The sequence below is a fragment of the Pristis pectinata genome, chromosome 1, assembly GCF_009764475.1.
Source record: "Pristis pectinata isolate sPriPec2 chromosome 1, sPriPec2.1.pri, whole genome shotgun sequence".
Taxonomy (NCBI): Eukaryota; Metazoa; Chordata; class Chondrichthyes; order Rhinopristiformes; family Pristidae; genus Pristis; species Pristis pectinata.
The window spans coordinates 111,648,227-112,740,041 of NC_067405.1; the positions used below are offsets into that span (position 1 = coordinate 111,648,227).

General features: G+C 39.5%; 14 protein-coding genes, 3 long non-coding RNA genes and 3 other non-coding genes across 37 annotated transcripts; 7 read left to right on the forward strand and 13 right to left on the reverse strand.

Moving 5' to 3' along the window:
* Positions 1 to 144,711: 144,711 nt before the first annotated feature.
* On the reverse strand, positions 144,712 to 145,359 carry LOC127570502 (dapper 1-B-like; the record flags this gene model as incomplete). Its single annotated transcript, XM_052016178.1, has 1 exon — positions 144,712 to 145,359. A coding segment is annotated over one exon (648 nt), but the record flags the coding sequence as incomplete, so codon positions are not given.
* Positions 145,360 to 145,389: 30 nt separating this feature from the next.
* On the reverse strand, positions 145,390 to 145,926 carry LOC127572074 (dapper 1-like). Its single transcript, XM_052018942.1, has one exon. The coding sequence runs from the start codon at positions 145,924 to 145,926 to the stop codon at positions 145,390 to 145,392; it is 537 nt and encodes a 178-aa protein (XP_051874902.1).
* Positions 145,927 to 145,980: 54 nt separating this feature from the next.
* LOC127572063 (dapper 1-like) lies at positions 145,981 to 153,690 on the reverse strand. Of its 3 annotated transcripts, none has more exons than XM_052018912.1 (5): positions 153,069 to 153,690; positions 150,888 to 151,020; positions 149,963 to 150,028; positions 148,584 to 148,739; positions 145,981 to 146,579 (listed from the first exon to the last, which is right to left on the reverse strand). In XM_052018912.1, the coding sequence occupies exons 1-5, from the start codon at positions 153,408 to 153,410 to the stop codon at positions 145,990 to 145,992; spliced, it is 1,287 nt and encodes a 428-aa protein (XP_051874872.1). In that variant the 5' UTR covers positions 153,411 to 153,690; the 3' UTR covers positions 145,981 to 145,989. The 3 variants fall into 3 exon arrangements, with proteins under 3 accessions (XP_051874872.1, XP_051874892.1, XP_051874881.1); XM_052018932.1 differs by lacking the exon at positions 153,069 to 153,690 and adding an exon at positions 151,672 to 151,766; XM_052018921.1 differs by lacking the exon at positions 149,963 to 150,028.
* Positions 153,691 to 197,387: 43,697 nt separating this feature from the next.
* Positions 197,388 to 577,273, reverse strand: kiaa0586 (KIAA0586 ortholog). 2 transcript variants are annotated; one of them, XM_052029708.1, is made up of 33 exons: positions 576,974 to 577,104; positions 576,305 to 576,563; positions 574,764 to 574,846; positions 569,260 to 569,335; positions 562,895 to 562,961; positions 559,607 to 559,784; positions 550,985 to 551,221; positions 543,857 to 544,061; positions 540,622 to 540,789; positions 500,989 to 501,109; positions 412,089 to 412,245; positions 409,383 to 409,421; positions 409,169 to 409,234; positions 396,214 to 396,440; positions 385,241 to 385,313; positions 366,965 to 367,228; positions 354,323 to 354,509; positions 352,370 to 352,573; positions 342,583 to 342,764; positions 339,137 to 339,253; positions 300,615 to 300,698; positions 281,037 to 281,230; positions 279,298 to 279,410; positions 278,191 to 278,375; positions 274,489 to 274,651; positions 265,393 to 265,630; positions 260,051 to 260,295; positions 254,999 to 255,075; positions 249,604 to 249,735; positions 243,406 to 243,589; positions 238,502 to 238,641; positions 233,756 to 233,840; positions 197,388 to 198,721 (listed from the first exon to the last, which is right to left on the reverse strand). In XM_052029708.1, exons 5-33 carry the CDS (start codon positions 562,912 to 562,914, stop codon positions 198,579 to 198,581), a joined length of 4,428 nt encoding a protein of 1,475 aa, XP_051885668.1. In that variant the 5' UTR covers positions 562,915 to 562,961; positions 569,260 to 569,335; positions 574,764 to 574,846; positions 576,305 to 576,563; positions 576,974 to 577,104; the 3' UTR covers positions 197,388 to 198,578. The 2 variants fall into 2 exon arrangements, with proteins under 2 accessions (XP_051885668.1, XP_051885660.1); XM_052029700.1 differs by lacking the exon at positions 576,305 to 576,563 and having other exon boundaries at positions 576,974 to 577,273.
* On the reverse strand, positions 486,660 to 490,590 carry irf2bpl (interferon regulatory factor 2 binding protein-like). Its single transcript, XM_052029718.1, has one exon. The coding sequence runs from the start codon at positions 489,285 to 489,287 to the stop codon at positions 487,305 to 487,307; it is 1,983 nt and encodes a 660-aa protein (XP_051885678.1). The 5' UTR covers positions 489,288 to 490,590; the 3' UTR covers positions 486,660 to 487,304.
* Positions 577,274 to 577,470: 197 nt separating the features above from the next.
* timm9 (translocase of inner mitochondrial membrane 9 homolog) lies at positions 577,471 to 583,980 on the forward strand. 2 transcript variants are annotated; one of them, XM_052029731.1, is made up of 4 exons: positions 577,471 to 577,827; positions 582,338 to 582,415; positions 582,519 to 582,614; positions 583,833 to 583,980. In XM_052029731.1, exons 2-4 carry the CDS (start codon positions 582,377 to 582,379, stop codon positions 583,968 to 583,970), a joined length of 273 nt encoding a protein of 90 aa, XP_051885691.1. In that variant the 5' UTR covers positions 577,471 to 577,827; positions 582,338 to 582,376; the 3' UTR covers positions 583,971 to 583,980. The 2 variants fall into 2 exon arrangements, with proteins under 2 accessions (XP_051885691.1, XP_051885695.1); XM_052029735.1 differs by lacking the exon at positions 577,471 to 577,827 and adding an exon at positions 577,846 to 578,176.
* Positions 583,981 to 584,118: 138 nt separating this feature from the next.
* LOC127570582 (uncharacterized) lies at positions 584,119 to 595,370 on the reverse strand. The gene is made up of 8 exons (XM_052016303.1): positions 595,272 to 595,370; positions 593,879 to 594,096; positions 593,433 to 593,476; positions 591,274 to 591,438; positions 588,370 to 588,419; positions 587,085 to 587,166; positions 584,712 to 584,854; positions 584,119 to 584,320 (listed from the first exon to the last, which is right to left on the reverse strand). Exons 1-8 carry the CDS (start codon positions 595,368 to 595,370, stop codon positions 584,267 to 584,269), a joined length of 855 nt encoding a protein of 284 aa, XP_051872263.1. The 3' UTR covers positions 584,119 to 584,266.
* A 2,276-nt stretch (positions 595,371 to 597,646) lies between these two features.
* Positions 597,647 to 680,736, reverse strand: arid4a (AT rich interactive domain 4A (RBP1-like)). Of its 4 annotated transcripts, none has more exons than XM_052024605.1 (25): positions 680,613 to 680,688; positions 679,543 to 679,597; positions 663,484 to 663,594; positions 663,285 to 663,350; positions 659,559 to 659,649; positions 652,706 to 652,785; positions 652,531 to 652,628; positions 649,139 to 649,274; positions 646,528 to 646,607; positions 645,307 to 645,383; positions 642,912 to 643,060; positions 639,269 to 639,341; positions 638,661 to 638,755; positions 632,514 to 632,611; positions 625,161 to 625,377; positions 615,732 to 616,003; positions 614,402 to 614,692; positions 609,818 to 609,902; positions 608,994 to 609,198; positions 608,514 to 608,576; positions 605,639 to 606,772; positions 603,604 to 603,708; positions 603,319 to 603,522; positions 600,672 to 600,818; positions 597,647 to 599,547 (listed from the first exon to the last, which is right to left on the reverse strand). In XM_052024605.1, the coding sequence occupies exons 2-25, from the start codon at positions 679,546 to 679,548 to the stop codon at positions 599,444 to 599,446; spliced, it is 3,987 nt and encodes a 1,328-aa protein (XP_051880565.1). In that variant the 5' UTR covers positions 679,549 to 679,597; positions 680,613 to 680,688; the 3' UTR covers positions 597,647 to 599,443. The 4 variants fall into 4 exon arrangements, with proteins under 4 accessions (XP_051880565.1, XP_051880572.1, XP_051880590.1 ...); XM_052024612.1 differs by having other exon boundaries at positions 597,660 to 599,547; positions 680,617 to 680,736; XM_052024630.1 differs by lacking the exon at positions 680,613 to 680,688 and adding an exon at positions 680,316 to 680,364 and having other exon boundaries at positions 597,660 to 599,547.
* A 133-nt stretch (positions 680,737 to 680,869) lies between these two features.
* LOC127571216 (uncharacterized) lies at positions 680,870 to 709,191 on the forward strand. Its single transcript, XR_007956458.1, has 2 exons — positions 680,870 to 681,042; positions 709,063 to 709,191. It is a non-coding gene; the product is annotated as an uncharacterized LOC127571216 (long non-coding RNA).
* Positions 705,841 to 727,482, reverse strand: psma3 (proteasome 20S subunit alpha 3). Of its 2 annotated transcripts, none has more exons than XM_052017372.1 (11): positions 727,353 to 727,482; positions 719,649 to 719,731; positions 718,909 to 719,032; positions 717,783 to 717,884; positions 716,088 to 716,161; positions 715,743 to 715,815; positions 713,289 to 713,354; positions 711,338 to 711,384; positions 706,688 to 706,755; positions 706,177 to 706,241; positions 705,841 to 706,096 (listed from the first exon to the last, which is right to left on the reverse strand). In XM_052017372.1, the coding sequence occupies exons 1-11, from the start codon at positions 727,371 to 727,373 to the stop codon at positions 706,052 to 706,054; spliced, it is 768 nt and encodes a 255-aa protein (XP_051873332.1). In that variant the 5' UTR covers positions 727,374 to 727,482; the 3' UTR covers positions 705,841 to 706,051. The 2 variants fall into 2 exon arrangements, with proteins under 2 accessions (XP_051873332.1, XP_051873343.1); XM_052017383.1 differs by lacking the exon at positions 727,353 to 727,482 and adding an exon at positions 723,376 to 723,406.
* Positions 727,483 to 734,999: 7,517 nt separating this feature from the next.
* trnak-cuu (transfer RNA lysine (anticodon CUU)) lies at positions 735,000 to 735,072 on the reverse strand. Its single transcript has one exon. It is a non-coding gene; the product is annotated as a tRNA-Lys (tRNA).
* A 253-nt stretch (positions 735,073 to 735,325) lies between these two features.
* trnay-gua (transfer RNA tyrosine (anticodon GUA)) lies at positions 735,326 to 735,411 on the reverse strand. The gene is given in 2 exon segments: positions 735,326 to 735,361; positions 735,375 to 735,411. It is a non-coding gene; the product is annotated as a tRNA-Tyr (tRNA).
* Positions 735,412 to 736,776: 1,365 nt separating this feature from the next.
* trnak-cuu (transfer RNA lysine (anticodon CUU)) lies at positions 736,777 to 736,849 on the forward strand. The gene has a single exon. It is a non-coding gene; the product is annotated as a tRNA-Lys (tRNA).
* A 364-nt stretch (positions 736,850 to 737,213) lies between these two features.
* On the forward strand, positions 737,214 to 741,311 carry LOC127578351 (uncharacterized). Its single transcript, XM_052030289.1, has 2 exons — positions 737,214 to 737,341; positions 740,876 to 741,311. The coding sequence occupies exons 1-2, from the start codon at positions 737,234 to 737,236 to the stop codon at positions 741,056 to 741,058; spliced, it is 291 nt and encodes a 96-aa protein (XP_051886249.1). The 5' UTR covers positions 737,214 to 737,233; the 3' UTR covers positions 741,059 to 741,311.
* An 18,298-nt stretch (positions 741,312 to 759,609) lies between these two features.
* actr10 (actin related protein 10) lies at positions 759,610 to 785,961 on the reverse strand. 2 transcript variants are annotated; one of them, XM_052023048.1, is made up of 13 exons: positions 785,766 to 785,961; positions 783,748 to 783,820; positions 777,439 to 777,521; positions 776,669 to 776,777; positions 775,836 to 775,943; positions 774,088 to 774,155; positions 773,918 to 773,997; positions 773,608 to 773,643; positions 772,204 to 772,283; positions 772,045 to 772,118; positions 769,971 to 770,052; positions 768,086 to 768,287; positions 759,610 to 762,819 (listed from the first exon to the last, which is right to left on the reverse strand). In XM_052023048.1, the coding sequence occupies exons 1-13, from the start codon at positions 785,840 to 785,842 to the stop codon at positions 762,638 to 762,640; spliced, it is 1,254 nt and encodes a 417-aa protein (XP_051879008.1). In that variant the 5' UTR covers positions 785,843 to 785,961; the 3' UTR covers positions 759,610 to 762,637. The 2 variants fall into 2 exon arrangements, with proteins under 2 accessions (XP_051879008.1, XP_051879017.1); XM_052023057.1 differs by lacking the exon at positions 785,766 to 785,961 and adding an exon at positions 783,376 to 783,506.
* A 205-nt stretch (positions 785,962 to 786,166) lies between these two features.
* LOC127578330 (armadillo-like helical domain-containing protein 4) lies at positions 786,167 to 881,663 on the forward strand. Of its 4 annotated transcripts, XM_052030247.1 has the most exons (9): positions 786,167 to 786,206; positions 807,235 to 807,483; positions 813,764 to 815,018; positions 822,532 to 822,798; positions 823,357 to 823,629; positions 830,036 to 830,260; positions 869,382 to 869,413; positions 872,712 to 872,846; positions 876,961 to 881,663. In XM_052030247.1, exons 3-9 carry the CDS (start codon positions 813,818 to 813,820, stop codon positions 877,027 to 877,029), a joined length of 2,202 nt encoding a protein of 733 aa, XP_051886207.1. In that variant the 5' UTR covers positions 786,167 to 786,206; positions 807,235 to 807,483; positions 813,764 to 813,817; the 3' UTR covers positions 877,030 to 881,663. The 4 variants fall into 4 exon arrangements, with proteins under 4 accessions (XP_051886207.1, XP_051886227.1, XP_051886198.1 ...); XM_052030267.1 differs by lacking the exons at positions 786,167 to 786,206; positions 876,961 to 881,663 and adding an exon at positions 866,338 to 866,408 and having other exon boundaries at positions 806,911 to 807,483; positions 872,712 to 872,828; XM_052030238.1 differs by lacking the exon at positions 786,167 to 786,206 and having other exon boundaries at positions 806,913 to 807,483.
* LOC127578345 (uncharacterized) lies at positions 806,604 to 807,962 on the reverse strand. Its single transcript, XR_007957513.1, has 3 exons — positions 807,844 to 807,962; positions 806,862 to 806,983; positions 806,604 to 806,717 (listed from the first exon to the last, which is right to left on the reverse strand). It is a non-coding gene; the product is annotated as an uncharacterized LOC127578345 (long non-coding RNA).
* A 52,480-nt stretch (positions 881,664 to 934,143) lies between the features above and the next one.
* slc35f4 (solute carrier family 35 member F4) lies at positions 934,144 to 1,044,089 on the forward strand. Of its 6 annotated transcripts, XM_052019505.1 has the most exons (8): positions 934,144 to 934,435; positions 949,898 to 950,010; positions 1,011,214 to 1,011,511; positions 1,012,317 to 1,012,536; positions 1,027,133 to 1,027,258; positions 1,036,064 to 1,036,256; positions 1,037,101 to 1,037,190; positions 1,043,642 to 1,044,089. In XM_052019505.1, the coding sequence occupies exons 1-8, from the start codon at positions 934,182 to 934,184 to the stop codon at positions 1,043,881 to 1,043,883; spliced, it is 1,536 nt and encodes a 511-aa protein (XP_051875465.1). In that variant the 5' UTR covers positions 934,144 to 934,181; the 3' UTR covers positions 1,043,884 to 1,044,089. The 6 variants fall into 6 exon arrangements, with proteins under 6 accessions (XP_051875465.1, XP_051875475.1, XP_051875483.1 ...); XM_052019515.1 differs by lacking the exon at positions 949,898 to 950,010; XM_052019533.1 differs by lacking the exon at positions 949,898 to 950,010 and having other exon boundaries at positions 934,269 to 934,435; positions 1,011,214 to 1,011,350.
* LOC127572380 (uncharacterized) lies at positions 1,015,477 to 1,027,510 on the reverse strand. The gene is made up of 3 exons (XR_007956623.1): positions 1,027,496 to 1,027,510; positions 1,016,256 to 1,016,300; positions 1,015,477 to 1,015,566 (listed from the first exon to the last, which is right to left on the reverse strand). It is a non-coding gene; the product is annotated as an uncharacterized LOC127572380 (long non-coding RNA).
* A 4,347-nt stretch (positions 1,044,090 to 1,048,436) lies between the features above and the next one.
* Positions 1,048,437 to 1,065,559, forward strand: LOC127572374 (uncharacterized protein CCDC198-like). Its single transcript, XM_052019561.1, has 6 exons — positions 1,048,437 to 1,048,727; positions 1,049,239 to 1,049,321; positions 1,051,401 to 1,051,487; positions 1,055,635 to 1,055,727; positions 1,063,313 to 1,063,496; positions 1,065,251 to 1,065,559. The coding sequence occupies exons 1-6, from the start codon at positions 1,048,484 to 1,048,486 to the stop codon at positions 1,065,493 to 1,065,495; spliced, it is 936 nt and encodes a 311-aa protein (XP_051875521.1). The 5' UTR covers positions 1,048,437 to 1,048,483; the 3' UTR covers positions 1,065,496 to 1,065,559.
* The last annotated feature ends 26,256 nt before the right edge of the window (positions 1,065,560 to 1,091,815 follow it).

Below are 1,091,815 nucleotides of genomic sequence, written 5' to 3' on the forward strand. Positions count from 1 at the left end.
CTTCAGCCCTTTGTTACTTCCACCTATCCCCTCCCAGCTTCTGACATCATTCCCGCCCTCATCTGCCTCTCACCCCCCCCCCCCCCTCACCTGGATCCACCTATCAGCTGCTAGTCTTTGCTCCACCCCTTCCCTCCATTATTTTATACCGGCCATCTCCCCCTTTCTTCCACTCCAGAAGGGTCTCAACCCAAAATGTCGACTGTCCTTTTCCCTCCATAGGTACTTCCTAACCTGCTGAGTTCTTCCGGCGGCTTGTGTGTTGCAAGGGAATCAAGGGCTTTAAGGTAGACCAGTCATGATCTTGAAAAACGGTGGAATAAGCTCAAAAGGGCCACATGCCATACTCCTGCTCCTATTTGCTATGTTTCTTTTATCAATTCCTTTCTGTTTCACCACCTTTTGACCATAGTTTACCTTCTTTCACCATTTCCTGAAACTAAATATAATCGCACCTAAATTAAAAAGAATGGCAATGGACAGACTTTATTCGAGGGCCACTGCTGGAATTTTCTACATCACAGGAAGCTGGTTGGTTTCTGCTGTGTGTCGGCACAACTGATGTACAATGAAACTGTAAAGAAAGTCAAAAGTGTTGTGAAGCACACAATGAGCATTTTAGTTTCCTTTACTATTCATTTCTTTTATTGATATTGAATCATGGAGCACAGAAAAGCATGATGCTCTGTATCCCACTTCAAGGTCTTCTTTTCTTCTATATTGTGACCTCTTGGAAACAAGGTTTAATGATCATTCAAGGAGTGTGATTGTAAGCATTTACTATTGAGAACAAAGAAAAATATCCCTACTAGCTATCGTTTTGTTATTCCACAAATTCACAGAAGATTAGACATAGACTTTGTGGAGTAATTATAAAAATGTCCAAGTGACTATTTTATTCTTGGGCAGATCTGGAGCCTGATAAAAGGGCACATGTGAATAGTGAACAGCATACAGATCAGCAGCCATTTATGTGTACAACACACTGGAGCAGATAATGAAGTCATTTATTCAGATTTGAAAAGGCTGCACTCACCCCAAATACATAGCAATTTAAAATTGTAGCAACAAAATGGATGTGTTATCAATTTTATTCATTATTGCAGAATCTGCACCTGTAAATGCTATTAGGCTCCAAAGGATGTATAACTAATGTAATGTGATGTATTTTACAAGAAACAAATTATTTTAAGATCTAACATGTTTCATATCTGATATTGCAGATGGATTTTAACAGAAAAGAGAAAAAAAATCAAGACAAAAATCTTTTTTTACCTAATGCATATGTGATAGTTTCAAGGATTCCTGAATTCGGTTTCATATTGTATTATTTTTGAAGAACAGTGATTCTTTTATGCAGATACTCATAGGTACATCTAGCACTTTTTTCACTAATATAATCAGTAAGAAAAAACTTAAGCATAATATTGTTGGTTTATCCATTCAGATTATGCTGCCTGTTGATTAGTATATCTGCTTCTTGGGTGCCACTGAATAATTTACATATTGTCACCGATTCTGACGAAGCATCCTACATCAACATTTGTCAAGCATTTGCATTTCATATTTGAGCTATTCACTCTGATGAAGCCTTCACAAGCACCAACCCCCTGCTGAAAATTCGTACGTACATTTGTAAGTACCAGCAGGTGGCATGAAATATCTTTGATGCGGACAGATTTGCCTGGTATCTCTCTGATCATCATTGTCTCCGAAATGATTAGTCAGGTGATCCCTGCTAGGAAATCAGGTAGCAGTAATGGTGCTGTAAGCTAAATAAGCATGCAGCGCAAATTGTAGCAAATTATTCATGTAGATCAGTGTTCAAGGAAACAAAAAAATATCATATTTAAAGTGGAAAAGGAACCTGACAAACATTTAACATTATTGTACGATGTAAATCGACTTTGATATGATTATCTTGCAACTATGGATGGCAATTTCACATTGGCAGAATTAGGTAAAACTTTAGTACATTGTTTATATGGTATCAACAATTAATTTGCATATATTATGAAAGCTCTCCTCATTTCAGATTTGCATTTTATGACCCTGATGATTTATGACAGAGAGTAGTAGAGGAGTTTTGGGAAATAAAGCTCAGAGCTTTGTACCTTGACATCTAAAGTCCATTGGTGGTGGAATTAAAAAATGGGGGTGTTTAACAGGCCAGACTGGAGGAGTGCAGAGAAAATGACTCAGGCCAGAGAAGGTAACAGAGACAAAGGGCAAGGCCAATGTTACCCTCATCCTGATGACCACCTTCAAGTGTGGCTATATCACCTTCAAGTCGGTGTGTGGACCCCAAATATGTGGGCACCAAGTATCACTACATGCTGAGGTTCTACCTGTCCCTGGTGCTGCAGAAGGTAGGCCTGGCCCCTCTACCATGCAACACCCCAATCAGCTGGAAGTTTCCACACCACCTGTCCTTTGTGGAAGAGTCCTTCCAAGTGTACACCTTTGACCACAAGTCCATCAGCGGTGGTCAGCGCAGAAAGTGCTTCAGACACTGCGAGACAGGGACACTATGGATTCTGTGGGTTTGTTCCTGGAGCAAACAGTTCAAACCGCATGGCAGAATGCCTTATCGCCAGATCTGACCAACAAGCACAAAGACCTCGCTTGACTGGCAGTGAAGGGTGCCCTCCCAGTCAGAGATTTGCTCCACAGACAACATATCACCCCCTATGTACGCTGTCCTCAGGACAGCTGTGGTGGGGAAGAAATGGTCACCCACCTCTTCGCAGACTGTGGATTTGCTAAGAGGGGGTGGAGAAGGATGCAAGAGTCTGTGTCCCAGTTCATCCCCAGCAGCTGCATGACAGAGGACTCCCTGATCTGCAGGCTGTTCCTGGGGACACTCACCGAGATAGACTTCAAGTGATGCTGGAAGGTCATCAACTCAGTGAAGGATGTCCTTTGGTCTGCCCGAAACCTGTTGGTCTTCTAGCACAGTGAGATGTCTGTAGGGGAATGCTGCAGCCTGGCACAGTCCAGGCTGCAGGAGTACGTGCTGAGGGATGCACTGAAGCTCATTGCAGCCAATACAAAGGCTCTTTGGGGAAGGACCACAGTCTTGGCTCCTTCCGCTACCACACATGGAGGGGGTGAGTCGGGTGAGGAAGCTCCCCAAACAATGAAAGGTGTATCACCTCAGGGAGCCACATAAGTGGCAATGGTGCTCTTTGTTTGTGTGTTTCTCTCTCTCCTTACGTTTTACACAACTGAATGTAACAACCATGAATGTTAAGCTTTTGTATTTTGCACTGTGTTCTTCCTTTGTATATATTTTATTATGAATAAAGTTTATTTTTGAAAATGAAAAAAATGGCCATGAAATGATTTGAAAACAATGAGAATTAGAAATGTGATGTGGTGCAGCAAGCACAAAAGAGAAGGGACTTGGTGAGAGCTAGGATAAGGACAGAAGAGATTTAAATGAGCTCAGGTTTATAAAGGGTGGAAGAGAGAAAGTTTGTCAAGTTAAGTCTAGAGTAAACAAAGACATTGTTGAGAGTTTCAGGGACAGAGGAGCTGAGATAGAGTTGGGGTCGAACAGTAATAGGCAGGTGGAATTGGACCATCTTGATAACAGAGCAGAAGTGTGGTCAATACTCATCTTGGAATCAAAAACAAGATCAAGATTATAAACGAACCAGTTCAGCTTGAGATATTTGCTAGGTAGCTATGGCCAGAGTTTGTTGCAGGTCCTGAAGACCAGGGCCTGAAATTACTGGATATCAGACATATAATGGAACAAATCAGTCATCTTGGAAGAGAAACTGGAGAGGTGTTTGTAGGGTAAAATACTATCATGCCTTTGGATTATATCATTGAAAAGCAGAGGGCAGATAGGAACCAAAAAAGGGCCAAAGATAGACCCTGAGGAAACTCCATAGGTTACAAGTTATCACATGTTGACAACTGAAAGCATGAGAATAGAGCCAGAGCAGTGAGTCCCACTGAGCAGAATGAGTGTGAAGAAATAAAGGCTACAAACTGTCAGCAAAGATAAGGAATGATGGTTTTCATGGACACAGTCACATGGAATATTACTTGTGACTTTGATAAGAGCTGTTTCAGTGCTGTGGCACCAATGGATACTCCAAGGAGCTCTTTCACAAATGACTTCTTATCCATTGTAAGGTCAGAAGTTGGGACGTTTGCTGATGATTCCATTGTGTTGAGTTGCATTCACAATAACGCAGATAATAAAGCAATCTGTGACAAGATCTAGATCACATTAAGGTTTTGGAGTATGAGGCAAACAATGTTCATGCCACAAGATTGCCAGGCACTTATCATCTCAATAAGAGAAACTTTAAACATTCACCCTTGAAATTCAACGGCATTACCATCACTATATCCCCCACCAACATCCTGGGAGTTGCATCTGATCAAAATATAACACATAAATCCTTTGGCTACAAGAGCAAATTAGTGACAAGGTGTTCTGCGGCAAGCACTTCACCAACTGACTCTAAACAGACATTCCATCACCTACAGTGCACAGGTCAAAAATGTGATAGAAAACTCTACATTTAGTTGGATGAAATCTGCTCCAATATCACATTAAAAAAATTCAACACCATCCAGAGAAAAAAATGAAGCACTTGACAGCGATCTTATGCGTTTACTCCCTCCACCACCACTGCAAATTGACTGCAGCAGCAACTCACCCTTAAACCACATAGTTACAGCACAGGAGGAGGCCACACAGCCAATCATGTCCTTTCCCAAGATGTCCCCAACCCATGAATGGATTTTTTTTTTATTTACAGTGTCATGCTCATAAGGGGGTCAAAGGTGAAATGATAGGGTTTTGCAAAGTGCAGTTCAAAGACTTGGCCATTCTTTTTAAAACACAGGGCACAATACATTTCCCCATTGTTTTTCCATAGCTTGAATTGAACACAAACTATATGCAATCTTCAAAACGTTCGGCATGTGCGTTTCAAATTACTATATCGTAAATCAATTTTAAGACAATAGGCTAAGCTAAAGAACAGATGACCTTTGCAAATTACTTGCATTTATAAGTCAGAATACCATCTGAATCATTTAATTAGTTGCCTACTTTGCAATTGCCTCCAAGCATCCATTAATTCAAATAAAATAACAGAATTACATTGTTGAGATTAGCTAAAAATTATCTATTCAATATTCAATATTCAAATGGGTTGCTATTCATTTTGATTTCTAGGATATGGAAAAGTCTCAATATTATTGGCATGATATGAGAAGAATGCACAAAACAAATGTTTGAAAGGTTTTCTTACATTACACATTATACATTTTAATGCTGATGAGCTAATTAGCATCCTATAAAGAATAATTTACAACAGCTGGTTTAATTATTCATACATGTCCCCTGCATTCATTTATTATTTGAGATTTTGTTTATTAGTACAGGCTTGCACTGCAGTGGCAAGCATGCATATCCATTTAAATTGGCACTATAAAAGTACACAAAAGAGGATAAAGCTTCCAAATTCAGAACATTGCACATACAGGATCAATGCATCATCATTAGACATGCAACCACAATATTTGGCTATTATGAATGGCTGTTAGTTAAATTTGCTTGCATTCAAGTATATCAGCACCAGCAGGCTATAAAATATTAACATTTTACTTATGTTAATATTTGATACCTCAAAGTCTTGAAATCACACTTATATTTACAAATTTAGTTTTATTAATATCTCAAATGGGCAGGCACGGTAGTGTAGTGGTTAGTGTAACGCTATTACAGCGCCAGTGACCCGGGTTCAATTCCGGCCGCTGTCTGTAAGGAGTTTGTACGTTCTCCTCGTGTCTGCATGGAGACCCTGGTTCAATTCTGAATGGGGTTTGTTCTCCCTATGACCACATGGGGCTCTCCTGGATGCTCCAGTTTCCACACCCCTCCCACATACTAAATACGTGCTAGCTGGTGGGTTAATTGGCTGCTGTAAATTGCCCAGAGTGTAGAGTGGCAGGGGAATTGAGGGCAGGGTGGGGGGGTGAATTGATGGGGATGCAAGTGGGAAAAAATGGAATTGCTAACTATAACTATGATATCTCTATCCCCATAGATCGATAACCATGATATTTCATATAGCTTCTCATCTGAAGTTTGGGAATTAGCAAGTTATGTTATAATGGATATAAAGTTGCACTGATTTCAAGGGGAATTGATGGACTACATTAGTGGTTATATAAGGGTTAGTTAAAAAATTGAGTGTACCATGTAGTAAGTGCTTTGACACATTGCTGTACTAGTCACAGATGTTAGCAGGGAGCTGACTGCCATTGATAATGGATGTTTTGTTGATCGCTCTACCACTGTCATTTGCCTGACTAGACAGACGCACCAAAGCGCCTGATGTGAATTTGATTAGGATTTTCAACATAACCACAGATATCTAGACCAGGTCCCTCTTGAACTTTAGACATGGAGAATTTAAAGAAAAGCAATTGTTACCTCGAATAAACACACAGAACCACTGTAGTTGCCAAAAACATTATGCTGTGGCATAACATCTGACTTGTACATCCCATGACATCCTGCCTCAAGGGAAAAGTACAAAGAATTTAATGTTGGTCATGAACTATGATACATGTCAACTATTTCTAGGAACAAAACAAAACAACTGGAAAAAATCCATTAGTATATGGACCACACACAGAAAGTGAAGGAAAACAACTGAAATGGAGACTTTACAGGTTTACTCAGTAAATATGTGAGCCACCCACATTTGAACATTTCCAGGTTTAATTCTCAGCTTGTGTTGTTAAATGATCACAAGTGGGGTGTCTATGCTTTCAGCCTCCTAGACCCTAGACTCTTTGCCTCTCTACCTATCTCTCAAGGTGCTCAAATGCAAAAGTTGGAGTCAATACCTGTGAATTTTCACTGTCAGAAATCACAAATAAATAAAAGTCAAATCGAGCAGGAGTACATCGAGCAATCATGATGGCATACCCCAAACAAGGAATCAACATTTTCTGAAGGTTGTAAGAGAGTAAATTATGGCAAAAAAAAGTGAAAGGAATTGGATTGTACAGATATTAAAACTTTATTCAGCCAATAAACCATTGATTATATTGTAGTTTGGGGCTGATGAAACATTCGCACTGAACTTCCACTATAAATGGGCCACTTAAATTTAGTTATGTAAAAATACACCAAGGAAGCTTCACTACATGGAAGAGAAACAAACAACGTGCCACATGTCACATTTCAACTGTTATGACGAAAGCTACTAAATTCCAAACAGTTCAAGTTATCAGAATCACAAAATGGATTAAAACATTATCATATCTCACTTTGCACACTTCACATTATTTGTACAAAATGTGAAATCAGCCACATCGGGCCAGATCAAGCCCATGGCTAGCCAGCAATTTCATAGAGAATCATCAGCTGGCTCCAGTGTGCAATAAGCACATTCCTTACTGCAGACACCAGCGCAGATGTAGGGAAAAATGTGTGTCAGATTCCAGAGTCCACAGGCAGTTCCACATGGTGCTCAACTGAGCCACAAATACACTTCATAAATAGCCCCTAAGCTACACACCATCTAGCCCAGTTCCATTAATTTAAACAGGACTGAAAAACCACATAGATACGGTAAATGAAATTGTATTTTAATTAGCATTCATGTTTCAATAATTTTAGATGAATGTCTTTAAATTAGTTTACTATTTTTTTTTACATTTTTTGACATTTAAAAATATATTGAAATATACTTCAACTGCTTTGAAATGTCTGATATTTGTGAAGAGTGGAAAAGATCTCTGATGGCACAAGCTGTCAGAACCCACCTTGCAACTTAGGATCAAGGCCTCAGCTTGCACTACTCAAGGGCTAGTCACCACTCCCAGACTGTGTTACCTCACAGAAATGTTGCAACGGTGAGGCGCAAAATATTTGGGATCCATGACACTGCAAAAGGTAAGTGCAACTTTGGGAATCCACAGGACCCGACTGCAAGGCATGGGGCATACAGCATGAGCAGTCCATATTACATCAGTTAGTTTAAATAAATTTTCTGAAATATAGTTATATACTGTTATGCCCATCAGCAAGAAATTATATCACATAAATAAGCCTGACTGGATAATTGGTGGAAAGACAATATCATGAGTCAGTTATGGTTGGTCTCTTGTTCAGAGATATTTATTGTACATCATTACTGTAAGTGACATGCTAGATCTACAAAAGTGAAGTACATTTACAACTGCAATGTAAATAGTTCTACATATATATTTATAAGCTTTCATCCATACCAAGAAAAAAAAAGTAGGGGAACCTTCTGGCTGAGTCTCTATCATTGCAATATATTATTAAAAGAACATTTATTTCCAATGTTACTTCTTTTATACTCTCAGAATTGAAATACAGTAGACCCCTTCATAAAATTCTCCAACACAGCATGGCTTTTATGTACTTCCTAAAGGAAGCTTTATAAATGGGATCTATTGTATTTTCATTCACTGCAATGTAACATTTGCAAAGAATTACTAGGCTACCTTAGCATGTGACCAGTTACTTTCCAACTTAATTGACATTAACTCAAATGCAATGTCAGGATTAAACAGCACTAAAGTCCTGTGATAATCGAGATATAAACCATCTCATGTTTGCTTTCAGTTTGTTACCATTAATTAGGGATTAAATGGGAATGGTTCCTGGATAATTACATCCCTTTTATTCTTAGTATTTCTGATCACCAGAAATGATAAAAGGAATATTTTTGACAGCTATATGGTACAAAAAAGTAACTTCCCCACATTAAGTTCTGGAATTCCTTTCCTAACCCTCTTCCTCTCTCTCCTCTGGAAAACATACTTCTTTGACCATAATTTTGTCACCTGTCCCAATATCTCCTTACATGCATCAGCGTCAAATTTAGTATTATCATCACTTCTGTGAAGTACCATGGCATTTTTAATACTCCACTGAAGGCAAAGTATATCTGGGTTATCTTTTGTTATGTACACACTTTACATGTGGAGTTATTGTCAAGTTTTCCAATTATCAATTCCTGTGTCTGTACTTGCATTGGCAAGCACCTCTTTAAACTTGTCATCCTGTGATTACACCCTCCTGCCATTGAAGAATGAGGATAGAATTATAACATGTCCAAATATTTCCTGGAAGTATTGTGAAAAAGAATAAGAGCAATATATATTTAATTAGGTGAAAAAAGTCACTAAAAGGGAAGCATAACAATTCCTCTGCCAGCTTTAATACCAGTTGGCATTAATAAGGAGGTAGAATTACCTCTGTAGTCATTGTTAAAATATGCACCAGAAAAAGGATTCAAAATCATTTGTGTAAGTGTAAACAGGATTTTCATTGTTGCAGCAGGATTTAGCTGGTGTATGCAAAATTTGCATTTAAACTCTTCTAATGACACCAGAGATTTCTTCACAGAGGCTTTAGAAAACTATTCACACACTTCGAAAACAGCTGCAGGCCCAAATCCACTCTTCCTCACCAGGAACTTTATTGCACTGCAGATGTTCATCTGGAAAATGGATTGTGTTACCAAAAGGATGTGAGTCTGGTCAAAATGTCTGGCTGGTTACTGTACATCAAGGGAAGCTCTGTCTGCAGGAGAATGGTCTTGAGGCAGCAGTTGTATATTTAAAGTGTGGAGTTGACTGTGAATGAGAAACTAATGACCCGGTGTGTGATTTATGGACCCACAAACTGACTTGTATTTCACGCAGTAAGTAAAAAGCAGGTAAACTTGCTACTGTGACCGAAAACATGAAGTGTCACATAATAGTAGTCCAACAGCCAGCCCAGCATTCAAATTTCTGCTGACAGTCTGAGTACGTTGAGAAAATCTGACCTAAAAGAAAACTTTCTCCCTTGCCAGACTGTTCACTGTTGGAAATTCACATTGCACTGGCAATGTGCCACTAATGTCTCTGCAGTGGGAGCTTCGAAGAACCCCTGTATGGGAGACTCATTTCCCTAATCTTCCACTTAAATGTTCTTAGATAAAGCAAAGAATTTTTTAATAAAAATTAATCATAAATGAAATAAGCAAGAGTGAAAGAAGTGCCCAAGGAACAATGAGCAAGATACATTCCCCCACGCCCCACATACACCCCCCCCACGCCCCACATACACAACAGGAAACAAATGGAAGCACATCTATTTCCTTCCACTTTTGTCATTAATTATGCTACGGTTAAATGATGGTGAAGTTACTGAAACGTAAAACATTCTGGGGTGGAGGAGAGCAGAATTGACAGGGTAAATGCTGCGAAGATGTTTCCCCTTGTTGGGGTACCTAAAATTAGTGGGGACTGTTTTAGCAAAAAGAGTCACCAGTTTAAGATAGAGATGAGGAGGACTTCCTTGTCTACAAGGTTGTGAATCTCTGGTATTCCCTACTTATGGAGATTGGAGGCCGAATCTTTGAATATATTCACAGCTGTGATGGACAAATACTTGGTGTACATGAGGGTTGAGGGATCAGGCAGGAAAATGGAGCTGAGGTCCAGTTCAAATCAGGCACGATCTTATTGAATGGCAGAGCATGTTCAGGGGCTGTGAGGCCTAATCTTGCTCCAATATGATGTGTTCTTATGCTTTTGATCTCACCAAAAACTAATAGACCAATGGACAAGTAATAAAATCCAGCATGCTGGACAAAGTTATATTTTACGTCCCTAAAAATGAAATCCCTTCTGAGAGCTTGGCTGAGAAGTAGAAAACTATATTTGATGCAGTTGTTTTACACAAAAAATGTGGAAATCTAGAACTCACTCTCTCAAAATCCTGCAGCTACCTGATCAACTGAACTTAATACTTTTTATTTTACGTAATGGTATCAGAGGATATGGAGTGAAAGTGGATAAATGAAGTTGATGTACAGATCAGACATAAGCTAAGCTCAGGAAATAATCCATTTCTATTCCTATAATAGCAAATGGGACTCAAACTCATAATGGGAAATATGGCTACAAAATGGCTGTAAGAATACGATATTCAGGCACGAAGAAAAATACACATACACATTTTTCAATAGTTTGTTTAAATCTTGAGCTGTCTTTTGTTGGGACTGCTTTTGGTTGTCACAAATTAGTAAAGCTTTTGAGATATTAGAGAATAGCTTGAGATAACAAGAGATACTCCGACAAAAGATTGTGCAACACCAGATGCAGTTGAGAAGTTTATGCATTTCAGCATTAATTTGAGGTAATGCATATACCAATCTAAACAGATGTTGCAATTTTCAGCAATGTCTTTATCACTTAAAATGCCATGTTGAGTTATGCAATTACACTCAAATTGAGGTATATTCTAACCCTGACAAACCCTTTGGTGCTTTGTTTGTTACATAAAAGTTTTTGTTCACATTCACATGTTATAAATATATCACAGTAAAAAAATGTGAAACATAATCTCCTGAAGCACAAAGCTTTCCACCAGATCATATGTAGCCATATATTTGCAGTTCTAACAGTGATTTACATACTGACAAACAAACGCCTTCATTTTCCATTAGTTTTAAGGATAAATTCAAACAGGAGCTCTGCACTCATTTTTTTCTCTTACTTTGTTTAGTACTGTTTGTGATGTGCAACCTCAGTGTTGGAGAATGCAATAATTTTACATCTTTTAATGTCCTTACCCATCTTAAATTATTGCAGTTCAGATATATAAACACAACAATGCAAAGTGTAAAGCTTTCAAAACAGTGCATCCTATTTCTGGTATCTGGTATCTGAAAAATATTCCAACTGCATCAGAATGATTTCTTTGTTCTACTCTTCCAATAACAGCCACCCATTTAACAATTCCAAGTGAGATCAGTAATTTAGTGCTTTATTATAGGTTATGTTCCAAGGTCCCATTTCTAGTAGAGCCTTTGTGGAGACTGGTCAAGTTCATTGTACTGTATGGTTTTGCAGTCAGCAGACAAAGCAGATCTTTATCCCATTACAGAAGCCTATGCTTGAACCCTTAATTCTGAAACACTGACACACTAGACTACTCTGTCGCCAAGTATTTACTGTCATTATTTCCCTCCAAAATTTAATTGAATATATATGCTGCTCTCAGAGCAATCCTGAAGGTACTTATAAACAGATGTTTATTTTGGTAATATAAGCACCAATTTCAAGACTGAAGAGAACAGAAGACTTAAGTGAATGAGATGGAACCTAATAGGTGAAAACCACAAGTGAAAGAGAAGGCAACATTTACATTCTACTATGACATACACAAACTATGGCATTGATTTCAATTACAGGGAGTTTGAAAATGAACACAATAGTACGGTTTCTTGATTTGTGACTAGTGCATGCCATTAATATTGCTCAATCATCCATGTACCCTTTATATAAACACCCAGTCACACAAGAACAAAAACAAAACTACCCATGACAGTTTCCATTGATAATGGAGCCTATCATATGTAGTTCATTCATAATATAATCTTCCGCTACACATAAGCATGTCATAAATGTACCTTTGATTTGCCATATTTAGCATGGCAAGAAATAATTCAATTTGTTTTTAGGATGGTGGATTGTGTTTGCAGAATCCTGTCCCTTCACAAATAGTAGTAATTTTGTAAAGGCAAAAATTCAGCTTTAACAGGACATCCTGTCCAATATTTTTCCCACTGCCTTCAATGAAAGCCATGATTAACATGGCTGTCTAACAGGGGGCCGAGTGAAACTGTTGGTTTTAGACCAATGCCAAAACTGAATTCTATCCCTCAAGTTCTAGAGGGAAGAAAAAAAGATCAGTTTATTGATTGAATACTAGCTAAATATCTCCAAAGGAATGGTATCCATGGTATATATGTATGTATGTGAGGGGTGGGGGTGGGGGTGGAGGAGAGAGCGAGAGAGTAGACTTACAAATAATAGAACTTCTACAGGTCTATGATTAAAAGTAAAGAGTGGCCCAAGTAAATGCTGGTCCCTCAGAGGAAGAGGCTGGGGAATTAATAATGGAAAATAGAGAAATGGCTTTGATTCTAAGTAATTATTTTGGAACAGTCTTCTTAGCAGAAGACACAACATTCTGAAAATAATACATAAATAAGGGGCTATGGGCAAAAAGGTCTTAAAGCAATCTCTTTCACTAGAAGAAAAGTACCAAAAGCAAGTCCCAGACCTAATGGTCTGCATCCTAGAGTCTTTAAGGGAAACAACCAGAAAGAGAAGGTGAAAGTGTTGGTTGTAACCTACTAAAACTCCCTGGATTCTAGAGGATTGCAAAACCACAAATGAATCATCACTATTCAAGGAAAGGGGAAGACAGAAAGGAAGAAATTAGTCATCTGTTAGCCTAACATTTGCCATTGGGAAAATGATGGAGTCCGTTATTAAGGGGATAACAACGGGACATTCAGAAAATCATAAGTCAATCAAGCAAAGTCAACATGGTTTAAAGAAAGGGAAATCATGCTTGACAAATTTCTCAACGTGCTTTGAGGATCTAAATAACAGGATAAGTAAAAGGGAGCTAGCAGGTGTAGGGTATAGGACCAGATCTTGGTGGCACAGTGCAGCTGCCTGAAATCATCACCCATTGTCACCCCATGACAGAACTTACTAGATGAAAAGGACCTACCCTAGTGAACAAAAGCACCCAGAACCCCAGTAACTCGGCCTATGGGGACAGAAACGCAAACACTACACTGTAGAAGCCTCACTTCCCAGATCCTCAAATATTTTGACAGCCAGCAAAGCCTAGTCCCCAGTTTGCCCATGTTAAAGTTGATGAGGTTCTCGAATATTAAGTTAAAAAAATGAGTCAAAATACCTAAAACACAAGAATTTAAAATGTTCAGCTAAACAACTAAATAATTTTAAAAGATGAACCGATCTTCTTTGCTTTGTTCAGTTCAGCTATTTCCCTATTGAAATCAATAAAGCTGTGGCACTTGCACCAGGGCTAATCTGTTGTATATTCCAAGAGTCAATTCCCCATCATAAATGCTGGACTGGGCTGGCTGCCAACAGATTAAGGAGGGGAAGCACATCCCACTCATGACCAAACAGGGTTCTTTGGCATTCAGGGTCTTACTACATCATAAGACCCCCAACTTTCATACTTAAGGAGACCCATCGCCTAAAGCAGACTGGATCTTTTGTCAGGAAGTGATCAACTTTCAAAATAGACCCAGCCACTTTACCAGCATTAAATGGACAATATGACTACTAACCTCATTTTGCTGCCATTACCAAAAAGACATTGAAAACAGAGTAACTTATATCTTGACAATGGGGTAATCATTTTTGTTGTAGGTCCTTTACACCTTGCTGTGAAAGTGTCAAAATTTAACTTCTATATGTTTGTGTGGGGCTTTATTTAAAATATTGCATCTTTTTTCTGTTGAAATGTTGCATGTGTGTACCAGTTTTATTTCCGGCAATGACTCTTCCCATCTTGTCTACCACTTCCTTCTCAGTACCAGGAATATTTGCAATGCCATTGGAGAGTGCCTGTCAATAAAGTACAAATTATATACATTACAAAATGGTTGTTCACTGCATTTGTCATTTTTACGTTCTATTTTTACAGAGCTTTACAAAAATCAAGGAGTCACAGGATCTCTGTTGATGGTGCTCATATTTCCTGATCATTTTGGTTCATTTTCTTCCTAAGGGGCATATCACCCCTTGTTTCATCCAAGTCTGAAAATTTTGTCAAAAGACTAATTATAAACAGTTCTCCTCTCACACATCTCCCTCAATCTTCCATTTGTCTAGATTGTGGTAGTATCACAGTCTGTCTGATATTTTATGGGCTAATATGATTTTTAGTTTACCTGGTTATTGTGTTGAATGTTAAAATGAATCATAATTCTGTCAACATTATAAAGCATCCTGGTTATATTTTCATCTAAAAGTCCTTTTCCTTTTTTTCCTTACATAATTCTGACAGCAGAGCTATTTATTGTCTCGGGATGTTTTTAAAGGATTAAAACAAAACAAGTAACTTGTATTTTTAAAGAAAACTAGTTCAAAAAGGAATTATTTTTATGCTTTCCTTCTGTCCCAGTACCAATTCAGCTATTGCCGTTGCTATGATTTTCAGTTCCTGTCACATCATCTTGCATAATTTCAGCCATCTGTGAGTCCCTTGATCCAGGAAGATTTATTGCAGGATTACAGCAACAATATTATGTGCATGAGTAAACTTCATCAAGTTCTCAAATAAATGACCAGAGATGAAAAGAAAAGGAAAAAGACACCAGTAATATGAGGAAACGCAGGAAAAACAGAAGTGCAGAAGTGCAAAGATTAAAACAAAATTACTTTTTTTGGATAAACATTGAGATTGTTGCCTCTAGACATTTGTGGTCATATTAGTAATCACATACTAAAAGAATGCATTACATCAGGAAGTCAGAATCAAGACAGGTTTACGCAATGGAGATTTATAGTTGTTAATATTTTTCTACACAGTACAGACCTATTATGTGTGTTGTTTCCCTGTCAATCCACTTTTTGGTACAGATCTGGGATAGCATTTTCTTTGTAGATGCTAACCAGAATTTAAATGTGAAAATGTACCTGCCCCAATGTGCTAAAGTCACACTACATTATTATTATGCGAATGGTGATCGGCTGGGAAAGGGAGAGGAGCAATGTGACCTGGGATGCTTTGGTGTTGTTGAAAGCAAGCAGTAAGGAAGGCAAAAAGTATGTTGACCTTCATTACAAAAGGATTTGAGTATAGGAGCAAGGATGTCTTGCTGCTGCTGTACAGAGCCTTAGTGAGACCTCATCAGGAGTTTTGAGTGCAACTTTGGTCACCTTATCTAATAAAGGATGTTCTTAACATGGAGTAAGAGTAACAAAAGTTTGGAAAACTGATTTCTGTGAAGACATGACTGATGTATTCATTACGCCTATGTTCACTGGTTTAGAAGAATGAAAGGGAAGTTCATAGAAACCTATAAAATTCTAACAGGTCTATACAGGTTAGGAGTCCAGGAGCAGGGTTCGCAGCTTCAGGACTGAAAGAATGCCATTTAGAACTGAGATCAGGAGAAATGTCTTCATCCACAGGGTAGTGAACATCTGGAATTCTCTGGCACAAAAGATAGTGGAGGTCAAGTCGTTAAATATAGTTTAAAAAGGAGATGGATATATTTCTTAATGCTACAGAGATCAAGGGATATGGGGAAAAGATGGAAACAGAATACTGAAATGGATGATGAGCCATGATTGCATTGTATAGTAGACCAGGCCTGAAGGGCTGAATGGCCTACTCTTTCTTCTATTTTCTGTTTCTGGGTTTCTTGCCACTCTTTTTGAATGTTTCAAAATTTAAAAATGAACAGAAATTGTCAAAACAATCAAGACCCAAGAAATGTGCTGAACATATACCATTGCCTACAAATTATTTGACTATGTTTGAATGAAATTAAAACAATGCTGCTTGTTATCATAATATTACTCTTAAAAATTCCATGAAGATCGTAATCTTCAATTACAAGTTTCACAAATTACCCTGGTCAAGCTTCCCTGTGTAACATTACACTGTGACAGTTTCAGCACGTTATTTTTTTTAGTACATACAAATCTCATTGCTGCCAGCACTCAGCATCACAGGTGTGACTATAACAGCCATCTCTTAAAGCACATTACAAGCAGCAGGGGTCACAGCCTCAGGAAAGTGTTTCTCCTTCAGGAATAGATGCTGCAAGGTTGGAAAGGAGTTTGGAGAGGACTGTTCTGGTTCAGAGGGTCCTGTGTGGGTTTATGGAGAACAGTTCCAACAGGTCTTTAGCCAAGATGATAAAGAAACTCACCAGGGTCACAGCTGGGTATTCTTGGGAGGAAGTATTGTTCTGTCATGATTAAGAATATAGGAGTGCAGTCTGTAAATATCTGCACTTTGGGGAAGCATACAATGCTAACATCTCATGCCTATTCTCCCTGCTACTGTGGGCTGCAAGGAAAGAAGATGGACTTGTTTCCTTTAGTCTGAAGCTCAGGGGTCCTCCCTAATGTAATAGTGAGCAGCAAACTGTAAGGTGTTGCAGGGATCAACATCAGCAGCCTGAAATGATCTTGTGGCTAGGAAGGTGAGAATGAATAAGAGTCCGACGCTTACAGGTAAAATGGTCAAGACACACATGAGGCTGTATCTGAGACTGCAGGGTGGCAATGAGCGTGGAGAGGGTTCTCTTGGTGAAGCTTGGCCTGCATAACCATTGCTCTTCAGAGAGAGATCTATTAGCGTGAATCCTTGCACACTTTAAGGTTTTGAGTTACAAACTCTTTCATGTCTCCTTTTACATGATCCCTTGGCTGCCAGTACAATCATTGATACCTACAGCCCATCATCAGGCAACAAAGGTGTTAAGTGTAGAGAAATGCCCACTGGAAGTCAATTTTGAATCCAAGTTGTCAAATGGGCAAGAAAGACTCATTTTTAAAAGTGTGAGTAGTGTGTAGAGTAGGCAGTGAGGCTGGAAAGCGCTGTGGAGCAGACTGATAAAGACTGTATTTTGAGTGGTTGCCCTTGAACTAACATGGTTCTGAGGAAACACGGTTGTTAAACGTTGGTTGTTAAACAATATCTGTCATTTCTCAGACTTGCGAGGTTGAAACTCATACAAGACAAACTTCGGACATTGTGCAATCGTTGACGTAATTTGGGGCAGTTTTACACCAAAAAATTGTTTCTTGTGTTGATGAAGTCCCATCGGAAAGTCAAAGGTCAGATTTCCTGATGGAGCCCAAGAGGCCTGGTAATGGATACAAAATTGTTCCCCTGCAGGTTAATCCTATTTTCAACTGCTCAACACTAATTTTCACCATGTTGAGAGAAGTTTCTAGACCATATATTCCAGTTTTAATTGCAAATTAAGGCTGCAAATCACTTTATTATTGATATATACAGAATCCCAAAATCCTGTAGTCAGATAATTTTGGAATTTTTAATGCATTTTACACATTAAAAGAAAACATAGAATAGGTCTTAGTTTTGAATAGTTTAAAACAAAGCAAAAATTTATAGAATGGAAGAAAAATATTTTTCCTTCCATGTTTGAAAATCATAATGGAATTTGAAAAAAACATTTAGTAGGTGCAAATGCAGAAATTCACATGAAGCTCCGTAACATGAAGGTGGAAGGATTATTTGGAACAAAGGTGGGTTCAGGCAGTGGAGTCAACAGACAGTTGAGAAATATTGGGGAATTTTCAGTGTGTTGTAATTAATGTACATTAGTCACATACCAAAAATTAAGTAATCTTTTAGGTTATGCATTTAGTTCACCCTTGAGCAAAACTACACAGGAAATGCGTGGCATACAGACTTTTCTTATAAATACTAAGTTGTTGAAATCAACACATTGGTCATCTACTCCTTTATCTATATAAATAAGTTAGATGTCCAACGTACCTTCATCACCTCTCAAAGAATCCGACTCAATACAAAGCGTAAGCTCCATATGCCACAAATGGACAACTAAAGAAAATAAATGCAAGTGAAACTACTTTCTCCATTGAAAGAAAGGAGAACATATGAAACAGAGTACTGGCGAAGGTGACAGGATTAAGAAGCTTTAATAATTTGCAAGAGGAAGCTAGCAAAATATAGGGTTATGGGAAGATTCAATTGAAGCATTCTAGATTTTGAGTATTTAGGATCTTGAAGACAGATACTATTTTTCCATTGATGGGGAGTTCAAAACATGAGCACATGATTTCAAGTTCAGAGTCAGGCTGTCCAAAGCAGAAGTCAGCAAAGATGGTGGAAGTATGGAACTCTCCCACAAAAAGTAATAGATGGTAACTCATTTATGAACTTAAGTCTGAGGTTCACAATATTTGCTGGTTACAGATACTAAGGAAAATAGAATCAAGGCTGTTTGCTGGAGATAGGATAAGGATTAGTTCAAGATTATTGAATGGCAGAGTAGCCTTGAGAGGCTAAGTAGTCTACTACTATTCCTCTACTCCTAAGTAAGTACTAGTCAACCAATAGCGTTCATGGCTGTTATCTAAAGTATTCCTTAGTTCCTTTCATAAGTGGATTTAGGGAATCAACAGTTTTCTCACATCTGAAACAATTATGATATTACATCAGTATTAGGTCAAATAACTGGGCAACACATACATGCAGGCCTGCACATTGGCACAGCTAACAGAGCTCTTGCCCCACAGCTCCAATCAACCTGGGTTCAATACTGACCTCCAGTACCGTTTATGAGGAATTTACACTTTCTCACTCTGGCCATGAGACTTTCCTCCACATGCTCATTTCCTCCTATGTCCCAAAAATGTGAAGTTTGGTTGGTTAATTAGTCATTGTAAATTGTTCCTGTGTAGATGAGAGGTAGAATCTGAGGGAAGTTGTTGCAAATGTGGGGAGGATAAAATGTATTAGGGTAAGTGGATGTTTGATGAGTGGTGAAGACTCAGTGGGCTAAAGAGTCTGTTTTCCATGCTGCAAGACTCTATGACAATGACATGTCTAAATTTCAACAGGTCAGGAAACCTACCAATCACAAATCTGTGGTTAAATAAGGAAGCATGCTGAACAAAGTTATTCATTAGGATACCCAGAGATAGCAATTCCACTACTTTCCCACGAGTCTAAATTATGCCCATCACACACCACATGGCCTGTCACCCTCTGATCCCTCGATAAACGCATTCTCTTTCAGTGAATTGGTGAACTTTCTACTTTAGTAATTAAAAGAGCTTACAAACACATATAGCAACAGTGATTAACAGTGTTACTTGCAAGAATGTCAAAGGCCTGAACTGAAAAATGTGGATACATCTGTCACACAAGTAACCAGAGAAGAATCCATCAGTTTTTCTGTTAGTCTCCCAAACAGCAAGTCAGGCAAGTACTATGTCTTTCAGCAGCAATTGACAATACCAGCATGGTAGTGTAGTGGTTAGCATAACACTATTACAGCACAAGCAACCCCGGTTCAATTCCCACTGCTGTCTGTAAGGAATGTGTACATTCTCCTAGTGTCTGCGTGGGTTTCCTCCGGGTGCTCCGGTTTCCTCCCACATTCCAAAGATGTGCAAATTAGGAGCTGTGGGCATGCTATGTTGGCGCCGGAAGAGTGGCAACACTTGCGGGCTGTCCCCCAGCACATTCTCAGTAATGCAAAAAGACACATTTCACTGTGTGTTTCAATGTACATTTGACTAATAATAAATGTCTTATCTACTATTTATGTTTGCCTTCCTGGTCAAGGTCCACATGTTTTACAGTAACGTATGCACAGCCAGATGTTCAAAAAAAAATGTGTTCCATGCTAATTGATATCACCTCTCTATGCTACACAGCTTCTATGCACAGGAGCATCACAAGGACAGAAATGGGTGAGTCAATTTCCTGTTCTGCTCTACCTTCTCTTGGAAGTGCTTTCGGCAATCAATTTTGCACATAGTTCAATTACACAGGGCACGTAATATGAGCTACACAATTGAATTCCATCTCGTTTACAAATTTGCCTGGGACTCCAAAGGGTGGATTTCACCTGAAGATTGAAGAATTTATTTCTTAATAGTCTGGGAATCAAAATATTAATTATTTCTTCTGTTTATCGAGATAAGGAGTGACTAGCAATCTCTGGAGCCTTTTGTTGTGTAAGTGATGGATGGAATTCTACTGATCCGTGCTGCAGGCTGGAGCCCAGCCCACAGATCACAGGAATGAGAAGTTCACATCCGCTCTGTGCACGGCTGAAACGTTGTTGCCTTTTACTATTAATTAATCATGCACATTAGTCAGAAAACTGAGGGAGAATATTCTTTAGTCACTTTTCACCATAAGTCTTGGATGCAAGCATAGGGGAAGGGTGAGGCGTGGCACAATGCCCCCAGACCCAATGACCCCCACCCTTTCACTAATCGTTAAGCATATTAAAGGTGCACACGTGTGTGCAATGGCTTGTCGAGAGACCGAAGGAATGCACAGAGAAAAGATCCCGAACACGATGATAGCAGTTACATTAAAAAGCTCCCTTGTGTTCTGACCCAGGTGTCACAGCTAGACTAATAGATAGATTGCAGTGGGAGCCCATTTCTGCTTCAAAAAGCATATCACTTAATGGAGCAACTGACCTAATGTCCAGTGTACATCTCTACACTCACCCAAAATTATTAACAGTTGGCATAGAGAAACACCTTACAATATACTTCCATGAATTTTTCAGCATACATTAATGTCTCTTGTTACACATTTTCCTAGTGTGAGTAGTGTTCATTCAAATGGAAGCATGACCTGAAAACATAACTCCTCCCCACATATAAATAATTCATTTACAGTGGTAATCTACCAAGCAAGTACGATGTAATAAACACTAAAATTTGCAAAGAGCCACTATGCACAGACTCAAGTTACAGGAACATCAATTTCCAGTTATTGACCTGCAGGCAGTACAAGAATTGATATTGATATTTTTGACAATATACATTTTCTTTTCTTAATATTCACTTGACAGCATGATGAAAGGCAACACCCCTTCTCCTATGCATCAGTCAAACTGTTCAGTAAGGATCATAGACACACGAGATTCTGCAGATGCTGGAATCTGAAGCAACACACACACACACACAAGTGCTGGAGGAACTCAGCAGGTCAGGCAGAATCTATGGAGGGAAATAAACAATCGACGTTTTGGGTCAAGACCCTTCATCAGGACTGGAAAGGAAGAGGGCAGAAGCCAGAATAAGAAGGTTAGGGGAGAGGGAGGAGCACATGCAGGCAGGTGATAGGTAAGCTCAGGTGAGAGGGGGAAGGTAGGAGGGTGGGGAATAAGAAGCTGAGATGTGATAAGTAGAAGAGGCAAAGGGCTGGAGGAGGAGAGATCCGGTAGGAGAGGGCAGTGGACCATGGAATAAAAGGAAGGAAGTGGGGAATAGATAGGCAGGTCATAAGGGCGGGGGAAGGGGAAAGAGAAGGGGGAAGGGGGCCACAGGAATGAGGGAAAACAGAGGAGATAAATAACCGGGGGGGGGGGGGGAAGAAGAGGGGAGGGGAATCCGGTGCTCCCCGTGCGGCCTCCTCTACATCGGAAGTGAGACCCAACACAGATTAGGTGACCGCTTCGTTGAGCACCTTCACTCCATCCGCCACAAAAGCGAGGATGCGGTGGCCATCCACTTCAATTCCACATCCCACTCCCATACCGACATGTCTATCCACGGCCTCCTCTACTGCCACGTTGCGGCCAGACATAGGTTGGAGGAACAAAACCTCATATTCTGTCTTGGTAGTCTCCAACCTGATGGCATCAACATCGATTCCTCTAACTTCTGGTAATCCATCTCTTCTTCTCCCCCTTTCATCGCCTTTTTTTCTCCTTTGTCTTCCCTCATTCCTGTGCCCCCCCTTCTCTTTCCCCTTCTCCTACCTTCATAACCTACCCATCCCTTCCCCCGCCCTCATGACCTGCCTATTTATTCCCCCACCTCCTTCCCTTTATTCCATGGTCCACTGCCCTCTCCTACTGGATTCCTTCTTCTTCTGCTCTTTGCCTTTTCTACCCATCACCTCTCAGCTTCTTACTTCTCCCCCCCCCCCCAGCCACCTACCTTCCCCCTCTCACCTGTACTCGCCTATCACCTGAAGTCACCTATCCCCTGCCTGCATCTGCTCCTGCCCCTCCCTCGACCTTCTTATTCCAGCTTCTGCCCTCTTCTTTTCCAATCTTGATGAAGGGTCTTGACCTGAAACATTGACTGTTTACTTCCCTCCATTGATGCTGCCTGGCCTGCTGAGTTCCTCCAGCATCGTGTGTGTGTTGCAGTAGGGATCATAGTTTTGGTGGAAGACTGGCAATACAGTACAGCATTCTACATATCTGACCATTAATGCACAGAGTGGACATGAACTTCTCATTGCTGCAATCTGCGGGCCAGGCTCCAGCCCACAGCATGGATCAGTACAGTTCCGCCCATGACTTATACAACAAGACTCCAGTGATTGCTAGTCACTCCTTGTCTCGGTAAACGGAAGAAATAATTAATTTAATTGCTCCTGATAACCAAACTCTTTTGGCCGTGTACCACATTTTGTAGCTCAATGGCAAATTTCTATCTGATTTCTTGTGAGGTGACTGGGATGAAATTATTACATTAAAGGCGCTATATAAATGCAAGTTGATGGTGTTAACTCTATTACCAGAGTCAGCCTAATTTACATTTGGCAGATAAATTTATTAGTAAAACTTCTCTTTGGGAGCTCACCCAACAGTAGTCAGGTAAGTGCAAGCTCTGCAAGCTTTAACACCTTGCAACAGTTAAAGAGGCACCATGAGAGCAGAGCATATTCCAGTTAAACAGTGCCATTACTGTTTCAGTAACCATACTACTGTAATCCAATTCCAGTTAACTTTTCTGCTTCAGAAATGAAATGATTCAAACTGTTCCATCTCATTCTAGCTTGTAGTAAATTCCTCACATAGATTTTAAAAAGGTAAATATAAATTTTTTTCTAATTTTTATATTTTTCTTCCCCTTGATCAATATGTTTTTGTTTAAACTTTCTCCCTCAGCATGCGATTTGACTTTATTACCATTCCATAGAATGTACAGCAGAGAATCAAGCTACCCAGCTCAACTTGTTTGCTACTTATATTTTCCTTTTTTTTCCATCTCCACCTTTCAGCACATCTTTCTATTCCCTTTTTCTCCAATGTACTCGTCCTCTTTGTTTTCACAAGCATCCAAGTGTTTTGCCCCTGATTACTATATTCTAACTACTCTCCAGGTAAATATATTTCAGAGTTTCCCACAGGATTTTTTAATAACCAGTGTGTATTTATGGCCCCTAATTTTGGATTCCATGCATGCCTGGCACTTAACAGTTATCTCCCTTCTACAAATGCCATTGTAAAATCAGAGGAAAGGGATTTTGAAAACCAAGTAGACATATGCCCAGAAATTGGATTGATTAGTGCCCCTTTTCCAGACACTAAATCAGTCAAAATTTTTATTTTAGCCATGCAAGTAATTATTTTCAGATGAAATAAAGCCATTTGGATAAATGCACATCTGTTGTGTTGCCTGCATCAGAAGCACACTGAATGACATCACCATTCGTCCAGGACCCATTTCCATTCTTCTCTGCAGAACCCGAAGCCCAAAAGGTACAAACAACTGACATAGAATAGTCTCAGTATGACCAGGACCTCACAGCCCTGGTTCATTATTTTTCTTGCTATTTAAAAGGACTACACTGATATTGGGAGATCTGACTGAGAAGTTTCTAGAACTCACTGGCTGTTCAAACACTTGCCAAAAATCTACAGTAGGCTAAAGCAGACGGTGAGTAATTTTTCCAGCATTTAGCAGCTGAGATGCTTATTCAATAGGGGCTTCAACTGTGATACCAAATGGCACACTCCTTTACAGGATAGGTGGATGTCTATTCTCAGGGACTTTTCAGAGCCATCACATTCTATCAGAATCTCTCTGACGAACAATGTATTCACATTTCTGATGAAGGATCATTGAGCTGAAACATTGACTCTGTCTTCTCCCCTCAGATGCTACCTGTCCTGCTGGGTATTTTCTGTGTATGTATTCACAAGGTCAGGTTTACCATGGCTGTCATCAAGGAGATATGTGAAATACAGTGGGAAGACCTTCACCCATGCCCTCACGCATGCACTCCTCCCTCCATAGAAGCCAAAGCCACATGGACTCCCAATTTCTACACCCACGGATGATCCCAAAACGCCACATCTCCCAGTTTGCTGCTCATCCTAGCACCGAAGAGGTCACAGAGGCACAGCACTTGCCACAAATTATTTCATCTACTTTGATTTAGTGAGGAGAAAGTGGCAGCTGAACCAATGTTGAGAAGTGCATAAATTAGTTTCATATCCTCACAAAATACATCAAGGTGAGATGCAGACCAGATGAACCAAATCTTACCAGCATTACTCAGACGTCAGGTGGCGATTGGAAGCGTACGGGCGTGAGATAGATCGGCCGGTTGAGTGGTGTCGCAACAACAAACTCACACTCAACATCAGCAAGACCACGGAACTGATTGTGGACTTCAGGAAGGGGAAGTCAGGAGAACACACATCAGTCTTTATTGTGTGGTCAGCGGTGGAAAGGATGAGCAGCTTCAATTTCCTGGTTGTCAACATCTTGGAGGATCTATTCTGGGTCCAACACATTGATGCAATCACAAAGAAGGCACGCCAGCGGCTCTACTTCATCTGGAGTTTGAGAAGATTTGGTATCTCACCAGGCACGGTAGTGTAGTGGTTAGCATAACGCTTTACAGCGCCAATGACCCAGGTTCAAATCCAGTTGCTGTCCGTAAGGAGTTTGTACGTTCTCCCCGTGTCTGCGTGGGTTTCCTCCGGGTGCTCCGGTTTCCTCCCACATTCCCAAGACATATGGGTTAGGAAGTTGTGGGCACGTTATGTAGGTGCCAGAAGCGTAGCCACACTTGCGGGCTGCCCCCAGAACACTCTACGCAAAAAAAGCTGAATTTCACTGTGTGTTTTGATGTACATGTGACTAATAAAAATATCTTGTCTTATAAAGACTCCTGCAAATTTCTATAGATGTACAGTGGAAAGCATTCTGACTGGTTGCATCACTGCCTGGTATGGAGGCTCCAATACACAGGATTGTAAGAAGTTACAGAGGGTTGTAGGCTCGGCCAGCTCCATCACGGACACAATCTTCCCCACCATTGAGGTCATCATTAAGGACCCTCGCCATCCGGGACATGCCCTCTTCTCATTACTACCATCAGGGAGAAGGTACAGGAGCCTGAAGACCCACACTCAACAATTCAGAAACAGTTTCTTCCCCTCTGCCATCAGATTTCTGAACGGTTCATGAACACTACCCTGTTTCTTCCTTTTTGCACTATTTATTTTGTTTTCTAATTTATAGTAATTTTTGTCTTTGCACTGTACTGCTGCTGCAAAATAACAAATTTCATGTCATACAAGTCAGTGATAATAAACCTGATTCTGATGGCTTTCCAAATTCCAAACAACAGCTCGCCTGCATACCACAGGCATTTTCATGACCAAGAGATGCTTCTGTTACCTCAATGTGAAAGCTATGTGAATCACAAGAATTTCCTGATGATCAATGCCATGGTTCCAAGAGGTGATCATGACCCCTTCATCAGGAGAGAGTCAATAACACTAAACATTCTCAACAGCCAACATTGCCCTCATAGACCAAGAAATGCTTCTGTTACCTCAATGTGAAAGCTATGTGAATCACAAGAATTTCCTGATGATCAATGCCATGGTTCCAAGAGGTGATCATGACCCCTTCATCAGGAGAGAGTCAATAACACTAAACATTCTCAACAGCCAACATTGCCCTCATAGACAGCTCCTGTGGACAAAGTGTAGATACAAGACCTACAGAATTACAAGGATACTAGTGGAAAAGGTGCAAGTTTGTTGAAGATAAGACTTTGTTACCTGCATCAGTCCACAGAGCTTTTGCAGTACATACCAAGCTGATGTGGAGATTTCATCACTATGTACTCTTTGTAAACAGTCAGAGGCAGGAGAAGAGGACCAAGGAGACCTGGAGCCTGAGGGCCAGGAGACAAAGCATGAAGAACAACATGAACTAGGCAGAGACCGGGGGATATCCCTGCTCAGTATTCACAGTATCAGTGAAGAGGCAGGCCTTGCCCACACAGAATAGAGGGAGAGGGAGGGAGGGAGGGAGGAGGGAGAGGGACTCTTCTCCTGATGAACCTGCAAAATCGTGGCCCCAGAAGAAAACCAAGTAATTCTCTCCACACTCCAATGGTTTCCAGTGAGAGAGAAAACCAATAGGCAGGGGACCCAAAAGTCATTTAATAATCCCTCACCTACTGCTTTGCAAGTCTACTTGCTGTAATTATAAGACATCAGTAGATGAACCTCCGATTTATTCATTGAAATTGCTTGCCACATCTGTTTTCAGTGGTCTGCTGCTCACCTTGACATATTTTGTGAGGATATGAAACTAATTTATGCATTTCTCAATTGAATTTGGATTCTTGTGCCTTGTGCCTTCTCCTGACCTACCCTCCCTCACACATGGTATCTTGCTTTTGGTAGCTATCTCACCAAAGAGAATATTTCACTAAATCTAGGGTTGTCTTTCACTAAATCTGGGTAGTTTGTAGTCTCTTTCGCTATGTCTAGGGTTCTCTCCCTCTGTCCTGCAGGCTCTCTCTCCCCCATGACAGCTGCAGTGTGTTGCTGCTGTTTTGCTCCCAGGGTAATGTACCTTTAAAGGGCTGATGCCCTTCTCAGATAGATTTACAGCAAATTGTCAGAAGCTGCATCGACAGAACCTGGTCCCACTAGGCTTTAGCATATTTCTGGGTGTAAACCACCCTATCGCTGTTCCAAATAGCTTTTGATCAACTTCATAATATCTTGTGGCTGATCCTGTTCAGGCATTAGCACAGAACACAACAATAGTTTAGTGCAGGCAAAATAAAACAGATGAAACCATATTTCTAGACATCAGGGTTTATACTGTACTCTTTTTTCAACAACCCATTTGCTCACTCGCTAAATTGATTGACAGCATAGCAACACCAAAGGGTAATTCACTGGTAATCACTCAGCTGAAAGCTACATCTGGAGAATGTTCCAAAAGCCATCAATGTAACACAGGTTTAACTCACTCAATCCATGTGCGTCACCTAAAGCTAACACTGTCTGAGTTCAGTGATTCCACGCAAACAGAGCAACTCACAGCATGCATCAACTTTTAACCCTCCCAATCATTGGCTTGTGCTCATCATTCTGAGGGGTTTTGAAAGCAGGCTTGAGTAGACTGCACTGGGTGACAGATAGAACCTGAGTGAACAGGAGCAGATGGCGGGAGCAGAGAAACAGCTCTGATGACCAGTTCACGTCTATTATTAGCGGATGAGAACAAGGATTCAGTCCTCAGGGAATCTGCTTTTAAAAAAAGAATGCTTTCTGAGCATGAAAGATTTGCAGTTATTAGACTTTGTGCCAATCAATCTTCAACAGGTGGCGATGCGTGTGGTGGAGTCCATTTACAGCATTGATGCACAGAATCAAAACCTTGAAGTCGACCTTGGAACATATGGTAAATCCAGAGACATCTGCAATAAAGTCCCTCGTGAAAAAGGTTCAAACGCCACTAATAACATCTCGTTTGAGTGAAGCTCCTGCCTGATCAGCTTCAGGGTACAACTGTATGCAAAAATTCAGCAGAATATGAAAAGAGTAAATGCAGGCAATTTCAAAAGGGATCTAGGCATATTCTTGTCAACAAATGAAATTATAGTCATTAGAAATGTATCAAGGGGATAATGTAGATAAATGGGCAGATGGACTGAAGGACAACTCCTTCTGAGAACTCTTGCAACATTACACAAGTTTGGGAGATTGCATTCTCATGGTCACAGAAACAAATACCTGGAAATATGAAGCTCTGCAAACCAAAAGCCCCCAAGTAAAAATCTCAACTGGGGCTCCACGTTTAGCATTAGCATCCTTGGGCTACTGAAGAGGTAAAACAAAAGACAAGGTTCCTTTTCCTGATACCAGTGATATCTAGTGGAAAATGAGTTAATATGCACATCAAGTGATAACAGAATTAGGCTCAGTGGCGAATGTTCCTTGTAGTCTAACAATCTACCTGCACAAAAATCTGGAAGGACACTCCAGTGAAGAACTGAGTCAGTACTGCACTGCCAAATATGAGGTCAAACCGAGGCCGTACCTCTACTCCAAGGTGGATGCAAATTATGTACAAGATTCTTCAGTACTATTTCAAAGTACTGCAGGGTAACTTTCGCTGTTGACCTGGACAATGTTTATAATTATTCAACCAAAATCATAAGAACATCATTGCTGTTTGCAGAAACTTCCTAGTGAAATTGACTGGTGAATTTCCTACATTATGAAAGTGAATACACTTCAGAAGTTTTTAATTGGCTCGCTAAAGGCACATTATATAACAGCAAGTATTTCTTCTTCCTGCACTTCCTTTATATCAATGGATTTTTAGTGTGTGGTGAAATCCTGTGTGGTAGTGGTGGGGAAGATCTTGGGGCATGGTGAGTAGTGGATACAACATTTCGTCACACTTGAAGGAAGAAGATGGAACAAGGGGTAGGGAATTTCTACTGGGTAGTTTGTAGCACCCGTTCTATCTGGTTCACAAGCAGTATTCCAAAGGCATCTACCTCATTGATCCATTACTGTTACATGAGTTTTCCAAAATGCTCAGTACTTTCCTTCTTCTAATAACTATTAACTATTTAGGTCCAAGTATTAGGGGAATGTAAGGAAGCTTGTAAAGAAGGAAAGACAGGCTGCAGGAAGATGTAGATGTCTTGTCATTTGGGAAGAAAAATTGTCTGTAAATTAATCCAGGGAGATGAATCCAGGGAAATTTAGGGAGATGCAACAAGACAATGAAGGTGAGGATATTGGATAGGTTGGGGAACAGAGTAAATTTCACTTGGAAGTTTCTGCAAACAGAAATGATGAATGTGTACTTACGATTTTGGTTGAATAGTTACAATCATTGTCCTTGGAATACATCTCTGCAGAGGTATTGTAATAGGATAGGTCAATAATATGGTTGAAAGGGCACACAGGAATCCTTCCTTTATTATTTGAAGCATAAAGAGCAAGGAGGTTATACTAGATTGTACACAACACTAGTTTTGGTCACAGTTTGAGTACTGCATACAATTCTGGCCAGGAAAGATGTAACTGCACTGGGATTGGTTCAAGGCAGCTTTACAAAGATATTGCCAGGATTAGCAAACTGGAACTGTGAGGAAAGGCAGGTTAGTTTGGGCAAGTCTCCTTCAATCAGCACAGACACAATGAGCCAAATGGCTTCCTCCTGCGTCCTAAATTTTCTAGGACTCTCACCTGCTCTCGGTTGTTGCATTTCTTGAGGCCTAAGAAACCCAGCTGCTTGGGTTTAAAAATAGAAGTGTTAAAATGAAAACACGGAACCTTATTACAATGGCTAAGTCACCAACCCATTTTGCACAAGCAATTGGCCACCTGCTCTCATCCCACCTTCAGTACCAGAACTTTATTTTTGCATTGTGATCTCCAATATGACCCCACCCACCTGCTTTTTTGGGAGCTCTGCTGAAGAGCCAGCATTAGACCAAGTAAATTAATGCTACAAAGCCCTAAGTACATAAGAAGTAGGTGTAGGTCATACAGGCCAAGCCTGGTCTGCCATTTTATAAGATCACAGATGATCTACCCTTGGCCTCAAATCGATTTTCCAGCCTGATCCCCATAACTCTTGATTCCCCTGTAGTCCAAAAAGCTTTTGCAGAGAATGCCTGCATTCATCTGAATATTTTTGATTAAACAGTAATCAATTTCATTACAAGAAATGGATAATAAAAAGACATTAGTGCGTAAGGGTTGATATAGCACACACATAACAATGAACACTATTTCATAAACTTCAATTATGATTACCTACTCAGCTCCCCACACAATCAGGATTAGAAATTTCTCCCGTTACTTCTTGTGGTAACACCAGTTCAGGCAGAGTGGAGACAGCTGGGTAATTGCTCCATCAATCAAGCTGGCAACCACACATTTGTAAGTGACTGAGATTGATTTTATGTTAAAAAAAACTATATATAACTCTCCTCCACTCACTGCATTTTTTTTTAGAAACTACTGTGCACTTCTTTTTTGAGATTGTGTGCATTTCTGGTCACCCCGTTACAAGGAGGACGTGGAGGCTTTGGAGAGGGTGCAGAAGAGGTTGACAAGGGCGCTGCCTGGATTAGAGAGAATTAGTTATAAGGAGAGGTTGGATAAAGTTGCGAGTGTTTTCCCTGGAGCATCGGAGACTGAGGGGAGACCTGACAGAAGTTTGTAAAGAGGCATAGATAGGATAAATAAACAGTCTTTTTCCCAGTCTTTAAAAGTTAAATACTAGAGGGTATAGCTTTAAGGTGAGAGGGGGAAAGTTTAAAGGAGATGTGTGGGGCAAGTTTTTTTTAAAAACACAGAGGCTAGTAGGTGCCTGGAATGCGCTGCCAGGGGTGGTGGTGGAAGTAGACGATAATAGAAATTAAAAGGCATTTAGACAGGCACATGAACATGCAGGGAACGGAGGGATACAGATCATGTGCAGGCAGATGGGATTAGCTTAATTTGGCATCATGGTCAGCACAGACAGCGTGGGCCAAAGGGACTGTTCCTGTGCTGTGCTATTCTATGTTCTACATACCCTGCTTTTATTGGGAGAGGTTACTGTAGCTTCTGTTTCCTCTGCACTGTAGACTCAGTGTAAATCCATTTTGTTTTCTGTACAGTAGACTGCTTATTGTGAGTCACACTCACTCAGTCTCCAATTCATTGGTCAATGCAATTTTGTCGATAATTACTCTGTGTCTTTGACAGTTGACCCACAATTCACAGTCTGATGAATTAGTTGAATTTTTTCTTACAGAGTTATACAGCATGGAAATAGGCCCTTCAGCCCAACTCATCTGTACCAACAAAAGTGCCTTCCTGAGCTAGTCCCATTTGTCTGCATTTGGCCCATATCCTTCTAAACCTTTCCTATCCATGAACCCGTCCAAATGTCTTTTAAACGTTGTAATTGTACCTGCCTCTACCACCTCCTCCTGCAGCTCGTTCCATATGCCCACCACCCTCTATGAAAAACTTACCCTCCAGGCCCCCTTTAAATCTTTCCACTCTTACTTTAAACCTCTGCCCACTAGTTTTAGACTCCCCCACCCTGGGAAAAAGACTGACCATTCATCTTATCTATGCCTTTTTTCTCTTAAAAGGATTCTTTAATAGCTCAGCGACTAAACAGAATATGTGGTGCGGTACTGAATATCTAGCAAAACTGCAGCTTTAAATTCCAGACCGTATTGAATTAGCTGACAGCAAATGTTACAGTAAGTCTATCAGATCACTGTGGAACAGCCAGAGAAAAAAATGCAATTATTCCACATCACTGCACCATGCAAAGCTACTTTTCATGAGACAGGCTAAAGAAAAGGAATCATATTTTAGGTGCAATGTTAAACTGACAATGCTAAATATGGTAATAAAGAAAAATATAATTTATTAAAAAATAAATCTCAGATAATTGGTCAACAACTCTTAAAAACATGAAGTGCTCTGGTCCACCGACATGCTGATTGTACAAATTAAGTTCTTTATTACATGGGATTAGAGGAATTTTACCAGTGTTTTGGGAACAACGTTCAGCCCAATTTTCCTCAAATCATGGAGTTTGTCAATATTAACGCAAACAGTTTTGAAAAGGGAAGGCAAAGTACAGTCACAAAATCGTGGGAACTAGGGGGTTAAGTATCAAAATCTCAACAGAAAGTTCTTTGTTTAGACTGGGCCTTAACATGATTGCTTTACCAAAGAACCCCTATTACATTATTTTCCCAGATACTGTGTTTACTTAAGCAGCTTCTTGAAGCTTCTGGTAAACAATAGCGGTCATCTATCCAAACACAGGACCAGCAATGACCCTGTGTCTTGGCCTGTACTGTTCAACTAAGTCTGAATATGGAAATACAGCAGCTGTGCTTGGCAGCTTCAACATTAACACAGTACATCACCATCATGTCAACTGTCAGCTTTTATTTGAAAAATATCCTTAAATCTTTGGACTCATTTCCATTACTGACAATTTTCCACATGGAATGTTGCAAAAATCGGATTTATTACGGCTCTCTTTATTATCAGTCAAGGAGAGCTGGAGATAGTTGCCCTTTTACTTAATTAAAAAAAAGGATAATATTAGTTGGTCGACACAAATTGCCATTCGGTTAGCAACGGCAGGTAGCAATTAACTGACTTCCAACTTTTTATTTGTGATTGGAGAGAGAGATTGCTTTGCACAATTCTTTTTAAAAGCTTTCCCAGACACTATATTGTGAATGTGCCATTATTTTACAAGGGGAAAAATCAATCTAGTTAGCTGCAGAATCCATTTATATCACTTGGAACATTATCTGTGCAGATAGAAATAAAAATCTGCAGAGTTTTAATCTTAAGTATTACCATGCATAAGGCAGAGATACCAGGCTACATGTTTCATTCACAACACCGACCCCAAAATGCAAGTATAAGAGGTGAATAATCTAGTTAGCACTCTCTCTACCTTCCCCCATAGTTCTCAATGTTCCAGCCTCGTTCCAGTTAGTCGATGATGTATAAAACAGAATTTAAAATATTTAGCAGACATTTAAAGGAGGTGCATGCATTAAACATATTGTGAAACACATGTTTAAAATGGCAGACCAGCCTTAGGCTTTATCACATGGATAGTTAATCATTTGTTGTGCATTCAGTTAAAATCCATGCAAAATAATGATATCAGAGTTACTGTTATGAAAGTACACAAAATTAGTCTGAAACACCCACAGTACAGGCAGAATCTCTCCTGTTCAAACATCTCATCCTCCATTGTAAGAAAGAATTTAGTCAGTCCCCGATAGAGGTAAACAAGTGAAATTTGAGCCAACCAGTATGAATCAGGTACACTCAATATTAGCAACTCTGATGACAAGTTGCCTGAGAAGTTAACTCTGTTTCTTTCTCCACATATACTGCCTGACCTGCAGATTTCAGGATTTTTTTAAATCCCATTTTAAAAAGTTTAACCTGTGAATTCATCCATAAGAACATAAGAAATAGGAGCAGGAGTAGGGTGTGACTGATCTTCTATCTAAGTGCCATTTCCAGCACAATTCTCATATCCCTGAAGTCCCTCAATATTCAGAAATCTCTGAATGAACTTATCTTCCATGGGTGATTAGGGAACTAAAGGTAAAGGAACCATTAGGAACTCGTGATCACAATATGATTGAGTTCAGTTTCAAATTTGAGAAGGAGAATCTGATAACTGGTGTATTGATATTTCAGTGGAACAAGGGAAATTACAGTGGCATGACAGAGGAGCTGGCCCAAACTGATTGGAAGAGTAAGCTAACTGGAGGGACGGCAGAGCAGAAATGGATGGAATTTCTACAAGAAATAAGGAAAATGCAGGATAGATATATTCCAAGAAAAAAGGTTTTGAATGGAAAAATGGCACAAATGTGGAAAACGAGAGAGGTGAAGGCTAAAACAAAAGCGAAAGGGAGGGCATACAAGGAAGCAGAAATTAGTGGGGAAAACAGAAGACTGGGAAACTTTTAAAAACCTGCAGAAAGAAACTAAGAAGGTCATTAGGAAAGAAAAGATGAATTATGAAAGGAAGTTGGCAGATGACATTCGAAAGGATACTAAGAGTTTTTTTTAAATATATAAGGAGTAAAAGATAGACACGGGTTGATATAGGACCAATCGATAATGGTGCGGGAGAGATTATAATAGATGATAAAGAGATGGCAGAGGAACTAAATGAGTATTTTGCATCGGTCTTCACTGTGGAGGACATCAGCAATATACCGGATAGTCAGGGGTCTCAAGGAATGGAACTGAGTTCAGTTAAGATTACTAGAGAGAAGGTGCTAGGAAAGCTAAATGGACTAAAGACTGATAAGTCTTCGGGACCAGATGAGGTGCATCCCTGGGTTCTGAAGGAGGTGGCTTTAGAGATAGCTGAGGCATTGGTGATAATTTTCCAGGAATCGATAGACTCCGGCATGGTTCCGGAGGACTGGAGGGTCGCAAATGTAGTTCCACGTATAAGAAAGGTGGGAGGCAGCATAAAGGAAATTACAGACCTATTAGTCTGACGTCAGTGGTGGGAAAGTTATTAGAATCAATCCTCAAGGATGAGGTTATGGAATACCTAGAGGTGCAAGCCAAGATAGGTCCAAGCCAACATGGTTTCGTGAAGGGAAGATCCTGCCTGACCAACCTATTGGAGGTTTTTGAAGAAATCTCAGGTAGGGTGGACAAGGGAGAGGCGGTAGATATTGTGTATTTAGACTTTCAAAAGGCCTTCAACAAGGTGCCACACAAGAGACTGATTAATAAGATGAGAGGTCATGGAATTACAGGTAGGATAACAGAATGGGTGGAGCATTGGCTGGTTGGCAGAAAGCAAAGGGTGGGAATAAAGGGATCCTGTTCTGGTTGGCTACCAGTTACTAGTGGTGTTCCGCAGGGGTCGGTGTTGGGGCCACTTCTTTTTACCCTGTACATTAACGATTTGGATGATGGAGTAAATGGTTTTGTGGCTAAGTCTGTGGATGACACCAAGATAGGTGGAGGAGTAGAGAGTATTGAGGAGACAGGAAGGTTGCAGAGAGACCTCGACAGTTTAGGAGAATGGGCAAGGAAATGGAAGATGAGATTCAATGTTGAGAAACGTGCAGTTGTACACTTTGGAAACAGAAATAAACGGGCAGATTATTATCTAGAAGGGGAGAAAATTCAAAGTACAGAAGTACAAAAGGACTTGGGGGTACTCGTGCAGGATACCCTAAAGGTTAACCACCAGGTTGGATCGGTGGTAAAGAAAGCGAAGGCTATGTTGGCATTCATTTCGAGAGGTATAGTGTATAAAAGTAAGGAAGTGTTGATGAGGCTCTATGGGGCACTAGTGAGGCCTCATTTGGAATACTGTGTACAGTTTTAGGCCCCATATCTTAGGAAGGATGTGCTGATGTTGGAGAGGGTTCAGAGGAGATTTACGAAGATGATTCCCGGAATGAAAGGGCTTACATATGATGAGTGTTTGTCGGCTCTTGGACTGTACTCACTGGAGTACAGAAGAATGAGAGGGGACCTCATAGAAACATTTAAAATGCTGAAAGGACTGGACAGAGTAGATGTGGCCAAGCTGTTTCCCTTGGTGGGTGAGTCCAGGACCAGAGGGCACAATCTTAGAATTAGAGGGTACAGGTTTGAAACAGAGATGAGCAGAAATTTCTTTAGCTAGAGGGTAGTGAATTTATGGAATTCCTTGCCACGTACAGCAGTGGAGGCCCGATCATTGGAAGTGTTTAAGGAGGAGATAGATAGTTATCTAATTAGTCAAGGTATCAAGGGATTTGGGGATAAGGCCAGAAATTGAGGTTAGAATAGTGGTTTTTTTTCGCTCATGGAGCAGACTTCCACACCCCCCCCCCCCTTCTCATTTCTTTTTTCTTTTTCCCCTTTTCTTTGGAGCAGACTCGATGGGCCGAATAGCCTACTTCTGCTCCCTTGTCTTGTGATCTTGTGGGCCCCTGGTGTAGAAAATTCCAAATGTTCACCACCCTCTGAGTGCCATATTCTGAGAATGTTCCCCCTGGATCTAGACTCCTTAGCCAATAGAAATATCCTCCCTGCAGTCAATCCCTGGAAGATTTTTTTTAAGTTTCAGTGAGATCTCCTTTTATTCTTCCAAACTCTCATGAATACAAGCCTACTGCGGTCGTTTGCTCCTCATACAGCAAACCCACCATCCCTGACACTGCCCAAAACTGAAACAGGCTGCGTCACTTCTTAGTGTCATACTTGATCCTGAGAGGACCTTCAAACTAGGTATCTGCCTATTATTATAACAACTTGTTTCCACCTCTGTGTCGTTACCCCATTTTTGCTGCTTCAGCTGCTATTGATATCCTTGGTGTTTTTCATAATGTCAGACTTGCCTATTCCAATGCACTCGTGGTCGACTTCCCTCATTCTGTCTCCATAAATTCCATACACATTGCTCCTGTATCCTGTTGACCCACAGTATGCCTGCTGACCTACTTAAGTCCTTGGTCAAGCAATACCTTCACTTGAAAATTTTCATCTGGATTTTTAGGTCCCTGCATAATATCACCCCTTCCTACCACTCCAATCTCCTTCAGCCCTATACCCTCCTCTACTTGCTCATACCTAACTTTAAGCTTTCCATCACCAGTGTCAGTGCCTTCAATTGCCAATATCCTCCCAAACCTTCTTCAGCTTTCTTTTCTCCTTTAGAACACTCCTTAAAATCAACAAACTTGACCATTGCTATTCTCATCTTTTCTATAGATCCATACTGCTTCCATGGCTCAGTGTCAATTTGGTTTCTGATATTTTTGTAAAGCACTGCAGGACATTTAGCTTTATACAGGTGCTATTTACATGGAACTATTATTGCTCTTGATGATCTGAGCTAGAATTTATCTTGAGCGTCAGTTTTTAGAAGAAAGACTGGCCAGGTTTCCTAGTCCAGATAATTATACTGTAACAAATGCTTAGAAGAGCACATGCAAAAGGTGCTGATGAGTACAATTTCTTTAATTGAAAAGCCGTTGACATTCAACATCAAGGATTACCTCAATCAGAATCAGATTTATTATCACTGACATATGACGGGAAATTTGTTGTTTTGCGGCAGCAGTACAGTACAAAGACATAAAATCCTATGTTACAAAACAAATAAATAGTGCAAAGAAAAGGAATAATGAGTTAGTGTTCATGGATCGTTCAGAAACCTGTGAATAATAGAGACAGAACAAGAAATGAGAGGATGTTCTCCACCATGAAACTGTACCCAGGTATAATTAGTCCATTTAGAAGACCAGAAGAACAGTGAAAATATTTGAAGAAGCACAACTTTAATAATGGAATGGATTTTTTTCCTTCACTCTGCCACAGGTTATTATATTAATCTTCACTGTTGATTGGCAACTTTATTAAGAATATTCCTTGAGATAAGAAGATTAAATAAACTCTGTGGTGCATCGTATATCATTACAAAGTTGCTGTGGCAGGATTGCACTCCTGGGTTGCTAGGAAATGGATGAAAATCTTTCTAAAAAATATTTTTAATTGGGGCCAATTATGTGAAATTATTCACCACACACTACAATATTCAGTGTCAATCACTGTTTAAAAGGTCCCATTGCATGGCCATGCAGTAATTAGCAAAATGTTCCAAGGGCTAAGTTTGATCCACCCCAGAGAAAATTACCCCATTGGATTTTAAATGGGACACGGGTGTTTCTAACAAGACTAGCATTTATTGCCTATTTATAATTACCTTTACAAGGACAGTGGTAAAGCCACTTTCTTGCATCATTGCAACCGTTCTGTTGAAGCTTCACACGAAGTGTTATTGGGTAGGATTGAGACCAGCAACATATTTCCAAGTCAGGATAGTGCCTACACCTATTGGCATCTTGTAGATAGTATTGCCCAGGTGGTGGAGGAAGTTTATGTTTAGGATGGTGCATGGGGTGAAAATTAAACAGGCTGTTTTATCTTTAAAGGTGATGAGTTTGGATTGCTGTTGGAGCTGCACTCATCCAGGCAAGTGGAGAGTATTTCATCATGTTCCTGATTTGTGTCTTGCATGCACCGAGGTATCAGGAGTTGAGTCATTGACTACAGCACACCCAGCTTCTGACCTATTCATGCAGCCACAATACTTTTTGTGATAATTTGTTTTCAGTAATAATGATCCCCAACATATTGGTGATGGGGAATTCAACAACAGCCATGCCATTGAATACCATGCATTAAAAGGTCATTGAAGCAAATGAAGATAATTGAGCCTGCGACATGGCCCTGTAGAACCCCTGCAACTATGTCTGGGGGTTCTGTTTAAAGCCAGCCTGCAGATGCATTGTGACTGGACCAGTTGACCTGACCTGGAAAACTCAGAGAAAGTAGGTTCCATAAATATGACTCCGCATTAGAGGACTTGGTGGAGAAGATAGGAAGGAGGAAAGATGTCCTGCAGCCTCAGAAAGTGGTGGGAGAAGGTTGATGCCAGTGAGAATATGGATGCAATGCCATAAGAAGGAAAGTGACTTCACTGGGAGTGATAAGTGAATGCATCTTCAAAAGGCATCACTGACTTCCTACACTGCTCAATGCACCATACCCCATCAATCACCCACCAACAATCCCTATCAATCAGGTCTCAACAAGAGCTCCACTGTTCTATCACATACATAGTATCACTGTAAGCCTCAAACCCATATCTCATGGTCTGCACATCATTCCAGTATTCAACCTTGAAGGTGTATCATCCAATCACAATGCATTACTTTCGCTGATGTACTTCACAGCAATTACTGAAAGAGGGCAGCTGTTCCTGGATGGCCTTCCTGGAGGAGGTGATATTGGAGATGACTGGGACTCCACCTGTTCAAGCTGTGGCCGGCAACATGGCTAAAAGCATTGAGGCTAAAGGTATCCAATACCTAATCATTAGGTTCCACCTTTGTCTTACCCTACAGCCTTCTGATTTGCAAATCATGGATTGCGTAAGCATGCACCTCTTGGTTTCCAGCCAACCCCACCAAACCTGTGTCTTTTTGAGTTCAGGTACCATGAGCTGTGACAGGGCAGGCAACAGAGGAACAGCAGGAAGAAAAGAATGATGAAAACACACCTATACTCACTTTCACAAGTGCCGCAGTTCTGAGACTAACACTGCACATGATTTAGAGGATATCGGGGGCAAAATTACATGATTCATGTGCATTGTCCTCCTCTGGGGAACTAACAGAAGAGTCAGCTGAGAATTTTGATTGGAATATCTACCAGACTTCATTGTCAAGATGTGACAACAACTTGCCATAAGGCTTTAAGCAGACCTCAGATACCACGGGCAACTTTATTCAGATATTCATGGCCCCAACCATGATGCAGCATCTCTCCGCCAATATCAGAGATTTCAAAGCAACACAAACAGTGGCCACTCAGCCTCCAAGTGCAGCTGTAGAAGCATAGATCGCTGCCATCTTAGTTGTAGATTACAGATTTCAAAGGGGCTGGGCTATTCCAGCTCTACAGCAAACCTCCTCCCTCCAACAGATCACAGTGACTGACGGCACTTCAGAGGAATGGCAGTGACTCGATGCAGCATGACTCTGCTGTCGTCTCTCAGGATGACCACATTTGTCATTCCTTAATCAGGGCCCTTGATGTTGCCCATCAGCCAGCCAGCCCAGATTGCTGCTGCTCATTTTGGACAGTATAGTATTCAGCTGCGGCTTCTGGGCCCAGAGCTGCTTTGGGTTGTCACATAGTGACATTTGCAGACTCTAGCCCTGCAAATCAGCAGCTTTCCGGCAGTTGCATTGCAATCACGGAAGGAGCACTAGAACATATAAAGGCACGAAGAAGATAGATACTAAGCTAGATTTAATTTATAAATTTGCTTTGGAATATTTATTGTGTGATAGCTTTTATTTTTGCATTGCAGCCCAGCAGATGCGGTGATAGATGTGACTGAGAGAAGGGAAGGTGTGGGACTGCTAGTGATTGGGGGATTGGGGTTGTATTTACTGGTATCAGAGTCATACGAGTTGTGCATGGAAAGCTGAAACCAAAAGGGCTGCCTATCCAGATCATTTATCCCTTCTGCTTCCTTCATTTGCTTCCAACTCCTTTTGCTCCCTAGCATAAAGCTAAAATAAGTCTGCACCATTCTGCTTGAAAGGTAACCACCGCAAGTTTTGATACCCATTCTGCTGTGGACAACAAGAATTCTCCAGACAGATCCAGAAAGCAGAAACATTCCTTCAACAAGCCAATGTCTTACTCTGTCACATTCAGCATGGCTTTTCCTGTTGCAGAACACCTGAGAAATATGCGGACAGTCAGCAGTTATGAGTGAGTTGATAAGCTTTGCCACACAATAGCATGGTTACCATGATGGCTCAATTCCACATGACATAGTGAACTGCCACAGAATGAAGGCACCATAACTGCTGGCAGAATTGACCTAGATGATTCATTGACAATGGTGAAACAGAACTCAAGGTTGTGGAATCTCTTTTGATTCTGGCACAGAGCAGACTTGACATCAGCCTCCTTCAAAACCAACCTCCCAGTCCATGGCAGCATTCACCAAGGGGACGTCTGTAATCTCTATTCTCTTCCTTCCTGCTGGTCTCTGACAATAAAGAAATGTAGTTGGTTTGCTGGATAAAAAGTCCAAGTGACCTCTGGGAGGCAATTAGAAATGTTACAAATATCTCCAGTTCCAGGCAGGAATAAGACAGATGCTGAATGTTGGTGTCACCTTTACAACCACCAGTACTGCAGTCTGAAGTTGCAGCAAGCAGAAGAATTCTTCCCAAAATATTCAGGATGAAAATGGCTTCAAGAAAAAGGCAGTGCTCCCATTTTCCTTTTGACCTCTTCCTGAAGCTTATCCTGTTCTGTGTGCCCTCTCTTAGATCTGCAAGGGGAATCCCTCTCTCGTGTACACCAGTATGGAACATTATGCCAGGCATCATAAGTGGGCATGTGTGCTGTGGAAGCATTTTGTACCTCCCTAGTGCTCTGGGAGCACCCAAACACAGGCACTATCAAGTCTAAATTCACCGCTACAGTTAGAAAGTACATGACACCTAATGTTGAAAACAGCCCAGAATAACCACTATAATTGCCTCTTTTTATTGTTGATAATCTACCATTTTGCTGATGAAACTTATCCACATTTAACATTAGTTCAAGGTACCATTTAATGCCTAAGAACTTAATCATGCTTCTAAATGTTAAACCCAATTCTTTTTGAAGAAACACATATTTGCATCCTTAATATGGTCACAGCAGTTTCACTTTTCTACCTTCTTCACTATGAGCTCTTTCTCAAACACCAATTTTTAAAATGCAATAATTCAAATGTGATCAATTGAATCTCTTTATTGAATGTTGTGGAATATTGATGAGAGTGTTGCTTGTGGCTTATTTTTACAAATTTTAAAAAATGCCTTGCATAAGTTAACATAAAGGGGATACTGTTTCTTTAAAGGGCTTCAGAATGTCAGCGGAATTTGACATTTGCCTGCAGCTAGAGCTGTTTAATATTACATGGCTGGAGACACGGTTCCCTTGAGAGGTTAGGTGGCTGTGGTTTAATCAGGGACATCTATTTTGTTACCAGAGCAGGGGCTCACTGTTTCCAAGCCTTGAACAAGGTCATTGTTCAATGTTCAAACTCTATGAATGAACACAGTAGTTTTTCATACTCAAAGCATTTTGCCTAAACGTACCAAATCATTTTACATCTTATGACTATCTTTGGCTTGAAAATAGTCCGCAGAATATAAACGAGCAATAGTTATACTGCTGTGAGCAGTTGTGGTCCACAACCAGTGTAAGTGTAAATTAAGGTTCATCCAGCAATGCAATGCATGTATTTCATGACACTTAATCCATGCTTAACCTAAAAAGAATATATAAATCTCCTCACACTGTCTTTCTTCCTTTTGTCTGAATCCCATTCAACTTTGGAAGTTCCTTTGTGGTATCCACTACCACAGGAGATGTCTTACAATGTGATAACTCTGCATGTCAATATTTAGCAAAATGAATACCAAATGAGCACCAAGAGCTACAGCATATTTCAAATTCTATAGCTATTTGGTTTTGAAAATATCCAGCTTTCTAATGTTTAGTTATGTGGGTCTTGGCCAATCAATACATTTGGAGTTGACAGCAACTATAATCAAAAGGGAAGAAATGATTTCTAGCTATAAGGTCATCCCAATAAACACTCAGCATGGATTTTTCCCCAAAATACACAAAGATTTCTTTTTAAATTATGAATGCATTTTAAAATAGATTCTTTGGACAAATTTGTCTGTGGATCTCTTGAAAGAATACACTTTATCAAATGGCAAAAATGAAACTTTATAAATCTTATCTCAACAAATAAACAAAAAGAGGTTATGAAACATCTTTTTTCCTTTTGTTAGTCATAAGACCAGAAAGTGTTAACAACAGCCGGGTTGTCTCGAAGATTCAGAGCATACAGGAAATCTGTGGGCTTGTTCACTCTGTGTTTACTCTGCCTGTCTTCTGACATAACCCGGACCATTTCTGGACTGGGACAAAGATCATATAAAAGGTACATGGCTTAACAGATAGTCAGTCTGATAACCTGGCCTGGTTTTGATCACCTGGAGAAATGGGAAAGGAATTGTCCAGGTCTCTTTTCCCCCTTTGGTCCTAAGCTTTTTGAACTTTGCCTCTATCAGGGATTTAGATGGCTGCGGCGTCAGGCAAGTCTGTGGGCACCAGAATGGGACCAGCTGGGTAGACCAGCTGGTAATTTCCTAAGCCTTTTTTATTCATGTTGGTTAGTTTTTAGAAGAATCAAATGCAGTTTTAAAGTCTGCTGTTTACTTTTTTTTAAAAAAAAGTACCCTGCAAGAGTTTTCCGTTGAAAGGATGAAATATTTTTTACTTAAATAATGTTTGGAAATATGCAATTTCCTCCCATCTACCTCCTCTGATAAGAGCCAACCATGGCTCAGTTAGTAGCACAATCATCTCTGAATCAGAAGGTTAGTGGTTTGTGTGACACCTGAGAGACTTGACCTAGGTTGATGCTCCAGTGCAATACTATGGGAGCACTGCATTGTCAAAGGTGCTATCTTCTGGAGATGCTAAACTAAAGTCCTGCCTGCCCTCTCATTTGGAGGCAATATTTCAAAGGCACTATCTCATGGCACTATTTCAAAGGTAAGCAGTTATCCCTGGTGTCCTGGTCAAATGTATTGTCTCCTAATCAAATGTCCTCACAAAGCAGATAGTTGTTTTGAGGTCTCATATTTGAATGCAGAGTTAGGATCAATTTTGAGAACCATCACCACTGGTAAAACTGCCATGCGACTCAGAAACAACATTTATCATGAAACTATTGTGGGTACTTGAAGTGCAGGATCTTTCCTGGATGATATCACTGTTTGGAAGCATCTCAAAGATATTCAGTTCCTTGAAACTCCCTTCAATAGGAGGTGCCTCAAGAAGGCTGCATCCATCACTAAGGACCCTCACCATCCAGGACATGCCGTCTTCTCGTTACTACCATCGGGGAGGAGGTGTAGGAGCCTAATGACCCACACTCAACAATTTCAGAACAGCTTCTTCCCCTCTGCCATCAGATTTCCGAACAGTCCACGAACACTAACCTCATTATTCCTTTTTTTGCACTATTTATTTTGTAATTTAGAGTAATTTTGTGTCTTTGCTCTGTACTGCTGCTGCAAAACAACAAATTTCACAACATACAAGTCAGTGATAATAAACCTGATTCTGATTCTCCCACCTTTACAACTAGTCAAAGTATGTACAGAAACAAACATTATGCCATATTTATTAATTCTTGTTAGTTAGATGCTGTAAAATAAAAATGAATTTGCAGCAGATAAGTAATAACACAATTACATTTCTGCTCACACTGTTTAAAGATCAATATGTGTTTGGTAGGGTAGAAAGTTCTTAAATTGAATTAGGTTTCTGAAATTTCAAGATTAAGTGAGTCTGTTTGAAATGTAGCCAGTCAGTGAGTGGAGGAGGGGGTTTTACTTTCTGTGCAATATAAACATCAGCTATGAACAAAGGTTTTGTTTCCAAAGAGACAGTCAGCACATATTGCAAATAAACCCACCCCTTTTATCTGCCTTTTAACCTGTTAAATAGAACAGATATTATTCTGAAGAACTTTTTTTAAAAAATACATTTATCAATAAAGTGAATAGATAATTACATACAATGAGAATTGCTGTTGGTTTTGACCTTTCCAGCTGTGAAAATTCACACAAAACAATCATTTGAAGTTATAGATTTAAGGAATGGATTCCCTCCCTGCATATTAAGGTGTCTGATTAAATCCAGTAGCAGCCTTCCCAATAAGACACGGTAAAAATGAGATAAACGGCAGAATATAAATACAATCGCACCGGGGCAGAATGGAGAATTGCATGATTTTCTTTCACAACCAACAAAACCATGATCAGTCCATTCACCACAAACAATCGGCATGAAATAACATTCAAGCAAAGTGGTCTTGCTACACACCGAGTAAAACGCAAGTGCTATTTCTGCCAGGCATGATTATATCAAGATCCTTCAAACACTGCAGCTCCGTGTCTCGTGGCGAGGTGCAGAGTGAGTAATTCCCCAAGTGGCCAATAAAATTCTAGTAGCAGTAAGGTATTGCAAGGACACCCGGGAGTGCAGTGTAATCTTATTACATGGTTACTTTAATTTTCAAGCCTTCTTGAACACAATGGAATGTCTCTGCTGCTCATGAACTAAACATGAATTTAAGATCAGAAATACTTTCTAAACCTGGGCAAAAAAAACAAAGAATTACTGACCGGTGCTTTCTGTTTAGTGGGGGCAATGATGCATTTTTTTTGTTTGCTTAACATCCATCCAGTGCCCCATGAGAAAGGAAGGGAAACAGCAAAATTACAGTAACAGCTAAGAGTTGCATGAAACAGTGGGGGAGGGCAAAATGGGCAGTTAATCAATAAAATTTTAAAAAATTACAAAAATGCAAGTCCAGACGATGTTTATGAAGTGCTTAAAAACATTGCCCAGATTATAAACCACACACACCCATTTCCAATGAGAACGAAGTGTGCGGAGTTTAAAATACCGTGGTGTGACACTTACCAGATCCTCACTGCACATGCTCAGAGCACCAGTTTACACAGACCCAATTCAGAAAAAAAAATTGAGATCTTCACCTCAGGCACACCAATACATTGTCAATGTTTACTTTGTGTCACAAGATTGCCAACTGGTGCCAGCTTTGCTCGGAAAATCAGATGCCATGGGGAATTTGGCTCGGGGAAAGGCCAAAGTTATGATATCATTTAAAATACTTGCATTTCATTATGGCTGTTACCAACATGGAAGACAGTGAAATCTTATTACATGGTTACTTAATTTTCAAACTTTTTCTAACAAAGAGGAATGTTTCTGTTGCTCATGACTGAAACATGTATTTAACATCAGTGCCAAACAGTGGGACAATTCTGCTCCAGCCTGGCCTCCCTTTTGCTAACCACAATACCCATCTACCTGAAACCTAACCTAGCCTCCCAATGCAGTTACTGACAGTGGAGGACAGCTCCAGTAAGCTACTGGCTTCTGTCCACTGGCATCATGTCATTTGAACTCATTTTGAATGAGAATTGGCCTTGGTAAATTTTAAGTAATCAAAAGGGCCTGGAGTTCTTATTGGGAAACAGGGATAAAACATATTCACTTCACTCGAGTCATATGTCCACAATTAAAAACAGAACAATACTAACTTAAGAGTTTTCTGAATCTTAGCCACTGCTCCCAAAATATCAAGTGAAAGTAATATATTTTTTCCCCATCTCTGAAGTCAGTAGAACTGAAAAACAATGAGCCAAATCGATTGCCACAAGGCAGTTAACCCTGGCAAAACTACCCAAGGCAAATTTCTACCTATGGCTTCTCATATACTTCCAAAATCAGGTACATTTAATTTTGGTAGTGCTACTGACTGACTGACCACACTGGCAAAATACAAAAGCTCTCATTGTGAGACAGAATGAGCTCTGTAATGGAACTACAAGCTTCAATTTTCCTCTTCATATTATTTTACTTCCTCCATTTTTACATGGGTGAGAAACGGAGCTTAAGACTGCGAAAACAGAACTCACATTTAGTGAACAAATACAAGGGATGTTCTAGATCTCATCCTGGAAGTATGGTCTTGCAACCTCATGGTCTCATTTTGTAATTCTTAGAGAAAGAGCAAGTTGTGTGCTGAGCCTTTCACTTTGAAGTAGAACTCTGACACAGAACACTGTGTTCATTCTATAAACAAAAAGTACATTCCACTCCATGCTGCTGTGTTCCTTTCACAATAAACAGAAGTTAACTCAGGAATTTTCCAAACAGCATATACTATTTTCTGGCAAATTATCATCATTTTCTTCATATAAACAACCCTCTGAAAGAAAACTACGTATGTAAAGAGCTTTCACAACTTCCAAGAACATTTCACAATGTGACTCATGATAGAAATAGATCACAGATTTTTTTCTACCATTTTCTATTTTCATTTTAGGTTCAATCTGTTAAAGTGCTAATCCTACTTCAGTGCTAGCATCAATAGTCCTATCAGGAAGGGAAAGGAAATAGTCACCCAGAATAAGTAGTGATGGTGGGACCCTTCTGTATTACCTTGTTGCTTAGCAGATTGTGTTCAACTGTAATGACTCCCTTCACCATCTCCTTTTTTTTGATGGAATGATAAATTGCACAAGAGAACTACCAACTCAAATGGAGCATCCATTCAAGCTGGCTTGAAGATCACAATCAACAATGAAACTAACAATACTTTCAAGGATAAACCACTTCACTGAGCATCTACAGCTGATCACCTTGAAAAGATCTCACTGAGTAATGTGACACACCAATTATCTTGGATGTCACAAATAAGTGGGGTAGGGGAGGCAATTAAATAAAAAAATGGTGGGGTTTATTTAGTCATTAATTTTCATGAGGTTGCACAATCCTTGCATCAGTATACCAGCATTAACATTTACACAACACACACAAAGTGCTGGAGGAACTCAGCAGGTCAGGCAGCATCTATGGAGGCAAATAAACAGTCGACATTTCGGGTCGAGACCTTTCATCAGGACTGGACTCTTGTGTTTCCGTTTTTCACTTTGTGTGTGTTGCTCCAGATTCCAGCATCTGCAGAATCTCTTGCATCTCTGTTAACATTTACACAACTACATTCAGCTCAGAGATCCTGGTGACAGAATCATAATCCCACAAAAACATTGTTCTGCAAAGAGCCAAGAGATGCATGATAATGTCAGCTCCCAGGACTGTGCCCAAACAAGTATAAAAGCTGCTTGAATGGACTAGGTTTGTTTTTTTTGTTGTTCGAAGTATGTCTTATTTTAGCGTGCATTTAAACTATTTTGTTTTGCGTCAAGTTTCGAACAGTCAGACCCCTACTTACGTGTCCGGATGAAATTTCAAATCTACCACAACCCTTAAAGGCACAGAATTCCACTCCCAGTGGTAACATCTAAATGTTTAGTGAGTATGATAACAGAGTTAACATGATCTAAACCTTTAGTAAATTATCTGGGAGAAATAAACAACATTTTTACAAATGGGTTGAGACTGCTCTCTGGAGAAAGAGCATTTTCTGGATTTTCATCATAGCCATTGCTGAAAGTTGTGGTGTAAATGTCCCCAGAATGATAATTTGCCAAAGGGTTAAGAATCATGTCTCTGGGGCCATGTTGTGAAGAATGGGGCTTTAAGTAGAATGCCGTGGTTGGTAATTTCTGATGGTGCAAATAGAGATAAAGTGGGTGATGTAAGGCTTCGAGCCATTGTGGCACTACTCCAGACCTTCTCCCAGTGTCTAACTTCAGACTCTTCCTCACACCATTATTATGCAGAATTCCCCTTGGTCGTTATCCTTTGTGAATAAGGGAATAGAGATAATGCCGTTCAGACACTAAATCATTGGATCAAATAGCAGTTAAATGATGAATGAAAGCATAAGGGTGAAAGACACCAGAACACACATGAAACCAAAAGGGATGAGTGTCTATTCAGGGTAATTCCACAACAACTGGACATGAACATACACAATGACCACGGTCAAAACACACTTCCTGAAAAACACTGAAAAACCAAAAAACTGTAGATGTTGGAAATCTGAAATGAAAACAGAAAATACTGAAAGGTCTCAGCAGGTCAGGCAGTATCTATGCAAAGAGAAATGTTTCAGGTCAAAGACCCTTCATCAGTTTCCAGCATTAAAGCAGCACTAATCTCCATGAAGCTGTTTCAAAACACTGAAAACAAAGCCCGAAGTTTATTAGCACTCGTGGGTTCCCTGATGGAGTTAAACTGTCTCAGGAACAACAGCTGCCTGTGTCAGTAGTACCTTCCCACAGAGCTCTGCCCTCCAGAAACAGCCCATAAAAAGTTCTCACCACAATACCACCTATCATTGTGTTGGTGGGAAGGGTGCTGGAAGGCAGAGGTGGGATTGGTGACGAGTGTTGTAAGCTATGAACATATTACCATGATGAGAGTGGGTGGATAGAGACCACTTAGAAGGCAGAGGAAACTGCACAGGCTTCTGAAGAAGAGTACACACAGGAGGTAGCTTCCTTGTGCAAATGACACTTAAGGCTGGAAATTGTCAGAGTGATTTCAATAAGGGCAAGTGACATCTTTGCATTTTTGAAAGGCCTGCAATGATATTTGACATAACTTGCTGTATAGAATTCTACAGCACAGAAACAGGCTCTTCAGCCCACTATGTCTATGCTGACCATCATGTACCCACCTACGTTAATCTCATTTAGCAGCACTTGGTTCATAGCCTACTCTGCCTTCGTGACTCAAGTGTTCATGGAGATACTTCTTAAACATTGTGAGAATACCTGCCTACAACACCTTCTCAGGCAGTGCTTTCCAGATCACAACCATCCTCTGGGTGAAAAATTTCTTTCTCATAACCCCTCGATACCTCGTACTTCTCACCTTAATCCTATGCCTTCTGGTTTTAGACACCTTAATCATGGGGATTTTTATTTTAATCATCTACCCTACCTTTGTCTCTCATAATTTTGTAGACCACGATCAGGTCCTTCCTCACCCTCCTCTGCTCAAAGGAAAAACAAGCGCAGCCTATCCAGTCTCTCCTCATAACTGAAACGTTCCATTCCATGCGACATCCTGGTAAATATCCTCTGCAACTCTCCAGTGCCATCATATCCTTCCTATTGTGTGATAACCAGAAATGCACACAATATTCCAGCTGTGGTCTAACAAATGTTTTATAAAGTTGTACCAAACCTCATTGCATTTATATCCCATGCTCTGGCTAATGAAGGCAAGCATCCTGCATGCCTCCTTCACCACCCTATCTACCCGTGATGCTACCTTCAGGGATCTTTAGACTGGTACACCAAGGTCCCTCTGTTCTTCAATCCCTCTAGGCCGTACCATTCATGTTTATAGCCTACCCTTATTGAACACCCCAAGATGCATTACATCACACTTATCAGGATTAAATTCCAACTGTCATTGCCCTGCCCAGTTTACCACCTGATCAACATCATTCTATAGCCTAACACCACCCAACTCACTATCTGCAACACCATCAATTTGTGTCATCTGCAAGATTACTAACCATACCTCCTACATTCACATCCGAGCCGTTAATGTATATTACAGACACACCCTTCCCTATCACACCTGAAACATTGATACCATATTAACTTGCCTTGGTTGGGAATGTTTATTTTGCAATGTCCTCTATTTTTCCCATTGTGGTCCTTCCCAGGTGTTAAATTACATTTATATTTTAAAAAAATTAGGAGGTTCCCACACCTTACTGGTAGAGCTTTGCTGCCCTTCTGCTATCAGCTGTGAGCAGCAGAAGTGTCATATGTGGCACATATCAGCAGACACAGCCTGCAGCGATACCAAGGCAAGGTTCCTGAGAGTATGTCTAACTTCAATTTTGAGAACACTGCAGGTACTTGTGTTGGTTTGCCAAACAAACCTGATAACTGGACAACATAGCCCATGAAAACATGGCTCCTGATCCAAGCATGAGTCAGCAGCACCCTCAATGAAAGCAACAGTACCACATGGAGAGGCAGAACAGATCATCGGTATGATCAAACAAAGGCTCTGCTTCCTGGACATCTCCAGTGAAGCCCCAAAATACTTTCCAGAGGATTCTTGAAACATATTGCACTGGCATATGCTGTACAACCTCAGTTATGACCAGCAGTTCCATGACAGCTGAGAAAGAGTCAGAGAGAGAAGACCACATCCACTGGATGGACTATTCTTAGCCAGGTAATCCAAGTGCGATACCACGTACACAACTAATCACCTTCTTCTTACCTGCCATCAGTTGTCATCCACAGTAATGGCCTGGCCACAATGGGAAGAAAAAACATGAATTAAACATTCTAAATGAAGTCTGCACATCAAACTGTGCTAAATGCCTCCATAAAATTAACAAATCACCTCTGTGCATTCCCTTGGCATTCTGCTCCACTGCCTTTTCCAATGCTTGTGCTCCTATGCAGTGCAATCCCACCGCTTGCAGAAAGACTGCTGGCTTGCAGTGGAGGAGAACACACGCCCTTGCAGGAAAGTCCCAGATCTTGAACTGCACACTCTTTCCCTGCCACAGGCAGCAGTAGTCTGGGCTGACTGGGCAAAGGTGAGATTACCAATGGTGTCATCCTGACAGGGGACAGTACATACTCCATAGATCCACTGCCACTGTCCCAGGAGGGGCCTCAGCAAACATAGTAACATGTTGAAGCATGCATTGCTGAACTGCCTCTGCAAACCTCTCTTAACATACATATCTAGAGCCATAATGGGTGAAGTCTACATTCTGCCTCAGCAGGAAGACATTGGGTAGTTTCTGCTTGTACTGCACTGGATGCAGAGACATTGACCATCAGATGCTGCATCATGGCTGGATCCACAAGTGCATTAATAGAGTAGGGTATGATGAGCTTGGGACTTCAAGCAAAGTTTTATTTTTGCAGGATTCCTCCAAGTTCCTCCACATTGCACCCAGCTTGTCTAGAAGGCTTGTCAACATACCAAGCTTTTCATCAAACATGTCTGTCAGCCTCTCTCCATAAGCTGCCACATCAAAAGGCTTGTCTGAGTTCTCTCCAGCAGAACATGTGTGACTTCACCTACTGGGAGGGAGTGTACCCGGGCTACCCTTCCCCACGCCCCTCCAGCCCTAGTTGTAGGTAAGTTGTACCTAGTGACTCACTTCTACACTAACATGTATGTTGTGCATTATCAGTGTGTGGGCTGTTAGAAGCAGTGAGGAAAGCTTTGAGCTTCTCTTTTCATTATGGTTGCCCTTGAACTGTTCGACTTGCCTTTGCTGTGATTTTGGAATCACACATAGATCAGCTAACACAACAAATTTCCTTCATCAAGGGATATTAGTGAGGTTTTTAATGACAATCAAACATCTTTATTACCATTACTGATGTTGGCATTTTAATTCCAGATTTATTTAATTAATTGAATTTAAATTCCCCAGCTGATCTGGGATTTTACTCATGTCTCCGGATCATTTCTTCAGGCCTCCAGTTCAGTGACATAAGCACTTAACAACCAAAGCTGTCCAGTTCTTGCATTATCTGTAGTTTTTAGCAGATCTATCCTTGCAATATAATATACTCTCAGATATCTGATAAGAGTTTGAACCTTCACCCTGTTCAATAAAGATAGCTTAGAAATGACTAGGTTTTATGTTTGGCTGTGCATATAGCTTAAAGTGGAATACAAGTAAAGATTGATTTTACTAAGCAGTTGTGGAACATTGTTGGCGGGATTAGGCTTTCAGCTACAATTATTTTTACAGTGGACTGCTGAACCAAATTGACACTAAAGCACATGTTTTAACATTACAAAAATAGATAACTAAAATAAAGCAAATTCGTTAATCGTTCCCAGCAGACAGCTCAGTGTGCATGAAGGTCACATTTGAAGTGAGTAACTTCTGTCAAGAATTTTTTTTAAATCAGATTTATGTCACCACAGCACATTAAGAGTATTGGTTCAGGCCAGTTGCACATCAGCAGAATTCTTTGCTCATCTTCCAAGTCTATGAGATATAGGTTACTAACCCTTCATTGTCCCTCTCTAATTCTGACTAGTGTCACAGTGCTTCTCATTTACATAGTAGCTTCACACAGTCCAAACTATATCAGCGGCAGAATCAACAAAATTGGCTGTTCACCTGGAAGAGTATTTGACACGTTTATGGGAATGACTCCAAATGACAGCAAGTACCTAAAAATGGGTGAGTAGGCAATCATTTGCAAGTGATCTTGATGGACTTGAGAAACAAATTGGTGAGCCACTCCCCAAAGTCACCTTGCTATGATTATGCTCCTGAAAACAAGTTCCTACAAACTATTCAACATTTACTTGATGATCTACATAAGGCAGCTTGCAGATTAACACTGACTGCTTATCAATCAATTTAATATATTTCATATGCAAGTTAACTTAGCCTAGTGAGAGTGAATGTTTAGTTTTAATTCCTGCCAAAATGGGAAATACTTATGCTATGGCACTGTCAGGGGATTGCAATGTGTTGGCCAGGCTCTTGATCCAAATCTACCAGTGCTACTCCTGGTCATTTGAGAATGGATAGTTCATTGAGAACTGTATTTGACAGCGAGACTACAGGAGCCGTGATACAATTGCTTTTGAACTTTTCCAATAGTTAGATTGAATGACTTTACATAGCCAGGGCCACTGGATCAGCAATATATTCAAAGTAAAGAAATGCATAACATTCATTTTTGAAAGAAATCAAATCCCTTACTCCTCAAGGACTGAGTACAAATTAAAAATGGCTTTATCTTAAATGTAAAGTTTTTGCCATTTCATAGTTTGATCTAAATTTAAATTAAGCAATCATTGTTTCATTAATTCAAGCACTCTGCAAGAGTGAACTGATTTTCTACATTCAAATGCAACACTAGTTTTATGCATCCAGTCTGAGAAATATTGGTCTATTTTTAATGCGGTGTTTGCATGCCACAAGTAAGACTGCTTTCAAAGAAATTATTTCTCACCAAATTGTACAGCAGGAATGAACATCAAAGCAGCATAAGCTTGTGCAGCAGCCAACATACAAATGAAGAAATTGGGCAAAAGCATAAATAAAGACATGAATTTTGTGAAATTTGGGTAGATTAATATGAGGAGACCATAAAAGGCAAATCTCCACATAAATTTATGTTGTATCTGTCATTATGTTCTGCAAATCTGTGATCTTAAAGTAGACTTCTTTAATTCTATTTATAAAAAGAACCATAGAAGCCATAATTTAAATTTGAAGGAGTCTATATGTATAACTATCAGAGTCATAGAGTTGTCTCACATGAAGGCCCTTTGGCTCACCACATCTATGCCTACCATCATACCCATATATACTAATCCCACTTGCCCGCATTAATTCCATGCCTCATTCATTCAAGTACCAATCCAGATGACTCTTAAATGTTATTATTGTTCCTGCCTCCATCACCTCTCTGACAGCTCATTACAGATACCAACTACTCTGTGTGGAAAAATTTACCCCTCAGATCCCCTTTGAATTTCCTCTTTCCAACCTAAACCCACGTCCTCTAGTTTTAGAACCCCCTATCATGGGAAACAAATAATGGCTATCTACCCTGTCTATGCCTCTCGTAATCTTGTATCTCTCAATCACGAGAGCTTTCAGCCTCCTTTGCTCCAGGTAAAACAGACCCAGCCTACCTAATCTCTTATAACTCAAGTCCTCCAATCCAGGCAACATCCTTGTGAATCTTTTCTGTCCCTTCTCTTGATTAATCTTGCCCTTCCTATAGCCTGGTGACCAGAAATGCAAGCAATACTCCAAGTACGGCCTAACCAACATTTTGTACAACTGAAAAATGACATCCTAACTCTGATACTCGGTGCCTCAGCCAATAAAGACAAGCATGCCATATGCCTTCCTCTTCACCCCATCTACCTGTTTTATAACATAGAAGAGTACAGCACAGAACAGGCCCTTCAGCCCACAATGTTGTACCGGCATAGCTAATCCCACCTACCTGCAGAATGCCCATATCCCTCCATTTTCCTCTCATTCATGTGCCCATCCAAGCCCCTCCTGAAAGCTCCCAATGAATTTGCCTCCACCACCCTATCAGGCAATACATTCCAAGCATCCACCATTCTCTCAGTAAAAAAAAAACATACCCCTCACATCTCTTCTGAACCTACCCCCTCTTGCCTTAAATGCATGCCCTCTGGTATCAGTGGGGGTCTTGGAATCGCCCTGCAAGCCTCCATCAGCTCGATGGGCCGAACGGTTCCCCCCCCCCCCAAAAGGATATAAACAGGAGGCAGCTGACCGTTCAGCCCTTCCTGCTTGCTTCCCTCTTTCCCCATTCACTAAGACTGTGGAGCTTCAACAGTGCCATCTGACTCTCCCCCCAACCACTTTCCACTTTCCATTTTCGTGGAACTATGTACTTATATCCCCAAGTCTCTCTGCTCTCCAATACTCCCCAGGGCCCTGCCATTCACTGTGTAAGTCCTGCCTGGGTTAACTTTCCAAAATGCATCACTTCACACTTGTCTGAGTTAAATGCCATCTCCCATTCTCTTGCCCATTTTCCCAATTGATATATATCCTATTGCAACTTTAGATAAACTTCTTCACTGCCCACTATACCACCTATTTTGGCATCATCCACAGACTTATGAATCATGCCACCTACATCTCATCTAAATCATTAATGTATATAATGAACAAGAATCCAATAAGAATTTTTACAGATTATTTTCTCCAGCATTTCTTAACCTCTGACTTGCCCTTATAGACAACTAAATGTGATCAGTAACACTACTTGACATGATGCTCAGAAGGCATGTTAATTCAAGGCACTGGGAATCTACACATTTTGTTAATAGTCATCTTATCCAGCAATAATTATAAGAGTAAATATGCTAAGGTTTTTTGGGCAGGTTACCATTAATACAATACATTACATCTGATAGGATATTTTAATATACTTAGCATAAGACCACAGGAAATTACTTTTCCTATTTTAACTGATAGCTTTGTTGAACTTTATCAAGCCTTATTCAACCCACCACCTGGACCTGCTACTCACAGTCCCCACCTGCACATATTTATGGCCCCCATCTGCACGTTTACCTGAGCTGGATGCAGAGGGCTGAACAAATTGATTTCCTGCACTCAAGGAGGAGTCCAGTGAGGTGAAGCCAGGTCTCAGTATCAAGTAAGCCTCTGGTGGTGTACAACTGAAGTCCTGCCCCTCCTGCATCCCCAAATCCCAATCACCCTGACAGGAAGGGATGGAGACTCATCTTGTGTCAAAGCAGTCAATGCTTTGTAAGAGTTTTTAAGTGTTCAGAGACTTAAGTAGTAAGATTACTGAAATAATTTTAAAAAATGAAAATCTTTTAACAATGTATAAAAACATAAGGTTCTTTATTTCTTTATCAGTCATATGTACATTGAAACACACTGTCAAATGCAGAATTAATTTAGAATACATTACAACACTAAGAAATAAAAACATTAAACACATATTTAAAAACTGAACTTTCTCTGCATTTCCAGGAGTCCCCATTCAAATCAAAAGGGTTTGCCACTCCATGTGGAATTCAACAGAAGCTCTGAATGGCAGATGCAACAACATCTGTCACTCATGTCCCAGACTTAGAGCAGGTCCATTCAAATCCAGGACCTGCATAAAAGCCAGCCACAGCTAGCTCAATTCAGCAACTACATCATAAACAAATTAATGAGCAGACACCTAGCACTGTTTTCTGGGGCAGAAACCATCTTTAGTACCAAGAGACGGAACAGTTAAACCCTTGGAGTTTTAACTCCCAAGATATACGAGGACTGTTCACTTATCCCATATTTGGTCACCATTGTAGTTTTACAGAGAAAGATCTAGATCTTTTATTACCATCCACTGGTCAAAGGTTCACTGTTTCTTTTTGCAACCTTGTCAATTTTGGAACCCAGTTGGTGTTCTGTCATTTAATGCATTAAACAATCTGGTTTGTCACTCTGAGATTTCAGAGATATTCTATAATGAAGATTAATTCCTTAATTCCAGGTCAACAAAATCAGTTTTGGAACACCTTTACTGAGAGATGACAAATAACTGTCTTGGCAACTGGAACCATCAACTCATTTAAGCGCATATTCTCTTGGTTCCTGGAGCATTCCCATGATCTCTTCTCTAATTAAGACTCACAGTCTGGAGTTCCACACTAGATGGCCTCCAGCCTGATATCTCAAATGTGGCCCTAGTGGCAACATTGTTCAATTTTAAACACTTTGAGACATTTTACTGCCTTCAACACAAAATACAAAGGCAAGTTGCTGTTGCTTTTATCACATTAAACAATGGTCATGAACTTTCTGCTGTCGTAACATTTGCCATACATTTGATTGAGACACAAGAGATGGCAGATGCTGTAATTTGGAGCAAAAAATAAACTGGTGGAAGAACTGAGCAGGCCAAGCAGCATCTGTGGAGGAAAAGGGATAGTCAATGTTTGTCAGAGTGAGAGTCCTGATGCAGGGTGTCAATGTGAAACGTTGACCATCCCTTTGCATCCACAGATACTTGCTTGACCCACTGAGTTCCTCCAGCAGTTTATTTTTGGTATTGTTATTGGTTTATTATTGTCACTTGTACTGAGGTACAGTGAAAAGCTTGTCTTACAAACCGATCGGATAGGTCAATTCATTACACAGTGCAGTTACATTGAGTCAGTACAGAGTGCATTGATCTGTACAGGTAAAAACAATAACAGTGCAGAGTAAAGTGTCACAGCTACAGAGAAAGTGCAGTGCAATAAGGTGCAAGGTCACAACAAGGTAGATCGTGAGGTCATCGTCCATCTCATTGTATAAGGCAGAGGTTTTCAACCTGTGGTCCGCGGACCCCTGGGGTTCGCAGCAGATTGCCAGGGGGTCCGCGAGCAAGCCAAGAAAATAAATGGAAAAGTGACCTGTTACAAAGACGTAGCTTACATGCTCGCTCCAGTTTTCCACTATTCAGAAAATCGGCCATATCTGTTATAGGCGACAATCTTAGAGACTTAGCTGGTGTTCCCTTCTGGTAAGCTGCCGCTTAATATTCGATTTGTGTAGTCAGAGTAGTCAGTAGTGTTCACTACTCACTACTACTCTGTTGTGCACTGTAACGTTAGTGAGACTGAGTGACATTGTTGGTGTGCCTTAATAATATTGCTTACTTACGTGCATTTACACCACAGTGACGTCACTGTTAAACGAAAAGTGCACAAGCATGTAAATTTTAGTTTTGATAATTTTGTTTATCAGTAATAGTAATTAAACTGTCCAGTGTGTATTGCTGAGTATGGAGAAATTTCTGAAGAGAAAAGCTGACCAGAAACCGGAGGATTCTGATGACAAAAGGGATAAGGGTGACCGAAAGAGAAAGCAACGCAAGTACGATCCAGAATACATTTCATATGGCTTCATTGCAATGGAGACAAATGCGGACCAACCTCTCCAAGTTGTGTGTTTGCAAATACTGTCCAACAATGCAATGAAACCAGCGAAATTGAAGCGCCATTTAACAGTGCATCCAGATATTGCTAGTAAGCCAAAGGAATATTTTGAGTAGCAAAAGGAGCTGTACCTCAAGCAGAAAGGCAAAATGACAGCCTGTGCCACTGTAAATGAGAAGGCTCTTCGCACATCATATTTGGTAGCATTATGAATAGCACATTCCAGAAAGCCTCACACAATTGGAGAAGAGCATATACTGCCTGCAGCAGTAGATATGTGCAAAGTTGCACTGGGAAAAGAATCCAGTTAAAAACTGAAAGCCATTCCACTGTTTGACAACACAGTAAGCAGAAGAATTGGCGATACGGCAGAAGATATACAGAGCCAGCTGATAGCACGTCTTCAGCAAGTCAGATTTGCAATTCAGCTCGACGAAAGTACTGATGTTGCCAGTGCTGCGCAGTTGTTGGTTTATTTTCAATATTGTTGGGAAGGAGATGCTTTGGAAGACTTTTTGTTTCACAAGGCGCTCCCAGGGCGTGCAACCGGTGAAGAGCTTTTCCGTGTGCTTGACACTTTTTTGTACGATCGGCATTGGCGTGGACACAGTGTATTGGAGTATGCACAGATGGTGCTGCCGCAATGACAGGACGGAAGTCGGGTCTAGTGGCACGAGTGAAAGAAGTAGCTCCACATGTAGCAGCAACCCTCTACATGATTCATCGTGAGGCTTTGGCTGCAAAAGATATGGATGAAAATCTTGCAGATGTGTTTTCCATGTGTATTAAAATCATTAACTTTATCAAAGCCAGGCTGCTCAATCATCGTTTGTTTGAAAACATATGCCGTGAAATGGAAGCTGAGCATAAGCATTTGTTGCCACATACAGAAGTCAGATGGCTGCCACAAGGCCGCGTTGTGCAGCGTGATTATGAATTGCGAGATGAACTGCTCATTTTTCTAAATGAGCATAACGGATCATTGGCACAGTTCTTGACAGATGAGACATGGGTTGCCAGATTAGCTTATCTTGCAGATATTTTCAACATGTTGAACAGCTTAAATCTATCATTGCAAGGACCTGGCTCAAACATTCTGAAAACGCATGACAAAATCAATGCCTTCCAGAAAAAACTCCATATCTGGAAGGGAAGATGCGAGCAAGGCATCTATGATATGTTTTTGTTGCTGGCTGACTTTCTGACAATGAACGAGACTAAGACAGAGGCTATTGCGAGCACCATTTTGAACCATATTCAACAGCTGTCACATTATTTCCATGAGTATTTCGGCGACGATGACACGAACATATTTGATTGGATTCGAAATCCGTTTGAATGCATGCTTACTGATTTAACTGGACCTGAACAAGAAGAATTGGCTGAACTGTCATCTGACAGGACTTTGCACTTGCAGTTCAACCGTATGTCACTGTTGTCGTTCTGGATAGCATGTTCCCAGGAGTATCCACTGCTGTCTGGCAAAGCCGTCAATGTTCTGTTACCATTTGCAAACACTTACTTGTGCAAAATAGCATTTTCTACAGTCACTGCCATGAAAACCAAATACAGATCAAGACTGAATATTAGGGATGACATACACGTATGTTTGTCGCACGTACCACCACGTTTGGACACACTCTGCAGTGCAAAACAGGCACAACCTTCACATTGAACTGAACACTGAAAGACACTGCTGGTAATTATCAGTGATTGAAATAGTCACTGTTTCAATAGGGCCTATGTGCAGTAATTTAAGTGTTGTATGCATGAATTATCGATTGTTTGATTTTGTGGGCTTTGGGGGGCCACCATCTAACAAGGACTTGTTCTGGGGGGCCGCAGCATGAAAAAGGTTGAAAACCACTGGTACAAGGGAACTGTTCAATAGTCTTATCACAGTGGGGTAGAAGCTATCCTTAAGTCTGGTGGTATGTGCCCTCAGGCTCCTGTATCTTCTACCCAATGGAAGAGGAGAGAAGAGGGAATGTCTCGGGTGGGTGGGGTCTTTGATTACGCTGGCTGCTTCACCAAGACAGCGAGAGGTAAAGACAGAGTCCAAGGAGGGGAGGCTGGTGTCCGTAATGCACTGCGCTGTGTCCATAACTCTCTGCAGTTTCTTGCGGTCCTGGGCAGAGCAGTTGTCATACCAAGCCATGATACATCCAGATAGGATGCTTTCTATGGTGCACCTGTAAAAGTTCGTGAGAGTCAAATGAGACAAACCAAATTTCTTTAGCCTTCTGAGGAAGTAGAGGCGCTGGTGAGCTTTCTTGGCAGTGGCATCTACGTGATTTGACAAGGACAGGCTGTTGGTGATGTTCACTCCCAGGAACTTGAAGCTGTCAATCCTCTCGACCTCAGCACCATTGAGGTAGACAGGTGCATGTACACCGCCCCCTTTCCTGAAGTCAATGACCAGCTCTTTTGTTTTGTTGACATTGAGGGAAAGGTTGTTGTCATGACACCATTCCACTAAGCTCTCTATCTCCTTCCTGTACTCCGAATCATTGCTGTTTGAGATACGGCCTACAACGGTGGTATCATCTGCAAAGTTGTAGATGGAGTTAGAGCAGAATCTGGCCACACAGTCACGAGTACATAGGGAGTAGAGTAGAGGGCTGAGGACACAGCCTTGTTGGGCATCAATGTTGAGAATAATCGTGCCAGAGGTATTACTGCCTATCCTCACTGATTGTGGTCTGTTTGTTAGAAAATCAAGGACCCAGTTACAGAGGGAGGTGTTGAGTCCTAGGTCTCAGAGTTTGGTGACAAGCTTACTTGGGATTATTGTATTGAAGGCAGAGCTGTAGTCAATAAACAATAGTCTAACGTAGGTGTCTTTACTGTCCAGATGCTCCAGAGCTGAGTGTAGGGCCAGGGAGATGGCATCTGCTGTAGACCTGTTTCGGCAATAGGTGAATTGCAATGGGTCCAGGTTGTCTGGTAGCCTAGAGTTGATGCGTGCCATGACCAACTTCTCAAAGCACTTCGTGGTGGTGGATGTCAGAGTCACTGGTTGGTAGTCATGGAGGCATGTTACCTTGCTTTTCTTCGGTACCGGGATAATGGTGGTCTTCAGGTGGGAACCTGAGCTTGAAGTAGGGTGACGTTAAATATGTCCGCAAATACTTCTGCCAGCTGATCAGCACAAGATCTGAGCACACATCCAGGGACACCATCTGGGCCAGGTGCTTTCCTCGTGCTCACTCTCCGGAAGACTGATCTTACGTCCTCCACTGTGATCACAGGTTCAGCTTCATTGGTGGCTGTCAGGGTGGATGGTGACAATCCACTTCCCTTCTGATCAAAACGCACATAGAATGCATAAAGTTCATCCGGAAGGGATGCGCTGTTGTTAGCTATGCAGCCTAACTTTGGCTTGTAGCCTGTTATGGCATGTAAGCCCTGCCATAACTGACAGCTGCTCCATACATAGGATTGATGTCCAATTTGAACTTACAATTACAAACATGCAGTAAAATTTGTTGGGAACTGATTTGAGAATGTTCTGTTGGCATCACAGCTATGAATTCAAAGCACAACAGTAGTTTGTTTTTCCAAAACTATCCTGAAAGGTGATTTTTTAAAAATATATGGTACAAGGCAAGAACAAGCTACTTTTTGAGTAGGGATATACTAAAACTACAAAGGCATGTGTCTGGACAGTGGTAGGCCATGTTATGCTACACAGGCACCTTGAAGTCAGGAGTCAGCATCTATTCCATAGAAAGGGTGACTTTCCTGTATTTAAAAAAAGAAGCTGCCACTGTGGGAGTTGAAAATACAACTATTTGATACATCTGGATTTGACATGTCCCAATTTAAAAGCAAAAACCAAAGACCTCCAGGGTTGCACACTGTGGGGCATAGCTCAAGCTAAATGTCACATTTCTGTTTATGTACAGAAAGTAAGATATAAATGCTACTAAAGTGACATTTCATTGAACTTACGTCACTTATACTCCATGAAGCAACAAACAAGAACAGACAAATGCACGGATCTAGATTTTTTTTTTATGTGTGCACACAATCACTTGTACTGCATGAATAAAAAAACTCATGTAACTATCAAATACATCCACTATAAATAACATGAACTACATATTTAAAGAAATTGTGACACCTCTTCATAGTACAAATAATCGCTTAATCTGAATCTACTCCAATGTCTCCACTGGCGGAACCATATCCAACATATCAAATAATTCAATCATTGCCTCTTGCACCATCATTGGTTGTGAGAAGAGTGACAGGCAGACAGAAAAGGAAAGGCAGAAGGAAAGAAATCATTGACCAAAAGGCAAGTGTTTCACTTAAATCAATTTGTTCTGGATGATTAAAATAAGTTATGAAGAAAATATTTCAAAATTTTCCAGTAAATGTACCATTTCTAGGATAAATTATTGGTAGCTGTAACTTAAAGGAATGCATCTAAATATTACAAACAAGCCCTTTTTTTTTAGAAACAGCTAATATATATAATCTTCAAAACATCTATCCAATCATCAACGTTAGTCATGGAGTCAGAGAGTTGTACACCACAGAAACAGGCCCTTCCGCCCACCACATCTATGCCAACCATTGTGCCACCTATACTAATTCCACTTGCGTTCATTCAAGTACCTGTCCAGATGCCTCATAAATGTGACTGCTCCTGCCGCCACCACGTCTCTGGCAGCTCATTCCAGATGCCAACCACTTTGTGTGGAAAAATTTACTTCTCAGACCCCTTTGAACCTCCTCCCTCTCACTTTAAACCTATGCCCTCTAGTTTTAGACACCCTATCATGGAAAATAGACACTGATTATTTACCCTATCTATGCCTCCCATAATTTTATATACCTCTATCCTGTCACCTCTTAGCCTCCTTTGCTCCAGGGAAAACAGACTCAGCCTATCTAATAACTCTTTATAACTCAAGCCCTCCAGTCCCAGCAGCATACTTGTGAATCTATTCTGCACCCTCTCTGGCTTAGTCACATCTTTGCTATAGTATAGTGACCAGAACTGCACACAATATTCCAAGTACAGTCTCACCGATGGTTTGTACAATAGTAGCATATCATCCCAGCTCTTGTACTCCATGTCCTAACCAATGAAGGCAAGTATGCCATATACCTTCCTCACCAATGTGGCCACTTTCAAGGAACTATGTATTTTTACCCAAGGTCTCTCTGTTCTGCAACACTCTCCAGGGACCTGCTATTCACTGTACAAGTCCTGCCCTGGTGTAACTTTCCAAAATGCATCAATTTTCACTTGTCTGAGTTAAATTCCATCTGCCATTCCCTTGCCCACTTTCTCAGTTGATCTGGATTCTATTGTACCCTTAAGCAACATTCTTCACTGCCCACTATACCTCCAATTCCACAAACTTACTAATCATGCCACCTAAATTCTCATCCACATCTTTAATATATATGACAAACAGAGGACCGAGCAGCAATCTCTGCAGCGCGCCAGTGGTCACAGGCATCCAACTTGAAAAACAACCCTCCACTACCACCCTCTGTCTCCTACTACCAAGCCAATTTTGTATCCAATTGGCTAGCTCACCCTGGATCCCAAGTGATCTAACCTTCCAGTCAAGCTTACTGTGCAGGACCTTGTCAAAAGCCTTGCTAATGTCTATGTAGACAACATCTACCACCCTCCCCTCGTCAATGCTCTTCAGTAGATGGTAGTAGATAGTTATCTCTCCAACTGAAGGCCTGTAACTAGTGGTGTGCCACTGGGATTGGTGCTGAGTCTGTTGTTGTTTATCATTGATATTAATAGTTTAGATGATAATGTGGTAAACTGGATCAGCAAATTTGCTGATGACACCAAGATTGGGGACATAGTGGACAGTGAGGAAGGCTATCAAAGCTTGCAAAGTGATCTTGAACAGCAAGGAAAATGGGCTGAAAAATGGCAGATGGAATTTAATGCAGACAAGTGTGAAGTATGGAGGACAAACCAGGGTAAGACTTGGACAGTGAATGGTAGGGCACTGAGGAACAATGGGACCTGGGAATACAGATCCATAGTTCTTTGAAAGTGGCGTCACAAGTAGATAGGGTCATAAAGAGAACTTTTGGCACTTAGGACTTCATAAATCAGGGCACTGAGTACAGGAGTTGGGACGTTATGTTAAAGTTGGATAAGACGGTGGGGCCGAATTTGGTGTGCAGTTCTGGCCACCTATCTACAGGAAAGATATCAATAAGCTTGAAAGAGTGCAGAGAAAATTTACAAGGATGTTGCCAGGGACTTGAGGACCTGAGTTATAGGGAATGGTTGAATAGGTTAGGACTTTATTCCCTGGAGTGCAGGAGAATGAGGGGAGATCTTATAGAAGTATACAAAATTATGAAGAATATAGATAGGGTGAATGCATACAGGCTTTTTCCACTAAAGTTGGGTGAGACTAGAACTGGAGGTCATAGGTTCAGGGTGAAAGGTGAAATATTTAAGGGGAATCTGAGGGGGAACTACTTCACTCAGAGGGTGGTGCGAGTGTGGAATGAGCTGCCAGCAGAAGTGGTAGATGCAGGTTCAATTGTAACATTTAAGAGATTGGATAGGTACATGGATGGGAGGGGTTTGGAGGGATATGGTCCGGGTGCAGGTAGATGGGACGAGGCAGATCAGGTCAACATGGACTAGATAGGCTGAAGGGCCTGTTTTCTGTGCTGTAGTGATCTGTGACTCTTTAGAAACTCAGTTAAATTTGTGAGATATGATTTCCCAAACAAAAATCAGTCATTTCCAAATGCAAATAAATCCTGTTTCTCAGAATTCCTCCCAATAACCTTCTCACTGCTGACGTAAGACTCACCGGACTGTAGTTCCCTGGCTTATCCCTGCTACCCTTCGTAAATAAAGGCACAATGTTAGCTACTGTATCATCTAGTCTTCCGATACCTCACCTGTGGTTAACAAAGATAGAGAAATCTCTCTCAGGGCCCCAGCAACCTCTTCCCTTGATTCCCACGACATCCTAGGATGCAACTGGTCAGGCCCTGGGATTTGCCAACCGTTATGTATTTTAAGACTTGCAGCACCTCCTCCTTCATAACGTTGATATGCTCCAAGATGTCACTGTTCCCTCCCCTGCACTCACCAGCTTCCATGTGATCCTCCACGGTAAATACAGATGAGAAATATTAATTTAAGATCCGGCCCATTTCCCATGGCTTCACACAGAGATTACCACACTAATCATCAAGGGGACCTACTCTCGCCAATAGCTACCCTTTCATTTTTAATATACATAAAATATTTTAGGATTCCCTTTATCTTACCTGCAGGGGATCTCTCATGGCCCTTTTTCCCTCCAAATTTCCTCTTTAAGTGTACTCCGACATCCCTTATACTCTTCAAGGGATTTCCTTGATCCCAGCTGCCTGTACCTGCCGTATGCTTCCTTCTTTTTCATGACCAGACCCTCAATATCCCTTGTCAACCAATCTTCCCTAATCTTGCAAGCCTTGCCCCACACTCAGACAGGAAAATGCTGGCCCTGTCTTCCTTCCCATTTCACTCTTGAAAACCTCCCACTTGCCTGACGTCCATTTACCTGCAAACAGCTTCTCCCAGCTTTTGAGAGTTTCTCTCTGACCTTTCTCATCTGATACACTACCCCCGCCAAACTTGTTTAAACCCTCCTGAATAGCACTAGTAAACCTCCCCGCAGGGATATCGGTCCCCCTCCATTTCAAATGCAACCCATCCCTCTTGTACAGGTCACCTCTGCCCCAGAAGAGATCCCCATGGTTCAAGTTGCCGAAACCCACCTGCACCAGTTCTTCAGCGACATATTCATTTGCCTTATCCTTCTATTCCTATTCCTCGCTAGCACGTGACACATGGAGTACGAAAGTGGATTAGTCTATAGTCAAATAACAAACAACCCTCACCAATTTGACCAGGTCCGTTTAGTTAAGTTTTTTTGCATATACTGCCTCTTCTTTATCTTGGGTAGCCCCTTGAGTTCCAGGGTGACTTGCTTCCCCTCCACTTCTGCAAGTTCTGAGGTAACTTAGAAGGCCAATGTGGGATCTCCAGCTGGGCAAGAGGTACGTGATGGTAGTGTGGGAGGTGGTGCACACACACTCTTCCATTTTAGCTGGACAAAAACCTGCTCCTCATGAAGAGACCACAGGTGCTCTGTAACATACCAAATGGTCATTCTCTAATATGGAAATCTCAGGCTAAGGATCCCTGCTAACTGGAGTAATGACTGGTGCCCTCAGTTCTATGGTAATAAACAAAATGAAGCCTGCTACTAATTTGTTGCGGACTTCAATAGGCCCACGTGCTGCAATGGAATCACAAGCCATTTTTAAGTTAGAGGCCATAGTGGGGCTGATCATTATACAGTTGGAAGAGCAAGAGATTTTTCACTTTTCAAATAGCTGCAATTTGATTCTGGAGATACTGGGACTCTCATTATGCCTATCTTTCAATTTTACGACTAGCCAGGAACCTTAAAGCTGAGGATAAAACCAACGACTGAAAGATCTAAAACATGAATAAATCAGCCAGGGTTACAAATGAATTAAGGTCTCAAGAGTTTTGTAATGACCTCAGATGAAGCCAGAGACATCTCTTGGAATTACTTTTCTTCATTTGCATTACGACTTTGCACAGTGGTTTCCACATTATTAAAAAAGGACCCTGCCCCTCCCATTAAAAAATTTTAAATTTTATTTACAGCGTGGTAACAGGCCCTTCCGGCCCAATGAGTCCGCACCACCCATTTTAAATCCCAAATTAACCTACCCGTACATCTTTAGAATGTGGGAGGAAACCAGAGCGCCCGGCGGAAACTCACACAGACACAGGAGAACGTAGAAACTCCCTACAGACAGCGACGGGAATCGAACCCTGATCGCTGGCGCTGTAATAGCGTCATGCTAACCACTACGCTACCTGCACAGTCCTTATCAGGTACTAATTATTAGCCTTCTGCATCCTGCCTCTCTTGTTATGATTGGCGAGCTTGACGTGCCTGTTCAACAGGCTCATTGAAACACTGCCTTTAATAAGGAAAATGTGTACATGACAGATAATCATAACATCCATTGATTTTTTTTTTGCTTTCTTTTGTGTCAAAACAAAAGCACTTCAGGTCAACTTGATTCAACTGTGACATTCTCATCTCTCACGATCGTGATTTGTGGTTCCAATTCTACTCTTATGCTGAATGCATAGAACAGTACAGCACAGGAGCAGGCCCTTTGGCCCATGATGTCCGTGGCGACCATGATACCAATTCAAACTAATATCAGCTGCCTGCAAATGTCTATATCCTTCCATTCCCTGTCAGTTCATTTGCCTGTCTAAACGCCTCTTAAGCATTGCTATCATATCTGCTTCCACCACTTCCCCGGCAGCATTTTTGAGGCACCTACCACTCTCTATGCAAAAAAAAAGACATTCCTCAAATCTCCTTTAAACTTCTCCCCTTCCACATTAAACCTATGCCCTCTCGTATTTGACATTTCCATCCTGGGAAAAAAAACTATCACTCCTTTCTATGCCTCTCATAATTTTACATACTTCTATCAAGTCGACCTTCAGCCTCCAGTGCTCCAGAGAAAACAATCCAAGTTTGTCCAACCTCTCCTTATAGCTAGGGCAGGCATGGTAGTGAAGGGCAGGCACAGTAGTGTTGCGGTTAGCATAATGTTATTACAGCACCAGCGACCAGAGTTCAATTCCGGCCACTGTCTGTAAGGAGTTTGCACATTCTCCCCATGTCTGTGTGGGTTTCCTCCCACATTCCAAAGACGTACAGGTTAGGAAGCTGTGGGCATTCTATGTTGGTGCCAGAAGCATGGCGACACTTGCGGGCTGCCACAGAATACACCATGCAAAAGATGTATTTCACTGTGCATTTTGATGTACATGTGACTAATATAGATATCTTATCTTATCTTAATACTCCCTAATCCAGGCAACATCCTGGTGAAACTCTTTTGCACCCTCTCCAAAGCTTCCACATCCTTCCTGTAATAATGTGACCAGAAATGCACATAATACTCCAAATGTGGCCTAACCAAAGGTTTTACAGCTGCAACATGATTTCCTCAATTATACCCAGCACCCAACCTATGAAGTCAAGTATGCTATACGCCTTCTTTACCACCCTATCTAGTTGCATTGCCACTTTCTGGGAGCCATGGACTTGCACCCCAAGGTCCCTCTGTACTTCAATGCTCCTAAGGGTCCTGCCATTTACTGTATCTTTTCCTCTTATATCTTATCCTATTGACTTGCCGAGTGTAACACCCCATACTTGTCTGCCATTTCTCTGCCCACATTTCCATCTGGTCTATATCCTGCTGAATCCTTGCACAATCTTCCTCACCATCCACAACTCCACCAATTTTTGTGTCATTTGCAAACTTACTAATCAGCCCACCTACATTTTCATCCAAATCATTTATAAAAATGTCACATGCTGGATTATTTATACGATACGAATCTATGTGCAAATCAGACTCAGTCATGTTTAAAATACTCTCCGCTCCACAGCTCTTGTCCAAACCGAACCATCCTAATGCCATTCAAGTGTCAATACTGCTGTAGTTTCCCCTCAAAAATCTTCAACTCACGCAACAGCATCAAAAGGAATGGGCTTACAGTCACTAATGTAAAGGCAGGCACCCTTTACACTGATAAAGAAACCATTAAGTGCAAATGTGGTGTACTCCCACAATCATTCATGCTCCCCAATCTAAAGCAAGTGACCTCTGCACCTCTAACAAAACAGGAATCAAAACTTCAAATTATTCCAAAGATATGAAGGTCATAAGCATTGTAAACAAAAGCTTCCTTTGATCGACCCTCCAACCAGAACTGGAACCACATGGAGCAGTAAAGCTCTTACAGCTCTTCATCTGAGTAAAGTTTTCCTAAATCTCTGTGAGATTACTGCAGAGATCATATACCCGAGATAAAAGTTTTACCTTGCGATGCTTGGCTGAGATTCATGCTCATGAACTATAACATAGGGAGTGATCAAATCAGGAGCAAGGGTGTGGACACTGCAAAGGGGGCAAAAGCTGATCATTTTGTGTTTCCCAAAGTTGTGCTACTGAAAGTTAAGCATTTTTAGAACTTGCTGTCAGATCAAGCCTGGCAACACAAGAGCTAAAACCAGTCAAGGATCAAGGCAACAGTAAAAAGTCAGAGCTGTACATCATAAATGTACATATGAACACCCATCATATGTTGTGAAGGATTTCTGCATTCAAATAGATAAGAAAATGGGTGGTGGGTGGGTGTGTGTGTGTGGGGGGGGGGGGGGGGGGAGGAGGGTGTGGTGGGGATGGTGGCAAGGACAAGGGTAGTTTCTAGGTGGATCCCAGAGGTGACTACATTGCTGTTGGAAGTGGAGGCAAAACTGAAATGAAACATTTACTTACAGATGGATAAGAATGTAAGTATAGAACTGCAGTCTCATTGAACTGGGGAGAGGCAAGAGGCAAAGCTAGAGGATAATCAATTTATCAAATGGTGAGGAAAGGGAAGAGAGGATAATACATCAGAGTCACAGAGGAACCAAACTGATGTTCGATCCAGGGGGTTGTTCATTGGAAGGAGCAAGTATTATTCTGGATAATCATTAAATGGTTATTAAATTCTGGATCTCAATGGTAGCATATTAGCTTTGAAATGGTCTTGTGTTCCACCTGTATTTGATCATGAAATGGCCCTGTAACAGTTTGTGCCATATGTGATATCTTAACAGATGAATGGCCTTGCTCCAAAGTAAAACCTTCCATCTCAGCTATCTGATTTCTGCAGTAATTTTACAGATATTTAGGAAAATCTTATTTAGATGAAGAACTATAAAGGTCTTTACTGCTCCATATAGATCCAGTTCTGGTTGGAGGGTTGATCAAAGGAAGTTTTTGTTTACGATGCTTAAGACCTTCATTTCTTTGGAATAATTTGACATCTTGATTCGTGTTTTGTTATTTCTCCTTGGTGTAACTGGTGATGACCAGATGTTAGATTCCTCTGAGAAATTGCAATGTCATCTATTTTGATTCCTACCACATCCCTACATTGGGTAAGCTATATGGAACAAGGCTTATAGCCCAACATCAAGGTTCTTCAACAGCTTTCTCCCACCAGTTTTTACCTTGGCTTTGTGCTACATGCTCAGCAATGAAAGAAAAAGATAGGTCTTCAAGCCTCACTCTAGAACCACATACTGTATTCTAGAATAAAGATTGATGCTTCAGATCTGAACTGAGGAAGTGCTGCACTTTTAGAGAGAGATTCTTTCAGGTAAATTGTGGCAAGTTTTGTCTAGTCACATGGATGTAGAACATGCTGAAAAAGGCAGAGATTTTCCTGGTAAATGATCATCCTGAGCCAATGCTTTCAAAACCATTTATGCCGAATGCACAAGTTGCCTGCTGTATTTGTCTACAAGTAACAGAAGCATCTCAAAGAACATCAATTATGTGAAGCAGCTTTGATGGAGAGGTTCTATCCTTCTCAGCCACATCTTTCCGATTTTAAGTGCTGTGGTTCTTCAACTTTATGCGTCTGCATTAGAATAAACTGAAGTACTTCCCTGTGGTTAAATGTTGGTGTTCTGACTTCAATAGATTCTCAATGTATATCAGTTGTGGCACAGTTGGCATCATTATTGCCTCTGAAGGTTCTGGATTCAAATCCCACTCCAAAAAGTTGAGCAAATGCAAAGAACCCAACATTAAATGAGGTACAGAAAAAGCACTGCATTGTTCCCAGGTGGGAGATAGAAAATTCAATGCCATCATTTCAAAAGACCGAGGAAGGTATCCCTGGTGTCAAAGCTAACATTCATCTCTCAACCAACATTTCTGAAAAACAATAATTACATTGCTGATGTGGGACCTTGATGTCCAAACATTTCTCCCCACTTTTCCTGTATTATAATAGTCATTGCAATTACACAGTGTTATATTGGCAATAGCAAAAAAACAACTGCTGGAAGGACTCAGCAGGTCAAGTAGCATCTGTGGAGGCAAAGGGATGGTTGACATTTCAGGTAGAGACCCTGCATCAGGAGTGAGTGTGTAGAGGGAAGATAGTCAGTGCAAAGAAGTGAGAGGGAGGGGTAGGACAGAGACTCGTAGGTGATAGATTGAACCAGATGGAGGGCTCGTGATGGCCAGATGGAGCCAGATGGGTGAAGAGAAGAGGGAAGTGTAGAGACAAGGGCAGGTAGGTGACAGGTGGAACCAAATAAGAAGAAAAAAATAAGCAGAGGGAGCTGGATGGGGGAGGGGAGGGGAAAGGGTAGAGATAGAGGCTGGGAAGTGATAGTGATGGAAACAGTGTGGGTCAAGATGGCAGTGAGACATTGGCTATAACCTGCTTTGTGACATCCTGAAAGAAATTTGAAAAGCACCATGAAAAAGATCTTTTCTATCCTTCCATTGATTTCAGGATGATTTTATGTGACAATAAATTACCTCTAAACATAATCAGCCAAAAATAGCTGTGGCAGACAAACGAGTATCACCCCTTGTTAGTTAGACTCAATGATCATTTGCCTTGCAAGGTGCTGGAAGTGCCAGATAGATCATGGGCTGGAGTTGCTTGTATCTCAGAAATGGTTTTGCTGCAGACAGCACCACACTATGATCTCTGCCCTCCTATGTGCCCCTGAGACATGGACTACCTACAGCTGGCATCTCAAGACATTCAGAGAATCCCACTAATGCTGACTCTGCAAAACCTTCCAAAATCACTGGAAGGAAAAGTGAACTAATACCAGCATCCTTTCCCAAGCCAAAATCCCCAGCAGTGGGACCTTATTACACTCAGACAGCTACACCGGGTAGGCCACATTGTTCATCTGTTTGAAACCACCCTCCCTAAACTGACACTATATTCCATTTGTTAGCTAAACATGACAAGAACAGAACAAGATTGTACAAGATAGAATAATACATTTAGCACAAAATTGGGAACAATGAAGTAAAATAACTGGATTGACAAAAATAAAATTAAGGAAAAAATGAAAGATTGAGTTCTTTTCAATCTCCAACAACATTTAAAATCCATAGGAATCAGACTGCTGAATTGTAATAATCAATCATTAGAGCCAGAGGGTTCAACCAGCTGTAATCATCACTTATCACTTCATTGTAAGGTTACTTAAACTGAAACGCAAATGATCTTCACATTGTGGCGAGTTTGGATTGAATGCAATGTTCGGGTACAGGAGCTTCACATCGTTGTCTATTTGAATGACAGGACAGAAGACTTTTGTAAATCTGACGGCAGTGAGACACACAGAAACCGCCTCTGGATTGCACTGTTAATTTATGCTTCCGGCCTTGCCTGATTATACTGCAACATTTGCAGATAAATAATGGCAAAAAAACCCTATAACTTGGCAAGCAATTTTGGTCCTCGTGTTCAACATTAAGTTGGATAGAAACTGGCATCAAAAGTTAGCAATGTTGAAAATTGTAACAAGTTGGAAAGACAGATTCAGTGAAAACAACTAGCTGGAATTTTGCAATAGGAGTATTAAAAGCCCAGTGTATTCCATCACATCCTTTAAGTCTCACTTTACTTCCAGTCACATTTCCTGCACAATGGGTTATTAGAAACAAACAATATCTCCATTACTGGTAATGTTTTGTTAAAATTTTGCTTTTTCGTAATAGTTCCTCTTTTCTGACAAGTAATTCATAATTCTGTGTTTTTTTAAACACTGGCTCGTTACATGTTTCACCAGATTCCTGAACCAAGAGTAAGAAATCACAGCTCTTAGTAAATGAAACCAAAAAAATGCTTTAGCCATTAAAAAAAACTTTATAAGAAACAGCAGGAATAGATTTATAATAATAATGTAGTGGATATTTTGCACTTTTGAAACACAGCCCAGTAAGGCCAACAGAGAGGGGATATGGTCCCTTTCATCTCCAAGAGAAACCACATTTAAGTCACAGCTTAAAGAAAAAAGATCCACATCAGCTGTTTATGGATTCCAGCTACTCAACTCTCCCGCTGACAGCTTTGCATTTATGAGGCTAGGATGCTAGAAGCAAAGCTTTGCAGTCTGGAGCCACACAGTCTGGCTGCTCCTTATTACCTGTTTCAGAGAAATGAAGAAAGAAAACAAGCAGGGATAGTGTTTGGGCTGCACTAGCCTTAGACAGCACATAGCAAAAGGAGAGGGGGAAAGCACGGATTTGCAGAGCTTCATTCGAGAAGTTGTAAGACAAAGTTATCAAAATAATGAGGTAGGAAAATGATTTGATTAATTACTATTTATTAACTTTCATAAACAAATCTGTACTCTGTTATTCTGCCCCTTTTCCCTGATGAAGATTAGATGAGAGCAATACAAACCTTGATTTTAGAACAATATACAGTTACCAGCCCATTAGAATTATACACATCCTGTTGTTTTAAAATGTGCACATTTGACCCTAAAAGGGTGTAGTTAGATCTGATAGGTATACAGGTCAAAGTTCTAATTTCTCAGGGTTTCTCAAATCTTTTTATTGTTATTTGACTAGATTTGGGGATCACTGACCAAAGTCAGCGCAGGACAGAAAGTGGAGAGGATGTGTCCTTCCTATGACATCATTTCCCAGATTGGCAAGAACAACAAAACCTTGATCCTATATTCTGAAATGGCAGAATGAAGAGTTGAAGTAGTTCTTCCTCAGTAGGCTTCTGTTTACAGTGTACACGTCTCCACATGTCTGTTTCACAAGTCACCACCGAGCTGTCTAAAATAATTAAGATGCTAAGATTAATGGCTATTTTGATACGTAGCACTTTAAGGAAATAAGTATGAACTTCGAATTCCATTCCATTACACATAGGCCAAACATTTCAAAGCAATGGCCCTTAAATATTAATACCATCTGGGATGTTTAGCCTTCTTGTCTTTCAACAATTTTATGAAGTACAGATCAGACCACAGCTATATTGGCCCAAATTTTGCTGCCAGCAGCAAAGTGACTCTACTCACTGCCGTCTCCAAAGAGTCAAAGATTTGCAGTACAGAAAAGGGCCCTTCAGCCCACCGCATCCATGCTAACCTCTTTTACACAAATCCCATTTGCCTGCCTTGCCTATTTAAGTGTCTGGGTAAATGTCTCTTAAACATAGTAATTGTATCTGATCTGATCTGTGCCCTGCTGCAGCCTTAGTCATCCTTCCTCACTATCCACGCCACCACCAACTTCATGTCAATCGCAAACTTACTAATCATGGTTCTTACATTCATATCCAAGTCATTAATATATATCACAATCAACAAGGGTCCTAGTTCTGATCCCTGCAGTACACCACTGGTCACAGACGTCTAATCAGAAAAGCTTCCTTCCATCACTATCCTCTGCTTCCCATCAACAGGCTAATTTTGAATCCAATTAGCTAGCTCACCTTGAACTCTGTGTGTCTGCACCTTCTGGACCAGCCTATCATGCGGGACTTAGTGACTTGCCTTACTAAAGTCCATATAGAGAACACCTAGCATCCTGCCTTTATCAATCTTCTCAATTACCTCCTCAAAATACTCAATCAAATTAGTGTGGCAAGATTTCCCCAGCACAAAGCCACAGAGCCTAGCACTGAATATCCCTGATCACCCCTGACTTTCCAAATGCACATAAATCCTATCCCTTTGGATTTTCTCCAATACTTTCCCAACCATTGATGTAAGGCTCACTGGCCTGTAGTTACCTGGCTTATCTCTACTGCCCTTCTTAAGTAAAGGAACAACATTAGCTATCCTCCAGTCTCCCAATTACTTCAGGTTAATGAAGATGCAGCAGGATTATGTCAATACCTCCTTCGCACCAATACGTGCTTTCTGGCATCAATTCTAGGGGAGGGACAGAAGGAAAGGGGGCACAGTGGCCTACTCCTGCATCTATTTTCTTATGTGGTTTTGTTCTTGTATGCTGTCCTGTGTCTGGGTACAATTAGGACATTAAGGGGTTCTAATTCTGCGCAGATATAAAAAAGGAATGTGGCTAATACATGCAGTGATGGTGGAGTAATTGGGCAGGGTAATTGGGCATTTAATCACCTCCACTAAATTCCCACCTTAATCCAATCACTGATGTCCCACTGAATGCATCAAACTGATGAATAGAGAAGTTAGGAGAAAAGACACCGACAATTAGCTGAGATTTCATATTACAAAAGAATCACAAAACCACCAGTGCATAAAACAGGCAACAGACAAAGAACACAACTAAATACAGATATACTGAATCACTGACAGAAGGGCTGAGATATCTGCATGAAATTATACATGTGAATATCCCAGAGCTGCTACCAATTTCAAACCATAGTGACAGAGAACACTGACACTGTTCCGACTTTCTTAGAATGTTCAGTTAATTACTTTAATCAACATTTAATTCTGTCATGTGGGCAGCTTGGCCCCTCCTTCCTTAGAAATGACATACTTATGCCAGAAGGAGCACAGGGAAGGTTCACCATATTGGATCCTGTGATGGTAGATTTGTTGTACAAGGAGAGATTAAGCAGACTAGGCCTGTATTCTCTTGGGTTTAGAAGAATGGGAGATGATCTCACTCAAATTTACAAAATTAAGGGGCTTGATAGGATAGAAATGTAACTGATGTTTTCCCTGGCTGGGGTCTAGAACCAAGAGTCTCACTCAAAATAAGACCACTCATCTCTTCATGCCTGTTCTGCTATTGAATGAGATCAGGGCTGATTTTTCACCTCAGCACCACTTTCCTGTGCTAACTCCATACCCAATGATATTTATCTAAAATTGTTATCATTCTGCATCTTGAATATGCTCGGTGACTGATATTCCACATCTCTGAGTTAGCAAATTCCAAAGATTTACCACCATCCGAATGAAGAAATTTCCTTTCATTTGTGTCCTGACCACTTATTTTTAAACCATGATCCTGATTCTAGACTCACCAGCCAGGAGAAACACCAACTCCACATCTACTTTGTCAAATACTCAAGCAGCTTATTTATTTCAATGAAAGAGAATACAGGCCTTGTCTGCTTAATCTCTCCTCAAACAACAAAACCAGCAACTCGGCTGTCAATCTGGACTCTCTCTACTGCAAATATATCTTCTCTTAAGTGGGGAGACCAGACCTATGCAGATGATGGAATTAAATCAATTGATTAAATTAAATAAATCTTTTAAGAGAGTCAAGTGTCAGTGTTTCCTGTTATTGCTCTGTGAAGCTGACACAGCTCTGTGATATTCACCCATGTACTGTTTCATGTGAAAATCTCATAACTGCTATCAGTGATTAGTATCCCTCCTTTTGTTGTGTTCTTTATACCCTTTGCTATCACAATCAAGGGAATTCACTTGAACAGGATTTACAAACTGACCCTGTTATAATGTACCCTGTGAACCTCACTTTTAGTTAGAACGTTTGAGTGAGAATTTAGAGTACCGTGCAATAATTATTGTTTAGAAAATGATCTGGCCCTAAAAATATATAATGGGTGGTTAATGTGATTTCCTCACAGCAATGTTTTCAAATTTAAGGGATTTTAATTTTATTGATATCTCAGCTTCTACTTCAATCATATATTAAGTTCCAGATATATTTACCACTCTGCATAATTTTTTTAAGTTACTTTAAAAATATGCATTTTACTTCTAGGTTGGTTATGAAAATTCTTTAATGTGATTGGCTGTTCGGACAGTCTGATGATACCACAACTGCTGGGAACCAGGGATCTGATTGAACTGCCACCTGACACCAGCACTCCTCGTAAAAAGAGCAACTTCTTGCCACAGAGATGACTACATTTTTTGTGGAGCGTTTTCTCTAAGGTCAGCTATAAGCAGAAGGGCTTTGCCACTGTCTGCAGATTTTTGGCCACATGGTAAGTTGGGGGAGGGGGAATTGCACATCATGCTCATTTTGGGATTCAGTCTAGTTTCTTCTAGGATGACAGATGGAAGTGTGGCCCTAAGAATTTGCCTGATTATTTACATTTTTGAAATGATAAATTAAGCTGAAATAAGAATCTAAATGAGAACAAGAGATTAGGGTGCCACTGCTTCACAGTGCCAAACCTGACCTCAGTTGCCATCAGTGTGGAGTTTGCATGTTCTATTTGTGACAATTTTGTTTTCTTTCAGGTGCTCAGGTTTCCTGCTACATCCCAAAGATGTGCAGGTTGGTAGGTTAATTGGCCACTGTAAGGTTGCCACCAGTGTGTGAAAAGTTTAACTGGGAACATAGAGAGAATAAAAAATTAGATTAACTTAGGATTCGTATACATTGGTGGTTGATGGTCAGCACAAACTCAATGGGCCAAAGGGCCTGTTGCCTTGCTACATCTCTCTATGACTCCATTACCCTAATTTAAAAGCCACATTAAAACACTTACAATGACGTGATCGCTTAATGTCTTAGAATTATGCATTGCATATACCCTCTAAGAGCACCTGTGACAGATCCCATAGAGCTCATCTAACTTCATAAGCCTTAACGTCTTGAGTTGTAGGGAAAATGGGATATCAGTTGTAAACTATCCAGCAACTATAGTTGAAAAGTTTCTCTTGGAGCTTGCTTGATTCCCTTAAGAGTGGAACTTTATGAGTCTTTGTTGAATTGGTCGTAGTTGCACCTTCTTCAGGAGCCAGCATTATGGTGCGCAAGGTTCACACATTAGGGGTGGATAGATGGGTACCAGGGAGCATTTGGTGCTCAAGGAACTGTACCGCAGCAGGAAATAGCACCTTCTCAGAAGTGAAAATTGGGAAGTGTTTTCACGATATTAAAAAAAGAGGAAAGCAATAAAAAGCAGAAACTGGATAAAATAAATATTAAAACAGTATTAAATGGCAAAGGGTGAAACTACTGAAAGACAAAGAAAGACAGTAGGAAGAAAAAAGATGAAATGAAGATCAAAACAAAAATCAAGCCAAATGTTAGAAAGGACAGACATTGAAAGAGAAACAATAGGCTGTTAACAAACTGGGCAGGCACTAATCCGCTGGTTAATCTCTGGGGTGACACACCCTCAGGACAAGTCTGTTTTATAAATAGGAGCACTATCACACTCTTGCTCTTTCTTGTTCGTACCTCCGCTGACTCCCTCCAGCAATGCTTTTAAGTGAATCAGTACATCCTGCCTCCTCAGCTGGAAAGTGCTTGTTTTCAAGCCTTGCTAACTGTCTTTTCTGAAAACAACAAAGTAAACTCATACATCAAAAAGACTAGCTGTGTTTCTGACTATCTATTTCTCACATCACTACTGTTGGCTTTCGGATGCTGACATGACACTCAAGATAGTGACATTTCTTCTTACACCTAACATGAGATATTAAACAATCTAAATTTGTAGTGCTCCAAGTTTTGGATAAGTCAAGTTAGACTGCAGAGCTGTTTTCCATTCAAGGCACCCTCATTACAGATCTATTAACACAAGTGAGGAAATCAGACTTATACAGAGCTCTCTGGGTTACAAATGACCTGATTTGTGGAAATTTGACTTTACATAAATTCTCCCGTACATTTTTAAAGCATTCTTCAAGCTAATGGTAATAATAATAATGTTTCACGGTACTCATTAATGACTGAATATGGTATACATTCCATTAGTTTAATTATGGGTAGTACGAGGGTGATTATTCAGTGAAATGAAAGATTTATAGCTAGTGTACATAGAGCAATATGATATCAGTAGCTACAGAAAACAGATGTTTCTGACGGACAGTTCTCAGGAACGGAACCGTTACGTAACCTGGTGACTGCCTGTACTAATAACAAGGTTGATTAAATTCCATTAAAATCGTGTAACCAATAACTAAATAAAATATAAATGTGGTAGGTGTTCTCTGGGTCTTATTTTTGTAGGGTACAAAAGGAAACTTAATATATTTAGAGATTCCAGGGGAATTCTTCCATATGATTGCATGAGCAGTTAGTGATGTGTTCAAACCAAACTCAGAGATTCTTAAACACCATTTGGTCTCAGACAGCGGACTGGCTATATTGAATACGAGTGATCTTTTAACCAGCCAACGTTTCCCAGGTTCTTAGGGATAGGATTTATGAGTATTTGAAAAAGAATGGCCTAATTAGGGACAATCAGCATGGCTTTGAGCAAGGTAGGTCAGGTCTTAGTCACTTGATTGAGTTTTTCAAGGAGGTGATGAAAGTGATCGATGAAGGTAGGATGTTGCCTACATGGATTTTAGTAAGGTATTCGGGCAAAGTCCCTCGTAGTAGGCCATCCAGAAGATTAAGATGCATGGTGACTTGGCTGCTTGGATTCAGAATTGGCTAGCTAATAAAGGACAGAGTGTAGTGGTCGATGGGTCTTTTTGCAGATGACACAAAAGATCGGTGGCGTTGTGGATAGTGTAGAAAATTGCCAAAAAGATACAGTAGGATATAGATCAGTTGCAGATATGGGCAGAGAAATGGCAGATGGAATTTAATCTGGCCAAGTGTGAAGTGTTGCATTTTGGGAAATCAGATGTGAAGGGAAAGTATACAGTTAATGGAATTGTGAGAGGCATAGATAGAGTAGACAGTTGGTGTCTTTTTCCCAGGGTCGAAATGTCAAATACTAGAGGGCATGCACTTAAGATGAGAGGGGTAAGTTCAAAAGAGATGTGCTGGGCAAGTTTTTTTTTCACACACAGGGAATGGTGGGTGCCTGGAATGCACTGCCAGAGTTGGTGGTGGAGGCATATATGATAGAAGTGTTTAAGAGGCTCTTAGATGGGTACATGAATATGCAGAGAATGGAGGGATATGGACCATGTGCAGGCAGAAGGGATTCATTTAATTAGGTGCCATTAGCTTAATTAGTTCAGCATGGGCCAAAGGGCCTGTTCCTGTGCTCCACTGTTCTATGTTATATGTTTCCATGATGGACTGTGCTTCCATTTCACATGTGTTTCTGCTGCGAATGGCTCTGTAGATTCAGATATATTCTATTCATGACTTTCCGACTGATTCCTATTAGAAAGTCATGGGACGTAAACACCATATTTTCTCAAATAGCAACAATGGCTTAGATTCTCCACTAGCAACAGGGGAACCAATTCATTCATAATTTTTTTTTTTAAATTGCCCCCCCCTCCCACCGTTAGGTTAATTGGCAACTATAAAACCTGGTGTAGGTGGCTGGTGGAAGAATCAGGAGCACGTTAATGGGCATGCATGAGAGAACAGGTCGCAGGAAAATAAGTGGGGGAAACAGGATTTATGAGACTGCTCTGAGAACTGGCATAGACTCAATAGGTTGACCGTTCTCATCTTATGTCATTAGGAAATATGAAATTGTAAAATTGGCAGTTCCAGCATAATGCATTTGTCTAACAAAGATTGTAAATTGCACTCTAAAGCTCCAAATTATGTCAGCAGTGTGCACCTTGTGAAATCGTTACATGCCTCACTGATGCACATTTGATGAAGGGTCTTTGACCTGAAATTTTAACTCTGTTTCTCCTTCCATGGATGCTGCCTGATCTGCTGAATATTGCTGGCTTGATCTAACCTGGACTAACTTGCTTTTACGAACAACTTGCACACAGTAAACTAGTGGTAATGAATTCAATGTCTTGGATATTTTATACTAGGTGGATGATCAACCATGATGTGTTGAAGGGTGGAGCAGGCTCGAAGAGTTGAATGGCCTGCTTCGGTTCCTATTTTGGTGTTTCTTTGGAAATACTGTTCATACAGCAGATCCTGTAACATTTTTTTTATAATGCAACCTACGAATTTTATTCCTAGTAGAATTATCACACATTGGTATCATCACAAAACAGTAATGAATCACTGAAGATTACTGTCAAAAAACAACGTGCAATATCCTGCAATTAACAATGGTTGTGACAGCTGCTGTTAAATTTTATATGGAAGAATCTTATCAATATGTATTTGGCTATCAACTTAGTCATTATGAAAGCAAGGTCACAAGAGTTAGATTGCAACATATTTAAATGTCTTGGAAACACCTGCAACCTTAGAAACTTGGAAATCCCAAAACCACTGAACTAGTGCCACATCTAAAGCAACAGTCCATGTGGAAGAGGAGGAGGAGTGAAGAGAAGAGAGAACGAGCATTGAAATGAATTTAGGAACAGAAGGATACATTCAACCCATCAAATCTAATCTCCTAGTTTTGTTAGCAAATAGCAGCGCTAGCTCCTGTCTTTTCTCCATTGTCATAATATATTCACTTTCCAGGAGAATCCACCCCATTTTTAACATCTTCATTAACCAAAACACCTTAATTGGACTTTTAGCAAATCAAAGAATGTCAGGCAAAACTGGAAAGGAACAAGAGAAAGTATTTGAGGAAATGGTTCAAATGGAACTGAGACACCTTTCCATAAAAAAAAGGTAGTGAAATTAAAGCCAGAACTCTGTGGAAGACCAAAGAGATAAAGGGTAAAATTAAAGGGAAAAGGGAGAAAACAATTTCTGACCACAATCGGGTTGAAAACACTTGATAGTGAGGCGGACTGGAGAAAGTTCAGGCAGGAAGCAAAAAAGGAAATAACACAGGCGAAGAGAAAAAACTGGTGGCAAATTTAAAACTCTATTTCATTTATGTAAACAGTAGGTGGAACCAATTAGAGAACAAAAAGGAGATTTACTCTTTGAGACAGAGGAAAAAGGCCCAGGTCTTACATAGAACACTATAGCACAGTACAGGCCTTTCAGCCCACAATGTTGTGCCGACTGCTCTAAGATCTATCTAACCCTTCCCTCCCACATAGCCCCCTATTTTTCTATCATTCATGTGACATAGGTACGTAACGTCAGACTTTAGAAGGAAAATGCTGCTGGAGTCTCAGAAAATGAAGATCTTGAGGTACTGGTTGAGTAAAAAAAACTAAGGAGGTACAAAGGTATCTAGCTATATTGAAGTGGATAAATCACTAACAGACACTTGAAATGCAATTTGAGTAGAGATAGCCAGAATGGATTTGTTAAAGACAAATCTTGTTTAGTTAATTTGACATTGTTTTCTGATGCAGTAACAGAGAGGTTTGACGAGGGAAATGAGGTTGGTGTATACCTAAACTTCCAAATGGAGTCTGATAGAATGGCATTTAATAAGCTTGGTATCAAGATTGAATCCCATGTAGTAAAGGGGGCAGGAGCAACATAGATAGAGTATTGGCCAAGTGAAATAATATTAGAAATGAAACATTATTTTTCAAACCAGAGGAAATGTGTAGCATTTACCATGAGTCAGTGCCAAACATGACTTGGACTTGGGTATACAAGAGACCTCCTAAGTCTACAAATGGTACAAAATTGGGAAGCTTAGTGAACTGCAAGGATGATAGTAAGAAATTTCGAGAGGATACAGAATGAACAGATGAAATTTAACAGAGAAAAATCTAAAGTATATCATTTCAGTAGGAGAAACAGGGAGAGGCAATATAAACAAAAAGGCACAGCAGAGAAAATGTTTTTTTTAAAAAAGCAAAGAAACTCTGGGCTTTATAAATAGAGGCAAAGAGGGCAAGAGTAAGGAAGTCAGGACAAATCTTTATAAAGCACTGTCAGCCACTCTTAGACAAAAATTTCTAGACGCCGTATTTCAGGAATGTGGGCGGCATGATAGCATAGCAGTTAGCATAATGCTATTACAGCCCCAGCGATCGGGGTTCAATTCCTGCCACTGTCTGTAAGAAGCTTGTATGTTCTCCCCATGACTGCGTGTGTTTCCTCCGGGTGCTCCGGTTTCCTCCCACATTCCAAGGACGTACAGGTTAGTAGGTTAACATGGGTGTAATTGGGCAGTGCGGGTTCATTGGATCGGAAGGGCCTGTTACCATGCTGTATAAATAAAGTTTAAAGATTAAGAAATATGTGAAGGTCTTGGGGAAGCTACATAAGAAATCTTTTAGATTAATTCCAAGAATGAGGGACTTTAATTATATGGATAGACTGAACTTGGGATTGATGTCTTTGGAACAGATCTGATTGAGGTATTGATAGTCATAATGGATCTAGACAGAGTGGCAAGAGAGAAGCCATTCCCAATGACAGAAGGGTCGAGAACCAAAGGATATAGAATGAAGATGACCGGCAAAAAAAAATACAAAAGTGACATGATGGAAAGTTTTTGTTTCACCGTCTCTCTCTCTCACACACACATAAAACACACACACACTGTGGGTATTATCTGATATCTGGAATGCACTACCAGGACAAATAGTGAAGGCAGGTGCATTTATGATGTTCAAAATGGAACTGAATAAATACTAAATAGGAAAATATTTGTCTAAGAGGGCATGTGCGTAGGACTAGCTGGATTTCTCGTGCATCGAGCCAGCAGGGACTGGATTCATTGAATGAGCTCCTTCCATAATGTAATCTTCGTGATTTTGTAAATTAGCTATTAGTGAAAGTGTCCCTGACCCTTAAGCACTTCCCTCAACTTACCCCTTTTTCCCCACCCCTTCAAGTGTGTTTACTTCAATGCAGCAGTGTCAGGTCAGATATTAAACCTGCGCCCATCTGTCCTTCCAAGTGGGCACGAAAGATCCCATGACAACATTTCATAGAGGGGCGAAGGAGTTATCCCTGGTGACTGGCCTCAATCAAAATGAAACAGATTTGTCATTAACATACTGCCACTTGTGCAAGCTTGTTAAGCACAAACTAACTACCAAGTTTCCTACATCACAACAGACACTACAGCTAATTATATACTTGTTCTGAAATGTAAAGTGCTTTGCAACCTTCTGAAGAGAACACAGAATGAACCAAACAAATGGATTTTTCCCCCCTTTTCATTTTAATTAGATTATACTCCCATCTGCCATACATATCACATTAATACTGGGGGTACTTGCTTCCAAATTATAAACAGGAGATACCTCAGCCATTTTCACCAAGTTGGAAGTATTTGTATGATTGATATTTACAGGAAATATATTAACATGACTAATAAATATAAACAATTTTTGATGCATTGTAAAGAACAATTTTACATTTTTTTTGACACTTTCCAACTAGTTCCACAGATCCATACTGCCCTGCAGCACCATGTGTACAAGAGCATCTTTCTGTGTAAGCTTACATCCAGAGTCTTGGCAGATTACACAGAAGTAGTGTGGGTGTGGATTGCTGTCAAGCCTGACTCAGCTGATATCTACCATTCAAATACTCACATTTTTCGGGAGGCAATCACAGAGTGGTAATCAGGAACAAAGCCAATGTTTCTCCTCCACACCTCAGTGTGCTGAGACCAATTATAGCACCCAATTGCCTTGGCAGATGAGTTTAGCTAATGCAACACAGACTAACATTCACACCTAAGGTTTTCAGCTGGTATAGTTCAATTACACAGTTGTACAACTGAGCAACTGAGGACTTTGTTTTGCTTATTCTCACAATAAATCTGTATGTGATTTTTTAAAAAAAAACTTTAAATGCACAAGTTATTTTCCTCTAAGTGTCCATTTAAGATGCATGTGCATTCCACAAGATATTCTTTGGCTGAAATAAAGAAATACACATATAATGCTAACTAGACATCAGGACACATTGTGTTAAGGGGCTGCAGCATCAGAGCATCCTCATGCAGCAAGCCAAGAAGTATGGCTCTGACAGAATTTTTTCTTGGGCTGTCTCCCTTTTTCCCTCTACCCACTCTCTTTCCCTAGTTCACAAAGGTCCTTCGTTTGCCAGAGCTGCAGTGCATACATTTTTCTTTGCCAAGAAAACCACTATAAAAGCCTGAAGATTTGTACATTTTGATTGTGATATTTAAATACTCAAACAGTTTAATTGACTATAAGGTTATCTTATTGTCGTGAAGTTACAGTTACATTAATCAACATTTGTGGCAGTCATCAATATACCAGATGCTGAACAGGCAGTGCAAGGAACCTGACCCCAAAATTAAATAATCTCTAACACATGGTGTATTAGAGAACAAAACAATAACCTTCAAACACATCCTTATGCTGCAACATTCTAAGTAAAATTACATATGTTAATATTATTCTCATTTCTTTTTACTCCAAAATTAACAACACAGCCCTCAGCCCATATTTTTCTCCTCTTGGAATGACTGGGTCCCTTTACTTGCTTTTTGGACACCAGCATTTCCACAAGGTTATTCATCAAACACAGCTGCTCTGCAAACACAGCACAATATATTGCAAGTAGTTATGGATTTATTGAGCCTCCACCTTTGGAGAGTGCTTAAGCTGGGCCTCCATTCCAGTAACAATAATCATCCCCTTGCCACTGTAGGAACAGTGTAGTATTGCAGATGGTAATCTCATCATTTGTTCCAGTTAATCATTCCAAGGTTAGCTCAGCGCAATAAGACCAGCCAATATTTCATTTTATTCCAACAGTCTAGAAAGAGACAAAGTTACACTAAATGTGGTTACATATAAGAAAATAGTAATATGGAAAACCAGTATGAATTTAGCTAGAGAGGCCCCAAAAGGATCCCATTATTTCAGCACAGCTAGATCAGTCAATTCATATGACAAAGTGCAGTTGCAATGTTTTTTGTTGCATTTCCAATGCTGTGCTGAATGCAACCCGCCTCTACCAGCCATGTTTCAGGCTTGCGCCAACCTTGTGATAGCCAAACTTCAATGATGAAGAAAGCAAAGGCTGCTAATGCTGCAAATCCAAAATAAAGAAAGAAATACCCAAACAAGTCAGGCGACATCTGTGGAGAGAGAAGTGGAGTTAATATTTCAGCTCAATGGCACTTTATCAGAAAGAAACTTTGTTTGTTTCTCCATAGCTGCTGGCAGACCTGTTGAGTATTCCTGGCATTTTCTGTTGATTTTGGAATGTTGAGCAGCAAATTGAATCACGTATTTCCAGGAACAACTGGAATTTGATGGTCAGTGTTCATTCCAGTATTTTATACAATATATTGTTCATTCTTCGTTAATACTATAACAATGTATTATTAACACTATATAAAGGAGGAAGACCTATGTAATTTATGTCCCTCTACTTGCCTTTGTTTCCAAGCCGACCCCATATGGAACTGGTCAGGCCATAAGACTACGACATCCCTCCTCAACCCTTTACTGCACCCTCCCCACAGCTCCCACTCATGAACCCCTAATCACCCACACCCCAAGATCTAATCCACATCCCAGCCTTGAGGTTTTGATTTTCATCTTCCAACCCCCGATCAACCACCACTTCCCTGCACATGATCCCTGGCCACACAGACCCCATTCAACCATTCCTACCTTCAACATACCTCAGCCCATCGCAACCCACCATCATTCTGGACTTCCAGACATCAGCCCCTTTACCCCCAACCACTGGAGTTCTTATTCAGCTCAATATCAATGTTCCCAGGGCCCAAAGAGTCATGCTAAAGTCAAGGACTTTGGTGCAACCCAATAGGCCCATAACCTAAACAGTCATAGGCCCACTCATAACTTTGTTTATAATCCAACAGCATTTTTCATTACCTAGGCATGGAGAGGTGCGTTTTTAAACATACAGGCCTAGAAATTCAACCATGGAGTGCACGCTTTTATCAAGTAATTGTTTGCAGCAGTGAACAGCAACTTTCAGTGCATGGTTGTGCACATTGAGACGTTTGTTCTGGAATTTCTATGTGTTAGGTGTACCCACCCTTGGGCATGTGGTGAGTCAAACTCTGTGCAATGCTCAACTAGAGGGCCTACTGTGAAACTGAAACATGGAAGTGCAACTAATATTTAGTGTGGAATGCAAATCCAAAACAGGGAGACAGCCTGCACCAGCACCATTTCAAGGAATCATCAACTGCTTGCAGCTTTGTAACTTGCAGATCAGCTTGCTTCAATCCAGGCAGTGGGGGAGAGGGAGTAATGTGGAAAACAAGGGATATTACCACCTCCTCAAGCCCCCCATTGGGCAAAATTACAATTCATAAGCCCCTGTATATATCAATTGTGCTGAGGTGGAGATTAAGAGCTTCAAGTTCCGATGTGGTAAACATCACCAAGAGCTTGTCCTGGTCCAACCCATGTAGATGCTATGACCAAGAAAGCTCTTCAGTGCCTCTACTTCCTCAGAAGGCCAAGGAAATTCGGCATTTCCCTGTTGACCCTCACCAATTTTTTGGATGTACCTTAAAAAGCATCCTATCCAGATGCATCATAGCTTGGTATGGCAATTGATCTGCCCAAGACCGCAAGAAATTGCAGAGAGTTGCAGACACAGCTCAGCCCATCATGAAAACCAGCCTTCCCTCCATGGACTACAATTCCCACTGCCTCAGGATAGCAGCCAACATAATCAAAGCTCCCTCCCACCCCAGACATCCTCTCTTCTTCCCCTCTTCCACTAGGCAGAAGATACACAAGCTTGAAAATATGGATCACCAGGCTCAAGGAAAACTTCTATCCTGCTGTTACAAGACTCTTGAATGGACCTCTTGCACACTAAAAATGAACTCTTGACCTCAATCTACCTCAGCCCTTGCACCTTATTGTCTATCTGCACTGCACTCTCTGTAACTGTAACACCATACTCTGCATTCCAAACAAACTGGAGGAACAGCACCTCATTTTCAGTCTTGAAACTTTGCAGCCTAATGGCAAGAATATTGAATTGTCCCACTTTAGGTAATCCCCACGTCCCACCCCACAAACCAACCCCCCCCACCACCACGCTTCTCTTTTTCCCTTTCCTAGCCTCTCTCTCTTCTACCCTTTTTTCCCTCTCTCTCCTTACTTTTGACCTATCCCCCAGTGGATCTGCTCTCCCCTCCTCCCCCACACCTGCCTATCACTATCTCTACCTATCACCACCTTGTGCCCACTCCGCCTCCCCTCTTTTGTCCACCTATCACTGCTCTGCTTTTCCCTCCTATCTTCCCCTTTTCCTATCTTCAGTCCTGAAGAAGGGTCCTGACCCGAAACGTTGACCGCCTGCTTTTCTCCACGGTGCTGCCTGACCTGCTGAGTTCCTCCAGCATCATTGCGTTTTTCATCTAGATTCCAGCACCAGCAGTCCTTTGTTTCTCTGCATTCTGTTATTGCTTTTCCCTTGTACTATCTTGATGTAATTATGTTTTGAAATGATCTGCATGGATGGCATGCAAAAAAGTTTTTCCACTGTATCTTGGTTTATTATTGTCACAAGGGCACCAGGATTCCAGTGGAGAAACCCATGAGGACATGATCCTGAGATCCTATTGCTTACAGTGAAGAGGTCCTCTTTGGCTATATTATCAAAGCACAGCTCTTGAAGGCCTCACACCACTGGCTCCAGCAACCAACAATGAAGCAACAAATGCACCATTGGTGCACTCCCTTTAAAAGGACCAGAATCATGGTGTAGGTTATTGCTCATGATTTCACCAAGTGTGTACTGAAAGCTTAGGGTTAGAATGATCATTTGGCTCATCATGTCCATGCCAGCCAAATAAAATAAAGATTAATCCCACTTTCCAGCTCTTAATACAAAAAAGTTCCTTCATTTTTGTGTTTGGAAAATGAATCAAATTATTCAGCTGCCAAATCCATAGACTGTGTAGGTTACCATGTCATAGGGGACAGCACACCATATCTGTTGTAGAAGCTGTCTTATTGTTGGCGTGTGGAATATATAGGACCACATTCTCCAGGAAAACCTTCAGCAATCCATGGAGCTCCTCATAGAAACAGACATGAGATCCACTGGGAGATCCACTGCCAAAGAGGCAGCAGATGGCCGGCCTAATGGAATCCTGAGTGTTATCATGAAGCACTTAAAGGCCCCCTGTAACTCCACCTGTGCCTACCTTACCTCTGCCAGACATTGACAGAGTATTACAAAAATGGATAATTCTCAGAATAATATTAAAATAATTAAATGTCTTAATTGTAACCTAAGTGCATAAATATTCTTGAATATCAAAGACATCCAAAAGCATTCTAAGTACTTGACACCCAGCACGTCTACAGACGTAGCTTAGCCGCTATCAAATTTTCACCATTTTGCGGACAAGTCTATTCTGGCCCCTAATTGATACCATTATATCACACGTGACCCAGACACCATATACCCTTCACAATTTATGACCATCATGGTCTCTGTTAGCAAACTGTCAAGCAGAACTTGGAAAATGTAAATCCATAGTTGGAAATTTCATCAGGAGTGATCGTAGGCAAGTACTGACCCAATGTCAAATGGCAGACATGAATTAACCTCCTGTGAACATAACATCAAGACTGGGAACTCTCCATTTTAGTGTCTTCATGTTTGAAGTTATTCTGTGGTAAATTTGTGCATCTCTAACCATACTGTCTGTTAGATACATGTGAAGATGCTAGAAAATAAATAATGATACACTTTCTCAGACAGAGAAAAGCAAGTGCCAGGATAGATCTGGCTTCATGTAGGGAAGAAAAAATAAATGCAAGTATAAAAAAGCTACATAGTAAACATTTGTAGACTGATCAGGGTCTGCAAGATGATAAAAATTAGACTAACAGACAATGAGAAAAAGAATATCATCCTGTATAATATTGCTTTACAGATGCAATTCTGGGTGGTAAATGGGATCGGAACCAAAATATCCTTAATTTTTTTGAAACAATAATAAAAAACAGCTGCTCAAAAACATTACACTATCACAGCTGTTTCAATAATCATTGTTTTGTACATATGTTCATTTTACCCATCAGCAGCGGAATCAATATGTAGAATAGTGTCAAGCAAAGGGAATAAAGTCAGCCATTAACACACCCATTCAGATATATCTGTACCTAGTCAACTAAAGTACACACAGTTTGTATAGATTGTACAACCTGCTTATAAATCTAGTGGAGTTCCCTCTTTTAACAGTTTGAATATTAATCCTTTATTAAGATAGTTTTGAACATCTGGCAAAAGAATTAGTTTCAGCTCCAGTCTGTATATGGAGTTGGATTAAATAGATTCAAAAATGAACCAAATCCAAATTAAATTTATATGCATAAGATTAAGTTGGAAGTGAGAGTCTACTTTCCCATCCACGATTGATCCAGTCAAAAGATTAACTGGTTAGTAGTATGAAATCTCATTATATGTAGCAGAAACAAATTTAACCTTTCATCTTGTATTAAATCTCAGTCTGTTTCTAAGCTGATGCAAACAAATATTAAACAGCATTGGTACTGTAGAAAAAAATGAACTGCAAGTGCAACTCAGCGAGTCAAACAGCATCTGTGAAAGTAAAGGGATAGATGACATTTCAGTTCAAGACCCCGAATCAGGACTTATGCAGGGACTTGACCCAAAATGACGACTATCCCTTTGCCTCCGCAGATGCTGCTTGACTTATTGAGTTCTTCTGGGAGTTCATTTTAGCTCCAGATTCCTGCATCTGCAGTCTTTTGTGTCTCCAGCTTTGGTGGTATGTTGGACTGGATATGGAGTAATATAAAACCAGGTAAAGATTTGCTCAGAGTCATAGTGATGCTCACAGTGGGCAGAATAACCAAAGTAACAGTTTTCCAGAAGGAGAAATAAAAATCAAATAGACAATTTAAATGACACATCATCAAGCACCTTTTAGTTGGTCACTGAACTGCAGCATTGCGAAGATGTACCGTTGAAAGTAGACTGACTGGTTGCATCATGGTCTGGTATGGCAGGAACATAAGAAGCTGTCATACCAGACCATGCACAGAGTAGTGGACTCTGCCCAATACATCACGGGCACATCCCTCCCCACCATCGGTAGTAACTACAGGAGACGCTGCCTCAAGGCGGCAACATCTATCATCAAAGATCCCCACCATCCAGGCCAAGCCATCTTCTCACAGCTACCGTCAGGCCAGAGGTACAGAAGCCTGAAGTCCCACACCACCAGATTCAACCATTCAGTTCTTGAAACAAACAGCAATACCCTAATCACTACAGTTTAGCAACAGTTTGATCACTTTGCACTAAAATGGACTGTGTTCTTTCTCGTGTTCTTTCATATCCGACAAGGGGTAAGAAATTGAAAAAGCAGATTTTCTTTCCAAAACATATTGTCAATAATGTCCCAGTTCACAAATTTTACTTATAAACAATCAAAAACTCAAATATTGTAAATAGTGGGAGTCTGTAGATAATTTGTATAGAATGCATTGACCATTACTTGGTAATCCTGGGGCAAACTTTAAAAATGTAAAATGAACAAAGTGAACTCTGCCATTCCCAGCAATCACTTCAGAGGGAAAGTTGTGGTTGTGATTCATTGCTTTGTTGGGCAAGTCTAAGTGCCAGCATAATAAACCAGCAACAACTCACTTCCTATTCTGTTCTTGCCAACATCCAAGACGTCACCATTTTGGTCAAGACCTATGTACCTCCTGAAAATGGAAGTAACCTCACTAACACCTGCCAGCTTTGAGATCCTAAAGAAAATTTGAAATATCAATGGCCACATTAAAAAAAACTTCAGGTGGTATAAAATGATTATGTAGACAGGTTTTTGCAGTCCTCCCATTCAGATTCTTCCTGTTCTGTTCGTTAACCCAAGGATGTGCACAGTGGATGGAGGCAGCAGAGGCGCAAACCCACCCACCACTCCCAACCAGCCAATAATTACTACACACATTATGATGTGCACATATACATACAGGTTTATAATATTCTTTAGTTTAAGATTAGATGAGATATATTTATTAGTCACACGTACATCGGAACACACAGTGAAATGCATCTTTTGCGTAGAGTGTTCTGGGGGCAGCCCGCAAGAGTCGCCACGCTTCCGGCGCCAACATAGCATGCCCACAACTTCCTAACCCGTATGTCTTTGGAATGTGGGAGGAAACCGGAGCACCCAGAGGAAACCCACACAAACACGGGGAGAACATACCAACTCCTTACAGACAGCAGCCGGAATTGAACCCAGCTCGCTGGTGCTGTAATAGCGTTACACTAACCGCTACACTACCGTGCATCTCTCCAAAAGCAGCCAAATTTAAATTACTATGCATATCCCTGCTTTACCTATCTGGATCGACCAAACTCAACAGTAAACCATTTGATTTCTGCTCCATCCATTCTGATCAAAAATGCAATAGGCACAATATCCAGATAAATGACTGAAGAACAGACACAACAGAGAATGCCAACTCTATTAGCAGAGTGCAAATGCTGCTCTCTTTTCAGATGGAGGACAAAGCCCAGGTTGGGACCTTTTCCCATGATGTGTGGCTAGAGAGCCTCAAGGAAATCCCTTTGCATCCTGCTGTGCAGTTTGAATAGAACAACACCTTAAACAAGCAAAATCTCACAATGAGGGACCATGGGACCATTTATAACAATACCATAAGATATTTGGGATTGTAAAGAACAGCTCCCTATGATGATTTACCAATCAACACCTCAGACCTTCTGTGCCAAAACAAACTTGCACATTAGGGAAAATCTAGTAGACAAACAAACCAGTTCAAATGAATGAGTTTCTACTAAATACGGTGTAACTTCAGAAGTTAACCCTGTATGTGCTGCAAGATGCACAAGATGTACAAAATTTTAAAGAGTTTACCAAATTAAGAAAATGTAAGACATAGATCAATTTGTCACAGAAGATTCAAGTTGTTTCTGCTCTCTGGGTTAACCAGAAGGGGGAAATAAATACTTAAACCAATAATTGCAGTCAGACAGTTTCGAGCCAAACTTAAATTGTGCATAGTCATCAGACCTGGAACAGAAGCTCAATTCAAGATGGTTGCATCTTCAGATAATAGTAAATTCAGAAGAGCAGTGAAAACTGGTGATTGTGAAGTACCACATGGGGGAATAGGATGTAATAAAACAAGAAATGGTAGCCATTCAATAAGGTCATGACTAATCAGAAATCAGGTTTATTATCACTGACATACATCGTGAAATTTGTTGTTTTGCGGCAGCAGTACAGTGCAAGACATAAAAATGATGATGTTACCAATAAATAAATACACAAGGTAGTGCAAAAGGGGAACAACAAGGTAGAGTTCATGACTAATCTACCTCAGCACCACTTTTTCCCCTTGATTCCTCTGATATCCAGAAATCTATTAAGCTCTGGTCCCATTGACGACAAGTCAGTCCCAACAGAATCTGGAGGAAAAGAATTCTGAAGATTCACCACCTCGAGAGAATTTCTCCTCATTTCACTCCTGAATGGCCCACCCCTTATTTTGAAATTGTGATCCTGAATTCTAGGTTCCTTAGCAGGAGAAACATCCTTCCTGCAACCCCCCTGTCAAGACCTGCAAGAACTTTGCACGTTTTCTCTCATTTTGCCAAACTCAAGACAATGATGGCAAGCCCATTCTCCTTATATGACAGACCCATCACCCCAGGAACCAACCTGTGAATCTTTATTGTACTTTCTATAGCAAGTATATCCTTTTTTTTAAAAAAAGGTGATCAACATCGTAAATAGTCCTCCAGGTGTGGTATCACAATGGTCACATCTTCATTCTTGTACACAAATCTTCTTGCAATAAAGGCCAACTTACCATTTGCCCTCCTAATTGCCTGCTCCACCTGCATGTTAACTTTCAGTGACTTGTGATCAAGGACACCCAAGTCTCTTAGAACTTCAACATTTTCCAATTGTTCACCATCAAAAAAGTACTCAGCAACCTTATATTTTTCTACCTTATGCTCCATCTGCCATGTTGTTGCCCATTCACTGAGGTTATTCATAAGACCATAAATTCCCTTTACATCCTCATCAACTCTCATGAGCAAGCTTGGAAAACATCTTTATAGACTGTGAATTGCTGCAGCCCAAACACTGATCCTTGTGGGACCCCACCAGTCCCAGCTTGCTGACCTTCTTCTTAGACAGTCCCTCGGGATGCAGGATAAATTGCTTCCACTCCATTCTGGCTTCTGAGGTGGTTGATGAAGCCAATGTGCAGCCTGCAGACTCTGATCCAGGTAGGGCGAGGAAGTGTTTGGGTGAGCATTTGGGAGACGTTACACTACTCCCTCCATTTGTACTAGGCTTCCGTGAGCTCCCAACAAATTGACTCAAGGTTCTCAGTGCCATCCCAAATGTTGCTCCTCCATTCTCAATCAGCAAACAGGAATGAAACACAGATGGTGTACATATTCCATGAATGGTGCTGAAGTCACAGTAAAACGCACAACTGACGATGGCCATTTGGCCTATCCTTTCTATGCCACTAACTGCCAAATAGCTAAGAAAGAGATTAAAAGGGGGTTTGAAATGTCCAACCAATGCAATCAAGAAAGGAAATAGGATGTTGAATTGCACAACCAAAACAGAATATTAATCACAGGAGGCAACACTTAGACTTGAAGCTGCTCTGGCCAGATTGCCCAATGAATCCAGCATGCATGTCTGCTCACAAAGTCATTAAGAGAATCCAACCAGTGCAGAGAAGAAATCACAATGTTCACCCCATGTCTGGATTCTGAGTCACTGGAGACACTTGGGCTTTCCATCCAGGAGAGGAGATGCCAAAGAGGTGATGTTATCCATGAATAAAGTACAAATCAAATTAACCCAAATTACTACTTTAGATTAAGCATCAGATTGTTTTTATTTTTCATTTTTTAGGATGCAGGGACTTATCTAACATTATTAACCCACATGCAGGTGGCAATGAGCCACCTCCTGGGACAGTTGCATATCTAGGATTTAGATTTAATGATGATGAAGGAACAATGATGCATTTCAAGGTCAGAATAATGTGAGATTTGGAGGGACACCTACTAGATTTCTGTGTTTGTCCTTCATGGTGGTAAAGGTCACGATAGCCTAGACAAGTAACTGCAGTGAATTTTATAAATAGTATATACTGCAGGCAAGGTGTGTCAGTGGTGTAATGAATGAATATTCAGAGTAGTAGATGGGCATCAATTAAATGAGCTTCGGGTATTGTTGGAACTGTGCTCATCAGTGAAGAGTATTCTGTCACATTCTTGGCTTGTGTTTCGTAAATGCCGGTAAAGATTTGGGATGTCAAAAGGTGAATCACTCACCACAGTTCACCCATCACCTGACCTAGTCTAGTAACTGTTGTGTTTATAAGGCTGGCCTGCTTGGGTTTCATTGGTGACCCCAGGGATGCTGTTGGTAGGAATATTCAGTTACATTCACCGTTAAGACGTCAGGGTGGTTCAGGTTTATACTCAGCCGTGCCCCCCCTCCCCCCACCAAACCCCATCCTTGCTGAAGAATGCTGAACATTGTATAATCATCAATGAACATCCCCTCTTCTAATCTTATGATGGAAGGAAGGTCAAACAATGAATTACATTACATTCCCCTCCATACAAATTTGGAGTAACATTATAAGGGTACATTCAATCTCCTCAAGCATATTGAACTGGCCAACTAATCAAACTGGATTTTTAATTGTTCTAAGTCAGCCATTGAAAGAAGCAGCAATCACCATGATGGGGAGAGGATCTTCGCGCACAAAAGGAATAACAGCAAAGCAAACATGAATCATCTAATGTGAATTACTCTCATGGTTCTTTGCACCCATCTTAGTTGTAAAATGTCTTTCCTGTTGATCAAAATGGACAATAATAATGGACCATTCAATGATTACCTCTGTGATTAACACAAAAGAAAACTACTCTAAACATTGAAAATCTGAAATAACAAGAACAATAAAGTGTTGGAAATACATAGCAAGTCAGACAGCTTATGTAGAGGGAGAAAAAGAGAATAATTTAATTGATTGATCTTTCACTAAAGCTTGTAAAAGTTTGAGCAAAACAGGTTTAAAAGGTGCAGGGAAAAGAGAGAACAGAGGAGAGAACAAAAGGACAAATTGAGTCAATTGGCAATTCCACATTCACCATTTACTGTGCAATGTGGAAGTTAGATCATTAGTCGAGGCCTTTCCAATTCTACTCCCGTATGTCCCCATAACCGGCCCCCAAATTACCATAATAATAATTATTCTTCCTGAAAATATTATGAGTAAGGAGAAATGATTCTTGACCAATGAGTGTAGATTAAAACTGAAATAAAATTCCCAGTACCAGAATGTCCACAAACCCAGCACTCTCTTCAATTTCTTGGCAAAGACTAATTAAGTGTTTCTGAGAACATCAGGTGGGATTCTCACCATCAAGGGCAAGCTTGGCAAGGCAAAGATACAGAATCCCAGTGATGCTTCAAAGGAACAACCCTGCAAACACTCATGGTGTGGAGGAGCAAACTCAGTGAGAGCAGATTATTCTAGGCAGGGCAATGAGGCAGCAGTGGGCTTCAACATTCTGCCTTCCTGCTCTGATATTGCACAATTTTGGAAAGAAAGATTCTCCTCCTATGTTTTTAATTACTGCAAATTCCTTCCCTTTGATTTTAAGAATTTACTTTGCTCCTTCCTATGTTGGATTGTGAAATAATCTTTCCCATTCAGAAAATATAGTTTTAAATTTACATTTATGAACAATGTTCCATCTAATTCATAACCCAGTATAGATCTCAGCAATTGCAGAGCACAATTGAATCAGTGCTGAAAAAAAACTTTTGAATGGAGGACATCACTGCAAAATGTAGCTGCTCCAAAACAATAGAATGCTCAATCCTGCTATGCTACAACAGACACATCCGTGAAAAACAAGAATTTAAACCAAAATTAATTCAAAGGCTATTCCAGAGAAACAAAATTGACAAGCACAAGTCTTTCTTACAATGGTTTGAAGTAGTTGAAATATATCACACATACAGCCAGCATAACCTGTAATATCAAATGCATAAAATCTATGTGCAATGAAAAGCTGCCCATTTAAATCTCTTTTCTGAGATTACATTACTGTAACATCAAAAAAATGCATTCAATGCAGTTCAGTTTCCTATGCATTTGTACAGAGATGTAACTTTCTATATTAATTGTAGACACTGCTAAATTAACATTAAACTCCTAAACTCTATTGTTGGCAAAATCTGTCAATAATTATAATGCTTAAACGAAGGAGCAAGGAGAGAAAGTGACCCAAGTATAATTCCTAAAAGCAGTTCACTTCCCATGGTAATCCTGCCAGAATGGAGACATGAGTAACCACAGCTAACGTAAATAAACAGTGCATTGGGTTTTGGAGATTTGTTTTGATAATTCCAGTGATAAGTCCTACCACCCCAGATTCAAGGATGTTTTTGGAGCCTTTGTTAGTCAATAACAGGGGGAGATATTTTCCCATCATGTAAATGGAATGGAGCAGCTGCCTTTTGCTGATTAGCACTGAGATTCACTTGGCAGGAAACCAATTGCTTTCTCACAGTAAAAATGATACGCCTTCCTTGCTTAATATACAGTGCAAAATCTGGTATTCATTGGCATCCAGCATGGATTCATGGATAACTAAAAACATTTTCTGATCTCAAGAGTGTTCAGAATAAGGGATAAAGTGCTGGCAGGGGTTTCAGTGACACTTAATATCTAAAGTTACATGGCAATATAAAGAATATTCTTGTATTCAGCTGAAGAACAACTGTAACAATGAACTATAGGCAAAAAGTTTGAATTTACAGTCAGAAAGAAACTTCCTTTTAAAGAATACTGCAATGCTGGATGTCCACGTATAGCTCCATTGCTACTTAGAATCTAAACAAACAGCCAATCTGGATGAAATAAAGTGTGATAATTACTGCTCAGGTGATGCCAGCTGGATTCTAAATTTTATTCCTTTTGAAAAAACCAAGAACTAGACAGCATTCAATTAATATTGATTCTAGTAACCAAAATTGCTCAACTAGTTTCTCAACACATCACCGAACACTCTAACAAACCTTTACAGATGCATGTTGAAAGCACGACTGGTTGCATCATGGTCTAATACAGCAAATCGAATGCACAGGAATGTAAGAAACTGCAGAGAGGAGTGGACTCTGCCCAATACATCACAGGCACAGCCCTTCCCACCATTGGTAGTATCTACGGGAGGCACTGCCTTAGAAAGGCAACATCTATCATCAAAGATCCTCACCATCCAGGCCATGCCATCTTCTGTAGCTACCTTCGGGCAAAAGGTACAGAAGCCTGAAGTCCCACACCACCAGGTTCAAGAACGGCTACTTCCCTTCAACCATTCGGTTCTTGAACCAACCAGCGAAACCCTAATCACTACAGTTTAGCAACACTATGACTACTTTGCACTAAAATGAACTCCATTTTTTGTCCTAATTGTGTTCTTTCTTGTAAGATAAGATATCTTTATTAGTCACATGTACATTGAAACACACAATGAAATGCATCTTTTGCATAGAGTGTTCTGGGGGCAGCCTGCAAGTGTCGCCACACTTCCGGAGCCAACGTAGCATGCCCACAACTTCCTAACCCGCAGGTCTTTGGAATGTGGGAGGAAACCGGAGCACCTGGAGGAAACTCACACAGACACGGGGAGAACGTACAAACTCCTTACAGACAGTGGCCGGATTTGAACCCGGGTTGCTGGCACTGTAAAGCATTACGCTAACTGCTACTCTACCATGCCTGTGTAAAATCGTGTCTAATTTATTTTTATGTTTTTCTTGTGAATGCTGCTTATATGATGCTGTGTGCCTGTGATGCTGCTGCAACTAAGTTTTTCATTGCACATGTGCATACATGTACTTGTGCATATGACAATAAACTTGACTTTGACCTTGAACTTTCCAATTCCAGACCTTCCCATTCTATGTATGAAAAACCAGATACTGGTTTGAGCTGAGGAGGGAGAAAACTATTCCTCATTTTTATTTTCTCTTTCTTTCTCTTGTTCCTAGCTAGATCATAGCAAGGTCACCCCATCCTAAGCTTGCCATTGCGCTGAGCACAGTCCAAGATCATAGTATTTAAGGTTAGCCTCAAGTGTCAATGTCCACGTCAACTGTGTTTTGGCCCAAGTTTGGTTCTGATCCCATGGTCTGCAATAGATAATGGTGCACAGATCTCTGGTGTGATCGGCCATGGTGTCCAACTGGGAAAAAAAATCTCCCAATTCATCATTTCAATCACTCCCAGGCATACTGCTCAATAATGGGCCCTGGAAGGTTTTAATCTCCACATTGATGTTGATATAAAGTAGCCTCTGCAGACGATATTGCTTAAATAGAATTTCCTGTACAGAGCCACACCTCTGAATGTTGCAAGCTTTAGCCACCATGGATGAATGATATTACTGCTTCAGTTTGTTGCCCATTATTTGCACTTCTTTCAGGTTACAGGACTGATCTTCAGTGGTCTCTAATTTGGTTTTCAGCCATCTACCTTCAGTGCAAGGCATGGCACTTCAAGTTTCTCAGTTGGAATGCAATGTCATCTGTATAATCCAGACCAGAGAACACATTACTGCCAAATGGTTTCACCCAGCAGAATTAAGTGAACAAATGTTCTGCAGAATTTGGCCCATTTTGAAGAGTTTTGGAGCAATGGTGCTCTCCATTGACTTGACTTTCCATCAAGTCAAATCCAGCTGATTGAGTTTCCTCATCACATTCACAACTTTTTTTGTGGTAATCCAAAGCTTATAAAAAGCAACAAAAGAGCATCACATTCAACAGAGTCAAAAACAGCCCTGTGATCCATGTATGCTATGTAAAGACACAGAATCTCTCACTTGGTTTGGATGGGGGAAATCATTGTGGCAATATGGTCAATGGTTAAACACCCACGTGTGAAATCCTTCTATTCCCTGCAGCACTATTCTAATAGTCTATCCTTGATTCTGGCTGGCAAACCAAAACTAAATAATCTTCAGGACAGAGGAGCCAATGAATTGCCACAATAAAAATAGAAAATGTGGTCAAGCCACATCTGTGGGAAGAGAAACAGAGTTAACATTTCAGGTCGAAGGCCCTTCATCTGAACTGGAAGGAGGGAAAAGCAGCTTGTTCAGCTGCAGAGAGGATGGGAGAGGGGTCGCCTATATAGAGTAAAACAGAGGTGACCATGGGAGTAGGCTGTAAACAAGGTTGTCTGGTCAGTGAGTGAATAGGAACAATTAGAGAGTGAGAACATAGACAAAAGAATGTAAGAAGTTGGAAGATGCAGAGCAGGAATGGTATGCCCAGCAGATCAGGCTGGGCATGTCCTTCACTCCCAGAGAGGAAAAAAAAGGCCACAAAAACAAACAAGCTTAGCCAATATCCCAGATGGGCAACTAAATACAGACAGAAATCAAGTTAGCTGAAGTTGTAGAATTCAACATTAGGTCCAGAAGGTTGCAATGTGCCAAGGTGGAAAATGAAGTGCTGTTCCTCAAGCTTGTGTTGGGCCTCACTGTGACAGTACAGGAGGCGACGGACCAGTAGGTCAGAGTGAGAGTGGGATGAGAAATTAAAATGACAGGCCATGGGAAGCTCAGGGTCTCCACAAAACAATCACCCAATCTGTATTTGGTTTCTCCAAACATCTCCAATGTTTCACCACATTGTTGAAACTGAATCCAATACATTAGATTGGTAGATCTATCAGCCTGACCTGATGAGTATTTCCAGCATTTTTTGCTTTTCTTTCGGATTTTCAGCATCTGGAGTTTTTATTTTAGATTATCAGTCAGTGGCCACATTTGACTTAAACAATTTCCTTTAAAATATCCTCTGATTTGGGGATAACCATTTCTTTATGGTCACATAAAATGCTTCTATTTTTTCCCCAATTTCCTGCCTGTTAAGTTTAATATTTTTTTGAGCTAATCATTCAGATACAATCGCAATCATTTTCACAAAGAGAAGTTACAGCTTTCTATGTGAGAGTTAATTACCTGCATTTCCTGGAGCCATCACAAAGGGGGCACAGTCACAGACATTGTCATTTCTTACAATGGCGACAATAGCATCAATTCACTCCCATTTAACGCCAACATAGGAGAAAGCTTCTGGTCTGTACCCAGCGGGCAGACAATGTACAAGTGAAGTGATAGTGAAGGCAGCTCTGCAAGGACATTAGCATCATTGAGAAAAATACCACCTCAGTCATCATGGGCTCAATTGACAGATTCCCAGCTTTGTGATTTTACGGCAACAGTGTGCAAAAATAAATGATTGGGTTCATATTTGAAACTCTTCATCATAAAGGAGAGGTCACAGAAATAGGAATTGGTCTTAGGACAAAGATTTCTGCATTGTGCATTGCCTTCGATAACCTTTGTCACTGTCTACAACACCACCTATTTTAGTGTCATCCGCAAACTTTCTCACCATGCCTTGTACATTCTCATTCAAATCATTTATATAAATGATGAACAACAATGAGCCCAGTATCAGTCCCTGTGGCGCACCACAAGTCACAGGCCTCTAGTCCATCATCACCCTCTGCTTCCTACCATCAAGACAATTATGTATCCACTTTGCTAGCTTTTCCTGGATCCCACGTGATCTAACTTTCCAGACTAGGCTTCCATGCGGGACTTTGTCAAGGACTTGCTGAAATCCATGTACATTGAAGACAGCAAGTACAGATTGTATAACTGCTTGCAGAGCACCCAAGTTCAGTCTACAAGGGTGACCCTGATCTTCATGCAGTTTGCCACTTCATTTCTTTGTCCTGCTTGCAATTTAATCTGTTCATCAGTGGCTTCTTATATGTTTATAGTGGAAGCTTGAGGAATAGCACCTCATCTTCAACCTGGGCAGATTGCTGCCTTCCAGACTCAATATTGAATTCTACAGCTTAAAGTTTCTCACTTTCTTTGTCTGCATCAGAATTAGCCAGTCCATTTGTAAAATTGGCCTAGTTTTTATTTCACCACTATTTGACTCAGTGGTTAAGAAGGCATACGGTGTATTGCCCTTCATCAATCGGGGATTTGAATTTAGGAGCTGAGAGGTAATGTTGCAGCTATATAGGACACTGGTCAGACCCCACTTGGAGTACTGTGCTCAGTTCTGGTCACCTCACGACAGGAAGGATGTGGAAGCCATAGAAAGGGTGCAGAAGAGATTTACAAGGATGCTGCCTGCATTGGGGAGCATGCCTTATGAAAACAGGTTGAGTAAGCTCGGCCTTTTCTCCTTGGAGCAACTGAGGATGAGAGGGGACCTGATAGAGGTGTATAAAATGATAAGAGGCATTGATCGTGTGGCTAGTCAGAGGCTTTTCCCCAGGGCTGAAGTGGTTGCCACAAGAGGACACAGGTTTAAGGTGCTGGGGAGTAGGTACAGAGGAGATGTCAGGGGTAAGTGTTTTACTCAGAGAGTGGTGCGTGTGTGGAATGGGCTGCCAGCAACTGTGGTGGTGGTGGATACAATAGGGTCGTTTAAGAGACTTTTGGATAGGTACATGGAGCTGAGAAAAATAGAGGGTATAGGTAAGCCCAGTAATTTCTAAGGTAGGGACATGTTCAGCACAACTTTGTGGGCCAAAGGCCCTGTATTGTGCTGTAGGTTTTCTATGTAATTTGTTGGACATGTTCTACATCTCTGGAGCTCACCAATTTCACTTTCCTTTCTTTGCATTGTCACTCTCTATCTGCTCCCATTTTACCTTATGTTCCTTCCTTCAGTCTTTCCCTCCATCTATCTCTGCTTATTGCTATCTCTTTGAGATAATGAACAGCCTGATAGAACCCAAGGTCAAAGCTTTGCAAAGAAAATAGAGCCGTGAACTTGGAGTCAGTCTCCACCCTTGGAATCAACTTGAGAAAAAGTAAAAGAAATATTTTTTGTTCTCAACATCCTCTGAATCATGTTCAGGAGGGCATGACTTTAACAACATGAGAATATGAGGAATTAGAAGAAGCAACTGACCTCAGCCCTTCTACAGAAGATGAACAATTGATCCCATAAAGCGTCAGCTGTGGCTCAATGGTACTACACTCAGCGGAGTCAGAAGACTGTGGTTTCAAGTCCCACTTGAAGATCAAGGTTGACATTGTTGCACTGGATTGGGAGGTCATAATGAGGGACTTGGTCTCTTGAAATCACTGACCTATTTGCATCACTCTCCAATTTCAACAAAACCGGCAAAGCCGATGACCACTCACAGGACCTACAAATAAAAGTGGATCGCTACTACAATAATAAGCCTGGGGATATAAATATCCAAGTATGACAAAAGACCTGAGCATTTTTTAAAACAACAGCATATGCACAAGTGCACAAATATGCACATAAAGAGATCTATAATTTTATACAAAATAAAATGTTATATAACTATCCAAAACTACCCTGTCATTTTAAACAGCACTTTCTACTGCAGTCAGAATAGGAGCCTGCCCAGAACAAGAATTTCAGTATCAGCTGTTATCATTTATTTTGCAGTGACATTGTTTTTTGGTGTGGGATGATAGACTTGATTATAAATTTGTCAGTTTTGATCCATGGGGAAAAATAGCAACAATAAGTGTTTAATATTTCATAGGCCAACACTTCACGTGCATGCAATTCTAGTTTATGATTGAAAACTGCAGCTGAAATTTGAAATAATTACAAGATTATAAATATTTATTCACAGCATGAAGCCCTTTTAGAAGGTGTGAATCATATCAAACTAAGTAGCTACTGCAGACATTAAAAGCGTCATTGGCAGCATTAAGGAGCTATTAGTCAGCATCACTTTGTTAAAAATGGTTTACAAATTGTAATTTAAATGGCTTTAATTTCAAATTAAATAAAAGAAAACCTCAAAGCTGAGCAAGAATCATTTGGCTGAAAAATTATCCCCAAATTTCCAACAACCATTTCAATTCCTTTTTGGGGTATTCCAACTGACCCTTCCCTCAGAATGATAAAACATGTAGAGCTTTCATGCTATGACAGATAAATAGAGGGAGAAGAAATTAATTTAATCAGCCTGTAGTGGTGGCTTCTTCAAAAGTACACGCTTCCCTTCATTAAAATAAAATTATCATGCTGGTACCTGCAGTGATTAGTGCATGCTTCTATTAATTTAACACAATGGAAATGTTGGGCTTGAATTTACTAAAAAGAACACCACATGCTGTTATTAATGTGCACACCAGCCAGCAAGTTATGGTGAGGAAGAGGGACAGCCTGTGAATTGTGACTCTCAAATTGCTGGACCACTTGTACTGTTCCTCAGTCAGCAGCCAAAAACAGCATTGGACCATTAAACTTTCCATCATTTTCTTGACATTTCTATTCATTAATTTTCCATTTTATACATCACTGGCAAGGCTGGAATTTATTGCTCGTTTCTAACTGCTCTTGAGGAGGTGGTGATGTGTTGTCTTCTTGAACCACCACAATTCTTGTGAAGATAATCCCACAATGCTGCTCCTGGATCTAGACCCAGCAACGATGAAGAAACCCCACGATGTTTCCAAGTCAGGATGGCATGTGGCTTGGATGGTGTTCCCATGTGATTGCTGCCATTCTTCAAGCTGCTGAAAAAGCTGCGGCAAGCATCAGCAGTGGAGTTTGTAGATGGCACACACTGCAGCTACTGTGTGTCAGCGAAGGGGAGACTGGGTGGTAGATTGGATGCAAGCCATTAAAACAGACGTGAAAGCTAATCTAAGTACCCTTAGAACTATAGGATAACTATGAATAAGTACCACTCATAATGACTCAGAACTTAAATGTGCAATATTTCATACTTTTAGGTTGTGATGGTTTAAGGAGGATTTTTAGAATGTCATTTTTTTAAAAAATTATTTCTTTCAGCCCCTTTTTGCTCACTCTCTGAATCCATTTGTGCTGTTTCTGTATTCTACAATACCTCATTTGTCAATAAATATATCTTCCTTTTCAAACCTTACTCTATTTCCCAAATTCTTTTGGCATGGTGATTGTACTTGGTTGTCCTCACTGTGTTATCGACTTGTACTTCTAGCACCTGTATGGGGGATTTCTTTTAAAATCTGAACATGCAAGTCTGCCAAGCAGGCACGTCACAAATACCCTCACTCCAACAACATCTGTTTCTTCCCTCACTTTACCTCCCTTCTCTCGAAGGCAGTAGTTTACATAGATGTTTTGTTTTACATGTGCTGAAAATTACCCGTTTATCTTGTCCAAATCATTACACAAGTTACAATAATAAATATCACCATGCTCTTCATGGCTCTTTACTTGTTTAAGATTTGGAAATAAGATGCAAAGCTCTTATCATTAGCTTTTATCAAAGATGCACAACAGATGAAGTAGTGTCTCTCTGGTGTGCATCACTCAAAAGGATTCCAGAATATCCTCAGATCATATTTGAACTAAATCAATGACCAATAACTGGAAAACCTAATTCATGTTTCAATAAAATTACGAACATTATGACCCAGCAATTGTTGAAAAAATTATGGCAAGGTCACAGTGCAAGAAAGCAGTAGAGTGCAAAAAACTGAAGGGCATATCTAAGCTAGTGATCAAAACTATTCCAGAAAATAAACCTCAATACCAGCTGAGACACTAGATTAGTAGAAGTTTCACTGCCTTGAACTTCGACTAAGATTCCAGCTTGATTGACAGAGTAGATAAAAGAATTTCAGTAATGGAGGGATCTATAGAAGAATAGTAGCCTGGACTATCCCTTACATCCAAGGCAAACAGAATAATTGAGGGGACGGAGAAACCAGTTATGAGAAGAAATTGCACAGAGTGTATGCTTTCCTGCCCAAAAGACCAAGAAATTATATGCCAGCTGTCTTTGAAACTTTACATGAAACTCAGTAATAGATATCATGGCAGAAGTTCCGTCATGCCCAGAATAGAAGTACTGCTTGAAAGAGGATAAATATATAATTAACTTATAGGCCTACAAATTGCTGCACTCCACTTTATCCATGTTAAAGTAGCATTATGGTCAGCCTATTACTGTTTGTGAAAGTCACATGGAGGGCAAGAGTTTGTATTGCAAGGTTCAGGTTTCACTCTGCTGAATGCAATATGTTCCTTTCAGCATAGCGTTCACTAATGATGTGCTGGAGATTCTGGCAGCTGTCAATACTTAACACAGCAGATGCAATCATTGCAGCAACCCAGAAGGACATACCGTGATACATGCAGCACCCTTCAAGTTACTGGGGAATGCTGATATTAAATGAATGGATGTTGCAAGGAAGGAAGAGGGACAGGGGAGTGTTCCCAGAGATTCAGAGATGAGGAAAAGTGCCTGTAGGAGGTACATTCTTAGCCAAGAAGGTTACAGCCAGACCCTCCTTGCAGGAGCTTGCCAAGGCAGACGCTAAGGACATAACTGCAACTTACAGAAGCCTGCACAGCAGGATGGGGGGCGGGGGGTGGGGGGGGTGGAGGACAGCCATTTTAATTCCACTTCTCATTCCCACACTGACATGTCTGACCACAGCCTCCTCTACTGCCAAGTTGAGGCTAGATGCAGATTAGAGGAAAAACACCTCATATTCTATCTTGATAGTCTCCAAACTGACGGCATCAATATCTATTTCTCTAACTTTCGGTAACCACCCCCTCTGCCCCCCCAGCCCTTTGTTTTCCCTTATGCCTCTTACCCCTTTACCCCTTCTCTTCCTCCTCCCCCTGCCCTCATGACCTGCCCATCACCCACACCTCCTTCCCTTTATTCCATGGACTACTGTCCTCTGCTATTAGATTCCGTCTTCTTCTTGTTTCTTCCACCTATCACCCCCACCCCAGCTTCTCACATCATTCCCACTTCCCCCTTTCACCTGGATTCACCTATCACCCACCAGCTTGTACTCCTCCCCCTCCCTTCTATTCTGGCTTCTGCCCTCTTTCTCTCCAGTCTTGATGAAGGGTCTCAGCCCAAAACGTCAACTGTTTATTTCCCCTCATAGATGCTGCCTGACCTGCTGAGTTCCTCCAGCATTTTGTGTATTGCTCTAGCTCAGGGGATACCAGGTTAGTGAAACCTGGTTACTTTGTGAGTAGTTAAGAACTGCCTTTTCTTAGACTGGTAAAGTTCATTATCTCACTTCAGACAAAATTTTGTGTGTTGCACCAATGTTAGCATTACTTAGGGGAAACTTCAGATCCTAAAATAACTGTTAGGGAGAACAATAAAAAGAAAATGAATTTCCTGATGGATGCAAATGCACTCAAAAAAATGCCCACAAATTTACTCCCAATTTACAACAGCACAAGCGCTGTTTTGGAGTTTTGTGAACAGTGAGCAAATAATGAATCTTTGAACAGGCTCCCAAGGCACAGAGTGGACACATCAATAAAGTTGATTTCCTTCAGAAAATATTTTGGGACATTGCATGAATTGTCTGAAAAAAATTTGTTAAGTGTAGTACATCTGAGAGAAAGAGGAAACTTTGACCAAGGATGCATATGCACTTTGACTGCTGGCAGTTTTTCCTCTCACTATGGCTTAGGCTGAAATAAACTAATTGATAGAGAGTAACTGGTTATATTCATTATTGTTTGACTGGATCACTGTCAAATGGTAATATTCAGACTGAAATCAGCTACCTCTGCAAATAGGAGCTATGGTGCCCTGGTGTCTAGTGCCTGCCAATCCCCATCAGGCCATTGTAAAGATCTGATTTAGTAGGTTGAATTATCTACAAACATTCTCTTGCTGGGATCTGTCAAGCCGACAATTAACAAATTTTTAAATGAATTCCATATGTCTCTGCAGTAAAATATGTGATCTGCAATAAAATTCACACTTCCACTTTCCACTGCAAGCCTCTTCTCCCTCATCACCTCCTTGGCCCCTGACCAGCGAGAGACGAAATCACCAGGGATAATCTCTACTGCACAGATTACTGGAGTTTCATGCTATGTTCAGGGGTGTCTGAAGCTTCAGGATGGCTGAAACACGCATTTCATTCATTCCTCTCTTAGAAGCAGTTAATGTAATGGATTAAGGGAAGCACAGATCAGACAGATTAATCGCTGAGCTGTTATCGCAGTAGTTAGCCAGCACTCAATATGCCATGTTTTCAAAAACTGTCTTAGCATATTTCACTTCTAATTTTTTCCTTATAGTGGTAACCTCAGAAATTATACTATTTAAAAGGACTATTCTGGTTATTTGTAACACTGATAGGTGTTTAAACCGGACATTTACTGACTCTCATTGACAAACATGCAATATGTTACTGAGCAGCGTAAATGCAATTTTCATTTGTAAAAAGTCCCCTTTGGAGTCAGTATACTATCATACAGTAGGAACAATTAACTACATCTTCATGGAAAAGTTTTTTTTATTTTTAAAAAAAAGCCTTCATTAGCAGCAGGTCATTAGGGTGCTGGAAGATGAAAGACATACTAGGTTATTTGGATTCCACATTCGTTTACATTTAGCTTTTGATTTCCCTTACCAGGGACAGCATGACTCATTCTCTTTCTTCTCAAGACAGTGCGTCACCAGTCAAGCCAGTTGGTGGCCAAAGTCATTATCAGCTCCCACAAGTGGAAACCTCAGATCTCTAAAGGTTTGCACAACAAATGGCTGTGGCAACATCAGCATCACAGAGAATTAGCACAGGGAACAAAATGACGTTAGAAATTTCAAGGCTTTGATGGATTAGAAGTAGAGTCCTTTGAGATCCTTAAGCTTTACTGGTCTTTGGTTTGGTAATTTAACTCCACTGCAAATTATCTTCTTTAGCTGCGGACAATATGCTATTTGGCAATACAAAAGGATTCTAATCCAGATATAATGGTTTTTGGATTTCTCTTTAAATAGCATAAAGGGCTGCATTGCGAATTGAAAGTGGCCAAAATCTTGTGGATTGATTTTTTTGTTGTTATTTATTCATTCCTTAAGAGAAATCACAGTCATTAAACAATACAACCAAATGACATTTGACAAATTGGCTTCACAGTTCTTCCAGGACATATTGCAGGGATACAGTTATTTCAGAACAGTTTTGTTCACGTCCAGAAGCACTTAAAACCAAGTAAAATATTTGTAGTTCTGAACATAGGGGACGAAAGGAGACATTGGTGCTGCAGCAAACAAAATAGGCCAGGCACTCACAGGGAGGAAGGGGTGGGGGGGTGCAGTAGGGAAGGTGGGAGTTAATGTGGGAAAATGGAAATCCTGGGAATTCAGTGATGTTGCCAAATATAACAGCAAGACCTCTCAATTTTTTTTAAATGCTATTTCTCACTTGGAAGCCAACAAGTTGTCTGGGAAGAAAGCGAAGGACCATTAGGGACTTCCCTTGTCAACTGGGAAGGATCTCCAGGTGGTGGAGTGGGACAGGGCCAGATCAACAACCTGCAGGTAAAGAAATATTGAGGGTTTTGGATTGCTGTATTAAGGACGCTGTAATTCACCAAAGATTTTCTCTTGGAACTACGTTTGCTCCCAGTTCCTGAAGAAAACCTGTGGCAAATTGCTGCCTCTTTTTGCTCCAACAATCCAAAACTTTCTGCCCCTCAACTTTTATTTACTCCCTGGTTGTTGGTCTACCCAACCAAAGGTAGAAGTGTTAACAAATAATCCAAGGCTTTTAAACATGTCATACACAAAAACAATTTTTAATATTTTGTTCAATGCTTTTTCCTATATTTTTCAGTAAACTGTTCTTCTCCATTTCACCCCAAAATAAAACAATGTGCTAGCAATTTTAGATAAGTCAAATAATGTGTTTCAAAATGGAGCCAAAACCCTATTACCATTCAATAACATTTTGGATATGGAAACCATTAATAACATCCACTTTTTAAAGATTTAACCCAACAGGTTTAAAAGCCTACCAAGCACTGCTCAAAATATTGTCTTGGCTCATTTGGTAGCACTGTTGCCTCGAAACCACACGGGCAGGTGGTCAACCCCCTGTGCAGACCCCAAATGTTTTATTTAGGCTGAGGCTGCTGGGACACTATTGGACAATGGGAGGCACCATACTTTATAAAAGAGTTGTTAAACAGATGGACCTCCAAGGTCCCAGAATACTATTCATTTGGAAAGAAAGTAGTTCTCCTGGACATGGGTAAAATTAAACAGAAAACAAACCTACTCTTTGTGGGAAGTTTCTGAATGCCAGTTGACCGTCACATTAATTGTACAATAATGTAAATTGCACCATAAATAGTAATTCAACATGTGTTAGTTTTGGAGTGTTGCTCCACATAGTATGGAAAGAATTTCTTTTCCCCGCTAATGCAGTAAGTGCTTTAAAGCAGGCTGCCTTGAGTTGCATTATTTACACTTAAAGGTTTGATTTGCATTGTACCTTGGAAAGAAAATTCCTATGTTCCAAACTGGCAGAAAGAACTGCCAAGCAAAAAGGATAAACGAGAAGGATTAAGTGAAAGATGGTGTGGGCGGTTTTTAAAAAGAGAAGAGGGACAGAGCAGTATAGAGACAGGAATCCAGACAACTTAAGCAAAATAGAACATAGAACAGTACAGCACAGGAACAGGCTCTTCAGCCCAAGTCTGTGCCAACCATGATCCCAATTTAAACTAATCCCATTTGCCTGCACGTGGTCTATATCCCTCCATTCCCTGCCTGTTCAGGTGCCTGTCTATATGTCGCTATTGTACCTGCTTCCACCACCTCCCCTGGCAGCACTTTCCAGGCACTTACCACTCCCTGTGTGTAAAAAAATTGCCTTGTAAATTTCCTTTAAACTTTTCCCCTCTCACCTTTAAACTATGCCTTCTGGTATTTGACATTTCCACCCTGATAACAGACTATCTACCCTATCTATGCCTCTCATAATTTTACACTCTTCCATCAGGTTGTCCTCAGTTGCCGAAGCTCCAGAGAAAACAATCCAAGTTTGTCCAACCTCTCCAGATAGTTAATACCCTCTAATCCAGGCAACATCCTGGTGAACCTCTTCTACTCCCTCTGTAAAGCCTCCACATACTTCCTGTAATGTGGCAACCAGAACTGCACACAATACTCCAAATGTAGCCTAACCAAAGTTTTGTACAGCTGCAACAGGACTTCCTGACTTTTATATTCAGCACTCTCACCGATGAAGGCAAGCATGTCGTATGCCTTCTTTACCACTCTACCTTCTTCCATTGCATGGACATGCATCCCAAGGTCCTTCTGTACATCAATGCTCCTGCCATTTACTGCACAATTTCCTCTTACATTTGACCTTCCAAAGTGCAACAGCTCATACTTGTCCAAATTAAACTCCATCTGCCACCTTTCTGCTTACATTTCCAACTGGTCTATATCCTCCTATATACTTCAGCAACTTTCCTCACTATCTACAACTTCCCCCAATTTTTGTGTCATCTGCAAATCAGCCCATCTACATTTTCATCCAAATCACTCATATATATCATAACCAGAGGTCCCAGCGCTGATCCTTGCAGAACACCACTGGTCACAGACCTCCAGTCAGAATAACACCCCTCCAACACTACCCTTTGTCTTCTATGGCCAAGCCAATTTTGAATCCAATCTACCAAGTCACTGTGGATCCTCTGTGCCTTAAACATCTTGATAAGCCTACCATGACAAACTTTGTAAAATTCTTTACTAAAGACTATGTAGACAACATCCACTGCCCCAAGTCTACCCTAAGTCACCACTTTTCAAATGCGAGTAAATCCTATCCCCAAGAATCTTCTCCAATAATTTCCCCACCACTAATGCAAGGCTGAATTTGCTGGATTATTCCCATTGTCCTTCTGAAAGAAAGGAACTGGCTATTCTCCAGTCCTCTGGGACTCACTCTTGGCTAAAGAGGATACAAAGATCTCTGTAAATGTCCAAGCAATCTCCTCTTTTACCTCCCTCGATAACCTGAGATAGGTCCCATCAGGCCCTGGGAACTTAATCCACCTTAATGTTCTTGAAAAGACACAACACCTCCACCTTCTTGATATTACCATGACTCAGAATACCAAAATACCCTCCCTGATTTCACTATCCTCCTTGTCCTTCTCCTTGGTGAATACCGATGCAAAGTACTCATCTAGTACCTTGAAAGTTTCCTCTGGCTCTACACATAAACTCCCTCCTTTGCGTTTGAATGGTCCTACCCTTTCCTTAGCTACCCTCTTGTTTCTAAAGTCTGTGTAAAATGCCTTTGGGTGGTCCATAATACTAGATGCCAAGACATTTTATGGCCTCTTTTTGCCCTTTCCTGCTTCCTTTATATTCTTCAAGGGCCCTGTCCAATTTCAGCTCCCTAAACCTTACAAATGCTTCCTTTTCCCTTTTGACTAAATTTATAACATTTCTTGTCAGCCAAGGTTCCCGAACCTTGCCATCCGTCTTTCTTCCTCACAGGAACACATTGATCCTGAATGCTGACCACTTGGCCTTTAAACAACTCCCATATCAGAAGTGGACTTACCCAATAACAGCTGCTCCCAATGTACTCTCCCCACTTCCTGCCGAATACTGTTGTAATTAGCCTGACCCTAATTTAGCACTCTCTGCCCCCAACACAAGTCCAGTCCTTACCTTATCCATAACTATCTACAAATTAGAGTTATGATCACTGTGCCCAAAATGCTCTCCCACTGAAACTCTGATCACCTGGCCTGGCTCATTTCCCAATACAAGGTCTAGAATGGCCCTTCCCTGGTTGGACTATCTGCATATTGTGTCAGGAAACTCTTATGGATGCACCTAGCAAATTTTGCCCCACCCAAACCTCTGGCACAAAGGAAGTCCCAGTCAATATTGGGGAAATTAAAGTCACCCACTATGACAACTGTCTTATTGATACATCTTTCCAGCAAAAAACAGAAACTAACCACGTAAGAAATGAAATGTATTACGCATGTAACAGGTTTTATTTGCTTATGAAGTACAGAAGGGCAAGGAAAGTTCTGCAATAGGGTGAAAAGATTAAATGATGAAAGGATTGAGGAGGCAAAGCAAAATTAAATTTGAAGTAGTTCGTATAGATGTAGCTTCAAACAGGAGGCAAGATGAGAGAGTGCTGTAGCATTTAAAGATGACATGGTTCAGGAACATCTTGCTACTTTTTTTGCAGTGATCACTTTGCAGTGAGTGGCTTCATTCATTCACCTGATGATACTTAGTTGACAGGACATTGCAAGTGGAAGATGAGAAGGGGAAGGTTCTCCACAAAAATCACCCATTGATCCGCAGACAGGTGACATGGATCTACATTTGAAGACCTCTAGGCATTAAGACTGACACTTCTGTTAGCTATCTGGATTTTCATGCTAAGCAGTAGACAAGACTAACTGATGGGATTAAACATGAACAGTTGGCATGAATATTTGTTGCTTAATCAACTGATATGTGCATTTAGAAGCAGCCTTATATCAGAGTTCTGGGGTGAATTTTGATCCATTATAGACTGTTACTTGATTTAAATATCATCCCAATGTTAACAAAAACAAAATATACATCTTCCAAGAGGAAATTCTATGAATATCTTTGGACTTCGCCATATGTTAAGAACTACTGTTACTAATATTTATTAATGATAGAATCTCTCTTGCTGTGAGAAATGCTAATGATAGATTTCCTGAAGTCCTTCTGCAAATGAGCCAAAAATGCCATCTGGACTAGTAATAAATTAAATACTCTATTTGCACTGCAAACTCGTCTTCAAAAACACACAAGTATATCTGTAAACTATAAAGAAATTTCTCCACCTGCCTCTTCAGCATAAACTTTGTCTCCATTTCCAAAATATTCCCTGGGAGCTGTCTCCCTCTTTGACCAAAGTTTTGGTCACCAATCCTACAGTTTAGTGCTAAATATTGTCTGAAAGAACTCTCGTGAAGCATCTTGAAGTGTTCATAACCATATCCGAGGCACCATAGTAATAAAAAAAAAACAGGTGTTGTTCATGTCACCCGCCGTTGAATGGGTATCATTCTCACCTGAGTTGGAAGGTTGTGGGTTCAAGTTCCAATCTCAAGAATTGACCACACCAAGACGAAATCAAGGGTAGCACTCCTGGTGACACTGAGGGAGTGCCTCATTGTCAGGCTTGGCATTTTTCAGAAGAGAATCTAAACTAAGACCTTACCTTCCATCTCAGATGAACACAAAAAAATCTCATGGCACTTCAAAAAAAGTTCATGGAATTTATCACTGGAGGCAAGACCAATCAATATCTATTCCACAACCAACATTTCTAAAAATGATTAATTGATTTTGATCACATTGCTTGTGATACTGTGCTCTGCACAGATTGGCTACCATACACACTAGGGGCAATTTATAGTGGTCTATTAGCCTACCATAGAAGCAGCCCACGAGGTTGCAGGGAGAATGTGCAAACTCAGGAGATCAGGGCTGAACCCAGATTGCTTGAGCTGTACCAGCAGCTTTACTAGCTGTGTCACTGTGCCACCCATGAATTGATGCATTTCCACATGCCAGATTCTTTGTACAGAATTCAGTTTGCAAGGTGTGTCTGGTGCTGTATTGGCATTTATTTTTTTTTAATGTACTTATTAGCAGGCAAGTGACATTTAGGCCAGCATTTGATGTTCACTTCAGACATGAAACAAGTGTCAACCACATCACTGTGAATCTGGAATCACATATAGACTAGATCAGGCAAGGGTGTCATGTTTCCCTAAAGAACACCACTGAAACATAGGAAGTTTTATGGCCATCTACTTACATGGTCTCAATTACTGATATAAGCTTTTTATCCTAGATGTAATTAATTGATTGTAAATTATCTAGCTAGTGGAATTCAAACTTTTGTCAGCAGATCAGCCATCCAAAGCTCTCAATACTTATCCAGTATGTTAATGACAGTGGCATGACCTTCTACACTGCTCATTGAACCAGTGTTGGTACTCTAGCTTGATAGCAATGGCAGAGGGAGGATTCTACTGAGACACAAGGTTAGAGATTAAGGGGAATGCAACTCTGCTGATATCAATGGCCAATGTGCCTCATGGAGGGCCACTTTCAATTTACAATATATTTCAGTATCTAAATCATTTAGTGTGCTAATAATGCCACATTACACTATGGAGAGTATTCTCAGTGTGAAAGCAGTTTTGTCTAAAGAACAGTGCAGTGATCTTCAAGGAAAATCTGATGACCACATCTACCAATGCATCTTCAGCAAGTAGATTGAAGGAAGGTACAAGGTAATGTAGATTACCCATCATGCCAAACCACTCACAACTGACTAGACACCTACACCGGCAGCAGTGCCATACAGCACTGCAATAGGGACTTCAAGTACTATCTACACCCAATCCATTTTCCATCGCAAAGGAGAAGTACTTCTCACTTTCCACCATGTCTATGTTCCTTATAATTCTGTATACCTCAATCAGGTAACCCTCAGCATTCTCTGCTCCAAAGAAAACAAACCCAGCCTATCCAGTCTCTCCCATAGTCAAGATGTTCCATCCCAGGCAACATCCTGATGAATCTTTGCATTCTCCAGTGCAATCACTTCCTTCCTATAGTGCAGCAAGCAGAACTGCACACAGCACCTGAGCTGTGACCCAACTAGCATTTTATACTCTTGTGCCATAACTTCCCTGCTCTCATATTCTAAGTTCAGCTAATGAAGTCAAGCAACCCCCTTACCTTTTTATCAACCTTATTTACCTGTGCCGCTGCCTTCAAGGTTCCCAAGACAAGTACACCAAAGTTCGTCTGTTCCTCAGTACTTCTGGGGGCCCTACATTTATTGTGTATATCCTAACCTTATTTATCCTCTCCAAGTGGATTACCTCACATTAGATTCCCCTTTAGGGTTTAGTCAGTTCAGTCACTGGTGGTTCTACCAAGCACCTCATGGTTATGGACACTGATATCCAGGTCTGAGTACATTATGTTCTCTAGGTGTGCTCAGTGCCTCTCAAGTTTCTTCTCTTACATGCACTCTCCAGTTCACCAGCACAGAAATCAAGTCATTACACATTGTAAAAGATATTGAAGCTGGCTGCACTCTCTGATGGTTCACAGAGAACAACAAAATGGAATTAGGTTAAAAGATAACTCAAGTGACAGCTAATCAGAGAGTAAAATAGGTCCTATTCTGTACACAGAACAGTATCAATAGTCTGCGACGATCATAGAATATCTGATCATCTCAGTAGAGGTGCTCCACATAGGAGTCTGTGGGGAATTATTAAGTAACTCCAAGTGACACAACAAGCAACGTGCTCAAAACCAGAAATCACAAGGTATTATCCCTTAAACCTGAAAGGGTTTGTACAAAGTGACACAAGACTTAAAGAAATAAAGGGTGAAGAAAATGAAAATAGTCATTTTAATTAAGATAGTGAGAAATAGAACAGTCCAGCACAGGAACAGGCCCTTCAGCCCACGATGTTGTGTTATGTTTTTCTATGTTGTTATTTACTCTAGTTCTGAACTTGCCCAAGATTCAAGTGTGGCAATAAAAACAACAGAAGTTTATATCTTCCTCAGTAGTAAATCTACATAATAAATCACACATATATATGGGATAAAGTTTACAATCTATTGCCCCAGCATTTGCACAGCAGGGATGTTCATAGCAGGCCATTGTATTTCTCTATCTTGAATGCACTGGCAGATCAAATGGATAAATGTCCGAGTCGCTTCACAGATGCCCTGCAATTTCTTCTCTTACAAAACAATGTCCAGGTGCAGAGTTTAGAACTTGAGTAATGCAAGTACAATTGCCAGGAGAGTGGACATCGGCCAAAATGATACAATATCAATAAGCACGCGTGAGGGGCACATTAATGCAGTCAAGGCATTTGTTTCTTGTGAAGTCACTGAGCTTTCAGTCTCCTTTAGCTAATGTGGCATCAGCCACCTGTTCAATGTGGACACATCACTAATGGCATCCTTCATTCAGGCTACCACAGAAGGCAAGAAATTCAGAGCTGTGATGAGTTTGAGTCTAAAAAGGCAATGTAGAGCTGGTTGGAGTGGTTAATTCTAAACCTTAAAGTGAAACAACATGCTCACAGCCTTCCCAGACCTCTTTATACACAGTTCCTCAACAAGCAATATGTTGCTCTGGGCTGCAAACTCTGTATTGAGGTTAAAGATTCCTGAAAGCACACCTTTGTTCTCACTTTTTCTGCTTTTGTTTGCCATTGCTCTTTTCCACCTTGCCAGAAGCCCCCCTTAAATTTAAAAAAGGGAGGAGGAGGGGGCTTGAACAACCACTTAAAGCATTTTAAAATTCTTCATAAAAGCCCATAATCTAGTACGTCAAAATATCTCCCAACTGTTGCTGAGTTTTATCAAGTGTTCTTTCCCATATCTGTGTATTTTCAAGAGGACCTTCTCCATTTCCAGCACAGCGGTCCACCTGGAACTCAGAACAGGCTGTTCTCAAGCAGCAGTTCTGAGGCTTTCTGTCAACTTTCATCCTGTTATTACCCTGTCTGCAGCAGCAGCTGAAAAAAAATCTGCCCCTGGGTCATTGGTTTCTGTTTGACATAAGGTTCAGATGGTTGGCATTTATGCATAATCTATCCTCGTCATGGAGTCAGAGAGATTAAGCATAGAAACAGGCCTGTCAGCCCACTGAGTCTGCACTGACCACCGCCCACTTACTTTTACACTAATCCTATGCTATCTCATTTTATTCTTCCCACACTCCCATCTATTTCCCTAGATTCTACTGTTCATGTACACACGCGGGACAATTTGAAAAAGAGTCAATTAACTTACCACCCCATATCATCTGGGGATGCGAGAGGAAACCCAAGAATCCGGAGGAAACAAAAGCAGTCACAGAGAGAATGTGCAAACTCCACATGGACAGCAGAGGTCAGGATTGAACCCAGGTTGCTGGAGGTGTGAGGCAGCAGCTCTACCAGCTGAGCCACAGTGCCATCTTCCATTATCTCCATCCTAACTTGCTCAACTTCCAGTTGGCTCCCTCCCACTAAAGTATGAGAATGACCAACCCAGTCCTCTTCCAATTCAATATTTTCTGTCATCACATCTCTGAATGTAATTTCTTTTACACTGATGTCTGGTTTTGCACAGACTTTTTCTTCACTACCTTGTATAATTTATGTAAAATTTACATTCTGTGTGTTGTCTCAATCTACGTGCCTGTGTCATAGAGTAATACGGCACGGAAGCAGGCCCTTTGGCACAACTGGTCCATGCTGATCAAGTGCCCATCCAAGCTAGGCCCTTTAACCTGAATTTGGCCCATATCCTTCTAAACCTTTCCTGTCCATGTACCTGTCCAAATGTCTTTTAAAAATTTTCATTGTACCTGCCTCAACCACTTCCTCTAGCAGCTCGTTCGACAGACATACTACCCTGTGTAAAAAAAAAAGTTGCCTCTCAAGTTCCTATTAAATCTTTCCCCTCTCACCTTAAACCTATGCCCTCTAGCTCTCGATTCCCCAACCCTGAGAAAAAGACTGAGTGCCCATCATGATTTTATACACCTCTAAGATCACCTCTCAGTCTCCAATGCGTCAAGGAAAATATCCTAGCCTGTCCAACCTCTCCCTATAACACAGTCAAGTCCTGGCAACATTCTTGAATATCTTTTCTGCACTCTTTCCAGTTTAATAATATCTTTCTTATAGCAGGGTGACTGAAACTGGACACAGTGTGCTATGATGCTGCTGCAAGCAAGTTTTTCCATTGTACCTTTACCTCACCATACTTGTGCATATGACAATAAACTCAACTTGACTTGATTATTCCCATGGCTAAATCACTTACATTGGTTCTCCCAATTACTTTCACTCAGGAGAAAATGAAAAATAACCATGGAGTATATTATTGAGCTGCTACACGAGAGAACGATATCAAAGCTGCAACACTTGCAAGACATTTAAGCTGTAGTTGGTGATAATTCTGCTCTATCTTACATTAATACGAGCTCCTTAAAACCAGCTTCACAACCCCAACTCTTTGATTTTGAGGCAACAACCCAGACACCAAGTTCAAAATGCTGACTTTCCATATTAAATGTCAATGATTGGATCAACAATGATACTTGGATGAATGGAGCACTGGATTGGCCTCAGAAAGACACCTTATTAACATAGAAAGCTGTTGCTCGTAGGAAAACTAAAATTTTTAGTTTGTTATTCAACTCCACATCCCTGCTCTATGAAGGGCAACTTTTCTCAATCCACAATTCCAACATGTAACCTCATTCACTATGAATACACTCTGGGGTGGGGTAGGGTGGGAGGGGTGTTCTTGTGATCACTATGATTTATAAAATTTCGTACTTTCAGCCTTAATGGACAAGGCTCCAAACCGAAAGCCCCCCCCCAAAAAAAAAATCAGAAGAGCACCCTTTAATCTTTCACAAAATAGCTCCCACATGTGTGAAATTCCTTGCATTGTTCTCCAGCAGTAACTAGTGTTGCCAAGACCTACAAAATAAATATACCATGACAAACATCTCCCATACACCAGGAGTTAAAAAAAATGCAACTGAAGAGCAATACAAAACAGAAAGGATCAACTTAATACTGTTTCCATTCTGTGCATATTTCATAAGACCGTTTCCAAGTCTTTCCACATCTCAGTTCCGGTGCCAGGCACTGAAATCAAATAATGCATGCATATTTCAAGCATGAACCATTGTGATTCAAGTAGGGCTTCCGATCACAGGACTGTGGATGTTTTAAAAGGAATTGGTCTACATTTACACAGAAACATGACATGCACAGATGTGGCTCAGTTGATAGTGCATTTGCCTCTTGATGCAGAGGTATTGCTGCATGTCCTGAATACTATATTGCTTAACATTTCAACAGGATAGTGAAACTATACCATACTGTAAAATGCATGATCCTTCAGGTGAAACAAACCAAGGATTTGTCAGCTTTCTTAGATAAATATAAATGATACCATCAAACAAATTTAGAACAGGGGTTCAGGCCCACATTCATCCATCAACCAACACCTAAAGTACAGATCATCTAGTCTCTATTCTTTCTTTTGGCAGATTCTTGCTGAGTACAAATTAACTGCTGTGTACCCTACATTGCCACATCTACAGTTCTAAAGTACTTCCTTGGCTCTGAAAACTTGTGCCCTAAGGTTGTGAAAGATCTTTATTTTTTTTCCATACCACATTTTAAAGGACATGTGTCAAACATCATTGAGAGCAGTTAATACAGACCAAGTTGTCTTCAGTTATTGGTTATGAACATTTTGTAATATAAAATTAAGTGTTTAAAGGATGAAGATATTACATTCTATTGGGCCAATGATGCTGGAGAGATGACAAAGTAAATAAAGGAAGACCAAAACCTTGGTTAAAGAGGTAGATTTAAAATAGGGACTTAAAATGAGGCAGAGAGGTGCAAAGAATGAGGAAAGGAATTCAGAAGAGCAAGTAATAAGTGGCTGAAGACACTGCAACTACAAGCAGAGCATAAAGTTACACAAGTTATTGGGGTCAAGAATAATGAAGCCTCCTGAGAAGTTGTATGACTGGAGGCTATTAAAGAGTTTGGAAGTATAGCCACGTAAAGCCTTAAAGGATGAGAATTTTAAACTTGAAGCCAATGCGTGCCAATGTGACAGGGTGAGAGATAGTTTGGAATGAGCTGAAGTTTACAGTAAGGTGAAGAATGAGATGCTGACCAGGAGAAAACATACATTGAGTTGCCAAGATATGGAATGTGCATGTCAACATTGGTTAGATTGAAGTAGGGGATTAATGTGGATGGTAAGAAACTATACAAGTGAAAAAGTTATAGACTGGAAGCTTATGTTGCAGATGAACAGAACACTAAGTTTCCAGATGTACAGTTTGTACTGGAAGCAGGCAAATGGAATCAATAACCAGCCCATAAGGTTTGTTGAAGAGGCCAAAACATTGATAATTCAATTGTTCCAGTGCTAAACAGGATGAACGTTGTTCTTATTCACACCTTGTTGATGGGCAAGTAGTCTAAGGATCCAAAGGAGATAATGGAAAGGTAGCACAGAAGATATCAGCTTGTTGTTTGTGAAAGCTAGCCTCGTGTCATCAGGAGCAACAGAGTAATATTAAAGAGTCAATAATGGGTTTTGTGTGGTGGGGGAAAGAAAGGTTGTTGAGATGAGAGCAGCAATTTGCTAAGGTTACTACTGGTTTAGCTAAATGCACTTCTATTCACCTTTAGCCTGACCTAGCTCTCAAAATTACTGGTTTAATATTACATTATCAAGGGAGAGTGGAAATATCCATAGAATTTAATAGATTGTGTTTATGTGATTCAGATCACATTGGGATTAAAGTGCAGAGAAAACTTTCTACTTAACCTTCAAATTATACATTTTACAGACATATAGGCATAAGGCTTAGCACTAAGATTAATCTTCTTTTATTAAAGTAACAAGTTTAATTTTCATGAAGGTAGGAAGATACCGGCAACTTACAGTGAGATCATAAGTTCTTTAAAGCATATTTATAATATCACCAACACAAATATCACAGAGGAAACCTTTTCCTGTGGATGTGTTCATCATGCTGAAATACATCACATCATTGGAATCCAGTTTATAAGACAAACAGTCCATTCGGTCAACGAGTGTTTGGCTCACACAAGCTTTTTTCTAACTCTCTTTATCTTACACCATCAGCATAAATTACTTCTTATCTAGTTTATCCTCAGAAGTATTTGTGTCATTATTCTGGTACTACTTGAGTTGAATTTCCTACAATAACCAAAAGCCACGGAGTTGGTTAAACGTTTCATTAATAAGTTGCAAAGTAATTTGGGACTTTCTAGGTTGGGTAGTATATCTTTAGCTTCCAAAATACCTCCGCTCTCGAAAGGGTTAAATAATTCATTGTGCGAAGAAAAATATTAATTTTTCCCATTACATTTGGTTGCAAATCAACTTACATCAGGGGTGCAGGAGTACGCTAGATTCTTTTCTTGATATTTTGCATCCAAATAAGTTGTTCACTGTTAGAATAAATGCAATCTACATGAAAAAGCAAGGCTAATTTTGAATCAGATTCATTTTAGCTTGTATTTCTGTATTGCCTTTGGCCTGACCTCGTTCTCAAAAGTTACTGATGTATATTACATTACCATGGGAGAGAGGAAATCCATAGATTTTAATAAATTGTGTTTATGTGACTCAGATCACATTGAGCTCATTTATTTAAAGGAATCAATGCTGCTTGTTCAGTCAGGCATTTGTAAACAATTTTGTTGTCTAATCCTATTTGTTCGTTAACTATAGCTTTATTATGAGTCACCTTGTTTGAATATGGAAAAAAGGATGACAAGACTGACCTATTGGCTAACCTTTGAAATTTCTAGTTTAAGGAATATACCGGACAAACTAATTCTGAGCTCTATTAGGTATCTCTCAGCTCAAACATAGTACTATCTCATATTCAACTTCCCTTTCTCCTCCAAAGCTGTTGAATGAGTTGTTGCATTATTCACCTTCGCACTGTGCAGGAGTGATCTAAGAAAGTCAGAAACAACATGGCCTGTGATGTAATTATGATCCACTCGCCTGCTGCTTCCAATACATTTGATCATACCATTTCCTTCCAGCATTTTTCCCTCAATCACAGAAGTGCTCTAGCTTGGTGCTCTTGTCTATACAAATGTAGCCAGAGTATTTCAACTAATCTTCCTTTCCCTTCTTCAAATTAATATCTATAGCTATATTAATGAATTTTCAATTTATTACAATAATTATGCCAGCAGAATTTGGGAAGTGTATTTTTTGAAAGATCTCTTTTTTAAAACCTTCATTTTTGTCCATCAAAAGACATAGGTTGAAAGGAACAAATACATTTGGACGAGCTTTAGTAAGAACCAATGTAAATATACCACTGAGGCATTGGGGCCTCAACTAGACAAGCTGACAAACAGGTAAACCTACTGGAATTATACAGCACCTTTAAACAGAGGAAAGACGTCCCAAAGAGCTTCAGAAGCACAAGCCAAAAATGGTTGTAGACGAGGTGAGAGTTCAAAAGTTAGGCCAGAAAGACGAGCTTTTAATGGAAGGGATGTTAAAGTAAAATATGCTGCAACATGAGCAACAAGCCACCAGAAGCACCAGCCGCGACTGTTAGGGTGAAAGAGGTGGGCAGCAGATGGATGCACAAGTTGCTGGAGTCAGAGTTCGGGAGTGGGAATGGGCAGTTTACAGGCAATGACAGGGATAGAGGTTACACACATTGGGATGGGTGATATTAGAAGGAATTTAAATCGTATGTCGTGTGATGTTTCTCTGGCTTATTTGAATATTTCTAGGTACCATATGAGGACTTGGGAGTCATAAACAGGCAGTTGCTGACCTTTATTATAAACTTTCTAGGTTAGGGCTGCCCTCTTTTCAGAGCTGCTGAATCCTGGTGTGGACTCTTGACAGACTGCATATATGGTAATGGCTCAGTACAGCCTGGCTCTGAAAATTAACTTTGACCTGTGAAGGCATTTGAGGGGATCGGCCAAAGTGCTCCCTTACACTGCTGTCATGAGATAAAGCTGCTTCATTGGCCCATACACCTGCTGTCTCACTGGAGTTCAACTTATTACAGAGGAAACGAGCTGACCAATACTGCCTGAAGTGAATACCTTAAAAAGTTCTGTTACCATTCATTTGTGTTCAGCATTGCAAAAGATAGAGCAAAACAATTTAGTGAACGACTAAAGGTAGAATTCTGTCATTAATAAAAGCTTCCAATTTTGAAATATTTAGAACCTAATTGTTTTGACAAAAAGACATGGGTGGGTGCCATCAGTTCAAAGTATTTTCACACTTTCTAAGCGGTTGTTCTTGAAAGAGACATCTGTTACCTCTTATTTTCTTCCCTGTCATATGGCCAGAGCAAACAATCCCTCCCCCATACACAGTGAGAGACATCCTCTGCTTACTGGGAGGCTGCCTATCAGAGCAGCTGGAACCCTCGACCATTCTCAACCAGACACCCAGAATCTGCATGAACAGCTTTTTGTTTTGTCAGGTGATCTTTAGCAAACAAATTTGTTTTCCACAAGGCCACCACCATCTCATGCTCATAAAGTGATGACTTTAATGCAAAAGCAAGTCATTTCATTACAATTGTGCAAAACAAAAATATAAGTGAATTGTAAAGTGCTCCAATTTGGAAATGCTTCAAATAAAATTTCTTTAAAAAACAGGAAAAACAGATTGAATGTAAGAGTTTTGTCTAAATTAATATTTCAGAGCAAAATTGACTATGTGATTCAATTTTTGTATTCTCATTTATTTTAAAAAATGTTGTCTTCCATTGCCAAAAGGCTCCAAGGCACTTGGGATGGATAAATTTTAAGAGACTCAGCCACATTAAAAGTCCAAGAAAATCTGGAATTCAATCCGTGGTCTGGGAAGGGCTGCTTGGGTTTGCATGTGCGCAGTGTTTAGGGAGGGTGGATGGGATGGAAATTATTCTCAATCCAGTTCACTGTCCAGTGATCCCTCCCATCAGTGTGGAATTTGACCTTGCTAAACATCAGTCCCTCCATCACTCAGAAAACATAAGATTAATGATGTATCTACCCAAAAGACTCAAAGGTCAACAATTTGCCAAGTTTCTAGTATACAGTCACTCCCAGCCTAGGTGGTAAGTACATCATTTGCCTATCCACTATTATTAACCTATACTTCCAAGACCATCAGCTCCTGAATGGTGAAGCCCTGTTGCTACATGAAATATTGTCACAAGGGGGACACCAGAACAAGCTTAATCCCTGAATAGCTGAAGAAAATTTACTGACTGGCAGCTAAGACATACGCCCAGCATGGCCGATAGTCCAAACTGAAGATATCCAAAGTCTGACTCCACGAGATATTCCAACGTCAGAGCAGTGGCATACCATCAGCAAAGACCAGCAAGTTCAGGACTTCCACATTTGTGTGAAAATCCTGAATGCGGTGATGCTAATGCAGAGAATTGATAGTAGTTCAGAATGGTAATTTCCTGCAAAGTGCAACACAATAACACAAATGGCTATAATTGGTTGTTCTCTATTTAATCAAAAGATAGAGACGGGATTGGAATCATATTATTGTATTCAAGAAGCAGGAAAGAGACATTCAGCAGAAATATTGACACAGAACTGCTTCTACTTGGTCAATGGAAAACCGAACCGTGTCTTTTTCACATACAATAATTCGCTTTTTGCTACAAGTATGAAATTAAACAAAGGAGTTATCTGTACAGACCCCTAAACAGAACTGATGAGTTATTTCAGAAACTTATTAGTTCTTTCAAATATTTCCTTGTCTCTGGGCTAAGAACGGAGTATTGTAAATAAATTTGAACTAAGTACACAAATGCATGCCCCCTTTTCACTGGAGAACAAAATAAAATTTACAATCTGATATTTGAAACTGTAATGAAAGTGACTTGTATTCCTTTTCAAAAACTGAAAGTAATAGAGATGCAAATCCTATCCTTGTGGATCAATGTAGGTCAAGTTAAAGCCATTAAAGTACAACCCTTTGTCTTTTGTGTATTTTACGATGCAAGAGTATTTTCACCTTTTATTTTCTTCTAGATATGTAGAAAGGTTTCAGAATTAAATAAAAGCAAGCAAAATTGGAAGGCACCGAATCAGTTTAGTCCTGATTACGGTAGCAGCTCCATTTCCAATTCAACAGGTCAACGGGAAAGCAATTGAAAAGAAAAAGAAGTCATAATTTGCTGACAATAGGAATAGAAAGGAGGAAATGGCATTTAAGGAGTTGACTTTCATCTGCTTAACCATTAATAGTGTTATATTTAGTGGCATAGCTTTGATTGATTTCCTGAGTTATTTAATGAAACACCCAACACAGAATTAACAACACTTACATTTGCAAATGACTTCATTGTTTTAAACAGTCTCCAATTGCCTTCAGATTTGAAAAGAAAAAATAACTGACTCACTTGCTCCCTTGCGCTACCAGGTTGCTCTTTGTGGGAAACTGACAACATGGAACTTTTCTCATGGACACACTGAGTTCAGGATTCATGCCCAAAAACAAAAGCCCCCAAAACTCAATGAAAATATCCCATTGTGACATCAGAACATTGGGAATTCTCTAGGCTTCAGAAACATTCTTTAACCATCTTTCAGATTAGACTGGTGTTTCATTCCTCTCCCTCACACTGGAGCACAGATCCTACCCTTGCTTTGAAGGACACAAGGCCCTGCCACAATAGTAAATAGTGCAAAGTAAGATTGGAACAAGGGTCATTCATGCTTCTACTGAGTGGATACAAAGATCCATTCAGTTCTACATCACCCCACAGAACTCTAGAACCTGCATCTCTATCACTGTTACTTTTTCTAACAGCATTTTTAAATTTCACAAGTATTTTGAGAGTCAGTGGCACTAACATATCCGATGACCGGTGCTGACTCCAGCACGTAAATGCAATCACAAGGAAGGCGTGCCAGTGTCTTTACTTCCTTAAGAGGTTCGGCTTGTCACCAAACACTCTAACAAACTTCTACCGACGCATGCTGAAAGTACCTTGACTGGTTGCATCATGGTCCGGTACGGCAAATCGAGTGTGCAGGAACACAAGAAGCTGCAGAGAGTAGTGGACTGAGCCCAATATATCACGGGCACATCCCTCCCCACCATCGGTAGTGTCTACAGAAGGCACTGCTTCGAGAAGGCAAAATCCAAAGATCCCCATCACCTGGGCCATGCCATCTTCTCGCAGCTACCATCGGACAGAAGGTACAGAAATCTGATGTCCCACACCACCAGGTTCAAGAACAGCTACTTCCATTTAACAAATTGGTTCTTGAACCAACTGACACAACCCTAATCGCTACAGTTTAGCAACACTATGACCACTTTGACCACTCTGCACTAAAATGGACTGTTATTTTTTGTTTTAATTGTATTCTTTATTGTTAAACTTGTGTACAATGTGTAATTTATGTTTTTCTTGTGAATGCTGTTTATATGATGCTGTGTGCCTGTGATTGCTGCTGTAAGATTTTCATTGCTTGTACATATGACAATAAACTCGACTTTGAACTTGCATATTTTTTTTCTTTTGCATGTTCTCTCATTTAGTATTTATGGCCTCGTTCTTGCTATGTTTCTTCACAGCAAAAGGTACTCTCTTTCCACATCCTTCAATTCTTCAAGTATTCCTTTGTTTTGTTTTTACATTCAAATCTCATCTGCAAACCACCCCCCCCCCCACAGACCTTTGTTCACAACTGCCAAATTGTTGTTATGTATATCCATCTTCTGATTGAGAGTTAAGTGTTCTGGCAAACATTTAAGAACATCAATGGCTGTGATGATTTTATTTGAAAGCATACACATTTATTTTGCTAAATATATTTTGTCAGAAATGACATCTTGTTAAAATATTATATGCATTAAGGCTGAAAAGCATGGATTTAAAAATTTAGCCAGTGTGGAAGGAAATGGACTAATAGTCCAGGAGGTATTAGGAATCAGGGCATCTTGTCACAATGTGCAGCCCTCATTTGTGCTGCCATCTGTTCAGGAGTTCTGATGAGCTCAGCATGGGCTGACTGTGTATAGCGCTGGTTCCTCTGCAATTACTGAATGACTCCAAAGATTTGGCCTCACTGCATGTAACGAGCACCACGCAACATCACTGACAACTAATTGTCTTATAAATTACATCCATCCCTGTCTCCAAGGAAAAAGGGTAAAGCCAGATTATGTAACAGATTTTAATCTTCTATTCTCTCATTTAAAAATATTCTTATACACAGAACCATAAGACATTGTTGAGATCAGCTAGACTCTGCACAATAGACTTGTCATCAATTAACAGTGAAAGGTTAGTAAAGTGAGCCTGCAGTGATATAGAATCCAAAAAGCTATTGGAAGTTGAAAAGATGCACAATACATTTGAAAGCTTTAGTATTATAAAAATAATCATGATCTGCTGAAATGATCCCAATAAAATTCCATTTGTATCACTACTTCAGTTCCATGCTGGTTTAGAATTACAACACTTGTCATTTTTCTATAAATAATTGCTACTTACAGGGGGTGGGGGAAGAAGTGAACTCATGGATGCCTTTTGGAATTCCAAAACACAAAATGAGCAGCCATGATCAGAAGGTTGCTTTAACTGCTCTTTTGAAAGTTGGAAAATGTCATTGGAGGCATTTAAACGGGGCCCTGATTTGAATTCGATTCAGATGGTACAAGAACAAACTACTGGGCGCCTGTCAAAACTCTGTCTATTGGTAGAATTTTAACCCTCAGGAATGAACAAGAGTGGCTCATGTGGAATTTTAAACACATTAAGCATCAATGCACTCACAGCAGATGTATCAGAAATAATATTATAAACATGTTTAATACCTAAATTCTATGGCTGGAACTCTATTGAACAAAGTCAATCAGTTAACCAACATACACCACCATCCAACTCCTTCCATCCACACCAATCACCCGCTCAACTAATCAAAGTCCAACACTTCCAGCTCTTTCTAATTGCCTTTTCAGAACTTCAGTCTCTCCCATCTCCCCGCCACACTTTGGCTGCACTCTGGTATCAGAGGCATTCGCATATTACAGTCATAAGTCTGTCAGCCATATGACTGGACAAGGAAATGCTATTCAGATCCTGCTGCTAAAATCACCAGAACCCAAGGGAACCTCAGTTCTCTGGATTTCTTGACCTTAGAAGAAGTTATCCACATTGCCCAACTCCTTCAACCCTCTGAGTTAACATCAAATCCACCTTCTCTATTTGGCTAAAACAACATATTAAAGAATTTGTATCTGTGTGCTCATTCCTTTACTTAAATTTGTCACTATGATGATAAAGGCAAATGTATTGCTGAAAAAGGCATCTGCTAAAACAAAAATTTGAAGTGGACATGGCAAAAGAAATCCTGAGTATATGGCTCACTAATCTAAAATGTTAATGCATTACCTTATCTCCTCCAGTTGCAGGTCATGCAGCCTTGACAACATGAAACGTGTCCACTGAGTAAAGGTTCACTAACCATTTGCAGAAGCAAATATCAGTGAATGTACCTCTTTCCCCAAAAACTTGATGTCAATAAGCTCTTCATTGTTATCCTTTCCAATTTAATGTCTGTCCATATGGTAATAAGGTATCAAACTGGGCTAATGCTGCAAGCACCAATTAAGTTCTCTCTTTGGATTAGTAAAATATCCTAAAATCTCAAGAGGTTAATGAATTCTCAAAAGATATCTCAGGGATTGAAACAGTCATCGAATACATCCCAACCATTAACTGCATTCTTTATATCCCACTGATAGCTTGTCATTAGTGCCATCATTTTCTTCACAATCTCAATCCCAGTGGAAAACTTTTCAATATAAAGTGCAAAAACATTGACCTCTTATTATTCTATTCATTAGATTACCACACTCCCCCAAGAATATGTTCATGGCAGCTTCCTGCCAAGTTCTAAAATTGTGGCCAGGTTCAATCTTTTTACTCATACAAAATATTTTACATTAATTTTAAAAAAACTGGGTTAATGTTTTCAAAGGGAGCTTATGAGTAATGGGAATTGGTAGATGAGGAAATGGTCATATTGCTATCCCATCACATTGAGACTTCTAATCTTGAGAATGAAGACAAATAGAAGCACCAATATCAACTGAGATTCAAGATTCAAGATTTGCTTTATTGTCATTTCTCTGAGTATTTACATACAAAGAAAACGAAATACTGTTTCTCACCAGCTCATATCAATGCAACAAAAAGAACAGTGATAAATATCAAAAATAGTCTATAAAAACATCTCTAAAACAACACTAAAACTGAAATCTTTCCTGGAAAGTCAGTTGATCAGGTGGCACCTTGTACAAACCTTTGCCCTGTGAAATATGCTACAGTTAAAGAAGCTGGACAATTATAGAATAATTCCACATCCCTTATACTCTGAAGGTAATTTTATCACAGGTATATTATTAAAGGAACTGGTCCTCTGAGGCCAACCATCTAACATGCTTAATGACCAATGTGCATTAGAACAAGTTTTTTTTAAATCTATTTAAATACATCCCAGTACCTTCACATGAAAATCGTTTGCTTCAGTAAAGATATTTTCATGAAGAAGACCTATATTATGTTCCTGTAATAATTATTAAGCTGTTGATGGTTCATGATGATTAGAAATAATTAATCAATAAGGTGATTTTTATCACATTTCCCTGGCACTGGATTTTTCAAGACCATTTTATCTCCGACACCAGAAATTTCACACCAAATCTTGTGTTGTTATCACTCAACTTCTTTGTGCCATAGGCTGCAACTAGCCTTCTTTCTTGGTTCCAGCATCATTGAAAAATGCATCTTCAGAACAAGCTACTGTCCAGTAGACCACTGAGGAATTATTCTCCTTTCTACTTTTCTTACTGAAAGTAATGTGGAGAAAGGAAAAGTTGCTCTTTTGCCACTTTGACACAATGCGGTAGTCTCACAAAATTCAATTCCTTACGAATTACCAATAGCTATCCAAAGCCAGAATTGGGTAAACCAATGCAAAAGATAGAACAAAGACATTTACAGCAAAGAAAGAAGCCATTTGACCTATCATGCCTGAGGAATTATTTAGGTTAGTCTGCAGACTTGCACATCATTTCTTTTCATGTGTTCATCCAGATATTTTGAGGACAACAAGGTTTTCTGTTCCGGAATCCCATTGATCTTTGAGCAGTGAAAATTTTCCGAGATTAGATTTCCCGTCATGATCATCACACAGAATTTCAGTGATGCAATGTTTGCTAACTTCATCTGCTTCTCTCACTCCAGCTTTTTTTTTTAAGAAGCACATCTCATACTTAAAGGGGAAAAAGAAACTACAAATCTACATGCTATGACCCTCAGAATCAGGTCAATGGATGGGAATCTTGTGCAAGTGCTCACATCCTGAAAAAAATCTCACTTTCCATGGCCAAGTCCATCGCAATCCTGATGGAGATTCAAGTCACTTTATTCTCTGACCAATAGTTGGACTAAATCAATGTTTCAATAGCAGTACAAGCTTATCCATATCTTTCATCTCTTTTGACAAAGTTAGCAGTAAGCATCCCCAGTAAATGAGCCAAAAACCTTAATGAGACAAGATAAAGGCAGGCAGAATAAAAGTGAGTGAAGGGTTGGGGATGGGGGGGTGGGGGGGGGGTCTGGGACAGAGGCAGGCAGAAGAAAACGGAGGGGGGGGTTATCAACACAGGCCAGCAGAAAAAAAGTTGCAGGGTGGGGAGGGGGTGGAGGCAGTAAAAAGATAGTCCCTGTTTCCTTGCATAGAAAACCAGAGACTATGAAAATTGGATATCAAAAGATCCAAGTGCTAAATGATAGGGTTGTTTGCTAGTCACTAGTCAGAGACATTGCTGGCTGCAGATGCAAGAACAATGACAAAAATCTGAGTAAGAAATTCAAATTTCCACTCATCTGTATAGACTTAGAGAATTGTATACATACTCTTAGTGGATCAGATTATTGTACTTCTGTTACACACATCAAAAATAATAAATAATTTATAACTGAATGTTTATCAAAGCAGATATAATGGTATCCTTCTAAAAACATTGTACTGTTTCCAAGATATCTTTTAAAAAAATGCATAGTTGTATGCAGAAGCTGCAGTTACATGAAAATCATGCCTTTCCAGAAAAATACAAGATTTTTCACAAGTGCAATCTGCGCTTGAAAAGTCTGCCAATGTTTACAGCATAAGCTCATAAGAAATATATATCATCATAGGAATTGACACCTTTTGGAGAGGCAAGAAAGGTGGGGTAAAATGGCTTTAAAATAAAAACAAAATAAGAAGGTGAAATACAAAACAAATAGACTAATTTCCTTAAATATCAAATGGAAACCAAAATAATTTCCCCAGCTGCCATGATAGGATCAGAGCTCATGTCTGTTTATCAGTCATCCAGGCCTCTGGTTACTAGTCCAGTAAATTAACCACCACACTATTGTACCCTTTCAGGACACATTTTTTGTAATGTCCTGCATCACTGACCTGAACACTATAACTAACTTCTGCCGACTCCTAGTAATCTTTCATTCCATTATTTATCAAGAAACGAGAGTCAGAGTTTGGGGAGGGTATCCCAGTGCTTATGGCCTTTGAGATCAAGAAACAGCTGTGAGTTACAGAGGAAAGCTTTTTCTTTTTCCCCTGTATGTGCAAGAGGCCAGAGTTAAAGATGATATATATGATTTGTTCTAAGTTAAAGGTGCAACATTAATTGGCGGTATTTATTTTCCTGGGTGTTCATAAAATCATAAACTGATAATTTGTGAACATTTTATACACTGCAGTTGGTGTTGCATAGTTTGCTAAAACTAAACAATACATAGCAAAAATAGGTGAGGAAAGGTAATCTGTAGGCTTAAAAATGTGCAAGAGATACTGTAGATTTGATAAAGATGCACTGTGCATATATATATATATATATATATATATATATATATAGTGAAACCTAATATATTGAATTACCAAGACATTAACCATTAATCCAAGAGGAGAATCAAAAAGAGTTACATTTCTTTTTTCTTCAAATCAATAGCATCAGCATCTTTGAAGATCTAACATACTCAATCTACAGATTCATTCTATTTAGGGACAAACACTAGCTGGGATCCCCAAGCTGTCAACACCCAAGTTGTTGTTGTCCCAGTTCTGTACCTCCTGATAAACGAGTGTCCACAAACAATGCTAATAACCAAGTTGCTGACTCAATATGTCTGCTACTGGTATCAAACGGTAAACTGTTGAGAAGGCTCTATATACATACATTATTTTTCAGAAACTAAGTTTGGGATTGCCATTTGAGTACTATAATAGTATATGAAAAATATACATCATTTCATAGTTCCTCAAATTCCAGTCACACATACCAATACCCACTCTCATCTTTTCTAAAATTAGTATTACAGAATGCAATTGAGCTAAAAATTTTGTGAAAAGGTTGATTGTATAATAGAAAGTAAGCAAAGTGCAAGAATGAATGTCTTATTATAATGGCATAATTATACCAAGATTGAAAATGCAGTTGGGTCTTGATGAACTGCCATGGATCAAAAATACTTTGCACAGTTTTTAGAGTTACTGGTTATGTTTCAATTCTGAAGCAGCACTTTTCAGGTACTTCAATAATTAATGTTTGTTCATCTATAATTTCCAACAACCCAATAATCCTTCAAAACATCAGCTCATCTTTAACTCTGGTCTCTTGCACATACAGGAAAAAAAGCTTTCCTCCATAACTTACAGCTGTGCCTTGATCTCTAAGGCCATAAGCACCAAACTCTGGCTCTCACTTCTTGGTAAATAAGAGAGTGTTAGATTACCAGGAGTAGGCAGAAATTAGTTATAGTGTTCAGACCAGTGATGCAGAACATTACAAAAAATGTGTCCCTGTAGCATGGTGGTTAATTTACTGGACTAGTAACTCTGGATGATTGATAAACAGACATGAGCTCCGATCCCATCACGGCAGCTGAAGAATTTAGCTTTAAATATTCAATAAATGTAAAGAGAAACTATCAGTAATAATGTAACTATGGATTTCCATTGATTAGAAAGAGACAATAAATTGTCAGTGAACAAAACTTGCCAGCTTGACAATAATGTCCACATCCTGTAAAAAATAAAACAAAAAATTGCCCTCTTTACCAATACAATATGTGACTTTAGACCCACCAATGTAGTTGATTATTAACTGCGCTCTAAAATAGACAGTACTCGACATCCCAAGAAAGAATAAACAATAAAGCAGGCAATTAGGTTATGTAGTGAAGAGGGGGAACAAGATTGCTTTTCTGGGAGTTGGTAAAAAGTTAGCAGCTTACTAAAAAGATAGCATGTTGATAACTTAAGGTTTCTGTATTTGCACTGCCACAGATTTTGGATGTTTAAAGGTCTCTAACTATATTACTTGACGTTGTGAATTCAAGGTACAGTAATGTAGCAGTTAGTGTAACGCTATCACAGTGCCAGCAAGCCTGGTTCAATTCTGACCACTGTCTGTAAGGACTCTGTATGTTCTCCCCATGTCTGCATGGGTTTTCTCTGGGTGCTCTGGTTTCCTCCCACATTTCAAAGATGTATGGGTTAGGAAGTTGTGGGCATTCTATGTTGGTGCCGAGAGTGTGGTGACACTTGCGGGCTGCCCCCAGAACATTCTACGCAAAAAGATGTATTTCACTTTGTGTTTCGATATACATGTGACTAATAAAGATATCTTATCTTATCTGGGATTAAAAGGGAGGGGAGGGAAAAATCTGAAGTACTTGAATGCTCCAATTTATTCCACACACCATAAAACTCTGAAAGGATCAATTCAAGAATCAAGAGCAAAATTGAAAAATATTTTTAACATATCACAATGAAGTTCCTGGAATAATTGGGAAATTCAAATACAAAAATGTCAGTATGTAGACAAATAACTTATGTTCACAGTTTCAAGCTCCTATCCACCAGCAGGCACAAGTATCCAAAAGGTTCTAGTGTGAGCAATATCCACCTTCTGCCAGTATTGCCACCAGGAAAGCATATTGTAGGTATGGCGACTTAGTGCTCTTCTAAGAAGTTTCCATGAGTTGAGCACATGTACATGAAAGATGAATTCAAGGCAATTTCTAGGTCTGAAAGCAATCACCTTCATATAGGATTTAGCTGAAAAATTCTCCAGAATTGTAAGCAATAAGTTAATACTTGGTCTTTTTTGTAAGATGCTGAAATGCCTTTTTTCTTCAGCAGCTACTAATGGCCTCCCATTTCAGAGAATTACAAGGTGCATTGCAACACCAGTGATTTCATCACACTGTAAGCTTTAAAAGTTCTACCAAGTTAGAATGGTATTGGGTGGACACAAGTCATGAACAATGTGCTGAATTCATTGGGTGCAAAGTCCTATTCTTCTTCTCTGGACTACCCTGGCAGTTAAAAGGCAGACCCAAAGACAGACAAACAATGTACTACATTCATGTTATTACTGATACATCTACATTCCACCATTGCCACAACCACACCACCATCACCCAACTGTGCTTAATTCCACAATCCACTTCCCCCCCCCAAAAAAAATGCCTGCTGATATCTATGATTATTGTTATTCAAGAGGATCTAGAAGAGATTTGCTGACAAATACTTAATTACTTAAATCTCTTTAAAGGACATCTGTTTACAATGTCATTGTGACAAAGATAGCCCTTTCTCTCCCCAAAGACCTGCTAATAAAGTGTCACATCAGGCTTAATATCTCATTATTTTGCCTCCCGAGAGGGAAAGCTTTCATAACTGATTGCTGATAATAGATACATGCAACATAACATAAAAACTATTTTGGAACTGTCAGTTGAGAGTCAACACTATCTTATAGCAGCTCAATTCAATCCATCACACAAGTTCAAATATTGGGCCAAGAGCATAACAAAATTTCTGTGCAGTATTACATTCCAATTAGTTCTCAACATAAGGATACATATTTGTGCATGCTAGCTTTCAATTCAAAGGCTTAAATATCTCTACAGCCAGGAAAACAATATTTGGAAATACACTAAACAAGGATTTCAGATACAACAAAACCAAAAATAAAGAGGAAAATCAATGAAGGGTGATTCTTTTCCAAAATGAGATAATTTTTTTAAAAAATCCAATCAGTTTGGCTAACACTCATAATACATCTTTAGGCAAGGAATGTGATGTGTTTCTCCATATTGACGCATTGGTGGTGATCCCATCAGATAGAGCCAGAGTCATGTAATGCAGCCTGCTTCTCAGTGTAACAGTTTCGCAGGACATTCAGTTTACAGCAAAAATTTGGAGACTCAGTTGTAAAACATCTTATAAACATCTCTTAGGAGACATACATACAGTATATTTGGCATGTCACAATATATTCAGAACGACATTGTTGGCAGTAATTTAATTTACAGCTAGTCACATTACAACTTGGCAATAAAATCTTTGTCAGCAACACTTATATCTAACCAGAACATTCACTTTCTATATACAGATGAACCAAAATAACCAAGAGGAGTTAATGAGACAACAAGGAAGGGGGTGGGGGGGGGGGGGGGGGGGAGGGGAATTTATCAAGACAGAATAATAGGCAAGATTTCCATTGATATGTTCATAGATTTTCATTTTGTACCTGCAGTCAAACAAAGCCAAAACATGAGACACCACCTGCAGGGCATTAGTGCTTCTCTAAACAAGGAAAGTAATGGTACATCTCCATAATCAGTCAGATTTAAGAATTATAATTAGTTGTGAGGAGTCAGAACCAGAAATTGTCAGATAGAATGGAGAGATTGCAGATGCTGGAATCTGGAGTAGAATATTGAATTCAACGTTAAGTCAAGAAAAGAAAGGGAAATAGAGGAGAGGCAGGCAAGCAGGGAGGCAGAATATGAACACCATTACATGAGAATTGCAATTAAGAGCCAAAATGAAAGTTAGATTTATTTTTTAATCATTAAAATATGAAGCAATGAGAGCTTGAAAAAGATAAGTTCAATGCCAGGGAGGTTATTGGCTAAAACTTAAGACTTTATGCACCATTAAAAGGTGATTATGGTGGAAAAGTTTAGTTGCAACTTTGAGCAAGTACCTGAATTTAATGCTGGTAAAGATATTTGAGTACCAGTTAAGACACCAAGATATTTTATCAGAGCATCTAGAGGAGCCAGACATTTTGGACAGTAACTTCTCAATTTTCCACATTAAGCCACATTTATGCAGTCTCAAGAAGTTGTACTCCATTGTGGGCACAACACTCCCCGCCATCGAGGACATCTCAAGAAGCCGGCATCCATCATTAAGGACCTTTACCATCCAGGACATGCCCTCTTCTCATTATTACCATCGGGGAGGAGGTACAGGAGCCTGAAGACCCACACTCAATGATTCAGGAACAGCTTCTTCCCCTCCACGATCAGATTTTGAACTGTCCATGAAATCCCCTTGTTATTCCTCTTTTGCGCTATTTTTGTAACTTATAGTAATTTTTACGGTCTTTATTTTCTTGCACTATACTGCTGCTGCAATACAATAAATTTCACAACATATGTCAGTGATACTCAACCTGATTCCGATTCTGGCTTGAAGTCACATCTCTAGTCACACCTCTGCATTAGCCATAAACACAATGACACCATAACCAGGTAAGCATTTTAAACAATATCCTCACTGAAAGGCAATCAGAAAAGACTCTTTACATGGGACAGGTGTCCACTTATTCGATATCAATTTAACTAATTCAGTAAAACAATCTTGAAGTAAATACCGTGCTCATCAATATATCAGGACAAAGCAATTTAACAGCACTATTCTGCTGAAATAGCTCTCAACATTGTGAGCAAAAATATTCCAAAAATGCACATTGAACAATGAGAAATGTAGTTTTCAGAGCACTGCAAGATGTACACTACTTAATGGTAATTATTTAATAGCCATCCAACAGCAACTAACACCTTACCTGTAAAACCCCTCAGGTTTAATTCGTCTCACAGCATGTTGATGGTAATCTGCACAATGTTTTTACTGTAGGTCTTTTCTAATCAAATCCCCCTGACATCATTTTCCTTTAGGGAATCAGCAACAGCTTAGCACAGCTCCAGAGCAGTTGTTCAGGTATTAAGTTTGTCCACCTGGCCACAAGCTGACCACATCATTGACCTTTTGGGTCAGCCTTCTGCTGATGCACTCACAGAATCACTTAAACTCAAAACAGCTGAACTGCTTTCAGGTCAGTCAGCTAACTTCAATCTTTCATTCTCCCATTATTGTGAAAGATAATGAGGGCTGCCTTCTGTGCTTAGTCTACCAATTATAGAATTGAAAAAAGAAGTCTGTGGTAAGTTTAAAACAAAATTGAAAACCTCCATTTGCATCGGGTAACTTGACACTGAAGAACAATTGCCCTCCCAATGAGAAAACATGAAAAGAATTACCCGGATGACTGTTCACACAAAGGAAGAAAGTGCTGATTGTCTGTATTTTGACACCACATCCAAAAGATTTTTTTTTCCCTGCCAGTTCTTTAATAATTAGCTTTGGTAGGAGATAATTTATTACTGGTAATTGTCAATTGCGCTTTACCTTCACAGATTAACAAAATATTATTTCCAAGGGTAATAATCAAAATGGAGACAAAGGCTTAAACCAGACAAACCCTTTGAAATGTAGCAAACAGCTCAAGTAGGTTGCACTCCCCTCTGGCTTTCACAATAACGTTGTCTCCCTGTACCCAGAGAGCTGGACGTGGATAAGCTTCTTGGTCAGCAGCACCATGTGGCAAAACAAGCTGCTACCTTGCAAGACCTGGGTCACTCTCAAAGGCAGTTGCCCATGGAAAAGAGGATGGCAGCCTAGCCAACAAGCACCAGTGAGGACTGAGGGCCTGTCCACCTGGTGCTGCAGGGCACCAGTCCCCCAGACACAGAGGAGAGTTGAGTTCTGTGACTCTGCTTCCCACACTTCCTCGGTCTGCTACTTATCCACCAAGTATTTCTAACTTTTCATATTTTATCTACCCCCCTCATTCTTAATTTTATGCAATCCAGAAAGTTCAAATTGTTAAAAATCAAAATAAATGCTAAAAAAAACTTTTTCTCCTGATGTTATATTAAAAAAATAAAAATAAATTTCTGTTACATCTACAAATGATCCCTTACTATGGTTGACTCTTAAATGCCCTCCAAAATGGCAGAATGAGCCACTCAGTTTACCGTTAATGCAATCATCAGAGAAAGAATAAAACTAGATGGGAATCATATCCAGACAAGCCAAAGTCACTCCCAGCCCAATCCAAAGTCCCTGCAAACATCCGTGGATCAAATTGGAAGACCAATCCCATTGACGGGTCAAGCAACAGTTCTACACTTGTACTTAAGAATCATACCTTACAAGTGATGTGCCAGACCCCTCCATCTTCATCCCTGGTATATCCAGCCCCTCCAGCAGCACAGACCCACCAAGTGATACATAGGCAGGAGGGAGCAAACCTTTTGAATCCTCCATGTTAACTCTGGACACCATGAATTTTCATGGCATAATATCAAACAGGCAAGGAAACCCCTTCCAGATTATTTACTACTGTCCTCCCTCAGCTGATGAATAAATGGCCCATCATTTTGAATAAGTCCATTACAAAGAGTGGCTTGGTAGCACCAGCATTACAGGGCAAGTCCTCAAGGACGTAGCTGTCAAGCTGGGTCTGCAGCAGGTAGTGATTGAATCAATGAGGGATAAACCTACTTGACCTCATTCGCACCGATCTATGTGTGGCAGATGCATCTGTTTATAGTAACATTGGCAGAAGTAACCACTATTCATTCTTATACAGCCTTCACATCAAGGACACATTTCATCATGCTGAGGGGTGCTACGATTGTGCTAATGGGTTAGACTAAGAATTGATCTGGCAGCTCAAAACTAGGTATCAACATGGTGCCATGGACATTGGCAGTAGAAATGTATACAATGCTACCAACTTATGACCTCCAAGAATATTCTTTACGCCATCATTACTACCAAAGCAGGTGATCAACCTTGGTTCAATAAGAAGGGCATGGCCCCTCTCACCAGGCATACCTCAAATGTGGATGGTACCAACCTGGTGAAGCTGCATTACCGGACTGAATGCATGCAAAACAGAAAAAACGGCATACAACAGACAGAGCTAAACAATCTGATAATCAACCAATCAGATCAAGGAACTGCAGTCCTACCACATCTCATGGTGACTGATGATGGTCAATTAAACAGCACACAGGAGTCAGTTTGTGGTGTGCTGTTTAATTGACCATCATCATTCACCACTAGATGTGATAGGACTGCAGAGCCTTGATCTGATTGGTCGATTGTCAGATTGTTTAATACCAGCTGAATCATTCAGACAATAATTAGCAAAAGGTGCCAAACAGATGACCTACCTCAGCTTCCTCCTGAGATCTCCATTATCACAGATGTCCGCAGCCAATTCAGTTCATTCCATGTGATTTCAAGAAATGACAGTGCTGGATGCAGGAAGGGTTCTGGGACTAGACAACATGCCAGCTTGTAGTAGTGAAGACCTGTGCTCCAGAGACCTCTATCTCCAGCCAAGCTATTCCAATACATCACTGGCAACTACCCAACAATGTGGAAATTTACCCAGTTATATCCTGTTCACAACAAGCAGGGAAAATCTAATTACCACCCAGTCAGGCTCCTCTCCATCAGCAGCTGCGATGGAAAGTATTATCAACACTTCTATCAAGTGGCATTAACTTTCTCACTAATTTCCTTTCTGGGTTTTGCCAAGACTGCATGTCTCCAGGCTCATCACAACCGTGGGACAAAGAGCTGAATTTCAAGGGCAAGATGAGAGTGACATCAAGGCAGCATTTGCCTCAGTCTGGCATCACAGTGGCCCAGCAGCATATCACACACAGTGGTTGTGAGTGTTGGAGATCAGTTATCTCTGCTGGAGTTCCTCAAGGCCGTGTCATAGACCCAAACGTGTTCACCTGTTTCAAACAATGGCCTTCTTTCCATCCTAAGGTCAGAAGTGGAAACTTTCATAGATAATTGCAAAAAAATGTTAATGCCATTCACAACTCCTCAGCACAAGAAGTATCCCATAATTGCATGCAAAAAGATCTAGACAATATCCTGATACATTAGATCAATGGCAAGTAACCTCTGTGCCACAAGAATGTGCCAGGCAATGAGCATCTCCAGCAAGATGATATTCCCATCACTGTGTGCCTCACATCCTGGAGGTCAGACTAAAAATTCAACTGGACCAGCCAGTCCTGCAAGAGCAGGTCAGAGGTGACTCTGTGATGAGTGACTCACTTTTTGACACCTCAAGGGATTTCCACCATCTGCAAAGCACAAGTCAGGAGCGAAGTGGAACATCTCACCTCCCTGGGTGAATGCCAACAACTCTCACAAAGTTCAACATCATCCAGGACAAAGCAGCTCACTTAATTAGCACCCCTTCCATCACCCTAAACATTCATTCCCTCTACCGCTGGTGCATAGCGACTGTGGTGTGTACCACTTATAAAATGCACTGGCTGGTCCAACAACACCTCGCAAACCCATGACCCCGACCATCAAAAAGGACAAGGGCAGCAGGCAGGTGTATGACAATACCACAACCTGTAGATTCCCTCAATAATCTTTTTTTCCTCACATTTCCTTACACGACCACATGGGTTTCCCTTGGTGCTCCAGTTTCCTCCTACATCCCAATGCATTGCTCACTGGTAGGTGAATTGGCTACTGAAAAATGCCTCGTGTAGGTGGGTAGCAGGAAAATCGGGAGGGAGTTGATAACCATGCAAGAGAGAAAGGGAAACGGGAAATAAATGGGGAAATGGGAATGTTGTGAAAGCCAGGATAGATTCAATGGGCTGAATGGCCTCCTTTGACATGAGAAATATGAAATGAACAAGATGCAAAGACACAATTAGACGGTGGAGTTATCTTCTATTAACGAACAACATACTAATACTCATTAGGCAACAAGTTGGATTCTGCTCACCATCCCTATCCCTACATCACCTGGGAAGGATTCAAAGGGCTAAAATAAGCTAACCTTCTGGACCCTGGGGGCATCAAGTGAAGCCTCAGAGGTCCCACTCCCTGTATGCTTGACAGCCTTTGACAAATAGCAGAAATGTCACAACTGAAAGCATTTCCTGCATTTTAAATATCTCTGATGTTTAGACACATTAAAATAACATGAAGATTACTTTAAAGAAATAAATAAAGGTAAACAGAAGCAAACATTTTTAACACTAAAGAAATATTTATAAAGTAAAATTACTTACCCCGCTGACCCTTTCCCATCTAATGCACAGGGCCAGGAATCCCAGCATCAACAACTCTAGCTCCAGACTCCACTTGGAATCCGGTGACAAAGTGGCATAGCAGATGCGCAAGTCTACATAAATCTGGGACTTACTCTACTGGGAGCAGTTCCACACTGGTGGTTCCCTTTAGAACAACTAGTTTTTAAGTCAGTTGCCTTTTTAAACCCAGTAATTATGATGGGCCAAACTGATCAGACTCTGGCCAGAGGTTCCCTTGGATTTTAATTCCTTACTGGATTAAAAAGGCCTACTGATTCTAAACAATATTATCCTTTCACACCTAGCCCAATTCCCCAATCAAAATATGTTGCAAAACACTTATCAGCTGTAAAATGTAAAAAGCAAATTGAAGGATAACAACTTGCTTTGTGTAGGACCTTCACACTGCAAAAACGTGAAGACAATTTACCAGAGCATTGTCAAAGAAAGACATCTGAAGAGCCACATTAGAGATTTTGAGACAAATGACCAACATTACAAGATTTAAGGAAAATCTTAAGGATAAATGAAGAGTTACAGATCCAGAGAAGATTATAATGTCAACTGCAGAGTTTAGGGCATTGGCAGTTGAAGGCCTAATCACTAATGGGGCACTAAAACGGTAATCTTCAAGGGGCTGGAACTGGAGGATCACAGATATTTAAGAGATGTTGGAGAATATTACAGAGAGAAGAAAAGGCAATGGAGGAACTAAAAAGTGAAGATTTTGAATTTTCATTTAATCCTAGTGTAAAATAAAATCTAGTAGTGTATCATCTAGCACAAGTACAATGGATGAATGGCACTTGATACGAGGACTCAGGAAGCACTTTTTGAATGGCCTTATATTTCTGGAAATGAGAAAATGGGAAGTGATCCAGGAGTGCCTTGAATAGTTTAGTCAAGAGGTAACAAAGATGATGAATTCAGCAGCACATCAGCTGAAACAGGAACGGAATCAGACAATATTGTAAAGGGGAGTTTAACCAATGGCAGACGACTAATGAAACAAAACTCAGGATCAAATACCATTCTGTTGCTTGTGTTCTTATTCAAGTACAGATAATTTCCAGGGAGAAGGATGGTGTCAACAAATGGAATAGACTTAAAAGTATTTGAATTATCTTCAACAATGTAAAATTCTCAAATGGTTTCATTGAAAATGTCTAGATGGCAATGTATTTCAACCAAATGACGTGTTTTTTTTTAAAAGAATTAAGACTGTGATAAAATGTGTGCGCCTTCTGACACTTCCCACCTACTATCTATAACAGTGATGATAGTAGAGCCAAAGGACATGGAAATATTTGCAGTGGCAGCTGGCCTGACCAGGAAGTTGGATGGTTGGTTTAGTGAGCAGGGGCTGGTTCTCAAGGATAAGGACACAAGAGAGAATTTAGATTAAGATGCAATACAGTTAAGGACCATTACAGGCACTACCTGAAGGCTACTGCCACTTTCTATTTGATAGTTACAAAAAGCAGTGGTTAAAGGAAGACTAGGAGGCAAATGACCAAGGGTGGGTGGGTATGGATGTGCGTAAGTATGCTCAGGCTGTCCCACCCTGCTCCCTCTATCCCTCATGCTCTCCTGCCGGTATTTGTACATGGCCCATGGTGAAAACATTACTGGCTGCAACCTTGGCAGGGACCGAAGAAAGGAAGCAGAAGTAATTAAAGTGGTAATTAAGTTTCACTACCCCATTTTGCTTTATTCTCTCCTATTATTCCACTCTGTTTCAATGAATGACTGCAGAGGATAATACAACTCCTTTGTGTGTAATACTACATGTGATAAATACTGTTAGTATTGGTACGTTTGATATGAAGCGATGGAATCAGAACACATAAATAATCCAAATGATGAAGATTATTGTTCTCCCTAAAGACAAGGAAGATATATCCAATGCGATTGACAGAACATCAGGGAACATGGGAAAAGCACAAAAACATGAAGTTGAGACAGAAAATCAGTTTTATTTAAATAAGAGAGTAGACTCAAGGGATTATATGGCTTTCTCCATTCCTTTGTTAAAGAAAGACATTACCTCCAGCTCAAATTTTAAAAATAAGATTTTAAAATATTTTACTAAAAAGCAATTGAATCAATTTTACTAACAAGCAATTGTCCAAATGTTTCCCCTCATCTCTTGAATTTCATTGTAGTTTAATGAATACGAATTGCCCGATTTTAGTTTGTGCTCATCTGTCATTACTCCACAACCAGCTTCAATCAGGAGGAAAAACACTGATCAGAATTGGGAATCCAAGTGTACCCTAGCACATTGGATTGCCAAAAAACTAAATTTCTCTATTTCATCAAATGGCAATTAGCCCCATCTAAAACTATTAATACAACTCCACATTTTATGGTCCAAATATCAGAGGCAATTTAGACTACATAAATGAAACACAGCTTTACAGAAAATAAATTTGTTTAAATTATTTGCTGAAACATCAGGCACACAAACTAAATGCATCAAAACAAAGCACATTCTCCTCAAGAATGTGGATACTTCTATCCAGCATTGTAATATTGTCAGAACAGCAGAATTAGACAAGATGGCATGTGGAGGGAAAATGTGAAAGCTTGGACATTTAGATGCCCCATTTTTGTTCTATAGCTCTTTTTTAAAATTACTTACTCACTGATTACATTAATCTCAGGAATGTTGCACTGATAGCAGAGAGACACGTTTTGGTTACCCATCTATTCCACCTTCCCATGCGCAAGAACCGTCGATTCCTCAAACACATGAATGATAGAAAAATAGCGGGCTATGTGCGAGAGAAGGGTTAGATAGATCTTAGAGCAGGATAAAATGTCGACACAACATTGTGAGCCAAAGGGCCTTGTACTGTGCTGTAGTGTTCTAATACTTATTGTTTAAGGCTGCATTTTAATTATCAATTCAAACCATCTCTTAGTACAGATCCTCCCCAGCTTACAAACACCCAATTTAAGTACAGCCCGTACACACTAACTAGCATTTGGGAGATGGGTGGGATGGATTTGCCAGCTGCTCCGGGGCTGCAGGCAACTTCTGCCGTGTGGGAACTCGGTTTGCAGCGGCATTTCCAACTTGTAAACTGTCCAGGTTATGAACAGTTCACAGGAAAGAATACTGCTGTAACCTGGGGACGACCTATACATGCACAATGTAAAAGGGACAAAGTGAAGCACATTTCAAAACAGTTTAAAGATTCAAGGTAAAACAATTTATTAAAGCATGAAACAACTTGTATTAATATACAGGTACTATATACAACCAGCAGTGTACAATTTAGAGGCAATATTGAACAATAATATCATGCACAGAATACTGATAGTTCAAAACTTACATGCTTATTTCTGACAAGTGAACTTTTAAAATCCTAAAAAAGTGTACAATTGAAAATAAGAACCTGTGTCACTTGGAGTTCAATACAACAAATGTCAGATTCCCTTATACAGTTGTCATTAGTTTTAGTGAACCTGATCTGAAACGTAGAATCTTTTTCTTTAGATTGTGTGATGCTTTGATTTTGACAAAGGCCTTTGGTGGAGACTTCTTTAACTCAGCAGTAGATGGTTGTGCAGGTTGAGACTGGGCAAACTGCGGCCAGACTAGTGCACCACTCTCATCGGAGTCACTGGATGAGGTAGTTTCTCCTACAAAATCTACTTCACTCAAACTAGACTCACTATCTCCAAAACAATTGGTGGTGTAATTGCTCTGCTCATCCTCACTAGTGTCTGCCACAGTGGAGTGGAACAAAGATTCACACTCAGCAGAATATTCTGAATCACTTCCTCGGAGAGCACAAACACCATTGTTCTGCATGTACACTCCAGGCACACGGCAGAGCACCTCCTTCCTGTTGCGCCTTCTAAAGCGTTTCATTGCTTCTTCACGAGAAACCTCAGCAGTGGACCTCCATTTTCGGTAATCAATCCTTTGTTTGTACCTGGGCTTGACCAGGACGGCTTCCCTTCCTTGCCCACCACATTTGGTGGGTTTGGTCCCAGTCTGTCTGCCCAGAACACTGTTCTCAGATATGGTGTTGAAGGTCTTCTTGTTCTGGACATGGGCCTCCTCAGGTTTCGTTTCACATGATCAACGTCATCAGAAAAATGACACTTTTTAGGAGCAACTTAGGTTTTTGTTTAAGGTCTGAACATTTGATTGGAGAGTCACGTCACTGTGGGGCCTGGACTTTAATGTAGAGCTCTTAAATTTGCTGATCTTTACATTTTTAGTACCTTTACGAGATTTTATGATTTGCTGCTGTGCTGGAATGAATTGGGCATTCACTAATTGCCCGCCATCCTCTAAACTCTGCACAGAGGATGCTTCACTCCTGGCATCTAATGGTGGTCTTTCTTCCACAGGAAAGGAAGCCAGAAGTGGTCTTGATGGTCTTTTGGGAAACACCACCTTAGGAGGTTGCATGACATTCTCTTCATGTACAGAGACATACTGATGTAAATTATCTTTAGGTGTACAAGAGCCATATTCACCATTCCCTTCTTGATAATCTACAGTCACAGGACATTTGGTTAGCCCATTCGTCAACACATTGGCCTTTTTCTTAGGCAGGCTACTAATCTGCAATTCATTAACAGTATTCTGAACAACAGTTATTCGGTTATTTATTGATTCTGTTTTAGATTCTTGCATGTTTTTTGGTCTTGTTTATTTTCATTGCCTGGAAGTTGCCTTTGTGGGGATGCTACACTGCATTCAGGAGCCATTAGATGCAGGAGAATGGGTATGAACATTTTTGGACACTTTCAAATCAGTATTACCTGGTATCATAGTTTGTTTGACACAGATACTACCTTGCCTCAAGATTCCCTTCAATGGATCTGTATTTAGGCTGGTCCTTGGCTTATTTGGTCTAAGAGGCTGGATTTTTTTCTGAACAAGGCCAAGTATATAATTATCCAGTCTTTTTGTTGTTGAAGGATGAATAACTGGGCAAGAACTGATCTGGGAGGCTGGAATAGCAGAGTTAGTTTTTACAGGTTCAGACTCTGGTGCCACCAATGAAGCACCCACACCACACTGGGGCTTCTCCTCTTCCTCTTTAACGCTTCCTGTTGCAGGATGAAAAAATATTGGACTTTGTACAGCAACTGCATGCAGAGGGCTTGGATATCGATATACATCATTGCCGTTTTTGGAAACCAGGTCACACTGATACTTGGGATGAACATCAGCAACCACATCAATGGAACTAGAATAGGGTGCAGAGAAGGAACGTCGAACAACACCAGCATATTGGCACTCATGCATCCCCTCTCCATAATCCCTCCAGCCGATGAAATCCTCTGTAAATAAGAAAACAGGCGTCAAAGGTTTCACCTTATTTACATCAATGTCTCAGTCTTGTAGGATTTATAGCTATGGTTTCAGCTGCCAAATCCATAATGTTTGGAAACACCAGAATCTTTCTTCCTATACTTTTCTTTCTTTAAGAAGTTCCTCAGAACTTAGCTCTCTGACAAAGCTTGAAGTCATCCATCCAAATATGCAACCGTCAAATTGTAGTCGATGTTTTTGTGCAACATCTTTGGATTTTTACTATGTTATGGGCAGTCACGGTAGTGTTGTGGCTGGAGTAACGCTATTACAGCGCCAGCGACCTGGGTTCAATTCTGGCCTCTGTCTGTAAGGAGTTTGTATGTTCTCCCCGTGTCTGCATGGGTTTCCTCCAGGTGCTCCGGTTTCCTCCCACATTCCAAAAAGACGTACAGGTTAGGAAGTTGTGGGCATGCTATGTTGGTGCCGGAAGCATAGCAACACTTGCGGGCTGCCCCCAGAACACTCTACACAAAAGATGCATTTCACTGTGTGTTTCGATATACATGTGACTAATAAAGATATCTTATCTTAAAAGGGCAGTTTATAAATAGTATTTGTTGTTGACTTCCATTTTCTTTAAACAAATTGGCTGTTTAGAATTTAACCATCTGCTCAGAAGCATTTACAGTTGATGAGGTAATGCTGAAGCTTGTGTATAGGAAGCAGCTACAAAAATGTGATAGCAAAAGAGAATCCATTTTTCCCCAAGTAATGTTGAGGAATAAGTGTTGGGCAGGACTCTGGGGATAACGTCTGTTCTTCAAGATTGTATTTATGTCTATCTCATCTCATTTGAGAGACAGTGCCACCCATGCTGTTGCATAGCTTCAGCACTAACCTGAAGCACCAGCCTACAATTTTGTTTTCTTTTCTCTGGTATGGGACTTGGAACACTCAAATTCTTTAGCTCGGATGCATGGGTATTACCAATAGAGTCTAAGGTGACACAGGGTATGGTGAGCTAGATGGAATCATAGCAAGCAATACGGTAATGGAGGACAATTTCATCTGATCTTGATCAACTCAGTCAAGATCCACTCTATTACTGTATGGCAGTATGAAATTTACTAATGAATGTTACAACCATTTTTATACCTTCACATTGCACAAATGCACATTGTTAACCAGCGTAGCAGTATCTGGACCATTGATGTACTCTAAAGACTTCAAATCAAGCCCTTAAGCGACACTGAAATGATAATTCCTTTTGCTTCCTAGAATGTAATCTTTAGGAATGATCAACATGTTATATTTTGACATTATTTTCAAAAACAAACCAAATTATAATATGCCCTCTTTTAATAATGTATATCTTTTAGCAATGCAATGGTTCTGAAGTTTTGTTAGCAAGTTTTAAGTACAGATTTAATTCTATGTCATGTAGCACACCTGAATATATTTAGACATATTATAAATGCATCAAACATAGGCATCCCTTCAGAGCCAAGATGTTTGCAGGACTAAAAAGATTTCCCCAGCCCCAAACATAACTATATATTTGTTTTTAAATCAATAAATAGCACTGAGGGGATTGGTTTAACCATATACAGAGACTTTCATTCAAAAGCCCAATTTGGAACCTTCTCCATAAATGGTCCACTCGAAGCACTCAAAGGTGGACAAGTTAGACCCAAATGCCCATCTTCCTTGGTAGTCAAGTGTTCAGCTACCGATATAAATCAAGTATTTGACATGGTGGCATCTATGTATTTTTAGTTGCAAATATACAATTGGTTGTTGGGTTTTAAGAAGAAAAAAATACTATGAGATTATCTCCATCCCTCCCACCACAACTCTAATGTTTATTAACTATAAAGTTAATTCATCCAAGTTTGCATTTTTGCTGGTCAACATATGGTGCAACAAGATCACCACATTAGCAAGGAGATATCGAACTCCATTTTAGCTCCATCAGTTTACAAGATTAATGACAAATTTCAGTCATAAAAGTCCATTTACATGTCTCTTACCTGTTGACTTGGGCCGTCCATTTGTGATGTTCAGTGATGCATCCAGTGGGCTACAGAAGCAGGTGCTGGAATGACAACTGGATAAACACTCACTGAAAACAGAATTAGAGGAGTTTGAAAGTGACCCAGATGCTCCATCACTCATTTCGTAAAAACCTGTTAAATCAAAAAGTATGTTGAATTTTCTGTACACCAAGTTCACATAAATTTGTTAGAGGTTACTCAATTTTTAAATAAACTCAGTGGTACACAAAATATATATACAGTGTAGTGTAAGAGAATTTTAGATCATCACATTTGATTAGGAACTGCATTTCTTGAAATGAAAATTTAGTTCAAGTGACAAACCTGAATCAACTTTTTAAGCATTTGTTTCACTTAAAACTGAAAGAAGTTGAACTCTATTTGGGGGGTAACTTTAAAACAGTTGGATAATTTCCACTGAATGTTTGATGACAAAAAATGGATTTCTAATCAAAAGGTTCTTAAAATATAAGCAAATAGGCAAAGGTTTTATCACCTGGTTTAAGACATCAGTAGTGAAGGAACATTATTGTAAAATTGCCACTAAGAAAGCAAGGAGAAAAATTAGAGAAATGTCTTAAACATGGGACATTATTGGCACATAGAAGACCAATCCACCTTTTAAGGCAATTGGAAATACTAAAGCAGAGGCAAGTACAAGGCAGCGGTGGAGACAGCGAGTTAATGAGTTTACTTTTGTATTGTTTTGGCTAAGCACCAGGTAAGCAAAATGGGTTCATTCTGTGCCACAACATTCCCTATAAATCAACAGAGTACACCGTCAAATCTGGCAAAACAAAAAAAAAACTAGAAGAATAGAAGGTCTTCTTACCAATCAAATACCTTAACAATGGCATTTGTTTATACATCCCATATACATTAAGCTTTTAAAATGCTTAGTTTCCTCAAGGAAACCATATATTGCTTATTTTGCAGTACTTCACACAAATAAAATTGTTTATCTTTGAAGATTAACATCTAAAGCAAGCCAAAGATAGTCAACAATACTTAATATTATTTATACATGCTTAGTATCTGTGTACTATTTCATCTTCTCAACCTTTCTTAATTTTCTTTCCTGAGGTAGAGTTCAATTGAGTATTCCTAGGTCACTGGCAGTTCAGCAAAGAACTTTGAGTCTGACAGTTAAGTATCAACAGCCAATTCTTATACTGTTCTCACTTGACATCAATGTATAACGGGTGATAATGATTAGGATTAACAAAGCTGCTTGAAACTCCAAATTTTGCTGTCACTTATTGGAGCACATTTAATGAACACAGACCAAGGATTAAATGCACCTTCCAGATGCATAGCTCTGGGTGGGTTACTAACACAAAGGATGATACACTTACCTACTAAGCCATTGGGAAACCCAAAGCAGCACAGCTTTTTTAAAAAAGTAGAATACCCTGCCAAAACTAGAGGGACAAAGGAAAAAAAATGTAATTTAGGGTAGCCTCCAAATCAGAAGGTCATGAGTTCAAGCCCTATTCCAGAACTTGAGCACGTAATGTAGCATGGTGATACCGCAACACACGTGTATTGCAGTATTGGAAGTGGTCTTTCAGATGAGATGTTAGTCAGTGATTACATTTACCTTCCTTGGTGCATTGTAATGGATTCCAAGACAATTTGAAGAACAAAGCATTCTTTTGCTGTCCTGGATATTCAACATCACTAAAACAGCTGGTTGCTTTTACCTCTTTGCTGTTTGTGGGACATAACTTTGCTACGTTTGTGTATATAGCAATAGGGAATTATGAATTGATGACAAAAAATGGTTTTCTAATCAAAAGGTTCTTAAAATATAAGCAAATAGGCAAAGGTTTTATCACCTGGTTTAAGACATCAGTAGCAAAGGAACATTATTGTAAAATTGCCACTAAGAAAGCAAGGAGTATGTAATTCTTCCTGGAATATTCTGATGTGTGGAAGATCTTAACGTTCTTATGAAAATCACCGGCAGATAAGTGACAATTTTGTTAATTGGGCAACACAAACTATTTTGCTAAAAGTAATTGTAAGACAACCACCTATGTCTGCATCCTCACAACTTGGTGAAATACAGGGTATTAACTGAAGTTTTATCACTTTGAAGTCCGTGTCATCAAATTCTGTCATCAAGTTTGTCATCAAATTCTGGATTTCAGGGTTTTACAACGACATGATCTAATGGAGAAGGAAATAGATTTGGTATTCCAAGGGTATGTAGTGTTCCTACTCAGATGAATCATCCTTTGATGTGCATATCCAGATGTCTACCATAAGCAGACTGACCTGAACTGGGTCTGCTGTCTGTTTCTAGGTTGTCATTTGGACCCTTTTCCGCGTCCAACTGAAGGTCACTGATCTGTCGATCCAGCTCCTGGAGCTGATTTATGAGGCCAGCATCTCTCCTCCTCAAACAGTTCTGAAAAGATTGAGCAACAACACATTTTAAATCAATTGTAATTCAGGCTTCCCACGTTATTCCGTGAATGCTAAGAAAAACTATTAATTCCGCCCTTTTACTGATGCTTAACATTCCACTTATCCCAGTCACATCATGAAACCTCAGGTGTGTTCTCTGCAAATGACAGCATTCAAATGCTGATTTAAACAGGAGTTAAATTGTGAAGTATTTCATTCTTCGGTTAAATCAACGAAATTATATCTGCGCCGTATTTTCTTTTTTAAATTCTGGAATGCATGAATAAGTTGCCAATGTATTGAAAATTGTTAAATATCGCCGGTCCCTCGAGAGAATGATTGAATGCAGTCAGTTATTCTTACAATATAACAGCCACGAACTAAAATGGAAATACTCTCAGTTACTCGATTCAAATACACGAGATGAAATTCCTGAAAGGGGAACATTATTGGCAGATTGCCAGCCACACACACACACACACACACACACACACACACACACACACACACACACACACACAAGATTACCGGAGTTAATGGGTAACGGTGAATATTCCTGTGTTTTAAACATAACTTTATTATGCATATCAATGTGGACTTTTATTTTTTAAAAAGATATTTTTAAAAAAACAAGAACGAGCAACGCCAATACCCGCAATGAATTCGATCGTCTGTAGATCCGGCGTGGCAGAAAGTTCAATGTCATTGATAAACGCGTGAATCATTAGCCAATTGGAGGACAATTTCTGAGCGTATTTCTCCATTGTCAAGCATGATCGAATTAATCCGTTTTAAAAAAAAGCGTTGACAGGGACATGTTATCCAAATGCCCACCGAATAATGTAAAATACACCCTGGAAACTATCGCTCCAACAGAGCGTGGGCCATTCCCTTCTCAGTTTTTTTTAATACATAAAAATATTGAAATTGAGGGCTTAATGACTCTCGAAGAGCTGGCTCAATAACCTCCAGTAACATTTCTGTTCGGTCAAGATCCGCCACTGTCATGGTAATTTGGGGGCAGGAGTGCAATCAAATGTACAATTTTGTCAAGCTACGGCCCGTTCTATGTTCCATAAACGATGCAGCAACACTGCACAGAAAGAGGCCAGTCTGCTTCATTTCAGTCAGCTGATCAGTTAATATAAACAGAGGTTCCAGCCCCAGCTCTGCAGGAGAGCCGCGGTCTGCTTGTAAAGGTTAATTTAAGTCACTATGTCTATTATAACCAGCCAAAGGGCTTTTAAAACGTACAGCTGGACCTCCTCGAGGAAGAGATTAGTATTTTGCTGTTATTTCATTAGCAGGAAGTCAATTTATTACATTTTTTCCAAAAAGTCACGACTCCTCTGCCATTTCAAAAGACTAATCGAACTCGTTGTAAATGCCTCAGCTGCATTTCCCATTAACGACCAGCTCCCTCTATCATACGCCTTCCACAGCAGTATTTGTATCGTCCGATTGTTACTCGGTACAAATGGAAACTGATCCACTTCGCCCCACCTTCCCCCCCCCCCCCCCCCCCCCCCCCCCCCCCCCCCCCCCCCCCCTCCCCCCCCCCCCCCCCCCCCCCCCCCCCCCCCCCCCCCCCCCCCCCCCCCCCCCCCCCCCCCCCCCCCCCCCCCCCCCCCCAACACACATCTGCAATTCCAAAATCTGCAAAGTCAACCGGCCGGGAAAAAAAGTTTCAACTCCCAACAAAACCCTTCACTTTTTCCCTTTTGCTTGTCCAGCGAGATCATGAAATTCAGTTCTACGTAAATCAAAGCAAATGCGGAAATCATTAAAGACCTATATACCAACAGAATTATATTTTTATTTTGAATGGGACAGTGTCTCCCAGAACCCTGGATTTTGTTTTACTATAATGGTCTCACTAGTATTATTTTACAAGCCACGTTGCAAAGTATGACGCTGAAGGGGCTAATTAAAATGTAGGACAATATTTGGGGAGATTTACGGTTAATGTCACTGTACTGCTGAAATTATCAAGAGTAGCATACGAATGATACATCTTTATTTTAAAAACAGTTCGTTTTAATGTCTCACCAATTGTTTCCTTAACATGATAATGTTATCTTCTAATTGCTTTTCCTCAGGGGTCAAATAAAGTTCCCCTTGAGATCCCTTTCTCCTTTCGCCTTTGAGAGCTGCTGTGTTCTCCGAAGCTTTCAGTAATTCCATTGCACCCCGAACCAAGTATTCCTGTCTGTGCTTCAGGAAATCCAGCTCTCCTAGTCCAGCCAAGGTAGCTTCGAACCTGTCCCGGGTCCGGCAACGATCGCTCTCAGCCTCTGCCTTCTCCCGGTTTCTGATCTCCCCTTCCAGCTTCATCGGATGCCGAATCCCGTTACCGGGCATCGTTAAAAGAGAGGACGTCTGCTTTAGCATAATAAAAACAGCTCAGCTTCAATTGCTAGCCCTGGCTTCCCGCAGTGGCCTTTTGTTCAGCTATTGGAAGAGCTATTTTTAATCCACTCCGCCGGGGTGTTTTCCCGGGATGACAGATCGGGGTTAGTGAGATGAAGACCACAAACTACACTCCTTCCTCAAGACGTTGCAGCAGCCTCGATCGTTGACAGCTCCACTGTCCCTCTCCCCTTGACTCAAATACAGAGGCACCCAGGCGCGTCTGTGCGTGAGCCCGCAGTTTACGTCCCGCCGCCCCGGCACTAGCGCTGCTCTAATCCTCTAATCAAACTGTGATGAACTATAGCAGAGCAGAGCGGCCACATCAAACAGCGCCGGGACACCACCTTTGTTAAAGGGCCTGCTCCTGTTCTGGGAGGGGACTCAACACTTAAAGGCAGAACATTGCACAAACAACAATGCTTCATTTAAATAAGAAAGTTCTCAGCATTTAAATTTTTTTAAAAATTGAAACCCTGAGGGACAGTCAAATTTAAAATCCATTTTCTACAACTGACGAGTTTTCAAAAGCAGACCTGCGATGTCGATTATAACAGATTGGGAAATACATTTGCGGCAGGCATTTGCACGGGGCTTCGGGTAAAACTAAAACAGCATGACAATTTACAGAACTCTGTTGCTTGAACCCAGTTGTGTCCAGCGGTACGTGGAGTTTTTGGCTTACGACATATAACGGCGTGAACCTATAGGCAGAGTCTATAAGGCAGAGTGATTTTCAGCACAGGAAGGGGCCATTCAGCCAGTGCCGGATCGACGTCTCATCCAGATAAATGTAAGATACAAAGCACGGACAAAAATACTCGGCAGGTCGGGAGCATCTGTGGAGAGAGGGTCGGGGTTAAAGCTAAGCACAGCTCAAACCCCATCTATAAATTCCCAGATGACACCACTGTTGTTGGTAGAATCTCAGAAGGCCATGAGTGAGATAGATCTGCTTGGCCGAGCCGTGTAGCAACAACAACCTGGTACTCAACGTCAGCAAGACCAAGGAATTGATTGTGGACTTCGGGAAAGGGTAGTTGGGAGAACACACACCAGTCCTTGTTGAGGGGTGAGCAACTTCAAGTTCTTAGGTGTCGACACCTCAGAGGATCTATCCTGGGCCCAACACATTGATGCAATCATGAAGAAGGCATGCCAGTGGCTCTACTTCATCAGGAGTTTGAGGAGATTTGGTATGTCACCAAAGACTCTTGCAAGTTTCTGCAGATGTACGGTGGAGAGCATTCTGACTGGTTTCATCACTGCCTGGTATGGAGGCTCCAATGCACAGGATCGCAAGAAGCTGCAGAGGGTTGTAGACTCAGCCAGCTCCATCACAGGCACAAGACCCCCCCCCCCCCCCCCCGACCATTGAGGACATCTTCAAGAGGCGTTGGCTGAAGAAGGCGGCATCCATCACTAAGGATCCCCACCATCCAGGACACGCCATCTTTGCATTACTACCATTGGCGAGGAGGTAGAGGAGTCTGAAGACCCACACTCAATGATTTAGGAACAGCTTCTTCCCCTCTGCCATCAGATTTCTGAACAGTCCATGAACACTACCTTATTAATCCTTCTTTTGCACTATTTATTTGTTTTGTGATTTATAGTAATTTTTATGTCTTTGCACTGTACTGCTGCTGTAAAATGACAAATTTCACATCATATAAGTCAGTGATAATAAACCTGACACTTCCTCCTACCTACCCCTGAACCATGACCCCACTAAGGACCACTAGGACATTATCTCTTGCACTATCACTGACCTCATCACCTCAGGAGATCTCCCCCCCCCCCCCACCACAGCTAAAAACATGATAGTCCCGCAACCTAGGACTGCCCGCTTCTATCTCCTCCCCAAAATCCATAAGATGGACTGTCCCGGCAGACCTATTGTCTCTGCGTGCTCTTGCCCCATGGAGCTCGTATCTTCGTACCTGGACACTATCCTGTCTCCCCTGGTCCAATCCCTTCCCACCTATGTCCATGACACATCACATGCTTTCCAACTCTTCCATAGTTTTAAGTTCTCTGGCACACATAACCTCATCTTCACCATGGACATCCAGTCCCTATATACCTCCATTCCCCATCATGACGGCCTGACTGCCCTCTGTTGCTTTCTTGACCGGAGACAGAACCAGTCCCCTTCCACTAACACTCTCCTTCACCAATCTGAACTTGTCCTCACCCTAAACAAATTCACTTTCGATTCCTCTCACTTTCTACAGACCAAAGGCATAGCCATGGGCACTTGCATGGGCCCCAGCTATGCCTGCCTCTTTGTTGGCTACATTGAACAGTCTCTGTTCCAAGCCTACTCCAGTCCCATTCCTCAACTCTTTCTCTGCTATATTAATGACTGCATTGGTGCCACCTCTTGTACCTGTATGGAACTCAACAGTTTCATAAATTTCACCACAAATTTTCACCCGGCTCTCCAATTCACTTAGACTATCTCTGACACCTTTCCTTCTTCAATCTTTTCATCTCTATCTCAGGAGATTCTTTATCCACCAACCTCTTCTACAAACCCACTGACACCCACAGCTACCTCGATTACAGCTCCTTCCACCCTGTCTCTTGCAAGGACGCAATCTCTTTTTCTCAATTTCTCCGCCTCATCTGCTCCCATGATGAGGCTTTCCACTCCAGGACATCTGAGATGTCCAACTTCTTTTCTAACCAGGGCTTCCCCCCAACTGTGGTCGAGAGAGCTCACACCCATATCGCTGCCATTTCCCACACCTACTCTCACCCCCACCCCTCCCAGACCCAACAGGGATATGGTCCCCCTTGTCCTCACATTTCATCCCTCCAGCCTACATATCCAACTCTTCATTCTCCACCACTTCCGCCATCCCCAATGGGACCCCACCACCAAGCATATCTTCCCCTCCCCCCCCCTTTCTGCCTTTTGCAGGGACCGCTCTTTCCGTGACTCCCTAGTTCACTCCTCCCACCCCCCCCGACCTATCCTGCTCCCACCCCGGGGACTTTCCACTGCCCCCACCATAGGTGCAACACCTGCCCCTACACCACCTCCATCACCTCCCTCCAGGGACCCAAACAGTCCTTTCAGGTGAGACAGAGATTCACCTGCACCTCCCTTAATATCATCCACTGCATTCGCTGCTCCAAGTGTGGCCTCCTCTACATTGGTGAGACCAAACGCAGACTAGGTGACCATTTTGCAGAACATCTGTGCTCTGTCCGTAACCACGACCTGCATCTTCCCATTACCAGGTAAGTCTCCCACACTCCCCCTCCCACACTGTCACTGATATGTCAGTCCTCGGTCTCCTCCACTGCCAGGAGAATTCCAAGTGCAAACTAGAGGAACAGCACCTCAATTTCAGTCTTGAAACTCTGCAGCCTAACGGCATGAACATTGAATTCTCCCATTTTAAGTAATCCCACACCCCTTACCCCCCCACCCCCACAACCCTGCCTCTTCATTTCTCCCCTTTCCTAGCCTACCTCTTTTTTTCTACCCCTCCCTTTTTTCTCTCCTTACCTTTGACCCATCTCCCAATGGATCTGCTCTCCCCTCCTCCCCCGCACCTGCCTATCACTATCTCTTACCTGCATCCACCTATCACCACCTTGTGCCCACCCCGCCTCCCCTCTTTTGTCTACTTATCACTGCTCTGTTTTTCCCTCCTATATATTGGGCTTCCCCATTTCCTACCTTCAGTCCTGACCCGAAACGTTGGCCGCCTGCTTTTCTCCATGGATGCTGCCTGGCCTGCTGAGTTCCTCCAGCATCATAAGGTTTTTCAGCATCTGCAGTCCTTTGTTTCTCTAATAAACCTGATTCTGATTTTGAATCCAATTCAGGTCAATGACTTTTCATCAGAAATGGGAAATGTTAAGGGTCAAACATGTTGTTAAATGCACAGAAGCGGGGCTCAAAGAGAATAAAGAGGAAGGTCAGATAGAGTAGAAGGTAGGAGGGAATCAGAAGGGTGAACAAGGTAACAGAGACAAATAGGAATGGGGTAACATTTAAAATTAGATTTTTTTTCAGATTTCTTTATTAGTCACATGTACATCAAAACACACAGTGAAGTGCATCTTTTGCGTAGAGTGTTCTGGGGGCAGCCTGCAAGTGTTGCCACACTCCTGGCACCAACATAGCATGCCCACAACTTCCTAACTCGTACATCTTTGGAAGTTTTGCTTTGGGATAATTTGATATTACTGACACCTCTGTTCCTGGAGTTCTGCTCTTCTCTCCCACAATATTTATCTTTTTCACTTCCATTGGTTCCTGGTTCCCACCTGTCCTTCAATCTATCCCAGACATTCCCTTTTCTCCTTTTCTCCCCCTTTTTCTGCATCCATAAACTTGTCTCATCTTTAACTTTTCCCAGGTCATCGTCCTAAAAAGTTAACCCCCAATCTATCCACAGAAGCAGCCTGGCTTGCCGAGTATTTCAAGCACCTGTTTCATTTCAGGACTGCAGAATGTGCAGAATTTTATCTTTGAAAGATAAATAACTATGGGTCCTATAGCAAACGTTGCTTGGTCTTCAAAACAGTATTTCTTGGCTTTGCAATTCCTTTGTAATTTCGCCTTATCAATATTAATATGGGCCAGCTGCTTTCCTAGTTGCTAAGTATGCACCACATCTGCCTGAATGCAACGAATAACTAACACCCCAGGTTTGATTTTAGGTCATTTTGCAGCCATCTTGATAAAAAAAAACATGTCATTTCTTTAAGAAAACACATCGGCAATACGAAAGAAAAGATAATCAGCGGGGCAGGATGTTTACAGCAGACTATTCCCGATAAAGAAGTTGGAGAACTCGATGTCAAACTGTGATGTCAATCCTTTCCAAACTTCAAGCGGGTTGAAGTTGACATGAAGCATAAGAGAGATAACATCCACCCAACCCCAGATACGGGGAAAAATGTACAGCAGCTTTACCAATTGACAATCTTACCCAAAGCAATAAAAGGTGGAATGGCGCGAAAGTTCTTACAATAAAGTTAAAGAATGAAATTGAGTTGGAAGCTTGAGGGGGTGTCCTTGAAGGAATGGGATTTCAGTGAGAATACGAATCATTCGTCCAAGCCCCCTGCCCTCCCAATTTGTTTTTTTTTATTGTCTCATCGTTTATAATTTACAATAAAACCCCAAAATAGCGGTATTTGGGACAACTCCACTTGTTCTACCGAGTTCTCAGTACCCGAAATCTTCATTTCTACTTTGTCCAACAATCCCACCTGCAGCGACTCATCACCAGGCACTCCATTAGATGACAAAGGCAATGGGGCGTCTTGGGGTCATGCAAGGCGTTTTATAAATGCAAGAATTTCTTTCAGCTAAGTCTACCATAAATTCTTACAAATGCTCATGGATTCGGTCAAAATCATAATAAGAGTGATTTTTGTTTTCAGTTGCCACAGAAGGAAATCATGATTTTTCACAATGTGGTCTTTAAGACGTTTCTCGCTACAATACCGAAGAAATCTTTGTACTACTTCTTTTCACTTTGTGACCAGAAACCGATAAAATGAACAGCGACCTCTGTTTTTAACCAGGTATAGTGCAAACCTGACAGGTGAACCATTCTTCCAGACACTGTGCCCTTTCATGGTGACGTTACCAACACACTGAGTTGGGACGAAGGTGGGTTTGGTGCGGTCTGTTCAGGAACTGATTTTGAATAAACTGAAATTACATATTTTCTGAATCCGGATTGAACATACTTTTACATTTGCGACTTTAGCAGCTACTTCAAAGGAGAAACATAAATTGCCCCTCTACATATTATCTCTCTGCCAAGTGTCTTTATTCCTTCTGAATGCAATTCAAAGGCGCTGTTCTCATGTGAGGCATTCACAAGAACATGGCGATTTCGCCACAATGATTCACCAGGACAATATCCTTCTCCCGAGAACTCAACAGGCGATCACCTATCATTTTGATCATGATAGATATTGGTACTTTAAACGATTATTCGGGGATCTGCATTGGTTCACGCTACTTACTAGAGTTTTACAAGACTTATTTTCAACATGCAAGCAACCAGGAAGACTATTCTCCGTGTTGCTGTATGTAGCGCAGGTGTCACACCAGCCATCCTCCCTTTCATCTGGGGATCAACATGGAGCGTTTCCAATGGGTCGTGATGCACAAGTCTCTAGAGAAAGTGGGGGGGGGGGGAGGGGGGGCGAAGGAACATACCCAGTGTTGTCCTCCTCCTAATAGCCACCTTTGTGTGTGGCTGCATCAAGCTGTCTGTAGAACCGCCTGTGCAAGCACCAAGATTCTACCTGTCCCCAGTGATGTGAAGTACAGACTTGCTCCAATGCCATACAATGTTCCATTCAGTTGCGTTTTGCTGCACCACCTGTCCTCATAGAAATGTTCCTTCAGAAGAACACCTTGTCTATCAGGCAATGGTCAGCATGGAGCATCCTGTACACCCTTGTGGGAGAAGGACACAATGTATCCTGTGGGATGGTTTCCTGAGCAGACTGTCAAAACCAGTCTGCAGAACACCCCATCACCACAACTCATCAACAAGCACCAAGACCTCACTTGGCTGGCAATGAGAGGGGCCCTCCCCTCTCCCGCATGGTCAGAATCTCACTCTCAAAGCATACTGCCCTGAAGACGGCTGCGATGAGGAAGAGATGTTTGTCCACCACTTTGTGAACTGTGCGTTTGCAAAGAAGGTCTGGAAGAGGATGCAAGGGTCATGGTTGTTAAATCCTGAGCAGCTGCATAACAGCGGAGCCTCTGATCCATGGGTTGTGTCCAAGGATGCATACCGAGACAAATGACAAGTGCTGCTGGAAGATCATCAGCTTGGTGAAAGTTGCACTTTGGTCTGCCTGAAATTTCTTGGTCTTCCAGCGCCTCTACTTCCTCAGGAGGCTAAAGAAATTCGGTATGTCCCCTTTGACACTCACCAACTTTTATCGATGCACCATAGAAGGCATCCTATCTGGATGCATCACGGCTTGGTAAGGCAACTGCTCTGCCCATGACCGCAAGAAACTGCAGAGAGTTGTGGACACAGCCCAATGCATCACGGATGTCAGCCTCCCCTCCTTGGACTCTGTCTTTACCTCTCATGACTTTGAGCCTTGGCAATGCCTCAATTGTGGTAATATCAGGAGTAGAAATTCACCCAACCAGGAAGTTTTTATTATCAATTCCGACCACAAATATCAACCTTTTCTGAAATGACCAAGACAATATATAATCGACAAAAGCAGAACCTTCAGCATCGTCAGAAAAAAAAAGTTTACAAATTAGGAATATCGTTCCCTTGGGTCCCATTGGAAGAACAAATAAGAAGTTGCCCCATTTAAGACCGGTAAATTTGAGGTCTACCCAATTCCGGAATCTCATGGAAGATGTTCATAAAACTAGTATGTTTCGTGATAATCTATATCTTATTCCGCATAGGTAACCCTTTAACACGTCAATGTTTGTTAGAAAATCGGATTTTGGTCAATTATTAAAAGAGGACATTCAGAAAGTGGTTTGTTTACAATACAACACAGTTTACATTTAGAAACTTGCCTCCAGTACCGCTTTGTTACTTTTCACAAATATTCTTATCGGAAAGCTACACGATACCATACTGACTTCCGAACAGGATACTGTGGCACAACAACTCTCATTTGAGTCTGTGAACTGATATGTATAGTTTCCTGAGTATGATAGTAAGGTTCGTTAAGCCCTATTGAGGTTTCTTGTAATTATGCAATTATTTACAGTCTTTGAAAGACAGATTCAATTAATTCACGTCAAGATCTGTTCTCACTTACTTTGTAAAATTACACAACATTTTACTGGAGCACACAGAACAAGTTAAACTCAAATTCCATTAGGCACTGCAGATCATAATATCATAAAATAGGAATGAAGAACATTGTTCATCCAATCCCAGCTGATCCATGCGAAAGAAGAGGACGCTTTTCATATTAAAATAGATCACTCTTTCTTCACAATTCCATTTTTTCATTCCCCTTTCCCCCGGAATTTCATTTCAATGTTGAAATGTTCAGCGCATTTCATGTTTAGAATATCCTCACAAAAATCCTAAATTTGCTCTTTGGCGGCTTTTACCTAACGAATTTATTATGAGGTGCTGCACACGACCTAACTGTATATAAGATTAAGTTGTACATAAACAGGCAGTTCAGCTCGGCACGTCCATATTGTTTACTACCAACCGCTATAGACTAAGTAAAACATACTTCCTTTTTTTAAAACATTATTTTCTTTCGACCTTTGTCATTGTAAATGTTTATAAATACGTTTGGAATGGAAACCTCCAGTGTCACACTGTAGTTACACTACCCGACCACCTGGGGTATCGCACTTTCTGACCGCTCCGCTTGAATGGCAGAGACATTGCTTGGCTCCACCCAACTCTTCTCAACACGCCTTTGGCTTTGCCATTGCAAATACAAATGCAATCATAGAAAATAAATTCACTTCAAAACGAGTGCGAATTTTGCCTTGACATGGCCTGGTTTGATCTGTGATCATTCAGTCTCTGTGGCCAGGGATTACTGACTGCAATTTATTCATTTCATATGATGTATAAGGGAAATCGTTCTATTTTCCGGTAAAAAAAAGTCCACATTTTAAGTTTATTCCCATCCTCCCATATTTTTGATCAGCTGATGACTCTGCTCCTCCGTCAGAAGATGAACTGGACCTCGAGATCCTGTCTCAATAGTGAGGTGTTTGCCTGAAAATGGATCTTTCTGAGATGTTCGCCTTCGCCAGTTGGTGCTCCCACTATTTGTATCTCAGGGCGCTTTCACCGGGAACTGAGGCGACGTGAAAAAAACAGTGAACGAGAGTCAGAAGTGTCCTCCTTGATTTTTTTTACAAGGAATTTCAATACGTCTGGACGATGTTAGTCTAAGTGAATGTAATATCCCGAGCAACCTACACCCCTGCCTTAAAGCAATTGAAAAGTCACAAGGCATCGTCTCAAGTTACTATTCCACACACGTTCTATGAAACACCAGGTTCATGAGCTTTAGAAAAGCAGGGATCCTAATCTGTTTACACTAGATTGATTTGCATCCTTTCGTTTTTGAGCAGGTTTAAAATGGTAACCAGATGTGGGAACTTTATTCGTAACCAAGATTGAAGTAAACAAATTTGCACCACTTAAATGGTGCCTTTTAATTTGAAACAGCTGTATTCTTTTTTTAAAAAAGGTCACCACCAATAACACAAGCAAGGTTTCTGATGTCAGTGAGAAAAAAATATAGAAAATAAGGCTTTGTTGTGGTCATAGTCAGTGGGTCAGACCCGCAGTATTAAACGTGTTGCAAACATAATCATTAGCTGTGGACAGTTACACTGAAAATAATCTGCATAACAGTAAAATAGTTTCTGAAGTTCCCTTACTTATTTCACACATCTTTCTAATCACTTCAATACCAGGCAATGCAGAAAAATCAAGCTTGCATATTGAATTTTTTTGCCTAGACTGATCTGGTCAGGGATCTTCTGGATCTGTTTCACATATCTGTACACTTTGTGTTGACATTAACAATTATCTATGTGCCTGCCTGATAACTCAACATTTAATGTACTGATTAATGTTCAGCAGAGGGAGATTAGATTGATCTGAGATCTACCTCCACCCTCAAATATCACCAGTTTGTATCACTGCCTCAACCCACCTGCTGCTAAACCTCAGTTAACTCCAGATGATACTACTTCATTGAAAAGCAAAGGAAAGCTTTGGAAATCTGAAATAAAATCAGAAAATGTTGGAGAATATCAGCAGGTCTTCCATATGTGTGGATTGGAATCAGAATTAACATTTCAGGTCAATGACCTTTCATCAATTTTCATTTTTGTCCCTGTGTCACAGGAGTTCTGTGATAGCCTGTAATAATCAGGTTAGCAGTGGATGGTTAAGGCAATGGTACAAACTGGTGAAATATTGGAGGAGGAAGATTTAGCTGACTAGTACAAAGACCAAATACACTACCATAGGTTACCATCTCACACACTGCACCTTTGACCTTGATTCCGGCATCATTTGCAGCCACTGTCCAAGACTGAATCAGACTAATCAAAATCTTGACCATCTTGAGCTAAACCTCATCTCATCCCAGTCCATCCATCACTGAAACTTTCATCCTGCCTTTGTGATCTCCAGAGTCAATTATTTCAATGCTTTCCAGATTGGCCTCCACCCTGCCTTTTAAACATTTTAAGGATTAAATATCTAGCATTAAATCCTTCTCATCATGACCTTGGTTCTCACTAACACACAATGGTTCCTGGTCCCAGATACTACAAATTTAAAATTCACATTCTTGTGTTTAAATCCCTCCAGGGACTCATCTATCCCAAACTTCATTCCTCTTTCACATTTATTGCCCTTGCTCCCTAACCCTCTCATTCTCTTGTTCTGTCCTCCCAAATATCTTTCGTGGTGCCTTCAGTTTTATAATCTCTTCCTTAAATCTCTTTCCCTCCCATGCTCCTTTTTAATTCTTCCCAAAACCCATCACTTTCCCATTAATTCTCTTTATCTCTCCTTTTTTGGTTTGACATCCATTTCTTCTTGTTTGATTTGAAACATTGTAGGAAGGTTTTTTTACATTTGAGGCACCACATTGATTGACCTGTGCAGACCACTCAACCTCTGTAGAGCCTTAAGGGAATTAAGGCAATTTCACGTTCAAAGCAAACAGAAGTGCATTTATATATAATTACTATGACAACAATATACTGCCTAAAGGAAGAGTTCTTCATGGTGGAAAGCTTCAAATTAGCAACCCTTTTAAAAGTAGCCCCTTCTGCAAACATTCTGTCTCCTTTGGTTAGAAAAGATAAAAATCCAGCCTTTTTGCTGCTTTGAGTGTTTGCTGTTCATTATAAAGGATTCCTTGTATTTTGATCCAGCTAAGTTTCCCTCCTCCCCTGACCAAAAACTGGGCTACATTTTCTATGAATGGCACTTCTTCAGCACTTCTGTTTAATGGCCAATCTTTATGTGTGAACTTAAACAGTGTTAAGTCCTCTTTTTAGGTGGAGCCTCATGGCTGAGGACAACCTGCTTCCAGTTCCAGTTTGTGGATTCAGGTTCTCAATGCCATCCCAATGCTCCTTCTCTATTTTGAGTGGTCGTTGATCAGGATTCCATGAGTCAGTGTGGATGTTACACTTGTACAAGGTGACCCTGGCACATCCTTGATCATCTCCTTTATCTACCTGGTAATCCCTTGCTGTGACAGAGCTTGGAGCACAGGGTCTGTTTTGGAAACCTGTCTCCAGGCATATGGACTAGTGGATGGCCCATCGGAGCCAACTGACTAGAATTAGGTCCTCAGAAATGGGGATCTTGACTTGGAAGAGCATGCTGACATTGGTTCACTTACCTTGCTAATGGACCTGGAAGATTTTGCGGAGACAGGATTAGTGACATCTCTCTCAGGAAGGTAGCATCCATTATCATGGACCCCCACCATCTGGGCCATGCCCTCTTCTCCACACTGCCATCAGGCTGGAGGTACAGAAACCTGAAGACTCACAACTCAAGGTTCAACAACAGCTTCTTCCCCACTGCCATCAGGTTCTTGAACCGACCTGAGAAATCTTAACTCTACCTCAGACTATTTATTTTCCTCACTCTCAATCTTGCATTGGTGTCAACATACAAAGCACCTCAACCTGAAACGTCAACTGTCCATTTCCCTCCATAGATGCTGCCTGACCTGCTGAGTTCCTCCAGCATCTTGTGTGTTATGCCCTATCGCAGCATCTGCAGTCTCTTGTGTCTCCATTTTGTTACACTGATGTTATTATGTTTATTTTGATGTTTATTTTGCACACTTGTATGTGTAATTTATGCTAATTTAAATTTATGTTAACTTATGTTTTTCCCCTTCTTGTATTCTAGTGTGCTGCTGCTGCAAAAGGCTAATTTTAATGGCACTTATACCCTGTGTATGTATGTCTATGACAGCAATAAACTTGAATTTGAACTTCCAGTACTTTCAGGTGCCTTCTATAGGTGGTTCATGTCTCAGAAGTGAACGGGAGGCAGGAACCACTGCTTTGCAGTAGATTGTAAGGTTTCTGCCAGGTTTGAGGTCTTTATCATCACGATTTTCCCTGGACAGCAAAAGACAGGGTTGGGGATATTGTAGGTCAAGGTGAATTTTATCATCAAAGTCTGCAAACATTAATAGATATCTCTTGAGATATGCGAGGCAATCCACACTTTCCAGGGTCCCATCATGAACCTTAACTTGGTGTTGTGCAATGGGGCAATTTGGTAGAGGAGCTTTGTTTCATGGATGCCATGCACAAGGCCCACTTCCTCATGTACCTCAGTGAATGAGTCAACAATAACTTGGAATTCATCCTCCAAACATGCAGACATACAAATATCATCTGCCAGCATTACTGAGGTTGGAGCAACATTGGTCCTGGAGTGTAGACAATATATTGTCCAGTAAATCAGCTCCATTCTAATAGGAAGTTTGTTGGAGATGAGGTGCACATCACAAGAGAAAGATTGAGAAAGATTCCAGTTAAACATTTCGAGCAGACAGTTAGTTAAGAAGATCCCTGATAGTATCTTGTTCTCTATTCAGCATTCAGTTCTGAGTACTTGGAGAGGGACCAGACTATCATGGATGCTATGACACAGCCTTGCTTGATGCTGGTATGCACTGAGATTGGATCTCGACAGAACCCATTGGTTATGGCTTGCAATGTAGTAGTTGTAAGATGGGGATGAATTTCTGTGGGCATTGTGGGCGATGCTCCACAATCTCTTTCGATTGATGGAGTCATAAATTTATGTGAGGTGATAAAAAGGCAGGTATAAACAGGTATAAGTGGTCCTTGCTGCTCCCTGCATTTATCTTGAACAATGAAGATCATGTCATTCTACCTCTAGATGAACACAGACAGTGCAACTGAGGAAGCAGCTCTTTGGCCACTGCAAGGAGATGGTTCAGGAGGTCCCTGGTGATGACTGTCCCTGTAGCAGACAGCATGGAAAGCCCTCTTCAGTTAATGTGATTGGATTTGTCTCCTTTCTTGAAGATGGTTATGATTATGACATCTCAGATGTTCCCTGGTGTCTCTTCCTCTTTCCAAGCATGGGAGATGAGGGTGTGCATTTGTGACCAAAGTTCCTTTTAGCTAAGTTTTAAAACTTCAGCAGTAATACCATCTACTCCCGAGGGCTTGTTATCCTTTCAGTTGGCCTTCTCAACTTCTTGTCAGTTGGTATTGACACTCATGTCAAGAACAGAGTCCTGGTTGTGGAGTTGTGTGCTACTCACAGCCAGCACTGACTGTCTCTCTGATCATGAGCTTTCCTCTATTCTTGGCTCTCAGCTGACCTTGACAGCACTGAATAATCTGTGCATGTCATATTTATCAGTGAGTTGCTGGATCTCCTGTACCTTTCACCCACCATCAACACTTCAGGACAAGGGTTCACTGTTGGACCTTAGTCTTCTATGGAGCCATTTCTTTGCCCTGATGCATGGTGGGGTTTCCAGTCCAAGGACATTTTGCATTCTATTTAATGAACTCCTACATCTCTTGGTCATTATCATCAAGCCATTTTTTTTCTGGGAGAGAAGCCCAAGATTTCTTCAAATGTGATAATTATGGAGGACTTCACTGCAGTCCAGGCATTGTGGGCACTCTACAGTTTCTGTTGGGAGTCATCAGTGAGGCACTGTCTGAGAGGAGCTTTCTTTGCGGGGTCCTTAAGAGCTTCAGTGTTTGTTTTCTTGCAGCAATGTTTCTGTTGCTACCATTGTTTTGGAGTCTGGTTGATGGAGACAACAGTGCAGATTAGGTGATAAGGTGGTAGCGCAGGGGCTGTGGACATCCTTGTGGTCTCTCACTTGGGTGGTAAGATTCCAGTCCCTCGATCACAGATGTTATCATGAATTCTCTCTGATGAAGCATCGTTTTGATTATGACAAAATTCTGCTCCTAGTGCTCCAAAGAAGAGCACTCCTTTGCTTTCCCTCCTCCCTCCTTGCCAATCAATACTCTCAAGAGAATTGTGTCCACTACAACCCTGGCCCAGGAGCATCAGCTTGTCTCTCTCTGGGAGCTGCCCAGGGTTTTTCAAGGTTGAAGTAAAAGCCCTGTTAAGTTTGACACACACCTGGCATAAAAATCGTAAGATAACATGCCAGTGTATCTGTATTTTACAAATTAATCACTTCAGCAGTATACATTCACATCAAATAATAAGAACAGCACATTAGAATTGTTCATTGAGGCCTCAGGTGGCACTGGATGGATGTCACCAACAATTCCCCCAAAAGCAGTGCCTTTGGCATGCAGTGAGATCTCCAACACCCAGGAGCTAATTATGTTATAATTCTACAAAACATGCAACTGCCATTTAAACTAGTATTTGCAGTCACAGTTAAGAAAGAATTTTTCCCATTGACTCAAATGGTAAAGACGCTGTTTAGTGTGTGATGTACCATAAATTCCAGGAGCAATTGTAGTTGGTCATCAGTATGTGTTCAGTTAGCTGATCCCACTTCTGAAATATTAAAATTAGCCTCAATTCCTGAAAAAAAATCAGCCTGAGAGTGAGCTGATCATCCACTGTCTTCCTGCTGAAAATGTTTCTAGTAAAGACAAGATCAAGATCACCTCAATATTCTCCTAAATGCAGTGTTTAAGGCACAGATTTATAATGTGATTGATTGTTTGAATTTGAAGATAATATTCACTTGTGGGGGTGTCCTTAATCCAACACTTTAGCTTCACAATGTGGATACAACTCAGATCGATCCAAGCCTTCCATTCTAAGTCAAATCCTGAGACAACTTTTGTTGGGTCTTGGATAAGGTTTCAGTTTCTAACATGGCTGCTGATCCACAATGCTTCCAGTCATTGATAGGAGTATGACACCACGTTCTGGGGCTTCTTACAATGGACCAGTAGGGCCTTTGAGATTTGAGTTGGTATGGAAGAGATTTTGTAAGTGTTTATTAATTGGACAACTCTGATAAGCAGTTCAGCTTGACTATGCGGGCAGTCACTGAAACCTTAAAGTCAACACAAAGCAATGCCTTTAATGCTGTTAGATATCACATTCTCTCTCATTTGTTGGGATGCTGCAATACACTGTCAGACTGTAACCTGCACGTACCTATCCACTGCAACCTCTATGACCTTGTCACTTACTGCATGGCTTCAAGGAACACTTCCTGTTCCTGCTACCCATTCCTCATCAATCTCAGCAGTGCAGATGAATAGAACAAAGCCTGGGCTAAAAACACTGTCACCAGCCTAAAAAGAAACGGATGGCTCTGAAGAGGATCTGAAGGAAACACGGGCAGCATGGCCACAATGCAAGAGATGCACTTCAAATCCACATTTGGATGTAAATGCAGTGAGCCATATGCATAACATCACCACATCCTGCCCTCAATATGTGTTGTCGGTTATCTTCGAATCCACAGGTTCTATCAGGAGTCCAAGAATGAGTTGAAAACAACTTGGTGCTTCACAAAGTTTTATTGGAAAAGTTTAAAACGAAGAAACAGTCACAGAGCACATGGCACTAGCTTTACTACTGGGAGATGAGCCAAGACAAAACGAACTAGAGATGAGCTAGGGCCGGGTGGGGTAGGAGGGGGGGAGTGGTGGGAGAGGGGGGAGAGAGCGAGAGGAGAGAGATTAACAAAGAACAACACCTTTTATACCCAAGAGGTACTCCTTAGCCAACAATAGTCCAATCTGGAAACCTATTAGATACCTGTGGCAAAACCAACCAATGAGAAAACATGTATTCACCTGATGGACAAACCAATAAGCAAAGAAGTAGCCATTCCTTGTGCAGCCATTTGAGGTGTATTAAACACTGCACGTGTTAAAAATAACTACTTAAAACAGTCAAATCCAACAGCGTCTTACAAATCTCAAACTCAATTTACACGAGACAGATTGGGATTGTGGACTGGCTATAAATTAGTCATACTCTTTGATGATGCTCTGCTGACAGTGAATTGATGCTCAGTCAGTGTTTGCAAGGAGCCACTTAATCTATGTTAATTTTAAGGTTTTAGTTACCATTCAGGTATCTGGTCTGAGATGGCATCAATGAAGTCCATGTGGCAGTTATTTGCTCAAGTCAGTCAGGAATACTCTGTTGCTGAATTGACTGGTGATAGCATATTCATTTGTATAATGCTTACTCTGCTGCCTTATGTATTACCAGCTATTCCACACCAGGCTTAGTGCTCTGGAGGTGATGGCACCACGACACAGCAGGGCAGCTGCTTCTCAGCTCCAGCAACCCAAGTTCAATCCCGGCCTCTGGTGCCGACTGTGTGGAGTTTTCATATTCTACATATATTTCCTCTGAGAGCTCAGGATTCCTCCCACAGCCTAAAGACATGGTAGGTTATCAGCCACTGAATTTTTCTCTGGTGTGTAGGTTGTGTGGTAGAATCCGGGTGGCGTCGATGGGTACGTGGGGAGAATAAAATGGGATTAGTGTAGATGAGTGCTTGATAGTTGGTGCAGAGTCAGTGGGCTGAAGGGCCTGTTCCAATGCTGTATGACTCTATGACTGTAAGTAAGGGAGTGAGAATGACATCATAAGTATTTTGATTTTGCAGTGTATTCCTGGAGGCACCTGTAGGGATAAACACAGAGTTTGTGTTCGGCAAATAGAAAGCTCAGGTAGATGTACAATGTGGCTGTTTTTGGGAGGTTTGGTTGAAGTTGCCACTTCAGGAAGTAAGCTTCAGGCAGTTTAAGGTTTCATGTTGTGCGGAAGTCTAAAAACTTGGCTGTATCTTGAGGAAGGGTCCTTAATCTGAAATGTTAGCTCTGCTTCTCTTTCCATAGATGCTGCCTGACCAGCATTTTCTGTTCTTATTTTTGGCTATGAGCAACATAGAGTCACGGAGTCACGGAAAGATATAGTACGGAAACAGGCCCGTCGGCCCACCGAGTCCGCACCAACCACCAACAACCCTGTGGAGATCTGGAATTCATCCCTCAGAGGAAAGATGCCCCAAATTTTGGATTCATCTGTGTAAGTGAATAAGTGAATCTCTTTGAGCACATTTGAGGAAAATCTGCTGTGTAAACGTGATAAAGCATTTGATTGAGTAGGCCACTGTTCAAGGGATAAAGAGAGCTTAATTTCTCCCCCAAAAGATAAGCTACGTTTGTTCATTGAATGATGGTCCTACCACGAGGCTCAGTTCTTGTCTTTTTCTTCTTAATATTTACACAGAATATTTTCCCTGAATAATCTCAAGTCAGCAACACTGACAAATTCTATTGAAGGAGGATATGAGGTTAAGTTAGTTGATCATTTTCCTTCTCACCTTGAGAAGACCATCTAAAACCTTCCCATTCAAAGTGATGTATGGTGGAGAGCATTCTGACTGGTTACATCGTCGCCTGCTGTGGAGGCTCCAATGTGCAGGATCGAAAGAGGCCGCAGAGGGATGTAGGATCAGCCAGCTCCATCACGGGCACAACACTCCCCGCCATTCAGGACATCTTCAAGAGGCAGTGTCTCAAGAAGGCGGCATCCATCACCATCCGGGACATGCCCTCTTCGTGTTACTACCATCAGGGAGGTGGTACAAGGGCCTGAAGACCCACACTCAACATTCCAGGAACAGCTTCTTCCCCTCCCCCATCAGATTTCTGAACGGTCCATGAACCCGTGAACTTTACCTTGTCATTCCTCTTTCACATTATTTATTTATTTTTGTGACATAGTAATTTTTTCTGTCTTGCACTGTACTGCTGCTGCAAAACAACAAATTTCACAACATATGTCAGTGATAATAAACCTAATTCTGATTTTTCAGCCACATTCTTAATTCTCTTGTTAGCATTCAGTGCCTTCTCTTACATCTGAGATCAAATAGGCACAGAGTCATGGAAATACAGGATGGAAACCTTGGCCCACTGAGTCTGCACTGACCATTAAGCACCCATCCACACCAGTCCTACAAAAGACCCCTTTTTTAATTCTCTCCACCTTTCCTTCAGTCCTCCCCAGATTCTACCATTTACCAACACACAAGGGACAATTTACAATGGCCATCTAATCTACAGTGGCAAATTAACCTGTAACTCAGGATATTGTATTTGATTATTTGCAAACTCTGTTCACACACTTGTTGTTTTATAGTAGTTATTCAGTACAATGAGTAGAAATTATTATGTAAATTACAATTTACATAAGAGTTACCCTACACTAAACAGGCCATTTAGCCCAATTGGCCTGTTTTCATACATGCCTTCCCCCACCACCTTACCTCACCTCACCCAGTAAACAGATTAGTCCCTTCCTTTTCACTCATTTGTTTATCTAGCTTGCCCTTAAAACTGTACCAGTTGCTCCCTCCACTCCATGTGACAGTAAGCTTTACACTCCCAACTACTCTGCCGTCAAGGATTTATTAGCGTCTATTTCTTATTTAGAGCTGGATGTATTGCACTCCCTGCAGACAGCAAAAAAATGGGTAAAAAGCAGTAATTTGGAGTCCTGGTGATACTGTAAAACATGGAATGTGAAATGGTTAATGATCTGGAATGTGTGTTCTACTGTACAATAAACTGGAACCGCGGGCTTCTTTTCTGTGCAAATGGCAGGATGCAGTGATTTAGTTTGGAGCAATAGCGATAAGAATCTGGAGCTTGGTGCGGAAGCCCCCTTCTTCATTTCCTGCAGCCCGTCTCCCTGCAGCTTCCAACGTGAAGAGGACGTGTTGTAATCTTAAAACTGCAATGCAGAGAAAACGATGAAAGAATTATAAAAAGGCAGCCTTTAACAGTTCTGAATCGAGCATTTTTGAGAGTGGCAGTTGTTAGCTTAAACCAGGGCTGGAATTAACAATAATGTGAAAGGACAGAATCAAGGGCCACCATTATTTGATGTCGTACTCAAGATGTGTAGTAACTTGTGACTATTTGTAATGCATGCAGCCTTTGCGGTTATGAAACTGCAGCTGGTTATTCTGCGTGCATCATATTGATCAGAACGTCAGGATGGTTCTCACTACATTCTGCACAGTCAAGTAACCTTGTGCCAGGCGGACGGTTGCAAAAATTAAGATGTCGGAGTGATCGTGTTCTATTTCAGCCGTTATTATTCAAATATGTGTTGCAAGATCATTAAATTAGCTCCCTGTTGGACAGATATTAAAATTAATCAACTCCTGAAATTATAATGGAAAGGAAGGATTCTCGGCCTCTGATGTAATTAGTCATTTGCATCTCCCATATAATTATCAGATAATTAAATCTCGGGGGTTTCCTCACTTATCTATAAGTAGTTATTTGCAAATTAATTATTACTTAAGTCACTGGCAAAATTTCAGTGGTTGGGCATTTAGGCTTTGTAACATTTCTGGATGATAATAGCGTATTTGCAGGTTTAACTAACCTTGCAAGTTGATCCGATAAGCACGAGAATGGTGCAAAGTGTGAACTGATCCAACAATTCAATAGAAACTGAGCTCATGATTAAATAACTTTGGGTTCTTTCACATGTGGTCACAAAACGAATACACAACACTCTTCCGAATATACAGTGTGTAACTTGCTAGGACAAGATGAAATGTCAACTGGACTCAAATGTCAACTCAACTCAACTCAACTGTAGGAATCGCCGGACGAAATATGCGAGTGAACAGAGAGGTGAGAAGTGAAATGTAATGGAGATCAGTGTAATGTGCAGCACTTCCAAGACAAAATTGTCCACACCCACGTGCCACTAATGACGCTGAAATAACGAAGGTTTAAGTCAGGAAAAAGCTGTGGTAGTGTGAAAAATCTTGACACCGTTGTAGAGCAGCGATCAGCACCACCAATTGGATCTAGAAATGAACAGTGGGAGCAATGAAATATAATTCAGAGGAGATGATAAGATGGTGCGCTGGTTCTACCGCCCCCCCCCTCCCCTCCCCTCCCCTCCCCTCCCCTCCCCTCCCCTCTGAGTACGATCAATGGGCTTCCCTCATCTGTAAGTGTCTTGTAAGATTCAGGAGCACCGAACTGCATTCGTCCTCTGTTGCTTTCGTATGTTGACTCTTGTCCGGTTCATTCAACTTTTTCCTGGTTTCACTTCTGCTTCTGCAATTGCAGATTTATTTTTGTTGTAAAAGAACCAAGAAGATTTCCCACCCAGAGTGAATAAACACACAAATATTTTCAGAGAGTGCCAGTGCTGCCCCTTTCATTTGTTACGCTTCCCACCTGGCGTTGGAGAAACCAAAATATCTTTGGATGTGTTGAATGAATCTGCTTAAGGAATCAGAAATCCTCCAGCAGTTAAGTCCCAGGTATGCAAGCAACCATTCCTCGGACGTGGGGTTTATCCCTCTCTTTGTTCCAGTGTTTATTTATTTTAAAGTTGCAGGATTTCTGTTTTAGTGATCCATCTCGTTGTTGAAAACAATTGCGGCTCCCGCTTCACCCTCGAAATGGAGACGCATCTAGCTTCATCGCAATGCTACCCACACGGATTCAATCTCTTTCATTCTAATATTGACCGAGTGCAAATGAAACATTTCACACATCAGTTACATCCAAAGCAACGAATAAAAGGCAATGCTGCATTTCGAACTGCTCTGCTTCAAATATTCTTTTTCCAAAAACGGTAAAACAAAATGAGAAGATTACAAACTACATGAATTAAGTCGAGAGATAAACGATGACATGCACTTCAAGGCCGGAAACGTACCAGATGCAGAAGCAAAGCATTAACCGATGCTGACATCATCCAAGGGATTTGTGTATTTTCGTATTAATTGGTGCAAATTTAGGACGGGATTTGAACAGATTTGCCGTTCCCATAGTATCACGTCAATCTTGGAGCTTGGATAGCGACACACAGTTTACATTTAAACGTTGCCCCTCTAAAAATCCCCTGACCTGTACATTCTATTAAGCATGTGATCCGGCGAGCACTCGAGAACCAACAGTGCATTGATGATTTATCCTCCAGTTCCAAGGTAGACGAAAAGGTATTAAATCTATAGTCTCCAGCGAGATACAATCACTACTCAGTGTCTTAGATTAGTACTCCACTCTTAGCCCAAGAGTAAATTCTCTCTACTTTTCCCGTCCTCCTCTTCCTGCGTCACTATAACATGGAGAGTGAGGAGTACAGTTATATTACTGATCCTCCAGGTTTCTTCTGGCCCAGTAAAAACTGGTTGAAGACATGCCCTTCTATCCAATATCCCCCCCCCCCTCTTTATGATGATATATTTATTGGCCTCCAACTGACAGTTCCATCCAGTGAAGTGACAGTTATTAACATCAATCTCTACTGTTACCTTGCTGTGTTAACTGTAAACTATTGACTTTAAACAGACATAATGAATGAATCACACATTTAAAATGAAAAATGACATATTTGACCAAATCAAATGGTGCTCATGGGTAGATGATTGAGTTCCGTGCTGAATTTCAAATATCAAGTCATGCTGTAAATAAGAACTTCTTTCCCGCATTCTCTAAACATGGGAGAAAACCCACTGACTAGTCAAAGGTATTGTGTGAGACCAAAGTGCAATGAGCAAACCCAAAGAGGTAATTTTATGAGGTCTTGCTCCCAACCTGGTTGAGAGGCAGAACATAACTGTACATTTGAGGCATAGAATCAGGAGCAAAAATGGAATATTTTGATCTCTATGGTTTATATGGAATGGTGCAGGGTGCAGCTATCCATCAAATCATCAGGGGAATTCAGAAAATTTAAAAAAAACTAGAACTTTCATGCTTCTGGCATATTTAATGATAATCTGTCATAGGTTGGAGAAATAGAAGAAACTTGCTTGTTTGTATGAAGTTGTCGGGATGGAAGAGAGATAAGATATCTTTATTAGTCACATGTACATCGAAATACACAGTGAAATGTATCTTTTGCGTAGAGTATTCTGGAGGCACCCGCAAGTGTCACCACTGTTCCGGCACCAACATAGCATGCCCACAACTTCCTAACCTGTAGGTCATTGGAGTGTGGGAGGAAACCGGAGCACCCGGAGGAAACCCATGCAGACACAGGGAGGACATACAAACTCCTTACAGACAGTGGCCGGAATTGAACCCAGGTCGCTGGCGTTGTAATAGCTTTACGCTAACTGCTACACTACGGTGCCTGCCCAACTGATCTGCAAATAACAGAACAATGAAATGTGTAGAGATGTTTGAGATTATTTGTGCTTTAATTTTAACTAAGGTTTGGCATGTTATGTAAATGCAAGTGGATAAGAAGAAATGAATAACTGAACCAGGTAGACCATGTTCAATCTTGAATCTCGACCAGAACTGCAATGGGGTTTCTGCAACTGCTATCAGCATATCTGAGCTTGGGAAAGGAATTTCAGGATTGCTGCTCCTGATCACAGATGATTCTGGCTGGAAACTTGACTGTTGCAGCTTATTTTGACTCCCAGCAAGTTTCCAGCAAACAATCATAGTAATCGGTTTGTTCTTGTATCCATTAATTTAATTTTTAAAAATTGGTTTAAAATCATTAACTCTTTAATATTTAATTCCATATTAAGTTGAATTTAATATAAAGGATTTAGAAAGTAAATACAAATAGATCAGTTCTCTAGAAGCTCTTAGAAGTACCATTTGTTTAAAAACCTTTTTATTTGGATTTAATAATCTATATGAGGTTTCCTATCAAAATAGAACTTTATCCCTGCAAGTTATTTATAAAAAGGATTATTTTACATAGGAGTAATTAAAAGGCCATTTCAACACTTTGTGGTAGGCATGCAGAAAATAAGGACTATCTATATAACCCTAATCATCTCAAATTGTGATTTGTATGTGTCACTGACGGAACTGGATTCTGGCAACGACATTTTTATTTGTATTACTTCTCGCTGAAACACTAATCTTTCAGTTGTCAATTGTGTTCAGGTGTCTCCTTACACCAGTTGTCTCTTGTTACTCTCTGCCTGCTTTTGAAACCTTCCTCAATACCAGTCTTCCCTAATAAGTATTTAGTTAACTTTCCCATTTGCCCTCGCACATTCTCCTTGCATGCTTTCCATTGTGTGTCCTCTTGAAACTTACAAGGTTCTGTACAAATGCAGGCAGTGGTTAGATTTGTAGAGCTGCTGGAAAACACACAATGCCAAATCAAAATAAAAAAGCTTTGCAGGTAATTAACCCCAATCTTTACTGAAATGGCATTGAGAAGTTTTTCTTGTTCTTGGTATGCAGGTAAAATTGACAAAGCAGCACTTGCTCATCCATGGTGTTATAAGAGCCTGAAGGATTAATTATGTGGTGTTGCACTTGTAGGCCAGACAGGATATTAGTGGTAGGTTCCCTTCCTGTAGGTAAACAGTGGATTCTTGAGCTTTTATGACAATCAAACAACTTTCTTTGTCTTTTTTCAGCTTTATATTAAGCCCATGTAATCTGATTTATTGAATTCAATGCCTGAAGTGGTATCATCCTTTTGGAGCCTAAAGCTCCAAGATGTCCTCAACTCTTTCGCCAAAGAATAGAAAAGGTTGGATCTTACCTCAAGACCAAAGTCCTCAATTAACCTGCCTCAACTTCACCACACGGCCCTTTGACAATAAAAGTTCAGGATGAGACTCTGGAAAAGGTGGACCACTTCCCATATCTTGGGAACCATGTCTCAGCGAGGGCAGACATTGATGATGAAATTCACCACTGGCTTTCATATGCCTTTGGTCCCTGTGTAAGAAGTGGAAAGAGCGTACAGCCTCAAGCTATCCACTCACTGCTCCCTCATTCACTTACTGCCCCATCTGTGGAAGAGTCAGTGGTTCCCACATTGGCTTCATTAGCCACCTCAGAACCAATAAAACCAGATAGGAAGCAAGTCATCCTTAATCCAAAGGGATTTCCTAAGAAGAAGATATAACTAAAACATGACCTTCCTACTTTTGTATTTAATTCTCCCAAGCCATAAATAATAACATTCTGTTAGCTTTCCGAATTAGCAGCTATGTCTGTACACCAGACTTTAGCGAATCAAGTACTAGAACACCAGGATCCCTCCTCATCTCAGAACTTATTTGGATAATAAGCTTTTCTTAATTTTCTTATCAAAGTGGACAATCTCACATTATTCCACATTATACTCCAGGTGGCAGATCTTTGCCCAAGCACATAATTTATTCCTCTGTACCATCCTTGTGCCCTCTTCACAACTTAGTTTCCTACCAATCTTTGTGTTAACAGTAAATTTAATCTTGTTCAATTACTATTTGCATGACAATAAAGGTAAACAGTGAAATGAGCAAATGCAACCCCTTCATCCAAATCATTTATATAAATTGTAAAATGTTGTGGCCCCTGCACCGATCACTGCAGCACACCACTTATTACATTTTGCCAATCAGAAAAAACATTCATTCATGCCTACTCTCTGTTTTCTGTTAGCCAACTAATCTTCTATCCACTCCAATAGTTATTTCTTATATCATGAGTTTTTATTTTCCCCAGTAACTCTTCACACGCCACCTTATCAAATGCATTCCAGAATCCTAACCAGTTGCCTTTTATCCCTCAGCACGTGTTACTTCTTCAAAGTAAAGAATTAAAGTATGTCACACTGCAAGCAGCAAAGAGAGATGAGCTAAAATACAAGATCATATTTAGCTTGAACACTCTTATTAGTGTTGCAAAAAATGTAAATTGGTAAGTGGATATGCTTGAAAACCAGTTAAGTTTAGTGGTCACAAGCACACATCACTTAAACTCACTTAAACCAGTGTAACAGATCACTGACTGGAGCTGCTTTGTCCCCTCAAAATTTCCATCAGCAAAACTATGGCTTCAAGATTTCCTGTGCATCTAGACTTTGCCCTCACAAAAAAGACACTTCCACACAACAACCAGTGATTGTTTCAAAGGCATAACAGTTCTATGCATATAAATATAGTGTGTATGCTGAGTTTAAGTATCTTTTCAAACAGCTTTTGACAGAGATTGAAAATCATTAATTGGATTCAACCAGTGTAATTGCTTGTAAATTGTAACAATTATAATAGGATCTAGCTTGAGGGAGAAAGTCAACAATTTGGATAAAAGCCCAGTGACATAAACCCTGGTTTTACAACCTAACTTTAGAAATGTTTCGTTAAGCACTCTGGCTTGCACATCATTAACTGACCCAGCTCGAAATGACAAATTTATTAATTGTTGTCTAGAGTTCAGAATTCTCTGGATTAATTCATTTGACATTTAAACTCCAAGGAAACAGCTGAAAATTCTCTCTTGTATTTACTGTAAACCTGTCAAAATAGAATTAATTTCTGATCTTGGAGACTCTGAAAAATGCTTACAAACGTTTAATATGATGTATTGTCTGCCCAGCAATGCATCCTTCCATTTCACTGTTTATCTGCTTTGTCATGCAAATTGAATAGGCACAGGACATTCCGAAAACACATTCTTCAGAGAGTAGGTTTCTTAATAGGCTGTAAACCAATCTGTGAGTGACTTCCACAGGGGGACTCCATAGGCTGGCTTTACAACCATGGTGTTTTAAATTAACCTTGACAATCACTAATGATACGAATACTGTTGTTCTCAGATGTGACTGAAGCTTCAATCACAATTTCTATTTAGAAATCCAGTGCAGATCAAACAAATAGAGACAAAAGGTATTATTTTAAGATGAGGTGTGTCTGATAAAAAAACAGTTTCCTGTTACTACTGGTCTTAATTTTCTCATTTGCTCTTCGGTATGTCCTGGGGTCCACTGATCACACAGTGGCTGCAGCTGAGAGATGGCTCCAATCAGTGACTTGTAGCAGCACTCCGCAATTCAGGAATTACCAACTCAAGGTGAGGAAAGGGTGCTGTGTCAGAAGAACAAATATGTTTTGGAATGGCCTGAAAAACTGCAGAATACTAGAGAAGCAACAATAATCTTTCCAGGCTTGGGAAGAGAAATAGTTTGGTTTGGCTGGGTTTGCTGGCTCCTTTCTAAGCCATCAGCACTGAATAAAATTATTCAGGATGTATAAAGGCTGCCTTATAAACCAAACACTTGAGCAGTTCTGGGTGGGGGTTCACATTGAAAAGAACAAGATTTTTGGGGGGACGGGAAGTAACTGTGTAATGTAGAGGATTTAGGATGCCTTTTGCTGCAAAAATCACACAGCACAGGTGAAAAAAGAAGGATAACAAGGACTCAATGGGTGAATAGTTTCCATTTTCAACTTAAGAGACCCAATCTGAACCCACACCATAGCTGAGCCTAGTCCAGTGAGTTCAACTGTGGAACTGGCCCGACACAAAACTCAGCTTGTGGTCATGAAAAGCTGCTTCAACCTCACTAACCGCACAGCAGCCAACCACCTCACATTTGCCTGCCTAGTGGAACACCTGGATAAGTTTAAGTTTTTAATTCTTTGCTTCAGCAAATAATAAGACTAGGTGGTCAAATCATGCTTAGAGATATAAAATCTGGCGCCATTGAAGATGAACCATTTCCAGAGATTCCTGTTGGTATGGTGTGGGGCAATATGTCAGTTGTTGAAAGAAAAGGAATCCTAGGCAAGACTTGGGGATGAAGATAGTGAAGGCGTGATGAATAGGCAGGGAGGACTGGTGGTGACAGTGAATAGGTAGTGATAGGGTCAAACATGGGCTAGAAAACCTCTTCACAATTATTACCTACTGACCTCCCTCAGCCAATGAATCAGTGCTCCTTGATGTTGAACAACATTCGAAAGAAGCACTGAAGGCCGCAGAATATATTTTGGGTGGGAGGTGTCCAGGACCAAGAGTAGCCTGGTAACTCCACCACTGGTGAGCTGGGCAAGTCCTGAAGGACCTGGCTGTCAGACTGGGTCTGCAGGAGCTAGAGAGTGCACCAATTTGTGGGGTATACCACTTGACCTCTTCTTCACTAATTTGTGATGGATGCATTTATCCATGACAGCACTGATAGAAGTCATAGAAAAATAAAACAGTATAGAAAAAGGCCCTTCAGTCCACCATGTCCATGCTGACCATTGTATTTATCTATACCCATCCCAGAGGGCACCAAGGCATAGAAGACTTTGGACCCCTGCATTAGTAGCCCTTCTATGCCTTGGTGACTTCTGCACAGTCTTTGGAAACAAAAGCCTCTCCTTCACACTGACAGCCTCTGTTGTGTAGCACTACAATTATGATAAATGGAATAGATTGGCAGCTCAAAACGGGGCATTCTTGATGCAGCAGCAGAAATAGTCACTACCACAGTCTTCCAGGCCTGGAATTTCCCTCAATTTACCATTACAATCAGAGCAGGGGACCAACCCTGGCTTAATGAGGAGCGCAGAAAGTCATGCTGGGAGCAGCACCAGGCGTTTCTGATAAAGATGAGGTGCCAGTCTAGTGAAGCTGCACTGCAGGACTATGGGTGTGCTAAACAAAACAGCATGCAACTGACAGAACTACATGATCCCACAACCTCCAGAACAGATCAAAGCTCTGCAGTCTTCTGATATCTAGTTGTACATGGCATGGGAGAACCTATGGGGGGCCTGTTTCCATTTTATCCCATTCTATGACTCTAAACAGTTAATGTGCAGATGAAGCTCTAAGAACACTCCCATCCCTATTGATGGCAGGGTGCAGCATGTAAATGCCAAAGACAAGGCCGAAACATTCGCAACTTTGTCATCCTCCCAAGATCCCAACCATTGAGCGATCCAATTCCTGAGGGCATGCATTTAAGGTGAGAGGGGATGGGATCAGAACAGATGTCAGGGGTACATTTTTTAGTCAGAGAGTGGTGGATGCCTGGAATGCATTGCCTGATAGAAGGGTGGTGGAGGCAAATTCATTGGGGGCTTTTAAGAGGGGCTTGGATGGGCGAATGAGAGGAAAATAGAGGGATATGGGCATTCTGTAGGTAGGAGGGATTAGCTATGTTGGCACAACTTTGTGGGCCAAAGGGCCTGTTCTGTGCTGTACTGTTCTATGTTCTATCACAAAAGCCAGACAAAACCAAAAAGTGCTGGAAATACTCAGCAGCTCAGATTGCTTCTGTGGGAAGAGAACAGAGTTAACGTTTTGTCAGGTGGAGGGTGTTAACTCTGTTTCTCTTCCCACAGACGTAGCCTGACCTACTGAGTATTTCCAGCATTGTCTGGTTTTGTTTTGGATTTCCAGCTCTGCAGTTTTTATCTGACTTACAGGAGCAAGTCAATTTTATTCATTCCAGGTGATATCTAGAACTGGCATAGAGCACTGGATACAGCAAAACCCATGGGACCAGACTATGGTATTGAAGACTTATACTACAGAACTTGCTCTATCTGTAGTTAAGCTATTCAAATACAACCATAACACTGGCATCCACCCAACAATGTGGAAAATTGCCCAGGTATGCCCTGTTCACAAAAAGTAGGGCAAACCCAATCCAGTTAAGTACTGCAAAATCAGTCTATTCTTAATCAACAGTAAAATCATGGAAAGCATTGTCAACCATGCTCTCAAGTGCCTCTGGTCTCCAATAATCTGCTTATCGATACTGAATTTGGGTTTAGCAATAACTTCTTAGCTCCAGAGCTCATCACAGTTTTGGTCCAAACATGAACCAAAGAGCTGAATTCCAGAGGTGAGGTGGCAATGACTGCCTTTTGAGATCAAAGCAGCATTTTGATGGTGCTGCTCCCAGCGGGTGCATGGGAGCAGCACCACCTGCAGGTTACCCTCCAAGTTACATGGCTTCCTCATTTGGAAGAATATCACCCGACCTTCATTGTTGCTAGAACTCTCTACCCAATGGTAAATGTGGGTGTACCTTCAGCAGGAAGGCCTATAATCTTCTTCCATGGACAATTAGGGATGGACAATAAATGCTGGCCTTGTCATTGCAAAATATAAATTTAGAGAAGTATTTTGTTTCATCTCTGCAATAAATTTCTGACAATTTGAAAGTCAGGATTGCTGATGCTGTACAGTAGTAGCACTAATTGCTGTCCTGCTGTGCCTAACTTAATTTCTCTTTTCTCTTTGGAGAGAAGGAGGATGAGAGGTGACTTGATAGAGGTGTACAAGATGATAAGAGGCATAGATCGAGTGGACAGTCAGAGACTTTTTCCCAGGGCGACAATGGCTAACACGAGGGGACATAATTTTAAGGTGATTGGAGGAAGATATAAGGGGAATGTCAGGGGTAAGTTCTTTAACAGAGAGTGGTGGGTGTGTGTAACGCACTGTCAGCAAAGGTTGTGGGGGCAGATACATTAGGGACATTTAAGAGACTCTTAGATAGACATATGAATGATAGCAAAATGGGGGTCTATGTGGGAGGGAAGGGTTAGATAGATCTTAGAGCAGGATAAAATGTCAGCACAACATTGTGGGCCAAAGGGCCTGTACTGTGCTGTAATGTTCTATGTTCTATGTTAATAGCTGATGTGGTACTTCAGTGTGCCTATGGTGCACTCTAAAATTATTTTGGTAGTTTTGAGCACTTTCCATACTATACTCAATGGACTTAACAGCTATAGTTGAATAAAATATCAAGGGGATAGCTTTGGTTCTTCAGAACTAGCTTTGAACTTTTCTTCATGTATCAATTAAAAATAACAAGGATGATTGCCTTCAAATAAATGCATTTTGACAGCTGCCTGAAAATCAGGCACTGATGTGCTATACAGTGTCTACATGGTAATGGAACTGACAGTCTTTAGAGTTTAACAATAGAAAAGAAAGGAAGTAGGAACAGGGGTGTGTCGAGGACCTTTCATAAACCCAGGATGTCCCAGTGCATTCTCACCCTGTGAAGTACTGTTGTGCTGTGGTGCCTGCTGTTATGCAAGGAAACACAGCATCCATTTGCACAGAAGACACCACAACTTGAAATGTGAAAAGCAAACTCTTTTACAGAAGCTTTAAAGGAATAAATGTTGGCCATAACAATGTGATAAGTCTGTTCTTCTTCGAAAGTCACCACACCATAATTCACGTCCACCTCAAAAAAGATAGCACAGCAACCTCTGACTACTGCACTGGAGTGACTGCCTCTGTCGAGGGCTTAAGTCCCTGCAGTGGAGATTGAACTCATAACCCTGACTCAGCACCTCCCATATAGCCAAGATTGACGTCTGTGTAGCGGTCACACACAGGATCACGTAAGGCTACAGTGGCTCACTGGATATTGCCATTTAATGAATCTTGAAGCATTGCTGTTCCCTCACACAACCTTACTCGTTGTCCAGAAGCTAAGTGATGTGATTATTTATTGAGATAAGACCTTTAACTTCAAGACCAGGCTGACTACAGTTAAATGTGGTTAACTGGAGTAAATATGGATGCATTCTGCAAAGTTAAAATGTCCTTGTCAACGTAGAGCTTACCAGTTAATTGGGTAGGTAGACAGAAACTTTGAAGGCTGGATAGGTAGGTGCAACAAGTTAGACCAATTCCTTTCAATTCAAAAAGAATCATTGCACCACTTACTGGAACTCCAGACCAAAGAGTCAAGTCTTTTTATGGGCTGGGAGTGATGAAGGAAAATTGTGAGAGAATCTGGTTTCCCAGAATAGGCAGTATGGGGTGACTCTTTAATCATCATAAGTTATGCAGAATTTATAGCACAGAAATCACTCAGCCCAACTGATCCATACCAATGATTATGCTCCATGGTTAAAGGGTTTTCCTTATTTTTTTGTCTGATTTAAATTCAAGTAACCACAACCAAATGTGCTAACTGATCTTCAGAAAATTCCAAAATTATTTCAACTAGAGATTGGCAGCATTCATTGCGAAATTCCTATTTTACCAATATCCGCAGAAAGTTTCAAAAATTGCAGATTTTGTTCTTCTGAGTAGACCCAATATCAACAGTTACTGACCCCACATTGATCAAAGCTTGAGCAATATCTAAGAATGCAATGCTGGACAATTGCCAAGCCATAAGTACAGCAAGATAATAAAAGAATACATAGGATGCAGACTGCGGAAAAGAAAATACTTTAATCATGTTTTAAAAAGTCACTGTAAAGTTAAAAATATGATATTTATGTGCACAATTTATATTTGTTAGATTAGAAATTTGGTCAAAATAAGGCCATATGCAGTGTTGTTACAACTGCTATTGGAAGTTGTTGCACACACTAAGTGGCAAATAACATTTGTATCACAGAAGTTCCAGGCAAGGACCATCTCCAACAAAAAGAGTACTTGACCAGCTATCCTTGACTTGCAACAGTCCTGCTGCTGTCAGAGAAGATACCTTAATTATATCATCATTATGTGAATGCTTTATTGATTGACTACCCAAGTCTTTATATTACCTTCAAGTCACAAGTGCAGGAACATTCTCTGCATGACTGGAGGATGAGTGCAGCTTCAGTAACACTCAGGAAGCTTGTCACCATCCAGGAAAACTAACTAGGTGATTGGCATCCCATTTACCATCCTTAACATTCACTCAACCCACCAGTGCATGACTTGAATGTATACCTTGTATAGAATGTACAGTGTTGCAGCAAGCCACCCAACATTTGACAATTTGTCCACTTTTCTATATTCATGACCTCAACCACTGAGAAAGGAGGAGGGCAGCTGGTGTATAGGAATGTCACCACCTGAAATATTCTCTCCTAGTCACACACATCATCTTGGCTTGGAAAATGTCATTGATACTTCACAATTGCTGGGTCAAGATCCTGAAACTCCTTACCCAAGAGCATTGTGGAAATACCTTCACCGCAGGACTTCCCCATAAACGTGGCTCACTACCATGTTCTCAATGGTAATTAGCAGTTGTCATAAACTATTTGCTGTGTCAGGGATGTCTACAACAACAAAAGAATGAAAATTTCCAAACTTATAAGAGGTGTTTTGGGGTTGTGGGTAACTTGCTGGGGTTTTTGGGATGTAGCTTCTATAATAAGTCTTACTTCAATGTTATTATATAGATACAATAACAAAAAATACATGATTTATTTGTTGGAAACTAATAATAATTACATTGGTTGGCTTGGATACTTAGTAAAACAATCACCAAAACAAAAATCAAAAGTGCCTTTGTTACAAGAATTGCTGTTTTTTATTCAATTTCAGGAAGCAGACATGGCTGGCAAGGCCAGCATTTATTGCCCATTCCTAATTGCCCCTGAGAAGCTGATGGTCAGTTAGCTTCATGAGTCAGTGCAATCCTTCTGGTTAATTCTGAGGTGTTCCCTGAATGGACTAGGGGAACCACTGCAGTGCACTTTATAGATGGCACACACCGTATGGGGGTGAGGGAGGGAATGAATGTTTAGTGTGATGTGTTCGGAGCAAATAAATTGGACTGCTTTGTCCTGAATGGTGTCAAGCTTCTTGATTGTTTCTGGATCTAAAGTAAGGGAAATCAAGGCAAGTGAAGAGTACTTCACCATAATCCTGACTTGCGCTCTGTAGATAGTGGGAAAGGCTTTGGAGTGTCAGAAAGTGAGTCACGCTGCAGGATTCCCGGCCTCTGTCCTGCACTTGTAAGTGCTGTATGTATGACTAATTCTTATAAACAACAGAAACAGGAGCTGGAATAGGCCATTCAACCTTTTGATCTATTCAATAAAGTCATGGTTGATCATCTACATCAACTCAACTTTTCCACATCATTCCATATTATTGAATCCCCTAAATACCAATCTAGTATCTAGCAGGCAAGGTAGTGTAGCAGTTAGTGTAACGCTATTACAGCGCCAGCTACCCAGGTTCAATTCCGGTTGCTGTCTGTAAGGAGTTTGTATGTTCTCCCCGTGACTGTGGGGGTTTCCTCCGGGTGCTCCGGTTTCCTCCCACATTCCAAAAAAGACATACGGGTTAGGAAGTTGTGGGCATTATGTTGGCGCTGGAAGCGTGGCGACTCTTGCAGGCTGCCCCCCGAACACTCTACGTAAAAGATGCATTTCGCTGTGTTTCGATGTACATGTGACTAATAAAGAAATAAAGAAATCTAACCATCTCAGTATTGAACATTCTCAATGTCTGAGCACTAGAACCCTCTGTGATAGGAATTTCTTCACCTCTAAGTGAAAAAAATCTCGTTTTCTTCGTGCTAAATGGTGGACTCCTTATTCCAGTTCTGATTGTAAGTCATTGCCCTGAAATATTTTTTCTAAGATACTGTCTGACTTACTGAGTGTTTCCAGCACTTTCTGTTTTCTTTCAGACTTCCAGGATCTGCAGAATTATATTTCAGGATCCCTTTTCCTGATTCTCTGACCCTATTCTCGAGGCTTCAGCCTGAAGGAAACAGCTGCTCACAATCTACCCCATCAAGACCTCAAAGGAGGTTATTAATTTCAGATGAGCTGTTGGTTCTTTGCTTTAAACTGTGAGCGAGTGTGAAAAAAGAGAATATTACAGAGCTTTTTTTCTGCAGAAATGTACTTTATGCAAATCATGGATTCTTCTCAGACAAAAATATGAGCCTGACTGCCTACTGGCAGCAACAGCTCTGTAGAAAAAAACCTTCACCCCAATATATTTCAATTGATTGACAACCGAAATTGCCTGAGTATTTGTTAATGGAGAGTACATAATGGGCAGCAATTATATGCCAGCTAAACATCCTCATGAATGAGAGTGAAAATGAAACTCCTGTTATATAGAGTTCACACCATAGAAACAGGCTATATGGCCCAATTGTCTTTACTGGATTCATACTCGACATGAATTTCCTCCCACCCTACAATTATTCCCTTCAATTTCTTATGATTGTCCATACTTCCCTTAAATATATCTATAATATTAGCTTCATAGAGTCTATGTAACATTGGCCTGAATGAGCTGCATTCTGCTTGTCAGCTGGTCTAGCTGCCACTGTCCCTGCACGCCTGCACTTATCTGGGCCAGATGCAGAAGGTCCAAGGAGGTGACTTGCCAGCCCCGGGAGTTGGACAGCAAGGCCTCAGCAGTGATTGCCATTAAATGCTGGACCTCAACACAGGAACGGCTGAATACTGGCAGTTTCCTTCTGAACTGCCTGCCACAACCAGCATGATTTGGCCCAATAAGTATGTGTTATTACTAGCCTTTGCCTAAGTAAGTTTCTCCTGAATTCTATAATGGATTCATTTGAGTCTAAGTTATATTTATGACTCTCCCACAAGTGGAAACATCTTCTTTACATTTAACTTTCTTAATTTTTAGGACCTCTTTTTAGACTTCATCTCCTTTCTGGAGAAATGATTCTCAACGTGTCCAACAATTCTTGATGGTTATTTTCCCTTGGTTCTGGTTGATTATGGTTAGCCTTTTTGGATGAATTCAAAGATAATAAAGAGTGCAAAAATATGAAAATGTGGCTGATCTCATTCACCTCCCAAGGGATATCCATACTTAAAAAGACCCATCAGTAAGACGGCGTGACTGATTGTAATTCAGCTGCAAGAGTAAAGAAATCTTCCTCATAACTGAAATAAAAGGCTTTGCTTTCTAAATATTTATGAGTTTGTAAAAGTGACAGTGTGCTATGGAAGGTGCATCAATACTTTACACAAATCACATGAGACAGCTTGTGTAGTTCTTCAGATGCATTTAGCTGCTGTCTTGAAATCCCCTAAGCAGAGAGCAGTAAAATATGATCTTTGAGCTAAATGTCACTTTGGTTTGAAGTAAAACCATTCAATGGGTTGCTTTGATCTCCTGACCTCTCCTCTTTACATCAATTCTATCCTCTTCTCCAGTTACCGCAGTAAAAACAAAAGCTTTTCAAGAATTGTCTGAGCTCATATGTTAGTTTCTGCATGGAGTTATGAGATATTAATTAAAACAACCTGATAGTCTCTGCCTGAATTGAGAAAATGATACATAATTGTAGATCCAACAAGAAAAAGTAATTCCTGAAACTGAACCCTCTCCTTTTAAATAGATAATCTGGTGACTAAATAAGACTTTTAACAGGAACATTTTATACAATTATATAATCAGCACTATGGTGCTTAAAGCTAAGGATGGTTCAGATTATTAGTACTTTGAATTTAATCAGTTACATTGATATGTGATGTTTATTACAATCGTTTCATGCAGAGCAAAAATCTAAAAGGCTCTTTTATTAATCTTACATAAGAGGGTAAATAACTATATTTCAATAATATCAGTTAAGGTGCTTTCAGCATATCAATAAGCAGGATAAAGAGAAATGTATCATAACTTAGCACATTGCATACCAAAAATAATACCTTCAATGTGAGGCTTAACTGTCTTCCCCCATATATCAATCTTCCAATTTAACAATAGCTTTGAATATCTGATATATTGACTAGATAGTTAAAAGCACAAATTGTGGTGATATTGACCTATGCAAAGTGGAGCAGCTTCAGTTTCAGCTTCTGGTCAGTGTTAAGATAAACAAATTAAACAGGAGTGTTTTGGTGCAAGGATATTGGAAATGGCTTCAGTATCTCTAACTAGGGGACATGAAATCAGCCAGAAATCCCTGTTACTGATAGTTCTTTCCAGTTGTAATATGTGGGCACTGGATGAAGACTATGAAACTTTGCTGTGATGATTGTTAGGGTCACATTTTCCATTGACAGTATGTGCAGTAGAAATATAGTTCTGTATATGCAATTATATGCAAAATCTGAACATTGATTTTGATGGGTTCCACTCTCAAAGGAGAAAGACATATTTACTTATTGTATTGCTAAAAACATCTCAACACATCAAAACAATTTTTTGTGGTCCAGTGATTATTGTTAGATATGTAAATACTTTGCAGTGATGGAAGCAACAACAGCTGTTGTGATGCCTTAATGCATTGAATAGTTATGTATGTGTTCATAGTGGTAGGCTGACCTGCAATGACAAGACTTTCGTAAGATTAGGAAGAAGAGGAGATTGAAGAGAAAAAGGGCTAACATTAGTTCTAATTTACTCTGGGACATTCAAGTAAGTTAGGAACAAGCCGTTATTTAGATGATAAAGAACAGATGTGATTTTATGGATAGTCTCAACCAAGAGTTGCTTTGTGTTGTGTCCTAGTCAATTTAAAAAATAGGTTTATATGTGTGTTTTTTAGCTAACTTGGAACAACAAATATTATTATCACTAAATTCCTCACAGGCTGTGCAATTATATACATAACTACTAGCAGATAGGTAAAGTGCATTGAATACTTTTAAATCACAGAGAACTGAATTATCTTTACAAGTAAATATTTACTGAAGTGAGAGCTTTTGGTTTCATCCTGTCACTCAACACCAAAGTGCATTTCTAGTTAACTTCCTACTGTAGTCATCTACCCTACAAGAGAATATATTCTTGTTTGAGTGAATGGCACAGATTTTTTAGAGTAATGGCTCAACTTTCAGCATTTATTTTCGTAACCCCACAAAACTGACATCCACCTCAGGGTAACTGGACATGTGAATGTGGAAGCCAAGAAGTTGCTGTTTTGCTGCTGGGCAGTAGGCTGTGCTCTGACACTGGAGTTCAGTGAAAGAGCAATGTCATGGTGATTTCTCACCACCTAGGTTGGTGAATTCACCTGAAGATTCTACACCAGATCAGAGGAAGAGCAAGGCATCCTTCCCCATTGATTTGAATGGAGGGAATATGAGGAACAAAGATAATTCTATGTTGATATAGAATTTTTAAAGCATTTTAATGAGAAATAAAGTCTTTGAATACTTAAAACTGTTTAACATTTTAATTTACAGCTTTTATTGGTCTTGGCATGTTTTTGAATATCTCTAACATAGTCAGGCTTTGACATTCAGCCCATGTCTTGCGGCCTGAAACCTGCTGTGAGATTATTTTCACCTGCAGCCACTTTACACTCAGGGCTATGCTACGGAAGATTCTACCATCTTACTCCTGAAGTTTCATACTAGGAAGACCATTTTAGGTAAGATTGCACTTTTTTTCTAAACGAAATCAATGGCGAATTCTGTCAGCTCATTGCTGACCACAAATTGCACAGTAACAGTAATATCATCTGTTTCCACTAGTATAAGCAGTCAATGTATCCTCTAAGAGTAGACCCCCCACTGCATTGCCTCCAAGACAACTATACCCTTCCTTAGGTGTGGAGTTGGGTGTGATCTCAACAAAGTCATGTATGATTGTCGAAATACTTCCTTCCTCTTATACTCCAAGCTCTCTTGAAATATAGACTAACCTCCCATAAGACTTTCTAAATGCTTGCAGTATCTACGTGTCAAATTTAGAGTCATAGAGTAATACAGCACAGAAAAAGGCCCTTCGGCCCAACTCATCCATGCCAACCAGGGTGCCCACCTAAGCTCTTCGGATTTGCCTGTGTTTGGCCTGTATCCCTCTAAACCTTTCTTCTGCATATACTTATCCAAATGTTTCTTAACTATCATGATTATACCTACCTCAACTACTTTCTATGGCAGCTCATTCCATATATGCACCACTCTCTGAGCAAAAACGTTGCCCCTCAAATCCCTTTTAAATCTATCCCCTCTCACCTTAAACCTATGCCTTCTAGTTTTTGAGCCCCTTTCCCTGGGAAAAGACTGTGTGCATTCACCATATCTATGGCCATTATGATTTTATAGGACTCTATAAGGTCACCCCTCAGTCTCCTACGTTCGAAGGAATAAAGTCCCAGCCTGCCCCACTGCTCCCTGTAACTCAGGCCCTCAACTCCTGGCACCATTCTCATAAATCTTTGCCCTCTTCCCAGCGAAATGACATACTTCCTATAACAGGGTGACCAAAACTGTACACAGTGCTCTAAGTGTGGCCTCACCAATGTCTTGCACAACTGCAACGTAACGTCCCAACACTTATTCTCAGTGCCCTAACTGATGAAGGCCAGCATGCCAAACGTCTTCTTCACCAGCTGTCTATCTGTGACACCGCTTTCAGCAAACTATGTACCTGTATTCATAGGGTCCCTCTCTTCCACAACGCTTCCTAGGGCACTACCATTCACTGTCAAATGTTAAATTTATGTGTCATGTACTCTTATAACATTTACACTAACAATTAGCATTCTCATATGTAACACCCTACTGGTAACAATCCATCAATCTGAAAATGACCAATTTATGCCAAATCTCTGTTTTATCCTTTAACGAGTCCTCTATCCCTGTCAATTTATTACCCCAACCATGCAATCTCTTACTTTCCATAACAATCTTTTGCAATAATACAGTATTAAGTGCCATTGGAAAATTAAGATATACCATTCATTAGTTCCCTCTTGAACACATTCCCATGCTATACCCTCAGAAAGATATTGGATTTTGCTTTCAAAAAATCATGTTGCATTGTCTAGTCATATTATGATTTTCTAAGTGCACACTTAATAATGAATCACGGCATTTTCACTGCAAACTGATAGGTGGCTCCCTATTTTCCCTCTCCCTCTTTTCTTGAATAGCAGTATTGTATTACATTTGATACCTTGAGGGTTCCATAGGCCTCAAAACAGTAGTAGTTATGTAGGAAACAGCATCAAACCGGAAATTAGAAATGCACGTACAGAGAGTAATTCAGTGATAATGTATGACTTCAATCTACATATTGACTGGCCAAAATGAACTAATAATGAAGTAATACAGTGAAGGATGAAGTTTTGGAGTGTGTACAAAATTATGTTTTAGACCAAAATGCTGAGGAGTCAGCTAAGGAACAGGCAATCCTAGACTGGCTATTGTTCAAAGAAAAAGGGTTTGTTAATAATCTTCAGTGGAAAGAGAAACAGTTATCATTTTAGGTTAAAGACCCTTCATTAGTTCTGAAGAGATGAAGGGTCTTTGACCTGAAATGTTAATTCTGTCTTTCTTCCCCAAAGGTGCTGTCTGACATGCTGATTGTTTCCAGCATTTTCTGCTTTACTTCAGTTTTCTAGCAACTGCACTTTTTTGATTTTAGCAAGTTCCTTTAGGGAAGAGCAACCGTAACATGATAGAATTCTTCATTAAGATGAAAATTGATGTAGTTCAATCCAAAACTACGGTCCTAAGCTTAAACAAAGGAAAGTACAAAGGTATGATGAATGGCTATGATTGATTGGGGCACTTCATTAAAAGGCATGACAGTGGAAAGGTTTTGGCTAACATTTAAGGAATGAATGCAGGAACTTCAACAGCAATACATACCTTTCTGCAGCAGACACAAAGGAAAAAGTGACCCAACCATGGCTTACATCAGAGAGTATTAGATCCAAGGAGGAGGTATTTAAAGTTGCCAGAAAAAGTAGCAGGCCTGAGGATTGGTTGCAGTTTAGAACTCGACTTGAAGGGTCCAAGGGTTTGATTGAGAAAAAGTAGGGTATGGGAGCAAACTTGGAAAAACATAAAAGTGGACTGTAAAAGCTTCTACAAGTATGTGAAAAAAGCAAAGGATTACTGAAGATAAATGCAGTTCCCTTACAGCGAGAAATAGGAGAATTTATGATGCAAAGCAAAGAAGTGCTGAAGTAATTACACAAATACCTTGATTCTGTCTTCACAGAACAAGACACAAATGATTTCCCAGAAATGCAGGGGATACAAGAGTCATATGAAATGGAGAAATTAAAGAAAATTATTATTAGCAAAATAGTGCTGGGTAAATCCCAGGGACCGATCTGCAACCCAGAGCACTAAAATAAGTAGCCAAGGGGATGCATTGATTGCCATCTTCCAAAATTCTATACACGATGGAACAGTTCCTGAAGATTGGAGGGTTGCAAGTGTAATCCCACTACTTAAAAAAGAGAGAGAAAACAAAGATCTGCAGACTGTTTAGCCTAACATGAGAGAAAATGCAAGAGTCTGTCATGAAGGATACGATGAGAGGACAATTAGAAAATATCAGAGGGATTGGATAAAGTCAACATGGACTTACGTAAGTGACACTGTGTTTGATAAACCCACTGGAGTTTTTGAGGATGTAACTGGTATAGATAAGGTGGAACCAGTGGATATGGCATCTTTGGATTTTTGTTAGGCAATTGATAAGATCCCACATTAATGTACAAAATTAAAGTTTATGGGTATTGGGAGTAATATACTTGCAGTGGATTGACAATTGGTTGATGTACAGACAAAAAGAGAGCAGCAATAAATAAGAGAGGCAGGCATACTGCAAGGATCAAAGCTTGGGCTCCAGCTATTCACAGTATATATCAATAATTTGGATGAGGGAACCGAACCTTAATACTTCTAAATTTATCAAGGTCAAGCTGAATGAATGGAAAAATAGATGAAAGATGCAGTACAATGTGGATAAATTTGAAGTTATCCATTTTGGTTGAAAAATCAGAAAGGCAGAATATTATTTAAACAATGATAGACTGGGAAATGTTGATACATCAAGGGATGTGGGTGTCCTTGCACACCTGTTACTGAAACAAAAGGATGGGTGCAGGAAGCAGATAAGAACGTAAATGGTCTGTTGGTGTTCGTTGCAAGAGCTTTTGAGTGCAGAAGCAAGGATGTCTTGCTACAACTATACAGGGCTTTGGTCAGACCATTCCTGGAGTATTGTGTGTAATTTTGGCCCCCTTACCCAAGGAAGGATATCGAGGGAATGCAATAAAGGTTCACCAGACTGATTCCTGGGATGGTAGAACTGTCACACGAGGACAGATTGACTCAACTAGGCCTGTATTCATTAGCGTTTAGAAGAATAAGTGGTGATCTCATTGAAATGAACAAAATTCTGACAGGGCTGGCCCAACTTAGTGAGGGGAGGATGTTTCCTTCAGATAGGGGTCCAGAATGAGAGGTCACAGTCTCAGGATACACGCTAAGGCTTTATAACTGAGATGATGAGAAGTTTTTTCAATCAAAGAGTGGTAGACATGTGAAATTCTCTAGCATAGAAGGTAGTGGAGTCTAAGTTATTGAATATCAGACAGAGATAGATGGATAGGTAGCTGGACTCAAATGGTATTAAGGAGTTTAAGGAGTGAGCAGGAATAGTGTATTGAGATAGCAGATCAGCAGTGATCATATTGAATAGTGGAATAAACATGAAAGACCAAATGGCCTGTTCCTGCCTTTACTTTATATTTCACCTTCCAATCCACTAGGGCCATGCTGGAATCTGGAATGTCTTGTAAAGACCACCAATAATGCACCTACTTTCTCTGGAGCCATGCTTTTTAGAACTCTGTTAATATAGGACATCTGGTCAAGATGTTGTTGGCATTTAACCCGCTCAATATTTTGCAGTACTTTAAGTTCCTCACTTCCTTTAGTTCCAAAGATCTCCATGTTTTCTACTACATTGAGCAAATAGTTGCAATACAGACGTTTATCACTTCATCCATTCTGACTCCCTCCAAACAATTATTCAAGTATTTTACATCGCTACATTTTTAATAAACTTGGTAGAAGCTCTACAATTTAAAAAAAATTTCCTGTGAACGTATTCTCATTTACGGTCTTCTCCCGTCATCAATCTTTTGGTCCTTGTTTGCTGGTCCTCATTCTTGGGCTTACTACACTGCTTGGCAACATCATATTCTCCTTCCTTTAATTAACACTATTTTTAACCTCTTTTGTCATTTCACATGGATCACCTTCGTGATGGAGGTTTTATTTCTCAATCAAATGGGTAGTTGATAAAAATAATGCAATTGTTCTCTACATGTTCACATTTTAATCTAATTTTCCAATCTACCTTATTCCTTATTCCTATACAATTGGCTTTGTTTAATTTTATGACTCTAGTTTCTGACTTTTGTGTGTCACCCTTGACCTCAATGTAATATTCTTTCATACTGCGATCACTTTTCTCCAGAGAATGAAACCTATCACATTACACAAGACAAGATCTAAAACAGTCTGTTCCTTAATTGGTTAAAAGGGCCTATAAACTAGTCGCAACAGTATTTTTTGTACCTTTTTATCTTTTATCTTCAACTACTACTACCTAATCTTCTAACCCAAGATCACTCTTCACAAGTCCTGGTTTATCATCCTTAATTATCAGGACTGGCATTTTTCCTCTTCCATTTCGTCTGTCCTTTCCAAACATCGTTCCCTGAAATATTTAACTCTGAACCTTGATCACCAGACAATCACATCTTTGTTCTGGCTTTTAGATCAAACCCATTTATCTTCATTTGTGTGGTCAGGAGCCTGGGTTAGAGAAGGGTTCTCATTGCTAATCCAAGAGAGTGAAATAATATACAGAACGATGAATTTTACTCATTTTTTAAAATCTAAGTACAGGTATTTCTAAGGTTTCACAAAGATGATAATGGTAGGTACAGATTCCTGTAGTTTGTATTAATGCTTTAAAGCATTCATTGCTATCTTAAAATAACAGTGAAGGTATAGAGGAGGGGTGGTTAAGATAATGTTCAGAGGTTTGAGTGCTACAAGACACACAGCACCTTTATATGTGTATTTTTATTGCTAACAATCAGGAGGACCTCAACAAGATGTTGATTTGTAAGGCTGCATGATCTTTAAATTTTGGAAGTTCACATGGAATACAGCCATTCACAGCAATATGTTGTGCTAAAATTAAAATGAGTTGCAAACCAGCTTTTATTGATTATTGGGTAATTTGTTTCTAGCACTTCCTTCCAGAATTTGACAGCAGTCTGGGATTACAGCCGCGTCCTTCTGGAATTCCAATGATTCCATTTCTACAGTAATTGTTTCTGCAACCACAATTCTGGGAATTAGACAATCTTCATCAATCAGATTACTCATGGATTGGCATACATGAAATAAATAGTGGGATCTCCAAATCTGGCCCAAATGTCACGAAACAGTCCCTGTAATTTACTTCTGTATTCCTGTTGTGGCCTCCGTGGACTCTGTCTATACTTCTAGCTGCCTCGGAAAAGCAGCCACATTCCACCCCGGAAATTCTCTCTTCTCCCTTCTTCCATTGGGCAGAAGATACAAAAGCTTGAAAACACGCACCTGAATATAAGAATCCTGAATGGACCGCTTGTACATTAAAGACGAATTCCCGTCCTCACAATCTACCTCATCATGGCCCTTGCACCTTATTGTCTACCTGCATTGCACATTCTCCGTAACACTGAATTCTGCATTGTTATTGCTTTTCTCTTGTATTACTTCAAAGTACTTATGTTTCAAAATGATTTATATGGATGGCCTGAAAAGCTAAGTTTTTCCACTGTATCTCAGTACATGTGACAATAATAAACCAATACCAATACTTGAATTTCTGGGGTTGTTCTTATCCAACTATTGAAGTGGGAAAGTGATTTAAGATACTTGATATCATGTCTTTTGTAGAAGCTCTAATTTGTTCTGGATGCTGAAGATTGTCTGAGTAATGTCAGATGTAATCCTTAGGGTATCAAGTTGAAGGTTTGCAGATCACTGTGTCCTGCAACCATTGCTTATCTTCAAGTTGTGGATAAGACTTTCCTTTTTCTTCAAAGAAAACACTGATTGGTTCCAAACCTACGTAAGATAACCACTTTACAACCGTGGTTCAGTTTGCTCTCAAGTTCCTATTCTTCATTCAATTCTTTGTTCAATGAATCTTCCCTTTGAGTGGTGAAATTGTCAACTAAAAGACCCTTTTTACAACATTTTCCTGTTTCAAATATCTGCTTGTGAGATGTTTGTAATAGATGATTCACATAAAAGGGAGAAATTGCAGGTCCTCCATCTCTCACAATGAAAGGTTTATGCTGCAGCATGTTACCATTTTCCAATGCTTTGCCAGGTGAACTAATGGAAGTTGTTTTTAATGCCACTGGGTCCAATATTCTTCTTTCCTAGTTTCATCTCAAAAACACGGCAAACAAATATTGCAAGTTGTTGTTTATCTTCCATATCTATGGATTTGTTGAGAGAGGCTGAACGGCAGATAATTTTTAGATCCTTTTGCATGTTGTTTAGAACATAAGCATTGATTTGGACACACAGTATGCCTCTCTGTGGTGTAGTTTGAAATTAGAATTTTCTTTATTAGTCATGAAGCTTTTGTATTACTAATATCTAAAACTGAAACCACTTCTGCATTATTCTTAAATTCTCCATCAGAATATGGGTGCCCGGTACAAATGATTTTTCATGAAATAACAAAACTAGCTGCAGTGATTATGATAGCTTCCTTATTGAATGCTAAAATCAGAGTGTGTTGGCTGTTTTCACAATTTTATTGTGGTTAGTTCATTTTATCTTAATTCCAATCCAGGAGGATATTCAGAGGAAGAGCTCCTTTGACTAATTTTGTAGTGATGTTTCAACTTGCTTGCTTTGTATAACAGCGCCTACCAAATCATCTTCTCATTCTGGCTTAAAACTTCTGTTTTCTTCTTCACTCCTTGTTATTTGTAATTTGTCAATATCATTGTACCCACAAAATTAACCTAGGGCCAATGCTTAAATGTTATGGATTGAGGAAGGTTGCAAACATACCAGTTTTGCACTGTAAAATGTCTGAATACAGACAGACATAATACTCATGTGCAAAGTGTCGAAAGTTATACTGGACAAAACTATGGAGAGCACATGCTACTCAGCCTCTTTTATTGCCAGTGCTTGATACAAGGTGCATTTCCCTACGTTAAAGCAGCAAAATATATCTGAGTGCAATTATTCTACAAACCACACTTGACTATAAAAGAACAGCATATGGCAATAAGATGTACTTTGGTCATGTCTAGTATAGGGGTTTTTACTGATACACAGGTGTTCAGGAACCCTTAGCTGATTGTAATAATGATTGTTGGACAACAAATTAATGAGTTTAAAAATATTTGTAAGAGGGAGCATGTTTTTTGAATAGATTTCTACTAGCTTAAAGATAGAACATGTGAACTGTCAGCAGCAACTAACTTCAGTTTGTTTTCCTCACCATCTTAAAATGATAATTGGTATTTTACTTCTAAAATCATATTGATTAGGGAAAGAGAATAAAGCAAAGCTTCTAGCACACACTGCATTAAAGTTTAATGCTTTTCCATAAAAGACTAATGTTATCTATCTTCCCATTGAAAAAAAACTACAAATTTATTATTCATACACAATCATAAACATAGATTCTAGCACGATAAATCATAATCCTCAATTTAAAAAAATAATTTAGCAGTGTAGTCACAAGTTGATACTGCAAGATAAATATATTATCAAAACTGCATATTAAGGTGTGAAAATATGATGTCTTTAAATAATTGGTGGAAAGATGAAAAGTATCAAGAGTATCTTATAAGGAAATTATGCAAAGCATCAAAATATTTCAGCTCCAGAGGTATCATCACCATCTATTGTGCTTATGCTGCCAGAGTGGTCCTCTTCATTCATAGAAGGTAGAGTTACAGACATTTTCAAAGGGCCTCCCTGAGTTCCAGAAGACCTTTCAACTTCTGTACCTTAACAATAAAAAGAGAAAAAGAACATGAAATCAGATTCCATATAAATGAAAAAATTATACAACTTTAGGTTGAAGCAGGTTTTCTTATGTCTACAAGTGAAATAAATCAGAATTGCTTGGCACTAAAATCATTGCATGTTTTTGCTTGATGGCTCAGATTGAGCCCAGTTTAAGGAGAAAATGTGTAAGGTTTTCTCAGCCATTTTCACCGAATATCAGATAACAATTGTAAACTACATAATAAATTTGTGAAAGATAGCAATGTAAAACTGATTGCTGTTTTAAGACAAGAGATCATCACTGAGCTGATCAGATGCACATCAAAAATTAGCAACAGAAACATCAAGATCATGAGCATTATAGTCACTCTGGATCATCGACATATGTTGATTAAGATGATAAAACAAATTAATTAGTTCAGTTTACAAGACCCACCAGTCATCTTCCCCTTGGCCATTCCATGTTGTTCCCTCATACAGGCAACTATCCTCTGTTCACTACTGCACTGAGTACTGGACAAGTCCTTGATGGTTGAAGTCATCTTCAAATGTGTGCATCCACATTGATAGTAGTCTCCCCCAGGAGAGCTCCTGCCTTGTAGCTGGCCATTGAGAATAGCCTAGAGGGGTCTGGTGTGATGGGCAGCATGTGCAAAGAGTCAGAGCCTCCTGGCCTTGATTCATGCACTGATGTTCCTGGGACTGGATGGCCAGTAGGGTAACTGCTTGAGGAACAGCTGCTGGCCCCACAGCTGTCACATGCTGCACCCCCCATTAGGTCCAGATGGAATGGAACATGGTCCAGATAGTTGAGATAAAGTTGCTTTTGATGTGCGAGCAGTGAGCCAAGCATTGAGACCAGAGGTCAAAGAATTTAAATCAATAATTGACAGTACTAAATCTGAAAAACTAAGCAACCATGGCACATTTTCTCATTGGCAACACATGAACTAATTTTTTAAGGTGTGGTGCTGTCGTAAATGTTAAATTTCACTGCAGCCATTAAATATTTTAAGGGGAAGATCTCTTAAAATGTAACAACCTTAAACATTCTTTATTTCATCTTACTCAACCAAAAACTATAAATTCTATCCTGAAAAGAAAGAAATATTAAAGTAATTCAGATATAACATCCTGTATGTTCAAAACCACCAATTATCAGCCAGCACATTTCAGCCCATGTGCAGCAATAAAGAGAAAAAAAAATCTCTCTACCAGTAAGCATTTATTTTATAGTCGCCAGGTTTTTGATATGTAAAATTATTTTAATTATACAAGATAGTAGTTCAGATATCTTTTTAAATCAACCCTTCATTGCTTCTGGTGATGAACTTTGCAATATCTAACACATGATCCTGTAATTAAGTTCTATTAAAGATGTCCTTGGTATTAAAGACTTTTTTTTGGTTTAACTAACACTGGACAAAGTAGAACAGTCAGTAGTCAAGCAAAAGACGGTGTCATCTTGTGACTACACCTGGCTTCTCAATGGTTTTTGGAGAGATGGTGAAAATTCCATGATAGTCTTTCATCAAAATCTCGAGGACCACTGAACTTTTATTTACAGGGAGTGGATCAATAAAAATCTTGATTCCTGTTGTCAAAAATATCACATAAATATGCACAAAGCTTCCAAAGGACATTTACTTATCAAATATCACGCCACAAGGGCAACATCTGTTATCAAATTAACCAGATTTTATTCATATACAGGTGGGGCAAAGTACAGTACTGCTAGTCACAATTATTTTCAAGTATTTGGATTTCATGTGATATTTAAATTCGATAAGGCAAAATCTATCTTTGAACTTAAAAAAAATACCAAAAAAACCCAGAAGATCTGGGTATTGCCTCATGTTAAAATAGTACTATTCATTTTAGAGTACCAACATCAAAGGGATTACTTAAGGAAGTAAAACTTGTTTCCTTGCTGGAGGTGTTCAAGCTCACGACACCCTAGAGGCTTCTATATTCCTTTGCAAAGATGAGACAGGAAGCTGTGATATTTCAAGTGTCTTTGAAATAAATTTGGAAGTAGTTAATATTTTTAATAGTGGAGAAGATTCAAAAAATGGGAATGGAAAAATGTGTGCATATGCAAAATAGGCTGGAATTACAAATATGCAAAATGGTAGCATTTGTACAAAAGTATTAAACAAATTAAAAAATACTGGAATTTTAAAATCAAACTTTTAAAATATTCTCAATTGCACCTGAATCCAGTTATCCACTTAACAACAACAAAATGCTAGTTGTCATATTTCTTATAAGGAAATATATCTCCATTGCATGGTTTGCCTTTGGGAACTTCCGACGCATCTCCTGAAAATGAATCACTCTTTCAATCTGTTTTAGAATCGGAAAGAACAGAATAGCAGGATTTTCTATTTTGTTCTGTTTGCAAAATGTGTGTGGGGAATCTGTTCCCAACACCTACAATAATCAGACAATAAGTAGCCAATAATTGGGCTACAAAACGAAGTCGGGCAGCATCGTTGTCAACAGCACATCCCTTCCTGATGAGCTTAACGCATTCTATGCACATTTTGAACTGAAGGGGATTGGAATGCCACCATCCACCCTGACAGCCTCCAATGCACCTGAACCCACAGTCACCGTTGAGGACGTAAGATCAGTCTTCCGGAGAGTGAACTCGCGCAAAGCATCTGGCCCTTATGGTGTCCCTGGCCATGTCTTCAGATCCTGTGCAGATCAGCTGGCGGGGGTATGTGCAGACATTTTTAACGTCTCCCTGCTTCAATCTGAGGTTCCCACCTGCTTTAAGAAGACCACTATTATCCTGGTACCTAATAAGAACAAGGTAATGTGCCCTAATGACTACCTACCGGTGGCTCTGACACTCACCATCATGAAGTGCTTCGAGAGGCTGGTCATAGCACACATTAACTCTGGCCTCCCAGACAACTTCGACCCACTGCAATTTGCCTACCATCAAAACAGATCTACGGTGGACGCCATCTCCCTGGCCCTACACTCATCTCTGGAGTATCTGGACAGTAAAGACACTGTGTTAGACTACTGTTTATTAACTACAGTTCTGTCTTCAATACTATAATCCCAAGCAAGCTCATCACCAAACTCCGAGACCTGGGACCCAACCCCTCCCTCTGCAACTGCAACCTGACTAACAGACCACAATCAGTAAGGATAGGCAGCAACACCTCCGGCACGATTATTCTCAACACTGGTGCCCCACAAGGCTGCATCCTCAGCCCCCTTCTCTACTCCCTATACACTCATGACTGCGTGGCCAGATTCTGCTCTAATACCATCTACAAGTTTGCAGATGATACCATCGTAGTGGGCCGTATCTCAAATAATGATGTGTCAAACTACAGGAAGGAGATAGGGAGCCTAGTGACATGGTGTCATGACAACAACCTTTCCCTCAATGTCAGCAAAACAAAAGAGCTGGTCATTGACTTCAGGAAGGTGGGGGCAGTGCACATGCTCCTGTCTACATCAATGGTGCTGAGGTCAAGAGGGCTGAGAGCTTCAAGTTCCTAGGAGTGAACATCACCAATAGTCTGTCCGGGTCCAACCATGTAGATGCCATGGCCAAGAAAGCTCACCAGCACCTCTACTTCCTCAGGAGGCAAAAGAAATTTGGCATGTCCCTTTTGACACTCACCAACTTTTATTGATGCACCATAGAAAGCATCCTAACTGGATGCATCATGGCTTGGTATGGCAACTGCCCTGCCTGGGACCATAAGAAACTGCAGAGAGTTGTGGACACAGCTCAGCACATCACGGAAACTAGCCTCCCCTCCATGGACTAAGTCTATACTTTTCACTGCCTTGGTAAAGCAGCCAGCATAATCAAAGACCCCACCCACCCGGGACATTCTCTCTTCTCCCTTCTCCCATCAGGCAGAAGATACAAAAGCTTGAAAGTACGTACCACCAGGGTCAAGGACAGCTTATCTCCCACTGTTTTAAGACAATTGAATGGTTCCCTAGTACGATAAGATAGACTCTTGTCCTCACAGTCTATCTCTTTATGACTTTGCACCTTATTGTCTACCTTCACTGCACTTTCTCTGTAGCTGTGATACTTTGCATTCTGTAATTGTTTTACTTAGTACTACCTCAATGCACTGTGTAATGAATTGATCTGTATGAACAGTATGCAAGACAATATTTTCACTGTACCTCAGTACAAGTGACAATAATAAACCAATTCCAATTCCAATAATCCACCAAGAAAAGCATCTGAACAGCTTTTATACTGAGATCTAAATGTGGACAGGTAAATATTTTGGAAAAACTTTCTTGTTCCTGCATCTAAGCATAATGGATCACCTGGAAGATGTACAAAGAAGATCTGTGTGTCTCCATTATGGATTTGCAAAACTAACCACCTGAATTTCCTATAAGCTATGTGCTAACACAATTGTTCTGGTGTAAGCACTCAACCCTACTGTTAACTCAATTTCTTCAATTTTTTCCCTTTAATTGCCCATTTAACATTGTTACTTTGATTACTAAATTCAAATCACTGGATCAATTCTTTTTTTCAGAAGATGATAGAGGTAAATAGGAACGTAACATAGGGACACATTAGAAGTAGAAATCAGAGAGGGCCTTTCAGTCCTTTGAGCCGAGTCTTCCATTTAACAAGATCATGCATAATCTTCTATCTCAGCACCATTTTCTTAACCTACACTCATATCCCCTGATCACTCTAATATTCAGAAATCTATTAATTTGTGTTTTGAATGAAATTAATGACTCCACAATCATCCAAATAATCCAAAGATTCTCCACCCTCTGATCAAAGAAATTTCTCCCCATTTCAGTCCCAAATGGCCTACCCCTTATTTTGAGATTGTGACACTTAGTTCTAGAATTCTTATACATGGGAAACATTCTCCCTGCACCCGTTTGGTGGAGTCCTCTAAATAAATGTGTCTTAGTCGGTGAGCAATTATTTTTCTAAACTCTAGAGAATAGAGGCCTAGCCTACTCAATCTCTCCTCATATGACAGACCTGGCGTCCCAGGAAGAGTCTAGTGAATCTTTGCTGTACTCCCTTTTCTTCAGGTAAGGAACTCAACATTGTACACAATACTCCAGATGCCGTATCAATATGGCCCTAGAAGGTGCAGGAGTAAATTGCCAAACATTTTGATTACAATATATTTGCAAAGTTTATATGGAGATACAAGACATTGCAGATGTTGGAATCTGGAAGGAAAAAAACTGCTAGAGGAACTCAGCAGGTCAGGGAGGTCCTGATGCAGGGTCTTGACCCAAAACATTGACTATCTCTTTGCCGCCACGGATACTGCCTGACCCGCTGAGTTCATCCAGCAGTTTGTTTTTTTTGCAAGGTTTATATCACTGCCTGCTCTATTAAAAACCTACAATCTTGAAAGCATTGAGAGCTCCATTTTTGGTAAGCTATGCTATCACTTGTCAAGATGTTTCATAAATCAAAAAATTTATCTGAGGCCACAACTTCCTGCAAACAAATAGGCAAATTACTAGCACCTGTGAGAAGGGGCACATCATTCCCACTCTGAAAGACTTGGAACAATATTATTTACATGTTTTCTCTTAATACTGGATTCTACTGACTTTGACATCAATCACTTTCAGCTGCACACTTTAAATACCTAACAAACCTGTTGTCACAGATGGTGTTCTTGAAGCACAAATGCTATCCTCATAAGCTTGAATGGAGCACCTGGGGCCATTTAAAGCAACATTATCCAACTTTCAAGGATCACTGACAGATTGTCCTTCCAACAGTTCCTTGAGCATACTAAGTCTAGCTGATATGTGGTTCATCATTACAAGATATTTTTGAAAGCCAGATGGCACACTGAAGTAGAGCAGGTGACCTCAAAACATCTCTCTCAATGCAATTTGCATTTCTTTGATGATCAGATTTTCTTCTTCTCTGTTAGTTGTGTTACAAGAAAAACACTTGGCTCACAAACATTTGATCTGAGTCACTTGTTAATATGAAAACTATTGATTTTACAAACTGTTTTCTCTGTTGTTCATAAAATTCAAATTATATCACAGCTGATGAAACACATTTTAAAAGTTTTTATATTTTATATATTAGGTGTGGTACATTACAGTTTATGATTCATTGAAAACTCATTGCACGTTCCTGTGATTCCCGTCGTTATGATGTTGTCAATTGTGATTTCATAGGAAAGGTTAGAAGAAAAATAATCGAAGTTCACCTCCAGTCTACCTTCTTGCAATGATGCATAAAACAATAGAGTTGATGTTCAGTTATAATCATGCATCCTCATAAATTTCCAAAATGAAACATGAGGCAAGGTGAAAGCACAGGACCAAAGCCAATGGTTCCTAACAAGCATGCAACAGTTTTCAATGTTTGTGTGACTTTCAACTGTATATATATAATGTGTGTGTGTGTGTGTGTATATATATATATATATATATATATATATATATATATATCTATATATATAGATATAGATAAAATTTATTTTATAATGGTCAGATTTCATCCTCTAATTGCATCGTTTGTCTAATCTAATACAACAGTTTGTGCCTGGTCAGGACTGCTATGAGTCCATAGATGCACATGACAAATTTCTGCTTCCTCCATGAGCAATGCCTCTCCTCCACTACCTCCAATATAGAATCAGACAGCACAGAAATGGGCTCTTCGACCCATCTCGTCAATGCCAATCATGATGCTACCTACGCTAATCCTGTTTACCTGTATGAGACCGGTATCCCTCTATGCCTTTCCTATCTAAGTACCTGTCCCAATGCATTTTAAATGTTGTAATTGTATCTGCCTCTACTACCTCATCTGGCAGCTCATTGCAGATCTGCCCCTCAGATCTCCTTTAAATTTCTCTCCTCTCGCCTTAAACTTGTTACTTCTATTTCTAGAATCCCAAGCTCAGAAAAAGACTTTGACTGTCTATCCTCTAGGTCCCTCAAAAATTTTATAAACCTCTACAAGGTCACCCCTCAGCCTCCAACATTCCAGTGAGAATAAATCCAGTTTATCCAATCTCTCCTTTTAATTATGGCCCTCCATTCCAGGCAACACCCTGCTGAATCTCTTCAGGGCTCTCACTATTGCAACCACATCCTTCCAATAGTGTGATGACCAGATCTGTACACAATACTCTTTATGTGCCGTCTGATTAATGTTTTATACATCCTAACTCTTATACTTAATGCCTCAGCCTATGAAGATAAGCATACCAAATACCTTCTTCTCTAACCTATCCACCTGTGTAGCCACTTTCAGCTTGCATCCCCAAGTCATTCTCTACATCAGAGGTTTTCAACCTGTGGTCCACGGACCCCTGGGGGTCTGTGGCGGGTTGCCAGGGGGTCCGTGAGCAAACCAAGAAAAAATTGTAAAAGCGACCTGTTACAAAGACGTAGCTTACTTGCTTGCTCCAGTTTTCCACTATTCAGAAAATTGGCCATATCTATTCTATCTGTTATTGGCGACAATCTTAGAGACTTAGACGGTGTTCCCTTCTGGTAAGCTACCGCTTAATATTCGATTTGTGTAGTCAGAGTAGTCAGTAGTGTTTACTACTCACTACTATTCTGTTGTGCACTATAGTGTTAGCGAGACTGAGTAACATTGTTGGTGTGCCCTAATAATATTGCTTACTTACCGTGCATTTACGCCACAGTGACGTCACTGTTAAACGAAAAGTGCACAAGCATGTAAATTTTAGATTAGTTTTGATAATTTTGTTTATCAGTAATAGTAATTAAACTGTCCAGCGTGTATTGCTGAGTATGGGGAAATTTCTGAAGAGAAAAGCCAACCAGAAACCGGAAGATTCTGATGACGAAGGGGATAAGGGTGACCGAAAGAGAAAACAGTGCAAGTACGATCCAGAATACATTTCATATGGCTTCATCGCAGTGGGGACAAATGCGGACCAACTCTCTGTGTTGTGTGTTTGCAAACACTGTCCAATGATGCAATGAAACCAGCGAAATTGAAGCACCATTTAGCAACAGTGCATCCAGATATTGCCAGTAAGCCGAAGGAATATTTGGAGTAAAGGGAATTATGAGGCTCTCAGGCAGGAAATTGGAAGATTAAATTAGGAACAGATGTTCTCAGGGAAAAGTACGGAAGAAATGTGGCAAATATTCAGGGGATACTTGTGTGGAGTTCCGCATAGGCATGTTCCAGTGAGACAGGGGAGTCATGAGAGGATACAGGAACTGTGGTGTACAAAGGCTATAATAAATCTAGTCAAAAGGAAAAGAAAAGCTTACAAAAGGTACAGAGAGCTAGGTAATGTTAGAGATCTAGAAGAGTATAAGGCTAATAGGAAGGAGCGTAAGAAGGAGATTAGGAGAGCCAGAAGGGGACATGAGAAGGCCTTGGCAGGCAGGATTAAGGAAAACCCCAAGGCATTCTACAAGTATGTGAAGAGCAAGAGGATAAGATGCGAAAGAATAGGACATATCAAGTACAGCAGTGGGAAAGTGTGTATGGATCCGGAGGAAATAGCGGAGGTACTTAATGAATGCTTTACGTTAGTATTCACTACGGAAAAAGATCTGGGGGATTGTAGTGGGGACTTGCAATGGGCTGAAAAGCTTGAGCATGTAGATATTAGGAAAGAGGTGCTGAAACATTTGGAAAGCATCAAGTTGGATAAGTCGCTGGGACCGGATGAGGTGTACCCCAGGCTGCTGTGGGAAGCGAGGGAAGAGATTGCAGAGCCTCTGACAATGATCTTTGCATCGTCGATGGAGACGGGAGAGGTTCCGGAAGATTGGAGGGTTGCGGATGTTGTTCCCTTATTCAAGAAAGGGAGTAGGGATAGCCCAGGAAATTATAGACCAGTGAGTCTTACCTCAGTGGTTGGTAAGCTAATGGAGAAGATCATGAGAAGCAGGATTTATGAACATTTGGAGAGGTATAATATGATTAGGAATAGTCAGCATGGCTTTGTCAAGGGCAGGCCCTGCCTTACGGGCCTGATTGAATTTTTTGAGGATGTGACTAAACATATCGATGAAGGGAGAGCAGTAGATGTAGTGTATATGGATTTCAGCAAGGCGTTTGATAAGGTACCCCATGCAAGGCTTATTGAGAAAGTAAGGAGGCATGGGATCCAAGGGGACATTGCAGTGTGGATCCAGAACTGGCTGGCCCACAGAAGGCAAAGAGTGGTTGTTGAAGGGTCATATTCTGAGTGGAGGTCAGTGACCAGTGGTGTACCTCAGGGATCTGTACTGGGACCCTTGCTCTTTGTGATTTTTATAAACGACCTGGATGAGGAAGTGGAGGGGTGAGTTAGTAAGTTTGAGGATGACACAAAGGTTGGGGGTGTTGTGGATAGTTTGGAGGGCTGTCAGAGGTTACAGAGGGACATAGATAGGATGCAAAGTTGGGCTGAGAAGTGGCAGATGCAGTTCAACCCAGATAAGTGTGAAGTGGTTCATTTTGGTAGGTCAAATATGACGGCAGAATATAGTCTTAATGGTAGGACTCTTGGCAGTGTGGAGGATCAGAGGGATCTTGGGGTCCGAGTCCATAGGACGCTCAAAGCAGCTGCACAGGTTGTCTCTGTGGTTAAGAAGGCATATGGTGTATTGTCCTTCATCAATCGGGGATTTGAATTTAGGAGCCGAGAGGTATTGTTGCAGCTATATAGGTCCCTGGTCAGACCCCACTTGGAGTATTGTGCTCCGTTCTGGTCGCTCACTACAGGAAGGATGTGGAAGCCATAGAAAGGGTGCAGAGGAGATTTACAAGGATGCTGCCTGGAATGCGGACCATGCCTTATGAAAGCAGGTTGAGGGAACTTGGCCTTTTCTCCTTGGAGCAACGGAGGATGAGGGGGGACCTGATAGAGGTATATAAGATGATGAGAGGTATTGATCAGGTAGATAGTCAGAGGCCTTTCCCCAGGGCTGAAATGGTGGCCACAAGAGGACATAGGTTTAAGGTGCTGGGAAGTAGGTATAGAGGAGATGTCAGGGGTAAGTTTTTTACTCAGAGAGTGGTGAGTGCGTGGAATGGGCTGCTGGCAACGGTGGTGGAGGTGGATACGATAGGGTCTTTTAAGAGACTGTTGGATAGGTACATAGAGCTGAGAAAAATAGAGGGCTATGGGTAAGCCTAGTAATTTCTAGGGTAGGGACATGTTCGGCACAGCTTTGTGGGCCGAAGGGCCTGAATTGTGCTGTAGTTTTTCTATGTTTCTATGTTTTCCAGCAAATGGGATAGCTAAATCGAAAAAGGCAACAGTAATTTTGAATACTGATTGTAGTCTAGCTAAAATTAACAGAGCACTCTAAACACAATGAATAGCAACTTAAAATTGGCACTATGCAATCAAATTGTTTAAATCCCACAGATTCCAGGGAGCATTTCTTTTACTGTTGGGCCGTGGCATTGAATACACATATCAATAAAATCGACCCATGGTTTTCCCAGGATGGTATCAAAGCATTGGCTGTGCATTTGTCACCTACACTTGCACTTTAAAATGGACACTTGTGCTAATCAGTGGAGGGTAATCATCTACAACACTAGACAACAAGGGGAAAATTAGCAATACAGAGGTGTTGAAAGTATAACACACACAAGATGGATGATTGGAATGTTTACATATTAAGCAGAGTTTGTAAACATATCTGTCTGAATGAAGCTTCAATGACCTGTAATGTCATCTCTGTCCCTCTTCATAAATGCTGCCTGACCTGCCGAGTACTTTAGGCATTTCTGCTTATATTTTAGTTTGAAAGTATATATTTTAAAAAAAGAAACTTTATTCTGCCAGTAAAGCCAGGGTATCAATAATACCAGTCCGATTTGGCTGAACACTTGTGAAATAGTTGAATCCGTTCAAGATATATTCATAATGAAAATGTACTTCTAAGTCCATCCAAATGCTGGTTGAAATAATCAGCTTGAAAAAATACTCTGGGCATGATCTAATAATATATTCCTGACCAAACCCACGTCTAGTGATGGCCATAAACATTCACATTCTTTATATCCATGGGGAGAAAGAGCAGTTAGGGCCACAGAGTAACCCACATATATTGGCCTTGGTATTGTGCAGACAAAACTTAATAAACACACTGGGGTCTGTACAACATCATGACTGTATGCAAAGGATTTAACTGTAGGCCCAATTTGTAGCCCAAAGGCTTTCCTGCCTGCTTCTTAGAATGTCTCCCACTGCCTCCTATATTTTTGGCCCTGCTCCAAAAACCTTTTATAGCCTTTTCATGACTTTCCACTCTGAGCCTCAAAGGGGCTAAAGCTGCCTTGGCTGCTGCCTCACTGCAGGCTCTCCTGCTGTTGCCTAACCTAAAATGCATAACATCTGTTACATATGAAGAGAAAACAAATGAAATAAATAGAAGAAAATTATATGAAAATGCAAACATGTTAAATAAATTTCAAGAAGAAAACATGAAAAAAATATGCTGCTCCAAAAAGCTTCTACAATGGCATCTATACAAGCAAAGTTTGGAAGGAAAGCAGTGAAAACAAAGGGCAAGATTAGCAGAGTGAAAGAAAAAGCAGGAGAAAGAGAGAGGCAAGGATCACAAGAAGAATAGAAACAGAGATATGAAGACAATATGGACATACAGGACAGCATCAGTGGACTCCAAGTTATCACGAGGCCTGCAATGGGATCTTGGCAAATTAATAATGAGCACACTGCTGAATATTTTACAAATACAAGCACTCACTGTGTGACCAAAGAGGGTTCCAGCCAGCCTAGCTTTTAAACTTGAATTATAGTTAACACAGTCACTTTTATTTTAGTCCTGCCAACTCCTGCTTTGCATTCCCAAGGTTAGTAGCAGTGTTTTATTAAGCCCCACTGAATCACACCCCTCGTATTTGTTTTTTTCTGGCATCGCTGTACTTTTCTCATCCTTATCCAATTTCCTCCCACTCTCAACTCTCCTTTTAACTCTTAACTGCCAATACTTTTGGTCCAGCTTCATTCCTTTGCCTCAGGATAAAAGTAACAGTTAATCATCCTCCATTTATCACAGCAGCAGGAAATGCTGAGTAGATACCTACGATGATGCTGAAAAAGTGCAGAGCTCATTTTATGCTTCAGCTCATGCAGAGTGCTACATCTTTAAAGGAGTAGACAAATCTGACCGAAATTCAGAAAATTGTGTCATCTTTTTGAACAATGGGCCAGAATTCAGTCAACTGTGATTTGCTTGCCTTTGGCACTGATTTCTGAATAAAGATCAAATTTAACTAGAACAATCCAGATAAGCTGAAATTGGGGTGGAGAGTTGGCTGGATCCTGCACAGTGATGCCCTACACATTAGAGGTGCTTCTGCTGTACAAAGCAATCATGCCACACGACATAAAAAAAAGGTAAAATAGAGCACTGACAGCCACACTCCCTCAGACAACTAAGTCACACTCATACAATTAAATAAAATTTAAATGAACCAATATGAACCAAAGCCCCATCTGGGTCTTCCTTTGCATTGAAGCTCACTTTCCAGTTCTGACCTGGATGTTTTTTCCAGATTTCCACTGTAGATGATGCAGAATTCTAGAATGATTATATGTCCCCACAAAACCTTACTCTATGGTGCACACTATCTCACTTTAAATTCTGGAATGAATATGGTTCTGATCTCCAGATGTCCCTAATGTGTCACACTGCTTTTGGCCTACATCAGGAACTGATTTTCTCCAACTGAAAATTGAGAATACTAAAGCCACATTCTTTCGATAATCTCATAATTTCCAACCCACTAACTACTGACTTCATCTCTTTCTTTGGCCCTCTCTAAAACTGAACTGAATAGTCTGCAGCCTTGACAACCATGACTGACTCTGAGATTTGCTGCCAACCAGCACATCCTCATTGTCAATAAGGACACCTACGTCCATCTCTGAAACGTAACGTTATTCTTCCTGCCACAGTTCATCGATTGCTTCTGTTACCTCTGGGCTTGCCTTTTCCAATTCTTTCCTTGTTGGCTTTCCATTTCCCACCCTCCAACCTCAGATCATTCAAAACTCGGCCTCTTGCCTGTAGCCTAACTCCCACCATCCAATCCATCTATCACCCTGTGTTGTCTCAACATTAGTTGCTGGTCTACCACTGTCTGCATTTTATAATTTTGTCTGCGTTTTCATATGCCTTTATCACTTCAGCTTTCCCCATCTCTAACTTTGTCCAGTCCAACAACCCTCCCAAGTTATTGCATTTCACCAGTTCTTGTGCATCCTCAGCTTTAGTTGCCTCATCACTGGTAGCCATGACTTCAGCCATCTGAGTGCTAAGCTCCAGAATTTCTTTCCAAAACTTCTCTGCCTCTTTATCCATCTCTTCCTTTAAAAAGTGCCTTAAAAATTATTTTTTGACAAAGTCTTTCTAAGTATCTCCTTATGTGGTTTTGACCCGACCACTTGTCATGTCTCTTGCCTTATGACTGCAAAGCACACATTTTCTAATTTTACCATAATGTTTACTCTAAAGCCAATGCATTGTGGCTGATCTGAGACAAAAAAAGGGTGAAAGTGAGTGAGAACAACATGGCAGAACAAGTGAAAGATGCGAAGTTTTTCTTCAGTAATCCAGCTTCAGTAAATGAAATAGAAATAGTGAAAGTTAGGGAAATGCTGATATTTAAAGGGACCTGGATGTCCTGTATATTGGTCACTGAAAATTAACATGTAGGTGCAGCAGGCAATGAGGAAGGCAAATAATAAGTTGGACTTTACTGCAAAAGGATTTAAGTACAAAAGAAAGGATGTCATACAACAATTACATGGTGCCTTGATGAGACCACATCTGGAGCATTGTGACTGATTTTGGTCTTCTTTCCTAAGAAAGCATGTACTTTCTATAAAAAGAGTGCAGCAAAGATTTGCCAGGTTAGTTTTTGGGATGGTGGGTCTGCCATATGAGAAAAGACTGAGTAGGCTAGGTCTCTACTCTTTATTAATAGAATTCTGACTATGAAAGAAATCAAAGAATATGGGAAGAGGGCAGGGCGTTGGAAGATCAGCTATGATAGAACATACACAGAACATGGAACAATACAGCTGGCCATGATGCCAGTCCAAACTAATCCCATCTGCCTGCACATGGTTTATATCCCTTTATTCCCTGCCTATTCATGAGCCTAAATGCCTCTTAAACATTGCTTTTTTTTACCAAAATAAACTTTATTCATAATAAAAGACAAACTATATAGAATAATAAAACAGTGCAAACCTTTACATTCATGTACAGATCAATTATTGGTGTTACTTTTTATAAAAACCACAGCACCGATGCCACTCGTGTGGCTCCCTGGGGTGATACCCCAATCCCATATTTACAATATTTAAAGGGCTTCCTCGCTTGGCCCTGCCCCTCCCTCTCTTGTGGCAGAAGAACCCTAAACTGTCGTCCTTCCCCACCAAGCCCTTGAGTCGGCCGCACCCAGCTTCAGTGCGTCCCTCAGCACATACTCCTGCAGCCTGGAATGTGCCAGTCGGCAGCATTCCCCTACGGACATCTCGCAGTGCTGGGAGACCAACAATTTTCGGGCAGACCGAAGGGCACCTTTCACCGAGTTGATGACCTTCCAATCTGTTTGCACCACTTCTACTGGCAGCACGTTCCAGGCACCCACCACACACTGCGTAAGAAACTTGCCTCGTAAATCTTCTTTAAGCTTTCCCCGTCTCACCTTACAGCTATGCTGTCTAGAATTTGACATTTCCACCCTGGGAAAAAGTCTCTGACTATCCGCCCTATCTATGCCTTTCATAATTTTTATAGACTTTCATCAGGTCACCCCTCAGCTTCCAACTCTCCAAAGAAAACAATCCAAGTTTGTCCAACCTCTTTTTATGGCTAATACTCTCTAATCCAGGCAACATCTTTGTCAACCTCTTCTGTATCGTCTCTAAATTCTTCCTGGAATGGGGTGACCAGAACTGCACACAATACTCCCAATGTGACCTATCCAAAGTTTTATACAGTGCTACATGTCTTGTCTACTTTTATACTCAGCACCCCGACTGATGAAGATAAGTATGCTGTATGCCTTCGGTACCACCCTAGCTACTTGTGTTGCCACTTTCAGGGAGCTATGAACTTGCACTCCGAGATCCCTCTGTACATCAATGCTCCTAAGAATCCTGCCATTTACTGTTTATCCTCAACACTGGTGCCTCACAAGGCTGTGTCCTCAGCCCCCTACTTAACCTTCTATACACTCACGACTGCATGGCCAGATTCTGCTCTAACTCCATCTACAAGTTTTCTAATGATACCACTGTAGTGGGCTGAATCTCAAATAACAATGAGTCAGAATACAGGAAGGAGATAGAGAGCCTAGTGACATGGTGTCATGACAACCACCTTTCCCTCAACGTCTGCAAAACAAATGATCTGGTCATTGACTTCAGGAATGATGGTGGTGCACATGCTCTTGTTTACATCAATGGTGCTGAGGTCAAGGGGGTTGAGAGCTTCAAGTTCCTAGGACTGAACATCATCAAAAGCCTGTCCTGGTCCAACCATTTTCGTATCATCGGGAAACTTGGAATCTTTTCATGGACCTCAGCTTTAAATGACTGGTCCTTATTTTCTAGCCATGGCCCCTCACTGATGGTTTTCTCACTAGTGAAAACATCTCAACATCTAACCTGTCAAGCCCCTTAGGATCTTATATGTTTGAATAAGGTCACCCCATCATTCTTCTAAACTCCAAGGAATACGGACCCAAACTGTCTAGCCTCTTTTGATAGATTCACGAGGCTGAGTCCATCCCCGGAATTATATCATCTTTTGGTTAAGAGGACCAAAACTGTGCACAGTTTTCCAGGTGTGCCCTCACTGATTGAGACAAAACTTCCCTTTTCTTAAATTCCAACCCTTTTACTATAAAGGCCAACATGCTGTTTATCTTCTTAACTATTTGGTGGATCTGTCTGCTAACTTTTTGTGATTCATGCACTAGAACATCTAGATCCCACTGAACATCACTCATTTGCAGTCTCTCTCCATTTAGAAAATAATCCACCTTTCAATTCCTCTTACTGAAGTGCATGACCCCACATTAGACTCCATTTGCCAGGTTTTCACACAATCACTCAATCTATCTATATCCTGTTGGAGAATATTTCTCATCATAACATGCCCTTCCACCTATTTTCATATCATCAGCAAACTTGGAAAATTTACATTTTGTTCCCTCATCCTGGTCATTAATGTAAATAGTAAACAACTGGGGGCCAAGAACCGATCCCTGGGATACTTAACTAGTTATATCCCTCCAGCTTGATAAGGACCCATTTATTCCAACTCTGCTTTCTATGTGGCAGCCAGTTTTCAATCTGTGCTAACACACTAGCTCCAATACCACGGACTTTTAATTTATGCACCAGCTTCTTATGTGGCATCTTTTAAAATGCCTTTTGGAAATCTAAAAAGCTTCATCTACAAGTTCTCCTCTAACAACTCTTCCTATGCGATTAAGCTAGAGAGGGTGCAGAAAAGATTCACAGGAACATTTCTTGGACTGGAGGACTTGAGTTATAAGGAGAGATTGGATAAGCTGGACTGTTTTCCCTGGAGCAAAGGAGGCTGAGGGATGACCTTATCAAAGTCTAGAAAATTGAGGGGCATAGAAAGGATAGATAGTCACAGGCTTTTTCCTAGACTAGAGGAACCTAAAACTAGAGGGCATAGGTTTAAGGTGAGAGGGGAAAGATTTAAAGGGAATCTGAGGGGCAAGTTTCTCACACAGAGGGTAGTGAGCATATAAAATGAGCTGCCAGAAAAGGGATGGTAGTGACAGGTACAATTACAATTTAAAAGACATTTGAACAGGCACATGGATAGGGGAGGTTTAGAGGGAATGGGCCAAATGCAGGGAAATAGGATTAGTGTAGATGTGCATCTTGGTTGGCATGGACAATTTGGGCTGAAGGGTCTGTTTCTGTGCTGTATACCTCCATGAATCACATCCTCAAAAAACTTGAGTGAATTTGTGAAAGACCATTTACCTTGCATAAAGCCCTGTTGACCAGATTTGATTATATTCAACTTTCCTAAATGATTAGTTATTTCACTGCTGGATCCTAAAAACTTCCCAGCCCCGTGGCTTACCACCAGCCCTTTCCACTTTGTAAGATAAGATCTTTATTAGTCACATGTACATCGAAACACACAGTGAAATACATCTTTTGCATAGTGATGTTGGGGGGCAGCCCGCAAGTGTCGCCACGCTTCCGGCGCCAACATAGCATGCCCATAACTTCCTAACCTGTATGTCATATGCTCTACTTTTCAGTTTAACATTATCCTTGACCTCCTTTGTTAACCACAGATTGTGCATCTTTCTCATGGAATCCCTCTTTCTAATTGGGATCAATTCCTGCTGAGTCTAATGGATCAGCTGTTTGAATATCTGCCACTGTTCATTTACTGACTTGTCTCTTAGCTTATTTTCCCACTCTACCTGAGACACCTTCACTTTCATACCATTGTAATTGCCCTTATTTAATTTGAAGACAGTGGTTTTGGTCCTGTGATGTTCCCTCTCAAACTGCATCAGGAAGTCTATCACATTGTGGCCACTGTTTCCTAGGGGATCTTTAACCACAAGATCTCTTATTAGTCCTTCCTCATTACTCATGACCAAATCTAAAGTAGCTTGTTCTGAGGTAGGTTTTGTAATATACTGCCCTAAGAAGCAATCCCTGATGCACTCCACAAATTTTTCTTCTACGAAATCCTTGTCAGTTGGGTTTGTCCCATCAAAATGTAGACTAAAATCTCCCAGACAACTGCAATTCCATTCAAACATACCCTAGATATTTCCCCATTTCTGCTCCGCCCAGTCAGGAGGTTTTTGGAGCCTGTAGACAACTCCCATTTGTCTTTTCTTTCCCCTGCTATTCATGATTTCAACCCAAACTGATTCTACATTACCATCCACTGATTCTAAATCACAACTCAACACCATTGGGATACCTTCCCTGATTAACAACTCTACCCTGCCTCCTTTCCCTACTGGCCCATTCTTTTGGAGCAACATATAAACCTGGAACAATAAGCACCCAGTCCTAGCCACCCTGAAGCTACATCTCCATAACAGCTATTAGATCATACTCATAAGTCGCTATCAGTGCTGTCAACCTATCTATATTATTGCAAAAGCTACGTGCATTCAAATAAAGACTGTTAAGCTTTGATTTTTTTTTTACAGTTTTTAACTCCAGATTTGCTCTGTGCTGCATCTTTTTATTTCTGCCCCAGTCTGTCACACTTTGCTTGTCAATTTCCCCCCTTATTATCCTATGCCTCCACTCTCTCATTTCCTCTTGACTTATAAAACATCCCACTCTTTGAAGCCCTCCCCCCTCCTATTTAGTTTAAAGCCCTGTCTACAATCCTATTTAAAAGTCAAAGTCGAGCTTACTGTCATATGCACAAGTACACGTATGCACAGGTGCAATGAAAAACTTACTAGCAGCAGCAGCATCACAGGCACATTGCATCACATTAGCAGCATTCACAAGAAAAACATAAATTAAACATAAATTATACACAACTTTTACAAGAAAGAACACAATTAGAACAATAAGAAACAAAATCCATTTTAGTGCAAAGTGATCAAGATGGTCATAGTGTTGCTAAACTGTAGTGATTAGGGTTGTGCCCTATAGTATTTATGTGATTTGCCAGGACACTGGCCTCAACATGATTCAAGTGAAGCCCATCTCAACAGAATAGCTCTCTCCTTCCCCAGTACTCGTTCCATTAATCCAAAGCCTATTTCTACCACACCACGCTTTGAATCCTGCATTGAGTTCTCTAATCCCATTTACCCTTTGCCAATTTGCATGTGGCTCAGGTAGTTATCTGGAGATTATCAATCACCTTGATGGTTCTGCTTTTCAATTTTGTCCTGAGCTCACCATAATCACTCAGCAGAACCTCCTTCTTGCCTATCGTTAGTGCCTATGTGGAACATCACAACTGGATCCTCCCCTCCCACTCCAAGTTCTGCTTCAGCCCAGAAGAGATGTCCTTAACCCTGGTACCAGGCAGGCAACACAGCCTTTGGGACCCTCTGTGTTTATGACAGAGAACAGTGTCTGTTCTCCTAACTATGCTATCTCCTATGACTACTATGTTTGTCTTTTCTCCAGCCCCCCAACTTGAATGACTCCCTGTGCCATGCTTGCACATCCTCCCTGAAGTCCCCACCCTCATCTGCACAGGGAGCAAGAGCCTTGTACATGTGGGACGAGGGTAAGGGCTGAGGCTCCTCTGGAACTGTCCTCTGAATTCCTCCACCTGCCTCTTCTGCAGTCACATCGTCCTGTCCCTGACCATTCGCCAGTCTAGAAATAGTTAAGCTAAGGGGTGTGATTTCATGTCAATGACCCTTCAGCAATAAATCATTTTATCACAATTGAGTTAACTTTAGTGGAATGATTGTTGAAGAGTTAACCACAAAGAGTATTTGTGCAAACTAATATCAATTTGAAAGCAAAGAAATAAGGTAAGTTAGGCCTCAGCTGGAGTACTGTCCCCTATTCTTGTCACCACTGGAATTTAAGATGTGAATGTCGAGGGAGAGTGCAGAAAGGATTTATTGGAGTGGCTTCAGGCACGAAGGGTTTAAATTACAAAATTAAACTGGAAACACTGGGATCATTTCTTGGAACAAAAAGCTCGATAAGAGACTTGATATGAAGGTACAAGATCATGGCCAATTTAGATAAAATAAATAGAGGAATAGAAGGCAATACAGGTTAAATTGTGGATGTGAGATTTTAACACTCTTCCAACAGTTTACCTGGGAAGTGCAAATGCTACCATAAATATCAGAACATAATTACAATCAGCAGGACAGCTCATTCTTGGTAGTTCACAGTGGTGTTCTTCTTCTTTATCAGCCTTTTGATCTGATCAAGGTATTAAGCCAGGGAAGTGGAAGTCTATTTGGGATCCATCTCAAGAAGATTAAAGTCGTCTGCTTTCCCCTTCTCCCTCACACACCAATTGAATACTTCATTCGGTGGAGTCCGTAAATGCTCCAGATCCTCTACAAATAGACAGGTACTCCAACTGGCTCTTCCTTGATGAGTTAATAGATCATATGTCCTGTGCTCATTTCTGGCCTTGCTTAAATTATCTCACTGTGTCAACCAGAATCAAGGTTTCTCTTTCAGTCTACATCATAGCAGATTAATTTACCTTTGCATAGGATTGTGGCCTATGCTGGTACTACTAAGTCCAGCCTGCTTCTGTGAGTTTCAGTTGGAAATCACCTTTTAAAGCCTTTAAAATTAAAAACTCAGTTCTTTTGTTCTCACCCTTAAATGCCATCTTCCTTTCAAGGTCTGCCTAGCTACAAACACCAGATTATAGATATTAGTGCACTTATGAAGTAATAAATTCACTTTCTATCAGTTAGTCTATAACCTAATATTTTTTGAATCATTTTTGAGGATATAGGCAATAATGGCAATGCTAAAAATTTATTATACATCTTTATCTACCCTTGAAAAAGTGGCCTTCTTGAAATACTGCAGTCCTAGTGGTGAAGGTCCTCCTGATCAACATGTTCCAGAATTTAGACATGTTGATGATGAAGTTGTAGTATTTCCAAGTCTGGATGTTGCAGAACTTAGAAGTGAACCTGGAGATGGTGGTGTTTCCATACACTTGCTACCTTTGTCCTACTTAATGGTAGAAATCACAGATATGGGAGCTGTTGTTGGAGAACTCTTGACTAATAGGTGCAGTGAATTTTACAAATGGCACAGTTTAGCCATGGTTATGTCAGTGGTGCAAGGAAGGAATGATTTGGGTGGTAGAAGAGGTACTAGTAAAGCAGGCTGCTTTGTCCTGGATGTTGTTGAGTTTCTTGAGTGTTGCTGGAACTACATTTTTCCAGCTCTTGACTTGCACCTTGTAGAAGATGGAAAGGCTATGCGAGTCATTTGCCCTAGGATACTCAGTCTCTCATCTGATCTTGTAGCCACAGTATTTATGTGGGTTGTACAGCTGAGTTTCTGATCAGTGGTGACCCCTTCAGGATGTTGATGGTGGGAAACTTTAAGAGAGGGATAGCAATGAAATGCTGGAGATAGGTGGCTAGACTCTCTCTTGTTAGGCATGGGACTGCCTGACACTTGTGTAGCACGAAGGTACTAGGCCACATATCAGCCCATGCATGAACGTCACTGAGGTTGTACTTCATCTTCTGAAAAATTGCTAATGGAATTGAACATTGTGCAATTAGCAGAAAGTATTCCCACTTTGAATTTCTAGTGCATTAATGATTCATGATCTGGTATTTAAAATCTTACATAGAGAGAGAAGCTGTTTCCACTGGCGAATGGTTCAATGACCAGAGGACACAAATTCAAAGCGATGGGCAAAAGGTGCAGGCAGGAACATGAGGAAAAACTTTACTTTTTACTCAGGGAGTGATTACGATTTGGAACTCACTGCTTGTGAGGTTGGTAGGAACAGAGTCAATTAGGGCTTTCAGAGAGCGATTGGAAAGGCACAGAAGAAAAAAATAATGCAGAGGAAAATAACACTATTAAAGAGTATAGAAAAGGCCTGACAGGATAGCTCAATAGAACGTAGAACACAAAATATTACAGCACAGTACAGGCCCTTTGGTCCACGATGTTGTGTCAACATTTTATGCTGCTCAAAGGTCCTCTAATCGGAAGCTGCCATGATCTCCTCTTTGCAGTATTGATTCACAACCTGAGGGAGAATGTCTTGATGCAGAGTAGATAGTCTGTACTTCAATGCAAAGGAACCAGTAAAGTTTAATGCTCTGACTCCCAAACACATTGCCACTAGGAAATATAATTTCATTGTATATGAAAATCAAAATGCTGGAAAGAGAGAAAATAAGTTAGTTTTAAGTTGCAGAAGCTGGAGAGAGAAAACAAACAAAGGAACATGTAAAACTGTGAAATGGAGATCAGAGATGTAGGCAATGCGCAGCAGATCAGGCAGCGTTAGTAGAGAGAGATGAACTGTTAATGTTACAAATGGATAGCATACAGCAGAATTGGCCAGTTCTGATAAAGAAAGAGAAAGCGAGTTATCTGAAATTGTTGAAGACTGAAACATGCCCAGAAAGAATATGAAGTCTGTTCTTCAAGCTTACAATGGGCTTTGTTATAACATTGCAGAAGGTCACCAACAGGTCAGAGAGGGAGTGGGATGGAGAATTAAGGTGACAAGCAACAGAAAACCAAGGGCTGCCCTGGCCCCAGTACACCAGATTATAAGAAGTGCAAGTGAGTCAATGCTTCACCTGAAAGGATTGTTCGAGTCGCTGGAACGTGGGAAAGGAAGAAGCAAATGAACAGGTGTTGCACCTTCTGTGGATGCATGGGCAAGTGCCATTAGAAAGGGTGGAAAAGTGGACCAGATCCCTTTGAAATGCTTGAGGGGAAGAGGAGGGAAAAATATTTCTTATGATGGAATACTGCTAAACTTAGAAATTGCAGAGGCTGATCCATTGAATCCAGAAGCTGGTGGGGTGGAAAGTGAGGATGAGGGTAATTCTATCCTTGTTCTGTCTGGGAGGAGAGATGCGCGAGGGCAGAAGTGAGGGAAATGGATAAGATCAATCAAGGACTCTGTGTAGAGGGGAAGAAAGAAGGTACCTCAAAGAGACCTATATAGAGTATCCCATCATGATACGGAGCAGGTATGAAAGAGACAGAGAAACTGGGGTAATAGGAATGGAGTCTTTATAGGAGGCGGGGGGGGAATAACTATAGTTGAGACAGCTGTGGGAGTTTGTGGGCTTGCAATGAATGCTTTGTCATTAACTTTGATAAGCCAGAGAAACCCATATAGGGAAAAGTCAAAGATGGACCATGTGAAGGTGAGAGCAGGGTGGAAATCGGCAGCAAAAGTGACAATATTTTTGAGTTCTGTGTGAGTGCAGGGAGCAGCACTAATACAATTGTCAATGTACCGTCATGAAAAGTCAGTGCTCTCACATGCCCTGCTCATGTATCTAAATACACAAGATGTGTTTTTTTTGATGCTGAGTTCAGAGGAATCAGCAGTGCTTTGCAGCCTGGCTCTGTGCTGTACTCTGTGGATACCAGTCTGAGAAATGTATGAAGTGGCAAAAGCAAATAAGGAGGTAGTTAACAAATATTATAGAAACACATTGAACTGCAGCTCATATGAACTGCTATACAAAAAAATTGGTCATTGAACATTTTATGTGTTGATTCAAACACACCATGTTTAATCTCAAACCTGTTGACGGAACAGTTCACAGCACATATGGAACTAATGCAAATATGCAGTGGTTCAAGTTCTATGTTGCTTGTTTTCTGGTAATAATTCCAAGCTGCCAAGCACAACTGTAAGGCCAACCCAGACAGTTCTTTTGTGCTTACTTTGATAATAGAGGGGCCTACAAGTGTCAGGATTGAGGAAGGGCAGAGTGTTTGGCAGTGAAGTTTGACTGATGTAAAACAGATGGGTCATAGATGAAACCAATACAAAGAAACAATCAAGTCATTCACATGACTAGCCCGTAATCTTAGTCAATCAAGAAAAGACAAGAACAGTATCAATCCCAACTACTTCAAACAAAAGACTTCTGTTCCTATAGACTGTGGATTTGTTACAGTCAGGATAAACCTTTATCAGCATTTATTACGGGCTCTACATTGTATTGTATTGTACACGTATACAGGTATTGTGAAGAAGACACCAGAGTTTAAGCAGGATACTGATGACTGATCTATGGGAAGCTTCCAATAACATTCAGTTGCCTCATTTGTTAATTAAATACTTATCACTGTCTGAAAGACTAATAAAAATATAACAAAATTCTTCAAGCTGCACTATTCTCATTTGCAAGCATTTCTTATAAGGAAAATGAAAGCCTCTAACTTGCAGTACAAATGACTATTCTCTAATCATTTTCCACAATAAATACAAATATTATGAAAGTCATTAGTCATCAGTTTATGCCATACTACTTCTCCTGTTCCTTAATCTAGTGAAGCACAACACTGCCAACATGCTAACTCCAAAATCAGTTTCACTGGTTTCATGAGATTAGGTGGCTTTCAGCAAATTAGTCATCAAAGGTAATACTGAAAATGCTAGCCATGTGCTAGCGTTCCCTTCTGCAATACCTTACCACAATAGATACCTCTAGCAAAAAATATGAATGCTTATTGGGTCAACAAATAAATAACACAATTGCTATTGGCAATTAACAACGTGGCATCACACCTGTATAAAAAGTTGAAGTTGGTTTATTAATTTAACTCCTGTTTTTGTAAATGCGCACTTGGTTGCAATCTTTGGAAATGTTATCAAGCTTAAATATTAACAATATTTTGCTCTCCACATATGCTGCTTGACCTGATGAATACCCCCAGTACTTTCTGATTTTAAGTCAGATCTCCAGCATCTGCAGTTTTCTACTTTTTGAATGCATTATCCATTATCTCCCAACAGACTTGAAAGCAGGCATCGCACATTCAAGTCCGTGCTATAGAATGACAAGGAAAGAAAGTGGAATACAAAGGAAAGAAGAAAAATGTCATGCTTTTACAGAGTGATCTCAGGACATTCCAATTGGCACACAGTTAGCACTGTTGTTTCACAGCTCAATGAACCTAGTTTCAATCCTGACCTTGGGTATTGTTTGTGTTGAGTTTATATGGTTTCTGCTGCATATTCCGTATTTCCTCCCACATTCCACAGACATGTTGGTAGGTTAAATTGGCTACTTTCAATTGCTTCATAGTATAGGTAAGTGGCAAAAGAATCAAAAGTGAGTTGATGGGAATGAGGGACAAAATAAGTTGCATGGCCATCGTGAAAATAGCAGGGGAATGGAAAAGATGCAGTTGCTCTGATGGGCTGAATGGCCTCCTGCGTTGTAAAAGCAAGTAAGCATTTTGCAGCCAAAGAACTCAGCATTTATAATGTAGGCAACTCTCTGCTTGCTTGCAGTTTGCTTGTACAATCCAATAGTTTCTTTCACCCTACCAAAAGAACAGATTATTTGATGAAATAAAAGCAAGTTTACGGATTCTGTGCAATCAACTACAGATGCTGAGATAGAATCAGGGCAGAGTCATTTTCATGCCGCACTGTGTCCTGAACCATATTCTCCCTTTCTGTACACTTTCTGGAGCTACAGAATTGATATATTTTCCTTAGGTGTCAAGTTATTTTTCAAAATCATAAATGTTGTGAAAAGTTGCAGCTTTGTTTGTAATATAAAACATTAACCAAGGTCATATTTTACCAATCATGTGGAATGATGATAAGACTTGATTTAACGCAAAGGAAAATTCTGCGAATGGTGGAAATCTAACATGGAAACAGAAAAAGCTAAAAGTACTCAATGGCACCAGCAGCGTCTCTAGAGAGAGAAACAGAGTTAATTTTCAGTTCAATAATCTTTCATCAGAGTTGGTAATTATAGTGCCATTCTGGGATGAGTCACTACACTAGTTGTGCAATGTGGCACTCACAGCCTTGACCCACATTTATGGTCTGATACCCTCACTGAATAAATTTTACAAATATTATGTAAGTTGCAAAGTGGAGCTTGATAAAGCGAGGCCTTCCCAATCTTCTTAAGCATATTACCCGTTGACCATCTATGAAGACATTTAGATGGTGAAAATACCAACAATTTTCCTGAAAGGTCAAGTGCAGGTAGGAAGGCTGGATGAGGATATAATGGGTAGAATTATGATGGTTGTGATTTTATCCCAAAGACCAGGATAAATGATTCCAACAACAAATAAGAGTAAGAAGCAAACAACTCCTGTTCTATCTTAACTCTGTGTGTAACCTCTAAACTGGAAAAGCACAAGTTCAAGTCCTCCTCTGGAGTATGAGCACATAATTTTGAGAGTCAGTGATGCCTCAGTTGGAAATACCCTTGCCTTCTGAGTTCAAAAGTTGTGTGCTCAAGGTCCAGATTTGAGCACAAAAATCTAAACTGACACTCTAACAAAGGATGAACCGAGAATCCAGTTCCCCATCCAAGTGTACATAAAAGATCTGATGGCAATATTTCCAAGGAAAACAGATTAGTTCTCCGCAGTGTGCTGGCCAAGATTTAATGCTCAATCAACTTCACCAGAACATATTATCTGATCGTTATCAGTGTAAATTTGCCATGTTTCTTACATTACAACAGTGACTGCACTTCAAAAGTACTTAATTGGCTGCAAAAGCAATATGTTTTGAAATTGTAAAGGGTTTTTATATAAATCTTTTGTTCAGTACAGGCAATTCTGCACTGATGGCAAACCGTATTGACTGCATTGTCAGAAGAGCTGTCAATGGAATTACTCAAACCTCCTCTGTCAATTTGATGATTCAAGCAAACAATGAAAATTGTGATTCTTCTAAAAGAAAAGGATGAAATCTTCAAGCACCCAAATCTGCATTTCTTCTTCAATTAACACCATCAGCAACTTAAAATGCATGGTTTCATCCTTCACCTTGTGTACTTTCCATTTATATATTACTTTCTTAGTCATTGGGGGCGGCACGGTAGAGTAGCAGTTAGCGCGACGCTATTACAGTGCCAGCGATCGGGGTTCGATTCCCGTCGCTGTCTGTAAGGAGCTTGTATGTTCTCCCGTGTCTGCGTGGGTTTTCTCCGGGTGCTCCGGTTTCCTCCCACATTCCAAAGACGTACGGGTAGGTTAATATGGGTTTAAAATGGGCAGCGCGGACTCAATGGGCCGGAAGGGCCTGTTACCATGCTGTAAATAAAATACAAAAATTTAAAAATTTAAAAAATTCCCCAACTGAAATGATAAGCAGAATACTTGCTCCTACACTTCTTCCAAATACACTCCAGAACTAAACACATGGGGGCTTGAGACTGGTCAGGCTGCCTTCTTATGCTGTCTATCCCGCTTCTGTTAGTGATTAACCTTCTCATAGATCACAGCTGAGATCTAGATCAGCATTATGCCAAGTCACAGGCTAAACCTAGCAGTCTGTTACATTGATGGTCAGCAACATTATCTATCCTCTATTCGCAAAAGCTAATAGAAACTTAATTAAAATTGAAGCTCGATGGCAGTTGAAATGCAGAGGAATCAGCTAGTATTTTAGTATCTAATGCTTTACATCAGATGTCACTGCAGGAACAAAGTGCTGACAAGAAATTACCTGACTAGAAGAATGGATTAGTAAAAGCATAAAATGCTGAAGTATCAGAATTTAAGTGAAAGATTTCCTTGTGGACATCTTTAAGATATCTTTTTGTTCACATGGTAATAAAATCAGGGTTTGGGATTTTTTGCGATTATCTAACATTATGGTTGACTACACCTGCCATCTAGTGGTCATACAGAAAATGAAAATAATTTACAGCAGAGTTGCGAAGTCTGCTCTCCACTCAAGTGCACAAATATAAACTTGAAACTTGTGATGAAAATATAATGAAAAATAGCTTTGTAATAACTGAGACTGTTTCAAAACTTTGCTATATAGGTCCTCCTCAGGTTACGGAAGGGTTCAGTTCCTATGAACTGTTTGTAACCTGAACAGTTTGCAAGTCAGAAATGCAGCTGCGAACTGAGTTCCCACATGGCAGAAGATGCCTGCAGCCCTGCAGCAGCCAGAAAATCCATCTCGCCGGTCTCCCAAATGCACATTTATATGTACGATCTGTAATAAGTTGGACATTTTTAAACTGGGGAGGACTTATAGAGCATTTTGAAGGTGTTAACATAAACATAACATAAGCCCATTAATCCTTCAGGCCAGTTGAATTGCATTGTAGCTAATTTATATTTCAATTCTAATTACTTGCTTTTGATCTTGAATACTTGGAAATATGCCAGAATCCAAGTTCACATGGTCCCCACCCTGTATCCACTTGTCTATTGGGTAAGGACATCTTATGACTGGCCCCCAAAAAAGGCATCATATAAAAAGACAAAGCTGATTGTGTGAACTCCCTCCACCCATCACCAGTGTGACACTGAAACATTGTCAAAGCAGTGTCAGTTTATGACATCCCAGCAGAAAGAGGTCCAACCAGGAGGCCAAGCGGGCATAAGGTTTTTCAGGCTAAGGACATTGGCATGGCCCTGGAACCTTAATGCTTTATTTTCAGGCCTTCCTATTAAGGGCAATGTTCCAGATGTAGTATCATATGCAAATAAAGGAACATTACCTTAATTCTGTAATGCCTGCCAACGTTAGCAATGGAAGTACCCAACAAATGAAATTCCAATTAATTTTCTTGAATGATAAAACAATATGTTTTAGAATTGCTGTCATTAGTTAGGAATTATTTAATGCTTAACCTGAATCAAATCAATGGATAAAAATAAAAATAAAAAAAGGCTGCAGATGCTGGAAATCTGAAACCATGCAGAAAATGCTAGAAACACACTGTTGGTCAGTCAGCATCTGTAGAAGGAGAAAGAGTTAATGATTCTGAAGAAGAATCTTCAACCTGAAACAGTAACTCTGTTTCCTGTCCACAGATACTGCCTGGCCTGCTGAGTGTTTCCAGGTTTTTTGTTTTTGCATTGGATAAATCTGTAAGCTTCAAACAAAAGACGATAATCGAAAACACAACTAAATTTATATTTTGAATAGTGATTAATTCTACTTTCCATTAAATCAGTCAACCTCAAATGGCTACATTATTAAACTTTTCAATAAAGAGCTCCATTATAGAAAGGAATGAATCTCCAGCAGTATGCCTTTTGTCATAGGCTCCCTTCTAATCAGTCTAATTCTCATGAAAATAACTGTGTCACCATGGCCTATGCAGGCTGCACTTAAAGAATGTCACACCTGAACTGTTCAGTGTTTGAGTGGAGGCAGTAATTTATAGCTAAAATACAGGACTCAAACGAAAACGTTACCTACAAGGCAGAAACTATCTCCTTCAAAATTTCTCAATATACACATACAGGAACATATTCTTCTGTTAAATTGCTGATAGTTAAATATCGAATTTAAATTATCCAATATACAAAGTCTGAAAATAATAACAACTTTAACAAGTTCGTTGTGTATTTATGAGTCTTCATGAAGAAATTGATTAGCTTCAATACTGTGGTCTAGGACTGCAGTTTCTTTTGTGCTTTCTGCTCCCATCCCACAGGACTGCACATCTTCCTTAATTCTTTGAAGAGCTAACAATTATTTAAAAGGATAATAATGGGAGTACATGAGAGAAGCTCTGTAAATGTAGTTTCTTGATTTCAAGGTCTTTTGATAAGGTCCCATGTAAAAGATTAATGAATAAGATCTCAGAATGCACAGGCTTGATGCATGCAGCAGACTAAGTAGTTGTTTGGTTTCAAGACGCAAAACAGAGAATAGTGATGAGGGTTAAGAGAGGCAGAAGATAGGAAGATCCCATGAACATTTGAACTGAACAACTGTTGGTTCATAAATTACTTAATAAAAATAGAAAATTCTGGAAAAACTCTGCAGGTCAGGCAGCATCTGTGTAAAGAGAAAAGTTCTTTGGATTTTCTGAAGATATTTGACATCAAAACATAATTTCTGAATTTTTGACAGTACCAAATTACAGGAACATAATGATAAACTTACAGAATGGGCAGATAATTAACGAATGAATTTAAACGTAGGGAGGTGTTAGATATTACATTTTGGTAAGATAAATAAGGTCAAATATAAGAAACTCATGTCTGCTTTATGTGTCTACTCCACCATTCAATGAGATCACAGGTGATATTTTACCTCTCCTGTACTTCCCTTGATTCTCTTTATAGTTAAAAGTTTTATGGGAAAGGGGTAAACTATTGGTATTAATACAAGATGACAAGGGAGAAATCAGATCTTGAAGAGGCAGAGATTGATAAGGGATAGTCAGCATGGACATAATGTTGATAGTGAGGAGGGTAGTCTTAGGATACAGAATGACATTGATCAGCTGGTAAGTTGGCCAGGACAACGGCAGATAGAATTTAATCCTAGTAAGTGTGAGGTGAAGCATTGGGGGGGAGGGGAGGGGTGGGGGTTGGTGTCTAATAAGGGTAGGACATATATCATGAATGGTGGGACTCTGGGGAGTATTGAAGAGCAAAGGGACCTTGGTGTATAAGTACAAAGATCCCTGAAGGTTGCAGCACAGGTAGATTGGGTGCAACATTATGGGAATGATGTGATTGCACTGGAGCTGGTGCAGGGGAGATTCACCAAGATGTTGCCTGGGATGGAATCTTTCAGTTATGAGGAGAGGCTGGATTTGCTTTCCTTGGAGCAGACCTGATAGAGGTTTACAAAAGTACGAGAGGCAATATATAGGGTAGATGGTAAGAAACTTTCTTCCATGGCAGAGGTGTTTAAGACCAGAGGGCACAGATCTAAAGTGAGGATTAAGATATTTAGAGGGGATCTGAGGAAAATTTTTTTTTCACCCAGAGGAACACACTATCTGAGAAGGTGGTGGAGGCAGGTACTCTCACAACATTTAAGAAGCATCTGATCAAGCACTTCAATCACCTCAATGGTAGACAAGGACAAGGCACTGAGAAGTGGGATTAGTATAGATAGGTATTTGATGGTCAGCATGGATATGGAGGTCCAAAGGGACTGCTTCTGTGCTGTATGACTCTATGATTCTATATCGTGAACTAAAAACTGTATCAAAAGAGGCATGAGAATGTGGAACTCACCAGCATTGAGAGTGGTTAAGGTAAACAGTTTAGATGCATTTATATTGTGGCTGGGTAAGCATGCAAGAGAGAAGGAAAACAAGAGTAATGCTGATAGTCTTACACCAAAAAGGATAGAAGGTGGCTTGAAGACAGCAAAATAACCAGCATAGATTGGTTAGGCAAAATGGCCTGTTTCTATGCTGTATGTTCAATGTAGCCTGCTTCTAGCAGAACAATTTCCTTAGAACGGCAATTATTTTCTCTCCTTTTATATGTAAAGCAACATTACTTTCTGCTCAGTCCCATTCCCTTTCCCTTGGTTAGGAATTGCTCCCGTTCTTTGGCCTAATTCCATGTATTCTAAGTAGGATGAGAGTGATAGATCCAGTGTGGTGGTAGTGATACTTTAAGAATATTGGCTTTCATCTGCCATCTCAACTGGCCTCAGCAATTCTGGTCAACTATCCTACCATTGCCCTTCTTTGTTTGTTTTAATTGTTGTTAGGATTCTGCCACAAGAAACAGAACTCTAAAGATATAACTAACCAATAAACCTGAAATATTAAGGAAATCCTGTCCTTACAGCAAACCACCACCAGCTCCACCTGAATGCAGCATTTCACTCTTGGAATATGATCAGCAGCATTATACTGTACTCAGGCAGAGGTGAAGTTAATTGATTCTCTCATCCAGCACTGTGAAATAACTTGTGATTCTGACATTCCTATTTGAATACAGATTGAACCTCTAACTGGATCAGTAAGTAAATTTCCTTTTGGTGTGGGACTGACGTATAGAAGCCCAGAAAGGTTTCAGTTCAATTTCCAGCCTGCATGGTTTAGTTATATGAACGGAGATTGTGGGGGGATGGGAGCACCAGAACTGACCTTCATTCACAAGATTTGAGAATGAATGGAAAAAAAAAGCAATCAGTTACAGCTTCTTAAATGACCTAGATTGGGAAAGGCATCTCTGTGGACAGTGAGTGAAAAATTAGACAGCAAGGAATGACATCCATTCCCAAACAGTCAGTTTCTTGAAACTTAGTGTCCAACAAAGATCTTGAATATGAATATAGGATGACTTAGAATTTTCTTTGCATCCTTTATGATCCAGAGTTGTAACTTTTGCTATCTCATATCTAAATTAATGAATAAATGGCCATCATGAGAGCGAAAAGGCAATTCCGTGTGAAGTTAGAGCACAATTGGATGCATGACATCTGTGGCAAGGTTTGCATGGCATTACTTCCTATAAGGCAAAACCTAACAGCTTAAATGGCAGTGATGCTTCACTCCCCGATGAACTCAACACCTTTTATGCACGCTTTGAAAGGGAGAATAACACTACGTCTATGCAAATCCCCACAGCATCTGGCAACCCTGTGATCTCTGTCTCGGAGACCAATGTCAGAACATCATACAAGAGGTTGAAGCCTCGCAAGGCGTCAGGCCCCAACAGTGTACCTGGCTGGGTACTGAAAACCTGTGTCGACCAATTGGCTGGACCGTTCAAGGACAGCCTCAACCTCTCACTGCTGCAGTCTGAGGTTCCCAACTGCTTAAAAAGGGCAGCAATCATATCAGTGCCCAAGAAGAGAAGAGTGAGCTGCCTCAACGACAATTGCCCAGTAGCACTCACATCTATTGTGATGAAGTGCTTTGAGAGGTTGGTTATAGCTAGAATTAACTCCTGTCTGAGCAAGGACCTGGACCTGCTGTAATTTGCCTACCACCACAACAGGTCTACAGTGGATGCAATCTCACTGGCTCTCCACTCTACTTTGGAGCACTTAGGCAACAGCAAAACATACGTCAGGCTGCTATTTATCAATTACAGCTTGACATTCATCACCATCATCCCCTCAGTATTAACCAACAAGCTTCAAAACCTGGCCCTCTGTACCTCCCTCTGCAACTGGATCCTTGACTTCCTCATTGGGACACCATAGTCAGTGGGGATCGTTAACAACATTTCCTCCTTGCTGATTATCAACACAGGCGCACCTCAAGGATGCAAACTTAGCCCACTGTTCTACTCTCCCTGCACTCATGACTGTGTGGCTAAGCACAGCTCAAACACCATCTATAAATTCACTGATGACACTACTGTTGTTGGTAGAATCTCAGATGGCGACGAGGAGGCGTACAGGAGTGAGATAGATCAGCTGGTTGAGTGAAATCACAACAACCTCGCACTCAACGTCATTAAGACCAAGGAATTAATTGTGGACTTCAGGAAAGTGAAGTCAGGAAAACACACACTAATCCTCATTGAGGGATCAGCGGTGGAAAGGGTGAACAACTTCAAGTTCCTGGGCGTCAACATCTTAGAGGATCTATCCTGGGTCCAAAACATTGATGCAATCATGAAGAAGGCATACCAGTGGCTCTACTTTGTAGGAGTTTGAAGAGATTTGGTATGTCACCAAAGACTCTTGCAAGTTTCAAAAGACGTATGGTGGAGAGCATTCCGACTGGTTGCATCACAGCCCGATATGGAGGCTCCAACGCACAGGATAGCAAGAGGCTGCAGAGGGTTGTAGACTCAGCCAGCTTAACCATGGCAAAACCCTCCCCACCATTGAAGACATCTTTAAGAGACAGTGCCTCAAGAGGGTGGCATTCATCACTAAGGACCCTCACCATCTGGGACATGCCTTCTTCTCATTACTACCATCAGGGAGGAGGTGCAGGAGCCTGAAGACCCACACCCAATGTTTCAGGAACAGCTTCTTCTCCCCCGCCATCAGACTTCTGAACAATCCATGAACACTCTTCATTATTCCGTTTGTTTCGCACTATTGATTTATTTATTTATTTTGCAATTTATAGTGATTTCATGTCTTTGCACTGTACTGCTGCCACAAAACAACAAATTTCACAACATCTAAGTCAGTGATAATAAACCTGATTCTGATGTGACTAAGGAATCATATCAAAGTATTCTTAATTTGTATATCAATTACTATAATTATTATACATGCCAACATATGCTTTCTGCTTTTTTTGAAGAACACAGTCGGAAAATAAAGATTATGTGAGACTACAGTCTACCCGGAGAATTTTCAGAATCAGTTTTTGTCATGAGAAAATAATAAGATCATGTACTTGCTCTGCTATTCAAGAATGTTATAGTTGATCTATTACCTCAGTGTCACTTTCCTACACTAATCACATATCCCCTGATTCCCTTGATACATAAAAATCTGTGGAGACAGAATAAACCAGAGGGCATCAACATAAGATGAATGGAAAAAAATAGGGAATTCAGAGGAATTTTATCTGAAGAGTGATGAGAATGTGGTACTCACCAGCACTGGGAGCAGTATAGGTGCATTTATTTTTTAGTTAGATAAGCACACAAGAGAGATGGGAAAAGAAGGCAATACTCACAAATGATAAGGAATGATAGGAGGAGGCACAAGAGGAGCAAATGCACCGGCATAGATTGATTGGGCCAAATGGCCTGTTTCTATGTTATATAGTTTTCCACTTCCAGTAGAAAAGATTCCTCATTCCTGACTAAAGTTGTAATTATCTTCCTTCATATTTTACATGTTAAATAATATTAGCTTCTGCTCAACCTCCCTCCCTTCGTGTTAAGAATTACTCCTGTTTTTTTTAATTTTATTCCATGTACTCTGAATGAACATGATAACTGTGAGTTTAACATATGAGAGTTACAATGGTGATAGATGCTGTTGTAACTATGATACGGTAAACTCACCATTATCATTAGATGCATTGGGGTGGAGGTGACATTTAAGCATGCTTGCTTTCCTCTGTACCTCCAACAGGATATTGTTAATTTGGTTTAGGACTACTGCAGCCCTGTGTGAAGGTTTTGAACAGGGATTTTAAGTAGGTTGAGCAGAGAACTAGGTGGTGGTGACATGTTCATGAACATTAGAGAGCAAGGGGATGTTGGAGGTGAGTGCCAATGTAAAGGTCAAGGCAGTACGATAACAATGGTCTTTATGGGGAGCAGGTTATTTCTAAGAGAAAAAGAACAAATGACAATGGCACTAAGTATGTGGTTAGAAAGAGAAATGGACTCAAAGGGGAGGAGCAGCTGGGTCTTATGGCAAAAGGTAGAGAGGGCAGGAGAGTCATGGGGAAACAACAGACAGATGCAGGTTTGATATGGGAATGGAAAAGATGTAATGCAGCAGAAGTAACTGCATAGTTCTAAACTCTGCAATGAATAAATCCACAAGTTTTTCACACTCACTTGAATATTGTTCAATACTCTTAGAAGCTTTCATTACCATTTCTGTACACCGTAAGATTATTTGTTATTACTATCAAAACTTCTGTCAATGTAAGAGAAGATGAACCGTCTTACCTGGTCGTAAGTCCTTGGTTCTACTTTCAACTTGTATCACTCGTGCACTTGCTTGTTTTTGCTCTGTTACTGCTATGTCATCACCCTAAATAAATGTCCAAAGAAGAATGTAATCTAAATCTCTTTTCTGAACACTCTTAGTAAAAAATGCTTTCATTAAGAATTCGATTCTGAATTCTGATTCAGAATCAGAATATCAGAATTCAGATTCTGATGAGGATATCCTAAATAACACCTCTAAAATGTTTACCAGAATTACTTCTTGAATAACACTATGTGTGACTAATTCCAATTATTTAACCTAAAGGTGGTGTCGGTGAAAATGAATACAGCAAAAGGAAAAATAAAATTTGTTCTTAGTACAAATCTTGTTTTTACTGTCCCACCTGGGTGATTTTCTATTCTGGGCAAATGGGGACCAAGGAGAATGCTGGAATGCTGCACTGTCCAGTTTCAAAATGTTTTGGAAATATGTTTTCTGATATATGTACATTAATGGAAAACTGAATGATCCTTTAAAGAACTGAAGAACAACTTTAGAATCAAATTCCTTTTATAAACTAGAGAGAAGAAAGTGCAGGTAATCAATTTTCTACGTGTCAATCTCTTGCATTGTTCAATTATGCAAGCTAAATAATATCCTCACTTTAAAAAAATCGCATTAGATTGAAGATGCACACACACAGTGCAATGCATAACAAAAGGAAAATCTACTGCTTGACTATCTGAATAAATCCATGTTCAGAATGCGATAAAGTCAGGTTAGATAACTAAGTTAAATTCTTACTGCAGTGGATTCAAGAAGGCAAAGTGGCTGGTGCACTGACAAGATAATCAGAAATACAAAATATTCTGTAATACAGCTAAATTATGTACATAATGTAATTACACAACGAGGAATCTAAAATTATATGAAAGGAGAATTGCGGAGAGCATTACATTTTTCATTGAGCTACAGGTCAACTTTGGACAACTGAAGACAAAGTATTCCCTTACACTTAATTGACTCAGTGGTGGACCCCTTCAAGGAGATTAAACCCCCCCCAGAGGCTTGTTTGAAGTCAAATGAGACTATTTTGTAATGAATGGATTATATGAGAATTTATTTTGATTTGTTCTATGTAGAATTTGGTTCACTTAATAACATGCATTTCTGATACTAGTTTAAAATGTGCTGCCTTTTTGAATTGCATTACTTTAATATGTGGATCTGCAATGAAGTATAGCAGATCTCCGAGACTGGATCGCACAGAAATTACTTACTGCACCTTCCCAAACTGATAGGGTGAAGGTTAGCATTCCATGAAACTCCATTAGGAAACAAGTTTTTGTGATTTTCACTGAGGCTTTAGTTTACATTCGTTTATATTCAGTATAACTGCACTGAACTAAAAATCTCAGTTGGATGGCTCAGTAAAAAGTTTAGAATAGGTACAATGTAGATGGAGAAATAAACACTCATTGATACAAAGCAAACTATTTGTTTAAGCAATTTAATCTTCTGACACTTGGTTTATAAGTATCATTAGCCTTTACAATCTGAAATATTAAAGACCAAATTATAAGCATAGTGCATTTCCTAGTGAACACATTTTAGTCTGATTTTTGTCTACAGAGTTCGGGGGATATTCCAGCACAGCAGATTCACCAGCCTTTATGGAACTTGCCTGATGTTTATTGATTTCAATTCTTAAAGTGTAGGTTATCCACTTTGTGAGATTATCACTCAGGCAAAGCCGAAAATCCATCCCACTGATCTACTGGAGTATCAAAACCACATTCTCTGTATATTATGCGCTTTAAATTTCCATGTTACATCGCAGACAATGTCAATAATAGCCACTAATGATGGACACAATCTTGGACAAACCAGCCTGTTTTGATACCAGAGTAACATACTAAACTAAGAAGGATATGAAAGTAGAAATTAACCTCAGATTTTTGTGCAAGAGAATGGCATGGTATCATCAACATGTTATTTGGAAAATTTGATAAATAATTCCAATAACTGCTATGAAACAGAATATTGTATGCATATCAAATAGCCTACTGCGCTGTTCTAGAAATTCTGCCAAATTATGCATAGTTTATGTGTGCTAAGCAGTAGAATTTAATGGGAAAAGCTGCATCTATTGTTTATGCTGCTAAATTGCTTCTGATTTCTCCATGCATATGGAAATGGTAATGCATCAAGGTGCATGCGACATGGCATCCAGCAGTCTGCAATGCAAGTTATGCTGCCATCTCTGTAAAAGTTAATCTTGCACTGTGGCCACAATTTGCACATGTGGAAGCCAACATTATGGAATGTGGAAATGAGTCCTGCCTGATCCAATCTGATTCTATGTAGTCTGGAGTTTAGAACCACCCACACTCAGGTCTGCTCTAAATTATTAATTTTTTTCTATCGTGGGTCTCTGTTAGATTTCCCATAGAAAGCCTCCTATCCGGATATACCACAGCTTGGCATGGCAACTGCTTTGCCCAAGACTGCAAGAAATTGCAGAGAGTTGTAAACATAGCTCAGTCCATCATGCAAACCAGCCTCCCCTCCATCAACCCTGTCTATACTTCCTGTTGCCTCGGGAAAGCCGCTAACATAGTCAAGAACTCCTCCCACCCCAGACATTCTCTCTTCTTCCCTCTTCCATCGGGCAGAAGACACAAAAGCCTGAGAGCACAAACCACCAGACTCAGGGACAGCTTCTATCCCACTGTTATCATATTCTTGAATGGACCTTTCATACACTAAAAGTGAACTCTTGAAATTTTAATCTACCTCGTTATGGCCCTTGTACTTTATTTGTCTACTTGCACTGTATTTTCTCTGTAACTGTAACACAATATTCTGCATTCTGTCTTTTTTTTTACTATCTCAGTGTAATTATGAATGGCATAATCTGTCTGGATGGCACGCAAAACAGAAGTTTTTCACTGCATTTTAGTACACGAAACAATAATAAACCAATACAAATACCGTGTGCAGTTCCTAGTCTGATTACGAATGTAACCAAAACATCTACTCCCTCTAATAGATCTCAGCATAATCTTCTCCATTGTCCTTTTGTGATCATGACTCCGATACTTATGCTCTTTATCTCCTCTCAGCCCCCCAATTGATGCCATGACCATTCCTTTTAAACAAACCCCTCCAGCCTACCCTGTGATCTCCCAGAGTTGCTCCAATTGCTCCACAAAGGTGAAGGCAGCAGAGGCAAGGCCTTTGTGCATGTTAAGGCCAATTCCACCACCTGGGGTCTCCCAATCAATACAAATCTCACTGTGGTGGAACGATGCACAGAACATGGACTGGCCCTCTGTCCATTACCTTTTAATGCAGCTTTCCCAGCACAAACTATTTTCAAGGCCAGGGTGTTTTAACTAACTCGTGACTGCCTATATATTAGACCCAAACAGGAATTTTCTTAAACCTAATGAGAACAAATTAGGTTTCAGCATGGACATAAAAAGCTGTGAGAGGTTCAAGAACTATTTTGACACAAACTTAATCCTAACCTTAATATTGAATTAATTAAAAACCAGGGTGAAATGCTTAAAACAGCAGGGAGTCATGAAAATCATTGGTACAATAAACTGAATCACCACATCTTACAAATTTCAGATTATGAACCACAGTGTTCAAATGTCTTGCAGCCAAAGAGCTAACACAAATCTGTGTGTTTCTTTGCATTGAAAAGGAACCAGTGTCGGGCATTTCAGCACAAATGGTATTTCAAGGGCTCTTTTCCAATGGAAATCAAGTTTCTGCAATCTTTTGTGTTACAATAAAAATTTATAACTTAAGCCATCCACACCCACAAAACTGACCCACAATCACAGCTGTGTTTTCATATAGTTGTGCCTGTTTGTAGACACTTGAATATAGTCTTAAAATTCAGAGTTTGGTCAAGTACAAGATCACTAATGTGGATAATTTTTTTTCTAATTCATTTAACAAACTGACCAAAAGTGCATTTTCACAAAAATAATATTGGGTTACTTACAGTTAATGGACCTGACGTTGATTAAAATACTTAATTATTGTGACCCAATTTTAGCTATATTAATAAAACTGTATTGAGTTACTACAGTTTAATATAATATTTTGGTAGATTTTTTTTACATTTTACTGCACTACTTGATTGGGAATGCTCATGAAAAAATATTCAATGCTACACAAATATGATTGAGAGAAAACAAGGAGAACAAAAATCCTTATTAAAACCATTTTAAGTACAATTTGAACCTGCTTTACCAATTGCATTCAAAGTACAATCTATAGGCCAAGGTGTTTAGTTTGCCCAGAGAAGCGTTAAGTTACTGTAAGGAACCAACAGTTGCTATTGTCAATCATCTAAGTATTAGGTAGTGACTATACAGTCCTGGAAACATCAATATAACTGATTAATAAAAATCAAGTCAAAAAGGATAGAAATATTTTGCAGCTAAAAATTAATCTCAACTCCCTAGCTCTAACTTTCAAAGTCTTTCTATTTCTTGTTGTGGTCTATTTATAACTTCTAGCCACCGTAAAATGCATAATCAAGGTTAAGAGAGAAAAGTGTTTGCTGACATTTCACAGCACCAGCGACATTTTGCCTGCTCGTTGTATGGCTGAAAGTGCATTAAATCCTAAATCTCTGACTGACTTTCAAGTTGCTCCAAAAGCTATTTAATTTTTGCTTACATATCCAATTACAACAGGAATAGCTATTCAAGGAGGCTTAAAGCTTCTTAGGTTTTTACCTGTCCCTGATCGCCCACTACAGGAGTCTTCCGGGGTGCAATTGTCACTTTTCTGGTCTGCTGTGCTGGGATTGGGCATATTTCAAGATCTCCCAAGGTCAGAGGCCCATAGCTAGCTTCAGACTCTCTTCCATTCTTTTCTAAAAAAGGAACCATTGATTGTATTAAAAATATTCAAAGTATCAAAAATTATACAGTATGCTGGTAACAGGATTGCTGAAGTGTCAAAGAATCCAGCTTCTCCCAATCTACCACCATCTGCTGCAATTATTTTCCCAACAAATTGTGACATCAATTCTTTGCTGAAGATCGGAGAATACAAGCAGTTTAACTTATGAGAGTTTGTTGCCAATATTAGCAAAGCAGCAGTGAATTCAAAGCAATTGCTTCAACAATACCTAATCACAGAAATCAGTTGTGATTTACTCTGCCACAAGGAAATATACAAAGGTTAAATATTATAGTAGTCAGACTAGTAATATACTATTTGCACTGGACTAATTAACACTTGATTGTTTCTACATTACTTTGAACAAAAAACATTACTGCAAACATGCAGCAACATGTGTATTAATATAGGATTAAAATGTGGATCAAATTTTAGTCAATGTTTTCTGTTGCATAGTAAGTTCATGAAAAATGCATTGAAAAGGACATGGCTAAGGAAGAAAAGCAAAAGGGCCAAGAATTTATTGGAAAGTTTCGGTGTAGATATTATGCAAGACTTACACCATTTCCTTTTGAGAAAGTGTGCGCATTACTGAATATGGGTCAGTTTTACAATGAGAGATTACTGGTCATGAATTAAAGTGCTTAAGCCATTCTCAAGTTATATAAACCAAAGCCCCCCTTAGTTCTGCCTCCATGAAATAGAATAGACCTGTGAGGTCATTTTCCTGCATTTTTAAGAGTTCTAAATAGGGATCAAGTGGTGCCCCAAAACATGAGGCACAGGAGATCCTGATGTCACCATTTCTGGTATTTTATAGCCTTTTTTTTCTTACATCTTCAGTATTTGCACTCAATATTTTTTAAATGGCTATCTTAAAAAGAGAAATGTTTCCATAAATTTATTTTTGTAAATATGCAGACATGATTGGTTCATAGCATCAAACTTTATTTTTGGCACATTATTAACATAAAATAATAATTTCTAGAATCTAAATGGTATTTGACCCTCATTTTCCTCTACCCCAGTGATTTTCAATGACCTTAAACCAAATTTAATGTTATGCTGATTAGATTCTCGACAAATTATAGCATGCATTGCTTTTCACAAGATCGTGTAATTACCCACCAGAAATTCTGAAGCATTCCTGATTGAAAAAATTCTGTGACTCACATTGTAGAAGACAGCTTACTAAACCCTCAGCCCTCCTATTGTTATAACAAACTTGCTGCAAGTGATACAACTAATTGGCTCTAACTATATAGTTTACACATGCTTGGGCCTGGACTGTGATTATTTGAAGAATCAAAGTGGGGTATTATGAACAAAAACAGCTACTCTACTAGAACTGGTCCCTCTCACTGGAATCCAAGCCAACTCAAAAACACATTTACAATACATTACAGTTTCTTGACTGTATGGAGGATCTATTACATTGAAAAGGTACAAGCGATTTAGTGTTGTCATAATTGCAGCTTTCCACCGTGTATCATTTTTTGCAACATGCACTTGGATAACTTCTTTACAAAAACAGGAATTGTCACAAGTATAGAGGGCATTTGATATTCTGCTTTAGAACATGTAAACTGTTTCCATCCTTTCACGACTCTCTTAAAGCCAACTGCTGCTGTGAAAATTCTCCAACAGGTATAAAGCGATTGGCCAGATTTCCCAAAGTGCTGGTCGGCAGCTATTTTGTAAGTAGTTACAGCTGTCATACATGCAATTTACCCATCTCTCAGTGTACCTGAGGAATTCCCGATGGAGTTCTGCAGTCAGCTTGAATGGTCTTCACCGCATGCTGCTGGCCTTGAAGACCACGTAACAGATCTTTGCATTTGCTGATGATGTCAATTCTTAAAGACACACCCTTAAACCTTAAACAGGTGCCTGTAGTCAGTAGTTTGCTTTATTGCTTACTGACAGCAGCAGAACATGTACATATGTGACAAATGCATTGAAAATGGAGCTACAATTTCCTGTTTATTGCAACATATCTTCTCTTGGGGGAGGACCCAGGACATCAACCCTATAACCTATATTAAGCATTTTTAAAGCCGGGGGTGGGGGGTGGTCATGTATGAATTTAATCTTCTTTCTTCCCAATAAACATCCTTCACTGAGGCCTTCTCCATAAATGGATTGTTTGGTTGTCCTGTTTTGCTAGGTTCCTACTCCACAAGTGTGTTGACATTGCGGGCACTGCCAGGATTGATGGTGATGGGAGAGCTTAGATTGGTGCCAAGCATGCTAGTTAACATTAATGCGTTAATTATCGGAACGAAGTACTTCCGAGTACTACTGTTTCCTTCAATGAGTTGAACGCATACAATGAAAATGGAAAGATGCAACTTGCAAACACAAATTAATAATAATACTTTATAGATGTAACAAATGTTTGAAAGAAATGTCACCCTTATTACAGGAACTATATATGGATGGTCAAATTACAGTAACACTGCACTAAAGAACTTGCACAGATTTGGGATCACAGAGGTTGGAGAATAAAGCTTAATCAGAGTCAGAATCAGAATCAGGTTTATTATCACTGACTTATATGACATGAAATTTGTTGTCTGCTGCAGCAATATGGTGCAAAGACATAAAATTACTATAAATTACAAAATAAATACTTAGTGCAAAAAAAAGGAACAATGAGGTGATGTTCATGGACCATTCAGAAATCTGACGGTGGAGATGAAGAAGCTGCTCCTGAGTCACTGAGTGTGGATTTTCAGGCTCCTGTACCTCCTCCCTGATGTTAGTAATGAGAAGAGGGCATGTCCCAGATGGTGAGGGTCCTTAATGATGGATGCCACCTTCTTGAGGTGCCGCCTCTTGAAGATGTCCTCAATGGTGGGGAGGGTTGTGCCCATGGTGGAGCTGGCTGAGTCTACAACCCTCTGCAGCCTCTTGCGATCCTGTGCATTGGAGCCTCCATATTAGGCTGTGATGCAACCAGTCAGAATGCTCTCCACCGTACATCTGTAGAAATTTGCAAGAGTCTTTGGTGACATGACCAAATCTCCTCAAACTCCTAACGAAGTAGAGCCACTGGCATGCCTTCTTCATGATTGCATCAATGTGTTGGACCCAGGATAGATCCTCAGGGATGTTAACACCCAGGAACTTAAAGCTGCTCATCCTTTCCACCGCTGACCCCTCAATGGTGTGTGTTCTTCCAACTTCCCCTTCCTGAATTCCACAATCAATTCCTTGGTCTTGCTAATGTTGAGTGCGAGTTTGTTGTTGCGACACCACTCAACCAGCTGATCTATCTCAATCCTGTACGCCTCCTCGTTGCCACCTGAGATTTGACCAACAACAGTGGTGTCATCTGAGAATTTATAAATGGCATTTGAACTGTGCTTAGCCACACAGTCATGAGTGCAGAGAGAGAAGAGCAGTGGGCTAAGCACACATCCTTGAGGTGCGCCTGTGTTGATTGTCAGCGTGGAGGAGATGTTATTACTGATCCATACTGACTGTGGTGTCCCGATGAGGAAGTCAAGGATCCAGTTGCAGAGGGAGGTACAGAGGCCCAGGTTTAGAAGCTTGGTGATTAATACCAAGGGGATAATGGTATTGAATGCTGAGCTGTAATCGATAAGCACCAGCCTAACATATGTTTTGCTGTTGTCTAGTGCTCCAAAGCAGAGTGGAGAGCTAGTGAGATTGCATCTGCTGTAGACCTGTTGTGGTGGTAGGCAAATTTCAGCAGGTCCAGGTCCTTGCTCAGGCCAGAGTTATTTCTAGCCATAAACAACCTCTCAAAGCACTTCATTATAGCAGATGTGAGTGCTACCGGTTAGCATGTGCTTAACGTACAATGATATCATAGTATTGATTGAAGGTTTGATGACAACAAAATTGCCTCCTTTCTCTGTCATTACTGTGCTCTGTAAAACTGACTGCAAATTTTGGTGTCTGGATGTGTGCAGGCATCACAGAAAGAGCTGAATTCCAAAAGTGAGGTGAGAGTGACTGCTCCTGACACCAAACTTTTTTTTATAAAGAGGTACAACTGTCACAGGTACTGAAAAATCTGGGTATTTGTGATAATAAAATCTAATGACATTCAGGAAGAGAAAACAAAAGCAGTGATAGCTTTTGCTCCTAATTTCTAATCATTGACATCAATACCAAAATGTCATGTGTGTATTGGATGAGGACAGTATAGAATTGGCTCTGATATCTTATGTCGTCATATAATCTCTTGATTCTGTAGCAATATTCACATATAAATTACAGCCTTTTGCCTGCTCTTCCCGAGAATATACATGGAATCAATTAGTGGTTTCAAGAGAAGAGAGGGGTGAAAGTTATCAAAAACATTTAACCTTGTCTGTTAATTCCTTACTGAAAGCTCAGCAATACAAATGTGAACTAGTTTGGTACAATCTTCACCTGCAAAATAGCAAGGAACAATGCCTTGCTGTAGATTACCAGGCATATCTTCTAGCTAGGATGCACCAAGAGATGTCAGACAAGTGGGGGTAAAGTGGGGGTAGAATTACAATGGAAATAAGAGAAATGACTCCTACTAGTGGTATTCAGCCCTTAATCAGTATCCAACTGAAAAGAGATATCTTGTTCATGAAGCCTGAAGAATTAAAAACATACTGTTTGCTTGAAAGGCTTGGGGTATGTCATATAAGGGATACGTAGAACAGAACTTACTCAAGACTTCCTTCGAATAACCATATTCAATAAATAGCTCTATTGCAGTGGTTACCTGTCTGAATATTAAACTGCCCAGATGATGGTGAGCGTCTTGTTCGCGGGATGCTTATGTCACTATTCATTGAGAAAAGATTGATGTTTTGTGGCTGTCCAATCAGGATGCTTTCTGCTGTTTTTGTAAGTCTGGGCATCTGACCTTCACTAATCTGCCCTGTGCTGCTGTCATCATCGGAGTTCTAAGTGGCAAAAAAGAAAATAGCACACAAGTAAAATCTTGAAGGGGAAATAATAAGTGAAGCACAGTTGAACAGCTTCAATAACCATAGGTATAAAATGTTAAGTTTCATATTAATAGTGCACACTGATTCTTTACTTATTTTAAAAAAGCAGTAATTATGCATTATTTATGGTGGGGCATGAAACATTTCCAAAACTGATTGTTTTATCATTATCAGATCAGTTTATCCATAACTCATAACACGAATTGCTGTTTACGTTATCAGAGTAATAAAGTTAACCCCAGAAAAACATCTGCATTATATTAGAACGTAGAAAATAGAACAGTACAGCTCAGGAACAGACCCTTCAGCCCATGATGTTGTGCTGAACTCATTAAGCTTATGACACCTAATCCCTTTTGCCTGCACAAGATCCATATTCCTCCATTCCCTGCATATTTGTGTGCCAATCTAAGAGCCTCTTAAATGCCTCTATTGTATCTGCCTCCACCACCACCCGTGGCAGCGCATTTCAGGCACCCACCTCTCTCTGTGTAAAAAACTTGCCTTGTAGATCCCTTTTGAACTTTTCCCCTCTCACCTTAAAGCATACCCTCTGGTATTAGACATTTCAATTATTAAATTAATTTACATGTGTTAAATAATTAATTTTATCAATTTTTTAAAATCAGTTTTTAACTATTGATGTTTTCCAACAGTTTCTAAATGTCTTTGATAATTTGATCATTCTATCATTGGTTACATAAGAACATAAGAAATAGGAGCAGGAGTAGGCCATCTGGCCCATCAAGCCTGCTCCGCCATTCAATAAGATCATGGCTGATCTGGCCGTAGACTCAGATCCACCTACCTGCCTTTTCCCCATAACCCTTAATTCCCCTACTGTGCAAAAATCTATCTAACTGTGTCTTAAATATATTTAATGAGGTAGTCTCTACTGCTTCCCTGGGCAGCGAATTCCATAGATTCACTACTCTCTTGTCAAAGCTACCATAGTCTAGGATTGTTTATAGCTGTTTTCCATAGTTAATGATAAAAGAATTAAATGTCCACAATAATAATATATAGAATAAATTACGCCGATCTGATAACATAGGCAGTTCTGTGAAGAAAATGCGGCTGGCTACAGCGCGACTGTCATTGACAAAAGAAAACATTTGGAAAATATCCTAAAAATTGATACCTTTAGTAACTAAATATTAAGTTTGTCATATCATTTGATAAAATCACATATCACCTTCATTATCCCAAGAACTAACATAAAATTTGCCACAGGTATCACACAGCCACAGAAGGTGATTATGTCCACACAGTATGGCTAATGCAAATCCATGCATTGAACCATAGAACCATAGAACAATACAGCACAATACAGGCCCTTCGGCCCACCATGTTGTGCTGCCCTTCAAACCACACCTAAGACTATCTAACCCCTTCCTCCCACGTATCCCTCTATCTTAAAATTCCTCCATATGCTTATCTAACAATCTCTTGAACTTGACCAACGTATCAGCCTCCACCACCTCCTCAGGCAGTGCATTCCATGCACCAACCACTCTCTGGGTGAAAAACCTCCCTCTGACATCTCCCTTGAACTTCCCACCCATTACCTTAAAGCCATGTCCTCTTGTTTTGAGCATTGGTGCCCTGGGAAAGAGGCGCTGACTGTCCACTCTATCTATTCCTCTATCATGTCTCCCCTCATCCTCCTTCTCTCCAAAGAGTAAAGCCCTAGCTCCTTTAGTCTTTCCTCATAATCCATACTCTCTAATCCAGGCAGCATCCTGGTAAATCTCCTCTGCATCCTTTCCAACACCTCCAGATCCTTCCTATAATGAGGCGTTGTTTATAAATGAGGCATTTATAAACAAAATGAGGCATTGCTCCCAATCTGCATCACATATAAATGATAGAGGCTTCACTTACTTCTTAATATTTTTGACTTAATTTACAGGCAAGTGCCAGACCAATATCTGGATTTAAAGCACAACAAAGATCAAACCAGGCCAAAATAATTATGTTATATATCACAGGGAAATCACTGTGATGCATAAAATGTGTGAAACTCAACTTTCTCTGAACCTCAGCACTTAATCATTCTTAATGTGCGTCTGATTGACAAGTTTTCTGAAATGAGTGATCTCCACACAGTTCTGCAAATCATAAGGAGATGTAAGTACATGGTTAAAGCAATATGGTGATGGCGATATATTAGGCAGCTAAAATCGATGCAAAGGAAACAATTTATTGCAAATACATTTGAATTGTTCATTTATACTTCCAAGATTACAATTTAGATTATCTCCCAAAATACGATCTTGGTATTTAGAATTGCAATTCTTTCATAATTTAGTCATTATATGTCATTTATACGAATTAACCTTGCACTTGAATCAAGTACAAGTTGTAGTGAAGTAAATTTAAATGGTATTACGCATTACTGATACAATAAAAGTGAATTGGCTTGGGCACTTAATGTTAACAACATATACGACTACTGCAATAATGCCACAAACACATATGCATGGCTGACATGGAAAGACCACGTGGTCCATCAAAGAATTCCCCAAAATACGCCCAGAAATGTTAAAGAATAAAGAGTCTGGCAAGAATGAGGAACTGAAGGGAATAAGTATTTGTCAAAAAAAAATCACACTTAAGAATTCACTATTCACAATTTGTATCAATGAAGAGGCTAAAGGGACTAGATGTTATATTTCTAAATTTGCTGATGATACTAAACCAGGTGAGATTGTGAGTACAAAGGAGGATGCAAAGAGGCTTCTTTGCAAGCTGAGTGAATGGCCAAGAACATAGCAGAATGTAATATGAAAAAATGGAGCTTTCCGCTTTAGTGTACAAACTGGGAAAAGCAGATTGTATTTTAAATGGTAAGAGATTGAGTGGAGTTGATGTTCAAAGGGACTTTGAAGGGATGTATTTCTGCACAAGTCACTGAAAGCCAACATGTGGATGAAACAAGCAATTAGGAATGATTATTAGTGTTTAAATACAAGAGTAAAGACATTTTACTGCACAAATAGAGAATGCACCTGGAGTATTGTGTGCAGTTTTAGTTTCCTTCCCTAAGAAAGGCTGTACTTGCAGTGAAGGTTTACTAGACTGTTTCCATGAACTGCAAGTATGCCGAATAAGGAGAGATTGAGTAGACTAGGCAAAGCAAAGAGGCCCTGTGAAGCAAACCCAGTCTGTCCAGTCTCTCCTCACAACTGAAACATTCCATCCCAGGCAACACACTGGTGAATATCCTCTACATCGTCTCCAGTGCATCCACATGGTTCCTACAGTACGGTGATCTGGAGTACTGTGTACCGTATTCAACTCCTTATTTAAGGACGGATTATAATGTGTTGGAAGCAGCTCAGGGGAAGTGGACCAGACTAATACCTTGAATAGACACATGGTCATATGAGGAATAGTTGGACTGGCTATAGTGAATAATGCTGGAGTTTAGAAGTGTAAAATTGAAACATATAAGCTCATAAGTGATCTTGACAGGGTGGATATGAATAGGATGTTCCCTCGTGTGAGAAAATCTAGAACTAGAGGTCACTGTTCAAAAATAAGGGGCTGTCCATTTAAGACAGAAATGTGACATTTTTTGTCTTAGATAGTGGTGAGTCTTTGAAATTCTCTTTCTCATAGAGAAGTGGAAGAAATATTTGAATATTTTTAAAGCAGAGTAGATAAATACATGACAAGCAAGGAGGTGAAAAGATCATGAGTAGTTGACATTACAGTAAGATGAACCATAATCTTATTAAATGGAGTAGGTTTGAATTGTATTTTTGTACATAACCTCTAGCAGCCTTGCAAACTACTGGGGAAAGAAAAAAATACTATAATGTGAAAGAATATTCTGGAAAATTACTGCCCAACCCCTCAGGTAATGTAAACTAGTCTGGGAGATGGCATGAGCAATGGACTTCCTGAGTGTCTACAACTTTTTGGCGAAAGGAATGGAACCAATTCCTAAACCAATGTGTCAAATTCCTGCTGAGGTAATATATTCTAACTTGTGAAATCCAATGCTTTTTGGAAGTCCCGGTAGACATGGCCAGAATTTATAACTTTTTTTTACCCTCAATGGCATCCTGTTTCATGTTTGAACTATATTTTCAGAGTAATTTCTACCTAACAAGTTGTAATTGTGGGGTTATTTTACAAATTTAGGACTGGCATCCTAATTTTGTTAGAGCAAAATGACGTGATACTTTTATATTTTTGGCCTTGGTTACTGAGATTTGGTTCACCATGATAACCCTGAATAAGTCATGTGTATCTATAAGTAGATAAATCTAAATCATATCATTCAGCAAATCCTAACATCCTTCCTATTTTTAACAACGATTCACAGAGATACAAATTCACCACAAAAAAAAAGATGCTGATACCTTCTAGCTCCGGATGTGGACGCTGACAAGCTTCTATTCCTGCTCTTCTGCCATTGATATTGGTTTATTGTTATGTGTACCAAGATGCACTGAAAAACTTTGTTTCCATGCCATCCAGGCAGATCATGCCATACATAAGTACATTGAGGTAGTAAGAAGAAAACAGACTGCAGAAAACAGTGTTGCAGCTACAGAGAAGGTGCAGTGCAGGGCAACAAATAAAGTGCAAGGATTGCGGCCAGGTAGACTGGGAGATCAAAAATTCATCTTTAGCATATGAGAGGTCCTTTTAAGAACCTGATAACAGCGGGATAGAAGCTGTCATTGAGCCAGGTGGTACATGCTCTGTCCCTCTGTTTCTTCTTCCTACTCTACTGCCTTTAGTATGTACATCTCTTCTTTTTCCTACATGTCTCGTGTTCTTTCTGAACCAAAAGTTCAGTGGTTCCAGGCCCATTTCAGGTCACATCTCTCATTTTAGCTCTGTGCCAATCTCCTGAGCTGAGCTGATATCCCTTCAGTTGTTTAACATCCAAAAATAACAGCAAGCTTTCTCATAAATATACTCATCAACTGGGGCTCTGCTGCTCTCTAGGGAAAGGAATTTCAAAGGTTCACTGATTACAGCATCTGGGTGAAGAAATTTCTTCTCTTCTCAGTTCTGAATGGCATCCCTTATTTTGAGATACCTCAGTAAGGTGAAGTATCATCCCTGCATCTCTCCTGCCAAGCCCCATAAGAATTTTCCATGTTTTAGTAAGATCACTTCTCTTTCTACTAACACCAGAGACTATTAGACTGGTCTGTTTAATTTCTCCTTATAGGACAAACTTCCCATAGGAAACAAACAATCTATTGCATAAGTATTCTTACCACTACCTCAAAGTGCAATGGAGAAGTTGTTGAATATTAATATTTTTAAAGCAGAGAAAGAAAGATGCAGAAAGGTTTTTAAAGCAGAGAAAGTAAGAAAGATGCTTGTTAAGTAAGGAATAGAATGTTACCACATGGATAGATGGGAATGCAGAGCTGATGTTACAGTCAGATCAGCACAATGTTATTAACTGCTGGCGTAGGTTTAATTTGTATGTTCGTACATAACCAGGGACTTTCTACTTTCTAGCTAAACTCCTGGGAAAGGAAAAACACTGCATTAAAATGTGAAAAAATAATCTGAAAAATTACTCTCCAATCCTTTAAGTAATTTAATTAAGTCTGGAAGATGACACAGGCAATGGACCTGCTGAGTGTTTACAACTTTCTGACTGTAGGAATGCAGCAATTCCTTAATCAATGTGTCAAATTCCTACTGACATAACAGATTTTGACCTATGAAATCCATTGTTTTTTGTCCAGATAGACATGACTACCAGATTTTCCTCATCCACTATCCTGGTGACTTCCTCAGAAAAACTTAACCGAGTTTGTAAAACATAGCCCTCTTTTCTGGAAGTGATATTTTGAATTTCTAATGGCCCTTCTGTTTCTCAGTGATCATTGGAATCCTTGAAGCATCTTCCCATGTAGCATCCAGACTACATGGATGTACAATCTATCTAAAGCAACAAGCCTACTACAAAGTACACTACTTTTTACCTCAGGATGATGTACTTCTTGTGGACGAAATGGACACTGGCCAACTTTGGCTAACATTGTGCCAAGTGAGTATTTGTGTAATCCCTTGCGTGGCTTTGAGATTACTTGTCCCACACTGGGAGGATCTTCGTCCTAAGTAAATAAAATAATTAAATGTAAAAGAGAAATGAAAATAAACTGGTAGTTGTTTTATAACTCTTATATTACCCTCAATAACATCCTGTTTCATGTTTGAACTATATTTTCAAGATAATTTGAAGCTAACAAATTGTAATTCTGGGTTTCTATACAAAGTACTAGGATGGGCACCCTCACTTTGTTGGAGCAAAATGACATGTTATTTTTATATTTTTGGCCTTGGCTATGAGACCTAGTTCACCATGATAACCCTGAAAATAAATTTAAAACGTATGATTCAGTAATCCCAATAGTTTTTCTATGTTTAACAACCGATTCATAGAATTACAGGTCTCACACAAAAAAAATTCTTATGTCCTCTACGCTCAAACTTCTATTTCTTCTCTTCTGACTTTGTCACCTCTTCCATCTTTTCTCTTTTGAATGTATGTTGCTTCTTTTTCCTCCAGGAATATCATATTGGTTCTCATCTTCATTTTGACCCAAAGGTTCAGTGAATCCAGCCCTGTTTCATTTTACCCCTGTTTCATAGTCCTGCACTTATATGAATGTACTCAGTGACTGACTCTCCAGAGTCCTCTTGGGAAAAAAAAATTCAAAGGGTCACTAATAACACCCTCTTGTAAAGAAATTTTTTATCTTCTCAGTCCTGAATGGCCGACCCTTATTTCTGGGCATCCCAGTGAGGGGAGACATCACCTCTGAATCTAAATGAAAAAACTGCAGGTGCTGGAAATCTGAAATAAAAACAGAAAACGCAGAAGAAAACTCAACTGATCAGGCAGTATTTGTGGAAAGTGAAACAGTTAATGTTTCTGGTTGAAGACCCTTCATAAGAACTCAGGTCAGTTCTGCTGAAGGGTCTTCGATCTAAAACGTTAACTGTTTCTGTTTCCACAAAAGCTGCCTGGATTACAGAGTTTTTTTTCTGCACTTTCTGTTTTTATCCCTGAATCTATCCTGACAAGCCCCATAAGAATTTTCTAGTTTCCATGAGATCACCTGTCCTTTTTCTAAACTCTAGGCAGTATAGGCCCAGTCTGTTTAATTCCTCCTCAGAGGAGTTAAGCTCCCAGCCCAGGAATCAATCTGGTAAATCTTTATTACATTCTCTCTATCAAACATGTATCCTTCCTTAAGAAGGGAGACCAGACCTGAACAAAATATTCCAGATGCGGCCTCACTAGTGTTTTATATAATTCCAGTAATATGTCTTTACTTTTGTACTCAAATGTTTTTGCAATTAAGACTAACATACAGTTTTTGCCTTTTTAATTGCATGCTGTACCTGCATGTTACCTCTAAATATTTCATGTGCAAGGACACCAAGTCCCTTCTAACCCTGGGAATTTTCAATCTGTCATCAGTTAAAAAATATTTTGACTTTCTATTTATAATCCCACATCGTGTTCCATCTCCAATGTTCTGAAAGGTTCATTTGATTTGTCTTTCTGAAATCACCACACAACCCACACTGCCACCGGGTTTATATCATCGGAAAATTTGGATATATTATAATTGATCCCCTCAGCCAGATCACTAATATAGGTTATGAATAGCTACAGCACTCACTCATTATAGTCTCCCAGCCCAAATATGACCTTTTCATTCCTACTCTGTTTTCTGTCCATTAAATCATGTCAGCATATTACACCAAAGGTCATGTGGTCTCATTCTGTTTAATACTCGCTTGTATGACACCTTATCAAAGGCCTTCAGTAAGTCCAAATATACCACATCCACTGCCAGTTACAACCTCAAGAATTCTCTAAATAAGACTGTAAAACATGAATTTCCTTTCATAAATCCATGTTGACACTGCCCAAACCTATTGTTATTTTACCCCTTTATAGCATTTTCCCTATCACTAAATGTCAGGCAAACTGGTCCATAGTTCCCCATTTTCTTCCTCCCTCCTTCCTTAAATAATGGGTTGTCATTTGCTCCCTTCTAATCTGTGGAATTATTCTAGAATCTATGGAATCTTGGAATATGACAACCACTATCATTATGGCCAACCCTATCAAAACCCTAGGATGCAAGTCATCAGGTCCTCGGGATTTATCGCCTTTCCTTCTGCCTCTTTGTTTCTTTCTGATATCTGTTTTATCGCTCTCCTAATTGTCTCTTGCACATCCTTTCATTCTCCAGATATGTCCTGATTCACAATATTTAGGAACATTAATTTATTCGTCTGGCTCTACAACTATTGGATCTATTACCAGTCTGCATCAAAAAAATAACAAGATGTTTACATCTAGATGTACAGCTGAATCACTGTCACAGTGTCACATTATTAGCACTTACTGGCACTTTACAGATTATGCAAATCCATCCACAAAGTATTGAGGATTCTTTAACAACTCAGTAAATTTACCCAGTGATGGTCTTAATGATATAAATTCCAGGTTCAGTTCCCACCCTGTGAGTAGTTCATTAATTTCTGCTAGTGTAGGGATAGAGCCAATTATAATTGGTTTGAGCAATGCTGTGAAAGACATAGCAGGGAAAAGGGCAGGGTTTTCCTATATTGGGTCACTGCCCGCATCCATTCTCATGCTCTGCATTTAGTTGGCATGAACCAGCAAGGCAGAACTTGCTGGCTGAGAGTGTCCCAAAGGCTGAGGCTTTGAGTGATATAATCAGGTAAGCTAAACAAACTCTGCTCAGGAAACTGCTGAGGAAGCAAAAAAGCGACTATTAAAAATTTCACAAAACAAAATCAGCTAAAAACACTTCAAACATTTTTAAGTAATCATAAACACCACTACATAAACAAATAAGTTTTTAAAAAGTTACTTGCCTCCTTATCTTTTCTGCTCAGAATCTCCATTGAAATGAAAGGGCTTGTGGATTCTGCACCAGGTCTAATTTGGTGCGGGATCCATGAACACATTCCCTTTGTGGAATTCAATGACTGAGTGAACTGGCAGAACCACTGTTAGGAGTCTATTAGCAAATTCGGGTCTCTTCATTTGGATACATGCAACAATGTCCTGAACTTGCTTGTATACTTGGGGGGGGGGGGGAATAAATGTTCATTTTACTCCTAAATCTCATCCAATACTTACGTGCCACAGCAGGGTAATAACAGCCATGGCCACAGAGCTGAATAGCCTGCCATCATTCACCATGATGGCTCATGACATTGTGGAACAAAACACCAACCAAGAATCTTTGACCACCTATTGTTTGGGTCCACAGTGAGAGAAGGAGAAGGGGAAGAAGGGAAAAAAACCTGCAATGAAGATGAACTCAAGTACGAATTCTGACCACCATGCTCCCTGGAAAACTTTCTAATAAATAAATCAACTTCACATCCACCACCCACCCCCCCCCCCCACCTCCCCCATATTCACCCTGTTGTTTCTGAGCTGCTGGCTGCTGAAACGTTGGCAGGGGTGGCCTACGAGCCTTGGCTAATACATTCAATGGTGGGTAGCTGGGGTGGAGAGGGAAGTGGGACGTGTCTAATGGAGGGATTGGGTGGATGAATTGTAAGAGATAATACACCACAGGAAAAAAATGGTAAAATCAATTGTTCATTTTAATAATATTTGACTGGACTTTAGAAATAAATCAGGAAGTGCTGGAACTACTTCATAGTTAGAGGAGCATTTTTTGTTTTGCAGATGTTGCCTGACCTGCTAGGGACTCCCAAGGCATTCGGTTTCATTTTACTTTGCTACATCAGCAGTAGTTTGCTTTTGGATGTTTAAGTTTCCGATGATCCAGTCACCAAGTTCAATGATGGAAGAGCCATGGGAAGATATCAGAACCTGTTACGAGAACTCATAACTCCACCTGCTGCATATGATGAGAATTACACTTAAAACTAAAACAGAACTCTTGTAGGTAGTAGTACTGGGGTTATAAATGGAAGTAAAAGTAAAAGGTTATTAAGTTCTAAACATACTAGATAATGTGACAAGTAATTATCAGAAATAACTGAATTAGTTTAAAACTATTAAATAATGTTGTAGATTTTGTGCTGCTTCTCTAAATTAGCCATATCAATGTTACACATGTGTCTGTCTACAATTGTTTGTGGTGATTACTGAGCACCACGTAGTAACATGTTATCTGTATTTTGTCTTCACCACACCAGTGACATTTGGGACTGAATGCACAGGAGTATAAAGGGTCACTGGGAACAGCAAAGAGAAAAACTGGGTATGGAGGATTGGAGCCTAGTGGAAATCAATGATACCTACCTCATTTTATCTTCTCCCAATTCAAATTAAATAGAACATTAGATGAGATCTATTAAATGCATATAAACCTCCCTGATGGATTTTCTCCAATGTGTTGCCTCTTAGCAATCCTTCACATCCATTACATTTACTGTAAAGTTGTTTATTTTCCTGACATTTTACTTTAAGAATCTGAATGCAATCATAAACTGTTAAATGACAGTAATACATATTGGAAATATCCTTTTCAATTTACATTTTATGAATGCATGTCTCTGTGGGCAATGTAATAATCGTGTTGATGATAATTCACATTCTTTGGGATAATTTAGCAATTTATTGATTATGACCTCATTTACTGATGACATTAAAAAACTGAGCTCCTAATTTCTGGCAAGTATTAGCACTTCAAAAACAAAGTGAGTCACTAGAGTTTAGTCTATATCAGAGAATTCACCAATTGTTTATTCCTCTAAAAGACACAGTCTGAAATATACTTTTAAATATTCAGTCAGAATAGAAAGAAAGTATGTCTAGCACTCAAGTTCTATAATATTTAGAGTTGACATGGGATGGGCTAGGATTTCCAATCCTATTCCACCCCCCCCCCCCCCCCCCCCCCCCCCCCCCCCCCCCCCCCCCCCCCCCCGACCCCCACCCCATTTCTCTTGCAAAGTCTGGATCCTGCTATCCTGGTCCCTTTCTGAATACATTGATTTCACACTGAGAGTACCTTAGGTGCTGTTTAGCCTCCAACACTTCAGACAAATTGCCATTATTTAACCATAATCAGTACAGTGAGCGCTGGCAGGCTTTTCTTCATAGAACCTGCTTCTGTCCACTGTTGACATTGATACGCTTGCATTTCCAGTGGGGGTCATTAGGTAGCAATTAGCAGCTGAAACATTGACTGATATGCTCTTTCTTAACATAAAGGCATTGAAGCAGAATGCAGAGAAAAAACACAAATGAAACAAAAATAAAGAAATGCTAAGGATAGCAGTGAATTTTAACCCAAAGAGTTTGTTGGATGAATTGAAAAAGCATATCTTTTGCAAACTTACCATTTCTTGAGCATCAAGGAGTGTACTAGACAGACTATCACTGAGGTTTGGAAGAAATATACCTCCTTCAGCTAAGGCTGAAAAAAATGAGGACCAATTACACACTAGAACAGAGGAAATTCAGAATAACACAGACATGAGAATTACTTATATTCTAATTCAAAATAATAATGATTCATTGAAATGAAAATGATTAGCTCCTCCACATGCCATTATTACATATACTGTTTATTCAGTACTTACTGGCAAACGTAGAACTGTTTGCCCTTATACGAGGTGTGTCAGCTCACCTGCAGTGCCTGTCACACCATTTAGGTGTTGATTTTAAATGTTTATTTCTAATCCCAACAGACTGCTGAGAGGCTTTCAATCTGTTAAATATTCAGCTCAATCGGCACTGAGGTCTTTCTCTTCTCTCTTAGGTGTCTCTTTGGAATCAAAGACGACTTGCTTTCATTCCATTCTCTGGGTTTCAAAATAGCTGATGAGGCTAATGTGAGACGCAAAGATGGGGCAAAAGATGCTTGACAACAAGGACGGGTGAGTAGTTTGTGAGGTGCTGGCTTTCTATGTGCTCCTGACAAATGGACTCAAGGTTCTCAATGGCAGCCAGAATGGTTTTTCTTCACTAGAGTGGTCATAGACCAAGGATCCCCCTAAGTTAATGGAGATGTTACATATTTTCAAGGAGGTTTTGAGAACATCCTTGAAGTGTTATCTACGTTCACTGGTAATCTCTTGCCGTGACAGAGTTTGGAATAGTGTGTCTATTTTTATAGACTGGTGTCAAGCATGTAAATGATAATAGTCTGCCCAATGGTGCTGACTGAGTGTAATTAATGCATCAATACTGAAGATGTTAGTCAGGGTGAGGAGGATAATGTTGGTTCTCTTATCCTGCAAGAGGATTTGAAGATTTTTGCAGAGACAGTTTCATTCCAGTGTTTGAGGTGCCTGCTGCAAATAGTCCAGAAGTTTACAGAACAGCAAAGATCTTAGCTGCCCACAGGCTATGAGCTTAGGAGCAGATCTGAGGAGGTCTTGATTGTCACTTTTGTCCAGACTCTCAAAGGCTGTGCCAGCACACCAAAGATGATGATAATTTTCACCACTGATGTCTGCCTTCATTGATAAGTGTCTCCAGCAATATGGGAAGCTGTCCTCATTTTCCAAGGTCTTATCATGTGGCGGGAGAAGGTGAACAGTGTACAGGGGGGGCGGACGACCTTTGTTTTGTGGATTTTACATGTAGGCCCATGCTCCTGTATGCTTCAGTGAACTAGTCAACGATGGCTTGGAGCCTGGCTTGCGTAATGCAGCTCAATGATTACAGTTATGTGACCATGGTTCTGGAATGAGGGCAACAAAAATTTGAGCAATTTCTTGTTAGTCCTGCAGATAAACTCCATTCCAGCAGGAAGCTCATTGGACTGACAAGAAAAATAGAGGAAAATAATTGGGGTGATGATATCCACAGAAAGTGTCTCAGACCACTTAGCAGACATAAGATGGAGATGAATTTCCACGAGCAGTCAAATTTGAGAAGGATGTGCCACAGACCCTCTTAGTTGAGAGTTAATAGCTTGTAAAGTTAAAAAAAAGGTCATGTATGGTGGCTGGTGCTGCTCCTTGTATTTTTCTTGAAGTTGATGCATGATGAAGCTATTGTCCTCTGCACTTCTAGATGGATGGTATCCACACTATGATCTGGGGAGCAGTTCTTGGCCACTGGATCATGTGATGACTTTTCTGTGGCAGAAAGCAGGGAGGTCCCTCTAGTTACCACAATTTGTCCTTTCCGTGTGTTAGGAAGCAAGAAGACTGAGGTATAAGATGTGCAGGACATCTTTTGAAGATACAAAATGGTGGGTGGGACGGGGGCAATGGAGGTCAACTTGACCCTGAGTTGAGTTTCTGATCCCATATCCTTTCCATTACGAAGACCACCAATGTCTACCTCCATATTATTGCCCATCTCCCACCCCTACCCATGCTGAGAGAGGCATCCATGCCTTGGGGAGGACTATTCTTCTGGCTGATCTCCCATCTTCCACAAGCATTAATTTGGTCAAGTTCAGATCATACAAAATTCTGCCTATCCTTATCATATACCACTCTAAGAATAATGCATCCTTTGCTCTTTCTTTGTTAGCCTGCATATTCTCTCAGTGCTTAAATTTAATTTTCATCTTTAAGCTTAAGTTTCTTAATGACCTCACCCCTCCTGACTCTGGTCTCCTGTGTACATCTGCCTCTCTTCCAATATTCCCATATTTCCTTATGACACAGAAGGCCCATCGAGTCCATGTTGGCTTTCAGAACAATTCCATCAATCCCATTCCCCCATTTATTTCTCTGTCAGCTTTCCTCTCTCATATACCCAACAACAGCCTCCTGATTGTTCTGCCACCCACCTACAATATGGCCAATTTACAGTTGCTAATTAACCTAGCAACCAGCATATCTTTGGCATGGGGGAGAAAATCTTAATGTCTGGTGGAAAACCATGTGTTCACAGGGAGAATGTGTGAACTGCACACAGACAGTACTGGAGTCAGGATTAAAACGTGATCACTGGAGCTGTGAGGCAGCAACGCTAACTGTTGCCCGATATGCTGCCACATTAGAAGTCTTCAGTCACCTGGACCCCATGCCCTAGAATTTCTTTCCAAAACCATTCCAACATCCTCTCATCCTTTATCATATATATAACAATACAGAAGGAGGCCATTAGATCCATTGGTCTATGCTGGCTCCAAGAGCAGCAATCCCATCAGACCCTCCATAAAACACACTTCTGATCAACCTTAAAGTCACCCTTGTTTTGGCATTTTTTTCTGAACTGAGAATGGAAAAAGTAACATTTTTGACATTGGTGGCTCCAGTAAATGCACAGGGGATTTAAGGGAATCAAGTGATATGGTTTTTATGCAGGAAAGTGGCACCATAGGTCAGCCATGGTATTTTTGAATGGCGGAGCAGGCATGAAAATGTCCTACCACTATTTCTATTTCTTATGCACCTTCCCAATACCTTTCCTTGCATATATTCCATGTAAAAGTTAATAACTCCATCACAGTGCAGGTGCTAGAAAAGAAGAGGCCTTAATCACATAATCTAGCCTGTTCCTTTCACAAAACCTTGAAAGAGTTTTACAGTACCACTAATGTTTTCTTCTCTGAAGGAAAGAAAAAAATAGTAGTTCTCTAAGCACATTTCACAACTTCAGGATTTCCCAAGCACTTTACAGTCATTTAGATATTGAATAAATGGCAGTGAAAAAGGTTCCTACATTAATTGATAGAGACGAGAGGGAAAAATGGTAGCCTTGGATAACGGGAAGAATTCCCCTGGTTAAACCCATTGCATATGGCCTCATCTGTCTGTTCCAGTAGTTCACACGTACTAAAGATTCTATGTTGTGATCCAAACAAGTTATAGTCATTCTAAATGAACATCCTTCTTTCAACCACCATCACCCAAAAAAAAACAATTTAGGAAAACATGGTGTGGAAGACATGACCTTTTAACTGTGCATCAAAGGAAGGCAGAAAATTTTCCTTGTGCAATCTCTTTATCCAATGCTACTTACATATATCATCGTGAGAATATAAAATTAAGAAGTAAATTTTTAATTTCATAAGCTTATTTGTGAATATAAGTTCTAAACTACTAACTAAATGATTCTAGCCGACAAGTAATTCTCATTTCTGGATGCATAAGTAATGCATACTTTTACTTTATGAGAAATGTAAGAATTCAAATTTAAAATTTATCTGGGAGGATCTCAATACTTGAGAAAAAAGAGAAGAAGGGAAAAGAGTGTCCTTACTTTTATTTACATTTTTGGTCAATTTCTAAATTGGCAAGCATAGTTGGATCAAATCTTAAGGTCCATCTACTCTGTTCCAGCAAGCATGTGAGTCCAAATCTCAGAAAAGCTGCTCCTGCTGATAAAACTGTACCTTATTGGTGTGCAAGTCCAAAGATCCTTGAAGGTGACAGCACAGGTAGATAAGGTGGTTAAGAAGACTACTCTGTATTAGTCAGTGCATGGAATACAAGAGCAGGGAGGTTATGCTCCAACTTTAAAAAATATTGGTCAGACCTCAGCTGGAGTACTGTGTACAGTTCTGGTCACCACACAATAGGAAAGATGTGATATCGCTTGAGAGGGTGCAGAGGAGATTCACCAGGATGTTGCCTGGGATGGAGTGTTTTCGTTATGAGTAGAGACTGGATAGGCTAGGTCTGTTTTCTTTGGAGCAGAGGAGGTTAAAGGGGACATGATTGAGGTATATAAAATTATGAGGGGTATAGATAGGGTAGACTGTAGGAATCTTTTCCCGTCATCAGAGGGGAAAATAAAATTAGAGGACATAGATTTAGGGTAAGAGGTAAAAGATTTAGAGGAGATTTGAGGGGGACATTTTTCACCCAGATAGTGGTTAGTACCTGGAATACAATGCTGGAGAGAGTAGTGGAAGCATCCTCACCAACAGCATTAAAGAGGTGTCTTGACAAGCACTTGAATAATCTAGGGATTGAAGGTTATGGGCCAAGTGCAGGAAGATGGGATTAATACGGATGGGTGCCCACTTATCAGCATGGATGTGATGGCTGAATGGCCTGTTTCCATGCTGTATGACTTTATGATTCTATCTATTGTTTTGAATAAATGTGCCACTGTTTTGGTTTCTCTCAGTGGCTGATCTGAAGTAGTGCAATTTATCCTTAACTGGGCACTCATAGGCCACGTATCTACTTCTATTACCACCTGGATGAAATTGTCCAAACTCATATCATACCGCATTCCACAATCAGAAAAGAAAGCATTCATCCTATTAGTCTGCAAGCAATTCAAATGTATGATCAGGTGAAAGGGTAAACTATATGCTGCACCATTCAGTTCTCCAATGCATTTGGCTTTCAGTGAACTATGGCTAGCTTTTCCCAACATGGAACATCATTCTTTTTCCACAGTACTGTGTGACAGTCTACTTCCTATATACTTATTGATTATGTGCTGTTCGTGGTCTTCTGTGGTCATACCTTTTGCTGCAGCCATCTGCCCATAGCTTATTAGGATCTCTCCTTCGGAGATATTTCGATCAGCAGTCTCGGTTTCAGTAACAGAGATCGTTGAGCTACTCTCCTCAGTGGATGCAGATTGAGCCAGTGATTGACAAGACAGTGCTGGAGTTTGCACATGTGATGGAGGAATCACAGGGGCGGTTGAGAGTAGAGGTGGGAGAATTAAATTCTCAGGTTCCTCATCTTTTGCTACGGACATAATACTAAAACAGAAGATAATGGAAGTTAATGAACAAATAGTAACAATATAATAATGTTCATGAAATAGCTAGGAACTGTAAGGATAAATAAATAAATTTAATATCTTTTATAAATATGTAAAAAGATAAATATAAAAATTCGGAGGAGAAATAGATACTTATTCCAAGAGATAAATCTGAACTTTGGAAGACTGATGGACCGAATTCTGTTGATGTGGCTCATCATCCCATGTATTAGCTTCATCTGCTCTGCTATTTGGTGTGTGTGTGTGTGTGTGTGTGTGTGTGTGTGTGTGTGTGTGTGTGTGTGTGTGTGTGTGTGTGTGTGTGTGTGTGTGTGTGTGTGAGAGAGAGAGGGAGAGAGAGAGAGAGGGAGAGAGAGAGAGAGAGAGAGAGAGTGTGTGTGTGTGTGTGTGTGTCCCCATGCTAAAGCTGTACAAAAGAGCCTGGTCTCCAACTGTTTGGGACCTCCTTGTCACTGGGCCAAGACTGATTTTGTCAAATCTATATGGTAGCTGGTGTGAAATGACCATCCCTAGTTAAGAGTTCACACACATACATTTTCCTCTCCTCAGAACCAGAGTGGAAGTGAGTCATCCCTGACCTCAAGGGACTACCTAAAATAAGGCAACAAACACCCAAACAGACTGTGCAAATACATAATTGGCACAGGAAGACATGAACAGTTAGGTACTTCAGATGTTATTTTTTCCTAGCAGCCAGCTGGTTAGTTCCAAACCAAGTTTATCATAAAAGTGTGGAGCCACAAGACATAAAGATAGATATCAAATGATGTGATGATTTTGAAGTCTTATATATACAATTCACAGAAAAGGAGACTCTGAAGTAAACTAAATAGATTCAACATTTAATGGTTTCATTTGGAATGGCATGTTTGCTATGCTGACTTCATTTTAGGCCAAAAATTTTTACATCGATTACCTAAAAGGCAAACATAGGCTTCTAATTTTCATAAGATAATGGTAAAAAGCATATCTCTTTGACCAGAACTTTTGTAAATGCTGTCTAAGATGCATTGATTGCAACTCACTAACATACATCAAATTGTTTTAAAATACTCTTTGTGACCCTTCTCAGATCATGAGACTATCAGGAACACATTTGTCTCCAGATTTCTTTGTCGATGGCTGGTAGCATGACAGATGCTGACAGCCAGGACACCCATGTAGTTAGTGCGTGATCTCATCTTTTCTGAAGGATTAAAAATCAAGACATAAGCAAAGACTTGTTGATGAATGGTTTGCAATTCATTACCAAAGAAGTCAGTTTAGACAAAGGGGATATGCTTGTGCAAACACTATTTTGTGAATAAACACAAGAAGGCAAAAGCAAAACCAAATAATTATATAAGTGAGCCTTTAGTGATTGGATTATTTAACCAGTGTGAAGGAGTAAATAGAATATAATGGAAAAATAGGATTTACAACTGAAGATAAAGTAAAAGCATAGCAAACTGGCAGTGTATTGTACTATGGCTTGTGCAAATCCTAAGTGGAATATACTGAATGAGCAAAATAAAATATTTATGACAAACGGCCAAGAAAAGGTAGTAAAAGCAAACAGTGGAACACAGAAGAGAAAATAACTCTAGCAATATGACAAATGGTGAGATGCATGAAAAGCGCCAAAAATGACAACACAAGTAGATAGGGTGGTAAGGAAGGCGTATAGCATGCTTGCCTTCATCAGACAGGGCACTGAATATAAATGTTGACAAGTCATGTTGCAACAGTGTAAAACTTTAGTTCAACCACATTTGGAGTATTGCAGTTTTTGAGTATTTGCAGTTCTGGTCACTTTAGGAAGGATGTAGAGGCTTGGAAAGGGTGCAAAAGAGGTTCACCAGGATGTTACCTGGACTGGAGTGTACTAAATATAAAGGGAGACTGGACAAACTTGGATTGTTTTCTCTGGAGTGTCAGAGGCTGAGGGGCAATCTAATAGAGCTATATAAAATTATGAGTGGCATAGATAGAGAGTCAGAGTGTTTTTCCCAGGGTGGAAATGTCAGATAATAGAGGGTGTAGGTTTAAGGTGAGAGGGGAAAAGTTTAAGGGAGATGTGCATGGCAATTTTATTTTACACAGAGTGGTGCCTGCCTGGAACGTGTTGCCAGGGGAGGTGGTAGAAGCAGATATGAAAGCAACATTTAAGAGGCATTTAGACAGTTACATGAACAGGCAGGGAACAGGGGGATATGGACCATGTGCAGGCAGATTGTCAAAATGGTTGGCGCAGACATGGTATTCTATGTTCTATAATTGCACTAAAGACAAATGCACAAGATAAATAGAATGAAAAATAGCACTATGAAGGACAAAAAACAAGTAATGTCTATCCATAAAAAGAGATGGGTTGCGAGTTACTGGTCTCTCTGTTCTGAATTAGCAACATATTTTAAATATTATCTTTTTCAATGCAATTCTCCCAATATATTTTGCTTCTTTTTTGCTTTTATCTGTACTTCCGATACTTTACCTTTTCCCTTTAAGTCTGTTTTTAACCTTTGTTCTATTGCACAATTACCACCAATTCTGGAGTATTTCTCACTGTTTGGTTGTCCTAAGAGTTCCAGATCTATTATGTCCAACTTTGGTCTCTGTTCCCTCATCTTCTGGTGATCAATTAACTCAGTACAGATATAAACTAGTCACTTAAATCACAAAAACTACTTGATTCTCACACTAAGTACATACAGGGAGGACAAAGTATTGGCTGGAGTGCATCAGAAAGCAGTAACACCTTGAGGCATCAGATGAAAACATAAACTGGTAGTGACACATAAAAAGCTTACCAATATCACATAAACAAGAAGACGTGTTAAGTTATGCTCATCAATTTATTATTCTATATGTTATTTAAGGCACTTCTTGTGGGGCAATTTTAATCAGTTTTTACAGATGATACATAACAATGGCCAGAAAGCCCTTGTAATTGAATCATATGATGTGAACCAAACCGGTTTGTAACATATGGTTTGAATTGTCATGATACTAGATTTTATTTCACTACAAGCCACAGGGGAATGACAAACATGGTAGATACTATAAGACCATAAATGATTGTGGAATTTAATGCTATTAGCGAATTGGATGAAGTACCAGCTGTCACACAGAGGTTACTGCCATTGTGGCATCACAACAGCATAGTAAAAACTGGCACATGGTGGCTCCTATATGTTTTGCATACCAACAAAGACTAATTTTACAGTCAGATATCAAATTTTTCAATGCCTAGTTTGCATTTTCCACCAAGTATATAATAACAAGTCGCAACATGACTTTCAACTAACTGTAGTAGTAATATTACTGAGATGATTTCTACATTAGGATGGATACTGGTTAGAACATATAAGAGCTAGAAAAAACACCTTTCTGTGACTTTTGCAATATAAAGCACAAATATATGTTCAATTAGAGATATTGGGCTTATTTTATCCTTTGTTGAAAGCATAAAGTGTGCACTAACTGCATGACAGCTAGTCAAACACTATACATGATTTTCATTTCTATTAAGTTCAACGGAAAGGAAAACTGGACAGGATGTAAAGAGGGAAGCCTGGTCTGTGTTCCTCCAGAACTAAGCTTAACCAACCTGCATCCTTTCCACCATCCAGCTGTATCTTCAAAAGAGGAGAAGAAATGGGAAGAAAACAGGCAGGAGAAAATATATACAGCAACAACTTGATTTCACATCACTCCTTTGCATTGTAGCATGTCTTGTGCTTCTTGACATTCGAGTTACCAGAAAAAAATTGACACCAAGTTTTATTAAGTGAAAAACGTGTGACGAAAAGCTTGGTCATGGAGGTATGTTTTAAGCAATGTTTTAAAGGAGCAGCAGGAAAGGCAGAGATGTAGAGAGCTTGAGGAAGGAAATTTCAGAGCTTAAAGGTGAAAGCACAGGTGAATCTGGGTTGTAAACAAGGCCAGAAATAGAAGAGCACAAAAGATGTAGGTGGATGAAGGAGGAATGAAGCGATGGAATCATTTAATATGAATTTTCAAGTGTCAAAGCTTTTTAAGCCCAGCAGCCAATGTAAGTCTGTGAGTGTTGGTAACGTGCGAACACTTGCAACTGATGACATATCAAAGTTAGTTAATAAAGAGTTTAAATTTTAGTAAAATTTCTCCTTAAATTTTACTTGACTTTGGACAAGAATTTTCATCATATTGATATGGAGTATATAATCAGAAAGAATGAAGAGATCTTAGAACCAAATCTTAGTGTTCATCCACATTCCTAAATCTTTATCTTTCTAACCTAAATCTTCCTCTATATTCTCTGATTCTGATCTCTTGGACCCAGCCACCATCGTTGGTCACTGTGCATTTAGCCACCAACTTCCCATACTCCGGTGCCCTTGATAAATCCTTTGATGCTTCTCTCCCCTTTTGGGACCATCCTTAAATTTAAACTCTCGAACCAAACTCTGGGCAGCCAAGACAATCACACTTCCCAGGGCACCAATGCTCAAGACGAGAGGTCCTGGCTTTAAGGTTATGGGTGGGAGGTTCAGGGGAGATGTCAGAGGGAGGTTTTTCACCCAAAGAGTGGTTGGTGCGTGGAATGCACTGCCTGGGGTGGTGGTGGAGGCAGATACATTGAACAGGTTCAAGAGCTTGTTGGATAGGCATATGGAGGAACGTGAGATAGAGGGATATGCGGGAGGAAGGGGTTAGGTAGTGTGAGGGTGGTCTGATGGACGGCACGACACGGTGGGCCAAAGGGCCTGTTTTGTGCTGTATGGTTCTATGGTTCTATGTTAATATCTTGCCCTCAGTGTACTTTTTTCTCCTTTCTCTATTAAGCATTGTGGGTTGTTTTCTTATTTTAAATATTCATCAATCCAAGCTGCAGTCAGAATATATCTGTATACATATTTTTAATTTTTCTTATAACAGTCTGTGCCAATTTTCAGTTGTGCCCTAAGGTATTTAACCATTCAAGATGATTTGATGGCATTAGCACAGATGTGAATAGAACAATTAAAAAGTTAATAGGATAAGCATATAAGATTTAAAAGACCGATTACATTAATCAAAAACTGCTGATAGCAAACATTACATTTTCACTTACATGGCTCTTGGCTGTGGTGCTGCTTCTTGTGCTGGGCTAGGATTTTCTTCCTCCAGGGGGAGTTCTGCATCTCCCCAGGGATTTGGAGGTTTCTGCAAAGGCACTGAACTTGTCCTCAAGGCAGGCTGTGATATCGGCGAAGGTGTGGATACTCTTGAAAGAGTAGGAATTGGTGTGATAACAGGAGTAACAACAGGACTAGATTTTTCTGCAGGTTTCAGTCCGATATCATCCACGACTGAGTTTAAAAAAAAAGAGTATTATTGATTGCATCACAGCTGGAACAGTAATAAAACACCTGAACAATTGAGACAGACCTTTATTTTTATTAATGGCTGGATTTTGTAGTCAGTGGTGATCTCTGAACTATGTCACCATCAATTTTTTTCATATCTCCCTCTGAAACCTTGGTGGACAAAGCAGGGTCCAATCTCAGCAATGAGGCCCTGAACAGTGGCATGACATAAAAAGAGGACAGCAACAAATTGGTTACAGGGTGGCGAGGACAGAGAGGGGATTGGGGGTGCTGGAGATAGTGACAGAGGAAGTCCTGCCAACTAGATTGTCAGAAGAAACCATGAGATGGCTGAGTAAACTAAACTGACAAAAGGTCAATCTGTGCCCTCTGGCTTTGCTGGCTGTCAAGATTGTTGATATATTTCAGACTTCAAAGACATTCCAAAGCTATTAAAAATTTAGAATAATTAAATATGCAAAAAAAATTAAACACTTAAACAGTTACACAAACATCTAAAAATACTAACACACTACTCTCAGCTCTCAGACCCATTCTCCTCCATTGACTTCAAAGGAGGAACTCTCCCTGTTTCTATTCTAACCTGAGAAAGTTGTTCAAGCAGATTTCTTAGCGCGAGTGTTGGGGAATTGCCATAACTTCACATTCCACCACTGGACTGCTTCACAACTAATGGAGTCCAGCAGTGAAAATGCCAAGGAACAGCTGCCAGGTAGCTTGGGTGTACTGTATAGACATTTGCACAAGAATCCTGAATTTGCTTGCAGTTATAGAGTTGTACAGCATAGAAACAGGCCCTTCAGCCCACCACATTTACGCTCACCATTATTACTATCTATACTAATCCCACTTGCCTTGATTAATTCCATATGCCTTACTCATTCAAGTACCTGTCCAGATACCTCTTTAATGTTGGTACTGTTCTTGCCTCCACCACCTCCTCTGGCAGCTCATTCCACATGCTAAATACTCTTTGTGTGAAAAATTTACCCCTCAGATCCCCTTTAAACCTCTTCCCCCTCACCTTAAACCTATGCCCTCTAGGTTTAGGCACCCCTACCACAGGAAACAGACACTGGCTATCTACCTTATTTATGCCTCTCATAATTCTATATACCTCCATCATGTCATCTCTCAGTCTCCTTTGCTCCAGGGAAAATAGTCTCAGCCTATCCGATCTCTCCTTATAACTCAAGCCCTCCAATCCAGGCAATGTCTTTGCCAATCTTTTCTGCACCCTCTCTAGTTTAATCACATCTTTCTTGTAGTGTGGCGATCAGAACTGCACACCATGCTCCAAGTGTGGACTAACCAATGTTTTGTACAACTGTAACATGATAACCCAATTCCTGTATCAAACCCTCAACAATGAAGGCAAGCATGCCATATTTCACCTCCCTGTCTACCTGCATTATCATTTTCAGGGAACTATGTATTTGTTACCCCAAGGTCTCTCTGTTCAACAACAGTCCCCGGAGCACTGCTATTACTGTATATGCCCTGCCCTGGTTTAACTTTCCAAAATGCATCATTTTGCACATGTCTGAGTCAAATTCCATCTGCCATTCCCTTGCCCATTTTCCCAGTCGATTAATATCCCATTGTAATCTAAGACATCCTTCTTCACTGTCCACTACACCACCAATATTGGTGTCATCTGCAAATTTACTAATCATGCCACCTACATTCTCATCCAAATCATTCTCACGACAAGTAACACTGGCGCTGACCCTGGTGGTACACCACTGGTCACAGGCCTCCAACGTGAAAAACAACCCTCCACTACCACCCTCCGTCTCCTCCCACCAAGCCAATTCTGTATCCAATTAGCTAGCTCAAAAAACTCAAATTTGAGAAACATGATTTTCTACGCACAAAGCCATGCTGTCTATCCCCAATCAGCTCCTGCCTTTCCAAATACAAATAACCCTAGTCTCTTAGAATCCCTTCCAATAACTTTTCCACCACTCACATAAGGCTCACCAGCCTATAGTTCCCTGGCTTAAACCTGCTGCCCTTCTTAAATAAAGGCACAACAATTAGCCACCCTTCAGTCTTCTGGTACCTCACCCGTGGTTAACAAGGTTACAAAAATCTCCACCAGGCCTCTAGGAATTTCCTCCCATAACATCCTGTGATATACCTGATCAAGTCCCAGGGATTTATTCATCTTTATGCATTTCAGGACTTCCAATATCTCCTCCTTCATAATGTTGTCTTGCTCTGAAATATCACTGATCCTTTACCTGAACTTACTAACTTCCGTGTCCTTCTCCACGGTAAATGCAGACGAGAAGTATTCATTTAAGACCTTGCCCATTTCCCATGGCTCCATACACAGATCACCACACTGATCTTAAGGGGACCTACTCTCTCTCTAGCTAAACTTTTATTCTTAATATACTTACAGAATTTTTTAGGATTCTCCTTTACCTTATCTGCCAGGGATATCTCATGGCCCCTTTTTGCCCTCCTAATTTCCTTCTTAAGTGTACTCCTATATCCCTTGTAGTCTTCAAGGGACTCATTTGATCCTAGCTGCCTATACCTGACATATGCTTCTGACATTTTCCTGACCCTCAATATCCCTTGTCGATCGAGATTCCCTCATCTTGCCAGCCTTGTCCTTCACTCTAATAGGAACATGCTGGCCCTGAACTCTTCTTATCTGACTTTTAAAAGCCTCCCATTTGCCTGACATTCCTTTATGGGCAAACAGCTTCTCCCAATCAAATTCTGCAAGTTCCTGTTTGATGTCATCAAAATTAGCCTTCCCCCAGTTTAGGACCTTAACTTAAAGACCTGTCCTATCTTTTTCCATGACTAACTTGAAACGGATAGAAATATTGTCACTGATCCCAAAGTGATCCCTCACTGATACATCGACCACTTGCCCAAGCTCAGTTCCTAAGAGAAGGTCAAATGTAGCCCTTTCTATAGTAAGGCCATCTGCAGATTGCTTCAGAAAACTTTCCTGGACACACTGAACAAATTCTGCCCCAGCTAATCCCTTACTACTGAGGCAGCCCCAGCCAATATTAGGGAAGTTAAAATCACTTATTATTACAACCCTATTATTCCTACATCTAACTGTGATTTCCCTACATATTTGCTCCTCTAATTCCCACTGATTATTGGGGGTGGGGTGCTATTGTACAATCCCATCAAAGTGATTCCCCCTTTTTTATTTCTAAGTTCTACCTATATAGCCTTGCTGGACATTCCCCCTGGGATATTCTCTCTAAGCACTGCCGTGATGTTCACCCTAATCAATAGCACAACTCCCCCTCCTCCCTTACCTCCACCTCTGTCAGGCCAGAAACATCAGTAGCCTAGAACACTGAGCTGCCAGTCCTGCCCATCCCTCAACCATGTTTCCATAATAGTTATAATATCCCAGTCCCATGTACTGATCCATGCCCTTAGTTCATCTGCCTTATCTGAGGTTTCTTGTATTAAAGTAAATGTAGTTTAGCATATCAGACCTTCCACATTCCTTATCCTGTCCCTGCCTGGCCTGCCTAGGAGACTTGCTTGTCTTAACCTCCAGATTTGTTTCATCTTTCTCATCTGATACTCTGCTACTTTGGGTCCCACTCCCCTGCCAAACAATTTAAACCCTCCCAAGTAGCACAAGCAAACCGCCCCACAAGGATATTGGTCTCCCTCCACTTCAGATGTAACCTATCCCTCTTGTACAGGCCACCTCTACCCCAGAAGAGATCCCAAAGGTCCAAGTAGCCGAAGCCCTCCTGTCTGCACCAGCTCTTCAGCCACAGTTTCATTTGCCCTATCCTCCTGTTCCTACCCTCACCAGTACATGGCACAGAGAGTAATCCTGAGATTGCAACCCTAGAGAATCTGCCCTTTAACCTTCTGCCTGACTCCCTATATTTAATTTGCAGGACCTCATCTCTCTTCCTGCTGCTATATCCATTACAGAAATACGGACCACGCACTCTAGCTGCTCACCCTCCCCTTTCAGAATGTCCTGCAGCTGCTCAGAGACATCCTTGACCCTGGCACCGGAAGGGGGGGTGGTAACACACCATCCTGGATTCTCGTTCGCGGCCACGGGAACACCTATCTGTGCCACTGACAAAAGAATTCCTTAAGATTACTGCTCACCTAGACTTTGACCCACCCTGCTGTACAACAGCGCCAGTTGTGGTGCAGCTGAACTGGCTGCTGCTATTGCTTTCTCAGAGCCCAACCCCTCCCAACAATATCCAAAGTGGTACACTTGTTAGAGAGGGGACAGAGACAGGGGATTCCTGCACTGCCTGCCTGCCTCTCCTAACAGTCAGCCATCTACGTGGCTGAACTTGCAGTGTGTCCACCTCCTTGAAACTCCTATCTATGACACTCCCTGCCTCCTGTACGCACCTCGGTGTTCCAGTGGCTGCTCCAAGCAATCCATGTGGTCTGAGCGGAGCTGCAGCTGGACACACTTCCTGCAAACATAGTTGTCAGAGACACTTCTCCCTGATCTCCCACATTTCACAGGAGGAGCACACCATTCTACTGACTGCCTTTGTGGGGCAGTTCTAGCAATTCTGCACTGAAAAATGCAAAACCAGGCCCACAAATTGTTGCCAAAACAGATACTATTGATCTGCCAGTAATTTCACCTACATTCTTTTTGATTTTTGTTCTATCAGAATGACTATGAGTCACATTGTTCAGTCATTAGCTTTGAAGCTTTTCAACATCTCTTTCAGAGTGTTGAACAGAAGGTGATTTCCAGATCAGCAGCAACCTGGTTAAGTAACAGAATAAAGAATAACCCGACTTTTTTAAATATCTATACTCGTTATTTATTTACTTCTCCAGCCACTCAATAGAGGGATTATAGATGTCATTGCTCCCATTTCTCTGTCCCTTTCTCAGTGGGAGAAGTAAACATAATTTCTCCCTCTTCTCTTTGAAGCACCTTCAATCAACTTGGCGTTTCCATGACAGGTTAGCTGAACTCATAAGCTTCTGGAAGAGAAGCATGAAGGAAATCTATCGGTGTCGATCTGCTTCAGTCTATTTGATAGAGTAGCTAGTTACCATAGCAACACACTCTTCTGAGAGTAGTCTCCGTAATATCTGAAGTACAAAATTTTGCTAAATTACATTCAAAAAATAGAAAAGCTGTCTTCAATTAAAAACAGTTCTACTGCACAAGGATTCATAAAATGTAACAGTACAGACCTGTTATTCAGTTAAAGTCTATGCCAGCAATTTTCTCCAGAAAAGCCACACAGTCTAATCCCCATGTTCTGTCCTTCTGCCATATTTGTTAATCTTCCTCTTTATTCAAGTCTTTTTAAAAGAATTTTTGGAATCCTGCCTCACCTATGGTTTCTGCTTGAGAATTCTAGATTCTAACCACCTTCTGTAAGCAACTGTTTTCTAATTTCTACTCTTATTTATTTTATGATTAACTTAAAATTGAGCTCTCTTTTTTATCATTGAATGAACATGTGGAAAGCATATATTATTTTTGCCAGACCATTCCTTTACCATTCCACCTCTGGTGAATGAACCCCAACATCTTAAAGTCTTATCAGTAATATCCAAATGAATTAATGCAGGCCTTTTCCAAGGAAATATAAGAAACAGGAGCACAAATAGCCAATTTTCACCCCTCGAGCCTGTTCACCTCAACACCACTTTCCCACTCTCCTCAAACTCCTTGACTTGTTGTTTAAATGTCAGTCAATCTCCACCTTGAATATATTCGATGACTCTGCCTCCACAGCTCTCTAGGGGAAAGATTTCCAAATAATTACAATTCTCTGAGAGAAGAAATTTCACCTCATCCAATCTAATCAATGAGTGATCCGTATTCTAAAAATATAACCTAGAAAAGTACTGCACAGGAACGGGTCATTCAGCCCACCATTTCTGCGCAGACCATGACGTCAATCTAAACTGATGCCATTTGTCTGCACATGTTCGTATCCCTCCATTCCCTGCCTGTTTATGTGTCTGTCCAAACATTGCTATCATATCTGATTCCACCACTTCCCCTGGCAGCACATTCAGGCAACTACCACTATCTGTGTAAAAAAAAATTGCCTTGCAAATCTCCTTTCCCCCCTTTCATCTTAAACCTATGGCCTTTAGTATTTGACATTTCCACCCTGGGATAAAGACTCTGACTATCTTTCCGATCTATGCCTCTCATACTTTGATATACTTCTATCAGGTCACCCCTCAGCCTCCACCACTCCAGAGAAAACAATCCAAGTTTGACCAACCTCTTCTTATAGCTAATACACTCCAATCCAGGCAACATCCTGGTGAACCTCTTCTGCACCACCTCCAAAGTTTCCACATCCTTCCTATAGTGTGGCAACCAGTACTGCACACAGTACTCCAAATGTGGCAAAACTAAATTTTTATACAGCTGCAACATGACTTGCCAACTATTAAACTCAAAGCGCTGACCGATGAAGGTAAGCAGGACATATGACTTCTTTACCACCCTATCTACATGTGTTGCCAATTTCAGGAAGCTGTGGATGTATACTCCAAGATCCCTCTGCTCATCAATGCTCATAAGGGTCCTGCAATTAACTATATACTTTCCTTTTGCATTTGACCTCCCAAAATGCAACACCTCACACTGGTCTGGATTAAACTCTATCTGCCACTTCTCTCCCCATGTTTCCAAATGATCTATATCCTGCTGTAACATTTGACAACCTTCCTCAACTGTCCACAACTCCACCAATTTTTGTGTTATTTGCAAAATTACTAATCAGACCACCTCTACTTTCGTCCACATCACTAATATATATTGTAAACAAAACAGATCCCAGCACTGATCCTTGCGGAACATCACTGGTGACAGACTTCCAGTTAGAAAAACAAATGTCTACCCTACCCTCTGTCTTCTATGATCAATTGAATTTTAGATCCAATTTACCAACTCACCGTGGATCCCATGTGACTTAAACTTCTGGACCAGCCTACCACGAGGGACCTTGCCGAAAGCTTTAATAAAGGCCATGTTGACAAAAACTATGCCCGAACCTCATAAATCATTTTCATCACTTCCTCAAAAAACTCATCAAATTTGTGAGACAGGACCTCCCCACTGCACAAAGCCATGCTGACTATCCCTACTAAGTTCATGCTTTTCCAAATGCAAGTAAATCCTGTACCTAAGAATCTTCTTCAAAAATGTCCTTATCATTGATGTAAGGCTTACCCTGGTTTGCACCTGTTGCCCTTTTTAAACAAAGGAACAACACTAACTATTCTCCAGTCTGGCCCCTGCTTCAAGATACACCCACCAGGAGAAACATCCTCTCACCCTCCACCCTGTCAATGCCCCTCAGAATATTTAATGTTTCAATAAGATCACCCTTTGAGGGGAATGTTTGAATGCAGGCCCTTTCAAAGCAGCAAATTAAAAGTCTTGTACAAGTTCTCTTGCTTAATCACATCTTTCCTGTTGAGTGTCAACCAGAAGTGCAAACAATACTCCAAGCACAGACTAACCTATAGTTTGGAAGAGGTCTACAACAATTGTTCCTGTACTCATTGGAAAACATTCAAATATAATAAAATCTCAGGGAAGATGCAACTCATAGTATAGAGAAATATTCCAACTCTTCAGTGCTAATCCTTTCTTAACCACATTCTTTTACTTACAGTTTGCATAACTATGGTTTAGCTGACTGCCAATGACAAAATTTCAAATACACAACAGGCTCTCAGCTGGCTAATTAAGAATAAGCAAGAAGTAGAGTGGCTGTTAAGTTCCTGAGAGGCAGAGGAAATAAAAGTATTTAAGATTAGAGTTGCTAGAAATTGTCCTCTGTGGAATAATTTGAATTAAAAGGAGGTAGGCTGGATCAAAAGTGGACAGGAGCATTAAACCTAATGGTAAACCTTTGTGATGGGACTTATGTTGTCATTATATGTGTCCTGACTTGAATAAATGTTGAGAAATATAATCAGATTACAAATTGAAGCTCATCTTTCAGCTGAGTGCATTGTCAGTTAAACCCAATATGTTTCAACAAACTAATGACTCAACTTCTTGGCATCAATGAATATGATGCAAATCCAGCAGGAGACATGGGAAAATATAGTTTATTCAAACTATCTGTACTATTTCTCTGGGGGTTCCGTTGGATTCCCACTGGGAGTTGCAGTGGGAAATCAGTTGGGTCCCAATTGAATTTGAGGGCCTGCATGTTCTTTCCTCTTAAAAAACAATCTTCCTATCAGAGCACTGTTTTTGAAACATTTCTTCTTGTCACACAGGAAATTACATTTATGTGATGATGGGGAATGGAAGTTTGTTAGACTATAAGATCTAACTCAAATCTGGCCAATGCGAACCTGATGTGAGCCTTAGTAGTTATAATATTTCCCATGCTCAACTTTGCCATCATTATAAATATAACCATCTCAAACATGGTATTAATCTGTTTGAGATTAAAATATCAAATAAATACATCTGAAACTATCAACTTCATGTAAATTACTTTCTTAGGAAGTTAATCATCCTGACCTGGATAAAATACTGAGCCAGACCAATGAAGCATCTCTCCCAAATTGAACACATTATAATAATATAGACCTGACCCAACCTGAACTGAACATACTTACTTAGATTTTATTGAGCTTGGATCAAGTAAGACACGAATGGAAAAACATTAGACTGATACAAGAAGGAATTATTGTGCAATATTTATCACAATAATTGTTCAAGTGTATCCTCTATATAATATATGCTCAATATTTTCTAATATCCAAATAAACTCAAGAATGTGACACAAAGCGGATTCTACAACATTTTCCACTTAATGGGAAACACACAGCATACTCACTCAGTGGTGATTTCAATAATGGTTCCAATTCTGGTTCAGATCCTGATTCATTCTCAACAGAATTTTGGGGTGTGATGTCTGGTGTTTGAATACGGGTAGCATCTCTCGCAGGAGGTGACGGAGTCTGTCTTGGGGTCGGATCCGGTGTTGGGATTAGCATCGCCTGTAAGAATGGTAAAGTTCAAACGAATCAAGTACACAGACCAAGATTTGGTGATGATTTTAATTTCTGTGAGTGTTTGGATTTGGGTTCAGAGATTAGATAAGCTTAGAGTGACAGCGTTTAAGGAAGCCACTCCAACACATCAATCTCTGCACTGAACCTGAGCATGGGAGGTTGCCTACATGCAAATGATTTGGGAGAGAAAGGTTACCATTTTCAATATGTTGGGAACTCATTTTGAGTCATTGTAACTAGATTTTTTAACTTTAATTCTTTGCAAAGTTTTCCAGTCTTCCATCCCAGAACTCACCAATATGACCACGTGGAAGCACAGTAGCAATGGAAAGTCTGAAGATTTGACAGACAAATCAATACAACATTCAGTAAATGAGGATTGCTTAGAAAACATTGGGCCAACACCCTTCTGACTGGGGCCAACAGTTCCGAAGGGAATTGCTGGCGTTTGGTCATTACCGCGCAAGCAAGTTCATGCTTGTATAGGCCACCCATAAGTTTGGGATTTATTGAGTTGCCACTAGATATGCCACTCTGTTCTAATGTGGGACTCCTAATGGGGTCCAATGGCAGAGGTAAGATTTCCAGCTAGGAATGCTGGGTATAGGATTTGAGACCCCGTTCATTTCAGCGGGGAAGCTAAATGTTTCTTTCTTTAAATTATTTTACTTTTTTTGATTTATAACGGTTTTAACATCCTTTCAATGAACACTGCTATTTTTTATTTTTTTAGATTATTTGCAACATTTTGAATAATTTTATATTTATATATGAATAACTAAATAAAAGCCTCATGGACTTTGACACAAAGCAATACTCTGCCCCAGCTTTGCCTCCTCAGAGCATTTCTAGGCCAGATCCTTAGCACAATAGTGCTAGCTGATGTTTCACTCAGCCTCCTTGCTTGACTTCTGGTCCCAGGAGTTGAGCAGGGTCAGCAATATCACCCCTTGACACCCAGTCCAGGCAAGTGCGTGTGTCCGGGACAGCAAACCCCGACTGAGATGAAATAACCTTGCACATACCAAAGAACAGGATGTGTGCGACTTAGAATACCACCAGGGGACACAGTTATCCATTGAACAACCAGTAGAGGTCTTCTAAAGTAACATTTTGTGATGCTACCAAAACTCCTTTACCAACCGTTTAAAATCACTTCACAAAGGAATAAAAGCTTATGCAAAAAAGGAAAATAAATACATCTTTGATCTTCAAAAGGAAACACAGAAATTTACACCACATTTATAAAATGGGTCATGTCAAATTTGTTGCCCTGAGTATCAAGTATTCAAACACAATACCCTTTGTTTCAGCAAAAATAAGCTAATCACAAAATATGAACATTACATTTCTGCTATAATATAATTTTAAGTGTGCACTTTAAGAGCATTAGTCTTCCATCTTTCATGACCAAGATACCAATCAAGATAAAAGAAAGGACTAAAATATTTCAGGTTTGTTAAAGCAAATCATCTGCCTTCTATCATCAGCATGCCATTCTAAGAAAGGAAATGTGCCTGGAGCAATTAGAAATAATTAGATTTTGCTTGTGGTTATTTAGAAAAACATTTGCCTGCAGTTTACTTGACTTCATGGTAAAAAGCTTATGCAAGTCAAGTTCTCTCTTCTTATTCACCACAGATTTAAATCAACTGAAAAAATATCAGAATGCCAGTGCCAAGTCTTTTTTAAAAATAATCTACTTCATTGATGTATAAATTGAGTTTTACTAATCTTAGTCTAAATCTAAATCTTAATCTGAGTCTAAATCTTATTGTAATGAATTCTAACCAATTTTTGACATGTTACATCAGAAAACAATATGAATATTTTCTGAATTAACCAGATTTTATGTTGTCTTGTGTGCTGGCCTATCACCTGTTCCAATACACTGCAGTTTAGAATGATAAATTCACAGTTCCACTCCTGCCATGTATTTTATCAAAGCTAGGTTGTCAGGGAAGTGCCAAATGAAGGCCAATTGGCTTCCCCAAGGTAGAGTGCAAAATCAGCAGCAGCCACACTACACTATAAAAAAATAAAGAAATACAGAAAACAAGTAAGATGTTGGAATTAGAGCTTTTCAATTGGAAACATGCAGTTAACAAATAAAATAGCTTTTGATTTTCAGTTATGTACTCTACAGAAAGATATTTCTAACATACTATTACTCTGAGACTAGCTCTACTAATCACCTGCAAGGTGCATATAAAAATAATCACTACTAAATCTCAGAAGCTGATGACTGGGAAGAAGCAAAAGGAGATGCACTGTGATTTACAAGCTCAGTCCTTCAACCCCAAATATCAGAATGCAGCACAATCTGATGATTGTTAAAGTAAATTCTTGATGGGGGGGGGGCTTCAATTAAATTCAATAAAATATATTACTAATGTGAACACATGTAGCAGGGCTAAAAGAAAAGTGTCCCAAAGAACAGCAGTGCTTTGTTCTAATAATATGGTTAAATTGAATTCCAGCATCAGCTTAAATATCTATGTCATTTTTAGTGCACACAGAGAGTGTGCTGAGATTGGAATGACAGCAAATGCCAAGTATGGAAATAGTTGTTGTGACTGCAATACAAAAATAAAGAGGTCACTGTTTAAAAATAAGTGGTCACCCATTTAAGACAGAGATTAGGTGATTTTTTTTCTTTCTCAGGGTCATGAGACTTCAAAACTCTTCTTCAAAAGGCAGTGGAATTAGAGTCTTTGAATACTTTTAAGGCAGAGATAAATAGATTCTTGATAAGCAAGGTACTGAAAGATTATTGGGGGGGGGGGGGGTAGATGGGAATACAGATTTGAAGTTACAAATGAATCAGCCATGATGTTATTGAATGCCAGAATAAGTTCGAGGGGCCGACTACCCTAATACTTACTGATTTTTTTTTGTTTGTAGGTGCACTTAAACTTAAGTTTCTTTCTCTGAGACCATTATAGTAAGATTCAAAGCACAATGTAAAGTGGAATTTTTATCCAGAGGAATTCTTCTAATAAGAATGTTTAATGCATTTTTGTTTGAAGGATTCCAGGCAAAGTAATCTGGATAGATTCAAACTCATTTCTAGTGAAAGAAGTATTGGTAAATGCTCAGTTGTGTATTTTAATTGATATAGAACATGAATAAGAAGCCCTGCATTGTTTTTAATGTGATAGCATAAATCATGTCTACTTTCTTATCTCAAACTAGCCAGATAGCTTGGGGGAGTAGATGGTTATTTTGAAACACCAGCATAATTTTAGGCATGGTTTTGCAATAAACATGTAAGCGCTGATGCTGCAGGTTAGTTCAAACAACAAAATGTGTAAATTTCACATCAGTGCAATGCATCACTTACTGCAATGCAAGCTGAGAAACTAAATGATGAGCAGGCATAATTACATCACTCCCCAATTCCACACTACACCACTTATGTTTGATTAGGATTCAGACTCATTATCAGATTGTATTTTTATACACTTTATTGAGATAAATGTGTTCAGACTCTCAATGTTTTGTGGACTATGCGAACTTCTTACCGGTGAAGGTGTTCTTTGTTGAGGAAGTTCTTGTATTGGTGTTTTTCTTTCACTCTGGTGCTGCCCCAGCATTATGGCAATAATTTCAGCAAGTGCTTCATCTACAAACTGTCGAACCATTTGAGAGTCCACAGGAACACCTGCATCCACAAACAGCTGCAAGCCTCCTCCACCAGCAGCCTCTACTATTGTGGAAGCAAATAATAACACTCGTCATCTTAGCTCTGGAAACCATTCTCAAGACCAAATAAATATTTGTACATAATGCTACATAAAATCATATTTTCTGTTTTTACAAATGAAATCTGTGCAGAAAAGCTTTAATGGCCACCAGAGCCAGACAGAATTACACATTAATCACACAGCTCTAACTCAGAGAAGAAATGAAAAATACTTATTTCACATGTTACGATTCTTTTTCATGAAAGTACCTGTTTTATGAATAGTGAAAGTTTAAACATTTGGGGAAGAAAAACAAAATATGGCTCTTAAAACAACAGAAACATCATGAGAATATGTCATATTTATCAAAGAAAGATTTTTTTTCAGAAATATTGATCCAAAAAGCTGCCAATGGGTCCCAAATCATGTTCAAACCATTTTAATTAATTGATAACACTGAACGGTGAATGTTGTGGAAGGCTGCCAGGATGTGCACTAGCACATTACTAATTGTGCTGCAGGAAATGTGAATTTGGACTTATGACTTCCACATGGTGCATTTACCAAATTTTAGCCATATTCTCACCAGAGGTCACAAAATGGAAAACAGAGAATTTTCACTGGGGTAAGTGTAAGGTCAGAAACTAGCCCTATAACTCCCCAGAGGCAGTTTTGCAGAGATGTACTGCTAAGGTTCCATCATCCAGGCAGGAAAAGCCATTTGTTGTACAGAAACATCAAAGAAAAACGTGGAGAAAAAAAGGGATGGAGAATAAAAGAGATAAATTACAAAATCCCAGTATGTGTACTGTAATAAATAATGGAATGAAGGAAACGATCTTCTTCAACTTAAGCAACCTTGCATAAGTCACATTAAGTATTATTAGGATAAGCTTAAATCTGAATTGGCACAGTACTTTAAACCGATGGTAAGGTAAGACATACCAATATCTGAGCCCGACAGCACACTCTCCTCACTTTCAGACTGAATGACGTGTGACATAGGCTGTAAAGGACACATCTTACTAATGAGCCGGGACATGACTTCTTGTTCAACTCTATTGGAATAAGGATTTCAATATTTGATGACATTAAAAAAATCGTATTGTACAGACAGGACTTAAAAATATGGCATAGAGAGAATGATAGAGTTATACAGCATTTTGGCCAACTCTTCCATGTGACCATTGCCTACCTGAGTTAGTCCCAGTTGCCTGCATTTGGCCCATATCCATCTGAATCTTTCCTGTCCACGTACCTGTCCGAATATCTTTTAAACTTTGTATTTGTACCCATCTCTACCATTTTCTTTGGCAGTTCGTTCCATATATCCACCACCCTCTGTGTGAAAAACCTGCCCCTCAGGTCCCATTTAAATCTTTCCCCTCTCACCTTAGACCTATTCCCTCTAGTTTTAGATTCCCCTATCCCGGGAAAAAGACTGTGACTGTCTACCCTATCTATGCCCCTCATGATTTTATAAACCTTTATAAGTCATCCCTCAGTCTCCTTCACTCCAGGAACAACGGTCCCAGCCTATCCAGTCTCTCCTTACTACTCAAGCCCTCCACTTCCGTCAACATCCTTGTGAATCTTTTCTGCACCTCTCTTGCTTAATCACATCTTTCCTTTAATATCGCAACCAGAACTGCACACAATATTCCAGGTGCGGCCTCACCAATGTTTTGTAAAGCTGTAACATGACGTCCCAGTGTCCCAGCATGTACCAGTGTTTTTCATTTCAAGCTGCATGAGACATTGGCAGCCACTGCCATTCAGTGCTGCTCCCTTGCAGACTGTGGGAAGGTGAATAGATGGAACACGGCCAGGAAAGGGGCCAGATGTACAGGCAGTGAACAGGACCTGGTGTGTGGACAGAGAGCATGGTCAGGATTGGGGCCAGGTATGCAGAAGGGCACCAGTGGCTGGAATGTGGTTGGAATTGGGAGCTGTGGGCTGAGGCATGCCTAGGATTGGGATACAGGGGCTGGGAAAGTGGGCAGTTGTGCAGCAAGGAGCCATGAGCTGGAGTGTATTCGAACCACAAGTTGGATTGTGACTGAGTCCGGAGGCAGGTATGTAGATGGACCATAGCCAAGGATGCAGATATGTGTGCAGATATAGTGTGGTCAGGAATGGGATAACATGTACTGATGGAGCATCATGGAGTACACAGCCAGCTATGCAGCAGGGAAACAGGGAGCAGAGCTTGGCTGGGATTGGGAGCTGTGGTCCGCAATTTGGCCACAACCGAAATGGGCTGGGAATGTTTTCAGGCATGCAGCTGGGAACAGAGGGCAAGAACAAGGATCATGGCTGGCAATGTGGGTGGATTTAAGGGCTGAAAGAAGATTGTGTGGGAGAGTGGGAGGGATCTGTGGGAGGGCAGGAGGAGGTCAGGGAGCAGAGGAAGGTGGGGAAGCAAGCTTTAAGTGATTCAGGAATGGGGAGGACTGTGGGGTGGTGGGGGGGGTGACAGATATTGGACTGGGCAAGGGAAATGTGTGAGTGAGTCTGTGAACATATCTGGATAGCACAAAGTGCACCAATAAGGCATGGCAAGCAATGCATTAATATAGTGGATAAGGTGGAACTCGCATTGAAGATTTTTTTGCCAAAGCACCCCCTACTTTAGTTGAGATCACCAACATATACAATTCACAATTCAATGTCACGTCACCTACCTCTCAATCAACTGATCTTCTATGGACACATTGCGCTCTATCACTCCGACAATGTCAACAGCTGGCTGAAGGGCAGGAACAGAGGGAGGAAATGATGGACCACTGTTGAAGGCAGAGATGGACTCAGCAAAGCCTTCTAATTCTATCCCTGGTTCAGGTGATCCTTGATACTCAGTATCGATCTCAACAGAGTCCTAAACACATGAAAACAAGTAGTGTTAAATAGAAACTGTGAGACAAACATGGTTCTTTTACCTAATTATACTTAGAATAAAGGCAGTGTCAATAGAGAGATAAACAGATTTAACATTTCAAGTTAATGACCCTGCAACAAAATAGTGAGAAAATAAATGTGTTTAAAGTTATTGAAAGGGGGAGGTGGAGGCCGAGAATGTTCAGGTGATATGATTACTTTTGCGTCATGTAAGAGAGGGAAATTAATACTTGTAAATTTTATCAAATCTGTCTGGAGGACTGCAAATGAAGGAAGATGAACTATAGCAGTAGAGGGAAGAAAAAGCCAACAATGTTCAAATTGTGAGATGCAGACTGCAACAGTCGATGGAAAGCTGAAACAAAAGAGAATGCTGGAAATATTCAGCAGATCAGGCAGCATCCGTGGAGAGAAAAAAATTGGGCTAAGGTTACAGGTAGATGATCTCACACCAGAACTGGCCAGTTCTGACACAAACAGGAAAGGCTGGTCATCTGAAATTTAAGAATTTAATATTGAGATCCAAGGGCTGAAAAGCTTTGATGGAAGAGAAAATGTTCCTCGAGCTTAGCTGTACAGTGTAAGAGACCAAAACCAGAGGAGTCAGAATGGGAGTGGGGTGGAGAATGAAAAATGAGAAGCAACGGGAAGATCAGGGTCACCCTTGGCGAATGAATGGAGATGGTCTGCCAAGTAGTCTGGTTGGTTCAGTTCTCAGTTTTGCCCTGGAAATGATTAATTAGTGACATTTTCCCTAATTAAATATTTGATATCAACACTGGAATCTGGAATTAAGAATTCAGAGCACATTCTAAGTTTCTGCAATGGTTTAAACCTGATCAAATTTACTGTTTTTATTGCAAAAATCCACCAACCTTTGGCACTTCTTACCAATCATTTTATATGTTTCAATGCTCTAATTTTTCCATCCACCTCTGTTCTGACAACGTTACCTTCCATGGTTAATTTTTCTGATATCCTTTACTTCTCATCAACCATGGATTCCCCTCCACTGTAATTGACAGCACCCTCAACCATTTCTTCCCATTTCCTGCACTTCTGCCCTCAGCTTATTCCCCACTTCTCTGGACCACAATAAAAATCACCTTGTCACATCACTGCACAAGAATCTGCAAACAGCCAGTTTCACCATCTCCAGCACAATGTTACCATCAAGCACATCTTCCCCTCCTTCCATTTTCAGTGTTCACTTCAAGACCCCTGGTTCACTCTAATACCCGGTCCTTCCTATGGCAAATTCCCGAACAATTGTCCATAACACAACATCTGGCTTTTTATTTCCTCCTGCTTTCCCAGTGTCTCGGGTGCCAAGCTATGGTGAATGCTATGGTGGTATACTATATTCACTATTCCACTGTGATCTCCTTTACGTTGGGGAAAACAAAAGAAGATTGTCTGATTAACCTTCCTTTCTGTCCACAAGTGAATCTGACTATTTAATTGTCTGTCATTTTATTTCTCCATATTTGGCATTCCATACTAATCCAATAAATCCCAGTATAAGTTCAACGAATAGCACCATATCTTTTTAATTAGGTACTCAACATAAAACTGAACAATTTTGATTTCAATGGAGAGAAGCTAAGTTGGGAGCTTAAATGGAATGGGAAATATTTGTTTTCTTTAATTTCATTTAATCATTCATCAGATGCAGGCAGCTCTGGCAACCATAGAACCATAGAACCATACAGCACAAAACAGGCCCTTCGGCCCACCGTGTCGTGCCGTCCATCAGACCACCCTCACACTACCTAACCCCTTCCTCCCGCATATCCCTCTATCTCACGTTCCTCCATATGCCTATCCAACAAGCTCTTGAACCTGTTCAATGTATCTGCCTCCACCACCACCCCAGGCAGTGCATTCCACGCACCAACCACTCTTTGGGTGAAAAACCTCCCTCTGACATCTCCCCTGAACCTCCCACCCATAACCTTAAAGCCAGGACCTCTCGTCTTGAGCATTGGTGCCCTGGGAAGGAGGCGCTGACTGTCTACTCTATCTATTCCTCTCAATATTTTATATACCTCTATCATGTCTCCTCTCATCCTCCTCCTTTCCAGTGAATAAAGCCCTAGCACCTTAAGCCTCTCCTCATATTCAATACTCTCCAATCCAGGCAGCATCCTGGTAAATCTCCTCTGCACCCTCTCCAACGCCTCCACATCCTTCTTATAATGAGGCGACCAGAACTGAACACAGTCTAACTAGAGTTTTGTAAAGCTGCATCATAACCTCGCGGCTCTTAAACTCAATCCCGTGACTTATGAAAGCCAACATCCCATTGGCCTTCTTAACTGCTCTTTCCACCTGTGAGGCAACTTTCAACGAACTGTGAATATGAACCCCCAGATCCCTCTGCTCCTCCACACTGCCAAGTACCTTGCCGTTTACCCTGTACTCTGCCCTGGAGTTTGTCCTTCCAAAGTGTACCACCTCACACTTCTCCGGATTGAACTCCATCTGCCACTTGTCAGCCCAGCTCTGCATCCTATCAATATCCCTCTGTAAGCTCCGACAGCCCTCCACACTATCCACAACACCGCCTATCTTAGTGTCGTCCGCAAACTTACTAACCCAGCCCTCCACCCCCTCATCTAAGTCATCTATAAATATCACAAAAAGAAGAGGTCCCAGAACCGATCCCTGCGGGACACCACTAGTCACTGCCTTCCAATCCGAGTGCACTCCCTCCACCACAACCCTCTGCTTTCTACATGCAAGCCAATTCCTAATCCACACAGCCAAGCTTCCTTGGATCCCTCGGCCTCTGACCTTCTGAAGAAGCCTACCATGAGGAACCTTATCAAACGCCTTACTAAAATCCATGTAAACCACATCCACCACACTGCCCTCATCAATCTTCCTGGTCACCTCCTCAAAGAACTCTATCAGGCTTGTGAGGCAAGATCTTCCCTTCACAAAGCCATGCTGGCTGTCCCTAATCAGTCCATGATTCTCAAGGTGTTCATAAATCCTATCCCTTAGAATCCTTTCTAACAGCTTACCCACCACAGACGTGAGACTCACCGGTCTGTAATTCCCTGGCCTATCCCTATTACCTTTTTTGAACAAGGGGACCACATTCGCAACCCTCCAATCCTCCGGCACCACCCCCGTAGACAACGAGGACTCAAAGATCCTTACCAGCGGTTCAGCAATCTCCTCCCTAGCCTCTCAAAGCAGCCTGGGGAAAATCCTGTCAGGCCCCGGAGATTTATCTGTCTTAATATTATTTAACAACTTCAACACATCCTCTCTCTTGATATCAACAACCTCGAGAACATTACCCCTACCAGCACTCCCTTCCGCATCATCAAGACCCCTCTCCCTGGTGAATACTGAAGAGAAGTAGTCATTGAGAACTTCTCCCACTTCTGCCGCCTCCAGGCAAATTCTCCCACCTTTGTCCTTAATCGGACCTACCTTCACCCTAGCCATCCTCCTACCCTTCACGTACTTGAAAAAGGCCTTGGGATTTTCCTTAACCCTACTAGCCAAAGCCTTTTCATGTCCCCTTCTAGCTCTCCTCAGCCCTTTCTTAAGTTCCTTCCTCGCTACCCTATATTCCTCACGGGCCCTGTCTGAACCTTGCTGCTTATACCTCACGTATGTTACCTTCTTCTCCCTAACAAGTCATTCCACCTCTCTCGTCACCCACGGTTCCTTCACCCTGCCATTCCTTCTCTGCCTCACCGGGACATATTTATCTCTAACATCCTGCATAAGATCATAAGGCGAACATTTAATGATCCTCGAGAAAGTGGTGGGGCCTTGTTGAATTGCTGTAGTCCTTTTTATTAACGCACTCCTGCAGTGTTGTTAGGTGAAGAGCTTTGGGTTACAGAACAGTAACAATGCAGTAACACAGATATACTTCCAAGTCGAGATTAAGAGTCACATTACAGAGATATACTTCTTGATCCTGTAATAGTTATTGAACAATATTTATGTACTTTTAACAGAGAGGTGGAAAAATAACTATGATTGTGTGACAATCTATAGCCTATATAAAAAAAATCACGTTGGGTTCCTTTTAGAAATATTATGCACCCAATAGTGCCCTTAGTGGAATAACTCACAAGCTGAGATTGCTGTTGAACAGTTTTGGTGTGGCTCAGATCCCTAACTTTGCCTTCTGTATGCATCATGGATATCATCAGAAATAAATGTAAATTGATTGTGTAATGACATATCCAAATATTAGGATGCCAAGGAAGAAGTACTGTAGAAAAACTGCATTCAATCATTTGTGATGAGTTCATGAAATCAACTCAAAATTTAGCTCTCCAGTTCTTGTCTGGCCTGTGACAACAGGAGCTTTGTGATTTAGAATTCTCTGTGGTGCTTTTATGTGGAACAGGATTCTATAGGCTTGTAAAAGTTATATCTACAAAGTAACCCACGTTACAAATGTTATTAGCTTCATTAAGAACATTTTATAAAATTGTCAAACCAAAAATTTAGGAAGTGTAAATGATTATATAAAGCACTTTACAAGATGGTGGTAGCCCTTTAAATGTAAAACGCTTTCTCTTGCCTACTGCCTTCTTCAAGTATGAATATGACAACAGCATATTTCAAATCACATGGCCATAGGGAGATGTGGCAAAAGTATGTACATTGATATGTCATGTGACAGGAAGGAAAAGCACGAATAAGAGTTTTCTGTGTGCTTCAATATGCTTTGCTGTACACATTACTGCTTAATTATATGACACCTTATGGGACAGCCTGATCACAGGATGGATTCAGTCAAAGGCTGTTTCTGTGCATCTGAACTGTTATGGTTGGGAGGAAAGGCAACTGTACAAAAAGCACTGTATTTGGCAAAAGAGCTGAAGAACACTATAAAAAGATGAAACTGAAGCAAAGATTTTATAGCAGTGGCTGAATTATGGCACGCCTGTATGATTTTGACAAGCTGAGGTCAAGCTGCATGAATGATGGATTCAATCACTGATTTCACCTCATGATCACATCGAGTACTCTCTATCTGCCGAAGTGGAGTGTGTCACGTGACCTCAGTTCATTTTAGCTCTGTGCAGTGCCAAACTCTTTTGTTCATAAACAGCTTCAGTCCATGAAAAACCTGAGCTGTTAACATTTAAAGTTTTCTCAAAGTTAAACTTCTACTTTTTAAATTTACTTGTAACAGAGACTTCTGCTTCAAGAACTGCCAATGCAACATTTCACTCAAAAGCATTAAATGGTTCATGCAAAACCCAGAGATCAACTTTCCTGGCAAGGGTTGTGGATTTTCTTGAGGTCTGCACAATTTTAATGCTGTGGCCTCTTGCCAAGACAGATTTCCAGACAAACATTTTTGTGCCAAGCACGCTGCATTTGAAGTTACAAAGCAAAATGAAAGGGCAATCTGTTGTATTTGGTGCTGGAAACCTGAGTGGTTTTAGCTGGCCCAGGCTTCAGTGCAGCATTTTGTTTTTTCTGGTCAGATGCATGTTGTACTTTTTGGAATCAGCATAATACTTTATTGGCCTGGTAATGGAAAAAAGGCATTGTGCCAAAGGCATGAGCTACAGATTAATAAATGTTTTTAAGAGGAAAATGTAATCCACAGCGTAGCCTTATTAAAGTTTACGAAGTACACTGCAGTGCTATGGAAAATAAAATTTACACATGCTGCTCAAACATACTAAGATACTTTTGATTTTGTTTCAGGAGAGGAATACTTGATTTAATGTTTGAAACTCATCAGGATCATTTTATTAAGAACTATAAATTGGAATTACAGGAATTAAAAAAAATTTAAAGGAACACTACAAGAATGCATCAATTATGTGGCAGAAAATTATCACAAGAATAAACCACACTTACAACAATAAACTTGAACATAACTTATGTTCATTCAGTCACATCTGTTACATCCACATGAGGCGAGAGGATGTGACATACTGAACCAATTAAAATATGTAACCCATTGGGAGCAAGAATAATATTTCTCACCATATGTGTAACTTAAACAAAACCTGGTCCAATTATGACTTTGCTGCTCTGACAATTCAACAAATTAAAATAAAACTTTTCTGAGGGCTGCAAAATGCTGGTTCATGCTGTGGTTCAAGAGGCTCAACCGTCACACCACTGAAAGTGAGATGTTGGTTCCCAAAGATGAGTTCCATGCAATTAGTCTCTGATTTTTTAAAAATTAGATTACAACAGTGGCAGCATACCATTGGTATAAACAACTTTGAAACATCCTGAGGTTGTGAAAGGCACAATATAGACGCAAGTCTTTCTGTGCATGCTGGGAGGTGGGAAGAGGATGGAAATATCAAACCAGCTTTTAACATCTAGTTCAAGATTTGCACAGACAAAGACTTAAACCAGATCAGCTATTTGCACTGTCAGATGGAGGAACGGTGTATAAAGTTGTCATTGGGGATAAGTGGGGGATGACGGTTACTTCCAACTTCACAGGGATGCTTGCTGAAACAGGTATTAGCCTCCACGAACATCCAAATCAGGGTCTGATATCAATTTTAGATGTTATAGACAGCTGGGTAGAACACACAACATCCATGGTCCAGTTTTTCCAGGTTTTAAGCCATCTAGCCAGTGGTCCTCAAAGGGTTCACTGGAGGTCTCCTACAAAGAAAAAGTTTTCTTTTCATGCTTTCATTTCTAACACTGTTCATTGCTTTGTAAAAATACTGCAGACTGCTGCTGGCTCATGTTCATGTTTCACTCCTGTTGGCCTTCCCTCAATTGTCTGGATCTACAGGGTGGAACAGCATAGCTAGTGTTATGTTTCTCTGTCTGAGATTTACTTATTCTTTTTGCATGGATCCTTCAGTATGTCTCCCATTCTGGACGGATACACAAATTAAAATAACATTTATCTGTCTCTTTCTTTCTCTCTTTACATATGTCAGTCTTTTTGCTGTCATACAGATTCATTATTCACCTCTCAAGCTATTTATATATTCTTTGACCACCTGAATTTGTTTGTTTCATTTCTGTTTAATCTTTCCCTTCATTCTGTGTTGTTTTTGTAAATCCACTTCTTTTAATCTGCTATTTGAGTTTATTTTCTGTGTTTGTTTTCTTAGCAATGCTTCCGTAGCTATGGCTGTAGAAGTGGAAAGATATCAGTAAGGGTTTGACAAAATAGGGAAGTTGGCCAGAACTTAGTGTAAGCAGGGAAGGACAAATTCAGGTCAGGAAAAAATCAAGTCTAAAGGACTGAGACTTTAATATCTTGCTGTATTTGGATGGAACAGTTGAGCAGTGTAAAAAAAAGGCTATGTCAGTTGAGACTTAATCACACTGGAAATATCCTGTTCATAATTGAAAAAAAATCCTAATAGCATGAAGCATAGACTTTTTTTTCCAAAATAAAAGTAACACAAAAATTAATGCAATGTCTCAGAAGTGTGCTTATGCACACAAGCAATAAATAGCAGTGGCTGTTTTGCACATTCCTTCAGAATTAACTGTTGCAACATGATAGGATATGATGATTATATGATCTGAGACTGGTTCAACCATAACTTGAGTACTGTGATCAGTTCAGGGCACCAGACTTGAGGAAATATATAAATGCTTTAGAGAAGGTGCAGACAAAATTTACTAAAATGATTCCAGGAAGGAGGAATTTTAGTTATGTGAACATATTGGTGTAACTGGGGCTGTTCTGCCTCGAGCAGAGGAGATTGCAAGGGAATCTGATAGACATAATTAAAATCATGAAGGGTATAGACAGAGGAGATAGAGAGAAACTGGTCTTATTGGCAGCAGGTCAAGAACTAGAGGACAAAGAATGAAGGTGATTGGCAAAAAAATTAAAAAATGACATGAAACATTTTTTAAACAGTACCGGGAATGCAATGCCAGAGGCAGAATCAATGGTAGCATACAAAAGGAAGATGGATAAATAAATGAATGGAAAAAAATTGCAGGGCCATAGGGTGCAGGCAAGGCAACGTAACTGGACGGACTGCTCTTATATAGAGCCAATGGTTATTCAATCACGCCAAATGGCCTCCTTCTGTGCTGTAATCATTCCATGACTCTGTGAATTGAACCTTAAAATGCTCCATATTTGTTCATGACAATGACATAACTCTGTGAATTGCGGGGATATACGAGATAGATGTTTGAAATGATACTAACAACAGAGATTTGCATCGTGTGACCTGACCTACAGTGTGAGAGACACGTGACTTGATGTGGAACAGAGTCAAAGTTATCAAATAAACATAAATGAAGCAGCTAACTACAGTTCTGTCTTGTGTTCCACTGAACTTTGAGGCTTTTTGCAATAACATGAATCAATATTGCATTGGCTAGTGACCGTAGGTTATCAAAATAATCAATTCAAAGCAGATAATATATCCATAATTGAAGAAAATTATGTAGCCAAAGAATACAGAATATTGCATGTTTTAGAAGCATAATTTACAAATATGCTCAGTGATCTAGAATATTTCAGTATATTCCTTGATGTCCCTATTAGCAATGATTTTTTTCCAGCCATTTTGTCACTGTTATGTATGGAGTAGTAAGGAAAATGAAAAATAAGTTATGACTAATTTACAAAGGCAAAGTGTTATGATACTCTTGCATTTGAGTCATTAGCTCTACTCAAAAGATTTGAATCCAGGTTGATACTTCAGTGTAGTATCAAGATATAAAAGGAATGTTGGTAGTTCCATTTCCTGGAGGCCTAAAATCAACTTGAATGACTCATCTTCCCTTTCAGTTAGTTGTAAAAGATCCCATTACTCCACTTAAAGAACAGAAGAACGTTTTGGACAACATTTCCCCTTCAAGGTCAAAGTCGAGTTTATTGTCATAGGCACAGTACGTGTATGCACAGGTGCAATGAAAATCTTACTTGCAGCAGCATCACAGGCACATCATCATATAATCAGAGTTCACAAGAAAAACATAGGTTAAACAATTTTCACAAGAAAGAACACAATTACAACAAAAAAGTTAATTTTAGTACAAACAGCAACATTGGTATTGGTATATTATTGTCACATGTACTGAGGTACAGTGAAAAACTTGTCTCACAAACCAATTTTACAGGTCAATTCATTACACAGTGCAGTTACATCAAGTTAGTACAGAGTGCATTGATGTAGTACAGGTAAAAACAATAACAGTACAGAGTAAAGTGTCACAGTTACAGAGAAAGTGCAGCGCAATAAGGTGCAAGGTCACAACAAGGTAGATTGTGAGGTCAGAGTCCATCTCATTGTATAAGGGAACTGTTCAATAGTCTTATCACAGTGCGGTAGAAGTTGTCCTTAATTCTACCCGATGGAAGAGGAGAGAAGAGAGAATGTCCCGGGTGGGTGGGGCCTTTGATTATGCTGGCTGCTACACCAAGACAACGAGAGGTAAAGACAGAGTCCAAGGAGGGGAGACTGGTGTCCGTTATGTCCACAACTCTTTGCAGCTTCTTGCGGTCTTGGGCAGAGCAGTTGCCATACCAAGCCGTGATACATCCTGATAGGATGCTTTCTATGGTGCATTGGGAAAAGTTGGTGAGAGTCAAAGGGGACAAACCAAATTTCTTTAGCCTCTTGAGGAAATGGAGGCGCTGGTGAGCTTTCTTGGCCATGGCATCCACGTGGTTTGTCCAGGACAGGTTGTTGGTGATGTTCACTCCCAGGAACTTGAAGCTGTCAACCCTCTCGACCTCAGCACCATTGATGTAGACAGGTGTATGTACACTGCCCCCTTTCCTGAAGTCAATGACCAGCTCTTTAGTTTTGTTGACATTGAGGGAAAGGTTGTTGTCATGACACCATTCCACTAAGCTCTCTATCTCCTCCCTGTACTCCGACTCATCACTTTGAGATACGGCCTACAACGGTGGTATCATCTGCAAACTTGTAGATGGAGTTAGAGCAAAATCTGGCCACACAGTCATGAGTGTATAGGGAGTAGAGTAGAGGGCTGAGGATGCAGCCTTGAGGTGCACCAGTGTTGAGAATAATCGTGCCGGAGGAATTGCTGCCTATCCTCACTGACTGCGGTCTGTTTGTTAGAAAGTCAAGGATCCAGTTACAGAGGGAGATGTTGAGTCCTGGGTCTCGGAGTTTGGTGACAAGCTTGCTTGGTATTATTGTATTGAAGGCAGAGATGTAGTCAATAAAAAATAGTCTAACGTAAATGCCTTAACTGTCCAGATGCTCCAGAGCTGAGTGAAGGGCCAGGGAGATGGCATCTGCTGTAGACCTGTTTCGGCGATAGGCGAATTGCAATGGGTCCAAATTGATGATTAATTTTTCTTTTGTGGAACTTGTTGGACATAAAATGTCTGCCACATTTGCTCACAACTGCAGCTAAGGACTATACTTTAAAAGTAATTTGTTGGTAGAATACTTTGGGGTTGAGTGAAGAAGTGAAAGGCATTCTACAAACGGTGGTTCTTTCATCTTTCAGTTAGTAATTCTGAAGTTATTGGGGAAAAATCAGCTAATAATCCTTAATGCACCATTTTTTATTCTGTACTTGCTTAGTTTTAGTCTTGCTAGCAACACAGTTTGAATTAATTTTAAGTAACTGCACTTACATGTTGTTGTGGCCAGCAGCCAAGTAAGGAAATGGAAACAACTGCCTCTAAGATTTACTGTTCCCCAGCAGATTCGACAGCAAAATTAAGAAAAAGACATATATGCTATAATATTTGCCTGATATGTCAAATGACTCTACTGTAAAGCAACTTGTTTACTTGTATGGGATGGTGAGAAGAGGCACAATTGGTAAGAATATCTGGATTGCACTTGCCGATCTCTAGTTTTACATCATTGTTGGCATAAGACTAAGCAGAGGTCCGCTCATCCAGAAGCATTACGTACATAGAGAGGGAATATATTCATGGGCCAAATGCAGGCAAATGGGACTAGTTTCGTGGGCACCATCAAACTAACATGGACGAGTTGGGGCAAAGTGTATTATTCTATGACTCTCTATTCATTGTGAAAGAGGAAAAGACTACACATTTGATGCAACTAATGCATTTGCTTTAATATTACAAGCACTTAATACAAATTACCTTCCATGTAGTTTATCAGTAATATATTTCACAATTAAAATATTTACTAAATGAATATAAGGACTGAAGGGTGTTCTGGTCAACATTTCACCTATAACCAGCAACATTAAAAATAGATGATTAATTCAAAAATGAGTGCCATATTTGCCTATAACAGCAACTATTGTTTGACAATACTTTAAAAATAATTTATTGGCAGTCAAATAGTCAGAGACCGTCTAAAGACATGAAAAGCACACTACAGATTATGGTTTGTTGGTGATGCTTGACTTCAGTTTTCTTTTAGGTGGTAAGAAGTACTGTTGTAATTATGAAGTAATTGGAATAACTTGAAGTCAGTTGTTGAAAGAAATTTCTGTTAAATAGTTCTTTACCTGCAGATTTTTCTTCCAGAGATGTTAAATAAATCATAATCATTAACTATTTTAAAATCTAAAAGCAAAATTCCTGCTAAAATAGTTTATTTTTTCCCGAGATGTTAAAGAAATTCTGTTCATACTGTGTTGCAAATGCCCAGCAGAGTGCAGTACACAGTAAGAGGATTGTTCCACACAGAGCCATTTTCTTGAAATAACATGTCCATGTGATTTTAGGAGAATATCTTTAAAAAAAGTCTGTAAACCTATTAAGGCTTACTACATAGCTTCAAGAATGAATGACTTCGTCCCAGTGTTGTTAGAAACCTGATAACATTGACTGAACATTATCTCATGAAAGTGTTATGTTATAGGAAAGAATGTTTTATACATTCTCTGACTGTCAGGGCCCACCAAATAAATCCTTTCAAAGAAGAATGGCAATCAAGGTGTTGTACATGTATCATTACCAATGTGTTTCACTGAGAAACATTTTCAAACTGCTTGTGCTGTGTTCTTTATACATTCTTAGTATGCCTTCTTCACCACCCTATCCATCTGTGTTGCCTCTTTCTGGTAACTATGGACTTGGATCCCTTGGTCTCTCTGTTCATCAACATTCCTTGGTGCCCTACCATTTACTGTATATGTCCTATTCCTATTTGATCTTCCAAAATGCATCACCTTTCCCTTGTCAGGATTAAATTCTATCTGCCAATTCTCCACCCAATCTGTATCTGTATTCTGCTGTAGCCTCAGACAATCTGATCATCTGATAAGATAAGATAAGACAATCTGTCATCTGATAAAATATCTTTATTAGTCACATGTACATCGAAACACACAGTAAAATGCATCTTTTGCATAGTTTTCTGGGGGCAGCCCCACAAGTGTCGCCATGCTTCCAGCGCCAACATAGCATGCCCACAACTTCCTAACCTGTACGCCTTTGGAATGTGGGAGGAAACTGGAGCACTTGGAGGAAACCCACGCAGACACAGGAAGAATGTACAAACTCCTTACAGAGTGGCCGGAATTGAACCTGGGTCACTGGCACTGTAAGGCGTTACGCTAACCGTTACATTACTGTGCCTTAATCATAGTCCCTACATTCACATCCAAGTCACCAATGTATATCACAAACAGCAGATGTCCCAGTACTAATGCCTGCTGTACATCACTACTATCAGACTTCCAGTCAGAAAAACATCCTTTCACCACTACCTTCTGCCTCCTATCACCAAGCCAATTTTGGATCCAACTAGACAGTTATCCTTGGATCCCATATGTCTTTAACTTTCTGAATCAGCCTACCATGCAGGACCGTGTCACATCCCTTGCTAAAGACAACATCTACCGCCACCCTGCCTTCATCAATTTCCTTTATTACCTCCTCAAGTTAGTGAGGCAGGATTTTCCCTGCAATATGCCATACTGGCTATCCGTGATCAGTCCATGCCTCTCCAAATGTACATAGGTCCTGTCCCAGAGAACCTTCTGACATACGGCTCATTGGTCTGCTGGCTTATCCTTGCTGCCCTTCTTAAATAAAAGAACAACATTAGCTATCCTCCAGTCTTCCAATACCTCACCAGTGGCTAACAAAGATACAAAAATCTCTGTCCAGGCCCCAACAATCTCTTCCCTTGTTTCCAATAGCATTCTGGGATAGATATAAGCTGGCCCCCGGGACTTATCCACCCTTATGTGTTCCAATACATCTAACATCTCCACTTTCTTAATATTGACATGCTCCAGAGTATCAACAATTCCCTCCCTGAACTCACTATCCTCCGTGACCTTGGTGAATACAGATGAAGAGTATTCACTCACTATCTGGAGGCCTACGGTATGACTTCAGCAAAGTGACTTCTCATCTCTTATTCTAAAGATCTTGTTGGAAGATCCATCCACATTATCCTCTCTATGTACTGCAGTGATGTTCTCCCTAATCAGAAGTGTGACTCTCCCTCCTCTTTTGTATCCCCCTCTGTCACATTTGAAACTTCAGTGCCCCAGAATGTTGAGCTGCCAGTCCTGCCCTTCCCTCAATGATGTTTCTGTGATTGCAATAATATCATAATCCCATGTGCTGATCCATGCTCTTAGCTTATGTGATTTATCTGTGAGCTTCCTTGCATTAAGGTAAATGCAGTTAAACCTACCAGCCCACCACCCCCTCCCCCAACCATGCTCCCTAGCATCCGTCTGGTCTGCCCACTAGACTTGTTTGATTTATCCTCTGTAATTGAGTCAATCTCCCCATCTGCCACACTGCTACTGAGTTCTCCAACCCCTGCCAAATTAGTTTAAATGCTACTGAGTAATGTGAGCAAACCTCCCTGCAAGGATTCCAGTCCCCTTCCAGTTCAGGTGTAACCCAACCTTCTTGTACAGATCAACCTGCCCCAGAAGCAATCCCAATGATCCAAGTACCTAAAGCTCCAGCTCTTCAGCCACTATTCACCTGTCCTATCCTCCTATTTTTATCCTAGCTAGCATGTGGCACCGGGAGTGATCCCATGATTATGATCCAAGGGGTTCTGCTTTTTAATCTTCTGCTTGACTCCCTAAATTCACTCTGCAGGACCTCATTCATCTTTCTGTCTATGCCATCGGCACCAAAGTTCACTATGACCTCCAGCTGTTCTCCATTCCCTTTCAGAGTGTTCAGTGAACATGTCTCTATACCACATACTTGACATATTTTGGAAGATTTTGAGATACACCCAAACATATGGCTTAAGTTTGCAAGTGTGCACATTAAATGGTTTTATTGTCACAAAGTTAAAGCAATCAGATTGCATCCTCCGAGTGTATATAGATTTGACTAAACTGGAGCAGAGCAAGTCATCGACTGCATATGGCTGTGTTCTGCATTGCTCAGTTCATTCAGACACATTAAAGAAAAACTAATATATTTAAAGCAGGAACATTTGTTTATTCATTTTCAAAAGTCGTGAATGGAGATTGGTATTCTTCACTGAAACTTCAGGCAGTCTAAATTGTTAAAACAAAACTTACATTTGCAAAAATATTGCACCAATGCACATGAGGCATCAAGTGTTTTATTCAGCTACTAACACAATGAAAAATGACAGAAATTTGCAGAGCATTCATCCTTACCACTTGCACGAGATTGTCTGTACTGTAGTAAGCAGTCTGGCCCTTCAAGCCCATGCCAGCTCCTTAAAGGCAGTTCCATCAGTCCCGGTCCCCCACTTTTACATGTAGCCTACAAATAATTATCCCCTCAAATGCCTTTTGAAGGTCTTTAATGGCTTTTTCTCCACCACCCTTACAGGTAGTAAATTCCAAATTATAATCACTCTCTGAACAAAGAAAGTTTTTCCTTAAATCTCCTCTTCCTTCCTGGAGTTTCCCCCATCACTCTGAACCTGTGCTCCCTGGTCCTCATGCCATCCACTAATGGGAACAGCTTCCTTCTACTTACTCTGTCAAAACATGCCCTTGTATATCACTTATAAAATCTCCTCTCAAAGTTCTTAACTCCAAAGAGAACAACCATTGCTTCACCAGTCCAACCCAGTGACCAAAATCTCTCATCTCTGGAGATATCCTAGTAAATCTTGTAGGACTTGCATTTGCTTTGTAAAATATAGTGATATGAATTGGATGCAATACTCCAAGTGAGATATGATCCATATTAAACAAAGTTAAAGTGCAATATCATTGTGTTTTGTACTCTTTGCCTCTACTTGTGAATCACAGGCTCACAAATGCTTTACTAACTGCTCTCTCAACATGTCATGGCACTACCGAAGATTTATGCACATGTCCAGCTAATCCTCTAGCCCCTGTGTACCCTGTAGAAATGTGCATTTCACCTTTATTGTCTTTTTTATTCTGTCAAAATGCATCACTTCCAAATTTTCTGCATTAAATTTCATCTGTCACATTTGCCAAACTGTCAAACTCAACGTTGCCAACGAGTCATCCAGCACAGAAACACGACCTTCAGCCCACCATGAACATGCCAGTCATAGTTATCTACATACCTGCAACATTCATATAAAATGATTAATGTACACGATAAACAGGAAAGGTCCCAGTACCAAGCCCTCAAAACCGCCCCTGGAGCTGTGAGGTGACAGCTGCTACACCACCAAGCTGCCCTTCTCTGTTTAATTACAGGTCTTCTCCAAGTTACAAATGCCCAACTTATGGACAGCCCGTACATATGAATGAGCATTTGAGAGACTGGTTGGATGGACATGGATGGATTTGCTCCTTCTGCCCCCACCCTCACCCCGCCCTGAGCCGCAACAGTTGAGGCAGGGTGAAGCCAAGCAGAGCTGGGTGCGCTGAGCAGATTCACTTACTCACTCACCGAGTCAGTGACGCCAGCTGGCAGCCACTCTCTCCCTGCCTGCTCACTCTCTTGTCACAGCTGTTTCTGTGATCCTCTCTCACACACTATTTTTGTTCAATTCCAACTTATGAACAGTTCGAGTTACAAACAGTTCTCAGGAACAGAATCCTGTTGTAACCTGGGAACTGCCTGCATATTCACTATCTCCTTTGTCATCCAGAGAGCTCCGGTTTTGGTTCCATTACTAAACTGAACCTTATGACATGATGATCAATATTCTCCAAATCTTCTCCCATTGAGATTGCATCCATCTGGCCCTCTCAATGCTTGAGTGACTTTTGGTCAAATAAAATGGTCTAAAGTTGAAATCCACTCCATTTGACACATTTATAGATTTTGCTAAAATCTCAAAGCATATCATCAAGTTCTGTGGTACAAGCCCATAGTTACCAGCAGCCTTAATAGTTTACCTTATCTACTTTTCTAACATCAGCCAAGAATTGCAAAGCTATTCAACCAGGGCACTCAAGCCAAATTTCGCGTGCACTTTCCATGATAAGTTACTGAACAGTGATCAGAAGCAGTGACTTTGGCTGTTTTTTTCCCTCCCAATTCTGAGGTATTGAAACCCAATGACAAATGCCATCCTTGCTGAGGTCCACAAACTTATCACAGATTAGGGATAAGAAAGCAGACCTTTGGCCTGTGCAGACTGATACACACAGTCAATGCCTTTAACTGTTAGATGATAAAAGTAAACTGCCAAGTTGATGTTGGAGATATTTGAATGTACACATTTGATAAGCAAAATTGAAAAAATGAATATTATTGCTTTAAATATTCTGGAGAGAATCATTCTACTATTAATTTAACTGTCAGATATACTTCTGTACAGAGTAAAACAAATTGTACTTTAAGGCACATGCAGGATTTTACTTCTCAGCTGGTCTAAAGGTCTATTATGAGATAGCTGTGTTTACCCAGGGTGGCAGTGGGATATAATGTCAATCTTGTGTTGAGAGAAAAAAATTGGTTGACATTCTCTTTCCAACCTATAACTACTAGAACCATTAATAAGAACAGGTTAGGGCATCTCCACGATCAATTAACTTGATTGGACCATCCACGAAAAATTGCCATCAGGGGAAGTTACGTGATGCCCCCTACCACCAATGGAAACATGCCTGGCAAATTTGTGCAAGAATCCACACTTCAGAAAGGGAAGTAAATAAAAAAAAAACAATTTTGCATAATGGTCCAGTCACTGCCACCAAAGAACAATACTAACTGCTGCTCACCTCTAATTTCACACAAAAAAAATCCAGTGAGAAAGTGTAAGAGGAAGAATACAATACAGACTGATATGGAGCAACAAAACGTTTTTTTTTGTTTGTGGGGGAGGAAGATTGCAACTGGAAGAATTTTTGATTTTGTAGTTATGGCATGAGTGTTGTGGTTAGATTCATTTATTTCCCTCCATTTTCAGGTTGTCTGTGTCCATAGTAACTGAGTAAATATTTTACTGCAGCGTTATGCAGCTTCTATATTTTCCTATTTTTTTCAGGGAAATAGGAACCTCATGAGCTGTAGTATCTGCACTGCACAATTGGTCCATAAGCTCAGCCCTGTGTGATTACCCCAAAAGCTACATAGCATTTGATTGGTCTAGAGTTTCATTCTATGTGACTGGCCTAGCAGCACTATAAAGTTTTGATTGGTGTAAGAGCTCTGCACTGTATTATTAGTCAAGGTGCAATGTACTATTTGATTGGTCTAAGAGTTCTGCACTATATGACAGATTTAAGAGCCTTGCTTCTCCACACTAACAATTGTTAAAAATAACTACCTGACTGCTGTATTCCATTAAAATATTTCCTCCAAGCAATGACTGGGGAATTATGATAATCAGGGAGAAAAAAAATGAAAAGCTTGTCTGGAGGCCATTTGCAGCAGAAGGTAAAAGATGTACATTCGAGTTATAAAGCATTACCATACCATTCCAGTAGTGTTCAAATTTTAATCATCATTTTTCTTCTGCCTTTCTTTAAAATCTCTTAAATTTGCAAATACCAAATATGGAAAGACAAAGACCATACACACCCACTTGGAATCAAAAGATTTCAGTTCACTTATAGAGCAGTGCTGCTCTTTAAATGAATTTAATGTAATGTTCCAAAGTGAAGAATACCTAGAAACAGTGAAAGTTATATAACATGTAATTTGACTTACTGTTAGTTGACAACCATTCTGCTGTGTTACTAATATTATTTTAGGGGTCAGAAAATCATTTCATGGTAATGCTATTATCAACATTAAGGTAATTGATACTGTATTTTTGTCAATGGTAATTTATAGCAGAGTAATAATCCTGTCACCATTTTAAGGCTAGAATTCAGAATCTTAAGGAGCTGACTGCAGCTATATGATCCTATCAAAGCCTGTTCCTATACTTTAGATAATTGAACAAGATTATTGAAGACATCATTCAATTTAGTTTGGGGAGAGACAGTTAGAGAAGGGGGAAGAAAGAGAGAGAGCGAGAGAGAGAGATAGAGAGAGAGAGAGTGAGAGAGAGGCAACAACAGGGAGGAAGATGTTGAAAATTCTATTTATTCAATGTATGACAAAGTCTGTATAATCAGCCATTATCATCAAGAGCAATACTAAGCTTCCCCCCCTCCCCCCCCCCCCCCAAATGTAACAAATAACATATTAAATATTTCCACCCAGAGCCTTTTCACATGTAGGTAACTGCACTGGTTCATAATTTTGGAGGATATTTTAGTTGAAACTAAACTCCACAAGGTAACACTGTGATCAAAATGTAACAGGTAGGATGTGTGTGCTCTAACAGCAGCCATGAATCTGTATTCTGTACAAACAAGCTTTGTGTGTGATAGCGTTGCGGTAGAAAACTCAGCAGTACTTATCAGATGATTGTTGCTATGGTTACCACTGACACTGCTGTTGAAAGTTGTGCGCAGCTGCTTGAATTTATTTTCAGCCACCGGCAGCTCATGGGGAGTTGGTTCCGTTCAGCTTATTAACTCAGGTGGAGGCACCTCCACATCTCATGTGCATGAAACAAATTTTATATCACATAGTGGTAATCCCCACATGTGTTATATAATGTTACTTATGTTTCAATTCCCCCATGAAAGTAATATTTATATTCTTGAAGTGGTAAGCATTTTCACTCAGTGGAAACACAGATCTATATTTTCATCCAAAGATTATTTCCTAAACATACACACGGCCTCTTATTCTGCCATCTGGGGTGCACATGGCACAATGTTCTTCCCCCAGAATACAATAACTTATCATTCATTGAGAAAGAAATGCATTATTGGGAAGATTTCCTAGTATCATGTTAGAATGCATTCTGCACAATTTTCATTGATTGCCTTCAGTACAGTTGGCAATTGTTTAACTATTGTTCTCAGTTTTGCTAACAGCATGGAATTTAATCTCGCCAATTAACATTTCCACAGTGCAGGAATATGGATGTTTTTTCTCATCAGTAGTATGTTGTTTCAATAAAAAGGTAAAATACTTGTTAAATAATTTCCTTCATTGGAGTAATTTAGATGTGAATAAATAAATGCAAACTTGTATTTACCTTTGGTAAATCAGCAACTGCAATATAACTGGTTCCTGGGAATCCAGTGCCATCCTCCTCTTCATTTTCTACCAGTTGTGGAGACTAGAAATAGGGGAAAATAATTGATTAGAGCAGATATTCTTTCCAATGTTGAGCAAACAATGAAGCTTATTTCTGTCCATTTCTTCCCAATATTTACAAACTACATTGTTGCTTAATGGTTCATTAATACACCACATTCTCATTATCCACAAGAGACAGGTACACAGACTTCCCGTTGATACAAAATATGGTGATATGTCTAAGACTGCTGCCATGACACTGCTGTATTAACATACAGCAGTCAACGCCATCCATAGATTTGACTACTTCCATGCAAGTTCCAGCTTGTCAAAACAAACGCAGTTTTGCTTTTGATCTACTGCAATCTTATAGGGAGGAAATTGATTAGCTTCTGACTTTTCTCACCATCCATGGCAGCAAATAGCACAACCACCAACAGTCGCAAATTCCAGCGGTAAATCTACCCATATTCCTGACTCCCAGGTTTGCAGACCCCAACCCTGGCCACACACCCAGCCCAATAGCTTGCAGATGTGTACAAGGCAATAACATATCTGTTGAGTCCTTAAATTCAATGACTGACAAAGTTTTAGAACATCATCTTTTACCTGCTGATTTGGTGATTGCTTTGCAGAGCACCTCTGTTCAGTCCATAAAGGCCGCCCTGATCTTCCATTCCCTGAAACTTCAATTCCAAGTCCACTTTGACCTCTGTCTTTGGCCTCCTACAATGCTCCAATAATGTCCAACAAAAGCTTAAGGAACAGCACCTCACCTTCTAACTGGATATGTTGAAGTCCTTAGGCCTTAATACTGATCAGGAAACATCACAGCTTGGTATGGCAACTGCTCTGCCCAAGACCATAAGAAATTGTAGAGAGTTGTGGACACAGCGCAGCACATCATGAAAACCAGCCTCCCCTCCATGGACTCTGTCAACACCTCTTGTGGCCCTGGGAAAGCAGCCAGCATTGTCAAAGACCCCTCCCACCCCAGTCATTCTCTCTTCTTCCTCCTTCCATCAGGCAGAAGCTACAAAAGCTTGAAAATGTGCACCACCAGGCTCAAGGACAGCTTCTATCTCACTGTAATAAGACTCTTGAATGGACCTCTTGTACAATAAAGTTGAACTCTTGATCTCACAATCTATCTCCTTATGGCGCTTGCATCTTATTGTCTACCTGCACTGCACTTTCTATGTAATTGTAACTGTAACACTATATTCTGCATTCTATTATTGCTTTTCCCTTTGTACTACCTCAATGTACTTATGCTTTGAAATGATCTGTGTCGATGGCATACAAATCAAGGCTTTTCACCGTGCCTCGGTACCTGTGACAATAATAAACCAATTACCAATTGGGCAACCACTTTCTTTCCTCACAGATGTGTCTGTACCTTTTTATTTACATTGTTCTCTTTTTATCTTTTCTGTCTTCCACTGCCTGTATTTAATGCAGGGATATTTATATGATAGGGTACTCTCTAACTCTCCTCTCCCCTCTCTGCAACTCAACACATTCATTTTCTCATTTGCCCATTTCTGTTAAAGCGTCTTGGATTTGAAATGCTGACTCTGTTGCACTGATACAGCATGACCTCCTGAGACCCTCCACTGATTTTTGTTTCAGATTTGCAGCATCTGCATTTTTGCTCCAATTAGAAACAAGAATACATTGCTTTCTAACTAGCAAAACATTTTTGGAAGGGACAATGTAAATGCAATGCATGTTAAATATTTATTAACAAAAGTTGACAGAGCAGTAGAACAAAGGTATGTCTAAATTCATTTGTATTAAGAAAGGCAACATGCTATTTCATCAACAGAGCAGGTAAGGCTTTGCTAACCTATTCTATATTCTAGTTGGAGATGTTTCACCAATACAGTTCACACAAATCACCTTCATTTTACTGATTTGTGTTTCAGTCACATACGTTAGCAGTTGATTTCAATCAGTAAGAAATGTTTGTATGAACTTTGATCCATTAAGAGTGATCACAAATTTCCATTTAGTGACCTCAGCTCAGAATCAGATTTATTATCACCGACTTATATCACGTGAAATTTGTTGTTTTGCAGCAGCAGTACACTGCAAATACATAAAATTATTATAAATTACAAAAATAAGTAGATAATGCAAAAAAAAGGAATAACAAGGTAGTGTTCATGGGTTCATGGACCGTTCAGAAATCTGATGGCAGAGGGGAAGAAGCTGTTCCTAAATTGTTGAGTGTGGGTCTTCAGGCTCCTGTACCTCCTTCCCAAAGGTAGTAACGAGAAGAGGGCATTGGCCCAGATGGTGAAGGTCCTTAGTGATGGATGCCACCTTCTTGAGGCACCGCCTCTTGAAGATGTCCTTGATGGCAGGGAGGGTTGTGTCGTGGGGAATAATTAAAGAATAATTAAATATATTTAAATGAACTCAATTAATTCAAAAAGGTAAATTACTTGAAATTTATCTAATCCTTTGAAACTATTTTGCTCCATTGAAATGAATGAAATCACTGAACCTGCACCAAGGCTAACCTAGAATGGGTTCTGAGGCCAGATGTCTTAGTGCAATTGCCGGGCAACTGCAGCACACTGGAACTTCTATGGTTGGAGTCCAACATCAGAACACAATCAGAATGGCAACGGCGAAGACCTCCCAGGAAATTCAGGGCTTCCACTTCTGTGCCTCAGAAGTGTTATAGATTAGCAATCTGATCCTCCTCGTAAAAAAATCTTGTGCACCGATGATATAAGAAAATTGAGGGAAATGCTCGAAAATGGGGCACTGCCTATATTTCTGCTATTTCACTCAGGAGGTAGAGATGGAAGATTGTGCGTGGGCTGCTCATACAAATTTCTAGTTCTCTGGTTTTCTAGCATAGCTTCTGCCGGATGCCACAGCTCCAAATGTAAGCTACTGTATTTCAGTAAAGCAATACTGATTGAGTGATGTTGAAAATATAGTGTAGTAATAAACAAGTCTTTCTCAGGAAGGTAGGCTGTGACTGATGGAGTACCACTGTCCCCAGATATTCACAACCTGTATCAGTGATTTGCACTTAGGAAAATAAATGTAATGTTTCCAAATTTACTGATGACATGAAATTAAATGGGAATGTGAGGAGTGATAAGGATACAGAGAGGCTTCAAGCAATTTAAGTGAGCAGGGTATGGCAGATGGAACATAATGTGAAAAAGAATGGGGTTAACCACTTCAGTAAAACAGAAAAATGCTGAGTCTTTTTCAAATGGTGACAGATTGGAAAGTGTTAATATTCAAAAGGACCTGTTTGTCCTTATACACAAGTCACTGAAACCTGCAGGTGCAGCAGGCAGTTAGGAAGCTAAGTGGTGTGTTGGCTTTTACTACAGGAGTGCAAGAGTAAAGATGTCTTTCTGCAATATTTCAGGGCCTTGACAAGACCACACCTGGAGAATTGTGTATGATTTTGGTCTCCTTATCTAAAAATAGTACATACTTGCCATAAAGGGAGTATGGCAAAGATTCACCAGACTGGTTCCTGGGATGGCAGGTTGATCATATGTGCAGAGATTTAGTAGGCTAGGCTTTTATTCTTGAGAGTTTAGTAGTGGGGGAGGTGACTTCAATGAAATATACAAAACATTCAGAGAGTTTGGCAGACAGGATGTTTTCCCTGGCTAAGGATCTAGAACTAGGAATCACAGTTTCAAAATAAGAATAGGTCAATATAGAGTTGTAATTGGGAGAAATTTCATTACTCAACGAGGGTTGAGTCTTTGGAACTCACCATCCCAGAGGGCAATGGAAGCTCAGTCATTCATTGCATTCAAATCAGAGATCAATAGATTTCTGGATATTAAATGAAACAAGGAATATGGAGATAAGAAAAGATCAACTGTCATCTTATTAAATGCAACAGCAAGCTCGATGGGCTGAGTGGCTTATTCCTGCTTCTATTTGTTAACTTTTTATCTTATGTTCTAACATGACTACAGTTTCCATTGTGAGCACTGCAACAACCCAGAAGACTAAGAATTGGAATCTAACATTATGAAGGCAGTGACAATACAAGTGCATGTTTAAACAACCAGAATAGCATTGGCGATCAATGAATATTGAACAATTCATCAAAGGCTATCGATTATTTCTTCTTCTCTTCTGCCCTGCCTTTAACACGATCCTGAGGATGTCTGAATATCTCAGCGTTCTCCCACTAGTGAGTTCCCAAACACAGGAAGGAATACTTCAGGCAGCTTGCCAAAAATATTTAAATTATGCCAACCAGAGACATTTCATCAGGGTCAGCACCAGCTACCACAGGGCCACATTTCCACCAGCAATGTACTAGGAAGGAATATCTAATCCAACGGTTCTGGGTGAAGAGCAAGTAGCAATGCAGGAACGTTCAAATTTTGGTGTTAAGCTTTCAATGAAGGTCATGTGAAGGCTTTGCAGTATTGAACTGAGGTAGAAAATACATTTTTTAAATTTATCTAGAATTTAATTTAAATTTCTCCAAAATACTTGAAATGAGGGAATTAAAATTCACAAGACAAAATGAAAAAACGCCAAAAACACTCAACAGAATTCTGATGAATAGCTGTTGATCTGAAATGTTAATTCAGTTTCTCTTTTCACAAATATTTCAGATTTCCAACGTATACAGTTGTGTTATTGAATTAAAATGCACTGTAATTTCACGATACACTGATGAAATCAGCTATATGTTGGAATGAGAAGATCTATCTAGAATGGCTGTCATCAGATGGGATTTCAGTTACCAAGGTTTAGGAAAACTTGGAATAAATTCAGTATTCACTTAAGAATTTCAGCAACGGAAGACTGGAAACATGAATTTCCAATTGGAAGTATTTTGCTTACTAGAGTGTCTAACAGGATAATGATGTGAGTGCATTCACCTGTTGTAATCATTTTATTTGGTTGGGTGGTCAATGAGGAGAAAAGTTAAGTCAAAGAATGATTTGTGAAGCAGTAATACTTAAGTGGGACCGGTTAGGAGATTCTCAGACCAAAATAAAAGATGCTGTTCAATAACTAAAAAGAATTAAGTGAAAATTCCAGCAAATCATTAAAATATCTTTCTTGCGAGTTTCTGTTATGACTGATTCTATAGGGTCATGAGGTTGTTGTTTGAAATGCTGTTGATATTTCACTGAGAGCTCCATTGATCTTCACTTTCACACAATTATGGCCAGCTCTCCAATGGTGACAATTATCAACATCTTCCATGCTGCGGTAGATCAGGTGTGACAGGTTTATAGAGATATGGAAGATGAAGCAGACGAAAGAGGCTTTTTTGCTAAAACTGGGGGATTAATATTTGTTGGTGTCAGAAGCCAGTCAACAAGCTTTGACTTCAGCGCTCTAGTGTGATAACTATTTATTTGTAAAGTGACCATTCACTGGATCTTTGCTCCTGCATCCCATATGGATCTTACAAATTTGTTCAGGAAGCTTGTTCACATGTTCAACTTTTCCCTAATCTTCAACAAACATTCCTTGAAACCAAATGAATGATTCAGCCATACTTGTAAGTAGTCCATCTAACTGCGGAAATTGATGCCCAGCTTGCATGCGGCAGCTCTGCTGTCCAAGCAAGCTACATAAATGAGGAAGTATTCAAATTTAATCACAATCTAGTGTGCCTGAGTTGGCTAATATGTTGCTTCATGGTTGCACAGAAACCACAATTGTTCTCAATGGTCAGAAATATTGGCACAGCTTGCTATCCAGCAATAACATCTCTAAATATTGAGCTATATAAGTAATTCACAATGTTGTTAAAAAACTGCTGAAATTTATCATCAAGACCTGCACAGTCACAATGTCCACAGAGAAGCAAATAACTTCAAGAAAGGAGGGGTGGGACAACATTGAAAAGGAAAAGAAATACACATTTTTTATAGATGAGTTGCCAATTGCAAATTCTTTTCTTACTAAAGTGCTTAACAATATAATGATGTGAGTGCATTCACCTGTTTTAATCATTTTATTTGGTTGAGTGGGAAATCAGGAGAAAAATTAGGTAGAAAAATGATTTGTGAATCAGGAATGCATGGGAGAAAGAGGAGCTTGGAAATAAATCTTTGATGTCATTTTAATAGTATCATATGGTAGTTTGTAAAAAGGGCACTTGCCTAAAATAGCCTATGATGATGTAAAAAAAATGTATATCTTAATAGGTTGTTATTTTATGTTCACAATATTGTGTATAACTTTATAAGTAATATTTTCCCCCAGGAATCTACATTCAATAAATATTAGAAAATAAATATATGATTTCAAAGTTGCAAGTTTTTAATCAGAGCTACCTTACAAAAATAATATGACAAAACTAAGGTAATAAATCTATTTAAATAGTAATTATAATAATGCTGACAGATAAATAAATTGTACAGCAACCCACAGACAGCATTATAAAACATAAACAACTTAAATTTGATCAACATGATTAGAAAATTCATAGAAATGTGCACCAATTAAATCTTTTATTTGAAATACTGAAATGAATGGAGCAGCCATTGTTGGAGTGGACAGTGTTAGAGTGGGGAGCTGAGGCTTTGGCTAAAGAGACTTCAGCGTGAAGAGGCGGAGTAGGTGAGCAGAGGCTTCTGGTAGGTTCTCTTTCGCTGTTATTTGTAGTTTTCTTTGTATTGAACAGTGGGAATGGCATCAGGGCAGAAGTATGCTCCTCCTGTAGGATGTGGGAAATCAGGGAGATCTCTAGTGACCCTGTTGACTACACCTGCAGGAATTACATCTGGCTACAGCTCCTTACAGACTGCAGTAGGGAGCTGGAGCAGCAACTGGATGAACTTCAGATCATTTGGGAAGCTGAGGAGAAGATAGATAGGAGTTACCAGGAGGCAGTTACATCTAGGGTCCAGGATGTAGGTAGTTGGGTGACCATTAGGGGAGGGAAAAGGAATAGGCAGCAGGTACAGGATACCCCGGTGACCGTTTCATGGAATTACAATGTTGTGGCCATTACAGAGGCTTGGCTGTCGCAAGGGCAGGAATGGCTGCTTGAGGTTCCGGGGTTTAAATGTCTCACAAGGGATAGGGAAGGGAGTAGAAGAGGTGGGGTTGGGGGGGGGGGGGGGAGGGTGGTGTGGCATTGCTTATCAGAGATAATATCACAGCTGTACGAAGGGAGGAAATCATAGAAGGATCGTCTATTGAGTCAGTGTGGGTGGAAGTCAGAAACAGGAAGGGAGCGATCACTCTATTGGGAGTAGTCTATAGGCACCCAGATAGCCAACAGGACAATGAAGAGCAGATAAGTTGGCAGATTTTGGAAAGGTGCAATAATAACAGGGTTGTTGTCATGGGTGACTTCAACTTCCCTAATATTGATTGGCACCTCCTTAGTGCAAAAGGTTTAGATGGGGCAGAATTTGTTAGTTATGTACAGGAAGGATTCCTGACACAGTATGTAGACAGGCCGACAAGAGGAGAGGCCATGCTGGATCTGGTATTAGGCAATGAACCTGGTCAGGTGAAAGACCTCTTGGTGGGCGAGCATTTCGGGGATAGCGATAACAATTCCTGACCCTTAGCATAGCCATGGACAAAGATAGGAGCAGACATTATGGGAAAATATTTAATTGGGGGAGAGTAAATTGTGATGGTATTAGGCAAGAACTTGGGAGCATAAACTGGGAACAGACGTCCTCTGGTAAATGCACTTCAGAAATGTGAAGGTTGTTTAAGGACCACTTATGTGGGGTTCTAGATAGGTTTGTCCCACTGAGACAAGGAAAGGATGGTAGGGTGAAGGTACCATGGTTAACAAGAGGAAGGAGGAAGCATATTTAAGGTTTAAGAAGCAAAAATCAGATAGGGTAGCCAAGAAGGAGCTTAAGAAGGGACTTAGGAGAGCTGGAAGGGGACATGAGAAGGCCTTGGCAAGTAAGGTTAAGGAAAACCCTAAAGCATTCTACACATATGTGAGGAACCAACCAGCCTCCCCTCCATGGACTCTGTCTACACCTCTTGCTGCCTTGGTGAAGCAGCCAGCATAATCAAAGACCCCACCCACCCGGGTCATTCTCTCTTCTCTCCTCTCCCATCGAGCAGAAGATACAGGAACCTGAGGGCACATATCACCAGGCTCAAGGACAGCTTCTATCCCACTGCGATAAGACTATTGAATGGTGTCCTTATATGATGAGATGGGCTCTTGACCTCACAATCTACCTCGTTATGACCTTGCACCTTATTGTCTACCTGCAATGCACTTCCCTGTAGCTGTGACACTTTACTCTAGACTCTGTTATTGTTTTTACTTGTATACCTCAATGCACTCTGTAATAACTCAATGTATCTGCACTGTGTAATGAATTGATATGTACAAACGGTATGCAAGACAAGTTTTTCACTGCACCATGGTACAAGTGACAATAATAAACCAATACCAACACCAATAAATCTCAACTCCTAAATATCTTGTATGAGATCTATTCAATAGTTATGTGGTTTTAGATGACTACCAACCAAACAACTACAGGCAGACAAATTAACTTCATATTGAGTACCACCTCACAACCATAAAACTGCAAACATTTGTATATACAAACACACACTTATGATGATTGTCTTCTTTTCTTAAAAACTGCATATTATCATTTGATAAACCTGCAATTATAATAATGTAGCTATTAATGTTACTTCTGTAACAATGTCTTGGAGGTGACACATGAATTGCTTTAAGTAATGTGTCATATCAAATACCACTAAAAACAATAAAACAGAAATAAATTGGTTTTGCTTTCATAAATATCTACGCATGTGTCTCACGTAATTACTTCTTGTGAATCAAAATGGATGCAAATCGGTTTGGCAAAAAACTGGTTAAAACAATCTTATTCTTCCATCGAGATGTCTCCATCAATGACAACTACAAAACTAAATCATCAGAAACTCAGGTGCATCCTGCATTCATTTGATTTGTACTGCATTAACAAAAATGAATAGTGCAGCACTGTTCAAAATGGCATTATCTCACTGTTTCCAGAACAACATTAATTTATCTCATTTGCTATTCTATAGAATATTGTTGTGGCAATTTGCCTGCCATGATTTCTTTCAACACAAAACTCCCACAGTTATCTTTAACCAAAGTAGTAACAACTCTGGTGGGACTGTCAGGAAATGGCACTTAAGGATGGGGCTGTACGGAGATTCCTTGGACTAACAGTGGCAATGAAGCAAAGTGGGGACAAAGCGACACTGAGAGTGGAGCTGTGTGACAAAGATAAATAGGTGAAGTTGGAGAAAGGATATCAGGTTAACTCGACTGAAGTAAAAAAGGCATTCTGGCTTGAAATGGTGATGGAGTGGGATTGCCCTTTTATTATCCTGTAGGTTTGGAAGTAATAGTATCATTGTATAAAGTTCGAGAGATGGAATGAATCAGCCTAGATGGTGCTGAATGCCTTTGGCAAGTGGGGTGCTAAGAAGGATTAAATGTGCGACAGTGCTTATTCTGAATAAATTATAGTTTCATTGGGCTGTATAAATTCAAATGTCATTTTCTATTCCCTACCTTTAAAAATTTTCCAGATGCCAAGAAAGCTCTCAAAATGTTGTAGAGCAGCACTGAGACCTTGAGGAACAGAGTTACCAATTCTGTGCTTTCAACTTTCGGATATACGCTTCATGATTATTTAAGTATGAATGTTTCAAGGAAAGTTACATTTTTGATCATCAGCTTTTGCTAGCTTTCCAGGCTGGCTTATTTATTGCAGTAGTAAATAAATAACCAATTTCATGAATATGTCATAATTTATTTTACAACCAACATCAAGAAAATCAGAAACATGCATTTTTGTTTGCTGGAAGTAACTGAACACGATTGTGTCCTCCTTACCAGCCACTAATACACCTCTCAGCCAAAACAAAAATAGCTGGAGGAACACAGTGGGTCTGGCAGCATCTGTGGGGAGAAAGGAACTGGTGACATTTCTGGTCAAGACCCTCCACATCTATCAAAATGCTCTAGGGGCAAGAGATGGGTACTGAGGTCAACTCTGACTGTTAAACTTAAGACCTAGATGCAGTGCTGAAAAATATTTAATATCTTCACAATCATAGTCGAGATCATTGAAGACATTATCAAAGCTCATCTACCAGCAATGAGACTACCATTCTTACATGGCTCCATGCTATGAATTCCCATTGTTTATCTAACAAAAGCCACTTTCAATCACAGCTGAAAAGAAGCAAACATTCCCAGTTCACACATCTTATGCACACAGTCACCCTATTCAATCACATCAGGCTGCTGAGAATCCACAATGAGATGCTTATGGCAATGGCAGACCTGCCTGAAGGTGCTTGTGTGTGAAATGTCAAGCAACATCTGAGAATCCATTCTTTGGCTTTACATGGAGCCATGTAACGGTATCATGATAGTTCAGCAATCTATTCTCCAACTGGTTACTAGGATTGCTGAGAAGGCACAATGGAGCATGGCAGCTGTAGGGGCAAGGTCATTGGATATATTTAAATCTTGGAAAGATTGATTTCTAAGGAAAGCAAGGCTTATGGAGCAAAAGAAGAGAAGTGGGAATGAAGAATGTGAGATCAGCCATAATCCTACTGAATGACAGAATAGTCTTGAGGAGCTGAATGGCCTACTCCTTTTCCTACTTGTTATGATTGCATGGTCTTATCCTAGCCAGATTATATAGAATTCAGCATGTGAAGATGAAGCAATAGGCCCTTTCCAGAGTGTACTACTGTGCATTCCAGAGTATTCTAGACACCATATCTGCTATTTAATAGCATCAATTTTTTACAATGGTGTTCCTCCAACTTTCAATCTAAAGACATACGTGTAGGTTAATTTGGGGTTTAAAATGGACGGAGCGGCCTCGTTGGGCTGGAAGGGCCTGTTACCATGCTGTAAATAAAATTTAATTTAAACAAATCTTGCATTTGCAATAAAGAAAAGGCACTGTTCACCTCAATTTTAAAAATTTTCAAAAAGCTATGTAGCACAGTCCCACAAATGAGGTAATCTTCTGCTCTACCCCCAACAAATGTACAAGTAATTGATGATCCCTTTAGAAATAGGAGAAGGGAATTCTTCCTGCTATTACATTGGTCTTCTCTTACTAGGTTCACATTGTGCTTTAGCTAGATGGTCACAGCCCAATTTATCATGGCAAGCATCAAATCAGTAATACATGAGGTTTGACCACAAACTGTCTTCTCTGCATATTTCCAGTATGCATGGTATTGCACAATTCAATTTGACAAGTAGTGTGTAGCATGATACAAATGCACACTTGTGATTTAACTCCAAACACCATGACCTGCTACATGATCCAGAATCAAGGCCAATATTTCTATTCTCAAGATGGCCATAAACAGAATACTAGAAACACTGAAGGGCTATCCTGTTGGAATTATGAAATAATCAGTAGACATTAATGTTATCTGCATTGCTTAAGTTATCTTTCTTTGTCTTGGGCAGTACTTGGGGTTAAGGAGACCTTACTTCCCCTCCAGTTTTGAGGGTTCTGAGGTGACAGTTGAGGCTCATGAGGAATTCAGAGATTCTGCAAGAGATGGGGCAGGAGGTGCTTGATAGGGTGGGCTGTCTGGGAGACTCTGCTTTGAAGATCCTGGTATAGTTGGTTCTTGTCTTCAAAACACAAGGAGGCCAGAGACCACCATCATATTACTGCATAATTTGATCTTCAAATGCTCTTTTCTTCAGACAGGTGCACCAGAGATGGTAGTGAATTTTGTCACTCTTATCAGTTCTTGCTGAGAGATAGTTCCAGAGATATGGAAAAAGATCCATGTTTTCCAGGATCATTACTGCCAGAAGGCAGTTTTGTACAGTAGGGGCATTGTTAGAAGATGATTGCCTTACAAATGTTTAATATAAGGTCCATTCTCTCGTACAGCTCAGGGAATGATGACCTGGAGTTTGGCTTCCAATTGTGTCTGAATATTGCAGCTCAGTGACTCATCCTGGTTTTGGCATGGAGGCAGCAAACGTCAGGCAATTTCTGTAGATCAGCTCCACAGGAAGCCTGTTGGAAGTGAGCTGCAACACCACAGTGAGGATGATTGAGAAGAGAGTTGCAGTGATGGCACAGACTTGCTTGACCCCAGTCCGCACTGGGATTGTGTATGTTAGTTAGAATCAAGGCTTACTTGTCGTCCTGTTCCAGATGTACGATGGAAACAAAATTTCTGAGAGCAGATAAATTTCAGGAGGATTCTCCACAATCCCTCTTGGCATTGGAGTCAAAGGTTTTTTTTATAAGCTTTCTTTACAAACAGTAATACAATTGCTACTACCACATAAAATCTCCCATTTCACTTTAACCCTACCCCACATTTCTCAAAACCAAGAACAAAGGATTTTTTTCTTACAAACTACCATTGACCTAGAATTCCTTGGGGCTTTCCTGAACTCCTGTCACAGATGAAAAATTGCACAGATCCAATTGTGGCAGGTTTCTAACATTCCCAGCATTTTCCAGGCTTTTTGGCAAAGGTTGGAACCACAGCCTGTCTTCACAAGACAAATGTTGTCAGAGCTGCAGTTTCTTAGGCAGAAATCCCGTTCTCTTGATGGGGCCTAACATACTACTTAAGACTGGTGTACTAAGTAACATGAAAAGCAAAATCCAAAGATGGCAATAAGTGCACAGCATCAGAGAATCCAGGCCTGCAGGAGGGTAAAAGGGAGTGAGGTTGGGTTTGAGGACCTGGCCACCTCTCCACAAATGGTTTTGATGTATATCTTTCAGCTGCAGTGGATAGGTTGGTGCAGGATATGCAACAGCAACAGTGCCAGCACCAACTCCATGCAAAGCACTAATCTCAAATAAATCCTGCAAATCTGGCTAAATCAATATCAAAAAGCACCAGTGAATGTAACTGCTGTGGTCAGAGCTGGTGGATTTTCAGGGCAATCATATTCAATTTTCAAATGCGATAGGTTTGCTTTTTTTATATATCTGATGGAGGATAAATGGAACAAATGAAGTTTTCTTTTGAAGAAGACCCATTTTCTTGAAAGATGTAATCATGAAGAATCTTTTTTATTGTTATTAAATATGTTGAATCAGGATAATTTATATAACCACATAGCCCACTGGAGTTTGTGTGGTGCAAAGAGCCATTTTCTTTTCTCTGTCTGCATTTTAACCCCTTCTCTTCTATCCTGCTGACATTGATCATCTATCAATATACACTTCCATGGCCTCCATGCCCAATGGCCACAAATCATAAACAAGCCTCAATAGCAAGTGCTTGTAAGCAATGTTACTTTGGGAGTATCACAGTTAATGCTCTCACTGTACAGTGGCTTATTCTCATGGGCGGTTATTGCAAAGCTTGTGGGTAGTGATCTGCAGTAGGAACTCTAGCTAATTTCCTGGTCACTAAGTCAGAAACAACATTGCTTGACCACTGCTCCACTCGATATCAACTAACACATCACAGTCTTTCCTGATTTTTCAGTTTCATATTATATGGATAAACTTTCTCTGCAAACAGCAGGATAACCACAACTTAATCTTCAACCTCCAAGTCATTTATAAACCGTATTACTGACAGTTCCTATATGGTTCATTTGAAGATTTATTCAATATTCCTCATTTACCAAAGCGTTATTTGACTGTTCCCCTTCCACTCCCATCCACATTTAAAACATTTTAGACAAGTTCTACAATTAATCTATACTGTTGAAAATAAATTCTTCCTAAATATCTTGCTTGAGGTCTTTCTTATAAAGTGAGAAATAAATAAAGCAACCACAAATTCATATTAAAATTATAAAATACCAGAAAATGAAATGCTAAAATTAAGCTCCTTTCCACAGTGGCTGCCTTGCAGATGGAAGGAGGATGTTAGCTCATACACTTTGGCATTATTCCAGATTTAACTAAAAAAGGAAAGGAAAATGGAAATGACCTCCATTTGTAGAAAAGAGGTGTACTTCAGCTAATTCACTTCAAATTTCATGAAATACAATTAAATGTAGTGTGGCTGGCTGTAAAATATTATCTGCACATGTAAGGGTGGTAAATGAGACATTTTCCATAGGAAGGTAGAAATAAAACGAGGCAGAAGAGAAAGGGAGTTAAGGAGTGGGAGGGTGCTAGTTTTGATGATAAAAGGGAAGAAACATCAATGTAAAAAGAAGGTAAGAATTTGAAGAAAATGTATGATCCAAATTCAATTTAATACATGAAATGTCATTTGTTGCTTTGATATACTGGTTGGAAACTGATTTCTTCATTTTTCTTTCATTTACATTTGAGATCAAATTTCTCATACTTTTACCCAAGCTCTCACTGAGGCGTGGGGTGTACATTGGATTGACACCCAAATGTTAATAAGGAGGGGCTCGGCACACTGTGATGAAGTAATAATTGGGACTGCTAATTGAACTCACTATGCACTTAATTCTGGCAGACTTGTAATTATCACTGTGCAGCTGCATGGCAGAGCCCTTTGGAAGCTCTTACAGGCTGTCATGTTGAAACATATACCTAATGAGTTAAATCTTTGATAACCGTTTTTTTAAGAAAAGGCATATCATCACAAGTTACAAAGAAACTAATGAGTCATCATACTAATAGCTGTGTGCACTATTTTTTCAATTAACAACACATTTCAAAGCACAATAGCATGATTCCACAATCAGAGCATGATCAAACCCAAAAGCAAACCCTCCAGTTGTTAATTACACCTATCCCAAATACAGGAAACCAGTCTGGCCAACACCCCATTTTTTGCTATGCAGTGGTTGTGATTAATGCACTGCAGATGAGAGACCACCCCAAGGGCTAACTGGAACAAGGCCAAGAGAAAAGGAAAAATAGATTTCTAATGTATTTAAAGCCAGCACATTGGCATTTGGGAGAACATGTTATTCTGTTAAAAAGGGGAATAGCACCATATTTTTATATTTTATATATATATATATATATATATCTCAGTCATTTAAACAGTCATAAAAATAATTTCTGAAATATACTTTATGGACCGAAGCTGGAGTACAACCTATATTAAAAAAAATGTTCCTTGCTTGAATTTGGTTTTGAACAGAAGAATCATTTCAAAAGAGAAAATTGTAAAGCATAAGTCAATATATCAAAACAGTCAGAATGAATTCAGAATAGTAAACTTTGCTGCTTTACAGTAGAACGCTTTGTTCTCTTTACCATTCTGAGTGAAATGAATCATTTTATATTCTTACTTGACCATTCACTTTCCCTCATTTCAATTAAAGGAAATTTTAAATATGTTTTATTTAAGTTCCTTTTGGAGACAGTGAAACACAAATTTTTGTTGGATTCTAATGAAAGATTGCTTTAGTGTTCCCTTAATTTACATGTTGGTATCGTTGCTTCTGACAAAATAATAGAATAACGGATGTCAAGCTCAATTACAAGGAAGTATTTTCATGAAGCAATCAGGATGACATCATAGGCTGTCACAGGACAGCTCAAGCAATTTTCAGCTCAGCCACACCCCAAAATAAAATCACTGCATTGAAGTTGCTCCCAGGCATCCTTCGAAAATAAATTCTTCATTAAATTCTTCCGACTGTTGACTTGCAGTTAGGTACAAGAAAATGGAAATAGACCTAACTATAACTGAAATTATATTCAACACGGTTTCTGTATCAGATGAAATCACACCCAATTTTCTGAACTAAGCTGTTAACAAACTCTTTTTGTCCAAAACCAGCTGAGGTCCTGTTTGGAGACACAAGAGGCTGCAAACGTTTGAATCTGGAGCAAAAAAACAAGCAGCTTGAGGAACTCGACAGGTCAGGCAGCATCTGAGGAGGGAAAGGAATGGTCAATGTTTTGCATCAAGACCCTGCATCAGGACTGAGAGCATTGAGGGAAGACAGCCAGAATAAAGGAGAAAGGGCAGTATAAACCACACGAGGTGCAACACTTGTTCCTACACCTCCTCCCCGGCCACCATCCAAGAACCTAAACAGGTCTTCCAGGTGAGGCAAAGATTCACACACACCTCCTGCAATCTTGTCCACTGCACTTGGTGGCCTCCTCTACATCGGCGAGACCAAGCACAGACTAGGTGACTGGTTTGCAGATAACCTACACTCTGTCCGCCACAACCATCACGAGTTCCTGGATGCAAGCTGTTTCAACTCCCACACTGACCTGTCCATCCTTGGCCTTTTCCACTGACAGGGTGAGGCCATATGCACACTTGGAGAACAACACCTTATATTCTGCCTGTATGGTCTACAACCCCATGGTATGAACATTGAATTTTCCAATTTCAGGTAACTCACACCCTCTGAGGTGCCCCCTCTCACTTAGGACCTCCCACCCTCTTTTTTCCATACCCCCTCTACACCCCACCCCATGGACCCCTCTCCCACTCCCCCATCATCCAGCTTTGTTCCCCCCCCCCATCTGGTTCCATCAACCTATCACCCCACACAGCTTTCCACGAGGGTCCCCCATCCAGTTCTAGCTGCCCATCAGCTCTCTCTTATCTGGTTCCTCATCACTTTCCTTACTTATCAGAGTCCAGCAATTGCACCTCTTGGTCTCCACTTTTTACCCTCTGGCCTCTATCTCTACCTTCACCCTCCCACCCTCTCTATCTGGCTCCTTCTGCCCTTTTTTTGACTTCCTATCCTGCTTCTGCCTATCATCCCCCCTCCCCCCCCACCTCTAACGTTCCCTTCCCCCATGGCTCCATCTGCCCATAATCCCTCACTCCACCTGGGCCCTGCCTCACTCCTCCCCTCCTCCCCTTTATTCTGGATATTTCCCTCTATGCTCTCAGTTCTGATGCAGGGTCTCGATCCAAAATGTCAACCATTCCTTTCCCTCCACCAATGCTGCCTGACCCTGAGTTCCTCCTGAGTCTGTTTTTGGCTTAAGGTCCTATTTGGTTGGGAAGTTTCCAAAGCTGGCTTTTTGTCCAACTGTAACAATTGCCATCTTTCACATTTATTTCTGGGATTTGGGAGCCACCAGAAGAGCCAAACTTGTTTATTGTCCATCCCTAATTGCTCTTGAAAAGGTGGTAATGACCTGCTTTCATGAACAGTTTTTCTTGAAGATACTTGCACTACTGTTAGATATGAAGTTCCATGATGCCCACTATGACATAAGAGATACAGAAGTCTACTTCCAAGTCAGAATGATGCCAGACTTTGAAAGTAGAATGCAGAAGTGGTGTTTATTGCTCTTCATCTTAAATGGAAGAAATCTTTGAAATATTTTGTCAGGCATATAGAGTCATAGAATTGCACAGCACAGATAAAAACCCTTTGGCCCATATGTGTCCATGCCGACCAAGATGTATATTCAAGCTAATCCCATTTCCCAGCACTTGGCCAATATCCCTCTAAACTCTTGTCATCCAGATACCTGTCCACATATGTAACAGGTCAGCGGTGGAGGGAATGGATGTTAATGGTGATAAACAGGCTGGCAATCCTAGATTGCATCAAACATCCAGAGTTCTGGAACTGCACACATCCAGGTAACTGCAGAATATTCTATCACACTCCAGTTATGTGCATCATAGTTCATGGAAAAGTCTTTGAGGATTTCATGAGTTGAGTCACTCACCCCAAAACGCCTACTTGCTCTCGTAGCCAAAGTAATATGTGATTGGCCTATGTAAGTTTCTGGTCAATCCTGTCTCTAATATGATGGCATAGGATTCAACAATGGTAGCGATATGGAATAATAAGCATAGGTAGTTAGATTCTCTCATGTTGGATCTGGATACTGTTTGGCACTTGTGTGCCACTAATCTGTCCAAACTTGAATATAGTTCATTCTAGTTAATGGAACTAAAGAGTGCAATTCTCAGTGAAGGTCTGTAGTTTTTGCCTTATGATAACAGTGGATGATAACAGTGATGCTATGGAGTAAAGATGATTGACTGTCAACTACAAAAACAATTTTTTTCCAGCTAATTATTAATCCTGTCCATAGAAATTTTTCCACAATTCCTGTCAATTTCAATTTCACTAGTATATCTTGATGTCATTCTTGGCCAAATATTGCCTTAATATCAAGGTCAATCATTCTCACCTCATCTCTAGAATTCAGTTCAACTCTTTTATCCATCTTTTCACAAGGCCACAATGAGCAAAGGTTCAATGAGCATGTTTAGGTAATTGAGTGCTACTTAACAGCAGAGTTTCCGTCAGTCTGCTGATGATCGAGAGTAGGGCAATGGGGCGTTAATTGCCAGATTGGATTTGTTCTGAATCTTGTCAGTTAAATCACATTGTTTGTAGTTTGACAGGAGGGGCAATTAGTTTTTGAGTAGATGACTTCAACACTGTAGCTGAGGTGCTGTTGGGCCTTATAACCTCAGTTTCATCCACGCTCAACTGTCAAATGATATCATTTGACAGAACAAGAATAGAGTTCCCTTAGTCCTCACCTTCCACCCCACAAGCCTCCACATTCTACAGATTATTTTCTGCGATTTCCACCACCTTTGAAGATTCCAACTCTAGACAAATCTTCCCCTCTTTTCCCCCTTTTAGCATTTTGCAGGGACCATTCCCTTCGTGAACCCTAGTCCACTCATTTTTACTTTCTCTTGCAACCACAGGCGGTGCAAAACTTGTCCTTCGTCTCTTCCCTTCCTACCATCCTGGGATGCAAACAGTCTTTCCAGGTGAAGCAATGCTTCACTTGAACTTCTTCCAATCTACTGTATTGCATCTGGTGTTCACAATGGAGGGTCCTCAATGTTGGAGAAACCAAGTGTAGATCGGGTGACTATTTTGCAGATCACCTGCTTTAGTTCCACAGGGGTGACCATTTTGCAACCCCTCCATTCCTTTATCTTTGTTCTCACTCACTAGATAACCTTGTTTATAGCTTATCGTCTTTTCTCATTCTATATTTCTGAAGTTCTAATAAGACAAAACAAGGCAGTCTAGAACTTTCAGTCTTAATAATGCGGACAAATTTTTCTAATATTTAGGTAACACCAACAATGTCTTTCAATCGATAAATCAGAGGCATACCCACCAGTTTATTCCAATGCTGAACAAAATGAACATCAACAAAAATAACTCGTGAAGGTTTACTAATAATTTTGCCATAAAGGAAGGACAACTTGACCTAGAAATTATAAAGCACATGCATGTTAAAGAGGTAGTATGTGGCAAAGCCTGAGCAAATTTAGTGTAAAGCACACAAGCCAAAAGTACTGCCTGAAGCAAAAACAGGCTTACCTTCATGATATCTTGCTATCGTGGAGGTCAAAGAGGAAGAGAACTGGCAGTAGATTGGGTAGCGGAAAGAGCTGAGAACCAGGGAGACAAGGATCAACAAGAGTTAGGGATGGGTTATGTGAAGGGAGGAATCATAAGAGAGTAAGGGGAAGAGGATCACAGGAAAAGGACTCCCATTACTCCATGGAAATAATCAGAAGTGCTTAGTTGAGGTCATTTAGGGAGATGATTAAAAGAACATCTGCAACAAGGGAGGAGTTGTGATGGGAGCAATCAGTTGGTAATAAAACTTGAAGGATCACCTACCGGTAAACCGATAAGAATCCCTGCCAGTGGACCAGGTAAGGTCCTTTAAATAACATTGAACCAAGCTTCAGCAGTCCCACTGATGGGTGCTTCATTATTCATGTTACAAAAAGTGACATCAAAACAAATGTTGCACAACGTCAAAATAAGCAATGCATGCTATCATTACACATTCATAGCAACCTCACTCATCATATTCATGGAAAAGCTGAATCTAATTTCAAGAAATATGCTACCAAAACACAAAGTGTACCATTACATTTAGCTGTGCAATCAGACTTCTAGACCATCATCTATCTAGTCAACTCTAGTCACCAATGGTGAAGGTTAGAACTAATAGTGAAAACACCTTTCAGAATACTAACATTTCTATATAATTAATTTATTAAACCAACACATTACTGGACAATGCGGTTGTAAAATTCTGGAACTAAAATGGAAACAACATCATTGATGCAGTATGACACCAAATTTTTTTCAAGGTACACCCTTCTCCACGTGTACTGAAAAATATCCTCACTCTAGTTGTTTCATCCCTTTAAAGCACAGCCATGAAACATTTCATCACAATTCAAAGTCTCACTATACATCTGTGCCAAATTCTAATTGTGTATCATTTTATGCTTCTATTAAAGCAGCTGGTACTTGCTCCTTTATCTTGAAGACAAATATGGTCACAAAATGATCCACTATCAGCAATATTTCCTGTGTACAGCTTCAAACTGCAATTGCCAAACAAAACACCGATGGAGGAGAATGCAGGCAAAGGAATCATTTGAACTATTGGCAAAAAACTCTTTGACAGATCCAGAAATGTTGTCAAAATTCTTGTTTTTCCTGCCCTGCAAATAAAAAAAATGAACTGCACAGTTTGAATGTAATTTATTAGATTTTACAATGGAATCAGAAGTTCTTCAAAAGTGAGAATATACATGTGATATAGCTGGCTTTCAGTGAGATGTTTATGTTGAGTTCAAGATTGAAAATTAGCAAAGCACTGGTGAAAGCATGCAGAAATAGGCAAAAGAAAATAACATTTGTGTGTGTATTAGAAGTCTGAAGTCCACCAAGCTTGGTCTTCGGAATGGTACTTTCTTAAATGACCTAAAAGAGGCTACCTGAAAATCCTTATCAATAATTGTGATTGACATCAAAGTGGCTGCTTAATAAGATGAAGACAAGTATCTTGGGTGAGGCAGACAATCAATTGGCAGAGGCAGTTTAATCTTGTTAACTGTAAAATAATGCTGATAGGGATAATGAACGGAAAGAGTAACCAAATGGCACTGACCAAAATGGATCTGGAAATGGATTAGAGAGGCATATTAAATGGCTATCTCAAGGCACTGAATCAACATTGGGTGTGATATACATAAAAACAAACTATTTCTGACATTATACAACATGTAAAGCAACATATACGTCTCTTGACACCATTATAGAGAGGGAATGAGCTGAATGGGCTAAAGAGAACAGTTATAAAAGTACGGAAGGGGCCAGGGGATAAAATGTTTGAAGGAAGCCTCAAAGAACTGATACGTATTTTACAGGCAAAAACTGAAGAATAATATGTTTTAGATTTACAAATGAATAACATTTAGAGGTGCTCATGATCTGTCATTGCTATTTGTACTTTATGACACAACAGAATGAGGGGATGTGACTATAATTGAGAAGGAGTTATTTCTGATGAGATGAACAGAATCATTATCGAGATGTTGGTCAATTTTGAATAGCTTACTGATAGTGGGTGCAAACTCATTTAGCTTAAGTCTAATTTTATTGGACTAGCATTCTGAAGAGAAACACAGTTTTGATACAAATCCAGCTAGAAAATGGCTAATTAGACCAAAGGTGCTTCAAACAATCTTAGTATGTTGTCAATACACTATTTTCAATAACCATTTTCTATAATTATATATATATATACACACACAAATAAAGAAAATATTAAAAATTAACAATGTTGTTTATAATCAATTTCTATAGAATATGCTACATGTACAGAGATATAAAATCTTAAAAATTGACTATAATAAAAAGATTAAAACAGTGACTATGTGCAAGGGCATTGATGCCAGTGTAAACTGAGTGTTTTGTGCATGGATGCTTTGTCTGTTATAAGCAGCTGACCAATTTATGCCTCAAGGCACAATTAGCATAGATGTTAGTTTCTATGGTAACTGTGAAACTACGTTACGGTATAATTCTGGTTTTCTGCATTTTCGGTTAGCAAAACTGAACTGATTTGGAATCAGCTGTATTGATTTTTTTTTACTGTTTTTAACTGTGTGACCATTGATATAAAAATGCACTAGATTAACTTAAATTGCTAATGGTTACATGGAAGAGTTAGTACTTAAAAATATGAAATAAGCCTACATCCAATAAATTAAAAAGAAATTTAAATCAAGAGGCTGATCATACTGATATATTAATCTACCATTGTATTAGTTTCAATAATCAAAGGATTTTTATGAAAGAAATTATACTGTACAACAAAAGAAATCTTACCAATTTTGCAGCAAATATGCTAGAAAGCAAAGTTTTACTTAAATAGTTCACAACATTCAGCTATTTTAAGCATTCAATCTCTTTGCTTCCTGAGGGATACTATTAAATTACCAGCCATTGCCCTCAATATTACACCTTAAACATAACAAAACATCTCAAGGCACTTCACAGGAGGATTATCAAGCAAAATTTGACAGTGAGCCACATATTCTGGCAGATTACCAAATGCTTAGTCAAACAAGTTGGTTTTTAAGGAGTGTCCTAAAGGAGGAAAGATGAAATATTTCGGCAGCAATTTCCAAAGTTCAGGATTTGTCAACCGAAGTGATTGCAATCGATGATGAAGTGATTAAAATATGATGCACAAGAAATAAGAATTAGAGGAACACAAATATCTCAGTGGGATGGAGGAGATTACTTAGATGTGGAGAGAATGTGAAAGGAATTGAAAACAAGGATACAAACTTTTAAAACTAAGGTACAGCTTAAGTATAAGTTAATGCAAGTCTGCAAACACAGGAGTAATGGGTGAAATGGACCTGAAGATAAATGAAGGAGTTGTGGAGGCTCAGTGAGGTTGGAAGATGGGAGGCAAGCCAAATGTGTGCTGCCTTGGTCAAGTCTACTGGTAACAAAGACATGGTTAAGGGTTTCAGCAGTGGATGAGCTGAGGCTGATGTGGAGTAAATGGTCTCAGCAATGGTGCAAAGTGGTATTGGATATTTAGCTTGGGGCAAAAATAAGACCAAAAATGCTAATAGTCTGATTCAGCCTCAGACAGCTGCTAACAGCTGCCGGGGGTGGGGGGGGGGGGGGGGAAGAAGGGGTAGGAGTTTTGAGAAGACAAGAGAAATGGTGATGAGGAAAGCTGAATGGCTGAATATACAGAGGGAAAAACTCGAATCTGTGAAATTCATAATGAGTTCCTAAAATAATCATCCACTCAAAGTTTTCATTTTGTATACTTGTATATAATGAATATTATCCTAAACCTTTTATGAAGACAAACTTATGTACATTTATACCTAAAGACAAGGTTCTTCAAAGAAGTAGTATGCCCTTTCCATTTACTTTGCTGTTTTATACAGACTTGTTTTGTTTTGTACTGACACTGTTGTTGAGAGTCAGTTGCACTTTAAATAGTTAATTCATGCAGCATGCTGTTTTACCAGCATTACAATTCCAAGAAAAAAGCCATTGGTTCATAGCTGCTCCTGCCTGATGTGGTGTATTTCAGATCTGCTAAACTGCACTAGGCTGCTGGATAAAGATAATTCAACACAGCTGCCAGTCGTCTGATTCAAACACATGAAGGGAAAAATAGTTACAGGCTACATCACCAAAGCTGCACACGATGCAGAATTCTTAACAGTGCAAATTTATTTTAATTGGCAAAAAAAACTAAAAATAAATAAGTTCTAACAAATTACATTCACATTTATCCTTGTTTTCCCCTGCATTCTACAGAATGTATTTTCAGTAAGCTATGCTTATTTTCAAAATAAAATTTGTGACACCTTGTGCCTCATTTAACAGTGATATCATCCCCAAAATGTTAAACAACTTTGCAAAGGTATCTGACTCGTTTTTCCAGTGAAAGGACTCAGCAATTTTGCTGACATTTTTATTTCAGTTATTACACTCAATCAGAGGCAACTGCTTTCTACTTATCTGCAATATATTAAATCTACCAAACAACGAGGATAAATTATTTGTGCCAGGACTCTTCATTTTGCGAATTTAACAAATGAATAAAATTATCAGTTAATTTTGAAAAATAACATTTTGCCTTTGACAGCTAACTGCAAAATGCATTGTAAAAAATAATTTTGAGAGTCACATCTGTTTCAGGTTTTGTGGAGTTAAGATACCACTTGGTATTTATTCACAAGATAAAATATAAAACTGTAGGAGAATGTGACATGTGAGTCCAGTCTGCGCAATAACAAACAGTGCCACGCTTAGTATTCAATTGGTGTTGTGTTAAGTGCTGGGCAAAGGTGCCTTTCCATTAAGAGGCAGAAGTCTCACTGGGTTATGTTTATGTTCCTGTCAGCAGCTTTCCAAATCAGGAATTTGCAGGCATTCAAACACATGCTGCCAACCTGTTTGATTGGCAGAAGTCCAGGAATAGCATGGGAGAGGTGGACACTCAGGATTAGTGGTGGGGAAATCAGATTAAATCATCTTTTGTATAGATGAATTTAGTTAGGGAAGTTAGAGCATTTTACAAAAAAAGAATCACAAACAATAAAGAGTTCCATTTACAGTAGGCTGTTCCACCTCACAATTTTTCACTTCTCCAAGACTGAATGGAAGGGAATTATCTGGTGAAATAGACTACATCTTAAATTTACTGAATCAAGTAAGCAGCTAACTTAGTAATGCATATCTGCAAATTAATTCTAATTTGAATTAGAAATTCAGGCAGAAATTTACGACTTTAATGTGCAGCATGGTATAAGGATTCCAGTTTTTTTGAATGATGTTGTTATGGAGTCATAGAGTTATATAGCAGAGAAACAGGCTCTTTGGCTCACTTGTCGATGCTGACCAAGTTGCCTATCTGAGCTAGCCCCATATGCCTTCATTTAGCTCCTATCTTCTAAACCTTTCCCGTCCAAGTATCTGTCTAAATGCTTTTTAAACATGTTGTCCTCTCCGTTACCACTTCCTCTGACAGTTTATTCCACAAACCCACATCCCTCTGTGTGAAAAAGTTGCCCCTCACATACCCTTTAAATTTTTCCCCTCTCGCCTTAAACCTATGCCCTCTAGTTTTAGACTCCCCTGCCGAGGGAAAAAGACTGTGACCATTCACCTGATCTATGCCCCTCATTATTTTATATTATCTCAGTCTCCTACACTCCAGGGAAAAAATGCCCCAGCCTATCCAGTCTCTCCTCATAACTCAAGCCCTCCAGTCCCAGCAACATCCTTGTGAATCTTTACTGCATCGTTTCCAGCTTAATGACATCCTTCCTAGAGCTAGCCAATTAGAACTGCACATAATACTCCAAGTGTGGTCTCACTGCCCTGACCGATGAAGACACGCCTTCTTCACCACCCTGTCTACCTGTGTCACCACTTTCAGGGAACTATGTACTTGTACCCCTAGGACCCACTTTTCTACAACACTCTCCAGAGCCCTGCTATTTACTGTCAAAGTCTTGCCCTGATTTAATTCCTTTGCACTTTGCACTTGTCCAAGCTAAGTTCCATCTGCCAACCTTTGGCCCACTTTCCCAGTTTTTCTAGATCCTGCTGTAATCTTAAATCACCTTCTTCACTGTCCACTATATTACTAATTTTGGTGTCATCCACAAACTTAGGAACCATTCTCATTAATATAGATGAAAAACAACAGAGGACTCAGCACCGATCCCTGCAGCAGTAAGCTGTCCTCTGGCATTTCCAAACAATGGAAGACAAATTCTAAAGTCAATCTAAAAGTCACTGGAATCAGACACTCAGTTTAAGTTCACGCAATGCAAGAAAGTAAGATGAATAAACAATATAGGTTATTTAGAAATGCCAAGGTTAAAGACAAGTACTTTTGTATTAATATGAAAACAATGAAAAGACTACTTCGAATGTTCCTACGGCATCCCAATCTGTACTGATGAGGTTTTCCGAAAATTAGTGGCATTGCAGGAGTACCTTCAAGCACTCTTGTGCCTAAAATGCTTTCTCTGTGGAGATCAAGATCATTGTGACTCTCAACTTACCAGCAAATCCATGCCATATTTCACAGTTTTCTGCTGAATGCAGCATCAGAGAAGGCACCCACACTTCCCACTTACTAAAAGGAAGGATTTCACAGTGTCTGATTTTAATGAAGAGAAAATAGTGTCTTGGGCTTTGGGACTTGCCAGTCATTGCCCAAGAAGACTCTGGTTAGTAACCCAAACACTTTCACCAACAAAAAGGGTTTCAATTCCCTAAATGTACACCTTGTTTGTAGATCACGAGAAAGGTATCATGATGATGAATGTCACGTTTCTTGGCAGCTCCCATATTCGTTTATTCTGAGACAGTCTGTACAGTTGGACATTTTCAGCTGCCAGCATTGCACTGAGGGATGGATCTTGAAGAACAAGGGCTGTCCTCTTTTTCCACGGCTTCCACACCTCTTCAAACTTCAAGCGCACCAGCTTAGCATCAATACAATGAGAGCTACCAAAGTACCAGGATAGAAGTGGAAAATGCCATTTATATCCTCCTGATGAGATTTTTATTGCCTGCATCAGTCCAGGCAGACCCTGCAGTATAAACTAAGCAGATGCAGAGTATTCACTGATGTATGATGCATGCTGCATAATCTAGCAACCTTGCTGGTGCTAGGGGAAGAACAATATATGACTCGGAGGATCACCACTCTGCAGGGGTAAACAGTGGTTAAAACTTTGGGTGCCTTGGACTACTTTCAAAATCAATAGTGGTTATTTCAAAATAATGAAGTCCATACACATTCAGTGATATAAAATCCTCATGGAACTCCAAGTGAGGTAAATTTAAACCCATTGTACCAATTGATCATTTCAAGGTAGTCAATGGGGAAGAACTGAAGAAGTCTCAGTGGTCGATGCCTCAGGTTTCACTCAGCTCACAACTTGATGTGATCAATGTAGTGCCATGTTTTCTCACCTAATCCTGTCGGTTTCAATCCCACCGAGACAACAGGAACCACTGAGCAGGTATCACTTCACCATGCAACCTTGCTCATATTTCTATGACTCCTGGGCTCCCTCCCTCAGAGGTGGCTGTGATAAATATTGTAAGAGCAAACCAAGCAAGGGAGAAGATTCCTAAGATAAGAATCAATCACATCAGAGGTCACATTGCCAGAAAACATGGCAGCTGTAGCAATAGTCAAATTACATACATTATTGCTGCTGCAGTGAGACAGTCATCTTTATTGGAAAAGCATCACTCACTGTCTAGCAGGAATCAAAGTTTTCTTTGAGCATGTTGCCATGAGAAGCATGATATTCTAGCTGAGGCATTGCAGATTATGCAGCAATGCCAACAACTGCCTCACCAGTATACCTTATCTTTGGACACAAAAGGATGTTATTTGCCTCAAATAAGAACATGTGTGAGAAATTTACCCATGGATTCTCAGGAAGCTACAACCTGTCATACACAAAACATCAATAGATACTAAGTTTGTTATTTTAATATACAATGATGGAAAATGCTTTGTGTATCTCAGTGTCAGTTAAGTGAACGAAAGAAGTATTTGCAGTTATGCAACATCTTTCACAACCTTGTGACAACCCAAACTGTTTTCTAGCAAAAGCAGAAGTTTTAAAAGGAAAACGGTTATAATCTAAGAAATGTGGCAGCCAATTTGTGCACAGATACGTCCTACAAACAACAGTGAAGTAATAACTAGATAATTTGTTTTATGATTTTTTTAAAGTTCAGTTTTCATGATTCAAGTGCCACTGGCAAAGCCAACAAATCTTGCCCACCCCGAGTTGTTTATGAGAAGGTAGTGATGTGCCTTCTTGAACAGATGGAGTGGTCTGGTGAAGGTTGTCCCACAAAGCTGTTGGATAGGGATTTCAAGAGTTTGGACTTAATGCCAAAGAAAGAATGTCAACCTATTTCCAAATCAGGATGGTTTGTGACTTGAAGAGTAATCTGCAGGTAATGGTGTTACTATGCATCTGCTGCCCTTGTCCTTCTGGTGGTAGAGATCAGAATTTGGGGGAATGGCCAGTCTAAACTGTGTGTGTAATTGTGGTACGTTGTGTAGGTAGTACAAGCTGCAGAATGGTGCAGCAATGCAGAGGGAATGAATGTTTAGAATGGTGGGTTAGCATATCAATCAGGTGTGTTTTTTCATCCTGGATTTTGTCGAGCTTCTTGAATGCTGTGGGAGCTGCAGGTGTCCAGACAAGTGGAAATTATTCTTTCACACTTGTGACCTGTACCATGTAGATGGTGAAAGAACTCTGGAGCATTGGGAGGCTTTTGCCGTATGATACCCAGCTTCTGCCTTCTCTTTTAAGTACTGTATTTACATGGTTGGCCCTGTTATGTTTCTGGTCCATGGTGAACCCCTGGTTATAAATGGAATATCATGGGTAGGTGATTAGTCTTTCTCTTCGGATTCAGTCATTGCCTGGCAACTTTATGGTGCAAATGTTACTTGCTCCATATCAGCCTATGCCTGAATGTTGTCTAGGTCTAGCTGAAGGAGTTAAACATTGTGAAATCAATGAAAAGCCTCACTTCTGACCTTATGGTTGGAGGGACAGTCATTGATGAAGCAGCTGAAGACAGATGGGCGTAGGATGCTGTGCAGAGGAACTGCAAAGTCTTAGGGCTAGGGTTATTGCCCGCTAATAACCACAACTATCAACAAACTATTGGAGTGTTTTATCCTTGATGCCCACTGATTTAAGATTTACTATTGTTCCTTTTTCCCAAAAGATCAAATATTGACCAGAACTTTAGGATTAATTAACTCTTCAAAATAGTGCCAATAGGAATGAAGACTGGACCTCTGTTTAATGCCTCATCCAGTTGATTGCACTGCAGTGCAACACTCTCTGAGTGTCAGCCAAAGCTTTTGAGCTCAAATCTCTGGAATGAAGCATAAACCCACAGCTATCCCACTAAGTGATACAATGGGTTAATTATGAACGATCCACTGATACCAAATCCAAAAAACAAGTTTGTACTTATGCCAGTAATTGTGTTTCAAAAAAAAGGAATGTCTGAAAATGTTGGTGTCAATCCAATTCAGTGATGACTAATACTGATTCAAAGAATACAGTAATAACACTTTGAGTGCACAGGAACCATGATATGCAATATACTGTTAGAAATATATAATGTGACAAATTACCCTGGTAACAGTTTTGTGAAAATCTGGCCATCAAGTGATTTAGTTTTATTCAACAAAGGCAAAGCATGAACATGTTTTATTGGATGTATATGTCCTTATCTTTGGTTATTCCCATGGAATAATATTAACTGTTCATTTTTTAAAATGAATTTGTGGTCATCTGTGGATGATATTTCTTAGAATTAATGAAAGGTTATTGACCTGAAATGTTAACTTGTATTACTCCCTCCAAAGATATTGCCCATGTCCAACATTTCCTGTTCTTTGTTTCCAATTTCCAGTATCTGCAATATTTTACTTCTGCATTTTTATTATTAATATTATTATTATTGCATTAGCTTTGAATCAAATATGTATACTCTTCCTTCAGCCTAAATTTACAATACAGATGCATTTTGGTTGAGAGAGAAAAAAAGGACTCTTAATATTATTGACATAATGGATCCTTTCATAATTTTCAGAACAATGAAAAGATTGAGTGCATTTGTGTGCATAAGTTACCTGAGCAGGACAGGGAATGTGTCGTGATAATACCAAGTAAATCAGAAAACTATATACAACTAGACACAGTCAATGATGCATTATGGTGCCCAGCCAAACATCTGGTCCAACAATGCATCATAAAAAATATAAAACACACTAAAAAATGGCAACAAAGAATTCAAAATGTAGTAAGTCATATTTTGTTTTAGTTTTCTCCTAAATTTTAAAACTAATTCATCTGCTCCTCCTTTTTGTTCTCATCAGTTTGGTAAATGTGTAACAAATTAATATCTAGGTTTTCCACAAAAAGCAGAGTTAAACTTCTTAAGACTGTGATAGTATCTCTTTACAATATCAGAAACACATTCCCAGTCTATTGGTATAACAGGCTGTGTTCAAAAACACCTTAGCAATATGCAAAGAAAATAAATAGTAAAGTACTCAATTTTCTGTTTAAATTTGGAACAAAAATTATCTGAAAAATTAAACTGCTGACATTACAGATCATTTGCATAACCACTAATCTCATCCAATCACTTTGTTGGTAAGTGCATTGTGCGCCCTTCACATCCCCTAACGAGCAATTCAAACTACGAAAGAGAAAATGGAGACACAAGAGCATGTAGATGCTGTAATCTGGGGGAACTCAGCAGTTTTCCAATTTCAGGTAACACCCTTTCTCTCTCCTTCTGATCCACCAAGGTTCTATCCTCCCCCACCTGCTTCCATCTGCCTATCACCCACACACTATACAGCTAAGGAGGGGTCTCCTATTCCCCTCACCCAATTGGTTCCATCCCTTCCTTAGTTGGTTCCACATCACCTTCCTTGTCAGACTCCAGCATCAGCAACCTCTTCTATCTCCACTTATCACCTTCCAACCTCTGTCTCTACCTTCAACCTTCCCTCTCCCCACCTGGCTCCATATGCCATTTTTTTCTCTCTCCTTATCTGTCTCTACCTAGCACCCACCAACTGCTGTCTTCCAACTGCAACCCTACCCCTCCTCTATCTAGCTCCATCTGCCCATCACCCTGCTCCTCACCTGGTTCTACCTATAACCTGCCAGCCCCTGCCTCATCTCTCCCTATCACCTCTTAATACTGGCCACCTCCCCTCTACACTCTCAGCCCTGATGCAGGGTCTCGACCTGAAACATCGACCATCCCCTTGCCTCCACAGATGCTGCTCAACATGAAAAGGAAACTATAGTTTGTAAATAAGCTGTGCTTTTTCATGTGTTCCATGATATTTCTGGCTAGTGGCAAGGAACGAAGGACATTGAACAAGTGTTCCAGTTGGGATTGTGCAACACAAACTGTTGCGCGATGGTGAAATGCCTTCATATAGCTGATCTCTTGTAATTGAAATAGTAGACAGAATTCTTTTGGTTGTTATTTTCCTGCTTGGATGATGAATAGAATAATTCTGCTCTCAAAGCATATCTTTATTCAGTACTCTTGAAATATACTTCCCCCTTTGCACTTCTTAAACAAATTGTAATTAACTCCATGATCACCAGTGATTTTAGCTAAGAACCACCAGATTCAGAGTCAATGTGTTACAAGTGACAGCATCGGGACAACTGGCCATATTATTTCTTTCTATGTTGCATAATTCAATATATTTGATTTTATGATATATTCATTTTCTGGATTTGGGCATTGCTGGCAAGACTAGGATTTGTTGCCCACTCCTAAATATCCAATAAGAAGGTGGCGGTGAGATGGTTTCTTGAAGGGCTTCAGTCCTTCTGGTGAAGGTACTTCCACTGGGCAGAATGTCCTAAAATTTAGATCAAGCAATCGCCAAGAATCCGTGATACATTTCTAAGTCAGTGTGGGAGTGCACGACTTGGAGGGGGGCCTGCAGATTGTAGTTTTCCCACACACCTGCTATGCTCGTCTTTCTTGGTGGTAAACATCACAGGTTCATGAGGTGCTGTCAGAGAAGCCTGGGCAAGGAACTGTACTTCATTTTGGATATGGTGTGGACTGCAGCCACTGTGGGCTGATGGTAAAGCAAATGAATTTTTAACGTTGTTAATGGGATGCCATTCAAGTGGACTACTTTGTCCTGGATGATGTTGTGCTTCATGAGAGTTGTTGGAGCTGCATTCATCCAGGCAAGTGAAATGCTCCTATCTGTGTCATGTTGATGGTGGAAGGGCCTTGTGGCATCAGGAGGTGAGTCACTCACTACAGGATACTCATCCTCCAATCTGCCCTTTAACTACAGCACTTGTGTGGCTGATCCAGTTGAGTTTGTGGTCAATGGTGACACCTGAATATTGGTGGGAGGGGATGCAATAATGGTAAAATCAATGAATGTCAAGAGCGTTGGAGATGGTCATGGTCTGGCACTTCTTTGGTGTGAAGGTTACTCGCCACGAATCAGCCCATGCCTGAAGATTAAGGTCTTGCTGCAAGTAAGCATGAGCTGCTTTATTTTCTGAGGAGTTTTGAATGGAATTGAATATTGTCCTCTTGACCATCTTGCTTTTTGTGAGGAATGACTCAAGTCATTGCAGTGCTTTCCCTTTGAAGCTCAGTAACTTCAAAGTTTTACCAGGATGCCTTGATGCTACACTTGATCAAGTGCTACCTTAACACCAAGTACAGTCACTCTCACCTCATCTCTAGAACTCAGTTCCTTAGTCCAAGGCCGTTTGGACCAAGGCCGTGATGAGATCTGGGGTCAAGTAGTCCTGGCAAAACTCAAACTGAGCATATTGATGAGTAAGTGCCCCTTGATATGCCTATTGATGATAGCTTCCATCACTTTCCTGATTATTGAGAAAAGAAGATATGGCAGAGACTAAAATAAGATTCCCACACCTAATCACTATCCATGATTGCTGCTGGAAAACATGCACATAGGAAGATCTAGTGAGCACTGAACTGGGTTTAGCTTTGATGGCCCAATGAATGAATTACCTGCCAATATTTACTTTCTATATTCACAACTAAAAGTGTCTAACTTAATGAGAAAATGTTGACTGGCCAGATGATTCAAGTTTAATGCAATGGGGGGGGGGGGGGGGGGGTGTTGTATTTTGATAGAAACAATGAAGCAAGTGCAATATCAGGGAAAAAAAGGATGCTGTTCGAAAAGGGTGTGCAGAAGCAGAGGCTCATGGGGGTATGTGTGCACACAATCATTGAAAACCATCAAGACAAGTTGAGGAAACAGTTAAAAAAGCACACACAATGCTGGGCTTATCAAAAGAGGCATAGGGTATAAAAGCAGGGAAGTTATGCTGAACTTTAGCTACCATTTGGTCTGGCCTCATTTGAAACACTGTGTTCAAATTCTGATTGCCACACTGTAGGATGATGTTTCAACTTTAGAGAGGGTCCAGAAAAGATTTAAGAGAATGGTTCCTGGGATTAGGGACTACAGTGTCAAGGATACGTTAGAGGGGATGTGATTGTTTTTTCTTTGAAGAGGAGGCTAAAGGAAAGTTAGATACAACTGAAAATGATGAGAGCTCTGGTGGAATGGATGGGGGAGGCTGTTCCCCTTGGTGGAGAGGTCAAGATATAAAATAAAGGGGAAGAGAATTAAGAGTGACATGAAGAAACAGTCCTCTTCCACAACATGTGTTGGAATCTGGAATGTGCTTCCTGCAGATGTGGTGGCAGCAGGTTCCATTATGGCCTTCAATAGAGAACTGGATAAATATATGAAAGAGAAAAAATTGCAAGGTGACAAAGAAAGAACCAGTGAGTGGAACGAGAGGGCAGCTCTGCTAGATCACCATGAGGTAAGTGGCCTCCTTCTGTGCTGTAACCAATCTGTGATTCTATGACCTTGCACCTTGCTAGAAAGTGAGATTTCATTTGGACAAAAGCTGCACAACGTACCATCCTTATATTTAAATGAATCAAATAAAGTTCTGTGAAAAACATGAAATGTTAAGTTGCAAATGGTAATATGCATTCTTTAGCTATTAAAAATCTGTGGGGTATCTCTCTAGATGGGGTTTTCTACTGCTGAAGTCATAAAGTATTTGAACATTGTGAAGAATTCACTGCCAAAATGACATAAAAGTAGAAGTATTTCTTTAAGTCCAGTTGCTGGAAATTACCTTGTTCAGTTAAGTAAACCTTGCTGATGTCTGCAATCAGTTTCTCATCAGAATCCTGACCTGCAGAAATGATGAAGCCTCATCCAAATGATTGACTAGTCTAAATGTAAATAATCAAAAGGACTATACACCCAGGCTAACTCCAAAATGATTTGAAATTGTGCACAATCTGTTTGGAAGGTGGATGGACTGAAACACCTCCAAGGCCGCCCGAGCAAATGCGCGTCCTACATGAGAGGCTTTTGCTGTTGTTATTCCAATGAAACACTGGACTCCTCATGGAATCCAGCAGTTTCCCAGTAGTTACACTGTGAAATCTAGGCAGGGAATCTGTGTCACTAACTCCAATCATTTTAATAGAGAGGATCAGCTCCAAAGGAGGCAGGCAAGTCTCAGGTAATCTACTCTTTTTAAACAATTAAGTTAAATATTTTGATGCAAGTGTTTACTACTATTCTAATAGTTCTAATTATTTTGAATCTGTCAAAAAACAAATTAATTTTTGAATTTTGTGATTTTTCAATTTCTTACAGTTCAGCTTATTTCAATAGTCTTTGAAAAGTTTTAATGTACATTGAAGTTTTTTGACTGTTTTGAGAGCTAGCAAGCCTGAGTACCATTATTTAACCAGTTGGTTAATGCATTTCTGCAGATGGGAGTTATTACTTTTGGAGGGACTTTGAGCAGCATTTTCATATTGGCTTTAAAGCAAGGCTGCATTCATCAATTTACCAAAAATTATCAATCCTCAATTTTCTCGCATTGCAAATGCTCCATAAATTTGAATATCTGTCCTCTAACATTTTATCTGATTCCAAGAGCTTAAACCTGCCATTGATGTGGCTCAGAAAATTTACCACTGGAGTTCCTTTGAGAGAGAACCCCACTTTTAGAAGAACCTAGAACATAGAACATTACAGCACATAGAACAAGCCCTTCGGCCCACAATGTTGTGCTGACATTTTATCCTGCTCTAATATCTATCTAACTCTTCCCTCCCACATTGCCCCCTATTTTTCTATCATTCATGTGTCTATCTAAGAGTCTCTTAAATGTCCCTAACGTATCTGCCCCCATATGCTCTGCAGGCAGTGCATTCCACGCACCCACCACTCTCTGTGTAAAAAAAACTTACCCCTGACATCCCCCTTATACCTTCCTCCAATCACCTTAAAATTATATCCCCTCGTGTTAGCCATTGTTGCACTGGGAAAAAGTCTCTGACTGTCCACTCGATCTATGCCCCTTACCATCTTGTACACCTTGCACAACATGTGTTGGAATCTGGAATGTGCTTCCTGTAGACATGGTGGCAGCAGGTTCCATTTTAGCCTTCAAGAGAGAACTGGATAAATATATGAAAGAGGATGGCCACTTCTCTTAAAACTGATCCCTAATCTTTCCTTATTGATCTATAATCTTATCATCTCTTCTATTGTAAACTATTGACAACTACAGATAGGTGCATATTGCACAGAAGAACAAATAATCAATTACCAAGAGTATAGTCCTGAATAATATAGCAACTTTGCAACAACACATGTCATTTTGCAGTTGTACACAATATCCAGTTCCAGGGACCAAATTGTTGATGCAGGTAGGGGGCAGTTTACTGCTCATTGAAGTGAGCTGGAGGGAACAATTCCCTCGGCTGTATGGTGTGCACCACGGCTTTAAGACAAATATAGATATGTTTGGAAATCCTCAGCAAGTCTGTCAATATTGAAGTTAGTATTTCAAAACAGGAAGGACAGCAGATGATCAGCATTTAAAAAGAAATAAAATGAAGGAAGGGGAGAATTAAATATAAACATAGATTTTAGTTATACTGCTATGTAACTAAAATGATAATTATATCACACAGATATTCCAACAAAAAAGGCACACACAATAAGAATGACACTCCCGAGTCCTATTTGTATTAGAAAAATCTATCAGCAATTCTACAGTTAGGAGCAAAGCAGTCTTGCATTCGGGGAGAAATGGAATGGCATAGATTCGCACAGCATTAAAGTCGCAAGAAATTTTAGAGAGAATGGAACAGGATGCTTTAATTTGATTTTCCTCCTGCAGACTCAACAAACTTTAAACATTTCAAAAAATTCTGGATGCATGGCATCACTAAAAAGAATCTTGCAGTATTTGCCTAAAGCATTCTGCTTTCTTTCTCAAAGTCTGTTGCTTGCAGAAATATTTTAAATGAACCCAAAACACTGTAAAATAAGGGCATACATACAAGTCAAGAAGCAGATGAAAAGCAATGAATAAATATTAATTGTATAATCATTCTTTCTAGATGAAGCATTGATTAACTGGTACATTAGTTAGCTAGGGCACCAAATACAGCAAATAGCCTACAGCTCCTGTGCAAACAGTAAATTAGGTATTATATCAGAGTACTAAGTTTGCACTATATCCAGCATTCATCGTAAATATTCTATATTCATTAGCAGCAAACAAAATTATGAATTCCGTACCATCAAGGAAAAGGAGTACGGATAAATTGTTATGAAATAGGTACACTATGGCATATATCTTTGTTAGTTAATATTATGCCTCAGTGGACTTCAGTTGGCTAGGAGATGGGTGAGCATAAGACATGTCTGCAGACCTAACCATGAGATCCAGGCTATTTTAATTCATCTGTATGAACATGGCAAGGGGATGGCGGGGGTGGGGGGGGCCGGTGGGCAGTAATAGGAAGCAGCTGCTTGCTTGCTGCTTGTTGGTAGAGTGAGAGAGCAAGTTTGGCAGCTGGACACCTCCAGCTAGCATCAAAGGAAGGCTAAGGAATGGTGGGAGATTTCCAGGAGGGTTCGTGGGAGGGAAGGGGTGGGGAAGCCAGAGGCAGGGGAGGTAGTAATCTTCCTTGCAGACCTGAACAAATACTCTACCTGGCTCTACAAAGGGAACTTCTTCACTTACCCTCTTCATTTCAAGGCCTGTTTTCAATACTTACGCCTTCAGGGAAGCATTGCAGCTTCCTGCTCAACCCAGATTAAAATGCGATTAGGAACCAATTATCATAAGAGGAGTTGACTATGCATTAACTCAAAATATTACATACTGCATTTGGACAGAATTTCAGCCTCTGCAGTGAACAGTTAAAATGGTCGGAACTGGAATTCCTGTGTCAAGAGGATGGCTAAATCTTCCATATTTTAAAGACTGCTTCTTGCCAGATTAGATTAAAACTGATCCCTAATCTTTCATTATTGAGACTATTGATTGCATCTTTTGCAACAAACTGGATAATAGTTTCTCAGCTACAAATCTGGCACACCAAAATAATTGTTTAATGAAAGCACAGATCTGAAATGCATGGCTAAGATCAAGATTGGCAAAAAGATTTTAAAAAATCCTTTTTGCTTGCCCAGCAATTCCAACACCTTTGCTTCATTTCTAACCTCAGAAATCTGTCATTTACCAAAGAACAGATTTCAACTTCATTGTGCCCATCAAGAGATATTATCTCAACTGTTGATACATATTGTCTGGTGGATGTCAACATTAGTTTGAACATAGTTCTTCACAATTCTAGCATGAAGAACTACAGAGGATGTATACCAAGATCTCAATTAGGTTAAATTTGTGGTTTATAAGCCCATCTGAAGGTTCAAGGTACAGAATGATTAACCAGAAGGGCTTCTCTGACCCACATGTAGGATAAAGTATTCAATTATTTGTGGCTAGAAGGCACAATTACAAAGGAACATAGCTCTGGCTACATGAATTACTCATTCAGCATCCTGAAAGAGAAATCATCCAAGGTAGACAAAATACTTTGAAGGTTTGCCATAGGACATGGATTAAGCAGCAAATGGTGATGAGGCCTTTGTCTGTGCCATTGAGCTTCAACAGCTAAAACATCAAGATGGTTAACACATCAAGATGACTGTCCTGCATAAGTTCTTCCACTTGTGTATAGACTGTCCATGAAAAGATACACCAGTATACTTACAGTTTATGTGTGGCATAACTGGATTACAGAATGAGTAGCAGTTGTCCTGAACTGCACCCTGGAATTGCAATCAAAGAGGAATAGTGTTTGTTCAAGGGGAAAGCAATGGTATCTTATGGTTTATTGCTCACAATGCTACTTGTGAAGCATTCTTGGCTTAAACCTGCACTTGTTAGTTCTTGAATGACTGACCGAGTGACATTACTCATCTAATACCAGAGCCACCAAAAAGTAGAAAAACTGCAGATGCTGAAAACCTTTAATTAAAAACATGAAATGCTGGAGATATTCAACAGGTCAAGCAGCATCTGTGGAGAGACAAACAGTTAACATTTCAGGTTGATGATCTTTGATCAGAACATCCTTGAAGGTCATTAAACTGAAATGTTAACTCTGTTCTTCTATGCTACCTGACCTGTTGAGGATTTCCAGCATCTACTGTTTTGAATATCAGAGTCAAATAGGTCTCCAGGGCATTACTGGTGAATAACCATTAGGCCTGGTTCAGGAGCCATCACTGGAGGATTCATTTCATTGGTTTAAATATCTCTTCCAGCCAGGGTCCTGAAGAGTATATGCTCTTCTGTGCTCATAATTTTAATCTGTTCAAACACAGTTGATGCAGTGAGAAGATGGTCATAAGCCTTGGTTCTTGTACCTAAACCCTCTAAATTTGATTAGTGGGTATGTTTCCAAGCAAGTGTATCTGCTCTCCATATTAGGCAAACAAAACTTTAAATATCTCTCTTAAACAGGTTTCACAGTTTTGGCCAGCTGACCACAGAAATGTTGTTCACCAAAATGTTAAAAACTTCAATTAACTTTTTTTTACATCCAGTGCCAATGAATTCTGACATCAGTCATATTACTTAACGTCCTAGTTAAAAGACAACTTCCAAATGTTATTAACTATGTCTACTCTTAAGTAGAATGTCATCCAAATTCTAAAAAAGAAACTATATTATAAATGGACTATACATTCAATCAGAAAGAAAGACATTTAAATGCACTGATAACAAAGGTACCTGTTTCAGAGTTGGTGCAGCCTGATGCATCATCTGCCACTGCTCAGGACTTGGTGACCTCTGGCTTCCTTCTGGACTAATACTAGGAAAACTATCGATATCCACATTCGGCAATACCTGAAGACAAATTTTCATTACCAGTTATATGAAGAAAATACAAATTGAGAATGAGACAATTTATGAATGGTTCCTTTTGCAAAAAAAACTTCTTCAAAATGCATGTTCTAAGTTGTAAGAGTTGCTGAAAATTCTGTTATTATGAAACAAGTTTTTTATGTTAAAGTAATAACCAATAATTTTCAAAATATGCAAATATGGTACCATCAAAGTCTCGAGACTGACAAATTTTCGGAGTTTTACTGTGTTGACTTCTTTCTGTGACCCTAGATATATTGAAATTGTGCAAAGCCTAAATTTCTAAATATAAATTCTGAACCACAGTGTTTTAAGCAACAATATGCAGGGAACTGCACTTCCCACATTCTGCCACACTGAATGGTTGCTTTTCCCGCTCCACTCTCTGCTCCATCTTGCAACCAGCTAGCCATCAGCTATTTGTCTCCTGGCTTGAGATACTTTGGTCTTGTGCATTAGTCTATAATGATGTAATCAAATGCCTTTTGGAAATCTATAAACAGTACTCTTTTTACTTTACACTCATCTACAGTTTCCCTTCAAAGATTCAACAACATTAGTCAAGCAAGACTTCCCCTTTGAAATCCACACTATTATATTTTCAGTCCCACAATGTTGCAAATGTTTGTTCAATTTTCTCCAATAATAATGATTTCCTTACCTATCCTATTGCCAGGGTATATCTGAATGGTCAACAATTCCCTGGGCAGAACATTAGCTTTCTATCAGTCCTCTGGTGTCACACTTTTTCCAGTGAATTAGTTCATAGGTATAATGATCGACTCTGCCATCACTTCCTTTGATTCTTTTAGTTTATTTAATATTTGCCTTTTTATTTTAAATGCAGTTATTTCACTTCTAATCTCGTCTACCAATGTTATGTCTCTCTGATTGTCTCTTTGTCAAATACATAAGGAAGATAATGCTCCAATTGGAACCGCTGGTGCTCAGCTGCTTAAACGGTGAGTCCCAGACTCGTGCATTTGTATTTTCTAGCACAGAAGTTTGGGAGTTAGTGAGTAACAGATGGTGTCACATCTGTCATTGAGCCCCATTGCTGGACTCCATATGAAATCCAGCAGGGGGGCTCAATTTTGCTGGGATTCCCCAGCTTTGTGCTGGGGAGTTGATTCTCAGATCCTGTGCCAGGATTTTAATTAATCTCTACTAGTTCAGGATGTTTTTATGTACACTGCCTGAGGCCTTGTCCCTCTCCTCTTGCAGGCCACTCTACATCAGTCCTGCAAGGTCACCAAAAGATTTGTGTCAGACCAGGCACAGGATCTGAGGCCCAGGTGACTTCAGTGGGGTCTGTAGGCCTGCAGACAAGGAGGCAAAGAAGGTAACATTTATTTTTAAATATACTTTGCTTTTGTTTAATACTTCTAATTGTTTTAAGTAGTTTTCTGAATTGTTATTTTTTTTTAAATAATTTTATTTTTTGGGGGGTATTTATTTTAGTTTTAATGGTTTTAAATGACAAATGTCGGGAGACAAAGCTTCTGCGCTGTGCTGCTTGAGTGCTATTTGGATCTTGCCAACAGAATAACGAGTGGAGGGCCAGTGAGATAGGTTGGATCTCAGCATGTGATCCTGAGAGGAGGGAGCAGGACAGCATGATCTGAACTATTCTATTAATGTACTGGCAAAGCACACAACATTTGCTGCTCAGCAGACCAGTAGAGGCCTACACTAATACAATGTGTTTACACTGCAGAGTCAGAATGTCCACAATCTGAGAATTTTAAATCCGTCAAGCTGCCCAAAAAATTAAAATTGGGCATTCTTTCACAAGCAGGAATGAAAGGAATTAAGGTTAACTCAGCTTTCTGTCTACACTTCTGAATTGTTAGCTACGGGTTGGCACTAAGAGAAGCGTTATAGAACGCTACCTGTCTTTTCATTCCACTCATTGGAGACGCAGAAAGCATAAAAAAGATAAGAAAATTCCATGTTATCAAATTAAAGAAACGTATACAAATAAACAATGGTTTAGTTAGAGAATTCTCTGACTAAACAGCCAAACTACATACAGCCAAATAACAACCATCCTCAAAAGGTTAAAATCTGTGGAAGACTGGACTCCAAAAGGGCAGGCATGAAAGTTAATGGGCCTAAACATAATTATCTTTAGCTGGTGGCTCCCTACAGAAACACTGGCGGTCTCCTCCCTGTGGATCTGTTTATCTGACTTTCATTCCTGCACGTTACAATGTGGAAGTCAGAGATGAGCTGGAGTCAGATGCCTGGCATTTCTGACCTCCTGCTCTGCCCCTAGTCTCAGTATCAAGCACAGGAGCAAATCATGTTTATACAGAGCTGAGGGGCCAGATGCTCTCTGCAGATTTATGCCAGTCATAGCTGGTGAATACAGCATATCCCCATTCATTTGAATGGGTTCGCCAACATTAACTGGAAAAGTAAGTGCAGGTAAGTGGTTTGTTTATTTTTATTTATTTCATTTTATGTTCTTGAACAATTTTTCTTACTTTATAATGTTGTCAAGTGTACTGCCTGAGGCTACAACACCTCTTGCAGTCCCCTCTGCTTCGGTCCTGCTGAGTAGCAGCAAGTGCACAGGGGGTGAGAGGAGGGAGCAAGCTAGACTGAGCGTGATTTGAGCCCATATAACATTTGGATTTTCCCCAAATCCTATACTTTGCTTCAAAAAATAAAATGTCATGGCCATTGCCAACATTCATTTACATCTGGTTAAAAATTCATGGAATTAAGAACAGATTCAAAGCACAGCACAAATTAATAACTAAATTCTTTTTGATTTATGTCTCCCTAGCTTCCCTGATTTAGTATGAAGTTACCAAGCAATGCTACCATAGAAAAAGCATCCAATTCAAAAAAAGTCACAATATGCGAAATCTTTTGACATTTTCAATCTTACTGATATTATGAGTGAATTTTAATCCACAAGAACAGATGAGTTGGAGGAAGGTGGAAAATGAAATATTTTTCAAGATCTCAATCCTCATATATTCCCATCCATTTCCACTGTTAAGGAGAAATAGGAAGGATCAGATCAATGAGGTAAATGGACAAAGATTCTGCGTCATGAAGAGCAGGTTGTTTCTTTAATGTCCAGTGTCTTTACATACCGGTCAAAATCTGCCCCTCCTCACATCCCATGATCTACAACATCCCCCCATTACCTCAGATTTCTTCCATTCCCCAAAATTTTAATATACATTTGCGAAACCTGTACTTCTAAGTTTCTCCTCCACACAAGTTTTGCTGCCTTCATGAGTCTAAAGCATGGGAGCTGTCCAGTACAAAATGCATCTCATATAGCACCACACCTGTACAGTTAGCTTGGCTGGATCCTTCTTTTCAGATTTCATGTGTATGACTGCAATATTGGGTTTTTTCATCTGAGGCTGTGGTTTCTGAGGAGATGATGAGGTTGTTACTGTGGTTGGATGCGCACTGCTGATAAGCAAATCTGCTGGTCGTGGAAGACCACTGTCCATCCGTGGCACTCCTAGAAAGACAAAAGAAAATTTAGTTATGAGAGGAACATCAGTAACAACCTCTAAATATTTGGGTCATTAAAGTAACAAAAAATCCCCATGTGCTTCACAAGATCTTTATCAAACAAAAACTGATGCCAAACTACAAAAGGAGCCAATAGAGCAGATTGTCCAAAGCTTGGCCAAAGAATACATTTCAAGAACATCTTCAAGGCAGAAAAAGACATGTGGAGAACCTCAAGGAAGTAAATGCAGAAATTAGGATCTTGGTAACTTAACAGAGTGGAGATATTAAATTCAGGGATCAAGTGGACAGAATTAAAGGAGGGCACATATCTCAAAGATTTAAAAAGGTGGAAGATATTATTAAGATAAGAGACATGGGCAGTAAGATGTTTGATAGCCTCTGGTTACCGAGAGTAGAACATGAGGGGTAGGCCAGTAATCAACTCTGGGAAAACAAAGGCATGGAAGACAGATTCAGCAGCAATCCATCTGAATCAGGCAATGTTCTAAAAATGGAAATGGACAGCTTTAGAAATGGTGCAGATATGTGGCACATAGCTCACTTTGGAGTGAAATATGACATCAAGGTTGCAAACAGCTTATTTCAGTTTCAGGCAGCTTCCCAGGAAAGCAGTGGAATTGGTAGCTATGGAATGGAGTTTGTAATGGGGATCAAAAATGATAGCTTCCTAATAATCAGTTGGATGAAATTTCTGCTCATCTAGACTGGCGTGACAAAGAAGCAGCTGGAGAGTTTAGAGAGTGAAGTGACTCAACACTGGTGGCACTAACATACTTGAAGAAATAGACAAACATGTTTTTGAATGACATTGCTAAGGGGCAACACCTCGATAAGAAATCGGAGGGAGCCGTGTACAGATCCTTGGGGGAACACTAGTGGTAAGTGTATAGATGCGAAAGTAAGCCTCGACAAGAAATCATCTGTACTAATTGGACAGGAAAGTCATATTCTTATAGTTGTTAAGCTAATGGGTAAAATGAGAAAAAAAACATTTACATGCGTGTAAAGTATTGGTAGATGAAAGTCCAGCCACTTGTCACAATTTAAGCTGAACTGTAAGACAAGCTCCTGGTGAGCTTACAATACCGCTTTGGTTTTGTGCACCCCAGTTTCAGATTAGGAGCAAATATGCAGGTTTAATGTCACATTTTCAACCAAATGAATACAGGACTCCTTCAGACAAATCAAAAAGTAAAGATTTAACTGTACTCTCCAGATGTAGAAAAGCAGTTTCACGATTCACTAAATGTTATGCCTATTCTAAGTGGAAAATTATTTTAATTTCAGAAGAAAGAAAAATGTCATCCTGATTAATTAGACACCAAAAAAGGTGGCAAGTTTTTTTTTACACAGAGAGTGTTCGGTGCCTGTAACGTGCTGCCAGGGAAAGTGGTGGAAGCAGATACGTTAGCAGCGTTTAAGAGGCATTTAGAGAAACACATCAATAAGCAGGAAATGGAGGGATATAGAGCATGTTGCAGGTAGATGTGCAGTTTAAATCAGCAACATGGTCAACATCGACATCGTGGGCCAAGGGGGCTTATTCCTGCGCTGTACGGTTCTATGCATCAGATTGCATTCAATATCACCAAGCATGGTGTTATGGTTAAGGTCCCAAATTTTATTTTCCTTATATTCCTACAGGAATATAGGATTCTTGGAATATAATCCTATCTTCCAATCTTCTCTTATTTTCCTTCTATTAACTCAAGTTTGCAACATCTCAAATGAAAATGGGCTTTAAGTTAATAGAATATAAAAATAAAAATGTAATAATAAATCCATGAAAAATTATAACATTTGGAGTTTCCTGGGGTCCACGTCATAATAATAATGAGAACTTAAGAATAATGCCAAGTCAAAAGAGTGGGTATTATGTAGTCAGAGAGTCATAGAGTTATACAGCATGGAAACACATCCTTTGACTCAACTCGTCCACGCCAACCAAGTTTCTTCCTCAAACTACCCCCATTTGTCTGTGTTTGGCCCATATCCCCCTAAACTTTTCCTGTCCATATACCTGTCCAAATGTCCTTTAAACATTGTAATTGTTCCTGCATCTATCACTTCCTCTGGCAGCTCTTTCCACATACCCACTACCCTGTGTGAAAATGTTGCCTCTCAGGTCCCCTTTAAAACTATGCCCTCCAGTTTTAGACTCCCCTACCCTGCATAAAATACTGTGACGATGCACCTTATCTATACACTTCCTGATTATATAAATCTCTATAAGGACACTCCTCAGTCTCCTATGCTTCAGAGAAAAAAAGCCCCAGCCTATCTACTATAACTCAAGCCCTCATCAGTATTATATCAGATATCAGGAAATACAAATATGAAGAAAGGCATATCAATTCTAACTGCTTTCAGTTGAATAGAGGAGTTTATGGATTTTATTTGATGGAAATGTTTAAATTTATTAAGTGATAGGATAGGGTAGATATAAACAGATTGCTTTAGTGCTTCAGAGATATGACACAGAGTTACGGAGCTATAAGGGTAAATGAAAAAAGAAATAAATGAAATGCACAGTGCAGATCATTGCGAGGCTGTGGAATGCATTATTTAAGTTAACGAATAATCATGTCTACATTAAGAATAAATTAGATAAACTTATAACAAAGGTGGATTAAGAGACTAAAAACACTTGAGTGCAAGGGATTAGAGCTGGTGTTTAGGTGAAGGATAAATATAAACATAAAGTGACTGAGCCAAATTACCTGCTTTTATAGTACCGTTTCTTTTCAGTTCTTTGAAAAGAAATACACAGTAAATGGTAGGGCACTGAGGAGTGCAGAGGAACAAAGGGATCTGGGAGTTCAGATACATAATTCCTTGAAAATAGAGTCACAGGTAGACAGGGTTGTAAAAAAGGCTTTTGGCATCCTGGCATTTATGAATCAAAGTATTGAGTATAGGAGTTGGAATGTTTTGGTGAGGTTGTATAAGTCATTGGTGAGACCAAATTTAGAATATTGTGTGCAGTTCTGGTGGCCAAACTACAGGAAGGATGTCAGTAAGATTGAAAGAGTGCAGAGGAGATTTACAAGAATGTTGCCGGGTCTTCAGGAGTTGAGTTATAAGGAAAGATTGAGCATGTTAGGACTTTATTCCTTGGAGCAGAGAAGAATGAGGGGAGATATGATAGAGCTTTATAAAATGATGAGGGGCATAGACAGGGTTAATGCAAGTAGGCTCTTTCCACCTAGATTAGGAGAGATAAGTACGAGAGGACATGGCTTTAGGGTGAAAGGGGAAAGGTTTAGGGGGAACATTAGAGGGAACTTCACTCAAAGAGTGGTGGGAGTGTGGAATGGGCTGCCATCTGATGTGGTAAATGCAGGCTCGCTCTTAACTTTTAAGAGTAAATTGGATAGATACATGGACGAGAGAGGTCTGGAGGGGTATGGGCTGGGGGCAGGTAAATGGGACTAGCCGAATAATGTTTTGGCACAGACTAGAAGGGCTGAATGGCCTGTTTTCTGTGCTGTAGTTTTTCTATGGTTTCTGTTCTCTCTATCCCTGAATGTTATTAACTCGGAAAACCTTAGTCATTTTTGCCTTTATTGTTCTTTTCTCTAGTGAGCATAATTGTAATTCTTTTAACCTAACCTCATAAGAAAAAGGGGCAAATCTAAACATATGGAACACTATTTTGAGTAGTAAACACAGAAAAAATCTACCACAAGGAACATGCATCAGATCTTGAGCACAATGAAGACGAAAATAGCAGCTTAAATCAACCATCATAAATGGAGAAAAGCCAAACTGCTGAGTCAGGCATAGTATTTCAATAGCATGGCATCTTCCTGGGTCAGCCTAACAACTGCATTTTTTTTCTTCGAAGGTCTGATAAGATGAAAAATTATGTATAAGATGGTTATTTACTAGCCTAGGTTACTTCAACAGCTTCTCCAAAATCCTGAACCTCAAAAGGAACAAAGACAACAGGCACAAGACAACACTGCCAACTAACATTTAGCCTCCAAGTCACACCATCACCATCATCTTGACTTGCAAATATACTTTCATTCCTCCATCACTGCTGGATCTAAATCCTGAAACTCCCCACTCAACAGCACTGCAGGCATACTTTCACCAGGAGGACTACTGAAATTCAAAGACAATTAAGGATGGACAACAAACGCTGTCCCATCCTGTAAATGAATAAAAATAAAATCACTGAGACAGTTTTCTGTAGTCTATTTCATATCCATGTTGTCATTGTCTCTTTAGTGCCATGAGCCTTAATTTTGCTTTGGTAAAATGTCTTCTGAAAGACCGTGTACGTAAAAGCAACTGTACTGCCTTCATCAACTTTTTGTTACTCCCTCAAGTTAGTCAGTCAAACACAATTTGTCTTCAACAAATACATGCTCAATATTTACATTTAGCCCACACTTTTCCAAATAGAACAGAACAATTACAGCACAATTCAGGCCTTTTGGCCCACAAAGCTGTGCCGAACATGTCCCTACCCTAGAAATTACTAGGCTTACCCATAACCCTCTATTTTACTCAGCTCCATGTACCTATCTAACAGTCTCTTGAAAGACCCTATTGTATCAGCCTCCACCACCATCTCCGGCAGCCCATTCCACGCACTCACCACTCTCTGAATAAAAAACTTACCCCTGACATCTCCTCTGTATCTACTCCCCAGCACCTTAAACCTATGTCCTCTTGTGGCCACCAATTCAGCCCTGGGGAAAAGCCTCTGACTATCTGCCCTATCAATACCTCTCGTGATCTTATACACCTCTATCAGGTCCCCCCTCATCCTCTGTCTCTCCAAGGAGAAAAGGCCAAGTTCCCTCAACCTGCTTTCATAAGGCATGCTCCGCATCCCAGGCAACATCCTTGTAAATCTCCTCTGCACCCTCTTTATGGCTTCCACATCTTTTCTGTAGTGAGGCGACCAGAACTGAACACAGTACTCCAAGTGGGGTCTGACCAGGGACCTATATACCTCCCAGCTCCTAGATTCAATTCCCCAATTGATGAAGGACAATACACCATATGCCTTCTTAACCACAGAGTCAACCTGAGTGTCCTATGGACTTGGACCCCAAGATCCCTCTGATCCTCCACACTGCCGAGTCCTACCATTAAGACTATATTCTGCCAACATATTTGACCTACCAAAATGAACCACTTCACACTTATCTGGGTTGAACTGCATCTGCCACTTCTCAGCCCAACTCTGCATCCTATTTATATCCCTCTGTAACCTCTGACAGCCCTCCAAACTATCCACAACACCCCCAACCTTCGTGTCATCCGCAAACTTACTAACCCATCCCTCCACTTCCTCATCCAGGTCATTTATAAAAATCACAAATAGTAAGGGTCCCAGTACAGATCCCTGAGGTACACCACCGGTCACCGACCTCCACTCAGAATATGACCCCTCAACAACCAATGTCAACTAATATTGTTTCCAAGTAATGTCTTGAAATGCTACCCTACCACTGTTGGGCTAAATGATTTTTAATTTCTAGTTTTATCCCTCTACTCATTTTCAAACAAGAATTGATGCAGAGTTTCAATCTGAAGCACTGACAATTCCTTTCTCACGACAGATGCTGCTTGACCCGCTGAGTTCCTCCAGCAGATTGGTTGTTAAGCTATCACACATTGACAATTATTGTCTATCCCTAATTGCCCCTGAAATAAGGAAGAGCTAAGTGTCAACCATAAAGGTCTGGAGTTACATTTGGGTTAGACTGGGTAAAGATGGTACATTTCCTTCCCTGAAGGACATTTGTGAACCAGATGAATTTTTAAGACAAATCAGTAGTTCCATAGCTACTATTATCAAAACTAGCTTTCTGTTGTATTTCCAGAGTTTTTTTTGATGTAACTATTTGAATTTAAATGCCTCAGCTGTTGTGGCGAGATTCAAACTCACTTATTCTTCACCAATGCTCCTAGTCTCTGGCCTATAGTCCAGTAACAACCACATGCTACAGCACCTTCTCCTTTGGATTTGCTTATTTCTCTGCAAGGATATTGCCCCTTACTGAAGAGAGGTCTGATCTTTAAATCATGACCAAAATGTAACTGGCTTTATATTTCATTCAAATCAAAAGATTTTGCCTTTTTATTCCAGCTTTTTCCCACTCATTCACTCTTAATAACTATAAATTCGCTTGGCTGTCCTTGACCACCTGATAAACCAATTATCTTTGCACAGTATGAACATGACTTCCAATGCTTATAAATTTTGTTGAAGTAAAGCAGTTGGAATATAATATAAAATATCACTTGCATGATTTAAAGCAGTCAATAACGAGTTCTGCATTTCCAATTAAAAACAATGGAATACACATTCACGCCTACATCAAGGCCAGAACAAAAGCCCTTGACTGAGGCCACATTTTATTACATCTGTCAAACTAGTGGAAGGAGTGAATTTACATAACTGGGTTGCAATGACATGCAGGGTTTTTTTCTTAGTGACAGTACAGTTAATTATTTTATAATCACTATGCTACTGCATTTTCTTGGACATGTTTCAACATTTTCTACTCCTTTATGATAACTGGTTGCTCTTAAATGCAATACATCTATCTAATAGGAATAGAGCACATTTCATATTGGTCATTTTGCAGCTTTATATGTAAGCAGAGCATTAGATTAACTTCTAAATATAGACCAGTACAAAGTAATAAATGAAATGTTTCATTTTGCCAGGAGATGGCTGCCTGAAAGCTGTCGACACCATTAACCACGTAAGTGTCAACAGTGACACCGTGGCAACTACAAACTAATGACATCCTCACTGCATTGCAGATATAATTACAGGCTGGCAATGGGTTTTAATTAGTTAAAGTTTCAGTCTCATGTTTCGTTTAGCTTTACCACCTGAACCTCTACAGGCAGATGAACATTTGCAAAGTCTATAATGTTTATTGCACTATTAATGGGGTCCATTTTATTTAAAAGTCAAATGCTAAATATTATAAAGATTCTTTCAGCTCATATGATAGTTGAGGTATTTTAAACCTATAGTATACTGAATAAAACCTTGGGTTGCCACATTTGGAGTATGGCATGCAGCTCTGATCACCATATTACAGGAAGGATGTGGAGGCTTGGGAGAGGGTGCAGAAGAGGTTTACCAGGATATTGCCTGAATTAGAAAGTATTAGCGATAAGGAGAGGTTGGACAAACTTGGATTATTTTCCCTGGAGACTGAGGAGTGACCTGATAGAAGTTTATAAAATTATGAGAGGCATAAATAGGGTACATAGTCAGAATCTTTACCCCAGAGTGGAAATGTCAAATACTAGAGGGCATGGCTCTAAGGTGAGAGGGGTAAAGTTTAACGATAATTTATGAGGCAATTTTTTTTTAACCAGAGAGTGGCAGGTACCTGGAACACGCTGGCAGGCAAAGTGGTGGAAGCAGATGCGATAGCAATATTTAAGAGGCATTTAAGAGGCACATGAATAGGCAGGGAATGGAGGGATGTAGACCATGTGCAGGCAATGGGCAGTTTAAATTGGCATCATGGTTGGCACAGGGCACCACAGGCTGAAGGGTCTGTTCCTGTGCTGTCTTGAACTATGTTCTACACTGAAGGGCTGACCAAAATACTTTTCAAGCCATTCCAAATAGCAAAAACATATAACTAAAGCACAAGCAAATTAAAGAAATAATGAATATGATAAACAGATTGTATTACAATATCATTCCAATTATTCAACTGAAAAGAGTACTAACGTAAACTTTTTTTGCAAATTGTAACTGACTTTCTTCCCCAAAGGGCACTTTAAAATATAAGGTTTTAGTACAGGAGGCCTACATGAATGTTGAACCCTCTTTAGGAGCTGTTTTTAATCACTTCTCATTTCCTGCTTCCTCTCTTTCTTATCCTGCTTTCTTCAAATATCACAATGAATTATTTTATAAAGGATCATCCAATATTGTTCAAGCTAATTCATTTTTCTGAGTTTATTAATGCTCCGAATAGAAACACAAGTGCAGTAAAATTTCTGCAGTTGTAGAATCTTCTACAACCATATATAGTAGATTTTGTGTTGCAAAAGTATAAGTGCAGCTTTTTTTGGAATCTGAGTTACTTAGTAAATCAAAATGAATTCACTGAATACGAATATTAATCCAATTACTTCTGAGAAATTACATTAAACATAGAAACTAAAAAATGTTGCTTTTCCAAAAATGTTACTGTTGATTCTGTAATAATTAAGTGAAATTTACTGAACACTTATCTGCAACAGAATCCTTCAGTACAAAGAAATTAAAAATGCAAAAATTTCTTACTCAAATTCCTGCATTTAGTATTTCATTTGACAGCTTAACATGCCTCCTCCAATATTTTTCATTTAAACCTCCAATTGCTTCCAATACCCTTTATGAATTTCATGTGTACATACAGGGAGCCTCTTTATTAAAGCTTAAGACTAAAGTTCAATGCCTCTTCAATGAAGCTCAGCAGCAGGGTGGCTGAATGACCTTCAATGGCACAGCATTAGCTGGAACCAGCAACACTTTACCAGTACATTTAATGAGGGCACTGCCTCAACAGGGTTTTCTTAAACGTACTGCAGTTCATCTTATTTTTCTAAAGAAGATAAATGATGTGCCAAAATGTCACATGGGTTGTTTTCCACAACTCGAAACAACTTTTGAATTGTGCCACCATGGATTTAGCAAGAATGTAGTTTAACTATGACTGTTGCTTGTATTTCAGCAGAAGTTCAAGAAGATTGGTAACATTTGAACTACACCATCAGAAAGACCAGACGATGATCAAACATGCCAGTGTTTACCCACATTTGAAAAGTAACTTTAGTTGAAAATGCACATGAAAAAGGAATTATGTCAACAGAGACCAAATCCATGGCTGTATTGTTACTGCTTTAAATCTTCAATGCAAGATAATTGTCACAATAAAAGGATTTCCGATAAAATGTTTTAAATTCCACATTGAAACATAACATTGATTGATCTGATTCTTTAAAAAGAATTGTGCTGTAATAATGTTAACATTTAAAGTAAAAAACATCAATAAACCACCTGCTCATCAGAAGCCTGAACTCCCTGACCAATAAAAATACATTTCTAAAAAAATCTCCTCCAGTGCTGCTTTCAATTAATTCCTGAATCCCCTTTTATCTTTTTTTTACCCTATTCAGCACATTCTGTCCCTGACATAAAATATGAGTTGATCTAATTAATTTATATTTCTTGTTCCAAATCCATCCCCCCCCCCCCCCCCCCCATTATGCCTCTTTTAATTATTAATGAAATCTACATTAACAGTGCTGGTCCCAAATCAAACTCAAGCAAGAGACCAAGACCTAAGTATAATTCATTCATTTTCTGGCTCCTAACATTTATTGATTAGTTTAATACATTCCTCTCTTAGATTCAATAAAGCAACAGTTTGGCATTTTATAATTTATCATCATTTTTCTCTTTTTAATATATCTGAGGGGTATATGTACACACAGGCAATCACTTCTAGTAAGAATGAAGAAGGTAGCATAATGTTATTCTAGATTTTAACATTTTGAAATGGTTATCTAGAAAAGGTCATTGTTTAATTTTGAACATACCTAGGGCAATCGCCATTGGGACAAGATGCCCTTCAACTGGGCCTGAAATGATGGACCCAGATGTTATCTGATGAGATGGACTAAAAAGATATTTGTCATTCTGAAAATGTGGAGCAGAAAGAGGCTGCTGCCTTACTGGGGGACTTAAGTCTGACTTGAGTGCAGAGGGAATAGTTTGTGTTCTCGCAGATTTCACCTTGACACCTATTAAAATAAGAACAAAACAGTTATGAGACGTCTGCAATAATTTCATTGCACTAGTTTAAAGAATTTCTAATGAGGGTTGTGGGTGTTCATTCATTAAACCTTTGAGTCTATCATTCCAAAAATTTTTTTTTTGAATACTTGAAGCGCTGTGTCCCAGAGGATCCTATGTGCAGTTTCACACTAAGCAAAATATTAGCATTTCAAGCACAATCATATATGAAGCCTAACTGCTTGTAGTCATATTTAATGTTTCCTATTTTTCCAGTTAATTACTTTCATGACTGAAGGTTTGAACTCTCATTTGAGAATTTCACTACTATTTTCATTTATTCCTGGAGCATCATGGGACAAATTGTACTGAAAGCCAGCAGGTCCTAAGCTGATCATGGATCAGAAAGTCATGTAATTGTTTGGCCAAACACGCAAGTCTGAGATATCCTGAGGTCAGTAGATGACATGGCTCTTTCACTGGAATCAACACAGAGCACACTGATGGAACGGTGAAGAAAGCTAACATCAGAATGACAACTCCAGTCATTCAATTGGAATCAGTGACTGTATGGTAAAAAGCAAGGGAAGGTGTGAAGTGAAGTATTTTAATTATTTTACACTATTTTAAATGTTTTCAATTACATTGCCATATTAATTACATCTTTTAAAGTTTAAATAAATTTAATTTTTAAGCTATTTAAGATTTAATGTCTGCCTGGCAGGATGTTTGGAGGCAGGGGCTCAGGATACGATACCTGAGACTCTCACACTGCTTGGAGTCTGTCCACCTTTTCAAATGGAGGGTCAATTTTTTTAGCTTTCTATATCCAGAAAATCTAAGCATGGGTGGGCAGGTGGCGAGTCTGGGCAGTAGGCTGGTTCAGGATGATCCAGTCCATTTCACTTGGAAACAAACATAGAAAAGGTTACAGTTCCAAACAGTTACAATGAGCATGGTATGCTGAACTGTTTTTGCTGATAGCTCTACTAATGAGTTGCTACACAATCTAGGAAAGTCTTATAATAATCTGTTCCAGACTTCTTTCAACAGCTTACTTCTGGTGAGTTTCTAAGTGCATTACTTTGTTGTTCAACATATAAATACATAAATGCAATTTCTTGTTGTTATTGGTAGAAGTCTGATTTTTGGCCCTGCACTTTCTTCCAACCATAAAATGACAAGAAACATCTTGACTGATACCTTTGCACTGCAATGTTTTGCTTATTCTTCCTTTCCTTCGTGCTTTTTGACAACAGATTTCAGTTTACAAAAATTCTCAAGAAGTACAACCCAAGCATACATAATTTATGCAAAATGAACTTTACTGCAGTAGATTACAGCAATAGATGAAGCTCAGCAACATTTGGAAAGCTCGTATCCATTCGTGTTTCCCTTGAAGTGAACTTGGTAATTTTTTTCCCCCAGAACATAAATATATACATGATTAGGAATAAAATGAATACATTATTGCAGACATCCTCATGTACTTCCAAGCCATTCATTGTTGCTGTAATTAAACACATCTGGTAATGACCTACTTAATGGTAAATCAGCATCATTATCGTCTCTTCATTTAATTAAATGCAGATTCAAATTGGAGTGAGAATCAGAATAAAATGTGCAAGTCCTGCCTGAATGATTAAACAAAACCAGATTTGCGAGACATTTCCTAAAGCCACATAGCAGAACAAATCTGAGAAATAACGTAAGTGGTAAAACATCAAACATAATTTAAATTAAAACAAATTACTCACCCTTAGTATTCTCAATTATTTTAGGCCTCTGAGTTTTGGATTTAGGTATTGGAGAGTTCACCCTTAAATATGGCCCTTTTTTGTATGTACTGCGATGCCCCTGATAAAGTGCCTTTCCATATACTTTTCTTAGGTAATCTTCACCTTGTAATTCTGGGGTAGTTAAAATAATCCCATCCACAGATATCTGTATTAGAAAATACAAAATTAGCTTTATGCACGTTTGTCAGTTTTAAGGGTTAGTTATTCACAAAAATCATAAGCAATTATCTGTCCAGCCCCTCGCCAGTATTTCTAGAAATGTGTGTCTGAGTGTGTGCAAATGCGCACATAGGACATGGGTGGGTCAACTCAGTATGTAGGGGCAGATCACCTATTGAATTTATGTCTTCAAATTACATAGATGTTTTTCTCTGCAACTATCATGAATAATGTTGGCTACTCACCAACCTACAGATAAATTATCATGAGGAAGCAGGATAATTACCAGCTCCTTCACCCTCTACTAGCTGCATCAAAGGTAGGGGAAATAGACATAAGAAGGGCAGCAGTTGTAGGACACAGGAACAATTAGATGTTTGGTTGTAAGGCGAAGATGAGACCATCACTCCCTCCACAAACTCCTTCAAATGCTGTTTTTTTGGTTCTGCTGGACCAAGTGCAAATATTAGTGTTGATGCAGTTAGAAAATGTCAGCCCTCTGGAAATACCCCTTTGAAGTTTCAAAACTTTCCCTTATCACAGTGCTCTCCCCACGCCTTCCTCTCTCTGCAACTTCAAAGATACCTTTTCCACTCATTTTTCTAGTTCTGATGAAGGATCACCTGACCTGCTCAGTATTTCCAGCACTTTCTGTTTTCATCCTTTCAATCATTTACTTCTTCGATCATCATTCTATTATTATCCCTTCAATCACTAGCTATCTATATTGGTGTGAAGGAAGGGGCCGACTGCAGGATATCAAAGTTTGCTATGACACAAAAATAGGTGGGAGGGCATGCTGTGATGAGGATATCTGGACTCTGCTACAGGATATGTAGGTTAAGTGAGTGGACAAAAATGTGGCAAATGGAGTTTGACGTCAGAAATCATGTACTCTGGTAAGAAGAATCAAAAGGCAGACAGTTATGTAACTGAAGAGATTGCAAATCAGTGGAGTACAAATGGATCTAGGTGTTCTTATGTATGAAACACAAGTTAGCATGCAGGTGCAGTAAGTAATTAAGAAGGCAAAGGGCATATTGTCCTTTATAGGCGAGGACAATAGTAAAGAAATATTGTTACAACTGGAAAGGGTATTGGTGAGGCTGCACTTGGAGTACTGGGAACGGTTTTGGTCTTCTTATTTAATAAAAGATATACTAGCAATGGAGACAGTCTAGAAGAGAATCACTAGGTTCACTATGTTAATTTCTGGAATGAGAGGATTGTCCAATGGCTAAAAAGTTAAACCATTTGCTTTTAGAAAAATAAGGAGTGAACTTATTGAAACATATGAGATCCTATGGGGGCATGCCAAGGTAGTTGTTGAGATGTTTCCACTAGTGGGAGAATCCTAAACAAGGGGACATAGTTCCAAGATAAGGGGGCAGTTATTTGAAATGGAGGAGTGCAGGAATTTCTTATCACAGATCGTGATAAATTTCTGGAATTCTCTTCTCTAGTGGGTTGTGGTGACTAGAACACTGGAGGTATTTAAGGAGGAGGTTGATAAATTTTGAAAGATTGGCAAATGAGGGCTATGCAGAACTAGCAGAAGAGGAGTTATGAAATGAGGCAGATTATCCATGATCATATTGAATGGCAGGATAGGCTTGAGCTGACTGTTGGCCTTCTCCTGCTCCTATCTTCTGAAGATCCTACATTTATTTTGGATAGCATAAAAATACAATGTTCCAAAGCAGGTTAAAATGGAAATTCCATCTCAATCTACGCCTTTGTATCAATGTCATCCTTCAGAAAAATTCTCTATTTTTACATCACACTCTTTAGCCTAACATGTTAGCTGATGTTTACATTAAATATTTGCATTAGAACATAGAACATTACAGTACAGTACAGGCCCTTCAGCCCACGATGTTTTGCCGACATTTTATCCTGCTCTAAGATCTATACACTTACCTGTAGCTGTGATACTTTTCTGTTATTGTTTTTACCCTGTACTACCTCAATGCACTGGGTAAAGAATTGATCTGTACGAACGGTATGCAAGACAAGTTCTTCACTGTACCTCAGTACAAGTGACAATAATAAACGAATACCCTCCCACATAGCCCTCCATTTTTCTATAATTCATTTGGCTAGCTAAGAGACTCTTAAATGTCCCTAATGTATCTGCCTCCACAACCTCTGCCAGCAGTGCATTCCACGCAACCACCACTCTGTGTAAAAAAAAAACTTGCCTCTGACAACCCCCCCCTACCTTCCTCCAATCACCTTAAAATTATGCCCCCTCATGTTAGCCATTTTCACCCTAGGAAAAAGTCTCTGACTGCCCACTTGATTTATGCCTCTTATCATTTTGTACACCTCTATCAAGTCAGCTGTGATCAAGTTTTATTGATCAATGTAAAGACTCCTTCTACCACATTTGGGCATTTATATATATTCTGTGGTATTCAATTAAATAGTGTCCTATTGCGTGTGCACTGTATTCACACAAGGGACTATCCAAAACGTTGATTTGTATGAAGTGTTCATCTGGAGTGAGTGTTTACAGCTCTTAGTCTATTCAGCCTGACTACTGGTTTCCTACCATGGTCACATCCAGCATAGGGAAAGAGTTCTTTTAGTGTTATTGCAGGAACTGGACAGAGTGTCTTCAGTACCTCCATTGCACTCCCACTCCCATGTTGATAGTTTTGATCCTCTTATTTAATAAAAGATATTTTAACAATGGAGTGGAAAGACCAGACCGGTATGCAATATTCCACCTGTGGCCTCACATGGATCCCATGTAATTCCAGGAATATATCTGTAATTTTGTACTCAAATCCTCTTGCAATAAAGGCCATTTCATTTGCCTTCCAGTGATTTGTGTACAAGGACAGGCAAGACACTCTCACTCAAAAAATACTCTACTTATAAAATGGATAACCTCATACTTTTCCTACTACTGATGTCAGAGTAACTGCTCTGTGATTCCTCATTTTCTCTCTTTCTCCTTTCTGAAATAGTGGGGGTTACTTGCCACCTTCCAAACTTTGGGAACCATTCCAGAACCCATGGAATTTTGGAAAAGACAATCAATGATTCCACCATTCCCATTGCCACACCTTTCAAAACCTCTAGATGCAGATCATCACTTCCTGGGCACTTATTAGCTTTATGTCCCATTAACTTATCCAATTGTTTTGTTTACTGGTTATTCTCTCTAAACATGTTATTTTCTACTATTTCTGGGTGGCATTTTTGTTCCATGAAGCTGATGCAAACTTTGTTTAATTTTGCTGCCATTTCAGTATTCCCCAATATCCTGTCTTAGTCCATAAGGACCCACATTGACTCCTTTTTACATATCTACAGAAACCTTTACCACCCATTCTTATGTTTCTTACTAGATTACTCTCAACATTCTACTTTCCTTTTTCTTATCAAAGACTTCATATTACAGAACTAAATTCTAAAATTTCCTTCATCATCAGGCTTACTACTTAGGCAATATTTTAAGCCTTTTCTTTTGATCTAATTGTATACTTAACTTCTCTTATTAGCCATGATTAGTCTACTTTTCCTGTTGAGTTTTTTGTGCCTTAAGGAGATATGTATTTGTTGTAAACTATATACTTTTTCCTTAAGCGCTAGCCATTGCATGTAATCTACCAGAGCCAATTCACACTTCAAGTGTTTGGAGTTTGTTTTGTTTAGATTTATGACTCTGGTTTTGGATTGAATTAAATCACTTTCAAACTTTATATAAGATTTTATCATAATATGACTACTCTTCAAGAAGGGCCCCTTTACTACAAGATTACTAATTAATCACTTCTCAGTGGACAATATGAGACTTGCTAATCTGTCAGTTTTGATGTAGATTGAGGTTGCTCCTGATTAGTGTATTACTGTTGCTACGTCCACTTCTAATTTTCTGATATTCACTATATTATCAACAATTCCATTTCTGTCCTTTGTTTTTTTCTTAGCTGCTCCTAAGCTGGTTCTACTTCTTGATTATTTGAACAAAGATCTTTTCCACTGCCTTTATACTATCCTTTATGACGGGGCTACCATCTCTATTTTACCATTTTGCCTATCTCTATAAAAGTTATATATTTTGAAATATTTAATTTCCAACTTTTGGTCTTTTTACAACCACATTTCCACATTTTGGTGCAAAGCTTTAACTGCAGTGCCAGTTATTGAGTTCAGTAGGTCCCAGCTCAGTTCAAGTGAAGATCATTCCAACAATATGGGATAATGATTTCAAGTTGCTCAGAATTACCGCACTTGTCATAGTACATGCCCCAGAAGATTGCAGTTCTCCTGTCTGATCTGTTTGTCTCAATTAGATATACACCCAGACCAATTTCTAATATTTTTTTCCAAATCCCCATTATCTGTACTAAATATTTAATAACTCTTTACAGAATAAAATGTTAATATCAACTAAATACTTCCAAAATCTTCAAATAAACTATAGCAAAGATGAATGCTCCTCAATTCTCATCAGGATGTGCAAATCTAAGATTTTTTTTCTGCAATTGATATGTTTAAAATCTTTTACAAAATGAAAAGTTTAACAAATTTCAAGTTTTGGAAAACATCATTATAGGCTTAGCGGCCTTTGTCCAGTCTGAATGTGAACCTTGGCTGAGTGCAGTGTCAGAGTGTCATACAGTGCAGAAACAGGCCCTTCAGCCCACCATATTCACGTTGGCCATCAATCACCATCTGCACTAATCCCATTTTTCCTCTCGAATCCATCCCTTTCTCCCTACCCACCCATCTGCACTAGAAGGCAATTTACAGTGGTCAATTAACTTATCAACTAGCACAACTTATTAAACTGATTTCAGTTGACAGCAAAGGGTGAATTTTAACATTCCAATACACCAAGGGTAGTGGATAATGGGGTAGTTCAAATCCAAATGTTCCTTTTCCAAAACTTGAAACTTTTGGATTTTTAACCATTGTATTTTTTTTTAAACACAATCCATGCATTAACACACTTCCAAGTTTTTCAGCCAATTAAGTTGAGCAGGCTAGATGTCTGACTCAGGACTCAATTTCAGAACATAGAACATAACAGCACAGTACAGGCCCTTCAGCCCACAATGTTGTGCCGACATTTTATCCTGCTCTAATATCTATCTAAACCTTCCCTCCCACATAGCCTTCCATTTCTCTATCATTCATGTGGCTATCTAAGAGTTTCTTAACTGTCCCTAATGTATCTGCCCCCACAACCTCTGCCAGCAGTGTGTTCCATGCACCCACCACTCCCTGTGTAAAAAAACTTACCTCTGACATCCCCCTTATATCTTCCTCCAATCACCTTATATTTATACCCCCTCATGTTAGCCATTTTCACCCTGGGAAAAAGTCTCTGACTGTCCACTCGATCTATGCCTCTTATCATCTTGTACACCTCTATCAAGTCACCTCTCATGCTCCTTCTCTCCAAAGAGAAAAGCCCTAGCTCACTCAACCTATCCTGATAAGACGTGCTCTCCAATCCAGGTAGCATCCTGGTAAATCTCCTCTGCACCCTCTCTAAAGCTTCCACACCCTTCCTATAATGAGGCGACCAGAACGGAACACAATACTCCAAGTGTGGTCTAACCAGAGTTCTACGTGGCAGCTCTTGAACTCAATACCCCGACTAATGAAGGCCAACACACCGTATACCTTCTTAACAACCCTATCGACCTGCGCAGCAACCTTGAGGGATCTATGGACGTGGACCCCAAGATCCCTTTGTTCCTCCACACTGCTAAGGGTCCTGCCATTAACCTTGTATTCTGCCTTCAGATTTGATCTCCAGAAGTGTATCACTTCACACTTTTCTGGGTTGAACTCCATCTGCCATTTCTCAGCCCATCTGCATTCTATCAATGTCTTGCTGTAATCTACAGCAATCTTCTACACTATCCACAACATCACCAACCTTTGTATCATCAGCAAACTTACTAACCCACCCTTCCACATCCTCATCCAAGTCATTTATCAAAATCACAAAGAGCAGGGGTCTCAGAACAGACCCCTGCAGAACACTGCTGGTCCACTATTTAAAGGGACATTCCAAATGCCAATTGATAGATTCTGGAGTTTACTGCTGGGCAGTTTTAGAATACTAAATTTGTGCAAATGAGCCAACTGTCCTCAGATTTAGTGCTCCATCTGCGAAGACTTGTGAGATTTTACGGAGCCATAATTGGTCAGAATGTCTGACCACTGACTGGTGGCTATGACTATAACTGGATGTTTATCTGAGTTTCAGCACAGAGGGCCATTTTGGTGGGGCACTCACTGATCGCTGAGTAGCTGACCTTCACTCCATATATTTATCAAGCCAGTCCCTTGCCATATTACCACATTCCCACTGGAGCTCAGCATATCATCATAATTTTCTGATCTTCCTATCTCTAGGATAGCTTCCATTCCCACCAGTCCAGTCAGTGTGGACACTTATCAATGTACTTGACAATGGAAAAGATGTGGAGCTCATTGTCCTATTCTTTGGCAACTATTATTTGGTCCTTTAATAATTACTATGATGCTTTCTGCTAATTCCAGTTACATTGGATTCTACCACTGATTTTGGTTGCTTTAATCGTATGCTTGTACATACTGACGCTATAAGCTGTACTGAGATTGTTATTAAAATAAACCATCATTTTCATTTTCCTAGTTACTTACAACCTGGTATTGTACATAACAACATGGAGAACAAAGTTTCACAATGAACAATTTTAACTCTTCCTTCTTCCTTAGTTGTAATATTTAGTTATTCAGAAGGAATAAATCTGGTCATGATGACTGCTGTTTATTACTGTGTATAGTGTTATAGATGAATTTTAACAATAAATAAACTCTCTTGAATAAACTCATATGACACACAGCCTAAGAAGATGGGAACATTGAAATGGGTGTATGCCATTCAATTGCTAAGGCCTCTTCTACTATGCAATAAGATGACGACTGATCTGAGTCTTTATTCCATGTGCCTTTTCCCCATATCCCCATAAATATTTGATTAACAAGTACCTACTAATTTTAGATTTAAAATTAATAATTGACCAAGTGTCAATTAATATTTGTGGAAAAGTTCCAAATTTCTACCACAATCTTCGGTCCTAAAAGACCAGGACTTTCCAGTTGGTGAAAATAGTTTCTATGCACCTCCTAATACCCTGAAAATTTCAATCAAGTCATTGCTTAATCAGTGAATGGTTTGGAGTATGAAAAAATCATTTACATGAACCTCATTTTTTATTAACTCAACCAGTGTGCAAGTATTCTAATCAAAGACAACTAGACTTTCATTTATTTAAATATTGCTAAAAATAGAGCAAGACAGTGCATGATAGGGGGTTAAATGAGATAGCAAAAGCAAGCATGTAAATTTTAATGGGTGTCAGGGTCAATATCAAGTTTCAATGACATATGCATGAAGTAATACTATCTTCAAAACAATCCCTAATATGGGTTTGATTTATACTGAAAGTGATTTGCAATATCTGAATTGGTTTAAATATTCAGAACTTCTGAGATAACATACCAGATACTAGGGGAGAGACAGGGAAGCTACAGGAAGGGCCAAAAATAACTGAATAACCAAAATATGACAAGACTAAGGATATAGAGCATTAAGCCAACAAAACAAGAAAAGGCAGCTTGATTGGGATTCTGTGATATTCCTGTCTATTTTTCAGGTCTGTGTGCCTACCCCAGGGAAGTGTAAATTGGGGAGATATACTTTGTCCTTAAGTGGGCACAAACAATTTCATTGCTGCCTCTTAATGCCTTGGAACACGGTTGAGGATATGCCTTTGTACCTTTCTTTTCTCCACACTGCAAATCTCATCCAAAAGCAGTTTGTATTAGTGAACAACCTTGTACCATAAAAGAAATCACAAGGTTTTTGAAGTGTCCTTTACTACATGCCTAGCTATGTGATTTAATTTTCTCAACTTTACTTTTGTTTTCTTTTTGCCGCTGTGGTTGCTGTTACAATGGTGTTTGTGAAGGATAATCATCTTGTCTTGCTTAAACATTGATGATGCCTGTGTCCTGCTTTAAATGCAGCTTAAGCTGACAGCAAGAGATGAAGGAACTGCTTGCATTGCAGTTATAATTACCTAGACATTAGCCAGCAAGATTGGCAGGTCAGATAACGTAGCCCAATATTTCTTGCTCATAAGAGGAAGACGCTGACTAGTGAGTCCAAGAAAACATGACTGCAGAAGTGGGATGCAGGAGCATGCTTACACAATCCTGGATTCAGTGCCAAAGATCAGGAAAAGTGAGTGCAATGGCACATTCCGGGTTTCTTACTCTTGTCCTCTTAACTCTATTCCATTACGTCACTACTCACACCAACTCATCTTGCAGCTATACTGATCCCTGTCAATACAATTGGTCAGTCCATCTTGTGCAGAAACTGCTGAGATTCAACCTGATCTTAATGTAGTGTTATGCCACTTCCTCATAGTCATGGGCAACAAATGTTCTTCATTCTTACATTCAACACATAGCATTACTTTCATTCACAGAACTCTTCTTTCCTTCTTGCCATGAGAAGAAAAAGCAAAATATCAATGAACCAAAGGTACTTCCCACCATTTTGCAATTAGTTCGATGTGATGAAATGATCTGTACAGATGGCATGCAAAACAAAGTTTTTCACTGTATCTCAGTACATGTGACAATAATAAACAAATTTACCAATTTACTCCTAGAGATAATCAACATGTTGGAAGGCACAGATTTTAGAGATAGGGCTCTCATGGGTTCTTGGCTAAATAATTTATTGTCACCAAGTCACATTCGTTCAGCACTCATCCTTGTGAACTTGAAGTCAGCAGTAGGTGAAAAATGATTACGTGCACAATGATAACAAACATTCTTACTTCAACAATCTGATTCTCCTAGAGGGCTTTCACGCAGCAAGACAACAATACCGGTTCTTCAGAGCAGATTTCTGAATCTGAGAGTGCTCCACCTACTTTCATAAATTCAAAATTTGATAGGTCCAGTAAGATAGAAATGGGTTGCAACTTGCGACTTGCACTTCATAAGTCAGCAAGACCAGATGCTGAAGACAGGGAAAGCAACATAAATTCTGTACTGGAAGGAACAGTATTGAACAAGCTCTGCTTAGCAGAACACAGATGGTGGACCCCTGGGGCATCAATGAACAGGATGCTACTGGAGCAGCAGCTAATATTCTGGATGTTTTGGCAGATGTGGCTGTAACATTGTGCATGCTTGCAAAGATGTAAAAGGATACCATGAAGGTATGACTCTATAATGACGCCTTCATCCTTGGAAAGTGTGGTCACCTGCTGGGGCATCAAACAATGGAGTAAAATGAGAGTATGGAGGCTTTCACTGGGACCTTTGTATCATGACAGTCAAGGAGGCCACTTTGAAAAGGATACATCATGCCCTAATCTTGCTTGACCATCCCTCCAATGATCTGCAGCCAAAGTGCTCAGCAGATCAATGTGAGCAGAGGGCCATGAAAGGGATGATGGTGGGAAGGGTGATGGAAGTAGGGGTTGTGATAAGAGAGCTGCTTCACTCCTCAATTGCAAAACCTGCTGCTGCATAGATTTGGAAGAAGTCTTTGGCAGAGGTATCAGCATTTAAAAATCCAAAAGTCATCAGCCAATAGTATATCAGCAATTTCAAAAGGCATGTGAACAGCCTGCCTGTACCTCTTCTGAGGCCACAGAAATTATAGGACTTCAAAGAAGATAACAGATAAAACTTTGCAGTGTTAGAAATACACCTGGGTATTTCACACAATATTTGAGTGTTGTATTTCTGTTATTTTGACAGAAAATCATTTAGTGACTATTTTTTAGTCCTAGACATTTTTTGATGACTTGCAAGTGGCCCTTTTACATGTAGAACACTGTTACATGGGTTGACAATGGAACTGTTCAAAATATTCATGGCAGTTTGCAGGACTAGTTTATGATGTAGGGAAGTGGCCGGTGATGTAGATTTGGCATTTGGATATCGAATGGCTGACTCATAGGGAAACAAGAGGTTATTCCAGATATCTTGGCCAGTGTTGTGACCTGCTTTTCTTGCATTGCCCACATAAATGTCCTCCTCCTTCTCATCATTTAAATAAAAGCTCTGTGCTCTACAGATTGCACCTCCAATATTTGCTGCTCCACGGTTCTGGAGATTGCATCACATCATAGCCATTCTGTGGGACAGTAGCTGGCATTTACTGAAGGGCATCTGTACATCTGTGAGAACACCATAGTGCATATTCAGCATGCCAATGGCTTGCTCATAAATATTTTTATATATCAAATAGGTTTTGATATACCATGCATGGGCCTAAGTAGTTATATTCCTCAACAGTGACATAAGCCACATTTTAATTTTGAACTTCACCCCACCTCATCCCCATGAAACCATGCCAGCCTGGAGGAGTGATCAGGGAAGTGGACTATTACAGAACGAGACATAATGCCAGCTGCACAGAAACCTTGATGACCTTTTTGTGGTTGCATTCTCTCTGCGTTTTGACAGAGTGGAAACCCATGCATTTCACCAGCTCTTCTGGGTGACCTGGGGACACATTGATCGCCATGTCTACATTGACACCATCCATTTGTAGGAAGACAACCAGAGCTGCAGCTCAAGAGCCTGCTCGTACTGGCTGGCCCCAACACTGTCAATGGTATGTCAGTTATGTTTAAAGACTAGCAATCCAGGAGTGCAACAATTGATTTGAAGATGCGAGTTTGTCCCACCATATCAGTTGGGGAATTTAAATTCAAGAAGCCAAATTAATCTAATTGGAACATACTTTCAATAATAGTGAGTATGAGACTGAAAAACTGTTGTAAAAATGTCTGGTTTACAAAGCCATAGCATTCTTATCTGGTTTAGAATGTATTCAACTCCAGACCCACAGCAAAGTGCTAACTCGGCTACTATCTGAAGTGGTCTAGCACACCACTCAGTTGTACCAATCAGTTAATATAAGGTAGATTCATCCAGAAAAAAAACATTATCTGACAAGTAGATCCTGCAAAGATTTCCTCACTAACAAGTGAGAACTTGTGCCAAAAGTGGGAGAGGTTTTCCATCTAGTAGTCTAGTAAAAGCTGACTTAATCATGATCTCACCTTTGTTTCGACCAGTGTCGCTGCCTTCTTCATCACCTTCCCTTACTACCTCCTGTCACACTAGCAAGACAGACCCATCAGACTTGGCAGCACAGGTGCACTGGGAGTTATTTGGACAGGCCTGGACTCTGTACCCATGATATTATAACTTCCTATTTGTTAGTTAATTATCTAGCATCATGCATGATTAGATGTGACAAGACCATAAAACTTTGATGTGATTTGAGGCTCCACTTCCTTTACTAAGGTGGAACCCAATATGCAAGTGCAAAAAAAGACTACTGTTTACAACCATTTTAACATAAGAACATAAGAAATAGGAGCAGGAGTAGGCCATCTGGCCTGTCGAGCCTGCTCCACCATTCAATAAGATCGTGGCTGATCTGGCTGTGGCCTCAGATCCACCTAGCTGCCTTTTCCCCATAACCCTTAGTTCCCCTACTATTCAAAAATCTATCTAACTGTGTCTTGAATATATTTAATGAGGTAGCCTCTACTCTTTCCCTACATAAATACTCTGGCTACACAAGCAGGTCAGAGACTGGGTAATCTGTCGCAAATGATTCCTCTCCCCTCCTCACTCTTTCAAATCTTTTCTGCCATTTATAAAGCACAAGTAGAGAACAGAGTGGAATAGTATCTGTTTGCCTGCCTATAACTCCAATGATACATATCGACACTATCCAGAATGTAGTAACCCATCTGACTGATACCCCATTCTCCACATGGCAGAAACTCATCAAAGCTCCCTTGATAACTTGCATCCTCTACCACACAGAAAGACAAAGGCAGCAGGCACATGGAGACATCACCTATTCCAAGGACCCCTCCAAGTCAAGCTGGTAACTGGGTGCGTAATTTGTGTGCCTTGCTTCAGGCAGAAACCCCCCCCAGTAAAACTTGAGGTTGAACTTCAAAACTCTTCATAATATTGCACATAATAAGTTGTTAACCTGTTAAATTTTTTAACTAGCAGCTTTGAGAGGTGGCTGCTTGCATGTAGTAATCCATGCTCATATTAAATTTGGAAGTTATTCTGGCATTTTTTGTGCATTTATCTTCCAATCCAAATCCACATTGAGGAGAGTGCCAGGTGAGTAGAAAGGGAGCAGATAGCAGATTATCAAAGTTTTACTGCACATGTCTTAAAACCACTAATGAAACCAGTTGCAATAAGGCAAATGATTCATATGACTGGACTACATTATATTTCTATGCATTGATTCAGGTAAAAAAAAAATTAAACCAGGTCTTTAGATTATATTTTCTTAACACAATGGTATAACATTTAAAAAGAATTTCTCATAATTGTTACAACGTTCACCTTTGACTTCTGTTCTTTCTGCTGCAATGACTGTGTGGTAGCCATGTTTCTCCGATTTCTATTTCCATAGCCCTCTTCGAATTGCTTCCGCACTGATCTTGCTGTGCTTATGGATCTGTCTGTCATTGACTCTGGTTTATTTTGCGTTTTATCCTTTACATCTTTGTTAAATTTGATGGTCTTGACATCATATCCTTTTCTTGTAAAATTCAGTTCCTGTTGTTTTGACTTACTTTGAAGATAATTCTTCCTTGCAATTTCACCCTAAATGAGAAATTTAATATTTCTGCATAAGAGCTGGTATATTTTTGGAATAAACGTTAGGACAGAAAAATGATAAGTATTTCAATTTTATTTCTGATATGCATTTTCCACTTTTTATGAATCATTATTTATTGGTCACCCAAGGCCATACTCAAGCAAGTACTGTTGGAGCAGAGAGGTGGGATTATACTCAACTTCTTCATTCTCTATCTTCAAGGCATTTTATCAGTACACAAACCTGTTGAAATTTAGGATGGGGAAATCCCTTCATGACAGTCATAAAAACAGCCATAAAGACTGATCAGCAAAAAACTGTGTGTCGCAATTATGTCTGTTAATGCATTTGTGGTTATGTATTAATAAGCATTATGCATTGTGGTTATGCATACAAATGGATTAATAATGGTTAATGCATTTGTGACGACTGTTACGTATGGTTCTGTATATATCCCACCAACTTATTCTTACTGAGAGATATTTGTTAAATGAAATTGAAGGAATAATTCAAAAGTCTTCTGGGTTTCTGCCCAAATAAAACAGTTCACAATTCACCAAAGTATCCATTGGACTGCCCACCAGTTTGTCAAGTCCATGCACAATCAGAAATACAAAACCGTTATGATTAAATTGCTCAATGTGACGATGTAACATATGACTAAGCATTTATCCAGTGGAAACAGTGTATAGTTCTAACGGCTGTAAAAGCAAATAACCCAAGAAATATTCTTAAAACAAGTAAGGCTAGAAAGATTAAAAATACCACCCCAGCCAAAGCCAAATTAATTGTGCCGTAAGAAGCTTACTTATCTTGCAGCATGATACTAACATCAGCAGAAAATATATTTGGAAAAAAATAAATAGCAGTATATCAATGTTAACATCTAATTAAAATTAGTTTCAATTAAGAATTAGTGAGAACCTAACATCAGAATTCCCAATAACTTGTAATCAACTGTATATGAACAGGTAGTCATAGAAAGATCCAAAAGCAAATGAGTTCATGAACATAACGTAACGTAAACCAGAAAATATATATGATATTTTAGTACATACACAGCATGGCCCAATTCTTGAAAATGAAACTCCAGATTAATATTTTATTTCTATGCTACACTACAACAAAAATAATTGTTTTAACAAATGCAAATAAATTTGCTTTAAGTTCTTAACAAAGCCTTGAATTTTTTTGAGTTAGTCTATAATTACTAATAATTGAGCGATGCACTGATCCTAGCCTTGAGCCTTGGAAGTGTTTGTAATCAATAGTAAGTGTCTGAAAAGTATAACTACACATTATGGTGCTCCAGAGGCCTCTCTGCCAAGAAGAAATGAGAAACTGTCTGACCTACAGTGACTACACTCCAAAAACAAAGTTGCCCAAAACACAGATCAGAATCAGAATCAAGTTTATTATCACTAACTTGCATGTGGAGATTTGTTGTTTTGTGGCACTTTGCATTACTACACACTTAGTTGCTGAGCTTCAAGACATCATTGACTCGTTCACCAAAGCAGACAAGAGGATGGGCCTTTTACTTAACATGGCAGGTTAATTGGCCACTATAAATTGCCCCAAGTGTGGACGTAAGTAGTCGAATCCAGGGGTAGTTAATGCGAAGGTGGGGAGAATATAATGGGGTTGGTGTAGGAATAGTGTAAATGGGTGTCTTACGGTCAGTGTGAAAGATTCTTTACCATCAATGTTGCCCTTGAATAATAAAGGTTTACGGCTAGACCCTAGACCAGTTCCCATGCCTTAGAAAGCACACATCAAAGATGAAAATTCACCATTGCCTTCAATGCATCACCAGGCTATGTTTGAGGTGCACACAAAAACCCTGAGGAAGCAGCAGAAGAGTATCAATACACAAACTGACCACCAGCCCACCCCTTCACACCCCTCTTGCCCCATATGTGGAAGAGTCTGCGTTTCTCGCATTGGTCTCACTGGCCGTGCCAGAAGCCACAAACTGGGGTGGAAATAAATCATCCTTCATCCCAGAGGTTGCCTTAGAGAGGGGACACCAAGTCCAGAAGCAAGTCTTATGGATTTGTGCTGGAGAAAAGAGGTTCTGGTGTGAACAGTTAAAAGGTCTTAGGATGGATGTCATGGGGAAGATCTCATGCCCTTGAGTTCAAAAATCACTCAATTAGTTTATGACAGTGTTTAATGGAGACTCCCTTTGTTATGGAAGAAGTCTTAGAGAAGCTTGTGTATGGGCGACTGATGTTTCTTTTGAGGAAGGTAGCTAAGAAGGTGATGAAGGCAGAGAAAGAGACATGGTTTACATGAATTGTAGACAGGCTTTTGACAAGGTCCCACATGGTAGAATGGTCCAGAAGGTTAAGGCACAAAGGATCCAAGCATGCTGACAAACTGTATCTAAAATTGGCTTGGTGATAAGAGGCAGAGGGTAGTGATGGATGTTTTTTTTAATGACTGGAAGTCTGTAACAAGTGGTATACCGCAGGGCTTGGTGCTGGGGCCTTTATTATATATATCTGTAATACATATAAATGACTTGGATAGAATGTAGATGGTATGAGGAGGAAGTCTGCAGATGATACGAAAACCTTCGGAGTCGTAGATAGAAAAGAAAGTTGTCCAAGGATACAGCAGGACTTAGGTCAGCTGGAAAGTTAGGTTGAGCAGTCGCAGACTGAATTTAATCCAGATAAGTGTGAGGTAATGCATTTTGGGGAGTTAAGTTCTGATTGGACATATACAGTAAATGGCAGGAAGTGTTGATGTACAGAGGGACCTTGGGATGCATGTCTGCAGCTCCCTAAAGGGGTGATACAGGATACAGGATAATAGGGTAATGAAAAAGATATTTGCCATGCTTAACGCTTTACAGTGCCAGCGACCCGGGTTCAATTCCCACCGCTGTCTGTAAGGAGCTTGTACGTTCTCCCCATGTCTGCGTGGGTTTCCTCCGGGTGCTCCGGTTTCCTCCCACATTCCAAAGACGTATGGGTTAGGAAGTTGTGGGCATGCTATGTTGGCACCGGAAACATGGCGACACTTGCGGGCTGCCCCCAGAATACTCTACACAAAAGAGGCATTTCACTGTGTGTTTCGATGTACATGTGACTAATAAAGATATTTTATCTTATAGAGTGAGGCATAGAGTATAAGAGTTGGGACGTCATGTTGCAACTATACAAAATATTGGTTGGACTGCACTTTGCATGTTGTGTACAGTTCTGGTTGCCTCACTGCAGCAAGGATGTGATAAGAATAGAAAGAGAGTGCAGAAGAGATTCACCAGGATGTTTCCAGGAATGGAGGGCTGAAGTTATAAGGAGATATTGTACTAGCTGGGTTTATTCTCGTTGGGATGTCAGAGGCTGAAGGGTGACCTTATAGAGATTTATAAAATTATGAGGGGCATTGATAGGATAGATTGTCAGAATCTTTTCCCAGGGCAGGGGAGTTCAGAACTAGAGGGCACAGGTTTAAGATCAGAGAGAAGAAACTTAAAGGAGATCTGAGTACATTTTTCACACCGAAGGTGATGGTTATCTGTAACAAGCTGCCAGAAGAGGCGGTGGAGGCAGATACAATTACAACATTTAAAAGGCCATTGGACAGGTGCTTGAATAGGAAAGGCATAGAGGGATAAGGGCCCAATGTGGGCAAATGAGATTAGTGTAGAAAAACATCATGGTCAGTGTGGATGAAGTGGGCTGAAGGGGCCTGTTTCTGTGCTATAAGTTCTATAATTCTATATAACAGGGTATTTTGATTAAAACTATCCTTTTACTGAGCACACTATTCTCATTTGTCTACTTAAGATGATAATGTATTACAGGGTGATATAATCATCTCAAGGCATCTGAATTCTGTTTCTGGTGCAAGAAAAAAGGAGACCAATTCTGTTGGATCCTAAGCCCAGTGATCCACAGTGGTGTTTACCAAGTAGCTGTGAATTTCTGTCATAAGAGATGCAGAACAAACATCAAGCTGGCAATTCACCCAGCTAATCATTAACATGGTCTGGATCCTCAAAGGAATTCATAGCAGAATCTTTTGGTGAGGTTAGTCATAAAACTGAAGGCACACTCTGGTTTATGACATCCAGGAAGCTTGAGCACAGCTGTATCAAAGGCTGGAACTGAACTGATCTGAGCTTGTCACAGCTTGTCAATTAAAGTTAGGCAAGTTCGGAAAAGGGACATATATCTTTTTGTCTTCATCAGAACACGTTGTTACTAAAAATTCCAACAACAGCTGCCTAAAAAAAATCCATAAAAATGTAACTGCAACACACAACTGCAGTCTCTTACTGAACAAACAGCCACGACAATCTGTAGAACACATTGAAAACCTATTAATTCACGGAATGCACTGTTGCTTCCAGGTGCTTTCTGACATTTTGAAGTCTGCTCCATGAAATTCAATCACACTAGAAAATGTATTCTAAGGTAGTGACGTTTGAGAGATCTGCGCCAATGTCTCAATGCAGATGCAATCAGAATAAAGCTACACTTATACATCTTAAAGGAGAGGTAATCACAGATAAGTCGCTACATAGTTTTGGGAGAACTCACTTCAGCATTGCTGAACCAAACATGGGACTGGGAACTCCAATTCTCAGTCACATTAGAAATGCCAGGTGAAATTGAGAGGTGTGAGATTTGCCTAGGAAGTCATTGAGATCAAGATCTAGAGGTGGCTAATGGGATTAACACCAGGATGGGAGCCTAGGACCTTGATGCAGTGACCTCACAGACTGTCTATATGTACGCTGGCTTTGACAAAGTCCATCCACCAGCAATTAGATCAATACTCTTTCACATTGCTCCATGCAACACACTTCCCACATTCATCCAACAACAATTTCCAGCAATCCTACCAACAGCCATATACCACGTCACACACACACAACACATTCACCGCTTCGGAGAGACAAGAGACTGCAGATGCTGGAATCTGGAGGAAAAAAACAAACTGGAGGAACTCAGGGGGTCAAGCAGCATCTGTGGAGGCAAAGAGGTGGTCGACGTTTCAGATTGTTACCCTGCATCAAGTCTGAGAATAACCAGTAGAAAGAGTTGAGAGGGAAGGGCTGGTAGGTAATAGGTGGAACCAGGTGAGGTGGGGGATGATGGCAGATGGACTCAGGTGGGAGAGGAGGAGTTACGAGACAGAGGCTGGTGGGTGATAAGTGGAAACAGATAAGGAAAAAAAAACAAAAACAACAGGCAGGTGGAGCCAAGTAGGTGGAGGGGAGGGGTAAGTTAGAGACAGAGCCTAGAAGGTGATGTTTGTTTTCAGCTACATTCACCACTCCAACACCCACACCCACATCTTTATCTCATAGCTAACATATATTCCATCACATCAGGTAAAACATACGGAGACGTACAATGTATTCTGCAACATATTTCCTTCTCTTAAGCAGAACTGGAAAAGCACCTAGCTGAAGCTGAAACATGGAGACACAAGAGATGCTGGAATCTGGAGCAACACACACAACAACAAAGCACTGGAGGAACTCAGCAGGTCAGGCTGCATCTACGGAAAGAAATAAACAGTCAACGTTACAGGTTGAGACCCTTCATCAGGACTGGAGAGGAAGAGGGCAGAAGACAGAATAAGGAGGTCAGGGGAGGGGGAGGAGCACACACAGGCAGGTGATAGGCGAGTCCAGGTGAGGGGGGAAGGTAGGAGGGTGGGGGAGGGGGGAGATGCAAGAAGCTGAGAAGTGATAGGTAGAAGAGGCAAAGGACTGAAGAAGAAGAAATCTGGTAGGAGGGGGCAGTGGACCATGGAATAAAGGGAAGGAGGTGGAGAATAGATCGGCAGGTCATGAGGGCGGGGGAAGGGGAAAGAGGGCGGAGGGGCCAGAGGAATGAGGGAAGACAAAGGAGGAGAAAGGGAACAAAAAAGGGGGGAGAAGAGGAGCGGGGTTACCGGAATTCAGAAAAATGGATGTTGAGGCCATTTTGGAGACTACTAAGATGGAATACGAGGTGTTGTTTCTCCAACCTACATCTGGCCTGAACGTGGCAGCAGAGGAGGCCGTGGATAGACATGTCAGTATGGGAGTGGGATGTGGAATTGAAGTGGATGGCCACCGGGAAGTCCTGGCTGTTGCGGCGGATGGAACAAAGGTGCTCCATGAAGCGGTCACCCAATCTGCATCAGGTCTCACCAATGTAGAGGAGGCCGCACTGGGAGCAGCAGATGCAATAAATGACACCCTTGGATTCACAGGTGAAGCGCTGCCTCACCTGGAAGGACTGTCTAGGGCCCTGAATGGTGGTGAGGGAGGAGGTGTAAGGACAGGTGTAGCACTTAGTGCAATTGCAGGGATAAGTGCCAGGAGGGTCATCTGTGGGGAGGGACGAGAGGACAAGGGAGTCGTGGAGAGAGCGATCCCTATAGAAAACGGGGGGTGGGATGGGGAGGGGAAGATGTGCCTAGTAGTGGGATCCCGTTGGAGGTGGCGGAAGTTGCGGAGAATTATATGTTTGATGCGGTGACTCGTAGGGTGGTAGGTGAGGACTAGGGGAACCCTATTCTCTCGCCCTCATGACCTGCCTGTCTATTCCCCACCTCATTCCCTTTATTCCATGGTCCACTGCCCTCTCCTACCGGATTCCTCCGTCTTCAGCCCTTTGCCTCTTTTACCTATCACCTCTCAGCTTCTTACATCTCCTCCTTCCCCCTACCTTCCCCATCTCACCTGGACTCACCTATCACCTGGACTCACCTATCACCTGCATGCATGTGCCTCTCCCCCTCCCTCAACTTTATTCTGGCTTCCGCCTTCTTCCTTTCCAGTCCTGATGAAGGGTCTCAACCTGAAATGTCGACTGTTTATTTCTCTCCATACATGCTACCTGACCTGCTGAGTTCCTCCAGCACTTTTTGTGCGTGTTGAAGCCAATTATTGAAAGTAATGTACAATAATTTTATTTCTTATTTAATACTGCATATCTCTTAGTTATACATATTGCTTACAAAGTTCAGATCATTAAAATTTTATGGCATTTTCCCTTTAATGGTCAAGTCCTCAATGATTATGTCATTAACTATGTTACTCTTTCAAGATGCTGGCAACAACTCTTTGCCAGCAACAGACGTACTGACTGTAGGAGTTCTCTATTTGTGATAGTCTGAGGTAACTTAATTCAGAAATGATTAAGAGTATCTGCATGTGCTTGCACTGCGAGGAGCATTTATTTTAATGTAAAGTTAAATGATTGGTTTCCATTCACAATAATGTGATGATTCTTGGGAACTTGCCCTTATGAATGGACAAAATCAACACGGTACAAAAAAGCAAACTATTTTCCTGGATTCAGTCTCAATTACAGAGAATGTAACTTATAACTAAAAGATATGTATGAATTTTGATTTTCCAAAATGGCATTTACTGTGTTTAAATTAATCCAAGTCTGGAACTTCTGCACACATGTAATCAAGCTTTTTTTAAATTCATTCAAGGGATGTGGGTTTTGCAGGCTGAGCCAGCATTTAATTGCCCATCCCTAATTGCCCTTGAGAAGGTGGTGGGGTGAGCTGCCTTCTTGAACTGATGAAATCCTTGAGGTGTGGGTATACCCACAATGCTGTCTGGGAGGGAATTCCAGGATTTTAGCTTAGTGATGGTGAGGGAACAGCAATATATTTCCTCGTCAGGAAGGTGTGTGGCTTCGAGGTCAACTTCCAGGTGGTGGTGTTCCCATGCTTTTCCTGCCCTTGTCCTTCTAACTGGTAGAGGTCACAGGTTTGGAAGGTGCTGTCTAAGGAGTCTTGGTGAGTTGCTGCAGTGCATCCTGCAGATGTTAGAAACTGCTGCTACCATGTGTCGGTGATGAAGTGAATGATTGGTTGTGGAGGGGGTGCCTATGAAATGGGCTGCTATATTTTGTCTGGTGTTGAGCTTCTTGAATGCTGTTGAAACTGCACTCATTCTGGTAAGTATTCCTTCACACTCCTGACTTGAGCATGGTAGATGGTGGACACTCTTTGGGGAGTTAGGTGGCAAGTCACTCACCACAGGATTCCTAGCCCCTGACCTGCTCTTGTAGCCACATTTGTGTATGTGGCTCCACCAGTTTAGTCTCTGGTCAATGGTAACCCCCAGGAATATTGATAGTGGGGATTCAGAGATCGTAATACAACTGAAAGCCAGGGGGTGATAGCTGGAGTTTTTCTTGTTGGATATCATCATTGCATGGCACTTGTGTGGCACAAGTGTTACTTGCTACCCAGGCTTGGATATTGTCCAGGTCTTGCTGCATTTGGCTGTGGACCGCTTCATTATCTGAGAAGTCATGAATGGTCCTGACCACTGTGCAATCATCAGTGAACATCCCCACTTCTGAGCTTATGATTGAAGGAAGGTCATTGATAAAGCAATTGAAGATGGTTGAGACTAGGACACTACCCTGAGGAAGTCATGAGCTTACCAAACAACACCAGACACCAACTCATTCTATAAGCTCCACTGCTGGACACCACCAACCGCCCCACCCCCCCCACCCTGCCCCCTACGCCCATGCTGAGAATTGGCTCTCAAATCTCCTGACAAGTTAGACAAGGTACAGAATCCACAATCCCACTGATTTCAATGGAAATTGTAAGATTGAGGAGAATAAAGAAGGTGTTTCCTTTGTTTAATTAAATGTGTTAATTAGGGGGGACATTGAATCAGGAGAAGTAGAGTCAGTATGGATAGAACTGAGGAACTGTAAGGGCAAAAAGACCCTAATGGGTGTTATCTACAAGCCTCCGAACGGTGGCGTGGATATTGGGTGCAAGCTGAATAGTGAGTTAATGTTGGTATGTGGCAAGGGTAATGTCACAGTAGTTATGGGGGATTTCAATATGCAAGTGGACTGGGAAAATCAGGCTGGTACTGGACCCCAGGAAAGGGAGTTTATAGAGTGCCTCTGGGATGCATTCTTGGAGCAGCTGGTACGAGAGCCGACCAGGGAGAGGGCTATTCTGAATTTAGTGCTGTGTAATGAGCAGGATTTGATAAGAGAACGCGAAGTAAAGGAGCCATTGGGAGGTAGTGACCATAACATGATAAGTTTTTATCTGCAATTGGAGAGGGAAAAGGGCAAATCAGAAGGGTCAATTTTGCAGTTGAACAAAGGAGACTATGGAGCCATGAGGGAGGAGCTGGCTAAAGTTAACTGGGCGGGCATCCTAGCAGAATTGTCAGTGGAACAGCAATGGCAGGTATTCTTGGGAATAATGCACAAGGTGCAGGATCAGTTTATTCCCCAGAGAAGGAAAGACTCAAAGAGGGGGAAGGGGCCACCGTGGCTGACAAAGGAAGTCAGAGATAGCATTGTGTTAAAAAAGGAAGAAGTATGGCAGAGCCAAGCTGAATGGGAAGATAGAAGATTGGGAAATTTTTAAGGTGCAGCAGAATTTAACTAAAAAGGTAATTCCGGAAGAAAAAATGAGGTACGAAGGCAAGCTAGCCAGGAATATTAAGGAGGATAGCAGAAGCTTTTTTAGGTATGTGAAGGGAAAGAAGTTAGTTAGGAACAATGTTGGGCCCTTGAAGACTGAATCGGGTGAAATTATTACGGGAAACAGGGAGATGGCAGTCGAATTTAATAAGTACTTTGGATCTGTCTTCACGGGGAAGATGTAAGAAATCTCCCAGAAGTGAGGATGGACAAAAGGCAGAGGGTGACAGAGGAACTGAAGTGGATTGACATTAGGGAAGAAAAGGTGATGGGTAGACTAATGGGGCTGAAGACTGACAAATCCCCAGGTCCAGATGGTCTGCATCCCAGGGTACTAAAGGAGGTGGCTCTAGAAATTGTGGATGCATTGGTGATCATTTTCCAATGTTCCTTAGATTTGGGGTCAGTTCCTGAGGATTGGAGAATGGCTAATGGTATCCCACTTTTTAAGAAAGGAGGGAGGGAGAAAACGGGGAACTATCGTCCAGTTAGCCTAACATCTGTGGTGGGGAAGATGCTAGAGTCCATTATTAAGGATGAAATAGCGGCATATTTGGATAGCAATGATAGGATTGGGTCGAGTCAACATGGATTTACCAAGGGCAAATCATGCTTGACTAATCTACTGGAGTTTTTTGAGGATGTAACCAGGAAAATAGACGAGGGAGATTCAGTGGATGTTGTATACCTCGACTTTCAGAAGGCATTTGATAAAGTGCCGCACAGGAGATTGGTGGGTAAAATTAAGGCTCATGGAATTGGGGGGCGGGTATTAACATGGATAGAAAACTGGTTGGCGGATAGGAAACAAAGGGTAGGGGTGAATGGATGTTTCTCAGAATGGCAGGCCATGACTAGTGGGGTGCCACAGGGCTCGGTGCTGGGACCGCAGCTGTTTACGATCTATGTTGATGATTTAGATGAAGGCATCGTGAATAACACTAGCAAGTTTGCTGATGATACAAAGTTGGGTGGCAGTGCGACATGTGTAGAGGAAGTTAGGAGAATTCAAGGTGATTTGGATAGGTTGGGTAAGTGGGCAGATACTTGGCAGATGAAGTTTAATGTGGATAAGTGTGAGGTTATCCACTTTGGGAGCAGGAACAGGAAGGCGGATTATTATCTGAATGGTGTGGAGTTAGGTAAGGGGGAAATACAAAGGGATCTAGGAGTCCTTGTTCATCAGTCACTGAAAGTGAATGAGCAAGTGCAGCAGGCAGTGATGAAGGCTAATGGAATGTTGGCCTGTATTACAAGAGGAATTGAGTACAAAAGCAAAGAGATTCTTTTGCATTTGTACAGGGCCCTGGTGAGACCACTCCTGGAGTATTGTGTACAGTCTTGGTCTCCAGGGTTAAGGAAGGATATCCTGGCTATAGAGGGCGTGCAGCGTAGGTTTACGAGGTTAATTCCGGGGATGTCGGGACTGTCTTATGCTGAGAGGTTGGAGAGACTGGGATTGTACACGCTGGAATTGAGAAGATTGAGAGGGGATCTGATTGAAACATACAGGATTATTAAGGGATTGGACAAGATAGAGACAGGAAATATGTTCCAGATGTTGGGGAAGTCCAGGACCAGGGGGCATGATTTAAGAATAAGGGCTAGGCCATTTAGGACAGAGGTGAGGAAAAACTTCTTCTCCCAGAGGGTTGTGAATTTGTGGAATGCACTGCCTCAGAGGGCAGTGGAGGCCAATTCTCTGGGCACTTTCAAGAAGGAGCTAGATAGGTTTCTTATAGATAGGGGAATCAAGGGATATGGGGACAAGGCAGGAACAGGATATTGATTGTTGAGGATCAGCCATGATCTCAAAATGGTGGTGCAGACTTGAAGGGCCGAATGATCTACTTCTGCTCCTATTGTCTATTGTCTATCGTGTTTTAGGTTAGTTAATTTTTTTTATTTTAAACATTCATTAATTTTTACAATATTTTTGATTATATACTACAATTTTCAGTAGCTTTAAAATAAATCTGAATGTCAGAGACAGCATCATTTAAAACCCTTACTGTTTTGACAGCTGGAAAGGATGAATCAAGGTTTTGCTAGTTGTCAAAGCTTGCAGGAGCATTTCAGGGACTTCTTCAATGTACAATTGGAGACTCTGCTACTGGAATCTAGGATGCTTCAATGCAGCAAAATTGGCAGTCTGCACAGGACCAGGTAAGTACCAGCATGGGGCAATAACATGTGGTGATTGTAGGCAATGGACCCGTGCCAGCAAGATCCAGCTGCGTACTTTGAACAGAAATCATTTTATTCAGTATTTCCTAACCACATGCCTCAGAGCTTTGCCATAATAGGAATGATAAAGAATTGTTTGAAAAGATCCATGGTCTGCGATCATTTGCAGCTAATATGAGTTATTTTGAAAATACACAACCCTATTTACTCCCACGTGTTGTCAGATTAAATATCCCCACATCCCTCTTTCAACATAATTTTATCTTGCCTTATGCTATACTTATGCTTCTCCTTCCATTTCAATGGACAAATATTTTCCTTCTGCCCCAACGTCTCAGAATCTATCATGTGGAAAATTATAGACGTAAACTTGTGTACCAGCTGACACCCTACATTTGCTGATCTGCCACCAAAACTCTCATCTGTATCTTTGTTACCTTAAACTTGATTATTCTAAGCACTCCTAGCTGGCTTCCCTCACTCTCGGCTCTTAGCATGACATCCAATGCTCTGCTGCCTCTGGCCTAACACACAAAGTATTTTACACCCAGCTAGCTTGGGTACAAGTGCTAGCTTGTCTGGCTGCTGATTAAACAGCCCCTCAACATTAATGTTCTCATTGTTTGCACATTGTTTCATGGTCTTGTCCTTCCCAACATCTATAATCTCTCTCCCCCCAGAACCTTTCAGGATATCTGCATTAAGTCCACGCAGGTGATCATCCCCTAGTTTAATTGCTACATCTTTGACATAGTCAAGGCCTTAATCTCTTAAATTCCCTCCCTACATTTCTCTATTTCTCTTTTTTCCTTAAAGTTGCTTCTTAAAATCGACCTCTTTGAGCAAGCTGTTGGTTTTCTCCTCTAGAAACTTCTTACGTAATTCAGTTTCAAATACTATTTGGTAACTTGGGATCCTTTGCTTTGTTAAATGGAGGTTATTGTTAGTGTGGTTATTATTGCACAGCAATTACAACACCAATAGAGTACTGGAACAAATTTTATCCAGGTCATTTGGAATTAATGGTATTTTTGGCATGCAAATAATACCAGAAAGAAACATGAGGTTATAATGCACAACTCCCGTCACTGATATACTCTGAGCTCCAGAATTGTATTTTCTCTCTGGAATTACTGCCCTCCGGAATGTCACTTCTGTAAGGTGAACTGTAAGTTAAAGCAAGTTAAAAGGCAAGGAGAAAAATAAGTATTTTTCCAAACTGCAATCTACAAAGGCCCTCCCAACATTTACTGCTAAAGCACTGAAAAAGCAGGACCAATTATGCCTAACAACACCATGGTGAAATGTGCCTCTCATTGATCAGAAATATATTGATTCAAATTTAGGACTATTTCACCATCAGTGGGTAAACACTGCAAGGAATCTCAATGCGTGATACTTCGCTCCTATGATTTGGCTGTGATGTTCAATATGTTTAATGTCCTTCCCTGTGCCGTCAAGGTAGCAATGCTGCACTTTTCTCCTCTAATTGTTTATTTCTTTGCTGCTTAGAAAACCTTTTGGGGCCAAAAACACCTTGCTTCTGTGGGTTCTTGGGTCACTAATGAGTCCTATGGGAGATCAGAGGGAGTGAGCAGATACATATGATATAGGGTTTGTTGTGCTCATGTTCTCGTCATTCAGGCTGGAAGTGTGCAGTGCCTTCCCGGATGCTTCTCTGCCTGCCTGAGGGGTCTTGGACCAGAAATTACCATGAGCTGGTGAGGATGTTTCTATTTTTCAGGAAGGCTTTGAGGACGTCCACCTGGAAGTAGCCGGCTGTGACACAATTTGGAGTACACTACTTGTTTCTGGCATCTCTGGTCACATCTCCACATTTTTTACTCACATTATTTCTCTCTTTAAATTCCTTTCCTACAATCACTGAACCATACTTCACAATACCCCCTTCACACACTCACACAACCCTCAGTTCTCCACATCTCTCATCTGACATGTCACAACAGCAGCTCCAATGTACTCCCTTTTGGTTTTTAAACAGAAAAAAAATCCATGTTTCCAAAGCGCAGTAACCAGCTCAGTGAGACAGAACATCTGAGGTGCTAGCTCATCAGCAGGCACCAGCATAACTGCACAAAAACTTTACCACAGAGGATTTAGATCATGTCTTTCAGGGCTCAGGTTGACGAAGAGGGCGAATGGGAGATATATTTGGAACTGTGCAGCCTGCCATGCAAAATGTCATGGAGAATGGAGCCCAGCTCAAATTATATCAAGGCACCTCATAGTGCCAGGAGACTATCTAACTTAGACCAAGCAAACAGGTCAATCAACACAATACTGTCATCCACAGACATAGAATGATGCCTTACCATTCTCTTCATCACTATGGAAACTCCCAGATAACTGCTAAACTTGGATTTACCTATCATTACTGACAGGAGCTTTCAGAGCCTTGACATTTCCCTGTATTCTGTTCTTGCACAGGGGTGCTGAAACAATATTAGGGCTAAAACCATAGCTATAAGCTCAACAATCTGCCACTTCCCTAATTGCAGTCAATGGAAAATACATCATAGGAGTACTAGGTCAAGTAAGCATACGATTATAGAAACTTGTAAAAGGAAGCCATCTGGCCTATTGTATCAACCTAGCTGAAAAATGCTTTTGAAAATAAGACCATCTTCCAGCTTTTGGTACATAGTCCCTTGTAGATAAAAGTATATGAAGCATCTATTAAGATACTTTTTAATTGAGATGAAGGTTTCTGTGTTACAGACTCCATCATACTAGGAGAATTTATTTTCCCCTAAATGCTCTTCTAATCCTTCTATCTATTACCTCAACACTAAGTTCCCTAATTGCTGACTCTCTGAAAAGAAAAATAGGTCCTTCCTTTTCATCTTATTTGGGTTTCTCATAAAATTATACACTTCAAATAAATCTCACAGATTCCTGTTCCAAATAAAAATAAACCTAGTCTAGCCAAGCTTTCCTCGTAACTAAACCTGCATCCTCAGCAATAGCAACATAAATCTCCTCTGATTGCTCTCCAGTGCAACTGCATACTTCCTTTAATGTGATGATCAAAATTTCCTGCAGTATTCAAACTGCAGCCTAACTAGTGTTTTATACAATCCTATCATACTCTCCCTGCCTGTGTATTCTTTTTCTCAGCTAATAAAGTATCTCAAACATCTTCCTAATCATTTTATCCACTTACTACTAATATCACTGAGCATGCATTCCACAGTTCCTCTGCACTTCTCAGTACCCTACCATGTACTGCGTTTCCAAGCATTATTCAGCCTCCAAAAAGCATGACTTCCCACCTCCCTGGACTGAAATCTGCTAACAACATTTCTGCACACCTAGAAAACCTATTAATATCTTCTTACAGTCTACAGCCTTCTTCCTATCAACCACATAGACAATTTTGTATCATCAACAAACTTCTTAATCCTGGTTTCTAATATTAAATCTAAATCAATGACATCCTGAGCCAAGAACAATTAATCCAACATTGAATCCCACTGCAAACAGCCCCCCAGTAAAACTCATCAACTATCACCCTGTGTATTCTGCTTGACATTTTCCTTCAGATCCCACAGGTTTTCACTTGTATAGTATGTCAGTCATGTGGCACTTTATGAAACATCTTGCTAAAACCCAAAACATACATCAAATGCAATTGACCTGATCTGTTCCACCACAAGAATGTCAATTTAGTCCAATATGACATGCCCAAAACAAGTCCAGATTGACACCCTTGATTAATCTATGCCTTCCTAAATAATGATTATACTGTCCCTCAGAACGTATTCCAATTATTTGCTTACTATCGATTGATTCGGTCCATCTACTTTTGCCTTGTTAAGCAAACCTACCACTTCACATACCTTTTAGTGGCCTGCAGCCTAATAAGGTTGGAAAATGATGTTCAGCACAGAAGTAAACAAGCACAGAAGACATACATTAAGGGTTTGCACCACGGGGATTCATAATTATTTCTCTTAACTGTTGAATGTAGATGGGATTAAGTTGTTCTGAACTTGCTGTTAGTGGCTATATTTATATGCAGTCAGAGGACAATCCATTGAGGTTGAACAACAGGCAACTGGATGGTTGTAGTCAGGACAGTGAATTATGGTTTGGAAAATGAAAAGCTTGCTGTTTGAATGTGATTTTCGTCACGATTGGGATCTCATTACAGCTAAGGTTTGCAATTGTGTCCATCGTAGTGTTGGGAGCCACAAGTCATATCTGCAGGGTATATCCATAATCATCCACCCGCCAGCTGGCAGTCTGACATACTGGCATAAAGGCAGAACAATGGTGCAGGATGAATGAATATTGACTTTTGTCTAAACACCAGGTATGGATATGGATGATGTCCTGAGCATGGTCACAAACTGGAAGTAAATTGAGGAGGTGGAATCATTTTAGATCGATAAAATACCAGTATGGTGATGAAAAGCCTGAAAGGCAATATAGCAGTGGCGTCTAATATCTTAGATTCCAAAGCACCTGCCTTGCAAGCACAGCATAGTGTTCTCTTGTCCTTAATTGTACGTTACTGGTGGAAGGTGGCTTGTGACCTAACCAACACTGCAGTGGGCTGTGCTGAAGCTTGGAACAAACCAGTGCCACAGGAACCCTGCCAGTGAATCTGTGCAGTCCATGCTCTGGTGCAAGATCCAAGTTGCTGATGCAGAAGGTGACTCAGTGTCAGTCTATGGGCACGTGCTCCACCTCAATGCCTTCCAGATTTTCACAGCTGTCACTGCTTCTTCCATCTTCTCTGCTGCTTTCCAGAATACCTTCTCCTCCCAATTTCAAGGCAGGCCTAAAGAACCCTCCATAACTGCAGTCAAACTGTTCAGTAGCAGCACCAGTAAACCCTTCCTCCATAACCAAACTTAACATTGTCAAGTCAAATACAGGTCAAAAATGCCCAGACATGAACCAACAGCCAGTAATGATAAACCAATAAGTAACCTGTAAGTACTGCATGACTTCTTGAAATAGCGCCGTGTTCATCCTGCCTAATAACTCCTCCAGAGCTTAGCTTGTGACGTCAGGCACTGGAGCATACCAATATCAGGAACAAATCTTCAACAATATCTGGACCTTCAGTTCTTCCAACATTGCCATTACAGGTGAGAACCAGTGATAACGACATTGTAATAATAAACTTTTGCAGTCAGGCTGAGATTTCAGACGGAGATCAGTTCTAAAAAAGGCCTAGTATTCTATTTTCAATGCAACCATGCCTACTTCATTGTTTGTATTTCTGTAATTTACAATGTCATTCTACTTATTACAAACTACTTTAAATGTTTGCGATCATTAAGGAAAAAAACAAACATGTGAAGAAAGTATTTGGACACTTGGAGCAACTGTAAAGCAATTATGTTGAAAACCAGCTCATTTGCATTGCAACTGAAGTTGCTTCGACATTGGTATCAGAAGGCTGTTTGTCCACTCGGTAGTAATTGCTTTTTTTAAGCCAGTGAACCTGGCAGCTCTTGCTTACCTTGCGAGATCCAGTCTTTGGAAACTGCCAACAAAAACAAAATCCCTTTGAAATGAATATAAATGGAGCTCAGGCATGACTCCAAACTTACAATGGCCCCTACAAGTAAACAATGTGTAACCTAAACTACACAAAGTGGAACAAATTGCAAAGAAACTGTTACATCTATGTACAGTTTGACTATGCCTTAGAATTTTTTTCAAAGAGCTTCTATTGTAGTGAATTACTTTACAATGCAACGACTATTACATATGCAAATATAACTACCATTTGGCAGATGGCAAGATCAACAGCAATAGGACAAATGATCAGCCTAGTAGCCTTAGTTTTGTTGACTTAGTGACAAATTTTAATCATAACCACTATGATCCAGCAAATGTCCAGACACCCTGTGTAAAGAGTATTCTATTCTGGGACCATTATTGTATACAAACAAATGCTGGTGTAGGGCAGATGTCTTTAGTGCTAATTCAAATATTGCTAAATTGGATCTGAACCACTTACAAATAACAGCCATAATAATTGGATGCTTTCAAACAGGCTGAATTTATCTGGGCTCAAATTGCCAGTTAGATATTCATGTTATTTAATATAACATTTCTGATTATTTGAAACTGAATATGCAAATACAAAGCACCTAATTAAGTAACACAAATGTTTACGTCCAGTTTAAGTCAGCGTTGAGTAAAAAGGTAATGTATACAGTAACGTACAATAATTTTAAAATTTCAATTCTGAAAATTCTTTTCCATGGCCATCCAAAATTTCTTGGAAAATTATTTGAAAAACCAGTGACAGTTAATTTTTAAGCTACTATATTAAGACAAATATTTGGCTGTCAAAGGATTAACAAACCAGAAGATTTGCAACATCTCTCAGCATACCTGGATATCCTTATTAATAACTGTGATCCAGGCATCAACAGTCTTCCCAATACGAATCTTCTCTGCTTCATCACTGAAAGATAATTCAATTAATTATCATTAATGTTTTCTACCTGTCATTCCTCTCTCTAATTTATCAGTCTCTTTGAATCATAAATTGAAGGTACATAATTATGTTTGTCCTTTTACTTTTTCATTCAATTTGTGTATTGACAGCAAATGATTCTTTCCCCACAAAGTGTACTGTATTGCAATTTCAGTTGTTAACAGTCTTTCAATCAAACCTATCATAACCATAGAAGCATTATAGAGCAACAGGAAATAATCACTATCTACAAATGGAGTTGTACAAAACTCTAGATAAAAAAGGATATAAACTCAGATCACACTAATTTGCAAAACAGAAATGATCTGGTACTGTACCTTTGTCCAAATGCACTAACCACAAGGATGTTTTATTCCATACTGCATTTTTTTTGATTTGTGTCAAGATTCAAACTAAATTATTTCCACATGTTAACATGCTCAGTAAGTTGGCAGGTTACTGTGGAACTTATTCAGGTATGTCTGGTAGGAAGGAAAAACATGAAAGTACATTTTTGTATTTTGCTGAGTAAAAAAAACATATTTCAAAGAGAAATTTGTAAAATATATAAAGGGAATATGTTAGCTAACCATATTTTACTTATAACTGGCAATCTGCAACAGTCATCGTATCTAGGCTCCACTTTATGGGTTTCAGTATTCTGATTGGCCTTTTGCTGGATGAAAAACTACATGCATTGCATGCTGGTCCCATCTGGCTTGGCAAGCTGACTTGGAAAGGCATCTGTTCCGGATGCAGGTTCTTGTTTGGCAATACAGTGGTCCCTCTGACCCAGCCGTGATCTCACTAAACCCAGACGAGTCATTTGAATCAGTTTCACCCTTCCCAAATATTAGTTTAGGACGAGGTCTGATCTGGTATTTGACCTTGTTCTCTTCTTTATATTATAACATTTATTTGATAATTCCAAGAAGTAAACTGACTACTGAGTAATGTTCAAAATATGTGCAATTCCACATATTCTTCATCTGGGGATATGTTATCAGTGGTCCACAGAACAAGCCACATGTTAGCAGGTTTAAACAGAATTTATGATTGTATCATTGTTTTTCCCTCTGAAGTGAACTACATACGTGGACGCAGTGGAACTATTTAAAATTTTGGGAATTTGACCCAGTAAATGAGCAGCATACTTTAGTGTTGCTTTTTTTTTCAGCAGTAAGCTTTGTCATGTCAATTATTGACCTGAAGAATTTCTGGAACTGAGCAGCAACAATGAAATAGGAAAACTGGCATCAGACCAACTTACAAATACAAAGGTGAATCTGACGGTCTTTCAGAAACTAGCAGCAGGGCTTCTACAAATAAATTGTTACAAGTCAAAATGACCCATTTGAAATATAGCATAAGCACAGCAATAAACTAATCTGGACAGTAAGAAAAAATACAATACATTGCCATAAACTTTCTTGTTCAGGAAAGAATTTAAGGTTATAGCACTTTGTACAGTAGAATAAATCTTTGATCTATCCTTGGCAGCCCAAGCTAATACTTTCTCAGGAATGTATTTGAACTCCAACATTAGACCAGTTGAAGCCATTAATGGTTGCTGTGGCAGATGTGAAAAATTGCTGGGTAGCTTGTTCAACTAATTATACTGACCTGATGCTCTTAGTGGTCTTCTTACGTTCACTCTAAGCACTGGATGCTAATGAGTGGTATTTTTCCACTGTACTACATCAACTTGGGTTACTCAGGAAACTATCTAAGATGTAGCTCAGCTGAGGTTACTAAGCAACGGCTTTAAGCAGGAGATAAAAATGGAAATGTAGTGCATGTTAGCACAGGCTTCTTTGACGACCTGTGTGGCTGAGTATCTGCTCTAAATACAATCCATAAGAAAGGTTTGATTTGTGAAAATGTAGTGCTTCAGAAAATTATGTCAGCATTCAAGTCAAACATTATAATTTGTCTGAAAAATGATTTTCCCCAACACCTTATTTTGCATCACCTTGCACATATACAATCAAAAAAATTAGTTAACAAGGGAAATGATTTATCAATAACTCTCAACATAAATATGAAACTTCCAAAAAATCAAATATTAATAATTTTAATTTGTAAAATTGATTGCTATATTTTAATAGATACAGTGTCAAGTTTCTCTCTCTCTCTCTCTCTCTCTCTCTCCCTCTCCCTCTCTCTCTCTCCTGCTAATGCCCCAATAAGCATCCAGTGGGAATCAAACATCATCAGCTGGGTACAGTTTATCATTCAGTTTTTGAGCAGTGATATATTTTATAGGCAGTGCCTAGCTTCTGCCTTCTGGTTCTTCAAAGCAACATGGCCATGTTCATAAGTGCAGCAAAAAAAGGCTAAAATAATCAGGTGTTTAGTTAAATATTTACATTTTCTCTAATTGAAATGGGCACATAATACAGCAACAGAATAATGACCATACAGTACAGTAACAAAATAATGACTATATTACATATAATACAATTTATCAATTATAGATGATGCACCATGCACTTGGGTAGGAAGAGTTTACTTATCAAGTTCAATTTTAATATGATCTTCAAACTTTAACTCGAGTGTAGCAGAAGCTGTTATCTGAATAAAAAAAGCACAATTTGAGAAAGATAAATAATAAACTGCCACAGATCTTTCTAACTCAACTTATCTGTAAAGATCATGGCAATAGCTTCAAAGCATTTTATTTCTCTCAGTTTGAATATTTAATACAACCTTTCCAGTTTCAAAATTGCCAATTGGCTTAGACAATGCTTACCTTCAGGCACCAAAACTAATGCCTCTACAATCTACAAACTTCCCATTATAGAATCACTTATCTATCGAAGAGAAATTAATGAAAAAGATAAATGCCTGATGAAACCTACTGGGTCATCCTTTCCAAAAATACTTTCTGTTCTGATATTAAAAGTATCTACATATAACCTGTTTGCTTTAATTTGATGTATTAAATTATATGAACTGGGCAGTGATGAGTTTTGTGTGTTTGATAGAACCTGCAAACAGCAATTGCAACATTTTTGCTTTCCTCGATTGCCTCCTGGCTATTCAACTTCTAATCTGGATGGTAAAGTGTAATTACATCACATAAGCCAAAGAAAACTCCTCATTTCTGTGCAGCCTTAAAATTTCAAGCATAATCCTGAATCACGTAATCTTTGTGTAGAAATTCTGGGATGATTTACAAAGGAGTGATTAAATAGGGTAAAATGCATTCTCCTTAATAACCAGGAAATACCTGGCAGTAGAAAAATTGCCCCAAATTGCATATGTGCATTGGAAGTGGACATTGAGGACTTCTAGGACTTCTGTTTTTTGTAAGATCTTGATACAGACTGGTTGAAATGCAACATAATAGTTAACTATGCATGAATCTATTAAAAGTCAGGTTATTTCCAAATATATGAATTCTACAGTCCTTAGGAACAAAAAAAATTGTTGCAGGGATGACCATGCCATGTGGCACATCTTCAACCTCATTAAAATAACCTTTTATGAACACTGGCACCCACATTGCTGTGCTATTCAAAGACAGAGACATCAGAAATCAGATTACATGAATTATACAATCCAGACTACTGATTCACATAATGATGCATTCCACTCTTCCACATTTTCCCAACCATTCCAGTGTTCAGTCATCAAGGTTACTAAAAATTCACGAATGCTTGAATAATCATGAATATTCAAAGATGTGACTAGTCTAAAAAAGTCTATTTTGCCTGATATTCTGTACCTAAAAGTTCAGGCTTTCCAATTGAAGGCCTTTTCAATATCCACCAAGATCAGTTTAGGAATCCTCTCACAGCTTGGATATGGAAGATCTCTTAGAGCTCCAGCTATTTTGTGATGTCAATCAGGTAGCAACCACAGGAAATTGAATAAAGATCAGTTTTTCTGGTCTATTCCGTTCTTGTTGCAGTTTATATTTTCCTATTATTCTTGATAGTATTTACCCATATTTGGGTAGATGCCTTCAAACATAGCAATTATTTGGTTTTTATCTTCCAGCATTTTTATTTCACTTTAACTGTCTCAGTAAAATCAGCTTCCAAAGCACCAATTATTTGGATTTCAAATCACACACAGTAGCCCTGGATGAGTTACACCCTGGTGATAAGGAATCATTTTCATCTAAACTACTGGGCAATAATGATGATATATGTTGAAAATTATGGCTCTCACCATTATTATTTTAGCAATGATCCTAACATAGATAGTCTAAACAGCTGCAGGAACTCCCATTCAGTAGTTTGTGCAAATTAAGGTACTGTCACTTTAAGAGGACCCTTTATAACTATTAAATTAACAGAACGCATATATGCATTCCCCAACTATTGATATCTGCCAATGGTTTGCACGGTTGGAGGCCACTTCAAAAACATCAACAACTATGTTTCATTTAAATTTTGGGGTGACACTTCTACTTCCACTTCCACCTCCATCCTAAGGTCCTGAGGATTGGAGGGTGGCGAATGTTGTCCCCTTGTTCAAAAAAGGTAGTAGGGATAGTCCAGGGAATTACAGACCAGTGAGTCTCACGTCTGTGGTGGGTAAGCTGTTAGAAAGGATTCTAAGGGATAGGATCTATGAACACCTAGAGAATCATGGACTGATTAGGGACAGCCAGCATGGCTTTGTTAAGGGAAGCTCTTGCCTCACAAGCCTGATAACCTTTTATGAACACTGGCACCCAGTGGTAACAAGGAAGGTTGATGAGGGTAGTGCGATGGATGTGGTCTATATGGATTTTAGTAAGGCGTTTGATAAGGTTCCTCATGGTAGGCTTCTTCAGAAGGTCAGAGGCCAAGGGATCCAGGGAAGCTTGGCTGTGTGGATTAGGAATTGGCTTGCCTGTAGAAAGCAGAGGGTTGTGGTGGAGGGAGTGCCCTCGGATTGGAGGGCAGTGACTAGTAGTGTCCCGCAGGGATCGGTTCTGGGACCTCTACTTTTTGTGATATTTATAGATGACTTAGATGAGGGGGTGGAAGGCTGGGTTAGTAAGTTTGCGGACGACACTAGGATCGGCGGTGTTATGGATAGTGTGGAGGGCTGTCGGAGCTTACAGAGGGATATTGATAGGATGCAGAGCTGGGCTGACAAGTGGCAGATGAAGTTCAATCCGGAGAAGTGTAAGGTGGTACACTTTGGAAGGACAAACTCCAGGGCAGAGTACAGGGTAGATAGCAAGGTACTTGGCAGTGTAGAGGAGCAAAGGGATCTGGGGGTTCATATTCACAGTTCACTGAAAGTTGCCTCACAGGTGGATAGAGCAGTTAAGAAGGCCTATGGGATGTTAGCTTTCATAAATCGTGGGATTGAGTTTAAGAGCCGCAAAGTGATGATGCAGCTTTACAAAATTCTAGTTAGATCACACTTAGAGTACTGTGTTCAGTTCTGGTCACCGCATCATAGGAAGGATGTAGAGGCGTTGGAGAGGGTGCAGAGGAGATTTACCAGGATGCTGCCTGGATTAGAGTGTATGGAATATGAGGAGAGGCTTAAGGTGCTAGGGCTTTATTCACTGGAAAGGAGGAGGATGAGAGGAGACATGATAGAGGTATATAAAATATTGAGAGGAACAGATAGAGTAGACAGTCAGCGCCTCCTTCCCAGGGCCCCAATGTTCAAGACAAGAGGGCATGCCTTTAAGGTTATGGGTAGGAGGTTCAGGGGAGATGTCAGGGGGAGGTTTTTCACCCAGAAAGTGGTTGGTGCATGGAATGCACTGCCTGGGGTGGTGGTGGAGGCAGATACATTGGACAGGTTCAAGAGTTTGTTGGATAGGCATATGGAGGAATGTGAGATAGAGGGATATGTGGGAGGAAAGGGTTAGATAGTGTGAGGGTGGTTTGATGGACGGCACAACATGGTGGGCTGAAGGGCCTGTTTTGTGCTGTATGGTTCTATGGTTCTATGGTCATCACCATAGCTCTCTTCTAGAATTATTACCCCCACCCCACTCTCTCAACCACTCTCATTTTACTTATTGTGATTGGCTCATACTACCAAAGCTCCCATCTCCTCTAAGGGAGCTGTTCATACATCTATCCACTTCCATAAGCCAAGCAACAGACTCTCTCTGCCCACATTCTACCTGATGAAATTGCCCACATGTACTTCTACTCACACATAGGAAAGTGGGAAATGTATCATATAGTCAGCAGTGTCTGCATTTTCATTCCTGATGCCTCTCCAGTTCCAGCTGCCAAAAAATGTGCATCTGGAAATCGTACAAACTTTGAGAAAATTTAAGAAAACAATACTTTATCATCATAAAGAGTTAAAGTCCATGTACCTGTGTAATGCAGGATTCTAAATTAATAACTTTATTGGCATGTATACGAGTTTCAACTCTTAATGATGAAAATGGTGGCAGAATTATCAGACTCCTTTGGTTAAGGGGTTTGTATGAAGTCAGCAGAATTGACATGAGGGAGCCAGTCTCAAGTTTTTAGACACAAGTCTGCTGAAATTGTTTCATTAGGAAAGCAAAAAAACTGTAAATGCTAGAAATCTGAAATAAAAGCAGAACATGCTGGGCATCCTCAGCAGGTACCTGAAATGTTAATTGTTTTTCTCTTGACAGATGCTGCCCAAACTGTTGAATATCCCCAGCATTTTCTGGTTTTATTTTAGTATTTGTATTAGATTGATAATAGCAAAGCAATACACAGGTATCAACCATGGAGGGTGGCTTGACCATTTGCATCATCTGGGCCTAACCTCAGGACTTTGCATTCCATTTGTGCATCAAAATATTCAACCTGTTCTTTCTGAATTTTACAAACATCTGAAATTCTATTCTGCTTTAGGGCAACTCTCTTATATCTTCTGGAGCTCGTTGTTGTTGGTATTAGAAGATTGAGCAAGCAAACATATCTGAAAACATCAAGCAATTTTGGCAATGCACTGAAGAAGATGTCTCTGCCACTGATTTATTCAAATTCAGGAATCATTCCTTCCTTGGCTTTTGCGTGATTTCCTGTCTGTAAACTGATGGTGATCTATGGGAATACTTTGGTGATTATCTCTGCAGACAAATGTCTCTGCAACAATTGTAACGACCTTTAAAGCAATTATTTGCCATAAATATACTTCAACTGGAAGTTACAAGGGACTCCAGAGTATTGAGAATCTGGAACTAAAACTTGTATCCACATGCTAAAGTAAATGCAGTATGAGATATAGCAATTATTTTCTCTTTCAATGCAATGTAAAAGCATTATTGCACCAAAAGGTGCTATGTTTGAAACAATATGAAAATACGTAGATTGCATATTTGCGATGAAATTTACTGATTTTAGTTAACATCCACGGCAATGTTGGACAACATTTAGTGCTATAAGCAGCAAAAAAAAAAGGACATTTAGTGGTAGCACACAATTCACAATATGATATTGACTTACCACATGATTGATACTTTCTATCCTTGTAGACTGGGTTTCAAGCCAGGAATGGAATGGAATTCTAACCAGTTTTTTTTAACACAATAATTTGGACAAACTGAATTTAAAAGATGGGTTCACGAAGCTGATGATACAAGCAAGTTCAACACTGAGCAACATCGTGTGATTTTTGGCTTTTTTTCATTTCCTGTTGATTGATGGCAGCCACTTTTCACATATAATCACAAGAACATTTTGAAATGTGTAGTCCACGTGCAATTCCATAGGTACAAGTTTCAACACTGGCTTAATCTCACAATAGTTTCTAGCTATAAGAGAGTTTGCATTTTGTTTGGTGCTGTCCTCAGACTGTAGTAACTACAGGCTGTATAGAACTACAGGTACAAGAGTTTAATATCACTGATATGATTTCACTAGGATTGGGAAATCCAACCACTGAAGGAAGGCAAAAACTGCTGGCTACAGCAAGTAAATAATTTTCTAGAACTGTCTGTGGGCTAGGAAAAACAACAATGCTGTCTCTGGCCAGTCAATCTAGTCTGTATTATAAAACTTAACTGGGCTTCATGGATAAGCAAAATCTGTGGGCAATGTATGAGGAGTTTCAACTGTCACTACTATAATGAAGATGAATTTAGGGCAGAGTTGGAGGCGAATAATTATAAAGAGCTCCCAAGTGGTCATTTGGATTCACATTCTATCTTCAAGATCTAAGACAGATTTGAGGAGGAAGAACAATAGCAGGCAAATTTGAATTATTGTTGAATTAAAACAACTGGTTCTAGCTGCACTCAGGAGATATAACAATGACTGGTTGAACAGGAAACTCCTGTTCAGCTGCAACTATTCTACCCTTCTTCAGTAACATTCTTCCTCTAACCATATTCAGAGAATGTGATCCTTAAAACACTTGGTAAGATCCATTTCATGTGTGACATTGAAGTGATAAAATTGAACTCAAACTTCTTTAAAACACTCCTCTAACTAGACTTTCAAGATGCATCATAACCAAATCTTTTTGCCATCATGGTGTAACTCACTGGGGTTACTTTGACGACACCTTCCAGTCCTGCAAGCTCTGTCATCAGGACAAGGGCAAAGAAACTTGAAGAACTCATCCAAATATTCCCAACGTTTATCTTCAATTGTTTTTAAAATGTAATGGCAGTTAACTTCTTAAAAGTCTGCTTTGACATATTATTCCAAGTTATAAATGAGAAGAAAACCCAAATTACTGAATTTGTGATTGCTAAATTACTAAGTGAAAAGCAAACAGTAAAAAACATTGTCAGATACAAAAAAAAGTTTTTTCAGAAGAAAAATATCATCTTATGTACAATAGCAATTCTAAGATTCACAGAGTTGTTCTCTATCCTAATTCTTAGATACTTCAAGGGTATATTATTTAATGACAATAGTTGTCACTGATCTGCAAATCTTATTTACATTTGGATAGCCAAACTCTGCCAATAAGTGCTTTGCTTGGCTTTAGGAATACTTACATTATTTATATTATTGGAAAATTGGCATCAAAGGTAGATTATAAAAAACTGCTGATAAAACTAGGTGCCGAATAAATTGTAGGAAAAAGAGGAATCTGCAATAGATATTGGTATGTTAGGAAAGCTACATAGGATATTGATAAAGCAAGAACCAACCTACTTTCAAATGTAGTGATACATTCAAGCAGTAATCAGATTTGAAATCACAGGATAGAGTGGTGTAGACAAGGATAGCTCTCTGTTGAAGCAACAGCTGCATTTTCCCAGCAGGTAGTCACTCAACATAAGTGGCTTAGAAACTGATCACCATAATATACAAAGTAATGATTGGTTCCTCAATATGTGTATGTATTAAGATACAGTTGTTCAATATTGGGATAGAGCAAATGCAACATGAACATCAGGCAATCCGGGACAGTTGGGCAACTTAAATGAGGCGACCTTGAGACAGCTGACAAAGGATAACAGGCCATTTTTACAAATGTCCATAAGTCGATTTTGTCTAAGTCAGAAAATACACAACAATCACTCTATATGGTAACCATATCTCCACAGTATTGTAATGAATGGCATCAGAAGCACACAAGACTGATAAGAAAGAACAATTACTAAAAATGGAGAAGTAGAGGAAACTAGTTCTGCCATTCATAGGAATGAATGTACATATGTATGTTGAACTTTTGAGTTTAATAATATTATGGGAGCTCATTAGTATGCAGAAGGGTCCATAAGTCGGGCAGTCTTAACCCAGGGATGGCCAGTATATCAATTCCATTCCAATCAACTCCTTGAGAGACACATCAAAACAACAAGCCACGACACACAGATGAAATCAGGATAAGGGAGATCAACTGCGCTCAGGAGATGAGAAATGCACCAGGAGGCTGAGAACAGCCACTGATACAGGGAAACAATATTTGAATGGGCCTGTGTTTCCAACTCATGCATGAAACCAAGGGAGACTCCAGACTGCACAAAAAGTGCTGGAGGAACTCAGCAGGTCAGGCAGCATCTATGGAGGAAAATAAACAGTCGACGTTTCAGGCCGAGAGCCTTCGTCAGGACCCAGCCCAAAACGTCGACTGTTTATTTCCCTCTATAGATGCTGTCTGACCTGCTGAGCTCCTCCAGCACTTTTTGTACATTGCTCCAGATTCCAGCATCTGCAGAATTTCTTGAGACTCCAGACTGACTATTTTGTCACCTAGCCACACAAAATGTGGTTATGTTGTATTTGATGACGGTCAATCACACGTCATGTATTGTCATTGTTTCTAAAAAGTATAAAGCTCAAGCTATTTAAATTTTGGAGAGATTCTTGCACCGAATCTCACTGTATATCTTCTTGTACTGCTTGTTACATCTACACTTGGGATTTTGAGTACCTTTTCAACCACAAGCACAGCCAACCTTGTGGCTAATGAAGTCAATGTACAGCAATGTGAAGCAATATATTTTGGAGCAAAGAACAAAAATATTCCACAGGGGAACAACATGAAAAGAGAAATGTAAATCAGTGAGAAAACCAGTTCAAACTCAATGGCAACAACAGTATCACGATTTTGATTTTTTTTAAGTGCCACAAGATTAATTGAGGTATAAAAATGCTAAAGACTGGTCTTCTTCTCAGAGACTTGGGTTCAAATGTTGGGAAGAAAATCTCAAGTCTATCCACTGTAAGAACACTCGATGGAATAAGTTTAGGCAATCACAATGTAAGTTCTGGTGGGAATGAACCATAGCAGAAAACTGCTTTCAATTTCACACAAAATGAGACCAATAGTAGGAACCAATAAAATATCACACTAGTTTTTTTGGACAAGCATATTTCTGAGAACACATAGAGGAAGCTCTGCAACAAATAGGTATACTTGTACCAATAATAAACATTTATCAGCATCTTTCACCAGCAACACAAAACACTTTCCCCAATAAAGCATCAAAACTACATTGCTCCAAGACATCAGATTGGTAGTTCCATACCTGTTTGCAGTCAGGGAGTCGATTATTGAATATAAAGTAGCACGGTCCTTTGCTCTAACAATTGCTTCAAGATTTTCTTCAATGAATTTCTTATTCATTTGCACCTCACGTAAAATTCGTTCAGCATCTTCAAACATTGATTTTGATGCTTTTATTGACTGAATCAATGAAGGTTTCTTTGAACAACCAGACTCTGTTCCTTTGGTAATGAGGGTAGGTTGCCTTGGCTAAAATTAAAAATAATTTAGATTATGCTTTGGTGGTCAAAAAATGGAATTAGTAGTAAAAGCTGAAACTTATATATCTTAGGCCCATTCAAGAATAAAATGCCAAATGCATTTATATCTCTCTTAAATACTCAACATTTATGGACTTCTATTTTTATAAAGTTAACTAAGCCTAAAGGAGAACAACTAAAGCACCTTTGCTTTCACTGATGGCATTAACAAGTATAAAACTGATGAAATATAAATGCCACTGTTGGTGATCTGCATGGTAAAACTGTACTTTTCACTCCACCTAACAATAGCAATATGCCATTGGAAAATTCAATATTAATGATTTGAAATAAAAACAGAGAATGATAGAAATACTCAGGAGGTCAGGCAGCATCTATGGAAAGATAAACACAGTTAATATTTCAGGTCAAAGACCTTTTCAATTAAAGCCTGAAGTTGTGGAAAACAGCGAAATAGAATCATAACAGAGCATATATAAGCTGGCAGAATTAGCAGCCAAGTGATAGAAGAATATGTATACAGACAAGTGTGAAATGACATGCATTCACAGAAAGAATGTGGAGATATAAACAGTTCTGAAGGACATGCAAAAACAGAAGGCCCTGACTGTGTAAGTACATATATGTTTGAAAGTGGCATGACATGTTGAGAACACAATTAGTAAAGTATGCAAGATCCTTATACAATAGAGGGAGTAATACAAAAGCAAACAGGTGGGTTTCCTCCGGGTGCTCCGGTTTCCTCCCACACCCCAAAGATGTAAGGGTTAGGAAGTTGTGGGCATGGTATGTTGGCACCGGAAGCACGGCAACACTTGCGGGCTGCCCCCAGAACACTCTACACAAAAGATGTATTTCGCTGTGTGTTTTGATGTACATGTGACTAATAAAGAAATCTTATCTTATCTTAATGTTCAATCTTTATTAATCACTGGTTAGGCCACAACTAGATTACGATGTCCAATTCAGTCAGTTAGGCAGGCAGAGCAGACTTGGATGTGATCAAAGGATGGAAGGCTGTATTGCATCTATTTTAATGCAAGGAGTGTGACTGGTAAAATAGATTAACCTATAGCATTAATGTGCACAAAGAAATATTATATTGTTGCTATCACAGAGACAAGGTTGAAAGAAGGGCAGGATTGGCAACTCAACATTCCGGGGTACAGAATTTCCAGGCATGACAGAGAGTGGTGTAAAAGGGGTGGTGTTGCAATTGATCAGGGATTCCATTACTGCAGGCATTAGGGTAGATGGAAGGAAACTTGTTGCCATTGCATTGGTAACTAAAACTAGTGGAGATGGTTTAGGTTAAGGGGGGAGAGGTTTAAAGGGACCAAAGGAGAAATTTTTTCACCCAGAGGGTGGTTGGAATCTGGAGCACACACTCTGAGGGGATGGTGGAGATATAGACTCTCACGTTTAAGAATCCAGCTGAGCACTTGAATCATCAAGACACTGACCAAGTAACAGCAAAAGAGATTAGTATGGATGGTCGTCATGGATATGGTGGGCTGAAGACTTCCTTCTGTGCTGTATCACACTATGACTCTATGAGCATGGCAACCATGTGCAATCTTGTCAATAAAAGCACATTTTAAAACCAGGTGAGAGAAATTATGAGCAGGAAACCTGGTTGATCCAGCCTGTAAAAAGATGCAACTCTAGACTTGATAAATTCATCAGACAAAAACAGCTATTGCTATATTGTTTGTGAATAGGGAGGACTGCAGTCAGATCCTAGTAAGAGTAGGGAAGGAATCTGACAAGCTACAGCAACAGCCCAAATCCTGGACTGTGGCTGTTTTCTTCAGTTCTTGATTCCAAATGTACAGCAATCCCCACTGGATAAAGTGGAATATGCTATTGAACCTACAGAGATGGAAAGTGTAATAGGAAACATGAAAGGGAATATGGCTTGGAACAGTATCTGATAGAATTCTACAAAAGCAGCCAATATTACTAAAAGCCTTTGCATGGATAAAAGAAGATGCCAAATTCTCCCATACAGGTCAGTAGGAGTCTTATTTCAATTTTGGCAAAGGATGATCTATACACTGTATGCTTGTCATAACTTGGCCCAGTATGTAGTATGCACGAACTAGTCTGAGGCTGGCACCCAAAGTATAAAGGAGCCCTGAGAGTAATGAAAGTCAACCAGACGGATATGCAGCACCCATGGGAAACAAACTGTCTTGGCAAGGAGCTACAGTAGGAGAATAACACAACTAATCTTGATGGGGCACACTGGTAATTTTCTCTTATTTTTCTCATCTGAAATGAGATTGAGGTTTTTAAAAAAATAGAGTTTAATGCAGAAGGATTTATTCTTAACATTCTAAAAGAACAACCTTGCATAAATAGTAAGATCAAATGAGTGGCTTATACATACATGTCAGTGGTCAGCACTTCCTTTTGACCTTGTGGGCCCTGTGCACATTATGGCTTTTCCTTACAAAAATCAGCACCACCTGCCTTTTCTCTACTTCAAGTTTCTTCTTTGCATGGCAAGCACGAAAACAAATCTAGCTGTTGCACTTCATGAGCTAAAATACTCTATATATACATAGGGTTATAGAGCATGGAAACAGGATCTTCAGCCCAATTTGTCCATACTGACCAAGGCGCCTACCTGAGCTAGTCCTATTTGCCTACATTTGACCCATATCTCACTAAACCTTTCCTATCCAAGTACCTGTCCATGTCTTTTAAACATTGTTATTATACCCACCTCTACCACTCCCTCTAACAGCTCGTTCCATATACCTTCCATCCTCTGTGTGAAAAACTCACCCCTCATGTCCCCTTTAAAACTTTCCCTACTCACCTTAAACCTATACCCTCTAGTTTTAAATTTCCCTACCCTAGGAAAAAGACTGTGACCATCCATCTGTTCCCCTCATGATTTTATAAACCTCTATAAGGTCACCCCTCAGCTTCCTTTGCTCCAGCCTATCCAGTCTCTCCTTATAACTCAAGGCCTCCAGTCCTGGCAACCATCCTTGTGAATCTTTTCTGCACCCCCTCTAGCTTATTTACACCTTTCCTATAGCAAGACAATCAGAATTGCACACAATACTCCAAGTGCGGTCTCACTTCAGTGGGGGCACTGGATTGGTTAGGGCAATAAAATGCTTGGTACATAATTGGGCCTGTCAGGATATCTGGGTCCTGTTAAAAAGTGCGAGCGGATTAACACTGGAAGGATGGAGGATCCTGGCATCCACAGGGCTTTGCATAGAGCTTAGTACCCATCCTCTCCAACATGAAAGTGGCAGGAAACTGCATTAGCACACATGTGGACCCAACTGTAATGCAGTACTTGAAAGCCTACATCTCATCTTCCACATTAGCATAAACAGAAACCACCCAATATCTGGGTGCTGCAGTGGAAGCTTTGACTTCTGTCTTGCAAGCTCTAATGGTACTCATGCAAGGTCTGATGGTTGCCGTATAAGCTGTTGCAGATTCCAGAGATCAAAAGAGGCTTACAGGGTATCATAGCAACCTGGCCTCCAATAGATTATCAATGTCTCACCTTGGATCTTAAGGAAAAGACTTTCTAGCTTCACTTCCTTTAGCACCAACATGCAGAAGAGAGTGTCACGCAGAGGTGTGGGAACTTAGAGAAAAAAGTGAATGGTACAAAGCAAATGGGAGCATAACTGGGCAGAAGAGAATACGAGAATGGTTCATATGAAGAAAACAGCCAATGAGTTGTGGATGTTACTTTAAGATGAAGGAAGTGCAGAAGGATAAACAGGTAGAGGATGGGGAGGGAGGATTGGGGATATCAGTGACAGCTGAAGGAGAAAGACAACAGGACCAAGAAAGGTTCAGAGAGGAAAACAATACCAGCTTTAATTGGGCAGTGGAGGTGAAATAAGGTCTTGGTTTGATAAAGGGAGAGGATATATAAATATCAGTTTAAATGTGGCAAAGAAATAGATGTAATCCAAGTTGGAGGGGAAGAAATATGCCAGGTTGTTTTGGGATATACTGATAAACTTGGAGGGCTATAAGAATGTCTCTGTGAAAAAGTGGAGAATTGAATGTGGAGAAGGTGGAGCAGTTCAGTGAATTGACTGGGTTCCATGTGGAAGATTAATGATCTCCTGGGTCTGTTGCAAATTCCAGTATTATCCTCATATTAATCGTTCAGTATAAAACTAATTTCCAAGGGAATGTCCCACAACATCCTAAAAAAAATCACAACCAGTTTTATGCCTTTAAAATCTATACTTCTCCCTTGAGCTTTCAAAAATTTTCCACCAGTTTCTAGGTGTCTCTTCTAAGTTTCTGACTCCATTAAGTAGTGAAGGAAAAAGCAGTCAAGTCAGAATGGATGGTCTACTCGTGTCTGACAAAACAGCTCAACACGGATACTAATTACTGACAAATATAATCAGGATAGCCCTTACACACACAACATGTTCCAAATACCACTAATGGCCATTGGTATGCTTTTGTGTATGTGTTATGGAGACTGCCGTGTATAGTCCAACGAAATACCTTTGATTTGTAGGAATATAAGAATCTGACTTAATTGATGAATTAGCTAAGTGTGGCTTTGGCCTGGCCAGAATGGATTCAAAAAGTAACAAATGACTATCTAGGCAGTTTGGTTCTCCTACACTTCGTTCAAATGTTTGAATTTTACAGGGTTGATCGATTTGTTCTCAGTTCCGCTATCACTGCAAAGTTGTCTTCAATCCATCAAGAAGACAACAGCACTGACAAAAGGCCTGAAGATTTAAGCAGATGAAACCAGGAGAATCATGGGCAGAAGAACATTGAAAATGAGGTTTTGAGAAGAATACTACACAATAGGCTCATGACTTGAGCATACTGTGACGGGAGTAATATCAGTAGTACATTGGCTTGAAAACCTGAAGCAAAATTTCGGCATAAGGGTTGTTATTCAGATTGGAGGTAGAAAGCAGGATTCTACAAGGATCAGTACTCAAACCATTTAATTAAAATTTATATTAATGATTTTGACAGGAAAAAGTAACATAATATCAAAATTTGCAAATGATATCAAATTGGGGATGTACAGCTAACACTGAAAAAGAATATAATGCTGTACAAAACAATACTAAAATATGTACATTCTGCATAGGAAATAGACTTTCAGAGAGATAAATAAGAAGCGATAGCAAAAATAGCAACATCACCTGTATTATGAAAAATAAGACACTCACTGGGCATGAAGAGTAATGGGATTTTGGGACAGAGGTGAAAACATTTCTGAAAGCAATATTGCAGTTAAGCAAAGCAATTAAGAATACTCACAAAGCACTGAGATTTACTTCTGTGGATATAATAGGAAAGGCTTATTAAAGTGGTGTAGGACCCCGATCAGGCTACCCTTAGAACGCTGTGCATACTTCTGGTTTCTGTGCTACAGTAAGGACACAGCAGCACTGGAGAAAATAAGAAACATTTAGAAGGATAATGCCAGAAGTTACAAATTACAGCCATTGGAAAAGATTAAAGAGATTGGGTCTATTCAGTTCAGAAAAGGAGAGTTGATGGTCATGAGAGAGAGCGAGAGAGAGAGAGAGAGAGAGGAAGCTGCAGAGTAACAGGTAAATAAGGAAAGGGGTAATGAGATTGATGGGATTGCTCTGCTGGGAGCTGGCATATTCTTAATGGACTGAATGGCCTCCTTCAATGTAGTAAGAATAAGTAGATAAAACCTCAGAAATGGAGATAAAGATTTTTAAAATTATGAGTTGTTGACAGGATAGAGGTGGAGAAAATATTTCCACCTTTGGGGAAATTCAAACCAGAGGCCAAGGGTAACATAATATTTAGCAAAACATCCAATAAGGAAAGAAGGAGTAATTTCTTGGCTCAGAGAGTAGTTGTATGGAACTGACCAGCACAGCATATGTCTGAGACAAGTAGATTAAATGCTTTCAAAAGGAAACTAGACCAAGTACATGAGAGAAGAGGAACAGAAGGATACTCTAAAAGTCTGAAATGAGAAAAATGTAATGGGGTATAAACACCTGCACAGTGTTGGCAGAATGGCCTCTCTCTGCAGTGTATGTTCCATGAAAACAAACATAGAATTCTGATAGGCTGAGAGTTGGATCGTAGCTTCCTCACACTGTATTTATTGGAACAACTAAATTTCTATTCTACTAAATTTATCCTGGGCAAACATACGAGTGGAACGAAGAAAAAGCTCACCAAGTATTCTGCATAAGAACTAATTTGGAATCCGAAAGAAGAAAACAAATTATCTCGTTATGCATTTCATTCCCGTTTGTGGGGCCTTGCTATGCATGCTTCCTAAGGTGACATCATTTCAAATAAATGTATTTTATTAGCTGTAAAGCATTTTGGGACTTTGTGAGGCTGTGAAAGGCAATATACAAATATTAGTGTTTCCACTATTAGTTTACGGTGTCAAAGGCACAGAAATTGAGTGGAATAGATCAAGACAGCTTATCACAGTTGCAATGAATGTAATTTATGCACTTGTTGGGTGCAGTTTCAATTCCACAGGCTGGATGGAAGTCAATAGGAATTTAATTGTGAGCCAACATTTTCCAATGATTTCTAAAGAAAAGAATATTGGGGAACACATGCTTATGGGAGAGATCAGAGGATTGAGGGTGCTTTTCTTAAAGGAGCATTTATAAAGGAGGTAAGCTAGTGCCAGATGATACAAACTGAACGAAGATATCCAGAAAAGCCTGAGGAGCAGAATTCAGATGGTCAGAACTTGGGATCATACAGGATTGTGGAAATGGAGCAAAGGTGGAATTGAGTGAGATGTGGGAATATCTGTGAAGAAAGAAAGCAGAATAGCAAGATTTAGACAAGAATGTCCATCAGCTCTGCCAAATTCAGCCCAGTGCAAATAAGCAGTTCTACCATAGTATTTTGTATGATTGCATATGGGCACCTATAATTCCCTTCAGTAGCAGTTAACCTCTCACTTTGAAGAGGTATGTGACCGCAGACCCGAAAGACACGTATTCCCATCTCCTCACCTCACCCGACTGCCAGTCCCTTTACACCCATTACTCTTCCTCCTCTACAGTTTACCAGGCACTGTTCTAGTGCACGAAAGGATGACAGAGAAGCCTTCAGCTTTCACAGCATTCTGTAATGGTGCTGGTCATCTGAAGGCTCATCGCTTTGGAGATTGATGAGTCTGGGGTGAGTGCCTTAGCAGCTGTCAAGACCATTCAGGGGCAGAATCAGCCACTTACTGTCGAAAAGCAATCCCCTAAAGCAGACTTTTTACAGAAGACAGAGGCAGAGCTCACGGTAGAAGAAATAGCATGGTCTGAGGGTGGGTGGGTGGTGGTCTGACATGGATTTCCTGTCAGTGGATAATCCATCCCAATAAATGACTTGGAAAGGAATCTGTAGGTCACAATGTTTCCCTTTTCCTTTATTTCTTTCAGTGGTAGATGTCATGGGATTGGGAGCTACTGTTGAAGGAGTCTTGTTGAGCAACCACAATGTAATAACAAACATAACAACTGTCTGTAGCCACGGTGCATCAATGTGAAAGGAGTGTAATTGTAGAGTGGTGAATGGGGTGCAAATCAAGCAGGCTGCTTTGTTCTGGGTGTTGGCCTTGAGTTTCTTGAGTGTTACTGCAGCTGCACTCATCCAGACAATTGGAGAATATTCCAATTGTGGATAAGAGGTACCCACACAGCTTTTGTCTCCATTGTCCAGTAGATCCTAGAGTTGCTGACCTGACAAAGGTTGGGAAGTATGATCTACCAAGCCATCAGCCTGAGCATGAAGGCCTTAGTTATTCTCAATCAGCTACGTAGGGCAAGTTAATTAGCTATGTTGGGGCAGGTCACATCATTCATGCTCATACACCAAACTCCTGAAACTCGCTACTCTGGCATTCCCCCAAACCCATTACCACTACCACTAAGCAGAACACAGGCTGAGGTTTGGGAACATCACCTGCAGATTCTGGTCCAAGGTTGCATAACATCCTGATTTGGAAATATATCACCATCTGTCAACATCGCTGGCTCTAAATCCTGGAACTCACTACCAACAGTATTGTGGAAGTGCTTTCACTAAGGGACTGCAGCATTTAAAGAAGGTAACTGACTCACCACTTGCCTTCTCCAGAGGAATTAGGGATGAGCAACGAATGCTTGGCTGGACAGCAACACCCAAATTATGAAAATGGATTTAAAAAAAGGTAATGTGGAAACACACCAATAAATTTAAATACGATATTTTCTGCAACTCATCAAGATGAGGACAACCTTAGGAGTCCGTGCCTCTCAAAGATTATTCTCTAGAGCTGCTGGTTTAGTCTTGTTGCTGCTTTTCAATCCTAGAGCAAGATTCTTCCAGGGAATTTGCCTATGCAGGTGGTCAGGAAATTTGACACATCTTTACTGGAGCCGTTTACCTCCAGTACACATTTTTTATTCAGCAACTAGCAAATGCTCAGAAAAATAGATAATCCACAATTTGATATAGGAAGCTAGTTGATACCTAATAGTAACTTAACAGATAAAAATACAACAAAATAGAATCAACTGTATCTATAATCAAGTTATCACAGCAATTAAACACACCAATATGCCTGCAGAACCACCATTCTTGTTAAGTCTGGAAAATATGCAGACTCTTTAGCTGGTAATCTGAATTTTCATTATGCCAATGACAAAATCACATAGAGATAGCTACCTGCAGTTTTCCAGTTCTTCCACTACACTTTCAATCCCTCCTACATTTTGGGAGCCAATTAAAGGTGTCAATCCCCTTGGGAATATCACATCTATTTGCTCCTTCATTATTTACAAAACTGAGAAAAGTCTCCATCTTTGTAAATTGAGGGCAATTTATTTGTGTTTTTATCCCATGATCTACCTTATCTCCAGTAAAGACTTTTGGCACACATGAGTGCACTAGGGTAATACATGAAATGAAGAAATGACTGATGGTTATTATTAGAAGCAAAGATACGATCATGGAGCATTTTGAAAGCAAAATATATTTTATCTTTTTTCATTTGCATATCATTTCCAATCAACCATTTTATTGTCTCAGATTAACTAGATATTCCTGCTTTTTGGTTTTTCCAGCTATTTTTAAAGTTATCAGACATTTTCATTCTGCATCAGGTATTTATGTTGGTCATTGCAGGGAGGAGCAAGTTTTTTTGTGTGTTCTGTTTTAAGAAACACAAACCTGTTTTTTATTAACAGTTTCATGGTCTTGTCATATAAAGGAAATCTTTCCCTTTTGTACTATTTTCTTCAATTTTCTAACATAGGCAGTTCTAAAATTTTCACACAGGATTTTGGCTACACCTGGGTGTGCCAAGCAAGTCTTTTTTTTTATTACACAGAGAGTGGTGAGGGCCTAGAATGTACTGCCTGGGGTGGTGGTAGAGGCAGATAGCATAGGAGCATTTAAGAGATTCTAGATTAGGCATGTGAATATGCAGGAAGGGAGGGATAGGGTCAATGTGCAGGGAAGAGGGATTAGAATAATTAGGAGTCGTTGGCGTAATTCGCTTGGCACAACACTGAGGGCTGAAGGGCCTGTCCTGTGCTATGTTCTAACTTTATGGTGCACAAAATATAATTTTTGTCACTGAGCATTTAATTTATGGTATCTGCAAACAAAACAGCAATGCACCTGCTCTCCTGTGCAAACACCATCAGTTTCTACATTGCAAAACTCGTGTCTTTCTGGATTGCTCGCAGTCAATTCTTTGGAGGGGCAGTCAGTTACTTGCAAGCAAGCTAATTCCCATATTTGATATTTGGCCCAAGTAAATAAAATCAGTATTTGTTTTCCTCAATTTGAACTTTACTCAAAAAAGTCAGGACTTCAGGTTTACATTCTGTATAACTATGGCACCAAAATAAGCAGAAGTTTCCTTTAGCAGAATTAAAGGAAAGGTTAAACTTTTGATGTAGTTTAGAATTTGCCAAGAAACACAGTAATGAATGCAATTACTTTTCATTATGGCACTGTGTGGTATGAATTTTTTTTAAACACAGTAATGTGAAACTTGATTTTGAATTTGTATAAACTACCTAACTAAAATTTTGGATGTAACTATAATTTTATATAGTAAAGTTATATTATCTGATTCCTCCAAAAAAAATTGTGAATTATCTTCTTTCTAGGCAGTCCCTATGGATTGAAGATGATGCTTCCACTCTGGTTTTGTGAGTTCTGATGATTAGAATATGGAAATTGCAGATTCTTCTGTGTCTGGGTCTTCTGAGCACGAGGTGCTTGACAGGACAAGCAAAAGGGCCATCTGTATGCTGCTTCTCCACTTGTGCAGAGCTTCTGTGGGCTCTTGATGCATGGACCTAAGTTTCTCAGCACTAAGGGCGGCATGGTAGTGTAGCGGAGAGCAGCACGGTAGTGTAGCAGTTAGTGCGACGCTATTACAAGCACCAGCGATCGGGGTTCGATTCCCATCACTGTCTATAAGGAATTTGTACGTTCTCCCGGGTCCGCGTGGTTTCCTCTGGGTGCCCCGGTTTCCTCCCACATTGCAAAGAACCGTACGGGTAGGTTAATTTAGGTTTAAAATGGGCGGCGCGGACTTGTTGGGGCCGGAAGGGCCTGTTACCACGCTGTAAGGTAAAACTTAAAAAAAATTTAATCCAAATGCTCTTTCTGCACTTTGATCGGTCATGAGCCAGAGGTTCCTAGGAGTGAGTGGGGATGTTGCATTTTTTTCAAGGAAGACTTGGTCATGTCCTTGATTTTCTTCATCCATGAACCTAGTAATCTCTTCCACAAGTGAGCCCAGAAGAGTTGGCTGTTTCCAGATTCTAGGTTCAATCATACAAACAAAGTGGCCTGCCACTGCAGCTGATTGAGTGTAATTAGGACCCCAATGCTGGTTATGTTGGCCTGGGAGAAGACACTACATTGGCTGTTCACTATTCCAATGAACTTGGAAGATATTGCAGAGACATTGTTGGTGATATCTTCTAGTGCCTTAAGGTACCAACAGGTTCTCCAGGTCTCAAAGTATGTATTTTTCAACCTGCAGCAACTACACTCCAGAACTACAATCACTCAAACCTCTGATTTCAACCTGCAGTTTGCAGATGATGCTTACTTTACAGATACTTGAAAGGCCAAGCTCCAAGCTATAGTCAACTAGTTCACTGATGCATACGAGGGGATGGGCTTTAAACTCAATATCCACAAGACAGTGTTGTCTCTATGGCACCACACTGCACTTTGACAATAAAGGTTCATGGCAGCACACTGAAAAACATGGACCACTTCCTGTATAGAGTCATAGAGTTTTCAGAACAGAAATGGGCCCTTTGGCCCACCGTGTCCAGGGCCAATGTTTTTGTCCATCAACACCAATCCCATTTGCCTCCCATTAGGATGTTATCCTTCTGTATCTTGCCTATTTAAGTTGCTGTACAAATGTTTCTTAAACATAGTAATTGTATCTGATTCTACCACCTTCTCTGGCGGCACGTTCCAGATATCAACCACTCTCTGTATAATAAACTTACCCCTCAGATCCCCTTTAATTTCCTTCCTCTCACAAACTTATGCTCTTGTGTTTTTGATCTCTACTATGGGAAAAGATTTTGACCATCCACCCAATATATATATGTATGCTTCTCATAGTCATCCCTCAGTCTCCTTCACTCCAGGGAAAACAAGCCCAGACTAACCAATCTCTCCCCATAACCAGGCAACATCCTGGTGAATCTCTTCTGTGTTCTCTCCAGCACAACCACATCCTTCCGATAGTGCAGCAACCATAACTGCTCATGATACTCCAAGTGAGGCTTAACCACTATTTTGTAAAATTGCGACATAATGTCCCAGCTCTTATATTCCATGCCTGACTATAAGGCAAGTAGTGCACATGATAAGTCTTCTTCGCCACCCAGGCAGGGAACCATAGGTATCTTTGAGAGTCACCTCAAGGTGAAGGCAGACATTAATGATGTAATTAACCACCATCTTCCATGCAAAAGCACAGCCTTTAGTCAATTGAAAATAAGAGTATTTGAAGATCAAGACCTAAACTCAGGTCGACTAGGCTTCAGAGATCTCTGACCTTCCGTATGGTTATACACATATAAATCTACAGATGCTGCAGGGTACAACATGAAGATCCTCAACATTCACATTCAGTGAATCCATGATTAGGAATCATTTAAAGTTTATTAAAGGAAATAAAATTTCATCAGATTGTTCTCTTCAAATGCAAATCAGTAAGAAAGTTTGTAGCTAGCTCAGCAACCCATACCATAAATGCTTGTGTGTGGCGAGTAGAAAAATATCAGAGTTGGCAGCATTGCCCGTCATCATTCATTGTTAATGTTTAGAAACTAGAGTACAGCAGATAATAGTTGAAGTCTTTCATAGAATTGAAAAATGGACATATATTAAAAAATGCTTGTTTTATAAATACACTGCTGTTTATGTTAGTTCTATGCAATGATGTATTATGGAGGTTATCAATGGAGAGAAGTGCATGCAGCTAATTATCAAAGATTGAGAAGGCACATGGTATTCTTGTTAGAAGAAATTATGAGAATTCTTGAATGCAAATTTATAGCCCAGAGTATGGCATAAAAATACTAAATGTACTGGAGAAATACCATATGAAAAGCAACAAATCTCGGGGGGAAAGAAGTCAGGACTGAGCATACAGTTGAGATGAACAGTGTAGTAATTTCCATGGCAACTCACCAGATGATATTGCAGAGGTGGCGAGTCAATAGGCTTGCGGCTGTTGCTCTGATTGGCACTCACAGTCTATTTGTGAGAAAGGGAATCAAGAGAAGGAATAACTAGAACATCTCTGTATCTTATGACCCTTTTCTGTGATTTTCATTTCTGTCTCAATGTGCTACCAAACAGCTGAAAATACTGTGAATATTTTAAGAAAAATCAGAAGTCAAACCTTAACGCCTTGCATGCGAGACTGCCACTGCTCTGCCTCCTGAAAGAGATAGCATGATTACAGTTAAGTCTTCTATAAAACAGAATCATTTTAAGAACTCACCTTGTTGAGTTCTAAATTTGACAAGGAAAAGCATATAGAGCAGTTAAGACCAGGGTGTACTCACTCTAATTCCTGGCTCTAACAATTAAGTCACTGACAGCTAAACACAAAAATCAAATTTTGACAACAAATCCAGCAGTAGAGAATAAAGTCTTAAAAGCCTGACACAGTTCTAACACCTTACAATGATGAGGGCTGCTGTCTTTCTGCTATTAATCTCCCCTTAACCTCAGAAACTAAATAGAAAATTTCCCATTCATTACTTAGTAGCAGTAGGTGACATACAAATTAGCATTTTCATCCTTTGTTAAATTTGATCTGTTCAGAAATCTTTCAAAGATTTTTACCAAATTTGTTTCAGGTAACAAAGATGATGTCAAGCTAAACTCAATGATGTAATCATAACATCCAATGATTTAGTTCCTATCACAAAACCTTTGAGGTATTTATTAACAATCTCATTGCAATCAAATTTCAGACTACAAATACAAGTTCAGCACATGACTTCACATGAAAGAAATATTTGATTTTTAGTTGATTAAAAATAAAATCTCATTTAGCTGCAAGTCTCTATGAAGTTCCTTTTGTTGCAATACCTAAAGCTTATAAAGCGTTCAACTTCATTTTTAGCTGTACTTTGTTAACAAAGACTATGTCATCTCCATATGCTACAACAAATATTTCATAATTTTGCAACCAATTTTCCTGTGATAACAAAATATGTCAACACTATGTATTATGTAAACATGTTATATAACAGAACTTTGATTTACATCTATTTGTGCTGCCAATTCCCAATATTTTTAATACAATTTTAATACAATTTTCCACACCAATTTAACATATTTTCAAGAGAATTACAATGAATTTAGGTAATCTGGTATCACTAGAAATATTGCAAATTGATACCTCAAGAATTTTAAGAAAGTAATACCGTGATGCAGACACTCACAACATTTTTTTCTCAGCTCATTTCAAAACATTTGTGATGTATATTTGTACATAAGTATCACAGGCAACTCAATGGAAATGTAATATTATTATAAAGTAAGAAAGCAAATGGCTTGTATTTTTATTGTACATTATACATGGGACATTTTCAAACCCTTAATTTTATTAAAACCAACCAGATCATTAATATTCCCCTCAATTTATTGCCACTTTTATTTCAATATGATGCAAATTCTTTATTCAATATACTAAGCGGAAATAGCCATAAGCTCACTTGAAATTTGAATTATTTGTATTGTTATTGTTAAGCATAAATTGTGCATAAAAAGTAAAGGTTGCTTCTTTTGAAGTGTATGCATGCATTTCTAGGGGAAGTTCTGCATGTTAGTTAATTGGATCAGATACTTCCTGTTGCAATTTGTGCTCATGCAGGTGTCATTTGCCTGTTGTAGTTTCCTCATGTGACGATAACACTAATTGCTTAATAATAAAAACTGGATCAAAAATTTGTAACCCAGAACCTTTTCCTCACCAACTTCTATTTTCATCCTCCTCCTGATTTCCTACTCTCCTGCTCCATTACCAGCAGAGTTTTGTGCAACTTCCAATCTGGCATTTGCCCATACTTTGCATCCATTTAGAATACCAAAAACACCTTCAATTTCTGGATCAGTGTACTTTGTTCCCAGCTCTCTCCAATACATTTAGTTCATGATACAACCACGTTTACAAAGAGAAGTGACAAAAATTAAATTATTCCCTTGTATTTTTAAAAACTCATTTAAGAATGTAATCATACTTATTTTCTCCTAACTAACAGATGGCTGGAGGATTAATTACAGATGTGAATAGATGCCTTGTGAGTATTTAGGTCTGTAACTAAATATACATTCTGCAGATGTTGGAACTCTGAAATTAAAACAGAAAATGCAGAAAATACTCAGCAGGTCAGGCAGCATCCAGAACGCAAAAGAAGGTATAGTTAATGTTAATCACCACAAAATGTTGACCCAAAACGTTAATCCTCCATTCAGCTGTGCCTTGATTGGTGTCACCTGTGGCATTTACTGCAGTATTTTTGTCTTTGAGTTGGAAAGTTGTCAATTGAAGTCCACTTCCAAAGCACAAATTTCTATGCTTATACTTGAGCTGGACTTTGAGAGGTGCTATCGTTTGGATGAGGCATTAAACTGTGATGATGGTGCCATCCAGTTTAGGTACAAGATGCCATAGTATCATTCTGAGGGAGAATTGAGCTATCCATTACTGTAACAGATTAACTAGCCATTTTAAAATTACTGTATGTTGGAGCTTGCCATGCCCATACTGGCTGCTATGTTGCCTACACTGCTAGAGAAACTGCCCTTTAAAAATATTTCATCGGCTGTAAAATGCTTTGAGACACCATGAAAGGAACATGAAAGGCATATAAAATGCAAGTCATCTTTTTTACATCATTGCCAGCCTATATGGTGAGTGTTTTCTGTATTTCTGTTCTAGTTTCATCATTTTAATTTTATTATCAATTCTCAAGACCAGCCTGACAAGCCATTTTTTATAGGGAGTTCTGATGTAGCTTTTTATATTTGTTTTCAAATTTCTTAGCAAGCATTTACAGTATTTCAAGCAATGTGTTTGTCATTGTTTCATTACCTGTAGAATGCCGGCCATTTCCCCATTCAGTCTACCAAGGTCATGCAGCACATCAGCAGCTCTCTGTACAGCTGGGTTAGTTTTGCAAGCTGCTGATCCAGAACCCCTAGAGGGGTCTACAAAGGTTGTAAACGATTCAGTCAGCAGGTTGCTTGAGCTAAAAAAAAAGCAAATGACATTCACCATCTGAAAAGTATACATATAGATATATATTAACCCTTAACAGATTAATGCAATTTTAATTTTAACATGTTCATAAATTGTTACAATTTTGAAAGAAATTTAAAACAATGCTAACTTCAACCAGTGAATGACTAATAAACATTATCATTACATGAAAACTACAAACAGGACTGTCTGGGCAGTATTATTGCTTCATCCTTTTCTGGATCACCAAACATATTTTTATCTATGTTGGCTCCATCCTTCATTCTGGTCCAGTCCCTTCCCACTTGTACCTGTGACACCGCTGACATTCTCAACCACTTCAACAGTTTCCAATTCCCTCGTGTCAATTGGCTCATCTTCACCATGGATGTAAAAGCCCTCCACATTTCTACCCACATCAGGAGGTCTGAGGGCCCTCTGCTTCTTCCCTGAACAGGGGACCAAGCAGATCGCCACCACCTCAACACTCATTCACCTGGATGAACTTGTTCTGATGTTGAACAATTTCTTCAACTCCACTCAATTTCTTCATTTCAAAAGTGCAGCTGCGGGAATGTGCATAGGCCGAGTTAATCTTGTCTTTGTTTCAACACACAGAATTTTGGAGCAACTCAGTAAGTCAGGCAGATCTATGGAGGGAAACGGACAGCTGATGTTTCAGGTCGAGACTCTTCCTCTGGAGTGAAAGATAGAGGAGAGATAGTCAGTATAAAACAGTGGTGGGAAGGGTGGAGCAAGAGTTAGCAGTTGATAGGGTGGATTCAGATGAGGGGGGGCTTGATTGGCAGGTGGGGGAGGGGAAAGTAGGAATAGCATCAGAAACTGGGTGGTGATAGATGGAAGAGACAAACGGCTGAAGATGATGGATTCTGATAGGAGAGGAAGGTGGGGAGGGCAGAGGGGAGTAGTGGGGGAGGGGAACCAGTGGGAGGAATGTGTAGGTGATACGCAGATGGAGAGGGTGGGGGAGGGGAAAGAGACATCTTTCCCTTTTCTCTTTCCCCATGATCCACCTGGCCCCCATCACCATGGCTCTTACCCTTCCCCCACCCTCTCCATCTGCACATCACCCACACACTTCTCCCACTAGTTCACCGCTCTCCCTTTATTCCATCTCTGCCTTCGTCTCCTATCAGATTCTATCATCTGAAGCCCTTTGTCACTTCTACCTATCACCTCCCAGCTTCTGACACTATTCCCACTCTCCCCTCCCCCATCTGCCTATCACCCTCACCTGGATCCTCCTATCGCCTGCCAGCTCTTGCTCCACCCCTTCCCTCCACCTTTTTACACTGGCCATCTCTCATCTATGTTTCAGTCCTGATGAAGGGTCTCGACCTGAAATGTCAAACTGTTCATTTCCCTCCATTGATGCTGCCTGACCTGCTGAGTTCCTCCAGCATTTTGTGTGTTGCTCCAGATTCCAGCATCTGCAGTTTCTTGTGTCTCCATTGTCTTTGTTTCAGTCTTCTTCAGGCTCATAAATTTCATTACTTTTGCTGCCAATTTCCACCCCGCTGTCACCTTCACATGATCGATCCATGATCATTCCTTTTCTGGATTTCTCCATCTCGATCTCAGGGAATAGACTGGCAACAAACATCCATTACAAGTCTACAGATTCCTATAGTTAACATGACTATACTTCCTTCCAGGAGTCCATTCTGTTCTCCCAGTTCCTTTGTGTCTATTGTATTTGCTCCAATTATAAAACGTTCCTCAAAGGTAACTCTGAGATATCCTCCTTCTTCCTGAAGTGTGGTTTTCCCTTTACCAAAGTTGACAGAGTCCATGATTCATCTCATCTGTCTTCTGCAACTCCACTTACTCCCTCTTCTCCTGGACAGAACAGAGTTCCCCAGTCCTTACCTTCCACCCCACCAGCCTCCGTATTCAACGGATCATCCTTCATGATTTCTGCCAGCTCCTACAAAATTGTACCAACATACACATATTCCTCTCCTGTCCTCCCTCAGCATTTCAAAGGGATCGGTTCCTTTGCGAATCCCTTTTCCACGCTTCCGTTCTCATCTGCCATTGTCACCTCATTGCACTTTCCCACGAATCACAGGAGATGCAACAGCTGTCCGTTCACCTCTTCCCTTCCCAAGATCCAGAAACCCGTACATTCTTTTCAGGTGAAGCAGCAATTTACTTAGACTCTCCACCCAGGTATACTACATTTGGTCTTCACATTTGTTTGTCCAATGTACAGGGGGCCACAAACGTAGATCAGGTGACTGCTTTGCGGAGCATCTGCAGTCAGTCTGCAGGGGTGACCTTGAGCTTCCTGTTGTCTGCCACTTTAATTCTCCATTCACTGCCACCTTGACCTCTCTGTGTCTGTGGCCTCCTGCAATTTTACAAGGTCCAAAACAACCTTCAGACCTTGAGGAACAGCACCTCATCTTTCATCTGGGCATGTGGCAACCTCTAGACTCAGTACTGAATTCTACAACTTCAGGTAACTTGTTTTCTCTGTCTGTATCAGAACAGGCCATTCTTGTTGCAAGTCAATATGATATCATGTAAATTTTTCTCCCTTGACCTCCAACCTGACCTGCTTGGTGTGATCAATAGCCCCACATTTTGCAGCACTTTACATTAATTTGTTTGTATTATCACTCTCTAACTGCCTCATTTCATAGCTTTCCTGTTCCTTTGTTCAGGTTTTCTCTTTTACTCTCTCCCTAACTGCCCCCATTAACCTATTGACCGGATGAACTTGTTTACAACTTATCGCCACATCAATCCTGGCCTTGTCTCCTCATGGACATTCTCTTTGTTCATCCCTCCCCCACCTCCTCTGCTATTAAAAACTAACGTGTTTTTCTCTCCCAGTTATGACAAAGGGTCTTTAACCTGAAATATTAACTGTTTCTCTTGCTGCCTGACCTGGTGAGTTTTTCCCGCATTTTCTGTGTTTATTTCAGATTTCAAGTACATAGAACGTAGAACATAGAGTTATGCAGCACAGAAATAGGCCATTCAAACCAACTGTTCTATGCCGAACAAGGTATCTACATGAGCTAGTCCATTTGCCTGTGTTTGGCCCATATTCTTCTAAACCTTTCTTTTCCACATACCTGTACAAATGTCCAACTTATTAGTACAATGTAAAACAATAAAAGAATGCAGAATAAAGTGTAACAGCTACAGAGAAAGTGCAATGCAGGTAGACTAAAAGGTGCAAGGTCATAACTAGGTAGACTGTGAGGTCAAGAGTCCATCTTATCGTACTAGGGAACCATTCAAAAATTTTATAACAGTGGGATAAAAGCTGTCCTTGAGCCTGAGCTTGGTGATACGTGCTTTCAGGTTTTTGTATCTTCTGCCTGATGGGAGGGGGAGAAGAGAGAATGTCCGGGACGGGTGGGGTCTTTGATTATGCTGGCTGCTTTACTGAGAGAGCAAGAAGTATAGACAGATGGGTGGGAGGCTGGTTTCTGTGATGTGCTGAGCTGTGATCTTCACTTATAATCAATGAGCAATATAAAATATTGGCACAATAACCTGTCTTTTCTCTTTCAGGTGTTTAAAGAGGTGCATTTCCAGTATTTTTCAGTTTTAAATCATAAATATTCTTGGCTAAATAAATTTAATAAAACTGAGTTAAGTGAAGTTCAGCTGGTAGTAGCATTTAAAAAACGGAGTAAATGGTCACTTGAGAACAAAGTTTAAAATGCAAAGGGAGTGAAAAAGAAACCTGTCTCAAACAACAATGAACACTTTTGCAAGGAAAGATAAGATGCACATCCATGCCCAGCTTCCTGCATTTCAAGTTCATGGTTTTGCAAGACCTTGAAAAAAGGCAGTAATTAGGATTTGATGGGGTGCGCAGATGGGAGTAAAAATACTAAGTAGTTCATTAACGGTGCGGTTCTAGCAATTTCCCAATAATACATTATTGAGCAACTCTACACAAAACTCCAACTACCTTCTTCTTTGGGATTGGTGTGAGGTGAAGCCAAAAAGATTGTGGGGAAACAACGTAAATCGGGACAGAGAATTTAATGTAAACCTCTACAAAATAATGAACAATGTAAAGAAAATCAGAAACCACTTGGGGTACCTGACAAAACAAAATGCTTCTTTCACCTTAACTTAGTCATAGAATCAAAGTTATGCAGCACAGAAATAGGCCATTCGAACCAACTGTTCTATGCCGACCAAGGTGTCTACACGAGCTAGTCCATTTGCCTGCGTTTGGTCCATATTCCTCTAAATCTTTCCTTTCCACATACCTGTACAAATGTCCAACTTATTCCTCTACTACTTCTAATAGGGAAGTCAAGTTAAAAATAAGCTTGTAACAAGTACCAAGTACACTTTACCTACCTGCAGAAATATTATTTCTTTACTGTGAAGATTAAGTAAGACAATACAGATATATATTCAGTACAGTCAACCCTTGCGTTACAGGGGGGAGGGGAGTTACATTCCTAGAAAATGGTCCGTATCACAATTGTCTGTAAAAGCCACCTCGTCTGTGCATGGGTCAAGAAATGAGAGCTAAAAAAATTATTTTTTTTCGCATAAATTCCATGAGAGGAAATTTTATTCCATATCTCAGATTTTTGGGTAATGATTTGTGAATTCTGTAAAGGCAAATTCCATTTCCTGAATGACTGTAACACAAGGTCGCTTGTGCTATACACTTAAAAATGATAGCTCATAAACATAAATGAAAATTATCCATGCAACTAAATCTCATAACATCTTCTATGTTCAGTTGACCTGAAGTTCTAGCTTGTATCCTGGATGCTTTGTGTGCTCATTCCAAGGAAGACAAATAGATTCATGTGCACAGATTGAAAACATTCTTGGCAGTTTCAACTGATAGCTTCAGCAACAAACTGTCATTTCACAGATTCTGTCAACATGCCCCATAGTGCCAGAGAAGGCCGACCTGGATATTTCCACACTGAGCTGTTTGTTGGATTCAAAGGTCAGACTTCAAAAGTATTACTTGCCTTCAAAAAAATGAAGCAATTGCAGCAGAATTTAAATCAAGCTGATACATGGGTAGACAAATCTACTGGATATATAAATCACCACTGTTGCAAGTTGATTTGTCTCAGGTTATGGACAAAGTATAATAGCAAAAGTTCTCAGACATAAACGGTTGGCAGAAGTACACAAGCAAATTTGGAGACCAATGACCTTTTAAGTCATGGAAATGTTAGTAGCATCCCCTGCTAAAATCTTCAAAGGCAAATCTTTATCCAATTGTCCATGAACCCAGTCCAAAGACACCAATATCCTGAAGACTATGATAAGCTCATGCTGGTAATACTTGACTACTGAAAAAAATGATGTACCGATATTTTTCCTTTATCCTAAATACAATGGTTTTTAACTGACCTCAGAATCAATCATATCTATTACTCTGATGCAAAAGAATAATTTACATGATTGGTATTCAGTTATGTCATAATTTGTACTAAGGAATTAACTATTTATGTAGCTTGTCATCTTTGAGCTGTACCTACTGAAATATTGAACCCCACATCCTCCCAGAACCAGCTGTTTCCTTTGATAATTCTGGATCAATTAGAAAAGCATATTTTTTAAAATTAAATAGAAAGCTTCTTGACCACTAAAATCTGTTGGATCTGTATTGTATCTTGAACATTTACAGGATGCCAGTGGCTTAGAAATCAGAATAGTGAGAGGTTTGGGGTTTGATTCCTATTTTAATAGCTATTCAGCAACTCTTGTTGGAATTCAATGTGTGTGGATGTCCAATGAGATTCATCGATGGAGTGCCCCCATTGCAATTGAAAAGCTCATTGAAGCTCACAGCACATGTCTGGTTCCTATAGAAACAGTATTCAATGCTTTATGGAGAGGAAGGAATACAAAAATGTGAGAAAACATATTTAATAAAAATAGTATTTAGGCTGCATTCCCAACAATTTACATTCAATTATATCTTTGAGACTGATTAAATACAGCTGAAAACTGATAGTCAATAGTGTGATTTTACCAAGCCAGTTGTAGGCAACAAAATATTTAACTGCAATATTGTTGCCTGCCCTTTTCTGTTCATTTATTTTTCTATACAAGAATCCGAGGCATCAGTGTGTTGCTGTGGAAATCTGATTGAAACCAGCACTTTCAATTCCCCTGCAAATGGTAAACAGCTTTTGCCTCAGGGGAATTTCCACTCAGAGTTGGAAGCAGCTTCCAATAACAGACTTGAATGTGCCTCACAATCCTCTGTACACAATTTACTCACTGCATGTTAAATGGTTCATCAGTCAGTGAATCCAGGTTTTAAGTCCTGCATATCACATTACACTTCAGTCACGAAAAACATTTTGTTGATATATGCTGTATATCTAGGCAGCAAACAGATCGTCAGGCTGAAGCCATCAGTTCTACAACACTCATCACACTCTATCTGCATAAACTAAATTTAGATGGTGGCAATATACAAAACTAGACAATATGCTGTTACATGTTTCGGTACATGTGCAAAAGCCAAGCAACTTAAAATAAATTTAATGAAAAATGGAATTATTCAGAATCACTGCAGAAACACTGGATTCTTTGAGAACTGAATTTGATTCTGTTTTGACAGTCGTATGTGTTTTTGCTCTCCAAGAAGATTTCAAACAAAGGATAACAAAATTACCTGGTAGAGATGGACACAGCATTTTCCCCCATTGTCATAATTGCCAAAGAAAAAGTGCTTCCATCAGACAATAAACAGAACCCTGAAGTATTTTCAAATTCACAAAGCACAATACAAACCTTAATACAATTAGGCAAAAGAAATTCTTTTGTAAAGTGCCCAACAAATACAAGGCTACAATGACCATGTGTGCGTAAACAGGTATGTGTTTGTAGCCTGGACATAAAAAAATGCAAGAGGATGTTATTATATTTCTCTTTACCAACTTCTTTGTGAAGCAAACCTTTGTTCGAACTGCGGACTACTTCACTGGCAGGTCACCCTATTCAAAACTCACTGCAAAAACAATGAGCTATAATACTGCAAAATGGATTCCTTCAGACATTCAGAACTTTTAGTTTATTCCTAGGTGGGTTCAAGTTTCTCTTTCTATAACCATGAATAATTTAAATGCAAAGTTGATTTCTTTTCCCTTAGGTAGAATTTGAATTTTAGTGAGTACAACATTTCAACAAGGCAATGAAAGTAAATGTCTGCTCTTTTTCGGGGCCAGAGTAGGGTTTAATCTCATTAAAATTAGTTTCAATGATATTACAAGCATTCACAGAAAATTCCAGGTTTAGGTTAGGCAACACACTACTGTATTTTTGTTTAACTATTTGGTCTGTCATGCCCAGCAGATGACTCAGTAAATGGGTCCATTTACTGAGCCATACAAAACTGTAAATGTTGTAAAATGTCCCTGTTTCAAAATGTCCTAGTTCAGGCACCAAGACAAAAAAGGAGAAATCTGTACACGTGACAAAAAGATTGATCAAAGATAGATTTCAATTAACTTCTTAAAGGATTAGAGAGCTATAAAGAGATTGAGCAAGAAAATTCCAGACAGAGGCAATTTGACTGCAAGAGGAAATACTTATAGTTTCTTGTTCCTAGTTCATTATCCATAAACTTAAGCTTGAAATTTAGCATGTGGGTGGATCAGGGAAGCAAGAAAGTGTAGAATTTTAGTGGAGGGAAAAAAACATTTTGATTGTCTACCATTTTTCTTTGACTAATTGACATTTTAAATGCTATTCCCACTGATGAAGTCATATTTGGGTCCTGCATTGTAAAGATTAAAGTAACTAATAGTAGATAATACATACCTGGTTTTTATTTTTTATAGAAATTATAAAGAGTCAATAAATGTTTCCCTGGCAAATATGGCTTTGCTGCTTTTACTATATGTGTGGAATTCTTTAACTATGTCGTGTCCATTATTTAATTTAAATTTTGATGAAAATTATTCTAAGTGCACTTGATTCCTTGTGATCAGTTTCAGTGTTATTTGTCCCTTTCATGACCCAAGTCTGCAATTTTAAAAATTCCTCAAAGGATCAAATGTTTCATTCATAACATAGTCTTGGCTCAAATTCCACCAGTAAGTCACTGAGACAGTATAAATGTCACCTCTGGTTTTCTAAATAACAACCAACAACATAAAATCAGCTTTCCACATTCAATCTCAGCAGGTTTGAAAAAAAAAGAGCCTACCAGGCTGTTGAGGTAGTACATAGAATAATAAAATTGATATAGCACGGAAGGAGACTATTCAGCCCATTAAGTCTGTGCCAGCTCCTTGTACAACAATCCAATCATTCCTTTCCCCAATTTTAATCCTGTAGCCCTGCAATATTTCTTGCCTGATTTTTCTCAATTTATCTTTCAGGATACAATATCCTGGACATGATACTGCACTCTAGAACTAGCCATGCCTTTAGCCAAGTGCTCCAGCACAGTTACAACTATGGCATCTACCCAACAATGTGGAAAATTGCCCAGATATGGCCTATCCACAGAAAGGACAAATCTAATCCAGCTAATTACTGTCTCATCAGTCGACTCTTAGTGATCAGCAAAGTAATGGAAGCTGTTGTCAACAGCGCTATCAAGTGACACCAACTCTCCCGTAACACCAATATCATGTTTGGGTTTCACCAGGATCACTCAGCAGTAGAGCTCATCACAGCCTTGGCCCAAACATGGAGCAGAGCTGGGGTGAGATGAGAATGAAAGTTCTTGAAATCAAGACTGTATTTGACTCAGTGTGGCATCAAGGAGCCCTGGTAAAACTGATGTGAATGAACAAAGGGAAAACACTTCAATGATTGCGGCCATACCTTGCACTTTTCTATATTAAGTTTCGTCTGCTACCTGTCTTCACATTCTACATCATCTTGCAATCAATATAATTCTCTTCATTGTTGATCATACTTCCCTGCTTTGAGCCATGTGCAAAGCGTTGAAAATTTACTCTGCATACCCAGATTCAAGTAACTAATGCACATCAAAAAAAAGCAGCAAAACACCACTGGAAACAGAGGAACACCACTGTTCACCATTCCATGCTCTGCTTTCCATTCTTTAGCCAATTTCTTATCCAGGCTGCCGATAACCCTTTCATTCCATGGACTTCATGGATATGTCTGATTTACAACAAAGATAAAGCAAGGCCCAAACTAAAAATTAATTCTAGCGTTGATGCTCATATATCATTTTTTTAAAAAAAATTTACATTCATTTGTGAGGACTAGCTTATCAAACAGGAAATATTACAACATGTTGTCCAACTACTATTACTAACTACAGACCACAAGTTTCTCATACATCTGGAAGAACTTGCTAACAGTCTGAAAACAATGTAAGTTCCACTTGATTTTCCTAAGTTCAGGATGGTTTTGGATATCTGTTATTTCTGAAGTCTTTTACAAATATTTTAATGAAAATATACATGCATCATTAACAATCAGATGGAATTTTAAAAGGGAAGTGTAATGACTACATGATATTTCTCTTTTATGATAAAACAGACAACTCCTTGTGCTATTTTGCTTTGGATAGGATACTGAATTTTCTCCAGCTCAATTTTGCCAAGACTAATCCTGGTTCAGCCCCTGCAAGAAATGCTACTATTTGCCTCCAATTCTTTCCCTGCTCCCAGCTACTTACTCAGGCCAAACAAAATTATTTATAACCTGTATTAACCCAAGCTGAGCTTAAATCCTATGAACAGCAATCACTGAGAGTAGCTAACTCCACTTCCAGGCCCACTGCTGATTCTCATTTACAACTCAGTAGCTGCCAGGCCCAGCTTCTCCAGCTCTCTCCTCACTGCACCATAACACCAATCACCACATATCAATCCCAACTCCATCAAATCCTCCTGCCAAATCTTACCTTGTGCAATTTCTAATTTTTCCTAGTTCATGTGGTTCAGAGACATCTTTTTCGTCTGACTTAGTTTGATTTCAAAATCCTGTCCTCCTCTTCAAAACTGTGATTTCCTAACTTTTGCTTTCCTGCACATTGCCATTACTTTAAATGTTGGATTGGATTGGATTACATCAAACTGTTATTATGTGGCGAACCAGATAGTTATACAAGAAGGATCATTTGAAATTTTTCAATTTTATTTTCTTTATTGAGTAGAGGAGTAGACATAAAAAATGACCTGCAAATTCAAATAATACAGGCATGTAGCATCACTGCATTTGAAGAAAAATACTTCGTGCTGAAACATTCACCTACATTTTTATTGAATACTGAAGCATAATCATCATTGCTTGCTTATTTTTTCACCACATCAATCTATAGTAAAATTTCATTTCCTATTGACTTCTTGCACCACTTAGCAACCCTCTTTTTCAATAAACTATCTAGTGCCTTTTAAAATAAAGTTCAATAATTTTGCTTCAATAATCTTCTGGCAGAAATTTCAAATTCTAGCTAATCTCTGTGGAAAGGTTAGGTTTTTTTTTGTCTAATTTACCCTCAAATTCCTTATCAAGTCACTTTAAATTTATTCTCCTCAGATTCATCTAGTTATAATAATACATATGACATTTCTATGATTCCAACAAAGAATGATAGTTTATAAAATTATTAGTGCATACAAGGTCCCAATAAAACCAGTTCAGCCAACTGTGATCTCCCCTCAATGCCAGCAGTTGCTGATCAAAAATATAATGAAAACAGTAAATAATGCACCTTCAGTACACAAGGGTCCATTAATCATGGACACTTATGTACTGAATTTCTGTATTGCTGTAAAGAAGTTACCACGACATTTTCCTTCAAAATTCTTCCATATAGTTTCCATTCTGTGAGAGTGATTATCAAACAGCACTTACGCTTCTATTATCCACACGACAAAGCTCAATTTTGATTTAATCAGGACCAAGTAGCTCCAGAGCTCATTACAACCTTGCTCAAAACATGGACGTAAGAGGTGAGGTGAATGGGATTGCCCTTGATATCAAGGCAATTTATAGAGTGTGGCATGAGGAAGCCCCAGTAAAACTGAAGTCAATGGGCATCAAGGAGAAAACATTTCAGTGTTTAGAGTCAAACCTTGCACAAAGAAAGATTTACTGTAACCCCTGAAAAAAAAGATAGGGGTGAGACCAAATGAGTTAATGTTGTAGTAGAAATAACAGTTAAGATCAGATAATGCTTCTTTGTCTGTGAAATGTGTTGTGAATAGCAAGGCTGAGGGACATGGCCAGTAGGCCACTGTATACTGATAGAGAAAGAAAAAACTGAGCCAAAAAGATGAGGCAGAAATAGCCAATTCTGATGCAAACAAAAAGAAAGAGTGAATTACCTTAAGTTGGGGAATTCAATATTGAATCTCGAATGCTGAAAGTGCCAAGAAAAAAGATAAGATGACATTCCTCAAGCTTGCATTGGGCCTTGTTGCAATAGTGCAGGAAACTACAGACAAATAGCACAGAGTCACTTTTGCAGACTGAATGCAGGTGCTCCCCAAAGTGATCACCCAATCTGCATTTGGTTTCTCTAAAGTGGAGAAGTCCAACTTGTGAACACTGGATGCAGTACACTCAGGAAGACATGCAAGTAAATTGCTACTTCACCTGGAAAGACTGTTTGGGTTTCTGGATGATGGGAAGGGAAGAGGTGAAAGAACATCTTCTGTGATTCTACGAGAAAATGCCATAAAATGGGAGTGGAAGTGGAAATGAAAGGGTGGAACAGGGAATCACTAAGAGAGTGATGCTTTTGAAATGCTGAAAGGATGGAGGGAAATATGTGCCCATTGGTGCAATCTTGTTGGAGCTGGTGTAAATCGCAAAGGATTATCCATTGAATGCAGGTTGAATGCTGTGGCTCATGGGGTGGAAGTTAAGGACTGGGGAACTCTGTTCTTGTTCTGTTCAGGAGGAGAGGGAGTGATAGTGGAGCTGCAGGAGATAGAAAAGATGCAGTCAAGGGCTCTGTTAATGAAAATACAAGGGAAGAAAGAATGGATCAGAAATAAGGAAGTCATTTCAGAGATACTTGTGTGGAAAATATGACAGAGACAGAGGAACTGGGAGAATGGAATGGAATTCTTACAGTGGGCAGTGTGGAGGAAGCATGCTGAAGATAGCTGTGGTAGTTTGTTTGTTTGTAATGGGAGTTTGTTGCTAACCTATCATCTGAGATGGAGGAGGAGAGATCCAGAAAGGGAAGAGTTAGAGAAGGACCACGTGAAGGAGAGAGCAAAGTGGAAATTGGCACCAAAAGTGATGAAATTTGAGTTCTGTGCTAGTGCAGTAAGCAGCATCAATGCTGTTGTCGATGTACTGGAAAAAGGTTGAGGGAGTGGACCCAAATAACACTGAAACAAAGATAGTGTTAGCTCCGGCTCATGAGAGTTCCCGCAAATATACCTTTGAACTGAAGAAAATGAATGGAGTCGAAGTTGTTCAATGTCAGAACAAGTTCAGCCAGGCGAATTAATGTTTTTATGGAGAGGAACTGACTGGATTTCTGTTCAAGGAAGAAGCAGAGGACCCTCAGGCCTCCTGATATGAGATGGAGGTGTAGGTGGATTGTACATGCATGGTGATGATGAACCAGTTAGACAGGGAGATGGAAACTGTTGAATTGGCAGAGGGGTCAGAAGGATGATGGATGTAAACGGGAAGGAATTGGATCAAGGAGAACAAGGATAAGTAGGAAGAAATAAGTTTGGTTGGGAAAGAGCAGCTGAAACATTAGGTCTACCCATATAGTCCTGCTTGTGAATCTTGGGCAGAAGGTAGAAGTGCACAAGTGCACTGTGTAAGGTCAGAAGCCACGGAGAGAAGATTTCTGAGGAAATGAGGTCCATGATTGTATGGGAGACAAATCCAGATGTTTGATGGTGGGTCATGGTCCAGATGGAGGAATGAGGATGAGGATATGTCCGAGTTGACGTTTAACCTCTGTGAGATAGGTGTCAGTTCACCAGAATACAACAGCTCCACCATTGTTGGCAAATTTGATGATGACATCAAGATTGGTTCTTTGTGAGTGAGGTGCTGCAAGTTCAGAAGAGGCTACGTCAGAGTGAGTGAGGCAAATGGAAATATCAAGGCAGTTAGCAATGAATAGATCAAGAGAAGGTAAAAGGCCAGAGGGAGGGATCTAAGTGGGTTGGAAATTCTGGAGATAATGGATGGCATAAAATCGAACTTGTTGATTGTAACGTAGCACACGAGTGATGATATGCCTGCTCATTTAATTTACTTCAGTAATCATCTCACAGTGATCACATTGTTGATTGCCTTCAACTTGCAGTATGGTGAGCTCCAGTTAGAAAAGAGCACAGCACCATTGTCACAGCAGTCACTGATGGTCATGCAGAAATTAAATCTGACTTCAGTCCCCTAGTTTTCAGACAGTGCAATGGAGGCCATTGTGGAGGAGCTAGAAAAAAAAGATGGATGTCCTATGTCTACAGAGTGACTTCCAGAAACACACTCAGAAGACAACGCAGCATATAGCAGTGAAAGTCAATGCCAGGATTTATGTCCAAAAAACTAGCTACAATACCACATGTCTGGTGATATTGTACCTAATTTGGAGGACAGCACAAAAGTGGGGTCCTTAGATGGCAGGTTGGTGGAGAGTGAATACACATGCAAATTCAGGTGCAATGAACTTTGAAGAAGCATGCTGCAGAAGATAGCTGATGACTCACTCGCTTATTCACTGGGAAGCATACCAGAAATCTATCATTCATTATCAAGAGTAGAGAAGTCCAACCCTAACTTGGCACAGAGTTTTGCATAAAGCTTACCATAGGACCATAGAACAATAAAGCACAATACAGGCCCTTTGGCCCACCATGTTGTGCCGACCTTCAAACCACGCCTAAGACTATCTAACCCCTTCCTCCCACATATCCCTCTATTTTAAATTCCTCCATATGCTTTTCTATCAATCTCTTGAACTTAACCAACGTATCAGCCTCCACTACCTCCCCAGGTAGCGCATTCCATGCACCAGCCACTCTCTGGGTGAAAAACCTCCCTCTGACATCTCCCTTGAACTTCCCACCCATTACCTTAAAGTCATGCCCTCTTGTATTGAGCATTGGTGCCCTGGGAAAGAGGTGCTGGCTGTCCACGCTATCTAGTCCACTTAATACTTTGTATACCTCTATCATGTCTCCTCTCATCCTCCTTCTCTCCAAAGAGTAAAGCCCTAGCTCCTTTAGTCTCTCCTCATAATCCATACTTTCTAATCCAGGCAGCATCCTGGTAAATCTCCTCTGCACCCTCTCCAACGCCTCCACATCCTTCCTATAATGAGGCGACCAGAATTGGACACAGTACTCTAAGTGTGGTCTAACCAGAGTTTTGTAAAGCTGCATCATTACTTCGCGGCTCTTAAACTCGATCCCACGATTTATGAAAGCTAACATCCCATAAGCTTTCTTAACTACCCTATCCACCTGGAGGAGCAGAGGGATCTGTGGATATGAACCCCCAGATCCCTCTGCTCCTCCACACTACCCAGAATCCTGCCATTAACCTTGTACTCCACCCTGAAGTTTGTCCTTCCAAAGTGTACCACCTCACACTTCTCCGGATTGAACTCCATCTGCCACTTCTCAGCCCAGCTCTGCATCCTATCACTATCCCTCTGTAAGCTTTGACAGCCCTCCACACTATCCACAACACCACCTATCTTTGTGTAGTCTGCAAACTTGCTAACCCACCCTTCCACCACCTCACCTAAGTCATTAATAAATACCACATATTTATCACATGGACCTTACAGCCCATCTTTTGCAGTGTGGCCAACATTACTTTCACACTTGTATCCCAGACAATTTTGTTGTGTCCAATTGCAGGTTTCCTTGCAATACACACAGCAGCTAATCAATATCTGAGTGCTGCAGAAGCTTAAGCTGCTATCTTACAAGGTCAGTTCCAATGAAATAACATCTTTCCTTAAATATAGGAACAAAAGATGTTCACAGTACTCCAGATTTGATCTCACTAATGCCTTATACATTTGCTGTAAGACTATTCTGTTTTTATATTCCAATCCACTTGAAATAAGGGCTAACATTCCATTTGTCTTCCCTATTCGATGCTGCCTTTGTGTGCAGGCTTTCTGTGTTTCACACACAAGGATATACAAGTTCCTTTGTGCTGCAGCCTTCTTCAACTTTCCTCCATTAAATAATACTTTAGTCTTTTGTTCTTCCTTCCAAAATGAACAACTTTACATTTTCCCACATTACACTCCACTTGCCAACTTTTTGCCCACGCACCCATCAATATCTCTCTGTAAACTGAATGTATCCTCTCAATTTGCTTTCTCATTTATTTATATGTTGTCCATATATGTTCTAATACAGTTTTTCCTCCATTTCCTCTCAGTTCTATTGCAAATAGTTATAGTCCCAGCACTGATCCCTCTGATACCTCACTGGTCACATGCTGCCAACCTGAAAATGACCCCATTATCCCTAGTCACTGCTTCTTGCCTGTTAGCCAATCCTCTATCCAAGCCAAAATGTTCACCCCCACTCCCACATGGTATTCAGGCACAAAGGAAATACACAAGGGTGATTACTTGACTTTTGCATGGTACCATATATACAATGGGTTTGGAATATTATTTTGTGTTGGCTTTTAGTTTTGCATGGTGAACAAATAAACCCTGTAATGCTCAGTAACAGTAAAATGTGAGACTGTTGGTGAATAGAGAATTATGATGTAGACATTGGTATCACATTTGGATGAGTTATTCAGGCAGCTATGGCATAAAGCAGGCATTTAGTTTGCCTTCATCCCACATCTCCACCAGCCCTCTCCCTCATCATGCTCCTGTTCCCTAAAGATGGCAAAGTTGTGTAGCATCTTGAATCTTAATGGCCACTCTGTCAAGTATTGCAGGGCTCTTTCGGTGCAGTTCAGGCAAATGAAGCATTGGTTCAGTTGACCAATGCTCTGCTCTATCAGATTTCATCTAGTAGCATAGTTGACATTTCTGTTCAGCTGTACAAAAGAAAGAACGGCCACTTTGTAAGCAGCTAACCTTAAATCCACCATTTTGTTTGCACAGCATACAAGCACAAAATGAAGACATCATAATTACTGCCAGAAATTGCCTTGTATAATGTGTTACCTATGGTCAGACACCAGTTGGGCATCAAGGGAGTAGGTCCATTTTGGATGCGGTACAGTGCAAAGTAGATAGGAGGTGCCAGCAAGGTGATTTTCATGAGTCAATGACATCTTGTATAATCTAGGAGCCTGCAGGCTTAACAAAGGATTATTCACTCTCTTCCTGCTGTCTCTGGCAAGAGAGAATGAAGTTTAATGAGCACTTCGAAAAAAGAGAATTATGACCTTCCATGCACAATTGTGAATCACAAATTTCAAGATGTTGGAATTATCCCCAGTTCCAGCCAGGAAGCAGCCAGACATAAAACAATTATTGTCATTGTCACCTTGAAGCCACTTGCAATATGTCCTCAGAGGTTCAGCCTAAGAGATTTGCTCCTTGAATCGCCTGGGCAGATACAGTCTCCAGCTGACAGTCCTCCCTTTCTCTTCCTGCAACTTGTCCTGCTCTGTATATCTCTGCTTATTCACTCAGTCATGCTGCATTCCAAATAGAATGCTAACTGATGCACTGCATCTGGGAAGAACTGGTTTGCCTAAAAGTCTTGCTATCAGCACAGAGGCCTTCAGCATCTACCATGCCACCACCTGTGGGCTTTTACAATAAGAAACAACTACATTTCATGGCAAGCATTCTCACAGAATAGTAATAAAAGTTAACCAATAATTATCTTCTATGTATTGAATAAATAGCATTGGTAGGAGATCTTTCTTCCCTACTGTACAGTACTCAGCCATGCAAGGTTGAGAAAATGTATTGACTGGAACACTGAGCTACAAAAAACAGGCACCACTGGTGTCAAATCAGCACTGCACAGTGCTCCACATTCTTCTGGCAGACATTCACGGTGTGCACATTAATGGTCTCATATTTTGGAATCCAGTATGCTTCTCGCCACAAATGTGCCTACATCATGACATCATTTTAGATCTCCAAGAGCACTTGTAGTGCCTAACGAAGGGGCTCTAATGATCATAATTTCTCAGCAAACCTGTCCATGAGGCTGTTTATATTTCAAAGTAGGATGAAATATCATCATTTTTACAGGGTGGAGATTTACTTGCTCAACTAACAAACTATTCACCTCAGTCACAATCATTTTCTTGTCATCTTGCAAATTTGTCAAGATGATAACTTAACATCCACGGCAACGGAAACATTCTTCTTTCCTTACTTGTACACACTGGAGCCAAAGAACAAAATTTAGTTAAAATGCTCTCAACTCCAACCTTATTCTTTTTCAGTATGCATCTTGCAAACAACTATGATGCTGAAATAGTCTCCGCTTACTCCTTCCCAAGAAAAGAAGTCCTATTACCAAGTTAAAAACTTAAACCTTCCACTGTTAAATAATTGATTGAGAACTTAAATGATGAACAGTGGCACATTGCAAACTAAACTAGTCCGACTCCCTCCATGATATTTTTGTGGCTATCTCTATGAAGGACATTCTGAATGAGAAACTGAGTCAGACTGCATGTTCACCAAAAAAATTGCCATTTGCTTGGCTTGAAATGGTGGACCTGACAAAGGCATGGTGTCCAGTAAACTGCATTTTGATTTTGTCCATGAGAGCACGAAAATTTACTTTAGTTTATAAAAAAATTGTCCATAGAATTACCACAAACAACTCATCACTAACATAGTGATTGAAAAGTGAAGATGTAGGTGCCGGAAAGCTTAAGTAAAAACAAAGTGCTGGATATACTCAGGTGAGGTAGCATCTGTAGAGAGAAACAATTGATAATTTTTCATCTGTAAATTTCAGGTTAGAAATTGAATATTCACTTCTGAGCTAATAGTTTTTTTTATACAAGCAATTACATCTCTTGTAAGAAGAGATCTTACAATACGTTTCTACAAAACGTCTGTAGTTGAGGGGAAGAACTCGAGCAGGTACTGAATGTGAATAATGAATATAATCATTTTAAGGCAACCATTCATCCAGTAGAACGAGTAACATATTATGTGTTATAGATTCCTTCTTTACATTTAACATGGTATGAATCATTCTGCAGAGCTAAAGCAATATTAAAGGTCATCTGCAAGTTATGTGTTACTTCAGGCCTTGTTGCAAAAATGACTGTATTAGAAAGAAATAACTACACCATCAGTTGACCTTAGGACATTTCCAAAGCATTTCATGGTCATTGCAGCATGTTTGAAATATAGTCACTGTAATAATGTAGCAAAACACCAAAACCAATTGCACAAAGCGAAGTCCCTAAACAATTATAAATGGCTAAATATTACCCCAGATTGTCTAGGCCCAGCCTGCTGCCCAGAGTCAACATCCACAGCCCCCATATGGCTACATTGACTGGGCCAAATGCTCCCTACCCTCCACACCCTTGTGTCAGGTGGTGAGGTCTAGATGTAGAGTCATAGACCAATACAGCACGGATACAGGCCCTTCGGCCCGAGTCCCTGCCGACCATGGTGCCCACCCATCTAGTCCCAATTTCCTGCATTCGGCCCATATGTAAGCCCCGCCCTTGCAGGTACCTATCCAAGTGCTTCTTAAATGATACTATTGTACTTGCCTCAACAACTTCCTCTGGCAGCTTGTTCCACATACAGACCACCCTCTATGTGAAGAAGTTGCCCATCAAGTCCCTTTTAAATCTTTGCCCTTTCACCCTAAGTCTATGCCTCTAGTTTTGGACTTCCCTACTTTGGGGAAAAGACTGTTACCATCCACCTTATCTATGCCCCTCATGATTTTATAAACCTCCATAAGGTCACCCCTCATTCTCCTAGGCACCAAGGAATAAAGAATCAGCCTGACCAACCTCTCCCTGTAACTCAGGCCTTCCAGTCCTGGCAACATCCTCGTAAATCTTTTCTGCACTCTTTCCAGTTTAACCATGTCTTTCCTATAACAGCAATGAAATGCAGAAATACTGTCGCTGGGATGCCATGACAAACTTTCATCGCAGTCAGGGCTGGGTGAAAGAGGTTTGCCTTCAAAGCCAGCAATTTAGTTCAAGAGTTATGAAATAATTCTGACATTTAGAAATGCTTAGAAGCTAGGCATCTCTAAAATCTAAGATCAACAAAAAAAACATTAAAATACATAAAAACAATTAAAAATGTTAAATTAATGCAAGCTAGGTTTTCAAGAAAATCCCTTACCCTTTGCCTCTTCAGCTGCAGGCCATGATTTCCCATTGAAATGAATGAAATCTATGATTGTATAGGAGGTCAGAGCTGGTACAGGATCAGTTTTGCTTAAATAAATTTTTCGGATTCTGTGCTAACTGGCAAGGTCAGCATTTATTGTCCACTCCTAATTGTCCTTGAACTTTTTACTGAGAAATTTCAGAAGGAATTTAAGAGTCAACTACATCGTGTGGACTGGAGTCACGTTATAGGCTAGACCGAGTAAGAAGGGTGTTAGTGATAATCTGATTGTTTTTGTTGTCCAAATTCCTGGCTGTTCTACAAATTTATGTTCCATAGCTGCGGTGGTGTAATTTGAACTCAGGTCACTGGATTCCCAGATCACCATGATACCCCATATTCCAGTGCTTGGAATAAATGAAACAAATTTATGTTTTCTTTGAACAGAAGTATTACATTTGTCACATCTGCCAGGAAAGGATCTAGGCATAAGAGGAATGATGATACCAGTAAGAGCCGGCACTCAGGTCGAAAGTTCTATAGAGAGTCGTAGTCAGAGAGTCATATAGCATGGAAACAGGCCCTTTTGCCCAACTCGTCCAATACTGGCTGTGCTGCCCAGCGAGCTAGTCCCATTTGGCCGCTTTTGGCCGTGACCCTCTAAACCTCTCCTATCCATGTACTTATCTAGATGGCTTTTAAATATTGCTCATGTGCCTGCCTAAGAAAAACAAGATAATGGGCTTTAATGACTACCGCCCAGTGGCTCTGACATCCACCATCATGAAGTGCTTCGAGAGGCTGATCATAGCATGCATTAACTCCAGCCTCCCAGACAACCTCAACCCACTGCAACTTGCCTACTGCTGAAACAGATCTATGGAGGATGCCATCTCCCTGGCCCTACACTCATCTCTGGAGCATCTGGACAGTAAAGACACCTACATTAGACTATTGTTTATTGACTAGAGCTCCATCTTCAATACTATAATTCCAAGCAAACTCATCACCAAACTCCAAGACCTAGGACTCAACACCTCACTTTGCAACTGGATCCTTGACTTCCTGACCAATAGACTGCAATCATTAAGGATAAGTAGCAACACCTCCACCACAATTATTCTAAACACTGATGCCCCACAAGGTTGCATCCTCAGCCCCCTACTCTACTCCCTACACACTCATGACTGCATGGCTCTAACTCCATCTACAAGTTTGCAGATGATACCACTGTAGTGAGCTGTATTTCAAATAATGATGAGTCAGAGTACAAGAAGGAAATAAAGAGCTTAGTGACATGGTGTCATGACAACAAACCTTCCCTCAATGTCAGCAAAAAAAAGAACTGGTCATTGACTTCGGGAAGGGGGCGATGCACATGCTCCTGTTTACATCAACAGTGCTGAGGTCGAGAGGGTTGAGAGCTTTAAATTCCTAGGAATGAACATCACCAATAGCCTGTTCTGGTCCAACCACGTAGTCACCAGCACCTCTACTTCCTCAGGAGGCTAAAGAAACTTGGTATGTCCCCTTTGACCCTCACTAATTTTTATTGATGCACCATAGAAAGCATCCTATCCAGATGCATCATGGCTTGGTATGGCAACTGCCCTGCCCATGACTGCAAGTAAGTGCAGAGAGTTATGTTGAGCTTTGTCCACATCATGGAAACCAGCCTCCCCTCCATGGATTTTGTCTACACTTCTCGCTGCCTAGGTAGAGCAGCCAGCATAATCAAAGACCCCACCCAGCCCAGACATCCTCTCTTCTCCCCTTTTCCATTAGGCAGAAGATACAAAAGCCTGAAAGCACGTACCACCAGGCTCAAGGACAACTTCAATCCCACTATATAAGACTATTAAACAGTTCCCTGGTATGTTAAGGTGGACTCTTGACCTCACAATCTACCTCATCATGACCTTGCACCTTATTTTCCACCTGCACTGTACTTTCTCTGTAGCTTTTTACACTTTATCCTGCATTCTGTTATTGTTTTACCTTGTACTGCCTCGATGCACTGTGTAACGAATTGATCTGTATGAACAATATATCTTACGGATTAGGTTACTATTTGGTGAATGTCCCTTTAAGACATAGTACAGTTGTGTGTGTGTGTGTGTGTGTGTGTGTGTGTGTGTGTGTGTGTGTGTGTGTGTGTGTGTGTGTGGCGTGATTATGACAACAACAGGAGATAAGGACGTACTGACGTTTTGGAGCAGACAGTCAGAGAAGACAGAGAGGGAGAGAGACATTCTGTCTGCTAGTCTCTGTATCAATGGATGAAAAACAATAACTGTGTCTGTCACTACAATCCACGTATGGATTTTTGGAATAAAGCAGTGGAGTCCACTTTGTCGTTAACCTGTAGAAGGAAACAGGTATTTGTGTGGACGGCCACGTCTCGAATGCTTTTCGGGGTGGCAAATACTTCGGAACAAAGCAGTGGAGATCATCAGTGACTGAAGTGTTGTATGGGTTCCATCGTGGAACATTTGGATTTCGTAATTACTCTCTATTTTCTCCCTACATTTTCTCTTCAGTCAACGGTGGTTTTGCAGAAGCCTTTGCTCACGTTTCACCTTATGACTTGCTGAACTGAACTTTGAGAACTATTCCTGGACTTGGAGTTTGGGAATTTGCCACACACACACTTTGGGTTTAGTTTTTGGGGTTAATGTTTAAGATCTAACATTATTACTTCTAACATTTTTACTTTTGTTTTTCTTATAATCATAAGTAGTTACTAATAAAATAGCTTTTGACACTTACCCATGTCTCAGTGTGTTTCTTTTGTTGCTGGTACGTAACATATGCAAGACAAGTTTTTCACTGTACCTCGGTACATGTTACAATAATAAACCAATTCCAATGCCTTGACCACTATTTCTGGCAGCTCATTCCAAATAAGCATCACCCTTTGCGTGAAGTTGCCACCCCCAATGTCCCTTTTAAATCTCTCGCCTCTGATCTTAAACCATGTCCTCTTGATTTTGGCACCCCCTCCCTGTGAAAAAGACTATGTGCTTTCACCCTGACTATGCCCCTCATGATCTTATATACCTCTATCTCCTATGTTCCAGGGAATGAAGTCCTGGTCTGTGCAACCTCTCCTTGTAACTCAGGCCCCCAAGTCCATGCAACATCTTGGTAAATCTTTTCTGTACTCTTTCTAGTTTAATAACATCTTTCCTATAACAGGGTAACAAAAACAGTACACAATATTCCAAGTGTGACCTCACCAACGCCTTGCATCACCTCACACTTATCTGAATTGAGCAGGCACGGTAGTGTAGCGGTTAGCGTAATGCTATTACAGCACCAGCGACCCAGGTTCAATTCAGGCCACTGTCTGTAAGGAGTTTGTACGCTCTCCTCATGACTGCGTGGGTTTCCTCTGGGTGCTCTGGTTTCCTCCCACACTCCAAAGACGTACAGGTTAGGAAGTTGTGGGCATGCTATGTTGGTGCCAAAAGCGTGGTGACACTTGCGGGCTGCCCCCAGAACACTCTACGCAAAAGATGCATTTCACTGTGTGTTTTGATGTACATGTGACTAATAAAGATATCTTATCTTATCTAACTACAATATAACTTCCCAACTCCTGTACTCAATGCCCTGACTGATGAAGGCCAGCATGCAAATGCCTTCTTCACCACCCTGTCTACATGTGATGCTGCTTTCAGCAAACTATGCACTTGCACTCCTAGGTCCCTGTGTTCCATAACACTCCCCAGGACCCTACCATTCACTGTATAAGTCCTACCCTGGTTTGATCTCCCAAAATGCAATACCTCACATTTATCTGGATTGAAAGCCATTTGCCAATCCTCAGCCCACATACTGTGCTGATCAAGATCCCCCTGTATCATCCGTAGTACATGGATGTACATGGATATCATCTGCATATGCATGGATGATGTCATTGCCTTCTGCTTGGATCCACTTTCAGTCTGCAGATTGATGAGCATCAGTGATCAGTATGAAATGGCCCCAGGGACCTGACAGAACTCCAGCAAAAGTGAGGCCACACTTTTTGTCAACTGACCATTTGTTCACTGATCCAACAACCTGAAGGCATTGAGAATATGGGTCAGAGGAGCCTGGTCAGGCATCAAGAACTGGGTGAGATATGGAACCAAGGTGAAGCAGACACTGGGACTGTTTCCTCTCCACTGCATAAAAGAAACTGGTTCTCATGTTCAAAATGCTCTTCATGTTGGGGGATACGGTGCAGACGAGGCCCAAACCTAAGCTGTACTCCATTTCATCTGGAGATGAAAGATGGATCGTGTGTACACAGAGACAATGTACAAACCTCCAGAGGAAAGGAGAGAAATGTACCCAATGTTGCCCTCACCCTGATGATTAACTTTGTTTGTGGCTATATCAAGCCAGGTACAGAAACACCGAGTGCGCCATGCGCTGGACATAAAAGAGCTCTAGCTATGTTTCTGTGGAACATTCCATTCAGTTGCTCCATATTGTACCCTCTGTACTTTCTGATAAAGTTTGTGCAGAAGAATATCTTTGACCACATGTCAAGCAGGCCTGAGATAGTGGTTCCTGGTGGATGGTTCCCCAAGAAGAATGTCAAAACCATTTGGTAGAGTGCCTCATCAGCAGAACTTTCAAACAAGGACCAAAACCTTACGTGATTTGCAATAAGAAGAATCAGATACTTTCTGCACAACCAGAATTTCACCAGCAGAGCTTGCTGCCCTTGAGACAACTAGAGTATGGAAGAGACCATACTCCATGTCCATCTAGAATGTGCATTTGCAAAGGTGGTTTGGAAAGGAATGAACTGGTCTTTGTCGAGGTTTATTCCAAGAATATACATAACTAAGCTCTGTGGACTGTTCCCAGGGATGGGCACTGAGACAAACATCAACAACTGCTGGAAGATTATCAACTCAATAAAAGGTATGCTTTGGACTTCCAGTGAAGAAAGTGTCCACAACCAAATGTTACCAACTGGCAAATTCCAAGATAAAGGACAATGTGCTGAGGAACACACTTAAGATTGGGGAATTTGCTTCAAATACTCTCCAGCATTTTAGCCCTGCCATCTCAAGTCAAGAGGTTGAAACTCTGTGGAAAAATAACACCTCTTGGACTTATCACTCATGAAATGTATATGGTAGAAAAAGTGATGTTATGCTAACCTCATGTTAGACTTGTTGGCAAATGGATCTTCACACCTTGTCCTGTAAATGCTGACAGCTGAATGGACTGTATGTTTACTAATTTTATGAGTAGAGTACATTTGTGAAAAAAAGTATAAGACTATATGCTGGAACACTATGTACTGTCTAAATCTGAGTTCTAAAAATGCAGGCAACAGAAAGAATTCAAAGAAAAATAAAAAATTTGAACAACAATAGATGTGTTATTTGGAACACAAGCGACTGAAACATTTAGAACAAGTTGAGCATGCGTTTTCTGCTATCAAAATCCGACTGATTAGGATCAAGGACCAAAACACACAGAAACATGGAAACTAAAGAGTCATTTGGGTCAGAATAGAGCACACAATATTTGCTGTGAAAATTGGGAGTTCACAATTCACAATAAAAACACTTTACAATATCCTCATGTACTGCAGGCAGCCAGCGGTTTTCCACACATCTACCAACCACTGATCACTATGAACCAGCACAACATTTCAGGTTGATAACCTTTCATCAGAACTGTTCTAATGAAAAATCAACAACGCAAAACATAAAAGTTGTTTCTCTCTCCACAGATGTTGCCTGACCTGCTGAGTATTTCTAGGATTTTCTTTTTCACAGAGTTCATAGAGTTATACAGCACAGAAACAGACCCTTCAGCCCAATTGGTCCATGCTGATTAAGATGCCCCATCCAAGCTAGTCCCATTTGCTAGCATTTGGCCCATAACCTTCTAAATCTTTCCAATCCATGTACCTGTTCAACTGTCTTTTAAAAGTTGTTAATGAACCTGCTGCAACCACTTCCTCTGGCAGCTCATTCCATGTACTTAGCACCCTTTGTGTAAAAAAATTGCCCCTCAAGTTCCTATTAAATCTTTCCCTTCTCACCTTAAACCTATTCCCTCTAGCTCTTGATCCCTCAACCCTGGGAAAAAGACCAAGTGCATTCACCATATCTATGCCCCTTATGATTTTATACACCTCTATAAGATCACCTCTCAGTCTCCTACGATCCAAGGAATAAAGTCCTAATCTGTCCAACCTCTCCCTATAACTCAGTCCCTGAAGTCCTGGAAACATCCTTGTAAATCTTTTCTGCACTCTTTCCAGTTTAATCTTTCTTATAGTAGGACGACCAAAGCTGAACACAATTCTCCTCAGCAGCGTCTTCTACAACCACACCATGACCTCCCAACTTTTATACTCAATGCCTTGACTTATGACGGCCAGCGTGCCAAACGCCTTCTTCACCATCCTGTCTACCTGTGACTCCACTTTCAGTGAGCTAGGTACTTGTTCTACAACACTACCCAGGGCTTTGCTGTTCACTGTGAAAGTCCTACCTGGAATTGACTTTCCAAAATGCAACACCTCAGATTTATCCAAATTCAACTCCATTTGCCATTCCTCGGCCCACTTACTCAGCTGATCAAGACCCCACTGTAATTTTTGATAACATTCTTCATTGTTCACTATACCATCTATTTTAGTGTCACTTGCAGACTTACTAACCATGCCTTGTACATTCTTAACCAAATCATTGATACAAATGACAAACTACAATGGCTCTAGCACTGACTCCTGGGACACACCACTAGTCACCGGCCTCCAGTCTGAAAAACAACCTTCCACCATCACCCTCTGCTTTCTACCATCAAGCCAATTGTGTATCCAATTAGCCAGCTCTCCCTGGATTCCACATGACCTAACCTTCCGGAGTAGCCATCCATGTGAAATCTTATCAAAGGCCTTACTGAAGTCCATATAAACATCATCTACTGCCCTGTCCTCATCAAAAATCTCAATCAAGTTCGTAAAACATGATCTCCCATGCACAAGGCCATGATGACTACCCCTAATCAACCTCTGTCTTTCCAGATCCATGAATATCTTATCCCTCAGGATCCTCTCCAGTATGTTACCTACCAGAGGTTAGACTTACTGGTCTACAGTTCCCAGTTTCTTCTTTGCCACCCTTCTTAAATAAAGGCACAACATTCGCTATCCTCCAGTCTACTGGCATCTGACTCGTGGCTAATGATGACGCAAATATCTCAGCCAGGGCTCTCGCAATTTCTCCTCGAGCCTCCCATGGTGTTCTTGGATATAAATGGTCAGGCCCTGGAGATTTGTTCACCTTCATACCTTTTAAGATATCCAGAACCTCCTCTACTGTAATGCGGACTATACCCAAGACCTCCCCATTTACTTTTTCTAGTTCTGAAGTTTTCATGTCTTTCTCCACGGTAAAAACGAAGGAGAAATATTCATCAAGGTCCTTTTCTTTCACATTTCCAGCATCTGCAGTATTTGGCATCTCAATTTACTTTTGAAAATATTTCTAAATCTGTGAACACACTTAAATAACTCAATGTTTAAAGATATAACTCAAAGTGCAATAATAATTTCCAATGAAATTGTATGCTAACTTCATCATACACTTACTACATCTGAGATCTAAGCAGCACGTTTTTCCACACTGAGGGTGTCAGTCATATGGAATGAGTTGCCACAGGAGGTGGATACAAATACAACACTTAAAAGGCATTTGAACAGGTACTCGGATAGGAAGGGAGTAGAGGGATCTGGACCAAATGCAGGCAAATGAAATTGGCATAATGTAGATGAGTGACAGGGGAAATCAGGAAGGGGGTGTGGACTTGGTGGGATTGTGAAAGGAACCCCATCTACCATCATTGTAGGGTGCTTGAAGATTGGCGGTGATGCAGTGGGCCAAAGGCCTGCCTCTGTGCTGTTTAACTCAATGAGATCATTTCTATAGCTAAAGTATAAATCAATGCACAAATCTACAACTGCACAGAACTTCTTTGTTCAGTTATTATAAATTATATACTCAAGGTAAGCACAAAAGCAGGCAGGTTGGAACTGGCTTGCCAAAGTCCTTGCACTTTTGCCAGATTGAAACACCCCACCCATATCCAACCCATACACTTCTCCAATATAAATGCTTTTCTTTTGTATTGAGTTATACAATTTTGTGTTGATCATTAATTATTCGTTACAATATCTGAAACCAACACAATGAGAGAATGGAAATAAAAGCCAGGCTAACGCTCACCAGAGTAGAAATAAAGAATGGTGAGAGGAATTTATCAACAAACTATCACACTCTGCAGTCAAAGAAAAGCACCAGCTGTTCACAATACCTAGACATCCACAAACATTCTGTCGGTGTTGAAATAAAATTTGCAGTGATTAAAAGTCTAAACAGCACAACACCCTTTCCAGATCTGAAACCTAAATAGAAAACGTAATTCATGTCAGGGAGAGGGCCAAGCAAGGTGTGGTGTAGGGATATAGGTGGGGGTGGTAGTGTTGTGTTGTGGGGGAGGGAAGTGCCAGCCCACCACTAGCACCTGCATCCAAATTAATGCATCAGAAGCCTGCTCCAACCTCCCATTTTCCACAATTAACTTCCACATTCCATATTTCATGTCAAGCTGGTTCTGTGCAATCCCTCAGGGGAAAGGAGCTTTAAGCTTAACATCTTATTCACAGGTTTCCCAAGTTTCCTGACACTCGTCATTGAAAATAAACAAGGACTCCAACAATAATTTTGGGAAGTCTGATAAAAAGTCATGGAACAACTGTAATAAATATTAAGTACTCTCAGATGTATTTTGTCTACTTGTGGGAATGGGTTTAATCAAAGCACTTTTATTTATAAATTACGTTCTATACTTCAAAGGCTTTCTGAATCACATTAGCATTAATGGCTGCTTGGATGCCTTAAATTGGATCTTGAACATCAAACAAGATGATCAACAATGGCAAGAATACCAGCAGAAATATAGTGGTGAGAAGCCTGCAGCTCAACATCAGAGACAGAGGCTGATCAGGGCTTCATATCACAAGAAATATTGTCCACTACATAGGGAATTCGGAGAAAGGCCAGGCTCCCTTATTGTGCCAAACAGTGGTGTTTCAGCAGACTCAGGTTGTTGCATTAACTGCGTGTAGCTCCAAATAGAAAATCTGTTCCATGCAATGGCCCACAAGTTGTGAGCAGATGTCAAAATGACTTTTGCCTGCAGATCATTCTAAGGTTCTTCTGAAGACATCTAGGATCCCCAGTCAACCGCCCACAAATGTGCATGGAAGATAAATAAGGAGCTATTAACTAGGACCAAGAATTATATAAGCTTCACCTGTGATGAGATCGATGCAAATACAGATGATGGCATTTAGTATGCACCAGCCAGGATGTACAGAATGGTTTGACTGGAGTCCCTGCTTTAAATATCACCTTTTATCATCATCCCTTCCGTGGACCAGCTGCACTTCTGCCAGAGAGCACTTTGGTACCGAACAGTGCAGTGCCACAAGACCAAGCTTATGTATCAGTCTTTATATTTTTAGCGTCAGACATGTTGGCATCAAAAATCTACAAGCTGTGTGGTCGAGAGAGCATGGTCCTATCTGCTGCTTCATGGAGTAGGTGTCCACTCAAGAAAATATCATTGCAGTACCCTGCAACATCTACCCACTCATACATGTGGGAGAATGCATTCAGAGTGAGGATACTTGGAAGATCTATTGGTATATTGTACATTGGTTACTGGTGGTCACTGATTATCCTCTCCATTAACAGCCCCTTAAGCACAGCATCTGTGCATAGCTGAGCTGACATTCTCCACAGCTGTGCCTGTTACTACCATCTGCTCTTGCTCACATGAAGAGTGAATAATCAAAAAAAAACCTTCCCTGTCTGACAGGTCCTGTCAGTATGAGGATCTGAACTGATGTCTGGTATAAGCAAGTCCTGTGGCACTGAAACCTCTGAAGGGATTTGCACCTCTGAGATTAGTTGTCCACTGGACCCACAGACTCTTGCTACACTTGTGAAGTCTAGAAGAGAAAGAAGAGTACAGGCGACCCTTGCATTATGGCCGTTCAGGTTACGGAAATTCGCCCTTACAGTATTCATAAATCACTATCCAAAAATTTGAGATATACAATAAAATTCACTCTCTCAGAATTTATATGAAAAGAAGTTAAAAAAAACAATTTTTTTCAACATGCATTTCTTGATGATTGCGCAGATGACATTAGCATCATATTAAGGAAAATTGTGATGCAGCCTGTTTTCTAGGAACACTACCCCACCCACTTTGTGACGGGGGGGCTGCCTGTAATGAATTCATAATGATGTTAAATATGTTGTCATTATAAATGTGATCATATTTCACTCGTCGTTGATATAATTTTCAGCATGACTGAGTGCTGCTTTTTAAATTGCATCACAAGATAGCCAGGTGGTCCCCATCGTTGACGGCTAGTGAGACAGAGATGACATTGATCTTCAGCTCTACCTCCTTCTTTGTTGTTGCTAACTGGGAAATCTATGGAGGACATGTCCACCACCAGCTGATGTGTCTTTACCTCTTGTTGTCTTGGTGTAGCAGCCAGCATAATCAAAGACCTCACCCACCTGGGACATTCTCTCTTCTCTCCTCTTCCATCGGGTAGAAGATACAGGATCCTGAGGGCACGTACCGCCAGACTTAAGGACAGCTTCTACCCCACTGTGATAAGACTATTGAATGGTTCCATTATACAATGAGATGGACTATGACCTCACAATCTACCTTGTTGTGACCTTGCACCTTATTGCGCTGCACTTTCTCTGTAGCTGTGACACTTTACTCTGTACTGTTATTGTTTTTAACTGTACTACATCAATGCACTCTGTACTAACTCAATGTAACTGCACTATGTAATGAATTGACCTGTATGATCGGTTTGTAAGACAAGCTTTTCACTGTACCTTGGTACAAGTGACAATAATAAACCAATACCAATACCAACCTGAGCCATCTAATAAGGAAGCTCAGCCTTTGCCAATATACCCTACACAGCAAGAAACACCCCTGCTCCTCCCTCCGCAACTGTTGAGTTGCGGGTCTCTTATCACAGTAGTGTCACAAATGCACTGAGTTTGCTCACCTCTTCCTAGTGTTCTGTACTCTCTTTCTGCACCTGATTAGCTCATGAAAGCACCTCCAGTACCAGCACTGATGGCATGGTAGAATGCTGTTGCTGCTGACCTGCAGCCAAAGCTTCATTATAGAAACCTTTTTATTCTTCCTTTTGCTGGAGGACAGCATCTCTCTTCTGCTCATCACCACCCTCAGCTATACATCAACAGCATATTTAATTCAATAAGAAATCACACAGAAAAAAGGATAAGAAATGTAGGAAAAGGATGAAAAAGGAAGCAAAGAGAAACAAAAAATAGACTTCTAGATTAAAAATAAATTACATTCATACCTCAGTTTCATAGTCTTACTGACATCTGAGTCATTTGGTAAGATATTTCTGTAGCAAAATTGTTGGAACAACAGTGTAACTTGGATGGCAACCTTTGATTTTTATGCAGTCACCAGAAGTTGATATGAGATTTTATTTAAAGTTAGGGTACAATCTAACTAGACTTTTTAAATTCTCATACAACTAATGTCTACTGAAAAAGATAGAATTGGTCTGGAAGAATAGAATAAAGGAACCATTTCTTTCTGAGAGGTTACATGAAATTAAAGCACGAGGGGAATGGATATGGTAATAGAGTCCTGAACAATACAAGATTATAGATGGGTGATCTAGAATGTGAAATGATTATTTTGAATACTTACTTTCCATCTACCAGGTAGACACACTTTAGGAAACCAGAAATATATGTGCCAGGTTGTTCGCTCTGATATTTTACATGAACTAAGCATAGAATTAAAGCCTATCCAAAAATGCTGAAAACATGAACTTGGTAGTAACTGCTCATTGTTGCACTTTTGAAGAAACATGATGTCATGAACCACAGATGTTAAATTCCATCATTCTATGAAGTACTGCCCAATACTCTGCCAGATATTCTTCATAACATTGCCAGGAGTTTATATCAGCAAAATAATATATTAGTAGAAAAACAGTTACTGGTTTGATTAATTTTCAAGTGCACATATCCAAACAGATGCATCACTAATTCTGCACACTTATTATTTAACTTCAAAAGAGTAAAGTGCAAAGTCACAACATGCCGTTGGAACTGAAAATAAATGGATTTGCACCACTCTACTGTTAGGAGGTGCAAGGCTAACAATCCCTGAGGCAAAAACTGGATGAAAGAACCAAGTCTGGGAAGGAAAAGTACTTCAAAATTGCAGGAAGATTTTTAGAATTCTCTAATGCTTTGCACTATATGTGTTTTTTACTTCAACATTTGCTTTTGTTGGGTCCACTTCTTTCCAAAATGTTCAGGGATGTTGAGTGATTAGAACAATCAATTGTAATTAACTGAATTGTTAAAATAATTGTTAGTTAAATTGTTGTTTTAAATCATACTGTGAAACAATAAGACAACAACAATATGTTTGAATGGTCCTAATGAAAAACTCTGTCTTTTAATTTTATATGTTGCAATGGAAGAGGCTTTGCCTAACAATTTTAAATTCTCGTTAATACATCTATGGATTTGCTCCCATATTAATAATCATCAGATCTCTGTGCAGTTCTGACCTCATGCTAATCTTCATTTTCCTTAGCCCCACCAATGGTGACCAAGTGGCCCATAATGAAGTAGCTTGGTTATGCTCAGTGCTAATAAGAACAGTTCTTTTGGATGTGATGCCACAAGGAGAGGGATGGGTGGAGGGCCCCGACTATTCCCACTGGCTTCTTCTCCCCCACTTCTCTCTTTTGGTGCTTTTGCTGCCAGTGGATCAACTGGCAGCAGAAAAGAGTTGAGTAACCTAGATGTTGGCAGAGAAGCACAAGTGCATCTTTGCTCCTATGTCTCAAAAGACGCATTGGTAAATTGGTTTATTATTGTCACATGTAGCAAAGTGCAGTGAAAAACTTAGTTTTGCATACCATCCATACAGATCATTTCATCACATAAGTACATCAAGGTAGTACAAGGGAAAAGCAATGACAGAATGCAGAATATAGTGTTACAGTTACAGAGAAGTGCCGTGCAGAATCAGATTTATTATCACCGACATATGTCGTGAAACTTTTTGTTTTGCGGCAGCAGTATAGTGCAAGACAAAGACGTAAAAATTACCTTAAGTTACAAAAATAAATAAATTGTGCAAAAGAGGAATAACACGGTAGTGTTCGTGGGATCATGGACTGTTTAGAAATCTGATGGTGCATGGGAAGAAGCTGTTCCCGAAATGTTGGGCCTTCAGGCTTCCCCGTACCTCCTCCCTGATGGTAGTAATGTGAAAAGGGCACGTCCCAGGTGGTGAGGGTCCTTAATGATGGATGCTGCCTTCTTGAGGCCATGGCAGGATAGATTGTGAGGTCAAGAGTCCATTTTATCATACAGGAGGTCCCTTCATCAGTCTAATAACAGTGGGATAGAAGCTGTCCTTGAGTCTGGTGGTACGTGCTTTCAGGCTTTTGTATCATCTGCTCGATGGGAGGGGGGAGAAGAGAGAATATCAGGGGTGGGAGGGGTCTTTGATTATGACCAATTGCGTGCAATTGAGAATGCAGTTACAGAGTCAGTTGGGTTCCAAGCTCCAAACGTTGGAAGGAGGCACGGTAGTCTGGGGTCTAAAAGCATATAGGAAGCTGGAAATGATCAATGTATAACAGTGGGAGCTAAGGACAGTTGGGGGGGGGGGGGGGGGGCGGGGGGCGGTGGAGGAATGATTCCCCCAGGCTATGCACTGGGCTGTAAGTGAATTACCAAAGCCATTGTGAAACATTTTTTTGATAATTCTAGGATTTGCCATTAGTATCCATAATTAATGCATTAATTCATGATTACATTGATCAGGTGCATTAATGATTATTAACTGACAGCACCATATATTTCCATGAAAAATCTTTGTTAGGATTTCCTGTTACAAGCAGCCTTGCCAACATTTATCATTCAAATTTCCCAAATCAAGAAACGTCACAACTGCACCATTTGACCAACAGGTCAGAATCAAAATTTCAAAATGTTTCCAGCTGTCACTTATTTTTTGCTTGCAGGTAAAGAGTGTTTTCAATTTTGCTTAACCATTTTCAACTCATTGCTCTGTTCCAGTCCCTCCCACTAAAATTGCATTAGTGAGAAAGAAAAACATAAAAACTCCCCAGATGTGTTTCAACTCTCTTGATTGTGCATGAATATTTGGCTCCCTTCAAGACAGTTACAAAGGACCTAATATTTCCAAGACAAGCATCACACAGAATCCTACCAACATTCAACCCAATGCAATGTCATTTCTCAAGGATGAGGAATTGGAGTGATATCATCAAGGTTATGTTGCAAGATTAGTTATCAAGAGGGCTGGCCTAATAAACCAGAGAACTGGGAATTTGAAGGCAAACTGTTAAGGATCCAAATTCAGTTTTGGAAGATATGGAAATAAATAAAAACTGGTACCAATAAAGTGACGACTCGATGGTTTGAAAATCTAATTGACTTACTGATGTCATTTAGAGAAGAAAAATGTCAGCCTTAACCGTAGTCCTGTATGTGACAGTAGGATCACAAGCCACAAAGTTGTACCAAATCACAACAGACAGTTCTTCAAAAGGGTTCACTATTATCTCAGGGCAACCAGGTTTGCTGGCCCCATCAGCAATTCCCACATCTTAAGAATTAGTTTGAAAATCTCGATCTCTAAACTTACCCAGTCATAAACAAGGTTAAGGAAGACACCTTCAACTGAATGTGAAACAAAATGGCTCAGTGATGGCTACACTGATAAAATAGTGACTTCAAACTACCCAAATGCAACATTTCAAGAAACATGAGTGTTGTTTAAACAAAACTGAAACAGAACATTGCTAGTGTAACTCTGATGGTCGATTGTAATTCAACTGAGCAGTTACAATGATGTCATAAACCACAAGAGCAGACCTTGAAAGGTTTATAAACCTCAGCAGAGAAAAGATTGAATTGCAGTCTTAAACATTCTTCCAGAAATCTTTTACTCTTTGTTTTATAATTTATTTTTATTAAGTGCTGAACAATCATTCATAATGTTGATCAGATGATTCAACCAACTGCAATTGTACATTGGTAAAGCAAAGTAAATTTCAAATTCTACATCAATTATTTGGTATTTCTGATTTTTATTTGACATACATCTTTTTTCCCTGTGCTTTTAAATAGTTAGCCTATTATAATTTTAAAACTGAGAATGAAAAGCAAGATGGTATACAAAATGTGCAAAGCTATAGTTACCTGATGTTTATCACTATTGTGGGTGGGAAATTGAGATGAATCGTTGGTGTTTTACAGTAAAGGGGAGATAATTTGATAGCACTGAAAGAATGATACTGAGATTTGACAGCACTGACGTGGGGTTGATGGAGATCAGTGGCACTGTAGAAGGGAAGCTTGGAATGGACTGAAATGAAGGGTTTGGTTTAATGCCAGCAGTGGATACATGGAAAAGGAGATCCACCCCAAATAGTAACTGACATCAGGGACTGGCACAGAGAGGTAACAAATCAATAGGAGGAGAGAAGCTTGAAAAATTGAATAGAAATAAACTAGAGAGTATGAAGAAGAGCAGGAATTTCAGAACTAAAAAGAGAAAAATATGAGAAAAAACACATCTTTGGTTAAAATCTGTGAAAATCTTTTTACACCTCAACATAAATAAAACTTGCTGAAACACAGTGAAAATGTGGCATATACCATGTATTTTCCAGTTCTGCTATGTCAGAATACATGTAATTAGGATGTGAGTAGCGTGGAAATTTTTTAAATTGCAAAACTCCGAACAATATAGGAAGTAAAGATGAATGATCTAGAATGTAGGGTAAATATTGTTCAGTACCAGCTCTCTGACAACAATAGAAAAATAAAAAGGCCACTGATTGCTGTTGCTGATTTTGTGCTAATATGGACTTATCCTCCAATTTCTCTTTTCAGATAGATAGGTTCAGTAATAGTAAACAAGGGTGGGAACATCCTGACATTTATACTGGGAAGTAGCCCCCTGTGGATTTTCAGCACCATTATGGTATCGTATAGCACACACTTGCGCATGACTCTTCACAACTTATTGCTTGGGGACAAAACTATTGAGATTAAGCCTATCGCAAAACATCTTTTCCAAGAGTCTGAGGCTGGGGAACAGTTGAGCTACCTACTTTATCAATCAGGCAGCAGAACAACATTGACAGAGAGCAAGGAGCTTAGGAAATCAAATGAAGGGTTACTAGTTTTAAATCAAGGCACCTTTTTCCAGATTGGTATCCATTTATGGAGCTACGTATCATTGTTATTGGCACATTTAATTTTTTCCCTTCTTATTCTGGTATGGTTAATATCAAATTGGATATTATAAATAATTACTCTAACAGAAAGCTTTTGGTCTGTTTTATCAGCTTTTTGAAAAACAAAATCTATATTTCCTCCCAGGGGTATGGAACCTTGCATCTTTTGTTCCACAATACTTGCATGTTCTGTTTAATAAACATATTTGCACTCAGCTACATTTAATAAATAATCATTTTATTTGAAGATCATTCGTGAATTTTTATAGCTCTGATGATTATTTGTAGGATCATAGTAAAATACCAGTTGTGCAAACCACTGCTGTATTACAAACCAAACTATATTCTTCTGTAGATGAAGATTTAGCAAAATATTCTTCTTTAATTATTCTTCCACAATAAATTAGCACCTATTTAAAAAAACAAATCTTACTCTTAGACTCATTTCACTTCACGCAAAGGTAAATGACAATGAATTCATAATCCTGTACATACAGCAGATGACAAGTGGGCGTTTAGAATTCTCAGTTAAAGATAACCCCTGACAGTGACATTCGTTGCCTGACTGATGAGTCATCCTATGTTTACGCTCAGTGTCAGCTCTGGAATAATAAAGACAGCCTGGGGGTGCACGTCAGTGTTTTTCATCCTTGCTGCAGCTTCAGTGCAGACAAAAATACATTTATGGGAGGCCATTTTCTCACTTTCTATTGCTGCTGTCTTCCATTAATGGGGTGGTGCAGAATCTCAGGGGAAGAATGAGCTAATCAAAAGCATCTGTATCTAGGCAACCATACCCATGATTTTCACAAGTAAGAACAGCTGAGATTCTTCAGGCTGATGACCAGTCACAAGAACATCAGAGCACCGATATTTCAACCCCCTTCATTTATGCTCTCTCATCACAGTGACATTCAATCCTTTTCCAGTAAACACCCTCCCCCTCCATTCAATAAATAACCACTCAAGCATGCATAATACCCTAAGCTTGAATAGACACAACTGAAGAAGATTTTAACATGTGGAAAGCCTGAATTGTAATTTAGTTAGCTGTCAAAGACATTTAAAATTCCTGTGATACATTCATCCAGAACATTCTTTTCTGGTAATAGTCTAAGTGAAAATAGTGCGAGTGAAAATAAATCCTTACAGGGTTTTTACTATAAAGAGTGGAAAAATTAAAAGAAAAGTGGAATTGTGATATCCATCAAATTAAGAGTCAAACAAAAATAAAGTGAATTGATGGATTACAAAACCGATGGATTCGCACCACCAAAAACAGAGCTGTACTGCAAATAAAACAGAAGTGATCACAGTCAAAGGAAAACAGCTGAACAAAAAAAACATAAATGTTAGTAGTCCTAAAAAATGTTTTTATTAGTATTTCAGAGCTGTTTCTTATTAGTGTTAAAGCACTCTTGCTTTGTAAAGTGAAATGAATGGCAAGGTTGACTTTTTTTAAAAAATTGAACTAAATTATATTTTACTACTATATTTCAATAGTGAAGAATAGGAATCAAATATTTTTATTCTCTCTGCACAAACATCCTGCTAATATGTTCTCTCCTTTTAGATCTAAAATTGGATGCAAAGATGCATAACTTCACAAATCTCACATTTTAATTATCAATTTCTGCTTTTTAAAAGCAATCTTTAAAATAAATCGTGTTGGAGTAAAGTATTCACAAATAATCTGCTTCTTCTGTATATCTCCAAAACATCTTGAATTTTTCTTCTTGCAAAATCATTTACTGTCTGAAAATTAAATGCAGCACCAATTTAAAATTTTACATTGCCAAATGTTCTGCAAAAACAAAATTACATTAAAATGTACACAATCTCATTTTTAAAAAAATTTAGTTTCAATATCTTGCAACAAGAAATAATAAATATTGAAAGTTCTGTTGCTGGATCTAAACTTCGAAGCATTGAAAGATCATAGCCTGAAGGCTTTCAAACACATGGCAGCACATGACAGAGTTGGCATAAGTATTCTTAAGATACAAACAACACAACATACGTACGAAGGCCTGTAAGATAAATCATGTATGCAGTATGTTGCCAAGATTCCAAGATTGTATGGTGATTTTCTTGCATAAAAAACAAGAAATATATAGTCCTTTTACAATGAAAAGCATTTCAGACCTTAAGAATTTTCATTTCTTAAATACTATTTTCCTTTGTCCCCTCAATGGATGCAGATATCCCAGCTGTCAAACATCGCCATGGATGAAACAACTCACATGCATTAGCAAAAACATACTTTAAACAACTGATCTCTTTGTAGTTAATTTTCTCAAAATGATAGTTTGTTAATAGAATGTTTTGTAATTTGTTACCTGGCTAAGCCTGTAAATGAACACTATTTGTTCAAACCCACATATTTGATATAAGTTAGTTGTTTTGTTTGCATGAGTTTTAACAAGCATCTTTCACCATACCAAATGTTTCCTTCCAGCACACTTTAATACCATAAAATCAGTTGGAGAATAATTCATGGTATGTAAAGTTTCTAATATAGAATTAACCCAACAGATCCAGTTATAGAACCATAGAACAATACAGCACAATACAGGCTCTTCGGCCCACCATGTTGTGCCGACCTTCATATCCCCCTATTTTAAATTCCTCCATATGCTCATCTGATGAACTTGACCAACGTATCAGCCTCCCACCACCTCCCCAGGTAGCGCATACCATGCACCAACCACCCTCTGGGTGAAAAACCTCCCTCTGATATCTCCCTTGAACTTCCCACCCATTACCTTAAAGCCATGCCCTCTTGTATTGAGCATTGGTGCCCTGGGAAAGAGGTGCTGGCTGTCCACTCTATCTATTCCTTTTAATATTTTGTATACCTCTATCATGTCTCCCCTCATCCTCCTTCTCTCCAACGAGTAGAGCCCCAGCTCCCTTAGTCTCTCCTCATAATCCATACTCTCCAATCCAGGCAGCATCCTGGTAAATCTCCTCTGCACCCTTTCCAACGCTTCCACATCCTTCCTATAATGAGGCGACCAGAACTGGACACAGTACTCTAAGTGTAGCCTAAGCAGAGTTTTGTAGAGCTGCATCATTACCTTGCGGCTCTTAAATGCGATCCCATGACTTATGAAAGCTAACATCCCATAAGCTTTCTTAACTACCCTATCCACCTGTGAGGCAACTTTCAGTAATCTTATGTCAGTACTTATGCTAGTCACAAGGCTCCTCTCATTCTACTTATGTCATTTCACCTAAAACTTTTATTCCTTTCTCCCTAGTGCAATGATTTTTATTTTTGTAATGGTATCCTTTTTTGTAGATTGTGAAGTTAACTGAAAATCAAACAGGTACATGTACATGCTATTTTCTATTTTTAAACAGTATCACTGAAAATGGTTTCATTGTTAGTTTTCAACAAGGTTAGTTCAGAAATGGGCATGTATACCAGTGCCATGTTCAGATCTGCCAAAACATCATGACTTCAGATGGAAACAGCATTGGTAGCAGAGCCTTACAGATCAAAAGATTGAGTTTTCTGCTCGTCTCTGCTTGACGAGTAATATTAATAAGCATGCTAAAATTCCACAGTGCAAGTCCAATTCAGCAGGTTAAAAATTATCCAGAATTCTTTTTTTTAATTCAGTCAAGGGATCTGGGCTTTGAAGACTGATCCAGTATTTAATTGCCCATCCCAAATTGTCCTTGAGAAGGTGGTGGTGAGCTGCCCTTTTTGAACCACTACAGTCCTCAAGGTGTGGATATACCCACAATGCTGTTAGGGAAGTTATTCCAGGGTTTTGACCCAGCAACAATGAAGGAACTCTGTTATATTTCCAAGATGTGTGGCTTGGACGGCAACTTCCAGGTGGTGCTGTTCCCATGTTTTTGCTGCAGGAACACGTATGTCAGGCTGCTGTTCATTGACTACCGCTTGGCATTCAACACAATCATCCCATCCAAACTTATCACCGAGCTTCAAGACCTGGGCCTCTGTATCTCCCTCTGCAACTGGACCCTCGACTTCCTCTTCGGCAGACCTCAATCAGTGAAGATTGATAACAACATCGCCTCATCGCTGACCATCAATGCAGGTGCACCTCAAGGCTCTGTCCTTAGCCCCCTGCTCTATTCCCTATACACACAACTGTGTGGCTAAGCACAGCTTCGATGCATTAGACAAATTCACCAACACTACCATTGTTATCGGACGATACACAGGTGGTGATGAGTCAGCGTACAGGAACACGATAGGACACCTGGTTAAATGATGCTGCAACAACCAGCTCTCGCTCAGCACCAGTAAAAACTAAAGAACTGATTGTTGACTTCAGGAAGGGGAAGGAGGGTAAACATGTGCCAGTCTAAATGGGGGGTGGGGGGAGAAAATCAGTGATGGAGAGGGTCAGCAGCTTTAAATTCCCAGACACTAACATATCAGATGGCCTGTCCCGGGCCCAGCACATAGATGCAATCACAAGGAAGTCATGCCAGCATCTTTACTTGGAAGGTTAAGGAGGTTCGGCATGTCACCAAATACTCTAACAAACTTCTTCAGATGTACTGTTGAAAGCATATTGACAGGTTGCATCGTGGTCTGGTATGGCAATTCAAATGCACATGAGAATTCACATGAGAAGCTGCAAAGGGTAGTGGACTCAGCCCAAAACATCATGGGCTCATCCCTTCCCACCATTGAAAGTACCTACTTGAAGTGCTGCCTCAAGAAAGCAACAAAGATCCCCACCATCTGGGCCATGCCATCTTCTTCCAGCTACTGTCAGACAAGAGGTACAGAAGCCTGAAGTCCCACACTACCAGGTTCAAGAACAGCTACTTCCCTTCAATCATTCAGTTCTTGAATCAACCTGCACAACCCTAATCATTATCTCAGTAGGACAACACTATGACCACTTTGCACTACAATGGACTTTGTTTTTTTTTTGTTCTAAATGTGTTCTTTCTTGTATAATTTTGTAGAAGATGTTTAATTTGTGTTTTTTTTTGTGAATGTTGTGTCTCTAATACTGTGTGCCTGTGACACTGCTGCAAATAAATTTTCTATTGCACCTGTGCATACGTGTACTTGTGCATGTGACAATAAATTCGACTTTGACTTTGACCATGTCATTCTAGCTGGTAGAGGTTGTGGGTTTGGAAGGTGCAGTCTAAGAAGTCTTGGTGAGTTGCTGCAAGGCATCCCATAGATGGTACAAACTGCTGCTACTGTGCATCAGAGGTGGAGTGTGTGAAGGTTATAGATTGGGTGCCTATCAAGTAGGCTGTGATGTTCTGTATGGTGTCTTATATCATTCACCATATAGTGGTCCTTGTATATTGGCCCAGCATACATTTGGATGTAGGATAATGCACGGAAAGACCTCAGCTATAATTGCCCCATGACTGACTTAGTTTTGCGAGTGAAGCACGGAAGTGCGAATGGTACATCTGGAACCATATCCACGGATCAATCAGCAGCTTCAGGAAAAAACTCTCAAAAAGCTAAAACTGAATCAATGGTTCTTACTATTAATTTTTGTTGGCTTACTAGCTCCATTTGTTCACCATTCAACTTCATTGATCACAAAACATAGCTTACACATCATAATAGCAAAACTTTCAGAAAGTTGAAAGACACTTCAAACCTTGCCAGCTCAGAGTCTACTTAAATTTCACATATTATATTTAATTCAATATTAGCACTTTCAAAAACCATTTTGCTTACTGTTAAAAATGTCCACCACTGTTTTTACACAAATTGTTCACAAGTTTCAATGTAAAAATATTCTGGTTCTGGAGGTATCAATTTATTTTGTTAAGATGAACAAATATGTAATTAGGATTCATTACCTCAGAATATCCCAATCAGCCAAAAAAAAGTATAGTCAGTATTGTTACATGGAAATGGGAGTAAGCCATTCAGCCTCTTAAGCCTGTTCCATCAGACAATTAGATTGTGGTTGATCTGTAACTTGATGCTAGTTATCCACCTTCATTCCAGATACTGTTGCCTAACATCCATCAATCTTACCTCTGAAATCCCAGTTCTAATGTCAAGGGTGTATTATAATAGATTCCCCACCAGAGGAAATGGTTCCTCTCCATCTACACAATAAAGTTCTTTCATTTTAAGCACCTCAATTTAATCACCCCTTAATCTTCCATACCTCAGCGAATACAATCCTATTCAATGCAACCTTGTCCTATTTTGTAGCATCTATATTATTTCTGCAAATCTTGCTGCATGCCCTACAAGACCAATACTTTCTTCCCCAGAGCCAGTCTAGTCAGAGTTCAACACAACTCCCATAGAAATTCAACCCTTTTGTATTCAGACCTCTTTAATTGAAAAAAACAAAACACTGCAGATAACGGAAATATTCATAAGATCAGGCAGCATCTGTACAAAGAGAAACGATAATTATTTCAGATTGAAGACTTCAGATTTTTAAATTATTCTATGCCTTTTGCAAAGTACAACAGCCAATTTTTCCCCCAAACTACAACTCGATGACTTTATGATTTATTTAGTAATGTTAGTTAAGAGATAAATACGAGCCAAAACAGTAAAAGAACTTTTTGCACTGTTCCAGAACTTTCCAGATATTGGTTCAATTGAATAATCTTATTAAAAATCATAACTCTTCATTAGTACTGTACTGAAAACTCAGCCCAGAATACATGCTCAAGTAATGGAACAGACACATAAAACCAAGGCTCAGATTGTGCCATCAGCTATCTGTGGTTCTACACAGCCAGCAGCAATATGTTCTGGACATCTACATCTGTGCACTGCCACGTAAAAGTACAGAACACACCTAAGGTCAGATGCAGACATATCTGACCTTTCACTCTGTCCTGCAATCGCCATTGACAACCTGCACGCCTCAGCCGACGTATCAAGGCACCATCCTATTTTAACTTAATTCAAATGATGAATTGCTATTAAATGATGATGATTGCAAATGTCCAAATGCTTGAGGATATAAAAAAACAACTTGCAAAACAATGATAATTAACACAAATAAAATAGATTGAAGGTTCTGCTTTAATATTTTATTACAATGTATGCATTTCATTAATTAATGCTTTTGCAAAAAAAATTAGTGATGGGCAATATATAGCTTTTTGAAGCTATGAAGAGTCAAGTGTTATTTTTGCAGTGAGCATGCTAAACTCATGATTTATAGAAATGTGACAATATTTGAGGCTTCATGTATTTCTTGCTGGAGAAACAAAAGACAAACCTTGTAATTCCACCTTAGCTTAGTCCTGTGCACCTTGATCATGAGTTTACGCAGGTTTCTGACACATTAGATTCCTGGGAGGGGCTCCTCTGTCAATCCTGGGAGAGATCTGACTCAAAAAGTCTCCCTTGCCTGAGGCTACTATTTACCTTAGTACCTCCTTACAGCTACTTCATGATTTCTTACAAATCAAATTTGAACCCTCTAATAGAGGACAATACTCACAATTTCAAATAAAAAATTGACTGCAGAGTGTACAAGTTTTTATTTATTTCAGTTGAATTGCTTTTTAAACTTTTACTTGGAAAGCATATCATTTGGGATGGTCAAAATATCATATCTTTACAATATCAATGAAAGAATCCCAAGTCAGACTCACTGACGAATTTGTCAGATAATGATGATTCAGCAACTGCTTCACTCCCCCATACTCGCCATGTTGCCTTAACTACTGAAGTTCCTGTTATGCAAATATTTTTTTCTGAGTGATGGCTGCGGGCCAGAATGTGGACAATGAATGGCCCAGATCTGACCTTGCCTTCAGTAATTCTAATTCTTCCCCTGTCATAGCTTGTGGCTTCACATCCTGCTTCGCATGAAAGATTAATCGACTGAACTGTCTCACAGGTGGTCACATGATGCAAGACAAAAAGCAGAGGATCGGTATGAATGACTCGAATGATAAATAGCAGTTAGTGGGTAGGGATTTGACTTTAATTATATATGAGGGAAGGGAGAAATTAGGACTCATTTCAGCCTGATAAAACGCAAAAGACTGCATGATGCAACCAGTCTAACTCTGATTCTCTAATTGTGTTTGTAGTCTCTCAAGCCAAGATGGCTGCCAACCTTTGATGAAAACAAGCCTGAAACAAAAAATGAGTTTGCATTCTTTTTTTTAAATGGCACATCAAGCAAGGTACCTCAAAAATATTAAGATGACAAGCTCAACAAAAATCTTTAACATGTGTGGTTCGATGTATATTTCTCCATTAAACAAAAATGAACCAGACTCATCATCTTTGCAACAATGTCTAAGAATTAATGGATAAGGAAATTCTACCCAATATGCCAAACACCCCCATTTAATTACTAGTTTTAATTAGTTCTGCACAACATCTTGGGCCAAAGGGCCTGTTCCTGTGCTATACTGTCCGATGTTCAATGAAGGAGACACTAATTTCTTTAAAATCTGTATGCAAGCTCTCTGGCAATTTAAGGTTATTTTTTTTTTCGGACACTTCCATTTCTTTTAACACGTTCCTTTAAGAATATAATCTGCTATATTTTTTGTTGAAGTTGTTGCTCGTGTCCTTTTATTTTTATTTTACCTTAGATTTGTTTTGAATGCCAATGCTTGAGAGCTTGGACAGCAGCAATGCCATTTAAGCAAATCAAAGATTAATTTTAGTTTTAGATGATTTGACTTTTTTATTCATGAAGGCTTGTTTTCTCTCTCTATTATTCTTCTGTCTTGACCTCAATATAAGGTTTCTATTTTTCCTTTTTTCTGTTAATTATGCTTCATTTGCCACTCTTTACATTTGCATTGACCATAATGTACAAGTTGCAAACAATAAATTCTATGTGGTAGAATTGGTGTATTAGGTATCCCGAACACCAGCAAATTGAATTCATGCTGCTTACACAGCAACATGGATTCAGTAACCATCGATCACCATGTTTTTAAAAGTAAACAGAGTAAGGAGTAAAATCTGTCATAGCGGAACCTATGCTCAAACAAAACAAGAATACAAAGCCAATTTATACTGCTCCTGAAAAACTGGAAAGGCACCAAACAGTGCATGTTTCAGTTCAAAGCCAAAGAAGTGTATCATTTAAGGGGCCCAGAGACCGGTGGGGGAAGGGCTTGTAGAGCTAAAACAAAGCTGCACACACATTCTGAGAAACCAAGGATGGAAAACTAGTTTTATACAAAAACAAAAGTCTGAGTTTTTAAAATTGGCATTGACAAGTGGCACTGTAAAATTTGATGCAAAACCAGCTATTCTTTTGTTGGAAAAATAGGTAGAAACAAATTATCACTTAACAATAGTATTCTGTATTAAATAATCATGATAATTCTACAAACTCAGCAGTATATGAAATCACTTATTGAACTCCTTTGGGAAGGGCAAAACCGTGCATAGTAGTTAACTACTGTCATTTAACTACCGTGTCAATTTGAAAGATTTTCTGATCTAAGTGTCCATTGAAACTAAATGTATGTACTGTTTTTTTACATTTGATGTTTAGATTGCACTAAACCACTAAAATTAAAGGAACAGATTTCTTGGAATCTACTTTTGCGTGTAAAGCAGATGGAAGCAGATGTGCAAGAATTGGCAGAACTTCCCAATCACTGTTATACAACCAGTTGCTGATAGTTGCTGAAGACTATAATAAAACTAAACATTGGATGGCTTTTATTAAAAAGCACAAAGGGATAAAATTAGCATTCTAAAATAACATAAATACAATTGACTTGACAATTCGTTTTGTGAAAGGAACTGTCTAGTTAAGATAACTCATTGTACCTTTCATGAAATTAAATCCATCTTGAAAAATTTATGTCATACACAAAATACAACCCAAGTATTTGAAAATGTCATTGGTCAGTCTTTGTTTTATGTCAAATATGGAAACTAACAGCAGTCCACGAAACAAAAAATAGAAAATACTGGAGGCGCTCAGCAGGTCAGGCAGTATCTGTGGAAAGAGTTAACATTTTAAGGTGAAGACCCTTCAGATGTGAAATGTTAATTCTGTTTCTCCTTCCACAAATGCTGAAACAAATGCTTTTGTTTTAGATTTCCAGCATCTGCAGGTTTTTTTTATATTTTAATGTAAGTTTATGAATGTACCATTTCAAATTTCACTTCATAGAATCACAAAATGGTTACAGCATACAAGAAGGTAATTTGGTCTATTAAGCCCATACCGGCTTTACATACAATCAATCCAACTGGGCTCACGTTCCTGTCATCTCCCATAGCCTACAAATTCTTTCCTTTCAGATACTTATCCAATTCCCTTTTGAATGGTACAATTGAATCTGCCTCCATTATAATTCCCCGGCAGTGCATTCCAGGCCTTAACCACTTGTGAAAAGATTTTTTTTCATGTCACTTTTGATTCTTTTGACAGTTATTTTATTTTCCCCAATATCTTCTGTATGGCACACCACACTTCCTTCTGACTTTCAAATTGAATTAACTTTTATATATACACATTGAAATGTAAAAGTAGCATGCCAAAAAAATCCCCAAAGCCATGAATTCAACAATTTCAGTATAGTATTGTATTTCCACCATTTCATATTAAGCTGATCAAGTCTGTATGCCTGAAATACAAAACACTCAAGCATGTATTTAAATTCCCCCCATTCCCATTGCCTCTCTTTTCCTTCCATTAAACAACCTGCACCACACCAACTCTCCGTCATCTGACTCTGGTATCTGGAGTTTTCAACCCCCCTCCCCCCAACCCTCCCACTCATAGCAATTTACGTCTCACCATCAGAAATTCCCACATTTAAAAACACAACTTCCCTTCAGCCATCTCTGCTCTTTTAAAAACTGTCCTGAAATCAATTAATTCCTCTTTTGATCCCTCCTCCTTTGCATGCTTGTCTTCCTACTGATCTCCTTAGGAATTTTTCAACAGTATTGGCAACATTGATGCGAATTGTTATTGCTGTAGCTGATTTGGTTTGTTTAATGAAATATGCATATTTTATCTCCCAATAACATTCAGTTCAAAAATATGCTGCAGTTCACAACTGAAGGAATGGTCAGTGTAATTGTAGTAACAGCACGGTTACATTCCCTTTGGCCCACCAAGTCCATGCTGACCAACAAGCACCCTTTTATATCAATCCCATACTAATCCAATGTTATTCTCTCCACATTCCCATCAACTCTTCCCAATTCTACCATTCACCTACGCACTAGAAGCAATTTACTTTTAACCCACATCGTTGGAACGTGGGAGGAAACAAGAGCACATGGACAAAACCCACACAGTCACAGGGTGAAAATGAAAACTGCACACAAATAACACAGAAGGTTAAGATTAAACCTGGGTCACATGAGCAGTGAGGCAGCAGATATGCCACTGTGCCATCCAATCTTCTTCTAAATGCTTATGAAATTCAAGAGAGTTAATATTTTTAAAATTTCTGATACAATTCTCAACTGCATTCTCTTCCAATATGACAAATTCCAATCTAAACTTGTGGCAATGAAATTCCATCTCTTGTTTATTGTATTAGGAAGCCGCTAAGGAATTAAACTTGTATTTGGCTTTCTTGAAACAGTTTGAAACCATGTCTCCTCTTTCACCTCAGGGAAGTGTGCTGGGAATAGCAGTGCTTGACTTGCCAGAACATTCATAATGGCACCTCACTGTTTAAATGTCAAAGACATACTGATATATTTTTCAATGTTTTGTTAACTGTCTTATAATAAATGTGTAATTTTGTTCAATGGAAAAATAATGATGCAAATACACATGTTCAAACGTCAGATTTAGTTCCTCTTTTAAATTATGACAATGCATCTTATGTTTTAGTGCCTGCTTTAATTTGTAAAAAGTGAAAATCATATCAAGAGCTACCTGCTGGAACTGTCATCTATTATCACCAAAATATGAATGACAGCCAAATAAACTGAATGTAATTTAATTTTATCATCATACCTTCATTGTTCATAATCTCTTTTAGCCTTTAATGGATCAACTGAATGGTGTATCTTGATTTCTTCCAAGTTCTTCAATGGGGAAATGAAAAAGTTGTTTCTTTTAATTCATTAAAATCTTATTTCTTTATATTGCTACAATGCTCACCCTGTACTTTCAATAGCTCCACCCCAGGTACTTCATCCTTGGTTCCTGGCCTTATTACTCATTGTTTGTCCATTCAAGTGGGACCACACTTACATGGTTCTATGTATATTCACACAGTAGCAACCAGAGAATCACTAGCATGTGCACATTTTCCCAAACTGACATTGTTACCTCTGGAGCTCTTGATACCTCTGGTATCCTTCGCCTTTATCCGCCTGTTGCCCCTCACTATCATCATCTGAAAACATAGCATAGCTCGATGACACTCACCATGTTCTCTTCTGACTCTGCACTTTCTTAACTGTCAATCTGCTTGCTGATATCCTGTACTAATTCGGGAGAAATTTCCTCCAACTAACCACTATGAAGATCAAATGGGAAAGTGGGCCAAGGAATGATAGATGGAATTTAACTTGGTCAAGTGCAAAGTGATGCAGTTTGGAAAGTTAAACCAAGGCAGGATGTACACAGGGACAGACAAGGCCCTGGTACTGTATTATACAAGGTGCTGTAGAACAGAGAGACCTAGGAGTACAAGTACATAATTCCCTGAAAGTGGCGAGACAGGTAAACAGGGTGGTGAAGGAGAAGTATGGCACACTTGACTTCATCAGATAGGGCACTAAGTACAAGAGTTAGGACGTCATGTTACCACTGTACAAGACTTTGGGGAGGCTGCACCTAGAATCTTGTGGGCAGTTCTGTTCTACAGGAAGGATGTGATCAAGCTAGAGAGGGTGCAGAAAAGATTCAAAAGGATGCTGCCAGGAATGGAGGGTTTAAGTTATAAGCAGAGACTGGAAAGGCTGGGACTGTGTTCCCTGGAGCGAAGGAGGCTGAGGGGTGACCTCATTGGGGTTTATAAAATCATGAGGGGCAAAGATAAGATGGATTGTCACAGTCTTTTACCCCGAAAGCAGGGAAGTCTAAAATTAGAGGGCATAGGTTTGAGGTGAGAGGGGAAAGATTTGTAGGGGACCTGAGGGGTAAGTTTTTCTACACCAAGGGTAGTGGGTACATGAAACGAGTTGCCAGAGGAAGTGGTACAGGTGGGTACAATTACAAAGTTTAAAAGACATTTGGACAGGTACATAGATTGGAAAGATTGAGATGGATATGGCCAAATGGGACTAGCTCAGGAAGACACATGATCAGCATGTACAATTTGGGCCAAAGGGCTGTTTCTGTGCTGTATGACTCATAGAACATAGAATACTACAGCACAGTACAGGCCCTTTGGCCCACAATGTTGTGCCAACATTTTATCCTGCTCTAACATCTATCTAACTCTTCCCTCCCACATAGCTCCCCATTTCTCTATCATTCATGTGTCTGTCTAAGAGTATCTTAAATGCCTCTGATGTATCTGCCCCCACAACCACTGCAGGCAGTGTGTTCCACACATCCACCACTCTCTGTGTAAAACTTTTACCCTTGACATCCCCCTTATACCTCCTTCCAATCACCTTAAAATTATGTCCCCTCGTGTTAGCCATTGTCACCCTGGGAAACAGTCTCTGACTGCCCACTCGATGTATACCTCTTACCATCTGGTACACCTCTATCAAGTCACCCCTAATCCTCCTTTGCTCCAAAGAGAAAAGCTCTAACTCACTCAACCTATCCTCATAAGACATGCTCTCTAATCCAGGCAACATCCTGGTAAATCTCCTTTGCACCCTCTCTAAAGCTTCCACATCCTTCCTATAATGATGCATCCAGAACTGAACACAATACTCCAAGTGTGGTCTCATCAAAGTTCTATAGAGCTGCAAGATCACCTCGCAGCTCTTGAACTCAATACCCCGACTAATGAAGGCCAACATTCCATACGTATTCTTAACAACCCTATCGACCTGTGCGGCAACCTTGAGGGATCTATGGAAGTGGACCCCAAGATCCCTCTGTTCCTCCACACTGCTAAGAGTCCTGCCATTAACTTGTATTCTGCCTTCAAATTCGATCTCCCAAAGAGTATCACTTCACACTTATCCCGTTGAACTCCATCTGCCACTTCTCAGTCCAGGTCTGCATTCTATCAATATCCTGTTGTAATTTACAGCAACCTTCTACACTATCCACAACACCACCAACCTTTGTATCATCAGCAAACTTACTAACCCACCCTTCCACATCCTCATCCAAGTCATTTATAAAAATCACAAAGAGCAGGGGTCCCAGAACACCACTGGTCACTGACCTCCAGGCAGAATACACTCCATCTACCACCACCCTCTGTCTTCTAATGGGCGAGCCAATTCTGAATCCACACAGCCAAGTTTCCCTAGATCCCATGCCTCCTGACTTTCTGAATAAGCCTTCCATGAGGAACCTTATCAAACGCCTTAATGAAATCCATGTACACCACATCCACGGCTCTACCTTCATCAATGTACTTTGTCACATCAAAGAATTCGATCAGGCTCGTGAGGCACGACCTGCCCCTCACAAAGCCATGCTGACTGTCCCTAATCAGCCTATGCTTCTCTAAATGCCCATAAATCCTGTCTCTAAGAATCTTCTCCAGTAATTTGCCCGCCACTGAAGTAAATCTTACTGGTCTGTAATTCCCAGGGTTATCCCTACTCTCTTTTTTTAAACAAGGGAACAACATTTGCCACTGTCCAATCATCTGGCACTACTCCTGTGGCCAGTGAGCACACAAAGATCATCGCCAAAGGCGCAGCAATCTCGTCCCTTGCTTCCCGTAATAACCCTGGAATATATCCCATCTGACCCCGGTGAATTATCTATCCTAATGTTTTTCAAAAATTCCAGTACATCCTCTTTCCTCACGTCAACGTCAGCCTGTCGTACGCCATCCTCACAAACGTCAAGGTCTCTCTCTCTGGTGAATACTGAAGCAAAGTATTCATTAAGGACCTCCCCAACCTCTTCCAACTCCAGGCGCATTTTCCTCTTTTATCCCTGATCGGTCCTACCCTCAATCTAGTCATCCTCTTATTCTTATTCTTCACATAGAACGCCTTGGGGTTTTCCTTGATCCTACTTGCCAAGGTCTTCTCATGCCCCTTCTAGCTCTCCCAAGTTCATTCTTAAGCTCCCTCCTGGCTAACTTGTAACTCTCCAGAGCCCTGTCTGATCCATGCTTTCTAAACCTCAGGTAAGCTTCTTTCTTCCTCTATGACCTAACAGATTATTACATGGTCCTCAATCAGTTGTTGTTTAGTAAAAACAAACCTGTGAAACTTCTTGGAATATATTGCTAATGCAACATAGAAATAAATGTCATTGTTAGAACATAGAACATAACAGCACAGTACAGGTCTTTCTGCCCACGATGTTGTGCTAACACTTTATCCTGCTCTAAGATCTATCTAACCCTTCCCTCCCATGTAGCCCTCCATTTCTCTATCATCCGTGCGGCTATCTAAGAGTCTTTTAAATGTCCCTAATGTATCTACCCCCACAACCTCTGCCAGCAGTGCATTCCACGCACCAACAACTCTCTGTGTAAAAAACTTACATCTGACATCCCACTTATACCTTCCTCCAATCACCTTAAAATTATGTCCCCTCGTGTTAGCCATTTTCACCCTGGGAAAAAGTCTCTGACTGTCCACTCAATCTTTGCCTCTTATCATCTTGTACACCTCTATCAAGTCTCCTCTCATCCTCCTTCTCTCCAAAGAGAAAAGCCCTAGCTCGCTCAACCTATTCTCATAAGACATGCTCTCCAATCCAGGTAGCATCCTGGTAAATCTCCTCTGCACCCTCTCTAAAGCTTCCATATGCTTTCTGTAATGAGGCAACTAGAACTGAACACAATACTCTAAGTGTGGTCTAACCAGAGTTCTATGGAGCTGCAACATTATCTCGCGGCTCTTGAGCGCAATACCCTGACTAATGAAGGCCAACACACCATATGCCTTCTTAACAACTATTATTCAAGAAACTATTGTTATTCAAGAAACTATAAATACAAGTTGCTGTTATTGTCTTGATGGATGTTTTCCTGTGTTAAAGATGCTATATAAATGAAAGTTATCATGGTGACAAACAATTCTGGGTTATTGCACAAGTAAACCACATTCTTTTGCTGATTAGCTGATCTTAGCTCAGGAAGTAATACTAGTGCTTTGAATTGAGGCAAAAACTGGGCAAACTTCCAGCTGTTGATCATTATTCAATGACCCCTGCTGGAAGTGTGAAAAATTCCACTTGGCTATGACATTAAGCTCAGACATAGGCTGTCTTTATGTTCATAAAACTGAGTAAATTAAATCTATATGCAGACTAAGTTAAAGCTATTTAAAATGGTTCACCTTTGTGCTGACATAGACATTTAGATTTTTACCTTAAGGAATCCAAATAGGTATTAACAATTTCTTCAAGCAAGCCATTGTATTTCTTTTACATATTTACTGTCATTTACTGTTAGTTTTCATTTGACGACACTCCACCTATTTTTGATTGCACGTGTAGACTTAACAAAAGATTACAACTAGACATAAAAGAATACTCATGAGATATGAATGTGCCAGAGAAACATGGACTGGTTATGGCATTTGTTCACCTAGCTACCAAATTTAATGACACTTTCTGTCTCAAAAAGTCATGATTGCAGTACCATGAATGTTTTAAAGCTACATGATAGCATTTAACAGAACAGCACAACACAGAAACAGGCCCCTCAGCCATGTATCATTGCTGTATCATCTTAGCAAGAACAATTATGTACATTTCACCAAAAAGTTACTTTCAAATATCCTGTAGAGTGTATAGAATGCCATAACTGATGATAAAAGGCAAATGAGATCCTCCCATTTTTGTCAGCACCACATTTTACTTCAGGCTTTTAGCTTTCTTCCCATTTGGCTAAATGACCAGCAAAGCGGCTGAACTACAAAATGAAAGTGTCGAATGCCAATGTTGTAACACTTTAGAAAGGCTCTCAATAGTTAAACCCACGAATCAACCTCCCGGAAAGAGTTCAGGAAATGGGCAAAATCTCCTTCAGAAACTTTAATATGGTTGCATCCTCTGATCTGAATTGCATACATATTTCAATTCTGAAAAAGAGGTGCCAAAGCTACCACTTGGCTTTACCTTAACAACAGGTTATTCTTTGAAGTTCCAATATAGGCACACAAAATATACTTAAATGCTACCCTGACAAGATTCAACAACTCAAATTAATGTTTAAAATTTTATTTTTGTCCACTCTGGGGTCAAAAACAGGCATATACAGTACATTCTCGTATTATCCATCATGGATAAAGTCCATGAACTTAATTCAAATAATTACATTCTAGCAATTTGCTTTAATACTTGGGATTTGACTGTTTGGCTTAAATGAGGATGTGAATTTCTGTCAAAAATGGCTCTGGATATACCATCTATAAATGAAATCTAAAATGGAATTTATTTGACTGTGGTTACATGCACAATTTGTCCTTCTGCACAATGGTGTGCAAGTATTCAGCTATCTTAATTGTTATTCATTTTCTAATAAAAGTACACTTCCACACACAATGCTTTCTACCTTGGTTATCTGAAAAGAGCTATCATAGTTAGAATTTACAAAGAAGGGATACAAGAAAAACAAATTGGCAAATCAAATAAATTAGAACTTTTTTTAAACCAAAAAGGAACAGGAAAAAGCCTTCACTGCCTACATGTTCAAAGAGGTCAGGAAATACTGCCTTAGCCCTGAGCAGCTTATCTGCCAAAATGAAATGCTTTAGATTGCACACATTACCAGTCAAGAAGCCCCAGGCTTTGAAGGAGATTGCTGACATCATTGTCTGTAAATGGTTTGCCACAAAGCTGCAACTAATACAGATGGAATGTTAAAAAAAAACTCATTTTTTGGACATCTCAGCTGAGAAGGATACCAACTCCTTTTTCATGCCACTATATGCTGTACAATTATCAGAATCAATTAAGTTATGTACAAAAGTAAACATAATAAAGGTATTCTGGTAGCAGAGTTGAAAACAAACTTGGGTACATGAGAAGTTAATTACCTAGTGCCCTTGCTGGAGCTCTTGTACCCTTGCATTCCAGAATAAATCAATCCTATTTGAAAGGCTGGTTGCCAGAAGCAATGATACAGTCAATGATACAAGAGTCAAATCTGTTACATTCTTTTCTGTGAAGTTAACAAAAATAAACAAAAATAATTACAAAATGAGAATTATCAGAATGCAGAAATTTATGGAGTACAATGTTGGACATGTCTCAGAGAGGGCCTTGAAGGCAGCCAAAGATGTTACAATTTTTAATTTCCAACTGCTGCAAGTTGCAGCAACAACTGCCTCCTATATGATCATTTCAACAGTATCATTTATCATACACTTGCCATTTTCCTCAAAATTTAATGCTAGTTTCATCTGGGATCCAAACTGATCAGAGAATCTGTAGCAGTATTTCAAGCAATGATTAACTATTTCCTAACCAAGCTGAAAGGTTTAGCAATTATTTATATAAACTATCTGGTATCTGTCACATACTGCCAGATATACAATGCATGCAGATTCCTGTAAGTATCCTGCAGATACTTAAAAATGTGAAAGTGCATCTCAAAAGCCATGACCATTAATTAAGAAGGGCCATCGTAAAGTATATTTTGGTTAAAAAGCGACCCTTTTAAGCTACTTAAGCTTTGTGGCACAACAATCAAATACACATTCCAACATTTACATTTTAAATTTAGAGCAAAATTACTCACAATCTTTGTGCACATCACTAAATGATTTGGGTAACCATTTTAAAAGCACATCAAAATAGAGTTCGCCAATGCTTGGAAAAGAATTTATTTTTCTATTTTGAGCACCAGAAAACAGATTCCTGGCCAAGTAAAACACTTTTAGAAATATATTCTGGTTCCCTTCTGCTCTGACACAACTAATAACTTAGAACAGCATTCCTCATTTACCAAGTGTCATTACCCATTGCCTACATCATCCTTCCTTATGGTACTTTTGTGAGAGTCTGCCAATGCTGGACAATTTTATGATGCAAACTCATATTAACTTGGAACAAATATATTTCACATGGAACCCTTAAGTGGATAGTGAGTGATTTTCATTCTTGGCAGCATGGAAGTTCCAGGAAAGATGTGGCAAATGACCATGTTAACTTGGTCTCAATCAATTATAGAATAACATAGAATGGAAGGCCACCATTTGGTCCAACACTTCCAATCCCAAATATTTGGAAAAATTCACAATTTCCCACTCCCCTGACCTTTAAAAAAATAATTTCCTGAAAATATTTTTAATTATTTATCAAGTTGCCTTTAGAAAGTAACTACTGAGCCTGCCTCTAGCACCCTTTCAGAGGGTGTACTCCAGATCATAACAACGCATTAGCTGAAATGTTCTCCTAGTTCTTTTGCCAATTACTATAAATCTGTGCTCTCTGGTTACTGACACACCATAAATAATTCACATTAATTTCAAAAACAATTATGATTTTGAACCTTTACCAAATAACCTTTGGACTTTCTCTGCTCTATAAATAGGACTTTCTCTCTTTTCTTCATGCCAGTGAAATCTTTTCTCAGTACTTGAAGCCACTACATCCATTCCAAAGTGTCATCCACATATGGTTTCATATTGACAAAATTCCAAATAACATCTCTCACATAAATGCTAACTTACATTGGTGAGAATGATAGTACTGATGTAGGAATCAGGATTTCATGAATTTTGAATTTACCAAAACCTTTGAGCTCATTTCATAATGAAAAGGAAGCAGCCATTTGGCTCAGAGTATCTGTCAACTCTCACAGCAGTCTCATTCCCCACCCATTTCCTTGTGACCCGTTCTCTCACAGTTATTTATTAACACGCACCGTAACTCCACCCTTCCCCAATTCAATACCTACATAACTGGCAATTTACTGTAGCCAATTGACCTGACATCCAGCATGTTTTTATGATGTGGGAGGAAAATGGAACATTCTGGGGGAAACCCACACATTCACAGACAGAATGTACAAATTCCATACAGACAGCAGCGGAGGTCAGAATTGAACCTGCATGGCTGAAGCTGTGAGGAAACAAGCTCTGGAAAATTAATTTTAATTCAAAGTGGAGAAGAAGACAGGCACCTCCAATTGATACTGATAAGTTACATATAAAAATCATGACAAACCTCATTACAAATATCAATCTCAACAGCATTTGAAGATACAAAATTCAGATCACCCTTCCTGCAAAGCCACTTCTTGATACAAATGAAATTAAATACCCATGAAAATTCATACGAATTACCTGTGAAACATTTGAGGGATGGGGCAGTCAGGACCAGTTAAGAGCCACAGTGGGATTGTGTAATCCCAGAAAACTATGCTACAGGTTGAACATGAAGTCTACACAAAAATTTGGATGATTGCTTCAGTAGGGGTAAAGTTCCGAATCAGCTCTCAAGGTGATGTTATGGTTGTCATTGTTTTCCACAGTTAATCTGGAACACGCCCAGCAAAAGTGTCACACAACAACAGTGCCTGGCAGAGCTTTATGGCTGATATTTATAAAAATAAAACTGAACTGTGGCCTATATTTACATTCCCCTTTAGCTATAATATTTTAAACCAACAATTGCATATACAAAGACACATTATTTAATCGGATGACTTTTGCATCAATACAAATTTTGGAAATATTTCCCACAGTGGTACAAGATGGCCACGTAGTTTAACTTGCAACGATTTTCTTAAGCTTTATTTAGAACAAATATTTTTGGTAAACCAAATAGCATAATGAGTACAGCAGCAGAAATCCAGTCACTCTATAAAATATATGTTTTTTATGCCAAACTATTGCATTTACAGTTTCAGCTTCATGTGAAAACAAAATCATAGGTCATGCAAGGCATTCAAGCTTCCTTGACTTGTTTACCAAAATACTGTTTTCCATTAGTATGAACAGCTGTTTGCTCAATCAAGCATGCATCAGCAACAGTGCTCAGAAATGCTTTTTTTTAAAAAAAGAGGTGGGGGTGGGAGCAGGAAGGGAGAACCTGGGCCCCTTCATTAATTTTGTATAGTATTACTGTCAGCTTCAGCCATAATAGCCTCCTTAATTAAGACAATGGTAAAACTAAACGTGACTAAATCTTGAGATATAAGTGAGATGTTTGAGAACTGCTACATTTTAGTTGAGCTTATTATATGAGGTAAAGAATAATAACCCAGCAGTGTGCTTTAAAGTCTGCTGATTCAACCCTGCATCTTTGCAAGAAAAATTGAAGACAAACATATTTAACATTGTTCCAAAATGTAGTTCCATCTCTTGGTAAGACTCGAGTTTTGTATTTCGTATCTTGATTTTACTTCAACCTGTTTATATACATAATGTTGAAAAGTATACTAAATGTAAAACATTTTATCATTGGGTAGATAAGAAGCCTTAATGACAAAAACTGCACATTTATTGTTAGTTTTAAAATTTTGATTTTAATAAAGTTGTTCCTGGTACTCCAACATTTCATTTAAAAAAATCAAGAATAAAATGCACATGTGAACCTTACATCAGCCTCCAAAATGTGTGTCTGATTATAATGTAACATCCCTTTTAACATAGTTGCTCAGTGCTAATTTTAGATGTACAAAGAACCTAATTTCTAAATCAGCCAGGAGGTCTAAAACAAAAATAAGAATCCACACTATGTCTTATTTGTCCTGTACTCCAGGAGTAGAGGGGCAAATTTCATTTTAAACATTGCAACATACACATATTCCTTCCTTTATTGCTGCATAATTATCAACTTAATCTTGTTAACTTGCTTTTTTTGTTGTAATGCATTTTGTTTGTATGAATTTTGTGTTTTGCATCCAACATCTGGCATATATCCCTTAATTGTGCATTTTATGGGGATAGGTAGCACTATCTCATTATTCTTTTTTTTAAAATGCTATTAATTTAATTTTGCAATTCATAGATTTTTGTCTTTGCACTATACTGCTGTCACAAAACAACGAATTTCACATCACGTGTCAGTGATAATAAGCCTGATTCTGACAAATTTTGCCCTGATATATTTAATTCTTTGATTTTCCTTAAAGGAATGAAAAATTTATTTCACCTCCCTATACCACCTCAGTTTCAAACCAAGCTCCCTTAACAAAGTACTAACCTTGTAAACTATCAGACTACCAATTTTTCTGCAATCTAATCTTCACTGTTCAATTTCCTTAAGTTCTCTCAATCTTTCTCTAAATTTTGCTTTTTTTCTGACAGAATCAGCGATGAATTCAAACACAACTCATTCTTAATTCAAGTGCACAATCTGAAACCTATGAAATTACCCAAAATGACAACACATGCAAAAGATTTTGAACAGTTAGCTTTTTTTGGTGCTTCTTGTATTTAGTGCAATGTGTTGTTGAATTGGACTACCAACAAAAACTAAGGACCACATGAACACTGTGGTGGAAAAAAGAAAACATTTCCCTAGGATACAACCAACAATGCAATATTACCAAACATGTGCTTGAACATTTGCATTGGTTATCTGTTGTTGTCCAACACCATATTGATCTTGAAGCAGCCATATCATACTCTGAATGTAGACATCTTCTAGCAATTGTGTTCTAATTGTTCTGCTTTATTGACAACTTGAATTCTACTCAGCAATCAAAAACAAAAATAGTCAAATGTGAACCAATAAGGCAGAGGGAACCAAGTATTAACTGTGCCTAGGATTTAAGTTTGTTATTATTTGACCAGAGTCATGGAGCCTGTTTCTGTGCTCTCCCACCCATCATGTCCATTCTGGCTTCAGGTACCTACATATACATAACCCATTTTCCAGCACTCCTCCCATAGCCTTCTGTGCCATGGTGTTTCAGGTGTTCATCTAAATAATTTTAAATTTATTGCCCTGACTGGTATGAACTCTTCAAAAGTCAAGCTATTTTAGTGTTCCGTTTCCACACGTGAAATAGATCAATAATAACTCTAATCATCCACCACATTATGATGCTTCTCAGCTATCTTATTCATAACCTGCACCACAGCCACTGGCTGTATTCCAGATTTTAACCACCCTCTGAGTGAACAATTTTTTTCTCAGATCCCTTCCAAATCTCAATCAGGCCTCCTGTGCTCCAAAAAAACAAACCCAGCCTAGCCACTCTCTCCTCAGAGCCAAAATGCTCCATCCCATGCGACATCCAACTGAGGGAGAAAAAGACACTATGGATGCAACAAACAATCTGCTGAATGAACTCAGCTGGTCAAGCAGCATCTGTGGGAGAAAAGGAATTGTCAATGCTTCGATTTGAAACCCTGCATCCAAGTGAATCTGCTTTGTACTCTCTCCAGGGCCATCACATCCTTCCTATAGCGTGGCATTCAGAGGCTGCAGCTGGATTGCTGTCTGCAGCTAACTAAATGTTTTGTACAGTTGCACAATGGCCCCCTTGCTAATGAAGCCAAGTGTCACGTAACCACCTTATTTATCTGTGCTGCTACCTTCAGGGATCCTTGGACATGTATATCAAGGACTGCTTCTCAGTATTTCCTCGGGTCCTACCATTCGATATCTCTATCCTAGCCTTATCAGTGCTCATATTTTTCAGGATTAAATTCCATCTGCCCTTTCTTTGCCCACTTTGCTGACTAATCAATATCATAAAGCCTCAAACCACCAGGCCTACTTTGTGAATTCAAATTACAGAAATATATAGGTTAGTGGAAGTAAGTGATTACGGGGAACTTGCCCTCTGTTTCTCAAGCATTACTGCCAGGACTGATAACATCAGTAATGATGCATGTTATTTGTGTCTCTGTTTCCCCAAGTTGATCAATTGAAATTGACACAATATGTGAAAATGAATGCAATGCTCTATTTGCTTGAAAATTAATTGTGGCCTTTTTTCTGTTTTTGGGCACACTTGTAGCTTAAATAACTGTCTGGCTGGTACACATGAAAAGCACAAACCACCATTTTCATCTCAAGTTAAGTATGGACCTGGATGTAGCGGTTGGCAGTAAAGGAACAACATTCACTATTTAGTACACAGACAGATTTCCATGAGTCTTTTGGGCAGATGCTGTAATTGGGTGCGTGATGTAGTGCAGCATCCTTTATTGGGATCAGTGGCACTCACTCACAGAGTGTGAAACATTAAATTTTTACAACCAGATTGATAATGTGTTGTTGCAATAGTAATCCTGCTCCATGCGAAAGGAACTTCAGGTTCAGACATTTGGTGAGTGTGCATGGCTGAGGAGCCAATGGTGCAAAGCTACCATCTGCGGGATTATCACTGAAAGCGTCTGAGTCAGAATCCGGCCTAGACGGAAAGCACACAGTCTAAATCAGCAGGTATATTCCAGCTGGAATAAATTAAAATTTAACTCAGGTGCAAAAAGCAAAATAAGAGTGAAAGAAAATGGGAATAAGAGAAAGACGTCAAAGCAAAAATGAAAAAAAAATCAAAATTTCTATCCATCTTCAGTATTAATTAAATTCTCAGTGTCCGAGACATCTGACTTGCTAAAATAAATTCTCATATAGATTATTTATCAGTAATTCTAATCTATCACCCATCAAAAATTAACACGCACTCTTCATGCACCAGCTCCAATTGGCGAGTTTTCCCACGTATCTTGTGATTCAACTGTAACACTGCCTTCAATGCCCAGTTCATCCGCAATGTACTACAATGGTCTTCACAGATGAAGCAGAAGCAAAGTGATGTGGAATGGAAATTCCACATTTCCATTTCTATTGAGCACATGGATGCACTAGAAGTTACTACATTCTCAATCTTCATAAAGTAACTATTTTCAAATTCGTTGAAACTCTCAAAATGAAATGCAGAGTAGTACCAACATCAGTTAATGTGCTACATTTTCAACATAAAGATCACAGCTCATCAACCAAAGTGATTTAAATCCACATGCTTTATTAAAGTTCTGATTCAAATTTTAGTAACTGAATGGGTTAAAGCACAAAGCACACAACATAAAAGGGAAAATAAATTACAGTGGAACTACAAGTTCTTAGAAATGTATCTGATTCTTTTTGATGTTTCTTTGCAAAGTTAACACAAGGCTACAATTCTGAAACATGAAACACAACCATTAATTTTCCTACAACAGCAATAGACAATATATGCTTCTGCAAATTCCATCAACACAAAATGTATATCTGTAACAATGCAAGTCTAATATTCATTAAAAACTTCAAAAGAACAGACTACACCAAAGACCCTTTATCCCCCTAAATTTCTCCTTTTATCAATAAATTACAAATCAAATAGGATAAAATTTACAGAACTGACTTTTGCAAGAATACCACAAATCAATGGCTGATGCTGCATTGAAAAGGTTTTCAGACAGGGCGAGTGAAATAAAAGCTTGAAAGTCTGCATCCCATGCACCCGCACCAGGGAATTAAATCACACTTTTCCAGATTAGATTCCCCAGCTGGTATATGATACAGCAGAAATGTGTTAGTATTTTTAGATGGTGCTTGATCTCAAATCTAGATCAGGCAAAAAAAAAACACAGCCATGTGTTTCTGTGTAATAGCTTTGAGAGAAGTGTCTCGCAACATTACTGATGACAAACATTTCCAGGAATTAATTAATTTCTATGGTAATATTCATGAACACAGTAACCAGTGGTGGCAGCAGCGTCTTATGCTATCCTAACACTACTTGTTAATATTTAGATGTAGCAGTTCAATTATCATTGCTATTTAAACTCTGTAGCAAATGACATTTCACAAGTATACATTTGTTTGCTTCTTTATGTCCAGGAGCACAGCATTCAAAAGTGTTGTGTAAACACTAACACAACTCAAGTCCTAAACAAATGCAACAATATTTCTTTCTGCCAACCAGCTACCCATTTTGCAAGTTATATTTATCGTGCGAAGGGTGGGCAAAATAGCAGGGAAGGGTCAACTATTAAATCTGTGTGCCAGTTTAGCACACCCATCTTTGAAATACAACACTCAGCTATCCTGCACTCGAAACTCCACTGCATCATTCTGCAGAATAATCAATTTCTCAGACTGTGCAGTATTCTACTCACATGCCACTGTAATAAAAGCCCACTTAAATGAGAGGCAGAACAGCTGCCAGAATACAGAGCAGCTAAAAATAAAGCCACTGATGGAATTAGCCTTAGCAGCATAGCAGTCACAAAAGAGCTGCTCTTCAGTTTCTACTCTTTTCACTATGCAGACATGGAAGCCCTTAGAAACATCAATTAACAATGAAATGATTTGTGAATAATATTTCCAGTCTAATAATGTATCTGTTTTAAATGCTTTAACTTAAGATTAACTTCGAAGTAAATCACATTTTCTGTTTGCTTATGCAAATTGAAATAACCAAACCCACTGAGCTCTGAAATTTGTGATAAGTACTCTGCCACCAGTTTTCCGATCATTTATTTTCATTCTATTGAGAAATATATTTACAAACAGAGTAAAGAATTCACCATTAAATCAGTCTTTTGCTTCTTCTCAATAAAGAGGCAAATGGTCAATCACATTACTATAAATAAACAATGTTTTCCCAGTTAAAAATTATTTCTTCATATTTTGTTGTGATGTGGTAAAAGATTGCATCAGTCACACAATAAAAATATCCTTCAAATCAATTAACCAATTTATTTTTTTTAATAAAGTACTTAAATTGCTTTCATTGGTTATATCTAATGTCCGGGTATTAATGTTAGTTCCCAAACCCCTGAATTTAAAATCAACTTCTGTAGTAGTTATTTCACCTTCAGTCTTGGTGCACAGTAGATCATCCCAAGTAACACTGGCTGATACCAATGGAAATTCTGATTGCCAAAAACCCCAGGAAATAAATCTGAAGAGGTCACTCCATACATTTTTGTGGATTACTGCACAAGACATTCATCTGTTCAATGGAGGGGGCTTGATGACTGTAGAGGGTGGTTATCTGATTTACAGTAGCACAGACATCCAGCATGTACTAACAACTGCTCCTTCAGAAATGCCACTGGGAATGAAGACGACATCACATGACTGTCTAGTCCAGTACCAGTCAAGCATAGTTAATTCCATCTGTGTCCACATGCCTTCACATTCCTTTTGCTGTCTCAGTTTTAAATTACATTGAACGAATTGCCATTAGCAGAAAATAAAATGTGCCAGGCTACACTGCAATTATATACATGCTCACAGGTTAAGCAACAAAATGTGGCAAAAGAGAGAAAAAAAAAGTAAGGAAACCTAATAACAATATATAACATAACCTAGATTGATGCTCCAGTGCTGTACCAAGAGAGTGCTGCAATTGAGGCATTAAAACAAAGCCCCTTGAATCCTTTCAGCCAGGTGCAAAAGATCCCTTGACACTGTTCTGAACAACAGTAGAAGAATATTCCCTGGTAATTTAGCCAATATTTATCTCTCAACTAAAATCACAAAAAAAAAAGACATTGTCATTATTGTATCAATTGTTTCTGGATCTTACTGAGTGCAAATTATTTTAAATCGGGTTTCTCTAACACTCCCAAGTTCCATCATCGCTGTTGTAGTGTAAAGCATTTTGGGACAAACAGAAAGAGCAAGATTTATAAATGTAGGCCTCGTTCTTTCACTCAAAAACACAAAATAGCAAATGTTGTTTTACACAACTTCAAGAAATCCTGAGGTGGAGACAGAGAAGTCCAGAAAAGGAAATGCCATAAATAGACCAGATGAATTTGAGGGCAGAAGTTGGTGGCAAAGGTGATGAAATTGACCAGTTTTGCACGAATGCAGGAAGCAGCACCGATGCAGTTGTTGATGTCATGGAGAAAGAGCTTTTTTTTTGGGGGGGGGGGGGGGGGGGGGTGATGCCGAAATAAGCTTGGAACAAGGATTGTTCTACGTAGCCAACAAAGAGACAGGAGTAGCTAACAACCACATAAGTGTCCATAGCTACCCCTTTGATCTGTGGAAAGTGAGACGAATTCGAAAGAAAAATTGTTGAGGGCAAGGATAGGTTCTGCCAGGCTGATGAGGGTGTTAGTGGGAACTGGTTGGGTCTTTGTTCAAGAAAGGAACAGAGGGCCATAAGAGCTTCCTGATGTTGGGTGGAGGTGTACAGAGACTGGACATCTATGGTAAAGATGAGCCATTTGAGACCAGAGAATTGGAAGGTACTGAAATGGTGCAGGGCATGAGAGGAGTCTCAGATGTAAGTGGGAAGGATTCAAGGCCTCCTGCAAGAATCATGCCTCTTTTTCAATTTCTGTCTCCACTACATCAGTTCTCAAGATGAAGCCTTCAGCTGCAGGGCTTCTGAAGTGTTCTCCTTCTTCCGTAAATGTGGCTTCCCTTCTGCCATGGTTGATGGAGCGCTCACACCTATTTTCTCCATTTCGCACCCCCCCCAACACATCTGCTCTGACTCTGCCCCCCCCCCAAAGTCCAACCGTCCCCCAGACAGAATAGCAATATACTTCCCTTAGTCCTCACCTTTCACCAATACCTGCCTTCCCATCCAATACATTATCCTCGGTTTCCCGCCAGCTCCAATGCAATCCCACCACGAGTCACATCTCCCAAATTCCCCTTCAGCTTTCTGCAACAACAGCTCTCTTTGGCAATCCCTGATCCACTAATCTCTCCTCACCCACCCCTCCCAATCCCATGGCACTTTCCCTTGAAACTGTAGGTGTAACAACTGTCCCTTCACCTCCTCCCTCACCACCCTCCAGTCACCTGCACTTCTTCCAACCTGGTCAATTCCATTCCGTGCCCATGATCTGCTCTGCATTGTGGAAACCAAGTATGGATTCGGCGACTGTTTTGTGGAGTGCCTGCACTGTGTCCATCACGGCCATCTCAAGCTTCCAGTTGCACATCATTTTAACTCTCCTTCCACTCCTACACCAACCCGCCAGTCCTCTGTCTTCTCCATTGCAATATGTAAATTGGAAGAATAACAACATCTCATATTCTACTTAAGTAGCTTACAGCCCAAATGGTACGATTATTGAATTTTCCAATTTCAGGTAAACCCCACAGCCCCAATGCTCTCCTCCCACACATATTTGCCTGTCCACCAATTTTTCTTCTCCCTTCATTCTTCCCCCACACCCTCCCCCCATCCCCTCGTCCAACCTGGTTCCACCTATCCATCACCTCCTCCCCATCTGCTTCCAGCTATCACCAACCAACCTCCATCCCACCCCCCTTCATACTGCTCTACATTGGCAATCTTTCCTGTTTTCTCTCACTCCCAATGCAGGATCTCAACCGGAATCATCAGCTTAGACCTTTTACCTCACTGATGCTGTTTGACCCACTGAGTTCTTCCAGCGTTGTTCTAGATTCCAGCATCTGCAGTCTCTTTTGTCTTCAAAATATATTTCAGTTTTAGTGCAGCACAAATTAATATGAAAAATAAAAAAAAATCCATTGCAGGATAGTTATTACGAATAAAATAGATCCACCTTGCAGATTTACCTCCCATTTATTTCATGTGGCAACTACATCACGGTGACTAAACTATCATAAGCACTGTGCTGTGGATATGGCACGAGAATTTATAACACCCAAGTAATTTTGAAAATGTCACAAATAGATCAAAATTTTAGATTTGATGTGGACCAAGTGATTAGGCTACAGCTACACCATCTTGCAACTTGTGCCAAAAGCTGCAACAAAACTGGACACACAGATAGAGACAGTTAGAAAAATGAGAAATAAATTGGCCAACTCAGAGCAATTCCTTGATCTTAAATACTCTATTATAATGTAGAGAAGAGCCAATCACAAGTGCATCTAATTCATAGCCAGGCTTACAACAGAGTTGGCCACACAACTGCCACAAGCAGGTCATAAACATACCTAGTATTTACAAAACGTTAACTTCTAAAACATATACTGCTTTTATAAAAAACAAGTAGAAAATAAATAAGACATCTTATGGCATCTGCATGATACGGCAGATGGTAATGAAATAGCACTGGTTACCAGAAGATGGCCCATTTTCTTTCCCAACCAGAAATAAATGTGATGCACAAACACAGAAAACAACAGAAGGGGGAATATTCATGAAGCAAGATCCATCAGCTGCCATTTTTAGCACTGGGGATGTCCGTTAATGGGCACCCTTTTAAAGAGCACTTTCATTTCAACAGACATTTATTCAAGCATCAATTTCCTACATATCCTATAGTGTTCACTTAATATAAACAATTAGCTAATGGAATGTTTTGCTCAGTGTTGGACCATTTCCATTCAATATTTGGGGATTCTTGAAACATTAAACTCCAAAATAAAAACAATTGACAAGTTCTGGTTTGATGTTATACCAAAGTGCCTTTCAATTCATGCTAATAGTATCCTACATTTGTCAACTTACTTGCAGAACACATCCAATTCTATTCAATGGCACTATCAGGTTAAATCATTATTTATTAACAAAAATTATTCCAGATAGTTTACATAAATTTTGTCTCTTTAGCATTAAGATTAACTTCTTGTTTATCTAAACGCAGCCATTTCCAAGCTGCAGGCCACATAATAGATAAAAGGAAAACAAATTTAATAGTTAGAAAATATTTCTCATAAACTCACTCCTACATAATTCCGCTTTGGGCCAAAAGCAGTACTTACAATCATACTTTCAGTATTCAAGAACTAAAATCTTTTTGCCAATATATTTTCCAGGAGCTTTTTCCAAAATGCCTTCGATAGTAATGCAGTGAAATGTGGGGGACATCTATTGATTAATAAATTTATGCTGTTATAGTAGCAGTGATAAAGAAGTGTATAGAATATATAACTTTAAGATGTTTTTGTTTTAAGATCATTTGCATTTGGATAAAACAAATGAATTGGCTTTTATTTGAAAGCCTGCAAAATTAGTTGGTGTTATTCTGCTCCAGATTTTGGACTTAAATTTCCAAAACCAAACATCTACAATGCTTTTACATCCAGAGAATATTGTGTGCTAGTCATCAAAGATTAACAGTCTCTAGTAGTTTTTCCTTGTCTAGTATGTATATTTTGCATAAATTCATTCTACAATCGACTTTAGGATAACTTAATTATTACAACTCCGCTTCTTGAAAGCTTTGGTTTCGAGAGATTTGTTAAAACTATCCCAAGCTATTGTATATAAAATGTCTTCTATAACACTGTTAAGTCTTTTTTTCCAGGTGTAAAACAAATCTTGTTGCCTGATTTTTATATTTATAAATTAGCAATGAGTCTAATTTGATTCAAGTAGTATCCTTTCCCACCCTAAAAGATATCTACTAATGCCACACCTCTGGCTTATTAAAGATTTTCCATATTTTCAGAAGCATATCAGTGACAACTGAAAAGATTTTGTAATAATCCCTCAGTCCCAGAAACTAAAAATTTCCTTTATTTTATTCTTTTTTATTTTGTTCGCTGTACAAAACTCACGTTGTACTTGTACCTCACATATTTTCCCCAATAAGATAAAAAGGCCCTGAATCTACAATCAGCAGTGAAGCAACTGTGCATTTTAGCAAACAGAAAAAAAATCCAGAGATCTACAGCAAGAACTTCTTTTTCTGCCACCCATTACAGTCGAGGATCAGTTCAACATGATCCCAGGCGCCCAGCAACTGTGATGTCATTGAGCTGGCTGAGCAGCCAATCACTAATTCTCATAAACAGAAGGTAAACTTCTTAAACATTACACTGTGCACCAGGATTGGAGCAATCATATATGCTTAAAATAGAATCTAAAATATAAACAAACTTTCTCAAAGGTGGTTTTACAGTTCTCTATATTTCAAAGTATGCAAGTAAATTACAATACACAAAATAAATCTGAACCAGATAGTTTGCTCAGCAGTCATTTTTCACAACTTTTTAGGGTTATTTGGCAGTGGGGCCAGTTTGATAAAATCTTATATTTACATCAGAGGCAATTTAAACCAGAGAACGTTGCAAACAGTGTAGCTAGTGAAGGCATTTTGAATTATTGACAACTTCCAGAATTCCAAATTAAGCAAAATATGCACAAAATCTAAAATATTGCTACCAGCTTCAGTGTAACAATGATGAACCCAGTAGCCCCGTTGTCACAGTAAATCCTTGACCTCATAATCTACCTTGTCATGACCTTGCCCTTATTGTCTACCTGCACTGCTCTTTTTCTGTACTATAACATTTTATTCTGCACTCTGTTATTGCTTTACCTTGTACTACCTCAATGCACCGTTGTAATGAATTGATCTGTATAAACTGGATGCAAGACAAGTTTTTCCACTGTAGCTCAGTACATGTGACAATAATAAACCAATATAAATCTAGCCTAATATGTATATAGAGCAGCCAATATGTCGCTTTTGACTATCAATTGTCAGAAAAGATTAATAAGAAATCTAATACCTTAAATCTCTTATTTAAGGCTCAATACCTAAATTGAGCCATATTTCACAAAGATACAAAATTTCATATTGTTGTAGGTATCCAATGGAATAGTTAATTACTGTTAAAAATAAATGAATTACTTAAAATGCAGCACCTGATTATAGACAGTATGATCAAGGGCAGTATATGAAAATATTCCCACTCATGATCTAACCTATACTGTACCTCACTCAAATTAGAACTTTTCCTAGTCACTGGACCAGGAGTTAAAATATTTGTTACAATCCAATTTAATAAGCAGTTTAAATTTTAACATTAACTTGGCTGTACTGTTCTGATTCAATTCTTTTAAATCAAATTAGCCAGGAATATTTAACCCCCACCATAATTCTTGCCAAGCCTTCTGAACCAGCTGTTACAATGTTCAACACATGCTACTTTTTCTCACCAGTAGGAAGAGATCATTACTCTTCCTTCATGCAATGCATTCTGGGTTTATTCATATTCTGTGGTTTTGCCATGAAACTTTCCAGAGGATTCTGGTTCATAAAGAAGCAAATATGTGTTTTGCTTTTGAGCCAAAAGTCTCTGGAAGGTTTTATAGCATGACTACAGAGCACAAACTGACTACAATTAGTTATCTTTCCCAGAATGCATTACTAGAAGGTGAAACAACAATGTCCCCCAGTGGTGAAATTATTCAATGTTACAAGTAGGTTGCTGTGCAAAAAGAAGCATAATTGTAGAGTTGATAGTCACAATTGTCCTTTTTATAACATGGTGCCTGTCAATCCAAATTAATCAAACATAGCCTTGCAGAATCATGACAAATGTAGTTTTGCCAATTTTCTGTGGAAGAATCCTTAAAATTTTAGAACATTTATATAGAGACCATAGGGTTAACCTTTTTTGCTTTGTAAGAATATCCAATACTCTGAAAAGCAATTATTCATGAAAAATGACATAAAAAGGTTCAAGCAGTTTAACACCAAATTGATCATTTGATGAAAAACTTCCTTGGAAAATGCAAATCTTAATCATTGTAATGAAACAGGAGAACTCTTAACATGTTATTCTATTCTTTGTAGCTACTGTTTTCTGGCAGCCTGCAACAATTCCCATGTTCAGACTGTTATTCGGTACGTGATCACTAATGAATTTGTCGTACATAGTTTCAGAATTTATTTTACTTCTGCACGACAAAGTGCTGAAATACCCAAATATAAATAATTGCAGTTTGTATTTTTAATTTTTTTTCTGCTGTTTGCTCCAAGTTTCACATAAACCTTGTGTCATTTCCAGCTGAGAAGGTAGACTTATGTAGGACTCCTGCAAACCAGCCTGATGATTAATGCACCAATGCTTTACAACGTATCTGGAAAAATATACAAGTGGCCATGCCAAACTTTACTGTGAAGTATTATCCAACTGGAAAAAAAGTGGCCATTTTGCTTATGCACCAATTTAGTAACATGATCACTAAAATGGCACGGGGAAGTTCTTTGCCACAGTAAACTTTCATTAATGAAATACTGACTCCAGACACCCTTCTAACTAGATCCACCTGTACCAAAATGCCACAGAAAATATCAAAAATAAGTACTGACAATGAAAACCAAATACAATAGTTTGTTAATAAATATGATATGGCTGAAATTATTGCACATAAATAGCCTCCATTAGTCCACAACGTCTAACACTTTATTTTGGCTGAAGCAAAACATTAACTGTACTAAAAATAACTAAATTATTTTGTTTAAAACAGAAGTGTGTTCAATAAATTAAATCATTATGAAGCATTTAGAATTAAAGTTGCAGTCAATGCTATTCCCAGTGGGAAGCTGCTCATCACTCAAGTGGTTTGCTAGTGGGGGCACATTTCTTAAGAAAAAAATCCAAACACAATTTCAGTGATTTATTTATTTTTTTAAAAAAGCAACAATACAGATAAGGAATCTTATACTCTAATCATATACATTCAATAGAAATAGTAAGGAAATGGGAGCTTTCAGGAAGTACTTTTAACATATTTATTAGCTCAAAATTTTAAAGAAATCCATATGCAAGTTGGCTCAATTACTCAGAATTGACGAAATTCATAAATACATCTCAGTTGAGGTCATTGGGTCTAAGTGCAATCACCCCACACTCAAGCTTTGCAAACACTGCTTCTATAATCACCATTACATCAGCAATTGTATATGTTCTTGTAGAATAATGGTTTACTTGGAGCTGCAGGCAGTCTTTTACATCTCTGATTTGTCTCTGCAGAACATTGTTCATAAACCACCCAAATATGAGAGAAGCACAAAATGACAAAATTACATGGAAAGAGCTGACATGTGGTTAATTCTCCTAACAGATCTACGTTCCAAGCAGATTTATAATATTGCTCATCTTCAACAGTTTTATACATGATGCAAATATTTGGATTAACCTTTTCCTACATAGCAAATACTGTAAAATTAATTGTAGGTTGAGCTACTTAAATGAGAATAGTCATAGAATAAAATAACAACTTAAGCATCTGTTGTTATATATGCAACCCCAATACATTTACTCTAGTTAGCAAGATTAGATATTAGATGTAAATACAGTAAGAAATGCTTTGTCACAAAAAATAATAAATTTGAATTAATTTGGGTTTAAAAAGCACACAAAAGCTGATACACATAGACAATCCTCTCAATTCTCAAGAAACAGTAGGAATAAAGTCCAAAAAGCACAGAGCCACAAATTAAGCAGAAATTATACCCAAGATCAATATTGCAAGCTTAATATACGGATATCCAACAAGTGAAGGATGAATAAATGATGTACTACATGGTATTTCAGGTACTCTAATAACCAACTACAAATATAAATACTAGCCTCCCCACAGACCACAGATAAAATAGGCCTTGATACAGCACTGTTAACTGGTTCTTACACTCTAACTCTTTTGCAAGAGTTCCCAGTTTCTGATTACTGAATACATAATTATAAGCCACAGTCTTACAAAAATATTATTCTGTATTTCTAAAATACATGGTGAAGTCAAATAGTTTAATATACTTGCTCACAAGACAAGATGCAGCCTTCTGGGCATTTCAATGAAAGAGTCAACTGCATTGTTCTGCATCTAGAGTTACATATATGCCAGGTATGGAAAGAGATGGCAGATTTCCTTCCCCAAAGGACATAAGTGATTCAAATGGATTTTATAACAATTCAGATAGTTTCATTGTCATGATTACTGATCTAGCCTTATTTAATTATTCAAATGTAATATTCCCAGATGCATCCACCAGCCTTTCATTGTTCACAGACATATTAAGCCCCAATACAAACTCCAACTCAATCTTCTGTATCAATAGTGAGGGGTTCCAAGTAATAATCTAGTAACTTAATCATTATTCTACCATACTGACTACATTACTAGATTGTCAGTAATGCTTAGAGGTGCAAACTCAAATCCTATTATTCATAGCTTGGGTTTTTAAATGCAGTGAATTACAAATAAATATCTAACAAAAAGTTACCATTGTACTGTGAGCAGGAAACTACTACAATGTCATAAAAACTCAGCTGCTCCACGAACAAACCAAAGTAAAAGAACCAGCATCAAAACCAGATACTTTAACTCCACACGTGTCCGGCTTGTAATGGCTCCCCAAAATGGCCCATTCCGTTCAAGATCAGTGATAAGCAATAAATGATGGTCTGGCCATCCTCACATTCAATGAACTAATGAAACAAAATTCACCTGCTATTGATTTGGAACTGGAGCTTAGATCAATATTAATTGGAACCATTCTATTCATAGCAAATCTTAAAAACCTTTTGCTTCATGTTCCACTCAAAACCAGACCTAGACATTCCAGATATCATTTCCACTAGATCTGTATGAAACAATTTACAAAACGTTATTGTTCTTTTTATAAATCTCTACAGCTTAAAGATATCCAAATATGGTCATTGCACTCCCTTCACCTTTATCTTTTTTTAAGCTGATTTTCTATTACTGTGTTTCCATAGCTGTCTTTCCTGCTAATTATAAGTTGTTGGCATTATCAATTGCTTTAAAAATTGATTTTACTAATACGTACCAACAAGCTCCATTATTACGTATCTGAATTTCACTGCAGTAAGTGCCAGGTCATTTTTTTCCCCATTCAGTACTGAAGATAGCCCGTTTGTATTTTTTAAAACAGAAATTCTAGTTAATTGTTTTTCTTTACAGTATTTGTTTTGATGCATCATTGCTAAGTTGGTGGTGTGTAATGTGCTATTTCATTGTGCAGTACTATGTTCCACGTGGATTTAAATGCTAAATTTCTGTTTACAGTGATAAATGTTTAACAGAACAGCAAATGGAAATATACATCGACACAAAAATAGTCTTTGTTCTTTTTTTTAAAAAATCTGCTTCAATTTTTAAAATTACTCTCCAAAACTGCAACCTATTTCCTGCACGTGGATCCTTCTATTTCAAAATGTACTAATGAATCCTGCTGAATACATTAAAAATAGGGATGCAGGTACAAACCTTAGTTTGTTTTTAAAAAAAAAGTCACCACGGTTAGTCACTTCACCAATGGCAACCATGCCAAGGCCCAAATTCCTCCCCAAATCTTTCTGCATTTCCTTCCTCTGTCACCTGTCCTCATCTTTTTGGCTTGATGTCAGTGCTTAGCAACACTATTGCGTATGCACCTTGATACATTTTGCTGTGTTAACTCTGCTTAATAATAAGTTTCTAATAAAATAATTATGTGCTTCTAATAAAGCAGGTGCAGAACCATACTTTTACAAAGTTAGAAAGATTTGGTTCAATGGGCTACTGTATACCAAAATGAAAATATTTTTAGTAGTGATGATAAAAACAAACAAGGAACAACCCCTTCTGGCTCTACCCCTTCATCCAATTATGCGTAGGAAATTTGGAAATACTCATTTAAAAATGGTCATTGATTGGGAAATTTATGGTAAAGTGGCTTTTTAAAATCTTACTGGAAATTATCTACACCATGTTGTGGGAACATGTAATTTTGTACAAAGTATAAGATCAAAACATAAAATGTCCCATCAAGCATCAATAACTATAAAAATAATTGTAAATATAAACATGAATCCTAACTTTGTACCTTTAGAATCAAAATCTACAACCGATAAACAGTGAATAAATGAAGTACAAATCCTGAATGCAAAGCTCCAAATAAAAAAATCAAGTAAGATTTAGCTATTCTTTGAAAATAGCATCAGCAATAAAAGGAAAGTTTCTTCTATCAAATCACTTACAGAATACATGCAGCTTAGAAGAAATAGAAAAGTTATGAACTATTAATAAAAATGTGAAATTGCCAAGTGACAGTACAAGAATCTAATAACCCATTGATGAAACATTTATAGTGGGTTTGATTAAGTAGCGTGCTAAGCTCTCACATTTTCCTACATCTTCAATTAAAGAGGTGATACAATCTGACAGTTGACTTGATATAGATTGGAGATGCAATAGGTTGAATTAAAAATATACCAAACATTATCACATCTCTCCGGTTAAGTTAGGCAATGCTCACACCATTTTTAAAAAATGTTTGCCAATAACTTTTTCAAAATTGAGAATACTTCAAATATGTTAATCTTCAGAGAAAGTGCATTTCAAATATAGAAACTCAACTGTGCAAAACTAAGAAAATATTAACCGTAGCAGTCCAGATGCAGCACTATGATGCAGCAAGTTGTTTAATAGATATACTGTGGAACCATGACAATTGAGAGTTGCCTACCAGGAATGTAAACATTGTAAATGTATGAAATAGGAAAACTCCAAAAAGTCTAACAATTATCATTCATATTTGTATCTGAAAAATTTTTGATCATTTGCAATAAATATTGAACTGCTCAAAGTTCATATCATTTGAAAAGGTAAAACATGGGATTGAGTTTATGCTGCCTCTGTTCAAGCTAAACAGCTGTTTTTTTTTGGTCTACCATCTGTGATCAAACTTGTTACAATTATCTGGACCACTATAGTTAACTGGCACTGATCTTACACAGTAACATTCAATCAAGCTTCTTTAATCTAAGAACAATTATTTAAGATCATGTTACACTGAAATAAAGTACAACCTGGAAGTCATCAGGTTTTAATCCAATAAAAAAAACTGAATGGAAAAACCTGAATCAGCAGGTTATTTCTGTAACTAAACAGTCAGGTAATTTGTAAATAAATGGGCTCTTTGCCAAGTAAATATTGTGATGATAGCATCTGATAAGAATGGCTTCTCTAACAGAGCTTGAAGAAATGTGATTTCTATAGCAATAAAACCAACCAGCTTCTCTGCACATCCAATGTGTTCGCATTTCGTAGTCTGTAAAGAAATTGACTAGTCAGGGAGCTTATTCATTGAATTTATTACAATTTATTCAGCTCCAAGGCACATTACAGTCTTCTGTTACTACAGAAATGTATAAAGAACAAACAGAGCAATTTGTCATATACAGTACAGCATTTTGCTCTACTATTTAAAGCATTCGTGCATCCATAAAGCAAAAAAAACACATTATAAAAAATTCAGATCACTGAATCATAAAATGAAATATTTTGCCCTTGGAAACTAATAAAAAGAACCCCTCACCTTTTTTTTAGAAAAAGTCACTTAGTAGGAGACTATCCCCAGGGCTTGTAACATAACTGTAACCATTCTTTGTAACAATTTGTTTGCATTTCTGCAGGCGTCAACACTGGCCTTGGCAATTCAGCGAAGTGCATACATTTACAAAAACACACCAGCAGCGTTAATTGCTAAGTGCTATGATTCTGTACCTAGCCAACACACTGCCATCAATAAGTGAAAACAGTATTAAGCAGTAATATCGGATATTCTTTAATAAAACCAGGTTCATCCTTCAATTGAAGAAGAGTACATACCTTGTTTCAAAATATAGAAACATACGACGAAAAATGAAAAATGTCTATACATAAGACTAAATGTTTAGTTCTTATTCACATTTGACTTCAATCACTGAAGTTTAAACAAAAATTAAGGGTCTCTTTCTTTTTTGACCTTAACGTCCCCGGCTAAGATTGTAGCAATCTCTCCTTGCATGAATGCCCAAGGAACATTTGAACCTACCAATGGGCATTTTTCTCCACTGGGGCAATAAACTTCTCCATTCGCCCCCTGAGCCTTGATGCTCTCCCGAGAGCATGGGAAACAAAATTTATGATTGGGCACCGACGGACATTGCACAAAGTGAGTGTCCTCCAAACGTTCGTGACAAATGGTGCAGCACAGGGGCCCGTTGTTGGCCATCGGAGAGTCTGGAATGTTTGGGGGGTGAACGGGATCAATGCTGGGATTGGGGTGGCTGTTGGGAGGGGCCACGGATAGAGCAACATCTCCGTTCCTGGACACCATGCGGCGCTGGCTGCCTCCCGACGCTGGGGACACCGGACTGTTGCTGTTCCGCCTGGTGTTGGTTGTAGTGGTCGAATGTACGGAATTGCTGCCGTCTTTTGGCGAGTGGGCATTTCCAAGGGTGTCAGCGACGGACATGAGCGCGGCCATGGGGGACTGTCCGTTCTGGGGGCTGCATTCAGGAGGGGTGGTCCGGTTGGGTGGAAGAGGGGGAGCTCCATGCGTCACCCCGCCTGCTCCAAAGGCACCGGATGCCGCCATGGTGAGCTTTAAGGCTTCGTTTTGGTTCGGCAACCACTGCTGCTGCCGCTCTTCCTTAACGCTGCCAGTTTCCGAGTCGGGCTCGGGAGACGCTTTCCGTTTGCGCATCCCAGGCCTGGAGCTGTTGGGTGGGGGACGGGGCAGGTTGCACAGAGCGGTGGGCAGGATGGGGCAACTGGCGTCAATGTGGGGCTGCGGCAGCATGTCGGCCCCTACCACCTCCTTGAAGAAACGCACCGACTCGGGCAGCAGGTCACCCAGCAGCCGCCAGTCCCCCGAACCGTGCTTCTTTTCGTACTCTAGGTACTTGAAGCCGGACGACAGGCCCCTACCAAAATCCTTCATGCAGTCCTGGTACATTTGCTTGGCCACTCCAGAGGCGCTGGAGAAGACGTTGGCCGAGCCGCTCGGGTACTCGATGAAGATCTTCAGCTCATAGTCCATCCCGGGTTTGGAAACGGCGTCGAAAGCGAACACCCGCCCGAGCAGAGAGTGGTCTTTCTTGAAGCGCACGTCGAAAGGGTTACAGTTGGACAGTGTGAGCAGCGTCTCCCGCACGATCTTGGGCTTGCTCACCCAGTCCTCGGAGCGGTTTCGCAAGCTCTCGCCCAACTCTGCCAAGGTCTCGGCATTGCGCTGTTTCTCCTTCAGTTCCCTCTCCTGGTCACTGCTGGACACGGAGCCCGGTCGTTTGTTGACATCGCTCAGGACCTGGCTGCTGACGGTCAGCGAGGTCCCGGCGAGGCTGGTGGAGGGAGATGGCCGGCCAAGCAGACTGTGCGAGCTCACGGCTCCTGTGGTCGGGCCGTTTAGGGTAGTCTGAGGCAGCAGATTGGGTGGCACCGTCACCGGGCCCGGGGGCACGATGCCGTGATTTCTACGCGATGAATTAGGGCTCTGCCGGTTCAGTTCCGGCGGGACGTCCTCAGATTTGGGGAATCCATTGGGTCCATTCAAGCCATTAGGAAGCCTGCCAGCGTGGGCGAGCCCCGGGTATTCGAACCGAGGTCGCTCCGCGCTCAGAGAGTAGCGATCCAGAGGCGGCTGCGGCCCCTTGTTCGGACCGTCGACGTGGTTGAGCTGCTGAGCCGGGTCTTTGCTGGCACCCAACGACTGAACTTTGACAGGCGGTGGCCCCGGGGAGCGGCCCTCTTGGAAACCATGAGCCCGCTTGAGCTGGCGCGCCGTTTCGATCACAAACTCGATACGATCGGCCCCCTCGTAGTTAACACAACCCCGGCACACGGGCTCGGTAAAATCCCAGATCATGGCCCATGGCATGCGGGGCAGATCACAGAGGTAACACGACTGTCTCCGGGCTGAGGACACCTGAGCAGCGGACATGATGCGGATGTTTAAATTCTTTCGATGCTAGGTGTGGAGTGTAGGCCCTTTCCTTCCGTAGTGTGGCCGGGCCCGGGCTCACTTTGCTCGCCTTCCCTCTCTGCTTTCTCCCTCTCCTCTCGGCCGCGCCACCGAGCTCCTCCGAGTACACGTGACGTCAGCCGCGCTCTGCAGCCTGTAACCAGGCTAACGCGCAGGCGCACCGCCACATTCTTCGCCCTCCCCACCCCCCTTTGCCTCTCCCGCAAGTGTGCTTTGGTCCATAAAATTTAAAATCTGTGCTTACCAGAGGACTTACATTCAGGTAGCAACGCAAGCACCTTCCCTTCCCTCCCCCACCCGTGCTCGTTTTGCGTGAATCAGCTTGTACTTGAATACACCCAAGTAATTTCAGCTGGAAGGCCCATGTATTTTTATGGTAATGTTATAACCTTTGATAATACCTTTGACTAGTATGCATTAAAATATGGTTGGTGTAGTGCCAATAATTCGCACCTTGTGTTTAACAAAAGGTGTATTTAAGCCGGAATTCGCCACCAGTTTAAAAACATTTCAAATACCGGACTGCAGCTAAACGACTAAAGTCCAGCCCGAGAGGGCCTAAGCAATATTTACTTTGCCGAACAAGTGACCTCTAAAAACAGTATTTCGGGCGAAATTTTAAAATTACCGAAAACAAAACTGCGATGAGGATTTCCTTTAACCGTCATAAAGGCACAGCCCTTCTGATAATAAAGTAGTTATTGTATAAATTGCATATTTAAATCCTAGGGATGTTATGTCAGTGTTTGCAATGTTGTCTAGGTTTTCCCCCCGCCTCTCAGCTGCAGCTTTCAACAGCAGCTCCAATCCCTCCCCATGACGTCAGGGTCTGTTCTATTTCAGTTCTTTTCACAATGTCGCAACTCTTCGGTCGTTTTGCGCCATGTCACTCACAAACCGAGCCCACATTTTATTCTCTACTGCTAGCTCATTCTGCACAGAAGCCGCTCTGTAAATTCCCAATATATTGGCAGAGATCCATTCAACACAAAATGTTTTTAAAATCATTGCTACATTAGTAAAACGGACATTTGCTGTTTCCCTACCATAACCAATGGATTTACGAAATTAGAATCTACGTAAATGTACTCCTACCGATTAAAGAGCGGTCTCCGATTGACTTAAAGAGAAATGATTAATAGATATTGTAAAATAAGAAAAAAATAAAATTGTAATACATGAAAAAGCTCGTTATACCGTATAGTCAAATAATTATGTAACTTCCACCCAAATCTAACCAATCCAATGCCAGTTTCCTGTTGTGCAATTTGCTGCGGGGAAACGGCAATTGAAAACGATAATATGTCTCCCAATGAATACTTGTTTTTACTTTTCATGAAAGTAATTGTCCGATGGTGCGTGTCTCGAAGTGAGGGAGGTGCTGTTTGTTTTTCCAGTACGGTTCAATCATTAATATGGACGTAAACCATCAATTTCGAAGGCTACGTCAGCACTTTACAATAAACAATCATTTGGTTACTGTTTAATAAAAAGTAAAGGGGAAAGAACTTGGCAACGATTTTGAAATAAGAAATATAAAATAACATAAGGAGTTAAGAAAATCTTACAGCCTTCTAATTTTGCCGATCATCGTTAGAGCTCAGTCATGGAACTGCAGTAAAGGATTCATGATTTTTAAAGTCGTAAACAGTTTGCGGATTGCATTCAACTGTTGTTTCATTTAAAACAGTTCTGAAAGTAAAATATTTTTTTTCCCTTTCCAACGTTGAACTTAAATCAGGAAAAGTCTTTTCCAGGTCCCCCCAAAAAAACCTGTTCAGAAAACCATTCTGCTAAAGTTCAGTGTTTCGTCAGATTAAAAATTACTTCAGTGGATTTTTCATGCTTTATACTTAACACAAAAACCACACTGTATGTCATAATTGTTACATGCAACAACATTCTAAATATCTGAGCATTTTATACAATAGAAATTTAAACTCTGAAAGACACATAAACCGAGACCTCACATTGGCCCTCTGCGATGTCTTATGACATCTCTATCCTATTGCTGCCCCTCTGGTCTAATCAAGCTGAAAGGCCGTCCTGTGAAGCAGACCAGTCAGTCTACGGAGCCTTAAATGAAAACACCAACGTGGTGCCAGGACCATCTAAATGCTGTAATAGAAATTTTCAATGGTAATCAAAAGACATTTAAAAAAGTTGGCATTAATTTAATTAATTTAAAATTACATTAAAATCTGTAAATCATATTACATTATTTAACATGGTTTAAGTGATGGAAATTAGAAATAATTATAAAGTGGAAAAGAAACTTACCTTTTCCATCCAGGATGGTGATCCCATTCAAAAGAGTAGGGCAGTGTTATGAATGCCCAGCCATGATGGTGTGAAGCTAAGGGGTCAGGATGTGAAAGTGCTCTGGTCCCTCAGCTCAGTACAGTCAGAATTCACCTTGAACTCAAGTGGTCAATTCCAGTTCAAATCAGGAGATTAGATAGGCTGGCATTTGACCACCAATGTGCTTCTATGTTTCCCACCACAGTTGCACGGCCACAGAAGTCAGGACCTCATCTGTGGTTCTCCTCCAAACTGCCAGCAAACCCAAGTTATATTTGACTGAAAGAAATACGCAATTCATACATTCCATATTAACTTAATAGGACCCAAACTAAGAGATTGAACATAAACCATAAAAGAGTTCCTCCCAAGCCCAAAACTACAACACAAATAAATTAGTCCATCTTAATTCTACCAGTTATCACCACCTGCTCCAGGGAGAGCTGGCTAATTGGATACACAATTGGCTTGATGGTAGAAAGCAGAGGGTGAGGCTGGAAGGTTGTTTCTCAGACTGGAGGCCCGTGACTAGTGGTGTGTCTCAGGGTCAGTGCTTCGACCATTGTTGTTTGTCATCTATATCAACGATTTGGATGAGAATGTTATTAAGTTTGGACAATGAAGCATGTTATCAAAAATTACAGGGGGATCTCGATCAGCTGAGTCAGTGGGCCAAGGAATAGCAAATGGAGTTTAATTCAGATAAGTGAGAGGTGTTGCATTTTGGAAAGTCAAATCCAGGTAGGAGTTCCACAGACAATGATAGGGCCCTGGGGAGTGTTGTAGAACAGAGAGACCTTGGATTACAAGTATACGATTCACTGCAAGTGGGAGTCACAGGGAGACCGGGTGGTGATGAAGGATTTGCATGGTGGTCTTGGCAAGTCAGGGCATTGAGTATAAAGCTGGAAGTCATGGTGTGGTTGTACAGGACGCTGGTGAGGCCGCATTTGGAGTATTATCTTCAGTTTTTGGTCACCGTTGGCTACAGGAAAGATATTATTAAACTGGAAAGAGTGCAGAAAGATTTACAAGGATGTTGAGGGACTGAGTTACAGGGCAGAGGTTGGACAGACTAGGACTTTATTCCTTAGAGCATAGGAGACTGAGAGGTGATCTTATAGAGGTTTATAAAATCATTAGGGCATAGATTGGGTGAATGCACTCAGTCTTTCCCCCACCCCAGATTTGGGGAATCAAGAGCTGGAGGGCCATAGGTTTAAGGTGAGAGGGGAAAGATTTAAGAGGAACTTGAAGGGCAACTTTTGTTTTACACCAAAGGGAGGTATCTATGTGGAGTGTACTTGCCAGAGGAAGTGATTGAGGCAGGTACAATAACAACTTTTAAAAGACAGTTGGACAGGTACATAGATTGGAAAGGTTTAGAAGGTTATGAGCAAATGTTGGCAAATGGGACTAGCTTGGATGGGGTATCGTGGTCGGCATGGACCAGTTGTGCCGAAGGGCCCATTTCCATGCTGTATAACTCTTTTACTCTATGATCTGCTCCTCTACTTCACCAAGTAAATAATTCTCCCGTTTTTAAAAGCTTTACCATTCATGTTGAGAATTGAAAACGTAGCAGAGTTAAGTCGCAGCAGTCAATACTGCAACCAAGTTTTTGGCTTGTGACATTCCACAAAGCTTTATGCAGAAACATCCAAGAGGAAGGAGGAATAAATCAGTAGCATATTTAAAGAGACTGTATTCACAATCAAATAATTTAACAACTGATGACAGTTAAAAACAATAAAGATGGAGTAATAAATAATAGTTTGGCCTGGTCACTCTCAATTCCCAAATACTGATTAGAAAGAGAATGTAACAGAGGCCAATGCTGGGCTCACTTTGTTATATGGAGCCCAGTGTTGGCCTCTGTTACATTCTCTAAAATCTATGTGTTTACAGATTCCGTTTAAGCCACTAACATCAAAATAAATACAAGTAGGGAAATGCAGCTGCATAATCACTACTTTTGTAGAAACAGTATATTTGGAGACTGGCGATAAATAACCCCTGTCCAATATTTCTTGTTCAAAATAGTATTTTTGAAGCAATCATATTAGATACACACTGTTGTAAAATCATTTTTCCACTGAATTTATCAGAAATTAGTTACCATCTTTAATACTTTGCTCTACACTATATTCATTTGAATTAAAATTGAAGATTAATGAAAAAGGAATAAATTAGTATTAGTACACCAATAAATTCCTGTTCCAAAATGTTCAACTTATTTTGTGCCTAGAACATGTGTTACCACGCTGTCAGCAAAATTCTGTCAGCCACTGTAAATAATTTAATTCACAGGTAAAGTTATAGCGCAGCAAGCTTACTTCAAATTAGAAATTTTGATATCATAATGTAAGAGAACAGAAAGGTTTTGTTACTTTATACAATGCATTTTTGATTGTTAATAGGACACGGTGTACTGTTCATCAAGACATTGGGCAAGTAGCAGCTAGAAAGATTATAAATATATCTTTAGAGCCCGGCTTTAGATTCATCCCAGTTTTGCCGCTATGGAAGTTTCCTCATAATGCATAAAGTCCTAATTTAAGTTGTTAATTAATTTGTACCCAGTTCTTTATGTATGATAGGCAGCATAATTGTAGTAAATTAAAACAAGCCCCTGTGAATATGGATAGATTTTTTGTACTCTGTGGGCATCCATCTAGATTTTTGTCTGTTTAATGTAACAACTATTATTCTTTGGCTCAGAGAAAAGAGAAAATACAATTAATTAGAATGATTATAAGTGGCCAGTACCAATAATTTTTTTCACTGATCTCAGAAGATATTAAGTCAAACCAGCCCTCTCCTCAGCTCAATGCTGCAATATCTTTTGGGTGTAAACAAATTTGTACAACTAATTCTTCCTCCTTACAAGAGGTATTCAAGATAGTGCTAACCTCTTTAAGGATGTAATGTTACTAAACATTAATATGCCACCCACATTGTAAAATACACTATAGAGAATGAGAGAATATAAATATTTATACATCAATCCACATAGAGGATTTTTAATTCCAATATATGTAATTTCTCCTCTACTGGGCAACCTACAAATAAATTAAAAATTCTTGTACATTATTTTGTGTGAATATGCCTGGATTATGCATCATATTTTACTATAAGAAATGTCATCATTGAACTCTCGACAAGATTGCTTCCAAACAACATAGAGAGAGGAGCTCTCATAGTTTGATTTCAACTTAAGTAAATTCACCCCACTAAAATGGTATCAATTCCCTCATTAAACATCTTACACTCATGTGGCCCTAAGTATACAACAACATTACAGCAATTAGTTGATTGCTGTGCGGTCGTTAAAAGGTTGAAGATTATTTAACAAAACTCTTCCTGTAATTGTCTCTCTACTTTTTATATTCAGATTCAGAGAAACTCAGAATTGTGCGGCTGGAGCAGGTTACAGTGAAAGCTGGTTAGACCATGAATAAAAACACATGAATCACAAGTTTAAAAGTGGCAGGGGATGGGTGTGGGGGTTGCTTCGGCCCGATACATGTACAAAGTAACAGGAATAATAGGTAAATGAAAACAGTGAACTAAATCAAAAATGGGCAATCATTTTTGTTAAAACCATTTTTAAAAAAACAATTGACAATCAGTAGGAATGAGACTCTCAACTTCAATATCGCTGGAGTTATTTGGCAGAAATAATGATATACTCACCTTAAAATTCACTTTAATTTGAATGGATATAATCTAACATATATTTGCATGTTTAGTGCTCAATTAGGCAACTTCAACCCCTTCAAATGTTTGAATCTGGAATCTCTCAGTAAGGTACTCAGTAAGAGTGAAGTTGTATAGGACTATGGCAAATCCTGACTTTGTGCTTAACTGTGCACCATTATACCTGCCACAATAGAATTTTGATGTTGGGTAGCTGAATAAAAATAGAGTGAAGATCCAGTAAGTCAGAATGGTGATGCTACTACAATCTATTTCATACTCACACAGTGGATTTTATACAAAGTAAATATTAACTATATATTAAAAAAATTCTCTACTCTGGTTCTTTGCACACAATGACTCTGAGCTGTCGAATAAAGCAAGCTCTTAATAAGGCTGAAATCACTAAAAGATAAATATTTGAAATTGATTCTTCTGGTTTCCATCACAAAATATTATCACAAATCCTCACAGAATTAATATCACTGTCCAGGAGGTTGGCAGACCCTGATACATTACGTTCAACCTGATGACGCACACTACTCAGTATTAAAAACCCATACACTTCACCAAAGATTTTCTACTTTATTTAATATAACCAGCAACTTAGTACCAGGACTGTAGAAAACAAACGTTTCCAGGTGATAACAAACTATTCTACATTCAAACGTTCTCTGCAGGATGAGAAAGTGTACTGCAAATATTGCTGACAGTGAAAATATATCATGTGAGTGAGCAGCTGAAAGCCCCATATTGACCAGGAACACAATGGCTCTGTATTATTCAATTCAGCCTCAACAGATAGCCTTGGAGCTTGATAGTCACATTCCAATGCACTTACAAGACCTAAGCACATTCAGCAGTGAGCGGTGAGTTCATAAAACAACAATCCTGCACTTGAGAGAGAGGAAGCAACTCACAGATATCATCTAGCCCTATACCTGTGAGAGACAAAAAGACCAAGGATGAAATTTTGTTGCACATCCCAGGTTACTGGAGAAGTGCTGGATGAGAAACTATTTGAGGTGCTTTCATGAGATCACCTTCTGATGATGATGAATGTGGATCTACAGGAGTACAGTAGGACAAAACTGCATCATGGACATAAACAACAGCAATGATGGAAAAATTGGGAAAGACAGCAGCTCTGGGGGATAGTCTTGTAGGACATAATTAGCTATTTGAATCATTGAAATTCAGCAGTGTAAATGATTGGGCACAATTAGAAAGAATTTTTGTAGCATGCCCTCCCCAACTGAATGTGTCAAGTTCAACTTGAGTACCCCTAAAATATCCAAAACGCACATTTTACTAAAACTTTTGAGATAAACATAATTAGAAAGTGAGGCAACATACCATTACTAATAAACTTCCTGACTTTGGAAGTTTATTAGTAATGGTATGTTGCCTCACTTTCTAATTATGCAGTAATGAATATTCATGATTCATATTTTTATTTGAATATATTTGCTGCTCTGAGTGCTAAGGAATAAAATATTGTGTCCACTTTTAAAGTACAGTGTGGGTCAAATGCATTAAAATAAAACCTTTGCTCGCTACAACATATGCTTTAACCCCTGCATATGAGTACTCAACATCAGTGTGAAATTTCTATTTCTAACTGTAGGTGTTCTTGTTAATGTGGATGGATTAATGTGAAGTAATGCACAGTTTTAATGATGCCCATCCCAGCTTAACAGTAAGTTGTGTGTGCAGAAACTGACTTCATGCTTTTTTCTATCTTCCTCATCATTTGTCACTTCAATTCTTCATCCTGCTCCCATTCTGACCTGTCTGTCTGCAGCCTCCAGCACTATTATAACAAGACCCAATGTCAACTTGAGGACCAGCAACTCAACTTCCATCTGGGCAAGTTGCAGCATAACTGTATCAATGCTGAATTGAGAAACGTAAGGCAGTTCTGTATAAGAACTGAGCAGTTCTGCTGTAGGTCATTGATCCATAAGATTTCTCCCTTCACCAACACAGCCTGACCTGCTGGGTATTTTCTCAGCCCTGCATTTTGTTGCTTTTACATACCCCTTTGTTTTTGTTCTTGCTCTCTATCTGTTGTTATTAATCTATCAACCAGATGGCTGCACCAACAGTTTCTCGCCACGGTAACCCTGGCCTCACCCTATCACAGGTATTTCCTTTGTTTTATTCATCCCTCCACCAACCTCATCGCAACTAAAACCAACTTATCCTTCACTTTTCTGGTTCTGGTGAAAGATCAACTCTGGTTTGCTCTTCATAGATGTTGCTTAACCTGTGGATATTTCCAACACTTTCTGCTTTTATTTCCTCATCAATAAGGTTGGGTTTGAATGTAGGTTCCCAGGTAAAGGATACTTAGCTCGATTCTTTTCCTGTAATACTATATGCCTAAACACAGACATCAAACCCTTCCCAATAGAATGAAAACAATAATTAAATTTACATACAAAAAATGAAAATACCAACATCTAAAACACAAGTTGGCAGGAAACTGAGTGTGTTTGATTCATGCTACAGACTACACACAATGAAGTCATCCAGCTTTGCTTTGAATAGCTTTTACTTTTCCAGAAGGACAAAACTTCAAAATCAAGGCAGTGCTCTTTACTGTGAAGATAATAAAATTATTTGTATTTCTTATTTCTACTAAATACAGAAAGCCAATAATTTTCAATTTCTGCAAAAACTAATTGCCAAAAAATCTGCACTTCCAGCTCAACAATTGTTTAGCAATAAGATGGCTAAAAGAAACCCCTGCTTCTGGCTTCTCAAAGATTGATGATATTCATATAACAATCAAAGTTTCTGTTGTAATTTTAGTGTTCACATGAAAAATTAAGGGATGGACCTGAATTAAAAGTAAAACCTGAGAAACTCATAAGAAATGAGTTCGATTACTGAAAAGGAGGTAAGCTTGAAGGTAGTTAACAAATGCGTCTTAAGAATGCATATTATAGATAAGCATGAAGAGTACATTAACAGTCAATGTATGTGACAAAATTAAAGAGATGCAGTAAATATTCAGTACATTATACATAAAACATCTACCTTGAGACAATACAAAAAATATTGGCACTTGTTAAAATTATGAGCGTATCAATGAAAGTTAGCACAGATTTGTTGCAATCAAACTGTGTTTGATTAATGTGATTGAAGTATTGAAGAGAGTTGATGAGGGCATGTGGTTGATTTTCTTTATATGGACATGCAAAAGGGATTTAATAAAAGAAAACCTATGGGATGAAAGGATCAGAAAGCAAAGCACTGTGGATGAATAGTTGTTTCAGCGTGGAGATAATGCATTGGTATAACCCAAAGATGGGCAGAAGAATCATTTCTATTTTTGATGTATAGTCATGACCTGAACTTGGGTATACAGGGTACCATATCAAATTTGCAGATGATTTGAAAGTCAGAAATATAATGAAAAATGAGGAGCATAGTAAAAGACTTCAGATAGATACAAATAGACAAATGAAATAGGCAGACAAGTGGCCAATGAAATTTAACATAGCAAAGTAAAGCAATACATTGTTGGTAGCAGAATCAGAAGGAATGCAAGTCATATGTTACAATCTTAAGGGAGGCTTCAGAACAAATACTTATTTCATAAAAATCTTTGCAGGTGGCAGTATAAGTTGAGAAGACCGTTAAGGTATATTAAACTTTTGGCTTGACTATTAGAAGCATATAGTGAAAGCAGTAGTAGTAAAACGTCATGTTAGTCCTTAGCCAAATTATTATTATGTGCATTGTTGGACTCGACTTACTGAAGAATATCAACATCTTGGAAAAGATGTAGAAGATATTTATTACAATCACAGCAGGGATGAAGGACTTCAGTAATGCAGGAGAAGCTCAGAGATTGTTCTCCTTAAAAAGATGTTTAGAGATTTTGTGTGTTTTTTTAAAATAATAATTTTGTTAGAGTAAATAAGGAGAAACTGCTTCAATGGCAGAAAAGACACTTAACAAAGGAGACAGATTTATGGTGATTGGAAAAAAAATTAGAGGCAATGTTACAAAAATATTTTTTTTGAATGCAACAAGGGTGGATCTGGAATGCATGCCTCAAAAGGGTGAAGATAATTTACTCTTGAATAAGTTTCAAAAAAGAAATTAAATACTTGAATGAAAATAAATTAAAGCCACAAGGACATAGTCAGGATGTGGGACTAACTGAATGGCTTTTTCAAATGGTGTTCACATTCATTGAATTGAATGGCCATATCTTGTGCTGAATCATTCCTTGGTTCAACTCAATATCCTTTCTGCATTTGGAAATGTGGAAATTATATTTTCCAGTTACGAGAGACAACGATCAAGCTAAATTGCAAAGTAATATTATGGTGACTGATTTCTTTACAAGAAATTAACTTGTTTTTAACATATATTCTTTTCAAATTTCACTTAAATAAAAGAACAAATTCAAATATTTCAAATAAAATACAGCTTTATATATTTGGTAATGGATGAAGAAAAATTTCATTATTTTAAAAAATACAGTAGATGAAAATATGATCAATATAGTTCATTGAAAAACTAAGTTATAAAAATATTCAGGATTACTTAATATACTTTGCCTTGGTGGAATAGGAAAGAACAATGAACAACTCTTTAATGGTGCAGCACAAACTAGCAAACATTCTAATGGAGTTGGTTTTATAGAAGCCTTTCTTTACTTTCCGTGCCAAGCATAATTTTCCTGAACTCCTTCCAGCTGCCCGAGTAACAATTTTGAATCCATTTATACCAGAAACTAGTAGGTAGCAGAAGGGGGTTGTCTGAGCTGGTTGAAATCCCTGCATATTTCTTTCAATAACCCTTCTTTCCCCAATAATGAACCCATTATGTTTCCAGCAACTGTGGACAGTCCACAAAAAAATCCAATTTTTTTACAACAAATGAGGCTAAAAATTTGAGAGAAACAATGCTCATCTCTCTGTTGTACTCATTTTTAAACTGTATACAAAGAGTAAAGCAATGTACACCACCATTTAAACATCTGTTTTGGAAAATTTGAAGTGATACATCAACTTAACTGAATAGAATGTTAAAAATCAAAATTACTTTAACAGAAACTGAGAAAGGTTATTTATTTTAATTTGAAATTATGTAACCATAATTTAAACTGCACCCAATAGCAATAGAAATTAAAAATCTCAGTTTGTGCAATCAACTTCATGGGTTAATTTTTAGCTTCCGCTAAGTACATGGAGAATAGCCAAATGAAGAATGATGGGAAATGAAAGCTTGCCAAGTACAAACTGCCAGCATTAAGCAGGCTTGACAGCTATGCTTCTTATAAACTTGGCAGCAGTTCAAAGTGCTTTTTCAATTGAAATTCTGGAACCTTGCCACGTGCATACAGATTTGCTTTGCCTTCTCTCATAAGGAACTGATAAATGCCGTTATGGTAACCATAGAAACAGAAGGATATCAGAATGGCCTTGTGATCTAGTCTCCTATCTTGGTTTCAGAAGCAAAAAAAAATCATTGAGTTCACTTTCATTATGTATTTGCACAACACATATTTAGCATTAGAAAGCCTCAAAGTCAAAGAGTCTATGGCTTTGCAGCTGGGAGTATATATTCTCAGTTAATTCCTATTAAGGAAAAAAAACATTGCTGAGAACGTGCAGCTAACAGTGATTTTTTTTACCTGGACCTTTCTGGATATCTGCCGGCAGTCGTCATGGCAACATTGGACCTCTCTACAGCATGTGTCTCACTTGTTGGAGTTTCCTGATTATTTAGAATGTCTTCCAAAAAATTCCTATTTCCTGCAATGGTAGAGAGAAAAACAAAGTTGCAGTTACCTGCACAATTTGCTGAAGTAAACAAGTAATTGTTTGCTCTGTAAATCTAGGTCATGGTACTGGAGCTATTCCAAATGGAAAACAAAACCCTGAAAGTTTGTTTAAATTACTAGCGCTAGGTACATTAAGTTGAATTCAAAAATAAAATGGCATATAAGCTTTAATATAACTTCAGCAATCATGTTTTCATGCTAAGTCACCAGAACATATCTCCAATTAATGCAAAGTGAACATTAAAAGAATCACAAATGGTACTATATTAAATTTCATTTTTAAAGTATAGTATTGTTAGTGAAAAGCTGGACATACACAGTGTGTTGCTTTTCTTAAACAAAATATAATGCACAGCTGAAAATTCCCTGCTGTCATTCAGTATCTAAGCACTACCATTCCAGCCAGGGGAATCATTGTGCTTGTAAAAGACAGATACTTACTTTGAAGAGAATGAAAGCTTTCCAAAATAGTTAGTTTAATCAACAATATACCAGAATTTTAAAAAGGGACAGGCATGCCTAATTGCACTTCATCTATAGGTGGCAGTGCAGGGAAAGCAAGATACTACCCAATGTTAACATTACTGGGTAATATGAAACAAAATACTGACGTAGAGAAAAAGCAAGGGTAAAGCAGAAAAAAAATAAACCAACGAACCTAAAGTAGATTGGTGAGAAACAGCAGCAACTACAGTAAATCCAAGAATTGAACTCAGATAGGCAAAAGGAACACATTCAAATCAATAAAACAAAACAGAACTCCCCGCCTCAGCCTTAATGGCCCCATCTCAAACACCAAAGGCATCTCATGGTTTATAAACTGTCAGCTACCAAATTCTTCATCCTTACCCAAAGACCAGCTTTTCAACAAATTACAACCACATTCCTCAAGAGCATCCTTGTGACTACTAGTACTTTCCTTACTAAATAGAATTCTAATAAGGGACTCCTCCCACAGAGCAGATTTAGTACACATCTAACCCAAATGAACATCTTTATCATGTACACATTTTTACCCCCAATACCTCCCCCAGCCTCATCCTTCTTCACCCATTCCATCCTCTCACTTTTTTTGGTCTAATTCAATTAATGCCCCTAATACCATTTGATCTGAATAGTTCCCGATCTCAACTTCCTGTGGGTACCAAAATGGTTAACAATGTACTGATAACTGCATTAAAATTTAAATTATTTTCAGTAAGCATGAATGCAATTACAAAAAAATCTGTGTGAGTAAGCATGAATGCAATTACAAAAAAATCTATGTGAAAATTAATACCTATTGTTTTAAGCAGCACCTTAAATATTTTCATTTTTATTAGCACCGTGGTTAGTTGAGATTCCTTTTCACGTGATGTTTATAAAACTTAAACCTCAATATGCTTCTCTATTTAAAAACAGCCTGGGTCACAACAAATGATGCAATGACCATACTTCTATTAATTTTACTTGAGATGATTTTCACTTTACTTTTAATAGTCTTAATTTAAAACAGAATTTATGAGTCCACTCCCTACTTTATATTTCTTTTGATTGTACACACACTTCACAATTATACAAACTTAAGTCATACAGCACAGAAACAGGCCCTTCGGCCCAACTGGTCCATGCCGACCAAGATGCCCATCCAAGCTTGTCCAATTTGCCAGTGTTTGGCCCATAACCTTCTAAACTTTTCCAATCCACGTACCTGTCCAACTGTCTTTTAGAAGTTGTTATTGTACCTGCTTCAACCACTTCCTCCAGCAGCTCATTGCACACACACACCACCCTTTGTGTAAAAAAGTTGCCCCTCAAGTTCCTATTAACTCTTTCCCCCCTCACCTTAAACCTATGCCCTCAAGTTCTTGATTCCCCCAACCCAGGTTTTCTTCCTATGAGGTCAGAAGGAGAACATGCAAAATCCATACAAAGATTAGGATTGAACTCGAGTCTCTAGCACTGTGAGACAGCTGCTCTACCAGCTGCGCCACTGTGCCCAACTGTAAAGAGTCTGTCGCTGAGTTTCACTCTCATATCTAATTGTGGATTTAAACCCTGTGCTAGGCTGACAGTCAAGTGTAGTTCTGCAGCAAAGTTACATTTATACCCACTTTCAGTGGATCAAATAATAGTGTCTAGTTCGACAAAACATACAGGTAGAATATGTCATCACCGTTTAAAACAGCAGTTCTTCCACCAACCAACAAATTAGATTCTCTCTGATACAGGTGCTATCTTTCTGATTAGCCAATCAACCAAGATCCTGTCTTATTGTTCTCATGCATGGTACAAATAACCTTGACACAAATTAATAGCAGTTATTGATTTTTTTTTAAAAAGGATTTTGTTACATACTAGTCACTGAACTTTAAAATAATCATAAAGTGCTCTGAAACAGTTGAAATGTGTAACATTTTATTGATACTAATAGTCCTCTAATATGAATACCTATTATATATATATGTCACAAACCAGCAACAAAAGAAACACACTGAGTATGATTCAGTGTTAAAAACTATTTTATTAATCACTACTTATGATAATATGAAAAATAAAAGTAAAAATGTTAGTATGTTAGAATTCAAAAATGTTAAACCTTGAACATTAACCCCAAAACTAAACTCTTCGTGTGTGTGTGTGACAAAGTCCCAAACTCCAAGTTCCGGAATGGTTCTTAAAGTTCAGTTCCGCAAGTCATAAGGTGAAACATGAGCAAGGGCTTCTTCAACAACCACCGTTGTCTTAAGATAAGACGTAGATGTAGAGAAACATAGAGAGAGTAAATACGAAATCCAAATGTTCCACGATGGAACCCAAACGACACTTCAGTGTTTACTCAGTAGTGACTGCCTCACCCCGAAAAGCATCCGAATCGTGGTCGTCCACACACAAATACCTGTTTCCTTCTACAGGTCAGCAACAAAGTGAACTCCACCGGATTACTTCCAACTTCCATACATGGATTTCTGTGGCAGACACAGTTATTGTTTCTCATCCATCGATAGAGAAAACTAGCAGGCTGGTGTCTCTCTCCCTTCTCTCTCTCCTCTTCTTCTTCTTCTTCTTCCACGTCATTACGTCCTTTATCTTCTATTAACGTAAGCACTCCCCACACACACATACACACACACTCTCTATCTTAAAGGGACTTTCACTGAGTCCGTAACATATACAAGAATAAAAGCAATCAGAACTAAAGAATGTTACTTTCAAGTTCACATTTTCTAAGATACACTAACCATTTTTAAGATTTTATGCAGCGCAAAACCATTAATGGTGGTCGAAGAAATTACATAGCAATATAAAAGTGAGGATATTTAGCCATTTCTAAAAAAAACTTTGAGCTTATTTTTCTTCCCTCTTGACATTTAATTAAGATATCTTTATTAGTCACGTTTACATCGAAACACACAGTGAAATACATCCTTTTGCGTAGTGTTCTGGGGGCAGCCCACAAGTGTCGCAATGTTTCTGGCGCCAACATAGCATACCCACAACTTCCTAACACATAGGTCTTTTTGGAATGTGGGAGGACATCAGAGTACCCGGAGGAAACCCACGCAGACACATGGAGAGAACGTACAAACTCCTTACAGACAGTGGCCGGATTTGAACCCGGGTTGCTGGCGCTGTAAAGCGTTACGCTAACCATTACACTACCGTGCCTGCCCATTTACACTACCAGATTACTCAGGAATCTTTGGACCAAGAGATTAAAATTATTCTTTTCTTTTGCAATAATAGCATCAATGGATTTCCCAGTGGCAATCTTCTTATCAATCATGTCAAAAAAAAGTTTGCTATGCATGTGGGTCTGCATAAGATGCATTATGCCACTCAAATTTATCAGCATATTTATACCTGCGGACAGAGGTGAATTAATTTATAACAATTAGGCAGAGTATTACTTCTTAAAGGAAGCCAAGACAAGTGATAGTATCTTTATGATACTTATAGATTGCTTCCTGTAGTAGGCAGCATGGCAAGAGCAAAGTAGTGTAATTACCCTTCCCTTTCCCATCAAGATCACACCATTAATTTTTGAAGGCTCTGGTATAAGGAAATGTTAATAAATTTTAAGAAACAGCTTCCTTAGGATCATGGTCAGCAGAGAAACAAATATAGAACTGTGCCATCTGCTGGAAGATATCTGCAGCTACTACCAAATATAATATGCATTAAGCAGTGCCAATGATTGTTGAAGTCAGTGTTGTTGCAAGAAGTGGTTGCATTGAAAGCTGTCTTCTCTTCTTTGTCCACTAACATTTCAACAAAGTGTTATTGAATTAAGATTTGAGAAATGTTTTCAAAATTTTTTATCCTTTGTGTTATTCACATTCATCCTTCAGTTTTAAGCTGCATACAACTTCTCTTCTATAAAACCTCCCTGAGATCTTTCCCTACACGTCTGAAGTTGTTAATAGACTGATTGAAGTTTTTTTTAAAAAAGTAGTTGATAGTTGCAAGGTTCATTTTTGATTTATCTGAAACCCACCAATTGCTATTTTGGAAGCAATTGTAGGCTACATTATGACAGTAATTACATTTTAGAAATATTTCATTAATCTGAATCAAAACAATTTACTTTTAAAGGACGTGAAAGGTGGTGTGTAATTGCAAGTCCCCCTTTAACTTCAAATGAGAAAAATTTATTATTAAGAATCCCAAGCAAGGCCAGTGGCAACTTTGAAATGGGTTCTACAAATGACATTTTGTGAGACATTCTCTGCTGATCCGATCTGATCTGCTCTTAACAGCAAAATCCACATGAACGGTTGGTATGAGAACTGCTTTTTTAAAGCTATGACTTGCCTGTGGAGCGATGAACCACTATAATTGCTGGTGCTGACTTGAACACCAGATTGAAGTGTTTAGATCCTTCCTTTAAATGCTCATTTACTTCTATAATTTTCTTGGGATTTTTCTGAACTATTATGGGATTAGTGTTCCGTCCTTTGTACCTTTAGAGAATTTGAGGCAAACAGTGCATTACTAATGCATAGTTTGGTGACAGTTATTTTATATATTTATCATGTCCACCGATTAAGAATGGACTATTACAAAAAAGGAACTTCTATTTACATTGTACTATTAATGTATTTCAAAGCATTTCTCATAATTATTTATTGAAATAATCTGCTGAATGTTAAAAGCCAAAAGGAAATTGAACATTAATTCATTAAATCTACCAATTTATGAGCTTGGATTAGAATTGTTCTGGAAACCAACCAACCGTCTTTGAAATTTAAATAGTTCAATCTCATTAAGAGAGGGGAAGCTCGAGTTATGCAATTTGGCCTCCATGTGACCCTAGCCCACATTATGCTAACAAGGCCCAGAAAGCCTCTTAGTATAAATACCAAGATGAAATTAGAAGATCCATCTGCACTTCTAGGATAAGCAGTGATAGGCAACAAATGTACTCTTTTCAATGTTGCATTCATCTAGAAGTTTAAAAAAATCTGAGGAGATTCTGCAGGTTTGTTTCCCATATTTTTTATGACTGTGCCTTTTTAAAAGGAAAGGCAGTAAAAATGAGAATATTTACACTATGCAATTGGTAGGCAGATAGGTAGATCCAATAAGCTAGGAGCCCTACCAGAAGGAAATTTAAGAGGAATAGGGAAATTAAATCAGCAGCAGGGCAAATGTTGCATATGTTGTCTACATTAATAGGGATTTCCTAGAAACCAACTGGGAGTCAGACAATTGCTGTGTATGGAGAAGCAATGAAAGTGAATGGAAACCAACAGGAAAGATAATTGTAGAAAATACTACTAAATTTATCAAAATATGCTTAAGAAAATAAAAAGCCCTGAATCAAAGTTAAGATAGCATTGTGAAGGATGATGAAACAAAATACTTTTAAAGTAAAAATCTCCAGTAATCCTGCACCTTTGGGACATTGGTGGTACCAGACCAGATTTTCAGGATTATTGGATAATATTGGAAAGGGAGCATGGGAATCAGGGCCCAAGTGAGTGAAAAGGGAACACAGGACCTGGAACCCTGGCAAGTGGACAGGGAAACACTAGCTGGCGAGCCAGATGATAAACCATCGGGATTTCAAAATGGTCATATAATGGATTATTAGAGTTTTACTGCATTTGTTTATCTTTAGAATCATGGTAGGATATAAAATAGAGGTATGAAAAGAACAGTAGATTGGTTTCAATAAATAACTTCAAAAAATAACCATGTGAAACCTCAGTCTTTCAGAAAAAATACTGGATTTGGCTAACGAAAACTTAAGTCATTGTTCCAATTACAACAACATGCAAACTCCCAATTCCAAAAATAAAAACTAAGAGCCCACAAACCATGAAATAAGTTTTTCATCAGATGTAGAAAACCCTCTTGCACCTGCTCTTAAGGAGCCTGTTAAACAAAAATAAGTTATATCCTAGTAGGCAGAATGATAAATAACAATTAGTACATAAACATTAAAGGAATAATGTTTAACACAGGAAATAATTCCATAGTAGAGAATTAACTTAGATCACAACTACAAAATACATTAAGATTTACTATAACATGCCAATATAGCTGTTGAACAAAAATGAAGGCAACAATAATATTATTCAAATAAATGAAAAAGCTGCAAAAACAGTGATTAAAATATCAACATTTTAAAAGATAGTGCATCATATTATACTAAACCTGGCCCACCACTTCACTCGACTGCTCATCCAGATTTACTTTATCTGGATGAAGATGGCCAAAGATTGTCCTGAAATGTAGAGCGTCCTCCAGGCAGCAACTAGGCACAGGGAATTATACCCTTCACTACTGCCAGAGGCCTTTGAATTGTTTGGAAATGTCTGATCATTAAAGACATTAAAAAACTATTTAGATAGATTTAAATAATTAAAAACATAACAAGTAGCAACTTAAATGACTATTAAACAATTTAAAAAAATAACACAAACACTCTACAGGGTTGGTGTTCATACAGTTACTATTCCTAGTGTAAAGCTGGGCCAGATGCGAAGTCCATCCAGCCTTTCTCAGCACATCAGTGCTCCACCACTGGAGTTAACAGTTAACCCAGCAAGGAAGCACAAGGTCAGACACCACTCTTGTCTCAGATTTCTGCATTTTGCCATACATGTGCAGAAGCCCAGAACGTTGCTGACATCCAAAAAACTGAGAGCCAGTAGTTTGCCAGAGAACTGCCCACTTTAGTCAGCTTGATTCCATTCAATAACCAAATATATCAAGATATATAAATAGCACCATATTTTTATAACGGTACTCTGTGCACCAAAACTGCACAGGATCAAGCATGCCATCTGAACTTGCCCTCTACCAAACTATTCCTGTAGCACTTGTAGAAGAACAAACATGAAAATCCCCAATGTCATTTAATTGGAGGGAATTAAAACCACCACTGGCAATGGTAGCCGAAGTATCATCATGTAAATCCTCACATATAATGTTAATACTTTGACTACCATTACCGATAGCAGTGTTACTTCTAATACATTATTTACCTCTAATTAAGAGAAAGTGGTGGGAAGAGAAGATACCTAAAACAGTCTAAATGGGAAATTTGCTCAAGTATCCACTGATTTACATTTATCAGAATACAAGTTCAAAAAATTCTCAACAAAGGGCATACTTCTCCTATTGTTCGCTATGAAACACGGAACAATGGGAGGAGTATGCTATTCAGCATATCAAGTCTGCTCCACCGTTCAATACAAACATGGCTGATATCTCAATACCATATTACCACTCTCTCCCCATATGCTGGCCACTTGTGGCCCACTCTGCATTGAAGTGGCCTTAGCCCCCAGGCTACCAGCTCAATCGCTCCCACTGGGCCTTAAAAATACGATGTGGATTACATGATAAGTATCGAGAGGGCAAGCATTGGTGGCATGCTCGATCCTGTCCAATGTTGGTGCATAGAGCACTATTATAAAAATATAGTGCTATTGTGTATACCTGGTGGCTTATATCTTGATCTGCTTAAACAATCAGAATCAGGTTTATTATCACTGACATGTGTCATGAAATTTGTTGTTTTGTAGCAGCAGTACAGTGCAAGACAAATACATAAAAATTACTATTAATTACAAAAATAAATAGTGCAAAAGAGGAATAATGAGTTAGTATTCATGGGTTCCATGGACCGTTCAGAAATCGGATAGCGGAGGGGAAGAAGCTGTTCCTGAAATGTTGAGTGTGGGTCTTCAGGCTTCTGTACCTCCTCCCCAATGTTAGTAACATGAAGAGACATGTCCCAGGTGGTGAGGGTCCTTAACGATGGATGCCACCTTCTTGAGGCACCACCTCTTGAAAATGTCCTTGATGGTGGGGAGGGCTGTGCCCATGATGGAACTGGCTGAGTCTACAACCCTCTGCAGCCTCTTTTGATCCTGCACATTGGAGCCTCCACACCAGGCAGTGATGCAAGCAGTCAGAATGCTCTGCACTATACATCTGCAGAAATTTGCAAGTCTTTGATGACATACCAAATCTCCTCAAACTCCTAATGGAGTCACTGGCGTGCCTCCTTCGTGATTGCATCAATGTGTTGGGCCCAAGATAGATCCTCTGAGATGTTGACACCCAGGAACTTGAAGCTGCTCACCCTTTCCATCGCTGACCGCACAATGAAGACTGGTGTGTGTTCGCACGACTTCCCCTTCCTGAAGTCCACAATCAATTCCTTGGTCTTGCTGATGTTGAGTGCAAGGTTGTTGTTGCAACACCACACAACCAGCCGATCTATCTCACTCCTGTACACCTCCTCATCGCCATTTGAGATTCTGCCAACAACAGTGGTGTCATCAGCTAATTTATAGATGGCATTTGAGCTGTGCCTGGCCACACAGTCATGAGTGTAGAGAGAGTAGAACAGTGGTCTAAGCGCATCCTTGAGGTGCACCTGTGTTGATTGTCAGTGTGGAGGAGATGTTACTATTGATCTTGTGGTCTCCAGATAAGGAAGTCGAAGATCCAGTTGCAGAGGGAGGTACAGAGGCCCAGGTTTTGAAGTTTGTTGATTAATACTGAGGGGATGATGGTGTTGAATGCCGAGCTGTAATCAATAAACAGCAGCCTGATGTAAGTATTGGTGTTATCTAGGTGCTCGAATGCAGAGTGAAAGCCAGTGAGATTGCGTTCGCTGCAGACCTGTTGTGACAGTAGGCAAATTACAGCGGGTCCAGGTCCTTGCTCAGGCAAGAGTTAATTCTAGCCTTGACCAACCTCTCATAGCACTTCCTCACAGTAGATGTGAATGCTTCTGGGCAACAGTCATTGAGGCAGCTCACCCTGCTCTTCTTGGGCACTGGTACGATTGATGCCCTTTTAAAGCAGGTGGGAACCTCTGACTGCAGCAGTGAGAGGTTGAAGATGTCCTTGAACACTCCAGCCAGTTGGTCAGCACAGATTTTCAGTACCCTGCCAGGTACACCGTCGGGGCCTGATGCCTTGCGAGAGTTGTCCTTGTCTCCAGATTCAAATAGCTCAACATTTTCCTGCCCAGATACCCAACTTCCATTGAAGCTCATTCAAACATTTGTTAACTGAATCCCAACCCATTACTGTTTTTTCTCATTTCTGACAAGCATGAGGTTCCACTTATGTATCAATACTTCTGATTTAAAAATGTCATCCCAATCTTCAATTGCTCCCAGTGGTTTACTTCTTCTTATCTTGATAATCTCTTTAATAGATCCTAAATATATTCGTCCCACCTTTGGACACTAAATATTCAAGTATTTAAGCCCTAGACTCTGGAATTCCGTCCCTAAACCTCTATCTTTCTCTTTTAGGGCATTGTTTAAATCCTATCATTTGAACAAGCACTTGGCCACTAATCCTAATGTTTCATGTGGCTCAGTGTCAGATTTTAATTGATCATTACTGTAAAAAAGAATTAGGACTAACATATGCCAAGTTAAATTTTAGTGATTAGATTTTTTTCTTGTTTTAAGAAGTTGATCTATATATTGAACCTGGTCCTTTTCATTTACAAGGTCCCTATCATTTACAACAGAGCATTTTCTTAAATAGTTAATGAGCTGTTAAATCATTTACCTTGATTCCCTTACTGATTAGAAATCTACCCATTTCAGTCTCAAATACACAAAAGGATCCTGATTTACAGCTCTTTTTGCAAGACTTATAATACTCTGAGAAAAGAAATACTTACACATCTCAGTCTTAAGTAGGTGACCGCTTAATTCTGGGGTCCTTATTCCAAGACCATTCCTTCCAGTTCTGGATTCCTCAACATTCATCTATTAGCCCTCTAAAAATGTTTTACATGTGAAAAGATCACCTCTCATTCTTTGAGACTCCAATGAGCAAAATACCAATCTGTTTAAACTTTCCTCACAGGGCAATCCCGACATCCCCAAGATTATCCTGGTAAATCGTCCCTCAATTGCCTCCAAATAAATAAAGCAACCAAAATTGTTCACAGTATACATTAAGTTCCCATTGGCATAGACATGGGTAAAGACTGAATAAAAGGGGTTTAAAACATTGTTAACTGCACTCTAGAAATGCACTATAATTTCTTCAAGTGAATAATCATTTTTTCCTTATAATAGACCAGCTGTTTCTTTCAAAATATTACCTGGCCAGAAAGAAATAGCTCAAACGTTTGTTTTGAACCAAAGATGTGAAAACAACCAGCATGATTTGAAGCAATAGCTTCTGCAAATGGACAACTTCAAAAATGGGCTGAAACATGCTAAAACATAACAGAGTTACTAATTAATACAGTTTTAGCAAAGTTAAGTGTTCTCTGGAAATGGGAAAGGAGCAAGAAAAAAACATTTGTTAACAAAATTTCTCGGTGACTAGGTCTGCATCAGTGCAAGCAAAGGCAGAGGCAAGTCAACACATAACCCTTCCAAAATTAAACATATAAATTATGGCTGGAATAATTTGTTTGAAGAGCCAAGACAAAGATGGTAAAATCAGATATCCCCGAGAGATTTGTAACGGAAAATATCATACAGCCAGTATCAGATCTCAGGATAAAACAATCTAAGAAAGGGAAGCCACAGACAATGCAATGAACAATAATCATTCCAATGACAATCATCCCAATTTAGATTGTCACTGTAAGTGGGATAGGGAGATGGCTAACCATTCAAGGCAAAAATCCATTCTTAGCCCACAAAGGTTCTTTGCAGAAAGTCCAATTAAAAAATTATTAGATACTTTATCTTTTAACCATGTTAGAGATACCTGTGACTACCACTTGAATAATTGTTCAAACAGTATTATTCTGTGATCCTGCTTTTCCTTGGATACAGTGAGAATGGTAAGAGTTGTTGGGATGTGAATTTATTAGATGTTTATTTTGGTTGGCAGTTTAGAAATAAAATTCTAATCAGATTAGTAGGTTAATTGGTGACTGTAAATTATCCCTTAGATTAGGTTAATAGCAAAAAGAATCAAAGTTGATGGACATGTTTGAGATAGAATAATTTGTAGGGGATAGAAAAATAAAGGGGGAATGGGACTAATGGGATTGCTCCACTCACAACCAACATCGTCCCAAAGGGCCAAATGGCCACTTCTTTGGTGTTACAAGATGCATGACCTACATTCAAACAATCCTTTTCATCAGTAAGTTTGTTCCCTTTTTACAATTATACTCTGTTTCTTTGGCAATCATTGAGATTTGAAGATGACCTGCTTTCACCTAGGAGGAAGGTGCCGATGTGCAACTTCTATTAATGTGGGACAGCTACTATGCAGTCTTAACAGAGTGAAGTGTTGGTCCAGTGGCAAGGATATCCAAGATACTTGGAGACCCAGGCTCTGCTGCAGACTTAGCATATGTGTATGTACACACACACTACAAGTCCACACAGATATACTCTGACAACCCACTCACCACGAACGTAGACACAATATTACGCACCAACTCAATAGCTCCCAATACTGTTTAATCTCCTTCTTCCTCACATCTAATGAGATGCTGCAGCATATGGAAGTTAAGGGAGGCATTAATCAAGGAACTCATTCAAGACAATGGCAAGGCTCTCTGGGTTTCACTAGCCTTGAAAGGTGCAGGCAGTTTTAAGAAGGATGAGAATAGAACATGGGCCACATGTAAAGCACAAGTAGAAGATCAAACCTTCCTCATTCTGTGAATACAGTAACTTGTATCAAACAAGGGACCACATCATCACATTCTGCCCTTGATGAAAGTATGATGGAGGTATCATTGACATAAAAACCCCTCCAAAAGTCTAAAAAAATGTCATCCATATGCAAGACAATAATAATAATAATAATAATAATAATAACCTGTTTGAAGATTATTACTGATTTATATGCCAACTCATCTTTCTTCCCTATGAGCCCTTCATGAAGCTACATTTGTTTATGAATGCTTGCTATTGTTCACCTGGATTTTTACCCAATAAAGTTGTGGATGTCTCCAGTCTTTCTGGCCATATTTAACATTACTTCAACTAAAACTTGGAATCTTCGTAACTATATGAAGTTTCTTCCTTTCAAATAATAAATTTGATCACATTATCACTGTTAGATAAATGTTCCCTTGCCACTAGGTTATTACTCATTACTAATTATAGTAGGGCCTGCCCTCCAGTTGGCTTTAAAATATACTACTCCAGAAATACTTTTGAAAATGTACAAAGAAATACACCAGCCTTCTGATCTGAGTTGTACTGTTATTTCCAAATCCACGTGAAAATTAAAGAATCCCTTACAATTGTCAAATGCAAGGCCTCAATCAATTTACTTCCTTTGATTCCAACATGGAGAACAATTTCTGGCTTCTCCTATCTGAGCTCAAAACATTCTGCACCCCTCAAAATGTCCTTTACCCTGTGGGCTCAGGTTAGCAGCTGTCAAACTTCCAAAATATCACATCCCCAATGTCCTCCTCACCTTTGGTGGCCCCCACCCCCCAACCCGCTATGAATTCTTTGTCCTACCTGGCCATAAACAGGCTCTTGACTCCAATGAAAACTGATTTCGGAGTTCCAAAGTCCTATAGGTTTCCTGCATTGCATGTCTTTCCCACTCAGCTGGATATCCACCCACTTAGTGCCCTCCTGAACACTTTATAACTACAGAGTGACACAGCCACAAAACTACACTCTGTTTCCGGCTCTAACCCTGAACTAATGAAGTATCATGGAGTTCTCAAATGATAAAAGAATTACACGTTACAGGAGACAGCCATTCCTATCATTTTGCTTAAAAGTCCACTGGCTTACAACATATATTTTTAGTTTAGTATCCCCTTCATTTTTTTTCCAATGTTTCCCAGATTTTTACTGATTTTCACAGAGCTCTCCGTGAACCTTTTGGAAGAAGAAGCATGAGCACATCTCATCTTGCTTCACGAAGTGATGATGACCTTGGAGGATTCAGAGGCAAAGAGCGCAGCCTGCCAGCTCTTCAGCTCTTGGAGTTCCTCTCTCACATCTACCCCCCTCGACTGCAGAAGAAGTTGCTGCAAGTCTGTCTGGAATTGACACAATTCCCTCTGACTCTGTCTTGCTTTCCATACACCTTTGAGGATAAAGAATCTCTTGATGTTCTCTTTGTTTGCTTCCCACCAGTGAATCAGAGAGTCAAAGAGGGGTACCCATTGTTCTCCAACCTGTGTAGTCCCTCTTTGGTTCCTTGATGTTCTCTACTGTCAGCAGCTTGATGTTCAACTTCAATGTCTCCCTGCCTGCCTTTTGGTCCTCCTGTAGGTTACAGGAAGCCCAAAGGAAGCAGTGGTCAGAGAACACCAGTGTGACTTTGGTGGATCTGACTGTGACTGCCTTCAACACGAAGAGGGAGTCTATCCGGGCCCTTCTGAGCCGTCCAGTCTCCACCGACTTTGTTGTGGCTGTGCTCCACCCACAGGGCCGCTGAAGGCATGGCACAACTTTGCACTTTTTACAATTTCCATCAGGAGCCTGGAGCTGCTGTCCAGTCTGCTGTCAGCACTGCTGGATCGTCCAGCTGCATCGATGATGCAGTTGAAGTCACCAGCCAGAAAGACCAGCTGGGATGTCACCAACAGCAGTAGGAACTGCTGGAGAAAACCAGCTGCTCACTCAGCAAGGGTGAGGCATGTATGTTGATCAGTCAGAGCGGAGCGTTACAGCACATTATGTCTGCCACGAGGAGACAACCACCAAACACCTCAATGACCGAGAAGTTGCCTCCCCACAGCTGGATACCCAGGCCAGAAGCACGACAATCATTGCCCCCCCCCACCCCAATCATACAGACAATCCAATGGAACCACCTCCGATAGTTGCGGAGGTGCGGCAGTCCACACTCTTGTAGAAAGTCACATCCGCTTTGACATTAGCAAGGTATTGCAAGGCATTAACACATCACACAGTACTCTTCACACTGTGCACGTTTAGTGATGCCAATTTAATCTCCATGGTTATTTGGAGTTTAGGGTTCACAAATACACAGTCTATTGTTTTAGGGTTCACAAATACACAGTCTATTGTCAGTCAGCCCAAGCTCTCATGCCCACAGCTTTCATGAACTGTAGCACTGTTTTTGGGCTCAGGCTCTGGGAGTGGCCTCCTCCAAGGAGTGGGGTCCCTTGTGGTGACCCTGGTGGTGTCACTGGGGGGAGGTCAGTCTGCATTCCTGTTCTGGCTTCTGAATATTCTGTACCCTCCATCTCCCGGAGCTGGGGACCAAAGGCCTCTGCACTGCTTCCAGTCTCCTGGAGCTGGGGAGCAACAGGCTCATTTCTTCCCTCGCTTATGTACCTCTGTAGGCTCCTCCTCCTCCTCCTCTTTGCCCCCTCCATTTTGACGTTTCCTCTGCCAACATCGTCAGCTTCCTGTATTTGCTTCATACTCCAGTGAGGAGAGGTTGCTGGCATCTGTCTGATACACAACTCTTTCCTTCCCAGTACTCTTATTCTTAGTGGCCCATTGTCTCTTGGGTGGTGCCTTCTTCACCACCTGCCATTCCCCTTCTTGTCCTTCCACCACTGCCTCTTCTAATGACTCCACCTCTTGGGGAGGGGGCTGGGAGCTTGTGGCTAGGGTTTGGGAGCTCAAGGAAGTTGGGCTTTCCTCATTTCTCCTGGTCTCGTCCTCTGTTGGAACCTCTGCTCTAGTAGGGGGTGAGTTGGCGTTCCTCGGGGAGTTGTTGTTGGTGCCAGCTCCCTCTCTCATTGCCTGTGCATAGGAACAGGCACGTTTTGGGCAGGCCTTGTAGAGATGGCCTACCTCCCGGCACCAGCTGCAACATTTGCTTTCTCTGCAGGTCCTTGGTCTGGTGGGCCTTCCTGCTTGCAGTTCTTGCAGATGAATGCACTGCATTGGGCACGTCTGGGTTTGTTGCAGATGCAACACATTCTGGGTTGTGCTGCATACACCACGTACCACCAGTTCCCTCCAATGGTGAACACTAAGGGTGGGTGGATGATAGCTCCCTTATCATCCACACTCAGCGTGACCTTCACCTGGCACTTGCTGACCCAGATCTCAAACAGGTCCTTGATGTCCACACAGCTTCCTGCTCCCTTGACAAAACGAGCCAGACAAAACATGTGCACTGTTATCATATGCTACATCTGGGTGGGGAGGGTGAAGAGTATTTGCACCCATAACAGCAACCCTGGAGCTTCATTCCCTTTCTCCTGAAACTCCCGTAGCATCTTCTGCCGACCCACTGAGTGCTTGAAGGAAACAAAGTACCAGTTACCTGGGAAGTCCTGGAGGCAGTAGATATCCTTCGCCTCAAACTTACAGCACTCCAGCAGGACCTTCTTGATGAAGGAGTTCTGGGTGAAGGGGTTCCCCTCGCTGAGATCCTTCACTGTCACACTGACAGTGTGGTGAATCCCTTGTCCTCCTCCTCCTGAGGCATTCATCGCTGCAGCCATCCTGGGAGCTGGGTGGTTATCGTAAGTTTGTTTCTGGAAAGTGGTGTAGATCGGTTTCCCAATCAGCATTAGGATCCACCTCTACGTCAGCAGATTAAGTTCTCATCAGGCAGCCACTTGATCACGAAGAGTCCCCCTTGTCTTCCTTCTTCAACGTGCACATCCACAGATATCACCCACGAATCAGCCCAGATAGACTGGCCTCTGTGATCACCGTCCTGAGAGATTGGCTTCTGTGATGACTGACAGAATGATGCCAGGTAAGCATCATTCATTTTTACAAGCTTCTCACTTAGCAGATTCATTCAACTTGGAAATTTTGCTTCACCAATATCTCTCTAAAATATACCCTTCGGCAATAATTACAACTAGTCAAACAACAAAGTCGTGATAATCAACACCCAAAGTAGTCCCAATAGCAATAAACTGTCACTAGCCTGTAATTCTTATACATTGAAGAGCAGATTAAATTTTGACACTGTACTACTCGCCCACAACTTAAAGAGAGAATGCCCATACATCAAATTAGCATTGTCACTGTTTCATAGGACATACAGCTAATTAAAATCTAGTTCTAACCTTGATCAGATCTCACCACAACCTTCTGTTCCAAAAAGAGAGCTGTTCCTTAGCACCTCTTCAATGAGTTGTGTAAGCTTAGCATTTTATACTCAAAAGTCTGTGTTCATAAAACAATTTCATTTTAGAATATACCTCTTAAGAAATAAGAGTGGGACATTCAGACCCTCACTACTCAGCAAGATTATGGCTGATCTGCCACCACAACCCGTTTTCCTGCCCTCTTCCTCTTATTTCTTGATTTCAAAAGTCTATCAATCTCTTTTTTGAATGAAATCAATGACTAACACCTCCACAAAACTTGAGAAATTTCTTCATTCTAAGAGTGAAGAATAGATCAATCTCACCTCATATTACAGACCTGCCATCCCAGGAACCAGTCTGATGAATCTTCACTGTACTCCTTCTATAACGTTTTTTTTAAAATTGAGACCAAAGCAGTATACAATACTCCAAGTTTGGTCTCATTAAGGCCCCATAATTGCAGTAAAACGTGTACGCTTGTACCCAAACCCACTGACGATAAAGGTCAACACATCATTTGTCTTCCTAACTGCTTGCTGCAACTGCATATTAGCTTTCAATTACTTGTGAATGGACACCCAGATCTCCTTGAGCATCAACATTTCCCAATTTCTCATCTTTTAAAAAAAGTACTGTTATTTCTACCAAACTGGATAACTTCACATTTTTCCCCTCATTGATATTGCCCATTCACTCAGCCTGTCTCACTAGGTTTGTTAGGTTTAGAATAGAAAGTATCTGCACACATTGCATGACAAGAGCAAAGGTCTTGGCTGTGCTCCCACCTCTTCTGGATGTAAACCAAATTTATGATTAATTAACAAAACATTTTCCTCAGTTGTATTGTCAACATGCACTCTGATGCCCAAAAATGCCTCAGTGGATTTCTCAGACTCACTCCCTGACAATCTTAATCTGAATAATCCAAAGAACAATGTGTAAGCATGTCTTTAGCCTACATAGCCTGAAACCAAGGTACAGGCCATCCCCAGATCACGAACAAGTTCCATTTTTACAGATGTCCTTAAGTTGATTTTGTCCATAAGTCAGAAAATACACAAAAATCACTTAATATGAAGCAACTATACCTACACAGTATTGTAATGAATGACATCAAAAGCACATAAAACTGCAAAGAAAGAACAATTATTTACAATGGAAAGATTGAGGAAACTAGTTCTGCTGTTCGTAGGAAGAAACATATGTATGCATGTCAGACTTTTGACTTTAATAATATCATAGGAGTTCACTTGTATGTACGGGTGTCTGCATGTCAGCTGTTCGTAACCCAGGAACAGTCTGTAAATTTGCAGTGTTTGAATTCAGCACCTTATCTCCGCTACCTGTTGCTAACAGGTCATCTTGATCAACCAGTCCCAGTGAATTCTCAGGAAATGCCACACAAGAATACTTGGAATGCCTTGGTAACTCTTGACCTGAAGTGACAATATTGTCATTAGTAATTTAGGACACAAAGTTTAGTCACCTGTCATAGTTTGGGTTTCAAATCCACATTTTTGTTGCAATATTTGTTGCCAACAAGTACATGAAGTATATCATGACACTGATTGGCTTTTGCACATTATACAATATTTATAAAACCACAAGTTTATGCAGACATCCTGTTCCAACTGTGGAGACACTGTTTGATTTAATACAATGAATATTACCTTCCTTTGTCTCCAAATCAGAGTAGGCCAGATATACAAAGGGAGAGGAAACAAAACAATTCTCAGTGTTAGCATTCTAATTTTATGTATCATACACTGTTATGTTTGTTTTTTCTTAAGAGGTAGGTTTCTGCACAACTGCACAGAGAGGATATGATTGGACAATATGACCCAGGAGTACTGCTTCCAGCTAAAATGAACACCTAATGGCTTATTTCTTATTTCCTGTTTTCTTGAGCAAAGTTTAATACTTATTCAGTTAAAATTCACCAATCTACATTAATGTCCAACCTCCAGGATAAAAATAAGGAGAAAAAAATGATTATATTGAAAAGAAAGAAACAGTAAAATGCTGGAAGAAATCAGCAGGTCTAGCAGCATCAGCAGAGGCAAAAGGTTTGAGTTGACATTACAGGTTGAGATCCTGCATCAGGACCCTGTTCCAGAATCTACAGTTTCTTTTGTCTTCATTTTGAAGAGGAAATGTACTTGCAAATGATTTATGATAAATACAAGGACAATTTAATCAAATTGCTTTTCAATTCAAAGCAAATGGTGCAATGCAGGGAACAAGTAACAATTTTAGCTAAGGAAACCTGTACAATAGGCATACAAGTTTGTCAGGCTATGGAATACAGAAACTGTACCGCAAATGCTTAAACATATCAATGTTTCCCCCAAGTGAATAGCATTCAGTTTTCCCCAGAATCAAACTAGGTTGAATTCCTGAAGTGTATGGAGGAAATGAAAGTGATACTTTTTTAAAAAATATTAAAAGCCAACACTTTTTTCAATTGATATAACAGTAATTATAAAAAGCTCTCCAAATGCTTCTTAATTCCTACTATATTTAGGATTTTGCAAAATATTCATAGAAGAAAATTGTCATAACCCTTTTAAGCTTCAGGTATCTTTACATTACCTTGTAATTCATGGAACTATCTATTAGGTTCATTCTCCTTGAAATTCATTTGATATTTCAAACTTGGTATATTTTTAGTAGAACACAGAAGGATAAATTCAGTTGAACCTTTCAATATATATTTAAATGTCAAAGAAGTGCAAGATCCTGATACTCAAGCCCACTGTCTAATTATGGACCAAGCTATTCATTTGGAAATGGCAAGTCAGTTGGTCACACACGAAGGAATTTTGGCATCAAATGAAATTCTGGAACCCTATGAGTAAAATAATTTCCATAACTAATTAAAGAGAAAACTGAACCGATGGGATATATTCTTATAAGTGTGGAATACAAAAAAAAAAATCATAGAATGGTTATAGTACAGTTGTCCATTTGGCCCAACATGCCCACAACTTTCTCAACTGGAGCAACTCATTAGTTCCACCCACCAGTCCTTTCATTGTAGCCTTCTAATTCTTTTTTCCACTATTTATTTATCCAATTCCCTCTTGACGGCCATAATCAAATCTGACTCCACCACATCTGTAGGTAGTGTTTTCCATATTCTCTTTCCCTTCATTTTATACTGTGACCTCTAGTCAATGACCTCTCCAAGGAAACATTCTGACTATCAACTCTGTCCAGACACCATAATTTTATATACTTCTAGCAATAGCTTTCTCACCTTCAAAGCAAACACTCTAACCATTCTGAACTATCCTTGTAACTACAGTTCATCATCCCAGGAACATTCTTTAAAATCTTTTCCGAACTCTCTCAAACGTCTTCACATCATTCCTATAACATGGAATCAGAAGTGAATACATTACTCCAGTTGAGGCTGGACCAGTGTTTTACAGAAGTTCAGCATAACTTCCCTTCTTTTAATCTCTATTCTTCTATTGATAAGAATAGAACTGTGGATGACTTAATTGCTGTTTAAAAACTGCTGTGCCACTTTCAATGTTTTGTACATGCATACCCCAAGGCAATTTTGCTCCTCAACAGTGTCCATTATTCTCTACTACCTCTCCTCATTTTTCCAACCAAGTTGAATCCCCTCACAGTTCTTCACATTAAATGTCATCTGCCATGCATCTGCCTATTCCACCAGCCTGTTTATAACATTCTAAAATCTATCACCATCCTCTTCGCAGTTCACCTAGTTTTATGTCATCTGTAAATCTAAAAATTGTGGGTTGCACCCCAAGACAAGGTCATTCATATAAATCAGAAATTTGCAATGACCCTAACACCTTACAAAAATCTTCTGGATGTACATCACATGAACTGGCCAGAGGAGTAGTGCCAGATGATTGGAGGGTGGCAAATGTTGTTCCTTTGTTTAAGAAAGGGAGTAGGGATAACCCTGGGAATTACAGACCAGTGAGTCTTACTTCAGTGGTGGGCAAATTACTGGAGAAGATTCTTAGAGAAAGGATTTATGGGCACTTAGAGAAGCAGAGGCTGATTAGGCACAGTCAGCATGGCTTTGAGGGGCAGGTCGTGCCTCACGAGCCTGATTGCATTCTTGGATGATGTGACAAAGCACATTGATGAAGGTAGAGCAGTGGATGTGGTGTACATGGATTTTAGTAAGGCATTTAATGAAGTTCCTCATGGAAGGCTCATTCAGAAAGTCAGGAGGCATGGGATCCAGGGAAACTTGGCTATGTGGATTCAGAACTGGCTTGCCCATAGAAGACATAGGGTGTGGTAGGTGTAGTGTATTCTCCCTAGAAGTCAGTGACCAGTGGTGTTCTGCAAGGATCTGTTCTAGGACCCCTGCTCTTTGTGATTTTTATCAATGACTTGGATGAGGATGTGGAAGGGTGGGTTAGTAAGTTTGCTGATGATACAAAGGTTGGTGGTGTTGTGGATAGTGTAGAAGGTTGCTGTAGATTACAACAGGACATTAATAGGATGCAGAGCTGGGCTGAGAAGTGACAGATGTGAGTTCAATCTGGAAAAGTGTGAAGTGATACACTTCAGGAGATCGAATTTGAAGGCAGAATACAAGGTTAATGGCAGGACTCAGCAGTGTGGAGGAACAGTGGGATCTTGGGGTCCACTTCCATAGATCCCTCAAGGTTGCCGTGCAGGTCGACAGGGTTGTTAAGAAGGCGTATGGAGTGTTGGCCTTCATTAGTCAGGGTATTGAGTTCAAGAGCCACGAGGCGATGTTGCAGCTCTATAGAACTCTGATGAGACCACACTTGGAGTATTGTGTTCAGTTCTGGTTGCCTCATTATAGGAAGGATGTGGAAGCTTTAGAGAGGGCGCAGAGGAGATTTACCAGGATGCTGCCTGGATTGGAGAGCATGTCTTATGAGGATAGGTTGAGTGAGCTAGGTCTTTTCTCTTTGGAGCAAAGGAGGGTGAGAGGTGACTTGACAGGGGTGTACAAGATGATAAGAGGCATACATTGAGTGGACAGTCAGAGACTTTTTCTCAGGGTGTAAATGGCTAACACGAGGGGGCATAATTTTAAGGTGATTGGAGGAAGGTATTGGGGGGGGGATGTCAGAGGTAAGGCTTTTTTTCGTTTACACAGTGAGTGGTAGGTGTGTGGAACATACTGCCAGCAGAGGTTGTGGGGGCAGATACATTAGGGACATTTAGGAGACTCGTAGATAGCCACATGAATGATAGAAAAATGGAGGGCTATGTGGGAGGGAAGGGTTAGATAGATATTAGAGCAGGATAAATGTCAGCACAATATCCTGGGCCAAAGGTCCTGTACTGTGCTGCAGACGCTCTATGTTCTATGAACTGCATTACCTTCATTGACTCTGTTACCTCATCAAAAACCTATATCAAGTTGTTTAAATACATGGTTAACAAATCCATCCTGGCTGATTAATCCATTTTCTCCAGATGAATATCAATTGTGTCAAGATCGATGTCTTTAAAGCTTTCCCACCAGGTTAAAATTGACTGGCCTAGTTACTGGTCTTACCCCAATTCCTTTTTTTGAACAATGGAACAACATTTGCTACACTCCAGTCCTTTAGCACCAGTCCCATATCCAAAAATCATTGGAAGATTGGAAGATTATGGTCAGTACCCCATGATTTCCTACTAAATATCTGGGTGACTAACCTACTTAAAGGTCAGCAAACTTTTCTAATACCTCAGTGCAATCAATTTTTAACACATCCAGCCACCTCCTCCTTCACTATTTTTATTAGTTTGGAAGTACCCTCTTCCCTCTTGAAGAAAGATGCAAAGTACTCATTTAGTACTATAATACCCTCATCGTCATGAGCAAGTTTCTATTTTTTATCCTTAATTGCCCCCATCCTTCATTTATTACCCTTTTACTATTTATATGCCTACAGAACACTTACGGATTTCCATTTATGTAGCAACTAATTTTTTCTCATACATTTGCTTTGCATCTCAAATTAATTTTCACATCCCCTCTGATTCTTTTGTAATCAGTCTTACAATACATGGAAGTAGGAAATGGATGTATTGGCTTGGGTGCTAATAAACTGATCAGTGAGCCTCCAGACATTCTGCAGCAACGGATTACCTCAACAAAATTGCAATGAAGTCATTCTCCAAGTTACTTTCATCTTACTTATGTGAATGCTCTGCTCTAAAACATAACATCAATCAGAAGGAAGCATACAATGAATAGTTTGAAACACTTATTTTGCCAACTTTAAAAACTGAAAAGTTTCATTCTTCACGTGTGGATAAAAAGCAGTAACTGAATTTGGTCTGTACACTTACTGACACTATAAAATTGCAGATATCTTTTTAAAAAGGTTGTTTCCTCTGACACTAATTCATATAGTGATCACGTTATTTGGGGACAATTAAATAATAACTCTTTTATATTAAACACACAATGATCTTAGAATCATTACACTTTTTCCCATTTGTATCAGTACTTAAAAACAAAATGCAACAATATTAAATAAAACCAACACATGAACTTGACAATATAAGCACTGAATGTAACAAATGTTTATTAAGCAGTATCAAGTAATTGTTGCAAAATTATTACAAGTCTTCTCAGCTGTAAATCATGGTATGAAAAGAAAAATAGTTATTAAATTTGAATTAGACTGCATCATGTCTCTACAAAACAAAAAATCAGATGAATCTAATATACGTTAGTCCAAAACAAGCTGCTAAATAACTCATCTTTCTTGCACAAGAAATCAAAATGAGGAGTAGGAAGCAGCAGCATCCCAAATCTTATACACTTCGTCAATTTATTTCATATGCTGCCACGCAATCAGAACCAGTGTTGTACTTCAGCTGAAAGCTGCCCATTTGCAGAATTGTTACAGTCAATTATCCATTTTACACTATAAGTAAACACAGTTATTTAAATTTAATTGAACAACCATTCTTAGTTTAATGTCACCTATGCCCTTAAATTTGTACTCCATGCTTCCAGAAATTTTCGCAGTATTTTAATAAGGCTTGGGTTTAAATTCTCACCAATGTTAATTTGAAAAAGTAAGTTACTTTTATAACCTGACAAGGCAACAGAAAAGAGATACATGTCCAGTATATCTATTTTACTCATTTTGTGAATGACTTCAAAAATAATGCAGTAAACTCTTGTTTAGCCAGTATTCAGGCAATAGGAATTCTCATGCAACCGGGAAAAATTAAAGATTATTTTTTATGAAAATAAGCTCAACAAATGAATTTTATTTCTAGCATTCAAGTGTGAAATGACATCTTTAGTTCACTTATGTTTATACACAACTGCTGTGCAAAGGATGGTTGATTAGCAGCCACATCCTCTAAAGATCTGGCACTTCATGTAGAGTCATTCATTTGATTTATTTTTGCTGTATTTTGCATTAATATTGTTTAGCCTTAAATATAGAATTGCAGTGTAAAACACTTATTTAAAAGCATAAGGAGATGACATTGGTAATTTATTTAAAGGTTTATGAATAGAATACTAGTCTATGACATACAGTAATTTTTTTGAGCAATTCTCATGAAATTGGTATATTCATGCAACCAACACTCCCCATTCCCAAGGGATGCTGGAGAGGATACTGTATTCCTTTTAATTTTTAATATACTTAACCACATTTAATGGTAGAATTTTAAAATAAAACATCTACATGTGAAACTATGCAACAATATTGAGCAATTACATAAAATGCATCTTGTTGCAATCTAAGTCTTGTTGAAGTTGAACATCATATATCCAACAATGCACTCAACAAAAATGAGATGCATTAAAATCAGTAAATTTTAAACTGTCCCAGTTAGATTGCACCATCAATACTGAATCTTAAGTATTAGGCACCTATGTTAGACTATTGTTTATTGGCTACAGCTGTCTTCAATACTATAATTCCAAACTCCTCTACCTGAGACTCAACACCTCCCTTTGCAGCTGGATCCTTGACTTCTTAACCAACAGACCGCAATCAGTAAGGATGGGCAGCAGCACCTCTGCCATGATTATCCTCAACACTGGTGCTCCACAAGGCTGCGGCCTCAGCCCCCTACTCTACTCCCTATACACTCACAACTGCATGGCCAGATTCTGCTCTAACTCCATCTACAAGTTTGCAGATGACGCCACCGTAATGGGTCGAATCTCAGATAATGATGAGTTGGAGTACAGGAAGGAGACAGAGCCTAGTGACATGGTGCCATGACAACAATCTTTCCCTCAATGTCAGCAGAATAAAGCAGCTGGTCATTGACTTCAGGAAGGGAGGCGGTGCTCAGGCTCCTGTTTAAATCAATGATGCTGAGGTTGAGAGCTTCAAGTTCCTACTAGTGAACATCACCAATAGCCTGTCTTGGTCCAACCACGTAGATGCCATGGCCAAGAAAGCACATCAGCGCCTCTGCTTCCTCAGGAGGCTAAAGAAATCTGGCATGTCCCCTTTGACCCTCGCTAATTTTTATAGATGCACCATAGAAAGCATCCTATCCAGATGCATCACGGCTTGGTATGGCAACTGCCTGCCTGAGACCACAAGAAACTGCAGAGAGTTGAGGACACAGCTCAGTACAAAACATAAACCAGCATCTGCTCCATGAACTCTGTCTATCTTTCTCGCTGCCTCAATAAAGCAGCCAACATAATCAAGGACCCCACCCACCCCAAACATTCTTTCTTTTCCAGCCTCTCATCAGGCAGAAGATACAAAAGCCTGAAAGCACATACCACCAGGCTCAAGGACAGTTTCTATCCCGCTGTTATAGGACTATTGAATGGTCCCCCAGTACAATAAGATGGACTCTTAATGTCACAATCTACCTTGTTATGGCCTTACACCTTATTGTCTGCCTACACTGCACCTTATCTTTAATTATAACACTTCATTCTGAATTCTGTTATTGTTTCTCTTGTACTACCTCAATGCACTGATGTGATGAAATGATCTGTATGGATAGAATGCAAAACAAAGTTTTTAACTGTACCTTGGTACATGTGACGATAATAAACCAATTTACCAATTTTTTTCTTGTTTTCCACAGATGCAGGGAAGATCTATGAAACTGTTCTCGAATTTCTGAAATATTAAAACTGAAGAACTGTAGTTTGATAGTTAGATGGCCAAACAGCAACTTACTAAAGCTATACTAAAGATGACAGTGTCACCCGTTTCTTAGTACCCCTTAAGGCCCTAGCATGGGAATAGGGCCTGGCAAGAATTAGGTGAACCAGATGCCAAACTATCGGGATTTTGGAGTTTTACTGTATTCAGAAATCTATCACTCTTTTGAATTAACTCAATGACTGAGCCTCCACAACTCCCCAAGGTACTGCTAGAAGACTTCAAGAAAATATTCTACTTTGTTAATTCAAACCACTTCAAAGAAACAGACCACAAATATAGTCTATCCCTCGCCATTCAACTGTTTCAGCAATAAAAAATGTTTAATTGCATAATTTGAAAAGTAGAAAACTTGAATTAAGAGGCCTGTCTGAATTCATTTGTTCAAATGACAGTATAGCTATGTATGGAGTCTGATGATCTCTAGATTCTGATCCTTCAGCCTGCGTTCAACCAGAAAGTGAGAATCAATCAGCAAAGTATGCATCCTCAGTTCAATTACAGGTGGTTTGAAATAGATTCACACAGGGCAGGCACGGTAGTGTAGCAGTTAGCGTAACTGTAACGGACTCAGTGAATGTCCCTTTAAGATAGAGAGTGTGTGTGTATGTGTGTGTGGGGCGTGCTTACGTCAATAGAAGATAAAGGACGTAATGACGTTGTTAAAGAAGTTAGAAGAGGGAGGGAGGGAGGGAGGGGGGGGGGGGGAGGAGAGAGAGAGAGAGAGAGAGAGAGAGAGAGAGAGAGAGAGAGAGAGGAGAGAGAGAGAGAGAGAGAGGAGAGAGAGAGAGAGAGAGAGAGACAGAAGCGAGAGAAGAGAGAGGAGAGAGGAGAGAGAGAGGAGAGAGAGAGGAAGGAGAGAGAGGGAGGGAGGGAGGGGAGGGAGGGAGGGAGGAGGGAGGGAGGGAGGAGGGAGGAGGGGAGAGAGAGGAGGGAGGGAGAGGAGAGAGAGAGGAGAGAGAGAGAGACCAGCCTGCTAGTTTTCTCTATCAATGGATGAGAAACAATAACTGTGTCTGCCACAGAAATCCATGTATGGAAGTTGGAAGTTGGAAGTAATCCGGTGGAGTTCACTTTGTTGCTGACCTGTAGAAGGAAACAGGTATTTGTGTGTGGACGACCACGACTCGGATGCTTTTCGGGGTGAGGAAGTCACTACCGAGTAAACACTGAAGTGTCGCTGGGGTTCCATCGTGGAACATTTGGATTTCGTATTTACTCTCTCTATGTTTCTCTACGTCTACGTCTTATCTTCAGACAACGGTGGTTGTTGAAGAAGCCCTTGCTCATGTTTCACCTTATGGCTTGCGGAACTGAACTTTAAGAACCATTCCTGAACTGGGAGTTTTGGACTTTGTCTCACACACACACACACACACACACACACGAAGAGTTTAGTTTTGGGGTTAACGTTCAAAGTTTAACATTTTTGAATTCTGACATACTAACATTTTTACTTTTATTTTACGTATTATCATAAGTAGCGATTAATAAAATAGTTTTTAACACTGAATCATGCTCAGGGTGTTTCTTTTGTTGCTGGTTCGTGACAGTAACGCTTTACAGCGCCAGCGACCTGGGTTCAATTCCCACCGCTGTCTGTAAGGAGTTTGTACATTCTCCCCGTGTCTGCGCGAGTTTCCTCCGGGTGCTCCAGTTTCCTCCCATATTCCAAAGACATACAGATTAGGAAGTCGTGGGCATGCTATATTGGCGCTGGAAGCGTGGCGACATTTGCGGGCTGCCCCCAGAACACTCTACGCAAAAAGATGAATTTCACTGTGTGTTTCGATGTACGTGTGACTAATAAAGATATCTTATCTTAGTATGCACTTGGAAGGGTGCAAACAAGTACACCTTTGTACAGACAAGTAATCTGCACGGGTGAATACTTTATACTGCAACTATTGAGATTTAAATTTGTCATGCAGTCTTTAAAAGTAAAAACATTACTCTGGTTCTGTGTGATATTTCTATATAATATATTAACACAGTAGTAGATTAAAGTTACCATTTAGAGAAACAAAGGACTGTAGATGCTGGAATCTAGATGAAAAACACTATGATGCTGGAGGAACTCAGCAGGCCAGAGTTCCACGGAGAAAAGCAGGCGGTCCATGTTTCGGGTCAGGAACCTTCTTCAGGACTGAAGATGGGAAAAGGGGAAGCCCAGTATATAGGAGGGAAAAGCAGAGCAGTGGTAGGTGGAATAAAGAGGGGAGGTGGGGTGGGCACAAGGTGGTGATAGGCAGACGCAGGTAAGAGATAGTGATAGGCAAGGGCAGGGGGGATGGGAGACCAGAACCACTGGGGGATGGGTCAAACGTAAGGAGAGAAGAAAATGGGGGGGGCTGAAAAAAGAGAGATCGGCTAGGAAAGGGAAGAAAAGAAGAAGCATGGTTGGAGGGGGAGGGGCGGGTGTGGGGATTACTTAGAGTGGGAGAATTCAATGTTCATGCCGTTAGGCTGCAAGGTTCCAAGACAGAAAATGAGGTGCTGTTCCTCCAGTTTGCGCTTGGAATTCTCCTGGCAGTGGAGGAGGCTGAGGACTGACATATCTGTGATAGTGTGGGAGGGGGAGTTGAAGTGACTGGCAACAGGGAGATGCAGATCACGGTTACAGATGGAGCGCAGGTGTTCTGCGAAATGGTCACCTAGTCTGCATTTGGTCTTACCAACGTAGAGGAGGCCACACTTGGAGCAGCGAATACAGTAGATGATATTAGGGGAGGTGCAGATGAATCTCTGTCTCACCTGAAAGGACTGTTTGGGTCCCTGGATGGAGGTGGTGTAGGGTCAGGTGTTGCACCCATGCTGGGAGCAGTGGAAAGTTCCCGGGGTGGGAGCGGGATGCGGGAGGGGGGATAGAATAGGAGTGAACTAGGGAGTCACGGAGAGAACAGTCCCTGCGAAAGGCAGAAAGGGGTGGGGAGCGGAAGATATGCTTGGTGGTGGGGTCCCATTGGAGATGGTGGGAGTGGCAGAGAATGATGTGTTAGATACGTAGGCTGATAGGATGAAATGTGAAGGGGGACCCTACCCTTGTTGGGTCCGGGAGAGGTGGGGGTGAGAGCAGAGGTGCGGGAAATGACAGAGTTTCGGGTGCGAGCTGTCTCGACCACAGAAAAGAAGTTGGACATCTCAGATGTCCTGGAGTGGAAAGCCTCATCATGGGAGCAGATGCAAAGAAGGCAGAGAAATTGAGAAAAAGGGATCGTGTCCTTGCAAGAGACAGGGTGGGAGGAGCTGTAATTGAGGTAGCTGTGGGTGTCAGTGGGTTTGTAGAAGATGTCAGTGGTTAAAGGAATCTCCTGAGATGGCGATGGAAAGATCAAGGAAGGAGAGAGAGGTGTCAGAGATACTGCAAGTGAACTGGAGAGCAGGGTGAAAATTTGTGGCGAAATTTATGAAACTGTCAAGTTCTGCACAGGTACAAGAAGTGGCACCAATGGAGTCATCAATATAGTGGAGAAAGATTTGAGGAATGGGGCCATTCCCCTGGAATGGGAAAGTTACCATTTCTTTTAAAAGGGAACATGCAAAATAACTGCAGAGTCCTGATTTTCTTCAGCTTGATTGTTTTGGCTTCAAAGTAGTTGATGCTAATATAGCCAGTATCTTTCATGCAGTCCGCTACATGGTCAAATGCCAGAAGCTCACTGTGTCACCATGCTCTCTAAAAATATTTTACATTTCAAGAGGCTATGTTTTTTCTTATTTATTAAGCATTTGATGATAGTACCCTTGGCAACATGGAGTCAATAGGAACCAATCTGAATGCAGACAATCAGATTGGAATTGAAGTGAAAAATTTGAAGAACCCCTGCTTAGTAATAACTGAGTGAAATTAATAAATTAATATTTAAATCAGACAACCTTACAAGTACAAAGACTCTGAATCAATTGTTCACTGCAATTTTTGGGCTACCAATGATGGAATCTGGCCACTTATCTGCTGCTGCTTGTCGTATGATTGCCTTTGTTACATTAATGGCCAAGTGATCCATTTTGTTTAAATGTAAGGATCCAATACCTCCCACTACTTTTCAATGGTTTTCTCAAACTATATCATGTTTAAACTTAGAAAAAATTAGGAGTGGCACTGTTGATTCTTCGCTTAAATTTGAGGAAGTTTGGAGACCATTCATTCAATATTTTCATATGATATAGATCCCTTTTTAATAATCTTTGAACTCAGAGAAGCGGAGTTGACAACATAGTAATGCTCTTTGTTCGTCGAAAAATATCAGTCCAGTTTTTTTTCTCTTTTGAAATTTTTTTTCAGTTTGTTTTGATTTATTACTTATAATTCTTTTTCAATCTGGGTTTTTTTTTAATACAATAAATCTTTTTCTTTCCCTTTCTGATTTTTTTTGTAATATATTCACTTACTAAGAGACCGTGGGGCCTAGAATATATTTTTTATTCTTTATGATTATATATGTCATGATTGTCTTCCCGATCTCTTTGTATCACGTGTATAATCCCCGATGTTATATGTATTAATCTGTATTAATTTGAAAATTAATAAAAAGATTGAAAAAGAAAGAATCAATTGTTCACAAATATTTAACTGCAGAAAACATAATTTCTTAGCTAAACTCTCATATTCTACGAAGGGAATCTCTTGGGCTCTGTATAGTGCCTTCCAATATGAAGGCAATTGAGAATGGCAATCAGCAAACCACTGCAATAATCTAAACATTCATTCTGTATATTGGGTTTCAAATTCCTTCTTCCACAATGCTGCACAATTAGAAATTAAACCATTTGCTTAAGTAGTCTCCAGAAGCTCTATGGTGGAAAGCAAAAGATTCATTTCCAACTTCGATTAGACGTTATTTTCATTGACTGCTTTCATTAAGCAGGAAGTGTTTAGAGTTATTAGGGATAAAGACAGGATCTCCATTAACCCAATATGTTCCAGGCTATTATTAACCATTAATGTACCAAAGGACACCATTAGTGGATATAAATCAGCATGGTTGTACCTGTTGAAACACATCTTATCCTTCATTTCCACACTGTAAACATGTACACAATCACATCTCACTTGTCAGCTTAACATTGCTGTACTGTTTTTGGAAAACTAAATAAAAAATAATATCTTTCATGACCGCAGCACACTCCACTCTGCATTACAACCAATGAAGTACTGTGGGCAGATAAGCATAATGACCAGCAAGCTCTGAACAAAGAAAAAGTCCGAGCCTATATAATTGCAATAGATGCAATGAAGCAAAATCAAACAACTTTACATTTCCAACAACGAAACAGTTCTTCATAATGACAAGTGGGGGAGGGGATAGTGGAAGAGGTTCAGAATGCACTGAACTTAACTTCTGATGTAATGTCAAGAGTCCTACCATCCGAGCTGAAATCATTAACAGTTAAGAAAAAAAGATGATTCCTCCTTTTATTTTAAATTACACACAAGGCAATGATACAACTAAAATTCTGTTCAATACTTATCACCTCATTATGGACTGATAATGCACAAGAGCACTGAAGGAAGAAGAAAATGGGACTACCTCCACAGGCACTTAAAACGTTAAAGGAGAATTTAATAGATTTTTACAATTGCAAAGAATTTTGGTGGGGTGATTAGCAAGCCAGTGAAAAGTCATCAACAATTATCAATTAAAATGGAGAGGTGCTAATAAAGTAGATACAGAGTGCAGGAAATGCTTTTTCACTACAATAATAGACAAATTTGTTAGTCTGTGCTGAATTTTCATTTTGCCTGCAGCTGCCCAAGGAGTTTCTGTAGGCTTCTGTCCAGCATTTTATACTAATTACAAGATTTTTGGTAATTATGAGATCTATTTCAACAAGGTCCCATTATCAATTTAGCCATTTGACTTTTTGGGCCTGGAACTTGTGAAATAGGCACATCTCCAACCATCTGCAGTACCTGAAACAAGCACAGACTGAACCAGGAAATGTAAATTAGAATATTTACTGTAATTTAAAATCTTGCATGGAAAGCAAAAGAGAGCAAAATGGGATTAAGGGAAATAGAGTAAAAAAAATACAAGTTATGGAATCTCCAAAAATGATTAAAATATGAAGCAATGAAATTCAACACTTATAAAAGTTAATTTTCAGTGCTGGTCAGTTATTTGTAGTAAGTAACTTATCAAGCTATTTACAATTTACTCAGACGGAAAAGCCCCAATTTATGCTGACCTGTTTGGAAAGAATCTGAAGAGCAATTACACCTCAACTTGATCTCTTGGGCGTTGCCAAATCTCTCAATGAAATATTGCTAGATCAAAGCTTGTAGCAACAAAGACCAAACAAGATAATAAGTTCCTCATTTAACCAAGCATATTATTCTAAAATGGTGACTGCCAATAGTCTTAAATGTTATCACAAAATATGAAACAATGTGTTTTATAATGCACAAGGGATGATTCCAGTAGTAATGGGTAATAGAACAGAACTCCATCTCCTGTCAAGCATCATCTCAAAAAAAAATGTTTGCAGGAATAGTATGGATGTAGGAATAGATGGTGTGAATTAGAATAAACAACAGTATATGCTGGGAGAGCACATGTGGTCATTAACCATGACTTTCAGATAACCTTCAGATAAATGGGTTGTGTATTAGATTTGATTGTTGACAACAGTTTGCATAGTGTCCTTAATATTGTGAATTTGTCCTAAGGTATTTCGTAGGAGCATAATTAAACAAAGTTTGATACTGAACTAGATATTGAGGAATATGACCAAAATGAGAGACTTGAGGATATTCTAGTGCGGAGGTCTTGGCTACAGAAGGCTTGACCACCAGTGACAGAGAAATAAAAACAGGAGATGAGCAAGAGACCACAACTAAAGGAGCATTTCAGAGGATTGTAATACTGGAGGAGGTTATAGGGAAATGAAGAGGCAAGGCCATGAAGAAATTTGAAACAAGTTTGACAACTTTTATACTGAAGTGTTGGCAAACCAGGGCCAATTTAGGTCAGTGATCACAGGTTTGATTTGGGAACAAGACTTCGTGCAAATTAGAATAAGGGATGCAGAATTTTGGATGAATTTGTTTATGTAGGATAGGAGACACAGGTTATGTAAATAATAATGAGAATTTGTGGATCCAATCTTTGTATAATGCTGGAAACAGAAACTTGGCAACCATTTAGAGTGTTCCATTGTATACAACTATTTGTCATTGCAGCAATTAACTTCCCAGGCACGATGCACTGGAGATTTTCACTGAACATCAGCCACAGCTGATTATCTAACAGAATGGTTTCCCAAGTGGCAGCCTGTAATGACAGTATAATATATACTGTTCAATCAGTCAATCCCCACTTTATTGTTCCTTCCTCTGTTTAAAAAGATAAGTGTCCAAGCGCCAAACAGGGAACTGAAGTGGAATATATTTGGGGGGGGTTGGAAATTACAGAAGAAATGAGAATTAACGTGGACATTAACTTGTCCGTTCGAGGAGACAGCAGCCTTCTATACCTCTGCCTCCAATTATTCATGGAGGGATGGAGACTTTGCATTTAAAATTTCTGCAGTGGCAGTTTTGAGACACCAAAGGCAACATATTTACCAGTGCTAAATAAAAGGCTGATGCACATACATTCCACAACAACAACCCCAAGTGATAACAGTAACATCGATCTGTATCAGACTGGTAGGCCCAAGATACCATAACTCTGCACAGGATCATAATGGAAGGTACAAGTGTAACAGCCAGGGCTGTCCCCATGGCTGAGGAATACCTAATCTGTGAGATCACTAGGCTAACTGAATTGGTAGAATTGCAATTCTCTTGAGGATAGTGTTATAAAATACCAAATTCATCTATCTCAACCAAAACTACAGCCATGTGTTGGGTACATATAATAGAATGGGAAAAAGAACAGAGACAAACAACCTGCTGGAATGTCCTTTGCCAGAGACACTCTCACCACTATGGGGAGATACAAAATTATGCAGTGTGTGTGTGTTAACACATATGGAAATAACACGGCTAGTACCATATAATCAGCAACACACTCAAACAATGGAGGCCTGATCATGTTACCAGAATATGAAGGATCTTCAGGAAGCTTATCATAGAGGGTTAATGAAGACAGATAGCTGATCACAAGCTCATCTGAACCTGATTGGCTCTGTGCCAATAACTGTATGTCAACACTTTGGGTGAACACACCGTACCATATGTCTTAATATGTAGTTCTTTCTTTTGTACAATTGTGGTCCACATCTAGTAAGGTGAAAGGACCCCTGCAGACACAAGAATAATTGAAATAGATACACTTGTTTCACTTGAGAATGGATGATGTGATTGATTTTTTGCTGCATAATTGACCACCCAATGATCTTAAATGCCCATTATCTGACAGTGTGATTTACATACAGCACCAATGAGATGATAATCATTTCAGTTAAAATAAGAATTTTACAAAAAATTAAGGAGAAAAATAGACAGAAATCCAGTCTAAAGGTTCCAGCAGCACTTCTCACCCAGCTGTTTGAACAATGGATCATAAAAGGTAGGAAAATCTAAACAAACAACCAAGAACAAAACATGAGATAAATAGAACTGGTAGATTATATCTTTTGTACTTAGGTCAATATCGATGGTCAGATACAGAAAGATGGTTAGTTTCAACCAAAGAAACTTAATATCCCAGGCTGCAGCACATTAATTCATGAAGTCCAACATTTGGTTATGTGGTCCTGGTCATACGATGTGCTCATTAGTGAACCACAAAGAAACCGAAGATCAGATTCGGAAAAATTAATCTAAAAATAAATGTACAAAATCCTGAAGTAAACAGGATTTTACCTTGTTGCACCCAAGTAGAAAAACTGTTTGTTCACTTGCCAAGCTCGAATGCTGTAATAGTGAAATGCCTTGAAGTGAAGGAATTATAACAGTTGACATGAAATAAAAGGACATGGGGGGAAAGTGAGATCAGTGTGGGGTATGCTAATAATCTAGGGCATGTTGAGGTCAAGGAGATGGTATTAGGTCTACTGAAGAACATTAAGGTGGATAAGTCCCCAGAGCCTGATGAGATCTGTCCTAAGTTATTGAGAGGCAAGAGAGGGGAATGCTGGAGACTTGACAAAGATCTTTGTATCCTCGAGCCACAGGCGAGGTCCCAGGGGACTGGAGAGTAGCCAATGTGTTCCTTTGTTTAAGGGTAATATGGATAATCAAGGAAATTATAAGCTAGTGAGCCTCACATCAGTGGTGGGGAAGCTATTTGTAAGGATTCATAAGGATAGGATTTAATCACATTTGGAAAAACATAGGCTTTTTAGGTATTGTCAGCATGGCTTTGTGTGGTGCAGATCATGGCTTTGTGTGTTTTTTTTTGAGGAAGTGATGAAGATGATTGATGTGGGTGGGGCAGTGGACATCATCCACATGGACTTCAGTAAGGCATTTAACAAGGTCTCTCACAGTAGGCTGATCCAGAAGATTAAGATGCATAGAATCCATGGTCACTTAGTAAACTGGACTCAAAATTGGCTTCTCAATGATTAAGAATTAAATCATTTCCAAAATAAGGAGTACAATTTTAAAAAAAAGCAGGAAGTTGAGAGTTTATGGGTAGAATTAAATAGAAAAAGGTTTTAGATTGTTGTGAAAATTTTGTGCCACATCAACACCAGACCCCAACACCACACCCACTGCAATAAGAACTATGAAGTGATGGAGGGTTGACAATTATTTAGCAAAGGCAAGCAATTATAACTGAGGATTTTAAGTTTCATGAAGATTAATAGAAGCAGACCAGCATATGTGCAAAAGGTCATTAATTTGTTTAGCATATTTTTCGACCACAATACATTCTGTATCCAACAAAGAGGAGAACACATCAGCAAGGAGTCTTGAGCTAAATTTATTTTAAGAACCTTATAAGGCATAAACATTTAACCAATAGCAAACATGATATCATTGCGTTCAATGTTACGTTTGAAAGGTGGAAATGGGAAATACCTACCAAAACTTCAGAATTTAGATCTAGGTAAAGGCCACAGTAAGATGGAAATAGCTCTTTACGGGTAAATTAACAGAAGATCAATGGGAGGTGTTCAAAGAAAAATTGTAATACATCCAAGACCTCTACTTGTCAAGAAAGTTACAGACAACTAAAAAGGAAAGCAGTAATACTAAAGCTGGGAGAGATACGATCATCAACAAAAAGGTGATAAAAGAGATGGTAAAGGCTACTGAATGGTGAATGATCTGTTTAGGAAACAAGCTCTATAGGAAACAAGCTCTGTAGAAAACAGAGAGCAAGGATATTGGGCAGATCTTTTAATTAGCAGGAACTGCATTGGGTGCAATCATTTCTACCCAAAGTAAACAGATCTGCCATCTTCACCTTTAACATTAATGTAATTGGATAATGATCATCATTGTTGACTGTCATAAGTCACTGCACATTTGAAACATGGACATTTTGAGTGCTATTGGCCTTATAATTTAGTCAATAAAGATGTAGTCATGATAATGGAAATACAAATCTGATTCAATAAATGTTACGCATTTGGAATATATGGATGACAAAAACTTGATCAAGGAAATTGGTAATAAGAATGGCCAGAAAATTCAAGAAAATTTCCAAGTCTGGGATGAGTAAAATTATGACTGCAAATGGTATTGTTATTGGTTTATTATTGTCACTTGTACCAAGGTACAGTGAAAAACTTGTCTTACAAACTGATCTTACAGGTCAATTCATTACACAGTGCAGTTACTTCAAGTTAGTACAGAGTGCATTGATGTAGTACAGGTAAAAAAAAATAACAGTACAGAGTAAAGTGTCACAGCTACAGAGAAAGTGCAGTGCAATAAGGTGCAAGGTCACAACAAGGTAGATTGTGAGGTCAGAGTCCATCTCATTGTATAAGGGAACTGTTCAATAGTCTTATCACAGTGGGGTAGAAGCTGTCCTTAAGTCTGGTGGTACGTGCCCTCAGGCACCTGTATCTTCTACCCGATGGAAGAGTAGAGAAGAGAGAATGTCCCAGGTGGGTGGGGTCTTTGATTATGCTGGCTGCTTCACCAAGACAATGAGAGGTAAAGACAGAGTCCAAGGAGGGGAGACTGGTGTCCTTTATGCGCTGGGCTGTGTCCACAACTCTCTGCAGTTTCTTGCAGTCTTAGGCAGAGCAGTTGCCATACCAAGCCATGATACATCCTGATAGGATGCTTTCTATGGTGCATTGGGAAAAGTTGGTGAGAGTCAAAGGGGACAAACCAAATTTCTTTCGCCTCCTGAGGAAGTAGAGGTGCTGGTGAGCTTTCTTGGCCATGGCATCCACGTGGTTTGTCCAGGACAGGTTGTTGGTCATGTTCACTCCCAGGAACTCAAAGCTGTCAACCCTCTCGACCTCGGCACCATTGATGTAGACAGGTGTATGTACACTGCCTCCTTTCCTGAAGTCAATGACCAGCTCTTTAGTTTTGTTGACATTGAGGGAAAGGTTGTTGTCATGACACCATTCCACTAAGCTCTCTATCTCCTTCCTGTACTCCGATTCATCACTGTTTGAGATACGGCCTACAACGGTAGTATCATCTGCAAACTTGTAGATGGAGTTAGAGCAGAATCTGGCCACACAGTCATGAGTGTATAGGGAATAGAGTAGAGGGCTGAGGACGCAGCCTTGAGGTGCACCAGTGTTGAGAATAATCGTGCCGGAGGAATTGCTGCCTATCCTCACTGATTACAGTCCCTTTGTTAGAAAGTCAAGGATCCAGTTACAGAGGGAGGTGTTGAGGGAGGTCAGGAAAGGGCACGAGGGAAAGGTGGAACACAGAAAAGATCAGAGTCACAATGGCATAGTTCACGTATGGGTCGTTGTCTCACTGAAGAAGATTACGAGGATGAAGAAACAAGGTCTTTGAAGGATTTAAACACATTAACACATTTTAATTTTAATGTGTTGTGTATTGGAGATTGATACAAGTTAGCCATTATTAAGAGTGGGGGTAGGGAAAGAAGAGGAACAAGAAAGCACATTGTTGCAGAGAAGGACTTTAGTGACTGAAATATTGTAAAATCTGTAACTATGTTTTGGACTGAATATGATACTAAGATTGACAAGTCTCGATCAGCCTGAGTCATGATAAGAAAGTCATTAATGGTTTAGAATACATGGCAGGGATCAAAGATTATAGTTTTGATCTTTCTGATGTTTGGCTTGAGGAAATTTAAGAGTAATCGAAGACAATGCTAGTCAAAAAGCACAATTACAACGAAGAGTGTAAAAAAGAAACTGGAGCTTCAGTTTGAATTCTTTAGCACTCAGGATTTTTAAGCACTTATCTTAAAAAGCTAAAAAGGTAGAAAAGTATTGAGCAGGTGACAATTGGATTAATAATCTTGAGGCGTAATCCAGTGACATGGGTTCAGATTCCGCACCCCCCCCCGACTGCTGGTAAATTTGGATTTAGTTAACAAAAGATATTGCAATGTACAACTAATATGGTGACTAGCAAACAATTGCAAAGACCTATTTTGGTACCACTTTCTTTCAGAGTAGGAAACAATCCTATTTGTGGCTCCATTGCTGCTGTAATGTGGTTGACTTCAAATTGCTTTCCAAAATGCCTAACAAGCCAGTTATACCAAAGAGCCATGACAAAACATAATAAAAATATATCTGCATGATGTCACCCAGCAACAATCTAAGCATCTAACTCAGTCACAACAAAGACCAAATCAACCCTGCCAAATACTCTTCAAGAACATTTGTGGAGTGAGAGAGTTGGCACACAAACAAGTCAATGCAGAAAAGTAGCAGCTTTTGGTTGATGTTGCAGATTAATCTATCGCAATTCTTGGTTTGCCCCATTCCTCCAGCAAGTCAGTTTCACTCTGCAATCTTGCATTACTTAGCATCATTATTATACTAAATGGGATAGATTCAAAATAGATCTAGCAACTTTAAACTGAGCATCAATGAAAACAGTGTTGCACATTAACAGCAGCAGAATTATAGATAGATTCAGAAGATTTTCAAAGGGATCCGAATACGACCTCATTTAGGAATAATTTGCAGGGCTGTATGGAACAAATGGGGTAGTGGCATGAACTGGATTGCAAGAGAGTTATCCTGTTCCTATCCTGTTTCATTAAGTACTCACTGATTTGGAAGGGTATATATGTAAACTAAGCAATCCTAATACGGTATGGTATGGGCATATACGGTAATCCTAATACGGTACGGGCGGCACAGTAGCGTAGCGGTTAGCGCGACACTATTACAGCACCAGCAATTGGGGTTCGATTCCCATCACTGTCTGTAAGGTGCTTGTACGTTCTCCTGCGTGGGTCTCCTCCGGGTGCTCCGGTTTCCTCCCACATTGCAAAGACGTACGGGTAGGTTAATTTGGGTTTAAAATGGGCGGCGCGGACTCGTTGGGCCAGAAAGGCCTGTTACCACACTGTAAATAAAATTTTTTTTTTAAATTTTTAAAAATATTTCACACATTCATTTGCCTGAGTATAATTCATCATCAATTTATTATTAAACGTCACTTCCTATTACAGCCATAGGTTTTTTGCAGATGCTCCACTATTTTACCTTGATGATGATTTCACTTACGATGATCCTAACAAAGAATTTGTTCCAGATTAATCAGAGATTCATTAACGATGGAATACTGACATTTCTTAGCATTTAGCAGATGAAGTGATATTTTCATGGTTTACATTATGATTACTTTACAATGCAGGATTGAATGATTTAACGTTTTGTATCTGTACCTCCATGTCATCAAAAGTATTACTGCTTAGACTTTATCTTCCATTCCCAAAAATTTAATTTGATACTGCCAAAATTATGTCTTTAAACTTAATCAGAGGTCATTATTTTTGATAATCCTTTTGCTATTACCTTGACCAGCTGTGGAAATCCTTTCATTTGCTTTGGCTTTCTGAACAGCAAACTTCATCTTCTGTTGAACCTGAACATCCTTAGACATTGGCACTGGGGCAGACTTGCGAGGTGCTGGGGTCTGCAGAGAACTTCCTATGCCAATTGCACCAGGACAACTCTGATAAGCTGAAGTTAAAGCAACAATTTAAAGGCTAGTTTATTCTTCTTCAAAACTATAAACATGTTACCCCAAGAAAGTGGGGACGTCAATGCCTTGCTGTAATAAAGCACTTCATAATGCCAAATATTGACTGAATTTGATTAACCTCTTAACACCAGTCTGCCATTATGGCCACGAGTTTCCAGTCACTTGCTATTTCAATCCTGCATCTACTCTATCTTTCACCTCACTGTCCTTGGTTTTATAAAGTTCAATACCATTGCCCTGAAACATTTCAACAGAATAGTGTATTCCAAACTTTGGGTTTTCAATTACAAAGATGCAATGTACATCCATAGTTTAACCTTCTAGACATTGATTACTCCTTCCATTGCATTATCAATATGGCAAGTTATAACTTATATATAAAGGTCAAAAATCTTGGAGTAAACTTTATTGGAAACATTTAAATGTGACTTTTAGATGTGGAATTATAATTCTGCAAAACCACCAAAATCCTTTCTTTCCTTGCATTACTAAACATTATTACTACCATTATTTGGAATAAAAACAAATGCTCATATAATTTGTGCACAGCTTGCTTTTTCACAATTACAGATTACTACTAGTTTATAATAGAGTAACCCTGAATTGGCCTGTAGCCAATGAAACTGAAAGCATCAAGAACAATTTTACAAGAATGTAAATCTTTCATTTAAGAAGCTACAATATTGATGCAACAGGAATCACATTTTAACAGGAAAATCATAAAACTAATGTAGAAGCCACAAAGTAGTGATGTAAGAATTAAGGCTTTTATTCTGCATCACAGTGTACATGTAGCACTGTCATCCCACCTATTAAAAATGTTCTATTTTGCAGACCAGTAAAGGAAGTGCCCTCTAGTGCACAAATGAAGAAAAACCTTGTTTATAGGAAAGGTGGATTTTTTTTACCAATACTGACTTCAACAACTTAACTTGAAAGCCAACTATTTTTTTAGGCTGATTTAACAAATCAAACTGAAATATTCTGTAATAGTTGAAGCAGGTAATTTTATTCAGCAAAATGAAACTATGTGATTATTCCCAATGTTAACATATATCATAAAACAAATGTTTAATTTGTAACTCTAAAAAATAATTGAGACCATAGTGTATCATACAAGCTAATATTCAATGAACCAAAATTGAAATGTAAACAACTCTCATTTCATTGTAAGGTATTAAATGTTTATGATTAGAGAATGTTGAGTCTGCTGTATGAAGAGAGATCGAGTAGACCTGGACTGTACAGTATGGAAGAATGAGAGGGGGTCTCATTGAAACTTATAAAATTGATAAAGGTCTTGCTAGCTAGATGCAGGAAGGATGTTCCCTTGACTAAGGAGTCAAGGACCATGGCGCACAGTTTGAGGACCAAGATGAGGAAAAATCTGGAGAAAGAATTGTACTCTATATCTAGTTATTTTGTATCTGGTCTGGTGATCACCAAGACAACATTGGTTCCAAAAGTGAATTCATTTTCCTCATTAATGTCATTCATATTGACCTGAGTCTAGTTGCATTAGAGAGAGTTCAATGGAGATTCACCAGGATTTTCCCTGGACTGGAGGACCTCAGTAATGAGGAGAAATCGGATAGGCTGGGTTTGTTTACCCTGGAATGAAGGAGGCTGAGGTGTGACCTGATAGAGGTATATTAAACTATAAGAGGCAAAGATAGGATCAATATTCAGAATCTTTTTTCCCCATTATACTGGCATCAAAAACAAGAGGGCATAACTTTAAGGTGAGAGGAAGGAACTTTAAAAGGGATTTGAGAAAGTGTTTGATACCTGGAGCACACTGCCAACAGAGGTGGTGGAATCACACAATTACTGTTTAAGAGGCATTGAGACAGACAATTAAATAGGCAAGGCATAGAAGGATACAATCCTATTGCAGACAAATGGAATTAGTGTAGATGGGGCAAAAAGGTTGACATGGGGCTGTTTCTGTGCTGTACAACTTATGATTTGTTCATAAGAAATATGAGCAAGAGTTATCCATTCAGCCAGCACCACCATTAAAACAAGATCATGGCTGATCTTCTCAGTGCCATCAACATTTCTCCTGATTCCCTTAGTATTCAAAAATCTAATGATATTCATTTTGAATGAACTCAATGATTCAGTCTCTGCAGCCCTCCAGGGTAATGAATTCTGTTGCCACTTTCAGGGGACTATGGACTTGAACCCCAAGGTCCCTCCAACGCCCAGTCATTTACTGTACATGTCCTACCCCTATTTTCCTTCCCAAAATGCATCACCTCATATTGTTGGGACTAAATTCCATTTGTCAATGCTCTGCCCATTAGTCATTTTTATCAATGTGATTGATTGTGATCGGCAAGTTTAGTTTGCACAACTTGGAATTCTGAAATTTTTGCTGGTGATTTGGAATGAAATTCTGTGGTTTTATTTGACAAAACCATAAATCCTTAACTGTAACAATTAATACATCACTTATGTCTAGCAAAGACCAAACTTGCTACAATTTCCCAGCAGTCACACCAGGGAATCAGCCTGCAAAATTGCAAGTACAGGAACAGCTGCAAGGGACCAAGTATAAAAGTAATTTATATAGCTTTTGAATAAGTTAAGTTTTCTTAAATGTTTTTAAACTGGTTATAAATGTATTAAGATTTTTAAAAATTGTTTCATCAATTTTGAAAGGTCAGGGTCATTGAAAAGCAATTAAAGCTCTTGATTGGTTAGACGGTTAGATAAGCCTTTGGGAATGTAGCTTAGTCAGCTAAACTGTTTTCGGCTTTGTGGACAGGGTTCTGACCTGGAAGCTCAACTTTTGGAAGAAACTAAAAATAATCATAATTTTCACACCCAAATTAATCTTATTAAAAAATCCCAATCTTAACAATGATTTTTGTAACAATATACAACATTAATTCTTTTAATATAAAGTCGCCTATTAATGACTCTATAACAAACATTCAGCTAAATTTCAATGACACTGAAGCTCCAAGTAATTTTCAACAATACTGAAACAGATAAAGCTATTTTTCCACGTCACATTGAACTGCTTGCTCTTCTCACCTTGTGTTGCTGTAGAGATGTCAGATGGCACATCTCTGAGTGAAACGCAATTGATTTTGTTGCTAGGCAACTTCTGGAGTCCTTGATTCAGTGTCCGTGCTGTAGAACATGTTGCTGAACTTTGCAACAATGCGTCAGAATGTGCTGGGAATGCACCATCTGGGTGAATGCAGCTTGTTGTGAATGCTGAGGTAAACATTCGCGACTGAAAGACAGACAAAAATTTAGTACCAGTAATAGTCACTGTGCAATGATTCCTTTAACTGAGCAACATACAACTTTTGTGAAGTACTGTGAGTAAATGTGAAGGATTTAGGAAATTATACAGGTATACCATGCCAGCTTAAACCACCTTAAATAATACAATTATAATATTAATTTTGATAGGCAATATGTTTATCGTTATATTTGTTCTATTAATCCGCATTTGGGGTGTTTATGTATCCATAGCCAACCCCTAAAATACTGTGATAAACAAAGAATGTTTTGGATGTCTGGGTTTTGTCATTAGAAGCTCTTAAGATGTGAACCTACCTTGTCTCAACAAAGGTGTTTGATGGTCTTGTCACTTAAGAAGTGCTCCCATTGTAAATGTATAACTTTACAGAACCTTTAGTTCACACCCAGAATATCAAAGTAAACTAACACTATAACCATTGAAACTATATTAGATTGTTTGCTATTATCTTTGTACCTAGAGGATATAAAAACTCGATGTATTTTGAGTTGGCAGAGATTCTTCCACCAGGTTTTCTCTGTATGTCTGCTTGTGCTGAATAAAGACCTGCTACATCCATAGCTCATTCAAAGTTATCATAGCTTCAGAAAGCAACCAAAAACATAAGATCCTTTTTTTTTATAGAAAAAAAGTTAATTTTTTTGAATATTGCCTTCAGAATATTTAGTCTGGAATTTTAATATTTGCATAACATCATGACATCTTTGTAACAATTTTGTTACTGAAGGCAGTTTATCTTTAATAATGTCTCAAATTTGTAAGAAAAAGCTCTAAAATTTCAAAGGATAATTTTAAGTGCAGTCTTTTCATATGCAGTGATATGTAACCTGACTGTAAGTGTTTGTGTTGAAATTATATGATGAAGAACCTCCTGGGTTTAGACTTTGCTTTGTAAAAGGCTTTAATAATGTTTAGAAGCTAAATTTGGACTTTACACATCTTATTTCATAAGACCTTGGTATTTGTGATCTGTGATGTCACAGCTACATGAAAGGGGACAAAACCGCCACTCTAATTCATTTAGAATACAAACAGAATTTAAAAATCAGAAATTTAGGTGGTTTTCATGCAACACTACTGTTTTGATCTCATCATCTTTCTTCCATTCACTTTGAGGAATATTATTTATTTATCTCTATTCCATAATTTTGCCTCTTTGTACACTAGTGTGTTATTGAAACTGACACTCACTGCAAACAATTAGGTATTATTATTAAAGATAAACTATCTTCAGTAACAAAATTAATACAAAGATGTCATGATATTTGGCAAATATGAAAATCTCATACCAAATATTCTGAAGGTAAAGTTCAAAAAATTTTAAAGAGGGATCATATCTTGGAAGTTCTTGCAAGATTTATTTAAAAGGATGAATTTAAGTAGTAAAGTATCATGGAAATATACATAGGGTTTACAAGAGAGTGGAAGGAGAGAAAAATATTCTCATTTCCAAATGGCACTGACGTTTTTATTTCTGAAATTTAACTGTGGAAAAAGTTTGCCCTTTTATATCACAAATAAAAAAGTGGGGCCAAATCTGAATCTGATCAAACTGGAAACATTTCATCAGATTCATATTTAGTTTATTGTCATATACACCAGGATGCAATGAAATTCCTTGCTCGTGTATAGGTTCAGTGAAATAATTTGCATTTATGTTTTATATTGTGCCTCATGATGAGAATTTTTTTAAGTGCAAGTTTCAGAGATAGATAATCTTTTTTATTTATTTTGGGAATGTGAGTAGAGAGATAAGTTGGCCAGGATGTTGTAAAAACTGCCTTCCTCCAAATAGCAGCTTGGAAGTCATTGACCTCCAGCTGAACAGATAGCTAAGGCTTTGATTTAATGCCTTATCTGAAGAGTGGCCCCCTTCGTTGTACAGTGCAGATTTCATGTTCAGCCCCAGGCTGAATTTGAAATCTTACTCAAAGGCAAGAGTACTGCCACTGAAACAAACCAGTACTACCACATGCATGGAACTTAGCATCTGACTGGCTCTTTCAGTGTCTTTTGATATTTTGAAATGTAGGACCCAAACTAAATTAAGGTGGGACTTGGCACAGCTAGAGAAGCTGCTGCCTCACAGTTCCAATGATGGGATTCAATCCTGACTAATGGTGCTGTCTATGTAGGGTTTGCACATTTTCCCTGTGACTGTGTTGATTTCCTCTGGGTGCTATGGTTTCCTCCTATATCCCAAAAAATGTACAGGTTGGTAAGTTGATTGGCCACTGTAAATTGCCTAGTGTGTAAGTGAGTGGTAGAATCTCAGGGAGTTGAGAGGAATGCAGGAAGTATAAAACAGGTTAAGTTAGGTTAGGGTAGGGTTAGTGTAAATGATGCATGATGGTTGATGTGGACCTGATGGGCCAGAGGATCTGTTTCCATGCTGTATCTCTCTATGACTCTAAAGTCAAAAGGGAATAATGGAAAATGGCAAAGTAAGAAAAATTAATTTTTCCCAAAGGAAAGCCACAATTCCATTGGCTGAACAGATTGAAAATGAAACATTTAAAATCATAATTCTTATTTCATGTATTCAAATAAATCAGGTTACACACTTGTCAATAACAAGCAGAAGTGTATTTATCTCTGGAGGACCATTGGCTATATCCTTCTTACAGGTCAGTTTTTCACTTCCATGCCTGCACTTTGCAATGCAGAAATCGAACGAGAGGTTAGATATACAAGCTGGATGCCAGTGCATCTGACTTCGCACTCCACCAACAGAGTCACTTCAGAGTCCAATGGCAGAACACAAAAGTTCTGTGCTGCTAGGGCAAATGCATTTCCCATTCCAGGTGGCTGGCATAAGCTGCATGAAACCAATTTATTCAAATGGGTCATCAGCCTTGATGAGAAGGGTAAATGTGGGTGAACAGTTTGTTCATTTTTCCTTATTTTAACTTCCTTTTATGTTTTCAATGTAATTTTTACTACTTATAAACATATTTAATATTTTTATTATTTTTAAATGCCATTTGAGAGATTTAACAAAACAGTTCAAAGATCTTTGCTGACAAAAGGCTATTAGGGTATTGCAGGGGCAGGGCCTCCACTGCCACCCGAGGCCACGTCACCTCTCAGAGCCCACTTCACTCCATGGGATGACAAAAACAGATGGGCCTCATGCTTGACAGGATCGACAGAACCACAAATGGTAGGTACAGCCACATGAATAGAGCATGGGCTGCCTGAATTCAGCCTCTAATTCCAGTTGATCTCTGGTGGTAAAGCCAAAATGAACAAGAGGAAAGCAATACCATAATAAGGGTATCACTATATCAGGGTCACTAATTTATGGGAATATGGCAACTGAAATTAAGTTATGCCTTACAGGGAATATATAATAAAAAAAACACAGCTGTACACACATACGATGTTCACATTGATAATAGAAACTACCTGTAAACTTACTGCACTCTAATAAAAGTCTTGAGTCAATGATGGCCCTGCAGCTTTGACAAGTTGGCATAGTTCATTTCTAATCTAGATGTGGGTATACAGCATTCAAAAATACCCTTGCTTAAGAGCATTTGAAAAAAAATTAAACACATTCGGAAGTTGAATGATCAAATTTATTTTGTATCTTGTAATATCTTACTTTACAACCTTTCAATAAGAAATAACTGAACTCCTTAAATATTGTGTTTTTGAATGCAAGTTTGAGGGGAATAGAGAAAACTAGAAGATTCAACGGGAAAGGTGATTAAATATGGCAAGCTAACACTAAAATTGCTTTCCCCAGAGTTTGTGAACAATATTCAGTTCTTTAAGGCTTTTAGTGATCCAACATGTTGGAAAGTCCCAAGGGTTCTGCTCCTGAGCTGCCAACATTGGAATACTAAGCTCTCCAAAAATCTCAACATTCCAATGCTAACTTCATTTCCCTGGGCCACTCAAAGCTCCCGCGTCCATCAATATTGGCTGCATCAATTTCAGTTGATGAACCTGTACAGTGGGCAAGGCAGATTTAATAGAACTCTACACTATTAGTAATACAAATAGTCAAACAAAATCAGTTAATGCAGTCACAGAGAATTTCACCTCAATTCTGTACCTTTACTAATCTGATATTCTGTAATTGTGTAGAATGATAATTATTAACACATTACTAACTGTATGCGCGGTTAAAATTTTTTTTTGATTTTAAAAAAATTCTTTTTAGGTGGGAAGTGTGTTACGGACTAGGTTACTATTGGTGAATGTCCCTTTAAGATAGAGCAGAGTGGTGTGTGTGTGTGTGTGTGTGTGTGTGTGTGTGTGTGTGTGTGTGTGTGTGTGTGTGTGTGTGTGTGTGTGTGTGTGCGTGACGACGTCAACAGAAGATAATGACGTTTTTTGGAGCAGTGGGGGGAGGGGGGGAGAGAGATACCAGCCTGCTAGTCTCTATCAATGGATGAAAAACAATAACTGTGCCTGTCACTACAATCCACGTATGGATTTTTGGAATAATTTAGTGGAGTCCACTTTGTCGTTAACCTGTAGAAGGAAACAGGTATTTGTGTGGACAGCCACGTTTCGGATGCCTTTCGGGGTGGCAGATACTTCGGAACAAAGCAGTGGAGTCCACTTTGTCGTTAACCTGTAGTGGAAAACAGGTATTTGTGTGGACGGCCATGATTCAAATGTTTTTCGGGGTGGCAGATGCTTCGGAACAAAGCGGTGGAGTAGTCACTGCTGAGTAGGCACTGAGGTGTCGTATGGGTTCCATCGTGGAACATTTGGATTTCGTAATTACTCTCTATTTTCTCTCTACGTTTTGTCTTCAGTCAACAGTGGTTGTTGAAGAAGCCTTTGCTCACGTTTCACCTTACAGCTTGCTGAACTGAACTTTGAGAACTATTCCTAGACTTGGAGTTTGGGAATTTGCCACACATGCACACTTCAAGTTTAGTTTTTGGGGTTAATGTTTAAGATCTAACATTTTTACTTCTAACATACTAACATTTTTACTTTTATTTTTCTTATTATCATAAGTAATTATTAATAAAATAGTTTTTAACACTTATACATGACTTGGTGTGTTTCTTCTGTTGCTGGTATGTGACGGTAGAGTCCATACTTCAACATGCCATCCCAAAGACAGAATTCATACCAATACAGCGTCCATCCAAACTGCAGTGCTGCGTCAATTTGCAAATAAATCAAAGAACCTTTGGTTCATTGAAGGGTCCTATGCATGTACTTTCCCAAAAACTTTTTGATACAATCTTTATGTGAATTCCTTCTAGAGAATGCCAAATTACCTAAATATCCTTGTGGGATGAGCTGTTCATTTATAATGCAATTTTCTCAACAAAAAAGTGCCAAGCAATGATCTTCAATGATCATCAACAAAAAAGTCTCACCACTACCCTTGACATTCAATGGCATTACCATATTTCATCTCTCCGTACTTCCATATGAAATAGACTCAATGGAGCAAATGACCTCCTCCTATACTGTAGATGGTGGAAAGGCTTTGAACATTTCATTCCCTCACCTAGTCTTCCCACAAACTTTTCTCGCCCCTCCCAAGAATCTACCACTCACCTACAACTGGGACAATTTACAGTGGTCAGTTAACCTACCAACCCATGTGTCTTTGGGATATGGGAGGAAAGCAGAGCACCAGAGTGAAATTCATGTGATCACAAGGAGAATGTACAAAACACAAGACAGCGTAGAATCAAGGAGAGGAACAGCACAAAATATGCCCTTTGGCCCATTGAGTCCACATCAACCATTAACCACCCGTTTACACATATCCCACTTTTTTTTTTGTTATTCTGCCCACATTCCAGCTAACTCATTAGTATGCCAAATCCTTTTATCCACAGATGTACTATTTGTGGATTTGCATGCCTACAAGATTGGCCACATAATACTGGGAGTGTGGGCCAAGTATGCAGCTAGAGCTGGGATTACTGGTCATCAGAAACTTGAATAGGTTTGCAGCTGAAGCCTGGGTCTGGGATCAGGGCCTGATCAAAACAAGCTGAACTCCCCCAAGCATTCTGGTTTCCCACACCCTTTAAATTCACTTGTAAGATCGCTATACAACTATGTAATGTTTAAACTGGAAACACAAATTAGAACACCATCTTATATACTATTTGGGTGGCTTATAACTCAATGGCATGAACATTGATTTTTCCAATTTTGGGTAACCCCCCCCCCAGGTGTTCTTTTCCCACACAAATTCACTCATCCACCTAGTTTACTTCTCCCCTCCCTCCTCCCCATCCAGTTCCATCTGTCATCAGCCCATCAACCAACCCATGTCCCCCCATCTGGTTTCACCTATCATCTACCAGCCGCTACCCCATCCACCCCTCCACATATTGCTATATACCAACAATCTTTCCTCTTCCCCCTCAGTCCTCATGCAGGGTCTTGACCCTAAACATCAATTTACACCTTTTGCCTAAACAGATGCTGCAATTTGAGAGTCTGTTGCCATACTGTCCACTTGTCTGAATGAATGCAGCTCCAACAATTTCAAGAAGCTTAACATCACCCAAGAAAGAAGCAGTATACTCGAGTGGCACCTCATTAACCAGCCTATATTTCATTTATGCCTCCACTGGCAAGCAGTAACATATACAAAATGCACCACAGTAGAACATCCAGGTTACTGTAACCCCACCTCCCAAACCAAGACCAGGGAAATAAGCACATTGAAATACCATTACCTGCAGGTTCCCCTCAAGTCAAACATAGTCCTTCAATGTTACTGGGTCTAAATCCTGGAACTTCCTGCCCAACAGCACTGCAGAAGTACCTTCACCAAAACTGTTTCAAGGCAGCAGCTCACCACCACCTTCTCAAGGGTGATTAGGGATGGGCAATAAATGCTGTCCTTGCCAGCAATGCCCAGATCATGGAAAATGAATAAAAAATACCTGGAGTTCCAGCTGATGTTCTTGAATTTTTTCCAGATGGCTCAGTCGTTGATTCAAAAGCATGGTTAACTGTGCCTCCAGTTCTCTCACTCTGTATATATGTTTCTGGGACTTTGGATCCTGAGTCGAAGCCTTTGCTTGCTCTTCTGCAATCTGCTTTACTTGTTGATCCATTTCCTGGAGTTTAGTCACCAACTCAGTCACAGTAGCAATCTTAGCTCCAAGGTCACTCTGAGCCTACATTTAATAAACTTCAATTAACTACAAAGATATAAAAAAGTTCTCAAAAACTTAAATTTGATTAAGCAGATCAAACAAACCATTATATCCAATTCTCAAATGGTGGACTCATGATATCCATCAAATAATTTGCACGGCATTTGGTCATTTTTGAGGTCTGTGAAATTCAATTTTCAATTTTTATTTTTAGGATGTGGGCTTCATGTTGCATTTTTGCTGCTTCCTAGTTCACTAAGGTAATGCTAGTGGGCCTAAATCTTCAGTTGCTGCAGTCAGCGTGGTAAACAAATGTCCAATATGAAATTTAAAGCAAACCCTGGAATTCATTGCCATGTTTTAATCAGGGAGCAGGAAGAAGTAGCTACTTTAACAAGGCTGGAGGCAGAGCCCTATGCAGTAAAAGCAAATCCAAAAATTACAGCTTCCCATCATGTTTTGGGAGCAGCAAACTTATAGAAGGCTCTGAATGAAGACTTCAGGCTCTGAGAAATAGAACAGATGTGTGACAGCAAGGAGTCAACAAGTCTAGCCATCTGGAATGGTTATTTATCCAAAGAGCTAGTCTTCACAATACCTTCCTAAAATAGGGGCTTCTTATGGATGAATTTTGTCCTGAAGAGCTTCTGGAAATATTGACAAGCAGCAGTTGTTTGTTTATACATGACATGGGTATGGCTTGTGTATGGCTGCTTTCAACATAAGAAAGCAGATGCTGGGGAGTTTAAAAACTTATTTCTTCACTTGAAATTGTGTTCTCATTTATAACACTTTAATAGTTAAGTTCAGGTGACACAGGTACCAGAAAGGAAAGGGAAATGTTTGCTCAGGTTAGCAAAGCAGGTGAAGTGCAAAAATAGTGTTAGATCAAAGGGAATTTTACCTTAAAAATGGGACCCCTCAACCACAGAATTACTGTGTTCAGGACAGGAGCTTCAGTCAGGACAGAGTTACTCCAATAAGAGACCGAGTCAAGAAGGGAAAACTGGTCATTTACCAGCAAAAGTATAGACAAGTGGACCACTGATATACAAACTGCTCTCAGGGAACTGAACTGGTCAATTAGTTGGAGTCATATCTCATCAGATCATTGGAGTGGTGACCACTGGGACAATTGTGAGTATATACAGTAAAGTTCCAATAAGCTGGCACCCTCCGGACTTTAGTGGTGGCAGACTAACACATTTTCCCTACTTTTAGATGTTATTCCCATCAATATCCCAACATACTTTTTTTTAAAGACATTACACAGTAATATAATAAATTTTTCAGGGAATGTGGTGAGGTTACAGGTAGCACAGGAACCAGGGCCCCAGCTAGTGGGAAGGGAAAACAGGAAATATCACTGGTGAGTCAGATGCTGAACCATTGGGATTTCCAAAAAGTCAGATGGCAGATTTTTTTCCAGAACACAGAGGCCTGTGATCAGTGGTGTGCTGCATGGATCGGTGCTGGGTCTGCTGTTGTTTGTCGTATATACTAACGATTTGGATGAAAATGTAGGTGGCATGATTGATAAGTTTGAAGATGACATCAAAATTGGTGGTGTAGTGGACAGTGAAAAAGATTGTCTAAAGTTACAATAGGATCTACATCAACTGAGAAAGTGGGCCAAGGAATGGCAGATGAATTCAACTCAGACTAGTGCAAAGAGATGTAGTTTGGGAAGTTAAACCAGGGCAGGACATACACAGTGAATGGCAGGGCCCTGGTGAGTGTTGCAGAAAAGTGAGACCTGGGGTACAAGTACATAGTTCCCTAAAAGTGGCAATACAATTAGACAGGGTGGTGAAGAAGGTGTACGGCACTCATGCCTTCAATCAGTGGGGACATTGAGTACAAGAGTTAGGACGTCATGTTACAGCTGTACAACACATTTGAGAGACTGCATTTGGAGTACTGTGTGCAGATCTGATCACCATATAGGAAAGATGTGAATAAACCAGAGAAGGCACAGAAAAGATTCACAAGGATGTTGCTGGGAATGGAGGGCTTCAGTTAAAAGGAGAGACTGGATGGGCTGGGACTGTTTTCCCTGAAGTGAGAGGCTGAGCAGTGACCGTAAAAAAGTTTATAAAATCTTGAGGGTCACAGATAAGATGGATTGTCACAGTTTTTTTTCCCAGGGTAGGGGAATCAAAAACTAGAGAGCTATAGGTTTAAGGTGAGAGGGGAAAGATTTAAAAGGGGAGCTGAGGGACAAGATCTTCAAAGAGATAGTAGTGGTAAATGGAATGAGCTGCCAGAAGAAGTGGCAGAGGTGGGTACAATTACAATGTTTAAAAGACATTTAGACAGGTACGTGGATAGGAAAGGTTTAAAGGGATATGGACCACACGCAGGCAAATGGGACTAGGCACCTCGGTCAGCATGAACAGGTTGGACCGAAGGTCCTGCTTCCATGCTGTTATAACACTATGACTCCATTAAATTTTTATTGCAAACATTGACATTTTACATTTCATAAGCATGTTGTCAACACATCTGCATTAAGCATTTGTGTTGCCTTTTAAAAGATTAAAATAGTTTCTTACTATAATCCATAACACCACCATGAGTTGGGCTGCAGGTACAAGTTCAAGTTAACACAATAGCTTCATTTACAAGTGTAGAAAGAGAATTTATAGATTTCTATTATAATTAAGGATAGTCTAATTTTAAAAAGGGGTGTGAATTACATTTGCATGAATTGTCATGAACGCTCTAGCACAGCTTTATTGATATCAACTAAATAAATAACTATCTTAAAGGAAATAAAATTTCCTCTCCTTGAAAGCCTTCATCCTTATCCATATGCTGCATTTCATCTAAAGCTGAACATACAGCTAATCCACTCTCAAATGGTAAAAAAATGATTATTCCTTTCTCTTGCTATTGACCTGATCAGTCACACCTCTCTGACCCCTTCACTAATTAGGATAAGGAACTCTCCAATTTTTTTTGTCCTCGGAGTTCCTTTGATATATTTTCTTTTTTTTAAAACCTTTCGTCAAAAAGATCAAGCTTGCTCTGAGACCTGCATCTTTCTCGCTTAATACACTTTGTGCCAATTCCAGGTACATCATGTCTAGACCAATTACTTTCTATAACCAGTAAATTACTGATACTGAATTTTCCTACTTACCTTTCTTGGTAATTACTGTTATAAACCATTGCTTTTCTCTATCCCTTGCGAAACTACAGCCCATATTCACAACATCTGTTCATAAAAATCCATCCTTGACCTCTTTTCAAATTTCCACCCATTTTCAACTTTATTTTCTTTTCCAAAGTCCTTGTCACCTCCCAAATTCATGCCCACCTTTCCCACAACTCTATGTTTGAAATCTCCAAACAGGTCTCCATTGTCGTTCAGCAATAATAGTCCTAATGCAAGAACACTGGTGCAGTCACCATTGGAAACACTGAATTAACCAACTTGGAAATGTTATGATACCATGGGCTCTAACTTCTCAGGGTTAAGTTGTACAATTAAATAATTATCACTAATCTATTCAGCACAATGACTTACATAATATAAATACAACATAGGGGCAACTAGACTGAAAATATGAATGGGGCTGAAATCACTGTTCTGAAAATTTAGACTATTACAAGGCTTTCAAATTAATTAGCAGCAAATGCAAGTGACTGACGGTTGTTATTGCAAGTTAAATGCAGAAAGACCAGTTTAAAACAAAAAACTATCTGTTGCTTGTTAGTTTCAATATAAGCAAATATCAAGTTGGCAGTTCTGATATAATTGTCTGTTGGGACATCTTGGGTGCTGCAAAAACCCCCCTCCATTCCACCTTTTGCCCAGTTGATACAATATTAGCAGATTTGCTTGGCTTTGGGTAATTTTCCAGCAATGAGACCTCGTGGCATCCATCATCTCTCCAGGTAATGATGGCCAATGATTCACAATGAGCACATGCTACAAGTCCTACTATGAGCCATAGGGTTATAAAGCACGGAAACAAATTCTTCAGCCCAACTGCCAATCAAGGTGTCTTCCTGAATTAGTCCCATTTGCCTGCATTTAGTCCATATACCTCTAAACCTTTCTTATCCATCTATCTGTACAAACATCTTTAAAAAGTTGTAATTGTAGCCACCTCTGCTACTTCCTCTGCAGCTCATTCCATGTACCCACCATCCTCTGTGTGAAAAACCTGCCTTTCAGGTGCCCTTTAAATCTTACCCTCTCACCTTTTGTGTCCTGTTGGGCAGTTACACACTTTCTGCATCTGGCCTAGCCCAAACAAATTTAATCAACAAGAAAATTCATAGAAAAGGCTGGACTAGTTTTCATGGTTTCAGCAGCAGACCAAGAGCCTCTCTTGACAATATAATCTGAGATAATCCCCTTTTATTCTCTATTAGTTTGAAATGTATGTTTGGGTACAACTTAATATTAAATTTGCTAGACTACAGTTTTATTCTTTTTACTATTAGAATTAATAATGAGATGACATTAATGGGCTAGGTAGATGGGCAATTAAATTCCAAGTGGAATTCCATCCAGAGAAATGTAGATTAATGTACTTTGAGAAGGCACAAGCAGCAAGCGAAAGGTAATAAATGGGGAGATATTAACAAGTGCAGAAGGAGAGGGGGATCTTGGAATGCAAATCCAAGAGATTCCTGAATGTAGTGGACAGATAAGTAAAAAAGTAAACCATACTGAATAATTGCCATTATTGACAAGTTACATAACCAAAGAGTGGGGAGATCATGCTAGAGCCACATAAAACACTAGTTAGGCTGAACAACACAAAGGTACAAGAAAGAATGCTGAGGAGATTTACAAAAATACTACCAAAACTGGATAATGTCAGTTATGAGAATAGTATCGCTGAGCTGGTTTGTACTGTTTGGAACAAAGAAGGCCAAAGATGGTCTTAAATGCAGTGTAAATAATGAGAGGTTTCAATACAACGAATCGGAAGAACCTAATTTCCTTTGCAGAAATATCAATGCCCATAGGAAGTAATACTGACAGGGGGATTAGAAGAGAATTAAAAAGTGAGGGAGGTTTGGATCTCATTGCCTACAGATCGGGGTGAAGGCAGAAAGTACCCAGATGTGCACTTTTAAGTTTCATGACCCACAGGGCTCTAGACTGAAAGATAGAAGTAAGATTGGCCTAAATAGCACTCTTTAGCTATTTTGGACACAGTAGTTTGAATAACTCCTGTCCATGCTACAAATTTACATGATTTTTTTTCTCTATTTTTTCTGTAAATAATTGTTTTACAGCTAAGATGATTGTTAATTTCAAGTCTCCAACAGCAGAAACAAGGCAAGCTTGTAGATGGGTTAAAATGAATCTGAAGAGTTTGAGGCATTGTTTGTGAGTGGAAAAAAACATACTCATTTAATGATTGGAAAAAAAAGCATCGTGTTCAGAAAAAGTTAATCAGATGAATTTCACTGCAGCTTCCTGCTTACAGTAAATCCGAGGTTAACCTCACCTTTCTCCTCCAAAATCTTTCTTATCAACCCGAATGCAATTGCACTTGTCAAATTCCAGACTTAGCTATTTAATCATAGTTACAGAATTGCCTTTCACTTTGCAACATTTAGTAATCCTCAACGGATCTAATCTCAGTGCCCCTATTTCTCATTTACATGCTTCCCTGCCACAAAATCATATGAAGTCAAGACATTATGTTTGACTTCCAAATCTACCTTAGGCCTATCTTGTTGTCATGCTGCATTTCTCAACATCCAGTCCTCCAAGGGACGATTTTTTTCCCCCCAATTAAATAGAGAAAAGAAAAGAGCCATTGTTTTCAGCACAGACCACATAATCCATTCCCTAGCCACTGATTCCATCCTTACCCTTGGCCACAGTCTGAGTCTTAACCAGAGTTCAGAACTTCAGCATAATACTTGACCCAGAGTGCAGCTTCCAACCTCCTACATTCACCTCCACAACATCACTTGTCCTGGACCTTAACTCTGCACAAAAGCTGCTGAAAAGCTCACCACTTATTTAGTAACCTCCCAACTTGACAACATCAATGCTCTCCTCGCAAACCTACTATTTGCGATCTTTCAAACTACTCTGCTGCATGTATCCTAACTCACTCCAAGTCTTGAGTCTACAACAGTTCCTACTCGATTAATGCCTCAACTTTATACTTCTCACTCATGTTGAAATTCCTCAATCTCTTGTAACCACTTACAGCACCATAATTCTCCAAAAACTAGAGTGTTTCCAGCTCTGTTCTCCTCTCCTCTCATCTCCCACTCCCTCACATCACCAATGGCATTTGTGACTTCAACCTTTAAACCTCATCAATTTCCCAAGCCTCCCTACGTCCTTGTCTGCTTGTAACCTACCTCTTTAGCTAATGTTTGTAGCACCCAGTAATTCCTTCTGGGATTTGTTGTCAATTTTTGTTCAAGCACATTTCTACACAGAGCCTTGGGAAGTTTAACTATGTTAAAAATACAAATCACATTGTTGATTTTGAATGATAAATAAGTTGGTGGCATTCAAAAATGTTCCATTTTCCAGAAGTATCCCATTCCCCTTCCCCACTCCCCCAGTGCTGCCTGGGGACTCGGTGGTTAAACACGTTTCAGACTGAACTACATAGCCAATGTCAGCCCCATATCTGAAACCAATTTGTGACAATTGTTAAACTCAGATGCTGCATATATTTCATTACATATGCTCATCATGTAGGGTAACACAAACTGGAGGAAGTGGCGAGAGAGAGGAGAGAGCTTAAATTGGGAGTTGGGATTGCAGAGTGGGGTTGCTGTGGATGTAAGGTGGGTCAGGTTATCACTCCAAATTTCTATCAACTGCTCTTGAAAATGTGTGTATCAATGACAACAACAACGATTTCCAAAGCTAATCTAATCTCATATAACACATTTTCTTGGCTGATAGACAAAGAACAATCACCAAACATGCATCAGAGACATCTACTATTCATAGATGAGTTTCTGGCTTAAAACACAAGAGGGAACAAAAAGGAGAATATTGGAATAAACCCCAAATTATTGCTTCAGAAATACTTAATCAGCATGGTCTTATGTGACATTGCATTTTCCAGTACTCAACTACCAAAGATTTGAAATTTACCAAATAAAACAATTCTTCAGACGTTAAAACATTCTAACAGTTTAAGGTGATTAAACTGCCCAAAGCCAAAACTTTCTCTGTCCCATGCAAACCATATGCTTGGACAGATAACACCTGCCAATGCCATTCTACAATCAGTTGCCAAAGTTAGAGAGCAGCTTGGGCTAGCGAAAACACAAGAACTCAGTATCTTAGGAATTATTGATAAGGATCATGGTCCACCACTTAATCACAGCAGATTAACTCATTAGTATCATTATGCAAATAAACCTTATTAAGGACAAAGCATTTTTAAAAAATTTTTTAAATGTTTTTTATTTACAACGTGGTAACAGGCCCTTCCGGCCCAACGAGTCCGCGCCACCCGTTTTAAACCCAATTAACCTAACCGTACGTCTTTGCAATGTGGGAGGAAACCGGAGCACCCGGAGGTAACTCACGCAGAAACAGGAGAACGTACAAACTCCTTACAGACAGCGACAGGAATCAAACCCCGATCGCTGGCGCTGTAATAGCGTTGCGCTAACCGCTACGCTACCGTGCCGCCCCTATTTTGCAAAATAAAAACAATTAAATAATAATCAATGTCCAACAAGACAAGAATTGCAGCATTGTTTTCAGCCAACTTTTATTATATTGTACATCTAATGATTCAGATAGAATATAAAATACTTATTACAATCACAATAAGAACTCAACTAGCCACTGTCTTCTCCTATCAGATTCCATCTTCTTCAGCCCTATGTCACTTCCACCTATCACCCCCCAGCTTCTTACAAAATTCCCACTCTCCCCCCTCCCTCACCTGCCTATCACCCACCTCACCTAGATCCACCTATCACCTGCCAGCTTTTGCTCCACCCCTTCCCTCCACCTTTTTATACTGGCTATCTCCCCTCTTTCTTTCCAGTCCTGATGAAGGGTCTCGACCCGACATGTCGACTGTCCAATTCCTTCCACAGATGCTGCCTGCCTGATTTGCTGAGTTCCTCCGGCTTTTTGTGTGTTGCTCCAGATTTTCAGCATCTGTGGTCTCATCTCTTGAGAATTCAACTATAATTGGATATGTAAATCAACCTGCCCCTGGGTCATGATCAATGCCGGTTGCCAATGCATTTCTTTATTTCCATGAGAATAGCAACGTTAAATACTGGCCATTTACTACAATTTTAGCATAAGCATACTGGGGCTCAAGTTGGCTGAACAATTCAATTGCAATTTCCAGCATGCTATTTACCACTGCTAAAATGATAAGCCACATACTTACCATTATAAAAGTATCATCTATAGATTTCACCAACCTGAAGCAGAGGTGCGGTTGCAGCAATAGCTGCTGCAGTGGCAGCCGCTGTCGTAATAGAATTGGAGTAACAGTTGGTCTCTCTAGCACCCTGTGTAAAAGACTTCTCGTCTTCAAAAGAAGGCTTCTGCAGAAGCTGTACTTTCACGTTTTTTCCTTTGGGGCCACTCTGTAGCTTTCTGTGTAAATGGGGGAGAAACAGAACCCAAGTTTGAAACAACCTTGACGTAATCCTGTCACTTTTTGACTCTAATGTTACTGTCTAGTTATGATGTCCCTTTCATAGAGAGAGAGGGGGAGAGATGAACAGGTAAGTGACAGAAATGTTTCTGCAATATTTTTAAATATTATATATACATTTACACAGATTGTACTGCATGTTAATCAAAAGCTGGCTGAGGCTACTTTAAAACAGAAACATGCATTAATTACCAAAAGAAACATCACTGTTTTTTATATAACAAACAAATGCAAAAGAAATGGAAGTTTATTGTTGCAGTCTGTGCAGCATTGTTACTAATAGTTCTCAAGGAGGGATCTCATTGAAACCTACTAGATATTGAAAGGCCTGGATAGAGTGGACATAGAGAGGATGTTTTCATTAGTAGGAGAGTCTAGGATTCAAGGGCACAGCCTCAGAATAAAGGGACATCCCTTTAAAACTGAGATGAGGAGGAATTTCTTCAGCCAGAGAGTGGTGAATCTGTGGAATCCGTTGTCACAGAGGGCTGTGGATGCTAAGTCATTGGGTGTATTTAAGGCAGAGATTTATAGGTTCTTGATTGGTAAGGGGTTTAAGGATTATGGGGAGAAGGCAGGAGAATAGGGTTGAAAAGAAAAATCAGCCATGATTGAATGGCAGAGCATACTCGAGGAGCCGAATGGCCTAATTCTGCTCCTATATCTAATGGTCAACCAAGAGGATTAATAGTTGGTTCTGAGATAATTAGCATAGATTTGGTTGAGAAGTGGAATTAAGATTAATAATGCACAAATTCCATTTCCAGTATTTGAACACTGGAGCAAATAATTTAAAAATCAGTTGATAAAGATTTTATTAAGGAAGCAATATCTAATGCAGAAGTTTTGTTTAAAGAATAGTTTAAATTTGTAGCATTCATTGCAGACTAAGCATGCTTCAAAATTTTCTTTTACAAGATTTAAAGGTATACTGATTTGATAAATCACAAATTGGCTATATATTAATTTGCTTCACAAGTTGCAATGATCAAAATGAAGATGATATTTTTAGCAATTGAAGGTCAAAAATGCCCAGATTTCTAGGAGTCAGCAAAATCTGAGGATTCAATTACTTTTAAGAAAAGTTCATTTTTTCCAATGATATGGACTAATTATTTTTAATCAATGGCATACTTTATTGCTGCCTTATTATTTTCCTAAACAGGATTTAACACATTTTATAGCATAATTTCTATTGTTTCCAAAAATTACCTTTTGTTCTTCATTACCAATTGAACTGAGGAAACATGATCACATTTTTGCTTTGCAAGACATCTATCCATTACACACCATCCTACAAACTAAAACCACAAAGTAATAAAATTATATTTTGAAAATTTGATATATTTTATTCAAAATTTAACGTCAAGGTTTTACAACAAGAGGTAAATAGATGGATAGATAGATGGGGATAGAGAGAGATAGACAGGGAATCAAGGTCATGGGAACTTCTCAGGAAAGTGGTTTTGAAGCTAGCATCAAAACAACAATGATCTTTTTCAATGGCAGCAGTTTAAGGCCAAATTGTCCACTCCTGCTCCTATTTCTGGAGTTATGTTAACACATCATTTAGGCAACAACAATAACCAATTTGTGCTATTGCATCCATTACACACAATATATTTCACTTCATATAATAAATTGTTGTCATCCTGGCATTAGATTAGACCAACTGTATGCACGCTTTTGTCTTTACCCAAGATTTATTTTACTCATTAATAGATGTTAAAGCACCTACTTAGTTTAAAACATTGAATGAAAGGAAAATGTTCTCAGAAGCTGCATTATTACACACTTGACTTTTCCAAAATGCAGCAACACAGGACTCCTCAGCTACAGGAAACATCCATCCAGTATCAACACTGTCAAACCCTTTAAGAATTACATTTCTATGAGATCACTTAAATGAAACTATCAGCATAGCAGCTTCTCAACCAAATGAATATAAGAATCATCGCAAAGACTCAGTTTGTAAATCAAGTAGCATAAATTATATTTAAATTTATTGCAAAGAATCCAAAAAGGAGTCAGACATACAGTATATATGGAATCAAGAGAAATTATATGAGCAAAACACAAATTCTACATTTTGATTTAAATCTACAATATTAATTTTATTCTGAGGGAATAAAAATTCATGCTTATCAAATTAAATTCAACACCTCCAGAAGGATACTACTAGCAGGCATAACCTCCCCTCTTATCTTTCGATTATTCTAAAGAGACAATTCTTTCTGGTACATTCGGATTCACTCTTCCATGTCCATCGATACCCTCACCCTTTAGCTTGCAATCACAGAAAATGCATGATTGGCCATTTTACCTCCTCCCTTCCTACTGCCCAAGATCCCAAGCTCTCAATGCAAGAGAAAAAGCAATTTACTTGTACTTCTTTCAATTTCATACACTAAATTCACTACTCATGATATCGTCTCGTCCACGCTGGGAATACCAAACACAGATAGGGCGACTGCTTTGCAGAACACTTCCATTGTCAGAGGCACCATCTCTCAGATGAGATGCTAAACCAAGACTTCGACTGTTCTGTCACATGGATGTATCAGAATCCACAGCACTATTCCAAACAAGGGCATGATATTCTGGCCAATATTTATTCCTTAAATCATCAATAAAACCAAACAAAATTATCAGGATATCAGCATGTTGTTGTTCAGAGAGTTTTCTATGCACAAATTGGCTGCCACCATGATTCGTGGCCAAACTTAAAAGTGGCTTGGAACATCAAGGTCCTCAAAAACCTTACCTAATACAAATCTTTGCATCAACGGAGATGGACTTCAAAAATGAATTACCATGTGTAAATCAATAAGGGTACTAAGTTTAATGTACGACTACAAGTACACTGAGGTAGCACATCAATAGCATATTAAAAAAATGATTAAATTTTAAGAAACAACTCTTACGCTGTTCACAGAAATTACATAACTGAACAGGGATTTAACTGAAGATATAACCACATTCTAATTGTTGCTTTTTTCACCCTAGAAACAATTTGATGGGCCATTAAAATAATCACTTTGCAACTTACCGCTGAACAATAGCTTTCATTGCTTCTTTTTGCCCTCCAGTGTAGTGGGAGATCAAAATATCATTTCCTGAAAGGCATGCAAATTCAAATTATACCTTTACGCACCTTCCACAGCAAATCACAAATATAAGCTGTGTTATTTTTCAACGTTTGTCATTTACAACGTACATTACTGCCAACCAAGAGGATTGCAAAAAATAATCAAAATACTGCCATCAAATCTAATAAAATTTACAAAAGCAATCTATGCTCTAATTTGTTTCCTTCAGTGAATGGCACAACTTTTGCCTCATAACAATATGTACAGGTAAAATTAGAAACAGGTAATTCAGATTTGATTCTTCAGGGAAATGGCCTAGGCCCAACCATCTTCAGCTGTTTCATCAATGACCCTCCTTCCATCACATACATAAGAATGGGGATGGTTGCTGGTGATTGTACAACATTCAATTCCATTAACAACTCTTCAGCAAATTAACTAGTTCATGCCGGCACACAAGACCTATACAATATTCAGGCATGGGCTGATAAACACCAGGTAACTTTCACACACCAAAAAAAGGCAATGACCAATTCCAATAGGTTATAGTCTAACTACCTGTCCTTGATATTCAATGACATTACCATTATCAAGTCTCTGTCAACATCCTGAGGTTTACCAATGAACATAAACATAACCACCCACCCCACTAAGTCATTTAAAAACCATGGCAGAGCACAGGCCAGGTACCTTGCAACAAGTGATCTACTTCCTGATACCCCAAAGCCTTTTCACTATCTACAAGGTGCAGGTAAATAGGGTGATGGAATATCCTCCACTGGCCTGGATGACCACAGCTCCAACAACAATCAAGAAGCTGCTTGATTGTTTCCTATCTGTCTGCCTAAACATTTATTCCCTTTGCCACCAGTGCACCATGGCTGTAGTATACGTAATTTACAAAGTGCAGTGCATTTGCTCACCTGGGGTACTCCATCAGTACCTGCCTAGCCCATGATCCCATCCACCAAAAAACAAGGGCAGCAGGTACATGGGAACACCACCACTTGGAGGTTCCTCTCTAAATCACACAAATCCTGACTTGAAAAAAAATCACCATTCCATCATCACTGTGTCTAAGTCCTGAAACACCATATATAACAACTTACTGCCACCCTCAGGAATATTAGTGTTAGGCAACAAATGCCTTGCTTGCAACATGCAAATTAGAAAACTGAATAACCAAGTAAAATTTGAAAACAAAGAGACCTTGAAATGCAAGTCCATAATCCTTAAGGATAGCAGAATAGACCAATAAGGTGGTTAAAAATGTATGTGTGATGCTCTCCTCTTTTTGGAGTGACAAAGAACAAGAACAGGGAAGTTATGCTGTATATAACACTAGCTTGATTACAGCTTGAGTACTGCAATTAATTCTAGTCACACCATTGTAGGAAAGGTGTGTTTGCACTGGAGAAGATGCAGGGGTGATTTAAGAGGGTGTTCACAGGATCAGAAAATTGTAGGTTTGAGGAAAGACTAGATAAGTTAGGGCTGTTTCTTTTGGAAAAGGCAACACTGAAAATGCAGGTATCTATTATTAAGAGATTTATTGAAGATTCTTATTAAATAAAAACTACATGGATTTATGAAAGAGAAATCATGTTTGAGCTTTTTAGAGGTTGTAATAAGCAGAAGAGGCAAAGGTGAAATAGTTGTGGTAGTGTACTTAGACTTTCATAAGGCCTTCATTCAAGACAAATTTAGAGCATAAACAAATTTATTGCATTCACAAAGACAGAGGATTGCTTAACAGACAGGAAACAGTATGAATAAAACAGGTCATTTTCAAATTGGGAAGCTATGACTAGTCAGGTACCAAGGGATCAGTGATGGGGCCCCAGCTGTTCACAATCCCCATCAATGATTTGAATTAATCCAATTTTGCTGATGTATGCTATACAGCTTCATGACTTCTTGTCCACTGAGTAATTTTCAGGAGTCAACAGGGCTGCGAGGAGGATGCAGAGGGGTTTAGGTATATAGACACATTAAGTGAATGGGCAAGATGCAACGTAATGTGGAAAATGAGGCTGTCCATTTCAGAAGAAAAATGGTGAGAGATTGAAAGGTACTGGTGTTCAGAGAGACCTGGATGTCCTTGTAAATGAATCACTCAAAGTGCAGCAAGCAATTAAGATGACAAACAAACGGACTCCATTACAAAAGAATCTGAGTACAAGAGTAGAGATATCTTGCTCCAATTGTACATAGGCAGTTTTTTTGGGATTGAGGATGACTTGCTTCCTTTTCAGGTCTGTGGATTCTCTGAGATAAATGATGAGGAAACAGTAGTTTCTTTCACAGATGGGGCAGGAAATAACCAACAGGATAAGTGGGTTACTAGTTTGTGAAGTCGTATGTTCGTTCCACCATTTACGCTCGGCCTGTGTGCTCCCACTGCAAGGACTCTAGGTTCTCAGTGCTATATTGATACTTTTGAGTAGCACTGGGTGAATTTAGTAGAGTGCTGCTTTGCAGCTCCAGCGACCTTGGTTCAAACCTGACCTCAATGCAGTCTGTGTGGAGTTTGAACATTCTCCTTGTAACCACGCGTGTTTCCTTCCAGGTACTCCAGTTTTCTCCCACATCCCAAAGATATGCAGATTGGTAGATTAATTGATCACTGTAAATTGCCCCTTATGTGTATGTGAATGATAGAATGTGAAGGGAGAATGGGATTCAGGTCGGATTAGTATAAATGGGTGCTTGATGTTCAGCAGAGACTCAGTGGACCAAAGTAAACTTCCTGACCACTTTGAGCAAGGCTCAAGTATCAACATTTAGCAAAATTGCAACATTGCAATTTTTTTTTCCAAGGGAGCTTTGAGAGCATTCTTATGTCAATTCCTCTATCTGCCTGATAATCTCTTCCTGTGACAAAATTATGTTGGTTTGCTTATCCCTCCACTGGATTTGGAAGATTTTGCCAAGACAGCATTTCCAGTGCTCGAGGTCGCTATTGTAGGTACCTTGAAGTATTTGGAGGGAGGGAATCACAACTGTCCAGTCAACAAATTTTGTGCCAGGTTTAGGATCTTGATTTTCAAAGACCCTTCTCATCGGTCAGCTAAAGGCAATGATGAATTTCATCATCGAGGGCTGCTTTCACTGAGAGGTGGCTCCCAATATATGGGAAGTGATCCATGTTTTCCAGAGCCTTGCTATGAACCTTTATTATCAGAGGGTGTTGTACTGCAGGGGCACATTGGTAGAGGATGTTTGTGTTACAGATGTCGATGCAAGGCCTATCCGCTCATATACTTTAACCTACAAGTTCACAATACTTGGAATACAGCCTCCAAATGTGCACAAAGATATCAACTGCTTACTGCAACTCAACCACCAAGGCTGGGTGACTTTGGTTCTGGAGTATAAACCCTGGACGTTGACCAATTTCCCCATTACTCCTGTAGATTAGCTTCAATCCAGCAGAAACTTATTGGAGTCGAGATGTGTGATAGAATCTGGATTGCGGTGAGATAAACTAGGAAGTATTGGGTTTTCACCAAGATTGGCTCTGTTGTGAACCTGTTGGTTAGGATTGTAGCTGGCATACCATCAGAAGCAACACAGAGATGGAGTTGAATATATTGAGCCCTCATGAATCGAGAATTCCAAAGTTTGCCACTATCTGAATGAAGCAGTTTCTTCACATTTCTGTCAAGCATCCGATAATACATACCAATGACTACTGGACTAATCACCAGCTAATCCACTCTTATCTCCATCATCATGGCCCCAAAATATCAGTGTCAGCAGAAACAATGACACAAGGAAATAGGTACCAAAGCGCTCAAGAACCCTGCCGTTCTTCTTAGACAGCACCTCACCTCACAGAAAAACTCTGAACTCTCAGCCAAAAGGAGCAGCAGGGTATCCACAATTTATGGACTGCCCTATAATTCAGCATATTTCACACCTGTGAAGAGACTCTGCTTCTCTACCAAGAACCAGGACTGGTTTGATGAGAATAACAAGGGAATCCAGGAGTTTAATTAGTCTCAAATAAAAAGTGTTCCTGAATTGGAAGCCATCATGTCTCAAGGGAAAAGTAACAGCTTTACAGGCACCTGATTGCCAAAGTCCAGCAGAAAACCAGTAACCTAAAAATATTGCTGACAGCCATGATATGCATGGGTTCTTCAGTGTTATTCAGATCACTTAAAGCCCAAACACTCAAGGCCACCCTCACTGAGAGCCAAAAACACCTGAATTTATCAGAGACAGAGTGTCATTCAACACCTGCTAAAAAGGAATACCTCAACAAGGCCTTGCTGTGAACAACTTTGACTGTATCTTACAGCAGGCTAACCTGTCCAGCCTCATCACCGCTCCTGACCAAGAAGAAGCCAAAAAGGCCATCAGCCAACTAAAAAATAAGGCCTTGGGAGCAGATAATAGCCCTGCTAAAGTTCTTAAACCTAATTATGGAGAGCCCTCGTGAGATTGCACCAGGAATGTTGTGTAGAGGCTTGGTCTCCCCAGCTAAGGAAGGATATAATTGTGATAAAGTGAGTGCAGTGAGAGTTCACTAGATTGATTCCTGACCATATGAGGAGAGATTAAGACTGAGATGACGGAGTCAAGAAGAATAAGGAATGAACCCATGGAAACAAGAAATTCAGCAAGTTAGATATGGAGATGATATTTCCCCTAAGTGGAGTGACTTGAACCAGAGGTCATTCTGTAAAGGGATGAAAAGAAATTTCTTCATCCAGAGAGTAGCAAATCTTTAGAATTCTCTACCCAAGTGAGCTATGAAGACTCAATCACTCACTTTATCCAAGAGAGAGACTGATAGATTTTTGAACATTCTGGGAATCAAGAAAAATGGCACTCAAATAAAAGATCAGTGAAAATCTCTTGATGACACAGCAGGCACAGGACTGAATGAGCTGGACCTGCTTCTATTTCTTATATTCTAAGAGAAGACCCCTGGAAAGAATGAATAGGAAAGGCCCGTTTCCCTTAGAAGAGGGGTCAATAATAAAAAAAAAACAGTCATCTTAGTTATTGGTGGAAGAATTAGAGGGGAATGAGAAAAATCTTTTTCACTCAGGATAGTTGTGGTTTGCAACTCAGAGTCTAAAAAGGGGGTGGTCGAGGCTTCCTTCTGTTCAATAGCTGTAGATCAGAGTGGTTTCCAAATGGTTGGAAACTAAACATTCTGAAGCAGCAAAGAAATTTAGGGATCCATTTGCAGAAATTAATGTAAGCTGCGCACATGTGCAAAATAAAATCCAAGGTTGAATATTAATCTTTCTCTCATGGAATTTGCAATGCAGAGGAATGTAAGTTATATTTCAGTCTTAAAAAGTTTTAGAGTACTGTACTTAGTTCAGAGCATCTCTCTCCAGGAAATTTTAGTTTCCAGGGTTTAATTAAATTCTTCAGAATGGCTAAATGATTTGAAAGGATATAATGGATGAGGGAGTTCAAAACACAGAAGCATAAACCTAAAATTAAAACTTGGCTTTTCACAGGCAAATGGAAATTTGAAACACTGACAATCAAAATGCTGTTGCAGCTAGGTCCAGAGAAAAATTCAAAACTAAGAGCCATATATTTTTGTGGGGCAAACATTAAGGATTAAGTAATCATTAGGTTGCAGTAAATGGAGTTAAGACCATTGAACAACAATGTAACTGAATGTGAGGCTTGCAAGGCCTAGTCCCATCCCTGTTTCATCTTTCAAAATTAATCAAATGTTGCAACACAACTAATACCATATCTTTGGTTAAAAAAAACACCCAAAAGTAGCGGTAATGAATCTTATTAACTGTCTTATTCCTGGGACAGTGAATTGCACATGGACTAAAGAAGAGCATTCGTAGAAAGCCATGGCATACAAACTCAGTTTGCAGCTGAAGGGCAAGGATTGGTAGGGGAAAGAGGAAGCAAAAGCTAGGAGAGCAAGAGATGCTAGGCAAAAGCTGGGAGGGAGAGACAAACAGACAGCCAGACAGACACACATCCTATATGCTTCACTTGGCAAGTATCCTGAATCTTATTAACAATTCAAAGATTTAATTATTAATAAAATAAAATTTTAGCATTTCACATACTTGTATTGACTTTTTAAGTGCTTAGGTGTTCCAACCATAATTTGAGATCTAGAGCGCAGCCAGAATTTTTACATCGAAATTGAAGGGAGACATTTTTCAAATTATGCACTGTCATTTAATACAACTTTATCTGAAATCTAACTTTATCTCCTTTGTAAGTTGATGAACACCTGTATGGTAAAATGTGTGTCCAACGCATATTGTTTCATTGTCAGAATAATGCTAAAACAGTTTGGAAGGGTGTGTCTTAGTCATACCTTTGAGTTTGCTGCCATCTGCTGCTGCTGTTGGAAGGTCTTCTACAGTTCCATGCACATTACTTGAATTTGAGCACTGGTTTGATGAAATACAAAAAAAAGTTAAATTTTTCAAAGTTGTTTCATAAATGCATCAGACCTAAAAAAGAACCAAGAAAGTGTTTTTTTTAAAAAACTGCTCCTTTGTTGGGGCTGGGAGCACGGGGTGCAGGTAGTGAAGAGAAACTGGGAGAGGGAAGAGACAGGCCAGATCTGCCCTCCCTTTTCCATGTTCTGCCACACCTCCCAAACTCCACCCCCCCCACCCCCACCACCACCACCACCACCACATGTCAGCAAGTCAGAGCCAAATTCCTTTCTTTCAGTTACTGGGCATTGGCAATAGCAGGTAGGCCTTCACTCTTATGCCTGAAGGCAGTGACCGGCAGGACACCATGGTTGATGGTGCTGCTCTGACAACAAGGGATGGGTCCATGTTCCATGATCAAAGGAACGTGACCTAAAGGTGGTTTTTGAAAACATTGTGCAACCTGCTTAGGCAGTTAATCATTTTTCTTAAATTAAATAAAATTTTCCATATTTGAGGATTATTACAATATATTTTTGTTCTTTCTTGAGATGTCTTTCAGGTTACTTCAGGCAAAGCAACCAAAAGGATATCTCACTGTTAGCCTCATTTTCCAGAATTCTATTTAATATGTACAAAATTTTCCCTTACTTTTATATTCTTACACTGACTGCCTTTTTGTTATTTCCACAAAATCCAGGCCATTATTTAATTTTTTCAATGTATATTACAAAATTGATTTTAAATACTTAACATATCTAAAAAATCTTCCTTTGTGTTTGCAGATAGGAAGGCGGATTTCAATATCATAAGACAAGACCCAGCACAAGTAGACAAGGAACAGCTACTTGCAGACAGATCTACTTCACACAAGTGGGAGTCATTCAAAAATTAAATAATGAGATTTTGGGGCTGTCATGTTCTCATAAGAGTGAAAAGGTATGGAGAGCAGGTTCAGGGAAGCCTGGACCCTGGATGTCAAGGATTTTGAGGACTGGATAAAAAAAAGAAGCATAAGATTGGTCTAGAGAACTGAAAACAGAGGAGGCCCTTCAGGACTATAGAAGATGTAGAGGGGTACTTAGAAATTAGGAAGCTAAAGAAGGGACATGAAATATCATTGGTGGTCAAGATTAAGGAAAATACCATATCATTTTACAAGAAGATTAACAGCTAGAGGACAACCAGGGAAAGAGTGGAACCTATTGGGGACCAGAGGGGCAATCTATGCATGGAGCCAGAAGATGTAGATGAGGTTTTATTGAATACAAATGAGAAGTATTCATGTAAGGAAAAGGACATTGCAGTTGAAGATGTCAGGGAAGGGAGAAACAATGAAATTCCAGAATATATCAAATAGGAGGTATTAGCAAGCATAAAGGTGGAAAAATCCTCACGGACTGTTGAGATATATCTCAGACTGCTAACGGAAGGCAAGGAAGGGGATTGCTGAGGCACTGACAGAGGTTTTTAAATCTTTGCTGGCTGGGCTACAGGAAAGATGCCAGATGACTGAAGGATAACATTTGCGGTACCCTTATTCAAGAGAGCAGCAGGGATAACTCAAGTAATTTTTCAAGAGGTAACAATATGTTTTGATGAGGACTTCAATAAAGCCTTGAACAAGGTCCCACATGGGAGAAAGGTCCAAAAGCTTAGAGCCCATGGGATCCAGGGCAAGGCGGCAAACTGAATCCAGTATTAGCTTGGTAGTAGGAGGCAGAGGGTGATGGTAGAGGATTGTTCATGTGATTGGAAGCCTGTGACCAGTGGTGCATCAAAGGAAATGGTACTGGGCCCATTTATATACATTAACAATATGGTTATGAATGAGGGGTGTATGATTAATAAGATTGCAGATGACATGAAAATTGATAGTGTTATTGATAGTGAGGAAAATAGTTGTAGGCTACAGGATGATAGTTATCAGTTGGCAAGATGGGCAGAGCAAAGGCAGATGGATTTTAATCCTGATAAGTGCGAGGAGATGCATTTTGGGAGGACTAATAAGAATAACATTGAACAAATGAATGCTGGGATACTAGGGAGTACTGAGGAACTGAGGGACCTTTGAGTACAAGTCCAATGATTCCTGAAGGTGGAAGCACTGGTAGATAAGTGGTAAAGAAGGTATATGGGATATTTGCCATCATTAGATGGGGCATAGAATGTAAGAGCAAGGAGGTAATGGTACAACTTTATAAACTAGGTTGGGCTACAGCTGGAATATCGTGTGCAGTTCTGGTCACAATGTTAAAGGAAGGACATGATTGTACCGGAGAGGATACAGATGGATTCACCAGGATGTTGCCTGGGATAGACTGTTTCAGTTATGAGACCATAGGCTGGGTATGTTTTCCTTGGAGCAGAGGAGGCTGAGGGGTGACCTAACAGAGGTATACAAACTTAAGGGGCAAAGATAGTGCAGATGGTAACAAACTTTTCCCACAGCTGATGCATCTAAAACTAAAGGACATAGGTTTAGGATAAGGATAAAAGATTTAGAAAGATTCTGGGGAAGTTTTCTTTTATCCAGACTGTGGGTGAAATCTGGAACCCAGAGCCTGAGTGGGTGGTGGAGGCAGGTATTTTCGCAACATTTAGCATGTATCCACACAAGCATTTTGAACCTCCAATACATTGTTGACTACGGAGTATGTGCCAGCAAATGGGATTAGTATAAACAGGTACTTGATTGTCTACATGGACATAGTGGGCTGAAGGGCTTGCCACAATGATGCATGATTTGTTAATTAAATCCTCTTATCATTTTAAGTTGGAGCAGCTCAATAGTGGAATTTCTCACATCAGAAATGTCCTGCAGAGAAATTTTTACATTCCAACCAAATGTCTATCTCCCAAATTACTGAATCTTCAAATGTGTTACATAAGAACATAAGAAATAGGAGCAGGAATAGGCCATCTGGCCAGTCGAGCCTACTCCGCCATTCAATAAGATCATGGCTGATCTGGCTGTGGACTCAGATCCACCTACCTGCCTTTTCCACATAACCTTTAATTCCCCTACTGTGCAAAAATCTATCTATCTGTGTCTTAAATATATTTAATGAGGTAGCCTCTACTGCTTGCCTGGGCAGAGAATTCCACAGATTCACTACTCTCTGGGAAAAGCAGTTTCTCCTCATCAGTCCTTAATCTATTCCCTCGAAGCTTGAGGCTGTGTCCCCTAGTTCTAGTCTCACCTACCAGTGGAAACAACCTTCCTGCCTCTATCTTTTCTATCCCTTTCATAATTTTATACGTTTCTGTAAGATCCCCTCTCATTCTTCTGAATTCCAGCAAGTATAGTCCCAGGTGACTCAATCTCTCTTCACAGACTAACCCCCTCATCTCCAGAATCAACCTGGTGAGCCTCCTCTGCAGTGTCCCCAAAGCCAGTATATCTTTCCAGAAGTAAGGAGTTAAACAGTAAATAAGTTAAATTCTGTAAGGATTCAATTTAATAAAAATTGTTTATCCCCTGTTCATTCGGACTTTAAAAACGTACACGTCTTAATTTTGATACCTATGAAACACAAGAAAGTGAGAGAAGAAAAGGGAATGAGAGAAAAACAATCACAAAAACAGATAATTGCACAGAGTCCTGACTAACCAATGCTACCAGATCTGGGATGCCTCCAAGGCAGATCCATTCACTCCACTTATTGGCAGACATTAGGAAACCACTCGTGAGCCAGACCCAATACCTCAGGGCTAACACTGGGATTCGCACTCCAATTCAACAAAAAGCCAAGACCAATTCTCTACCAAAGCAAAGAATTGCCCCAAGGCAGTTACACCACATTATCGCCATATTATACTACTAAAAACTGAGGCCTGGAATTTCCTTGCAATGAATTATGCTGTAGGAACAACTACTTACAACCATATAGCTCTTTTACAACAGACTTTTGCATTTATAAAGCAACTTTAACATCAGAAAAAGTCTCAAGGTACCTCACAGAGGAGTTACCAAACATGTAACAAAAGGGATAAGAAGATGTCCTTAAAGGCTCAAACACAGAGCTGGAATTTAAAGACCATCTTAAAAGGGGAGCAAATTGGAATTTTGGGGAATTGTGGAGCATTGACTCGAGACACAGATGCCAACTATTGCCCACAATCAGATGGGAATATTCAAATTTGTCAGGGAACAGACAGTTTAGTAAAAAGTTGAAGAGCCAAGTTCCAACTCTCCAGCACTTGATAAGATCTACCCTTGCCTCGGTTGTCAGATAGCTACTTCAACCCAACCTTTCAAAATTTATAATCCTCCTGATAAATAACAGGAGACCAAAAGGCACAATCTCCAATATCCCACATTAACACTATTCTTACAGTTAATCAATTTAATAGGACTATTTTGAATCCATCACTATTTTGAAGTGAACAGAATGCCCACAGCTTCAAAAATCTTTTTGACGGCAAGCTAAATTTTCTATCTCATATCTATTCCAGCACAAAGATAACCTACCTCCACTTTCATATCATCTACCACTACACCTGCCTAAGCCAATTATGACTCTGCCCTGCTTTTGTCATTTCCAGACTTGACTGCTCTGATCTCCTGGCCAGCCACACATCCCCACCCTCCAAAATACTGGCTCACCTCTTCACCCATAAGGCATCTTCCCATATTCTGTTACAAAGTTCCAATTAATCACCACCCATCTTTGTTGACCTATATTAGCTCATGGTACCTCATCATTTTTTGAGTCCTGACAAAGGGTCTCAACCCAAAACATCAACTGCTTATTTCCTTCCACAGATGCTGCCTGACCTGTTGAGTTCCTCCAGCATTTTGTGTGTTGCTCAAAAATGTTTTATATCTGTTTAAATCCTCTGTAATTCCACACAGTTTCACTCTCGCCACCAGCCTCCTACTGTCCTTATACTGACTGAACTGTTGTGCCCACGGCATCTTCAGTGCCCAGATCCTTTGTTTACTGAGCAAAAATGGCATTCAGTTACATAACTTAATTTTAATTCTCATCCTTCATTTCTCATTTTCTCCAGTCCATGACATTGAGATCTCCATGCCTCTCTAACTCAGGGCATTTCAGTAAACCAATTTTAAACTTGTTCCATCACTGGCTGCCATAACCTCAGCTCTAAAATTTGTTCCTAGACCTTGCTGCCGTTCTTTCCTCCTTTGAAATTTACCTTAAAATCCAATTCTTTGAACCTGCTGGCCATCTGCTCTAAAATCTCCTTATGTCACTTAACGTCGATACCAAACTAATAATACAAGTTGTTGTTATCATCAGTCTAAGCTGAAACGGTAAACTTTCATTTAATTTCGGTAAAATTAACAAGAATTTTCAATCAAGGAAAGGTAGTAGCCATGACCAAGCAGTGCAGAGGAGTCAAGCTTACAAAGCCCCTTATGAAAACAGCTCCCATTGCTTTGGTAATAAAGTAAGACCTTTTTTTTTACCCATTGCGGTAACTTGTAATGGTCACATCTGCCTTCTTTCTGTGCCCTCTGAGAAGTTGATTTTGTTCTGGACAAATCATGCACTGAAATCAAATAATTGCAAATAAAGATTATGTACAACCCTCACACAAAAGTCACATAACTTAAATTTAATCAAAAATTTCCAGAAAATCCAGGTACAAGGAATAGGCTTTCAAAAATAGTCACATATTTGAAGTATTTTCTTTAGTTCAAGATATAATGAAAACAAGCCAAACAAAATCATATACTATTATTTCATTACAATCCAAATACTGTATTCAAAAAAAGTCCAAGTAACAGTAAAAGACCACATCTCATTGACTGCTTTCCAAGGTAGAAATTCCTATAAGACATCCAGGACTGTATTATAATTTTTTTGTGGTACAAAAGCTCATCTTGAAGATAAACAGAATATCAAGAATGGACATAGGTTTGCTGAGTTTCAGAGAAATTCCAGGGAAAGAGATGAGAAGCCAATGCCAAGGAAAAGACTTTATGCTGGGGAGCAAAGACAATGCTTTCAGTCTTCATCGTGGTTGACTAGTGAAGATATCTGCTCATCCAATCTGAAAATGTATAATTAATGGAGGAGCCAGGTGGGAATGCGATAGAGCTGGGCATTTAGTGCATGTAGAAACTGTAGCTGCATTTTCAGATGAAGTTGCAGGGGTCCAGCAGAAGGTAGGAAGAATTGGTAGTTGGTTTATTGTTGCCACATGTACCAAGCTTTTGTTTGCATGCCATCTAGGTAGATCGTTCCATACGTAGGTACATTGAGGTAGTACAAAAGGAAAACAATAACAGAATGCAAGATATGCAGTGCATAGAAAGTACAGTGCAGGGAGACAAATAAGGGGGGGTAGGGGGTAGTCAAGGATTTCTCCTTGCATGATACCAGTAATGCTGCAGGGATGAGAAATGAAACCACTGTAAGCAATCATGCGTCTTCATCTGGATAGAAAAGAGTGGAAGAAAAATGCAGTTCCTTTCCATTGGCCAATGGGAGAGAGATGTTTGAAGGAAATACTTTGGTCAATCAAGCAAACTGAGGAATGATTACTGTAGATTACCATTATCACAACAGTACAGAAAGTCACTTGTGATTTTACTACAAGCTAGTTTGTGCTTTTGAGGTATACCCAATATTCCCAGAGAAATAATAAAACAAGGGCAGGAATTCCCTCAGAACAAAAACAAGAAAGAAAACAGTTTTTTGGCAGATGGCTTTCAGAAGAGACAAGTTTGAGGTTATAAATTTTTAACTGAAAGGGGATAAATGAATATTAGTCATTTATGGTGAAAAGCTAGTAATGATGGACATCTAAAGAGATTATAGGATTTATGATTATACAAATTACCAATAAAGAGACAGGTGCAAATGAAAACAATATGACTGATGAAATGTTAGCCTTAAGAAGAAATCTAAAATATAAAGCAGCGATCATTCTGGTAGTCTCCAGCTGTACAAAGTTTTAGTTGGACCACATCACAACTACTACAGAGAGTTCTAGGTACCATACCTTAACATTTTAAATCTACAATACTGAAGGATATGGAGCAAAGGATATGGGATTAGTGTACATTGGCATAATGGTTGACATAGACATCATGGGCTGAAGGGCCTGTTCCTGCAATGCACTGTTCTATGTAAGACAGGTGGATGGTGTTAAGATGAAGTATGACTTTTCAAATAGTATGACAGTCCGTCAAGCCTGAGACTAAGGGACTAATCCTTCCATGCCTTTGAAATGATCCTTGTTCCGACTTCCAGCATGTCATCTTCAAAACAGGAGAAATAAAAATGTGTATGCCTTTTTTGTAAATATTGATATATAAAGTTATTTTTTTTACCTTAACCATTCTTTGATAACTTTATAAAGAAATTTAGTTAGCGGAGTGAGTAATGGCCCCAACGGGTGGGGAATCTATTAGCGAATATGCAATCAATAACTTATGTGCTCCAGTTAAGTTTGTGAATGCCTTAAGTTCAACTTCGCCGCAGTTCAAAAGATTTTAAAATTCCGACGTGCCAGTGCTGATAACATGTGGCAAAATAACCGTACTTGTATATTTCATTTCACCCGTGCGCTGATGGAAATCAATCACAGGGATTGTTTTATGTTTAACATTTTACCAAGTTCTCGAAGTCAAACTAACAAATCAAATACTGGTGAAAAATTGTCATTAACCTTGAGAAAATCCTCCTCCTAACGCACTTGCATCTGGTACTAATATTTCACAGTACGCCTTATTTACTGGTAGAGCGGGTGGGATGTAAACCGAGTCCTCCGCATGCTGTGGAGAAGTAACTTCACACAACTTTTCTACCGAAATTTGGACTCTGCTCGCAGTCCGAGGAGGGAAGGCACGGTCCTCCTCAAACACCCTCTCCATTTGCCCTGGGCAGCATCCAGTTCCTTTGGCGATGGGATCACGGGCGGTTAAAAATCGCTCCAACCGGCGGGGGAGAACCCGCGTCTCGCCGACTTCTTCCCGCTCCTCAAGAGTTAAACGACGGCGGTTGCCTAATGCCCGCACAATAACCAACTGACTGTCAGCAGCGCCAAGAGGCACGTTTCCCCCTCCCCAGTTACAGTGACCCACTGAGAGCCCGGTGAAGCGGCTCCGTCTATTCCCGGCCCCGCCCTCCCAACCGATGTCGCCGCCGTGAGCAGGCTGTTTCCTCTGCAGCTCGGAGGAGCCGCCTCACTACTCGGTCCCGGTCCCCAGGCCCAAGGCCGGACCTTCCCGCCCGTTATTTCTGTTGGGCTGAAGATTCGGATTAAAATTCAAAAAAAGTCTCGCGCCGCATCCGGGTCCCGAGCCTGACGTAAAGTTACTCCGTGACTCAAAGGTGACTTTCCATCGTCCACCCATCACCCGCGTTTTTAATTTTTTAAAAATTTGTGTCAACCGAAAGCTGTAACCGGAAACATCCAAATCGCCGATAAATAACTGCACGAGATCGGGCTGTTTTATCTCAGTGATCGGAGTGGCGAATGTGCGGGCGGGAGACCAGATTCGCGGCGGGAACAGGGCTTCGGTAAGTCACGGCGACGAAGGTGGCGGTTGTGTGTTGGGCGCGGAGAACCCGGCGGGGGGCAGAGCCGCCGTCCCACGGCCGTCACCGAGAGGTGGCCCTGTGGGGAGAGGTTTTATCTGCGCCGACCATGCCTCAAACTGTGTGTTGGGGTTCAAAGGGTGGGCGCCTCTTTCGGTTCCTGGAGACAGGAGAGAGACCGCAGATGCTGGAGTCTGGAGCAAAGACAAGCTGCTGGGAGGGGGGGAAGGACTGGGGCAGGGTCTCGACCCCCCAAACATCGGTGGTTCATTTCCCCACCCCACAGATGCTGCTCGACCCGCTGAGTTCCTCCAGCAGATTCTGATCCGAGGTAACTGGCTGCTGCTCTGCAGTTCAAGGTTCCGCTGCCGGAAACATCGCACCGCCTCCGCCACCCACTTCTTTGCCCATCCACGTGTAGTTATATTTTTACTCCAGTTTTTGTCCCCCCCCCCCCCCCATTGAAGAAGTAATGAATTTCAGGTGTTTGTGGAGTTTAGTAGCATTTTCAACGACCTGCTTCAAATCAGCCCTGCACTCCTATCAACTCCAAAGTATCTGTTCACTTTCTCGAATGTCAACGTTTGTATAAAACCCCTCAGTTGGAAGTTTCCATCTGCAAGTACTTGAGAGCCCAGATTTCGTTCCCATGTGTTTGCCTTCCCAAACATTTGTTCACTTTCCATCCTGCCAGGCTCTACAATTGATGAATTATCTCCAATTTCCAATATGTGCATTATGATTGTATCTAAACAGATCCTTCCCTATTTCAAAGATGCCATTTCCAACATTGCTTTCACTTTTACTCTGCTGCACTCCTCTATCACATCAACTAACTGCTAACTTTCCCCACCACCTTCCCATGAGATATGTAGGAAATAGTTATCCATCCTGAGAAGGCAATTAACATGCCCTTGATACATTGGATACACTGATTATTGACTTAAAACATTGACCCTTTCTCTGTATTCTTACTTCCACTTGGGTTTTGTGGGGTTTTGAAGTGACTAATGAGACCAATGTGGGAACTGTTGCCCTTCCGCAAATGAGGCAAGGTCTGGCTAACCAGGTAGTTAGGTGGATAGTTTGTGAGATGATGCACTCCTTCTGTCTCTGTGAGGCTTCTATGTGTTCCTGATGCTTAGGAGGTTCCTAGTACTCCTCCTCCACTTTGAACAGTCAAGGGCCTGAGGTTGCACTAAGGTGAGGATGTTGCACTTCAAGAATGCTTTGAACATTCTTAAATCACCTATGACAGATTTCAGAATAGTGTCTGGACTTCTTGGAATTTGGACCAGTCCTGATGCAGGTTTTTGACCCAAAACATCAAGGGTTCCTTTTCCTCCATAGATGCTGCTTGACCTGCTGAGTTTCTCCAGCAGATTGTTGCTGTTGTTCACATGTAGTTGAGCTGATCTGAGTATTAGCAGATGTAGGGGCAGATTGCACCCTTAAGCAACTGTCAGTTGCTTGAGATGCAGTCATCCCTCCATCACTGAGAAAAGTATTGTGGACAATATGACTTGCAAGATCATTCTTTCTGACCCACCTCGAAGCCTCTGGGCATGATAGCAAGAACTAAGAGGTTTTGCTCAATATCCTCCTGCTGCAGCCCTTCTGCAGAGCAGGCTGCAAGTGGCAGAAACCAAGGCCCTAATCCTGAACTACCCAGCTCATGCCACTTTCACTGTTTCTAAATGTCTCGTGATCGGACATTTACATAAAACAGTGCAGCACTGCACAGGAGCAGGCCCTTCAGCGCACCGTGGCTGTGCTGAACACGATGCCAATGTAAAATAATCCTACCTACAGCACATGGTTAGCAACCTTCTATTCCCTGCCCATTCATGTGTCTTTCTAAATGCTTCTTAAATATTGTTATCGTATCTGCTTCTATCACTTCCTCCACCAGTGCATTCCAGACACTTACCGTTCTGTGCAGAAAAAACTTGCCTCTGTTGCTCTACACTTTCTGAGCACTTCAACCAATATCCCTTTAAGTGTGTTTTATACTTTCAAGGCAAACAAAAGAACACAACCAGAATCCTGGTGCAAATGCAGCTTTATTCACATGCACACAGTCATAGAATACAGGTCCCAATCACTATCCTTCATGCTTGGGGTGGTCACAGGTGCCTTCGCTGGGCTCTCAGAGTCCAGGGTTCTCTGCTCTTTACAAAGGTTGGTCTCCTGCCTTAGATGGTGGTGGTGCTGTCTTTGCTCCCTTGGCTGAAGCCCTCAAAGTATACCTTTGCTGGCTGTGGTCTTCAGTGGCTGCCATTAAGGTTTTTCACTGCTGACTACCAGGGTGGATTTTTCACTGCCCTGTCTTCTTGGTGGGGTTAGTTATGCCCCTGCTGTGAACTTCCAGAAACTTCTTTCTTGATGAATTGGGTGGCATGGTAGGAGGGTCACTGCTAGTCACTTCAAAGGATAATGAGGTTGGGGGAAGCTTTGAATGCATCCCTCCAAATATAATGGAGGCAGGAAACTGAGGCTCCATTGAGTTTGCTTCGCTATTATTTTTTCTTTTGCTGAACTGCTACTTATGTTAAATATTCAGTCACTAACCAATGGACCTGCATGTGTCAGTAGCACCTACTCTTGCCATAGTATCACTAACCTGTGAGCTCATTGATAAAAATTAGAGGTACCAGCACTGATCCTTGCAGAACAGCACTGATCAGACCTCCAGTCAGAAAAAACACCCCTCTACCACCACCCTATATCTTTATGACCAAGTCCATTTAATTAAAGTAAAAATAATTTATTAAATTGTACTTTTGTTACTAAAATTTAGGCACCTTTAAATAAAGATATAAATAAAGTTACCCTTTCAGTGAATATCAATGACTTTGTTTAAATGAATGAGGCAAAGGATGGAATTAGGTGTTCCCTTATTTCTTCCTGTATTCCAATGAGCAGGAGTACTGTCCATAGGGTATTGCAACAAGTTAGCTATTATCTATGGAATTACTGGCTTGATCTGGCCCACTATTGTTTTATTTGGCAGAATGAAATTGGATTACTAATAAATATGATCATTTTACCTAATATGCATGACTAAAAATAGCAGTGTGGTTACAATTATTTTACCTTAGTGTCTCTTGGATATTACTTGGATTGTCAATGTGGTTATCATACAGAACAAAGTTGTGCATCACATAACTAAGGCAGAGTTAATCTATTTAAAAAAACATTGCTCTGTTCACAAATAATTGCCTGTACAATTATTATTTGCCATTTTAATTCTCCATCTTTCTCTCTTACTCAGATTTGTCTTTGGCTGTTGATATTGTTCCAAAGGTTCCAAGTAATTTCTTTCACTGCTCATCCATAGTTTCTAGCAAGTTGGAATGTGTATGCTGTGGTTATTGAAGAGCAACAAGAGGCAGGTTGCTGCTAAATGTGGGGAACCCCCTCAAAATACCAATTGCTGTTATGTGCAAAGGGTTTTCATATTCTTTTAAACAGATGCCTCAGGCATTACAGCCACTTTTCCTTGTTCTTTCACACTTTTTCTTTTAGTGTAAGGCTATTACAGCACCAGTGACCTGGGTTCAATTCCGGCCACTGTCTGTAATGAGTTTGTACGTTCTCCCAGTGTCTGCTGGGTTTCCTTTGGGTGCTCCGGTTTCCTCCCACAATGCAAAGATGTACAGGTTAGGAAGTTACGGGCATGCTATGTTGGCACCGGAAGCATGGCGACACTTGCGGGCTGCCCCCAAAACACTATGCAAAAAAAGATGCATTTCACTGTGTGTTTCGATGTGCATGTGACTAATAAAGATATCTTATCTTGTATGTTCTCACGGTTCGACAATCATTTTTCTCAGCTTTCCTTCACTCCAGTGCATATCTCTGCCATTTAACCATTCCTATTTATTTTTCCATTTGTCTTTCCCCCTTACTTATGTTCTATTGCTTTTTTAAAATGAGATCTGTCTATCTAATATTCCAAAATTTTGAGGGATCTTTCCTGCATTAGTGATTCTTGTTTCTCCACAAGTGCTATTTTACTGAGTTTTTTTCTATTGTTTTAAATGTTCAGGTTCTGTTTTTGCATTTTTTTTAATGGCACTGCTTGTTTACTTGTTAGGAACTATAACATTGCTTGAGAATATACCTAAACTCCAGTTAGACCTACTGAATTGTTTTGGTAATTGATATAATTAGAAAAAACAAACTGATTTAGTACTAACCTTTTGGTATTAGACCTATGAGGAGAAATTGAATAACCAGAGATTTTGTTCTGAAGCATCAAAGGAGACTTAAAACAGAATCTGAAAGACTTCCATGATCCCTTGACCTTTGCGTTCTAAAAAGGGATTGTCTATTTATTTTTTTCATGAGATATAACCTCTATTCAGGTATCCTTTGAATCTTCTGTCATTTAATCAACATGATTAGTTCTCCAAGGCTATACATAGATTTAAGATCTTTTTCCAATTCAAATGTATATGAGTATATATAATTGTTGTTTTGTTGCCAGATGCAGTAACCTTTCCCAAGGCCTAAAAACATAGTTGTAATGGCAGCACAAATATCAGAAACAGACCAGATAAAACAGGTAATATTCATACAATGTTTGCTTATTACTGAAAGTTAATTGATACATTTGTGTGTTTCCAATATGGGATTTAATGTGTTTTTTTTTCTCCCTCCACATGCAGTTTAAAGAATTTCTGGGCACATACAACAAACTTACAGAGCACTGTTTTATGGACTGTGTAAAGGATTTCACAACTAGAGATGTGAAAACAGAAGAGGTATTTCCTGTACTGATTTATTATTTGAGTGGTTTAAGTCATCCCAATCTAAATTATTTTAGATGGTATTCAACCTAAATTATTTTATAAAATCACTTAAAGTATACCTGCCTTGTTTTGATTTGAAAATTGCACAAATGTGATGCTGTCCAATGATCTCTCTTTGCCAGACTTGAGATGGGGGAAACCATTTATTTTAAACATTGTCATCCAATTTAAATTGATCAATTTTGTGACTTTTAACTACCTCTTCAAAGTAATGAAAGTTGCCGTGAAACTACCACCAGACAGTTGTTAAAAACTCATTGTATATTCACTGTTGTCCTTTGAGAAAGGATGTCTGCCATTCTTGCCTAATTTGTCCTACTTGTGACCAGACCCAGAGTAATGTGGTTGATTCTAGCAACTATCTGAAATAGCTTTATCAAGCCATTCATTTCATGTGTAATCAGGGATTGACCAACAATGCCCATGTTCATGAATAAATTAAAGCATAATGCTAGACCACAATATACAATTTAGATAAACATGTTAATGTGGGATAGAATGAGGGAGGCTGGAATAGTCAAATCTTCATGTAACAAAGACAATGACTGTTTCAGATGAGGAAGGAAAACTCCCTCCTCCCCCCACATTTGGACACAAAGTCAACAGAATCATCCCAGAATGAGCTGCACCTCTAACCAAATGGAAAAAGTAGGACAAATCCAATCCAGTACTTTCAATCATCAGTAAAGTGTGTGATGGTATCATGACTAGATGGTGGCTGCAATATGCACCATCTGCAAAATATACTGCAATTACCTGCTGAGGCTGCTCCTACAGTACTTCATGAATCTATTACCTCTACCACCAAGAAGGCAGCAGGCACATGTGAACACCATCACCTACAGGTTCCATTCCTAGTCATGCACCAGCCTGACCTGGAAATAAGATGCTGTTTCTTCAATGATACTGGGTCTGTATTCTGGAGCACACTGCCCAACAGCAGCAGTTCAAGGCAGCAGCTTTCCACCACAACTCCAAGAGCATTTAGAGATGAGGAATAAATACTTGTCTTGCCAATGGCAACCAGAACCCAAAAAATAGGGAAAAAAAAATTTCACATTATTGTGCATTTGTGCATATTTATAAACTGCAAATACATACTGCAGAAAGTTTGAGAATGTGATAGCTTTATTTTTGTTAGCAATATCTGATATTTTATTTTAAATGCAGGTAACTTGTTCAGAACACTGCCTTCAGAAATACTTGAAGATGACCCAAAGAATATCAATGCGCTTTCAGGAATATCATATTCAACAAAATGAAGCGTTAGCAGCAAAAGCAGGACTCATTAGCCAACCTCGCATATAACAAAGGACCATTTGGGAGGTAGGGCATAAATGGAGTGCAAGCCACTTGTATTAGAAGAATGACCACATTTTTTAATGTCCAGAATGCTGGTGTCAAGTGAAATGAGTGTTATAATCAAGAAGGTAGATGGAAACAGGAATTCAATACATTGATGGACCAAGGCTTCTGTTTTATTTTGAAAGTGAATGGTACAACTTTGAATTAGTTTGTAAACTTGATTCAACATTAAATCACTGAAGTTAGAGTTCACAATTGATGGAATAAACTTTGTTGGAGCCGAAGAAAGTGTAAACATTTTATTCAACATCATCATCCACAAAACTCTGTGCATTCATTCCTGCAAGAAAACGCTGAAAGATGGGAAAGAGAAATTATTAGAAATACTATAAATCAGACTTTTTTCGCTCTTGCATTTGAAAAAGAATTGTAGGTTGTTTAAATACAACTTTAACTTTACACTTGCAATGATGTTTTAAGAGCTGGCATTATAAACATCCAACTGAATAGGCCATGATGTCAGTAGTACTCTGACTTGCTGCTTTCAAAACAATCATTTGATTCAAAATAGTGCTTCACAGTAATAATTTCTTTGGCAAGTAGTATCAAAACTAAAATATGTTGACTCATTGAAACCATAATGTTTAATTTTAAGAAATAGAAATACTTTTCACAATCAGTAAATACAAGATATTGAAGGAAATAACTGAATAGGTATGGAGAAAGGAAGGGATACTGTCATACCTGTCTAACAGCTGGCAATCTTTGGATAAGCATTTGGAACACTTGGTGTGGTAGTGTTTGCTGGAGAACCTGCAATAGTTGCTGCGGCTGACCACATACCGACACCGCATTACTTAAGTGATCAACTCCTTTCTCATAGTCACCTGAAAAATCAGTAGAGCAATGGTGCAATAATTAAGGCCAGGGTCCTGCAAGAGGATAAATGCTGTAATCCCAGTCAAATAGTAAAATAGAGAGTGGGAATAAATGTGCCCTTCCCATCACTATTCACATTCTGGGTTTTAAATTTTTAAGTTGGGTTAAATTGGTTTAAAGACCCATTTTTAAATTGGGTTATTTCAATAATTTGTTTTAGGACTGATCTTTTAGCACCATAATATTTTGACTTCCATCATTCTATTTCTGAAGAGACTAGTTTAGATTTCCAGTAACTCATCCTTCAGGAACAAACCTCATTTTGTGTTTTTTTTAAATAGAGCTGTGGTACATCCTATCTAATCCACTCTCAACGACTGCAGGAACAATCTCTTGAGTATACCTGCATAGATGAGCAAGGAAATCTTCTTTCCCCTTTGCCTACATGATTCAGTAAATAAGGCAGGCGGACAAGGGGTACTGCATTTAGTAGCAATTAGCCCCTTTCAGTAATAGGGAAAATGTTGAAATTTAATATTAAGTGTAATAAATCTAATATTAAGTAATAAACCTTTTTATTTTTCCGAGCTCTACTTTGTCACCTCTTTAAAAGAAAATATATCCTTCATAATAGATTTCAGCTATTTCCCTACTATTGATGCCAGGCTAACCAGTTTCCCTGCTTTCTCCTTTCCTCCTTGAAGTAGTGGAGTTACATTTACTATTCTCCATTCTGTTATAAAATCTATGAAATTTTGTAAGATGACAACTAGTATATTCACTATCTCCATAGCACCACCTTCTCCTGTCTCAATTTGTAAGGGACCCACATTATATTTTGCTAATCATTTCCTTTCGAGAGGTCTATGGAAACTTTTACAATCTGTCTACAGTTTTCAGTAATCACTTATTCTACTTCACCTTTCCTTTTCAAAGCCTTGGTACTCCTTTGCTGAATTCTGAATTCTTTCCCAATCCTCAGGATTACTGCTTTTTTTCCCTAAACAATGTCATAAGCCTTTTGCTTCAATCTAGTACCATCTTTAGCTTCTCTTGATAGCTACAAATGGACCAATTCACTTGTTTTATTTTACCTTGGAGACTGACTTGTAAACTATACATCAATTTGCTAATTGTCTTGTCATTTTGCAATCCACCATAGCCATAGGAGCAGAATTAGGCTATACGGCCCATCAAGTCTGCTCCACCATTTGATCATGGCTGATTTATTTTTCCCCCTTCAACCCCATTCTCCTGGCTTCTCCCCATAACCTTTAATGCCCTTACAAATCAAGAACCTATCAACCTCCGCTTTAAATATACCTAATGACTTGGCCTCCACAGCTGTCTGTGACAATGAGTTCCACAGATTCACCACCCTCTGGTTAAAGCAAGTGCTCCTCCATCTCCGTTCTAAAGGGATGTCCTTCTATTCTGGGGCTGTGCCCTCTGGTCCTAGACTCTCCCACTACTGGAAACATCCTCTCCATGTCCACTATCTCCAGGCCTTTCAATATTTGGTAGTTTCAATGAAATCCCCCCTTCATCCTTCTAAACTTCAGTGAGTACAGGCCCAGAGCCATCAAACACTCCTCGTATGTTAACCCTTTCATTCCCGGGATCATTTCTTGTAAGCCTCCTCTGGACCCTCTCCAATGCCAGAACATCCTTCCTTAGATATGGGGCCCAGAGTGGTCTGACTCAGATTCCATGCCTTTGTAATTTACCTTTTTCAGATTTAAGACCCTGGGTTTCAGATTGAACTAAACAGTGAAATGGCCTAAGTAAATATAGTATTGGAAACCAATAAAGCTGCAGATACTGATTCTGATATTAAAGAAAGTAGAAAGTACTGGAAACACTCAGCAGGTCATGCAGCATCTGTGGAAAGAGAACCAGAATTGACATCTGACAAAGGGTCTTTGACTTGAAATGTTAACTCTGGTTCTCTTCCCACAGATATTACCTGATCTGCTGTTTCCAGCATTGTCCATTTCACATATATAAATACAGTACATTTTGCAGATGATACAGTTTACAGCCATGGCACATGGATGGTGGAGGGAGTTTTAGGTGATGGTTGGGGTGCCAGGCAAGTGGCCTGCTTGATCTTAGATGGTTTTGATGTTGTTGAATGTTATAGGGGCTGCACTCAGCCAGGCAATTGAAGAGTATTAGTGCAAAATTTGCTCTGGTTGTTAAAGTAGTAGATAATGAACAATAACATCCCAGGTTTACCTCTTGCCAACAATTCTTCTCCCAACTGGACCTCTTCGAGAAAGAATTTCTGTACAGCTTCAACATCTTTTAAATCGGGTAACTGAAATTACAACATGATATTGAGAAACATATATTGCAACAATATGAATTTACCTTAAACCTGAAGAGTGCATTATGGTTATTTAAAGCCTCAATTTATTTCATATACTTTTATATTCATGAATAAAGCTTTAACTAATCTTGTCACATTACATCTAGCCTACAATGAAAATTTGTATTTATATCCACCTTTAACACAGCAAATTATTCCAGAAACCAGAGGAGAGATTGGGGAAGATGAACAGAAGTCCCAAAGACCAAGTTTTAAGTAGGAGTAGGAAATAAGAGATATTTAAGAAGGGAATTCCAGAGCTCAGCATGTTAGCAGTTGAAGGCACAGTTGGCAATGATAGAACAATTAACTAAGGGATGATTAAGAAGCCAAATTTGGAAGAACACATTTATTTCAGAGAGTCATATGATTGAAGAAAAGGAGAGATAAAGGAGGGAACTGTAAACAAGAATGATGATTTTAAAACAGTTGTTGCAAGCTCAGAATCCATATGTGAACAGGACCTGACACAAATTAGGAAATGGAGTTTTAATTTGAAGTACATGGAGGGATGAATAAGATGCTTCAGAATACTTGTGCCCAAGGGTGAAAAAGGCTTGGACGAGTATTACAGCAGCTAATGAGCTGAGGTAAGCAATGAAATGGAAATCACTGCTCTTAGTGACAGCATGGAAACATTTTCTGAAGCACATCCAGGTTCACCTTTGATACCAAAGTTGAGAAATGTCATTCAGTTTCAGACAGTTAACAGATAAAGGAATGGAGTCAGTGGCTATGGAATGAAGTTCAATGAGAACTGAAGACAACAGCTTTGATCTTGCTCATAGTCTAAAGAAATTCTTACTCTTTCAGATTGGATATCAAACAAACAGTCTGTTTAGAGACACTACTTCATTATCATCACTTGTGTATCAAGAGTGTTAGGTGTAGTTAAAGTATTGTTCTCTCCACATTTCAGCCTAAGCATACCCTCAGTGCATTTTCCAGGAATGTTTTTTCATGTACCTCGTGCCCCTAACCCTTGTATAACCCAAAACAACAAAACTAATGTAAGCAGCCCTGACTATCCTTAAGTGTGATCAGATAACTCAGCAGAAACCAGATACTAAACCTAATCTATATATGCACCAACATCACAACACTCAAGGATTTATGTACAATACCACTTGCCAGTATATAAGGATAAGTTACCTTGCCAATACAATCATTTGCTTTATCCTGTTGTTGCTGTTTTCTTCTTCCTGTAATTTTTTTTTAGAGTCAGTACAACTATTTAAAACCATAAATGTAAACAATGTAATATGAAATGTGATTTTCGAATTTGGAAGCGATTAAGTCAATGTAAAGGCACTTACATACTAAGTCACAGGAATGCAAATTATGAATGATTATATTCAATAGAAGCTCAAAAGAAATTGTTTACTATTATAGATTGTCACAATTACAAAAGTCAGTTACAGCGTCACTACTTTTTACACACTTCTGAGTTAAGTTCAAGTTTGTTCTTTACCCATGTAGTAAATTTTAAATCATTTGTTTTATTTTGGACTCATTCCATAGCTTTGGCTAAGGAATAATTATAGCAGATCCAGCAATATAATATTCTACTTATTCTTGTAAATAAAGTATTTTTCATCCAAACAATTGGAAAAGATATTCTGTCTCAGCAATGGTTCGAATGACCATAATTTCAAATGTGCTTTAAAATTTAGCAGATATTTAGCTAGAAGCAAACTGTTTCATTGTGTTACAATGACAATTAAATACTTTCCCCTTACACACTTGTGTTATTCTGATGGCAGTTGCAAATTGTAAAGTTTTACTTCACTTTATCAGAGCTGAAAGTACAAGTATTCAATATGCAGCCAAGTGAAAAAGTTAGGCCTTAAATGTCAAGTAACAAATAGTTCTAGTATCACTTTAGTTTTTGTGGCCTTTCATGATCCTGAATTTGTGATTACTAATTTATTGTTTTGTTCTGACATGCAATTTAGTTCTAAAATATTAAGCTGTAACTTTAATCACACAGAACTTTGGATAATTGCATTAAAGTTGCACTAAAATGTATATGTACTTTTAAAATCAGAAGTAACACATTTTTCCATTATAGGAAGCAAAACACACATAAATTCATGAAACTTTCATTCTACTAACCAAAATTCTATTTTAGTTCCCTTCTTGCTCAATTAATGAATTACTTCAACAAAATAACAAACTGTAGTACGCTTAAAGAAATACATGTTCTGTTCTAGCAAACTTTGTAATTGTAACCGCTGATTCATTTTAGCTTATGAAATACTTCCAAGTACTTATTCTCAAAATAGGCTTAATAGCTTATACTGTAGCTGCCCAATTAAGTTTTTTTTAAATATTTAAAAAATATTTTTGCAATTGTCTCCTACAAATTCAGTGTTGTACTCTTTTCCTGTCGGTATTGCATACTCATCCACAACTGCCAAGCAACTTTGAGCAGCAGGTTGGAAAGAGAAGCAGAAGAAAAAAAAACACATGAAAAGGGAAAAAATAGGCAAGCAACCATTATTATCTGATTAAACAATGTTAAAGGAATTACTGGAGTTAAAATTCTCCCCTCATGATATTTGACTAGACCTTCATGGAACCAGTTATTGATGGGGGAATTAGCCAGCAGCAGATACTGCAATGTCATAGTAGCTCAAGCAATCACAAATTAGTTTTTACCCCTTCTATTCTCAGTTGTCTCCCTTCCCACTTGCACTACACTACCATTGCTCCAGCCATCTACCGCAATTTCAAACTAGTTTCGATCAAGCATTTTAGATTTTTAACATGTGACACATAGGTAAAACGGCACCTCTAAGAATGCAGCATTCCCTCAGTACTACACAAAAACCTCCAGACAAGAATATCTGCTTAAGTCCTCCAGTAGAGTCTCTACCTAAAATGTTCTGAATAAATAGTAACAAATAACCAGTTACCTTGCTGCCAAAGTCATAAACTAATTTTACTCAATCTATTTCGATTAACTTCTCTCCAGGTGTTTGCTAGAATTATAGTTTGGCATAAGTGAACATGTCCCTCAAACAAACTTCAATGACTTGTATTTATGCACCCTGACAAACATCTCAATGTGATATGTAGAAGGCTAACCAAAAAAGAGAGGTACAGCAAGTGGCATGATAGGAAGTGTAATGAAAAAGGGATCACCAAAAGTGAATTAAAAGATATGTGGATAATAAAGTGGATTCTAAATATAGGATTAGCCATGATATTATTGAATAGTGGAGCAGGCTTGATGTGCCAAATGGTCCACTGCATTTTTAAAATAATGTTCTAAACAACACACATGCAGGTTCACGTACAAATGAGGTCAGCCACAGGCCCCTTGTCAAATTTTTTTCATCATATACATTTATATACATGTACACATTGAACCAATCACTGTCTGTATAAATGCCATGATCAGTTTTCAGATCAATCATGTCAAGTGGCTCCCTGCTGTGCACTGTTCTAAGAGAGCTGTCTTGGTTTACTTTTTGAAATTACAGCAGATCACTGCTTGCACGCACCGCTACACTAAATGGTATTTATCTAAAAAGGAAAAGATTTTAGCTATTTAAACATTTTAATGTGTTTATTAATGTTTGTTAATACTTTTGGGACATAAAGGGAATGTTTACGTTTATTTGGGGTGATGCATTGGGTACAAAGGAACAGTATCTGCAAGAAGTTTGTGTCCTTATCCCAAACAGATAATGAGAACACAGCATCAGAACAGGAAATAGCTTTCAAAAAAAAAATCGAATAGAACTGGAAGGGAATATTATTTTATGATCAATACACAATAAAAGTTAACCAAGGAGGGATTCATGTTCAAATTCACTTAAGAAATTGCATTGGTTTTCACAACACATTACAAGCTGAAGTCCACCTGGAATGACGAGAAATAACTGTCCCAGGCATATCTTGGAGAGCGAGGTCAGGAGCTGTGGAAGAGGGGAGAGGGCCAGAAGGCATCGGTGAAGGTGACACTGTTGGTAATCTCAAAGTCCTTAGCTGCCTGAAAGTGGCAACACAAGTAGATCGGGTGGTAAAGAAGGTGTACAGCATACTTGCCTTCATCGGTCAGGGTGCTGAGTATAAAAGCTGAGAAGTCATGTTGCAGCTGTACAAAACTTTGATTAGGCCACATTTGGAGTGTAGTATTCAGTTCTGTTTGCCACATCACAAGAAGGGTGTGGAAGCCTTCAAGATGGGAGAAGAGGTTCACCAGGATGTTGCCTAAATTAGAGAGTATTAGCTATAAGGAGAGGTTGGACAAACATGGATTGTTTTCTCTGGAGCGTTGGAGGTTGAGGGGCAATCTAATACGAATACAGTATAGAAACTTATGAGAGGCATAGGAAGGATAGATAGTCACAGTTCAGGGTGGAAATGTCAAATACCAGAGGGCATAGCTTAAAAGAGATTTACAAGGCACTTTTTAAAAAAATCTCAGAGTGTTAGATGCCTGGAACGCACTGCCATGAGAAGTGGTGGAAGCAAATATGATAGCAATGTTTAACAAGCATTTTAACAGGCACATGAACAGGCAGGGAATGAAGGGATATATGCCACATGCAGGCAGATGGGATTAGTTTAAATTGGCATCGTGGTCAGCACCGTTACCATGGGCCTGTTCCTGTGCTGGACTGTTCTATATTCCATTTGTAAGCTTTCAGTTCCTCTCCCTAATAGACTCTACCTGCTTCCACCTCAATAGCATTACTCATGTCCATTCCTGCCTCAGCTCCTCAACTACTGAAAAGCTCATCCATGTTTCTGTTACCTCAGAACCCAAATACTCCAGTGTTCTTCCACCTCACTTCCCACCTTCCACCCTTACACTATGACGAAGGTCCTTGGAGAGATTTCTTATGTTAAAGACACTACAGAAATATGTTATGGATCCGTAGAAGCAACTATGCGTCTCCAATGCAAATAGCCTCATAACATTCACTGTCAAAGGATTTTCAAAACCCACAGAACTTACACTGGATTGCTGCCTGCTGAGGTTCTAATTGCAGTCTGTCAGGGCACATTGATAACATAGCTGACACCTGACTCTCTATTCCAAGTCCTGTTACACAAAGAGATTAAGAAGTGGACAGTGGAAAAGGGTCAAGGATGTTCTCAAAGCATCTTTGAAAACTTGTCAATTCCCACTGACTCCCGAGATGTGTAGTCCATGACTGCTCAAAATGAAGGAGCATTTAGCTTGGCACCAAGAACCTTAAATCCATGCCTCAGGATCACAATGTAAACAATGCAAGCAGTGCAACACTCATGAACTACACACCCACCCATCCTGTCAAATGTCTCCTTGACCTGCTCTATTCCCACATTGATTAATTCATCAGTCACCCTGGAACCCACACGAAGTGAAAGCAAGTCATCCTTGATCCCAAGAAGGTCTCCTGAATATGCACTGAATGGCCTGCACCATTGAATTATCTCCAAGGATTTTTCTTTAGTTGAACTGAGTTACCTACAACCTCTCCATGTTCTATAGATATGAACTTGCATCCCACATTCCAAAGACATAAAGGTTAGGAAGTTGTGGGCATGCTATGTTGGCGCCAGAAGCGTGGGGACACTTGCGGGCTGCCCCCAGAATATTCCACGCAAAAAAAAGATGCATTTCACTATGTGTTTCGATGTACATGTGACTAATAAAGAAATCTTATACATTTTCATGAATTTCTATACACTCGTATAGACCTACTGTTTCAATCAAGCTGCATTAGTCCTTGACCTGTGAATCCACTTCACTTCCAATTATTCTACATTGAACAAATCCTGACGAGTTAGCCAAAATTCACGATATAAAGCGGACGGTACTGCAAGAAAGATGCGTATATTTCCAATCTTGACTTGTGCACGCAATGTTCTTTAGAGGAGCTGTGCTCTCCTATAATAAAAAAAATAGATGCTGGAAACATTCTGTTCCCTTCGACCTGAAATATTAACTGTTTCTCTCACCAGGATGCTCAATGTTTCCACCAGATTTCAGATTATCAGTATTTATTTTGCTGCTACTCTCCTGGAATTTAGTCGGTTCGCCGATACCAGAAGATCAAGTTTGAGGAATGACAGCGGGCCCCACGGTGAAGGACGGGTGGGTGGGGACTGCTACCATAATTCAGCTACTGTTCGTCCCAGCCGCCACCATTAAATGCATTCACTGCAGTTGTCGCTGATAACGAGTGGGCGAAGCCCGAGAGGGCAACACTTACTTTCACGCAATTTTACTTTGAAATCGGGGGCTCTTCTTCTTTTCCTGTCAAAGTATATACAGTAACCGATGAATGCGGCGCCAAAGACTCCGGCCACGATGGCCCCCGTCCTCCCAACCAGCAGCATTCCGACCTGCTGTCGTTCTCCGCTCCCACCCCGCAGCCGGCCCGGAAGTGTAACCAGGCGGGCGTCATCCTCACCCCGGCCGCCCTCTGCCCTGCGCCGGTGGGACAACTTGGTCGCCGCCATCTTTTTGACTGGAAGAAGGGCGCGGCCCCGTCCCCGCCCCCCCAGCGGACCCGTCCCCCCCGCCCCGTTCCCCCGTCCCCCCACCCCGCCAGCGGACCCGTTCTCCCCCCACCCCGTCGCCCCGTCCCGCCAGCGGACCCGTTTCCCCCCCGTCCCCCCGCCCCGCCAGCGGCCCCTCGCCTTCCATTTAACCCGCCTGTGCTCGAGTTCGCTGCACCCAGAATCTATCATAGCTGCTTGAGCACGATCAGACATTTGATGATCGGGACATCGCCTTTCTTTGCCGGTGGAATAATTTGCGGAGGCAGGGTTGAAGACATTTAACCAGCGCTTTGAGCTGCCTGCATGTCGTTCTGCTACAACATGTTCCCGTACCGTAGATTGAATATAACGCGATGGACGAATTGGGGCACGCTATTTGTATTACGCGGCCGAAATGGTCATAACGCGATTTCGATTGAGAACTAGAGAACCACTTTAGAGTTACTTTGGAAATCGACAAGCAGAGAAAAAGCTGCCTTGGGTGGGTTGGGGGTGGGGGGTGGGGGGTGGGGGGTGGGGGGGGGGGGAAGTTGCGGGAAAAAAAAGGTTTACATGTAACTTCCCCACAGTAATCAGACAGAATACAGGCTGCTTAGTTTTACCGCGGGAGGCCATGGGAACTTGACAAGTAATCGCTTCTATTGATACTTGTGCAACAATACTCTATTAAGCACTGTAACATACAGCCTTAAGTATTTTTAGCTTGTGGTAATAAAATAAACTTTTGGCTATTAAAAACGCCTTTATTTTTGAAAATCCTGCAGGGAAAGTAATTTGGATATTGCGAGTCTGAAACTTTCTCGATCCTAATCCCCCTTTTCCCCATTGACATCATTGTTTTTTTAATGCGATTTTCTTTACCACGAGGTGGCTTAGGGATGCAACTATCGGGTTATAGCAGAACTATCTATCAGAGCTTGTAGATTTCTCCCATAGACTGAAGAACCAAGTCACGGCTGTTCAGCAGACCACAAGCTCAGCCTTTGAATACTTCTTTGTTGTCATTGGGTGTGCTGGCTCACAGCAAGAGGTAATGGATTTCATCATGAATATTGATGGTGTCCCTCTCTGAAGCATGACTCCCAAGATATAGTAGAGAACCACACTGACCAGGGTCCCATCGTGGATCCTGATTTCTTTTTAAGAGCCAGCATAGTACATCTAGATAGGTTGTTATACCGCACAGAAATAGGCCCTTTAGCCCACGAGTCTTTGCCGACCATCAAACACGTTTACACTAATCCAACACATTTTATTCTCCCCACATTCTCATCAACTCCATCCAGATTCTACCACTCACCCACAGAAGGGTGATTTACAGTGGCCATTTAAAACTACAAAGACTTTACAAAACGAGAGGAAACGACAGGAACACTGAGGGCTTCGTGGGGGAGGGCAACAACTGTGACATGCAAGCTCCACCCAGACAGCACCAGAGGTTGGAATCAAACCCAGGTCATTAGAGCTGTGAAGCAACTGTCTTCTGAATGTTTTGTGTAAGCTCCATCCTTATACTATTGAGTGAAGGGATCGACCATGTTAAATACCAGGCGTGAGTGTTCCAAATCACAGGTGTCATCTGTGTACTGTAACTCAATGACTGCAGCTGGCATGATCTTGGTTCTGGCATGGGGCAAATCACTCATCCTGCATGTAAATTCACGCTAGCAGGGATCTTGTTAAAGTGAAATATTGTAGCATAGATGAATAGGAAGAAAGTATATCTAGCATCATTCAAATCAGTTCTGTGGTGGATCCATTGGGGAGAATTTATGTTTTTTTTCGTTCCAGATGCCGGCATCAAAGACCTGGCTCACAAATGAGGGAAATTAGAGGATTGCTTATCCCCACTGGTGGAGCTGAGTGGGAAATGAGAAGTTGATAGGAGTTTGGAGTTGATTAGTCCAGAAAAGTTAGCAAGGAGTGAGCAATGGAGGTTGCCATCATCGATCTAATTAAAGAATTAACAGAGAAATAATTTTAAATAATAGCTAGATGATGGGAGAAACAGACAGCAAAATTCATGCAAGTCTCTCTACATTGGAGAAAGCAAATGCAGATTGTATGATCACTTTGCAAAACACCTGCATTCAGTCTGCAGGGCAACCCTGAGCTTCCCATGGCCTGCCACTTTAATTCCTCATCACACTCCCACTCTGACCTCTCTGTGTGTAGCCTCTTGTACTGTCACCATGAGGCCCAATGCATGCTTGAGGAATAGCACTTCATTTCCCTTCTGGGCACATTGTAGAATTCACTATTGAGTTCAGAAGACTGCAATGTCAGGTAACTTGATTTCTTAATTTGTATCAGTCATCCTTTTTTATCCCCTACTTTTTTTTCCTCTGGGAGTAGAAGACATGCCCATCCTGACCTGCTGGACATATCTTCTACTCTGCATTTTGCAACTCCCACATTCTTTTGTCTATGTTCTCACTCTTCAAATTCTCCCATTCGGTCATTGACCAAATAACATTGTTTACAGCTTATCCCCATGGTCACCCCCCAACCCCTTTGCACAATTATGATATTCCTGTGTCTCCTTTTCACTTCTGACAAAGGGTCCCCAATCTTAAACGTCAACTCTGTTTCTCTTCCCATAAAACAGCTCAACCTGCTGAGTATTTCCAGCATTTTCTGTTTTTAAGTAAAATTTATAATCTTGGACTTTCTCAATGAATGAACTGAAGACCAAACATCCTTGCATCTTGCACTTAAACCTATTGTCAGATTGAGACAGCAGTTTTTACCCATTCACATATCAACATAATCTGCTTAGTATGAAACTAAGATACCAGATGACTATTCACATGACACAACAAGTTCAAGAGTTCAGAATTTCGGCTACCCAGCATCTACACATCTAATGTACAAATATTTTGAAATACGTAAGGTCAATGATGCAGATTAAAACAATTCAGCCATTGTTCCATTAATTTAAAAAATTAACAGGCGTTAATTTGCAATTCAATATATTTTTCAGCTTTCCTTGTTTTCAAAAATATTATTTTTAACCAGTTTCTAGAATCCCAAAGCTATTTCACAACTAGTTAGAGAAATTAATTTTCTCCTTTAGTGACCCTCTTCCATTGAAACATAGCAGGATCGCACAGCACATATACAGTATTCTGAACATTATTACAAAAGGGGTGTTTTATGTTAGGATGAGATAACTGGAAGATTTCTCACTAATGATTATCAGTCAGAATCTTTAACCTTACCTTCATCTCTCCACAGATGTTGTCATCAAAAAATGTTTCCAGCAAAGTAGTTGATGTCTGTTGGAACAATTATTCAAGACAACCTGTAGTATGTACATATCCAAAGCTCTTAATTTTTTGGTAAATGTATTGCATCAAGCCCAACAACATTAATATGGATACTTTAACACACAGCAATATCCAAAATGCTTAAATTTTACAAAGAACATGAACAAGCCAAATTGGTATTAGCCTAAACACTGATCAGATATTGTGTTCTAAAGGATTTGAACAGAGAGAGAGGGAGGAAAAAAAAAGGGGAGTTACCAAGGTTTTCTGAAGATTAAATTGCAGTCAAGGAAGGAAAAACTGCCAATGCTGCAATTAAGGCAAGAGTGCTGGACAAACTTTCAGAAGCAGAAAGTGTTTTGAGTTACAAGCCTATGTTACATGAATAATTATTTTCTTTTCAAAGTTGTCAAATTGTTAGTTTGTGCCACACTCCAAATTGATATTCGCCTTGATCACAATTGACTCATAATTAATGGAGGAGTAGCCAAGCCATGCCACTTGAGTTATTGCAAGGCAATTTCTGATCAGACAGAGCAGTAAAGGTGAAGGCTTTAGAAATAGACTGCCAGGCCACTATCAGCTAAGAAACGGTGGATCATGCAGAAAATCTGGTCACAAAATGTGACAATAAATTCAAAGCAATTTTTCTTAAAACTTGGCCTTTATTAAACTCTGTACGGAGCTCCATTTTATTTCACATTACGATACACCAGTTTTGCAAGTGGAGAGAAAAAAAATTGCTCTGCTTTTAGAAAGTTAAGCCATTGTCAAATTATTCTCTTCCGCTACGTGTGGAAGAAAAAAATCCATTGTAATAACTACTACAATTTCACGCTGTCAAGAAATACAAAAAAAAATCTCAAACATAAAATGAATGGACATTGATTTGTTAGCAGTTCTATGGAATACTATTACAATCCACCTCAGGCCCACTGCTGTTCTGAACCACAGTATCATAATATACAAACAGTCTAGAGCATTCACACTATTACTCTACAGTATATTAAACATTGGGAAGGGACACCAATTCCTTACAATGTACAGTACGTATGGATAAAAATTGATAAAATAATCACATCTGTACACAATACATGTGCAAACTGTATCTTTAAATACATGGTTCTGGAAGAGTTGATATATACAAAGTATGCAATGGAGACACCATGGCCTTGTCCATGGTCTGGAAATACTACACAGCCACCTAATGGTAACCGTCATTCCTTATAGTAGTTGTTCTACATTTGTTTTTCCCAAACATTGTAGTTGAATTTAAGATAGTAGACAACTTGGCATAGTTTTAAAGGTTGGAACAACCAACTTTGTTTAACGGGGCAAATAATATACATTTTACCATTAGGTAGTGTGACCACAAAGCTATCCAACTGAACTCTACAGGATACATAATTCAGGAAAGCGAACCTGCTTTTGAAATGACTGAAATTGTAATTCAAGGTTTGTAACATCTTGTAAATTAAAGCGAACAAACCTGGAAAACTGAACCAAGTCTGAAAATATCTTTCTTTCTTGTTTTAAAAATACATAAAAAATACAAGTATTATGTCCATTGCCTTGTCTGAATAAATATACTTCACAAGTTGCAAGATAATACATTTTTTTTATTTTACACAAAACTCTTCAGGTCTAGAAATTTTTGTTAAATAACTTCATTGTTGTGATATATTTGAAACTTTTTTGTAATAAAATAAAAACTCTGCAATTACATATAAAAAGAGACAAAATAGTCTTGCTACAGAAATTAGTCTACTGAAAACCAACTTCTCCGATGACTGTAAACATTACAAAATTTAAATAAGAAATCTCATTTGCATAACTGTGCTCAAAATCCAACAGCAATATAGCGGAAGACTTTTTCATTACAGTTTCAGTTTTCAATACACTAAATTTCCTGTAACAATCTATTTTGTCCCATTTCCAAATTACACAAAATAGGGCACTCTGCTCACCGTGTACTTTGGCAGTTCAACATAGCTAATGCTCCCACAACTAAGACTGAACTGGAACTACTAACCCAACATATGAACTGAGCTGACTGGGCTCGTACTAGGCACCTTCTGTTCCATTACCAACAAAGCTATTTTTCTGTTGCAGTTATTGTTCTGTGAGTGTCTTCACAGGAAGGTGGTCACATTCATTTCATTCAATCACCGAGAGGCTTCCACAAAGTGCCATTTCATGTAATAGAGTGGACAGTAGTCATCAGTGAAGCATGTCTCATCTCCAAATTACATTCAACTCCGTGCTTTGCAGTGCTAAAGGAACTGGAAGTTAACCAGGCAGAGTGGGAAACTTTTGCTCGAATCCTACTGATAATGCACAAGTCCAATCAGCTGAGTGCTTCCTATGCTAATGTTCCAGGGTTTTTAGCACTTGTGTCATGGCAGCAGGCTGCTGGGAAAGGGATAGGGAAGGGTACAGGGGGCGCATCATCACCTGCACTCTACTGCCACACTGTTTTGGGCTGGTGAAGAGGAAGTGGGACTCATTCCAGTTTCTGAAGAAGCAGAGGATGTACCTGGAGCTGCAGGTGTAACTATGGAATAGAAGAGTATATAAATTAGTAATGAATTTATATAAAACATTGTAGAAATGTCAGGGCATTCTTCAGTTAATACAGATGCTCACTGTAAGATCTTTAACTTTAGTGGGCAAAATTGTTCAATGAAATACCAACACATCGTCCAGTGGGCTAACAGGTGAAAACTACTAGGCCTTCTAGACAATGGAAAGGCTTTAAGGAGTTGGGAAGAGAATCACTCAACTTTCTACTGGAGATTCATCATTTAACCATAAATATTACAAATTTGATTGAAGGAACAAAGAATTGTACAGCTACATTTGAATGTAATTTAGGAGCGACAACAACTGTGCAGCTGAGAGAGGGAAAGCTATAAAAGGACATAAACAGGTAAGTAAATGTGCAAAGATCTGACACTTGGAATTCTAGAAACATACAAGGACAACTACTTTGAACAGAGCAACGACAAAGCAGAAAACTAGAAGACTGAAAAGGAAAGCAAAGGCATTCAGTGCATAGCCTATTAAAACCTATGTATGCAAAGTGCACTAATGAAAAACTGCCTTTATTTCAAGAGATTATAGGGGATGAAGTGATGCTTTAATTGTACATGGCCTGACCCCATCTGGACTCCTGTATTCAGTTTGGCAGTACACACAAGGCAGGATATATTGTCCTAGTAAGGTTGTAACACAAACTCACCATTATAAAACACGGGTTAAATTTAGGGTTAAATTTTAAATCAAATTTACATAAATTTAGCTTGCACTCCACACTCCTGCAAACTTGGAAGATTAAGGGCTGTTCTAATAGAATTGTTCAAATGATAAGAGGATTAATTTGATGATAAAAGTTTGGGAAGTACTTTTTCCACACAAAGAGTAGCAATCTAAAATCTGGGACTCCATACCCTAAAAGGATGAACAGAAATTTTCAAGACAAAGATTGAAAATTTAGTTAGGGGTTATCAGGGGAAACATATTAAATGATTATTTGTGGGTTTGACATATCATTCAGCCGCACTGATTGAACAGTGATAAAGATTTGAAGAGCTCAATGGCCTATTCCTGTTCCCAAGCAGAATGAATCATAAATATTGTTATTCAAAATGTTATGAACATCATTATGTTGATCATTACCTTCTCTCTCTTTCTTTTTTAATCGTTTTCTTCTCCTATCTATGGACGCTACTTCAGATTTCAAAGACATATAATATTTTCTGATCTCCTGTAGCTTGTCCTGTAGGAAAGCTATCCGTTCAGCACTTGTCAGATTGTTAAGGTCAGCTGTGGAAAAGAATATTAAATTTATGCACAGAAATAAAATCATTCCACAACTACATTGTAATAAATAAACAAGTGAACAAGACAACAATCTCAAATGGAATGTGCATTATTCATTTATCTTTATTAAAAGAGACTAATTTTCAGAGAGCAACTTAATGCTCAACTTTTTATAAATGTTTTTATTTCCCAACATTCAGCACACCATGTTGCTTAAAGACAGCAGAAGGGCAGACAGGAAACTATGCTACAGATGCTGTAATCTGGATCAAAAGAATAAAGTGCTGCAGTGGGTCAGGCAGCATCTGTGGAGGCAGAGGGATAGTCAACGTTTCAGGTCAATATCTGATGCAGGGCCTTGATCTGAAATGTCAATCTCCACATATACTGTGTGACCCGCCGAGCTCCTCCAGTAGTTTGTTTTTTCCCCACCCTACATACCAATTTCACTGGCTACAAGCTTAAGGCATGAATGCAAATCAATCTCCAACTCAGCAAACCCATGATGTATTGACTCCAGCACAGTATACTGAATACATTTGATTAACTTGTCCTCCAAACTACTTTTGCCAATGTGACTTGTTCAGTTGATTATGAGGACTGAAATTCCCTATGATCACTACATTTAAATAAAGTACCTCCCCTTATTATTACCTGACAGCTCATTGATCTTCAAAAAACTATACCTTTCCACTTGTAACCAGTTACACAATACACAGACTTCCACCCACTATAAAACTCACAAGTAGAAAAACTTGTTTGTTTTTGTACCTATTACAGATGAAAAGACGGTTATTTTGCAGTCAGTCTTACATCTGACCTACTCCAGTATCAACTTGGTCACATAAATAATATGACTAACAAATTTTATTAAATGCATTACATCTGTATGCCTATTATGTTAAATACAAGCCAAAATTCCAAATACAGGATGACTAACACTTAAAAATTTAATCTTAAAGAATTTTAATCCACTCTGAATTACAAATCCTGTACATTCTTTATCATTTAACTACCCATCTCATGGGCTCTGTTCACATCAGCCAAATGGCACCAACCATCTGCTATTTTCATTGCTATATCCTCCTTCTTCTTAGGCAGTCCCTTGGGATTTTTCTTTCACTCCATTTTTTTTTTGAGTTCTGAGATGACTGATGGAGTCAATGTGGAAAGCACAGACCACTCCATACATGGGAAAGGAAGTGCCTGACAGGGCAGATAGGTTGCTTATGAAATGGAGCTCTCCTTCCACCATTTATGCAGGGCAACTGTGTGCTCCCAACAGATGGGATAGAGGTTCTCAATTCCAACCCAATAAGCTCTTTGTGCACTTTCAGCAGTCATGAGCCAGGGATTCCCAGGAGGTTTTCAAAGAGGTTTTGAGCATATCCTTGCACCTTTTCCTCAATCCATCTGGTAATTTCTTCCTATGATAGAGCTCTGACCAGAGTACGGGCAACCCTCACGTTACTCAAAAATGGTCCATATCACAATTTTCCGTAACATGAAGCTACATTATTTGCGCATGTGTCAAGAAACACAAGTTAAAAATGTGTAGATTTTGAATTTACATTTTTTTCTCCACATAATTTCAGTGAGAGCGAATTTTATTCTGTATCTCAGATTTATGGGTAGTAATTTGTGAATTCCGTAAAGGCGAATTTCTGTGACCCGGAACAGTTGTAATACGGGAGTTGCCTGTATCTGTTTTGGGAGTCTAGCATTGCACAACATGGCCTGTGCATCAGAGCCAACAGAAAACAACTGTGGCCTCAATGCTAGGGATGTTGCCTTGGGAGAGGTCACTGATGCTGGTTTGCTTATCTTCAGTCACTTACAAATACAGTAAAAACACTGGCTATTTCAAACATTGTCAAATTTCGTATTACACACATATTATAGGCAACTTGAGAATCATTGTTACATTTAAATTTTCTACCACAGATGGGTAATATTGTTGAGAAAATTGTTTTTCAAGCAAAGTTTTCTGGTATCCCAGAGATTTTCTATTCTAATTAGATTTGGCACCATAAGTTTTTGTATATTTTACAAAATTTCATTCAACAAAGTAATTAAAGCAGCTTATAACATTCAAGAAAACAGTGACGGGAATCTTATATAAAAGTGGTTAGACAAGTACTTTAAAAGTTTAATCACTGGAATCATCTAAAAACAGAAATTCTGTCACAAGTTTTGGTCTTTCACTCAAATGCATATGCACAAAAATGTAAAATGCACTTTTACTTCGACTTCAAAAAGCAGTTAAATTACATTCAAAAATTAAACCACTATAAACATCAGGAACTGTAAATAGCCATACAAGATGATAAAACTTAAATCTTTATTTAAAAATGTATCACTTCTCTTTACTTTATCTTCGCATCAATTTGATAAATAAGCAAATTAGGCTGTTCGATACATCGGGTGAAGTCGTTGAATTCTAAGCTACTGAACCTAAAATAGGTTGAAATCAATTTGAACTACAAAACAAGGTTTTTCTTACCAAGCTGGAAACTCCATTTATAGGTCCTGGGTGATGTACCATCACTTCCATCTTTTTCTTTATCCTTGTCCCCATCTTTATTGTTAGGAGAAGTCAATCTTGATGGGGACCTGCCGAGTTTTTGAGACTTATTTGAAGTCTTCACTGGAGTGCATTTATTGGAGTTGTCTGTGACTGGTAGGTCTTCGCTGTCACTGCTGTTGCCTTCAAAAAATATTGTTATTATTAAAAACATGTATTAATAAAACAATTTACAATTGCTTAAATTCCAGCTTCAGAACCTACCAGTTCCATTCTTTTCATTCTTACTGGACACATTTGACCGTTTGTGGCTACGCTTTTGTTTTTTCGCGGGTGTCCCGTTATTGCTGTCGCTTATTCTTTTCTGACCTATGTGTAATTGAAACATTTGAATGTAAAATGTAAACCATAATACTGTGGCATATTCACATCATTAAGTGAGTGATAGTGTTACCATTCACAATAGCTTATTAGTTTCATATAAATATCACATGTTCACATCCATAATTACAAACTCAGCTCAGCGGGTATAAAGTAAGCTCAACATCAAGTTCTTCCGGAAAGCTTGGAGAATGATATCTATTCTTAATCTTTTCAAAAAGTGAAACTTACATTTAGACTGAGAATACATGGAAGGGATTACAGATTTCCCCCCAGAAAATGAACATTTACTTAAATCTACAATGGAGGGTATACAATGAAGGACTTCATTTGGAGACTGGTCTTTCAAAAATAGGTGCATTAAAAACCGGCAACGTTTAAGTCTTTTTGATTGGATCACTGGGAAGGAGTCCGTTAAATAAACAAGATATTTAAAATGGGGCGGGGCAGTGGGTGACTGAAGCACTTGTGCTCTTCCATCTGGCAATAATGGCGACCGGGTAAATAAATTGTATGTTTCAGCTTGTCAAAATGTGTGGTTTTGCTTTTGATTTTCTGCACCCTTGCAGGAAGGAGTCTGACTTATCTCACCATCAAAAGCAGCTGGTAGCTAGTGGCAACCACTGAAGCAGCAGAGATGCAGTGCAATACATGATTGTGGTATTTGCAGTTTTTGAGATTCTCTGTGATTTCTGGAATGCAACCCCACGTTTAGGTTTAGCTGCATCTCTCCCTACATGAATTTACAGATAACTAGGATTATGTTCTTAAAAAATCTTTTGTTAACTGGGGGAGAACTGTACGACCAAACCTTGGCTGTCACTCGAACCGAAATTCAACTTCAATAGTTCCCAATACATCTGATAGAAATCAAATCATAATTGTCTTGCTCGAAGCCTAACCATGTAAAAACATCACCTTCTCACTTCTTGGTTCTGCTTAATGTGTCAATCTCATTTGGTTATTTTCCAAAACCTAATGGTTTTGCTGTGGCTCTTAATAGCTCCTAAGAGTTTCATTTCTCCTTTACATAATCAATTATTGCTTCCAACTGTCATCTGATCCTGCAGGGGTTAATAATTTCAGTTCAGTATTTCTCACTGCAAAATAAACCTCTCACTGCACAGGCTCACAAGAATAAACCCTTAAGGAAGTGTAGAAGTTACATGTCCAAGATTAATTAAACATATCCAAAGCAGGAAGAAAGATACTTACAAATGTGCAAAATAATTATATAATTGTAAGATTTTAATGAAAATAAATTAATACGCACCTATCAGGAGAACAGCACTTTGAGCATCATTAAAATGGGACAATGGACAATGTTAATAGCCTGAGAGAAGATTATTCTTGGAAGGAAGTGAAAATTCAGAATATTCTGAAAAGAACATCCTCCAAAGACTATGGCAATGGCACAGACTTCCGTGTAAGTGATTTGCTCACCTAGCCAATCAACAAATGGGTTGATGGCAAAGAATCCTCTGAGGGAATAAAATTTCAAAATAAAATGTGCCCTCAAAAAGATAAAACAGACTACCCAAATTATAAAATCTTTCAAAGTTCAACCTACAATTAATAATGCTGTGTATATTCTAGGGCGGCACGGCAGTGTAGCAGTTAGCATAACGCAATTACAGCGCCAACGACTCGGGTTCAATTCTGCCACTGTCTGTATGAGTTTGTACATTCTCCCCAGGTCTGCGTGGGTTTCCTCCGGGTGCTCCAGTTTCCTCCCATAGTCCAAAGACCTACAGGTTAGGAGCTGTGGGCATGCCAAGTTGGTGCCAGAAGAGTGGCGACGCTTGCGGGCTGCCCACCAGCACACACTCAGTAATGCAAAAAGACCCATTTGACTGTGTGTTTCGATGCACATGTGACTAATAAATAAATAAATACATGCATACATACAATTCCTTACCTTTATCCTTGTTCTCAGCTTCTTGTACTATGATGCTGCTGCTTGAGCTCGTACTGGCATCAAACCCGTTGACAGACTCGCTCTCACATAATCCTTCCTGTGATTCTCCAGCAACACTATCCACTTCAATAGTAATATCACTTTCACTTTTTACGCTACGAACTTCATCCTGATGAACAGGTGCTGGGGAAGCAATTGGCAAAACCTGCTGCATTGATGCAGACACAACTGCTATGACTAATTCAGGAGAATTGGATCTTGAATTTCCTGCACCTACGTCTTCACTACTGCTTTTTTCTTTCTCATCCAAGTCATCCAAATCTACCTCATGGCAAACTAAAGCTTCAGGTCCAATCGGTGGCATTGTATCTTCATCAGTTTTCAATGAAATATCCTCTTCAATTTCTAAACAGGGAGCTTCCAATTCTTGTTTTATGCATTTGCCCGTTACAATCTCTGATGGAGAAACATCACCATTTTCAAGTTCTAACCTTTCAATCATTTTATAATCTTTACATTCACCTCCAAAAAGCTCTTTTTTCTCAGTATCTTCATCTTTTACAGCTTGCATTTTTTCTTCACTATCCCTCCGAAGCCTCTTATCAGGTGTTAACTGTTCTGGAGATTTTCTTTTCCCTGGTTTCTTCTCATCATCTACAACTTCATTTGACAACCCAGTAGCTGTAACTGGAATTTCTTCTTCAGGAGCACTTGGGGTTGCTAGCTGGTTGTCCTCTAAGCTTACCAATTTTTCTGTATTTTGTTCACTCTCAGTCACTGTTTCTGTGTGATTAGCAAGGACAGGCTTGTTATTTTCTGAATAAATATCTCGAGTTCTACTTCTTCTTCCCTTGCCTTTTGGAGACCTGTCTATCACCTCTTTACGTACATCTTCAGTTTGAGATACCACTTTCTCATCATTGCTTGTAGGTTGTGTATTTTCTATCTCCTGCTTCACAGGTACAGTTTTCACATCATCATCACATGATAATTCTTTAGCTTCTTTCATACAACTATCTTTGAGTCTCTTCCCCTCTGGTTTCTCTTCTTCATCTTTTATGGAAACACCTTCCTCTTTTACAGATTTGCTTGCTGAGGCTTCCAATTCACTTTCATCTGAGGAGTTGGTAGACTCTATAGTAAAACACATAGTAATTTCCAATTTTATATTGAGAATGGAAGACTAAAATGGAATATAACATGCACCTAAATATATCTTTACATCCAATCTAGAAAAAAATGTAAAGTCACACAGTAAAATGTCTTTTTGATTGGGTTCGTGTACAAAACCCAAAAGGCATTGAAAAGAAAGTCATGGAATACGGTGGTCACACACAACTCCATGATCAAATCCGAAAAGCTGCCAGAAGTTGATTTTTAGTTTTTACCATTGACAGTAAACAACTGTCACACACCCACTCCCCCACAGCCAACGGTATGGAGAACTCTTTTACTGAGCAAGATGACAAATACTTGATTCTTAATTAAAATCTTGCAATACTGTTTGCTCTGAAGCAGGTTTTACAGACCAACAACCAGGAGAAAGTAAGAGACTGTCTAAAATCTGGACATGCTACTGGGGAGTAACCACTGATGCTGGCACCAAGAGCTGTATTACGTTCCTTGTTATAATGCAAGTGAAATTGACATAATGAGGTTGCTTGTTTGTGAACAACATTAAACCAACTACCAAACATGCAGCTGTGTGTATGGTGCTCTACATATTGCTATGCCATTGGCCAAGGAAAAAAATCAAAACTGTAGCCTGGACTGTGCTAATATGCCTTCTATTTTTCTCTCTTTCCACAGAAAGGCCTCATCTGAACCCATCTTGTCATTGTTTTCCTTGAAATGTACCACAGTCCATCAGAAATTTGTTAATCTCTAAATTGCGCTGGCATTTGCTGCCTATTTTTTTAAACGAGAGTTCATGTGAAAGGCAGTAATGCATCTTGAATGCTGGACCATGAACAGATTGTATTTTACTGAATCTTCAAAACTGATATAGATCACTGGAGTAATAACATCAAAGCACTTCAGCCATTCTAGTCAAGTCCAATCAGATAAATTCACAAAATTCATCTCACGCCTTATTAAAGATAAAACATGCAGTCTTCTCATTGGCTTGTGAAAGACACAAACTTTCATTATTACACCAGCTGTGTCAAATGATTGCACTGGCTCCAGAAGCAGGTCTCTAATTAGAGGTTGCAGTGCAAGTAAGTTGAACAATTTTCTGATATAGACATAAAATTTCAATAAGCTATTCGACTGCTCACTGTTAAGGATAATACACCTGAGGGACAGTATGCTGTTATTACTGAGGAACCTAGTTCTGTCAACCCTCAATCTTTGTTCAGGCCACATATGATTTTCAAACTGTTGATACTTGGGACCATTGTGGACATCTGCAAAAGTATTAAAATCAGAAGAGCTGCCTCTGAGCAAATATTGCATCAGCAAACCTCAGGAGTTCAGAACACACAGACACAACCTTAAAAATTAGAGCCGGGTTATTCAGAAAAGTAACACAAGATTTTATTTTCCAACACATTACTGCCCTTCACATGAACTCTCTCGTTTAAAAAAAGGCAGTAAATGCTAGCTCAGTTCAGAGATTAACAGATTTCTGCTGGACTATGGTACAAAAGGAATGGAGCCAAGGCAAGTGAATGGTGTTAGGATACAGATCACCCATAATCTCACCAAATGGCAGCATAGGCCCAACTACCAGTAATGTGAATGCATCATAAATGAGGCAAGTTTGGAAAATGAGTACCAGCACCAAATGAAAAATATAAATAGAAAATGAGTTGACTGCTGATATAAAATATAAATCATGAAACATTTTAAGTCAATAAACAATTATGTGTACCATTTGATGCTTTGTCCGAATCATATATCCCAGAGCTACGCCTGGTTCGTCTTCGAGGAAGACCTGGAGAAAGCAGACATCGAAGCAAACATTCAGAAAAATAATTCATCTAATTAGAATATATTTATACCCAAAAAAACTAAGAACATTTTCCTTTGCCAGTTGAAAAGCAGTTTGTCAAGAAGCCCAGCATTTATAACAAATAATAACTGTTTGCAACTGTGGAGTTTTACCCAATTGCTTATCACAGATGAATGAATTTACAAGGGTGGGGGGGGGGGGGGGGGGGGGGGGGGGGGGGGGGAGGGGGGCAGGAGGGTGGGGGTGGCGTGGCAGGAGAGGAAGTGTGAAAGTAGAACTTAAAGACCTAAAGTGATACACATCATTGGTAAGTTGCGTGTAACTGCATTAATTTACTATAAATATCACGAGGCACCTGAATGTTTCAGAGGATAGAGTGTGTCATTTAATAAGTTATACCTTCCACTCCATTAAGAAGAGGTGAAGATTCAGAAGCGTTACTCCGCACACTTCTGGTTCCACTTTTCCCCTCAGCGCCTGGAGTCCTGGATAAACTCCGCTGAGAATTGGCAGTTGGTGTGGATTTCAAACTAGGGCGGCCACGTTTTGATTTATTTTGCTTGTCATCATCTTTTTTTTCATCCTTTTCACGATCCTGTTTACTCTGCACATTAGCAAATGGAACAATTAGCATCTGCCCAACTTGGATTTTTCTGCATAACAATAGACACCTCAAGATGCATCACAGAAGAGTTATCAAATTACATTTAATAATGAGCAACCAAATAAATTTTAAAACAGGTGAGAAAAATCTTGGTCATGGAAATAAATTTTAATCAGTATCTTAAAGGAAGGCAGAGAGGTATAGGAAGGGAATTCCAGAAGTTAAAGAATGGTCAACTGAAGACAAGCCACCAAAGAATTGTTAAACTACTACTTTCAACCCTTAGAATAGGTCAGATTTAATATTTATTTTGAAATGAACTTGCAAAACTACATTTCATAATTATATAATAGCTGAGATAAATGGAGTTTAAATTTCTTCCAGTTCCTAATCTAACTGAATCACAGAATGGGCCTGAGGGATTGAATTCCAATATTCTCAGAGAAGGAGAAGACCAAGATAATAATTCAAGACAGTGAAAGTGTTTTGTACGGCAATCATCAACACCCATTGAACACTGCATTATTTCCCTTTGTCAGCACAAGTTAGTTTTCTTCATTATGGTATGTTGCACAAAGCTAGGTAAAGTGGTCTCATCAGAACAGGATTTACTCAGTACCTTCAATTTTCTTCTATGTTTCCCCTTTGGAGCACCTTTTTCTGAAGGCCAGATAATTCGATCACCCTTTACCCATTCATCATACCTGAAAGAAAAAAAGAGATATTAAAAACTTTCAGAATTCCTCAATTAAAGTTAATATAATTACCAAGACTAATATAATGTTTAGAATTGGTTATGTCTAAATCTGTCCAACTTATTTAAATGACATTTCTTTTTACATTTAATGTAAACAAATTTAAAGAAAGAAACAACAATGTAATCTAAAATAAATATAAAAATCATCTTACACAAACAGCAACAAATAACCAACCAGCAAGTTACTCAATACAAGCAAAACAGAAAGCCACTTAGAGTCACATCAGAAATAGAACAGAAGAAGTGAAATTAGAGTCTGTCGTCGGAAGCCAACCTAAATAGAAATAAGAGACATCGAATCCATCTTTTCCAGTCAGCAGTTTTATACATTTTCTCTGGTCCATTTTATATGTGAATAAAGATCTTTTATCTGAATACACTTGACCTCTAACCTAGCTAGCCAAATGAAATGAATTTGAGTTCAAATTCCTGCTTTATTTGTTAATTCACCTATTCATAATGTCCACCTTTCCAGATGCTGATGCACTACGAATCATATGTATTGCAATTCTTATTAAGCATGATAAATAAATTCATGTTAGTTTGTGTAGGAACAAACAGAGCAATTCAGATACTTGTTCATTTGCTAAGAAGATGCAGTAATGAGATATATCCACTAACTGTAATGCAATACATAAATGATCAGAAAGGAGCATCAGCTCAGAGATCAGCAATGTTAGAACTCATATTCACAAGTTTCTCAGCTCAAGCATAATATAGTTTTGTGTAAGCTAGCCAGAACTTAGTAAGTTTTCCAAGTGAGATAGGTCAGGAAAACCCATTTAAAAACTCCATAATGCTGCTTCAGCTTTCATATATTTCATATGTGTGTAATCAGATCTTAAAGAACTGAGTTCTGTTACAGTATGTACTGGAGGATTTGAGAAGATCCCAATCTCAGTCTTGTTCAACTTATTGCAGACAACAGATTTCCAGCTTCAGAATTTGAGGTCCCAATCAACACACTTGCAACTAACAATTTCAATCTACTCTTAAATCAACAATTACACTGACAATTATCCTTCTGATAACTATGGCATCAGTCCAATATGTATTTGACAAAGGTTACACAAAAGTCATTGGCCTGTTTCACAGATAACTAAATTCCAAGCAGGCAAGATGGATAAAACTGAAAACAAAACAGAAAAATGTGACAGTTTACAGATTGCGTTGTGACGGTGTAGTAGCTGATGAAATTTAGTAACTGTTGATCAAGGACCATACCTCTGAACAATGAATAGTCACATCCATTAGAACCAAGGTTAGAGCATTAACTGAACACACTCAACTAAGAACTCTTTCTCCAGCAACTGTCAGTGGAATTTCAGGAGTTTAAGATCATGATCTTCTACTGAAGTAGCAGTTGTTCAATTTAAGGCTGTGCTTCAATTAAATTTGATAGGTTACAATTCAGCTCATAGGTTGAATGCAACATTGCTGGATGATAAGTATTCCCTACTTAAATTAAAATGCACTCATGCCGACAGAGAACTGAGCTCAAAGTTTCAAACTTTGAATTTTTGAAGATAGATTGCGGAACTTGCTAACAATCTACTGCCAAGCAATAACTAGTGCAAGAACTAAGAAGCAAAGAACCAATTTCAACATCCCAGCTTCAAACTTGGTAATATTCCTTATAGAAGCCAAGTCAAGAAACACAGAGATCAAAAAGATGCAAATGGAATACAAAAAATTACTGTCAAAATGCTGATACATGCTGTTCATTTTCATTACCCAAAAGCAATTACATGGCATGTGGAAAGATCATGGTCAAATAAAAAGTCATAGTGGTGCAGAACTTCCCAATAACGTGCCAAAATAATGTCATACATGTGTAGAGCCAGATTGCACTGACTGATAGCCAGCAGTTCTGTGGCAAACCACTGGCTATCCTTCTGCTCCCTGATTGGGTAATCTCCAATTTTCTCACCTTTGCTTTGAAATATGGCAAGTACAGTCGAGGAGGAAGCCTTAGCTAGCCACAGCAGGAATAAAATGTATGACCTTGTTTAAAGTAACATTTTTAATGAATGTTTAGGCATTGAAGGGTCTTTTGGCATAGTGGTCAAGTAACTGATTTAGCAGCTGAATAAGAGACACGAATTCAAATCCACCAAGAGAGCTGTAGAATTTAAAATACATGCAATTAAAGCTAATTTCAGTATTGGTAACCATGAAACTACTGGTTCTACGCAAGAAACCTGGTTCACTGGTGTCCCTCAGAAATTAGTCATCCTTACCCAGTCTCTATGAAACTGTAATATGTTAGCCTCTTCACTGCCTCCTGAGTTCAAAGGCAATTAAGGATAGACCCTCAATGGCAGTATTGCCAGAAACATTCCTCAGTGGGGAAAGACTAGTTTAGGGTTCTTCTGCCACTGGAGAGGGAGGGGTGGGGTCGGGCGACATCGGTGCTTTTTTTTAATATAAAAAGGTAACACTAATAAATGATCTGTACAAGAATGTAAAGGCTTGCACTGTTTTATAATTGTATATAGTTTGTCTTTTATTATGAATAAAGTTCATTTTGGAATAAAGAAGAGTGAACATGTTAACATTTTACATTAATTTGTACATATTTTTAAAAATATTTAGTCCAAAGACCTCTGACCATATCAAACCAAGGGCTCATAGCTGCTCAACTTGCACTTTTTGCAGAAAGGCTATCGAGTATGGAGGGTCAGCGGTTGAGCTCAGGGAGTGTCCAGATACAGGACAACCCAATCATATCATGTCCATGAGAACATCAGAAATAGGAGCCAGAATAGGCCATGTGGCCCTCCTAGCATACTCCTAGCATCATCAAGATCATGAGCTGATCTTCCATCTCAGTGCCATTTCTTTAGCACTATTACAATATCCCTTGATTCCCTTAACATCCAGAACTCAGTGACCAACTTTCCATAGCTCTCTGGAGTAGAGAATTTTAAATTTCTCCTCATCTTAGTCCTAAAATAAGCCTACCCCATGTGCTCAAATTGTGGGTCCTATTCCTTGCTTCTTCAATTGGGGGAAACATCTTCCCTGCTTGCCAAGCCTTTTATGAACTTTGAGCTTCAGTGAGATCTCCTCATTCTTCTATACTCTGCAGAATAAATCCCAATCCATTCAATCCCTCCTCATACAGCAAACCCACCATCCCTGGAACCAGTCCACGAAATCTCCTCTACATTCCTTAATTAGCAAGTACATCCTTTCTTAAGGAGATCAAAACTGCATACAATATTCCAGGTGTGGTCTCACCAAGGTCATATAAGACTTCCTTTATCCTCTAATCAAACCCTCTCAATACAAATGCTAACATAGCATTTGCGCAAACCATTTGAATATCAACACTACCAAATCTCTTAGCGTTCGCCAAATAGATCACCTCACATTTTTCCACATTATATTCTATCTGTCATCTTCTCGCCCATTCAGCTTGTCCATACGCTCCTGAATCCTCTTAATATCCTCCTCTGGACTCATAATCCCATCTAATTTAGTATCATCAGGAAACTTGAATATATGACATTTGGTCCCCTCAGCCAAATTGTTAAAATAGATTGTGAATAGTTGGAACCCAAGCACCACTCCCTGCAGTACTCCACAGGTAAAGCCCAAGAAGGATCCTTTTATCCCCACAGTTTGCTTTCTGTCCAATACCAATTTTCAATCCAAGTCAGTATATTAGCTCCAATTCCATGTGCTCATTCCAGACCTTCAACTGATCCATTTTAAAGTTCCATCTAAAACTTTAGGTGCAATAGGACCTAGTCCCATTTGTAGTACTTTAGGGCAGTTTATTTTCAATATTTGGCTTGACACTTAGAATAGAACATAGAACAGTACAGCAGAGTATGGGCCCTTCGGCCCACGATGTTGTGCCAACCTATATAAACCTACTCCATGATCAATCCTACTCTTCCTTCCTACATAGCCCATAACCCTCCATTTTGCTTACATCCATGAGCCTATCTAAGAGTCTTTTAAAATCAGCCTCTACCGCCACCCCAAAATAATGTAATATTTTTCTTTCCAACTTTACATGCATCTTATATGGCAAGCAACATGGATAATAATGATTTATTTTAAGGCTTTCCAGTTTAAGTTTTTTTTATTTAACGGGGAACTAGAAGCTTTCTGACATTTGTTCATTACCTTCCAAGGACATCAAGTTACTTACTCTTGTCTTTACTTTGTCATTAGAGAGACTCTAAGAAGATTTTCATACAACTCGAGGAAAAAAAAACACAATCATAACCTTCAACATAATTTGTTAGGTGATTCCATTGTTGGCCAGACTTGTACTAACTCCTTAAGAGCAGCAGATATATTATAGGTTAACCAAGAAAGTTTTAAAACAGAGACCAATGTGTTTTGAGGAAATTTCCACGTAAACCTTACTGTAACAATACAGAAATAAATTAAATAATTAAATAACTTTTTGCCAACTCTATTTATTACCTTGTATTCCAACCATAATAATGTACCAAATAGACCACCTCTCCATCGTCAACTTCAGAATTTCTAATATTGGCTTCATAGATTTTCTGATTTTTCCCACGCCCGTATTTTACTTTAACTTTGGTTCCAGAAGGGAATCGTTCAAATTCATTATCTTCCTCTTCTTCCTCCTCCTCCTCCTCTTCTTCCTCTTCCTCCTCCTCCTCTCCTTCATTGTCCTCTTCCTCCTCATCCCCATCTTCCTCCTCCTCCTCATCATCACCATTTTCTTTTTTATTTTCATCTTCTTCTCTATTTAATGAGAATAGGGAGAAAATTAGGAACAAAAATGTGATATGACACATTTTTCAAATATATTTGTGTATCTCCACAATGTTAGCATTATTAAATGCACTACCAGTCTGCAAAACATTTGGCTCAGTACCAAAGAACCCAGGCTTTATTCAGAGAATGTGTAAGATCTCAAGCCCATGGACTGTTGTCAATTTGTTTGCATCCTATCCTAACCTTTCTTGAACATTACCACGACAGATTTACTAGTCATTACCTTGCATTTATGAGATTGTGCTGTGAGTAAATTGTATGCACAGAAGGAGAAATTCATGGCTTGTGAAAGGCAGCGCAAAAGATCAAAGTTGTTAGTTTTAAGATCATTCACATTAGCCTTAAGTAAAAAAAAAATCTTGTCCATTTCCAGTAAGGGGGCAAGAAAATTCAAGCAACAATGACTCAGTTCTCGGTCTCAGTTCCACATGAACAATGAATTCTCCCACTTTAAGTAATCCCCACAACCCCACCCCCCAACCATACCTCTTCTTTTTTTCCCTTTCCTAACCCCTCTCCCTTTTTTCTACACCCCCACCCCCCCCCCTTTTCCCCTCCATACCTTTGACCCATCCCCTGGTGGATCTGCTCTCCCCTCCTCCTCTACACCTGCCTATCACTATCTCTTACCTGCATCTACCTATCACCACCCTGTGCCCACCCCACCTCCCCTCTTTTGTCCACTTATCACTGCTCTGTTTTTCCCTCCTATATATTGGGCTTCCTTTTTCCTATCTTCAGTCCTGAAGAAGGGTCCTGACCCGAAACGTGGACTGCCTGCTTTTCCCTATGGATGCTGCCTGGCCTGCTGAGTTCCTCTAGCATCGTCGTGTTTTGCATCAAGCAACAAAACCGTTTTACAAATACACAAGTAGCTCATATTTTCTTCAGTACCACTCTGACCCAAGCACTTTTCAAACATTCTTTTGAACAAAATATACTTCACCATAAACAAATTTATTTAATATGTTATATGCAAAAGAACAAGATTTAATGTAACACATACTTATTTTGTCTACTCCCGTGGTCTTCTTCCCTCTCTTTATCACCTTCCTCTCCTTCCTCAGATTTCTTTTCAGATTCATCTTTCTTATTCTTCTCTGCTCTATTTTTGGATGTGGATGTACTTTTCTGCTGTGCTGCATCCATTTCTTTCTCTTGCTTTTTCAAGTCTTCCTTAGAGTCTTTATTTTCTTTATTGTTTTCTTCATTCAACATTTCTTCTTTACTCATTTCTTTGATTTCTTTTTTGGCAGGTGTTGTATTTCTCCTTCGACCCTAAAGATGAGTAGTTTATTTAAAATTCAACACATAATTAAAGCAGCAACATATAAAATTAAAAGTCAATTTTGTAACTTGCTGGTGCATTTTAACAGAAGCTTGTTGAATAAAGCTGCTTCACTAGACCACTTTGTGGCAAGTTCTGCAATCCTTTTATCCATCTGTGGCACTTCAGTATCATTGGTAACTGGCTAACATACTTCAGTAATAATCTACATTTAACAAAATGTAAAAATTATTACAAAGTTAACCTAACATTTGAAAAACATGCTTTTCTTCTATAAGGTAAGTGAGCAAATAAGTTGATTAAGTAGTGTACTGTCTGGGAACAATTTAGCAGAACTTTAAGAGCATTTCACTAAAGAACAATATTGGATTTCAAATTTTAAAAATTTAAACACATCACAGAGTTTGAAAATTATAAATGAAAATCGGCTTTATTATATTTAGTATATTGCACTGTTGAATGTTAGATGAATAATTTCCTATATTGCAAAAACAGATGAAACTGCTGGTGGTTAAAAGAGCAAACAGCTAAAATTCTGAGTTTCTGTTTCTGGCAGATATTGAAAATAACAGTTAAGTTTACAGTACATTTACGTCACAGTATGTGGACTATTATTGCAAGTGAGGACAATAATCAAAAATGCTAATTACAGGAGCAGCAAGTATTGTTTACTTTTTCTCCATGTCATTCAAAAAATTTCTATAATTACTTCAAGGGCTTACAATCTTGCTTGATTTCTAATGCCCTCCCAATCTTGTTTTAATTACTAGTGCCTCCTTCATAAGTTTATTTCTACTTAATTTTACCTAATCAACTTACCCACAGTTTCCACTCCCATGCTGAGACTAACAGGTGGACAAGTATGACTTTTCTCCAAGACTTGTCACTAAATCATTACCAAAGTGGGACAAGTAATTCTGATAGTGTATCAGCAATTTCTAGAGGAGTGCCTGAGATGATCCCAATTTACAAATATGGATGAAATTTAGCAAGTTTTAAAAAAACACTGCACTTTTGTTCATTGTTAAACAGAGTGAAATAAATCACATTTTTTCTTGTTGCAGACATACATTCTATAGATTTTGAGGATACACAGTAACAATGTGTGTTACTCAGAAGCCCGAGGGTGCCTGATTAACAGATTTTCTGCACTATTGGATGTTATTCTATTAGTACTCCAACACACTTTTAATTCACTTTTTTAAAAAAATGTTACATAGTAGAATAATAATTTTTCCAGTGAATCTGATAGGTTTAAAGAAAGCACAGGAACTGTGTACCAGTGGGTGGAAGGGAGCACTGGAACCAGGACTCCAGTAAACTGGATGCCAAACTATTAAGATTTCCAAATAGTCAGAGAGCAAATTATCAGATTTTTACTGTAATTCAACATCAATGTTCAAACTCCCCAATAATTCAATGTATGAAAACAACATCTACAAGATCATGTTTCAGCAGAAGTTAATGCGTGGCCATCAGATGAGAGGCTTCTCACCTGACTGAACTGGAAGATTTCAGTGTAAATTCACCAGGAATTGCGCAAGGAATTAACTGAGGGAGGTGTGTAGCCTTACAAACAGCTTTTTGGAGGAAAATATTCAAAAGAACAAAAGTATTAGTGCTCCTTCTCTCAGGTGCTATCCAATAATTCATATTGGATCCAATCATCCAATAATCCAATAAGTCCTCAACTTGAAATGCTAACACTATGGCTCTTTTTGCAGATGCTGCCCCAGCTGCTGAGTATTTCCAGCATCTGCAGGTTAATTCTTATATTAAGTGCAACATGAGAAGTTTCAACAAGCTACTTCAACAAGGGTATGGGCAACAAACAGCATTTGTGGACTGGCATTCCAGCAAAGTTGAAAATTAGGAAGGGAGAGTGGAAAACATCCCCCATGTGTAATGCATTACTGCCTTTAAAAGGAAATGGGTCAGACCAGCCATTCAATGCTGTCTTTTTAGCGGTAACCTCCAAAATTACAATGTCATTTGCTCTCCGTGCCAAAGTCCTAATGCCATTCAGCCATCCTCTTCATTGGTGAATCCCACACTTGCCGACCTCATTGGTGGATATGGATGACATTGTGACTGGCCTTAGTATATGCTACTGATGTCAGCAGTAAAAGGCATCCCTGAAAACTATCCAAGTGGGTATACACCATAATATTTCCTATTATGACTGCCTGCCTTTTCAATACTAGGAACAAAACTGTAGGTAATCCTTCCATGTTTAGCATGACTCTTCACAGAATCCAAAACTTCCATTTTTCAATATCCATTAAATTTTGTAATTGGATCTACATACACAAAAATACTGTACAATACTTGTACTGAGACCTTTATTATAAAACTATATTCTGTCTGAATGGATGTTTTGTTCTCAATAAGCAGCACAGGTAGCAATACACTGTATTTCACCATACAAAGTAAAACAGTACATGGGAAGTTCGAGAAAGAACTGATTAGTTATTTGGCACAGTAAAGAACTGAAGGGTTTGAGATTCAAAGGATAATTTTATTTGCTCCTAGAGTGAGAACATTTGCCATGCTGGAGCACAAGCCATGTACAAAGCTAATTCGTGGCCCACCCCATCAATATCCCTTCACTACTCTCACCACACCAAATGTCCAGCAAAGCTGGAATAGAGCTTTGCAGATTATCCTTAAAAGGAAACATCATGATATTTTATAAGCCTTGTAATAACAAAAGAATCGTCTAACTGCAATGGTATAGCATTGTGTTACATGGTACATTTCTGCACTGTTGCTAGCCAGTGAGAGTTTTTCCACCAGTTTTATCTGCAAGGTAAATGCAAGACCAGATATGGGCCCATTCTTGAAATTTGAAGCAGATTTACATATTCCCTTTTCAACATGGAACTTAACATTGGAACAGTGAGAATGAAACATCCGAAGAAACAAAGGCAAATTTAGCTGAATTTATAATCTGGTTTAAAATGTACAGAATTTATCATTTAACTGAAAAAACAAATTATCCTCCTCCTAAATTAAGAAACCCACAGAAAATTTAATATTTCCATTTGTTATTTGCATCACCTGTTTCACTGCGCCCCCCCCACCCCAATCTCAAAATCGCCTTCTCAATTTAGATAAAGTTTTTCATTGTAAATGACAATTTCACTGGTACTATTGGGTATGCATGCATGCATATATATATATATATATATATACACACACACACACACACACACATATACATACACACACACACCTCTTGAAAATAGCTAAATTTTTTTTGTTCTTCCAATTTTGTCAATTTTAATCTACTGCAAGCAATTTCTGTTAAAATAAGCATTTCCTCTGAACTATTAAAATCCTAATTTGATACAGATTAGAAAATAAGGTACAATGCCCAAACACCTTCAATTGGGTAATTGCACAATTAACAATACAAGTACACTCTACAATTCAAAAGGAATCTTCATTCTTCATTGCTGTATTTTCTCCGTGACAGTACTTAAATTAACTAGGCTACAGATTCCTAGACCAGAAAACTCAGCACTACATCTGTCTTTCAGCAGTCCAGGTAAACCAACTCATACCAGTGCTACCAGAATAGTAATTAGCTTCAATAATCTGACAACAAAACAATTTTACTGAGACTCTGAGCTATATGGACAGCTCATCACCTCAGAAGGGGGATTGGTTGTATCAGCTTTCAGCAAATCAGAAAATTAGCAGATCAGTGCATATGCACACCTCCACTAAATCAATAACCTTCTGACTTGGAAAGCTGGCAGGTGCCAGTAGTTACAGCTGAAAATATCAAAGGCTCAGAGGACAATCTGCCCCAATAGACTTTCAAGGCTCTTGCATACAGTTACTGTATCAGCCTCTAGTCGGCACCAAAGAACTGTTTTAGAAATGAAAAGCACAATCTCTCACTTCCTGAGCAGCTTTAAAGGCATCAGCATGTCCTGATTTTTTCCCCACCTAACCCTGCCAATACTATGAAAGTATTATTGTAACTACCAATCAAAAGCATTGAGAATGTGTGTAGAAATTTCTTCTCAGAGGGGAGTGAATCTCTAGAATTCTCTGCTTCCGAGGGTGGTGGAGGCCAGATCATTAGACGTATTTAGAGTCAAGGTGTCATGCAGCACAGAAACAGGCCCTTCGGCCCAACTAATCTATGCCAACCATTTACACTAATCCCATTTTCTTGCATTTGGTCCATATCCCTCTATTTCTTTTCTATCCATGTATCTGTCCAAGTGCTTTTTAAACACTGTTATTGTACCTACCTCTACCACCTCCTCAGGCAACTTGTTCCATATAGCCACCACCCTCTGTGTGAAAAATATGCCCCTCAGATAAAATGTCTCTTCATTTTATCGACAAGGTGTCGTTCAGACCGCTTTTGGAATATTGTGAGCAATTCTGGGCCCCATATCTAAGGAAGGATATGCTGGTCCTGGAGACGATCCAGAGGAAGTTCACAAGAATAATCCCAGGAATGAAAGGTTTAACATTTGAGGAGTGTTTGATGTCTCTGGGCCTGTACTCGATGGATTTCAGAAGGATGGGGGGGAGGGGCAGGTGGGGGAGAGAAATCTCATTGAAACCTACCAGATACTGAAAGGCCTGGATAGAGTGGACATGGAGAGGATGTTTCCATTAGTAGGAGAGTCTAGGATTCGAGGGCACAGCCTCCCGTCCCTTTAAAACTGAGATGAGGAGGAATTTCTTCAGCCAGAGGGTGGCGAGTGTGGAATTTGTTACCACAGAGGGCTGTGGAGGCCAAGTCACTGGGTGTATCTAAGACAGAGGAGTAGACTTGATCAACCCAATGGCCTAATTCTGCTCCTATACCTTATGGTCTTAAACACATTAAACCTATGTCCTCTAGTATTGGACTCCCCTACCCTTGGTAAGTGACTACCCTATCTATGCCCCTTTATATACTTGGGCAACTATCTATCTTCACTACCTACAACTCCACCAATCTTCGTGTCATCAGCAAATTTACTTATTAAACCAAAGACAGTTTCATCCAGGTCATTTATGTACATGACAAACAAAAAGGTCCCAACATTGATTCCTGCAGTACACCGCTGGTTACAGACTTCCACTGGACAATCTTCCACCACCACCCTCTGTCTCGTATCACCAAGCCAATTGGCAAATCACCTTGGACCCCATGTGCCCCAGCTTTCTGGACTAGCCTATCACACTGGACCGTGTCTAAAGCCTTGTTCGTGTCCATGTGTACCAAGTCTACCGCCTTCCCTTCAATTGTTACCAACTTCCTCAAAAATCCAGATTGGCGAGGCAAAATATCCCATGCACAAAATCACGTTGACTCCCCCAAATCAGTCCCCGGAAAGTGATCATGAATCCTATCTGTAAGAATCTTTTCCCAATAGTTTCTATATTGCTGATGCAAAACTCAGGAGCCTGAAGTTTCCTGGCTTATCCCTAAGGTAGAGATAGATAAATATTTGGAACATCATGGAATTGAGGTTTATGGGGAACTAGCACAAGAGGAGTTGAAGCCAGCATATATCAGCTATGATCATATTGAATGGTGGGGCAGATTTGAGGGACCCTGGTGGCTCACTCCTGATCCTATTTTCTTGTAATTACACTGGAGTTGGTGCAGAGGAAATTCACCAGGATGTTGCCTGGAATAGGATGTTTCAGTTATGAAAAGAGGCTGGACAAATTGAGCATAGGAGATTGGGTGGGTGGGTGGGAGGGCAACTTGATAGAGGTATACAAAATTATTAGAGACATAGATAGGGCAGATAGTAAGAAACTTTTCCCCACAGCACAGGTGTCTAAGACCAGAGGGCAAAGATTTAAAATGAAGAGTAAGAGGTTCAGAGGGGATACGAGGAAGAATTGTTTTCAACCAGAAGGTGGTTGCACGGCCTGAGAACGTGGTGGAGACAGGTACTCTCACAACATTCAAGCATCTGGTTGAGCACTTAAATTGCCAAGACACGGAAGGCTACAGACCAAATATTGGTTAATGTGATTAATATGGTTAAGTATTTGATGGGCAGCATGGACATGGTGACTAAAGGGCCTAGTTCTGTGCTATATGACACAATGACACTACGACAGTAATCAAGAGAATTAGAGCTTAAATTCTAATATGGAAATTATGGAAATTAAATTTAGTTATTTAAATAATCTGAAATTTACCAAAAATTGCATGATACTACTGTATTATTCACTAAAGCACTTCAGGGAAGGAAACCTGCTGTCCTGATTTTTGTGACTCTAGATGCCAAGCCCGCAGCAAGTGGTTAACTCTCAAGTGACCAGACAATCCATAAGCAGAATAGAGATGAAACCAGATGAACCATACTCTGACTTGAGCATTAAGTTTGAAGACAGCAATATCACTCTCATCACAGAACTAGCAAAGTTATCTTTACAAACATCTGAAGCCTGGTGTATAAATTAGGAAAGCTGTCCCACAGACCAGTCAAGCAATATCATGACACAGTTGTTCTCATGGAATCACACTTTACAGACAACAGCCTAACTCCTGCATCAAACTTCCTGATCGACCATGTCCCACCAGCAGAACAGACCTATTGGAGGGGGTGATACAAAGGTATACCGGGACAAAGTAGCTCTGGAGTCCTCAGCATTGACTCCAGGCACCATGAACCTCATGGCATCATATCAAACCAGGACAAGGAAACCTCTTCCTGATTAATATGCGATGTCCTTAGCTGATGAATCAGTGCTCTGCCATGTTGAGCTACACTGAAAGTAACAAGGCACAGCATGTACTCTGAACAAGAGAATGCAGTGTCCATCATGAAGGGTGGCTTGGCAACACCATATTGACCAAGCCAGCCAAGACCTAAAGAACATGGCTTTCAGACTGGTTGATAGTGAGTGAACAAACACTAGAGATAAATCTACTTGACCTCTACCTTCCTAATCCATCTTTCGCAGATGCATCCATCCATGATAGTATTGGTATGGGTGATTAATGCACAGTCCTCATCAAGTCCCATGTTCAAACCAGTGTCGCACCCTGTCAAGTTGCATGGCACTAACATCAAGCTCAAGAAGAAAACTCAGATTTGGTAACTCAAAACTGGGGTCTGTGGGCCATGAAAAGTAGAATAAATGTATTCCATCTGTAACGTCAAGGCTCGTCACATCTCTGACTCCAATTAAGCCAGAGAAACAAACTCGGTTCAAAGAGGATGACAAAAGGTTATGCTGAGACCAATTACAGGAATACCTAAAAACGAGGCACCACCTCATTCATGGCAAAGCTGCAACACAAAGCTATAGACAGAGCTAAGTGATTCCACAAAAACCATCTGCCACGTCTGATTGGAAAGATGGTAGATAATTAAACAGCTAACACAAGGTGGAGGTTCCAAGAACCCAGTATGGGAATGCCAAAGGCAAGGCTGAAACATCTGTAATTATGCTCAACCACAGATGTTGAGTGCACCATCTACTTTAGCTTCCTTAGAAGATTCCAGCCACACAGAAACCAGACTGAGTTAATTTATATCAAATCTACATTGTATTAATAAACTCCTCAGAGCAATAGTTACAGCGAAGGCTTTGGGACCAGACAACACCTCAAATTTGACAGTGAAAACTCATGCTGAAGCCACCCACCCAGCAATGTGTAAAATTGTCCACTTCACAAAAAGCAGGACAATTCCAGCCTAGCTTATTACCACCTGATCAGTCCACTGCCAAACAGCAGCAGGGTAATGGAAGGTGTTACCGACAGTGCAGCCAAGCCATGCTTACTCACTGATAAACCTGTCCACCAATGCCCAGTTTGGGTCTTACCAGAATCACTTGGCTCCAAACCTCATCATACCCTTGGTCCAATTGTGGACCAGGGAGCTGAATTGGCATCAAGACAGAAGTTATTGAAGTGTGGCATCAAAGAGCCTTAGTAAAACTGAAGTCGATGATCATCAATGGGAAAACACACCAGTAGCTGGAGTCATACTTTGCATAAAAGGCCATCATCCCAGTCCCAGGAAGTCATGGCAAGAGCTTGTCAGCCCAATCATTTTCAGCTGCTTCATCAATGACCTTCCTTACACCCCAAGGTCAGAAGTGGGAATGGTTACTGATGACCGGAAAATGTTCAATCCCATTTACAGCTCCTCAGCAAATGAAGCAGTCCACGCCTGCACAAAGCAAGGCGTTGACAATATTCAGATATGGATGCAAGTGTCAATAACATTGTGCCACACATAACAGGCAACGATCATCTGTAACAAGTCTAACCACCTATCCTTGACCTTCAATAGCAATAACACCACCAACTCCTCCACCACTAACACCTTGTGGGTCACCAGTAACCACAAACTCGACTGGATCAATCATAAAAATACAGGACAGAGGCTAGGTATCCTGTTAACCTACTGACACCCCAAGCCTTTCCATTACCTACAAGGAACACATCAGGAGTGTAACGGAAATTACCCAACTTGCCTGGATGAGAGCAGCTCCAATAACCTGCAAGCAGTTCAATGCAATTTGGGACAAAGCAGCCTGCTCATATGGCATTCCATCCACCACACTTAATTTTTATTTCACGTATTGTGACTACGGTTCAAGTCATCTACAGAATGCACCGCAACTGTTTGTCTGAACTTTCCAATAGCACCTTCAAAATCCATGATGTCTACCACCAAAGACATGGACAGCAGGTGCATCGGTACACCACCATCCGCTGGTTCTGTCCAAGTCGCACACATTCCTGACTTGGAAACTGTTTACTATTCCTTCATCAACACTGGATCTGAATCTTGGAAGTCCCTACCTAACAGCATTGTGGGAGTATATCAACAGTATGACTGCAGCAATTCAAAAAGCTAGCTCACTACGATTTCTCAAGGGCCATTAGGAATGGACATTAAATGCTGGTGTTGTAAGTGACGGTCACATCTCAAACAAAGGAATACTTTTTTTAAATTGCAACAATGTACAATGAAAAGCATAATACAAAATGCCGATGGGGTACAACAGTTGTAACTTATACTTGAGAATACATATCTTCATTAGGATATTAAAAGACTGAAACAGTGACAACTGATGCCAATCTGAAGCTTGCACAGAAAACTCCAGGCTTTCATTAGCTCCATTGCAATTTCAAGGTAAAAAATTACTTACTCTTGGAGATCTCACTTCTTTTTCCTCTTTTTCATTTTCAGCCTCATCATTTTTCTCAATATCTGTTTCTTCATCTAAAGCTATAGATACTTTCTTTGGATCGTATGCACCATTCTCTTCAGCTTTCTCCAATGTTTTTCCTTTAGGTTCCATATGATGAATGGTCCTAAAGCGAAGGTCAGCTGCACGACAATATTCCTCAAAGCCATACAAGTACCTAGGATTTAGATAGATACAAAGAAAAGGCACAAAGCTGATATTAAGAAAAGCCCATGACCATCTAGATTCAAACCTGACCACATCTAAAACTGACAGTGAGGAAATAAAGAAAAGTTACCAGAATATTACATAATTATTGCAGTTAAATTTGCAGGACAACTTTGGCATCAACACAATTCTTGTTCAGTCACCATGTTTCACAGCTACATAATAAATTGAATTATGCATTAATTATAATTTATTAGTATCACTCCCATTCAGATCATCAGGAATCTATGGGGAAAAGTATGTCCTTGGTTATTGGTACTAGAGGTATGTTGGAGTGTCTATTGCCCATTAATATTCACCTTCATCATATTCAGTTCAAAGAGTGATTGATACTCTTAAATGCATTTATTAATGACAATTAAAGACAAATCTCTGTATTTTACAGGCATGTTCAATAAACATTCACATATATAATCCATAACTTGAAGTTCTGAAAATATCCATGAGTGATTTTAAAAACTACCAAGTCTGCTTTAATGGATTTTTTTTTAATTGAAAGGTTGCAGCAAATTGTGGCAGAAGTCAAAGCAATGAGCAGTGTTCTCAAATAAAAAAAAGTCACATCTTCAGCTGAAATACTGCAAAAGCTTCAGGGAACCAGTCTGTGATACAGGTATAACTTGAGTACATGACACTCAAGAAGCGAGCTGGAAAATTGTATCTAAAAATTGGCTTGGTAATAAAAGGCAGAGGATGTTGTTGAAGGGTTGTTCTTGTAAGTGGTAGTCTATGAATACTGCTGAAGCATAGGGATCAGCTCTGGTACCCTTACTATTCGGATATGAACATAGAAAGGGTGATTAGCAAGTTTGTGAATGATACAAAAACTGGTGATGATGTTGATATCGAGGTGGATAGTGGTAGGCTTCAGCATAATATTGATCAGTTGTCAAAATGGGCAGAACAACAGCAGATGGAATTTCATCTCGATAAATGTAAGGTGTTGAAAGTTACAAGGACTAACAAGGGTAGAATCTAACAATAAATGGTAGGAATCTAGAGAATAATGACGAACAGAGGAACCACAGTGTACAAGTCCAAATACCCCTGAAGGTTAAATCACAAGTAGATAAGGTGGTGAAAAAGGCATATGAGATACCAGTCTTCATTAGCCAGGGCAATAGAATGTAAGTGCAGGAAGGTTACAACTTCATGAAACACTGGTTACGGCACAGCTGGAATACTGTATACAGTTATGACACCACACTGTCAGAAAATTGAAGCTGCGATTTATCAATATGTTGCCAGGCATGGAATGTTTCAATTATGAGGAAATGCTGGATAGGCTGTTTGTTTTCCTGGAAGCAGAGGAGGCTGATAGTGGACCAGAGAGTGGTATGCAAAATTCTGAGGGCCATAGACAGGGTAGATAGATAGTAGGAAGCATCCTCAGAGCTTTCCAAAACGAGAGAGCACAGATTCAGGGTAAGGGGACCTTAGGAATGACTTGTTGATGCAGAAGGTGGTTGGAATTTGGAACACACTGCCTGAATGGGTGGTGCAGGCAGGTACTCTCACAACATTGAAGAATTATCTAGACAAGCATGTGAATATCCATGGCATACAAGGCTATGGACCAAGTATTGGCAAATAGGATAAGTATTGACGGGTAGTTGATGGTCAGCGGGGACACAGTGGGCCAAAGGGTCTGCTGCATGGAGACCTAATCCCAAATCTGAAGGAAAAGAGCAGAAGTTGCCACAAACTTATCAGATAACATCATTGTGTTTCCTCAACTGAAAGTGTGCTAGGATAGGAGATTTAACCATTAACACTAATTTTAGCATGCTGGTGTCAGAGATAGAATCATATTTTCTTGCCATACCTTTTTTGGTATTTGAACTCGTACATGGGATTTTACTTAGTTCTTTCAACAACTTGTAAAAGAGTAATTTTCCAAATTCACACATCCAGTGGGTAATCTTCTTGCTTACAACCTCATGCTTCCTTAATTTTTCAGTCTTTTAATTTAATGTAACATGAAGCAATGACAGGTTGCTGAAAATAGTACAGGGAGTCTGCAGGTTACACAAGGGTTCCATTCTTGAGAACTGTCCGTAAGCCGATTTCTCCGCAAGTCAGAATCATATATCATCCAACATACACTTACTGTAATCTTTCATTTCATTGAAATAATCACCCTAACACTACCCATAATTAAACTAATGGAATATATACTGTATTTAGTCATTAATGAATACCATGAAACATTTTATCATCATTATTATTAGCTTGAAAAATGCTTTAAAATATGTATGGGAGTATTTGTGTAAAGTCAGATTTCCATAAGTCAGTCATTCGTAACCCAGAGAGCAGCTGTAATATGTGCAAGATTGCAAATAAAAAGATATGGAAGGGCAGGTATGGAGAAATTTCATGATTGAGAATGAAGCTCTTCAACCTGCTTGATTCGCTTCATTCAGATTTCCATCATGCTCACACTTCCCACAATTCTCAATGTCAAGAGCAATAATCACAATCACTTGTTACAGTGCTGTTTCCGTCCTACCTTTACATATATGTTCCAACCTTTAACTTACACTGTGTAAAATGTTTAAGTACATTATACATTACACCTTTTTCTTCCTAGTACGCTGCCTGAGGAATATCCCTTCAGGTTGTCTCAAAGCAATTTACAATCAATGAAGTACTTTAGAAATGTAATCATTTTTGCAATGTAGGAAACACAGTAACAAAATTGCGCATGATAAGCTCCTGCCAACAATATTAAGATAATAGTCAGATTACTTGTTTCAGATGTGTTGAGTGATGGATAGATATTGGCTTGGAAACAAGTAAAGCTCCCCTGCTCTTTGAAATAATGCCGTGGTTCTTTCTCGTTCACCCGAGAAAGCAGAGGAGACCTCGTCTGATAGATGGTACGTCCAGCAGTGCAGCATTTCCACTTGAGATTGAATATAGCTTTTATTTTGAAGACCTGTTTTAGTGGTGGGCCCAATTATATTTTCCAATCACAAGAAATGCAAGGAATACAAGACAAACCTAGAGCACCAAAATGGAAGGAAATCAGGAGGAATTAGAATTTAGATTTGGTAAGTTAATACAACAATGCTGAGCTCAATGAAGATGTGTCAAAAATGCTCATGTCTTGGCTTCAGCTGTTCTCTTTCTTTCTTGCTCCCTGTTGATTACTTAGTAAATCAAATAAGTAGCTGTTATTGGGCAGAATATGCTCAAAATAGACAAGCATTTCAATAAGTGATCTACACATTGCTAGCAAAGTACTAAAAGTGAATAGTTTTGACCTTGCACCTTATTGCACTGCACTCTGTAGCTGTGACACTTTACTCTGTACTGTTATTGTTTTTACCTGTACTACATCAATGCACTCTGTACTAACTCAATGTAACTGCACTGTGTATGAATTGACCTGTAAGATCGGTACGCAAGACAAGTTTTTCCACTGTACCTCGGTACAAGTGACAATAATAAACCAATACATTATGCTATTTGTTCCAAACTTATCTACATTGGGTGACCCTGCATTGTACTTAAACAAAATATCAACTACAGAAGCTTGAACTGGACTTAGCTATAACATTTCAAAATCTAGCTAAGTAAGGTTTGAGGTTGGGGGGGTGGTGGTGGTGGTGGTGGTGGTGGTGAGGGGCAGGGGCAGGAAAATGATCCAAACAAGTTCAGGAAGATAGCTCTGGCTTTTGGCTGTCTAATACAGTTTAAGGTTCACAATCTTCTGCCCGTGCAAAGAAATTCAGTTCATTATGCCTAATATAATTGTGTTATGGTCTACCTTTAACCCAAATACTTAGATGATCTTTACTCATTGTCAGATAGTACACCTCCATACATGCATACATGACCAAACTTTAAAATCAGAGATAAGAACAAATGATATGTTGTTCCACCACCCTATTAAGGAGTATACTGAAATTTATATGTAGCTTCCTGCATTCAGTCAACCACTTCAACTCCAGTGTGAAAATTTCTCCAGAGGAATGCATCTATAGAATAAGTTGTATCCTAATGATACTGAACTCGATCATTATCTTCCAGCTGCAGCTTCTGAACCATCATCAATCCTCAACAATGAACTAGCATTGATCATTTAAAATAATGCAAGAACAGGGCTAGAATGGCAGTAACTCAGCAATGTGTGACTGTGGTGATGTGGTGAATAATACATCATCTATTCACTTCCACTTCTCAATTGAGTCTTGTAATGCTCTAAGATCTTGACAAATGTGTTAATATTAGGGTACATTCTGGCTTTGCATGGAAGAATCAGCTCACACATTCTATACTCCAAGGATCTGTAAATGCAAACAATTTAAAGTAAGTTATTGCTTTGGTCACTTTTCCATTTACTGGTTTGATTTCAAAGTAACAAGGATTGCTCTTAATCTTTTAATTCTTTAATAATTAGTTTCAGGACATGGACATCATTGGCAAAGCATTTTTGTCGATCCCTAGATGGAGAAATTTGTGGTGGATCTTTACTTAAGCTGTTGTTATTTCCACAGTGCTATCTGGCATTTTCAGGATTTTAAACATAAGAATCAAGGAAAGGGACCTATGTCCAAGTCAAGATAGTGAAAGACTTGGCGGGAAACTTGGTGATCCCATCATCTTACTGCCACTGTCTTTCTAATTAGGGGAAGTTGTTGATTTCTGAAGAAAAAAGACATGGTCATTGCTGTAGTGCAAATCAGTGACCAGGGTGTATGATAAGATACTTGCAATCAAGCTGAGTGCTTTATCCTCAATAACATCAAATTTCTGTTGTCGTAACTGCACCCACCTAGGAAAGTGAAGCATGTTCCACCCCATTCCTGACTTGTGCCTTGTAGATGACTTGAGGAATCAGAAGTTAAGCAATGTGCCAAATAACATTGAGCTTCTAAACTGCTTTGTAGATATGGCTTAACTAACTGATCCAATCTGGTTGATGGTGGATTTGCAGAATACTGCCAAAAGGGGGCACAGCAACTGTAATGCCACTGAACATCAAGTTATATAAAAAAAACTTAGGTTCTCTTCCTTGAAATGGACATTTCCAAGCTTGAATTTGGCCAACCATGAGCCAAGGTCAGCCAAGATTTACTAGATGCATTAATGGACAACTTTATTGTGTGAACAATTGATAATGGAGTTGTACAATCAGTCCCACTTCCGACAGAAAGTCAAGACAAGTCATTAATGAATCTGCTGAAGATAGTTGGGCCAAGGATGCTGCCACAAGGACTACGTCCTGCAGCTGAGAAGACCGGCCTCCAATAACCACAACCATCCTCTGTTCCGCCAAGTACGATTCCAGCCAATGGAGGGTTTTCACTCTGCTCCCCACTGACTTCAATATTATAAGGGTTCCTGAGCATTACCTCTAATCAAATGCTGTCTTGACATCAAGGGCAATCACCCTCGCATTGGCTCCAGAATTCAGCTCTTGTATCCAAGGCTGTGATGAGGTCAGGAACCAAGTGGTCCCATTAATACCTAAACTGAGCATTGGGGAGAAAATCACTGGTGAGAATGTTACTCACATCATTTCAATATGCTCTTGACAACTCCTAACATGATTTTGCTAACAACTGGGAGCAGGCTAAGAGGGGAGTAAATTGGTTGGGTTGGATTTGTCCTGCTTTTTGTGGACAGGACATACCTGGGCAAATTTCCACACTGTCGGGTAGATGCCAGTGTCGTAGCTGTACTTGAACAGCTAAGTTAGGGGTGCGGCTAGTTCTGGAATACAGGTTTTCAGCACTACAGCCGGGATGTTGTCAGGGCCCATGGCCTTTGCTGTGTCCAGTGCACTTAGCCGTTTCTTGGATGTCACGTGGGGTGAATCGAATTGGCTGAAGACTGGCATCTGTGATGGTAAGGACCTCAGGAGGAGGCTGAGAAGGATCATCCATTCGGCACTTCAGGCTGAGATGGTTGCAAACACTTCAGGTTGTAAAAGAGCTTTGGGACATCTGGAGACATAAAAGACGCTATATAAATGCACATTGTTTCTAAAAAATGTTAGCATTTATAGACTATGCCATAGTCTAGTTATTCTACTTTCCTCTTCAGGAATATGTAATGGTCACACCTTGGATTCAGAACAAATTGCTAAAGGCACCCTTCTATGGAAGGAGCCTCAAAATAAACCAAATTTAAAAAAAAGAGAGAAGAAGCAGGTTATGCTTACGTGGTTACTGTTCTTTCCTTTATTGTTACCTGATTATCTGTATCAGCACAGAAAATAATAATCCTGTAGTAAAGCAGTAGAGTTTTAAGAAAAACTGTGATTAAATAGCCATCCGAATATTATGAAACAGTACCTCTGCTAAACGTACAGCAATACAGTATTCTCTTATTCTGCATTATCTTTACATCAATAAAGAGGGTTCATAAAGCACTGAAGACAAATTTTAAAATGTCACGAAGAAACTACTTATCGTACTCTTCTATTTGTTCCTTTTAAGCATGATGGTTTCTTTCCTTGGAACAGGTTCTTAACATTAGATGGAAGTTTCAGCAGAAACATTACCTGCCCAGTAGTGTCCTTCTAGTTGTCCAGGCCACAGACATAAATTGAAAAGGTTTACACTCTCATCAGCAAGATGCAACTAAGAAATCGCGAAAATGTTTGTGATTCTGCTGCTTTTGGATCAAGACCATCTTGTTCAGTGTTAAGTGGAGACAACATTATTTAGTTTTAATAGAACCAGATTGAAAGCAAACTCTGAAGAACGTGTTGTTCAGAAAGCCGGCACAATGCAAAACATATCACAACAGCACAACTTGTTCTTGAATTATGTACTTGACTGAAGTCAAATCATTTGCAGTCATGCTTATCCTTATTCAAATATTGCACTGGGTTTTTAATTGCTCCATTGCAAGGCTCTCGTTGTGATCCTCCTCTTCCCCAATCTTACTAACACCATCACATCACCACCCCAAGTCTTACTGCAGTATTGGGGGGAAAAATACAAATACAGATGGTGCACGTCCACCAAAAACACTGGATTTTTGAAATGAAGTTTAATTTTCACACTAAAGGAAGGCCAACAACTGAACTATATTTTTCATGGAAATCTTAGATCCATCACTATTACTTACTTCTTATAAGCTGTTTTTACATTATAAGACGCAGCAGTGTTCAGAATTGGAATACCAAGGTCCATGTAGATTTGCTTCCATACAGAACCACTGTCAATCTACAGAAAGAAGCAGAACTTAGTGGCTGCATTGCACACAGGTTTCATCAGCAGTCAAAAATTCTAAAACAGTTAATCAATCTAGTTTTCCATACCAATATAAGCAAACACACAACAATTCCAGTTAATTGGAAATAAAGTTCCAACAGTGTCTTTGACCTGAAACGTTAACTCTGTTTTTATTTTCACAGTTGCTGCCTGACCTGCTGAATGTTTCCAGCATTTTTTGTTTTTATGTCAGAGGTAACATTGCAGAACAAGGATTTGTTAATAATATCACTGAGAACTCTTAATGTTTGTGCAGATATACATGCAAATTTTCAGGAATGGTAGCAGATTTCATTAAATTATTAAAAGATGTTCTGAAGGTGTTTACACGAGTCTTACATTTAAGTTTTAAATACATGTATATTGGGAAAAAAAATTGAAAAGGCACTTCCAGCTAAAGTGATTTCACTTAACAAGGAGTGTAATGAATATACACTGAGAGGTTACAAATTTTCCTTTGATGACTCACTTAACAGAATGATTCACTTAACTGACAACCATTGTCATGCAAGGTTTACACACTCCACATCAACAGTATACTAATGGACCAGTAAATCAGTGTATCACCTTTTGTTGTCAAAATTAACCAGACAGCACATCAGTTCATTTAAAAACACCATTTGTAGGACTTAACACAAAAGACACGCAAGTACCAAAGTTCAAGGTGAAGAAAATGTGCCTAACTGGACCAATGATGGAGAAAAAGTTGCTGAAGCAATAACAAATGGCAGTATTATAAGAGGCAAAGACAGAGAGGGGTTTCTGAAGGGTGTTCAGGTGAACTTCCTTGATCAGTATGCTTCTGGTGCAATAAGAAAGGCAGTATTGCTTGATGTTGTTCTGGGAAATGAGCTAGGCCAAAAGGAGCTGGTATCAGACGGGAAACAGCCAAGAAACAGTGATTGTATATAACAGGGTTTAGCATAATTATGGGAAAAAAACCACTCCAAGGTAGAGCAAAAGGCCATTTTAAATGGGATGAGAACAATCTGAGTAAACTGGAATCAAAGCTTGGAGACAAAAATGTAATTGAACAATGAGAAGCCTTTATAGTGGAAGATGTTTCAGCTACAATCTGGGTACATTCCCATGAGGGAAAAAAGTAAATTGAAGTTCGAGCTCCTTCTATAATTAAAAAGGGCAAAGTAAAGCTGAACTAAAAACACAGGACAGATGTTATGCGAAAACCATGCTGATTACAGCAAGTTCAGAGAAGTTTTAAAATGTAAGAATAACAGAGGAAAAGGGAGAACACGAGAAGACTGGCACCAACATGAAAGGGAATCCAAAGATACTCTATAGGCATGTGAATAGGGAAAAAGTTGTAAGGAATCAATAGAAGATTAAAAAGAAATTTACTCATAGGGCAGAGAACACGGCTGAGATACCAAGGAAGATGATGTTGCAGGAATCTCAGTAAAGCAAGTTGTAAAAAAAAATGGTCTTCAAAAGCACATTTGAGAAGTTGCTTATGGAATAAAGGAGGCAGCACCAACACAGATAGAAAACCGGCTTAATAACAGGAAAAAAAGTAACAGTACAAAGTTGCTTTCAGATTGGAGGGAGATACAAAGTAGAACTCCCCAGAGATCTGTACTAGCACTACTCCTAAGCTTTATTTTGACGATTTGGACTTTGGCATACAAGGCACTATTTCCGCATCTGCAGATAACACAAAACTTGGGAGGCATAGCGAACTGTGAGATATCATTGAATGGCTGTGATGGGACAGGAGGCCATTCAGCCCTTCACGTCCATGTCAAGTCACTACCAGAGCAACTCTATAGTTCCACTTACTAGCTGTTCCTCCATGACCTTGTAAATTTCTGTCCACCATATATTCATCTAATTCCCTCTTGAAGGTCACAGTGGAATCTGCATCCACCAGGCTGTGCTCTCCAGATTCCAACCAAACCCTGCATAAAAAGGATTTTCCTCACGTGCCTCTTTATTCTTTTCTCCTTTATTTTATACCAGTAACCTCTAGACCTCAACCAAAAAGAAATAGCCTCCCACTGTCCACTAGGTCCAGACCCCTCATCGTTGAGATACTTCTATCAAATCTTCCCTCAGCCTTCTCTTCAAAGAAAACAGACCCAAAGAAAACATGCCATTTCAGCCTGCCCTAACACTTTCAATGATTTGTGCACACTTATCTCTGGGTCCTGTTGCTCCTGCACCCCTTTTAGAACAGTATCATTTATTCTATAGTGCCTCTCCTCATTCTTCCTACCAAAATTCATCACTTCACATTTCCCTGCATTAAAATTCATCTCCCATGCCTCTGCCCATTTCAACAGCTTGTTTTCATCATGCTGCCATCTATCACTACCCCCTTTGAAGTTCATAATGCTGCCAAGTTTAGTAGACTCCACAAATTTAGAAATTGTGCATTATATCCCCAAGTTTAGGTCATTAATAGAGATCAATACAAAGTACTGGCCACTATTCACCATCATCCAGTCCAAAAAACAACCATGAACCTTGCCTCTGTTTCTGTTAACTTAGCCAACTTCACATCCATGCTTTCAATGTCCCATTAACGTCATGTGCTTCAACTTTGCCAAAGAGCCTGCTATACAACACTTATCAAAAACCCTCTAGAATCCATGTACACAACAATTACATTACAGTCATCAACTCTGTCCATTATAGCATTGAAAAACTCTTTTCCCTTAAAAAAAAATCCATGCTGTTTTATCTTAATTAATCCAGTTTCCTCCAGGTGACTATTAATCCTGTCCCAGATCAATGTTTCTAAATGCTTTCCCATCACACAGGTTAAACTGACTGGCCTGCAGTTGCTGGGCTTATCTTTACTCCCAATGATGTAGACACATTGGTGTAATGGGCAGATAAATAGTAGAGGAAATTTAATTCTGAGAAATGTGAAGTGCTACATTTTGGCAGGAGGAATGAGACAAGGCATTTTAAACCAGAGGGCACAATTCTTTAAAGGGGTACAAGGACAGAGTGATCTGAATGTATACGTGCATAGTTTGTTTAATGTGTCAGGGTAAATTGAGAAAGTGGTTAAAAAAAGCAAATAGGATCCTGAACTTTATAAAAGGAACTAGAGAGTACAAAGAAGTCAAAGTGAATCTTTATAAGCCATTATTGAAGTACTGCGTCCAGTTCTAGTTGCTACACTTTAGGAAAGATGTGAAGGCTTTGGAGAGGGATTCACTGAAATGGTTCCAGAAACAAGGGACTTCAGTAATATAGATAAACTTGAAAAGCTCAGGATATTCTCCTTGGAACAGGGGTGGCTGCCAGGAACTCTTGAAGTCATGAAGGATATGGATAGAGAGTATGTAAAGAGAAATTGTTCCCATCAGAGGGGTCAAAAACTGCAGGATGCAGATTAATTGTGAATGGCTAACAAACCAAAAGTCACATGGGGAAGATTTTCTTTCTCACCCAAACAGAGTAAGTGCTTCAAGATTGGAATGCACTGCCTGAGAATAGTTGGGGAGGTAATGAAAACAGAAAGTGCTAGAAACACTCAGCATGTCCAGCAGCATTTTGTAGAAAGAGCAATGGAGACACATTCAATTGTATCATTCAAAAGAGAACTGAATAAGTATCCAAAAAGAAAGAATTCGAAATGTCCAGGTTCAAAGGCAGGAGAGTGGAACTAGCTGAATTGTTCTTAAAACACATGAAAGGACTCAAAAGGGGAAAACTCCATGTTATAACCATTCCGTCATTCTAAGAAATAACCTGCATTTAGAAAACATGATATCAATGTAAAAAAAAAATGTCCCAGTGTGCTCACACAATGTACTATTCATGATGTGTGCACCAAGGAAAATCACAAGCCTTAGGCTGATCTGTTTAATTTTGTCTCTCTAAAATTAGCATAATTAGCCGAACATCACTGAACACTTAAACTCTTAATGCTTCATATACTGATGAGCCAATGGCAACAGTATTTACTTGCTTTGCCTTTGAATACTTAGTTAAATCTGTAGTCCGCTTTTAATATGCTCTTACTGCAAAGGCATTATTAGCACTCTTCTGATTTCATGTGGTTTCAACATTGGTCTGATATCCATATCTGAATGAATACTCTAGGATTATGCTGTCCATGCATGGTTAAAAAACCCAAATGTGGCTAACTATTACTGGTGACTGAATTTTTGATGAGAGTATTGATTTATGGAATCTTTTCTCATTAGCTTTTGGTAATCCATCACTTTCTGATGTCCTGAAATGCAAGCAAAGCAGAACAGGAATTTGGCAGCACTTGCATTTGTAGTTCGTGCAAGTGTTGACATTTTTGTGTTTGTTGCTAAGAGAAAAAGCAGCGTGCAAATGTTTTGATATTTGTGTGCATTTTACTTCCATGATTACTGTTATTGATTATCTGCTAAAATAGTTTGCAAGAGAGGTAAAAACATCAAACTTCTGAACCATTATAGGAAAAGTCATCATAGTCAACTTGACCAAACAGAAAGCCATTTAGTCAATAAAAGAAAGCAGGCCAAAATAGTTGCAAGCAGCTATAAAGTCACAATCTCAATAGAGAGCTGGGTCTGCAAAAATTTTGAAAGCTAACATTTTCAGTACTGAATTTGTTAATTGCTACCTGTAAGTGCAGGCAAAACTAAAAGGCTGAACCAAGATGCACTATGCCTGATCAATTCATGTCATAAATAGGTGAAATGCACTGAAAGGTTTCACAATGAATGATGGCAGACGTCTGTTCAGTAAATATATTTCACGTCAATATTTACATATATTATGTGAAGATTACACCAACAAAATATGAATTTGGTAAGAACAGTGTCAGTGTAGCCACACCTTTAAATGAAAGGAAATTATTAAAGGAACAACACTTTATGGAACTGTTTCTCTGCACAGTCTTTATTAGTCCATCACTTTCTGACATACTGAGAAAGGAGGAAACACATTATGTATTATCCAAAAGAAAACCAAAATTGCGGGAAGCACTTAGCAGGCTAGGCGACACCAGAGGAAAGAGAAGAGAAACAGTTAATATTTCAAGTTCTGAACTTTCCCAGTTCCGACAAAGGGTTTCAGACCTGAAACGTGAATTCTTTTTCAAAAGATGTTGCTCGGCCCGCTGAATGTTTCCAAAATGTTCTGTTTCTTTTCAGATTTCTAGCATCTGTAGTTTCTTTGATTTGAAGATGAAATTTTAAAAACAAGCAAAATTCTATTTTGCATTTATGAAAAGCATGTGCATGCGGCAAAATATTTTATTTTAGTTTTATTTACAGCGTGGTAACAGGCCCTTCCAGCCCAACGAGTCCGCGCTGCCCATTTTAAACCCAAATTACCCGTACGTCTTTGCAATGTGGGGGGAAACCCACGCAAACATGGAAGAACGTACAAACCCCTTACAGACAGCAACGGGAATCAAACCCCGATCACTGGCGCTGTAATAGCGTCGTGCTAACCGCTACGCTACCGTGCCGCCCTTTTATTAAGATATTAAGATTCAACACTTTAAACTCTGGCAGATTTATGACTTTTATTGTTATACTTTTCTCCCTGAGTGGCTTTTGAGTTTTCCTTCATAAAATGTGGAATGAAATCAATGGAATAAATCAAATTTATAATCCTTGTGTTTCAGCATCTATCAGTTATCTATCACTTAGAACCCCTGACATCCCTTGAAAAGATCACACAAAGCCCAGCTCAATGGAACTGGATTTCTTTTTTTTTAGGGTATTTGTAAAATCATATCCATCTGAAAGTGTATGTAGCTGAGGTTTACAACTGACACGACTGGACATTTAAGGCACTCACGCAAAATTCAAATAAATGGAAACAGAACATTAGAGACAGCTCATAAAAAATGACGTACTTTTTAAAAATTGAAATTTAGACATTAGCTGCTAAACTGCAACCACAATCTGAAATACAAATTATTGTCAAAAATATTTAGAGAAAAAAATCAACTTCAACATTTTGAGTTCAATAATGTAATTGTACTTCTTTAGTTGGAGAAAGTATAATTAAATGAACTCACATTGTCACATCCACCATGTTGATACACCAGTCTGAAGAGCTTGAAAAGATTCAGGTCCTTGTAGCCTAGTACTGGTGGTTTATTGATAGGTGTTCCTGAAAAATATTGTTCAATTGGTTACCAATTTAAACATTTTTGATTCAGGAGAAATATACATATGGTCACATGATCCCTGAGAATTCATAAAATGCTCAGTTGACCATTATGGCATTTGTTCAAACTATGGTGATGCCAATATTCACGGATACCAAACATCACAATCATAATGACCAAAGATAAGCATATCAATGATAAACCAGAGCTGAGCACATCACTCAGCTAAGTTTTTGCAAATTAATATTTTTTTGTTGAACAAAAAATGTTAAGTTCGTTAGTATCCCCAATCAAGATTTAGAGTACTGCTATTGCAGTATCACTGTAAAGCAGCATGGGATGAAAACTTTGTCTAGGGCAAGGACACAGTGTTACATATGTGAATTAACTTACCTGAAAACATTAAAAAAAACCTACAATTGCAGAAGTACTTTTGACGTCATTTTCACCTATTATGTAGTTAATAATCTAAACATGATAAAAAGGCTGGCTTCAATTTTAAGAGAAGTCCTTACCCCTATCCTCCATGAACTTGTAGAGTTGTTGCAAGAAATTATCTCTCTCTTCTGGATCTAGCTCCTCCTCTACCTGATGATAGACATATTAACAGTCATACAATAGAAAAAGGAAAATGGCCCCATAATTAGATGGCCCCAAATTAGTCATCAGTTGAAAGGGTATTCATAAATCCAATTACAACATCATGCACAACTGTCAGACTTCTGATGGCACTGGAATACAGTTTAATACTCAAATAAATATACCACAGTTGAAAAATGTTAAGTTCATTTTACAGATTATGAGCTCATTGGCAAGGCCAGCAGGTGTTACATGTTTCTAATTGCCCAAGATGGTGGTGATGTGCAGTCTTCTTCAACCATTGCAGTCCTGTTGGTGAAGGTACTTGCACAATTCAGTTGGGTATGGAATTCCAGGAAGGATGGGTAGAAATGCAAGCTATGAAGATAACATAAGGAAATTACAGATGGGTTAAGTGAGTAACCCATCCACATTCAACAAATGGAAAATGATGTTGGGAAAATGTAAAATTGCGCAATGTGGTTGACTTTGTAATGCTACAAGTCTGGAGTCACATACTGGACAGACCAGATAAGAGTTTCCTACCCCCAAAAGAAATTAGCAAACCAGATGGGTTTTCATAACAATGTGGTCATCATTATGAAGACCAAATAATTAACTAAATTTAAATTCAACAATTGCCAAGTTGGGATTTAGGTTACTGGACTGGTAATTTAACTGCTGTGCCATCACCATAAATTGAAAAACTGATTCATCAGCAGAAGATACAAATTCCCTTCTGTTTTGGACTAGAGATGAGGAAGAAACAAAGAATCAGAGAAAGTCTGTTACATCAATTATCAGAGGTTTACTGGTGATGCATTCAGTAGCCAAATTGGCACAGTATAGTATTTTGTTTAATGACATTTTCCAACCAAAATATGAATTGATCTCCGGAAGCAGAAGAAGAAATAGAATAATCTGTAAAGGGTCAAATGCAAAATGGGTCTCTTACTATCTTAATCCAATCATTATTAACAGTCAGACAGCCTATGGTTTAAATAGTTACAGGAATTAGATTACAGGAATACATTTCATTTTGTTTGGAGATCTTCATGCTATTGTTCAAATTCAGAGAGTTGTACAAAGCAGAAAGAGGCCCGTCGACCCACCGCATCCATGCTGGCCTGTTACCCACACACTAATTCCATTTGTCCACATTAACTCCTTCCATACTTTGCTTAAGTTGCCTGTCTTAATGTTTCATAAACATAGTGACTATATCTGATTCCACTATCTTGTCTGGCAGCAAGTTCCAGATATCAACCACTCTGTGTAAAATATTTTGCTCTCAGATCTCCATTAAAACTCCTTTCTGTCACCTATGCCCTCTTGTTTTTGATACTCCTACCATGGGAAAAAGATTCTATCTACCCTTTCTACACCTATCAGGTCATTTGTCAGTCTCCTTCGTTCCAAAGAAAACAAATCCAGCCTATCCAATCTCGCCTCATAACTAAAGTCCTCCAAACCAGGCAACATCCTGGTGAATCTCCTCTGCACTCTCTCCAGCGCAACCACATCCTTCCTATAGTGTGGCAACCAGAAATGCACACAATACTCCAAGTGCGTTCTAACTAGTCCACCACTCTATTCATAAATAGCTCGTATTGGATCAAACCCAGCATGCCAATTATAAAATGGATCCTAAAAATAGATGAGTATCTGCAACTTGACAGGTATTTCCCAATAGACATAATGGAATCATCTTGTAGAAATCCTGCTGCTACTATGTAGTTGACTTTGGCCTATTTTTAACTGCACCAGGTTTAACGAGACTGCAGTAGAAATCTGATCTTCCAACTGCTCTGTATTACTCCAGAGGGAGGTGCAGGCAAAGCTGAAGGCGAATTAGAGCTCAGTTACTCTTACACATATCAAAGTCACTACTGCATACACAATTCCAATTTATCACTTCAGGAAAGGCCATTGGCTTTCTCTCTTTACCCAGTTTGTTATAAATAACTTATAACAATCAAATGACATACATGTATAACAATTTTAGAATGTGGCAAGTGCAATACTGAGATGTGACAAATACGTTAAAGGTAAAAGTTTTACTGTATGAATGAGGGTAACTAGAATTATTTCATTCATTGTTAAAAGAAAATCAAGTAACATGAAAAGGTAATCAGAACAAAACATACTTCATTGTTGCATATTTTTGAAGTGATAAAATACAATCTCTCTGTACAAAATCAAATATAGTATTAACTTTCCACAAGTTTTTCCCAATTAGCTGAGCAATGTAGCTTTTCATTAAAAAAAAACTTTGCTCTTGCTCTTTGGGCCTGGAAAAATAAACTCAGAATTAATTTGAAGTCATAGAAAGCCAATTTGATAATATGGCAAACTTCCACATATTGTCTGTGAAGTTGTTGCAATATCTTTAGTAACATTCCAGCAAGCTTGCTTAGGAAACCTTACAGGAAGTGGACACCCAATTATTTCAGCTTGAACACACAGCAATGTACAAAAAAAATCCTACTCCTACAGAGCAGTCTTGATCACAACAACTTTATTCAAGCAACAAGGCTTCTCTCGGTATGAAGCTTGGTGTTGTATCGCCAATATAAAAGCTTTTGTTGCACACAACCAAAAATTTTAAGTATTTCAGTCAAAATCATTGACTTGAGACTGAAAATGAGTGCAATTTTCTCTGCTTCCAACCTTTTTACTTTCAAAGGCAATGCATATTAGTCAATATGCACTATCAGGTATATTCATTTCAAAATCAGAACTTAAGAACAGTAAACTTCATTGGTATTATGAACACTTGGATTTGCTAGCTTCACAAATGCAGCAGCTTTACTGCTAGCATAGTTGACATTTCCATCCAAGAGCTTAAAATTAAGTAGCCTTCCATGTTTTGGGGTGGGGAATGCATTATTGTAGGAATGTTTATGAAATGCCATTGTTATATTTACTATGTTTTTTCATCCCACTTGACTTCAGATTTTACAATTCCAAGTCTCAACACGTTGAGCATCCAACATAACTAAGCCTCAAGACAAATATTATAACATATTTGAGAAAAGGGTAAGCTATATGACCTCAAGCATGTTTTGCCAGTCTTTAAGATCATGGTTGATCAGAACTCGACTTCAACTCCACTCTCCTGCCTGGTCCCTCCAACCCTGGGGCCTAAAAATCCATCTCAGCTTTGAATATACTGAATTGCTCAACCTCCAATCTCAGACAAAGATTTCAACAGACCAGTGAGAGAAGAGGTTCCTCCCTCTCCTCTCGGTCTTGAAGGGGCAATGGAGAATCTCATACATGTCAATACAAACATTATCCATTCTAAATTCCAGAATGCAGCCCCAATTTTACCTCATAAAACAGCTCCTTTATTTTATCAAACTAATGATAACTTGAATTATAAATGTTGATAAAAATATCAATTCAAATTTCTTCTGGATCATCAACTACATAAAATATTTTATTAAAGAAAAATTAACTTGCAGATACTTCATTTTATATCATTCTCAGAGAGCAACTAACTTCACGTGATAAATTCTGATCTTGAATTATCAGATGGCAAATCACCCAATAAACGAAATTGCAAAAATGGCCTACCTCTTGTTTCTTTTCCTCGTGTTCCTCATCATTCTCAATTTCCTCTTCCTCTTCATCACTACTCGAGGATTCTAAGATGACACTCATGTCTACTTTCCAGCTCTCGGGAACAATCCGTTGCTGGTGGAATTTGAGAGCTTCTTCCAGTGCTATAAGTAACAATTATTATTAGAGTCACTGATTATCATAAAATAAAAATCACAGAACTTAACAGTACATAGGAGCCAATCAGTTCATCATACTCAAGCCTGTACTTTGAAAGTGCTCTTGAATTAATTCCACTGTCACACTCGTTCCACAGAGTCTTGCAATTTCTTTCCCTTTGCAAGTACATACTCAATTCATTTTTGAAAGGCAAGATTAAATCTGCTTCTTTTGCATTCATTAGAACGATATTCCGAAACAAAACTGGCGAGATCTGATTTTACCGGCTGGAGTAGATTATGGGCCAATGCCAATCAAGTGGACACCTATGGCACAGACTTATTCTCCCAAATGATGTCCAATATCCAACGGATCAAATCAAACTGGATTCAACCCACTGCTCAGACTTGCCACTCACAATCCCCACCCACCTGCACTTACCTAAACTGGAGGGATAATCAAGCCAACTCTCTACACAAAATGGGCCTACAGAAAGGCATAGCAAGACACCCATGGTGAGGTACTGAGGCAAATATCAGTACACATGGAGCCACATCCACCAAAGCAAGTTTCATCATGTGCATAAGCAATGCCAATATAATTTTACTGTTTAAGAGACTGGATACTCCAATTTTTCATCTTTTTTGAAATGTTTTGAATCCATGTTAGAACATGATGTTCAATCAAGGGAATGTACATGTTTGTGAATATTCATTTACAAAGCATTCCATAGAACTTACAGAGAAAAAGGTGATATAGCAAAGTGCTCCATACTAGTCTCTATGCTTCACATGTACCCTCCCCCTAAACCTCTTAAAATGAGTTCATCAGCTTGGCTGTTCTCTCTCTTGTATTTAATCAAGCTTTCCCCATTTTCACTGATAGTTTCAAATACTCCTTTTACCACATTACTAGAAAGAAGAATTTTATGAATTCTCTACTGATTTATCAGTGACTATCTTAAACATGTGACCACACATGCAAAAACATCTTCTCTACATTAAACTTTTGATAATTTTATAAACCTCCATCAAGTGATTCCCCTGTTTTTTTAAAAAAATTAAAACAGGGAAGAAGCCACCCCCACAATAGACACATTTGGCCTCCTTCCTGTTCTAATATGATACTTGTAGGAAAATCATTGCACTTTTCCCAATGCCTCTGTATCATTTCTATAATAAATAACAGAATTTCAAACACTATTCCATATGTGATTTAACTAATGTTTAATAGAATACAATTTTTCTGCTTTTCATTTCTATCCTTCTGGAAATGTTTTGCTTGTTTCTTGACTTTACAAATCCTAAATTAATAGCACATATGTTAAGATGGACAATACCAGATGCTTTTTGAATACAGCATGAAAGAAATCACAAAAACAAGGCAATAGGAGGAGTAAGCCATACAGTCCCTCAAGCTTGGTGTGCTATTCATTGTGATCATGGTCGACCTGATACTTGGCCTCAACTCCACTTTCTTGCCCAATCCATCCCAGCCTAACAAAATGACTTGGCATAACCAGCTACTCAGGGTACTGAATTCCAGAGACTCACAATCCCCGACCAAGACCCTCTATAACAATAGAAAGATCTTTGTTATAACAGTGATAGAGTACAACCATAAGGAAGGCAAACAATCTATTTGCTATTCTTGTTTATTGTGCGTTTCTTGTGCAAGAACACCAATACCTTCCTGAACATCAACAATTAAGAGTCTAATTGCTGTTATCCAAGTATTGTCCAAAATATGGCATTATATATTACAAGGCGTTTTGGTATGATTTTGTTCACAAAGCGCAGAATGTCATTACTGGAGAAAGGATTCTCTTAGTCCCCACATCAAATATTGCGCAGATTGAAGACATTATTAAAGTTACATATACCTAATCCAACTCAGAAAATCTTCACTGTTCCAGAATCATGCATCTTTATTCTAAACAGTATATCATTGCCTGCTGCCTCTGAAGGAAGCTACAAGATAGTACAACTACAGGCAGTTTTGTTTCAGAAATCCAAATTCACTGTTCAGTGAACTAAGACTGGTCAACCCTATATCTTAAGAAATAGAACAAAAATCAACCAAATCAGACAATGCATCAGACCAATACCATAATCTAGAACACTACTCTGTCATTAAGATTTCATAAGACAAGAAGGCAGTGATCCTCAAATTGCCAGGATTCAAGTTTGCTGATCACAACAGTAACTCCAGTTGCAGCAATTCACTTCATCACAGATGCCAACTTCCTTACCTTGTTTAATGACTAGGTCTGGTTTTGAAACTTTGTCCCAGTCAAGCTCTCTTATATCCTTTCTTGCTATAGGATAGCTGTTGTTTAAAAAAGAAACATACCAATATTCAATTTAATATAAAGAGAAAAGGCTTCATTGCTAAATTCTTTGCTAGCAAACTGCATTCACCTCGCTTTCAACATCATTCACACATGATCTCAGAGAGATCTCAGTTATGTCACACTGTTCGTATACAAATTTAAACTTGAAAAATAAGCACAACATGCAAATCAAGGTAGCATTTCAAATAAGCCAATTAAAATCTTGTTAAATTTAGTGTTCCACTAACTCAATTGCTGAGCAATGATCAGAATGATTTGCATAGAATACCCATCAATCTACGAACACCCCAGTGGAATAAGATAAGAGCTTTATTAGTCACATGTACATCGAAACACACAGTGAAATACATCTTTTGCGTAGGGATTTTGGGGGGCAGCCCGCAAGCGTCGCCACGCTTCCAGTGCCAACATAGCATGCCTAATTTCCTAACCTGTACGTCTTTGGAATAGTTTGTAATACAGGACTACATTTAGTTATTTTACTCATTCTAGTGGACTCCTGTTTGGAATTAACTACTTTAACCACAAAACAGCATCTTACAATGAAAGAACCTCAGTTTTTGTTCTGACTTTAAGCAGTTATGATTGCATAAACAAAATGGTCGAATACAGCCAAACAAATTTTAAAGGAACCATTTACAAATGAGAGCAACAATTATTATACCTGAATGTAGGAGGATGAGAATAACTGAAGGCCATGTGAGCCTCAGATTCTCAATACGAAACAAAACTTGATGAACAGCCTAGCCACTGCCATTAAGTATTCTACAAAAGGATATGAGCAATTGTTTTTATATTTCTCCTTGCATGAAAAATAAACACAAGTTGGTTCTAGTGAATTACATAAGCACAAGGCTTCCTGAAACCTCCTTTGAGACAAGGAATCATTCCTGAAAAATAAAGTCTTATATCCAAAGAAGAATGAAGTCGATAGTTTAGCTTCACTTTACAATGAAAATTAGGATCCAAAAATTGTTAAAATCAATTTGAATATAATCTAAAACCAGTATAGAGTATTTTGGGAGATAACAGTAATTATTTTGTATGTTTACAGACTTTAAAAAGTTGCATGCTAAAGAATTTATTTTTTGTTTCTATACGTTTCACATTTAAACTTACAATTTGGAGTCTGCAAAAGATCGTACTAAACACTGATCCTTCTTCACAGTGATTTCATCACTGCAGCTTGGAGATAGCACCTGAAATGAAATCAAATTTTTTTTTTATTATTATTTTAAATAGAGTTGCTATAAGCCAAAACCAAAATACCAAGAATCTCAGGAAAAAAAATGTTTGGTAATATTTAAGATCATTCTGGATCACTGCTCATAAACAAAGATTCTCCAGAGGAACATCACCCAAATGGAATTAAAATCTTTTGATATTTTTCTGTCTGAGTTCAAGGCAAAGGTCAACTATACCATGAAGGTACCCAAGTTTGTCAAATGCAAGCAACCAGAAATAAAATCTAGGACTGCCTGATCCTTAAGTCTTAGTTCAATATGAAATAATTTGAACAGACACTGTTCCAAAAACATAAAAGCAGTTTATGAACATTTTTTGACAACTGATTGGCTGAAATCAATTTTGTACTCAAAATGCAAGTGGCTTGCTAGATGCCATTTACTGTAATTTACAGTTCTATAAAGCAGTACTGTACATTCTAATAATCACCCATGTTTTTAGTGAGAATATGTGGGTTGAGGTTAAAATGTTATTGTATTACATTCAGGACCAAACGAGGTGAATAATGCCTGATCTGACAAACCAGGCTTTCTTCCTGAAGGATATTCCTAATTGATGTGAAGCTCAACAAGACCTCTGCTTGGCAACTGCAATATCTTCAGGGTGGATGGAAAGAGGGAAATGGAAAAGGAAACAGAATCAAGTATAAAAAATTGCTATCTGTCATTTTCTCAAGTGAGCACAAAGTAACATCTTAATTCTGCTATCTTTTATAAGCCTCATCCTCAAAATAAATTTTCTTCGATATTGGTGATACCAGTCTTTAATCCTTTTCTTCATAAAGAGTACTAAATGAACCACTGAGAACAGTCATTTTTAAAAAAAATAGCAGGGCAGTCAGAAAAATTGAAGAATAACTGTGCTGTAGATCAAGACATTTGATAAGGTCATGTATCAAAGGTCAATGTGAAAAATAAAAGCTCATGGTGCAGGAGGTAACATATTGGCATGGTTAGAAGATCGGTGGTTAACAGAGAGTAGGCATAAGTATGTCTTTTTCTGGTTAGCAAAATGCAGTGAATGGTGTGACACTGGGATTGGTGCTGGGGCCTCATTACAATTTATATCAAAAACAGATGAATGTACAGAAGGTATGGTTGCTAAATGTGTGAAGAAGACATAAAGAGGCTACAAAGACATAGGTTAAGTAAGTGAGTAAAGATCTGGCAAAATGAATATAATGTGGGTAAATGTGAGATTGTCCATCTTAGTAGGAGAAATATATATATTAAAAAATTATCTGAGAGGTTGCAATGCTCTGAGATTCAGAAAGACCTGATCCTAATACAGGTTTTACAGATGGCTAGAAAACAGCTATAAAATAAAGCTAACAGCATGTTATGGTTTATTGCCAGGAAATTTGAATACAAAAATAGGGAGGTAAAGATTTATTTACATAACCCATTGGTAAGACCTTGTCTGGAATATTTGTATAGTATTGTATTGTCCTCCTTAATCAAAGCAGGATGTAAATGCATTGGGAGCAGTTCGGAAAAGGTTTGTTGGACCAATATCTGGAATGGGCAGGTTGCCTCATGAAGAAGGACTGGACAGGGCAACCTTGTATCCACTGGCATTTAGAAGAGTGATTGGTAATTTGACTGGAACCAGAATGATCATAATAGTGTAGGTGTGGAGAAGATGTTGCCTCTTGTGATAAAATCTAGAATGAAGAGTCACTGTTTAAGAACAAGGGATCAGATATTGAAGGCAGATTGGGCAAATTTTTTTCTCTCTGAGGACTGAGTTTCTTTGGAACTCTCAGCCTCATAGGGCAAGGGAAACATAATCTTTGAATATTAAGGTAGAGGGAAATAGATGCCTGATAAGCAAGTCGTGAAAGGTTACCACAAGAAGACAGGAAGGTTGAGTTAGGGTTAAAAAAAAAATCAGATCAACTGTGATTTTACTTAAAGACCAAGGAATCTTCAAGGGTTGAGTGGCCTACATCTGCTCCTAATTTGGAAGTCTGTATGATATCCAATTCAATCTGACCAGATTATTTAGTAGAATAGATTTTGCAGTGGAACAGAGCCTGGAAACACCTGATCTGAGAAGATAATCAAGCTCAGGCCTGCCTAGATGGATGCGAGACTGCCAGGTACAGGCTTTCCTGGAACTGAGATGAGCATTACCAGACCACTCTGCCCAAATTTAACTCATGATGTGAAGCACGTCACATTGCACAAGCACTCCAAAAGCTGCTGACACCTTGGGACTTAATTGTTACAATTTAGTTTCAGCATACAATTTTCAGCAACACACTCAGTACTCTTACAGTGCATGTCATATTAATTTCGAAGTCACTGTGCAAAATAAGCACATTTTATTTTCAGTCAACAGCATGCATGTCAAACAGTCCTGAATGTGCTGAAGTTCACAATCCATGCAACATAACCATTTAAAATTTATCCAATACTGATCCAATGATGCAACTTACAAGGATGAAAAGAACAGCTATCATTGATAGTGTACTCTCACTTACCAAAGCTGGATACCAGCCTTTTCTTTTATCCCCATTGCAATCTACATAAACGACTTTGCCCAAAAGTTCATCATTAAGACGTCGCTTATCATCATCCTCCTCTTCACTTGATTCTTCCTCCTTTTCATCTTCAGGTCTGCAAAAATATTTAAAAGTCATGAACTTCCTAACAATGAATCATTGCTTGCATTTTAAGAAATACTAAAATTATATACAGTAAAGCAATTGCCCAGCACAGCCAGCCATAATAGGTGTTGATTAATCCAGAGTTAAATTACCTAATAAATGCATTAAATTGTACAAAAATGACATGGTAATAACAATAAAGTACACATAAAACTGGAGTATCACCAGTAGCACAACTAGAAGCACCTACCAACAGCATCTGAGACTACACTCAGTTAGATCACCACAGGGAGCCACTGTCATGCTGAAGAATTCCTGAAGAGGATCCAGTTCAACAAGAATGATGAACTATTTTGATAGATTTCTGAAATACCAGTTTTTAAAGCATACAGATTGCAAAATGTCCAATAACAAATCTTTTATTGTATACAGAAAATTACTGAGGGAAAGAAAAATCATTCTTGTCACACCCATAACCAGCATGAATTAATCAGTAATTTTAAGAATCCGAAGAGACAAAAAACCTTGGAAATTTAAGGAACCTTTCACAATTTCAAGACAACCCAAAGTATTGTTGAAACATCTGAAAGTTGTCAAAACAGAAACATCTGAGTCAATTTTCACACAGAAGCAAGATGGAAGACTAGTTAATCTATCATTAGTAAATTCAATAGTGTATCTTAGAGGATAGTGGTTGAATATGACACCGGGAGGACACATTCGCAGTTCTCTCTGATCTTTTATGTCAATTTGAAGGGCAGACTGGCATCTGGCACCCAAGGTTTTATTTCCCTCACTCAGCAATGAATTTTACTGTTAATTTAGATTACACACTTAAGTCCAGGAGTAAAACTTAAACCTATCATATTCTGATTCAGAGGCAGTAGTAGTGTCAAATGCACTTAACCTGAACTTAAATGCCAATTTTCCCGGGGATTTCTTGACTATTTTGTAGCACTAGACTCCACAACATTAACACTGGTGAAACTGCTCTCAGATCCAACATTCGACTTTTTGAACGGGAATTCTGAAGTTTCAGGGAAGAAATGGAAAAATTTTTCATTAATTTTTCCCCCAAATGTTTTCAATTTGTTATTTCAGGTGTTAGTTTTCTTTAAATTTCTTTAAACTTTGGAAACTATTTTCTCATTTTTAATAATTTTTAAATGTCTCTGAATAACACACATCAAAAAACTATGGATTTAAAAAAAACTGAAATAAAGACAGAAAATGTTGGAACACTTTGCAGGCCGTGCAACATCTGAGAAATGAAACAAATTTAATGCCTCATTTCAAAGACCCTTCATCAAAACTGGGAAAGAGAGGAAGAACAAGTTTGTTTTCAGTTGCAGAGAAGGAAAAGAGATTAACAGGACAAAGGAAATATTTGTGATTGGGCGAGGCCAAGATTGGCAAGGCAATATATAGTGGTCGATAGGTAAATGGCAGAATTGAGAATGATAACAACAAAAAAGTATATAAAATGTGAAATGCAGGGCTCTCTTTCATGCTCAGCAGATCAGGCTATGCTAATGGAGAGGAAAACTGAGTCACAGATACAGAAAATGAGTTATCTAAAGTTAGAGAACACAATATTGGGTCAGGAAGGCTGCAATGTGCCCCATGTTAGATAAGGTGCTGTTCCTCATGCTTGTGTTAGGCCTCACTGCAACAGCACACAAGGCCATAAACAGATAGGTTACAGCGGGAGTTGGAAGGAGAATTAAAGTGGTAAGTAATAGGAAACAGGGTCATCCCATAGACCCAATGCAGGTATTCACAAAGCGCTCATCCAATCTGCTTTTTTTTCCTCCATTGACAGCTTTGATAAATGTCAAAGTTGGGAGCTGAGCTTTGCAAGTTGTTAAAGGCTTCCAAAGCAATTTTGTCGATGGAACTTATTCTGGCTCACCCATGCCAGGACCATCTGGGGACAGTGAATTCCACCTTCCAGAATGAAAGTAATTCACTCGGTGTGAATGGCGAATGCATACTCATACACAAGTGCTATGAAAAGCCATGTTTCTGTTCTCCAGTGAAACCTTGGTAATGTTCCTTGGTATCGTGAAAATTTATCTCACTATACAAACAAGATCATACTCAAGAACTAGAAGCAGGAAAGGACTTTCAACACCATTCAACCCTTCTCCCCACTTCCCCGGTTCCAGGAATAAATTTGGTGAATTTCTGATGTATTCACTCTATCACAAGTATATTCTTCCATTGGCAAGGAGACCAGACCTCTACAAAATAGTCCTAGGGTACCGTCTCCCTAGGTTCCAACATACTTACTATAAGACATCTTGACTCTTGTACTCAAATCTTTGTCGAATAAAAGCCAATATACCAATTGCCTTCGTAATTGCTTGCTGTAACTACACATTAACTTCGTGATTTATCTACAAGGACACCCAGGTCCATCTGAACACCTTTCAGTTTCTCACCAATTTAAAAAAAACTCTGCTATTCTCAAAAGTTAACACTTTCTTATTTTCTTACATTGTATTGCAACTATCATGTTTTCACCAACTCACTTACCTTATCCATATCCCTTTGAAGCTGTCAGCAAACTCCTCACAACCCACAATGTCACCTCGCTTAGTACCATGAGCAAATTTGAATATTACACTTGAATCATTACACTCATCATTGATCTCTAGTGCACCCTACTAGTCAGAGTCTCCTAGCCCAAAAATAATTGTTTATTTCAACTGTTTTCTGACTGTTAACAAATGCTCTATCCACACCAGTACATTATCCACATTCCCAATGTTCTAATTTTGTTTAATAATCTTTGTGACACCCTATTGTTGGCCTTCTTAAAGTCCAAATACACCACATCCATTGATCCTCCCTTATTTTTTTCTGCTAATAACAACTTTGAAAAAGTAAGATATGTTAAACATGATTTCTCTTTGATAAATCCATGTTGACTCTGCCATCATTATTATTGTTTTCTAAGTACCCTGCTGCCACATCCTTAAAATAGAGTCTATGGCAGAAATGACAGAAATAATTGCAGAACCACCGGCAAAACCACAAGCATATTTACAGAACCCACTGAAACTTCCAAATTGCTTTGAATGTCTTATAAAACTAACTGTTTATCAACATCACTTTTATCATCACTGCTTCCTGCAGCACAACTCCTGCAACATTTTTTGTTCTTAATTATTTCATGTAAAAACAAATCAATCATTTCAAGCATTCCACTATGTTGCAAAGGTACAAAACAAAAAGATGCAGATTAGTAAAATGGTACTTACACAGGAGCAGATGATGATCTCCTTCCTCTATTTGTTTTCTTTCCAATTACAGGTGTGCCAAAGTGCTCCGGGTTTGTAAGTGGTAACTGGTCAAGGGTCTAAAACCAAGCATTAAAATTATTGCTCTGAATTATAAAGATCAACATGTGACATCAACTAGAAAGCAATAGCTCACCTCACTCTCAGCAAAATGTCTCTCTCCTTTCAGGCATAGAGATGTACGGCGAAGTGTCCTCTCATCGCCATCATCAAACACTAAAGAGAGAAAAAGATTCACCGAATCAAAAAAAAGCTACAAATTTACATCCTGAACTATGATACATGCTGCTTACCAGAACAAATTTGCTGCAACTCCTGCTATTGTTGATAAAAAAAATAAAAACAGAAATTTCCCCTAAATTATGTGATAATTCAAGAATAGCATCACGCACAAATCTAGAAGCCATATTGGTATTTTTGTTGCAGTAAACAACACGTGAGGAATATATCATACAAGTCTTTCTTCTTTGTGTGTGTATGTTACACTTTTACTCACATTAAAACAGTGCAGCTCAATTTTTAACAAAACAGCCCAAGAACATCATTTATTTTAAAGAATTATGTCGTTACCCAAATAGTACTTGAATCTCTTCACTGAGAAGCAATGCAGAAATCACCCATAGAAAAAGCCAATGCCATCTCCAAACTCTCCTTCAGGCAAGATCAAACGTTACAAACCCAGAACCACCTCTCATTATTGTACACTTTCATTAAACTGCTGATAGTTTTCTTGCTGTTCAGTGGATCAGCTCCCCACCCCCCGTCACTCCACCCGGGCTGCATTCAGACAACCATCTGTCACAGTTCACTTGCTGGTAACAACTCCGATCACCTATGCTCACCTTCCAGTCAATGCACAAGGGCTGTCGAGGCTAAAGATTTCACATTTTAATTTTGGGGGAAATTGTTTGTTTCTGACTTATAGAAAATTCAGTTCAGACAGTTTTCAGGAACAGATCCTTTGCATAACCTGGGGAACCCTGTTTACCCAAAAAAAAGTTAACCCAGGACTAACCTCTGTGGAATGTAACTTTATATTTTTCTCCAAACCAAAAATGTGCACACATGACAACTACACTCTACTTCCAGCCCTAAAACAAACTTGTCCATTTTGCTACTGCTTCTCTTACTTCATCAACATGAATTTGCTGACAAAATTATGAGGCATCAATCACCTTGGTTCATCAAAAAACAAATTTCAAGTTAGTTAATCATCTCTGCTAGCATTCCTTTATTAACCTATACTTGTCCAATTTTGTGCTGAACAACTGTTTCTAGTACCATACCTGAGCAATCACCAGTTGCTTATCCTTGCATCCTTTTTGACCAAGAGATCAATATTTTCAATTCCCCATCATCTGGCACTTCCCCCACATCTAGGAGTGATTAGAATACTGCGAGCAGTGCCTCCAGAGTTTCAACATCAACATTCCTAAGCAAACTAAGATTCATCCCATTCTGGTCTGGAGAAGAGTATTGCCAGGCAACCTAATACCTCCTGATTAGCCTATCCAGTATCTCAATCACCTCCTCTTTAACTTTGACATGGCAGTGTCTTCTTCATTAGCAAACTATCCATTCTATCTAACCCCATTGTCTTATTCCTATAAAATGGCTCTTAAAACTATCTTCCACTTACTTTTTCAAAACTGTTATGAATACTGCTTCTACACTGTTTTTGGCATGCCATGCAGCCTTAACATCCCTTTGTTCTGAAGTTTATGTTTACAATACATCTTAAAAAAATTGCTTGGTGATAATTTTATACCCTCATTTTCAACATATTCATCAGTGGAAAATAGATTTTCCCATTTTGTCTCTCATGACTATTCACATCATTTGTAACTTTATATCAGTGCCTAGTAACATTCTCCTATCACATTCTTAGGAAGAGCAACAGGTATCAATCAGGTGTCTAGAAGCCTGTTTTGGCCTCCACGTGGTTGCAGCAACGAATTTCAAAAAAAATTATGTGCAAAATCTGCAATGTAGAGGTCAAAATATAGAAACTTCAAATTCTTCCAGGTGGCAAATAATGGCTTTTTGCATTCATGATTACGTTCTCACTACACAAAAAAAAAGCTCACAACATCTTGTCAACCTTGCTGCCACAACCTGTCCTCAAGAGACAGCAGACCATAAGTGGCAATAGGCTGCAGGTAGTGGAAATTAAGGCTCATCAATAACCATTGGCCTGCTGACAAAAGGCATTTTCCATTATTTCTAAATGTCTGTAATCAGAGATACTTAGAAACAATTAAGAAACATTAATTTGAAAAAGCATTCTAAAATTGAAAACTAAATTCATAAGTTGAATGTTTTCAAATACAGTTTAATTAAATCATTATTAAAGGTCACCGACTCTATTTAAATGAAAGAGGCAATACTAATTTTGGCTGGGGTAAAGCTGAGCAGCCAAATCAACATCCACCCCTCAGCTCAGTACATTATACAATGATTGTATGCACTGCCACCAGACATCCAGATAGTTCCATAACTCCACTTTGCAGTGCACTGGCTCTGAAATCCATTGCATGCTGATACTTGCACCATAGCTAGCTGGCACTTCTCTACAGAACTCTGGCCAATCATCGGCACAATTCCAACCATCCATACAAGTAGACAAGATTGATTAAACTGAAGTAAAGTTGAGTCTGTTCGTGAATGGTGGTGGACAATTAAACAGCTAATAAAAGAAGGAGTCTCCGAGTTCTCCATCTTCAATGACAGCCGGGCCCAAACACGTAAATGGGGTTGAGGGGGAAAAATAAATCAGCCATGATCGAATGGCGGAGCAGACTCAAAGGGCCGAGCAGACTCAAAGGGACAAATGGTCTAATACTGCTCGTCTTATGGCAGTCTTATAGAGTGCCAAAGAAAAGGCTGAAGCATTCACAACCATGTTCAACCAAAATGCCAAACAGATGATCCATTTCAGCTTCTTCCCAAGATTACCACCACTGTCACAGAAACCAGTCTCCAACCAATTCGATTCACTCCACATAATGTCAAGAAATGGTGGAATACTGGATATAGCAATGGCCGAGGCCAGACAACATCCCATCTGTAATACTGAAGACCCATACTTCAGAATCAGCTGCTTCTAGCCAACCTGTTCCAGTTCATCATTGGCCTCTACCTGACAATGTGGAAAATTTTCCAGGTATGTCTGGTTCACAATGAGCAGGACCAACCCATAGCAGCTAGTTACTTCCTAATTAGTCTACTCTCAATCAGCCAAGTGATGGAAGTGATCAACTGACATGCCATCAAAGGCATTTACCATTTTTCATGAGGAGATGGGCAGTAGGTACAGAGTAGAACACCGATTACAGGTTCTCCTCCTAGTCACACAACATTCCGACCTCAAAATATATTGCCAATCTATTATTGTCACTGAGTCTAAACCCTGGGAGTTGATACTCACATTATAGGAGTATCATCACCAGAAGGACTGCAACAATTTCAGAAGGTGGAGCCTCACCACCACCTCATGGGCAACAAGGGATGTACAATAAATGCTTGCCTTTCTAGTGATGCCAAGATCCCGAAAATGAATTTAAAAAGATAGGAAAATTTTAAAAGTACCATCACACCATACTCAATCCATTGAGATTTCAGTACAGACAACCTCTGCCTTATGGCCGTTTGGATAACGGAAATTCACCCTTACAGAATTCACAAATCACTACCCAACAACTTCAGAGGCTGAATAAAATCCACTCTCATGGAACTTGTGTGGGGAAAAATAGTAAATAAGTAAAACACTTTTTTTTCAACTCCCATTTCTTTACAAATGTGCAGATGACAAGGTTTTGTGCTATGGAAAATCATGAAGAGGATCATTTCTAGGAACATAACCCCCCCCCGTAAGGCAGGGGTCACCTGTACATGAATGTCTACATGTAGCTCTAAGGCCATGTCGGGAGAAAGTCCAATTGGTAAATAATTTCTCTAATTTACAACACCACACTATTACATGAATAGCAACAACTACAAGGACACACACACATTCTCCCACTTGAAGGATTCAATGTTCTTTTGATGTAAACAAAACTAACCAACTGGGTTTCAAAGTGAATATTATTTCACCTACAACCTCTATATCTCAGTTAAAAGACAGACTTCCCATTTGGTTCCTAGAAAGATTCAGCACAGCCTACAAAATGCAGAACAATGTTACATTTAGTGTGTGGATAAAATTGCCAAATGGCATTTGCTAATGAGTTTATTCATCTGGAGGGAATACCTTGAGACTAGCTGTCTCATCAAGCTTTTAAATTTTGACAACAGTACTTCTGGAACACAATAAGATGAGCAAACCACCTTGAGTTTCCCATACTATGAATTATTTTGAAAGCACTATGAAGTACATTATGAATAAGAAATAATAAAGAAAAGTGATTTCAGCATATTAAGCCATAAGTCTACCCAAATTATATTATGTAATGCAGTGCATTTCAAATATCCTCAAATGTCTTCATAAGGGAAGCTAGTGACAACGATGAATACATTGATTAGTGTTAATAAGGTGCAGTGCATTTTCAAATTGAAAGAAGCAAATGTGTTTAATGAAGCCAATGGGAACGAGCTCGTATTGAAATTATCTCCTTCATATTGTAATATTATATCACTGTGGACTGTGAGTGCTATAAATTTACCTTTCTATTTTTGCAATGCCACCTTGCATAATGAACCTGAAAGCAGTGCCTATTTCTAGGTGTTGAACAGTCACTCGAATTTATGAAAAATGCAGCAGCCAAAACTAGTAACAATTTGAACACAGTGCTCTAACATTATACCTAATGACATCGTAATACAGAACAAATAACTACTATATGGGCAGCCTAAGATTTTAGAGCCCCACTGTCAAAGGAAGTATCTGCCTAATATGATATCTGATTTTCCTGCAGAGAACATTACAGTTTACTGAAAGAAAACTTTATATTCTCACAATAGGCAGTTTCTGTACCACTCCAATGACCTTTCATTAGAAATTAGAATTGCCACTGTCTCATTATTATAATACAGAGCAGAATGAGGGAGATAACTTTTCAAGAAATGAGAGGGAACAATGAAGAAAAGTCACAGTACGGTTTAGAGAACTAAAAAGGTAAGAAAAACTTAAGTAACAAAACACAACAAGATCAGCAGAGAGAGAAAATAAAGTGCTAGAACTATAAGATAAAGAACACTGCAGTAGCTCAGAATCTAAAATAAAAGAGAACCTGAAAATACCCAACAGAAAAGGAAAAATCTGTGGAAAGAGTACAAAAAATGTTAACATTACTAGTTATCGACCTTCCATAAAACTGGAAAGGTTGTGCATCTGAAATTGTTGAACTCAAAGCTGAGTCCTGAGAGCTGCAATGTGCCCTGTTGGAAGATCGGATTACGTTTCTTAAGCTTCTGTTGGGCTTCATTAGAACAATGTGAGAGGCCAAAAGCAGAAGTCAGAGTGGAGTGGGATGGAGAATTAAAGTGACAGGCAACTGGAATCACTCTTGCATACCAAGGAAAGGTATACCGCCAAGCAGTCATTCAATCTACATTAAAGAGGAAACCATATCTGTGCATCAAATTTACTGCACAAAATTGGAAAATGTATAAGTACAGCTCTGCTTCATCTGGAGGGAATAATTGAGTCCACAGATGGCGAGAAGGGAAGCACTGAAACTTCTGCAGTTGCAATGGAAAGGTGCCATGGCAAGGGGAATTAGTGTCGTTCGAGATGGAAAAGCAAATTAGTAAGTTTTAGAGGGAATACAGAAAGAGAAAGCAAAGGTATGTTCTGATTATGACATCACATTGAAGATGTTGCAAATCTGTTGAATGTGGAGAGATACGGAAGTTGAGAAAGATGGATCTTGTAAAAGTGAGAGCAGGATGAAATTGACATCAAAGGGTAACAAAGATTTCAAGGAGCGACTATAGCACAGAATAGTGTAGCCATGTGTCATGGTGCTATCGCTACATGATTTGAGATTGGTTACACATCTGTTTAAAGAAAAACTAAAAGCAGATACATGCACAAAGGTGGGGCAAACAGGGGAACGAGTTCCTCCAGTCATCACTAATTATGTTAAGAATGTGTGCCATGGCTACAAGCATGTTTAACATTCCTTCAAGAGAAGTTAAATTTAAAGACATGCATTTGGTGACAATGCATAAACAAATAAGGTTTGGAAAAGTTTAGATCAAGTGCTCAGTGGTCTTCAGTGGGAGAAGCATAGAACATGAATACGTTTTATTTCTCTGGAAAATTAATAACTAAAATCTCTGACACTGCTGTGCGAGTTTATATATTTAACCTACTACCATCTCCCCACACTAAAGTTGGGAAGTACACAATTATTTTTAGATTGGTCTTTGCCTTCTCCTTCTAGAAGATAAGAGTTCTTCTGCCATCTGCTAGTTTCATTTAGAGTTCCCCAATTAAGAAATGTGCTTTTATAACAAAATAATTTATTTTCACTGGATATCAGAAGCCAGAATAAAACTAAGAACATTATTTTTGACAACAATGAAATTAACTATCAGGTTTTCTTTGGGTCAGTATGAAAGGCAGCTCTTCTCTGTCAATAAACAAAAAATATACAAAAATAAAACACAATGGGGACTACTTTGTCAAAGCTGGACATGGGCAGAATGGGCCATAGACCAGTTTTAATTGTCTAATAGGGTCAGAGAAAAACATTTCACGTTTTACTGCACCCTGCACCCTCCCTCCCAACCTACCCAAGTTCTCCTAATTGGTTCAGGTGTTAATCTAATTATCACCACTCCAGGAGATTATGTTAAATTCAGATGGACTGGGCATTGGACACATTGGCCCAGACATCTGAATTAAAATGGATTATGAATTTAGTCTTGCAACCAGTGAAACAAATTGGATACTGCAAAGGCTAAAACTTGTACTCTAATACTAAAACATAATTCACGTACAAGTAATAATAAATCAATACAGAATCATCAAACAATTCTCTCACCTACTGTATACCAGCTTGCATCTGTCAGTTTATTGATGGCAGCCTCTTGATAAGAGCCATCAGATCCTTTCACCTCAACTGATGCTCCAATCTGCAGCATAATAAAAAGCACTTTGAATCAAAAATGCACCCCCATATAAATCTTGCACTACAACAATCAGATGCATGAAACTATACAGTATATCATTAATAAAGCACACAACATCTAAAGATTATCCAAAACTGTTGCAATAAAACAAATCATCGTATTCAAGAATTACATTATATATCAAATACGAATTACTACAAATTATATCAATTATCATGCAAACTTGTTTTTTTTTGTACTTAAATAAATTACGGATTTAAAAGAAATTAGTGTTACATCAAGTATGGCATTCTCTTGCAAAGTTACCTGAAGTACTTGTACAGCATGGATGATGCACTGAATTGATGCTCTATTGCAAAGAGCCTGGGTACCCAATCACTTCACATTACCACAAAAATCAAAGAACAAAATACTTCAATCATTTTTCCCCATGGAGGTGTGTACACTTAGTTTTAAAAAGGAAGGAATCAGTTAAGACCCATCAAGCAATCTCCTCTAGCATTTAAATCAAGAACAATATTGCCAAAGGACTGAGAATAGGATATTCTTTCATAGGACCAGCTCAGAGAGAGGATTGCAAGTTCATATCAGGCTATTAATGAACCTCCTGTGGATGGTAGCTTATCTTAGTCACATCACCATCAAATGTGCATGGAGGAGATGATTGTAATATGGTAAATTGTATAATTAGGCTTACTAGAGTTGCACCAAGGTACTCCTCATACACCTGTGGTGAGCAACTTGTGAATATCAGATTAACCTGCAGAAACAGGATCACTCCTGCAATCAAAAGGCCTGAACCTCCTGAGATGTCTTTATCACTGTTACTCTGACCATGCTCTGATATTAGACTCGTCACAGAAGTATGGTGTCAATTTCCTGCAGTTTCCCAGCAGTTACTGTGATGGAGACTAATGGGGTGGAGAAGAACGGCTCCAATGGAAAAGAAGGAAGTCAAAGGTAATCTAAATTTATTGAATTAATTGAGTTATCCAAGTTAATTGAGTACAATTATATTTAAATACATATTAAATGGCTTAATTACATTTCATTTAAAAATGTTTTATTTTTAAATTTCAATCATTTCAATAGCATAATCAATTTAATAGTCCTTGAATATATTTCAGTGTTTGTGACTGTACGAAACATTCACAGGCATTCAAAGTCTTTTGACAACCAACAAGCCTGGAGGGATATGTTAACTGCCTGGCAAAGCTATTTTAAGGGCAGGCCCTACGCTTTTGATGTGCAAAAGCTCTTGAACATTAGCATCCAACTTTAGAGGCAAAGTTCCTACTGCAGGCAAGTGTGGGCTGGACCAAACCAACATATTTCACATGTCCACAAGCCCCATGGTTGATGACACTGTTAAATGCCATTGTTACATCAAGTGGCTGCAGGCACATGTTCATGGGCCTGATAGTCATCTCTTGTCCTGGTTTACTGTGTTTTAAAAATAATACAAAATTTCAGTTGCAATAAAAAGGAATCCTTTCATTCTCTAGAAGTGTGCTCATGTGGAATTCGATTTTTCAGTTTCAGCAAGCCCATTATGACAGCACAAGAGTAGAAGGTGGCCTGTTCCACCATATTATAAGAACACAGCTGATTAGCAACATAATTCCACAAGTCCACCTTTTACTCATAACTCTGTCTTTCAAATGCCTTTGAAAGGTGTTTGTAAACCAACTTTAAATTTAAAATTAAGAATTCTAAATTGCTATCACCCTCTGGTGTAGAAGTGCTTTTTATCTTAACCCCCAAAGGCCTGGCTCCAACTTTTACACAATACCTATCAGTGCTACACTCCCCAGCCGATGGGAAATATTTCTCCCACATTGTACTTACCATCTACAACCTTCTAAATTCAACCCTAATTGTGGTAATCTCTCCTCTCAACTTTATCTTTTGGAATCCAGAATTCATTCTGGTACATTTGCACTTTCCATATCCTTCCAAAGCACTGGTGCACAGAAATACCATAGATATGATCAAACCAGGGCTTGATTGTGCTCCAGCCCTCTAAATATAAACAATGAGGCATTTCTTTAACCACCTTAATTATGACATTTTAACAGTTTATACAAATCAGCAGCATTCCCCTCCCACCCTCCACTCTCTCCTACCCCCAAACACACCTCAACAAATCTCGATGGATCTCCCTTGCTACTGATTTTATTCATTTCTAGCATTTTTTGGACAATACGTTTGCTGAAGATAACACCCATTTACCACAGTCTTGTCCATTCATTTAACCTGTTAATAGCTTTGCAGGTTAACACTTTCATCTTCCAACGCCACCCATTTTTGTACCCTCAGCAAACTTGAAATACTTGCATTTAATAATTGGAAATCTTTTTGACACCTTTCCCTACACATTAAAAGCAGTTCATTTTACATAGAAAATTAAGTGACCTGAAATAACATCAGATCAAGAATTCTTTCCATTTAGCTAATCTGGTGGCACTGTGATAATGAGACCAACAGATATCATAAAATGTGGCAAAGATGCCCAAGCTTTTTTCGCGTACATGTACAATTTTGATTTTTTTTTAAATGTCACGACCACGGTGGGTATAAAGGACAAATGTTTCACCTCTACATTAATCTACGTCATATAAACTCATGAGGCAAATTCTCCTTTTAAAAAAGCTAATGATTAACAAGTCATTTTCTGCTCTTATCAATGAGTAACAAACCAGGTAACCTAACCATAGAATTAGGCTGATATGAAATCATACTTGGTAACTGGATCTCTTCAGTAAGTTTTCAGGCATTACATTAAAGTTTAAACACAAAAATAAAGCCTCTAAAAGCGGAAATTAAGATGACTTGATTTTTTTTTAAAAAAGTTAAAACTGGTTTCACTATAACTTTTTTTAATCAATTTTCCGTGAATCATGATTGTACTACAAGCCCATTTTGTAGATACTAGTGCAACTGATACATATCATATGTAGTCATCCTTACAGTACTGTGCCCCTAATGTGACTACCAATAACATGATACAGTGGTCCAACTTGTCACAAACCAGATTAATCAATGAATAATAGTGTTATTCCAATTCTAGTGTCAATTAACAAAATCCAGAAGGATGTAATTTAGTAGTACCAATTGATCAAATTTGATTTAACTACATTTATTTCTGAGTTTTATTTGAGACAAATTTTTCTGCCTCCAAACTACCAAATAAATATAGACTGGATTCTGTTCATATATGCTATTTCAGTATTGTACAATCATTTATTGAATAGGCAGTCATCCTAGGAATTTATTTTACAATTCAAATCTGAATCAAACAAGGAATAGTATTAAATATTTTAACTCTGATTAAATCCAGAACAAATTGGAAGTGGAGCTCAGTGAGGGCAGGCTATAGGCCAGTAAGACAGTACAGGATCTCTCTACTGGCTTTTTTTTGGATAATCTGATGTAGAATCAATCCTAGGAGAAAGGAAGCATTTTGGGATTAGATGTTGATATCAGCAATGGCAGTGAGATGTAGATACAACCAGTTAATGTCGCAGAAGTGGAATGAAATGCTCTTGGTAAAAAGTAGATTTCTGCAAACAAATCCAAGTTTTCTCTATTTCTTGTGAAGGAATTCCAGCAGAGCATCAGTGAAAAGCTATACATACCCTCAAAGGGCCTTTTACTTGGTCATCCTGGACAACTTGTGTAGAATTGTCATGCTTAAAGAGCACCTAGGAAACACAATACCAAAAATGGACTTAGCATACCATAAAATATCCTTCATAAAAAGCTATTATGAAAGAAATTCAAGCCAAAAGTAGTTGAGCAATGGAATGGGATTTTGTTCACCAGTAAGCCACATACCTTGACCTTTACCAGTCGCTTCACGGTTTTAATCTTTGCCTCGCAGAAGGCACCACGGTACTTGGCACTAACATCTGTCCCCACTGTGAGATAGGCAGGCTCATCAGCTGCCTGAAAGTCACAAAAATAAATCTACATTTATTGGAAAATCAATTATGTGATAATTATACTTCATTGAAAATGCTTTGGCATAATTTGAAATATGCAGAAGTACAGAATTCTAGAATAGTTTTCCACTTGCAATTCCAGAAGTCAATATACTTGAAGAAATATGCCTTTTTTAAAAAATATCCCAGGTTCTCTGCCATTAACTAAAGCGACAGATGGGAGTGGGGCACATAATGACCATTCTAACGTACCAAGACTTCAACCAGGAAATGGATGAAGGAGAAAGTAAACACATCATTTCTGCTTTGCTCATACAAAAGAAAAACTATATTCCTAAATATTACTGACCCTAAATAAAAAAATTACTACACCCTCTCAAAGAAGCTCACCTTGATGCTATATGCTAATAATAGGGCATTTTCACATTCTAGACTGCTGGACAACACATACATGATACAATGTTTCCACAGGACCCCACTGAAAAATTGAATGATCTACAAATAAGCTTTCAAAACAAGATTTTCCTAATTATATGGAAGTCAAAAACAAAAGCACCTTCAGCAAATCTTTGCCTCAGATTTACATTAAAAGCACAAAGTAAGATTAGTTCTGCCTCTTTCTACTGTCATTTAATGGGAAAGAAGTTGTCATAGCCTCAGATGGGCAAAACACTTGCTGACACCAATGTCACATTTATACAGATTGGTAGATGATGCAAGTTACTAAACAGTGTGCCTTCAGGGGAGAAGAAATAAATGGAGAGTACACAATTCCCTATTCACTTACAGCACAACAGTTATGATCGAGGTAATTATGCCCTTGTAAAGTTATATTTTCTCCAACTGCCTTATTCACAATACCTTTGTTTTGCATTACTGCAGAACCACAACTGACAAACTGCCTAAAGATCCCAAATGGTCAGTCAAACAGCCTATCATGTTCAACTTTAGTCAGCAATTTTACATAAATTAAAAACAACTATATTTAGATACAAGTGAAGCAACAAAGAATCAACAACGTAAGTGTGCACTCCTGCTCTTCACCTTTAAATAAAAAAAATGCTAGTGTAAAAGTTATACCCATATTACACAGTCAATGCAAGATTCAGTTTTAGTCTTCTACCCAAAGCATATTTCCTTCAATTTACATTAGCACTGGAGTTTTGAGTGCATCCTTTGTACAAAACAGGACTTCAAGGAATCTGTGGGGCACATTATTGATCATTTTTAATTCCTTACATAAATGGAAAATAGTTGTCATTGAAGACCTTAGTAACTCAGCATGCAATATTACTTTCCTTCCCTCTGACTTGATAGAGGTGTACAAGATGATAAGAGGCATAGATCGAGTGGACAGTCGGAGACTTTTTCCCAGGGCGACAATGGCTAACACGAGGGGACATAATTTTTAAGGTGATTGGAAGATGACATAAGGGGGATGTCAGGGGTAAGTTTTTTTTTTACACAGAGTGGTGGGTGCGTGGAACGCACTGTCTGCAGAGGTTGTGGGGGCAGATACATTAGGGACATTTAAGACACTCTTAGATAGGCTCATGAATGATAGAGAAATGCGGGAATATGTGGGAGGGAAGGCTTAGATAGGTATTAGAGCAGGATAAAATGTCGGCACAACATTGTGGGCCGAAGTGCCTGTACTGTGCTGTAATGTTCTATGTTAGCATTCAAATTCTTTAACAAAGTGCATTTTCGTTTAGAGAGATTCTTGTTTAAAAATGGAAAATGAATACTTGGCATACAGAAACACTGGTCAAATCTTACTAACTGTGGCCAGTAGTTCTAATCAGAACTACCAAAGTTCAACAATCTGAACTAGCCAAGTTCCTAATTTGCACATATGCACTGCAAAACCAGTCTGACCTGATATGGGATTTGAAATCCCATCAACTTCAATTGGAATTCTAAACCTGCAGATCTGGAGGCACAGGAAAAATATACACCATATATTTAGCTTAGTTTAATACTTTTATTCATTTCTTAAGCAAAGTGTTTTCATGCATTTTAACTATTATTTGAATTGTTTTAAATTATTTACTTTTAATTTTAGTTTTTAAAGCTGTTTCTGAATAGCAGTTTTGAGCCTTCATCAAAGCAGAAATGGGGATTCGCAGGTACTAATGAGCCCAACTCAATGTGGCCTAAGAACATAATTTTTTTACCTTCCCACAGCCCAAGAAATCATTTGAGTGCTCCAGTCATAGAAGAATCAACAGTCTAGGTCACTCTAGCAGCAAGCTGGCAGATGTTGAGAACCGCTGGATAGCTGCAGTGCATGCTTCAGTATGTCCTGGACTTCAGCACCTGTATACTGCTCAACAGAAGTAGGGAGTACACATCTAACTCTTGTTCCACCACTTGATTCACGATTGAGTGCTGAGGTAACTCAGTAATGTGCAAAACTGAACAGGTGAATATACCCTTATGATATCCAGTATGACTCTATTCATTTGAATAGGGTGACCAAGCTTCATTGAAAAAATTAAAAGGTTAGTTGTTTATTTTGCCTTATTTTGCTGTACATTTATGCTTTCAATTAAAAGTAGCTTAGAATTTACAAACAACTTACCTAATGTTCCAGCTAGATTATTTATTTATACCAATTCCAACTGATTTTAATCATTTACACAGTAAAAGCGGCTTTTGTCAGCCACTGAGATGTCAAATGCTCAGAGTGCAGTTACTGAAAAGTTGTTCTAATAAAGGGTCACTGACCTGATATGTTAACTCCATTTCTCTCCTCAGAAATGTAGCCTCACAAGTATAACCATGGGACTAGATCAGGTGTCTACACATATGCACTGGGAGGGGGAGGGAAGGTCACATTATGTGCAATTTAGCCCAAATCTTTTGTAAAGAGTTTGTGTACACATTGACTATGAAAATTCTGGAAATGATAAACATAAGAACATAAGGAATAGTCCAGAATCTGTCAAGCTTGATTGAACTTCTCCTACTTTCCTGTCAATCCCCATTTACTTTGTCACCCTCAGTGCCCAACATTTTGTTTTCCTCAGTTGTGAATGGCTACACAGTAAGCAAAGCCAATCTTCTGGAGCAGGGAACTGAGCAAAAGAAAAAAAATTGGTACTCATTTCATTCCTAATTGGCCAACCTCAATCTGAGACTCTAACCTATAGTTTTGAAGTCATCAGCCAAAGGAGCTTTTTGGTATCTGCCTGGTCAAGATCTTAAGTTTCAATGAACATCATCCTTCACTCTTCGAGGTCGATTATACGCTCAGTCATTATTATCTGCATATTTGCTATCTGTAGATCCTCGTACTTGCAAGGTCAGTCGTATATTTCTGGAGCGTTGGTAAATATCGCACAGTTCTCCAAAGCCTTCTCCATGTATCGGGGGACACCTGTCTGAGGCTTTGTGTGAAACAGGACCATGCATCCAACTTCTGCCTAATTAGGCAAGGCTGATGGGTTCCACACCTGGAAATGATCCCAATCTCGCCAGCTTGACACAAAGCAACAGCATGGCTCCAAATGTAAAATAGCAACGGCAATTTGTTACTGGCATAAATTGGGGCTGTGGGATTTGAGAAGCTCCGACTTACAGAGACCATTAGGCTGGGAGATGATAAAGAATCCCAGCAAGGCACCTCCTTCACTTCAGCATCAAAGCAAGTTTAAAACTTCCAGAGTTGTAATTTCGGAATTAGAGGAAGCCACTCATATCAATGCTTTCTACATAGGAGAGGGCCTTAGTGGAATCCACATTTTCTCTATTTAGCGGTAAGGTCAGCATGTGGTGTAGCAGTTAATGTAATGCTATTACAGCGTCAGCGACCCGGGTTCAATTCCGGCCACTGTCTGTAAGGAGTTTGTACTTTCTCCCTGTGTCAGTGTGGGTTTCCTCCAGGTGCTCCGGTTTCCTCCCACATTCCAAAGACGTTTGGGTTAGGAAGTTGTGGGCATGCTAAGTTGGCGCCAGAAGCGTGGCGACACTTGCGGGCTGCCCCCAGAACACTCTATGCAAAAGAGATGCACTTCACTGTGTGTTTCAATGTACATGTGACTAATAAAGATATCTTATCTTATATGCCTTATAGATAACAAAAACTGAATGTACACAATCTCTCCTCATTGACTAGCATCTCATTCCAGGAATCTATACAGAGTCACAAGGCACAGAAACAGGCCCTTCTGCCTGACAGATCCATGCTGACCAAGATTCCCATCTTAGCAAGTCCCATTTGCCCACCTTTGGCCTATATCGCTCTAAACCTTTCCTATCCATGTAACTCTCCAGGTACCTTTTAAATACGGCTAACCTTTGTTGCATGTATCCTCAGGCAAATATATCCTTCCTTCATTAAGGCCAAAACTTCCAGTATCCAGTACTCCGAGTACAGTATCACCAAAACAAAAACTGCTGGAGGAACTCTGCAGGTTATGCAGTATCTGGGGAGGCAGAGGGATCGTCAATGTTTTTCAGGTGGCATTTTTCAACTGCATCGGATGCTGCCAGAGCCCCTGAGTTCATCCAGCGGTTTGTTTTTTTGCTCCAGATTCCAGCATCTGCAGTCTTTTGTGTTTCCATGGTATCTCCAAAGCTCCATTTGCCCACAACAAGACCTCCTGTGTTCATACTTCAACTTCTTAGCATTAAAAGAAATTATGTCAAAAATTACTGGCTGTTAACTTTGTATAATTCATCGTTATCTGTATGGAACACTGTCTCATCGAATACCATCATTTTCTTTTTAAAAATATTCTGCTTTCCCATTTTTCCTACCTGTATTTAGAAGGTATCAGTATTCTGTCATTATATCTTGTACACTTTTACTATACACTTAACACAAAAAATAACCAACACTAAATTTTCAAAATATCTTAGTTGAAGTTCCTTAAAAAATTCTTCAAGCACAGAATCTGAGTTTACCATTTGTGAAGATAAATCAGCTGTTTATTTTCCAGTTAAGTGCCCATCTTTAGATACTGAATGTATGCTTATTTTTGCTTTTGCCAAAAAAGTGAATCAAACATGTAATTATAACAGAATTCTCTTACTCTCTCTCCTCTTGAAACAAACAGTCCTAATTAACAAGTCTAAACATCTGCTATTACTAAATACGTTGCTGATAAATAAAAACAGTAAGTGAAACATGATTGGCATCTGCTAAATAAAGGCCATTATTCCTTTAGTTTGCAAAAGCAATCACCTAAATCTCCAAAACATTCACATCCATCAACATTCTTCAGTTAATGATGAACATGGGGACTGAGATCTTTAACAGTGAACCATATCCAATTCTCACTAGCCAAATAAACTAAAGAAACCAAATTGGAACTTTTGCCCCTACAATGACAGCTCATTTGCTCACTAGTGAAATACTAAACCACCCAAAATAAACTGCCACAAACTATATCCCAATATACCTAATGTTCACTCCTGTATCTAACCTAACAAAACAACTTATTTCTTGTTTGACAAGTTTAAGATTTGGGTTAGTATTCCTCCATTGAATTTTTATATAATGGCCAAACTACAACAAAATTAGATTACAATACTCCAGAAAGCTGTATGTCAGCAGCCAGCAGAAGGACACTTGTAGCTTGGAATAATATTTTGAAAGAAAACTAGATATGCTGATAAAATACTTTATACCTCTGGCTAAAATTTATTATCCCAAAATAGTGGTTGAATGGAACACAATACATTAACTTAATGTCTGTAAATTTTAGAACTTTATACTTTTCAATCTGTAAACTTAGAGAACATATCACCTAGGTGTGTGTGCCAGCCTAATGTACAGGCAAATACAAGTTATTTCTGACAATTCACTGAATATCAAACTACTGTCTGAAATGCACAGCAATTCGTCAACATTATGTTAAAGAGGCAACACTGAGATTTACTTTTGCGTGGACAGTTTTCATTCATAGTCAGTGGAGCTTGTTACTCACAATTATGGAGAGTTGCTGGTTGAAATGCAATAATCAAAACATTCTGCTCTTGCACGCCACCTAGGATCCCAGGAGTCAGATTGTTTTCTTGATTATAGGATGAATCATTTATTATGCAGATGCAAAAGTAGAAACTTTTAACAAGAAAATCTCAACAGTACTCCACTCTTGGCTATAACTCTGAGCCAGAGTAAAAAGATTTCTCAGTTATATCCCTGATCAACATCCTCCAACGATTTCATTAGTTTCAAAATGATCTCCTGCTCTTCGGAACTGGTGAGAGTTTGTTGACCCAAGCATTAACTATTTCTCTCCACTGATACTGTCTGACCTCCTGAGTATTCCAACACTTGTGCTTTTATTTCAGATTTCCACCATCTGAAGATCTTTTGCTTTTCCATCACTGAAAATATTTTATGCAGATCCATTAAACACGATACAAAAGAAATGAAGTAATAACATGCCTTAACTGCAGCTGTACAGTAAACTACAATAATAATGTCCATCATTCTTCAACTTGCATTTTAATGCCATTTTGAAACCTTATTTTTGTCTCTAATCACACCTACTGTGTCGTATGAGGCTTTCTTCTATTAAAAGTTAACAGACAAATCACAATAATTTCTATCTTGAATCAAGCTTGATGAACAAACAGACAAGTTGGTGGCAGTACATGGCTATGAAGTTGGAAAGTTTCCCTGCTTTACAACTTACAAAAGCAAGATGATAATCTTTAGGCTGGAGCTCAGGTAGCAGGGATAGTTTTGGCCATCCCTTTACTGGAAGAATACATGAAAAGTAAGGAAAGTGCAATTAATTTCTAATGAACTGTTATTAGAGGTGAGGAGTCAGAACGACAAACAAACTCAAAAAAATAGAGTTCTTATCACTGCAGTCAAACTGGTTAAAAGATGGCCTGATTACTGCATTTCCAAATTACAAATGGTTTTAAGAGACCAGATGGCAACAGACTGTTTCTTCTATCATGCCTACAAATTTAGAGGATTACAAAGATATACAAATACGAGAGAATGCGAGAGAGAGAGATCATAAAAATACTTAGTTTTATGTGGAGGAGATTGGAATTCAAAACTAGCAACCAGAAATCACTATCAAAGCAAATTTATAAATTCTTGAAACAAATCGGTTGTTGCCTAAAAAAGTAGAATATCAACAGATGTGAGCAACAGAGAACAAGAAAAATGGGAACATATGGAGGAAAACTCCTGTGCAACTTTGATTAGTCAAATGGCCTACTCTGCCTCAATACATCACAATTCCATAACAGGGAATGGAAATGGGCAAGAGATGTAAGAAACAAAGAACATAAAAGATATAATAGCTGAAAGAAAAAAAATTGGAATACTATGTCTTGAGTGAAGCATTAAACTGAGATCCACAACACCATCTAAAATAAATATAAAATTAGACAATAAAGCATATTGCTGTCTCACCAACTTCTTATGTAGGTATGGTAATCAATGTGCAAACACACCCTGCCTCAGAAATAAGGGTTACATACCCTTGCAGCTCAGTGGGTAAAGGAAATACATGTGTGGTGTACAATTATACAAACCAGGAAAATCCCAGACTAGTTTGCTGTATGGAGTTAGTCTGATCTCAAATGCAGCGACAATGAAAGAGTAATGTTGCTTCCCTGCTACTTGTTAATCTATTAGCCTTCTATCAGTGGAAGCACTCTTACCTCTGAATCAGAAGTTCAACAGCAAGTTAAGTCCTCGTTCAGAAACTTGATGTAAAATTGGGTAATATGAATGTGTACTGCACCATTGGAGCTGCTATCTTTTGGTTGAGAGGTTACATCAAGATACCTCCTGGCTTCCCAGATAGGCAAGAAATAAAGTGAGAGATTCTTCCTTCCAAATACTCATCCCAAAACCAACATCACTACAACAGAATATTCAGTCATTTACTTCAGTGCTACTTCACTGCTGCTTATGTTACTCTGATGAACTCAGATTGGCTGCTGTGCTTCATATACTTCCCAATCCTGTGACCATCCACTGTCAAAATAGTCAGGAGCAACTGGTACAAGAGAACATTGCCACTTGCAAGTTCCTATGTACATTACACACTAACCTGACTTGGATAAATAACACTGCTCCTTCATCTCTGCTAGATCAAAATCCTAGAATTCCCAAATCAACAGCACCACAGGAACACCAAGCACAGGCAGAATGCAGAGCTACACAACCACCTTCAAGAACTATCAGAATGACCAATAAATGCTGGCCTTCCTAATAATGCTCACACCCCATTAAATAAATAATATTATAAGGGCTATCACTCTTCAATAATGCTTCAAGAAGTATAAAGCATTTTGGGGTATGCAGAGCTCATCATAGCTGCTATTCTACCGACAGTCAGTAACATTGCTGAATCATGTAGCTATGACATACACAGCTCAATTTAAATGAAGTCAGAAAATACGTTTTTTTTTAAATATCAAAAGAATCTATGAAAATAACTGTCAATAATGCTTAAAGACAGTCTGTGCTGGTTATTTCTGAAAATGAACTTTATTTTGTGGCTATTCATGTCTTAACTTATCTAACTGTTATTACTGTTTTTGGTTTAGTTTGGAGTGCTTTTCAATTTTTTCTTTTTGTATAATCATGAAAATGCTGCAATTTTCATTGCCAATACAGAGATTTATCAGCAAAAAAACCACTTCCCAACATACCTTTGGATGTGAGGTCTATGTTCAGGCAGATATAGATAGATCAGTTAGTTTAATGCCAGTGGCAGAAAAGATAATGCAATCTTTGCTCATTTCAAAATGCAACTTTAAAAAATTTCAACATGATAGGCAAAGTATTGCATTTTGGCAGGGAAAACAAAAGGGGTCAAGCAGCTTGCATGTGTATGGATAGGGTAAAACAACAATGGAACAACATTCAGTCAAGCAGGAGCAGTGCAGGTAAATAAGTCCATACAAAAGTAAAAGTGGTACTAGACTTCACTTCCATTGACACAGAATTGAAAAGCAGACAGGTCATGTCAAACTTAATAAATCCTTCATTAAATCAGAGTTGATGGCACAGTCCTACACTGCAGTGCATGTAAAAAAAAAAGGAGGCAATAAAGGTGCAACAAACAGAAAAGCTTCACAAGAATGATACCAGAAGCTGAAAAAATATACTTATCAGAAAAGGTTAAACACACTAATTTTCTTCAAAGAGAATGTTGTGTCTTTAAGATAATGAAAGGGTTTGATAGGACAAACAACAAAATACATTCCTATAGTGCCCCTAACATCCTAAAGTGCTTCTGAGGTGCACAATCAAACAAATTTGAAAACGAGTGAAATGGAAAAAATAAACTTGAACTGAAACCAGAGGCAGGCTTTATGAAGCATCTTGAAGAGAAGTTTTGTAAAGATAGCACAATTACAAAGCAAAGGATGTGCAAGAGTCATTAAAAACAAAGTTCAAAAACAGAAAAACTGCAAAGAAAAGGGAGATTATAAATTTAGAGACGTTAAGAAAATATTTCTTCTTGAAGTTCCCTTTTCCAAATTTCCTCATTTCTTTTTCGTTAAGAATGTGCAAATATCAATCACCAATAAATCCAATACGGAATTCATAAGAAATTTCTTTAAGAGTGCCGAGAATGTGGAATCCACGACCACCATATGTTTGAGGCAAATACCATAGATATAGGGAAAGCAGTATGCAGACAAAAAGAATACAAGGACATGCTGTTTGGAATAACCAAGATGGGTGGCAAAAACTCAAGTAGAGCATACATGTAGAGGATAGGTGCTATACTGATCTAACTTGAAGGAAAATTAACAGCTGCATCATCCACTCTGCCCCATGCAATTGTGATGCCTTATATGCAAATTTGAGGGACACCTTACAATACAAACATTTGAAGTTACCCAAAGCTAATTAGGAGAAATATTTGTAAGATTCCCTTTTGACAATCCTTGCGATGCCTCAGCCATATGGTATTATTTTGTACCTTATGGTGTATTTACTGCCTCAACCAGGTACTTACTGCTTCAAGCAGGTATTATGAATGAGCTGAAAACTGAAGTACGGAGGATGCAAAGACAATTGGGAAACCAGGTCTGGATGATGGTTAGAGACTGAAGTTAAGGAAGGTAATATTAAAAAATGCAATGAAGAGTGTAATAAGTAGTATCAGTTTGAACTTATCAGCATTTACTTGTGAAGATAAATTAAATATTCAATGTTTTACCTGATGAAACTGCAACTCATTCCAAAAGGTAAATCAGACAGTCTAACAACATTGATGTAGTGAAGGAGTTGAGGGAAAGCTCGGTCAAGCTAGAGACTGTCAACATACAATATCAAACTTGACTCTGTATCTCAAAGGGTAACATTTCTTTCGTGCAGCATTTAGTTGAAGAACTTGTCCTTAGGGAACTGCAGGTGTGGGATTAGAAGGAAAAAACTGCCAGAGATGCTCCATTATTGGAAAGAACAGATCAGGTGAGGACATTGAGATAGACAAAAGTAAATACTTGAGATAGATAGCATGGTTGAATAAGTCAAAGGCTTAGAGAGGTCAGTCAGTGATGGATAATGTACAACTTTACAGGGCAGGCCATTTGAGATTTTGGATGCGAAAATGAATGCACTGTCTGAAGAGAGTGGCAGATACAGATTCCATTGTGGCTTTCAAGAGCGAAAATAAACACCAAGTTAAAACAAACCTTTAATGCTGTGGGAAAGGAGCAGAAAGAAGAGGCTAAGAGCTTGCACAGATTTGATAAGTTAAATGACTCTTAAGTTAAATTCTACAGGTTCTTGGTCAGAAATGGAGCAGATTTTTATAAGTAAAATGAGAAATGCGGTGTTTTTGACACCAATCTTTAAGAAGGGATGAGAGCATCCAAGGAAGGGAAATAATTTGTCATGTCTACCAATGAAGGTCAAAAAAACAAATCGGGGGGTCTAAAGTTCAATGGGAATGGAATCAAGGAACTTAAATATTGCCCCATGGACATAATAAAATGGAAATTACAAGGGGACAGAGAAAATGAAAAGAAATGCAGAATCACGGCTCATTTAAATTATTGCAAAAGAACAAGGTAGACAACCGAAACAATGAGCTTCTTTGAGTAGAAGCTTGTAATATTTAATAATGGAGGAAAATAGCACATTGTTTATTCTTTAGCTGGCCTAGAGAACAATAATGCATACCTTGAAAATGGAAGAAACCGTATCATTTTTTCAAAACTAATAAAGTTCCAAGTTTACAATTGTAGGCCCAAACTAAGGATCTCTGAGCTTTGATTAAATTTAATACTGTTGTAATAAATTCAATCACTTCTGAAGTTGGCTATACAATTTTCACACAATTGCACTTATATGTTCAACCAGTTATGTACAGCAGTCATCCCTGTTTTTGATACATCTCTATATACGTACTACATAATCTCTCTCTGCCAGTTTATTCTCCCTGGAACTCTAAGCCACTAAATCTGAATTTCATCTAAGCAGTCAATTTATAAAAACATTTATCAAAATAATTGTTTCAAGCAATTGTAAAAAGTTGAAATTTTGTTTAAAAACATCAATTGCAGTACATCTTAACAGCTATTTAGACTATAAAATAAACCAACAAGCAGGCTATACCAGAGGGATCCTGAACTACTGTATTTAAACATTGAACCACAAGTCTGCACAACCAAATATTTACATGCATTTTGACTAGATTTTTAAAAACACTTCTGATGTTTGATTAATGTGTGTGTAACAATGCAGTAAGCCAACAACGTTCATCACACACAGATCAGTAGCCTGAAAATCTGCATTAAATCTTTCTATTATAATTCGATGCAGGAAATACTACAATTCAAGTATGGGAACAAGAAAATTTCAGATAAATCATAACAAGGATTTTCTCTTACATATTCTGTACAGATCTAACCATACCAGAACATGAATAAAATGACCATTCCAATGCATCAACACAATAATTTCAGAACTGGGACTGGGGATCCACTGGAGTTAGAACTGGTTCACCTACCAATCATCTTAACTGATCTCTACACTGATAGAAATAATTCCACATTAATGATTACACAGGACAGTCAGAATGAGTTATGCACATTTTCCAATTTGAATAGATTCTTCAGATTGGCCCACCTTCCCAGCGTGGTGCCAGTGAATCCATGGGGGAAAACATTTCAAGCCAAGAAAAACTCTTACATCAGCCCTGGTATTTCTCCTTCAACTATCACCAGTCCTGATTTTCATTTAATTTCCCCTTCGAAAATAACATGCTGGACAGCTTTAAGGGTGAGGTTCTGCAGCCCAAAGAGACTGAACCCCTCAGCCTTTCATGACTCCAAGCAACAGTACCTTTCTAATACTTTGTCTCAAACTTAACTTCCACGATTATAACCATGAACGATTCAATCATATTCATTTGTTACCAGAGATTGCTTCTTTTCCCGTTTTCTGAGCATTATTACATCCAAGTTTACAACTTCACTTGTTTCTTAAATCTTCTAAAACAAGAATTTAACTTATCCTTTCAAGTAATAAGCTGTGTCAACAATCTGGGTTTATTTCAAACAGCTCTAGGACTTATAATGCCATATACTTTTTAAATACAGAATTCAAGAGGCCACTTTTCAGGTCTGTAGAATCTTTTCGTCCTGTCTTTGGGCAAATACCTAGGCCGCAGCCTCAGCTGTGAATCACCGAGCCATCACTATCATATACAACTATGAGAGAAATGGTTTCATAGTCATTATACACGGCTATTATTTATTGAACAAATCTGGACAACTGCACCCTCGAAGATGATTGTGCTTTACAAGCAGCCATCTGAGAGATTTCTAAACAAAATCTCGTTGAGAGCTGGCGTGCACTTTACCAAGAAACTCAAATAAAAAACCTGAAGTAATTTACTGGGGGGAAAAGAAACACAGAAATTATTTTTCAACCTCATTGTATGTTCACAATAACATGAGGTACTTTAATCATATTAAATTATTTTTTATTAAAAATTGTTAATCTAACAAGAGTTGTTTAATAATTACGTGAAAGAAAGGATCAATCATTTTTTGAGATAAGTCAATTTAGTTTGACTAAACAGAAGCAAAATTTGCAGCAACAGGGAATAGATCTAAAAACAAAATATAGCACTCTACTCAACTGACTCAACTCAATAAAAGTTGCTTTTGTTAGTGCTGAAAACTGGACAACACTCCACAATGTCCTCAAACTGTGGAGATCTAGGAACAATTATGACAAAAGAAATAAGCATGCAAATTCAGTAAATATTCTGTGGGTCAGAAAGCACCTGTGTAGAGGGAAACATACTTGACATTTTAGGTCAATGACCTGTCATGGCTTTTGGAAATATGACAGAAGAGTGTTGCCTTTGCAATGTTGCCTAAACAAAAAAATGTTTTTTTTATTGAAACAAAATGCATAATTTTGAACAAAACAAATGCCTCCTTTACATTAAAGCATGCCCACTTGTTCTTTTGACTGATCCATCAGATTCTGTTTCATGCAGAAATTGATAAAATACCAATTAAGCTCACATTTGTTAATTGAATTTGGGACGATTAAAGAAGCAACAAGACCTTTTACAATTCTTTTTTTCTTCAACTTTATACATTCCCAATACTTTTTATTTTAACCTTTATGTTATGGTTCATTCCAATTGTTCTACTTATGCAAAAAATAGACTTACTTAGAAGAAACTTGGTGTTCAAGTATTCTATTAAGAACTATCGCTGCAGCACTAACCCCAGAACTAACCCATGTCTGGGTAACCTGGGATTATCTCCCAAATCAACTTGTGGGTTTCTAAAGATAGTTGTTAAACTAAAGATGGTTTATGATGTTTGTGGTCTTTTCTGCAGCAAAACAGACCTATTTTCCATATTTATCTCAGCATAATTCCCTACCCACTGTTTAGAGCCGAACTATTTGACTCAACGTCATTAGGGAGCCTATCTCCGATGGGAGGTAATTAATTATGAAGTTCATGTTCCAGGGATGGCAAGTTTGCATTTACGTCACACCTTACTACATGTATGTATCCAGCAGGTTAATTTCACTGCATCCTCTTTCTGTAAAGTACTTCATAAACTCTTATTTAAAAATAATTCCAAAAAGGGCACAAAAGCTTCTTCCCAGATAGACAAGATTTTCATTCCATTTCTAAATAACAAACTTTTCAATAATCTAAATCAAACTCATCCACTTATCTTGTCATGAATTAGTGCCTCAGACACCACACTTGTGCTGGTAAACAAAGACAAAGTGAATTATTATTACTATAATTTGTGCTTCCCTCAAACAAAATGGGCAAAAGCCAAATGAACAGCACTTTGATAGCTAGGCCACGTGATCCAATTATTTTAAGTGTACTATTCATTGTTTTTATATTTCAGCTTCTAATTAAAACACCTAATTACTTAGAGCTTCAATTTAAACAGAGAAGGCCTTCCAATGAGGAGTTGACAATTAAATAAAATCTGAAAGATAAAGTTAGTTTAAATGAAATTCTGGCATAATTCTTAAAAGGAATAAAGAGTTTTCTGTGAGAAAAATCACCTGTCAAATTTGGTAGCAACCCAAGAGGTCCAAAGGTTACAAGAATATTTACTCACATCACCCTACCAGCTGCAAAATACCTACCAGTAGCCATACACTTGGGAAGAGAAATTACATTTGCCAATTATTTCAAATAGCAAGAAAGAAAATCTTGCACCTTTTCTGGAGTCCCGCCACATAGAGCTTTTAACCAAGAAGTGCAATTAGTGTGGGAAACATTATAGTCAATTTGCACATAGAGGGGTCCACAAGCAGCAATGCAAGAAAATCTGTCTTTGTAATGATGAGAGATAAATGCCAGAATATTGACCCTGCTTTGAGGTACGTCCGAGGATCTGAGAAAGTGGTTTAACATACTAGAAGACAAAATCTCAGCATTACCTCATCCAATATAGCACTAAATTTCTGAGAATGACCATTGAACCCTCAATCTACTGACATGGTGGTGACAGTACCACAAGCTGATCCACAGGTAATGAGAAGATTGAGTAAAAATAAATAAAATATTCACATGGAAGAAATTAACTTTGAACCATCTTTAGAAGAAAACATAATGGTTTCCTTTGATATAACACATTAAACCAAGGAGACATATATTCCTGGGGGATGTAGATGGTTCCAATTATTAAAGAAGGAGCATGCACATTCACCCAGTGTCCTGGTCAATATTTATCCCTTAAACGCTGCTATTAAACTGTAAAAGACAAAATTTGCTGGAAATACTTAGCAAGTTAGGCAGCACCTGTGGAGAGAGAAACAGGATTAACATTTCAAGTCAATGGTCTTCCATTATAAAAATTCTGAAAGAGACCACTATTCTTTGAGTTCTGATGCAACACAAAACTTAACAAAACAAAAATCCAAATATTGCCTATGTGACAAAGGACAAGCCAAATGGCCATTAACAGTTCAAAATTACTTTTCGGAGAGTGTAAAACGTTTGGATTCACAGTTATCCGTTTAATTGTTACTTTGCAAAAGCAGACTAGGGAGAAATTAAAGACCGAATAAATTCTTTTCAGGGACATAACAAAGTACAGTTTAAAAGACACCAGCAGTTCCTAATCTATAACCAAACTTAAAAGATTCTCAACAAATTTTCATTTCCCCTTCTTACCTTATCCTCTTTCATTTTACCTGAGTTTATCACATTTTCTTGCTTGTTCTGAGATGTTTTTGTAAGTTTCACCAATAAAGTGCACTTGAGTTGGTCTGTTATTAGCTATGGTCAATATTCATTTTGAGATTGACGACAAAGCTCCAAACACTTGTCCTAATGTTAGTACTGCTTGACCCGTCCCACGGGTCATATGCAGAATAAAGAATACTAATCAGCATGAGACGCTCAAACATTATACCGTGGACAAAAATGATCAATATACATCTGTTCGTCAAAAAAGAAACAGTCAACAAGTAATGGAGTCAATGCAAACAACTTACCTTCATTTTCGGGTGTCCTATTTACTTGGGTGCTTCCAGCTCGAAGTTGTGATCACTGCAGTTAAGACAAGGATAAGATCTTAACTCGTTCGGTACGATTAAATTTACAAAAACTATATAGCACATGAACAAGGTTCTAACACACCGAAATGTAAATAACATTTTGCCCTCCCCATCCCCCGCTCACCTCGACCTACACTACTCGTCTCAAGAAGGAGAAGCTATGAAGTTCACACCCTTGAAATTATTTTACAATCTAATTAGAGATCAATGAAGATACAATTAAAACGGAGAGTGGATTTGGAGGACAATTTAACTGCCCCTTCCCGCTTGCTCCTCCATCCTGTGTCACGTCGCCATTGCTCTCTCGCTTTCTGCACCATGTCAGTTCAACAAGCTCGGATCCTGTAGTACAATTATGGAGGTGTCCCGGCAAATCAGTCGCCTTCTCCGCTCATAGATCGACAGCCAAACGCACCCTCCCCCTCCAACACCCTCCCTCCGAACAGAAATCGCTCATTTTGCACGACTTTTCGTTTGCAGTTCGAAGCGATTATAGAAACGCACCATCTGGGGAAGAGCAAGTGAGGCCAGTACTTTAAAACAGGTCGATGGGAAACAGTGGCGAAGTTAAAAAGAGGATTGCTACCTCGGACCGCCTTTCAAGCCCGTCCCCCCTCACGTATAAAGGCGCTTTAACAAAAATCGCGACGATCGAGGTTCTACACATGAATAAAATAAAATCAAGAAACCTCCGCAAACACATAAGTCACCTTTCTAATGTCCCAACAGATTAAAACCGTGGTTTTCAATTGAACCGCGGGTCTAAGGGGAGCAGGAAAATGCGTGAACAGGCGAGTACGAGAGAAGTCGGAGCTGACTGCCATTCAATGCCCACCTACGTTCACTTTAAACCGAGAGAAGGGGGAAAGGGCTCCAGTGGATTCACCTCAGCTCCATAACCGGGAACCAACACCCGCCCACAGCGCGAAATCTAATGGATGGAGTTTTTTTTTCGCTCCAATACTACAGAAGTAAAGGGCTAGTAGGGAGATCGGGGAGCTACATACTCACACACATCCACCGCTAACGTCCACTTCCCTAGGTCCCAGCGAAAACCGAAATAACAAGCTGTTGAGCGAGCCTGCCCTTCTCGAACTCCCATTGGCTGAATGTTGAGCAAGGCGACCGCACAGCGCACTAATTGGCTGCGCGGTCACATGGAAACGGGTCCGAGCGGCAGCTCGGGCCCAGGGTGCAGCGCATTCCCGTCCTTCTGCGCATGCCCCGTAGTCAGAGACGGCGCTCAAGCCGTACGCGTGCGCAGATGGGAGAGGCGCCCCGGCGCCATCTTGGTGGCGATTTTTGCTGCTTGAGGTTCTGCTGAAGCGGCGGCGAACGCGCGGAGGGTGAGGCGGGTCAGGAAATTCTCGGCTTTTAGCTGCCAGCTGTCGCGCTGTCCGTCGTTTTATCATCCAGGACGCACGGATACCGTCTGATGTAAGTTTTAGGATTGTTATGGAGTGCGAAAAAGGTTGCGAAGTGTAAATATAAAAGGTCAAATGAAGGCTGTTTCTGTTCTCGTCATTGGGGAGTTGGTTGGGTTCAATGGCGTCTGAGGCTGTTGATGCGTCACTGAGCTGTTACGTACCCGGAAACAGCTGCCGCTGTAAATAGTGTGCACGCGGCGCGGCCCGGCCCGGGGGCTCGCTGCTGTCAGCCGGGCACCCTTCTTACCACGGCTGGACGCTGAAGAAACGTGCCGGCAATGCAACCGACCGGTAGAATGCAATCTCACTTAAGGCGAAGAAAGCAATGCTAAAATCAAAATCGGAAGAAAAAACGCTGCAAGTACTCAGCAGGTCGGTTCACAATCTGCAGGACTTGGTTGAAGACCCTTGGTCAGAACAAGTTGCAGAAGGCATTTTTCTTGCCTTGTTATTCGAGTGGTTAGACCAAAAAACCGGATGTTTTATCTACCGTAATGGTGCGCCGATGAATTGTGAGCTGTCAAAGTGCGTATGTCTTAAAAATATAACCTTCTGTGCCAAAAGTTAACGTAGCATCTTAATGAGCAGATTTTTTTTAAAGGTGATCCGTTTCAAGGTTAAGGGATTTGCATCTGCAGTTGTTCTTCTGACCCACATCCATCTCCTTTGTGTCTATCCTCTTGTCACAGAAATGAAATGATGTCTTTGCTCTTATCTCATTGCCTTCTAACAATATTTTTCTCACTTTCTTCCTTCATAATCAAACTTATTTCTGGTTTGATATTTCATCTATCATGACATTACTGCGGATATTTGTATTTCCACCAATGTGTTTCTCCATCCTCTGGAATATTTGTTTCTCTTAACTTGGACGATATGAATTTATGTACACATACTGCACAACTTAAAAAGAAAAAAAAACTGCCTAAACTTTTATTTCATTAGAATTTATAGCTGGGCTATTGAGGAACAGTTAGGAGAGAGAATTTTATCTTCAAGCCAGAAACAAGCAAACATAAAAATTCTTTCTTGACCTCGGTGTATTTTAAAAGTACTTTAAAGTCAATTAATCGTTCTTGACATCAGTCATTTGTAATATAGGAAACTTTGCAGCCTAATCTTGCACAAAAAATTCTTGGACACTAACGAAACAGTGAATGAATTATTTTGTTATCCTAGTTGAAGAATAACTGTCAGTCAAATCCCAGTGAAAACTTGCTTTGTGTCCATCAAATGATTGCCATAGGATTTTATTTCCATATCCAGCTAAGATGTATGTAATGTCGCATCTAAAAGACAAAGTGGTGCCAAATTCATCAACCCAATTTATGTTGCAATACAGGATTAGGACTCATTATTCTGATGCAGCCAAAGCTGCTATTTCTAGATAGGCTGAAGAGGAAACTGCATTACTCTCAGCTCCACCGTGCAGACCAGCAAACAAATCTGGAATTCTCTCTGTTCACATGGTGGTTGGTCACATGGTGGTCAGTCACATTGATTTTAAAAAATCTAAATTTTAATCTTGAAAAATGCATTTAAGTATCTTGGAAATAATTTCTTTTCTTTAACTTTATTCTAGTCCTAAACATTGTTTTTGTGCCCTTTTAAATAGTACATGTAAAAGAGAATGTAATTTTTGTCAAAAATTCCAGTGGCAAGAAATATGTGTCAGACCAAAGTAAAACATTCTGCTCAACCGTGTACTTTAAAATCAAACTAAGACCATTCTGTATTGTACCAGTGTGACCTTTCACTTGCCGTGCCAGCTTCTCTTCAGTGAGAGTTTGTGGAGTTTTGTTTTGGAATTAAAGTACGGTGTTAGTATCAAGATTGGTAACTTTGGCTTTAATTGAATTGTTGTTACAGGAGAGAATGAGTAACTTTCAATCCATAAGCCTAGACCTTGTTCAAAATCTGAAGCTGAAAGGACATGCAAGTATTTAAATAGACATTTGTGTGATATTTTCCCAGAGGAAAGCTGTTGCCAGATAGTTTTGTCAAATGCAATGGATGGAACCAACTGTTATTGTCCCATTCCTCTTCACACTGATCAATGTTAAAAGCAGATGATTAACTATAGAACCATAGAACAATACAGCACAATACAGGCCCTTTGGCCCACCATGTTGTGCCAACCTTCAAACCACTCCTCAGACTAACTAACCCCTTCGTCCCACATATCCCTCTGTCTTAAATTCCTCCATATGCTTATCTAACAATCTCTTGAACTTGACCAACATATCAGCCTCCACCACCACCCCAGGCAGCACATTCCATGCACCAACCACTCACTGGGTGAAAAACCTCCCTTTGACGTCTCCTTTGAACTACCCCACCCCCCCCAATTACCTTAAAGCCATGCCCTCTTGTATTGAGCATTGGTGCCCTGGGAAAGAGGTGCTGGCTGTCCACTCTATCTAATCCTCTTAATGTCTTGTATACCTCTATCATGTCTCCCCTCATTCTCCTTCTCTCCAATGAGTAAACCCCTAGCTCCTTTAGTCTCTCCTCATAATCAATACTCTCTAATCCAGGCAGCATCCTGGTACATCTCAACTAGGAAAGTTTTCCTCAACTAGGAAATATAGTGAATTGTGGTTTAAGTTTCAATCAAATACCACAATTCACTATATTTCCTAGTTGTGAAAAATACTGTAGTCCACAGTAATCTAATCCACCTTGTCTGTGACAAAATTACACAGACAATGGAAATAGCAAGGCACTTCCTTTGAAGGTTCTGAAATTACCCCTTATGCCTCTGGCCATGGTTGCAAGAAATGGATAAATTACTTGTATGATTTCAGCATGATACAGTTACACAGATCATTTCCATTATCATTAAGATATATCTTAGAGAAAAATTGACTAATTCCAAGCAAATAAATGCTTTTGATATGGGCATAGTGAATGTCCCACAGCTTTCCCCTGGATATAAAATTGTGTATCCTGGCCAATGTGTTCTTCAACCAATGTCACAAAAACTGATTAACTGGTCATTATCTCATTGCTGCTCGTGGAGCCTTGGTATGCACAAATTGACTTGTTTCCTCCATTCCAAATGTGGCTATATTTCAGAAGTGGGAAGTACATTGGAAAGTCCTAAATATGCTATGCAAATCTTTTTGTTGGTCAAGTTGCAAGTTTGAGAGATGCACTTGAAGCTTTGGTGAGTATCTATGGTACATCATTGTTGAAGAGAGTGGGTTTTTAAGACAGTGGATGAATTGCTAATGGAATGATGGCTTTGTCCTAGATTATATTGAGCTGCTGGATTGTTGGCTCTGCATACTTGATAGCAGGTGGAGAATATTTCAAAGCACTCCAGTTGAATGGAGATGTTAAGTGAAAAGTCTAATGCACCAAGTTTTTGCATTTCAAACTTTGAAAAGATCAATTTTGAGGTTTTACAAAGTCAAATCTAGTGCAATGTACACATAAATAGCTTTACGATGTCATTTGAAGGAGGGTTATATTCTGTTCAAAGTAGTGAAACATATTTGGGGAAAATCAGGAATGAATGCCTAGTATATATTGAAAGTGCAGAACTGATAGCTTGTCTCCCTTCTGAAACTACCACCATCTCAGAAGCTAGTCTTGATTTAATTATGTGCTTGAGTCTGCTGGACAAAGTCATAGGTGTTTTCACACGTACTCCAAAATCAGTTGCACCTCTTGTCAAATTATTCCAGTACAGCTGCCCAACAAAATAAAAAAAGCTGTTAGGGTATGCTTTGTCCATAAGAAGGTCAAATCACATCTGGTTAACTATCACCAGCCAACTTGCAGTCACCAGAGGAGTGCTAGAAGGTGTTACGGACAGCCCCATCAAACAACACTAATTTATTTGGTGACCAGCACTCCATTTGGGTTCCATCAAGACCACTTCACTCCAAACTTTACACTTCTTGTCCAATGTGGTGCTGATGTCAGAAAAGCTGTTGACTGATAACTATCAAGGAACTCCAGTTAAATTTCAAGGCAATAGAAAATGGGATATTTTCCCATTGGCTGGAATCCTATCTAGCATAAAGGAAGGTGACTGTAGTTGTTTAGGGTCAATCATTTCAACCACAGGGTGTTTGTTGCAGAGATTCTTGGAGCAATGTTCTGGGCCCAGCTGTCTTTGCTTCATTAATGAGTTCCATGCATGAATTCAGACGTGGGGAATGTTTGCTGTTGATTTTGTTTGGTTCCATTTGCAACATCCAGAAATGAAACAGTCCATTCTCACGTGGTGAAAGATAAGCAAAGCATTAGTCTTGTGCTGTTGAGTGGCAAAGCATTCACACTGCATAAGTGCCAAGTAGTGACCCATCACTATGAAGAGTCAAGCCATCTCCCCTTGATGCTCAGTGGTCAAACCACATCCTGGGGCTCTCCTTTGAACAAAGTTAACTGGTCCAATCAAACCCAGATACGGAGCCTTCAGGAACAAGTAAGGATTGGTATTCTATGCTGAGGTGAGTGACTCTTTCATTAACTTCTCAAAACCCTTCCACCATCTTCAAGGCACAAATTGGGAGAGTGACGGGAAACTGTCCATTTACTTAGATGAGTATTGTTGCTTCAATGCTCAAGCTAGTCAATGTATCTGAGAAACGATCCCTGAATATACAAGATACACCATTACAATTTACCAAGACCACTACAAAGATGAAGGAAAATGGATGCAAAGGGATATCCTGAACCAGAAATTTTTCATTATTCTGCCTTGGTTGCTGGTTTAAATTTCTGAACTTCCTGTCTAACAACACTGGTTAGTAGTGAAAGTACTCCATGTTACAATGGTTCAAGAATGTTGCTTACCATTAAATTCTCAAGAGGAATTATATGGAAGTCTTCATAAATAGATTTACCTCCATTTTAAATTATGCACGTTTCAAATGTTACCAATATGTGACTGAATTAAAATTATAGCAAAACTCAATGTAAGTTAAGAAATAGGATGCAAATCCTTAAAAGGAAGTGAAAGTTGAAGCAAATACAAAATCGTCTTAATGTGTATTTTACAATTGTAAAGTATTTACTGAACGCAAAAATTTATAGTTAACTAGTTACTTGAAATACATGGGGTTCCCTTCTATTTCTGATGTGAGCAAAAGAGGCCAATGGCACAAATAGGTGAAATTTCATCCCACTCATGAAGAGATTAATGTTTATCTCAGGAAAGATCACTGAAACATATTGCCTTATGAAATTACCTTTGACAACCTAGCTTTTATTAAATTGGCATTGAAAGTTGGAGTTAAAAATTTAAGGAAAAATGGCTTTCCTCGTGTTATTGTGAAACACTTAGTGTATGCGAAGATTAAAAGACATTTGGATAAGTATATGGCTAGGAAAGGTTTAGAGAGAGAGGCCAAATGCAGGCAGATGGGGCTAGCTTAAGTGGACACCTTGGTTGGCAAGGACAAGTTGGGCCGAAGGGCCTGTTTCTTTGCTGTATTACTGTATGCCTCCAGGTTGCAAGTTATAATTTGCATTTCTTAAGGAGCAATATTGTTGCTGCTCTCCAGATATTATTCTATTACTTTTAATAATCTTTCTTTATTCTAAGGACATACCCCATCATTTTGTGCTTTGCCCTCTGGCTTTCACACAGATGTATCATATGTCTAATAAAATGATTTGTATCTGGCATACATTTTTTTAAAATCCATTTGACATTATCATGATTTTGCTTGCACAATTATGTTTGGTATTCCTAATTACTGCAAAACTGTTTGTCTTTCTAGAACATCCCAATTGCAGGTGCCTATAGATCAATCTTTACATACCTTTAACGTTGGGCAGTATGGATCACTGTTACCAGTCGCCTCCCAAAACCAAAGCTTATTCTATTGTTTTTCCTTCCTCCAGTGTTTTCTCTATAAAGGCCTGTTAATAGAAAACTTGTTTCTTCTACTGCTGCTACTACTACTACTATTTACAGACTTTTCATTTTTGCTTTTATAAATGATGCACTTGTATTTAGCCTTAATCATTACATACACCTGAAGTAGCCATCCTTCTTCCCATCCACAATTCAATATAGTGTCAACCTTGCACTTTTTTTAAAAAATATATTTCTGGCCCAAAGCAAGAACAGCCAAATGTTCACATTTACACAGGAGCACTTTCCCAATAATGTGAAACAATCCCTCCTCCTAGTTGAGTTATAGGAATGTAGCTTTTGATATGTGACAGTGCATTTCATTGTCAGCATATTATTAAAAACAAATGCTAGAAATACTGAGCAAGTTGGGCAGCATCTGCAGAGAGAAACCATCTATGTCTCGGGTCAGTGACCTTGTAACTGATGAACGCATCTTCTGTTTTTACTTTGGATTCCAGCATCTGCAGTTTTTTTGCTTTTAGATTTCTGTTGTCAACCTCATTTATTTTGAGGAAGTAGCACTGGAGCAGTAATACCCTTTACCAACTTAGACAGGAAGGAAGTGTAATTCAAGGCTTACAGACTGTCTTCTCTATCATGATCTTGTCGAAACTGTCCCAAATAATCATGCCTTCTCACTTTTGGCTTTTCTCCTTTCCCTTGCAATTTCACTCTTGTCCTGAACATTGTCACTCTTCCATTTTTTTCCATACTTTTGTGTCTGTTACTCAAATTTAACTTAAACCCATCCCTCCCTAATAAACTATCAAGGTCTGTCACCACCAGCAGTACTGCAGACAAAGGATTCTTGTGCTGACCTTTTTAAAAAAAAAAATTGCCAGCAAATTGCCACCATCTTGCATATGCTAGATTTTTCAAAATGGCAGGAGCTGCATAATTAAAACATAATTCGGGAACCTCATTCATGATTTTCATGAAAAATGCTTAGTCGTCAAATCTGTTCTATTTGTGACATACAGAAATGAAGTAGTCCATACATGGTAAAAGATTGTAATGGATCCAAGAATGACATGTGATTTCAATATTGGTCATCATAAGATCATTAATCCTTTGGCAAATGTTGCATTTCCCCCATTTTATGTAACAGTATAGCTTCCACTTGGCCTTGAGAAATATCAAAACTGGCTACTAGAGCTTAAGTGGCAACACACTTCATGGCAGCTGAGTATTAGTGCTTTATTTCAATGATAATGTAAAGGTCAGAAACTTCCTAATGGATGTTTGTTGAAATATTCATAAATGCAAAAAAAAATTATAGCACAAACAAAGCCATTCTGTCCATTATGTCTAAATTGGCAATTTAAGTTGCACCTACTTCCCTGCCCTCATTCATGAGCCTTGTGGGTTACAGTTCTCTTGTTCATTTGGGGTACCATTTTAAAATATGTTGTGGATTCTACTCCACAATACATTAAGACAGAAATCCTGGCCCCTACTTGTCTTTTGGTGTAAGCTTTTAAAAAAAATAATAAAAGGTCCTCATCTGCCTTCTAACCCTTCCAGCAACTGAGTTAAAACTACATCCAAGTTTTCTGCCAAGGTGTCTTGTATTTCTGTACATTTTGGTTAACTGTCTGCTTTGTTTCAGAAAGTGCATCCAGGTGTGTTTCTCCACGTATCTATAGTTCTCTAGTCCTATGAAAATCTCAGATCTCCTGTGCATCCTCTTTATGCTTGCCTTTTTTGTACTGTAGTGATGGCATTCCATCTGTAGTAGAGCTTAATGATTTATACAGTCCTAGCATGACCTCCCTGCTTGTTCCTTTTTATAGTCCGCAGCATTGAAATTATCAGCTATAACTTTCTAATCACCTTTATCCGTCTGTCCAGCTGGCTTTGGGATCTGTGCATCTGCACTCCAATATTACTATGGTCATCTATATTTATATTACTTATTGTGTATACTTCTGACTTGTTTATCTTCTGATTGCATTATCTCCCATTTCCTTTTTGGACTGAATTTCATTTGCTGTTTTGTGCCCACCTAACCCATATCCTGATATCATTCTACAGCATGGAATTTTCTTCTTTAGTATCATTGTAAAACTTATTAATCATGTCCCCTGTAATTGAATTAAGGTCATTTAATGTATATCATGGAAAGTAAGAGGCCTGTTTCTGAGCCCTGTGGAACCCAATTGCATGCAGCCCTTCCATCACTAAAACTCCTGTTAGCCATTTGCTGTTTACTTTCTCCCACTGACCAAAATTTCTGATTGAACTTCAGTATATTAGGAATGGGAATAGAAATAGTTAATTGACAAAGGGTTTTTGATCTGAAATATTAACTTGTTTCTCTTTCCATTGAATCTAGCATTCTGTTTTGATTTCACATTTCTAGCATCTGCAGTTTTGCTTTGAATTGCATTACAAACAGGAGCAGGAGTAAAACAAATGGTCCTTCAAGCCTTCTCTGGGTATCATTGAAGTGACAACAATCTAATTTTGGCCTCAACTTTGTTCTCATGACTCGACTCCTCAGACCAAAAAAATCTATCTTGATTTTGAATGTATTCAAAGATGTATCCTCCACAGCTCCCTGGAGTGGAGAATCCTGAAGTCTCAGGACCCTGAGAGATAAGAAATTCCTTCTGCTGTCTTAACATGCAACCTCCTTATTTTGAGATTATGAAGGGAAACATCCGGCGTTGTCAGAACCTTGTGCTTCAATAAGATCTCTCATTCTTTTTAAACTCCAATGAGTATAGCCCTAATCAGCTCAACCTTTCTTGATGGGACAGTACTTTTAGCCCAGGAGATAATTTGGTGACTCCTGTCTGAATTTCCAGTATAATTATCAACAGAAAATACACTATCCATGCTACGGTTTCTTTCCTTGTGTAGTTATCTTTTATGTGGTAGCACACCAAATGCCTTTTGGGAATCCACATGCATCTCACAATTGGTTCCCCTTTATGCAACCAAATCATTAATCCACAAAGATATGTTTGTCAAATATGATTTTTTAAAAAAACATGTTAACTGTTGATTTATTTTGATTTTTCTATATGTCATGGTACTAATTGATATAGGATTCCAGTATTTTCTAGGTGTCAGATGTTACGTTAACTAGTCTATAGTTTTCTGTACTCTACATCTCCTTTCCTGAATGAAGACATTACATTTGCAATTTTCCAATCCACCAGAGCTTTTCAGAACTTAGCAATTTTCCTTGGATCCTATAAGCTTTTACTTTCGTGATCAATCTGCCATGGAAGCTTTGTCAAACAATACTAAAATCTATGTGAGCAGGATCTAATGTATTAGCCTTCTCAAACTTCCTTGTTGCCTCTTCATGAAGTTTAATCAAATTAGTCAAGCATTACCTTCCCTTAACAAATCATCACCGACTGCTTTAATAAGTAGTGCCCCTCTAATTGGTACCTACTGTCACTCAGAATTTTATCCAATAATTTCCTAAATCATGTATAGACTAACCAGCCTATATTCAGAGTCTGGTCCTTTTTTTTAAACAACAGTATCCTGATAATCTTGCAATCTTCTGCCTCCATGCTAGTAGGCCAGGGATCGGAAAGTGATAGATAGACTTGTTATTTATTACTTTGTCTCTCTCAAGAGCCTGGGATGCATTTTACCCAGGTCCAGCAATTTATCTTTTTTGAAGGTGTCAGAGCTCTTAACATGCCATTCTGTTTTTTATTCCTGATACTTCATATTATTCCTTCTCAAAGGCAATATCTACATCATCTCTCCCTCTTACTAAGCTGGACATAAAGCTAGTCAAAGAGTTACACATGCCTCCTATCTGCAGAAACAGGCCATTGCTTTGGCCTTCTCTCTCTCCGGAGAATCTTGGTTTTCCTTAAATTTTATCAGCAAGTTTTATTTCACATACATGCTCACTTTGCCTTTAAATTACATTTTTATTTAATTTCAATACTGTATCTACTGTACTTCTGTTTTTCATCTGCTTTTATTCTGTGCCTTGTCTTACCAGTGTACTTGCCAACATGCATGGGGTCCAGGTTAGGAGTTGCCTCTCTCTCTTTAGGAATATACTTGGTTTTGATTCCGTGACTATAACCCATTGCTCTAACACTTATTTACTGTAAACTGGTCCACTCTTCCTAAATCATAACTCAGCCTGGTAAAATTGACCTTATCCCAATTTATACACACTTTTTTTCTATAGCCAGGCAAAATCTAAATGAATATCAACACTGCCAGCCTTGTCACTTACCAAATTTATTACCCTAAGAAGTCCAGGATAACACTCGCTCAAAGTGGGCTTGCTATGTAATGATTAAAAATGTTCTCTTGACTGCATTTCAAAAATTATGTCCTTTGCTCTACTTCTATTTCAACTAACATTAGGTTAGTAGAGATCCCCTATAATTGCTGCCTTGTTAGGCAAACATGTTTGCTCTTCTATCTGATTTAGTCTATAACACACTTCTAGCAATATGATATGGCCTTTTTTTCCCCCTAAGGTATCATTCCTTTTCACACCCCCTTGGATTTTTTTAAGTTGCTTTGGTGCAGTATTCATGGAATGGAAAAGTATGTTGACTTATATGGTAACGGTGATTCTTTTGAATCAAATTCATGTTTGTATAGAAACGTTTTACCACTTCATTAACCACTTCTCATTTTGCCATTCATTTTATTTATACTATTTATTTTACCACTTTAATACTTCATATTAACTTCATTGAATTTCCAGTGGAGGCTGTTATTGGTTGTTACATTCACAGATATAAATAGTCCTCCTCTAGAATCCCGATTCCTCCTGGTTTGATCCAGTTACCCATGCCCCTTTCAAAGTGCATTCATAAATCAGTTCAAGGTTGGTGCTATTGAGATTCTCCATACTTTAAGTCTAATAACACATCTAGTATCCTTAATTTTGAGTAAATGGCATTGTTTGCAATGAGATGTTCCTGTCTACTTGCAATTCTGATGTTGGACAAGAAAAACATTGCAAGGTTGTTGTTTATTCAATATCTGTTAAATCCAAGTTCTGGATATACTGGAGTTGTGACTTTAAAGACATGACATTAAAGCAAGTCTACGCTACTAAGGGTACAGGATGAGAAATAGGCCTGTCAGACTCCAGAAGTAATGGTATCGCAACGTGAAGGAGAGGTACACTTATTGGATAGGTAACTTAAACTAAATGAGGGTTTTTGGACAAATTTTGACAACCAAGAAAAGGTGATAAGAAAGCATGGTATGATTAACTCTGATGTGGCAGCTGAGAAATGGAATAGGGAAGGAGAGATAAAGCACCATGGTGCTACTGCGGCTATTTTAAATGATATGGAATCAAAAATGCAGTTTCAAAATCTGCCAGTGATTCCAAATTAAAGATCTACTTAATTCTGAGGAAGACTGACTTCCGGTTTCAAAACCACGATTTCTTCATACACCCAAGTGGATATCTGGGCTGATCACATCAAAGCTTTATGCACCACTGTCAACAGCTTACTGTGGAGCTGGTGTTGACCCCAGGTTAGGACTTGTGGATGTGCACAGCTGAAGCGACTTCAAACATCGCAATCCTGGATCTTGTTCAGTTAGTTGGCACGCTCAGGATAGGTTCATCCTAGTATGGAGACCACAAAGCTCGAACTAAGGGCAAGTTCTTGCACACAGAGAAACTCAGGTTGTATGTTTTGTGTCATGGATTTGCATGAAGAAAATTTGAACTAAATGCCCATCTGTTTTTTTTCTCATCAATCAAATCCAAATGTGGGACAAACCTAATCTGCTTTTACACTATCATTCAAGCTCTTCCACAATTCAGCTTTAAGTAACAAAAGTAGTCTTGCATTTTTGGGATTACTTCTGGGAATATGCTTCAAATAAAAGCGAAGCCATTCCTGGATGAATCTCAAAAAAAAAGATTTGGGATCCTAAAATACAGCCTGGAGAAAAGCCATTTGACCCAGGGTCATGCCAGTGTCACCACTTACAGAGCTATCAATTTTGTGCTCTGCTCATCCCTCAAATCACTGAACGACTTCCCCTCATGTATTTATCCAATTCCCTCGTTATTTTTCAAATTGTTTCATAACCCTTTTACAGAGTGTTTCAGCACTCTATGTACCGTGGCGTGCAAAAGTTTGGGCACCCCTGGTCAAAATTTCTGTTACTGTGAATAGCTAAGCAAGTAAAAGATGACATTTCCAAAAGGCATAAAGTTAAAGATGACCTATTTCTTTAATATCTTAAGCAAGATCAATTTTTATTTCTATCTTCTACAGTTTCAAAATAACAAGGAAAAGGGCCCCAAGCAAAAGTTTGGGCACCCCCTTTGGCAAGTATCACAGCTTGTAAGTGCTTTCTGTAGCCAGCTAAGAATCTTTCAATTCTTGTTTGGGGGATTTTCGCCCATTCTTCCTTGCAAAAGGCTTCTAGTTCTGAGAGATTCTTGGGCCGTCTTGCATGCACTGCTCTTTTGAGGTCTATCCACAGATTTTTGATGATGTTTAGGTCGGGGGACTGAGAGGGACATAGCAAAACCTTCAGCTTGTACCTCTTGAGGTAGTCCATTGTGGATTTTGAGGTGTGTGCCATCCTCTTTTCATCTTCAGCTGTTTTTTTTACAGACTGTGTGATGTTTGCTTCCAGAATTTGCTGGTATTTAATTGAATTCATTCTTCCCTCTACCAGTGAACTGTTCCCCAAGCCACTGGCTGCAACACAAGCCCAAAGCATGATCGATCCACCCCTGTGCTTAACAGTTGGAGAGGTGTTCTTTTCGTGAAATTCTGCACCCTTTTTTTCTCCAAACATACCTGTGCTCATTGCAGCCAGAAAGTTCTATTTTAACTTCATCAGTCCACAGGACTTGTTTCCAAAATGCATCAGGCTTGTTTAGATGTTCCTTTGCAAACTTCTGTCGCTGAATTTTGTGGTGAGGACGCAGGAAAGGTTTTCTTCTGATGACTCTTCCGTGAAGGTCATATTTGTGCAGGTGTCGCTGCACAGTAGAACAGTGCACCACCACTCCAGAGTCTGCTAAATCTTCCCAAAGGTCTTTTGCAGTCAAACGGGGGTTTTGAATTGCCTTTCTAGCAATCCTATGAACAGTTCTCTTGGAAAGTTTTCTTGGTCTTCCAGACCTCAAGTTGACCTCCACCATTCCTGTTAACTGCCATTTCTTAATTACATTACGAACTGAGGAAACAGCTACCTGAAAACGCTTTGCTATCTTATAGCTTTCTCCTGCTTTGTGGGCATCAATTATTTCAATTTTCAGAGTGCTAGGCAGCTGCTTAGAGGAGCCCATGGTTGTTGATTGTTGGGACAAGGTTTGATGAGTCAGGGTATTTATAAAGCTTTGAAATTTGCATCACCTGGCCTTTCCTAACGATGACTGTGAACAAGCCATAGCCCTAACAAGCTAATGAAGGTCTCAGACCTTGATAAAAGTTATGAGAGTTCAAATCTCTTGGGGTGCCCAACTTTTGCATGGTGCTCCTTTCCTTTTTTCACTCTAAAATTGTACAAAACAAAAATAATACACTATTCTTGCTTAGAATGTTTCATTAACTTCATGACTTTTGGAGATCAGTTCATCATCTACTCAACTATTCACAGTAACAGAAATTTTGATCGGGGGTGCCCAAACTTTTGCATGCCACTAAGTATTTTATTTCTAACGTTTCCTTGTTCTTCCAGTTACTTTAAGTCAGTCTGTCTTGTGAACATTTCTTCTGTTACTGAGAATTTTTGCCAATCCAGCAAAGCTCTTAATTATTTTGCATGACCATAAAGCTGCAAATTCTCCAGTTATCCACATAACTTAGAATGCCAGTAGAAAGTTCATTTAATAAATCTCAACACCTTCTCAAGGGCCTTCAACTGATAGCAAACTAGTGTTTTATAAAAACTTTGTATAATTTCCTTGCTTTTGTACTCTGCCTTTTTATAAAGCCATATATCCCATCTGCCTTTTAACAGCCTTTCACCTTGTCCTGCTACCTTTCAACAATTTGTATACTTGTTGATTTTAAAGTATGTACCAATTAGTTTATATTGTCTTCTACCATAATAAATTGCTTCCTATTTTCTTTCATTAAATTTTGTATCGTGCTCATTTTACTGGTCTCTTGTACTATCTTGATTATTTCTAACACTTTCTTGGTTGTGGTTATCTCTAAACTTTGAAATGTAGCTCTATAACCCACATCCAAATTTTTAACATTTGTTTAAAAAGACCAGTGATGACACCAACCCTAAGGGAACACTATTGAATTAACTCCTTCCATTCTGGAAAAGCAGCTATTAGCCAATATTCTTCACTATGCCAATTTTATATCCAGGTAGCCAGTATTACTTTAATTGCATGGTGATTAATTTTACTAAAGAGTTTATTATTTGATATAATATGGTAATTTTTTAAGTCCACATGACATACCAGCCATTCATTACAGGAGAAACAAAGGACTGCAGATGCTGGAATCTAGATGAAAAACACTATGATGTTGGAGGAACTCAGCAGGCCAGCCAGCATCTGTGGAGAAAAGCAGGTGGTCAATGAAACATTGACCACCTGCTTTTCTCCACGGATGCTGGCTGGCCTGCTGAGTCCCTCCAGAATCATAGTGTTTTTCATTCATTACAGGAGCCTAGTTAGGGTGTGGTCTGTTAATCACATCCCTGGAGAGAGTATCAAAGCTAAACCCAATCTTGTGCTCAACTAATACCCCTCAGTTTTTTGGGGGGGTTTATTTGATATACTTGGAATTAATATATTTTGTAACTAAGATAAACCAATGTTGCATTTTACGGAAAAAAGGGAGCAATATGAATTCTGTGAGAATTCATTTCATTATCTTAAACCAAATATGAATAATTCACCTCCAAACATAGCTTTTCAAAATCACAATTAACTGCAATGTCAAACAAGTTTTACTTGTTTTCCCCTCATGCCTAGTTCTGGTGAAGATTACTGAAACATTAACTGTATCTTTTTCCACAGATGCTGCCTAACCAGAGTGTTTCCAGCACTTCATTTTCATTTCAGATTTCCAGCAGTTTTTCTTTCTCTCGCGTGCAGATTCTCCCCAGGTTACAGCAGGGTTCTGTTCCTGTGAACTGTTTGTAACCTGAGCAGTTCGTGTCAAATGTGGCCACAAACCATGTTCCCACATGACAGAAGTTGCTTGCAGCCCTGCAGCAACTGGCAAGTCCATCCTGCTGGTCTCCCAAATACTTGCTCGTATATACGGACTGTATATAAGTTGGGTGTTCATAACAAAAAGATGCACCTGTATTACCTCCTTTTTAAGTAGTTTGTATATATGAATGCATGTTTCTGTCCCATTTTAAAGATATAGTAAATAGGGATATTTTGATTTTTGCATTAAACTCCCACTTTCCTAATAGCCTGAAGGCCTCATTTTGATTAGCAAATTGTCAAGCTCCAAAATTAGATGTCGTCGGCACATATATTGATGTTGTCTATTCCGAAGTCCACAATTTCTTTAAACAAGTGTGCAGACTCCTGTGAATCAATAATCACCACCAAAGTTTCATTCAAAGACTCTATTTTGTTTTCTGCAACTAACTGTTTGGTTATTATCCCTATATTCAAGTCCCATACTTTGCCACGGTTTCCTAAAGTTAATTCCAAAACACTTGTCAGCCATGATCTCTGAAAATCTTTACTGATTGGTTTCTAAATGTGACCTAATTGGGGACAAAGTGCATTATTCCACCCAGTTTTATAGATTCCAGTAGGTTGCAAACGACTGAAAATTGACCTATAATTTCCCAGTGTATCATTTTAAAGAGAGTCCTGTTTATTTTTCAATAAGAAAATAGACCAAGGCTGCTTTTATTTCCATCAGTTTCTTTTTCTGACATTTTTGAAGGCTGCCTAAGGCCAAATTGTCTTGAGCTGTTTTCATAGATTGATTAGCTGGTGATACCTCAAGTGCATAGCATTTTCAAACACACTTTGTTTGTAAGTAAAACATTTCCTTTTTTTTTCCCAACTACAATTAGAGAACTAAAGAATTTTCCAGAATGCAAAAGCCAATTTCATTATATAAAGTTAAATAAGATAACATATGGAGAAGATTTGTAACCAGTGAATAAGAAAATTCTTTGGAATTGGTTTGTTATTGTCACATGTACTGAGATATAGTGGAAAAACTTAGTTTTGCATGCTATCCATACTTATCAATTCAAAACGTAAGTACCTCGAGGTAGTACAAGGGCAAAGCAATAACAGAATGCAGAATTTAATGTTACAGTTAGTGCAGTGCAGATAGACAATAAGGTGCAAGGGCCATGATGAGGTAGCTTGTGAGATCAAGAGTTCATCTTTAACATACTAGAGGCCCATTCAAAGGTCTTAACAGTGGGATAGAAGCTGTTCTTGAGCCTGAGTGTGTTTTCAAGCTATTGTATTTTCTGCCCAATGGAAGTAGGAGAAGAGAGAATGACTGAGGTGGGAGGGGTCTTTGATTATGTTGGCTGCTTTTCTGAGGCAGCAGGAAGTGTAGACAGTCCATGGAGGGGAGGCTGCTTTTTATGACGGACTGAGCTATGTCCACAACTCTCTGCAATTTCTTGCAGTCTTAGGCAGAGCAGTTGTCATACCAAGTTGAGATGCATCTGGATAGGATGCTTTCTCTGGTGTATTTATATATTTAAAAAAAATTGAGGGTTCTGACAAGTCGAATTTCAAAGTTGGGCTTATTGTCATATGCGCAAGTACATGTATGCACAGGTGCAATGAAAAACTTGCTTGCAGCAGCATCACAAGTACATTGCATCATATAAGCAGCCTTCACAAGAAAAATATAAATTAAGCATAAATTGTAAACAATTTTTACAAGAGAACACAATTAGAACAAAAAAAGTCCATTTTAGTGCAAAGTGGTCATAGTATTGCTAAACTGTAGTGATTAAGATTTTGCCAGTTGGTTCAAGAACTGAATGGTTGAAGGGAAGTGGCTGTTCTTGAACCTGGTGATTTGGAACTTCAGGCTTCTGTACCTCCTGCCTGATAGAGGCTACAAAAAGATGGCATGACCCAGATAGTGGGGATCTTTGATACCCTTAACCTTTTGGAGAACTAGAGTTTTGGCCATAGCGTCTACGTAGTTGGACCAGGATAAGCTATTGGTGGTGATTACACCTAGGAACTGGAAGCTCTCAACCATCTCCACCTCGGTACCATTGATACAGACGGGCGTGTGCTCTGACCTGCTTTCTGAGGTCAATGACCAGTTGCTTTGTTTTGCTGACATTGAGGGAAAGGTTGTCATGACACCATGCCACTAGGCTCTCTGTCTCCTTCTTGTGCTCCATCCCACTGTGGTGGTGTCATCTGCAAACTTGTAGATGGAGTTAGACCCCATAATTGTGAGTGTGAAGCAACTAAAGTAGGGGGTTGAGGACACAGCCTTGTGGGGCACCAGTGCTTGGAGGATAATCATGGTGGATGTGCTGCTGCCTCTCCTTGATGATTGCAGTCTATTGGTCAGAAAGTCAAGGATCTAGCTGCAAAGGGAGGTATGGAGTCCTAGGTCTAGAAGTTTGGAGATGAGTTTGTTTGGAATTATAGTATTGAAGGGTCATAGTAACTTTCCCCATGTCTAAACTTCTTTGCGGCAATTTTCGGTATTTGCCATATTGTTGAAATTCCCACGTTTCTGTCTTACTTTAATTTTACCACCCTGCCCTACACAGGGGCAAGCTGATGTATCTTTATGGCTGTGCTTGATGTCACTATCCTTAAACAGAGAACAAACCTGTTTGTGAATACACTTGTTCATTTTTACTGAGGGGGATAAATAAATCTGTCGTCTATCAGCAAAGGAAATTCCCTCTAGGTGCAATATCTCAGAAGTGTGAGTTTTACTTAGCTGAGTTATTATGCAGAATTTGGCAACAGTTTCAAGATTTTAAAAATGTGGAGTGGCTGCTTAAAAACTAGCCTGCTATGACTTGGCAAAAAATTACTGCTCTTTCAGGGACTGAACCTTTTTTCTTTTGGGGGAAAAAAATGAGATAGCAAGATTTTTTTGTTCAAGCCAAGTATTAACTACACACTCTGACTTGCTTTAACATTCTTGTATGCTGTGTTCTTCACTGTGGAGTTCATTTAATTATGATTTGCCAGCTGTTCCAGAAATGGTATTTTAAAAATCCTCCAAAGGACACAACACTCGCTATGCAGTGCATTTTGGCTCAAATAGCGAGACTACTTTTTAATGAAGTATAACAGAACATTTGGGATATGCAAGACCCAATATTTTAAAATCGAAAGACTTGTTCACAAAATAATACCTCCATTAGATCCTGATCTGAGGAAGTAGAATCCAGCTAATAATAAAACAATGCAATTTTCTCTTAGTGAAATTACAAAGATTTTGAACTGGAAGGGATACTTGCACACAAGTATGTACTCCTTTATTTTGATTAGATGTGAAGAAATTAAAATAAAATTTTGCAGTGGCCAGAGGTTAGATGCCCAGACCCTGAAAGAGCAGTAATTTTGCTAGGTTGTGAAATGCCAGGCTAAGTTTTAGCAGCCTAGCTATGTATTTAAAATCTTGAAACCCTTGCCAAGTTCTGCACAATAGTTCAGCAAAACTCCACTTCTGGAGCCCTCTGCCTGGAGGGAGTTCCCTTTACAGACTATATAGAACAGTTTTAACTTGATCTACATGAATGACTTGCATAATGACAACTAATTGTCAAATTTGATGGCTTAAAATACACCAAGAGACTTCAGAAAGCAAAAAAACTGCAGATCTAACCAGGGCCCTCTCCTTTGTACCCAATGTATCCCCAACCCCAAATCAATGTAAATCTGCCCTGTGTTCTAAAAGGATACATGAGCATTAATGAATGCATTAAAATACTTAAAGATGTTAAAGTATAAAAGTATTTCCGTTGAAACATGCAAGCAGTGATAGTGCACCTTTATTAGAACAGCTCCCAGCAGGGAGCCATTTGGCATAAGTGGTCTGGAAATAGATCAATGTATTTACACACCATGTGGATATGTATAAAGATATTTGTTAGAAAAAAAATCAAGGTGTGGTCTGGGTGCTACCTCCTGTCTGAGGATCAATGGATAATAAATTGATGGATAATGATGACTGAGTGGAAGGATGCAGCTAAAATACTCAACAGAATTTAGATCAGCCTTTCAACTATGCAGATGAGTGAAATTAACTAATAAACATGAATGCTTGTATTTGCATGTCATCTTAAAGCTCTACAGCCAAATAAATACTTTATTAAATCCAGTCACTGCTGAAATGAGGAAAAGTATAATCCTGGTAGTATAATCAATAATTATTGATGGTAAATATCATTAATGGACAAGGGAGATTAAAATAAGCTGAAGTGACTTTTTTAAATGTATATAGTTGGGATCTGTTGACAGAATTCAATTCAATAGGAATTAAGTTTAATCCTGATAAATCAGACCACACTCAACTGCATTTACACTGGTCTCCAATTGGTAGCGGCAGTGCCGGTCTTGGTTTATGCAACTCTTTTGGGATTATTCAAGGTATTGCTGAATGCTGTAGCATAGGTTTGGACATGAACGGTTTGGAGCAAAGCTACTTTGTCTTGTATTTTCCCTTGCAGCATTCACTCTTGTAATATGCCATACCTTCTCTTATAGATTAAGCCACATCCAACCCTGTATCCTCCATTTGTTCTGACTGAAATTGAACTGTAATTTTGGCATAATGATGAAGGCCACTTAATAATAAAAGAAAAATTGAACCTAACATTTGAGTTGTGATATCAATTTCTGTTGAAAGAAGATTGTTGGGCTTCGCAGCATCCAGTTACTTTTGCAAAACTTTGCTCAATCTAATGGATGTCGTAGTAACTGGTGATGCTTAAAAATCACTGCATGTTCCTCGCCTCCTAGGTGTAATGCCTCTTTCCAGGTTTGGCTTTGAAATTTATCTACTCATTCTACTTGTCGCCCAGTCATTCATACCCAGTAAACTCTTCTGGATACTCATATCCTCCCTCTTTCCATAGAGGTGACCCCCACACTGTTTTTTGGAGGGGGGGGGCACGGGCAAGGTTGCATTTCGAGGAAATGGTCAAGAAACTGCAAGTTGAAAAATTACTTTTGTTTTTTCACAAATTCTATAAGAGTAAATTTTATTCCTTTCCTCAAATTTTTGGGTAGTAATCTGAATTCTGTAAGGGCAAATTTCCATTGCCCAAATGGCTGCAACATGGGAGTCAACTGTACTCCATTAATTGAATGTGTAATCCAATGTATCAACCTCCTGGAATCCTTCACTGGTTTCCCCAGTCCAGCATCACACAGTGACTACACGTTAACATTGCCTCAATGGCTTTGAAGTGTTTGGGTTGTCCTGATGTCATGAATAGCTCTATTGACTGCTTTGTGTTAATGACTACCATTGTAACTCTACATCTGCTTGTCCACTAGTTAATTGAGCATTCCTTGCACGTTTTGCCATAAAACATACATCCTCACACTTGGACTGTGAGCAAAGTTATAGAAGATCACTTAGGTCTTCCATATGGTGCCCACTTTTTGTAAATATGTATTTATACAGATCTGCAATTTGGTGCTGGTTGAATAAGTGTGTTGATGCATACAATTTGTCAATCTTCCATGACATCATGTTCAATATGTCAGAAAATCTGTCCATACTCTTGCCCCCACCTGGTATTTATAACTATTCTTTTTGTTGGCCTTTGTTCAGAAGCTTGCAGTTGAGCATAAAAATCATTAAGGTTGATATTCCAGGGAAGTACCGATGGGTGTCCTGAACCGATGGAAATGTCATGCTTTCAATGTGATGTTAACTGAAGCTCTGCACTATGTAATGAATGTGAAAGATGCTAGGGCACAATTTTTAAAAGAGCAGGGGAGTTTTCCCAGTGATCTGGTCACTACATATCCCTCTCTGCATACTAATTCATAGGAGCAGTAGACATCAGTTGTCACGCTTCCTCTTACATCAGTGGAAAATATCTCAAAAAATACTTTGGTTGTAAAGTGTCCATAAGATGCAAGCTGTTATCTGAGTCCGGGTCTTTATTTCTTCAGCTTCTCTTCCTCTAAATACTTTGATTAATTTGTTTTTCCTTTGGAGGAATAGCATTTTGTAGTTGGGGGGTGGTGGTAAAAGGCTGAATTTGAATACCTGGCTCTTGGCAGCTCTTCTCAAAGATTCCTGTAATCCCTTTAGCCCAGACTTTTTTTATGGCACCCACATTCTTCCCTTTGTCACTTTCCTTGCATTTTTCTATTTTGAATGACCCATACTCTTGGCCACCGTAACCCATCATTCATCCATGAATGAAAGATGGATTCTGGCCCATTTAACATTTCACCAGTTTCCATCCTTTACCAGAGACTGCAGATGCTGGAATTGGGAGCAAAAAACAAACTGCTGGTGGAACTCAGCGAGTGGAGGCATCAGGGCTCGTGCGGGGTCTTGACCCAAAATATTGACCATCCCTGTACCTCCACGGATGCTGCCTGACAGATTGTATTTTGCTCCATCCTGTGCTATCTTGTTTTCCTTGTGTTTACTTGATCTTGAAAGTCAAAGCTTCATTTAAAAAGGATTAAAATGACAGTACTTCATTTTTGTATTCTCTGATAGTCAAATCTCTCACACAAATATGTGAAGTATTAATTTTTCCTTCAAATAATTTGCCTCAAATTTGAACTTCAGTTGAAGGAAATGCTTTTTTGCTCTTTCTCCTTTAGAGCAATTTTTGTTGGACATCTTCAGTCTAGACAAAGAAATCTTGAATGTCATTTCCACAAAGCTTAAAATCTGACAGTTGTAAAATTATTTTGAAAATTGTACAAGGCAAGAAGTCCAACAGGTGGTAGAAATTGGCATTTAATGAGTGATAAATGCCCATACATTTTTGAGAAATTACATTTATTACAGATGCCTATTCTATACAGCCTTCATTCAAGTCTAGCACTGCTCCAGGCAAAGAGAGTACAAGATTGAGCTTTTGGGAGACATAAGCCTTTACAAAAAATAACTTTATTAAAGGTATTAAAAGTGTTGTTACAAAATGTCTACTGTAACTTTTTCTACACTTCTGTTTAAATCCTAATTTTAGAAAAGTGAAATTTTGTCTGGAAACAGAATTTTATTGGAATGTGAAAGTATCTCAAGCTATTTATTGGTTAGGACACATCTATTAATATAGTGTTCATTGTGTTGCAGTAGGACATCATTAAAATATAGGACTAACAAATGCTGCAGGTATTTACTGTGAAATTTGTGCCAAATTTAATATCTCCTGTTTTTTGTGTATGTTTGCTTTTTAATGTTTATGTTGTATGTATTAATAAATGTTACAAGTGAATCTATTCTAATGCAGACTGGAAAGTTTATTTTTTTATATATATCTATTGGATAACATTTGAACTTGTGTTATGGAGAGATTGATAAATGCAGCTTGCAATAAGTAAAAGCTTCCTTCACCCAGAACTTCACTGATAATGAGTTAGATGGCCCGTTCAGAGGAAATAAAGATTATTCACTGTGGCATATTGAAAACACAGTACAGGCCATCTCTAGGTTATGAACTCCTGATTTGTGGGCACCTCTACAGACAAACAAGCTCCCATAGTATTATTAAATTCAAAAATCAGACATACATTCCCATTGAAGGGCAGATCCCTCCCTCCCTCCTCACCCTGCCCCCCCCCCCCCCCCAGTAATTATTCTTTCTTATCAGTCTTATGTATGCAATACTATGGAGTATGGTTACAAGATGGAGTGATTTTTGAGTATTTGCCAACTTCTGGACAGAATCAACTTACTGACCTCAATGAAAACAAACCCATTTATAACCTGGTGACAGCCTGTGCTTAAATGAACTGTAAAGTATAAAACTTAAAATGCAGGACAGTGAAGGGCAATTGACATGTTAATAATTAAGCACAGTAAGTATAGGATTAAAGATTGAATTTGCATCATTTGGCCAGCTGAGCAAAATGCCAAGAGTATAATGGAAATACAGGTAACCCTTCTCCTGTGTTCCCTCTCTCCTGGTCCTCCCATTTTTGTTCCCTTTCCCATTCCTCTCCACTTTCAGTCCTGATGCAGGGTCTTGACCTGAAATGTCAACAATTCCCTGAAATTTACCATATTATATGATAACGAATATGGGAACTGGATGGTTAAATGTGATTTGTACCACTTGTTCGGTTGGACAGTAATTGATGTGGACTGGTTGAATTAAATGTCCTGGTCTTGTATAATTGTTATATTTATCTATCCTTTCAACAGTTTAGGATGCATATTTTTCATAACCCGGTAACTTGACATGTTTTAGAATTTGTTTTCTCATCTCCAATGATTTTAACTACATTATATCTACATTCTTTCTACCATTGGCTCAAGAAGTTATTTATTTAATATTTCGACTATTCTGTTATGCTTTCATGTTAGATTACACCGCTTTACAAAAGTGGTGTATGCAAGATCAGTGAAAATGATATATTCAACACTAGTGTCTTTGTAGATTGGTATTTTCCTTGCCCAACTATAGTCAGGAACCACCAATTGTATTAATTACTGGTGAACCTATAAATGCTTCCACTACCTACACAATATATAGCTGCTTCAGCTCATTTGTAACAATAATACTATGCAAAACTATGAATACACTTAACATTTGTAAGTGTCTCCTAACTTTAAAAGGACTGGCTCTAACTTCTATATTATGCCTTGTAATCCCAACAAGTAGATTATTTTCTGTGTTGAACTCCCTGCAAGAGTCTTGCTCATGTTAAACACCACACATCTAGCAAATTGGATTATTAAGTTTGCTGGTGATACATTTATTTTAGCACCCCAGATAAGTTCAATTTGCCACAGGGAGAGGGAGAAACAACCCCAACATTCTAGTGCTGGATAAATTAACTTATTAACTAAAACCATTCCACAGCAGTTGATCTAAATATGTAATGATACAACTAAAATAATTTTAATACTTGTGCTCCAATTATTCCTCCCATGGCTAAACACCTGGAGTACTGAGCACTAATTTTTCCTCACTGTTGGTTGAGCTGTTTCCAGTTTAAGATCCACAATGACGAGACCATAAACATGTAACCTCCCACTAGTTTTCCACCTATGAGATGGTTGATGGTCAAGACCTAGATGAGGTGTAGGAATGAGGTAAGTAACTGCTGCTGTGAAGGTGAAAGGATCAATGTTGAGCAGAAATCTGGTTAAATCATTCACCCATTGAGGAATTAAGTATTTTCAAATATCACTGCCCCTTTTAAGATAGGGGAACAGAAACCAAGCAGATGGAATAACACTTTGTACTGGCATCAGCATTTCTAAACTAAGACTTTGTTTACATAGCCATGGGCTCTGTTTCACCAGATCCAGCTGTGCATAGATGTGGTTCTTCCCAGTGGAGTATGACCACAATGTTTTACACTTATGAAATAGTAAATTAACTAACAAGTTCCACTAGTGATTACCAGATACTAAACTAATGTGCTAGATCCCTCTTACTTCCTTGTGCCCAAGTCTTTGGAGTGGTCTTAAGAGTTATAACCTTCTGACTTGGGCAAGAATACTAGGAGAACCACAGCTGATACTTAATCCACTTATTTCTTTGTCCAGTACCAACAATAGCTTCTGGATGATACAAGTACCCTTCCACTATTTTCTTGACTGAGGAAACAACTAATAGACAATTGCAAGGAGTGGTATAGCCTATTTAATTCTAGTTCTTTAGATAAGTCACTTAATTTGATGGTGGGGAGAATAGCACTGGCTATGAGCTTTCTTACTGATTCCAAAATAGCAAAGCAATCAAGTCCAAAGTTAGTTCAAATTATTTAGCCATCCAAAGAAATTAGGTTTAAAAAAAAAGCACTACAAGTAGTCCTATTAAGCAAAGTCAACTCGGTCAATGGACAAAATTTTATTTTGGTCAGACTGTGACCAATAATATTACACCTTTTAACAGCAGGAAGTTGCCTCCAGCTCCATTTCTACAAGTATTTGGTCAAGTTCAAATTTACAAACATGAGAAAACACTTCAAACTTGATACTATGATTCTAACTTTAAAAATAAAAAGGTAGGAGTCATTACAAATTGTACTGTATATTTGAATTAATTACATGTTGTCTTCATCAGATTCATCATCTTCCTCAAGAGATTCCTAAAAGAAAAAAGTCCAGTGAGGAGTCATTCAGAAAAACTACATATATTTAAATTTATAAGAATGATATTTGAATTTACTTTGGCGTATTTTTCTGCTTCCTCCTTTATATCTTTAGGTACAAGTTCATGCCTGCCTTTTGTAACTGCAAAACAAATGTGGAACACAAGTATTAGTCTTAATGCCAAAACTCAGTGTTTATTGCAGAGGTGTTCTGCTGGAGTTCAACCACTGTCTGTTAATGCACTGGGCTAGTCATGCATCACATCTTGCCTTTAAGTGTGGAAGTAAGCCAGCTCCATGTGAATTGTGTACACTTTCTGGCTCATAAGATTATACACACTACCAGAAAATCAACTCAAGCTTCCCATCAATTTGAACTTGTACTACAAGGCAGCAAGTTGTTTGGTGTGGTGACAAGTTGCTCAAATTCCTTCAATATAAATTTGGAATTGTAATAGCCTTACATGCAGAGTTACTTTCCATACACTTGGTCAACAAAACTAGAGTGCTTTGTGAATATCTTAAACAGGAGTATTCAAAATTAACATTACTATTTTAAAGATAGATAAAATTAAGGAAATACATTACTTTCTCCAACCCAGCTTAGCTCCAACTCGAAAGATTTATCCTTTACTTCATCATGGACGATGTAGATTCTGAAGATTAAGAATTTAAGTTATTGCATTTGTGTAATGTTTCACCAAATAACCTACAGATCAGAATATTGCAGTACATTTTAAAAATTAGTCCTAGAACTGACTTTTGTTTCAGACACTGTCAATCATTGTGCTTTTTCCTCCATTTGATAAAAAATGACAAACTTGTTGCTTCACACAAGGACTGTAGACAGTGGTGTGCCACTAAAATCAGTGCTGGGGCTACACCCCAAGTACTTAAGTGTCACTTATGGAAATGTGCTTGGGAAAGTAAGTGTGAAAAAACTGTCTGTTCTAAGCACCAGTGGCATGACTGACATGTCTGAACAAATTAGCAAGTGCTCCATCCAGTGGACCAGCTAAGATTAAACAATTGCAGAGATCAAATGATTTTCCAGATTTGGCACTTCGGTCTCAGTCTAAAAAGAAAACCACTGAACTAGAAGTGTGGAATTGCCACTGTCCAGCTCATACTTGGCTGGCAGTAATGCAGTTCTGAAGCAAAAGTATGTGCAGAATTCTAATTTACTCATTAGCTTTACCACCTCTCCATCTAAACTGAGCGATTTCAACTGCTTGAATGCTGTGTAATCCAAGTTTTCATTCGCCATTTTCGGTACTTTCTATTACCACACAGATGGAGCCATTTCTGATAAGCCAAGCCTTAATGGTCCCAAAAATGCTGAGCTATTTTCTTGCTATAGTGCTTGGAGTGAACATGCCCCAGTCACTTAACTGGTGATACTTATAATGCAGTGCAACTATATGGAAACTTGTGGTGGAACAGATCAGCAGGTGCACAGGTTTGCTACCAAATGCAAGTCTGAAAAATGTTGTCACCATTGGACACTGATGAATATGCAGGGTGATGGTTGCCAAGATGAGTACAGTTTAACCACTCAGCATACAAATAAGAAGTTGGTAGGAAACAATAGGGACAAACTGATTTTAAACACCAAAGGATGGTAGACTATGTTCCCCAATACTTAGTGCTGGGACCAAGGCCTCTAATATTGAATGGGGAGTTGTACAGGGCGAAATGTCAGTTTGTGGATGGCAAAACTTTATTTAAATAGTAGCAGTAGTAAACTGCAAGATGGCAAAGTACTGTGAATGTGGACAGGCAATTGGTAGATGAAATTTAATTCAATGTCAAATGATTTTGCCAGAAGTGAGTAGATTGAAAAGCATACTTACTAAGGAGGTTGCAGGATCAGAGGGAAATAAGTGCAAACTGCGTGAAAGTGTAAGGACCTTTTGGGATGGTGGTTAATAAAATATGGAATCCAGGAATTCAGAGTTCAAAAAGAAGGAAGTTATGGTGAACCTGTGCAACCAGATAAGGCTGCAACAATAGTATTGCATTCCAGTCTGGTCACTTAAGGATATGAAGGTCCTAAAACAAAAGGTGCGTAAAAGATTTACTAAAGGATCGAAGGATGATTGACTTCACCTATAAAGGTTGAATGACGGTAGCTACTCTGCTATTGGAGCAAAGGAGGTTGAAACAAAAACGCTATACTGGTTTAGATGAGATGAATACACTGATGGAAGCTGTTCCCCTTACCAGATGGTTCTTAAGCAAAATGTAAAAGGGGTAATGTGAAGATAAACCAAAATGTAAATAGCATCTGCAAATTCTCTGTAGTAGCCATGGAGGCATAAGACTGATCTGACTGCTCTACTTGTAGCCAGTGCCTTCAGGACCAAATTGTTATGCTCCTGATTTGAGTATGGTAGATAGTCACCTGCCAATAAATGAGGTTTTTTCATGCAAAGTTTTTGAAATGGCAGATGGCTACGTGTGCATCTTTGCCTGGTAGATTAAAACCAGGTGTTCTAGGAGAAAGAGCAATGTTACTGAGTTTTTGTTCTCTTAATAGTCTAGCTTTATTCATGTTATTTATTCTACTTCAACCCTGCTATCTTAGCCTGCATACAATCAAATAGTATAGACTACATTATGCAGGTTTTCCAGAAAAATCATAAATTTGCCTATTAGACTGCAGAAGAAACAGATTAACTCTTGGGGGGGGGGGGGGGGGGGGGGGGGGGGGGGGGGGGTGGAAAAGAGGAGAAAGGGAAAAAAAATCAGCCAGGTTCCCACCAGCATCAGTTAAAATTGAAAGCATTTGTTAATATTGATTTTTAATCAAACTGTTGTTAAGTGGGTGCTTTTTAAGATACCCAAAGGCACCTGCCACTTCAGAAGCAAATTTTAATTTTAGGAAAAGAATTTATTTTTAAATGTGATATGAAGTGATTTAGTTTGCTGCTTTTTAATTCTACAAATCTATCTTCTTCCAGCTTTTTCTCAATTGCAAGAGTCAAGCTTGAGTCACGTATCTATTGTGGACCCCAATGTCAAAAGGAAGACAACATCTTCAAAAGTAATATTGCCTTATGTACAAAAATAAATTATATTTTAATCCTGAATACTGTTTTGATCTTCAACTGAACATCTGATAAAGTGGCACCCCAGTCAAAGTTTGTTACCGTGATTAGTTGAGTAGAAGATGAACTGATCTCCAAAAGTCAAAGTTAAAGATGAAACATTCTTTTCAACATTTTAAGCAAGATTAAGTATTATTTTTGTTTTGTACCATTTTAGAGTGAAAAAGGAAAGGAGCACCATGCAAAGTTTTGGCACCCCCAAGAGATGTTGAGCTCTCAGATAACTTTTACTAAGGTCTTCAGACCTTCATTAGCTTGTTTAGGCTATGAATTGTTCACAGTCAGCGTTAGGAAAGGCCCGTGATACAAATTTTAGAGCTTTATAAATACCCTGCCTCCTCAAATCAGCAGCCACCGTTTGACTGCAAAGACCTTTGGGAAGATTTAGCAGACCTCTGGCGTGGTGGTGCACTGTTCTACTGTGCAGCAACACCTGCACAAATATGACCTTCACGGAAGAGTTATCAGAAGAAAACCTTTCCTGCATCCTCACCACAAAATTCAGCGTCAGAAGTTTGCAAAGGAACATCTAAACAAGCCTGATGCATTTTGGAAACAAGTCCTGTGGACTGATGAAGTTAAAATAGAACTTTCTGGCTGCAATGAGCACAGGTATGTTTGGAGAAAAAAGAGTGCAGAATTTCATGAAAAAACACCTCTCCAACTGTTAAGCACAGGGGTGGATCGATCATGCTTTGGGCTTGTGTTGCAGCCAGTGGCTTGAGGAACAGTTCACTGGTAGAGGGAAGAATGAATTCAATTAAATACCAGCAAATTCTGGAAGCAAACGTCACACCATCTGTAAAAAAAAACTGAAGATGAAGAGGATGGCACACACCTCAAAATCCACAATGGACTACCTCAAGAGGTACAAGCTGAAGGTTTTGCTATGGCCCTCAAAGTCCCCCGACCTAAACATCATCGAAAATCTGTGGATAGACCTCAAAAGAGCAGTGCATGCAAGATGGCCCAAGAATCTCACAGAACTAAAGCCTTTTGCAAGGAAGAATGGGTGAAAATCCCCCAAACAAGAATTGAAAGACTCTTAGCTGGCTACAGAAAGCACTTACAAGCTGTGATACTTGCCAAAGGGGGTGTTACTAAGTACTGACCATGCAGGGTGCTCAAACTTTTGCTTTGGGCCCTTTTCCTTTTTTTTGTTATTTTGAAACTGTAATAGGTGAAAATAAAAAAGTAATCTTGCTTAAAGATGACACTTTAATATTTTAACTTTGCCTTTCAGAAATCAGGTCATCTTTTACTCGCTTAGCTATTCAGTAACAGAAATTTTGACCAGGGTTGCCCAAACTTTTGCATGCCACTGTATATAACAAATCATCTTGCAATTCCCAGAGTTGTCGTCAGAAACGGTAGTACATGCCTGGAATGTGCTGTCAGGGGAGGTAGTTGAAGCAAATACAGTAGCAACATTTAAGATACATTTAGACAGACATGAACAGGCAAGGAAAAGAGGGATATGGACACCATGCAAGCAGATGGGATCTGCTTCATGATCAGTGCAGACCTGGTGGGCCAAAATGTCCTGTTCTTGTGCTGTACTGTTCCACATCAGTGGAATAGATAGCACATTAGAGCAAAATCTACTTCTGACAATGCTAGTGCAGCCTAATCAGCTTTTGTTTGGAATTTTATGACCTTGTACTTAATTTCTTGATAAAGCTTGGAGAAAAAACAAAAATAACTAAGTAATTAGCATGTTACTATCAAAAATTTAAAGCCATTTCAAACATTTGATAGATATATTCAATATGCAGAGTGGTGTTACACCATGAGGGAGCTACCAAGCTTATATTCTGCTGCAATGCATTGCCAAGGAGAACCTGGCTCTATACCTTTTATTATTGCCAAAATGCTGGTATCAACCAATTATGGCCCCATTTTAGGGAGAAAACACCAGGTCTCCGCTTCACTTCTGGACAGCAACTTTGAGAATCACTCAATAAGTTGATACTTAATATCTAGGCTCACACAACACAATCAGGTGTACCTCTGCACTAGCCAAGCCTGCACAACAGTAGGGAAAAAAAACAGCTTCCTATTGCAGCTACTGATCAAGTAGATCAAGAAATGTCTATGTATTTTAAGAATGGCTGAAATGCAAACTTACATTTTTGCAACTTCTTTAACCACTTCCCTGCAAGTCATATCTTTCATCTAAAATGAATTGATAAGTGAATTTTATTTGTTGTGAGCATCAAATTATATTCATTCTATGATTTTCAGTACATTCCAAATCAAGCCCAGTTGTAACCTTCTTATGAAGCCAAGTTAAGCAATCATTCAACCAAGACACCAGCATACTTCATTTTGAAGCCACATTATTAAATATTTCTAATGTAACGATGCTTTGATTTGACTTGAATCTGGTCATAAAACCTCTGCCGGCAGGAGGTATACTGGCTTGATATACATAAGCAGTTTATTACAAATTGGTATATGAATATCCTGCAAAAAGAATCTACAAGACATCAGACCAGGTTTTTCATCAATTTTGTGCAATAGTTAAAGGCTTTCTAGAAACCACTCAAGTTTTTTTTTAAAAGACCAAGAGCAATAAATGAAACTTGTCTCTTTTGAGGCCACAGAGTAGATGAATGATGAATTATAAACACTCCAGCCTGACAGCAAAACACAGTATCATTTGATTGCTCTCATGAGAGGTTTACCTGTATTTAAACTTTAAAGGATATCGGGGGAACTACCCAAAATTGAACAGTATAGCCTATGACAGTCCTATAAATCAAAAATATGCAAGACTTGTTAATTAACCTTTTAACACATTATATGCAAGTGATGAATTGCAAAACTAGTTTTCAACATTACCTATCTAGTATTGCTACTAAAATACTTGGGTTTTCCCACTATCATGCAGTATCTCACCCATCAACATACTGTGTTAAACTTATGAATTCTGGCACATTTTAAAGCATCCAAGAACACAATATGTATTATGACTAAAGGCCTAATTGTAGTGGCCTAGTCCCTCTGCCTGGAATCATTGCTCCATAGTTCACCTCTGCCCAGTGAACCTGCTGGATCAGAGGAACTTGACTTGGTGGGCCTTTGCATTGTAGTCCTACTACCACCCAAAAGCTAGCAAATCCAGGTGTGGAGCTTTGCACACTGTAAAGCTTGTGAACTACTTTACTGTTTTTAATTATCTCACAGTGTGACTTAAAAACTAATAAAACTTTAAAAATAATTATTTAAAACTTTTTTTAGTAGTTTAACTACAATAAACACAATTAAAAAAACTTTAAAATAAAGCAGAATAATTTTAATAAGCAACTTGCACCCATCTTTGCAACCTAAATCTCAATTTCATTGGAAAATGAAGACCATTAGGCTCTCAAATGCTGTATCAAGAGGGCTGGGCTCCATTAACAGTTTTAACGTCCCAAGTCCATCATTAAGTACCAGATTTTCAGACATATGCACGGAAGTCTGAGATTCATTTCAGTTTCAAAGGCTGAATGTGAGTTCAGTCAGAACCACTAACAATAATCAGCAAAATGAAGCCCAGTACTTGGCATTCTGATTTTTTGTTAAAAAAAGAATCTAGAGTCAGGGATACAGCACAGAAACAGGTCCATCATATCCACACCAACCAGTAACACCCTATTATCCTAATCCTACTTTAATCCCATATTTTTTATTATTCTGCCCACATTCTCATCACCTCCTCCCCCCCCCAAAAGATTCTACCTCCCACCTACACAATTTACAATGGCCTATTAACCTACCAATCTGCTCGTCTTTGAGTGTGGGAGGAAACCAGAGGACCCAGGGCAAACTCACGGGGTCACAAGGAGAACATGAAAACTCCACACAGACAGCTCCCAAGGTCAAAACTGGACCTGGGGTCTCTGGCTCCTCTACTACCTCCTGTGTCGCATATTAAAAACATTTCAGCTAATCACCAGTGAATCAGTTCTACAGGTACTTGTCTGATCAGTCAATCTATAACAGAATCATTACCAAGTTTGCAAAAACATTACATAATATGCTAGTTTATTCCTATACCCTCACATTATATTCATTTAAAATCTCTAGTATACCTGTAGCTTCTCAATTTCTGTTTTTGCTGCTTCTTTAGCTTTTCCAATTGCACATCCCCAGTAACCCTGTAGAAACAATTAATATTTTAGCTACAATGTTTCAGTTTTCATACATGGCACCTATAGAAAGGAAATCACAAGAGCCAAGGTATTCATGTTAGCTTACAACTCATCTTGAAGGTGCAGATTTTAAAGTGCTACATCAGGTTAATAAATTGCCATTACCCTTTCAAACCCCTGCTGTACTATTGAACTAGTCACCTGCTTGATCTCTTTGGGCATACGATAATGAGCTAAAAGAAAATAACATGGGATGAAATGCTGCCAGTTCATAGACATAGTGGAGCGAATATTGCAGGTAGTATCCCAGAAATATAATACAGAACAATAAGTTCAGAGTGAATGAGATAAATGAAATCAGCATTTAAAAATAAGAATTAATTGGAACTTGAAAAAAGTGGATATGTAGATAGTGAATGCACTAGATGTCAATTTCCAAAATTCCAAAGATTCTAGAATGGTTTCCACAGATTGGAAAGCAGTCGTTATTCAAACAAAAAGGGGATAGAAAACAGACAACTATGGACCAGGAGTTTGCATGTTCTCCTATGATCTTGTGAACTACAGATCAACTTGCCCGACTGCACTAGTGAAAATGCTGAAATTTACTATAAAGGAAGTGATAACATGGCACAGAGGAAATAATAATGGGATAGGGAAGAGTCAGCATATCTTTACAGAAGGAAAATCATGTTCAACAAATGGGTGGCACACCAGTGCAGCAGTTAGTGCTGCTGCCTCAACTCCAGGGACCCAAGTTCAATCTGTACAGAATTTGCATATTCTCCCCATGGGTTCAGCCAGGAACTCCTAAAGGGAAGCTGGAAGGTAATTAGCCTAGGTAAATAACAAAAAGGAATCAACAGGAGGTAAAGGGCATGCAAGAAAGAATAAGCTGAGGAGCTACCGGGAAATAGCACCAATAGGATTGCTCTGTTGGGATCTGGCACAGATCTGATGGGTTGAATCCATATTGGTGATTTGGATGAAGGAACCAAATGTAATATATCCAAGTTTACTGATGATACTAAGCTGAAGGTAGTGTAGGTTGTGAGGAGGTTGCAGAGAGGCTTCAAGAGATTGTGGACAAGCTAAGTGAATGGGCAAGGACGTGGCAGATGTAATTTAATGTGGAAAAGTGTGAGGTATCTACTTTGTTAATAAAATATGAAGAGTGTTTTTTTAAGTGGCAAAGAATTGAAAAATGCTTGTATTCAGAGGGACCTGGGTATCTTTATATATAAAAATCACTGAAGGTTAACTTCCAGGTCCAGAAAGCAATGATGCAAATTGTACAAAGGTCTTCATTGCAAGAAAATCTGTGTTCAAGAGTGAAGTCGTCTTACTGCAATTATATAGGAACTTGGCAAGACTGCAGCTGGAATACTGTCCACTGGAATGGTCAACCCAGCCAAGGAAGATTAAACTTGTGATAAAGAGAGTGCAAGTAAGGTACACCAGATTGTTTCCTAGGGTGGCAGTCTGCCCTATAGAGGAGAGATTAAGCAAACTGGGCCTGAAATCTTCTAAACTCGAAAATATGAGGAATTGCATTCAAATATACAGAATTTTTTTTCTTGGTGATATTTTGCTTAGACAAGCTTTCTCAAAATAGTGTCTCAAAATAAAGGATGGCCATTCAGGACAGACATGAGAATAAATTTCTTCCCCATATGGTTGAGTCTTTGGAATTCTTTATCCAAAAAGATGATGAAAGTATAGTCAGACATCTGTTAAAGTTGTGGTAAATAACTGCACCAACAGCCAAAATATTCCACCACTGATCCAGATACACAAGTTTAAATCCTACCGAGGGGTCCAAATTCAAATAATTAAATCAATTTGGAATTCAAAAACCTAGTTTCAATTACAATAATCAAGAAACCACTGGATTGTTAACAATCCACCAGGTTCACTTATGTCTTTCACGGAAGGAAATTTACCATCCTTATCTGATCTGGTCTACATTTGACTCCAAATCCACCAGTGTGGTTTACTCTTAACTACCTCCTTTGTTTAAAGAAATTATACCCAAAAACAAAAAAAAATCAAACCTTCGGGTGGATTTACACTATAAATTTGATGCTACTTGTACTTCTGCCAACAAAACCCCCAATATTGTGAAATGGATAGGTCTAATTACTCCCATATTTTAAATGGCATAATGCAAGTCAACTTCAATTTACAAAGTACAACACTGGGCATGTTTCAAATCCAAAAATGCAAGTTCTAGATTTAAGTTCATAAACATGTTAAATATAGGAACTTTTCCAAAATGCACATGCTGCTACTATTAGGTGTACAGTCATTATGTAAAACTACTAGTAATATCTGCTTTCCTAGGAGTGGCTTATAAAAAAATGTAGAACTTTCAATGTGATTGAAGACACTTACATGGGACACCCCTGAAGGGTCAATCATGTACATCTGAGCACCATCATCCTTGTCATAAGACCCCATAATAAAACTATAAAGAGAAAAACATTTTGGAATAAATTTGTCAAAGATTTTCAACTTGAATAAATTTAAATGGTCTAATTATAGTTGAAGAATTTTATGTACAGTTAAGTATGCAATTTCCACATTTATCAAGCATCCCACATTTCCAAACAATACTCCAACTGTTGGCCCACATTCCCTACTCTCCCACACAGTGATACAAGAGGTGGCTTAAAATATGAACAGAATCTTAAATTACTCTTCAAATCACTTAATGGAAATATATTACATTAAAATTACCTGCTTCCAAACGGCCTCACAGCACTATATAATGTGTAAGCATGGACGTACATTGCTACTCTGTCTGCCAGATGCTAAAAAGAAAAATATTTTAGTAAAGTTGAAGAGTAAAATTATCAAGACTCATGATACTTTAAAGTACACCCATGTTCAAAATCAGCCCAAGTACCTCGTTTCTATGCACTGTAAATAGTAGCAATGGATGGACTTCTGAAATTATTTTCAAATACCAGTACAATGCAGAGGTTTTCGTTTTTGCTTTAAATTACAATGATAAACTTCATGCATTCGGTTTTTATTGTTGTTTCAGATTTCAAATACAATTTTTATACTTTAAGCCTTGGACCTTCTATTTCCCATTCCCTCCCAACCTCATTTTCAGACTATCACTGCGGGTGGGGGAATGAGTGACGTGCGAGTCCAATCTTTTACTTCACAAGTGGAAAACAAAATTAAGTTGTCTTTATAAAATATATATCCTTCATTTCTCAGGCAGATTAGGCTTTTAAAAGAATTTCAAAATTGGAAAACAGCGACATAAACAAACACCCAGCATCTATATTTTTGTATTGAAAGTAAATGCAAAGGATACCAAAGCTTAGTAATTTACCGTGCTTAGCAATTTCACAACAGTGTCAGAATAAAAACAGCCTCTACATTATCCATAGACTAGTTTTGCTAAGGGCTTGAACTTTATGGTTAGGCTGGGTACAGAAAGGAAACAGAGCAATGGCCAAAAAGAGAGAAAACTGAGCTGAAGTGTGTTGTCTTCTGTAGTTAATGAAGATGTTTTCAGGATTGTTGAATGAATCTATTTAACTTAAAATAATCAGAGCTCTGAATTTGGCCATTTGGCCCATAAATTCTGTGCCAGCTCTTTGTAGAGCAATCCAGTCAGCCCTATTCTCCCACACATTGCCCATTGCCTCATATCACCCCCTTGCTCTTAATGCAGTCACTTTCAATCAGTCTCCCCTAGTCACTGGTTGTTCCACTATTGGAAAGTTTTTCTCCACTGCATCTAAACCAGTCAAGGTTTTGTACACTTTTATTAAATCTAGGTGTTTCTCTAGGCTTCCATCTTAACTGAAACTATCCAATCCCTGGAACCAGTCTCGGAAATCTAAATATGAAAAACCATTACAATTCACTTTTCAACAACAAATAGTTAAATCGCAAAGACTTGAAAAAGTTCTAGCTTCAGTTACCAAAGTTGAGAGTTGGTAAACTGCAATTAATTTCAACCCTTCATAATTGGTGAAATGGTGGAGCTGGGGAGGGGCAAAGGAGTGGTTGGGGCAAGGGGGTCTTTTAAAGTCAAGGTTCATCATTTCTCTCTGCTACCTAGCAAGCTTAGAGAGAAATGCATGTAGGTTGAAGCATGGCAAGGAAGGCTAGCAAGATACTACAACATTGTCGAAAGCTAACAGACTGCTACCTCTGGGAAATAAATTAATTCAATAGCCATGGGTCTATACCACTGGAGGAAGTGACAAAAAGATAAAGAGGGAGGGGACAAGTTGAGATAGAGGGGATTTAGTGAAAAGTAAAGCATTTGCTGCAATTTAAAGCGCATTTGGGAGAAAATATTTAATTAACAGTTATCACATTTAAGTTTTATATGTTACATTGTGCAGTTCACCCAGGAGAAATTAAGTGTCATTCTAAAATAACACTACAAAGTAAATCTCATACCCTCAATGGAATATCGTATCCATAATTGGACCTAAAGTTGGAAGCTTCTTCTCTTGCAATATCAGTAAGAGATCGTGCATCTGCCAGAAGACCTGCTACTGCCTGTTGGATGAAGCAATCATAATAGCATTTATTGATAAAACTTGTCTTCCAATGAAAATATGATACACATAGTATGAAAAGAAATTAACAAAAATATTCACTTTTTACACCCATTGTACATTTTTCCCCATACGGTTATATATTCTAATCTGCTACAAAGTTTTCAATGTTCAAGTATGTCTTCACTTTACCTAACAAACTAACATGATGTTATCGAATGACAACCAGCAAAAAAAAAGCTACATTGCCTCCTTGCTAAACTATTAGACTGTTTGTTCAACATGCAATACTGGATGAACAGAAATTTCATCCAAACGATACACTGGGAAGAAAAAAAACGTTTTCAGTCCCTAACCACCCACTTTCTGCTTTTCCACGGAACTTGTTTAAAACTAAGCCAATCTGTTATCAGCTTTTGTGTCATATTTCATCGTGTTGAGTTTCAAACCTCATCCTCACCATCAGCAAGGCAATTCATTTTCATCTCCATAACACTGTCTAGCTTAGCCCTACTTCAGCTGTAACTGAAACCCTAATCAGTGCCTCAATTATAAAAACATTACCAGTTGACATGCTTTACTCAACTGTTAACTTGAGGAAATTAAAACCTCCACTACAAGTCTTGTTCACACATCACCACTGAGTTTGGCAATTCCTACTGGTCCCTTATTCAATTCAAAATTCTGAGCCTTATTTTCAAATTTCTCTATGATCTTGTTCACCATCCAACAGTTTGTCATACACATGCATGTCAAATTTTGGTCTCATTAGAATCCACCATTTTAAAATTAGTGACCGTGCTTTTGCCCATCACTTTAATTCTCCTCTAAACTTTAATGCCTCTTTTTTTTCCTTTAATAGTCCTTAAAACCAACCTCATTGAACAGCCATTTAATCATTTGCCCCAATATCTCTGTGACTTAGTGACAATATTTTGGTCAATGACATTATGAAACTCTTGGGACATCACTGCAGCATTAAAAGTGCTAATTTTACTTTTAAGGAAGACTGTTTAAAATCTTACCATTCCTACATGACGATCAATATTAAATATACGTTTGTTAGAGCCCTGTTCATACAGTTTAGAAAGAACCAGTTTCTCTACTCCAAAGACGACTCCATCTTTACATCTTATCCCAATGGCTGTGCTGTGCAAGCAAAAAGAAAACCCCATTAATATTTTACTTGCCCTGTTCAATACTTATAAAGTACAAGATCACAAGTGTGTGTGCTCTTTCATTTTAAAAGGAAAGCAGAATTTTTAGTTTAATATTAACTCATCTAGCATTCAAGAGTTCATCAAAAATGTGAAAATGAAGATTTTGACAACTTTCATCATATAGAAATGAACATAATTAAAATCATGATTTTGTATCAAATTTAGAAGACAACAAAGTGGCTAAAAACATTGCAGGGATGTGATAATAATAAATTGCCAAAAGAGTGAAGTTAATTTGATTCTTAGCTATTGAAATGTCCTGGATAGGAAGGTTGGAAGCATGAATTCATTCCAAGATACGCGTTCCCGATTAAAATTCAGAATTTAATATGCAGCAACAGCATCAGGTTTGGTTATGGTGCCTCCCACTTCCCCACAGTTGAACAATAATGTTTACATGGGAACAACAGCCACTTGTAAAAGTAATGCTTTTGGAACAGTACTCCAACAAAGCATCAACACTCAGAAATAAGCTTGAGATTACTTTCATTAGTTTTACCAAAGTCTCAAGAAAATACATCCTGCAACAAACACCAGTTCCTTACCTGCTGTTTTCAACAGCTTTCATTGCATATTCAACCTGGAAAACTCGTCCATCAGGAGAAAAAGTTGATGCTGACAAATCATACTGAAAATTAAAAAATATCTTATATAGCAAACTAGCAAAGTGATCTCTTCAGGTTCAAGTACTACAAAATATTTACATAGGATAGGAACAGACCACAGAGGCCATTGAGTATTCCCTTAGACGAACTGTCCCTTCTCAGTAAGTCTTCCTAACCCCCTTCCCTCCCAACTAAAGACTGTATGCTAATTACCTCTGTTGCTTAAGTTAGTGGGTGCCACAATTAAACAAATGAGTAAAAATGCATCTCCTTTTTCCAGTAGCTTTGGATTTTAACCTAATGGAAATTTGCACATCTATTTCATTGAATATTTTAAAAGACTTTTCAGGTCATCCATCTCTTACTGCAGGAAGGAAAAAGTCCCAGCATTTGCAATCTTTCCCAATAGCTGCATTCTCTCTCTCCCTCTCTGACTACCTTTTAAAGACTTTTTTTTTGCACTTTCTTCATTGCTTCTATGTCCTTTGAACACAAAGGCCAGAGATGTAGATAGCACCAAGTACCGGGATGCGACGCAAGTTTAACATTATTTAAGTTTTTTTTAAATTCTATAATCCTATGTGTTTAGACCACAAGATTATAACAGAATTAGGCCAATCAGCCCATCAAGTCTCCTACGCCATTCAATCATGGCTGATTCTTTCAATCCCATTGTCCCGCCTTTTCCCTTTTCAATCAAGAACCTATCAATCCCTCTGCCTTAAATACACCCAATGACTAGGCCTCCACAGCCCCCTGTAGCAATGAATGCCACAGATGTGGAGGTATGGCTGAGGAAATTTGTATGTATTTGTACTGCTGACCTGCAATGGTGCTTTTTATAATTTGTTCACCTGTATCCCTACACTCTTCTATCCCGTTCAGTTTCTTATTTTACAAAAACATAGGCAATGTTTGTTTTTCCTACCAAAATCTCACTTCAAAGTTACTCAACCACGCTGTTTCCAAAATTTTTCTTAAATTAGGTACACTCTTCCTCAGACGCCAGTTTGGTATTGTGCACAGGTTTTAATACCATTTACTTTAAGTTAAACAGCAGTGCCAACAAGATCCTAATGGAATACTGCGTTTTATCGTTCTCCAGTGATTCACCTTTACTGTCCACTTTCTACTTAAGCCAATCTGCTATTCATTCAGCTATTAGCCCAACTTTATATACCCTTATCTGTCATACAGCTAACCAAAAGGCTTTTTGAAACAAGTATAAGACATGCACTGATTTATGCTTATTCCATTATCTCTACAAAAGAATTCCATTAATTTAGTTAAGTATGTCTTAGCTTTTTGAAATCCATTCAGCGTTGCAACCCCGCACCCACCCCCAACCCTCCACTGATGAACTTTCTGGCCCTAGATAATCTGTTATTTACTCTAAGATTCAAAAACATTTCAAAAGAATGATATTAAGCTGGTTCCAATGTCCTTCTTGTAAATAGGAACATCAGCTAACTTACTGAAACAAAATGCTATGGATACTGGAAACCCAAAATAAAACAGAAAACACCAAAAATCAGGTTGAGCTGCATCTGCAGACAGAGAAATCAAGTTAACGTTTCATGTCAAAGTCCTTTCATTAGAAATCAGCAAGTTAACCAGTCCTCTGGAACTATTCCTTCTATAATGTCATCCTTGTAAACTAGTGCTTCTACCTACCTAGTTTGCGTATTCGTGGATGCATGCCATAAAGACCTATTAGATTTTACCATCTTTTAGTTTTACTGGTTTGTCCATCATTTTCTGCCTTTCCATCCTATTTTTTCAGTAATTGTCTACAAAATCATTATCTTTAATAAAAAAACTGAGGCAACTACTCCATACTTCTGCCTAATTTCACTACCACTGCCAGACTTTACTATACCTAGATTTTAAAAAAGTAATACAACACATTTCCTTTTATTGCTCTTGATAATTTAACTGCTCTTACAGATACTTCATATTGTCCTCTTCTCCTTTAGTATATCTTAGTTTCAGTTTGTCCTTTATTCATCTATGATATCCCATAATTTTAGCTTGTTATATGGGCTTTAGTGGAAAACATTTTCCTTGGTCTATTACACTGTTTAGATTCCCATTATCTTTGTGTCTCTTGTTTCTTTAAGACTTTGTCCCAGTTTATCTTTAGTTCCATCTTCATTCCCTCATGATTTGCTCTTTCCAAAATTACTTTAGCCTTTGTCCTATTTTTGTCTCATGATCCATGCTATATTGTAGTCGCTGATAAAATGCTCTCCGATTCTTACTTCTGTTTGGATTTATCATCCATTATATGATCCACTCAATTTATCAGAAAAGTCCTAGACTATAGAAAACTCCCATGATTATATCTCAGATCATTTATTCATAGAATCCATGAATTGTATAGCACCGAAACCTGCCCTTTCAGCCCATCTGGTTTATGCTGACCATGAGACCAGTCTACACTAATCCCATTGGCTTGCATTAGGCCCCTAGCCCTTTACACCTTTCCTGAACCTAGTCAAATATCCTCTAAGCATTGTAATTGTATCTGCCTCTACCACATCCTCTGGCAACTTGTTCCAGCCCTATTTGAAAAGTTACCCCTCAGATCTCCTTTAGATTTCTCCCCTTTCACCTTAAAATTGTGCCCTCTAGTTCCAGATTCCCCTGCCTAGGAAAAAGACCATCTATTCCATCTATGCCCCTCAATTTTATAAACCTTGACAAGGTCACCCCTCAGCCTCCTACATTCCAGTTAGAATAACCCCAGCCTATTCAATCTCTCCCTATAACCACAGTCCTCCATTCCAGGCACCATACTGGTGAATCTTTTATACACTCTCTCCATTGCTACTACATCCTTCCTGTAGTGTGGCAATTAAAATTGTACACAATACTCCAAATTACATCCACTATTTGGTGGACAGCATATTTCCAGTGAAGTGTTAGATAAATCCTTTGCCTCTTAACTGTAAACAGCATAAATTGTACACCAAATAACTCCTTCCTGGAGTGGGTACCCACTTCCCAAGAAATAGAATCCAATATTCCCAAAATCATCCCTTTGGTCAAATGCTAAATCTCCTAACCCTTTTGCCAACTTTCAAGCAAGCTCCTAGTTTTTAAATTTAGGTACAAACTAAATTTATCAGGATCTATTCCGTAGGTCATTGATTCCAACAAGCAGAAAAGGTGGATTTCTCACCTTCCCAGATTCCTTTCTGGGAATTCTATACCTCTCGTCTTCTAGCAGGCAACATACCCATCTTAGATTTTAGCCCAACTCAGAGTGCAACAGATCCCTCTAATCATACAATCTCCTGTAACTAATTATTTCTTCTTTGAGTTTCCCTTTGAACGTTTCCTTGCTTACTGGCTGCTTTTTGACTGTCATTGTCCCTATCCACAGACATTATTTTGCACCTGTTGGACAATAGTACCTTCTATAGCACCCACCTATATCTCCTTTAATAGCAGACAGTTATACTCTCCACTTCCTGAACCTGTGCTTTGCTCTGCTGTATGATTATACTCTGAAATTTGCATGCTGATGCCAAGGGTAAGGTATTAGATAAGCACTTTCCATCTTCACCAAAGAGGGTCCTTCCAAAATACAAGTAGAGGAGATAGTAAGGACACCGGGTACATTAAAAATTGATAGCACTAGCTGTGAAAAAAGTTGACCTACCAGCTAAGGCACCAGAACTAGATGGTATCCATACTAGGATTCTGAGGGCAGTAAGAAATTGCAGGTGATCAGGCCACAATCTTTGATGATCATTGAATATGGCAGTAGTGCCAGAAAGCTAAAGAGTAGCAAACATCCCTGCCTTGCTCAAAAAAAGGGAATAAGGGCATGCCCAGCAATTATAGGCCTGTCAGTTTAACCTCAGTGGCAAGAAAGATTTTAGAAACATTGACTTAGATAGGATTAATAGTCACCTGGAGGAAACAGATCAATTAAAGGAAGCCAGCATGGATCCGTCATGGAAAAATTACATTTAACCAATGAGATCTTTGTGAAGAGGCTAATGCAGTCAATGTAAGGCTCAAGCTTCTGCAACTTCTCCCAGAAGGTTGGAGAGAAAAGGGAATAACCAGGATGGCAGGCATCTGTTATAATATTATTAGCCTTCCTGAAGCAATGCACCATGAAGATGGATTGGATGGAAGGAAGTAACGAGCCTGTGATGGACTGGGCAGTGTTTACCACTCTCTGGAGGTTCCATCATCCAGAGCAGAGCAGTTGGCAAACCAGGCTGAGATGCAACCTGTCAAGATACTTTCTACAGTACATCTGTAGAAGTTTAAGAGAATCCTTGCAGACAAGCCAAATCTTCTCAGACACCTAAAAGTACATACACTGACGCACTTTCTTGATCACTGCTGATCCCTCTTGATCCCTCCACAGTATGGAGGGACCAGGTGAGTTTGCTGGTGATATGGATGTCTAGGAACTTGAAGCTGTTGACCATCTGTACAGGAGCTCCGGTGATGAGAACAGGGTTGTGTTCAGGCACTGACCACCCCCCCAAATGTCTCCAACTTCCTTAGATCAACAACTGGCTCTTTCATCTTGCTGACATTAAGGGCTAGGTTGTTGTTCTGACACCATGACATAAGGTTCATAATCTCTTTCCTGTACTCCATCTCATCATTTTTGTTGATTGGGCCTATAACAGTGGTGTCAATGGCGAACTTAAAGATCGAGTTGGCACAGTACCTGGGTACACAGTCATGGATATACAGAAGAAACAAAGGACTGTAGATGCTGGAATCTAGATGAAAAACACGATGATGCTGGTGGAACTCAGCAGGCCAGGCAGCATCCGTGGAGAAGAGCAGGTAGTCAACGTTTCAGGTCAGGAGGACCCTTCTTCAGGAAAAGGGGAAGCCCAATATATAGGAGAGAAAAGCAGAGCAGTGATAAATGGACAAAAGAGGGGATGGTGATAGCTAGGTGCAGGAAAGAGATAGTGATAGGCAGATGTGGGGGAGGAGGGACAGCAGATCCACCAGCAAATGGGTGAAAGGTAATGGAGAGAGGGAATAAAAGGTAGGAAAAAAAAAGAGACTAGGAAAGGGAAGAAGCATGTGCGGGGGGGGGGGGGGGGGGGGGGGGGGGGGGGGGGGGGGGGGGGGGGGGGGGGGGGGGGGGGGGGGGGGGGGGGGGGGGGGGGGGGGGGGGGGGGGGGGGGGTGGGGGGGGGGGGGGGGGGGGGGGGGGGGGGGAGTGGGTGGGGGGAAGAGGGGGTGGGGAATTACCTAAACTGGGAGAATTTAATGTTCATAGCCATTAGGCTGCACGGTGCCAAGATGGAAAAATGAAGGTGCTGTTCCTCCAGTTTGCTCTTGGAATTCTCCTGGCAGTGGAGAAGGCCAAGGACTGACATATCAGTGACAGTGTGGGAGGAGGAGTTGAAGTGACCGGCAATGGGAAGATGCAGGTCATGGTTACAGACAGAGCGCAGATGTTCTGCGAAATGGTCACCTAGTCTGCTTTTGGTCTCACCAATGTAGATGAGGCCACACTTGGAGCACCAAATGCGGTAGATGATATTAAGGGAGGTGCAAGTTAATTTCTGTCTCACCTGAAAGGACTGCTTTGGGTCCCTGTATGGAGGTGATGGAAGTGGTGTAGGGGTAGGTGTTGCACCTATGGCGGGGGCAGTGGAAAGTTCCCGGGGTGGGGGGAGGGGGGAAAGGAGTGAATGAGGGAGTTGCGGAGAGAGTGGTCCCTGCGAAAGGCAGAAAGGGGTCAGGAGGGGAAGATATGCTTGGTGGTGGGGTCCTGTTGGAGATGGGGGAAGTGGCAGAGAATGATGTGTTGGATACGTAGACTGGTGGGATGAAATTAGAGGACAAGGGGGACCCTGTCCCTGTTGGATCTCGGATGGGTGGGGTGAGAGCAGAGGTGCGGGAAATAGCAGAGATACGGGTACGAGCTCTCTCGACCACAGTCAGGGGGAAGTCACAGTTAGAAAAGAAGTTGGACATCTCGGGTGTCCTGGAGTGGAAAGCCTCACAATGGGAGCAGATGCAGCAGAGACAGAGACGTTGAGAAAAAGAGATAGTGTCCTTGCAAGAGACAGGGTGGGAGGAGATGTAATCGAGGTAGCTGTGGGCATCAGTGGGTTTGTAGAAGATGTCAGTGGATAAAGAATCTCCTGAGATGGAGACAGAAAGATGGAGGAAAGAGGGAGGTGTCAGAGATAGTCCAAGTGAATTGGAGAGCTGGGTGAAAATTTGTGGTGAAATTTATGAAACTGTCGAGTTCCACACAGGTACAAGAGGTGACCGTTTTGCAGAACACCGCAGTAACCACAATCTGCATCCCCCCGTTGCCAGTCACTTCAACTCCCCCTCCCACACTATCACTGATATGACAGTCCTCAGCCTCTTCCAATGCCAGGAGAATTCCAAGTGCAAACAGGAGGAACAGCACCTCATTTTTTTGTCTTGGAACCTTGCAGCAAGCATTGTCTGCATTTTGCAGCACAATAACTGAGCTTGGAAAGATCTTGGTTCTGAACTGAAGCTTCCTGTTCCCTCGGCACAAAATACCTTCCTTACTCAAATAGATAATATTATTCTGCTTAGCTACTTCATTTATCAAATTCTCAGCTATGCACACATTTCTACATGCTTATAGAAACATATAGTATATCATTCCAATCTACACCATTTGGTCAGTCAGCCAACAAAACATATGTATAAACACCCATTTACTTTAAAACTAAAAATACTAGCAGATTAGTTTTAAATTAAGTAAACCGTATTAAATTATAAATCACCTGCATTATCACAAGTGCTTAGGTTATGAAATCCATTACGAGTATTTTTGCAGAATTAGATTCATTATGGCATTCACAAGAGAACTGAGAACCTAAGAGGGGAAAGAATGTTGGCCTGTAGGGAGAGGGACCAAAGGAACTGTGCTTGCATGGAGTTGGCACAGATTCAACGGGCTGAATCACTTCGTTCCAATTTTGTTTTGTGATTCTGTGCCGGTTTGCCGGTTCCTAATGGGTAATGACCAAAGTTCAATAAATGACGTCAGTATAATAAGAGAAAAAATAACTGGCAGCATATAAAATTGGGAATGTATGAATTTTAAAATACGTATGTTAACCGGGCTATACAATATGATTCTACTCACGTGGAATGTACATAAACAGATCTATCATCAGCAAATTCCTGCGAATTTTAAAACCCAGATACCTTCCTGTAATAAGCAAAGTTTTCAACACGAAGTTCACATCAGGCGAGTAGAAGGTCGCTCTCCGCCGTGCTCCCGATCTCAACAATAATTTGCTGATGAGCTACACCGCCGAAGCAGTCTCCATATCCTCACTTTCGCTTTCATGGGGAGCCTCCTGGTGACTCAGCAACTCCACTCGCAGGGACGCGGCGACAGGATCAAGCCCGCAGCCAAGTTGCCCAGGGTGCCCGATCGCTCGGTTCGCCGGGACCTGCTGCGTTCCTCCGAGTGGGTCCGCAGTAGGAGCCCGGCTGCCCGGGGCCCAGCACCGTGCAGCCATGCCCGCGGCAGGCCTGAGCCTGAGCCCCAATTACCAATCCTCCCAGGACTCAAAACCACCACCATCTCCCCCCTAAGCCCGCTCAGCGACGCCCCCAAAGGAACGTGTCGTCCCCGACTACTCACCCCGGTACCGATGGAGCTCATTCCGGATCAAAGAATAAATCCAACTACTCTCAGTGCGCCGCTCCCCTTACCACCAGTCCGACCGCTCCACCAACAATGCGCATTCTGATTGGACGCGAGCCGCACTCCCCCTGCACCTATCAACAGGACGCACACTTTGGAGCCGCGCTCGCTGTGCCCGATGGGAGGAAGGTCGGGGCCCGAAGTAAGTGGGTTGCCCAGAATTGCTGATGTCTCCAATGTTTGAAATCTAGAAAGAAGTGCGCTGATTGCATTGTGTACATCTTTTAATGAATAAAGTATCTTTTTGAGAAAAAATACAGGCGAGAAGAGAGCTAGACTGAACTTTACAGGCAGAAAATCTGTATTTTTTAAAATTTTAATAAACAAAGATTTTAAATTTAATTAAGTAATTTTTAAAATAAATAAATGAATGATTAAAAATACTCTGCTTCAGAAAATCCTGAGTTCTGATGAGAGATAGTCTAAATGATAGCTCGTTTCCTCCACAGATGTCCCCTGTGTACTTAGTGCAATTTTGTTTTCATTGTTGAATGCAAGAAAATAAGAGCAGCAGTAAGCCATTAGGCTCTTCAAGCCTGCCCCACCATTTAATATCATGGTTGATCTGTGCTGGCCTCAACTCCTCTTCTGTGCCAGTTCTCCATACCCCTCTCTTCCTCGATCTATCAAATATTTATCCACTTCCATTTTAAGTACTTACAATGATTAAGCCTCCACCGCCCTCCGGAGCAGAGAATTCCAGAGATCCCTCTGCTGAAGAAATGTCTAGTTTGTATGACTGGCTCCTTGTAGTTATCTCCCCTTGTTCAAAGACTCTCCCAGTAGTGAAAATATCCAAATATCTACCCTGTCAAGCTCCCTTTGGTTCTTATATGTTTGAATAAGCTCAACTCATTCTTTTAAACTCCAAAGAATACAGGTCCAAACTATTTTGTCTCTTTTGGTCAGAGAGTCCTCTCATCCAAGTAAATAGACTGATGAATTTCCTTGGTACTTCCTCCAACATTACTATATTTTTTTAGGTAAGGGGACTAAAATTGTATACAGTATTCCAGGTGAGGCCTCACCAACACCCTGTACAATTGCAACAAAACCACCCTATTTTTAAACTCCAACCCCTTTGCAATGAAGGCCAAAGTGCTATTTGCCTTCTTTACTACTTGTTGGACCTGCCCCTTAGCTTTTTGTGATTCATAAACTAGAACATCTTGATCCCTCTGTACTCTCTCACCATATAGATAATCTGCTTTTTGATTCCTCTTATCGGAGTGCATAACCTCATGTTTCCTCACATTAAACTCTATGTGCTAGTGTTCTGCCCACTCACACAATCTATCCATATCCCATTGCAGAATCACAGTACCCTTATCAGAACATGCCCTTCCACTTACTTTTGTATCATCAGCAAATTTGGAAAATTTATATACCGTTCCTTCCTCCAGGTAAATAGTGAACAATTGCAGGCCAAGAACTGATCCCTGTAGTACTCCACTACTTACCTCCTTCCAATCTGAAAAGGACCATTTATTTCCAACCGTGTTTCTTTCAATTCATCCTCCATTACTATGGGCTTTTAATTTATGCAGCAGCATCCTACGTGGTACCTTGTCAAATGCCTTTTGGAAATCAAAATACACTACAGGTTCCCCTCTATCAGCTATCCTTGTTATGTCCTCAAAGAATTCGAGCAAGTTTGCCAAACAAGATTTACCTTTAACTAAACTATGTTGACTAGGTTTAATTATATTCAGCTTTCCTAAATGATTAGCAATATTCTCTTTGATTACTGACTGTAGCATCTTGCCAATAATAGCTGTTAAACTAACTGGTCTGTAGTTCCCTGCCTTCTGCCTTTCTCCTTTTTTAAGTTTTCCAATCTTCTGGTTCCTTCCCAGAGTTTAGCTGGTTATGAAAATTTTCAACCAATGGGTCCTCTATACCTGTAGCCACTTCCTTTAAAGCCCTAACATGCAGTCCATCAGGTCCTGGCAACTTCTCTTTAGCCCCCTGAGTATCTCCAATACTTTATCCCTTGTTATTGGGATTTTTGTAAGTTCTACCACATTATTTGAAATGAACCCTTCTAATACCTTGGGGATATTAGCAATAGCTTCCACGATGACGACTGATGCAAAAAATGTATTCAGCATGTCTGCCATTTCTTTCTTTCTTATTATTAATTTACCAGCCCCATTCTCTAGTGGCACCACACTTACCTTAGCCACTCTCTTATTTGTATGTCCACAGAAAATGTGAATGTTTGTTTTTATAAGACATGCAAGTTTTCTTTCCAAATTCATTTTCTCCCTTCTTAAGAGCTTTTTAATCTTCTGCTGCTAGATCCTAAAACCTTCCATGTCCTCTTGTCTATTACTAGCCCCACTTTTCAATTTACCTCCTCTGTTAACCACAGATTGTGCCTCTTTCTCACAGAATCCCTCTTTGATTCAGATAAGCTCTTGCTGAGCATTGTAGATCAGCTGTTTGAATATCTACCACTGTTTCCCTTCTAAGCTGTCCCTTTGCTTGTTTACCCAGTCCACCTTAGACAACTCCTCCCTAATACTATTTTAATCGCCCTTATTTAAATTAAAGACACTGGTTATGGACCTATGGTGTTCATCCTCAAACTGCATTTGGAATTCTATCAAATTGCGGTCACTATCCCAAAGGGGATCCTTCACCACAAAATCCTTTATTAATCCTTCCTCATTTCATGAGGCCAAATCTAAAATTGCCTATTCCCAGGTGGGCTCCACAGTGTACTGCTCTAAAAACCAATCCCTGATGCATTCCACAAATTCTTCTTCTACAATACCTTTGCCAGTTTGGTTTATCCAATCAGTGTGTAGATTAAAATCTCCCATGATAATTGTGGTTCCCTTCAAACATGCCCTTGATATTTCCCTATTTATGCTCTGAATGATGTTTTGAATGAAATATTGCAGAAGGAGATCATTCTGCCCTACATGTGCATTGATAGAGCTAAAGAAATATTTCCATTCAGGACCTCACAAAGTACTTTATAGCCAATGAAGTATTTCTATAGTGTAGTCACTGTTGTCACATAGGAAACTTAACAGAATTTACACAAAGCAATTTCCTTGAAGTATTTATGCAATCATGCTTTAAATTTAACTGTTCAATCTTCAGGCAATCCTCACCAGATAATAAATATTTATTTTGTAAAAAAAAATCATCATTTCTCAGATTTATGTATCCTCTGGTTAGCTTGTTGGCATACTATGAACATCATATCTAGTTTTAAATGATTTATGCACAGGTTTTATGATTTATGTGCAGGTTCCGTAGATTTTTATGGCATTGTCTCTACAGAGATCCCTTTAAAAATATCTAATTATTTTTTACTAATGAAACAGACCTTGCTGATTCACATGAGTGTTGATATCACCTGCCAGATGGAAGTGGTAAGATGCAGGATTTTAAGAATAATTGACCCAAGAATGAATGACCCAAGAGCCCAACTAGGGAAATCCAAGGAGAGGAGACACATCCTGTTAAGTGGTTATTTTATGTATAGGATAAATTCTGGCTATTGAAATATCTACAGAATAGAAATCAAAAAAAAATTATAACAAAAATGGAAGCTAATCAGCCCATCTTATTTGTACCATTTGAAAAAAAAAGAGCTTCCTGTTTGGGAGAAGGGAGCTAGAGTCAGAGGATATACAGTTAATATAGGAAACATTGAGATAAGCAAGAACCAGCCTTCAAAATTTTGTAATTCCAAATGCATTGATACTCACAAACAATGATCATTCTGAAATCTCAAAGTGCAGTTGTGTAAACAAAAAAAAAACTCTATGAGAAGCAGCAACTACACTGTCAAACAGCAGGAAGCCATTCAACGTAGGCTGACTATTAAGTACCCATCTATATGAATGTAATGCATTAATATAGCTAGGCAGTGTTACTAGTCAAGGTTCATCCCCAAGCAACTGCATAACGCAGGACTGTAATCTATGGGACGCACACTGAGACAAACATCAACTGCTGCTGCATGATTATCAACTCTGTGAAGGGTGCACATTGGTTTGCCCAAAATGCGTTGGTCTTTCAGTGGAAGGAGATGCTCGCAAGCAAATGCTGCCGATTCCAAGGTGCAAGAGTACATGCTGAGTGACGCAGCATGTGCAGCTACTGCGAAGACTCTGTGGAGACCGACCACAGTCTGGGGTCCTGCTGCCACTGGATGCTGTGGAGAGGAACAACCTCTCAAATACTCAACAGGTGCATTGTTTAAGGAGCAATCATGATGGCACTGACACATCGCAAAAGAACGTATTGAATGATGGTACAATGATCATAGAGTAAGAGATGCCCAGATTGTATTCACTGTATGTACGAATACAGCATATTTCTGAGGGAAAAGAAACATCTGTTACATCTATGGCTCCAAGCCTTGAGTTCAACCACAACACTTCCCAACCTTTAAGGATGTAGGATTAACGGACCCTGTCCCTTGAACCCGGTTTCCCATCGGAGAGATGGTGCGGTCTTGTTAATAGGGTGAAGGGGGCTGGGAGGACGCTGGAATGTATCACTGATGATAGCATTGATTAGGTGGGGCAATGTCATGTTTTTGTCCAGTAGAAACTAATCCACGTTTATTGTCTTACACTTCAAATGGCGAGTGATTCAACCTGTCAATGGTAATGCCCCCCGGGCTGGCTCTGTGCAGCTAAAGTGACAGCCCCATCATTCTGTATTCCCATTCATCCAAAGGGAAAGCTCAATCTACCTGATAACGTTCCCTTCAGAGTGATCGCTCCTGTTCCTCCTGAGCTGTTTTCGCATTATTAAAGCTTTCCACCTCTCATGTCCTGTCCACCGCTTCTTTTATTTCCCTGAAACTATCCATTTCGCAGAACCATGAGCCGGCGATGCAAAAATAAGCTCGTCTGAACTGTCTCCTGTTGTGCCCAGTATCTTCCATTCATGTACAACGCAGAAGCTCCAGAAATAATTCAAAGTCAGGCGCCCTTCCGTAGTTGTGGTCACGGTGTAGTTTGTGCGTTATTTCCTGGTTCATTCATCTTGCTTAGTTCTCCCAGAGTCGCCCACAACCCGTACTCGCTCGCTGCATTTTAAGACTGGCTTTCGCAAGCATCAATCTCCCATTTCCTGCTGAGTCCCGTTCCTTGAAAGCCACTCCTCGACTCCTAATCTTCCTACATCTCCTCCACCCACCCTCCTGAACTCTGTCAGCTCCGCTCCCAACCCAGCCCTGGCTGTCGCTTGAACCCGCCCCCTGCTGGCCAAATTACACGTTTAACTGGACCATTTTGCTGACATAATTCACCAGACTACTTGTTCATTCCGTGGGGGGCAACTTTAGAACTCAGCAAGGATGACCATGTAAATTCAGAAAGAGGAAAAAGAACATGAGATCAAACTACTGGAAAACGTGAAAGCAGACTGTAATAGACATATAGGTATGAAAGAAGGAAAAGATCATCAAGGGCAGATCTGAGCCTCGTATAGACAAAGGTGGAAGAATGTATGACAGGGGATAAAGAAATGGCAAAAGAATTAAACAAGTAAATTGTGTATGTTCACTAAAGAATTTGCAATTTTATATACATGTTCCACTCCCCTCCCATTTCAGCATTTCAAGGGATTGCTCCATCTCCATTCTATCCAGGTCTTTCAGTATTCGGTAGGTTTTAATGAGATCCCCCCTCATCCTTCTGAGCTCCATTGAGTACAGGGCCAAAGCCATCAAACGCTCCTCATACATTAAGCCTTTCATTCCTGGGATCGTTCTTGTGAACCTCCTCTAGACCGTCTCCAGGGCCAGCACATCTTTCCTTAGGTATGGGGCCCAAAATTGCTCACAATATTCCAAATGCAGTCTGACAAACACCTTATAAAGCCTGAGCAGTAGATCCTTGTTTTTATATTCTAGTCCTCTCCACTGCATTTGCCTTCCTTACTCCCAACTCAACCTGCAAGTTAACCTTAAGGGAATCCTGAATGAGGACTCCCAAGTCTCTTTGCACTTCCGGTTTCTGAATTCTCTCCTCATTTAGAAAATTGTCTACACCTTTATTGTTCCTACCAAAGTGCATGACCCCATACTACTCACGCTGTATTCCATCTGTCACTTCTTCGCCCACTCTCCTAAACTGTCCAAGTCGAAGATTTGCCACCACAGACAACAAACCTACAACCACTCCCAGTATTACGACACTTTCCCATGCAACCACAGGAGATGCAATACCTGTCCTTTCACCTTTTCTCTTGCCACCATCCATGGATCCAAACAGTCTTTCTGGATAATATAGTGATTCATTTGCACTTCTTGCAATCTACTGTGTACTGTGTTCAGTGTTCACAATGTTGTCTCTACATTGGAGAAACCAATGTTGAGACCACATTGAGTGATCCCTTTGTGGCACATTGGCATTCAGTCTGCAAGAATGACCTCAAGTTTTCGTGCCTGCCACTTTCATTCTCCATCACACTCACACTCTGACCCAACTCTCGTGGCCTTCTACACTGTTAAAACAAGGCCCACACAAGTTTGAGGAACTACATCTCACCTTCGATCTGGGCACATTGGAGCGTGCCCAACTCAATATCAAATTCTCCAACTTTAGGTAACACACTCTCTTTTTCTTCCTGTATGAGAACTGGTCATTTTTGCCTGTCATTATTTTGGCTCAGTTTTACTTTGTTTTTATATAGTCTGGCCTGCTGAACATGTCCCACTATTTTACCATTACAGGCTGAATCTCTCTGGTCCGACATTCTGTGGTCCAGCAACATTAACTTACCAGTGCGACTAATTAACCCACCAGTGCAACCTTTGCAATCTCAACTGACAGCATTTCTGATTTACAGAAACTTTGGGTTATGGACAGTTCTCAGAACCCTTCAGCTTTCATTTCCCACAACAGTCCCACCAAACTTAAAAAGAACAGTTCTCCTGCCCAGAGGAAAATGATATGAACAGTGGCATTTTCTGTGCTGTGGTACCAGTCAGGTCCCAAGGGTGCCTGACTAGAAAGACTCCACTTGTGGCATCACATTATTAGATAAGAAATACAGACTTAATCAGATCTTAACTGCTACTTAACTGTGACATTAAGTCATCTGGTCTCACCCTATCAGAGATATTCCCTTTGTTCTACCCATTTTTTTCTGCTACCTAAAACTAACATGATGAAAAAGACACGAGAGGGACTGTAGATGCTGGAAATCTGGAGCAACATACAACATGCTGGAGGAACTCAGCAGGTCAGGTAGCTCTTATGGAGGTAAATGGACAGTTAAGTTTCAGGTTGAGACCCTTCATCAGAACACTTTTGTTAATGAAGGACTTGGACTTGAAACGTTAACTGTTTCTCTTTCCACAAGTGCTGTATAATCAGATAAATAGTTTAAACATTTGTGTTTTCAAAATACTGCAGATGCTGAAAGTTTTAAATAAAAAGAACAAATACTTCAATATTTGACAAATTAATGTGCAATCCTGGAGAAAGAATGAAGTCTTATTCGCTATCCTTTACCCTTACTCCATAATCTCCCAATGGGCAGCTCAAGATCAATAAAAACGTAACAAATATATCACACTACAGTAGCAACAAAACATATTATCGCCCAACGTGGGGGTCGAACCCACGACCCTGGGATTAAGAGTCCCATGCTCTACCGACTGAGCTAGCCGGGCTGTCAGTAGCGTATTTTACACCTTGCTCTTTATGTGTCATCATCCATGATGTCATCACGTATACTAAGTCTATGATGTGTGAACTGCGAGTCAAACTGCATTTTAATCCGCGTCTTTCCGATCCCGCTGCTGGGTTACCACCTGTGGTGTTTAGCCTGTGTGAATAACGGGGGTGCGAATAAACATTGCGAGAAAAAAATCACTCAATATCCAGTATGCAAAAAAAGCAGTAGAGTCAAAGAAAAAAAAGCAGTCCTTCGAGCCGGAATCGAACCAGCGACCTAAGGATATCTCTGTATGTCCTACAGTCCTCCGCTCTACCAGCTGAGCTATCGAAGGGCTGGAAAGCAAGCGCTCAGAACAAGCCAAGAAGGACAAATCCAACTGACTTTTTTTGCTGGTTTTTGCAAGGATTTGTCCGTGCTTAGCAACAATCACTCTTGCAAAAACTGCAGTTTGTTCATTTAATAAATAATTGTGGTCAAATTAAAATATTTTATTATAATAGATTTTTAAATCTAAAGGCGGAACATAATTTTGATTTCCCCCATATTCAAAACAGCATTATTTTCCTAATAGATCTCACTGTTATCACTGTATCATAGAAAACACAGTAAATAAAAATGCAATTTCAACCCATTCTTTTTGCGCCGATCATAAAAAGTGCTCTCCATCCTAATCCCATCTTCATCCCTCCTACACGAGATCTGCAGGGTACAACTCCACCATTATTTCTCCTGGAGCATAATCTTGGCACAACCAATATCACGTTTCAGCAGACAGACAAGGACAAAAGGCCCTGTGGCACACCACTGGTCCAGACACTGGCCCCTATTAAATTATCATCCAATACTGCTAAAGAAACCATGCAATATCATGGCTGTCAGCGAGTTGTTAGATCTCCTGCGCTCCCCTCACCTATAAGAGTTCCAGGAACTAATTACCCACAATCCTGGACTGAAGCTCCACCACGCTTCAAGGCTAAACTAGCAAGTCACCCAATTCTATCAAAGATCTGTGGTACGATGGTATACAAACATGAGGCAATGTCCTTGGGATCCTCAACATTAACCACAGATCCCACCCAAGAGGTTTCATGGTATCAGGTCAAACATTATTCAGGAAATATCCCCTGATTATCACCTACCATCCTCCCTCAACTGATGAATCAGTGCTAATCCACGTTGAACAATACTTGAAAGAAGTACTTTAAATAGGAGGGGCAGAGAATGTATTCCGGGACTTCAATGTCCATCACCAAGAACAGCTTGATAGTACCGCCACTGACACATTTAGGCAACTCTGAAAATATCTCCCATGTCCTTGACCTCTATCGCTCAGGATAAGGCAGCAGTTGCATAGAAATATGGATGCATGGAAATATTACATACAAGTTTGCCTCCAAGTCACGGACCATCCTGACTTGGAAATATATCACTCTTCCTTTATCCTCACTGGATCCACGTCTTGGAACTCCCGTGCAACAGCACTGTGGTAATGCCTCAAGCAAAAGGACTGCAGCCTTTCATGGCAGCTCACCTCCTTCTTCATGAAGGTAATTGAGACGAACAATAAGCACTGGCCTTGAGAGTGATGCCCACATCCCAATAAATGAAGAAAAAACTGCTTAGGGCAGTTCACTTCCCCGTCAAAATCTAATGCCTCATTTGCCACTGATGAGTCCTTCCCAATATCCGCCACAACGCCCGGCTAGCTCAGTCGGTAGAGCATGGGACTCTTAATCCCAGGGTCGTGGGTTCGAGCCCCACGTTGGGCGTCAAGTTTTCTTTATTGCAAACAGACCTTTTACACATTTGAATGAAAAGTCAATATATGAAATACATCTCATCATATCTTTCATATACAAACAAGTAAAGGACAGACACTTGTGTACAGGGAGCGAGGACAGAATATAAATCCCCATCACCCCGCCAGCCCTGGATCGAAGTTAACCCAGAAGGAAAATCAATTTTCACTGCGGACTCACTCAGATAATTATTGTTTTGAGCAACTTGTATTGCTTGTGAGGCGGGTTGGTTTGCCCCGGAACCCGCCTGCGGTTCGCCCCGGGCCGAAGTGGCCCGTTGCCATGGGAGCGGCTGGGCGTCTGGGCGGCGGGCCCAGCAGACGGCGCGGCCGCAGGTGGGTGCAGAGCCCAGCAATGGACGAGTCGCCCGAGGAGAAAATGGACCTGATCGCTTCTGCATTCGACTCGCTGACAGTGAAGGAGCAGAGTGAGGTGCTCTCACGGTTACTCCGCGCCTGTCAGGTGAGGGTCGAGCTCAGGTCGCCCTGCTCGTCGGCAGGAACAAATGTGATTCAACACAATATCATTTGAGAAGCGTCGTTAATGTTTTTATGTTGACTGAGTATTCTGCCAGAGCGAGGTAACGCCAGCCTTTCATCATACATAATTGATGTAAGGTTATCGACCTGAAATATTAATTCAGCTTCTCTCACCATAATAATCACAATATTAAAAAAAAAACAAGAAATGGGAACAGAAGTAGGCCTGTCGACCCCTCCAACCTGCTTCTCTATTCGGAAAGATAATGGCTCAACCAATCTTAGTTTCAACCGCACTTTCCTGCTCTCTCCCCATTTCTCTTAACTCCTTTTTACTTTAAATGTAAGTTAATCTCCATCTTGAATTCAGTTAACACCTCTCTACAGCTCTAACTAGTGATTTCTAAAGATTCACAATCTTCCACCTATTCATATCTTGAGGGTGACCCCTAATTCTGAAACTATGCCGTCTGATTCCATCAGAGAGAACAGCCTCTCAGCATCCACCCTGTCAATCCCCCTCAGAATCGATGTTTCACTATGATTGTCTCATGCTTATATACTTAAGTACTTACAGGCACAGCCGGCTCAGTTTTACATCAATCCTCAATTCAGGATTGAACCTGGTGAAACTTTTCTATCTCCAATGCAAGCACATCTTTCTTTAAATGTGAAAACCAAAACTATATGTAGTAGAACATCGACGTAGAACAGTACATCACAGGAACAGGCCCTTCGGCCCTTGATGTTTGTGCTAAACATGATGCCAAATTAAACTAATCCCTTCTGCCTGCCCATGATCCATATCCCTTCATTCCCTCCATATTCATGTGTCAATCTAAAAGCCTCTTAAACACCACTTTCGTACTCCTTCCACCCACCACCCTTGCAGCACACTCCAGGCATCTAAGACTCTCTGTGTAAAAAGCTTGCCCCTCACATCCCCTTTGAACTTTCTCCCTCTCACATTAAAGCTATGTCTTCTAGTATTTGACATTTCTATCCTGGGAAAATGATACTGGCTGTCTATCTATGTCTCTCATAATTTTATAAACTTCTGTCAGGTCTTCCCTCAGCTTCTAACACTCCAGAGAAAACAATCCAAGTTTGTCCAACCTCTCCTTATATCTAATACCCTCTAATCCAGGCAACATCTTGGTGAACCTCTTCTGCACCCTCTCCCAAAGCCTCCACATCCTTCCTGTAATAGGTCAAACAGAATTGCACACAGTACTCCAAATACAGCCTAACCAAAGTTTTAAAAAGCTGCAACATGACTTCCTGACTTTTATACTCGTTGCCCCAACTGATGAAGGCAAGCATGTCATATGCCTTCTTTACCACTCTATCTACTTATGTTGCCACTTACAGGGAGCTATAGACTTGGACCCCAAGATCCTTCTGTACATCAATGTTGTTAAGGTTCCTGCTATTAACTGTATACTTTCCCCTTGCATTTGATCTCCCAAAGTGCAACACCTCACGCTTGCCCGGACTAAACTCCATTTGCCATTTCTCCTCCAATATCTGTAAAAGATCGATATCCTTCAGTATCCTTTGGCAACCTTCTTCACTGCAACTCCAGCTATTTTTGTGTCACAAATTTACTAACCAGCCTACCTACATTTTCGTCGAAGTCTTTTATATATATATTTATCTATACATTCATTCAGAGTGCAGAACACCACTGGTCACAGACCTCCAGCCAGAATAACACCCTTCCACCACTACCCTATGCCTCCTATGGGCAAGCTAATTCTGAATCCAAGCTACCAAGTCACCATGAATCTCAAGCATCTTAATCTTCTGGATCAGAAGTACTCCAAGTGTGGTCTCATCTGCCAAGATGAGATCCCATGATGCGTTGAGACATTGCATTATTTTTCTGAATGGTGGAGCAGGTTCAAGGAGTCGACAAACCTACTTCTGTTCCTAGTTCTTACTCTTTTTTAATATTGTTGTGACTATTATGGTGAGAGAAGCAGAGTTAATATTTCAGGTTGATGACCTTTAATCAATTCCAATAAAAGTACTCTACATTTATAATCCATATCCTTAGCAAAAATGGTCAATATTCCATTAGCCCTTCTGTACATCAGCACTTCAGACATAGATAGTTGCTGTACCTGCATGCTAACTTTTTGTGTTTCATGAACTAGGACCCCCCCCCCCCCCAGATTCATTTATACTGTAACATTTTGTAGTCTGTTTAAACAATAACTTTTTTTATTTTTATTTACAACCTCACATTTTCCTATATTATATTCCATCTTCCAACTTCTTGCCCACTCACTTAAATGCAACATACACGATCTGGAGTGTAGTGTTGCTGGCACAAGATATCCTGTTCACATTTACAGTTTCAAGAAAATTGTGTTGTCTGTGGCAATTATTTGTTATTTAAAAGTTTTATTGTGCCAGCTTATGATGCATTGTAAGTTTTGTTTTAATTTAATTTGTGCCTTCTGTAGCTGCTGGTTATGTCCGTGTTTATGTTCTGTGTTCATTTAATGGTTCCATCACTTTTGCATCTTCACTAAACACCAAATCAGTTTTCCCTGCAATTTGTTGTGAAGGAAGCTGGTAAGAAGGTGAAAATATAATACTTAGCAGGTTGAGAAATTGGGGGAAAAGCATAGGTAGGAGAACTAATAGCGTGAGATAGAAGGTTGTTGGTTTGACTATGAGTCTTGTCTTATATTCATAATTGACATGCATCAGATGGACAGTTGGAATGAGAGATATGTTGGTGTTGGAGCCCTACTATGTGCTTTTAAATCATTAATAGTGGCTCAGGGGATGGTCAAGCACATTTCTTAAACTGGTATTAAGGGACATTTACAAAAGGGAAGACTATAGCTGATTTATTGTTTCTCATAGGAAAATAGTGAGAAAAAATAATTTCAAACTCTGGCAGTGGAAGCCAATGCAACATTAAAATGTGTTGCCTGCAGAAGCTGTGCATTCAAGACCATATTCATTCATTTTGATGCTACATTTTATGACCATAACTTTCATTTAAAAACATCTTTAACATTCCAAAAATGTCCCAAAGGCTTCACAGGAATGTCATCAAATAAAAAAATGTTGAGTCACATTTGGAGGTATGTGGTCAAGGAGAAAGATCTTAAGAAATATCTCAAAGGAGGAGAGAGAGATAGAGAGCGTAAGAGGTCATGGGAGAGAATTCCACATTTAGGGACTTAGAAACTGAAGGGACAGCTGCCAGTGATAAAGCAATTAAATCCAGGGATAATCAAGAGGCTAGAATAGGAGAAGCACAGATTCCTTGAAGGATTATTGGGTTGAAGGAGAATACAGAATAAGGAAGGGGAGAGTATGGAGAGATTATAAGGTAAAGTTGAGAATTTTAAAATTGAACCATCACTAGAAGTCCGTGTTGATCAGTATGCACCATGACAGCAGAAAGATAAATGATTTTGATTATCTTTGAATATTACCTTATAACACATCCATTTCTAGTGTATCTGATCATCTGATGACCTTTATTTCCTAGCTGCCACAGCTCAAAGAGATCTACAATGAACTCTGCACCTTGTTATCCATTGACTTTGTGTCAACTCTACCCCGAGAGCTGGTGGAAAGAATATTTTCTTATTTGTCTGCAGAAGATCTATTCAGAATGGCATGCTGTAACAAATCTTGGAGGGAACTTACAAACACTGATATCCTGTGGTAAATTAAAAATTCTTTGAGTGTCTTATTGTTACATGTTCATTGTGGATAAAATTTTTACAAAATCATATACTTATTGTGTGTAAATAAAAACTTATTGTACTTTACAATTGTAGTCTGAAGGACTGTTAAGTACAGATTGCAACAGTGCAGATTGGGTTTGACGTTAGCCTATTCTGTTGTACAGTAAAACTCCAATAATCCAGCACACTTGGGACTTTGATGGTGCCAGACCAGCAGATTTCCCAAACTATTGGATGTTGCTCCTATTAATACCGAAACACATTGTTATTTCATATTTTTTTTACATGTTACACAGTCGTATAATAAATTTTCCAGTGAACCCAAGTTTAAAAGGACCAGGGAATATACAGGCACACTGGACCCCTGCAATGACCTAACCTACCACATTCTTGACCCTGGTGTGCAAAAAGATACAAGTTCTTTGCAAGTTCAGTATTACTATACAACAGCAGCTCGTGTCTGCCAGGGTTTAGAAAAGTAAATGGTGACTTAATTGAAAATATATAAGATTTCACTAGGAATTGATAAGGTGCATGTGGAGACATTTTTCCTTGTAGGAAAATCTAGAACTAGAGGTTACTGTTTAAAAGTAGGTGGTCATCCAGTTCAGAAAGCGATAAGGCAAAATGTTTTCTCTCACAATGATTTGAATCTTTGGAACTCTCCTCCTCAAAGGGCAATGGAAGCAGAGTCTTTGAGTATTTTTAAAACAGACTCAGATATATTCTTCAAAGTCAAAGTCAAGTTTATTGTCATATGAGCAAGTACATAAATGCAACAGTGCAATGAAAATCTTGCTTGTAGCAACATCACAGGCACGTAGCATTAGAGCCATTAAGCAAGGAAGTGAAAGGTTACTGGGGATAGATGAGAATGTCGAGTCCAGGTTACAGTCTGATCTTATTGAATTACAGAGGAGGCTTGAAGAGCTATGGGCCTATTCCTGCTCCTAAATTGTATATTTGTATGACCATAATTAGCCACAGTAGTTCAGGTGAGACTTAAATGTTTTGAAATACACTCCACTGACTTCAATTAAATGAATTCAATGTACTAACTCTACAATATCATATTCTTTTTAGTCAGTTCCTCAGAGTTGAGGATGACTTGCTTCTGTGGGGCCTGAGGTGACTAGTGAGTTCAGTGTGGCATCCACACACTGTACCGGGGAGGCAGGCAAGATTTTGAAGGAGCTGGTAGGTGGGTTGTTTGGGATGTTGTGTGCTTCTTCCACCTTATGCACTTGGCTTCCAAGTGCTCTGTGCTTTCCCATTTGTTTCCCCATCAGTTTAGCGGCTTTGGGCCAGGGATTCCTATGAATCGATAAGGATGTTGCATTTTTCAAGGAGGATTTGCAGAATCTTCTGTCCTATTTGAAATTGCTTGCCATCACAGAATTGGAGTGGAGTGCCTGTTTTGGAAGTCTGGTGTCAGGTACACAGATGACATGGCTCATCCATTCGATCTGGTTGAGCTTTGTCTGAGCCTCAGTGATGGTGATGTTGGCCTGGGAGAGAATACTAATGTTGCTACATCTATCCGTCAGTGCACTTGGAGGTTCTTGTGGAATCAGATTGGTGCGAGGAGCCTGAGGGCACGTACCACCAGACTTAAGGACAGCTTCGATCCCACTGTGATAAGACTATTGAACAGTGCCCTTATACAATGAGATGGACTATGACCCCACGATCTACCTTGTTGTGACCTTGCACCTTATTGCACTGCACTTTCTCTGTAGCTGTGACACTTTACTCTGTACTGTGATTGTTTTTACCTGTACTACATCAATGAACTCTGTACTAACTCAATGTAACTGCACTGTGTAATGAATTGACCTGTACGATTGGTATGCAAGACAAGTTTTTATCTGTACCTTGGTACAAGTGACAATAATAAACCAATACCAATACTTTGTCGGTGCACCAAAATGGCTTCTGTGCTTTGCCCACATCTCTGATGCACACAGGAGGAATGTGCAATTAATAATGTAAGGTGTAAATAATTAATTTAAAATAGACTGGACACTACTTACATTGTATTGAGCAGAGAGTTTCTATAAAATATTTTAAATGTTCAAAGATGATCGGGATAAAATAATTATGGGGTCTTTTACAGAAAAAAAAATGAGGTTCTTTCCTATAGAAAATATACAGCATCACAGATGAATAAATTATGGCCTTGACAGGGAAAATTTTAATTGCTTTTTACCTTCAGGTTCATGGATTCTGTCTCTGAACTAATAAATTTTGAACATCACCTTGTATACTTTTGACTGACATTATAGATTTTTTTTAAAGGAAGTAAAAGTACATTATTTTACAAGTCAATGTACTCCAAGTTTTTAGATATTTAAAGTTTTGAAAATTGAAGATAATGAGTTTGTTGACATGTTAAGTTTCTATTTTAGTTAATTTGTCACAAGTAATCCTTGGCTATTTAATTATTCTTTGTAGGCAACCATTATGTGCTCTGAAAAACTGGCTTAATTTTGACACTGATGAGCAACTCTTCTCAAAAAACCAGTACAGTTACAGTCCCACAGGTAACATCCAACCACCAGATGTTAGCTGGCAGGTGCTTTTGTCAAATTCCACTTTTAGATGTATTTTTAAAGTGTAGATACATTTAAATTATTAGTTATATGTGAAGAGAATTTTATCACAACAAGGAGGAAATTGCTGCATTAAATATTGTTGAATTATTTGGAAAAAATACTTTTGGAAACACAAAATATCAATTGTGACTGAGATTCTACTTCAGAACCTCAACAGGTATTGCTAGATGACAATTATTATGTACTGAAGGGTATTGTGATAAATATCCAGAATAGTCTGTGATTAAAGATTGAGAAGATATTTGATTTAAAATGAACACATAAATCCTGATAACTTGCATTCAGTGGTATCTTGTTATTCCACTATTGAATGAGCTAAAACAATGTATTAGAAATTCATCTTCAGTTGCTAGAGCTCATTGGGCAATAGAGTATCGATTGCTCATTATACATCCAACCTGATATTACATCCTATTGTAGTTAACAAAACTGAATCTCAAGAGAGGAGTACAGTGGACCTGTACCTGTCTGGCAGTAGTAGGCAAAGAGGTAATTCTACCCTTATATTCATAATATTTTTGTTCCTTAAACTGCTATTTTGAATTAACGAAAATATCTTCCAGTTAAATGCGATTATAATTTATGTTGGTACAGACCAATAAAAAGACTCAATATTACATATAGCCCTGCAAAACAGTGTACCTTATTCAATGATATTTACCTTCTGTACCTGTTATCTTTCATTTTATGCTGGAGCCCTTTAAGGCTGCATCCTTGCAATACTTTACATGGCCATTTGACTTCATTTCCTGCATTAGGGTGAGATGGGAAAGTTCATCCTGCTCTTGAGTGGTAGCTGGGATGGTAGAAATATGTTCACAAATTGTATTAAAAATAGCATTTTTAAAGTCTGAGATATAATTTTGAAAAGCTTTCAGTCTTTGCAATGAAAATGCAAAGACAAAATACATATTATGGAGCAGGGCAGTCTCTGTTGGCAAGTGTCAGATGGGCACTGCCCCACCACTTTATTTCATGTCCAACTAAATGATGTGCTGCTGAATGAGATGAGTTACCCTGTTTTAAACCAAGATCAGACCAGGTTAATTCTTTGATGGAATTCATCGGCAATCCCTTGCTAATGTAATCCACAAAGCACTGAACAAATACAATTACACATTTAAGACGGAGGCACCCATGGATGAGTAACAAACTAATCATCTCCTTTTTGTCTGTACTAGCATAGAAAGCAAATCTTCCAGTATGTTATCCTGTGTTCTGCTATTCGGATTCAGCAAGTACCTTCACAGCATCAGATATGTAGACAGATAATCAGAAAAGAATATGTTTTCACTATGAACAAATACAAAGTATTAAAGTGGCATTATATACTTGCATACAGCATGCTATTTTTTAAATCTGCATTTGTATTAAAAACACAAAAGATAATACCAGTGACAAATATCAAATGTTTTAAGTTTCAAGCTTGTTATCTGTACTGTCAAGCTGTACTTGACATTACAAGAAAATATCACTATAGATTAATAACATTGTCTTCCAGTAGTGATTAGGTAATCTCAGGATTTTACTGACAGTCAGTACACTGATTTATCACATCATCAGCACCAGCCTAGTGTGATATGCCATACAATATTTCATTCTTTGATTTATTAATATATTGTTATTTCCTCTTATTTTATTAGGTCTCACATCTCCCAGGTACAACAGACCTAATCTTTCTGATCTTCCATCGTTGTCTCCAACCTGCCGATGGAAGGAGATTTACATTAGGGCTTGTCACTTGAATCAAAACTGGGCATTGGGCAGATATACAGTTTTACCCTTACTTCGAGGCCATCAAGAAAGAGTGGATTGCCTAGACTGTGATGGTGAGTGATAATCAGCAAGAACAAAGAACGTAAAGTGAATTGCAAAGTTTTTTTTCTTCTTGTAGCCACCTTCTGTAGTTTGGGGAAAGACCATAGTCTAGTGCCGAACACTGAAAGGTTGGGCCAGTGTAACAATCTCTCTCCTGTGTCATGAATGCATTGTTTAAGGAGGAAACCTGAGTGGCTTTGATGCATTGTAAGAGAAGCTATTGAACTGATGGTATAATGAACATTTGAATAAAGTATATTTTTCAAAAAAAATAGTTTCACGGGCACTGGTTGCTCAGAAGTGAGTTGACTAAATAGTTGTTATTCAGATGTGAACCTAGGCTGTGAGAGTGGCTGGATAGTTAATGTATAAAAAGAAGTTACAGTTATATTATTTTAGTCTTGGGTGCTTTCATTTTTTAAGGAAATTATTATTTCAGAATACAGTAAGAAATTTAAAATGTTGTTCTGGCAGTCAATGATGCATTGCAGTCCTTGTCATGTCTGTAAATTCTATAAGTTGTTAAATGTGCTGAATGATGCCACCTGTTCCCTCTTCAGTGTGTAACATCACTAGGCAAAAGAAGTTCCAAATGTGTGATAATATTTTTAGCACTCTACCTTGCATATCATTATTCTTTCTATTCATTTCAATTCCTCTCCTTTCATTCAAAAACTCACAAGAGCTATTCAGTCTGATTTACATCATACTTTCTTTTGAGACATAATTATGAACTTGATGAGTGTGTGTAATTGTACATGTGAACCAATGACTTCATGAGTTGCACATTGGTCTGTTAATAGCTGCATAACTTTGCCAAGTATAATGTTCTTTTAATGTCAATTAAATTAAGAATATCTAACTTGCCCACGTGGAATCTATCTTTTGAACAAAGTGTTTGAAGTTATTAGTTTTCTCATCCACCACTGTCTCCATTTTAAGTTTTCATGCCTCTTCCATAATTACAGGGAAACGGCTGGTTAGTGGAAGTTCAGACAAAACTGCCCGTGTCTGGGATCTGTTCACTGCAAATTGTCTGCATGTTCTGGATAACCACACAGATGCTGTCACATGTGTTTGCATTAAGGTAGAATAATAGTTCTCATGTAGCTACTTGCAAGAACACCTATACAATAAAAGGTGATAGTAGGCTTTAATTCCTTCAGAAAGCAGAATTAAAACACAGTAAAAACTGTCAGGACAATTCTTTAAAAAATTACTTAAGAATTGTGTGTGTGCAAAGCTTCAAACAAATCTTTATTTGAAAATCTATTTTTTTATTTATTTGAATTTTCTTCTAAGATGATACAATTCAATGAGAAATTTTCAAAAAGATGATTGATGTGGACTGGACAGCATTGTAACTTAACACACCGCCTGTTGCATTTTGGAGGCTAGGTTCCAGCCCAAATTACTGGAAGGCTGGAAAATCCACTGGTAATTTGGGTCCTCTGTGAAATGAGTTTATGTACCTTCAATCCCTACACAACTACACAAAGTGCTGGTTATTCAGTATACATTGGCAATCTTCTTCAATAAACCAAAGGGGTGTTGAAAACGGAAACAAAGGCACATTAAGTTTCTGAAATTGGGGTTAAAATGGAATTATAGAACAAGTATAAAGTCATAAAATTCAGAAGCTTAACAACACGTGTGTATAAAATTATGAAGAGCATAGATAGGGTGGACAAGCAATATCTTTTCCCCATTATTGAGCGATCCAATACCAGAGAGCATGTATTTAAGCTGAGAGGGGGTAGGATCAGAACAGACATCAGGGGTACGTTTTTCACTCAGAGAGTGGTGGATGCCTGGAATGTGTTGCCTGATAGGGTGGTGGAGGCAAATTCATTGGGGGCTTTTAAGAGGGGCTTGGATGGGCACATGAATGATAGGAACATGGAGGGATATGGGCATTCTGTAGGTAGAAGGGATTAGCAATGTTGGCACAACATCGTGGGCAGAAGGCCTTGTTCTGTGCTGTACTGTTCTACGTTCTATGTATATGTTCTAACACATGGTTGAAAATTAACATTCAATGGAATGATACATGATGTTAACCATTTTGTATCGGTACAGATATTCATCTGGGCAGTAGACAACATGAATCTCACTTAAATGTCTGAGATGATTTCAGCATCAGGTGCACATTAAATGACATTATACTCTGGAGAATAAAGTATTGCTGGGGAGATTAGTCTCAGGAGGGATCATCACTGATCAGACCAAGGGTAATCAAGTTCTCTCAGCTCAGTGCCAGATAGGAACCCAATTAAGCTAAGACCATTTTTGCCTACATTCTTTGGGCCACCCTCTCTCCATCCATCAATCTTACCCCACCAATTGCCCCCTGCCCCCAAATCCCCAATTGGCCCAGATTCCAACCACATAATCAGTCTTCCTCTTACCTCTAGTCCTAACTTCCTAATTGCCTGCTACTCTGATCGACCGATCCTCAAATGACCTGAGCACCTGTTGCCAGATGTCCACACCTTTCCAATTCCTCAAGGCTTCTAGTTGATGACCCCAAGTCCCGATGCCCAGATTCCTGATGCCCCAATGCCTCTGATTTCCCATCGATGGCCCCACCATTACCAACCATCCTTCTCCACCCCAGCCTTTGATCTTTGTATGGCTCTCAGCCCCCTCTCTTCACCCCTGCTCCCAATCCTCTGATGGCCAACAGAACCTCACCAAGCAAGTACTCCTCGGATTCAAGTCACTGATGGCTGATAGATGATTTGAGAGTGCAAAACTGGATAAAAAAATTCATCCTTAAATTGCCTTTAAAAAAACATACATGATGCAACAGATTTTGAGTGTGAAAGCTAAAGTAATGATTTCTGCTTTTCAGCATGAGGTTATTGTAACAGGTTGTGCCGACAGCTTGATCCGAATTTTCCGATTGGAAATGGGGACTTGTCTGCGAGCGCTGATGGGCCACAGCTCAGGAATTGATCATCTCTGTTTTGATGGAAGAAATGTGGTCAGTGCCAGCTCAGATAGGTAAAACTCAAATCTTACATGTGATAATTCAATAAAATAATATTTTCAAGTACATCAGTTTAACAAAAATATTGTATAACTACTTGTCCATAACTACAGAAGGGATAACAGGTGACCTCATTTTATGCTTTTTCTTCTTCATACCAATCTGAGAGCAAACCTGGAGGGCTGTTTCCAATCCAACAGAACAACTTTTGAGTTCACAGCACAGTACACTGGGACTTAGATATTACGTCCCATTTTGCAGCCTTATAAAATCTAGTATTTGACGTTAAGCTAACTATTCTTTTCCTCCCTTTCCACTCTCTTGTCTCCCTCAGCCTTGCAATATTACTAACTTTTTACACCCGCAGAGAACATCATAGCTGACCTTGATCTTATCGATATACATATTTGTGCATGAATTTCTGTGCTTGCACACACAAGTACACATCTATACAGCATTATTATCTAGTTCTCAGAAACATGAACTCTGGCCATTTTCCCCTTTCTTGATGAGATGGGCTGGAGCCAGTGCATCACTGTACCACACTTAGCACACTCAGCACAGATCAAAGATCAAATCTGGCATCTTATTTTTCTGTGTATCCTTTCCTTTATCAGCTAAACCTTTAGGGGGATTATGTCTTGGCACTTGTTATGCTATATTCTAAACTGAACAATGCAACTAAAATTTGCGTAAACACAAATTACATCAAGAAAACATAACAATTTGAAGTAAAAGGCAATTAATCATAACCAAATTATGACAAGAAATATTTGTATAATATTGGTAATCTTATGTTAATTTATGATGATATATACTACTTTATCCTATCCTCTCTTGATAATCAGAACTCTTCGAGTTTGGTCAGTTCAGGATGGACGGTGTAGGAAAATACTCCGAGGTCATGAAGATGAGATTCAGGTAATGTTATCATCCGTGATGTTAGCATTTACTTCTCAGGTTGAAACTCAATTCAAAAATTCTAATAATGTTTTTCAAAAAGGTCTCATTGGATTTTCTATCTCTTTCTGCTTCCAAAACTTTATTATCATTGAGACAGATTAGGTTACATTTCTAGCTCTGGGCACCTAGTGGACCTGTCAGAATTTTCATTGTGTATCCCAGTGGGCAAGGCTCTGTAGAACAGAGTTAGAAGATTGCCCCATTGATCCATGAAGAAAAATTGATAACTTTTACATTAAAGACTTTATAAACATGAGAACTCAATATTTATTTTGAAATCAAAACTGTAATTTCCGTGTCAAATTGTGTTTTTAAATTACTTCTGTTGAAGCCATCACATATTTGAAGGTGGTAGAGTTACTGAGGCTCACCGTCAGTGGGCTAATATTGGGAACTCTGTGCTATAAATAGTTAAACTAGTCTTTGTGGTCATTACAGAAAATGTTGGAAACAGTCAGCATGTCAGACAGCATCTGATGAAGGGTCTTCAGCCTGAAACGTTAACTTGTTTTTCTTTCCACAAATGCTGCCTGACCTGCTGAATATTTCCAGCATTTCTGTTTTTGTTTCAGATTTCCAGCCTCTGCAGTTTTTTTGATTTTCCTTTGTAGTGTTATGTCATTTTAACAATGGAATCAGTTCATTGAAATTGGAGTCAAGCTCGTGGTACTCTATTGTCCTTCGCACAAGTAACACAGGGACTGACTCCACCAGCTTCCACAGTCAGCTCATTTGATTTGAATTCGCTGCTTGCGTGTTATCCATGAGCACAGTGAGTGCAATGAATTTAAGTGGAAAGAAAGTTTAATAGCTACTTTAAGGATTTTAAAGGCACCGAAATGATGCAAGATCAGCAAGACCCTTAAGGTCTAACTGCCCTTTCAGTAGTAACAGCTTGAATGATAAAAATTGTAAAGGCCAGAATAGAAAATTCAAGTAACATCTATTTTATGCAGGTGAGGATGAATTGGTGAGGAAAACCATCACAATATGGTATTATTTTGTGGCATTTAGAGGTCTCAACATTTATTTATTGTAGTGCATCACACAGTGGGAGGGTGAGCTACTTTCCCAGATCAGTGAAGCACTCCTGCATTTTGAAAGCATACCTCATGAAATCAACCATTTTTGTATTGTCATTAAGCATTTCCTCCTAGGCAGTTATCCCAGTGTTGTCTTCATAGAATTGTTACAACACAGGCGGCCATTTGGCTCATTGACTCAATGCCTGTGATCTTGTCAATCACATTCCCATACTTTTTCATCATAGCCCTCTAAATTATTCTTTCTCAAGTGCCTATGCAGTTTCATTTTGAGGGCACTGATTGATTCTGTTTCCGTCAGCCCTGTAGGCAGTGAATTACAGATTATAACAATTCTTACCTTGAAGAAGTTTCCCTCCTCCCCCCCCCCCACCACCCTTTTTAATTTTGCTCTAAATTTTTTAATCTGTACCCTGGTCCTTTAGTCATCTACAAGTGGGAACAACCTCCTTCTAAATGCCCTTCCTAATCTGGTTGTGATCTTTTACAGCTCTAGCAAATCTCCTCAGTCTTCTTTGCTCCAAAATATCTTGCTTTGGGACTCTGAGTAATACATTTTGTGAATATTGTCTGCCCAAAATAGTAGCCAACAAGGCAGGCATATTTTAGATAAAGAGCTAACCCTAATATATTTTTAAAATAATTAAAATATTTTTCAAGTTCTTGTTTCCTCCCTAATGATTGATACAGAAACCCCAGTGACACTTCTCAGCTGTGTCCTTACTTGGGCTCAGGACTGGTATGAAGCATGCTCTATTGTAAAGGTATTTTACATTACATTTGATGAGGACATTTATATTTGATGAGATTGTACTAACCACTTGCTTACTAAACAGCATTTGACGATGAAAGATCATCTAGTTGCTAGCACATCCTGGGACCACACAATAAGAATATGGAATATACAAAGAGGAGTATGTACAGCTCTTCTAGAAGGCCATACAGAAGGTAATTACACTGAAGTAGACATTGTTTCAGTATACCCTTGCCTAAAATACTGAAAATTTAGTTAGTAATTTAAACCAACCACAAAGGTACTTTACGAAATGAAGAAAAGCTTCCTGCGTCAACACTGTGGCTTCCCCCACAAAGGCAGATAGATTTGTGGAAAGTTCTGTACTAAATAATGTTGCAGCATCTTCGCGGGTAGTTGTCACATGATAAAATTCTTAGCGATACCAACCAATATTACATATGGCATTATTTACATTCCACCTTTAATAATGAAAAAAAGATTAAATCTAAAATAATGGACCAGTTTCTGTACATTTTACTTAAGCATAGTCTTATAGATACTGGGTTGACACAATATCCGGCAGGATCTTGTCCTAACTGGTTGTGGTTCTCCTGTGACCAATGTTTCCAGCAGCCTTTTTGTTTCTGGGAGTGAAGTTCGACTTCATATTCTCATAAATCCACACACAGGACTTCTTGTCACCTCTTATGCGGGGTAAACAAGTTTGATTGTATTCCTTCATAACATAGCTTAGGAACAATAATTTTTTCATCTCAGAAGATCAGGTCACCTTGAGTGCCTTGTTCATATTTTGCATGGAAGTATGATCTGAGAACAAGTTATACTTCATGCTGTGGCTCTTTCTATCCTGTCTGAATCACTCATTTTAGGTGATATTTTGACTTGTCTGGTAGACTTCTCAACCTCTTCATCAACTGCTGAGGAATTGGAGAAATGATCTTCTGATCAATGTGATGATGTTTTTCTCAGATGTGGAGCATTTCTTTCTCAGCCATTCATATTGCCAACCATAAGATTTAAACTGCAACATTTAAACACTTTCCCTTTCTGCATGCTTCACTGCATGTACTTGCTGCTGTTGGCAATCCAATATTTCTAGCCTGGTTTATATTTCAGTTTACCAATTTGAGGAAAGATAGGTTTATAACAAATGCAAATCTAAAAAGTCTATTGTTCACATATCCATCTACTGTTTAATAAGTATATAACACATGATGGTATCCAGAATAGTGATTATGTTTATGCATAAGTACAAACATTGTACTGTCATTAAAATAAGAGCAATGATCTAAATTTTCACTGTACTGTACTTTGTTACTTATCTCAATGCTTCACGCTGGTACCAGATTGCATAATTATTTTTGCTTCAATCTTTTCTAAACAAAGTCGATTTGCTTGGTAATCACCTGGAATTTCTGTTGATGTTCCTCTGATCATTTCCTGTAATTTTGGCAGAAAAGTGGCTGAAATCCCTGAGAACTGATAAATGGAGAGCTTGGCAGAAATACCAAGTAAATTCTGTTTAATATTATGAATCCAAATTGTTTCTATAGTTCAGTTCACCAATGAATTAATTCACACTATTTTCTAAAACAGAGGTGTAAAGAGCTTAACAAAAATCAAAGATAAAGTATGCAATTTGTTATGGATTATTGTGTGTACATTTTCCTCTACAGTGGTGAACTGTTGTCAGTTTGACTGTCGGTATGTGGTGAGTGGAGGAGGGGATTGCTTAGTTCTTATCTGGTCAGTAAACAGTGGAAAATTGCTGCATAAGTGTCAAGGACACATGGGAGATGTGGTAAGTAGCTTTTCATAAGGTAACAGATAAAAACCATATGTGAGCATAACACTTTTTCCACATTTAAAGAGACAGTATAATATAGCAGTGAAACTAATAGTTACACACATCTCTTCCAAGAGATAGCACTACCCAAACAGATGTACTTTCAATCGTAGATACATTAATTGAGGTACGCTAGTGCTTATCCACTGGTAGTCATGAAAACCTGAAACCTTGCCAAATTTAGAAATGACATTGTAAAGATGATTCCACTATCCCACATTTCCAACCACTGAGTGTGCTGCAAGGGTGTAAGGACAGTAGTAGAAAATGCTGAAAATCCTCAGCAGGTTGGGCAGCATCTGTGGGGAGAGATAAGTTTTAGGTCAATAACACTCTCAGCATTTTCATCACCTTTTCCTCGCTACGTAGGTACTACCTGACCCACTAATTATTTCCTTCATTTCCTGTTCTTATTTTAGTGTAAGAAGGGAGAATCCAGTCTTCTGACCCTGTGCCTCTAGCAATATCACGTTAAACCTGGGATCAGGCAATCCAACAATCATGCCTTTTTATTTTAGAACTTACACTGTTTGAGACATTTATAGACACTTATATAAAGAAAGGATATATATAAGGGCAAAAACATTACCAGTCAAGAACTTTGAATAATTCACATTTTCATGAAAGCACTCATGAGGTGAAATCAAACTGCAGTATTAACATAATGCACGAAATTTCCATTCTAGTATAATCATTAACTCACTTATTTTGTATCCTGTCTTAAAGAAAAAGCAAAAATAAAAATTATACAAGCAAACTGGCCTGCAAATTGAGATGATACTTGGACAGATAAGAGGACAAAATATGAAGTGGCATCATTACTACATTTACAAGTGCATGAAAAAAATGACAATGATGCAATGACACCAAATGTCTCATTGACTATAATTAAAGTATCTAATGAACAAATCATGCCATTTGTATAACATTCATGCCATTTGAAATATCACTAACATTATTCAATCAGCTATCTACAAAATAGGTCAAAATACATCATTTGGACTTATTTCCAATTAACCAAAAGTGTCACTATAGGATACTATAAATGTAATGAGTGGCAGAGTTATAGGAGTTATAAATTGTGCCAATTTGGACCTACATTCTCACGTGTTCATTTCCATCATCAAGAAAGGATTTCACGTTCTCACTATTCAACTTGGTTGCGATCTGAAACACTGAATCATAGAAGTAAATGCTTGGTATCCTAGTAGTTGTCATGATACAATCATTTGGCCAACTTAGTGCTCCAGTAATAGTTGTGTTCTGAAAGGGAATTCTCAATTGTCTCCTGAAGAAATAAAACTGTTCTCTGCAGCTCAAGCTGACATCACCAGTGCACTTTCCTAGAGCAGGAGTTATGCATCAATGCAACTAATGACATCCTCTTAGAGCACGCCACTGGAATATTAAGGTCACACTTTAGGGCTTATATCATACTGCTGAAGCACAGCAATAGATAAGATTTCTTTATTAGTCACATGTACATCAAAACACACAGTGAAATGCATCTTTTGCATAGAGTGTTCTGGGGGGCAGCCCACAAGTGTCGCCACACTTCCGGCGCCAACATAGCTCCTAACCTGTACGTCTTTGGAATGTGGGAGGAAACCAGAGTACCCAGAGGAAACCCATGCAGTCACGGGGAGAACAGAATTGAACCCAGGTCACTGGCACTGTAATAACATTGTGCTAACCACTACACTACCATGCCATGTGGGTCTTTAGAATAATGATTCCTTTGGATTATTTCGAGTCACAATCTTATGTATTTCCTACTTCATTTTTGTGTCACAAAGAGGCTCTATCATGAAGGCCTCTTTTAAAGAAATAGCAGATGCTTGAATACAGTACAAAAAAGGACATAACTAGTTGCAAGAGAGATTCTTTATGTTTTGTAAAATAAGTTTTCTCTCATCTACCATCTTGACCCCTCTTGGTAGTTCTGTTGACTGCATTTCTCTTCTTTGCATCTGCAAATATGCCATCACCTTTAGCTCCCCATCTTGTCTGTACTAAATCACAAATTTACTAATCATTTTATTTAATGAAGGCTGTTTACAGGTTTAGGAAAATCATTACCAGCATATTTATTAATACTTGGAAATAATAATTTCAATCAAACTCTCTAGATTAGGTATATGCCTGGTATTTCTAATTACCATGTCTTCCTTAGGTAACAATGTGCAGTGTGAACCTTTAACCTTGAGTTAGTTCTTCTACTAAGTGCTGCCTGAGTACCAGAAGTGTATCCATCGAGTGCCTGCCTGTTGCTTGTCAACATGAAGTTCTTGGGAATGAGGATGCCTTCCAGAGACACAAGTCAAGATAGCTGACAGGGGATCAGAGATACTTGCTTCAGCCACAGTGAATAGTCCCTTTGCTCAGTGGTTAAATTACTGGGAATCCAGAGGCCTGAATTAACAATCTAGAGAACAGAGTTCAAATCCCACCATGGCAGCTGTGTACTTTCATCTTTTTATAATTATTGAATTATTAATCATGAGTAATAATCTGGAATTTAAAAAATGATAAGTATGAATCTATGGATCACTGTAAAAACTCATCTGGTTCATCAGTGCCCTGTAGGGAAAGAAATCTGCCAACCTCACCTGGTCTACTTTATAAGTGACTCCAGACCCACAGCATTATGGCTGACTCTTAAATGTCCTTTGAAATGGAAGAGCAAGCTACATTGAGAGATAGATAAGGATGGGTGATAAATGCTAGCCTTAGTAGTGATGCCTACACCTTGAAAAACAAATAAAAATTTACAGTGAAAAATAGCTAAAATGAAACATTAAGAGCTACAGAAATAGTAACTTGAGTAGACCATTGGGATTCTCCCCAGTTTTATTACTTTAATATCATAGCTGAACCCCAAAGGTATCAACTGGCAAATTATGGCAGCTTTTGTCCCAGAGCAGCTCCTAATTGATTCCCATATGTGGGATATTTCAGCCACCTGCTTCTCTTTATTTTTTTCAAACATCCATGAAAAGGTGCACTGTAGTTTGCAAATCAGAAGATGTGACTTAATATGATATGAAGAAATACAAATTTTGAAGACAGTAAGTATTCAAAACTGGAAGCAGCAACCTGAACCCAACAGCTCTTGTCCGGTTCCTCAAACTTTCCATCTTCTCATTTGCTTGTCTGAAGGTTTCTTCTTGTAGAGTTTCCTCTTCATGATTACTTAGACATTACAGTTCCATTCCTTCTTCTAAGTACACTTCTCCCTCCATCCTCATTGACAGAAATCCAACAGAAATGAGAATCTAAAACTGCCCAAGAAAATGTGATCAGCCAGCACAATCACATCTGTGGGCAACGGTCTCGTCTTGCTCCATTTCTTCAGAGTCCAAGAAAATCCAGGCCTAATACTGGACAGTGCAATTTCATCCCATTACCATTTCACTTACCACTATACCCAAATAAGGAATGTTCTAAAATATTTTGCACTGTGGTCTATTTATTTAGCTTTTGCTAAATGGATTTCTCCCCATTTTTTAAGAACGTTCAGTTTTCTATTCTTTCAAAACATCTGTTTTTCAACATTTTTCTCCTCTAAACATATCAATTTGTCTGTCTTCCTCTTAGAACAAAAACATGGATTGTTGTGTTAAATTTTGTCACCTCCTTTGTCTGCAGTTTCACAGCTTTTTTTTACTTCAATCAAATGGTGATAGTAGCAGAAGGAAATTAAATTAAGTAAATAAAATGTTATAATTAAATGCATTAGATCAGATTAAATTAGGGTCCTATTTTATGATGACGTAAAAAAGATATGTAAACATTTTATGAAAATAACAACACAATGAATTTTCTGTTATGATCATTTAAGTGCAGCATGCCTACTGGGAACTAATTTCTTTAGTTTTTCCTGTTCTAGTCATTGCGCCTCTTTGGACTCTGCCAGTTGATCAGTAATCACCACCTTTCATGCATTTCCCTCCAATGTCTAATCACTCAGAAACATGACCCTTTGCCCATCGAAAGAACCTTGACTTTCAGTTGGTAATGCCTTGTCACTGAAGCATCAGTACTTTTCCTCACCTACTCTGCTCAACTGTCATACTGACTATTTGATTATTACCACCAAATTATACCTCTTACTTTGTAATCATTTGGCATTTTTTTTCTTTCTTCAGGTACTTTAACTTCTTCTAGTCCTCTTGCCTGTTCTTTAAAATCTTGTTCCACATCATCCCAAACTCCTGCTTAAAAGTCCGATTCCAAGTTTCTTCCAGAAATATCCTTTGTGGCACTGATTTGATATTTTGATTTTGGTTTTTATTCAAAATTTTCAGAACTGATCTTATCTACATTTTATATATGACCTTTGTCACAAATTTTGATTTTATTCCCTGCAGTACTGTTTGAAGTTTAATGAGAAGTCAATCTGCTCTGGTTCATCAGATAGCACCATTCGAGTCTGGGACTTCACAGGTGTGAAAAATAGACAAATGATTACAAACCTATTTTGAAAGTTCCTTTTTCTTCAAACCACAAATATTTCTATGGGGGATACAGAGCAACTCATCCTTATTTTTAGCAATAAACAACTCAAACAATTTTAGGGACAGAACCTCTGCAATTATCAGGGCTATAATAAATAGATGTAGATATTGATAGATGAGAAGAGGCCAACTGCTGAATCTAAAGGCAACTTGATGAGCCTGGACTGGACTTCCAAAGATTTCTAAAATTGTGACATTAATACATAAACTGTTTCACTCTTAATCACTAAAGAAACCTGTGTATATAAATTTAAACCTCTCCCCAATGATGGATACTCAAGATGTAGCCCCACTGACAATGGTAAATCCCAATCCTTTACACTTGGGTGGAATCAGTTTCTAAGGTCACTTGGCATTTATGCTGGAATCAAACCTGAGTGGGTCTTCAGCTCCTATGCCTTCATTTTCAATATGCTTAGTGGAAGTGTATGGATTTTTCAAAGCTGTTGTATAGATCTCCTGGACATATATATGATTAGAATATTCATAAATGAATAAACTGCAAAAATGAAAGGGAGTTTTAACATCGATGAGGTTATCAGTAAAAGTTCGGTAATGAACAAACACGTGCCATTTTCTTATATAACCAAGGGACTTTAATAAAAAAGATATTTGCTGAAGTGGGAGCAGTACTTCAATATATACTTGAAGGAATCATAACTACTCATTGTCAAGATAGGAGACGTGACAGAAACCAAAGGGATGAGGAAGATTAAAAACTTTAAAACTGCGATATTGCTGATAGCAGATGAACAATGCCAAGCCTAGAATTCATCCTAGCAGAGAAAATTACAATTCCCTATCACCATCTTCTCCCTTTGACTTAGAACATAGAACAGTACAGCACAGTATGTGCCCTTCGGCTCATGATGTTGTGCCGACCTACTCCATGATCAATCTAACCCTTCCCTCCTGCACAGACCATAACACTCCATTTTTCTTACTTCCATATGCCTGTCTAAATGTCCCTATTGTATTAGCCTCCACAACCATACCCAGAAGTGTGTTCCAGGCACCCACCATTCTTTATGTAAAAAAACCTACCTCTGACATCTCCCCTGAACATTCCTCGTCTGACCTTAAATGAATGTCCTCTGGTATTGGTTATTGCTGCCCTGGGGAAAAAGTGCTGGCTGTCCACTCTATCTATGCCCCTCAATCTTCTACACCTCTATCAAGTCTCCTCTCATCCTGTGTCGCTCCAAAGAGAAAAGCCCTAGCTCACTCAACCTTTCCTCATAAGACATGTTCTCTAATCCAGGCAGCATCCTGGTAAAACTCCTCTGCACCATCTCTAAAGCTTCCATATCCTTCCTATTATGAGGTGACAGGAACTGAACACAATACTCTTAAGTGTGGTCTAACCTGAGTTTTATAAAGCTGCAACATTACCTCACGGCTCTTGAACTCAATCCCTCGATTAATGAAGGCCAGCACACCATATGGCTTCTTGACCACCCTATCAACTTGAGCAGCAACTTTGAGGGATCTATGGACTTGGACCCCAAGATCCCTGTGTTCCTCCACACTGCTCAGAATCCTGCCATTAGCCTGATACATAGTCTTCATGTTTGTTCTTCCAAAGTGTATCACTTAACACTTTTCCAGATTGAACTCCATCTGCCACTTCTCCATCCAACTCTGCATTCAGTCTGTATCCTGTTGTAACCAACGACCAACCTTCTACAGTGTCCACAACCTCTCCAACCTTGGTGTCATCTGCAAACTTACTAACTCATCCCACTTCCTCATCCAAGTCGTTTATAAAATTCACAAAGAGCAGGGGTGTCAGAACAGATTCCTCCGGAACACTACTAGTCACCGACCTCCAGGCAGAATATTCTCCATCTACTACCAGCCTCTGCCTTCTGTGGGCAAGCCAATTCCAAATCCATGCAGCCAAGTCTCCATGGATCCCATGGCTCATGACTTTCTGAATGAGTCTGAACTTATCAGCAAAAAAGAAAATATTTGGCAGACATATATTAAAGATTTTATTCACACATATGATTGAATGCACAACTTAGAATACAATTTTTGATATTGACATTAGTGCTGTAATGAGGGAAGTACTTTAAGAATACCCAATATTTCCTCACAGGAAAATGTCTCTTCATCATGACTGAACATATTGGGGTGGTGAGGAGTCTACACCTGAATGGAAATCGACTTGTTAGTGGAGGCGATAGAAAGAAGATATTAGTCTGGGATATAGTGGTAAATATATTTCTTAGTACATCATATGTTGCACATGTACTTCTGCACATCTTACCCGATTCTGTGTAATCTACATAATTCCTATCTTTACATTTTGGGTTCCTTCAAAGAGCCTGTAACATTCAACAGAGTTTTTAATCTTCACATATCTTCAATTTGAATTTTACTGAGTTGTTAAGCCTGTTAATTGTAATATAAAAAAGTACATTTCTGTGGCTATCTTCATATCTTTGATTTTCATGCTTTTTTTTTCTAGGAAGGGAAATTGGTTAATGTAGTCCATAGAAACCCATCTCTTCTGCACAAAGTTTGGATCAATGAGACAAAGGTCATTACAGCTTCTCCTGAATCACCTGGGATTTTAACAATTTTGAGCTATTGGTAAATTACTGTAGTTAGATACTTAAGAGATATCAGTTACTAATTTTTATGTAAGAAACTAGGATTATTGAACATACTCAACTCTGTACAAGGCCAAAGGAATTTCCAGGCCATGTTTTTTTTCTCCTCGATTCTTTGCAGTTTTCTTTTACGTGACTGTAATGTACAGAATTGTTTATGTAAAATCTGATATTTATTGCATTTATTTTTCATAAACATTTTCAAATAAAAAGCCCAATGAAGTTTCTTTTTTTCCCTCAATATTGAACCAGTCTCAGTTTTAAGCTCCGTGTCATACAAATCAAGAACGCATTCTTTCCAAAATCTGTCACTTCTCCAAATCCAGTCCAACAGGGCTTTAATACATCGCAATTCCAATAAACCACAGGGTTTTCCTCAAATAATGTTTTGAGTGTGTAAAAGTAAACCAAACAGAATGCAAAACAATACAGTTATGAAGGGTATGGCAAAATAAATATGCTGGGAATTTTCTCATAAGTTCTTCCAATTGACCACTGTAATCTGGGAAGAAAATCCCCGCTCCACAATTTTCCAAAACAAATCAATCATTTATGGCCTTTCCTACTTAGCTATAACCGTGTCACAAATTTAGCATAAACGCCAAGTGCAACTGTAATTTCCAAAGTTCAGTTGCCCAATTGTGAGTAGCTCAATGTAGTAATCCAAATACTACAGCAAATTCAGAAAATATGTTAAACACAGAAGTGTACACTACTACAAAAGAAGTTCTACTTTGGAAAAATATCAGAATTTCATAATTATATTTGCTCACTCAGGAAGTGACTTTAGAGATTTTAAATCGCCAATTAGGAAATTCTGAAATAGAAATATTAATGACCACATGGACCACAATACAACATGATGTATCAAAATAATTTGGTAAAACTAAAAAATTATCACTACCAAAAAAAACTTTGTAGATAATTTTCACAACATTTTTAAAATCTTAACAGATCGCTCTTTTGTTATACAACTGATCAACCAGCTGTAAATGCATTTCCTCCATTTGACATTCACCCAAGATACAGAATTGCAATAGTAACTGCTTTATTATTACTATTGCACATAGTTTAATAACTGGGATGAAGCTATTCTGGTATCATCTAGTGAAAAAGAATGGTTATTTAATTATTGTTAGATGTACTGCTGTAAGTAATACAGCATGAACTGAACTGTTCTTACTGAAATGATTGTTGCAGAAGTATAGGTCAGTTTATAGTTTAGTTTAATGAAATGAGGCCATGTGATTGATTGACATTAACTGAATGACACACATTTGTTATTTTGGAGTCAGTTACATTTAGGCTATACAAAATGATAATCCTTACAATAGGTTTAAAAATATCTACATGAATATCATATGTAATCTAAAGATCCACAGTCTGATTTACTTTGCAAACTTAAAGGGTTGTCATGGTTTGCCAAAATCAGAAACCAGGATAAATAAGAGCACTGCACTTCACTGTCCTCTGCCCAGCAACGATCTGCTTCTTCATCTGGAAGAATAGTGGTAATATGGTTATTTCCTTCCACAACTATTTTATATCTGTTGTAACGTCAAATCATACAACTTGGGTTCCATAGAAATCTGCATCGTTTGTGATACAAGGAGAAGACAGACTTGATGTTACAAATTACTTCAGTGACTTAATGTATCTCAAAAAACAAAAATGGATACCAAGTCAAAGGAGATTACTGAGAGGCATGATTAAAAGCTTGGTGAAAGAACTGGTTTACGAGCAGCACTGTGTTAAACATGGAGGATCACAAGGAAATGGAGCTTGTCTTTCATTGTCATAGAAACACTGGTCACATCAAAGATCTGCAAAATTTCAATACTCATATCTGCTAACCAGTCAAGATTGATTTTTTGTAGGAATGCAAGTCTTGTAAGTGCACAAAGTTGTTTAAAATGCGATTTCCCTAAAAAAAAGTATTTTGTATTCCATACAATTACAAACAATTATTTGGAAAGCATGGCTACTAATATTTTATAACTAACATAAACTTAGTGTGGCTTCAAGAACTTTTATTTTTGTAAACTTTGGACCCAAAATGTATTTATGTAGCAGAATAGACTTCCAGTAAAGCATCTGCAATTTCAAACCCTTACATCCACCTAGCCCAAAAATTATCTTCAACAGCACTTATTGCATTAACTTAATGCCATACTTTTTTTTTAAGCTTTTAGAATTTAGATCTTAACATACGTTTTGGAAACATGCAGTGTTTTAGCTAAGAACATTAAAGTATATCAAGTAACTGCTCAAATATATTTGATACAACATGTAGATATTTTGAGCAATGTAATTTTGAAAATCTGAGCATACAACATAATTACCAAACAGTATATTAGTTATAAACTAGTGTGCTACAGAACATGAACATTTCTACTTCTCCGTGGAATATGCTCTCTTCATCAATGGAGGAGGTGCTTTACTAGTTTCATACATCATTTCCAGTGGTGGGTTACTCAAGCAGCACCAGTCAGGAATACGACCCGTCTGGTTGTAATATTCTTTGGAGACTGAACGACTACCCAAAATGTCCTGCAGAGCACCAAAAATAGCTCCTAAAATCAAATAAAATGATTATTAGTGATAAAACTCAATCAAAAATACCATATTCTCTGCCTTATAAATCTCTCAGTGCATGTAGACCATAAGATGTAGGAGCAGAATTAATCCATTTGGCCCTTCAAGTCTGGTCCACCATTCGATCATGGCTGAGTTATTTTTCCCAGTCAACCCCATTCTCCTGCCTTCTCCCCATAACCTTTAATGCCCTTACTAATCAAGAACCTATCAACCTCCGCTTTAAATATTCCCAATGACTTGGCCTCCATAGCCATCTGTGGCAATAACTTCCACAGATTTACCACCCTCTGGCTAAAGAAATTCCTCCTCATCTCTGTTCTAAAGGGATGTCCTTCGACTTGGAGGCTGTGCCCTCTGGTCCTACTCTCCCACTACTGGAAACATCCTCTCCACATCCACTCTATCCAGGCCTTTCAATATTCAGTAGGTTTCAATGAGATTTCCCCACTCATCCTTCTAAACTACAGCAAGTGCAGGCCCAGAACCATCAAATATTCCTCGTACATTAACCCTTTCATTCCCAGGATAATTCTTGTAAACCTCCTCTGGACCATCTCCAATGCCAGCACATCCTTCCTTAGATATGGGGCCCAAAACTGTTCACAATACTTTAAATGTGGTCTGGCCAATACCATACAAAGCCTCAGCATTACATCCTTGCTTTTATATTCTAGTCCTCTTGAAATTAATGCTAACATTGCATTTACCTTCCTTACTACGACTCAACCCACAAGTTAACCTTTAGTCCCTTTGCACCTCTGATTTCTGAATTTGTTTCCTATTTAGAAAATAGCCTACGCCTTTATTCCTCCTACCAAAGTGCATGACTGTACACTTCCCTGCACTGTATTCCATCTGCCACTTCTTTGCCCATTCTCCCAACCTGTCCAAGTCCTTCTGCCGACTCCCTGCTTCCTCGACAGTACCTGCCCCTCCACCTATCTTTGTATTGTCTGCAAACTTGCCCACAAAGCCCTCAATTCCTTCTTCCAGATCATTAATATGTAACGTGAAAAGTAGCAGACTCAACATCAAACCCTGCAGAACACCACAAGTCACCGGCAGCCAACTAGAAAAGACCCCCTTTTATTCCCACTCTTTGCCTTCTGCCAATCAGCCGATCTTCTATCCATGCTAGTACCTTTCCTGTAATACCATGGGCTCCTATCTTGTTTAGCAGCCTCACGTGCAGCACCTAGTCAAAGGCCTTCTGAAAATGCAAGTAAACAACATCCATCAACTCTCCTTTGTCTATCCTGCTTGTTACTGCCTCAAAGAATTCCAACAGATTTGTCAGGCAAGATTCCCCCTTAAGGAAACCATGCTGACTTTGGCCTATTTTATCATGAGCTTCCAAGTACTCCGAAACCTCATCCTTAATAATGGACCCTAGCATCTTACCAACCACTGAAGTCAGGCTAACTGGCCTATAATTTCCTGTCTTTTGCCCCCATCCCTTCTTAAAGAGTGGCGTGACATTGCAATTCTCCTCTGCCTCTAGTGATTCTTGAAAGACCACTATTAATGCCTCCACAATCTTTTCAGCTACCTCTTTCAGAACCCTGGGGTGTAGTCCAGGTGATTTATCTGCCTTCAGACATTTCAGTTTCCCAAGCCCCTTCTCCTTGGTAATAGTGACTATACTCACTTCTGCCCCGACTCTCTTGAATTTCTGGCATGTTGCAGGTGTCTTCCACAGTGAAGAATGATGCAAAATACTGATTCAGTTCATCCGCCATTTCTTTGTTCCCCCATTACTATCTCTCCAGTGCCATTTTCTAGTGGTCCAATGTCCATTCTTGCCTCTCTTTTATTTTTTATATATCTGAAAAAAACTTTTGGTATCCTCTTATAATTTTGGCTAGCTTACTTTTATATTTCTTTTCTCCCCTTATTGCTTTCCTTAGTTACCTACTGTTGGTTTTTGAAAGCTTCCCAATCCTCTAGCTTCCCACTAACTTTTGCAATATTGTATGCCCTCTCTTTTGCTTTTATGCCGTCTTTGACTTCCCTTGTCAGCCACAGTTGCCTCATCCTCCCTTTAGGATGCTTCTTCTTCTTTGGGATGAACTGATCCTGCGTCTTCCAAATTACTCCCAGAAACTCCTGCCATTGCTGCTCTACTGTCATCCTTGCTAGGGTCCCCTTCCAATCAACTTTGGCCAGCTCCTCTCTCATACCTCTATAGTTTCCTTTACTCAACTGTAGTACCGACACATCCGATGTTAGCTTCTCCCTCTCAAACTGCAGAGTGAATTCTATCATATTATGATCACTGCCTCCTAAGGGTTCCTTTACCTTAAGCTCCCTAATCAAATCTGGTTCATTGCACAACACCAAATCCAGTATTGCCTTTTCCCTAGTGAGTTCGACCACAAACTGCGCTAAAAAGTATCCTATCTTCTAGCTGATATCATCCGTGATCAATGCAATAATAGTTAATGATAGCTGAATTGCAGAAGTGGTTTTTAAAAACTGAATAAATTAGAAATATTTTTCATGTTGATTACTGACATACGTAACGCTTACAGAATGAATAAATGCATTCATATTTGAAGACCAAAGATAAAGCTAAACAACATGACAAAGTACCACATAAAAGGCTAGTTAATAATACTTAGGCTCATGGAATAGGAGAGGCAATGATAGCTTGGGCAAAAACAAAATGAGTTAGGGACAGAAGATAATGAGTTAATGGTCAATGGTTAATTCTCAAGCCAGAGGATAATGAACAGTATTGTTCCCCAAGGGGTCCATGGTATAAAATTGATTTGGATATTGAAATACAGAATAGAATTTTAAAAATTGTCAATGACAGCAAATTTGGACATATGGCAAAGAGTGAGCACGACACCAATTGCCTGCATCAGTGTGTACATTGGTAAGAATGGACTGATGAGTGGCAGATGGAATTTAATAGAGAGAAGTGTGAAGTGATGCATTTGGGCAGAAGGCAGGAAGAGATGCAATATAGGCCTAATATTCATGATTGAGATGTAGTTGCAAAGTGACCAAGGTTCTGATTTAAATATTCTAGGATATTTAACTTTAGGAGACAGGCAATGGAAAAAGAATAGCTTAGCTCAGAAAATTAAGCAGAATCAGTTTGGTGGAACTAAGAAATATCAAACAGCAGAAAATGTTGTTAGGGCATGATATATACCAAGTCCTCTATCCACAAGGGTAGGGGCACAAATTTCCTGCAGAAAACAAAACACAGCTACCATTAAGGCTCTTTCCAATGTACCCAATACAGCACTTTTATACAATGATTGGTTCCTCAACATGTGAATGCATATAGATACATTTATTTGAAAAAAAAATCAATATGGGATCTGGGACAAGTTTACAGATCTGTTGACAGCAAATCAGCAGATAACAGGGATTGAATATAAATCAGGAAACCAGAGGTGCATGTAACTTGGTTAATGCAATAATCATGGAAGACACAAAATTAGCAGTAATATTGTGCAGAATAAATTCAAGGAGTGTATACACGTGTTTTTTTTAGATTAGTAGCCTGAGGAATCAATGAGGAAGGGTTTAATAATAATCTTACAGGAGCCTTTAGGAAAGAGTTACCGTAATATGATGAATTTAATATTAAGGTTGAAAGTGATTTGATTCGATCAAAAACCACAGTCTCAATTTCTAAACAGAGTGAACTTTAAAAGTATGAAACGTTAGTTGACTATAGTAGATTGGGAAGCGATATTAAAAAGTATGAAGGTAGGTAAGTGAGTTTACAAAAATAAATCCCTTTAAGACACAAAAGCTCAACATGAAAAGTGGACCAACCATGACTAACAAGAGAAACAGATGTATTACTTTAAAGGCAAAGGCTTATCATGCTGCCAAAAAGAACAGCAAGCCAGAGAATTAAGAACATTTTAGAATTCTTTAAAGGAGTACCATGAGATAGATAACAAAAGTAGAATATGAAAGTAATCCAGCAACAAGCTTTAAAAAGATGTCAGTTATGTGGGGATTCTGAAGATGCTGGAATGGTTCTCCTTGGATCAAAACAGGCTAAGGATATTTAAAAGGGTTTTGATAAAGCAAGTAGAAAGAAATATTTCCTCTTGCGAGTTAACAACCAGTCACAGATTTAAAGTAACCGCCAAATAGCTCTAGAATGAAAAGAGGCAAACTTATTTCACACCAAGACTAGTTATGATCGAGACCACAGGGTGGTATAATTAGATTCCCAAGGAACTCTCAAGGGAATTGGACATCTACTTAAACAGAACCAAACTTGTATGGTTATGGAGAGAAAGCAGGAGAGTGAGACCATGTCGGACCACTTTCTTAAAGAGCTGACATACACATGGGTCATTTGGGCTGCTGTGCCTAAGATTCTGCAAGACAAAGGAAGTGAAATATGCTGGTTGAATTATTGTGTTTCAGTGTGCCGGATTAGCAACCTCGCAATTTATCACTTTAAATAAATCTAAATGTTTGTCATTTATATACTCTATTAAGCTGTGCAATTAACCAGAAGCAATTTCATTTTTGCAAGCGCTTTCAGCTTTTGAGTGCTGAAATGGTTACAAAAAAAAATCATATACAGCAACACTGATTAGCCGCTATATGGCAATTTGGTATCCGGCTCACCAGGTAACGTTTACCGCACTCCCTTCCCACTCACTGGAGCCCAGATTTCCGTACACCCTTTCGATTCACCCAGGCCCCGGTTCTGTACTCCCTTTCCACTTACCTGGTTTGCTGGAAAACTTATAATAATTTAACATCTAAAAAAAATGTTAATTAAAATTGTGGGACCTTCTCTCACTGCTCCCCTTCTGTGATCTCTGCTGCTCTCCAGCCTGCGGTGTCTCAATTAAAATTATGTAGAGATTTTAATAGAAAAAACATCCAACAGTCTGGAAAATCTGCTAGTCTGGCACCAAAGTCCTGAACATGCCAGATTATTGGACTTTTACTGTTATGCTGCTTCTGACCCTTTGGCACATAAGTAGTCGAAATTGTTTATGCAGAGGCTTGGGTCTATACAATGCATAAATGCATTAAAAGACCTCATCACATACTCAATATTGAGCCAAGACAGTAATCTGCAGAAATAACTGCACAAATTTAGTCAGATAGATGTGCCACCGTGCACCATTCCCACAGCAGACATATTATATACTCCTAAACAAATTGTCCTTTGATACAATAAAAATGTTCATATATACGTAAGGTTTTATGAATCTAGATATGCTATGCAGAACTCATTCTCACCTCCTAACCAAGCCACAGAATTTGGTTTTGCAGGTGGAGTATGAACTTTGAATGTCTTTGTAGCCAACACTTCTTTGTATTTTGGTTTCTGCACCAGATTTCGAATTTCAGCCATAATACGATGTAGAAAGCCAGGCAGCATAGCAGTTCCACCAATGATAACAAGATTCTCTGCTAGTTGTTTTCTTGTGTCAATAGGGCACTGGTAATAAATTTTAGAAAACAAAACAGAAACATCATTAATCTTCCTCTATATTTTCAAAACTATGCCCTGCATATATCCAAATGAGTGATCAATCCATACCCTGGCAGAAATACTTGTGCCGGAGGCTAAGAGACAAGTAGTGACTCAGAAATACTTCAAAATCTTCATCTCTATTCACCAGTTAGATCACTGGAGGTATTTAAAGAGATAGATACATTTCTGAAAGATCAGAACATTCAGGGATATAGGAGGAGTTGACACCTGGGGCACTTGTATTGGAAGGTGGGCAGGTGGCATACTTCTTTTATTTTCTTGTGTGTTCTTATTCCTCAGTGAGATATCTGAAAAAACCTGGAAGCTTTGATATTAACGATAACAGTAGTGGAGTAAAGTGAAGCTAAAATCTACCCAACTCTTTCCCAAAAGGGGAAATTAGTAATATATTATTGCCTTAATTAGTTCATCCCTAGCTGGTTGTGCTAAGTATATTAATCAATTAATTAAAACAACAGTGCTAAACTGCAGCAATGCATTTGACTTCAATAGTACTTGAATTGCAGGGACAGATTATGATAATTGCTGCTAACACATCATGTGATCAGCACACCTGACCAGGGATGTACTACTTTGCATGTATACATACCCTGGACATCCTTTTTTATTTTCTACTGCAAAATATCATCGGTACTCTCCTTAATTAGTACCACTAAATCTGATACCTTCCCAGCAATACAGTGGAGGCATCAAACTTTCTTGCTCTTTTGCCACATTACACTGCTCTAGAGTACAGGCTGTTTCACATTTGACAGGAATCCACTTTCAAATAATACCTTTCATGCCTTCAGGATATCTCAGAGCTCCTCCCAGCAAATTATTCTTGATGTACAACCACTTTTATTTTGTAGGGAGTATTAAATAACAGGTGCTACAATAGTCAATGAAATAAATAAGCAATTAGCCTACTTTTTAAGGGGGGAGTAGAAGTGACTATTTAGTGAATCGCATTGAGTGAATTGTCCAAAAGGGAGACTGGGAAAATTCCCTGCTCCTCTTTAAACAGTCATAGAATTATTTATATCTATTTGATATATTAAAACAAGGCAAATTCATCAGAAAGACAGTATTTCTGGCAACAATTCTCATCAGCAAACGACTGACCCATAAGCCTAAACCATATGCTCACGAGGCTCCAAACCTATTTGCCATTTTTCAGATCTGCTGTTCAAAATTACCTACAAAATAACAGGGAGAGTAGATCAAAAGTAATTTGCTGTAAAGAACTTTAGGATATCATGAGAACATTAAAAGTGCATGCCTGGAAATACATCTCTGGTCACGTGTGCAAAACACTTCATATAGTAGCAGCAACCAATGTACACTGCCAGTACAATTTAGTACTATTGAAGTACAATGCACTGCTGATGGTGCAAATTTATAGTCTGGAGCAGCATTATATGGCTAAAGAGCAAGATTGGGGGAAATTGTGTAATATCTTGTCCCCTTTTATTGGCCCAATCTATCACTGAAGCTATACCAAATACAAGTCACTTTGATAACAATACAGCATGTTAACTCTGTCATTTTATACATATTTAAATGACCAACTACAACATAGCATCAAGAGACTGAGAATCTTCATTTTAAAAAAAAGATTAAATTCAGCACAATGTACCCTCTTACCTGTAAAAGTGAGTCAAGGATTAAAGTAGCAATAGATTTTTCTTCATTATCTTGTTCAAAAAGAATTTCAATTACAGAATCTCTGCGAACAACAAAAAAGATACAAAATATCTTCAAGATGAAAATTCAATCCTATTCCTAGTTTATAGCCAATGTGACAAATATCTAATTTACTACAAAAATCAATGGTAACAAAGTAAACTCAAAACAGTACCATTCCGTAACTACACTGGAAAATTTAATGTGGGAAACATTTATGGAATGACTTTGAGGTAGCAAAACTCAAGTTAATTTCAACAGAACAGTTTGCTTTAATATAAAACATCAGTCAGTTTTTTAAAAATTATTTGCTTGCTGAGTTTTTTTTTGAATAAACTAGTTTCATTTTGCTGACCAGGCATCGTGCTGCAACTTCAAGTCAATCACATCAAAATATTTTTTTTTCCCTGAAGTGGTATGTAAAGTTAAATGAAAAACAATTTTTCCAATTTTCCTCTTTTAAAAAAAACTTTATTTATACAGTCCCTTCCAGCCCAACGAGCCCACGACACCCAATTACACCCATGTTAACCTACTAACCCGCACGTCTTTGGAATGTGGGAGGAAACCATGCAGTCACAGAGCGAACATACAAACTCCTTACAGTCAGTGGCGGGAATTGAACCCTGATTACTGGCGCTGTAATAGCATTACGCTAACCACTACACTACTGTGCCACTTAAATCCCCATTTAATGCACAGAGATCAATACAGGCAAGGTAATTCTGGTCCTATATATTCTTGTATTTTCTTTGGCATGGGAGGTGGCCAATCAGCCTGACAAGTCTATGCTGGCTCTCAGGGCACTCTCATCAATCCCATTGTCCCTGTAACTCGTTTTCTCTCCCAATCCATCAACTCCCTGCTGATTCTCCTTCTAGCCAACTACACCAGAGGCAGCAAATTAACCTACTGACCAGCATGTATTCAGGACGTGGGAGCAAACTGCAACATCCGGGGGAAACTCATACAGTCCTAAGGACAATGTGTAAATTCCACACAGATGGCACTGGAGGTCAGGACTGAACCCAAGTTGCTCCAACAGTGATTCTAACTGTGTGCTCTAGTCATTTGTAGATTTTCCACCTGAATATGATGTGAGAAGACAAGTCTACTGCACTGAGAGTTTTATAGATATTTAATTCGGATGCACTTAAATTTATTAATCTCATTTCTGCATTCCCTTGCTTTCTCTGACTTCTGTATTCATTGACTATCTTTACACTCCACCTTTAAATTCATATTCATGTCTTAATGACACTTCATGGCATTTGTTCTTCTAATTATTATTAATTTGAACCCATCAGCTTTTACCTTCAGTCTCTTTCTACAAAAACCTCTCCATTCCTTAATCATCTGCCAACTTTACAAGTTACCCAAGAGTTTGACTGTATAAATGTAGGTCATTTTCTGGTACCTTGGCTAAACATTTAATTTTCACAATCTGAGGCAGTAAGCATTGTTACCTGTTTCAACTACAAGGTACCTCATAAGGTGGTGTGATTTTATTCCCATGAGACTTCTGCAGGAATTAGAAGCAAAAACTTTGGTTGAATGCATCCCTTTCCTCCTACTCTAGCCAATGCATATTGCAAGGTAATGTACCTTTCCTGTCATCATCTTAGCAGAGATGAGGTAATTCAGTGGAGACCATGGGTTAAACTAAGATCACTTTATTCTTTATGGCTATGTAGCATACTATACAACAGTAACAAAGCCACTGAGCAAATTTAATTTGCCTTATTTTTATTTCTTCATGGTAGACAATGGGCTTTTGACTGGTTACTTAGTTCAATTTTCCACCTAATTTGCCCTCTACTTGCTCTTCATAGTATATACTGATGATTTCTCAACTGAAAAACAATCCCAAATCCATTGCTTTTTTTGCTTCTTGATGTCAAACTAAGTTAAACTAAGACTTCAACTGCAGTCACAAAACTCCAGTTACACATCAGCATACCCACGTCATGTCATCATTTTTATCCTAACCTACAGAAAAAGCTGTTTAACATTATATTTGTGCAAGTGATCCAACCTGACTGATCCTTTGACATGCAAGATCCTCTCTCCATCCAGTGGGTATGCCACATCAGGTGGTGGTTGTGGGCGCTGTGAATAAATATGAAATAAAAATTAAGTTCAGGTCTGACTTTGTTGCTTAATCAGTTATATTCACTACTACTTAAATACTTACTTCAGCGTTTCCATCAATGTTAAACTTGGTAGCTTGAATTTTCAAACCACGCTGGAGATCACTCACAAAGCAAGTACGAACTGTATAACATGCGTAACAAATAAAAGTTAGGGACCAAATTTAAAAACACTCTTCCTTTGGTTTCACTAGGTTTCACTGAGAATTTTACTCCCACAGTTTATCCTCTTTTGTTCCATCAGATTTTACATTAGTATGTTGCAAGGTCAAACGTAAGAGGAAAGTATACTGTAAATGGCAGGACCCTTAGGAGCACTGCTGAAGAGGGATCTAGGGGTGCAAGTTTCTGAAAGTTGCAACTCAAGCAGGTGAAGAAAGGGTATGGCATACTTGCCTTCATTGGTCAGGGTACTGAGTATAAAAGTCAGTAAGCCATATTGCAGCTGTATAAAATTTTGGTTAGGCCACATTTGGACTACTGTGCACTGTTCTGGCCACAGCAATTCAGGAAATATATTAAGGCTTTGGAGAGGTTCACCAGGATGTTGCCTGGATTGGAGGGTATTAGCTACAAGGAGAGTTTGGACAAACTTGAATCATTTTCTCAGGAGCATAGGGGACTGAGGGCTGACCTGATAGAAGTATATAAAATTAAGAGAAGCATAGATAGGGTAGATAGTCCGAATCCTTTTCTCGTGGTGGAAACCTCAAATACCAGAGGGGCCTAGCTTTAAGGTGAGTGGGGAAAGTTTAAAGGACACTTATAAGGCAATTTTTTTAAATATAAAGAAACACAGGCAGTGGTACGTGCTTGGAATGCAGTGCCAGGAGAGGTGGTGGAAGCGGATACGCTGGGAACATTTAAGAGGAATTTAGGTAGGCATATGAACAGGCAAGGGATGGAGGTATATAGACCACGTGCAAGCAAGATGGAATTAATTTAACATCAAGGTCGGCACAAACATAGTGGACCAAAGTGCTCGTTCCTGTGCTGTACTGTTCTATGTCTATGAAATTATTTCATGCATTTGAAGAAAGAGGAAAGCAGGTCACGACAAAAGTCTTAAATTACGAACTGAAGATATTAACTTCTGCCTCATCCCAAAACATTCATAACAAAAACGTCAGAAGCAATGATCTACTCTTCTCTTTCAGATGATATAATTTTAGCAGCATTAGCATTTATTCTAGATTTACAATATTTGTGGTCTTTTTCATTTGATAAGGAAATGTATTTGCTACATAAATGTTCCAGTTCTAATGGTAGCCCTGTTTAAGACTGAAGGCATAAAAGACTGCAGATGCTGGAATCTGGAGCAAAAACCAAACTTCCAGAGGAACTGATGCAGGTCTCGACCCAAAACGTCACCCCTTTGCCTCCACTGATGCTGCTTGACCTGCCGAGTTCCTCCAGCAGTTTGTATTGTCCATGTTATTTTTTTTTACCTTTTATATCCTCTATTGTTTCTTCTGGAAGTGAGCCTGTTGAAAAATATTTGGGAGCAACATTAAACCCATTCTGTGTAACATTACACTGTTTAAAAATTATGTTCTGAATAACAATTATCTAAAATATATTGATTTTTTTTCATATAGAAGTTATTACATTTTAACCAATAAATAGCCATTAGACCGCTAAAAACTAATTATTTGGATGCAATAAATTTTGAAACCAGAGGCCCTTTTTCCCTTCTAAGATAGAGAACATTTACTGCTATGAAAAATATACCATCAAAATACTTTATTCAAGCCTTACTCATCACAGAAGCCAAGCCTTCTCCAGTATTAGTTCCTGTATCCACGGTGCATTCTTCTAATAACCGAGACTGCAATTCCCTTCAGTAATAAAAGATTTTGAACTTTTGTAACTTCAATCATTATTAATTTCAAATACAATGAATGCATGTTATAATTTTAAATTCTTACTTGTGGATTGCTTTTCCTCCCAGTGGAAGTGCTTCCCATGCATTCAAAATCAGAATTCCTTCATATATCTGACAGAGCTAAGGATATATTTCACATTGAAAATATCCTTAATACACTTATTTACTATTCCTTGAATACCTTACAGTCACCATTTCTCCTCATAAATGCTAATGGTGCTAAAATGATATAATCTGAAAGAGAATATTTTCCCCACTACCCAAAAAGCAAGAGGCTATTATGCCAATTTTTATTTGAGATTTCCAGCATTTCCTGAAATTTTGCTTTTGCATCTGGTTCCATTCCACAGTGGCCACCCTGACTTCATGGCTTCCCTGTTTCTCCCTATACCCTAAAATATTCCTCTTTTTCCAAGCAATTAACATTGAGAATAATTTATGGACTCAAAGGTTCAGCAAAGATGTGTCGCACACAAGTCAACAAGTTATTTGCGTTCTTCAAATAATTTTAATTTATTTTCAATGCTTTGTGACCTTCAATTTATCATCTTGTTACCTTCCCTTCAATCACCCTTTACTTTATTAGAACAAGGTAAAAGTCGTTATTTACCTTATTATTAGCCTTCTAAATGTTGAATACTCCCACTAGGCTGCTGTTCAACCTTCTCAGTATTGGCACAAAAAATTAATTATCCCATTTCCCTTTCAAACTCCCTTTCTTCCTATAACCTTTCACGTCTGAGAACATCCTGGTGACACCGCACCTTCACAATTTCTTTCAAATCTATCCTATAATAAGTTACTGTAACAATGTCAACCATAGTTTTACACAAGTTCAACATAACTTTGATTTTGCATTCTCCAGCATACCAAGAAAACTAATAATTCAGATTGTTCTATTTGTAAATAGAGAAGCCCTTGTTTATATGTATTGTTCACTTTGGACTACATTTTCTTCATTCATCCTTCTATTTCTTCACAGAACACTAAGTACAAATGCCTTTTAGTAATAAGTGCCAGCTGGTTCTGAGTGTATGACTCCCCGCTCCCACCCAATCCAAAGTACCTAATAGCTTTACCTTGTATTCACGTTTTTACCACAACTTAATACAGGATGGTACATAATTTCCCAGCATAATCAGTATCCTAATCTGAACAAAAGTCAGGTTTGGCACACTCCTACCCTGGACATTACTTGTAATTAAAGATTTTTAAAATAATAATATAGTGTGTAAAAACCTTTACATCTAATGACTACCTTCCCTTGTCCCCTTTCATCCTCATTCATTTATATTGGTTTATTCCAATTCTATGCAAGTTAATCTATCTTTCCTCTTAAAATAATTTTTGTCAAAACATTGGTACTCAACAACTGGAAAGTCATAAACTTCTGTTACTTAAAAACTGTAGGACAACAAATGCCATGCAAAATTCAACAAAACTGGAAAAGCCGTTAATGAATGATCAAGTTCAAATGTGACTGGCAGAATCTGAAGGTATATCACAGTGCATCTAGAATGTGGCAAGGAGGAAACCTATTAAACTGTATTGGGTAAATGAATTTATTTTAAAAAAAGGGTAAGTTTGGGCACAATATAGGAAAACCTATCTTTGTAAAACCCTATCAGAATTCCATTACAATAAGCCATTAGTTTTGCTTGTTAAAATTCTTTACTACAACCATGCTTTTCTATTTATTACCATAATTCTTTTTCCACAATCTACATGGATGATGGTCTAACAAAACCAGTAATCATCTCATCTTTCATAAAAGTGGTTTCAAAAAGATACAGGTAATGCTAGTGCTTCTGTATATCCACAATCTAAAACCACAGCAGAATTGATACCAAGAGTCAGCAGTGACACAAGATGGCATGGAGCAAAGAGCACTGAAGGAACCTAAAAACACAAAGTAGAGAAATAATACAACTCATTTCTCAATTCCAGGGAAAATTAAAATGCAATACTTCAATATAATTACTTTGCAACAAATGCAGCACAATTCATCAGGAGATCACTATTGTTTAAACTTTTTTTTCATGTTTTGCATTCCAGTCAGATAAGGAATAGGTCTCTACGGTATGATGCTCCATCTGGTGGTATATCGAAGAACTAAAACCTAGTCAACTGCAATACAAAATACGGTTTCGATATTTCTCAGCATTTTCATCACACCAACAGTGCCACCGACAGGTTCCATTTTAAAATTTTCCTATTTCCCCTGAACTGCATTTAATCTGCTTCAGCTGCTAGATTATCTCCCAGGATTTGCTAATGCTGCTAAAATCTTGCTTCAAAGAACACACAAGAGGCCCCAGATATTTTGCCCACCAACCTTCCACTAAAACACATTTTTCATGATTCCAGGTAGATAAGCCATACTCATGACTGCAATAATATCATTCAAATAGGTTAATGCTTCTTTTAAAAAAACAAACTGATTACATTGGGAGTTTTCACATTTATTGGTAAATTGCAAAATCCACAAATTATGGAAAAAAGAACACTTGTCATTAACAGATTTGTATGGTCTTTAATTTACTGAACATTTAATAAATTTCCAATTAGATTACCCTGATTTTATACCTTTTGTTCTTAGTGCATCATTAGCAACAGCTTCCTACCTCAAAGTGCTTAAAGAAAACTTTAGTGAGCGTTTCTCTGAAATGCGATGGACACAGAATTGATTCAATAACAACAACTCGACGATCCCTCGGGTTTACTAGTAAGTGCCTGTTAAGGAAATGGAGAGATAAAAAAGTGACACCCTTCACAAAAAACCTTATCAAATAAAATTCAGTCAGTAAGAAGCCATAATTGTTTGTTAAAAAAATACAAATAAATTATTGGATGATGTATAACTACACTGCAATCAGAATATAAATAAAAGTTCGGTTGTTACTGTTAAGAGTTATTTTACTCCAGAGATGAGAGAAGTGGTATATGGAGACCTGAGTAGGTTTTACAAACGCTGTTCCCCGCATGACAAGTTTTCAATCCTCATACCCACTTAAAAAATCGTGAGGAAGAATTTCCACGGGAGCTCCTTCACAACTTCAGCAGTAACTCTGGAGAAAAAACTTATATGGTCCTTTGCATCCATCTTCAACAGAGTTATAGCAGATTTTCCTTCACCCAGCCCCAAACTGAAATTCTACCATGCTATTTTTTTTTAAAAAACAATGTTCTTATACACATTCTAGCAGCCAGATTATTAAGTATACTGTATAGGGATTTAGGAGAGTCTGCATTCTCTTATGGAGAAATATAATACCTTAAAAAAAGTTATGACGGTTCTATTCTGCACTAAATTTCAGCTGTTTTGCATGCAGCATGGCATTTAAACATCAAATTACAGTGTTGGTAAAGTGATTTTTTTAAAAATATGCCCTACCTAAAGTACAGCATGTGAATAAATTCCTTCAAATAACCATAAAGTTCTTCAGTATTGATGTTATATTGAACTACTTTAACAGTCTGCAAAACAAAAATGCATAGACAAATATGAATTACCAACATTCAAGATTCATTATTTGGAAGTTTAAAATCATTACGTGTCTATGCTGATTAATGTTCCTACAGGAACTGATCAGACAAGAACTATTCCACACAAGTATCGTACTTTCAACCAATTCATATTTATTACTGCCACTATTGTAGCTGCAAAACATTGCAATGCAACACATTTACTAGCCATGTGAGAAACAGAAGAGTGTTATTAACAACTTTCCTCATCAGCTGCCTTAGTATTATCTTAGCCTCAAGTCATAAAATCTTTATATCCAATGTAAAATAATAAAAAAGGCCTGAGTGCCTTTCATGAGCCCAAGTGCAATGCCGTCCACAAAACACTTTTGAATTGAAATCACAGCTCTAATATATAAAACATGGCTGCAAGCTGTGCAGAAAGCAGCCTCACAAACAACAAAACAATTGATTATTTGTTTTCAGATGTCAATGAGTGATAAGCATCAGCCAGGACAGAAGACAGAGGCTGCCTGCTCTTCTTTGTAAGCATTTCATATTTATTCCCTGCAAAGAGATCACATTTTAAAAAGATATCACTCCAATTCCAAGCAGGTAAGCCATACTCGTGACTGCAGTAGTCTGCTTCTTTAAAAAAACTGAACTGATTACATCAGGTACTTTTACATCCCAGTATCTTCATAGCAATTCAAGAAGGCCAGCTAGGGGCAGGCAATAAATACTTGCCTCGCTTGTTAACTATATCCTACAAGGCAGGCATGGTAGTGTAGCAGTTAGCATAATGCTATTACAGCGCCAGCAACCCGGGTTCAATTCTGGCCACTGTCTGAAAGGAGTTTGTATGTTCTCCCTGTGTCTTGGTGGGTTTCCTCCGGGTGCTCCGGTTTCCTCCCACATTCCAAAGATGTACGAGTTAGGAAGTTGTGGGCATGCTACATTGACACTTGCAGGCTGCCCCCAGAACACTCTACGCAAAGATGTATTTCACTGTGTGTTTTGATGTACATGTAACTAATAAAGACATCTTACCTTATCTTAATTTCAGAATCAGGTTTATTATCACTGTCTTATATGACATGAAATTTGTTGTTATGCAGCAGCAGTACAGGTGTAAAGACAAAATTATTATAAATTACAAAATAAACAAATAGCACAAAAAAAAGGAATAACAAGGTAGTGTTCATGAGTTCATGGACCATTCAGAAATCTAATGGTAGAGAGGAAGAAGCTGTTCCTGAACCATTAACCATGGGTCTTCAGGATCCTGTACCTCCTCCCTGATAGTAGCAACAAGAAGAGGGCATGTCCCAGATGGTGAGGGTCCTTAGTGACGGATGCTGCCTTCTTGAGGTACCATCTCTTGAACATGTCCTTGACGGTGGTGAGGGTTGTGCCCATGGTTGAGCTGGCTGAGTCTACAACCCTCTGCAGTCTCTTGCAATCCTGTGCATTGGAGGCTCCATACCAGGCTGTGATGCAACTACTCAGAAGGCTCTCTGTCATATATCTATAGAAATTTGCATGAGTCTTTGGTGACATACCAAAAGCTCAAACTCCAAATGAAGTAGAGCCACTGGCATGCCTTCTTCGTGATTACATCAATGTGTTGTGCCCAGTATAGATCCTCCAAGATGTTGACACCCAGGAACTTAAAGCTGCTCACCCTTTGCACCGATTCCCCCTAAATGAGGACTGATGTGTGTTCTCCCGACTTCCCCTTCCTGAAGTCCACAATCAATTTCTTGGTCTTGCTGACATTGAGTGTAAGGTCATTATTGCGACACCACTCAACCAGCCGATCTATCTCACTCCTGTACGCCCCCTCGTTGCCATCTAAGATTTTCCCAAAAGTGGCATCATCTGCGAATTTATAGATGGTGTTTGAGCTGTGCTTAGCCACACAGTCATGAGTGCAGAGAAAGTAGAGCAGTGGCTTAAGCACACATCCTTGAGGTGCACCTGTATTGATAGTGAGGAGGAGATTTTATTACCGATCCATACTGACTGTGGTCTCCTGATGAGGAAGTTGAGGTCCCAGTTGCAGAGGTAGGTACAGAGGCCCAGGTTTTGAAGCTTGATTAATACTGAGGGAATGATGGTATTGAATGCCAAGCTGTAATTGATAAACAGCAGCCTGTCTAGGTGCTCCAAAGCAGAGTGGAGAGCCAGTGAGATTGCATCCACCATGGACCTGTTGTGGCAGTAGGCGAATTGCAGCAGGTCTAGGTCCTTGCTCAGGCAAGAGTTAATTCTAGCCATAACCAACCTTTCAAAGCACTTAATTACTGTAGATACGAGTGCTATCGGGTGTTAAGTTGTTGAGGCAGCTAACCCTGCTCTTCTTGAGTATAATTGCTGCCTTTTTGAAGTAGGTTGGAACCTTACCACAGCAGTGTGAGGTTGAAGATGTCCTTGAACACTCCAGCCAGTTGGCCGGCACAGGTTTTCAGAACTGACATTCAGGCACAGTTTTATTATAGTCAAAACAAAAAGTACACCAAAATTTTGAAGATGAATAAATTATTTTTGTAGAACTGTTACCTGCACTTCAAATTCAATTATAAATCTTCAAAATTGGTATTGAAATTGTAAGTTTCAGTTCTCTACATATTAACGTTATAGTTCTTGCAGCAGCTGTCACCACTCTAAAGGTGACATGACTTAGAACTGCATAATGCAGTTCTTAGTAGGCTGCATTGTTTAAATGTAGGTTATGAGTTGCACCACAACATGCAAAATATTCAATGTTGGATCATCTCTAGAGTCTGTATGGGTGGAAGTAAGGAACAAGGAAGGAGCAGTTACTCTACTAGGAGTATTCTATAGGCCCCCCCGGTAGCAGTAGAGATATAGAGGAGCAGATTGGCAGGCAGTGTTTGGAGAGAAGCAAAAATAACAGAGTTGTTATAATGGGAGACTTCAAGTTCCCAAATATAGACTGGAACCTGCTTAGTGCCAAAGGTTTAGATGGGACAGAATTTGTTAAATGTGTCCAGGAGGGAGTCTTGACACAGTATGTTGACAGGCCGACTAGAGGGGATGCCATGCTAGATCTAGTTTTAGGAAATGAACCGGGACAGGTGAAGGATCTATTGGTGGGTGAGCACTTGGGGGACAGTGACCATTGCTCCATAACCTTTAAAATTGTCATGGACAGGGACAGGTGCAGAGAGGACAAGAAGATATTTAATTGGGGAAGGGTGAACTATGAGGCTATAAGGAGAGGACTTGGGAGTGTAAAGTGGGATGTCCTTTTTGAAGGGAAATGTACCATGGAGATGTGGTCGATGTTCAGGGATCTTATGCAGGATGTTAGGGATAAATATGTCCCGGTGAGGCAGAGAAGGAATGGCAGGGTGAAGGAGCCGTGGGTGATGAGAGAGGTTGAACGACTAGTTAGGGAGAAGAAGGTAGCATACATAAGGTATAAGCAGCAAAGTTCAGACAGGGCCCGTGAGGAATATAGAGTAGCAAGGAAGGATGTTAAGAAAGGGCTGAGGAGAGCTAGAAGGGGACATGAAAAGGCATTGGCTAGTAGGGTTAAGGAAAATCCCAAGGCCTTTTTCACCTACGTGAAGGGTAGGAGGATGGCTAGGGTAAAGGTAGGTCCCATTAAAGACAAAGGTGGGAGAATGTGCCTGGAGGTGGCGGAAGTGGGAGAAGTTCTCAATGAATATTTCTCTTCGGTATTCACCAAGGAGGGGGGTCTTGATGACGCGGAAGGGAGTGCTAGTAAGGGTAATGTTCTCGAGGTTGTAGATATCAAGAGAGAGGATGTGTTGAAATTGTTAAGTAATATCACAAGACGGATAAATCCCCAGGGCCTGACGGGATTTTCCCCAGGCTGCTTCGAGAGGCGAGGGAGGACATTGTTGAACCACTGGTAAGGATCTTTGAGTCCTCGTTGTCCACGGGGATGGTGCCGGAGCATTGGAGGGTGGCGAATGTTGTCCCCTTGTTCAAAAAAGGTAATAGGGATAGTCCAGGGAATTACAGACCGGTGAGCCTTACGTCTGTGGTGGGTAAGCTGTTAGAAAGGATTCTAAGGGATAGGATCTATGAACACCTGGAGAATAATGGACTGATTAGGGGCAGCCAGCATGGCTTTGTGAAGGGAAGATCTTGCCTCACAAGCCTGATAGAGTTCTTTGAGGAGGTGACGAGGAAGATTGATGAGGGTAGTGCGGTGGATGTGGTCTATATGGATTTTAGTAAGGCGTTTGATAAGGTTCCTCATGGTAGGCTTCTTCAGAAGGTCAGAGGCCAAGGGATCCAGGGAAGCTTGGCTGTGTGGATTAGGAATTGGCTTGCCTGTAGAAAGCAGAGGGTTGTGGTGGAAGGAGTGCCCTCGGATTGGAGGGCAGTGACTAGTGGTGTCCTGCAGGGATTGGTTCTGGGACCTCTACTTTTTGTGATATTTATAGATGACTTAGATGAGGGGGTGGAAGGCTGGGTTAATAAGTTTGCGGACGACACTAAGATTGGCGGTATTGTGGATAGTGTGGAGGGCTGTTGGAACTTACAGAGGGATATTGATAGGATGCAGAGCTGGGCTGACAGGTGGCAGATGGAGTTCAATCCGGAGAAGTGTGAGGTGGTACACTTTGGAAGGACAAACTCCAGGGCAGAGTACAAGGTAAATGGCAAGGTACTTGGCAGTGTAGAGGAGCAGAGGGATCCGGGGGTTCATATTCACAGTTCACTGAAAGTTGCCTCACAGGTGGATAGAGCAGTTAAGAAGGCTTATGGGATGTTAGCTTTCATAAGTCGTGGGATTGAGTTTAAGAGCCACGAAGTGATGATGCAGCTTTACAAAACTCTAGTTAGACCACACTTAGACTACTGTGTTCAGTTCTGGTCGCTGCATTATAGGAAGGATGTGACGGCGTTGGAGAGGGTGCAGAGGAGATTTACCAGGATGCTGCCTGGATTAGAGCGTATGGAATATGAGCACAGGCTCAAGGTGCTAGGGCTTTATTCACTGGAAAGGAGGAGGATGAGAGGAGACATGATAGAGGTATATAAAATATTGAGAGGAATAGATAGAGTAGACAGCCAGCGGCACCAATGCTCAAGACAAGAGGGCATGGCTTTAAGGTTATGGGTGGGAGGTTCAGGGGAGATTTTTCACCCAGAGAGTGGTTGGTGCATGGAATGCACTATCTGGAGTGGTGGTGGAGGCAGATACATTGGACAGGTTCAAGAGTTTGTTGGATAGGCACATGGAGGAGTGTGAGATAGAGGGATATGCGGGAGGAAAGGGTTAGATAGTGTGAGGGTGGTTTGATGGACGGCACAACATGGTGGGCCGAAGGGCCTGTTTTGTGCTGTATGGTTCTATGGTGGTCAGGAAGTATTTCAATATTTCAAGAGTGTAGACAGGAAAACCTGTTTTTCAAAACATTTATCTGCTTAAATATCTAGATACTGTATTTAATAGCTATAACAAACTCTTTCTAACTACAGCCATGTACTGCTCCGATGTCATAAATCAATACATCAAGCCCCAAAAGGGAAAAAAATTATGTTTTGAATGAGCCTAACAATCTCGTATTTCTAAATCAGTCCAAAAGTGCATTTTAAGTGCTGCCTTCAAACACAATGAAGAATGCGTATTTCAGAGGTTGTGTTGATGTGGAATTCTGTGTTATAGCAAGCAAAAAACCTCAGCACATTTGTAAATCAATCTGTAAATGGTGACCAATGACCCTTTCTAAAAAAAAATCACCATCCTATCCTTTAGCAGTTAATGAGCCAGGAGATTATTGTAGATTTACTAACCCTCAAATATATAGAAGTAATTTTAGCATGCATCCTTAGCACAAACTGGATATGATTTTCCAACCTTTTGTTTTAATTGTAAGCAAGTTCCAGGCAGCACATGTCTAGATTTCAGATTTGTTTCATCAGTAAGCAAGGTTTAAAAAAATTTCTTCATGTTTGAGACAATTAGTTTTTATGATTTCTGGCACAAATCTGCAAAAAAACAAACCAAGTTCATTTCCATATTGTTCTCCTTATAAATCTAAAATAAGTAGGCAACATTGAAAGAATGACTAATGATATTAAAAATACAGCTGTTTTGATGACAATGTAGGTTTTGAAGTTGTATGCAATTTAAAGATGTATATTTTTGAAGGTTAGCATAAATTTTGGATTTGGTGAGCACCTTACCACATCTCAAAGCACATAATATAAATAGAGGTGTAAAACTTACCTGTGTTACACCTGGCTTCTTAATTTCACTGGGGATAATGCATCTTGGTCCAGTTTCTCCAGCAAAACCACATCTAGAAATTGAAGGAAAAACTATCAATGTACCTGAAACTACTAAATACCATACCTGAATTAATAGCACACGAACATGCAATGCAACTTCAAGAATTACGGTACACTGGTGGTAACATTACATTATATTTTCCCCAACATAAGAGATCAATTGAAACAAAGTGAACAACCTACTCCCCTTTTGCTAAAGTAGATTTTCAATACTGCATCTTCCACTTGCCCTGCCCACAACTCCCTCCCCCACCCACCTAAACCCACTTTTTGAACACTGAACCACTTTTGCTAATGCAGATTTTCAATACCAGATTTTCCACCTGCTCCACCCACAACCTCAATGTTAGAATCCATTTGCTTAAGGACATGATGACAGTGTACTTAGAAAAGTTTAATATGACTGACAGAATCAAAACTGATTTATGAAAAAACATAAAAAGTTTTTAATTTTTGAGACTGTCATTGGTAGGGTAAGCTAGTGTTTTGATTTCCAAAACTAAAAATATGTTTAGGTGCTGCACAAGAGACTAGGATTGGGATAATATATTAATGTAGCTTTAGCAGTGGACTGATAACAATAGGTTAATTTCATTACGAAATGACAACCTGTCTGAGAGGAATGGAATGAAGGCCAATATGACTTATCTTTGGGATGAGGAAATTATATCAATAAGGGAGACTGAGACTAATCTTTTATTCCCAAGAGTTTTGAGGACTGATTAGTAATTTCATTGAAACTTGTACATTTTTTGAAGGCACATGACAGGATAGACGATAGAGGGACTTTCAGTGTCCGGGGAGACAACAAATAGGCTTTGGCCTTTTATGACAGTGCGGAAGATAAATTTCTTCATACAATGCATTGAACTTTTTTAACATTTTCCATTTTCAAAGGGCCGTTCATTCTCAGAATATACTGAGAGTTATTGGATAACACTGCAATCACAGCTTTGCAGATAGCACGGGAAGTTGGAAATTAAGTGGAAGTTCAGCAACGATCCTACTAAATGATGGGGCAGAATCAAAGTGGCCAATGATCTATCCTGTTATTATTTGCAATAATCTAAAAGACCAACTAGTAGATGCCAGAATGGTTTGAAGCATTGTGAATTTGATTTTCTCTAATTCTTCCCCACCCCACCCCCAACAGAACTCAAAGTGCATTACAGTTCAATAAAAGGTTACAAATTAAGAATTGAGGTGGTTAGCAGTTTCCATACTGTCCTAAAATACCAGTAACCACAAGGACATCAATTGAGCTGTTTATCAGATCAGATATAAAGTCAGAACAGATATCTTCTGTACCCTCACCCTCAGGCACCTGCTTGGAAAAATCCAATTTTAAATTCAAAAATATGAATGTTTTAATAGAGTACCCAGGAAGAAACCGTTAGCAGAAGGGTCATCAACTAGAGCGTACAGATCTAAAATAAGTGGTAAATATCCGGCAAATGATTAACAGCTTTATTTAGTCATGATAAATAACATTTATTTCAGCTTAAACCAAGAAGTATGCGAGATATCAGTGATTTCAACAACCATTCTCTAAGTGCTTCAAAACGGGGGCCGAAATGCTCCATAAACAAAATAAACTTAGAAAAGCATCCCTTTGGGATAAAAAAAATCAAAATCTAGTCATGTTTGTTTAACGGGCCAGTGTTAAACAACGCCGTTCAATGCAAACCAGGGAGAATCATGAACAATTGCCCGTCATTTTGCACATCGCCCACTGGTGATACTGTGGCAAATGCTCCTGGGTCTATCATCCATTTTGTGTTTCGCCGTCTCCGAAGACAACCCTTGGTGCTAATAGATGTATTGGGGGGGGGGGGGGCGAACACAGGCCATCCCGACCCGCGGGTTTACGCTGCTGTTTACCATCCACAGGCGCCTGCGCCCACCCTCCGCCCCCTGATCCCACCAGTTTATTCCTCCCCACATTCCGCGACTCACTTGGTGTACGCCGCTCCCAAATCGATCACCACGGCCGTCTTCTCGCCGCCGGTGCCCAGCCCCTCGAACAGCGGCATCCTGCAGCTGCGCTCCCGCCTCCCCCGCTCCGACTCCGGCCCGAAGCCTCCGTCCCCAACGGCCGGCGCTCGACGCTGCAGGCCCCCTCCCCTCCGTCCAGCCCGGGCAACCCCGACCGCAGCCTGGCCTGTCTCCCCAACTGCCTGATTGTGTTTCCCACTTTTGGTCAATAGTTTCCCCTGTTTGTATGTGTGTGTTTTTTTCCCAATGACTATTTTTGAATAATTTGTCGGGAAATAATGTTAGACCTTGTTGTTTTAAACCAGGCACTAATGTAAGACTCAAAGATGGGCTTCCCTTCGGATCTGAGGCAACCGTGGAGCGTCACGTGTAGCGGGAGTTTTGGAGCGAGGGGCTGCTGAGGTCAGCGCGATTGATGGCTAAATGTTTGTGTTGTGTTATGAAGGATGTATTGGACCAGAATTATATTGACTCCCTGACGTTTGGTTGTAACTTCTGTCCTTTTTTGTTTACATACATGCATTTTTTGTCGAATGAAACTACTTAATTTTGTATAAAAATACTGTGGAGTTGAATAAGTTAGGTAGTAATGATACCATATGAGCTTATTTGTTAGACATATGACACAGGGATATTGCTCTCCAATGACCCCACAACCCTAATCCTACCTCAGCAACAGAACACTACGGACCACCTCTCGCACGACCAGGGACTTGTCTCTGATTGTGTTTTTTTTTTGCACTGGTGTCTTGTTTTCCACAGTTTTTTTTCACTGTCTTGTATAATTTATGTATAATTTATATTCTGTGAATCTATGAATTTATGTTGTCTGAATCTACGTGCCTGTGATGTTGCTTCAAGCAAGTTTTTCATTGTGTGTGTACCTCATCATACTAGTGCATATGACAAGAAACTCGACTTGAATGGAAAACTAAGCTTTGATCTTATCCCTTGTGGGCTTGTTTCCTTTTTTTTGCATACATTGTAGTGTATGCCATCTACAAAATGCGCTGCAGTTACTCACCCAATCTGCTCCAACACTCCAACTACCACAACGCCCAGCACAAAGAAAGACAGAGGTTTAAGAAGGCAACTCACCACTACCTTCATGAGGGCAATTAGGGATGGTAGTAAATGCTAGCCTTGCCAGTGATGCCCAGATACTGGAATATTTAATGAAGTTGGAACTCATGTTTGTTATGCATAAGTGGGATTGAATTATTTCATGAAGGCAGTGCAACAGATATTATGGATTTTCAGAAGATATTTGATAAATTTTCACCTAAAATGCTAGTTTGCAAAAGCGAGGCCAGTGGCCACCTGGATAAAATTGGGTTAAGAACAAAAGGCAGAGAAATGTGGCAAATGATTTTTGTTTGCAACTGTATAACTGTTGAAAGATGATAATAGTGATAATCAACAGGGATCAATACGAGGATCAATTTTTTTGATATAAATGATTTGGATAAGGGTGTGGAAGACTCTTCAAACATGTAGGTGTAATAAACAATAAGCAAAGTAATAAATTATCAGGGAAAATAACCAGAGATAAAATAGAATAAATACACAATTTTAAGGGAATACAGAATAGAGACACTTGGGAAGTAGCTACTCAGGAAGTAGCAAAATACATTGTGGGAACAGTTTATTTATTTATATATATATATATATTTATTTATGTTTATATGTGTGTGTGTGTGTGTATATATATATATATATATATATATGATCCTGGGCTTCATAGATTAAAGGGTTTGAGAATAAAAGCAGGAAAACACTGGTTAGGCCCCCGTATGCAGAAAAGATCTAGAATGATTCCAGGGAGAACAGCTGGCTACCTGCCACTTTCTCTTTAGCCCACCTCCACTTCTATGCTGCTGCATTGAAGATTGGAAGTTGGAGGTGGGCTGGCAATAATATAGCTTATAACTTCTCTCTCTGCTGTGGATGCCACTGGGTCTGGGGCAGAGCATAGATATAACCTTCAACTAGCCCCTCAGTTTTACATCTGGGATGGCTGGCATAAGAGGTGTAATCCCATTCATGTCAAAGGTTCACCAAAGTGAGTAAAAAGCTAAGTGTCAGGAAGTGATTTTCTTTCTTTCTTTCAATTTTTAAAACTAATTTCTAGTTCTAGCTTTAATTACCTTTTCAAGTTATTTAAATCTATTTGGACATTTTTTAAATATCACTGACCAATAAAGACACACTGTCCGAAGCCAAGTCTCAGCCTGTTCTGCTTTGGATGGCGACACCCAGATATGGAGAATCAGATTGGTTGGGCCTCTATATCTGTAACAGGTTAGTAGGGTAGGTGGTTGGGCTCCGCAACTGCCAAGTTTGGGAAGAGAACCTGATTCAGGACCATCCAGATCGTTAAAGATTCTAGCAAGCTATAATTCCCTAATGTTACAGATACGGCTCCATTTTCAAAACAAGGCCTTCTATGAAACTGGGTCCAAGGTTACAGGTGATAGTTACAGCTTCTTCCTAATTAGGTCATGTCTAAATAAACTTTTTTTTGGTAAATTAAATATTTTCATTTATCGTGCATGCATTTATATCACCCATTTTCAGAATGTCCAAATAGTTTTACAGTGGAGTTGTTGATAAAAAGTAGCCACCAATTTGTGCACAGCAAGTTCCTACAAAGAGCACACATGACAAATTCCAGTTTTTTAAAGTTGTGTTGATTGCAGAATAAATAATGACAGGACAGTCTTCTCTATGGAATATTGCCAAGAGATCATTAATGTATACCCAAGTGAGCAGCTGAGGCCTTAGTTTAATACTTCATCTGTAAGGTGGTACCTCCAATGGTCCCTCAGTACTACACTGGAGTACCAGCTTAGATTTTCATCCACAAAGCTATGGATAGGGACTTGATCCTACATTTTTTTGACTCATAAGTGAGAATAATACCAAGTGAACTACAATGGACAAAGATTCCAGACCATTGATTAATAGATAAAATTATATTTATGCACCAGATTAAGATCTGCTAAATCATAATATTTAAAAACAGGAAGCAGCATATTTAGGATGTCCCAATGATTAATATTCAGAATCTTTATGTTTTTAATGTGGAACTTTGACTGAAAAAATACTAATTAAGATTATCAACAAAATCTTCAAGTTCATTGTTGATACTAAAGCAGGAGGCAGACCTTGAGTATTTCCAATCAAGTGAAGTGTCCTATCAGACTGTTACTATCAGCTTTAACTTTTTGATTCCAAAGCCACGCATCTTAGGTACAGATAATCCTCTGTAACAATGCACAAAGACTAAGATAATTTCATTTGAATCCTCATCCTAGAAAACTAATTTAAATTTCATCCTCAGCTATGCAACTTTCCTTATCCAAAAGACAATTTCTAATTCCTGTTCTAATTGATGGTTTATGGGAACAACATGTTAAGTATTTTCTCCCTCCATACATCTTCAACTCAGTCACTATTTCTTCTTCATGTGGCTAAATTTCATTCATTAACCTGATTTGATCCTAAGCTTCAATTTACTTAAATTGGTATTGATTGAGTCCAGCAGAAAATACAGCATAATCATCATCATGTATATCTGGGAGTGGGCAGCTCAGATTTTACAATAGTTATTTACAGGCTGTCCACAGGTAACAGATGGGTTCCGTTTTCACAGATGTCTGTCAATCAATTTTTCAGAAAATACACAAAAAGCACTCGATATGGTAACCATATCTCCACAGTATTGTAATCAATGGCATCAAAAGCTCATAAGACTAATAAGAGAAAACACTTACTAAAAGTGGATAGAGAGAGTAAACTAGTTGTGCCTTTCATAGGAACGAACATATGTACGTACATCGGAAGTTTGAATTTAATATTATGGGAACTCATCTGTATGTAGGGGTGTCCATAAATTGGTGTTTGTAACCCAAGGACTGCCTGTATCTGAAAGTTTAAAATTTGTGTCAAGCTTTTAAAAGTTAGTAAAACATCTTGGTCAGCATGAATGAGTTGGGCCGAAACAGTTGTTCCTGTGCTGTACAACTCTATGACTCTAAAACGTGTGAGTTATACAATTCAAGGAAGGGAAAGGACAAAAATTTCACCCAAATGTTCTTTTAAAACTTCAGCTGGTAACTAAAACTGAACCATCAAGACCGGATGCAATGCCTCGCCAAGTGTTTTAGATGAGAAAGTTACACTAGACTGGAACAAATACAAACATATTCTTTTGGGATGAGCATTTAGCTTAGTCTTCCCTTGTACATTAAACCTGCCATCCCAGGAATCAATCTGGTCAACCCTCCCTGCAATCACTTTTATATATCCCTTCTTAGATAAGGAGACCCTTATGGGTGACCAAATTAAATACAACAGTGGGATTGCAGGGAGGGTTCATTAGATTGGTTCCTGGAATAGAAGGTTTATCATATTGATATCCGGAATAAAAGATGTGTCCTAGGAGGAGAGGTGAAGCAGACTGACCCTGTAGTCTCCGGAATTAAGGAGAGGTAATCTCTTTGAAACATGCAACATTCTTCTTGAATTTGACAGGGTAGATGTAGAGTGTTAACCACCTGTGACAACACTCTCAAAATAGTGTCAGCTATTCAGGAAATAAGAGAAAAAAAATTCTCCAGCCAGAGCTTGGTGAATCTTTGAAATTTTCTATCCAAGATAGCTACTCTTGTTATTTTTGTTCTTATTGATGACATTTCTTTTTTTAACTTTTGCCAAGGCAGACTGAGGCTTTAAGTTTCTTTCTTCAGTTTCTCTTCTACTTCAGCAATTTTTTAGCCATCTGCAACAACTTAACAACAGCCAGCTGCATAGGCACATGATTTGAGGGCATCACAGGCATTGAGTATAAAAGTTGTGAAGTTATGATGTGGTTATACAAGACGCTGGTGAGGCCTACTTGCAGTAGTGTTTTCAGTTTTGCTATAGGAAATATGTTACCAAATTGGAAAGAGTGCAGAAAATATTTAAAAGGATGTTGCCAGAACTCGAGGGACTGATTTATAGGGAGAGGTTGGACAGGCTAGGACATTTTTAGAGAAACAAAGGACTGCGGATGCTGGAATCTAGATGAAAAACACTATGATGCTGGAGGAACTCAGCAGGCCAGGCAGCCTGCTGAGTTCCTCCATCATCATAGTGTTTTTCATCTGGGACATATTTCCTTGGAGTATGGGAGACCCAGAGGTGATCTTTTCCCAGGGTTGGGGAATCAAGAACTAGAGGGCTTAGGTCCAAGGTGAGAGGAGAAAGATTTAATAGGAACTTGAGGGGCAACTTTTTTTTTACAGAAAGGGTGGTACATATGTGGAATGAGCTGCCAGAGGAAGTGGTTGAGGCAGGTACAATAGCAACTTTTAAAAGACATTTGGACAGGTACATGGATAGGAAAGATTTAGAAGTTATGGGCCAAACGGGGGCAAATAGGACTATCTTGGATGGGCATCTTGGTTGACATGGACCAGTTGGGCCGAAGGGCCTGTTTCCGTACTGTATGACTCTATGACTTTACCACTTGTGTAACAAAGAACTGAGCAAGGAAGGTCTTTTACTTTCAGGTTTTAAAAATCTTATTTTGGAAATGATACGGAAGCTAACTATATAAATGATAACTTTATGGTTTCTAGAAATAAAAAGCTTTGAAACAGAATCCACAGAATTTATTTTTCCAAAAATGTTAATAGAGTATTCTGTCCACTAGAGGACACTCTGAGTATCCTAATGGTGGGTTTGACTATATGCAAAAAACAGCAGTGATCTGAATATCACTAGCTCTATTACATCCCAAGTGGAAATATCTTTAAGTTAGAAAGTCTACAAAAATGAACAAGAGGTAGACGGGGTGCTGAAAAAGGCATTTAGCATGCTGGTCTTCTTCAGTCAGGGCACTGAGTATAAGAGTTGGGACATTATGTTGTAGTTGTATAAGTCGTTGGTGAGGCCGCACGTGGAGTACTGTGTACAATTTTGGTCACCCTGTTATGGGAAAGATGTGCTTAAACTGGAAAGAGTGCAGAAATGATTTACAAGGATGTTGCTAGGACTAGAGGGCCTGAGCTATACGGAGAGGTTGGCCAGGCTAGGTCTTTATTTCTTAGAACATAGGAGAATGAGGGGCGACCTTATAGAAGTGTTTAAAATTATGAGAGGCATAGATAAGATGGATGGTAACAGGGTAGGGGAGTCCAAAACTAAGGGGCATAGGTTTTGGGTGGGAGGGGAAATATTTAAAAGGGACCTGAGGGACAACTGTTTCACGCTGAGGGTGGTGGGTGCATGGAATGAGCTGTCAGAAGAAGTGTTTGAGGCAGGTACAACAGTATCATTTAAGAAGCACTTGGATAGTTACATGAAGGGGTGGGCTTAGAGGGATATGGGCTGAATGCAGGAAATTGGGACTAGCTGGATGGGCACCATGGTTGGCATGGACTGGTTGGGCTGTGCTGCATTGTTCTATGACTCTATAAATCTAAAAATAATAGGGTAATAGCCTAGTAGTAATATGATAAAAATAATAGAGTAATGACTGTAGAAGATTTCAACTTCCCCATTGCTAACTGACATCGCCTCAGTGTGAAGGGCTGAGGGAGAGCAGAATTTCTAAAATGCATCCAGGAGACCTTTCCAGTCAGTACATAGATAGTCCTAGAAGACATATGGACCTAATCCTAGGGAATGTAGCTGGGAAAATGGAACTGTCAGTGAGAGAGCATTTCAGAGATAGTGACCATGCCTTTATGGCAGAAGAAGATAAACCGGAAATTAAGGGTCTGAAGTTCAGGGCCAATGTGTTCCCATAATGGTAAAAGGTAAGATCAACAAGACCAAGGAATTGTGGATGTCAGGGGATATCAAGGTTTGGATAAAGGGAAAAAACATACGTTATGGAAGGTATAGAGAACTGAAAACCGAAGAGACCCCACAGGAGCATGGACAATATAGTGGGGCTGCTAGGGCTCAAAATAGCACAGGTGGACAAGATTAAGGAAAATCTCAAAACATTTTATGTTTATTACAGACAGGAGGATAACCTGCGAAAGAGTATGGTACATTAGGTGCCAAAGGGGAAATTTGTGCCTGGAGTTGGAGGACCTAAAATAAATAGTTCTCATCAGTATTCTCTCTGGAGAGGGATATTGTAGTTGGAAAATTCAGGGGCGGTGGAATTCTAGAACAAATTATCACTGAAAAGGAAGAGACATTGGGTGTTTTCACAGTCATAAAAGTGGATAAATCCCCAGGGTCTGATGTGATATATCCCAGGCTGCTATAGAAAGCAAGGGAGGAGATTGCTGGGGGCATGACAAGAGATTTTAAAAGTTTCTCTGGACACAGAAGAGGTGCTGGGAGACTGAAGGATAGCAAATGTGGTACCTTTATTGAAGAAGGGTAGCAGAGTTAAACCATGTCATTGCAGGATCATAAGATAGCTATGAGAAGAAACTGGATTGACTGGGTTTGTTTTCCTTGGAGTGCAGTCGGCTGAAGGGAGATCTGACTGAGGTATACAAAATTTGAGGGGCATAATAGATAGGGTAGATAGTGAGAAACTCCCCCCCCCCCCCCCTTGCAGAAGTGTTTCTAACCAGAGGGCATAATTTTAAGGCAAGCGGGTAGGAGATTTAGAGGGGTTTAAAGGAAGAACTTTTTCACCCAGAGGTTCAAATCTGGAATGCACTGCCTGAGAGGATGGTGGAGGCAAGTATTCTCCCAGCATTTTAAGAAGTATTTAGATGAGTTCTTGAAATGCCGTGGCATAAAAGGCCATAGACCAAGTGCTGAGAAATGAGAAAAGTACAGAAAGATACTTGAAGGCCAGCCTGGACATAATGGGTTGAAGGGCCTGATGCCAAGCTCTATAACTCTCCCAGTCCTGGGAGCAGATGTATCCCTGCTGAAGGTCTAAAACTTGGCAAGGAAGAGTTTCACAATCCAACCTCCAGCATGCCAGGAGACCTCAGAGACACTGTAATGACGGCCATCTTTAAGAAAGGAGACAAACTACAGAAGGGTCTCCTTGCTATCTGCAAAATGGAAAGCCATCACCAAAGTCCTCCTCAAGTGCCTTATCCCAGTGGCTGAAGAGCTGGTCCCCAAATAGCAGTGTGGATTCCATTCACTAGGAGATACAATGGATCAAATTCAGGGACAATGCAGGGAAGCAGCACCAACTGCTGTATATGGTCTTTTTGGGCCTCTCAAAAGCCTTTAACTTAATCAATTGAGAGGGATTATGGAGTATCCTTCTCAGATTAGTCTGTCCAGTGAAATTTGTCTCCATCTTGGATCTGCTTTATCATAGTATGCAAACTATGATCTTAACCAATGGGTCCACAAAGGATCCAATCTCATTGCAGACTAATGTCAAGCAAGGCCATGTGTCATCACCACAACACTTTTTTCAATCTTTTGCTATGTTGCCCTGGCCCTTTTTGCCTATGTATTAGTAATACATCCTGTTGCAACAATTAGGGCAAATTCCAAGCGTACTGCTTAGTCCAGCTGCTTTAAAGCAGTCACCAGTAGTTACGTGGCTAACTACAATAGCTAACTATAGTAGGGAATCCAAATGTGGCTCATAGAATTGTTGGTCAGTAAATACACACATGATTAAAAGCATTGTTGTGGAACCATGGGAGGAGCCCCATGTCACAGCCCTGCAAATCTTTCTGTTGATACTACTTTCACTACGAAGTAAAGCAGTACCATTGTGCTTGCCATGGGCAGGATTTGTGATTTTGGTTGATGGATATCGTTGGGTATGTGTCTCACCTGAAAGGACTGTTTGGGTCCCTGGATGGAGGTGATGTAGGGGCAGGTGTTGCACCTATGGCGGGGGCAGTGGAAAGTTCCTGGGGTGGGAGCGGGATGGATGGGGAGGGGGGGGGGGGGAGAGGAGTGGACGAGGGAGTCGTGGAGAGAGTGGTCCTTGCGAAAGGCAGAAAGGGGTGGGGAGGGGAAGATATGCTTGGTCATGGGGTCCCATTGAAGACAGAGATTCACCTGCACCTCCCTCAATATTATCTACTGCATTTGGTGCTCCAAGTGTGGCCTCCTCTACATTGGTGAGACCAAACACAGACTAGGTGACCGTTTCGCAGAACACCTGCGCTCTGTCAGTAACCGCGACCTACGTCTTCCCGTTGCCAGTCCCTTCAACTCCCACTCCCACACTATCACTGATATGACAGTCCTCGGCCTCCTCCACTGCCAGGAGAATTCCAAGTGCAAACTGGAGGAAGAGCACCTCATTCTCCGTCTTGGAACCTTGCAGCCTAATGGCATGAATATTGAATTCTCCCACTTTAGGTAATCCCCACACCCCCCCAACCCACAAACTCCCCCCTCCACCTCCACCATGCTTCTTCTCTTCTTCCCTTTCCTAGCCCTGTTTTTCCTTTTTCTCTACTTATCTTTTACCCATCTCCCAGTGGATCTGCTCTCCCCTCCCCCGCACCTGCCTATCACTATCTCTTAGCTGCATCTACCTATCACCACCTTGTGCTCACCCCGCCGCCCCTCTTTTGTCCACCTATCACTGCTCTGCATTTCCCTCTTATATATTGGGCATCCCCTTTTCCTATCTTCAGTCCTGAAGAAGGGTCCTGACCCGAAACGTTGACCACCTGCTTTTCTCCACGGATGCTGCCTGGCCTGCTGAGTTCCTCCAGCATCATCGTGTTTTTCATCTAGATTCCAGCATCCGCAGTCCTTTGTTTCTCTGGGGGTCACATATATTGCCTTCAATATCATTTGGCCAGAATTCAACACTTATATGTCATATGAAGAATGGTATTACATACAGATTCAGTTCATTTACATCAGGGCACAGCAGCAGCAGCCAGGTCAGTGGCACTGTGGCTGGCTCTGAGGCTCAGCAGGGAAGGACAAAGTCAGGCAGAGTAATAGTGTTAGGACACTCAATAGTCAGGGGGACAGACAAGAGATTCGGTGGCCGCAAAAGAGACGCCAGGATGGTCTGTTGCCTCCCAGGTGCCAGGGTCGAGGATGCAGAACATTCTCAAGGGGGAGGGTGAGCAGCCAGAGGCCGTGGTGCACATTGGCACCAACAACATAGGTAGAAAGGGCGAAGATGTCCTGATCAGTGAGTATTCGGAGTTAGGAATGAGGCAGGACCTTGAAGGAAGCAATTTCTGGATTACTCCCAGGGCCATGTGCTAGTCAGGGCAGGAATAGAAAGATAGAACAGATGGATGTGTGGCTAAGGAACTGGTGCAGGGGGCAGGATTTCAGGTTCTTGGATCATTGGAACCTCTTCTGGGACAGGAGCGACCTGTACAAGAGGGACTGGTTGCACCTTAACTGGAGGGGAACCAATATCCTGGCTGGGAGGTTCGCTAGTGCTCTTCAGGAGGGTTTAAATTAGTTTGGCAGGGGGATGGAAACCAGAGCACCAGGTCAGAAAGTGGAGGGATCAAGAGGAAATTAGATGTCAGCAAGAACAGGCAGGAGCAAGGTAATGGACACGATGGGACAGATGGGTTGAAATGTGTTTATTTTAATGCTAGGAGTATTAGGGGTAAGGATGATGAACTTAGAGCATGGATCAGTACATGGAACTATGATGTTGTGACCATTACAGAGACTTGGTTGAGAGTGGGACAGGACTGGATGCCTAATGTTCCATGGTTCCAATGGTATAGAAAAGATAGAAGGGGAGGTAAAAGAGTGGGGGCAGTTGTGCTATTAACTGGGGACAATATCACAGCTGCATTCAGAGTTGATACAATGGAGGGCTCATCCACTGAATCCATATGGGTAGAACTCAAAAATAAGAAAGGTGCAATCACTCTGATGGTATTATACTACAGATCCCCCAGTAGCCACCTGGACATTGAGGAACAGATATGTAGGCAGATTAGGGCAAGGTGTAAAAACAACAGGGTTGTTGTCGTGGGTGACTTCAACTTCCCTAATATAGACCTCCTTAGTGCAAGAGGTTTAGACGGGGCAGAATTTGTTCGGTGCATCCAGGAGGGTTTCTTAAATCAGTACATAGATAATCCAACAAGAGGAGGGGCCATACTGGACCCTCGGAAAATGAGCCTGGCCAGGTAACTGACCTTTCAGTGGGAGAACATTTACGAGAGTATTACGCAGGAACTAGAGAGAGTTTATTGGGAACAGCTGTTTTTGGGCAAGTCCACATCTGACATGTGGAGGGTGTTGAGAGACCAACAGCACAGAATGCAGGACAGATATGTTCCAGTAAGAAGGACGGACAAGGATGGCAAGCTGAGGGAACCTTGGATGTTGAGAGAGGTGGTGAATTTAGTCAAGAAGAAAAAGTAAGTGTATATAAGGTTTAGGAAGCTAAAATCAAACGGAGCCCTTGAGGATTATAAAGAAACTAGAAAAGAACTCAAGAAGGAAATTACGAGAGCCAGGAGGGGCCATGAAAAGTCCTTGGCAAGTAGGATTAAAGAGAATCCTAAGGCATTCTGTACATATATCAAGAGCAAGAGGAAAACCAGGGAGAGGGTAGGAGCACTCAAGGGTAAAGGAGGGGACATGTGCTTGGAGGCAGAGGATGTGGGTGAGGTCCTAAATGAGTACTTTGCATCATTATTTACCAAGGAGAAGGACGTGGAGGATAGTGAGGTCAGTGTGGAGTGTGCTAATGTGCTAGGGCATTTTGAGATAAAGCAGGTGGTAGTGTTGGGTCTCTTAAAGGATATTAAGGTGGACAAGTCCCCACAGCCTGATGGGATATACCCCAGGTTATTGAGAGAGGCAAGAGATGAGATTGCTATGGCCTTGACCAAGATCTTCGTGTCCTCTCTAGCCACAGGCGAGGTTCCAAAGGACTGGCAAGTAGCTAATGTTGCTCCATTATTCAGGAAGGGGAAATAGGGATAATCCTGGAAACTATGGACCGGTGAGTCTTACGTCTGTGGTAGGGAAGCTATTGGAGAGAATTCTTAGGGATGGGATTTATAAGCATTTGGAAAACTGTGGCCTAATTAGGAACAGTCAGCATGGCTTCGTGCAGGGCAAGTTGTCTCTCACTAACTTGATTGAGATTTTCAAGGAGGTGATGAAGGTGATTGATGAAGGTAGAGCTGTGGATGTTGTCTACATGGATTTTAGTAAGGCATTTGCCAAGGTCCCTGATGGGAGGCACATCCAGAAGATTAAGGTGCATGGGATCCACGGTAACTTGGCCATTTAGATTCAGAATTGGCTTGCCCATAGAAGACAGAGGGTAGTGGTCGATGGGACTTATTCGGACTGGAGGTCCATGACTAGTTGTGCTCCACAGGGACCTCTGCTGTTTGTGATACATATAAATGACCTGGATGAAAAGGTAGATGGGTGGGTTAGTAAGTTTACAGATGGTACAAAGATCAGTGGTGTTGTGGATAGTGTAGAAGATTGCCAAAGAATACAGCAGGATATATTATTAGTTGCAGGTATGGGCAGAGAAATGGCAGATGGAGCTTAATCCAGCCAAATGTGAGGTGTTGCACTTTGGGAGATCAAATATAAAGGGACAGTATTCTGTACATCAAATATTGATGTGCAGAGGGATCATGGGATCCAAGTACATATCTCCCTGAAAGTGGCTGCACAGGTTGACAGGTTGGTAAAGAAGGTGCATGGCATGCTTGCCTTTATTAGTCGAGGCACTGAGTTCAAGAATCGAGTTCAAGTTCAAGTTACTTTATTGTCATTCATCCATCCTATAAAAACACATGGCGGAATGAAATGTTGTTTTCCCCAGACTCACACAACAGAGGACATACATAGAACAGAAGACATACAATAAACACAAACAAAAAAACAAAAAAAATTGTGCAAGTACAAATAGTGCAAAAAAACGCTATATACAAAATACAAATTTAGTGCAGAGTTAGTGCAAAACCGAGTTGGACAAAGGGAAATACAAATCTCAGTGTGTTGTACTAATTGTATAAACATGTTCAGCAGCAGCCAAAGTTCTAATACGCCGTTGTGCAAACCGGGGCTTTTGATGCGGCATTTGTCTACCAGAGTATTCAGAAGCCTGACAGCCTAGGGGAAAAAACTGTTGTGCAATCTAGTAGTTCTGGCCCGGATGCTCCGGTACCGCTTGCCAGATGACAGTGGGACAAATAGGTCATAGGAGGGATGAGAAGGGTCGTCTATGATTCTGTAAACCTTATGTGTGCATTGTGTATTGTAAATATCCAAGATGGAAGGAAGGGGTACTCCAATGATCTTTCTCGCTGTACTCACAATTCTCTTCAAAGGTCAGAGATGTTACAGTTGCCATACAAGGCAGAGATGCAGCTGGTCAGGACACTCTCAATGGTACCCGTGTAGAATGTGGTGAGGGTGGGGGAGGGCAGGTTATGTTGCAGCTTTATAAAACTCTGGTTAGGCCACATCTGGAGTATTGCATTCAATTCTGGTTGCCCCATTATCGGAAGGATGTGGAGACTGTGGAGAAGGTGCAGAAGTGGTTTACCAGGATGTTGCCTGGATTAAAGGCATGTGCTATAAGGAGAGGTTGGACAAACATGGGTTGACTGAGGGGAGAGCTGATAGAGATTTGTAAGATTATGAGGGGCGTCGATTGAGTAAACATCTGATGTCTATTTCCCAGGGTCAAAATGTCTAACACCAGAGGACATGCATTTAAGGTGAGAGGGGTAATTTCAAAGAAGATGTGTGGGGCAAGTTTTTTACACAGAGAGCTGTGGCTGCCTGGAACATGCTGCCAGGGTTGGTGGTGGAGGCAAATATGATAGAGGCATTTGTGAGGCTCTTAGATAGGCACATGAATGTGCAGGGAATAGAAGGATATGGACATCGTGTAGGCAGAAGGGATTAGCATTGAATTACTAGTTTAATTGGTTTGGCACAACATCGTGGGCTGAAGGGCCTGGTCCTGTGCTGTACTGTTCTATGCTCTTGCAGAATAACAAAAAAGTTTATCGCGAGTCAATCAAAACATTTACATGTAATTTTAGGTCTTATATTCTTTCTTCAATGAGCAATCATGCAAGTGAAAGACAAAGCTTTGTACATGAGGTCCACTGTATCATTATTTGTCATGCTGCAGACAGAAAAGCTAAAGGAACTCGGTGAAAAATGAAAGATTCAATTTGTCATCTCATTTGAAAAACAGTACAATTGACAATGCAGTTGTTGCTCAAATGCAGACTTAAATGCCAGCCTTAATTAGCTTCTTGTTTCTGTAAAAGAACTTGAACCCGTAAGCTTCTATGTAAGAGATAAGTAATTGAATCAAGCTGGGATTTAAAAGATGGGTAGATTTGGTGTGGAATTAACTTCAATCACAAGGCAAGTAATGAACTATACAATGATAATATCGTTTGTGGGGACAATCATGAAAATTAACCACTGTCGACCTCTGTTAGGCTTTGAAATTTGTGGTCCTGACATATAGTTCTTAAAACACATTATATATTAAGAGGGAATACAATGATTTGTTCCAGAAATGCTTTATAGATTGTATCTTGAAGCTATTTCTGTTTATATCATATCTGCACCCATTCCTAATCTTATTTTTGTCCTTGCCCCTTCCACATACACTCCAAATCTTTTGTATTTTCATTGAATGTTTTCCTGCCAATGTGATATTTGTCTCTTACATATTCTCCCAATGTCTGAATTTACCGATGCAGTTGAATTTGTGTTGTAAATATACATTTTTCACTGATTTGAAAAACAATTTGAAACTGTTTCTTAACAACCCTGTGTTAAGGTCCTTTTACAATTTGTTTAACATGCAGAAGATTTGTTTAATGGCTTCATGGTGGGTTCTGAACTTATTTCAAATACTTAAGAAAAGCTCTGAATTGAATGGTGTCATTGCTGATTATAATAGTGGCATTGGATCAATAATTGTATAGACACAGAGAAAGCTTGGTGTGTCCCATGCTTCTTCATAAGTGCATTACCATTAACAAAAATGACATAAGCTACCTAAGGAGATATTAGCACAGGTCATTTATAAATGGAGACTTTGCTGGATTCTGATCCAGTGTAGGTCGATAGGTGAATGGCTTGCAGGGCAAAAATCTCCTTGGGTCTGAAGACACAGGCCTCTTTAGTAAAACTGTCATAAAGGCTGTGTGGGGAAAGGTTCCAGTTTACAACCCATCCACCTTTCCATTCTGAGGAACTCATGAAAATAGTCCCTCAAAGTATCACTCATGGAAAGAAATAAATGTCATACTGATATAAATCAAGTTTTGTAAGCAAAAAGAAATAGTAGGTCTTGTGTTGTGAATAGCAATACATGAAAGTACTCTTTATTTGCAAACTTTATGAATTAAGTATCTTTTTGGGGGGGGGGGGTGGTGAGGAGGAGCTGGCATGATCTCCCTGAAGTCATGGGTATTCTGTCACTGGTCCTTGGTATGCAGAACACATGTGAAGTCTGCTGAAACACACTTTGGGAACGAGGCATTTTTCTAAAGCGGCCTATGTGTTCAGACATGAGGGGATTTTTGACCTGCAAGACTTGCCTCAGAATGGGTATTTTTGACATTACCCAGGAAGAGTCTTTAAAAATAATTGTGAAGAAAAGAAAGGAAGCAGCCTTTTCACTCCTCATTGTGGAATCCTCCTTCCTATTCTTTGTCAGAACTATGGATGTTGCCTGCTTCATTGCAGTGGACTCATCAGCCGGGGAAGATGAGACCCATAGCTCTGTTCTGGGCAAATGCATCAGTTCAAATATGCTGGGTTAAAGAAACTTCATTTTTGTGATGTGATTTTAGATTGCATGTTTACAGAAAGATAAGTTAAAGACTGCATCCATTAACATACGCTGTGTTAAAAGTTCTATGCAATGTTTTGTGGTTTTGGGACACCAGCCATCAGCAGTGGTCCTGTTGGCTGAAAATTGATCTGGTCAGGTGATAATGATAAGCATTTCTCTGGCATGGGTATTCTGCTGCAAGGAGACAACTTCATCTTCACTGAAGTCAATCAAGTGTTTAAGTGTTTTAAAAGATTTTTCTAACTAGTCGACTGCGCAGGCGCGGTGCGGGCAGCTTAAAAAAAGCAAAGAGCCTATAGAGCGGGTAGCGTTGGAGCGGGCAGCAGAGTGAGAGGCAGCAGAGTGGTTGGGCTTTGGCTCAAGGGGCTTCGGCGTGAAAGGGCAAGGAGGGTAAGTAGCTGGTAAGTAGGTAAAGGTAAGGTTTACCTGTTGTCTATTATAGATTTGTAGGTGGGATTAACTAGGGGGAAAAGAAAAGGTAGTCAGATGGAGGACATGGTCATATGCTGCAGCTGTTTGATGTGGGAACTCGTGGACCTTGCTGCAGTCCAGGATGGCCACATCTGCAGTAAGTGCTTGAGGCTGGACAAACTTCGGCTCAGAGTTGATGAGCTGGAGTCGCAGCTACAAACACTGTGCAGCATAAGGGAGGGAAAGAGTTATGTAGACACGGTCCATCAGGTGACAGTCACCCCCCTTAGAGCAGGTACATCTGAGGTTCAGGATGCAGATAGAATGGTGACTGTCAGGGGAGGGAAGAGGAAGAAGAAGTCAGGCAGGCAGACAGACCAGGGAATCCCGGAGGCTGTTCTCCTCAGTAACAGGTTTTCCGCCTTGGAGGCTGTTGAGGGGGATGACCTGCAGGGGCCTAGCTGCAGTAACCAGGTCTCTGGCACTAGGACTGGTACTGCTGCTCAGAATGGAAGGGTGGGAAAGAGACATGTGGTAGTGATAGGGGACTTGATAGTCAGGGAAACAGGAGGTTCTGTGGCAGTGAGCATGAATCCTGGATGGTATGTTGCCTCCCAGGTGCCAGGGTCTGGGATGTCACTGATCGGGTCCACAGGATTCTTGAGCGGGAGGGAGAGCAGCCAGAAGTTGTGGTCCATGTTGGCACCAACGACATAGGTAGGAAGGGGGATGAGGTCCTGAAGAGCGAGTTCAGGGAGCTAGGCAGAAGACTGAGGAACAGGACCTCAAGGGTAGCAATCTTGGGATTGCTGCCAGTGCCACGCGATAGTGAAGGCAGGAACAGGAGGAGGTGGCAGATAAATGCGTGGCTGAGAAGTTGGTGCAGGAGGGACGGTTTTAGATTTCTGGATCATTGGGATCTCTTCTCGGGAAGGTGGGACCCGTACAGAGAGGACGGGTTACACCCGAACCAGAAGGGGGCCAATATCCTTGCGGCTAGGTTTGCTAGAGTGGTTCGGGAGGGTTTAAACTAGTTTGTGAAGGGGAAGGGAACCGGAGGAGTAGGTCAGTGGAAGAAGGGGATGGGGAAAAGTTAGATCAAACAGGTAGAGAGGCTTTGGGGAAGGAGAAGCTGAATACAGGCTATAAAACTAGTAAGGTAGATGGACTGAAGTGTGTTTACTTAAATGCAAGAAGCGTCAGGAATAAGGGAGATGAACTGAGGGCTTGGATAAGTATGGGGGACTATGATATTGTGGCTATTACTGAGACGTGGCTGACGTCAGGGCAGGAGTGGATATTGAATATTCCTGGCTTTCGGTGTTTTAAGAGGGATAGGGAAGGGGGGAGAAGAGGAGGAGGGGTGGCGATATTGGTCAGGGACACTGTTACGGCTGCAGAAAGGATGGATGTTGTAGAAGGATCATCTCTAGAGTCCGTATGGGTGGAAGTAAGGAACAAGAAAGGAGCAGTTACTCTACTAGGAGTATTCTATAGGCCCCCCAGTAGCAGTAGAGATATAGAGGAGCAGATTGGCAGGTAGTGTTTGGAGGGAAGCAAAAATAACAGGGTTGTTATAATGGGAGACTTCAACTTCCCAAATATAGACTGGAACCTGCTTAGTGCCAAAGGTTTAGATGGGACGGAATTTGTTAAATGTGTCCAGGAGGGATTCCTGACGCAGTGTGTCGATGGGCTGACTAGAGGGAATGCCATGCTAGATCTAGTTTTAGGAAATGAACCGGGACAGGTGAAGGATCTATTGGTGGGTGAGCATTTGGGGGACAGTGACCATTGCTCCATAACCTTTAAAATTGTCATGGACAGGGACAGGTGCAGAGAGGACAAGAAGATATTTAATTGGGGAAGGCCAAAATATGAGGCTATAAGGAGAGAACTTGGGAGTGTAAATTGGGATGTCCTTTTTGAAGGGAAATGTACCATGGAGATGTGGTCGATGTTCAGGGATCTTATGCAGGATGTTAGGGATAAATATGTCCCGGTGAGGCAGAGAAAGAATGGCAGGGTGAAGAAACCGTGGGTGACGAGAGAGGTGGAACGACTAGTTAGGGAGAAGAAGGTAGCATACATAAGGTATAAGAAGCAAGGTTCAGACAGGGCCTGTGAGGAATATAGAGTAGCAAGGAAGGAACTTAAGAAAGGGCTGAGGAGAGCTAGAAGGGGACATGAAAAGGCATTGGCTAGTAGGGTTAAGGAAAATCCCAAGGCCTTTTTCACGTATGTGAAGGGTAGGAGGATGGCTAGGGTAAAGGTAGGTCCCATTAAAGACAAAGGTGGGAGAATGTGCCTGGAGGCGGCGGAAGTGGGAGAAGTTCTCAATGAATACTTCTCTTTGGTATTCACCAAGGAGAGGGGTCTTGATGACGCGGAAGGGAGTGCTAGTAAGGGTAATGTTCTCGAGGTTTTAGATATCAAGAGAGAGGATGTGTTGAAGTTGTTCAATAATATCAAGACAGATAAATCTCTGGGCCCTGACGGGATCTTCCCCAGGCTGCTTTGAGAGGCAAGGGAGGAGATTGTTGAACCGCTGGTAAGGATCTTTGAGTCCTCATTGTCCACAGGGATGGTGCCGGAGGATTGGAGGGTGGCGAATGTTGTCCCCTTGTTCAAAAAAGGTAGTAGGGATAGTCCAGGGAATTACAGACTGGTGAGTCTCACGTCTGTGGTGGGTAAGCTGTTGGAGAGGATTCTTAGAGATAGGATCTATGAACACCTAGAGAATCATGGACTGATTAGGGACAGACAGCATGGCTTTGTGAAGGGAAGATCTTGCCTCACAAGCCTGATAGAATTCTTTGAGGAGGTGACGAGGAAGATTGATGAGGGTAGTGCGGTGGATGTGTTCTATATGGATTTTAGTAAGGCGTTTGATAAGGTTCCTCATGGTAGGCTTCTTCAGAAGGTCAGAGGCCAAGGGATCCAGGGAAGCTTGGCTGTGTGGATTATGAATTGGCTTGCCTGTAGAAAGTAGAGGGTTGTAGTGGAGGGAGTGCCCTCGGATTGGAAGGCAGTGACTAGTGGTGTCCCGCAGGGATCGGTTCTGGGACCTCTACTTTTTGTGATATTTATAGATGACTTAGATGAGGGGGTGGAAGGCTGGGTTAGTAAGTTTGCGGACAACACTAAGATCGGCGGTGTTGTGGATAGTGTGGAGGGCTGTCGGAGCTTACAGAGGGATATTGATAGGATGCAGAGCTGGGCTGACAAGTGGCAGATGGAGTTCAATCCGGAGAAGTGTGAGGTGGTACACTTTGGAAGGACAAACTCCAGGGCAGAGTACAGGGTAAATGCCAAGGTACTTGGCAGTGTAGAGGAGCAGAGGGATCCGGGGGTTCATATTCACAGTTCACTGAAATTTGCCTCACAGGTGGATAGAGCAGTTAAGAAGGCTTATGGGATGTTAGCTTTCATAAGTCATGGGATTGAGTTTAAGAGCCACAAAGTGATGATGCAGCTTTACAAAACTCTAGTTAGACCACACTTAGACTACTGTGTTCCGTTCTGGTCGCCGCATTATAGGAAGGATGTGGAGGCATTGGAGAGGGTGCAGAGGAGATTTACCAGGATGCTGCCTGGATTAGAGTGTATGGAGTATGAAGAGAGGTTTAGGGTGCTAGGGCTTTATTCACTGGAAAGGAGGAGGATGAGAGGAGACATGATAGCAGTATATTTATTCACTGGAAAGGAGGAGGATGAGAGGAGACATGATAGCAGTATATAAAATATTGAGAGGAATAGATAGAGTAGACAGTCAGTGCCTCCTTCCCAGGGCACCAATGCTCAAGACAAGAGGGCATGGCTTTAAGGTTATGGGTGGGAGGTTCAGGGGAGATGTCAGGGGGAGGTTTTTCACCCAGAGAGTGGTTGGTGCATGGAACGTACTGCCTGGGGTGGTGGTGGAGGCAGATACATTGGACAGGTTCAAGAGTTTGTTGGATAGGCATATGGAGGAATGTGAGATAGAGGGATACGCGGGAGGAAAGGGTTAGATAGTGTGAGGGTGGTTTGATGGACGGCACAATATGGTGGGCCGAAGGGCCTGTTTTGTGCTGTATGGTTCCATGGTTCTATGGCTCTAAGTAGTTGACAGCCATCTCCACTCAAACTTATCAATTTGAATGCCCCAGACTCCAAGACCTGGTTGGGAGCCTCAGCAGCTCCTATTGCTATTGGCAACATTTCGGCCAACCATTTTGGTCTGTTGTTTCAGCTGCATTGTTAAGACATCAGCAGATTAAACCGGTAAAATATGCCAAACTGTGTGACATCTTCAGCAACTCTGCAGATGGACACTGCGGCAGTACACCTGGTGGAAACCAGAAAGGTCAATCCGGTTCAGAGTTGTCATCCTGTCTGTGTCACAATTTGCTTAAGGGATGTATGTAAGGGAAAATGAATGTCATGCTGCCATAATCTATATGGAATGGTGTGACTTGCATTGGACAAGACAGTTAATACATCATTTATTATATATATTTACAAATTTCATTTACAGTAACGATTTTGAAATAAAATATATGTTAACTAGGTGGTAATGAGTTACCCAATTTGTCTCACACATTTTCCTTTTCATTAATGTTAAAACAGATTACCAATTTCATATTGCTCACTTTTTGGTTGGTGATACCCCAGAGAGTAGTCCATAATGATTCTTCCAGTTCCCAATTTTTCTCTTGATTGTTATCCTTGGGACAAGCACTTCTAGATGTTGAGACGATAAAAGTCTGGAAAAGGAGAAAGAAGGCCATGTTGGACTTCAGCTGCACTGGTGGTGTGACACCGGAGACCAGGAAGGGCAGGGGAACGGAACTGTGGGTGGAAGGTTTGTGTGAAAAGACAAACCAGGTTGGTCAGTTGACTTTCCTCACCTGTACTCGGTTCCGCCCCCTCCTCAAGTCCCTTTCAATGTAGGGGAATCACTTCTGGGTAATTGTAAAACCATGGGTGGCCGGAGGTCACCGTCTCTTTCAAGGACGTTGTGCTCTGTCACCTGGAATAAACCGATGTTCCGCATCAGTAATTTCAGCGATGTCTCATCTTTATCCTAAGTTTTAGCCAAACTCCACCGCCAGATCAGAAAATCGCTGCAGCAAATTGCCAGGCTGCGCCTTTCTAAATTAACAACAAATGTTATTGTTGATCTGACTCTCTAGCATGTAATTGAAGAGACGTTGTCATCGAGAGGTTTCTTTTGCCTTAGCAGAATGATGTAATTTTAAGTTAATGTTTAAATATTTCCAGCTATTGCGGTTGTGTTAATGAAGGGGCGAGGTTAGCAGAGCGCTCCCAGCCAGGGTGGCTGCGGATCCTGGCACTGGGCGTGCACTGCTCCATTCAAACGCACGACGCTGTGGAGAAGAGCCGATCCAGTGACAAGGGCTGGGAATCATTCCGAGCGCACGGCACCGAAGACAAAACAGATACATTGAAAGAATTCGCAGCAAAAATAAAGAATGTAAATGAGACCGGAAGAGTCTCCTCTGGAAACCGGTAAGTGAAGATTTGATTTATGTCACTAGTTCATTATTTGATTTTCTCAGCAGTGCAAACATCCTCAATGTTGCTAAATGACATGTATCGAATGAATTGAAACAAAAAAACCCGCCAGCTGCATAAATTCGGATGATCTTATGTCTGTTAGAATAGAAATATCATAATCTGCGCTTTTATTTCTGACGGAGCTAAATGTTCCATATTTAATGGAAGATTTTTGTTCCTTATACAAAAGCTACAGATTCTTAAATGAAATGTAATCCTGGCGTTTGTTTCCTATCAACAACTCAGATTTAATTATTTTCCCTATTAATAATTGGATTAATATAAATAGTAGTTTCAATTCTGAAGCGTTACCTGTGGCCATTACGTTCGGTTGTCCCGTTACGTTCAGTTGCCAAGAGCGGTATCCTTGCAATGGGCATGTGTATAGATGCTCTGCATGCTGTGTGCCATGTTTACCAGCAGCATTTTCCTGCTGGCCTTATTACATGTGTCAAATAGAAATGCACAAAGACTGTGTAACCTTATGAAATGACCTACCTCTACTGCAGACTGATCAAGTCCAGATTTCCTTCTCCAACCCCCTTGCCACACCCCTCCCGTTAGGTCAAATACATTAAATATTTTACACAATAACACAAAAGAGTATTCACAAAAGACAGTTGTTGACAGTATTGGTTTATATTTTTTTAGATGAAGTTCTGCAATCCATTGTAGTATATTAATATAAAGTTCCATTTTATTCTCAACAAATAATGACAAAATTTTGCATTCGCTTCTGTTTCCTAAGTGGCGAGACTATATAAAATTTGTTTTTTTGTGAATTTTTATTTTCTCATTCAGTTCCAAATGATTGTCAATGCTGATGGTTTCTTGCCCGGGAGAATTGACATTCTCCTCCCTCCCACCGTAAAAACATAATAGACGTTTTTAAAAGGCGGTTGACAGCTTTTTATTTCAGAGATATTTATTTTATTTCAGAATCACATTTTATTTTAATTCAAATGTCTAGAAATATTGCATTTTAAAAAGATATTAATAATTAAGTATTTTTGTCTCCTTCCATCCCCATTGAGACGCGTGAATAAATAATTGTTAGTTGTTTTATGTTTACTACTTTATTCATTTTAAGTGCAAAATAAAAGTGTGTGGATGTAGGTTTGTTCTTAGTGAATAACTTTGTTAAAAAACTAATTCACATGATTATAAGCTCAGAAACTTGGTGCTAACAAGGAGTAACCAGTTGAAGCTTTGAAAATAGTTGAAGCAAATCATTTTCCATTTTTTAACTCTTTCACAAAATGACACAATACAGAATTACTGTCATTTTTCCATAACACAACAATTTAGCTTTGTAGTTATATTGCAATTGCTTCAAAGCCATTTTCAAATTTTAGACTAAGTTTATAAGGAGACCAGTCATTTATTGATATACTTTTCGATCTTGCTACCCCTTGAAAGACGAGGAATTTAAATTGTTAATCAGCATCAAATTTAGGTACACAGAGCAAGGCAAATGAAAAGAGCACTGCTTAAAACTGATCTTGGTTGAGGTATTCAAAAATAAATGCATGATTACAGAGAAAATAATAGATGCAGTACAAAGACAGAAAGAAAACTGACCACAGAACAAAATAATGGGCTAAATAACCACCTCTCATTCTTGCTTTCAGTAGTTTAAAAATACTCCTTCTGCAGATTCTTATGTGAGTTGCAGTATGTTCTTTCTGAAAATGAATGAAGGAGACCTCTTGTCAGTACTGCAATTATTATGAAAAGCACAAAAGTGAAACAATAAATGTTTTGATTGTCCTTCCAACCTTACAAATATTCCTTGCTTGACTGAATGTCTCTTATTACAGCTTTCCTTTCTTATGTGTTTAAGTACTGATGTGATCAATTTTTTTTCTCATCAACATTTCCATCTCCAACCTTCACAAAGTTTACATGATTTAAGATCTTTAAGACTATGATACTTGCAAGCTATAAATACATATATGCAAAACTTATTGATTCCTTGTACTCCAATGAGTTGATTACAAGATCCTTGTCCTTGGTTCTCAAACTTCTTTTACATTGTCCCACCTATTTTATCCTTCTTTAATTGTGTAAAAGAGGACAAAGTCACAAGCTAGCCTTCTCTACGTAAGAACAGAAGAAATAGCAGCAGGAATAGGCCTTTCAGCCACTTGTGTTTGTCCCACCATTCAATAAGGTCATGCTAATCTTTTACCTCGTGCCATTTTCCTGTCATAGAGCACTACAGAACAGAAACAGGCCCTTTGACCTATCTTTGGCCTGGTTTTCTGCCTAGTTCCATCTACCTGAATCCGGACCATAGCCCCCCATACTTCTCTCACTGATGTACCTATCAATACTTCTCTTAAATGTCACAATTGAACCTGCATCTACCACTTCCATTCCACACTCACACCACCCTCTGAGTGAAGTAGTTCCCCCTCAGATTCCCCTTAAATATTCTATCTTTCACCCTAAACCTATGACCTCTAATTCTAGTCTCACCCAACTTGAGGGGAAAGACCCTGCATGCATTCACCCCATTTGTACCCCTCATAATCTTGTATACTTCTATAAGATCTCCCCTCATTCCCCTGCGCTCCAGGGAATAAAGTCCTAACCTATTCAATCTATCCCTGTAACTCAGGTCCTCAAGTCCCAGCAACATCCGTGTAAAATTTCTCTGCAATCTTTCAAACTTATTAATATCTTTTCTGTAGGTAGGTGACCAGAACTACACACAATACTCTAAGTGTGGCCTCACCAACGTCTTATACAACATCAACATAACATTCTAACTCCTGTACTCAATGCCCTGATTTATGAAGACCAATATGCCAAAAGCTCTCTTTACAACTCTATCTACCTATGACGCCACTTTCAAGGAATTATGGATCTGTATTCCCAGGTCTCTTTGTTCTATCACACACCTCAGTGCCCTACCATTCACTGTGTAAGTCTTACCCTGGTTTGTCCTCCCAAAGTGCATCATCTCACACTTGTCTGCATTAAATTCCATCTGCCATTTTTCAGTCTATTTTCCAGCTGGTCCAGATGACTTTGCAAGCTTTGATAGCCTTCCTTGCTGTCCACTACACCCCCAGTCTTGGTGTCATCTGGAAATTTGCTGATCCAGTTTACCACATTATCATCTAAATCACTAATATAGATAATAAACAATGACGGACCCAGCACTGATCCCTGTGGCACACCACTAGTCACAGGCCTCCAATCAGAGAGACAACCAACCACTACCACTCTCTGGCTTCTCCCGCTAAGCCAATGTTGAATCCAGTTGACTACTTCATCCTGTCAAACTCCACATTGAGTATACTCAGCAACTCCACAGTCCTATTGGTAGAGAATTATGATTCATTACATCTCAATGACTATCTCAATACTGAAAGACTGACTTCTCATCTTGAGTCACTGGCTCTTGGTTCTCTTTATTGCGGTCTGTGGAGACATCATTCCTACATCTAACCTGTCAAACTCCATAAGAATTTTGCATGTTTCAGTGAGATAACCTTTCATTTTTCTAAATTGGAGTGAATATTGGCCCAATCTGATTAATCTTTCATCATATGACAGACCCCATCCCTGGTGAATCTTGGTTGCATCCCTCTATTACAAATATACCATTCCTTGGGTAAGGACATCAGACCAGTTCATATTATTCCAGGTATGCTCTCACCATGAGCTTTTGTAACTACTGAAAGACATCTCTACTTTTGTACTCAAATGTTCTTTCAATAAAGACCCATCATCTCCCTTGCCTTCCTAATTGCTTGCTGTACCTAATTGTTACTTCCAATGCTTTGTGTATCTGACTTCAAATTACTGCTTATCTTTACCTCCTCATTACCAGTGAAGAATGTTACGTTTAATATTACATATGTATGATCTATATTTAAGTTTGTCACTGTGATCCCCAGGATATTGACGGCAGGAGACGCTGTGATGGTAATGAATAACAATAGTAGTTCGTTAGACACTCTGTTTGAGATTATCATTGCCTAACACCTTTATGGCACAAATATTACTTGCTGCTTATCAGCCTATGCCAAATTATTGACTCAGTCTTGCTGTAGAGTTGCAAATTATATTGAAGGTTGTGCTATCAGCAGTGAATGTCTCACTTTTGACCTATGATGAGGAAGGGAGGTCATTGATGAAGCAGCTGAAGATGGTTGGATCTATGGCATTGCTCTGAAGGCCCTATGCAGTAGCTGGCTAAATCAAAGGGAGTAGTCGAAATGTGGACATCTTCTCCTCCATCTCTAAGCAAATAGCTGTACAAGATGACACCAAACTCTAACTCTCCACTACTACTCCTTGCCTCCCTATTCTCTGCATGATATTAGATTGCGTGTCCAAAATGCTTCCTTGGATGAGTTGTTTTTGCTTACAGATAAGAAGAATAAACAATTTCTATGCCGCCTATTAACTCCATCTCTTACCACTATATAGGGTAAACCAGCCTAAGTAATCTAGATTCAGTATACTTCCAGCTTCCATGAGGAATGGAGAGTACTGATTGCATGAATATGCTAGTTACATGAGAATTGCTCAAAAAATTACTGTACATCACACTCTAGTATTCAATGCATAAATCTTTAAATAAATACCCAACTATTTGTCTTCATTTTACCTTATATAAATAGCAATGTTTTACACTGTAATTATATATATATTAAGGCTAAACTGTTAATGTAAAGTGCAGCAAAAATAAATTGAATGACTATACTCGCCATCATATGAAGTGCCATATCTTAAGAGGATGATGTTGCTAATCAGCCTGCAACTGCATTGCAGTTATGTATAAATGTAAACTAAAATGTAAATAAACTTGTTCGTACTTTGCACAACACTTGAAATAAGATTCATAAAATTTTCATAAAAATAGAACAATTTTATGTAGGATATGCATAGACTTTTCGAGCATAGCCTAACCAGGCCTAGGATACCACTTAATCTAAAATCACTTAATTCTAAGTGCATTGGAACCTGGCACACCAAATTCAAATGTACCTTTCTAGAAAAATGTTATGATCTTAGAAATCTTTGCCAGCTGCATGAGAATTCTTGATGTATAAATACCAGATAAATGATAGTTTACTGTATCATGTTTGACCTCAAAATGAGTTTCTTAAGCAATATCAATTAATTCAGTGGGATGATTAATATTATAAAACTATATTTGGTCCCCAAACCAACTTGTTCTTTTAAGGTCATTACTGAAATATCGCTTTGTTTTTGCCAAATTTGGATAACTGGAGAGCGGCTGTGGGGAGGATGCAGAGAAGTCTTGGGGGTTTATAGACAGGCTAAGAATGGACAAGTATATGGCAGATGGAAAATCATGTGGAAAAATTAGAAAGACAGAGTATTACTTGAAGAGTAATAGATTGAAACATGTTGAAACCTAGATGTCCTTGTATGAGATTCAACAAAAGTTAATATGAATGTTTAGCATGTAATTGGGAAGCCTTTATTGCTATAGGATTTGATTCCAACTTAAGGAATATCATGCTGCCAAAAAAAGAATCCTGGTGTGAGACCACATCAAGAATATTTGTACAGGTTTAGTCTTCCGACCCAAGGGGGGCCTTTGAGTATATAGATTGTTGCCAATATTGGCACCTTTTATGATCTCCAGGAATATCCACGGATGATCTGATTGTTGGCGGACATCTGGAACAGACTACTGTGTAGGCCTCTCTGGGTATTGTTCTGTCAGTGAACCTCCAGAAAGATAAGGTGAGAGTTAAGGAATGCTTCCCAACCACTATATTTCCCATTGGTAGGTTGAGCCTGTATCTACTGTGAACACAAATTTAAATTTGCACTCTCTTAGAGATGTACCATAATGAAATGGGTATCTTGCTTTTTCCTGCTGCTTTTTTTGTGCTTCAATTTTCTCAAAGGCTATGGTCAGGAAAATTGGCTTCGGATTGTAAATATGAAAAATACATGTTTCATGGGATGAAATCTCTGTTTTTGTCATGGGCAGGAGTTTTGATGTGCTGTAGTACAATTTTCATTTTAGATATAAATAGAGATTTGAATTTTCTTCATACATCATCAGAAACTTTTTTTTCATACCTTGTGATATTGTATCCTCATATCACTATGTGGTGCTGTGACAGCTAGGTTAAAGTTGTGTTGCATCTGAAAAAATATTGTTTTAAATTCTGTTAATAATCTGGTATTCTATAAATGTTTTAGAAATAATATTGATTTGTTTTTGTTTCAGATTCGTTTGGATAGATCTCATCAGGGTGATTTCTTAACTTTAGCATATTTGGTAATGATGAGATCAACAGAATTTTACACTTGTGTGGTTACGTTGGCCATGCTAACTTGCATACCAGAATTAAGATGCTCTGTTATTCGCAAACACCATAGAAGGAACATACAAATATTTGAGGGTTCTACTGCAAAGCTAGAAGATATTAAGAAGCACAATGAGAACAGTGACATGGTGACAAGTGCCACAGTGCCAAATGGAGAAATACTAAGTTCCACTGCTTCTAGTAATAATTTAAGCTCTTTAGAAACATTTACTGCAGGATTAAAAACCAGCATTGTTGATGTGGAAGAAACACCGCAAACCAGTAAGACCAGAAATGAAAGTGTAATCACCATATCCAGCCTGGATATTTTACTTACAACTACAACAATGGTGCCCTTTCAGAAACCATTGAATATAACAATAAAAGATGAAAATTTTAACAAAAATCTGCAGACTAAACAAGAAGAATTAACTACAACCTCCACTCCTAATCATACTGTTGATGTCAGTGATGTCCGTACAACAACAGGAGTCACACTGAATGACACAGTCACTCATAACGCGGAAAAAACTGGAGGAACGAAGAACAGCGAACAAATGACAATTTCAACTCTTGTCAGCTCGATCACTAACAATGGAAGTATTGGTGAGACAACAGGAACACCTGACTCTAACGGTGAAAACTTTACGCTAAATAGTCATGACACCACAGCGTTGCCTCTTACCAGTCAGACGGCGCAAACTGTAAGTACCTCACAAAAAGATGTCAAAGTATTGACTTCAGAAATGTTACATTTCTCAGAATTTACAAATGTAGAAAATTTAAGAAGTGAAGAAGCAACAACAGTAATGAGTGATCCAGTGGGTAATTCCTTCAGTTGGACAGCAAACAGTCCAAGTGCTGGTAAAGAAATGAATGAAATCATGGCAACTACAGGGAGTGCAGTAACGGACAGCAAGGCACCAAACGCACTTCAGGTGACCACCACACCTAGAGTTACAACAGCAATCAAGGAGGCTATCATCACAGAGACGGTCCCATCAACTTCTACAGAGACTGCTCAAACAATGCCATTAACCAATACAGCAGCTATAATTGGAACAACCAAAAAAATGTATGAAGGATTGAATGAAAGATTGGCAGTGACAAATGGGATTACCACTGTCAAATCCGCTTTGTCAACAACTCTTCTGTCTGAGAAACCAATTTCAGAAGGTACAAGTATACATATAATTATGAATTTGATGATAGAAATCTTGCATAAAATATGTTAATTCTGGACAGAATACTTCAGGAAAGCTTTGGAGAAGGTGCAGAAAAGATTTACAAAAATAATTCCAGTTGTGTGAAATGACTGTAGATGCTAGGTTTTCTCCTTAGAATGGAAGAGGTTGTGGGCTGAGAGAACTGATAGGGCATTTTGTGTTTAAAATTCAGAAGGTATAAGCAGAGTAGATAGAGAGACAGAAAATGAAGGACATTTTAGGGGACAGAAAATGAAGGTGATTTGTTAATGTGATGAAAACATTTCTGTGCAGCAGGGGACTATCGTTTACAATAGTAGTGGAGGTAGGTTCAATTGTAGTGTTCAAAAAGAGCTGTAGAGTCATACAGCATGGAAATCTACTGAGTCCATGCCAGCTATCAATCACCCATTTACACTAATCCTACTTTATACTCCACACATCCCCATCAAACTCCTTCCTCCCTTCTCCCCCTCGCCCCACCACCACCAACCTACCAATCTGTATGTGTTTGGAATATGGGAGGAAAACAGTTCATCTATAATAAAGCCTCATGTTCACAGGGAGAACATGCAAATTCTACACAGACAGCATTGGAGGTCAGGATTGCACCTGGGTCCCAGGAGCTGTGAAGCAGCATCTCTACTAGCTGTGTCACTGTGACTGCAGGAAAATAATTTGTAGGGCTGTGGGAAGACGACGGGGAAGTGGGGCTAGCTGGATTCGAATGGCTGAATAGCCTCCTTCAGTGCTGTAACCGTTCTATGGTTCTGATTCCAGTGTTGATTGGATTGCTTTGTATTATCACGTGGCCTCAGTAGTGATCATGGTTAAGTATTTCGGTCTGTTTTTGACTTTGTTTGCTCCCTTCTCTTCCTCAAAGCTAACCAATGACATTTTTCAACCTCAGCCCCCACCACAGGTTAATGTCTTCCACTGGGTGTTTTACCTGCTTGTTTTCCGCCCTCTCCTCTCATCCTGAGTTACCCTTTTTCCTCCTTGTGCTGCAGAACTTGCAAAGGAAAATAAGTTGTTAGAGACTGAGGCAAGTCTGGGCATTGGGGGAAAGAGAGCTGGTGGTCAGAAGCCTGCAAGAGGCCTAGTGATGGGATTATTTTAACCATCAGGATTCAGGCCTGGGGAGGCTGTATGAAGTTGGGTTGATTTGAACATTTGATGTTCGGGTCACAAGAAGAATGGTATCAAATAATAGCAATCAGTCTCGATGTTGGGAAAGTTCAGCATATGTGCTTTAACATATGACTTAACATAATGAAGGAAAATAATAGAAAGCAAAGTTTGTATCAAATAAGTACCTTTTCTCAGCAAAGAGATTTGAACTTTTCTAGATTTTTCAGAGTACTAATGAGTTGGACTAGACTAAAAATAATCTTTTCTCTTTCAGAAAAAAGCGGAATGCTGGGCTTCATGTCTTATAACTTAATAATTTATGCGTTTTTAAAAGCTGAATCTGATCAACATAGAATAATTTGCAGGGCTGTGGGAAGAGGACAGGGAAGTGGGGCTAGCTGGATTCGAATGGCTGAATAGCCTCCTTCAGTGCTGTAACTGTTCTATGGTTCTGATTCCAGTGTTGATTGGATTGCTTTGTATTATCACGTGGCCTAAATAGTGGACTAGTTACTATCCAGAGGAAAATTTAAAGTAGAGGAGAAGACACTACACAGTGAGTTATAAGGATAGGAATGTACAACCTAAAGTAATGGTAGAAGCAGATGTGGTAGTAATATTAAAAAGAGAGTTAGATAAGTAATCGAAAGGGACAAAAAATTAAAGGGCTAAGGAGAGTGGGACTAGTTGGATAGCTTTAACAAACAGCCAGCAAGGGCATTTGCCTCTTAATGCCATCCTTCTAGGCTCAATGTGATAAATAAGTAATGAAGGTTGTTCTGATGTGAATACAGAGTGACAAAGAAAATATTTAAAGTAAGTAAACTGAAGAAGTAATATTATGTTGAGACTTAGCCCACCATTTGGATTTAATTGTCTTATTGGTTGAATCTTGCTGGTTGCAAACTGAAGGCCAGGAATTATGTATGTTAGCTGTAAATTTGGGATTTACAGACAGATTTGGGGATTAAACTTGTCACCAGGCTCTGCAGTTGGATTCCCCATAGAATCTAGTGACAGGGCCCAGTGTCGCTAGGATTCCCTGGTATTGAGCTGAAGAATCACATCTCAGATCCTGCACCAGACAGATAAGATATAGGATCTGAAACATTGTTGATTTCAATGGGGATTCTTGGTCTACAAATAAAGGTTTTTAAGAAGTATTTTGCTTCAATTGATGTTAACTATTTCTACGTGTGTTTAAGTGGTTTAACTAACTTTTTAAGAAGTTATTTACTTCAACTTTAATACTTTTCAAATGTGTCCACATGTCAGCAACATTTCATAGCTGTTAAGATCAATGGCAGCTTTGACAGAAAACAAAGCTCCCTCCTGAGGCACTCCAGGGCAGTATCTCTGCACTCTGCCTCCCAAAACCTGGTCACTATTCAGACCTCATTGCTTATCCTGTACGTGTAGAGGACTATCAAATTCTGACCTCTGCATTCAGCCAAGTAAATGCAGGCATGGGGGATTTGTGATCTGTGGTTCCACACAAATGGCAGGGTCCAGCAAGACCTACTCAGTAAATTCCACTTCATGATTCATGTCAAAGAAAGCAAGGCATGCTCAGGAATTTAACACATCTTTGTTCCAAAGGAACTAATTGAGTCACTTGTGAGGAAGTTGAAATGATTGTAAAATATTTGCATATTTGAAGCACTAGTTTTCCATTTCACTTAATTGTTTATTACTTTACCTGCAACTGGATTAAACTTCCACCATTTTCATCAATTAATGATGTGGGTCTTGCTGACCCTTCAAAATGAATAGCCAGTGGAATGTGGATTTACACCTCATTAACTGAAAATCTCAAAAGCCACAAATGCAAGAAATCTACTGGAAACTTTCAGCAGATCAAGCAGCATCTGTAGAAAGATAAATATTTTGTTTTCCCTTCAATTATTCATCCCTCCTTGATGAACTGAGAAACTGGAAAAAAAACAAGTGTAGTATTAAAGTACAGAGACACTGGGGAGGAATGGATAATACATAAAAGACTACCTAGGGTGAGGCCCACGGAGAGAGAAAAAGTGCCCAGGTCATTCCAATATTTATAGAGCTGTCTGGGTAATAGATTAATGAGGGCAGAGAGAGAAAGAAACAAATAAAGGTGGGTCAGAACTGTTGCTGAAGCCTGAAACCAAAAGGAGAATGCAGGAAATGCCAAGCACATCAGGCAGTGACTATGGAGAAGGAGAAACTGAGTTAATATTATATAGATGAATAACCATCCAGCAGAACTGGCCAGTTACTGACATAAATATGAAAAGTGAATTATCTGGAAATTATTAAATTCATTATTCAGTCCTGAATGTTGCAACGTGCACAGATGGAAGATGACTTGCTGCTTCTCAAACTTTTATGTTGGGTCTCATTGGAACAGTACCATAGATTGACAGGTCAAAGTGGGACTGGGATGGAAAATTACAGTGATAGGCAACTGAAAGCTCAGAGTTGTTCCTGCAGACTGAATGGAGGTGCCAAGCAATCACCCAATCTGTGTTTGGTTTCTCCATTGTAGAGGAGACCACATTATGAGCGTGAAATGCAATGCACTAGGTTGGAAGAAGTACAAGTGAATCGCTGCTTCATCTGTAAGGACTGATTGGGCCCTGGTTGGTGGGAGGTGATGAGGCAAAAGACCACCCTGTTGCTCCTCCTGAAGTTTCATGGGAAAGCCCCATGAGAAGGGGAGTGATTGGTGGGGATGAAAGAATCGGCCATTGAGTTGAAGGGAACAGTCCCTTCAGAATGCTGAAGGGGGAGGGAAGGGGAAGATATGTCTGGTGATAGAATTTGGTGAAGGTATTGTAAATTGCAAAGGATGATTGGCCAAATGCAGAGAATGGTGGGGTGGAAGGTGAGGACCAGAGCAACCCTCTTCTTGCTCTGGCTAAGAGAAATTAGAAGTGCAGGAAGTAGATAGGTCTTGGTTGAGGACTTTAAAAATCATGGTAGAGGGGAAACCATGGTTCAGGAAAAAGGAGTCAATAGAGCAGTTATGACCATGATGGAGGAACTGGGAGAATGGAATGGACTCCATGTAGGAAGTAGGGTTGAAAGAAGTATAATTGAGATAGTTGTGGAAGTCTGTGGGCTCATAATGGTGGCTAACCTGGCCCTGGAAATACAGAGACAGAGAAATCCAGAAAGGGAAGGGAAGGAAAGAATCAGGGATAGTCCATGTGAAAATAAAAGCAGACTGAAAATTGCCAGCAAAAATAATGAACTTATTGAGATCAGTAGGAGCACAGGAAGCAGATGTCAGTGTACTGGGGAAAAGAGCAGAAAGATGGGGCTTGAATAGGATAGAAACAAGGATTGAACCACATATCCCGCAAAGAGACAGGTGTAGCTTGGGCCTATGCTATTTCCTGTCGGTAAATCTTTGATCTGGGGAAAGCTAATTGAGTGGAAGATGTTCAATGTGAGAATAGGTTCAGCCAGGCAAATGAGAGTGTTGCTGGAGAGGAACTGGCTGAGCTTCTTCAAGGAAGAAACAGAAGGTCCTCTGAGAACCTTGCTATGGGGAGAAGGTACAGAGGAATTGTACATGTATGGTTAAGAAGAGTGGCCTGAGATCAAGAAACTGGAAGATGGTGGAAGGCATCAGCAGTCCCATGGATTAAATGGGAGGGGACTACACCAGCAGAGAAAGGATTGAAGTATGGTAGGAAGAAATAAATTAGGTGGGGCAAGGGCAATTTAAAGAATGTGTCTGAACTGCTTGTGGATCTTGGTGGGGGGAGGGAGTGCGGGGGAGATAGAAACAGGCTGTGTGGGGATGAGGGTCTAATAAGGTTGGAGGCTGGGGAGAGAAAATTATGAGGTCAATGACTGCCTGGAAATGGTTTGGAGTGGAAAAAATGAGACAGCCAGTGTGACATAAGCAGCTAGTAATGAATCAGTCTAGGGAGGGTAAGAGCCAGAAGGAGAGGTCCAGGTAGATTAGGAATTCTGAAGATGGTGGAAATGGCCCACAAAGTAGGGTGAAGACCCCTGGACAAAGAAATAATCAGGGGCATGGAAAAAAGAGCTCACTGTCATGTCAGGTTAAGAATTCATTAAGATGGGGATGCAAGGATTCGAAGCTGAGGTCACTACTTTGGACAGTTTGTTTGGGATTAGAGGGAAAAATCAAAAGTGTAAACATGGAAGGGCATGGAACTGAAGGGAGGGATGAGGGAAGTAAAGGAGAAGTAGTATCCAGAGGAGTATTGAAATTCAACAGCTGCAGAAGTTTGCAATCTTGGTTTATTAAGTTACTTTAGCCTGAAGCTATATTTAAGGGGTGAAATCATTATAAAATTAAATCTCATAACCAATTTAGGGGTTATTGCAGGTTGACTTAAAGACAAATGTATGTCTATGGATGATTTTGAAATCCTGATGACCAAATGGAAGGAATATCTCTGACACTTTGGGTTGGATTTTGAAATTCCTGAAGTTGAAGAACAGATGGAGGATACTCCATCTAATATGGGAGGCTGAGAAGTGTTGCATCCTGATTTTAAAAGAAAATAAATACAAAGCTACCATTGTTTTCCCTTAATGCACTTTTTCCAGTGGCTTATTGACCACCTTCAGATACTAAGTTAACTGAAAAACCTGAACATTACCTCAGTCTATATTTTTTTTCTCTCTCTTTCAACCTGCTGTAATGTAATTATGTTAACTTAAATTTATGTTAGCTTATATTTGTCATGTTTGTAATGTACTATGCTGCTGCTGCAAAAGATTAATTTTCATGGCATTTATACCCTGGGTATGTATGCCTATTGATGATAAACTTGAAATTTGGTTCCATAAGCAAAGTTGTTGATCTAACGTCAGCTGTCTGCTTGTATCCTAATCAGCGAACATGACTATTAAGGAGGCAAAAATTTCAACATTCATATGCACCCCCCCCCCCCAAATTAATTGGATCCATTTCACAGAACAGAACAGCACAGGAACAGGCCCTTCTGCACATGATACCTGCACTGTTTTTAAGGTGCACTGAGACTTCTTTTCATTAATTGCAGTTTTTTAAAGCTTGCAATCACTGTTGAAATGCAGTATTTTACTGCAGCAATGTAGATTACATGGCTTTAAATGCAAGTTCAACCGGAATCTGTGCATGAACTAAGAATTAATTTTTCTTTGACCGAACAATCATATTGATTATTCATTTGGCTGTTCTTAATATATCTAATCTTTGTGCTCTCTGTGCAGCTCCTTTTAATTTCACATCCTTTCATTCCTTTGGGGATTACAATGTATCTTTTATGTTCTTAATTTCACCCATGTCGCTGAATCACTCCACTCCAGGTCACTACAGTGCTTGTGCTATTTGTTACTAGTAAATAGAATGTCAGCCTGACAGTCTTTCAGTGTTAGGTTCAGATTCATTTAATGCTGTTATCAAGCATCCATGGAAAATCATCAATCTTAGTTGAATGACAGTTAAGGGGGAAGACAATGGCAGGCCCAGCTACAAAAACACTTCTCCTTGTGGGTAACTATTTAACTTACTCACTTTCTTTTGAGGCACTTGCAGGTACCTTTTTTTAATTAACTAATATGCACCTGTTCCATGTATATTTTGTTGTATTTCCTGAAATAATGTGTGAAAAGGTTGAGTCACAGGTATGATGTCATCCCACGGGAAACTCATGTAGAAATTACACTTTGACATTAGAGTGACTTGTGCCAGGAAGCACCCGGTTGAATTACCTGAGTGATGAAATGAAACTGTCATTTTGTCTGGGGAGAAGTCAATTTTCAATTACATGACAATAGTATGTAATTGAATTTCTAAGCTATAGCATACTGCCTTCTGCTGTGCTTCAGATGCACGTTTCCTTGAAGCCACCAGAGTTCCATGACTTACTTTTTTATATGGCATTATCATGTAGAAAATCGCGGAACCTATGTTGTTCCTGTCAATCTCTGCATAGCACTGGGTATTTAAAAATACTTTTTCTGTAGGGTGTTGTACTCTGTCCACAGTTATAATGTTCTTTATTCTTTGTGAGGTTTGAGAATGAAAAGCTGTTTAATCTGTGTTGTGCTACTTTTACATTGCACACTTGGGGGCTGGTTGCAATACCCACTGAATTGCAATGGAGTTGGGAAATGATTATATTAAGTATAAGTTCCTAAATGCATCTCTGAGCCTTTCTTATTTGCCTATTTGTAGAATTTTTATTCATGAATTTGTGGAATAACCTTTCTCAATTTTTGTTTTTTTATATTTCATTTAGTATGTGGTTTTGAGTCAGGTTCTTCCATATAAGGTTCTATATATTTTGAATATAAATTTTATGTTGAGCTGTTTTAAATAGAATGATTTTCTTTTATCATCACAGTAAACACAGACTCAACAAGAGAAATGCTGTCAGTAACTCCTACAGAACTGAAGCTGCAGCCTGCTGTAGCATCAGGTACAAAGCTAACCCAGACAATTACAGCAGGAACCACTGTACTGCAAACCATATCAACGAAAACTAAGAAAACTTCTGCAGGAGCTTCTGATTCTACTGATAGAACATTGCTGTTAATCCTAACAACATCAGGGCCATCTGTGGGAGCCACTGTGCCACCATCAAGCTCAGAAGATGAACTTGAATCTGAAGGTACACGTATTTTCATGATGCAGTATATATAGCATCAATAGAGGGAAGAATAGTTTAAAATATTGAAAACTTGAAGATGTGGTATTCAATCAGGAAAAATACAAAATATTTTGTTCTGACTAATAAAGTATTAAGCAAAACTGGATGTGTGTTTTCAAGAAATAGAGTAATTATACCTTTTTGTTTAACTTTAAAAACAAAGTTATGCAAATAAAGAATTTTATTGTGCAGTCCATTGGTTTCTCCCTGTGAAGTATTCATTGCAATGTGCTTGCATGCCTTAATGTAGTGTGCCCAAAACTAATGCACTCACTGTGATGTGGTATATAGTCAACCTGCATAATTGGGCATATTGTGCAGTATCTAGTCAAACTGCATAATTTTGTTATTACTTGATCTGCCATTGTATTAAGCCTGTCTCAAATTTCATTGTACCTAATACATTGATCATTTTAATTCAAATGATTATAATTAATTGGTAATTTGTTTGTTATTACATTGTATAATGCCAAGCTAATTTATATTGTGATTTTAAAACAAGCTATTTTGTATTTATAGCAGGGGCTAGAACAACTGCATTACTGCAACAGGAATCAGTAGACTTGATTAGAAAAAACATCTCTGCGACCACAGCTGGATTAAGCACTGAAACAAGTCATACAACATTGCAAACATCTGTCACAAAACCAATGGGAGTAATGACAGCTATGCCTTCAGTTTCACCACCTGTATTAAGAGATAACATGTTGTCAACTTTGGAAGTAACTACATCACCATCCATAAGGCACTCAGAACCACCAACATACATGTCGGACACAATGGAGTCGGAAGGTATGACAACTAACTTTGTCAATGGATGGATTTAATTTTAGTATATGTGCAAATTTTAACTGTACATTCTGAATTCTGTTCCACTTTATAAATTTGTTTTTCCTTTCCACAATCTTGAGAGTCTATGTGACTTGTTGGTGAATTCAACCATTGCCACTTATCCTGTTTTGTTCGTAATTAATTCCTCTATAGCCTGGATGTGCAACCTGAGCCGAATGGGATTTGTATCATCCTGTAATTCATCAAACCATTAATTTTGTATGCTTTTAATGACTTATAATTTTTTTTCCGGCTCTCTTTATTGTTATCAGTTGCCCATTCTTTGCAGCTCTCCATGTTACAAACTCCTCCTTCCTACCCTTCTGCCATTTCTGTTCTTGTGCATCCTACTCTCTTTGCAATTAATTTACTTGGTAGATGCTGTGAGTTGCAGGCACCAGTCATTAATTTTGTTGACTAGGCCTGAAACCAAAGCTCTACTCTGATGCAAATAAACTAGGACCAGACTGGGAACCACTTGGAGCCTAGCCAGTGATGACCCAGAGATGATTCTGCTTCTAGCACTGCAAGTTGTTTATGCATAACACAATCTTAGAAGTTGGGAGGGCAGGGGAGGTTGATGGAGTGGTAAACGCTTGATTAAGAACATTAGAAAGTGGAGCAGGAGTAGACCACATTCTCTCAAATCTGCTCCACCACTCAATATGGTCTTTTATCGCTATAGCATTTTCCTGCCCTGTCGCCTATCACTTGAGCTCACCAGTATCCAGAAAATATTGATCACTAATTTGAATGCAAGTGAAGGCTAACCCTGCACAATCTCCTAGCTGAAGAATTCTAAAGATTCACCACTCTCTTAATGAAAATCTTTATCCTCATCTTGGTCCTCTAATACCCTCACTTTGCGACTGTCTACCACTTATTTTGGGGTTGGTATTTTGAAATAATTTGCAACTGTTTCTCAAATGCTTTGATGAATCACAAAATTCTAGAAATATTTACTATTACAAACAAAAGAACGAAGAAGATAACTGTTCTAGAGTCTGGCTATCCAACCCAAACCCAATGAGATCAACTATGTAGATTGGGGTCAGATTGAGCCAGACCAGTATTAATCAATTTTAAAAAATCTCTGCCATTCATTGCATGATAGCAGGGTACATGATTTATTGTGGACTTGGCACTCTGTACAGTGGTGAATCAGGAGACAACATGAGAACTGAGGCTAGGAAGGGCCTTGAACTGGGCAGTATGTGAGGGGAAAGGCCCAAGGTCAATGCCCAAAACAAAGTCCATCGAAAGCTGCTGAATTGATGAAGCCCTGAGCCAGAGTGGCAGTTCTTCCCTCTACAGCCTGGCTATGCCACTTGAGCCTGATGGGATTAGAATTTGTGTCAGGTCGTGTCAGGCATCAAAAACATTGTATGTCCTCGGGCTCTGCTCTGGGTCAGATTGGCTGTGGTCAGGTTGGGTTTTAATTTCTACTTGAGCAGATCACTAAATGCACTAACTGACTGCCTTCTAAAAATGAAATTATGGAATTCAAATGTATAGGGCAATCCTGCTTAAAGTGCCAAGATAAAATAAAGAATAAAAGTGGAAATATTCTCAGTTTTGTTTTCTGCTACTCTGTTTAATTGAATTTCTCCTTTTTCTTGTTCTTCCACATGAGCTTCTAGGATATCATTGTGCCCCTATTTCATGCTCTTTATGCTGTTTCACTTCATTCCAGCTTGTTTTATCTTTACAGTAACCTACCTTCAGTTATGTTTCCATTATCTTATTTTTACTGCCGCTGACATTTTAAAATACTTTTTCTCTTTTTTTTCCTTGTCTCCACCAAAGGCCTTAACGTGTCTTCAGCAGGATCCTGCTTATGTGTCTCATTCTTTCTGTTCCTGTCCATTCTGATAGCTTTATAAGAAAACAGTTCTTCAGTTATTTTTATGCCATTTCACCTTACTTTTTAATACTCTTCCTTTTGACACACTAATAAAAACTTTTTCTTGTCCATTTTCCAATTCTACATGTGATTGTCATCCTGTCTGTGGACCTCGCTCTTATTCTAATCGAACTAGTTTTCAGTCCTGTGGCTACTAAATTCAATCAGGATGTTTTAATAACCCCCCCCACCCCCTCCACCACAATTGTGTCAAACCGTCCACCTGCCACATCAATCAGTTCTGGCAGGCACAGGGCCTGAGTTCAGCCTGCTCATCTAGTGTATCTTATCCTTAGTTGGGTGCCCATATTGTCCAATACTTAATTATACAATGACATGTAACTTAAGTACCTTTTCATGATCTGAAGTAGGTGTCTTTGCTGAGACATTTGTACTTTGCTTCCAAAATCCATTTCACTGAATTAAATGGAGTGAATTTCCTGGGTAGTGTACAATATGCTGGTGTTACTTTTACAGTGTGCTTAGTGGAACTCTTATTTGTCCTCATGCATGCTTCATGAATCTGAAAATGGACTGAGAAACTATTCAGTGAGTTAAGAAGTTTCTGGTCATTTAATATAAAAGCAGAATGTTACAGGTGTTGCAAATCCGATGTCAGGCAGTATCAGTGGAGAGAGATCTAGAGTTAATGTTTCAGAACAACCACCTTTCATCAAAATGAAAAACACGATGATGCTGGAGGAACTCAGCAGGCCAGGCAGCATCCGTGGAGAAAAGCAGGCTGTCAACGTTTCGGGTCAGGACCCTTCCTCAGGACTGAAGATAGGAAAAGGGGAAGGTATATAGGAGGGAAAAGCAGAGCAGTGATAGATGGACAAAAGAGGGGAGGTGGGGTGGGCACAGGGTGATGATAGGTCGATGCACGTAAGAGATAGTGATGGGGAGGAGGGGAGAGCAGATGCACTGGGGGATGAGTAAAAGGTAAGAAGAGAGAGGAAAGAAAAAAAGAGGCTAGGAAAGGGAAGAAGACCCTTGATCTTTCTTTCCGTCTCCATCTCAGGAGATTCCTTATCCACTGACATCTTCTACAAACCCACTGATGCCCACAGTTACCTCGATTACAGCTTCCTCCCCTCCCCACCCCCTTCTGCCTTTCACAGGGGCTGCTCTCTCTGTGACTCCCTTGTTCACTCCTCCCCTCACCAGCCCCCCCCCCCCCCCCACCAATCCATTCTGCTCCCATCCCGGGAACTCTCCACTGCCCCCGCCATAGGTGCAACACCTGCCCCTACACCACCTCCATCACCTCCATCCAGGACCCCAAACAGTCCTTTCAGGTGAGACAGAGACAGATTCACCTGCACCTCCCTTAATATTATCAACTGCATTTGGTGCTCCAAATGTGGCCTCCTCCACATTGGTGAGACCAAACGCTGACTAGGTGACCATTTTGCAGAACACCTGCACTCTGTCTGTAACTGTGATCTGCATCTCCCTGTTGCCAGTCCCTTCAACTCCCCCTCCAACACTACCACTGATATGACAGTCCTCAGCCTCCTCCACTGCCAGGAGAATTCCAAGCTCAAACTGGAGGAATAGCACCTCATTTTCCATCTTGAAACCTTGCAGCCTAACGGCATGAACATTGAATTCTCCCACTAAGTAATCCCCACCCCTCTTCCCCACAAACCCTGCCCCCCACCATGCTTCTTCTCTTCTTCCCTTTCCAAGCCTCTTTTTTTTTCCCTCTCTCTTCTTAACTTTGACCCATCCCCTGATGGATCTGCTCTCCCCTCCTCCCCCATACCTGCCTATCACTATCTCTTACCTGTGTCTACCTATCACCACCCAGTGCCCACCCCGCCTCCCCTCCTTTGTCTACCTATCACTGCTCTGCTTTTCCCTCCCATATATTGGGCTTCCCCTTTTCCTATCTTCAGTCCTGAGGAAGGGTCCTGACCCAAAATGTTGACCACTTGCTTTTCTCCACGGATGCTGCCTGGCCTGCTGAGTTCCTCCAGCATCATCATGCTTTTCATCTAGATTCCAGCATCTGCAGTCCTTTGTTTCTCTACCTTTCATCAAAAAGTTGGAATTTCACTAATAAAGAAGAACAGAGGATAGGCAAATTTAGAAAAATGATCTGCTCATGATCTGGATTACTCTTTTCTACTGACATTTAAAACTACAAAGGATTTGCACAGTCAGTCCAGATGATGGGTCTCGACCCAAAGCTTCGACTGTCCATTTCTCTCTATAGATTTTGCCTGACCTGCTGACTTCCTCCAACCATTTGTTTTTCGCTCCGGATTCCAGTATCTGTAGTCTCTTCTGTCTCTACTGCACAATAAGTATTTGGAAAAAGTAAGAATATAAAAGTGAGGAAGTAAGAAAGGTAAGACTACCCAGCCCAAGCCCAATGAGATCCAACTATGTCAATCAGGTTCAGATTAAGCTAGACCAGTATTTATCAATAAATTAAAAAAAAATCTTTACCGTTCATTGCAGGGTGGCAGTGAGCATGATTTATCATGGACTGGGCACTCTGTACAGTGGTGAATCAGGGGAGAACGCGAGAACTGAGGCTGGGAAGGGTCTTGAACTGCACAGTATTTGAGGGGAAAGATCAATGCCCAGAGCAAAGTCCATTGAAAGCTGCTGAACTGATGAAGCCCTGAGCTTCCCTCCACAGCCTTGCTGGGCTACTTGAGCCTGACGGGATTGGAATTTGTGTCAGGTCGAGTCAGATGTCAAAAAGATGGTCTGTCCTTGGGCTCTGCTCTGGTTCAGAATGGCTGTGTAAAGTAGCACTAGCACATTGTACACCACCCATAAAATTCACTCTATTGGATTCAATGAAATGGATTTTTGAAGGCAGAGTACAAATGTCTCAACAAGGACATCTACTTCAGATTATGAAAGGTACTTAAGGAGAGTGGTGTTAGAGGCAAGGTACTAGCATGGAGAGAAGATTGGCTGATTGGCAAAAGGCAGAGAGTGGGGATAAAGGGGTCCTTTTAAGGATGGCTACTGGTGACTAGTGGAGTTCTGCAGGGGTCAGTGTTAGGACCACAACTCTTCGTGTTATATGTTAATGATCTGGATAAAGGAACTGATGGCATTGTGGCGAAGTTTGCAGATGATAGAAAGACAGGTGGAGGGACAGGTAGTGTTGCAGACAGTGAGTCTGCAGAAGGAGATGCAAGAGACTGCAGATGCTGGAGTCTGGAGCAAATAATCTGCTGGAGAATGCAGGGTATCGACCCAAAACATCAACAATGCCTTTCCTCCCACAGATGCTGCTTGACCCACTGAGTTCCTCCAGCAGATTATCTGCAGAAGGACCCGGTCAGGTTAGGAGAGTTGGTAAAGAAGTGGCAAATGCAATACAATGTAGGGAAGTGTGGGGTTATGCACTTTGGTAAAAAGAATAAAGGTGTAGACTATTTTATAAATGAGGAGAGAATTCAGAAATCAGAGGTGCTAAGGGACTTGGGAGTCCTAGTTCAGGATTCCCTTAAGGTTAATTTGCAGGTTGAGTTAGTAGTAAGGAAGGCCAATGCAATGTTAGCATTCATTTCAAGAGGACTAGAATATAAAACCAACAATGTACTGCTGAGGCTTTATAAAGCGTTGGTCAGACGACTTGGAATATTGTGAGCAATTTTGGGCCCCATGTCTAAGGAACGATGTGCTGACCCTGGAGAGGATCCAGGGGAGATTCACAAGAATGATCCCAGGAATGAAAGGCTTAACTTATGAGGAGCGTTTGATGGGTCTGGGCCTGTACTCGATAGAGTTCAGAGGGATGAAGGGGAATCTCATTGAAACCTACCGAATAACAGAAGGCCTGGATAGAGTGGTCGTGGAGAGGATATTTCTGTTAGTAGGAGAGTCTATGATCTGAGGGCACAGCCTCAGAATAAAGGGACGTACCTTTAGAACTGAGATGAAGAGGAATTCCTTCAGCCAGAGGGTGGTGAATCTGTGGAATTTGTTGCCACCGAGAACTGTGGAGGCCAAGTAATTGGGTGTATTTAAGGCAACAATTGATGTTCTTGATTAGTAAGAGGGTTAAGAGTTATGAGGAGAAGGCAGGAGAATGGGGTTTGAAAAGAAATTCAGCCATGATTGATGGGACGAATGGCTTAATTCTGCTCCTATATATCTTGTAGTCTATGGTCTTATGAGTATAACAGATCAAATGCACTGTAGTTTTACTAACTCTGATATTTGGGAAAATTTGACACAGTTATGACCCTGTTTCTTGTCACCTGAGCTAATGATCATCGAAGATTTGGATCAAGTCTTTAGCCAGGAGTTCAAATAAAAAAACTAAACTAATTATTTATCATACTTATGAGATTTAATGTTCATTTTAAAATGTATTTTACTGGGAAACTGCCAACTCACATCCATTTTAAACAATATTTCAATGCTGGGTGTTCTTTACTTGTATTTTTATGCTGAATTACTTTCTACATTTCTTTATCCTTTTTGTAGAGGAAGATGATAATGAAGATGAGGAAGATGATGAGGATGAAGATGAGGATATTGATTTAGATGAGGACAGCATGGATTATGACACTGAGGTACCTTCACTATCATATATAACACCTGGAGGGCCCATAAGGGGCAACAAAAACTTGACAAAAATGATGGAGATGTCATATCAGCTTCCAGATTCCTTTGAATGGAACCAGCATGACCAAGGTACTAAAAATCTGGGTAAGAATAAATAACTTTATTTGTGAGTGTGCGATTTAAATGCTATTTTTAAACAATTTTACATCAGGGCTGTTAATCTGCAGTTGAACACCAGGTACTTCCAAAGTGTTGACTATATGCATTAATGCATTTCCTGACCTTCAGAATGGAAATATAAAAAAGTGTAATTTAAATCTAAATGGATATTGATTTGACCATTTTATCTGGCAAAATAATGTGAGTTTGGATAACGTGGGCCAGTCCCATTTTTAGGTCATACACTAATATATATGCACAATGAGGTATTTTGCTCTATTTGGTATATTCTATTTTAACGTTATGTTGATAGGAAGAAGTTGACTGCCTTCAATTTTATGGGTAAGTAGTGGAAATAGGCAGACAGGTTGAAACTTTACTGTAACATGACTCTAATTTGAGGACACCCACATTTTGGGTGGCACATTCTGTGGTTGGACCTATTTCTGCATTACAATATCTGTGCTTATGTTTTGTACTCTGGACCCGTGTGTACATTTGTTGCTTTTGCTGGGAGGTAAGTACAGTATTGTAGAATGATAATTCTTAGAGCTTGTGACTTGAGGCCATGCTGTAATGAACGGCAACCTGAAAGAGATGTACTTCTAGGTTTTGGCCATTGGAGTCTGCACCCTGAAGCAACTTTGAAGAGTTCTAATTGCTCATGCACACAAGCACATGTGCATATACTTTGGAGGCAAGGAAAGTAAGGTATCATTTTGAAAAGGTACACTTTGAAAGATGTAACATGAAATTTGAGCAATCCACACAGATCTCCTGAAGACCTTAATGATGAGCTCTTTGTGAGAAGGTTTCATTAGAGAAGTTAAAAGCTTGCAGTTAAGGTCATCAGCTCTGCCTGTGTCAATAAAAGTAAACAGGCTATTGAACCCTTATGTTGTGAGTTTGTTTCAAGCACCACACACCATTTGGTTGGCCATCCATGAAAACCTTTGCTAGGTCACTGAGACCATAATTAGGAGTGCAGTGCATCTAATTCATTTTGACACAACTGCCAAGCAGCAGCATGATAGAAGCTAAAATGCAGGCAGTGGAGCATCATTAGCAATTCCAGTAGCTATTCATACGCCTCACTGCTCCAACTGTACTGTTTACCTGAACTCATCAGAGTCATTGTTGACTTCGGTTGATGGACTCTATTCTTGGATAGAAGATGGGGTCATATGGCTTATTCAAGCTGAAGCACCTAACAAGGCTGCAAAATTGTAAAAATAATGGAAGTTCTGCTCTGAGACAGGAGGACAGGATGCAGAAACTTTTCTGTGCAACCAACATAGGCAGACTTGCCACAATGGGAACATCATGTGAATTTTTAACAATTTTTCCTCTGCACATAAATCTAGAAAAACCCATGGCAATCAAGTGTAACGGCTAAAAAAAATCAAGACTCTTATAAATAATACCACACAGTAGGGTGACCTTACAATGTCAATTATGTCCCCATACATACCTGCACTTGTGCTAAAAATCTGGATGAATTAATAATTATGAAATATGTTATCTTAGGCCATTGATTTCCCACAAATTACAGATCTGTCAAAGACTTCCCATGTGGTGTCTCCTCTCTGAGCTCCTTCCGCATTAGTTTTATTAATTGTGTTGGTAAATTTGCATACTTCTATTTAAATGCCAAATTATAAAATCAAAGACTAGCTAAAGTCCTTGCGCACATTTCAAGTGTTCTGACCTGAATAAGATGAGATATTCACCATTTTTTTTCTGGAACCATCAGGGCAGAATATCAGTGAGCGGTAGAGTTGATACGGCTCTTTCTTGCTCTTGTCTCCCTAACAACATTCTTTACAACTCTTCCCCCATTACTTCATCACAGAAAGGATCTCTGAGTAGGACAATCCTCCTGAGGATGGAGGATCAGACTCTCCATCGCTTCCAGGCACCAGCTCAAACTGTTGATCACTTGGATGAGAAGGAATTCACGGCAGGTTTATGTGGGCCATCAAATTAATCGCTTTTATCACATTTGACACATTATTTTGCAGTAGACATGTTGAAATTCTCTTGCCAGCTTGACATTAACAAAGAAGTTATCAGAAAGCTTTGAATATTTCTGTTTGTCGCATGAAAGGTGTAGTGAAGAATATAAGAGCAAAATGTTAATAAGTGGGGTAGTTAGCTGATCTCTTGCTGCAAAGCATTCACTTAGCCCTTTCTTCTGTTCCCACATTGTCCTTTTAATATAGCCATTATTTGGTAATTAATGTAGCTGCACAAATCTGTGACTATAATGTACACAGTTACAAATTGACATCTCAGTGTGATCATTCCCATCAACTGTCAAGCCATCATAATTAGTGACTACCTGATGTGAAAATCCTACAATGTAAACCTGTTCTTTAGCTTTTATGAGTTTTTATGACAAATCATGGACAACATAGTTGATGTTCAGACATCCATTGTGGGTTATCGTATTGAATGTTACTGTTTAATAAAAAATCTAAAATATTACCTCCCAGGGCAGTAATATTTGAAAAATGGAGGGGGTTAGGTCAACAATTTATAGGGAACAGTAAATCAGTCCATTTCCAGATTTCTTTTTCCTGAGGCTGTAACTTGTTTAAAGATATAGTTACCCAGTCCTGATCAAAAACACTATGATGCTGGAGGAACTCAGCAGGCCAGGCAGCATCTGTGGAGGAAAGCAGGCGGTCAACATTTCGGGTCAGGGCTCCAGCATCATAGTGTTTTTCATCTCGATTCCAGCATCTGCAGTCCTTTGTTTCTCTAGTTACACAGTCCTGCAGCTTCCAGAGATGTAACCATGTTCTCACAATTTGTTTTCAATTTAAGTAATAAACCATCAGCAGGGGTCTCATTTGGAGTGAAATTACTTATATCTTTCATGCAGGAAATGGGTGTAAAGAGGCCCACTTTAGGGGCAAACCACTCATGCCCAAACATCCAACACCATAGTGATTCGGATTCCATCAGCTACTGTTAAATTTAAAAGGGTCAAGTCTCATTCCAGCGACTTGAATACAAAAAACAAAGCTACTACTAACGGAGTGCTGCACTGTCAGAGGTGCTCCCTTTTTGATGTGAGTACATGGCACTATATTGTAGAGCCTTTATTGTAGAGTCTATTCATTCCAGTGTTCCTACCAGAACAAACATCACCAAAACAGGTTATTAGGTTAATTTATGCCATTGCTGTGGAATTTTGCTGCTCCAAATTGGCTGCCGTGTATTCTACATTGAATCAGTTACAGCACTTCAAAAAAAAACAAATGTGCTTAATTTGTTGTGAAGAGCTTTGGCACATTCTGAGGTTGTGAAAGACTCTAGAAATACAAGTTGTTCTTTCTTTCCTTCTGGTGTGCCTTTGCCAGCTGCCTAAAATAGGCATTGTCCTTAATTTTTTGATAAGAAACCTGCAACCAGAAATTCATTCTGATTGATCACACTATTAATACCAATGTATTGACCTTTGCCTCCAACATTCATTCAATTTAAGTCAGAGAATAGACTGCTTAGCGCTGCAGAAGGGATGCATTTCTGGGTACTAATGAGTGTTTAGGAGCAAGCCTGGAAATTGTCATCATGCAGAAGAACTCCTGGTCTTCAAAGGGACCACTGGAGGGCGCCAACCAAAAAGAAGGTATATTTTAAAGAGTAGCCAAAAGTACACTTAAAAATCCAAAATGACATATTTGCAAAGCAGCCAGTCAAAGAGGCTGACATAAATTTAGAAGTTATCTTGAAAAGCATTGCGCGTTATTGTTATTTGCACAAGCAACCAGCTAGATTTGTATTTCATTCTTTGACATACTTTATTTGCTTGGTCACGTCATTGAACTTGCATTCTCAGTAACATTTTAATTCTTAAGAAAGTAAAAATTTGAAAGAAAATAGAACAGTAAATTCTGTTAGGTAGCACAATGAGGCACTTGGAGCTCCAGTGATAAAAATGTTCCCGAATGCTTAATCTTTTAAGTGCAACACAAATTTGTGAAATCTGCAGGGTGCAGATAATTGCAAGGACTGTGCTGATATTTTTGTAGATAAGTCCATTATTGTGTTTTATTTTTACTGCTACTGAAAATTGAGGAAATAAGTCACTGATGTTCATCCCTTTTCTCATTTCCTCCGACATTCCAAAGACGTACGGGTTAGGAAGTTGTGGGCATGCTATGTTGGCGCCGGAAGCGTGGCAACACTTGCGGGCTGCCCCCAGAACACTCTACGCAAAAGATGTATTTCACTGTGTGTTTCGATGTACGTGTGACTAATAAAGATATCTATCTATCTTATAATATCTAAATAATCTGAATAATTTAAAGTCTTCTCTCCTTTAGGTGTGTGGGTTAGCAAGTTGTGAGCAGGACATAGGCAACCTGAAAAGGGAAATAGTAAGGTTAAGTGAGCAGCAAAACGTTGGCAATGGAGAATTATGTGTGGTTATTCACTTTGGAAGGAAGAATGAAAAACCTTTTTTTATTTGAACAGACTGAGATTACAAATTGTTGAGGTACCAAGGGATCTGGGGATCATGGTACATAAAACACAAAAAGATATTATGTATGCACAGCAAGAAATTAAGAAGGCTAATGGAAAGTTGGCCTGTACTGCAGAGAAATGGAGTATAAAAATGGGAAGTCCCGATGAAAGTTTACAGGACACTGGTGACCATGCTCCTGGATAGTTACATACTGTTTTGGTTTCCATATTTAAGTAAGGATGTACTTGCATTGAAGATGGTGCAGAAAATGTTCACCAGGTTGATTCTTGAATCTATACTCATTGAAATATGGAAGAATGAGAGTTGTTCTTTTGAAGCATATAAGTTTCTGAGGGAAACTGACAGACTGGCTGCTGAGAGGATGTTGTTGAGCCAAAGGTTGGATCAGCCATGATCTTGATGATTGATCTACTACTCCATAAATCTAATGATATTTTTTAATGGTATCAAACATTTACAACAGTTAATCTTTCAATTTTTAATGGCTTGGGATCAAGTCACTCAAATGCATTTTTTTCTGGACCACAATCATGATATAGGATGAAAGATTGGGGGGAGTAAAGAGGAAGTTTTGATTCAGAAAATGTGTTTGTAAATTTCTGTTCTTGAGCATATAGAGGAACTTATGGTACAAAATTAAAACTGAGTGGTGCCACTCCATGTCGTGCAGTGCCATTGGTTCATCTGCCTTCCATTTTATATGTGAATTTAATGTTTGGCCTTTTACGTAGTGTGAAGAAATTCTGGAATTGGTTATAGCTCAGTACTATGTGCTATACATTTTCATAAGTTCTGTAAATATTTTTTTGTTCAAAGTTGCTGGACATTCCTATAATTGAACTACAAGCCCTACTCCATCCAAGCAGTTTAGTAGCTAAACAATACACGAATAGGGAATCAAAACAATGCAACCCCTTGTTTCAAAAACTAAATTTGGAACTCTACACAAATTCCTTATTTGTATTTCTTCTATCTTTATGAAGATGAACTGATGTATAGTCTAACAAGATAAGGCCAACTGTAAATCACCAAACTACTTTAAAAACACAACAATTATCCCAGTTTCAGAGTTAAATCCAATTGATTCTCACCATCAATTTTCTGAAAATAATTGGCTCCTAAGTTTTAGGGAGTTTTCAACCTGTTTCTGATTCTCATTTCAAACATGCTCACTTTGCATGCTTATTTCAGCTCAAAAGAAAGCCAAAGGAGATTGCTGACCCTCTTCCATACCAGTATTGAATCGTCCAATTGCCAATTACACGTGCCATGTGTATTGTTTGCATAATCAATAATTTGCAAATTGGCCTTGGAGGTGTGGGCTCCTGGCAATTATATTGTTCTGAACAAAGTTATTGTTTATGGCTGTTTACTGGAATGACTTCATGATGGTCATTATTTCAGTTAACATGGTATGCAGTAGGCAGATTCTTCACTTGAACCTAGTATGCATTTCCAGAGGCTATGGGTTGTGGATGTAACCTTTGTGAGTTATTTACCTAAAAGTATTATAATAAATTATTCCTTGGTTAAATAATCAAAAACAAAGTAAGTAAATAAAGATTTCTATCCAAAGAGCTCTTGTCAACCATAAGTACTTTGCTACTATAAGTAGTATTTATGATTTTCCCTATACCTTTGCATCCTCCCTTATGAATGAAGATGTAACAGAAATGTTTCTGCAACTTGGTGATTGTGTTCCATTGAAGAAAATGGTAAGTCATTAGTTAAGGAATAAACAATCATTTTGCTGCTTTTTTTCCCCCTTTTGATATTTATACAGGAAACATAGGTGATGCCCTAATGTATTATTTATAGCAGCTTGGAGAAGAAAAATGAATAATTCAGATTAGTCTAGGAGAATATACATAGAAGAAACATAATGCGCTGGATGTTGTTGACTATTGCCAGCAATTCCATTTGGAACTGCTCAGCTGTGAAAACTGCGATAAATCCCTGACAATCTCGTGGAGTCTAGAGGGGAGCTAGTCTTGATGAGATCTCCTAGCATTCTACTGAGGGACGCCCTTTTGGATCTGAAATGTCACTAATTGGGAGGCAAAGGATTAGGAGGCCAAGAGAAGGATTTTTTTAAATCCCTTTTGTTTTAATGCTTTTATTTCTTTGTATTTTCAGTCAACTTTCCAAAAAATAAGTTGTAATAATTTGCAATTTTTAATAGCCTGTTCCCAGCTTTGCTGACTGTTAAACATTGTAGAGCAGGGAAAATCCACGGTGCTGGATTCTGGCTTGGGGAGATGACCCCTCTGCTTCTGGACAAGGTCAGTGCAGCTGTGGGTGGACCATGGGTTGGGGGCTTGGCCATCAAGAGTTGCCCCAATGTAAGTGGTATAGCAAGGAGAGATATTCTTTCTTGAATGTTGAATTTATCCTGACCCCAAAAGATAGCTGGGGGTTTTAGAGCTAGTACAATTTATGATGTCCAATCCATAACATATTCTTGGAAGATCAAGCAATAACTAGGTGTAATTGGTGTTTTGCTGTGACTGTGCTATGCCCAAGATATTAAAACATGGCAACATGTTAATAAGTGAAAGCTATGATTTGAAAATCTGTTTACATTATTAAGAAAATGACTCAATCATTTCAAACTAGTATTACTTTTAGGCTGTTTATAAGCTGGCTGTGGAATCTTGATTTAGTTGCTATTAAGTGCAAATACTAATTCTGCTAGTTATGCTTTCTGAGTACTGTCTTTACCACAGCACAAAATGATGAAAAGGGCAGGCTATTGTATGAACTGCTATAATTTTGAAGATGGAGAAATCTAAACTAGTTCTGTATTAAAGGAGAAAATAGACCTTATGTGACTCATACGAGTGGCATTGACTGTTAATTATATTAGAAGGAACATATGAAAATGTAATATATATTCCTCAGTATTTTATAGAGCTACTACAGACTTCCCATGGACGTGTGGGATGGGGCCATGGTATCCTGAAAGTTCTCCTGTTCTCATAAAATTGAACGGGATTGTCCAATCTGCCGACTGGCAGTAACTGCTGGCACTTGCCTGTGTTTCTGGTCAGAAGGTGGCCGGATTGGCAGAGTTGCTCACTGGTTGCTGAACCACTTTCCTTCCAGTTTTCTCTACCTTGAACAGTGGGGTCCCTCATCATGCCAATGTGCCAGGTTCGCATCGTTGAGGTAGAGTTCTTCCCTGCCACTTTAGTCAGTGCACACCTTCACCACAGAATAAACTTGCACTGAAGCTTGCTTTACTTGCTTCCACTGTGGATTCATTACCAGCAAAACGGGTCTTCATTACAGGGAAATGATTAGAAGAGTGACGTTCCAGATGAGGTCCAGCTGGTCCAATAGTGCCTGGAGGGCGGCCAACGGCAGCAGTGAGCTCGCCTCCCCCTGTGACTCACAGCACCTGTACCTTGTAGAAAGGCCTGAGGGAGCTGTACCCTGGGACGAACATTGTTTCAGGTGAAGGGTTTGAGAGGCAAGATTGAGATATTTAACTGCCATTGTTTCCATTATAAATATTGTTTTCTTATAAAACTCTGCTTCTTGGATTGGGAATGTTAAATATGTTAATAGTTTTACTAGCACATCCCTAAATTTATATCCTAGTAACCATGATCGTCTAAGGAATGGATAGAGGAGCAAAGAGAGTGAAAGAGAAAGAGCAGAAAAGTGTAGAGAAGGGGGAAATATAGGAGAGGTGGGAGAGAAGTGTGGGGAGGGGAAAGTTGCAGTAGCAGAGAGTGAGATTGAATAGAATGCAAAGTTAAAAGAAAATTATTAGGGTATAATTGGAAGTAAAAGGGTGTTTGAGTTTAATTTTCAGTGCTCTATTATTATCACATTGTTGTCAGTGAGTCACTCTTCTCATTTTATGTGGGCTCAATATGCAGACGTGACTTAAACGTGCACCAGTGAATATTTCTCCTTCTCAGGCAGTCCTTTGGAATCAAGGACGACTTGCTTCCACTCCAGTTTTGTGAGTTCCAAGGTGGCTGATGAGGCTAATGTGGGAACAGGACCCCTCCACAGAGATGCCGGGACAGTGATTTAGCAGGTAGTTTCTGAGGTGGTGCACTCTTTTCACTGCTTGTGCAGAGCTTTTGTGTGCTCCTGATGAATGACTTGAAGCTCCCATTAACATCCTGGCTGCTCCTCCACTTTGGGCAGTCATGGACCAGAGTAAGTGAGGACATTCCATTTCTTCAAGGAGGCTTTGAACACATCCATGTATCTTTGCCCTTGTTTGCCTGGTAATCTGTTCCTATGATGGAGCTCAGAATAGACTGTTTATTTTGGTTGTGCCTGTGAGGGAAGTGTCCTGCCCAACGTAGCTGACAGTATAGTTAGGGCCTTAATGCTGCAGATGTTGGCTTAAGAGGGAGAACTTCGATGTTGTTTTGCTTTTTCTTCCAGTGACTTTAGAGGATTTTGTGGAGAAAGTGTTAGTGGTATCTTTCCAGTGCCTTGAAGTGCCTGTTGTAGGTATAATTTCCACATTTCCGTATGAAGGAGGCCACCATTCAGCCCTTCAAGTTTATGCCGGCTCACAACAATCCCCTTGTCCCACTAACTTTCTCTGTAATTTATTCTCCAAACATTCCCATCAACAACAACCCACCCACCCCCCAAAAAAATACACTCATCTACACACTACCCAGGGGAAACCCATGTGGTCACAGGGAGAATATGCAAACTTTGCACAGAAAGCACTGGAGGTCAGGATTGAATCCAGATTGCTGGAGCTGTGAGAGAGCAGTTCCACAATTCAAGGTAATCCAGGGTGCAAAACCATATCAGAGGGCAGGGATCACTGCTGCCTGGTAGATCATGGGTTTTGTGCCAGGTCTGAGGTCTTGATCTTCAGTTGACCAAAGGCTTTTCTGAAGTATTGAAGGTGGTGGTGAATTTGATCATCAATGTCTGCCTTTGTCAAGTGATGACTCCCGAGATATAGGACGTATACCAAGGTCTCATCTTGAACTGTTACTGTTGAAGGGCAGTGTGGTGCAGTAAGGGCAGGTTGGAAGGGGAGTTTTGTCTTGGGATGTTGAGTGTAAGGCCTAGACTCTTGTATGCTTGAGTGAATGAGTTGTCGCAAGCACTTCCTGCATACTCCAGCTTGGTGACTTGAGGTCGGACGTTTTGCCCTTCTGTCGGATGTCAGTTCTGGACTGCAGTCACAAGGGGTTGAACAGTTCCTCCTGAGTTCTGAAGGTTAGTTCCAACTCTGCAGGAAGTTTGTTGGATGTGAGGTATAAAAAAAGCTCACACATCCACATTACCCAGCCTGTCTGTCTTGTGAGTCCACAAAATACACCATTTTATTGCTGATTATCAGGATAACAGCAAAACACCAATGAAAAGTTCCTGGAAAGTCTCTGAATCCTGATCCTGAGAGAGAAAACTGAGGAGCAAAGGGAAAAGCAACATAACTGTAGGAAATGAGAGTAGGTGCAGAGGATGGTGGTAGGAAGGAGGGGGAAAATCAAAAAATATATGAGTGAGTGAAAGAACAATGCAAGTAGTGAAATATTGAGGAGGGATGGATGAAATACTGAAGAGGGATAGGTGAAAAGAGATGCACAAATAAGTGGTGAGGCAGAGAAAAACACAAGCTGAAGGGAAGGAAAATATATTTATGTTGTGATGTGTGCTACAGTATAATTGATTTCATTACTAGTCAGCTGGCTTGGTTTTACCAAGACGACCAAGCCTTCCATGATGTAGTGTGGGAATCAGTCAATTGAATTACGATTGATTTTTGTTTTATTTGCTGTATTGTAAAAACTCATAGTTGAATCAAACGTTCATTAGAAGTTATTGTATTGATGGTTTTCTTGAATTGGTGAAGTATAATTGGTTTTCTCAGTCTGGTTGGTACTGTAAAGGCATCACAGATAAAGGTTTTATTTAAACATTACATTTCCAAGTTATAGTTTTCATCTCACAACAAAATAAAAAAAATCCAATATTTAAATTGGACTTTCTGCTTTTTAGATAAATAAGGTAAATGCAATACGTTTTGCGAATCACTGGATCAAATGTAATCTGATTAAACATCACGTGAGCAATCAGTGCTTGAATGTCATTTGACATTAGATCTCCAGAAATACATCAAGCCTGAGTTGGGAAACCAATGAAGTTAGTGACAAGCTCCCACTTTCGTGAAGCTGCTGTTGGTGCTATACTATTCATCCAGAAACCTGTGCTAATTTGCATTTCACAGAGTATGTCTTCCCTGTCATAAGTTGCCAGCCCCTTTGCACATTGATGAAGGAATGTGTTATTATAAGCCTCCATTTTCTTCAGCAAATTCCAGGCATATTTAGTAAATGCACTTGTGGAAATCTTTATTTCATGTTTAGTGCTGTTTACTTCAATGAACCTGACTATTAAATGGTGTGTGTATGTAAAAATATCTAAATCAATGCCGCCCCTTTAAAGTCTCATCCAAAGATAAGTTTCTGCCCTAGGGACCAGGTTTTCATTATGCAGGAATTTTAAATATGCAATGGGAAAAATAAAACCCATAAATCTTTTCATAAATGTTTTTATAGATTTTCTTTTGCAGTTTACTTTTATTGTCTCAAGGGAGCACATTATTATTGCAAAGCATTATGGCGGCATGAATAAACAAAAACAGTAACATACTAATCATCAAAATGTGAGGAGAAAGTAACTACGAGCAAGAATTATTAATAGCAAGTCTTAAATTTTAAAAAAAAGTTCTGAAGTTGAGTTTCCGCATGTTTCCTTTAACGATATCAACGGCATTTGGGTGGAATCTGTTAAACCAGCATAAAAGATCCTGGAATTTTGTCAAAGACTTGTACAGATATTATTTGCATTTTTGTTTCCTGCCATATTCTATGTTGATTTAAGATTCAATTCACAACTGGCCTTGATATCATCCCTCTCGACCTCACTGACCAAATTTGTGAGATTTCACTTTTGAAGTTTCAAGTTCTGCTCATCTTCTGAAGTGCACAGTCAAAATTAGGGGCCTTTTTTCAGGTTTATGGTGCATTTCTGTATGTATTAATTATGAAATCTATTCTTGGGTTATCACAATAAATCTTTTAATAAATTTGGTAATTTGAATTAAGCTTTATATGATAGAATAATCCTACAAAAAGTCATTCCAAGCTGCATTTCACTCTCAACCTGCATTTATTTCCACTTGATATCTAAAACATCATTGTTACTAGTGTAAAGATCTTGTTTAGAATAGTTTTTTTCTTGTTTTTTCTTTTTCTTTTCTTTTTTTTCTTTTTTTCCCACCCCATTTCTTTTTCCCTTTTCCTTGGAGCAGACTCGATGGGCCGAATGGCCTGCTTCTGCTCCCTTGTCTTGTGATCTTGTGATCTTGAAATATTGTGAAATGTTAATTTGAGTTAACCATCAAGGAATTATGGACACTAGGTTAGCCAGGAAGTTCCTGAAGCTCTCTAACATATATAAGAGACTCATTTTTATTGATGTTTTTCTGAGGCTAGTAATCAATTTTTAAATTTACTCTCGACTTTAGAGGAATGAATTGTACAAAATTCTTACAGGGCTTGATGCACAGTTGGTGTTTTCCCTGGATGGATGCGTAGTACTAGCAGTCAGTGTGTCAGAATAATGGTCCACTCATTCAGGATAGCAATGAAGAAATGTCTTCACCCAAAGGATACCGAATCATTGGAATTCAGTTGCTTAGTATATTGAGGACAGAGATGGGTGGATTTTTAGTTATTAAAGGAATTGAGAGATATAGGTTAGTAACGGAAAGTGGAACTGAGTCAAAAGATCAGCTAAGATTTCTTTGAATGGAAGAGCAAATATAAGGAACTGAATGTCCACTCCTGCTTCTACTTCTTATGTTCTTTTGTTAATATTCATGTGTAGACCATGCACATAGAGAGGTTGTTACCAAACATTGCTTTGTGGTTTTTGACCATGCAGTTAATAATCTTAATAAATTATTAATAAATGCAAACATTGTCGAGAAATTGAGCCAAAAATGCTGCTTTCAGCTGGAGATCAATTTAGAGACTATTCAAAATATAATTACAATAATAAGATAAGTGTCAGTGATCCAATTAAGACACCAACATAATAATTCCTCATGCTGGCCACAAACTCTCAGAAATTCAATTCAGTCGTTACCAAGTTTGGGGCTGGAGATTGGTCTATTGTGCAAATTAAGGGGTATTGATATCTGCATGGTTGCAAATGGAACCCAGAAGAATGTGGGTATACTCCAGTCCTAGTCTGTAGCTTAGACTCCCAAAGAATGGTAAACTGATCTTAAAAAGTCTGGTCCTTTATGCGGAAGCCAAAGGAATCTGAGTCCATGCTTCTGATTTTTAATTTTACTCACCTACCTTTCAAGACTGCAAAAAATTTTGGGATCCTCTTTAGAACTGTTTCAGTTGCTGACATATTTAAATTAAAATGTTGGGCTGAAATTTCAGAACAGACTAAATTTCTATGATTATGACTAGTTGGCAGGACTGTTTCATGTTTCTCTTTAAAATTGCACGCAAGTCTGTTCCTATAAACAGAACTTCCATGTGATTTTTTTTGTTGTTAAAATCTAATTGAGTTTCTGATGCAATTTTAATTGGATACAGTGATTGAAATTTTAAGCATGGGCAATGTAGAATTGCCCAATAAACATCCCGTCCTGACTTTCACTTCCAGTGAGTGGAAAGGAGAATCAGTTTTGGTGCAAAATGGGTAACATTTGATATTATCTGTTTTATACCATTGGTCATAGTTAAAATGAATACAGTCTGATTCTTCTCTGCTCAGTCCCAAGTTGCTTTATTGCAATGACATTCTTAACGCCAATAAATTATCTTTCATTGACCATCTGCTGGTCGGGATAAGGCAATATATTATTATGTGAGTTATAGAAAAGTTAGTTTTATTGGCTTTGCTAAAATTAATGAACATGCTAGCAAATTATATTATGAAGTATTATAATCTTGCTTTGTCTGACCATATTCCTGAAAAAAATATTACTTGAAGAATTGGTTTTTGTATTGCTGGACTATACTCATATTTGTGATGAAAACATCTATACTAAAAGTGCATTTGATTTCAAAAATGCTGGACATGAAATTCAAGTAAATTTGAAAATAACAATGAAGGAAAAAGGCTCTCGCTTTTTAAAAAAAACTTTAATCATCCTTTAAGGTCAAGGTTTTGTATTCTGCAGCGCTATCAACAACAACAATCTTAGGGCCAAACAATAGATGGGTCTATCAAACAGGCATTGGGGCCCCTTATTTGTATTTAAGAATAGTTAGCAATTGTTTATTGCATCTGCTTTATATTGACATAAAAGTGGAAAATCACATTTGAGTTTCAAGGCTGCTGCATTATTTTACAGTTGATTATGTAATTTACTCAGTAAATGTGTGCTACTGTTTATATAAGTTATTTGGTCTTCAAATTTCAAGTTTTATGGGGATTATTTTGACCCATTGTGCAAAGATGGAAAATGAGTGAAAATAAATCTGCAATGTGTTTCAGTTTGATAAATATATTTGAAATTTGATTGTAATGCTACACATTGCAGCTAAACAATCCCATTACTGATTAAAGTAAAGGAACATAATATGAAAGTTGTTTTCTGAAACAGTATTCACTCTAAATCACCAGAAAAACACTTTATTGTTGACACAGCATATGTTTGAAAACACAATATACACAAATGCAATTTGCAGACAAGGCTATAAATCCTAAACACAAACAACTTTAGTTCTAATATAGTTGAATCATATTTTGTGTATTATCCTTTATCACCTGGTTTATTTTATTCAGAAGTCAGCATTTACAGTTGACAATCCACAAATGATGCTTAAGACTTCTGAAAATAAAATAATATTTTTAATTATGTCTGACTCTGCCACTTGAATTGTTCATGTGCGACAGGGATAATTACAGCTCAGTGGAAAATTAACTACAAAGACTTAACAAATTAAAAGATCAATGATAATATTTTGGTTATCTAAGTTCACTCAATTATGTGTGAAAACTACAAGATGCATCATAGGTTTTTGACATTTTTAACATTAGTTTTGCTTTTCTAGCAATGAATTTTATTGCTGGTTGTTATTGCTTGGATCTTGAACTGTAAAGCTAAACGTTAATTTGATCCTTTTACATGGCATAAACTCCTTTCACTAAATAAGATGAGTAGGATAATTATACTTATGGACTTCAATCATTATCTTTTGTACATATAATTATATCCTCAAAAAGAAAGAAAAAAGCAAAAGGAAAGACAAAAGTAGTCTAGGCTTATATTTTTTTTGCAATCTAATGAGCATACAGCACAACTGACCTGTTCCAAAGTGGCTTCTAACCTAACCACTTGTAATGGCCAGGTTGTCATTGCTCGGTCGATGTTAGTGGTGGGGAGAATACTGTTAGCCATATCTGGGCCTTGAGTCAGTGATCCTGAGTCTTTAAGATCTATGCTCATTTTTTTTTCATCTTATGGTTTCCCTGATCACGTACTGAGTGACCAATGTCCACTGCATAGATGAATATATTTAGATTTTGGGTAAATATGGGATAACTCTACTTCACAATCTTTGTTCAGAAACTTCTGAAGTCTCAATCACCTCTGTTTCATCACTTCCTTTATTTTTCCCCCTTTATCACCTTCTTTAACACCCAGCCCTCTGACCAAATGTAATATCTCCTTTATTGGAGCCTTTCTTTTATAATGTGCCTCTGAGGAGCTTTGAAATGTCTTTATAGATTAAAGGTACGTAGTATAAATGCAATTCTAAAAGCCACATTTTTTTGCCAAATGTAGACAAACAATAAAACGTGTACATTATACAGTCCCTAAGATTAATAAACCACTGAATGCTACCCCTGTGTTGTGTTATCACAGCACTGGAGAAAGGGTTATTTTCCAATGCTAACTTTAAGCACCCAGAAATATTAAAGATATATTACTGAATAAGCTGGAGGACACCCTTGTAGGACAATTTACTTCTATGTACTATGTACCAGATTCATTTACTATAGCATGGAGTGGGGCTGGTGATCTCATTTTGTGTCATTTTCTGCGCTACTTCAGGATTTCTTATCTGCTCGAAGAAAAAGTGCCTTATTGTAAGTGACGGTAAATCAGAAGTGCAGGATATCTTCACACTACAAGCCTTGACAATTGACAAAGGAAAAGTCATGTAAGGTGTGGTAAGATGGAGAAAGCAGGGAATAATGAAACATGAAGCTTGTCTAAGCTCAGGGATAATACTCCTATGCCCTTAGCATGTCTTTCAGCCTTGTCAATCCATGACACGCACAACCCAAAACATTGCCATCAGTGTAATGCAGTGAAAGGACAAACCAAGTGGTACTTGTGAAACACAACATTGTAAGATGCATTCTTGGTCTGATTTTGCAGGTAAGAAAGAACAAACCAACATCCACATCAATGGCTCCAATCAAGCCATCTCCTCACATCATGTCATCTGCTCTGCTACACTCATCGGGGGGTATGGCTATTTAGAATTTGAGTAAGTAGGACTGGTTGAATGCCGAGATTAACAAGCAAGAGTCCCTGACCAACAATTATTTTTAAGTTAATACGGTTGTTATTATAGATCGACAAAAAATATCTCCTTTCATCACAGACATTCATATATTGTATCAGACCTTATTCAAAGCATTAACCAAAATTATCACAAACGTCAAACTGGAAAATATGTATAAAATCCAAAGGGGAAAATAACACAATGGTTAGTCCATATCTTCATAACTAATAGTACACTCGGTTACTTTTTTACGGATTTGTTTGATTCATTTAAAGCCAGGACTGTGCTGTTGATGTCTTTATTTTCCTCTCTTATCTTGTTAGAATCTCATCAGAAATTAATAATTGCCAACCTTATATAAAGTAACAGAATGTTACATTTATAACTGAGTTAATTGTAGTCTGTTTTATGTTGATGTCTTTCCAGCCTACAACAACAAATTTTGGAACATAGCTAACAAAACTTCTGATTTACAAGATAGCCTAAGACAAGCTAAGATATCTCTACTTCAACTTTGTCACATATTATAGTGCTAAATTGTTAGTGGCATCTAATTTCAGTTACTGTCCCCTGTGCTTCTGCTATTCATTCTCTTCCAGGGCAGGGATGCAAAGAAAACAATCTCCTTTATACTGAAGGTTTCTAACGTTGATCAAGGCAATTAATGTCTCATTCAGTATCTGACTTCCATCAGACATAGCTGTAGGAATTTAGAGATGGATTTTAGTTCTAACCTCAATAGAGTAGCTTTGCTTCACTATCACAAAATGCAATCTTGTAGCATCATAGAATGGGCTTTATACCCTCAATCATTAGATGTTGAAATTACATAGAAGTGGTTTGCAGATAACCCTTAAAAATGGAGGAGAATTTTAACCTAGATTGGTACAAACTAATCACATTAACCAATTCTCTGGTGGATATTTCTTATTTACTTACAAAGTGAATGGCTTATCTAGTGAAGTCCTGGATTAGAACAATGAATCAATACAATTCTATTTGTGTACTAACTGGTATTGTTCCAAGTGTCAGGAATTAAATATTATCCTTATTTTTGAGACACTTCATTCCTTGGATTTTGGCAGCCTCTGTGGCCACTGTTCCTTGTAGAGCTGAAATTGAATACAAAATGTAATAAATAAAGCTGGATGGACATGTGGCAGCCCATGTGGATGTCAAAAAGGCAAACACGCCCCACTTGAACCATTGATGTTTTAGCTATTTAGGCCAAAATTGGGAGGGTCGTCAACAGATTAGTTAAGCAACAGTTTTATGTAATCTTACTTTCAAAATTGTCATTTTCAGCCCAAAATTTTTCATCACCACCCGTGTGTATGTCCTGTCCCATTTGCAGGGCAGATCTTCCAGAAGAGACAACACAGTGGTATTCAGTTGGAAGAGCATGGTCCTGGCTGTCCTCAACATAATACCATGAACTCTCATGGCATTATCAAAAATAGATTACCAGCATCAGTATTCCTTTATATTGAACAACAATTGGCACTGAGACGTGCAAAGGCAGCAATTAACTCTGTGGATTCTGCAACGTCCATCATCATAAAGGTCTTGCTAACATCACCATCAATCATACTGGTTGATGCCTGAAGGAGCTAACTGCCAGATTGGGCCTATGGCAGGAGGTGAGAGAAACTCATCGTTCTCACTGGTTTATCTGGCATAGTTACATCAGACCATGCCAGGAGGGAGACAAAGTCTTACCTCACATCCATTGTCTTGCATGGCAATACCTCTGTGGTAAATGGGAAAGATTTGGAACAGATCTGGCAGCCTAGAACTGGGCACCTGTGAGACTGTCTGACCCATAAATATCAGAAGACTTTTGTTCCACTACAATATGTAACCTTATGACATATCCTACCTCTCACTCCAGCATTACAATTGATTCACTTGGGTATCCTTGGTTGATGGTGTAGTGTGGATCATTGACCAGCATATCTGGACATGAACTGCTAACTTAATATAGCTATAATACAGGCTAAAATGCATGCTGAACAGGAGAAGCAGCACCCTATAACAATTAGCAGATAAAATCAAGCTCTGCTGACCTACCATATCTAGTAGTCAATCATGACTAGTTGTGGACAATTAACTGAAAGCTCGATGAAGTTCTTTTGAAATTCCTAGCTTCAAGTTGAGTCAAATCTATTGCCATGTGCGCAAGTACGGCGAGGTACAGTATAATGAAAAACTTGCTTGCAGTAGCATCACATGTGTGTAGGTATAGACAACACCCAGTATATAAATTATGTAAAATTATAGCATACAGTGGAAAAAAGTATTCTGAGAAAACATTACCTAAGTGCAAAAAAAAAACAGACACAATGGAAGACAAGTTCATGATAGTCACTGTTAGTGGAGCTTAGCATCCAAATGTAAAAGACAGGGCTGAAACATTTATAGCCAGACATGCCGAGAGGGTATCTTATCTTGGCCACCTTCTGAGATTCCCATCACTAAAGCTGCCAGTCTTCAGTTCTTCCCAGGTGAGGCTAGCAGGTTAATTAGTTATTGTAAGTTGTCCCTTGTGTTGGCGGCTGGCAGATGAATTGGGGGGGAGTTGATGGGCATGTAAGAGAGAATAGGTTACAGGGAAATTATTAGAAATATATGACTGATGGAAGTGCTCTGAGAACCAACATAAATTCAGTGCACTGAATGGCATCCTACGGGGTAAGAACATGTGAGAAATATCAAGATAGGGCCTCAGTCTCTGGATATAGCAAAATCCGAGGTGAGGTGCTAAGTTCCAGAACTTGGGCTCTAACCAAGCAGTTCCAGCAAAGGCATTTACTCAACAAAGTGGAAAATTTCCCAAGTATGAGATATCAGGAAAAATCCAAACCAGCTGGTTATCACCTCATCAGCGTAGTTGCAACTATCAGCAAAGTGATGGAGAATTTTGTTGACAGTGCTGTCATCAATAACCTGTTTGAGTTTTGCCAGATCACTCAGCTCTGAGTCTCTTGCAGTCATGGCCCAAACTTAGCATAAAAGTTTGGGCCATGTATTCCAAAGGTCAAGTGAAAGTGTCTTTCCTCAACATCATTGCAATATTTCACTGAGCATTATCAGGGAGCATTGGTAAATTGGAAATTAAGGGGAAATTTCTCCATTTATCTTGCACAAAGGAAGATAATGTGGTTTTTGGAGGCTAATCATCTCAGCTGCAGGATATCACTGCAGGAGTTCCTTTTGAGCATCTTTCTGTCATCATATCAGAGACAGCCAGCATGGCTTTGTGAAGGGCAGATCATGTCTCACAAGCCTGATACGGTTCTTTGAGGAGGTGACCAGGAAGATTGATGAGGGTAGTGCAGTAGATGTGGTCTACATGGATTTTAGTAAGGCATTTGACAAGGTTCCACATGGTAGGCTTCTTCCAGAAGGTCAGAGGCCAAGGGATCCAGGGAGGCTTGGCCATGTGGATTCAGAATTGGCTTGCCTGTAGAAAGCAGAGGGTTGTGGTGGAGGGAGTGCATTCAGATTGGAAGGCTGTGACTAGCGGTGTCCCACAAGGATCGGTTCTGGGACCTCTACTTTTCGTGATTTTTATTAATGACTTGGATGAGGGGGTAGAAGGGTGGGTTGGCAAATTTGCAGATGACACTAAGGTTGGTGGTGTTGTGGATAGTGTGGAGGACTGTGGGGGGCATTAATAGAATGCAGAGCTGGGCTGAGAAGTGGCAAATGGAGTTCAATCCGGAGAAGTGTGAGGTGGTACACTTTGGGAGGACTAACTCCAAGGTGGAGTACAAAGTTAATGGCAGGATTCTGGGTAGTGGGGAGGAGCAGAGGGATCTGGGGGTTCATATCCACAGATCCCTGAAAGTTGCCTCACAGGTGGATAGGGTAGTTAAGAAAGCTTATGGGATGTTAGCATTCATAAATCGTGGGATTGAGTTTAAGAGCCGCGAGGTAATGATGCAGCTCTACAAAACTCTGGTTAGACCACACTTAGAGTACTATGTCCAGTTCTGGTCACCCATTATAGGAAGGATGTGGAAGCATTGGAATGGGTGCAGAGGAGATTTACCAGGATGCTGCCTGCTTTAGAGAGTATGGATGATGAGGAGAGACTAAAGGAGCTAGGGCTTTACTCTTTGGAGAGAAGGAGGATGAGAGGAGATATGATAGAGGTATACAAAATATTAAGAGGAATGGATAGACTGGACAGCCAGCGCCTCTTTCCCAGGGCACCAATGCTCAATACAAGAGGGCATGGCTTTAAAGTAATGGGTGGGAAGTTCAAGGGAGATATCAGAGTAAGGTTTTTTACCCAGACAGTGGTTGGGGCATGGAATGTGCTGCCTGCGGCAGTGGTGGAGGCAGGTACATTGGTCAAATTCAAGAGATTGCTAGATAAGCATATGGAGGAACTTAAAATAGAGGGATATGTGGGAGGAACATTTAGATAATCTTAGGTGAAGTTAAAGGTTGGCACAACATTGTGGGCTGAAGGGCCTGTATTGTGTTGTACTTTCTATGATTCTATGATATCAGAAGTGGTATTATCTGCTGATGATTTCACTGTGTTTGGTTCCATTCGCAGTTCAAGAAATGAAACAGCTTATGCCGCATGGATTCACAATGGGTTTCAGTAAATACCTTGAGAAAGTCGACAGGAGAGGATTTCCTTCAAACTAAATAATGGGTCTTAGGGCTTTCTAACAGCTGCAATTGATAACTATTCGATTTCCTCCCTAATTCTTAGCACAGGACTTTGTCAACTGCTGGGAGTCCACCAAGGGTCTGCCCAGCCATCCAAATGATGTGCATAACTCAAGCGCAGAGTCTGTGGGTTTCACAATGGAGAGAAAGACTTGATTAAATGATACAAATCCTATTCTCTGGTCGACTTGTGGACTTGATTATTTAAGTGGTTATGAAAGTAATCCTAAATTTGCCAAATTCAAAATCATTAATTTTTACGTTCAGTTTTAGCATGATTGTGCCATCTCTCTTGGAACCTTCAGCGTATAGACTTTTGACAATAATCACCATATTGTGTTACATATATGGTCAAGGAGCACATAATTTAAAAACACAATGTATGTTCCCTGACATGTAGTGTATTATGAGTCAGCTTTAATGATATTGATTTGGCCAGAGTAAAATAAATCCACATGGAGTCACTGAAACCATGATTGTGAATATTTTTACAGTTTCAGATAGAGTGCAACACTTTCCAGATATTTAAGAAAAATATATCAAAAGATTACGATGTTAAAATTTAACTTCCACAGTTTATCTTGTATTTTTTGTAAATTGATGAACTGAAGGGTTAGAATTGGCTGTTTAGTCTTTCACTCAACAAGCCAAAGCTGCCTTATCCCTCATAAAATTTATATTTAGGTGTACACTAAGTCGATAAAAAATTTTCCGACAATTTTTTTTGTTTGCTCTCTGACTTCAGTCTTGGTTGAAACAATTCTAGGATTTAAAACTTAATGAAATAACTTGTATCTTTTCAGTTCCAAAGTCTTAAAATCCTTTGTATTCTTTTTGAAAAATAGGTGCTTTTTGACATTATGTGAGATCTCATAATTGTTAATTATATTAGTGCATTTAATATTTTCTATTAATGAGTCACATGCATGATTACATCTGGACAATTGATGCTTAAGAGCCCATTTCATAGTCCAAAAGAAACTAATGGCATTTTCCAGCTGGCTGATCTGACCAATGTTGCACTAAGGCAGAACTATTAACCTTCAAAAATGTAGCTGTTTGTTGGCAAAGTGCTATAATTAAACATGATGGCTCATTGCCAGTGTACCAATTTTTTAAAAATGCATAAAATTAGCAAAATCAGATGTGTAACTACAAAATAATTGAATGCAATATTGTGGCATTGACCTAACCTTTATGGAAGACACAAGAATGCTTGACTGGAGATCAAATTGTGAATGTCGTGATTGTCTTGACTTAATTTGTTTTGTGCACTGCAGAGCCCATTAAGCAGCTTCACACGTGACAATTGAGTTCCCCTTGAGCTGACAAAATATAAAACTCAAAGTAGAAATTCTTCTTAAACTTTCTTGTTAATCATTAAAGTGTTTTAATATAACGTTTCACCTGCAGAATGTTCCCACTGCAGAACCCTCTGATTCTGAGACAGCACATTTTTAGGCACACAGGGTGGGGAGGTGAGGTCAGTGAGATGTGGTGGAAAACATTGGGCTGGCAGTCTAAGCTCCCCACTCCCTCCCCAATATTAGGTATCGGACACTTTACCAGCGAGCTGGAGAGCTCCATCTTCCTGTTATATTTCTCCAGGCAATTTGGTACCAAATGGCAAGGGAATGCCCATTAAACAATTTGTCACCAGCAATATTCCTTCGGTATGTGGGTTAAGGGGATTTGGACTGGAGGTGATGGAGATGAAGGCAATATGACTAGGAAGTAGCACTGGCCAAGGATGTGTAGGGGGAATGTGGTGAGGTTGCAGGGTACCATTCTGATGTGAGTAGGGGATTAGCCATGGTGATTGGGGAGGGTCAGATGAGAATGGCCCGTTGATGCACATGCACAGCTGACTGTATATTAATGTGTCAAAAAAACTAATGATATTTTCCAATTGGTTAACCTTAGCTACATTGCAGGAAAGCAAAAACATTAACCTTCAGCATTAGCTGTTTGCTGGTAAATGCTATAATTAAACATACTGGTTCATTAACAGTGAACAGATAATAAAAATGCAAAAATCAACAAAATCTGATTGTACAGCTACAGAAGAATTCAATATGTTGGTAGAGTGATAACTAAATGAGTCCAACTAACAAAAGCTGCCTCTGGATAAGCCAGTCTTGCAGAAATGTCTTCCAATTAGAGCTCTATATTTTTGTAAAATTCCATATTTCTGCAGATCTGGGTGTCAGTAGCACGCCAGTATTTATTGCCCATTCCTAATAGCCCTTCAGAAGATGGTGGTGAATCACCTTCTAGAGCCAATTCTAGAACTCTTCTGGTGAAGGTACTCCCAACACTCACATTGCAGTTGGGTTAGGGAGTTTCAGGGTATAGACCTAGCAACAAAGAAAAAGTGGGAATATATTTCCAAATCAGGATGGTGTGCAAACATGAAGGACAACCTGCCGGGGTGATGTTCCCATATATCTGCTGCCCACATCTGTGGTGATGATTGTCGCTAGTTTAGGAGGTGCTGTCTGTTTAGGAGGCTAGACAAGGTAACTGCAGTGCAATTTATAGATGGTATACACAGTAGTCACTGTGCATCACTGGTGGAGGGGATAAATGTTTATACTGTGGATGAGGCGCCAATCAAGTTGGCTGCTTTGTCTTAGATGATGTCAAGCTTCTTGAGGGTTGTTGGAGCTATACCCATCCAGACAAGTGGGGAGTATTCTGTCAAGTTCCTGAATTGTGCCTTGTAAATGGAGATGGCTTTAAGGTATCCGGAGACATCACTTTCGATAGGATACCCAGCCTCTGACATGCTCTTGTTGCTCTTGTATATACAGTATGTGGTTGGTCCTGTTGAGCTTTTGCTCTTTGGTGACACCAGGATGCTAATGCTGGGGGACTTGGTGATGGTAATGCCATTGAATGTCCAGGGTAGATGGTCGCTCTTGTTGGAGATGGTCATTGCCTTGCATTGTTGTGGAACAATTGTTACCTGCCACGCCTCAATGCACTCTGTACTAACCCAATGTAACTGCACAGTGTAATGAATTGATCTGTACGATCGGTATGCAAGACAAGTTTTTCACTGTACCTTGGTACAAGTGACAATAATAAACCAATACCAATACCAATCAGCCTATGCCTGAACGTTGAAAGTCTTGCCACATTCAGGCATGGGCAGCTTCACATACTGAGCAGTTGCAAATGGAATTGAATATGACTCAATCATCAGCAAACATCTGCATTTCTGACCACATGATAGATGGAAGGCAGCTGAAGTTGTTTGAGCTAAGGACACGGCCCAGAGAAACTTCTGCAGTGATATCCTGAGGCTGAGATGATTAACATCCAACAACTGCAGCTATCTTTCTTTGTGAGGTATGAATTTTGAATATTTTTTCTTAGAATGGGCTGGATTATATCCATCTCTTGCAGGTGGTTCCATGGATAGTTGCTGGCAACCTAGGAAGTAATAGGCAATATGGAGGCCAGGTCTGACCTCCTGCTGTGTCATTGGACTCATCCCTGAGTCCAGTGATGGAGCACTGATGTAGTGAGCTGAGGAACCAGATTCACTATGCACATGGTCTCTCTGTTTAACTTTAGTTATGGGGGTTGTTGACTCTGATTAAAATGGTTGGTGATATACTTTTTTTTGTCTTCATGCTTTCAATTAAGTCCTAGGGCATCAAAGTGTTCTTAATTACCTTTATTTTTTTTTATGCTTTATGATTTGTCTTGAAATGTCTCTGTGAGCAGTGACCTACTGGAAGACTATATGGGGGCAAGGCTCCGGGATACACCTACTTGGGCCTAGTCAGTCCTTCTGACCAGCCCAGTTGTGTATGCTGTGGATATCACTGGAGATGCTCACTAGGAAGATTGACAACCTGATAGTGCAGCGTACAGAAATAATGACAACACTATAATATTGATGTTCCTGCCACAGTCAGTAAATAATATAAACCAAATCCCCCAAAATGCAATCCATGCCCACATTTTGTTTGTTTTCATGAATTTTTATTGTCAATTTCATGTTCACTGAAAAGAGAAGGAAACACTAGTATCAACTTCATGTGCTATCAGGTTATGCAAAGGATACAAAGATGCAGAGAAAAGTTTTCTCTGTGCAGTTTTTGACCATATTTGGCCGCACTTGGTAATTTGGCAAGATTCCAGCAGGCTGCAGTGCAATGAGAGACAGTTTTGGGGCTCCATGCCCAATGAGAACTGCTTCCAAATTCATATTGCAGCAGATTGTTCGAGGTAACAGAAAGCGAACAGTTCAATCTAGTTGTTTAGAACTGGTTTTCAGCCCAGGTTGCTGAGTAACATAATGTGCCATTCAGTCTCCTATCTACAACATGAAACAAAAAGAGTTATGTAAAAACAGTAACAAATTAATTAATCCTATTTTTTGTGGTTTTATTTCAACATACATTAGATTTCTCCCATTTTAGGTGTACAAAATGGATGCTGCATTTTGTCTGGATGCCAAATTGCAGATCACCAAAAAACGTCATGAAATCGAACATCCTCATTTATAAAAAGCATTGTTATGTTGTATTTCCACTAATAAGAGTTAGAACTGAACTTATGCATTTATGCTTGCTGAGCTTTTCACTACCACTGGGAAGCTGGCAGTTCGAGTGCAATTACCGTGGCAGTCGCTCAGGCTACAATCGTAATAAGAAAATTGGAGAAAGTGGAGAGAACAGGGGAGGGGGAATTCAGGAGGGCAGGGAGAAATAAGGGATGATATTGGTATTGGTTTATTATTATCACTTGTACCGAGGTACAGTGAAAAACTTGTCTTGCATACCATTCGTACAGATCAATTCATTACACAGTGCATTGAGGTGGTACAGAGTGCATTGAGGTAGTTACAGAGTAAAAACAATAACAGAATACAGAGTAAAGTGTCACAGCTACAGGGAAGTGCATTGCAGGTAGACAATAAGGTGCAAGGTCATAACAAGGTAGATTGTGAGGTCAAGAGTCCATCTCATTGTATAAGGGAACTGTTCAATTGTCTTATCAGCTTGGGATAGAAGCTGTCCTTGAGTCTAGTGGAATGGTTAAAAGGCACAGTGGTGTCTGATGCCACCTTCCCGAACCACCTACCACACACAATTTTGAGCAGCCTGATCAGGCCCCTCCACAACTGGGCCAGTATCTGAGTGGACATATAACGTTAACATGAGTGGGCATATAATTATTGCTTCATTTAATATATGGGGGAGGCTGAATTGTCACTTAAATTGGATTTTCCTTAGGTTTCAGGTTTAACTTCTCCAGCATGAGTTTTCTGACTCGGGAACCTGACTATTATAACAGTCAATACCATTATAATGTCAAGATTCTTGAAGAGTGTGTGGAGGAGGGTTACTAAAATGTTACCAAATTTGAATAACTGTAGTTATACGGACGGACTCAAGATACAGGCGTTATTCTCTTTGGCGTAGAAATGGTGAAGGCAGATTTGACATTTCCAAATCATTAAGGGTTCGATAATCTAAGTAAGGTTAAATTGTGAGTGTGGTGGCAGGGTTAATAAGGAGATGGCACAAAATTTATTGGTAAAAGGCTACAACAAAAGTTTCTTTTTAAATGCAGGTAATTGATATTGTCTGGAATACCCTACTTAGGAATGGGGTGGAAGATGATTCAGTAATAACCTTCGAAAGGGAATTTGGATAAATCATTGAAATTAAACCTATATAAGACTAGGAAGAACTCGAGGGTAGGCACAGGGGTGTTTTGTACCTCCCTCCAGTGCATTTGCCAACCTTGCCACAGCACGCTATCACAGATGTGTATGTGGAAGTCTTTCTCTTTTGATGAGCTGTCAAACACATTCAATTCTCCTCTGACATAAATAAGCTCAGTTTGTAAGCTTTAAGTTTGTAAACCACTATATCCAAACAAGAACTCTATGCCAATCATTTTCCGGAAGGAAACTGAAATGAAGTCAATTTTATTAGGCTGCAGTAATCACAAATTTAAATACTGACCTGAACTGTAACTCCATCTGTTATAATAGTTAGGTTCCTGAGTTAGAAAACTCATGCTGGAGCAGTATAAATCTGAAACCGAAGGAAAATTCAATTTAAATGACAATTCTATATCAAATGAAGCAATAATTATATGCCCACTCATGTTAATTAGTACCCAGATATTGGCGAGCAAGCTACTTGCAGTCAACCAAGGTTCTGTTAAACTTAGGTTACCTTCACAGAACAAAAATCTATTATTTCTGGGAGTTTGACACCTCCACAACCCCACCAATGTATGGTTTGTATGAATGATGAAGCCAGTATGTGGTTCTGTGAGCTGTCAGCAATTTGAAGTTTTCAGTCTTTCATCTAGGGTAAGATAAGTGATACAGCATGACCAGTGATTAAATAAAATCAATATCTCAACAAATCAGTCTGAGGTAGTCCCAAGTGCTTACAGCTGATCTACTGTGTGAAGGAATTTATTGTAAGCTGAATTCTAATGGCTGTGAGGCCAGGAGGTGTGTGGGGAACTAGCAGGAGAGGAGTTAAAACCAGGCAAGCAGCAGACCTGCATAATGTTGCATGAGAGAAATTTTGTGAGAGAGATGGGTTGTGTCGATTTCAGTGTTGAAATGGTCATTTACAGCAATATTAACATGGCTTTTGGATTTAGTTACTGGTTCACAGTTTACTTGGGGTTCCTATAACCTGAAGCAAATGCAAGGTGAAAACCCATTTGCAGTGGTGAGAATGAAGATATGATAAGAAGCATGCCAATAAATGTGAACACCACACATCTGTGTTCTTGCCTTTTGTGTGAAAAGCTTCATTCAGAGTGCTTATGTTCAAAAGTTGCTTTGTAAACTTTGGAGTTTTACTTTGTCAACTCTGGTGTGGACACCACAGCTTGGAGATTTGTGAGTCTGATGTATACTTTAAACCTCTGATCCATTAGATCAGCATTCAGATTTCATATCAGTTTATTGTCATGAATATCAGGGTGCAATGAAATTCCTTGCTCGTGTGAAGCTCACAGAGTAAACATGGGGGCATGATGCAGTGTTACTTGGGACCACTAATAAGGACCATGCTGACAGGTATCAGTGGGAGCAGCAACAGCCTACTGCTGATAGACGCGGCCTATGGGAAAGGGGTGACCGGCAGAATGGAGCAGCCAGCAGAAAGTTATATCCAGCACCCGAGGTCTATAATAGACCTCCTTGTCATGTTGGAATATTATAGGAGATTCCTTCTATGCCATTTAATAGCAGGTACTTACAGTCTGCTGGGTTAAAGCCTGCGGCCACATGGACCTTGTAGCCAGGCTTAACTGATGGCTGTCAAATTCACCTCTGCCCTCAAATATGAATCCTTGTAGAGCTTGACTGGAGGCATTTGCAGGATCATGCAACCAGGGGCTCACAATTGCACACGGCCAGGGCAGTAATCATGTAACCATTTTCCGCAATAAACAAGCACTTGGATATGCGACTTTGACCTGTTTTTCCCCGGCACAGAAGAATCAACTGTTGCAGTTAACGTTGCAGTTAAGGCACTGCTGGCAAAAGAAGTTTTCCAATCCAACTACAATAATGATTTTTCTGCAGAAGAAAGGCAAAGGCACTTGGGAATCTTGCAGACCTGGAAAAACCAATGACTTTAAATGCTAACTCTATTTCTTTTCCTGCAGATTCTACCCGACCTGAGTATCTACAACATTCTGTTTTGATGTCAGATTTATAGAAGTTGCCCTTTGCCCAACCCCAAGATGGCTGTGTGTGCTAGGCTCTGCTTGACATTACATTACTATAAGGTTTGGACAGACAGGAGGAAGAGGATACTGAGCATAGAACTCCTTTAGATGACTCTGAGGAGATGTGGCCGGTGAACCAGCAATGCATCCTGTCCTCAAAATGGCATGAATGCAAAACAATCCCTTTCACACCACCTCCCTCATAGTTTGGCATTAGTTATCTTAATGCCCATCATAAATGAAAAGGTTATTTAAAAAGATCAAAAATAGGCAAAATGGGGAAGTGGTAGGAGGATATAATTCCATAGCTCAAAAATAAGCCAGGAATTTACAAATCTAATACTGTGTAAAATCTTTGCAAACTGTTGTACAACTATAAATCTTACCTTTTCTCTTTGAAGAAGTCTTGTGACCTTTTGTGGCCTCAGCAGTGATAGAGGCAGACTGCTCAAATCTTACATTAACAGTTGAGGTGTTTTTGACTGACCTTCTCTGGTTTTGGAGTCAATAAGGGGCCAAGACAAATGCTACTCCACTTTCAGGTGAGAAGTGGAAGCATCTGGCAAAAGTCTTCATTATCACTCGCTCATGCCCATCTGCACTTCACTCTACTCGTGAGCTGCAAGATCATTGTAGTGATGAACGGCCAAGGCTGGGTTTACAGCATCCTCTTTAAGGTGATGGTCCTTGTGTGGAGTACAGCGCTACAGGTCTGTGTGCACTTGTTCAATGTTATATGCATGTCACCATTCTTTTCAAGGATGATGACGAAGATCTGCTATACCATGACCCCCCATGCCACGACAGAGTCCTCCAATCGTGCAGCTGTGTGGCCTTTTAGTGTGTCCGACATTATTGTCCTTCTTTGACATCCGTAAAATACAGCACCAGCTAAGCAGAGCTAAGACCATCTAACAGCTTCTGGCATGGACTCACTCTGTCTCCACCACTTTCTCTTGCTTATTTGGGACATGTTTGGCACTTGGGAGAAAACTTAAAAACCTGCCTTAACTGGTCCAGTTTTTTTTAAATGCTACCAAGGCATTTATTGCACATCCCTAGTTTCTTAAGGCCATTTTAAAGGGGAGTTAAAGTCAACGATAATGCCTTGGAGTTGCATGTAGTCCAGACTAGGTCAAGAAGTTAGATTTCCTTCTCTAAAGGGCATTAATAAGCAAGATGGGTTTTTGCATTAATCCAGTAGATTTCTGGCCACTATTACTAATGCTAGCATTTTTATTCCAGGTTTCTTTAATATACTGCCATGATGGTATTTGAACACGTGCCTCTAGATCTTTAGTCCCCGTGTCTCGATTAATTTAGTACAATGACATATTTGCTATGCTTGGTTTCCATGCAAGTTTCCGAGCTGCTGCATGCTCTTCTTGAATCTTGCAGTGATGCATCTTCAGAATAAGAGGACTCTGAAGAGTCAGTACCATCCTCCTGCTTGGGGGAATATCTGATCAATTAGAACTATCAAGGTAAGGGCAATCATTATACAAATGACCTTTCTTCACTGCTGAAATCAAGACAAATGAGTCAATTTTCTAGTATTTGGTTTTGTCACTAGGTAGCCATGAGAATTTGCCTCCCCCCATCCATGCTCCCCATCTCCAGTGGCCAAACACACTGAAACTACGTTGATACCTAGTACCTCCCTTCTGCTGCTGTCAGTTGTGAATGACTGGAGAGCACCCTCACGTTTTCTGCCTCTCCCTCGACTTCTGTGTTCACACTTGCAAAGAGAGCATGAAGTAGCTGGCCTTGTATCTCAAGAATAAGAATAAGGGATAGGTTGTGGGTGGTGCTTGTGAAGCAATAATGTCAGCTCTGACAACAGGCACACAATAAAATGGAAATATCAAAATCAAATGAAATATGCTGTCACAGCACACTGTCTCCCAAAGCTCTGCAATATTTTAAAGTATTCCTGGAATTCCAGAGTAATGGAGAACTTTCCCTTGGTACCTCTGAAATACTTGTGTCCTTTTCTTGAAATATGTTTTAATCTACAGCTTCTGCCTCAGAGTAGATGGATCCTACTTAGATTCTTAGATATCTTATTAGTCACATGTACATTGAAACACACAGTGAAATGCATCTTTTGCGTAGAGTGTTCTGGGGGCAGCCTGCAAGTGTCACCACGCTTCTGGCGCCAACATAGCATGCCCAAAAATTCCTAACCCTTACGTCTTTTGGAATGTGGGAGGAAACCGGAGCACCCGGAGGAACCCAGGCAGACACAGGGAGAAGGTACAAACACCTTACAGACAGCGGCGGGAATTAAACCCGGGTCATGGCACTGTAAAACGTTACGCTAACCACTACACTACCGTGCCTGCCCACTACTGGCTGCTGACTGGATAGGCCTGAAATCATATGAAGCCTGGAGGGGGTTGGACCCCACCATTAGGGGGAGGAGAAAAGTTAGGGGTTGCAGGTTTGCAATGAAGGAAACACCCCATTTTGCTAAGACAATAACAACAATAATGAAGAAACCCAGGTCCTCGTATCTGCAATCTATAGCACAGCCTTGCTGCATACAAGTAAATCTGGACACCACATGGTAAAAGGCTTCCAATCTGGCTGCAACCTGCATGGTTATATAAAGTGAATCTCTTTTTATGGAGCTCATGAAGGCCGGGGCATTCCTTGCCTTACTTCTCAGCCTTGCTGTTGGCTCTTCAGGAAAATTGACATCCCACATCAAAATATATGGGATAACCCAGTCTCCTCTTAGATGCAGGAAATCCTGCACAATTCAGGAGTGCTGGCAATGTGAGCAAGAAAAGGTGAATAGGTGAGAGTAATGGTTTGCTTGGAATGATGAGTGATGAACAACACAGAACACTGGAAGAATGCAATGGGTCAGGCAGCATCTATGGAGGGAAATGATAGTCAACGTTTTGAGTTGAGACCCTTCATCTGGCACTCCAGGTTGAAGGGTCTTGACCCAAACCTCGACTGTTCATTTCTCTCCATACGATGCTGCCTGACCAGCTGAGTTCCTCCAGCATTTTGTGTGGTGCTCCAGATTCCAGCATCTGCAATCTCATGTCTCTGATGAATGATGAGCGTTTGTTGACATGGTTATATGGGACAGGCATGATTTGAGGGTGAATGTGAGTGGTGAATGAACATACTGGGGATGTGAGGAAGCCCCCTGACCTGCAGGGGTGGGTGTACCTTCAAGGCAGTTTGGTGTGAGGAGTGACATGTTGGAGGAAGGTTGAGTGTAATGCACACATTAGGATGTATATGCATGTCTTGCCATACTAACCTTCCCTGTCCTGTGAAACCACTTTCTGCATTGAATCTAGAGGTTTGTCATTGTGCTCCCAGTGCTGACCTTCAGTCCTTCCTGCCTTTCTATGCAACAGGTTTTTTCTTTCTGTGTAGGAGAATATCTCCCTTTATTCCCTTTCAAACCTGGTATCACATGTAAGGAGACATTCTGCAACTGTTTCTGTTGTGCTCTGAACTCCAAATGTAATCAAATTGTGTATTTGGAGTGTCCCATTAAATACCAGTGGTGACATTGCCTCATTTGGGTTGTTATCATGCTCCCTCATGCTTACTAGTGGGGAATCCACCGCCAATATAGCTGTAGCCATGTTGAAAAGCTAGGCAGGCACACTGCTATTACTTCTGGATTTCCTGTGAGCTAATTCCAACATGTTCTAAAACTTAATTCTCCACTTCCAAGACAGCCACAATGACTTTTGTGCCACAGTACATAACTATGTAAGACATATGTTATATTTCTTAGATGCCACAGATGGTAGCACAGTTAACCAGATCATACCTGTGGTTTGAGGAAGTGTATCTTAGTTATCTCAACATATCAAGTTGCTAACTTGATCAGTTGAAGCAATTCTTTTTGAATACAGCTCTAAGGGATTGGGAACTTCTTAAAATATTAAACAGACACACAATAAATGTGCCAATAATAGTGGGTATATGAGAACATCTGAGGAGTAGGCTAAGCAGCCAAGCAGTTTATTGTGGAATTTAGCACAGCATTTAACCAGTCAGGAGCTTTTAATGATGGATAAGCACTTTGGAAATTAAGCCAAAAGAAAATCAATTTCACTTAATATGAATCTAAAAATCATGATTCAGCAGATTTATATAAATAGGATTATAAAGGGAAAGGAGAGGAGTACGACTGTATATTGCCTTAAGATAATCATGAGCAGCACATTAACTAAATGTCAAATAAATTAGACTTTGGTGTTTACAGATGGGAAAGCACTAACTATTGCTTTGGTCAGCGCCTTGCACAATGCTCAGAATGTGTTTTATTTGAACAGATATAACCTCAAACATCATTACTAGAAGCCACAAAATTCCATTTATTGTAACTGCCTCTGCATAAACTTTGTCAACAGGTGAATACATGATAACAGCCCATACAAGGCGGCATTGCAGTAAGTGGATTGGATTTGAACCCTTTCAGAGAGGTTATACTTTTCTCAGAAGACTACAGTGTTAGGCATACTTTGCAGCTTTGGGCTTGCTTGCAGATGCTATTTAGAGCCATGGCTCTGTGGGATGGGGATGGCAAGGGGAAATAGAGGATGTCCACAAGAGACTACTTTCTTTTTTACACTGGCTCATTTGGTCAAGGTTCTGATTATTTTTGCTGCATATCCTTATTTCATTCAGTTTGGAACTGTCACTTTTATTTTGCCGGCTCCCTCTTTCTCAGTCAATATTCTTGCATAAGTACGCATTATTGTCCATTTCTTGTAGCATCATAGGGATGCCAATACTGCCTCAGCAATCAATGCCACATTTTGAACCAATGCATTAATTTATTCCAAGGTGATTCATAATTTATTTCTCCAGATTTGTAGGAGGGATGATTAACATTTTAAAGGCAAAACAATGCTATTATAAGCTATGGGGAAATTGCATAAATTCAATTGTGTTTAAAATGAAGTCCTCCTCTTCTCCACTGCTGTTCCAGAAGACATTAACCATATTCTGCTGTAGCAGGTACCTGTGCTGGTAATATTTACTCACTTTCCCTCCTGATAGTGGATATCTACTAAAAGTGCAAGTCTTGTCTGGAAGCTTGTAACAAACAAATTTCAACCTAACCAAAAATAATTAGACAGGGAATGCAGGAAAAGCCACAAAATTTGCTCCTGATGGGCCATGACCAAAGGCAGTTTTCATGCTTTTAAAATGTACACTCCTCATTACTGAGGAGTTAACATTAGAAAGTTGGTAAGATAAATGATCCATTTTAATATTTGAATTTGACCTATATTTTTGTGTGAAATCAAGGGAAGAGCTCTCAGAATACTTAACAGTATATTGAAGAGCTAACCACAAAAGTAAATGGTTATTAATTACAATATTTTAGCAGTCATTATTATTGTTGTCTATTGGGCACTGTAGCCTGCATAGTTCCATATTCCTTAAAGACATCATACTCACTCAATGATTTGAAATATTTTCAATTATAGTTGGTAAACACTAAGAAATAAAAATAGTGCCTGCATTTCCTTCCCAGGAGGAATGAATGTTCTCAGCGAATCCAGATGTAGATTTGGTCCATTATAAGAGAATATTAACAACTCTATCAACATTTTTAGTAAGATATCTGAATCTATGTTCTGGACACCCCTTCTCCTATTCATATCAGAAAGCCGTATGTGGTGGCAACAGGTGTGTACAACATTCAAATCATAGAATGATGTAGCATAGGAAACAGCAAATCATGTGTGGTGTTGTCCAGTTAGTTCCATTCCCCCTTTTCTCTCTAGCCCTGAATATAATCCCTTTCAGGTATTTATCTACTTTGTTTCTGAAGGTTATTACAGCATGTGCTGCCACCACCAGTGTATTTCAGATGGTCAGTCTGAGGTGTTTATTGTAAAGTGAGATTGTTATAGAAGTTGAGCCTAAATTTGATGTCGTGACATGGTCTGAATCTGATGAAGGGTCTTCAGACCTGATAAGTTAACTGCGTATCTGTTTTCCACAGATGACCTGCTGAGTCTGGGTGGAGTATAAACATCAGCACAGATTAGTTGGGCCAAATGACCTGTTCCTGTGCTGTGTATGCCTTGTAATTCTGAGAAATGGTAATTCCCAGAATGCTTACAATTAGGCAACACTTGTGTTGGATAAACAGCAATAGTGATATCATTTAAGATTAGGAGAGGGAGAATTTTCTGTTTTTATTATCTGAGTCTTGACTGACAAATGACAAGCAACATCTGATAGTGGCCAACTCCAACACCAAAATACAGGAGCAGAAGGCCATTCATCCTTCAGGCCAGCTCCAACATTCAATGTAATTATGGCTCATCCTCTATAGCAACATCATACTCCTGCTATGTTCCCATAACCCTTGACCTTTTGTGTCTAGAAAGCTATCTACCTCCTTCTCAAATATATTCCACAACTTGGCCCCCACAGCCTCTATGGTGAGAATTCCACAGGTTCACGACCCTGTAAAGAAATTTCTCTTCATCTTCATCTCAATCCTACTGTTTTAGGCCATATCCTGAGACTACGATCCCTGATTCTAGAGCCCTCAGCCAGGGGAAACATCTTCCCCTGCATCCAGCCTGTTTTGCCATGACAGAATTTTGAGGGTTTCAACTTGATCTCTTGATCTTCTGAACTCTAGTGTACAGAGGGCTGTGTCTCCTCACGACAGACCATCCCTGAAATCAGTTGCCTCTCCTGATCTTAAATGACATCGCTATTATTGTTTACCCATCATAAGCACTGCCTAATCGTAAGCATTCTGGGAATTACTATTTCTCAGAATTACATGGAAAGTGAACAGGCCCACCAAGAGAAATGTAATTGAAATATAGGCTGAAAGGCTAAGTCATGGTAGGCCATTTGGCCCAACTAATCTGTGCTAGTGCTCATACTCTACCGACCTTGGCTTAGCCTATCAGCCTATATTTCAATTATGTTTCTCTTGGTGTGCCTGTTCATTTTCCCTCTGAAAGCATTTAAGTATCTGCCTCAAGTTTCAAATTCCACATTTTAACCACACTGCAGTGAAATTACTCCTTATTTTCCCTTTAAGTTATTGCCAACACCAATAACTCCAAGTTGCAGTCACTGAGAGTGTCACTCGTGACTTTGGCCAGCTTAGCCTTTGTGTTCAGACCAGAGTAAGCTCTGCATTGCAGGAATTTACGCAGTGAGGTTGGGGATGAAGAACTGAAGAGAAGGATAGAAGTTAGAGTCAGGGAGGTATTGGAGAGGAGAGATGGCTCAAAAGGTTTTGAGGAGGTGAGTAGATGATGGTGGTTTCTGAAAGGATATGGGATGGTACTTGATTATAGGGAGTAATGTCAATCAGGATGGGAGTAGATAAATACTGTGCTAAGATATTAGCATCTTCACCATATCTATATGGACCTATCTGGCCTGGCATCCATACCTTTTCGGAGACCATTAATCTTAGCCCTAACCTCCAAAATATCAGCCAGGAATTAACTGAGGGCAAATGATACTGATGTCGCATGAAGCCTGATGTTCAGACCTGTTAACTTACTTGTGTTTTGTTTATATCTGAAACACTCGACATTAATTCAAATATTTTATATTTTCTGCAGCATTAAAACAGAACACATTCACATTAATATTCATAGGGTATCGAGTAATTTCAGCAAGTAACAAGTCGCAGGTATTTACCATGTACTGAATAATTAATCTACATGATCATGAAAGCGTTGCAGATGAAGATTAAAGTTGACAATTGCTTAATTTAATTGCTTGCTTGAGTTTATGTTCCATGACTGATGGCTAAAGACACTTGAAGTACAGTAACATTCTGATACCAAATCTCAGACAATTAATCTTTGTATTTAACCTTTACGAATTCCAGTTAAAGTGAATTTCTTTTCAAACTGTATATCATAAAACTTATTTTGTTAGTAAGCCACACTGGCTTTCAGAGTCAGGGTGTTATACAGTAGAGGGGTGTGCCCTTTTGCCCACTACGTCCACGCCAACCTTTCTGCCCATCTACACTAATCCCATTTGCCCGCATTAGGACTGTATGTTTCTGTGCCTCGCCTATTTAAGTGTCTGCCAAAATGCCTCATGAAGGTAGTAATTGTATCTGATTCTACCAGCTCCTCTGGCAGTGAGTTCCAGATATCAACCACCCTCTGTGTAAAAAATAAACTAACCCCCTAGGTTCCTGTTGTGAGTGAGAACACAGATTCAATGGGTCTCAAAAGCAAGGAGTCTGAACACAGTCTGGCAGTAAATGATTTTATTTACAAAAGACAAGCGTGGGAAAATGGTAACGGGAATAACACACACACGTGCACAGTTTATAGCGAGCGTGGGAAATTCGCACTGGGGATAAAATACACACACACATACACAACGAACTAGGTACATACGATCAGGGAAAAACAATACGATACCCGTCACCCCTTGACTCAGTGCAGGCACGGCTCTATGCTACTAGGGACACTAACTAAAACGCTCCCAACCCTTTAACAGTGCACACCTTACCAACAATTTCTCCAGCACCCCTTCCACAGTACTTGGCCTGGAATGAAGCAGGGTGGTCCTCGACGATGGCAAAAGAGAGCAAGCCGAGCACACATGGCGCCCTCTATAGTGCTGGAGGGCTGGAGGGTCCAGCCCAGTGCCAGCAAGGACTAATCAATTACAAGGGCCAATGGCCCAAGGCCAAGTACAAAGGTACTTAAAGGGACCAATGGTCAGGTGTGCGCTAATGGGTGGGGCGGGGCCAAACCTTGATTTGGTGTGTCTTCCGCCCAGGTAGTGGGCAGTGCTGTCACATGACAGCCACGACCCTCCACAATATAGTTCCCTTTTAAAACTCACCTTAAACCTATGCTGCCTTGTTTTTGACATCCCTACCATGAGAAGAAAGTTTTGACTATCTATCTATCTCAGCCTCTCAAAATCTTACATAGTTCTATCAGGTCACCCTTCAACCTCTTTTGCTGCAGGGAAAACAAGCCCAGCCTCTCCAATCTCTCCCCGTAACTATAGTCCCTCACTCTAAGCAACATCCTGGTGATTCTCCTCTGCACTCTCTCCAATGCAACCACATCCTTCCTTTATTATGTTGACCAGAACTATACCAGATACTCCGTGGTCTAACAAGTATTTTGTAAAATTACAACATAGCGTCCCAACACTTATATTCTGTGTCCTGACCCATGAAGCCAGACCTTCATCACCACCCTTGGGCAACTAGAGCTGGCTGGATTGCAAAAGCATCTGCATGAAGCCAAATTGATACTAGTTTTGATATGGAATATTCTGGAAATTTGCATTGTAACATAATTGCACCTACAGTGTAAGTTATTTTTCTACGACAGATGTTCTAGGAAATTATGGTGCTAAGAAAATATATAATTTAATGTATTCTGTATCCTTGGATTTTTGGGTTACTCATCACCAAAACAGCATGCATTATAACTCGATCCTCATGGAACCCTTTGGTGATTATGAACTCACTGCCAATGTTCACTGGTACAGCTGGTGGAAAATATTTGTGCTGAAAATCTGGCAGCAGTGATTTATGTGCTCATTAGGATAGTTGCTTCTGATGCCTCATTATTCATGCTTAGTGCACACAAGATCAATTGAAAACAGTACCTAGAACCATTATTATAAAGGAATCACAGTTATCATTTCTCTGTTTAGGAGCCTAAAGTCAGCACAGCAGGCAATGTCATTGAAATGTATCATTTAGCATTGTAATCATTCCCATTGTAATAACCATTTTCCTTGTAGAAAGTATTGTAGCAGGGTAATAGAATATTTCCCAACACTTTACTGCTGTTGAATTTAGCACTTGAATACCACCACCATTAGAACTAAATTGGCCATTAGATCTTCTCTTACATATGCATTAAATTCTAATTATTCCCATATCAATCCCCTGACAATGATTCATGGAAGCATTATATTCCTGTTAATTATGTACAGCCATAATTTAAAGCCATAACAGTTAAAGCCATAACTTGGCTTTATGTACAGCCAAGTAATTGGGCAACAACAAATCTGATTCCTGTTGATTAGAATAGCATGAATTGGCTTCCTTGGAAATCTAATTGTTGCTTCAATGGAATAAGAAATAGAAAAAGAATAAAGTTGACGACTTAGGTATTGCGTTATCTTCCATTATTTGATTTATTACATGAGACTGAAATCTACCTGTAATTCTAATAGATTATGAATGCATATTGAAGGACAGATTGATTTATTACCAAACATTAGGGAATCTTTAGATGTTGTGTTACAAGTGGGTCCTCAAAGTGCATTTAACCTTAAATAATTAAACCTCTAAAGTCTTTGTGATAATTCAGACAATAGAGAACACATGAATATTACAACTTTTTACTGATAATGGATAGTCTATAGGACTATTGACAGATTCAACTTCCTAGAACCCATAATTGAATGCAAACTATCTGGTTGCCAGGATCAATATTTTCGCCATTGGCCTTGCTACTTCTGCTTCCCTTTTGTGGTCACTGTGGTGTATTTCAATTAATTCTTTAGTAAATTTTGGCTAAATTAAATCGTTTCATGATTCCTTAATGTTTATATCCATGTATACATGTTCTTTCTAACACAGCTATTTTCTTCTATCCTTTTTCAGTTAGAAGCTGGCTAGAGAAAATCAAAAACAAAGTAAGTGGCTCAGGATGTTTTTTATGGCCTTAGGATATATTCTGTGTATTGATTCAATACTAAGGTGCCTTGTACTTCATTATTCTCTATTTCACGCTGCTTTGTTAAAATTAACCTGTTTTTTTCAGCTTCACAATTTATGACATTCCTCAGTTCATATCCACGGAGATACTCATGCCCCAAATTGCTCTGTTGTACTTGCTGCCCAGCTGTTGGGCATGTGCTGAAAATTCACGGTCTTCAGTGTAGAATCTCATGGCAAGGTGTTGGTATACTGAAGCTTGAAGAAGAAAACTTACATCCCAGTGTCCTGATTTCCAAATTCAATTGCCCCACCTTTCCATGGACCCAGTCATGGAGCAGCTCATTTTAATGTGTTATAAGCATGGATTAATTAGTAACCACATAGTGAAGAATCTTCTGAGGAAGAGTGAACATCGTATGCTAAAATTTCACATGCCATTGGTAACAAATTTAATTCTGAAACTAGAGGTGATTTAATAGGTATGAGGGTTAACATGGTAGGTAGGCAGTGGCATATATTTGACCAGATATCTTATAATTTGCTATTAATATACATTCTATTTAGGAATGAAGTCTCCTTGGGCAAAGTGATCTATCTGTGGCTATATAAAGAAATTAAGGATGATGTTAGTTTGGGGGGGGGGGGGAGAAAGGTTATAAAGTCGCAAAGAATTGAGATGAGCCTGAGAATTAGAAGAATTTTAGAAACCAATGAAGGAGGATTAAAATATTGTTAAGGAGGGAGACAATAGAATGCAAGAATAAAAAAAAAGATTGTAAGAGCTTCCACAGGAACTTAAAAAGAGGTAGCAAAATTTAAACATTGGCTCCTTAAAAGCTTCGATGGGGAATTAATAATGGTCAATAAGGAAAAGGCAGAGATATTAAACAAATATCTTGTATTTATTTTCACAATAGAGTTCTAAAAGAGGAAGTTGCATTAAAAGCTGTTTCCCTAGATTCCTGAGGTTTCCTAGAACATTGGAAAACAGCAAATGTTGCCCTACTATTCAGGAGGGAAAGAGAATAGGAGGAACTGCAAGGCAATTAACCTAATATCGGTTGTCGTAAAATGTTAGAATCTATTGTTAAGGAAATTAAGCCCACATGATTGAGGGTAATATATTGGCATGGACATAGGACTAGTACTAGAGCAAATGAAAATTAGGGTTAAATGGATCATTTTCACATAATGTGTTGCCATAGGGATGAGTACTGGGGCCTCAGCTGTTTACATTCTAATTAATGAGTTAGAAGAAGGGACCAAGTGCAATTTACCCAAGTTTTCTGTTAAGTAAAGCAATTTGTGAGGACATAAAAGCTTAGAAATTGAATTCATTTGTGCCTAATTCTTATATGCAGATTGGTCATAAATTCTGTGCATGACTGACTTTCCTGTTGAAATCCCATCCTGTGCAAAATTGGACCAAGCAAATCTGGGTGCAATTTACATAAATTTGGCTGATATTTTCCTAGCATTGTTTGCATGCATAATGACATCATCAATCCTCATCCCTGTCTTCGAACATTAATGCGCATCCAATGACCTTTGTTTTTCAGTCCGATAAAAACAAAGAGCAAACCCCACAGCAAAAAGTGTGAATGAAAGAGTCCCCACTGGGACATCGATGGAGAGCTGTTGGTATCTGCCTCTTTGACATTTTAGCTCTCTGCATATCTCGCACATCATTGCTGGGTCTCACAGCACTGATTGCATCATTGCACAGCAAAGGTGTGTGCTGTGATCTCTACAGAGTTATGAGCTCATAGCTCACTGTGGCATTGGGCCACTTGGGGCACAGGATTTGATCCTTGCCAATGATGGGGGGGTTGGTGAGAGAGATGCACAAGTGACGGTGTGACCAAACACACTGAATACATGCCCCCCTCTCCTGTTGTTTCCTCACTTCCATTGTAGTCTTTTCCGCTGCCGTACTCTGGCTTCCATGGAGAGTGCCCTTTCGAGACCCACTTCCCATGATTTCCAGTGGCAAAGATGCAGCTGCGGTTTCCATAAGCAGCTGCAGTCGAGAACTGTGCAGATCAGGTTTTAATGTGAAAAATCAAGGTGCAGGCCTACCTAACAATTTGTTAAAGATCAATTTTCCTAGTTAATGATCTTTGGAGGCCCCCGCAGTTGGATATCAGTGCTTACTGCCTCACTTGTTTAGCAATCCAAATAGTGATAGAGTTATAGAGAGGTACAGCATGGGAACAGGCTCTTCGACCCACAGAGTCCACACTGACCATTGTGCAACCATTTACACTAACCATACATTGATCCCATTTTTTAATATTCTCCCCACATTCTCATCTCTTTCCCCCAGATTCTACACACTAATTAACCTAATTGTGCTTAATTAACCTACCAACCTGCATGCCTTTGGGATGTGGGAAGAAACCCATACAGTCTCAGGGAGAATGTGCAAACTCCACACAGGCAGCACCCAAGGTCAGGACTGAAGGTGGGTTTCTGGGGATAATCTCTGTATTCTAGGAGAGAGGGTCTGCATAGGCATATATTTGGGTGAGGTGAGTGGACGAAAAGTTGGCAGATGGAACATAATGAGGGAAAGTTTGAGGTTATCCACATCAATAGGAAGAATAGTAAAAAGAATTGTTTTACATTGTGTGTTACTATTACATATGAAGACAATGTCCTATGAGAAATAATTGAGCAGAATGGGCCTCTACACTCTGGAGTTTAGAAGGAGATGATCTCAATGGAACATAAAACTTCCAAGGGGGCTTGACAGGATAGATATTGTTGTTTCCCTGATATGCAAGCCTACAAATGAGGGCATGGTCTCAGGATAAGGCTTCGACTACTTAAAACCAAGGTGAGGAGGAATTTCTTGTCTCAAATGGTTGTGTATCTTTGGATTTGTCTACTCTTGAGAGCTGTGATGATGTAATTAAATATAATCACACCTGAGACCTCAGGGAATCGGACAACAGGGAATCAAGGATTTGCAGATTTGGCAATACAATTGAGAAGAGGCTAAAGATCAGATCAACCTTGATCTTATTAAATGACATTGTGTTTTCAGTGACCATTTACCTGCTTCCTCTCTTATTTCATACATTCAACATTATTCCTCCCACAGAATATGTGCCAATCTGTTTTTGAGAATTGACATTTTATAGTTTTCATAGAATCTGAATGGTTATTCATGTGAATCTGATGAGCTCATGTAAATTCGGAAAAATATCCCTGTCTAATATTAAACTGCTGATGAAGTTCTCACTAATATTTATCACACTTGTTTTGCAGGCGGGATATATGTCTGGGATGCTGGTGCCTGTAGCTGTTGGTGTGGCTGGAGCTCTCTTCATCCTAGGGGCTCTCTATAGTCTTAAGGTGATGAATCGAAAGAGGAAAAATGTTTTTAAAAGGCGTGAAACAAAGGTAAAACTTAGGGCTTGGTGGGACTAAATCTACAATGCATATTCACTTACATTGTGTAATAGTTCAGATCTCTCCTTAACTTCTTTGGATTTGAGCTCCAACACTAGTTTCATCACAAATGGAAGGAATATTGATTCATTCTACAAATAAGCTGACCAAACACAAAATAGATGGGTCCAGCATGGATCCCAGAAAAATTCACATTTTATCTCTTTTACCAAAGGGAATTTTTAATATTTTTCATAACTCCAATGTAGTACAGAGAGCTCCTCATGGAGACTGTGTCACCTTTTGTGTTCCGTTTTAAGACTCTTCTGATAAAGCCGACACTGTCAATAATTTGTGCTTATTTCTAAGCTTTAAAAACACTTTTGGACACTATTTAAGGCACTGTCTCAGTGGCTGATGTGCTCTTTATTCTCACCTCAGTACATAGTGACATAGCAATCTATACAACTGGAAATAGTTCATCTGCTATGAAATATCATGCACTACTTGTCATACTTTATCACTTTCTTTGCCAGCTACTTTTCCAGTTCTCTGCTGAATTTGTTAACACTAACAACTAACTTGTCAGTTAGCTCCATTCTAGATGGTCTGGACAGATGGGGAAGACCAGTTTTGCAGGACTCTAAGGGCCTGGTCTCAGCCAGTAGTGCACTGAGGCACCCTGTCCCAAAATCTTTGACCAATGGCAATCCCTAATCCCAGCCTTGCTGACTGTAAAAGCTGTGAGGTATTTTTAAAAGTTCTTAAGTGTCTCTGCCATTCAGAGACAATTAAGAATTATTTTAAAAGTTTAAAAACATTAACTAAAAGCAAATAACTTGCCTTCCTAAATGCCTCTATAATTCTATAAACCCCATTTAAATCAACGAGGTCTAACCTGGCTCAAGATGTAAGAGGCAGTTCCCAATGTAATACTGTAAATCTCAGAAATCCTGGCCTTCTGCATTGCTACATAGAACATAAAACATAGAACAGCACAGCACAAGAACAGGCCCTTCAGCCCATGATGTCTGTGCCGACTATGATGCCAATTGAAACTAATCCTATTTGCCTGCACATGATCGATATCCCTCCATTCCCTGCCTGTTCATGTGCCTGTCTAAATGCCTTTTAAACATTGTTATCATGTCTGTTGTGCTGCCACTCAACTGGCAGCAGATTCCAGGCACCTACCACTCTCTGTGTAAAAAAAAACTTGTCTTGTAAACCTCCTTTAAACTTTCCCCCTCTCATTTTAACCTATGCCCGTAGTATTTGACAGTTCCACCCTGAAAAAAGACTCTGACTATCTACCCTATCTATGCTTCTCATAATTTCACATACTGCTCTCAGGTCACCCCCTCAGACTTCAATGCTCCACAGAAAACAATCCAAGTTTGTCCAATCTCCTTGTAGCTAATACACTCTAATCCAGGCAACAAACAGGTGAACCTCCTCTGCACCTTCTCCAAAGCCTCCACATCCTTCCTGTAATGTGATGACCAGAACTGAACACCATACTCCAAATGAGGCCTAACCAAAGTTTTATACAGTTGCAACATGACTTCCTGACTTTTATACTCAATACCCTGATCAATGAAGGCAATTATGCTGTACATCTTCCTTACCACCCTATCTACTTGTGTTGACACTTTCAGGGAGCAATAGACTTGAACCCTCAGATCCCTCTGCACTTCAATGCTCCTAAGAGTCCTGCCATTTACTGTATTCTTTCCCATTACATTTGATTTCCCAAAGTGCAACATCTCACACAAGTCCAGATTAAACTCCATTTGCCACTTCTCTGCCCACATTTCCAAATGGTGTATATCCTGCTGAACCCTTTGACAACCTTGCTCACTATTCACAACTCTGCCAATTTTTTACAGTGAGGCCAAATGTAAAGTGGAAGAAAAACAATTTATATTCTGCTTGGGTAGCTTACAACCCAATGGTATGAACGTTAAATTTTCCTATTTCAGGAAACCTACATTCCCGACGTTCCCCTCACACACACACTCATCTGTCCACCTAAGTTTCTTCTCCCTTTCTTCACCTTTTTCATCCCCTCCCCCTTCCCCCTCCCTTACCAGGTTTCATCTGCCCATTATCCTTCCCCTCATCTGGTTCCACCTATCACCTACCAGCCTCTGTCCCAGCCCTCCCTTGTACTGCTATATACTGGCAATCTTTCTTTTCAGTCCTACAACAAGAGGAGAGAATTCCCCCATGCTCTGCTTTACAGTTTGTCACTCAACCAATATCAAGGGCCGTTGTACCTTAGTGTTCCCTTCTTGATTGTCTTTCATTCATTCCAGTAGATATTATACTTCAGTAGTACTTCACTACCAGTGAAGTCTTGAGGTTGTGAAAGGTGCTATGTAAATGCAAGTTCTTTATTTTGTGTTGCTGTTGTAGAGGTAGGAATAGAGAGGGTTAATAACTAGTAAAATAGGATGCAGTTTGTGCTGATGTGGTGACAGGAAACCACGGATAAAATTCAACAATAGAGAGATGGGATGCAGCTGTAAATGCACCAAGGTACAGAGGCTTGATAATTATGTTATAGCATGCCACTGTTGTTGTGGATGAAACTTAGGTTTGCTGTTAACTAAGTTAGACTTATGGAGAATTAAGTGTTTTATTCTGTAATGAAATCGAGTAGTACTGTAATTAAGTCTATGCAATGACGTAATTGGAAAAATGTAACAATCAAAATTTAATTAATTAAGTTTTCTGTGTAATTACATCTGCAGAGAGGTGTACAAGGCTGTCCCAAAATTGTGTTTGGGGAGATCAGCTTTGTCTGGTCTCCTGGTGCACACCAGTTTTCGATAAATTGCTCATTATTCGGATACAACTCCATGTTGCTTTTGTCGTTTGCTCTTACAGTTGCTAGTGATGTAATATTAAAACTTCTGTTTAAATGCTGGTATGAAGTTCAAGTAATATACATCATTTATTCTCTATCTATTTTTAATTTTTTGACATTTAGTCACTGGCTCTTAGATTAATGTAATATGGTGGTTTACATGTCTGTAAAGAGTATTTTGTTTTAAGAATTTGAACTTCAATTCCAATAGATTAAATTGCAATTTAAACTATATATGTTGAAGGTTCTCAGTTATGTTAAAATTTAAAAACATAACAATTGGAATCTTTGTAACAGAGAACATTTGTGGCCAGTGTTTTGGGCTTCTGTTGCCAGTGAGAGCCACAGCCACCAGCATGCATTGGAAAACTGCAGGTGTTGCTCATAATTTTCCATCCAGTAGAGTCTATGGATTGTGCAAGATTTAAGACTGACAGCTTTTTGAGGGGTAATTAGACATATGAGCTCATGCATGCGCCTGCCTAACCTTTTTATTGAGGGATCTATATTTAAGCTGGCCCCCAACTGTGCATGTCCTGATTAGAATTGACTTTTTAAACTGGTGGTTTAATTTGGAGAATCTCACCAAGACTTGAGCTCTTTAATCTAGGCTAATATTTCAGGACACTGCTGAAAGAATGTTCCATTTTCTTTTGGGTGGAACTTTCAACTGTTCATCATAATAATCAAAGAAGAGATGAGGAGTTTTGATATCCTGCCAAAAATTATCCTAATAACAAAACAGATTGACTGAACTGCCTCAACTCATTGCTCATTGACTCAGCTCATTGCTTTTCATGGAATCTTGCTGTATGGTAATTAGCCGACAAACATTGCTCACCAAGTTCATGCCAACCATCAAGCTCCCATTTACACAAATCCCATTTTATTCTCCCCGCATTCCCATCATCAACTCCTCACAGATTCTAACACCAACCTACACTGTAGTGATGATCGACCAAGTAACCTACCAACATGCATGTGTTTGGGATGTGGGAGGAAACTGGAGCACCTGGGGGAAACACATGCAGTCACATGGAGAACATGCAATCTCCACATGGACAGAACTGAAGGTCAGCTTTGAACCTGGGTTGCTGGAGCTGTGAGGCAGCATCTCTAATTGCGGCACCATTGTACCACTCCCATGTTTTGTAGACATGAAATGCTACATTAACCATAAATTCTTGTAAAATGCAAATGTCACACAAATATAGTAATTCAAAGCACTGCTATTGTCTTTGTTTGAAATTGCAGCCGAGAGATTTCACCAGCATGCAAGATCGTGTGATGCTATTAGCTGACAGTTCAGAAGATGAATTTTAAGTATGACATGAATCTTTGATGTAATACAACTGTATGAAGCTGCACTGGAATTAGAAGTGCAGGATGACACTGCTACGTGCTACTAGCTTTCTGTTTCAAGTGCTTTTTCTTTAAATGTTGAAAAATTATTAAGATTGCCGAAATTATTTGTGATATACTGTAAAGCCTTGTTTATTAGATATTTGTTTCACAGGAGCGGCCTCCTTTTGAGTTCACTATAAATTTATTCTGAAGAATTGAAATAACCAAATGTTATGTGCTGTTGTTGCTATATCTAATAATTGCTTGGTTGCTGTAATTTTAACACTGCAGTTTTTATACTTTGTTACCAAGATTCTGTTCATGCATTTGGAGATCATGTTACTGAGAGGCACATGCCTAGTACTTCAACCTTGGTTGGTAGAAAACTATGAAGTCATGCGAATGCACTGTACTCTGCCTCCAAAACTGTTTCCATTGAAATCAGTGGAATGAATGAGAACAGTGTGCTGAAGCGTTGGTGCATTGAAGCTGCTGACCAGGGATGAATTTCTAGAAAAATTATGACTTTAAACAGTCTTTGTCAAGTAGGTTATGAATTAGTAACAATTTTAATTAATGTTTATCCAACTCCTTTTGTTTTCCTGCACTGTAAAATCTATGAAAAAGGCCACAGTTTCCAAGAGGTGCTGCACTTGAGGCTGTGTCTCATTGTTCATATTTTTCAGACCGCAATATCCTCAGGTTTAGAAAAACTAAGATTCATTGGGATTCAATACATAATTAACAGCCCTATTTACTGGAAATACCTGAAATAACAGGTTATTTAATAATTCAATATAAAATTATATAACACTTGCCACAATATCTTGACGTATTGGAAAAATAAGTAGAGAAAAAAGGACTGCAGATGCTGGAATCTAGATGCAAAACACATTGATGCTGGAGGAACTCAGCAGGCCAGGCAGCATCCATGGAGAAAAGCAGGCGGTCAACGTTTTGGGTCAGGATCCTTCTTCAGGACTGAAGGTAGGAAAAAGGCAAGGCCAATATATAGGAGGGAAAAGCAGAGCAGTGATAGATGGACAAAAGAGGGGAGGCGGGGTGGGCACAGAGTGGTGATAGGTAGATGCAGGTAAGAGACAGTGATAGGCAGGTGCGGGGGAGGAGGGGAGAGCAGATCCACTGGGTGATGGGTGAAAGGTAAAAAGAGAGAGAAAAAAAGAGGCTAGGAAAGGGAAGAAGAGAAGAAGCATGGTTTGGGGGGGGGGGGGCACAGAGAGGAGTTTGTAGTGATTGCCTAAAGTGGGAGAATTCAATGTTCATGCTGTTAGGCTGCAAGGTTCCAAGACAGAAAATGAGGTGCTGTTCCTCCAGTTTGTACTTGGAGTTCTCCTGGTAGTGGAGGAGGCCGAGGACTGTCATATCTGTGATAGTGTGGGAGGGGGAGTTGAAATGACTGGCAACGGGAAGATGCATGTCACAGTTACAACAGGAAGATGCAGGTCGCCCGTAATCTCACCACCTCTCCTCCTGGAAAGAGTTAGGGTATAGCTCCCCTGGTCTTCAGTGTCCAGCCTGCAGCCTCAACATTGAACAAATCATCCTTCACAATTTCTGTCAGCTTCAATAAGATTCCACCACTAAGCATATCTTCCTCCCACCCCCCAACAACATTTTGATGAGACAGTTCACTATGCTACTTCCTGGTATGCTGTTCTGTCCCCAACAGCAACTCCCCACTTCTGACATGTTCCCACAGAGTCGCAACACCTGTCCTTTCACCTCTTCCTTCCCACCATCCAGAGACCCAAACTGTCCTTCTGGGTGAAGCAGCAATTCCCCTGCACTTCATCCAATCTAATGTACTACATTCAGTGTTCACAATGTGGTTTCTTCTATATTGGAGAAACCACATGCGTACTGTGTTTGTGGAGCTCTTACATTCAGTCCAGATTCTACTTCAGATAACTTGCCTTCTTTGATTGGATCAGAACTTGCCAGTCAATCTGTCACATTCGCTCAGTTTCTCTTTCACCAATTATATAGCCTGACCTGCCGGGCATGTCCTGCAGCTCTGCATTTCACAACTTTTATGTTGCTTTGTTTCTGTTCTTTCTTTCTAACTCCCTCCATTTCATAACTTTCATGTTCCTTTGTTCAGGTTCTCTCTAACTGCCCACCTTCATCCATTAACTGGATGACCTTATTTACAGTTTAAATCGTTGCAATCCTGGCCACACCTTAACAGAGAGATTCTCTTTTTCCATCCATTCATCCTCCACCCTCTCTGCAACTTAAAACAAACGTATTTTCACCCTTTCCCAATTCTGATGAAGAGCCTTCAACTTGAAACTTGAACTCTGTTTCCGCAGACATTGCCTGATTTGCTGAGTGTTTCCGGCTTTTATTTCAGATTTCCAGCATCTACAGTTTTTTGATTTTAATTTTTTGTTTCATAACCACTGGTAAAACCAATAGTGTATTTGAACACAGTGCACATGTTTTAAAAAAACTTTAAATCTCTTTTGAACGTACCTCTCCACTGTTGAAGTACTGCTTGCTGAAGTTTGCAGTTTGGTTCTTTGAAAAGGAGCGAGAGATATTTTTCATGCTGAGAATGCTTAGTTGTCAAATGTCATCTCGGCTCACTTATCTCACACTGCACACATTGCGAACACTCTTCTGAATTACAAATCACCTATGTGAACCCTAAATTCAGGAAACCTTCACTATATTTACTTTTCACTCTCCACTAGTATTTGAGGCTTAGGAGGCAATGTTTATGTTTGACTAAATTCAAATATTTATGATTGGCAGTTGAACTTCAGGCAATCAGAAGGAGCACATCTGTGATTGGCTGTGATTTCAATTTCAAATGGCCCACTAATCTCAGATTAACGGATAAAAGAGTTTGAGGGAAATACAATTCTTTAGAATCCTGATTATTCAACAAGTTCAATTCAGATATTTAGATTAATCTAATAGTAAGATGGAGATGACGTATAATTAAGAGGGAGAGCAACTGCATGGCCTTTACTTGAGATTTTCTCCTTTTTAGTAGGTCATCTGGGTTCAGGCACCCAAAGTGATGTTTCTTTCACATCCTTAGTCCCTTTGCCTTGCAGGGTCTCTTCACAAAGAATCCTATCTCCTTTCTTCCCTAAATTTCTCCAGGGAGTATCATTTCAGGTAAATCCTTATTTTGCATTAAAAGTTAGAATGGGGTTTGGAAGTGGGGGACAGTTGATTTGTTGCTAACTGCAAAATCTGCTGCATCAGAAATGGGAGAGCACGTTCACCGTTCCCTTTGAAATTAAGTTAGGAATGGCTGGGAATGAAGGCAAAACTTAGCAGATGCCAAATGCGCTTGAATGTAGCTCAGTAGCATTATTGGTCACAGCTCTGGCTTAAAGCCTTAACCTGATTGGTGTTGAAGAAATAAAATATGAAATTATCAATCAATCATAAAGATATGGACATTTTACTCTTGGCCTGTAGCTTTGTAGTTTATGGCTCTTCAAGTGCTCATCTTGATCCCTGCCACTCTTTCACGTAGTGAGTTCCAGACCCTCACTACTCTGTGCGGTTATAAGGAGCTTTCGGGGATATGCAGGACTTACTTTAAGATTGTTTTCAAGAGGTATCCCTCCAGTCTGCCAGCTTGTCTGATAAAGCAGACCGAGAGGTTGAAGGGGACATTTGTGGAGGCAGATGGATTTTCAGGAGATTGCAAGAGGATTAAAAAGCTGGATATTGCAAGCAAAAAGGTGAGCAGTTTGGGGTCATAGTGAGAGGTGACGGGAGTTGGTTGGGGGCAATAGCTGGATATCACACAGGGATCCTGAGACTGCAGGATTTGATAATGCTGTCTGGAAAGAGATGGGAGAAATGTCAGAGAGAACTCTTTCTCCTCTTGACTCAAAAGCAATGCATTAAATTCTTCTCACCTGTAGATTGAAACGATTGATATGGATGGCATGCAAAACTAAGCTTTTCACTGTATCTCAGTACATGCGACAATGATAAACCAATACCAATACACTTTCACTGATGTGTAACAGAAAAAAAGTTCATGCATGAAAAAGGAGTTTACATGGCACTTCTGATGAATTAAGCCGATAATAGGAGCAGATACAAGATAAATCCTGGTCATTGTTTTATTGTAACTTCAGTGTGGTAGTATAGGGACAGGGAAGTGAAGAAGTTGAATTAAGAGTTTCATTATTTTTCCCTTTAATTGATGTTGGTCTTTTTTTTTACATGACTGCTAAATAGCCACTGACTCGATAAGGACTGTTTCCAAGAAAAAGGGTCGCCGTTTATTCATAGTTTATATGCAAAGAATAACTATTTGATAAGATCATGATTTGGTTCAGCATGATGTGCCCTGGTTGGAAAAAGCTATTGCATTCCTTCAACCAATGAATGAAATGAGGGTTGCAGTAAATTTCAGCATAAAGTTGGGGCACAATATGCAGTTGATGTAATAAATGCTCATGCCCTGCCTTTGCAAAGCATTTCACTTCTTATGAAAAATGATTGTGGAATGAAATTCCCTGTGTATTTAAACTGTTTGAGTTATAACCAGAACAGTTATTGATGTAATTGTGGAATGTGACAGCTTATTTTATTAAAATGTAATAAAATAACAATGCTCTGTAATTTTCTTTTTTATTCAATGTCCATTATATTTTGATGCCCCATGAAACTTTTAACAAATCTAATTTTATTTTGTTTTTGGGATGTGGACGATGCTGGCAAAGTAAGATTTATTACCCAAGGCTGCTGTCCCTGATGGCTGTCAAAGCCATTCAGATGATCACACACATGAGAAATCAGGCAGGAATCATAGACAGTACGGAAACAGACCCTTCAGCCTACCGAATCCGTGCCAACCATCAAGCACTCATTTTGCACTGATCTCATGCAAATCTCATTCCCCTCAACTCTCCCCAGATTCTGCCATTCATCAACACATTGTGGGTAATTTACAGCGACCAATTAACCTATCAACCCACAAAACCAATTTTAAGGATGTGGTAGGAAACTGAGGTGGCAACTCCCTTTTCCTGCAGAATATGAATGAAACTTTTGGTTCGTTACAGCAAAACGGGTGTTTTCATGATTTTTTTTGATGTCTTGTTAAACTTAGATTTGTGACATGCCTCAATGAAGTTTGAAACCCCACTACTCGGTACTATAATTAGTACTATGATGTCTGCTGTTTCTATTTTCCCCTTACTTGTTCCTTTCAAAGTTATATTTATGTCAAGAATAAAGCTCATAGTTATGACATTTGATCAGGGAGGCATTCCAGTTACTCTACGCATGCTTGAATGGAGGAGAGTATCTCAAATATAAACTGCATGATTTCAAAATGCTGAGGTTGTTGCAGAGAGCTCTCAGATCATCTGGATCAGTTCTGGACAATATTCTCTCATGAGTTGGTGTTGATAATTTACTTCATGTTTGGCTTAAAAACATTCTTGAAATGTTTTCTTGGCTCTCCCTACGAGCTTGGCCCATGACTGAACTTAGAGAAAACTGCTTGTTTTGGGAGTCTGGAGCTCAGCATCTGTGTGACATGGCTTGCCCAGTGAAATTGGCCTTAACACCCTCTTTATGGTAATATAACCATTCTTGCATTGATTTTGATATCCCATGCCAGTTTTGATTTCCAAGTTCTATCTTGTAATTCTTGCCATCTTTTGCTGTGCTGCATTTATTTTATCTGTGGCTGATTTTTTTTAGTAAGTTGAACTTTTTCCTCTTAAGATATATAAACTGGGTCTATATCACATTATGTATGTCTACAGAACTGAAACTTTATACTCTGGTATTGCGTAAAATACCTTATGTACATGTACCTACAACTACAGTTCTCGAACTGCTTCTTCCTAGAACTCATACATGGTACAAATTTAGTGGGTTCTGCAAAGGTAGAGACAAGCTCAGTTCCGTGTTCTGAAGGCTGAGATGCTTGGATATTTGACGCTCTCTGCGCATGGTCATTTTTTTCCATGGAAAAAAAGTCATCACAAAGGTCTGTAAAATTGTGTCACTCATCTTTGAGAGAAAATCTCTCCAATCTCTCAGCGTGCACAATACAGCTGGAATGTCTGCTGATGTTATGAACCATATTGATAGGGTGTCTTGACATGTTATCTAATGGGGAAAAAAGATGGAAATGAATGGTTACAATTTTGAGAAGTAAATGATATTCATCTTCTTTGATTACTCCCTTTCCCCTTTAGTGTGCTGAATATTGATAGAGTATGGTTTCAAGGCAAGCTTCATTCAACTATCAATTTATATTATTTCAGGAAAAAGGATGGTCTAAAATAGACTTACTGAGGTATTAGCATTTTGTTAATAATCAGCAAATTATCTTGACTTGCTCCATTATCTGTTTTGGAAATACCTTTATCTCTTTCATGAATCATAATAGAATCTTCACAGATCTGGAAATGGACAAAACACTTTCAATCTGTTAAGGTGTTTACCTCCTAATTACAGAAGCCATTCTGCATACAGGCACTCACCAGGTTACGAACACCTGACTTATGTATAACTCCTACACATGAATGAGCATTTGGGATGGATTTGTCGGTTGCTGCGGAGCTGCGGGCATCTTCTGCCAGGTGGGAACGGAGCACTTCCGCGTACCTTCACTCCCCCACCACCTCCACTCCCTCTTGAGCAGCAACAACTGAACCAAGCAGAGGTGGGAGTGCTGAGAAGACTCACTCATTCACTGAGTCAGTGAGGCCGGCTAGCAGCCACTTCTCCCGCGCCTGCTCACTGTCCCATCAAGTCAGATACACTACACAGTATTTTTGTTCATTTCCAAAGCACGAACTGTTCGGGTTATGAACAGTTCTCAGAAATGGAACCTTGTGGTGACCTGGGGACAACCTGTACCCGTTCCAAACTGAAATGATTTCTTCAATTTGAAAATCAAAGAAGTGTGAATATAAAAGTACAATATTATAAATAATAAAGAAGAAAAAGAAGCAAGAATACACCATCCAGCCCCTCATGCCTGCTCCACCATTCAATAACATAAGTGACACTTTCCCGCACTAACCCCATTTCCCTAGATACCCTTAATATGTAAAAATCTATCATCTTTGAATATACTGAGCAACTGAGCCTTCACAACCCCCTTGGTTAGAGAACCCTAAACAGTCACCACCCTCTGGGTCAGGAAATCTCTTCCAGACTCTGTTCCCCCCAATTCCCCCTCCTCCCAATTCCTACCCTTCTGCTTTTAGATACCCCATTGAGGGAAAACATCAACATCATACATACTCAGTCAAATTCCATCGTGCAACATTACAAAATCTGGAAATCTCCCTAATATTTAAAAATAGCTCACAACTTCTTTATGGAAAATGGTCAAGAATCTCAAAACATTTTAGTCTGTCATTCATCACTAAATTTGTAATTTTCTTTGTTCTTAGGTAAGCTAAGATAATTGAGCCTGGTTGTAATATTTCCATCCATTAAAGCATTTGTCATGGTAAAACATGAAAATCCACAAGTAGGATATTTTGTAATTCCTAGGAATATGCAAACTTCAGCAGAGGCAACAACCCACAGACTTCAGGCAATAATGAAAGGGAGCTGATTATTAAAAGCGTCACTAGCTGCTAATAAAAAAAAATTTCAAATGAATTCAAACTATAATAGCCCTAATATTCTCTAGATTCCTTCATATTCTCCACATAATTGGTCCATATGAAGCTTCAGAGGAAAAGTACACCTTGTATTATGCCAACACTCAGCGCTACCAGTACTTCAGGTTATTTAAATGTGTCAGATAACATTGCATATAGTACCTAACATGTCAGTAAAATAAAAATTATATAAAATATTTCTAGCATCACAGAAGTCCTGAAATAAAACCTGAAAATTCTGAGAATATTCAGGCATCTATGGAGCAAAAACAGGGTTAACATTTCAAGTCAGTGACCTTCCACATGAACTTATAATATTTCCATTTTGTAAACTGATGTAACGATGTAATATAAAAATCCAGAGGTAAGATATTTTGAAAAAGATGAAAGGTCATCTGACCTGATGAGTATATTCCTGCTTTTATTTCAGATTTCCAGTGTCAGCAGCTTTTGTTCAAGTAAAATAGTCCTGACTTTTTCTCAGATGTTACTTTTGGTTTGTAATAAGTATCATAATTTTGTCCATTTTTGAAGATCAGTTTGGTGATGTAATTCAAACAACATTGATTTTGATGGTGAACAATGAAGCATCATGAGGAAAGCTTATTGGATTTTTCAAGTAGATCAAGAAAAAAGGCTCTCTGTCCTAAGCATAAAGGATAATTCTCTATATATAATTTTAGTCAGCATCAGGTGATGACATTATTAACCTAAATCTTAACAGTATTCTGTTGTGTTTTTAACTTGCACATTGAACTTCTTTTGGACTATAAGGCTAAAGTTACTACCTACATTAAGTCAATTTTCTACCTACGAATAACAGGAAAAATGGATTACTGCTAAGCTGTCAATTTTACTTAGTCACCAAAGTCACCTCACAGTTTGCAAAGGTTAAGTTTTATCTTCAGCGAACAGAAATCTAATTCTGTGGTGGAAATCAAAATAAAAGAGAAAAGAAATTGAGAAAATAATTTAGATCAGACATTCCATTGTATTGAACACAGTCCAGTGGTGATTGACAGTGGTCATGTAATGCACAACACATTCAGCATGAACTAGAATGTTTAGATTTATAATTCTATGATCACAATATAACTATGATTTTGCAGTAAGGGTCTTAGATTATTATAACATTAAATTGACAACCTTTCTCATGGTGCTTTCCCATGCAACTGTGGGAGATGCAACGCCTGCACTTTCACTTTTTCCTTTCACACCATCCAGGAACCTAAACACTCCTTCAAAGTGAAGCAGAGATTCACATGCACTTTGTCCAATTTAATGTGCTGTATTTGATGCTTACAATGTGGTCTCCTCTACATTGGAGAAACCAAATGGAGATTGGGTGACTGTTTTGCAGAACACCTCCATTCAGACTGCAAGAGCAATCCTTAGCATCTGTCAATTAAATTCTTCACCGTGCTCACACTCTGACCACTGTCTTTGACCTTCTAAATTGCTCCAACTATACCCAATGTAAGCTCGAGGAGCAGCATTTCTTCTGTCTGGGTACGTTGAAACCTCAAGACTTAATATTGAATTTAACCATTTCAGGTAGGCATTCTTTTTTTCACTTTCTCCACAAATGTGGCTGTACTTTTCTGTTTCAAATTGTTTCTTTTCACTTTTCAGTCTCCAACTGCCAGTTTTTAAAATAATTGTTACCTTGACAATTTTGATCTGTACCATTTCCAGACATTCCCCCTGATCACTTCACTCCCTCTCTGCAACATAACATGCTTGTCTTCTCACACTTCCATTTCCGATGTAGGGTCCTTGCCCTGAAATGTCAATTCCGTTTCTCTTCCCACTGATGCCTCTTGACCGGCTGAATGCCTCCAGCATTTTATGTTTTTGTTCTAAAATAGCCTTTTCTCGGCTTGGTTCCACTATATTGAATGCAATTTATGAACGCAACATTTAGATAATCCTTGTGGACTTAATTTAATTATCTTGAAATTTCTCACCTGTAATATTTCTCCAAATATTTAGAACTTCCTAATAGGTTAAGAATTTTTTTTGTGTATTAGGTTGGGTCCTGTTATTGAATAATATTAATCTGAAAACTGTTGGAAAACAGACTGAATTGTAACTACCTTCCGAATAGTGTTTGAGATTTTCCCTTAAATGGCTGGAAGCTAACAACTGAAACTTCCACTGTCATTGAATTCCCTCCACTTGCATTAGAAGTAGGTTGATTAAAATGAGCTCCATCTGTCATAAAAGTGTAAGAAGTCTCCCAGAACAGTAAATCTGGGCCAGCATGTAATGGGTGTCTTGGTACTGTTGCAGGAGCAGTAATCTAGAGAATGTAAACTCTAATCCCATTGTGGCAGAATAAAAATTAATCTTTAAAATCCAGAAATAAGAATCCGCCATCAATAAAAGTGACCTTGAAGCTGTTTGGATTGTTTGTAAAAATTCTTTGCTTACAGATAAAATGTCAATTCTTATTTTGGCAAATAGAGATTCACAAAACAAAAACCTATTAGTTATTGAACTCCAGATATCTAAAAGCCCTCTCTGTTTAATACATGGTGACTAATCACTTTCTTTCCAGTAGCTAGATTTATTATATTCATCTGTTTTTCAAAATTTGGAAGGATTTTCCCGTATTTTGCTGAATTAAATGATACGAGAATATGCAAAGGGTGTCTTTTCCGGTCGCGGTGATGGTTGTTGTGAATAGAGAGTACATAGAACGAAAGAAAAAGGAACAATATGAGGCCATTTGATCCCTAGGGCCTGCTCAATGTTCAATAAGATCATGGCTAATTTTCAACCTCAATATCATTTTCCTGCTCTATCCCCATAACTCTTGATTCCTTTAAAATTCAGAGATCTAGTAGTCTCAGTTCTAAATGCGGTCAATGACTGAGATATCACAGCACTCTGGGATAGAGAATTCCAAAGATTCATCACCTTATGAGGGAAGAAAGTTTTCCCCATGTCAGTACTGAATAGCCTATCCCTTCCCTTGACACTGTGACCCGTAATTGTTGATGCTACCGTCAGGAGAACATATGCACATGGGATGAGAATGTGACCAGTTAACCTCTTCTGTGGGGTCATCATCCAGTAGGTGTGTTTTGAGGACAGGATTAAAGATTCAAATTACATGCAAATGTGGAGTAATTCTCACTTGGTGAGATTAAACATTTTGTTTCAGCAGGGGGTTGCAGAATCCTACAATTGCTCAGGAAAAAATAGACAATAAAGAGAGCTGTGTTCACGATTGTTAGGGAGACGAGTAAATACAGTCGGAATTTTCATTGCTTCAATTCCACAGCTGTCAATGAGGGATTTGAACTCAGGTCTCTGGATTGTTTGCCTATGCCTCAGGATTACTCGACCAGTTATTTAACTCCTGCACCATCACTGTATCAGCACTGGTATGGGCACAATAGGCTAAATAGCCTCCTATGATTACGTGGCAGGAATTGATGCAAACTTCAGGACATTCATCTCCACTGTCTCTCTCCCGGTATTGTTCCTAGATTATGTAATCAAGAAAGTAAGAGAAAATGCAATGAAGTGAGCCAGACAGACATATTTATTACCAGCTATAGAACTATATTTAGCACTTTCATTAACAAATCGGCCTAAGGCCTAACATTCTATTAAGGCTGCAAGTAGATTCAATCAATTCTTTGGGCAATGTACTGTAAAACTAAGCCTTAGTATTCTTATAGAACCCCTTTGCTAGAAATGCCTGCAGCGTTTGTCTTTCTGCAGGAATGAAAGTAGCAAAACTCTGGCAAATCTAAATGAAAGAACGTTTTCAATGTCGGTGATTTTTCAATTGCAGTCTCCCTGCACCTCTCATTGCATTGGATAGCCCCATTTATCTCATAATATCTAATTCCAATTCTGCCTGCAGAATTGACTGAAGCCTGAAGCCCACTGGTACCAAAGGTAAACCCATCTTCTTCACATCTTTCAGAGGATTGCTGTGGATAGCAAGCATTATTGCACTATATAAGATTCAATCAGCTCTTCAGTGGAATTGTAATGATCAAATAAACAATGATTTGAAGTTTTTTTTGTTTTATGATAAACTAACATTACTGTCAGTTATTTGTATTAAATTTGGTTACATTCAGTTTTCAAGCTTTACTTTTCAGTATTTATTATTACATGTATGTGAATCTGGGTCTTGGATTAATGAATTGCAAAATGAAAATCAATACTGAGAGAAATTCTTCAGAGAAAATAATTTGAACTGAAAGAATGAAAAGTCATTGTCAGTATTATTTGGGCAATTGCAATGAGTAATTTTCAGTTTTGCTGCCAGGGCAGTGACTTGATGCAACAGATTTCAACAGGTAGGTCATCTGCTCCACTGAATTAATTACCAAACCTTGAAAAATGATCCCTGTAATATCAAGAAATGTAGAAAGCAGAGATATTCCCTGCAAGTTCTACACTAATCATTGAAAATTAACATGCAGATACAGCAAGCAAATAAGAAATCAAATGATACATTGACCTTTATAGCAAGATGATTTGAATAAAAAAGACACCTTGTTCCAATTATATATGGCCCTGGTGAGAGTACATGTGAAACATTGTATACTGGTCTAGTCTCCCTAGCTAATGAATATTCTTGTCATGGAGGTGATGCAGTGAAGGTTCATCCGATTGATTCCTGGAATAGTGTTTTTGTCATAAAAGGAGACTGTGTCTGTACTTTCTTGAACTTAGAAGAATGAGAGATGATGTCAGTGAAATGCGCAAAATTCTTACAGGGCTAGGCAGGGGTAGATGAGGAGTTGATATTTCTCCCAACTGGAGTGTTCAGAATCCAGAAAAACATTTTCAAAATAAGGGGTCAACCATTCAGGACAGGGATGAGAAGAAGTTTATTCACCCAGAGAGTAGTGAGTCTTTGGAATTCTCTATCTAAGAGAGTTGTGGATGCTCAGTAACTGAATATATTCAAGACTAGAGATTGACAGGTTTAAATTTTTTTTTTAGATTCATTTTTGGGATTTGAGCATCACTGGAAAGGCCAACATTTTTTGTGCATCACTAGCTGCCCTTGGTGGTGAGCTGTACTTTTGAACTGCTGGAGTTCTTCTGGTGAATGTACTCACACAAAGCTGTTAGGAGGGAGTTCCAGGATTTAGACCAGTGATCTCTTTCCACGTCAAGATGGTATTGCCACAAAAGAGCCAGGCAATGATTATTTTCAACAAGAAGGTCTAATTGCATACCCCTGATATTAAGTTGCATTACTGTCATCAAATTCCCCTGCAATCAATGTCTTGGAAGTCACCATTGACCAGAAGATGGTATGTGACTTGGAAGGGAACCTGTAAGTGGTGTGTTACCCTATTACCCTTGTCCTTCTTGGCAGTAGAAGTTGTGGTTTGGGAGGTACTGCTGAAGTAGACTGGGTGAGTGAAAGGAGGTCCATTTTGTAAATTGTAGCTACTACAGCCATTGTGTGCCTGTGGTGGTGGGAGTGAGTGTTTAAGGTGTTGGTAAGGTTCCAGTCAAGTGGGCTGCTTTTTCCTGGTTGGTGTCGAGCTTGTTGAGAGTTGTTGGAACTCACACTCTGTCAGCCTCATGACTTATGCCTAGTAGATGGTGGAAAGGCCATGGGGCATCACGTGCTGCAGGATACCAAGCCTTTGGTTTGTTTTTGTAGCCACAGTTGAATTTCTGATCAATGGTGACTCCCAAGACATTGATTGTGGGGGATTTGATGATAACAATGCTACTGAATGTCAAGGGTTTGTAATAGATCCTTTTGTGACAATGATCTTTTTCAACAAGAAGGTCTAATCATATGCCTCAATGTTATAAGTATTGTTGCTTGCAGGCATTCATTGCTTCATTTATTGAGGAGTTGTGAATGGAAGTGAGCATCATGCATGTTAAGTGATGAAGCAGCTGATGACAGTTGGGCTCAGGACCTGCCCTGAGCAACTCCTACCCTGATGTCCTGAGGCTGGGATGACTAACCTCTGGCAGTCACAGTTATCTTCCTTTGTACACGAGTTGACTCCAACCACTCTCCCTTTGATGCCCATTGACTTCAGTTTTACCAGTCAACTGCTGCCTTGACGTGAAGGGCTGTCACTCTCTCCTGACCTCTTGAATTTGGCTCTTTGGTCCACATTAGGTGGTGATACAGAGGCTGGGTTACCTGACGTAGCCGACCCAAGTCCAAAATCTTATCACAGCAACTACTTAAATTCAGTTAATAGCCTGAAATTTGGGAAAAAGATCAATTAATCTTAGTAAAAGATTAGAAAAAACTAACCCAATTGTCAATAAAAAAATCCAGCTGGTCTTCTTATGCCCTTCAGGAAGGGAAGAAGTCTACTGTCCTTATCCAAAATGGCCTAAATGTGACTATCCCCTGTGGTTGACTTTTAAATGGCCTAGAAAGCTACTGCTGCTACACTTAATCCTTTATCAAGGGTTCTGGAGGTTTATTGCAGGAATGTAGCACTAAAGGATCACCCATGAACTCATTGGACGATGAAGCAGAATGGCCTCCCGCTGCTTCCATTGCTTATGTACCAAGCCTGCTGATGGAGCCAAACTGGCCCATTCTGAGATGCAGCAGACCAGTCTCCTGCTCCAACCTGCCCCATTATTGGGTTGGTAAGCTAACCTCTGAAGAAAGCCATGTTTGGGGAGTGTGGGTCAGGGAAGGCAAAGTGCAGGAGGACCTCAGAGAAACAACCAGGTACACATTGTGTGGAGCATGCAAGGAGTGAACTAATCAGTCAACCTGCTACATCTCACCCAATGTCTTCTCCTCCTCTGCCAGCTAGACCACCTCTTGCATAATCCAGCATTCCATGCTTTTCCCCTTTCTCTTCGCAGTGTCGACATAGAACCAGTTTTAACAACTACTCCTTACTCTGCCTCCTCTACCTATCAACACGTTTTGCCATTCTCTGAACGTGATTATTCTATTTTAAGAACCAGACAAGCCAACATGGCTCCCTTATCCCTACTGCCAGTATAATGCTGGAAAAGCTATTTTGGACTTGTATAACCACCTACATCCATTCAGACACCACTCCACTGATCTCCATTGACCTCCAGATTGTCATTTCAACACAAACCCAGGGATGCAGAAGAGTGCCTCTTGACGATCTTAAATTTAGCTTCCTCATACACAGTTGACCAATCACTTCACAAGATCACAAGATCACAAGATCACAAGACAAGGGAGCAGAAGCAGGCCATTCGGCCCATCGAGTCTGCTCCAAGGAAAGGGAAATAGAAATGAGAAATGGGGAATGGGGGAAGAAGAAGAAGAAAAAAACTATTCTAATCCCAATTACCGGCCTTATCCCCATATCCCTTGATATCCTGACTATTTAGATATCTATCTATCTCCTCCTTGAACGCCCCCACTGATCTGGCTTCCACTGCTGTACGTGGCAAGGAGTTCCACAGATTCACCACCCTCTGGCTAAAGAAATTTTTCCTCATCTCTGTTTTGAAACTGTACCCTCTAATTCTAAGATTGTGCCCTCTGGTCCTGGACTCACCCACCAAGGGAAACAGCCTAGCCACATTTACTCTGTCCTTTCCTATCAATATTTTAAATGTCGCTATGAGGTCCCCTCTCATTCTTCTGTACTCCAGCGAGTACAGTCCAAGAGCCGACAAACGCTCCTCATACGTAAGTCCTTTCATTCCTACAATCATCCTCGTAAATCTCCTCTGAACCCTCTCCAACGTCAACACATCCTTCCTAAGATGTGGGGCCCAAAACGGTGCACAATATACACTCTCTTCTCTGTCAAATGTTGATAGCCTCCTCCTTTACCTTGCCCCTTCTATCACTAAAACCTGCCTTTTTCACTTTATGGTTCGAAGAAAATTAAAATTTTCATGTCATCTTCAAATCTGACCACACTACAGAGATACTCCCACTCCCACTCCCACGCCCACGCCCACGCCCACGCCCACGCCCACGCCCATAAGACTCTCAATTAATGGGGAGAAACAACCTTGTTCTTTGGCAAGCAGACTGCTGCTATTTATTGACAACCGTGATATATCTCACCTGCTACTTACACTGCTAATTATCTTAAACCCCCAGGGCAGGATGTGCTGACACTGGTGGCAGGTGCAGTGAATGATATTTGTAGCTGTAATACACCTCTAACAAGTGCAGGCCACCTCTCACTGATGCCGGACACATACAGTTCTGGATCACCTGTGCTGTGCACCGGCTGCACTCTGTAATCAGGCAAATTAGCCAGCAGCTCAAAGATGCTATTCCATTTAAATGAGAAACAATTGGCCTTTAAAAAGGAACAATCTGAATGTACTCAGCTATGGATTGCAAGTTATAAACCCTTCCTATTAGTTTAATAATGCTAAAGAGATTAAGCACTTCTGCTAATCAGCAGTGATTTTCTACCGTGTAGTTGACGCCTGAAAATGGACAAATGGACAAATTGCCACACCGGCATAATAAAGTTCAAGGCTAATTTACATTTAACAGGGGAGGTACAGATGAGAAACACTCAATCCTTTTCTATTATGCTAATGAAAGTATATACACTCTGGTTTCATTCATCCTGGTGTTCACCATCCTGCAGTTCTTCTTTAGGCAATCCCTTGGGATCGAGCATATACTTGTCCCGTTCCAGTTCTGAGGTGGCTGAGTCCCAGGTGAGATCTGATTCTGGAGCTTGATGGGTGGGTGTTCAGGCAGGAGTAGGATGGGGTGTGGTGGAGTGGGGTGGGATGAGGTGGGTGGAACGTTTGGAGTGTTGTCTACTATTCTGCTGCTTGTACTTGGCTTCTATGAGCTCCCATCAAGGACTCAAGATGCTTGGTGCCCTCCCGGATGCTCCTCCAGCAGATTGAGCAATAGTGTCAGAATTATTCTGCAGAAGTTGGAGCTGATACACCAAGGACTACGGACATTAGGCAGCAGTGGTAGCTGGGAAATTTAGTAAACTGGTTTATTATTGTCACATGTCTTGAGATACAGGGAAAAACTTGTCTTGCATACTATTCATACAGATCAATTCATTATACAGTGCATTGAGGTAGTACAAGGTAAAACAATAACAGAGTGCAGAATAAAGTGTTAAGGTTACAGAGAAAGTGCAGTGCAGGTGGACAATAATGTTTAAGGTCATAACGAGGTAGATTGTGAGGACAAGAGTCCATTTTATCATACTAGGGAACCATTTAATACTTATAACAGTGGGATAGAAGCTGTCCTTGACGCTTCTGGTGCTACATGCTTTCAGGCATTTGTATCTTCTGCCCGATGGGAGAGGGGAGAAGAGAGAATGTCTGGGCTGGGTGGGGTCTTTGATTATGCTGGCTGCTTTACCGAGGCAGCGAGAAGTATAGACAGAGTCCATGGAGGGGACCATGGCTTCCGTGATGTGCTGAGCTGTGTCCACAACTCTCTGCAGTTTCTTGCCGTCATGGGCAGAGCAGTTGCTATACCAAGCCGTGATGCATCCAGATAGGATGCTTTCTATGGTCCATCGATAGAAATTGGTGAGGGTCAAAGGAGAAATGAGGAAGTCGAGGTGCTGGTGAGCTTTCTTGGCCATGGTGTCAACGTGGTTGGACCAGGACAGGCTATTGGTGATGTTCACTCCTAGGAACTGAAGCTCTCAACCCTCTTGACCTCAGCACCGTTGATGTAAACAGGAGCCTGTGCATTGCCCCCCTCACTGAAATCAATGACCAGCTCTATTGTTTTGCTTACATTGAGGGTAAGGTCGTTGTCATGACACCATGTCAATAGGCTCCCTACTTCCTATACTCTGACTCATTGTTATTTGAGATACGGCCAACTATAGTGGTATCATCTGCAAACTTGTAGATGGAGTTAGAGCAGAATCTGGCAACACTGTCATGAGTGTATAGAGAGTAGAGTAGGGGGCTGAGGCCATAGCCTTGTGGAGCACCAGTGTTGAGAATAATTGTGGCAGAGGTGTTGCTGCCTATCCTCACTGATTGTGGTCTGTTGCTTAGGAAGTCAAGCATCCAGTTGCAAAGGGAGGGGATGAGTCCCAGGTCTCGGAGTTTGGTGATGAGTTTGCTTGGAATTATAGTATTGAAGGCGGAGCTGTAGTCAATAAACAATAGTCTAATGTAGGTGTCCTTGCTGTCCAGGTGCTCCAGAGATGAGTGTAGGGCCAGAGAGATGGCATCCGCTGTAGGCCTGTTTCGGCGGTAGGCGAATTGAAGAGATCTTGGATAGTGATGGTGGACAGGAGGGGAGAGAACGTGGCAATGGTGGGGGAGGGGAGAGAACGTGGCAATGGTGGGGGAGGGGAGAGAATAAGTAGCTGTGGTGGGGGAGGGGAGAGAACGTGGCAATGGTGGGGGAGGGGAGAGAACGTGGCAATGGTGGGGGAGGGGAGAGAATAAGTAGCTGTGGTGGGGGAGGGGAGAGAATAATTGACTGTAGTGGGGAGAGGAGAGGATAAGTGGCCATGGTGGGGGAATAACAGAGCGCAAGTGGCCTCTTATTAGCAAAAGTGCTTAATCTCTTTGCATTGAAAACGATTAGGAATGGTGGGGGAGGGGAGAGGGCCACTGGCAGTGGTGGGGGGAGAGGAGGGTGTCACTGGCAGTGGTCATGATTGGTCTTGGAGAGGGAGAGGGAGAGGATGAGGGTGGTTCCTGGGGAGCGACCCATTAATAAAACTCCTTGAACCAGTAGAGACATTAGTGGATCATGTCATGAAAATAGCGGTTCCTACCTTGCAGATTTCTGCTGAACACCATCCAAGAATAAAAAGATAAATAAGGTGCAAGGGCTATGACAAGGTAAATTGTGAGGTCAAGAGTTCATCTTTATCGTATAAGAGGTCCATTCAAGAGTCTTATAGCAGTGGGATTCAAGCTGTCCCTGATCCTGCTGGTGTGCATTTTCAAGCTTTTGTATCTTCTTCCTGATGGAAGGGGGGAGAAGAGAGAATGACCAGGGAGGGAGGGGTCTTTGATAATGTTGGCTGCTTTCCTGAGGCAGCGGGAAGTGTAGACAGAGATCATGGAGGGGAGGCAGCTTTTCGTGACAGACTGAACTGTTTCCACAATTCTCTGCAATTTCTTGCAGTCTTGTGCAGAGCAGTTGCCATACTGAGCCATGGTGCATCTGGATAGAATACTTTCCATGGTGCAGCCATAAAAATTGGTGAGGGTCAACAGGGACATGCCAAATTTCCTTAGCCTTCTGAGGAAGTAGAGGCACTGGAGTGCTTTCTTGACCATAACATCTTTGCAGTTGGACCAGGACAGGCTACTACTGGTGTTTATGCCTAGGTGTAAAGTCCTCGGGCACTCATGAATCTAAAAATCTAAGCAGAAGTGTGAAAGATTCCCCTTTGGGAAACCTGAACACATTAAACTTATTAATCTCATTCAGCAAATAAAGAGTAGTTAAAAAAAATGAAACAAAGCTTTGATCAGGTAATGAACTTATGAGTTAGGAACTGGCTTCCCAGATTCATCAGGTTTCCAAGCTAGTCGAAACAGTACATGAAAATGCAATTCTCATTCCAATTCCACTAAAACACAGACAAATATATACTGAAAAGCAGACAATAAACTGTGGTACTGACCTGCACTATAACAATCACTAAACCCATAAGTCTAGACCTAGATGTTTTCCAGATAGTGGAGTGCCTCTTCTGAAAAGTTGAATGGTGAAATCAGTTTTGCTATGTCTAAGTTCAAAATGATAAAGAGCCTACATTAGGCAGAAATTATTTAACAGCCAGGTAAATTGAAGTTTGTGTAAACCAATACCTATGGGCAAAGAAGCAGTGCTTGCAGATTTTAACAGTGATAATATTGGCACAGTTTTTCAAAATGGAAAACATAGTGGTGAATTGAAAATTGTTATATCAGCTTTTGAGTATAACTAATTAGGTATGATTGTTGTCTTGGCATTCAGAGGTATAACTTGCTAAATCCCTGCGGTGTTTCTGATGGCCCCCCAGAGCTATCTAAAACTGGCATTATGTTGCTTGCGTACATTAACAAGGCTTCTACTGCCTCCTTTATGCCTCGCTGTCAAAACAGCATTCCCTGTGAAGAGCAGCAGCTCTGTTCAGATTTTTGTTGTGACTGAGTGACCTGGCAGTTTATGGCCATGTAAATCAAGACATAGAACTAGAACTGGAAGTTGGTAATCTCTCTCAAGAAACCTGGATACTTCTCCGCCTGATTATTCTCCACACCTCTATTGCTGACCCTAGTTAAAATGGGCCCTCATGTGATCTAACCACAGTTTCGCAGAGATCAAGGCAGACTTCTGTATAATCGCCCTCCTTGTGTTGTTGCCTTCCATGGCAGCTCCAACACCACTGACTAAAGAAGTGGATTTTGAAAGAGTGCTGACACTAGTTGTGGAGATGATCCCAGTACATGACTGGATTTTTTATGTATCCTACCTCTTTTCTGAATTTGTTTTTCCTTGAAGCTTTTGCTGTCTGCTTGTCAGTATGAATATGATACAAAAAATATATGATCATGACACAAAAAATAACAGTTTACATCCATTTCCTGTAAGTCTCTAAAATCACTGCTCCTGATGTGTACCATTTTATTGCCCTCATGTCTCTATCCCTTTGTTCTTTTCCTGCAGACAATAGATACTTAATTTTTAATCTGATAAAAAATCAGGGTGGCACGACCAAATTACTCCAGAAACAGGGTTAAATGGGGCAGGGAGTATTGACCCGAATACTAGTTCAGATGGGGTATGGTAAGCTGCCCAGGGAAACTGAGGCACAATTGAGCTGAAGTTTGGGTGAGGGTTTGAATGTGATTGATTGTGCCATTAAAGCCCCTCATCACAGCTGGTTCCTCAATTCCCTCTGACAAACATTTGGCAGTCAGTTCAGGTTCTTGCAAACTTTGTTTTGGAGCTCATAAAATGACTTCACCTGCAGATAATTAAGGCAGCACTTTGATACTGAGTGCTGGAATCAGGGATGGGATGAGGGTGTGTGTGGGGTATGGTGACATTGGTTGATAAGTGTGAGCACTCTGAGAAGATTCTTCAATCCATCATTTTCCTTCCTGGGCCTTCACCGCATACTTAGAACATAGAACATAGACCTTGACATTTGTGAGGATGGCGTACAACAGGCTGATACACTAGGGCATGTCGACATGAGGAAAGAGGATGTGCTGGAACTTTTGATAAGTCACCGGGGCCAGACGGGACATATCCGAGGTTATTATGGGAAGCGAGGGATGAGCTATGGACAAGTTGTAGACAAGCTTGATGGAGGGCTGTAATGTGTTCTAAAGCCAGAAATAAGATATCTGCTGGAGGTGGCAGCCCTCTCTTGCATGGATGTAAATGTGGCCTGTGAGGATTCATTTGAGAGCAATTTTTTATGTTCCATAGAAGCAGCCACTTAGTCTGTGTGACTCATTGCACCACCCATCTACTAGTGATAAACCTGGACTCCTGCATCCTTTCAGCTATTGTGTGTGAGGTGGTTATCAGTGCGCCACCTCCCGCCTTTCCTTCCTAACAGCAACATCTCTGAAATGTCCTGCCCCAGAGGGTTATGGAAGCTAGATATTGGGGGTGTTTAAAAAGGATAAATTATTGAAAGATTAGAGAATTAAAGGCTCTTTTGTGGCAGATGAACCATGATCATATTGAAGCATGGGGCAGGCTTGAGGGGCTCCTACTATTTTCTTATGTTCAGAAGGTGAATGAAGGTTGGGTGAACGCAGACAATCAGTGAAAGGTATAAGAAATATATATTAAGTTTCAAAAGGATTTGAGTGAGTGGCAACAAAAACCTAACTTGGCAAATGAAGAATTAATTATTTGTAAATTTCTTTATCAACAGAATCACATAAAGCGATAAAGTTTATGTTATCACAGCATAACACCCTGTCAACTCAGCTGAAGGTAAACATGAATATTTATCAATTTACATATAATGAAAATTCTGCAGCAACTATAAACATATGCATTATTAATACTGAGATCGAATTGTACACACCATGAATAATTCATTCTATTGCATTACAAGGTTTTCCGAGTACTTTAACTAATGGTATTTGGAACCGGACAGCATTAATGGATTACACCTCAAAAACTTCACAACAAAAATAAAGGAATTGATTTTTAACCGCAGAGCTAAGCAACTGCTGTCAGGGGAGAGTTAACTTAGGAAAACGAGGAGAGTTAAATTGGATAAGACCCAATAAATATGCACGGGGATCGGTCTGTGCAATTACCTCACACCCGTTCACTGTGTTTCTAGGAGGATGCTGAATTCATGCTGCCTACTAATTCCCATAGCTGTGATGTGCAGACAGTGCTATCTACAACGTTCATTGGCACAAGGCCCAAAAGTGGAAAACGACTACCAATTCTTCAAAGTTGCTTTCACCTATTAAAGAGAAGATGCTCCTGGAAATTAATTCAGGAAGTTAATTCCCCTTTAAGACTTCTCAAACACAGCTCAACCCACAATAGGGCATGCACTAAGGTTTTTCACAATGTGTTGGAAGCAAGATGTGGAGCGAAGGAGGGACATTTTGTATCTACAGTACAGCAAGAATACTTTGGGATGTCCTGAGGTTGCAGTAGAAGTCACTGCCAGGAGTGTAGCTCTGAGAGCATGGAGGCAATGGTTAATGATCAAGCATAAATTGTGATGGTGACTAATCTTCATCGTCAAACTGCCTCCACTGCATCTCCAGCCCTATTCACTACTTGATTCACAATATCCATATCATGTATCAACCAAACCAAACTCACAGCTCCCACACGTTTGCAGCTAATTAGCCATGGCAGCCACATTTCCCTCACATTTTGCAGAACACAAGCAGGAGAAGGTGGCACAAACTTGGAGCCATAAGCAAAGAAGCAGAGGAAGACAAATGTTAAACCCAAATGGAGGAGACAGCACTGGTGCTCACATAAAGAGGCATCACTGAGGCATGGCCTCTAGTGGTACCAGAGTAATTTATTGCTTTCTTTTCATTCCAGTTCTTCCTTATCTCACAATGTCTTGTGACTCAAGCTTAATGGTATTTGGATGGATGATGGATTCAATGGATTTGAAGCGTTTCTCCTCTGTCCTCATCACATAGATTCATTGTGTCTTCTTTCTTCCAATATTCAAGAACTCCAGCCTTCACCATCAGTAGAAGAAGAGGACAGTGGAGATGAACAGACACTATCCCTTGATTATCCACCTGGCTTGGGACGGAGGAGCCACTGGGCAGTGGTGTGCAGAAGCCAGGGCAAATCAAAAGGACGGTGTGGGCACCAGCTTGCTGGATGGCAAGTTTGCAGCTGAGCAGTCAGAAGCTGAGGACTTGGATGAGCTGGACTATGAGGAAGGGTGATGGGCGTACAAAATTGGTGTACAGCTGCTTGGTGCTGTGCTCGGTGTTGAGGAGACCAACACCAAGTTGGCACATGGCTTTGTGCAGAGTTTTGGGCCAACATCTGGTTCATCCCATTGTGGTACCTGTGGAACCCTGCAAATGTTTAGAACTTCTTGCTTGTGCCTTCTGTCTACCGCCGGCAAAAGGAAATGAGATGAATGCATTTCTTTTGGTTTCATGATTCTCAGCAGCATTCCTTCCACTAATGGGGGGATCCAAATTGCATTATGTTGTAATTTCCAGAAGCAACCTCAAAGAAAGGTTAATTAGGTGCAGCCAATGATATATTTGCCCTATATTTTTTATAAGACATCTTTATTAGTCACATGTACATCGAAACACACAGTGCAATACATCTTTTTGAGTAGAGTGCTCTGGGGGCAGCCCGCAAGTGTCGCCACACTTCCGGCGTGTGTATCAGTTTCCACAACGACCTGTTTCTGTGAAGCATTTATCATGATGACACACTGTTAATGAAGCAAATCAGTGTATCATTACGGCACCCATGACCTCACCTTATCAGGGTTATTCCCTTTGCCCTGTCCATCCATCCCCACCCTCTCTGCAACTTAAAAACAACTTGTTTTCTCTTTCTCCCTGTTCCAATGAAGATAATTGTAAACTCTTTCTCTTTCGACAGAAACTGTTTGACCTCCTCTCCTCCCCTCCCCCATCCTTCATTCCATGGCCCACTGCCCTCTCCTACCAGATTCCTTCTTCTTCAGCCCTTTGCCTCTTCCACCTATCACCTCTCAGCTTCTTACATATTTCCCCCTCCCCCACCCTCCTACCTTCCCCCTCTCACCTGGACTCGCCTATCACTTGAACTCACCTATCCCCGGCCTGCGTGTGCTCCTCCCCCTCCCCCCATCTTCTTATTCTGGCTTCTGTCCACTTCCTTTCCAGTCCTGATGAAGGGTCTCAGCCCGAAACGTCGACTGTTTATTTCCCACTATAGATGCTGCCTGACCTGCTGCGTTCCTCCAGCACTTTTTGTGTATTGCTCCAGATTCCAGCATCTGCAGAATTTCTTGTGTCTCTGTTTGACCTGCTGAGTGTTTCTAGAATTTTCTGGTTTTATTTCAGATTTTTAGCATCTGCAGTTTTTTGATTTCCATGCAGAGCGATGTTACTGTTACGTTCCTTCCCCAATGATCCTGTCCCTAGTTTTCAATGCGCTTAACTACTGTAGTAACCTTTTCTAATCCCGACAAATGATCATTGACTGTTTCTCTCTCCAAAGGTGCTGCATCACCTGCTGAGTGCTTTCTGCATTTTCAGTCTTGGATTTCAATACATGGCTGTAGAGGTGAAAATATCCATTGCCTAGAAATTTGATTTTGTAATAACACATGATTCAGATTAAATTAAAGATAACATTTAAGGGAAAAATTGGGGACAAAGTCTATGATTTTTCTTTCCAGCTTCACTCTGCATCTAACCTGCCAATGCACTGGAAACTGGCGCTGAGGAACAGCCGGTGAGGCCCCCCCTATCAATAATTATCTCTCCCTCGGATCTCCCAGCCTCACTCACTGAGCACCCACCCGACTACTCTACCTGTCTGACTCACGCCTACGACAACACCCCCTACCCATATGCACTGATCCCTCCTTCCACATGATTCCTGGCAGGTGACCCTTGCCCTAATCCCTTTACCAATCCCCAGGCCTGTCGTATCTACCTGCCAGTTGGGGCCAACGCCTTGACCCACTGATCCTGGCCAGACCCCTTTGCCTTTTGCTTCTGATCCTTCCACCTACCAATCCTGAATGCAGTCAATCCTGGCCAACTTCTGCCCTGCGACAATCCCTCCGACACACCTAGCCCCAAGCTCTCTCTTGCACAGCCTGTTCCAGACTTACCTGATTCCCTTTCCTTTCTGTGCATGGCATTTGCAGAAACAGGTCTAAACAAAGAAGTGAAAGGACCAGTCTGTAGAAAATCTAATAACAATAAAGTCACCAGACTCCTTCCACAAAAAGAAAAATAGAATAAAAAGCAAAGGTTGCCCTTGCAATCAATTTGCTGGCTTCTTAGAATAATCAGGTTATCAAGTCTATCTAGTCCAAAAAAAATCAAACTTTGACTCTCATTCCACGAAAACACGGACCAAGTAACTACTGAGATTAATAGAGGCATCAGCACTTTTCATAATAACTATCATTAAACCTGTAAATCAGACCATGGAGATGTTCTTGTTATAGGGAAGTTTTTTTTTTCTGAAATTTTCAATGGTAAAATCAGTTCAGCACATCGAAGCGTAAAATAGTAAAGTTCTTGTAATAGGCAACTTTGAGGAAGAAAAGATTAAACAAATGGGGGGAAATGAATTGCATGCTACTAAAATTCAGAAAATGAAGAATTTCTGAAGAGGTTTAGCAAAAACAATATTAATGCTGTTTTTCAAAAATGCCCAGAAGAAAAATTATTGTATTACCTTTTAAGGATTGCTTACAAGATATTCATGATAATCTTGGCAATTGAAATTACTGAACAACAGAATGTGATCTGAAAAAAATTCAGGATAGAACCAGAACCTGTAATCACAGCAATGCTCAAGAGAAGTGCAGGCCACCATTTTATTGTACCTTTCTTTCTGGCTTGTGTACAGTTGGATGTGGTCACCTGCTACAAGTGAAAGAGCATTGTATTAAGTATTATTTGCAAAATATTACGAAATACCAAAATCTCAATAATAGCTTATTTGATTTTACACAAGCTTTTATAGAATTTAGAGAGATGAGTTGCCCACAATACAACAAGAATGAAGAAATTCTGAGATTATGTACATTCTTTCAGGGAATTATTGAAAAGGGTGGAATAATTTTACTCATGGTTTCTCTGCCACATATTTTGCTGTCAGTATCTTTGATCAATGCTCCTGAGATATTGCAATCATAAAGCCTCATGAGTCAGATTTATTTGCTATAATTAATCCATCCTCCACATTATGAATTCAGATCACCAGGTCTTATTTTGAAATATGTCAATATGATTTAGAAACCTGTTGTAAATTATGCTATCTACATAGAATCACACAAATTCTCAAAGGAAGCAGTGAAGTTGCTGATATTGGATTTCACCTTTGGACTTATCTTTGCAGACTCATTGAGAAGATTTATTAATTTCCCAGTAATTGAATTTTAAATGTATTTAAGTCAGGCTATATGCCATAAACTGACTGATGGTCCCAAGAAAGAAAAATATACAATAAACAAAACTGACAACATAGACAAAAGGCAATGGGAAACATAATAGTTGGAAAAAGTGCATTTTGAAATGAAATTAGTTGAGAATGTCATTTTAAAAAGTGGCAATACTTCTATTTTTGCAAAATTCAAATCACTTCGGAAACTACCTAAGTACAGAATAAAGTTGCTTGTCCAGAATTCACCTCCAAAGAACCACATGGACATATCATTTGGCCCCACAGATTTAATCCATGTAATATATAGATTAAATAAGATTAACAAGAACACTAAAACACAAGAAAATGGCAGAGTAGCCACAAGGCCCCTGAAGCCTGCTTTGCCGTTCAATATGATCATGGCTGATCTACATTGTCCTCAACTCTTCTTCTATGCCAGTTCCTCATAGTCCTCCATTCTCAATTTTTCATAAATTTATCCACCTCCACTTTAAATACTTCTAGCAATCTAGCTTCCACAACCCCCTGGGGTAGAGACTTCCAGAAATTCACTAGTCTCTGCAAAAAGAAATTTCAATGAATCTTTGTTTTAAATGACTGTCTCCTTATCTTGTACCTATGTCCCTTCATTCAAGACATTCCCCGCTTGTGAAAACATGTCAACATCTACCGTGTCAAGCCACTTCAGGATCTTATATCTCTCAATAAGGTCACCCCTCATTCTTCTAAACTCCAAAGAACAGAGACTCTAGCCTCTCTCCTCTGGAGAATTAGCCTGGTGAATCAGACTGGCTCCAATGCTACTATATCCTTTTTTAGGTAAAGGGACCAGAACTCTTGGGAGTACTCCAGGTGTGGCCTCGCCAATTGTAACAAAACCTCCCTATTTTTAAACTTCAAATCTTGTGCAATTAAAGCCAAAATGGCATTTGCCTTAACTACTTGTTGGACTTACTTGCTAAATTTTTGTGATTCATGCACTAGAACACCTATGTACCTCACTCATTCACTCTCCCTCCATTTAGATAATAATCTACCTTTTGATTCTTCTTACCGAGGTGCATGGCCTCACACTTTGCCATGTTAAACTCCATTGCCACGTTCTTGCCCATGGCCTTCCACCTATTTATTGCCATTGACAAGCATGGATCCTAATATTTCAGCCCCTCCTCCAGGTTATTAAAATCAATAGTAGTTAATTGAGTACCAAAAACTGATCCCTAGAGTACTTCACCAGTTACCTAGTTCCAATCTGAAAAAAGAAAACATTTATTCAAACTCTCTGCTTTCTATGGGACAGCCAGTTTTCAGTTCATACTGACACACTTCTCCAGTACCACGAGATCTTAACTTTTGCACCAGCCTCTAAGGTGGCATCTTGTTACAAGCCTTACGGAAATCTAAATTCACTACATCTACATGTTCCCCTCTATCAATTCTCCCTGTTACATCCTCAAAGAACTGAAGTAAATGTGTTGATCATGTTTACCTTTCGTAAAGCCACGTTGACCAGGTTTGATTATATTCAGCTTTCCTAGATAATTAGTTATTTCTTATTTGATTGTTAAATTGTGCATTAAGCTAACTGGTCTATAGTTCCCCAGCTTTAGCCTTTCTCCCTGTTTCCTTTCGCTATTTTCTAATCCTGTGGTACCCTCTCAGAGTTTAGTGAGTTTTCAAAATGATAAACCAATGAGTCTCTGCAGCCACTTCCTTTAAAACCCTTGAATGCAGGCCATCAGGTCCTGGCGATTTGTTTGCCTTTAGTTCTGTGTGTTTCCCTAATACTCTGTCCCTTGACATTGGGAGTTTTACAAGTTTTCCCATGTAATTTGAAATTAGCCCATCTGTTATCTTTGGAATCAATGAAGAATGATGCAAAAAACTGATTTAATGTATCTGCCATTCCTTTGTTTTCTGTTATTAATTCTCCAGCCTCTTCTTTATATATCCACTGAAACCTCTTACCGTTCATTTTGATATTTCCTATAAGTTTTCTCTCAAAATCAATTTTCTCCCTTTTTTTGAGCTTTTTAGTCTTTTGTTGCTGCTTCCAAAACACTTCCCAATCCTCTGGCCTACCACTAGCCCTTGCATTCATATAATTAAATAAAATGTAATAGATCTGGTGCTGTCAAGTGTCATGGTTGATCAGATAGTAAGTCACCCAGTCAATTGAAGCTTTAGACATCTTCTTTCCATTAACAGGACACGTGTTTCAGGCAATTGCAGTGCTAGAGCTCAGCATTGGTAAATGATTACATCTATCTTCACATGCACACCTTGGTGATTTGTCTTTTCATATGTACCTATAAGCCTGGTTAGTTCAAAGTTTTATGGAATTACCTCAAAGTGTCTGTAGCTTGATGCTGCGTTTCATCTGTAAGGCAAGTAGTGTAGCAGTTAGCGTCATGCTATTACAGCGCCAGCGACCCGGGTTCAATTCCGACCGCTGTCTGTCAGGAGTTTGTATGTTCTCCCTGTGTCTGCGTGGGTTTCCTCAGGGTGCTCTGGTTTCCTCCCACATTCCAAAGATGTATAGGTTAGGAAGTCGTGGGCAAGCTACATTGGCACTGGAAGCGTGGCGATGCTTGCGGGCTGCCCCCAGAACACTCTACACAAAACGATACATTTCACTGTGTGTTTCTATGTACATGTGCCTAATAAAGATATCTTATCTTTTTTCTTATCTGAAACCAATGGTGGTTAATTCCACTGATTCCAAAGACACCCAACATTCTTGCCTTTGGTTCACCAGCTGCCTTTGTCTCAATGAGAGAAAATGAAGGGAAATTCATCTTTGGTTACTTTTTGTGCATGGGTGTATGAATATCATTAGCTGGTTGCACTTACTGTACATTTGGTTCCATTGACTTCCTTGTTTTCTCCCAACATTTGTTAATTTTTCCCCCGATTTCTCAGCTTGCAGGTGAAGTGATTTACCCATCATTAAATTTCCTACAGTTCCTTTCATGTCAAAAATAGTCTTCCTATTCTTTGATGTGTTTAGAGTAGATTTTCTTTTCACACAATTTTCAGTCCTCCCTAGATACTGGATATTACTACTTAGACAAGCTACCCACTTAAGTAAGCCATCCCAGGAACATATGCTTGAGATTCACTATAGACCAGAATTTTAGGGAGTAAATGAGCTGTGTCATCACCTTGGAACCACACCAAGCAACATCTGTAATCCACATTAAGCCATCAGTGATTACAAACATTGCCATAACAGCAAAGTTATGCTTCAGCTTTTTTAGGCTAATGCACAGAACATCAGCTATATTAGTCAGGTTTCTATCTTCATAGGCTTAAAGTGAATGATTGATATTTTATTCTAGCAAGAAAAAGTCAACAGCATGAATGGACTGCCCAATGCCTTTGCACAAGTACTTAATATGATTGATTTCACACTTTTAACTTCTCTGGCATTTGGCTGGAAAGCCCTTGTCCACGAGAACAGAAAAGTCTCTGTGAACGTGGTCTATAACCAGAGGAGAAAAATGCAAATCCACACTTAGTCCTGTGGAAGCCCCCTTTGATTCATTTATTTTGCTACAATCTTCCATAATCTAGTTCATTGAAAGAAAGAATGGAAGAAGAGCGTCTAAACAACAAAGACGTCCCCTACAGTGCCAGTTAGTGTCAACTCTACTATGGATGGAGATCAACTTGATATACAATAATACTCTTGCAATTATTAAACAAAAGTTAGCATTTTGCACCAGAATATAGTGAAAAATGTAAAACTTCCAGTGTCTATCTAGAAGAAGATGATCATTACAATCAGCTACTCAAGATCATTGATTTTATTAATGTGATGCATGGTCCACACCAATAAAGGCTCAGATGGTGGACAAAGAGTATAGTCCAGCAGGGTAGAATAAAAATGTGTCATCAAAAGCCATAAAGTTGTTCTGGAGTTACCAGATAACCTGAAAGATGAGTATTTCAGTTGGTAATACAAACTAACTTTAGCTAGCTGTCTAAACTGCCACTTAGGGAATTTTCCTGTACATTTCTGCCAAACAAACTGGATGCAAAACATCAATAGAAACAATTTGTTTTATTCATGCAGAGCGTGCAGGCAACATTGGCAAAATCAGCATTTACTGTCCATCCCTAACTATCCTTGAGAAGCTGTAGGTAATTTGTTTTCGTGACCTGCTACTCCAGAGAGTGCAGTGAAGATACTTTGTGCTGTTAGGGGCAGAGAGCTCTGGAACTTCAACTCATCTGAGATAAAGAATATATTTCCAAGTCAGGATGGTGTGCACCTGGGAGGGGAACTTGGGAAATGGTGGTGATATTCCCATGCAATGGACGTCCAGGATGGTCGTAATTGAGGCTTGAGAGCAGCTGTCAAAGAACCACCACATATGGATAACTTTGATGGGTTGATCCCTATGTTCTAACTATACTGTGAACAAAAGCAAATTATTCCCAATACTGGAAACCTAAATTGAACAGAAAAAATGCTGCAAATATTCAGCAGATCAGGCACATCTCTGGAGAGAGAACAGAATTAATGCTTTAGGTTGATGATCTCTTATCAGAGCTTAGAAGTGTTAGAGATAAAGCATGTTTCAGAAGGCAGAGAAAGGGGGAAGGGAGGAGAGAACAAAAGGGGTGGTCTGTGACTGGATGGCAGGCAGGAGAGACTAGGTAACCAATAGCTCTTCAAATGGGATGGTGTCAGTCCCATACATTTTCTGCAATCAATGCACTTAACCATTTTCTGATATCATATTTGGCTTCTGTGATGATGAGAGTAGACTGAGCAATTCTGATGTAGGACTTTGCCAACCTTTTAGCTTTACACTTTTCACCATATGCTGGGGTCTACATTACTCAGGATGGGGATGTTCATGGAGCTTCTCTCTGTCATTTGTTGCTTCATTGTTTATCACCACTCATAACTGGATACAGCTAAACATCAGGGTTTTGATCTGCTACATAGGTTGTGGATTATTTAGTTCATTCATTCAAAAGAGTTTTGATTCTTTTATTTCTATGATTCTATGATAAGGCCACACTTGGAGTGTTGTGTACAATTCTGGTTGTCATGCTATAGGAAGCATATGATTAAGTTGGAATGTACAGGAATGTTGCTGGGACTGGAGGGTTTGAGTTATAAGGAGAGATTGGATAGGCTGGGACTGTTTTCCCTGGAGTGAAGGAGACTGAGGGTGACCTAACAGATGTTTATACAATTATGAGGGGCATTGATAGTCACAGTCTTTTCCCCCAGAATAGGGAAGTCTAACAGGTTTAGGGTGAAAGGGGAAAAATTTAAAGGGGATCCTCTATTCCTCTATATTTAGTTCCTGGCAATATATTCTGTGTTCCCTTGCCTTGATTGTCCTTCACACATGAATTACCACATGCTTCTCCGGATTGAATTCATTTGCCACTTTCTTGTCCGTCTAACCACATCATTGATATTTTCCTGTAGTATAGAATTTTCTTCCTCACTATCAAGCAAAAGCCACTTTCGGTATCATCAGCAAACTTCTTAACTGTGGCCCGTACACTTAAGGCCTAATCATTTATATGTACCAATAAACAGCCACCCAAGTTACTAAAATTCCCTTTGCTCTCTGCCAATGAACTAATTTTTTATCAGCTTGGCATTTCCCCTTTGATCCCATAGGGTTTTATTTCTGATCGATGTACTATGTGGGACTTGTCAAATGCCTTGTTGAAATCCATGTACTCTACCCTCTCTGAGACTCCTTTTTTATCTCCTCAAATATTTAAGTTGGTCAAGCATGAGTATTCCTCAGCATATCCATGCAACCTGTCCTTGACAAACCTGTAGTTCTCTAAAAGCTGAAATATATCAGCTCTCAGAATGTTCTTCCAACAATTTTCCCATTACTTTTCTTTCTCAATCTTTTTATTAGTTTTCAAATTAATACAGATTAATATATCAATGTTTATACATGTAATACAAAGAGATCAGGAGAACAATCAAGACATGGATAATCATAAAGAACAATAAAGTATAAAAAAAACTGTAGATCCAACGATCTGTTAGTGAATGAATATAATATAAAAGAAAAAGATTTATTATAAAATATAAAAGAAAGAAAAAAAATCCCCAAAACAATAAGAAAAATTATAAACAATATATCAAACTAAACTAAGCTAAAGAAAAAAAATTCAAAAAAAAACAGAAAAAAAACTGGACTAAAATCTCTCAATAGAAACAGAGCAATATTATGTCGTCAACTCCGTTCCTCTATCTTGAAAGGTTATTATAAGGGGATCTATATCATGTGAAAATATTGAATAAATGGACTCCAAACTTCCTCAAATTTAAACGAAGGATCAACAGTACCACTCCCAATTTTTTCCAAGTTTAAACATGATATAGTTTGAGAGAACCATTGAAAAGTAGTAGGGGGTATTTGATCCTTCCATTTAAGCAAAATGGATTGTTTGGCCATTAGTGTAACAAAGGCAATCATATGGTTAGCAGAGGCAGATGGATGGCCAGATTCTATCCTTGGTAAACCAAAAATTGCAGTGATAGGATGAGGTTGTAAATCAATCTTCAATACATTTGAAATAATGTTAAAATATCTTTCCAATATTTTTCCAAAAGAGGACAGGACCAAAACATATGCGTCAAAGAAGCCACATTTGATTTACATCTGTCATATATAGGATTTATATGTTGATAAAAACAAGCTAGCTTATCTTTTGACATATGGGTCCTGTGAACTACCTTAAACTGTATCAAAGAATGTCTGGCACACATTGAAGATGTATTAACTAAATGAAGAATTTTCTTCCAAGTCTCTGTAGGTAAAGATGTCTGGAGTTCACTTTCCCATTCATTCTTAATTTTGTCCAGTGGTTCTGAACGAATTTTCATAATTAAATCATAAATTATTGCTATCAAGCCCTTCTGACAAGGATTAAAACCAAAACTTTTTTCCATAATTTCAGTTTTGTAAGGTGTGGGAAAAGAGGGTATAGTAGCTTTTAAAAAATTTCTAATTTGCAAATATCGAAAAAAGTGTGATCTAGGCAAATTGTATTTTTAGACAATTGTTCAAAAGATGAAAAACAGTTATTAATGAATAAATCATGAAAACATACTATTCCCTTCCTTTTCCATATGGAAAAAGCTGAGTCAACTCTGGATGCATGAAAGAAAATATTAGATTGAATGGGACTTGATAGATTAAATTTATTCAATCCAAAAAATTTATGAAATTGAAACCATATTCGTACTGTATGTTTAACAATTGGGTTAATCATATGTTTACTTAATTTGGTAAGTGCAAAAGGGAGTGGAGCTCCTATAATAGAAACTAATGAAAATTCAAGTACTGATTGGGACTCAAGATGTACCCATCTGGGGTGTTGAATTACATCTGAATCTTGTATCCAAAAAATTAAATATCTAATATTGATTGCCCAATAATATAATCTAAAGTTAGGCAAGGCCATACCACCATCCTTTTTTAGTTTTTGTAAATATTTCTTACTTAGCCTTGGGTTTTTATTCTGCCAAATATGTGAAAGAATTTTAGAATCAATAGTGTCAAAAAAAGATTTCGGAACAAAAGTTGGAATCGCTTGAAATAAACATAAAAAATTTGGTAAAGTATTCATCTTAACCGCATTAATTCTGCCTACCGATGATAGAGACAATGGGGACCATTTAGTAAATAATTGTTTAACATGGTCAATTAAAGGCCATGTTTAAATAAGTCCTTATGTCTCTTAGTAATTTTAACACCTAAGTACATAAAATAGTCAGTTACCAATCTAAAAGGTAATTGGCTATAAATTGGGATTTGCATATTTAATGGAAAAAGTTCACTCTTATTAAAATTTGATCTATAGCCAGAAAAAACACTAAACTGATCTAATAGTGATAGTACTGCGGGGATAGGTTCCTCCAGATTAGAAATATAAAGTAACAGGTCATCTGTGTAAAGAGGTACCTTATGAATCTTCTGTCCACGAGTAATACCACATATATTTGAAGAATCCTGAAGTGCAATAGCCAAAGGTTCTAAAGCAATATCAAATAATAAAGGACTTAACAGGCAGCCTTGTCTAGTACCTCGAAAAAGCCTAAACAAAGGAGATCTTTGATTATTAGTAAGTATTGAAGCCATAGGTGCATAATAAATCATTTTAATCTCAGATATAAATTTAGGACTAAAATTGAATTTTTGAAGTGTACTGAATAGATATTCCCATTTGACTCTGTCAAACGCCTTTTCAGCATCTAGTGAAACAACACATTCTGGAATTTGGGATGAAGGGGTATATATAATATTCATTAATCTCCTAATGTTAAAACGTAGATAACGATTCTGAATAAATCCTGTCTGGTCTTCAGAGATAATTTGTGGAAGAACCTTTTCCAATCTAAAGGCCAATATTTTGGAAAATATTTTGGAATCTACATTTAATAAAGAAATAGGTCTATAAGATGCACAATCAATGGGATCTTTATCCTTTTTAAGAATTAAAGAAATAGTTGCTTCATAGGAAGATTGTGGTAGTTTACCCACTGATAGGGCATCTTAAAAAATTTTGGCTAACCAGGGAACAAGAATATCAGAAAAGGATTTAAAAAATTCAGCTGTATATCCGTCAGGGCCAGGTGCTTTACCTGAATTCATTGAAAATATTACTTTCTTTATTTCTTCCTCCGAAATGGGAGCATCTAATGTAGAGCGTTCATTTAAAGATAATTGGGGAATCTTCAAATCTCTTAAAAATTCATGTATTAAAGTAGGATCCTCAAGGGATTCTGATTGGTATAAAGAAGAATAAAATTCTTGAAAGGATTTGTTAATTTGAACGATCTATCGTGTAGGTACCATCTGGTTTATGAACTTTATTAATCTGATGTTTAGATATAGTAGCTTTCAATTGGTTTAATTTACCAGATTTGTCACCATGTATATAAAATTGACTTCTGTTTTTAAGTAGTAGATTTTCAATTGAAGATGTTAATAATAAACTATGTTGTAGTTGGAGTTCTGTTCGCTTTTTAAAAAGCTCCAGATTAGGAGTAACAGAATATATTTTATCGATTTCTTTAATCTTGTCAGCTAATGTACGTATTTCATTATTAGTTCGTTTTTTCAATCCAGCAGAATATGAAATAATTTGACCACAGATGTATGCTTTAAACATATCCCATATTATCCCACTGGAGATTTCTTCAGTAAAATTAGTTAAAAAGAAAATGAAATCTGTTTTTTAATAAATTGGATGAAATCTAAGTCTTGTAATAGTGAAGGGTTAAATCGCCATTGTCTGACATCAAAGGATACATCTGTTAATTTAATTGATAATCTCAATGGTGCATGATCAGAAATGGCAATTGCATTGTATTTGCAGTCCGTAGTAAGTGGAGCTAATCTAGCATCAATAAAAAAATAATCAATCCTCGAGTAATTATGGTAGACATGAGAAAAGAATGAAAATTCTTTATCAAATGGGTGTAGAAATCTCCAAACATCTAAGATTCTGGATTCAACTAAAAAGGAAATTAATAAGACAGCAGATTTGTTGGAAGTGTAGGATTTGACACAGATCTATCCATCGAAAGGGTTTAGACAGCAGTTAAAATCTCCACCCATAATCACAGTGTATTCACTTAAATTAGGAAATAATGCAAACAAATGTTTAAAAAATTCAGGTTTATCTACATTGGGTGCATAAACATTAACCATAGCAACTTTTTATTATGAAGTAGACCAGTAATTAATAAAAATCTATCCATTTGGGTCTGATATTGTCTCATGATGGACAAACGAAATTGAGGAGTCTATAAAAATAGAAACTCCTTTACCTTTGCTTGTGAATTTGCAATGGAACTGTTGACCCCTCCAAAATCTAAAAAACTGTTGATTATCTTTCTTTCCTGGTGTGAGTCTCCTGAACAAAAATGATTTGAGCATTTAATCTATGAAAAACTTTAAAGATCTTCTTGCGCTTAAGCAAATTGTTTAAGCCATTAACATTCCATGAAATAAAATTAATAGTCTTATCCATTTTAACAGATTAAAAACATATGGTATGTAAAGGGTTAATCCTTGGTATATACGGATCTTACCAACAGGAAGAAGTAAAAAAGTTCAAAGAGGAAATGGATGATGACCAATTTAGGAAAATTTGTAGTTTAGCCCAGAAGAAAAAAAACTAGAAACAGCCCCAACCCCCTCCCCCAACAGCCCGAAAACTGGCCAACAGACAGCCAGAAAGCTACCCTCTAATTGAATTAACCCCAATTCTATTGGTGGTGGTAGTCCAAATTAACAAAGTATATAAACCACTCATGTTTAGACTAAGAATGAACAAGATAACCCAAACAGAGATATCGAAATAACAACAAAGTTATGGAATTAAAACAGAGCCAAAGAGCATTAACAGGTCAACATTTAAAGAATACAGTTTAATAATTATTTCAGAAAGAAAGCAAACGATCAGTCATTTGGTTAAATTCTTAATTATAATAAAAACAAAACATTAAAAATATCAAAAGAAGAAAAAAGAGAGGTTTAATCTAAAAATTAATTAGATAATAAAGCGAGTAAATCAAAGGAAAAACACTGTATCTCTTCCGCATTTCTTAGCTTTTAAAATTAAAAGCTAGTTCAAAAGAAACCTGCTCGGCCTCTTGAAACAGATTTAAACCATTTACGAGATTTATCAGGTAGTGTAATTCTGAGCCTTGCTGGGAATAATAATGCAGGATGATAATTGATTTGATAGAGACGAGCCATAATTGGTTTATAGGTCAGCCTTTCTTTCATAACTTCTGGGGCGATAATCTTCAACTATTCGAAACTTCCATTGTTTAAGTTGAATCATTCCATGACGACGAGCGTACGAATCAAAGTTCCTTGACGCTGACAAAATGAAATCTCAAAGTTACTGGCCGAGGTTTTGATCCAGAAGCAGGTTTGAATCATAATGCTCTATGAGCTCTGTCCAGAATGGGGTCAGCAGGGAACATATCAGAGCCGAACACATTGACCAAAGTTTAGAAAAGAATTCCGATGGGATTACCGGTCTCGGTGTCTTCTGGAAAAGTTGATGATTCTTAAATTTTTCCTCCTGCTGCCATCCTTCCAGGTCGATGATCCTCTAGTTGTTGCTTTCCAGGCTTTGCTTTGGTCGATAATTAGAGCCTTTTTCAAGTGAATGAAGTTTGGCATCTCTCTCTTTACCAGCTTGGTCGAGTCAGCAATTAGTTGCCTTTGTTTGGCATTCTCCTGGATAAGAGTATTTTGTTTTTCTTCAAAGTCCTGTAAAATGGACTTCAATTCGGCAAAGCTCTGGTCAAACTTTCTATCCAGATTAGAAATAGCTTCCAAAGTAGGTTGGTCTCCAGTTAACCTTTACCATTAGCTGACGCTTTAGATCTGGTATTCATTTAAGCAGTTAAAAATCAAGATTAAACTAGTGCCAGTATTGTAAAAGACTTATTAAAGAGTGGTAAATAATAGATTGAAAAGATTGAAAAGATTCACCAAAGCCAAGTTATGACTTAGTCCATCGAGCACCACCAACAGACTCCTCTTCCCATTACTGATGTCAGGTTGAATGATATAGTTATTTGATCTATATCTTTCTCCGTTAAACAAAGGACATAAACTTCCAGTCCTTTGGCACCATGTCTGCAGTGAAAATGTTATTGGAGAATTATAGTCAGAGCCTGCACTACATCCTCTTTTTAAGAACCTAGGAGACATTTTATCTGGACCTGATGATTTACCTCCTTTTAAAGATTCCACGTCCCTGAAGATGATCATTTTCTTTACATTTAATATTTCTGATATTTCAGATTCTTCCTTCTTAACATCAGTTCCTCAATTATCCCCATATTCCTAGAAGAAGGTGCAAAATATTCATTCAGATCTATACATGCTTTCTGCATCCACATTCAGACTCTAATAGGACCCATTCTGTTCTTTCTCATCCTCTTGGTCTTCTGCTCTTTTTTGATATTTTAGTGTTTGTCTTGGTTTTATTTTTTATGGCCAATATTTTTTCAAGCACCCCATTTGCCTTCTTAACTTCCTTTTTATTTTCACCCCTGTATCCTTTACGCACCTTCAGACTTTGTGGTATTGAGCTTCTGGTGTCTGTCATAAGTTTCCTTTTATCCTGCCCTAAATGTTTCCCAACATTCACAAGAACCTAGAATTGCAAGCTGCCTGTTTTCTTTTAATGGGTATATATTTGTTCTCATACCTGATTTTATATAAATCTTAAAATATCTTAAGACATGTTCACTATTGCTCCTGACGTGTTCTTCGACACTATTCATTGAACCAGGCTTAATACTTTTCCCTCTCCCATTAGCATTAGATTTACCACAACTGAATAAAACCCATTTCTCTTGCCAGAGTAAATCTATGACTCAGATTAGAATTCGACTTCTATCCCACAAGCAATAAAAAGATGAGACATTAGGTTTGGAAGAGGCTGCTTTAGGGGAATTGAAGAGTGAGAAGAATAATATTCCCCTCACCAGCCCAAACAATACAACCGAGGATCTCAGATTCTGCTTAAGTAGGATTTAATTGAAATTTCTTCAGCTTCTAGTAGAAGGGGGAGGGGGAGAGTGCAGAAAGAAGATGGTCACATACAAATGCTGAAGTCAAAGTGAGATCTCTTACAAAATTATATTCCTGCATTTTGATAATAAAATAACAAATCATGCTCAGCTACTCATTAGACTCTAAATGGTGCAAATGCAGGACTGCAGTAATCCTTCACTTTACATTCACTCCCAGTCTGCTCACTTGTGTACAGAACAAAGTGAAAATTGAGCTTTTAGTGACACAGCCAATAAAATGATATTTGGTAGATGATCATTTCTCCTCTGCTGGAAAAGGAATTTTAAGTACTTGGAGCTTTTCCATTCCAACAGAACAGCTCACAATGTGTTCTACAATTGTCTGAACATATATCGTTAATGTACATACAAAGTTTAGTATATTTTACGTTATTAATTATGCATTTCAGTTAGTTTAAGATTTTATAACCTTCTAGTAATCCACATCTTAATACCTTTTAAGAAAATCAAATGATATTTGCAGAAATCTTTGGGGAGCTATATTTGCAAATTAAAATTTTGCTGCTGGATAATCAGAGAAATCTAAGGTGACAGTTCTTTGTGCAAGTAGAAAATGCTCCATTGTGCATGAGCACAGTAGGCAAGTAAATATGACCTTCCAGTAAAGTGACAGAATATTTGTAGCTTACACACACTGGTGTGATTGGTACATCTTCAGAAACAACATTCTAACAACATTCTTAACACAAGACCCACTACCCAAGTCAAAAATGGATGAAAAACAAGAGGAGGTGACCTAAAGCTGAGTCAAAGCAAGGGGTTTTAATGTCTTTCAAAAAGATTAAATGAGATTTAGGAGAGGAACTTGAGAAATAAAATCTAACAGCTGAAGGAACAATCATCACTGATGGAGGATAAGAAGAAGGGCAATGTATAAAATTGAAAGAACAAAGTTCTGAAGAGGTTGTTGGGCTAGAGTGGGTTGGTAAGAAACAAAGAGACAAAATCAGGGCTGAGACACAAAGATGGAAATTTCAAATTGGACATATTGGCAACAGAAAGCCAATGTAGTGAAGGATATAGGTTACAGGTGCGTTGGACTTGGAGTGAAACAGGATACAGGTTTAGGATGACCTGAAGTTTACACAGAGGGAAGAACAGAGAGTTCATCATAAGAACAAACAAATTGTTAAGGCTAGGAGAAGGTTTCAGTGACAGATAAGCTGCAGAAGATGTGGAAATGAGGAAAATGGAGATGATCAGAGGAAATATCCAGAACATTTCACTGCACTTCCTTTCCATGACTGTAATTATTCAGTCCCCGAGATTCACATATTGTTAGAGGAGGCCATGATGAAGAGAATATGGAATCAAAGCTCTGTTTTAGATCATATGAGGGGATTGAAATCTGGAAAGGGATGGAGTTGATGGCTTTATATAGAGAGATATACAGTTTTATGAAGGATCCTGGTATATTGTCTTGAGCTTCCTGAATATGTAACTGGAAAAACTTCCATCATATTTCAAATTGCTTTCCTGATGTGAATAAAAAACAAAGTGTGTGCTGATGGAGATGGGATAAAGATAAAACTGCTTGTGATCAGTGTGCATACGGAAGCTGACCCTGTGGACAAGGAGCAACAATTTTGTTCCCAGGATTCTGATTCCTATGCTGTCTGTGTGACGTTTGCATGTTCTCATTGTAACTGTGTGGGTTTCCTCCGGGTGCTCTGGCTTCCTCCCACATACCAAAGGTGTGTTAGTTGTTAGGTTAATTGGCCACTGCAAATTAACCCCACTGCAATGGTGATTACATTTCAAAAGTGCTTCATTGACTTCAAAGTGCTTTTGGAATGATTTAAAAAAGGCACTATAAATACAGCTTTTTCTCTTTATATTTTTGATAATCAATGAGGTGTTAAGTGTTGGAAATAACAAGGAGGAATGGGAAACATCACTATTCATGTGGTGCAATGCATTTGAGTGGGGCAAACACTGCATGGGAATGCACAATAAATGATAGAATATTGACATAGTGGAAGAGCAGACAGACTTCAGAAGACATGTCCACAAACACCTGAAAATAGCAGGACAGGTAGGTAACAGTGATTAAGGAAGCATACAGAATACTTTGCTTTATTTGTCCTAGTATCAAATATAAGATCATGATTGAATTATATAAAACACTAGTCAGGCTACAACTCGTATATTGCAAACTTTCCTGGTCACCGCATTGAAGAAGAATGTGATGGCACTGTAGAATGCTTGGGAGAGATTCACAAGAATGTGACAAGTTTAGCTATTAGGAAAGCTTGGTTAAGCTACAGTTGTTTTCTTTGAAGAACAGAGGAAATAAATGGAGGTGCATAAGATTATGAGAGACTTGGTTCGAGTGAATCCAAAGGACTTATTTTGCCTAGCAGGTCAATAACTACAGGGTGTATATTTTAGATAATAAGCATAAGGATTAGGTAGGAGTTGAGGGGAAAAAATGCCCCAACAGTGGTGGGGATCTTGAATTCAAAGAATGGTTGAGGCACAAGCTCTCAGTAAATCCCTGGATGAGCACCTGATATGCTGTCACCTGCACAACTACAGATCAAGAACTGGAACGTGGCAGTAGTCTTCACTGCTCTCTTTGGTTGGTATGAACACAGCAGGCTGAACAACATTTTTTCTTTATCATTATTCTAGGATTCTACATGGGTTTCTGTCTTTCCAATAAAATGCATATGATTATTAATTGTTAAAGTGCTTTGAAGGGAAAGATATTAATATCCTCCCACTGAATTTTGATATTGAATTAGCAGATATAATCACTGTGAACAAGACTGATCAGTGGAACAGTTTGGTTCAGCATTTTATTCTTGGAAACACAGTTATAAGTTATTCATGCATCCCCTTCGAAGAAGAAATTCTACCATTTCGATCCTGTGTTTTCAGCAATACAGTCTTCCAGTTAAGAAGGCAACCACCAGAGGCTGGTAACTGTGTTTTTGTGGATGGTATGGCAAGTTAATTGGACAACAGAACTGCCCCTGCTCTACTACTGTAGCTTCACAAGAAGTGCGGTGGAAACTGTTTAAGAGAGATTTCAGCTGCCCTTTGGCAAAACAAATGCTGCTCCAAAGATATTCCTGGAATCGCTTTTTTGTCTGCAATATGTTACTTAATTAGGCAGGTTTACAGAATAGGCCATGAACATATACCTTAAGTCAGTGGCACAAGCTTGTATTAATCATGAGTAATGTAACTGTTTGAAGTGAATTGTCAAATTAAATTTCAGTTTTATGTGTTATAGAGCTAGACAAGTACAGAAGGTTTGATTAGGATAGTCTGGGGAGATTTCTTAAATATTCCTATAAGTATTTTATAATAATCTGGAACATGCCTGACCAAAACCACATTAAACCTCCTCAGTGACTGTGACAAGTGTGATTTTTCTAAAGCACTGTGTCATTTTGTGAATCTGTGCTCTTCTGCACCTTCCTTCCATCAGCCACCTCTGATTATCCTCATCTGGTTCCACTTCCATTGATCATAGCCAGAGCATCTTTACAAAGGCAATCTGAAGATATGTTCTGGGCTCTTCCTCTTCCTCATTGACATGCGTATCTTCGGTGTGAAACTGGATTTGACTGATTAAATGTGAAGAAGGTTTAACCTTCAGGAAGTGGACCAAGCCAAGAATTGAGGAATGCTGACATCCCTTGTCTGAATGTCATATTCAGATACCCCATTGAAAGAGGCCATTTGGCTCAGCCAGTCTATGCCAGATCTCAGAGTAATCCCATTCTTCCACATATTTCCCTGTAATGTAGCCATTTACACCACCAACCCCACTGAATTCAAGACCCTTACCACCTTTGGGGCATTTTTTCCCCTCAACTCCTACCTAATCCTTATGCTTATTATCTAAAATATACACCCTGTAGTTATTGACCTGTTAGGCAAAATAAGTCCTTTGGATTCACTCGAACCAAGCCTCTCATAATTTTATGCACCTCTATTTATTTCCTCTGTTCCTCAAAGAAAACAACTGTAGCTTAACCAAGCTTTCCCAACAGCTAAACTTGTCACATTCTCGTGAATCTCTCCCGAGCATTCTACAGTGCCATTATGTTCTTCTTCAATGTGGTGACCAGGAAAGTTTGCAATATACGAGTTGCAGCCTAACTAGTGTTTTATATAATTCAATCATGATCTTATATTTGATACTAGGACCAATAAAGGGAAATATTCTACCTACTTCCTTAACCACTTTTACCTACCTGTCCTGCTATTTTCAGATATCTGTGGACATGACTTCTGAAATCTGTCTGCTCTTCCACTATGTCAATATTCTATCATTTATTGTGCATTCCCATGCAGTGCTTGCCCCACTCAAATGCATTGCACAACATGAATAGTGATGTTTCCCATTCCTCCTTGTTATTTCTAACACTTAACACCTCATTGATTATCAAAAATATAAAGAGAAAAAGCTGTATTTATAGTGCCTTTTATAAATCATTCCAAGAGCACTTTGAAGTCAATGAAGCACTTTTGAAATGTAATCACCATTGCAATGTAGTACATAGCAGCCAATTTATCCATTAACGTTATAAGATAATGACCAATTAACCTGTTTTATTCATAAATATCAGCCAGGATACCTGGGAAAATTCCCTCTATATTTTTAAATAGTACCAGGGGATCTTTTGCATCAATATGAGACAGCAGACAGTACTTAACAGTGCAGCACTTCCTTAGTATATGTTTTCCCCATGACCACATGGGCTTCCTCTGGATGCTCCAGTTTTCTCCTACATCCCAAACACATGCAGGTTAATTGGCCACTGTAAATTGTCCCTAGTGTGTCGGTGGGTTGTAGAATCTGGGTGAAGTTGATGGGAATGTGGGGAGAATAAAATGGAATTTGTGTAAATGGGTGCCTGATGGGTAGTACAGATTCAGTGGACAGAAGGGCCTGCTTCCATGCTGTGTGACTCGATTTGACACTTTCCAGCTTCTGATTGAGAGGTGAGAGAGCCACCTCTAAACTAAAGCTGACTGATTTATTATGATTTGGATAATTCCATTTAATATCACTATTACTGTAGTTATGGTAGACTAATTCAGTCTGATGAAAATTTACATTCAGAAACCACACAAATTCTTTGCTTATAGTTCTGATCACTGAACATATAAGAACACAACAAATAGAAGCAAGTTTGCACTCTCGCACCTGATCCACATTCAAGAACATCATGGCTGATCTTTTACCTTGGCATCACTTTCCTTTATTAATCCCATATCCCTGGATTTCCCCAATATCTAGAAATCTCTAGATCTGGGTCTTGATTTTCCTCAGTGACTGAGCCTTCACAGTGCCCAGGGAGAGAATTCGAAGGTTCACTTCCTTCTTGGTGAAGAAATTTCTTCTCATCTCAGTCCTGAATTGGAGCAACAAATAGACTGGTGGAAGAAGTCAGTAGGTCAGGCAGTATCTGTCGAGGTAAAAGGATAGTCAATGTCTCAGCTCAAGACTCCAAGTCAGGACTGAGTGTGTAGCGGGAAGATAGCCAGTGTATAGAAGTGAGAGGGAGGGGTGAGACAGAGGCTGGCAGGTGATAGGTGGAACCAGATAATAGAGGAATGATGGGCAAATGGGAGGGCAAGAGATAGGACAGGTGAACCAAGGGAGTAGAAACCCAGGTGAATAGGTATGTGGGTGATGGGCAAATGGAACCAGGTCGGGGTGGGTAATGAGTCTTGGTAACATGGGGAGGGGAGGGGACGGGAACAAAGGGAGAAAGAACCTGAGTGCACTGGTGCAGTTGGGAAGAAACATGGGGTATGGTTTACCTGAAATTGGGAAATTCAATGTTCATGCAGTTGGGTTATAGGCTACCCAAGTGGAATATGAGGTGCTGTTCTTTTAGTTTGTGTTTGGCCTCATGGTGGCAGTGGAGAAGGCTGAGGACTGACAGGTCAGTGTGGGAATGGGAAGGGATGTTGAACTGACATCCAACCAGAAGCTCAGAGTGGTCACTGTGGACAGAACGTAGATGCTCCACAAAACGGACGCCTCGTCTATGCTTTGTCTCACAAGTGTAGAGGAGGCCACATTGCATTCACCGAATGTGGACAAAGGGTCTCAGCCTGAAATGCTGACTACATTTCTCTTCCCACAGATGTATCTTGACCTGCTAAGTATTTCCGGCATTTTCTGTTTTTGCCTTGATACTGAATCACAATGTAGTGTTTGTCTAATGTATTCATTATCTTTTTCTAGTTTCCCATGTTTACGAATTCCATGTAAATTAGATCACTGATAACACTCTACTCACTAGGGTTAATATAGAGGTGAAAGCCGATTTTAAAAAAAGATTCACATTGGTTCACTGGTAAACTTCAGACCATCATTTCAAAGATTGGTACTTTGTTGTCCAGAAAGATGAGCTGCAATGATACTATTTTGGTATAATATTTTCAGCAGTAAAGCCAGAAGTTAGTTTTACCTCGACCTCAAGGATAGGAATACTGTCTGCCTCTCAAGATAGACTATGATGTCTTCACTTATTAATATGATGTTCAAAGCTGGCTATTTGTAACTAGTGCAAATAAAAACATCAGAAGTAAATGGTTAAAACATTCTTGACCGTTGCTGAGTAGAAAATACTGTATATATTTTCGGACTTGCTAGAACTGGAGAACAGTGCAACTGGTGGGAACATATAAAACAGAAAATTGCAAGCCCCAAAATGGATGATTTGCTTTTATACACAACTAATGGTTTAAATGATAATGTCTTTGTTATTTTGTAATAATATGAAATATAATTAAATTTGTGTGTAAAATGATGATTAAAAAGTACTGTAGCATTTAATCACACATACATGCTCATTGTTCTGTGTGATAACGTTATTTTGAACTAAGTTTAAGTTAGTTAATGAAAACAATATAGATGCAACAAAATTTAATTCAGTATGATTTATAACCTAGTCTGAATACGTGTCTTTTATTGTGAACTCCTTTTCCACACCAATTCATTAGACAAGGTTTATTAAAATAAAGAATTATTTAATTTAATTGTATCAGTATGCTATGTATTATAATATTTATGCCCTGAAACTGATCTAACTATGGGGCATAAATATTCATTGGTTCTCATTAGACAAACCTCACATGGTTCTTCTTGATCCTGACAATTAATACAATTTTTCATACCGGTCTAATGGTATTGTAACTTCTACAGTTCTAGAAAGAACAGTGATTGCAACATCTGGTGAACTTCAGATCAGCGCAGTTGCTTGGCAAGCAAAATAATTATTTCTGTGCTTCAGGCCCCTGAAAAGCATTTCCTCATGGACTGGATCTCATGGCAGCCATTGTAAACTGTCAATTTTGTTTCAACAATTGTTCCTTAAATTATTTACGGCTTTAATTAAAAGGAATTGTCAGCAGAATCATATTTTTATTCCCCTTGCCTTAGAAGAGATGCTTGTCTAATGTATACTTCTAGCTTGCAGTTTAAGCAGATTTTTTATAAGATCATCGGCAAAATGGTGTAGCAAAGCATCCACTTATCTGCATGATTCACAGGTGCAAGGCTGCATTAGTGGGCCTTACTGAATCTATAGAGTGGGACATCAAAACCCACTCCCGACTGGTGGAGCGAAGGAAATAGTGACAGTCTGCACAAAGTAATAGACAGCTATCTCTAAAATAGCTAAAGACTGTGTAGTCAGAATCACATCTTCTGCAATACTCAGGAAAGAAAGAGACTGTTGCACTGCCCATACCTAACAGCATGATATAACGGGACGTCTGTAAAACATATTTGCCTGAAAATTCCATCGTATAGCACAAAGTTTTAAGGGCTTCTCAAGAGAGTGTTTAAAAATACTGCACTTCTGATACTGGAAGTTCAGTATGTATGACTACAGGAGGAAAGATGTCTTTGCTGCATTTATACAGGGCTTTAGTGAAATACCAACTGGAGAATTATGCACAGTTTTGTCTCCTTACCTAAAAATAAATGTATTTGCCATGGAGGGAGTGCAGTGAAGATTCATTAGACAGGTTCCAGGAGTGGTGGCTTTGCATATGAGGAGAGATGGAGTAGATGAGGCCTGTATTCTATGGAGTTTAGAAGAATGAGAGGAGATCTCATTGAAATTTACAAAATTTTTGCAAAGCTCAACAGGCTGGATGCAGGGACAATGTTTTCCCTGGGTGAGGACTCCAGAACCAGAGGTCAAAGTCTCAGAATAGGTTAATAGGCCTTTTAGGTCTGAAATGAGTAGAATCCTCTGTACACAGAGGGTGCTTAATTGTTGAGTTCATTCAAAACAGAGATTAATAGGTTTCTGAGTATTAAGGGAATCAAGGGATATGGGAATGGTGTATGAAAATGGCACTGATGTAGTCGTGATCTTAATGAATGGCAATGCAGATTCGAAGAGCCAAATATCTACTCCAGTTCCTGTTTCTTATTTTCTTACAAAGGCAGATCCTCAGCACATTTTCTTTCATTTACATGGAGAGCCATGTGCAATGCAATGATGTTAAATGGCTTGCAATATTTGTTTTGACGTCACTTGCCCAAAATGGCAATATCCATTCGAGGCCATGAATGACTTATGCCTTGCTGACTGAAAGAGCTCTTATCTCTGGAGGCACTGAAATTTAGGTTGTTCTGGGTCGTATAAGCCTGTGGGTTTTTTCTCTGCCGGTGGCCTTCTGATGACTTGAAAAGCATGCATTGTTTCTCAGTCACCTATTCTAATTCATGTGCCAGACAGCACTTTCTAAAGGCATGTCCTTTCAAACACTGAATGCTTGCAGAGAATGCATCAATGAGGTCTAACTTGGTAAACTGACATTATCTGGGCCACTGGTAACTGCCTTCTTTAAGTTTTCTTTCTTAATGATCTGTCATATTCCCCAATCCCACCACCCCACTGCTGATATACTCAGGTCCCCAGTATTATCTTCCTGACTGACCTTCACCCACCCCATGATCATTTCCTTGAGTGATCACCACACCCACCAGTTCATTCCCCCTACGCCCTACACCAATTTCCCCAGCTGAGCATTTCTTGATCATTTCTCTGACCCAATGCCATCTCCATTCCTGCCCTGTAGTTGTCCCTCTGCTTCACATCCCCATTGCAATCATCTCTCTGATGGTCTCCACCCCCTCAACTCCAATCATTTGCCCGATTCACTTGCCCCACATTGACCACCTCTCTGAGTGAAAACCCACCACGCCACCTGATCACTTTCATAGCAGCTCTCCCCAAATCTTTAATGAAATTCTCCCCAAATCCAAGATGCTCTTCCCCTGTGATCCTCTCCTCACTGTGTATTGTCCTCATCCCTATATGACCCTCTCACCATTCACCTGCCACCATCAGACTGATCCTCAACAACCCCTCCCCCACACGCAGGCACAGCAGTGTAGCAGTTAGCATAACACTATTACAGCTCCAGCAACCTGGGTTCAATTGCTGTCGCTGTCTTTAAGGAGTGTAGTGTAAAAGGTCATGGCTGTCATGTGACCGTGACAACACTGACCCCTCTGGCTGGGATGACACCATTGAGCACGTGGCCGAAAGTGACACCACTGTCAATCAAGGTTTGGCTCCACCCTACTAGGGAAACACCTTTGCCCTTGCTGGACTACTCGGATTGGTCTGTGAGAGCACCGTTGTTCCTGGGCACACCTACCATTGGCCTATTTAAAACACCTTTGTCCTTGCTGGACCACCCAGCCCCCCAGCAATATAAAAGTGCTCCATGTTTGGTTTTCTCTCTCTCAGTCTCTGAGGATGTTGAAGTAAGCTGTGCACTACTTCAGGGCAGTTAGTTAAGGACTCCTGAGGCCAAAGGGCCAATGTTTGTCCAGAATCAGGGTGTTCAAACGTTGTATTGTTTATTCCTTGATCATTTGTACCCAGTTATTGTGTGTGTGTGTGTGTGTGTGTGTGTGTGTGTGTGTGTGTATACTTCACCCCCTGTTGCAATTCCCTCCACATTCGCGATCTCCTGCTTGAGAGTGTGTGAGTGCGCATCTGTTCCCATTCATTCTGTCCCCGCGTTTGTCTTTGTTAATAAACCATTTTTAAATTACAAAGACTGTGTCCAGAGTTCCTCTACCCTTAAGACGTCAAAGAACTGTTTCACACAACAAGGAGTTTGTACGTTCTCCCCGTGTCTGCGTGAGTTTCCTCTGGGTGCTCTGGTTTCCTCCCACATTCCAAAGACATATTGGTTAGGAAGTTGTGGGCATGCTATGTTGGCGCTAGAACCATGGTGACACTTGTGGGCTGCCGCCAGAACACTTTACCCAAAAGATGCATTTCACTGTGTGTTTCGATGTACATGTGACTAATAAAGATATCTATCTAATCTGTCTGTCTGTCTGTCTGTCTGTCTGTCTGTCTATCTATCTATCTATCTATCTATCTATCTATCTATCTATCTATCTATCTATCTATCTATCTATCTATCTATCTATCTATCTATCTATCTATCTTTCTCCATGCCCAGTTTGGTCACCATCTCACTTCTCTCCAAACTTTACTGTCTGCAATGGGGACACAATGGAGATGAGGCCTTTAAATATTTTCCTTGGTGAACTACCTCATCTAGGTCTTTGTGCGATAAAACATCACTTAGCAGCCCTCACCCCACCACCCCACCCCACCCGCTTCCCCTGAGCACCGAAGTTTTATTCCACATTTTTAGGCTCATTACAATTTCTAAGCCATTATCTATTATTCTGTACCATTTCTTTGCAAAGGCAGAATAACCAGAGGCAAAAGGCTCTCATAGGTGGAGGATTGGCAAATATCAGGTCCCTGAGCTATGAGAACAAAGCTCTGGAACTCTTGAGAGATGGAGATACTGAAATTCAGGTTGTTTGTGGCAGTATAAGCCTGTGGGTTTTTTTTCTGCCAGGAGACCTTCTGATGACTTGAAAAGCATGCTCTGTTGCTCAGTCACGTATCCTGATTCATATGCCAGACAGTACTTTCCTAAGATGTGTCCTTTCAGACACTGAATGCTTGAGGAGGATGCATTGATGAGCAGACTGCCACTCAAAATGATCCCTTTATCTACTTGAGTTTCCTACTGCATAGCCATTTTCTTATTCAAGCATCAGCCTTGGCAGAATTACTTTTAAGCCCCTGTTTATTTTCTCTCTTCAAGGCCTTTCTGGTGCAGGTCAAGTTTTACTGCATCAGCTCACAGCAATCCTCAAAAGCTGAACCAAGCTTTGGTGTAGGATGGACCCATATCTATCCAGACATCTAACCACTGCTTCAGTTTGCCAATAACAACCATAACGATTTGTCTCATGAGAGCCCCCATCCCCATGATAGCTGCTCTCAGCTGGTGTTCTCAGCCACCACACCGATTGCAATTTTCCACCTTTCTCCTGGGAGCCAAAGTTGTAATAGCTGATCTCTTCCTTTTTCCTACTTGTTCCATACTTTCTTTCTTCATGTTTCTCAGTGATTTGCTTTCACATATCATTTTGTCCCTCATAATCAGTTTCTCGGACATTCCTGCAGACTTTTAAAATGCTCTCATTCCTCACGCTTCGTGCACTTATTGACAATACTGTAAATCTCTATTAATGTAATACTCTCCTTAACTTCTCAATCTATCCGTAAGTGAATCCCTTTTCCAATGGACTTTCTCAAGGAAACTGTAAAATTTGGTTCTGGTGCTTACAATTAAAATATACAAAGATTATAATCCTTGCATTTGATTGCATTGTGGAAAGGAGGATAAATTACTGAATGACTCATTTGAGAATCCCATTTCTGGGAGATTACACAGCCCTCTCATGCGGCCATTGGTTGTCTGTTCTTATTCTGTTCCTCCATTGTTTATTCTTCCATCTATGAAAAGATAATTATACATTAATGACCCTGGATACAGGGTATTGTGACCTTGCTTGACATTGGTAGGGCCATTACTGGGAAATAATTTGGCTACTGGTCCAGCTAAAGGAAACAGTATAACTCTGCCATAGTGCCTTTTGTGAAGTATAACATTCTGTACACTGCCCTATGTGTGTCTTTGTCTGTAGGTTCTCCTATGAAAGTGCCCACAGGTTAATGCAGCATTCCTCCAACATCTCACTATTGAATAAGTTCTTATGTTCTGAAATGTGGAGGAATCATGTCGCGAAGCCCACTGAGGCACAGTGAGACCATTATCAGCAAAAGAAGGCAAAGGCACACAGACTATCTGAAATCTATATGATAACAATTGAAAATTCCCCAGAAAACAAAAAGTAGCTGTAGAATGGCTTGAACATTCACAATGTTTTACCAAATTATTTTTGAATACAACTAGCACCCAGCAACTCAAGCTGCCCAGTTTATCCTGATGGATAATGGGAGTGGCATTAAAATGGCAGAACTGTTATCCTCTCTGTACTCAATTCACCACCAAGCAAACACCTCCTGAGCCCAGCACATTGCCCTGCAATAAGCAAAGAAATAGTATAACTTCAAATTTCTATTAGTCCAAGTAATTGAGAAAGCTTGTTTAACAATCCACACTCCCATTTCCACTTCAAACTTTTGCTCCACAGCAGCTTTTGCAAGAATCTAAATGTGTCCCCGACTGGAGGGCTGCACTGAACTGTCAGTTTCATCATGTAACATCTTTTTATCTCCTCTGATCATAACTATAATAACTTTGCGCTAAAAATCTGCAGTAAACTTTGTCCTCAGGCTGTTGTCAATTTTCAGTGTTTCATGGCAGTCACTGATCCACCTCACCTGATCAATTTGGTCACAAATTCAATTATTCATTTGGCTTTCAACAATCATCATATAGCCACTTCACTTACAGCTGTTGCATTACATCTCTTTGTTTCATGTATCGTTAGTAGTCGAACAATTGTAGTGTCAATGTCACCCTTAAGAATACAGTGCCACATAAGCACAATAACTTTCACCTTAGGTGTAAAATTGTTATTTGATCTACTGCTTCCCACACACTTTTCCTTATTTTCAATTGGAGTGAAATCTGACGGCTTGTATAAATGGAGACAATTCAGGTTTCTTTTGTTTTATGCTTCTGTCAAATTTTCATGATTTGATTTGTTTTCCCACAGTATTGAAGAAGAAAGCAAAGAATATTAACCTGGAAAATTGCTGTGTCTCAATGGAAAAAGACACACATCTATTGTAAATGCTCATTAAAATAATTCTTCAGCCCTGCTTTTGAACAAAGTTTAATTCAACTGTAATGAAATGTTCTTCATCTCCTTCAATTAGAATCTTCCCTTGGTAGGCTAATTCCATGTGAGTACTGTCATAGTATTTGCCTTATATGAAATATCTTCCTTGAGGGTTTGGCAAAGGGATAGTAAACTGTATGCTTCTCCCTGTGCAGTATTGTTCCACAAACTGGAAAAGATGAAGAGCAATTGTTTAATCTTTCTTAAACTGTTAACTTAGGAAGTATTTCATACATCAAATGTTTATTTTTGAGACTGGTTACATTCTGGACACCTTTTGAAACTGATTATAATCTGAAAGGCATTTCTTTTAGAAAATAAAATTGGAAGACATATTTATATAGCAACTTTGGCTGCCCTAAGCTTTTCAAAAACACTCCACAGTCACTGCTTTATAGTTTTGAAATTTGGTAGGATTGTAACCTAGAAGATACAGAAGACAATTTGCACACAGCATGATCGAACAAACAAAAATAAAGGCTACATATTGCTTAGAGCACTGGAGAGAACATTCTGTGCTTTCATTTACGTTCTGTGATCATTTACGTCCAGCTGAGAGGACAGAAATGGTGTTGGTTTTGATATCCCTCCTGAAACAAGGGAACTCCAATAGTGTGGCAGTCACTGTAATATAAACAATACAATTGAAGTCTCATAGTTTTTGCTTAGTCACCTTTGGAATTTAAATTAATTTTTTAAAAATTACATTAGAAATTTTAGATATGTTTATTCACCTACCTCAGGAAATGAAATAAACTGAAGTCAATTTGTGATGACACCAATTTCACATGGTATATTGCAATGGACTTTTTGGCTCTACGTTCACAGTTTTATTGATTTATATCAAGGATAGTAACAAATAGGAAAAGTTTCATGTGACTAATGAAGAATGGGTCTGCTAAGTGTCCCCTAATGAGTTTAGGTGTTGCCATTCTTCAAGTTAGGAGATGACATTCTTCATTCGTCATCCTGTATGGATTGGTGACAAAAGGAGCTAAAGGATTAACATAAAAAATAATTGATTTTTAAAATTCATTATTGGAACCTGGGCAATTCTGGCAAGGTTAGCACTTATTACCCATCCCTTCTTGCCCTTGGAAAGGTGATGGTGGCCCAGATTTTGGGACTACTGAATTTTTTCTGGTAAAGGTTCTCCGGCAGATCTACTGGGCAGGGAGTTCCAGGAATTAGACTGAGTGACCTTGAAGGACCAGTCAGAATGGTGTATATCTTGGAGGGTCACCTGCAGGTGGTGGTGTTCTACGCACCTGCTGCCCCTTTCCTACTCAGTGGTAGAAGTTGTGGGTTTGGGAGGAGCTGTTGGAGTAGCCTGGATGTATAACTACAGTGTATTTTGTAGATGATACACACTGCAATCACTGCGTGCCAGTGCTGGAGGGAATGAAGGTTTGGTGTGCTTGATGGGGTGCCAATCAAGCAAGTTGTCCTGGATGGTGTTGAGCTTCTTGAGAGTTGCTGGCACTGCACTCACCCAGTCAATGGGAGAGTGATGCAACACACTACTGACTTGTACCTTCTGGATGGTGGAAAACAGTTGCTGTGTCAGGAAGTGAGTCAGTGGCCACAGGATACTTAACCTCTCACCTGCTCTTGTAGCCACGGCATTTATGTAGCTGATTTGGTTGATTTTCTAGTCAATGGCAACCCCCAGGCTATTAATAGTGGGGTACTCGGTGAAGGTAATGCTATTGAAGTTAGGGATGGCTGGTTAAACTCTCTCCTGCTGGAGAAAGTCATTGACTGGCACTTTAGTGGTGTAAATGTTACTTGTCACTTATCTGCCCATGCCTGAATGTTGTCTAGAGTAGAACGATTGGGTGGTAGTTAGCCAGATTGGATTTGTCCTGTTCTTTCATGAACGGGATGTACCTGGACAACTTTCCACATTGCTTGGTGTGTGCCAGTGCTGTAACTATACTGGAACAGCTTAGCTAGCGGCACAACTAATTCTGTAGCGCAGATCTTCAATACTTCAGCTGGGATGTTGTCTTTTCTCATAGCTTTTACCGTATCCATTGCTCTCAGCCATTTCTTGATATTACATAGCGTGAATTGAGGTAACTGGAAGCTGGTTATTGTGATGAAGGGGATCTGTGATGGATCAACTAATCAGTTATTTTGCCTGAACAAGGTTGTGAATGCATCACCAACAAAAATGATATGCCTACCCAATGCTTTAATGTGTTTTGCAACAGGAAAAGCAAAGGTAGAGATTAACAATGCATCACATTAAGTAAACAAAAGAGAGCTTTGGGAAACAAGAGCAAACAAAAACTACAAAGAGCTTTGTAAAATATCCATCAGGAGACATCTGAATTTCAATTAAATATTAGCACACAGCAATAGCAGAAAGACAACTGCCAGGTTTAATGACATATTCAGAAACTAAGACAACCCTACATCAAAATTTTCAGAGGTCTGGGTGGAACATAACTTAATCATATTTTGGCACCAAATACATTTTCCATTCCATCGTACAGGAAGAATGTTCAGCTTTGTTTTTGCTCTTTAGTTATCACTTTATGTTTACTGATTATACTGTATTCTGTCTCCTTTGGAGGCTTTGATTTGTTTTGTCAAGTTACCCTTTTTTTTCATTTGGAATTTACCATATACTTGTGCATTGAACAAAATTTTTAGGCTGCTTCAGCTCATTATCTTATCCTCATTACTGCAGTGCAGTGGGTTAAGAGATTCATTAGGAGCAGGTTGTATCTGTCCCCTGCTATGTTATTGAATTCTCACAATAAACCAAAGATAAAACGCTTGCTGTAGAGTGGGTATGCATGGGGCTCTTTATTCCAATAAATCTGTCACAAGGGCTATTCACATTACTGAAGAAAAATTACAGTTATGTGCTGTTTTATCTGATTCATAGGAGGAAAATACATCAAGTTGAAAGTATCTGTTCCCTCTGAAGGAATCATTTTCTTACACATTACAACTCAGACTTACTGTCATTGTCCTGACAGTTCCCTTTTAAAACACTAGTCCTGTTAAGTGCAGGTTGCTTGGTATCTCAGACTTCTGGGGGGTTATTTTACTAATTAATTTGGAGATTTCTGAGGGGAAGCCACAGGTATAATCCCTACTGGGAGGTCAACCTTTGGCAATGTCCTTATGATGGAATATATTTCACATTATGTGAGAATTTCAGTCCACATATTTTGTAAAATTCATGTTGTTTATTATTCTGTGCTCATTCAGTCAGGATTCTGGCCTTAAACTTTACCAGGGAGGCAATTAATCCAATCAATGGCAATTTCTCCACTTTATTTTGTTACAAGTCTTATCTTCATTTTCAATGTAATCAGTCTAGTAAAATATCTGCTTAAAGGCCATTGGCCTGAAATATTAATCATTTCTTCCCCATACCTGCAGTTCAACTACCTGAATATTTCCAGCATTGTCAATTGGGATGTAAGTTTATTAGTTAGATTAGTTAAAGTTAATTTTGAAGGATGCACATCAGTAACATGATTCAATTGATATTTAAAAACAGTAAAACCATGCACTGCCAGTTACAACAAGTTGATTTTTAATAATAAATTTAATTCAAGTATTTAATTACTGGTTACAATTATATTATATACAGCACAAGGATATGAACATTCACACTGTAACAGTTACTTCTAATAACTGGTACACAGTTTTCGTTAACTTTAGAGACCTTGACTTTTCAATCTTCATGCCTGCTGAAAATCAAGCAGTTACAAACACCACACCATCATGTAAATCAAAATTTCAGTTGCTGGAAATTCTAAAATAAAAAACAGAAAGCATTGGAAGTACTTAGGAAGTCAGGATTCATCTGTGGGAAGAGAAACAGGATTAAGTTTCAGGTCAAAAACCCTTAGTCAAAACTGGGAAGAAGAGCTTGTCAAGCCTTGGGGAGGGTGGCGGAGGGGGAGATCTCTGATAGGGTAAAACTGGAATGACCATGGAGTAAGCTGCTGTCAAGATTGAGTGAATGGGAGTGGTTACAGAGTGAGCACATAGATTTAAGAAGTCTATGTTTAAAATGTTAAATGCAGAGCAGGAGGATATGCATGACAGGTCAGTCTGGGCATGTCCACTCCCAGAGAGGAAAATAAAAGTATGTGTGTGTGTGTGTGGGGGGGGGAGGGAAGTGGGGGGTGAGCTGAGCCAAAATCACAGATGGACAACTGATACAGACTGAGAAATCAAGTTACTTGAAGTTGTAGAATTCAATTTTAACTCCAGAAGGCTGCAACGTGCCCAGGTGGAGGATGAGGTGCTGTTCCTCTAAGCTAGTGTTGGGCCTGAATGTAACAGTGCAGAAGGCCACAGACCAATCGGTCAGAGTGAGAGTGGAAACGGGGAATTAAAGTGACAGGGAACAGGAAGCTTATGGTCACCCCCGCGGACGAAAACAGGTGCTCCGCAAAACAGTCTCCCTGTCTGCATGCTGTTTCTCCAATGTAGAAGAGAGCACACTGTGAACATTACGGTGCACTGGAAAATGTGTAGACATTACCTGGATTTACGTTCTTCTGATGGTCGCTCGATCCCTAAAACAGGATTAAGAATTTCATAACAGATTTCGAAATATCTGTCACTTTAAATCGAAATTAGTTTGAAATTTTAAAAATACGTCATTTCTGAAATAAATCCTTCCAATGAGGGTCTCCTGTGCCACAATCAGTGCATCCAGGGTCAATATCGCTTTACATTTTAAAACAAGCATTCGAATCAAGGACGGCACGGCGCTTCCACAGTGAATGAAGATGTTGCCGATAGAGCAGCGTGTGTGCGTGTGTGTGTTTGTGCAGAGTGGGCGATTTGGTGCAAGACAGTACAACTCAGTCATCTCTGATGCAGATCTTCGATGCAACTCACATTTTATTTTAAATAAAAGGATTATGTTTAACAAAATGCAACCCGTTTCTAATTGTTCCACCAAATAGACAACACAGCGCGACCGTGTCCACAGATCCGTGGCTGACCGTTCCCTTTGCACGCACTGTGCATCAGACCTGCTGCCGTCAGTGGTGTGGGACACTGCGCTGGGGTTTGGAAGGTAGAAGCTGGGCTGCCCCCTAGACGTGACGGCGCTGTAATGGAGAGTGGGAGGAGGGGATGATCTTTTCGACAGCAGAGACTGACGGTAAGCAGCTCCTCGCTCACTCACAAAACCATGCGGAGACTGTCGGACATAAGTCTGCACCTGAATCAGCTGAAGTATTTGTCTCCTCCGTCCTCCGAAGACCAGCAGTGCTCCCGATCCTTTATGGACGTCAAGGCTGCATCCAACGGGGTTTCCAGCATCGAGGACAGGATCTTACGGATCACGGGATATTATGGTTATTACCCGGGATATTCGAGTCATCAAAGTAAGTGAAGTGTCGGCAGCCAAACTCCTGCCTAACGGTGTAATTGAACCGCTTGCATTCACTGGAAGTTTATTTCCCCTCAGTTCTCTCATTACCAGAGTCAATTGCTTTAAACAAGACAGTCTGCCAAGAAAAAAAAACTTAAGGAGGAATTTGTTAGATAACTCCATTTCACATCGGTCACATTTGTTAAATCCCTCGTCTCTGCAGTAATGTTAATGATTTGGGAAGGGGGAATTATCGCGGCGAGACCGAGCATCGCACAGCAACCGGGTTTGTTCGGTAATTCGGTGCAGATCATCGTCCCGTGTAACCCAGAGGGGTCCCCGTACTGATAAAGCACCCCCTCGGTTTTAGGGTTAGTTCTCTCTCCACAACGTTGTCTTTATTTTAAATTAACATGCATGTCTTGTTCCCTAGCAGAGAATTAGCTTGCATTATCGAGCTTCACCGACCGAACAAAATCAATCATTTCACGGAATCCCAGCACCTCAGTAACTGATAGCGGCAATGCGCCCCCTGTACCCCCTGTGTGTGTGTGTGTGTGTGTGTGTGTGTGTGTGTGTGTATGTATGTGTGTGTGTGTGTGCATGCGTGCTTGGGGTAAACGACAGACCCTGGAAGGGATGCAAAGTGAATAGAAATGGGATTTAAGAGGATTGCAGCATTGTGACTGACAGGACTGTGGTTGAAACAACACGTAATTTGGACTGTGGTTTGAAATTAAATCTAGGGATTGCCGGCTCATGGTACAAAAAAGGCAGATTAAATTGGTCCAAACATTTGTGTTGTGATAGGCACACTGGAGGATTTGAGTTAGTTGCCGTCTTTTTACCACCAGCGCCTCGTCTGATGGTGATCTCACTGTGCGTCTAATCTGCTGTTAAATAAACAGATCCCGTTCCGGAGGGCGAGTGTTCGCCTCCCCACCTCTCGAGTTGTGTTTTTATTTTTGAAGGCGGGGGGGCGGGACAGTGAGAAGATGAAATGCTTCCCCTTTGGGAATCTCCCGTTTGTCGAACACGAACACCCCGTTGTTCTCGCACGGTGGCGAATGAATAGGCAACATCTAATGCACAGGGTGTCCGCTGAACATTGGGCACTGTGCCACAAAGCTCAAAGGCTCAGGACGGTGAACTCCGCTGTGAAATGGAATAGGAATTTACGGCACAGAGACGGATGATTTGGCCCAACAGGTCCATTGTCCATACCAGCCTCACACACTACTTCATCTTACCCCATCAACACATTCCTTCCTCTTTCTGGTCCTCCCCAGCTGCCCTCGACTGTACTGCGAGTGTGTCAATGCGACATCTGATCGGTTGCTGTATATCTCTGCCAACATTTAGTGGCGCCTGGATAGGAATTTTTACACCGCTCTCTTTAAAAAATATTGACAATGTGTACCATTTTCCTCTGCAGGCTGTGACATTTCCATCATTTCATATTTTATTTACGCATGAGTCTCCGGCTATAACTTGTAAGGGGATTAAAACATAGAGGTGATGTTTTATTTTGATGAGTGGCTATTTCCCAAAGGGTATAGTTCAGTCCTACAAGCCGTTCCCAGACCTGAGACTGGGGGAAGGTTATTTTGTCCTTTTGATCAGACAGTGATTAAACATAAGATTATTTTTCACACAAGTTGACCTCATTGTCAAGAACTAGTAACGGGGCTATTCCAAAAACAAAACTCGATAGCTCAGGAAGAGAAGCAGAAATTCATGTTCCCTTCAGGAAATCATCCAAAACCTTAGTCAATTGATAATAAGGCACCAACAGTCTTAAACAGGGGAAGATCTTCAGTCCCTCCTGTCTAACTACCCATTGGCAGACCCATTTGTTGACAAAAGTAGTTGTATTCTTCCTTGAGATTAATTACTGAATCATCCATTGATTAAACTGTTGCATGTATTTACTATCCTATTAGTAAAATGAAGTTCCTCCCACATACCATTACATTCTACTGTTTCTAAGTATGACCACTGTTCTTACAATTTTGTACACCAATGAAAAAGTAACTTGAATTCAGTTACCAACACTTCTATCAGAGATCTTTTCAAGAGGGAAAAGCCCCAAGGTAATCATCATACTCTTATACTCTGGATTCAACATGTACTTGTCCTCTGTGATCCTGATTATCAATATGCTGTTGTTAAAGTGTCTTTTCCTTCATTCTTCCACTATATGTTGTGCAACAATAAGCATGATGAGTAAGCTTATATTAGGAGCTTACTTTATTAAAATCTTTTTCTGTTGAGTATGCAGGCAATACACCAACTTTGAGCAAATACAAAGGTGAGCAATAAGCATTGGTTTAAAATCTTGGAATAAAATGTTAAGGACATTTGTTTGTTTCCCTTGGCTAAAGATATTAAAGTGATTTGACAAGAGTTTACAACCTAAAAATGATTCACTATTGAGAAGCATTTAAAGACCAGTGAGAAATTGCTTCTGACCTCTTATTTCACAATTGTAGACATATTCCTGGAGGATCTAAACAGAACTCATTAGATTGATAAATTTGTTTTCCAAAGAAAATCTACTACCTCCCTGAAGGACTGCAAGGAACTTGTCTTCATATTAGTGCAGAATCTTAGGCCCAGGTTGATCATCATTTCAAAATAATAGAAGTTTCAAATATACAACTTTACAGTTTTATATGCCTTCTTCCCCTGTTTCTGTGACTTGAATGAGTTCTAACCAATTCAGATACTCGGGAGTAAAATTTCTACAAGGACTACCAATCTTTTACTTTGGATTCATCTGAAAACCTGCAGAAATGGAAATCAGTTTACAATCTTTCTCCTGAGTTTCAATTAATACTGTCTGAAGTTATGATCACAGAACCTAGTGGAAATTTCAGGCTTTTATCCCTTTCCACTTTTTCAATGATTTTAATTTTTTTTAAATTGTTGCTTCAGGATATGACAAAACTAGCAATGTTATCCTTAAAAAAGGATGTGGTTCTTTATTTCAATGACTGCAGCCATTGAGTAGATGGTACTCCTACAACGCTTTTGAGTGGGGAAATCATGAATCTCACTGCAGCGATCATAGCTTGGTTTCTTTCTTTTCTTTCCCCTTCCTCTTCTTCTCCATGTGCCCATTCACCAGAGTCATTGGTGGGCACAGTGGTACAGGCTCACTCTGTGATTGCAGGATTGGCATTCAGAAAGATTGTGACAGCTGTGACAGGGACACTAGAGCTGTGGCCTGAACAGTTGGTGTGTAACGTGGAGAAAATTTGAAGTTGATGATGTTCTCTCAACATAATTACTTTAGTCCTTCTTGGAGAAGAAGGCTGCAAGGTCAGGAGCTGTTATTGAAAATATATTCTGAACCATTTGCCTTGAATGTACATCACCATTACTGGTCCAATATCCTAAATATCTCTTCCTAACGCAATTGAGAGAGCAGCATCGTCACAATGGTTGCAGAGAAATTGTTCAGAAGCTCATCCCATCTTTGGATCTTACATGAATAAACATTGTTCAATAATTTTGTAACATTTCACGAAGAGAAGGAGACAAAAATGCTTTGTTTTGTGTTTGTCTCTCTTGTCATTGCCAGACAATCAGTCTGCAGTAGCTGCTCTTTCCAGCCTCAGGGCACTACCTCTGCTGTCTAAAAGGAATTTATCTTTGCCCCTTCATGTGACACCATATGAAAACACGTCATCATTCTCACAGATTAACTGACCACACGTATGTCTAAGTCACAATCGATCCATTCACATTCTGTAAGTTGTCTGGAGCTTGTCTGACATCCATTACTGGAGGAGCCAAAATTTCCTCCAGCGAAATGATGGGAATGCTGTAGTCATTGTTTTCAGCTCCTGTTACAAACTCTGGTTCTATGACACAGTGTCCAATCTACTCTGCATCTGGACTAGGCTCTTCACAACTTTGGTACCATATTTGACTGTGAGGTGAACTTCCGTCAGCATACTGTGCCATCACTAAGACTGTTTATTTCACTCCAAAACATTGTTTACTTCCAGCTCAGCCTCATCTCAGCTATCACCAAATCTTCCAAGCTTGCTATCTATTGATGGAGCAGAAATATTGAGAGCTTCAAGTTCCTGGGAGTGAACATCACCAACAGCCTGTCCTGGTCAAATCACGTAAATGCCACAGCCAAGAAAGCTCACCAGCGCCTCTACTTCCTCAGGAGGCTAAAGAAGTTTGGCTTGTCCCCTTTGACTCTCACCAACTTTTACCGATGCACTACAGAAAGCATCCTATCTGGATGTATCATGGCTTGGTACGGCAACTGCTCTGCCCAGGACCGCAAGAAGCTGCAGAGAGTTGTGGACACAGCCCAGCACATAACAGACACCAGCCTCCCCTCCTTGGACTCTGTCTTTACCTCTTGTTGTCTTGGTGTAGCAGCCAGCATAATCAAAGATCCCACCCACCCAGGACGTTCTCTCTTCTCTCCTCTTCCATCGAGTAGAAGATACAAGAGCCTGAGGGCACGTACCACTAGACTTAAGGACAGCTTCTACCCCAATGTGATAAGACTATTGAATGGTTCCCTTATACAATGAGATGGACCTCACGATCTACCTTGTTGCGACCTTGCACCTTATTGCACTGCACTTTATCTATAGCTGTGACACTTTACTCTGTACTGTTACTGTTTTTACCTGTACTACATCAATGCACTTTGTACTAACTCAATGTAACTGCACTGTGTAATGAATTGACCTGTACGATCGGTTTGTAAGACAAGCTTTTCACTGTACCTTGGTACAAGTGTCAATAATAAACCAATACCAATACCAATCTCAACACTTCACTATTCCAGTGCAGTTTTGCCAGTCTCCCATCTTCCATGATAAATATGAGGTCATTGAAAACTCCAGTGCTCATGTTTGCATGTTTGGCTTCACACTAAATCCAGTTTACCCCTCAGTGCTTATTGACTTACATTAGAGCAGTAGCCTGACTTTACAATTATCACCTGTTTTCAAATTCTTCTGTGACATCACCTCTTCCCACCTCTGCGTGGTCCTTCAGCCTTATTAATCTTTAAGATATTTCTGCTCCATCAATCTTGTGTTTCTTTTCTCCTCCAAAATTTATTGTTTTAACACAATTGCTCAGGCCCATAGCTCTGGAATTCCCTGCCTTAATTGCTTTATTTGTCTGTCTTCCTTTGCTCCTTTTAACTGCTCTTTTAGATGGTCTTTGATCCAAGTTTTGCTCACCAGTCTGAATACCTGCTTTGGCTTAATGTCAAATTCTGTTCAGATGTAGATAGATAGATAGATAGATATCTTTATTAGTCACATATACATTGAAACACACAGTGAAATGCATCTTTTGCGTAGAGTGTCCTGGGGGCAGCCCGCAGGTGTTGCCATGCTTTTGGCCCCATGCCCACAACTTCCTAACCTGTACATCTTTGGAATGTGGGAGGAAAGCGGAGCACCCGGAGGAAACCCACGCAGACACAGGGAGAACGTACAAACTCCTTACAGACAGTGGCCGGAATTGAACCTGGGTCACTGGCGCTGTAATAGCATTATGCTAATCGCTACGCTACTGTGCCTACCCTACTACTGTGCCTATGCTCCTGTGAAACACCACAGAAGATTTTATTACATCATCGGCACTATATAAATGTAATTACTTGGAACAACCTTGCATTGTCTCGTCTGTTTTGTGTCTTGAGTTAATCAAAGGCAATTCAAAAATGATGGGACAGCTCATATTTTCATTTTTATATTCTGAAACATAGATGGAAATTCTTACTGACAGTTTTATCTTGCTAGTGGTAATGCCATTCTGAAGGATGTACAAAGGGCATAAAAACCATCAACAGGTATTACATAAGTAACATGCTACTGTACAGTTATCAATCCCTGTAGATGAATTGTGCTATAAAATGCTGGGAATATTAGCCCTTTTCTTAGAGCTTTGGGAGGTGCATTTTATTTTAATGCAATTTCTTGCTTTTTACAGCATCTAGTTGTTTAATTAGTGATGGGCTCTGAAATGGAAGGATAATTTTCTAATTATAGACAAAATGCCCTCCAGAAATATTTAGTATAACATAAAAACCTTTTCTATGGCATTCTTTTCAACATTAGCAAAAAATAATTCAAATTACATGGCTACAATTAAAAGGAACATGCGGGTGCCCTTGTTGAATATTTCAGCAATAATTATTCACCATTGGCATCCAGCTTCAGATTATTTGGCAAGCTGTTATTTTGATTAAGGAAAGTAGGTCTCGGGGTAAGTAATTGAAGGACATATTTTTCCTTCATAAATTTATTCATGACCAGAATCCTGATCTATTAAAGGTTTCCCAGTAGAACTCCGGAGGAAAGTGTGTGTGGGAGAAACAAACCCTACGTTCTGGTTAATTCATGCATGGATTTCTTTGCCCTTCATTCCTGCTCTTTCATTGCTGTTAGTATAGTTATTAACTGTCAATTGGGTTGTAATATACTTTTTGTTTTATTCTTAAAGTTAATATCTGCCATATTTTCTTGATAGGAGAAGCTCAGCAGAGGTTGTGTTTAATGTGTGTTTCTCTCTTAACCCAGTGAATGGTGTTATGGATCATAATGACAACATTTTTCATAGTGATTTACTCACTTCCTCCACACCTCTTCCCTTGTTTGAGTACAGTATTATAGGCTGTCATTCTCCAGAACAATAGGACCTTCTCAAAGGGGACAGGTTCCATTGATGACTCTTCCTAAAAGAGGGAAAATTCCACATGTTGTTCAAGGGGGCTGCAGCCTTTGTTTTATATTGCTCAGCTTTTCTGGTCTAGTCTTCCACTTTTCACTGAGATTGCAGTCTGAGGAAGAGGGAGGCCAAGGACCTGGCATTTGCCATTGTCCGGAGAGACAATATGCATCTAGCAAGTTGATTCCAACCATTACATTAAACTGGTTACTGAACATTAAGAAAGGCGACTGATTTTAATCGGTGTCCACTAGATCCTGAGTGTCTAGCAGGAAAGCAGCATGGTCTGGATGCTTGTTTGTAGGATGTAGTCTGAACTCCACCAGCTCTGCAGTTTGTGCATTCATGAAGGTAGAATGACCCAATGTGTCCTGACTACTTCTGCACAGGGGCCCCTCTCAGGTTCCAGTGAAGCTGTCACTCACTCCATTGGTTCCTGCAACAAAAACAGAACTTCTGAGTTTGCTGCACACAGGCATGATGTTCCTCCAACTTTTTTATTTTCTGATAATTAGCTGTGCTGTGGGATTCAACATCAGGAAGCAATGTATTAATCAGTCACATACTCTTTTTTACTTCCTGGAGTTGTGTGATTCTTCGAGTGTCACATCTGTCTAACTGCAGGCAGATCAGAAGTATATGAACCGCAGATTGCAGTCGTCTTTGTCTTCACCAGCAGAGATGATATAAGGCAAATGGCTACTACTGTGCACTAACAATTCTATGATTCTGGTTTGTTATCAATATTGTAATCTTTCCTCTTTTGTACACCACTTGTTGTTTTGTATCTGCAGGCAAGGTGGTTAGAAGCTAGTTGAGTGTTTACCTTTTGTGATTAAGCAGATGGCAGAGTTTTGGCACAGTAGTTCACAAAGAATGACATGATCACAACATGGAGACTTAGCAATTAACTTGACACTTGAAATTTGCTGCTGGCTTTGCACCCACCACTACAGAAGTAATCACTGTGGAAAAAGGAAGTTTAAAGGTGGGAATACCTCCCTCCATTTTGGTTACAGAATACCATTTTGTCCTGCGAGAGGGTTAATTAAATGATAGAAGGGCTTGTGGCTGAGGAATTTGTGCTAAGCTAAAAAAAAGGGAGAGATGGAGTAAGAATTAAGGCTTTAAGCTTTTTTAAAAAAGGTAAAAGACCTTTACCTGGTGCTGCTGGACATCCATAATACAAGTTAGAGTTCCCCAATGAAGTGGAATACTTTCTAAAGGATTCGTTGCATAAGTGTCATTAATGTGTTGTGTGACTGTGGTGGGAAATGGAAGAAATGGGGGTCCGTTTGGTGAGTTTACATCCCTGCAGCACTGAGATGGTAAAGCTTCTTTTGGCACTGATCTATGTTCCCAAGGTGAGAGGGTTGGCACTCAATACCATTGCCACTCACCTTCATGTGAATGACATTCTTGACTAACTAATGTAATCGCCTAGAAGTTAATGGCACTGAACTTCAATTTCATCCAGAAAGACTAATTTAAAAATGTAGATTGCTCTTCTCTGGATTGATGAAGATGGTCTTTTTCTCTGAGTTGGCCATGTGGGGTGGATGGTCTTCTGTTCTGGGTTGGTTGCTTGGTGTAGGTGATCTTCTTCTGTGGATTGGCTGTGGTGTGGATGACCCTTCTGTAGATATACTCCTGAAATGAACATAGAACATAGAACAGTACAGCACAGTATGGACGCTTTGGATGTTGTGCCAACCCATATAAACACCTACTCCTTGATCAGTCTATAACGCTTTCCTCCTGCACAGCCCATAACCATTCATTTTTCTTACTTCCATGTGCATATCTAAGAATCTTTTATATGTCCCTATAGTATCAGCCTCTACCACCATCCCTGGCAGTGTATTCCAGGCACCCACTACTCTCTGTGCAAAAAACCTACCTCTGATATCTCCCCTAAACTTTCCTTTTCTCACCTTAAATGATGGCCTCTGGTATTGGCCATTTCTGCCCTGGGGAATAGGTGCTGGCTGTCCACTCTACCTATGCCCCTCATAATCTTATAAAGCTCTATCAAGTCGCCTCTCATCCTGCGTTGCTCTAAAGAGAAAAGCCCTAGCTTGCTCAACCTTTCCTCATAAGACATGTCCTCTAATCCAGGCAGCATCCTGGTAAACCTCCTCTCCACCCTCTCTAAATCTTCCACATCCTTCCTATAATGAGGCGACCAGAACTGAACACAATACTCCAAGTGTGGTCTAACCAGAGTTTTATAGAGCTGCAACATTAAAAGATGAATAATGGGATATATTGTGAAATTAGCTGAAGAACAAAAGCATGGACCATATTTATTTCCTTCTTGTCACGTCAAAGCTAAATCATTTTTTAAAGGCTCTAGATCGTTTTTCCCAAAATCACCAATTAATGAGTTGAGAAACTGGATGGAATTTGCAGGAATTATAAGTATTTTGTGACTAACCCTAAGTAAGTTCCAAGAGTAGAATAAACCCAACCATTAAATCATCCTACACACTGATCCCAGATACCCTAATGTCAATTCCTTCTGGATGTACACATTGAACTGTGTGCCTGAATTACAGTCATTGCATCTCAGTACAGATTCTTTTCATCCCCAAAAGATACTATTTACCAGTACCAAAATAAATAACCATACTACAAGACTATAGTTATTGTGGTTTGTTTACACCAGGAATCTCCTGAAATCGTGCAGTTAACTAAGATATATCACCCTCAGTACAGTAGGCAGTTTTTAGTGAACTGCATATATCTAAAATATTTGGATGTACTTCAAGGCGATCACTGCACAAAGCATGCAATAAAAAATGAAGTATCTGATAGTGTCATAAATCTCCAAACAGGTGATTAAGCTTCACGAGCACATCCAATTTAAATTAAGCAAAAAGATAATTTGGCGCAAACAAATTATTTAGGATAAATAAACTATACAAAATAATTTATGAGGTTATTCCTTGTTTATGAACATGTGTGTTTTGTGTTCATGTTCAGATTGCCCTTCCAATTTGCAAAAATATCAACAGTATGGACACTGCTGACCAAGTTAATATTTATTGCTTATCCTTAATTGGCTTTGAGACCTCCCCCCGCCTGCTGGTGATCTCCAGACTTGATCTTTTGCAGTCAGTATGATGACTTTGGAGGTTCTCATTCAGCAGTGTGAGGCAAGGAGGTTAGGTATATGTGTTTTGCTATGGATCTCCGACTGTACTGTAGCTGCACCAGTTGCTTGTGCTCGATAAAATTCCTGAGCATTCTCAGATGTCACTTCCATCAGCGCAGTAATTCGACTTGCAAGTTTGAATGTTGTGTTTTGCACACACAGCAGCTTTGACTGAATTTTTGTTCATCAGTCCACACACAAAGCATCAGGCACCAGGTTAAAAAAAGCAGCAAAATTGCAAGGCAAGAATGAATAATGAAACAATATGCTCTCTGATTATCTCACCCTGCTTCTGGATCCTTGTCCCAAACTTATAAATTTGAGTTATTTCTAATGGCTTGAGGTTAAAGTAATCTTGCAGTTTCTGCAGAATAACTCTAAACAAGACTGTGTGCCACGTGCTTGCGGCTCAGCCTCTGTCAGTACTTACATAATGCATCATTTAGGTCCTAATGATATCACTTTCAACCTTCAGAATACTTCTTGCTTTAAAGAACATGCCCATTTGTTCTACATGTAAACTGAATGATACAATTAAGATTGAATCAGCCAATCAGTATTTACTGCTGAAGATGATCGTGACATCCTAGCTTAAATATTTATACATGTGCGGTGGGATCTGGCAAGACAAGAACGTCCCTAGAGCTTCTTCCTGCTGTTAGTTGCTCACGTGAGGCATACAGAAGAAGATAAATTAGATGATTCACTCACAAACCCCAAAGGATCTCTAGGAAGAGCCCTAAACCATTACATATTGGAATGAAGAGCCTGGCTTAATTGTCCTTTGAAAATAATGGCTCAAGATTATTGGATCCAAGCTCAGTTACAAATGATGAGCTGAGCGATTGACCACAACCATTGTCCTTTTTGCTCTGTGTAAGTTCTGACTTTATTCAGATGAGTCTTTAAGTCCAAATTCTGTGATGCCACACCTGGTCAAATGCTGCCTGGTTGTTTAGGTAAGTCACTTTTGAAATTCGGCTACTTGGTCCATGTTTGGAGCAGGACAATGATTGAGGATGTAGTCAGGTGGCCCCAGCAGAACTTAAACCAAGCATTTCGAAGTATTGATGCTGCCATGCTGTTCTTGGCAATGAACAGTGAAGAGTCCCACCCAGAGTACATTCTGTGCCCCTGCTACCCTCATTGCTTCTCCCAAGTGGGGTTCGAAATGAAGGAGCAGTGATTCCTTTGCTGAGGGAGAGCAGGAGGTGGTAATCAGCAGGAGATTTTGTTAGCAATGTTTGGCCTGATGCCACGAGATTTCGAAGGTGCAGAATCAGTGTTGAGGCCATTCCAGGAGGTACTCCTTCCTGGCATTTGCAGATCAGCCATGTTATTTTGGGCCTGAAGTCACTTATAGGTCAGATTGGGTAAGCATGGCAGATTTTCTTTCCTAAAAGGACCCTGGTAAACCAGCTGGGTAATTGCAACGATTTGATAGTTTAACAAATATCATGACTGAGATGTTTTATGGATTTATTTAATTATATGAATTTAAGATGCCTTCTATATCATAAGCCCAGGTCTCAGGATTACAAGTTCAGTGACATTACCATTGCACAAGCATTACCATATAACAGGGTAATGATCTGCTATTGTACCCTTCTGAAGTTCAAATTTGTACCCACATTTGATATTTAGTGTGTCAAGCAGGTTATTATGGAAGATGAAAAGAAATTGCTTGAACATCCAGGCTGGTGTTTCAAATTTGATGACTCGTTATCTGGCATTGCAGGTAGTTTGGGACATAGTTTCTTTACATACGCCACTCATACTTTTGCACTCGGAAAATCAGTTTTTAGGTACTTACCTTCACTCATTAAATGAAAGCTTTGTATAAGTGGATTCTGATGTCTTCACAGAGGTTTTCACACAGAAATAATTGCATGTGACCCAGCATTTCAGTGTGAGATGATTACATGTACAATTTAACTGAGTTATAATTGATCATTCTGTCAAAAGGACAAGTGATTATTATATGGGCAAGAATAGAATTTCCTGCAAATTTAGTAAAATCTCAGCTGACAGTGTAAGCAAGTAATTCAAACTAAGGACCATAAAAAGCATGCTTTATTGAAAATTTTCCTTTGAATCTGAATACAGATAAGACCTTATACAGTCATAGTCATAGAGCAATACAGCAGGGATACAGGCCTTTCGTCCCAACCAGTCCATGCCGACCACATTTGTCCACACAGCTAGCCCCAATTTCCCGCATTTGACCCATATCCCTCCAAGCCCCGTCCCTCCATGTTCCTATCCAAGTGTGTCTTAAATGATACTATTCTACTTACCTCAACTAGAAATTTTTAAGGCTATAGGGCACCGACACTGACACAATTGATGTAGAAAGCTGCCTATCCAGTTTTGATGGATATAGTACCTATAGATAAATAGATAACATTCAAGGCATATAACTCCAGAAGTAATAATGTGCTAATGTGGATTAACAAGTTTGGGGATTGGGGATGACACCAAGATTGGCGGAGATGTGGATAGTGTAAAGGACTATCAAAGAATACAGCGGGATATAGATCAGTTACAGATATGGGCAGAGAAGTGGCAGATGGAGTTTAATCCAGGCAAGTGTGAGGTGTTGCATTTTGGGAGGTCAAATGAAAGGACAAAGTATACAGTGAATAGTAGGTCCCTTAATAGCATTGAGGTAGAGAGGGATCTTGGGGTCCAGGTCCATAGTTCAGTAAAAGTGGCTATGCAAGTGGATAAGGTGGTGAAGAAGGTGTACGGAATGCATGCCTTCATTGGTAGGGGCGTTGAGTATAAGACTAGAGAAGTCATACTGCAGCTATATAAAACTTTAGTCAGACCACACTTGGAGAATTGTGTGCAGTTCTAGTTACCCCATTATATGTGGAGACTGTGGAAAGGTTGCAGAAGAGGATTACCAGGATGCTGCCTGGATTAGAGGGTATGAGCTATAAGGAAAAGTTGGACAAACATGGGTTGTTCTTCCTAGAGTGTCGGAGGCTGAGGGGAGACATGATAGAGGTTTTTACAAATTATGAGAAGCATGGATAGGGTAGACAGTTAGAATCTTCTCCCCAGGATAGAAAGGTCAAACACCAGAGGACATGCTTTTAAGGTTGGAGGGGGGAAGTTTTTTACGCAGAGAGTGGTAGGTGCTTGGAATGGGTTACCAGGGGTTGTCGTGGAAACAGGCAGTTTGGTGGAGTTTAAGAGGCTTTCAGATAGACACATGAATATGGAGAATGGAGCAATATGGTGATACACAGGAGGAGGACATTTGGTATAAATTGGCATCAAGATCGGCACAACATCGTGGGCCGACTGGCCTATCCATTACTGTACTGTTCTAAACGAAACTCCCTTGAATTGATTGGCCTCGAAAGTGGATCATGTGCAACCTGCAGTGCATACACCACACATCTGAAGAGGTTGGTGAGAAGGCCACAATAAACTGTGAACTCACTGGCCTCCAAGGTTTCTCTGCTCAAGGCCAGCTGAGCTCACAAGCAGATCAAAGTGGGGAGGCAACCCAGAGGCTATGGGATGGGGATGGAGATGGGGATGGAGGAGCCAGGCAGGGATTTGGGAGACATGACATGGTTGCTAGCAACCCATAAACCTAATGTGGGATCAGAAGAAGCTCTCCCCCACACTCCACACAATGGGTAATTTCTAAAAAAATACAACTGCAAGTAGATTGTGGTCATTCAAATGGTAAATTTTAGAAAGGCTCTCCTGAAACAGATGTTGGGTCCTCTATTTGCAGATCTAAAGGGTCTAACTCCTATTGCAGCCACACAACCTGGACTCTTCTGAGGGAGCCATTATTCATAGGGCAGCAGTTTATTCCAGCTTGGAATGAGCCTGCAAATCTGGCTGCCCACGATGAATTCCCAACTCAGTTAAATTGTGTGTGTAAGCACCTCAGAGTGAAGTGCATGGTAAAATGCAATTATTTCCAAGCAAAAATCTATGTGAGGCCAGACATTCTACATGGGGATAAAACTGAACTGACATAGAAATTGCCAGCACACATTGTTTGAACTTAAACAAACAAGCATCATGTTGAGCAAAATTCAGATGGTGTCAATGAGATGTTTCTGTAGGAAATTGTAGACACTGACACATGTACTTATATGCTTAGAGATACACTGACTCTGTGTGCCACTGAGACTAACACTAAGATTTGTCTTATCTAAAAATATGTACTGAAAGATTTCAAGTATATCAGATGCTGAGTAACATGGCAGTAAACTGCTTCTAAGGGTAGAGAATGTATGACTGAGAATATAAGAAATCTGGCTCTTCCAAGGATTGATTGTACTCTGCAGAGTCAGAAATACAGGGATTAGGCAATGAGCTACCTAATATCACCTCAGGTAGTCCACTCACTCTGTGAAGTAAAGACATTAACACTAAATGTTGGGAATATTATTACATGAAAGGATGTGGATAAGAAAATGATTGTAAGTTATTCTTTCTGTTCACAATAACATGTGAGTACAACCAAAAGCCCTACTTCAGAATTGCCATTCAGAATTGAGTTTTTCACCCTTATACTCTTGCAATATTTCACAGTTTTAGTGATTCTTACTGTATTTATGGATGAAGATAATGTTTTAGAGTTTAGGGTCTCTTCAAAAACTATTTTACTTAGTTTGGAAGGTAATTTGAAAACTGTAGAATCTTATTTCAGTGTTGTCAGGGGCTGTTTGGTTGTTAATAATCTGATCTTTTGATGAGGTATCTTAATGCTAATGGGAAAAACAAGTGCAAAAATGAAAGCTGGAGCAGAACTTTACTGAGTAACAACATTCACTAATAAATGCAGATGTTCTAGAAATTATTTTCAGATTTACTTGACACGCTGCATGTTACAAAACAATGAATTTGTTAGTTCAACAATAAGTTCAGCTTTTTGTAGTCTCTAGCATTCATTTAAGATCATTAATGAAACATTTAAAGCCAATGATCAGAGTACAATAGCACATTAAACAAGAAAAACTGCTACATATCCAATTGGAAAAAATAATCTGCCTTTGCATTTAACGATGTTTGAGCTATCCATTTCAAATTAATAGCCGAGAGACTGGTCTTCAATGTATCCAACGGTGCTGTCTTATCAGTTCAATTTCATTCCAGTTTTAAATTGAACTGTGTTGCCGTGCTCATAGGGTGTACAAGTTCTAAGTGTGACTCATCCACTATCTAAATGCAATAAATATAGAATCATTAATTTGAAAATCCAATTTCTGTATTGTATTGCCAATGCAGTTCAGTTGTATTAAACACATTGTTTAAATAAAAGAATTTTATTATTCACAACGCAAATATTAACCACTGATTAGTTGGACAGCACTTTGATTCTTCAGTAGATGCCATTCCTTTCATTGAAGATTGTGCATTTCAGCACAGATCATTGTTCTAAACCAGTTTGATTTCAAGGAAATTGTTGGATAATTTTATTTCAGACACAAGGACAATCCTCAGGTTCAGAGATTAATAGGATAAAATTATATGGGCATATTTATAAATGTAAAGAAATTTTATGTACTTCTTTTCTTCTTTCGTCATTACAATATTCTTTTTCTCCTCTTTCTGCAGATATTTATCTTTTGTAGGGGATTGTTTCATGAGTGCAGGTTGGTCTCTGGTACCTCAGCCAATTGGTCGTTATTCATATGCGCGCCTTGATAATGGATGTTTGATTATGGAAGGTATTGTAGTCTATATATTCTTTATTCCAGCAGCAGTTGCAGGGTACTATTCAGGTTATGGAAATATTGGCTGTTTTGTTTTGCTCCCATAAGTAAAGGAATTAAAATTAGTTTTAGCATTCTAATTGATACTCAGCTGGCTCAACAAATTCAGCAAATATTTAGGGACCAAAAGCTTTAATTGCTTGACTGTGGAGCTAACAGGCATTAATGTCCTTTCCTTGCTCCATACCTGCTAACAGCCTGATGCCTGTGGCCAGTGTCCTTGCACGTTGACTCTTTGTTGTCTTTCAGCCGCACCTCTGAGGCTGCAGTGGCAATCGCAAGCAAAGTTGTTGCTCTCCGATGAGGCAAGGTTAGCTCTAGTTTCTACAATGTCATATAGAAACATAAAACATAGGAAACAAAAGTCGGAGTAGGCCATTTGGTCCTTTGAACCTGCTCCATCATTCAATGTATTCAGGTTGATTATCCACTTCAGTACCCAGCTCCTGCTCTCACCCCATATCTCTTGTGCAGTCTTTTTGAATATATTTAATGTCTTGGTCTTCCTGTGGTAGAGAATTCCACAGATTCACTACTCTCTAGGTGAAAAAAGGTTCTCCTGTTCTCATTAAGGCCCCATATAGCTGCAGCAAGATATTGTTACTGCTATTGCAGTGAAGGCCAACATACCATTTCCCTTCATAACTGCCTGCTGCCTTTGAAAACTTGCTTTCAGCAACTGATATTCAAGGACACCCAAGTCTTGTTGCACCTCCCCTTTTCCCAATCTATCATCATTTCAGATAATAATGTATCTTTCTGTTTTTAGAACCAAGTGGATAACCACATTTACCACTCACGATCTACCTTGTTGTGACCTTGCACCTTATTGCACTGCACTTTCTCAGTAGCTGTGACACTTTACTCTGTACTGTTACTGTTTTTACCTGTACTACATCAATGCGCTCTGTACTAACTCAATGTAACTGCACTGTGTAATGAATTGACCTGTACGATCGGTATGCAAGACAAGTTTTTCACTGTACATTTGTACAAGTGACAATAATAAACCAATACCAATACCAATCTGTGATGCATTTGCCCACACACCCAACATAGCCATATCACATTGGAGCCCCTTTGAATTCTCCTCACCTTACTCCCCTGAGCTTTATGTCCTTTGCAAATTTGGAGATGTTACATTCAGTTCACTCATCCAACTCATTGATGCATACCACAAATAGCTGGGGCCCGAGAACTGATCCCTGTGCCATCCCACTAGCTATTGCCTGCCACCTGGAAAAAGACCTGTTTGCTCCTTCTTTCTTCCTGTCTGTCAACTAGTTCTCAATCCATGCTCATATAATTACTCCCTAATCTCATGTGATTTAATTTTACACACTAACCCTCTTGTGAATGACCTTATTTAAAGCCTTTTGAAAGTCCAAGTACATTACACTCACTGGGTTTCTCTTATCTTTTCTACCAGTTACAATCTCAAAAAACTCCAGTAGAATTGTCAAGCATGATTCCCTTTCATAAATCCATGCTGACTTTGCCTAAACCCATTAATGCTTTCCCCAGTGATGATGTTAGGCACAGTGGTGTGTAATTTTCTCTTTTGTTCATTCATTCCTTTTTTAAATTGCGGGATTACATTTGCCACCCTTCAATCTGTAGGAACTGCTGAAGAGTCTAAAGAACTTTGGAAGATGACCAGCAATGTATCCACTGTTTCCTGGGCTATTTCCTTCAAGTATTCTGGGATGTAGATTATCAGGCCCTGGGGATTTGTTAGCCTTTAGCCCCATTAATTTCCCTGGCCCTATTTCTTTACTATTACTGATTTCTTTCAGTTCTTCCCTCTCACTGGACCCTTGATTCCTTAACATATTTGGAAGTTATTTGTACTCTCCTTTTTGAAGACAAAACTATTTCTTTGTTTTCTGTTATAATCTCCCCTGTTTCTGACTGCAGGGGACATGCATTTGTCTTCAGTTAATTTTTTTCCTCTTCACATATTTACAGAAACTTTTACAGTCGGTTTTTATGTTCCCTGGAAGTTTTAAGTTCATAAGACCATAAGACATAGGAGCAGAATTAGGCCATTCAGCCCATCGAGTCTGCTCAACCATTCGATCATGGCTGATTTATTCTTCCCTCTCAACCCCATTCTGCTGCCTTCTCCCTGTAACCTTTGACACCCTTACTAATCAAGAACCTATCAACCTCTGTTTTAAATATACCCAATGACTTGACCTCCACAGCTATCTGTGGCAATGAATTCCACAGATTCACCACACTCTGGCTAAAGAAATTCCTCCTCATCTCCGTTCTAAAGGGACATCCTTTTATTCTGAGGCTGTGCCTTCTGGTCCTAGACTCTCCCGCTACTGGAAATATCCTCTCCACATCCACTCTATCCAGGCCTTTAAATTTTTGATAGGTTTCAATAAGATCCCCCCCCTCATCCTTCTAACCTCCAGCGAGTACAGGCCCAGAGCCATCAAACACTCCTTATACATTAACCCTTTCATCTCCAGGATCGTCCTCATAAACCTCATACCTTTGTACTCTATCTTCCCCTCTCAATCAATCTTTTGTCCTCCTTTGTTTAATTCGAGATTGCTCCTAAACCTCAGACCTGCTGCTTTCTCTTGCAATTTTACATTTGGATACAGTACTTCCCCTAATTTTCTTCATAAGCCATGACTGAGTCATCTTTCCCGACTTATTTTTGTGCCAGACTGGAATGAATAATGGGCTGTAATTCATGCATGCATCCTTTAAGTATTATCCATTACCTATCCATTGTCAATCCAATTGGTAAAGTTCCCCAACTCACCAGCTCACACCTCACTCTTCAGATCAGGTTTCTGTGCATTAGTTTCAGTTTGCTGGAGCATGACCATTGTTGGATTCCACACCATAGACTCTGCTGTAGAAATATGGGAGTCTTCCACGTTATGGATTGCTGTAAGAATGTCATAGGCAATTCCAACAATGACGTTTGTTTGCTGCAAGTGAAGTCATAAATGTTAACAAAACTGTTGGGGGAAGTCAGCTTTGTAATGCAAGAAAACAGAACTTAGAATCAGCAGGAGGTAATCAAGTGCAGAATTGCAAGTAACGATAAAGTCAAAAATTCAAATACATATTTCAAACTGCAAACTCTCCAAAGACAGACCAGCCATGGTTACTTTATATAGGCAAGCAATTTTATTGAAAGATATTTTTCTTATCCTGTAACTAACTTATTGTATTGAGATTCTTGAACATTTATGGGACAATAAAATCCAAAATTTCAAAATCATTATCATTGACATTTTATAAATCAGACATTCAAGCGAGGGGGATGATGCATTACTGAAATGAGTAGACCAAAGCATAACACTGTTGAATTATCTTATGGTTCCAAGGTAAAAGAAATCTCAGGATAAACATTGGCTGAAAGTCTCTAAGCTGGCAGTTATGCATGTAACTCTTCTTATTTGTGAGGAAGCTTGGGACTTAGTGTGTAACCTTCTCATGGAATCCAGTAGTAGAGTAAAAACCTCTTGCAGTTTCCCAGCTGGGAAATCTGACACAGGATCATTTCAACAGAGAGGAATGGCTGAGTGGGAGAAAGGTAAATTTCAGGTGTTTTACTTTCTTTTAATTGATTGGATTAATTTAAATGTATTTAATTATTTTTGAGTTTTTTTTAGTATTTTAGTGCTTTCAGTTTTTAAAAATTGTTTTAAGTTTTTTCTGTAACAATTTCCAAATTCTCAAGTTGTTTGACTTCTTTGACATCTGGTCATTGGTTATCAAAATATTTTTGAGGGATTTATGATTCGGCAGTGCAGCGACTTACTGATAAGATTGGAGTCATCTTCCTTGAGGAAGTTCTCACCTGGAGACCAACTCATAGGTTTAGTGAATAGCTGAGTGATGGGTGTGGGTGGCAGACCTTAGGAACAATTGAATAGAACACATGTAACAAAGCTTTTTGTCCTCTTGCTCCCTCTAGGCACAGATCATTCAGGTCTAGCAGCAATACATCATCGAGAGGTGCCCTTGTTAAGATGGGATAATAAATGGAGGCCCCGTCTGCTTTCCCCTAGAGGAATGCAAAAGAATCCACAGCACAATTTTGAAGAAGTGTAGGGATGTAATCTACAGTGCTTTATCTACAGCACTTATCCCTCAATCAACCATTCTGAAATATATTTTCTGATCATTTTCATAATATATTTTGTAGGATCTGGCTTTATGCAAATGAACTATGTGCATTATAATAGAGACTGTATTTCAAATACAAAGGTAATTGGCTGTACAAAGCTTTAAAATATATATAAGAGGTACTATCTCAATATCCCAGGAATCTTACTTGAACCTCGATAAATCTTCTTGGGTCAGGTCCACTTGAATATCAGTAACATATTCCCAATGATATTTCAGGTGGTGTTGTGGGGTGGGAGTTACTGGCAAAATTAACATAGGGAGAAGGATATGTTTAAACTCTTTAAAAGAATTACTCTGTGATCACTTACACTAAATAAGGCAGCCATTCAATTCTGAACAAACCACATAAATATGCTGTATTCTTGGTGTCTGAAGAATATGAGACATGTGGGGATCAAGGGGAAAACTCTATCTGAAGTATTGGATTAGGCATGATATTGTAAGGTAAAACAAGCTTGAGGGAAATGTGAACCATTCCTGCTTTTGTTTCGTATGTTCTTAAAAGTCATTGTAAGGAAAGGGCTTGTTACTAATTAAAGCTTATTCATCCGCTGTTCAAATTATCTTGTTAGAGCATCTCTTTGTCTTCCAGCTAAAGAATGTTAAGTGCTGTGGAGGCCAATGTGTGGGCTGAGCAGAGGTTTGTCACATTATTAATTCCTCCTATGCAAAGTCTGGAAGAGCAATGACTATTAGTCTGTGCACTTCCATGTATAAACGGCATAACTCGACTTCCTCTCATTGATGCTAACTAGATGTCCAGGACTTGTGACCATGGCCCACCATGCTTCCTTTGTTCTGCTGCTCACTACAGAACCCAACTCAGGTAGTGAGGCAAGCTGTACCATCTCTCTGTATTCATAAAGCATAACAGGTGTGTGTGTGTGTGTGTGTGTGTGTGTGTGTGTGTGTGTGTGTGTGTGTGTGTGTGTGTGTGTGTGTGTGTGTGAGCGCGCGCGCGAGAGAGAGAGAGACCTTATGAAAAATAATTGGTCTTATTACTTTTCTTAACAGGGACACAATTGACGGTAGTACTTATTTTGGACAATGCTGAAATTCAAACCGTTTGATGCTAAGAGCGTGAAGGATGTTGATTCAGGGAATTAGATTGTTGCTGAAATGCTCAAGTCATTGTAGATACATTTCAAATAGAAACTTTGGACATTGAGTTTAAAGTAGCTCAGAGTGTGTGCTTGTGTTACTCCAGTCATCACTCAGCACTCATGGGAAGAACTGGTTCCTGTCAGTTACACTTACACAGCATAAAGCTTCTTGATACATTGTGGCTACTAAAAAATAGAAAACTTTAACAAATTGATATAACATTTTGTGAGGATGCTTATTAAGACTCAGAAATTCATGGTGGATGATGTTCTCACCAGATTTAGTCCCAGACTGGAGGCAATATCTCAAGTCCTGGAATGAAAACAGAAAATACTGGAAACACTCAGCAGGTCAGGCAGTATCTGTGGGGAGAAAAAACAGAACTAATGTTTTGATGATCTTTTATCCCAAATCCTGGGGCAGGGGAAGGGAGTCGGAAGAATATCTTGGTGCCATCCTTCCCCATACACCAGACTTGTTCTAATAAGATTTTCTTAAAAGAGTAGGTTAGTCTGAATTCCTGATTCATTGAAGGCCGAGGTCGGGTGGAGGTGCGGAGTGCAGAAAAGATATCGAACCTTACTGGTCAGTTAGATTGAAATTTTAGCTTTAACTTGATCGGTGGTATTCCTCCTTCATTTCTCTCTCATTCCTCTCGATTTTTTCTCCCTAATACATCCCACATTTCATGTTTTATTCAATGGCTTTCTCTTTGGAGGGAGACTTTTGATTAATTAAATCAGCCACATAAGTATTGTGGCTCCAAGAGCAGGGCAGAGGCTGGGAATGCCACACGAAGTGATGTGCTTCCTTTCCACTTTCTGCAGGAATACAAGTCAGGATTGTGATGGAATACTCTCCACTTGCTGGATGAATGCAGTTTTAATGCCACTTAAGGAGCTCCATTCCTTCCAGGATAAAACAGCGTACTTGTGGGGCACCCACTTACCAGATAAAACACTGATTATCTCCTCCATTAGTTGCACTGTGTATTATCAACAATTTGCTTCTTTGCTGGGTCTACATCTGGAACTCCCTTCCACTGGGTGTATTTTAAGATAAGATATCTTTATTAGTCACATATACATCGAAACGCACAGTGAAATGCATCTTTCGTGTAGTGTTCTGGGGGCAGCCCGCAAGTGTCGCCACACTTCCGGCATCAACGTAGCATGCCCACAACTTCCTAACCTGTATGTCTTTGGAATGTGGGAGGAAACCGGAGCACCCGGAGGCAACCCATGCAGACACAAGGAGAACGTACAAATTCCTTACAGACAGTGGCCGGAATTGAACCCAGGTCGCTGGCGCTGTAAAGTGTTACGCTAACCGCTACACTACTGTGCCTGCCTATAAAGATATAACTATAAGGATTTATATTAACTATAAAGATTCCAACAGCTCAAGAAGAGGGCTCACCACCAGTTTCTGAAAGGCAATTAAACATGAACATTTATTGGCTGGCCTTGCAACACATACCTCCTGTGAAGGCTTTAACAATTTTTGTTTTACTCAATATGAGATGTGGAAGGCTCCCTCATATGGATACAGTTATGCAGTGCTAATGGGAGGTAAAGTGAATTGTCCCCATTAACTGAAGTGTCTTTGTAATCTAGCAGAAGCCCTCATGATAGACTTGTAAATTGATGAAGTGGCTGTTAGGTAAGATGGTACTTATGTTTTGAGAGGTTTCCCTTAGCATTAATTAGTTTCCCTCTTACTGTAATTATAGCCTGCTTCGGAAGGACTGTTAACATGCTGATCTCAGTCCTTGGAATTAACCAACCCTCACCTCACCTCCCTCCACTGTGAGCTTCCCAGCAGCTATAACATTTAAGACCTTGCCACCTCAACTATGGTTAATTTGAACTTTAGCGATTATCGGAACTAATCATAAACTTGCCCAATTTGATATAGATCTGAATAAATGATTAAGATATAACACTTCTGTGTCTTATTTTCATATTGCAATCTTTTTGCATATTTATTCCATCTGTATAATTAATTGAGGAAGTTAGGATTATATTAACACACAATATGGTATGTGTTTTATATTAACACGTGAATTCAAGGCCATAAACTTGAATTTGTCACAACTAAAGCATTCCTGCTAATGTGACAGAATTGATTTGCTCTCATATTTTGATTTTCCATATTTTTTGCAGAGAAGTGGGATATGAGAGCATGCTTTATGGGAGACTTCCTCTTTGAAGTGTTTACTTTTCCACCCTTCTGTAATGGTCTGTCCTCATCACATACAGAGGTCTCAAAAGGGAAGTCGAGCAACCTGTTCGATCTCAAACCTCTCAACATTTCTGCGAGTGGTGGTGGTCTCAATGTCTTTCATCTCTGTGGCTGACACTTCCCATCACAGTAAAAGCTAAGGGATGTTCATCAGGGTTATGGGTCAGAATCCACACTACCACTCTGTCCCATGGTAGAGCACTACTGTGGCCACTGATAATGTTTTGAAATTGGAAGCTGCCACATATGAAACTTAATAAATGATTGAGTAAATACTTTGACATAATTCGTCTATAGCTTGCTTTCAGAAACATCACTTTCTGATGAGCAGACAAAATCTGGGAATATAAGGCTGGAGAAAGATGAACATAAACAGTGTGCCAGCATTATTGTTATAAACCGTCTCCAGCTGCTGCCATTTGCATCACAGTGTTTAGAGCTCTGCATCTGTTAAACCAAAATTATGACCATATATTCCTCATGGCACACAGTTTCTCTGTATATCTCCATTAATTATTTTGTTTTATATCATTTTCGGTTTATGTATTGAAATGATTCTGCTAAGAAGAACAAGAAGCAAGCAATGGGCCATTCAGCATCTCAAGCCTAGACTACTTTTCAGTAAGATGATGGCTGGTCCCATGTCTTAACCATGTTCCTGTCTGATCCTCATATCTTCTGATTCCCTCAGTGTTCAGAATCCTATCAATCCCAACCTTTTAGGACTAAAGCATCCACATCCCTCTGAGCTAGAGAATTCCAAAGATTTATAATTCTCTGGGTAAAGGAATTTCTGCTCATTTCAGTCCTAAATGGCAGGTCCTTCATCCTGAAATGATACCTCCTTGACTGGCCAGCAAGACGGAACAGCTTGCATCTGCCCTATCAGCCCTTAGCAACTAAAAATTTTAGTAAAATTAACTCTATTTTTTCCTCAACAACTAAATCATGCTCCCATCCATCACACACCTGCAAGTATTAGATTAATTTGCTAAAATATTTGCTACCTTTAAGTTTAACTGCGAATTGATGATTTCTCCTTAAGTTTCCAACACATAAAGCTAATTTGAAGAAGCAGTACTTTACAAAACAGTGACTTTTGCTTCAGATTAATTCATATTAAGGTCACTGATTAATTGAAACATGACTACCCAGCTGCATCTTGTCTGGTATTGGTGACTATATCAATGCTGGAATTTTACAGTAGAGTAAATTGTGAATTTGAATTTAATGCTTGGATTAGGTCCTTACTGCATTATGCACCTAAACTGTCCCCTTTAGAACAGCAATCTTCCCTTCTTTCAGTTTACTTTGATTGCATATAACTCTACTTTTAAAATCAAAACCAATAGTTTTACTTCATGCTGTGGAGCATTATACCATTCCTTAAAGGAACCTATCAATGTTGTGATATGGTTCCATTGGTTCAATGTTCATTGCCGGGGCAAAGCTTGTGCCAACAATGCCATTCTGCTGGACCCACACATGTGCTATCACTGAGGCTGCTGGCATAACAATATAAAAAAAGAGGTAGGAATGGGCCATTTGATCCCTCATGCCAGCTCTGCCACTCAATGTGATCAGGGTTGATCTCTTACCTTAGTGCCACTTTCCTGCACCAACCCATATCTCTTGTTTCTCTTAATATTTAAACAGCTATTGATGTCTGTCTTGACTATTATGGATGGCTAATCCTCCACAGCCCCCTTGGGTAGTGGATTAGTGAATTCCAAAGATTCACTTTTCCTCTGGGTGAAGGAGTTTCTTCTTATCTGTGTCCTGAATAGCTAACACCTTATTTTGAGCCTCTACTCCCTAGTACTGGACCATCCAGCAGGCTAAAATGTCAGCTCCACTCCCACCCTGTCTAGCCCCGTAAGAATTTTGTGTATTTCAATGAAATCATTTCTCATTCTTCTAAACTCAAAGAAGTATAGATCTAGACACAAGAGATTCTGCAGATGCTGGAATCTGGAGCAACACACACAAAATGCTGGAGGAACGCAACAGGTTAGGCAGTATCTACGGAGGGAAATAAACAGTCGACGGTTCGGGTAGAGACCCTTTCATCAGGACTGGAAAGGAAGAGGGCAGAAGCCCTCATTCTTGTGGCCCCTCGCCCCTTCTCTTTCCCCTTCTCCGCCCTCATGACCTGCCCACTACCTCCCTCCTATTCCACACCTCCTTCCCTTTATTCCATGGTCTACTGTCCTCTCCTACTGGATTCCTTCTTCTTCAGCACGTTGCCTCTTCCACCTATCACCTCTCAGCTTGTTACATCATTCCCTTTCATCCCCCCCCTCCCCCACCCACCTACCTACCCCTCTCACCTGGACGCCTATCATCTGCCAGCTCGTGGTCCTCCCCTGACTTTTTTATTCCGGCTTCTGCCCTCTTCCTTTCCAGTCCCGATGAAAGGTCTTGACCCAAAATGTCGACTGTATATTTCCCTCCATAGATGCTGCCTGACCTGCTGAGTTCCTCCAGCATTTTGTGTGAAGTATAGATCTAGTCTGTGTCATTTCTCATCGTATAATAAACCTGCATTTCCTGGAATTAATCTGGTCATCCTTTGTTCCACTCACCCCATGGCAAGAACATCCTTCCTTAAATGGGGAGATCAGACCTCTTCACAAAATTCCCAGTTTCACCAGGCGAGCCACCAGGATTGGTTCATATTTGTCATAGAGTCATAGAGTACAGAATTTGGCCCTTCAGCCCAAATCGCCATGTTGTCTACCTGAGCCAGTCCTATTTGCCTACATCGGGCCCATATTCCTTTAAGTGTTTCTTATCCACGTACCTGTCTAAATATCTTTTAAAGTTCTAATTTTACCCACCTCTATCACTTCCTCTGGCAGCTTATTCCATATACCCACCACCTTCTGTGTGAAAGATTTGCCCCTCAGGTCCCCTTTAAATCTTTCCTGTCTCACCCTAAATCAATGCCCTCTAGTTTTAGACTCCCCTACCCTGGGACAAAGACTATGACCATTCACCTTATCTATGCCCCTCATGATTTTATATACACCCTTAAGGTCACCCCTCAGCCTCCTACGCTCCTTCTGATTCTGATTGGGTCATTCTGATTGGGCAGTTCCTTCCTGTCTCACCAATGTAAATCTGTTACTTGAAGTTTAGAAGTGAAATTTGTTTTAACTTCCCTCCACTGTCATTTTTGATCTTCTCTTCTCATCCTGATCACAGTATTGTCTCACCACCAACCCCATCATTATCAACCATCCAAGTCAGCCTGTTTCATGATTAATCAACCCTGTTTGATCTGAATGAATAGACTTTGTACATCTTTAAATAGCATCCATCTCTCCCTATGCCTGCATAGTGGTGATGAATATTGTACACTGTTGCAATGTAACAGTATATGTGAGACAGAATGCCAGACATCCAAAAACTATTAGTAAGGTGGAGAACATAATGTGCATTTAAATCTGTGTGTGCATTTCATAGCAACAGACTTGGATCAGGAGTAGGAGCTCTGCCTAATTTTCTGTGTAGTTTTAAATTTGCAATTTCTTTGCTAAGAGGTACTTAATTTTAGTAGCTAGACTGAAAAGAGGTAACACAGCACATTTAACAGATGGGATGTAATTGATGTTTGTAATGAGCCACAAACTTAGGAGTCAAACTGTGCATTTAAAGTTTACATCATTAGTATGTGTGAGGACTGGTCATCACCTTTGCTAAGTACTCTTGAGAGCAGTGTAATCCAGATTTCAATGGTGAGATGGATTGTTGAACTCGGCTGGGAGCTGATAGAGTTGGCAGAGGTTCATCAAAAGTACACATTGAAGTTGTAACTGGGAGAAAGGCCAACTGATCATTAGGTCAAGCGTCAGGCTGTTAAGCTAGTTCCTGCTTAATGTCTTCACATTCAGCACTCAATTCACATGTCTCTCTCTATCAGTTAGTATTGTACTGGTATTCCCTCTTAGCCTTGCTCTTGACAGTGGCAGTAAATGTGAGGGAGGAAAGGCTTCATTCAGGGAAATGTTTTGGAGCATCAGCTCAGTCTCATTTTATGCATCTGTAGAAAAAAATCGAAGGTCTGAACTGAGAAAGAGACAGAATTAATGCTCCAGTACACAACAGCTGCTGATTATGCATTACAGAAACTTGTTATTGGTGTCACATATCCACATAAAAAGGCTGCTCCTTGAATCTACTCCAACCAGATACAAAGCTATTTCCCCATTTCTCTTCCACCTTAGAACACCATCCTTAACCCGTAACTCCTCCCCCACCGAACCCCATCCTGTCCCAGCTATGCAGTCTCAAGAAACAGGGAAGAGAAATGCCTTAAGCCATTTTAGGAAAAATCTCTGAGGCTTTCCTCTCTCACCCTCAAAGGCATTCTAGCAGGCTCAGAGTGACTGATAACTGTAGTTAAAGCCTCAGCTCATCTATATTCAAGGACCCGAGACATCTGAGGAAGGCACTTGCTGTGAATGAAAAATTAGAAAATGAGATGGTTGGCATTGCAATATAATTTCTGCTTCTGATAAACACATTTTTAATAACACCAAGTTTACATTTTAATAAATTTCTGAATTAGTTGGTATAAAAGAGTACAAAAGTATGAGACTACAAAAGTAACCAAGAGGAAGATTGAAAGGCAGCTTAAAGGCAGGGTGGGGAAGAAAGATCTTACAGGGAGAGGAGGGATACTTAGAATAAGTAAGAAATTCCTGGGGAATTGCAGTATGCATGAAAGAGGTCATAAGAGAAAGGGCAAGCAATTTTCCTGATTTTGGAACCCTTGTAGCTATTTAGATCTGAGTAAAGTACCACATGGATGTCTCCATCCCAGTAATACATTACACAAATATCAAGCAGGTCAAGGTTCTGTCTGTCTTTGGTGGGTCTAGTTATGCTATGCTGATGATATGAGCTGAATTTAATATGTTTAGTGTCTCTCTTTCCTAATTTTACACCTGCCACTGATCAAGTAAAAAGATTCTCAGAAGAGTAGAGCACAAAGGGTAACCAAACATTAAAATGGCCAGATCAATTTAGTATTTCCCAAGGATGGAACCTCCTGAAGCCAGTCAGCAATGAGTTCATTAACAGTGGCCAGTGGGTAAATGTTTACTACATTTGTCTTCTTTCCTAAGGGATATGAACTTGATTTCCTTTCTGGAATGCGAATGGTGTTATCGGTTTCTGGAACATAATGCCATAAGTTCTATTTAAGGAAATATGACAGGAGACAAATTCATGCAGCCTAACCATGTGTTATACCCTTTTCATTTCTTTTCAGCTATGGGTTATGGTAGCCATGGATATTGCAAAGACATGCAAATTAATTTGCTACCCGTGAAATTCTTTTTGGAACCAGATTATTGTTTTTAAAAGTGAGCACAGAAAAATCAAAGACTTTTCTTGTTGTACAGAAATGGGAAGCCATCTGCTGGCCTGAGTTTATTTTGCAAATTGGATGCTTTATTGTAATTTTTTTTTACTGTGTGATGTTCAGTGTTAATTATCTGATTACAAATGAATTCATAGACTAGTTGAAAGCAAAATAATTTAGTCTAATAATTGAATCAGGAACTGAGAGTCCTGATGTCAAACTGTCATAATCTCAATTGTAAATACAAATTACTGGATTTAAGGGCTCAACACAGAAAGTGCTGGAGGAACTCAGTTGGTCAGGCAGCATCTATGGAGGGAAATGGACAGTTGATGTTTCAGGCTGAGACTCTTAGGATAATGGATAATTGATATATGCTTAGTGCACAGAGTGTATCAGGTTCTGAAGCCTGAGGTCTGCTGAATGCAACACATAATGTAAGAGAATAATTGTGCCTGTGTTGCAGGTAGGCTTACGCTAATTAAATTCTCAGAATGCGTTGTTGATGAAATCCTTGGCCAATAATAGTCTCAGCACCTCTGCAACTCTTATACGTATTAATCAGAGGCTGGAATTGGCTGGGGAGTGTAGGGAAGGGAGTGGGAGTGCAATTGTGGTAATTACATCAGGTACCTGCTTCTTTTTTAGTGATGTTTCAACGTCTCATGAGACATATAATTAAATCTTCACCTGATCTACCATCTGTGGGTATTAGCCAACAAGATTTTTATTGCCACTTTTTCAATGGAGGTCCATTCCTGATCGATGACGCTGGATAAAGGAGTTTAGAACTGCAGCAGATACATGATGCAAACTGGCATAATTACCAAAGAAGATTTGCATACTGCTGGACTTCACATGACCATGTCCTACAAAGAATCATTGCTGGCAATGGGAGCAAAACTGGATCATATAACTTTCTGCTCTATGCCAGAGCCTTGCTCATTAGAATTTTTAGCCATTCTTTGATTTAGGAGCCAATATTCCCAATTAGAAAATAGGGGGAGAACAATAAATATTTTAGTTGAGTCCCATGTAGAAATTAGGATTCAAGTAACATTTTGTTAAGAATCAAGACTGTTACCTTTGGTTCCTAAATGGGGTATGAATCATGGGTGGCACAAGGTAGCAAACAGCAAGTAATTAAAAGGGCATGCACCATTTTCTTTAGATTAGTTCAAACATTTGGAAGAATAATCAGTTGTTGAATGCAGTCGTGCTGAAGCTTTCTGTGCTTTGCACAGCTGGACAACCTTTGGGGAGTTTAAGGGAAATATGTTCTGAAAAATGGACAAGTTGCAGCAGGTGGAAGGGCCACATGGAGCACCTGTTGCAGCATAGCCACAGCAGACAGGTTCTTCTACAGCCAAGGATGGGGATCCTGAAGGGTGCGCTGCCTACTCAGTGTCAGAGTTAGGAGAGTCTCACAGCAGCTTGAAAAGCTCTTGGCAAGTGATTAAATCCATTTGTTGTTGTCCATGTTGTAACAAGTGATGTAGGTGGGAACAGGGAAGAGGTTACAGAAAGAGCATTGGGAATTAGATTTAAATGAAAAGTAGGCTTTGACAGCAAGGGAACAAATTGTACAGGAATCTAATAAGATGGTTAACCTAAGGTGAGAGGAAACCAATTAAAGGTGAGCTAAACTATCTATGCAGCAACGCACAGTGCCCATCATAAAGAGGTGAGCTGGAAGTAATCATGCATTGGGAGAAACCAGAGGTATAATGGGTTACTAAGTGATGGCTGCATAAAAATCAGGGCTGTAAATTAAACACTGCAGGGTTTAACACACTTAGAAATGGTAGAGGATGAAAAGGGGAGATGGAGAAGGGTAATTATTTATAACATAATGCACTAGAAAAAAAGGGATATATCTAGAATCCAAGTAGATAAAGGTAAACAAGAGTCAATCACAATCAGATGTGTAGACTACAGACCATTTGATATAGAAAGAAATATACAGGCAAATTAGGGAATTGACTAAAAACATAGAATACTAATCATGGAGATTTCAAATGCCATGATATCAATTGGACAGAAGAGGTAAGTAAAGGGGATAAGAAAATGGTGTACCTACAAGGTATGGAGGACAACTTCCTACCACAATATGTGAAAGGCCTGAGGGAAGATCCACTGCTGGATTTTGTAATGGGAAATGAACCAGAGTGCACAAGAAAAGTAAATTATAGAGGAAGAACCAGGTAATAGTGACGATACTTTATGATTATAATGCAGAAGTACATAATTATGTTGAAAATAATAGATTGGAGCAAAACTGATATTGAAGCTTTGAGAGTAGAATTTGGGAATATGACATGGACAACAATATGGCTAAGTAACAGTGTGAAATGACAATAGAAAGTATTTAAAACTGTATTCAGCAGAGTGCAGGAAAATGTATTACAGTAAAAGGAAAGGACAGGCTAAACACTCGGGAGACATTATGAATGAATATAAGGGAACAGCTGAGGATACAAAAAGTGGCATACATTAACCACCTGGATAGCAGAATGGGACATGGTAAGAGAGAATGCAAAAGGACTAGGAATGAAGTAAAAATAAAATAGAAGGTAAAGAGGAACAATGATATTTAATTATCAAGAAACATAAGACAAAATAATAAAAGATTTTACAGTTAAGGCCATAAAAGTTGGCAGTTTGGGAACTAATGGGGCCATTGAGTGATAGACAGGACAATGCCACAAGAGGGGGAAGACACAAATATTAAATTATTATAGTTTCATTATTCAAAAGATGGCATTGGATGATTAGATGAATAATTAAATGAATATATTTAAAATAGAAAATGGGGCTATAAACTAATCAAATTGAGATGATTAAACAGCTGGCCCAGATGGATTGCATCCATGCATTTTAAAAGAATCTAAGAAAGAGATGGCAGAGGCATCCATTTGGTTGTTTGTTATTAAAAATGTATAAATGCCAAAGGATTCACCGATAGGAACAGAAATAATTATACATAAGAGCGGGATTGAATATTTTCAGACTAGACCAATCAAACATTGGTGATAGGAAAAATAATGGAATTTCTACTAAAGGAGAGGTTAGAAAAACATATAGTGATGACCATTATAATAACTAAATCTTGCTTATCTAGACTTATTGATTTTTTTTAAAGGTATAACAGTGGGAGAGCAGACAATAGTAATGTTGTGGATGTAACCTATCTGTTTTGTATGCACTTTTCAAAAGCCTTTCAGTTGGCTACTCTAATATAGACTAATGAATTTCAGGGAACGCAGAGTCAGGGGACAAGTAGCAGAATCGGTTTGTTAGTTGGCAAAGGGTAACAATTTGTAGTGGAAGAAGGTATATGTTCACGCTCTACGAGGATCAATGCTAGAACCACTGCTGTTCACAATGTGTAATAATAATTTACACTCCAGAATCAAAGACATTATTTCTAAATTTGCAGATGATACCAAATGGAATGGGATAATCAGCAGTGAGGAAGACTGCAACAAGTTACAGGGGGACTTGCAAAAGGGGCAAATAATTGGGCAAATGAAATTCAACATTGGTAAATAAGAGGTAGTATGGTTTTGTAGGAGGAACAGGAAAAAGGTACGAGTCTAGGTGGGGTAGAGGGACAAAGGGATCTTGGGAGTACAAATACACTAAGCATTAAAAATTGTGCCACAGGTTAGCAAGACCATAGAAATGTAAACCAAGCACTGGGCTTTATTTCCAGAAGATAGAAATGAAAAGTAGGGACGTGATGCTAAGTTTGTATTGAACCTTGGATTAAATGACACTTAGAGCGTTACAGATCTCTTTCATAGATTTGACACAGTCCAATATCCACACTGCTAAAGATCACAAATCACAATGGATGAAGACTGCCGTTCAACCCATTTGGTTAAAAATATAAGGCCTGCATTGGAGTATCTAATTAATTTTTCATTAATTCCAGGATTTTCTATGGCCTTGGGTGATGTCTAAATTTTAGTTGCACTGAAATGGCTCTGTATTCAATTTAACTCAGGAATGTCAACTTCTATTCTCTGATCCCCTGTATGAAATTTGCCTTTTGCCACCACAAATACCCATTGCACATGGTTTATCCAGCTGATTTTTGCCTATTGCTCAGAACCATATGGGTCCACAAAAATTATCTTCAAGAGTGGAATACTTCTCAGTTGCTGTCAAGGTTAGAGTGACAATTCTATGAAACAGGCTCCTTTCAGGTCAATTTCACTCTAAAGGACTGAGGACAAAAATCAAGGCTGGTGCTGCAGTGCGGTGCTGGGGTGTGCTGCACTGTGGGATGTGCTGTCTTTCAGATGAGGCAACAAACTGAAATTCTGAGAGTTTGCTTGAAGAACAGGGACGTCACCCCCTAAATCACATCATTGAAACACACACTGTCTGGTCTCTGTTTATTGCTATTGTGGGAATGTGGATCTTGCTGATTGCAAAGTGGATGCCACTTTTCTGACATTAAAACAGTGACAACACTTCAGAAGATACTTCACTGGCCCTAAAGTGATCTGGGATGTCCTGAAAGGGACATAAATATAAGTCTGACCTTTTTAGCAGCTGATGCCTAACAAAGTGCAGCTCTCTCTCCCACCACTTCTCCCAATCTCCCCATTGTCTCCAACTTGCCAGATTGCTTGTACAACACCCAGCACCTGATGAGCAGCAGTTCCCTCCAGTATTTGTTGGGCTTGGACCTCTATAGCAGCAGAAAAGTGTGTTGAAGTTATGCTGCACATGTTACCAGAAATCCAAGGGTATACATTTCAGGTAAGGATGAGCAGACTTCCCTTGAGAGAGCATTGAATGGAGGTTTATAAAATTCTGAATGATTTTGATACAGTGGATATAAAGAGAAATTCCATCCATGCAGAAGTGTATAACTAGAGACCATAATAATAAGGTAGTCAGTAAGAAATCCAGTAGGGATTCCAAAGGAACATCTTTACTCAAAGGGTGGTGAGAATGTGGAGCTCATATCACAGGGAGTGGTTGAAGCAAATAAAATTGAAACCTTTAAAGGCAGATTGGACAATAATATAAGGGAGAAGGGAATGGAGAGTTACACTGGAAGATTTAGATGAGGAAAGACATGAAACAATTCAAGTGGAGGATACACACTGGCTTGGACCGTTTGGGTCAAATGGCATGCTTCTGTGTCATATATCCTTTGGAAGCCTATATACACATCTTCTCAACAGGTCGGCTTCAGTTAGTAGTTCAGTGAAACACTGAATGCAAATGAGCAGGAGCAGGTGGAGGTGGCAGCTGGAAAATGCTAACCTGTTGGCTGAATGGAACAGTCAGCACTCCAAAGGTCCAGATTAAAACACGTCACCATGTCTATCTGGCTGTGCAAGATGCTCTCCTGTTTTTCTGTGTGGCAACAGGCACCGAGCTGTGCCATCTGCTGCAGGCTGATTTGCAATTATCTTCAAGGCTGGAATAGTTCTCAGTTGCCGTAAAGGTTACAGTGACATTAAATTCCTTTCAGGTCAATTCCTCTCTAAAAAAATTCAGATAGAAATCAAGGCTGGTGCTGCAGTGCGGTGCTGGGGTGTGCTGCACTGTGGGATGTGCTGTCTTTCAGATGAGGTAATAAACTGAAATTCTGAGAGTCTGCTTGAAGAACAGGGATGTCACCCCCTAAATCACATCATTGAAACACACACTGTCTGGTCTCTGTTTATTGCTATTGTGGGAATGTGGATCTTGCTGATTGCAAAGTGAATGCCACTTTTCTGACATTAAAACAATGACATCAGTTCAAAAAATACTTCACTGGCCCTAAAGTGATCTGGGAAGTCCTGATATTTTTCCCTACTTAGCAGCAGATACCTAACAAAATGCAGCTCTATCTCTCACTACTTCTCCTAATCTCCCCCTTGTCTCCAACTTGTCAGATTGCTTGTTCAACACCCAGCATTTGATGAGCAGCAGTTTCCTCCAGCAATAAGTAGCAAGGCTAAATTTGTTGGGCTTGAACCTCTGCAACAGCAGAAAGGTGTGTAGAAGTTATACTGTACACTAGACCCACTCTAGATTTGTGTGGGCCCCTGTTTCCCTGGCTTTCACACATGCGGCCCCAAGGGATGTGTGTAAAAGACCAGACCTTGTAGACAGCAGAGCTGTTTGGCAGAGACAGAGCTGGCAGAGGAAGCCAGTTGGCTGCAAATTTGTGGAAGAGGTGGGTATAGTGAATGAATTGTTCCTGGCATTGGGGGTCCAGAGCATCAGGAGTTTGGGAAGTTGCAGTGGATATCACAAAAGTGATTGGTGGTCAAGGATGGAGGCACAAGGAAGGGGTTGGATAGGGGAGAGGGGGTTAATAGCTAATATAAGTGGGCAAGGTGCAGGTTAGCTGGACATGTGAGCTGGGGCTGCGAGGATATTGGCAGGTGGTCAGGGTGGGAGTGAACAGCAAGAAAACTACTCAAAGGAAGGCCTTACATGGATTTGAAAGCAAGGATGAAAATTTTAAAATTGATGCATTATTTAACCTGAGGCCAGAAAGCACAGCTGATGGATGAATGGGACTTCATGCAAGTTGAGACATGGACAGTTAGGGTTTAGACCACCTCATGTTGATGCAGAGTTGTACCAGGAAAATCAGCTTAAAGTGGAGTCTAGTGGCAATTTAAGCATAGAAGAGGCTTTTAACAGAGCAGGGTGAGAGTTTTACCATGTTATGGGTGTGCCAAATATGACTGAAATTGGGAAGTGTCAGGTTGTGTTTCCAATGGTTGCAAGGGTGAGGGATGGGATTAATTGGCTAAGAATGGAATTTGTGACAGGGACTAAAAACAATTAATCCAGTCTTGCTTATCCAGTACATTGTCAGAGAAACAGTCTGAGAATTTGAGAGAGGTAGAGAGGGTGACGATAGGTGACATTGAGGTGAACCACATGTTGTACGTGTACATGGGGAAATGGATGTTGTGTAATCAGATGGGGTTGCTGAGGAACAGCATGAGGATGATATAAGATAAGATACCTTTATCAGTCACGTGTACATCGAAACACACAGTCAAATGCATCTTTTGTGTAGAGTGTTCTGGGGGCAGCCCACAAGTGTCGCCACTCTTCCAGCGCCAACATAACATGCCCACAACTTCCTAACCCGTACTTCTTTGGAACGTGGGAGGAAACCGGAGCACCAGGAGGAAACCCATGCAGTCACGGGGAGAACGTACAAACTCCTTACAGACAGCGTCCGGAATTGAACCCGGCTCGCTGGTGCTGTAATAGCATCCAGGGGTAGATTCCCAGGTATACCAGAAGTAAGGGTGCAGGCTGAGAGAAAGAAGCCATTACTGGTAAATCTCTAGCTGTGACAAAATATATAAAACTAACACATTGATATCAACCTGTAATCCAAGTCAATCCTCCACATTATCAACAACTCCACCAATCTCAGTGCCATCTGCAAACTTGCTGATCTTTCCTCCTATATCCACATCCAAATTATTTGTGTGTATAATTGCAATGTTTAAAAGACATTTGGACAGGCACATGGATAGAAAAGGTTCAGAGGGATATGGGCCAAACGCAGGCAAAAATGGGGTTAGCTTGGATAGACATCTTGGTCAGCATGGGCAAGTTGGGCCGAAGAGCCTGCTTCCGTGCAGTTAAACTCTATGTCTGTAATTCACCAGGTGGATAGAAGAATGAAAGATAAGCAGTAACAGCAAATATTCAATGAGTTCTTGTTTTCTCTGGTTCCTGAGTGATCTCTCCTAAAATCATGCGAGTCTGGGGGAATGTCCTTTAATCTCTTAGCCCCGCCACCAGAGCTGTATATGTGACAACCACCACTGGCATAAGTCTGATAGATGTGGTGGGAATGAGAAGGGTGCCAGGTTCCAATTGTAATGAGTTGATGATGCCCATTTTGATTGGACCAAGCTTAGACCCTAGCTGGACCCCTATGGACATGGTTAGACTTTTAAGCAATGAAAATGACAAGAGGCAGTGAATCAAGTTTTGTACATGTCTGTGATAAATTATCGCTGACTAGTCATTAGGGGGCAGTAATGACACTATAAGTATTTATGAGAGGTGTTTCAAAGAGAACCACAGTACCAGATTTAGCCTGCACTTTACTATAAGGAAATTTGCTTTTGTTCTGTGTGAGTTGTCGTATAACAGGCTTGGGCTTGTGACCTGATTTGCTGAACTGACATACTATCTCTAGGATCTCAATATACAAATTAATATTGGAAGGTGAGAAGCCTGCAATGTAACTGGTCAGGTTCAGGAGTCAACAGAATAAAACTGCTTTCATTCAACTGGTGATCATGATGAGGGATCAAATTGAAGGATTGGGTGGAAAATCACCAGCATACTGTAACATATTAATTGATTCACTTCATATTACTGCAGAATTAAATCAGACCACTTGGAACATAACAGGTTTCCTTGTCACCTTAATTCACTGTCTCACTCCTACTCTCAGCTGTCTGCTCCTGGCCTCCTGCAATGAAGTTCAACATATCAACCTAAGACTAAAATTGACATTGAGTTCAACAGTTTCAGATAATTAGTACTTCCAGCAGCTTTGTTTCAGATTTCCAGCATTCTCCTGCATTTCTTTGGTGATTTCAAATAATTACTCCACATTTATACTGTGCACCTTCACAGTTTTTGTCATTTCATCTCTCCTGATTTCCATGGCTCTTCCTATCAATTCCCCCCCCCCCTTTGAAACCTGTTTATCTCTAACCCTTCCCAGATTTGACAGACTGTTTCCCAGGGCAACAATGGCTAACATGAGGGGACAGAATTTTAAGGTGATTGGAGGAAGGTATAAGGGGGATGTCAGGGGTAAGTTTTTTACACAGAGAGTGGTGGGTGCGTGGAACGCACTGCCTGCAGAGGTTGTGGGGGCAGATACATTAGGGACATTTACGAGACTCTTAGATAGACACATGAATGATAGAGAGATAGGGGGCTATGTGGGAGGGACGGGTTAGATCGATCTTAGAGCAGGATAAGAGGGCCTGTACTGTGATGTAGTGTTCTATGTTCTATGTTTCCCTATTCACAGATGTTGCCTGACCGGTTGAGCATGTTCCATTGGGGATGTTGTCTCTTTAGAATATGTATTTGTGTTCTTTTTTTTGTCTGTCCATTTGTCCATTTATTTCTGTATTAAATAATAAAGGTCTGATGAAAGGCTGCTGACCTGAAGCAATAGTTCTAGTCCTCTCCCTGCAGATGTTGTTGACCGGATGAATATTTCCAGCATTTTCTGTTCTTACTTAATAGTCAGTATATGGGTGGCATTGTGGCACAGCAATTAATGTTGTGTCCTCAAGACTCAAGGTATCCTGGTTCAATCCTGACCTTGGATGCTGCCTGCACAGAGTTCTCTCTGTGACAGTGTGGGATTCCTCTGGGTCCTTTGGTTTCCTTCCACCTCCCAAAGACTTGTTGATGTTAATTGGCTGGTGGTCAAGTTATCCCTCCGTGTAGGTTGATGACAAAAATAATCAAAGGGGCGTTGAAGGGCATATGTGGGGGAGAATAATTTGCATGGGAAATATGGCGAGAATTGGGATTAATGGGTTTGTTATCCTGGGAGCCAGATAGGCTAAATGGTCTCCTTCTCTGTCATGATAAGATATGTATGCATTCCTTCAGGTGGTACTCCCGATGCTACATCACACCAATGCATTGCTGCTGATCTTTGTTATCCTGGTTACCTCTCTAAAATGGGTGATACAATTAAAAATAAAAAAAAATTGCAGTTCCTGGAAATCAGAAATGAAAACAGAAAATGCTGGAAATACCCAGCAGGTTAGGCAGCATCTGTGAAGTGAGAAAAAGGGTTACCATTTCAGGTTAAAGACTCTTTGTCAGAACATGGTTACACAATTGTCCCACTATCTGCTGAGACCACTTCACTAAGTTTACTAATCGGGCACATAGAACATAGAACATTACAGTACAGTACAGGCCCTTCGGTCCACAATGTTGTGCTGACATTTTATCCTGCTCTGATATCTATCTAACCTTGCCCTCCCACCGTTGTAAGGCTTTTACAGCTTTGGTGTTTTTTTATTTCATTTTTATACTTTGTTAAATATTTAGTTTTGGTGGGTCTCTGGCGTGTTGCTGTGGTTATCAAACTCCCTGCTGATGGCTGCCTTGAACTTTGTTTCTAACCCACTGCTGCTTTTTCCTACTCCCGCTGGCCCATTCCCACACTGTTATTTCCCATTGATCAATCCTAGGGATTCGATTGCTGCCATTTTTTCACACCAAACCCCCACCCACCCATTAGTCATAGCCTCAGGCCATTGTTCAGTAATCTCAGTGTAGTCATCTAGTTGATGTATGGTTTACCAAACAAAATACCCACCACATCCCCTTCCTCAATGCCACGCAGATATCTATACAAAGTAAGAATGTTACATCACGAACTTAACCTGCATTTTGGGTAGAGCTTTGCAACATTTCTCCTTTTAAGTAAATCCGCTTTGAGCAATTATTTTAATTTTTCAGAAACAAAAAAAATTGCAGGCACTGTAGATATCCTGTATGTACTTCTGCTCTCAGCACGACTTTCTCTCTCCCTCTGGAGTAAAACACTTTGGCTATAAGTTTCTGTTTTGGGTTATATGAATGACACGGGAACAAATTGCATCCAAAATTGCAAGTAAAAAAGTGCTCTTTTTCCAAGTCTTTGCTCAAACTTGTTTTTATATCATGGAGCATAAAATCTGCCGTGAATCAGTGTAATCAGGCAGCATTCTAGTAAAGAAAATAAGTTTTTTAAAACTATTTTTTGATGTGTTTTATTGATTGACACAGTTTCAGTAAAATATCTCATTAACACAAAACAAGTATTTTATAGTCAATATTGAGCCTGAAGAAATCTAGATTTAAATGACTGAAAATACCGAAAATGAACTATTCGGTAGATATACTGTTATACTGCTGTAATCTTTGTTAGGAAATTATCAGATATATATGTTCAAAAGCCTTTAAAGTATCGCTGTTAATGCCCTTGCATGTGGGAAAATCAAAAGCATTCTCACCAATGATGCAATCAGTGGAAGCTATAAAGAATTATTGAAGATGTGGCCAATTTCGTGAGAGGAGCCATCTGGTGGTGTGGTGTTTTTTTAAATGTGAGATAGATTGCTAAAATTCAATTTGCACTGAACATAACCTATGCTTGAAATCCGTCTACCACCAGGAGTAAAGAAAATGGGGCAACCTAGTGGCAACTCCTTGCATTGGAAACTAATGTTGTTATCCAAACTTGCATCATATTAGCAACACCTTGGAGATTAACTAATTAGCAGTGATGCTTCAGAATTCACAGGGCAGCAGTCTTCACACAGCCCAAATAATTGTAATAATGACCATGGAATAGAACAATTTCTTGGACTGCCACAACCTGCTTGTTAGTTAAACAGAAACCAAGCAGAATTATGGTGATCCCAGATCTCCATTCTCTGCACACTTGAGTGCATCCTCTCCACAGGATTGAAATTACAACTCCTGTGGCTGGTTGGTGTTCAGTTCATCAGCTCCCTTTAAAATTCAGGACTGAATTAAATTGTTAGGAAGCAGAGCAGCAGGACCAGCAGCAGTTCGATTAATTAGCTGGGAATCTCCTTCACCCTCAGGGAGGTTGCAGAGATGCAGGATGTTAACACATTAAAATGTGCTCCTGATGTTGGTGATAAGAGAAGCTGAAAGGGAAAAAATTGTCTTCCAAGTGAAATAATTCGCAGGAGTCAATACTGCAACAAGTTGCTTGCCCTTTCTATAATGGCTTCATACATCTGTCAACATAAAACAACGGCCCAGAAATTTAGCACACCCAAATGGTTGAGCTAGATGAGAATTACAGTGGAACAGTTTAATGTGTTGTGACTTGAGGTAGAGTTCAAGGCATCAGGATGACCCCTGGCCCTAGACCCAATCATGATGTGTGCTGCAGCAGGGATTGAATTGGAAATTGAATTGGAATTGGTTGAAATTGGTTTATTATTGTCACTTGTACCAAGGTACAGTAAAAAATTTGACTTGCATTCAGTTCATACAGATCAATTCATTACACAGTGCATTGAGGTAGTACAAGGTAAAACAATAACAGAATATAGAATAAAGTGTAACAGCTACAGAGAAAGTGCAGTTCAGGTTGACAATAAGATGCAAGGTCATAACGAGGTAGATTGTGAGGTCAAGAGTCCATTGTATCGTACTAGGGAAGCATTCAATACTCTTATAACAGCAGAGTAGAGGCTGGTGGTACGTGCTTTCAGGCTTTAGTATCTTCTGCCTGATGGGTGTGGGGAGAAGAGAGAATGTCCGTGGTGGGTGGGGTCTTTGATTATGCTGACTGCTTTACTGAGGCAGCGAGAAGTATAGACAGAGTTCATACTTCCGTGATGTGCTGAACTGGCTGCTTTACTGAGGCAGCGAGAAGTATAGACAGAGTTCATACTTCCGTGATGTGCTGAACTGGCTGGCTTCCGTGATGTGCTGAACTGTGTCCACAACTCTCTGCAGTTTCTTGCGGTGATGGACAGAGCAGTTGCCATACCAAGGCATGATGCATCTGGATAGGATGCTTTCTATGGTCCATCGATAAAAATTGGCGAGTGTTGACAGGGACATGCCAAATTTCTTTAGCCTCCTGAGGAAGTAGAGGCGCTGGTGAGCTTTCTTGGCTGTGGTGTCTACATGGTTGGACCAGGACAGGCTACTGGTGATGTTCACTCCTAGGAACTTGACCCTCAACCCTCTTGACCTCAGCACCGTTGATGTAGACAGGAGCATGCACACCGCCCCCCTTCCTGAAGTCAATGACCAGGTCTTTAGTTTTGCTGACATTAAGGGAAAGGTTGTTGTCATGACACCATGTCACTAAGCTCTCTATCTCCTTCCTGTACTCTGACTCATCATTATTTGAGATATGGCCCACTATGGAGCTATCATCTGTAAACTTGTCAATGGAGTTAGAGCAGAATCTGGCTATGCAGTCGTGAGTGTATAGGGAGTAGAGTAGGGGGCTGAGGCTGCAGCCTTGTGGAGCACCAGTGTTGAGAATAATCGTGGCAGAGGTGTTGCTTCCTGGTAGTACAGGAAGAATGGTCGAACTAGTGATAGGCCAAGCTCAGGGGATGGACTCCAAGACTGAGATGGTGATTAGTCAATAACCAGAGAGGAGGGGAGGAGGCGGTCAGGATCTGGCTAGTGATTGGCCCAGCATTGGGTGGGGTGTGGAAACCCAGGAATGGTCTGATGACCATTGGAGGAGGGAAGCACAGAACTAACAAAATAAAACAGGGTGTGTCAAGAATCTAGCTGGTGTTCTGAGATGAACTGGGGTGGTGAGGAGGGCCTGGGAGCAGGCTGGTGATCAAAGATGGTGATGAAGTAAGTCAGGGAGAGGGGTGTTGGTGACTGAGTTCTCCATTGGGGGCCTTGGGAAGATCGCAGAGTTGGATGTGGGCCTTGAAGAGAGTTGGAGGGTTGGGGGTGGTGGTACAAGTTGTTTTGGTGACATCTTGGGGATTGTGGTCAGAGAGTATTGAGGCAGTGTGGATGGCAGGGGTTGGCAGAAAATGAAGGTAAGTCCAGTATTTCATTTGGAAGAGCTGGTTGTCCCAGGAATGCTCAGCAGTGATTACTCTTGGGACTTTGAAGTCTAAGTTCTCCTGAAACGATGCAAAAGAAGCAATGCACCCTGAATAACGTCATCCTGTGCTCCACACAAAACACACACAAGAAATGTAGCTTCACCTCATCTTCAAACAACTGTTGTATGTGTGTCAAGCCTTTCCAGGTCAAAGAGTGTCACCAAGATGGAGACAATCATGTAGGAGGCTTATGAATAGCACAGAAATGATCTCACATGAGTCACTGAGAAACTACAGAATATGAGAAGGAATATATTATTCAGAGAAAATAATGGGGACAGTGAAACATGGGGTAGCATAGTGTTAGTGCTGCTGCCTCACAGCTCCAGCAACCTTAGTTCAATCCTGACTGGGTATTGTTCGTGTGGAGTTTACATGTTCTCCCTGTGTCTGTGTGGGTTTCCACAAGGTGCCTCGGTTACCTCCCATGTCGAATTGGTAGGTTAACTGGCCACTGTAAATGGCCCTTTATTGTAGTTGTGATAAAAGAACCAAAAGGATGTTGTTAGGTGTGTAAGTTGTAGGGCTACAGGAGGATGGGGAGAAATGGAATGGGACTGATGTGATTGCTCTGCTGGGTGCTGGCATGGATCTGATCGACCAAATGGCTTCCTGTGGCATGTTAACTAAGTAAACACAACATGGTGTACAACATGCAGTCACCGCATGTTAAAATCGACTTTGTGTGATTTTGCTTGAAACACTAACTTGCTGTTGAGAGACGCAAATCCTTGACAGGGAAAACGGGTGCATGATGAAAGATGGAGCAGAGCAGGTTGCCTCAGCAACTGGTTTTTCAGGCAAGCAGATTGCCAAATGACTGGAAGCAATGACAGGATTTTTCTCACTAGATCAAGTTGGCAATCACTAATAAAGAGAAGTAAACAAAAATGAAGATGCTGTTATATCTGTTTAGTTGCTAAAGCAGAAAACAATTCAAAACTATCTGGCCTACCAGTGAGACAATGGAAGAAGTTCTCAAAGCTTTTGGAATCACTGTGGCCCAGCACACAGTGAGATAGTAGACAGGTTTTCAGGAAATATCAGGTGAATGCAAAGACATTTGACACATACTTGACTGACTAAAGTAGTTTTTTGAAAATTGTAACACTGGAAATTGAGGATTGGATGTAGAATTGGAGATGCAGGATTGAGGGTGTTTCTGTTGAGAGAAACTGACTTGGATCATAATATGATAGAATTTTCTATGAAAGTTGGAAGTGATTTAATTCAATCTGAATTCAAAAGCAACAAGCCAGATAATTGGGAACATTTCAGAATTCAGCAAAGGAGAAACAAGGGAAAGCGAAAGTAGAATGTGAGAGTCATCTGGCAAGAAACATAAAAAAACTGTAAAAGCCTCTATGGATGTATAAAAAGGAAAAGCTTAGCTAAAGTTGATATTAGGTCCCACATAAACAGATGCAAGAGAAATTACACTGTGAGATAAAACATTGGCAGAAAAACAAATTCCTTATGTCTGTCTTCACGAAAGACATAGGAACCTCCTAGGCTCCTAGAAATAGTGAAGTTCAACAGGACTAGAGCAAACAAGGAACTTAAAGAAATTGACACTAGTAAGGCAATTAGTACTGAAGAAATGAATGCAATTGAAAAGCAATAAATGCCCAAGACCTGATGACCTGTATCCTAGAGTTTGGAAGGAGGTGGTGATTGAGATAGAGGTTATTGTTTTCCAAGATTCTGTAGATCCAAGAATGGTTCCCACAGATTCAAAGATGGTAAATGAAATCCCACTATTTAAGAAAGGAAGGAGAAAGAAAATGGGGAACTACAGACCAGACAGCTTGTAGTAGGGAAAATGCTGGAATCAATTATTAAGCATTAAGACAGATCTCAGAAAATAATATTAGGTTTGGACAGAGTCAGCATAGATTTATGGAAGAGGAATCATGTTTGGAAAATCTTCTTAGAATTTTTTTGAGGTTGTAATTAGCAGAATATATAAAGGAGAACCAATGGATGTGGTCCATTTGGTTTTTCAGAAGATCTTTCATGAAGTTCTGCACAAGAAATGATTAAATGACATTGGAATGCACATGATCGAGGTAATATATTGGTTAATGGCAGAATGCAGAGAGTAGGAATAAACTGGTCATTGTGGGGTTGGGAGGATGTGACTATGTATACCAATCACTAAATATTAACATGCAGTTCCAGCAAGCAATTAGGAAGAGAAATCTTTATTGCAAGAGGATTTGAGGCATATTGCTCCAGTTATATAGAGCTGTAGTGCGATCACATTTGGAATATTGTGTACAGGTCTGTTCTCCCTCCCGACACAAGTATATACATGTGATAGAGGGTGGAGATTCACAAGACTGATTCCCAGTGTTGGGGGTTTGTCATATGAAGAGATATTAAGCAGACTGGGCCTATATTGTCAAAAGTTGAGAAGACTGAGAGATGATCTCATTGAAACATCAAAAAATTCTTCTGGGGGTAATATTTCCCTTGGTAGGGGTATCTAGGCCCAGGGGTTGTTTCCTCAGAAAAGGGGTCAGCTATTCAGGACAGAGATGAGGAATGTCTTCACCCAGAGGGAAATGAATCTTTGGAATTCTCTGAGGTTATTCAGTTTGGTAGATTTAAGTGAATCAAGGGATTTGGGGTTAGTGCAGGAAAGCAGTTCTGAGCTAAAAGATCAGCCATGATTTTACTGAATGGTGGAGCAGCTATGAGGGGTTGATTGGGCTGCTCCTGCTTCTGTTTCATACGTTCCGGTGAGCTGGCCTAGTGTGTCAATTCCTGATGAGTTAAAAAGGAAAAAAGTACAAAGCAAAACCTGCTGTATGTGAAGAGAACTGTGCGCCAATCCTTCATGGTCATGCAGCCCAGCAAATACAGATGTTCTCAGTAAGGCGGTGCAGGTGTTGTGAGTACAGAATACTGCAGATGTGAGTTCTATGCTCAACAAGAAGCTGGTACTAAATGAATTTGTAGATGTTGTTACGGACTCAGTGAATGTCCCTTTAAGATAGAGTGTGTGTGTGTGTGTGTGTGTGTGTGTGTGTGTGTGTGTGTGTGTGTGTGTGGGTGTGTGTGTGGGTGTGTGTGTGTGTGGCATGCTTACGTCAACAGAAGATAACGGACGTAATGACATTGTTGAAGAGGTCAGTCGAAGTCGAAGGAAGAGAGAGAGAGAAGGGAGAGAGACACCAGCCTGCTAGTTTTTCTCTATCGATGGATGAGAAACAATAATTGTGTCTGCCACAGAAATCCATGTATGGAAATTGGAAGTACTCCAGTGGAGTTCACTTTGTTGCTGACCTGTAGAAGGAAGCAGGTATTTGTGTGGACGACCACGATTCGGATGCTTTTCGGGGTGAGGAAGTCACTACCGAGTAAACACTGGAGTGTCGTTTGGGTTCCATCGTGGAACATTTGGATTTTGTAATTACTCTCCCTATGTTTCTCTACGTCTACGTCTTATCTTCAGACAACGGTGGTTGTTGAAGAAGCCTTTGCTCATGTTTCACCTTATGGCTTGCGGGACTGAACTTTAAGAACCATTCGTTGGACTTGGAGTTTGGGACTTTGCCACACACACACGAAGAGTTTAGTTTTTGGGGTTAATGTTCAAGGTTTAACATTTTTGAATTCTAACATACTAACATTTTTACTTTTATTTTTTGAATTATCATAAGTAGTGATTAATAAAATAGTTTTTAACACTGAATCATGACTCAGTGTGTTTCGTTTGTTGCTGGTTCGTAACAACGTGTTTGGAGGAATGGGAGAGCTAGAGGGGAAGAAGCATCTGCGGTTGGATCAGGGCAAGCAGCCTCCAAGATGAGTATCAATGGATGCCAAAGAGAAACTAAAAGCAGAGCCTGAAAGACTATTGAGGCAGCGATCATTACATGAGTATGCACCCATTCCCAATGGATGTGAAACTTTGATGTGTAGTTAAGCCAAATAAGCTGAGGATCTTTGGATCCACATGATCTAAAAATGGCACTATAGAAGAACAATTACCTGATGAAAACAATTAAAACTGTCCTACCAGATTTGAGTAGATCAAAAATCCTCAGAATGCCGAGAATGGATAACAGCTCAACAGCGGGAGCTGGTTTCTAAGGTCCTTTAACAGACGCGTTGGGAGATACCAGTGGCTGAGGATGCCTTTCTGGATCGGCACCGCTCTCAAAGAGTCTCAGCAAAGGCTGGATGAGACACTTAAAGGATTTTGATATATGCAGCCCATAGCAGACGACGTACTTGTCTTTGGAGAAGCTTGATGAACACATACAGACAGATCAGTTGAAGTGTAACATGAAGAAACTGAAATCCAAACTGAAGGACCACAAAATGACTCAAATCAGATCCAATAAGGATGAAGCTGGTGCTGAAAGTACTAAGCCCAACTGATACTGCTAGGATCCAATAGTTTGTTGGAGTTGTCAACAATTTAAGCAAGTTTCTGCTCCATCTGAATGAGATGCGTGAAGCGCAGAGATAACTGCTGATACTGGACATTCAACAGCTTGAAAATCCAATGAATTTGCTTCCAGCAGAGCCAGTGCTCCACTGCTTTGATGACAGAAGAGCTGATGCTACAAGCTGATGCCCTCAAAAAATGCCTTGGAACAATTATTGGGCAAAATTGCCCACCAATTGCATATGTCAGCAGAGTTGCATAGCAGTTAGCGTAATGCTATTACAATGCCAGCAACCTGGGTTCAATTCCCGCTGCTGCCTGTAAGGAGTTTGTATGTTCTCCCTGTGTCTGCATGGGTTTCCTCCGGGTGCTCCGGTTTCCTCCCACATTCCAAAGCTGTACAGGTTAGGAGCCGTGGGCATGCTATGTTGGCGCCGGAAGAGTGGTGACACTTGCGGGCTGCTCCCAGCACATTCTTAGCAATGCAAAAGGACATATTTCACTGTGTGTTTTGATGTACATGTGACTAATATATAAATATCTTAATATCTTACTGGGACACACTATGCTCAACCCGAAAAGGAGTTATTGGCTATGATAACTGGGCTGGGGAGACTCCATCAGTACACATGGGAGGCATGTATATGTGCAGACTGACCATAAAACTGCTTGAAGTGATTATGATGAAGAATCTGTGCCAAATTGTAAAGACACCATAATGATTGATTCTGGGCTAACAGATGTCTGGTGCACAGAAGGTCTACCACTCAGGCAGTAAGATGTATAGCTCAGCTGAGTCATGTATATTGTCCTGCAGGAAAGACAGATAGCAAGTACACAGAATTGAAGAAGGTGAATATATTGGGAGATCTGCCTACTGCAAAGCCATTGACAAAATAGCTACAGATGCACTGCTGCAAGAAACGCATGCAGTTGTAATGAAGGGATTGCTAGAGAAGCATCAAGAGCCTTGTACTTCCCCATTCAAGATGAAACCAGCACCTCAGAAGGATTGGATTTTGAAGTGAAAGAGCGATGGCACCAAAATCTGTGAGAAGTGCTAGAGCACAGCGACTCATCGCACCTGGGGAGAACAGAAGTTTGAGAAAAGCTCATGAATCACTGATGTGGCCAGGAATCAAAATGGAAGTGAAAGACTTCACACAGAATTGTGACATGTAGATGTGTGGAGGCAAGGCAACAGAAGGAACCTGTGCTTGAGCATGTGGTGCTAGACAGAACTTAGGCAAAGGTAGCAGTGGGTCTCTTCACAGCTTCAGATGAAGACAGAAGTGAGTTTCCTAATACAATGTAACAACTAAGGAGGTTTCATCCCTTAAACTGGGCAATGCAGTAAGAATTCAACCATGACACTAACAAGAGAAAAGCTACAGTCATCAGGCAATTTTCACAACCTGGTTTCTGTGAGGTGAAGACCAAGGAAGGTCTCGTGTTGCACAGGAATAAGCATCATTTAAGGAAGACTGTGGAAGAAGTTTAGTAAACTGAAGCTGGCGGTGAGCTAACTGACGAAGCACTCTAACCTCTGCTGAGAGCAAGAATGCTCAATCAGGTCAAGTGAACAGCAACCAGGGACAATCAGATCTGGACAAATTGTTAGCCAACGGAAGTGTCTGGCAGGCTTTGTCCTGAACTGGATATGTATATAGTTGCAGTGGAAACGTATGTTGATGTTTTATGCTGAAAGGACAGTTTATGTTAAGAAGCAGCTTAAATTGCCTGGATGCTAATGTGTCTAAGTTTATTTGGTTTCATTGGAATGCTGGGAGTATGGATTTTCTGCTGTACTGAACACTGTAATCGTAACACATATAAAGAACTATTAAAGAATGTAAGAGATGCAATGCTAGCTAGTGCCACCTAATGGTAAATCGGCATTGTGAAGCATCTGGCTTAAAGTGTTTCCAGGTTAGAGGTTGTTGTCAAGATGGAGGATAGTTATACTGCAAGCATGTGAGTAGCTCAGAAATAGTCACAATATACCTCACCAAAATCCACAAAATGTGCTAAGTATATATAAAGAAAGAACAGCTACTGGAACAGCCAAATGTTACACAAAATATCCAGTTAAAATTTGGGAGTGGTGTAAAATGATTCCAAAATGGTCATTTGTACTTTTCACTCCAAAAATGAAGTGATTTTCAATTGAATAACAAGAATTAAATCCTAACGTGAAAATGAATTTCTTGGGCTGATTACTATCAGTATAAACTTCAGCTGAACAAATTTCATGCTATTGCAGTTATATAAACACCTTTAGCACTGCCAATGATAAATGAGTTTCTAGTCGGATATCTTCTGATGACCAAAAGCTGTACAGCAAGAGATGTGTTTTATATAATAAATTTTTCTTCAATTAACTTACTGGACTGAAGAAAAATGGGGAGATCTTTATAATTGCAAAAGATATAGAACTTCATGACAAAACTCAGGCTTAAAGAAGTGAAACTAGTTTATCTGTAAGATTTTCCAGTGCTGCTTCTTAGAACAGTATGAGCACATACAGGCTGTATTGAATCTGTTCTTTGTGTGCAATTTATCACTGCTGATCGATATCATGAAAGGTTATTTGATGACAACCTGCCTCTTTTAATATTTTATCTGGTGTTAATTGGTTCAGAAACTACATTTTCTATGATTGAATGCAGAGGCTGGGAGAAACATTAGATGTAACTGAGACAACTTAATCTGGAGGTTAAATCTTATCAAATTCCTGAGTCATTATTTGACTCATGCTCTCAAGACTAAAACAATGAACATTTAATTCAGCAGTTAAGTAGCTGTCTTCAGTCACTGAGTGGCTTGTCTGTTGAATTTCTTGTAAACTTTGAAATGATAAAGATACCAGTAATAAATATTCAGCCCTCTTTTATTTCCAGTGCTTCCACTAAGGTCTGAGAATGGAAAAGATTCAATGAATCAGTATCTTGTACTTGGCATTCATTAGTGCTTTGGTCTTTGGGGGAGGGGTGCATGGGCAACTGCAACATCGTGTCAAGGATAAAGTGGCAGAACATTTGGTCTGTGTGCATCCCAGGCCTTGGTGGATTTCTGCAGGCAGCCAGCATAAAGGCAGGTTGTGCCAAAGTCTATTCCTGAATGTGGAGCTGCAGACTGTCATCAAGTCATATTATTTTTGTGCTGAAAATGGATTTTCCAGGAAATATATATGAAACCTTCAAAAGATTTCAACCCTTTAAACCTCCCCTCCTCTGTAGAAATCATATCAATGGTTTATGATGGGGTGTCTACTGGACATCCTTGCAGCTTTGTATAACTGATCATTTATTAGGTGTAAGACTATTCCACAAGTGTTAGCAGACCATTTAGCATCATGGGGATCAGATCTGAGTCTGAGTTTATCCTTGCCAGATTGCCACATAGACATTCCAAAAAGCAGAGCACAGACTACTGATCCATAATGGAAAGTCAGTCTGATGCTTTTACAATCTGATTTAAAACTGTTGAAGCCACTTGTAGTGGTCACATCACCACCAGGAGAAGTTCATGAGGCACAGGCTATGAAATATGAACCTGGGATTTTCTGCAATTAATTACTCATAGCTGCAGCACACAAGGAATTCTTCGACCTAGTGGCAGAATATCTGAAAAACATTCAGTGTTTTGTTTCTTTAACCACCTAAGAAAAGAGAAATAATTTTCTCATTGCAGAGCAGAGGAACATATGATAGAAGTTAAGTGGTGATTATAGCTGGAGATGTTGCTTTGAGTAGCTAGAGTTGAGGAAACTTTAAGTTTTCATTTCTAAAGCTGTTCAGGTCATAGTAATGAACATGCTTTGATATTCTTTAATCACACTTCAAACAGAAATTGTAGGGTTTCATCAGTGATGTGGTTCTTTAGGTGACACCACTTGACAGTGTACAGCGTTTGCCAGTTTTATTTCTCAAGTGCCTCCGTAAGCATTGATCCAGATGTGAATCAAATGTCTTCCTGTGGGAGGTGTGGGCATAGAGTAGATTCTCTTTCATTGACAGATTATTCAAGTGCAAGTAAATTACATCTTGTTAGAAGTAGGGTGACATTGCACTTAGTGGAAGATTAAAAGCAGCATATCAAAGTGAAACCGTGCTTGTTAATTATCTTTTTAAAAAGTCCCAGAAATTCATCAGTGCATGAAAAAAGGCAACCTGTATGTTAGAACTGGCAATCCCGTTGCTTTGGATGCACATTGCACACAATCAATGCCTCAGCAATCTATTACTGTGAAGGAAGTGGGAGAGAATAAGAAAGGGATGGAGCAGGGATCAATGCGGAGAAAGATTGGGGAAGTGGGGAGAAGAACAGCAGGGTCCAGAGAAAAGACGGGTGGGGAGGGGCTCAAGTAGAGAAGATGGGGGCAGAAGTGGTTAAAGATTGGAGGGAGGTAGGGACATGTTGGGGGAAAAGGCGGATGAGAGTGGTGGGGAGTGACAAATTGTGAGAGATGGTTGGGGGGAAAGATTGCAGGGGTTGGGGGAGGATCATGAAAAGATTGCAATGGGTTCTCCACCAGACTGGCACCTCATTTGCATGTCAATTTTTGACATGATCCTATGAAACCTCCTGGGAGCAGCAGTCAGTGCAAGGACTTCCAGCATCACTCCCTCTCACCCTATATTCAGTATTGGCATCTCTAGTCTGTCCTGGTGTTGAGATAGGACATGCTCAAGGATGGTGACAGGGAATCTGGGATCTTATCTGTGAGTACGGCCCAGAAGATCTGCTGCTTGTCCACGCCCTGACACAGCTGGCCCATATGTGTCTGTTCAGGCCATTCCAGTTAAGGCAAGCACTTTGCTTTGGTTCTGGAATCATATAAAGACCAGACTGGATAAGTATTGCAGATTTATTGCCTTAAGGGATGTTAGTGAACCAGGTATTTTTTTTAATGGTTTAGCATTTTAATGATTATCAATATTGATATTATTGTTTTATTATAAAAGGTTCCAGATTTAGTTAATTGAATTTTGCAATATAGGTATGTGTGCAAGCTTTCCGTACCTTGAACCCAAGCATGGCAGTGTACGTAAAGAGGCAGGGAGAGCTGCTATAACATGTGTAACTAGTTTATTCAACTTCCTAACCACACCACACACCTGCATATACTTTGTACACTCACAGTCACTGCAAATTTAAGTTGCTCATCTGGCATGGTAGAATTTGGACTTGTCATCAGACTGTTAGTTTAGGCCTTTGAATTATTAATCCAGTAATTTAACCAATTTTCAAATGTGTCTCAGCACTTCCGGACTAAATAACCAGTTCCAAAAACAAAGTGAAATGAAAAGAGAAACAACTTACATGAATTGTTGCAATTAATTTATAGGAAGATTGGGACTTTTTAATTTGAGGAAATTACTTAACTAGCAATTAGCATCAAGTGAGACACTGTTAATCTTATGAATGGATACTTTTCTTGTTTCTGTAAAGCTTCAGGAATTTTGGTTAAATAAATTTATGTTAAGATAAGTGAATCATGCATCTATGTATCTTACTACCTTACATTTGCTGAGACTAATGTAAAAGCACATATTTTGTAAACAGCAGTGTATTCCATCTTAAAAATGTAATTTGTATCAAATCCAGGAAATTATTTACTGATCCTAATGAAAAGGTAAGATAAATGTTGTGTGACTAAATTAAAAAACATTGAGGTATCTTTCACAACTGCAAGTCAAATGCCTCAATTATGTATAGCCTCCCTGTCACAACAAAAGTGAGTAGTACATTTTAGTTCTGAGCACCTATCCATGAAAGGACACATTTTGACAAACTGAAGTATCCAGAGTATCCAAGGTATACAAAGTGTCCAGAAGTGCATGTACAAAGCACAAGCGACTGCCAGAAAATTCATTGAAAAGAGCAACTTCCAAATATTTCTGCAGCTGGTGCCAGGTTGTCATGCATGGCAGTCAATGCTTTTTGTTACACTCTACGTTTGTCATTTGCTATTTCTCAATTGAATTTTCCCTTTACACCTTTCAAGGACATGATAAGGTTCCTTTTCTTGAAGGACAATGAGGAGCCATTGTGTGTTTAGATCTTCTCATCACATCTGTTAGATCTTTCAGAGTTGGAAGAATGTCAAGCTGGCCATTTCAATAATTGGTGGACGTGTGATTCATCTGGGAAAAAAAGTAGTAGAAACTCTTCAATCTGTAGATTTACAATGGATAGTAATCCTCTGAAATAGATTTTAAAGCCTAGGTGAGCATGCATTAAATGGGATCCATTTACAGTGGTAGACCTCATTACAATACTGGTTGCGAGTTAGTATGCCTGGGCATTGTGTTGCATCTCGCTGGCATCATGCTGGTTAGGTGCATTTCTGCTCCTCCTGGCCCCCACAAAATTAATAATTTACCAATGTTTGAATATCTGAAATGTAGTTGTACCTTTAAGTTATGCTAGGGACTTGCATGTGTCATAAAACTACAATCATCATGTAATAATGAGGCTGACATCAGACTGAACTGAGAATTTGGGGTTTCCAACCGAAGGCCGCAGTAAGTATGGCAGCATGAGTGGGAATGGGGTGGTAAGTAATGCAGTGCCAGTACAAATCTGCTACTGCTGTTTACACTATAAAACTGACCCTTTGATGTCTGTCTAAGGAGTTATTTTCTCTGCAATCAAGAATAAACAAAATTATACCTACTGGACGTCAGATTTGGATGTCATCAACAAGTAGAGAATTAATTGCACCTTCTCTGAATTTGTTGAAATGCAGAGGCGCCAGTGCAGACATCATGTTTGATTTGAACTAAATCTATGCAGCAATCCACTTCACTGGCTTATACTATCCACTTCTGGCTGCTCTGATTCACCTGCTGTATGCATTCCACAAGAATGAAATTAATGGTGAAGAGATGTCATATTTTCTAAGTACATCAAAAGGCGACTTGCTGCAAGGTGTGTCAGTTAAGCAATATGGTCGAGGACTCTTCAGTCTCACCATTCATTGTCCCTGGGTAATTGTGCATTCAGAACTCATCACCACTGTTATAAGATGCTAAGCAGTGTCTTAATTATCAGCTGACACACTGGAATCAGAACAACCTGAGGTGTTTTTCATTTTTAATAACATTCGTAAACTGAAAATGTCAGCATTTTTCACAGGCTGTATCATTTGAAGAAATTTATGACACCAATAAGAATTTGCAGTAACTTTTATTTATCTTTAGGATATGCTAGCAAGGCTACTTTTATAACCCACCCTTCTTCACCCTGTTCTCCTTGAACTTACAGTGAGTGTGCTCCCACATTAGTGCTGGGCAAGGAAAACCAGAAGTTTGATCTAACAGTGATGAAGGAAGAGCAATTTATGTACAAGAAGAGAAAATAACGTCTCAAAGCACTTTACAGTCAACAAAAAACTTTGAGTTGTAGTAAGTGCTATAAAGCAAAAAATGCATTGGCATCTTTGTGAGTAGCAAGCTTCCACAAAAAAACAATGTGATAGTCACCAGATAATCTGTTTTAATGATGTTGATTGAGAGATAAATCTTAACCAAGAAGGTGGTGATAATTCCATTGCTCTTCAAAATATTGGTGTCATCAGTTTAGCATCTCATCTGAAATACAATACCAGTGAAGCACTTCCTCAGTACTGCACTGGAATGTCAATGTCATGTTGGTCCGTGACAGAGAGGTGATGCAGTTATACGATATTCGACTTTCTTGAGGAGAGATATGGCAGGACTTGAAGGCCTTGCAGAAGTAGGTTTGCTGAGTTCCAGCAGGGTATTCTGAGGCTGGTGCTTGCTACTAGCACTGTGTATCTGTAACAAAGAAGGTAGGGATTAACACCAATGCAGGGAATAATCAGAGGAACTTTCCACTCCTGGATAAGTCACTCCCCATGACATTCTACACCTGCACCCATCCAAGCACAATATTCCTGGCAATTCCAGTGCTGAGACCTTGGCTGAATTAGGTGAGCCTATTGTCACTCAGCATCCTGTCTTTCTCCTGCTCCTGTGACCATATTGTTGATAAAAGAAAAGATGTTTCATGTTGAAAACCCTTTGTCAGAAATGCCCTGTTTCTCTTTCCACAGATGTTTTTATTTCTAGCATCTACAAATTTTTGAGTTTCATTTACTGATGTTTGTATCGTTGACATGGCCAGCCCTTGGCTAGTGCTGATCCCCAGGACCCTGATCGGATATCTGTGTTGGGGGTACCATTGAAGGCCAAGTGGGTGGTGCTTGGGTCTTGTTGGAAGTGATGATAACTAGGTGCTTTTGCAGTGTGAATGTTATCTGGCATATGTTAGTCCTCCTTGTGATCTCATGGCAGAAAGAAGCTCATCAGTGAAGCAGCTGGAACTGGTTAAGCCATAGTATTACTCTGAGGAGCTCCCACAACAATACCCTTGACCCATGATGACTGGCTTCCTGTGACCATCACCATCCTCCTGTATGCCAGGTATAATTCCAGTCACAGTGTGCCTTTCCTTTTGACTTGCCTTGTCTTTGTCAGAATTGATCAAATACAGTGAACCCTCTCTGCTGGCTGGTGCTTGCATCCATGTCTGGATTAACATTGTGATAAGGAGAGCCAAGTGGTTTGACAGGCACTGAACTGAGTAAAACTGAGCAGATGACTCTGGTGAAGTCTCACTTCCATTATTTTCCCGCTGAGCGGGAGGAGGCAAAAGCAACAACGCACATTTATATGGCGCCTTTAACATTTGAAATCAAAATACTTCAGAGAATTCCCAAATGAAAATTTGACACTGGACGACATGATATATTAAGGCAGATGACCAGAAGCCCGGATAGTGGTGGGTTTTAAGGAGCATCTTAAAGAAAAGAGAGGCAAGGGGTTTGAGCAAGGAATTTGGAAGCTGGCATCCCTGCCTGCTGAAGGCACTGGTATCAGGGTAAAGCAAGTAAAGGTGTGTGCCAGCAGCAAAACATTAGAGGGTTGCAGATGTCTGAGGGTTGAAGCTCTAAAGGAGGTGATAGGAAAGGACAGAGTGATGTCATGGTGGCATTTGAAAACAAGGATCAGAACTGTAAAGTCGAGGCATTGCTGTGAGGACTAAGGACTATGTCCTTGGTCTTCCGAGTAACAGAAGAGAAGCCACCTGGTTACCTGGAGTCAGTGTAAGTAAGAGTGCTGGGTTAGAATTTTCACTGTTCCAGACTCTTACCACTCTCTTAACAGCATTGGAACAAATTGGCGAGGGTGACTTGTTAGCTGCAGAGGCTTCAGCTGGGATGCAGTCAGTGCTTACAACAACCTCTGTGCTGTCCCACTCACTTTTTATGATTGCACTTAGTGAAGCAGTTTGGTTGGATTCTAACATCAAAGATGTTTGGAAGGGAGGATGTGTCGGATCAGGCACAGAGCTTAACTGAAAGTTTAAGTTTTGAGGTGCTGCAAGAAAGCACTGGTTTCAACTTCTGTTTCATCAGTGTTCTTTTACTCATGAACTCTGAACTCCAGCATTTCCTGACCTTTCAACTGCCCACCTTTTCCGTCTGAAAATTGTCCTGAAATCAATGTAACTGTTAAAATTAGCAGCTTTTCAGTCATTTGCTAAACCTTCAAAAGAGAGTGTATTACTGTTTTTTCAATAAATATTAGAAAATGCAAACAGGCTTTGAGAAGAAATTATCATAATTTCGTACCTCGGAAGAGCAGCAAACAGTTTTGAGGGCTCTGTTTTGCTTCATATGCAAGGCAGCATGGTCTGTTTCCCCACTTGTGCTTTCTGTTTACGCATCTAATTAGTTGAGCTGGAGTGGGAAGGTACACACACAGCAAGGGAGCTGTCGTATTGTTGGAGTGTAGTGTGCTGTCATTGTAGCTGTCAGCACAGTACTGTTATTTTGCCTCAGACGTTGTCTCCAGTTAACAAACTCAGATATTTACAGGACATTAGTCATTAGATATCATAACATTTTATTTCTGAAGAATTGTGTGATAATTGGTTTGGGAGATTTTACCTCAGTAAGTGACTTTGGATTTGGAGACCTTTTAGTCCAAATATTTTATAAATCAATATCTAAATAAAGCACTGTGGCCAAGAAATTCTTTTAGGATAACGTTATTGTGTGCAGCGTAACAGAATTTAATCAAAAATCTGATGCTTCATTTGTTGGAACGACTTGGTTATTGATTGGACCTTTGTACTTGTGGCTACCAGCATGCATGGTGAGATCAAATAGTGTGCTGTGCATGTTTTGATGTTACGTGCAAAATTGTTCTGTGCATTAAGAGTTCCTTGAATAGCAAGGACCTTACACAACAGAGGGTTAAAGCCACCCAATGATTGCATCTCTGACTGCCCACGCCATCTCTAATCCTGGTTCAATTGCTTCTCTGACTAACCGCCCCAGCCCAACCTGATCAACAGAATACAGTTCAATCAACTTTCTAAACAACCCACACCGAGCTCCTGATACTGGCCAGATATTCAGTCCAATAGACCACCAACAGCAAGCACTCCTCTTGCCCTGATAAACACACACCCTGATCCCAGCCCTATCTCAACTACCAATTCCTTGATTCATCGGTCTCGGTCTATCCACACCCAATGTCCATTTTCTCTTTAGCCCAACAAATTATTTCTCTCATCACATTGTGGTTATGTTGGTGGACTAATAATGCACAGACATAGGCCAATGATCAAATCCCATCACAAAAGGAATCTAAATTAATTTATTAATTGGTAAGTTGTTGTCAGTAACAAAACTACAGGATTGTCATAAAAATCCATCTGGTTCATGCCCTTCAGGGAAGGATTTCTACTTGTATCTAACTCCAGATCTGCAACACTTTGGTTAACTCCTAACTGCCCTCGGAAGTGGCTTGCAAGCCATTCAGTTCAAGAAATTCTTGTCACAAATGTGTCCCATGTGTCATGTGTCACAAATTCTGAATGCTCCAGCTTTGTAAACTGTACTCATCATCCATCCTGTCAAGGTCTCTAAGAATTTCATGCTTTTCATGGAATTTTTCTCTCATTCCTTTAATGCAGAGAATATAGGCTCTTTTTACTCAGTCACCTTCTCATCTCGAACCAATCCTGCGAACCTTTGTTGCACCCCTCATAAGGAGACCAAAACTGTATACTGAATGCCAAGTGGGATGTCACTAAAGCCTATCATAATAGTAGCAAAACTTGTTTTTTTTATAATCACCTTCATTTAAAGACTAATTTGTGAATATTTCATACTGATATTAGTGCTGCCCATATCCCATGAATGGAAGGCAGAAAACCTGTGATGTGATGGCCAGAAATGAACACATTACCCCAGCATTTGTGTAGTTAGAGCTTTTTTTTGCTTTGATTATTAATAAAGGCCATTGTTCAATATGGCATTCTGATTACCTTATCTACTAGCTCTTCTATATTTGGAGATTTCAAGGTTCCTCTGTTCCTTTTTACTGTAATTCATTTTGAAATCCCAAATGCATAATGGCAAAATTCCATTTACCTCTTTTCTGCTGACCTCACCAGTCCGTTAGAAACTTTCTGAAACTTGTAGCTTTATTCTTCACTATTAACCACACAGCCAAGTTTTGTGTCATCTGCAAGCCTTTTTATCATTCTCCTACATTTAAGTCAAAACCACTGACATGTGTCACAAATTCTGAATGCTCCAGCTTTGTAAACAGTACTTGTCATCCATCCTGTCAAGGTCTCTAAGAATTTCATGCTTTTCATGGAATTTTTCTCTCATTCATTCTAATGCAGAGAATATAGGCTCTTTTTACTTCGTCACCTTCTCATCTCTGGGATCAATCCTGCGAACCTTTGTTGCACCCCTCATAAGGAGACCAAAACTGTATACTGAATGCCAAGTGGGATGTCACTAAAGCCTATCATAATAGTAGCAAAACTTGCTTTTTTTTTAATAATCACCTTCATTTAAAGACTAATTTGTGAATATTTCTTACTGATATTTACTATTAAAATATGTTCATAATAAATTATATTGCTAGATGTAAGTTAGCTGGTGATGAATGGATTGGGAATTTCCTTATTGTCACTTCAACTCTATCATGTGAACAGATTCACTGTTGTGTTGAACTATTATAGCAAAATCACACTTGTCATGAGCCAGATTATAGCTTTCCATAATCAGATTTATGAGTATGCCCTATTTTAAAATCCTTCGGTAGCCATGATGAACTCCTGAGAGATCAGTGATATTACTGTAAAATAAAACTGTAAACTTTAGGATGATTTAACTGAATAATTAAAGGACTAGACTGTTTCTGTGTGGACAGATTTTCCAAAGTAGAGAGATTAAGGAAAGCAAAGGGTTTTTATTTTTATGTAATATTGATAGTGAGCAACAATTTTTGTTTTAAGGCTGTTTCTTTAGGGATTGTGTTCCAGAGAGGCAGTCTGACGAACCTTTGAAAAAAGAGGGCACACCTAGTTTTGAGCTGTGTCTTGTGTATTTGTCTGCACAATCTGAAAACAGACTGTATTTGACGTTAGAAATCTACAGAGAACATAGGTCAAAAAATTGGTTTGCTCAGCAAAAAGTTTGGGGGCTCTGAGTGTTTATTTTCCTTGTAAATTGTGAATTACGTTTTTAGTGTGGCTCATGATATGTGGCACTGAATCTGAGAGTGTCTTAGTAATCAATAACATAAGAGATAATAGAGGAGGAGGTTATCAAGCCATTCGAGCTTGCCCTGCATTGCTGGTGATCTACCTCAGCACCATTTTCCTATATTATCCCCATCTATCAATCTCAGTTTTGAAGTAACTCAGTGACTGACCTTTCACTGCCCTCTGGGGTAGAAAATTCCGAAGGTTCTCCGGCCCCTGACTGAAGAAGGTTCTCCTCAGCTCAATCTGAAGTAGCCTACCCCTGAGGCTATAACCCTCTGTTCTAGACTCTTCTGCCTGAATCTAGTCAAGCCCTGTAAGAATTTTGTCAGTTTCAATGAGATCATCTTATTCTTCTAAATTTGAGAGAAAACTGGTCTAGTCTAAATCATTTTATAATAAGGGGTAATGTAACATTTGCCTTCCTAGTCACTTGTTACACCCACACGTCAATGCACTGTGTAATGAACTGATCTGTACGAACGGTATGGAAGACAAGTTTTTCACTGTACCTTGGTACAAGTGACAATAATAAACCAATACCAATATGTGTTGGTTGACCTGTGTACAGGCACACCTAGATCCCTTTGAACATCAAGACTACCCAATCTCTCACCAATTTGCTTTTCTGTTTCATGTACTGAGGTGGATGTTCTTGCCCATTCACTCAGCTTGTCTGTATCCCCTAGAAGACTTTATTCATCCTCTCCTGTACCAGAGGAGGCAAGTCCGAACAGTTTGGATTAGTCTTTAGAATTATCTCTCCATTCCCCTTCTCTTTGGTTAGATATACATCAATGTGATCTAAGTATTGACCTGACCAAGAGGAATTAAAATCATAAGTGCTATGTCATAGAATCATTTAATACAGCATGAAAACAGGCCCTTCAGCCCAACTCATCCATGCCAACCATGGTGCCCACCAAGCTAGTCACATTTGCCCACATTTGGCCCGTATCCCTCTAAACTCCTTCTATCCATGTACTTATCCAAATGTCTTTTAAATGTTGTTGTTGGACCTGCCTCAACAACTTTCTCTGGCTGCTCATTCCATATATGCATCACCCTCTGCATGAAGAAGTTGCCCCTCGGGTCCCTTTTAAATTTTTCATCTCAAACCTATGCTCTCTAGTTTTTAGCTCCGCTTCCCTGGGAAAAGACTGTGTGTTCACCCTATCTATGTCCCTCATCATATTATACACATCTATAAATTCACCCTCAATCTCCTATGTTCCAAGGAATAAAGTCCTAGCCTGCCCAACCTCTCTTTATAACTCAGGCCCTTGAGTCCTGGCAGCATCCTCGTAAATATTCTCTGCACTCTGTCCAGTTTAATGATGTTGTTCCTATAACAGGGTAACCAAAACTGTACACAATACTCCAAGTGCAGTCTCACCAAGGTCTTATACAACTGCAACATAATGTCCCAACTCCTATACTCAATGCCCTGACTGATGAAGGTCAGCGTGCCAAATGCCTTCTTCACCACCCTGTCTACCTGTGACTCCACTTTCAGCGAACTATGTACTTGTACTCCTAGGTTCCTCTGTTCCACAACACACCCCAGGGCCCAACCATTCACTGTATAAGTCCTACCCTGGTTTGCCTTGCCAAAATGTAACACTTCACACATCCGAACTGAAAGTCATTTGCCAATCCTTGGCCCATTTACCTAGCTGACCAAGATCCAATAGCAATCCCCCTGTAATTTTTGATAACCTTTCCAAAAGTTACCTGGAAAGGAAATGGTCATTGCTGTTATATTGGGCAGAATGCTTTTAATGTAGATTTGATTTTGCAGCTGCTTTATCAGTTTCTTCATAATTACAGTACTGAGCTATTTTCTATGTCACCTTCAGTCATTGTATGTAATAGCTACATTACAGTGTGTGATTTCAGCTGTTGAACTGTAATCCAGTTTGCTACAAATTAGTAAAGACTAAATTCATCATATTATACCATACTGCTGTACTCTTAAAGTACTCCCAGCATTCCCAGACAATGAGCCTGATCAGGTTTCAGACCTCTCAGTGGGAGAGCATTTTGGAGACAGTGACCATAACTCCTTGACCTTTACCATAGCCTTGGAGAGGGATAGGAGCAGACGATATGGGAAAGTATTTAACTGGGGGAGGGGGAATTATGATGCTACTAGGCAGGAACTTGGGAGCGTAAATTGGGAACAGATGTTCTTGGGTAAGTGCACAGTGGAAATGTGGAGGTTGTTTAAGGATTACTTGCATTGGGGTCTGGATAGGTTTGTCCCATTGAGGCAGGGTAAGGATGGTAGAGTGAAGGAACTGTGGTTGACACGAGATGTAGAATATCTTGTCAAGAGGAAGAAAGAAGCTTACCTGAGGTTTAGAAAGCATGGATCAGATGGGGCTCTGGAGAGTTACAAGGTAGCCAGGAGGGAGCTTAAGGATGGATTTAGGAGAGCTAGAAGGGGGCATGAGAAGTCCTTGGCGAGTAGGATCAAGGAAAACCCCAAGGCGTTCTACACGTATGTGAAGAATAGGAGGATGACCAGAGTGAGGGTAGGACTGATCAGGGATAAAAGAGGAAACGTGTGCTTGGAGTTGGAAGAGGTAGGGGAGGCCCTTAATGAATACTTTGCTTCAGTATTCACCAGAGAGAGAGACCTTGACATTTGTGAGGATGGTGTATGACAGACTGATATGCTAGGCATGTCGATGTGAGGGAAGAGAATGTGCTGGAACTATTGAAAAACATTAGGATAGATAAGTCACTGGGGCCGGACAGGATATATCCAAGGTTATTACGGGAAGCTAGGGAAGAGATTGCAGTGCCTTTGGCGACGATTTTTGTGTCCTCACTGGCCACAGGAGTAGTGCCAGATGATTAGAGGGTGGCAAATGTTGTTCTTTTGTTTAAGAAAGGGAGTAGGGATAACCCTGGGAATTACAGACCAGTGAGTCTTACTTCAGTGATGGGCAAATTACTGGAGAAGATTCTTAGAGACAGGATTTATGGGCATTTAGAGAAGCATAGGCTGATTAGGGACAGTCAGCATGGCTTTGTGAGGAGCAGGTCGTGCCTCACAAGCCTGACTGAATTCTTTGAGGATGTGACAAAGCACATTGATGAAGGTAGAGCAGTGGATGTGGTGTACATGGATTTTAGTAAGGTGTTTGATAGGGTTCCTCATGGAAGGCTTATTCAGAAAGTCAGGAGGGATGGGACCTAGGGAAACTTGGCTGTGTGGATTCAGAATTGGCTCGCACATAGAAGACAGAGGGTGGTGGTAGATGGAGCGTATTCTGCCTGGAGGTCGGTGACCAGTGGTGTTCTGCAGGGATCTGTTCTGGGACGCCTGCTCTTTGTGATTTTTATAAATGACTTGGATGAGGATGTGGAAGGGTGGGTTAGTAAGTTTGCTGATGTTACAAAGGTCGGTGGTGGTGTGAATAGTGTAGAAGGTTGGTGGTGTTGTGGATAGTGTAAAAGGATATTGGTAGGATGCAGACCTGGGCTGAGAAGTGGCAGGTAAGGTTCAATCCTGATAAGTGTGAAGTGATACACTTCAGGAGATCGAATTTGAAGGCAGTATACAAGGTTAATGGCAGGACTCTTAGCAGTGTGGAGGAACAGTGGGATCTTGGGGTCCACATCCATAGATCCCTCAAGGTTGCCACACAGGTCGATAGGGTTGTTAAGAAGGCATATGGAGTGTTGGCCTTCATTAGTCAGGGTATTGAGTTCAAGAGCTGTGAGGTGATGTTGCAGCTCTATAGAACTCTGGTCAGACCACACTTGGAGTATTGTGTTCAGTTCTGGTCGCCTTATTATAGGAAGGATGTGGAAGCTTCAGAGAAGGTGCAGAGAAGATTTATCAGGATGTTGCCTGGATTGGAAAGCATGTCTTATGAGGATAGGTTGAGCAAGCTAGGGCTTTTCTCTTTGGAGAGAAGGAGGATGAGAGGTGACTTGATAGAGGTGTACAAGATGATAAGAGGCATAGATCGAGTGGACAGTCAGAGAATTTTTCCCAGTGCAACAATGGCTAACATGAGGGGGCTTAATTTTAAGGTGATTGGAGGAAGGTATATGGGGGATGTCAGGGGTAAATGTTTTACACAGAGAGTGGTGGTTGCGTGGAATGCACTGCCTGCAGAGGTTGTGGGGGCAGATACGTTAGGGACATTTAAGAGACTCTTAGATAGATACATGAATGATAGAAAAATAGGGGGCTATTAGGGAGAGAAGGGTTAGATAGATCTTAGAGCAGGATAAAATGTCAGCACAACATTGTGGGCCGAAGGGCCTGTACTGTGCTGTATTGTTCTATGTTCTATATTCCAAAACAGGTCCGTATATGAAATGTCTCAATGGGAGCTTGGTTGATCTTTTAGTAGCCTAACCTAATGCAACCATTAATAGCTAGACCAAAAGTTTAAAATATAACCAGACTAAATCTCCCAAGGGGAAAATGTTTTTACTTTAACAATATCGGGAAAGTGTTCAGGTATTTGAAGACATTTGTATTTTTAATGTCAAATAATACCAAATTTCTTAATCAACGGGAATTAAATAATTTAATTGAAGTAGCACATTAAAATAACTCTGGAGAATTATTGTCTCATTGGCAGCCTTAATCTGTCATTGATTTGTCATAATGATGTTTGATTTCACTGTCTTAGAGAACAGATGGTGTTAGGTTGACTGAAGGTTTGAACTGTAATTTCAGCCCTCAGGTTGATCTTCCACATCTTATTTCTTGAGCTCACCCCATTCAGAATACAATTGTCATCTGTATGAACTTCAATCTCTTATTGCATGCACATAAAGTTCCTTTGTAGTATACTTTAACTTGATATTAAGTTGGTCATTATTTAATATAATGCTTGGAGAAACAACAATGACAAATCCAATCCCAGAAAGAAGTTAGAGCAAAAAGTCAGTGTCCTGGTGAAATGTTGTATAGAGTGACATAAGAATGCCAGTAATGTGTTTGGTTTCTTGTTAATTAAAGTATATCTTCAAACGATTCAAAAGGATAATTTATTTTATCCTGTCAAATCTCCTTAGCGATTCTTGATTACCAGGAATATAATTTTAAAAAATCTCCTACTTTCTTGATTAGTTAATGTTTTAATGTTACTGAAATTTTTACATACAGTTTGGGGAAAAAAAGCATCTATTTTACATGTGATTACAACTCACCCAGAGCAATAGTCATATTTTTTAAAAAAACAGACAACCACTGCACTGACGCATTCATGAGGAGATTAGCTCTGCCTCTCTATTCAAATCTAGCTACTCTGGTTCCAACCCATCCACAGCAGCAGCACGAAAGAACAAGAAGTATTCAGATTCGGGCTTGAGGGATCGTCTCAGTTAGCATGTTATAAAAAGGTTCCCAGGGAAACAGCACATCAGCATCCAAAGCATGCTGCATCGCCTCCAAACAATCATTCAAACAGCAGACTTGGCTTTATCACTGGGTTTCCAGCATAGTGTCTGAGATATATTCAGCTATAAGAAACTGTAACTCCAAATAACTCCAAGAATTGCTGCAGAGATGAAGAAGCATTCGGCTAGAGTGGCACCAATAGTTGCTTACAGTGCCTCAGTGTTAACAGCTTCAACAATAGAAGGTAGCCGCAATATATTTCAGAACTCACCTTTTGTATATACATCCATTTTAATATCAAAGTTATTTAATATATATAAAACTGTTCTGAGTCAGTGCTATGGGAGATGCATCTACGAACTACTGGTAATCATAATGGTACATTGATGCTTAATTTGTGATATATTACACATGATAGCAATGAAATGAAAAAGCATTGTAATAGAACGTACATGTCCTGTTGCTGTTAATTGCTGCTCTGGTGCCAAGCTTTCAAAATTTTCCTGATTTCTGTTGACTTGTGTACAGTGTCAGTTGAAAAAGAATAAATGAATAGAGTTCTTAATATTTACAGTGGTCAGACTAAGCAGATAGGATACTACTTAAAATTTAATTTTTTTGTAACTAATCTCAGTGGAATCAACCTGTTCTGTTGATTATGAGTGCATAGCTTGCTGATTGTTTCTTTGTAGGCTAAATGAATTAAATTTATTATGGTTTGGGTTTTGTATTTCCTCGGGGGACTGGGCTGTGTGCTTGCAGCTTTTCTTCTGCTATTGAGTGTAAAACTCCTGTAAAGCAATCAAATGTTGATTAGATTAAATCATAAAGGAGTTTGGCTCTGATTGCATCATTTCCCTGAGTAGGAAAGGACTCCACATCCTTACTGAGTTTGCAAAAGTTCATGTGTATTATGAAAATGATTCTGCAGAAAATTGTGTTTACTACATTACTGTTTAAATCATTATTGGTTCTATAGTGAGGGCTAGTTATTTTTAATGAAGTTTTTCTTTAAACATTCAAGGATGAAATGAGTTTATTTGATGTGGCCATTTAAATTATCTGTTAATGGCTGCACAAGATCAGTGAAGCCAATTACAGATGGATCACTGGAACTGATTGTGCAAGTGTGGCTGCGTTATGAGATACAACTCCCTCAGAAATTTCCTAAATGATTATAAAGACTCATTTTAAGTCATTAATATTTCTTCTGAAAGAACTTTGCCTATAAGTACTGTAGGTTAGCAACAGGCAAAGATTTAAAGCAAGCTATTTTAATAGCAAATTTACCTTGTTGAAATAAACAAGTAATGTTAAAATAGTATAATAGATTGTCAGTCTTTCCAAGGAGTGAATTTAGGCTTTTAATCTAGCCTCAGCCATTATAAGTGTTGATAGATTGAAGCAGTTTACAGTACGTTCTGAATGATCTCTTCTGGAAAACAAAAATTATGGTTAATTTTTCACACTTGCATTTAACATATGAATTAAAAATCTGAGAATATATGTAAATATATTGATGTGTGTATTGTTGCGTAGTTCTACTAATAATGCAAGATCCAGTTGATTAAAATTTATTCAGTTTATCGAATAAGGATGTGTAGCCAATGAAGAAGGATTTTGATTGTAATTTGCATAATGTGATTCTGATTTGAGACTGAAAGGATAAAGGGGTAGGTAGAATTACATAAGGTTTTGTTCTGTGGATTTTGCTTTCTCAAGAGAAATCCATGTTCAGATCTGTGAATGTACAAATTGAAAAATGAGTCATGGAACTGTTGTAGCGATAACAGCAACAATAATGAAAGTGTCCAAAATCCACTGTTGTAATACCCAGTCTACTGACCATTTGCTTTTAGGCAAAACAGTTATTACAACCACTTCGTCCTGTTGTGTGAGGACTGCTTCTTGCTGCCTGAAGACCTTATCGGATAATCTGTCATCAGAATAGTGGGAATAACAAACACAGAAAAAAGTAGCAGTAACAGCAAACGTGATCTATCTCATCCATTCTTCAAATAGTCTATCCCAACTATTACCAATTTACAGCACTGAGTGCGAAACTAAGTTATTATGGCCCATGATGTTCTACCTGCAATTTTTTTTTCAAAATATATGTCTGTTTAGGAAGAACTCTGTATGGAAATTATACCTTCCCTTTGGTCACAAGCAGGTGGAAAGAAAATTGTTCCTGAGCAGTTTCCTCTGTTGAAGGCAGATTAATTAAATAGAAGTATTCTCTTACTTCATACGTGTGCCCACCATGATCCAACTGGTCTGATGATCCTGCAGTGCAGTTATTTTTCTTGTGGCCCTCAATGGCTCAGATGTACAAAAAATATTCCATCTACTGGAGTTTTGAATGGGACATCTGTATCCACAGCTAGTTAGAAGCAGTTAGAAACAGAAAAACATTTCATACAATTATTACAAGGTTGCTTTCCTTTACACAACATGACAATTTTTAGTGGGATAAATGGTCTTTCGATTCTGAGTTTCATGTGTAGCCCTTGCTCCCCACTTCTTTAGTTTCTGAAAGTAATGTTTGAGAAGAAGTTTGCTGGATGATAACTACACCTCATATTTGTCGATAGAGTGTGTTTCCATCAGCAAAGGTGAGACACTTTAGTCTCCTGCCTTCTTCCATTATCTGTTAATGATGCTCTTGCCTCTGCTCTGTGTTCTTCCTGTCCTTTGTTACTCTCTTCTTGCCACTCATCCTCTCTTCTACTCTTTTATTGCTCCCAATGCCCCCATTGTTATGTCAGCAGCTTTGTCATTTCCTTCCAGAGATCTCTTCCAGTTGCTGGTGGTACTTCCAGTGCTCCCTTCCAGCTCCTCAACCATTGACCATCAGTTCCATGTATGTACTGAAGTATACAATGGAGAGAATATTTTTTAAATTGGTAGAGTGGGAAGCTGGTGTTAGCTAAGCAGCTGCCTTTTACATATATTGCTTGATTACTTTTCCAAAAGGAATAATACAAAATTCTCAGATGAAGGGCATTGAAAGACATTACTTTTTTGGTGAGATCTTGAATGATTTTAAATAATGGAGCATCTAATCAACCCCCTGGAAACAACCTGAAACATCAAAGTGATAGTAATAAATTTCACATCAGCCACTTCATCTACAGAGAAGGAGTGCATACAGTTCATCAAGCAGTGCTTAACCTCTGTGGTAACAGAGGCAAATGCTCTTAGTAGATTTCCATAACTCATCAGTGCAGTGTATTCATTCCCCAACAACTTGCCAAATTGGTTTCTGTGTATTGAAGCCCTCTGAAACCTCATCTTTAAATCATTTCTCTCCAAGATTCTTATAAGTGTAAATTAATAATCCTGTCGACATGTGCTTTCATGACGCCTTCCAATTTTATAAGAATATTTGTAAGGTGAGCAATCATTTCTGGAAGATATTGGGGGATAAATTCAAGATGACTGCAGCAATTTTACAAATGGGAACAGATGGAATGATGGCATATTTGCCAGACTGTCAGCTTAGTTGGCATCCACCTCAGATGAGTGTGGTCCTCATTTCACTGGTTAAAGTTATTGTCCTGCACCAGTTTCTGTATCCTTACATTAATGTTGTTAAAGCATTAGTCTGTAAAAGTTTTACAATTTTAAGTGTACCAACAACTGGTCCTTTAGAAAGAATGCTGAAGGCCTTGGAGAAAATGGGCACCTAAGTACTTGTGTGTTGCTAGAAGTGCTCATTCTGCTCTCAGTTGCTTCCGTGATCTCCTGCTGGACCACACCCAACTCTACTCCTGTTTCCCTTTCCCATCCCTTCCTGGACTTGGCTGTGTCCAGCTTAGGAGCCAAGATTCAACTTGACTGAGGCTGAGTGACTCAATCTGAGTAAGAGCAGCTGATTGACACCCATGGTTCACTGGATTTATTGTGATGAGGTTCATAAACAAATTCAGGATTGTCCATAGACGAGTATTTTGTTTTCTTGTGTACATGGTCATTTTGTGTCCATTATAAGGCAGCATTGAATTTAAACCCTATTAAGCTGATGAAGGAACTTGAACTTTTACTAAAATTAAATCATTGGCTCTTTAACTTTTAATATTATGGTCCTCTTATTTGTATTGTTTAATCTTGGTTGCATTTGAAATCCTCTTTTATGTATCCTTGATTTGAAACTCAAATGTAAAAGAGATAGTTCCTGCTCTAAGTTCCTATGAGAAAACTGAGCATATTGTTGACAGTTGTGGCTCTGCTGATGGGACTGTTACCTCTGAGTCAGAAGGTGTGGTTCAAAAAATATTCCAGAGACTTGAGGACAAATATCTAGGCTAACACTTTGGTACAACTGTGAGGGAGGAGTCTTCTTTCTGGAGAGATGTTTTGGAGGACTTAAAAGGATCCCATGGCCCTTTTACTGAAAAATAGCTGTATTGCAATATTTATGCTTGAATATCATTGTCTCTGAAACAGATGATCTGGTTATTACCACACTGGTCCAGAATCTCCTGCCAGTAGTGAGCTACACTCTCTCGCCACTGACCTACAGAGTAGGCCTGTCTCTTTTACAAATGGGTGGTAAGTATTGGCCTGATCCTCTGGGGCAGTAGGGCCTAGAGCATGTGAATGCATCCACATGGAGGACCAGAACATACCCTGTCCAGAAAAATGATGAAAGAAAGAGTTTGACAGGTGGCAAAACCTTGTCCTGGCTCAGCTGACTGTCAAACCCATCTCTGACGTTCAGCAATACTTAAAAATTATTAATAGTGCAAACAATTAATATTAATTTAGAAAGTAATGAACTATGAATTTAAAAACATTACATTAATTAGATAATATTTAAATAATTCAATTAATTCAGAAAGCTGTATATTACCTAATACTCTGGTCCCATACTGTTATTCCTCTCCACTCAGATCTCACAATGCATATTTTTCATGTAGATTCTGCAATATAAATGCTGCAACTTTGCAGTCAGTCACTGGAGCCTTGAAAGTCCAAAATAGGAGTGTGGATGAGAAAATGATGGTAATTCCAACTGCCTGAAACACAACCAGGTTCTTCAAAACTTTGCATCATATTTGACCCTCAGATGTGTTTCAGACAACAAATCTGACTTTGTGCTCATTTCCAGGTTCCTATTAGACAATATAGTGCATTGTGATCTCATAAGAGTAGTCAGGTACTGGGCTGATTTCTTAATCAATTTGGATAAAATCATTGTATGAAATACTCAGTTTTATGTGAGTGTCTGCACGGAACATTTTCTGTTCATTTACATACTTGCTTATTTCTTCAGACATGCAAAGGGACTCTTTCCTCTTTTGATTGACTGTCAGTAGTGAAATCCTAAGTGGACTCATATTACGTGTGTATCATTTTTGCTACAAGTAGCAACCTGCTGAATTCTACAAATTTAAAAATGAAACCATCCCTCCCTACTTCACATGCTACTGAAAACTACCTAGTTTTCTGTCTTTTCCAATTCTAATGAAGGGTCCCAGACCTGAAATATTAACTGTTTCTCTTTACATAGATGCTGTCTGACCTGAGTGTTTCTGGGATTTAACTGCACACATTTTGTGGGAACATACAACTAGGACTTGATTTTTGTATCAAAACAGTTGTTCCAAAAAAGAAATGGGGTCAGTAAAAGCAAAGTTTTAATCTAAAAACTTTGAAGATGATTGATGAGAGTAGGGCACTAGATGTTGTTTGTATACATAGATTTTAGTAAAGGTTTCGACAAGGTCCTTCTTGGTAGGCTGATCCAGAAGATTAAGGCACATTGGATCCATGGAGAGTTGGTAGAGTGGATTCAAAATTGGCTTGGCCATAGAAGGCAGAGGGTAGAGGTGAAGGGCTGTTATTCTGATTGGAGGTCTGAGACCAGTGGTGTTGTGCAAGGATCAGTGCTGGGACCTCTGTTGTTTTTGATATATATGTGATCTAGACAAAACTGTAGGCGGGCTGATAATTAAATTTGCAGATGACATAAAAATTGGCAGAGTTGTAGATGGCAAGGAAGGTTGTCAAAGGCTTCCACAGGATATTGACCGGTGTAAATGTGGGCAGAGAAATGGCAGATGGAGTTTAATCTGGACACGTAGGAGGTGTTGCACTTTGGGAGGTCAAATGTAAGAGGAAAGTATACAGTAAGTGGCAGGATCCATGTCTGAATGTTGTCTAGTTCTGTCTGCATGCAGGATAGAATGCTTCATCTGTTGAGGAACAGTGAGGGGAATTGAATAGTTAATGATAATACATGTTTAGGTTTCCAGTTAAAAGTGTAAATATATCACCTATTGGACTATGAGATACGTTTGAGATGCTAGCTCCCTATGAATTTTAATCAAATTTACTGACACAATTTTATGCTGCTTCTCCAAGCTGCAACAAGGGAGACACAAGCACATAACCTGAGGGTATACATAACCATAGAATTATAGAACACAGAAGGAGGCATTCTGACCTCATGTCCATACTGGCTGTTTGAAAGAGCTATCAATTAATTGCTTTCTCCTGGTATTGACCCAAAGCCTGAGTTTTCTGAAAATGAATTTAACAGAAATATGACACAATGCCTTCTCTCCTCCTTCTATACCCCAAGTAGAAAAGCTGGTGTCTGATCTGGAAACTGTTTTTAATTAATTGATGTCAGTTGGAGAGGCACTTTGTTAATCTCAATGCTCTCAAAAAGATAAATTAGTATTGACTCCACTGCAGACTTGCATGTCCAGTTCCTCCTGCTGGATGTGAATGGATTGATAGCATCAATAATAACTTGTTAGTATGATCGTCAGGATTATCTATGAAAAACAACCATTTGGAAGCTATTCATGCCATAGAACTGCATCAAAACAATAATATCAATGGCATTCTCAAAGGGGAATTTCAATTAATCGTGAGATTGACAATGAAAAATTGTTTCATCAGACACCAATGAAATTTTTATATAAGGATCTTATAAATTTGATAACCAACTACCTTTGGAGGGATTTATAACAGCATGTTTTCCAATTAGCCTATAACGTGTTACGTACCAGCAACAATAGAAACAGTGAGTTGTGTTTAAATGTTAAAACCTATTTATTAATAACTACTTGTAATAATAAGAGAAATAAAAATGTTAGATATCAGACATTGACCCCAAAATAAACCCGAAGTGTGTGTGGCAAGTTCCCAAGCCCCAAGTCTAGGAATAGTTCTCAAAATTCAGTTCAGCAAGTCATGAAGCAAAACGATGGGCAAAGTCTTCTGAAAACCACAGTAGAATGTAGAGCAAATAGAGAGAAGGAGTTTACGAAATCCACAAGTTCCACAATGGAACAATACAACATCTCAGTCACCCAAGAACTCTGTTGCTTTTAGTCAGAGATATCTGCCACTTCAATCGATACATGGCCGCCCACAGATATACCTGATTCCTGGTACAGGTTAACGACAAAGTGGACTCCACAGATTGTTCCAAAAATCCATGCATGAATTGTATAGGGACAATCACAACAGTTGTGATTCGCTCGTAGATACAGAGACTGGCAGTCAGTGCTACCATCTCTCTCTGTCTACCTCTCTCTGTCTACCTCTCTCTGTCTACCTCTCTGTCTCTCTCTCTCTCTCTCTCTCCCCGTCTGTGTAATTGCCAGCACGTTCCAGTTATAGTCACTTTTTTTTCTACTCGCAGTAGTCAGATAAAGCCACACACACTACCATTCAGGCATCTTAAAGGGACACTCATCAAGTAGCAACCTGGGCTTGTAACACTTGACAGCGTGGGGTGAAGTTTGTGTTCCCGAGTTAACTTCCCTAGATTTCCTTTGAAACCTTCATTGTGATGATAAAAATGAGAAATATTGTAAACTCCAATCCTTATATTTGTGATTAATTATACAGATTCAGTGCTGACCTGGCTGCTTCCTTACTGCTACGTGCAAGATAGTGCACATGCTCAGACCTGTACACAGTGTCCTTAAAGGGAAATACAGTAACACAGCATAACGGTAACAGCTTCACAAGTATGAAAGTTCTAATTTCATCATGAAGAAATCTCATTGAACAGCCAAGACCACAAAAGTAAAAGAAAAATAACTAATTAAATGAGATGAATCAACAGAAGAGGTATTCCACAGAAAATGGGAAAACTAAGGATCAAAATCAGCACCAGAAAGTTTACAGAATTGCCACACTGACTGGAGCCATCTTTCAGGCATCCCTTCCAGCCCCCTGAGACAGGCATTTGGGCGCTCAGCAGTAAAGCTTAGGTTGAATATCCTATTTTAGGATTCCTTCCTGAAACTGGGCTGGTCTGAGCCAAGCTTAGGTTTTCCTTTCCTGGATGCAACTTGAAAATTGGCTGCCAATAAAAGTTTTTTTTAAATAAAACATGTTTTCATGCAGGGCCAAGTGGAATACTAAAGATCACTGCAAGCTGTTGTTCTTCCTCACACCACAGAGAGGGCCACCTCTGCCAAGACTGGTGACCCGGATTGAATGGATTGAGATGAATGAGCTGCCTCCAGTGCACAGCTTGTGCCAGCAGCAGCTTCTAGTTATTATAATGAGGGTTGTGGTCCAGTTGTGCTGCCCAATGAGCATTTGTTAATTTTGCTGTATTCCATCTTATAATTTTATCCAGAAGTAAAACAGCACTTCTAACTGACAGCGCCAAAATTAATAAGGCTTGCTTATGTGACTTGCCAGATTCTTTTGAAACTCTGGCATGAAGAATTGTTATATCCCAACTTTATAGTGTGTTTGCTTGTAATGAGGTCAATGGTAATAAACTTCTGTCTGACAAAGATAAAAGAGCAATAATGCATATGAAACAAATATGTTTTTTGTGCTATTCTACTATTATCTGAGCAATTACATAGTCTGTCACGTTTCTTAGAAATGCCATCTACTTTGTGCTGGTTAACTTGATATCTACTATGATTTCATATGCAAAAAAAATCATAAGCTTTTTTTAGTTTCCATCCTATATTTGGCAATCATTGGGCTAGAATTTCCTCTGGGAGGATGCGAAAAGCTTTTCATCATCCATTTGATCAATTTTTTTTCTGGCATGCTAATGATGTGTTTTTAGCTTTCACTATAATAATATCTATGGGAAGCAAGCCATTTGACAGAATGTATAATGAAATCATGCAAAGAATAGGCAGAAATAACAACATGCTCCTTTTCACTGGGGCTGCTGCCAATAAAGTGTTGCTTCAGTAAATACTGCTGTCAGTAAAGTATTAAATAAAGGAAAATGACTACATGTAAACCATGGGAACTGAACCTTGTTGTGTTTAAAAAGCAGAGCATTGGATTTTGACTTGGGATTATCAAGCTGCTTTTGTTACATTCTCCACTATATGCCCTTCCCTATATGCCCAGGGAAAGTGGGAACAGTCATTTAATGGTGAAAAGCCAGAGAAGATTAATACATGAACAACAAAGTAAAAGCTCTTGTCACTTGAGAGAGCTCTTATAAAATACTTTGGTAATGGCTGAATAGTATTTGGCCTTTAATAATTAATTTGATTTAATAGTTTTTAGAGATCTGGGCATGGCTGACAAGGCCAGCATTTACTGCCTAACCCTAATTGCCCTTGAATTGAGTGGCTTCTTAAGGCAATCAGAGGGCAGTGAAGAGTTACACGTTGGTAGTCCTGCTGTCACATATAGGCCAGATGAAGTGAGAATGGCAGATTTCTTCCCCTGAAGGATGTCAGTGAACCAGATGGGGTGTGTGTAGCAATCCAGTAGTTTTGTGCTGTCATTGCTAATTTAACTTCTATAGCTGCCATGTGGGAGTTGCCCTCCAGGCTCTAGATTGTTAGTTCATCCCCTAGGATAACTAATATGATAAAGTAGCTGTTGACCTACCATTGTGCTGAATGATACTCATAATGACTATAGTAATGTGATCTTGTGGAATTTTTCTATACACTATGACGGCATTAATTTATTTTAAATAATGGATTAAACCTCTCATAAAAAAATCCCAGAGAAAGGAATTTACTTTGAAAAAAGAGTGTAATTTTCAATTGACTTTGTTCCTTCCTAAAAAAAATTAGATGAAAGGCACAAGGTCCTCTGCATTCCTGGTGAAGTGGTAATGGGAGGAATTCACAAGATCATTGCATAGAGAGAAGCCCAGGGATATCCAGAAGAAATTTAATGATATCACGGGAAGACAACAACAAAGCCCATTCCCCAATAAATACACCCGAGGCTTACATAATACCAATGAAATTCTTTGTTATTCCTGTCTCACCACCCTGTCATACACTTACCACTACCCCAAGACTTGCACCCACATTCCACAGAGTGCACACGCTGCCAGTTTTTAAATCACAGCTGGAATATAACCCAACCGCTTTACAAGACACTCACCATTGTCTCTCTAGATTGACATCATCATCTCTAGCAGACGCAACTAATATCCCTGATGGCTGATGTCTCAACTTCCACTGCAGTCTAGGCAGAAACCACCCAGCTCTGAGTGCTACTGTGGATTACACCCGGATTATTAACATTGCTGAGGTGCCCGGTGGCTAGAGTCCTGTGGAGCATGAATCCGCTGTCCAAGTTCTTTCCTGGTCATCCATTGCCAACCTCCAGCACATTGATGATGGATGACTAAGTGATGTTATGTCAATGCGAGATGGCCAGACTCTCTCTTTGGAGATCAAGAACCGCAGAAAATCTGAAATGAAAACACAAAGTGCTAAAAGCAGATGACTCTGTATACCTAAAGATTACCAAGGTGTCTCTGGTTTCACTCTATTGGAGATATTCCCTTTGTCTCATCCTTCCCACCCTTATCTTCTCTGCAACTTAAAACTAACATGTTTCTTGCTTTCTCTATTCTAATGAAGGGTCTTCAACCTGCTAAATGTATTTCTATTCCCACAGATACTGCCTGATCTGCTGAGTGTTTCCAGCATTTCCTGGCACTTGTATGTTGTGAATGTTATTTGCCACTCACAAAGCGGGTACATTGGCATAATGGTTAAAGTTACTGAACTAATATCCAGATGTTCTGGATATCATCTTGGTAGGGAAATTAAATTAATCTGGAATAAAAAGTCAGTATTGATATTTGTGACTATGAACTACAGGCCTGTTGTAAAAACAAAACCAATTTCACTAATGCCCTTCAAGAAAGGAAAGGTGCCAATCTTAACTGGTCTGATCTGAATGTTACTGTAGACCCATCAATATAGTTGATGCTTAACTGCCTTCTGAAATATCCTAGCAAGCTCTAACTTCCGGGGCATTAGGGTTGGATAATAAATGTTTTTCAGGCTGAATAAAGGCCAAGCATGAATGATGCCCAATTCTTGATAAATTTGGACAACTTGGAATTCAGTGCATCCGTAGAATACTACTATATTATCATTAGCTGTGACTGGAAATTGAGGTAGAGAAAGTGAACTCGGGCTCTGAATATTCTAGTGTGTACTATTCACCATCCTTACCCCTAGAAACAATGAAGAGACATCCCTTTAAAAATGAGATGAGGAAGAATTTCTTCAGCCAGAGGGTGGTGAATCTGTGGATTTTGTTGCCACAGAGGGCTGTGGAGGCCAAGACATTGCGTGTATTTAAGGCAGAGATTGATAGGTTCTTGACTGGTAAGGGGGGTTAAGGGTTACGGGGAGAAGGTGAGAGAATGGGGCTAATTCTGCTCCTATATCTTATGGTCTCTACAGATCAGGGGCAGAGTTTGAATTAAATAGATTAAGGTGCCAATATAGTAGAACAGATTCAATGAGCTAAATTGACTATTGTTCTGTCATTGTTCCTATATTTTACTTTCCTGCATGAAATTGGTGGCTTGCAGCAGTACCTCAGATTTGTCCATTTCTCTTAAGCTATGGAAAAGTTTTAGTAGACCAAGATAAGAGCACTAATGAGATTGTACATTGATATCAGAGGCAATAAGTAAAACAGTGACCTTCATTCAGTGTTTTGCAGGAGAGAATGCACATCTCACACAGTGAAAATCTACAAATTTGTCTGATTAGATTTACTTGCCAAGTGAAGTCTGGATACAGATTATTTTTTTCTTGCCTCACAGTAAAATGCAGTTTTAACCCATGGGCTTTGGGGCGTGGGTGTGGGAGGAGAGCATACTTTACCGACTATTGAAATTGTGTGGAGAATTCCCAGCTGAAATAATATCAGAACATTATGCTTTAGTGCATGACCACAGTTCTGTTGTATTTCAAAGTCTTTCTGTTTTATTTCCCAGGAGAAGAAGCTTCAGAGAATCGGATTGAAAATCTTAACCCTGATAATAGCGCTAAGACACGTTGTCAATCATGCACCTCGGTGTTCTTCAAGATTTTCTGGGGGTTTCTGGTCATTCTTTCTGTGTCATCCTCCTGGGTTGGTACCACACAGATTGTCAAAGTCACATACAAGAACTTCCATTGCCCTTTATTTATGACTTGGTTCTCTACAAATTGGAACATAATGTTTTTTCCTGTGTACTACTCTGGACACCTTGCAACAGCACAAGAAAGACGGACAATAATTAAGAAAATTAGGTACTGATCCCCTTTCTTTTTCTTAAAAATTAAATAGATGAAAGGTACTGTGCAATCAAAATCTTTTTTGTTACTTCATTTTTTTCTACGGGTTCTACTCCTGATTGTATTTTTGAGGACATTTGGTTGGCAGCCACTTTCGCATTTTGCTTCTGTGTTTGCAAATTGGAACAATGATTATAACAGTTACAGTTATGCAGTACCTTTAACTTAGTTAAAAGTGCAGCGGCATTTCAGAACAGCTTTTGGTGGATGGAAGATGAGAAGCCAGCTGGGTAGCACGAGGGATGGTCAAATACAGAGGTAACAGGCATGGATGATGGTTGCAGCAGAAGAGGATGAAGCAGGGACATTGTTATGAAAGTGGTCTTTGAATAGTGCTCATCTTGGGGTCAATAGGATGCTAAAGGTTGAAGCGATCTCCTTTCTCCTTCATCAGTGTTTGGGTGCAATAGTCTCTGGCGTTTATAATGGGGACTGAAGATAGTAGATTTGGTCTTTGCAATATTTAGTTGCAGGAAATTTCTCCTTATTCAGGACTGGATGCCAAACAGCTACAATCCAAATTTGTATACAATTATCCTGTTAAAACCCCCTGCTGGTAGCACCTCTCTTAAGTGAACAACTCATTTAATTATATTGGCATAAATGAGGATCACCCATGTCATTCATCATGCATAGAAAGACAAAAATATTTAGGTATAGCAGGTACTTGCATTTGTCTGTTAATTGAATAGATGTAGTGAGAACAAAATTACTGTTACCTGTATCTCTGATTACAAATCTCTCTGTTCCTTGTTTGCAGAGAATGCAGTAGGATATTTGGTGAAGAGGGACTAACTCTGAGACTCTTCCTGAAAAGAACAGCCCCATTTTCTATCCTCTGGACATTAACTAATTACCTATATTTACTTGCTCTGAAGAAATTAACAGCCACAGATGTTTCTGCTCTCTTTTGTTGCAACAAAGCATTTGTCTTTCTGTTATCTTGGATTGTGCTCAAAGACAAGTTCATGGGAGTTAGAGTAAGTACCTTTTGATCTATGGCTTCAATAAAAACATTTTTTTCTACAGGTAATAAAAACTGCACCAGTCTTTAATATTCACAGAATCTATTTTAGAAGCTTTAAAAAACATTTGACAAATGAACTCGTGCTCCCTTGATCACTCAAATTAACTTCACACAATGTGAGTAGAGTTTTGAAGAAACTATGTTTAAAAATAATGCAGAATTACATTCCTCTGAAAAACTGATCTCCACAGAAAATAATGTTTTCCTCCAGCGAGATTCATTTGGCCTATTAGAGGTGGGTCTTGTTCACTAATGAAAGCTGACGGCACTGAAAAAAATATATTTCTGATGTAGATGCATTATGAACATAGTGAGAATATGTTCCTGTTTCGTGCCTTTAGATATATTAGGTCACTTGCATCCAGAGTGGAACTTCAGGCAGGTATGGTCACATAAATGGATTAATGGAAAATCTGTCAGACTCTGTAATGGACATCCCCCCCCCCACTTCCCTCCCCACTCCTCCCCTCCCTTTCTCTTCCTCCATTTCAGAACGCCATTAATAGTCAACCACATCATGGTGGGTCTGGAGTCACCTTGAGGGGAAATAACAGATTTCCTTTTCTGAATGACATTAGTGATGGGTTTTTACAACAATTCAGTAGTATGGTCACCATTGCTGATGCTGGGTTTTAATTTTGTATTTACTTAATTACTTTTAATTTGAATTCCCTAGCTGCCATGTAGGATTCAAACTTCTGATTCCAGATCAATAGACAGTCCATCGTGACTGAAGATCGCTCACTTCCATTTTATCCATTAGTTCTGAAGTGGCTGATGAGAACATTGTAGTAGCTGCAGACTCTGCCATAGCTGGAGCAGGAAATGTTTTGATAGGGTGACTAATATGCAAGGTGGAGCATTCTGCTTCCCTGCCCCTTTCACACAGTTTCTGTATGCTCCTGACCAGCAGACCTACTCAGATGCTATCTACTTTTGAGTGGAATTATTACACTTTCTCAAGGGGCTTTCTGAATACACATGGATTGTTTCTTCTGTTTTCATTTTAATCTTGCCAAGAATGAGCTTGTGGTAGAATGCCTTTTTTTCTGTTTGGGGAGTCTGGTTCAAGCATTATGGTTCATTTATTGGAGCAATCTGAGTGAAATTAGAGCCTCAATATTAGGGGTGTTGGCTGGGGGAGGATGGTTCTGCCAGTGGATTTGGAGGATATTGTAGAGACAGCATCGGCGCTATAGTTAGTCTCTGGGCATACAGAGGGATAGCGATCACAGGAAACCTTGAGCTTGGTACCAGATTTAACATCATGAACTCTAGAACAGATTTCCTCAGATGACCAATGGCTGTGCTGGCAGCTGGAAGATGAGTTGAATTTCATCATCAATGTCTGTCTTCACTGAGAGATAGCTCTGGGATTTGGGAAATGTTTTTCGGGGTCTCATTATGGTCCTTTTGGGTTGGAGGGCTGTATTCAGCCTCTGAGAACGTACCTGCATTATCATCATCTGCATACTACGGTTTGAATACTACAGACAGAAAACTTAACACACTCCCATGTCTCACTGCAGTGGCTGTTTTTAATGTGAAAACAACAATGGCATATTCAACCATGGGGGGTCATCACATTGATCCCACCACTGTCTAAAACTCACAAAGGTAGTCAAATGGACCAAGTAACAATGTTACATAGAGAGTCGTAGGTGCCTGGAATGTGTTTCCAGGGGAAGTGGTGGAAGCAGATACGATAGCGTTTAAGAGCATTTGGACAGACACATGAACAGGCAGGGAAAGGAGGGATATGGACCACATGCTGGCAAATGGCTTAGTTTGGACTGGCATCCTGGTCAGCACAGACATTTGTGGGCTGAAGGGCCTGTTCCTGTCCTGTATGGTTCTATGTTTCTACTGTTCTATGAATACTGAGGTTGGAATGACCTTGGTTCTGGAGTGGAGGCTGTGTAGACTGAACAAAATCCCATCTGTTTTGTAGATTAGTTTTACCCCAGCGAGAATCTTATTGAAAGTGGGGTGCAGTTTTGCAATGAGAAAGATTGAGAAGTGTGTGGGAGCAATAGCAGAGCCTTGATTGTGCACAGAGATGGGGACCACGCTGAACCCCTTGGTTCGAATCACTTCTTGCATGCCATGATGTTGCAGATGTGAAATAGAGATTTTTGGAAATTTAGGGAATCAGGAGAAGTGTTGCAAATGCAAGAAAATGGTGTTGAGATAAAAGTCAGTCATGACTTCATTGGATGGAGGAATAGGCACAAAGGACTGAATGGCCAACTTCTGCTACTTCTGCTTATGTTTTAATATGATGGCTGCCAAACTTGAGCAGTATTGTCCTTGCAGGCATTTGCCATGTCAAAAAGGGCCATGCATAGGGGCTGACATTGATCCCTGCATTTTGCTAGGAATTGCCATATGAAGATCATGTCCAGTGTGCTTCTAAATGGACAGAATCCACACTCCGATTTAGGGAGCAGCTCTTCAGATACTGGGAAGAGATTTTTGATGGAGACCCTTGTGATAACTTTCTCTGTGACAGACAGCGGGGATAGTTGTCTCTAGACACCACTATCAGATCTATTCTTGAAGATGATTATGATCACAGCATCTCTGAGGTCCCCAGCAGGTCATCCTCTTCTGAGATGTCAGAGATGAGATTGTGAATTTGTGCCTGAAGTTTATCTCTGCCAAGTTTTAAAAGCTCACAGGGATACCATCTGCTCCTGCGGCTTTGTTGTTTTTCAGTTAATAGATAGATTTTTCAATCTCGTCTGTCTGAGGTGGTGGTGAGACTAGACCACATAATGACACATAATGTCAGGAGACTCACATGAAAGACAGAGCCTTGGTTGAGGAATTCTCCAAAGTACTCCTTCCAGTTGGTGCTGATTGCCTTTCTATTCTTGTTATGGTCTCCTCTGTCCGAGGCTCAGAGCTGGTGGGCTCTCAGATGTATGGGCTGTAGATGGCCCTGCAGTGCTGAAGAATTTGACTAGGTTGTGGTTGTCAACTGGATATAAGCAAAGTGAAGAAGTGGTAATGTGTGCTAAAGTGACTGCAATGTGTAATGTAAAGACTATTCACAGATGAGTAAAATCGTCATGGACTAATGTTCTAGAAAGAGTTCAGATCTCACCACTGCAGCTTGGGGAAGTTAAACTTATCTAATTAAATAATTTGAAATAAAAGGCAGTAATCAGGAATGGTTACAGAATTGGATGGTCTTAAAAATTGATCTGGTTTATTGACATTATTCAGAGACAAAAATCTTCCCTCATTGTTTGGTCCAGCTCACATGTGATACCACATTATTGGAATGTAGTTAGCTGTCCTCTGTAATGACCTGGCAAACCAATTAAATAGCAGCATACTGATTTGACCAAACACAGTGGCACAGAATTTGCAGTAAGAGTGGAGCATTTACTTATTCTGACATTAAAGAAAATTTCTCTCAAAGTTGTAGAGATCCCACTTGTGAAAAATTTCCTTTTCTGAGGTTTACTACTATCAAGTGTTGGTTCAGCAGGTTCTCTGGTATCCAGCAGCTGTGAAGTCTTCAAGCTGGTTGAGTCCCCAATCACAAAGAACCGTGCTCGATTGACTTTTCCATCTACCATCTTGAACGTTCAATCCCTCCATTACTAGTGTGTATTGTGTCTGCCATGTACACCATCTACAAGGTGCAGTGCAGTTACTCACCATGGTTTCCGTGGTAGCATCCCTAAAATCCAGATCCACCATCACCTAGAGATACAAGGGTAGTAGTATATGAGAACACCATTCTTCCAAGTTGTATACAGTCCTAACTTGAAAATATATCATTGTTCCTTCACCGTTACCAGATTGAAATCCAGGAACACCTTACCAAAGAACTACAGAAATACCTTCATCAGAAGGTCTACAGCTATTTAAGAATGTGCCTCACCTCAAGGGCAATTATGATAAGATAAGATATCTTTATTAGTCACATGTATATCGAAACACACAGTGAAATGCATCTTTAATGTAGTGTTCTGCGGGCAGCCCGCAAGTGTTGCCACGCTTCCGGTGCCAACATAGCATGCCCAAAAATTCCTAACCCCTACATCTTTTGGAATGTGGGAGGAAACCGAAGCATCTGGAGGAAACCCATGCAGACATGGGGAGAATGTACAAGCTCCTTACAGACAGCAGCCAGAATTGAAACCAGGTTGTTGGCGCTGTAAAGCGTTATGCTAACAGCTACACTACTGTGTTGGTCTTAAGAGAGACACCAGCATCTTGTTTACGAATAAAATAATTTCTTTACCATTTTTACTAAAGTCCTAGTTTTTGATAATTACAGGGCAGGGGAGGATATAACTGATATGCTACAATTGTAGGTACTGTGCCCTACAACGATGGCAGCAAAGCATCTGATTTGGAAAGGGAAATATTTGAAAAGCTGGGTGGCTGGAGATGATGTCGACTGAGTGTAAAATGGGTGGGGGAAGAGTGTTAGGGTGTGGGGAGGTAAGTTAAGAGGATACAACTGGGTTGAGAAGATGGTAAGGGAGAGGTGCTGGGAGGAAGGAGAACTGCAGAGTTGGGGGGGGTGAAATAGAAGTGCTAGGGTGTGGAGTGAAAAGAAGTGCAATGGGCTTGGAATAATGACAAAATGGATGAAATTGCTTTTGTTTCTTTCCTTTCTTCTGATCTATTTTGCATTATTGCTAACATGTGCACAATAATATGATATTGCAGGCAAAAAGATTACCATATTTGCCAGCAGAAACAGTTAAAATTGTGTTCTTTGTAACTTGTCTTACACTATTTGTGACTGAATTCAAAGTGAACCAATATATTCAGTCAATTATGTAAAAGCCCATCTGCTAATTTGGTATTACGTTGACAGAAATATTTTTTAGTAATTTATTTTGTGAATTTTCCTCCGTTAATATCTTAGTTTTATTATAATGTGGATTATTTTGTTTGGAGCAATTGGAATATAATGTGTAATTAGAGTTGATTTTATTTTGACATTTTCTTTTAGCAGAGTTGATCTGTATTTATCCTGCCAATGAGGCTTACATAAATGTACAGCAATTATGCCAATAATTACTGCAAAATGAATGCTTATTGCAATGATTATTTCTGATAATGTTGTCATCAGTACCTTACTGCCTGTAAATGTTGTATAAATCTCTTCATCCTGTATTTATGATTTAGTAATGCAGCCTCTGTTGTTTTAGAGTCAGAGAGAGAGAGAGAGAGAGAGAGAGAGAGAGAGAGAGAGAGAGAGAGAGAGAGACAGCAAGGAAACAGGCTCTTCGGCCCACCAAGTCTGCACTGACCTTCAACCACCCATTTACACCAATTCTACATTCTCATCACCTCCCACTCCCCTAGATTCTACCACTCACTGACATACTATGGGCAATTTATAGTGGCCAATTAACCTACCAACCCACAAGACTTTGGGATGTGGGAGGAAATTGGAGCATCCTGAGGAAGCCCACACAGTCATGGAGAATGTGCAAGCTGGAGACAGAGAGCACCCGAGGTCAGGTTTGAACTCTGGTCTCTGGTACTGTGATGCAATGACTCTGCTAGCTATGCCATTGTGCTGCCCAAGTGCCCCACTTTTACTGTGTTAACATTTTACAGCTTTGTGAAGCTGTGGTACTGAGGTGTATTGACCTGCTAGTGACATCTTCCAAAGTTACAAAAAAATTGAACAATTCACTCTTTCCCAATATTAGTAATTCAAATGCTACATGATATACCTCCCAGTATTCTATTATACACTGAAGAATAAGGATCAAAATGTTAGCTTTACTTAGTGTGAAAACAAAGATGTAACAATTCATTTGTTTTCAAGTTAAGGATTGCTGTGATGCAGTTGTCATTTTGATGTGGTACAAATGTTTCATTTAACATTAATGTCAGATCAAGGGCTAATATCAGAGTGGATGAATGTGAGATCCCAGAGAAGGCAGGTATATATTACTTGCGCAAAAAAAAACTGCTGGAGGAACTTAGCGGGTCAGGCAGCATTTGTGGACTGTTGCAGGGTCTCGACCTGAAGCATCAACTATTCTACCTCTACAGGTGCTGCCTGACCTTCTGAATTCCTCTAGCAGTTTGCTTTTTGCTCCAGATTCCAGCATTGGCAGTCTCTTGTGTCTCCTCTTTACATTACTTGTGTTTGACACCATTTGGAGTACAATTTGGAACAGATTTTAAAAGTGCTTAGAACCTGCTGTAAACATTATAAACCAATCCAGTACATTGTTTCAATATGCTGAGAATATATGAGACCATATTTAAAGTTTTTAAGCATGGAAGCAGGGAGTATTCTTCCAGGAAAGATTGCCTGTAATGCAAAAAGGCAGCACAAGCAGATATTGCTGGCCTTGAATTGATTTTTTAAAATTCATTTCTCAGTATCTGGACAACTCTGGAAAGGCCAGCATTTATTGCCCATCCCCACGTACCTTTGAGAAGGTGGTGGTAGCCATTAATGAACCACTGTGGTCCTTCTGGTGAAGGTACTCCCACTGTGGTGTTGGCCAGGTAGTTCCAGGATTTTGATCCAGTGAAATGGAGGAACAGTAACATAATTCCAAGTCAGGATGGTGTGTGATTTAGATGCACTTGAAGCCCTTGTCTTTCTTGGTGATGAAGGTCATGGGTTTAGAAGATGCTGCCAGGGTAGCCTGGGCAAGTAACTGCAGTGCATTTGGATGGTGCACTGATTCACAGTAATCCAAGTTGGAGTGAAAATCCTTTTTGTTAGCAGATGCCACACATTCATCTTCTGGTGCCCTATAACTACTTGAGAAGAGTCTATTATCCATGGTTTTTGGGAAAGCCAGCTGCTGTTGCCTATCCCACAACTCACTTGTTGGGTTTTGTTATAACCCGTCGGGTAGGCAGTATATTGGTTAGCTCTGTACAGGGAGAAAGCAGGAATAGTGTGCTGAATCTGGATGATCAACCAATGGTGAAGCAAGCTCAAGGGGCTGAATGGCCTACTCCTATATTTCTACCTTTCAGTAGATGTTGGTGACCTGTTTGATGCAGTTGTGAATTAAAGATGAATTAAAGAAGTGAATTAAACCCTCACCCCCATCCCTGATGTAGGAGAAGCTGCAGATGGACACCTCAGTCAGCAACTGCAGATCTGGTGAATTGCAGGCCATCCACCCACTGCCACCCCCCCCCCCCCCCAATGCAGCATTGCTGACCTATATGCAGAAATACATAGTCATGTCTTCTAAGCCTGGCTAAGGCATTTTTTTTAGTTCCAGCAGCCAGAGCAGCAGAGGGGAGGAGCTAGCAGCCTTTTTTACATATAAAAGTTGTTTCTGATTGGCTAAGTGTGTGGCAACTCAGCCAATAAAAAGGCAGGCAGGGTAAAGCAGAGCGGCCATTGTGTGAGTGGGCCAGTGTAAGTGTGGGGAGCTGAGGTTTTGGCTCATGAGGCTTAGGCGTCAAGGGGTGGAGGCTAAGGTGAGGATCTGTTAGGTTCTCTATCTTCCTTTATTATTGCACAGGTAGAGCAGTGGGAATGACACCCAGTACAGTGGTGTGCTCCTCTTGCATGATGTGGGAACTCAGGGAGACCTCCAGTGTCCCTGATGACTACATCAGCGAGAAATGCATCCGGCTGCAACTCCTTAGAGACCGTGTTAGGGAACTGGAGCTGGAGCTGGATGACCTTCGGATCATTTGGGAGACTGAGGGGTTGATAGACAGGAGTTACAGGGAAGCAGTCATACCTAAGTTGCAGGAGGCAGGTGGCTGGGTGACCATCAGGAGAGAGAAAAGGAATAGGTAGTCAGTGCAGGGTACCCCTGCGGCTGTTCCCCTCAATAACAAGTATATGATTTTAGATTCTTTTGGGGGGGGATGACCTACCAGGGGAAAGCCAAAGCAGTCAAGTCTTGGGCTCAGAAGGGAAGCGAGGAGAAGAGGCAAGCGGTAGTGAAAAGGGATTCATCAGTCAGGGGAGCAGACAGGAGGTTCTGTAGACGAGAACGAGACTCTCAGATGGTATGTTGCCTCCCAGGTGCCAGGGTCAGAGATGCCTTGGATCAAGTCCATAGCATCCTTAAGGGGGAGGGTGAGTGGACAGAGGTTGTGGTACACGTTGGTACCAATGACATAGGCAGGAAAAGTGACAAGGTCCTGCAAAGTGAATACAGGGAGTTAGATGCTAAGTTAAAAGACAGGACCTCCAGGGTGGTGATCTCAGGATTGCTACCTGTGCCACGTGCTAGTGAGGCAAGAAATATGAAGATAGTGCAGCTTAACACGTGGCTGAGCAGATGGTGCAGGAGGGAGGGCTTCAGATTTTTAAATCATTGGGCTCTCTTCCAGGGTAGCTGGGATCAGTACAACGGGATAGTACCAATATCCTTGCGGGAAGGTTTGCTGGTGCTGCTCGGGGCGGTTTGAACTAGAGTTGCAGGGGGCTGGGAACCAGAGCGGCAGGGCAGCAAGTGGAGACACTGTGGGGAAAGTAGATGTTAAGACTACAAGCAAAGATGGAAACTGAAAGGTTGAGCGAGGTGGGAATAATGTTCTGAGTTGTGTCTATTTCAATGCGAGGAGTATTGTAGGTAAGGCAGGTGAACTTAGAACGTGGACCCAAACGTGGAATTATGATGTTGTAGCCATTAGTGAGACTTGGTTGCAGGAGGGGCAGGACTGGCAGCTCAGTATTCTGGGGTTCCGTTGTTTTAGACATGATAGAGGGGGAGGGTTGGCATCACTCATCAGGGAAAATGTCACGGCAGTGCTCAGAGAGGACATACTGGAGGGCTCAACTACTGAGGCAATTTGGGTGGAACTAAGGAATAAAAAAGGGACAACCACGTTAATGGGACTATATTATAGACCTCCCAATGTCTCAGCATGGCTTTGCATGTGGCAGGTCATGTCTAACCAATCTAATAGAGTTTTTTGAGGAGGTTACCAGGAAGGTTGATGAAGGAAAGGTGGTGGATGTTTTCTACATGGACTTTAGCAAGGCCTTTGACAAATTCACGCAAGGGAGGCTGCTCCAGAAGGTTAAGTTGCATGGCATTCAGGATGAAGTAGTCAGTTGGATTCAACGTTGGCTTAGCGGGAGAAGCCAGAGAATGGTAGTAGATGGTTGTCTCTCTGATTGGAGGCCTGTGACTAGTGGTGTGCCGCAGGGATCAGTGCTGGGTCCGTTGTTGTTTATCATCTATATTAATGATTTAGGTGATAATGTGGTAAACTGGATCAGCAAATTTGCGCATGACACCAAGATTGGTGGACAGCAAGGAAGGCTATCAAAGCTTGCAAAGTGATGTGGACCAGCTGGGAAAATGGGCTGAAAAATGGCAGAAGGAATTCAATGCAGACAAGTGTGAGGTGATGCACTTTGGGAGGACAAACCAATGTAAGACTTACACAGTGAATGGTAGGGCACTGAGGTGTGCGGTAGAACAAAGGGACCTGGGAATACAGATCCATAATTCCTTGAAAGTGGCATCGCAGGTAGATAGGGTCGTAAAGAGAGCTTTTGGCACATTGGCCTTCATAAATCAGGGCATTGAGTACAGGAGTTGGGATGTTATGTTGATGTTGTATAAGACGTTAGTGAGACCAAATCTAGAGTATTGTGTGTCACCTACCTACAGGAAAGATATCAATAAGCTTGAAAGAGTGCAGAGAAAATTTACACAGATGTTGCTGGGACTTGAAGACCTGAGTTACAGTGATGGGTTGAATAGGTTAGGACTTTATATTCCCTGAAGCACAGGAGAATGAGGGGAGATCTTATAGAAGTATACAAAATTATTAGGGGTATAGATATGGTGAATGCATGCAGGCTCTTTCATCTCAGATTGGGTGAGACTAGAGCTGGAGGTCATAGGTTTAGGATGAAAGGTGAAATATTTAGGGAATCTGAGGGGTAACTACTTCACTCAGAGGGTGGTGCGAGTGTGCAATGAGCTGCCAGCAGAAGTGGTGGGTGTGGGTTCAATTGTAACATTTAAGAGAAGTTTGGATAGGTACATAAATGGGAGGTATGGAGGGATATAGTCCGGCTATAGGTAGATGGGACTAGGCAGAAAACCAGGCCAGCATGGACTAGATGGGCTGAAGGTCCTATTTCTGTGCTGTAGTGCTCTATGACTCTAAAGTTTTTTACCTGTAGTCCCCCTGACTTTGTTTTCTAACAGGGCCACCAATTGCTCATCAGGGTTATTGACATCAACTGTTCTTCATGCCAAGCAAAACAAGCACCCATGATAAACTTAGAACAAAGCAAAAAAAAATCAGAATTACGTCTTCAAGCTCTCATGTTTCTTGGACATCCATTTGCATACAATGACCAGTTGTACATACGTCCCTGTGGTCTGAGTGGCTGCGGCCAGGTACCCTTAAAATAGTACTTCAATCATGTGAGGCCAATCCAGTGAGAGTTTTATCCAACTGGTTGGTGTAGGTGGTGTAGTGGCTGCCCACTTAAGATCATGTTGGAATCCTAATCCTCTTGTGGGTGTTCTGATGTGATGTATTCAAGAGTTATCTTGAACAGAATCAGCTTCTGTGTTTAAAACAGAGGCTGGACTATTCTCAGCATACATGGGATGGTCAGGTTAATTTTTTTTATTTTATTGGATGCAAGCTCCATTTCCACTAAATGTTGTGTTAAAATGCACATCTGTCCTCCTGACACCTGGCTTTCTATTTTGTTTGTGACATGACTAATCCATCACTTAAGCGTAAGCAGACTTTCCCTGATTTCACAGCCAGAACATTTCAACTTGTAACTTTGACAGAATCAAACTGTAACCACAACAGCAGTGGTGACCTTCAGTCTAATCAGCTACATTTCTGATTGTGTAGTTCACTGAAATACAAGCAGAATTCTGACAAGTGACAAATGGTGAACATCAGTATTCATGCTGAGACAGATTTACTGCTGATTTTTTTGAAAATAGTTCATGTTCTGAGAAATGTCTACAGTTCATAAATCATTCTGACTGCCTTGGCTGATATGCTGACTGCTGTAACAATTAAGCACTGGAAAGTTATTCAGACACTCCATTTCATTTTATATATTGTCATTTATGTTTTAAAAAAATCGAAATCTTCTTAACTCATCTTTATGTATTGTAAGTACTATGCTACATTCATACTATAAAATACTAAGTGTTATCTGTGACAAATGGCGAAAGAAAAAGTTAAGACATACTAGAAGTAGATTTTCCAACTTGGAATTGGAATTGGTTTATTATTGTCACTTGTACCGAGGTACAGTGAAAAACTTGTCTTGCATACCATTCATACAGATCAATTCATTACACAGTGCATTGAGGTAGTGCAAAGTAAAAATTTACAGAATGCAGAATAAAGTGTCACATTACAGAGAAAGTGCAGTGCAGGTTGACAATAAGGTGCAAGTCATAACGAGGTAGATTGTGAGGTCAAGAGTACATCTTATCGTACTAGGGAACCATTCAATGCTCTTATAACAGCAGGACAGGAGCTGTCCTTGAGCCTGATATACGTACTTTCAGGCTTTTGTATCTTCTGCCCCATGGGAGAGAGTAGAAGAGAGAAAATCCAGGGTGGGTGGGGTCTTTGATTATGCTAGCTGCTTTACCGAGGCAGCGAGAAGTATTGACAGAGTCCATGGAGGGGAGGCTGGTTTCCCTGATGTGCTGAGCTGTGTCCACAACTCTCTGCAGTTTCTTGCAGTCATGGCATTGCACTACGAGATAATTTCTTTCCAGCCAGAATTCTGGGAGACAGGAAACTCAGACAGTTTGGAGGAACTATCAGGGTAAGATTGTCTTTCCCAGCAAAACATTGGAAACAGAGGATGGGCTAGCTTTTACTCTTTTATTCCCACTTAAGCAATTTTTTGGGTATCAGGATGTCACTGGCAAATCTAGCACGTATTGCCTATTTCTAAATGGCCTTGAGAAGGGGGTGGTGAGCCATCTTGAATTGATGCAGTCTTGGTGAATCTACTCCTGCAGTGTGTTGAGGGAAGGATTTGCAGGAATTAGATCCAGGTCGGATAATATTTTCCCAAGTTAGGATGGTGTGCATATTGGAAGGTTACATACAGGTGGTGGTGTTCCCATGCACCTGAGTCCATGTCCTTCACGGTGGGTTTGGAGGGTGCTGTTGGAGTAGCAAAGGCAAGTAACTGCAGTGTATTTTGCAGATTGTGCACACTGTAGCCACTGTTTCTCAGATTTATAGGTAGTGGCTTGGATATCAATTAAATGAGCTGCTTTCGGTAATTTCAAGCACCATTAAAATATTTAGGGAATAACAGGTATAATGATATTAGCTTGTTTGTTTCTGATGCTGTTACCACTCCAAACATTATCCACAATAGCACATCACTGAATCACTGGGGCATTGGGCACATTTCTTCATTATGCACTTTGTACAGCAATGTAAACTTGGCAACATATCCCCTGTATGTTTCTTCAAGAATCCTGGGAGCTATTTTGTTAATAATACCTGAAATTGTAAATCTGCTGACATAGTCTATCTGAGAGAATGTTTCATTTTTACATAACCTAACCATGAACAACAGAGGCAAACAGCAGTCAAAAGATGTCTGATGGTATTGTCTGCATTGGTTTTGCCTAATAACTAATACAGGTGTCACCTGTTGAACACTGTCTATGAATTTTCTTCCTGCAAGGTTTCAAGGGCATTGCTGCCACATATTACTTTTGTTGCTTGAGGTTATTATAATAACATCAGTCAATTTAGTGTCTCAAAATGGCGAGAGGGTTTTTGATGCAATGTTGAAGATTTACCCTGTTCAATCTTGTACAAAATCTCTTATTTCAGTCCTTTGAGCTCAGAATATTTTATAGAATTTTGTGATTACGTTGATTGGTTCTGAGTGATGATGGGATGTGACTTGGTCAGGTCCACCTTGCTAACAAGTACTTCTTGTATTCCTGGGCAATATGGATATAACAAGGCTCATAAAATGGTATGCTCTAGAATAGAAATTTGTTTTCCTTAAGGTATGCTTTTTGCTACCTCTAGAATTATTCAGTATGTGCTTGAAAAGCTTTGCAACTTTACATGGTATATTCTGCATAGCACAGATGTACTTTATGAGATCATTGTGGATCTTCCTCAAGAATTAAGAATCCTACCTATTTCTAAGTCAGATGAACATGTTTCATACTTTATGAAACCATGTGAGTGCCCTAAGTATTAATGTTTCATCTGCTTTTATTAAGGGTTCTATTCTAGTGATGCCTAATCCAATGGTAGGTTTGTGGTGTATGTGATCTACCCAGATAACCTAACCTCGTATCTTGTGATCTTACCTATTGATATTCCTGCATCCTTTCACAATTTTTCCTGATGTGTTATCAGTAGAAGTATAGATATTGAAAGGGCAAAGCCAGAGGGTGGTGAATTGGTGGTGAATTTGTGGAACTCCTTGCCACGTACAGCAGTGGAGGCCAGATCAGTGGGGGCGTTCAAAGAAGAGATAGATAGATATCTAAATAGTCAGGGTATCAAGGGATATGGGGATAAGGCCGGAAATTGGGTTAGAATAGGTTATTTTTTTTTCCTCCCCATTCCCCATTTCTTTTTCCCTTTTCCTTGGAGCAGACTCGATGGGCCGCATGGCCTGCTTCTGCTCCCTTGTCTTGTGATCTTGTGAATGCTGGTAATTGAAGATCACCTCAGCCAGTGAAATAGGAATCACAAGAGAGTCTTGCTCATTTTAGCTGACCAAAGCATTCTTCAAGCTCTTTTAATGGTACTCTGATATTCCCTCCTTCTTTGGTCAGCAGATTGGCAAAGGGCAGTTTTACAGAGAGCTGAAATGCAGAGGTGATTTTTCTTTCCCATAAAATTACATAATTATGCAATAGCATTTTCAATATTACACATAACCCTCTGCAGCAAAAAATAGCAGAATAAAACATTTGTTTTGTTTTTGAATACTCTCTGAATGCTGAAGCACTAATGATTCCACAAGTTCAATCTTGTTTAGTGTAACTTTGGAAAGAAACCATTATAAGAGATATTTAAATTGCAAAACTATGCCAGGATTTTAACGAGATTTGTCTGCAGGAAATGTTTGTCAGGAAAAGAGTAGAGAACATTCCTGGACGTGAATCATTAATTTCCAGTATAATACTTTAAACACATATAGAACATCCTGCCTTGAAATACTGCCAAATGTCTACAGTCTTGGTATCTTTAATCTTGTAATAATTTAGATCATTTTCACATCCCTGGAGAAAACTCCAAGAACATTATTTTTCCTTACTGTCAAACACTGAGAACTTTGAAAGTAAATCTGTAAATTGAAATAGGCTGTTTAATTAATAAAATCCATTCATGTGTAATGCCTGTTTATGCCAATTTATTGTCACTAAGTAAAATTGGCATCTGTATGGGGATTATGGAAGAATATGAACATGTGGCAAAATTACATTAAAAGTTCTTGTGCTTGATAACCTGGTACACTTGAGATTTGTTTACTTTAATCATGAAGAAAATTCTGAAGATTGTTTAAAACATTTATATTTCTCTTGTCCTCCCCTCTCCCATTGCTTTTACATTAGATAGTTGCTGCAATCATGGCAATTACTGGGATTGTAATGATGGCATATGCGGATGGTTTCCACGGTGATTCAATCATGGGAGTCGCACTGGCTGTTGGATCTGCCTCCACATCAGCATTATACAAGGTAAATGCACCAACATCAACCTATCAACCTTCTAAAAATTGGTTAAATGGTTCTAATAATTTGTTTCCTCTTTTAACATGGCACTGAGTTCCAATGATAATATGATTGTACACAGTTGTCAATCACAGTTTACTAGATTGTTCTTCTAGCCCTAACTTTGTTTTATTTCCCAAGGATATTCAGCAATAGGGACTGTCCCCTCCCCCACTCCACTACTATCCCTATCCCCTCCCTCACCTTTCCCAGGTGGAGAAGTTCCTGAGGAGGATTCCTTGTGACCATATAGCTGCTGGGCACTGGTCAATTGGGATGTGTTAGGAGAAGATGCCCCTGCCAAACAGTTGATGTGTGCAGTCCTTGCAACAGGCCTGGAACCAGCTAGAATGCCCCTTTGCTCGGAAGGTGTGGCAGCAGATGAGTTAATATCTGTAGTGAAAACAGAAAATGCTGGAGATACTCAGCAGATGAAGCAATATCTGTGAAAAGAGAAACAGAGTTGGTGTTTCATGTCAAAGACTTTGCATCAGACTTTTCATTCTGGCTTAATCACAGCCCATCACCACTGCACATTTAATTCTTTCCATACAGCCCTTCAGGTAAAAGTAATTAAAACTCATGAAGGGCAAAGATAGAATAGATAGTCAAAATTGTCAAGAACCAGAGTACATAGAATGAAGATGATCAGCAAAAGTGACATGTTTCTTTACGCGGAGAGTGGCTGGGGTCTGGAATGCACTGCCTGTGGTAGTGGCGGGGGCAGCAAAAGGGGGCTGGACAAGTATGTGAAAAGAAGTAATTTGCAGGAGTGTGTGAATGGCGTGAGGAAGTGGGATCAGCTGGATTACTCGTATACAGAACCAGTACAGACCTGAAGGGCCACGTGGCCACGGAACTATTTTGTGATTCTGTGCATTTCCTCCTTCCCAACTCCACCACTCCTTTCTTTCCATCTGATTCTATATTTCCCCCATCTCCATGGCAGCCTGAGTGGCAGCTGCTGTCTGTGAGTGTGCAGATTGGGCTCCAACAACTCTATTCGATCCAATCAGGCTAATTACCACCCAGTCAGTCTACTCTCAATCATCAGCAAAACAATGGGAAGTGTTCTCAATAGTGCTATCAAGCAGCAATTAGTCACTAGTAACCTGTTTACCAATGCTCAGTTTGGGATTTTCCAGGTCCATTAAGCTTCAAACCTAATCAGGGAATCCCAGAGGCGAGGTGAGAGTGCTTGTTTTTTCATCAAGGAGCACTGGGCCGAGTGTGGCATCAAGGAGTCCTGGTAAAACTAAGGTCACTGGGCGGCACAGTGGTGCAGCAATTAATGCTGTTGCCACACAGCTCCAGCAATACAGCTTCACTTCTGACCTCCGGTGCTGTCTGTGTGGAGTTTGCACACTCTCCTTGTGGGTTTCCCCCAGCTGCTCCGGTTCCGTCCCACACCCAAAGTTGTACTGGTGGGTTACTTGGCTGCTATAAATTTCCTCTAGTGCAGGTGGGTGGCTGGAGAGTCAGAGGTGGGGGGGTGGGGGTGGTGTTGATGAGCCATTGAGAGAGAATAGTTTAAGGGAAGTGTGGGAAATGGGTCTAATGGGCAGAGAGAATGGGCTGAATGCCCTCCTATGTCATACGAAAATGAGAAAATAATAAGTATAAAATCAAGGTGAAAGCATTCCAGTGATTGGAGGAGATGAGTGGCACACCTTCTGAGACCCAAAAGCCTTTCCCCAATCTACAAGACACAAGTTGAGAGAATGGTCAAAAAACCCTCTGCTTACCTGGGCGAATACAGCCCCAACAATGTTCAAGAAACTTTACACAATCCAAACCAAAGCAGCTTACTTTCAACCATCACTAAAGACAAGGGCAACAGCCGCAAGTCACACATCATCCTGACCTGAAAATATGTTGCCATTCCTTCATTGACACTCTGTCAAAATTCTATAACTTCCTACTCTAAAGCATTGTGGGAGTACCTTCAGTGTAGGAGTTCATGAAGCCAGCTTCACACCACCACTTCGCAGGCAATTAGGGATCAGCGATAAATGCTGGCCTTGCCAGTGATATCCAGTACCCAGGAAACGAATGCAGAAAGTCTTGATTGATGGAATTGTTGTTAGGTGAGTGATGGGTGTGTGGCGTAATGAGCCATGTTTGAAACTGCTGGTTTTGTTGCTGAGATTTGGAATTCGAAGATGTGTTCTCTGATCATGACATTTGCTTGAAGCCATTGAACTTTTTTGTGATACTGTAATCCAATTTTTAGAGCTTGAAGCCTTTTATTGTCTGCCACAGCTGTCTCCATGTGCAACCTTTGCAGAGTGTGACTGGTAGGCCGTCTGATCACATTGCTCCTAACCTGCCCTTCTTTGCACAATGGTTCCAGTGCAGAGACCCGAACATTGGAGCTTGGTCTTTTCCACATAATGTCATTAAGTGACAGTTTCCCAAGTCATATGGGAGTACCCTAGCCACAAACCGCCTCCCTTGAAAGAGATGCAGACTAGCTTTAAGTAGTACAGACCGGTTTTAATTCACTGATCATGACAGTTGAGACATGCAGTGTAGTGAATGCTAACTATAACCAGCGATTATGTAAATGAGCAGCAGTACAAAGTTTCTATGCCGCCTGCATTCAAATCAGTAGGCATGGATTAATGGTTCATTGTGATCCCTGCACCTGGGGCCATCTGATGGATCCATTTATTTATTTATTTTTAAAAGAGATTTTCAATGTTGGGAAAACTTTTATTTATGGAGGCTTGAAACTATAGATGCCCTTCCTTCCAATGCCTAAGAGCACCTTAACATGTTAAGAATATTTATATGATTTTGCCGCAATTTTCCTTATTATTTTTAAGCTAATTTTCAGCCCTCCTATTGATTCTGTATCATCCGTCCATTAACTTATAAGAAGCTTTCAGAAAACTAATGTACACCTCATCCACTGTATTTCTCCCATTCATCTCACCAATCCTGTCCTCAAAGGATGAGAAGTAACTAGAATTTGGACTTGGCTTTCTAACTTCACAGCGAGCCATTTACCTTGACAACAATTATCTCTTCAGACAAATGGTCACATTTTACAGGAACAACAAAATCTACCATTAATTTGCAAAAAAAACCATCAATAGATTCTGGTCCTAGTATCTACCAAACTGAATTGTGTTATCAGCAGTTGAGGGAAAAAAAGGTTGAATTCACCACAAGCAAATACCACAAAAATAGCAGATCAGGCAATCTAGACAGTTCCCATAGAAATGCTACACTAATGAGCAGAAAACAGAGGATAAAGGGATCAAATTAACATCAGTTTCCAAATACCTTTCCAATATACCAGTTCATCCAGCCTCCTGATTCTACAGTCTGATTCTCAATCTTGCTACAATCAGGTTTAGGACATTGGGGATGAGTGAATCCCTTGATGACTATAAAAATATTAAGAACACTCTTAAAAGGGAAATCAGGAGGGCAAAGAGAGGGTATGAGTTGGATCTGGCAGGTAAGGTTAAGGAAAATTCCAAGAGGTTCTCTAACTATATAAAGAGTAAAAGGGTAGCTAGGCAGAGAGTAAATCCACTTAGAGATCAGCAGGGCTGCCTATGTCTCAAGCCACAGGTGGGATCTTTAAATAAATATTTCTCCTCTGTCTACTGAGGGAAAAATCATGGTTGCTCAAGAGATAAGGGAAACTAGTGGAGATGTTTTGAGGGAAATTCATATTACCGGGGAGGAGGTACTTGCAGCCATGCAGCACATTAAGGTGAATAAGTTCCCAGGCCCTGACTGAGTGCATCCTCGGACTTTGTGAGAAGCTAGAGGAGAAATTGCGGAGGCCCTTGCAGAGATATTTGCTTCATCGTTACCTACTGGTGAAGTTCCCAAAGACTGGAAGGTGGCTAATGTGGTTCTGTTGTTTAAGAATGGTAGCAAGGACAAGCCAAGGAGCTACAAGCTGATCAACCTGACATCAGTAGTGAGGAGATTACTGGAGGGAATTCTGAGGGACAGGATCTACCAGCATTTGGATAGACAGAGTCTGATTAGGAGGAGTCAGCATGGCTTTGTGTGTGGAAAGTCGTGCTTGACGAAGCTTTTAGAGTTTTTTTGAAGAGGTAACCAAAAAGGTAGAGGAGGATAGGGCAGTGGATGTTGTCCATTTGGACTTTAGGGCCTTCAACAAGGTCCCACATGGTAGATTGGTCTGGAAGGTTAGGTCCCATGGAATCCAGGGAAAGCTAGTTGGGTGGATTCAAAATTGACTTGGAGGTAGGAAGCAGAGGGTAGTGGTTGAAGGTTGTTTCTTGGAATGGAGGCCGGTGACTAGTGGTGTGCCACAGGGGTCAGTGGTTATTCATTATTTATATAAATGATTTGGATGCAAATGCACAAGGCTTGATCAGTAAGTTTGTGGATGTCTCAAAATTAGGAGGTGTTGTTGATGGTGAAGAAGGTTATTGTAGATTACAGGGGGATCTCGATCAGTTAGGGAAGTGGGCTGAGGAGTGGCTAATGAATTTCAATACAGATAAGTGTGAGGTGATGCATTATGGAAAGTCAAACCAGTGTAGGACTTGTACAATGAATGGCAGGGCACTAGGGAGTGTAATGGAACAGAGGGATGTAGGAGTACAAGTGCACAGTTCGTTGAAAGCAGTGTCACAGGTAGACAGGGTGGTGAAAAAGGCGTTTGGCCTTCATCAGTCAGAGCACTAAGTATAGGAGTTGGGACATTACATTACAGTTGTATTAGTTGTTGGTGAGTCTGCACTTGGAGTACTTTGTACAGTTTTGGTCACCCTGTTAAAGGAAAGACATTAAACTGGAATGAGTGCAGAAAAAATTTACGAGTATGTTGCCAGAACTAGAGGGCCTGAGTTATAGGGGGAGGTTGGCCAGGCTAGGTCTTTATTCCTTGGAGCATAGGAAAATGAGGAGTGATCTTGTAGTGGTTTATAAAATCATGAGGGGCATAGACAAGGTGGATGGTAGCAGTCTTTTCCCTTGGGTAGTGGAGTCCAATACTAGAGGGCATAGATTTAGGATGAGAAGGGAAAGATTTAAAAGGAACTTGAAAGGCAACTTTTTCACGCAGAGGGTGGTGAGTATATGGAATGAGCTGCCAGAAGAAGTGGTTGAGGCAGGTACAATAGTATCATTTAAGAAGCACTTGGATAGGTACATGCGGTCGGGGGGGGGGGGAGCTTAGAGGGATATGGGCTGAATGCAGGAAATTGGGACTAGATAAGTGGGCACCATGGTCGGCATGGACTCATTGGGCCGAAGGGTCTGTATCCGTGCTGTATTGCTCTATGACTCCATCTACCGGATATTAAAAACTTAAAAAGAACATGATAAAACAGGTATTAGGCGTAATAATTTGACTGGGGTGGTATACATCAGTTATCTGTTATCTTATTAATTTGTATTGAAGTCAGGGTAACTGAGTATTTAATGGGCAATTGATGCAGTATCTCCTATTTTGCACCAGCAGCCCATTTAAACTTCTACCCTATTAAGAACTTTAAATTCAAACTGTTGATTTGCTAAACATCTCTACTTTGAAAAGTTAAATCTCACCAGATACATGAAGGGAACTTGAATTCAAACCAATTATTCAAGCTTCAGTAAGACTGCAAATTTCACAGTCGGCCTAATTTAGCATTCCTTCTAAATTTAATATACTGATAAATCTCCCACAAGACGGCAATTGCTGGACCGCAGCAGCACATATGGTTGTTAATCAATTTCTTTTGGGATATTTGCTCTTTGAAACTATATTTGTTTAGATTGAGTAAAAAAAAATTCACTAAGAAAAATAACATTGAGTCAAAATGTCAAAGGCAGATCCAACAACAGAGTTCCTACTTGCTATACTAGGCCCTGAACCAACTGGACATGTAAAAGAATCTGAGTCAGGGCTGTGTGCCCTCAAAGGACAAGTCATGAAATCGTTGTCTTCTCTCTAAAGGGACTAGAACCAAACCTCTTAGCACTGGATGCCTTTTAGATAGTGTGCTTTTGGACAACATACAGAAGGTCCTGCTCTTAGGGACATTAATGCTCTGGCTGTGGGATTTCTGCCCTAGATTCTGAGCACAGCTCCTTGAAAGCTATGAGCAGTGACGCAGACTACCACTAACCAGGTGGGTTAACCCAATGGGCCGAATGGACTAGTTCCGCTCCTATATCTTATGGTTAAGTACGAACCACATGAGGTGTATCTGGCCACGGAAAGTGGAAGAAAATGGGTGCTAAATTGAAAAATGCAATGTTATTCATTTCAATGTTCATAATTGTTTTTTTTGGTGTTGCAGACTACCACTAACCAGGTGGGTTAACCCGATGGGCCAAATTTACATTTGTTGAGATTGAGAAAAAAATCTTAAATTCTCTTTATCCTGAAGACAACCAGCTTCTTCATCTTTCATTAATGGTGGAAGAAAGTGGTGCTCTTGTCTCTGAATTGTAAAGTTCTGGTTCCAGATATTTGAACAAAAAACTAGGCTGAGGTTCTGGTTGTGTACTGAGATAGGTGTACTGAGATAGGTGTACTGAGGTGTTAATCCAAGACCCTATCTACTCTTTTAGGTGAACATAAAAGATCCCATGGCACAAATTTGAAGAAGCAGACAGGAATTATCTTTAGGTTCTGAGACAATTATGACCTCTCAATGAACGTTTTTAGCCATAATCACAATAGTATTTTGGAAGCTGTCAGTGCCATGATTGCTATATTACAATAGGACTATACTTCCAAAAAAATTTCATTGAGTATACAATGCTTTTGAAATGATTTGAAAGGAATGTATGAGTGACCGTATATATGCAAGTCATTCTTTCTTAACTGTTTTCTGAACAGATATTCTGAATTTATGGAAACAGAAAATGCTGGAAGTACTCAGCAGGTCAGGCATATTTTGCAGAGGGGGAGAAATAAATTAGCATTTCAGGTCATTTGAAATTATTAATCCGAAAACAGATATGTTTAAATATCTAAGATGATTTTAAACTATATGCAAAACATTCTCCAGTTGAGTGTTAATCAGTTCAACTTTATCTGGACATTTTAAAATATGTATTTTTCTTTACAAAGGCAAATCTCGTGTATTATGAACTGTCTTGTGTCAAAAAGTGGATCTTGGTTCAGCAATTCCAATAATTGTCATCTGATTTTGGAGACAAGGATGAGCAGCTGGGAAGCTAAAGTAAATGCAGAAACTTAAAGTTAATTCACACTCAGTTTAACCACAAAACAAATAACCAAAATACAAGAAATCATAATTTCACTGTATCCTCATGTAATAGTTATTCAGTATCTCACTTTGATTTTGATCAGCATGTTTGCTGTTTTCAACATCGCCTCCTGCTATTTGGGTCTTGGCCTTTACCCTCTGTTGCTATTAAGTAAAAACTTACATTGTTCTGTTGGACTAAGTTCACAATCTATGACTGAATGTTAGGACATGGATAAAGTGAGACATAAATTGTTACTCTCACATATGTTGCAATGACAATCTTTGTCAGAATTGTATGGAAATGATGGAAAGGCATGTTTTCAGGTGATTTATGCCATATATGTGAAGCAATTGTTTGTTGATATATTTAAGTTTTAAAATTTTTTTAAAGACTACAGCACCATTAATTACAATGTTAAAGGCTCAGGGGGCAGGCATGGTAGTGCAGCGGTTAGTGTAACGCTTTACAGCGCCAGCGACCTGGGTTCAGTTCTTGCCGCTGTCTGTAGGGAGTTTGTACGTTCTCCCTGTGTCTGTGTGGGTTTCCTCTGGGTGCTCCGGTTTCCTCCCACATTCCAAAGACGTACGGGGTAGGAAGTTGTGGGCATGCTATGTTGGCACTGGAAGTGTGGTGACACTTGCGGGCTGCCTCCAGAACACTCTAGGCAAAAGATGCATTTCACTGTGTGTTTCGATGTACGTGTGACTAATAAAGATACCTTACCTTACCTTATTCTCCACAAATTGAATAGAGGACAGGCTGATCTAAAGTTTGCTTTGAGTTAGGAGAGAGGTTGACAATGATTCTTCCAAACCAGATGTTAGCTTTCTAATGTGGAAAACAATTCCTACCCTTTTGATGTTTTTGGATGTCACCATTATTTCTAAGAGTAGGTTAATATTTTATTCCAAGTTACATGATGATATTTTATTAGGAAAATCATGAACCATTTATTCGATGCACCTATTATCGCCACCTGTAATTACTTTTGATTCAAACTAGGGAAAATTTCAAGATTGCTAACAAAATATCACAATTGTGTACCTTAAATGGAGAATGGTAGAAAAGTTTCTAAGTATCAACAGTCAAATTGTAAATATAATTATAAAATCAGAACATATTTAGTTTTCATTGAAGCACAAATGTTCTTTTTTCTAATAAAGGGATCGTGAAGCCTTGGCTTTATGATGCTGCTCCCAGCAATGAAATGCTACATTTTGAAAGTCAAAGCATTCTATTTTTGTATTTGACCTTTGCTAATGCAGTGAAATGTTAATGATAATACATCTCCCCACAATTTGTAAAGTACATGATCAATTTCAGATGAACATACTTAAGGCAACAGCAATAAAAAGTTATTAATCTGAAATGTTAGCTCTTTCCATCCTCCACAATGCTGCTGAGCCTGTTGGGCATTTCCAGAAGTTTTTTACTACAAATTTATTAAAACCTTGGTTGTTTAAATGGTTTAATTAAATTTGTTCTTATGATTTACAAAATATCTTGAGGGTTATTTTGTATCCCATTATAAAATATGTTAATCTGGTTTCCTTGCATCTCTTCCAGGTCCTATTTAAAATGTTTCTTGGAAGTGCAAATTTTGGAGAAGCAGCCTATTTCATTTCTACTCTGGGTTTCTTCAATTTAATTTTTATATCATCAGCACCCGTGATATTGTATTTTACAAAAGTGGAGTACTGGTCCTCATTTTCTGCTTTGCCATGGGGTTACCTTTGTGGAATTGCAGGGCTTTGGTTAGGTATGTAATTTGAATGCTTCTTTAGAAATTGATTTCATTCTGTTGTCCTACCCTTAAAATCATAAAACTAATCCTGTACAGTCTAATTTATAATGCTTTTGAAGGTGTTTTTAAAATTTTAATTGCATAGTGCAACATTATAGATGAATGAGATTTTGTTACTGGGTTGGCAAATAGTGTGCCTCCTCCCTCATTCAGATTGATGAGTCCTTGCAAGGGAGTAATTTTAATTCTTATGAATGAATTGATTTGGGAGATGGCGTGGGCTCAAATAAATGACGTCAGAAATCCAAGACCATTAAGAATTGGCATCAAGAAAACTCAACATTGATCCATTGAATCATGCATTCAAACTGAAGATGGCAAGCTGTGAGGGGGGCGTCCCACTCCAAACTTGGGTTATTGATTTCAATATAGTAATTGTTCAACAGAAACATCCATTACAGGAGTTTGGCATTTTTGTTTAATATGCAGGTGTTTCCTAAGCTTCCTGAAAAAAGGTAAGTTCTTCCTGCAGTTTGATTTTTAACCGAGGAGGACCCAAGATATCCATTGCTGCTGATCCCACTGTCCTTATGGGAATGGGAATGGTTATCAAGTTCATCAGGAAGATTAATGATGATCCACAGCAGTTTCACTTTTTCCACAAAAATCCATGTTCACCCTTATGAAACAACAATTCAATTCAGTTTCCAAAGCAAAGTTATTATCTACTTAACCAATATCATAACTGACAGTAATCTCCTCAAACAGTTGGACCTACTGCTGTTCTCTCCAAGAATGAAAATCCATGAATAATTTACCTCAAAATAATGATATGTTTTTATTCTGGCTTTTTCTGCAGCTTTCAATATTCTTGTGAATGTCGGTGTTGTCTTAACATATCCTATACTTATATCCATTGGAACTGTACTGAGTGTCCCTGGAAATGCAGGTAATTTTCTTACCTTTGCTGTAAATTGCGCTCCTATCCTTCATAGTAAAGATATCAAATGGTTATTTTCTTTCTGCACTTTAGGTTAAAAAGTATTAAAAGTGACAAAACAATTGGGTAAAAGTTTGTCTTTGTTGTATAGGTGATAATCAGGCTGAGTAAATTGCCTGACCTTTATAAAATCTGCCTTCTTTCACTGCAGTGAGTAGGATATCCTCAGCTTGATGTGCTTTGATTCTCACTATGCTTAGAATACTGCGGGGCCCACCATCTTACAGCTATTGTGCTTCTTGGACTTCTACATCAATGATGTATTGATTTCTTGGGGAAAAAAAGCAATGTTGAAAGTTGTGAAATTCTGTCAAATACTAGTTATTTATTATTGTCAGATTTCCACAATTGTTACATATCATGAACATAATTAATGTTGCAAGAAAAAATTAATTAAAAACCATTGATGTTTTTACAATACTCTGATTTTCTTTACCAACTTTCTCCTTTATCCCTATTCCACTTTCAGCCCACCCCCCCTCTCCCACACACCAAAGAATACACACTTCCACTGAACCATTTTTCCCTCCGTTCTCTTCTCATTTCTGGAGTCATTGTCAAGTTGTAGCTTCATAGTTGCAATCAAATGGCCATTACTCACATGTTAGCCTTAACGGCATTTGCTACTTTGGACCTCAGCCAACACAGGTGGCTACAGCAAGTGACATTTATGTAATGTGATTGAGGACGGGAAAACAAAATAGCCATAGTTCCTGCACCCAGACCTCAGAAGCTGGATGAGCTCAGCTCTTCACAGTTAAATGGGCAAAATGGCCAAAATACATAAACCAAATGCAACTAAACCAAATGAAATTTAAGGCATCACATTCAGCAACAATACAGTTAAATACAACTTTAGGAGAAACACCGAACTATCATATGGGAAGGAATGAACCTGTGACCTCATTCTACTTTGTCTGCTTTCAGTATAAACCTGCATGTGCCTGAAACGCGAGTCCTTTGCAGTTCTAATGTAGATCGGTCAGGATATTGCAGAGCTGTGCAGTCACATTCTCCATTCCACCTACCATCATCAGCATGACAACCACCCCCAGAGCAGCAATAATTTGTCCATTTGCCAGTTCAATTATCCTACAGATCCTTTTATTCCATTGTAAATGGTGTAACAGCAATATCAAGGGTGAAGTTTTTCTTTGATTTCTTCATTTTTTGGGGTCTGGACATGGCTGGCAAAGCCGGCATTTATTGCCATCCCTAATTATTTTTGGGAAGGTGGTGGTGAGCTGCTGCCTTCTGGTGAAGGCACTATCACAGCACCATGAGGTAGGGTGTTACAGGATTTAGACCAATTTGGAATTTAAAGAAATCCGAAGGTGCAAAGAGTTGAAGCAACCTGCTAACTTTGGCAATTATTGTGATAACTACCCATTGCTCCTAATTTGAATAAGTTACTGGCACATTGGAACTTTTCTAGTAAATCACTATCTGGAAACCACTCAATAGATCCCAGCAATGATTTATTTATATAGCAAATGAAAGTCAATAAACTGCAGATGCTGGAAATCTGAAATAAAAATGGAAAATACTGGAAGTACTCAGCAGGTTGGGCAGCTGATTGAAATGAGAAACAGAGTTAGGGTTTCAGGTCTAAGATCCTTTGTCAGAACTGGCTCTTATAGTAATGCATGTAAGGGAAATTGCAGTATCTGTAAAGTGGACGAACAGATTACCATAACTATATGGAAAACTGTGGAAATTCTCCTCAGCCTGGATTCCTCAACTTGTGATTTTGCTCCAGATTCCAGCATCTCTTGTGTCTACACCTTTCTCAGCTTCTGTTTTGCTGTCCTTTGCTGCTTTCGGCTTCTGGAAATGAATGCTATCAAACTTTGGCACAATAAAAATGCCTGCATAGCTGCATATTGGTTGAGTGTAAGGTCCTTCTCAAAGGGTAATGTGGTTCCCATGGATATATGGAGGGTCTGTCTGCTTGCAATTTTCTTCTCCTTTAATGTGGTCTCTGTGAAATGCTGTTCAATGAAGTCATCTTGTGTGAGCGGACTTGACTGTGTGAAAATCTGCTATAGATTTGTGTGTATTCAAATACTTAATGGCTGCAAAATTGTTCTGATACACTCTAATTATGAAAGGTGCTATAAAAATGCAGCATCCTTCTATAAAATAGGGATCCCTGAAGCATATGTTCTCCATTGGTCATGATGAAATAGATGGTGCAGCTCTGTGATGTAGGAACACTCAAAATGTATCAAAGTATATGTGGAGGCATCTATAAAAACAGCACTGAAACACATATGGGTAAAATATTTCATATTGTTCTTGCACTTGTTGATTCCTCATGAGAACCTCCCCAGAAATACACATTGTCAGTGCTTTATATCATGCAGCTTAAATTCTGGTTGAGAATGAGAATAATGAGGAAAACACCAACCTTCAAAAGTAGAGAACTACAGTATGTAGTTAAATGAACTATTGCATAAAAACATAAGAAATGGAAGCTGAAGTAGGCTATTTGGCCTTCTACATTCAGTAACATCATTGTTGATCTTTGTACCACTTCTTTGCATTAAAAGTATTATGTGTTTAAGGAAAATTGCAGTTTCTCTAAGGTGGAGAAATTCTTCTCAGCCTGGTGACTCTGCCTTGAATGTACAGACTGAGCCTCCAGACTCCAGAGAATTCTGAAGATTCACCATCCTCTAGGGGAAGAAATTTCTTCTGATCTCAGTCCTGAACAGCCAACCCATTATTTTGATAACGCAACCATCGATTCCAGACACTCAAACTAAGGGAAATGTCATCCCAGCATTTATCCTGTCAAGCCCATAAGATTTTGTATGTTTCAATTAGATCATTTCTCATTCTTTTAAAGTCTGGAGAATATTGGGCTAGTCTGCTCAATCTCTCTTCACTAGAATAAGTCTGGTGAACCTTTGTTGCACATCCTCTGTTGCCTGAAGACCCACACTCAATGTTTTAGGAAGAGCTTTTTCCCCTTCGCCATCAGATTTCTGAATAGTCATGAACCCATGAACACCACCTCATTATTCCTCTTTTGCACTATTTATTTATTTTTGTAACTTATAGTAACTTTTATGTCTTGCACTGTACTGCTGCCGCAAAACAACAAATTTCACGACATATGCCAGCGATAATAAATCTGATTCTGAGTATATACTTCCTGTACACAATATGCAGCCGTATAAAACTTTGGTTAGGCCACATTTGAAGTATTGGGTGCAATTCTGGTCACTGCATTACAGCAGGATGTGGAAGCTTTGGGGAGGGTGCTGAAGTTGTTCACAAGATTGTTGCCTGGATTAGAGATTATTAGCTATGAGAAGAGCTTGGACAAACTTGGACTGTTTTCTCTGGGGCATTGGAGGCTGATGGACGACCTGATAGAAGTATATAAAATTATGAGTGGCATAGATAGGGTAGATCGTCAGAGACTTTTTCCCAGGGTAGAAATATCAAATACCTGAGTGGATAACTTGAAGTTGAGATGGGGAAAGTTTGAAAGAGATTTATGAGGCGTTTTTGTTTACATATAGTGGTAGGTGCCTGGAACACACTGCCAGGGGAATTGAGGGAAGCACATATGATGGCAAAGTTTGAGAGGCATTTAGACAGACACACGAACAGGCGGGGAATGGAGGGATATAGACCATGTGCAGGCAGTAGGAATTAGTTTGGATTGGCATCATGATCGGCACAGAGATCGAGGGCCAAAGGGCCTATTCCAGTGCTGTACTATGGTCTATGTAATATTTCAGCAGCAATCTCACCAGGGTCCGACATAATTCCTGTAAGATATCTTTACTCTTGTACTCAATTCCTCTTGCAATAAAGGCCAACATACCATTTTCTTTCTGTTGGTTTGCTGGAACTGCACGTTAGGTTTCAGTGATTTGTGTACATGGACATCGAAATATGAATGAACACCAACGTCTTTCAATCTCTCAATGTTTAAAGAATACTCTGCCTTTCTACTTTTCTACTAAAACAATGACCTCCCATTTTTCCAAATTATATTTTGTCTGGCATATCCTTCAACCATTTACTTAGTTTGTCTTTATCACCTTAAGGTCTCTCTGCATCCTCCCTGCGATCCACACTGCCGCACAGATTGATGTCAATAACATACTTGGATATAATGACCCTGTTCCTCTCAAAAAAACATAACTGAAATGCATTGTGAACAGCTGAGTCCCACCACTATTCCATGTAGCACCCCACAGCTTCCCAACCCGACAGTAACCCATTTATCATTTCCTTTTGTTTTGATAATTAACTAACCCTCAAACCATGCTAGTGTATTTTCCCCAATCTAATACACTCTAATTTTGTTTAATCATCTCTTGTTTGATACCTTATCAATGGCTTTACAGATTTACTATATACACCACCTTCTAATCTGTGGGAAACATTCCAGGATCTATGGAATTTTGGAAGATGACAACCAGTGCATCTAGTATCTCCATTGCCACCACTTTCTAAACCTTGGAATGCAGCTCATCAGGTCCTGGGAATTTATCGGCTTTCAATCCCATTTTGTGAATAACCCTTTTTTTTTACAAATTTTAATTTCATTCAGCTTTTCATTCACTTCAGACCAATTATTCTCCACTATTTCTGGGAGATTATCAGTGTCTTTCTTTTTTTTATTTTTCTGCCCATTCCTTATTCCCCAGTATAGTTTCTCCTGCCTCAGTCTATAAAGAACCAACATTAATTTTTGCTTAAGTTTTCCTTTTACAATTCTATAGAAGCTTTTTTTAAGATGGGTGGAAAATTTTACTTGGAAATGCATATCTTTTTATATATTTGTATCAAAAGCACTCCCTTTAAGAAGTCTCTGATTGCAGTTTATGGGGCCTTTAGTTACTTTGTTTGCCTATATTAAAAAAAATTACTTCACATTGAAAGTAATTGAGCCAGAACTTGCCACTCACTCTCTACTGACCTATGTGGTAAGTACTCATTCATTGTTTACAGATCCACCAGTATCAATTTGCTGGTGAGTGTTGCCGTAATTCTCGACAGTGAGGTCCTGCTTCTGGGCCTTATGCAACGTAATGGTGTCATGTTGACAATCCAGGGTGAGCCCTGCGAACAAAATGGATGAGAAAGAATTTGACAGCTGGCCATGCCCTCTGGTTTGGTCAGCTGCCAAGTCCATCATGGAATCTTGACATTCAGAAATATTCAAAAGCATCCTAAAAAATATTCAGAATTAATGAAGCAATTAAAAAAAATTAAAACATACAATTTAGTTAATTCAGAAAAAATGTAAATTAGCTTATCCCTATGATAGTGGAGGAACTCAGCAGGCCAGGCAGCATCTGTGGAGAAAAGCAGGCGCAGTAATACTAGAGAAACAAAGGACTGCCAATGTTGCCTGACCTGCTGAGTTCCTCCAGCATCATAGTGTTTTTCATCTCAATTCCAGCATCTGCAGTCCTTTGCTTCTCTAGTTATACTTATCCCTTCCAGGTTCAGTAGGCAGGTTCTACAATGCAAGTGCAGAGGCACTGTAGCAAGTTCATGCTCTGTCACCAGATACCATGAAGTGTAGTTGGGAAATGGCTGCCAAAAAGCAGAAAGTTTGGGACTACAGCATTTGAGCAATAATCCTGAACTTGATGCAAGTCATGCTGAGAAATGTCAACAGTTTAGAACAGAATTGCCAACATTTCCCTGGTCACATTGGACACAATGTTTAGCTGCAAAACATCTTGGGAAGTTGTGAGGATGTTAAGGATATTATACAAATGTAAATGTGTGTGTTTTTTTTAAAGCAGGTTAGGTTCCAGGACTCCCCACAAACTTGATTTTTATAGATGTGGTTCATATTGTGGGCAACTTGAAGGCATTAACTATATTGTAGGGCCTGTTGGCATGTTTCTTTATAATTGAATGTTCATTTAAGGGACCGATTTTATAATTTTTTTTATTGTGGATAGAGAGAGCCTTACTCACTGGCTACATCTGAGTACATACCACTTAAAATTTTCCAAAAAATTACACTTGGATAATTCTGGATATTATGTACCAAAATATTCAAAATGATCTTTTTAGTAATGATCTTGATTTTGCTAGTTTGAGGCAAAGGAAATGGCAAGGAATGATGTATAAAAAATTTCAATATTATGATTTGCTTCTCTTATTGGAAACACAGCACATATAATTCCTAGACTAATGCACAAGTAAGTATAGTTTTAAAATGTAATGTATTTAGCTATGAAACAAATTGAATAAAATAACTAGATAATTCAAGGACTATTTTTGAGATAATTATTAAATTGCATTTGGGCTGGAAGAACCTAATATTCCAGATCATGGTAGATTCAATTTCCAGCTTTAGCAATAAATTGTACAGGGACATTTTCTAATGAATTCATTTACTTTTTTTACGCAGCTGTTGACCTCCTGAAACACGAGGTAATATTCAGCATGGTGCGGTTGGCTGCAACAACCATTATATGTGTTGGCTTCCTATTGATGCTACTTCCCGAAGAATGGGATGAGATAACTTTAAAGTTTATTAACAGATTGAAAGAGAAAAAAAATGAGGAACAAACAGAAGATGTCACAGAGTCCAGTGTCCACACTCGGACCAGAAGCAGAGCAAATGGTACAGTTTCAATACCTTTGGCTTAAAAGCAGTCATGTTTTTAAATGCACGGGAATGTATATTCTGTGAATATAATTTAGTTTTGTGTAACACAGTATGCTATAATGACATTAATTTTTGAAGCAGATCTACTGTATACAATATAAATATGATACAGTTACACTAAAAAGAATACAATATTGCAATTTAATCTTTATAAAATTATATGGAAATGGGTGTTAATGTCTAATAAATTTTTGTATTGAAAGTCCTTACATTGTTTTTTTTATTATTTATTTAATGGTACATTCCTTTGATTAAAATGAATATTTTATCTTTTTGATTGTTGTTACCACACTCAATTGTAATATAACACAATCAAAATAAAGATCTATAGAGCTCATGCAGTAGCATCTTGTTTCCTCAGATATAGATCATGCTTTAACTTTTTTGAACAAAGACCTGTTAAAAATAGCAGCAAAAGCACAGGAAATATTTCCTAGCAGTCCATCGTACTGTGACCAGCATGCTGCCATGTCTGCACCATTGTGGGCCATAGGAGGCCAAAGGCAGTTTGAAACTGGACAACATGACATAACCCTTGCAGATTCTCAGATGGAATAGAATGCTTTAATTTGGGAAGTTGGCAGGGGAGGGGTGGGGAGAGGGTTAATTGTTTTCCTCATGGGAGAGGTGAGGAAAACGAGTGTGAGGTGTTACACTTTGGGAGGTCTAATGTAAGGGGAAAGTATACGGTTAATGGCAGGACCCTTAACAGCACTGAGGTACAGAGGGATCTTGGGGTCTAAGTACATAGTTCACTTAAAGCGGCCACACAAGTAGATCGGGTGGTAAAGAAAGCATATGGCATGACTGCCTTCGTTGGTAAGAGAATTGAGTATAAGAGTCAGGAAGTCATTTGCAGCTATATAAAACTTTGGTTAGCCTGCACTTGGAGCATAACATATCTTTATTAGCCACATGTACATCGAAACACATAGTGAAATGCATCTTTTGCGTAGAGTGTTCTGCGGGCAGCCCACAAGTGTCACCACGCTTCCAGAGCCAGCATAGCATGCCCACAACTTACTAACCCGTACGCCTTCGGAATGTGGGAGGAAACCGGAGCACCTGGAGGAAACCCATGCAGACACATGGGGAGAACGTACAAACTCCTTACAGAAGCGGCCGGAATTGAACCCGGGTCGCTGGCACTGTAATAGCATTACGCTAACCGCTACACTACTGTACGTGCATTGGATGCAATTCTGGTCACTCCATAACAGGAAGAATGTGGAGGCTTTGGAAAGGGTGCAGAAGAGATTTGCCAGGATGCTGCCTGGATTAAAGGGTATGAGTCAAAAGGGGAGTTTGGACCAACTTGAGTTGTTTTCTCTAGAGTGGTGGAGGCTGAGGGGAGACCTGATAGAAGTTTATAAAATTATGTGAGGCATAGATAGGGTAGACAGAATCTTTTTCTCAGAGTAGAAATGTCAAGTACCAGAGGACATGCACTTAAGGTGAGAGGGTCAAGTTTAGAGGAGATGTGTCAGCCAAGTTTTTTTACACAGAGAGTGGTAGGTGGCTGGAATGGGCTGCTAAAGCAAGTGGTGGAAGCAGATATGAGAGTGGCATTTAAGCAGCTGTTAGATGGACACATGAATACACAGGGAATGGAGGGATAAGGATCATGTACAGGCAGAAGAGAATTAGTTTAATTCAGTATTGTGTTTGGCACAGACATTGGGGGCTGAAGGGCCTGTTCCTGTGCTGTATAGTTCTATTTCCATTTTTTAAAAAAAACACTTCAAGAAAAAACTGCAAGAATGAAGTGGGAAGAGGTAGCTCAGGATGTCAATTACAGAAGATCAGCTCCTACGACCTGGGCCTCTCCAGAGCTGTCAAGGTAAGATTCTTAATTCTTGGTTCAATCAGTCTTAGTCCATGTCTACAATAGCTGCAAGCCCAATAGTCTCAATCTTCCCCTTTCCTGCCTCACTGCAATCAAACTCTGTCAACTGCTGCAGTTACAACTAGAGTCCCAAACCACACTTCCTTTCTGTCAAGGACACCATGGTACCAATTTCTGCCCATGTTATTTTAACATGATAGGGAAAATAGTTCCCACTAAAACAAATCTGCAGGATTGTGGAGAATAAGCAGGAGAGTGGGACTAAGTCTGAAAAACCAGGACAGCCATGATGAGCAAATGGCTTAATTGTATGTTTTAGGTTTTATGTATTTTGCTAATTATTGTACACAGCTGAAACCTACCTTCACAATGTTTAATGCCTCCTAATCTCCTTGCTGTAGTAACTCTGGATGGCAGGGATACATTACCAATCTTGCAAATCATCATTATGAAAAGTGTAAATGAGGTAAATAAAGTGTAAGTGACAATCCCCTTGTTTACATTATATTATAATTTTTGAAAGGAGCAAAAATCACAGAGAGAGAAAAATTGCTGGGACAGAGTAATGTAGAACAGATGAATTGCTGGAAATCTAAATGAAAAAGAATTTTAGGATCCACGTGTCTTATTCCCAGCATTTATCAATAACAGACATCGTGAAAAATGGTGATCCCTCACTAGGACTCAAATTTAAAATGGCTTCTTTCATTTTGATTGGTCTTTATTGTCAACAAGCTACTCTAGGCAGTTTTTGAAGAGCTAGGTAACTATATAATGTTCTCAGATCTTGTCACAGAAGTTCTACTGCTTCACGATTGGGCTCGGGGAGACTCCATAGGATATTCAGAAAGAATACAATGAATGTTAATAGAAAAATACATGAAGAGACAGGAGTGACGATGTGTGATAAAGCAAGAGAAAAACAGCACGAAGGTAGGTTGCAAAAAAAAAGTCTGGTGCCAAATACCAAGACAAAACATCCCAGAAATGATGAACATGAAGTGTAGAAAACATAAGGTCAACATGCTACCATAATATTTTGTTTACTTCTGACCTTGGATTAATGGATAAAGGAACTTAAATATTGTGCTTCCATGGCTTTTGTCATGTTTATAGTATCTCTATGCAGAAAATATAGAAACAATTCAAAATCAGGCTACTGTGTGTGAAGCTTTGAGGCCATAATTGATTGGAAAGCTTTGTGTAAATGAGATAATAAGTTATAAGTTCATTGCCAGGGATTCTGAGAATATCTGCTTTGTATCTATGGGGGAGGGGGGGACATTGAACAGTCTCTTAATTGTTAGAGGCTGGAGCTGTGGAGGAGCAAGGGGATGTATGTGTTCAGGTATGCAAAACACTAAAAACTGGCATACAAGTACAAAAATTACAACGGTTAATAAAGTGTTGATCCTGATCTCAATTGCTCTGGAATTCAAAGGTGGGTAAACAATAGTTCAATCATATAAAGATTTGGTCTGACCCTGTCTGCAGCATTGTATTCAATATTGTGCATTGAACTTTCACACAATTTTGAATGGAGTACATTGCAGATTCAACAGAATGATGCCATGGATTAAATGGTAAATTATTAAGAAACATTGCATAAACTTGGTTTGTATTCCTTTGGAAATCAAGTTTTTCTTTCAAGTGAGGAATCCAGTATGGTGGGTACAGTAAGACTTGTGATTGGGACATTACACATTGAGAACATTACACATTGAAATCAGATGGCAAGGTGAGTGAAAATTTATAATACTCCCAAAATATTGTAGTTGCTAAAATGTTCAAGACTGATGAATAGAGTTTTATTAGAAAAGGCTACCAAGTGAACTGGAAAGGTAGTGGGTAAATGAGAAACAGATCAGCCATGGTTCTGACAGTCAGATGGAATCAAAGGACTGATTTGTATCCAGTCCTGGATGTGTTCCAGTCCTGATGAAGGGTCTCGGCCTGAAACATCGACTGTTTATTTCCCTCCATAGATGCTGCCTGACCTGCTGAGTTCCTCCAGCACCTTTTGTGTATTGCTCCAGATTCCAGCATCTGCAGAATTTGTTGTGTATCCATTTCTATGTCCCCCTAAGCACTCACGGGTAAACCTCCCAGCAGGTATTTTGTTGATAAGGGTTTGTAGGTCTGTCCCTGATTTAATGGGGGTTTACTGCCCCCTCAGCTGTGTGGCACCCTAATGGGAAAAGAGGTCTTCAGAAAAATTGGGAAATAGAATGTGATTGATAAACTGAAATCATCCTGGATCTGAAGAAGGCGGATGCACACGGGCGGGGTGGGAAATGCCCTTTACTAGTTAACTGTTGGCAGGACAAACCAAAAAAACTGTACTAATATCGTCTCTATTTTGTAATGGGAAAGACAGAAATGGCCAAAGAGGCAAGGCGCCTTACCAGGCCCTGGGGTTAAGCCCAGGCGTGACTGAGTTGCCCGTTTACCAGGCTTGCTGCCTCCGCGCCGACCCTTTAACGTGCGCTGGTTACTTTGTAACGGGGCACAATAGTCGGCGCGCAGCCCCGGAGCGCGCGCGGCGTTGCCCGGGCAACCCGGGCCGCGCCGAGAAAGGGTCGCGCGCTGCCGCACTCCCGCCGGATTGTTGCACTTTAATCCTCAAACCCATCTGGATAATAAAACCCGACGTACGTGCCCACACACCCCACCGAAACTCACCAGGCAGTGCGAGAGGTACCCCGGACTGGATGCTTTAGTCAGCCCGTGAGAACATGGGTTTAGGCTCGTCCAAAGTCCCGCGCAAGGTGATCAAGGTGACGCCGGTTCCCGCGAACGAGGCGGCCGGTTTGGACACATTGTCCGGGCGCCGCGGCCCTGGCAGTGGTGCGGACGGGGAGCGTCTGAGACACGGCGGGTCGCACGAAACTTCAAAGCCGAGGAGAAGCGACCTTCCTCCGCTCAAGGAGAGGCTGCCCGCGCGGCACATTACCGGCGCGCTGCCCAGCCTCCGGCAAGGTGAGTGGGCACCTGACGCACTGACTGACCGCTCGCAACTCCCAGCAGCTGGTCCCAGGGGATGCTCGAACTCTACCTGCGGGCTTTTAAACATTGCAAAACGTCAGAAACTGAAGTTCATTTGCTACGAACCGCTTGCACTAAGTGAAAGAAATGCGTGAAGCCCACGTGTGTATTTCCAAGATCATTTACTCATATGCATTTTTTTGTCGTTGTGTTGAGGAGCAATCTTTTCTGCAAATAACTACTTTTTGCATGCAGTAGACACTCAAACTCGGTTGACCTCTATTTTTTCCAGTTCAATAGAATCTCCCTTGGATCGTGGAACGCATAGATTAGTTAATATTTACTTGGGGTGCGTATAAATTTGTTAATTATTGCACAGATTTGCACATCGATGTGGTTTTCTTAGCCCTAATCCTAGAAATCGTAATTCCTATGCCGTTAATGTTTGACAGGAGATTTCACGGAGATATGTTTTCCTTTTTGCCAACTGTCTCCTTCTTTTAAGTACCCAGGGCCATCTCGTTTGATGTTAATGTGGACGGCGGGGAAACCAGTATAATAAAAAAACACCCTCCTCGCAGATTTCAGGTCGGTGAAATATTCTGGGTTGTGTTTGATATTTTTCGATACTGGGTGAGCTCCATAATAATTAAACAGTAAAATAAAAGCGACAAACAGAAGGAAGTTTTAGACATCAGCCAGTACCGGACTGAAATTACATCGACTAGTTTTGTATCACGTCAAATCTCAAACAGAGAGATTGAAATAAAAGCCAATTTTGCATTTATTAAAGATGACTCTTTGCGGTCTAAACTCCCTATTCTAACTCTAGTTTTTAATTCATATATTTAATACTTCACTGAAAGAAAAAGCCTAAACCTTATTTTCCTACTTTTTAAATCCGTTAATAAAATCGTTCTAAATAAGCTCTTCAGTCAAAAACCTCCATTTTACGGCGTTAATCTTCATGATATAAAAATATTCAAACTTCCTGTTACTGGTCATCGGCTTGAGTGGATACTCAACATCTCTATACCTAACTCTATCTGCACCTCTAAATCTATTGTTTGAATAGGTGCGATCGGTGTTCATATCTGCTGTAAAAGCATTACCGGATTGGTTTCCGAAGATTTGTTGTGGAACATTTTTCGGTTTCTCTGAGGGAGCGGTAGTATTCGAGTATTTTATTTTTATGAATTATAAATAACATTTAGAATACACCCTCCCAGTAACTTCTGCTAATTTCTGGTCACTGTTACTAATAGCTCTATTAGTGAATGGGCAGCACCAGTATAAAACTATCCAGATCTTCGGGTTTACATAAGGTAGACAACATAAAACCGACAATAAGAATGCCAGCTTACAATGTGGATTGACAGCGGCCCAGGTCCGAAGTTAGTTGTGCCTCAATTCTTTACACAGCTTCTTTATCCCTCATTCAACATATCTAAAATAAGATTATTTACTCATAATATTACTGTTGGTGGGAACTTGCTGTGTGCATATTGGCTGCCATGTTTCCTACATGACAACAATGTCTATATATACTATACTTGGCTGTACAATGCATATGCTGTTATTATGTCTTGAATGTCAGTACTGTTCCTGTTACAAGGTTCTATGTTACCATACACTAAAATACCACTGTCCAAAGTGAAAAGGCTTCTATTCTTTTGAAACTTTGGGCTTCCAGAGTACTTTTAAAGTACTTTTGAAGTACTTTTAACACAAAGTCACCCTATTTTACAAATTCTTCTCAGTTCATTCAGTAGGAATCTTTATGCTTCGAAGAACCAGTTGTTCAAATGACGACTCTTGATGGGTTGGGACAGCATGCTGAAAGGAGACATTTGTAAAATCAGTGCTATAATATTCAACAGTAATAGCACACAAGACTTCAAGCCTGGAAGTCCCTTTCCCAAGTGAAAAGGAAAAGGGTGTGGCTGGAATCTAAGTAGAAATTGAATGGACATTCCACACTGGTTTCAACACTTGGTAAATTTTACATTTCTTGTTAAGAATAGTTCCCCATAAAATTGACCTGTAATACTGGATATTCACTTTATTTGTACGTGATGTGCATTTCCATAGTACCAGGGGAAGGTGTTTGAAGCTCATATTTGCACAAGTGGGAGCTTCCTCATAATGTTCTAATTCCTCTGAGTCTTTATCTGCTCTGCATTAATTATCTGTCAATGTGAGGTCAGGTCACCACTGGCTGCAGAAACCCATGTGTTGACTAAAGGGTGGGCACACAGGCTGTCCTCTCATACATCCTGACCTGATCAGTATCCTGTCAGTGATCCATTTCTTCTTTCCAAGTCCCAAATAGGGAAATTCTCGTCAGGGAGTCCAATGATGACCGGAAGATATAAAAGTGATAATACAAAAGAAACCATACAAAAAAGATGACCACAATAGAATCTGTGTGTTTTGAGAAAACAAAGCTTCAAATGTGGCGCTAATTCTCTTTGTAGATCACTGTCCAGCAACGAGGGGCAATAAATACATTACTTACAGATTCCAGAGAAGTGACATTTGAGGCTTAAAAGCAGGCCCATATTTTGCTAGCATCACTTACTGAGAAAAGATGTCACTACTTTAAACATAAGCTATGCATAAGCAAAAATATTAACATGAGGATTTGTTTTATTTTTTACATTTCAGAGACTTGAACCCATCAGTGGGTGTGCAGTGATCACATCAGAGAAGCTTCTGGAAAAGCAGCGGGCAGCAAATGTACGCAAAGTACAGGTGAAGTATTCCACATCAAATGAACACATCAAGTACCCTGCAATAATGTTTGAACTATAGAGATAATTTGATTAATCTCTGTCAAGGACCAGGCAATGTAGAGATATTGGAAAATTGGATACAGAGCTGGTTTTGTTTTCAGTGGCATGCATCTGAAAAATCACCTATTTCTAATAAATTAGAGAAGAGTGGAATGCAATTGTGATATTTTCTGGGACAAATTGTGCTCTTCTGGAAATTTGACTGACCACTTCTGGGCAAGAATCACTCTTGCATCAATAAGATGATTTCTATATCAGTCATGCAATGTATGATGCCATTCCCCCTGTGATGCTCCTTTGGAGAACTATCTGGGCAATTACATCACATTTTTCAGAGGACCTTTTGTTGTTGGTCATTTATGAAACAGCATGTTTTAATAGTGTGGCTGCCTCATTGTTTGAAGGAGGAGTGTTAGCAATCTAACCAAGGTAGGTGTCCTTTAATTTTTATTAAGATCCCTGCTCTCCCAATGCCATCAGATCTCTGATCTGGTGACCCACTCTGGTATCTCTTTCTCCACTCTTTACCAGGGCCCAATCTCCAGCTACCTCTGAGATTTCATGTTCAATTATATTCCATCCATGGCTTCCAGCTCTAGCTGCCCATTCCCCACATGTTCCTGTGCCTAGATCTTCAGTTACCACATTGTCCCCTAGGCTTTGATTTCTGGCCACTGTCCATCAGATTCTTTTGATCCCTGACCAATGGCTCTCCAGTCCCTTTGAACATTCTGGTCCTGGTCCCGGACTTGCCATATTTTCCTTTGCAGACTGTATTGAGAGAAGGAAAATCCAGTTGATTATCAGCATTTGGGCTCTACATTCTTTGAGGATATAATGAGCGCAGTGGATGGGGGGGACAGGTGGATGTTGTATACTTGGATTTCCAGAGGGCGTTCGATAAGGTGCCGCATAATAGACTTATCCATAAGATAAGGATGCATGGAGTTGGGAGTAAGATAGTAGCATGGATAAAGAATTGGTTAACCAATAGAAGGCAGAGAGTTGGGATAAATGGGTGTTTCTTTGGTTGGCAATCAGTGGTGAGCAGGGTGCTACGGGGGGTGGTCAGTTCTGGGCCCACAACTGTTCATGATATACATTAACGATTTGGAAGAGGGGACTGAGTGTAGCATATCCAAGTTTGCTGATGACACTAAATTGAGTGGAAAAGCAAATTGTGCAGAGGATGCAGAGAGTCTGCAGAGAGATATAGATAGGTTAAGTGAATGGGCAAGGGTCTGCCAGATGGGGTACAATGTTGGTAAATGTGAGGTCATCCACTTTGGAAGGAAAATTAGAAGATCAGATTATTATTTAAATGGTGAAAGATTGCAGCATGCTATTGTGCAGAGAGACTTGGGAGTGCTTGTGCATGAATCACAAAAGGTTGGTTTGCAGGTGCAACGGGTTATCAAGAAGGCAAATGGAATGTTGGCCTTCATTGCTGGAGGGATTGAATTTAAGAGCAGGGAGGTTATGCTGCAACTGTAGAGAGTACTGGTGAGGCTGCATCTGGAGTACTGCATGGAGTTCTGGTCTCCTTACTTGAGGGAAGATATACTGACTATGGAGGCGGTGCAGAGAAGTTTCACTAGGTTGATTCTGGAGATGAGGGGGTTAGCTTATGAGGAGAGATTGGTTTTCCTGGGACTACACTCGCTGGAATTCAGAAGAATGAGAGGGGATCTTATAGAAACACATAAAATTATGAAAGGGATAGATAAGATAAGAGGCAGGAAGGTTGTTTCCTGATTCGGGGGACTAGATTAGGACAGAGATGAGGAGAAATTGCTTTTCCCAGAGAGTAGTGAATCTATGGAATTCTCTGCCCAGGGAAGCAGTAAAGGCTACCTCATTAAATATATTTAAGACACAATTAGATAGATTTTTGCATAGTAGGGGAATTAAGTGTTATGAGGAAAAGGCAGGTAGGTGGATCTGAGTCCACGGCCAGATCAGCCATGATCTTATCGAATGGCGGAGCAGGCTTGATGGGCCAGATGGGCCTACTCCTGCTCCTGTTTCTTATGTACTTATTCTTACACTGGCAAGCTCTTGGCTGAAATGGTTATGCTTTCAGGAGAGTAGATCAATTTCCAAGCCATAGTGTTGTAATCCTATTTCCAGTCCAGACTTGTAATAATTGAATCTCTATGTCAGTGACAGGATCTAACAAAACTCGTTCACAGGACATGGGCATATTTGAAACTAAGGCCCCTAGCTTTTTTGTATATTAGAATGTTATTGATTCTATAAAACTCTTTCTTTCAATACATTGTTGTTTTATGACTGTGGACAATATTTATGATTAAATTATTTAGTATTTCACTTCCCTTTCTTTCCTTTGGATCACATCCTGCAGCATACTCAAAGCAGACAATCTGCGTACAATAGGTCTTTAATGATTTCTGCTAGAAATGAAGAGTTGTTAAATATTTGGAGGAAAATAGAACATTGCCACTGGTGTGTAACATAACAATGTGATCCTCAGATTATGTAAAAACTGAAATATTTTATAGGTGTGCTTTAAAATTGCTAAAATTTCTTAAAAATATTTAGAGGTTACTATTGAATGCCAGAAAGCAACTGAATGTATTACATTGTCTACCACTTATCTACTGTAAGGATCTAGATCCAAATTTGGTGATGCAAAGATCTCCCCTCTCTCAAGCCTTAAGGTTCCTGCAAAAATTTGGTGCAGTCACAATATAGTTCCAGGTGGATATGGTCTTGTGACATAGAATTGCTCAAAAGTAAACACTGATGGAAATTTTATGAAAGAAAGCACAAATAGGATAGATTTGGGAAATGCATATGGTGCTGCAGTGATGACGGAGAGTGTTCTCAAGTTGGAAGAAGAAAATTAGCATTTATCTGGCACTTCTCATAACCTCAGAATATCCCAAAGGTCTTTCTAGTGAATGAAGTACATTTGTAGAACAGTCACGGAAGTGATTTACTACGTAAAGAATTGATGAGAACATTGCATGCCAACAGCTCTTTCTCAGAAAGTGGTATGTTTTAAGTCTATTTTCACACTTGATACATAGAATTCTGGCATGTTACCTAGTATTTTGAGATTTGCATTTTATGTTTCTAAATTTGGGATCTTTGGATTTTCATGACAAATGATCAACTTCAGTTTGTGTTGCATAGTATTCAAAGATTTCACTGATAGTTTTGAGATCAGGTTTCTTAATTACACTCATTTTCTTTGTTAACAAAAATATCAGTAGCCTTATTCATTGAAGATGCAATATTATCCTCATGGTGGTTGAAATAATTGTATATTAATTATCAATTCTGAAAGATCAGTGGAAAAAGTACAGTTTTTTAAGAAGTCATCCTTTCTAAATTTGCCATTTATTCCCATCCAGAACTAAATAAAAGTTGGGAAAGAAGTTTCTCTACGAAGACCAGAGTAATATACAGGCTCATGAGTCAGAGCATACAGTAAACACAGTTAATATTCCTTTATTTTTCAAATGTAAAAATCCACGCATAAAATAAATGAAAAGGTGGACTTGCCCTGTTAAATACATTCCCACTACTGAATTACGAATTCTACCTTCAAAGGATGGCAGACTTAGATAACTTCAGGTCCATTAATCTTAGTTCCATTACATGTAAAGTAATAGAATCAACTTCCAGGATTAAGCTTATCTCTACTGATAATTTGGTAAAATACTAGAATAATGAAAAAGGTGATCATATTCAACCAGTGAGAAGAAGGGATCAATGTGTGGAATAGATTGTTAAAGAAAGAAAACTTAGATTCGAAAAAAATTTAATGCTTCAATAAGAGAACTTGTGGATCTCTGCAGATGGACAAATTAATATGAACTAATGCCCTTCCACATTGGTAATTCATGTGGTTTGTGAATAATGTACTGATATTTCCACCACCTTAACTTTTACAATAATAGACAGTTACAGATATTCAGATTATTAAGTATAGAATGTTTTAGTCTGATACATTTTATAATGTTGCTGAGAGATTACATCGCATGTTCAGAAATGATTACATATAATTCCCTGTATTCAGTATTCTCTCTACTATAATGTAAAATCTTATCACAATCGCCACTTCTTACTTTTAACAGGCACAAGAAATACAAGCAGAAATCGCAAAGCAATTTTCCAGGAGACGACAACAAATTGAGAAGATGCAATATGAAAAGATAAGGCAGCAAGAGGTCAGTTTCTCTTAATCATCAAATAGCTTTTGTAAATATTTTTGTAATAATAAACTATTTACAGTGGTGCAGGTAGAAACCAAGATGGCAAGCCAGATCTCTCTGTAGAGTCATTGGGAGTACCACAAAGCCTGGGAGTTAGCTTTATTAGCTACCTCAAATATAAATATTTGTTACTGTGTGCTCAGTGATGCTACTGTTTAGTATGTTTGATAGTTCACTTAGTGACCAAGCTAAATTTTATTAAGAAGGTTTGATGAACTGCTTCCTTCAACTGCTGCATTCCATATTATGAAGTAAGGAAGTATTTAACCCAGTGACAATGAAGGAACATTGAGATGTGTAACTTGGAGATCAGTTTGCAGGTGGTGGTGTTCCTGTGCTTTTTCTATCCTCAACCTTCTAAGTGGTAGAAGTTATGGATTTGCTGAGTGCAAAAGAAGAAGACTTGTTAGTCTGAGGCAGTGCATTTTTAGGTGACACATGTTGCAGCCATGGTGAGCTAGAAGTGGAAACAAGGAACATTTAATCCAGTGTTTAGTTTGCCTTTCAGATGGAATGCTTTGTCCCAGATAAAATCAAACTCTTTGATTGGTGTTAGCACTGCATTCAGCCAGCCAAATGGTGAGAGTTTAGTCTTTGGCTTATCTGTGGTGGAAAGGCTCTGGGAAGCAGGAATTGAGTTGCTTATCACAGATTAACAAACCTCTGATCTGCTTTTTTAGCCACAGCAATTATTTGGATGGTCCAGATAAGTTTCTGATGAATGGTGACTGACAGATTAATGAGAGCAAGGTATTTGGCAAAGGTCGTGTTGTTGAATGTACGGTAGTTAGACTCTGTATTGCAGGAGAAAATTGCACCCTGGCAAAATTTAATCTGAATATTACACGCCGCCCATTACCCTTGCCTAAACATTATCCAAACCTAACTGCATGAAATCATAGATTGCTCTATTTTCTGTAGGGATCAGATTTAGACTTCTTTCATTAAAAGTTTTGTGCTCACTGTTGTTCCTTAACTATGTGATGTGAAAGTCCTGACATTGCTCCCACTATCCTCTTTTTCTTGATGCTTTATCTTACCCAACTCCTGAGCTCCTAAGTGAGGCCTGAGTTTGCTTAATTGCCCAATCATCATGTTTTGCAGGACTCAAAATAGTAAATTGCACTATTAAGCATGGTGTCTCTGGAACAACACAGGCAATGGAAATGTCATCTGCCCTTTATCAATGCATGTGGCAGCATGGCTTCCAATTTTGCACATTCATCTCTGTGTCTCTTTGGACCAGCTTGTGCGGCTGGATATTTAGCAGATTTTCCAAATTCCCAGGAGCCAGCTGTTAGCTAGGTATCGGGGGGTTCACATTATTTTTCAGACTTAAAAATGTGATAAGCCAAATAGACATTGGAGGAATGATGCCCTCTTTAGATCTCAAGGTTTTTGTTTCATGTCCTCAAGGCAATTTGGGTGCAATTGATAGTTCTTTGCACCCTCAACAATCCTTGAGAATCCCCTGTGGTTGCTCTGCCTGGTGCCTCCCACCAAAGAAGAAGAAGATGAATGTGGAACTCCTTGAGTAGTATGCCTCTGTTACCTCCACCAACCTGGAAAGAACCAGAGACACCAGGAGGTACAGTAACACAGTAAGTAGTGCTGCTGCTGCATAGCTCCAGCAATTTGGGTTCAATCCACAGGTATGGTTTTAGAATGTTGGAGGTATCAGAGGACCCCATTGCAGCAGGAGAGTCACCTTGCTCATTGCCCCGAGTCAGGTGAATGTAGAAGTGTTAAAGGAAACAGAATCAATTGGTGCCTTCAACTTTTTTTTAAATTCAGTTTTCGGCTTCTGGGTGTCACTGGCAAGGCTAGTATTTATTGCCTGAGCTAATTGCTCAAAAGAAACTGGTGACGAGCCACTTCCTTAAACAGGCAGAAGTCCAGTGTTGCTGGGGCAGGGAGTTTTATTACTTAGAACTAGTGACGATGAAGGAACGGTGATATATTTCCACATCTGAATATTAAACCACTTGGAGAGAAACTTGCAGGTGGTGTTGCATTTTGTAGATAATGCACACTATTGCTATTCTGCACTATTGTTGGAGGGAGTGAATATTTAGGGTGCTGGATGGGGTATTGATCAAGCAGATTGCTTTGTCTTGGATGGTGTCAAGCTTCTTAGAGTTATTGGAATTGCACTCATCCAGACAAGTGTAAAATAATCTATCTTCGTGCATTGTAGATGATGGGGTGTCAGGAGATGAATCATTTGCTACGGGGTACCCAGCCTCCAACCTGCACTTGCAGGCACAGTATTTATATGGCTGGACCAGGTGAGTTTCTGTTCCATGGTGTCCACTAGAATGTTAATGGTGGGGAAATCCAGAGATGGTAATACCATTGAATATCAAAGCTAGATAGTTAGACTCTCTTGTTGAGATGGTCATTGTCTGGCACTATTGTGGCACAAGTATTATTTGCCCATTACCAGTTCATGCTTGAATGTTGACAATGTCTTGTTGTATTCAGGCATGGACTGTTGAGGATTTCCAAATAGAATTAAGCATTGTCCAGTTAGTGGTCAACAATCCCACTTCTCACTTTTATGATGGAAGGTAGGTCATTGATTGGGCTGCTGATGATGGTTGGCCATGGGAAATTCCCTAGAAGAATTCCTGTAGTCACGTTCTGAGCCTTTGATGATTGACCTCCAAAAACTACAACTATCTTCCTTTGAGGTATGACTCCAACCATTGGAGTGTTCACATCTTAATGCCCATTAACCATTTTTGTCAGTGCTCATTGATGCTACACTGACATCTGGGAGAGGCACTGTCACATCAGGAATTCAGCTCTTTGGTCCTGGCAAAACCAAAACTGGGCATTGGTGAATAGATTATTGTTAAGTAGGAGCTACTTAGAACATAGAACACTACAGCACAGAACCTTCAGCCCACAATCTTGTGCCGACATAGCCAATCCCTCCTACCTACAGAATGCCCATATCCCTCCATTTTCCTATCATTCATGTGCTCATCGAAGCCCCTCTTAAAAGCCTCCAATAAATTTGCCTCCACCACCCTGTCAGGCAACGGATTCCAGGCATCCACCACTCTCTGAGTAAAAAAATGTACCCCTCATGTCTCTTCTGAACCTACCCCCTCTCACCTTAAATGCATGCCCTCTGGTATTGGATTGGTCAGTAATGGAAAATGATATTGCTTTCCACCCTATCTATGCCCTTCATAATTTTATACACTTCCAACAGATCACCCCTCAGCCTCTGCTGCACCAGAGAAAAAAGCCCAAACTTGTCCAGCCTCTCCTGATAGCACATGCCCTCTAATCCAGGCAGCATCCTAGTAAACCTCCTCTGCACCTCTCTAAAGCCTTGACATCCTTCCTATAGTGAGGTGACCAGAATTGCACGCAGTACTCTAAATGCAGCCTAACCGGAGTTCTATAGAGATTCTTGATTGCACATCATCAAGCACTTGGCTGATGATTTGAGAGTTGACTGATTAGGTGACCTAATCAGGGCGGCACGGTAGCGTAGCAGTTAGTGCGACGCTATTACAGTGCCAGTGGTCAGGGTTTGATTCCCGTCGCTGTCTGTAAGGAGTTTGTACATTCTCCCGTGTCTGCGTGGGTTTCCTCCAAGTGCTCCGGTTTCCTCCCACATTCAAAAAGACATACGGGTAGGTTAATATGGGTTTAAAATGGGCGGCACAGACTCATTGGGCCGGAAGGGCCTGTTACCACGCTGTAAGTAAAATTTAAAATTTAATTTAGATCTGTGATAGGTTGTGAGTGAATCCACATACAAGATAAACCTACTTGACCTTCTCCTCACCATAATCTAATCCATTGGTTGTGAGATTGATTAGGTGTGTCAAATGTATGTTGTTTAACACATATGTAGTCAAGGATTACAGCTTTAGCAGATTGGCACCTCGCTTTAGCAGATTGGCACCTCATTCTTCTGGTGTTGTTCCTGGCATGCCATTCTGTACTTCTCATAGAACCAGGGTTGATCCTCTGACATGATTTTAACAGTAGAATGAGGGATATGTTAGACCTGATGCTTACAGATTGTGATGTACATTTTTCTTGCTGCTGTGGTCCACAGCACTTCATGGATGCTCAGTTTAGAACTGCCAGATGTGTTCTGAGTCCCATTTAACCCAATTGTAGTGTCATACAAGTGAGTGAGGATTGCAGATTTCTACTCATTAGAAAACACAATGGGTTTTTACAGCAACTCAGTGGTTTTGCGTTCATCTTTGCTGATAACCAGTTACTTCTAGAAAAATTCTAGATTACTAACTGAAAATAAATTCCACAGTTGCCCTGGTGGGATTTGGACAATAGTCTCTGAATGTTAGTCCAGGCCTCAGAATTACTTGTCTAGTAATTTAACCATTGCACTCTCATCATACCTTTTAAGTGCAGTCAAGGGAGAACAATTTGCAGGAGTATGAGGAATTGAGTCTAAAATCAGATCAGCTATGATCTTATCAGATGTCAAAGTTTGCTCAAAGGACCATACTATCTACTCCTGTTCCTATTCCTTATCTTCCTGATTGAAGCTTTGTTGTCTAAAATTAACGTTGAGCAAGGCTCGCTGACTAGAAAATAAATTGCACGTGCACAAAATGTTCTGTGTTATTGTTCTTTGATGCTCTGAATTGTAAATAGGATGGATTCCACAGTATCTGTCGCTTGATCATATTGCATAATTGGTTATACTTGAAATTATTAAGTAAATATAAAGAAGGAGTTAGTTAACACTTTGTTGGGCAGCACAATTGCACTGCTAGCACAACCAGTGCCTCGCAGTGTCAGAGACCTGGGTTTAATACTGACCTCAGGTGCGGTCCGTGTGGAGTTTGCACGTTCTCCTTGTGACCACATGGTTTTCCTCTGGTTTCCTCCTACATCCCAATGCTGTATGCGTTGGCCACTATAAACTGTTCCTAATGTGCAAGCAAGTGGTAGAATCTAGGGGGAGTTGCTAAGAAGGTGTGGACAATTAAAAAAAATTGGATTAATGTAGGATTGGTTTAAATGGATGGTTGATGGTTGGCACAGATTTGGGGCCCCTTTCCATGCAGTATCTCTTTTTGACGCTATGACTTTATGTAAAACATAATCAAAATTTTTCATATCTCACTCAATATGTAGTTAAAAAAGTACTTAATTGGTTGTAAGGCACTTTGGGACCTCCTAAAATTGTGAAAGGTGCTATAGAATGCAATTCTTTGTTGTCTTCTTTTGAAGGCATCTGAGATATTTGCCTCAAACACATCCAGATTTTAACAGTCCCTCCATGGAATTAAAAAAAATCTTTATTTTCCCCACATGATTAAAAACAACTCTCATGAATTTATAATTCCTAGCTTTGGATTCTTCCAAAAGTGGGAACATTTTCTCCACATATGCACTGTTCCGTTATTCGCACAAAAGTATTCTGTCAGGTCTCTTTAAGTCTCTTTTCTGATCCAACCTGATCAATCTTTCTCAGCAGCTGAAATCTCTCAGTTCTGATGTAGGTTTGTAAATCCTTTTATACTTTCTTCAGTGCTTTTATACCATTTGGAGACCAAAACTGTGCCACTGTTCCAGGTCTTATGCAAGTTTAACATAACTTCTTCGCCATATTAAAACTTCATACATAATTTCATTTTTCCCATTTCTTTGTTGGCATTTTAATTGCTTTGCTGACCTGCAATGCTGCTTTTAAAGATTATTTTCACATGAGCTCCAAGATTACTTTGCTTCTTTATTTCAAAAGTTTCAATTTTTTCCTATCAAATTGGATTACCTCACATTTATCTGTGTTAATGTGACACATAACTGTTCAGTTTGCAATTTCACCAATGATTTTTTTTGTATAATGTTGCATTCTTCCTCACTATTATCTCATCCCCCATATCCCACCACCCTGATCTTTCTAAGTTTGGCATCATCTGGAGATTTTGAAATTAAGTTACTTATTCCCATGTCTAAATCATGTTTATTACAACTATTAGTGGTCCCAATGTTGAAGCTTACAAATCCTCACTTTCCAGTCACTTCCCTTCTGAATAACTATGCCTACATTTTGTTTTCTATTTTTAAGTCCATTTGCTATCCTTTCAAATCTTTCTTCCCCGATTCCACAAGCAGAACCTTTCCCATCAGCCTTTTGAGACTATGAGTATCTGACAATTTGGCATTACTTTTATGTGCTATCTCTGTAATCTCATTAAAGAATTCTGTCAGGTTTGTCAAACATGTCTTAGGCTTTTGTAACCTAAGCTCTCATCTTTTTAATTATTATTATTATAAAATACATCCATCATTTCTTTCAGCATAATTTTTTCAGTTGTTCCAGAGTTTTGTTCTATTTCATTTCTGACATATTAGAGTACTTTATCTGCGTACCAGTGCTCTGTTATCAGCCTTTTGTTTATATTTATACATAAACTGCAAATCTTATTTTGTCCTTTGTGGTTTCTAACTATGTGTGTACTTATACCATCTGGACCAGAAATTTTATCCTTTTTTTTGCAAAGTCAAGTATTTAATTCAGAATTCCTCTGAAATATGTTGAGGAAGTTTTTTTGTGGCAGCAGTGCAGTGCCAGACATAAAAATTACTGTAAGTTACAAAAAATAGTTAGTGCAAAATAGGAATAGTGAGTTAATGTTCATGGGTTCATGGACTGTTCAGAAATCTGATGGCAGAGGGGAAGAATCTGTTCCTAAAACATTGAGTGTGTGTGTACCTCCTCCCCAATGGTAGTAATGTGAAGAGGGCATGTCCCAGATGGTGAGGGCCCTCAATGATGGATTCCACCTTCTTGGGGCACCACCTCTTGAAGATGTCCTCGATGATGGAGCTGACCAAGTCTACAACCCTCTGCAGCCTCTTTTGATGTTGCACGTCAAAGCCTCCATACCAGGCGGCGATGCAACCAGTCAGAATGCTCTCCACCATACATCTGTAGAAATTTGCAAGAGTCTTTTGTGACATATGAAATCTCTTGAAGCACATAATGAAGTAGAGCCACTGGCGTGCCTTCTTCGTGATTGTGTCAATGTGTTGGACCCAGGATAGATCCTCTGAGATGTTGATGCCCAGGAACTTGAAGCTGCTCACCCTTTCCACCACTGACGCCTCAATGAGGACTGGTGTGTGTTCTCCCGACTTCCCTTCCTGAAGTCCACAATCAATTCCTTGGTCTTGCTGACGTTGTATGCGAGGTTGCTGTTGCGACACCACTCAACCAGCTGATCTATCTCACTTCTGTATGCCTCCTTGTTGCCATCTGAGATTCTGCCAAAATGGTAATAAAACTGCAACAGCAGACAGGATAACCTTGGTTTTGGTTCTGAGATAAGGATAATTATAACCCTGCAGTGATATTAAATCAACCTATGCCAATTCATATTTAACAATCTAGCATAATTTGAGTTCTGCATAATTTTGTAGCCATACTCCTTATATGTGTCCTAGTTTGTATTCATTTGACAGTCTAGAATTTTATTATTATTTTCTCATAATTGTCATTGGTCATGGCTTTATTCATTTCTTTAAACAGATAAGTCATGTACAGGAGCAAGGAGAACTGATGATAAATCGTCAAAAAGAAACTCAAAATAATAAACAGAAAACAAAGGATCACAGAGCCAACAAGTCAAGGGGAAAAGGTCAAAATAATGATCATCAAGAAGATAAATGCCATATTGCAATAGAACTTAATGACATTTTCAGTGCAGATTATGGCAAGTAAATTATTCCTTTTGGATAGAATGCAAAGGCACTAATAAATTGTTACCTCTATGGGAACTTGTTCATAGTGGAAAGGCTGTCGGATCTTAGCACCATTAGAGTACTTCACCAATGTTTTTAAATAGTATTTGGTGTTAATTTTCCACACTTTCCCATATGAAAAATTGGACAGCATGGGTCATTTTTAAAGAGGATTTACTGTAGAAATGATCCATTTTGCATGAATGCTTTACACATATTTTCAAATGCACAATTGCTGGCTTGGATTGATCTTATTCTCCACTTCAAGCACAAGTTTTATTTTGAAAACCAAACAACTGAAACATAGGTAAAGTCAAACAAATTTCCATGTTCAAATTAATTTGCAAGAATTGCTTGTGCATTAAGTGTAAGTGGGTAGGTATTCTAATGAGGGAAGTAGGAACTCTGTTGCTAAACAACTTCTAGCTCTATTGCTCTTAGATGCTGGTTTAAATTATCATAAATGATAGCAAAATTGACATTAGTGTGTGAAAAAAAAATTATTACTTGGTTTTCTTTCCTCAAACTTACTAAGTAGCCTTCCTCAAAATAGAACTACTTCCTTTGGAATTAGGTGGGTGATCACACAAAATATTAGGTTGAATGTATTTTGTGGTGTGGGTGATATGCAAAACATGAAAATATATGAAAATTACTGTTTGAACATAGTGTAAAATGTTGAAGAACCAGAATAGAGAAATTACTGTAAAGGAGACCATTTGCCCTACTGGACATATATTAATGTTAGCTCTTCAGATGGAGTTACCTACTCTAATTCTATTTCCCATGTCTTTTGATAGTCTTAATTTTCAATGTTATTCAATCCTGTTTTAACTCATGCCTCCGTTGCAGGGATAAACTATTCATTGTCCTAATATCCCTCTGTGGAAATAAATCCTATTGAATTCTGAAAAGGAATCAAAAATATTTGGCCTTCCTGCAAATCTCATTTGTAATTCTGGTAAAATGATAGTGAAAGACCTTCGACTAGATTGAGATATACAAATATGGGCTCTGCTTTCCCCTCCATGTTACTCTTGAAACTCAGTCCATCCCAATAATTGTGGAGGTTGGGGGTGGGGTCGGGAGCAAGGATGAAAGGTCTTATGAGAAGATTTCATGAGGCTGATTGCAGGACTTTGGAATAGCTTACCTTAAATATTCAATAGGTTTCAATTCATAGAGGTATCAATGTTTATATGTTTGACCTCTTACAAGGAGCAATGAAGGGTCATTAATGTCTTACATCAAGTATGAGAGTGCAGATCAACACATGGGCTTGTAGGGTTGGTCAGTGGAAGACAAGCCCTAAAACCTTGAGATTCAAATTACAAGGGGAGCAGAAGTACTTAAAGATTGAAAGCCTTGCCATTGTTTGTTTCTTATCAGGGTCAACGTGGGAGCAGACAGGATTCAGGGGATGTTTCCAGGCCCACAGAAATGTTCTGTTTCATAAAGGCACCATGACCATTGTTTCATCTTTAATTCACAGATAAAGGCATCACAGGCTTAATTACATTAGCTGATCCTGACAATGTTGAGGTTTGGATACCTGACATAGCTCTGATCGACTTGATTTTCATTCTGTCACTGTAGGCTATGGTGCATTTCGCCAGCACAATGGAACAAAATATCTGTAATCTACTATTTAAAGATTTTGAAGCATACAGTATCACTTTGACAAAATAACAAACTGGTAATATTTTGGATAATTATTTTGCTTTAGGTAATTCATGGAATGACTTGACTTCACCAATGCTCTCCGTATGTAATAACTTCAGCAACGGTAACCACATTAGGATACCTGAACAACTTGGCAAGCATCAGACACAGAGGGACATTTTCAGCAACAGCTCCAGTAACGAGTCCTTGGATTGCTGGATGGACACCAGTCAATCTCAGCACAGACTGATGAGAACTAAGACTGAGCGAATCCCAATGATTGACGAATTCTTTGATCGAGAATTGTAGCTGTTCAAGTTGAGCTGATCTACAGGAATACAGTAAGGTTGTAGAAACATTTGTTTAATCAGTCTAAAAACAAATATGAGCAACTGTATATACTCAACCCAAACTCAACTCCTCATTTTGCAACTAAAATGAAAATTACTTTCTTATTTTCCAGTCCCTTCGTGGTCTTCCTCTCACGAGTTTAAGAAACTTCCACAAACTTCATCTCTTCCTCCAAAGCCTCCTCTCTATCACGGTTGCATTTTAGCTCACTATATCTTTACCCACTCTGTTCTTCCAGTGGCCAAATTTACTCGTGGCACTGTAAGTGTGGACTGATTAGTAGTTAATACAGTTCTAGCATGATCTTCCTGCTGCTTATCCTCTTTGCCGTGGCTGATAATTAAGTGTATGCCTTTTGAACTGCTTATTCTGCTACTTGAGGAGAACTGTGGCCATGCAGGCAAAGATTTCAATGTTCCTCCACACTTCTTGATGTTCTAACATTTATCATGTACTTCCTTGCTTTGTTGGCATTCCCCAAATAAAGAACCTCACAGATTTCTAGATTGAATTTCATTTGCTGCTTATCCTAATCAGTCCATTTCTATCTTCCTGTAGCTCAGAACTTAGTCATAGAGTTATACAGTGCAGAAACAGGCCCCTTGGCCAAACTTGTCCAGGCCACTCAAGGTACCTTCCTGAGCTAGTCCCATTTGCCTGCATTTGCCCTATATCTTTCTAAACCTTTCTTATCCATGAACCTATCCACATGTCTTTAAATGTTGTAATTGTACCTGTCTCTACCACTTCCTCAGACAGCTCATTCCATATATTCACCACCCTCTTTGTGAAAACTTACTGCTCAGGTCTCCTTTAAATCTTTCCCTTTCCACTGTAAACCCATGCCTCTAGTTTTAGGACTAACCAACTCTGGGGGAAGAAAGACTGTGACCATTCAATTTATCTATGCCCCTCATGATTTCATAAACCTCCATAAAGTCACCCCTCACCCTTCTTCACTCCAGGAAAAACAATCCCAGCCTATCTAATCTCTCCTTGTAATACAAGTCTTCCAGTCCTAGAATTGTTTCTACACCCTCTCTAGCTTAATCATATCCTTCCTATAGTACAGTGACCAGAGCGGCACACAATATTGTACATCTTGTACAGCTGTAACGTGGCAGCCCAACATTTGTACTCAATCCTCTGTCCAATGAAGGTAATGTGTCATATATCGTCTTCACCATTTTGCCTACCTGTGTCACCACTTTTAGGGAACTATGTATTTGTACCATTAGTCTCTCTGTTCTACAATGTTCTCCAGGGCCTTGTCATTCACTGTGTATGTCCTGGCCTGGTTTAACGCTTGAAACCTCTTCAAAGAAACTCAATCAAATTCATGAGACACGATTTCCCATGCACAAAGCTGTGCTCACTATCCCTAATCGGTCCTTGCCTTTCCTTAATTCCTCACCATTGGAAAACTTCCTAATCGTGGCCCCTACATGAATTCATTTGTATATGTTACAGTACTGGACCCTGCACAACCCCTCTTCCAGTCACTAAAATCCCCATTGACTATTACCCTTTATTTTCACGCTACTTGCCAATTTCCCTTGGATCCAAAAGCTTTTTATTTTCCTAAACAATCTGCCATCTGGTACCTTGTTAAGATCTATGCCAACTACACCAAATGTGCCACCCTCATCAATCCTCCTTTTCCCTCAGAAAATTTAATTGCCAGACAGATTTTGCTCCTAAGCAAATCCATACAGTCTTTCATTGAATTAACCTGTACTGTTCTAAATGCTGATTTATGCTGTCCCTCAGAATTGCTTCCAATAATTTTGCGTGTCCACATTAGGCTTTCTGTTTCATACAACAATAAACAGCAGATGGAGACACAAGAGACTGCAGACGCTGGAATGTGGAGCAAAAAAACAAACTGCTGGAGGAACTCAGTGGGTCGAGCAACCCCTGTGGTGGGAAAGGAACTGTCAACATTTTGGGTCACGACATTCTGATGCAGGGTCTCGACCTGGAAACATTGACAATTCCATTTCCCCTCATAGATGCTGCTCGACCTGCTGAGTTCCCCCAACAGTTTTTGTTTTTGAATAAAGAACAGGTCATTATAATGCTTAAAATGTTTTAGTTTAATGTAAGATTCAAACCCTATGCTGGTTCTGGTAAAGTTATCAATTCAGCAGCAATATTGTCATGATGTAGAAAAGTTGGGGATGCTAGGATACAGTCATTTAACCCTTAAACAATATATTACCACTTCAATATCTTGGAAGGTAAATATATTTTAGGGAATCTTTGGAAGTAGCATTAGTAGACCAAGACTGGATATTTCACAGGTATTTTCCACACCAGATGATCTTCTCCCTCATTGCTATGGTAAGTCATGACAAAGCAGGGCTAGAGGGCAGAAGTAATCAGACAAGAACTGCATGATTGCAGATCATCAGGAGCAAAAGCACCATAGAACATGGGTGATCTTGGATAAAATGGGTCAGATGATGTTGGAACTGGTCTGGGCCTTGCATTCACCTCTCATGAAGTATTTACGACTGCACTTGCCATTTGCATTTGCAGGATTTTATGCGTCTTGTGGGCCTTGCTTTGATGGTCACTCTGTAAGGGCAAACAAGTCTTAGGTGGTAGAAACTAATGTGAAGCACCTCCAATGATCAGACATAGAAATAGTTGAAAAACAATTAAAAATAAAGATGCATTATAGTAAAGAAATACACAAAGCATAAGTTATATATCAAGCTTCTGCAATCTGGGTATCCAGTTACTGGCAAATAAAAAATAATCTTAAAACACCAAAGAGAAATTGTCAGAAATTAAAGTTTCAAATTTGAGGATTGAGGAAGGTTGTTAGTTGCTAAACACTACCATTAAGGGGCTGTGAGAAAATGATTCCAGCATCAAAGACCAGCATATTATGAGAATTCCAGCATATTATGAGAATTTCCTATTGTTTGCCAACAGTGCAAGCATCACCATTGCAAAAGAGATGTGGGCACAGTTAATGTTGAAAACTAAGGACTGTTGAAATAGAACTTTTTAATCTTTGGGTGAGCGTATGAATCAGATGCATGTCAACATTAATATGAACTACACTGCAAGAATCAGCATTATGCCACTGCTTAAAGAATTAATTTTCACTAGCAAAAGGTTAATTGAGCAGTTTATGTCAAATATTGGAATCTAGTTAGTGATGTCCTCTGAAGGAGGGAATTCTAGTATTTCAGTGGTCAAAAAAAAATTGACATGATAACAACAAAGCTGTAAGACAGTGATATTAAGGCATCAACTCACTGGAAACATCAATTAATGATCAATGGCGTGCAGCCAGAAATAGACAAGGCACCATAAAAACTTCTTAAATACAAATTGCGTGAAAGGAATTTTACAGATTACAAGTGAGCCAATATTTAATATATGATAGCTTGTTTGATGAAGACCACAGAGTATACATAAAAGACCTGATTCTTATTGATGGGGTGGTTGGCATTGAAGTCTTTAGTTTTCTCCTTGTGATTTGTTCCTAACCCCTATACAATAGTGTTATTGTCGTAATACAGCAACATTGTCTTTACTGGGGGGAAAATATACTGATTTATTATGAGACCACTTTATCCTCTAGAGCAGGAACACAACTGGAACTTTCATAACTCATTCTTTGGGAAATTGATACACTGATTCAATCCTTTGCTATGTATTCATGAAAGCATCTTGTTCTCTGTTCTGATGATTCAGAAGAATCAGGACAACCCTTTTATTCAAAAAAGAGGAACTCTGGTGAACTAAACTTTAAATTTTTCAATTAGATTGTTTTCTTTGTAGTGACCTGATGCAAGTTAAAAAGGTCATTGTGTTTAATTATTACAATTAAAATTCATTTATCAATTGTGCATTAAACATTTGGTACATACTGTATATCAAACAGTGAAGATATATTTACAGTAACAAAATAGTTATTTCTCAATCGTACCTTTGAAATGAGCACAAAAAGTTAAAGGCAGAAATGAAGTCTGGAGGACTTATTTTTGTGTAGGACTTACTTAAAATAAACCTCAGCAGTTACCGCTATTTACAAGAAATTTGTGGTTTTAAGGTTGTATAATAAACTTTGCAGTTGGTGGGAGTGCAGGTGATAAATCAATTTAAAATGGTACATATCAAATAAATGCTGATGGCCAACTCAAACATTTTTTTTAGGGACCGGATTCTTCAAACAGAAATTTTGGATGGTGCAACACACACAAAAAGCTGGAGGAACTCAGCAGGTCAGGCAGCATCTATAGAGGGAAATGAACAGTCGGCATTTCGGGTCGAGACCCCTCATCTGGACTGAAAGATAGAGGGGATTAATCCAGTACAAAAAGATGGAGGGAATGGGTGGATCAAAAGCTGACAGGTGATCCAGGTGAGGAGGGCAGGAATACCGCCAGAAGCTGAGGGTAATAGGGGGAAATGACAAAGGGCTGAAGACGATGGAATCTCATGGGAGAGGAAGGTGGAACCTGGGGAGAATGGAGTTGTGGGTGAGGGGAACCAGTGGCAGGATGGGCTGATGGAGAGAGTAGATCGGGGAAGGAGACACGGTGATGGGGGCTGGCTAGATCAGGAGGAGAGAGAAAAGGGACATTTTGGTCAAATATCAAATGGTGACTAGTGACCCTGTTAAACATGTTCAAATCCCATTATAACAGCTGAGGAATTTTATTCAGTTAAAAAATAACAGGAATATAATTAAAAATGGTGACCATGAATCTATTATAATAAAACAGCTATTTCACTAATATGTTTAAGGGAATGGTTTAAAAGGGAATGACTTTTTACCTGTGTTGCCTGAATGTGAATCCAGACCACAGCTAATCTTATCAGCCTCCTGAAATGGCCTAACTACTCATTCACTTATACCAAACCACTATAAAAACACATAATAATATCAGTGAGATCAACCAACATCGGACACAACCATCTCCTCATTACTGTTTGGGGATTTGTTCCAAAATTGGATGATTTGTCCCATGCACCAGTTGAACAAAAGCCTATTTCCATTTTTGAACATAGAACAAAACTGCACAGGAACAGGCCCTTAGGCCCACGATGTTGTGCCAAACTAATTCACTCGTAATTAAACTAATCCCTTCTGCCTACACAAGTCCATATCCTTCCATTCTCTACATATTCGCATGCCAAGCTATCGTATTTGCATCCACTACCACTCCTGGCAGTGCATTGCAGGCACCCACCACTCTCTGCATAAAAAAACATGCCCTGCACATCTCCTTTGAACTTACCCCCTCTCATCTTAAATTCATGCCCTCTAGTATTAGACATTTCAACTCTGGGGAAAAGATACCAGCTGTCTACTCAATCCATGCCTCTCATAATCTTCTAAACTTCTATCAGGGTCTCCCTCAACCTCGACCTCCCCAGAGAAAAACAACCCAAGTTTGTCCAACCTCTCCTTATAGTACATGCCCCCTAATCCAGGCAGTGTCCTGGTAAACCTCTTCTGCACCCTCTACAAAGCCTCCTCCATCTTTCCTATAATGGGCTGACCAGAACTGAAAGCAAACTCCAGATGCAGCCTAACCAGAGTTTTATAAAGCTGCAACATAACATATTTATTTAAGATATTTATTTACTAGTCACATGTACATCGAAACACACAGTGAAATGCATTTTTCTGTGTTACTGAGAATGTGCTGGGGGCAGCCCACAAGTGTCGCCATTCTTCCACCACCAACATAGCATGCCCACAGCTCCTAACTTCCTGACTCTTGAACTCAATGCCTTGATTAATAAAGGCAAGCATGCCTTATGCCTTTGTTCCTACCCTTTCAACTTGTGCAGCCACTTTCAGGGAGCTATGGACTTGGACCCCAAGATCCTTCTGTACATCAACACTGTTAAGGGTCCTGCCATTAACTGTGTACTTTCCATTTACATTTGATCTCCCAAAGTGCAACACCTCACACTTGGCTGAATTAAACTCCATCTGCCATCTCTCTGCCCATATCTGCAACTGATCCATAATCCCGCTATATCCTTTGGCAATCTTCTACACTATCCACAATGCCACCAATCTTTGTACCATCTGTGAACTTACTAACCTACCCATCCATGTTTTCATTCAGGTCATATATATATACACACACACAGAGGACTGTGTGGCTAGGCACAGCTCAAACGCCATCTATAAATTCGCTGATGACACCACTGTTGTTGGCAGAATCTCAGATGGCAATGAGGAGGAGTACAGGCGTGAGATAGATCAGCTGATTGAGTGGCTTCACAACAACAACCTCGTACTCAATGTCAGCAAGTCCAAGGAATTGATTGTGGACTTTAGGAAGGGGAAGTTGGGAGAACACACACCAGTCCTCATTGAGGGGTCAGCAGTGGAAAGGGTGAGCAGCTTCAAATTCCTGGGCATTAACACCTCAGACAATCTATCTTGGGTCCAACACATTGATGCAATCACGAGGAAGGCACGCCAGCAGCTCTACTTCATTAGGAGTTTGAGGAGATTTGGTACATTACCAAAGAATCTTGCAAATTTGTACAGATGCACGGTGAGAGCATTCTGACTGGTTGCATCACAGGCTGGTATGGAGGCTCCAATGCACAGGATCGCAAGAGGCTGCAGAGGGTTGTAGGCTTGGCCAGCTCCATCACAGGCACAACCCTCCCCACCATCGTGGACATCTTCAAGAGGTGGTGCCTCAAGAAGGACCCTCACCATCCAGGACATGCCCTCTTCATGTTACTACCACCGGGGAGGAGGTACAGGAGCCTGAACCCACACTCAAAGTTTCGGGAACAGCTTCTTCCCCTCAGCTATCAGATTTCTGAATGGTCCATGAACACTACCTCGTTAGTCCTTTTTTGCACTATTTATTTAGTTTTTAACTTGCAGTAATTTTTACATCTTGCACTGTACTGCTGCCGCAAAACAATAAATATCATGACATATGTCAGTGATAACCTGATTCTGATATCACAAACAGCAGAGATCCAGGTACAGATCCCTGTGGAACACTATTAGTCACAGACCTCCAGCCAAAATAAGTCCCATCAACCACTACGCTCTGTCTTCTATGGGCAAGCCAATTATGAATCCAAATGGCCAAGTCACCGTGGATCCCACGCATCTCAATCTTCTGGATGAGCCTCCCATGTAGGACCTTTTCAAGTGCCTTACTAAAATTCATGTAGACAACATCCATGGCTCTACCTTCATCACCTCCTCGTAAAACTCAGTTAAGTTAGTAAGAGATGACTTGCCCCATACAAAGCCATACTGACTGTCCCTAATTAAGCCATGACTCTCCAAATGCTCATGAATCCTATCCCTAAGAATCTTCTCCAATAGCTTCCCTACCACTGACGTGAGACTCACCGGTCTACAGTTACCAGGATTAGCCCTATTTCCCTTCTTAAACAACGGAACAACATTAGCTATTCGTCAGTCGTCCAGGACCTTGCTTGTAGCTAGAGAGGACACAAAGATCTCAGTCAAGGTCCTAGCAATCTCATCTCTTGAATCTCTCAATAAACTGGGGTATTTCCCCAAAAGGCCCTGGGGATTTATCCACCTTAATGTTCTTCAGGAGATCCAACACTACCTCTTCCTTCATCTCAAAATGCCCTAGCATATTAGCATGCTCCACACTGATCTCACTATCCTCCACGTCCTTCTCATTGGTAAATACTGATGCAAAGTACTCATTTAGGCCCTTGCCTTCATCCCCTGCCTCCAAGCACAAGTTCCCTTCTTTAACCTTGAGTGTCTAAGGGATTGTCTAAAGCAATGTCCCAGACTCCTCTGTCACTTTTGTTGGACAATCCTTATCCATTGCCAGAATAACTTTGCAGTGGTGGCAGCACAGTGGCATACAGTCAGTGGGGAGCAGCCTTGGTGCATACCACACTTATTCAAGACATCAAGCCTAAAACCTACTTGACTTTGACCAAACCAGTCAACTGTTGTATCTGTCCATGGCAGTAGTGGTAAAAACAGCCTTGTGGAGATCAGGTCATGTCTTCACCCGAAGGAAACTTTCCATTGTGTTATGTGGCACTACCAAGATGGTGAATGGGATGGATTCAGAATAAATTCAGCAGCACCAAATTTGGACATACATAAGATATTACGTGTCCCGGGCAAGGAAATACTTACGAATACAAGGCCCTGCCATTGTGCTGGGCCTCAACATTGAGGATATTGGACCAGCTTGGTAATGGCAGTTGACAATGGGGTTCATGCACTGATATGGGTCTGTGGAATTCGGGGTAAATGTTTCAAGGTGATGATTCTTGCTGAGGCCACAATGACGAGCTGCAACTGCCATATTACTGTGCAGATTTCTGGGACTGATTTATGTCAATTTTAACATTACTGCATAATAAAATTTCTTACAGATTTCAAAGAATATCCTTAATGATTCTTACTGGAACAATTGAAAAGTTGTGAACGGTTTAATAAGACTTTTCAGAATTTCATCAGAATATGGACAGCCTTTGACAGGGTTTGTGAATAAAGCATGTAGGTGTGGCAGTGTGACTACATATTTTCTTATGACATGGAAGGAGGCCATTCAGCCCACTAAGTCCATACGAAATCCCAAAGGAAACCCATCAATCCTGTACCCCCACTTATTTCCCTGTTCTCTCTCACATGTCTATCAACTCTCCCGATTCTCTTTCCAGTCAGCTGCACTAGGAATAAATCACCATGCCCAATTAACCTACCAAGTAGCTAGTAGATTGTTGGTAGGTTAATTGTCCACCAACAACCTACTGTGTTGTAGGTGTAAATCACTCACACAGAAGTAACGACTGGATAAATGCCATAAATTTTTTTTATGGAATTATAATACAGCAAAGTTAAAAAAAACTTGAATTAGGTACTTGAATATTGAATAAACCTCGAGGCCTTCACATAACAATATGATGTCTGGATTTCACTCTATACAATTGTTCTATTTCCCATATTCACCTTTCTTCTGGTTTTCCGGATTGATGTCATTCCTCAACAGATGTTTATTTAGTGCCCATTAGTAATGTTTCTTACTCACTCTGTTACCTCAGACACCATTGACCATTCCAATCTCCTCAAGTGCATCTCGTTTGCAGTCCACCAGCATGATTAGGCTCCTACCTGGTTATGTTCACATCTATCACAATGGAGCACCATGAGAATTTAAGGTGATTTTTTTTCCCCTCTTCCCACAAGCTCACTGCTGGTGCCCTCCAAGAATTCGACCCTGGCTCTTTCCTTTGTTTTCCCACACATCACCCATTGGGTGGCATCATTCCTAACAATGCTTAGCTCTCCATTTGTACCAGTTCTCCTTTCCACAATCCCCAATTGCTTAGTTGCCACGAAACTTCAATAATATCACACTCCCTCCAGTCCAAATTTAACAAAATTGTAGCCCTTTCTTTCAGGGGTTGAAGCACCTTTGGTTTCAGCTTAATCATTCTTTCTTACTGCCTCAGTCTATGGCTTTACCTTGCCCTTATCTATGTTATCCATTGCCAAGATAGGACTTTTCCTCTGCTCCCAGTTCCCCTGCTGCTGCCAAAACCCTAGTTTATGTCTTTGGTGATTACTCTAATTTTCCAGCTGAGACTCCCACCTTAGTTCTCTACAATCTTCAATTCCTCAAAAAAAAACACGCAGCATCCTCAACCAATCATGTACTCACTTCATATTACATTACCTCACCCCCCACATCATTTCCAACTCTTGCTTGCTTTTGTCACAGTTTTGACAATTTACAACTTTTCATTGTCTTCTGGTAATTTTAAGCCCCAAGTTAATGCTAAAAATGCCATCAATCTTTTTCATTTGGGTTATTGCAAAATTTGGATGTATGCATATCCATAGTATTTTAGCTCTGCATGAATCTAGTGAACAAATGACACCCCAGTACACATCCTTGTAAGATACCATTATGTACTTACTTTCAAGTCAAACACACGCTCATTATATGTGCCTGCCTGCTACTGCCTAACCGATCTCCTAACATGGTCAGTGATTACACTTAATTCCATGAGCTTTAATTTCAACCAGCAGCTTCTTATATGGAGCCTTACTGATGGTTTTCTGGAAGTCTACATTAAGTACAGGAAGTCCCCAGGTTACCAACGAGTTCCGTTTTTGAGACTGTTCGTAACCCAATTTTGTATGTAACTCGGAACAGTGTCCGCGCATGCACACTTGGCCTGGGGATCGCAGCTGCGCATGCACACTTGAGCCAGGGATCGCGGCTGCACATGGCCCCAGCCGCACATATGCACTTGGCCCGGGGTTGGGCCGAAGAAGGTGTACTGCTGCCGTGGTAGGATTGGGGGCCGGTCCCGCTTACAAACGACCACAAAGGTCGATTCGTAAGTACAGGCGTTCGTAAGTCGGGGACTTCCTGAACATCCATAGACATTCCCTGTTGTCTACATTAGTTACTTCCTCAAAAGAAATCTACCAGGTCAGTTAGACGTGACCTACAGATTACAAATCCATATTGACTGTTACTAATCGTCTGAAATTTATCCAAATCGCTCAATCATTCTGCCCTTCATAATCATTCCCAATAACTTTCGGCAACAGTCGTCAGACCATTTCTTTTTCTCACCATTTCCTAAACAATGAAGTTGGCCTTGCAAATACAAGAAAAAGAGATAAGGAAATTGGGATAAAAGCCAATTTGAATCGTGTGAAAATTCTGTTCAAGTTTAAATGCAATGCACGGTAGCGTAGCGGTTAGCGCGACGCTATTACAGCAGCAGCGATCGGGTTTCGATTCCTGTCGCTGTCTGTAAGGAGTTTGTACGTTCTCCCGTGTCTGCGTGGGTTTCCTCCGGGTGCTCCAGTTTCCTCCCACATTCTAAACACGTACGGGTAGGTTAATTTGGGGGTTTAAAATGGGCGGCGTGGACTCGTTGGGCCGGAAGGGCCTGTTACCATGCTGTAAATAAAATTTTTAAAAAATTTAAATTTAAATTCCCAAATGAAAAGTCTCTTACCATTCTTCTCTCCCCCAATACACGCAATGCAGCAGGGCATTCCCAACAGCGAATGGCAGCCTTAAAATTTACAGATACATTAGGACAATTATATCCAGCAGACAGTCACTTGATTATTTCCACCAAAGAAAGTAATCTAATGTATACATCAGTTTGTAGATTGGATGAAAAGCAAAGTGTGTTGAGATCTGCTCAGAGCCTACCTTATCCACAGACTTGCCTGTACTTTTGCGGTACAGAGTGGACAGTTCCCTACTGTACCTTAAAGCAGGTAAAGAACGAGTGGGCAGATCCACTGACTCTAACGTTATCAGTTTGACAAAACCAATATTTCTTGACCATTAAATATAAACGGACCCTGGCTAATTAGCTTGGATCAGCTACAGATAGTTAGTGCTTTATGATTCCAATCTTAAATTTGAATTATGCTCAAGGTAAGGTAATTACTGTTTGCACCTTGAAAATGCAAAAGTAATTGAATTACCAAATTCTGTGCTATGTACCATTAACGCTTTTATTGCAATCTGGATAAAGAACTATCTAATTTGTTGATTTTATTATCATATTGTCAACGCAAACTGGTTTGTACAGAGATACGAAGTTTATCTAATATTGGAATCATTTGGAAATGTTCAAATATGAATAGGAGCATTTATATTATTAAAAGAGCTCCGCCTGGTGGCCATTTAATGCACTATGAAATGCGTTTGTTTTTTAACTGCACATAACAGATTCACACTTCTATTCTACTTATTAAAACTGTAAACTTTAAATGGTGTTTTATAGCATTTACCCTTTCCCCATTTTGATACAGAATCTGAATGAAATGTTCCTTAACAGTGACCAAGAGATTGGTTTATACCAGGGAAGAGTGCACACTATGTCAAATGCAGTCACAAAGATCACAAATCCTTTTTGTTTGTTTATATTTTCCTTTAGCAATTCTGCAAATGTTGTTTATGTATCAATTTTCTTCTCTTCATTCACCCCTTCAAAAGGGGTTTGGCCTTCTGGGAGCATGAATTCTAATGAAGGACTCCAACTGAAAAGTTTGTTTAGAATCTGCTAATCATTTCCGCTATTGTCCATTTTGTTTAAGAAATAAAATACTGTCCACTTTATTTAATTACCATAATTTCCAGATTTTTTTTCCATGTGAAACAGATTAATTTATTTTGCTGCTCAAGTGCAGGACTTTCAGTGGGCAGGCACCTAACCTGGGTCTATTCTTCCATAACAAGGAAGAAACTAGCATGCTGTTGAGAATTTTTTTTTCATCTAATGTAGCAATGACAAACTAGTTATTTTTGTGCTATGGCTGCTATTTAATGTTATTAAACTATTTAGTGGCATTTATTCAGCTTTCACATATCTCAAACTTCTTTAACAAAGGCTCTTTAGACCTGGATTCAGCTCCTCCTGGCCATTTCTGTGTTTCTAAGCATTAACACATTCACCAATGATGCAGAAAATTATGGCTTCAAGCCTCCTTCAAGATTTGATCAGACTAGTTAGACTGATGTTTTAGGAGTTCTGCATTCTCATCTTCGAGACACCTACGTCAGACTACTATTTATTGACTACAGCTCTGCCTTCAGTACTATAATTCCAAGCAAACTCATCTCCAGACTCCTAGACCTGGGAGTCAACACCTCCCTTTGCAACTGGATCCTTGACTTCTTGACCAACAGACCGCAATCAGTAAGGATGGGCAGCAACACCTCCACCATGATTATCCACAACTCTGGTGCCCCACAAGGCTGCCTCCTCAGCCCCCCTCCCTTACTCCCTATACATTCACGACTGTGTGGCCAGATTCTCCCCTAACTCCACCTACAAGTTTGCGGATGACACCTTTGTAGTGGGCTGGATCTCAAATAACAATGAGTCAGAGTACAGGAAAGAGATAGAGAGCCTAGTGACATGGTGTCATGACAACAACCTGTCCCTCAATGTCAGCAAAACAGAAGAGCTGGTCATTGACTTCAGGAAGGGGAGGGGGGCGCGATGCACAGGCTCCTGTCTAATCAATGGTGCTGAGGTCGAGAGGGTTGAGAGCTTCAAGTTCCCAGGAGTGAACATCACCAATAGCCCATCCTGGTCCAATCACGTAGATGCCACGGCCAAGAAAGCTCACCAGTGCCTCTACTTCCTCAGGAGGCTAAAGAAATTCAGCATAGCCCCTCGACCATCACCATAGAAAGCATCCTATTCAGGTGCATCACAGCTTAGTATGGCAACTGTTCTGCCCGAGACCGCAAGAAATCACAGAGAGTTGTGGACACAGCTCAGCACATCATGAAAACCAGCCTCCCCTCCACGGACTCTGCCTACACTTCTCACTGCCTCATAAAGCAGCCAACATAATGAAAGACCCCTCCCATCCCAGACATTCTCTCTTCTCACCTCTCCCAATGGGCAGAAGATACAAAAGTCTGAAAGCACGTACCACCAGGCTCAAGGACAGCTTCCATCCCGCTGATTTAACACTATTAAACTGTCCCCTTGTACAATAAGATGGACTCTTGACCTCACAATCTACCTCGGCCTTGCACCTTATTGTCTGTCTGCACTGCACTTTCGCTGTAACTGTAACACTATATTCTGCATTTGTTATTGCTTTTCCCCATTTACTTCCTTGATGTACTGATATGATGAAAAGATCCGTACAACAAAGTTTTGCAGATGCAAAACAAAGTTTTTCACTGTACCTCTACATGTGACAATAATAAACCAATTTACTAATTTATGTGTGATAACAGGTGAATGTAAATAGTACGAGTCAAACATCAGAGGAGTACTTTTAGTGATCTAACCACCATTCATCATTAATCTAAAACATCTGATGATGTAGCTATTTATTTCTTCAGCATGTGCACATTTGTAATGGAGGCAAATATAACAGCCAAAGTGACCAAAGTTTAAAAGTATTTCGTTGGGTGTGAAACACCCTGGGAATCCTGCTTTTAGTAAATGGATGCATTTACGTGTTGTAGTATATTTCAACCTCGGGCTAGTGCATTTCATCTCAATCACAGACGTAGCAGTGAGAAGATTAAAAAAAGGGAAGAAGATGCGCTTCCTAGATTTATTTCAGATACATCAAATTCTCCAATTTCTTATCTTTTTAGGTGCCAGCATTAGCCTCAGATTGTAAGCTGGTTGAGAAAACAAATGGCAAACTGCTCTTGGTTTCATGCTATTCCACTCTACCTATCACTAGGAATAGGTGATGGAGCCAGACTTTGATTCATTCCTTCTTCCCAGCTTGTGGGAAAACACCTGAACCTCCAGTTCTACAACTAGCAGAGAGGTTTGTTGTATCAGGACATTCGACATGTTTTTGAAGTCTCTTTGGACCATCACCAAAGCCCATTCTCACCAAGTTCCATGGGGTCCCTGTTCCCACAATGAACCAAATTTCAAATCCATGGTTCACACATGCTATTAAAACAAGCTAATGTTTCAGTGTGTATTTCTGAGTCCTATGATCCTCTCCTCCTCAATTCCCTCTCTCCAGATGTCAGTAGCAGACCCTTCAATTGCCTCTCTTCACTTATTGTAACTCCTGTAAAATTATCTGCCCATTAATCTTTTCTTTTAAAGGATTTGTCAGATTTTCTTTTTCCAAATATGTTTCTGGCTACTTCTAATACTACCCTGCATCTGCTGTGTCTCTCTAAAGCACGTATATTTGAGTGTTAAACCTGCTGTATAGAAATTGGTTTTGTCACAAAGTGCATGGCTTCAATATATCACAGAGAAATTTACTTCCAACAATTCCATATGTCAGCTTTTGTAAACTATTCTATATTCACAAATCACATAGTCAAGGAACACATTATATCTATTTTGTTTATTGGACCAACAATGCTATGCTTTGACCTGTTCTGATATGACTTGAACAGGTGAAAACAATCATCCAAAAACTGCCCAAAAAAATCTCATTACTTTATTGTGCTCAATTAAGTCCATGACATTTCTCCAAATCTCAATATATTGCAGCTTTACCAGCATCCATTAAGTATCTTTCCTGGATCTGTGGGAGAGATGACCATCATTCCCAACTAGAGTTGCAGGAAAAATATTCACACCAAATGTTCAGTCAATTTTAGCTACAAGCCCTTACTTAGAAACATTTTGGAATGTAAATATAACACATGGCTCAGCCAAACAGTGAACAACCATATCCTCTGCAGCCAGTAGATTAACTCTGGCCATAAAATTCACTCCTGCTATTGAAGAACATATATTATATACAACTAACATAATTGATTGGCTGATGATTCAAATACACTAGTAATAGGAAATGGACTTGGAAAGTAGAATACAGTTGAATGACTATTTCAACTGATGACGAATAAAACTGATTTCCACCATGTGCCCATAAGAAAAATGTATTTATTTTATTTAATATGATTTAAGAATGGTCTCGTTGTTCGTAAATAGTAACTCCATAATTATCATTACTATATCTGATCATAAAATGCTGACTTGGTGTTCATTACTGTAGTCAGCCTCATCACAGATCAATACATAATTGTGAAAGCTCATGGATAATGTTGATCTTTACCACACACCAAATGATAAATGGATCTCATGGTGTCTTACTAAAACATTTATGATATATTTTTCACATGTCCTTCAGGATGTCCCATACAGTCTTATCGCCAAAGGTATACTTTCTGGAATGTAGTACCAGTTGCAATATCTAAAATGTAGCAGCTACACAGCAAGTTCCTACAAACACCAGTAGGATAATGACCAGGGAACCTGTTAAATGTTGACCGGGATGCGACTGAGAACTCAAATGCCTTCCTTAAAGTAATGCCATGTGATCTTTTTCACCATTCTGAGATTGTAAAAAGGGGCCTTATATTAACATTCCATCCAAAAGGCAGCACCTCCTATAATGCTGAACTCCTCTTGTGCAAGCGTTTGGCAAGATTTTTGTGCTTAACACTCAGGAGCTCAACTTGAACACATAATCTTCTGACTCAGAGGCAAGATTGCCACCATGCCAATTTGCCCCAAAAAGCAGAGGAATATGCATTTTAAATATCGGTGCTACATTCTTATTGTAGTATGTACATGCCAATAGATTACTATCCTTCTGGTCACTATAAAGCATGCTTTAATTTGAAAAAAGGAAATGAAATGCAAGACTTGCATTTATATGGTGCTTTTCTCAACCAAAGGATGTTATAAAGCCCTTGATGGAAAATGAAATATTTTACGAATGTTTTCAGTTATAAGATGTGACAGCCAATAAGTACACAGCAAGATTAACAGTGGAGTTACAGAACAACCAGATGTTCTATTTTAGTGACATTGACTGAGGAATAAATATTGGTGAGACACCAGTGCAAACCCCTACTGTTTTGAGAGCAGCGATAGTGCTCAGTTTAATGTTCCATTCAAAGAATTGCACCTCTGACAGCACAGCACTCCATCAAATACTGCATGGATTAATGAATAACATTAGCATGAAGCATTTGGAGTGCAATGTGAACCCTTAAACCTCTGACTCAAATATGAGAGTGAAGTTAAATCACAGCTAACAATAGATGTACCAGCACCTTTATAATATGTTACTGTTTCTCAGAAAAAAAACTCAAAATGCATCATGGGCTGTGAATTACTGAAGTGCAGTAAGCTTTGCAAAGCAAAACTGGTAACCACATTGTGCACAGCAAGACCCATCAATCAGCAAATTGATGAATTTTTGTTGATACTTGTAGAATTCCTGACACTTCCGTTCAAAGCAATCAAACCACCACACCACAAACTGTTTAAGGTCTTATTTGATATTGATTCCATTCATAAATGCAAGCACTAGAGTATCACTATTCACTGCACTTATAGTGCATAATCGTTCACTAAAATGGTTTATGACAGCTACTTGACACTTAACCTGCACCTAAAAATTAGGCAATATTCAAGCACTGCAAATTCAACAAAAATATTAAAGTCTGCTCCCTTCAGACTATGAATACAAATTAGCACTTTATACGGCTTTTGAAATCATTTTAACAATTCTCAGCAATTGCTTATTTATACAAAGTAAATGGAATAATGTGGAATTTTATTAAAAATTCTAGTTCATGCAATTTTGTAAAATAATCAGCTTGCTCTGTCACTGGAAATTGTTTAGTTAGTATTATTACTGCTCTAGTATTAAAAGATCATAAGCAGTGGTCTAACACTTACAGCACCTCTCATATCATATGTGGTGAATATAGGCCTTAATCGTTGTATGTTTTAATTAATAGAACTTCAAGTTTGACCTGATTAGTTTCATATTTTTCTCCCACTGTTGACATCAGTCATTGTTCTCAATGCCAATTACTAAAATGTTTTTACTCAATGCATTATTTTTTTTTATTTAAGGTAACTATACAATAGTGCAGCCTTTTAGTAACTCAGCTATTTCAATTCCAAGTTGCACAAATGCATAATTAAGAGTGAAAATATTGGTCCAGACCTCCCACTTTAAAGTACTTGACTGAGTGGAAGCTCCAGATTCCCAAGCCATCAGCTACCATTAACCCCGAGTCCCTGGACACATGTGCTGAGGGAAAACAATTGGAGTCTGAAGGAGCAGCACAAACTTTTGCATATTTCCCAGCTCTCAGGCCTGCCCACTGTGCTTGTGCCAGGATCTGATGCAGATAAGAGTAGCCTCATAGTAAAGAATCTTTAAAAATAGGAAGAAATAGATCAAACAGATTTTAAAATTATATAATTCAGACCGTAAATTTCTACAAAAGTGGAAAATGGTGTATGTTGTTTTGATTTAGGTGGTTTCTGTGAGTTTCACAAATTTGAAATGCATTACAATTTTCTAACAAACTCCCTAATGTTGCTAATGTCTAATGAAATTCTGATGTGACTTAAGTTTAAACTTGGATGTGTAATAAGCTCATTATTTGCTTCAAAACTTGTGAAACATCTTTGGTTAATTGAAATCTGTAATTAAATATCACAGCTTAAGTAATAAAAATGCTTTTTGCCCAATCGAGCGTCTCCTTTAACATATTTTTTTATTTGCACCAAAATGAATCCTTGGTCACTGGATGACCAGCCTTTTCTTTGTGATATAATGCTGAAACAATGCAAGTTCCAAATTACTACATAATTTATCCACTGAAATATATTTTATAAACACAAGAAGTTCAACTAGTTCAGATATTAATATTCAACCAAATCTGAAAAACATTTGTTCAAAATTATGCATAGATACTAGCACATTCATATATGTGGTGTTGCACTTACCTTGAAATACATTGATCTTTGATGATGTACGTACTTCTCTATAGCTACAGCAATAACCCCAGCTTTCAATATTTCAGTACCGGCTTGCTGAGCAATACTTGAGGATGAACCTTCCTATATTTTAATCTTTTCCTACAAGTAATTCCATTGGCAATGGATGAACATTTTTACCAAATTAGTAGACAGATGCAACAGTGTTGCTGAACCACAAGATGGGAAGCTCAAGTATGATACTTGAATTGTGATGCAGCCTCTTTCAGTCAGAGTAGTGAAGAGGGGTAAAAAGGTCAGCCGGATTACTGATCACTGCTGGTAATTTTGATGACAGCAAAGAATAAGGCTTGAATAGCACACCTTGTAAAATTGAATAGCAACTGATATTTACTTTCTAGGTTCACAGATTAATTAATAAAATTAATTTAATGGGCAATATGTGGAGAGATATGAGCGCTACGGGAATCCAACACTTTAACAGGAAATGTGGGGTGCAGTGAGTAATATGAATGCAATGTGGAGAGCAAATGTAGTTTTGAGCTCAGCAGGAATGGTCATGTGTTTCTATGATGTCACTGACAATATTTTAAAGTATTCGAATTTAAATAAATTCATTCTGAAAAGCAAATGGCAACACATTGAATTTTAATGACTGCATGTTATGAATTTTACACAACTTGTACAGTTTTGGAGTAGCTTATTTAGATTTATTGATGGATATCAATAACAATGAACTAATTTATATTGGGAATCTTCACAATTGCTTAACTACTTTAGGAGTTGTTAACTAATTTTTGTGTATGGGACCCAAGTTTGTGTAACAATTCAGATATTAATTGATATTGTACTAAAATCCTAATTGCATCAGAAATATTTTCTACAATGGCAAATTAATATAAAGGTTAAATCAATTAAGAGAGTATTTAGGAACTTAATTTTACCAACTTAAATTGGTAGTATGAGATATAACTACCAAAGTATTTCATATGATACGGAGATGGTGTAACACAACACCACAAAATGCAAGCCCTACATTTCCTTACACTGAAATTAGAAGCCTGACTGGTATGTGGATGGTGTTAAGAAAGCAATTAAGTAACTGTTTCAGGTGTACACATACTTGTACAGCAAAAGAAAGTTGAACGCAGGGAATTGACTCAAAAGTTAAAATTAAAGGTGGTTTATGAATTATATTGCCAATAGACATTTATTAACACCACATTTCTAGTCATATCACCAGACAGATAATTTTAAAAGATAATATCTATTATGCTAGTGACTTGGAAGCCAGGGCAATTTAAACCCACAGGTGGATCTTGGCTGAGACCCTAGCCATGGAAATAAAAAAAAGGATGTACTCCACGATGGGACAAATCTGGAAAGCATGATAAAAAGACAAGTGCAGGAGTGAGCCTTTAAAGCAGTTGCCCTTCTAATAACTATCCTCATTTATGAAAACAAGCAGAAAGTATTTAAATAAAGGATTTGTGGCATTCTTCTCCCAGTACTTCAAGCAGATACTCACAATTTATAATACCTATGCTTTGCAAGACACTGATTTAAAATGCAGCAAATACAGTCAGCAAAAAAATTCTTTAGATGCTTTGTTTCCGAAGTGCAGGTATTGTCCACCATAAGGTCTTAATCTGGGAGAACACATATTTAGTCATTATTTACAGTTCCGCTCAATGGACCTGCTAGCACCTGTGTTGCTTCAGTATACTAAATAACAGAATTCTGCAAGTCAATGTTCGAAACATATGCTGTTTGGTAAAATTTCAATCACTGAAGAGTTTTAATGGTTCTTGGTGAACTTAACCTACTTCTTCAAGCCAAACGCAAACACCCTTGTAGCACAGTCATTTGCAACTATGATTGCACCTCTATGATCCAATGGGCTCATATGATCCCAGGATGTTCATTTTTGAAGTGATTAGCTGGGACTGAGTGAAAGAGCTCTACTTCAGTATCGGGGAGCATAAACCAGTATGCTAAGATAGTAGCAACTCTGATATGGAAAACTTTCCTGCAACCTTACCCTACTGGAACATTTAAATATACAAATTCTAGGTCAGTTGTGGTGAAAATTCAGTTTCCCTAATCTAAGAAAGACAACATTGAGAGCAACCAGTGTAATACATTGACTTGAAAGTACATGTAATTTGCTGTTTCATTTGAAAATTGTGGAAGTCTATCACAGCAAGACACTGAAAACAGGAAGAAAATTACAAGGCACAGTGAGGAGGGATGCAGATCACCCAATTAATGTTCCTTAGCAGAGACAATGATGTGTCCATAATGTCTTTAATTGTATAATTAGCAAGAACCTGAAAATTGCAAACCAATGATTTTTTTAAGAACTACATTTGACAGACTACTGATCTGACATGCTGTAACTCAAGAATCAATGCAACCTCCAACTAAATATTAATAATTAATAGCAACCAGATAAACCAATGTCTCAAGTTCAGTTTTCAAACAGATCATTAAAAATGTATGTTGCAACCTTATCCTTTTCAGGGTAGCTAAACTACATGGCTTCCTCTGAGGGTTTCATGGTGATAAATCATACCAAAAAAAAGACATTAAAAGTAGCTCTTTGTACATTTCTGATTCACTCACTAGAATTATGCAAAGATTTCACAAAACTGCTTTCAAATTTATTAGCAAAGTAATTAATTTTAACAGTACTTTTGGAAACATTATTGGATACTGTAAATTAATAAGAGGAGCAATGATGGTATAGAGATAATTGTTAAATGGCCTCTGTGGGAAGAATAGCTCTTGTAGAATCTGAATGATGGTTGAAAATAACTTCTTAAACATAAATTGGACACTAAATTACCAAAAACAAATCACCACTGCAGGCTTGACAGAGAATTGTACTTTCTTTCAGAATGATGAATTGAAATCTCCTAACTCAGGTGGACACGACATATCCCATGAGCCGAGGAATTATTCTAAGTGTCCCAATTAATATTTGTCCCTCACTCAGCATTAACAAAAATTTTGAACAATTTTTTACTGTGGCTGCCACACTTCAGCGAACAGTTGAACTTGAGGTGCAGTTGGGAAGACATTACTAGTCAAAGCCCATTGGATTAAGATGATCTTTTAAATTCACTTGTGTTTACACTGCAGCACCAGAACTGCATGGCAGAGATGCTATGTTGTGAGAAATGGGGGTCAGCACCACCAAACAAATTCCCCATCATATACTTGAGTCTGTCCATGGATTCAACCTGGACATCATAAGTCAGCTTGCTGAATAGGTATCAAACAAGGCAAAACCTGTACATGATCAACCTCCTTTGTTGAGGTTCCCATGATAACTCCAGATGTACTTGTGGCAGAACACAGATCATGTTGCAGAGTCTTTAATGATGGCCTGCTCTCTAAATTCAGCATATGACCACTGAAGATGCTTGCAATTTATACATAATCGATTAAATCAAAATAGTCTGATCATTATCCAATTGCAATTTATGGCAGTTTCCAGAGCATAATGAGACTGTCGCATTTTCTACAGGTAACTATACTTAAAACTATTATTGGCTACAAAGTATTTTAGAACATTCCAAAATGCACCATGTAAGTGCAGCTCTTAAGAAAAATATAATTACGACATTTATCGATTACCACCAAGCTAGACTGCAGAAAACGTTTGAGTTTGATCCTCCCAGCTTAAGGGAGGATCACGTAACAGGTGTAAAATGAAATCTGTCATCATTCTTTCTTTTACAATATTTTTATTAAATGCATGAAAAAAATACAGAGTACATGCATCAAGAAAGAGAGTAAAAATACTACTGAATACGTTGTGTTAAATCATACTGAAGATCACAATACTCTAAATTAATAATCACATGTAGTAGTTAGTTAATAAAGGAAAAAAAACTGAAATATTTTATTATAAAAAAAAATCTACTCCAACTTCCAAAACCCGAAGCTGTTTGATGGAAAAAACAACAAGGAAAAATGCAGCTGATATCTGCGTTTTAGTCACCAAATCAGAGATTTAGAAAATAATTCAAAAAAGGTCCCCACAAGGTTTGAAAGTCTAAGTTAGATTCAAAAACTGAACAACGAATCTTCTCTAGATTCAGGTATGACATAACGTCCCATAACCATTGAGCATGAGTAGTCGAAGTAACTTCCTTCTATTTAAGCAAGATAGCTCTCCTGGCTATAAGAGAAATCAAAGCCAGAATGTGTAAATCAGAAGCTTTCAAAGTTATATCTTTTTCTCCAACGATCCCAAATAATGCAGTCAAAGGATTAAGTTTAAAATTTATTTTGAAAAGTACAGAAAAAGTTTGAAACACCTCTGTCCAATATTTTTTAAGACTCTGACACGTCCAGAACATGTGAATTAAAGAAAGCACTCTGTTATTACATTTATTGCAGTAAGGAGATATATTGGAATAAAAATGGGACAGTTTATCTCTAGACAAGTGAGGTCTGTGGACCACTTTAAATTGAAGGAGAGAATGACGGGCATTTAATGATGAAGTATTAACCAACTTGAAAATATCATTCCAAGTTTCCTTAGAAATTGACATCTGCAAATCTTGTTCCCAAGCATTTTTAATTTTATCTAGTGGTACCTTACTCATTTCTAGTAATCTGTCATAAATGTTAGATATTGAGCCATCATGAAAGTGTTCCAAATTAAAAATTACATCTAATAAATTTTTAATCAGGACTCAAAAGAATGTAATTGAGATCAGAGGAAATCTTTAATTTGTAAATATCAGAAAAAATGAATTTTTGGTAAGTTATACTTGGTAGACAATTGTTCAAACAAAGAAAGGTTTCCTCCAACAAACAGATCCTGAAAACAAGTAATACCTAATATGTCCCACTCTTTAAAAACTACATCAGTCATAGAAGGTTTAAAAAAGTAATTAGAGAAAATTGGACTGGACAAAGGAAAAACTCAATAAACCAAAATATTTTCTAAATTGTAACCAAATCCTCAAAGCGTGTTTAACTAAATAAACTAACAGATAATTTAGTAATGATATTGGAAGTGAAGAACCAAGCAGAGAAATAGAAATTTTTTTAACAGAGTTAACTTCCGAAGAAACCTATACTGGACAAGCTTCTTGATTAATGTAACAAAAACGTAAGATTTCGTATATTGACTGCCCAGTAATAAAATGTGAAATTAGGTAAGGCTAGACCTCCGTTCTTTTTAACCTTCTGAAGGTGAACTTTATTTAGTCTAGGATGTTTATTATTCCATATGTAGTAAGATATAATTGACTCAAGAGAGTCAAAGAAAGACAGGAATAAAAACAGGTAAAGCCTGAAACAGATATATGAATTTAGGTAAAATATTCATTTTAATAGCATTAATTCAGCCAATCAATGATATAGAAAGGGGAGACCAACTTGATAAAACCCTTTTCACATAATGCAGTAAGGTGAAGACATTTTCTTTAAATAAATGTTTATAATTTTTAGTAATTGACACCCCCAGATAGGTAAAATGATTTCTTACAATTTTAAAAGGAATGTTAATATCAACTGGTACCAGGTTATCCAGAGGAAAAAGTTCACTCTTGTGTAAGTTCAATTTGTAGCCTGAAAAATGACTAAAGCGAGAAAGTAAAGAAAGCATAGGAGGTAACGAGCCTTCAACATTAGATATAAAAAGTAATAAATCATCAGCATGTAAAGAAACTTTGTGGTTAATACCTCTTCTGGAGATACCAAGGATATCTCTAGATTCTCGGAGAGAAATAGCCAAAGGTTCTAAGCCCAAATCAAAGAGCAAAGCGCTCAAAGGACATCCCTGTCTGGTTCCACGTTGAAGTTTAAAAGATTTAGAATTTTGAAAATTAGTAAGAACTCGAGCAGAAGGGGATAAATAAAGTAATTTAATCCATTGGATAAAATCAGGCCCAAAATTAAATTTCTCTAAAGTTTTAAATAAGTAATTCCATTCAATCCGATCAAAGGCCTTCTCAGCATCTAGAGATATCACACATTCCAATATTTCCTTAGAGGCAGAATAGATAATATTCAATAAATGACAAATATTAAAATGACAATATCGATTTTTAATAAAACCAGTCTGATCATCGGATATAATTGAAGGTAAAATATTTTCCGATCTATGAGCTAGAACTTTAGATAAAATTTCAACATCCACATTAAGTAGCAAAATTGGTCTGTACGAAGCACATTCTATTGGGTTCTTATTTTTCTTAAGAATAAGTGAGATAGAGGCTTCACAAAAAGATTGTGGTAGTCTACCCAATTTAAAAGAATCTGAAAAAAACGCACATAAATGAAGCATAAGCAAAGAGGAGAAGGCCTTATAGAATTCTTCAGGAAATCCATTAGGACGTGGAGTCTTTCCAGATCACACAACCTTGGCGATTTTCTCGTACGTAATAGATTGATCCAACTGTTTTCGGTTTTCAGTGGAAAGTATAGGAACATTTAATTGGTCAAAGAAATTATTCATTACAGTATTATCTTTAGGAAAATTAGAACTGTCAACTTTAGAATAGAATTCTCTAAAAGTATCATTTATTTCTAAAAGATCAGTTATCTTCTCACCATTGGCTTTCGAAATTTCTTTAATTTGCTGTCTAGCTCTGGAGATTTTTAATTGGTTAGCCAGTAATTTACTTGTTTTATCTCCATGAATATAAAATTGACTTTTATCTTTTAAAAGTTGGCTTTCAATTGGATATGTTAAAAGAAGATCATATTTAGTTTTAATTTCAACTCACCTTTTATATAAAGCCGGATCTGGATCCAAAGCATATTTTTGATCTAATAGTTTCAGTTGATCAATTTGATTGGCTCTTTCTCTGTTAGCTTTTTTTCTAATGCTTGCCGTATAAGAAATAATTTGACCTCTAATAAAGGCTTTGGAAGTATCCCAAACGATAAGACTAGAAATCTCTTCTGACAAATTCTCTTTAAAAAAAAGAGTAATTTGTTTCCCATAAATTTTTAAAAATTTTTTTATCAGATAACAAGGTTAGGTTAAAATGCCAAAATCTGTTTGTCTGAGGGAGCCCAGGGAGATTTAAAGATGGAAGTACAGGAGCATGATCTGAAAGAACAATCTCTTTATAGTCACAGGATCAAACTGATGAAATCATGTGATTATCAATAAAAAAAAGTAGTCAATCCTGGAATATGTATGGTGAACATGAGAGAAAAAGGAATATTCCTTATCTTCTGGGTGCAAAAAACGCCAGGCGTCAATGACACCAGTTTTCATTAAAAACAATTAAAGAAATAAAGCTGATTTATTAGGAGCAGCTAATTTAGTGGATGACCTGTCTAATTTGGGATCTAACCAGCAATTAAAATCTCCTCCTAACACCAAAGAGTAAAAATTCAAATCTGGTAGGAATGACAAAAATCATTCAAAAAATCCTGGGTCATCCGTATTTGGAGCATAAATATTAGCCAATACCATTGGTCTATTATTTATTTTCCCTGATATTATAACAAAACAACCATTAGTAACAGTTATTACCTTATGTTGATCAAATGAAACTATCTTATCTATAAGAATTGAAACCCCTCTAGATTTAGCTTGAAAAGAAGAATGGAATTGGAGCCCATTCATTGATTAAAAAGTTACGAATGTGAGTTTCTTGTAAAAAGATAATAGAGGCTTTGAGTTTTTTAATACAGGCAAAAATCTTATTTCACTTCAAAGGATGATTTAAGCCTTTCACATTGAAACTAAGTAAATTAATAACTCGATCCATTATAATATTTAAATGTAGGTAAAAAAAAAGAATAATGAGCAAACCATTGGAATGTACCAGCAAAAAGCACTGCAGTAGAGTTACAGATAAGGTAACTAAGCAGCAGATTTGGCTGACAGCCCAGAACAGCTTCCCAGGAAAACACCCCCACCCCCCTCCCAACACCCAAAGAAAACAAGCCAGCTAAGAAGCAGCTGGTTCCTAGCTAAAGACAGTATAACCCCAATTATCTCTGCTCAATAACTTCAAGGTTAGTAAAA

Bases quoted from the DNA above. Each gene is read 5' to 3' on its own strand.
- slc35f4 (XM_052019505.1), top strand. From the start codon at position 934,182: ATGATCTTTTCGACAGCAGAGACTGACGGTAAGCAGCTCCTCGCTCAC. The intron at 950,011-1,011,213 runs GTATTGTAGTCT...TTTATTTCCCAG, and splicing joins TGGATGTTTGATTATGGAAG to GAGAAGAAGCTTCAGAGAAT. The intron at 1,011,512-1,012,316 runs GTACTGATCCCC...CCTTGTTTGCAG, and splicing joins ACAATAATTAAGAAAATTAG to AGAATGCAGTAGGATATTTG.
- LOC127572074 (XM_052018942.1), bottom strand. From the start codon at position 145,926: ATGCAAGAATCTAAAACAGAATCAATAAATAACCGAATAACTGTTGTT.
- kiaa0586 (XM_052029700.1), bottom strand. From the start codon at position 577,178: ATGGAGAGGGTGTTTGAGGAGGACCGTGCCTTCCCTCCTCGGACTGCG. The intron at 501,110-540,621 runs GTAATAGCAAAA...CTACCATTGCAG, and splicing joins GATTTCCACAGCTGGTCAAG to GAAATAGGAATTTTTTGGAA. The intron at 409,235-409,382 runs GTTTGACTTCTG...TCTCACAAATAG, and splicing joins CTCGCATGCAAGGCGTTAAG to ACTGTGAGTGCCAATCAGAG.
- irf2bpl (XM_052029718.1), bottom strand. From the start codon at position 489,287: ATGTCCGCTGCTCAGGTGTCCTCAGCCCGGAGACAGTCGTGTTACCTC.
- LOC127572063 (XM_052018912.1), bottom strand. From the start codon at position 153,410: ATGCTAAAGCAGACGTCCTCTCTTTTAACGATGCCCGGTAACGGGATT. The intron at 150,029-150,887 runs GTCAGTCTGCTT...TTGTCCCTCTAG, and splicing joins AGACAGCAGACCCAGTTCAG to TTTTGGCAGGGTATTCTACT. The intron at 148,740-149,962 runs GTAAGTGTATCA...TTGATTTAACAG, and splicing joins GTTTCCCAATGGCTTAGTAG to GTTTTTACGAAATGAGTGAT.
- psma3 (XM_052017372.1), bottom strand. From the start codon at position 727,373: ATGAGCTCCATCGGTACCGGG. The intron at 713,355-715,742 runs GTAAGTGTCTTC...TTGTTTCTACAG, and splicing joins ACCCTTCAGGGGTGTCCCAT to GGTTACTGGGGATGTGCAAT. The intron at 706,242-706,687 runs GTAATGTATTTC...TTTGTTTTGCAG, and splicing joins GCTAAGCTGGGTTGGAGAAA to TTACAAAAGGCAGGCATGAA.
- timm9 (XM_052029731.1), top strand. From the start codon at position 582,377: ATGGCAGCACAAATATCAGAAACAGACCAGATAAAACAG. The intron at 582,416-582,518 runs GTAATATTCATA...CTCCACATGCAG, and splicing joins AAACAGACCAGATAAAACAG to TTTAAAGAATTTCTGGGCAC. The intron at 582,615-583,832 runs GTATTTCCTGTA...TTTTAAATGCAG, and splicing joins GAGATGTGAAAACAGAAGAG to GTAACTTGTTCAGAACACTG.
- arid4a (XM_052024605.1), bottom strand. The intron at 649,275-652,530 runs GTAAGTACCATT...ATATTTTTGCAG, and splicing joins AGATCATCATCTGCTCCTGT to ACCTGAAGATGAAAAGGAGG. The intron at 639,342-642,911 runs GTAGGCCATTTT...GTCTATCATCAG, and splicing joins ACGAGGAAAAGAAACAAGAG to GTAGAGGAGGAGCTAGATCC.
- LOC127578330 (XM_052030247.1), top strand. From the start codon at position 813,818: ATGATGAGATCAACAGAATTTTACACTTGTGTGGTTACGTTGGCCATG. The intron at 815,019-822,531 runs GTACAAGTATAC...TTATCATCACAG, and splicing joins TGAGAAACCAATTTCAGAAG to TAAACACAGACTCAACAAGA. The intron at 869,414-872,711 runs GTAAGTGGCTCA...CTTGTTTTGCAG, and splicing joins TAGAGAAAATCAAAAACAAA to GCGGGATATATGTCTGGGAT.
- LOC127572374 (XM_052019561.1), top strand. From the start codon at position 1,048,484: ATGGGTTTAGGCTCGTCCAAAGTCCCGCGCAAGGTGATCAAGGTGACG. The intron at 1,055,728-1,063,312 runs GTCAGTTTCTCT...TTCTTTAAACAG, and splicing joins AAAAGATAAGGCAGCAAGAG to ATAAGTCATGTACAGGAGCA. The intron at 1,063,497-1,065,250 runs GCAAGTAAATTA...ATTTTGCTTTAG, and splicing joins CATTTTCAGTGCAGATTATG to GTAATTCATGGAATGACTTG.
- LOC127570582 (XM_052016303.1), bottom strand. From the start codon at position 595,370: ATGAGTGATTTGCCCCATGCCAGAACCAAGATCATGCCAGCTGCAGTC. The intron at 587,167-588,369 runs GTAACTTATCCT...TTGTAATTTCAG, and splicing joins CAAATGATTGTATTGGCAAG to TTACCCGATTTAAAAGATGT. The intron at 584,855-587,084 runs GTAAACCTGGGA...CTGATTTTTCAG, and splicing joins AGAAGAATTGTTGGCAAGAG to GTGACTATGAGAAAGGAGTT.
- actr10 (XM_052023048.1), bottom strand. From the start codon at position 785,842: ATGCCGCTGTTCGAGGGGCTGGGCACCGGCGGCGAGAAGACGGCCGTG. The intron at 774,156-775,835 runs GTATCTTTTTGA...TAGCTCTGTCAG, and splicing joins CAGAAGCACTAGCATTACCT to ATATATGAAGGAATTCTGAT. The intron at 772,119-772,203 runs GTAAGTATTTAA...ATTTATTCACAG, and splicing joins ACATTGATGGAAACGCTGAA to CGCCCACAACCACCACCTGA.
- LOC127578351 (XM_052030289.1), top strand. From the start codon at position 737,234: ATGGACGAGTCGCCCGAGGAGAAAATGGACCTGATCGCTTCTGCATTC. The intron at 737,342-740,875 runs GTGAGGGTCGAG...TTTATTTCCTAG, and splicing joins GGTTACTCCGCGCCTGTCAG to CTGCCACAGCTCAAAGAGAT.